A 1,153,433-nucleotide genomic window follows, 5' to 3' on the forward strand; every position below is an offset into this window, starting at 1 on the left:
AAGTGGCACAACTAGTACAGAATATTCTTTGCGGGGAAGTCTGCCGATTCTCATGTCGAGAGTAGTTTGCACCGCGGGGGTCTCTTTTCCACCTAAACCAGTAATCGTGAAAAATTGTCCTTTAAATTTCTTAGATTTACCATGAATTAAAGTGGCCTCCGCCCCAGTATCCACCAATGCTCGGGCCCTTTGGATATTACGATGTTTCCAAAAAATTTCGATATCTACATAGGGTCTATTATCTCTGTGAGCCCACCTACATACTGGAGCTTGACCTATTTCCTAGTCATTTTTACTGTGGTCAGCCAACCAAGATAAATCAGGATAAATGCTTTCAACTTTCTTCGGGATCAGAACGTCCTGTTCATATCCATCTCTATTACGAAATGGATTACTGTCATGTTCAAAAAACTGAGAATTGCGGTCAGAAAGCCTATGGCGATCATCCCGTCGTCTAACATCAGGGGAACAACTTCTGTCATCTCTGCGTCTACTAGAGACACGATCATCTCTCCCCCTGTCTCTCTCCCCCTCTCTCACCCTTGTATTATCGCGGCGGGGAGAAGCATGACGTTCAGAGCGCCGGTCCTCACGGCGATCAGCATCCACACGACGTCTCTCATCACCACTGTCATCAGAACCACGATCACAATCATTCTTTCGTACTCGCCGGGCACCCTCCTTCCGATCCAAACCACGCTTACGAAACATTTCCCACAAGCGATTATTAGGTTCACCATCGATGTCCTCTCTTTTCACACCATCATCCAAAAGTGCAAGAAACATGTCACGCCTAGAGAATTTATAATCCCCAGCGGTACGACCCTCGGGTCGAGATTGCCTTTCAGGTTTAAACCATTCACCCAACTCACCAAGCTGATGAACAGATTCAAGCACCATAGACAAAGGATTGCCAGTTTGATTGATCAACAAAGTCATCATAACCTGCTTATAAGCAACAGGCGAAGAACGGATAATGCGATTACGCACAGAAGATGTTAAAAGACCATCCAACAATCTGTCAGAAGTACTGAGAAAAATCGCAGTTTTCATCACTTCCTCTTTCAAACGTTGCGACGCATTGCGCAAAGTATACCATGGTTTGTCATTGACAGGCCAATCAGATTCAGTAGGGTATTTATGGTTACAGCCGTCATTCGCAAGTTGGAGCAAACTAATTTGGCCAGCACCATTATAATTCCGAAAATGATCTTGTACAGTCGAATCGGAACTTAAAGAGCAAAACCGCAAACAATCACCAGCATCAAGCATAATACCGGCAGCACCAAGTTCATAAAGGCGCACCATCCATGTAAGCAAAGATTCACCGGGCCGCTGTCGAAAGCGTTGTAAAATGTCACTAACCTCCTGTTGAGTAAAATCTTCAATACTATCCAAATGAATACCATTCGGCATACCAGGAGCCTGTTGTAATTTGCGTCGAAACACAGGGTGAGCAGAAACCTCCGGAAGAGCTTCCGAGGAAGCCCGGTCCTTAGATTTAGAGGAACAATCAAGGCGTGATACGTCATCAGAACCGGTAGAGCGACAACTATTGCCAGAAACGTCATCTTTGTCACAAGAAGCAGATTTACAATCACGCCCTGAGCGAGAAGATTCACGCTTGTCACCCTCCTCAGCCGAGGAGCCAGAATCATTCGAATCCCAGATATTACCATCCCACTCGTCGGGGTTCCAATCCAGTCCGGCTTTCGCCACGACCAGACGCACTTTCCGCGTAGACACACGACCACGACGGTGTCTGTATTTATATTTCGCAATGCGTACTGCAGCCCTTTCGGCTATAGTTTGATAAGTTTCAAGTTTATCGGCAAGCAATTTATTTTGACATCGCAAGAGAGTGTGCGCATTTTGCACTTCAACAAACTTTTCTTCCATATCAACAAACCGCTTCTGCAATTTAGTAAACTTCTCATGCAGCATTCTGTACGCAGTCAACACAATCCAACCTCTGCGTCCTAAAATAGGAAGCTCATAACCCTTCACTACTGGCGCTTTTTGCAAGCAAGAAACCACATCAGCGGGCTCCGCCTGCTCCAAACAAGAAATCCAATTCTCACTCAGACCAGTAGAATCAGCCCACTCACGGGCCAAAGCCTCATAAGGCGTTGACTCCCAGCCGGGAATATCAACAGGCAACTTAAAAGTAGATTTTGATTTCTTTTTCGAAAACATTTTAACACACAAAAAATATATATACAAATATCAACAAAGAAAATACGTACGAGCCGAGCGCAAACCACAAGATAAAAACAATACAGCGCACACAGGCTTCGTAAACAGTTCGTGACGCCAGATGTACCGACCAGATTTTTGGACCAGATGGAATCCGCTCCTAGGAGCCCCTCTAATCCAGCCGGAACGCAAACAACTCCCTCCTTAGAACGTATTTACAATGGATATAGGCATATGTATAACATCTCGTACCTAAGGATGGGAAAAAATAGCAATAAACAAGCATTGGTTCTACAACATCCTATTCACACCTATTAGTCTCGCGGCCACATAAGCCCAGACTAGTCTACCCTGGGGCAGGTCTGATAATGTACCATTTCGGACTTTATTCACTTGACACGCAATCCGGCGCGTCTACACACGTGGGCCTGCAGTCCCAGTGCTCTCCTTTATACCCGATCTGCAATCCAGCAGATCTACACACCCCTCAATCTTGGGTGCTCTCATTTACACACGACCTACAATCTGGCAGGTCTCTGCACCGTATCCCCCCGGTGCTCTCATTTACACACGGTCTACAATCCAGCAGACTTACACACCTATCCTTAGGTGCTCTCATTAACGCTGTGTACCAACGACGATCACTTTCCTATGAATCCTCAGGGATGACATCTGCAATTATCTATTCAGGGTAAAACTACGGCAATGGAAATTAGTGTAGTGTTCGAATCACAAGGTGTGCCTTCTGCTCTTGACATCAACTGTTTTCTGCCTCCCTACTTGTTCAGTCAATCCTTACCTGACCGGGATCCACATCCGTTCATGCAAACAACATCCGACTAGAAGGACTAGATCACAACGATTAAACAAGAATACAAGGCACATGTCGGTTCACCAAAAATGGGGGCATTTATTACAATATAAAGAATAAACACAATACTACACGATATATATATGTATCTATACGTATATAGGCTGCAAAGAAAAGATAGAGGTTAAGGTGCGCGCTTCGCAAGGGAAGGGGCAGATATCACCTGGTTAATATGAAGTTTGGACTCGGCAGTCATCTAGGTTCTCGTCTCTTCTCTCTCTGTGTCTTGGCTCGTCTCGGGAGTCCACCTCAGCCGTCACAAGTACACGTCTGCACCGCTAGGCTCAACCTCCTCTGCTTCCCTCCAAGGCACTGGAACCTTGTTTGTTATTAACTACCGTCTCTCTCTCTCTCTCTCTCTCTAGCTCTCAGAGAGGCTCGGTTTTTCTCAGACTTCAAAATGGCGATTGTCTGCCGCAGAAATAATTAATGGCAGAGATGCTAACGGCTAGCTGCCGCCTACGGACTGACTGACTCAGTGCCTAACACTTTCACTAATATGGAAGCTGTCCCTTCATGGAAAGTTACGGCCAGTAACCTGCCGCCCACCAAATTCTTGTACCTCCCCGTACCAAGGACACGTTCCCAGCCGGCCGGCTTGAAGTTGTGTCTTCGGAGTGGAGAAAAATACAGTCTTTCGATAAGGGCCAGCCTGAACCGGTTCTCTCCAAGCGAACAACACCTTGAAACTAAAACATTACATTTAACCTAGAAAGCCTCTCCAGCTACCGGGCAGAGGGCAAGATGGAGTCTGTCCCGTTTAAGGCCTGCAAGGCCCAAAATATGTGTGACTCCATAGAAAATGTACTAATACTCTTATAAAAGGACGGATCATCCCTAATACTTATATATCTATCCCCTAGCTTTAGCTTATAAGCCCTGATCTAAAGAAAAGGGTACGAAAATGCACTACTGTGCCTTATGGATAGGTCCTACTTATAGTCCTAATCCCCATACCATAGGGGATAATAGGCTGGAGCCACCATTCATCATCCTCCTTCTAAACAGGGTCGGAAAAGTTGGTTATTACACCACGCCAGCCAGGTACGATCAAATTTTCTTTATTGGGCACAAAAACAGACACGTTTCGAGCTCACGTGCTCTTGGTCACATGGCCAACACAAACATTTTACAATTGATATAGAGAACAAAAGATAAACTGATGTGTTTTATCTAGGAACCCGATCAATATTGTGACCTTATGCCCCTATACGGCTATAATCAATACATATCCCTATAATGGCATAATAATCAGAGCCATATTTTCAGTAAATCGCCTCTGCAGTCCATGACACAGCAGAAGCTACTTCCTTAGATTCCTAGAGAGCACACCGAGTTCTTTCGACACACCAAACCCCCAGCAACCTAGGAAAGCCCCGCTTGCTTTGTTTTGATTTGTAATAGAACTCCTGCAAGCACTGTAAGAACGACCAGTTCTTAGTGACATCTTTATTGACGCCTTATGTCCAAAACTTACGTCAAACTCGGCACCTTTTAGGTATAAATATACCAACGTTGCCTTAAGCAAACACACGGTGGTGAATTCTGGAGCAGAACAGCTGTCCCCTTGCAGAGAGCTCAGCAGACGCGAGAAGCCCATGGACGCTGCCCCTCCTCTTTGACGCGCTGAGAAAGACGCTGTCTTTTCTCCTGCCTTGAAAATCCAGCTCCGGCATTTCCAGCCTACCCTTGAGGGTGACTGGGATTTTGGGTCCTGAGAGGGAGATACCAGACCTCCTACATTCTATTCCAGAGGTACCGTGCTGACTAAACCCTTAGAGAGAATTCTTGGATCAGACTCTTGGCAAAACCAATTTAACTTAAACTGCTACTTACTTACTCCCTCCCACGTATTAGGCTTAGGTCAGGTACACCGCGGTAGGCGTAGTTAGAAGCACCAGTTGCGGTCGTTAGCCAATGTATATATGAATGTATATATTGTATATATTTTATTCATTTTAACTATCTTATGGCTAAGAAACCATATCAATGCTTTTACAGTATTATTTCATAGTACTCCTTTTACTGTATGTAATTTACTTTATATTAAGTATTGCAATTGTGGCAATCCATTTCTCTTGCATGAGAAGGAAGACTGTTCAATAAATCATACCCTTTATTGAAAACGCCCGTCTCTCTCTTCTCTGCACTCTGGTGAAACTAAGTACGCACACCTGACTGAGTGAAATAGTTGTCTATTGTTTTCACACGACTCTAGAGATTGACTCTTATTCTGGGGAGCAAAGTTGTCATGTTTATGCGGTTGTCGGAAGCTGAATCCCTTCTTGTCGGATCCAGGAAAGCTGATCACTTCCTATTCAGTCAAGAAAGTTTCCAGTGACCTCTGAGCTAGCTGGCGCAAACCTAAATTAAGTCTAACATAGTCAGTAGAGACCTAGAAGACCACAGTCCTACGTCTACACTGCTGTGTATGTTATTCCAATGCGCAGGGCCTATAGGGAAAATAGGAACTACACTACATGGCGCCCAACGCTTGGTAAGGCGATAAAACGAACGCAAGACGTTAGAGTAACTCAGTCGTGCTTTTTCACACAGACTCTTTCTCTTGTAAATACTCCAATAGACGTCTGGAGTGGGTGAAAGGTTAAAATCCGCCGGAAAAGTAGGAAGAGAGTCCTATGTAGAGTTTTTGGTTTAGTCAACGTTGAAGGATACCGTGTTCCAAAATATTGTGCACCTAATGTTTTGATGTTTTGTCTCCTTGAAACCTGATCTGCAACAAAGAAACCTTTCTGACAGTAAAATGCCAGATAGTGAAGACGAAAGGGAAGCAGCTAGAATAGCAAATCAACTGCTAGAGGATGACACAAGTCTCCTACATAACGACCCGAATGCTATCCTCATTCCGGTCAACATAAGAAAAACTATAACGTTAAAACTAATAGAAAATGGACTGACATCACGAGGTGGTACAGTCATTTTCCTGATAGAGGCACACGAATATCGGCAGACAGAGGTATTCTATTCATGGATAAACTTTCCAGCGGCAACCGCTACAACACACGAATTCCACTATTACAAAATAGAGGAACCTCCGGAAGAATATACTCCTTTTGAGGAGATTGAAATTCCATTAAACTACCAAGAGCACCTGCTCTGGTTTAAAGGCGCCCTAAAACATAATGATCACATTACCAGGCTCGGTCCACTAGGTAGACCAGGAGCAACGTGGCCGGTTCTAGCCAGCTACACACCACATCCAGACATTGATAAAATGTCAAGAGAAGAACTTTTAGCACAGGTAAAATTATTAATTAAAATACACAGACAGCTAGTCCAATATGTAATGCGGACAGCAACAGTCCAACCAGCTGTTAATATTCCACAGCTGATCCCTCATCTGGGGAACACAAATAAAATTACACCACAGAACATACATTCATGTCTGGGAAAAACACCCGCAAAACGGGAACAAATTCCATTCTGGCTAGCACAGAAAATAACTCAAATAGAGGCAGTATTCCCAAATACTACCCCCATTGAGAAACACAGAATTCTGACCATCTGCCTTCCAATGGGGGTCACACCACATGTGGAGGACTGTGACACTTGGGGTACAGTCTTTGTTTCCATTTACACAAAAACACAAGGTGTTCCGTCCATGGCGGTAATACCAGATGTGCTAAAACAAATTCAGAATGAATATGGTCCAGAACCTGCTTTAACTCTTGGTATGAAATTGCTAAAAGACTTCAAGCAGGTCTCGGCTATATTATTAGCCAATATAAAGGGAGAAGCAGCATCTGTGGCGATCCGCCAGAAATTGAAAGAAACAGATATAACAGATCAACCAATTGAACTTGCCAGAATCATAGAAAAATGCTATGAAGAATTAGGTAGAGATAGTTTGGGTGGGAAACCGGTAAAACCGCAACTACTTGAAAATCCTGAAAAATTATTTATTAAAAATAATCTAAACACTCCTAAAAAGAGCTGGGATGGAAATAAACAATCCACTCCCAAAGAAAAAGTTTTCCAGTCCAGAGGAAGGTCCCCTCGGTGGAGGGAAAGGACTCCGAACCGAGAACACCAGTCCCCCCAGAGGGAGCCCTCTGAGAAAAGATATAACCTTAGAAATAGGGATAACTTGAAAAAGCCTGATAGATATCAAAGTAATGATACATGTCCCTCTCGATCTTTTTTCGCAGAAATCGGAAAGAAGACGACGGTCAGAACCAAGGGAAGAGCACACCAAGTCCAAAGACAAGGAACCTGCTCAAAGTTAAAAATTACAATTTCCAAGAAAGAGGGTAGCCAGTATTAGAGTAATCGAACATGCCGAGAATACTGAGGACACCGCTGAAAAACGGAGAGTGGGCACAGACAATGCTAGAGAGCGCAGCAGAAATCAGCATAGCTCGCAAGATCCTGATGAATCATCTGGAGACAGTGGACACGAATGAATACATTCAAGTGGAAACTGCAGATACCAGAGTTAGCGAACCTCATAAGATATACGAAATAACACTGCGTATAGAGGGAGATAAGACTAGAAAAATAAGGGGTCTGTTTTGGGATAACCTTTCAAAAGGCTATGACATTCTGTTAGCCGAGAAAGATTGGCCTCCAGAGTTTGTCAGGGAGTGCCCTCATGCAGAAGAAATGATTATGCCTGCCTTCTCAAATCATATTCCAATCCACACTAAATATATATATGCAATGAAATGGGCAGTAGCTCAAGCACCTGCATTATATAAAAATAATGTAGGATGGGATGAGGACTCTCCTCCTCACAAAATCCAGTTAAAATTTCAACCAACTGCACAAAGGCAGTACCCGATTAAGCAAGAAGCTAAAAAACAGGTCAGGGAGATTTTAGATCAACTTGAATACCAAGGGGTGATTGAAACATGCACCTCTCAAATGAACAATCCTTTGTTTCCTGTCTCCAAACAAGACGATTCATATTGTCTAGTCTTGGACTACAGACACCTTAACTCATGTTGCAAAACATTTGCAGTACAAAATTCGAACAGTGCGGCACTAATGAGTAACATAGTTCGCAAAAAATACAAAACAACACTAGACATTTCTAATGGGTTCTTTTGTCAAAACATTGCACCAGAAAGCAGGTACTTGACCGCTTTCTCAATAATGGGGTCACAGAAAAATTTCTGAAGGCTCCCACAGGGATTCAAGAACAGCCCAGGACTATTCTCAGCCAGAGTAACAGAGTTACTACAAATGTATGATGATGAGGCATTATCTTATGTCGATGACATTTATCTCACAGACGACGACTTGGATACTCACTTGAAAAGAGTGAACGCCATAATACTTGGGTTCGCAGCAGAGGGTTACAAATTCAACTTTAAAAAGTCACAAATTGCCCATCTAACTGTCTTATTTTTAGGATACGAATTATCAATAGAAGGCAAAAGCCTAGCAGACAACTTTTTAGAGAAGTGCGCTGTACTCCAAGCACCGAAAACGCTGAAGAACTTGCAATCGATTCTAGGCTTTCTGAATTTCGGAAGAACTTACATTCTAAACTATGCAGAGAGGATTAAACCTCTCTACGAATTAATAAAACCTGATTCTAAACAAATCAACTGGACTCAAAAACACACAGAAATTTTGAGATCACTGCAAACAGACATGTTAGCTAAAACAAAATTAGAAACACGTGACAATACACGCAACCTTGTAATCCGGGTCATCCCAGGAAGATGCGGATTCACGTACCTGACCTCTAATGAGGGAGAAACGGTACCAATAGCTTACAAATCACATTTGTATACAAAAGCTGAAATAAAATTCAGTTCAACAGAAAAAATTCTAACTGCGGTTTAGACTGCCGTAGCAAAAGAAAAGGCCCTAGCACAATGTAAACAAATAATAATCGTTACACCTATACCTGCTTTAGAAGCGGTAACTAAAGCGAGCATTCCAAATGCTAAAGCTCTGCATCCAAGATGGATCCAATGGGTTAATTCTCTTGCTGCAACAGACGTAAAATATGAATTTGATCCTAATCTAAAGACACAGGAATTTTTACAATATGAATATGAATGTCCTCTGCCAACTGAAATCCTGCCTCTAGAACAATACGGATGTATCATATATACAGAATGATCAGCACAACCCGCTGTTGGGGGTAAACAAGCTTACAGTGCTGCGTGCGCGATTGTTAAAGGTTGTTGGCACAAAGGTAAATTTAGACCACTGGTCACTAAAATGCAATCTCTAGGAGATTGTACAGCTCAGCGAGCTGAATTACTGGCATTTAAGATGGCGCTTGAAAATACCGATCACGAATTCCCCACACTTATAGTGTGCGATTCATATTATTGCGTCCAATCTTATAATGAATACTTGCAGAATTGGGTTGAAAACGGGATCAAAGATGCAAAAGGTGGCACAATCAAGCATAAAATACTTTGGGAACAAGTAGTTCTTTTACAGAAGGAACTACAAAAGACTCACGTGATACACACTCTGAATCATCAACGTGATGGCGTTCACGTTGCAGGGAATTCATTGGCTGATGAAGCCGCGAAAGCAGCTGTGCAAACGGCTTCCGTAGCTGCTATCACCCGGTCAAAACAAAAATAGACAGCGATATACTACAAGCTGTCAGTGCGTCAGTAAAAGAAGATAGAAGAACACTCCCAAGAGGCTTTCAAGAAAAGTTCTCATATATGACAGATACGAATAATGTTCCTTTTGCTCGAATTCCTGGAGTGGGGGATAGAGTAATTCCAAACATGGAACACAGGTTAGGACTAATTACAGCGGCACACGAAGGGCTTGCTTCTGCACACCCTGGTGTTTCCGCCACAATATCATTATTAAAACAGAGATATTGGTGGCCGCGCATGAGAATACAAATTAAGAAATATGTGCTGGAATGCGAAATATGCCAAAAAATGAAAGTATCAACAGTGACACGACCAGTGCAGACACCACTTCTCATCTCAGATAAACCATTAGTATGTGTTTACCTGGGCCACTGTGGTCCCTTACAAAGGGATGGCAACTATAAATATATCATGGTCGCAGTGGACTCCTGTACGAGATTCATATGGATGTGGCCCCAGGGCTCGGCTGACGCCAGAACTGTTATAAAAGATTTGCGAGTCTTTATCGGCACATACGCAATTGCCATGCTTCATTCTGACCTGGGTCCTGCTTTTAGCTCTCGAGCTTATAAGGAGGCCATGACCAGCATGGGCATTGGGTTGCGGTTCTCTTGTCCCTTCCATCCTGAGGGAAACGGGGTTGTGGAAAGAAAAAACCGAGACATAAAGCAATCTATAACGGCAAAGGTATTAGGTTCGGTGATGGGTGGGTCCAGCATTTAACAAGTGTCCAACGTAGTCTTAATAACTTGCCAAGAAATTCTCTAAAAGGTTTCAGCCCGTACAAACTATTGTTCGGAACTAGAATGTATGTTCAGGACTTAGATAGTCTTGCTTCAGTGGTAGAAAACAAGAAAAAATGCTTTGACATCAAAGATCGTTTGGCTGTTTTACAGGACTTAAATGAAACAAGAAAAACCCTGAGCAACATAAAGTTAAAACAACAGCCAACAACCACTGAAGACACACCACCTGTCCCAGCAAGACCTGTCTGGATTCCACAGATTGGGGATCTGGTCAGAGAAAAAATAGCGGTTAAGAAGGAATTTGGGCCTTCTCACAGAAAAGCCGTACCTGTCTTAGCAATCAACGGAACAAGATCAGTGGTACTACCGCCCCTTGCTGGTAAAAAGGAGAACCGAGTTCATCAATCGACCTGGTGAAACCACAATCATGTGGCCAATAATAAGTAGTAGGCCAAGTGGACTCCCAAGAAATAGCAGTATACCAAAATTTGCTACAATCCAAGAGGTTCAAACTGAGAGACTAATCACATTTGATAAACCTACAGTGAACGAAAAAGGACTATGCAACAATGCGATGGAACTTGTGCCTCTTGAAACCCAAATTGAAACAGTTCGTCATGAAACACCAGTCTACAATGATGTAGCATCAGAATGTGCTAATGAAAGACAAGTTGAAAAAACAATTCCAACAATTGACAGAACTGCATCTGGCTACTTCATCAATTTCGATAACTTTTCTGAAGATCAAAGCGACACTAAAGTGACGCCAGCAACAAAGACTTTTAAAGACAAAGCAACAAAACTCTTTCATCAACTCAAAGAAGCATATCTAAATGCACCGTTGATTGAACATTGGATTCTATCAGGGGTACTCATACTCCTACTATGCCTAATTTTAGTTTTAATTTTAGGAAAATTTATTACAGTACAATGGACACAGCAAGTCAGAACATCAACTTAGTTCTGAAACCTCTCAAGTCATCTCACATCGAGAAAAGAGAACTATCATCAGTGAATGTCACAGCCATTCCAATACCCGGCGGGGTAGTTTGGGACAAAACAGATTACGAAATATATGGACCGGTCGAACTCTTGAGATATCCTCATCAGTTTAAGGTTTCATTAAGTGACTTTGTAAAACCAAGTACTTTCTCTGATGATTGGGACTTTGAAAGCATAAATAATATGATGTCGGATTTAGTTTTGTCAGCAAAATTTACAGAACATGATTATTTGCAGGGTTCATCAAATTATGAACAGATGTATTGTTTTACCCATTATGCAGACCACTATTTGCATAAATCTGCTCAACCTAGAAATATTTTTTAATTTAACAAATGGGAACATTATGCTACTCCACCTAAAAGCAGTTCAAAAACATTCTATGAGAAATTCCAATACTTCTCAGGGTTTAACACAAGTGATGCAGAAACATTTTATTATAAACTGTAAGATAAAACAGGGACAAAAACTATGCTGACAAATACTAAATTGATATATTCAGAAACATTTTATGAAAAAATGATTACATTTGGTTTTGATTTCTGGAAAAACAACATTGAAACAAAAACCATCTGGGGTGCTAAAGATTGGCAGGTACAAGGCCTAGAAGCATTATTTCGAGCCTGCATGATCCCAGAACAAATAATGTTCTTGAATGACACAATTCAACAAATGACCTGTCTTGGCCTAGCCAAGATTAAAGACCTTAACAAACCATCTATTCCAAAGCCAATACCTGATAATGCAACCACAGATATTGAGGTAGACGTATCTCAAGTTTTACATGAAAACAGAACACATCCTGATTGGAAAAAGTGGTTAATCTGGCCTACAGACACAAATAACTGTCAAGATAGATTCCTGAACAAAATACAGGGGTTAAAAATGACCAGACCAGACCCTAGATACTGCCAGAGACAACATTCAGGGATAGTAACAACATACAGTGTAGTGAAACTATGCCTTGAATGGCTACAAAAGTCCACACTGGCAGAAATTAAGCAACACCTTACTTTACTTAAAGATGGTGCTGACTTGCGCGATTTCATAATGGGACACGCAAACAGCGTCAAAAACGTTTCATAGCGGCCAGTATATACGCTGCTTACAACGAGGCATGGAAAGTAACTCAAATTGAGACAGCAGAGAAAATACGAGAAATTGATCGTATTAATTTGGAAAAATCACTTTCTGTGGTGGACAATGGGTTAATGACTCTGTCCTCCAGAATATATTCACTGGACAGTATTGTATCATCTGCTATCGATATAATAGACCAGGACTTGCTAATGTTACAACATGGCCAGTCCCAATTACATTCTATTGTACAGCTAGGCTGGACGTTGCAAAACCTGCGTTCAGGCTATGTGTCATGGCGTTTAATCAACACAACGTCATTGTTTTCTATCTTTAACCTTACTGATAAACAAATCAGTTTGGCACAGAAAGGATCAGACTATACAATCCTGAGCATTGAAAAACTTACCATTGACAATGTCAGAAAGACCTGTCATTGAATGGATAATACACGGAATAATCACAATTCTGATAACAACTTTCCAATTTAAAAATTGCCAAGAGTATATACCAGCAGGCCAGTATGAAAGGTCGGGTAAAGGCTACATTAAGTCGACATGGAAATTACCTTATACACACACATGTTATAGTGACAATAACAAAAATGTATTTCTTAGTGGTAATGAGTGTAAACAATCACTAAGCGGTATACTTTTGTGCCAAGGTATTAATGTACATGGGGCCTGTGAGGGGACTTCAAATAACCTTTCATGCCACCAGCACGGGACACCTGCAACACAGATAGAGCCATTCTTTAGACAACTTTCTAACAGGAGGTACGTTCTAATAACGGACCACAGCTGTTGTGGATTGGTGCCAGGGAAAGCAAATCTCTTAAGCGTCAGTTCCATAGTCACTTGCTGTATGCAAGCATTGTATCCAAATGGCCCTGGAGACTAAGAGGCTCCGATTTGGCCTCCTTTGAATATCTCTTCTATACGAATTGATACTTTAAGCAGAATGATGTCTGTGCTTTTACAGACAACAGTGCCCATCACGTCATCAAAAGAGACATGTGATCTCCAAGTTGCAAGGACAACTGCAGAGATACATACACTTTTATCAACAAATTGCCCCGTGCATTTCGTAGAAATGTTAAGCCAAATCCTAAATATGTCAGATGCCAGTGGTATCTCGTATGTATTTAAGACAATTTTTTCGGGACTGTTAACACCCTTCGAAGCAGTCCTGGGCATCTTTCCCAATTTTGTCCATTCGGTCTTTGACGGCCTACCACTACTTTTGGGACTCGTAGCAGGGATTTTATTTTTGACCCTCCTGCTCAGATATGGCAAGCCAAAACGCAGACATGACTCCGGTAAGGATGGAAGAAACGATCCTAGCAATACGCTACCGGGACCGCATAACTAAAGTCCTTGGACTAGCCTGGCTAAGAGATCTGAATATGACCTGGTTTCTTTCATTCAGACCTATATGGCAGACCTGCATCTTACCTGTGCTTCGATGTATGCTATGCGGAGAGGAATGCGTGTTAGACACCTGTCTTGCACTACAATCAGCAGTACCAATGGATATCAATACTTTGCTAAGTCCTGTAACGGCTCATGCATCGTGTTGTCCCCAGCGGTTACCAATCCTGATGACGGCATTCGTTGAGACTTCTGCGCTATAATTAGGTGGTGGCAGTGAAGCAAGAAATGAAAGCAACATCACCCAGGTACGACCCTCTGTGAGCATTGCTGATCCCGAAATCGATCATAGCAATCATTCTCGCGACTGTCAGGTTACAGCATTATCAAACTTGGTCGAACTGTCACCTGAATATGTAGACCAATTTTTTGCGAGTCTGTCCGAAATGATGTTCTCCCCTGAACAGAAACAATAACTTTTTGGAAAACAATCTGGCAGACAGCGTTCCCATGAACTCTGAATTCGGCCTTCGGCTTTTATAAACAAGAGCTACTGAAAAACATTTGGAACTATTTTTTCCCCCGCTCATCATGAAATTATTTTTTCCAAAATTGCAAAATATTTACCTTTGTTCTGGCACACGTACTTTGCTTGAAGTAGAACTATTCATAAAGAACAGAGCTTCTATTTTTAGTAGATCTAGAGACAAAATATTACCTCAGCCTCTAGCACATTTTACAGCAACTGTATTTATATGTGATGAAATAGTCTTGCCCTTCTTTTCTGTATTAAGAGACATTTCATGTGTACTTTTTCGCAAATCATTCAGTTGATATACATAAGAAATTTTTCTGAATGACCACACTGCTTAAAACATACAGTACCTATTATCATTTTCATGTATTTCGTATACACCATTTCAAATGCAAAATGTGTTTTGGGGTGGGTTGGAATACACATGCATCTTTATTGCTTACGTTTTTAGTAATTGATGGACATAAAACCGTGGAGTGGGTGATGTGTTTTATCTAGGAACCCGATCAATATTGTGACCTTATGCCCCTATACGGCTATAATCAATACATATCCCTATAATGGCATAATAATCAGAGCCATATTTTCAGTAAATCGTCTCTGCAGTCCATGACACAGCAGAAGCTACTTCCTTAGATTCCTAGAGAGCACACCGAGTTCTTTCGACACTCCAAACCCCCAGCAACCTGGGAAAGCCCCGCTTGCTTTGTTTTGATTTGTAATAGAACTCCTGCGAGCACTGTAAGAACGACCAGTTCTTAGTGACATCTTTATTGACGTCTTATGTCCAAAACTTACGTCAAACTCGGCACCTTTCAGGTATAAATATACCAATGTTGCCTTAAGCAAACACACAGTGGTGAATTCTGGAGTAGAACAGCTGTCCCCTTGCAGAGAGCCCAGCAGACGCAAGAAGCCCACGGACGCTGCCCCTCCTCTTTGACGCGTTGAGAAAGACGCTGTCTTTTATCCTGCCGAGAAAATCCAGCTCCGGCGTTTACAGCCTACCCTTGCGGGTGACTGGGATATCGGGTCCTGAGAGGGAGATACCAGACCTCCTACATTCTATTCCAGAGGTACGGTGCTGACTAAACCCTTAGAGAGAATTCTTGGATCAGACTCTTGGCGAAACCAACTTAACTTAAACTGCTACTTACTTACTCCCTCCCACGTATTAGGCTTAGGTCAGGTACACCGGGGTAGGCGTAGTTAGAAGCACCAGTTGAGGTCGTTAGCCAATGTATATATGAATGTATATATTGTATATATTTTATTCATTTTAACTATCTTATGGCTAAGAAACCATATCAATGCTTTTACAGTATTATTTCATAATACTCCTTTTACTGTACGTAATTTACTTTATATTAAGTATTGCAATTGTGGCAATCCATTTCTCTTGCATGAGAAGGAAGACTGTTCAATAAATCATACCCTTTATTGAAAACGCCCGTCTCTCTCTTCTCTGCACTCTGGTGAAACTAAGTACGCACATCTGACTGAGTGAAATAATTGTCTATTGTTTTCACACAACTCTAGAGATTGACTCTTATTCTGGGGAGCAAAGTTGTCATGTTTATGCAGTTGTCGGAAGCTGAATCCCTTCTTGTCGGAGCCAGGGAAGCAGATCACTTCCTATTCAGTCAAGAAAGTTTCCAGTGACCTCTGAGCTAGCTGGCGCAAACCTAAATTAAGTCTAACATAGTCAGTAGAGACCTAGAAGACCACAGTCCTACGTCTACACTGATGTTTATGTTATTCCAATGCGCAGGGCCTATAGGGAAAATAGGAACTATACTACAAAACAAGGAAGAGAGACTCTGTGTTCAACTTTCACACAGGGTTCCTAAAGGTGCTGTTTTTTATAGAATACATTTGATTTCAGTTCATAAGGCACATTTCCAAGGTGTATGGTGTATTTTAGCATAAAGTATTTGATGAATTTAACAATTATTTACAAAAGAATCATGGGTATAGTACCCTAATTCATGTTTATATCAGAAAATGAAAGGTACGCAACCAGGAAGACAAAGTACTATTATAGAAGAAAGAAAATATAGAGGGTAAGGGAGGAGCGGAGGGTCAGAAAGAAATCTTTGGGATGAGTATTAATATATAGTGAGACTCTAACTGTCTAAGCTTTTTCTCTCTGTTGCCACCTCTGAGTGATCTCTGCACTGAATCGATCACAAAGAAACTCAACTCTTTGAGATATATATATGTATATGTAATAGGTTGGAGTATTAGTTGAGGAGGATGATAACCCACCTCAAAAAATCATCACAATCCTTGTCAGGGAGGACCGCTTGAGTTGCTCAATATTCCTGTGCTTATTCCTCTAGTAGTTTGCCACAGAGCAGAAAGGCTTGACTTGGAGGCAATGTCTAAAGTATTTATGCAGTACTGAAACAGTAATAAAGGGAATACAAAAGAGAAGAAAAAACCCAAACCAATTAAAGAGAACAGAGAATATTTTAATAAAATGACATCAAAACTACAAAAATCCAATAAGTATAAAATGACTTATGAATGTTTAAAATGTGAGTTAAAAATAGGGCCCAAAAGAACAAAGCCCCAACTACAAGTATCTGGTCACCTTAGGCTGGGTCAAAGTCAAAAGTTAAGGCCGATCACAATGGCTCGCCGGACAGATACCATGTCCAGGTCCGTTCCACTGGAACGTTACCCTCAGGCTTGGAAAGTTTTATGAAGGTCGGAAGTCTTCAGTGGGGCTAGGCAGCAGGCTGTATTCGGTAAGGGGCTCAATGTCACCAGAAAGCTGTGGTGCAAGGATTAGGAGTCGATCAGAGGTTGCTTCACCTTGCACCCGATGACCACATTGTCGCCGTTGATTGGATGCTTTTCTGCATCGAGTCTTCAGACAGCAGGGTAGTCCTTCTGAGTCTCCTCCGGTCCAGGAGTGTTCTGAGGAGAGTTCTGGTGATACCGCTTTTATCCCCAATGACAGCCAGAGGGTGTGGGCGATCCTTTGCCCACCCCCTAAATTGGTTCTAGGCAGCTCCCTCCCTTGCACTTGGTTTGAAGTCAGCCAGACTAGAAAGACAAAATGGAGGTAGGCCTCGGCGGGAGGTTCACCTGCCAGTGCTAGGGTAGGCATACGTTGAAGCTCAGGAACGCAGCTGGGCACATCCCCCATTCCATTCCGTCATGGAGGGCAGCTCCATCCCCACACTCAGAGCTCTTTGTTTAATTTTTGCGTGCAGTCCACATCTCAAAGCAGGGTAGCCATTAGTAGTCAGTTGACAGTTGGACACTGGCAGAAATACCTTTTGGATTTAGACAGTAAAAAGAAAACTTTCTAAAAGTGTATTTTCTAAAATAGTCATTCAAAATCTGATCTTACAAATAAATTGGATTTTAAATGATTATTAAAATGAGTCCTTGAGTGGGCGCTGCTCCGGCAGCAAAGATGGCAGCAGTCTTTTGAGCCGGCTTCTGCTGCCCAGGGGCGTTTGCGTGGTCATCCTGCCTGACACCACCGTATATTGAACCACCTGGTCTCCCCATGGTTGTGGGGGAGGCTGGGGGTCCACTCTGAGCATCTTCCCAGCTGAGGGGAGCCTGTAGAATGGCCCACACTATCAACCCTGTCACGAGGAACACAGCAGAATGGCAATCGCCCCTCCTCTTGGAGCTTTGGGAGTAGCACGGGCCCTCTGTGACATGTTATGTTATGTTAATTATATTTATAGAGCGCACGGTTACCCGGAGGTATCCTGGTGCTGGTAGCTCAGTTTTAATGAGAGGGAATTATAAGTTTAAAAAACCAGATTTTGAGTTGTTTCCTGAAAGCGAGGTGGTTGGTGGAGTTCCTCAAACTCCAGGGGATGGAATTCCACACTTTGACCACACCTGTAATGAAACTTCTCCCCCGCACGAGGCTTTCTTCGGGGGTAGTACGCTCACAAGTTTGGCTGCTAGTGAACATAAGGTTCTTTCGGGAGTGTACCATTAAAACTGGTGAATCAATAAATCAGGACCCTGACCATGTAGTGCCTTAAAGACAATGCAAAGTGACTTAAAGTGCACCCTTTTCGTAATGGGCAGCCAGTGTAGTCTTTTAATTTCTTTGGCTGCCGATAAAAATTTGTGGGTACCTGTCACCAGTCTTGCTGCCACATTTTGCAGGATCTGCAATCTGTTTAGATGCTGCTCCAGGATATTTAAGTAGAGCCCATTGCAGAAGTCCAGCCGGGATAAGATAATGGATGAGATGACCGTTCGGAAACTGTCTTCTGGCAGGAAAGGTTTGACCTTTTTTAGCAGTTTAAGGGAATGAAAGTTGGCCGAGGTTGTGGAGTTTATCTGGTATCAAAGTTCAGTCTTTCATCCACCATTATACCCAGATACTTTGCCTTCCTCGTGGGTTTAGGGAGGATGCCCAGATCTGATGGCCACCAGTCGGGGGTACAGAAATTGGCCTTGTTTCCGACCATTAGGACCTCAGTTTTGCCTGAATTTAATTTTAGGCAATTCTGTGACATCCAAAATTTGACCGCTCCCATACAGTCATGGAATTTCTTGCTCATGCCTACTTCTTGCCCTGGTAGCAGTGACACTACAATTTGTGTGTCATCTGCATTTGAAGTAAGACTAAAACCATGTGATCTGATCTGATCAGAGAGGCCATGGGTGCCACATATACATTAAAAACGGTTGGGCTTAGGGACGATCCCTGTGGAACCCCAAATGGTAGCAAAAAAGGGTTAGAGTAAAATTTCCCTAAGGTCTTTGTTTGTTTCCGGTCAGGAACGCTTTTAACAACCTCCATGCCTTGCCTTTGACTCCAAACTTCGACAAACGGTCCATCAGAAGGTCATGATGGACCGTGTCGAAGGCAGCGGATAGGTCCAGCATAATGAGGGCCGCCTCACCTCCTTGGTCCAGGGCTTTCCTAATTTATTCCGTTGACTTTATCAGGGCAGTCAACATACTGTGCCCTTCTCTAAAACCATAGTGAGTGGGATCCAGTAGCTTATTTTCGTAGAGCAAGGCACTCAACTGACATTTATTTCTTTTTCCGCCACTTTTGCTGGCAAAGGAAGGCGGGAGATGGGCCTATAGTTGTTTGGATCCTCTGAATCCAGATTGTTTTTTTTTCAAAAGTGGGAGTATAGAGGCCATCTTCTAAAAGCTAGGGAAGTCTCCTGATTCAAACATGGCATTAAATACTAATGTCAGTGTGGTGGCAATCGGTTCCAGGGCTAGTTTGGCCACTGTCACTGGACAGGGGGTCATAAGGAGATCCAGACTTGATAGAGCCCAGTAGCATATTTGTATCGTTGATACAAAGTGGGGCTGTTTTTTTCAAGTGTGGGACATACTCCTATGACATGGCAAACTGAAAGCTGCTTTACAAGGTGAGTCCTTGAACTGCGGGTGGACATGTGCTGAAGCAGCTTGTGGCATGACCATTGACCTACCAGGGTGACTCTGGGCCCTTGACCAGGGGGCACATGACCATTGCCCCAGGCAGTGCATGCACATAAGGGGCTCAGCCGGACGCTTAGGACTGCGCCACACCCTGACCTTGGAGGGACCCTACCGTGGGGGGTGTGCACCTGGCCGGCTGTGAGCACCTGCCGTACCCTCCTGCCCTGCGATTGCTGGAAGCCTGCGTTACCTCCCGAGGCAACGACTTCCAACATATTGCTGAAACCTGCCATGGCCTCTCCTGTGAGGGGCTGGGGGTTCCTTTCCTGGTCCCCCCTACATGCCAGGCTGGGGTCATGAGGCACTTCTACATGCTTACCTTCTTTGGCTGCAGCAGCACTGAAGACATGACCGTGTCTGCTATGCAGCGTCTCCCCTGCACCCTGACCCTGACCTCGGATCGATGGCTTTGGGTGATTGGACCTCAGGATTCCTAACCCCCCTCTCCTGGATCTGGGCTGCTGGGGCCCCTCAGTCTGCTGTGTGCCTGAACCAGATTGGACTGCAGCCCTTCCGTGAGTTCAATTGTGTGCCTGTTGGGCCCCATGAGTGTGAGTGCAGAGTAATGGAAGTTCCGCACACTAATACCTTACCGGACCTGGTCTTTGTATTGTATTGTATTGTTATTGCATTTATATAGCGCTTACTACCCATGACGAGGCGTCAAAACGCTTTTTCGGCAAGTAGCACGCTACTCCGGTATCCATAGAAGATTAGTGTTGAATTAGTATAGTGAAACATCCAAGTACATTATAAGTGGTGGATAGGTTAGTCAGTTATTTGGATTTGAAATGATAGCAGAAGAATAGAGGAGGAAAAAGGTTTGTATTTATATAGCGCTTGTTACCCGTGATGGGGTGTTGACGCACGCTATTCAGGAAGCCCATAAAGGATTAATGGTGAATTAATATGGTGAAATATGAAGTCATTTCAGTGGTGGTTATTAATCAGCTATTTGGAGTGAGAAGGATAGCGGACGGATAAAAGGGGAAGAAAGGTTTGCATTCATATAGCACTTGTTACCCCTGATGGATGTTGAAGCGCTTTTCGGGCAAGTAGCACGCCACTCTGGAACCCATAAAGGATTAGTGTTGAAAATTAGTATGGTAAAATATGAAGTAATTTGAGTAGTGGATATGTTATTCAGTTATTTGAGTAGAGAAGGGTAGGTGGCGGGATAGAAGAGGGAAAGAGGTTTGTCTTTATAGCGCTTGCTACCCCTGATTGGGTTTTGAAGCGCAAGTAGCACTCTACTTTGGAACCCATCAGGATTAGTGTTGAATTAGTATGGTGAAACATGATAGTAATTTTAGTGGTGGATATGTTAGTCAGTTATTTGCATTGAGAAGGGTTGGGGAGGGGTAGAAAAGAGGGAATAGTTTAGAAAGGTTTGTTTTAGGGGATAGGTATAATAAAAGAGGTGTCAGATGATGGAATGAGGGGTAGAGTAGGAGAGTGTCTATAAACGGTTATTTTGGGGATCATAGTAGAGGTATTGGGTTTGGGATAAATGAGAGAGTGGATGTAGTGGATATATTGATAGATGTATAGGCTGAGAATAAGGGTAGTGCATTGGAAATGCTAAATTAGAAGAAAGTGATAAATATATAGATCCATAACTACATTGAAAGTATATAGATACATAAAGGAGGTAAGTATATTGGAGAGCATTTCTGGCCCTGGTCCTGGTCAGTCTCTAACAGGCTCAAACAGGCAACTTCCCTTGTCCTCTCTGCCCTCAACAGGCTCAAACAGGCATCTGCCCTTGTCATCTCTGCCTCCGTCCTCTCTGTCCTAACCCTGGCCTTGTATAGCCCTGGTAACCAGGTGACCCCTTCAGCCAATGGGAACCCTAGCCCTAACACTAGCCAATCACAACTCAAGCCCTACAATCTAGAACTAATAGGAGACCCGGACCTTACAGTCAATCTTAGCCCTAGTCCAAGTACCCAATCAGTTCAAAAACCCTGATCTCTACGTCCAATAGAGGCCCTAGCCCTACCAGTAGTCCCAACCCATGTCCAAGCAACCAATGGCACAGGAAGCCTAGTCCCTACTTCCAATAGAAAGCCTAACCCTACTCTTAGTCCCATAACTTGTCCAGCAACCAATCACACCAGAAGCCCTAACCGCTACTTCCAATTAAAGGACTAACCCTAGCCCTAGTCCCACCCTACTCCCAACAACCAATAATATAGGAAGCCCTAGTCCCTACTTCCAATAGAAATCCTAACCCTAGCCCCAGCCCCAACCCGACATTAATTGAAACACAGACCCAGAGACCAATCAGAACCCTCAAATACCCAACCAATGAGGACATAAATCTTAATCCAATAGAAACACCAGATACAACCACCAATCAGTGTTCACAACCACTAGCAGACCATATAAGGTCCCAGCGACCTCGACAAGGTTTGCTAGCCAAGGAGTTGGAAGCTGCTTCTCCTCTTCAGAATCTCCTAGGAGACAGACAGGCTCAACCCGCACTTTGGACTTCTGCAGGTAAAGGCCTCACTAACTTGAAATCTAACAATACTGTTTGAATAAAACTTTACTCCCTCTCCTGGCCAAAAAACGAAGTGCACAGTTCCTAATAAACACAGTTTAAACAGCACACGATGTAGAATAACCCTTGTTGCTCGGTAGGGGACTGGAGGGGGAGCTGATTTCACTGACTTGTGAACACAAAATTGTGGCTGGGGGTGCACTGTTTTAACATACAGATCTTAGCACAGAGCAAAGGAGAAATTTTGAGGGAAACTGAATTGTTTGGTGGAAGAGACAGTACTAGTCTGCCTCCTTACCACTTCCTGGACTCTGCTCACTGCACTCTGGGGCACAGGTAGACCAGGCTGACTTTATGCCCCGCCAGGCTACGCGCCACAACATTAGACAAGTGCATAATGTGATAGCAACCGTTGATCGTTTGGGCAGACCAGTTGCCTTGTTACTGGCCGATATAGATAAGGCCTTCGATACAATCACTTGGGTATATCTTTTTACACTTTTGCGGCAACTGAGCCTGGGTCTACAATTTTGGTCATATATACAACTACTATATACCCATCTGACCGCATCGGTGCGGGTGGGAGGCCATGTCTCGTTCCCAATCCCTATATGCTGTGGCACTCGACAGGCCTGTCCCCTATCCCCCCTCCTGTATGCTCAGGCGATTAGCCGAGTGGGTTCGAAAAGACGCTCTGATACGAGGCTTTGAATGGTCAGGAGTAGAAAAACAACACACCTGCCTATGCTGAGCAGCTATTTTCTAAACAACAATTGTTGAAATGTACATGAAAAATAAGCATGAACACTTGCTTTAGGAATTGCAACGTTTGTTTTAATTCTTTAAAGACTATTTTGCTTTTTAGTCTTTCTTTGTTTTTTTAGGGCATGAGAATACAAAAATTATGAAGAGACATATTATACATTTATATGCAAACAAAACAAACTTTGGTATGTACATAATTCCACCAAACTCACACTCAACACATTCTTGGCCATCCAGTCATACAAAAACACATTCATACTGGTCCCATTGTCATAACACAGTTGTGAAAATACAAAGACAATATCATTTGCTGATTTAAAACATTAATCAAACTTTTTCACAGTTCTTTGGAAAAGATGATATTTCAATTGAATGTCATATTCATATAGAAAAGAATGACACGGGACCGGGTCAGGTCGACGCGTTTCGAACCCTATCGTTCCAAGGGTTCTCTTCAGGACCACAGTTTTACTATAAAGGAAGAGGAGAGCAATAGTCACTAAACCGAAACCTGAGAGATCAACGTCTCAACCAATGCACCGCTAAACTCAGCCTACCTCAACAAGTGGGTCAAGGCTCCACAACAAGAAAAAGGGAGACAAATGTATTCCCAGCGAAGGGGGAGCGAAGAGGTGCTGTAAGAAAAAGAAACAGGTATACTCAATCTTACAGAGTCTTTCATGTCTAACTGTGCCAAGGCTGATAGAATCACAAGGTGGGTCTGCGCGCTTACCTTAAAAGCCGCGCGTGTCTGCTCAAAAGATGCTTCCCAAACGGGTTGCGCTCGGTCCGCGGAGTTTTGGATCCGGCGTCCCCGCGGTTGGGAAAGTGAAAGGAAAGACATCGTGAGAATCCGATGTGCGAGGGAAGGCGCATTGTCAGTAGCTAGTAATCGGCGCATCCTCGCGCCTCGGTGTGCTTACCGTGAATTTGTATTCCAGAAGTCAAAAAGGTATTCAAAGTCCTCGCTCCTCACCCTGCAGTCACTGGCAGGTTACTGAGGCCTCCCTGCCGTGTAGCTCAAGAGTATGGCCGCGCCCCAAGGGGTGTAGGGAGTTGTAGTATCGTAGAAGGTGTACCAAGGAGGATTCTGGGAGATGAAGTCCTCTAGCCAGTATCAAGGATAGGTTTTATAAATTTCAGAAATTTCGTTCAGTCCATTGACCGCTGTGTCATATTTCATGATCAGCAAGGCTTCTCTTTGATTCAATCTTGTTTCCAAATCCCCTCCTCTTGGGTCTTTATCGATTTTGGACAGGACGGTCCACTTGAAGTTATTTTTGTCATGTTTCTTCGTCACCCAATGGTGCACCAAGGGTGCATTCTCAACTTCTCTGCGCAGTCTGGATTTATGCTGCGTAATGCGTTGCCTCACCTCTTGGGTGGTTTTCCCAATGTATAACTTTGGGCAGGGGCATAAAATCGCATAAACCACATTCCTTGTCTTGCAGTTTGTGAAAGCTTCATGCTTCCAATGAATGTTGTTAAAAGAGAACAATGTTTCTTCCATGGTGTCATGACAGCAGATGCAAGTGCCACATTTATGATGTCCTTTAGTTTGGGGGAAGCCGAATAAGCTTCTTAGAGTCGGTAGTTGTTTACTGGGTAATGCTGCCCTCACAATGTGGTTAGCCACGCTCTTTTCCTTCTTAAAAGCAAATAAAGGTGGATTCCTGAAGTCCTCATGCAAGTCTTTCACTAGATGCCAATTGAGATTTATCAGCTTCTTGAGTTGATTTTCAGCAGGGCAAAAGGTTGACACACACACCACTCGATTTTGCTCCACCTTAGCTTTTTTATACATTAGTGTTTCGCGTGGCGTCCACCATGCTCTCTTAAGAGATAGTTTTAAAAGTTTCCTCGGATATCCTCTTTGGAGAAGCCTCTCCATGAGGGAATTTGCATGGTCGAAATATTCCTCTTTACCTGAACAATTCCTTCGAATCCTAAGGAATTGTCCAAATGGTAAATTCTGTCTCAAACTTCGCGGGTGGTTGCTTGTGAATAACAGTGCTTTGTTCCTGTCTGTAGATTTTCTGAATAATGTTGTTTCAAGGCTTCCATTGCGGGGGACAACTTTAACGTCCAAGAATGTGATGGATTGGTTGGACGATGTACAATTAAATTTTATATCGCTTGTACGTCCATTGAGCCATTCAACAAACCCGTTAAGAGTTTCTGGAGTCCCAGTCCAGATGAAGAAAACGTCATCTATATAACGCATGTAGTGCGAAATCTGATGACTGAAGGGATTATCATTGTAAATGAATTTTTGCTCGTAGAGACCCATGAACATGATCGCTAATTCCGGGGCAAATGGACACCCCATAGCTACTCCCTTGACCTGAAGGAAGTAATCAGAGTCAAAAGTAAAAAAATTATTTTTCAGTGCGAAGGATGCCAGCTGTAAAATGAATTCTGAAGGGACCTGACAAGGTCTGGCACGTGAGTCCAAGAAACATGAAAGAGTCTCAAGAGCCTGATCTTGAGGGATCTGCGTGTACAGCGACACGACGTCTAACGTCACTAGAAGCTGGGAACTTTGTTCGAAAGATATTGTGCTGATTCTTTGGAGGAAGGCCATGGTATCTTGAAGGTGTGCTGGGATCTCTTCTATGAAGGGTTTAAGGAAAAATTCAATATACTTCGCCACTGGTTCTAATAAGGACTCACACCCAGAGACTATGGGGCGTCCTGGCGGATTTACTTCATCCTTATGAATCTTAGGAAGTAAATAAAAAACTGGAGTTCGTGGATTCTTATTCTGTAGAAATGTCAATTCTTTGGGTCCGACAAACCCTAGATCGAATCCTTTCTGGATCGCTGAGAATAGTTCGCTTTGAATTTCAAGTGTAGGGTTTTTTGTGATGCGTCTGTAGCATGAGTTGTCATCCAGTTGGCGAAGTGCTTCCGTTTTATATTTATTAACATCCCAGATGACCACTGCTCCCCCCTTGTCTGCTTGTTTGACTACTTTCACTTTCCCAACCGCAGGGACGCCGGATCCAAAACTCCGCGGACCGAGCGCAACCCGTTTGGGAAGCATCTTTTGAGCAGACACGCGCGGCTTTTAAGGTAAGCGCGCAGACCCACCTTGTGATTCTATCAGCCTTGGCACAGTTAGACATGAAAGACTGTGTAAGATTGAGTATACCTGTTTCTTTTTCTTACAGCACCTCTTCGCTCCCCCTTCGCTGGGAATACATTTGTCTCCCTTTTTCTTGTTGTGGAGCCTTGACCCACTTGTTGAGGTAGGCTGAGTTTAGCGGTGCATTGGTTGAGACGTTGATCTCTCAGGTTTCGGTTTAGTGACTATTGCTCTCCTCTTCCTTTATAGTAAAACTGTGGTCCTGAAGAGAACCCTTGGAACGATAGGGTTCGAAACGCGTCGACCTGACCCGGTCCCGTGTCATTCTTTTCTATATGAATATGACATTCAATTGAAAGATCATCTTTTCCAAAGAACTGTGAAAAAGTTTGATTAATGTTTTAAATCAGCAAATGATATTGTCTTTGTATTTTCACAACTGTGTTATGACAATGGGACCAGTATGAATGTGTTTTTGTATGACTGGATGGCCAAGAATGTGTTGAGTGTGAGTTTGGTGGAATTATGTACATACCAAAGTTTGTTTTGTTTGCATATAAATGTATAATATGTCTCTTCATAATTTTTGTATTCTCATGCCCTAAAAAAACAAAGAAAGACTAAAAAGCAAAATAGTCTTTAAAGAATTAAAACAAACGTTGCAATTCCTAAAGCAAGTGTTCATGCTTATTTTTCATGTACATTTCAACAATTGTTGTTTAGAAAATAGCTGCTCAGCATAGGCAGGTGTGTTGTTTTTCTAGTTATTGTTGGCTCAGCCTTGCTGAGTTTTGAGTCAAGACCCTCTTCTGTTATTGAAACTGTTTAGCGGGCGCACGCTCGCGAGGTTCTGGTGGGCAGGGAAGGAGCTGCCACAGGACTAATCCTGGTGTACCATTGATTGGGCTACATTACATTTAGTGTTGGTGGTGTGGGTTGTAGTTTCTCTTGAATCCCTCTTTCTTTCTTGCACCGTATTCATTGTGCACATACTTTCTCTAATTTTCTTTTTGTCTTGCACGTGTGTTCAGTGTTGGTATGGCTGAACAGGACACGGTAGCTTACACAGAGGAACATATTCAAAATCTGATCAGAGATCCGCCTCCTTTTGCATCTGCAACCCTCAGCGTTGCGGCTAACACCGTTAACGAATCCGAAAAACTCATACGTCTACGTAAAAAACAAATCAGGACGGATCTCCATGGACATTTTTTACTCCAGCATTTAAAATCAGGCACGATCCCCGCAGGACTTCAAATTCGCAACATCCCGGTCGTTTTCACGGACGACCCTGAATACAAAAAAGGATTCAGTGGGGTTGAAACAAAGTGCAGTTGGGACCTGATGGTCCTTACTATTGAGACCGCACACAGAATTTCAGTAAAAGAACTTGAAGAAATTGCAGTGCTTGAGAAAGAAATTCAAGACAACCAACTTATAACTGATTCCAAAGGACTCCTGGAAAAGGTGGAAAAAGAAATCGGCGAATTTAAGGATTTCACGGTTGCCCAAAAAAACAATAAGTTTGAGCTGGACAAGAAAAATTTCTCTCTGGAATCCGTATACCCATACTTGAGAAAAGACTTTTATTCTAACCCTGATTCACGGAGGTTCCTCCAGGATAATCAAGGTCGATCACGACGTAAATTTGTTTCATTCTCAGATACATCTTCTTCCGGAAGTGATTCAAACAACACAAATAGATCCTATCAAAATAGGCAAGGCTACCTACAAGATCAGGGACAACGACAACAACAAAATCAGGCTCCTTTTTTAGGACAAGGCCCCCAGAAGACCAGAGGTCGGTCACGACCCGTCCAGCCATGGGAAATGAGAACACGGTCCCGGTTGTACAAGAGTTAGATCTCCCATCCATCTTTAACTTATCTGACAGAACTCTGAATGAGGCTGAAACATCCATCTTGACGAAGGGCCTTGGATTTGTCCCGTCGAGACCTACAGACTTCATTAAGATGAAGTTAGAAACACTGGAATTCTGTCGCAAAATAAGACTAAAAACATTCTTTTTGGATACATGCGAGGAACATCAACCCGAAGTAACGGGACTAAGAAAGAAATCCACCTTTTGCCCAGCTGGCTCAAAAATTCCTAAAGAGATTATTACGTTCGAACGAACAGTTCTATCAGGAATATCAGCCCTAGAAAAAAAGAGGAACTTCGTTAAATTCAATCTTGCCAAAGCTGAAAAGGAGGCTTTAACAACCCTGAAAAATGACAAAACTATAGTAGTCAAACAAGCAGACAAGGGGGGAGCAGTGGTCATCTGGGATGTAAATAAATATAAAACGGAAGCACTTCGCCAACTGGATGACAACTCATGCTACAGACGCATCACAAAAAACCCTACACTTGAAATTCAAAGCGAACTATTCTCAGCGATCCAGAAAGGATTCGATCTAGGGTTTGTCGGACCCAAAGAATTGACATTTCTACAGAATAAGAATCCACGAACTCCAGTTTTTTATTTACCTCCTAAGATTCATAAGGATGAAGTAAATCCGCCAGGACGCCCCATAGTCTCTGGGTGTGAGTCCTTATTAGAACCAGTGGCGAAGTATATTGAATTTTTCCTTAAACCCTTCATAGAAGAGATCCCAGCACACCTTCAAGATACCACGGCCTTCCTCCAAAGAACCAGCACAATATCTTTCGAACAAAGTTCCCAGCTTCTAGTGACGTTAGACGTCGTGTCGCTGTACACGCAGATCCCTCAAGATCAGGCTCTTGAGACTCTTTCATGTTTCTTGGACTCACGTGCCAGACCTTGTCAGGTCCCTTCAGAATTCATTTTACAGCTGGCATCCTTCGCACTGAAAAAGAATTTTTTTACTTTTGACTCCGATTACTTCCTTCAGGTCAAGGGATTAGCTATGGGGTGTCCATTTGCCCCGGAATTAGCGATCATGTTCATGGGTCTCTACGAGCAAAAATTCATTTACAATGATAATCCCTTCAGTCATCAGATTTCGCACTACATGCGTTATATAGATGACGTTTTCTTCATCTGGACTGGGACTCCAGAAACTCTTAACGGGTTTGTTGAATGGCTCAATGGACGTACAAGCGATATAAAATTTAATTGTACATCGTCCAACCAATCCATCACATTCTTGGACGTTAAAGTTGTCCCCCGCAATGGAAGCCTTGAAACAACATTATTCAGAAAATCTACAGACAGGAACAAAGCACTGTTATTCACAAGCAACCACCCGCGAAGTTTGAGACAGAATTTACCATTTGGACAATTCCTTAGGATTCGAAGGAATTGTTCAGGTAAAGAGGAATATTTCGACCATGCAAATTCCCTCATGGAGAGGCTTCTCCAAAGAGGATATCCGAGGAAACTTTTAAAACTATCTCTTAAGAGAGCATGGTGGACGCCACGCGAAACACTAATGTATAAAAAAGCTAAGGTGGAGCAAAATCGAGTGGTGTGTGTGTCAACCTTTTGCCCTGCTGAAAATCAACTCAAGAAGCTGATAAATCTCAATTGGCATCTAGTGAAAGACTTGCATGAGGACTTCAGGAATCCACCTTTATTTGCTTTTAAGAAGGAAAAGAGCGTGGCTAACCACATTGTGAGGGCAGCATTACCCAGTAAACAACTACCGACTCTAAGAAGCTTATTCGGCTTCCCCCAAACTAAAGGACATCATAAATGTGGCACTTGCATCTGCTGTCATGACACCATGGAAGAAACATTGTTCTCTTTTAACAACATTCATTGGAAGCATGAAGCTTTCACAAACTGCAAGACAAGGAATGTGGTTTATGCGATTTTATGCCCCTGCCCAAAGTTATACATTGGGAAAACCACCCAAGAGGTGAGGCAACGCATTACGCAGCATAAATCCAGACTGCGCAGAGAAGTTGAGAATGCACCCTTGGTGCACCATTGGGTGACGAAGAAACATGACAAAAATAACTTCAAGTGGACCGTCCTGTCCAAAATCGATAAAGACCCAAGAGGAGGGGATTTGGAAACAAGATTGAATCAAAGAGAAGCCTTGCTGATCATGAAATATGACACAGCGGTCAATGGACTGAACGAAATTTCTGAAATTTATAAAACCTATCCTTGATACTGGCTAGAGGACTTCATCTCCCAGAATCCTCCTTGGTACACCTTCTACGATACTACAACTCCCTACACCCCTTGGGGCGCGGCCATACTCTTGAGCTACACGGCAGGGAGGCCTCAGTAACCTGCCAGTGACTGCAGGGTGAGGAGCGAGGACTTTGAATACCTTTTTGACTTCTGGAATACAAATTCACGGTAAGCACACCGAGGCGCGAGGATGCGCCGATTACTAGCTACTGACAATGCGCCTTCCCTCGCACATCGGATTCTCACGATGTCTTTCCTTTCACTTTCCCAACCGCGGGGACGCCGGATCCAAAACTCCGCGGACCGAGCGCAACCCGTTTGGGAAGCATCTTTTGAGCAGACACGCGCGGCTTTTAAGGTAAGCGCGCAGACCCACCTTGTGATTCTATCAGCCTTGGCACAGTTAGACATGAAAGACTCTGTAAGATTGAGTATACCTGTTTCTTTTTCTTACAGCACCTCTTCGCTCCCCCTTCGCTGGGAATACATTTGTCTCCCTTTTTCTTGTTGTGGAGCCTTGACCCACTTGTTGAGGTAGGCTGAGTTTAGCGGTGCATTGGTTGAGACGTTGATCTCTCAGGTTTCGGTTTAGTGACTATTGCTCTCCTCTTCCTTTATAGTAAAACTGTGGTCCTGAAGAGAACCCTTGGAACGATAGGGTTCGAAACGCGTCGACCTGACCCGGTCCCGTGTCATTCTTTTCTATATGAATATGACATTCAATTGAAAGATCATCTTTTCCAAAGAACTGTGAAAAAGTTTGATTAATGTTTTAAATCAGCAAATGATATTGTCTTTGTATTTTCACAACTGTGTTATGACAATGGGACCAGTATGAATGTGTTTTTGTATGACTGGATGGCCAAGAATGTGTTGAGTGTGAGTTTGGTGGAATTATGTACATACCAAAGTTTGTTTTGTTTGCATATAAATGTATAATATGTCTCTTCATAATTTTTGTATTCTCATGCCCTAAAAAAACAAAGAAAGACTAAAAAGCAAAATAGTCTTTAAAGAATTAAAACAAACGTTGCAATTCCTAAAGCAAGTGTTCATGCTTATTTTTCATGTACATTTCAACAATTGTTGTTTAGAAAATAGCTGCTCAGCATAGGCAGGTGTGTTGTTTTTCTAGTTATTGTTGGCTCAGCCTTGCTGAGTTTTGAGTCAAGACCCTCTTCTGTTATTGAATGGTCAGGAGACATCTCTGACTGCATTGCAATATATGCTGACAACGTCTTCTTCTTTCTCACTGACTTCCATAGGTCGGGCTCCAGGACCTTTCAGATCATGCAGAATTTTGGTGAGATGTCAGGTCTACATAAGAACATTGGCAAATCTACTATATGGTCGCTGAGGGGGATCATTGGGGGATGGCCACCGGGCTGCAGACTTATCCCTTGCCACCACAGGCATGTAGTACCTGGGTGTCTTCTTGTCGGATAACTGAATCGTCTCTTGGGAAAGAGACCTGGGCTCCATGAAGCACAGGATAAAGGCCGAAATTAAATCCTGAAAGGTGCTGCCACTCTCCCTTTATGGGCGCTTTGCTATCTTTAAGATAGTCTCACTTCCTCTGCTATTATAGTTACAAAAACACCCATACCGTGTCCCCTTATTGTGGTTCAGACAGATTAATGCAATGCTGGACCAGTTCATGTGGGGGTTAGTGGGGGGTCCAGAGTGGTGCTATGTGCTTGCTTTCAATCCACCTATTGCGGGGCATCGTAGCAGCAGATACCTAATCCTATCATGCAGCTGCACATCTTTTGATGCTTAATGAGTGGTGGTATGGACATAAGGATGACCCAGCATATGCGGTGGAGCGCTGGCTCCTGGGGGACCCCACCTTATACACCTACCTATACAGCTGGTCAGACTTTCAGGCTCTTCCTTTGGCTATGAGGAAGGGGATCTTAAAGTGGCTATATAGAAATAAAAGGGAATGGCCCAGCTATCCAAGCGACAGGGTACCAACAATTGTCAAAAAGTAAAATATCCCTTGGGTCACACAATCACACTTCTAATTGTACATGCTGCATTCAAACATTCATGCCTTACCCTCTGATTATCACTCGATTCGATTCGATTCAAATAACTTTATTTCGATTCCACAAGGAAATCATAAAAGTATACATCAATTTAAAAACAAAACAATCTACCATAAATTCACAATACATATTTGCAGGATAAAAACCATAGTACAGCCTAAAACTAAATACCATGAACATTCAATATCTATTTCTGATCATCAGAGCTGATCTAATAAAATTCAATACAGCATTACAGGTGTTTGCAGTTGACAGAGATAACAAGAATTCATAAGCTTCTTTGTAATAGCACGTTCCAAGAAATAATAATAATGGTCTGATAAAGGTGTTTCTTGGGACCTTATACAAAGTACAAAAGAGAAAAAGGTGGAGAGTATTTCGCGAAACCTTATTATTACAAGGGCAACAAGGTAACTTCTCCCACCAACCCCCCTGCTTTGGAAAAGCAAAGAGGAAGTGTAGGGTGCCAAGGCGAAATCTTGTAAGATAAAAGCGGAATTGCGTGTTCATAATGTATGACAGATAAAAGGGTTGGACTAGCCTTCCCCGTACCCGTGATACATGATCATTTGTCTTTAAAGAACCCAGTTTAACACTATAGGCATTTTTAATAACTTCCTTAGCATCCTTACTAAGCATATCAGGATTTGTAAACATATTTCCCAACCCTATCTTATAGAGGGTCTCCCTGACATATCGTACCCATGGGATTTCCCTGTAATGCTCGAGTTTAAGGCAATCTTGGAGGATATCTTTAGTTAATTTCAGTTCATCAGATTGCCAAACTTTAGACCATAATATTAAAGGTGCAACGTGAATAATATCGCTTACAAACTCAATTCCAACCTCTCCATGGCAAAATATGTTAGATGTGCCCGATGGGACAGATAGTAAGCGTTTTAGAAACTTATTCTCCATAATCTGTATTTTTTCACAATTTTGTGACCCCCATATCACTCATATATCTATATATTAAAAAAAAATCCTAAATATAAGACACCCCTACACAGTAGTGAACAAACCTGAACAATTCAATATCGCAGTCTGTATATTTATTCGTATCCGAAATCAGTTAAAAACATTAAAAACAATACAGTAAGAACATTATTTCATGAACATTTGCGTATACTATACAATTAAAAAACAGAAAAGAGACTCAAAAGTCTGTGATGTTATATATCATCATTGATAGGTCAATTCATAGGAATCAAAGTGAACAACACCAGGGTCCGGTAGATCAGTTCTGGCACATTGTTCCTTGAGTTTGACTTTTACCAAATGCGTCAACGCGTTTCGGTGTATAACTAAATGTGTACCACCTTTATCAAGACTCAATTTTCTGTCTCTTTCATACTCATAAAATGATTGGACAATTTTATCTAAACAGAAATAAAAAAAGGATAAAAACCAAATTACACATCAGCTAATAAAAATTGTTCAGGTTGTGCTGTTATATACTAACTATACCACATTGTCAATACTAAATTCATTCATATTATTACACTACATTTGTTTCTCTTTTCATTATTCTTACAGGTTGGAATATTTCTCTTTGGTTAAAGCTCTTACTATATGGTACAGAAACTGTCAATTCTTACTCCCTCGTTCGTAATATCAACCCACATATTCATCATATTTATCTACTATAATTACATTCCTAAATTTGATAATACCCCACAACTCTACCCAGTGCGTCCATTTACCTATATGGGACCAACAATTGAACAAGTTTTTGCTGTCTCATCATAAATAGAGTACACTCAAACGACCATTGGTTACCTTAGTGCCAAAAAATGGATACATTCTATTCATCGTTGTTGCCCCCACAATCAATTTCCTACTGATAACAACAATCCTAAAGGATCCTAATGTTTCATTTATTCCATACCACACTTTCCCTCATGTTCTTTTTTTCTAAAGCACTCTATACCACATACCTAAAAACACAAGACTTAAAGTGGTGCTAATCTCTGCGCAGGATAGGGTGGTGGGGCCGCCTTACATGAGAGACCCTGTTGTGGTGCAAAAGGCTTCTCCACAGTTGGCTGATCTCCAGGGTTTCTCTGGGTGGGACCCGATTTGTATATGCACCTTAGGAGGCGTCTTGCATGGCAATGTTCTTAAATCCTTCCAGGAACTTCAATCAGAATTCTCCATGCCCAGAAGTAATTTTTATAAATACCTCCAGTTTCGGCACACCACATGCCGTACATCACTAACCTCAAGACCCTCTCTGAGTTCAACCAACTGGAAGGCAAGCTCTTGATGGGTGACTTCGGGGATCACAAAATTTCAAAGATGTATGATTCCATCATAACGAACAGTGCTACCACTATAGAGGCTCTTAGGACAGCCTGGCAAGCAGATGTATGCCCCATGGACAACGACGGCTGGACTGAAGCCTTGGAATCCCCAGGTGAGGCGGCAGTCCCATTGCACTTCATACAATTCAAAGGGAAGGGACTCCAAATATTCTTCAAAACCCCCACCCTCATAACTGATAATCTCACTGTGGATACTTTTACATGTTAGGAGGGCCTGCGTGACCGAAGTAGTATTTTTGCCAATCATATATTTGACAGAATGTTTTTTAAACGGGAAAATAACTTAACTGCAATGTTTAACTACGTCTAGACATATTTTAAATATTGGCCATTTAACAGAATAATTGTGAAAAATTCAGAGAGGGGCCCAGATGCTTTTTTGTTTCTAATGGGGGGTGTGGGGAGCGCTGCATAAAAAAGTTTGAAGACCATTGCCCTAGATTATCTCAGTGACCTACCGGCCACATTCTGATCCGAGATACAGGGGAAGACCCCCTCCGACTACCCAGCTGGATGACTGTCGCAATCTGATGATGCTGACTTTGCTAGAGGTACTGACTCTTGGAGACGCCGCTTCATGCTGAGTCCCCCAGGCCCTGTGTGTGGCTGCACTCTGTGGGATGACCCCACTTATCCACCTTGCAGTTTTGGGCAAAGAGGGGGTCTATGCGGGAGGGGAGGGTCAAATTGGAGGTGTGTCCCATCATTCAGACTCTATACTGGTGAGCAAAGGACGGATTCCAGATAGCCTCTGGCAGTGATGGCCGCTAGTTCTGCCCTGGTGGGTCAATGGGCCACTGGACTACAGGCATCGATCTCCTTTTGCATGCCCCCAGTGGTGGGGGGTTCAGACAGCCCCCCTTGCCTTGCTATTATCCTTAAAACAATCCAGGCATTCAGAAAAGCAGTTGAGGCCAAAGTGGAGAAAGTCCAAGTGGATGTGTCCCTCTTAAGCCAGAATCTTCGCAATATAGCTTACCGTGTAATTGAAGCGGAAGCCAGGGTCTCCACAATGGAAGACGAAGTGGCGACCCTTAAACTTTGGCGGATAACTTCAGGGGGGCGTGTTTGGGGTGTTACACCCCCCTGAAAGTTGTATTCTCTAGTAAATAGTTGGTACAAGGGCTTTCAGTAGGGTATGATAAAGTGTCTGTCGGATTTCACCTGGGGTTTTAACATGCCCACACTAACAAAAACTCACACACCTACACTCTCTTTCATCTGGAGGCCTTAAAAATGTTGAATAGTTTGAAAATGTTGTTTTTTAATTGCCTCTAATAATCCACCCTTCTCTCTCTTTCCACTGCCCCTTAAGTCCCCCTCATGCCCTACTTCTCATATAATGTGTTTTTTAGCAAGATATTCAAGTGTGACTGTCGGGAAATCTGAAGCTTGAACCACCCCCCCCCCCGCCCACCGCCAAACTTGATCCTTTCCTTTAATAAAACTTTATTTCGGCCAATTGGCCACAAAAACTTATACATATCCCAATTCACAGACAAGATCATGATTAAAACATTACTTAAAAACAACTAAAATCATTTTATGTCTAACTAAGGTAATCAATCTCCTAAGTCAAGTAGACTCCTTGTAACATACATGTGGACATGTATCACAGGCTATTTTGTAATTTCATTTACAGATTAACACACTAAAAAGAAGTGTTGGTCAACCACATTCATTGTAGATCTATCGGCAATTAAAGTTGACATTGTACATAAGACTCATCACTTGTGTTAAAGTGCTTTGTGCATGTGCAAGTAAAGTTACAGCGGGCCCTGATGTTAAATGATAGCAACCATTCAGGAGATTTAGTGAAAAAGTGCAAAAATGTATCATTAACGGTAAACATTAACCAACACCCATGCTAGCCAACAAATCAATGTGTAGGCTGACCTGCACATCCTTATGCTGTACAACCTTATTATAGACTGAATAGCACAATAAAGTTTAACCGTTAATCATCACTATGCAATGGGGGATATCTAAAATAAACTCTTCGTGTGCACCACATGGAAAACAAGAAACCTGCGACCGAAAAAACGAAATGTAGGCTGGGATTGTATTTCAGAATCCTGTAAGCCTCTACGCAATGCCTGGTCTCCAGGTTTCTGCAAATCTGTATGAGCCATAGTTTTCTAGCTTTCTTATACCCCGGGCAAGAGAATAATACGTGTTTTTCTATTTCAACTCCATTGTTACATGCTGGGCAGACCGAACATTGAGAGCCAGCCCATTTGGATGTGAAGGCAAGCAAGGAGAGTACCCCATGCCTGAATTGCAAGTATAGCTTCCTCACCGCTGACGGCTTGATGTCATCCAAAGCCGTCTCTAATCTATACTGGTCTTTAATTTCTAGGAACACTATAGTCAGTCAGCCAGTTGCACAACTCCCCTGTATCAAAGTCATTTTATGCTCCCAATAGAGATCCTTTAACATTTTCATTGACACACTATGGCAACTTGTTTCTGGACTAGTCCACATATTATCCACTCCCATGGATACAAGCGTGTTTCGTATGGTGAATAACCATGGTATTTTCCTGCACCGGGAAAACTGATCACCTCCTTTAGTTCTTCTCTAAAGCTAGCCAATTCTGCAGTAGCCCAAAGGCGGCCCCAGAATAAAAGGGGTCTAAGGGCAACAACCTCTGCAATTGGTCTGACCCCCAAATCTAGTCTCAGTGGAATAAGGGGGGAAGCTACGGGGGAGGCCGAATAGTTGTATTCCAAAGGAATGTTCAGGTTGGGTGAGACTGTTGGAATAATCGTAACCCTAAAGTTCCGCCCCGTAAACGGCTGCTCCTCTAGCTTGGGTCTTGTATAATTCCAAGACTGGGCCAACGGGTTTGTGGCTAGAGTTTTGAAATACTTTGGTCAGTCCCCCTGTTGTCTGGGCTAGTATCAGACTGGATTTTTTTTATTTGTGGCCCCCAGTCCATTTTATCGGTGATTGTTAAGTCGAGGTACTCAAAAACCGGTACCCTTCTAATGGGGTGCCATCCAGGCAATGGATTTGGTCATGTGTATTTTCCTGGGTTAAACACTATGTACTTCATCTTTTGTGAATTATTTTCAAGACCCCTTTCCTTACAGAACAGGACAAATTGATTGAGAATCCTCTGTATGCCCATGGGGGATTTGTAGATTAACAAAGTGTCATCAGTAAACATCATTGCCAGAATTTTACGAGTTGCCAGTTTGGGTGCATCTAAATCTTGCTCTGAATGTAAAAATTCTATTAACCCATTTATAAAAAGACAGAAAAGTGTTGGGACTAGGACCCAACCCTGTCAAACTCCTTTTGCTACTTGGAAAGGTGTGGTGAGTTCCCCATGCTTACCGAACTCTACTTGGGCAAAGTTTCCCTTATGGGAAGTTTCTATTCTCCGACCTTTATGTTGCCCTGCGGAGTCCCCCAGGGATCCTCGCTAAGTCCGACACTCTTTAACATCTATGTGTCGGACTTGGCGAGGGTCATCAAAACCTTTGGGATAGGAGTGACTTCGAATGCAGACGACACTCAACTGGTGCTGGCAGTGAAAAAAAACGGGAGTGAGGTCGCAGCTAACTTCCAGTCAGGCATGAGAGCAATTAGTCAATGGATGGATAGGAACTGCCTAAAACTAAACACTGATAAGACTGAGGTAATGGTGTTTGGAGATCTACAGCCATCTTGGTCTCCAACTTGGTGGCCTTCGGAGATGGGTAATCCACCTATCCCGGTTCCGAAGATCAGAAATCTGGGAGTGTTGTTTGATAACAAGTTAAACTTTACCAGTCACGCCAACGTGGTGGTATCTTCATCCTTTTTTATGCTTCGTAAGGTAAAAAAGTTGTTACCATTCCTTCCTCTGTCGGCTGGAAAAACCCTCATGTCCTCCTTGGTGTTGTCCAAGGTGGTATGCACCTGTTACAACGCATTTTTTACAACGCACTACCACTACAACGCAGGCATTACAACGCATACCATTACAACGCATTGCGCTGGGGGGCGCTCTAGGATAAGAGGTAAGTTTAATTTACTATCCAACACCTTCCCTAGGGTCCACGGGGACTGGAGTTAGAATAGTAAATTATACTTACCACTATCCAGCACCCCAAAGCGCTATGCGTTGTAATGGTATGCGTTGTGAATACCGCGTTGTAATGGTATGCGGAGTAAAAGTATGCGTTGTAACGTCATACATCCGTCCAAGGTGGACTACTGTAATGGGCTTCTGTTGAAGGCCCAGGAGCAGGTTTTCAACAAACTACAAATGGTACAGAACGCAGCCGCACGAATTCTGACCAAAACCCCAAGGTTTGCTTCCATTTCCCCTATTATACACCAACTTCATTGGCTCCCGATCAGAAAGAGAACTAAATTTAAAGCTTTATGCATAACCTACAAAGCATTAAACAGCCTGGGACCTGAGTTTTTCAGGGAATCTCTGTGTAGATATGTCCCTAACAGAGTCTTAAGATCAGCCTCTTCTGCGGCTCTATGTATTCAACGGGTGAGAACGGTCACATGGGGAGACAGACGCTTCCTTGTGGCCGCATCTAAACTCTTTGCCTACCCACATAAAAAGCAGCCCATCTTTGATGATTTTCAGAAAGAAACTGAAGACATGGCTATTTACTCAATAACTTACAGGGAGTGCCGCCTTTTTTTCTTTTTTCTGCTAACTCAGCGCCGAGACACCACACGTGGTATTTGTTGCGCTCTACAAATCTTAAAAATAAATAAATAAATAAATAGCCGCCTCAACATTTGGCACAAATATGCCGGAACTCCTAGCTCATGAAGGATACCCCACAGTTTGTCTCTCGGTAACAAGTCGAATGCAGATCTACGGTCTACAAATATTAAGTAGAGGCTGCCGCCCTCAATACACACGCTCTTCCAGTGTAATAGTTATAGCCTGAAAATCTGATCCAGGGTAGACATTTTTTCCTTAAACCTTGCTTGTAGCTGGCTCAAGACATTATGCTCCTCCATCCAACTTTGGAGGTGGACAAACAGCACTCAGGCAAAGATGTATTGGCTGATATCGTTAAGGCTGATTGGTCTTTAATTGGAGGGGGGCAATGGAGACCCTGTTTTGAAGACAGGAATGATTTCCGCGCCAGCCCAGGTTGCGGGGATGTCCATGCCTTGTAGGATTGCATTGAATAGAATCCATAGATATGGCGCCCAAATGGTAGGTTCACTGCGGTAGAGATCCCCGGGCATTTTGTCTAACCCAGGGGCTTTAGCTGGGGCTATTTTGCTCAGAGCACAAATTACCTCTTTAAAAGTAATAATTGGACTATCTTGGTTACCCCCGGGAGGTATTATATTACCAACAAAAGTGCTACCCTGCAAGGAGGAACGGTTGTTGTCTTGACTGCCAGCTTCTGTTTCAGCCCTGGAGTAGGGGGTCTCAAAGTGGCCCATCCACACATCTGCCCCTAAGTTTGGAGCTACAGCTGGATTCCCAATGGCATTACCAGTATTAACTGTTAGCCCAAAAGTCCTCATGTCATGAGTGCCCAAAGCCCTCCTCAGGGTGTCCCACTTTGCACTCTCCCACCCTTTTTTGGACTCTTCTATGGTTTTACGATAGACTACTCCGCTAGTTTTAATCATGGGCCTATCCTTGGCCTTAATGGCATATATCAGGCCAGTTTTAAATTTTTGACATTCCCTGTTATACCAAGGATGTTTGGTACTGCAGCTAGTGAGAGTTAGTCTGTCATCAATTGGTAATTCCAGACCAGGTGCACTCCCCGAGCATGGCACTGATTGTTCTAACATTAATGCATTGTTCAATCTTAAAATCCACTACCCTGCACCAAGATTTAGTGTCTACCAGTAAATAGTCTAATATAGAGGAGTGCCTGATTCTATTGTAGATATGTCCACCAGGAGTGTCCAACTGTGATCTTCCATTACATGCCCTCATGGAGTGTCTCAGCATGAGAGAGTTCATTGTAGCAGAGGAGTCCAGACTCTTACTGGTGCCCATGATGTCTTGGGGATGGCCCAATGTTGGTTCTCTCCATAGGGGTTATCTTCATTCATGCCAACTAAAAGCTCACATTGGCAATTGAAGTCCTCTCCAAGGATCACAGTGCAATTGTTAGGGATGTTAGCTAAGAATGTCAAAAGATCATCCAGTGTTTTGGACTCTTGGCTGCGGGTCGCGACTCGAGTATACATGGATTAGGGCAATTGTAAACTTTGTGGGGAAGTTAAGAAGAATACCTGGGATGTCTTTTGATGATGTGTCCCATTGATTTACAGTTCATCCCAAGTGGGTGCCCACCCAGATACAGAGCCCCCCTGAGGGTCTACCCTTACCCCCCGAAGTTGCAGCTAAACTATACGATGAATATCCAGATTTAGGTGTATGCTCCCTTGCCCACGTTTCTTGTAGCATACAAATCTCATGCTGTTCAATAAAAGTGCTCCATTGATGGTTCTCTAATTTGGAGGCTAATCCAGCTAAGTTCCATGATAAAACCCTTAGCCTAGCCGAATCCGGCTTGTTAGCTGGTTCTACCGGTATGGGTAAGGGCGGATGCCTAGTCACACTATTGGCCTTAATAGTTAACTGTGGGATTTCTATTGTTGTGTCACCTAGGTGGATAGTTTTAAGGTCCCTAGTTCCCCTACCAGTTGCTCCCATCCTAACTGCATTCTTTCGCCTACTTGTCTCATCCGCACCAGGGCACGCACTCACATTTTAAACCACCCTTGTATGAGTATTTTCCACCGGTAACTTCCCTTTATGATAAAATTCCTCCAGCCTATGACTTGCAGATTCAAGTCAATCTACACCCTCTAACACGCTGAACCTATTGGTTGTGTGGATATTGTATTGTTGGTGCCTAAACCATTCATGAACTGGGTTAATTGGCTGGTTGGGCTGACAAGGTTTGTCCTCCTCCCATCCATTTAACCTTCTTGTTTGACAAGATTTCCCTATAGGGTAGAAGTAGCCAAGTGGTAGAGCCACTATAGGCCCCTCCTGTTTCCAGTTGTTTCTGTTTAAAATGGCTCTTTCTACCTGAGGGTTTCTAAAATTTATAACAATACAGTACCCCTGTATATCCTTGGGTCTCCAGCCCAGCCAGTTAACTTAAGTTTGATTCATTAGGATCTCTCCTGCTTCCTCATATGGGAATTGCTTCTGACTATTTATCCAATACATACATTTGTTTTTTAATTCCTGGTGTGATTCAGAGCACACCCTCCTCAACTTCTTGAATTCAGACAGGACAATGACATAGTGTGTTGTGGCAGGTGGTAAATTAATGCATGGCAAGGGTGAATTATTTTCTGGGCTTTTGCTAGAACCAGTGCCCCCCCCCCCCCCCAAGGTCTTATTTCTTGCCCTTTTCTAATGTTGGTCACTGGTGGAATGGTAGGATTTCTCTTAGTTATATTAATGGTAGACAAAGTGTCTTGATTCCCAGCGTTACTAACAATATGGCCATTCAAGACTGGTGGGGGGTCATCCTTGGTTAAACTGGGTGCAGCCTGTCCTTCTTGGGTTCTGTCCTTAGTTGCCACCCCATTTGTTACCCCACAGTTACCATAATAGGCCTCAAGCATCACACCAACTTTTCTGCCCTTTCAATCAACTGTTTGAGGTCATCTTTTACAATGTTCCTGACTTGTACTTGCAAGTCCACCACTAAATATGAAATCCAAATTGGTTGGTCGGGCCGTAGCTGCGAGGCTTGAGGTGCCATCAACTCCCTTGGTTGGGAATGTTGTAACTGCATCTGTTCCTTTCTTACATGTGTCCCCGCTTTTACTGTAGCTTTAGTCTTTCCCCTTTTATCTTGGCATTTTAATCCAGCCCCCCTAGGCGGGTCATCATTGGGGGAGTCGTCCACAGTTAACTGTGGCAGAGATATTTTAGAGACCAAAATTCCTGAGGGCTGCGAACCGTTCAAGTCTATCAGGGGAAAATCCATATTTGGAGTTAACGATAGCCGTCTCTCAGTCAGTTCGATTTTGTTTGACCCTACCCCAATTGCTCTTTGTAACATTCTGTCAATCGAGGTAGGTTGGGCATTAGACATCGATTTTGAGGGTGGGATTTGTTTCTTGTCCACACATTTACGCTTCTCCATGGTTCAACAGATATAGTCAGCCACCAATGGGAAGGAAATAGCGAGGGTCACTGTTGGGGATGAGCAAGGAGAGTAGGGTTCAATCACTGACCTTCCACCAGCGGTGTCCTGGTACTCAATCCTCTGCCGCTTGGAAAGAGGAACCAAAGGGGGGGTGACCCTGCCTTGCCTCTTCCTGGCAATGACGTGCAAGGACAGGCCCGCCCTTGGCCCGGGCTTTGCCTGGGCATGGCCCGGACACGCCCGCCACGTCCCATGCTGTGGGAGGGCTGCAAAGGTTTTATCGTGCCTCCAGGTGCGATTAGGGTGTCAGAGGCGCAAGGGCACAAGGGCTGCTGGAGCTTGTAGTTGGGCCGTTCGCCTCACGGCCTGTGATGATCGAATTCGGCCGTTCCAATCATGGCAGCAGCAGAGGCTGCTACAACAATGTTCCAGTCCTGGTCTCCTGCACAGCAGGAGGGCAGCGAAGATTTTATCATGCCTCCAGGCGCAATTACGGCGTCAGAGACGCGAGAGGACAAGGGCTGCTGGGGCTTGCAGTTGTGCCGTTCCCCTCACGGCCTGTGGTGATTGAATTTGGCCGTTCCGCTCACAGCAGCAGCAGAGGCTGCTATAACAATGTCTCTGTCCCTTTAATGTCCCGCACAGCGGGAGGGCAGTGAAGATTGTATTGCGCCTCCAGGCGCGATTACGGCGTTAGAGGTGCAGAGGTAGATACCAATGTCCAAATAGGGACCCTCGCTTCAAGTCAGGGTAAGGGGGATACACTCTTTGGATAACCCCTGCTCACCACCTTGGTAGCTGGGCATGAGCAGACAGGCTTATCAAAGGCAATGTGTAAAGTACTTGTACCAACACTCACAGTAACACAGTGAAAACACCACAAATGGACTCCACACCAGTTTAGAAAAATAAAGTATTTTTATCTAGACTACACAAGACCAAAACGACAAAAATCCAACATACACTTTTCCAAAATAAGTCTTTAAAGGTTTGCACCAAAATAATCCACATGGTGTCACTTTTAGCACAAAGTACTTGTAGATGCGACAAAAGTTCCAAGCGGCAGCTTCAGAAAACAAGCGGTGTGCCACGACTGAGACCTGGGGAGGCGATGCGACAACCCCGCTGCACGCAGTGCGCGGGTTGTGTCGAATCAGTTCTGTAAGGGGAGTGATGCAATACCTTGTATGGATTTTGGTTTGCAGGTTCTCCTGTAGGAAGCCTCTCGCACAGGCACGATGCGACGATCTTCGGGACGGCAACGATCTTCGGTGCAGCTGCGATGCGCGGTGCAGCATTGATCCTCTTCTGTCGCAGCCCCTCGATGCGTTGGCGCTGGACTCCGCGACGATGTTCGCAGCAATGTGAGGTGGTCCGCAGGCAAGCGATGTGACAGGTCACACAGCTACGACAGGCACTGCGACAGTATTCGCAGCAACAGGAATCTTCCCGCACCGGGGAGATGCGCTCCGCAAGCAAACAATGCGTTGGTTCTTGCAGCAGCAACAGGCGCAGCAACGATCTTAGCGGCGACGGGAATTCTCTCGCACTGTCCACGAAGTGCTCTGCAAGCGAGCAATGCATGCAAAATTGTAGATCTTCTTTTCTTCTTTTCCAGCTCCCCAAACAGCAGGATATGACCTCCAGAGGCCCCACAAATGGATCAAGCACTCTGGGCAGGTCAGAACTCACACAGCAGAGTTCAGGCGGGAAGCTGGGGGTGAAGTCCTTTTGTTCTTTGGGCTTCTTAACAGGACGCCAGCTCTCCTCAGGCCCTTGGAGATCTCTTCAAGCAGGGGACACAGCAACAGCAAAGCCCTTCCCCTCTCCTTGGCAGAATAGCAACTGCAGGTAAACCTACAAACACATAGCAAGGCAGTCCTTCCTCTTCAGTCTTCCAGCTTTTCTCCTTGGCAGAGGTTCCTTCTTGATTCCAGGATGATCTAAAGTCTTGGGTTCTGGGCACCCCTTTTTATACCAATTTTCTCTTTGTTCTCTGAAGGCAGTGAGGCCTTTGCCTAGTCCAAACCTGTACTGGTCAGTCCTGGAGCTCTTTGTTTATATGACTCCTTTCCTTTGAGAGAGAGGGGCAGGGACGTCAGCCGCCCAGCAGGAGGTGGAGCCAGCATTGTGGAAGGCAGTCACAGCCCTATTCAGGCCTAGGTGCTATCCCCTCCCACCACTCAAGATGCGATGAAGCTATTCAGCCTAGTGCTGACTCACCCAGCCTTCTGGGGCCACCCCAGGCCCTGTCACTCACAAACCAGACAGTCAATTCCCAAACAGGCAAAGGCACACAGAAAGGTCAGCCAAGAAAACAGCCACTTTCTAAAAGTGCTGTTTTCAAACACAGGATTTAAAAACCATCCTTCCTAAAAGATGGATTATTAAATCCTGAGTTCAGGGATACCAGACTTTAATTTTCTATCTTGCTCCTATGGAAAGATATGCAGGTAAACATTATACACAGCATTCCCCATTCTAGCCTATGGGCAGGATAGCCTTTCAATAGTAAAAAACGAAATTGGCAGTATTTCACTATCAGAGCATGTCACCCACACTAGTACATGCTCTACCTTTCACATACACTGCACCCTGCCCAGGGGGGTACCTTGTGCCTTCCATAGGGGTGTCCAATGTATACAGAAAGGGAAGGTCAGTATGGCAGTTAGCAAGTGCACACAGGCACTGCGGTGGCAGGCCTGAGACACCATTTTAGGGCTACTCATGTGGGTGGCACAATCAGTGCTGCAAGCCCACTAGTAGCATTTGAATCATCAGCCCTGGCACACGCAGTGCACTTTACTGGGGACCTACTGATGAAACAAATCTGCCAATCATTGATAACCAATTATAATAGCAATATACCCAGGGAGCACTTGCACTTTGACATTGATCAGCAGTGGCAAAGTGCCCAAAGCATCTAAACCCGCAAAAACGAAATCCAGCACAGCGTCAGAAATACAGGAGGCAGAGGCAAAAAGTCAGGGGAAACCATGCCAAAGATGCCAGGTCTTACATTCGTAATACCTAAAGCGGGACAACCAACTGCTTCTCATGAAGGCCTATTTGTCTTATCATGCTGATGTCAAGGTGTTTGCCCAAGGTCTTGGCTATCTGATTCAGACAAACCCTCCCACATTTTATCTGCCCAGACCAAAGTGGCTATGTGCCTCACATGCGTGCCCGCCACTGTATACGCGGAGTTCAACTCGCTTTATACCAAGCACATCGCATCAACAGCCCTAGGATCTTGCTCCTAATCGACTTTGAGAAGACTTTTGATACCGTGGCATGGGCCTTTTTGGGGTGTGGTGCTACAAAGGGCAGGTTGTGAGCCTCTTTTTGCTAGGCTTGTGGGCCTCCTCTGTGCCAGAACCACTGCCCTAGTCCAGGTAAATGGTATTGTCTCGCCACCCTTTCCGAACCCCCGTCAGTGTTGCTCCCACTCCTATACACGTTGGCCACTGAGCTCTTGGCAAGTATGAGGGTGGTCCTGGGATGGGAGACCAGAGGTGCATATAACCTTATATGCTGATAACCTTATACTGTAACCTCGAAGACCATCAGGCTGTGGATGTTTGTAGATTCTCCACCTTTAGAAGCAAGTGTCCAGAAAATCACCACCTTTCTCTGGGCAGGGGGCCGCCGCCGAGTGGCCTTTGCTAATAGCAGGCAATCTCGCTTTCACTGGGGATGGAGATGGCAGACTTATACAGCTACTACCAGGCCTTCCAAACCGTGAGGATAAAAATCAGGTTTACCTGGGGTTGGGACGACCCTGCCTATCTGGCAGAACTGCATCTTTTGGGCCTTGGCAGTCTTCGCTATGGGACTCCCATCCCCCAGTCACTCCCTGATTGTTTTTGAGTGACCTTACTCTGCTAGAGGATGCCACTTCGCTTCATCAAATTAGACCACAAACATACGGGCATGACCCGATTGTGGCAGGGAACTTGGCTAAATCACGGGATGGGCCTACAGCGCTTTGCGCAGTGGAACAAGATAAGGATCACCTACCTGGAGGACGTCTGGCAAAGGGACACCTTAATGTCGTTGCAGGAGATGCAGAAACAATATACGCTCTCCCACACCCAATTTAATCATTATCTGCATCTATGCCATGCCTTGTCGGAACACCTACCCACTGGAACACCCATCACGGAGTTCACCTCTTGAATCCAAGATCCTGATGGGTAAAGGAGTTATGTCTATGTCATACCGCTCACTAATCATTAGTGCTCCAGACCACTTTACAGACCTTCGCCAGAATTGGGAGAAGTGGATGGGGATCTTGATGATGATGACTGGTGGAAGCCCGCCTAACTCCCAGAGCGCTGACCATCTCTGCATTCCTCCACATAGTTCAACTAAATTGCCTACAAACTACCTCCACCCCGTGCTCCCCAGAATCGATGTGCAAGATGCTCCCTACTCCAAGCTGATTTTTTTCACTTGGTCAGGGCTTGTCCTGTCCTGAGTCAGTTTGGGAAGGAGTTGATGGCTAACTGTCTCTGGTCCTAGACAGCCCAATTTCCCTTATCCCCAGGATTGCATTGCTGGGTCTACTGGAAGAGGTTGGGAGGGGGACGATGGAACAGTCCTTTGTTGGGTTGAACGTGCTGGTAGCCAAATGTGACATTGCATGCAAATGGAAATCCCTGATGCCCGGCTCGCTGAGGGAATGGAGGAGGGGAGTGGACTAGTGGCCTGCCAAGAACAACTGATTTATGAGGCGCGAGGGTGCCCACAGAAACACTACAAGATCTGGGGCAGGTGGTGGGAATATCATGGGTTGGATATGTGAGATAGATGTGTGCCATCTGATTCTGTGCTTTCTTCATAGACATATGGAACTGTTTACTGTTTGTTTTGATGTTTTCTCTTGAAATCAGTAAAATTTGGTTATTAAAGTAAAAAATTAGCCCTTAAAATATTTTTCTCGGTGTTCCCAAACTGAACTTAGCACTTATTAATGGCAATAGTGAACCCAGTGTTAAAGTCCGTTATGAAAAGGCTGTCGAAAACCGACATCGTAATCCTGACAGCGGAGTCTAGCCAACTCTGCTGTCATTGAAGGGATTACTGTTCCGCTCCGGTTCCGACGGCTTACAGAATCCCCTTGCAGTTTTTCCTCCGACCGCCATAATCAAAATACGGCGGTCAGAGGGAAATCTCAAGATGTCGGGTGAGAGCCTCCGACCAGTGTTTGGAGGCTCTCTGCCAGACGTCCAAATCAGGCCCCTACTCATAAATACCACGGCTCCTGTCCTATGGGCATTTAAGGCCTATCTTGGAGGTGACCAATAGGTATTAACAAGCATTGAAAATGCAACAGGTCTCGCCTTTAATTAAGTCAGTGGTTCCCAAACTTTTTGGGCCTGTGGCTCCCTTGACCTAACTGGTAGTTGGCCGTGGCTCCCCGCCATTTTTTACCGGTGCGCGGGATGTAAGTCCGACTTCGGGAGTACTTCCTGTTGTCTTCCTTAAATTAATTGGGATTCAATGAAGGTATTATAATCATATTTGCAACAAAATAAAAAGATAACAGTTGTTTAATAAAACTTGTTAAGTGAAAAATGATACAAGATTCAAGCCAAATATGATTAAATGTGCCCAATCACCATAGGCACCATGGGCGGGCGTGGCTGTGCGGCATAATTTCACTAATTTCGCAGCAAGCAGGCTTAGGGCCTGCCGCTGCAGCTCTCAAAATGCGGCCGCCGTAATGAATTGACTGTGCTGGTGGTGAGCATAATAACTACTGCCTCAGCTGCTGCCAGCAGTCCAGTCGGTTCGGAGACTCAGAAGTCAGTGTCTGATCCAGACTGCGGCCGCGGCACTGGCCGGGACTGTCTGTGGTGTCAGTGCAATTGTCACACCTGTACCATCAATGGGGTCGGCGCTGGCAGAGTAAGTGAAGTGTACTTTCTTTTTGTCTTCCGGACCAGCAGGCATTTTGGCAACTTGCATCCTGCACGCAGCGCCCCCCCTTTAATTTTATGAATCCTCGTTCACCCCTACCCGCCTTAATGATCTTTTGAAATCGCACATTGTAAAACTCAGAGCTGGCCCTTACATTGCCACAGCCAGCCTTAACAGACCCTCATCGCCACCCTACCAGCACCCAGAGTCTCTGAGACCTCATCTTACAGCTGTTAGAGTCCATAACCAGCTCTGAAGAGCACCACTACCAGCTGTTAGAACCCATCACTGTCCCTGAAGATCACTGCATCAGGCTCATGGACCATCCCTCTGGCCCTCACATTTCGTCAACACACCTTCGCTTACACTGGCCTAGGGCATTGTGTGTGACTCAAAGGGTTAAGTTGGGGGTGCCAGGACTGTGTGCACATTACCATTGATGGGAGAAATACTCTCTGTTTAAAGTCCCAGCTGTGGGAAGTCTCTTGTTTGGTATAGCAGAACCGAAGGACGACTCAGATCTTTATGAAAATTAGGCAATCACCCCCTGAAGAAAGTGGAGCGGATTAGTTGTAAGATTACTGATTATCCATTCGGGGAAACCATTTCGGGGAAGGTTTATAACAAAATGGTTTCGGTCAAACAGTCTAGGACTTAAAAGTATGCGGTTACTATTCGCTTTAAACGATGTATTCCATTGGAGCTGGCTGGTGTTTTCGGGCAGTTATCGCAGCTTGGTGGGGAACTTAAACATATCACAGGATTACCAGCGCGCCCTCACTGCCCTTCTCTTTGTTTAATGAGGGTCATTTGTACCTGTCTGCCCACCGCACGCGCGCATCTATCGACCAAATGTCTCTCTGCTGCGTCGTCGGGCAGGTGCTGTGGTCCGAGGGTGGGTGCCGCTCACAGGGGTTAACAGATGCGTTTCATCTCTAGTGCAGCAGTGACCCGGATGTGCACCTCTTACCTCAGCAGCCTCCGTCCGGCGCGGCAGCGGGGAGGCGAATTAACACCTCCAGCTACTCAGTGATTCATAGCCCACTGCAACCTATTTCCCACATGGTGCGTGGCGGCGCGGCGCCCCGGGCTTCTCATCGCGGCGCACCGGGGTGCCGCGGCGCACAGTTTGGGAAGCGCTGAATTAAGTTAACGCCATTTGCGTTGCTAATGGTATTGTATAGCAAAGCAAATGGCTTTAGCTTAATGAAAGGCGAGACCTATTGCATTTTTAATGCTTGTTGCTGTTGTGAGTTCTGGCAGCTCTTAGCCACAAGTGCAACGCCACGAGACCTAATTATTGTTATTTTTTTTTAGCTCTATTCACTTCTATACGTTCAAGATGAACAAAATGAGCACTCTACACATATCAAAGGAAGAACTCTGACGAGAAGATTATTTTGCTTCCGGTCGGGTGGCTCGTGCACTGTGACCTGCACGCATACGGCCGGCAGTGTCCAATCGCAAACTTCAAACTAGAGACTCCAGTAGGAACAAATTACTTGCCCAAAGAAAACGCATCCACTGGAGGGTTGGATGTGACGCATTAACCAATCGGCGTTAACAGTTCGATCAGAACCGTCTAACCAATGACAGAGGGCTTTTTAAATTAGTGACACTGGGAAACCCGGGAGTAGAAAGGCGGTGATTGTAATTGTTGGTGTTGGTATTTTCTGTGCGTTAAGGTAAGAACTGGGGCTTTTCTGGGTGTATGTGGGGAGGCTGTTGTGAAACTATCAGACGCATTAGCTTATCCGTTGTGTACATTTCACCCAGCGCGACGGTTTGGCCTTTAACGTGCACAGCACAACTGGCAGTTATGTCACTTGATATAGGACATCTGCGACTATCTTCTCTGCCTTTTTACCGCACCTCCAGTGTCTTAATCTCGTGGGGCCTGCCACGGAAGCACAAGATCAGAACGTGGTGCTGCTAACCAAAAGCCGCCTGGTTTTGGAGCCTGTGTCTTTATTTAGTAAGGTTACTAGGCTTACTAGAGAAGGAGTTCTCTTAGTGCCACGCCTCGTTGTCTTACGAAAGTGGCAAGCACGACTAGAGTTTTTCTGCATGATAATTATGGTGCTCCAGAAGCACTGCTAGAAGTGAAAAAAATTCATCTGGACCCCCATAAATTGGTGGCAAGCGGAGAAAGCCTAAAGGGGGTTGTGTCACGAGGGAAATCGGAAAAGCAAAGTTTGACAGTTGGTTTACACTTTTTTTTTTTTTACTCGGCTGCAAATAAATTGTTAACACGAAGGAACTCTGTTATGGCCACTTAACACTATTCTTTTTTAAAGGCATTACTGTGAGCTGATTAGAATGAAAAAACAAACCTCCAACACAGGACATTTTGCAACTTGCTTTTATATATTACGCATAATTATACATTTGCCACACTTGCCTCATACCATCATCTCCTGCATATTTTTCCTTTTCTCGCATAATTTAGCCAACCCTGCCAGTTATACTATAAAAATAAAATAAACAGTTCACAGAACTTACCCCAGTCAAACAAGCGTCTTCAAATAGGTCGTCTTCAAATAGATCGTGTCTCCAATGAATGTCGCTGATTCGCCTTCTTTGTAAATGTTCAGTGCTGCACGTTTAAATAGATATCACTAATAGCACTAAGTAAACATGCCGCCGTAATTATGCAGCTTTTATGACTCATGAAGGCGTGGCAGTGGCGCCAGTAATACCCTGCTCCCGATCACAACACTGAAAGTGAGCATTAACGCGCACAAGCCGATCTACTGTGGAGCGCGAGCTGATCCACTGTGAAGCGCGTTCACAGACCTGAATCGGCTCGTGCCCATAGTAGAATCGGCTCGTGCACAGGTCTGTAGCTAGCTCTGGCTCCCTTGGAGGCACAGACAGCAGCTATAAGACTCGTGGCGGCAGTGCTTCGCACTGCAACACCACAAGACCTAAAAAGGAAGGCTTAGGGCTGTCAAAAAAATATATTTCGACAGGTTGAAATGGGAGTTTTAAACTGAACATCCAGGATCAGTGGCAGCCTTATAGTGCTACTTTAGCAGGTGGTACAATAAGTGCTGCAGCACGCTGTTAGCATTTAATTATATTTAATTTATAGGCCTGGTGTATATGTAGTATCATACACTAGGGAATTACAACTACAAGTAAATTAGATGTGCCAGTCAAGCGTATACCAAGCTGGTTAACAGGGGTAAGTCCACAGAGTCCTATTATAAAAAAAGAAGGCATAAATCTGACATGGGGGAGTGCCACACAACATTTGGTAATTTCTGACAATATATGAGGAGGATAGTTACTTAGAACTTGACACACTGAGTTGAGGTACTATGATTTGAAGTGATGTAACCCACCTGTAATGAAAATTGTGTTTTAGACAAGCTCTGTAGCCAGGTAATCCGATGACATGTTAACAAATTGCTGACACATTTAAAGAAATCAAGGTGGCTTATCCATAGGCAGGTAAAAGAGTGACACTTCACTCTTCTGTAATTGTACATCAGGAGCAACCTCACTACACATTTATGCAATGAAGGGGATTGGGTTGTACCAATCTTGCCCTGGCTATGCTTGGTGGGTTAGGGGACTTTTGCTATGCAATAAAAAAGTATTGTGTGGACACAAACAATATTACCCATTGTATATGAAAGGCCAATGGGGTCGAAAGCCTAAATAACACTTGTTATGTGACTGAAAGAACAAATGTCAAAATAAAAAGTCAGAGCATAGATAAGCATTGTCTCGGGTGTTAATGTATAGGGGTCTCCATCTGCCACTACACATGCCGTCATTAAATTAAATATAACTGTAGCTTTGGTTCCAACGTTGTAGGGACACATAAGCTATCCCTAAAGGTAAAGCAGATTTAGGGTCAGATGTAGGAAGGCTATTACCGGTCGGTAACGGCCGAAATCGGCTGTTACGACTGGTAATAGGCTTTTCCTATGTAGGTGGCAAATTTACCGGTTCGGTAAATAACGAATCGGTATTCACTGATTCGGTATTTACCGAATCATCATTTACCGAATCGGTAAATGACATGTAGGAAGCACTTCAAAGAGTGCTTCTAGGATTCGTTATTTACCACCAACTATTAGTTGGTGGTAAATAACAAATACCTCTGTAAATGCAAATCTGTGCATTTACACCTGTGCCATGTGACAGACATACATGCCCTTAGGGCATGTATGTGTGCCACATGTGCACACAAGCACTATTCAGGGGTGCAACAGGGTGTCAAAGTGCCACCCTGCCACCCTTGACTCTTTCCCTATTTTACCGAATCGGTAATTACTGATTCGGTAATTGACATTCATTCCTATGGGCCGAATGGCAAAGGTAAATACTGAATCTTAACGATTCGGTATTTTTACCAAAGTATTATCTACATAGCATTTACCGATTCGAAAATACAGAATCAGTAAAATTCGGTATTTTCGAATCAGTAAATGTCAATTACCTACATCTAGCCCATAATTTCTTAATTGTGAATATTTTACAACCTATCTGTACACCATACCAATTTTTCAAGGTAATTAATATTTTTCTTCACTGAGAATGCACAAAACAATGATCCTCAGCCTCTCATAGCTTATGTGATAAGCATGCCTCTTTTTTCATTTATTTCGAAAGGTAATACCATCATAGATCATGGCATTAAAGCTGCCCTGCTGTCCATGCCCGCCTGCTCCTACCATATCTCTGTCTAATGTAAGACCATCTACTGGTCTATATTCTACTTGACCGCCCAAGACACGGTTCTTATGCAGATCAGCAGCCTTAAATGAGGCTCCTCTGATTATTTATGTCCCATTTTGTTTTTTTTTAATTCCTTGAACCTATCATCAGTGGTTGAACTACCAAAAATGTTATTATCATACTTTTATCAAGGTGTGTGCCCAATCTTTGGAAAGCAGAAATTGCCACCACTCCTCCTCCCCCCCCACACCCCCCCCCCCCCACCTAGGTTTTCGCCCTCGCTCGTAAAGGCACATAATCTGTCCTGCTGGTAACCATGAATGATGTCAGGAAACCCCTGGATATTAGAGTCCCAGCCGGTGGGAGTTTATTATGTAGATCTACCAAAATTTCAGTTTGTTTACTAAGAATTGGCCAAACTACACTGACTTCCAGTGAGGAAACGTATTACCTTTAAATCTTTATGTTTAGGACATAGAGTCTTGCATAAATTAGATCCAGAGTACATTAGGTCTAAATTTCAATGATCTGTTTCGAATAGAAATCAGGATCTCCCAGCGATATAATGCCGGCGAAATGGTATGCCCTAGTGGCGCGGCCTCTTGCCCTTTCTATTGGCTCACTTATTAATTACTCACTGAGCGAGGGTATTTGTACCTCGGGTGTGGAAAGCTGCACAAATTTTACCAATGATAAAAAAAAACAATCTAGCTTCCCCAAAACTGTCTAACTATTGTCCGATCTCTCTCCTTCCTCTCATGAGCAAACTTATGGAGGGACATATCAATGCGCAGCTCATGAAATTCATGGAAACACAGCAAAGCTTGGATCACTCTCAATTCTGCTTTCGACCTAAACCCTCAACCGAAATGGCCTTGCTTGGTGTCACAGATGCCATTAAGCTGGCCCTAGATAGGGACAAAGGTATAGCTTTGGTGCTGCTGGATTTATCCGCAGCTTTTGACACTGTGGCACTTCATAGACTGCTACAAAGATTAACGGAAATCTGTGTAGTGAGGTCTGCCTTTCAGTGGTTTTCCAGCTCCCTGGAACAATGCACCCCAAACTGTGAACCTTGGGAAATTTCACTCTGGAGCTAAACCTCTGAATAAAGGAGTGCCATGGGGATCATGCCTTAGTCCCACGTTATTTAATATATACGTGGCTCCCTTGGCATAGATTATCAGAGATCATAGCTTTGTCCCTTTTTCATATGCAGATGACACCTAGCTCCTGTTCCCATTTGATAACAACTTGGATGTTACCAAACAGAAGTTTGCAGAGGGGATGCGTGTAATTTCTAACTGGATGTCAAAGAACTTTCTCCAGTTGAATGCCAACAAAACTGAAATCATCCTTTTTGGCAAAGTTCAACTTCTCCGGTCCCCAGAGTGGTGGTCGGCAGAATTAAGCCCTGCTGCTGTGCCTACCAACAGGGCAAAAAACGTAGGAGTATATTTGGACCCTTCTCTAGCTATGGAGGAGCAGGTGGCAGCCGTGTCAGATAGCTGTTTTGACTTACTAAAACTTCTACTGAGAGTGTTTGATCTTCTCCCCCTATCTGCACGCAAGACCCTGCTGCAGGCCCTAATAGTTAGCAGACTATTGTAATACACTTTTGGGTGCCGCGAACGAGGGGACACTAGATAGGTTCCAGGTAATGCAAAATACGGCAGCTCAACTGGCTCTAAATCAACCACCCAGAACCCCATTCCTGCCATTATTAAAAAGCCTACACTGGCTTCCCATTCGGAGTCGAATCAAGTTTAAAATTTGTTGTTTGGTTCACAAAACTCTTAATAACAGTGGTCCCAGGTATATGACCGATAGTCTTGTCCCTTATCATCCCAACAGACAGTTACGTTCTAGTGGGAAGGCTCTGCTTGTGGTACCCCGGATCAACAAACTTTGTGCGGGTGACAAAGCTTTTACCTATGTAGTCCCGCGCCTCTGGAACAAACTCCCCTTTGCGTTACGTGTTCAGAAAACTACTGAAAACCGAACTTTATTAGTCCGGCTAGCTTCCACCTCCTTGTTTTTGTATTTCGCTGCTAGCGCAGAGATACCCCTGAAGGGGTGTGTCCTGCGCTTTACAAAACCCTTCCTTCATTCATTTATTCATGCATTGTGCCCATTGCTTATCATTGGCTTTGTGACTTGTAACTCATATTTCCCTGTTTTCCATTTGCTGGCTCTTTGTGTTTTAGGCGGAGCAGCTTGAGTTCATCCCTTCCCTTGCCCAAACCTTGTTTACTGTATCGTTGTGAGATCTCACGTTATGTAAGCAGGCCTTTAAATCTTGTTCTCTTCTTGTCACAATTGCTCTGCATTTAAACACAAAGTTCAAATGTCAGGCTACGTCTTCCGAGGGAGCTTCTTGTTTACCTTTCTTTTTGTGACTTCAAAATGAGGGCGTTTATAGGAAAGAGGAATGAAGATTACTCTGCCCATGGAGCCTGCTTGTGCCCCATCTATGCTGCAGTTTACGAGGCTGTAATATAACCCTTAAATAGCACAATCGTGTAACAGACAGATGACAGATTTTTATTTTAGGCAGATGGGTAAGTAGGTTACTGCTTTTAACACAGAGATCATTCTGTTACTTGCAGTTTATAAAATGTAATTCTTCGGAGAGCTGTGAAGGATGTGACTGCTGTACCTTGTAACCCTCACTGTTGTATGCAACAAACATCTTGTACACTGATTTACATACATGATTTTTTGTCAATGTATAATATGTATGTTAGGTAAAGCACTCTGACACCCTGAACTGGTATGGTAGTGCTATAAAATACATAAAATAGAGGTATTTACATCGTTATTTGTGGAAATACTACGACAGACCTTTACATCTCACATTCTTACAGTGCATGCATTTCTCTTATATACAGAGACTGAACAACGTTGAAAGCATGCCTCACTCAAGCACCTGTGACGTGATAACAAGCTTTGAGCCTTTCTTTCAACTCTGTTGAATTTGCATCTAAGTGTGAGCCTCAAGACTGCACCCAGACAGGATCATATTGGAACAAAAGGAGGGCTGATGGCCCCTTAAATTTAGCATTTTCTTTGGCCCAGCTTAGATGAAAATAAAATCAATAAAAAAGCCCCCTCCCTGCCTGTTGCTGCTTGGAATGAAAGCAGACAATGCAGGCGCTACTAAACGTGCCCCAGTGCCTGAAAAGTACACCGGGACAAATTCAGCATAGGCAAATAGGCAACTTCCTTCATCACAAACAATGACACATCACTGCTGTCCTAAGCCCCTCAACCCACCTCTTTCTTCCCTTTAATTTGAAGACCTACTTCCAGGACCTTACTTTATTTTCAAACAGCAAGTACGGTGACATCAGCACAATGAGAGCATTACACCTACGCTAATGCTTCAGTTTATTTTTTAAACAGACAAAAAGAACGCAGTTCCTGTACTTACACTATGAGATAACATACTAGAATATACATGTTGGCCCTGGAACAGTGTTTAAATACAAAGTGTGCTGTTTCTTGGATATTACTTACCAGGACCACTACTTTTTACCCCGCTTTGGGGCACACACACCAACAACGCACCTCTCTCTTTATCGGTTATTGTGAACTACACGTACCAGACAGGACATTACAATTGTGTGGCAGGTACAGTGGCACCATGCCCAACATAAACACAATGAACATAAACCACAACTTAATTTCACCCACCTACATATTTCTCATTTGCCCATAGACTCACCTAGCCCCACCCCACCCCACTACCCCATGCTTTTATAAAGTCCTAACTTCCATTCAGGCAGTAAGTCTAATAGCTCCAGGACAGTAATTTCACTTCTTTGTGCAAAAATGCGCAAGTTGTAATATTTACCTTACTTTTACTTGTAAACAAACACCATAATCTTACAGCCACTCTGGGAATCCTTACTCCACCCACCCACAGGTCTAACCCCCCCATCCCCCTTACGCTCCTCTTCCTCTGCCTTTTCAACTTCAAAGCTTCACAATCTGCCCTTAGTTTTTTTTTACACTTTGCCCGACACTGTGTCTACTTACTCCACCTCATGCTCTGACAACAAGTACAATCCATCCTTTATGCCCTTCCACCATGGACGACAATTAAAAAATATATGCTCTTTCAAGTCCCATCTTTAACCTACTAACTCCCATAAGCAACACAAAAATGCCTCTCGCTTTTTAGGTAGAAGCTCTGGTTTGCTAATAACATCTTGGGGACATTCGGAAAGCTTCCGAGGGAATGCATTCCGCTGATTGTTTACCATTGACTTTGTGGTTTGTAACTCACATTTGCATACTTTCTATTTGCTGGCTCTATTTGTTTTAGTCTGTCCAGCTTGAGTTTCTCCCTTTCTTTGCCCAAACCCTATGTACTGTATTCTTCCACCAGTACTGGATTTCTGTAAACTGGCCTTTAAATCTTGTTCTTATCTTGTCATATTTGCTGTGCATTCAAATACAGAGGTCAAATGTCAAGGTCTGTCTTCCACAGAGCTTGGTGTTTACTTTTCTTTTTCTGACTGTAAAGTGAGAGGATTAATGGGACAATCTTTCTGGCTACTGGGGGTGTGCTTGAGGAAGGCTGTACAATGTAATTTTTTTTCTATCACACAACAAAATGTAAATGTCTGTAAATGAATTGTGTAGATATTTCAAAATAAATCTGAATTAGAAAAGCATAAATGAAGCACATTTTTTGGTAATTCTGAAGTATGGTGGAAACAAATATGTTAATACGATCAAAACAAATCAGTACACTGGGTGATGACATTTCCACACATTATCATATGTTCCCTGTATACTTTTATCATTAAAACTGTATGTCTGTGCAAAAGTAAAGGTTGTTTCAATTGAAGATGTGGTTTCTGTAATGGCAGTGCGCTACCACACCATGCATACTCCACTTAAATCCACTCCCCTCTACTCTGTACTATTGCACACTCTACACCACTCCACACTATGTCACTGCACTCTACTAAACACCACTTCACTCTACGCCTCTCTCCTTACACCACTCTACTCTATGCCAATGCACTCTACACCTCACTACTCTACTGTGCACCACTGCACTCTGCACTGCTCCTTTCTTCGCCACTCCACTCTACTCTGCAACACTGCTCTTTATGCCACTGCACTCTACGACAATATATTCAACTCTGTACGACTCCACTTTACGCCTGTGCACTCTATACCAATCCATGCTAAGCCATTCTAATCTAATCAGAACTCAATGCTACTCTACTGTACGCCAATAAACTCTACCTTGCACCACCCCACTCTACTCTGAAACAATATACTCAATACCACTGCACTTGGCTCCAATGCACTCAGTGCCATTCTACTTTGCACCACTCCACTGTCCTCTGTGCCTCTCCACTGTGCATCACTGTGCTATATTCTGCACCACTGCACTCTACTCTTTACCACTGCACACCACACCAATGCACTCTACACCACTTTACTCAGAACTTCCGCTCTCTACACCACTGCACTCCACGCCAATCTACTCTGCACCACTGCACTCTACACCACTATACTGTACTCTGCAATACTTTACGCCACTGCATTCTATGCCATTGTACTCTACATCACTGCACTCAATGCCACTCTATTCTACTCTGCACCACTGTACTCTACACCACTGTTCTCAATGCCACTCTACTCTGCACCACCACTGCACTCAGGCTAATGCGCTCTACGCCACTCTACTATACACTGTGCCCTCTACAAGTCTACAACATTGCACTCTCTGCTATTGAACACTATGCCATTCCACTCTACGCCACTGCTCTCTATTCCACTGCACTGTACGCCATTGCAGTCTACTCTGCACCACTCTACTCTAAACTGCTCTATGCTACATTCTTCACCACTACACTCTGCATCACTCCACTGTGCTTCATTGCACATTACCCTGCACCGCTCCACTCTACTCTGCACCACTCCACTCTCCTCTCCTCCACTGACCTATGTGCACTCTACTCTGCACCACTCTACTGCATTCTAGACCAAGGCACACTACCCTACTCTATGCCACTCTACGGCACTCTAGGCCAAGGCACTTTCGGTCAATGCACTCAACGCCACTGCACTATACGACACACTAATCTACTGTGAACCACTGCACTCTGTGCTACTTTACTCTATGCCTCTCTATTCTACTCTGCACTACTCTATGCCAGTGCACTCTACCCAACTCTACTATTCTACTCTGCACTACTCTATGCCAGTGTACTCAACCCAGATCTACTATGCAACACTGCACTCTATGCCTCTGCAGTCTACATAGCCCCATTCTAGGCCATTCCACTCTACTCTGAACCATTCCTCTCTATGCCACTATGCACTCTTTGCCAATGGACTCTATGCCACTACTCCATGCCACTGCACTCTACCGTGAACCACGCCACACTACCCTACACCACTCCACTCTACGCCACTTCACTCTACTCTATGCTGCTGCACTCCACTTGACTCTACTACACTCTGTGCCACTCCACTCTATCCCACTGCACTCTACTCTACTCTGCACCGCTCTACTGTAGGACACTTTGCTGTATGCCACTCTACTCTAAATCTCTGCACTCTACACCAGTGGACTCAACACTGCTTTTCTCAAAACCAATGCACTCTGTATTTTATGCCAATTCCGTCTAGGCCACTCTACTCCACTCCTCTCTACGACAGTATGTTCTACGATACTCCACTCTAAGATGCTCTCCTCCATTGACCTCTACTCAACACTATAACATATTTTACTCCTCCCCACTCTATGCCACTCCACTTTACAACACTCTACTCCACTCTATGCCACTCCATTCCATTCTATGCCACTCCACTCTACTCTACGCCACTCTACGCTACTCCACTCTATGCCATTCCATGCTACGATAATCTACTCCACTCTATGCCATTCCATTAAACAACATTCTACACCGCACTGACAGTCTACTTCACTCTATACCACTCTACTCTTTGGCCTTCCACTCTATGACACTCTATTCCCTCCACTCCACTTCACTCCATCCTACGCCTCTCCATAACAATCCACTGTACTTCACTTTATGTTATTCCACATCGCTCTCCTTTACCCTACTAGCCTTTAGTAATGCTGAACAGCAGACACGTTGGTGTGCAACATGGTCCAAATGTATTGGCATAGCCAATAGGCTTGCATAAGCAAGACCTATTAGCTTTGCCAATGCTTGTTTGAAATATGAACCCACCATGGCTCTCACTTCTCCTCTAAGCTCTTGTTCAATGTGACCAAGGTGAAACATTCCTGGTTGGGTGGCCATGCACTCTACTAGACTGGAGAAGTGTGGCTCAGGGGTTAGAGGCGGCAGACCCGGAAGCTGAGATCAGCCCTGGACCAGGGTTCAATTCCCCGCCTCAGCGGGTCTTGCGCTAAAATATTCCACGGACTCGATAATTCTCGCTTCGGTGCCTTCTCGACTCATGGGTTCACACTCTGCGACTCTGGGCAATAGCTTGCTTAATCTCCACAACGGCCCCTCGTGGCGGGATGCCTGGCTTTCACCTTGTGGATACCCTGCCGGGGTTATCTCACAGGGGAATACCAGGACGGGTTCCCTAAGCAAGCGCTTAGATACCGACCTCGGTCAGTGATTTGCGCTATATAAATACATGTACATTTACTATCTCGGCCTCAAACTGGAATGTCCTCCCTCTTGTGTTAGGTATGTTGTTTGAGCCCGGAAATAACTTAAATCATCACCATCCCCTTTTCTTGGAAGTTTAGATGATCGCTTTCTCTACCTCCATGATACCCTTTGGGTTGTTCGAGCACTTTATAAATATTACATAAATAAAATAAATACATTCAAAAGATTCAAACTCTGTCGCTTTTCAGGACCGTGGAAAGCTCTCAGATCGAGCAAAAATATATGCAAATGTCATACATCAAATACGACAACATTCAAACTCTGAGTTCAAAATAACACTGTTCTGGCTCTTTCACAGGGAAAACAGCCGTTTGTTAACTAGAAAGTGTTCAGCAAATCAAGGGAACTATACGAGTTGTATTTAGATCGTGCATCCCTATTTGTCTTTGCACAATCACTCTTGTTCGGCGGAGAAGATAGCACTGCTTTAAATTACGAATCTATTGAGGAGTTCACCTACTGCCTCCGTGTCCACCATTTTGCAACTGGTATATGTTGATCTGGTTAAAGGGGACAACTCTCATGTTAAGTTCCGGGTTATGGTTCTCCTGGCGAATGTTAAAGGAAACGGGTTTCCAACTTTGGAAGCTTTGACGAACGTCATTGCTCTATGATATGAAGGTCATACTTTTATTTTTTTTACATCGCAAAGCGCTAGACGAAAACATTTTGTAGAGGTCACATGAGCGCACTTGCATATTGTTATTGAAACATGCTAGTGAAATGAAGACGGCAAAATCAAGTTAAGCGTTGTTGCCATCCGTGTGAATGTGTACCTTTAATAGGATCTGGTTTGAATTAAGGTGGCAACCGTGGTTGTCTAAATGTGTCTATACATACGCTTGTGTATGTGTGTGTCTCTTAGTTTGGGGGCGAGGGGGTTGTGCTGGTCGGTGCATGGGTGAAGGGTGCATCTTTGTGTGTACCACTTTCTGTCACACGTACCCACTCTGTGTGCGAGTGATGTTTGTATGTGTGCTTGTGTTTGTCCTCTGTATGTGTGTGTGAAGGTTGTATGCATGTCTGAGGGTGTGAAGGCTATCTTTACGGGTTTATGTGTGTCGTTTATATGTGTCTGTGTGCTTGCGTTCGTCGGTTGTGTGCGTAGGTTGCTTGTGTGTATGAAGGTTACGTTTGCGTGTTTCAATGTTATCTTAGTGGGTGCATGTGTGTTTGCCGCGTTTGCGATTGTGCGTCAAGGTGGTATGTGTGTTTCGTGGTGCGTGCCTCATTGCGTTCTGTCTGTGTGTTAATGTGGGTGTTAATCATGTCTATATGCTTGCTTAGGTACGGGTTTCTCTCGGTGGGTGATTGTGTTTGTCACACGTTCCTGTGTGTGTGTAAAGTGCACGTGTGAATGAATGAATGAAGATTTTTTTGCGCCATTACTTAAAATCCTTTGCAGTATTCCAGAAATAGTTCAATCGTATATATATATATTCCCATTTAAAATTGCATGTGCAAGCACACCCTCCTCATTGTCTCTATCTCAAGACTCACCTGGATCTCGCGGGAATGTCTGGAGGTGGATTTCTAATTGCTGCAAAAGTGATGCTGAGCTCGCGAAACATTATCCCCGAGGCCAGCTTTTCCCTGGTGTTGTCATAATGATGTAATTCTGAAAGGATGAGGATGCAGCGAAACGCTCAGGTGCAGAAATACGTTATTTGTAAACGTCTCTTAGGCCTTAAAGCAGTTTATATGAGACGGTTAATACCTTCCTTCAATCATTTCTATTATCCATCATTTTGTTAATCCTCATACCTAATGATGAAAGGGCAAAGAATCTGTAAGCTTAAAAAATTAGAGCCCCCCCCCCCCCCCAAAGGTTTGTATTGTCACACGGGATTCATCAGTAATTGTTGTTCCCGTACAAACGATGGTGCTTATTCAACCATACCACACACCTCAGGTTTCGCGTTCTGACAATTTGAGGTACTTTGTATGTCCTGTTGCTGAATTAGGAGGCGTCAGCAAGTCAGCTGGTCCCCTGACAGTGAGCCACCTAGCTAACTAGCCACATATTGTGTTGATAAACGCAAGGGCAAGGGTATGTTTTAGGAGGCTCGCCTCAAGATATGAACACAAAGTGTAGTCTGCTTTTCTTTACGGCTGTGTGGGAGCAAAAACCGTACCCCAATATTCTAGACACCCCAAAATTTAAAACTACCCCAAATTACCTGAGATGGTTCTCCCACGGGTTGATTTTGAATGAAAACCCGCACTCCTCTACATCAATTTTGCAGAGTAACAGAAATATGTCATTTGGATCACTCAATAATTCAGTTCCAGATGAGAGAAAAGATAAAGGGTTTTATTATCAAATTCTCAAAAAATAAGCGATATAGAATACATTCAATGAAGGCTCGTAGTACAAAGTTACAGGAAAAATAGAAAATCTGAAAATTATTTTAAGTTTCAAATGAGCAACAAAATGAGAAAGAAATCCGGCAGTACCCTTAGCACAATAGAAGGTCTCAAAAATTCTGGATAACCCCAGAATCAAGGATTTTTACGCACAATTTGTACAAATTTGTTAAAAAAAAGTCCAGTCCGGATAAATCAGACCCAGGGAACTACCACCCTATTTCCCGCCTACCTCTGCCAGCAAAAATCTTGGAGAAACACATGAACCAAGAACTAGCACACTTCATTGAGATCAATCATGTTTTAGATACCACCCAATTTAGCTTTAGAATTAAGCACAATACTGAAATGGCCTTAATTACGGTTTAACTACGGCAACTGAGGGAATAAGACATGCGGTTGACAATGGAGGTTCGGCAGCATTGATATCAATAGATCTGTCAGCCGCCTTTGCTACGGTAGACCACGGCACGCTATTAAAGCGGCTTCAAGAGACAGGGATAGTAGGCACTCCTCAGCTCTTTTCTGTTAGATCGAGAACAGTTTGTCGAAGTAGAAGGCTTTAAATCACAATGTTTCAGGCTCCCATGTGGGGTGCCACAGGGCTATTCTTTGAGACCTACGCTGTTTAATATCTACGTTGCACCCCTGGCCCGCTTGTTTAAAGCACATGGCTTCAACTTATTATCATATGCAGACAATACCCAGATTATTGCATCCATCGCGAGTAAAAATCATGACACAGCCCACAACTTTAAGGAATGCATGAGATGTGTAGGTGACTGGATGGCAGAAAATTGCCTCAATTCAAATAAAACGGAAGTTCTACTCTTCGGCAGAGACACATTGTTCTGGTCTACAGAATGGTGGCCCATGGAGCTGGGGATCCCCCTTCTCCAGACACCAAGGCAAAAAATCTGGGAGTCATTATTGACACCTCCTTATCCTTTTCACATCATGCAAAGATGCTCTCCTCATCAATCTCTTTCACCGTGAAAATTCTTCCATTTATCCCACCGGTATTACAGAAAACAGTGGTTGCATTTTGATCAGCCAGGCAGGCTCTCGATACCTTGCACTGGTTGCCTGTGGCGAAGCGAATTACGTTTAAGGCACTTTGCATAGCCTACAAGGCTCTGCATAACCTTGGTCCTGCTTACTTAACATATCGCTTCCAATGGCATTTTCCAGCACGTACACTCCGGTCTGCCTCTCTAAAGCTCGTGAAAGAACCTAAGTTCCGCCTTCTCAGATGGGGTGGTAGAAGCATCTCATCTGTTACATCCAGATGGTGGAATGAGATGCCAATAGAGTAAAAAAAAGCTCCCCTGATCTACTCTCCTTTAGGAAGAAACTTAAAACCTGGCTTTATACCCAATAACATCTTGTAAACAACCGGGTGGTTGGTTGGTCTATGTGTTGTGCTGCAAGCGCCTAGACGCCCTTGGGTAGTAGCACGCTAAATAAATAAATAAATAAATAACAAATTAGTAAAATAGTAGAATCATCATTGTACCATCTAAAATAACAACTCTTTAGCAAATTTAAAGTTTAAACATCATTGCCAATTACATAAGCACTATCCCATTTTTAGAAAGCACTCCGCATCGGTGATTCTGCTATCCGGAAATGTTCGGGAAAAAATAAAACATTTCAGCAATGATGCTTCACTCAACTGAATAAGACTATGCCCAGTAACAGGACTACAGCAGAATAATTTTGAAAACTGCTACAGTTATGAACACTATAAAGATAATTCAAAGCATAACAGTGAAAAATAATTACATTAGCTTGACTTTGCTCTGCAGAGCTTGTGAGGAGAAAAGGGGGACAGGATGGGAGAGAGTTCATACAGGAACGAATGACAGAAACAGAATCCCTTTTATCCGAGATAGCGTTTTCATATAAAGGTGGAATAACTCAAGTATATTAATAAACACACTCCTCTATGCCATATTAAACTTGATTCAACTGTAATCAAATTGGCTCATCATATGCGAATGGGATTTCCTTCCTTTCCAGTCCCCAGCCTTTTTGGTTATAAATTACATTTTGGGGGTTACACCTTTTGGATGAGAAATTTGAAAACAAGGCTTTCCCCAGACAACCATTAAAAATTCTAAGCATGTTTTTTAATCTTTGAATTTTGTACCCAAAGCTCGTTTTCGTATTCCTGTGCTCTACTAAAACTGCTTCTAAAAAGTTGGTTATCTCTGAAGTAGATTATTTTAAAGGCCTGATAGTGCCTGTCAAAAGTGAATGTAAGTTACTGATTTCTCAATATGTGAATATGGCATTTAACCCACTATGCATTTGTGATTTAATCCTTCAATAGCATTTCAAGAACTATATTTGGGGACAAATAATGCTGAAAAATACTGAGAGTCTTGGTGCGGTGCAGAAAGAAGCATCATATTCTTTGGTAACTGCACTTGTTAGCCACATTAATATAAACTTTTTATTTAAAAAAATTATAACTCAATTTCATTAGTTTACAGATTGTGAGGAATTAACACATTCTTTTAGGTACCTAGCGATTGCATGCATGTATGTAGCTTACAACAATATCCTAATTAGAAACTATTGTCTCATCTCGAATATTTCGTATCGACCAGTTTTAGGTAATTTGATCTATTTCCTGGAAAATGCCCACAAAAGTGGCATTAGAGGGCTTGCTGTTGCAAGGTCAAAATTCAAAACTCAACACGACTAATACATAATTCAAAAGTAAAAATTTGGATAACCAAAACGAATTCCAGCAATCATTTTTTCAGCGAATCAAGACATTTCTTAAATTATATCTCACAGCTGATTTCATGTCATTGTGTATTCAACAATCGACTTGTTTACATTGAAAGGTCATTCATCACGCTTTGTACCACATAAGCATCAGACATTGGGTCTGATTCACAAACTGCATTTTGTAGTACGCAAACTAGTACTACAGTATTACTCCTTACCACAAAATGCAGTTCACAAACCAATGAGTGTAGATCTCCACCTCCATCCTCTCTGTCAAGTTTGAACAATGCAGTTCTTCCCTAAGAGCTGTATTGTGGCTTCACAGAGACAATATGGAACCTACTCTGTATGGCCTCCCTTTCTACCTACTTGCGATTTCTTGCTTTCGGTAGGAAGATTGGTGGTGTCTAAGTCTCTTGTGCATTGATTAAGCATGCAAAATTAGTAATGCAGTTCATTTTCTTGTCTATTCTTTCGGTATTTTTCTAGGTGCGGTACCATTTGGTGTGGTCAGTGATTGTGGTCGAGGTGGAGATTCGAGGACTGTAGTAAACAAGTGTCAAAGATCTGTCATGTAATGTCAAGTAAATTGAGAACTCAGAAGCGCTGTCTTGAATTTCTGGCTCTGTTACGACGGATATCCGAAGTGGGGTCGGTGAAATACAATGAAGGATCAAGGACCTTGTTAAAGTTGCCTCCTATAAGCGTACGGTCAGTCGGTAGTTGTGCCACCACTTCGAGGAGTGTGGTCAAGAAGAGTGTGGTCAATGCTACGGGGGGAATAAATGTATAAGAAGTTCATTGGGTGGCCCTCTAGCATGTCTGTAAGGGCAATATATCGGCCCTGAGGATCCGACTAGGTCTGGGTCACTACCATGGGATCCCCTGGCAAACTCTGCTGTAAGCTTGACGAGCTAGAAATTGACCCGTGCCAATGAGGTGAGTCTCTTGCAGCATCAAGACAGAAGGAAGGGAACATTGGGCGTAGCGGAACACCGCAGAATGTTTGATCCTGTCTAAATGACCATTGACATTCCACGAAATAGCACTGTAGAGAATCATGGTGAGGCATGAGATATCGGTGTGAGCAGGAGTAAGAGGTTGTTATGCTTTATGTGGAAAACTCAGTATAAAACCCCATGTGAGGACATTTGAGTGTAGGCGACCTGCTGCCACTTACACAGTGTCAGGTCAATGTGACAACCTGAAGGAAAAAAGAAACATAAACCAAACAGAACAATTCCATACATGCATCTTGTCTGCAAATTCCCTACTCCCATATCCCTCATCATACTTCCCCCCCGGAGAAGCATCTGTCGCCCTATTCCATGTAACTCTACTCAAAATCAAGAAGTCTTGGATAGGTGTGGACTGGTGGACCGATTCAGGTGGTAGGATCAGTGCAGTGTAGTGCCGGGGTTCTGTGTTGGCAATCTTGAAATGCTCAATCATGGCTTGCAGGAACAGCTGCTTGCCAGTGCCCTGACCTGGGCCAACTACAACACAGTCAGATAGGTGAGGGAGTCTGACTCAGTTGTTCTTCTGTTTTATCAGTGCCTGATAATCTCATCTCTTTTCCAAGGGTGACTCCGTCTCTGTGGCTGCGGTGGTGCAGAGGACCCTGAGATTGGGTGGGTGACACATTCCTAGTGTTGCACTGTCTTGGTCAAGAATGAGTGCAGACCCTCTTTCGGCGCCCGACCGCATGTGGCTCATGGGGCGATGATGGTTGATGGACGGGTATGTGGAACGAAATGGGTGACTTAGTTACTTCTCCTCCATGAGCCACTCCCAGGAGGACTCCGGGGTTTAAAAAAAGTAGGATTTACCCTTGTGCTGGATACAGGAGCATGTAAGATAGTTTGAGAGGCCTGAGTTTCTGTTTAACAGCTTCAGATGATCTTCGTTTTATAGCACATAGGAAGGTGCACCAGAGAATAGTCAAGCTCCAATATATATTTATTATATTTCTTCAGTAAGACCAAGATAAAATCCAGCCAATGTGTTTTGTTCCAATTACTTCTGGAACTTCATTAGGGTATAAAATAGTCGCAGGCAAGTATTTTCTTAGATCATCTAGAGTCCATCCATGAAATATAAGTTCAAAATTCTCCACAGTAATTCATCAATCAATTTGTAGTAAGTGCTAGTGCCAAGGAAGTTCTTGAAGTACTTTATTTGATGCATGAGCCACAGATCCCCGTTGATTGTCAACTAGAATCGCCCATAGTACCTCAAGTCTGCCATTGTTTCTATTTTTTTCTATATGATCGACATTTTGCCTGGACCTTGCGGGTGAAATCCAGAAAAAGTTATGATATTGGAGGTCTGAGTGTGCTCTAGCCTCTCTCAGAATATAATCTCTGTCCTTGAAGTTGAAGAATGTCGTTATCATGGGCCATCGCTGTGCACCAAGATGAGGTTTAGGGGTATGCGCCTTGCATGCTTGCTCAACTGTGAACCAGGGGAAAGTTTATTTTTTGGCATCCAGGATTTAAGCCATTCTTTTGGGAATCCACCGACGACGCCTGCTGACGCTGCCACCGAGCTGCTGCTCGCAATGTGACCTGTGGGCACTGCACTCCACACCGCTTCGTGACAACACCTTGGCACCGCAGAGGGCACCGCAGCAACGCCGCACCGCAACCCTGGTTTCACTGATGATGCCTGTTGATACCACCACCGAGCCATTGCTCGCACCGCGACCTGTGGGCACCGCACTCCGCACTACCTCGCTTCATGACGACCCCCTGGTATCCCCGATGATGCTGTCCACGCCAAAATCGATGCTGCTGCTAGCACTGTGGTTCGAGGGCACCACTCGTAAATTTATACGTTGCATCGCCCTCATCCCGTACCGCAGCATTGGCCTACCGACGCTGGCGCAATCGACCATAGTTTGTCCGCCGACGACAACGCTTCAGCAACGACAATGCCGCTGCTTGCACCGTGACCTGCCAGCACCGTGATGAGCACCGCCTTCATCTCGCACCGCGGCTCTGGCTTCACCGACAACTCCATCTGATCCCGCCACCGAGCAGCTGCTTGCACCGCAACCTGAGGGCACTGCACGCTGCACCACTGCTTTTCGCACCGCAGCACACAAAGCCTGCCAGGGCTCCTAACTCCATCAGAGAGAAGATCGAACTGCAATGCGTGTGACTTTGAGGGCCCCAATGACTCCTACACCGACCTCCGGAACCGACGCCTGCGGACGCCGTGTTTTCGGAAGCTCAACGAGAGGTCATCGACGCCCTGCATTTCTAAAAGGTACTGTTTGCGGGTCTTCCCGACACCGTAGTTGGCCCGCGACGCCACGGTCAGCCAGAACTGTTTGGATTTGTTTGCTCACAACACCGTGATAGCCCCGGACAGAGCTATCAACATCAAGGAACTATTTCTAAAGCATATTTTGATAAGCGAAAATTTTGAAGTACTGTATTGTGGATTTTTATCATTTTTGGTCTTCTCTTAAGTATATAAAAATATTAGATATTTTTCTAAACTGGTGTGGTGTCTTTTTGTAGTGCTTACACTGTAATACTGTTAGTTATGTGCAAATGCTTTACACACTGCAACTAAGATAAGCCTGACTGCTCGTTCCAAGCTACCAAGGGGGTGAGCAGGGGTTATTTTAGGAGTTTAACTCCCATATCCTGACTAGAAAGAAAGGTCCCTAATTTGACAAAGGTGCAAACCCTTGCCAACTAGAGAATCCCATTTCTAACAAACAGCCAATGGGGGCCACAGGATTCGGTGGCAAGTCTGGGGCAAGCCCCTACTCCGTAGTGTTGAATTAAGTTTAGGCCGAGCGACCTAAAGGATCTGAGCGAGGAGACGCTCCGATTCTCCTGGGATGCCAGTTGTAGTTCAGGAGCTGCATCATCAAATGCAAGGCAATGGGCGGGTGGATGCTGAGCCACTGGACCCTTAGTCTGGTTGGCAATGGCCACATAAGGATTGGCTCCCCACACCTGTCCCCGGGCAGCGCAGACCGGCAGCAGGGCCCAGAGCCCGCGCCCGCACATCCGCTGGGGTCACAGTCTCTCACCTGGGTCTCCCGCTTGTCACCTTCGTACCATGGTTGCCACCCCTATGAGTCACATCAGGTGTTCACCTCAGGGCTGCCTCTTCCTCACACCGCTGCCCCGATTTGCAGTGCAGGCTGGGGGTCTAGTCACGGGCCGGATCCGACATCTTGTGTTGTCAGCGTGAATCCGATCGTGTGATCAACAGCCGGCAATGTAAATGCCAATCAATGCCTCATTCCACTGGTATCAACTATGGGCGATTTCCCTGGTCCATGCTCATGGAGGCAAGGCCAGGCACCTTGGCTGATGGTGGCGGATGGCACAAGGGTCCGGAGCACTCTCAGAGTTCGATTGCCATCTTGAAAACCCCCCAGGCTGTTTTCCTTAACGTGATGTCTTGGAAATCCATATCATGCGGGCAAAGAAATCACAGTGGGCTTTGCCTTCTGTCAAGTTTGAACAATGCAGTACTTACCTCAGACCCACACTGTGGCTTTATAGAGACGATATGGGCCCAACTCTGTATGGCCTACCTTCCTACTCATGACTTCTTCCTTCCACAAGGAAGATTGGTGGGGCCCAAGCAAGAGGGCCCTCTCAAGATGTCGTCTTAACTTCTCCTTGCGCAGTTGTTGAATCTTTTAAAATAGAGGGAAACATGATTACTGTCACATACACTTTCCTTTAGTCCCTATGTCACTCATAGCTATTCTCTTTCTCTTTGCTATAAATCCCTCTCGTATTCTACTTATGAACTACTGTCTCCATCCACAGGGAGGCATCTTGTGGATACTTCAGATATGATCTCTGAGTTCTCTGTGCCTGGGAGGGGAAGAAGAAAGGAAATACCCATATGCCCTCTCCGGATTGAGTGTGTCTTAAACTCTGGTTCTATGAGTTCCCTCAAATGATGAACAAAACTGGAAATTGTTTGGATATGCAATTTAACACCCCTTTCACAAACTTTAATTAAAACATATATTCTGGGAGAGAATTCACCTGTACAACAAGAGTCTTATCTATAATTGTTTCGGTCCTTTGGGATTTCTTGGTAGTTCTTTGCCAACGATACCTTTGGCGCTCTGGAGTCTTTAAAGAAATTGCATTGATTTACTGAGTTTCAAGTGTTTTGTGCATTATTTAAGCATTCCAAAAATGATATGTGTTTGGTAATGTGTTGCATGTTCTTGCCGGTGCTTACTAACTGTTGTGTCTGTTTTTTTCTAGCTGCTGTACTGTTGGGTGTGGTCGGTGACTGTGGGCGATACAGGTAGCCGAGGACTATAGTTGCTTGGCAGAGAAGAAATTACGCCGGAGAGCCGCCGTGGATTGTCAGGTAAGTTGAGAGCTCAGGAGCACTGTCTTGAATTTTCATTGGTTGGCGTTATAGGAGCAGGAATGGCAGTGGTGTTGCCTTTGTGAAATTCTTGAGGCAAATCAGGTGAATGGGCCTAGGCGCGCTTTAAATACTGACCGCACTAAAGATGGTTGCCCAGATTTGCCACAATCTCGCGAGTTCTCATCAAATCCCGTGAGGACAACCAAACAATAGAAGTTTATGAAAAATTAGCAACGAAAGCCCTATAATTTGGTGAAAGTGTTTTCTTTACATTTGTTTAATACATACAGTTACACCAGGCCAGTAGGCTGAGATGTCCTTATATGTGCCAAGATAGTGCAGGGGGTATGAGATTTAACTAATAGGCAACCATGGAAACGGGGTGGGAAGGGGGGATTGGTTACCACATGTAAGGATCTTGTCACGGAGGGATCTTGGTCTTATAAGGTGACATGAAAGGGTGATGTCTGACACTCTTCTATCTTTTATATGGGAAGAGCCTCACATATGTAAATGTGGGAGGGAGGGGGGTGGGGTGACTAGAAGAGGGGTAGACTTATTACTAAATAGGTTGGATTTTGGGAATAGTAAGGAGAGTATTAGGGAGGTTAACTGATGGGTGTAGGAAGGTACCCACAAAAGAGTAAGCCCGTTTGTATTCACAAACTGCTTTTAAAGTTACTACAACCAAAAAAGACCCACATACAGTCATAAATGTACTCTGACTCAGAGCTGGAGTCAGTACAGTACCACATTTGTCCTACCATTTGTACTGCAATACCTTTAATAGAAAAAAATAGAGGCAGGGACAAAATAATCCCCCATAGGACATAATGTTAAATTAAATTATTTAAACGAGATAAAAATGTAAATAAATGTAATTTAATGTTAAAAAACAATTTCTAAAAAGTGAATATATTTATCATTTACTTTAAAATATTTTAATAACATTTTTATATAAAAATAAATAAAGAAAAATTGTAAAAATATTTGTTCTGTTAAATAGTAATGTAAATTAATTTATATATTTACTTTAAATTGAGAATTAAATGAGAAATGCTATAGCACTATTGAGACTTTTGAATTAAAAATGTAATAATTTAAATATAGTGAAATAAATTAACATTATTTTACATATAAACTTATAAAAATATCTCACATTAAGTTAAATACTTATTTTATTATGAATTAATAATTATTTTAAATGATGTATATCATTTATTAAAAGTAAATACACTATATTTTAATAGAATTAATGTTAGATTCATATGCACATAAACAAATGTTATTAAAATATGCTAACATAATAATGATACATTTTATTTTTAAATAATTTTAAACATTAAATAAATGTGTTTATATTTTTGCATATTTTAAATTATTCAATTTAATGTAACATTATTTTCTATTGTGTTCCATTTTAAGTCCCTGCCTTAATTATTTTCTATGGGAAGGTTTTGCAGTAACAATGGTTGGCCATATGTGATGTTGGACTTACTACTGCTACCTTTAGGCATTGGTAACTTACTTGTAAATTTGGCTTCACCCCCTGTATCAGGAATGGAGATATAAGTTGAAACTTTTGAGTAACTTTACATGGGTAAATTGGGAAATAGCCCACAGTCGTAAAGTTACTCAAAAGTGTAAGAGTAAACTTACATATGTAGAGTTACTCATGTGCAAGCTTACCTTAGTGAACAGTCCCAATTGTTTTCATCAGGCTTCATTTGACTGCTGATGTTTACCTTCTGCTTTGTTTCCCCTTAGTAAAAATATGATTCTGGGACTGATATGTCCTGAAAGCGCAACATTTTTTTTTAAAAAACAGATTGTATTAATTTTCAGCGTAATACAACTTTTTCACATACATTTTTACTGATCAGCTATAAGATGTCTTCTATGTTGTTGGTCTAATTAGCAGTCATTATGTCCATCAAATACTGTTTATTTCTATTTTTTTCCCTAAACATTTCCCAATTAACTCCACCCTCCCATTCCTTTACTGCAGGTTCCATTACCCTTTCGCTAGGTGCTCAGTCACAGTTCAGAATACTTATCATTTTACATTTCTGATCTATCCCATTATGCCCACTCATTAATGTTGTGACTGTCTCCTGACCATGACTAGTATTGTCATTGAGCAACTTTCATACCCCCACCCTATTCATGGTGTGGTGGGGTCCCCTGTTGCGAGTGTGCTGAGGGTGTAGATCCGCCCGAGTCGGTTTCCAGGTTTCTCATTCCCTCCACCAGTGTCTCCCATGCTCTGGCTCGTTCCATTGCTCCTATCCCTCAGCATGCATTCCTTAGCAGCACCCTGCACTCACACCCCGCAATTGTTTCTAGCTCTCTTTTGCAATCAGCTATTCAGGGACCCAGTGGTATCTTCCAATGTTGTGTGATTTCTCGTTTGGCTAGTATGAGTGCAAGGTCTTGAAACCTATCATTAACCCTTGTTTTAGATATGTGGGGAAATAAACTACGGAGGCACTGTGCTGGCCCACAGGGAGCGATTCGCTCTATTCTTCCACTCACTATAGTCGTGATCTCCTGCCAGTATCTATGTATCATTGGGCAATTCCAGAACATTTGTATCATGACTTCTCAGTTTTTTCCGCATCTTGCAACTCGTATCTTCCCTATGGAAGTATCTGTTAATACATTCCAGGGTGTGGTAGGCCCGATGGAGTATATAAAAGTTGATTCATTTAAATCGAGCGTTTCTCGAAACCTTATAAGTGCTATCTAGTGTGCTGACCCAGTCAGCGTTCTCCATTAGAATACCCAAATCCTTCTCCCATCTGTTCCGCAGCAATGTCAAGGGTTGGAGGGAGTCTTACCGATCACTTTATATAGGCATGTTACCGCCTTAATCTTGCCCCCTGCCATTCCTTGTAGTGTGGCTTTTGAGTTCTACAGTGCCCGTCCCCCAGTGTCTCCTGACCGCTGCCGTTAATGCTCCATACAGCAGGAAGTGGCCTGAGGAATGTACTAGTCTGTGCTAAAATCCTCAAAGGACCGGAGCTCACTTTCTATTAAAATATATCCAAATTTAGTGGCCTCTGCCTGCATCCAGTCCTCCGACCCTCTTCACTGCCCCCCATGTGGCAGCTCCTGTATTACTGTCATTAGAAGGTCTAGTGAGTAGGGTGCTCAAGTTTCTGTTTTTTGGAGACATCTCCCCCAACAACGCTGTACCACTTGCATTTCCCTGGCACCATGCTGTGGTGCTCCCCTCACCCTCAAAAGTGTCCTTAGAAGCACATCCCGTTCAGGTATGAAAGGTCCCGCCTCTCTCTCTGGTGTCAGTCTCCTCGCTATCCACTGTGCAATCCATTGCAATTGTCCCGCTAAATAGTATGATTCAAAGTCGGGGACTGCCAGTTTCCCTTCCTCCATTGGTCATTTCAAGGTCGCCAGGGCCACTATACACCAGCCTGTCCCCAGAGAAAATAAAACCAGGAGTCAGTCTAATTTCGAGAACCAGGCTCTCTGTATCCAAACGGGTAATGTGGTAAACAGGTATAATATTTGTGGGAGGGCTATCATCTTTAATAATGCTACCCACCGGCGACCGACAGAGGGAGAGTACTCCCGAATGTCATGCTGTCTTTTAAGGAACATAACATCCTGCCTATGTTCCCCTTTTGAAGATCAGGTTGGGAGCGATATATCTTAACACCCAGGTATTTTAGGCAGTGAGGCTCCCACACCAGGTCTCCCAGTCTCTCTGGTGGTTCCCGGTTCTGCACTAGTGGAAAAGTCTGGACTTCTGTCAGTTTACTTTGAGTCCTGACAGTCCAGCAAACTCTGTTATCATTGTTCGAGCTGCTCTCAATTCACCTCTCCAAATGTCTCAGGAATAGAAGTAGATCATCTGCATAGAGTGCAGTATGATGTGTATGTCCTCCTATTTGTCGTCCCTGGTATTGTCCTCCCAGCCGAGCAAGGCAAGCGAAGGGCTCCATGGCTAGTGCAAACAGCAACGGGGAGAGAGGGCACACCTGGTGTGTTCCTCTCTCCACCCCATACTGCCCGGAAACCACCCAGGCCGTTCACACTCTTGCCAGTGGTTCGATATAAAGCAGCTGCCCCCAACGTAAGAAATCTTGACCCAGTTGCATTTGTTCCAAGACTCCATATAGGTACCCACACTCCAGTCTATCAAAATGCTTTTCAATATCAATGGCAAAAACCGCTCCATCACCATCCTCCTTGACGCTTGCCTCCAGTGTAGACAGTAACCGTCTAATGTTAAGAGCTGTGTTTCTGCCCGTGATAAACCCCGCCTGATCTGGGTGGACTAGTGTAGTCATGAATGGGAGGAGTCTTGTTGCTTAGATTTTGCTTAACCTCTTGGACGCTCATGACGAGGTCAGCTCATCATGAGCCACGGCGCTCCGGTGCTCATGACGAGCTGAGCTCGTCATGACCGCGCCCGTTAGATGGAACACTCGCACGCTGGGCTGATTCCCCTGCTGTGCTGAACGTTCCATTGGAACGGGCGCGGTCATGACGAGCTGAGCTCGTCATGAGCACCAGAGCGCCGTGGCTCATGACGAGCTGACCTCGTCCTGAGCATGGGGGTGCTGTACGTGCCCCCGCCCCCCAGCACAGCAGGGTAATCCCGCCAGCGGCGAAGGGGTTAATATTTTAAAGTGATTTACACGGTTTAAGCAGTGGTATTACAAGTGTTTCTCTTGTAATGCTCTGGAGCACTTTCTCCTCTCTCGCTGCTTCATACATCTCCTCCAGTTTTGGGACTAACTCTGCTACATAAGCTGCATAAAATTCATCAGGAAGCCCATCCGTTCCCACGACTTTGCCTCTGGTTAAGTCTTTAATTGCTCTCCGTACTTCCGACTCGATAATGGCGGCCCCCATTGTTGTCGCATTTTCTTCTATCAAGGTAGGGAGGGGGAGGGAAGCAAGAAAGTCTGTCAGCGTCGTCTCCTCCCGTCTCCGTACACTTTTGTAAATAAACATATAATACTCCATGAACCTGGCGTTTATCTCCTCCTATCTATATTAGTGGGCCCATTCTGATCCTATATTTCCATTTTAGGGGTAACCCTAATGGGTCGGGTTGGCCAACCAGTCCAGCAGAAATCTCCTTCTATCTCTTTCCGTGTGGGTTCGCTCCATATATTTTTTATAATCGAAGCAGCGCCATCGCTGTTCCTGCACGGCTACATTCTCCTTTGCGTCTAGGAGATCCTGTCAAATCTCTGGGTGTGCAGGTCTTCGCTTCTCTAGCTCGCGTAATGCTTGGTCTGGGTTCTCTATATCCGTCACCAATGTGCAATGTACCCCAACGGAGGTCTCCATACATTTTCCCCAAATCACTTCTTTAAAGGTGTCCCATTCCGTCAGTCTGGACGAGGTAGAGTCTGTGTTCAGGGAGAAGTAGTGAACTATGTGGCCTTGAGTTTCCACAATGAATAATTGATCTTCTAGGGCTTTCGGTTTGAACAGCCAATTAGGAATGGGCTGTTGGCACATCCCCCAGTTTAGTCGCATCAGGACCGGGTTATGATCTGATATCGTTCGGGTCAGGTATTCCACCCCTTGTACTAGTGCATGTATATCAGTGGAGCACATAAAGGTGTCTAGTCGGACGTCTAAGTCATGTACATGCGAGAAGTGGGAATAGTCTCTAGTTGTCTGGTGTGTGCGCCTCCATGTGTCCACCAGCCCCCATCTGGTTTGCCACTTTGTAAAGGTTCTCGCAGTCCTAATGGTCGGGGCATCCCTAAGAGGCGAGTGTGAGTGATCTAACATTGGGTCCATCACACAGTTACAGTCTCCCCCAGGATTGTTGAGTGTCAAATGAGGCGCTAGTGTGCCAGACATGTCAGACAGGAATGCGCATTGATCTGAATTAGGGCCATGTAAGTTAATAATTGTCACATCCTGGCCATCTAGTCGCCCAGTGATCACTATGTATTGACCATACAGGTCAACCCAGCCTCCTTTGTGTTGAAAGGGGAACCCGTCTTTATCCAGATCAGCACCCACCCTAGCAAATGCTGAGCATGAAGTGTGATACACCTGTCCCCGCCATCTGCGTTGTAGTGCAGCTCCCTCAGGAGCCAGGAGATGCGTTTCCTGCAGGAGGGCTATATGGACCTCCCCTTCTTTTCAGATAGGAGAAAACGTTATGTCTGCCTATGTTTCTTCCTGTATTCATTCCTCTAACGTTCCAGGTCATCAGCTTATAGTTCGTAATGTTATCCAATAATACATTTCGTTGCTACCTTAGTCCACCCCAGTCTGTGGATGACTTCTCCATAGGGATCTGTGTAGCCCTCAAAGGTTTTATTCATTGTAACAGTTGACTTATGGATTCTGCAGTTACCCCAGTTAACAACTTTTTAAACCGCAAACTCCCAAACCCTACGACAAGTGAGTGTTTCTCCCCCATCCAAACTCTATGCAAACTGTGCAATTAAAACAAAAGGTATATTGTTTGGAGGCAGTGGAAGTCGCTTAGCCACCCGCCGCCCCGGGGCCATCCCTCATCCGGTACGTTGCATAAACATAGTATGTGACCTTCCCAGTCGCCATTCAGTCATCAGCACTCCAGCAATCCCACCCGCCTCCCCCTTCTGATATGTGCTTGCAGGATACAGTTCAGATGATATCATCTGCCGTCCTTGGAGTCACATCTGGGAGTTCTAGACTGAGGCCCCCCACAGTGCTGGAACTATGATCAGAGTCCAATTCTCTAGGCTCATCCCCTGTCGGCGAGGGTGAGTCCCCGGCCTCTGACGCACTCAGTGATGCAAGCGCCACCACCCCTCTGTCTCTTTCCTTCTGTGTTTCCGCCGTAGTGGGGGACCTCCGGGTCGTCTCCTCTTTTCTCTGCGGACTGTTCAATGGTTTCTCACGATTCTCGTGTACTCCTGTCCGGTCTGGCTTTTATGGACTACCCCATAAAAGCCATCCATCTTAAACCCCTCGGTACCCCTTAACGCTACTCATTCCTGAATCATAAAAACCCTTACTACTCCTTACAAGAAAAGATAAGGCGTCGGAGGGAGAAGGGCGGGCTGGCGGGCCCAGACCTTCAGGCTTATGCATGGGCATTCCAGCTAACGCATGCACGCATGCTTTTCAAAACACCAGCTGATTCAGGCCTGGGCCTTATGTTTTCTACTTTGCTGAGTTGTGAGGGAGTTGGGCAAGCCAGCTTCCTTTTTAAGTTTGGAGATCCCAAATTCTTTAAAAAGATAAAGTTGAAGATACTACAGGGGATGGCCAATACATGGTACAGAGTGAGATACTCGATAAATCTAGGATATTTTTCAAGCAGAGCTCCAATATGGGACCTACCTGCACCCCCTCCCTGGGCAGAAGATGTTTTAGCCCTACCACTCAAAGATGCAGCTATCACATCTTGGGGAGACTTATTTTCTGATGGATCTTTGCTTCCATGGAACTACTTTACCAACAAAGTCGGACCGAGATTTTCTAGATTTAAATATTTACAGATTTCAAGTTGGGCCCAGGCGCAGAATACACTGCCCTCACGTAATAGCAGATTCCCTTTAGGAGGTGTGAGCGAACTAGAAGCATGCCTGCTTGACAGACCACCTATAAAAAAAGAGATCTCTCTGTGGTATAACATGATCATAGAGGAATCAGACGGTAAATTCTGTCTTCCAATGCAATTGTGGGCAGAGTCTATGCCAGGAGTAGATGTGGAAGAACTTTGGCTAACCTCATGCAGAGTATTGTGGGATTTGGTTAAGCTTGCTTGGCTCCGAAGGAACCAAGTATTTACAATACATAGAGCTTATTACTCCCCGCAGAGACTGTCAAAATTTTCCCAGATAGGGCCTGTTTCCTGCCCAAGATGCGGTCTGGTGGCGGCATCCGACATCCATATGTTTTTTGAATGCCCACAAATCACTCCATTCTGGGATTCCATAAGTAGTGAATTGTCTTTGATTTTGGATTGTCAGGTCACCATTGACTTGGGCTTAGTCATTCTTGGCCTGAGTGGAAATACTCGTAACGCTGCTTCCAACTTAGTGTTCTATTCCATTCTGGCGGCCCGCAGGGAAATTTGTAGACACTGGAAAGACGCTTTGCCACCTACCTTCTATGAATGGCGTTCTTCAATTCTCCAGATCTCGAAACTTGATTTGGCAAGGGGAGGAAACCAGGCGGAAAGAGTCTTTTGGAAGTTGCTGGAGAGGCCAAGTTGATACCTGGTTTTTTTTTTTTTCTTTCCCCAGGTCCGATGATTAATGCTGACATGGCTCACCTTCTGGCTACGCCACAGTTGTGTCGTTGCTTAAAGGGCCTCGGTATTTCGGGCATTATGGTCCAACAGAGTTGCCCGCATGCTAGAATCTCGCGGCCAGCCAGATGATACTGAAGGTGGAGAAGTGTGGCTCACTGGTTAGAGGAGGCAGACCTGGAAGCAGAGGTCAGCCCGGGACCAGGGTTCAATTCCCGGCTCGGCGGGGTCTTGAGTCCTTAAAATGTCCATGGACTCGACAATTCTTGCTCCGGTGCCTACTCGATTCACGGGTTCACACTCTGCGACTCTGGGCAATAGCTTGCTTAATCTCCACAACGGCCCCTCGCGGTGGGATGCCTGGCTTTCACCTTCCGGATACCCTGCCGGGGTTATCTCACAGAGGAATACCAGGACGGGGTCCCTAAGCAAGCGCTTAAAAAACGCTCTGTGATTTGCGCTATATAAATTCCTGTACATTTACATTTACATGTAGCCCAAACCCAGCTAGGAGGAAATGGAGTACTGAACCTTAATTGGGGCGTTGGGAGAGACAATCTACAAGACTCTGCACATCAAGTCCGCACATTACGTTTCACATTTTAGGCACAGGAAGATTAAGGGCCTGGCTTAGGTTTCCGCAGATGGCTTACTCCATCACGACAGTGACGGATATCCCGTCCATAGAAATGTAAATACCATATTATCCTATGGGATTTATATTTCAGCGGATGGGACGTCCGTCACTATTGTGATGGAGTAATCCATCCACTGAAATCTAAATCGAGCCCTAAGTGATTTGCCCAAAATAACACAATGGTGAGCCAATGGCCGAGGGTTCCTAGGTTACAAATCTGGCAGCTTTAGCCACTTCTCCTCATTATCGCCCTGTGGAGGAGTGTGGCTCAATGGTTAGAGCGGCAGACCCTGATGCAGAGTTCTGGCCCGGGACCAGGGTTCAATTCCCGCCTCGGCGGTAAGCATGGGCGGAAAATCCGTTTCGCTCGCGGATTTTGCGGATTTTCGGTAAATTCGCAATCCGCGAGATTCGCGAATCTCCCGCAAAATCCGCGAGCAGCGGATTTTAGGGCTTGCTCGCACTGTTCGCGTGAGTTCGCGGCTTCCCAGTACAACTTCGCGCCCCGCGAATAAGCGCTAAATTGCAGAAATACGATCTTAGCAAAACTGAAACTACTTACCAGGTTCAAAAGTTCAGGCTCATCATTAGTAGCCATTTCCTGTAGTGCTTCCTGAGGGGCCCCTCCAGAGTTCAGTTGCCAGTTGCAACTATTATGTGACCCTGCTCTGAACCTCAGAATAGTTACACATATGCCACAAAGGTCCTGAATTACAGCTAAGGGAGACAAGCAGGAGCCAGGCTGGAAGTTCAAATCCATTAATCAGCCCCTAATTCATTATTGTCAGTTGGGGCAGGGCAGGTGTTGTAACTAATTTTGCAACAATGAAAGCACTTAGCAAGTGCAAAAGATCACTAATTGGGAAGCACTAAGGAAGCAGGTGCCAGCTAAAAAAATATTCTGTGACACATTAATCAGCCCCAAATTAATTCAGGTCACTTGAGGCAGGGAAGGTGTGCTTTGCTTTGCCACAATAATGTACACTGACTGGACAACCAGAGGGTGCTGTGATGAAACAGAGGGTGGCATGGGTGGGCCAGAGGGTGGCATGAGTAGTCAGAGAGTGGCAGTGGTGACAGAGAGTGGCAGTGATGAAGAAGAGTGTCCCAAACAGGCTGGACACGTAGAAACAACAAGTTCGCAAAACTTGCGACCCGACAGGTAAGTTCGCGTTTGCGAAATTGTACAAAACCCTCGCGACCTGGCAGAAACCCGCGCGAACACAAAAAAAAAAAATCCGCAAATTCGCGAGAATTCGCGGATTTTGCGGATTGCGAGTTCGCAAATCCGCAAAATTCGCGAACGCGAGATTCGCAAAATTCGCCCATGCTTACTCGGCGGGTCTTGGGCTCAATGTCCTCGGACCTGACAATTCTCGCCTCAGTGCCTATTCTAATCATGGGCCCCACACTGCAACTCCGGGCAATAGCTTGCTTAACCTCCACACCGGCCCCAACAGCGCTAGGATGCCTGGCTTCACCCTGGGGGTGCCCAGGAGTGGACACTTCACAGGGAAAGCCAGGAAGGGTTCCACAGCGGTATGAGTAATAGCGCTAGGAAACCGCTTGGTGGCAGTGCGCTCTACAAATACCTTGACATTTACATTACATTTACATTTACATTAATAACAAAAAACCTGAATTCTCATTGTTTGAAGTGGTTGCTTGTAAAGTAGCAATAACTACCCGAATGTGGCCTGTAGTGACTTTATATAGACCCCTACAACCCAACAATGATTTGATAGCTGCAAAGAATTTTGAATGGGGTGTCCTAGTGTTAAAATATTTTAATGTGCAGCTCGATAAGTCTGAGAACCAAGAGAAACTAATTAATGAGCCATCTAGGCACCCCCAACACTCAAAAAGAAACACACTTTCGACTAAATTCAAGCGATTAACCATAATGGAAATTGAGTTGTTCCTAGCTCAGTGATCAGACCATGACCTAATCACTTGTGGTATCACAATAAGTGAAAAAAGAAACCAACAATTTAGAAACTAGAAAAAAAATCTTTAAAAGTATGTAATGTAACTGAAACCAGCACTTTAGATATCAGATTAGGAGATAAAATCAACAGCCCCAAGTGATGTGATCCAAAGTTATGCCCTTCCGTAGAGATCTCCCTTGGAACTTAGACTCATGTCAAAACCAGGTGAGCTGCAGAGTGGAGAGAATCAACAGGAGTCTCACTGACTTACCTGTGGAGTAGCGCTCAGGATGGGTCAGTCTGAAGACCACTGAGACCTGCCAGAGATCTTAGCAAAAAAATTTTTTTATGCAAGACCTTCAAATAGCTATCCAGCATTATACCACATTAGGCATAGACCATGTTAGCATTAGGCATACCCCCAATAAGCATAAATCACTTTAGGCATGATAAACATGATGCATCTCATTAGGCGTAAAACACATTATTCATCAATACATTAGGCATAGTCACCTGAGCTTGGGCCATAGAACATGATCAGTAGTGCACACAGATTATCACCATTCAATTGTAGGGCCCACCTTGGTATGCAAAAGAACCATGCCCCTCGTTGCAGCTGCCCACGCTCTTGTGGTGCAGCTGTAAAAACAAGTACTGGCACTACCCTACCTGGGGAGTCCCCCTTTCAGGGACTCTAATGCAAGGATGTGTCCACAACGTTGCAGCTGTCCAGAACTGCGGCGTAGCTGTGAAAATAAGGCCAACAAAGCACTAGCAGATCTGGCACCACTGTGCCCGTTGGAGCCCCACTCCGGGACTCTGAAGTAAAAAATGCCCAACGTTGGAGCGGCCAGCTGTCCTGCGGGGCCGCTCAAGAAGAACAGGTACTGGCCATGTGAGGTAAAGCCCCACATACATGGGACTCCCTTGTGGTCTCCGCTCCTTTGGGTGTCCACAGTGCGGCTGTTTCCTCTGGCTGGCTCTGTCACCTTCATCGTGGCCAGGAGTAGGCACCGACGATGCGCCTCGGCGGCCTCAGCAGGCTTGCATCTCAGCTGCTCTTCCGGAGCGTTCCTTGCCACTCCTGGCCTCCTCCCAGTGACCTGCGGGGCTTCCTTTTCTGCTCAGGAGCCCCGCCCACAGTCAGGCGCGACCCTGCCTGACTTCCTGGTCGCCGCGCAATCACGGCGGCCGTGTCTACTCTGTGTCCTGGGTCGCGGCGGTGATTCCTGGCGGTGGAACGTGTGGTGGGCACCCTCTTACAAATAAAAACAATTGCGGGGTGGGCACCCGCCCTTTGGTATCGGCATAAAGCAGGGTAGGCTCCCGCTAAAGAGCAAAAATACACAGGGTTGGCACCTGCTCTTTTTAAAGATGCAGAAAATGCGGGTTGGGCACACGCTGACCAAAAATAAGCGGAATTGCTGGGTGGACACCCCGTGCTCAAAAATAAGCGTAAAATGCGTGGGTGGCCACCTGCAATACGGCACAAATGCGGGGTGGGCTCCCGCTGATTTCAAGAGCTCATGAGAGAATACCACACGCCGGATATTCCCTCACAGCCTTGCACTGCAGGCGCCAGCTCCTCAACTCCTAGGCAATAAAGACAAAGCACTCACGGGGCGCTAGGAAGCAGGAAGAGCTGGAATAAAGTTGTAGCGCTCACAAGGCACTGAGTTCCACGATGAAGATGCAAAGCTGGGCAAGGTCAGCAGACTAGGGGACAGCACACTAAGCAGAGCAGTAATTCCTAAGAACAGTCAGGCACAACATAGAGGCAATTCTTCCAGTGCAGCAGCCTTTACTCCTGCAGTCTCTTCATGGGTCCAGCAGAAGGTAGAGGGGCAAGTTGGGCACAGGGGCCAGCACGCAGGGTCCAGCGGCGGTTCCTCCTGGCAGAGTGTCCCCTCCAAGTCAGCACAAGCACAACACCTCATTGGGTCACACCTCCTGTATTTATACACCCTTCTACCCTGCTACTAGACGGGGGCAGACGCTTCTAGAAGGGTCTTTGAGGAAACCAGTCTAAAACTGGTTTTGGGGGAGTGTAGAGCAGTTTGTTTACCAGGCTTCCCTCCTCTCTTTGTGAGCAGTCTGTCACACCACAGGGGGGAGGAGTCAGCATTGTACAGGGCAGGCACATACCTATTCAGGGACAGGGTACTTCTCTTCCCACTACTCTAATTGCTGATCTTCTATGCAGCCTAGGGCTGACTCGCCCTGCCCTCCCTGGAGCCACCCACTCCTCACCAGCCCTGGTCATTTCTAAAACCAGACATGCAGGCATGCAGGCACACAGCACACAGAAATGCCAACTTCTAAAAGTGGCATTTCTAAAATAGTGAAAATAAATTTGCGCACACCATTGCGCAGCATTTATTATTTCCATTCCACACATACCAAACATGACGTACTTATTTTGTTTCATTTAGGAGTTATCCCATAAGGGGCCTGTATTTCACATACTTTGGATAAATAGCATATTTGTTTTCAGTCAGCTACTGTGCTTGAAGAACGTCCTTTTCTGTCTATTATGGCGCTCCCAAGATGAGAAAATGCAGATCTGGTCCTGCTCCATGGAGCCCGTAGACTTTACTGTAGATGTTTACAATACACAGCTCGGTGGAAGCTCTCAAGAAATGCTGAAGATGTCTCTCACCCAAAACGTTTCTGTACTAGACTTAAATTCGGATTATTATGCCCACGTAATGAATGATGATGTAAAGTACAAGAATTAGCATACAAATTCTGTTGCACATTTAGTAAAATATAAATCGCATTGATACATATAGATGAGCCATTAGTGCAGCATCGACCTATAATAAAGCCAATTGGTATATATTATACTTGTGCAGTTAATACTAAATGAAGCACACATTTATAAAAAAGAAATGTGCACTCAAAAACACAACTATATGAATGCAATAGGAGTGTTTGATTAGAAAACTAAGAGCACGTGTTGATACTGTTAGAAATGGGATTTCTGGTTGGCTAGGGCAAGCGCCTAAGCCAGGCAGAAACCACCACTCAAGTCAGGGCAAGGGAGTTACACACCGAAGATAACCCCTGCTCACCCCCTTGGTAGCTTGGCACAATCAGTCAGGCTTATCCCAGAGGCAATGTGTAAAGCGTTTGAGCAACACACACACACACATCAGTGACACACTAGGCATACCACAAGAAACTCCACACAAGGTTATGTAAAAATAGCCTTTGTATTACTCATAAAACACATTACATCATAATCACAAATGTGCACTTTGCTACTTGGCACTAGGTTACACTTTACAGGGGACTATATACAGGACAGGGACAATCGGGCCGCTGTCAGAACCGTCAGAACCGGTAATTAATAAAACAATCCGTAACAAACACATTATTCATCAGTCACATTGGACATCACCCACATTATGCAGTAATCACGTTAGGTCAACAGTGCACCATAGTAACACTCAAAAGGTGCATACAACACCTAAGGGCCTTGCACCCTACCAGAACACAAGGTGCTCTCAGAACCACTGGCCTTCCACAGGGGGACCCGTCGTGGGCTTCCTCGCAATGCCCTCTGTCCATAAAATTCAGGGCATTAGGAGTCTGTGGCTTTCGACTGCCACCAGGCTGCCACTGCAGCCGGGTACATGCCCAACAGACCGGAAACAGAAATGGGGGGGGAGGTTGCAACTCACAAATGCCCCTAACATTGCAGTTGCCGCGAACTGGCGTTTCAGCTGAGTGCAAAACACTAGGCACCAACTGTGCCTTGGGAGCCCCTCCTTCCCGGGGCTCCTCTCTCAGAGAAATCGCGCTAGTACTTCCCTGCAGGCCCCACTCATCAAAGGGGGAGGGAAACTGGCACCTGGCTCCCCCTCCTCTGCCGAGGCCCAATGCAGAATAACGCTCCCACCCTCACGGTGACCGGAGCGCGTTATCAGGAAGCTCAGACCAGGGGCAGCTCTAGGCTCATGGCGGCCCTGGGCAGGGTGCGTAGGTAGGGGGCCCAGGAAGAGGGGGTCCGGGCAGGGCAGAGCGTCCGGAGCTCAGGAACCAGGAGGAACGCAGGCGCGGAGGCCAGTGAAGAAGGGGGGGCCAGGGTGTTTGGAAGAGCCGGAGGCCACCAAATCCCTGCCAGGGGCCGCCACGCAAATATGTATCCATCCTCAGAGGATTATTATATTAAGGATATATATTGCCGTGGAGGCCCCTAGGGTTTGGTGGCCCTGTGCAGGTGCACAGCTTGCACATGCCTAAGGCCGCCCCTGCTCAGACCCACTCACCATTCCTTGGGGGCTGAGCGGTTCTGCTCGCAACTGTTGGCTGGAACAAACGGGAGCTAGGAGGGCTCCTACCTCTCACCGGCTCCGCTCTCAGTGGACTGCCTCTCTGTCGAGCCACTCACTGGGGAAAAGACAGGGAGCGGCAGAAAGAAGCCAGCGAGGCTCCGCTCCTTCCCTGTGGCTGCTGGCTGAGCCCGCGCAACTTCGTCCATTTCCAAACACTGGTCTCGCTCACAATCAGGCCTCCCATTGCTGCCTGTCTTCTGCTTGGCTCTTTCTCGAAACAGCCTCGCCCCTGGCCAGGCATCGGGTGCATGACTTCCTGTTTTGCTCGGTACGAGCAGAGCTGGTGCCCTTCTTATTGGGGTTTTCGGCAAGGAAAAAGCAACCACAGAGTGCCCGTCATGCACTCGTCAGGAAAAAGGTGGAACCCCCTTCTCGGACTCGCAGAAGCACGCAGGCTCTCCTCACCACCACGGGAGCCCCGCCCACAACCAGGCAACAGCCACCTGGCTTCCTGGTTGGTGGTTCTTCCCAGGTTCCAAGTTGGAGCCCCCTCCTCGGGCTCCCAGGGTTAATAAAAGAAAGCAATGCTCAGGAGGCGCTAGGACCCAAGTTTAGAAGGCAGAGCTGGGCACAGGCAGGCCAGCACGTAGGGACCCCCTGGAAACAGCAGCTGGGTCCCACAGCGGTTCCTCCTTGCCCAGCAGTCCTGTAGCAACACAGCTCCAAGTAGGTACACACACCTTACATGGGGTCACAGCCCCAATATTTATACCAGTCAGGTCTTTGTTCTGCCCTGGCACAGAGCTTGATGATCCAATCCAAACCAGTTTTGAGGGGCACTCAATATTTTATTTACAGTGCACAATAGTCCCCTTTGACATTGCAGGTCCTAGCCCTAAACACAACACAGGGGGCAGAGCCAGCATTGTACAAGGCAGGCGCAGACCTATTCAGGGCTAGGGACTACTCCTCCCACTACTCCAAATGCAGATCTGCCTATTCAGCCTAGCGCTGACTCACCCAGCCCCTGTCACTCCAGAGCCAGACATGCAATACACATCAGTCAGGTACAAAGACACATAGCACACAGAAATGCCCACTTCTGGCATTTCTAAAATAGTGACAATAAATCTGCGCACACCATTACGCAGCACTTATTACCACTATTCCAAACATACCAAACTTGATCATGCTGCTCCTCTTATATAAGGAATTACCACTGAAGCACTTATCAGGGAATCCCCAATGCATTGCTTTGAGAGGGTAGCCTCACTGTAGTGAGAAACCAAAATGGCTGTTTGTGACTACCAGGACATGCCACACAGTTGAGGCACATATCCTAACTTTTATCTACAATGCACCCTGCCCATAGGGCTAGCTAGGGCCTACCTTAGGGGTGACTGATAGGTAGTAAAAGGGGAGTCACAGACGTGGCACTCACTTTATGTGCCACGTCACAGCGGCATTAAACTGCGCGCGCAGGCCCTGCAATGGCAAAGGCCTGAGACAGGTCTGGCAAGGCTACTTTGGTGGGTGGCGCAATCAGCGCTGCAAGTCCACCAGTAGCATTTAATTTACTGGCCCTGGGTATATGAGAGACCACAATACTGGGGACTGATAGGTAAATTAAATTAGCCAAACAGGTGTAGACCAATCTTACCACGTTTTACCATAGAGAGCACATGCACTTTACACTGGACAGCAGTGATAAGGTGCCCAAAGTCCTAAAACCACAAGCATCATGTCAGAGAAAAGACTAGGAGGAAGGTAAACATTTCAGGGATGCAAAAAGGGCAAAGTCCAACAAATACACATTGTGACAAGCTGACTTTCTACAAATGGTTGAATCTCTGTGACTTCGTAGAGCTGAAGCACAATGGAAACCTTTATAATATGTGCAAGAAAATACCTGAACTACAAATACAAGTTTCTATATTGACAACTGCTTTCAGTGATTCATGAAATAAGTCTATGCTCTGAATGATTCTTAACATAACAAGTTCATCAGCTGTAAGTCAACGAAGACACATTAATATCGTACTTTTCTTTTTACAACAAGCAATCCCTTTCCACCCATTGGCAATACCTTAATACCATCCATGAGTCAAAAGAAAATATGAACACATACATACAAGTTCAGGGTTCTCCTGGTTCCGCTCAGTGAACAGTAGGTGCTGTTAGAGTTCACAATGCTTGAAAGAATGACTACAGTAATAACGTGCAAACATCAGAAGTATAAATTCTTACACTCACGTATTATCTAGAATACATCTATGAATTCAGCAAGTCTTTGAATACTTCAGCCACTAGGAATTCCAAATTTTGGCAACAAGAGTTTGGCTCCAGCAACTAAGGGGCCGATTACGATTGAGGAAGGCCCGTCACCACCAGCCATGCGGTGGTGGTCCTTCCGCAATGGGACCGCAAAATTCCCCCGCCACATTATGATGGCGGCCGGAATTGCCCTCGGAGCGTGGCGGACGCAAAAACTGTCTGCCACGGGACCGCCAAAAGCAGTCTCACAGATTGCCTGGCAGACGGTCCAGATAGCCTTAAATGGTGCTGGTGCCTAGCACCATGGATGCGAGCATGGCGCCTGGTGGGGATTTGTTACCGGGGGCCTTTTGCAGGCCCCCCTTGTGTTGAGGGAGGTGAGGGTGCACTTGGGGGGTACCCATGGTATTCCCCTACATTTCACAGCACTACGCGGCAGGCACCGTGTGAAATGTACAACATGGCATTTTAACATTGCAGTGGGTGCTGCTGTCAGCGGCACCCGCCGCAATGTTAAAGAGTAAGATCCGACCACCATGGTGGCGGTCACATCCTGATCGGGTGTGCTGGACCCCCGCATGCATGGCAGACGGTCCAGTCCGTCCGCCATCCTGACTCCTTAGGGGGTCATTAGGATGGCGGACGGATTGGATTTTGACCGCCATCATAATGATCCTCCAAGTGCCTTGACTTACTAGGCATAGAATGCTCTGAAACACGAGGAACTTACACTCTATGAATCTAAGATGTGTGCCAGGACTGGAAGTCTCCTGAGAGCCCCATGACACCTTGTTACTTGTAGTCTGGCTTAGCCTAACTGGGTTTCTGCGAAGTTCACACATCACAGAGGCAAAGCCTCTCATGTCACCCCAAGTGGCATCCACTCTCTACACGTGTTGCTAACCTTATCTGGTGATAAAGATCCGCACTCTCAGAAAGTTCTACAGTAATGCGTCTTCTTGCCTCACTAGTTTATATAAGAAAGTGTTGCCCGCGGATGGTGAAAAAAAGTCCTAGATCGCAAACCCCTGCTGTATATGACAACATTCAACAAGAGTACTAGAGGGCAGAATTGTATTACTCAGTCCTAACAGCACTCTGCGACCACCATGACCACCTACAAGAATTTCTGAGTAAAGAATGAGCAAACACCACACACGTCTGGTTTAATCTAGGTGTGAGGAAGCTTAAAGGTAGGTTAAGAACAGCTACGCTGAAAGGACGCAGTGTTGCGAGGATTCTGCTCATACACAGAACTGTGCAGAGAGACCCAGGACCTCAGTGAATTGTGGTGGACCAAAAAACTCACCTCAGTACCTAGAACCCCTAACCGACTAGCGTCAGTGTCTCATTACCTCTTCGTCCTATAGCAAAGATACCAATGATTAGACAACCCAGAACATGCGACTTAGGTTACTCTCAGGAATGGTGGGAATCAAGAACACTCTTTCGTTTAATACTCATACCAGTCCACAACATGAGTAAAAAAAGACACTGTAAAGTTTAAAATGTTTATTTTAGCGACGTGCTCTAAGATGCAGTATTTTTGCTAACATTAGCAGGCATATGATTAAAAATAATACGATCAGCATGGTTACAATTCCATAAAACACAAAGGGAGAAATCATATTATAATGATGGTGGAAACAGGTCCTATAGTGCCTTGCGTACCACCCTCCCGGGCTAGAAACTAGGTTTTATAATAATAATAGAAGGTCTTTTAGGCTTGAATGGGGAACCCCATACCTCCAAGGTCAGCAGAAGTGAATCACATCAGGATCTGCAAAAAGCTCTCTCTCTCTGGAAGAGGAGTTTCTCCAAGTGCCCTAATCATGCATGCAGTGCAATATTAAAGGCGCTAAAATTTCAGTTAGCTGCAGCTGTGTGCATGTTGTGTCTAGAGTGTGGGCCGAGCATCCCCAATAACAGCTAACGTTATTATGGTAACCTTGGAGGCTGCTGCACTTACTGCGCAGACTAAGGTCACGATTTAAGTCTAGGGATGTTGAAAACAAGCTGTTCTCATGTGAAGAAATTCAATCAGCCTAACTTACAACAACAGTTAAATGCAGTGTTGTGTGCAAAAGCAGCAAAAATGTAAAATTGCGTTTAAACTTCTATTAAGCCTATGCTAACATAGCAATGATTGCAAGCAGGGCCCTGCCTTCACTACAGCAAAACTGCACAAGAGAGCCAGGAAATGCGGCTGGAACACTACCTCATTCCATCCCTAGTGATGAAGACTGTACCCAGTGCAATTTTATGGAAAATATACAATTACAAACAACATTAAACAGGAAGAAAATTAGGTGAATAACCCTGCCTTAAGCTCAGACGTAACTGAAGAAATGTATAAATCCGGTCCGATCTTAACCAGGTTTTCTCTCGAAAGGTTGCATCACTTATAAAAAGCCTTAATATCACCCCGTTAGTTCACCGTGGATCCATGACCCACTGAAGTTATAAAAGACTGACTGGCACAGTTGCTACCTATTACAATGGCATGCATTATGAGCATTTTTCCAAACAAAAGGGTTTGGTCACGTGTGTTTAAAACAGGCACAGGCAAAACCCCACTACTATGAACCCTCTTGGACCAGCACGGTATACCATCTCATAACTAATGAGTCCTTCTTACGTAAACTCCTAATAACAGTCCATATGGAATCGCAGCGTCTAGGGAAATTACCAGCCAGGCTTTCATCGTGTAGAGGGACAGAGTCTGCCGTTATGGGTATAAGAGGGGGACTCCTGGGGACGATGGATGAGGGACATTGTAAGTGCTGCTCAGTACACAATGTTAGCACTGCTTTACATAATTGTCGCTTTCAATATGACATCCAGATAAAATAACTGAGAAGGATAGTTAGGGTGTCCTGTCAGAATCTTCAATATCTCCAGATTTTCGGTAACTGCTCCCTATTAGATTAACATATGGAGACCCTCTGGTTACCAGTAGTCACCAGAATTTTTCTTTTCTTTTTTGTTTTTTTTAAATAATTCCTTGTTGAAATGTTGTTTCAATAATAAAAAGCAAAATAGTACAGAATCTCGTAATTATTGTATAACTAAATTATTGGCAGTAATTATATATGTTTATGTGAAATCTCTCTATGGCCTATTGATAACAGGCTGCCGATACCCAACTGATATTGCCCTTAGTGGGGGTCTTCACAGGAGACTGACTGAGACTGACATTAAACACAAACAGTGAGATTACGTTGGTCAGGATTAAAATGGCCGTTGCTGAATGTAAATTATAAATTATAAAATCATTCGGATTTGAGAACATCAAAATCCAAGCCTGCCCTTCGGTTAAATCTCTTGGTGTCATACTGGATGAACAGCCATCAGTGGAGAAGCATGTGCCTTATGTTATTTAACCAATATGTGCAGACAATACATGCTCACACTGGCTAAATTGCAGTCTTGTTTAGAAAAAGTACAATATGGTTGCAATAGAAAGGACAAATACAAAAAACGCAGCAGAGGCCATCAGTGGGTTACTTTTATACCACTGCAGATCTATATAATTGAGAAACCCCCCAAATAGCTTGAACATGTTGCTGTCCGGTTGATCCCTGAGTTATGTGCATAAACCCTGGCATACCGTTTGGGTTTATACCTCAGACAACCGTTTGCTCTTGTTGTATTCAGTCTGGCCTGCAGCCTCAAAAACATTACATATCATTCTATCAGTATCGTCGGATTGTTACAATCTTTTGTGGTTTCTGAAAGCCCATTATGCACAACATTAGTAAGGAATAAATCATTGCCTACAGTAGCTTTGAACCTCTACGAGTGCAATGCAGAGGGGAGATCTTTTTAGTGGCACTCCTTAACGCCTGAAAGATGAGAAGCTGTTTGTACAAACAACGTCAGCCATTTTAATTGGTCCAGTACAGGTGAAGTGTAGTAACCCTTTAACTCTGATTCAAGGCACAACCTTCTTGGAAGATGCAGAGACACATATTCTAATCCATGTCAGCCACGTGAGCACCTAAAACCAGTGACAACAACACTGTGGATGACAAAGGCTATGTTTAGAGTGGCATCTACTCTGGGTGTACTTGTGAAATGTTCAGTGGTTCTGATGGTTAGTATTCTGGAAGGCTATGCCTGGGTTCTTCGACCTGGGCCACTGGTCAGTTGAAGACTCCACTTTATTTACAGATACGAAAATTAAATTTGTAAGTCTGGCAAAACGGGGATTAGAAATGTAACAAACTCAGAATAATATATTTGTGGGTTTTCCCCAAACTGGTGATATATTAAAGTCACACTATAACAGGGTACTCCCACCTTTTCTGTAATAGGAAATACTTATGTTCAATGAAAATCATTGCTAGCTGCTAACGTTATTGTTGTAACAGTGACACACCGGGGTAAGATTACATTAGTGGCCACAATATACAAGATTGCCAGCAGAGATCACCTCAGTGCATTAGGCAGGGTTGAGAAGAATAATGTAAAAAATGGCTTTGTCAATTTTGAATGCCTCTAGCTAGGTACTGCATAATAACCATAGCTATGATGCATCTGCGCCAATGTAATATTGTTAGTAATATGTCTCCCAACACCAGATAATTTGTTACTGAAATATCAACTTTAAATGTTTTTTAGAATTTCTCCAAACACCAGCTTGCTCTATAATTTGCGTATCTCTTATAGAATTTACTTTGGAAAATCACATTCATTACTTTAGGTTTGGAAACAATTTCGTATGTATATGTACGTATGCATGTATGTGATATTTGTACAGAGAAAGCCTAGCTTAAAGGCAGAGGAGAACTGTAAAGGGTCAAAGGCAAGCATACAGCCATCGAGGGAAACAGCGGTTACAGCACTGTCAGAAAAACGCAGTGCCTTTACAACGCAGGCACTACAACAAATGTGTCGTTACCACGTGGTCCATTACACTGCAAGTCATTACAACGACTTGCTTTAGGTAACTCATTGTTAGATTTTAAATCCAACACCGTCCCTACTGTTGCACAGACTGGAGTTGGAATAGTAAAGTATACTATTGCAAACCACAGCGCTTCCCTAAAGGGAGTCATTGTAATGACTTGCGTTGTAATGGAGCGCGTGGTAACGACACAGTCATTGTATTGCCTGCATTGTAAAGGCATGCGTTGTTAAAGGCATTCGTGAAAACATCAAACATCTTCGCCTTTCCTAGAATGTATATGATTAATGAGTTATTGTATTCTGCTTATTATAGAATTTCATTGGTTAATGATTGCTTCATATTGAAATGATGATTTTGATAGAATTCTAAATTGTTTCTTGTCCTGGAAATGAATGTTATTATGCCTTTTTTCACAAGTTCAACACACACTTGGAAATGTAAAACCAGGCAGGTTGGTATTAGGTGCCAATGTAATAGGGAATTGATAGATATGCATCTTTTAATTTGTGTTGTCATTTGTTTTCAGGAAGTAGACTTCTAAAGGACCCAGGGACGTTTAGAGCTGCTGCTACTCAACAGTGACAAAACCGTCGGCCATTTTACAATTACTGGCCACTGAAACCTAAACAGGACTTTTAGTGCTCGGTGTGGTTCAAAATGGGACTAATTCAAGAAACAATCCCTATGATTCATTTATGCCTCGTTATCTGCAGTCATACATTCTCCTTTGTTGGCTATGCGTGCCACTGAGTACTGGGCGATGAATGCACAGGTTTAAATCCACGCATGAGCTTAAAGAAGTACATATTTATTACGTGAGTGGCCTTCAGGCTGCTTAACCTAAGACCTGCTTTAAAATGAGTTTACACACTGAAGATCGAGAGCTCTCCAGTGACACAACAGAAAATGAGCTTTATTCCTTTTTCACTAAGTGTCCGCCTATCCAACCTTACCTGTGCTGCACCCCCAACGATTTCCATGAAGAGAGAGATTACTTGGCACGCCACATTTTCCCTTCATTAAACCAACTTTGTCGTGCAAGAGGGACTTACTTCAAATCTGTGAATCTGATGTGGCCCCCCAAGAAGTGGGAGAGTCACCATGCTAGCTCTCTCAAACCTCACTCTCAGCTCCTCGATCAGCAGCTCAGACTTTCCCTGGATTTCATAAACAACGCCTTCCCTTTCTTCATTTGCATGTTGGGTCAGACGTATGGGGAGTTTAGGCCGCAAAACTCGGGACCTCTACCTGCTGCCTACCATGATGATCAAAGTTTGTCCAAGGTGGAAAGGAATCTATACTTGGCAGCAAGAAGCGGGTACCCGTGGGTTCTACAGGATCCAAGCCTCAGCTTCACTGAACTGGAAATAACCCAAGCATCCTTTCTGAAAGGGTCGCCATTTCAGTATTTTTATTTTAGAGACTTTTTGTACATTGAGGAGAAACTTCAGAATGTGGATGATCAGGAAAAGGAACGGGTGTTGTCTATGTACACAAGTGAAAGTGAATACGAAGAATTAAGGATAAGAGATCTGAAAGCCAGAATTGTGAACAAAGGCCTACCCGTGAGATTCTTCAAAGGCTTACAAGAACTTGGGGATTTAGTTTTAAAAGACTGGTCTGCTGTAATTGAACATCTTTACCCTGCCAACTTAATTACTGGAAATATAGGTTAGTATCGCAAATTATTATTATGATGTTTGGCCATTTCTGTAACACACACCACACAGTGTATTGTCTCTTGAGGCTCTTATTAACATGACTAATTATTGTACCACCAGCTGATTTCACTGAGCTTGGAGATGTGGACGCCTGTGTTGCCTTACCTGGTTTCAAACCAGTGATCTACAGGTCTTCTGCAGATCCTTGTAGCAGGCACTCTACCCAATGGCTTATAATTTGTACTTCAAACCTGTATTGAGCTATCTCTCCACGAAGCTATTCTAACAGTATCATGTCAGTGTTGCTAAAGATTATTCTTCCCTGATCTCAAAGCCTTATTATCTTGAAGTAAATTACGTTAGCATATTAAACACGGTGCCCTCATCGGAACAACTGACTTCGAAAGGTCATCAGTTGTCACTCTAGTCACCAAGGTGTGTTCCTGGGGCCAACACCACGCGTACATCATTTAATAGTGAAGCAGTGCTCCTTTATTATTTTTTGTTCTTTCACTCTTTCTTTCGTCTCCTCCTTTATTATTCTCTGCCAGTGTCTTTTCCAAGTCTTTCTTCTTCCAGCTTCATTTGTTCTGTCTAACTGCTTATATTCCTTCATTCTCAAGCTCCTTCCACGTTGTCCCTCAATTTGGAATGACAAAGAAGCGTTTTTCTTCAAATGTTTTATTAGCATTTTCATAAAGATCAGTGAATGACGTGTAACATATTAAACACTAATCTGGTAATCAAAAATGTGATTCTATGAGATAATTCAGAAAGAAATGGGTTCCGAATGCAGTCAATCAGTAACAAATAATAAAACCTTTACACATGAATGGAACCTTTATCAATATATTTGGTGAGGGTAGAGAGGGCGTTGTAGGAAACATCCTTTGAAGTAGAGGAATCCAGAGTTGGTAATGGTGTACATGGACATAATTTACTGAGGTTGCTCCTTTTTGTCAGCCTACATTTACAAATCAAGAAAATTAATTAGAAGTAGGCATAAAGAAGACTGCAGCCAAGGAGAAATATTTTGACTGCTTCTCACATGGTGGCAATCCTTTTTTTTTTTTTTTTAAACATTTTTTATTGAAACAAAAGCAGCAGCAAGGACATGGCATTAGCAGCTTGTATACAGGTGGTCAATAGATAACAACATTATACACTCATCGTCAATCCGACAGAGATACAGGACAGCACATTCCAATAATGACAGAATAAACTACTAATGGGTAGCTCACGTGTTCTCAGGTCAGGAAACATCAGCCATACCCATCGATCTCTAATCACCCTCTGCTTGTGTCAATATCTCATCCATCTCCCCTCCTAGTCTTCGGAGTCTTTCTCTCCTTAGTTCTATTGTTGGCGAGTCACATATCTCCCCTCTATATTTGTTCCAGCGCCCCCACTTGTAATCCCATTCATGTGGGCACCCCCTTCTTTTATAGACTGTTTTTTCAGCAATCGAGGCGTGGTCCTTATCTATAGCCCAATCCCTTAGAAGCGGTACAGTGTCCACACCCCAATGAGCAATGTATACTCCACACCACCGTGGCCCATGAATGTTCGGCTTGTGTATGGTCCGTTGCTTCCCAAATATTGAGGAGACACAGTGAAGGGGTCGGGAGGATAGGTTTGTCATTGTTCCTAGTCAACTGTCTGGTGACCTCCCTCCAGTAGCATTGTATTTGTGGGTATTCCCATGTAATATGCAGGAACGTCCCTTACTGTTTACAATGTCGGAAGCAGCGATCATCAGATCGTCTGCCTAGTCTGTGTAGTAGTGTGGCATCAAAATATACTCGGTATAGAATTTTAAGCTGCACCAGGCAAAGCCGCATCGGGATGGCGACATCCCGGGGCGAGTACAGCGCCTTCAGCCAGTCTTTGTCGGGTCGATCCCCCAGCTCAGCCTCCCAGGATGCCTGCAGTTTGACCATGGGACATGTTGGCAATCTTGAATCGTTGTGTGAGGCGAGTTTCAGTATGAATTATTTGACAAATTCTGTAACAGCTAACCTAATCCCTTCCTATTCCATGCAAAGACATTTCGAGTTGCTCCAAAAGTTTTTTAAAGTACTAATACCGCACTCATAGCCCTGGCACACAAGGTAGGACTCAGCTCACAACATTCAATTCTCCAAGATGACATATAGGGAAAACAAGTAAACCTTTTGGGTTTAGAAAATGTATATCCTTTTTTTAACCCTATATGTAAACGTTATTTTAAATATGTCACCAATATTGATCTTGGTGACACACACAACTTTTGTCTTATCAAATTTCTCTTTGCAAGCTAATTTCTTTGTTTCTTGTGTCACTCCTCACCACAGGGTCCCTTTTTAATAAACGCTTACTCCCACTCATCCAAGCTGAGTAAACCTTGAAGTTTGGTTTTCTCCATTTGAACATTTGAAACAAAACTTTACCAGTTGTGGCATATGAGGATATTCTTTACTCAACCAGTTTTTCTTGTAATTCCTCAATCCATTTCTTCCCTCAACTGCTTTTAATTAGCATACTTTCCTTGATCACTTTTTTTTTTTTTTTGTTTAAATCTTTTTATTGGCATTTATATATTTCAACAGGATAGCACAGCAATATTTCAATAACAACAAGAGCCCAGTAGCAGTGCATTAGCATAACATAGACTGAGTTGATAGTAGAAATGGCTTGAGTATACTGTGGCTGTTGTGGATCAGCATTGATGTATGCAATATGGTTGCACCGCTAGTCAAGGCGCTTATTCGTGCTATGTAGAGTAACCGTGAACAGCTGGAGGAGGGTACAACAAAATGAGGGCAAAATAACTTGACCAAGAGGTGGGGTGATTGCCCATGATCTAAGGCCGAAAAGTGTGACTACTGACGAATAGCTGCTTGTGGCGCATGTTAGGGTACTATGACCTATCAAAAACTAATGGGGGTTTGGAATCACCTTCCCAATTGCAACTTCCCTTTGATGATGTTGAAATGTCAAATTGGTGCTACTGAGATCACCGCCTCTCTCTGTGCGTCTTCGGCGGGCGTAATTAACTTCTGAAATTCTACTACAATGGCCTCCCAATCCTTAGCTAGGGGGTACTTGCGGAGCCTCAGAGGGCCTTTCCTCTGCAGGGCTATACCTTCTGCCCTGGCCTAGTTGAGCAAAGTGCGGTGCCAGACTAGTGTAGGGCGCCGTCAGAGCTTTCCACCTTTTAGTAATCAGGCGTTTCTCTGTGATTAGACCCAGGTTAAAAAACTGCGTAGCAGCTTTGTGTTTCCTGCCCCTCGTGAAGAGATGCAAGATATACACTTCCCAGTGAAAGGGAATTTCACGTTTAGTGCAACAAGGCAGGGTGGCAGCTATGCCCATCCAGTCTAGGGCAGGGCAATGCCACGGCATATGTAGGAGATCTGCATTGGGCAGGCGACACCGGGGGCATTAAACGTCCCCCGATGGAAGTACTTATTTATCAGGGCCGGTGTGAGGTAGGCACAAAGCAGGATAAAATACTGAATCTGACTGAAGTGCTGATTGCGAGGGATATGTATCTGACTTTCTAGAATTGTCAGCCATTCCTTCTCAGGCAGGGCCCGTCCCAAGTCTTCGTCCCAGTGCTGTCTCAGGGGGTCAGTGGAATCGCAGTATGTTGATGAAGGGAGGAGGCAAACCAGCGTATCAAGCGCCCCCCTGTACCCATTATCTGGAGGTATTACAACAGGTGGAGCGTGGGAGGTTTAATTGTGATATTACCCCACTTAGATGAAAGTGAAGCTATGAGCGCTCAGTGTAGTAGAAAGTGCCCCGGGGGTAGACCGTCCTCTGAGATTAGATATGTGTAGGGAATCAAGGCACCATCTCTAAAAAGGTCCCCGGTGTTGCGATGCATTAACCACTCGTTGGTGACCCCAGCAGAGGAATAGCAGGAGTATATGGCGTGGTAGCGCAAGTGATGTATACACTTCTCCAGTAGCATTTGAACCCTATGGAGAGAAGTAAAGAGTTCGTCTTACTGGGCATTGCGCAGGGGTGAAACATGTGGAGTAAAGCGTGAAGTGACAGAGGTCTTACAGGTGCCGTGAGGCCAGCCATCTAGCCACCCATTGTAGTTGGGCTGCTAAATAGTAATGTTTGAGGTTAGGCACCGCCAGTCCACCCTGTCCTGCTGGCAGGTATAGCCTCCTGATAAAGACCCCATGCGTGGACGCTTCCCAGAGAAAGTCACTAACCTTAGTCTCTAGTTTGTTGGAATACGAGGGGGGAATGTAAAGTGACTGGTAGCGAAGTAATAGAGAAGACGTGGGAGAACCACCATCTTCATCAGGGCAACTCTACCCGAAATAGCCAAAGAGAGAGTCTTCCAAAATATCATCTGTGAGTAAATAGAGGAGGTGGCTCAAGTAATGTTGCAGTCAAATAGGTCAGATTTGGAGCGATATATGTGAATACCCTAGTAACTAAAAGTACCTATGCACCAGGACAACAGAGACCCCGCAATGTGTACCCTTAATCTGGAGAAGACAGAGTGAACGGTAAGAGAGTGGACTTCATTGTATTAACCCTGAGACCTGAAACAGTGTCGAATTGTGACAGTGCTGCGTCTAGTGTTTGGGGGATAGAGTGAAGATCTCTTGCATAGAATAAGAGGTCATCAGCATATAAAGGGATTGTGTGTTGTTGCCCAGGGGAATGCCTTTTCTATCCGGGCACGTATGAATGCTGCTAGGGGCTCCAAGCTAGGGAGAAAAGGAGTGGGGAGAGTGGGCAGCCCTGATGGGTCTCATGGCCCACCCGGATGGAGTACAATATATAGGGTCCCATTTTAACCCTGATCACTGGATGTTTGTATAACAGCCGGACCATGCTGAGAAAGTAGGGGCCAATGCCGAACCTCGGTAGCACAGCAAAGAGATAGTCCCACTCCGGGGACTCAAATGCTCTCTCAAGGTCAAGCACAAGGCATCCTGAGCGGGGCCAGTTCAGGGGGGCATACTCAGCTATTGTAAAGTAGCGGCGGAGATTGAGTGCGGTGTTCCAGGCAGGAACAAAACCATTTTGGTCCGAGTGTACCAGTAGGGCCACAAGAGGGGCAAGCCAAATAGCGAGTGCTTTCCTATGGACTTTGTAGTCAGTGTTGAGGAGCGCCAGTGGTCTGTAAGACCCTACGGTTGTGGGATCCCTGCCCGGTTTCAACAGGGAGACAACGTTGGCTGTAAAAAGAGAGGTAGGACAAACTGCATTGTCAAGCGCTGCTGTATAGAGTGCGTGTAAGCGGGGCACTAGTGCCTCTGCATAGGTCTTGAAATACTCTGTTGGTACCAATCGGGGCCTGGCTTTTTACCAGATGCAAGGGATGTTAGCGCCTCCCTGACCTCCTCTGCCGATAAGGGTGACTCCAACTCTAGGAATTGGTCAACGGCAGAGAGGTTAGCTGCACAGAGTCCAGGAACAAGCCTATTTGTTTGGCATCCAGCGCGCGCTTGATCCGTATAATGTGGTGTAATGTTTGGTCATGGCCTCGTGTATTTCCCTCTGTGTTTATTTCATCTGACCAAGCTCATCCTTAATGACTTGTATGGCATGATGTGGGTGCTCCTGTCTGATAAGGTATGCAAGCAGTTTGTCTCCCCTGTCTGATGTGGCATGGGTGGGGGCGATGTAATTATTACAGCGTAGCTTTTCCAACAATTCTAGGCGGTCCGCCTGAAGGGCCGCAAGCCTGGCCTGTGCCGTAGTATGAGGGACTGACAGTGTTTCCCAGTGAAGGAGCTTCCTTTCAATGGAGGCAAGCGAGGTTTCTAATTGTTTATACATGCACCAGGTTAGACCCAGGCAGTGACCTCCCACTCTAAAATATTTGACTAATGCGGCTTCCAAAGAGCAGTGGAAGGACTGGTCCTCCAGTGCCACCGTCTGTAACCGCCAGGCGGGGAATGAAGGTGGTCCAGCCTCCCGACTGAGCAACATGATCTGCGGATTATGATCCGAGTGAGCGCGACCAAAATAGCTGGTGTCACTAATCAAGGGGTGTAGGGCTGGTGATGCCAAAATGCGATCCAGCCGCACATGGAGATTGTGGACTGGCGAGTAAAAGAAATATACTCTCAGGTCCGGATGACGCGCATGCCAAACATCTATTAGGGACCAGTGTCCTAGCCAGGTGCGCAGGGCCTGAGCATTAGACGAAGCATTGGTACAAGTAAGAGGGGGAAGGAGTGGTGAAGTGAGACATTGAGGACAGAGTTGAAATCCCCACCTAGTAACCAAGGAATCCCAGTCCAACTAGAAAGCTTGGTGGAGAGGCCGCCAAGGAACCTATTCTCGTCTGTGTTAGGGGCATATATGGAGCCTAACAGAAGGAATTGACCATTGGGCCTACCCCTGACACACACATAGCGCCCCTCCGGGTCTAACACCACCTCCTCCTCCTCCTCCCATGGGGTCCCCACCCTCACCCATATCATGGTGCCCCTGGCCTGAGATGAGTAGTTAGGACTGTATACATGGCCATGCCAGTGGTGCCAAAGTCTGGCTGCTTCTAGGCTTGTCAGGTGAGTCTCCTGTAGAAATGCGATCCCGGTCGAACTGCACCCTAAATAAGCATAAATGGCATCCCAGCAGGCTGGGGTGTGGATGCCCCTAATGTTCCAGGAAATGATGTTGATGTCTGTCATGTGTATGATGAAGGACAGTAGAACCAAGTCAGCGCAGCAGTTAACGTGTGTTGCTACAACAGGAGTGGCCCTAGGTCACTGTGTGGAGCAAATAGGGAGGGAAAAACAATATTATTTAACCTAGGCGGAAGAACTACATAAGAGTTTACCCCAAACGGGAATTGACCCAAACTAATACGCCCAGCCATGGCGATTAACACGTAGTCGGATGAAGACAGTATGCGGTAGAAGGGGATAGCCTCTAACGATTCATCCCCCAACTACATAATACCAGAAACTGGTTGTTGGAACTGGGGTCACCAGTCCCCTAGGGTAGCATGGCACGAGCGGGTAGGCATCCGAGAGCATATGTGTTAAGCAACCATGCAGCACACGCAACCACTGAGTCAGAAACCTGGGCACGCAATTAGTGACACCACTCCAGTGAGTTTATGTAAAAACTCAAGTTAACTTTATTAAGATAGATAATCAGGTAGATGGAGCAGGATCAGGGTAGAAGAAATTCATTATAATATTAGCTTTTCAGTTTACCTTTACCAATACATATGTTTCATTTCTCTGTAATAAATACTAGATGAAAGAATCTTGAATATGCAATAAATATTAAATATTAGATAAATAAATATTTGAAGAACACCATATTAGAGGGAACATTAGCTGTGCATAACTCTTCTCCCATATTAGGAGTAAAACATCTCATAAATAGATAAATAATGTATCATAACTGACTAGAGGTCAAAGTTATCACTCTCCTCACACAGGGAAAAGACTTCAATGTAAAACATTTCATTTAGCCAGCATTACCCATTTCATCAGGTAAGAATCAACCTTTCTTTTAACTAGGTTAAACTACTACAACACCTGAGGCTGGAATAGCAGTGCATTATCCCTATTAATCAGGAATAAATCTCTCCTCTTATGGGAGTAACCATTTCCTTATATCTCTAGAGGCCTACGGGAACCAAGGCACTAGGCTGGATTTAACATGTCATCTAATAGGCATAAACTGGTCATTTCCTTGAATAGACATTTCCCCTCTAATCAGGGTAGCCTTTCTCTGAGCAGAAATAAACATTTAATAATAGATCAACCATTTCATGACTCAGACCTGCACATTTAATTGGGCCTATGCAGAGCATTCCCCTAAATAAGGCAGTAATAACTAGGCCTATTGTAATATGTGCATTTCATTAGTAGCACAAACACTGCATTTCTCAGCAATAACATTTCCTAAAACGCAGGAATAAACAGTGCCTCAAATGAGGGTAAACCATTCAATTGGCAGGAGCGACCCCTTCCTTAACCAGGAATGACATTTCAGCGGATAAGGGTAAAATTTCCTTATTCAGTGCCCAACAGTTCAATAATCCCAAAATAAGTCAGGCTTCAAGCATTAGTGAACATTACCTGGGATAAAATAACCACCTTTCCTTAGGCATAGAACACTTAGGCCCTGTATCAGTACTCTTTTAGGATCTGCTTAAGAGCAGGTAGGGCCAACCAGACTCCCCCAGCGTGTCTATTGGGGGCTGGGCACGGTTCCAGCACTTACATAGGTCAATGGGGGGGCCAAAGGGGCCCAACTTCAACTTTCCCCCGGGGAGGGGCGAACTCGGGGCCTTCTCCTGCCTTCCGCCCACCTCCCAGGAGATTACCTGTCTCTTCGGCCTTTCCAAGGCCCTTGCGTAAGCTCAGGGGGCTGGGGAGGGCTCCGGCTCCTCTGGAAGCCCTCGTGAAGATTTCAACTGGCCTCGGGAGGGAGGGGGACCTTTCCGGGGAAGCCCGCCCGCTCCGCTGCTCCTCCCGAGGCTGGAGGGGGCTCCTGCACTCCGGCGAGGACAGGCTGTTCCCGGGCCTTCTGTAGTGCTCACGGCCCGGGAACCAATCAAAGTGTGGCTGGGGCGGAGTCACTTCCCACGCCCCCGTCACGTGAGGCCGGCAGGCTAGCTTCGTTGGGCCTAGCGCGGCCCACTGCGTACTCCGGCGGCCCTTTCCTCTCATCAGGGGCCGCCGCCACTATCCCTGAAAGCGAGGGGCTTCCTGAGGCAAACGACAGCCCGCGACGCCTTCTGCAGGCAGAGGCGGGGTCCGCAATGCCTGACACGGCAGCGGCTTCACAACAGCGATTTACAGGTGTGCTCAATACTTGAAAGGCAGCACTCAAAGCCCTGTCACTTCCAGCATCATAGTCCCTGACTAGGCCCCTCTGCCTAAACTCCTGCGTAGGTTCCTCCCCCAGGTCCTCCCCTCAGCTTCTCTCCTTCTTCTCCTCAGGAAAGTTCCCTCCCTTTCCTTTTATAGTGCCAGTTGACAGTTGGTAGTGGCAGTTGGTGTCACCTCACCTCTCCCAGAAGGTTCCAGAGGTTTCCAGGAGGTTCCACCATTCTACCTGTGGACAGGCTGGCAGGCTAAGATGGATACATTGCCTGAGGGTTCCAGCCAGCCCCTGGCTACTAGAATGCGCCCCCTAAACCACGCTGCTGCAGCAGTGGTCTGTGGCGGCCATGTTAGGGGTAGGAAGTACCTGTACTTTAACACTAGTTTTACACTACACAGGCCCTTCTCCACCACACAAGGCCTACCCACTGTTGTTTCAATAGGGGCATTCTAAATTAACAGGGGATAAAAAGCGAAAAATTTCTGGGGAAAGGGCCAAGTCTCACACTGGTATCTAAGGGCGTTCCTAGGGATGTGTAAATTGGCGCGTGCTTGCGGTGTAGATTGTCTGAGTACGGGCATGGGTGGCAGTTACTTAACTTTCCTTGATCATTTATTAGGCTTGGAATGATATAAGCACATATTTTATACAAAATACATTTGTTGCCAACAGATTCTTTCAGATCACCCAAAATTGGACTTACTCGTTTGTCAGATTATACATGAGAAGTTTTTCCATTGCAAATGTTTAATTTAAAACTCCTGGTAATATGTTTAGTGTTGATGTCACTGATCCATGAATCTCTGGCCTCTTAAAACTATCAAAAAAAGAACATATTATGTACAGCACACAAGATTTTGATGTTTTTTTCATTGCGTTGGTGCTTTTACGTTATGTAGTTTTTATTTATTTATTTGAAAATGTTAATATATCCCGAACATGACCCATCCGGGTATCAGAGCTCTGTACAAATAGCAAACAAGTAAAACATAAAAAATGCAAAAAAAAACGAGCAAGAAACAGAATAGATACCAATAGCAAATACAGACCAAATTGCAAACAAATTACATATAAAAGGAACAAGAAAGAAGCTGAGTATATACAGTGTAACAAAAGGTTTAGTATATTTTGGATCTAGATATGTATACAGGAAAAGTAGTCAAGCCGAGTAACTTCAGGTCCACTGTGTTTTTTCTTTGTTTTTTTAGAGCGTGACGAATCACCCAGAAGGGGTATCTCGGTGCTAGAGCATAGACCCAGAGAAAGAAAGGAAAAGAGGAGCGGTTAGAAAATCCAGTTTTTGAGAAGTTTTTTTAAACGAACAAAATCAGAGAAAGTGTGGTTGTATAGTAAGTCTGTTCCAGTGATGTGGGAAAAAAAGGAAAAGGATCGGCCACCGAATATGGCGTGGGCGGAGCAAAAGTTGATCCTTGGAGCTGAGATTTCTATTGGGTAGATAGGGGAAGAGTTAGTTATGAAGGTACATCGGGCCTTTATCAGATAGGAATTTCTTTACTATGCATAGTAACTTTAAAATGGCTTGTTTCCTACTGGGAAGCCAATTCAGTGATCTTAGAATGGGTTTAGAGGGAGTGCGGGGAGAAAGTTTGAGGACACGGCGAGCCGCAGTGTTCTGAACCACCTGTAGTTTTGATAAGAGAGATTCAATGGCTGCTACCAATAGAGCATTTCCGTAGTCTAGGTGGCTGACCACAAGAGCCTGTGTAAGATTTTTTCTTGTGTTGAGAGGCAACCACTGAAAGACTCTTCTTAACATGTGCATTATACCAAAAAGGTACCGCATGTGTACCTGCTCTCTCATTGTGAGATTGTCATCAATTAAGATGGCAAGATTTTTTACCACCTTTTTGGGTTGTGATGAGGTGCTTTGTGAGAATGACCACATTTATCCGGCCAGTAGTCGTGGGTCTTGCCAAACAGCACTATCTCCGTTTTATCGCTGTTGAGCTGTAGGCAGTTCTGGGACATCTAGGATTCAATTTTCCTTATACATTCCTGGACTTTTGGGTTTTGTAGATTCAGTATCTGGGTCCATGGAAATGATTAATTGCATGTCATCTGCCTTTGAGTTGGTATCAAGGCCACAGACCATACAACTTGAGCCAGTGGTGCAACATATATGTTAAAAAGCGTGGGGCTCAGTGAAGAGCCCAGAGGTACTCCTTTGTCTAGTTTCATGACACAAGATTTGAAAGGGCCCAGGTTAATTATTTGAGTATTATTTCTAAAGAAATTCTTAAACCAGCTAAGGACTTTGCCTTCTACACCAATCTTGGAAAGTCTTTGGACCATAATGGAGCGTGAGATGGTGTTGGGGGCAGCAGACAGGTCAAGTAGCACCAGCATGGCTGGTCAGCCCTCATCAAGGGAGAGCCTGATTGTGTCCAGAACCTCCATCAGTGTGGTTTCTGTACTGTGTGAGGCTCTGAAACCAGATTGTGAAGGATCCAAGATGGTATTGTATTCTAAATAGTGGGAAAGTTGTTGAATGACTAAATGTTTGCTGAGGTAGGGAAGAGACATGAGGCTATTTTCAGAATGGGCATAATTTGCAGGGATCAGAGTGTTGGAGAGTGTTACCATAATTTGTGGTGGAGAGAGGTCAGAGGGGGCACCTGACTTGACTTTGCTTATCATTTCTAGAGCTAGTTCTGCGGTGATGGGGTCAAGGTACTCCAAAGTGGTGCAGGACTTATGAATAGGGAGAATGGCAGAAATTAAATTAGTGAGATAGGGATGTTTAGTGAGGTTCTTATTATAGTCTCAATGTTTTCCTCAAAGTGGTTAGCCAGGACGTCATACAATTCCTGGGAGGCTGGGATGGAAGAAAGGCAGACAGTAGGCTTCATGAACTCATTTAATACTCTAAAAGGTTATTTGGTTGAATTGCCAGCACTGTAGATTCTGTTGATAAGATGAGATTTACGAGTAGCTTTGAGTTTTTCATAATAGCTGTTTAAGGCTAATTTGTAAGTAATTTTATTGGAGAGGGATTTGGAGGCCCACTGTCTTCTCACCAATTTCCTACAGGCTGCTTTCTCTTGTTTAAGTTCTTCTAAGAACCATGGAGCATGTGGCCTGGTAGAGTTGCGGCGATTGGCTCTGAAGGGTGCAACTATATCAAAGTTCAAGTTGAAAGTCACTTGGAAATTTATGAGGCCACTGTCAATATCTGAAGATTTTATGATAGGATGGGTGGGAAAGACAGAAGAAAAAGATGAATCAGAGATTTGCCTACAGGGCCTACTATGTCTATGGAATTAATTCTTCTTACTATGAGAGTGTCATCAGAGTAGTGAAGTCTAGTAGTTTCTCGTTACCACGGGGGTGTTTGGCAGCTGTAAAGTAAGGCTGGGTGCTTATAGGCTATGGAGGCTAAAATTTGTGTGAATAGACTGCTAACCGCAAGGAATATGGAGACTGCAGTCATCTCAATTGGTAGCAGCTGTGCTTGGATTCCCTCTGCTCAACTGGCCGAAGCCAGGGCAGACTGGGGAAGCCAGACAGTGCAAGTGGGAGTGCAATAACAGCAATGATGAAGGAATTTGCTTTGGTTTGAAGTTTCAAGTTGGCATTATTAGTTTCTTAATATTAAAAGCACAAAGAGCGTAAATTATTACAAACAGTTAAGGCTCTGTTAAAAACGATTGTTAAGGTGAGGGCATTAATAGTTTCTTAATGTTAAGAGCACAATGAGAGCGTAAATTAGTAAAAATAGTTAAACGCATTTAACCCCTCCCACGCTTGTGACGGAACGGTTCCGTCACGCCCCTCGGGTGGGCTGTGCTGGTGATGGACCGGTTCCGTCACGGCCCGCTCGCCGCGCCAGCGCGGCGCTGATTTCGCGCCTGTGCTGCACGTTCTATTGAGCGGGCGGGGCCGTGATGGAACCGTTCCGTCACAAGCGTGGCTCACCCGAGGGGCGTGACGGAGCGGTTCCGTCACCAGAGCGGGAGCGCCGTGTGGCCCCCCCCCCCCACCCCTTAGCACTGCGGCGGAATAGCCGCCGCAGTGAAAGGGTTAAAAAACACAGTTAAGGTATAGGCTATACCAGGGGAGCGCTGCACCTCTGCGCTATGTGTTTGAATTTATGGGGCTATGGAGGCTGAAATTTGCGAGAATAGACTACTAACAACACGGAAAATGGTGGTGGCAGTTGTCTCAATTGGTGGTAGGTGTGCTTGGATTCCCTCTGCTCAATCGGTCTAAGCTACGGCAGATCGGGGAAGTCAGAAAGTACAAATGCATTGCAACAGCAGTTTTACTTCTTTTTTGAAAGAGGTAGTCAGGTAGTTTGATCTGGTTTCAGGAAGTATTGCGTTTCATATTCTTGGGGCAAGACCAGTAAAGGGTTTTCGTTGGTTGTGTGCATTTTTTTGACAAAGGGCCGCTGACACTTATTTTTTGGCATAGCAGCATCTCCCCATTTCCAACTACGGTTGTATTTTATTTGCCCTTGGGCATTCAGTTTGATATTTGCTCTACATCAAAACAGTTTGTATTCTGTTGGTCCATACCATGCTACATTTTTGGCAGCCATGTTTAGAAGGCTCACAGCAAATGTGCCATTTGAAGCCCTCCACTTGGCTGGAACCTCTCATGGTTTAGTTCTTTTGTTCTTCTGCTACAATGTGTGGGGCAGCAGACCTATACATAAGGCCATCTGCGTTGCCGCCAACCAGCAGACATTTGTAGTGGATGTGCCATTTGAATCCCTATTGTAAATCTGTCTGATCCCGTTCACATTATGATGCCATCACCCATGGTGTTTTAAACTTCGCTGTTGAACCTATACATTCCTGGCCAGGGCTGGACTGGCCATAGCGGGCACCGGGCAATCTCCCGGTACGCCGCTCGGGTGGGGGGCCGGTTTGGGGTGCCCTGGGGGCCGTTTTTGTTACAGGGCCGTTTTTGCAACATATCGGCCCAGTAACAAAATCGCCCGAAAACCAGCCCTAGCAAAGAGCTCCGCGGCTCCCACAACCGCCTGGGGGACGGCCAGCCGAGCACTTTGCCAGTGAGGTTTTGGTTCCCAGTCCGGCCCTGTTCCCGGCCAGGCAACTCTCCTATCACATTATTCCCTGGAGGCACTATTATTGTTGTTTTCTTTACATCACACCCTGGGGCTCAGTACCATCGAAGCATTAGAATTTACCTCACTTCATAATATTTAGAAAGCTATCGTTCTACCCACTGTGAGACACAGCAATCTGTTCTAACTAGAGATAATGGTATGCAAATCAAAGTCAGCATTGCAGCACAGACATTGAATCGCTGATCTGTTCTTGATTTTCACTCTTGACATATTGTGCTTAATAGAGCTGTGACTGGCAGTAAACCGAATACCAATCATTAATAAACATTTCCTTAAAAATTTTTAAATTATTAGGAAGGCCATCTCTACCTTGTTTGGGTCATGGGAGTTGCAGTCATTGGTCTATAGTTATCTGCCCTCCCTACTGAGACCTACAATGTGGCATTATGAATGCTATTCCAACACTCTTCAGGGTTAGGAACTTAGGGCCAGATGTAGGTATCCAAATACCGGTCGGTAACGGCCGAAAATACCGATTTTCAGCCGTTACCGACCGATATTTGGATACTGAGATGTAGGGTATGGAAAATGATAGATTCTGTAATTTTACCTAATCGGTAATTTTACCGATTCGGTAATTTTACCGAATCAGTAAAATTACTGATTCGGTAAATTTACAGAATCTGTATTTTTAAATGTAGGTAGCACTGTAAACAGTGCTACAGGGCTTTAAGGATTCGTTATTTACCACCAACTATTAGTTAAATTCCTATGTAAATGCAAATATGTGCATTTACACCTGTGCCATGTGGCACACATACATGCCCTAAGGGCATGCCATGTGTGCCATGTGGCACGCATACGTGCCCTTAGGGCATGTATGTGCGCCACATACATGTCCGACTTCTTGTATCCCATCTGCTGTTGTTTCAACAGTGGACTGTCTTCATGGTGCAGCTGCCTCCTCCCAGGTAATTGCTTTATACACAAGCAACTAATTTGTGTAGTTGGTCATTATAAATTAGTCAAAAGCAGCATATATTTTAAAAATACGGAACACTTTGTACCTGCACGACTACGGCTTCTAAACATATGTCTCATCAAATAGTAAGCTATTTCCATAAATGTGTTCAAATCTTCAGCTTAAAATGCTTAACCCCAATTGGAATAATGTTCAGAATGAGATCAGTGAGCCAGACACTCATTTGACTACAGTGGTAAAAAACCGCTGGGTCAATTTCTGCATACAATTTACAACCACAAAGCTCTGTACCCTCTTGTTGCAGGGATTTGCCCTGAATTAGGGCCATTTTGGGTTCAATTTACAGTCACTTGTGCCCCTGTTTCTTGTGCTTGATGCCAGTGCATAGACTGTTTCAAAGTGCTGACAGTTTTGGCTGAGCAGTGAGATGCAGTGATTGTTCAAGGATCACACAGTGTTGTCAAGACACGAAGCTGGGATTAGAACTTCAACCAGCAGTCTGTTCAATGGATCACATCTCTATCTTCGGGTTGTTTTATCCGGATATAAACCAATGTAGATGTGGTGCTGCGATGGATGTTCGACCTCCAGAGATGGGCCATGTGGGATCCAGTCAGGGACGTGCAATGAGTGGAGAAGGCATGTGACAAGAGTTCTTGGATACTGGTAAACTACCCAGAGCGTGTTGTCGTACAAACTAGCATTAACATAGCCATTCTCCTGTTCCTGCATGTCCTTGCACTGCTCACGCCTCTCCCCACTTCATTCACACGCCAGTGTGGCCAGGCTGTCTCTCCTGCCTCTTGCCTTACTAACTCTTTCTCCTGCACAGATGTAGCCAGGCTGTCTCTCCTGCCCCTGCCATGCTCACACCTCCAGCTGTCAAAACCCTGTGTTTTCATTCTGGTCAGCTAGCATGGTCATGGCTTTAAAATTGTAAATTCCACATACAGAGGTCTAAATTACTTCATCTAAGGACAACAGCGAGTGAGCAACACCAGGGAAGGCTATTTGTGCAGATTACATTTTACCCTAATCACCATTCCGTTTTATGAACAGGGCATGATGTAGCACTGCAATGCATGCTGGGTATGAGTTCATATATATAACTGCTATATCCTTACTGCTAAGCCACTCTGTGATCATTACACAGATCAGGGTAATGTGCTGCATGGCTAAACACTTAAACGGTCCCAAAGGTGAGACCTATTGGCTATGCCAATGCTTGTTTAAACTTCTAACTGCTAAACGCAAAGCCAACTCACAGTGATGTTCCTATACTGAGACCTATATTCTCCAACTGTGATCTTTCATACTGGGGGAATCTGCACCTTTAGATGGATTGAACATTTTGGTCCATTGCTGTTAAGGGGAACTCACCACTCTTCCTATACAAAACTTGACGGTGACTAGAGAACATTTCACATATAGATTATCACTCAGCGTCTTTTCAATCCGTTCTCTGGATTCAGGGCCGTATCTTCCAACTCAGACAACACTGCTCTTTTCATATTATTCAACAACAAAGAGATTAATGCATTAGGCTAAACAATGACTCTGTAAAATCACATAAACTTCACATCATTTCATACCAAAAGAATGAGATGTTTCTTTCCTGAATCTCCTAAACTGAAACTTCAAGTCCTTGAAAGGGAAAGAAAATGAAGAAAATCATATACGGCAGAACTGACGGCACAAACTGTCACTCTGGCTGGAAGATATAAAGCCTTCATACTACATTTTAAAGTGTTTTAATAATTCCATATGTCTTTCAAAGGAACTGTTCCAATTTTTGCAGAACTACAAATCCCTATGGCTAGTCAGTATAGCTAATCTCGGCCTCACCCCAGCTTTGCACATATTTCCCATAATATCTCCTCTGAAACTCTGCCCATCCCTGCCTTTCTCAACGCTGCTTTTATAAAGAAGAGCACTAAGATGGACCTCTACCATTTTAAGGTGCCAACTGAGTCTCAATTCATAGTTATTACTAAGGCTCCCAGTTTTCCGAGTTTTCTGATTTTTGCTTATAAATACAGACAGAAAGCAATCGATTTCCCTGTCTGTATTAATTTTTAGATATGGTAAGATACAGAAAAGAGGTTTTCTTTGGAACAATTTTCACTTCTTTCAGTCATCCATGCCAGGTGAGTAGCTGTGCAGATAGACAGTAGGGGAGTTAAAAAAAGAAAAAATATTTCCAATGAAGCTTAAATAACTGCAGCTGTACCGTTGTTTAAGCTATTCTGCAATGCAAATGATTTCATATGACTGTATTGTACTTTAAATGGTTAATAGTTATTACCCATTCTAACAAGTCTAAAGATTTGTCGGTTAAATAAGAATGGAAATATACCTATTACAGCTTCATTTTTTACACTGAGCACTTAATAAATATGGATAAATACAGATAAAAATGCGAAAAAACATAAATATGGATGATTACAGACGGTATTGACAAAAAATAAATACCATAAAACGTGGATCCCTAGTTAATATCATACAAAGTCACTCTTCTGGCTGGCTCTACTAATGGTGTTGCCGTACCAGAGCTATGAAACAAAGTTGTGTATTCCTAGTGCAGGAGCTGCTACTACTCTTCAACAGTTCGTTAGACTCTGAAATCGACCCACAATATGGAAGTCAGATGTTGCTTACAAAACCTCTACTGAGTGAAGAAGACCCTAGTATTTTTCAACCAATCTCCTTATTGCCATAGGTCAGTCAGTCAGTCAAATAACTTTATTTCGGTTAGTTAAAACCATAAAAGCAATACACAATTCATAATACAAAAATAAAATTACGATTAAACAAGTTTAGACATGATTACAAATCCTATGTGAATTCATTAAAAAGGTATTTAAGAGGATTTGTTTTAAAAAAAAAAAGCAATTTTAGAAAAGGTAGATATAGAGAATGGATACTAAGCAGCCTAAAAATCGCCTAAAGCACCACTTCCCAGTATGTTTAACACATTACCCCAGGACATATTTTAACAAAATGTCAGATTTGGTGGTTATTTATCTGAGAGAGTTTTGTTTTATTTAGTCTGGCAGCTGCTACCAGAAAGCAAGCTACACCATATGTGACCTGCACAGAATTAAGCATCTGGAGGTGTAAGAGGGCGGGCCTCACCTGAGCAAAGTTTAAGTCTTTCAGGATTGGGAACAGGAATTTTTTACGGGCCACCAAGTAGTGTTCACAAAGCATAACTAGATGAAGCGTATCCTGTGTGGAAAAGCAGTCACAGGTGCAGGGTGGGGTATTTTCTGGAGTACCCCACTTTGTATAGGAGCCAAGCACAAGATGTATCAGGTTGAACCTGAACCTTATTAAAAGAAAACGGTGGTATGGTTTGGTTACATATTTTAAGTAAGGTTCCATAGCCAAGGAGGAAGAAAGTTGATATATTGACCTCACCATTGGCTTACTAAGCTCAACCGCTTCCCTCTCTGTCTCCAACACATTTCGAAAATGGTGCTTGACCCACCCTACATCCTCTTTCTTGAGGCTCTGTGGTAAAGAGTACATGTCCGGACGCCCTAGCCTCACGCATGCTGCTCTAATATACGCCAGCCAAGGTATGCTGTCCGCTTTATCCAGGGCCATACAGTCTTTGAGTATGCGGTGATTCAATGTGATCTCCTCATTTGTCCAAGTTTTGACCCAGCATAACAGTGGGGACATTTTTAGGAGATCAGTAATGTATCCCAAGCCCATTTCATTATGGATTGAATATGTGGGAGGGCTCGTATAAAATTATTTTCTATGATTTGGATGCCTGGGGCTGAGACATAGCCCCAAATATCTGCCCCGTAAGATGCAATTGCCACACATTTGGATCTATAGATACGAGTCATGGCCTCCATAGGTCTCGAACCAAGTCTTTTGGAAAAATGCATGAGAGCTGTGGTAGATCTAATGACTCCGTTTTCCTTCAGTTTCAGCTGGGCACCCCAAGTTCCTCTTTCGTCAAAGGTGACACCTAAATAACAAAAGAAGGGTACCCTCGAGATCGGAGATTTGTTGCAACTAAAGGTTCTAAGCTTCATGTTTTTCTAATGTGAGCCCGTGACCATAACATGGGATTTTGCTGTATTGATCTTTAGATCCAAGGCTTCCATAAACGCTCCGAAGTGATCTAATAGTCTTTGTAGGCCCGTACCTGTGCGAGATATGAGGACGGCATCGTCCGCGTATAGAAGGACCAGGATGGGTGACCCACCCATACGCGGCACGTCCAGAGTAGCTGAGTTCAGGGATTTCCCCAGGGAATTGATGTAAAGTGTAAAAATGAGAGGGGCCAGGATGCAGCCTTGTCTGACCCCTCTCCCTGACCTAAACTTCGCAGTACATCTTCCTTCCCTTGTTACCCTGACAGAAGCAAACAAATTCTGATGGAGGTCGTGCAAGAAATTAACCAAGGTGGTGTCCAAACCCAAATCCTGCAAAATAATCCATAGTTTTGAACGATTAACCAAATCAAAAGCAGAGGATAGATCCATGAAACCCAAATAAAGAAGCCCCCCCTTCACCACGGTGTATTTGCTAATAATAAGGTGAAGGTTTAAGCATTGGTCCATGGTCCCCCTATGTGCTCTAAAACCATACTGCAGATCAGAGAGAACCCCGCTCTCCTCAAGCCAATCCCCAAGTCTTTGGAGGATGACTCTGCCCAAGATCTTAACGGCAGAGTCCAACAAGGAGATTGGCCTATAGCAGGCAGGGTCCCCCCTGTTCCCCTTCTTAAAAATGGGAACAATAATAGAGGTGGACCAGGAAGAAGGGAAACCAGTCGAAGGTATCGCATTAAAGACATTTGTTAATATTTTTTACCAGAATTGCGGATACTGAATGTAGAGATCGGCAGGGACCCCATCTAGTCCAGGGGCCTTATGTTTGCTTGTGTTTTTTATCGCCCTTTCTACCTCAGTGGTGTTAAATTCCATATCCATGTTGATTGGAGCGTGGGCACTAACTGGGGAAATTGGAACCGTGGATTCATAAATCTGTTTGAAGTGGCAAAGCCATCTATCATCTTCAATCACACAGTCCATGTCAGTTTTCCCATCCTCGGAAAAAAAAGGCTGATTAACAATGGCCCAAAACTTTTTGCTGTCTCTCAATACATCAATGGCTAGTAAACTGTCCCAGGCTTCCTCCTTGATTTGGGTCTTGCGTTTGATAAGTGCAGTTTTATATTCTTTTCTTAGGTTTGCCACTAATGTCCTATCTCTGGGTCTATGTTTTAGTGCTTTCAACAAGGCACTATGCGTTAGCGAGCATTCCTTGTTAAACCATTTATGGATATTCTTACTACCTTGCGCACCATACCTTGACTCCAGGTTCTTAGAAATCCTTGCACATATATCCACATAGGCGGCCTCTACGTCGGAACCCAAGGAAGTTGGATCTAAGCAAACTGACATGTTTGCCTCAGTCTCTTGTGCTAATATTTGGAAGAATTGATCAGGGACAATCTTCTCCCATTTTAGTCGCCTTCCCTGGTCCTTAGTCGACAGATCTCTAGAAGCTGCCACACCTGTCGTTCTGCCAGTCCGGAAGCAGTCTAGGTCCAGCGTTAGGAGGACAGGGTTATGGTCGCTAAAGCTGGCAGTTACAACCCTATACTCACGTGCCTTTACTAAGACCCCTGCTGATACAAAAATATAGTCTATGACAGTATTAGCGTCTCTCCCGATGAAAGTGGGTGCTCTAGGCTCGTTATTTCCCTGGTCTGGTTCGAATTGATTTAAATTCGCAAGGAAGGTCTCGAGGCCCTCACCCTCCTTCGTATGTTCAAAGTGGGGAATGCCCTCGGCCGGTAATCCCCCATATCTATCATTATAACAATCCCCCTCGCAGGGGTGAATATTAAAATCACCCAGGATAACCATCTCTGGGACGGAAGTGCAATCTTGTCTATAGACTGACAGGAAGTCTAGCAGGGAGGTCAGATGCTCATTCACAAAGGAAACCTCCTTGGAATTATAAAAATTAATAGGCAATAGAATATGCGAATCCGAGATAGTCCACTCTACAATTAACGTGTTCATGGGTGCTGAATCTAGTTTTTTAAAAACCCCCACCAAATTCAGAGAGCACAATTTGAGTAGGCCACCCTTTGCTCTCCCTCTTGCGCCTGAAACTGCTGGAGTAAAAAAGCTGCAAAAACCATCCAATGAGAAGCTGGTTGATGTATCCCATGTTTCTTGGAGGGCCAAGATGTCGTGTTGTTTTACATGCCCCTGCCATATGGGGTCTGAAGCTTTAGCAGTTAATCCGGCCACATTCCAGGTAAGAATTTTACAGTTTGGCGTGTTAGGATTGGGCAAGGTAAGCGTTCCCCTGCTCTCGCCAGCAGCAGGGCCTTTGAAAGACGTTGGAGATGAATTTAATTTTTGCGGGTCCTTCGTACTAATCTCCTTTCGCGGTTGGATAGAGGTGATCTGATAGCTCCGACCGATTGGGGAATCCTGTGTTTGTCAGTCAACCCAATCTGTGGTTGACAGACCTTCATAGCGATTAGCACTTGGAAAGTGGTAAAGGTTGTCTTGCCCATTTACAAACTGGTGGTAATAATGAGGTTGGGTGTGATGTGGGCCAACAAAAAGACCTCCTTGGCGCGGTCTACCTCTTCTTCTCCTAACCAGGTTCCATTCAGCGTCCCCCCCCTCCTCCCATCCATGAGGTTGTATTTCCCATGGGGGGTTAAATCTCTGTCTAGGTTTGAAGTCTTGTGGTCCCTTTAACCAGCTCCATCTGTTGTCTACTCGATTTACTGGTAGATAGAAGTAGGAAAGAGGCCTAGCGGTCACAGTACTTGCCTGATATCTAGGGGCTCCACTGCTACATATAAAATCTACAACTTCAGTATTCTCGAAGGTGACCACTACGCAGTCCCCTTGTAGATTTTTTCTGTTACCTCCCACCCACGGAGTTCTCTCTACCATTAAGATATTACTTGGTATGTTGGGCGGAAGGGGGTGGTTTTTGGATGACCAGTGGCATACTTTGTTTTTTAGGGCCTGATAAGATTCTACTTCTGATGGAGGGATTTCAGTAACTCCGGTAAGAATAACAACATAAGGGCAAGCATCAGGAGGGAGATGGATATTTCTACGAACCGCACCCTTGGCTCTTGGGGCTGCATCAAGATTTGAAGCCAGTGGGGTGGGATCGCTGGATGTGACCTGGGGGGTTGGATTAATTTTGGTTGTTTTCTGAGCTTGGTCTGTTACAGAGGGCTTAACTTTGGTGCCGCCCTGGTTTGGAGTGTTACTTGGTTTCTTAGGGACAGTATTTTTGGTCTCCAGAGCACTGTTACCAGCTAGAGATGACTTATTGGCTGTTTTCGATGGATTGGTGACCTGGGCTGTCTTGTTATTCAAAGTGAAACTAGGAGCACTTATATCCTTATGTATATTCTTTAGGATAGTTTCCAGGCAGCGTAGTCTAACCTCTATGGGTTCAAGCAAGAATTTTAGCATATTAATAATATTAGTATTGTCTGCTTTTAAACCGTTCCTCTCCTGAGTTTGTTTTGCTGGGTGAGCAACTTCCCCACTCAACTCCAGAATTTCCTCCAGACTGTGGTCGATAATAGTATCGTCTGGGAGGCTCAAGGGTAGACCATTCTTAATAGGATGTGGCCCCCCTGTGGGAATGGATGAGACTACCAAGTTATTATCCACGATAGAGGGATCGGGAATAACATTGTGATGGTTAGGAGCAATTTGAACTTTCTTCCCTTTCGGAATGGGTGGTTTATTGACCTTTCGTTTTTGTTTAGGGATTGCCCCTTCTATCAGACCCCTTTTGTTTATGGCGGTTGCCATGTTAGAAGAGTTTGACTCATTTTGGTGCGCTCCACTGTCTGATAAGAGGTTAAGATTAGGGGAGGCCTCAAGGTCCTGTTGTATATTAGAAGCGTCAAGATCCCCAGTGACCCCGGTACTATGTACTATGGCCTGAATGTTTGCCATAGGTAAGCAAGTTACATGATAAGCAAAACAATCTCCTAGACCAGTCCTTGATAGTGCTGAGAATGATCTGGTGGCTGGTGGATGGAAGTGGTGCTGGGCACTTATACTTTTATATCTGTCGGCAGCTTTTAACACCGTTGAAGTTTTGACAAACTCCCTGGCTGAGGTAGATTTTTCAGATCTGGTTCTCAAATGGCTAAAGTCATTCTTAAGTGATAGGCAGCAAACAGTTGCTCTGCCACCAATCACTTCTGGGTCCAAAGAACTCAGCTGCGGCGTCCCTAAAGGGTCTAAATTATTCCTCTTCTTTTCTGTATAGATGAGCCTCCTGGCCTCATCTATACATTCCACCTATTGTTAGTACGTGTAGATTGATAACATCCAGCTAGTCTTGGACCCTCTTACTGCTGGTCTGAGAAGGGCACTTAGAATTGTTTTCCCTTGGCAACGGTCGGTGGACGTCACTGAATTTTCTGAAGCTCAACCTTGTCAAAACTTAGATTTTCAGTACTGCTCTGGATACTTTTGTTGGAACATCGCAGATTGTCCAAATGTAATGGGACCTCTTCTCCTCCTCTCAAACCTGTGCACAGCCTGGCTTATATACTGATTCCAGTCTACCTCTAGATACTTAGAAGAAGCATTTATTGGCAAAGGATCATCTAAGTGGAAACCTTGAAGAGAGTTTTGCCTTTTATTTACTCAATTTTGCCTAACCATAGGAAATGGCATAAATCAGATTTGACTGGTTTACGTCAATGTGTTTATCAAGCAACACTGGTCCACTCCAGCTGATAAAAAAAGCTGGAACTATATTAATTTTCAGGCCTTCAAGACATGAGATATCACCTCAGTTTATAGACACAAAATGTATGTTGCAAACACCAGGACGATCCTGATCCCTTCATTAATCCATTCAGGCGTTGCTATGAGTACCTATGTCCAGAATGACCATATACTGTGATGCACTTTTTGTTACTGCTGCTGCTGGAACTCACATCCCCTCATTCTGCAAAAGGAATCAGACCCTTTTTCCTTCAGAAAAAAAGCCTTGAAACATGGTGAGTTGATCAATAATCTCGTATTGCATGCTTTATAATGAATTTCTTTTTACTGAAATTTTAGTTTGCTTTTTTGTTTTGGATAGTGTTATGAAGCTTTTGAGGGTGACTTCTCAACAAATATTTTAACATAATGTACGTGCATTCTATCATTTTACCCAGTACTGGACCTAAAATCTGCAGTGCTACTTTTTTCCATAACATAGTATGACTTCCTACAAATCAGAGGTGTTCTTATCTTGATTTTGTTATCATTCGTCTAACTCTGCAAAAAATCTCTTATCATTCTCTCCACTTCAGTATCTAAACCTGGCCACCACAAAGTACCCTACAACCTCTCCTATGAACTACATGGGCTAGATTTAAAATCATTTTCCTGTCTGACCGCAAACAAGCGGTCAGGCTGTCCCAGTTTTCAGCCGACCAGGTTGGGCTAACCTGTGGCGTCCCCCAGGGCTCTTCCCTGTCCCCACTCCTTTTTAATTTATACCTGGCTCCCCTGATCCGCTCCCTCCGCAGCCTGAATGTCACCGCGTTTAATTACGCGGATGACATCCAACTGGTCTTTACCATCGACCCCTCGGATCAGTCAATTTCCACTTTCCAAACCACCCTCTGTTTCATCAGTGATTGGATGAGCTTAAACCATCTCAAGCTCAACCCCGACAAGACCGAGCTGGTTCTTGTCGGGGGATCCTCTAACCCTTGGCAACCTTCCTTCTGGCCGATAAGATTGGGCAATCCCCCTTGCCCAGTCAACTCAGCAAAAAGCCTGGGGGTCATTATCAGCAGTGACCTCTCAATGAAGTCCCAGATCAGTGCGGTAGTGTCTTCCAGCCATTTCCAGCTAGGGGAAGATCCGTAAAATCTCTCGCCTCCTCACCACCGAGGCCCTCACTCGGGCTCTGCTTGCGCTAGTCATTTCACGAATTGACTACGCAAACGCGCTCTATGTAGGCATCCCTGACTACCAAGCCAAGAGACTGCAGCTGATCCAAAACCAGGCCGCCCGCCTCATTATTCACCAACCCAGACATCAACATGTCCGTCCCCTCTTAAAAAGCTTACATTGGCTTCCGGTCACTGCACGCTGCAAGTTTAAACTAGGCTGCATAATTTTCAAATCCCTTGCAGGTGGAGGCCCCTCATTTATCTCTTCCCTTCTTTACCCCTATGTTCCTTCTCGTAGCCTTCGTTCGTCTCAGCTGGCCTTACTGACAGTCCCCAGATTCAAGAGGAAGAAACACGGTGGCCTCAGGTTTTCTTTCCTAGCTCCTTCCTTCTGGAATGCCCTCCCTCTTTCTCTAAGGTTACCTTCCCCTTACACCAGGTTCAGATCTCTCCTTAAAACCTTTTTGTTTACTGAAGCCTACAATTAGCCCTCTATCCCTTTTCTTTTCCGTTCTCTCCACACAAGCGCCAAGAAACCTTCAGGTGTTAGTCGCGCTCTACAAGAACCTTTCACATCACATCACATCACATTTTCCCAATATTATTTGAAGGATCTGTGTGCCTCCAAAAACGAATCTTTCCACCAGAACATCGTCCCTCAAAATGTCATCTTTTTATATCTCTCTCACTACAGCTCCTGTCACAATACACACTTTTCCGCATCGCGCTATCACTCTACCCCAATTTTCATCACATCTCCTTCCCAGAATATACTAACTGAGCTTGACAAATATTTCCTCACTTTATTTTCAACACCTGTTACATATTCAACTCTAAAAGTGTGATCTTGCAAATTCACTATCCATTTATATATCTGAGAACACGTACTATCCGGTTCATAAAGATCTATTTAACAGGCTAAAAATCTGTTTTATTGTATATTGGGTTTCCCAAATAGAGCTTTTACAGTTTTGAATTATCCACTCTACCACTTGCTTTTCTCTCCATTGCTGAATGATTATAGTCAGCATTTCAAATGACTCTGCAGCCAAATGTGATCATTCTTTCTCTCCTTTGCCTGCCTGTATTAAACCTGTCCCCAAACATGTAGCACTGTATCAATTTTAGGATAAGTGTCTAGTTGAGAATGAAAACACTTCACGTTTCGTGCTTTGGTAAATTCGTTAACCCCTCAAAATCCTTTCACTCCACTCATTTCAAATATAATCTGCAGTTTTCTTAAACAACCTCCTCATGTTAATAGTTTTGCTTATGTGTCTACTTTAAATGTCACTATAACATAATAAGGAGGGCAAGGGTGGGAAAATATTTAATGACCTTGCATTGTCGCAGTCCCTATGACTATATAACAAACAATGTGCAACAATGGGTCAACGTAAGAATGCAGCAAACTATGTGATTATGCGTGAAAAAGGGAGCACTATCCCTGAATCCCAAGTATCCTTGGTGGAAAAGTGTTCCCATCAGATACCCGTCCTGTACCGCCCTACATCACTTGGGATCCTTCACCCGAAGGAAGTGGAAAAAACCACTTGGGATTAGGTAGAGTGTAACCTAATCAGAGTTGTAAAGTGTGTGGGTTTGAAATTAGTGTAGGTATCAGGGGGTACAAAAAATTAGTTAACTTATAGCAGTGCATAAAAGTGCTCAATGTGGCAGCTAAGAGTGTAAAGATTAATATTGGGTTGTGGGAGTGGAAAAAATGGAGTTTAATAGAGTAGGACTCTATTAAACTCCAGGGGGTACAACAAATTAGTTAACTTATAGCAGTGCATAAAAGTGCTCAATGTGGCAGCTAAGAGTGTAAAGATTAATATTGGGTTGTGGGAGTGGAAAAAATGGAGTTTAATAGAGTCCTACTCTATTAAACTCCATTTTTTCCACTCCCACAACCCAATATTAATCTTTACACTCTTAGCTGCCACATTGAGCACTTTTATGCACTGCTATAAGTTAACTAATTTTTTGTACCCCCTGATACCTACACTAATTTCAAACCCACACACTTTACAACTCTGATTAGGTTACACTCTACCTAATCCCAAGTGGTTTTTTCCACTTCCTTCGGGTGAAGGATCCCAAGTGATGTAGGGCGGTACAGGACGGGTATCTGATGGGAACACTTTTCCACCAAGGATACTTGGGATTCAGGGATAGTGCTCCCTTTTTCACGCATAATCACATAGTTTGCTGCATTCTTACGTTGACCCATTGTTGCACATTGTTTGTTATATACTTTAAATGTCATACATGTCGTGAAATGTTAACAATTTCCTTTTTCTCTTTGTAGTAGCAACAATAGATTTTAGACCTTATTTAGTGTTTTGAACAAACTTAAATTCCTCCACTTTCTGAAGGAAACTTTAAATACGAAGACTTAATTTCTTCCACATGGTGGGCAAAATTCTACCAGTGGATTCTATTCTGTATTTATCTTTTTCTCCAGAAATTGGCAGAATATCAGTTCCCTCAAAACTCTAATTTTAACATTTTATTCAATTTATAAGGTGGCTGTCAACTATCTATGTAAAAGGCTCTGTCCCTATGGGTCCTCTCGCGCTCTTAGATCAAAGGAAGCCCTTCTGCTTAAAACCCCTATTTTTCGGTCTCCATACCAGGGTGGCCGCTATTTCATTTATCTGGATTCCAAGGCTAGGAATGAGATGCCTCCCTTCTTTCATCATATTTCCTATTAAAGTTAGTTTAGAAAACAACTAAAGCCCTAGTTATTTAATGTTTGAGCCCTATTGGTGTTGGCCTCTTTATTTTTAGCACTGGGACACCTGTTTTTAGCAGCTGTACACGCTATAGGTTATATTGTATTGTATTGTATTGTATTGGCAGCAACTATTTGAGTCCTACCCCTTCTTCAGATATTCAAATACCAAATTAACCTATCTCTAACTTACTGATCTTACACTTTTTTGCTGTTAGGGTAAGTTCAGGATTCGGCATCATAAATAGTATCTTCCTTATCCTTTCTTTGTGTCTTTCTTCTTTTTTTTAGCAAATATTATCAAATCATCCTGAAAAAATGTCCCTCCCGCCATCTTTTCAGCATACTGCTCAGTGCTTTCTGAAAAACAGATGCTGCAGACACAAGGCCAGACAGCACCCAAAGGAATCTAAGCACTCCTTCCTTCATTACCAAAGCTGTGCATTCCATACTCTTATCTTGCAATCTAATTTCATGATATTCATCTGTCAAATCTGTGTTGTAAATGTTGTGGCACTGTGCAGCAAAGTCACCATCTCACCAACGTTCAGTAAAGGAGACCTACCTACATTCGAACTTTAATTAAGTTCTTTTAAGTCTATGGATACATTTACACTTCCTCACGGTTTGATTGCTGTGATCCCTGTGACCAAATACTCTGGAGTTCAATAACTTCACTTTTGCATAATCTTTTAACTCCCCTGATACTATTCTTTTTATAATAACTAGAATCTTCTTAACATTACAGGCTACTGGTCTTTATCCATCTCTGATTTTAATTCTACATACACCTTGAGAGAACTCAATGTGTTCCTGAAGGCTTCGGGAAATTCCTTCTTAAAGTCACTTTGTGTACGTTCCCTTCTCTTACCCCCTGTTGGGGAATGAACAGTGGGGACAGTTTGACTATTTTAGATTGGCAAATTTAATTTTATATTCACATTTCTCCTCAATATTTTTTTTTACATATAATTGTGAGATTAGCCCCCAAATCTATGAGTTTGAACATGTTCCTCAACAATTTTTACTAATCAAAACAAACTAGTTTGTTCACCTATAGGTATGAACCCCAATGTACCCTGATATAGGCCTAGGAAGTTGCACACCTTTTACTTACCATAGTTCTACATAACGGTTTTGGCGCTGATCTTTTACCTAGTTAGGTGCTGCATAAATATCGTGTGATTTTCTCCGAAACTAGCCTCATTTATTATGCATGAGCATTCTCAGTATCACAGCAGGATTACCATCTTCTGCATAATAACTCTGGATTAGGGTCGCCACTATCTTCATCCTTGGCCAACATACCCACACTACCATGACACATCTAGGTAGAACTGCTGAGGGTACCTTTCGTGTATATACCTACCACATCTTCGCTGGCACGCTGACACGCTGACACGCTGACACGAGACACTGAGATCCCTGCATGCTGACACTCCAGTACTTTAGGGGTGTCCAACTCGACACCAAGACAGGGTCCTTTGTTCTCTCACATCGGGTAATGGGGTTGGCTCTTTCTGAAGTAGATTCATGGCTCTACACCTACATACATGCTAGGTACATTCCTGTACATGTAGTTAGGGTTGCACCGTAGGAGTACGCATTATTACTGTCATATATCTATATGCCTGCATATACTCACTGTTTTAGCACTATGGTAGAATTCTACCTTTTCTTTACTCTGTTTGTGCTTATAACCGTATGCATATGTTTCTGTCTAATAGTTGTAGCAGCACACATATTTTATACTAGAATGATGCTGGTTCAATAAATGCTTATTGAAAACGTCCCCACCATTTATTCTGGGTATCTCTCTGAGACTGAGCGAGCACGAGTGACCGAGCAAAAAGTACTGTACTGTTTCCACGATCCTTGAGTGGTCAGGTTTATCATGTTCTATAGGTGCCAGAAACTATTTGCTCATTGGTAAGAGGGGCTCATAGTGGCACTGTGAGCTAGCTGGTCCACAGACAAACATATCCTTTGGGGGTTTCTAGAATCAAGCTGGACACAAATTCCTTAGTTTATGTTGTCTAAACGTGCAGATCCTGTATTGATTTGTAGAAACTACGTGACACTATAACTTGCAGTGTAATTTACATTTAGCATAATGCCCTTTCTTTCCATAAAGCTTGCATTTTTTCTTTCACTGTAAGACACTCTTTACTATTTGCCATCTTTTGTGTCATTCCACATCAGTAAAAGTGTCTTCTATAAACTTTCAAAATGTGCACAGTTTCATTTTAGTAACTTCTACAATTTTCTTTTTTAATCTCTTCCACACAAACCATGGAATGTTCTACTTTATTTGGGCTTCAATCATCATTTCATTCAATAGGGACTGGCTTTCAACCACCACTTTTCTGATCTTATCACTACTTCACTGCTGCATGAATTGTTCCTTTTTGTCTTCCACTTGTTCTTAAAATTTAAGTCCAATTACTACACTTTTTAAAGCTGTTACATCATCCTTCACACTCCATTTTTACACCCTCATGCCAATGTGGCACAATGTGGTACCTGTCAAGGAAAGTGATGACCATTGATAAGTTATTTAAATCAAAATTGTCCCACATATTTCTTATTCTTTTAATACCACTGATTCTTCTTCTGATAATTATGGCAAACTGACAAACACCTTTTTGCCTTCGGCACATAAGCAATGCATTAAGGCACTCATTACAGATTAAGGGCCAAAATCCGATGATTACCAATTCCTTGCATATTTCCCTGGTAGATTCCAATAAGTCAAACCAGTCAAAATGTATTGGGGGAAAAGACCTATGAAAAGATGAAGCATGGAATTTGGTATGTTAAATATTGATTCGTCATATTATGCCTCATCTTGAATTTGAAAAGTAAAATGTGGGTATTTACAACACATGGTATATACCTCAACCTGGGGTAATGGTATTGGCCACATGTGGTAAGTAGCCCTCCCTTTTGTCTCCAACTCGAATAAGGGCCCAATAGAAATGTACTTCTTTCCACACTTCGATTTGCCTCACACACGTTGACTGTAGAAAATTGGTTTTTGATTGAGGCGGTGTGAACCATTCTCAAGCAACAACTATAATCGTTGTTAGGATCAACCACAAAAGTCACTGAATCAACCTGTTCTTAAACCTCTGGTAGCTTGGCACAAAAGCAATTAGGCTTTACTTGCAGGCAATTTGTAAAGCATTTAGGCAGCACATAAACCGTGAGAAAGTGAAGACATAGCACAAGAAAAATCCCACTCCGATTTAGAACAAGCATTTACAATGCAACGGTTTCGCCTTTGCAAAAGTTAGAGCTATTGGCATTGTAAATGACAACATTTTTATTTATGTGTTGGTTTTGAAAACAGATAAATAAATGACATTGTCATTTACAATGGCAATAGCTTAATCATGGTCCCAGAATGTGAACATCTGTAATATAATAATACAAAGCACTGAACAGTTCTCATAATAGTGCAGTGAAAAGTCACATACAGATTTGAAGATTGACTACTGCATTAAAAAAGATATACAATAGTGGACTCTGTCATACAGTTTCCTTAAAAAAACACCTATATTGTCTACTTTCTGAAAATCCATCCACCCACACACAAATGCATGAATTAAGTTTTCCAAAGTGTGCCCAGTTTGCTGCCCACCTAAAATGCTCCCAGTAGCATCTCTGTTATTGCTTATATTTCTCAGAAGCACGTGGCTATCTTTCAGTGAAGAGCGAATACTGTCACGTGAAAAAGAAACATGAGATTTCATAGCCCTGGGATAGAATATTTTTAAGTTGACAGTGGTGATACAGCAATGGTGGCTGCTAAAGCCGGAAGAGAGCGATTCACTCTGCACGTGCCCACAATCGACATCCCAGAATAAAGAAACCTGCTATGTGCGGAGCATTTTATTCGAACTAAAACGTGTCCAAAACATGAAATCATTGTCAAATCTGAGGCATTGCACTTCTATCATGATAACCGGCGATTGCGCTGCCCGCTCTTTGTTAACTTATTGTTAGTTTGCTGGAAAACATACACTTAAAAAGACAAAAGAATGATCACACACACTCGAAACCTTAACCCAGAACTGTAACCTCATGTTCCCCTACTAGCAGTGCCCAAAAAACTAAAGCCCCGGTCGTTACCAGTGGACCAGACATGGTCATTGTCTTAACTTCCCTCGTGTCAACAACCACATGAGAATTATGAGAAACATTTGAATACTTGCTAGCTGTTGTATCCTTTCTGGCTATTTCTGGATAAAAATCTAATTTACTCAAACTGTTCGGAAGGAGTTTGCTTTAAAAACAAATCTCTATTTTATATTAAAAAAAACACATCTCTAAACACATCTCAGCTGAATCATTGAGCTATTTAATCTTCAGAACTAGAAAGCCTAAGTGTTACCTGAGCAGAATCTGCAAGGCTGAAACATACAATTTAGCAAGCTAGAACCCTTACAAGAATGAGTGGCCGGCTGGGTATAAACAAGCACAGGCAACACACAGATTTAGAGTGCGACGGCCTGTTCCATGACCTTGCTGGATATTTTAAAATAGGGATTCCCTGAGAGTCCGGGCTGTCTGGAGCATTCCGCCGACCCCCCTTCCCATTCACAGCCTGGCACCGCCGCAAGCACAGCTCAAAGAACGAGCGGGTGACAGTGCTTCCACCCTGTGCTCTTTCACTGCTGCTCGCAGGTCTCAGGAGTGGGCGTCTGATGCCTGCTCTGCTCCGTCTACAGTCGGGAGCGTTAACAATACAGCCTGTCCAGGCGGCAACAAGAACTAAGTAAGCAAACGAAGAAAGCAAGCGTGCCCTGCCTGGTGCACCGACCCACATGAGGTTGGCTATTGATTTGCCTCTTCCGGGGCAGTAGTATAAGGGGCGGTGGCTTGAGGGCTCTCTTTTCCGGGGCGGGATAGTTCTTTTAACCAACCATTCGCAGGATAGGTGAGGCGGACCAACTCCTAAGCCCCGCCTCGTGCCGTGCCATATCTTGTCAATCACTTCGAAGTAGCTTTCCCACTGCCTCTCGCTGCTCCATAAGTTGAAGTCGGATACTCTGGAAACCAAAGTTGAGGCAATTTAAGATCTTCTGTCGGGAGGCGGGAGGTAAGATCCACTTTGGGGAGCCCTCCCCCCTCCACTTGATGCGGGAGTTTTCGCATGGATTGCATTTTACGTTGCTAGGTGCACGCAACTGAGGCATGATTTTAGCCACGCTTTTCTGACCATTACACTATGTGCGATCCTGTGTCCGACGAAAGCATGTTTCTGGTGTGTTCCTGCGGTGCATGTAACGATCTGCATGTAACGATCAGCAGGTAACTTCTCTATGTCCTCACATGGTATACAAAATAACGGGTCTAATTCAATAAATGTTGTTTGTTTTAAAGTTCATACTCTTTGAGAGGAGTTTTGTGCAAATTATGGACGAACTTTTGTACGAGCGGTCAGTAAGCGCCTTGGACCTGAAGTAGGCAAATCCAAGCGATCGTGCCAAAAAAGCACCCCTTGCATTTATTTTGTTTAGGATTCCAACCGGGGGGACTGGGATGGTTCAAGCAGTCCGGTCAAGACGCGGCTACAGCTCAATAATAACAAGTCAGGTCCCGGGCCGGCCAGCCAATCACAGCGCGGCCCGGGGAATGACGTCACGGGGGTGTCCCGGGCCGGCAGCCAATCACAGCGCGGCCCAGGACAAAGGGGCGGGACTTAAAAAAAGACAGAGAAACGCCCCCGAATCGCGTTTTCCCGAGAAAGCGTGATTGACAGCCTCTGTCTCCCAATGGCTAGCCTCCATTTATGGAGCTAGCCAAAGGGAAACAGAGGCGGTCCGAACATCCATACTGTTGACAAAAGTTTTCGATCTTGGAGGGGCACTGCGTGCCCTCGCCAGGTCGAAACCTAAAAACAGAGTAACATTTAATTAATAAAATGAGACCAAGACGACAAAAAAATCCAATCAGTAGAATTAGAGATATGCAGTTTTAAAGGTTGAAGTAAAAATAGTACCATGGAGAGGAAAACGCTACCTATGGATATCTGATCACACTAGATTGGGACAAAGTCATAAGTTCAGGCCGACCGCGTTGGAGTGTGTGCTGGATATGTGTTTGAATTTGAATAGATTTATAAAGCTCGCGGCTACTCAATAGTGTCCCAGCTCTATACGGTCTGTGAAATGGAGCAAATACCAAAGGCGATTACTGAAAGAAAAGCCAGGTATTAAGCCTTTTCTTAAAACCGGCCTCAGTCTTTGTTTGATGCAGGAAAAATGGGAGCTTGTTCCACCATACAGAGCCCAGAAAGGAAAAAGAGTGACTTCCTGCAGTGGACAGACAAACCTTAGGAACCTTGGACAAATGATTGCCAGATGAGTGTAAAACTCTTGCAGGGCTATAGAAAGCAGTCCTAGCCGAAAGATATTCCAGTCCAGAGTGATGGAGAGCACTATGCATTAAGAGTACTACTTTAAAAAGAATCAGTTTTCCAATGGAAAGTCAGGGGAAACATGTTCCCATTCCGCCAAACCCAAAACCAGTCTTGCTGCTGCATTCTGAACAACGTGGAGTCTATTCAGGAGGTATTTTGGCAACCCTGCATATAATGCTTTGGTGCAGTCCAATTTGGACATCACCAGGGCCAATATCACAGTAATCTTTGCTAAGAATGATAAAAAATGCAAATAATTTTTATACCATGTGTAGGATTCCCCTGCCAACACCAACCACTGAGAGAACTTGACTATGAAATGACACTTTGTTGTCAAATTTGATCCCTACATTTTTTACAACAGCAGCTTGGGTCTCTGGTGAAGGTACCACTATAGGCCAATGGACATCTAAGTTTAAGACATGGTTATGTTCAAAACTAAGCACCTCTGTCTTCTCTGTGTTACATTTCAAATGGTTGCATGTCAGTCTTTGAAAAAATGCTGAGAGACAGGGTTGAATGACATCTGATTCGATGGAAGCCCATTTGCTAAAGCCAAAGAGAATCTGTTTGTCTTCAGCATAAGAGATAATCTTAGCCCCAAATGATTCCACCACCTTAGCTAAGGGGGACAGGAAGATGTTAAACATGGTGGGACTAATTTCAGAGCCCTGAAGGACTCCGATTCACACCTTTCGACTGGTAGAAGAATAGGGAGTAGCCAAACTTCCTGACTCCTATTCTCAAGAAAGAATTTAAGCCAGTTCTAGGCATTATCTCCAATGGCAATCTCACCAAAGCGTGCGAGAGGCCTGTCAGGTAGGACAGTGTTGAATGCTGTTGACAGGTCCAACAATACCAGGACTGCCCTGCCGCCCGCATACATGGTACATCTTATACAATCTGAGACCTCCATCAAGGCAGTCTCAGTACTAGGTCTAAAACCTGACTGGTTTGGATGTAGAAGCCTATTGGCCTCAAAATAACTCGAGAGCTGTCAATTGAAAAATGTTTCAACTATTTTAGCAGGCGGTGGAAAAGGGGAAATATTCCTATAATTGCCTAGGACATCTGAATCCGTACTAGGCTTTTTTAGTAGAGGTACGATTTTTGCTCTCTTCCAACATGAAGGCACCATAGCAGGGACAAGAGACTTATTGAGCACTACATTTAAAATGTATATAGGTTAGTCCAGCTGAAAAAGTTACTTTCTCAAAGTGAGGTGTGCAGAGTTCAAAATTTCAGGATTTTAAGAAGGAGCTCAACTGATGTCAGCCAAGGGTGCTGGACCTGGGCAGGCACCTCTTAGGGATCGGAACTCACGCCAGCTGAGGCCAGCAGGGCTCAGGCAGGTCCAGTTGCAGGAACCAAGCAGGTCCAGGCAGGGCTAGTTGCAGCAGGTCAAGTAGGCCTCTGGGGTTTGTTGTATCCCTGTAGCTCACACCAACCAGCTTACCCTCGAAGTCACTCTGGTAGTTCTGGGTTCAATGACATAGTCCTCACTCATTCAAGTGGCAAAGCAGACCTCAAGCTGCTGGGCAGTCCTCTGAAGAAAGGACAGGACAATCCTCTGGTGGCAGCAGGCCAGTCCTTTGCAATCAAGCCTCAAGCAGAAGGGCAGTCTTCCGAAGTACAAGGCAGGTGTTTCATACTGCAAATCACCTCATCAGCTGCAGGGACTCCCTGTCCTAGGATTTGTTCCTTATACCAGGAGCCTCGAGGGCAAGAGACGGGGCCTTCCCAGGTTGTGCTATTTATCACTGATTGTTATCTTGCAGGGCAGGAGTCTCATACTGCAAACACTCACCTCATCAGCTGCAGGGACTACCTGCCCCTGAATTCTTTCCTTCTATTAGGAACCTCAATGGCAGGAGATGAGGGCCTCCCACATTGTGTTATTTAATACTGATTGCTGTCCCGCAGCGTAGGAGTCTACTACTGCAAACCATTGACCTCATCAGCTGCAGGGCTACCTGTCCCAGGATTCCTTCCTTCTACCAGGAGCCTTGAGGGCTGGACGCGGGGCCCTCCCAGGTTGTGCTGTTTAATGCTGATTGCTGTCCCACAGCAAGGGACACACATGTGCTACGGCAGGGCCAAGGGCCTGTCTTTCTAGTAGTGGCATTTTTATTCTAGTTTTGTTGGCTATGGGTAAGTGACAAAATGCTGCCAGTTCCAGAGCCAAGGAAAACAAGAATAAATTAGCTAAACAACTTAATCGAAGAAGTGGAATCCATACTGTGCACTAGCGAAAGACCTTTTAGCCAAAACATGAAACAAACCGCATTAACTAAATTCTTTGAGGAAAAGGTTAAAACACCCCAGCGACCAGTCTTACAAGCCTCCGGTACCATCGCAAAGTCCCAATGGTGCCACTGACTTTCCTTTTCCAGTGATCAATATTTTCTTTATGTTAATGTTGTGTGCACAAATAGATCTACCTCTTTGTTGCAGGATGGGGCTTGCTCCAGTAGGGGGCTATCAGGGCTCTCCACTATGTTGATGTGCTCTGCGAGGACTGCTGGATTACAATTTCTAATGAAAAAGTAATTTTGATTTGACAAATTAGGTTGAGACTATGAAGCATATAGTAGTGAATCTAACTGGTATACTTACTTAGTACATCCCACATGTTGCACGTTGCTCAGAATCTATACCTGTTTTAGACCATCAAACCGTAACATCCGTTAACACGGTATAAATTACATAGAGAATAGAGGGACTGACAAGGATTGGTCCAATACCAATGTGAAACAATCTTGTTACCCCATTGTTCAAACTAGCTCAGTTATATTGCGCCAAGCTCAAACTCGAGAGGCACTTTAATTTGCCTATGGGCATTTCTGGAGCTAGTGATATCGCTGCAAGAGGGGTGAGAGGGCGCCATGGTATTTTTGAGAATTGTAGGGGTGTATTATAATCCTGAGTAGTCAGCACCCACATATTTAGAGGACACTTACTAATGAAATTAGATATGTAACAGAAGGCCGGGGATCAGTGCAATATGTAGTGGAGCATTTATCAGCCGTAGATAAATGCAGTACCATAATCAGTAATTAATGTTTGCATAACGTGGAAATGTAATCACATGTGAAATGTCGTATTGACAATGAAGTGCCTTAATGAAGAATAAAAATGCTTATTAATGAGTGATTTAACATAAGTTTTAATGTGAAAAGACGTTGCTTACATTGAAAAATAGAATTAGGGTTTAACCGATGAAATGTAATGCTCATGTAATGATAGAAACGCATTTAAATGTGCAAAGGCCCGAGTTATGCTGAAGCCAGTAGAGGCCTAACCGTATTTTTCCTTGGTTAGCTTTAGTTGAAGAAAATAATTTCTTATTCTTGGGAAAGACTGTCCTCGGCGAAATGTGAATTGTAACTTTGAATGTTGCACGGTTTCTTCTCACATTTTCCAGCTTGTAGGTGCAAGGCCATGCGCATCGTTAGGTAGAAGGAGCCAGGACCGGACTGAGAACCAAAACCGGCCCTGGCAAAGTGCTCGGCCATCCCCCTGGGGGTGCGACCGAGCTCTTTGGCGGGGCCGGTTTTCGGACGATTTTGTTACAGGGCTGATTTTGCAGCTATGCTGCAAAAAACGGCCCTGTAACAAAAACGGCCCCCAGGGCCCAAAACCGGGCCCCACCCTTGCGGCGCACCGGAGGATTGCCCGGTGCCCGCAACGCCCAGTCCGGGCCTGGAAGGAGCCATTGTTTAGAAGTTAGATTGGTAGGAGCGAGCATGGAAGAGGTGCCAAGGAATTTGGGACTGCAACATTCAGCGGAGAAGGTGCCTGGGACCCTAGGACACTCCAACGGACACTCGGTGGAGAGGTGCCATGCTGGAAAACTCCATGGATCAATACCTGCCAGAGGGGTATGTCTGAAGGCGTGTTAACTGTCTTTGGGGTTTTGTATTAGGGACAGCACCCCATGGTGGAGCGGCAGTCTTAGTCAATCTGGGTAGAGAGTGGTCTAGAGAGAGAGAGAGAGAGTTGGCTCTGAGAAAGCAAAGATGTAGGGAGTGGTGAACTTAAGACAGAGTAAAGGAGCATATTAGAACGAGCTCGGTAGCTGAGGCTTCTTACAGGAAAGTGAGTGTACTTCTTAGGAAGTCTTCAATGCTGACACCTTTATTCTTGACTGAGTGCAAGGTAGAGAAGGAATGGCACTTTAGAGTAGAGTAGGGAGAGTCTAACCAGATTCTTCCTTTCTGTAAATGCAGTCCAGAACTCAAGTTGGGATTGTTATTCTTTGCCTAAAGATCCTTGAATTGATTTTGCTTTTCATCTTGAGTCATTTGAGACTCCTGCGTAGGATCATGTATGTATTAGTTCTGGTTTATTTCCTGAATCTTTTGCTGAGATGTCTGAACATCCAATTATTTTTGGCTATGTAATAAACCCTTTAAATTTCAGTCCGTAGTCAGTGGTTCCTTGAGAAAAATTGGATTCGGTGGTAAATTGTTTAAAGTAATGATTGTAGAATTCTCCCCTCTACGCTTTTAAGACAGGTAAAAAGGTCCAGTCGGCCTGTTCTGGGATTCTGGAGATTGGTAAGAAAATTTGGATGAGAATCCCAGCTTCACCAGGGGGGAGGGGAAGATTACCTCTTCCACAGAAGTAATTTAGCAACTTGATGGGGCATTTTGCACTTGGGGAGGAGCTGTTCCTGTTAATGCTGAAAACAGCTAGGGTCCTGGGAGATCATCACCCAGTGCACTATAACTTGGAGGCAACGCAGCTCAGGTAGCATCATCTCCCTTGTTCGTGACTGATATCTTTATGGTTAATGTTTTAGTTAATGTTCCAAAACTGTGTTCTGGATCACGTGAGAATTATGAAACATTTAAAAACAAGGTGATTCATTGGATTAGATCGGTGCACAAGTGTTATCCTATAGTCCACGAATATTTGGTATATGTAGAACCTCACCCAGATACTTTTGGCCAATAGGGCTATATTAGCATTACACTAAAAGAGGCCTGGATGGTGGAAGGTTAAATAACTCTCGGCTATAGGACTGACCCTCCCAGGGCTCAAGAATTCAGTTTAAAAAAGTTGCCCCCAGTTTTTCAGTGGGGTGGTAGCTTTTCCATATGTCCCAAGTTTTGATCAGATTACTTCCTGACAGTATAATAGAAGGCATGTGTGACTTAATCTAGAGAGTAGTCAATCACGCAGTTACCCTGCGGCTCCATTATTAACTTCATTAATGGAAACCGATCATAAATCCCGGCTGCAGCAGGGGGAACAATTGCCCGGGCTTGTTAAACCTGTCTCTTCCTATTAATTTGTCCAAGTTGGCGTAGTTGGTCCTGAACCACTAGAGGAGCCCAAGAGATCACAGCATTTAGTGAGCACTGGGTGTATCCCTTCAATTAATTGGAATGGCAAAGGGGCTGTTTTTATCACAAATTGTGTTGCACCTAATTGTTTTCTCGAAAGCTCTTACTCCTGATGGGGTCTAACTCTCAACCCACCTCTCTCATTGTGAAAGATCTGTAACTCTGCTTAGTTGGAATGTTGCTATCTCAAGTCAAAGCTCGGTGGTAAGGATTGGGGGACTTTGGTTGACTCATTCAAAGTGTGTATGTTTCCAGAAACATGGGCTACGGGTGAGATATATCAGCAAAGTTATAGAAATTACTAAGTGTTAGCTAAAAAATCCACTGCTGCCCAGCCATCAGGTGGCCTAATATTATGGATTAAGTCATCCCTGGCTTGCATTGTAAAACCAGTTGTCACTGGGTCTATTGGTATACCTGCCCTAAAAGTTTACCCTAAGGGCAAGCAAACCATTTTTTACTTAATGTGTATAATAGAAGTTCACCGCACGCCATTGAGTCTGTCACTTATGTAGTTCATGAAGAACTAGGGGCTAACTACCTATCAGATACAATAGTCCTCCACCATCTTTTATACTGGATTGACATCTGGACCAAAGGAGCTTAGTTGAATAAAGATTTCCTGCTTGAGAGCCTTGAGCGCCCTCACGGGTGAGTGTCGGAAGGGTGGGAAACACAATATACCCTTGTAGGCTTGGGCAATGTGTAATTAAAGTAAAAGATGACTACAAGGGATTTAGTTAACAGAGTCACCTCAATTAAATTGTTTTGTACTTGTCGGTTCTTCACTAGTTTGAACCAAGTGTATCCATAGGATTACTACACAGTTAATTTTCAAATTTTAAGACAAAAAGTAAACGAATACCATAAACAGAAGAAATACACAGCAAAAAGGAATAATATTCAAAGTTATTTATGTAAAAAGATTAATCAAATAAAGAAAATCACGGGGATAGACATAGAACAAAACTCTTCATGTAAAAGTTATGAAAGGCAGTATATCCAAATCAACAGGTCAAATCATAACAGTACATCAGCTCCAATGATAACAGGGAAAACCAAAATCATAAATGTATCATGGTGTCCTTATCAACAAATGATGTTGAGGAGTTGATGTGACAGGTCGACGTTTCGGTCTTGTATGCTTTCATCTGTTAGACCATCCTCAGGACTAAACTTTTCATATGGTAAAAACCTCTTAGGTAGATTAAATGTAGAGAGCTAATTTTCAAGGGTAGGCACTGTTGCAGGCTTAATGCACAAAGTCAATCAGATCTTGGAGTTTGTGCTTGTAATGGTCGTACTCTTTCAGACTGCCTGGTGATTTAGGACAGGTTCCTACCACATTATCATTGATTACATATTTATTGATGTTTCTTTGTGACATGCGCTGAAGGATATGAAGGTACTAGATAGACAAGACAATGACCACAATCCTTTAGCTTTATATTTAAACTAGCAGCCCGTCCCGACGTTGTCCGGGTATGAATTGCTGCCGGCCAGTAGTATATTGTTTTGTAGGATTTCGTTTTGATAGCCTTTCTTATCTGTGACAGGCTTGTGAAACACTCCGATTCACAGTGCACTGCTGATGCACTTAAGAGTGCGCGTTAAGTAGTGTGTGAACTCGAGTTTCCCTACTTTATTTTTCCTTGCAATATTATATAGCGCGAACTCAACAACATGGCATGAGCACAATTTACATTACAGAAGAACAGATTCATTTTTGGTAGGCACGGGGAGACAAAGCAATTTGCCTGGAATCACAGGATGTTGAGCTGATGCCGAGATTCGAACGTAGCTCCCCAGCTCTAAGGTTCGCAATTCTAGAACTTGTGGCGGGAGGTGTGTCTAAAAGTGTCGGAGCTGGCCATCAATTAGAGAGGCCTGTGCATTTTTCAAATGGGTGGTGAAAAAATATGAGTATGTTGCTGTAGATGTGGGCCGCCGTGCCACCAATGTACTTACCAACGTTTGTCATGCCCCCAGCACAAGCCCACAGCACAACTCAGCCACGCCCACAAGGGACTACTTTGCTGGCACGGTTCTTTTACCTTTTAAATGTATATGGTGGGCGTCTGCATAGCCTATGTCCTTCTACTGCAACTGCCCTTTCCAACGCTGGATTGGGTGTTGTGATTGGTGCTGTGGTTCCTGAGATTACCCGCCTCTCTTTATTATATTAGTATAGATATAAATGGTTCTTTTGTAATTGACTTGCTTGAGGCTTCTAGTTCACAAGCTGATCCTCTTGTCGTTTTTAATAATCACAAAAATATTATTAGGGCTAGTATCTGCGGCAACACAGCATTTATAAGCTCCATTATTGATGTAGTAAGCCAGAAATTGGAAATTGCCAGTACTTGTTTAGATAATATCTTATCTTTAATGTGTTTGCATTTATAGTTGTTTCAGGATTTAAAAACGTATTTCTTTTTAAAGAATGTTATGACTAACACTGCACTAAGGTCTGGCAAGAATGGTTTAATAGGGAAAACTGTCGCAGGATGCTCCATCTTATAGCAGCTATTAGATCGGGTGATGAAGGCAAAATAAATGTATCTAGAGGCGCATTCAAAACTGCGATCTGAAGAGCTAGATCAAAATGGGAAGCAGGATTTGGGACGATCTTCTAGAAACTGCCTCTTTTAAAAACTCTAAATGTTTGTGGCACATTGTATCTCACATGGGAAATAATAAACCAATGAAACCAGAAATCAACGTTCTGGCTGATGAATGGGTTAAGTACTTTGGAGGCCTCTATGATGACCTCAGGTGCTTTATAGAATTTAATTCTAGCCTAGACAATGCCCAGTCTGACTTGGCTGCTCCATGTGTGTCAAGAATTCATTTTATCTTAAAGGATACAATGAACATTTTAGTAGCCCAAATGGCAAGTTAAGTACTCGACCTAGATAAAATACCGGTAGACCATTTTACGTCAGAGCCTCACATATGGGTCCCATATATTAATGCTGTTTAGAACACTATGGCTTTAGGTGCCCCAATCCCAGAAATTTTAAAGGGAGTAGTGATTGATCAAATTTACAAGAAGGGATCTTAAACAGATAGTAACTACCATCCTATCAGCTTAATTGATAGCCTTTGATAGATCTTTTATAGGCAGGTTAGTGACAAATTAGCAACTTAGATGCTAGAAAAAGATATATTTAGCCAATACCATGCTGGCTTTAGAGAAGATATATATACAGTTGATCAAGTATTTAAAACATTTCTGATAAAATGGAACACTTGGGATCTCCTGAGGGGTAGACTTTATGTCACCTTTGTTGACCTCTGCACAACTTTTGTTGTGGTCCAAGGCGCACGTTGTGGGAAGTTCTAAGAGCCCTAGGAGTCCTTTGAATCTCTTATATTACTCAGATGATTCCATTCTGATAGTTATGCCCAGATCAGGTGGGACTCCAATGATGAATGGAACACGCTGGTTACTTACTCTGGAACTTACTCCTAGAATTGCATTGTAGAAAGGAGGACGACAGAGGCGCGTTTTGGCTCCTACCTTGTTCTTAATTTTTATTAATGAATGTATAGATATTTTAATAAACTGTACCAACGATTCCACTGTCTTGGCAGCATATAATGTAATGTAAAGGACATTTCTAAAGCGCTGCTTTCACTCCAGGGAGTATCTTGGCGCTCACCCAACCCAGATGGAAGGGTTGGAGGGAAAAAGAATGAATTGCACCCTACACCACATATTACACCAACGCCCTACAAGCCGCATCAGGTAGAGAGAAGACCCAAGTTTTTAGTGCCTGCCTGAAATGGATTTCTTGGGACAGTGATCGTAAAAAGGGTGGGAGCTTATTCCAGGCTTTGGAACCTAGCACAAAAAGGGATTTACCACCCTTTGTTACTAGCTTAAAACGAGGAATTGTGAGTAAGTTCTGACCAGCAGACCTCAGACAACGTGTGGGGTGATATCTTTTAAACCCATTGCATAGGTACTTTGGACCTTGCTGATGGAATGCCCTAAAGGTAATTAAGAGAATCTTAAATAAGATTCTTTTACCTATTGGCAGCCAGTGGAGTGTATTAAGTGCTGCTGAGGCTGAAGACCTGCGAGGCCAGCGTAGTACAAGGTGGGCCGCGGCATTTTGGACCATTTGTAACCTGTGTAGAACGGTTTTGTTAGCTCCATCATATAAGCCATTACAATAGTCCAACCTGGAGTTTATTAAAGCCACTGCAACTGTTTTTCTGGCCGATAGCGGAAGAAGATCGAAGAACTTCTTCAAGGCTTTTATAATCTGGAAGCACGTCCCAGCTACAGCCACTGCTTGATGTTTAAAAGACAGCTGGTCGTCAAATTTGATGCCCAAGTTGCGAGTAGATGTAATTGTGTTGGGAGGGGCTTCTGCATCCACAGGCCAACACATTTTTGGGGAGAACAAATTATGACTCCCGAATGGCAGGATTTCTGTTTTACCAGCATTACATTTTAAATGATTGTTGGTCATCCATTTAAAAGTTGCTGTTAGACATTCCTTGAGATCTTCTTCGGCGCCCGGCCGTTCCCTGTCCAACACCAGGATGAGCTGGGTGTCGTCAGCATATGATATTGAACTGATTTGAAATGATGCGATCAGTTCCACTAGGGGTACCATGTACAGGTTAAAAAGTACAGGACTTAAACTCGAGCCCTGAGGGACCCCTGAGCTGACGACCTTTGCTTCAGACTGGTATTGACCCAGCACTGTGACTTGGCGTCTATTGCTAAGGAAATTCCTGAGCCAAGCCAAGAACTGCCCCCCTACCCCTGCGGCAGCCAACCGGTCCACTAAGATGTTATGTGAGACCGTATCGAAGGCTGCCGACAGGTCGAGTAGGATTAGGACAGCCTTCTTTCCCTGGTCCATGGCTGCTCGTAGGGTCTCTGCTGTAAAAAGCAGGGCCGTCTCGGTAGAGTGTTCTGACCGAAACCCTGACTGGTTTGGGTGGAGAATGTTATTCTTCTCCAAATAGCTCGTCAGTTGACTGTTCACGAACTTTTCTGCCAGTTTGAACAGTACAGGAAGCAGGGAGATAGGGCTCAGGTTGGATAGAGTGGTGGGGTCAGCTAGTGCCTTTTTTTGGAGAGGCTTGACAGCTGAAAGCTTCCAATCATTGGGAATGTCTGCCGTGGCTAGAGATGAGTTAATGATCCTATTAATTATAGGGTTAACCACCTCTACTAGAGTCTGTAACACTAGAGGGGGACAGGGGTCAAATGGGGATCCAGATTTGCAGGCCAAAATTGCCTTAGAGGTGTCTTCAAGAGATATCGGGGCAAAATCCTCCAGACGGGCAGAGGTCTTCGTCTCCCCTATCTGTTCGGGGGCCACCGACATAGTTGGTCCTGAGGGGAAGGTCTTCAAGATGGTAAGGATCAAAATAGTCAGATATCGCATTGCAGAGGTCTTGAGACGGAGGAATCTCCTGCGATAGAGCTGATGGACTCATAAAGTCCTTTACAATCTTGAAGATTTCTTTTTGTCCTTGGCCTGCCGAGGAAAGGGCCTGTAGGTAGTGGGCTTTCTTAGCAGATTTTATTCCAGCGTGATAATTCCGTCTCGCTGACCTGTAGGTGTTACGGGCGGTGGCATCATAGTTTCTACGTCACCTCCATTCCAGTGCTCTTACCTCTCCCAGTTCTAATTTCAAGGCCAGTCAGAACCACGGGGCACTTTTTTTAGTCTTAGTGGTTTTAGAGTTATTATTTCTAGTTGAGTTTAGCAGGGCCCCCGCTCTGGCAATCCAGTCGCATATTGTGCCAGCTCTCCTTTTAGCAGATGACACTCTACTGCTGTCAAAAACTGAGGAAGGTCTGCAGATTCTGCTAGATAGGTTCATGTTTTTCATTCCATTCATAGTTTGGAGTTAAATACACACAAAACAATATTAGTGGTTTCTAATACACTTAAGAAGCATCGTCCAAAAATTACTCTAGATGAGAGCCCCTTGGAGAGAATTAGGGAATTAGATTATCTTGGAATTCAGAACTGTAGCTCCTGGTCAAAACAAATGGATAAAAGTACTGCTTTGCTTAACCATAGGACATTATCTATACTTAATTTTGCTAAGAGACTCACTAATTATCCAGTATCTCCGGCCCTAGAGGTATATGGAGCACAATTAGCGAGCGCAGCATTGTATGGCTCAGAGATATGGGATCAATGTGCCTCCCGCAAACTTGAAAAAGTGGAAAAACCTTTTCTCTGCTCTCTTTTGGCACTCCCCCAGAGCTTCCCTGCGCTACAGATTCTACCAGACTTGGTCCTGAAATCTGTAGTAGATCACATGAAATTGTGGCTAATTTTGTATTGTTTTGAGTTTGGACGGTAGAAAATCTATCATCCTAAAGAGAACTAGTGTGCATCTAAAATTCCTTGGCTAGGTTATGTAAATTAGTCCCTTATTGAGTTGCAGCTTGCAGCTTTTTGGCTACACGCCGGCTCTTTGCCTGTCAAAGCCAAAGAAATTGTTAAGGCTAGATTTTGGTATTGACCTAGAAAACAGCACAATTGCAATGTAGGCTTGGAAAGGCGCACTGGTGTGTAATTAGTTAGGGTTCTGTCAAATGCTCTACTTTTATGATCACAATGCCTAGGAGCCACCCATAGACAAGGTCAAAACAGCAATTGAAAAGGAGCGTTAAATCATATAAAAGATTGTCCATTCAAAAATCACAGATGTTTATACTCTTCTCCAGCAATAGATCAAATAATCATGATTCGGTATACAGTAGTTATTCAGGAGTCTTGCGAGTTTTCTTAAAATCCAATTTTCACTATCAGGACATGTAAAACTTAAAAACACATGTCCTATGTTTTTAATAGAATGCACCTTGCCTTTTGGGTGCCTTCCCTAGTGGTGACTTCTATGTATTAAAAGGGAATATTTAGGGTTAGCAAAAGGTTTATTTTGCCGGGTCAAAATGGCAGTTTAAAGCTGCACTACAGGCTGCAGTGGCAGGCTGGAGACATGTTTAAAATGGCTGCTTAGGTGTGCGGTACAATGAGTGCTGCTGTCCCACGATTTACAGACCCTGGGTACATGTAGTACCACTATACTAGGGACTTACTGGGAAATTAAATATGACAAATGGTGTTGAGCTAATTTAGAGGAGCGAGTATAAGTATATTGGCAGTGGTTAGCAGTAGTACTGTGCACAAAGGCAGAAAAAAGGAGGGATGAAGGGAAAAGGTTTTGGGTGACCCTGCAGAGAGAGTCAAGTTCATCATTCACAAACAAATTAATCACAATTAGAGCACTTTGGTTTTGAATTATTACTGACTTCCTCAACTCTGGTTAAAACAGTGATAGCATATGATAATTAGACTATAAAAATTGTAGAACTCAATAAACACTAGCCACATTTGACATCTGGATGTGAACTTGCATTCAAGATATTTGTAGGAACAGATAAGAAAAGTATTGAAACTTCTCGGACCAGGTTAATTGAAGATCCTACTGAAACTATGAAACATATGGCCTTTGTCTATGCCGGCCGGCTGCTTTTTTAATTTAAATATTTTTCTTAATGATTGAACCATTTCACACCTCCATGAGAAGCTGCCAGGAACTTTCTACATTGTAATCATACACACCAGCATTTAATGTCTTAGTTTGTGTTGACTTTTATTCATAAATTGATTATCTATAGACTCACTTTTAAAAGTTGTTTACAAATAGGTGACATCATCAACGATGGGCTGCTCTGTAGTCGCTCTAAAAGAATGCGCTGCACCTGCATACCAGTCTCCATGCTCTGTTAGATTTGGCGTCTTCGTACACAAAACTGCACACTTGTTAAACACCACACTCTAAAAAAGCGCCTCCTTGCTCCACATCCTGCTAGCAAAGATATAAGAAGAGTGTAGAGAAATGTGAGTGAGCGCATGTTGATTGATGTTCAGTTAAGGTGGACATGCAGAGGCATTTGTGCGCCCAAGGTAAAAATGTTGAAGAATGGCTGCAGGTTCAGCCAGTATTTGCAGTCACATATGTTACAGACAGCAACTCACCCTTCGAGTATCTTCCTTTTACTTGACCCCATGTTGACCTCAAAATGACCGCCCATTGTAGAACAATGTAAGAGCATTGAGGCATTTTAGCTTCTTTTTCAGCAATTCTCACTGGCCTCTATCTCATCTTTATTACCACTTGTGAAAGTACACTGTAACGCATTTGAAGTTGTTCTAAAAGTTTCATGAATGCTAATTACCCACAGAGCAATCAGGAACTCAGCTCACAATAGTCTATTGCCCAATAGGGGATAGATGGAAAGCAAGACTGAAGAACATAACTATGGACTTGAGAGTGAGACCCTTATGCATTGATGAATTAAAAGAGGTAGCAGCTGACAAAGCTTATTTTTTAAGTGATCAACCTGGGGTTTATAAGGCCTGCGTAGCTAGGATTTTTTGGTGGCCATATCTTATTTAGATAGGGGAGTCTAGGTAAGGTAAGCCTGTTGTTGCTCAGGACATTTATCTGCATTCTACTTGCATCTGCTCAAAGAATGGTCCTCTAGGAACTGTTTGTGTCCCTGCAGGTTTATGGCAACATCCTTTAACGGGGTGGACAAAGCCTCCATAAGGGTTATGCGGGTGGTACAGAATGCAGTCGCCAGATTAATCTATAGACTGACAAAATATGCATCAGCTACTCCTCTTCTTCGCAAACTTCACTGGTCGAGGGTGGAGAGGCGTATTCAATTTGAGGCTCTTTGCTATTTTTTTAAAACAAGAGCAGAGATTGCCCTTACCACATAATTGGTCTGATAAAACGGCATTAGCCCGCTAGCCATCTGCAGTCCAGCAACCTCTCCCTGTGCACTGTCCCCTGCATTAAACAAACTTGCGTACCTCAGCCCAAAACTCTGGAACGCCCTACTGCAATATCTGAGAATCTGTACCTCATTAACCACATTCCACAGACAAATAAATATGTGATTGTTGTGAGCCAGTTGGTCCATTGGGCGCCCCTTCCTGAAATAGCTCCTGGAAACCCAGAGTGAGTAGCTGCAGCACTTTATAAGTTTTTTAACTCAACTAACAACTTCCCAGCTTAAAATTACCCCCATGCCAAGCCTCTCGTCATCAGTAATAAAAAGAGATTTATGTAGTCTTCATCTTGGGGTTTTCTTTGACTTCCATAAACAGTAGGATTTCCTGTTGTGCCTACAAATTAAAACAATAGCCGTAAGCTGAAAGGTCAGCTTCATCTTTGGCTATACTTGTCACTGCATTGCAGTCTGAAGTGAACATGCCCTATTTCACTATCTACTTGAAATCATATATTTTGTCTCAAGTTAGTAAGTCAGTAAACTGATCTAGATAGACCCAAAGGGCATGATTATATCAACCTTACTGGTTGTTGTTCCAATCGTCTGACTACCTCATGCTCAGGCAAAGGGTGGAAAGAATGAGAAGAAGAAATAGTAGTTGAAGGTGTAGGTTGCACAGTGGAATTAAACGTCATTTTAAAAGCAAATGTTACATAGCCAGCTATAAATATCATTAAGCTCAATAGTAAAAATAAACATGGTATCAAAAAACTTTTCTTCGATATTATTTTGCATATTTGTTTTCTAAAATTCAATGTCTGTACAGGTCTCTCCAACTCAAAGAAATCCAACCTAAACTAAATGTGCTGCCCGCGGTGGTAGGTTGATTCTGCTCAGGAGTGCCTCTGCTAACCCAGGAAGACTGCCTTGAGCCAACAGAACCCTTGACCTAGTGTCTCAGGCTTGCACTCCCAAGACTGGGAGCAACCACGACCCTAGCAGCAAGAACCGGATGGCAGTTCAAAAAAAACAAAAATGAGTAGATCCTTGGTGGAGAGTTAACCTGCAAACAAAAAAATCATCAAACTTTATTAGTCTTTATTATTTGTCCGTAACTCTCGGTCTCAAATTATAGCGATTCTTTCCAGCTAATTCTTGATCAACGAACAAAAGGTGAGGTTCTGTAGTGTCCAATCGATCTGCAGGAGGTACAGATGCTTGCAAAATTCTATCACTCTCTTTCTCTGAGTTTGTTCCAATCAGTCGAGCATCGCTGAACGGTATAAACGGTGGGACAACTTCAGTTTCAGAGTCTGCAAGTCCCTCCTGGACCCATTTATCGTATGGCAAGGGCAGAGGTGCTCTTTTGGTGTGGGATCCGTGGATCCAGTTGCGTTTGCCTTGCACTCGGACCGCAGATCTTGTCGACAGGAGCACCTGGTAGGGCCCCGTCCAACGGGGCTGTTCGTTCTTGGTCCGCTGAAAGTTACGTACAAACACCCAAGACCCAGGTTCAATAGAGTGTCCTGGATCCTCGGAAGCTTGCGGAAGACTGTCATGCACCTGTTGGCGTAAAACACTCATTTTAGTTGTCAGTTCACGCAAATAATCAAGCAACACAGGACACTCGAGGTCACTAAACCTCGTTGGTCTTGGTACGCCCCAAATATTTGCCGGGCGACCAAACACAACCTCATACGGACTCAAACCCATTCGTGAATGCACAGTCATCCTTGTAGACAGAAGTGCTAATGGCAAGGCATCTGGCCATTGCAAACCAGTGCCCGCTTGAATTTTGGCCAATTTTAACTTAAGAGTGCCATTATAGCATTCGACTAAACCAGCTGATTGGGGGTGATTTGCAGCGTGGAATTTCTGCCTAATCCCGAGACCCTCACACACTCTCTTCATAACTTGACCCACAAATTCACTCCCGTTATCACTCCAGATAATTCTCGGCATTCCGAACCTCGGGAAAAACTCTTTTATCAAAGCCTTCGCTGTGGACAAAGCAGTATTGTCCTTAACCACTTGGATGCTAGGCGTTTTCCCGCTGGGTGCTGAAATACTCTGATCCCCCTTTTTCATGACGAGCTCAGCTCGTCATCAGCACACGACCCCCGTGGGTGATGACGAGCTGAGCTCGTCATCAGCATCGAAGGGGTTAAGGGGGTAAGCTTCTACCCATCTAGAAAAGGAGCAAACAACCACTAACACATATTTCAAGTTGTTGCATCTCTCCATATGGATAAAATCTAGCTGCAAAGCCTCAAACGGATACGTAGGAGGAGCAAAAGGACCAGCTGGTGTTGGAGTTCCCGTACCAGGATTATGCATCAAACACACCATACAATTCTTAACCAAATTCTCTGCGCATTTGGGAATTTCCACATTCTGCCAAACAGGGGCCAACAGCTTGCAAATCCCTTTCACACGAATATGTGCCATTCCGTGAGCCATTGTAACAACTGGAAGCACATACGCATTAGGCAACAACCATCTCTGATGCTCTGACAAATCAATCCAACAACTATTCGAATCCAATCTACCCTTGCTTTCTCTCCAGTCATTCAACTCTTTCTCTGTGGCCTCACCCTGTATAGATTTCACGCTTTCAATAGTATCTTCACACATACTCTTCTCTGGAACCCATCTCGCTGGACCCGCAACATACATTTGACTCATCGTGTTTCTAGCAGTTTCTTTCGCAACTTCATCCGCAAACGCATTACCACGACCAACATCATCCGTAACCTTTTTATGGGCACTGTATTTCACAATCGCTACTTGCAATGGTAACGTAAGAGATTCAAGAAGTTCATTCACCAGTTGCCCATGCTGGATCTTGGTCCTATGCGATGTCAAAAATCCACGTTCACGCCACAAACGTCCAAAGCTATGAGCCACACCAAACGCATACTGACTATCCGTATACACATTCACTCGTTTTCCTTTAGCCAACACACACGCTCTCGTAAGTGCAATCAATTCCGCTGCCTGTGCCGAGTTATGTGGGATACGTGCAGTTTCAACAACCGTATGCAAAGTTGTCACAGCATATGCTGCAGTGGTATCACCATTCGGCAACTTAAAACACGAACCATCAACCCACAAAGCATCATCACAGTCAGGGAGAGGAGTATCTCTAAGATCTACTCTCCCTTTCGTCTCTTCTTCGGTTCTTAGAAAACAATTGTGCTGTTCTTCACTATCGTCATCTGTCTCAAGCGAAATTGGCAACAATGTAGCTGGATTTAAGGTATTACACCTTTTGATGTGCACATGACTCGCTAACAGTGTAAGCTCATACCCTGACAGCCGAGCACTAGTTAAGTGCTGTGTCTTGGTACGATTCAACAAGGTATCCACTGCATGTGGGACCATCACCACTAACGTGTTATCCATAACCAAACCAGCAGATTGTCGAATTGAAACAGCCGCTGCCGCTGTGGCTCTCAAGCAGCTCGGCAATGCTCTAGCTACAGGATCTAAAGTCGACGAAAAGTACGCACATGGGCATTGCTTATCGCCAAACTGCTGAGTCAAAACCGACAATGCACATCCCTCTCTCTCGTGGACATACAATGTGAAAGGCCTACTGTAATCGGGAGTACCCAACTCAGGAGCCGAACACAACGCATTGCGTAATTCAGAAAAACTCTTCTGACTTTCATCAGTCCAAGGAATAGGATCTGGGGTATCCTTAACAGTAAGAGCTATCAAAGGCTTCGCTAACAGAGAAAAATTGGGGATCCACTGCCTACAGTACGACGTGATACCCAAAAACGCACGTACTTCTCTCTGTGTCGTAGGAACACTCATTTTCACGATAGCCTGAATTCTTTCTGGGATCAGTTTCCTTCCCTCCTTCGATAAGAGGTGACCTAGGTAGGTGACTTCTTGTCGACAGAATTGCAGTTTAGAGAGAGAAACTTTGTGATGGCAATCAGACAAGTGACGTAACAATGACAAAGTGGCATCCTTACAAATCTCCTCAGTATCGGCAGCAACTAACAAATCATCAACATATTGAATAAGGGCTGCACCTTCAGGTAAAATCAACAGATCAAGTTGTGTCTTCAAAGCTTGACTGTAAATCGATGGACTCTCGCAATAGCCTTGAGGAGCGCGCTTAAAGCGGAAACTGCGTCCTCCTAAAGAGAATCCAAAGATATCCCTACTCTCTATAGCAATCGGGATGCTGAAGAAAGCATTCTTCAAGTCAATCACCGAAAACCAGGTAGCAGAAGCCGGAATCAAAGTCAATAACGCAGTAATGTCAGGCACAACAGGAAATTGTGGAACCACAATCTTGTTCACTTCACGAAGATCGATGACAAATCTATATACAGGAGGCAGTGAAGGATCAGTTCTCTTTAGAACAGGCAAAACAGGACTGTTGCACACATTACCTCACGTTTCTTCAATAACACCCTTGTCGATCAGATCATAAATGATCGCTAAAAGTGCACGCTCACCATCACTTGATATATGATATTGCAGAATACGTGGTAACTTAGCATTCGCCTTCAGTGTCACAACATACGGAGGAATGTCCAACAGGCCCACATCATTCGGACCCGTAGCCCACAATGAATCTGGTAACAAAGACAATTCCGATGGAAGACAATCTTTCGATATATACATCGGAGAAATCACACTCTCACCCAAAGTAAGATGTACTCCCGCCGGAGAACAATACAAAGTCGCATACAATCTCTTCAACAAGTCCAATCCCAACAAATTCTCATTACAACCTCTAGTCAAAAGAAGGGGTGCTTCAAACCTACGAGGACCAACAGAAAGGGGCAATGGAGCAGAAATCGGATTCGTAACTGGGGCGCCAGAAAAACCTACAGAAACATTATTAAAGCCAGACAAAGGTGCGCCAGGGAGTTTAGAATGCATAATAGAACTCTTCGTAGCACCAGTGTCTAGCAGAAAAGGCTCTGACACACCTGATGCAATCACTTCAACATAAGGTCCACTCTGATCTACTGGAACTGAAACAACTCCCTCTCTTTGTAAATGGCTGTCCTAACAATTACTACCATTTGCTTCGTCACTTTCAACGTAGTAATCATCCACATAGTACTGTGCTGTCCTACCAGACGAATTCTGCTGCTGGTCAAAACTATTCATCGAATTCTGCGGAGGCAAAAGACGCACATTCTGTCCGCGACCCCTACCTCTAGGCGCTTGCTGAGCACCTCTACCTCGTACACCAGAAGCACTATTCCCTCGTTGTAGCAAGACCGGACAACTATTCTTATAATGACCCTCTTCTTTACAATATGCACACTGATTAGGGCCATACGGAAAACGCTGTTGAGGAGTCTCGTCCCTTTGCGAGTTCCTCGAATACTGTTGAGGTTGCTGATAATCACGCTGATTATTAACACGGGGTGGATAAGCTTGTTGTAGAAGAACTTTAGTCTTCAATTCCCTAGTCTTCTTATCCGCTTTCTCTAACTCATCCTTACGTCTATTCTCATAATACTGAGCCGTAGCTAAAATCTGCGCTGATGTAGAAACAGGCCAAGCACTCTCGTAATCCTTCAACTTAGTGCATAACTCGGGAAGAAGATTGTGTACAAACTTGTCGACGAACAACCTCTGGCCACCTTCGGTAGCCATATCCTGCCCACTATGATCAACAAAAGTTTCTTCAAAACGCGTGAAAAAATCTGACACAGTCTCATCTTTCTTCTGCTTACATGCAGACAACTTATCCCAATTAACACGTACTTCGGGCATCAAAGTCTTCATGAAATAATAATCCTACCATGAAGTTTTGTAATAATATTTTCAGGCTTAGCACCTCCAACTTGTCTATCGTTTGCAGCAACAAGATTCACCCACGAATCACCCAATTCATTATCATGATCCGGATGTCGAATGACATTCCAGATGGGCTGTGGAACAACATTCCCAAACAACATATCTATGTCCGCCAAATTCGTGACACACGAACTCACAGTTTGCGTAAGTTCTTTGTAATATCCCGCAGGATTTTTCCATGGATCAGGCAAAGTCTGCTTAAGCGCTAAAACTTCAGCACGCTTCCAAGGAACATGTACCCACACTCGCTGAAAGTGCGCAACAACTGGTGGATGAGCAGTTGCATCAGCAGGTCTCCAAACCGGAGGAACCTCTCGCATCGGATACTGGCGCGCTTTTCTCCCAACTGATGAATCGGGCTCAAACAGCAGTTCAGAAGAAGCATTATTTCGAAATGACAATAACGACAACACCGCTCTCTCGATGTCGAGGAGACTCACAATCGTTCCCTTCGCAAACTCAGAACGCAATCGAAACAACTCTTCAGGAGGTTTACCCACCTCGTCCATCCATTGGTCATGGAGGAACGCACACATGATCTCAAAAACATATTGTTGCTTAGCCGCTTCCCATTGTCGGAAAACATCCATGATACCCTCAAGATCGTATTGGGACGTGTACGTAACCCATCTACGTGCCATGTGATCCAAAACCCTTCGTTCATCAGTATCAGGCAACTGACTACACAACTGTCTACGCTCACTCACTGGAGACATACCCAATTGTCCCAACCAAGGAGTCAGAAAACCAGAAAGGCAGTAGTCATCCGCTGCCTAGGAGAAGGAGTAGTCGGAAGAATAAGGGAAGACAAAACAGTAGTAGAAGAATCCAAAGTCGGAGCTGAAGAAGTGGTAGGGACAGGCACAAAAATAGTAGTCGTAGAAAAGGGCAAAGTTGGCGGCCCCTGAGGAGGCTGCGCCAAAGGAACAGTAGCCAACGGAAGAGCTGGCTGTGGAGGAATCGCAGGAGGCAAAACAACCGGCAATTGCACAGCCACCACTAGTGGCAGTGGTGCCGTAGCATTCTGCGCATAAGGCGGCGGTGAATTTAACAGATGCGACATTAAAGGATCTCTCGCAAGATCTTTCTCGTCTTTCTGCTCTTTAGACGGCAAGACTGCGTAGCATCTATCTACCGCTAACTTCCTCACTCTAAGCATTTGTTCACTTTCTTGTTCTTCCTCATTATCTCTATACGCAATGGCAGCTTGCACCATTGACATACCTCGTTCTCGCTTATTCTTTTTCGCTAATTTTATTTCTTTCTGTTTGGCTTCTTTGCGCCATATGCGGAAAGAGAAAAACATCGCCGGCCGGGCTTTCTTCTTGAACAATTTCACCTCAAGGTTATCTAGTATTTCAGTTTCAAAACTACCGTAACGGGGCCATTGTAGGACACCGTCATTCTTCGTATATTTTACCCAGATCTCATTATAGCTAATATGGCCCACACCATGTTTCATATACAACTCGTATGTGGGAGTTCCGATCGGAGGAACCGGACACGAATCCTCTAACCGGGAATCCCTTGATATACCACAACTAAACAAGTTTCTAAAACTGCTAAAACCAGGCATCTTGCTCACTAGTTCAGCTTCAAACAACAAGGGAAGTCTAAAAACGACAGTCTCGTGAATACGTGAATCCCTTGGCTTTGGGGCCTGCAGGTACCAAATCAAAGCTATCCACTAAAGGATACAAAACAAACTAAGGACTAGGAGACGCTCCGCTTATACTTAACTGAAATGTCGATGGCGTCACCAGAAGACCTGTCAATTGTCTTGCTCGACAAACGTCTAAGGCTCCAAAACAGGGCGACAGTCAGGGCAGCAGTCCTTCGTAGCCGTCGGAAAGCGGGAAACCTTGCAGCAAAGACTTTCGGACCACGACGACATACAGGGGTCGATGAAGTGGCTGGCCTTCCTCCAGAATTTTCACACGAAGCTTCTCACGAACCTCTGGCTTGGACCGGTACCACTGAAGTCGCCCCACGATGGGCGCCAACTGAAGGACTGGGTTTTTAGAACCCAGCGGCGTCAGGGAGAACGCCTGAAACCTTCGAGTTCCCCTGTCTTGGCAAACAGAGATACGGGATACTTCTTGATGACGTCAAAGACCAAAGTTTATTGGCTGCAACCAGGAACAGAGATCTACGAAGCACACACGGGTGGTTCGTGAGAGAATGCACAATTTTGGTAAGCGGAGCATGGTCTTTTATGCCAAAAATCAAGCCTCAGGCAACATTTCAAATTTACATTCGGTGTATACAAACTGACCAATGACAATGTAACATTTCAAAAGTAGCGTATGACGACGATCCCAGACAATACCATTTTCCGTTGTCCAGCCCACCAGAAATGACCACGCACATTCCCAAGTTTCCTGTTCGATCAGGCCGGACAAACCCATCATAAAGCCTTCAACCCAAATCAATGATTATGTTGTAAAGGAAAGGCAGAAACAGATTGGAAAGGAGATAGAAAGGTGGGAGCAGTGTACCATAAACTCGGGCACGTCCTGCTCTTTGATCTTTATCGGACCAGCTGCTGAACAAGGAACTGGCTAAGCATGGGCGGAAAATCCGTTACGCTCGCGGATTTTGCGGATTTTCGGTAAATTCGCAATCCGCGAACGCTCGTGAATTTACCGAAAATCCGCAAATTCGCACGCAGTGGATTTTATTTTCTTTGCGGTGTAAGTTCGCAATTGCGAACATGTAGGTGCGGCGGGCAGCAACAATCTCGCACTCGTGAAATTACAAAAATTCCAATTCTGCACAAGAAATCTACTAGCAAGCAGCATAGACCTTCTGAAAATGATGATTTTTATCAGAATAACTCCTCAGAATGACTTTTGCCTGCACTTTTTTGGATTTGAGGCCTTTTGATTTTCTTTGGATAACTTTTGGATTAGAAATCAACTTTCTCATATAAGCTTGGTGGGGCATTACAGTTGCTGTAATGCTGTTCTGCAGAAAAACGAGTTTTGCAAAAGTGAAAGCAGGTTCAAAAGTTCAAACTCATCATTAGTAACCGTTCCCTGTAGTGCTTCCTGACAAGGGCCCCTCCAGAGTTCAGTTGCTAGTTGCAACAATTGTATGACCCTGCTCTGACCCTCACAGAAGGCTCATAGAATAGCTACAAGTAGGCCACAAAGGTCCTGGAAAAAAAAATTGCACTGCAACAGAAAGCAAATTACAGATAAGGAAGCAGGTGCCAGACTGGAATTTTAAAACAGTGACACATTAATAAATCAACCCCAAATTAATTCATGTCAGTTGAAGCAGGCAGGTGTGCTTGCTTTTTCCCCCCATAATCTACAGTGATGATGAACCAGAGGGTGGCATTGATGTACCAGAGGGTGGCATGGGTGAAACAGAGGGTGGCAGGGGTGAAACAGAGGGTGCTGGGAACCTGTGATGATGAACCAGACGTAGAAACAACATAATCGTGACCGTTGCGAGCCGACATGTAAGTTCGCAATTGCGAACTGTTACAAAACCCTCGCGAACTGTCAGAAATCCTTGCGAACTGGCAGAAATCCTTGCGAACACAAAAAAAATCCGCTAATTCGCAAGAATTCGCGGATCTTGTGGATTGCGAGTTCGCAAATTCGCAAAATTCGCGAACGCCAGATTCGCAAAATTCGCCCATGCTTAGAACTGGCTCAGCGAGGTCAGCCTCGTGCAAGGAGTCAGTTCGGCCAGGTCATCCAGAAGTCAGCTAAGGCGTACGTGTCTCAAGGACTCGTTCGGCCACAGTCATCGGGCCTATGTTAGGGCAACCACACAAAATGGCTGCCATATACAAAATGGAACCCGGAGGTTCAAACTAAATCCTTGAATAGAGAGTGTTCTCCTATATCGATTCATATGAAAACACTCAGACACGCTACACTCGCCATTTGCAGTCTGCTGACACCAAAACCGTCTGTCTATTGCCGACAATCTTTAATGAACGGGTTCGGAACCACCGAACCCGGTTCGCGAACCACGGAACCACACTACTGTTATTAACTCTTCCATGACAGATTTAAAAAAAATTAAATCAAGGTCACGATAAACCTGTAGGTCAATATTTCGACCGCAATATTGTGACTCAACCTCTCCTGATTGTGAGGAATGTGCAGCCTAAGCAGAAACATTTGTATCTGTACTTGTTAGGTCTCGCCTGTCGATGCGCATGCGCATCGAGCTTGCGAGACTATGGGGGCTTAAACAGAAATGTCAGAAATCCTTGCGAACTGGCAGAAATCCTTGCGAACACAAAAAAAAATCCGCTAATTCGCAAGAATTCGCGGATTTTGCGGATTGCGAGTTTGCAAATTCACAAAATTCGCGAACGCCAGATTCGCAAAATTCGCCCATGCTTAGAACTGGCTCAGCGAGGTCAGCCTCGGGCAAGGAGTCAGTTCGGCCAGGTCATCCAGAAGTCAGCTAAGGCGTACGTGTCTCAAGGACTCGTTCGGCCACAGTCATCGGGCCTATGTTAGGGCAACCACACAAAATGGCTGCCATATACAAAATGGAACCCGGAGGTTCAAACTAAATCCTTGAATAGAGAGTGTTCTCCTATATCGATTCATATGAAAACACTCAGACACGCTACACTCGCCATTTGCGGTCTGCTGACACCAAAATCGTCCATTGCCGACAATCTTTAATGAACGGGTTCGGAACCACCGAACCCGGTTCGCGAACCACGGAACCACACTACTGTTATTAACTCTTCCATGACAGATTTAAAAAAAATTAAATCAAGGTCACGATAAACCTGTAGGTCAATATTTCGACCGCAATATTGTGACTCAACCTCTCCTGATTGTGAGGAATGTGCAGCCTAAGCAGAAACATTTGTATCTGTACTTGTTAGGTCTCGCCTGTCGATGCGCATGCGCATCGAGCTTGCGAGACTATGGGGGCTTAAACAGTCTTTAACTAACTTGCAAGGAATCGTGGCGATTCCTTGCAGTGCCCGTGAAATTCAAGCTCAATGCGCATGCGCATTGAGCTTGAAAGCGCGTGCACATGCCCCCAGCCACCTGCCTTGCATGTATTTTCGGCGCACTCCTCCCACACCCCCGCTCCGCCCCCTCCCCTGCCTGCCGTGTCGCATTTCGTCACTTCCCTCAGCCGCACTCCAGGCCCCTGCTGCTTTCACACCCTCTCCGCCCCCTCCCCTGCCCGCCGTGTCGCATTTCTCCTCCCCCCTCCCCTTCTCTGCCTTCCCTCCGTCTTGTCTCTTTTGGCCCCCCTCCTCCTCCTACTCTCCTCCCCCCTCCTCCTCCTACTCTCCTCCCCACTCTCTCTCTCACAGCCTCCCCCAGCTCCGCCCCCTCACTTCTTGGTTGCACGGCCGCTAGGCCGTGCCTCCCCTACTCTCCTCCCCCCTCCTCCTCCTACTCTCCTCCCCCCTCCTCCTCCTACTCTCCTCCCCACTCTCTCTCTCCCAGCACAACCTTGCCGCTCAGGTTTGGACCCCCAGAGCGTTTACTTTCTAAAGTAAGTCGCAGATTAGAGCGTTACTTGTTTTTAAAGGAATTTGACGACTGGCTGGCCCTGTGGTGGAATGCTGGCAAGGAGAGATGTGCAATTCTTACCACCCATTCTGTTTCTTTGGCTGGTGGGACAATGAATGCTTCAACAAAGAGAAGTGTTTCTTCAATAATTTCATGTCTCTGCTTTCCTCTTCTCGTCTATCATGGAGTTTGCCCTGAAAATCGCCCCTGAGAAATTTTTTTCTGATCTTACCCGCCGTAAGTGTTGCTTTTACTGCCCCGTAATGTCGTGGATGAGAAAATCCTTTTGTTTAATAACGCAAACTCCTTTTTGGGCAATATTGCTTAATCCCGGGCTCAGCTTGCTTAGCAAGGCATCGCTGATCTAGCGGTCGGGGTCTGTCTCTTGAGAGCGCCCCCGCCGCTCCCCTAATGACATTACTTCTAGTAGGGTTTGTTTAAAGAAAACACGGAGCGGGCCCTATCTGCCGCCTAATCCCCTCTGAAAGATTCCACTCCGATGCCAACCTCGCATTGTTTAAACTGCTAATTGTTTCCCGCTCTGAAATTTTCAATACACAGCTGCCGCTCCTGACTGCGGCGCATTAACGCGCGCGATAACACAAGAAGTTAAGTTGCTTATCTGTATTTCGTGATAAGCTACTTAAATTTTACTGTACTATATTCAAGGCTCCAAACGGACGTTAATGACGGAGGGCTGTTCACTTTATCCGTCACTTCATTTATTACTACAAGCTGCACGCGCAGGCACTGGGGAGGGGGGTGGTGGGGTGGTTCCCTGACAGTCAGCAGGAAGTAGTGGTATTTTATAAAAGCTTTCAATCTTGGCCTGCTCTGGCAAACTACTGCGCCTTCCTCGCTGTGCGCCTGCGACTTGCTACGTCATTGCAGGCTTTACTGCGGGTTTGGGGGTGGGGCAGAAGCCGGCGCGGTTCCACCACCACTGCATCCACCACCACCACCACCCCATCCACCACCACCACCGCATCCACCACCACATACACCATCACCACATCCACCGCATCCACCACCACCACATCCACCATCAACACCACATCCACCACCACATCCACCAACACATCCACCATCACCTCCACATCCACCATGACATCCACCACCACATCCACCACCACCACATCCACCACCACCGCATCCACCACCACCACCACACCCACCACACCCACCACCACTACATCCACCACCACATCCACTACAAGCACCACCCCATCCACCACTACCACCACCACCGCATCCACCACCACCGCCGCATCCACCACCACCACATCCACCGCATCCACCACCACATCCACCACCACATCCACCATCACCACCACATCCACCATCACATCCACCATCAAATCCACCACCACATCCACCACCACATCCACCATCACATCCACCATGACATCCACCACCACATCCACCACCACATCCACCACATCCACCACCACTTCACCACCGCATCCACCACCACATCCACCACCACCACCACATCCACCGCATCCACCGCATCCACCACCACATCCACCACTTCCACCACCACCACATCCACCACTGCATCCACCACCACCACATCCACCACCACATCCACCACCACATCCACCACCTCATCCACCACCTCATCCACCACCTCATCCACCACCTCATCCACCACCTCATCCACCACCTCATCCACCACCTCATCCACCACCGCATCCACCACCACATCCACCACCACCACCACATCCACCGCATCCACCACCACAACCACCACTTCCACCACCACCACATCCACCACCACCACATCCACCACTGCATCCACCACCACCACATCCACCACCACATCCACCACCACATCCACCACCACATCCACCACCTCATTCACCACCTCATCCACCACCTCATCCACCACCTCATCCACCACCTCATCCACCACCTCATCCACCATCTCATCCACCACCTCATCCACCACCACCGCATCCACCACTACCGCATCCACCACCACCGCATCCACCACCACCACCACACCCACCACCACTACATCCACCCCCACATCCACCACCATCACCACCACATCCACCACCACCACCACATCCACCACCACATCCACCACCACTACCACATCCACCACCACCATATCCCCCAGATCCACCACCACCACATCTACATGTGTGTGGCTCTGTCTGTGTAGGTGCAAATGCAATGTTCTTGGATTGTCGTCACAATAAAATACACTGAACATAATCTTCACAAAAGTTATTTACAAACGTTTAAGCTATTGCCATTATAAATTACAATAACTTTTATTTAAGTAATAATTATTTACAAAATTAAAAGCCATTGTTATTTGTAATATAAATACATCTAAGTCACGTAAATACAACACACATTGCATTACAAATGCTATAGGTGTCACATTTACAAAAGTTAAAAGTATTATCATTGTAACTGACAAAGCTATTAATTTTGATACTTTCAAAACCAACACATAAATAAAAAAGTGTCATTTACAATACCAATAGCTCAAACTTTCCTAATGCGAGACCTATTGCATTTCCAATGCTTGTTTTTAATATTGGCACTGTGTGTAATTAGACTAATATTAAGTTATTTAAGCGACCTTGGCAAATATTTGATCAAATATTGTATCAAATGTCTTAGGTAATTAAATTAGTGACTGTGTACATAGGCATGGACATCTTGGTAGCTCCTGCCCTCACTCAGCAAGTATTGTCATAATACCTCAATATATTTTCTTAAAGATTGTAAAATTATTTCGGTGTTGATCTGCACCACTATAGTTATGCCATTGGAAAATGGAAAAGTAGATGTTTTATTGAGTCTTTGGAATGATAAACGGTGCTAGTCTATCATTGTTGCCATCCTACCTCGTTGACTGACTCTTCGGATTCTGCACCCATCTCACTGCGACTGTGCATTTCCCAAGCCTTCTGATTTAGAGGAAAAGTTAGAGGGAACGGTTGAGATCGGTGATCACATATTTTTTTCTTTCCATACACATCAATTCCTGTATGTTGTGAAAGCAACAAATATTCCTGAATGGCAGGAGGCTACTGCATGAACAGCTTCTGGGTGCCTTGCAAAGCCTAGCCTATGTTCAGCTAGCATTCCCAGCACAGGTGGGGGAGAGGGGTACAGGGCGTTCTTATCCTGGCCCCAAGCCTCTTGGGGCTCTCATTGTGCAGGGACATCCAGCATCTTAAAAATACATTTTGTTCCAGGTGAGTGTAAATATTAGCCCATTATCATTTTGATGCACATATCTGTGCTTGAAATCCCAGACTACTCTCAATCACCTTTGATTGCCTCCAAGAATGCGATCTCTCCAGTTTGAAAATGACCTGCTTGTCACACATGCAAAATCAACCTAAGCTGCAGAAGGCCCCATGTCTTGTGTAAACTCTTAAAGCTGGTCTGGATCTTTTGGCTAACTGCATACATTCTGCATTCGGGTAGCTTCTTTAACAAGCCGGGCACACAAACCTCACCCCCTTTGCTATCATCATCTCCACCATCACAGCTTTCCTGCCTGCATCATAGTTCCCAGTTTTTTTTGCATGCAGGCTACTTTTCTCACTCCCAACATCAGTCTTTGGAAACATTTGGCACGATTCATAAACTTGATTTTGTAGTATGTAAAGTAGTACTGAAGCAGCTTTCCTTTCACTTCATCCAACATTGACGGTTTGGACAACAATACCTTCTGCTCTTCTCCCAGTTCATCCACATTCAAGCAGCGGCAGCTGCCTCAGAACGGGGGTGGTGAGGCGGAGGGAATAGATAAAATAAAATGGTTTTAAATAAACTTACCTTCTCCACTACGCGGCCGCGCGCCTCTCCATCCTCTTCAGATCTGCTGCAAGCACCATTAGCTCGCAGCCAATGACAACGTTGCATGAGCAGCTTCGTGATTGTTAAGTGGCCCGTTCAGGCAGTACCTGGGAGGCTGGGCATTTTCTCCACAGGGCTGGGCAGCACAGAGTACCAGCATGTCCCAGCACGTCTGTCCTTTTCGTCTGTCCTCAGTCGTCTGTCCACTTCCTGTCCCCTACAGGATGTGGTGTCCAGTGACCTGGTCACTGCCCTATGACCCGCAGGGTCCTAGTGCCCTAAATCTTGTTGTCACCCTACAGTCATGGATGCTACATCTCCCCCTTTGTCACAAACAAGAGTTCTTTATCACATGCACGAAATCTTGGTACATCATGGAGGTAGTGAATGGAGAGAGGGAGATAGAGAGAGAGAGAGAGAGAGAGAGAGAGAGAGAGAGAGAGAGAGAGAGAGAGAGAGTCTAGGTGTCATCCTTGACTCGTTTCTCTACTTTCTGACTCCTATGTTTTATCGCTTAGTCTCTTTGTCTCCTTGCATTTCTTTTCAGTCGCCGTTCTCTGCCGTCGTCTTTTTCTTTTGTTTGTTTGTTGTCCTCCTCCTGCTCTCCGCGTGCCAGCTTCTATCTTTCCACTTCTAGCTCCTTGTCGTGTGCCCACTGCCCTGGGCCCGCTGGCGCTATCTCCGTTGGCTCCTCTCTTTCTACGACCGCCCTTTATTTCCTCTGGTTTTTTAGTTATTCTTTTCCGTGCCCTTCCTCTTTCTCTGGTCTCTGTTTCTTCTCTTTGCTCGCTTTCAGTGCGTTGTTCCTTGTCTTCTTTCTCATATGTCATAGTCAGGAGACCCATTGTTTGGGCGGTGTTGTTGCTTAGCAGGCATGGTCCTGGAACGTCGCCTTTCAGCACAAGTATGTCTTCTTTGTTCTTTTTGTCTTTATACTTCAGTTCCCTTGTGAACTTTCCCAAGTTTATTTCTTTCTTTGACCCCCAGGTGAAGATCTTGACCTTGGACGCTCTCAGTGCCCGCTTTGATTCCATTTTCTCGTATTCTGATGCACACATGACATTGCATGTTGCACCACTGTCCAGTACAAATTCCGCTTCATGTTCTCCTATTCCTATCTTTGCCAGGTCTGTCTTTTCTTGGGTGTTTCTGCCTGTGCGAGTTGTTGTCTCTCCTTTTCTGTCTTCTCCATTCGGTTCTATGTGAACCTCCGACATGTGGTATAGTCTTTCCACTTTCTCTTCTTCCTCATCTTCACCTGATCCTCGCGAAAACTTCTTCTTTCTCTGTCGACATATCTGACGTGTCTTGTCGACTCTTGTTGTCTTCCTGTTGTTCTCCTGTCATCTCTGAATTGTACGCCTTGGCACATACTGGCGTAGTGATTCCTCCCATTGCATCTTTTGCAGGTCTGGCCAAACGCTGGGCACGGACCTCTGTGTGGAAATTTCATTCCACATTTGTAGCATGTTCCTTCAGGTCGTCTCCTCTCTGTTTGTTCTCTCCGGTCGTTCCTCCACCGGCCTGCGCGATATTTATTTGTCGTGTAGTGTGCGTTTTCTATTTCAACGTTTTTTCCTCTTTCAATTTCCTTGGCATGTGCCGTTGCTCTCGCCTCGGCTCTTGCCAGAGACAGGATGTTCTCCAATGAGATCGGTTCTTTGAGGATCCTTGCCCTGAATCCTGTGTCGCGACAGCCTTCAATGATCCGTAGTCTTATTGCTTGTTTGTTGTCGAACTTGTCAAACTCACAATGTGTCACTAATTTTCTCAGCCTGGTTGCAAAGTCATCCAGTGTCTCATCCACTTGTTGACACGCAATAGTGAATGTATATCGTTCGAAGTCAATGTTCCGTTGTGGGTCGAATTTGGCCGTTAGGCATTTCTTTAATGTCTCATATGTTTTTGTTTCTTCGGTTGGCAGTGTCACTAGAAGTTCTTCAATGTCATCTCCTGCTAAGTTCAGCAGTAACCCTAGTCTCTTTCCTTCTGTTACGTCTGTTGCTTCCATATATCTTTCGAACCGTCTGATCCACTTCTCCCACCTTATTCCTGTTTGTGGCTCCGATAAGTTGGATGGCAGTGGCCTCCTGTATTGTGCACTGGGCTTTGGGTCTGCCATCCTTGCCTTCTTGCCTTTATCTGCTCTTTTCTTCTTTTCCTTTCTCTTATTTTTTTTTTTTAGTCTTTCACTGTTTCTTTTCTTTCTTCCCTTCTCTTATTTTCTTTTTCCTTTGTCACTTTGTTTCTTTGAGTCTTTTATTTCTTTTCCTATTTGTCCTTTGTCCAGCTTTTTTTATTTGCTGTCTTTTCCTTTGTCTGTGCTTTATTTCTTTTCTTTCTCTTCAAATTCGGCACTTTCCAGGTGCTCACAATCTTTTTCTTACTTTGTTCCTTGATGTGGTGCTCTTTCTATGTCCCTTTCTTTTCTTCTCTATTTCTCTTTATCCTTCGTATTTTTTTCTTTAGCCTGCCCTACAAATGGCTGCTCTGTATTTTCTCACTGTTTCTTTTCTGCTGTCCCCATCAAAATGGCTGCCCTTTGTCCACGCGAGACTTCGCTCTCGAAGTCTCGCTTTGCCTGTTCCTAAGATGGCCGCCGCGTTGTTTCTGCTTCTCGCGAGACTTCTCGCTTCAATTTCTGAGCGCAAGGATCTCGCGCTTCTGACTGGGGGCACTAGCGCTGTTCATCCAATGTTCTTACCGCGCTTTGCCGTTTTCTGTTGGACGCTGATCGGGGTGGGCTCCCGTGTAGCTCCTTGCGTCTCTCTGCCACCAGTGACGTTATTTCTAATGCACAGCGCGATCCTCACACGTGTGGATTCGTCACTTCCCTCGTCGCCAGATGTCGTGTTGTTCGCGTTGCACTTGGCACAAGGAACACAGGAGGCTGAATGAGGTTGGTCACTTTCTTTATTATAGTTGTGGTACCAGCATGTCCCAGCACGTCTGTCATCGTCGTCTGTCCTCAGTTGTCTGTCCACTTCCTGTCCTCTACAGGATGTGGTGTCCAGTGACCTGGTCACTGCCCTATGACCCGCAGGGTCCTAGTGCCCTAAGTCTTGTTGTCACCCTACAGTCATGGATGCTACAATGCTGAGGGCGCAGGATGGTTTGCCCGGTCCAAAAGGGCTGGCAAAGCCATCATGCACACTTAGAGTAGTGCAAACTACTCCTGTTGTTATCATTTTATTTTAATTTTATGCACTGCTGAAATAGCAGTGTGGCGACGCTCCTCCGCCTTAGCGGGGGAGCCTCCACTGCATTCAAGTGTGTCTGTACCAAAATAATGCACATTGCTCTTCTCTCTTTGTTTACACTATCAATTGACTGTACCAAAGCAATACAAGTTGCTCTTCTGCCACAGTAAAGCAGTGCACACTGGTACCCTTCCGCTTTAAATTTTGTAGAGGCGTTTTAGTACAAAATGCAATTGACAAACCTACCTAATTATGTAAATATCCACCTCCACCACTCCTATCTATTCTATGTGGAGATCCTCACAAACGTAAGTTTACAACTTAGGGCCTTATTAAAATGTCAGGTAGACTAGCATCTGCCGGACACTGTATCGGTATAGGCACCGCCCGACCATGGGTCGGCGGTTCCCCATACCTTATTACGATGCCACTGGCCATAGGACAAACTCCCATAGACAAATGGGAGAATCTGTTAATCCCTGCACCGCGTGGCAGGCACCTCAGGGCCCAACCAGAGGCCTTAGGGTCAAGGGAGCCCTGCTAGGGTCCCCCAATGTTTCTTTCCAACAGGCTTTCTATGTCGGAAAGCCCGACATGGAAAGCCTGTTGGAAACCGCATTGTAATCCTGCTGGTGTCCATTGGAATTACGTGCCGGTCTCCAACTGGCTGACGGGCTCCTTGAGCATGTCGTAATCCAGCCGGAATGAACAGCCAGTTTCAGTTTTGACCTCCTTCATTGTAATGCGGTTGTGAAAACTGAAACCACGATAAGACTCGGAAAACCTTCGACCTGTGATTGTAGGCTTTCCAACTCTCATCCAAATTGGGCCTTTTGTAGTAAATGTGGGAGGGATAAGGGAGGTGGCAGGAAAAAAGGCAAATACTCACTACGAAATGGGAGGGCTGTTGCTGGACTTGCCCCTCTCTGCAGGGTCAACCACAAACGTTTTGCCTTCACCCCTCCTGCTTTCTGAACCTGTTTTTGTTGTCTTTTTAGTGCTCTGTGCCCTTTAGCAATCGTAACCAGTGCTAAAGGTCTTGTGATCTCCCCATTAAACATGGTAGATTTGGCTTACATCCAATTGGCACATTTAATTTACTTTAAAGTCCTTATTACAGTGTTACTACATTTACATAGGGCCTGTAAACTAAATGCTACTGGTGAGCTTGCAGCATTCACGTGCCACCCACTTAGGTAGCCCTTCAAAACATCTAAGTGCAACCTGTGCATAGTTTTACACTGCCATTTCAACCTGGCAAAATCAACCTTTTGCCAGGCCTAAACCTTTGTTTTTAATACAAATAAATCACCTCTAAGGTAGGTCCTACACCATCCATAGGGCAGGGAGCAGTGTATTTTAAAAGTTGGGTATGTACTTTTAAGTTTTACATATGCTTCCTGTTACAGGCCCTCATTTTTGATGGCCCTCATTTTGATCTTAAGTTGAGAAAATAACAATGGCTTTTGAATTTGTTTTTCGCTGCTATAAGGCCTACCTATCCCATAGGACAGTGGTTCCCAAACTTTTTTGACCTGTGGCTCCCTTGACCTAATCGGCAGTTTGCCGTGGCTCCCCACCATTTGTTTTGCTGGTGTACACGGTCAATGAGCATGTGCATGCATTCGCCTCGCCTGTCTAGGCATGTTAACGGCGGTATGTGCACACTTCACATGCTCTCTCTTTGGAAGGTGTTTATCCTGTGTCTGTTAGCAATCTCGAGGGTGTGCACGTTACCTATGTTTGCATGCTCTTTGCTCGCGGGTGGACGCTCTCTGCTCAGAAGTGCCTGCCTTTGTGCACACTTTCGAGATTCTCTCTCTGAAGTGTGTTCACTTTTCTGTGTGCACGCACAGCCATTCAGAGCTTAAGTGTGTACGCACGCTCTTTGATCGTGTGTGCATGCCTCACCTGGATGCTAGGTGACGTGTGCCAGGGGGCAGGACTATGAGTGACACTTTCTCATGAGCAAAATCTAGCAATGAAGACGAGGGAAACATATCATATCAGAAATTGCTCCCATTTGAGCAACAAGCAAACTCTACAAAGATCTTGAAACTGGTGCAATGCACCTGATCTTTCCAGCAGGGCACGTGCAGGTACACGGCGTCCACCCACTATATTCACAGGGTGGACGCCATCCCCCCTGCCAGGAAGTTGGGTCCCACAGAAATATGCTGAACTTGTCCAGCGAGGGGGCTTTTTTTTCACCTCCAGCCAGGCCGAAGTCAAGGGGCCATCAGGCCTCCTCCTGTTTTGAAACTCCTGACTGGAGGCACTTTGGAACCTCACACTTAAATGTAAATGCAGCAGAGGGGAAACAAAGGCACACGGCTTGAAATCTCTTCACATGTATTTGAGAGGCATGCTTTTGCCTTTGTTCTGTCCCTGTATATAAGTGCAGCCACCGTAAGACTGTCAGATAGGGTGGTCTGTCCCAGTATTTACACAAATAATTTAAATACATTTCTTTTATTTCTTTTATAGCGCTACGTTGTTATGTCATGATGTCACGATATCACTTGCTTAGTGTCCAACTTGGTCAGTCTCCCACTTCTTTTTATTGGACTTGTGCCCTCCTTTACAGATTGCATTTTAACCCCCTGCGCTTCTTTATGGTGGGTCGAAACTGCTCTTAGAGAAAACTCTAATCTCTCTCCAGCAGGAGCATTAATCATAAGTTAGCTTTCATGTTTTTATTGTTGTGTGAGAATTGCTGGACACACAAGTAACTCTAGCAGGAGCTTTTACACCCATAAATTATGTTTAAGCACAGCACCCCCTCCCCCAGCTCAGTCAAAGGTCCAGCTGAACCACAAGAAACAAAAGGATCTCTGTGGCAAAAGCAAAAACCCATTGGGCTATCTACATACAATACATTTCGGTGATATCAAGGTACTACATTCTTTGTTGCAGCAATGTTAACCCTCTGCACTAGTTTATGGTGAGTCTGAGACAGACGGGCAACTAGAGACACATTTCGGGGGGGGGGGGCTGAAAAAGATTTGGGGGGTGGGGCTAATTCTTCCAGCTGTAACCAGAGCGTCTGTAAAAAGGGATGTAAACACAACAATAGCCTAATTTACAAGTGCACTGTCTTTTAAAGACCTGTGAAGTACTTTGGGTGCTACCTTCTTAGCTGCGAGGTAAGACCCCGGAGCTGCACAAAGAGAACTGTCGAAAAACAGTGGGACACTGACAGATCTTACCGCTCAGGAACGCTGAAGACTGACTCAAGTATGGATTGGGGCTGCGGCACTACAGCGAACAGCAGGCACTGTATTATTTCCAAAAGCATGTTGATGAGCGGCTCGTCGCTGTCCTAAACAGGGTGACCTGAGTCCAGACAGCATGAGACTCTCACTGCGTGTGACTGCAGAACTCGAGCTGTGTAACGCAGCAGGGCAGGCGGCTGATGACTGGTCGTTAAATTTCACACATCGTGCCGTGGCGCCCCAGGCACCTTATTACGGCGCACCGGGGTGCTGCGGCGCACAGTTTGGGAACCACTGCCATAGGATAACATAGGGTTATCTTATGACATTTTACACGTGATAACTTTTGTTTGGAAACAGGTAGAAATATCATGTTTTTACTTAAATGAATTGTAATTTAAAACTCACTTTAATGTTAAAGTCGGTTTCCAAGTCATAATTCCGAAAACGTAATTTTTTTAAAGCTGGCATTTTCTTTTCCTAACCATTTAGTGCCTGCAGCCTGTATCCTGGGTCACATGACTAGGTGTGGTTGGCAGTTGCCCTTTGTGTATTATTCCCAGACAGTAACACAAGGGGGAACTTTGTGTTGGCAGGATGTGCCATCCTGTCAGGATCGGAAGAGTGGAATTGTTCCCTGCCCCAATTACATTTCAAAGGGGCTGTCTCAGCACACTCACAAAGAGCTTCACACTAATCCATTAGCACCACAGGGCCCTTGGAGTCAAGGCAGAAGAAGAAAGGAAATTCCAGGAACAGATGTGTGGGTAATTCTATAACCTTCTTCCACTTTAAAGCTTGCACCAGGTATAAATATTGTACCCTCAGTCAAACTCTTCAGTACACTCTTGGACCTGTGGACAACACAGAAGAAAGACTACTCTGCTGCTTGTGGCGTTCCCTGCTGTATGAGGAGGATGACCAGACCTGCTTCCTTTATCCCAGGCTACCTGAAGTGATTCCAGAGGTCAGCTGACGACCTCCTGTTCAGAGCTGAAGGGACATAACAGGCTCTAGAGGCCCCCCTGCAATTGCCCAGTTGCCCTGGTGCAAATGAACCTGCCTGGACCAGCAACTTGACCTGCCAGGCCCCTGCTGGTCTCTGCAAAAGTGAGGCCCTGATCCCCCAGGAGATAATTCCCCATGCCCTGTGCCCTTGGTTGACATCAGAGTCCACTATTCTGAACACAAAGGAGAAATCCTAAAATTTTGGGCTCTTCGTTACCGCAAACGGGCCAGTTTGTGCTGGGATTTTGTCGCCTGTGCTGACCACCAACCTGAAGCTCTAGTGGACCCGACTCATTGTGCTACAGTGGACGCCAGTGACGACCGGCAGCGCGAGATCTGCACTTCGCGCTACAGCATCGACACCCCGCTGTGACCACCAATGCGGATTTCCAATAACGAATGTCCACTAAACCCAACAGGATCTTTGCGACTGCTCGTCAGACGACAGCGACGCCCATCTGCGATGACTTCCCCTGCTCTTTGCAGTCTCCCCCACTGGAACTAGACTCTTTGCACAGGACATTGAGAAGGCAACTTTTTCTGTAGGATTAACCTAGTCCCTGTCTCCAGTCCACGCTCCATTGTGGAGAGCCTCAACTTGTGACTTTCTCCCGGCCTAGCACGGCCAGATGACCGCGACTGGTGTCTTGTGCTTTTAGGCAATTTTTTCACCTAAATCTTTGAAATTACATATCTTTGGTTCTACTGATTACATTTTTGCAGTTCTGGACTAAAATCATTAATTACAATTTACTCTATTTGTCTAAATTGGTGTGGGATTTTCTTTTGTTGTGTTTTTAGTTTATTAGTGTTTGTGTGCTGCATAAATACTTTACACAATGCCGCGAAGTTAAGTCTGACTGCTTTGTGCCAAGCTACCGGAGGATTAAGCTCAGGCTAATTTTGTGACTTTTGTTTTTCACCCTGACAAGGATTGTGGTTGTGTAAAGAGGAGTTAGGAGCGATTTAGGGATGGCTGAGGAGTGGTTTGAGGGGAACAGACATCCATTCACAAAAGAGTAAGAACATTACTTTTCACTAACTGTACATCTAAAGTTACTACAGTCAAAAAGGACCCAAAAGTGTAGTAAGTGTTATCCCTGCTCAGGCTATAACTCACATGGCCAACCACTGGTACTGCAACATCCTCTCACAGAAAATGGTGGCGGTAGTGCTGCAAGTTGCTCTTCTGCCCACAGTAAATCAGTGCACAATGCTATCCTCTCGCTTTATGTTGTGTTGAGGTATTTTACCAAAACAATGCGCACTGCTCTCGGTCTCCTTGTCTAGAGCTAATGCTGTGAGTAGACCAAAGTATGCTGCTGTCGACTCACTTCACCCAAAATCAAGAGTGTTTACTAAATTAATGCATGCTGCTCTTTTTCAGCACCAAGTGTGTTTACCAAAACACAACAAGCAGCCCTGTGACGATTTTGCTCAGCATCGTGCATGTGTACCAATTAATGCATGCTTCTCTTCTCTCACTTTACCAAGCATTCTGGCCTGTGCTGAGCAATGTAAACAGCATTTCTTACAGTGTGCCTTGTATTGAGGGTGTGCACCAAAGCAATGATACCAGATCATTCTCTGATATCCACCTCCACCTTGTTACCATTCTGGGTACCTAAGCTTCAGTTTGAACACAACCATCAACACACTCTCTTCATCCAAACTCTTTCAGACTGCAGTGAGCAGCTCCTACTCCTATCTAGGTGTACATACTTAATCGCCGTTGACATCATAACAAAATGCCGAATGTGCCCGTCTGTAACCCAAGTGGTCTTTTGATACCTTTGGGTCAAGTTTGCGCTATGGAAAAAAGAAAAAAGTCAGAAGCTGTTTTATGAAACAGCAGATGGTGAGTGTGGCATCTGCATGACAGATAAAGACTGCTTAGGGTTTTTGGCCAAGAAAAGAGAAGGCATGCATTTCAGATGGTCCAACTGGCTTGCGCCACTAGATAGCTCTCTGGTCGCTTATGAAGCCTTCTCTGCCTTCACCACGCCAGCCTTCCTACCCAACAGCAGTCACTGCTCACCTGCTAGCTGAACACAGTGCCCCTTCACTGTAAACCTTGGTACACTACCTCACTTCTTCCTCTCTAGCAACCAATGTCAATGACTGCTCCATGGATAGAGTAGTCAGAATGGCCTTACCATACTTAGTGAGTTACCATACTGTGCATACGCAAATGGACTTCATATTCTTACTGTACACTGTCTTCGTGCACAGCGCACATACCCCAAAGTCTTCAACACACTGTATTCATATAGGTGGATTTGAAGCCCCCACTCAGGAAAAGAAAACAGATTTCACGAGGGTAAGTTAATAGGCTCATGTCTCAAGGGCATGGATAAAAACACCTGTGCTCTTCCTTTGAATTTGAGCAACGACTCTCAGTATCTGCATTCCTTGTTTCAGAGGACCATTAGCTCCCACCCACATTAGTGTGGTATGCTTCAGTGTACTCCCAGAACAGCAGAGTCTTGTGTTTTGCTAGTGAGCGCCGACAAATATAGAGCGCACTGAGTGGGATCACAGCTTAAAGTGCAGACTGAGGGAAAAACCTGGGGCAGACCAGAAAAAGTAGAAAAGAATGGCGTGCCTTCCCTTGCCATGCAAGTACATTATCAATACATTACACACCTCTCAAATCAAGCTGTTAACCAGGCGAATCCCTGACACACTACTGCTGAAACCCTCGAGAGAGTCTTATGCAGTATAGTCAAGTGCAAGCAATGCAAGGAAGTGGACAACCACAGAGGCATCATGTATATGGAAGATGTCAGATTTCACGGTATTAGTCATGTTGCTCCTTCCTAAGGGGTACAGGAAAAGTTATGTGACCCTTACAATTATGCCAGTTGCCATTAGTGTCTCTATATCCTTGTTAAGCGAGGCATTGAGCTGTCTCCACGATGGGGGAGGGCACACGTTCAGTGTACCTCTTGGCCAACAGAGGTGGGTGCTCAATTCGTTTCTGGATGTTAGGGAAGATTTCTTGTCTTAAATGAAGAGATTAAAGAAAAATATTGTTATGCAGGTCATATTCGACCTGAATATCTGCTAAAGTACACAACACAGTTGCATTACCTCCAGGTCCCTTTAGTCCTCTTCACCATCATAACTAATGAGATAGTCCCATCTCGCACACAGAAAAAAGAACGAAGGAATGCTGGACCTACCCCTCCCCCTCCCTCTGGGAGTACATAAGCGTACAGGTCCCAGCATTCCTCCTGTTCTTTTTTCTGCCTCTAACCTACGATTTGAAACGTTGCAGGAGCAAGGACGCTCCTGTATTTGCTGGTATTCTCACATGGATACTGCTGGGCGAGTGTCCTTGAGTCTTCAGGTTTCTCAACCCCCTGCCGGGCTTGGGGGGTGTGGTTCGGGCCCCCTTGCTGCATGGTGTTGCTGGGGTCTTCTGGCCACCCCTCCTGGCTTGCCAGGCTTTGCCGAGAGGGGGCACGGCAGTGCACAGCCAGTGGAAGGCGGTTTGCTGTGGTTCCGCCTTCCGGGTCATGTTGCCTGTCTTCCGGGATCGGAGGTGCGGCGGAAGTCGGGCTTTACATGGCGGGCTCCTTCGCTTTGGAGGATTTAGGAGCCCGCGGGGTCAAGTACCGCATAGCGGCTGTGGCCTCATTTCTCCTGCCTGTGTGTTGTTTTCTGTGCTTTGGACGGTGCTGGTATTTTCCTCGTTTCTTTGACTCCGGTCTGTTCCTGGTGAGCTCTTGGTTTCCTTGTTGGATGAGTTGCTGTGGCTCTGTCAACATGGGGAGCATACGCAGAAGAGCCGCCATAGGGAGCACTCATCTTCCTCTGAATTCTCATCCTCCTCCCCTTCTCCTGCCAGGTCTTGGCGTCGCAGGGAGTGCGGTGATGCCAGGCTTACGCGTCTCATAAGGGAGAGTCTTTGTGAGATGGGAGGTGATGGTGCTCGGTCAAAAGGCACTGGTCCGGTGTCTTCTGGTTCCTTTGATGGCGAGGTTGAATGGTTGGAGGACTCTGAACACAAAGGGAAGTACGTTGATACGGACATGTTGGCTGGGCTGCTGAAGCATGTCAAATCGAACATGGGGTTTCCGCTTGATGAGGCTCCAAGCACGTCTGGTGGTCCCCAGTTATGCCAGTTTCAGAGCTCTGCCACTGTGGATGTGCCTATTCATCCTTTCATTAAGGATGTCCTGCAGCGGGAGTGAGTGGATCCCAATCGGATCTTGCTTCCTCGTTTTATGGCGAAACTTTACCCTTTGCAGGATATGGCTATGGAACTGCCGGACTCCATACCTATTGACTCCTTTGTGACCTGTCTGGTGGGTCGCAGTTCCTTGGCGGAGGATCCAGTGATAAAGGATCCTGTTGACAAGAAGGTTGATTCCTCCCTCAAAAAGGTGTATTCTGGTTCCCATTTGGCGTTGAGGACTGGCACCTATGGAACTTATGTTTCTCAGTCCTTGCTTTCGGATCTCAAGTCCCTTTACCAGTCAATGGATTACTCTACTGACTGTTCCAGTCTTCTGGAGCATATTGAGAGACAAGTGGAGTTCCTCTCGGATGTGTCCTTCGATGTGGTGCGGGCCTCTGCCCTTTCCAGTGGGGCATGTGTGGCTGCCCGTCGCAATCTAGTCTTGCGAGACTGGAAGACTGATTCTGCCCCGAAGACTTGCGCTTTGCGTCTGCCTTTCAAGGGGACAATGATGTTTGAGGCAGAGTTGGAGATAAGTTACATAAATTGTTGAAGGAGAAGAAGAATTCTTCTTCTTTTAAGCAGCCTATGCTATTTCTGTTTCCTCTAGGCCTAAACCTTTTTTCGTCCTTCTTCTTGTGGACAGTTTTCTGGGGGTCGGGGAAGATTTTCTTCCAGGCGTGGCCGGGATAGGAAGGCTAAGTCCCCCCCTCCCAAGCCGCGTTCCTGACTATATGGCTGGGGATCCCGGTTCATTGGTAGGAGGTCGGCTGCGTTTCTTCCTGCCGGCATGGCTGCAGTCTTGTTCAGATGCTTGGGTATTGGACATCATTTGCAAGGGTCATGTAATAGAGTTCTCCAGTCCTCCTCTGGACTCTGGGATAGGTCCAACCCCTTGGCCGTACTGTCTGTCCAAACGGTCCGAGCTGACTCTGGGGATCGATGCTCTTCTCCGGAAGGGTGCGATTCAGGAGGTGCCTCCTCTGGAGATGGGAGTGGGGTATTACTCTCGGATTTTCCTGGTTCCCAAGGTGACAGGGGGTTCCGCCTGGTTCTGGATTTGAAAACACTGAACATTTGGGTGGTTCATCTGCCTTTTTGTATGGAGACTATTCAGAGGGTGATCCTGTTGGTGATTCCAGGCCATTTCATGTGCACCCTCGATCTTCAGGACACGTACTTTCATGTCCCAATTCATACCCTGTCCCGTCGCTTCCTGAGGTTTTGTGTTCAGGGGTGTTACTTTCAGTTTCAGGTCCTGCCGTTCAGCCTGAGGTCTGCTCCTCGTGTATTTACCAAGGTGGTGGCCCCGGTGGTGGCTGTTTTTCATCTTCGGGGTCTCCTGGAGTACCCTTACCTCGATGACTGGTTGATCCACGCTTCATCTCGGTCCCTGTTGTTGGAGGCTCAAGGGGTGGTATGTTCTGTGTTGAGGGATCACGGGTTTCTTCTGAATCTCCCCAAGTGTCAGATATCTCCCTCCCAGGACTTAGTTTTCATTGGAGTCCGGTTTTGGACCGATCTCGGAAGGGTGTTCCTGCCTGTGCCTCGGGTATTGACATTGGTGTCTCTGGCTCGGCGGTTCTTGGTAGGGTGTTGCTTTCCGGTTTGCCTCTGATTGCGTCTTCTGGGGCTCATGGCGGCGACGATGTTTACTGTGGCCTGGGCTAGTTAACATCTCCGCCCTCTCTGGTTGTACCTTCTGTCTCGTTGGGATCCTATGTCTCGCAACCTGGATTGTCTTCTTCCTGTGTCCCCTTCGGTCCTCCCTGCCCTTCTTTGGTGGACAGTGTCAGCCCATTTGTCGCAGGGTCTGCCTCTGCAGCCTTCCCCTCTGGTGGTCCTGACTACGGATGCCAGTTCTTTAGGGTGGGGTGTGACCTTGGGTTCCCTGTCCCTCCAGGGTCGTTGGTCCCTTCCAGAGAGTCGTCGTTCATCCAATTGGAGGGAACTGTCGGCAGTGCACCGGGCGGTGATGGGTTTTCGGGTTCAGTTGCTCGATCGCCATGTTGTGGTGAGGTCAGACAACACGGTGATGGTTGCCTACCTCAATCATCAGGGGGGTGTCCTCTCCTCCTCCCTGAACGCGGTGGTGATCCCCCTGTGCTGTTGGGTGGAGGGGCATCTGTTGTCTCTGTCGGCGGTTCATATTCGGGGTGTGGACAACAGGGCGGCGGATGCCCTCAGCCGTTGTTTTCCTGCCTCTCTGGTGTTGTCTCTGACTCTGGTGGCTTTTCGGCTTGTGTGCAGGAGGTTTGGTCTTCTATTTCTCGACCTCTTTGCTTCCTGGGTCAATGCCCAGCTGCCCCGGTTCTGCTCCCGGGGTCCTCAGGAGGGTTGCTCGGGCGTGGATGCCCTGACCGTTCCTTGGCCGTCCAGGCTCCTCTATGCTTTCCCTCCTCTGGCTCTGATTCCCTGGTTTTTGGCACGCCTGTGTCGGGAGGATTGGGTGGTGATTGTTGTGGTTCCATTTTAGCCGCAGAGGTCTTGGTTTCCGACTCCGCGGTTGTTGGCTGTACGGGGTCCCTGGTTTCTTCCTTTGTCTCCTTCCCCCCTGCGGTCTGCTCCATCGCTGTATCTTCTGAGGTTGCGTCTGTCGGTGTGGCTGTTGAGAGGCAAGGTTGGCGTCTGAGGGCTTTACCTGAGCATTTAGCTGTGGCTCTTCAGGGTTCCTGTCGCCCGTCTACTCTAAAGTTTTATGACCGTCATTGGGGTAATTTTCATTGTTGGTGTTTGGCTCTGGATTTGTCCCCTTTGGTGTGCCCTTTGCAGGTGGTGCTGCAATTCTTTTGGGAGGGTTTTAAGAAGGGTTTGGCTGTTTCCACGTTGCGTGCTCAGTGGGCTGCTGTTCGGGCTATCCGTTCCCCTTGGGGAAATTTGTCTGATGTCGAGGATCTGGTTTCGCGTCTTCTTAGGAGTTTTTCTCTGTCTCGTTTGGTGGTGCGTCCTTCCTTTCCTTTGTGGGATCTGCTTTTGGTTCTTCATGCTCTGGTGTCCCCCCCGTTTGAGCCTCTGTCTGAGAAGGATGTTAAGTTAGTGACTCTCACGGTGGTCTTTCTCGTGGCTATCACTTCTTCTCGTCGCCTGGGGGAATTGGGGGACTTGATGGCCCAGGAACCTTTTTTGTCCTGTTCTGAGGATGGGGTGGTTCTCTGTTTAGATTCTGCCTTTGTTCCGAAGGTTTCCTCCCAGTTTCACTGTTCTCAGGAGTTGGTGTTGCCTGCCTTGGGGTCTGGACTCTCCGGGGCATCCTCCTTGGTCTTTGCTGGATGTGTGCAGGGCGTTGCGTGTCTACTTGGAACGCACTGCAGGATTTCGGAAGTCTGACTCCCTTTTTGTTTCCTTTGGGGTTTCTTCTCATGGGGGGAAGGCTACTTCTGCCTCCATTGGTCGCTGGCTGAAGCAGGTCATTGCTTTGGCTTATTCTCTTTCTGGGTCTCCTCCTCCTACGGGGGTTTAGGGTAGGTCTACCCGTGGGATGGCTGCTTCCTGGGCTGAAGTTGGTGGTGTTCCCCTTTCTGAGTTCTGTCGGGTGGCCACTTAGGCATCCTCTAATACCTTTATTCTGCATTATCGTCTTCAGAATTTGTTGGGGGATGATGTTAATTTTGGTTTGGATGTACTGAATGCTGGGTGCTCCTGAATGTCTTGTGTCTGCTGTTCAATAAATCCCTGACCTTTTTGCATTTGGGTTGGTTCTGGTGGTTTATTGTTGTTGAAGACCAGTTACTGCTTGGGTATTCTCATTAGTTATGAAGGGGACGAGGATTAGAGAGACATGGGGGTAATGTCCTATTACTTACCGGTAATCTTCATTACTCCGGGTACCCTTGTCCTCGTCCCCTTCATGGCTTCCCTCCCTCCCTGACTTGCCAGCCTTCATCTGGACTTGGTATTGTCAGGGGGAATGCTGGGACCTGTACACTTATGTACTCCCAGAGGGAGGGAGAGGGGTAGGTCCAGCATTCCTTCGTTCTTTTTTCTGTGTGCGAGATGGGACTATCTCATTAGTTATGAAGGGGACGAGGACAACGGGACCCGGAGTAATGAAGATTACCGGTAAGTAATAGGATATCCATCACATCTTCCAAGCACAGTGCGGTGGGGGTGTATACATTGTTGCACACTAAGCAGCATCAGGGATGTGTAGCAAAATTATGAGCACTTTCCTCCTCCCAATTCACCTAGCATTAAGCATGTTTGCCTGAGCAAAGGCTCCAGACTCACTGCTCAGTTTGTGCACATTTGAACTGTTTTTTTTAACAATGTCAAAAAAGTTGAAAGCACTGCACCAGCCAAAAGATGAATTTTGGTCGGTTCTTGCTGCCTTGCTTATGTGAAAGCACCAGCAGCACAAGTGTGGGGAATAAACACAGAGCACAGACATAGGAGGCACCGAAAAAGACATGTTGCACAGAGAAACCGAGCACGTACTTATTCCTATCTGAATTTACACGTGCTAGCACATTAAAGTCACACCCATTGGCTTTGTGTTTAGTGCGTTTGAGGGATATACATTTTTCTATTTCTGTCTCCAGTCTACATGAGGCCGGTGCATTAAGTTTAGTATTTTGATGGGACTTTGAGTGGGTGAGAGATTTGTATGTGAGGAGGGAAGGTGCAATTTTTAGGTCTCCGCATGATCCAGGGCATGCACTGGTCTGGCCGAGACATTTAGTAGCTGCTTTGAAAAGTGCTACTTTCTTGGCCACCAGGTTACTATCACGCGCACAAGAGTGCACGCGGATGCGCGTTATAGCAAGCTGGTCACCATCAATGTAGCACTTGCGGTGACGCGCGTGCGGATACATGCGTCACCACTCGCGTTTTTTTTTAAATTTCATTTCGCGGCTGCGCTGCTTTACTTTTACGGCTGCGCGGCCAATGCTTCTTTACCTTCTGACTCTTTTTTGCAAACCAGGATTGTGGGAGTTTGAAATGCTGCAAACTGTTCCTCATTGGCAGCTTACTTGTGAGAGTTTCCTGCAAGGTCCTGTTATTCTCGGACTGTGTGGCCATGCATTCTCACACATCAAATCCTTTTGTACCTGGTTACCACTGTTCCATTCAAAACAAAATATTAGAGCGATTATCTTGGCTTTAAGATTGGTTTCTGTAATAGTGCATATGATCATGAAGTTGTCCATGGAATCTCCTATTGACAGATGACCAAGTAGTTGAGGCACTTGGTGCCATCAAGTGTGATTTAAAGCGCGGGGCATGCATTATGATCGATGTGCTCTCTTGAGGCTGTTATATTGCTATTCAGGCTCGCAATGTAACTTAGAAAATCGATTTTAAAATGTGACTTTAAGGAAATGTAATACTGGTCTACGGCACCCGATTGAGTAGTCATTGCAGCATATTAGGGTCTTGTATGCTCTGCATGTATGTCATACAGAAAACATCACTCCATGCGAATAAATCTGACCTGAATTGTATGTTTACTTCAGTTTTCATCTATGTGCTGGATTGCTTAGTGTGTTCTACTGTTGAAGGAACCCTTGTGCATTTTTTATTATAATGTAGTGTTACATCTTCGTTGATTTGCTAAGGTGATTTAATAGATTGTGTCAGTTTCTGCTGAAATTTACTGTAAAATACGAAAGACTTTTGTACATAACCGCCATCGACAGCTGGGCTGCCGCTTGTGTATATTCGGGCTTTAAATTTGATTTTAGGTGTGTGTGTGTGTGTTTTTCTTTTAGCTAAGCAATATATTCTACACGTTATTCATGGTTGGATTGAGGTTGGCATGGGTGTTTTGTATTTGGATCCTTGTTGCAGCTGTTCAGTAATCTTTGTGAATCCATTCTTTGGCGCAGATTGCAGCCTGTTACCATAAAGGATTTGTTACTGGGGGATTCGATTAAAATTCTATTCGTTGGGGGCTCGCATGAAATCATTGTGTCCTCGCCTGGAGGCATTGTGATTTCGCCACCACTCTCCCACCTGCCACACACACCCTGCTAATTCCAAATGAGCAAATCTAGGAGACTTTAGTTATATCTGATGAACAGAAAAATACAGAATTATGCTTTGTTAAAACGAAATATGTTTTATTAGATCCTTTTCAATCATTGGCGGTATAATTTTCTAGAATGCAAGTAGTTTGGTTTATTTGCCACATATTTGGTTGCCAAATGTTTTGTATTCCATCAAACATGAAGAGATATCTTTTTAATGTAAACTGAAGATTGCTGCACTATATGTATATCACATTTACTGCAGCTGTTAATATAAAATGCACAGAAAAATCTAAACCAAGGCGTTCATACTAAGTTGCCCCTGTCAACAGTTGTATGTATTGAAAAACCCATTGTACACTAACTTCATCAAACTTGTACATGTATACAATATAAAGCTAGCCCACAAAAAGCTCAATTTTTACAAAAATGTATCGAAATTTGCAAAATATTTATTTTGGTGTTTGTCGTATTAGTGAGATTTTTGGGAATGGGCAGATTGTTTTCAGTGAACAACAGATCTTCCCTGTAGAATGATTTACACAATGTTGTTTTCCCTCATCAAGCAGCGTGCTGTTTGCTTTTGATGTTAATATATCCTACCTTGTTTTGAGCTGCTAAAGGCTTAGTGTTCAAGAAGGGTTTTCTGCCGTGGCCTCCAGTTTCAACTTCCAAACAAACCAATTGATAGCTCTTAAGTGGCTAGTGGCGATTGCTCTTCAGGTTCATGGCGGTGATCAGGGAATTGTTTTTAATGAAGAAATGGTTGCACATTGTGTGCTTTTTAGATGAAACATTGGTGGGCATTCAGTTGCACTGATTGCCTACCGTAAGCTCTAGCCTGGGTTTTGCGCGGAGCCACCTTAGAGGAGTATTTTACTAAGGCTCTTACGTTGAAGAAACGTATGTGCCCAAATGCTTTAAAAAACAAGCATTGGCATAGCCAATAGGTCTCGCTTTTGGGACCTTCTAAGTATTTAGTTATGCAGCACAATATCCTTGGTGCAACCACATTAACTGTTGCGTGGCTAAACATTTATAAGGTCTCAAGGCGAGACCTGTTGGCTATGCTAATGCTTGTTTCATAGGTTGTTGCCTGAGTCGAAGGATTTGAGGAGGAGTATGAGAATGTATTTGTCTTTTCACACTGGAGTGATATCTCCCAGAGGATGTGTGTTGATCAGAGCTATAATCAAGGAAGCCATCACTAGACTATTTTTTCTGCCATGTGAGTGGTGTAAGTTGTTCATTCATTGGATCATGGAGTTTTATCGAGTTTTTTCGGTTGATCAGTTTGTATTTATGGAACCTCTTGCAGTTAAAGGGAGCCACCATTTTTTCGGCCCTCTAGAAGTAGAGGATGTTGTATCCTAGTGGTAAGATAGTGGCATGGAGAAGGGGCAGAAGAAGGTTTCCATGAGTGGAGTAGTGTCAAGGTCACATTCTTGAAAGAGGGCAGATATGCAAGTTGCATTAGAGCCCGCAGACCTAGAGTTCAGAAGCAGCTTCAGGTGTTATTTAGGAGATGTGTCAGGATTTAGAGGTGGTGATTCTACTGGGGTTACTTGAGTAGATTAAGGTCTGGTTGTGTTTAGTGTGACTAGCTTTAGAGATAGTTGGGTGTGGGGTGGGATCTAAAATCATGCGGTGCTGGTGGGAGAACAAAATGATTTGCTCTAAAGACAGCCTTGATATTGGACAATGTGGAAGAAATACTAACGTTGCTTTGATATTCTTGCTCACTGCTAGGTGAAGTGGGTGGGGTACAGCATGCGTTGATGCATTAACAATCTTCATGCTGGGCAGGAAGTGGAATGTATGAAAGAGGAGTAACCCATAGACCCCAGAGGACCGGGTTAAACTTACATACACAACAATGTCCAATAGGGTATCATTTAAAAAATAAAATGTCATTGTATCAATTGTACAATACTTAAAGAAATGTATCGTTATGTGTAATAAATCAATAAACAGAGATACGACCAGAAAGCATTAAGACTAAATCTTTGTATTTATCATATAACCCTAGGCAGCCCCAATATAGACTGAAAGTTAAGTTCTCAACGTGCCAGGGGAACACAGAAATTCTGTGGTGAACAGCTTGCTGGACGGACTAAGCTGGCTATAGTTACTGTTTGCTTCCATTAATATCCCGCGCCCGAGTGGCTGTACCGAGCACACACTCACACACATTGTTTGTCCAGTGCTGATACATTTTTAAATAAGATGTAAGAGGCCTGCTCGTGTTTCTTCAGTAGGGCTCCATATCCTTGTTTTTTTACTGTGGTACAATATGATGTTTGTTTATTTCCAACTTGTTCTGCTTTGAAGGTCACGAACATAACCTTGAACGGGTTTACCATGACGTTTTTGAAGAGAAGCTTTGTAAAGAGTTTGTGTCGTCTGAGAAGGCAGTGGAAATGTTCGCACATTTGGATGCCTTCGCCGTGAACGACGACATTCAGCGAGAAACGTCTTCCTCGGACAAGAAGACGCCGAGCATGTTCTGCACGTCTCTGCCAAGGTAACCACTGAAATACTGTACGTTATGAGTCAAATGCAGGTGGTGAATTATGGCAAAGGTCTCCTGCCCTGTATTGTAGCCAGCGGCGTCAGTCACCTTAAATAACGTAGTCCTGACCTTTGTGCTGAACTTTGGCAGCACACTTGAACCCTTGTCCAGTCACCTACCTTTGCACATTTCCTTACGTTGTTGCATGTCCACCCTCACCCTGGCTGGTTCTCCACGCGCTCAGCGTCTGTGTCCTCTGTGTGATGTTCAGTGTTGCATTCACTCTCCATGCGTGGAACCTCCTCAACCAAGCATCAACGGGGTCTCAGAAACTCCGTTTCCAGGCTATGCTGCGTCACGAGACACTCTCTGGGCAAGGGGGGCATTTGTATCTATACTGCTACTCTTAGAGGGGATTTCTATGAGGCTGAGGCAACCCCGACAACCATATCTAACTGAGGCGCTTCTTTCCCTACAGGAGGAAAGATAAGTGGCATAAGGCCACCGACAAGCTCCCTTCTCGGATTCTGATTGGGCATGGCACAATCCCTGTAGAGGGCTCACCTGCCCTTCAGATAGCTGAGTGCTATAAGGGTTGCCACACTGTTTGTATTCTTCATGTTTGCTACCATACTATGTCGTTCAGAGGAAAGAGTGAGACACCGAGGGCCCCATTCACGAAGGAGGAATCTCCACACCGCACGTTCTCTGCAGTGTGCCCTGCGGAAACTCCGCACGCGCAACTTTAAGCAGGCCATGGGAAAGTGAGGTTTGACCATGTACCATAATAAATAAAATACCCCCTGCTTTAAGTTAGACAGATATTGCAAGCCACCTTGGGCTTCCATAGCCTTATTAAGTCACTCAGCCTTCGACCTTGTTCCTGTATATAGTCAATTAACTCCCTAGTGATTGCAATATCCTTATATTTTACGGCTGGAGATGCTTTATCAAAAAATGTAGAGTCTCCATTTTACAATGTTATCAGTTTTATATCAAGATTGTATATTTACATAAAATATAAACATCAGCAAGTTGTATTCCCTTGATAAGAAAGCTGCCACTTGTTATGCCATACGCTGCTATTTAGGACACTCAAATTCGAGTGCGAGCAGCGCCAGGGTCACGGCGGCTTCTGAGCCGGCCTCGTGGCCTCAGTCTTTGTCATCGTGTACTGGGCCTGGGAAAGAGGGTGGCGATTATTGTTAATGAGCTGTGACTCGACATTCACGTCCTGTTTCTTGCTGCCCATCCGGTCTGCGATGGTGCCAGCTCTCAGAGGTTTTGGCAGCATGCAGTATTTAAAATCAGTGATACAGATACGGTAATAATGCGCAGCGATAACTTAACTTTTTGTGCCCAAGATAAAACGCTCAACCGTTCTATTTTAGGTCGCAGTCTGTGGTATCAAACTCAGCCATCCTGCTGTTGAGCGGAGAGCGCGGCTGCGGTAAATCAACTCTGGTGGCACACTGGGCGAAGTCATTCAAGCTGAGGCACCCGGACATTAGCGTCATTTCGTATTATGTTGGTAGCAGCAGTGGAGCCGGTGATGACGTCATGTCTTTTATGAAGCATTGCATCACGGAACTCCGGTGTCAGCACTTCGGTAAATCCTTTTCAACTTCCTTCTCCTTTTTAAGTCTTCATGGTATAACAAATGTGCAGAATGGCTACCGTTAATGAGAATCCCAGAATTTCTTTATGTCATGCTTTTGTGGACATAAGGGCACAAGAACTACAACAAGCATTTACAATGCAACAGTCTCGCCTTTGCAAAAGTTAGAGCTATTGGCATTGTAAATGATTTTTTTTTATTTATGTATTGGTTTTGAAAACAAATAAATACATGGCATTGTCATTTACAATGCCAATAGCTTAATCTCTCACAAATGCCACACACAAACACACAGACCCACACACAAACACACAGACCCACACACACACACACACAGAGCCCCCCCACACACACAGCCACACACACACACACACACAGCCACACACAGACACAGCCCCCCCACACACACACAGCCACACATACACAGCCACACACACACACACAGCCACGCAGCTATACACACACACACACACACACAGCCACACACAGACAGCCACACACACACACACACAGCCACACACACACTCACAGCCACACACACACACAGCCACACAGCTATACACACACGCACACAGCCACACACAGACAGCCACACACACACAGCCACACATACACTCACAGCCACACACACACCCATTTGGGTAACATCACAGTACATACAAAGTGACTATCGGGGGAATAGAAGCGAGTATGGGTGACTGCATCAAATTGCTGGGCACCAAAAAGAGACTCGAAGGAGCTGTGTAGTTACCAATTTCTAGGTCACAGGGTCACTGAAGACATTAAATTAATAGTCCCGGGTAAATAAAGTAAGTGGGTTGGAGTCTTTAAAACAATAAACATTATTAGCATTGGTTTAAAAAAAAAAAATCTAAGGACTCATAACGCTGCTTCCAGTCCCTGGTTACACAGAAGTATCGTGTTGTTCTAAGTAGGACGCAGTGCCAGATTGACTGCTTGAATGAAAGAACAATGCACAGGAAGGATTATGGAAAGGAGAATGGTAAAGCGTGTCGCCACTTTTTCCCTTTAATATTAAACAGACAGTTTTGATTCAATTATCTAAATCCCACAATCTAAGCTTGTGATTATGGGCAGTTGTGCCACAGTGGTATGAGACGCTTCCTTCAGCTAAGCATTATCTGATTACCTGTCATTCAAGTTCTCGAAGGCATTGGGATATCAGGCAAGGCACGGGATCTGCTCTACCGATCCCTGCAGGTCGGCACACCAATGCTAATTGGCGAATAACTTGATCACGTTGCATGAAACTCTCCTCCGGAGGCTGCCATCTTGCACCATGAACGGCGCAGCTTGGAGTCTCTTTCTGACGCCGTCACCGGGCTCGACGCCATTGAAATAGGTGACACTTTATTGGATTGCGCAGACAGATGTCCGGGCTGCTCCTAGGTCCCCCGAACACCCGTGATACAGTTTGGGGCGCATTTAAGAATGCTCCGTTTTGTCAAATTAACTCTACTCGGCACCGCCCACTGCGCCGGGGCTCCACAAAACAATATTTGAATATTTGGTTGCTTTGCGCGTGTTACTGGTGTTAGTGAACCATTATAGCGGTCCCCGTATCACGTAATTCGTATATAAATAAACAGGGGCATATTTTAACTTCAGCACAACCCCAATAAAAAGAACTCTTATGAAATAAAATGCCTACTTTTTCAAAAAGAGACCGATGTATGTACAAAAGAAAAACACAACGGTGCACCTTAGCAAAGACAGTGTGTTGTCGAGGCATACACAGTGCGAGGCACAACACGACACAGTTGCTGAAATAGTTGTGTACATCTCCAGGCATCTCCGTGAATGCGTGCAACCGTTTACTGAACCTGCACATTTTTAATAACATAAACACATGGTCCAGGGAGGTCGCCCCTCCCCCTCCCCCATGCGCCGCGGAACACAGAACTCACTGTGCCCCTGTTGGGCAGAGGCTGAGAAATAAACATGCTCGCACTGGCACAAGTCTGTGACCTGGGATCTGCGAACTCATACACATTTTCAGCTGTGAATTCAAAGTGGTTAGAAGAAGTGCACACAGAGTCGGGTATGCTCTTGGAGCTACGTTGCCGTAATCCGTGTAGAAAGCGCTAATACCGAAGTGTCTGCTCTCTCGGCCTTGTTGCTGTAGAGTGTGTAGAATAAAGCGCTGTGCCTGGCCCCTGAGATATGTGCACGTCTCACAAGAGCTCTCCCCGTGTGTGCACACACTGCCTCTAATGCCCTCCAAGTGGCACACTAATGCACTGAAGAGTTTTCTCGTCTCGAGGTGGGTTCTGCGGGGTGAATACCTCTAACTCTAACCTGCTGGTGTACCTAAGGCGTCCTCCACCCCTTCACAAGCCCCCCAGGGCCCCCTCCTCATCCTCCTCCCTCCCTTCCCCCAATCTGTGCATAGCCATATGGCCCGTCCACTCAGACACAGCCGACATCCAGTTATCCAGGTGCACAATGTCCCGCAATGGGGAACAATTGAAGCTCTGTCTGCCCCCATTTTTAATGCGAGGGGGGTAAAGAAAAATAATCACACAGACACATACACACACAGACACACACACACACAGACACACACACACACACAGACACACACACACACACACACAGACACACACACCCACACACACTGAGCCACACACAGACACACACAGAGCCACACACACAGTGCCACACACACAGAGCCACACACACAGAGCCACCCACACACACACACACACAGAGCCACACACACAGAGCCACACACACACACAGAGCCACACACACACACACAGGCACACACACACGGAGCCACACACACACACAGAGCCACACACACACAAAGCCACACACACACAGAGCCACACATACACACACACACACAATAACATGAAAGAAGTCGAACACAATTCGTTTTTCTTGTCTGCTAAGGACATTAAACTAATCTAACTAATTACAAAAAATTAAGAAAAAATCCCCTTAAGCAAGAGGAAATTTCACTGTATAATTCGACACATGAACTCATTGGGCTTCTGAGGAAATCTTTAGGCCGCAGCACTAACTCTTTTACAGATTAAGCACTGGTCGGGGTGATCCCTGTTACAAGAGAGACGAGGAAAGGATGAGGGGACGAGTGTACGGAAAGCAGGTAAAAAGATTTCAGTAAGCATACGAGAAGGATGTGAAATGGTTGTATGAGTGGAAAGAGGAATGCCCTCAATTCTCACAGAATACATTTTAACAAAATAATCACCAGAACCAGTATTCCCTTTTCAAACCATCTGCATGTGAACATGAAATAAGGCATAACATGCAGAAGTGGTATGTGTTGTGCCAAACCTTATATGATTTGCCCCGTTTTTCGTGCCTCCCCTGCTTGCCCCCCTTCAAACGTTGGTAGCTTTGACCTGCCGGAACCTTTCAGACGAAAACCGTGGCGGTTAAATAATAATTTAACTACTTGAAACACTGATCCCTGTGTCAACTGTTGCTGTATAGGGATGGCACGGAAATAGTGTTACTATTTCTCAACTCAATGCGCGAGGAGACTCTGAAGTCTGCTGTGTTGCTAAGAGACATCGCCATTAAAACCTCTCCGGGTCAGAAGCAGCTGCTTATGACAGCTTGAGAGACGCAGACGACAAACTATTGGCGGCGGCGGCTCCCATACAAGCATTCAGAACTGACTGCTATCGAGGTGCAGTGCTGGCCTACGGAATTGGGGGACGCGGACAAAGAAGGGTACTGTACACGAATGCAAAACACAGATTTGGGGACATGGCCAAGCGAGGGCACGTCCCCCGAATTCCGTAGGCCAGCGATGCCCATTGACAGCAGTCTTACAAATTAAGCACTGGATGACTTGACCTTTCTAAGCCTTTTCAAATCACAACAAGCGCTCACCAGGATTTTTGCATCTCGCACAATGCCGACTTTTCTCTTATGGAGCCGCCCCATTCGGACGGCCTCAGCCTGACTTGCTGCTGTGCTGATGGGGCCATCTGGCCCCATAAAGAAGACAAGAAAGCTTTTACCACAAATGTAAGTCAAGGAGCCCAGTCTGAAAAGGACAGGGCTTAGAGAGAAGGAAGAACGTCACTAGGACCTCTTCTCCAATGGCTGGCCACCTTTCAGGGTGCCAGCCAATGGAAAAGAGGGGTGGGGCTTAACCTCGCTAGTGAAACTCTCCCTACCTCATTAAATCTCGCCGGCTCGACTGCGCATGTGCGCAGTCTTTCGCAGGCCGAGACCTAAAAAACGCGGGAGGACTAATTGGCATAAGCTGTGTACGTTGTCACATAGAATGGCATTACAGGACGTGATGTCACATACTTATCGCTTTTCTCACCTTTGAGGGAATGGGCCAATTTTACAGTCAAATCTGAGATGCAGTCTTCACTGTATAGAATATATAATTATAATGCTTTCAACGTATGTACTCATAGCTAATCACCACAAATGTATACGCATTCATATGGTTTGTGACGAAGTAAATGTTTTTGGCAGTGCACGAACCAAGATTTAAAGAAAAATGCATTTACATTTTTTTAATCATTTGTACATTATGAAATCATGAATGCAAATTAAGAAATGAAGAGACTGCTTAAGAAGGTGTGCACCTTCAAAATTATCATTCATATTTTACACTTATAGAGAGGTGTTATCAAGAATGACATATTAAGTCAAATATATTTATTTATGACAGTTTAAAAAAATGTGACGTGCAAAAAAGGCTTGTGATTATATTATATTTTATCAGGGGCCAGAAGACTGAAAGAACACTTTTGCAAAAACATCCAATAAATAGAATCCCTCACACACAGAAATGTGTAAATTTCACCTTCACTAAATCACTCCTATGTTTTCCACATATTAAGGGAGAATTAAACGTAGTGATTTTTTTTGTAAACAAATTTTATTGGGTTTTTTGTCACACAACATACATCATTTGTTACATTTCCTATGTAATTCTATTTTACTTGAGTGGCCCCTTACTTTAGAATCTTAAATAGTGGACCTAGATATGAACAGGATCAAATATAGGAAATCTCAATAAAGGGTATTCTTACCCTAGCTTGCCCCATTACTCAAGAAATGCTAAAATTCACTCCCTCCCCCTCCCTAATTCCCACCATTAGTGTGCGGGATATGTTGCAGTCATGGTGGTTCTCAAGCACAGGAGTCGTCAGGCAATGGTTCGTGCTATGTACCTGTCGTGCTATGGGGGTATACTCCAATCATGGTTTTAGTCCTCCGATTCGTGCCGTGTGTCATAGTCACGCAGTCTTTGTACCAGTGCCTCCCATGCTTGTGCCATTTCTAAAGCCTTGTCGTTCTGTTGTCGTCGTGCCGATTGAAACCTCAACATGCTTTCCCCACCAGCCCATTTAAGAAACTCATTTCGCCATCTAGTACCCGTAGGACCCGTCACTGCCTTCCAGTGTCGTGTAATTTCACGCTTTGCAAGGATGAGCCCCATATCTATGAATTTGCTCATGATCTTATTTTTAGGGGTGTGAGGAAACCAATGGAGAACCCCAACGGCCATGTCAAACACCAAGCCTCGCTCTGCTACCTCGTTAAGTGTGTCACCCACTGTCTTCCAGTAAGGATTCAGAATAGGGCATGTCCATAGCATGTGATCTGGCTCTACACCAACTGCCTTACACCTGGGACATCCCGCGGAATCTACAGAAAGTATTTTTTGATCTTCCCCGGGGACAGGTATGCTCGGTGGAGGATGTAGAAGTGCACTAGTTGAAATCGCGCATTACGCGTGCTCTTCCAAGCCCTTCTCAGCAGTTGTGTCCACACTGTCTCAGGAATCTCTCTTCCTATATCCGCTTCCCATTTACCCTTTAGCGTCCCCAGAGGAGGAGAATTAAACTTAGTAATGAGTGAAAGTGACAAAAAAATTTAAACAAACATCATTGTTTGCTGATAACATTGGAAAACCAGGTGGGTACCCTCCTAAGTATTTCTCATAGATGTAGAGGATGACGCTTGGCGGCTACAGTCCAAGAGAAGGCCACAGCACCCAGTAGTTGGACCTGGGAAACGCTTGATTTGGTGGGAACCCTGATTCTTCAGATCACAACAGATGCCTTGAAGCCTCCCCCATCCTCGGGTTAAGGGAGATGAGCATTCACTCTCTTAGCTTAGTGGGGGGACTCTGTCCACCACGTCCAACTCACTCTTGTGCTTTAAGAAATACTATTCCTGACAGTTTAGCCTAAGAAAGCATTATAAATTAAAATATCCGACAACAGCACAGTCGTCCACTTCCATGCACCTCTCACTGTTTGTAGAAATAGGAGTATGGCGTTAGTTGCCAACTTCCACCTTAGTCTGTAGTTGAGATATAACTTTACAGGTCTGTGTGTTCCCTTGTCAGATCTCCTGGTCAGTGTACCCGAGGAACTCCCTCTCTCCATCCTGCGTGTCCTGAGTTAAGGTTCTGGGTCTCATGCATAACGTTTGGACAGCCAATGGCAGTCAGAATCTGATGACATCAGAACATCCCACCCCACTTGAGCACATAAACATGCTCATTATACCTGCTCCAAAGGTCAACATAAAGAGGAAGCGAACCATTACCCAGCGTGTGTCATTGTATATAGCTGCTGTTCAAATTAAATATATCTGATAATGGTCGACTTGTATGACATTTTGGAAACCTTGTAAAATAATATCACACTTTCACCAATGCTTTAGGTCTTTGTTCACTTGGGGCACTATGCACAAATGTTTTTCAAGAAATTTCTTACACTGTCTATGCTCCTTCGCCCTGTTTGATATACTGAATCATCGGTCTATGTGGTTTCTTCCTCCTCTGACCTTATTCAAACCCTCTGTATTGCGATTGTACATATTATTGTTAATATTAACTGTATTATTCCACAATAACTTTCTAAAAGTGGCATTTTCAATCTCATTTAATTTAAAATGCAACCTTACCATTAAAGAGGATTTCAAATTACAATTACTATGATTGGAAGAAGTATCTCTGTAGTTGCTCCGAAACTGAATATATCTCTTGTTTTTACAATTTTATATAGTGCAAATGTGACTCGAAGGTATTGGAGGGCTTGATATGAGTACCGCTTACCTTACATTACGCAAGGACACATTCATTGTATTTGCTTTTTTAGGTATGGGGAGATTAAGTAATTTGCCCAGCATCACAGGATGTCGAGCTAAACCTGGGACTTGAACCTGGTTCCCCAGCTTCAAAGTTGGCAGCCTGGCAATTACAACTCATCCTCTCATTTTGCTTATTAAATGCAATAGGCATACCAGTATTAGTTTATAGAAGTCTAGCCATGCCGTAGTGAAAAATGGCTTTGGAGGTTTTTCACTTCAGGACATGTAAAACATTAAATATAGATGTCCTACTTTTTAAATGCTATGCGCCCTGCCCTACGAACAATGAGGGCTTACCCTTGGGGGTGACTGATAAGTATTAACAAGCATTTACAATGCAATAGGTCTCGCATTATCTAAGTTTGAGCTATTGGCATTGCTAAATATTGCAACACCAATTGCAACACCAATTGAAACAAAAGTCTATAAATTGTAGGCCAATAAAATGTGTATTTATTTTTGTAGCAATGGTGGCATGCTGCGCTTTAAATGTAAAGTGCGCCTTACTGCCATTGTTACAATAGTTAATTGTGGATGCGTTAACAATTGATGTGTGCACTGATGGCTGGTGGTGTGTGTGCCTGTAGAAATTGTGCACTGATGGCTGGTAGTGTGTGTGCCTGGTGGAAGTGTGCACTGCCGACTGTTGGCGTGTGTGCCTGGTGGAAGCGTGCACTGATGGCTGATGGTGTGTGTGCCTGGTGAAAGCGTGCACTGACGGCTGGTGGTGTTTGTGTGTGTGCTTGTTGAAAGTGTGCACTGACGGCTGGTGGTGTGTGTGTGTGCCTGGTGAAAGCGTGCACTGATGGCTGGTGGTGGGTGCCTGGTGAATGCGTGCACTGACGGCTGGTGGTGTGTATGTGTGTGCTTGGTTAAAGCATGCACTGATGGCTTGTGGTGTGTGTGTGCCTGGTGAAAGCGTGCACTGACGGCTGGTGGTGTGTGTGTGCCTGGTGAAAGCGTACACTGATGGCTGGTGGTGTGTGTGTGCCTTGTGAAAGTGTGCACTGACGGCTGGTGGTGTGTGTGCCTGGTGAAAGCGTGCACTGACGGCTGGTGGTGTGTGTGTGCCTAGTGAAAGCGTGCACTGACGGCTGGTGGTGTGTGGGTGCCTGGTGAAAACGCTCACTGACGTCTGGCGGTGTGTGCCTGGTGGGAGCGTGCACTAACGGCTGGTGGTGTTTGTGTCTGGTGAAAGCATGCACTGATAGCTGGTGGTGTTTGTGCCCGGTGAAAGCGTGCACTGATGACTGATGGTGTCTGTGCTCCGGAAAGTGTGCACTGACAGTTGGTTCTGTGTGTGGTTGTGTGTGTGTGGTTGTGTGTGGTTGTATGTGTGGTTATGTATGTGGTTGTGTGTGTTGTGTTTGTATTTATGTGTGTGGTGGTGTGTGTGGTTGTGTGTGTGGTTGTGTGTGTGGTTGTGTGTGTGGTTGTGTGTGTGGCTGTGTTTGTGTGGTTGTGTGTGTGTGTGTGGTTGTGTGTGTGTGGTTGTGTGTGTGTGTGGCTGTGTGTGTGTGTGTGGGGCCGGTGAGGGGGCAGATACGCGTAATGTTGTCAGCTCTGAGGAGCACATAGTTTATACTCATATTCTGAAGCATGTGTTTCCAGACTTCCTGCTCCCCCTTGATGGCCGGTCCGAGTTATACCTTGCACTGCTGTTAAGCCTCAATAAATCCCAGGCACACTTCCGCTTTGCATCTATCGCCACTGGGAAGAAGCAGTGTACCAGTACATTGATTAATCAGCCGGCTGATGGAGAAATCTAAAGCATTTAATAAAATAACCCTCATGTTAGCTCTTAAAGTAACCCTCACATTATATCCTCAAGTCGAGTCCTACGCTATATAATAATATAAATAAATAAATAAATAAATAAATGACCTTCACATGAGATAATAAAGTGACCCTCGGGTGAGACCCGAGAGTTAGCCTCTTGAGATCCAAGTGTGATTATACCTGAGACGCCAACGATGAACAACTGGAGGCCTTGAGAATCAATAGTTTCACAAGCGGCTCAGCAACAATTGTAACACGCATTGACAAAACCAACATGTCTACTTTTCGTTAGAATAGTAGCAACTTGCGTGTTGTCCTAAGCTGTCCTAGAAAGAAAATAACATAAGGAAGGAACATCTTGGCTTCAGCAGTATGGAAGGTGGAAAAAGGGCCTCTTTGCTGGACGGAGTGCATTTGCAGACGTAAGCTATACTTTCAAAGTAGCCTTCTATGAAAAGCAGTCAGGAGATGATGTTTTTGTTGTAGGTGGTGTACTCACAAATCTTACCCAGCAAAACAATGCACATTATGCTTTTGGCAAAGGCTACTAGCTTTCTTTAATGGTGTCTAAGTGCACGTCTTTACCTCACGAACAAAAAAAGCAGTAAATCCAAAAGCATGTTTTCATGACAGCAATAGAAAACAAGTAGCGTGCTAGGGCGATTAGTAAATAGAACTCTGTCCTAATTTCAGACCAAGGCATCCAAATAGCGCACATCCTAAACAAAAATGCAGTACATCCACTATTAAAATATCAACTAGAAGGCAAAGTGAATGCATCAAAGAACACATTCTGGCCTGCAATTCCAAAATATACATCATGTATCTGCAGAGTAACAAAACGATTACCTGCTACCTCTTCACTAAAACTTAATCAGAACATACGTCTGCACAACAAAAATTATGCTGGAGTTTACATCAGTGTAAACCGCAAGCAAGATACTGGTTGTTTGCCTTTGTGCAGTGGCGCACCATTAAATCATGTTTAGATCACACAAACACCTTGGGCCAGATGTACGACCCTCAGGCTTTGCAAATCACAATTTAATTTTTTTGCGACCCACAAATTGTGAGTCTCAAACACTGATGTACAACAGTGTCTGAGACACTGTTTGCTATTTCCAAAGGGGTCGTAAAGGGCCTGCCTCATTAATATTCATGAGGCAGGTCGCATTTGCGACCGATTGGGAATAGCCAGCACTCACAGGGATGGTGGCCTGCTGGGGTCAGCAGACCACCATGTCTGTGACTGCTTTTTCAATATAGCAGTTTAAAAAAAATCCAGCCGGTTTCCTTAAAGGAAAACAGGATGCATTGAAAAAATAAAAATTAAATGTTTCAGTTTCATTTTTTAAGAGCAGGCTGTGGACCATGGGACCACTGCCTGCTCTTAAAAAACTTTTTCGCAGCCAATCACCAAGGGACAAAGGGTCTCAATGAGACTCCTTCCTGTTTGTGAGTGGCTTTCCACCAATTAAATATTGGTGGTAAATGCCATTGTTTGGTGACCAGATTTGAGTTGCAAAACAGTCTTACACCCCCCCTGCGATTCGGTATTAGGGAGGGACGCCCTTCGCACGCCTCTTGCCAATTGCGACTCGCAAAACCTATTTTGCGAGTTGGTAATATTACTGGTTCGCAAAATAGCTTTGGTACATGCTACAACCCTTTTTAGTGGACTGAATTTCCGTTTGTGACCATTAAAAACGATTGTACATCTGGACCTTGTCTGCATGGTTGCTCACATCAGTGGCATGCATATTATGCTGTAATTATCACTTTGCACTATTTTTTGCCTTTTATGTAGTTCAGAGCTTACTCTGTGTGCAGTTTTACGTTGTGCATATTTTCACCAAGTAAAGGTAGTATAGAAACATTGTTTGCATTTAGACAGGAAGGAAGTGAACCATTTAAAATGTGTTCCCCTGTACCAGCATATTGACAGAGTCAGATACTGCTGATAAATCCAACAAAGACATGGCAATGTCTCTTGTCACCATCTGCAACCATCTGAAGATTGCCTAGTAAATCAGTAAGAACCTCTTAAGGGCCGAAATCAGGACAGAAAGCCCTCTGTGAATCATTCAGTTGAGCTTCCAGGCTGCCAGGAAACAATGTTTGAGGCCACAGAGATCTTGGGTTTCCCAGTGCCATGTGTGATTAGTTCATCCAGTCCAGGAATTTTCTTGATGTCTGAGACTCTTAGTTCTGTTTTTAGAATGTGGTTAAAAAAGGACTACAAATCTCAGCATGCAACAACCTGGACTGGATGATCTAACCATTCACGGAACCAACTATGGTACCCTCTGAGAACATAGGAAGCAGAAGTAGATGGACTTATCTACAGTTGTGATATGTGCACCACACTGGTCCTGCTTAGCTGCTAAGGAGGAGGGAGATAGTTAAAGCCACTATGAAAAGGGAAAAGCAAATCATGTATTAAGAAAAACTGAAGACGTCTGTTATTCGGACTATGGACAACCACGCCATCTTATTCGTATGAAATGCAAAGCCATCATTTTTTCTACACAAACTGAACAGAAGCTAATGCCCCAGTTACTTACTAGTAAACTTCATTACTCCGAGTTTTGTCTTCCTCGCAACACGAGTTACAAAGTGAGATTCAGCTCCACCCGGAACCCTCAAAGCAAAGTTAGTATCCTATGCCTCCCATCCCGCTCCAACATGGCTGTCCACCGTCACCCCTGACCCAGTAGAAGAGGAGGGTCGGCCCATCACACTACCTGTAGAAATACCAAGCCCCAAGACCAATGAAGCCGATTGAAAAACAGGGAGGGAGGGATGGGTACTCATGTGGTGAGGAAGACAATACTTAGAGTAACGAAGATTACCGGTAAGTAACTGGGGCATTACCTCCTCGCAAGTCTTCCTCGCCACCAGAGTCACAAAGTGAACATATACCCAAGCCAAGTGGCTTCATGGAACACACAAGAAACAACTGAGAAGCAGAAGATGCAAAAGAATAGGGGTTAATCCCCAAAAACTTAAAACAATTCGGAAAAAAACAACCCAGAAGAAAACACAGAAAACAGAAACACCAGGAGCCGGAAGAACCAGTCCAGAGAACTACTTCAGCAAACCCCACAGTCGAAGGACAACCCAAAACCAACCGGCAGTAAACATGTGTGGGGAGGACCAGGTTGCGGCCCAACAGATATCCTCCGTAGACACCCCCTTGAAAGAGGCCCAGGACACAGGCAGACCCGTGGTATACTGACCCTGAACCCGGGGCCAACACCTCAGAACAATAAGAACTGTAGGCCAGCAAGATAGCCTGCTTGATCCACCGACTCCGAGTGGATAAAGAAGGTTTGTGACCAGACTGGAGCAGCAGACCAAAAGTGACAAGCAAACTGTCACAGCAGCAGAAAGGAACAGTCCGTTCTAAATACAACAACACAGCCCGACAGACATCCAAAAGCGAGAGGGCAGACTCCACCCCAGGCCCAGGAACCAGAGGGAAAGAAGGCATCATCACCTCACGGGAGTGGTTGACAACCGAAGGGACCTTGGGCAGGAATTTCGGATCCGGGCGTAACACAGGACGATCCGGCAGGACCCGCATGAACGGAGGAGAACGCAGAAAAGAGCCCAGCTCCCCGATCTGACAAGCAGAGATGATTGCCACCAAAAATAATACTTTCATGGTGAGTAACTTCAAATCCACAGACTACAGGGGATCAACGAGAAAACCCTGAAGGGCCCGTACACCAAAGAAAGATCCCAGGAAGGCGCCAGACAAATCGCCCTAGGACATTGCAAAAAGCAACTCCAGGGCAAACGGGCCACCAAAGGATCCAGCCCGTCCAACAGAGAACTGTGAAAACTCTGCAAGGCTGCCCACTGCGGCAGCTGAGCAGAAGTGCCCAGGCCCAGGGTAAACCCATGAGCAAGGAAAATGAGCACCCTCAATGGATCTTTAGAAACAGGGTCAACACCCTATGAAACACACCACAGAGAAAACAATCCTAAATGGCGGGAATAAGAAAGAAGAGTAGCCGGATGGCGGGAGCTCTGAGCAACTCCACCACCTCCTGGGAGCAACCTTGTGCCAGCAGGTTTATCCTCTCAAGACTAAATTAACAAGAAGGAGAGAGAGGGTTCACAGGTGGAATCGTACACCCTGGTCAGTAGTTAATAAACAAAAGGAATCCACTCAGAGTAGGCAAACCCTTACTTGAGTGGATTCCTTTTGTTTATTAATTATCCTCTCAAGAGCCAGGCCTGAAGATGAAGCCGGTGCAACACCCCCACCGGAAGTGCAGGGCCGCAAAGGATACTGGAGATCCGGAATTGACCAGCCCTCCTGGACAGCCATCTCCCTCAGAAGAGGAAACCAAGGGCGACAAACCCAGCCAGGCACCACCAACAGAACAAATGCCCCGTCCTGGCGAATCTTTCACAGAAAACGTGGAATCAAGGGAATCGGGGAGAAAGGCATAAAGAAGGGAGTCCGGCCAACGGAACGACAATGCATCCAGCTGCCACGCCTGAGCACACACGAAGAATACAGAAGTGCGGCAGGTGAGCATTAAACTCGTCCATGAACAAATCCACAGTTGGGCACCCAAACCGGACCTTCAGAAGACGGAACACCAACACCCTCAGGGAGATGGAAGCCATCTGATGAAAAACTCTGCTCAGGAAATCTGCCATGCAGTTCTCCTTCGCCGGGAGATACACCGCCCAAGGGACAAGACTGATGCCTCCGTCCAAGACTGATGCCTCCGTCCAAGATAGGATCTCCTGAGCCAGGAGCCAAAGGGAGCGGATCCTGCAACCCCCCTGATGATTTTGGAAGCCCTTCACCACCTGATTGTCCCTACGGACCAGAACATGATGCCCCAGGAGGACAGGGGCAAATTCCAGACAAGCCAGATGGATTGCCTTCATCTCCATGAAATTGGATGAGCATCCCGCCTGCAGGTGATCCCACCGACCGGGTTAAAACGGGAATCTAAGGTCGCCACCCAGCCGAGGATGCTGGCATCGGTCATGACCACCCGACAAGGGGACACCATAAACGGAAGACCCTTAGAGAGATGGGACTGCACCAACCACCAACCCAGATTGGACCGAAACTGTGGTGACCCAACCATCTGGAGATCGTACTCCTCTGAACAGAGAGCCCACCGGGACAAAAGATGCTTCACCAGCGAGTACAAATGGAGTGCTTGTCATCGGACCATAATTGATAATTAGCCTCTGAAGTGCACTGAGGTAGAGAGCAGGAGGGCGGAGGGCGTGGTTTCCTTTTCTGGTATTACAGAATACAGGGCGCCGACCAATCAATCACTTTGCTGTTTAACTGCATCACAGTAAGCAGTAGTAAAAAAAAAACATGTCGATGCATACAAGTTTGAACTAAATTTAGATATGTGCAGATGCAAACATGTCCCCAACATAAAGTTTCCACTTGTGCAGCGTGTAGAGGACGTTGGCTACACAAACTTTCTTCCCTGCAAGCGGAGCCATCCATAACACTCTCCATAGCTGTCCGTTCCAACCCGCCCTCCTCTCATCTGGTAAGGTGTGAACATTTTGGTTAGGGATTATTCCAAGTTGAAGCCTCCTACCATCGTTCTTTTCCCGAATATACAACCCATTGCATGGGCTTTCAGCCTGCACAACTGCTGACAGTTAAACTGCGGTACAAAAGGGGGTGGTGATGGACGGAGCATCTGAATCAATCAAACACTCAGACCCAGTCAAAAGATCTGGGTTTAATCCATCACCGTTCTTTAGCCCACTCTGCCACCCCAGTTCAGACATGGCTATATGCAAATCAGTCTGACCCTGTGCCTCATGGGAACAGTCCAGCCCGAACTGCCAAGCCATGTCTTCCCTGGACCGGAAACAAGCTTCCGAGGACCGGTTTCTGGCATTCCAGCTGTCTTCAGCCCGGCTTGCTTGAATCCAGTGGCAAAGTGAGCAAGGGACTCACGTCTGAGCATACCCTGCCACACTTATGGCGGCCAAAAGCGGTACAAAAGGGGGTGGTGATGGACGGAGCATCTGATGGATCAAACCCTGATCTTTTAACTGGATGTGAGTGTTTGATTGATTCAGATGCTCCGTCCATCACCACCCCCTTTTGTACCGCTTTTGGCCGCCATAAGTGTGGCAGGGTATGCTCAGACATGAGTCCCTTGCTCACTTTGCCACTGGATTCAAGCAAGCCGGGCTGAAGACGGCTGGAATGCCAGAAACCGGTCCTCGGAAGCTTGTTTACGGTCCAGGGAAGACATGGCTTGGCAGTTCGGGCTGGACTGTTCAGATGAGGCACAGGGTCAGACTGATTTGCATATGGCCATGTCTGAACTGGGGTGGCAGAGTGGGCTAAAGAACGGTGATGGATCAAACCCTGATCTTTTGACTGGGTGTGAGTTTTTGATTGATTCAGATGCTCCGTCCATCCGTATATCTCCCTGTCTTAGGGAGATATAGCTTCACAAATAGCACTAATCAAGGGAAACCAGGGTTTAATGTGCTGCGGTTACACCATGTGACCCAAATACTCAAGTTGTTGCACCCCAAACTTTCATTTGATCTTCCTAATTGTCATACCTACCTTGGCTGGAACAGATAACACCTTACACAGAGTTAAGTGTGTTTCCCAATCACCAGCAAACACCAAAATATCATCCTGGTAGGCCTGGACCCCCGGGATGTCTACCAAGAGATTGTCCATCAGTTTTTGTAAGACACTGGCAGAGCATCTGACTTGAGACAAATATGGTGTTGAAAACCTTTGATGGTTCCAAGTTTGTCAGAAAACACACTCAGAAATTGTTACAACACCATCTCAATATCTAAAGTATGTGCAGCATTATCATTAAGATACTTCTTCATTACACACTCCCTCTGAATACCCTTCAGACACACCTCCTAAAGCTATGGGGTGCAATGATCCTGGTATCAGATATAGACCCATCTTTGCTAAGACCTGCTACCCAATGATATTTAGCCCCAAGGCCCCTTAACCATCTTGGATTCAAAGATAGCATTGCATTCAACAGTCAATAACACATCATGATGTTTCTCAGTACACAATTCCACAGGATCTGATAACTCAACACTGTTGACACGTGTAGATTTTTTGCCTGATCTACTTACCACCTGGAACTGACCACTTTTCTTGCATAACATGCACCTCTTGCCAGATGCAGGACAACTAGGGGTGTTTGAGCCACACCTGAAACTAATAGTGCTACCCTTTTTAGGTCGAAGGCCTAAAAGGCTGCGCTTGCGCAGTCTTAGGCCGGAGATTTAATGAGACTTAGTAGCGCAAAAGGTCCCGCCTCCCTGCCCTGTCTCTCCTTCATTGGCTGGCTTCCTAAACGGAGGCCAGCCATTGGAGGAGAGATCCCTCACTCCGATGTAGCCCCGTCCTTTTCGGATTTGGGGGCGTAATTTTTGCTGTTCTTTAGACAGTGACGTCGTCCGGCACTCAGCACAGCAAAACACGCCCCCAAATCCGAAAATGTCCTAAGCTTTGTTGCCGCCATTGTTGCCCAGCCGGCGTCGAGTACGGTGATGCAGCGCACATGCTCTGGTGCGGATGGGGCTTCCGCCTAGCGCCTCGGAGCCCAGCTGCAGTCTTTTCCACTTCCTGATGTCCCTGGCTGTCGCCGACATGCTGCTGGGCTTACTGGTCATGCCGCCCTCCATGCTGAACGTCCTCTACGGTGAGTTTGTCCTTATTTGTGCAACTGTGTGATCCTGAACAGGCCGGCTCCCCTCTGCCCGCAGCTCTCTTCTGTTCGGCTCCCCCCCTCCGCCCGCAGCTCTTCTCAGGCCGGCTCCCCCCTCCCTCCGCCCGCAGCTCTCCTCTGTCCGCCTCCGCCCGCAGCTCTTCTTAGGCCGGCTCCCCCCCTCCCTCCGCCCGCAGCTCTCTTCTGTCCGGCTCCCCCCCCTCCCTCCGCCCGCAGCTCTCCTGTGTCCGTTTCATCCCCTCCCTCCGCCCGCAGCTCTCCTGTGTCCGTCACCCCCCCTCCCTCCGCCCGCAGCTCTCCTGTGTCCGTCTCCCCCCTCCCTCCGCCCGCAGCTCTCCTGTGTCCGTCTCCCCCCTCCCTCCGCCCGCAGCTCTCCTGTGTCCGTCTCCCCCTCTCTCCGCCCGCAGCTCTCCTGTGCCCGTCTCCCTCCCTCCCTCCGCCCGCAGCTCTCCTGTGTCCGTCTCCCCCCCTCCGCCCGCAGCTCTCCTGTGTCCGTCTCCCCCCTCCCTCCGCCCGCAGCTCTCCTTTGTCCGTCTCCCCCCCCCCCCTCCGCCCGCAGCTCTCCTGTGTCCGTCTCCCCCCCTTGCATGGTAATGTATGTACACACACGTTATCACACTGCAGCAGCTTGCTTTTGTTTCTGCCGGTGCTGACCTGCATCAGCAAACACATTTTTTTCGTTTTTAATGATACAGAACTGTATTAGCAAAAACTGTTGTCAGAGACAAAATGTCTGGACTGGACTTACTGACTTTGCTAATGTTGGTTTTCCTACAGCCTTTACACATATTTGTATTCTCAGACATTACAACTTCTCGGTAGGTGCTGTGACTTCATGTATATTCAGGGTGTTTGAATTTTCCTGGCTTGACATGCTGCGCTCATGCATTATTTACACTCTATTGGCTTCTGCTAAGCCATCTTGCACCAGCTTTTCTTCATCGCAATGCCCACTATGCTACCAGTGCTCGCCTCAACAAGGATTAACTATCTTCAAGTACTAATGAGGCTTTTTAAGTCTCGTAGAGTTAAAACGACTTCAGCTGGCCCAGAATCAGGCCGCCAGACTTATTCTGGGACTCTCAAAAAGGCAATCTATCAGACCTGGTTTGAAACAACTACACTGGCTGCCTGTTGCGCAGCGAATCGCATTTAAAACTGGGTGTATTATTTTTAAATCTTTACAGGACTCGGGCCCGAAGTTCATAAAAGACTTGTTCTTCAGATATAATCCATCTTTAAATCTCCGCTCTGCTCAAAAATCTTTATTGATTGTTCCATCCTACAAAAGGAAGCGCCTAGGTGGCAGCTGCTTCGACCACCTTGCAGCCACCTTTTGGAATTCGCTTCCCTTACAATTGAAACTGAGCGGTGATTTTCTTAGCTTTAGACACTCCCTCAAAACCTGGCTATTCTCACAGGCCTATTGCTGAGTTGTATCTCACTTTTAACTTCACTTCACATTGGGTGGCTCGCTGGTTTATCGCCCTCCAGGTTATGTTGGCAACTTCATAGGGGATCTTGAAGAAGCCATCATACCCCGCACACTCCAGTTTGTAAAATATCTCCTCTTGGGGGATTTCAATATCCATATGGATATCCTGGACTGCAGTGAGGCCATTAGATTTGGCGAGACCTTATCAATGGCCCATCTTAAACAATGGGTGGAGACCCCAACGCATGTGGGTGGCCACGTCCTTGATCTAGTCTGCTCCAATTTTGACATCACTATGGAGCTGCCGGAACCTATGCCCTGGACCGACCATGGACTGATTAGATTTTCTTGGACATTGGCTATTGACTCTGGATTAATGTCAACTCATCCTCAGGCCCATCTGCAACGTATCAATGTTGCATCCCTTTCCGAATTCCTCTCTGGTTGCCAGCCGTCGCCGACCACGGAAATCAATGCGGCGGTTGACGCTTTTAATACTTGGATGGCGAACGGCTCGGCAGTTTCCTTGCAGAATAATCGCATCTGCCGATCTCGCTTCACGCCTTCCCAGCCCTGGTTTACCCATGGGCTACGGGAGCAGAAGCTGAAGTGTAAGAAACTGGAGAGGGCATGGAGGCATGCCTATTTGCCTGAGGCTAAGAAGCTGCTGCGCTGCTCCCAAAAGGAATACTACAATGAAATTAAGGCGGCCAAAAGTAGCTACTATGCTGGACGAATTGAAAAAGCCAGCAATAATAGTAAAGAAATTTTCGCCATAGTCCAGAGTTTTCTTTCTCCTAGAGCCGCGCTACCTACTCTACCTTCTTCCGATCAATGGTGCGAAGAGCTTTCAATTTTCTTCTCCGAAAAGATTCTAAAGATCCAGCAGGATCTCCAGACTGCTTTGAACAAGTCCCAGACATCCATTTCACTGCCCGTATTGGCAGCTGTACCGACGGAGGGTCTGTTTACAACCTTTTCCCCAGCCTCCGAGTTGGATGTTCTGACAGTCCTGTCTGCCCTTAAATCTGGATCGCCCTCCGACGCCTGCCCCGCTAGGGTTTTGGGGGGGTGTCGTCTACAGTCTGCCAGGAGGTAACTAGGATTGTTAATTTATCTCTCCGTTCGGCTTCCGTGCCTTTGAGTTGGAAGCAAGCTAAGCTCCTCCCGCTATTGAAAAAGTCCGGCCTGGATCCGGCTGTGCCCTCCAGCTATTGGCCTATATCACTACTGCCAGCTCTGGCTAAACCATGTGAAAAGATTGTTTTTAGATAACTCGAAGGGTTCATTGAGTCCTCTCACGCGCTTCATCCAGCCCAATCGGGGTTTAGAGCGGCCTACAGCACCGAAACGGCATTAATCGAGGTTTCGGAGGCAATTCGGGAGTGCCTGGATGGAGGTGGCAGGGCGGTTCTGATTTTGCTAGACCTCTCTGCCGCCTTCGATACGGTGCCCCATTCGATGCTTCTGGCCAGACTAGCTGCCATCGGTATCTCAGGCCGTGCTTTGGACTGGTTGACCTCGTTTTTGAAAGACAGATCACAGCAAGTATGGATGCCCCCTCATGCATCCAAGGCTAAGGAACTAACTATGGGAGTCCCGCAGGGGTCTACTTTAAGCCCTCTGCTTTTCAATGTTTATGTGACCCCCCTGGTCTATCTAGCTGAGCAGCTGGGTGCCAAAATAATGGCATATGCTGACGATACCCAGCTGCTCTTCACTTGGCCAAAAAACCACTTAGACCCCTTGACCGTCCAGAGTTGCTTATCGGAAGTTTTCCGTTGGCTGGCATTGGCCCAACTTAGGTGTAATGAGGAGAAGACAGAGATCCTCCTCTATGGGTCTTTCCCGGATAATTTCAGGGAGCAAATCTGGCCCTCCGATCTACCCTGTCCGAACTCAATAGGAGGCCCTGTAAAGAACTTGGGTGTCTGGTTCAGGCAGGACCTAAAGTTCGGGGAGCATATTAAGAAATTAACCTGTACTTGCTATGCCACTCTAAAGGCCCTCAGAAGGTTCTTCCCCTTCATCCCTGGTGAGGCTAGAGAGACTGTGCTAAGAGCGCAGATTTTGTCACGTTTGGATTATGCAAATGCACTCTTTAGCGGCCTTCCAGACTATATGGTGTATCGACTCCAGGTGATTCAAAACTCTGCAGTCAGACTGATGTTTCAATTACCTAGGAGATCCAGTGTTCGTGGACATCTGCGTAGTCTTCATTGGATACCTGTTGCCAACCGAATTCTGTTTAAAATTCTGGTCCTGGCCTATCGTGCTATCCATCAGTTGGGTCCAGTGTATCTGCGGAATAGATTCGCCCTTTATGCTCCTATTCGGGCTCTCCGCTCCGCCAACCTGTGTCAGATGGTTCAGCCCAAGTTCAAGCTTTCAAGAACAGGAGGCAAGTCCATTTCTGTCAAGGCAGCCAGAGCATGGAATGCTCTTCCCCAGGCTCTTCGAACTGCCCCCTCACTCTCTCAGTTCAAGAAGGGACTTAAAACCCATCTGTTTAATATCACTCTGTAATTTCTTTGTATGTTATGTTGGCTGCCCCTTTTCTCTTTTGACTCACCGCGCCAGGATACTCTTGAGTAATAGAGCGCGTAACAAAAGGTTTTATAACATATAACATAACATAACTGTTGTGTTCTCTTTCTATAGCGCCATGAAGCCCCCGGGCGTACGAGCGCTTAATAAATACATATTAACATAATATAACATAACGTATATTAATTTTACAATTCACTATTTGCAGACATCTGAAATGTTTACCAATCGATTTGTGTTTTTGTGTAGCTGAGCTAGAATCAGTTATCTATCACAACAAACATGGAGGGGACAGTAGTGGAGAATTCTCAAACACATTTCGCGAGCCGGCAAGCAAATCGCAAAATGAGTTTAGTAAATTCAAAATTTAGTGGCTGCAAACTCTGTAATTTAGTGACTTGTAGGGGTGCCGGCCCCCTAAAAGACATCGTACATCTGGCCTAAAGATCTTCTCCTACCTTAACCATTAGGAGGTGCTGCAACTGAGATATTGCAGTCCACTATTAAGAATTCCTCAATGTCTAATCCATTTGGAAAGCCTTCAGGGCTGGAGTAAAAGGGAATTTAAAAAAATGGATAAGTATAGTTCCAGGAGTTATGAATATTACCAGTAACTAATATGGCAATTTTCTGAGCTTTTGAAAAATATGAATAAACTGACGCATTTCACACAATATTTTACAGGTATAAAAATTAACCTATTAACAAATGCTTTATTGTGAATACTTTTATGTACGGTCGTGGTTCCCCTATGGTGAAAATAGAAACAACAGTGGATTATTTTCTTGTCTCTAAAGGATTTTTTCCTAGTAAAGAAAGTAACATTAAAAGATCCATCGTAATAATATCTAATTGCGTAAGATAGTTGTGTGTTGTGTGGATGTTCACGTATGTCGACGAACTGCATAGATTGTCCAGGTCAACTGAGACGGCCATAGTTCTAAACCAATCAGTTGAGACCTATGGTGTCATTTAAGGGTTAGCTTTGTTTCTCTTTGGAACCACATGAGCACAGCTTTGCCACCACTGCTGTAATCTAACCAATCTGTCTATTTGTTTTGTAAGCGTGTCATTTGCTAATTTTAGTAGTTCTTTGTTTATATCTCATATCATTTATTGTTTGTTGGCATGATTGTGCTTTATTGTTTTTTTACGGACACTGTCATAGAAAAGACACAATAGATCATCATTAGTGTTAAAGGGTTTGTTTTGCAATATGCTGTGTGGTGGGCGGTGGCCAACGAGCATGCACTCTCTTTTGCTACTGATCCCCTTTTGGCAAAATGGCTGAGTTCCATTGCAATGGGTGAAAATTACACCTTTCATCAGCATCTACAGATAATTAAATGTACATCATATGCGGAATATACATTGTCAAAATCAATTTTAGGACCAAAACAAGCCATGCACAAAAGGAAGCAAGCATTGGCACAGCTGGTAGGTCAGGTTTGCCTTTTGATTGTGACTGAATGCTAAAAAAAATGGATAATATGTACAGTGCATTTTTGACAAAAAAATATTTTAATGTGTGAAGATTCAGTGTACTTTTGAGATGGAAAATAGTCACTTGAATATTCCAATGCATGCAATTTATTTCAGGTGGAATCAAAATATTCAATAGTATGAGGTGAGAGAGAAATACTGGGCAGAGCCTAAGTTAACTTTCATATTTTTTTTAAAACATTAGCGATATGTTTTAGCGATGAAGCTATTGGCAATGTAAATGACAATGCCATTAATTTATTATTTAAAATAAAAAAATCATGAGCAATGCCAATAGCTCTACCTTTAATGCTGCCGAGACCATTGCATTGTAAATGCTTGTTTTAAGGGTTGTTTTCCAGGCCTGCCTACATTTACACCACCAACAAATTCTGCCACCCCATCCCCAGTAACTTTTTCAGCACTGACTGTGAGTTCATTATGAAGTGCCTTTGTAGTAATCATCAAACGCTCTATGCTTTTGGCTATATCAACTGTTTCCAACAGTTTTGGTTTCCTACAACTGAGAAGTTATTCTTTTTTTTTTTAAAACCTTTATTGACATTTCAACCAAATACAAGTATGGGCCTACAACCCCCGGGGCCGGCCGCTAAGCAGATAGATTAACAGAGAGCAATTTTAATCACATGCAGCACCTCGGGGAGCAGAATCTCCATGCTAGCATACTCTCGGTCACTGAACAGCCCAATTAGGAAAACAGGATATAAAAGGTTTTCATTTTATAGTATAGGATGGAAGGATCAGGTGCCAAACAACTTCCCAGCAGTGAAAAATGGCAGGCAGAATAGTAAACGTGGCAACAGTAAACAGTAATCGATCAAGTCAATGGAGCTGAAACAGGAGGTTCAGGATGTGAAGGGATATTACGGTCAATTCGCGCCTGCAGTCACCTGCCCTAAGACCCAGAGAACACCACGAAAATTGAGGCACAGATGAAAAAGCAGTGATTGATACCAAAGGAAACCCACTGCACTGACCCAGAAAAAGAAAAAGAAAAAGACAAAGAAAGATAAGAGAAGAGAAAAAAGGCCATAGAAACAAAATAAAAGCAAAAAATCCCCTCCCCCAAGCCCCACCCTGCACCCCTGCAGATGACTACGGCCCCCCCCCCCCAGCAGTGTGCCTGTCACCCGAGAACCAAACCCGAAATATAGAAGAAACAGAGAAAAAGGAAAAAGAAAGGAAACCCCACCCAACGGGGAAATGGAGGAGGGCGATAGTCCATGCGCTCCCGGTCTCTCCCCCCCGCCCTAACAAAGTTGGCCCCCCTAAGCCAACAAGAATAAAGTTGTCCACCATACAAAATACCCCGGGGGGAACCACAAACCCCCCGCCCCGGAATCCGTCTGTTAATGAAGCAGTCCCGTTACCAATAGATCCATCGTAAACAATTCAACCCGCAATCTCAGCCTTGGCCCCGTCTAACAAAATTGCCGAGTCCCTCGGATAGGAAAAGGCCCATCCCCGGAAAGTCAAGATTCACACAGAAGCAGCTGAAGCTTGAGTCAGCAAATGGGAGAGGAATAGCAGGTCCCAACGCACACGGCTTGCACCAACGATGTCCCTCCCCGTCTCCGAAGCCAAGCATCGTTCCATCCGCCATATTGGGAGACCGATTGGGGAGGGGGTGCGACTCAATCAATCAATCAATCAATCATAGGCATTTATATTGCGCACTACTTACCCGGAGGGTCTCAAGGCGCTTGGGGGGGGGGGGGGTCCGCTACTGCTCGAACAGCCAGGTCTTGAGCTTCTTCCTGAAGGAGAGGTGGTCTTGGGTCAGGCGTAGGTCGGGAGGGAGGGAGTTCCAAGTCTTGGCGGCCAGGTGGGAGAAGGACCTTCCTCCTGTTGTCGCTCTGCGGATGCGGGGGACGGCGGCGAGGGCGTGACTGGTCGAGCGGAGGTGGCGTTTGGGAGCGTAGAAGTTGAGGCGGCTGTTGAGGTAGGTCGGGCCTTGGTTGTGTAGGGCTTTGTGTGCGTGGGTGAGGAGCCGGAAGGTGATTCTTTTGTTGATTGGGAGCCAGTGCACGTCTCTCAGGTGTCTGGAGATGTGGCTTCGTCTGGGGACGTCGAGGATGAGTCTCGCCGAGGCGTTCTGGATCCGCTGGAGCCTCTTCTGGAGCTTGGCGGTGGTTCCGGCGTAGAGGGCGTTGCCGTAGTCCAGTCGGCTGGTGACGAGGGCCTGTGTGACCGTCTTCCTGGTCTCGGTGGGGATCCACCGGAAGATCTTACGTAGCATGCGCAGGATGTTGAAACAGGACGAGGAGACGGCGTTGACTTGTCTGGTCATGGAGAGGGAGGAGTCCAGGATGAAGCCCAGGTTGCGTGCGTGGTCTGTCGGTTTGGGTGCGTTGCCCAGGGCGGGGGGCCACCAGGAGTCGTCCCAGGCGGAGGGTGAGGAGCCCAGGATGAGGACTTCCGTCTTGTCTGTGTTCAGTTTCAGGCGGCTGTTCGTCATCCACTCGGCCACGTCTTTCATCCCTTCGTGTAGGTTGGCTCTGGCGGTGGCGGGGTCGTTGGTCAGGGAGAGGATCAGCTGGGTGTCATCGGCGTAGGAGATGATGTTCAGGTTGTGTTGGCGTGCAATGGCTGCAAGGGGGCTCATGTAGACATTGAAGAGGGTGGGGCTGAGCGAGGATCCCTGAGGGACGCCGCAGATGACTTCCGTGGCTTCTGATCTGAATGGCGACTCGCTCCGATACAGATCAAAGTGTGGGCCAACAGTGTCCAGGATGGGGGAAGCAGTGAAATGCTCCGATAACTGTAGGACCGATGTTTCCGAGAACTTAAGAGAGTCACCAATCTCAGCACACACGATGAGTTCCATTTCTTCGGGGGCAGGCACAGCTTCCAGCACCGGGTCCAAACGCGCCAGTGGGGCTTACAACAGGGGGCAAGTCGGCTGCTGGGTCTCAAAAATCAAGTCAGGGCTTGCTCCCGGCCCTATGATCCCATCTGTTGCCGACAGCCAATGATTGACCTGGGCCCTCACCATCGCGCGAAGCGCCGCAAGTTCCACCATTACCATCCGCAAGGAAGGGCCACATTGAGTCCGTTCCGCCAGGTTCCATACGGCCGCAGGCATACCGATCCCCACGGAGAGGCCCTTTCTCCGGGGCAGGATACGTCGGAGCAGAAACAAGCCGTGAGGGACGGGCCAGCAGCACGCAGCAACGCGCGGCAGGACCCCCGCCCCGGGGCGCCAGCGGTGCTAGTGCCGGGCCGCAGGGCCGGGGCCCCCCGCGACGCAGCACCGCGCGCCACCCGTCACCTCACCTCGGGTACAGCACCAGGCAGCAGATGGTTGCAAAGTAGTCCAGAGAAATTTTCAAAAGTTCCAAGGACCGGACCCAACCACCCTCAGCAGTCCGTTGTTGTTGACTTTGGACCCGGGTAGACCAGCAATCGAGACCCCGGCTTCTAGTCTGGGTTAGGCCTCAAAACATTTTTGATGTTACTACACCCCAGAACATCAGAAAAATTCCGTGATCACACCGTCGGAGTGCTGACTAGTTCACCCACACGAATCCGGGGCAGGAGGTCAGGATATTCGACAGGATAAGCGAGCGTAGGACGGGGGTCAGCGGAGCCGGGAGACTATGCGGCCATCTTGGTTGGTGACGTAGCTCCTCCCCCCTGAGAAGTTATTCTTGAATTGTTTTAGAAAAACATATATTCCTGATATATAAATCAGTGTATGCCTCAAATTCGCATGTAGCTGCCAAAACCCGCAAGGCAGAAATATATCCTACAACACTCTCACCTGTGCTCTGCCTTCTCATAAAAACATGATGCCTCTCCAGCATTATACTTGGTTTCTCGTCATATTGTTTACCCATACGCGCTAACGCCTCTTTTTAGGAATCCCAAACCTCACCATCACCAGAGCTTCCTTGTGGCGGAGTAATACATGCTAGATTTTCAAACACCTGCTGTGCTGTAAGGCCAAGACAACTATACAAAATTGCCACCTTGCATTCAGGTGGAAACTTTTCTGCATTAATGACGATTAGATAGTTTAAAAACATTTCGCCCATTGCTGCCACTTAATACTGGGTTACCCTGGCTGCTTCAGAAAAGGGGGCCATTGCGCAAAATGCTGTGCTGTGGCCATACCACCATTGTAACCAAGCATGGAACTGCTGCTGCACAACACATCCTCAGCGTGGGAACTCATACTCCCCTGCAACCAGGATTTATGGTAGTTTGTTCAGTTGCCTAACTGGGTCCCTATAGCCGCATTGTGGTTCATCGAGGTTGGCCTGATTTTGTAACTTTATCCCGGTCCAGTGCAATCAGATAACCACAGTTGACACTTTGTGCTTTTTGACTGTATTTTACTTAAATATTAAAAACTGCATATCTCCGGTTCTACTGATTTCATTTTTGTCTATTTGGTCTTAAATTATTTATTACATTTTACTCCGTTTCTAAATTGGTGTTAGATTTTTCTGTGCTGTTTTTCATTTTATCACAGTTTGAAGTGCTTCATAAATAATTTACACATTGCCGCTAAATTAAGCCTGACTGTTTTTGTGCCACAGTACCAAAGGGTTGAGCACAGGTTAATTTGGGGTTTGCTTGTGACTTCACCCTGACAGGAATTGTGATTACTTCTTGAGTAGTGTTTCACCCCCCACCCCAGCTTAACCAGTAATTACATTTTTACAATAATCTAATTAAAGAACGATTCAAATTGAAATAAATGGTACACAGTAACATCATCGACAGAAGGTACGAATTACGTAATGACAGTGGAAAATCTAGTATCGGGCTGCCACCTAGTGGCTTTCTTCTAATTAACTCTACCGCTGAAAAATAACCTGAGGGCAATTTGGAGGGAACTCGAAATGGGAATAATGAGGCGCTCTTTAGCCTTAATAGTCCTAGCGGCCTATTTACTGTTTTAACTCCTGTCCCGAGATATACTGGTGAAAGTTATACATTTCCCTAAGACGTGATTTAAACGTGTCCTTTGGCAATGACGGTACGCGCAGCTCTGAAACCACCGCTGAAGGCAAAATACTAGGAACACCCAATGAAATCTTACTCCTCAAAACGCTGATGTCTCATTGGAGAACGATAGCGTAACGTGGGCCGCCGCCTCTGAGAATCTGTTCCATCTCCAGTTTAATAACTGGCAAGTGTAATTGCTGCCTTTGTTCACAGGTAAAGCATAACTTGTTCAAGATTTCAGGTTTTAAAAGGGCCTGTAGGTGCTGCATGAAAATGATTTTGTTCCAGTCCTCTTAGCATGGTATTTTTCATAATCATTTAGGAATAGCCTAGAAAGCTTTCGAATAAACTTGAAGTACTTTATCTGTGTATATGCTGAGTTAAATTTAGATTTCAAAGAGGAAAAACACCAAAGTTTGCTGATATTTTCCTACTTTTTTCGAGCCTTGACATAAAAACGTGGCAATGTCATCGGGGTCATCAGTTATTCCAAGAAATGGGAGTGCTGCTCACACGCTTCTTGTTGATGAACACTATAGGCACTTCTGCTTTGTAAAGACCCCTGTGGAATCTGTTGTATAAGATCTCCTCAACAACTCATAGCTGGAGCAACATCTATCTCACATCTTGTTGGAAACGTGGTGACCACCAGTATGACATGGAGGCAGGATCAGAATCCAACAAAAACCCATCCAAGATACAAGCAAGCGAAGACACTAACATAGAAAATGATATCCAACGCTATACTACCTGCCGCTTCCCATAAATGGATCAATGTTCAATTGAGCACCAAGTTCTGCTACAGACCTGAAAAAATACCAGCAAGTGTGGACTGGAAAATTGACTATGGGACCTCAAGAGAAAAGGCAAGCCCTCGAAGAATCTGGACCTTTCTGTTAATTTGACAAAGTCTTTCATCATGGTGGCAGGGAAGAAACCACACAAGAGATTTGTGTTCAAAATAGGGGAACATGTTTTGGACACTGTGACCACTTTCCCTTATCTGGGTCTCCTATTTGATGAAAAGATTACGTTTGCCCCACTGATCGAGGAAAGGTCCAGGAAACTTGTTTCAGCAAACGGGGCCATATTAAATTTTGCGCGAAGGATGGGTCGTTGGTCTCCCGAGCAGGTGATGACACTGTACAGAGCGGTCAGCACCTCTAAGGCCACTTATGGAGCAGAGGTGTGGGGTTTTAGGGATGCACACCAGATACAAGGAGAGGAAGACAAATTTCTAAAAAAACTGTTAAAGCTTCCCAGAGCATCTCAGCAGCAATTACACACAAAGAGCTTGGTACCCGATATATATCTGACCTGATCAGAATGAGACCAATTTTGACCTGGTTTAAAATTTGGCTAAACCCTAACGCTGAATTAACCAGACAGATCATGAAGGATTGTCTTCGGAGAGATAGATGGCTCCAAATCCCCTGGTTAAAATACATCAAAGAAACCCTAGGGGCCATCGAGGAGGATGGAACTTAACTCTAATAAATCCTCGGAAGTAGCCCACTCGCTTGTATGCAATGAAATGGGCATGGAACCATATCTCTTTTTAATGTACAGTCAACATGAGAGATTTTTAATGACCCGTTTTAGGCTCAATTTGTTTCATAATATTTAAGCCTATCCGTCCGGTTTTACCCTAACAATTGAGCAGAAGGGTGCCTGCGGCTGCGACAACAGGTCTCCGCAGGACACCCTTCATTTTGTATTACTTTGTCCTTTTTATTAAATCCAGCGTCAAAGATTTCTGGTGAACATTTTAAAGGAATCAAAAATTAACCATGCCAAACCTTCTTTACTATTTCTGCAAAGAGCAACTGAGATGCGTACCTTGTGTGCTATTATGAGGTTTTTTTTAAATTGTGGTCAAATTAAGAAACACAAGGGGTTGATGGAGGATGAAATGAATTTACTGCTCCCTTTTATGGTTAAAGTCTGTATATAACAATAATAATTTTTAAATTTGCTTTTTAATTGTTATGTTCAGAATGATTATATGTGGTTATGTAATGATATGCATTTTATGATGGTTTTTAACCACCGAAATAAATAAAGAACTGAACTGAACTGGACTGCATTGAACCAAAAGTGGAGAGACAAAGATTATAGATGGAGATTTTACTTTGCAATCTAGAGTAGAAAACCCAGAGTTGAAGGCCTTTATCGTGAAATTAAATTTGATGCCAAAGAAGTTTAAACAAAACGTGGATCAAAAAATAAAACACACGCACAGCAAAACAACATAAATCTAATATTAGACCGAGTATAGCTACCAACAGCACTAGCCATCTGAACAACAGCAAAGACTTGATGGCGATTTTCAACAGAAAGGACAGGGAACTACTAACGCTGTGTCACAGTCAGCACCCTGGGCCACAAGGAGCAGCCGAGCTTGGATGCTCAATGCTGCAAAACCAAGACAAACCTGTATCAGTTTTTAGTTTTATTGAACATTCACAACGATTTACGTAGAAGACTATTTACTAGAAGATCCACTAGCCAGGTCATGATAAAGAGTTCAAGTTTTAGGAGGTGTAGAGTTGTGTCAATAGCAGGTGTTTTTAGTTAGGGTTTGAAAGATGAGAAAGAGGGACCATGCCTTATCTTGATGGAAATAATATTTCAGATTTTTGGTGTGAAGCCTTTAATAGAGCAGGATAAGGCGGGATATTGTACCATGTGGATTCAATGTGTTGATTATTTGTGCCTCGGAAATGCCCAGAACCTTCTGATAAGGTTTTTTTTTTCCTTTGTGTTTTTTTTAGCTAAAGTGCCAAAAAGATGATACAGTGTGATCTGAGTGTACATCATGCTTGTAGTGTAGGTCATGTGAGTTTGATTAGCACATGTGTAATGTGATCAAATATCTTTTCTGTTCACAATCAATCTAGCTGCTGCATCGAGGTCTGCATTTAATGGGACTATTTGAATAGCATGGAGACTTGTGAGCATGTCCACCACCGTAAAAGGAATAAAGCTTGGATGACTTGTTTTAGATAATCGATAGGTGACATTTATTGTTGATTTTGGAAGTTTAAGTGGATAGTAGATCCCTTTCATCATGGAACGGATGCGTGGATAGAACTGGGGCTGACCATCTAGCCCAAATGCAATAGATTTTACATTGCGTATCATTACATCTCATCTACTATCCAGTTTTTAGCTGTCTACAGGGACAAGCCCCTTATGGATAATATCAAAAACTAACAATGGGCGTAGAGACTGCCTGTTGCTTGCATTGTTTGCCTTTATTGTCACCTTCATTTGCTTGCTTCTTATTTGTTGGCTTGACTTCCGCTCCTTGTGTTTATTCCTCCCCTGGAACATCGCCTCTTTACCATCCTCTTGATTGGCTGAGTAGTATCCCTCCACTGCTCTCATTTAGAGAAATGCATTTAGCTTTTTTGTTATTCACTCCATGAGAGTGCATGCATTTTATGTTTCTCTCTCATGTTGTGATGCTCCCCCCACAAATACCTGCCCAATCCCGTTGCTCCCCTTTTACCCGGTGGTTGATTCTGTACTCCTCACTGGGGCCCACAACTGCAGTTTTCTGCTGGGTCATTCCTCATTGCTTAAAGAACTTGTGTGCACCTTCATTGCTCCATCGCCCGCTGCCCACTCTCTATTGCTGCCCTCCATTGCCACGGTTATTTATTTTTACAATGGTGTGGAAGGGCACAGTAACTTCCATTTGCTGCTGGGTCACCCTTCTATATAAAAGCACTTTAGAGCATGTACAATATATTTTTTTATTTACCAATGTAAGTGGGATCCGCTATCCTAGATCGATAATTTAAAAAAGAAAATTGCACCCACGGCATTCTGTGGGCATACACATACATGGTGATGTATGCTCATGGATATGCCGTCACGCATTTATGCACCTACTGAATGACACAGTTGGCAGTAGCAGCTGCATGATTGCGCCTTTTCTTTCTCTCTTTTTATTTTAATTGATATTGCGCTGCACAGCATTAGCTAAAAGGATTTTGTAGATACTGCACTGCATTGTTAAGAAAGCATTGGCAAACCAATAAGATATCAAGGCGAGACCTACTGACTGTGGGCATGGGAAAACAGGGTACTCCCTAAAGTTCTGTCAGGTCTAGAGGAGGGAGTGGCAAACCAACAGCAAGAAAGGGGGGAACCTCTATTGTGACCTATATTTCTTTATACATGTACATTAAAGTTTCTTCAAAGTTACATACAGAATGCTGCAAGAAACATGAATTCATTCACTTAGACTTAGTATTGATATTTTATTTCTTTCATTTATTTTCTATAATTTTCATAACAGTTTAGTTTTTTCTCATTTTTTAGTGATTATTTTATCAAAATTACAATACAGTGAAATGGTAACATATGTACAAATCAGTTAAAATGCAAGGTTAAATCATATCTTGACAGAAACTCCTACACATTACATATAAAGTTATTCTCACTCATACCAACATTCATACATACTCAATTTTTCATACTGATTGTCCTGACATTACTAACACAACAAACAACAATAAAAGAAGTGAAAAACAGATAATATGTCCTCTAGTAGACTCCTGAAGATGTTACTAAGACCAGTAGTCTTTAAGTCTTTCTTTTTATTGTGAGCGTTAATAGTCTTTTGTGATCCTTTCCTTTCTTTCTCCAGGGTTTGAATTAATTTTTGTGTGAGGGTCTCTGGTGCGTACGGCCTATGTACGCTTCGGTGATGTTATTACTTTGCTTCACCTTCTTCAGGGCCAACAAAAAACTGGACAACAGACAGGTGCATACATACTGTTAAAACCAAGCGGTTCTCATTATCTGTAATAAGAGCGTATGTACCATCATTAGTGTCTGAGCATCTATGAGTCAACGCATAGTTCGAATGTTTAAATGAACTTTACATGCTTATTGCTAACCTGTGCCAAAGTCTAAAAGATAGTCGGGTGGGAAAAGTGCACTGAGCAGCTAAGTACCTTAATACCCACAGTCAGAGAAAGGCTTGTGAAAGAATAAATAAAGTCTTGTGAGTCCAAGAATATTTGGAAAATGGGTAGAAAAAAAGGGAAAGAAGATTTGAATCCATGCTTGCCTGCTGGCGTGTGTATACATGCATAACATGCGGGGTGTTATAGTGTATACTATCTAGAAGTAAGTTTGAGCGAGTAGCAGCTACCTGTGTCTTTGATGAAACTTTCTACACACTTTTGGAGAGATGGTACAGCTGGGCGCTTGTATTCTGATTTTATGAACAAATATTCAATCCTACAAGTGGGACGCAAAAAAACCTTATGAGTTATTTTGCATGTTGTTGAATCAGTTGGAATTGGGTCTATACGTGACTGGGTTTTTACCTAGGAGCTGTGGGTCCACAATATAAGATCTGTGTTTTAAGTATATGGCTGTAGCGCTTTCTGTGGCTCCAACCGATCGCTCAATATTAACTGGTAGACCTGAAATGAAAAGAGGTCTAAGATCTATCTCGGGTATAGGATAATGATCGATTTATCTTTTTTTCTTAAAGTAACAAAAAAGGCAAAGTGAGTTGGGACCTGTGCATACCACTATGTGGGTATCTACTACCAAATGGTAAAGTTAACATATGGAGGTATTAATATTATTAATATCTCTCTGGGGGTATATGACAACCTATACCTACTACTTTTATTCTAATGCTCGATGTGGCCGTATAGGTATTTTTAGAGAAGTTTCTATTACTATCTTCCTTTTCTCTGATGTATCTTGCTCCTCCTCTAGTATACAGACTTTTATTTATTTACAGATACGGCTCTGTAGACATAGTCTAAGATATGTGGTGGAGTTTTCTTACACCTATTGTTACCTTCCTGACGCTGCGGATTGGCTTTGTCTCTCACATGTTTATAAAACGTATGTGTATCTATGTGTAGCTACGCTGTGTGCCTACGTAGCCCTTGCTGGTTAGCTGTATTAAAGAAAGCAGGAGTCGGCTATCTAGCTAGTAGGGGACGTTTTTATAACTATGTTATCTTTTATGGCTTTTTCAAACTGTAAAAACTGAATAAAGATTATTATTATTATAGTAGGGGGCGGACTCAGTGCATTCTGCGCAGCCGGTCAGACACGCTGACCTAGTGAAAGCAGAGCTTTAGGGAAAGTCTCTTATCTGTTTTGTAACACCTATTGTTCCCTTCCTGGCTCGGCGGTATATCTTGGTCTTCTCGTACTTATATGGTGTATGCCTATGTACGTGTGGTAACGCTACGTAATTGTGGAGTCCTTGTTGGTTAGGTGTATTGTAAAATGCAGGAGCTGATAACTAGCTTGTGGCGGACGGTTTCAGTGCTATTACCGCATCAGATCAGACTCGTTAACCAAGTGAAGGGAGAGCTTCGGGGAAAGTCGCTTACCTGTGATTAGAGATTTGCTCGTCTCCAGGGTGTCTAACTACTATGTTCTAGTAAAGTCCCATCTCTATGTTCACGCACAGGACGGGTTACTCACACTCCCGGCACTTGTTCCGGCTGTGAACAATCAAATACAATTTCCGCTATAAATACACACGTAGTAACGCTGCCGGATGTCAGTGGCAGTGACATCGGCCGTAGGCTGCGCAGAATGCACTGAGTCCGCCCCCTACTAGCTAGATAGCCAACTCTTGCTTTCTTTAATACAGCTAACCAGCAAGGGCTCTGTAGGCACACAGCGTAGCTACACGTAGATACACATACGCTTTATAAACATGTGAGAGACAAAGCCAATCCGCAGCGTCAGGAAGGTAACAATAGGTGTAAGAATACTCCACCATATACCTTAGAAATATGTCTAGAGAGCCGTAGCTGTAAATAAATAAAAATCCGTATACTAGAGGAGGAGCAAGATGCATCAGAGAAAAGGAAGATAGTAATAGAAACTGCTCTAAAAATACCTATACGGCCACATCTAGCATTAGAATAAAAGTAGTAGGTTTAGGTTGTCATATACCCCCAGAGAGATATTAATAATATTAATACCTCCATATGTTAACTTTACCATTTAGTAGTAGATACCCACATAGTGGTATGCACAGGTCCCAACTCACTTTGCCTTTTTTGTTACTTTAAGAAAAAAAGAAAAATCGATCATTCTCCTATACCCGAGATAGATCTTGGACCTCTTTTCATTTCAGGTCTACCAGTTAATATTGAGCGATCGGTTGGAGCCACAGAAAGCGCTACAGCCATATACTTAAAACACAGATCTTATATTGTGGACCCACAGCTCCTAGGTAAAAACCCAGTCACGTATAGACCCAATTCCAACTGATTCAACAACATGCAAAATAACTCATAAGGTTTTTTTGCGTCCCACTTGTAGGATTGAATATTTGTTCATAGAATCAGAATACAAGCGCCCAGCTGTACCATCTCTCCAAAAGTGTGTAGAAAGTTTAATCAAAGACACAGGTAGCTGCTACTCACTCAAACTTGCTTCTAGATAGTATACACTATAACACCCCGCATGTTATGCATGTATACACACGCCAGCAGGCAAGCATGGATTCAAATCTTCTTTCCCTTTTTTTCTACCAATTTTCCAAATATTCTTGGACTCAAAGACTTTATTTATTCTTTCACAAGCCTTTCTCTGACTCTGGGTATTAAGGTACTTAGCTGCTCAGTGCACTTTTCCCACCCGACTATATTTTAGACTTTGGCACAGGTTAGCAATAAGCATGTAAAGACCATTTAAACATTCGAACTATGCGTTGACTCATAGATGCTCAGAAACTAATGATGGTACATATGCTCTTATTACAGATAATGAGAACCCCTTAGTTTTAATAGTATGTATGCACCTGTTTGTTGTCCAGTTTTTTGTTGGCCCTGAAGAAGGTGAAGCAAAGTAATAACATCACCGAAACGTTCGTAGGCCGTTCGCACCAGAGACCCTCACACAAAAATTAATTCAAACCCTGGAAAAAGAAAGGAAAGGTTCACAAAAGACTATTAACGCTCACAATAAAAAGAAAGACTTAAAGACTACTGGTCTTAGTAACATCTTGAGGAGTCTACTAGAGGACATATTATCTCTTTTTCACTTCTTTCATTGTTGTTTGTTGTGTTAGTAATGTCAGGACAATCAGTATGAAAGATTGAGTATGTATGAATGTTGGTATGAGTGAGAATAACTTTATATGTAATGTGTAGGGGTTTCTGTCAAGATATGATTTAACCTTGCATTTTAACTGATTTGTACATATGTTACCATGTCACTGTATTGTAATTTTGATAAAATAATCACTAAAAAATGAGAAAAAACTAAACTGTTATGAAAATGATAGAAAATAAATGAAAGAAATAAAATATCAATACTAAGTCTAAGTGAATGAATTCATGTTTCTTGCAGCATTCTGTATGTAACTTTGAAGAAACTTTAATGTTCATGTATAAAGAAATATAGGTCACAATAGAGGTTCCCCCCTTTCTTGCTGTTGGAGACCTACTGACTGTGCCAGTTTTTGCTTTAGAACAGACCACCTTCGTGTAGGGCTTCTGCCAGCTTTTAGTGAGGTTACGCTTAGGGTCTTAGCTGAGTATGAAGAACTCAGTTTTACCTTGAGTTATCTTTAAATGGTGGACCTTCACACAGCTCTGTATTTTAGATACAGTCTTTGATGCAGTGGATGAATCAATGGTTATTGGTTTTCTACATAAATGTGTGAATCATTTGCATATTGGTGCTGTGCTAGGTTAAGAGAATGTTGCCAGAGATAGATGAAATGGGACGAGGATCATCACTGAGCCTTGTGGAACACCAAAAGCAGCCTCAATTGAGTTTGAGAAAGGGCTAATATTCTTAAAAGTTCTCTACCAGATATGATTCAAGCCATTACAATACTGCTCCATCAATATCAAATTGGGTAAAACGATGTTACGCAATATGTCTTGGTCAACCATATCAAACCTGAAGAAAGGTCAAGTCATATCATTCGTGCCCAGACTCTGGAAAGCGTTATTAATCATATTGAGACATTTTGTTGCTTTGTCCTGTCCAGAGGCCATAGTGAATGCCATTCAGTAGAAAATTGTTCATTAATATATTGGTTCAGTTGTTTAACTATACAATTTAGACGATTTTAGCAAAAAAAGGTGGGTTAATGATATGGCAGTAGTTTTAACTGATTTTCGGGTCAGCCTTCAGTTCTTTATAATAGGCAGTACCATGACTGTCTGTAAGGAGGTGTGACAAAGACCTTACTTGAGAGAAGGAGGAGGAGAGAGGAATAAACTGATGTGACAGATTAAGTAGCATAGGAATCATGTATAGCAAGTAGTTCAACTAGAGAATATTTTTGTTATAAGTGACTTGTGCCTTTCATTACTCTGGTGGTGCCTTCCCTGTTGCTCAGCTAGTATGTGTGCTAGAATGCCTAATGACCTCATGGAATGTTTGGGTGCATGGCTTGAGTGAGAGTGGCAGTTGAGGGCAGGCAGGCTGAGCGACAGGGAGGTCGCTCCTGGCGGGGTTTACATTTCCATCTACTCATCTTCTTACCTTGAACTTGACCTGGAACCTAAGCCTGAATAAAGCTATCCTGTTTTGTATACCTGGCTCCTGGACTTTCAATTTACAACATTTTGGCGACGTTTTAAAAAACCCTACAACGTGCAAGGAAGAGTCTGTGCCTAAAGGAACTAAGGAACCTACTGAGAGAAAAGCATTTGGAACTACTGAAAATAAAAGAACCTACAGCTTTGAGGTGAGACTGTGTTTAAAGGAGCCTACGCAACTAAGAATCTTTAAAAAAAAAGAAACGCCATGCTCAAACCCCACCAGTATCCTTTGCCATCTTGACAGCCTGCAGCCCAGGGCGTTTTACCTTCTACTGCTTGTGCAGCTATTGTAGAGTCTGCTCCCACCCTACCATTCTGGGAAACGTGTATCTTCGAACAGTTTCAAAAGACTTTCTCCAGCATCAGATTTGGTGTACACTTCTGAGTTTTCTGTGTGTTCTGGCCCTACTGTGCCTTCTGCATTCAACGTGCTTTCTACTGGGTGGGCATCTTGGCATGTTAAGACAGCCTAGTCGATGGTATACTGGGGAAATTAAACTTTCTCATATGAAGATGTGACTGCCTTTATGTGGAGCAGCGCCGTTTGTCACCAGAGGAACCGACAAAGAAACTTATTATGTGGAGAACGGCATTCTTGGGTGAGCATATGCGTATGTCGCATTTTGTGGATTTTCATACTGCACTTTCTGCTTCGCTGCCCCATGACAGATTGACACACACGTTAAAAATGTGCCGCGAGCACACATAGAGCTCATACGCACTTATGGTTTATCAGTTACACGCAGCCTCTATGATGTCTGTCCTCTAGGATCCTGGCTGTTGAGGACGTTTTGGTTCACCGTGAGGCCGGGAGCCATCCGGCGCGGCGTCATTGGTGCGTGCTACCATCTTGTGGCCAACCATATATATTGCCGTTGAACTCTTCACGGAGGGAATAGAGGGTTTATTTGGCCCACTTGTGGTGTTCCTTTGCAGTTCTTCGCAGTTTGACCAGGAGTAAAAAATCACCAGTGCACGATCTATCGTTACTTGAAGAATTTGGTGAGACTTAAGATCTATCGTTACATGAAGGATTTGGTGAGACTTTTAAGCACTTGCTGACATCCAAGAACTCTTTTACTTTGCAGTCAATTTTTTGGGGGGGGGAACTTGAGTGCATAGCTGTATATTGTAAGGCAACAGCTGCATGCAGCGTTTGGACTAGAATTTCCCTGTGAGTCTGAACATCGGGTGAGAGATCGCTCACCGGGGCGTGAGATTTTCACTTAATTTAAAATTATTTTCTTGCCATTTTCTCACCACAAAATTGTTGTATTTGACTGTACCTTGCTATGTATATATACTTAGAATGTTTTGGGTGTGTAGTGCCACTGCACGGTTTGTTTGTGTGGTGAGCATCTATTTACTTAGTTGTCGCCTGATAATATGTTTCATTGAGTGGTGATTATCTGTGGGTGAGTGCCCTAGGTGAGTGCCCCAGGTCTGTTGGCAATGTTATTGTGAGCTTGTGTGGTGGCGTGTGTTTCAGTTATGTTCCACAGGGCGTTATCTACCCTGTTACATGTAGGTTGTGGAGCGATAAGTGCTCCAATTTTGTTACACAGGGTGGTGTATACCCTGTTACATGTAGGTTGTGGAGCAATAAGTGCTCCAATTTTGTTCCACAGGGTGGTGTGTACCCTGTTACATGTTGGTTGTGAGACAGTTTGTGTCCCAGTACTGGTTCACAGGGTAATATGTACCCTGTTACATGTTGGTTATAGAGCGATAAGTTCTCCAATTCTGTTACACAGGGTTGTGTGTACCCTGTTACATATAGGTTGTGGGGCAGTCTTTGTCCCAATACTGGTCCATAGGGTGGTGTGTACCCTGTTACATGTTGTTTATGGGTGTGTGCCCGTTCTGTTTCACCGCTTTTGTGTTGTGTATCTACCCAAGGGAGCGGAATGGGGCTAATCTTAATGTTTTTATTCTTGAAGATGTAATGCAATGTTTTTGAAGATGTAATGCAATGTTTTTCTTCATGCTCAAATCTCTTTCTTTCACTGCTGTATTATTGTTTCCCTAAGGAAGGGGGATGTGTTATATGTGACTTGTGCCTTTCATTACTCTGGTGGTGTCTTCTTCCCTGTTGCTCAGCTAGTATGTGTGCTAGAATGCCTGATGATCTCATGGAATGTTTGGGTGCATGGCTTGAGTGAGAGTGGCAGTTAAGGGCAGGCAGGCTGAGCGACAGGGAGGTTGCCCCTGGTGGGGTTTACATTTCCATCTACTCATCTTCTTACCTTGAACTTGACCTGGAACCTAAGCCTGAATAAAGCTATCCTGTTTTGTATACCTGGGTCCTGGACTTTCTATTTACAACAATTTTTTCTTTCAGAGTTTTAGTGGTGATGAGATTAAATGTTGTATATATATCTCATAGCATTCTTTATCAGGATCACCTCTGTAAATGTCATTTCTTAGATGTTTATGTTGAAGACATTTTCCAATTATGAACATTGATCTGGTATTTGAACATTTTACAAGATGTTCCTCATTTGAGCTTTCATGAGGTTGAAGAGTTTCCTGGTATTATTTTTAGCTGTTTGTTTGGTCTTAGAGAAAAGTGACTCTAGGGTTTGGATTTTTATTTAGCCCTTTGATGTCTTAGGTTTATGGCCAGGATAAGTGCAAGGCATTTTTTCAATTACGTTCAAGGAAGTATAAGCATTATTTGAAATTTGTTTGTATCATTCTGTTTTTTAAGCACCAGGGTATCTATGATGGCCAGGACGACGATATTGGAAAAGTCATCTAACCAGCAGACATTTTTTTGTTTTTGGTTGGAGAAGTTTGTGCTCAATGTCTGAAAAAATAGTATTTTGGTACACTAGGCCAGCAATATGGTTTTGTGTGCCAAAGCTGTTTCAAAATTATGATAGAGATCGGTATCGCACAGTGGTCAAATCATTCAATTGGAACAAAGTTAGCCATAGTTATATGGCTTGGTCAAGCTATAAATAGGGCCAGAGTGGCTTCTATACTATGGGATATAGTAACAGCTGTGCTATACACTTACGTTTCCAATTGGAACGTGGACAAGTGTAATTCCAGTGTAAGGTAACGTATCCCAGTAGTTAGTGATCTTTGGTACATAGTTGTGTGATTGTGACGAAGTGTTAGAGTTAGATACCTAACTCATGAATTTGTAGCATTCAAAGGAAAAGGCCCTCATAGGAGGTTGTTTTGTACATTTAATATGGTCTCCATGTATATTATGGCCAACCAACCTGCAATTTTATTTTCTCTGTTTTGGCACAATTTTTTGTAAGCCTTGAGGCCAACAGGTGCACAAAGAGATCTACTGAGTGGGAGAGCAAGGTTCTGGTTAGGAAGAGGATATCAAGACAATATTGAAGGATCACATGACCAATAGATAAGTCTTTTGCTGTTGTTTATCTACAGTGGAGTAAACACATTCAAAGATTTTTGACGGTGAGCTTGTTGTGCGTTATGGACCATGACTTAGAATGACCTTAGCAAGGTTGTTATATCTTATACCCCAGTTGGTGTCTTTTGTTGCTGGCTTTAGCGATTGTAGGGTACACGTGTGTGACTTTGAACTCTAGAATACCTCTAATATAGCCATTGCTAAGATATTTCACGGTAGGACATACTCTGTACATGCTGTGTGCACTGGCACTTGCTCCGCAGTGATATCTCTTCCATGGTTTTAAGATCTGTTTCCCTCCACTAATTTCCTGTGTACCTTTCCTCTTAATTTTTTTTGTATTGCCACTCTTCTGTGTTGGTTTGAAAGAGCATATCCATGTCGCTGCTATGTCAACCTGGCGTCTGTAATCTGAATTCTTTTTTTTATGTTTGAAAAGCTTTATTAATGAATAATGATATAGGAAACACAAGAGCAGTATAATCAAAATAGGAATGCCATTTTTAAATTTTATAGAAAAGATAGGGAAGAGTGAGTGGAGGGGATAAAGGAAGAGAGGAAGGGAATGAGGAGAGTATAACAACGTCATGGTATGGAGAAATAAAACAAAGTGAAATATATTAGGTTACACAATGAAAAAACTCCCTCGTGGCCTCTCAATTTTTCAAGAATCAATCTCAAATTACATGCGCATAATCATACTGCAATAACACATTAATTTTATTTTCTCATTTTTTTTATTTAAATTATTTTCTCATTAGACATTTCTATTCAATTATTTTCTCATTAGACATTTCTATTCATCTCATTATTTTCAGTTAAAAAAAACATTCTCACCACAAAATACATTATTATCATCAATAAATATATTAGGTTACATCATTACTGAAAAGTAAATGTGAATTAACGAGTGGATATATATATGCGTCAAATGAATGAGGTAAAAAGTAAAAAAAGTAAAAAAGGATAGAGATAATGTAATTCAAGGAGGTTTAAAATTCTCAGCAGTTCGATATAAGATACTATTTAAAACAATACGATCTAAAAAGGTGGTAATGGGTAACCAGAAGAGGTCTCTATTTAACAATGGTTTACAAGAGGAGGCGAATGCAGTACCAAGTCTATAAAAATGACATAGGGTATTCCACCAATGTTGTATGTATGTTGCTCCTGCAAGCTCAGCTGTTCCCGAGCGCGCTGCTCTTGCTGTTCCTGGACCCGTTGCTCCCGAGCGCGCTGGTCCTCACGGGCCTGGGCAAGCTGCTCCCGGTGCTCGTGAGCCAGCTACCGGGCCTGCTGCTCCTGCTCCTGCTCCCGGGCCAGCTTCTGGCAGAGCTGCTGCAGCCCACCACCCGCGTCGCCCTCTTGCTTTCGCCCTCTTGCTTGATGTAAATCCTGAGGCGCTTAAAGACTGCGCTATAACTGGGCAGCAGCATATGTTCAATAGACTTGGGAAATGGCGTACTTCCACCTATTTAATAATAATTTAAAACTACTACTAATCATGGGCATCATTATTCAGAAAAGGGGGTGGTGATGAACAGAGTGTCTTAATTAAGCAGACCACTCTTACCCAGTCCAAAGATCAGGGCTTGATCCATCACCGTTTTTTAGCTCACTGCACCATCCCAGCTCAGAACTTGGCTATATGCAAATTAGTCTGACCCTGGCCCAGTGCATCATGGGAACAGGGCAGACCAAACTACCAAGCCAATTCTTATACTGGGAAGGAAACAAGCTACCGGGGACCGGTTTCTGGCATTTCAGCCGTCTTCGGCCCGGCTTGCTTGAATCCTGATAGTGCAATGAGCTAGGGACTCACATCTGAGTATACCCTTCCACGCTTATGGTGGACACAAATTATTCAGAAAAGGGGGTGGTGATGAACAGAGTGTCTGAATTAAGCAGACCACTCTTACCCAGTCCAAAGATCAGGGCTTGATCCATCACCGATTTTTAGCTCACTGCACCATCCCAGCTCAGAACTTGGCTATATGCAAATTAGTCTGACCCTGGCCCAGTGCATCATGGGAACATGGCAGACCAAACTACCAAGCCAATTCTTATACTGGGAAGGAAACAAGCTACCGGGGACCGGTTTCTGGCATTTCAGCCGTCTTCGGCCCGGCTTGCTTGAATCCTGATGGTGCAATGAGCTAGGGACTCACATCTGAGTATACCCTTCCACGCTTATGGTGGACAAAAATTATTCAGAAAAGGGGGTGGTGATGAACAGAGTGTCTGAATTAAGCAGACCACTCTTACCCAGTCCAAAGATCAGGGCTTGATCCATCACCGTTTTTTAGCTCACTGCACCATCCCAGCTCAGAACTTGGCTATATGCAAATTAGTCTGACCCTGGCCCAGTGCATCATGGGAACAGGGCAGACCAAACTACCAAGCCAATTCTTATACTGGGAAGGAAACAAGCTACCGGGGACCGGTTTCTGGCATTTCAGCCGTCTTCGGCCCGGCTTGCTTGAATCCTGATGGTGCAATGAGCTAGGGACTCACATCTGAGTATACCCTTCCACGCTTATGGTGGACAAAAATTATTCAGAAAAGGGGTTGGTGATGAACAGAGTGTCTGAATTAAGCAGACCACTCTTACCCAGTCCAAAGATCAGGGCTTGATCCATCACCCTTTTTTAGCTCACTGCACCATCCCAGCTCAGAACTTGGCTATATGCAAATTAGTCTGACCCTGGCCCAGTGCATCATGGGAACAGGGCAGACCAAACTACCAAGCCAATTCTTATACTGGGAAGGAAACAAGCTACCGGGGACCGGTTTCTGGCATTTCAGCCGTCTTCGGCCCGGCTTGCTTGAATCCTGATGGTGCAATGAGCTAGGGACTCACATCTGAGTATACCCTTCCACGCTTATGGTGGACAAAAATTATTCAGAAAAGGGGGTGGTGATGAACAGAGTGTCTGAATTAAGCAGACCACTCTTACCCAGTCCAAAGATCAGGGCTTGATCCATCACCGTTTTTCAGCTCACTGCACCATCCCAGCTCAGAACTTGGCTATATGCAAATTAGTCTGACCCTGGCCCAGTGCATCATGGGAACAGGGCAGACCAAACTACCAAGCCAATTCTTATACTGGGAAGGAAACAAGCTACCGGGGACCGGTTTCTGGCATTTCAGCCGTCTTTTGCCCGGCTTGCTTGAATCCTGATGGTGCAATGAGCTAGGGACTCACATCTGAGTATACCCTTCCACGCTTATGGTGGACAAAAATTATTCAGAAAAGGGGGTGGTGATGAACAGAGTGTCTGAATTAAGCAGACCACTCTTACCCAGTCCAAAGATCAGGGTTTGATCCATCACCGTTTTTTAGCTCACTGCACCATCCCAGCTCAGAACTTGGCTATATGCAAATTAGTCTGACCCTGGCCCAGTGCATCATGGGAACAGGGCAGACCAAACTACCAAGCCAATTCTTATACTGGGAAGGAAACAAGCTACCGGGGACCGGTTTCTGGCATTTCAGCCGTCTTCGGCCCGGCTTGCTTGAATCCTGATGGTGCAATGAGCTAGGAACTCACATCTGAGTATACCCTTCCACGCTTATGGTGGACAAAAATTATTCAGAAAAGGGGGTGGTGATGAACAGAGTGTCTGAATTAAGCAGACCACTCTTACCCAGTCCAAAGATCAGGGCTTGATCCATCACCGTTTTTTAGCTCACTGCACCATCCCAGCTCAGAACTTGGCTATATGCAAATTAGTCTGACCCTGGCCCAGTGCATCATGGGAACAGGGCAGACCAAACTACCAAGCCAATTCTTATACTGGGAAGGAAACAAGCTACCGGGGACCGGTTTCTGGCATTTCAGCCGTCTTCGGCCCGGCTTGCTTGAATCCTGATGGTGCAATGAGCTAGGGACTCACATCTGAGTACACCCTTCCACGCTTATGGTGGACAAAAATTATTCAGAAAAGGGGGTGGTGATGAACAGAGTGTCTGAATTAAGCAGACCACTCTTACCCAGTCCAAAGATCAGGGCTTGATCCATCACCGTTTTTTAGCTCACTGCACCATCCCGGCTCAGAACTTGGCTATATGCAAATTAGTCTGACCCTGGCCCAGTGCATCATGGGAACAGGGCAGACCAAACTACCAAGCCAATTCTTATACTGGGAAGGAAACAAGCTACCGGGGACCGGTTTCTGGCATTTCAGCCGTCTTCGGCCTGGCTTGCTTGAATCCTGATGGTGCAATGAGCTAGGGACTCACATCTGAGTATACCCTTCCACGCTTATGGTGGACAAAAATTATTCAGAAAAGGGGGTGGTGATGAACAGAGTGTCTGAATTAAGCAGACCACTCTTACCCAGTCCAAAGATCAGGGGTTGCTCCATCACCGTTTTTTAGCTCACTGCACCATCCCAGCTCAGAACTTGGCTATATGCAAATTAGTCTGACCCTGGCCCAGTGCATCATGGGAACAGGGCAGACCAAACTACCAAGCCAATTCTTATACTGGGAAGGAAACAAGCTACCGGGGACCGGTTTCTGGCATTTCAGCCGTCTTCGGCCCGGCTTGCTTGAATCCTGATGGTGCAATGAGCTAGGGACTCACATCTGAGTATACCCTTCCACGCTTATGGTGGAAGGGTATACTCAGACATGAGTCCCTTGCTCATTGCACCATCAGGATTCAAGCAAACCGGGCCGAAGACGGCTGTAATGCCAGAAACCGGTCCCCGGGAGCTTGTTTCCTTCCCAGTGTAAGAATTGGCTTTTGTAGTTTGGTTTGCCCTGTTCCCATCATGCACTGGGACAGGAACAGACTAATTTGCATACAGCCAGGTTCTGAAACTGGGATGGTGCAGTGAGCTAAAAAACGGTGTTGGATCTAGCCCTGATCTCTTGACTGGGTGAGAGCTTTCTGCTTAATTCAGAGACTCTGTCCCTCACCACCCCTTGTTGTAAATATTTTTGTCCACCCTAAGCGTGGAAGGGTATACTCAGACATGAGTCCCTTGCTCATTGCACCATCAGGATTCAAGCAAACCGGGCCGAAGACGGCTGTAATGCCAGAAACCGGTCCCCGGGAGCTTGTTTCCTTCCCAGTGTAAGAATTGGCTTTTGTAGTTTGGTTTGCCCTGTTCCCATCATGCACTGGGACAGGAACAGACTAATTTGCATACAGCCAGGTTCTGAAACTGGGATGGTGCAGTGAGCTAAAAAACGGTGTTGGATCTAGCCCTGATCTCTTGACTGGGTGAGAGCTTTCTGCTTAATTCAGAGACTCTGTCCCTCACCACCCCTTGTTGTAAATATTTTTGTCCACCCTAAGCGTGGAAGGGTATACTCAGACATGAGTCCCTTGCTCATTGCACCATCAGGATTCAAGCAAACCGGGCCGAAGACGGCTGTAATGCCAGAAACCGGTCCCCGGGAGCTTGTTTCCTTCCCAGTGTAAGAATTGGCTTTTGTAGTTTGGTTTGCCCTGTTCCCATCATGCACTGGGGCAGGAACAGACTAATTTGCATACAGCCAGGTTCTGAAACTGGGATGGTGCAGTGAGCTAAAAAACGGTGTTGGATCTAGCCCTGATCTCTTGACTGGGTGAGAGCTTTCTGCTTAATTCAGAGACTCTGTCCCTCACCACCCCTTGTTGTAAATATTTTTGTCCACCCTAAGCGTGGAAGGGTATACTCAGACATGAGTCCCTTGCTCATTGCACCATCAGGATTCAAGCAAACCGGGCCGAAGACGGCTGTAATGCCAGAAACCGGTCCCCGGGAGCTTGTTTCCTTCCCAGTGTAAGAATTGGCTTTTGTAGTTTGCTTTGCCCTGTTCCCATCATGCACTGGGACAGGAACAGACTAATTTGCATACAGCCAGGTTCTGAAACTGGGATGGTGCAGTGAGCTAAAAAACAGTGTTGGATCTAGCCCTGATCTCTTGACTGGGTGAGAGCTTTCTGCTTAATTCAGAGACTCTGTCCCTCACCACCCCTTGTTGTAAATATAATCATGGGCATCAGCATGTTTCCAATAGACTTGGGAAACGACATATACGGCCATCTACTTAATGATCCTATAATAATAATTTTAAAATACTACACATATTATACTTTTTGGAAGACGTTTCCCGCTTAGTGCCACGAGTTTCCACTCTGCGATTGCCCAACATTCACCATCCATTCCCGGCTTACCGGCAGCCATGCTCCTTAGAACAGGCCTCCTGATAGGCAGGAACAGACTGTGTGAGGTTGCACTAGTCATGGGCTAGAATGCACGGTGCGCTGGTAATGGAGAGTTTTCCTGCAGCCTCTCTGTGTTAGGGCTGCCTAGGCTAGTCGGGTAGCAGGGACGACTGATTCAGGTCGGAAAATACCTGCAGCCTGATTTTCCATCTTTTAGAATATTCTGTGGCTGGAAATTCATGCTCAAAAAAGTTAAACTTCGCCTCTGGCAAAGTCAAAACATGCACTGGTAAAGAGAACAGGTCTTGTTTTTATGTGCTAACACACACAGCAGTAGCGCATTAAAACGAGGCACACAGGAGGGAGTCAGCAGGAGCGGACAAATGGGGCTTTAGCTGTAGTTTAGTTGTAAGATAGGAGCGGAGGCGGAGGACTACCACTAAATATCATTAGGAGAGAGATGAATAACGAGGCCGAGCTAAGACGTGATTAACAAAGTCTCAAACTATTGGAAGGAGGCTCGTGGAAGTAAGCAGATGGGTGCAAGGGCTGGACATAACTAAAAATTAAAATACTAAAAGTCGAGTCAGTGCTCTGGCACAGCTCTGCGTCTCCGAGTGTTAATAAGCGAGCACTCACCGGAGGACTCGGCAGCTTCTGTACTTCTTCCTGCGGCTGTCGGGCAAAAATGGCTGCCGCAGAGCTCCGACATTCTCGGAATCGAGGGCGTGGTTTTTTTGGTGTTGAATGACGGATGACGTCACAGAGCTAAAGAAACGAACAAACACGCCCCCGAATCCGAAAAGGACAGGGCTTAAACGGAGTGACCCCCCTCTGCTCCAATGGCTGGCCTCCGTTTAGGAAGCCAGCCAATGGAGAAGAGGGGCAGGTTTAAGCCCCCTACTCCAAAACATGAAATCTCGGCTGCGCAAACACTGCTGCGTAGTGTACGTTAGGCTGAGCCCTAAAAAAGGATATCTTCTGCATATGCGGAAAGTTTTAGTTGGTAATCACCATAAGGAAAACCGGAGATGGAATCATTATTACGGTTAGAGGACAAAAAAGGTTCAAGAGCTAAAACAAAAAGAAGAGGGGATAAAGGACAACCTTGACGAACACCACGCTGGAGAGAAAAGTAAGGTGAAACATTACCATTTACTAAGACCGAGGCTTTAGGTGCAGAGTATAATAAGGAGATAAGAGATATGAATTTAGAAACAAAACCATGCCATCGGAGCGATGCAAACAAAAAGGACCAATCTACTCTATCAAAAGCTTTCTCTGCATCGATGGAGATAGCATCCATAGATATAGAAAGGCAAGGGACTTTATTTAAAATATTGAGAAAGAGACAAGAGTAATCGGAGGTTAGTCATCCTTTCACAAAGCTGCATTGTTCTTTACCGATAAGGTGAGGCATGAGGGAATCTAAGCGTAAAGCTAGCAATTTAGCAAACAGTTTATAGTCAACATTGACAAGAGATATCGGACAATAGTTTTTACAAAATTGCGGATCGCCACCTTCTTTAGGAATGAGGCAAATAGTGGCCTCCAGGAATGTGCCTTCTGTTTTACCCGCTAAATAAAATGAATGAAAAAGAGTGAGAAGTTTCGGGAGTAGTAAATCAGAAAAATGCAGATAAAATTCAACGGAAAATCCAACTGGACCAGGAGTTTTCCCTTTAGTAAGAGTTTTCAAGGCGGTGGAAAGTTTATTAAGGGAGAGGTCTTGATCAAGATCAAGAAGGTTAAGATGAGAAGTAGAGGGAGAGGGAATTTTGCCAAGATAAGCTTGGATGAGAGAAGGAGAGGGAGCAGATTCCGGCGTATAAAGATTTTGATAAAAAAGTTTAAACTCGTTGAGTATCTCCTTATCTTTATGCAGAAGAGAATTATTAGAAGAGTAAATAGAATCTATAAGAGTGCACTCTTTGCGTGTTTTGAGATAGTTTGCTAAAAGTTTCCTTGCCTTATTACGACCACCATAATAACGAGCACTACTCCGAAGGAGTATTGAAGAGGCATTGTTAGTAGTGGTTTTGTTAAAAGCAAACTTCGCTCGAATCATTTCTGGTAAAATGGAATTTTTAGAAGAAGTATAGAATTCATGTTCTAGTAACTTGATATGAGCTACGGTGGTTGTCCGTTGATGAAGAAAGCGTTTTTTTTTTTTTTAACAAAATCAATTATGAAACCACAAGCTGTGACTTTAAAGGAGTCCCAGATGACATGGGAGTTGCAGTTAAGTTCAAAGAATTCATTAGCAAAAGAGCGAAAGGAGCAAGTGAAGAGAGCATCGGTAAGAAGAGAGTTATTAAAACGCCATCTAGAGAATTTCGAATGTGGAGGTAGTAAGTCAAGGTCTAGAACAATAGTGGCATGGTCAGAGATAACTATAGGTTCAATAGAGGAATAAAGAAAGTTTTGAGACAAGGACTGAGAAAGAAAGATATAGTCTAGACGAGAAAGTGTTGTATGGGGAGGAGAGAAAAAAGAGTAATCAAGAGTGTAAATGGTGCGAGTCACCTGGAATCAATAAGATGAGTCTGAGAAACAGTATCAAGAAATTGTTTATGGGACTTGTGTGGAATAAAACGGGTTGTTGACTTACGGTCAAGAAATGGATCTACAATTTGGTTGCAATCACCACCTAAAATAAGTAGATCATCACGAAACTGAATACATTTTTGGGTAATCATCGGCCAGAAAGAAGAATCAGGCAAAGTAGGACCATTAACATTAAGAACAGTTAATTGAACAGAATGAATTGATAATTTGGCAAGAATCTATCTACCATCCAGCCTCTTTTCAATTTAAGTGATTCAGTATCTGTGAGATGCGTTTCCTGTAAAAGAACTATGTCTGTGTTATAGGAGGCAAGGTGGGAAAGGATTCTCTGTCTCTTAATAGGATTAATAAAACCTTTTACATTCCAAGAGATAACCCTGAAAATAAAATCGCAAAAAATGTAACAGAAATAAAATCCACAACGATAAAGGAGTGAGAGAAAATATCAACGAGTAGAGTGAGAAGAAGAAATAGATAGAATAGAAGCGTATACCATACCAAATAGGTGATAATGAATGAAGAAAAAGGAAGAGTCGATGTAGAATCCAGGAGAATAGTGAGGAGGAGGGATAGGAAAGAATGAAGAGAAAAGAGGACTACAATAAGAGACAGTACAAATCCAAAGGATGACTGAGAAAACATACCTGGGGGAGATGAGGACAACCTCAGGAAGATGGGGCAATGGCGACGAACGGAAGACGAAACGCCCAAATTAGGGAACTCGGCCGCATCAGAGCAACATAAAACGGAATACCAACAGACCAGACTACTTTAAAGCTGACAAGTTGAACCTGTGTAAATATAATATGAGAACAATAAAATGTCAAAAAATTAATAAGGAATGAAGAGAAGAAACAAATCGGAAGTAAACATAGATTTGGAGCATGAAATATGAAGATGTCAATTAAGAGGGCAGTGAAGAGAAGGAAAAATAGGCAAAGAGAAATAAAGTAAAGAAAGGAGGAAGAGCGCATGAAATATAAAGGAAGAAGAACATAAGAAATGAGGTAAGACAGTAAAATGGAAAGAGAGGCGAATGAAAACAACAATGAATTCGGTAACAATATATAATATAAGCATATAGGAGAAGACAAACATTTCTAAAACATAAGAAGTGGATGGATTAATAATAAGGCAACAATGAAAAACGAAGAGAGATGGAATTCAACAAAGCAGCATTTAACAAGTCAACCCGTAGAAGGAGCAGCAGTGTCCATGGTAGTTAAAGCATGAGCATGGATAACATTTTTAAGTTCTGCAGGATCTTCAAATGACTGAGTATGGTTTTGGAATGTAACCTTGAAGATGCAGTGGTATAAGAGACCATATCGAGCTCCCATTGAACGGAGAGATGGACAAAGGTTAAGAAATTCTTTCCGCCTACTTGCTGTAACATTAGAAACATCTTGAGAGAGATATATTCTTTGACCTAGACAGGAAATTTGACGTTTGGCTCTGGCAGCGGAGAGAACAGAGAGCAAGTCAGTAAATTTGAGGAAAAGGATGATAACTCCTCGAGGTCTGACCGGGGATGAAGAGATTGAAGGACATGGACCAAGTCTGTGAACTCTTTAAATGTTGAGTGATGTTGAAGGAGCCATGTCCAGTAGTTTTGGTAAGAAAGATGAGAAAAAAGTGACAGGGTCCTCTCCTTCCAAAGATTCTGGCAAACTGTAGATGCGTAGGTTGTTCCATCTGTTACGATTTTCCAAATCCTCTGTGTGTTGTTGAAGTTTTCGAACTTCCTTCTCTAGCGAGGAGAGTCTATGTGAATTATTCTGAACCGTTGAAAGTTGCTGTTCCACTGCAGAAATTCTATTCTCCATGGATGACCATTTGTCCTCTAGAAATTGCATTTTGTTATTTGTTTCTTCTACAAATGGACGCAAGGCACAAATCTCTTCAAACAACAGTTCCATGGAAATAGTAGGAGATGACTGAACAGAAGATAAAGGGTCTTGTTTAAGACGTTTTGGCGTGAACTTTGGAGGAGAAGTTTTATTTGGCGTGGAATGTGTCAATTGAGCACGAGCAGAAGGTACATTTGCCATGTCTGCAGAGGACGAGGGAATAGTCGCTGTAGATGGCAAAGAAGGCACAGGTAATGTCAATGAAGAGGCTTTGGGGACAAATATGAATTTTGGTTTGTGTAACCTGCCCATAAACTAGTGATAGCAGAAAATGTCACAGAAGAAGCGACTAATCCAATGGACACTTGGGTATTGTTACCCTATCAAAATGAAACAATATACCAGAATAACACAGACATGTTAAAGAAGCAAACGTAGAGCAGATAAAAGAGGGTTGACTGTAACACAGAAAGACATATTGGAGCTAGCGGCATTCAAAGTGAAGGGCTATGATGAAGAACATTCCAGAAGGATATTTGCGAAGATGTGAAACAGGAAAATTCCATAAGTAAAGCACAGTCGTAGAGGTATATTTGCTTTTAGAAGAGAGTGCATCTATATATGGTCATATACAGGCATACAGGCATAGAATACAGGCAGATGTTTTAGGGGTAAACATGGAATAAATATGCTGAGAAAGTTGACTGTGTGGAATCACCTCTAGAATATGAAGATAAAGGCAGTTGAGATCCAGAAGCTCCCAGCAGAAAGTATGTCTGCGATAAAAAGAAGATCCATTACCTGAGAAAACAAAGAAAAGTCTGTCCTTCATTGATAAAACTCAGTGGGAAAGTTCAAACGCGGCACAACAGCACACAAAATGGCGACCGCATCACTGAGGAGGATTTATTGCTGGTAGAAACGCCATTTAGCGCGGTATAAATTCGAGCGCAAAAGCCTTCCCCGAGTTCACTGCATCTCCCGAATGCAGTAATTATAAAAACGCATGTAGAGGGTGCGGCATAGTGCAGAGATAGTCCGTGAAATGCTCCGAGGCGTTGGACTCAGGCGGCCATCTTGAACCGGCACCGAGACCACGCCCCTGTAATCTGAATTCTTTTCTATCTTTTCTGGTTTTTTTACACTGGATTTCTTCCCAGCGGCCCTGTAGTTTTTTCTGTACAAAGGTTGTACCCCCTCCCCCCATGCTCCCTCCTGCTCGTTGCCTCTGGTTCCTGATATTTCCCTTCTTAGTACAGGTGCATTGTTTTTACCACAATACACTGTTGCCAACAACATGTCTGGCAAAACACAGTACGAGGCAAGAAAGCTGCACACCCATATGCTGCTCCTCTAAAGCTCTGTTCTTGTCTTCTGGAAGACCTACACTGCCCTGTATGACCTCGCTAACAGCTTGATGCCATGCTGTTAAACACTTTACCATACAAAAGGGTGCTTCTTTAGACCGTAACCGAAAATACCAAGAATCTAACCATGGAATCTAATACCAATGATGGGGGCAGGTTCTCTAATTCCATCTTACCCTAGAACCCTTGGCCAATGGACCGTTGGTATCTGTTTAGAAGTGTGGAGGGTGGAAATAACTTTTCATATCAGATTTAAAAGCACAATGATTTATGACTCAGAAGAATCACTGACTCCAGGTTCTAAGTTTAGTGGGTTTATTACAAAGCCAAAAATAACTGGACATAAAAGCACCTCAAGACTAGGTTGTAGAAATTCATTGGAACTAATACAAAGCAGAATCTGCGGGCTATGTTGAGTCTTTGGATCATGAAAAGAATGACAAATTCCAAGATCAGAACTCAGGCAAAAAGTGCCCCACGTCAAGATCAGACATCATTAAAGGTTTGTAAGTGAAAATCATTAGTCTATCCCTACACTACCACTAAGGTGACATCCCTACTTAGCATTTCCCAGGCAAGTCAGGAAAAGGTGTCAATGCATGAAGACTTCCTAAGAAGTGCACTCCCGTTGTGTGGGTCGGGTAGCCAAAGGCTATAGGGCTCATTTTAAAATGCTTCTTTCTCCATTGTACTCCTCTCTTACCCCTTTCCTCTTCTTCTCCTAACTCAACCCCCGGGGCACTATCCCTAATTCAAACACAAAAATCATTAATCACGCCCATTAGGCATTTTCCAATCGCCTCATCCTGCTGGGCAGCTCCTCATAGGTGATTTTCCATTTAGTTTCGATACTTACAGCTCCTGGCTCGATGACCTTGGTTCCCAGGCCTTCTCCAGTGAGAAAGAACACTGTCTCACATTATCAACACTCCTTGCACAAATGTATCCTCTCCTCCCTGAGCCTAACTCCTAAAACAAAAGCGTTATTCTGGCTAGCAAAGATCAATTTCTGTCCACCTGCAACAGAAACGTAAGAAAATAACAAATTCAACATACACATGAAATTCAGCTATTAAATCTATCTCTATCACGAGAGCCTTTAGGGAGAATACATTTCAGGCCTACAGAAATCTGCCAATATAAGAGCATTGCACATTGGCCTTTTAAATAGCATATTAAAGAACATTCTACTAAACATCTCTAAATCATCACGTTACATTAGTACATCAAATACATGAGTATTTGTAATTCTTGTGTACAAATTCTGCATGTTAATATTTTCTCTAAGCACACATGTAATGTTTTCAAGTTTATGTGCGATATAAACCTAGCACATCACATTTCATATTATTACGGTATAAATTCTACTGTTCCATGTTAATGTGACAAAAGAATAAATGCAGGTGCGAACTACTCATAATTATTATGCCCCCTACAAATGAAAGAGCACCATTGTGCTCTATAACCAATCCAACTTTCATGGGGTCCTCAAGGTTTCCACACTTTCTACATGTAGGGTCCAGTTACCCTAATTATAACGAATCACCGACAGAACATCGACAGTCAAAATATCCAGAGGACAAAATATAGAGGTAAAAATATCAACTGCAAGAATATCGACTTCCTATCTTCAAACAGGTAAGTACAAAAATATCGACTCCAAAATATAGTGTAAAAAATATAGACTGTCAAAATATCTAATTTTTTAAATGTCTTAAAAGTTAATTAAAAGTAATATAATAATAAATTAAATGAATGTAAACATATTTAAAATACTTAAATAAACAAAAAATTGAGAGATAATTAATGTAACTAAAAAATATATATTTTTAATACACACATATATATATATATATATATATATATTATTTACAAAACATATACAATATTTTTTACGTAGGATAGCAAAAGGGTTAAATTTACTGTAACAACTCCAGTGAGTGTAACAGTAGGGAAAGCGTTGGATAGCGTAGGGGTAAAAATTACTATTCCCACTCCAAAGAGTGCAACAGTAGGGAAAGCATTGGTTAGCGTAGGGGTAAAAATTACTATTCCCACTCCAGAGAGTACAACAGTAGGGAAAGCGTTGGATAGCGTAGGGGTAAAAATTACTATTCCTACTCCAAAGAGTGCAACAGTAAGGAAAGCGTTGGATAGCGTAGGGATAAAAATTACTATTCCGACTCCAGTGAGTGCAACAGTAGGGAAAGTGTTGGATAGCGTAGGGGTTAACATTACTATTCCAACTCCAGTGAGTGCAACAGTAGGGAAAGCGTTGAATTGCGTAGGGGTAAAAATTACTATTCCCACTCCAGCGAGTGCAACAGTAGGGAAAACATAGGATAGCGTAGGGGTAAAAATTACTATTACCACTCCAGAGAGTGCAACAGTATGAAAAGCATTGAATAGCGTAGGGGTAAAAATTACTATTCCCACTCCAGTGAGTGCAACAGTAGGTAATGCGTTAGATAGCGTAGGGGTTTAAATTACTATTCCAACTCCAGTGAGTGTAACAGTAGGGAAAGCGTTTGATAGCGTAGGGGTTTAATTTACTATTCCAACTCCAGTGAGTGCAACAGAAGGGTAAGCGTTGGATAGCGTAGGGTTAAAAATACTATTCCCACTCCAGAGAATGCAACAGTAGGGAAAGCGTTGGATAGTGTAGGGGTAAAAATTACTATTCCAACTCCAGTGAGTGCAACAGTAGGGAAAGCGTTGGATAGTGTAGGGCTAAAATTACTATTCCAACTACAGTGAGTGCAATAGCAGGGCAAGTAAATACTTCTTATTTAAATGTGAATAATATAAATAGTAACACCAATTATAAATTAATTAAAATATTTTACAATTGTGTAAAATATATTAAATAATCAATTTAAAATACAAATACAAATTATTTAATAATACAAATTACCTACTAATACTAATTATTTACCTATTAATAATAAAATAATTAACAATTTAAACGTATTTTGAAAAATTAACTCAATAAATGTTTTATTAAAAAATGTAATTACTTACAATTAAATCACTTCACAATCTATTCCCCTAAAAACACACAACCCACTACAGAAAATAATTTAATAAAAGTAACATAATTATCAATTAATCAATTACAATAAATTACAAAATATATTTTATTTAATTACAAATTAATAATTAATTTACAATTAATTCTAAATAGATACCAATAATTAAAATAACATATTTAATTAATTATAATAAATTACTTGCCACCCTATTCCCCTATAAACCCACAACCCGCTACAGAAAATAAATTACTAAAATTAACATATTTATCAATTAATCAATTACATTTAATTACCAATTATATTTTAATTAATTGCCAATTAATAATTAATTGACAATTAATTCTAAATAAATACCCAAAAATTAAATTACATATTTAATAATTATAATAAAATTACTTCCCACCCTATTCCCCTATAAACCCACAATCCGCTACAGAAAATAAATTACTAAAAATAAAATATTTATAAATAATCAATTAAAATTAATTAGCAATTATGTTTTAATTAATTACCAATTAATAATAATTTAACAATTAATTCTAAATAAATACCAATAAATAAAATAACATATTTAATTAATTATAATTAAATTACTTCCCACCCTATTCCCCTATAAACCCACAACCCGCTACAGAATTATATTACACCAAAATTAAATATTAATATTAACTTACCTGATATTCGATATTTTTGTTGTCTATATTCTGTCTAGTCGATATTATGTCCATTCTATATTTTTGATTCGATATTTTTGCTATTCTAGTCGATATTAATTTTTTCTAGTCAATATTTTTGTAGTCTATAATATGTCTAGTCGATATTATGTCTATTCTATATTTTTAACTCGATATTATGTCTAGTCGAAATTAAAAACTCGATATTTTGACTAGGTACCAATTATAATATAGGGCTTGAATGCAAGGCCAACATACTTACTCAAAACGTTCACTGTGATTTAACAGGTTTTCATATGAAAGAACACTGTAATGAGTCAGTCATCGTGAGAATAGGAAAATCATTGATTAAGAACTCCTTGATAGCATTGAAAGTATGGATAGTGAGACATGATATTTTTGCACTGTTTATGCTGTAATATCTAATGAACTGCATCTACATACATGCCAACAGACCCGATTCAAGTGAGAGCCTCATGATTTTGTAATCCAAAAATAGCTTTATTGTAGCGGTCTCCAGCGTAAAATTACCCTTGCTTCAATGTACATTAACGGGGAAAATATATTGGCCTTATTTTTTCAAACTCTTCCTCTTTTGTGTTTGCAAAGTATTGGCATGTATGCAAAGTGGTGAAATACATATATATATATATAGAAAGAGGTGTTGCAGTAGCATAATAGGACTGTATGTAGGATGGTTTATCTTCTAAAGAATCTTCTGGGCTCAGGTTATGAGTAAACTTTATGCCCATAACCCTCGCCTGAACTCTGTGGCTCCAATTACTAGTTGGGCTCTGTGTAATTCCTATGTGGGGTTCTGCTACTCTTAGTTATAACAGTGCACTTAATCCCACTAGCTGGAAAATTTACCAAGTAAAATTGCGTAAGAAATGTGAGCGTGAGCTGTAGTGATGCAAAACCTTGTCCATGGACCCCTATACAACCCCTTCCAAGGAACTGGGGGAGCATGTAATGCTCTTCCAACCCCCTGCCATACACCAGCCCTCTGCAAACAGAAAAGAATGATCTTCACAGTTATTTCAGATTCTATGGGATTTAACGTCTAACAAGAGTAAATATGTGTGGAGATATAGTACAGAAACAGACATTCTGTAGGAGAAATTGAGTTGTTGGGTGACTGGGGAGTGATCTCTGGTCAAGCAACAGCCACAGTCTCGTGCAGGGTGTACCACAAAAAGTAAATACATTAACTTATGCTAAATCATGGGTAGCTTGGCACAAAAAGCAGTCAGGCTTAACTTAGAGGCAATGTGTGAAGCATTTATGCAGCACACAAACAGTACTAAAGTGAAAACACAACACAAGAAAAGTTCCACCACATCAATTAGAAAATTAGGGTACATTTTAATACATTATTAGCCTCCAAAATGTTGAAAATCCAATCAGGAGAAGCAGAGTTAGGATTTTTTAAACATATTAGTGAAAAGAGCACAAAAAGCATAAAGCACTATTCGTGACTATCTGGTTGTTTAAGACTGGATGAAAGTCACTAGTTCAGGCCGATCTCGAAGGAGCACAGGCCAAATGGCGGGATCAAGTTAGTCCTGCTGAAAGAGTTACGTCCATAACCCAGCACAAAGAATTCTGTTCATGGTAGAAGGGGACACAAGGTGCCAAAAGCGCATTGTGAATGACTGTCAAAGTAGCATGAAGAGCAGACAGGACGTCGTGGACAGTTCTCACCATAGCGCGAAGATTCTGTCTTGCGTCGCAGATATTCTGGGCTGGAGCTTTGCAATGGTTGTCACCTCGAGTAGTCAATGTTAAAGCATGAAGAGTTGGTTCACCTGAACTTCGTGTTGCTGCTTGGCACCGGCCTCAAAATGTTGGTGCCAACAGGCCCATTCATGTTTGTGAAGCTTCCACAAACTTCAAGAGAGCTCAACTGATACCACATCTAGGGTCCAGGACCTGGTGGACACCACTTGGGGGTAAGGAACTCACTTCAGCTGCACTAGGTGAGGATGGTTGGAGCTTGTTAAGTCCCTGTGGCTCTCACCAGGAGGCCAATAAACTCACCCTTGGAGTCACTCTGGTAGTTGTGGGTTAAGTTGAAGATGCCGGGCTCAATGGCAGGACTGGCTTCTGAAAGTTCAAGGCAGGCTCCAGGCAGCAAAGCAGTCCTTCCAAGTGCAGCAAACCAGTCTTGTGGAGTACCCAACAGGCCACAGCAGCAGGCAGTGTTCTGAGAGTCCTTTCATAGTTCTGGAAAGGGAACTCAAAAGTGGATCTGAGGGCACTATTTTTATACTTGGTGCCTTCTTTAAAGCTAGGGTAGTTTCTAGAGGGTTCTCTTTGAAGTGCTTGGAATTTCTTGACTCCCCTTCCCTGCCTCCAAGCTGGCTGCAGGAACAATGCAGTGGTGACATGCCCCTCATGTGAAAGCAGAGCACAGCCTTTTCAGTTGCAGATGGGTCTGTGCCCAGCTCTGCTCCCCCATTCTGCCAGCAGATGGCCAATTGAGGCACACCTAATCCCTCTATTGTGTGGCTGTCTAGGAGGAAATCCCAAAGTCCGTCAGTTACAACCAGTCAAGTGACCCAGGGGAGGCTGTAGGCACCAAATGGCAGACAGCAGGAAAATGTCAACTTTCACACACAGTAGTGTAAAACAAATGTAAGAGTTGTTCACTACCAGGACATGTAATAAAGCCCATGCCCAACCTTTTAATTATAATTAGGTCTCCCGGTTTTACGGTATTTATTTTTTAGACATTTCCCTCTGTATTTATCCATATTTATATTTTATCAACTTTATCTTTATTTATCCATATTTATTATGGGTTTTGTGAAAAAAGTAAAGCTGAAACTGGTATATTTCCACATTTATTTAACCAATAAATATGCAGTCATGCTTGAATGCCTGCCAGGTTTCAGTGATATGAACACCTGCAGAAGATAAATCAATGCACTTATGTGAAAATATGCACGTTTGAGTATCCACCTTGTGCATATCTTCTGCTGTTTAAGCCTCTTTACTAAAATATCTTTCTATTTTAAACCCCTTACCTATTAATCCACACAGTTATTGGCCTGGCAGTCATGGCAACGTGTATTTAGTATCAGTCAAAAACCACCCAATTTCCGTTTTTATCCGCATTTAAAAATAAATACAGACAAGAAAATAAATGGTTTTCTGTCAGTATTTATCTGTAAAAATCAGTAAAAGCTGAAAACAGGGAGCCTTAATTATAATGCACCCTGCCCTAAGGCCTACCTAGCGCCTATCATAGGTGGGATGTATATGCGATAAAAGGGGAGTTTAAGGCTTTGCAAGGGGGTTATATTGCCAGGTCGAATTAGCAGTTTAAAACTGGATTCCGGCTGCAATGTCAGACCTGGGATATATTTTAAGGGGCTACTAACTGAGGAGCACAGCATGTACTACAGGCCCACTAGTAGAATTTAATTTATGCCCTGGGTTTATGGTATGCCACTCCTCAAAGGACTCATAAGTACATTAAATATACTAAACAGATGTGAGCCAATCTTACTATAAGAGCACAAGCACTTTAGCACTGGTTAGCAGTGGTAAAGACCCCAAAAAACAAAGTCCGCAAAGAAGAGGGTAAAACCAAAATGTTGGGGGTGACCCTGCAGAGAGGGCCAGGTTCAATATTCTGGCTCCCCGGAATCTCTGCATGTATTTTCTTTGAACTCATAATCTGAGCCTTTCTGCGGGCATCAAATTAATTCTCGGCTGGTTGATACCACGGCACCTACTTACTAGTTTGTGCTGTTTTTTCTCTCTCAAATCCTATTAACTTTCCCCCTAGGGAGTGACCATTTCTTGCGTTTTGTATCATTGGCTGGTGATATGGTCTGGGAAATAAAATCAAACAATGTGATTTTTTTCATTGGTCCAGCTGGTAGAAACTACAATTCCCAAAATACATAGCACTGAGGTCTCTTTACTCCTAGAGAGTAACAGGGCTAGTCATAGGCAGCATCCAGTTACATCCAGGATGGCCAGTGCTGATCTAATTCAGAAGTTTGATGGTGCTTCCTGTCCTGTATTGGGACAGTTCATGTTAGCTGTTGCCTTGGGCACAGTGTACCTGTTTCCTAATAAACTTTATTGTTTTACCTTTGTGATACAACATGACTGCAATATCACCTCTGCAGTTACTGTTGGTTGACTGCTGACTTGCTGTCAACTCCTGAACACTCGGTTCCCTGTACATTACCTCCTTGCCCATCTTCCACTCACTTGACTTATACATAATTCCCCAATCTCACAGACATTTTTTACCTAGCCCGACCAAACAACTACCCCCAATATGGTGGCCATTACCCACAGATACCCAAAAGGAGGAACTTCCCATGACAACGTCTATTTTTTCCTTCTGTTGAAGCATACAAGTTGTCTTCCCAACTATTAAGGTAAGAAGGCCTAAGTTATTTTTTATAAATATTATATATAATATTAAATTTGGTATCTTTTCTTTCCTTTAAGATGAGCCTCAGTGGTCTCTTAAAGCAGTTTGCAGTCAGAACCTTCTTGTTAAGTAGACAGGACTGTATATTCTTCTTAAGTGACTTGCTGAGCGGTTATTAAAGAGTACTTACATTTACTCAATGGTGGCCTAGTGGTTAAAGAATCTCAAACTCTTAATTTTAAGTTTTGTTAATGCTGTATTCATGCTTAATTTGAATGTGGGTTGATCTTTTAGTCACATGCTTTGCCTGAATATAATATGACGTCTCCAGTTAGACCTTGCGGTTCGCAATAATTTGTTTCCTGGTAACAGGCTGTCAGGCAGACTACACTGAGGACAATGACGAAGAAGCCATTCCGTGGCATGTAGTGATTGACTAGCCCTTCCTGGACCAATCCTCTCTTTCCCTACAGTCTGTCTAGGATGATCAAAGACAGACAGGCAGGTCTGTTTCTTCTTCCGGATCATCGTATGCAGAAGACCATGTGGTGAGATCACCTCAAATCAAAATAGGATATGGTCGCTTTAAGAGACCCGGGAAATGGAAGTGGTCAAAAGACAAACGGTAGAGAAACTGTGCCGAAAGGTGAGGAGGAATTAAAATACAGACACAGTAAAAATCAAGCCGAACCCATTTGGTCTTTTCAGAGAGAACTCAAAAGGACTTCGATGACATTGGAACAATGAGACCGCCGCTGAATCATTCTGCACCTGAATTGGAATTACCCTGAGGTCAACCCAAGATGCAGAGGACGACACAGAGTTGCTGCCATTTCTCTGGAACCGGGTCAGGAAGGAGCAAAGAAGCATATGGCAGCCACGTTTCGGGAGAAACGTGTCTCATCCAGGTAAGCAGCCAAAGACTGGGAGGGAAACGTTAGGCTCATAACGGGAGGGAGCAAGCAAACCTATTGAATGGTGTCAGTTGAACCCTCCTTGACGGGGATACAGTCATAAATTCACTGCTTGTTCGTTTACACTCAAATACAACTAATACATTCTGGTATCTAGTGGGGGTAGCTAGATTACCTATATATTTTTTTAACACATTTATTTTATTGGTTTTTTCAACAGATGCAGGCATTACAAAGCATTGTGGAAGCCACAAAATTGCGTAATCAACAAGCCGGGCAGGCCAACTCAAATAACGTGACATACCGCTCTCAGAGTTCGTAGACCCACTATTGCAACTGTGCGTTGTATCTCTCCCGAAGGTAGTGGCAAAGAGCATAGATCTGCCATGAAGCCTGACTAACAAAGATAACAATAAAAGGATGAACCAGACCCACCCCCCTCCCTCTAGGCTCCCCCCTCCCCAACCAGTGTGTCGGATCATACAAACGTATAGCACAGCGTTCCCAGCATTCTCACTGCGTTCTTTGTTCAGACTCAGGGAGACCATTGTCCGCGGCTGTCAGGCACAATAGACAGAGATATCTAGGACATGTGATTTCGTTGAATTCTTGGGAGAGGAGAGTCAGCAGTGGCTGCCAAACTGTGCGAAATGTTGCCGCAGTTTGTGTGAACGTACCCTGAATGCGCTCCATTCCCAATGTGAACCAAAGTCTGTGGAGCCAGCCCGTGTGGGTGGGTCTAGTGGTTGTCCCACAGAGAGATAGAATGTGTTGGGAAGCCGCTTGTATCGCAAGACCCATTTGGCGACCTCTCACAGATTTCAGAGGGAAGGTAATTGCATTCGAGAGGCCAAGGATGGTGTAGGCAGGGAATCTTGGGATCTCAGTGTCTAGTGCATTATCTATCTCATTGAGTACAGCTGTCCAATACTCCCTAACCTCTGTACATTCTCAAAGTAGGTGTGTCAGAGTACCTCTTTCCCCACAGCCTCTCCAGCAGGATGCGCTTCGACTCGGATTGCCTCTGTTGAGCCTCACAGGGGTGAGGTACCAGTACATAGCCAGTTTCACCGCCATCTCCCTGCCCGCCGCGTTCCGTGCCTTGTGGTTGGCCCTGTAGTAAATCGTGTTCCATTCCCGAGTCGACAGAGTCCTCCCTAGTTCCCCTTCCCATCGTCTCTGCCCTGCGAAGTGAAGTATCTCGGGGGGGGGGGGGGGGAGGGGGGGAGTAGTTTATATAAGTCAGTGATAAGGCCTTTATCCGATTCTTTCTTGACCAGCCATCTTTTGAACGTTGTCATATGTCTGCTAACAAATGGGGTCTGTTCAGGTTGTGTGAGCCAGTGCCTGAGTTGAAAGTATTGATAAAGCTGTGGTGAGACAATGTCATATCCCCGGGCCAGCTCCAGGAGGGGAATGAAGCCCTTCACGTCGAAGAGGTGGCCCGCCGATCTACAGCTGGAGCTACGCCATTGTGGGGATTTGCGAGGATCAGTGCCAGGCAGGAACTCAGGGGCTGTCCCAGAGAGGGGTGAGCGGGGAGGGGAAAGTCGTAAGAGCACGTTTGACAGCAACCGTGTCCCATACTCTCAAAATGGTGCTGATTATGGGAGAATGTTGAAGGTAATGTGGCCTATGAACGCGACGGAGGAACAGTATTTTCCACAGGGATGTTTGAGCCATGGCTCCGTCTTGGAAGAGCCACCTCTTCTCTGACTCAGGTCTGTACCACTCCACCAGGTATCGCAGTTGCGCTGCTTGAAAATATTGTTGGAGAGTGGGAATCCCCAGGCCCCCTTCGCCCATCTCCCGGTATGCTAGTTGCTTGTGTAAGCGTGGTCTCTTTGCCCCCATATAAAGTACTGAAGAGCCTTCTGTAGAGCCGCAATGGTCCCGGCCGGTGGGGATACAGGAATAGTTTAAAAGATGTAAAGAATGTTAGGGAGGGCCGACATTTTCACAGCAGCAATCCTCCCTAGCAGGAAGAGCGGTTGCTTGGACCAGCAAGCCAGGTCCTTTTGAATCTGCGATGTAAGAGCAGTATAGTTCAATGCAATTGTCTTATCGACAGAAGAAGCTAGGGTGATACCCAAATATGGAAGTTGTGGCTGCGTCAAAAGACATCGTGTGCAGGCCGTGCATTCTTAGCCAGCGGCAGGATCAATTACTTCCCTCTGTTCATCCGGAAGCCCAACACCTTCCCAAAGTGAATTACCTCGTCCAGGAATGCTGGCACTTACTTCTCTGGGTGATCAAGAGCCGCCAGAATGTCATCAGCATATAGGCCTATTGAGTGTGGCTCCCCGCCAAAAGTTATGCCTCGGATGTCAGGGTTTTCACGCACTTTCTGTGCCAATGGTTCGACATAAAGCGTGAACAGGAGAGGGGAAAGGAGACACCCCTGCCTGGTACTGCATTGGATTTCAAAGGGAGTAGAGCGCAAGCCTCCCAGGCGGACCCGCACCTGGGGATGATGGTAACAGCTTGCCACCCATGCCTGGAAACGTGCCCCACCCCGAAATGCGTCAGGACCTTTTGTAAGAAACCCCAATCAACCCGGTCAAACGCTTTTTCAGCGTCGATAGCTAATAAGACCGAGTCCGATTGTTGGAAGTGAGTTTTATCAATCAAATGCAAGAATCCCTTAGTATTGTCACTACATTGTCTACCCGGGACAAAGCCAGATTGATCTGGCTCTATAATCCCGGGCAAACAAGGTCCAAGCTGTGCGGCTAACTCCCCTGTAAACAACTTAAGGTAAAGGTTAAGCAGTGAAATTGGTCGGAACACTGAGCATTACGTGGCATCTTTGCTCGGTTTGGGCAGCACCACGATCTCCGCTTCCAACATGTAGGCCGGGATGGATTCAGGGCCTTGAAAGGAATTAAAAAGCTTTGTGAGTATTGGGGCAGGCAACGGACAAAAAGATTGATAAAACCCGACATAAAAACCGTCCGGTCCCGGCGACATTAGGGGTTTGAGACGGGATATGGCCGCGACCACCTCATCAAGTCTGATTGGGGCATCTAGGGCGTTCGCGTTCGTAGAGTTCAGTGGTGTAGTAGCGACATCCCTCAGATAGATGTCGGCGTCTGCTCCCACAACCGTGTCCTCCTGATACAGTAAATTTGTACTGGGGTGAATGTAAGACATTGTTCTGCATTCTGTCCATCAACTGTGTTTTTTGCTTCTGATACAGTGAGGCATAATAATTTCTAAATGTTTCGGCTATCTGTGCTTCATCTCGTACTTCATCCCCATCCCGGTTACGTATAGCCATGATTTTCGAGCGCTGTACCTTCGCCCTTAGTGCACTTTCAAGAAGGCGACCAGTTTTGCTCCCCCCTACATAATAAGTATGCCACAGACTGAGGGCTGCATATTCGGCCCTATCGGTATCCAGACCCGCCAACTGAGCCCTGGCCGCCTTTAATTGCTTCCAGACCCTGGGCGCCCCTGTAAGGCTGTGAACCCGGTCCAGCTCTACAACCTGTGCAGTGAGGGTCTCCCCCTTCACTTTACGTTCCTTAGACTCCGCCGCTGCCACCGCGATAAGTTTGCCCCGAACCACCACCTTCAACGCTCCCCATAGCACCGACACAGGTGTGTCAGGGCTATCATTGATCGCTAAATAGTCAGTAATGCATTTACAGAGTTGCTGGGCCACTTCTGTGCACTGCAGAAGGGTTTCCCGTAGCCTCCACCTACCTGGGGGCCTCCCGACAGTAGGGACTCTAAGAGTGAGCTCCACCGCATCATGGTCTGAGATGACTGCCGGGGTGATGCACTCATCGGCCACCCGGGCCTCCAGCTCGGAGGAACCTATAAAGTGATCAAATCTGGCATAAGTGCGGTGTACATGAGAGTAGAAAGTGTACTGTGATGTGCCTGGATGTTTAGCCCTCCACATATCCACCAGCCCCCTTTGCTGCAGCCATCCCTTGCTTGCCCCTGATAAAGCGCCTGTATCACCGTATCTGTGCCCTATCTGTCCTTGTCAGTCTCCAGCACTAAATTAAGATCCCCCCCCAGGAGTAGAAGGGGGTCCGAGGAGCGCAGCACCTCCGATAGGGAATTTCTCAGGAAAGGCTCCTGCCCTGTGTTCGGGACATATGGGGACCCAACCGTTATCTGCTAACCTCCCACTGCAAAGCTATGTGCTAGCAGTCTACCCTTAATCTCTCCCACTTTGTCCCTGGCCTGTCCGTGAAAGTGTTTGGCCACCAGAATCGCCACCCCTGCTTTTTTTTCCGGCAGTGAAGAAAAGAATTGTTGAGGGAATGCTCAAGACCGTAACCTGTGCCAATCTTTAGAAAGTAAATGTGTTTCAAATCTCAGCGCCGGAATTCTCGAGATATGATAACACTGTCCTCCGCTTAATGGGGTTATTCAGGCCCTTCACATTGAGTGTTAGGATTTTTAAAGTAGTTTCAGCCATCTTGGAGTCAGTGGATGGTGGTTGCTAAGGAGACCTGGTGACATTCTGGCCTGCCACATTATCGAGCCCTATCCCTTCCGATACACTGGTTCCCACCCTGCACCCCCTCTCTCACAAATTCTGCGTCAACACCCAGCCCCCCTGCCCTGACCTCTGAACACCTCCCATGGAACCACCCCTCCCAACCTCCCTTTCGCCCCCCCTTCCCGAGGCCCCTCCTCCCCCCTCCGTCCCCAACACCCCAGTCCCCTGCCCGTCCCTCCCTAACCCCAACAATGAACTCCCAAAAACGGTTCATAGTCCCAGGCCGATTAACAACCAGTTTCGGCCTGTGGTGACTTACGTGAAGGAGCAAGTGGTTATGGTGACCCGTTCGGCACCCCGCCCGCTCCCCCGTCAGACCCGCTAAAGCAAAGTGCATGGAAAGCCCCCATCTCTGTTAGGTCAGTTCAGTGCAGCTGTGTCTTTAGACACTTCCTGAATGGCCGAAGCCTGTTCCTGTGCCACTAAGGCCGGATCCGGTTTTAAGTTGACCTTGGGTGATCGTCTGCGGCCCACTTGTTACCACCCATCTCACGAGGGCCGTGGTGATTTCTCTCGGGAAGATCGCGGGGAATCTTCATGTGGCTGGGATTCCTCTGGAGGGTCAATACCCAGAAGGGCACACGTGTCGTGCAGGGATCTGAGTTGGTGCTGGGTCCCTCCCTATTCCATTTAAAGATCAACCTAAAAGGATGGCCCCACAAGTAGGGGACTACCTTGTCTCGCAGGAATGTCGTGGCCACCCTAAAGGCCATTCTCTTATGTAGGGTGATGGCTGAGAGGTCCTGATACAATGCCACCTGGCCTCCCTGGTAGTGGAGAGGCTGTTTCTGACGCGCCTCATGAAGGATCCTCTCCTTCAAGGGGAAGTCAGGCAGGAAGGCCAGGATATCAGGTGGGGGGAAGGTGGCCGGCGCGCTAAGCTCACTCTATGCGCCCTGCCGATGCGGATTGCAAAGTCATTGGTTTCCCCTAGAATCTCCCGGAACATTCCCTGCAGAAAGCTTGTGACATTGTCCCCTTCTGCTTTGGATGGAACGCCACGGACCGTAATGTTGTTCCTCCAAGAGCGATTCTCGAGGTCCTCTGCGTGCGCCTGGAGGTCGACTTGCTGTTCTTTAAGGCGGATAACTTCTTGCTGAAACTGGTCCACTTAATCGCTTCTAGCTTGTGACGCCTCCTCCACCTCAGCCACCCATTCACCCAAGCCATCTACATCTCGACGCAACTCGCGGTGCTCTCCAGCTATTTCCTGTTTTAGCGCCTGAAAGTCCCCGTGCAGGGAGTTAAATAGAGTCTCAAGGAATGATTTTGTGATCGGCATCTCTTCCTCCCCCGGTCTCCTTCACCGCTGCTGGGGATATAGATGGGGGACTGTTCTCTCCCTTAGAGGTGCCCTTGACCAGCATTTCAGTTATGGTGCGCCCGCCTCTGCGCCCGGTATTAGCCATGTTTCACCGTCGACCACCACCTCAGTGCCACCCTCTCTGGTTGCTCCTAAGGGGGAGTACGCAGTCCTTCAGCCCCCCCCCCCACCTCTTTGGTATACACTGGATACGTCAAGATCTTGGCCCACACTCCCTTGGTCTCAAATCTCCAGGGACTCTCACCTGCCAGGTGGGCCGTTCGCAGCCAGAGTGGCGGGGGGGGGGTACAGGCAAGCTCTTCCTCGTGGCGGTGCAAGCCAGGCCGTGTAGCCACAGAGGCCTCGCAGGTCGAGTAAAAAATGTCACCAAAAGAGTCCTCCACTAGTAGGATCAACACTCTCGTAGGCCTGGGTAGGTCGCAGCAGGTTCCCGGTGGCTCCAACCGCCCCCCTCTCCTCGCCTTGCAGACAGTAGGGCCTGTTCACCAGGCAAGGGCAGGCAACCGGACGACTCACAGCTCCTGCCTCCCAGTCGCGGGCACCGGTGTGCTTTATTTCAGTGTCCTGGTGTGGCAGCGTTAGGCCCCGCGCCTCAGCTCCGTCCCGGCCGCCCCCGTCCTAGCAGTTTGGCCCCCAGTCCTGCGGCCCTGCACTCCTTGAATGGCGTATCACTGCGTATGTCCACTGGTTGCCGGGCCGGCAAGGCCAATGGTTACCGCTCCGTAGTAGGCCTCAAAGCCTGGGGCTCAAGTTTTGTGACGCCTGTAGCCGGGACTCCTCACCGCCGCCAGTGGCCCCTGCTGGTAATTCCGGCATCAGCCAAGTGTAGTCGCCCTGCCGCTCCTCCTCGTTGCATCGGCCCGCTGTGCATAAGATGCTGGCCCGACAAGGCCGATGGGCGCCGCTCTGTGGTGGGCCGCAAAGCCTGGGGCTCAAGTGTTGCATTGCCCGCAGCCGGGCAACCTCACCGCCACCGATAACCTCTTTTGATGATTTGGGCGTCAGCCGAGTGTGGCCGCTCTGCCTCCGTGTGGCCGCCGTTCTGCCGTGTTTGGGATGCTGGTCCGTCAAGGCCGATGGGCGCCGCTTCGTCATAGACCTTGAAGCCTGGGGCTCAATTTTCGTGCTTCCCGCAACCGGGGTGTCTCCACTGTCACCGGCAGCCCCTCCTGTGAGCCTTGGCAGCAGCCCCGGGCAGACGGCTCGCCGTTTCGGCGCTCCTCCCGGATCGAAGTCAGCCTCCGGCAGCCGTTCCCCAGATGAAGCTCAGGCAACAGGGAAACGATCCATTTCTCCAGTCCATGAAGCCGCCATGTTGCGGTTGCGTCTCCCTGGCCTCCGGTGCTTGAGAAGAAGGCGCCTCTCTTCTAATCTCACCTCTGGTACAGCCGTCAGATGCGCTAGAGCCCCATGCCTCGATGCTCACCAAATAGGGGCTTAAGCACAGAGAAAAGGGCTACAACAGGGGACCTAGAGCGGGGAGCCTCTCGATCTAGCGTCCACTCAGGTCGCCATCTTGCCCACGCCCCCTAGATTACCTATATTAACAGTTTTTTTTACAGTGGTGTTGGTGTTCGCTAGTTGGTGCTCCTTCACAACCCCCCACTGATTTCCGACTATCCAAGAAAAAGTGGATGTGTAAGGACCTACCCATGACTTTTTATTTCGTTCGAGGGCAAGTTCCTGCCGGGTTGCGTGAGTTCCTCGCGAGTTATTCGGAAGAAAAGGAACATTAAAATGATACCTTTTTCATTGAAAAAAAAAGAAATAGGTCAAATTTAAACCCTTCTGAGTTCAAGTCCCGCCAAACCTTACACCAGCTGAAGCTGGAATTTTCATTTGCTTCCAGTTTTGGGAAATGGAGGATATAGATGACACCAAAAATTCCAGCATGGGATGGTAGCCGATCATGCTGAGGAGATGCCAAGCACTTCTGACAACAACTCTTCTGTACATTACAGCAGATAATAGAATCTGCTTCAGAAGTGGCTTTTAAAGCAAGGGAAGCTCTCTCTCAAGTAAAGGCACTAAGGATGGATAGTAATGATGAGTCTGTGGGGCACCCTGATTATGTGGAGGTCAGGAGTCGCTTTGTTCAGGGCTCTGATTTAACTGAGTTAATGCAGCATTTGTGAGACTGTAAAGGAATACCTCTTTTTGCATGTTCACTCCCATATTTTTGGACTGATGCTGCTGGTTCTTTGACTCTGAGAGTGCACTGAGCCCTGCTAACCAGACCTGTTTTATTGTTCTTACCCATTATAAAGTGAAGGCTGAGTTCTCTATTCCTAATTGGCAGAGACTGGCTTACTTGTAAGTCCCTAGTACATGGTACCCAGAGAACCCAGTGCATGCAAGTCAGAGTGTCCAACTAGGGCTGCAGCACTGATTGTGCCACCCTGTGTGTGTGACAAAGTACAAACTGGCTCCCTGCCTGCCACTGCAGACTGGAAGGGCGGTGGTAACACTGCTAGTTCGACTTTGCCTTTCAAACCAATGGCAAACCCCCCTTAACAATATATGTAAGTCTCCCCTAGGAAAGGCCTATCAAGCCCTAAGGGAGGGAGGCATATAATATTAAGTGGGACATGTATTTTATATATATATAGATATATATGTCCTGATAGCAACACTTCCAAATAGTAATTTTTCTGTGGGAGAGGTAGTAGCCCCATTGGCTAACACAGAGTTATCGGCTGACAACTCAGCCTGGTTAACTTCTGAATGGGCCTACTAAGATGGGTACTGTAAGGTCTCTAATTAATCGTGGCATTTAACCCAAATTGATTCCCAAGTCGAATTTAATGTCACTATTATAGAAATGCAACTTATAGAAAGTTATCACCCTGACCCAGTGGCCTTAAATGGTTACTGGCCACCAGACAGCGTTCTGCCCTCCTGGGGAGTAATATGAATGACTCCCAGGCTTAAGAGCACTAGCAGCCTGCTACAGGGTGAGGTGTTACCTTTCCTTCGCTGGAAGCCACTCACCAAAAGGTCGAGCTTCAAAAGCGAACTCACCATTGGTGAGCAAATGGTGATCACACTCTTAAGGGGATGAATGCCCTTTGCTCATGTATACAGGCTGATGGCAGAAACAGAGCGGGTTGACCAGTGCCCAAACTGGTTTCCCCATGTGCATGGAGCCCACAGGTAGCCACACCTCCAAGGTGCGCTATCAAGCTCCTCACATCCAAAACAGGCTTAAGACATCTTGAGAGTGGGCAGGATAGTGCACTAGGGTATTACTAAATGCCACACACAGCCAGAAAGGCGTAACAGAGCGAAAGAGGATCTGGTAGCCCATTGGCTAATGACTGCATCATCACTCCCCCAGGGAAACTTGTGGGCATAAATATGGCATCTCTGGCACCCTAAATCTCATGTCATGCCGGAACTGGAGAAAGGATCAAAAAAGGACTGCCGTGCTTTTCACGTCTACATCGGCTCCTCGGGTTCAGGGTGATGCTCTATGGGGTCTACCTCCTGACTTCCCCACACTCTGACTAATAAATCAAACAGAGCATAAAGGTAATCAGGCGAGGGAAAAGGTAAGGGTCGGGTCTGCGGTGGAAAGGGATTATCTGAAACGACAAAAGCACAACATGAATACTGTATGGCAATCCTGTCTACTCTCAGTATGGTCTTACTAGAAGCCTGAATATACCTGTAAGGTTTTCTCCCCAAGAGGTGGTTCCAAAGCTTCCCATAAGATACCTCTCTCAATGGCAAAGGAATCCCTACCACCTGCAAGACACAAGATCCAATTATGAACACCACCTCCAGAAACACCTCTGAGACTAATCAGCGTTCAATAGGTGTACTTCCATACTCACATTCATTCCCCCAGGATACCCAAACAAAAATAGGTACAAAAAACGAATGTCCATATCCGATGACTCCAGAAAAAGAAACAGACTCCAATAATAAGGTTCAGCAGATAAGTAAGTTATGTTCCGGATTCCTTGGAGAAGGTCTCAAACAATCCAACAGGTAAGGGCCCTAGGAAGTCATTGGTTAAGTATACTTTCCAAATAGGAAGTCATGAGCAAGGAAGGTAAAGTAACGTAAAGTAAAGGCACCACACGATACCTGCTGATTGATTGGTATCACACGATCACCTTGGGGATCACTAATCAGGACTTCCTCTTCAGCCGCAAAGGGAAACGAGGTCAGGAATAGCTGCTCCGTTCTCACTACACGGCAGCCGCCAGCGGGAGACACCAGAGCACAGCCTGTGCTCCACTGAAGCAGAAGGTTATTTCGAAATCAAGTCCGCCACAGCCGAGAGCGGAGGGTCACTGCCGGAGAACCTGCGCAGCCGAGCAGGGGTAGTTCTACTGCCCGCCGCAGCCGCGAGCGGGCGAAGAGCAAAGGAAAGTTCACGCTCAGCCGAGCAGAAAAGCAACCAAGGATGGCCCGCCGCAGCCGCGCGCGGGCTCAGAAACAGATGCAAGGATACTTCTTGGGCACAAGAGGAACACAGCGTTACCTCTCTCCCAGCAGCACTGCTGCAAGGAAAGCGGCCAAAACTCCAGAATCACGTACAACGCGGCCGCGTTGGCACGTGTGATTTATGCCGATCAGACACACCTCCCCCGAAGGCCTTCTGGGAGATGTAGGTAGTTTCCCGCTGCTCTGTCTCCAGTTGGCGCAATGGTTTAGTGCTCACCTAAATTGGCAAAGAGAGGTTGTACCACCTGCTGGACTGCACCAGCTGCACCTTGGGCTAGCATTGAAAGGACTGTGCCTGTGGCTCCTGGCTTGGGGAAAAGTGACTTACAAGCCTCAGACCAAAGAAGTGACTCCAAGGGTCAGTTGGCTAACCTCCTGGAACCAGCACCAGGGCCATCAAAGCTGAAGTTGCCCAATTTGGCAAGTCAGTAGCCACTTCAGAACAATCACCGCTGGCTGCCTTGATGGCCAAAAGTTGCACCCCAGTCTGCCTGACCCGATAGTATCAGTTGAGTACAGACTGACTGCCCAGGGGGGACACCAACTGCCACCAAAGTATATCTCTGGGACTGCTGTGGATGGAGACCGGTAGCCCAGCAGCAGCTGTCCTTCTATTGGCTCAAAGAGGACTTCGAGGGACCCCGACCTCTGTGGCAAAAGTTGCCTTACGTAACCTGTTGACCAATTAATAAACGCAAAAGCACATATGTCGACCGCCCAGCACCCAGATCATCATTGAGCACCTTCCATCTCCTGTATCCGCAGCACAAGGACCACTCTATTAATGCCTGGGCCTAAGTTTGGAACTGGACTGGAAAATATTTTGGTGGCCGGTTTTCCAAATACTCCATATTGGCCCCAGAGACCTACTACTTGTTGGATTTGGTCGTCCAAGTCAGGCCAGAGTAACCAAACACAACTCTTACAAACTTTACAAAAGTTTACAAACTTTGCAGTTGCCAATGCTTGTTTTAAGTTAAACTTAGAGTTATGATTTCTTTAAAATCGGTATCTATGGAAAATTCCTATGGATTTTGCTTATCTTGGAGTCTAAAAATTCATAAAAATATAATCTATTTTTATTACTTGGTGTTGGATTTCTTTTGTTTAGTGTGGCTTTCCGCTTTCGTTGTTTAGTACTTGTAAATGCTTTACACTAGTTCCTTTGTTTAAGCCTTGCTTCTCAAAGCCATAGCTAAACCGGGTTGACCTTAAAGATTTACAAATGGTCCTGCCTAGTTCCAGGACAGTTTTTCTGAGTGCATCACACAGTAGGGCCGTACAACCACACCATATAATACACCCAAATCCTCACAGGGAAAATTTAGGATTTTCTGCTCTGGACCCTAGAGAAATTGATGATGACTTTTTCTCACAATGCCGGAGTTTAGAGCCATAGTCTCTCTGTCTTCACTGTGTTGTCCGTAGAGTACTAACTCACGAATGGAAAGATGTAAATAAACAATCTTTTCTGAGTTTCTTGACCAGGCATTTTCATTTGGAGAACTTTGCTAAGGAATTCCCAGCTTCAGTCTAGGTCAACAGTCCGATGGCTGGGCTGTCCTCACAGGGCTTTGTGATATTGGAATAGAATTTACCTTCTGGCCTAGTGAATAAGAAGATAGAGGTTGCAGTCAAGAGAGCATATGCTGCATCAAATTGTACATTTGCGAGAATGTGTACAAACCTATACAATACAATCTCTTTTGAAGGACTTCTAGACACTTGCAGATCAGATGCATGAGGGAGCAGATACTTCTACCACCCTCTCCATGATCGAACAACAGACCCGTTTTTTATTGGATGTGTCTTTTGACAACTTGTTCACAAAGCAGCAGCTCAGAGAGCCTCTATTACTGTTCACAGACTCATGTGGACTCATTTAGATGCACTCATGGAAGAATGCCTCTGCCCAGGAAAGCAATCCTGATGAGCTTGCCGTTTGGGGAGTTTAAAGAATTTTGGGCAGCAAATGGAAGACATGTCAAGGAAGTCAGTCGAGGAAAAGAAGTTGATGAGACCTGTTTGTGTTTTTTGCAAGGGATTGTGGCTTTGGTGCTAAAAGGGCGTTTGGACCAAGAGGCTTGGGATCTAATTAGCAGCATTTATGCAACAGGGTTTGTGGTGGGGGGGGACCCCTCTTGTCGACAAGTCCCAGTACCAGCCACCTCCTTCTTCTATAGGCCACTTCCTCCTAAATCATTACTGTGCCAGCAAAGTTCCTATAGGGCGAAATTTAATACTTTTCTAAGAAACTTGGCTATCTTCAATTACAGGGGCATGGGCTCAGAAAATTACATGGGGAAGCTACCTGATAACATTCCAAGGTTCTCCTAATCATCATTTCTGCCAGACGCCTCTCCCTTGCTGTGCTGCTCAACACCAGTCCTTTCTAGGAGGAATTCAAATCTTGCTAGAGAAAACCGCAATAGCTGCTGTTCCACAGCCAGAGAAATTACAGGGTTACTATTCCATCTACTCTTTTGGCCAGAATAGATCAGGTTTTTTTTATCCAGTTCTAGACCTCAAGGAAGTTCCTTGGTTTATTAACCACCAGACATCCAACATGGTGTCCCTGCAGAACATTTTTCCTCTCATCAGAACAGGGGACATTCTCACCTCAATAGAATTGCATGATGCATATTTTCATTTTCCGATTCATGTGAGATTTCAAAAATGTCTACGATTTGCAGTAATGGGGACCCATTATCAGTTTTGAGTTTTACCTTTCCGACTGTCACATCTGCCCAAGAACCATAGTATTTTGCATGCCACCATCTGTCTCTTCCGTCATGGGTCATTGCTTGTTTTTATTTCCCTGATTTCCCCTCTGCCTCAGTGCGATCACTTTCACTTTCACTTTCGTTTGAATCCAAATGTATATTATCATTGTGTGCAAACTTTTTCGAGTTACATCAAAATAGTCTTATTATTATTAGTCTTATGAATAAACTTATTGGGTAGATTCCAGGGAAGCAAGATGGCGGCCGCTACTGCTGCCGAGTGAGGAACTGTGGCGTCCTGCCCGAGGTCTGACCGGATCGCTGTCTGATGCGGCTGCTGCGTTGAGTCGAGCTTTTTCGGAGTCTCTTCGTTTTGCTGCCGAGTTGCTTCTGTAGCACCTGTCCTGAGATTTGTTTGGGCCCGTGTGCTTCGAGCAGTGCTCTGGACGGCTCGCACACAGCTGAGTGGCATTCGGAACTGCGGAGCTGTCTAGAGCCGCGGAGTGTTGGTGAGAGGCGGGGGGAGACGGCGGGAGCTGCGGAGAGCTGTGGACCGTGGCGGCGAGAGTGAGAGGCCGCGGAGAGTTCCATTTCAAGGCAGAGGTGGAGGTGAGGGGCGGAGAGCGGAGGCGGAGAGCGGAGGCGTGTGAAGGCTGAAAGAAAAAACACAGAAGACGTTGAAGACGCTGAAGATGCCGGTTTGAATTTGTTTCTTAGAGCTGCAAGATTGCAAGTTTTATGTTAGTAGAAGTTACAATAGCTGCATGAAGTGCAAGACGGAGACGCCGGGATACATTGTAACTGGAGTAGTGGAAATATTCGGAGGTGGGTTATCCCCAGAGCAAAGGATCTGCGTTTTCCTCAGGTTAAGTTTATAACCAGAGAATGATCCGAATTGTTTAGCAAGATCATTAATTCCCGGAAGAGCTGTCTGGACGTCGGTGGTAGTTATCACAATGTCATTGTGGAGAAGTGTGGCTCACTGGTTAGAGGAGGCAGACCTGGAAGCAGAGGTCAGCCCGGGACCAGGGTTCAATTCCCCGCCTCGGCGGGTCTTGGGCTCAAAAATTCCACGGACTCGACAATTCTCGCTCCGGTGCCTACTCGATTCATGGGCTCACACTCTGCGACTCTGGGCAATAGCTTGCTTAATCTTCACAATGGCCCCTCGCGGTGGGATGCCTGACTTTCACCTTGTGGATACCCTGCTGGGGTTATCTCGCAGGGGAATACCAGGACGGGTTCCCTAAGCAAGCGCTTAGATACCGGGTTGGTGATTTGCGCTATATAAATACATGTACATTTACATTTACATCAGCATAAGCCAAAGCTCGGTAATTGGTATTAGCCAAGTAAGTAGGTCTAATTTTTTGTTCCAAAATAGAGCGATTAATTAAAGGGTCAATGTAAAGTGCAAAAAGTAAAGGCGAACAGGGACATCCTTGACGGGTGCCCCTGGTGATTGAAAAAGATGGGGAAACTTGGCCATTAATTCAGATACAAGCTTTTGGAGCAGTGTACATGGTTTTTAATGCTTTTAGAAAACATGGACCTAGTCTCTTCCTGGCTAACACGTCCCACAGATGGCCCCAGGCAACCCGGTCAAAGGCTTTTTCAGCATCTAAGAATACAAGTCCAACATTAGACCGAGTTGTCTGGGACCAGTCGAGAAACGTGATCACCCGTCGAATATGATCCGCATTGTCTCGGGCAGGAATGAAACCATGTTGGTATTTAGAAACTAACGGAGAAATAATATTAGATAATCGTGAGGCAAGAATTTTAGAGAAAATTTTACTGTCGGCATTTATAAGTGAAATGGGACGAAAGGATGACGGTAACAAGGGAGGTTTGGCCTTTTTAAGAAATACAGTTATTATAGAATCATGCCATGAATGAGGGGCGATACCTTGTTGGGCTCTTAAACATAAATCCACCAGTTCTGATTTTAGGATACCACGAAAATACTTAAAAAACTCCAAGGGAATAGCATCAGGGCCTGCAGCTTTTCCAGAGGCTAAGGACAACAGTGACAGCTCAATCTCCTCCCAAGTAATTGGCAGGTCCAGCTTCTCACTCTCCTGTGTAGGTAAGATATCATTCAAAACATATTCGGTGAATTAAGTAATCTGGTCTGAACAATCTCCCACAACATCCTCAGCGTATAGTTTGGAATAGAAGTCACAAAACACTTTAAGTATATCACCAATTTTGTTAACAGTCGCCCCTGCAGTGTTATTAATTTTGTCGATGCTAGCAAACACCGCTTTCTGCCTTGCCCTCTTGGCCAAATGTTTTCCTGAATTTTCTCCTACTTCGTAAACCTCCGTTCGGAAAGCAGTCATTTCTTGAGCAAACTTTAAAGCATATCCTTGATGAATCTTAACCTTAAGAGCCAGTAGTTCCTTAGTAATAGTATCTGTAGTTAGTCCCTTGTTACAAGCCTGCATGAGCCGAATCTCCAACAGTCGTAGATTATTCATTTCTGCTTCCTCTTTCTTTCTAGTCTCCCTCTGTTTTTTTATTGAAAAGCTCAATGTTTCTCCTCGAACCCCACACTTAAATGTATCCCAAACTACTTCTGCAGAAGCAGATCCCTTGTTATTAGAAAAACACTCAGGAATCCAAGTATTCATATACTCAACATAGGATAAATCGAACAGAAGCTTACGATCAAAAGACCACGGCCGGGGAGTGGGTGGAATGTTTAAGTCAAAACTAATAGTGATGGGGTTATGGTCCGATATAATTTTTGGTAGCACCCCATATTCCATTTGAGCAAGTTCATTATATAAAGTCTTAGCAACGAAAAAGTAGTCCAACCTAAAGTGTCTTTGATGGGGGGCAGAGAAAAAAGTACAGCCAAAAGTTCCCCCCCTTTTTTCATACCCCACATCTATCAATCTATATTCTTGAACATCCCCTTAACTGCTTTAAATACATTCTTCTTTCTCCCTGCATATGGAATATTTCCGCAAATATCAAATGTTTCATCCAAATGCAAGTTAAAGTCCCTGCATAATATTAAACTAGGTGACCATAGAGCTAGCTCCACACTTAATTGATGTAATACTGTGGGGTCGTCGACAGTAGAAGCATAGACCGAACAAATAGTAATGATCGATCCCCCAAGTTTGAGTTCAGCAATAACCCATCGTCCCAATGGATCTTCTTTAACTCTTTTAACTTAACCTAGTCCAAACCTCTTTAAAATGGCCACCCCTCTTATTGTAGAACTTTGACGAGAACACCCCACAACCTACAGTCCAAGATCCCTAAGCCATCTTCTATCTGCCCAAGAGACATGGGTCTCCTGTATACATATTAGATCTGTCCGCATAGTTTTTAACATCTGAGCCATTTATCCCTTATTCTTTTATCATTTAAACCACAAACATTGATAGAGCAAATCGTCAATTTAACCATTTTCTTGTATTAGTACAGTTGTGCAATTAAGCTTGCAGTAACAGAAAATTCCAGAAATTGGCACCAACCACACAAAAATCCTAAACTTAAGAACAAAGCATCCTTCAGCTGTATTTCCTTGCATCCAAAAGTGAGCCCTCTCCCACCCACCCCCCCAGCACATCCCCCCCAACCCATCCTCTTCCTGACACCCCCCCAACAGAAGCTTAAGGGCAAATGCCCTCATTGATGGAAAGTGAGTATGAACTATGTCATTCTGCCCGGGCCGACCAGACTCAAATAGTACCTTACGCCCAGCAAAAAAAGGGGAAAAAAAGAAAGATAAAGGGGCAAACCACTAGAGCATAGAAACAAATATATAATTCTTATCCTTATCCAATCTCTACTAAATTGCATCTAAGAATTGCTGTGCTTTGACCTCAGATACAACAAAAAATGTTTTTCCCTTATGCACAACCTTATGTTTTGCAGGATTTAGAAGACTTGCCCCCCCTTAGACTGAATTGGTGTCATTAGCTGTTTGAGCCTCCAGCCTTGCTGCACTGTTACCGGGCAAAAATCGGGTCGTGCAAAAAACTCATGCCCTAAGCCCTTTCTAGTCTTTGAGGGCCTAGCCAAGTCATACAAAATCTCACGAAGTAAGTAGTTCTGTAGGCGTATGTGGATAGCTCTTGGATTCTTGTTTCCCCCCCTGATCACGTTTTTGATTAAAGGGAAAGCGATGGGCTCTTATAATTTCTTTATCCCATTCCCATCCTTTAAGATCTGGAAAAGCATCCAAAAGCATCTCCACAACAAAACGGCGAATATCTCTTACCTCTGATGGTTCAGCTATCCCCAATATGCGTAAGTTATTACGCCGTTTGCGGTTTTCCACGTCGGTCAGCTTCCAATCAATGTCTTGTCTAGTACTCTCCAAATCCTTAATTGACGTTTTTTGTGTAGAAAGTTCATCTTCCACAACAGAAATCCGAGCTTCAGTCTCCTGTACTCTCAAATTAGTTTCGGTGCTGGATTTAGCTAGGCGACAAACAACATTCTGCAATTTACGAACAGCTCCTTGGGTGCGGAGCCCCTCTGCTTTGGTCTCCTCTCTATGAGCCATAATCAATCTATACATGGAGGTCTGCAACTTATAGATATATTTTAATGTGATCTCCTCATCTCCCTCCATTAGTTCTGGGAATTCAGCCTCAGTTTCTGGTGCCGCTCCAGCCCCTTCCCACTGCGGTTGGTTTATTAAACCTAAGTTTTTACCTGCGAGGGGGTTTTGTACCTCTACAACCCTGCAAACTGTGTTAGCTCCTTCATTCGCCAGGAAGTCAGAGCCAAGAAGTTCTTCCTCAGAGGTTTGATTACAGTCATCAGCCCAATCTTTTACAAACAGATGACCTTCATTAACTCCTCATCAAGTTTCCCATCAGATGTTACTGACACGTCGGACATGGAGTAAAATTGACCCCCCGATTCAAAGGATTCTGCATCATTTGAAGGTTGACCATTCACCCGTGGCAAGACCCTGACTTCCTCCACCGCTTGACAGAGTTCGGCTAAGTCATCATCGCCTTTTTCGAGGGGGGGAGACCCTCCAACTCCGTCTCCGGCTGTGGGCGAAGTTAGGTTTACAGAGGTCTGAACTGAAAGGATTGCACCATGGTTCTTAGAAATAGCACCAGGCAGATCGGTGACAGGTCCTTGCGCGCTTCCTTGGATGTGACCCCCAGGCGTCTGATTACTATTCTTAGAGGAAGCAGCTGCATTCTTCTTCCTAAATAAATCGGGTATTACTGGCTCCTTAATGACCCCATCCTGCTGACGAGCTCAGGTCTCAGAAACATCTTTATTAAGCGAATTGGGCTCTGTCGTTGACACTATTGCAGTGTTTTCCACAGCGCTGGGCGTAATGTTTGCTGCATTAGCTGAAGTAATTACAGTTTTTTTTGTCCCTCTGCCTTTAGGCACCATAATTGTCACTTAAATAATAATCCAATAACAGTGCTAAATAATATAGTAGCTGGCAGGTAAGTAGCTATATCAGATGTCCTTATACTGATTCCAGCAATCAGAGTGAGTTTGTTGTAAAGTCCTATTTCGACAAACTTTGAGGCTTTAAAGGTTTTAAGTTTCTTGCTGCCGGTTTGCCGTTTAGAATGCTGTCTAGGTATAAAGCGGTATATAGCAGTTTATGACAATATCTGGCAGCACCGATAAACAGTCAAGCTAAGAAATGGGCAGTAACAGTAAATTTCTTGAATTTTGTTGCAACTACTTACAGCCGCTAGAAAGGTCCTGAACCGGTATGCCTTCAATGCAGAGAATAAGAGCAATCCTGCTCAAGTAGCGATACCGCCTGGGTATCTGTTACAATATAAACCCCGTGATAGCGTAAATTAATACTATGTTACAGCCTTTAGATCACTTACACCTATCATTGTGTGGTAGACTCAATATCTTAAAAATGCTGATCCTACCAAAAGTGCTGTATATGTACCGTACTATACCACTGGAATTTCACTTGCTTTCCTTAAAAAATTTAGAACGGACTACCTCCCGGTTTTTGTGGGGCTATAAACGCCATCGCAAAGCTCTCAAGAAAATGATACTTAGTACGGAGTGTGGGGGTAGGAATGTCCCTTACTTCTTATTTTATTACTTATCGGCTACACTACAATTTATTAGCCCTCTTATAATGGAGATAGAGTAAATATACCCATTTGCCAAACGCCAACGATATTTGAAATGATTATGGGTGAGAAAGTGAAAGGCAGCTTTCTTAAGGTTGTTGAGCCCAGTTACCATAAAAAAACTAAGTATAAGACATTGAAGGCAGCTTTTGGAGCCTGGCAAAAAGTTTGAAAGTATTTGGGCTTATCCAAATAACATTTTTATACCCCCCTAGCTTCGTCTGGTCTTTTGCCAGCTATTTTCTGTGATTTAACGACTTATAGGTGGGAGCAGAAAAGACTACGATATTTGGGTGATTTATTTTTTAATGGCCAAATTGTTTCATTTCAGGAACTAGCAAGAAATGATTTTTTTAAATTTCTTCAGCTTTGAAGTTTCTTACAGAGTTATTTATCCACCACCTGTTAGAATGATGAAAATTCCTTTATTAGAACTTTTGCGGAAAAAACCTCGTATAGGATCTCTTTACTCAAGTTTGATTCAAGAATGTGGGGATGACCTGGAACAATGCCAGTTGAAATCGGCTAATAAATTAGGTATCCCTGATATTGATGTTTTGCTTTCCATTAAATGTGTTTCAGATTGTTTGATTACAGGGATGATGAAATCTCAGCATTTTATGTGTATACATAACCTTTATTACACTCCAAGTAAGGTTGCTAAGTGGAGTACGACCACTGGAACGAATTGCAGTCGTTGTGGGTTATTTGCAGCTGATGATTTGCACATGTTTTTTTCTTGCCCCAAACTTAGGGTGTTTTTTCAACAAATTGAAAGCTTTCTTTCTGTCGTTCTTAAATGTGATATCACGGTAACCATGGAGATGGTGTTATTGGGTATTGAGCATACTCCTTCTAGACCAAAGCCAATATCTTATTTCTTATTTATATGTATGGCTGTGGCCAGGGCCTGTATTACCAGGGAATGGATTAACCCAGATCCTCCTTCATTGTTTACTTGGCATGAAAAATGATTGTTTATGTATAATATTGAGTCCGCTATTTATAAGTTAAAAGGGATTAAAAGAAGAGCTTTGGGGGAGAAAATTTGGGCACCTATTGCTGAATGGATTTAATCATATTGTTTGAATTGTATAATTTTGTATGCCGTATGTATTTAAGGTGGATTTCTTTTTATTTTTGTATTGCTGTATTTCCTTGCAAGAAAACAATAAAACCATTAAAAAAAAATGAATAAACTTATTGGTCTCAAACTTTGCAGTCTCTTCCGTGCACAACCATGTATTTACTCTGCTCGTCAATGCCTACCAACTGTATAAATTGGTATCAGGCTTAATTTAATTGCTCCTAACACACAACTTGCATGGATTACAGTGCGCACACACACACAACCAAACACACACACAACCACAGACACACAACCACACACATACACAACCACACAAAACCACACACACAACCACACCCGCACCAACACATACAACCAAACACAAAACAACACACACACAACCAAACACACACAACTACACACACAACCACACCCGCAACCACACACACACACACACAACTACACACACACACAACCACACACACAACCACAATCACACAAAACCACACACACAACCACACACACCACCACAGCCACACACAACCACACAAAACCACACACACAACCACACACACACACAACCACACACACAACCATATACACGACCACATACTCAACCACACACACAACCACACACAACAACATACTCAACAACAAACACACACACACCCACACACAACCACAACCACACACACACAACCACACACACACAACCAGATACACACACCCACACACACACAACTACACATGCAACAACACACACACAACCACTTACACACACACAACCACACACACAACCACACACAAAACTACACACAACCACACACACAGCCACACACACACAACCACACACACAACCACAAAAACACAACCACACACACATAACCACACAACCACACACACACACAACCACACACACAACCACACATACCCACACAAGCACACACAACCACACACACAATCATACACACAACCACACACACAATCACACACACAACCACAAACACAACCACAACCATGCCCAACCACACACATAACCACACACACACACACAACCAGACATAACCACACACCCACACACAACCACACACACAATCACACACACATCCACACAACCACCCACACAACCACGCACACACCCACACACACAATCACACACACAAACACACACACAACCACACACACAATCACACACACAACCACACACACAGACACACACAACCACACCCACAACCACACACTCAACCACACACACAACCACACACACACACCACTACACACACACACACACACAACCACACACAATCACACACAACCACAACCACACACACAACCACACACAACCACAACCACACACACAACCACACACAAACACACAACTACAAACACAACCACACACACAACCACACATACTCAACCACACACACACAACCACACACGACCACACACACAACCACACACACAAACACAACACCACAAACACACAACCACACACACACAAACACACACACACACACACACACACACCCACACACACAATCACACACACAATCACACACACAACCACAATCACAACCACACACAAACACACAACCACACCCAACCACACACACAACCACACACACACACAACCAGACATAACCACACACCCACACACAACCACACACACAATCACACACACATCCACACAACCACCCACACAACCACGCACACACCCACACACACATAATCACACGCACAACCACACACACAATCACACACACAACCACACACACAGACACACACAACCACACCCACAACCACACAATCAACCACACACACAACCACACACACCACACACACACCACTACACACACACACACAACCACACACACAACCACACACAACCACAACCACACACACAACCACAACCACACAGACAACCACACACAACCACACACACAACCACACACACACACACACAACTACAAACACAACCTCACACACAACCACACCTACTCAACCACACACACACACAACCACACACACGACCACACACACAACCAAACACACAAACACACCACCACAAACACACAACCACACAACCGCACACACATACCACCACATACACAACCACAACCACACACACACACAACCACACACTGACAACCGTACAAGCACACACAACCGCACACAAAACCATACACCCACACACAACCACACACACACAACCACACACACAACCACAACTGCATCCAACCACCCACACAACCACACCCAACCACACACAACCACACACACACAACCACACACATAAACCACACACAGTCACACACACACCACACACACACAAACACAACAACACAAACAACCACAACCACACACACAAGCACAACACCACACACACAACCACACACACACAAACACACACACACAACCACACACAACTACACAAACAACCACACACAACCACACAAACAACCGAACACATGCAACCACACACAACCACACACACAACCACACACACAACCACAACTACACACACAACCACATACTCAACCACACACACACACACAACCACACACACACAACCACACACACAACCACAAAAACACAACCACACTCACACACACACAAATCCACACACAACAGCACACACACCCATACACACACACAGAACCACACACAACCACACACAACCACACACATGACCACAACCATGCCCAACCACACACACAACCACACACACACACAACCACACACAACCACAACCACAACCAACCGCACACAACCATGCCCAACCACACACACACACAACCACACACATACACAACCACACAGTACCACACACAACCACACACACTCCCACACAACCCCCACACACAATCACACACACGATCACACACACAACCACATACACAACCGCACACACAACCACAACCACACAACCACACCCACACACAACCACACACACACAACCACACCCACCCAACCACACATCTACACACAACCACACACACACACACACACACACAAACATACACAAACACACACACAACCACACACACAACTACACACACAACCACTCAAACAACCACAACCACACACACAACACACACAACCACACACACACCACACACAACCACACACACAACCACCCACCCACACAACCACTCACCCACCCAACCACACATCCATCTGCTACCATGGTCATTCAGTTGATGAAGTTGACTTTGGCAGTGGTGGTTTTGCCATCAGGGAGAGATGATGGTGATGTTTTGTGATTGGATGATGTTGGCGAGCTGTGTCATGTATACTTTGAAAAGGGTGGGGCTGAGGGACGAACCCTGTGGTACACAGCATATCATGGTCTCTGATGTGAAGGGTTGCAGCCTGACCCTTTGGGTTCTTCCCATGAGAAAGGAACAGATCTATTTGAGAGTGGACCCTTCTATGACTATGTTGTTGAGTCTTCTGATGAGGGTGTTATGGGAGGCAGTGTCAAAGTCCGCTTAGAGGTCAAGCAGGATGAGGGCTGCTGTTTGTCCTCGATTCATGATGATTCCAATGTCAGTGGTTTCTGTGATGAGTGCAGTTTTGGTACTTTGGTTCTTTCTGAGTCCTGATTGAGTGTTGTCTAGATGTTGATGAAGTTCGAAGTTGGTTATCAGTTGCTTGTTGATGGCCTTCTCATTCACTTTGACTTGATATGAAAGCAGAGTGATTGGTCAGAAGTTGCTCAGTTGATTCGGCTCAGCTGCGGGCTTCTTGAGGAGGTTATTGATTTCTACAAGTTCCCATTCATCCAGGAAACTGGCGGACATTATGGAGGTGTTGATGATGTGGGTCAGGGTGGTGCTGATTTGTGATGTTCCCTCATTATAGATGTGGTGGGAGCATGAGCCTGTTGGGGCCCCTGAGTGGACGGTCTACGTAATTGCTGTTGAGTGTTTTCAGGTGATGGTTGTCCATTCGGTCAGGTGACCATCATGGTTGGTGGTGGGTAAGTTTGCACTGGGTTCTCTGGGGCTGGGTTGGTATGCGAAGTTGCTGTAATATTTGCAACTTTTCTGTGTATAAAGTTGGATATGTTGTTGCAGAGTTGCTGGGAGGCAGCAATATTGATGACAGTGGCGGGTCTGTTAATGTTAACAATGGATGCCAGCCAGATTGTTTGAGGGGCAATTCTGAGAGACTTCAATGCCCAGTGCAGTTAGAACTAAAAAGAGAGGAGTACATCTTTCAATTGGAAGAAGCTGGTTGTAGCACTAAGGGCTCTACTTCATTTCTCCACATTGAGAAATCTTCAGGAGGTTTGCGTTCAGACTGCCAACAAAGAGGAGATGTCTTGCATCAACCATTAGAGGGTATGGGGCTCTATCTCTATCTGTCCTTTCTCTGGAGATATGCCTTTGGATGGAATAGAATCTCCTGTCTCTCTTAGGAGTGTATATTCCAGTGGAAGGAGTATGGGCATGCTGACCTTTTCAGTTTGAAGTATCCTTCTTTGATGGCTCTGTGTCTGTGTCCCTTTCTCTTCCAGAAGATCATGGATAAGTCTGGCCAGCCATGGTTGGATCTTTTTATCAGCGAAGGCAACTCCCTTCTTCCTCACTTTTGCTTTCCGAGTCCATCTGAGAGGACCAGACTGGGGGTGCTATATTACGTTATGTGTATTTGTAAAGCACTCTATCACCCTCAAGTGTATCCTGGCACTGAGCAGGCATGTGTGTCTTTCCTTGCCTATGGCAAGTTAATTGAATAGCCAGGCCTTCAGCCTCTTTTGAAATTGAAGGCGAAATGAGGAGGCTCTAATGTGAAGTGGGAGGTTGTTCCACACTTTTGGAGTAATGTGGGAGAATGCCTGCCATCTGGATCTAGTTCTGTGTATGCAAGGGAATTGTGCGAGTAGGAGTGTGTGAAGCGCAGTTGTCTGCGTGGTTGGTGGCAGGAGATACTGCTGTTTAAATAGGTGATACAACAGGAAAAAATGCACTAGCTATCACGTTTAAATCGCTGTTAACATTGTTTAACAGACTGAAGACCATTTAATGAATTACATGGTCTTAAGCATTTATTTACTATACCCATTTAATTTTTTGAGATATAGTTCATTTACTTCATAGGTCAGACCAAGGGTGATACTTCCTTATCACATTTGACAACATACATTAAACACTACATGTACAAAACTAATTTATATGTAAAACAAAACATTCATTGTGGTACAAAAAGCAACATAAATTACATACATAATGAACCTGTCTTGTTTTTTCAAACCTGCAACAACCTAGAAATTGTTTTTACAACCAAAGTCTTTGTACATTCTATGGTGCTTCTGAACCAAGGGGAGTTATTACTAAGCCTAGTAGGTAGGTGGAAATCTGTGCACCTCCCTACAAAAGGCAACATGTATCAAATGCAAGTTCCCCGTGGTTTAGGGTGCCAACACGTTTTGAGTCCCAGGGTGATTGTGGGGATTCTTGTCAGGGCGTAGAATGGATATAATCTGGTAAAGTGGTTTCTTATTCTAATGTGGGCACAAAACTAGAAATTCGAAGGACACTGTGACATCAACAAAAAGAGACCAAGACCCGCCACATGTGTCTACGAGTGTCCGTTGAAAAGATTGAACGCCACAACGCATAAAGAAGATTACACTCCTTTTGAAAACTGCCATGAGGCTTTCTCACAACTCGAACTGAAAAATCGAGCACAGAGTCATTCTTTGACAGTTTTACTGGTGTATTTTGGGAGCAATTTGAAGGTCTTCCTAAGCATCTTCAGGGTTAGAAATTAGGATGTAGTGACGGCATTGGCTTGTCCAGTCATGTCCAGTTTGCAGTCGATGATGATCTCAAGATTCCTAGTGTGGGTGCTGGTAATGGATGTGGGTCAGAATTTGGCTTGCCATGAGTTGCAATGCCATAGTGGAGGTACTTTTGCTGAAGATAACTACTGTGTTATCGGTGTGGAGCATTAGACAGTTGGCTTTCATCAAGTTAGCGACTTAATTCATGCCGGCGATGAACCTGATTCTTGTGTTGGAAGAGTTGTCCCCGAGAGAGAATGAGTTGAGTGTTATCTGCATAGAAGAGAATGCTGTTAGCCAAAGGGATTGTGTTGTGCATTGATAAGGGTGAGGCTGAGGGACGAACCTTGAGGCACTCTACTGATACATTTCTAGGCTTCTGAGGAGTAAGATGCTGGCCTGATAGCTTGTGTACCTGGAGGAATGAGCACATTCAGTGGAGAGCAGGTCCTTGTATGCTACTTTTGTATCAGCCTCTGATGAGGATGGGGTGTGTGTCTGTGGCGAATGCTTTAAGGAGGTCCAGGAGGATGAGGTCTTCTCAGCATACTTTTATTGTACATTGTTATCTGCGGTTGGGTGGTAGCTTTACTGCAGATTGTGGTACACATGTATTATCCTCAGTACAGAACACTTAAGTGGTGCATATTCACACAGCTATAATAAATTCACAGGTATAAATAATAGCATTGAACTTCTATTGTTTTGTCTTTTTATGAGAAGGAATCAATAAATCAATCACATTTTCTGCTTGGGTACTGCCTCTTTGTGTAAGGAATATGCAAGTAAAGCGGGTAAAGAGGTAATGGCACCATATGTGGGGTAGAGTTTTGGTCAGGTTAGATAAACAATGTCTTTGTGACTAGGGAATTACTAATCGTGATGAGGAGGATCTGGACTCAAAGGAATGAAGATTACTGGTAATTACCTGAGTCACTTCTTGTATAGTTTGAGGCCTTAGGTAACCCCTGGAGTTAGCTGTTTTTTGCAAGCATTCTAAGTTGAGTTTAGGATTTATTCTACCTGCTTAGTTTCCTCAGTTACTGTGCCCCTGTAGTTTTAAGCCTAGTCTCACTCATTGGCAATAGAGCTGCAGGTACAGTAGAATCGGGGTCCAGGGGCATAAGAAGCCCTATACATCTCATTTATTGGTTGTTTTTTGGTGAACAGCCATCACATCACGGCTGTTACATCGCATGCTGTTATGTCGCATGCGTACACAATACGTGTCACATTACATCGCTTGCGCTTTTAAAACGCATGTGCTTTTAAAACGCATGTGATGTAATGGACGGCTGCCGGGAAGGACGTGCGCTGGGACAGAGACGAGGAAGAGACGGCGCTGGAACCGGAACTGGGAGAGAGACACCACGAGGAGAGAGAGGTAAGGGACAGTGTTTTAGGCTTTAGGATTTAGGGCTTAGGGTTGAAGGTAGTGTCAGGGGGTCGTAGGGTAGGGCAGTGTTTTAGTTTTTATGGCTAAGGGTTTAGAGTAGTGTCAGGGGGTCGTAGTGTGGGGTACTGTTTAACAGTTTAGGGCTTAGGGTCGTGTCAGGGGTTCATGGTTGGTGTACTGTTTTAGGCTTTAGGGTAGTGTATTGTTTTGTACTGTAGGGTACTATTGTGGAGTGTGTGTTACATAGGGTAGTGTATTAGTGTGGGGGTTATTTGGAAAAACAAATTGCGATATAAAAGCATGCGGGTGGGTTGTAAAGGGATTTTGTATGCATTTCAAAGTAAATGCGAAGTAATGTTTGCGTTGTACAAACTTGCGTTGTGACGGTACATGCGAACTAAAAACTGCGATGCAAAGGCATGCGTTGTTTGAGTTTGCGATGTATCGTCATACATCCTGTTTATTTACTATCAAACTAGGGTATGGAAGACACAATTTTGTTGCCTGCATTAGAGCTTTCATGTTAATTCACCTTGTTTAGTTTTGGTTTGGCTGCTCCAGATCTAGGTAGATTTTGTGTTTGTTGCTTGTTTTTTTCTATTGCTCTAGTATCGTCATGTCAGTATTTTTATTTCCATATGTATTGCATCGCTTGTGCTCTGGACAGAGACATTAGCCTTTTTCACTCACTCACTCTGCCATTGAGCTGTGAGCGGCGTAACTCCTCAGATTAAATCGAGTGGCAAATTGATTACCTCCTTGTGACTCTGTATTAGGAACTCACTGTGTTGCAACCCTACGTAAGAGCATTCAATACACAGTAGAATGTCTCATCCAGGGCCTGAAGATATATAATAACATAGCCCCCTTACTGATGGAACGTCATTGGCACCACTTGCTGGCTTACACCATTTTAAAAACCAGCAGCAACATTTATAAATCCATCACGACCAGCACCCCGGCTTATCTTTCAGACAAACTCATCATCTCTGGTGGTTCCCTATATACCTGCAGTTAGGACACCAGAGGCTGCAAACTAAGAAATGAAAAAAAGAAAAAACAAGATAATAGGCCTTTTACAACTTTGCATTAAGGACCTGGAAGCACATCTCTGTATCCATCAGGACCACCACCCTGCACTGCTCATATTTAGTAAAGAGTTGAAGATGCACCTCTATAGAGAACATTACATCACAAAGCATTAACCATCCTCTACCTTCTTCCTCTCCTATCATATCTTGACCATATGCTTGTCTTTGACCCTGTACAGAGCTCTGCTGCCTTTTGGCTAGGTTTTCACAATAGAAATACCACATAAGGTATATACAGAATGTGAGCCTAGCATTGGAACAGTTTAACATTGCATGATGGCATACAAAACTCTTTTATTTGAGCCTCAGTAGCACAAGGTTAAAGACAGAGGGTGAAAGTCAGTCAAGATCTTTCAGTGCTGATGGTCGCCTGAATGGGTCAGATGCTTTCATAAGGATGAAGCCCAGTGTACATATACCGTTCACTTAAATTGCGTAGGGTCATGAGTAAAACTTTTACTGTAGGGTGTTCCAATGTTTGACTAGATCATTCAGCAATGGAAATCTTGCACTTAGACTCCATTCAATCAGGACTAACCAAGTCATACCATAAGAAACTTTAATTGCATTTCCAATGTTAATAAGACTGTGCAGGACTCAAAGTACCATTTGGCGTTCAGGTCCCTGACAACCGATAGATGCATTACCAGTTTGCCGGAACCCCAGTGTTATGTTATGTATGTTATGGTATGTTATTTGGATTTGTAGAGTGCAACTTATCACCCAAAGTATATCTAGCGGCTGGAGCAGATTTGTATGCTGTCTGCTGGGGGTTAGTTGAAGAGCCAAGTCTTCAGCCTCTTGCGGAAGTCTAGAAGCGAGGAGGAGGCCCTGATGTGTGGAGGGAGGTTGTTCCATGTTTTGGGTACGATGTAGGACTAGTCTAGATTGCCCGTTCTGCTGGATTTGGGTGTGTGTGTGTGTGTGTGTGTGCAAAGGAGAGGGAGGCTGAGTGTAGGGGTCTGGTGGGTTAGTGAAAGTGAAGGTGGTGAAGAAGTATAAACCTCCTAAGGGGTTCACAGATACACCTGGTTCTTTTAAACCAACATAGAAGAGATTGGCACAGACGCTGTAATATCAAAAGACATATTTATTGACCTCAGATGAGGGAGACTACGCCACACAGTACCCTCAGGCACATGTAGGAGGCATTCTAAGGAGTACAGAGAACAGGAGCCTTATATGTCCATAGGTTACATTAGTCAGCATAAAACCAAGGGGAGGTCATGGCATGTACCAGCATGCAAAATGATTAATATGGGTATACAAGATTTGCCTGCTCAACAAAGTGGGAGGGGAGATATTTCTCCTTACATCAGATCAGCAAGAATAGCCTGACAGTTATAACATAAGAGCAGGTGCATTCTACAAGCTAGGCCGCTTTGAGCATGTGTAAGGCTCTGGAAGAGGGAGAACACACATGGCAAGCACATGGCTAACTAAGATGGCTGCCAAGTACAAAATGACTTTCAGCTCATGCTAACAGATCCCTGCAATCTTTAACAGATGGTCCTTTTAGCATGAGCTAAAGACATCCCTAAGATCCTTTAGGAACATAGAAAATATTTGCATATTTATTTTCATAAATGTATCAATATCCTCATTCATTGCTAGGTGGGCATTTTTCGTTCTAAACATTTCAGTAAGTGGGTATATATAAGATATAAGCAGGAGTAAAAAGAGAACAGAGCATTGGGTCATAATTAACATAGATAGATAGGATAGAGTAATGACTATTATCACAAACAGAATTATCAATTTGTTTCAGCCCTAAGCAAAAAGCAAATCCTAGAAGCATCTAGTAAAAACATTTTCAGGGATCCTATGCATTTCAGTGACCATTCATTTCAATTTCAGATTAGCCAATAGCACATACCTAATGAAAACATTTTCAATAGATTTTTCCAGTGTTTCCTTTATGAGGGCTAGAATAATAATCATTATTTAAGGAAAGGGCGAAGTCACGTTGCTAACAAAAAGAAGTCCTTGGGAAATTGAAGCCGCTCTACAACCAGCCAGAGGGGAGTCTTCTCCCTGTGTCAGTTTGAGCCTCACAGGCAGGCTCTTGTTTCCACGGTGGAGCTGCACAATTCGTAACTCAAGAATCACGGCCCAGTTTCAAGGGAAAAGTTTCTTCTTTCAGGATAGGGCAATCACCCCCCCCCAGGGCCAATGCCCTCAGTGATCCTGTCCAGAGTCTCAAGCAGTGCACCAGTTTTCTTCACTTCAATCTAACAGGCACCAGAGACACAGCACCTATACCTTAAACTCAAATTCTTCCCTAACTCCTATATTGCTCTGCTGCCGCACTGCTCTTTTGTTGGGGCCGCACATTGCATCCAGTGTGCCCAGGTATCTCTTGACCAACAAACAAAGGTGCAAACTTGCATAGGCTTTGGGACCAGGATTCACATCCCATGGCTTCCGCCTTCACTGAGGTCCTAGTTGGCAGCAACGCCTGTGCTGGTTACCTTCACCTTGGCTTCAAGCTGAACTGGTGCTGACCCCCCAAGCTGGATCTGATGTCCGGGCCCCTCTGGCAATGGTTGTAAAGCAGCAAATATCTATTGGTGGACAGAACAAAAGATCTTTAGACAAGGCACAGAAATGGTCTATCAACAGAGAGGATAGTCTCAGGATACTTCCTAGTCTTGGGGCTCCCCATACATTAGCAAGGCACCCAAGAACCACTTTCATCAATGTGAGAGTAAAGAAACAACAACAGCCTGGACATATTGGCAACTATAAAAGGAACGTTTTGGTGAACTGACAAGAGTAATACGTCACCCAATCCCAAGCAGGCAAGGAAGTCAGTGTTAATTTGCTAAATTCTGAGGAAAAGAGAAAAACAATACAGGCATTCTCCAAATCCTTACATCTGTGTTTTCCAATATTACTAATCTGAAGACCCTCAAGAAAAAAAGGAAACGTTCTACACTTTTACTCATAAACTTTACATTACTTGTACAAGACTGCAGACACTTCTAAAATGATTTCTCTTAATAAAAGCATTTACATTGTACGCTTAGGACCATGCTCTCATGTCATAGGTGCAGCAGGAACATCTACAACTGGTAATTTAACAGGGATTCTTTTTACAAAAGTAACTAAAAACGCCAACATAGTGGGTACATTTTCTCCAGTAGAACATGTTGTGGCAAACAAACTCCTTTAAAACAATATTTTCTTCAAAAATGTTTGCTAAGGATCACATGGGCATCTTCCCATCATTCTACTTTTCACGATCCAAACTATGCAACATCAGCTCTAATAAGGACTGTCAGTTTATTTACAGACTAGCTAATAAAAAACTAGCAACGCCCTTGCAAAACAATGTAGCATGAGAATAACATAAACAATAATGGTGTTATCACCTGAGAATTTTAGAACAAGAACTACCCACATCTAGTTCCCCATAAAGATCAAATAAGGGAACAGCAATCTAGACTACCCATCCTTTCATAAAAACATCAGACAGGATGGGCAGTAACATAGCATATATACATATATATTTTATTCATTTTATTAATGCTAAAAATGTTTAAAACAGTATTACTGAATAGCCAATTACATGTGTCATGGCTATTTCACAGACAGCTTTGACAGGCTCAAAATAAATTAAGAAAAAGAGAGAGAAAACATAAATTTGCCTACCTTAATTTGTAGCGGAGCTAGCCTCCTTCCCCCATTTCAACAGTAGGAAAACTGAAACAGGTTTCACTTCTGTCAACACTTTCAACCCCTATTTGTAGCAACTGGGCATAAACAAACTTGGAGGAGGTAAATAGCACATTGAGCTAGCTAAAAAACATAAATAACCAACCATTAATTTCTTTAGCAAATGTACAAGTGTAACATGAGGGCAAATTAATTCAAACTAAATCCCGTTATCTCAGCCCTTACACAGTAATCTTCAAAACTAAAAGCATTAGTGCTGTATACATGGCAGTACTATCTGTTTTAATCAGAGCTCACATATACCATTATATTGCCTTCTATTCATATGAGTGCATAAAAACTTGCTTTTGCCAAAAAAAGTAAGCAAAACTTCTCTTCCTCTCCCTGCACTGTCACCTCGTCTTTCAAAAAGTTTCAGAGGTCAAAAAGTCAAAGGCAAACCTTGCTCTGAGCCCTACTAGGCTTCTAAATGTAGAACCTGATCTTTAACCCTCTACCAGCTGTCCTATTTTGCGTGCAAGTGTTTCCATGCAGCTCTTCCAATTCAAAGTGACTATGAAGAATCACAGCTGAAAGACAGTCCTGATATTCCTGTTTTCCAGTAATTTAGAGGTACGCTTAATAACTTCTGCTGGTTTTTATATTTATTTTCAATTGTAAGCAGTGTGCGGTATACTTTTCTAGCAGCATAGAGGTCAGCTATTTGTATTATACTTAAATGTGTGCATTTACTGAAGCCTAAGAGCAGTTTGAAAGCTGCTCTGAGTGGCAGAACTGCTTTTAAATAGTGAATTTTGCCCAATCTCGACTTTGGTGTTTGGGGCAGATAAAAATGAATATCCTACAATGGATTTGCATAATAGTTATTCCCAGATTGTCCTCTACATATCCCAGATATGGGGGGTTCAGAAATATATAAGGTATACCCTTATAAAAATGAGTTTTGTACGCCTGGGTAAAGTGACATTTGACATGTAAGTTTCCCCCCATTGTGATAAAGCATTGCTTAAATTCAACTTTGATGCTAGGAATTCACAGTATGATGATTAGGCTGTATAAAGATCAAAAAAATGAATTTAATGCACTTATTTTTAATAATATTTTATTTCATATAATAAAAGAAAATGCTTTTAATAAAACCAATCGTTTTGATGGTTCCACATATGAAAAGCAAGCTTACTTCCTTTCCTATCATATTTAAAAGCATTCATTTATAAACCTAAGCACAGTAGCCTTACTTGAAATATGAAAATTCTGCACAACTTTTTAAAGAACAGTCATTATTTCACATGAGAACCATGGATGTGCTCATGTAAAAAGGCATTAGGAAAGGAAATCCCTACTTTCAATGTTTTCCCTGTTATCCTAAATAAAGAAACTATTTGTTTGTAACTTTTAAAATAATGCAGTCCTTTATACCAGTTTTACACTGACTTAAAATGTTGCTGACTCAGCATTCCTGTCTGTGACCCCGATCAGGAATAGCCATATGCTATTTATGCAGCTGTTGTTTGTCAGCAGGCTTAGAATTCTCACACCTTTCTCAGTAGAAAAAACCCTTTTCCTGTATTTGTAATGTCTTGACAAAGTGTATTCTCCATTGGTTGTGTCAGACAGCTGCTTCTCAGTAAGACAGTTAAAACACAGCTGTTGGAAAGCTTTTTTCTCTGGGGCTGAAAGTAAGCACGTCACAGTCTATTTAAAAACGGAGGCATTTCAATGCAGTCAAAATCTATCGTTCTGTAATGTATATTTAGTTCAGCAATAACCAAATTCTCTCAGATGAAGCGAATGCCTTTTAATATCAAATACAATGTATCTAAGGAAAATGCTGTAACATTTTGTATTTTAATCTTTTTATTGCAAAACACATAATTTCGTATTTCTTCCTCTGTATGAGGCATATTTTAATCCTATTGAATGTGAATTCAAATTTTATCTTTAGCGTTGTGGCAATTTGCTCACATGCATAGTGTCTTACTCTGTCAATTCAATAGTAACATGCAGCTATTTAGCATATGTTATTTAATTCATTTCGGTATTTTTTTAAATATGGAATTAATTAAATACATTTTGCATATCTGCATGATGACATAAAAACAAAATAAAACATTGAGCTCATTCCAGACATTTACAGAAGGGGGTCATACACTCAGAGGACACAAGGCTAGCCATTCTTACACAAGAGCGCAATCGCTATTTACTCACACAAGTACCACCAATGTCAAACCACAAACCACATAGACATTTAAACACACATGCAACCCACAAATCAACACTTAGGACAGAAACAGAAGACAGCCCACAGACTGAACTTAAACCAAACCATTTGTAAATACTAGTTGTAAGTCATATTTAAAAGAAGAGCTCCTCAAAAGTAGTCCAAAAAAAAACTTCACAAAAACAGCCCAAAGACTGTTCACCGACTGACCACTCCCTTGGATAGCCTCTTCTCTGATGAGGTTCACGTGAGTGCCATTTGAAGAAGTATAAACCTCCTTAGGGGTTCACAGATACACCTGGTTCTTTTAAACCAACAAAGAAGAGATTGGCACAGAAGCTGTAATATCAAAAGACATATTTATTGACCACAGATAAGGGAGACTACGCCACACAGTACCCTCAGGCAACTGTAGGAGGCATTCTAAGGAGTACAGAGAACAGGATCCTTATATATGCATAGGTTACATTAGTCAGCATAAAACGATGGGGAGGACCTGGCATGTACCAGCATGCAAAATGACTAATATGGGTATACAAGATTTGCTTGCTCAACAAAGTGGGAGGAGAGATATTTCTCCTTACATCCGCAAGAATAGCCTGACAGTTATAACATAAGAGCAGGTGTATTTTACTAGCTAGGCCTCTCTGAGCATGTGCAAGGCTCTGGAAGAAGGAGAAAGCACATGGCAAGCACATGGCTAACTAAGATGCCTGCCAAGTACAAAATGGCTTTAAGCTCATGCTAACAGATCCCTGCAATCTTTAACAGTGGAAGTTGTGGTATGTTGGTCCTATGTTGTGCAGTGCCTTGCATGCATGCAACCATGAGGAGTTTGAATTGGCAGCGTTTGTGTATTGGCTGCCAGTGGAGTTCTCTGAGGTTTAACAGGATGTGTGTGAGACGTGGGAGGTCCAATATGAGTCTGGCTGAGATGTTCTGGATGGTCTGAAGTCAGTGAAGGAGGTGCTTGGAGTCTTATCTGTTAGTGACTAGGGCTTGAGTGACTGTATGCCTGGTGCCCAATGGGATCCTTTTGAAGAGTTTTCTTAGGAAGCATAGTATGTGGAAGCAGAAAGAGCTGACTGCGTCCACTTGTGAGGCCATTTTGATGCTGTCGTCTAAGATAGTTTTCAGGTTAATTGCATGGTTAGTGGGTGTAGGTGTTGGACCAAGCTCCGGCAGCCACCAGGTGGAGTCTCAGGGGGAGTTCTTGTTCACGAAAATCAGTACTTCTGTTTTCTTTGAGTTGAGTTTTAGGCAGTTTTTTTCCATCCATTATACTATGTAGATTATGTATTTGGTGAAGTTGGATCTGATCATGGAGAACTTGTCGGTAATTAGAAGCATGAGCTGACTGTCATCAGTGTAGAAAATGATGAAAATGCAGTGAGTTCATCGGCGAGTCGTGTCATGTACATGCTGAACAGGGTAGGGCTGAAAGATGATCCTTGAGGGACTCCGCAGAGGGCAGCTGTTTCTCCTTGGATCAGTAAGGTGCAGATCTTATCTGTGGCAAAAATGAGTGCTGTCTCTGTGCGGTGGTTGCTGGGAAAGCCTGATTGGGTGTGTTCAAAAAGATTGTATTGTTATAAAGTGGTTATACCCTAAGTTCAGCATCTATTACACCTTTGAGACCTATCATTTACACCTTTTAAAAGCATAAAGAGAAGCAGGATCTAAAATATATCTTCATTTATCAAGAGCTGTCCAATTGGCAAGACAAGCATTCACCAGAAGTAAGAAGGTTGGTTTAAAATATTAAAATACAATATATGATGCTGCACCCTTCCAAACTACAAATCACTGACAAAGGAAACATTCCTTTATTCCCAACCAATGAAGCAATAAGTTGTTGTAGAAAGATAGTTTGACATATGAAGTAAATGAGTACTACCAGTAATTCAGACACATGTCAGGGCATCAGAGGCTGAGAGAGAGGAAATATAAGGGGGAGGAGATGGTTGATGGGGCAGTGTGTGTATGTGTGCCTTTGTGTGTGGGTGTGTCTATACATCTGTCTATCTGCGTCATATCCTATCATCTTCTTGTTCCTTTTTGCCTTCACTTTTCCAGGGCTACATGTCTCTCCATAGTGTGTTCCTGAGTCTGGCAGATACTTTTAGGCAGAATATTTGCACCACACCAACAGTGCTTATTAAATACAAGTAGGCTATTTTGTTTTAGGTTTAAACCTCCATTTCTCAATGGAAGCTTGTGCAGCGGGTGGTCCGCAACACAAATATCCATTGAGAAATGGAGGTTTTGAAACATCCCTGCACCATGTGGCGTGCACCAAGTGTGCAGGGATGTTGAGGGGGCACCATAGGTTCCCCTCAGGTGCCCTTGCAGAGGGCAAGGGGGAAGAGGGCCCTGCTAGGGACCCCCCAAAGTCAGTTTTCAACAGCCAAACCATATCGGAAAGGCCAACATCAATTGGCTGTTGGAAACCGGCATCATAATCTCAATGGCGGAGCCGATCCTGGCTCCTCTATCATTATAGGGATTACTATTCCCCTCGGGTTCCGATGGGCTCACAGAGCCTGTCGGAAGATGAGCGGAATCTCCTCGCTGGTTTCATTCCGACCGCCGTCATCAAAATACTGTGGTCTGAGGAAAACCCGGGATTTCGGGCAGAGAGCCTCTGACCGCTTGTCGGAGGCTTTCTGCCTGATATCTTAGTCGGGTCTCAAATCATATTTGATCTTTATCTATCTTTAATTATGTTACAGATTAGAGTAATGTCTGGCTAATTAAAATTTGGATCAATATGTATAATCTCTTCTTCCCCTAGAAACACAATTTGTAAAATCTTTCCTATATCAGGTTCCTTTGCTCACAAGTCAGTATTGATAGTAGGTCAATTGCTTAACGCACTAGACTCATATACAACAGCCACAGCAACAATAGATAGGACATGTATCGCTGTCCTACTAATGTTTTTTTAATTTATGTTTTTTAATACAAAAGATATATCATTTTTTATTAATAACTCATTATAACTGTATATCTACATTGTAAAAATCTATCTCTGTTTTTATTAAAACATACTATTTGTGATATCATTATGATACTTGTGTTATGGTTTAAGTTCTCTAATTTTTGGGAATGATGCAGTTAAGTACATAGCAAGTGTTTGTCAGACAGATAGCCTGGGTGTTTACCTTCATATTGGACAATGGTGAAAGCATTGCACAAACTTTTCCATATAGAATAGCAAAAATTCATAGCAGCAATGTGTCCCATCTTCATGTATGACACATTCAGCTTTATTCAAGTACCCTTTATTCAATATGCTTATGATCCCATACCTGCAATCCTAACCCTAACTTTTCAAGCCCCAGAATACAATGTGCTGTCAGTTAAAACGTTAATGCAATAATACCAGTAGCATTTCATGCAGTCAGGCAAAGATTGCAGAAAAGCAGTGTCAAGCATGCTGAAAGCATCAGGTTTCAGGTGTTTTGCAATGCAGTGCTTTAAATGAATCTGGTGAAATTTGAAATTGTTAAAGTTCTGCAGGGTTTTGTGCTGCTGGCAGAGTTGTTCACCCCTACAATATTGTAATTTTTAATAAGGAGCAGGTGAATTACAACCCACGCTCCCAAAGAAAAAACTGTTTCCATGAATTTCTGTATTAAATTTTTTTAATATAAAATGTTTTACTCTATTAACACACTGATAGTCTTGTTACCCAGATACATCCCAGAAAGAGTGAGTGTGAGTGGGCATGCAACTGTCTGTGAGTATCAGCGAGAGTGCAATACATAGACTTCTATGGTGAGCACAGACTACCTCTGGACACTATCATTGGGGAGACACTACATATCCTGCTATACTCCTCCTTTTCTTTACATATGTTCCTTATAAAAAAGCAAACTGTTTTGCAAATACTATAAAAACGCAGTTCTATTTGGGACTTAGGCAGCTGTATAAAAACCGATAAACACAGATTTAAAAAAGTTTTGAAAACGCTTAAAAAACAGCATTGGCATTTCTATAGCACTTTGGAAATCTATCTGCAGAGCAAAGAAGGCCTATTCACAACAGTGTTACTGATACAGGGACAGAACGATAGGGGCAGCACCCGTGGTGGCAGTGTACATCACTGGCAGAGAGAGCACCAACGGTAACATTCTCAGAAAATAATTGCTCTCTGACCTATTTTGTTACTGGGGCTTAAGCTCTGACTAAGAATATGCATAAGCAATTTGGTACACCCGTTGTTCTTACCTATCAAACACCAGGAACATTTACCTATAGCCTGCAATGGAAGCCTCTGACCCATATGGTAGGTCCTCCCCGGCCTAGAGACAATATTGCAATACCACATTATTGACAGATTATTTACTCATATCAGTAGCATAGCATACGATACCTGGCTGCCCCAGAACTGGTTACTCAATACACTGCCCTTTATCAACAGCGCCATCTTGGCACAGAGAAGAAGATCCAAAGAGTCACTGTTTTCCACATTTTTTATCAGAAAAATGATAACTCTTTGTATCTAACTGTGGTCAATGTATCCAATCTATGATTTTATTTAGAAGTAAATAATTAAGATTAGATCAAAATTTATAACATTGTTGTTTGGTAAATATTCATGTTTTTATTACATTGTCAACCAATTATTTTTGCCTGGATTAAGTTTGAAAGTGTCACCTCCAGCACATAAAGTAAATGCTTCTTTTTAAATCCCCGGGCTGCAGGTACAGAGCGTGGAATTTTCACATTTAGTGAACACACCGCCGATATGTGGGAGTTTCCTCCGGTTGTGGAAGCTTTTTTCGCGTCCATAAACTTACAGCAGTGCATTGTGGTCCTCGACGGGATCGATGAATTGAGTGGAGTGTATGGCCTTTCCACACAACAGGTGATCTTGCATCCCACCAAACGTATCATGTGTTTCTTTTCTGTCGCTGTGTTTTATATTGTGTCCTGGTGCTTTTTACCAAGAGCCTGGTTCTATACTAAATTGTATTTCATTTGTACATTGTTCATTATCCAGCACGGCTCCAAACCAAACCTCCAAACCATCACTATACTTCCTAGGAGCTATCACACTTTACTCGTCAGTGGGGCCCATAACACCGCAAGTCATTCTTACACACAAATCACACTGCTCCCAAGATCAGTGACGACTAGAGGAGGAGATGCTGGATTTCAAAAGCGGAGTTTCTTATTTCATTCTAAACTTTTATACACTATATACATCTGCAGTTTATCAATATTACCATGGTTTTATTCTTAAAAACATTTTAAACACCCCACCATTTTGGTCAATGGATCAGCTAGTAAAAGTTAATTAATGGACAACAAGACCAGCTTAATTCTCCATTTATGTAATTTTTATTTAGAGACTCACTCTCCTAGCATGACCTTATTTTATTTAGTCTTAATTCAATAATCACTAAAACATTTAATAACCTGGAGAGAAAGAAAAGTTCAATTTAAACAGTTTACATTTATTAGCAGAATAGTTCAGAAAAAATAAGTCAAAACAATATTACCAAGACTTCAGTAAAAAACATCAGGGTTAGGACAGAAAAGTTCCCAAAAAACGCCTCTCTATTCTTTCTTGATGTTCACCTCCGATCCGGACTCCGCACCCATCAAGAAAAATGTCAAAGTCTTTGCACCATAGAAAAGAGTTCAGTCCGACAGCATGTCGTGGTGCGAAAATAAAATCAAAGGCAAGCTTTTTCTTACTTCCAAACGTCCTCTTTTATACCCTTTTTCCCTAACTTATCTATCTAAGATTTGAAACTTTTAGGGTCCTCGCTCGCTCTCATTGGTCCATGTAAGGGGTGGATGAGCATAACCTCATCTCCTCATTGTCCATTTTACCGCCAAGTCATCGTTATAATCATAAAATAGGGTTTCGATTGTCCTTTAACAGTATTTTCACTTGTGTCCTTTAAATTGTCACTTCGGGATTAGTTCCCAGGCTCACGACACGGTCATACAGATTTTTGGCACTCTTCTACACACCAGGCCACGCTGACCTTGACCCATGCTGTACAGGCACAAACTGCTTGCACATCTCTTGAGCATAGTCACGCATGCGTAGATCACCACAGTTTCGGAGACTCGCAAACCTCCATTTTCTAGTAGGCCTCGTGGGCCATAATGGGAACTATTATACAAAACAAACACAATTAAACGTTAGATTTTGAAGTATAGCCCTTCTGTTTACCTCCCCCATTTTAAGATAACCCTGTTAGTTATTACCTAGCATTTTAGCAACATTTATGCGTTGTTTTCTTACCATTCTCTATCATTTATGCCACAATAAGACATACAAAAAGCATACATATACACGTTTTCGTTAGATTATGACATTTGCGTACTATGTTAGTATAATAATTTCACTCAATTAATATATTAAGATTTGCAACACAAGCAAATTAGTATCCCACATGTATTTGAGTGTGTGCATTCTATTCTACATTGGTTAATTTCAAAACCACATGATTAATACACATTACTGTTATGGGAAAGAGATTTCGAGAGGGGTATACAAAAATTGTTGTTTTCCCCTTCACTCCTTCAACTCCCATTTATCACCAAATAACACCCAAAAATTTCGTAAATGTTATCCTAACATGTTTACATTTTTTTAAATTAGTATGAGTTATACTCTAGTTTCTTCCAGTTTCTTGGCCTAGAAAATGTTAACATTTAACCCTTCATATACAAGATTCGAGAATCTTTTTTAACATCATCCAGATCTCTGAAGTACAAGAATTCAATTTTCTAGGCCAATAGGAAGCCACCAGAAGCAATACATTGCTAACAGATCATATCATAGAACGGAAGCCTAGGCTCAAGATATCAAGAAAACAGTGCAAACTCAATAGATATCCAGAATATCCCTTGAGGAACTCACCTTGAATATTATCCAGCGCTATTCTATATAAAGGGTTCCGGTTGGCGGGCAATAACTATTTAACTTCCAAACCAATCAGCTTCGGCAATACCTGACGTTGAAAGAATCATAACAAGAAGCAGAAACCTTATTTGACCGTTTCTTTAAAACAAAAATTTCCTACTAAAATTACGTGGCTGCTCCAGGAAGAAGGCGCTGGCCGCCGAAACGCGCGTAGAGACTCATTTTTTGCCACCTATCTACTATAGATAAAAAATCCTTTTATACTGTGTATTAACTTCTGTGTAATGTTGTTTACGATAATGTACATTGTGAATTTTTAACCCTAATTTTGTGTTATGCTAATGATTTGTCAACTGTTTTAATTACTTAATAAAAAACTATGTCTTTTAGTCAGCTGTAGCCAACTATTCATTTTTTACCATTAGGGTATTTTAAATATTAGTTGCCTAGGTTGTTGTTTTTCAAATGTCTGAACATTCTAATCATGGCATCCCTCCCAATATGGGCTTGACCATGGTACATTCGGCCATATTTAAAATCATGTTATCAGGCATTACTGGTCTTTCATATTTGTAAACCCAAATTTCACCCTCTTCTCTTTGTCTACATCCTGATTTTAACCAGATGTCTTTCTCTTCCTCACTTGCTTCTTCCTGCATCTGTCTCACTTCCTGCCAAGTCTCAACTACTGTTGTTAGCATTTAAGGACTTGAAACATGTTCAGCTTTTCTGTCCCGATTTATAGATGCAAGATTTTTGGCACAGTACTTAGCAAATGAGTCAACAAAGCGATTGCCTCTGGTGACATAATCATCTCCTTTCTTGTGAGCTGCACATTTTACAATTGCAATTTTCTCAGGTAACTGGATTGCATCAATCAACATTTTCACAAATTCAGCATTTCGGATGGGGGATCCTACAGAAGTTAAGTAATCTCTTTGGGACCACAGTTGACCATAGTCATGGACAACCCCAAAACCTAATTGACTGTGAGTCACTATGGTGACTCTTATCTCTTTTCCCAGTTCACATGCTCGAATCAAAGCAATCAATTCTGCTATTTGAGCAGAACAAATTCCTTTCAGACAAGATGCTTCCAGGATGTCTGCCACTGTACATACAGCATATGCAGCACTTAGAGCACGCTCATCTGTTCTCAGACATGAACCAACTACAAACATTACATAATCAGATTCAGGCAATGGTTCATCTTTAATGTCAGCTCTTGATTTGGTACAATGTTCAAGAACATCCAAACATTTATGATTAACTTCATTTCTCACCACAACATCCATGACATCAGGTAACAACATAGATGGATTTACATTCACACATCGTGTAATTGTCACATTATCTGCACCTAGAATTACCTTCTCATATTTTGTCACCCTGTTATAGTAAGGAACTGTGTTTTAGTCCTAGTGAGGAGTATCTCCAATGAATGAGGTACATATACCCTCAAAGGATATCCCATCACTATACATTCCCTTTGCTCCAAACTCACACTTGTAGCAGCTACTCCTTTTAAGCATCCTGGCAATGCTTTAGCAGCTGGATCCAAAACAGCTGAGAAATATGCAATTGGCTCTCTCAGTTTTCCATGTCTCTGAATTAGAACTGATAATGCACATCCTTCTCGTTCACTGCAATATAGTTCAAACTCTTTCTCATAATCAGGCATTCCCAATGCTGGTTCTTCACACAGACTGGTTTTTAGTTGTTCAAAAGCCTCCATTTCTGTTTTATTCAGCACTATGGGATCTTTTACATCTGCTCTTGTCAGCCTCTGCAATAGTTTTGCTATAAGTGAAAATACACTGATCAATTGTCGACAATAACCTACCATTCCTAGGAACATTCTCACTTGCCTTTGAGTTTTAGGAGGTTGCATTCCCTGTATCATTCTAATTCTTTCTATGGTAACTTGTATGATTTCTTGGGCAATCTCGTGACCTAAATATTGTACTTCTTTCTGACAAAACTGTAACTTTGATGGTGACACTTTATGTCCTCCATCTGCCAAATGGTTCAGTAATGCAATGGTATCTGAAACACATGAATCCTTCGTTCTTGATGCCACTAACAGGTCCTCAATGTACTGAACCAGTACTGAATTTCCAGGCATGTTCAAACTCTCCAATGATTTCTTTTGCAGCTGATTAAAGATGGAGGGACCCTCAGTATACACCTGAGGAATTCGGCACCATGCCAAAATACGGTCTCCAAACCGAAAAGCAAATATTGGCTGGCTATCTCGGTGTAATGGAACTGTAAAGAATGCATTACTTAGGTCAATGACTGTATACCATTCTGCATCATGTGAAATTTGGTACAGGGTCACTGTTGGATTTGGTACAACTAGACAACATGGGACAACAATGTTATTAACTCTTCTCAAATCCTGTACTATCCTAAATGTTCCAATAGGCTTTTTTAATCCCATTATAGGTGAATTACATGGACTGCTTACTATTTCTCTCAGAATTCCTTGTTCAATCATCTTGTTTATCACTGGAGTTATCCCTTTAATTATTTCAGCTGTCATTTTGTACTGGGGAATGTTTGGGTAATTCACTCCCTCTTTTACAGAAACTTTCACAGGAACCACACCTTTCATTAGTCCAATATCTTCCCCTGTGAAATCCCACACTTGTTCTTTGACTGACTCTTTCAACTCACCATGTATCTTTTCTCGGTCAAATACAGGAAACATACTACTTCGTTCTGAGTCTATCAGTGACATAGTCATTTTATACAAGATATCTTCATCTGGGGTTTGAAGGTCAATGCCATCTGGTGAACAGTAAATGGCACAATTCATTTTATACCGTATGTCCCTGCCAAGAAGGTGAACAGGACTACTGTCACACACTACAAATCGATGCATATCTTTAAAATTTCCAATTTCCACTTCAACTGGTTCTGTCAGGGATGTTTTAATCTGTCTATTTGCTACACCTACAACTTGGATACTATCTCCAGAGAGAGGAAGATTTTGAACTTCTACTGATCTAACAGTAGAACGAGTAGCACCTGTGTCCACTAGGAAACTCACATTTACATCACTCACCTTTCCATTCACAAAAGGACCAGATTGATCTACCTCTAGAGTTGTGCCAAGTACGCACTCTTCTCCCTCTCTTAGGCACCGTCAGAAGCTATCATCCTACTCACTCCCATCTTCCTTCAACTAATACTGCGAACTCACATTCACTGTAGGTGATCTTGTTACCTGTTCTCCTCCGAAGAACCCTGTCTCTGCACTGTATTTCTGTAGGTTTACACTGTGTGGAAGTGGTGGTTGTGGCACCTGACTCTGTTGGGTAACTACCTGCTGCTGTGGCGATGGCTGTTGAATTAGCTCATTCTTCACCTGCGGATTCAATGATGTATTGTCGGGATTAACTCTTGGTGGAAACTCACACTTTTTCTTCCAATGCCCTAACCTGTGACAGGGAAACTTTTTCTTGGCCTCGTCCAAATTACCCATTACTTTTGTTTTATTCAAATTTCCTTTCATTCTTACTTGACCTCCTTCTTAATTTTTATTTTCTAATTGAGCTATTTGATGTTCAGCCACTTTCACCTGCGCCCACATTGCTTTCTCTTTAAGCTTTCTTAACTTAACCTCAATCTCATCACTGCAATATTTCACATGCCTCAGAACTTCATCTACAGAGCATGATTGCCATCCCATCAAATTATGCTTGATCATGTCTCCTATCTCTGGCCTTAATCCAAAAACAAAGCGATACACAAAATGACTCATGTCTTTTTCACTTAACTCCTCATATCCACTATATTGCTTAAAAACTAGCTGCAATCTCTCATAACATGAATGTACTGATTCTTCAGGTTCCTACAATGTCCTGTCAATCTTTACCCAGTCTGTCTCTTTTGGTGGGATTTTATTCTTCAAGAATACTATTACTTGTTCATACTTTCGCATTACTTCAGGTCCAGGAGCACCTGTTCTAGGGTCTCTCGGATATTCTGTTTTTGACCGGTCCACTGTAATCTTGCTCTCGGACCATAGGTTTAGGTTTGCTGGTACTACTATGTCAAACAATCCATCTAGATATTCCCATAATACCTTTGAAACTTTTACAAATCGATCCACTTGTCGGTACCATTCCACTGGTTTCTCTCGCAACCTTGGGAAATCATTTGTGAATGACAATATATCCTGTATAGTCCAGGGAACATGTACATACCCTCCTCCCGGTATTTCTCTCATAGGAAATTCATTTGCTACAGGCTCCTTTTCTCTAACTGGAAACACTAATGATGTTTTATCATTGCTCTCTTCCCTTTTCTTTGTCCATTTAGTCTCCCCACTTTCTCAGCAACACAATTTATTATTTTATTTGGGTTAATCTTCCAGCAGTATTCATGTTGTCAATATCCTTTTCAGTAAATCTTTGCAAAATCTACATTGAGTTCACTTGCCAACCCTTCTAGTCGATCATGCAGGTTTTTCGCTCTCCATGTGATGCTTTTACACATGAACAGTAATTCATCATCTTGGCATGCTTTTAACCTATCTGTTCCAATTGTCCCAATTATTAATTCTTCCATGTCAATTTTCAATCTGACCACATCTAACACTTTAGGTTCTATGGGCCTGATGTAGGTAATGACATTTTACCACTTCTTAAATACCGAATGATACCGAATCGGTATTTAAGAAGTGGTAAAATAGAGGGGGAGGTTGTAGGTAAAACAGAATCGGTAAATACCGAATCGTTAAGATTCGGTATTTACCGATTCTGTAAATACCGAATCGGTAATGCCCATTGATTCCAATGGGCATTGCAGACCATAGGAATCAATGGGCATTACCGAATCGGTATTTACCGATTCTGTAAATACCGATTTCAGCAAGAGTGCAGGGGGTGTCACTTTGACACCCTCTAGCACCCCAATTCCGGACTTGTGTGCCATTTGGCACACAGACATGCCCTAAGGGCATGTCTGTGTGTCACATTGCACAGGTGTCCATGCACAGATGTGCATGCACACCTGAATTCGGTATTTTACCACTCAATAGGATTGGGTGGTAAAATACCAATTCTAAAGGGCCTGTGGCACTCTTAGGAGTGCCACCTACATGTGGATTTACCGAATCGGTAAATATACCGATTCGGTATTTTACCGATTCTGTAAATTTACCGATTTGGTAAATTTGCAGAATCAGTAAAATATAGGCCCCCTACATCTGAAACCCCATTTACCGGTCGGTAACGGCCAAATTTGGCCGTTACCGGCCGGTAAATGGCCACCTACATCGGGCCCTTGGTCTTTTACTTTTAAGGTTTTAATCAAATCCCTTAATTCCTGCTCTGTTGGTCCTACAGGAGTTTGCGAAAAATCGATTTTCTCTTTACTTCTTTCGGGTGTTGCAGAACCTGTTTCCGCACCTGTTGGAAGCTTTTATGGGAGACTTTGATTAAATTTCAAGTCAGGTGGTGTCATCTGACTAGTACGCCTAACCTCAGACAAATCTTGATAAACCTTTTCTCTTACTTTTTGTAAACTTTGATTCAAAGGAATAGTTAATGATGGTTCTTTTATTTTCTGGTTTTCAAACACTGGAATTACAGGACCTATTGTTACTGGGACAGTTACAGCTTCTATATTTTTAGTGAGTTCCTGTATCTTTTTAGTCAATTCATTAGTAGACCGCACATATTCAGAAGTACTTGGTTGTTCTTCAATTCTCCTCTCTACTCTTGCCACACGTCCTCTAATTTCATCATTTTGTCTGGGAGTACCAGTTAGCATGGTTTCCATTAATGGGGTATTAGAATCATATCTAATTTCCTCTCTTTCAATATTATCTTTAAATTCAGAAAATTGTCTTGGGGTAGTAGTAAATCGGGTCTCCATTGGCAGAGCATTTGAAGTCACAGTTATAGAACTCGGGTGATATGGAGGGGGTCTTCTATTTAATATCTCCTCCAGTACCACATCCTCTGTCTCACAATCCTCATAACTCTTTCTTACTGACCACATTATTTATTTTTTCCGTACACTTCTGTCCTACCATTTCATCAACTGTCCTCACAGGATACATTCCAACACACATATCAGCGTTTCTCCATCTCCGAATTCTACTCTCATGAGTCGTTCCCCATTAACCTCGCAATCTGCCTCCAGGTCTTCAGAACCTTTCTCGCTCCAATTAATGCACCTCATCTTTCCAATCAGCCAATGCCTCAAATTGATTCGGTCAAGGTCTCGGTTCAAGCTTAGTCATCTTTTCTCTCAAATTTCATAAAACAGCAATACTAAAAGAACCTACTTCTGGAAATGCTAATACACCATCATTCTTAGTATATTTTGCCCAATTTTCTAACCATATACATGTATAGTAGCCATATTTTGCCATAATATACGATGCATGCATTTTAGGCGGAGGAAGCAATTTTCCCTCTCTTGTCACTATTTCCTTATCCTTTTTGAACACATTCTTTAATTTCTTAAACCATGTAGGTTTTTCTTTTTCTTCTCCATAAGAAAACTCAATTTTTCTGACGGTTTCCTGACTTTCAAACAATCGCGTACTCTTCCACAAACTGTTTCGCTGCACCAACCTATCACAGCGCGGTTCACACTAACGCACCAATCAGAAAAAAATAAGTTTCAATCACTCTCAACCAATGTTTGCACAGCCTTTGCTAGCGCACCAATCAGTGCTCACTCCGTTCTAGTCACGCGGACCAATCCCAGCGCGACCCTTCTTACGTCAGCCCTACTATGGTTTCTGCAGCTTCGACTGACCCCTCCTTTACAAAATGTATTGGCACACTGTATTTACACCTTTATACAACTAAAATCAGTTAGTAACCACATAAAACATTTCCATTTGTCTGTTTCGCTAAAACCAATGTGATAGTTTCCTTAAACTCAAAAGTATTCTGTATTTCCGGTAGACAGCGCTTACCTCTTCTCTACCACAGAATTTTAATTTCGCTGATAAAGTAGCACATCCCTCTACCTTACCCTTCTCTCAAGTTTAGGTGAAAACTCTATTACTCTCTCAGGGATAAGTTTTAGTCAGAATACACATTGATTCCTGTGCTTAAGCCCAAGATTTTATAGGTTGCCTTTGCTATACATTCACCACTTTTACACATAAATGTCCCTAACTTGTAACATACGACGATGTCACCACTTTGAAACAGACTATGTGATGTGTGATTTACATGCCACACGTGTATGACTTACATGACACACGTTCGCCTTCCTAGGCAGAGTAACCAGCTTCCTACTTCCCAGAAGCCTCAAATTCCGGACTACATATAACGCAATACAGACTCAACATATAGTGTTAGTCATAATTTCTGTACATCAAAATTCTATATACATTGTCCTACTAATTCTATACATTACTTATCCAAGTTAACCTATAGCAACCAGACTCCTGCTACCAAGAAAAACGGATCCAGCGCAGCTCTAAACCAGACCTCCAAACCATCACTGTACTTCCTAGGAGCACACTTTACTTTTCAGTGGGGCCCATAACACCGCGAGTCATTTATGCACGCAATTCACACTGCTCCCAAGATCAGTGACGACTAGAGGAGGAGATGCTGGAATTTTGCAGAGTGTCTTATTTCATTCTAAAATTTTATACACTATATACATCTGCAGTTTATCAATATTACCATGGTTTTGTTCTTAAAAACATTTTTAAAAAACCTCCATTTTGGTCAATGGATCAGCTAGTAAAAGTTAACTAATGGACAACAAGACCAGCTTAGTTCTCTATTTATTTAATTTTTATTTATAGACTCACTCTCCTAGCATGACCTTATTTTATTTAATCTTAATTCAATAATGACTAAAACATTTAATAACCTGGAGAGAAAAAAAAGTTACATTCAAACAGTTTACATTTATTAGCAGAAAAGTTCAGAAAAAATAAGTCAAAACAATATTACTAAGATTTTGGGGGAGGAGCCACGCTAGCAACCAAGATGGCCGTGTAGGCTCCCGGCTCCGCCGACCTCGGCCTCCTGCCGGAATATCCTGTCATTTATCCTGTCTTTGCGCCCAGCCGCAATGTGTATGAACCTGCCGTGAGATTAACGGTGCTATCGCGAGATCTCTACTTGCTCGGCTGACAAAGATATGTCGAGTGGAAGTTTGCGGCCTAGATCTGCCCGGAAGCCGGGGTCTCGAGTACTGGCCCATCCGGGTTTCAGTTAAACCACATTGGCTGCGGTGGTGTGATTGGGTCCGGTCCACCGGAGTGAAAAAAGAAAATTTTCTTTCGCTTTTTCGGTTTGATGTGGATGACGGTTGGCTGCCTTGGTGAAGGTTGGAGGATGGGTGACAGCCTAACGCTAGCAGTTGTGGACGGGGGCCCTGCCCGGTGACCCGGTAGTGTTCGCTGGGTTTGGTTCTCCGCCTGCGGTGGCAGCCCCAGGATATCTTCGAAACAATATATAAGTCTCCCTTTGCAGTCGACCGTTTCCTATTTGCCCGTTCCCTTCTGAGCGATCAAGCAGCTGGGGAAGCGATCATGATCGATACCGATCCAAGAGTGGTTGAACAGACTGTAAGTGATCCGTCGCTGCCAACTGTGTTTTGGCAGCCATAGGGTCTCTTCATGTGTACGTTGAAGACCGCATTCAGATGACGATGGAGCGCCTGGTTGAGATGCTACGAATTGGACCGGACCCTACTCCATTACAAGAAACAGTGGCAACCGAGACACCCAATATGGCCACTCTGATGAAGGAAGTAGACCCCCCCATTGTGTGAGCTATCGGAGCCTTTGACCAGTGTTTTGGAAGATGAACACAAGTTCAATACCACTAATGGATTGTTAAGCCTACTATCGTTGCCGACTATGGAAGGACTAATTGATGATCCCGCTCCAGAACCTTTTGATGAGAATTGTTATCGGAATGACACAGCTTCACTTCCCTATGTATCGAAGCTGCTAATATGGTGGACGAATCTACGCTGGGAGTTCACAATGGGGAAGGGAGTCTCTGGACCTGACGATGTTCATGGCACTTTCGTTCTACTACTTTGTCTTGCATTGAGTTTTATTATATGTTCAGGTTAAAAAGACCTTTATTCGAATTTCATAAAATCCATAAAAGTACCGATTACAGCAACAATTCATTAAAATAAGATACATACAAACAGATAGAAAAAGTTTTGAGTTTTATTATAGTTTCTTCTCACTCGGACTGTCTTGTGGAAGTGGTGGTTTATCAGGAGGTGACTCATATGTCTGATCGGAAGGGGCAAGGATGAGATCGAAAGACTGAGTTTGACTCAAGTATCGATGGGCACGGGATTTGCTAAACTTATGCTATAGTAAGGCTGGGCGGTGTTTGAAGATTCCCTTGTTAAGACCTATATTTGCTGTCCGATTGATTTCTTGACTTCAATTTGGGGGTCCTTGGTTCTGGCGGGGGGAGGGGCGACCGGGAGCCTCTACGAATATGCCCTCCTCCACTTCTCTTCTCTACTTCGGTAGATTTCTTCTTTTAGAACGTTGTTAGTTGGAGCGACAGGCACGCTGCTACTGGAGGATAGGCGATAGCCCATTTGCAGGGGTGCAGGGTGGGGGGATGGGTTTATTGTTTTCTTTCTGTTATCGCCCATATGGTTTTCTCTCTTTTTCTATTTTTTTCTCAGTCTTTCCTTTACTCGTAATATTGGCGAAATATCCTGACGTTGATCCTTAACCTCTAGTATCTGGTTGCCATGATTCTCCTGCTGTTTTGATTTTATGGGTGGGAAGGTTTTGAGGATCCGAAGCTAAACTGTTAACCGGTTATACTGATGCAAATTTTATTTTGCGCTTAATAGTGCGAGCCTCTCGAATATCTTTGCTGTTCCACAGCTATCCTGTTTTTATGTACCAATTCACCCTGTCATTATTGGATGTATGTATGGCACCAGATATGTCTGTTTATTTTTTGCTTTAAACAATAAAAAGATTTATAAAAAAAATATATATAACTGTTTGCTGATACTGCACAATAAAGGTTTAAAAAAAAAAAAAATATATATATATATATATATATATATTACTAAGATTTCAGTAAATGGACATTAGGGTTAGGGCAGCAAAGTTCCCAAAAACCGCCTCTCTATTCTTTCTTGATGTTCACCTCCCATCCGGATTCCGCACCCATCAAAAGTTAAAGTCAAGAAAAATTTCAAAGTCTTTGCACCATAGAAAAGAGTTTAGTCCAACAGCATGTGATGGTGCGAAAATAAAATCAAAAGCAAGCTTTTTTCTTACATCCAAACGTCCTCTTTTATACCCTTTTCCCCTAACTTATCTATCTAAGATTTGAAACTTTTAGGGTCCTTGCTCGCTCTCATTGGTCCATGTAAGGGGTGGATGAGCATAACCTCATCTCCTCATTGTCCATATTTCCGCCAAGTCATCGTTAGAATCAAAAATCAAAAGATAAGGTTTCGATTGTTCTTTAACAGTTTTTTTACTTGTGTCCTTTAAATTTTCACTTCAGGATTAGTTCCCAGGCTCACGAAACGGTCATACAGATTTTTGGCACTCTTCTACACTTCCAGGCCACGCTGACCTTGAACCACGCTGTACAGGCACAGACTGCTTGCACATCTCTCGAGCATAAGCACGCATGCGTAGATCACCACAGTTTCGGAGTCTCGTAAACCTCCATTTTCTAGTAGGCCGCATAGGCCGTAGCATTTTAGCGACATTTATGCGTTGTTTTCTTACCATTCTCCATCATTTCTGCCACAATAAGACATCCAAAAAGCATACATATACACGTTTTCGTTAGATTATGACATTTGCGTACTATGTTAGTATAACAATTTCACTCAATTAATATATTAAGATGTGCATTCTATTCTACATTGCTTAATTTCAAAACCACACGATTAATACACATCACTGTTATGGGAAAGAGATTTTGAAAGGGGTATACAATTTTTTTTTTCACCCTCGCTCCATCATTCATCGCAGCAGTATAAAGACTCAGGGGCAGATTTACAAGACCCATACGCCACAATTGCGCAGCCATTGCGTCCTTTTTGTGATGTAACGGTGGCGCAAAGCCAGCGCATGCTGCAGGGTATTTACAACGTGACGCATCTGGGAGATGCGTCAGGTTGTAAAGCCCTGTGCCATTTGTGTGAGTGGCTGTGTGTACAAAAAAATTGCCAACTTCACCTTACTTGACACCTCCCAATTGAGGAAAACAAACCAGTATTACTATATGGTCTGTTTGGTAAATTTACTTAATACCTTTTTGCTTTTTATTTCATTATATTCAAAAAAGTTTAGGTACAAAAGTCATTAAAAGTTTAGGTCAAAGTCATTAAATGTACTGCAAATTAATGCATTTCTGATTCGGCTTTTGAATCAGGAATGCATTAATTTGCAGGACCACTCCTTCCATTGTATAAAATAAATCCGAGACGTGCAGCACCCCGCGCATGAAGGCGCTGAAGCTAAAAGAGTTATGCCTTTAAAATCGGCTTTATGGGAGAACTAGCAGACAAACAAACCCAATGAAAAAACTTATATTTAATTAAATGTTTCCATTTCTTCACAGTAATCGTTAATATTACGAAAAAAATCGATAAGGGTGCAAACACAAAGACAAAGATCGTAAAAGGTAGGCTGTGTAGCAATGCTTTTGCATACGAACTCCCGAGCTCTCAAAGAAAATAAAAATCCTGATAATGATACTTTACATTATAGATAAAGAAGCACACGATCTAGAAAGTGAATACTAGAGCATAGGACCAGCAACGATTCAGGTACTGGTTTCGTCATTCCGCGAATGGTAGAGAGGTGATTGACAAGAATTCTATCCAAATACTAAAATAGAATCTCATTTTTTCCTTTTTACATATATCCTGTAGATAAATAAAAGAGACAGAGCCCTGATGAGAACCCATAAAGTGACAGAAATGGGTTCGAAAGGCGTCGGCTTTTGAATCAGGAATGCATTAATTTGCAGTACATTTAATGACTTTGACAAATTAAATATGTACTAATTTGCTACTTGTTGAATAATAGTATCTAAATGTTCACTTTGTCCTTTGTTTAGTTAGATATCATTTATGTGAGTCTAATTGTTGATCAAAATGAATATGGTATCTATATATGTAATGTAATTTATGTGGTGTTTATATATGCAATGTGGAATGTAATTTGCTTTGAAAATTTATTTTGGAATTGTTGAATGTATTTAAGTGTCTTTTTTGTACCTAAACTTTTTTCAATATAATGAAATAAAAAGCAAAAAGGTATTAAGTAAATATACCAAACAGACCATATAGTAATACTGGGTTGTTTTCCTTAATTGGGAGGTGTCAAGTAAGGTGAAGTTGGCAATTTTTTTGTACACATTTAATTGATGGTCCAGCTGACTTCATGGTTAAGGACCTAACTCCTTAGTGTCAGAAATCATAGAGCGGGGGAACTCCTGCGAGAGTGCCAGGAGGACATAAGTTAGTCCAGTTCTAGAACTAGAGAGACAAGTAACTAGAGAAGGGGCAGATTGTCCCTTCCGTGTAATGGCTGAAAAAGACACTCTGTCATTTACCGAAAGTCATATACAGAATCTAATTGCCTCCGACCCATTCGCAAATGTGAAACTAAGTACCAGTGCACAACAGCAAAATGAAACAGATAGACTGATCAGACTGAGTAAAAAACATATCCGTACTGAGCTCCACGGACACTTCCTGTTGAAACATTTAAGGGGAGGAACGATACCCTGGGGACTCCAGGTTAAAAATATACCAGTCATATTCACAGAAGATGTTGAGTATAGAAATGGATTTAGCTGCATAAATACCAAATGTAGCAGAGACCTAATGGTCCACACGATAGAGACAGCTCAAAGGCTCTGTGCTAAAGAACTTCAGGAGATAGAAGAGCTATCACAAGCAATTAAAAACAGCGAGGTGATAACGGATGCAAAAGCAGTATTTGAAAAGATAGAGAAGGAAATCCTTTCTTTTAAAGACATTACAATCACAAGTAAAACCGCACAATACGAGAGGGACTCAAAATTGTTTTCACTCGAAAAGGCATACCCTTTTTTGAAGGACGAATTTTACACACAAGCTGACTCAAGGGGTGCTCTATACAACTACCAAGGCAGATCTAAAAATAGATTTAAGACATTTTCAGAGACGTCATCGTCCGATTCATCTGGATCAGGAACTGACTCTTGGGGTAATTCCAATAAAAAACAGGTCTCTTTTTTAGAGAAAGGACAGCAACCAAAAGCAAGATTCAAGACTCCGTGGGAAATGAGGACACGGAAAAACTTTTACATATCGTAAAAGTTCCCTCAACTATAGTTAATCTGTAATCCAGAGAATTAACAAGAGAGGAGGAGTCTATCCTGAATCTTGGACTAAAATTCGTCCCAAGCGAAGAAACAGATTTTACTAAAATTAAGCTTGAAACCATTGAGTTTTGTCGCAAAATAAGACTTAAGGTCTTTTTTGCCAATCAACCGCCTAGCATAGGGATTGAAACCACTGGTTTGCGAAATCGATCAACCTTTGTACCAAATCAAAATATACCCAAACAGGTACTTGCTTTTGAGCAAACCATGCTGTCCTCAATAAATAAACTAGAAAAACAGCAGAAAATACATTCAACAAAACATCACGAAGGGCCAAAGAACTGCATTAAAAAATCAAAAAGATCATACCTCGATCGTGCTAAAGCAGGCCGACAAGGGCGGAGCGGTAGTCATCTGGCCAAGGGATAAATATCTAGCTGAAGCTTTTTCACAAATAAACAACCGAATGTGGTATAGGCAGCTAAATGAAGATCCTACAAAAGAGATACAAGGCATTATAGCGCCAATCATTCTAAAAGGTATAGAAAGTGGTTTTGTAGGACTTAAAGAGGGTGAGTACTTGGTGAAGAAATTCCAGAGGACCCCCCTCCTTTATTTCCTCCCAAAAATTCATAAAAATTTACATGAGCCCCCGGGGCGTCCAATCCTCTCCGGATGTGACTCATGTTTAGAACCACTAGCTAAATATGTAGATTTCTTTTTAAAACCCTTCACAAATCAGGTAAAGTCATATTTGAGAGACACCGTAGATTTTTTAAATAAGGTGGAAGGAACCTCGTTTGATCCGCAAAAACAACTGATGGTAACCATGGACGTAACGTCCTTATATACTCAGATTCCCCAGGAGGAAGCGTTAGAAGTGATGGAGCTCTATTTAGATGCTCGAGAAAGATCGCATAAAGTCCACTGTCAATTTATCCTTAAGTTAGCTGAAATCGCCCTGAAAAGAAACTATTTTAAATTTGATGACAAGTTTTTTATGCAAACAAAAGGTACAGCCATGGGATGTCCTTATGCCCCAGAAATGGCTGTATTATTCATGGCCGAATATGAAAAGAAGTTTGTGGATAACAATAATCCACACATGGGACATATAATTCAGTGGCTGCGCTACATCGACGACGTGTGGCTCCTGTGGCAGGGGAGTTGATGCAGTTTCATGAATGGCTCAACTCGAGGCACCCAGACATAAAATTCTCTGTAGAGTCAAGTGGTACAAGAATGACCTTTTTGGATGTACAAATTGTATGTGTCGACGGCTGCCTGCAATCGTCATTATATAAGAAGAAAACTGACAAACATACGATACTACATCATCAGAGTGCTCACCCCAGGAGCCTGAAGGCTAACCTGCCTTATGGTCAGCTACTCCGAATCAGGAGGAATTGTACGCAAATTGGAGAGTATGACCATTATGCAGAAACATTCTGTGAGGAAATGCAGAACAGAGGCTATCCACGCAAAAAGTTAAAACATTCCGATAAAAGGGCTCGCTGTACACCAAGCGAATGCCTGTTGGAAGTTAAAAAAAAATGAGAACTGAATCGACTAGTCCGTGTGACTATGTTTGGTCCCGACACCCATAAGATCAGACAAATGGTTTTAAAAAATTGGCATCTCCTAGAGAACTTGGAATGCCCCTTCCCTCGCCCACTGTTTGCATATAAACAAAACAGAAGCATTGGCCAAACTGTAGTCCGTGCTGAAATCGCTTTAGCTAAACCTAAAAGCGACCTTTTATCTAAATGGGGTTGAAACCTATTGCAGGGCACCACAAGTGTGGAAATTGAGTGTCCTGTGCTAACACGATTGAGGGGAAGGAATTCGAACATAATAACATCAAATGAAAACATGATGGTTTTTCCAATTGTCGAACAAAAAATGTTGTGTACATAGTCACATGTCCCTGTCCAAAAATTTACATAGGGAAGACTAATCAACAAATAAATGTGAGAATAACACAGCACAGGTCACGCATTAAAAACAAGGTGATATCAGCCCCTATGGTTGAACACTTTATTGATAAAGCAGCATGGGGAGACAGATTTTAAATGGTCGGTGTTGTACACTGTAAATCAGTTAAAATGCCCCATTGACTCAGAAAAGCTACTTCTGCATAAAGAAGCCTATCTGATTTTGAAATTTAACAGCGCTTTAACCAGGATGAATACATTGTCTGAGGTTTCGCGATTATAATGAATGACTGACCCCGAACTAATCTGATAAATCAACTTCTGTAGACTGCCATATGTACATTGAAAAGTATGGGGTATTACTGGAATACTGAATAATAAAAAGTGGGTACAGCAATACAACACACTAGCAAACTTGGAAATTAGTCCGTTACAAGATGGCCCCCATCAAACTTGGAAACTAGTCTGTTCCAAGATGGCCCCCATCCATTGCAGGCATGCATATAAATAACACATTACAAGATGGCCGCGAGGTCAATGGACACAGCAGATTTATACTCGGCATACACAACAAAGAGGTAAGATGCGCAATACATTTATGCAAATAGATACTAAGTTACATGCATCAGACACTTAATTTGTGTTTCTGTGTAATCACAGGAGACCAGCGATGGAGGGGAACACTGCAATTGCGAAGTAAAACAAGATGTTTTTTAAATACAGCGCGGGACCGCACATCTAAAGAAAGCAGGTATGCCTAACCGATTTAGAAGCAATGCGGAAACACTTATATATAATGAGTGCACACGGGTGATAGAACTCTCCCCCGCTTGTCTTTGAATAATTTGTAGGAACACGAGGACCACTCCTTCCTTTGTATAAAATAAATCCGAGACATGCAGCACCCCGCGCATGAAGGCGCTGAAGCAAAAAGAGGTATGCCTTTAAAATCGGCTTTATGGGAGAACTAGCAGACAAACAAACCCAATGGAAAAAACTTATATTAAATTAAATGTTTCCATTTCTTCACAGTAATCGTTAATATTACGAAAAAAAACGATAAGGGTGCAAACACAAAGACAAAGATCGTAAAAGGTAGGCTGTGTAGCAATGCTTTTGCAAACGAACTCCGGAGCTCTCAAAGAAAATAAAAATACTGATAATGATACTTTACATTATAGATAAAGAAACACACGATCTAGAAAGTGAATACTAGAGCATACGACCAGCAACGATTCAGGTACTGGTTTCGTCATTCCGCGAATAGTAGAGAGGTGATTGACAAGAATTCTATCCAAATACTAAAATAGAATCTCATTTTTTCTTTTTTACATGTATCCTGTAGATAAATAAAAGAGACAGAGCCCTGATGAGAACCCATAAAGTGACAGAAATGGGTTCGAAACGCGTCAGCTTTTGAATCAGGAATGCATTAATTTGCAGTACATTTATTGACTTTGACAAATTTAATATGCACTAATTTGCTACTTGTTGAATAATAGTATCTAAATGTTCACTTTGTCCTTTGTTTAGTTAGATATCATTTATGTGAGTCTAATTGTTGATCAAAATGAATATGGTGTCTATATGTGTAATGTAATTCATGTGGTGTTTAAATATGCAATGTGGAATGTAATTTGCTTTGAAAATTTATTTTGGAATTGTTGAATGTATTTAAGTGTCTTTTTTGTACCTAAACTTTTTTGAATATAATGAAATAAAAAGAAAAAAAGGTATTAAGTAAATATACCAAACAGACCATATAGTAATACTGGTTTGTTTTCCTCAATTGGGAGGTGTCAAGTAAGGTGAAGTTGGCAATTTTTTTGTACACATTTAATTGATGGTCCAGCTGACTTCATGGTTAAGGACCTAACTCCTTAGTGTCAAAAATTTGTGTGAGTGGCGGCACAGGGGGGGGCGTTCCGGCGCAGGAACACCTCGGAAAATTGGCGAAGGGTAATGTACAAGATTTCACTCAGTCATTTTTACGGCCATGATAGGAAATCATTGGCACTCACATTTGGACCCAATATTGCCTTGCGTGAAAATTCTTTAAAATCTGCTCTCAAGTCTGATTATAAGGATATCTGCTAGCTCACGTACAATGGGAAATTTCTATCCCACTTCCTGTGATTTAATCTGGGCCTACAGCTAAATGGTGTCATTGGAGCTAATGTAATGTGTTATTACTTCCTGTGATTTCACTGAAGGGTTCAATTGAATGTAGTGCACGACAAACATAGCACTTTGTTATTCACTGAAATGTATATGTACTGCAGATTTACCTCTGTCTAACCAATATATTTTGTCTAGTAATGCACCTATTTGAAGAATATATGCCATTTAACCATTATGTATCCCATGGTATGTAAGACTGTCCTGCCTCTTCTGTCTTTAAAGCACTATGACATCCACAGAAAACACATCTGTTCTACAGCAAAATAGATTTATTGTATAAGTAAATAAATACATGAAACTTCCAAAGCACCTGTGATTCTGGTGAAAGGACTCATGAGCATAATAATTAGGTTCATTATTTAGTGGACCCTTGATGGCTGTGACTTTTGGCACAGAGCCCCTTCTTATGCTCAGGATCCAATACCTCTTCAGAGAAATTCACACTGCCATGTCTGTGAAAATTTCTGACTGCAGTCCCTCAAAGGAATACCATAACAATAATGAATAAAAAAGAAAGCAAACAATCCATATTGTCTCTAAATTCAAATTAATCACTCCCTTTAATCAATTTAAACCAGTTGAATAGCCATTGTTTATTCCACGAATAGCAAAGCTACAAACCCCGTTATCTAGTAATAACTGTGAACACAAAGAGTATGCAATTTGTTTAGGGGTAAAAAGGTTGGAGAACACAGGTAGGTCGCAGAGGAGCTGATCTAGTCGATCCAGGTGATCTGATTGCTCGGAAGCAAGAGCCCTCACACACTCGAAAGGGTGTCATGCTTCATCACCGGGCAGGTTGTCATTGGGCCGGCGCTGCACTGCCCAACGGGCCCCTCAGGGCGGCTCTCCGCCGAAGGTCTTTTTAAATAAGATGCCGATGTCGCACCTTGTCTTCCTAGATCTCAACATTTTTTAACAACACGGAACTCTAGCTACCACAACCCATTTCAAACCCACGGCGAGGAACTGCCTTTTCATCTATGATAGCTTCCATCTGAGACATTTAAAAGACAACCTCCCATTCGGGCAATTATTGCGTCTGAGGAGGAACTTGTCATGCCTGCAGACGTGGTTGGCATGTAGATAATGGAGGTGGTTGGCAAAATCCCGGCATGTCATTCGTAGCGCATGCGCAAGGGTCAGCGCATGCGTTGGGAACAGACATTGGGATTGGAATTTAAATCCGCCTCTCATACCCGGAAGTGCTTTGCGTTCTAGCTAGGTTCCTGTTTACCGTTCCGGTTCACGTGGTGTTGGCGTCCGAGGAGACTAGGTGAATGGAGTGGCGTTTTTGTAAAACTTCTAAAGAAACACGGCGAGCATCGTTTTTGTGAGTAATACGTCTCGTAAAGAAAGAAAGTACTCACTGTGATTGCACGCTAGCGTATTATCTAGCTTTGTTCTTTATTTCCATTTCAAGATTGTCTTCGTTCTCGACTTTTTGATTGCGACTCCGTTTGAGAGTTACTTGTATTTTCAAAGCTAGTGTGAAGACTTTGTTATTTACGGTGGTTCCTTATAAGTGGAATCACTGCGTGTTTTAGTCGGGCATTATTTAATGGTTCTGTGATATTGAACAGACCTTGAAACTGACTTACTTATAGAGCGTTTTTTGAATGCTGAATTAAAGTGTTATAGCTCACGCTCATTGAATTGGGATCCCTTTTGTACTTCATTATTTCATTTCACAAGGTGAGCCAGAGAGGTAGACTAGAGATATCCTTTATCCTGTATTTAACTACCACAACTAACCCCCAGTCATCTATTACAGAGTCAAAAATTTCTAATATCCCGAATACAAGGTGTATGCACGTTGTTAACAGAGAAAGACAGAAAAGAAGAAACATGCAGTGCACTAAGGTATATCTGAACAGAGAGAAAGACACTATTAGATAATAGACAGGGACTGATATTAATTATATGTTTTCTCTTTATGCAGCATTTGCGTTCCGAAGACTTGCAGGAATCCTGACCTTAGTGAAGACTGAAGAATTCTTGTTTTTCCCTTCTACCCTTGTTATGTTTCCCTCTTTCCCCCTAGTCACCATTAAATGTATCAGTTCCTATCTGACATGTGGTGGTGATAGGGTGAAATTGTGGACCTATCTTCTTGCTCCATGACACTCCCGCAGTCTGCCGTCCGCCGTAGTTGTTCTGCTCACTTGCCCAGCACTCTCTCCGATGCCCCAGTCTCGCTCAATCGATCTACCACGCACAAACTGTCTGGAAGGGACGGAGAAGCAACGGAGCGGGCTGCGAGTCTGGATACAGGGAGGAAAGAGGGAGAGCTTGAGCCGGAGCTGTCACGGTCACATCATTTCTACATCTGAAAATAACAGTCCGAGGCCACGCTAGAATGGCTGCCTCTTCTCCCAGCCAGCGAGGTTAACCTACAGTGCATGCAGGCCGAGAATCCTTCTCCACCGTTCGACACCGCAGAAGCCGGAAACCCAGGAGGTCATCAGCAGGGGGTCAGGCGCTCTTGTCGGATCTCGTCAAGAGCTTGCGAAGACAGGAGGCGTCAGGGTTGATGGCGGCCGGAGGTTGGCCTTCTCTGGCGTTCTTTGGCGTGCACTATAACTAGAGCTTGCCCCGCTTGTCCGGTTCGAGTGTGAGGGGAAAAAAAACGGAGAAGAAACGGCGCGGTAGTTTCTGCCTCCTTTGATGTCTCTGTGCTGAGGACGATTGAGGATGATTGAATGCTGGATGCTGGCTGCCGGATTCAAAATAGCCGTTGTTTTTTCCGGGAAAGCAATCTTGTAACCGCAGGTGAGCGCAGCCTTGGGTTTAAGTTAATGCTCCCCGGAGTTGCTTCCCTGCAATACCGACTTTGCTCAACTTGGCAGTGTCCCATGCATTCCTGGATTTTGAACTGATTTGTTTTAAACCTTGGGGACTGACCTGGACTCCCTTTGACTCCGTGCTCCCCACTTGTAGCTGCTGGCTCCCTGCTCCTGGCGCTGGTCTCCCCCCCCGACGCCGCAGCCTCCTGAAATCCCGGCGTGGCCGCAGAGAGGGGGGGGGACTACATTGTCCAGGGACCCTTGCGGCAGGAAGCCGCCCACGCCTATTCCGTGAACGGATGCGCTTCAAAAATCGAGGAGAGCCGGGCTAAGACTGGGCAAAGGGCGGGCCGTCAGGGGCCGAAAGTGGCCGGGCCAGGCTACGTTATTAACATTATTCTCATAAAATGAAGTAAGACTTTGGCGTAAATTGTGTGTATAGGTTTGGAAATCATATTGGAAATCATATTTTATCAAAAACTTTTACCAAAAACTGTGTTGGGCAGCGGCCACTCTATGTTTTATGACCTCTGTATGTTGCCTATTTATGTAGGCGTCTTTATTGTTGATTAATTTAGACAGTATTTTGTGTTAGGCGAAAATGAATAAACCGAAGGAAGGCAAAGGGAAAGGGGTAGTAGGCACCCTGGATGCCTTCCTAGTAAAAGCTACTTCGGTAATTATAAATAAAATCAAGTTGACAGAACGCAGGTTGTCATTAGATTCGCAACTACATCAGAGTCGTCATGGTACCCCCTAGCATCACCAGCCTAAATTTAGAGGAGGGACATGTGGAAGGAGGTCCAGAATTTAACGAGTGCCCCTTATCGTTGCCAAAGTCTCCTTGTATTCAAGAGATTTTAGAATCCCCGATAACAAGAAACAAATCAACAGTTACAACCAGGGCACAACAAACCAAACAGACAAGTGGAAGTAGCCCTGCTGTTATGGGTAAAAAACAAAAGGGCCATATAACTAAGAAGCCTCGTAAACAATACATTCCTAAACTTCAGGCCAAGAAAGGCACACAAGAGATCACCGAGCCAAGACTAGATCCAACTACTGAAAACTATGATTCTCCAATGACAAATATTACATCTACACAGATTCCACTCATTATGCATCAGAGTACGGAGGAACATTTCTGGTCTAAGATGAAAGTATTGATGAATGCCCATTTAGAACCCATTTTAACTAAATTAGTTGACATAGAAAATTGGCTATCTTATATGGAGAGCCAACAACTAAATATCAATACACCACAAGCTGAACCGAGGTCTGGGTTAAATAAACAAATGGTTAAAAACAGAAGTGGGGATATTGCCACAGTGGACTGCTCCGGGCAAAGTATGATACAGCTTGGGATGCCTAAGAGCAAACTATCGGGGGTAGGAAATACCCAAAAAGAGGATAAATGGGAAAAAACTGTGGCCATTGAAGGTCCCCCACGTCATTTGCATGTAGACAGACCAGACTCCATCCTAATTTTGCCATCCGAAGCTACACCATATATTGCTGTTTTAGCAAACGTATGTCCATTAACATCAGGGGAAGGGGAAGGCTGGTTGTCTCTGAGAAATAAATCCTTGCACCTCATTAATGCTAAGACAGGAATAGATAGTAATGCTTTATTTTCTGAACTCATTATGGCTCGAAGGGTCAGATGGGTTGGACTAAGTAAGAAATCATTGGAGGGGGATTGCATTGTCCTAACTTTTAGGACCCCAGGGCTTGCAAGAGCCATAATTGACCGGATGTTGATAAGTACCATTGTGAAAGATTTTGTAAAATTTACCTTAAGGTTTAAACCCAACATAAATTCATTAAAAGCATTCAAACATAATTGCATACTGTTTTCAGTTAATGTCATTAACACTGTATCGTCAGCGTAGGACAATAAAGGTATTTGTTTGCCGTTTATTTTAGGGAAGTCTGAACATTTTTCCAATAAAAATTTTCTAATCCATTTGTATAAACTAAAAACAAAAAGGGAGCCAAAATACAGCCCTGACGGACACCTTCGGTTGATGGGATAGGCCTTGTCTTTTCGCCCCCAGGGCCATATCTAATGGCCACTGAAGTAGCAGCATGTAATCTGCGCAACAGTGTGACTAAGGGTTCCTCAAACCCCATAGCCTCCATTAACAACCACAATTTCTCCCTGCACACAGTATCGAAAGCACTGGATACGTCCATGAAGACCAGTTGTATAGAAACACCCCTGGTCTCCATGTATTTAACCATGATCAGGGCTAAATTGAGACATTGCTCCGTTGTCCCCCTACCCTTTCTAAACCCATACTGTGAGTCCACGATAAGGCCACCGGAATCTGCCCATGTGAAAAATCTGGTCCTCAGAGGATTTGCAGCTTTCAAAAGAAATCCTAAAAGATTGTGTCAATTTGGATCATGCCATGCAGATCCCATGGTTGTGTTATGTGAAGGAAACTTTTTATAAAATTGGCCTTGGAAACTTTTATGACAACCCAGATTCTATGAAATTAGATGCAAAGATGGTAATTAAGAATGCATACCGTAATAATTTGGGTTCGTCAAAAAATGATGAACTACCATTACACCAGGCAGGTAAACTACAGCACCAATTTTATCAATCGTTTACTATACACACAATGGCGTTTTTATCTGACAAGATTTCGATTAAATACACTGCACTTTCCCGAAGCAAGGAGGTTGGTGGGAGAGGCTACCTCCATGCCCATGTGATAATTAATGAAGCCCAACAATGCACTTTGCACTTTGTACTCTTTTGCACTCTCTATAAGACTCCAAGAGACCGATTTATTAAACCCATTCTAAGGGAAATCAGACCTTGTAATTTTAAAGAAGGTTTTGAGCATTTAAGATCATTACACACTGCTGCTATATGTAGCGCTATGCTTAGCTGCATTAGACTGGCACTTTTAATTAGGAATCGTTATTGATAATATGATTCTTGTTTTGACACCTTGTGTTTTAAATTGAAAGAAATTGAAAATCATGAAATGTATAATTTATATGAATATATTTTTTGTTCATCTGTTCTTCGCTTTGCAGCTATCTCGCTAAAACCAAGTGGGTTGGCGTGAGAGGTTAACACACTGATATATACGATGCAGAATTTTGTCAATCTATAGTAAATTTTATTTCGGTCTCTTTAGTTGACAGAATATGCAAATATGCAACTAAAAAATTGTAAAATTAGTTTGGATAGTGTGAGAGGCTAACCAACTTATGTATGTGATATTGTAACTTAAAAATGCACAGTGCACTTTATACATGTTAGATTGTGTTTTTTAGATGTTTTATTGAACTCTGTGTTTTTATAGAATATAATGTTTACTGATAATGTGCTTATGACCTTCTGTATGCTGTGCGTCTGAACCTTTTTGATATGAAATACCATTTGTCCATTTGTATGTTCCAAATGTATACTTTTATGATTCTTTTCGAATTTAATAAAGTTTTATGAAGATGATGATGAGACAACAAGGTGAGAGCATGACAGAACTGCACTCACAAAAAAGACTATAACTCACAGGCTAAGGATTTAAGTAAGAAATTAATGTGGTGCAAATACCCTAACCATCTGGTGTCACAAGCCAAGAAGAGGGCCTCTAATACCCATGGAGAAGCCCTGCAAGGGGGAACACCACTGAGACTAAGAGACCAATCTGTATCACCACATTTAACGTTGCATCTGACAAAGTGACGAAAATAGTCAAAAAACACTGGTGTACCCTGAATAGTGGTGGCCTAAGCATACATAGACCCATGTTCAGGCTCAGGAGGGGTAAGAACCTCAAAAACTACTTAGTACACACACCCTAACGCAACACCAGAAGAAGAGGGGGTTGTCTGAAGACTACACCCATTACCCCAAGGACACTACCCATGTAGCAGCTGTAGTGTTTTTCACCTTACCACAGCCACTAAGATAGTAAATCTTAACAACAACACTACATGGGAACTGAGGAATTTCACTAACTGCAACACAGCAGGGGTAGTGTACCTGATTACTTGCACGTGTAATCTCCACTACGTAGGGATGACAACCAAAAAAGTAAGCACTAGGATGGTGGAACACCGAAGCAACATACGTTTTAAACGTGCAACAACAAGAATGAACTCTCATTTCCTTGAAAAACAACACACCCCAAACGACATGAGGTGGGTGGGGCTTGGACACATTAAAAACAAGGAGAATCTTGAAAAAAAGCTACATGAGAAAGATCAAAGTGCGGTGTTCAAATTACGTACAGACACTCAGGGCCTGAATGACAATATCCCCTGGGGACAGTTCTGCTAACATAAGCAACACCTAATATACTCCACTGACTCTCGTTTGTTGTTACAACGAAGGGGGAGTATGATCCCCACCAAAACATAAACGGTAATCCAGATACAATGATGTAACAAAGTCACCATATAGCTGACACTATGCATCAAGAACTGCGGCTGCAATGGTAATTCATATACTCATAGTTAGATGACGTCCAAGGGGTTCACTGTCCAGCCTTGCAAAAACAACGTTAATAAACGTGTGTGCTTCTTTATCCCAGCACAAGACACATTATCAGACATTAACATCTGCTATTATTCCTATTCATAGGGTTTTCATTCCTTACTTCAAAATAACCGCTTCTATACCCTGTGAATACACCCTCTATACATAATTGTTGAGGGCTCTATTATTACACACATTGGATACCTACCAAGGCTGACCCCTTCAATACGGGCAGCGACTCCTTTAGCTGTAGACAGATAGAAGAACCCTCACTGCTTAAAAACTAGAGGGCAATTATTAATACCCTCAAAAGTTGCCAAATCAAGTCAACAATAAGCTTTATTCGGTTAAAAAGTTTTAAAACCATCAAAGCACAATTCCACACAAAGGTCATAATAATAATCACTAAATACATAAGGTGCAATTAATACCAACATACATATTTCATAATTATTAAGAGTAGACCATTTGAGTAACTTGTCCCTTACAAACATAATACTTCACATTCAATAAATAATTAAAAAGATTGACACCCACTGATTTTACATTTTTAAAATGTACATGACAATAAAAATTCATGTCAATAAGTTCTCCTTGATAAGTCACCACATATGCAAAAATAGAAGGCTCATGTCATAATAACTGCATCTTATTTCTTTGTCTAATTGCCCCTGTGATATAACTAGCCACTCCAAAGCATACCATCGGGCACCTCAGACATTGCAGATATGTCAAAGCTGGCCTGACCTGTTCAAAATCGCAGCCTTTTAACAATGGCAATATGAATTTCCTGCGTATAGTAACATAAAAAAAGCAAAAGAAAATCATATGTAAGGTGTTCTGGTCTGAAAAATTATCACAGGGGCATGGACCAAGGGCCCCTCCTTCAAAAAGCCCTTCGGGAAAGAAAGTAGCCATGGAAGCTTATTGTACTTATCAATATAAACAAATAAAAAGGTTTGTTTATATATGTTCAGTACGGCTGAATTCCTCTCCCAGAACTTAGAATTACAAAACTTCTAACTGAGAGTTTGACCAGCTCATCTTGTTCCCTTGTTAACATAGACCTGTTTAAGAACTGGAGTTTGATGGCTTTAATAGCCACCTTACTCAGCGCCTTTGGGTTTGTAAACAGTTCTGGGCTGCCTAAAATGGCCATTTAAGTTTGAACATATCTGTGCCAAGGAATATCCAAGGCTCTATCTAGGGACATATAACCTTGGATTATGTCTTGATTCAAATTAGGAGGTTTCTGGGCCCAAATTCCTAACTAGCCTAATAAAGGTGCGACAGCAATCTGATCTTGAATGTAGCCAACTCCTAAGTCCTCATGTACGTTAAAATTAGACGCAGAAGCTGGGAGCGACAATAATTTCCGTAGAATTTTTTTTTCTGCTACTTGTATTTCTCTAGCATTAGTGTAGGCCCATACCTCGCTCCCATATAGAGACATAGGGAGACACTTCGCTTTGTAGATTTTCATAAGGGCTGGGAGAGGCTTAGAACCTAATCGCTTGGCGAACCCCAGAACAGCCCCAATAGACCTTGCTAGACCATTCTTTTTTGAGGTTCGCTGCACCACCCATGACCTTTTATGATCAAATACTATCCCTAGATATGGAAATGTCGGGACTTTGGTCAATTCCAGGCCTTTACAAAAAAAATCTTGCTTTTTTCGCCTTCTTTCCGCCTATTGTCATTGAATGCGACTTCTTAAAATTAGTTATAAGATCAAGAGAGTCCATAAAACTAATAAAACGATCTAAGAGCGATTGCAGTCCTCTTGCTGTTCTATCCACCAAGACGGCATCATCAGCATATAGCAGTGCTGGGATTATTTTGGAACCTACCCTTGGGATGTCTTCAGAAACTGTTGTTAGTGCATCGCCCAATTTGTTTATATAAAGTGTAAACAGCAGAGGGGCGAGGATACACCCCTGCCTTACTCCACATTTAACGGGCCATGCGTCAGTTAGGCTCCCATTTTAATTGTAACGTACTGCAGCAGTGTTATTCTCGTGTATTTCAGCCAGGTAGGATATCAGAGTGGGATCGAGCCCAATATCAAAAAGAGAGGCCCATAACTTTTGCCTATTTACAAGGTTGAAAGCAGTTGAGAGGTCCATAAAGGCTAGGTGGATATCTCCCTGCCTTGCAACTGTATGTTTTCCTATGACTAATGTAAATTCAGGCATTGACCCACCATGCTTTTCCCCTGCCTGAAACCAAACTGCAGGTCAGAAACAATGTCATTATTGTCCAGCCATTCTGTCAACCGCGCTAAAACCACTTTCCCCATTATTTTTGCAGCAGAGTCCAATAGTGAGAGCAGCCTATAACAGGACGGATCTTCTCTTGAGCCCTTTTTAAATATAGGGTCTATAATTGCTTTGCCCCATGTTCTTGGGAACCCCGCCTTGGTAGAAGCGTTAAAAACTCTAGTTAAAATGTTTGCCCACAGACTTGGATCGGCCTTATACACATCCGCCGGGACCCCATCTGGGCCCGGCGCTTTCCCTTTAGAGGTTGATAGGATTGCATCCATTACTTCCTCCTCCTGAAAAATAATATTTGATACGTGATTTAGGTCCCTAGCACCAGAAGACGATGGTAGCATACTCACAGAGTATAAATTACTAAAATGTTCCACCCATCTTTCTGGGGCGATGAGGCAGTCCTTGTTGGTATTGTCTGCCTCATCAAAGTGGACTATTTATGACCTTCCAGAAGTGGGTACTGCTTTTCATGGTGCTAGCTTGACTTAAATCCTCCCAGGCCATCTCTTTAATCAGTTTTCAGTGACCTAATTGCATTTTTATAGGTCCTCCTGGCTTCAGCGATACTAGTTAAATCCCTTTCATGGGCTTTCAGGACCATCATTAAAGCGTTATGTGCAGTAATGCACGATTGGTCAAACCAGTTTTTAAACTTCTTAGGCCGTTCTTTGCCTCTCCGAATTAAATTAGCAGCTATTTGATTTGTGATACGGTCAAAGGCACCTAGGATTTCTATAGATTCCGCACCTGGATCTGAGCAGAGGCTAAAATCTTCACGATTACTGTCATATAAGGTACCAAGAAAGTCGGCCGGAGTAATAACCTCCCATCTCAACCTTCGTCCTTGAGAGTTAGTAACCAAATTGGTATTTACTATAGGGGCCAGGGCTATATCTAAAATAAGGGCCTAAATTTCAATGGCTGTCTTTAGGGGGTTGTGGTCGCTCATCCCAACGTGCTCAACTTCCAAATAGCCAACGCGGTCCATCAGAGGGCATGACACTAAAATATAGTCAATAATGCTGTCATGTCCTTGACCTGTATAAGTTGGCAATGGTTTTAAAAGATCCAATTGTTCAATACAAAATAAGTAATGGGCAGCTAAAAGACTCTCTAGAAACACACCGCTTCTAGTATGTTCAAAATGGATGAGCCCCTGTGAAGCGGGATCTTGCTCAGTACTTTGCAAACAGTTTAAGTGACAACCATGGATATTAAAATCGCCTAGGATTATGACATAGTAAGGGGCTTTGTTACATATTTCAAAATCATCTAGAAAAGCACTTAGTGATTTCAGGTGCTCTAATTCGTCTTCCCTAGTAAAAGAATTATAAAACTGTATGACCAATAATGTAGGAAGGCTATTTTTAGGGAACGCTACAGCCCCTCAGCTCTCTACGCACTCAACGTAGGCAAGAACAACAACTGCATATTTCATCACCTATCAACACCCAAAGACCCTTTACCTGCCGCCATTGCCGCCACTCTTTTTCCTTCGCCGAGACCCGGGACCCACCTCCACCCTCCAGCATCAACTCCACTGCACCCCAGGCCCTGCACAACGTACGCTCACTCCACAGACACTCTGCGGAAATCTGAGACCTCCTCAACAGCACCACCCCCAACGTCGCCTTCCTCACCGAGACCTGGACAAACACCACCTCAGGACCTGACATCGCCATTCCCGAAGGCTACAAAATCACCCAGAAGGACTGCCTCAACCGCCTCGGAGGAGGCATCGCCATCGCCCACAAGTCCAACCCCTGTCAGAGCAGCTACACTGATGAGCCCACAGTCCTGATGGAACACCTCCACTTCAAGTTACAGACCAACCCGACTGCCACCCTCATCTACGAACCCCCCGGACTCTGTGCACTATTCTCTGACTCCATCACAGACATCATTACCCCGCAAGCCATCACCTCCACCGACTACACCTTGCTGGGAGACCTCAACTTCCACCTCGACAACCTCCAAGACCCCAACTCCACCTCCCTCCTGGACAGCCTCCTCAACATCGGACTCAAACAGACCGTACCAGAACCCACGCACTCAGAAGGACACACGCTCGACCCCATCTTCACAGCAGGAAACTCCACCACCTTCAAACCACACCTCTGAACTCCCATGGATGGACCATCAATGCATCCACTTCACCTTCAAAACGAACACCACCTGCAAACGTCCACACCTGCTCCAGCGCAGGAATTGGAACAAGAACTCCCACGACCAGCTCGCCACCTCCCTCAGCAGCTTCGCACCCATCGCCTCAGAGGACGACCCAACCACCACCGCCTGTACCCTACACAACTGGGCCACCAACTGCGCCAACACCATCACCCTCCTCAAGAAAACTTCCAATCCACATGCCAAGAAAGCCAGCTGGTTCTCCACCAAACTCCGAGAATCTAGACAAACCTGCAGACGCCTTGAAAAGTTATGGGGGAACTTCAAAACTACAGCAGACCTCGACAACTTCAAAGCAGCCTCCACAGCCCACCACATGCACATCAGATACTCAAAGAAGAAAGCACTCCAGGACAGAATCCCCACCCATACACACAACAGCAAGGAACTCCTCAGCATCTTCAAAGAGTTCGTCCAACCCAACAGTGAGACAACCGACATCCCACCCTCCCTGTACCTCTGAGACAGACTCAGCACCTTCTTCCACCACAAAATCAGGACCATCTATGACAACTTTGACGACGACAACATGCACGCAGAACCAACACCCACCGTTCCCTACACCACATAGCCGACACTTGACAGCTGGACCCCCCTCATCATGAAGACACCCTGAAGTCTATGAAGTCAATCCATTCCGGGGCACCCACGGACCCCTGCCCCCACCACTTCTACCACAGAGCCGCAGACATCATAGCCCCAGAGTTTCAATTAATCATCAACTGTTCCTGTGAGACCGCCTCCTTTCCCGACAACTGGAACATGGCAAGAATACCCCCTCCTGAAAAAACCCTTGGCGGACCCCACCGACCTCTAGAACTTTAGACCGATCACCTTACTCCCATACCCTTCGAAAGTCTTTGGAAAAGTTGTCATCACTCAGCTCGCCTCCTTCATAGAAGAAAACAACATCCTTGACTCCTCCCAATCAGGCATCAGGAAGAACCACAACACCGAAACGGCCCTCCTCGCTGCAACAGATGACATCTGCTCCCTCCTCGACAGACGAGACTGTGGCCCTCATTCTACTGAACCTCTCTGCAGCCTTTGACACAGTCTCACACTGCACCCTAGCACGCAGACTCTGCGACACAGGAATCTGGAACAAAGCCCTTGATAGGATCCTCTCATTCATCTACGGCAGAATGTAGCAGGTCAGACTCCCTCCCTTCCTCTCGGACCCCACACCGACCACATGAGGTGTCCCCCAAGGATCCTCCATCTACCCCACCCAGTTCGACGTCTACATGGCCCTGTTTGCATCCATCCATCGTCAGAGCACATGGACTCAATATTGTATCATACGCAGACAACACCCAACTCTCCCTATCCAATGAACCCAACATCTACAAACACAACTTTCAAGAAGGAATGGAAGCAGTCGCCAGGTGGATGAAGAACAGATGCCTACAATTAAACACAGACAAAACCGAAGTACTCATCATAGGCCCAACCCCAATGCCTGGAACAACACCTGGTGGACCCCGCCCTCAGGAACCTACCCTCCCCAACGGACCATGCACACAACCTCGAAATCATCTTGGACTCCAAACTTAAAATGGACTGCCAAATCAATGCTGTCACCTCTTCCTGTTTCCACACCCTCGGTCTCCTACAAAAGACCTTCAACTGGACCTCCCTCGAACACAGGAAAACTGTCACCCATGCCCTCAACAGCAGCAGCCTGGATTACGGCAACGCACTCTACGCTGAGATCAACAAGAACCTTACCTCCAAACTCTAGAACATCCAGAATGCCTCCGTCAGACTAGTCCTCAACCTACTACGCCACTGCCACATCACCCAACACCTACAGACACTACACTGGCTCCCTGTTGAGAAGAGAATTACCTTCAAGCTTCTTACCCACGCCTACAATGGCCTCCACAACACTGGATTTGCCTATGTGAACCACCACCTCTCATTCCACGCACCCCATAGATCCCTCCGCTCAGCCCAGCTCTCCCTTGTGACGGTGCAGCGCATCAAAAACACCAGAACGTGGAACACCCTCCCTCTCCACCCTCCCTCTCCACCTCCAACAGACAGCAACTCTCTCCAAGTTCTTGAAGGACCTCAAGCCCTGGCTCTTCGACGAATCATCATGAAGATCCAGAAGATGCGTGCTCCCCCAACCCACCTCAGTGCCTTGAGACCCTTTTGAGTGAGTAGTTGCGCTGACCGAACCCTTGCTTGACTGACTGATTGATTGATTGACAATGTGTGATGTATTGCATATTTCCTTCCAATATGGAACTTTGGGTTAGTATTTTGGGGTTTGGATTTCCATGTGCTACAATTAAGTCAAACTTTGCACTTGTAGATTGCATCATGATTTCATGGTTATATTGCTTGCTTGTCATTGCTTAGTTATCCAATGCTATGCATGTCAGAGATGCAATTCTTATTACATTCACTGTTTGCCACTGTGTTTAATGTGTTTTTGTGTACTCCCTAGCCTTTCTCCCACTTTGAGGATACAATGCCACGTAAACTATCAGGAGCCGACGATTGACCCATGACAATGTATAGCAATCAGGGGAGCTCTCCTTCTCCCCTTGAGGAACACTATGGTTGGGTACTTGACTGCCCTCCAGCTGCCTTCCTCTTTTCTTGGCTTTTCTAATGCTGGTGTTGCAGCCAGAGATGGTTATGAAAATGTTTGAGGAGACTGGGGGGGGGGGTTATTTCTTGTGGTCATTCTTTGAGAATGTAAGAATAGTGCACCTCTTGCACTGCCCTTGGGTCCCATTGCAGATGCTATTTTGTGCAGTATCTGCAACATTTGCTAGGACATATTTGCACTGCAACCAATGTTCTAATCTCTCAGAGCACCCAAATGTCATTTGTTTTGATTTGCATAAACCTTGCCCTGGTAATATTAATGAATCCTACCAAATGTTTGCAAGTGAGGGATGGTGGCTTGCGACCGGCAGCAGACCTCTATCTCTGCATACACATTTGGACAATGTCGACATTGCAGCCCCTGGCCTTTAAAAAAGACTGGGAACTGTAGGTAAAAATAAAGCCATGATGCAAATGGACATAGGGTGAACAAGCAGATGGCAATGAGTCACAGAGTCACAATGCAGACATAGCCATTCACAAATCCATTTCCCAAGAGATATTACAAATATGGGATTTGAATCTCAAAGCCATCAGTTTTTTCACAAACTATGCTTGCAAGCTAAAAACTTTCTAGTACAACAGGCTCTTTTTCAGAACGGTTGAGTTTTTGTGATATTTCTTAATCTCTAATTTCTTTTAGGTAAAAGAATTCTCGTGGTTACCGAAGACCCTGCCCCACAACTTCAAACTTATCCTTACCACAGCGTCCTCTCACTTGTCCTTCAAATCGCTCGCTGCACGCTCTGACATGCACATGCTAAAGCTTGTTCCAGGGTTCGACGAGAGCACGCGGACACACATCCTTCAACAGCACCTGGACTTGCCATACAAGAAAATGCCCCAGCTTGAGCTCGAGAAACTAATTCAGAGCAAGTTAAGTGTACTGCCTTTACAGCTGGCAACCTGGGCCAGCGAGCTCCGAGTGTGTGGCCTGTCCAGGAAGGAGTCTCAGTGTATGGACGAGTACATGGAGGCGCAGTCTATCCAGGACCTGTGGACATTGGTACTGAGGCGCTGGGTCGAAGACTACGGATGGACGAGTGAAAGGAAACGGAGCAGCAAAAGGAAAAAGGCTTCATCATCTCAGAAAAAACCCGACAGTGGTAAGTCTGATACTCCTTCTGGGTGTGTTGCATGTTAAAGGACTCTCACAAATACTGTGCCGTGAATAAAACTGCGCTGCAGAAATACCTTGCTAGGAAAATAGTCCCAACATAAGGAATGTGCCTATTGAAATAATGCCTCTCGGGAAAACTGAAAACATTTTCAGTTAAACAGACTGTACTGGTGAAATGAAGTCTATTAGGCATCAATCAGAGAATTCTGAAGCACGCTACTCACCAGTGTGGGTCTCAAGGTGCTGGGGAAGGGGGGAGCAGCTTCAAGTCAGCCAAAGAGCCGGGTTTTTAGGCACTTCCTGAAGATGTGCAAAGAGGAGGAGCGTCTGATGTTAATCAGGAGCTTGTTCCAGGACTTTGCTGCGATGTGGGAGAAAGATCTTCCACCCACTCTGACTCTACGGATGCGCGGGGTTCGGCGAGGGCAAGGTCAGTGGATCGGAGGTTTCTCTTGGGTACGTGGAAGGAGACTGTTTCTTTGAGGTATTTGGTCCGGTGTTGTGGAGGGATTTGTAGGTGTGGGTGAGTAGTTTTAAGGTTACTTTCTTCTCGACGGGGAGCCAATGGAGGTCTCGCAGGTGTTTGGTGATGGGTTCATGTCGTAGGATGCCGAGGACGAGTCTGGCTGTAGTGTTCTGTATGGTCTGGAACTTGCAGAGCAGGGATTTGTTGATTCCGGGTTACAGGCCTTTTCCGTAGTCCAGTCTGCTTGTAATGTGTGTGTGGGTGACGGTCATTGTGGATTCAGGCACGATCCATTTGAAGGTCTTGCGAAGGATGCGGAGGGTGTTAAAGCAGGTGGAGGCGGCGGGGTTGATCTGTCGGGTCATGGTGATGGAGAATTTGAGTATGATGCCGATGTTTTGGGCATGGTCCGTGGGAGTGGGGGGTTACAGAGGGCGGTGGGCTACCAGGTTTTGTCCCACGCTCAGGGCGAGTGTTAGATTTGGGGGTCTCTAGTTGGCACAGGTAGGTACTTGTGACAAATAGAGACCCTTGCCTCTAGTCAGGGTAAGGGGCACACTCCTAAAATACCCCTGCTCACCCCCTTGGTAGCTTGGCACGAGCAGACAGGCTTATATCAGAGGCAGCGTGTAAAGCATTTGTGACCATATGCAGTAATCAAGTGACAACATTACAGATGGACACCACACAGGTTTTATATCAAAAATAAGAATGCTTTATATAGACTTATCACAAGACCACAAACGACAAAAATCCACATTACTGTACTTAAAATAGTAGTTTTAGCTTAGTTCTGTTCAGTTCTTAAAATGCGACACTTTGAGTTAATGGACCTTACATGCGTTATGCTTCCACAACAAAAGTGTTGCAGCAATGGAAATGGGGCGATGTTCCGGTGCAAAGAAATAAAGACATGAAGATCTTTCAGATGCGGCACGCTTCTCCGATGATGTGAGAAGTCTGGATTCGATGCGTCAGCTACAGGGGTCACACCATTGTTCCGCGATGTGACGATAACAGCTTCAGTTGCGGCACTCTTCTACGATGTTACGAGACACTTCCGCACAATGCGACAACTACAGCGGCAACATCCAAGATGCGACGACAGCAGCTCCAGTGGCGGCACGCTTCTCCGTGGATGCGAGGCGCTTTTCTTGATGCGGTGCAATACGAAAGCGACAGCGGCGACATCCAAGATGCGACAGCAGCAGCAGCGACGGCGACACGCTTCTACTTCGTTGTGAGATGCTTCTCTCGATGTGGTGCAATACGACAGCTACAGCGGCGACATTCAAGATGCGACGGCAGCAGTAGCGACCGCAACACGCTTCCTCTTCGTTGCGAGATGCTTCTCTCGATGTGGTGCAATACGACAGCTACAGCGGCAACATCCACGATGCGACGGCAGCGACAGCGACACACTTATTCCTCTTGAGTCACCCTTCTAGCTCCTTGCGGCACGCAGTCCCTCAGAAGGCCCAAAACAGCAGCAGGCACTTCCCAAGGAACTCTGGGGAGCTGCGGTTGAAGTCTGTTGTCCCTGAGGCAAGCTCTGTTCCAAGCCTTTGGAGATCCTTACAAGATAATGAAAGTACACAAAGTTGCTTTCTCCTTTCTTTGGCAGTCAGGCAAACACTGCAGGCCAATCGCCCAAGCAGCACTTCAGCTTAGGGATGGTCTCTCCTCAGTTTCTTCAGGTTCCTCTCCTCAGCAAAAGTTTCTTCTAGTTGTACAAAGGGGATCTAATTTCTTGGGATCAGGGTCCCAAAATGTATACCCCAAAATACTTTGCCCTCTGAAGGCAGAGGGGACTTTGCCTAGTCCAAACCAGTTCTGGAGCACTCTGTTTACATGACTCCTTCTTTCCTTTCACAGTACAGGGCAGAAACATCAGACGCCCCACAGGAGTTGGAGCCGGCCTTGTGGAAGGCAGGCAGAGCCCTATTCAGGTCCCAGGTGCAACTCCTCCCAGCCATCTAGATGCAGATCTCTCTATTCACCACTGGGCTGACTAATCCTGTCTCCTGGATGCCCTGGAATCCCCCAGCCCTGTCACTCAAACTCCAGACAAGGAATACACAACCTAGCAGAGGCAGGCTTGGATAGTTAGGCAAGAAAATACCTACATTCTAAAAGTGGTATTTTCAAACACAGAATGTTAAAATCAACTTCACTAAAAGATGTATTTTATCATTCTGAGTTCAGGCGTACTAAACTCGAATTTCTACCATGTTCTCTGAGTCAGTTAGGATTATAAGATGTAATAATCTAACTGCCCATTCTGGCCTATGGAGAACAGAATGGAACAAAAATGGCTGTAATTCACTATTAGGACATGCCACACACACCAGGGCATGTCCTTCCTTATACTTACAATGCACCCTGTCCTTGGGCCTACAATAGGGGTGTCTGATATGAAGAAAAGGGAAGGTTTAGGGACTGGCAAGTAGGTGCACTTGCCCGGTCAGTATGGCAGTACCAGACTGCACGTCAAACACCGGAGGGACACAAGTAGGTGCCTGAATGCGGGCGGTATCCGGTGCACAAAGTTGCTAGGATATCGATACCCCTCCGACTCCATGGGGCCCAGTTAGGTCTCTTGAAAAGAACCACGTGTTTTCTGGAAACAAAATACGTAGGTATTGTTTGCATGAACTTAATATAGTTTGCTGCATTTAAAAAGTAATTCTGATAAATTCTAATTGGAGAGTTAAGGAGTGGCGAACACAGGGCTGGTCCCTGTGTAGTCCCGAAGAAGTGCTTGGGGTATGCACGAAACATGTCGACTATAGGAGTTGATAGGAACATCTGAACACATTGAGTTTAGGGTAGCCTATCTCCCCACCCCGTTTTTAATATTACCACCTAGAGGCCAGAATAAAGTTTATTGAAAACCTACTGGGCAGGTATTTTTATCTTACAACACATAGTCCACTCCCCACAATAACACATGCACCACACATAGTCCTTAAAAGTGCTCCTACGTAACTCCGCAAGTCGTAGCACGCCCCAGCCCGTAGAGGACTGGGATGGCCCCAATGATGAAGCATGTCACCGTGGGGCAACCCCGGTGAGTGAGGGGACACCTAAAAAAGGAGCAATTCTCCCTTTTTACACACATTAACATATGTCTCACGGTCAACCCCAGTGTGTGCTGACTGTACTACTTCTTTGAGCTAGGCTCTTGGGTATCTGGAAACAGGAACCTTTGTTTGACTTACTGTTTGGAGGACGAACCTAGCTGACTATCCTCTAACTCCCCTTTCTATATGTTAGTACCAGACTGCACACAGGCTCTGCAATGGCAGGCCTTAGACACACTTTTAGAGGCTGCTTCTGTGGGTGGCACAACCAGTGCTGCAAGCCCACTAGCAGCTTTTGGATTGGAAGGTGGCATTGATGGTGCGACACAGCTCAGGTGCTATGGGGGCGGAGGCTCTGTGGAAAATGTGTGGAGGGCAGGGGTCCGTGGGGGCTACTGAGTGAATGCTTTTACTGGTTGTAGTGGTGTCTTTATAAGTGACCGGGGTCCTTACGGAGATGGTAGGTTGGCTGTCGTTGCTGGGGGAAGAAGTGGGTTCGGTGTCTGGAGTCTGTTCGTTGAAGTTGTCGTAGAGGGTCTTGATTTTCAGCTGGAGGTAGGAGCCGAGTTTGTTGCAGAGGTCGTGGGAGGGTGTGACGTCTGTGGCTTTGCTGGGGGGGCTTGGTGAATTATTGAATGATGCTGAAGAGTTCCTTGAGTTGCTGGAGTTAGCGAGGATTTGGTTCTGGATGAACGTCCTTTCGGTGGATCTGATGAGTTGGTGGTATTCTGTCATGGCGGTTTGGTGTAGGTGGTTTGATCTTCCTTGGTTTTGCTGCTCCTCCATAGCTTCTCGAGACATCTGCAGGTGCGTCTGGATTCTTGGAGGTCAGTGGCCTTCATGAGGCGCTGTCTGTTGGCGTTGCTGAGGGGGCAAGCTTGTCTGCGAAGTTGGTGATCCATCTGTGAAGTTCTTTGGCTGCAGAGTTGGCGTCGGTCGAGGTGGGAAGCGGATTGTGGCTGAGGGTGCAGTTGAGGTGCTCCTCTGTGATCTCGCTCCAATTCCTTCATGGAGGGTGTGGTGTAGGTTTGTGAGCGGTGGCTTTGTTGAAAGAGAAGTGTATGCAGTGGTGGTCTGTCCTCGGGGGGTTTTGTGTGGTGTGGCCGAAGTGGATGTTACCTCCGTAGAAGATGGGGTTGAGGGTGTATCCTGCCTTGTGGGTGGTGGTGGTGAAGAGCTTTTTCAGTCTGATGTTGGCGAGGTTGTCCAGGAGGGCAGTGGAGTTGGGGTCACTGAGGTTGTCAAGGTAGAAGTTGAGGTCTCAAAGCAGTATGTGATCTATGGAGGTGATGCTGTGGGGAGCGATGAGGTCGGCGATTGTAGTGGTGAACACGGTTTGAGGTCTGAGAGGTCTGTAGGTGAGGGTGCTGCATAGGGTTGTCCTTGGGCTAGTCTGGATCAGGAAATGGAGGTGTTCCTTGGGGGACGTCGAGTTTTTCGTGCTAGAGATGGTGAGTCAGAGGGAGTTCTTGTGTGCAATGGCGAGTCCTCCTCCTGGGTGGTTGTGCTGGTCCTTCCTCTGGATCTTGTATCCGTCAGGGATTGCAGTGGCGATGTTGTGGCGAATGTGGGGTTGGTCCAGGTTTCAGTGAAGAAGGCGACGTCAGGCGAGAGGGTGTCGAGGATGTCCAAGATTTCCACTGCATGTCTGTGCAGGGAGCGCACGTTGAGGAGGATGCACCCCAGGGCTTCGGGAGTGCTGCTGTCCGGTGGGAGGGTGGCAGCCATGGGAGTGCAGAGGTTGGCGAAGGATTATCAGCAGTGTCAGCAGGAAAACTGGCCGGGGTGGTGTTAAGTGTCGACAACTGGCAGTTGTTGTTCCTTCCAGGGTTGAGCACGTGAAGGGCAGCTGTGTTGTAGCGGTAGGTGGTCAGAGAACCAGGGTCCCTGGCACAGGTCGCGGACGGGCGCAGATGGGCTTGCCTTGGGCACGCCAATGGTGTGCCCACTGCACGGCTGCGCAGCGGCCTCATTAAATAGGGAATGGGGAGGAAAATGCAGCTAGGGGGCAGGAGCTGGAACCAGCAGGGGAAGGGTCCTCAGGGGCAGCAGCTGCGGGAAAAAGGGCAGCACAAACAGGCGAAGAGGGAACGGAGGACAGCTAAAGGCACAAATACAAAAGACCAGAAACATAGGCACAATAACAATAACAGTGAAAACAAACAAAAGACTGGCACATGTACAGTAACACAGTAGACAGATAAAAAGAAAGTCAGACAGAGAAGGCAACCGTGTGGACGAGCAGAGGATCAAGGCTCTCCCACTGGACCACCAGGGATGAGGCGCAGGCAGGAGCCTAAGGGTGGAGGAGGACCTCAAACACCTACCTGGATAGAGAGGTGTAGGGGGTAGCAGTAGCGGCTCAATGACGGGGCATGCTGGGTCGAAAAGAATAATTACAACAGAAAATACCCTGTCCAAGTCCTCTAAAGTTATGTGAATGCTGCATCCTCTCAGACTGGCCACTGTAGTACCCTCTTGGTATGGCTGTTATAAGAAAGGAGACCTCCAGCAACAGTACGCAGGGGAGGGAAACATCAGATGAGGCTCTCTGCATGGGTGGCTTTCACCGAGACTGCCAGCTACCAAGGAATACCGGCATTCCCATTTCAAGAAGGCACCTGCACAGTGGTTGTCCCTTTAATGCCATGATTGCGCCCTTTTCGATCCTACCTATGGAATACCATGTTCCCCAGTCCATACAGTGCTCACACATCAGCTGCTAACAATTCCAAGTTGAAGGCTGAGCTTTAAATGAAGGCTGGGTCTTGGCTCCCTGTCTGCAATACATTGCTTTTGAATAGATGCAGGGGCTGAGGCTCCTGCCTCGCATAAGATAAGTAGTTATGGGCTTCCTGGTGATTATGGATCAAGAACCTTAGCGAAATTAGCATTGCATTAGCGAACTTGCGGTTGTGATGCATCAGAAAGACATGTTAGAAGTAAGGTTATTTTTTAGTTTACAAACAAGGAAACCCGAAAAGTAGCTAAGGACCATGGTTATCAATTATAATTCAGAAAACAACGGTCCTGAGCAGACAATACATTTCAGAAACAATTGAATATAGACCATGTTAGGTACTATATAGATCCAATGTCCAGCCGGACAAGGAGTTTTATTCACACAATATTTGAAAATAGAGTTTAAAGATGAACGAAACAAACATTTACAGTGGGGCACAGTCCTGCACCCTACATCCAAAGTGAAGTGCGTGGGATCAAAATGACAGTTACACAATTTAGACAGACATAATTACAGGCAAAGACTTAGAGCTGTGGCAACTTGCATTCAAAAGAACAGTACAGCTAGTTTTAGCCAAATAGTAGGGGCCACAAAATGTCCATTGTTGTGGTCACTATTTGGACTGTGCCCGACTGTAAATGTTTGTTTTGTTCATCTTTAAACTCTATTTTCAAATATTTTGTGAATACAACTCCTTGTCTGGCTGGACATTGGATCTATATAGTACCCAACATGGTCTATATTCAATTGTTTCTGAAATGTATTGTCTGCTCAGGACCGTTGTTTTCTGAATTAGAAGTAAGGTTATATCATATTGGTATTTATACTGTCCTTTTTTCCAGCTTCAGTTTATCAGGCTCTACTGTACTCCTCAACATTCTCAGTAAAATTACTTGTACGATCCTGGGGTGGCTTCTGAGACTAAACCATGCCAACATCACTTTCAGTAAAATATTTTTCAGTTCCACCTTTGTTGAAGGCTGTATGGAAAGACAATACTGGATGTCTGTTGATCCATTATTCCAAGTGCTTATATGATATATTTATAACATTGATTTCGTTTTTCATTTCGATTTGAACAAATGTATTGTAGTAAATCTATCCAATATGTAACTCCTTGAATGACAAGAGAGTATAAGCTGAGTAAAAATGGTTATCCGATCCGGTAACCTGTAAAATGGATCAAAACATGTCTAATTCAGAAGTATTGTTATACTATGGGCTGCTCCACTTATCGTTTGAATCACCTTTAACTTTTTGTTTGATAGGAATGAAGGGCTGGGTGGTGGATCTCTTATGTTTGCTGAGCATCTCTCACTATGGGCTTGCAGAATCTGAAATATTCTACTTGATGAATGCCCTTGGGTATAGAAATGGATATGAAATAACCCCCATCCATTGGGCTGCGTTTCGTTCTGCTACCTTCAAATGGATCCAGGAGAAACCTGATGGTCTGCTGCACTTCAGTCATTGGTCAATACGGGATACTGTTGAGAGCAGATTACTAGGTAAGGACTGACTTCATTTAATACTTGTTCATAGAATGAATAAGCACGTCATGGAAAATATCAGCCTCATGAAGTCTATGCAGTCAACACTTCATGTGTCCAAAGCTATGCTATGTTCTTTTCTTCTGTATCCTTGTGTACTTCTGAGTGAATGCTGTGTATGTAATAAAGTGTCGGAATTGGTAGCTGGTCAGGGAAGCTGAGGTAAGGTGCTTTCTGCTTGTGATACATTCATATTGTTGTACTTTGATATTGAACTAATGATAGTGTCCTGGCATCTCCTTCTGTGCAGATCCATCTTCACATTAGAAAAATGGCAACCAATGATGCAAAAATATTTTGGCAAGCAATAAGAATCTATATCAACAACAGGGGGGGGGGAACCGTTGGTGGACGATATTTAACGGGGTCCAGTGTACGTGTCTGAGAGACTGGTAGCACAAGAAAGGTACAAAGTTCCCCAGAGAAGGTGACAAAGGAAGAGCAAGATTGTGGAGCGTGGAAGATGAAGAAAAAGAAGGGGAAATTCCCTTATTGGAACTAAAACCCTCACACACCTAGCAAGCTAGATGTCATGCTTCATCATATGGGTTCTGCTCCTCGTCAGACTGGCGCTGCAATGTCTGACGGGCACCCGTAAAAGGGCTCTTTATCGGAGATCTTTTGTTCCAGCCATATGGTGCATGTGAGTAAGAGGGTCGGGAAAAGTGTAGTCGTGGGAGAGTGGTGAATTAAAAAAGGTGGGTCAGTCCACAATAAGCTTTATTGGCGTGGCTGACGCCCTTGATTAAAATGGTGGGAGGGAAGATATATGCTTATGTAGTACAAAGCAAGATACCCACAACCCCCTGATCAGGTCAACATGTTTCTTGCCAGAATGGCAATTCGTCAGGACCTTCGTGTTACGTACTACACAGTGAAAATCTAAAAAGGGGTGTTTATACAACCTTATTTCATGAGGTCGTACAAGGGCAGGCAAATAGGTCCTGCTGAACTGAGGTGACCCTAAAAGAGATCCTAAGGTGCCCCGCAGACTGCTCCAGTGGGACCTGCACGTATAGCTCAGGTAACCGAATAGCGTGCGGTCAGTGCCGCTAACGCCTACCCCCACCGTCTGGTCAGGACAGAGCATATGATGAAGCATGACATCTAGCTTGCTAGGTGTGTGAGGGTTTTAGTTCCCATAAGGGAATTTCCCCTTCTTTTTCTTCATCTTCCATGCTCCACACTCTTGCTCTTCCTTTGTCACCTTCTCTGGGGAACTTTGTACCTTTCTTGTGCTACCAAGCAATAATAATCCCCACTGCTGTTACATCTGACAGCCTCATATGCCTCTCCATGAGGAGTAGGGCGGGGACTGCCTGCAATAACTTTGTCATAGCTGTGCTCCAAATAAAGTTCTTCTCTATTTTATATTTGGTAATCTGATTGTCAGCTGCGGCCTGTGCAGGTAAGAGCGATGGGACAGCGTGGGGGGGAGTCGACAGTTAAATAAAAAAATAAAAAACAAGTACCTGTTGCCGAGCACAAGGTCGTTGCTTATTTATTTATTTTTTTACTTATCTTTACCTCCTCCTCGTCTGTGAACTACCCCCCATCCCGCCCCACCGCTCTTACCTGTGTGGGCCACTCCTTTTGATTGTGTACCATTTTTGTGAGTAAATCACCCACTAGCAAGTCCTCTTCACCAACTAGGCCTTGTACCGAATGGTGCAACTGTGCTAAATAGAATTACTCGCTGAAATCGAGAGCACCTGGCCCATCTTTTTAATATGGCTTTTAAAGCAATTCTAGTGTAGCAGCCATTCCTAAAGCTTAATCACCTGCATTTAACCTTTGGAACCTTTACTCAGGTATTAGTATAGGAAGGCTACCCTTTTCAACCTTGACTCAAGTGTTACCATATGCTATATTAAGTATAATTTTAAGGATTATTAGCCTGCCTCTCAAGAACAACCGAAAAGTACTTTAAAGTTTCATCCAAGGCATTCACATTTAGGACCTTATTATGCAAGTGGTGGGACCGCCACCGACAGTACGTCGGTAGCGGTTCCACTGCCGACAAAGCATTTGTCTCACCGCCGAATTTTGATGCATGTGGTCGGACTGTCACCTTTCAAGGGAAAGATCTCCACTTCCGACAGGATCTAGGATCCCATCGAGGTGGAGGTGGTAATCGTATCCCTAACATGGAGTCAGTGCCTGCGCAAGCAAAGCCGTAGGGATTACAATGTCCTTTTCTGACAGAATTTTCATGGTGGCCCGACCCTCATGAAAAGGTTGTCGGAAATGGACTTTGGGGGCCCAAACGGGACCCCTTCCCCCATTGGCCATTGTACAGTGGCCCTGTGGCACATGTAGTGCCCCAACGCACATTCATGCACTGTGTTCCAGGCACCTTATGGTGCCTGGCACAAGGTTCCTGGATGTGCACAAAGTGCTCTTTCACGCTGCAACTTGTGCTGTGGCCTCTTTCCTGTGCCCTAGCACAAGCTGCAATGTAAAACAGCACTTTTCCGACCCCCAGACCGGCAGTCTCATCCTAATTGGGCGGTTGGACCACCGCCTGCTTGTTGGTCGATCTCCTGACCAATGTGATAGCAGGTGGCGGTCCGACCTCCCGTTATCGTAATGAGATCCTTAGTTTGCGCACCTTATCAATATCAGAAAGCATATGTTTCTAGAAGTATTTAGACCAATTGCAGTTTTCCACCTGACAGCCCTTCACTCACTTAACACAGAATTAGAAACACAGATTCACAATCCTAAAGGCACTCTAAATTATATCATACATTCTAAGACATCAGCTGTACTTACAGATGCTCCTTGGAACATAATAAGATGCCATAAACAAACCGTAATGTAGTGAGCGACAACTTTGTGATACATATACTTTAATCTATGAGTTTTGAGTTTTCACTGCATCAATCAAACTAGGAGCTGCATTACTATTGCACACATGAAAGGAAACAATTAACCCTACACGGTTCCTCTTTGAATAGGCCAAAATCTCAAAAGTAGAAATAGTTTGTCCTACTCAGGACTTGTGAATATATGGGGTTCTCATTACCCTCAGTTCCTTGAGAGGGTTGGAAGGATTATCTGTAGGAGGCCTTGCCAATTCCATTGTTACAGGCATGCGAGTAAACTTGCCTGTGATGTTTTTGGATTATAGAGGGTCATCCCCAGCGAAAAACATAGACCAGAGCTTTTTCAGTTCTACGTCAGTTTGTTTTTATTGTAACCAGAGACAAGAAGGGAGCGAGTTGATGCCCCAGCTTTTCTTTGGGGTTGGTAGACTTCAGCCTGGTCGTTGTCTTGATTCCGCCAGCTTCCCCTTGGTAGAAAGGATATAAATGGCAGGTAAGTAACTACTTGGTTCCCCTTTTAGACTTGCTAGGTCCTTATAAGCTTCACCACCTGGTTTATCGTGACCATATAGTGAGTGACCTTGGAGAGTTAACACCTCACTCCGTGCTCATAGGTACTCTTCAGGGTGACCCCCACCCCAGTTTAGTGAAATAAGCCCGAAGCTATTGTGTGATGCTTGCCGTGATCAGGAAAACATGCATACAGGTGCCTTAAATCCCATTTGGGTGGTTTAATTATGACAGTTAAAAAAAACTGTGCTCTCGCCATCCTCCTCCTGATTGCTGTAAGGTGACTTTTCTCCCGTTTTTTTTTCTCCCCCATCCCATGCCTGCATATGGCTACTCACCTACAGAAGCCACACCCCTCCTGTAGCATGGCTGCCACTTTAGTTCGACCAGGGGTGCCTTTACTCATTTGCTTCGGTCCTCTTCACCTCTGCCTCTGCTGGCAAGACAAGGTTGGTCTCAGTACCACGTTCTCCAACACCGCTTTTCTCTTCAATGGTGGTTACTGCTTTTTCCCTCAAAAGCGTCCAGTTATCCTCTTCATTGACAGTCCAGTCCTCTTCCAGCCCGGGGTTTTCTTCCTCGTTGCTGTCGGCTCCGTCCGATGGCCATGCACCCTGCCCAAAGGAGAAGCCTCTTTTAAAGGGGCAGAGCCCAACTCCAATGGCGTCCTGCCTCGCAACATAGATGAGTTGAATTCTTGAGTCCATAGACAGGGGAGCTCTTGGTTCTCATCCCAGTGGCAATGCCTCAAGATAATTCTGTGACTGCTGTCCTGAAGAATTGACATTTGACTGAGAGACCCTGCTTGTTAGCCCACAACAGTATGAGAAATTCTATGAAAGGTGGTTAGAGATGAAGGTCATGCAATTTAGATTGTGAGATGTTGCTTAAGATGGCAGGCATATCAAGGTGATAGTTGATCATGCAACTTGTTATCTAGATGCGTTCCCTTTGAGGATAACTGTCCAGTCCATCTTATATCCGTGATCTAACTATTTATTTCTGCTCTTGGTTTGACTATAAATTTAGTGATGGACCTAAGGACCACTTTTCATTTCTACTTTGATGGAAAAATGGGTACTATACTCGATTTAAAGCACCTTGCAACATTTATTTATCATTTTTCTACTGATGTGAATATTAGTTGTTTATTTAATTGATTCATAAAGTGATGGCTTGTGAATGGCAGCCACTTTGACCGATTAGAATCTAGAAGACAGTTGTTTTGTGAAAAATCAATCACTTTCTTAGAAACTAAAAGTCTGAAGTAGCACAAGGATGAAGATTTCAAAGAATTTCAGATCTAAATTTCAGTGGAGGATGAACAACACTCAACAGGACCCTGCACCTTCTAGGAAGGGAAGGTAGTTCAGTGCATTCGTTTTTGGATATGAAGGCCACTTTGAAGAGGCTTCTCTTTAGTTTTGTTTCCTGAAGGCAGCGAGCTTTCACAACTAAGTATTCCAGAACAGAGTTCACAGTATTTGGATCAATATGCTTCCAAAATTCTTTAAATCTCGTACAATCAAACCATTTAGCAAAGGTTGGGAATAGTATGATATAAGAAAACAACAAGATACTGTGTTTCTGTATTGTGGAAGACGTGCGGTGTTAGAGATTTACTAAAGAACAACAGAGAAGATTGTTTCTGGTTGCACAGGCAGAAAATTCCACAGCCACCAATGAGAATGTCCAACTTCCTGAGACAGAAGTACAAACTTCATGGGTCCAATCTGAGACAAAAGTCTAACTTATCAAGTTTTGATATTTCACAGAGGTAATTTACAAGCTGTATCTTTACGTCCGCAGTCGGGCCAGAATCTCTGGCTCAAGCCGTACTCTCTGGCTCAAAACCCTGGTCTCTGACTCGGGGCGGAATCTCCGGCTCAGGCAAGATGAAGTGTAATCAATGAGCCAGAATGCAATTTTTACAATAAGTAACATCAGGGATGTAAGATAAATGGTAGAGGAGGTCAGGAAAATCAGTTTGGGTCGGGAAAAGGGTGTGGCCAGACACTGCATCACAAAAACCCCCGAAAAGTTTTCAGCTTTGCATCGAGGTACATGCAGTCCACAGTTTGCGCTTCCCACAGTGTTGACTGTAGTGTTACACCAAAGTTTGGTGTAACATTACAATCAACACTCCGCCCTTGCATCCATCTGGCCACCATGTCTGGGCCCGCCCCCCGTTCCTAAGTCCCAAATAAAGAGCCTCGGGATCTGGCTCGACAAAGCTTTGGACTTATTGGTCCAAGCTACTAAGACCGCCGCCACCTGCTTCTGGCTTATGAGATTGTTGCGGAAGGTGCTCCCTCTGCTCCCATTCCAGGCTAGGAGGGTCTTGGTCCAGGTTCTTATACTCTCCCGCCTGGACTACGGGAATGCTCTTTATATGGGAGCTCCGATTTCCGTCACCCAGAAGCTCCAAGTCACACAAAACAGTGCGGCCCATCTACTCTATAACCTCCCCCGCTGGCAGTCAGCGAGGAATGCCCTAAAGGAGCTTCACTGGCTCCCAGTAGTGGCGAGAGTACAATTCAAGGCCATGTGTATTTTACACAAATCCTTTCATCGTACAGGTCCCGCAATCCTACATCCCTTGGCTACTCCTTATGTCCCGACCCGCTCCCTTCGTTCCTGCACCCTCCAGCTGACTACTTCCATCAAAGTCAAGAACGCCCGCTGGGGAGGCCGCTCCTTCTCCCACACTGTGGCAAAACTCTGGAACACCCTCCCTCTATCTCTCCGAGGAAACAGTAACCACATGTCCTTCAGGAAAGCTCTGAAAACGCACCTGTATGTTAAAACCTGCTGAACTACCCTGAGCTCGCGTTAAGCAATCAGTCACAAGCGCTGCGAGGCCTCCGGGTAGTTTAGCGCTATACAAATGCAATTTTCATTCATTCATTCATTCAACACTGAGGAGAGTGCATATTGCGGACTCTATGTGCCATGATGCAAAGGAGAAAATGTTTTTGGGATGTGATGTAGTGTAAAGTTAGACTTTTGTCTCAGATTGCCTTTGTGAATCGGGCCCTATATATTTGGAAAAGTAACTGCCAGTTGGACCATAGAGGTCTAGTAGGACGATACAAAGATAATTTGTTGTTCATAAGGGGGAAGTGGTGTTAGAGTAGATGGCTTTGTGGACAATAATTAAACCTTTAAAAATAATTCTATCATGTACTGGTAGCCAATATAGTTTCCTCCTATTGGGAAAAACACTGTATCAAACCTTTTCAAAGAGCCCAATAGCAACCAAATTTCTGAATTCTGAATCAACTGTAGTTGTGCACTGATTTTGTGTGTATATTGTATGACAACCATATTGAAATACAGGAAGAACGCCCAAAAATATTGACCCAAAAATATTGTGATGATATACATAAGTAAAAAAAACACAAATATCAACTACAAAAATATCACCTGTAAAATATCTAAAATACTCAAATATTGAAAACAAAAATAAAGAAATGCATAATATCAAGATCATGTTCAATATTTGAAATACTACACAAATAGAAAAAATATAATTATCTACAACCAAAATATAGTAACAATAAATAGAAAAAACTATAATTAAAATGCAATAACCACAAATTTAAAATCCTATAAACTATTAAATAACATATTAAAATATTTAATAATAATAAGTATTTATCATATAAACACAAAATAAATATATTTCTAAATATTATGTAAAATACAACAAAGTAACATTAAACTACTTAAACAAAAAATAACATTAAACCAACATTCATTTTAAAATATAAAATTAAACCAACCCACATAACAACTATTAGATATCATTATTTACCAAAATCTGAAATTTAGGTAAATAAACTCTAAAATGTATAACTTAAAAAAAATATAGCTGACATTAACCCATAAACACTAATTAGCATCCACTAAATAAGGACTGAACCTGAAAATTTTAAATTTCAAACAAAACAAGCAATGAAATGACCTAACACAAATAATTTGATGCAAATAACCACTATAAAAAAACACAAAAATATGCATTCATTTACACCAAAAACGGCTGCACTTCATGAAAGGGATACTCTTCCAGATTCTACACTGAAGAAACGACAACAAGAAAGCCAACTTGAAAAAGTAAGCTATATTAATTACATTAACAACTAAATTACTCCAACAGTCAACCTTGTAACTTGGGGCAAGGATGTAGCCTTACGGCTAGAGCGGTCAACCTCCTACCTGTGGAACGTGGTTCGAGTCTCGACAACAACGCTCAATTTCCTGTTATTTTGGGCAAATTACTCAATCTCCCTCCCCCTAACAAAAAATATGAATGTTTCCATCTGTAACGAAACTGGTACTCTTGTAAAGTGCTCTGATACCCAATGTCTCAGGTCTAGTTTGCGCTCTATAAAACACAACAACAAAAAATAATTTTTTATGTATATTTCAGTAACATAGTGAACAGTAATTAAGAAAATCTAAAAAAATACAAGAAGAAATTAAGAATATCATCTTTCTAAACTTTAAGCTCGACAAACATTACTTAGGAAGTAAGTAAATACCACTTAGCATTAAACAAACCAAAACACTGTATAGTTTAAAAATAAAAATAAAATAAATTAAAGCCTAAAGAAACACAATATAAATATTCTAACTTCTAATGCTAACAATATTTTGTGTTTTTTTCAACAGCCACAATCAGGCACCTATATCATAACTTTCCAACAAAACGAACACCACAACAAACATCTCTACAAAATAAAACAACATCGAATCTGTAAGCACATAATACAAAAAATTTAATACACATTTAAATATTAATGCTACTTAAAAATATGCTTAATACAAATCTATAGTTAACATACAATTCCTAAACCCGTAGATATAATGTAGAAAAGAACCATTTACACCAAATCTCAGGAAGGAAAACTATTAGTGGCTCACAAGGGATATACTTACGTTCAAGAGAGTACACGCAGTGAAATTATGCAATGGTAATTTACAAAGTATTATTCAAATGCATGCTATGGGAGGGCTACGAATAAAAGCGAAATTCTACAAAATGTCAGAGAGAATAATCACCTGCCAAACGTTACAGAAATAAAAGTCAGAAATGTATTACAAGACCTCTGGGAAGCTAGCACTAGTACACAAGAACCTGCAAGAACTATTTAAAAAAAATCATACCAAATGTCCCAAACTTAAAGACTCATGGCCAGAACTAGTAAAGCAACGACTGAAACCTCTGCTACCCCTAAAACATTCCAAGATTTAAATATCACCAATAGTATTTATAAATACATCACAATGAGGAACCCTTCCTTAAGTACGAGAGCACTATCAATGACAGACAAAAGAATGATTCATGCAACAGAAAACAACTGGCTAAGATCAACACAAAGCAACACATGCATAATGTATGGTAAATTTAAATGCTGCCCTCCACCACCATTCACACAAATCTACAAAATTCACTGTGAATACCACAACACAAAAATATGTTTAGCAAATGCATTTTTACCTAACAAAGTGCGGACTACCACAGACTACTAACTCGAATTAAATCCAAAGCGAACAATTAATTATCCCCCAAAATATATTTATTGACTTTGAACAAGCAAATATAAATAAGATGTTAAATATATACCCACGTACAGCTATATAGGGTTGTTACTATCATTTTAACAAGAGCATATGAAGATACCTCAAAAGACCTTGACTAAGGCCCTAATTACGAGTCTGGCGGTCCGTGGACCACCAGACTTGTTGTGGCGCAGTGGTTGCGATCAAACCACTGCAGCACCAGCGGTCGAGCTACTGCCACACCAGTGGTTTGACTGCCCCATATATGAGTTGGGTGGTCCGACTTTGTGTGCTGACCTTGAGGCTGCGATATGTTTGGTGGACCCGCCGCGGTTCCGCCAATCATATTACAAGTTTCCTCTCTGCCATGGTTTTCATGGTGGTTCCACTGCCATGTAAACTCTGTCGGAGAGGAAATGGGCCCCCTGGTGCCTCACACCATGTGGATGCATGCATGGGGGCACAACATGTGCACCCCCTATACATGCGCCCCATTTTCTGCACTGCATGGACTCCATGCCATGCAGGAACTGTTTTTGGCGTTGCCATTGGGTCCCATTTTCTGAGGCATCACCGCGGTGAAAGCCAAGAAACTCCCCGCCAGACAGGAGGAAACTCAGTCTGGTGGGTGGCCCGGCCATGGATTTGGCACAGCGGGAGCATGGCTGTTGCATACCGCCCCCTACCAATGTACCAAAAGTTGTAATTGGGCGGGAGTATGTTGAGTGCTCAACATACTCCCAATTTGCAGATGAAATAAAAACACTTAATTGCCTGAGCATACTTCCCAGTAACTGAAATAGCAAACCACTGCAATCTCCTAATAGAATCACTATAGTACCTAACACACAAGGGCAAATTATTGGGCTGATTTTATAGACTTGAGGTAAGGATGCTCAGTCAGAGTGGTAACCGAGTATTCTTACTGCCATAATGGTCAGCCTGCCCAATTTATATGTGGGCGGATTTTTGTTGTAACCAGGGCGTAGATGGTCCAATGGAGTAAAGGTGGCTGGAGACTGATCTCTATGTTTGCCCACCTAATTTGAATGGGCGGACATTTAGGTCAGTTTTCAATACCCTTTCCATCAGGAAAACCCTGGCAGTAAGTGGCACTGAAAACTATCTAATGCCCCCCTCCCCGTTGGAGATCACTCCCATGGCGAGGGTTTTTAAAAAAAAAATTTAAATAGAAAATTCCATTTCCTTTATTTTTTGGTTATCCTGGACCTTTTTCTTACTACTTGATTTTCAGGATTTTGGTTGACTTGCGAGTTTTATGATTTTCCTTGTGTATGTATTTTTTTATGCTCTGTAGATGTTTGTTTATAAACTACTTCGCGATCTTACCTATTATATTAGTTTTAATCGGTGGGAAATGCTTTAAAGTTGTTTCTGTTATTATAGTGGTTTGTTATGTGTTATTTATTATATTTGTTTTTGGTAATTGGTATTAGGTGTGTCTTTAACCCCTTCCGCGCTGCGCGAATTTTCGTGCTGTGCAGGGTTTTATTAAATGGGTGGGATTCAGACGGCCCTTGGCCGTCGTCAGCATAAGCCCACCGTGACGTCGGACGGAAGAGGTTAAGAGGTGCCATTTGTGCGGTTTATTATATATTAATTTTTTTTATTCATATTTATTTTAGTTATTACTTTTCAGTATGAGTAGATATTAAAATATATTTTTTTGTCTGCTGAGTGAAACTTATTAAAATACCATTTATAAATTAGTTTGGTAGGTAATTGTTGTCTACAGTGTGATATGAGATTTAGTTTGAATATTTGGATTTTTTTAGATTAGTGTTCCTGCTATGGATTTTAGGTATGGTAGGCACTGGTTGTTAGCAATTACTTGCACTTTACATTGTAGTAGTTTGTACATTTCTTTGGTTTGTATTTGTACTTTATGTTTTAGTTTGGGTATCGATCATTCTTTTCTAAGTTGTTGGTAGTTTTGTTCTTTTTTAGGTCTTGCCTGAGACTGTGCATGCTCTGTTGCTTGCGTGACATTTTGTGTATGTACAGGGGGCATGGAGCCTGCCCATTGCTTACCAATGGTTGGCTTCTTCATCACTCTCATGTTCTTGCTTCTCCTTGATTAGAGTATGATGGCTTCGCTACCTCTTTGTGTGCTTCTCCTTCCTCTGGAGCATAGCTCAAGTACTGCTCCTTGCCCAGGGTGCCCTTCCACTGCTTGTTGGACTTCGTAGGTACTTTTTTCCTTTTAGATGCAATAGTGCATGTGGTTGCAGGCCGGTTCACCCGTCTCGCTCCACATTGTTGCTTGCCCCTCTGTTTGTTGCTCGCCCATTGTTGTTTGCATTCCCCATTTCTGTTGTTTACCCCATTGTCTGTCGCTTGCCCCATTGTCTGGTACATGCCACAGTATTGTTGTTTGCACGACCTCCCGTTATCTCATACGAGAAAGAAACGGTATGATGCAGACAGCGCTGGCCCGTCATAGCTCTTTTTTGTTTAGTTTTTCCCCGTTATTGCTTGTCCTGAAGTCCCTCGCCCCTTTCATTGTTGCTTTTACCTTCCTCTTTGTCCTCATTGTTTCTTGACCCACCGACCAGAAAAAAGCACTATGATGCAATCCCCTCCTCCCCATCATTGCTTGCCCTGTCCTCCCGGCTTCTGTTGTGGCTTGCCCCACGCCTTCTCACCAAAAAGAAAACACTATGGCACTGCTGTCCACATTATATAGCTATTTGTTCCCAACTTTTAGCCATGCTGCACAGAGACTACACTGCTGTACAACATACCTAAAAGCCACTGTCAAACCCAATAGGTCTTGCATGGCTTTGCCAATTCTAGTTTTAATACAGGGTGTAGTGTAGAGTGGGGCAAATAGTGTAGGGTGGTGTCAGCCTACAGTCAATCAGAAAGAACTTTTAACTTTAACAAAATCTCAAAACAGGGTATTGTTTTTGAAAAAAACTAAAACTAATGACTCTCACACCATGGGAATTTTCTCCTATGGTGTGGGGGTCATTCAACCGTTTTTTAGTCCCTTCCAGACAGGTTTTTTATGGCAGTAAGGGATAGTACAAACAGACCATTCAACCACCCACTCTAAATCAGGCAGGGAGGCAAATGGTCAAACCTCATTTGGTAGGAGCTTCGGTTGGTTGGAAAGGGTATTCTCTGTTGCCATTGCAACCTAGTACTCTCTCGTACCAAAGTCTGAATAACCCCCCAACCTACTTTAGGCAAAATTTTGACGTTAAGTGGATATATTTACTATTCCAATTCCAATCTAAGCTACATTGACGAAAGTGTTGAAAATAAAATATAAGGAAACTAACATTAAGTTTACAAATATAGTTTGAACAATTGACAAAAGAAAATCCCCTATTAACCCTACAACCTGCATTAAAAACAGAACAACAAAACTAACAAAAAATACATTGACATACTAAAAAATATCAGTAATCAATACAAAAAAAATGTTAAGACATTTTCCAAAAGTACCCACCTCAAATCCCTACAAAAGAAACATCCCAAAATTATGACTTACTTCTATACTATAAGCAATTAATTTTTTTACAACACTATTAAATACAGTACTAAAAAATATATTCTTACCTACGATATACTAGATGACAATATTTTCGATATCACAATATCAAGACAATGATATTATGGTAAGACAATATTTTCAATTCAATATTTTGGTAAAACACCTTTTAGGTGCGTCCCATATGATTTAGTTAGAAAAATCAATTCTTGAATTAGGGCATTTGACACCAGAATTCTTAGGTTTTTCATAGAGAAGTGGTAAAATTGTTACAAGCAATTTCAGCTGCAAAATGCAGCATTTTGTAATGTTGTGTTACCCGAGTTACCGGTCTAATATTGATATTGAAATTGAGGTAAATTTCTTGGTTACACAGGTGTGCTCATAATTATGGTCAGTGTAAATCATCAAGCCCGTTTTATGGTAATGTTCAATCAATCAATCAGGAGTTTGGTAAAGCGCGACTACTCACCCGTGAGGGTCTCAAGGCGCTAGGGGTGGGGGGGAAGGGGGGTGCAGGTTCCATTCCATCGAGGAGGGGGTCTGTCGAAGAGCCAGGTTTTGAGGTTTCTTGCGAAGATGGGGAGCGGTGTTGTCTGTCTGAGGTGGAGCGGAAGGGCGTTCCATGCTTTGGCCGGAGGAAGGAGAAGGAACGGCTTCCCGATCTGGTCTTTCTGGTGCGAGGGACCACGGCGTAGGAAAGCTGGGCTGATCGTACGGTCCTTTGGGGTGCGTAGAATTTGAATCGGCTGTTCAGGTATGTTGGTCCGGTGCCGTGGAGGGCCTTGTGTGCGTGGGTGAGCATCTTAAAGGTGATTCTCGCCTCGACGGGGAGCCAGTGGAGTGTGCGCAGGTGCTGGGAGATGTGGCAGTGTTTTGGCAGGTTGAGGACCAGTCTTGCGACGGCGTTCTGGATGTTCTGTAGCTTACGGATGAGGTTTTTGTTTATTCTGGTGTAGAGTGCGTTGCCGTAGTCGAGTCTGCTGGTGACCAGGGCGTGAGTGACTGTCTTTCGGTGTTCGAGGGGGATCCATTTGAAGGTCTTACGAAGGAGGCGGAGGGTGTGGAAGCAGGAAGATGAGACAGACTTGATCTGGCGGTCCATTTTGAGCTCGGAGTCCAGGATGATTCCCAGGTTGCGTGCGTGGTCTGTGGGTGTTGGCGGGTTTCCGAGGGCGGTGGACCACAAGGTGTCGCTCCAGGCGTCGGGGTTTGGGCCCATGATGAGTACTTCTGTTTTGTTGGTGTTTAGTTGTAGGCAGCTGTTTTTCATCCATTTGGCAACGGCTTCCATGCCTTCTCGAAAGTTGCGTCTGGCGGTGTTGGGCTTGTTGGATAGGGAGAGGAAGAGCTGGGTGTCGTCTGCGTATGACACGATGTTGAGTCCGTAGGTTCTGACGATGGGGGCAAGTGGAGCCATGTAGACGTTGAAGAGCGTCGGGCTGAGGGAGGAGCCCTGGGGGACTCCGCAGGTGGTAGGTGTGGGGTCCAAGAGGAAAGGGGGGAGTCTGACCCGCTGCGTCCTGCCGGAGAGGAAGGAGCAGATCCAGTCGAGGGCCTTGTCCTGGATTCCTGCATCGTAGAGTCTGCGTATTAGGGTGCGGTGGGAGACTGTGTCGAACGTTGCTGATAGGTCGAGGAGGATGAGGGCTACTGTTTCTCCTCTGTCCAGTAAGGTGCGGATGTCGTCTGTTGCAGTGAGGAGGGCGGTTTCCGTACTGTGGTTTTTTCTGAAGCCGGATTGGGAGGAGTCGAGGATGTCGTGTTCTTCAATGAATGTGGCGAGTTGGCTGTTGATGGCTTTCTCGATGACTTTCGCTGGGAACGGGAGCAGGGAGATGGGTCTGTAGTTTTTGAGGTCGGTGGGGTCCGCTGAGGGTTTCTTCAGGAGGGGGTTGACCTCGGCGTGTTTCCAGTCGTCGGGGAACGAGGCGGTCGCCAGGGAGCGGTTGATGGTGTGGCAGAGCATGGGTGCGATGGTGTTGGCGGCTCTGTTGAAGATGTGGTGGGGCAGGGGTCCGTAGGGGCCCCTGAGTGGATTGACTTCATTGTCTTCAGTGTGTCTTCGGTGGTGAATCGCTGGTTTCCGGCGATGTTAGTAGCAGTTACGTGTTGTTAGGGTAACGTTTTAAGTAATAAGCAGACATCCATCATCTTGTCACATTACGACTCTTGATTAAATAATTTACGCTTTCTTTAGATAAGCTTGCTTCTGGTGACTGGCTAAAAATCAACTGGGTATCATGAACATACATGAAAAATGTAGTACCTAGTTGATGTAATAGAAGGGCTAGCAGGCACATCTGGATATTAAACAGTAACAGGAATAAAATGGGTTCCTGTGAGACTTCATGGTAGCCTCTTGAGGTGATGGCAAATGTGGGGGACAGGAGCTTTGAGAAGGGCAGCCAGAAGTAAACTCACCGGGAATATGTCTACATATTGCAAAATCATGTATAAGCCTTCAGAAACTAAATGAGATGCAACTAATTTATACAATCCTAAGGGTAACCAGACTTTTAAAACAGTTTCATCACAAGTATAACAAGCATTTACAATGCAACGGTTTCGCCTTTGGAAAAGTTAGAGCTATTGGCAATGTAAATGACAATGCCATTTATTTATCTGTTTTCAAAACCAACACATAAATAAAAATGTTGTCATTTACAATGCCAATCGCTCAAACTTTTCCAAAGGCGAAACCGTTGCATTGTAAATGCTTGTTTATTCTTTTAGTTAAATAACGATACTCTGGGGTTTGTTATTTATTAGGTGCAATAAGTAGCACCTTTAACGAGTTTCTGAGGGATACCATGCACATTTTTACCTTCTAAATTGTGGCATATTTGCCCCGCCTAAATTCAACAAAGGGAGAGCTATTTAACACATCCGGTAATTACCCAATGCACTAAATATCAGCCACCTCCTAATTCTGAACTCTTTGCAAACGGGGGTTTGCGCACAGGTTGGGAACTCTGACCCACTTCTAATCGGTGCCTTCGTGTTTCAAAGGAACTACTTCAGTGTCTGCCACAGCAGTCCAGAAATATGTTTGTCTATAGCAGGAAATCATGCAGGTGGCTGTGGGAAAAGTGGACCTTCCACAAAATATTGGGTGTACAGTAGGCGACTATATCGTCAGTACACTGGAAACAACTTCTTTCTTCTGTGCTGTTCCCTTTTAGAAAAATCACATACCAAGAGAAATAAAAAAAAAATTAAAATTAGGGCATAATGCCCAGCACTGGTTGTGTGCCATTTAATATCCTGTTAGCCTTTTGTGCCGGGGAATAAAATATCATCCGTATTGATTTACGTTGTATGCCAAGGTGGTGCCATGATGCGTGCGCAAAAGTGATGGCTTTTCAGCTTGAAGTTGCACATACAAGATTCCTCCTATTTCATCTCCATCTCAAAAAGTGGTGTCTCCCTAGTCCGTTCTTTCCTCAAGTCTGTGGATGCTAGTGCAGGTGCATTTGTGGCTCAACCAACTGAAGTCTTATCTAGTACACGGCCAGGCTCAGCAATTTGTGAGCACTGTATTTAATGCTCACTAGTCTTCTCATACTCTGAAGCTTCAAGAGAGCCCGATAGGCCTGATACCTTCCAAGAAAGCACTGGCATGTCCGGTCACCTCAGAACAGCGTGATATGTTCAGGATTGTGGGCAGACCCTCGCGCATCACATGTTCCACTGGGGTGCCCCAGAAACCGAAGCCTTCAGGAAGTGGTGCTGATGTCTCTCAGCTGGGCCAGTCTTCGCCATTGGCTGGACCCAGTACTCTTGACAGATGGGTTGGCTCTGACCACTCTGGTTCTGCACATTCCACAGGCAGGGGCAAGAATGGTTCTAGGCCACGATTTTGCTCTCCTCCATCCAGGGTCAATAGATTGGTCTGGGTGCATGATTTGATGCAATGAGAGGCATCTTGTGGTGTGGCCTCCTTCATCCCCACAATTGGCATTTGAGGCAGGAGGAGGGTACAGCAATAGCTGTAATTGGCCTTCTGTCTTCTTTCGACTTGGCAGACAGGATTGTCTGCTCTCCTGGGGAACACATGCAGCAGCGTGTAGCTCCGTTCGCTGCAGCTTACACTCGTGACACATACATGAACAGATCTGTTCGGCTCTCTGCTGCTCGGCCAGGTTGAGCCTAGGTGTTTTCACCTTTGTTTGGGGGGGGTCCAGATTAAACTCTCCAACAAAATGCGATGGATGAGGCAAGTGTTTGGAAAGTTCAGTCTGAATGGGGTATCTCTTCGCAAATAATTACGGTGCAAGTGAGACCTGGGCCCTGTAGACAATGCGGTTTATTCTGCACCTGAAAGAAACCTATCCCCAAAGTCAATTTAAAAGATAAAAGGGGTTGCTAGCATGTGAACCTGCTCAGGGGTGGCTCAAGACATCACGGGGTGCGGGCGCAGCTGGAACGAACGAGTACATCAGATGAGGGATGAGGTCGGCACGGAGGACATTTAAATCAGCGGCGGACATCCGTGTCCATATCGGGGCTAGGCGGCTAGCTGCAGATGTGAAAAGTGCCCACCATCGTAGCCAAGGGGATAGCAGGAGCCGGCAGGGCTACCAGGACCTGTGTCGCCTTCTTATAATGCATTCTTTGCATGTTCTGTCGGTGTAAGCATGAAATAACAAGCAACAGAGTGAAAGGGGAGGGGGGGCGGAGCGGACAGCGGGAGGGGAGGGGGGGGCGGGAAACAGAGCTCACGAGGCAAAGTACATAACAGCAACGGAGAGTGAAAGGGGAGGGGGGGCGGGAACGGGCACACGGGGAGGGGGGCGGAACGGACATGGGGAGGGGGGCGGAACGGACATGGGGAGGGGGACGGGAAGCAGAGCTCACGAGCCAAAGTACATAACAGCAACGTCAATTTGATGGAACGGCGACTACGAGAAAACACGCCCACCTGCTCCACTTCATTGTGCACGCCTGAAATTTGTTACCGTTACTACTGTTTTCAAAATGGACCCAGAACCATTTTCACTATTACTGTGCATAAGCTTGGTGTACTGGTTACTTGCTCAGACCCAAATTCAACATCATAACTCACGGTACAGCATAGCTGCCAAGGTTTCAGATTGCTATGTGTGACATTTTCATGATGTCAGTGTAATTATGAGTGACATTTCAATGTCTATGAGTGACACTTTCTCGCGAGCAACATCAAGCAATGACGACGAGGGAAACAGATAAATATCAGAAATTACACCAATCTGAGCAACAATAAACTCTTAGAAGGTCTTAAAACTGTAGCATAGCACCACAAATGAAAGGGCACTAACCAGAGGCAGACGACGTGGCTGCAGTTCTCAGAGACATGTTTCCCCTGAATAAAACTAAGCACTTAAATCCATGGAAAAAGCTAAATACCAGAAAATATGCCCTCTACAACAATAATAAGCTTTGGAAAGACTTTCAAGCTGTTGCGAAAACCCTGAAATGCAAAGTCACTAACCTACCGCCCCTTTCTAAGATGATGGTTACAGGAAGGGGATCCGAGAGGAGCCATTTATATTTCAGGCTAGCAACAGGCTTATCTTTTAAAACTCCATGGAGATAGAAATGTCACACAGATGATCAATCATGGTAATAAAAGAAATAATTTTTTGAACCATTAAATGTGAACTGTAACTAGTCAAAGTGTGCTTTTTTCCCCCTAAGGGACCATTTCTCCCTTTTGCATTTTCACGCTGCTTTTCAGAAAAGGTTTTTGTCATTTATAAAAACAGGAGCGCTCAGGTCTTACAAGCAATATGCTGCTTAGGCCGGATGTGAAGAGCAGGGCACGAGCACCTCACGTACGGATGGCAGCATGGGTGTACCAAAAACTAGCTCCGGAACTCTCCAGCACTTTTAGGTGACCTCAAGATGCCATAATGGCTAAAGAAACAGCCCAAAATGTAAACGTTTAGACAAAAACGCAATTGTGGAGATCAGAAGCAGAGCTGTCCAAAATAACACACACCTATAAAGCTGCGCCACACCGATTTCATTAATATTTAATTGACTAAGTACAATGAGGTAGCCATAAGGCACCATAAGCGCTATCGAAACAAGATATATAACATAACAATACTGTTAATCTTCAGTATGACAGTGCAGCGGTAGATATGAAATTGTAATCCTCCATCTCACCCTTTGAGAAGCGTGGAATCGTAGAAAGAAACTATCAGTTTGCAGGTAGGATCGGCAAATGGAAGGGGTTTGGGTTTAAATTCGCTAGTGTCACTTCTAAACAAAATCCCAAGCAGGCCTCTGCAACAAGTAATGAAATAACTTGCATAGCATATCGTAATGTGAATGCAGAGCCCGCACACTGCCCATATGAACAGGGAGGCCCCTGCACACATTTGTGTTCAGAAGTTATGGGCTGTCACAGCTACTACACAGACACAGACCTCGTGAACTGTGCTGAATTAACGTTGTTGGCGCTGATAGTAATTGGACGAGCAGGACTGGCGGGGTGCTAGCGCTATTCATAAAATGTAAAGCACATTTTGAAGAAAAGAGAGATTCCTCACTGAGGCACAATTTACTTTGTGAGGTGACTCAAGGAGCACCAATTGTACGGGCAGCACCTCGGTGCAAAGTCTCCCGCCGCAGAAAACACTGGCCGGGCAAGATTGTGTGGCTTAGCAGCCGCTGCACAGGAACAACTGGTGTGCTGCTGGGCTGCTGTGTCATAGTGTGACAACAAGTAAGTTACAACAGCACACTACAAAGTCAGTGACAGCACGCTGCCTGGCCAATAAGTACTTACTACTAAGTGCTTTCAATGAGGTGGAGCCCAAGCAATTAAAAACCTCAGAAGGTGTGTCACGAGAGACAGCAGTCCTGCGGCCTGCAGATTACAACGGTCTTCTGAAATCAGATCTTGCCGACCTCAGAAGGATGACGGGACAGAGCAGCCCTGCCTGCAACTGTGTGTGAAATTAAAGATCTTGCAGTGCGTGCGTTCGGCTCCACGCTGTGTGTGTCAGTGTGTGACAACAAAAATTGACAACGCACACTACAACTTGGTCAGTGCTGAGTGGCAGCAGGCTGCCTGGCCAAGTCGTACTACTAAACTAAGTGCTTTCAATGAGGTGGAGGAGCCCAATGAAAAACCGAAGGTGTCACGAGACAGAGCAGCCTTCCCCTGCGGCTTGCAGATTCTGGATTCAGATCATCTTTTCTTGCAGATAAACCTCAGAAGGATTACTAGACAGACCAGCCCTGGCCTGCAACTGTGTCTGACAACAACTTCACAACACAGGACTACAACCTACGTTCGTGGTGGCTACCTGGCCATTTATACTTACTTCTATCTCTCTCTGTCTCACACTGCCGGCGGTATGGCGGCCGTGACTCTCCCGCAATCATCTGGAGGAGGATCACACGATCTGCCTGATGCGCGGGCCCATTGCCGAGACTGACAGGCAGTGAGTCACTGCAGGTGAGTCGATGATGCTGTCTTACGGTCTCGTCCCCGCCCGGCCGCTAAAAGTATGCGCAGGCTGAGGCAGCAGGCACTCGACTAGTCACCGACACTGACTGTCTCTGTTGAGCCCCCCCGCCACTCTAACGAACAGGGACCACGTCCTGTGCAGGCGGACGTGATGAGGTCACATCCGATCATTATAATCCATCCCACGGCGCAACACCAGCCAGTAGCAACCTCTGCTGAGCTGTGAGGGGCCAGTACGCCCGCGAGTCTTCAACAGAGAGTGAGTCAGTGTAATGATTGACAGCAGCACCGCGCTGTGCCACTGGCGCGCGGCGCTAGGGCTTGGAGTTAGCAAGGGCAGTCGCAGAATGCGTAACATTGGAACACCCACTGACTTTCAGAGCGAGGAAGACAGATTTAACCGTTTACTATCTGAGTCAGCTCTGCTGGCAAGTGAGTCTGCAGTGCAGCGCAGGGGAGCAGCAGAGCTTGAGTCCTCAACAGCGGGAGGGGGGGCGGAGAGCGGGAGGCAGGGAGGCAAGTCTGGAGCAGAGCAACAGGTCGTTTCGCGATTCGGGGGCGTGTTTGCGTGCTCTCCCCTTCCCATTGGCTGGAAGGTAAAATTCCAGCCAATGGGAAGAGGAGAGGGCGTGACTTAAAAAAAGACACGGAAACGCCCCCGAATCGCGTCAAGGCGGGCCCTGAACTCAGTGACGCTCCTCTCCTCCAATGGCTGGCCAGCATTTACGAGGCCAACCAATGGAGAAGAGGGGCATGTTCAGGCCCCCATACTACTAACAAAAGATTTCGGCTCCGCCCACCCACTGCTTTCGCAGTGGGACGGTAGCCGAAACCTAAAAATGCTAGGTCAGTCAGTGGCATGGGCCTATACCATTGAGCATCCAGTGAGAGAAGTATTATCCTATCAGATAGCCCATCTTATCTTAAGAATAAGACTCTAATGTACTACTTTAACTGGAACATTCCAGAAACTGGGAGATCGAGAGGTGGGTGGTATGTTACATCAATGAGAAGCCAGTAATTAGAAATATCAACTTTTGGGTGAAATAATGTAATTTATTTCATGCTATGGAATCAAGTCACACTTCACCACTATGCACAGGTACACACAGTTAATGGAATATGGCATATCTGCTAAACTGTTGTTACAAGTTCCAATTACCCTAAAAAATAATAGAAGCCAAAGAAACAAAAGAATGTGTTTGCCTTTTAGCCTGCATATAGGACCATCCATTCCCTTCCTGGAGGCTAATAGAAATGATCTTCAGAAAACATTGAGCTTATGCTGACTATCCATTAAAAGGTTAATAATCTTGGCATAATATTGGATGTATAAGTGAATAAACAGTCCAAAATGTCTCTAGTTTTCCAAAGTTGCCTTTGTCAAATCCCCTTTTTGATGAACCTGGTGCTGCTCCTAGCAAAACAATTTACAGTAACTGGGGTAGTAGCAACTGCAGAGCTACCAGCACGCAGATTCATAGATTGATTCTTTTACAGCTTGCTAAAAAATCCTACAGTTGATTTTTGCATGAAAGCTCTAATGGGCACAAAACTCCAAATTAAAGTTGATCCGATGCATCAGGAGATATGATTACAAAATACATGCAAGACACGGCCTACAGTTGATGACCCTATCTGCTTGGATGAAATTTTAAAAGGGTTGCCTGAAAAAATATTGTTGTCAGGTGGTCAGATGATCAACATTTCCCTGATCCGGCAAAATCCAAATAGGAGAAAGAGATCAGAGGTCCTTCCCCCTTCAGATGGGCACATTTTGAGCTGTCTGACCATGACCTTTTGAGCTTTTAATTTTAGGCAACAGCTACATATTTTGTTGTTAGAAGGTTAGCTACTGTTACAGCCCTGCACAGTATGTACATAGCTGTAAAATGTGTGACATTTCAAGGATCTCAGCCTGCTCATGTATAACATTCCATTACCTTTGTGTGACCCGTTGAGAGGCACTTTATCCCAAGCAAAACCAAGCAGCGAAATGAATGAAATGAGATAAATATCAAAAAGTACCCTCAACGGCGCAGAGAGAAATTCCAGAAAATTGCATTGAAACAACAGTGCCACCCCAAAGTGCTTCTGGAAGGCCATTTACTGAGCTAGTCGGTTAAAAAATTGTAGCGCTGACGGGCAGACAACAAGTCAACATCAACCATCTGCACAGGAAGTGACATCACTGGTTTCCCACCAAAACTGTTTTTAAAAGACAAAGCCAAGCAAGAAGAGTCATTTCCATCACCCATCTGCATAGGAAGTGACAACACTGGATTCTCATCATCCATCTGCACCGGAAGTGACTTCACTAGTTTCCAGCCAAAACACGCTTTAAAAGAAGACGTGAAGCAAGAGGAATACTTTCCATCATCCATCTGCACTGGAAGTGAGATTACTGGATTTCCCATCATCCGTCTGCACAGGGAGTGAGATCACTGGATTTCCTATCATCCATCTGCAAAGGAAGTGGCATCACTCCTCTTCTGTCCCAGGACCTACTTAATGGCTGCCACAGCGTGGATACACAGTGGACTGGTGCAGCGGGAGAGCCACTGCAAGCCCATCTGCCCCATCCGAGCCTTGACTGCGCCTATTGCTAGGAACCCTGGTCTTCCCACTACCCGCCGCTACTGTGCTACAACCCTAAACCCCGGCTGCTGCTCCACAGGCTGCTACCTTGCTGAGCCACCCAACAATGAGAAAGCATTCTTCTGTGCTTCCCGCAAGTTTTCATGTACTTACCCACACCCTACACTCACCACACTGACAGCACCCAACATGCTACTCTCTGACACTCACACAGTACTGCAACCACCCACACAACACTTAACAGTCGCATGCATGCTCCTCAAGAACCACTCGCTCACAAAAACTAAAAATGTAGTACCTAGTTGATGTAATAGAAGGGCTAGCAGGCACATATAGATATTTAACAGTAACAGGAATAAAATGGCTTCCTGTGAGACTCCATGGTAGCCTCTTGAGGTGATGACAAATGTGTCTGACAGGAGCTTTGAGAAGGGCAGCCAGAAGTAAACTCACAGGGAATATGTCTACATATTGCAAACTCATGTATACGCCTTCAGAAACTAAATGAGATGCAACTGATTTATACAATCGTAAGGGGAACCCAACTTTTCAAACCGTTTCATCACAAGTAGCAAAATCGCCAAAACCGGGTTTGAGATTCGGCTAGGACATTCAATATCCTGTGATTCTGGGCAAATCACTTAATCTCGCCTTTCGTAACAAAATGTATCTGTCCGTCTGTAATGCAACTAGTGCTCGTGTAAAGCGCTCAGATACCTTTGGTTCGAGTTCGCGCTATATAAAACTCCCCCCAAAAAGAAATAATAAACACAGAGATATGAGATCTTCTGCACAACAATGCCCCTGACCTTAATATTCTCAAGGTAACCTGGCTGAATCCTGCATCACACTTGACATCGCCACAGCCATCTATCGGGCTACAAAATTGCCAGGCAAGACAGACTTCACTAGCCCAGAGGCGGAATCGCCATCATCCTCAAGAATTCTATCAGCTGCAATACTTCCACGGACATGTCATCCTCCAAAATGGAAACCTGTTGGTCAAGCTTCTCATCACAGCCAACTTCACCCTAAGTGGCAGTCTCATCTACAAACCACTGGGACCAATTACCAAATTCACTGACACAAACATGCACTTATTTGCACCACTCACCGTAGGTTTTTGAAATTACATCTCTCTCAGAGACCTGAACTTCCACCTGGAAGACCAAGCCGACCCCAACTCAAGAGTTTCATTGAAGACCTTGGAAGCCTGACTTTCACCCAACGAGTAAAGGGACAAACCCACGTAACCGGATAAATCATGTACCTTATTTATACCGACTCTGGCAACATCCAAGTCGATGTACCAACACCAGTGCCCTGGATAGACCACGCCCATGTCAAGTTCAGCATTCACATCCCAGTCCAATGCACACACCCCACTTCCAGAACAGCCTGCCAAAACTGGAACAGCAACACTGACAGCGCTCTCAACACCTACCGACCAAGACACAGCAACAGCCTCCCCTTATACAAATAACCTATGCTAACCACATGGCTTGTCATCACCCCAGAAGAAACTGCCGCCATCAGGAAGTCCATCCACTCAGGGACCTCTTTCTCACCACGCTCACTCCAGAGGACTGCAACCCATCAACGTCATGCTCACACCCATTCTGAAGGTCTCCATCTCTTCCACGGCCTTCCCAGATGCTTGGAAACAGGGAACTATCCCCCCATTGCTAAAGAAATCCTCTACGGACCCTACCAAGTGCATCAACTACAAACTAATACCCCTGCTACAATTCCCAGTCAAGGTATTTGAGAAAATCATCAACAGACACCCCACCAAATACCTCAGCAATCACCAACTCCTTGGCACCACTCAATCTAGTTTTAGACCCAACCACAAAATGAAATCTGCCCTCTTTGCTGCCACGGATGACATCCGCATTACTCTGGACATAGAAGATCGCTCTTGACCTCTCTGCTGCATTTGACAGTGTCTCCCACTGAATCTGAATCCAACGGCTGCACCACATCGGAGTCCAAGGACATGTACTCCAATGGATCTGCTATTTCCTGACAGGAAGGACCTAGTCAGTCAGCATGTCATTGTGCACCTCGGGCGCCTGAGAACTCATAGAAGGAGTTCCGCAAAGATCCTCCTTTAGCCTGACCATCTTCAACACAATTCAGAAAAGGGGGTGGTGATGGACAGAGTTTCTGAATTAAGCAGAATACTCCTACCCAGTCAACAGATCAGGGCTTGATCCATCACCGTTTTTTAGCTCACTGCACCATCCCAGCTCAGAACCTGGCTACATGCAAATTAGTCTGTCCCTGTCCCAGTGCATCATGGGAACAGGGTAAACCGGAAGCTTGTCTCCTTTCTGGTGGAGAATTGGCTTGGTAGTTTAGTCTGCCCTGTTCCCATGATGCACTGGGCCAGGGACAGACTGATTTGCATATAGCCAGGTTCTGAGCTGGGATGGTGCAGTGAGCTAAATAACGGTGATGGATCAAGCCCTGATCTTTGGACTGGGTAAGAGTGGTCTGCTTAATTCAGACACTCTGTTCATCACCACCCCCTTTTCTGAATCGTTTTTGGCCACTATAGGTGTGGAAGGGTATACTCAGACATAAGTCCCTTGCTCACTGATTCATCAGGATTCAAGCAAGCCGGGCCGACGACGGCTGAAATGCCAGAAACCGGTCCCCGGAAGCTTGTCTCCTTTCTGGTGAAGAATTGGCTTGGTAGTTTAGTCTGCCCTGTTCCCATGATGCACTGGGCCAGGGACAGACTGATTTGCATATAGCCAGGTTCTGAGCTGGGATGGTGCAGTGAGCTAAATAACGGTGATGGATCAAGCCCTGATCTTTGGACTGGGTAAGAGTGGTCTGCTTAATTCAGATACTCTGTTCATCACCACCCCCTTTTCTGAATCGTTTTTGGCCACTATAGGTGTGGCAGGGTATACTCAGACATAAGTCCCTTGCTCACTGCACCATCAGGATTCAAGCAAGCCGGGCCGACGACGGCTGAAATGCCAGAAACCGGTCCCCAGAAGCTTGTCTCCTTTCTGGTGAAGAATTGGCTTGGTAGTTTATTCTGCCCTGTTCCCATGATGCACTGGGCCAGGGACAGACTGATTTGCATGTAGCCAGGTTCTGAGCTGGGACGGTTCAGTGAGCTAAATAACGGTGATGGATCAAACCCTGATCTTTGGACTGGGTAAGAGTGGTCTGCTTAATTCAGACACTCTGTTCATCACCACCCTCTTTTCTGAATCGTTTTTCGCAACTATAGGTGTGGCAGGGTATACTCAGACATGAGTCCCTTGCTCACTGCACCATCAGGATTCAAGCAAGCCGGGCCGACGACGGCTGAAATGTCAGAAACCGGTCCCCGGAAGCATGTCTCCTTTCTGGTGAAGAATTGGCTTGGTAGTTTAGTCTGCCCTGTTCCCATGATGCACTGGGCCAGGGACAGACTGATTTGCATATAGCCAGGTTCTGAGCTGGGATGGTGCAGTGAGCTAAATAACGGTGATGGATCAAGCCCTGATCTTTGGAGTGGGTAAGAGTGGTCTGCTTAATTCAGACACTCTGTTCATCACCACCCCCTTTTCGGAATCGTTTTTGGCCACTATAGGTGTGGCAGGGTATACTCAGACATGAGTCCCTTGCTCACTGCACCATCAGGATTCAAGCAAGCCGGGCCGACGATGGCTGAAATGCCAGAAACCGGTCCCCGGAAGCTTGTCTCCTTTCTGGTGAAGAATTGGCTTGGTAGTTTAGTCTGCCCTGTTCCCATGATGCACTGGGCCAGGGACAGACTGATTTGCATATATCCAGGTTCTGAGCTGGGATGGTGCAGTGAGCTAAATATTGGTGCTGGATCAAGCCCTGATCTTTGGACTGGGTAAGAGTGGTCTGCTTAATTCAGACACTCTGTTCATCACCACCCCCTTTTCTGAATCATCTTCAACACATACATGGTCCCTCTAGATAGTATCATCCACTCTCACTATATCAATATCCTCCCCTACGCCAAGGACCCACAACTCATTCTCTCCTTCATGAGCAAGATGCCCAGAACCTGGATCAAATTCAATTCCATGACTGAGATCGCCTACTGTATGAAGACCAACTGTCTAAAGCTGAACATGGACTAGACCGCAATAGTGATCTTCGGAAAGAGCACATTACCCTGGGGCTCCACCTGGTGTCATCAGAGCAAGGGCCAACAACCACCAACACCACCCACGCCAATGACCTCGGGATCATATAAAATAGGCAGGGGGTAGTGGTGGCTGAGACAGTCGCACATCAGAAGTACAAAGAAGTGTACAGGTGGACAGCGTGTTGGCAAATTCCAAGTATGAAAAATAATTAGTTTAGCTACCAATCAGGGTAACAGAAACACCCCACTACCTTGGGTGTTGATGCAAGGTTCTCCAAAAAGATTGCAGTGCTACACTTTAGACAGACAGATGTACCCGGACACTCGACAATATTACTACAACATTGATTTTTTTAAATTGAAACACAAGATCTATGTATTCTATCGATCGCTCAAATCACAGGATATGACAATATTTGGATTTGTACTGGGGTTCTCTCAAATGTAATAATCAGTGTGACATTAGTCAAAACATACTGTACATATATTCATACAAGAAAAAGATTTTTTCAAAAACATTTCATGTTTATTCAGTTATTTTTTCAAGGTCCAGTTCTTGTTGCTGTAAGAACAGAATAGCACGGTGAAATAGAGACATGACAGCCAACACGTGTTTTGTTACATTCATAACTTCTTCAAGGCTGCAATAATAGTAATAGCATACATGAATAATTGATTTAAGGGACATTTAGTAAATACATGAATCAACCCAGTACCGCTTTATAGAAAGAAAGTAAAGGCGAAGGCCCAAGTGAAGAAAATCTCAGAGTGATGAGAGAGAGTACAAAAAAGCCGTAGCATTAGTGAGACGTGTGCATATCAATGGATGAGCCATTATATCATTCTCAATAGGGATAGTAGGACAGGTGGGAAAATAGAACTTAAGTGCAGTAAAATCTGGTAAAGAAAGGTAGATATATTCAGAAGGCAATATGCGGAGCAAGCAACACCCGAAAGTGAGTACTATTCATGGTAAAACACCATTTTATAATAGAGTGTGCGGGAACCCAAGCACAATATCATATGGTAAGTAGGGTTCTAACCATAGCTACTTAAGGGGGGCGATCCTCAAATGTGCATAGCAAATCCACCAATGTCATGTCGTCTTTATAACGAAAAAGAGTAGCCAAGAAATAAGTCCTAAGACATAAAGGTAAATAGTTATATGTAGCTGGTATGTCCTTAATTACAATTTAAGAGAAGATAAGGTATAAATAGGCACCTTATATGTGCTGTTTGAAATCTGTTGATGTCTTTCAAACGTCGTGGAAGAGCCACAGGGAGAAACTATTTCAGCAGTTCATGTGGTCTAGACTTCTCAACTGAGATTGCAAACACACATAGCTGCCAAGGTTTCAAATTGCCATGTGTGACATTTTCATATTTTAAGAGTAATTATGAGTGACATTTTAATGAACATGAGTGACACTTTCTCGCAAGCAAAATCAAGCTATGAATATGAGGAAAACAGAGAAATATGAGAAATTACACTCATTTAAGGAACAAGAAACTCTAAATTAACTGGTGCACGGCGTAATAAATAATTGTTAAATGACTTCCATGTATCAGAGTCATGTCTAAGTCATACACTTGGAATCATACAAATATCAGAAAGCTCATTTGTAATATATGAAAACAAGACTGCTCACTAGCCCAGGAGCTGTTTTTTTCGGTTGTGTGTTGTTTTGAGGCTTGTGCTTCCAGCCTTTGCCAAACACAGATTGCCAGCCTTTGAGGTGGGCCCCCCCTTCCCGTAAAATCAGGAAAGCATATGGTTGGGGCCTCTCTCTGACATCAAGAGGGAACTGATGTCAGAGAGGCCCCAACAACATGAAACATGCAGTTAGATACCTCACACGGCGCTGGTCCAGCCACCCATGTCACCTTCTGAGCACTACCAGCAGGCACCTGATCGCGCCGTGCGAGACACAGGCTGGTAAATGTAACATATGTGAGCTGCAGATGGGATTGCGGTGGTTATGCTGCTCCATCGGCAGCAGTGATAGACTCTGCCGAGGCTGGCCAGGAGGCTGCAGTCATTGGCAAGATAAGGGTATGAACTACCGTGGGCCACTGGAATAGGAGTTTGCCGCCCGGTGGCCCCAGCCGCCTCCAGTCTTCTCCAGGATGGACAGTTAGTTCCCCCACTCACAGGCATGCGCGCAACACCCATTGGACTCACCGGGCTTCAGCCCCACCCCGTCGTGTGTTGCAGCCCGGGATGAGACAGATCCCGGGCACACACAGAGCCACACCCGAACGTTTTACAGGTCTTTAACAGACCATTTGAATGTTAATTAGGCCTTGCAGTTGTTTCACCCCTTCTAAGAGCCCCTGCAGCTCCACTCTGCCTACTGATTAAAGGTTCAGCGTCCCCGAAAGTTTTTCTTAGCCCCCCCCCCGAAATTTGGCTCTAGTTGCGCCTCTGCTCACAGGTAGGTAGCCATAGCCATCGCCGCGATCGCTGACAGGAGCCACATCACACACTGTGCATTTAGCACCTTGCAGTAGCCGCATGCCATTTATTAGCACACCAGCTTGAATATACAGCTCCCGCCCAACATCCAATGAGCACCAGACAACTAAACGCCTGAAGTAATTGAGCGTGAACATGAAGTATACACACATTTATCAACTACCTCCGCCAGCTAGCAGGCACTCAGCTGCTCTCCGGGCCGCTGCAGTATTCGGTCTCTCTCCTTCAGCTCCTCCTGCGTGTGCATGCAGTAAAGGCAAAATGAGCATTGCCAACGACCGTGGTACTGGTACGTATCAGGGCTATATTGCTGTTCAGCGGGGCCGTCCAGTGAAAGGCTGTGCAGGTAGCCTCTGCACCCCGTGTCAAACACTCCTGTCTTGCATGGCTGGGTACGACAATTAATAATTGATTCGGCTGCGGAGCTCACAGCACATCGGGATGTGCCCCATGCATGCCATGTGAACTGCAGCAGACAGCGCAATGCTGCGGGCCGCACCATGATTGAATTTGGCGCCAGCCCCTTACAACAAACTCAACTCCAGGCGAGTCCGACTCCGGCCCCGCCTCGCTTCCTCTTCCAGGGGGCGAGGTTACATTCGCCCCCCCCCTCCACGGCGCCACAGAGCTGCCTGTAACGCAACCCCGCCCGGGTCTCCCCGCAGCAGCCGGGCAGATTGTAACATTGTAGAAGGGCACTAGTGAGAGCAAAATCTTTTAACTGTTTAGTAAAACTGAGCCTGGCAAGTAAAGTCTGCTGTGGCCCGGGCCGGGCGCATGGCACAGAGGTGTCAGAGGCCAGTCCAGTGCTGTCAGCAGATGCCGGTCAGTGGCAAAAATGCGTGACAATGCATTTCAGTGCGGTGTTGCGGTAACACCCCACTAAAATGCGTTAGCGTCACACCTGATGCGTGATACTTGGCTGGACTGAACACATAAGTAAAATAAAACGGTGAGTAGAAGAGAAGAAGCTGCAGGCATTCTTCTATTTAGTATGTTCTGATTTAAATTACTGTGAAAAGTCACTCACACATTAAAGTGCTAGTCAGAGAGATCGTAGGATATGGGCATAAACTTGTCACATTTCATAAGTCGATTCAACAAATAGGTAGTCCTCCAATCCTAATCTGTGCAAGGTTGTCCAGGTAATCAAAATATAAGACATATGTGCAAAATGGTATAGCGAAGTTTGCGCTTGGTGTTCGAAAAGACATTAGTGCTAATGTGTCACTTATGTCAAAATATGTTGCATGCCTGTAAGTGGCGTGATTAAAAAAGTTGAGGTACACACAATGCGCAACTGAAGGGCAGTGATCCGTCCTCCTAGATAAAAGGCAATTCCGTAAGTTAGATGCAGAAATGTTTGATTGTATAGATATGTTATTTCATTATCTATTTACTGCAGTACAACAAATGCCAGTACCAAGGTGTAAATGCCTCAGTACCTGTAGTGACATTAAGAGAATTGCCCAAGTGAGGGACAATTGTTAACTGTTTAGTACAGTTTAAGATCCTGTACCAAAATATGAACCGCCCAAGTATCTGTAGTGAACATTAGAAAAGTTTGCCAAGGAAGATAAGGTTGATCATACTATGTTAAGCTGAGTCCCAGAGGGCGGCCAGCCCATTTAAGAGGTAGAAGGTAAAAGGTCTGAAATAAATAAAACTTACTTATAAGTCTATTGTTTGTCAACTCTGGGCTGAAGTATTCCCCAGGAAATAAAGATGAAATACCTGAATATAGCTACAAAAACGTTCCCAAATTTGGACTGGTTGAGCTAAAGTTACATAAAACATTTCAGGGGAAAGTGTTTACCCCAATGGCAGCACAAACACTTACCCATAACTATTCAGATGAGTCCGCTGTCTCGTGGCATACTGGTCCAAGTAAGGAACTGGGTGCAAGTGAAGCCTTCGTATTTAAAGGTAAGCGCCAGGTGTGGAGGGTCATCCGACCCAGGAAGTAAAAAATGACGGGTAGGCATTGATCTTAAAAATAGAGAAGAGACTAGTGAGTCCATGTTGGGTGCATGGCAGCCATTTTGAAGTGGTCCCCATGTCTATAGCTACTATGAGGAACTTAAACTTAACACTAAGGAGGGCTATTAGTGTAAAACTGCCAGAGATCTATATCACTTATTCTCTCAGTTATTTTGAAGTGAAAAAAGGCAAACAGGCATTGATTGTAGAAATAGAAAAGAGACTAGTAAGTCCATGTTGGATATATGGTGGCCATTTTAGAGTGGCAAACAGGCATCAATTTCAGAAATCGAAATGAGACTAGTAAGTCCATGTTGGATGCATGGCGGCCATTTTGGAGTGGGTCCACATTCCCAGTAGTTACTATGAGGAACGTAAGCGTATCAGTAAGGAGGGATACAAGTATAAAGCTGCTAGAGAGATCTATATCTATTATTCTTTTATTTATTTAGATGTATGCGATTCAAGAAAATAAAGGTGACAACAGGAATCGTGAAAAGTAGTAAAAGAGGGACTCCTGCGCTTTAAGCGAGTGCATGGCACCATTCAGAATGGATACCCGATCCCAGTGGATACATCCCGGAATTTATAAGTGAAGGGAAATTCGATGTTAGAACACTGCCAGAGTGGTAAGATCCAAGTTCAAAGGTCAAAATTCCAATGCTATATACAGATCAAAAAATATAAAGCACCAAGTGTATCAATAGGTCCAATAGCAATGGTCATAGACAAGTAGTCTCCGAGTCCGTTGTTTGGTGTGAGCTACGCTTCTGTAAATATAGATGTGGAATAGGATAGATGTGACAGACAACACCAAGTGTATCCCTAAGCCCATTTGTAAGAGGTATACAGTAGTAGGTTGACACATTGGTTGTGGTAACCTTACCATATTGAATGTCTGTCACAAGTAATAGAGCTAGCCATTCTTAGAACAGAAAACAGTACTAGTAAAGTGATAGTCAGTATACATCAGGTGCCTGCATTGCTAACCTATTCCGCCATACAGAAACAGTGCGATGTTATAAATGTACATTATAATACACATTAAGAAGTAGCAGCATTCTGTCATCAGGGCTACCCAGGCATTGGTGTAGAAATGTTATTCTGTTATAAACACACATAGTTCCCTGTCAATGTTCAGGCCCATATCCACAGCCCGTAACTTCAAAATCCATTATGTTTCTGCTCGTCGAAGTGCTAGTGTCCTGTCCCCACCCCTTGGGTGGCAAGGTATTTGCATTATCCCATGAAATCGGATATTGGTCATTGTCATGGAAGGGTGTAATGTGTTAAAGTGGACCGCAAGAAGATACTCTGTGCTGTTATTACTTATGGCCCTGATGAGCTCCTGAATTCGCTCCTTTAAGGGACGTATTGTGCTACCAATCCACATTGGCACCTAAAGCAATACACCACAAGTCTGGAATTGCAATTCATGAATTGCTGTATTGAGTGTGTAGTGGCAGTGTTATACTAGAACTCTGTGAGTTTGTTGTATGCAAAGGGGCAAACATTCCATTGTGCACATTTATAGAAGCCCGTTGGTTTACCAGGAAGCCATGTGGCACTCGGAGTCTTGGGTGGTAAATAACTAGAGCACAGGATATCCTGCAAGGTTTTCCCCCTTCTATGTACAACTCTAGGTTTGTTGGGAAGGTGTTTCTCAAGCGTTTTGTCCAATGTCAGCAGGTGCCAGTGTTTGAGTAAGATCTTGTTTTTGTTCTGGGTTTTTGTATTCATAGCACTATTTGCACATTTCTTAGTATGTTTGAGATAAGGATTTGTATTGGTTGTTAATGTGATTGTTTTATGTATTATAGCATTATTTGCACATTTCTCAGTATGTCTGATATTATTTTATAGAAATGTATAAGGAAGGAATTTTGTATTGTATGTAATGTTTTTCCTTTTAATTGTTGGCGTGTTTTTGTGGACCTCCGTAGGAGTTCCAAAACAAAATAAATAAATAAATAGAAATTTAAATTGCTCTGGGTTTTGATTTCGTGATAAAATGTAGTTTTTTGTTCTCCTTTTTCTTGCAGCCCCTGTTTTTGTTTTTAAGTAATGTAGCCCTAGAGGTCTTAAGTATTCTTTGTCTGGATTGGTCAGGCACTGGTTGCGAGTAGCCCCTGCACATAAACCTTTCTTCCAATTTGTCAAGTTCCCTGTGGAAAATGGCGTCCTCACTGCAGTTCCCCCTAATCCCAGTCATTTCTCCAAATGGGATGGGATTTATCTGGGTTATCGGATGAGCACTACTAGCATGCAAGATTGAGTTACATGCTGTGGGTTTTCTGTAGAGTCAAGACATGATTTAATTGTCTTTAATGTATATTATCTTGTCCAAAAAATCCATCTCTAACCTGTAAATTTCAAATTGTACGTGTTATTGTTGAGATATTCTGTCAACCGGATTAGCTGTAACTCGCTACCTCCCCAAATCATGAAAATATCGTCTATGTACCATTCCCAGTAAATAATATGTTCTGTTAGTTCTGGTAGATCGGTCGACCAAAGGTGATTCTGTTCAAATTTGCCCATGCAAAGTTTGGCATAGGATGGTGAAAAGTTTGACCCCATCGCGACACCCATTCCTTGTCTGAACCAGACTCCTTGATGGAGGAAGACAGTGTTCGCCATCACAAGACGTGTTAGGTCTATTGGCATTTCTGTATGTTCGTACAAGGTCGCCTCGTTTTTGGACAGGGTGTCTTTCAATGCCTGAAGTCCTTGCTCTAGCGGTATGCTAGTATACAAGAATCACACCTCAAATGTAACTAGTGAGAATTCCCTTGTCCATGCAATGCCTTCCAATTAATTAAGAAGGTCGCCAGTATCTCTGAGGTAAGATGGAAGATTGTGAACTAAAGGTTGTAGGAAAACATCCACAAACTCAGATATGAGCTCTGTCGGTGAACCAATGTCCGAAATGATAGGCCTGCCTGGTGGGAAATTTCCTGGCTTGTGTATTTTAAGCAGTATATAGAGCAGTGGCGACTGGTAACTTTTGAAAGTGGTGCGGCGCAAAATTTCTGTATGAGTGCCCTATGGTGAGCGAGTGAGCGAGACAAACCATCACAAGAGGCTTTGGGGGGTTTCTCCAAAGGCCCCCCACCAGATTTCTTTTCTTTTTTCAAGTGGGCAAATGGTGCATTTTCAAGTAAAGTTGAGAAAGTAAGAAGGTTTATAAAGCAATTATGAAAGTATAGACCTAAAATATTTAAACACATAAAAATGCTCCATATCTCACTGAATTTAAATTGTATAATGGTTAGTGTAGTGTATAGAGAAAATACCTAAGCAGCAAGGGCAAAAGTACCCAAAAGGAAAGACATGAAGCAAAGGGAACTAGTGAAACAGAAGCAGTTTAAACTGACACCATGTGACCGTGGGACTGACTGCAGCATTCGCACCAATCAACATTCTTCCAGTCCGCCTCACTACCTTTACCTTAAAAGAACCATCCAACGAAGATAAAAAACAGCTCTCTGCAACCGGTCGAGTATCTTGAACGCTCAACAATAGGCGTTCTAGATGTTGCTGTGTTTGATGTCAGCTTGGGCTTCCAGACCTACCAGGGGGCCGCTTTAAACAGACTGCACCAATCCACATCCTTCAAGCCCATACATGCATGTCCCTGTGCACCATAACTACGGTAGGGGTAGGAAACCATCCATTAGTGGCATTGGTGCGTCATATAGATATGAGAATAGAACATTTATAAAAATAATTATCAACCGAACAGCAATCACAGATACGTCTTATGTACAGTTAACAGGAATTTTGAGGCAAACCACAAAACAAATTCCTCGTTATTGTAAAAAAGAACAATTCCAGTGTGCTATTGTGCTTGTATTACGTCAGTGAGTTTTACACAAATGGGACTGGGGGAGGATCATCTCTATGACAGGAGCTTCCTGACATCTGTGAAATCAGCCGACTCTTCAGAGGAAAGGAAAGACGCTTTCACATCATTAAGTTTTTTTGTCCTTTCGAATTTATTTTATCCGGGCCCTTTAAGTCCCCACATGACGTTCTATGTACGTGGTCCGATTCCAGGTATTTCCAGTTCAAACCTGCTACCTGTGCCATCATGGCACATTCCACTGTTTGCTTTAATCACACTGTTCTGGACAGATACAATAAAACTAGGAATAATTGCGGACAAAGGAAACCGGTAGGGTAACATTAGCAGGCATACACATTACCATCCGTCTACATGCACTACTTAATCAAAGTAATTATTTCTTCAAGAGCTATGCAACTCTGGCAGACCTATTGCTGTTCACAACGTGGCTCCTCTAGCAATAAATCCTGTGCAACAGAAGTCTTATTTCTGCAACATACGTCCCAGGTTTGTAATTTAAACTACAGAGATTTCCTAAAAAGACCTATAGGCTTCCAACCAACACACGTCCGGCTGGGTGATGTCCAACTCCAACAGGCGTCAATCTCACATGCCACTTTTAGTATACCCCTTGGCATCCCAGGCCAGTTTCCTGTCAGTGTCAGAGCACTGAAAGCGGATCTGTGGCATCTTCGTCCTTCCGTCCGCTCTGATAAATGTGTTTCTCTCCGTAATTCAGGGTCCAGGCGTAATGATCATTGTCCATGGGTTCCGACTATAAATAACTTCTTTAAAGTCTGTGTGCGGCGCCGCTAGGTATGTTCACACACAGTTTCAGAAGACTTTAAGGGGGCCACTCTGTGAATGGAAGCCCACGCCGAAATTATCAAACCAAGGAACGTTCTAGAACGCCTATTGTTGATTGTTAAAGGAACAGGATTATCTCTCTGCACAATGAGGTCCCTTTAAAAATGGCTGTTTCGCAAGCACTTTTCGCATCACCAGAGACCTTCACAGATCAGCACGGCTACCGCAAGAGACTACGAAATTAGTTTGAGACTCCCACAGAAACCTTATCGGGGAAAAAAATGTACAACGAGCGAATTCTCCCCGCACAATGAGGGATGTTACATAATTATAGAAATTACTGCTGGAGACAATTTTAAAGGGAAACATCAATTTAAAGGAGCAAGGCCACTCAAGACGAGTTTGCACCAGCAGCCATACATAAAGCTGAACTGAAAAAAACTGAACTTCTACTCCCCTGTATGAGCGTGGACATACGTTAGGTAGTTTTCCTGAAAAATTTGGCATTGTACACAGAATGAGAAATCCCTGGAGGAAGGTTTTTATATACATGCTCACCGTTAGCATCTCTGCCCTTCTAGGGACAAGGCGCAGCCGGCATGAGTGGGACCAGGGGAATGTAGGCGCAGGGGGGTACGCGCTGGGAGGGAGGGTGGTGGTGGAATTAAAGGATCCGGCTGCTTTTTGGAGGGTTATTAACACCCCCCTCCTATACGAACAAAAGGCACGCATGGAAATCGCCGTTTCAGAAGATGAGTGGGTGGCTCACTTTTCCTCCCTTTATAGGGCTGTGGAACCAGTCCTTGATACAGGCCAGGACCCTACGCTGTTAAACTTAGATACATCTAAAGTCCTGGTTGTAACCCTTCCTGAAGTTCTTGCGAGCTTGAAGGCAACTAAGGGGGGTAAGGCGGCTGGACCAGATAGTATACCAGCAGACCTCTATAAGGCTAACATCGAATTATGGGGGCCACTACTAGTCCAGCTTTTTAACGTTGCTTTGGCAAAAAATCTAATTTCTGCTTGGTTTACATCGGTCATAGTCCCAATCTTCAAGAAAGGGGACAGGCAAAATTGCACGTGCTATAGGCCAATTTCTTTATTGGACTCTTCCATAAAAATTCTGGGGAGAGTGGTTTTAGTTAAGTTGCAAAGCTGGGCTGAAGACAACGGGGTGTTAAGTGATTTTCAATTTGGATTCCAAAGGGGTTTAGGGACTATAGAGCAAGGAATGAACCTGTTTACCTTGCAACAGAAGTATATAAAGGTTAAAAAACAACGTCTATACCTCACTTTTGTTGATTTATCATCAGCTTTTGACTGTGTGTCACACAATAAATTGTGGGCAATTATGGTCGAACTGGGGGTAGACAATGCCATTATATGCTTTCTGAGAGATCTATATTCAGGGGCCACCGCAAGTGTCCGATATGGGAAGGATGGTGAATGCAGTAGACAATTCGGGATTGGTCGGGGTGTACGCCAAGGGTGCATTTTAGCCCCCTTTTTATTTCTGTTATATATAAATGGCCTGGAGAAGCGCCTCGTGCAGGAGGGTAGGGACATGCCTATGGTGGGTGGAAGGCCTGTCCCTGCCCTGATGTACGCTGACGATGCCGTTTTGATGGCACGCACCCCAATGGCTTTACAAACTCTGGTGACATCTTTTAATAGTTTCATGCTTGGCTTAGACCTGAAAATTAATTGTTCCAAGACCTTTTCTATGTATTGTGGGTCAAGAACAAGCAAGCATCTGAAGCCAATTTTTATAAATTCCAATCCCTTAGAAAGGACCCCCACCTTCCCATATTTGGGGATATTGTTTCATGAAAGTGGCTCATGGATTGCTGCAATTCATGCTAGATCTCTGTTATTTTCCAAAACTATTATGGCCTTACAATGTTTCATGAAAAAATTAGGAAAAAAACCCATAAAGGAAATTTTAACTATTTACAACGCGACATGTTTAGCAGTAGCTACCTATGGATCAGGTTTGTGGGGTTACTCAAATATTAGTTCAATTCAAACTATGGAAAACAAGTTTTTACGCTACATCTTGTCCGTGCCCGGAAGTACTGCGACTATGATATGCCACGCTGAATTGGGAGTACCTTATGTTACCGAAACGATTAAGATTCAGCCAATCCTCCTTTGGCATAGGGTTTGGACAAACGATGAATGTGTGGTTAACCGGGCTATTTTAAGGGATATTTTAGCACTGGACAATATTAATGATTTTAAATGGATATGCTACGTCAGAAACTTTCTTGAAGAATTAAGTTGCCCCCAATACTTTGAGGATCCACTATCAATGGCACACATATCTAGAAGAGACTTGAAAAACTTGTGTATGGCCTATCTCAGGGATAAAAGACATATTGAGGAGGCGAGAAAAAAGACTGTTGCTGTCCATCAGGATATTTTATGTGGAGAAAAATTACAGCCATATTTATCATTGTATATGTCCAATCATGAACGCTTCCTTTTAACCCGGTTTAGACTTAATATTGTTTTTGTAAATTTTATACTTTTTTACGAAGGAAACTTATCATCCCTATTCTCAAAGATTTAAATGTATATAGATGTCGCTTAGCGTTTTTAGAGTGTCAGAAAATGGAAACTGTTTTTATGGTAGCCTCACTTGCCGAATTTTTAAAATTAGTTTTTAAGTGTCGTAAAACAATTCAAATGAATTAATTTTCTATGTTGTATACATGTATTCAATTTTGGTGTTTTTCTTTTGTGATTTTAAATAATACTTACTTAACCCCTTGTAAATTGTACCTTTTCATGCTACTTTTATGGTTCTTCTTCTTTTTTTAACCAAATAAAGTATTTGAATCTGAATAAAACTTACCAGACATGAGGCATCTCCTCTGGTCCCGCATCGTATCACGTCTCCTCTGCAACGTGGTGGTCGAAGTAACTTCTCCCTGCTCTGTTCTTTTGCTGCAACAGGAAATAGGAACTGCCAATTAGGAGATTGAATGCAACGGGATGCTGGGCGGCTGACCTTTTGTTTGCTCTGTCCTGGCATTTGATAGGGCATAGGGCGACTTTGCGCAAAACACCTCACCGCCCGAGCAAGAGCCTATATTAATACACCTGTCTTACACTGGGCATGCGCAGGATACCTAATCGTTTGTGACTGTGAGTGAGAAGCAATGCTCCTCTCTCACATGCGCAGACCATTTCTGGACTCCTCTCACCTCTCGCCTGGTGCGCTGTGCGTTGACATGCGCACTTTCAGTTTCAACCGTGAAACACAGGCCGGCCCGGAAATGTAAACAGACGAATTGTAAGCTGACAATGTGTCTGGTTACATTACCATTCACCTGTTGCCCTATTCTTTTGTGGTACAAAGGCGGATGATGGACGGAGCGTTTGAGCAAATCAAACACTCACCCCCAGTCAACTGATCTGGGTTTAATCCATCACCATTCTTTAGCTCACTCAGCCACCCCAGTTCAGACATGGCCATATGCAAATCAATCTGACCCTGTGCCTCATGGGAACAGTCCAGCCCGAACTGCCAAGCCATGTCTTCCCTGGACCGGAAACAAGCATCCTGGGACCGGTTTCGGATTCATAATCCTCATCAGCCAGGCTATCTTGAATCCAGTGGCCAATGAGCAAGGGACTCACGTCTGAGCATACCCTGCCAACTTAGGGCGAACAAAGCGATGCAAAAGGGGATGATGGACGGAGCGTTTGAGCAAATGAAACACTCACCCCCAGTCAACTGATCTGGGTTTAATCCATCACCATTCTTTAGCTCACTCAGCCACCCCAGTTCAGACATGACCATATGCAAACCAGTCTGACCCTGTGCCTCATGGAAACAGTCCAGCCCGAACTGCCAAGCCATGTCTTCCCCGGACCGGAAACAAGCATCCTGGGACCGGTTTCGGATTCATAATCCTCATCAGCCAGGCTATCTTGAATCCGTCCATCATTCCCTTTTGTTTAGCTTTGTTCGCACTAAGTTGGCAGGGTATGCACTGACGTGAGTCCCTTGCTCACTTGGCCACTGGGTTCAAGATAGCCTGGCCCACAGATTGACGTTAGTCACGTTAATGTACCCATAGTCCAGCCTCGCTATAATCAAGGGCATCAGTATGTTTATCCACATAAGGGATGTTCGGTCATGTTTAATAGAATGCAGCCATCGCCCACAGTAAATCTGGTATTAATGAAATGCATCACTCCCTTCATTTTAGATCACAGAAACAACGCTTCATTCCACCTCCTGTATAATTAATCATTACAGAGGTATGTATTTTAGCAAGGAACCTTGCGCTTCTACTTAATTTTAAAGACATGATTGTTGTAAGGATTTGAATATTTATCATATCCTTACCTATAGGTTTAAGGAACGTCTATACTGTCTGAGTCGGCTGACCAGCAGTACATTTCAGAAAGAGACCAGGACTCCGAGTGGAGCAAGGTCTACAAAAGGTGAGCAATGACCATGCCCTCACTTGTTCGCATAGTATACCACTGACCAATACCTGACACATGTCCATTATGTCTAATAGGCTGTCCTACATACATACAGTCCTGATGAAGACCCGTCCTTGATGCGTCAAATTATCGCATCGTTCCTCAGGGTCGAAACGTCGACGCAATCCCTTCTTGCACGAACCAACTATTCAAAATCTTTTAGGACCTAAGATTTAATTGATGTACCTACTAGATTATTGTATATATAGTTGTCATTGCCAATAAGTATATGAATTGACAATTTCACTTGTTGTTTTAATCGTGTATTAATTTTGCACAAAATCTATGTGATGTGTATGTTTTAAGTTTGTTCAATGGACAGCAAATCGAATTTTTTTGTTTCCAATTCGAAATATGAAAGTATATGAGTAAAAATGTGCTTTCATTTTTTACTTTGTGATCAGTGTGGTTAATTGTATTGGAATTTGTACCATTGCCTTTGTATCCTGATGAGGGACGAAGTATACAAATAATATTAGTGGATTACTAGATCACTGTGTATTTCTGTCCGACAGAACCATTATTATTCACTTTATTACCCCTCAATCCACGGCAGGAGTGCAATCATGTCGCAGTCTCCCAGCGGAAATCAGGTCTCACTTTCAGTTCCCGTAGCACCAGTAGGTCGATTGCACGGATAGTTCCTCTTATGGTTGTCTAATTGGTCGAGGACAATGGCACTGGGAACCCCTATCCCCCAACTACGTCCGCACAAGCACTCCAATCAGGCGGTCAAGGTTATCTCCGTTTTGCCCTGTCCACTGTTGCCTGGTGCTGCTTCTGCGTCCGCCATTAGTTTCAAGGGTGCGCTATCAAGACCCTCATCAGGGGTCCAATTGGGAAAGCCCTGTCTCCCTTTGCTCCAACCGGGGCTTGTTGCCGCTATCGGTTGCAACCCTGGTCAAGAGCGAACTACTCCGCTCTATATTGGTGGCGCAAGTGCGAGGGTGTGCGGTTAGCTGCTCGTGTTGCACTCGTTCCGCAACCTTCAGGCCTGCCGCAGGTCAGGGTCTTAGGACAGTCTGTTTTTGAGTCATGGAGTGTTCTACCTCTGTCCTAAGGCTCGGCTGTAATGGTTCCCCCGGGTGCCGGTGGCTCAAGTCCGAACCCCCGCTTCTACTTAGGGTGCCTGGCAGAGCCCGTCTGCCATCTGTCTGCAAGCGCTCGCTGCCACGCCCCAGCTCGTAGGCCGCAGTGTCCCCGGGGCCCCATACTCGCCTCGCCTCTGCAGCCTGAGTCCAGGCGGCGCAGAGTTCACCGCTCTCAGCTTTAACCGCAGCGCCTCGTCGCTGCCGGACAGTGTCGCGCAAGTCTCGTTCAGCGCAGGTCGGCTCTGCCCTCACACCTCACCGCCGCAACACTGGATCCGTTCTCAAGGGGTCCTCCGCTTTCCTAAACCTCCGGACAGTAGGGTAAGCATGTCCTGGTTCTGCAAGCGGCAACGTCTCTCAAAGCAAGCTCCAGAGCTCTTTCTTCATCACCGCCGTCATTTTGTGGGCGCCCCCGTCGGCCGTCTCAGATCGGGAAACTGCCCGTAGCTCGGTGGTTCAGCTCCGCACGGCAACAAAGCCGGGTCCGCTCAGTGCCACTCCGCTCATGATTCACCCGGTGGCAGCAGGGGGTCCATTACGTGATTTCAGCAGGATTAATGTGGGTTTTTCAGTGGAGCTCAGCGCTCACGCAGCTTTCCGCATCGGCCTCCAAGCCACGCCCTCCTTATTTTGTGAATTCTCTTAAATGTCACTACAGATACTGGGGAATTTAACACCTTGGTACTGGCATTTGTTATACTGCAGTAAACAGATGATGAAATAACATATCTATACAATCTAAAATTTCCTCATCTAATTTACGGAATTTCCTTTTGTCAAGAAGGACGTATTACTACCCTTCAGTTGCAATTGCATGTACCTCTACCTTTTTAATCATGCAGGCATACAAGGTATTTTGATGCAAAGGACATATTAGCATTAATGTCTTTTCGAACACCACGCGCAAACTTCGATATATCATTTTGCATATATGTCTTATATTTTGATTACCAGGACAGACTTGCACAGGTTAGGAATAGAGGACTACCTTTTTGGAGAATCGACTCATGAATTGTGGCGAGTTCATGCCCATATCCTACGCTCTCTCTGACTAGCACTTTAATGCATGAGTGAGTTTTTACAGTTATTTCAATCAATCAAGCAATCAATCATTTGTAAAGCACACTACATACCCGCTAGAGTCTCAAGGCGCTGGGGGGGGGGAGGGGGCGCTACTGATCGAACAGCCAGGTCTTGAGTATCCTCCTGAAGGTCAGCAGGCCTTGGGTCTGGCATAGGCTCAGTGGGAGGGTGTTCCCTGTCTTGGCGGCGAGGTGGGAGAAGGATCTCCCACCGGTGGTTGTTCTTCGGATGTGCAGGATGGTGGCGAGTGAGAGGTTGGCAGAGCTTAGCTGGCGGTTGGGGATGTAGAAGGAGAGCCGTCTGTTGAGGTAGGCTAGGCCGGTCTTGTGGAGCGCCTTGTGTGCGTAGGTGAGGAGCTTGAAGGATATCCTCTTGTTGACGGGGAGTCAGTGCAGGTTTCTGAGGTGGGGGGTGATGTGGCCGTGGCATGGTACGTCGAGGATCAGTTATGCCTAGGTGTTTTGGATGCGGTGTAGTCGTTTGATGAGCTTGGTCGGGGCTCCCACGTAAGGGGCATTTCCGTAGTTGAGTCTGCTGCTGATGAGGGACTGGGTGACTGTCTTTCTTGTATCTGTCGGGATCCATCTGTAGATCTTGCGGAGCATGCACAGGGTGTTGAAGCAGGAAGAGGAGACTGCGTTGACTTGCTTGGTCATTGAGAGCGTTGAGTCGAGGATGATTCCCAGGTTGAGGGCGTGTTCGGTGGGTGTCGGGGCTGCCCCCAGTGCCGTCGGCCACCAGGAGTCGTCCTAGGCTGAAGGATGAGGACTTTCGTCTTGTCCGAGTTCAGCTTCACACGGCTGGTCTTCATCCAGTCGACGACGGCCTTCATTCCTTCGTGGAGGTTGGCTTGGCGGTGACAGGGTCCTTGGTGAGGGAGAGGATCAGCTGAGTGTTGTCGACGTACGAGATTATGTTGAGGTTGTTGAGTTATTTAAATCAGACCATGCGTCATAGAAGAATGCCTGCAGCTCCTTCTCTTCTTCTTTTACTCACTGTTTTATTTTACTTATGTGTTTGCAATCTCAGTTGAGAGGTCTAGACCGCATGAACTGCTGAAATAGTTTCTCCCTGTGGCTCTTCCACTATGTTTGAAAGACATTAACAGAGTTCAAACAGCATATATAAGGTGCTTATTTATACCTTATCTTCTCTTCACTAGTCATTAAGGACATACCGGCCACATATAACTATTTACCTTTATGTCTGAGGAGTTATTTCTTGGCTACTCTTTTTTGTTATAAAGATGACAAGACATTGGTGGATTCTCTATGAACATTTGAGGTTCACCCCCTTCAGTAGCTTAGGTTAGAACCCGCCTTACCATATGATATTGTGCTTGGGTTCAAGACGCTCTATTAAAAAAATTGAGTTTTACCATGAATAGTACTCACTTTCGGGTGTTGCTTGCTCCGCATGTTGCCATCTGAGTATATCTACCTTTCCGTACCAGATTTTACTACACTTAAGTCCTATTTTCCCACCTGTCCTAATATCCCTATTGAGAATGATATAATGGCCCATTCATTGATATGCACATGTCTCACTAATGCTACAGCTTTTTTGTACTCTCTCACATCAGTCTGAGATTTTCTTCACTTGGGCCTTTGCCTTTACTTTCTTTGGTACTGGGTTGCTTCATATGTATTTACTAAATGTCCCTTAAATCAATTATTCATGAATGATATAACTATTATTGCAGCTTTGAAGAAGTTACGAATGTAAGGAAACACGTGTCAGCTGTCATGTCTCTATTTCACCGTGCTATTCTGTTCTTCCAGCAACAAGAACTGGACCTTGAAAAAATCACTGTATAAACAAGAAATATTTTTGAAAAAATCTTTTTCTTGTATAAATATATGTACAGTATGCATTGACTAAATGTCACACTGATTATTAAATTTGAGAGAAACCCTGTACAAATCGCAATATTGTCATATCCTGTGATTTGAGCGGTCAATAGAATTCATAGGTCTTGTGGTTCAATTTTAAAAAATCAGTGTTGTAGTAATATTGTTGAGTGCCGGGGTACATCTGTCTGTCTAAAGACCTCTGGATCATCATTGACAGCAATCTTGGTATGACCACCCAAGTCAATGCCGCCACCAACTCATGCTTACATACCCTGAAGATGGTGAGGAATAATATCAAATGGCTCCTAATCAGCACCCGGAAATGCATCATGTACGCCCTGATTACAAGCAAGCTGGACTATGGAAACACCCTCTATACCGGATCAACAACTAACGTACTGGAAGACTCCAGACCATTCAGAACTTGGCAGCCAGAATCTCTCCAAACTTCCCATGCCTAACTCCCATCTCACCAAACCTTAGGGATCTCCAACGGATTCCCAATCACAAAGGAGCACAATTCACCCACACTTTCAAGGCACTAAATAACACTGGTTCAGCATACCTCAACAAACCAATGTTCCTTGGAAATCGTCCAGACACTGTCGCACGTCCAGTCTCCTACTTGCAGAAATCTCCCTCATACTGAAAACCAGATCTAGAGATTGAGCTTTCTATATCACTCTTAAAGCGTGGAACAACCTGCCACTACACATAAGAAACTAATTTTCACTTGTTGAATTCTACAAGAAGCTGAAGACCTGGCTTTCCAAGTAGTCGCACTAGGCCCTAGGTGTGCTTAGACTCACACCTGCTAAGCACCAGTATACCCTCCCGGGTGATAGGGCGGTCTACAAATCTGCATAACATTGCAGGTGTCCAGGTGCAGCTGGCATTTTACAATGCAGTGTGATGCAGACACCAGAGTCCAGATTTACAAATAAACTCACCCAAAGCAGCGCAGCAACTTAAGTTTCTGTACTGCATTTCGTAGAATATCCATGTGTACTAAGATATGGTGCGTTCTCCCAGTACATGTGGAATTAAGGCTGCCATATGCCAATGCATACACCCCTGCGCTATAGTGCGCTTTGTGAGAAATAGTACATTTCCTGGAAGGGAACCCTTCCTCTGAAAAAAACTATCCTTTTACACTTTTCCTCTGCTGTATGTGTGCAGTACAATGCAGCTTGCATTAGTGAGAAAAACAAGGAGAAATGAAAATATTTATTTATGTAATGCCTGGCTCACAGAGGTGTCATATATTGGCGCACATCTACAAATGTTTGTGGCTAGGGATTTGTGTCAAAACACATGGGTGGTTGCATTGGACTGCTCATAGAGTGTCTCCTTGGCACAAAGAACTACAAAGTTGCCCATAGATGGAAATCCTCATTTATGTTGGATTGTAAATTCCATCATAACACTATGCGTTGGGTTTGTGTTACAAAAGTAATGCAAACTCGAAGCAAAGCATTAGTAAATCTGGGCCCAGGTGGGTAAAGTCTAACCTCAGGTTTGGGGTACTGACACAAGAGTGGCTAAACTCATAGATGCGTGGTCTGCCTCACACTCACTGCAAGACTGTCTTCATGAACACAACAGATCAAGAGCCGAAAGTGTGCTAAAGGCACCTGGAACTAATAAGTGAGGAGGGTAATTTGGAATGTATAAGTAGGGCTATGAAGAGGAGCAGAGTCTGTTTAGAACCTGTGAAGTCAGGGACAGTCAAAAATATCCATAAAAGAAGCAACCAGGTTATATGCTTAAGTTTACCACAGCGAGTGGCTTGTTTCAAACTACGAAACTGGTCCTGTGTTGCTCAATATGAAAGCGCATGAAAGTCTTTCTGATGGAGTGTAAGGCATATGGGACAAATAATAATTGTGGTATATATATCCTGACTTATGAGGTATCAAAATATACGTGCGTATACATACCTACAAGATAGCAGAAGTCACATCTGGAAACAAGATGAATTCTAAAATAGACAGTCCCAGACCGCTCGGAAACAAATGGAGAAAGGGGTGTTTTGGAACAGGATAAAAGATACAGGTGAATTAGGCCGATACATGCTATTTTGATTTAGAACATATGACTGATACATAACAAATTCTACTTATAGGTGGCAAATCTAAAGCTAAAGGAGGCGACCCACTTAAATTTAATTAAAAGTTTAGGTGTATCCCTAGAGTGGCACATCAGCCCAAAGCCAAATTACTTTATCTTGGCAGCAGTGATGGTTGCATTTATGATTACATTTGGTAAGTCCTGGAAAATTTGACATATAACCTTTGGGTGTTTCAGTACTGTTTCAAGAAAATTAGTAATATATATATATATATATATATATATATATATATATATATATATATATATATATATATATATATATATATATATTTCCGCACTTGCACTTTTCACTGCGACAGGCTCCAATAATCGACCACCACACAGGAAAGAACACGGAAGACCCAGAGTGCAGGTGAGTTTCTTTTATTCATCAGCACACCACGGCAGCATAACGTTTCGGCCTACACAGAGGCCTTGGTCGCCAGTAGGCAATTCGGTATTTATGAATCGGTAAATCTGATGTTGGTAAAAGTTCGGTATGTTTTACCGATTCGGTAGGATTCGGTATTTACCGATTCGGTAATTACCAAATCGGTATTTTCCATTGATTGCTATGGGCTTTGAAGCCCATTGGAATCAATAGCAAATACCGAATCGGTAATTACCGAATCAGTAAAATTACCGAATTGACAGGGGGAGCAGGGTGTCACTTTGAAACTCTCTTGCACCCCTGTTTCAGGTTTGTGTGCCATGTGACACACATACATGCCCTTAGGGTATGTCTGTGTGCCACATGGCACAGGTGTACATGCACAGATGTGCATGTACACAGGGATTCGTTATTTACCATGTAATTGTATTACATGGTAAATACCGAATCCTGAAAGGCCTGTAGCACTGTTAAAAGTGCTACCTACATCTGAAAATACAGATTCGGTAATTTTACCGATCGGTAAAATTACCGAATCGGTAAAATTTACAGAATCTGTAAATTTACAGATTCTGTAATTTTACTGATTCGGTAAAATTACCGATTCTGTAAAATTACCGATTCTGTATGTATTTTAAGCCCCTACATCTCCATAGCCCAATACCGGTCGGAAACGACCGAAAATCAGTATTTTCGGCCGTTTCCGACCGGTATTGGGCTACCTACATCTGGCCCCTAGTTACCATAGGAAATGCCGAACAGTCTATTGGGAATAACTTTGGCGCCGATTGAGGGATCTGCCTGTAATTTTCCCTAAATTTGCCTCGCTGCTCTCCGCTCCTTCCCTGAAGATTTTGGGGGGATTCGTCAAGCGGGGGCCGAGAAAAAAGTGGGGTCCCAAAACATGTTTTCCCCATGTTAATTTCCATAGGGACATTCTGACAAGGCTACAGCTCGAACGGCTGAACGGAAGTACACCAGATTTGGCAAAATGGTAGGGACTGGTATGCAGCAGTGCCTTTTGTATGTTTGGTGTAAATCCCTCCAGTAGTTTTTGAAAAAATTGAATGTGAAATGTAGCCCAATGCAATTTTCCATAGGACCTTTAGACACGGCTACAGCCCGAAAGGCTGAATGGAATTACACCAAACTTGGCAAAATGGTAGGGACTGGTATGCAGTAGTGCCTTTGTTATATTTGGTGAAAATCGCTCCAGTAGTTGTTGAGAAAATTGAATTTTCCCAAATTATATATCTATGGGTGGGACACCGTGAGTGTACGTAAGCTTACTGTACTCTGTACCTTCCCGAGTATGAGCTGCATGCTGATTGGCTGCCACTGTCTGTCAACACTCCAAAACAGAAATTGTTGGCAGCCATCTTGTGCCTCGGTAGACTGAGGCACAGGAAAGCAGAAAAACAAACGTGTAGAACTAAAAAAGGGGGCAGGGTAGAAGCACCCTGACCCCCTAGGCCTGCTCAGGAGGTCCCACAAGGCCCCACCCAAAAATGTTTTTTTTCGGAAAATCGCGGGGGTACGCGCACTGTACAGAGTACAGTAAGCTTATAGTACAGAGTACAGTAAGCTTACAGTAAGCTTACTGTAAGCTTACTGTACTCTGTACCCCCGCGATTTTCTGAAAAAAAAACATTTTTTTTGGGCCTGGGGGGGCCTTGTAGGACCCCCTGAGCAGGCCTAGGGGGTCAGGGTGCTTCTACCCTGCCCCCTTTGCGTGTTGTGCATCTTTGTTTCACTGCTTTCTTGTGCCTTGGTTCTACCAAGGCACAAGATGGCTACCAACACTTCCTGGTTTGGAGTGTTGACAGATAGTGGCAGCCAATCAGCATGCCTTTCACAGGAAAGCAGCATGCTCATTGGCTGTCAACACTTCTAACCAGGAAGTGTTGGCATTCATCTTGTGCTAGGTAGACCGAGGCACAAAAAAAGCTGAAAAACAAACGTGTAGAATGCAAAAAGGGGGCAGGGTAGAAACACCCTGACCCCCAAGGGCTGCTCAGGTGGTCCCACAAGGATATTAACATATTTAAACGTTATCCGCTAATAGAATTAGCATTTAAAAAACCGTGCAAATTCACTGAAAAAACCATAGGTTTTAGGCCTTATATAGTTAGGAATTAGCATTTAAAAAACCTTGCAAATTCACTGAAAAAAACCATAGGTTTCAGGCCTTATATAGTTAGGAATTAGCATATAAAAAACCTTTGAAATTCACAGAAAAAAACATAGGTTTCAGGCCTTATATAGTTAGGAATTAGCATTTAAAAAACCATTAAAATTGCTCCTATATAGTTAGTTGTACTAACTATATTTCGCGCACCCGCAATCCACTGCTGATGATGTCACATATTACATCATTCATGACATGGTCAGTGACATCACTGATGACATCACTGATGACATAATTCATGTGATAGTATGATGCACCTCCTTACACTCTAATATAATCTTCTTTGATACACCCAGTGTTAAATCCAGACTACCATTCTTGAAACCATTGACACACCAATACCAGTTACTACATACGCAGTCACTGATTGCTAGGTTTACACACACATCCACTTATTCACCCATAGAATCACTCATACATACAGTCACTCATCAATACAACACTAACATATGCACTCATACCCCTATACAGACACTCACACACTGACACTCATCCATGGAGTTACTCACACACCTAGTCAGTCATGCAAAGAATCAATCACACTTCCATTTCCTCAACTATACAGTTATACACACAACACCTTACTTATTCAAACATATATTAACACATACTTACTCTCTTATACAATCACTGATACAAGTGCACAATGATCCATACAGCCACTCGCACAATCACTGGCTCTCATGTATAGTCATTTATATATGCCAACTCTTACATGCACTGTGTTTTACATATGTACTTACTTGGACATGTAGCACTGAGATATCCATTCACTCACCAACACACACATGCACACAGTCAACCGCCCATACACCTGTTTCCACACGCACTCTTGAACCCATACACCTAGTGAATCAACTGCTCACACATCTATGCACAGAGTCACACACCTCCCAGCCACCCACACACACACTCAGTCTCCCATACAAATACTTGGGCAACCAATCAATAACCCATATAGCCACTCATATAGCTACTGATCAACACATGTAGCAGCTTACACAACAACAGACATACTGATGCACACATTCAGAGAGTTTAGTCACTAACCCATGCATTCAGTAAGACAAAATTAATCACTCATTCATACAGTCAGTCACGCGCCTACTAAATCCTTCATCCAGACACTTATACATCCACTCATTCTTCAATATGTAAAACATATTTAAACTTTACAGAAACATACAGTCACTCGATGATGTCATCAGTGATGTCATCAGTGATGTCATTTCAGATGTCATCATTGATGCCACTGACCATGTCATGAATGATGTAATATGTGACCTCATCAGCAGTGGATTGCGGGTGTGCGAAATATAGTTAGTACAACTAATTATATAGGAGCAATTTCAATGGTTTTTTAAATACTAATTCCTAACTATATAAGGCCTGAAACCTATGTTTTTTTCAGTGAATATATATATATATATATATATATATATATATATATATATATTTATATACTAGCAGCCCGTCCCGACTTTGTCCATGTATGAATTGCTGCCGGCCAGTAGCATATTGTTATGTAGGATTTCATTTTGATAGCATTTCTTATTTGTGACTGGCCTGTGAAACGCTCTGATTCACAGTGCACTGCTGATGCACTTAAGAGTGCGTGTTCAGTAGTGTGTGAACTCGAGTTTCCCTACTTTATTTTTCCTTGCAATATTATATAGCGCGAACTTGACAACATGGCATGAGCACAATTTACATTACAGAAGAACACATTCATTTGTGGTAGTTACGGGGAGACAACGCGATTTGCCTGGAATCACAGGATGTTGAGCTGATGCCGAGATTCGAACGTAGCTCCCCAGCTCTAAAGTTCGCAATTCTAGAACTTGTGGCGGGAGGTGTGTCTAAAAGTGTATGTCGGTGCTGGCCATCAATGAGAGAGCAAAACACACAAGATGATGGACGGAATGTTGCACAATGGCAAAACATTCACCCCTAGTCACAGATCTGGGTTTAATCCATCGTTATTTTGCTCACCAAGATACCCCAGTTCAGACATGGCCATTTGCAAATCAGTCTTGACTCTGTGCCTCATGGGAACAGTGCAGCCTGAACTGCCAAGCCATGTCTTCCCTTGACCGGAATCATGCATCCTAGGACCGGTTTCTGGATATCAGCCGTCTTCAGCCAGGATAGCTTGACTCCAGTGGCTTAGTGAGCACGGGACCCACGTCTGGGCATACCCTTCCCACATAGGGTGAACAGAAAAACACACAAGATGATGGACGGAATGTTGCACAATGGCAAAACATTCACCCCCCGTCACAGATCTGGGTTTAATCCATCGTGATCTTGCTCACCAAGCCACCCCAGTTCAGACATGGCCATATGCAAATCAGTCTTGACCCTGTGCCTCATGGGAATAGTTCAGCCCGAACTGCCAAGCCATGTCTTCCCTGGACCGGAATCAAGCATCCTAGGACCGGTATCTGGCTATCAGCCGTCTTCAGCCAGGATAGCTTGACTCCAGTGGCTTAGTTTTGCATCAATGAGAGAGACCTGTGCATTTTTCAAATGGGTGGTGAAAAAATATGAGTATGTTGCTGGAGATGTGGGCCGCCGTGCTACCAATGTACTCACCGGGGGAGGGTAAACACCCATTATTCTGCAACTTTCTTTCTGCATACCATCACTCCGCATACTTTCATTACGAAAGTACCATGACTCAGCAATGTCGTTATAACGCATGGCATTACATTTTATATGCTTTTACCACGCATACATTTATAACGAAATTCGTTGTAAATGCATGAATGGTAAAAGCATGTTTTTTTAATGTTTGGATAAGGTAAGTATGGGTATAGGGGTATATGTTTTGTGGGAACTGAGGTATACGTTTTGGGGTGTTTGGGTATTTTAAGGGTTCAGATATAGTTTTGGGTTATGGGGTACAGGGGTAGTTTTAGGGTTTAGGGATAGGTATGGGGTACAGGGGTATTTTTAGGGTTCATGGTTCAGGGCTAGGTTTGGGTTTTGGGGTATAGGGGTATTTTTAGGGTTCAGGGGTAGGTCTGGGTTTTGGGGTACAGGGGTATTTTTTAAGGGTTCAGGGCTAGGTTTGGGTTTTGGGGTACAGGGGTATTTTTAGGGTTCAGGGGTAGGTTTGGGGTACAGGGGTATTTTAAGGGTTCAGGCCTAGGTTTGGGTTTTGGGGTACAGGGGTATTTTTGGGTTCAGGGGTAGGTTTTGGGGTACAGTGGTATTTTTAGGGTTCAGGGCTAGGTTTGGGTTTTGGGATACAGGGGTATTTTTAGGGTTCAGGTGTAGGTTTGGGTTTTGAGGTACATGGGGTAATTATAGGGTTCAGGGCTAGGTTTGGGTTTTGGGGTACAGGGGTATTATTAGGGTTTAGGTATAGGTTTGGGCTTTGGGGTACAGAGTATATCTACAGGGTTAAGATGGGTTAGTATTTAAGGGTGTTGGGGTATTTTAAGGAGTAAGGGTGGGTTATGATTATGGGGTGCAGGGGTATTTAAAGGGAGCAGGGTGGGATTAGCACATGATATGAGACATGACATGAAGGGCGGAACGTACCACACGCCCCCAGTGTTTGTCACGCCCCCAGCACACGCCCACAGCACAACGCAGACACCCACAAGGGACTACTTTGCTAGCACGGTTCTTTTACCTTGTAAATGTATACGGTGGCCGTCTGTATAGCCTATGTCCTTCTGCTGCAACTGCCCTTTCCAACGCTGTATTGGGTGTAGTGATTGGTGCTGTGGTTCCTGAGATTACCCGCCTCAAAGGTTTGGGCTCCCTCTTTATTATATTAGTATGGATATATTATATATATATATATATATATATATATATATATATATATATATATATATATATATATATGTATATTACCTACTGGCGATAGCCAGTAGGTATATATAGTTAGGATTTTTTCTCTATGGAACTTTTGAAAATTCTATGTCTAATAACTTTGGCGTTTGTGGACGGAATCGGCTGAAATTTTCAGGAAAATGGCACATTTTGTTTCTGAGTAGCCCCTGAAAATTTGGGGGGGTTCCGTCAAGGGGGGCCGAGAAAAAAGGGGGTCCCAAAACGCATTTTTCCCATTCATTTTTCCATAGGGCGTTTGGCCTCACTTTTAGCTCGAACGGCGGAATGGATTTGCACGAAACTTGGCAAAATTGTAGGGACTGTTAGCCCGATGTGCCTTTGCTGGGTCTCAATATATGTGCTCCAGTGGATTTTGAGAAATTAACGTTTAAAAAAACAGATATATCTGTGACAGCGTACCGGATAGCGTACCAGTTCGCATACTTTTCGCGTAACGGAGCTTTGCGAAGCAAAGCTGATTGGCTCTCCGGTGTCTGTCAACATTCTAAACAGTCCGGAGCAGCCGCCATCTTGTCTCTCAGTAGGATCGAGAGACAAGAGGAGGCCAAAACGAAGGGGGAAATGAAGGAAAGGGGGCAAGGTAGACCCCTTCTGACCCCCTAGGATTGATGAGGGGGATATTAAAGTACCCCGCGGGGCCCAAAAAAAAAAAAATTGCGATTTTTTGTCGTAGAGGCGCAAATCGGTACGTGAACCGGGCAGCTAACCGGGCAGCTAACCGGCCAGCGTAACGGGAGTCTGAGGAGAAGCTCATTGGCTGTCAACATTGTAAACAGTCTGGAGTGGCCGCCATCTTGTCTCTCGGTAGGATCGAGAGACAAGGGGTGGTGAAAAACGAAGGGGGAAATGAAGGAAAGGGGGCAAGGTAGACCCCTCCTGACCCCCTAGGATTGATGAGGGGTATATTATAGTGCCCCGCTGGGCAAAAAAAAATGCGATTTTTCGCCGTAGAGGCGCCTCCCGGTACGCGAACCGGGCAGCTAACTGGGTAGCTAACCGGCAGCGTAACGGGAGTCTGAGGAGAAGCTGATTGGCTGTCAACATTGTAAACAGTCCAGAGCGGCCACCATCTTGTCTCTCGGTAGGATCGAGAGACAAGAGGTGGTGAAAAACGAAGGGGGAAATGAAGGAAAGGGGGCAAGGTAGACCCCTCCTGACCTCCTAGGATTGATGAGGGGGATATTAAAGTGCCCCGCAGGGCAAAAGAAAAAAAAATTGCGATTTTTCGCGGTAGAGGCGCTTCCCGGTACGCCAACCGGGCAGCTAACCGGCAGCGTAACGGGAGTCCGACATCTTGTGTTTTTGGAGCGTCCGGTTTGCGTACCGGGTAGCGTTCCGGTAAGCGTAACAAGGGGAAAACCAAGAGAAACAGTAAAATAAAATTTAAAGGAATAGATTTCCACCAAACTTGGCAAAATTGTAGGGACTGTTTGTTTGAAGTGCCTTTGCAAGGCCTCAAGATATGTGCACGTGTGGATTTTGTCTAATTAAGGTTAAAAAAATATATATATATCTGTAAGCGTGCTCTGGCGCGCTTACGTTACGGGTTTTTTTTGCGCTGCAGAGACGATACGTCACGTTTATGCGACGTGTCATGAGGCGTCTCACGTGGCTACGTGATACGTCGCGTAATAAAGAATATATTTTACAGCTATAGATATTAGCTTTTAAAAAACCAATGAAATTCACTGAAAAAACCATAGGTAATAGACCATATATAGTTAGGAATTTGCATTTACAAAACCTTGAAAATTCACTGAAAAAACCATTGGTTATAGACCATATATAGTTAGGCATTAGCATTTACAAAACCTTAATTTACTCGCACAAAACCATAGAAATTCGCATATATAGTTAGTTGAAATAACTATATATCGCGCACCGCAATCCACTGCTGATGATGTCACATATTACATCATTCATGACATTGTCAGTGACATCACTGATGACATCACTGATGACATCTCAAATGACATCACTGATGACATCTCAAATGACATCACTGATGACATCACTGATGACATCTCAAATGACATCACTGATGAAATCACTGATAACATCTCATTTGACATTACTGATCACATCACTGATGATATCATTCATGTGATAATACGATGAACCTCTTCAGACTCTAATATAACCTTAGATACAATAAGTGTAAACAGACACTCACAGACTGTCACTCATCCATGGAGTTACTCACACACCTAGTTAGTCATGCAAAGAATCAATCACACCTCCATTTCCTCAACTATACAGTTATACACACCTTACTTAATCAAACATATACTAACACATATTTACTCTCTTATACAATCACTGCTACAAGTTCACAATGATCCATACAGCGACTCACACATTCACTGGCTCTTATGCACAGTTATTTATATATGTCAACTCTTACATGTACTGTGTTTTACATATGTACTTACTTTGACATGTAGGACTGAGAAATCCAATCACTCATCAATACACTCATGCAGACAGTCAACCGCCCATACAGCTGTTTCCACATGCACTTTTGAACCCATACATCTAGTGAATCAACTGCTCACACATTTATGCACAGAGTCACACACCTCCCAGCCACCCCCACACACACACTCACTCTCCCATACAAATATTTGGGCAACCAATCAATAACCCATATAGTTACTCATATAGCTACTGATCAACACATGCAGCAGTTTACAGAACTACAGATATAATGATGCACAAATTAAGACAGTTTAGTCACTAACCCATGCACTCAGTGAGACACATTTAATCATTCTCTCATACAGTCAGTCATGTACCTACTAAATCCTTCATCCAAACACTTATACATCCACTCATTCTTCAATATGTAAGACATATTTTAACTTTACAGAAACATACAGTCACTGGATGTTGTCATCAGTGATGTCATCAGTGATGTCATCAGTGATGTCACTGACAATGTCATGAATGATGTAATATGTGACATCATCAGCAGTGGATTGCGGGTGCGCGATATATAGTTATTTCAACTAACTATATATGCGAATTTCTATGGTTTTGTGCGAGTAAATTAAGGTTTTGTAAATGCTAACGCCTAACTATATATGGTCTATAACCAATGGTTTTTTCAGTGAATATATATATATATATATATATATATATATATATATATATATATATATATTCACTGAAAAAACCATAGGTTTCACACATGTTATAGTTAGCTAGACATTTCACTCACACAAAACCATTGAAATTCCCCCGTTATAGTTAGTTCAGCTGACTATAAATCGCGCGCCCGCAATGCCCTGCTGATGACGTCACATATTATATCACTCATGACATGGTCAGTGACATCACTCATGACATCACTGATGAGATCTCAAATGACATCACTGATGACATCATTCTGTGAATGTGTGTCATTCTGAAAAATAAATATTTTTTATATATGTATATTTAAAGGTGGACAGAAGAATAAATGGGTAAATAAGTGTCTAAATGGATGATTTTGTTTGTAAAATTGATTGTATAACTGACTTATTAAGTGTATCTTAGTGAATACATGTATTAACGAGTAATGTTTTTTATATAGCTGGCAATGATATCCTATGGAAGGAAATTCAAGTTACTGGTAAGTACGGTTAATTTACTTTTCAGGAATAGTAGTGAGCTGAAAGATGCAGCACTGAAGTCTCTCCTGATAACAGGTGAGTAAATCGGAATTAGTAGTTCGGCTGATTTCAAAGGAATTTTTTTAAGTTCCAAAACTCCACACTTCCAAGTGAGATCAGTCAATGTTAGCCTATAGAAGGAAATTCAAGTTACTGTAAGTATGGTTAGAATTACTTTTCAGGATCAGTAGTGCGCTCAAAGATGCAGCACTTACGTCTCTTGTGATAACAGGTGGGTAAATCGGAATTCGTAGTTCGGCTGATTTTAGAGGAATATTTTGCTCAATAGTGAAGGAAGGGGGCGGGGCCTGAGGTAACATGTGCGCAAACACGCCCTGTGGCACATTATAGGTTGGGGAATAATTTCCTCTTCAATCCTGAGGTCCCCTGTGAGCCAACTAGCCCACCAGGTACCTCCAGTATGCGCCAGGGAGCTGTGTTGCAGAGAGGTGTTCAGAGTGCATGCCCCCTTTTTACAACACACTGCAACACAACTCCATGATGCTTACTGGAGATACCTGTTGGACTAGTTGCCCCCTAGGGGACCTCTGGATTGAAGTGGAATTAATTCCCCAACTTAAAAAGCGCCACAGGGCATGTTTGCACTCACATCACCTCAAGCCCCGCCCCCTAACTTCACCACTGTGCAAACACGCCCCGTAGTGTGTTCTAAGTTGGGGGATTAAGTCCCCTTGCATACTGGGGGTCCCTGGGGGCCAACTAGCCCACCAGGAACCTCCAGTATGCGCCAGGGGGCTGCGTTGCAGAGAGGTGTAAAAAGGGGTGTGACCTCATTACACCTCTCTGAAACGCAGCCCCCTGGCGTTTTTGCAGAGGGAGAACTAATTTCCCTTGCATACTGGAGGTCCCTGGGAGCCAACTTTTCCACCAGGAACCTCCAGTATGCACCAGGGGGCTGCATTGCAGAGCGGTATAATGAGGTCCCACCCCTTTTTACACCTCTCTGCAACGCAGCCCCCTGGCACGTTTACAGAGGGGGAACTAATTCCCCTTGAATACTGGGGGTCCCTGGGGGCCACCTAGCCCACCAGGAACCTCCAGTATGCGCCAGGGGGCTGGGTGCAGAGATGTGTAATGAGGCCATGCCCCTTTTTACACCTCTCTGCTACAGCAAACAGCAGTGTACCGGGGGTAGGCACCCCGGGACACTGCAGGAGCCGGCCCTGTGGGGTGGCGGTCCCCATGGCCATCAAGGGCTCCAGGAGGGGGGCCGCGCGGCCCCCTCCCACCAGTTAAAAGCCCCGGGGGTAATTTAAATATAACTACCTACTGGTGGTCGCCAGTAGGTATAGTTAGGACCTAGTTTCCATAGGAAATCCACAACATTCTATTTGGAATAACTTTGGCGCCGGTTGACGAATCTTTGCAAAATTCTCCAAGAAAATGGCCTGCTCCGCTCCGCTCCTTCCCTGAAAGTTTGGGGGTGATTTGTGAAGCGGGGGCCGAGAAAAAAGAAGGGTTCGAAAACATGTTTTCCCCATGCAATTTCCCGTAGGTCCTTTAGCCAGGGCTACAGTCCGAACGGCTGAACGGAATTACACTAAACTTGGCAAAAAGGTAGAGTTCTGTTCGCAGATCACGCTTTTTGTTGAGTGGTGTAAATCCGTTCAGTAGTTTGTGAGAAAATCATGAGTAAAATCATAAGGATATCTATAGAAGCTTACCGTACTCTTTACTGTACTCTGTACAGTAAGCTTACAGTACGCGTACCTTCCCGAGCACGAGCTACATGCTAATTGGCTGTCAACTGTCTGTCTACACTCCAAACCAGAAAGTGTTTGCAGCCATATTGTGCCTCGGTAGAACCGAGGCACAAGAAAGCTGAAAACAAATGCACAAAACACGCAAAGGGGGCAGGGTAGACACACCCTGACACCCTAGGCCTGCTCAGGGGGTCCCACAAGAACGCCCTGAACGCGTACGGTACGCCCACCCAGCGAAAAACCCCCAAAAAACTGTGTGCTTTTTTTAATATTAGCCCCGGGGGGACCAAATCCCGGGGGCATATTTTATAAAAACTTTGGGGAGCCCCCAATCCCCCCCCCCACACTGCCCTGGGGACCGCCACCCCCGGGGCAAAATTATTATGCTAGCGGGGGGCATAGAGCCCCCCCGCAGCCCCGGGGACCGCCACCCCCGGGGCTCTGTTGTTAGTGATAGGGGGCCTCTAAGGCCCCCTGAGCCCCGGGAACCGCCACCCCCCGGGGCTCTGCCAATTTTACTGTAACAGCTTGCTGCGTTGCGCTGTAGCATCAAGACTCACGCTCTTTATTTCAGGCTAAATGCCTCACGTTCCAAAATGTCAGTTGGCCTCCGATTTTCAAAAGAAAACACTAGATACAAGTGACAGGACTCTTTGCTAGTGCTGACAGTTCACTCATTGAACTTCTAATAAAACATTGCAGGCAGTACCTCACAGACAGTACTCTCCGACAATTCAGTGCGCACTTCCTTGTATGAATTAGAAGTTACACGATATTATTCACTTTACATGTAATCTGCTGGCAATAATGACTGCTCATATAGTTCCTGCTCCGTGCTTATAATACACTGCTTATCGCTGGGACTTGACGATTTTGCCGTTCACCCAAATACAGTGTTCTAAACTACGCAGCACTAATCAGTCAACTGCCAACTCCGTCGAATACGACTTTCACTAGCGCAGCTTGCCACAATATGCCTCGGTACACAGCGCTAAAAAGTTGATGTTCCGCTTTGCCAATTTTAACTATGGCCGCTTGTCACATTTATTATTTTCCTTTATTGAGCATACGTTTCATCTGTAACTGCGCTCCTTACCGCTCTGTAGTTGAAGCAATAAATCATCAATCATTTGCCAAGTTCCTTTCCGCAGCACAAGTTTAAACAGTACTTTCCACATTAAATACTGCTCTCTCTGCAGGGTGTAACGTGAGACGCTTCAACCCTTCCCTGCAGATAACTCTTCTTGACCGCTGCTGCACGAGTTCTTCTTTGGGGTTCTCACTTTCTCTGACTCCGTGTCTGGCTCAGCATCGCCAAAATTGTTGTAATACAGAACAAGTCAGTTGTATTAATCAGATCTTTGTAGGTTTATTTGGTCAGAGAAAAACCCCACCACGTCCACGCCAGACACAGCTGAACCAACTGTAAAACACAATGACATCAATATAGAATACAGAGTACATCATGGATGTTAGACATTCTAATGTAACTTAAAGTAGCTAAGTAGAATATAACACAGTAACATTGACTGGTTTTGACTGGTATCACATGGACATTTTTCTAAATGTGGAGTTTTGGAACTTTAAAAAATTCCTGTAAAATGAGCCGAACTACGTATTCCGATTTACTCACCTGTTATCACGAGAGACGTCAGCGCTGTATCTTTGAGCCCAGGACGGACCCTGAAAAGTAAATGTAACCATACTTACAGTAACTTGAATTTCCTTCCATAGGCAAACATTGACTGGTTTCACATGGAAAGATTTCTAAATGTGGAGTTTTGGAACTTTAAAAAATTCCTGTAAAATGAGCCGAACTACGAATTCCAATTTACTCACCTGTTATCATGAGAGACGTCAGTGCTGCATCTTTGAGCCCAGGACGGACCCTGAAAAGTAAATGTAACCATACTTACAGTTACTTGAATTTCCTTCCATAGGCTAACATTGACATGTTTTACTTGGAAATTCTTCTAAGTGTGGAGTTTTGGAACTATAAAAAATTCCCCTAAAATCAGCCGATTTACGAATTCCGATTTACTCACGTGTTATCACGAGAAACGTCAGTGTTGCATCTTTGAGCCCACTACTGATCCTGAAAAGTAATTTTAATCGTAGTTACAGTAACTTGAATTTCCTTCCATAGGCTAGCATTGACATGCTTTACTTGGAAATTCTTCTAAGAGTGGAGTTTTGGAACTTTAAAATATGTCTCTAAAATCAGTCGAACTACGAATTGCGATTTACTCACCTGTTATCAGGAGAGACCTCAGTGCTGCATCTTTCAGCCCACTACTGATCCTGAAAAAAGATTCTAATCGTTGTTACAGTAACTTGAATTTCCTTCCATAGTCTAACATTGACTGATTTCACTTGGAAATTTTTTTAAGTGTGGAGTTTTGGAAGTTTAAAAAATTCCTGTAGAATCAGCTGAACTACGAATTCCGATTTACTCACCTCTTATCAGGAGAGCTCTCATTGCTGCATCTTTTAGCCCACTACTGATCCTGAAAAGTAATTCTAATCATAGTTACAGTAACTTGAATTTCCTTCCATAGGGTATTATTGACCTGTTTCACTTCAAAAAATTTCTAAGTGTGGAGTTTTGGAACTTTAAAAAATTCCTCAAAAATCAGCCAAACTACGAATTCTGATTTACTCATCTGTTTTCAGGAGAGACCTCAGTGGTGCATCTTTCAGCTCCCTACTGTTCCTGAATAGTAAATTTAACTGTACTTACCAGTAACTTGAATTTTCTTCCATAGGATATCATTGCCTGCTATATAAAATATATATAAATTTAAAAAATATATATATTACAATTTCAATATTTTTAAAAATATTTATTTTTCAATTTATATAAAAAATATGTAATGTAATTTAAAAAGTAAAATATCTAAAAATAAATGATTTAAAATAATGTAGTAAATCAGTATAAAAAAAATAACAATTAATACATTTGAAAATTATAATTTACAAAACCTTTGAAATTCACTGAAACAACCATAGGTTTCAGCCACGTTATAGTTAAAAATTACCATTTAAAAAACCTTAGAAATTCACTGAAAAAACCATAGGTTTCACCTGTGTTATAGTTAAAAATTAGCATTTAAAAAACCTTAGAAATTCACTGAAAAAAACATGTTTCACACACATTATAGTTAAAAATGAGCATTTAAAAAACCTTAGAAATTCACTGAAAAACCGTAGGTTTCACACATGTTAGAGTTAGCTGGACATTTCACTCATACAAAACCATTGAAATTCCCCCGTTATATTTAACTATAACTCGCGCGCCCGCAATGCACTGCTGATGACGTCACATATTACATCACTCATGACATGGTCAGTGACATCACTCATGACATCACTGATGACATCTCAAATGATATCACTGATGACATCACTGATGACATCATCCTTGTGAAAGAGTGGCAGACCTCCTCTCAGCGTAATATAACCCTTGATACACACATTCAAAAATAGAAAGTAAAATTAAAAAAGAAATGGAGATACCAATACCAGTTACAACAACCTATTCAGTAATTTCACTATCTACATACACATCCACTCATTCAACAACAGTTCTATATAGTCACTCATTCAAGTACTCACTCATCATATGTACTCATGCACCTATATATCCTGTTACACACCGACACTCATCCATAGAGTTACTCACACACATAATCACACATGCAAATAAACTATCAAACATCCATTTACTTGCATATACAGCTATACACACACCACTACACTTTCTTTTACAGAAACGTACACATACTTACTCTCTTAAACAATCACTTATAGAAACACATACTTATGTATACAGGAAGTCGTCCAATCTCTCACTCTCGCAAACACTTATTTACATCAATACTCATATATACTAGATTAAAACATATGTAGTTACTCATAAAGATACTATTGAGACAGTCATTCACTCACTAACACATCTATACACATACTCATCCACACACATGCTGTCTTCAAAACACATACAGTGAGTCAGTCATTCATGCATCTGTGAACTAAGTAATACCCCCCACCAAACCATACAGACACTCATACTGATACTCTAAAAACCAACTAATAACCCATATCGACACTCATGTAGCTAGTCACCAACCCATGCAGCCACTTATACACAAAGTGAGACACTGATACAGCTATTTACATATTTAAACGTTACTCGCTAATACTAATACTTGCATTAGCAGGAATTGTTTGTGTTTATAACTAGTTGAAAGGATTAGAGATTTCACTCCATTCATGATTAATTGAAGTGGATGGAGTCGCTAAAATTTTCGAATCTATATCTCTATATATATTTGTCTCATATCTCTTTCCTTATCTAAGGTGGATATTCTTGAGGAGGGCATCATTTACCTCCCTTGTTTTTAAATTCAACGATGTGATTTTACCAGAAGTGATTGATTAATTGCAAGATATCATCACTTTTGTTCTACTTAGGTAGTTTGATCGTTTGACAATCTTATAAACAATTAAGAAAAGTGGTGAAAAAGAAGAGATATTTAGCTCCTTTCCTACTATTGTTCCTTTTTTATTAAAGGTGGAAATTCCTGAGAAGACGATTAGCCCGTCTCCTGAATCTAGTATAACGATGTCATGTCAGTAGAAGTGGTTGATTAATTGCAGGATATCATCACTCGTACTGTTTGTAGGTGGGCTCACTTTTTGGATGTAAAATTCTCTGGACTATAGATAGAGTACTATGCTTAATGACAATATTAACTATGAAGATCAGTTTGATCTTATTGGAAATTATGTGTGTTTCATGCTGGTGGTTGTATAAAAATATTGAATTCAAAATGTTTAAACAAGAATGGAACAAAAAAACAAACGATTGTTGTGAACATTATGCTCAATGTCTTCTTTGTAAAATGTTTTTAATATAGATTGTAATTGAATGTTTTTTATCATTTAGAAAAACTGTCCTGAAGAAGGTGTTTATTAGAATACTGAAATGCTGCGTCGACAACTGTTTTTCCCCCAAAATTTTTAATGAATGTTTTTATCTAATGATGTACACAAATGTATTGGAATAAATTGTGGTCCTTTTTTAACTATGATTTGTTATTGTTAATTTGTTAATTTTTTGATTTGTTTATTTACTGACATTGTAACAACAATTGTTCCTTGTGTTACGCAATCCTTTTGACCACCAGCATACGTATTTTGTGTTTGTAAAACCCCAGACCATGGGTCTGTGTTAGGGATATTTTGTTCTTCCCTGTATAGATGGGACACTAGTCTCTTGGAAGACCCGCAGTACAACGTCAGTCCCAGCATGCACTTCTCCCACGGCACAGCCAGAAAACCAGCCCACTGCTTCCTCACTACCTGAGTTAGAGCTGCAAATTGTAGGAATTGCCCCAGACCCACACCAAACACGTTCTGTGCCTCCTGGAAGGTGGTGCAGTTGTCAGCTGGGTTTTTGTTCCTGGGCAATTCATATCCCCCTTCCATCTACATTGTTAATGAGAGCTTGCGGCTGATGTCCCTGACCTACGGTAACCATATTATTGGTAGCTTTCTAGAAAAAGGCTGAGCCTAGAATACTGCCCTGATGGTACTCCCCCATGCCAGGGTGACCTGTCGGACCACAAACTGATGGGATGTTTCTCATTGTTTTTCCACAATTAAGACAGATGACAGATGCCTGCTCTTCAGCACACCATCTGGCCCTGTGCTTCAATTGCGCCGCCAGATAATACAGCTACAAGTCTGGGTGTCCCAGAACCCCTGCGTAGGGTCTAGTTTTAGCACATGCAGACCTACCTTGCTCTGCTTACCTGCCCACACCAGTGCTACTATGGAGTTTCCTAAATATTCCCTGAGGGATCAAGCACTGTGAATTCTGCAAGACGTAGAGGCATCTCAGGAGTAGCACCATCTTTGCCAGGGAAATTCTACCTGCCACAATCAGATGCTTAATCTACCAAAAGTATACAAATACAATGCTCTTCAACCAATATTTTCACAAGAATTGATTAAATCAAAACATACTACAGAGATCCTTAAATTATGGGATATGTCTCACAGATCAACCCTATACAATCAATGTATTAATTCATATGGAATAAGGAAAGCAACATTATTATTATTATTATTATTTAAAATGTTATATAGCGCGCAGTTACCCTAGGGCACCCCAGAGCTTAACAGGACACTAACAGATAAAAACAGTCAACAGCAATCATTACAAAATCAGGAGCAATTTTAATTCATTGCTTACATCACTATCTCTATATAAGAGAATATATAGGTTGCCCAAAGCGACCGTGCATAGGATAAAGAGTGTAGAGTGCTTAGTGAAAGAGATAGAAAATAGAGAAACATACAAGTATATTTACACATTTTTATGCAAAATACATCAGTTGTCACAATATAATTTTGTTTGTGTGGCCTGGTCTGTGTAATGAGTTCTATACACAATTTTCATTCAGTGGAGACATTGCTTCCAAAAGTTATATTGCACCAGAAAATTATGTAACACAATCCAGGTAACCAAAAAAGAGCGTCGACGTTTCGACTCGTCTTAGAGCCTAGAGGTAAGTTGGACCGTAGCCATGCGAGTCTTCATCAGGACTAAAACATTCGGCAAGCCAGGGAGTAGTGTGAGCCCTGAAAATGAAGTAAATATATACATCAGGCTGTTGCAATAGACTTGCAACCAGTAATGTTGTCGCAATCTGATGAGGGCAAGAACAAATATGGCTTACCCAATAGGAATGGAGAACCAAGTGGAATTCTTAACTCGGAGTCCCAAGGTAACTGAGTGATACCTAAAAACATAATAGGGTGGTCAATTGACTCACTCTCTATTAGATCATAAGTGATGCTTGGATTTAATGAAATCTGGACTTGTCATTACCTTTGTCCAGGGAACGAAGATGCAGAACTATATTATCTTCATGTGGCAGGCTTACAGTCTCTGCATGGACAATTTTCGAAATTGGACAGCTTGTCCTGTAATCAAAATAGAGGACACTTTGAGTGATGGCGCTAGTTGCCAAATGTACAAAGAAATGTCATTGCACAACACATGGTCTAACAATTGACCTCTATTTCTATTAAAAACTGGGAACTAAGTCCCAGCATCTGAAATTGTATAAGTATATGCGGACATATTCCTTACCCAATTAATTCTTGGCGAAGTAGTCGTAATGGGTTCTGTACAAAAAAGTTTTGAGGCGGTAATCGATCTGCTGTTAAGATTAAACAAAAAACGAGTCAGTCCATATGTTTACCGGACTGGGATTGCCTGCACCTCTAATCGCAAGACACCCGGGACTCACCAAACTACTTCTGGTCTGTTCCCCCTGGAATCGGCGTTCGGCAGCATCCAGTGCTTGCACGCCACGCCGATGTCCGTATGTGTAGATATAGAAAGCGGACTCGGCGGGAGACTATATTATGTTCTTTAAAAACGTTGAAAGCGCATTCTTCGGGATTAAAAGGCTATTGAGATTCCACAAGCCCATTATACAAAAGGTTACGGATATTGTTGTCAATTCCGATCGACATAACAAATTCCATCATAATTTGTAAAATCTCAGCCGGATTGACTAATTAATTTCCATTATCGTACGCAATACCAACATTTGTATATGAAGGATATTCAGGGGTTAAGATTACAAAGTACAAACATTTACATGTAGTTTTTAAGCTAAAAGCTCAAAGGTTCCGCCATTTTAGGTTGGGCACGTACCGTTGGACTAAGGATGCCCGATATTAATCACCTTATTCATTGAATCCATTCATTTTGGGGTTACAAAATAATAAGTGTTTGGCCAGGATTAGGAAAAAACATGTTGCCAGTGATTATAGGTGTTTTTGACAACATGTTGCACAAAACCAAATTGTATTTTAGGACAGCACAAGCACATTTGTAACAAGTTGAAAACAAAGAAGTTCAAACCATTATAATACAATTAAATTCAAGCATGATGACTGTATCCTGGGTCATTCTAAATCAAACAATGACATGAGATTCATATTTCTACACTTTACAAGTAGTCAATTATACCTCATATACATTGCAGATTTACATATTAAGTTGATAGAAAACCAAATTATATATGTAGCAGGTAAAAAACACAATTGCCTCCGGGTAAGCCACAGTGTACAGTATTAAAAAAGTGCATTAATTCATTGGTTAGTGTTCACCATTGGCATGACCCATTAGAGGGAATCAATTCGAATTCATAGATGATTACAAGCACAGCCTGTTGTACAGGATGTGACATCATTACGAGTTCATAAGTCAATGTATGCCATGTCAACGGGACAATAAAGTATCCTGCCAGGCAGAAGAGTTCATTATCTAACTCAGTATAAGGTCTTGATGTATCTAGATTTTGAGAAGAGCTACCTGTCTGTTAATTTCCTCCTGTTCGTTTAATCCTTTATTCACTGTGTTCAGAGAGTGTATCCATTTGCACTCTCTTAAATTGAGTACATTCCCAAAATCACCTCCTCGTACGTGGATTTTGACTTTTTCAATCATCCACCATCAGAGGCTATTACAGTCGTGACCAAAGGTGGTAAAATGTTCCACCAATGGTGCTCCTGGTGTCTTACAGCGGATGCGACTGCAATGTTGTAGGATTCTGCATTTTACTCTTTGTGTGGTTTGTCCTATGTATAGAAAACCACATGGACATAAAATAGCATAAATCACCCCCGCGGTATTACAATTACTGTGTTCTGTCAGGGTGTATGTTTTGTTGTCATAGTTGAATGAGGTACATTCATTCGTAAGGGGGCACGCCCGACATGTACCACAGTTTGTATGTCCCTTAATCCGTGGAAGACCCCAGAGGGTAGTCTGGCTCGCAGTTTGACTTATTGGCAGAAGTGATCGAACTAGATGGTCCCTAACATTCATTCCCTTACGAAATGCATGCAGTGGAGGTGGTAAGCCTCCTAGTTCGTCACTAACCAGATGCCAATGGCGATTAATCAATTTTCGTATTGTGTTGCTTTTTGTATTAAATGTAGTGACACATACCAGACGGTCTTCATTTTATTTCTTAGGTTTTGGGGCCAAAAGATATATTCTCGGTGGTTATGCCAAGCCCTTTTATGAGCTTTTTTCAACAGGCGCATTGGATAACCCCGTTCATTAAGTCTTACAATGAGTAAGGAAGACTCTTCAAAAAAGTCCTCCTTTTTGGTACAATTCCTCCGCAACCTCAGGAATTGGCCAAAGGGCAAATTATCTCTGAGGTTGCGGGGGTGATGACTTGTGTACCTGAGTGCCGTATTTCTCTCACTTCTTTTTCGGTATAAGGTGGTATACAATTAACCCGAATCTGATTTGATTTGAATGTCAAGAAAATTAATTGAAGCCTTATCATGTTCGAGAGTAAATTGAATATCCTCCGAACAGGTATTAAGCCACTTATGAAATTCCATCAAATCCTCGGTGTTCCCTTGCCAAATTAAAAATACATCATCGATGTAGCGTGCCCATAGGGCAACATGATTTTGATATGGATTTGACTTGTTGAGGACATGGCGATGTTCAAAGTCACTCATATATATTATCGCTAAGTTTGGGGCAAAACTTGCCCCCATAGCCACACCTTTTGTTTGAATATAGAATTGGCCCTGGAACATAAAAAAGTTTTGTGTCATAGCTAATCTAAGCAACTGAATGATAAATTCTGTAGGAACTCGATGGGGGGTAGTTCTTTCATTCAAAACCCTCTCTATACACGTTAAAGCAGCATGCTGTGGAATATTCGTATAGAGGGCCGTAATATCCATCGTGGCTAGAATACTAATCACAGGGTCATAAGTGCGTCCATCTACTAATTGGATAATGTTCATTGTATCCCTTAAGTATGTTGGAGTGGATGTTGCTATAAGTTTTAAAAACATATCAATGTATTTACATAGAGGTTCTAGCAACGACCCACAACCTGAAATAATTGGTCTTCCAGGTTGGTCCTCCATAGGTTTATGCACTTTGGGAAGCGTATAAATCGTCGGCATGCGTGGGTGCTTATTATTCAAGTACTCAAACTCATGTTTGTTGATTATTCCATCCTCAAGTGCTCGAGTGGTGATTTTAGTAATAGACGCACTGATTCTTTTGGTTGGGTCAGATGTTAGTAGGGTATAGTTTCCAACCACAGATAATTGTGACAATATTTCACTTTTGTATTTGTCCACACTCTGAACAACGATGGCACCACCCTTATCCGCGGGCTTGATTACAATAATACTATTGTTTTTCAAGCTCGCAAGGGCATCTTTTTCAAGTTTAGTAATGTTATAGGGGACGTAACGTCTCTCTGACAAGATTTTATCAATGTCCCGCAATACCACCTGTTCATACGCTATAATTTTGTGGTCAATCAGGTGTGTTGGGGGATTGAACTTGGATGGCGGTCTCAGGCCACTGCCCGAGAACACAGGTTTATGAGGGATTTTGGTAAAGTAGTGTTTTAGTCTGACCTTCCTGAAAAACGGTAGAGTTCTATTCTTAAGTTGAAATTGTCAGTCATAGTGGTAGGATTGAAAGATAACCCTTTTGATAGAATTAATTGTTCACTCGTAGTTAATTCATAGTTGGATATATTTATGATAGTGTTATCAGGTTTGTGTGTTACCACATGTAGTGTTGGCGTCTCGTTTGGATCTCGCCATGGGAGTTCTGTTGGAACTGTACCTGTTTCTTCCCTCTCCCTGTGCCCCAATTCCAGGAGGCTGAACGAGTGCCCCTGGGTCTCCCCCAGGGACGTCCCCTCCCTCGTGGGCCCCACCATTGATCCTCCACTAAAAAAGGTTGTTGACCTTGGAAGTTCTGTTCTGAGTTATTCGTAGCACCACCAGAGCTCGTACTGGGACGTTCAGATTCACTGCCCGAACTGCTTGTATAAGATGAACCTGAGAAGGTATTACATCTTTTGTACCCTCCTCTACCCCTACTAGATATTCTCTCACAAAATATCCTTCTTGGAGGTAGGGGTATGTAGCTTTTTTGTCATACGCCTTTATGTCCTTGGCTACTTTCTCCAATTTGGTGCCCTGGGTATATAGATCAAATTCCCTTATTGTTTTTTCCAATCTTTCCAACGCCTCTTTTGCATTGGATAGGGCTTTATCCTCAATAATCTCTTTTCTGAGGTCAGCTATTTCCCTGGTCAGACGCTCAACCTCTTCCACTGCAGTCTCGATACCTAACACCATCCAATGTCTTGAACAGGTGTTCGATACGAAAGTGAAGTTTTCTTTAAATTTTTGGTTCTCAAGGAAAATAGCAGGATCACTGTGGCTTACCCGGAGGCAATTGGGTTTTTTACCTGCTACGTATATGAGACGTAATTTGGTTTTCTATCAACTTAATATGTAAATCTGCAATGTATATGAGGTATAATTGACTACTTGTAAAGTGTAGAAATATGAATCACATATCATTGTTTGATTTAGAATGACCCAAGATACAGTCATCAGGCTTGAATTTAATTGTATTATAATGGTTTTAACTTCTTTGTTTTCAACTTGTTATAAATGTGCTTGTGCTGTCCTAAAATACAATTTGGTTTTGTGAAACATGTTGTCAAAAACACCTATGATCACTGGCAACACGTTTTTTCTTAATCCTGGCCAAACACTTATTATTTTTTAACCCCAAAATGAATGGATTCAATGAATGAGGTGATTAATATTGGGCATCCTTAGTCCGACGATACGTGCCCAACCTAAAATGGCGGAACCTTTGAGCTTTTAGCTTGAAAACTACATGTAAACGTTTGTACTTTGTAATCTTAACCCCTGAATAGCCTTCATATACAAATGTTGCTATTGCGTACGATAATGGAAATTAATTAGTCAATCCAGCTGAGATTTAACAAATTATGATGGAATTGACAACAATATCCGTACGCTTTTGTATAATCGGCTTGTGGAATCTCAATAGCCTTTTAAACCCGAAGAATGCGCTTTAAAAGTTTTTAAAGAACATAATCTAGTCTCCCGCCGAGTCCGCTTTCTATATCTACACATACGGACATCGGCGCGGGGTGCAAGCACTGGATGCTGCCGAACGCCGATTCCAGGGGGAACAGACCAGAAGTAGTTTGGTGAGTCCCGGGTGTCTTGCGATTAGAGGTGCAGGCAATCCCAGTCCGGGAAACATATGGAGTGACTCGTTTTTTGTTTAATCTTAACAGCGGATCGATTACCGCCTCAAAACTTTTTTGTGCAGAACCCATTACGACTACTTCGCCAAGAATTAATTGGGTAAGGAATATGTCTGCATATACTTATACAATTTCAGATGCTGGGACTTAGTTCCCAGTTTTTAATAGAAATAGAGGTCAATTGTTAGACCATGTGTTGTGCAATGACATTTCTTTGTACATTTGGCAACTAGCGCCATCACTCAAAGTGTCCTCTATTTTGATTATAGGACAAGCTGTAAAATATTCAAAACTGTCCATGGAGAGACTTTAAGCCTGCCACATGAGGATAACATAGTTCCATATCTTCATCCGCTGAACAAAGGTAAAAAGTAGGGGCCATTCACTAGCCCATGTGATATGTAATGAATGTCTTTTGGACGAATGGGAGACTAACGCCATCACTAAAGGGTCCTCTATTTGATTATAGGACAAGCTGTCCAATTTCGAAAATTGTCCATGCAGAGACTGTAAGCCTGCCACATGAAGATAATATAGTTCTGCATCTTCGTCCCCTGGACAAAGGTAATTCCAAATCCAGATTTCATTAAATCCAAGCATCATTTATGATCTAATAGAGAGTGAGTCAATTGACCACCCTATTATGTTTTTAGGTATCACTCAGTTACCTTGGGACTCCGAGTGAAGAATTCCACTTGGTTCTCCATTCCTATTGGGTAAGCCATATTTGTTCTTGCCCTCATCAGATTGCGACAACATTACTGGTCGCAAGTCTATTGCAACAGCCTGATGTATATATTTACTTCATTTTCAGGGCTGACACTACTCCCTCGGTTGCCCAATGTTTTAGTCCTGATGAAGACTCGCATGGCCACAGTCCAACTTGCCTCTAGGCTCTAAGACGAGTCGAAACGTCGACGCTCTTTTTTGGTTACCTGGATTGTGTTACATAATTTTCTGGTGCAATATAACTTTTGGAAGCAATGTCTCCACTTAAAGAAAATTGTGTATAGAACTCATTACACAGACCAGGCCACACAAACCAAATTATATTGTGACAACTGATGCATTTTGCATAAAAATTTGTAAATATACTTGTATGTTTCTCTATTTTCTATCTCTTTCACTAAGCACTCTACACTCTTTATCCTATGCACGCTCGCTTTGGGCAACCTATATATTCTCTTATATAGAGATAGTGATGTAAGCAATGAATTAAAATTGCTCCTGATTTTGTAATGATTGCTGTTGCTTTCCTTATTCCATATGAATTAATACATTGATTGTATAGGGTTGATCTGTGAGACATATCCCATAATTTAAGGATCTCTGTAGTATGTTTTGATTTGATCAATTCTTGTGAAAATATTGGTTGAAGACCATTGTATTTGTATATTGTTGAAAACCCAGGTCTTTCGACTTTTTGGGTCACCCCATTTGTGATAATGGTTAATCTACCAAAAGGACACAGAGGCACGCAACCCTGTTAGTACTCTTCCCATGTTAAAGGAGTATTTTTTCTCAGTAGTATGTACCACCTGGAACCCTAAATATTGGAATGCCTCCAACTCCCATATTTGGCTTATTCGTGGTAAGGCCTCTAGGGGGCGGCCTCGGAAAAATCATGGACTGACTCACCCGAAAACCATATGCCTCGCCAAATCCTTGCAGTTCCCATAGATGGAGTGGCAGTGAGGGCTTCAGTTGTTGTATATAAACAAGAGCTTCATTTGTGGCCCAGAGTCCATGCTAAGGTGAACAGTAACGTAGAGTGAGGGCAACCTGTCGCGTGCGCCACTCTATGCACCAAGCAATGGATATATAACCTCCAAACTTAACCCTCATTACAGGATATGTGTATAGCAAGGAAACACATTTGATGAACCAGAGACTGAACGTCAGTCATAGCAGAAACTCCCACAAGAAATCCAGTCTAGGGTGACAAACACCTGATCACTATCCAATGCAATCAGCATTTCCTCTTTCTGCCTGCCACGTACTGAGTGCAAGACATGAGTGTTTCTGAGTATGTTCATGATGGTGCTACTTTGTTGAAAAATCTAAACTGCTTCTTGTGAACCCGACTGGAGATGACCACTTTTAGGCGGTTACCTAGGGCCATTGCCAGCCACGCTGTGATTTGGGCAATATAACCACCATAGCTTCCCGTATTGGCTATGGTAAGCTACCCGTTCACCTGGCCTCCTGAAACACCTCTAATAGGTGGTTGACCAAAGATCCCAAGTAAGTCTGGTAAAACTCATACCTGGTGTATAGCAGTGGGGCTTACCTCTGATGGTGTCCACCAGTTCATCTTTAGTGACATCGGGCCAAGTATGTCCACCTGGTCCCTGCTGAAGGTCGGAAGCACAACTGAACTCAAAAAGTCCCTCCTGACCACTACTCTACACTCCCTCACTCTCGGATAAATGTCAGGAAAATTGTGTCGTAATTCTTCATGTATCGCTGCCTGTACGAGCACCAGGTCGTCCCGGCTGTCCTGCACTGCCATAATCACAAATGGAGGCCTTTCACGCAGCAAAAGTCAAGCACTCGCAACGTGTCAGTCACACTGCAGTATAAATAAGAACACAGCAACAGCCCAACCCCATTCCCTCCCTCTGAGTAAACACCTAGATACAACGAAGAACAAGAATGTCACACCACCTCCATGAACATCTGTATCTCCTCGTCTCCCACACCCACAATATCACATTTCAATTAAATCCCTGCCCTCCCCAACAGTTTGCGTCAACAGCAGGGTCTTCTCTGGGATAGAATAAGAATAAGCCCTGGCACCCCCCCACCTGTGCTCACCCGAAGGTTCACACTGGACAGTGGTAAGGATCGTGCCCCCAGCAGTCCCTGTGATGTTCCTGCACTAGTGTCGATCACCAGCTGGGCTTGTGAGGGACTTATCAGCCAACCCCAGCAAACTCGCACACCTTACCAAATTTGTGTAAGTTCCATGTCATTGGTAAATCAGCTGCTGCCCCGAAAAAGAGGCTATGTACCCCCTTGTCCATCAGGGATTGTCCCCCTATTCCCGTTGGACAGCTGCTAGTTGCTGGATAATCAGGTGTGTAGATGAGTGTGTGACAGTCGCAGCCAAAGCACCAGTCTCGCTCCGGGCACTCTCCTCAACCACTTCCAGTGTGTCATCTGCCTGCACCTCTATGTGACTCACCTCTTCCTTGCTGGTCATTCCCCATCTCTGCCACTCAGCTGAGCCACTGGGTCTGCCCCTAGATTTTGTCCCGCATGAACCCTCACCTGGTGCCCCGCCAGGTCCATGGCCACCCCTTTGGTCAACCCATTCCCAAGTTTCCTCTGGGGAGGTGAAAAATTGGGAGTGGCCCGCTCGATCAGCTTCATTTTCACCAGATAGAGGAGCAGGTAGTGCAGTGCCAGCACTGGGAGTTTTTGTTTGACAGCCAAAAAGGATTTGTTTCTGGGCCTGAACCCTACGGGTATATTTGGGGAATATACGTATTGTAGTACCTTCAAACCTGGGGGTTCCATTCTTTCTGGCCCATGGTGAGATAGTGTCTCTGTCTCTGCACTAAAGTATTTTGGTAATAACCGCTCTTGGGCAGCTCCACTGGAAGGCGCCTGACCAACACCTGATGTTGTCATTCAATCACAAAGAAGATCGAGAGCACCTCACTCCCCATCAAGTCGGTAAGCCATTGTTCACTAAACAGATCCATGGCGTCCCCCTCCACCTGCTCTGGAAATCCTACAAAATGTGAATTACAATGCCTGGATCTCTCTTCTGGGTCTTCCAGGTGCTTGTCAAGGTAGGCGCTTCACTGCGATAATGTGAATACATTGTTTTTCAAATTCCTCACCTTTAGCGTGAGCGCTTGCATTTTGCCCTCATTTTCTATGGAGCGCTCAGACACACCACTGAGGTTTGCAGGGAACAAGTTAACTTTGATTGCAATAATGTCCATTTTGTGATTCAGAACCTGTTTGGAGCTTTCTGTTGCTACTAGAATTTGTGATTCCGTGGTTGCAGAGTCCAAAGATGGGGTTGCACCCCACTCCTCCATTTGTAGCGGGCCAGTCCTGCTCACACCAGCAAAGTGATCCATGTGCATCTGCTGCGACTCTGATATTGCCTTGCCATGCAGCATCATGGAGGGTCACAGTCAGCAATGGGATAGGTATAATTGCAGGAGAGTTTCGTCAAAGAGCCAATGGCTATGTCTCACCAGGGAACTATTGCAGATAGCAGCGGAAGATCCCCCTCTGGGTTCAAGCCGTAAGTCCCGCTCACCATACACTCTGTGGGCACGAGGGAGACCAGCACAGGCCCTATCCTCAACAGGGTGCTCCCTCTATAGACCTCAAAGCAACTTCATTATGCGTCAGGTCTCAGCTCAACGCATCTTCAGGACCGCACTCAGGGGGTTACACTACCCCAGGCACCGAGGCTCAGCCCCCAATCCATGCCAGGCCAGGGCAACTGTCTAATCTGTGTTGGAGGAGCAAGAGGAGACTCCATTCCCGGCCCACACTGTCAGACCTTGGCTCATAGTCCCCCTGGCTGCTCATCTGGCACTCAATGCTCCTCTGCTACAGCCATGAACCAAACCATACCTTCTGTAGACTCCTGAGGAGTCCCCCGGGCAGGCCACAGCAACAACCCTCACAGTCGTCTGGGGGCCCCCTCCAAGGAACTTTGGCTTGAAAAGGTCGCCTCCAGCACTCCACTTCAGGACCAAAGCTCAAGACACATCACCCCCTCTTGTTAAATGTTTACAAGGCCCTCAAGGTCACGCCAAGAACCTCAGTAGGCGGCCGTATCTGGCCCAAGCCTCGCCCAGCTCAAGTAGTCACTTCACTCCAGCAGGAGGGGAAACCAGCTCACCAGGGTCCGCTCATGCGCTCGAGGCCATGCTACCACAGGACCCAGCCCCGCGGGCCTCTCTTCTCTAACTCTGTCTAGTACGGAGCTACAGCTTCCGGTTGGCCCCAGACAGGCTCACAGCAACAGCCTGGGGAAAGGTATTGAGGGCAACCCTCCCCAGGATTCAGCAGGATTGGTTAGGAACGTGGCTAGGTGCTGGGGCGCTTCCTCTTAACATGTCCAATCGGCCATCATACTTGGCCATGCCCCCTTTTTGCTTAATAGCATTGCTCCATTTACTGTGGACATATTTGGTACTGTACCCTATAACGCCCATCACTTACTGGTTGCCAGGTGTCACATGGTAACCTTTGGATTCCCTGTGTCTAGTGTGCAACGCTTATGTCTAGTGTGCAGCTGTTGATTTAAAAACTATATGTATTTCTCGAAGGTGTCAGACGCTTGACTGGCATGGAGCCTTGCTTTCTGCATTTCCTTTGTCCCGGTCCCAACATCATACATGTTGGCATATTTCCTAATAGAGGCTGTCTTATTGGCTGTGTAGGAAATGTGGAAAAGTATTGTGTTCGCAGTGAAGATTTTAGAAAAGGAAAATGGAAGTGGCAACATCATGGCCATGATAGGGGAGGAGAAGAGACCATTAAGACATTGACATGCATAGGTAATGTTGAGTTGTACATTGGTGAGCACTCTTTGTTACTTAAGGAGTTAGATATTGTGTTCTTGTACAACTATAAAGTGCATATTTTGTCTACTGCTTTTTCACTCACACTACAAGGTGTTCTTTTTCTTCATTTACTGTAGGTGTCATTACCCCTGTGAAGGAATGTAGCACCATTTCGTTTCGGAATCCTACAAATCAGAGAAAGACTATGCTTCACCAGTTTCTAGTGAAGTATTTCCAGAAACAACCAATGTCTAGGAGAGTCTTTCATGAGTTACCCTGGCACTTGAAGATGAGTGGCAACTGGAAGGATTTGTATGACTTTCTTTCACATCCCTGGTAAGCACTGTGCATTATGGGTATTGTAGTTATAACTAAAGAAGCTATAATTCACACCCTCATCATACACTGCTTATTACCTCACAGTTTACATCACTCATGGCATGTCCTATAAAATCATTGATAACATCATTGACAACATCTAAAATGACATTTATGACAAAAGTGTGCATGGCAAGGACACAAGTTATAGTTACTTCAGATAACTATAACTGTCGAATTTCAGTGATTTTTAGTTTAAAACGTTACGTTTGACCTAACTATAATGTCACTTTAACCTTTTGTTTTTTTCAATGTAAAATGTTTTTTAACAATGTGACATGTTCCTATACAATGTATTGTGGTCACAATTTGTGCCTAGCTTTTGCAACCTGTTGTTTTTTATCTATGGCCCTAAGTTCTGAAAAAGACTGATTTGATGTTTTGCACTTTAAGTATCTTGGGGATTCCCAGAAGAGAGTTGTATCACTACTTTAGCTTCTGGATATTTTGATTCCTTAACCTTCTCTCAAAGATATCCCAGGGAGCCATCATTTATTGATTTATAAACAACTAGGTAGGTTTGTAATCATTGCATCTAATTTAAGGCAGTAGAGTGCACTTAAAATCGGGGCCAATGTGATCCAAACTTCAAAGTCGATGGAAGCAAATTCTGACTTTGAGGTCTATATATGGGAATTCGTAAGTGCTTCACACTAGATTGAACCAAAAATCACACACCACTGGTGAGGTAAATTGGATGCTGTTGTCTGTGGAATTATTTCAGGGACTCTCTCCTTAACAAAACCATCTCATAAAAAACTCAGGACTGCATCAGCAGTAGGTGCTTGAAGAAACTTACCATCGACCCATCAAGTAAAAATTATCGACCAGTGTTAACATATACCTTCTCTGCGGAGGCAGATGTGGAACGGTCCTAATAAATCTAGACAAACTTTTTGCCAAGCTCTAATATGGATTACAACAGGATACTAATGTGGCAAAACAGTTACAACATTTTCACTCCCCATATTCCCCATATTTGTGGAACTCAGTTTCCACGCTTGGCCACCAATACTCTTTTATGATCTTTTTCTTTGCGAGAGTGCACCCAAGATGGCTTCTTTGAGCCATGTCTATGATTTTATGTGTTAACCCCTTCGCTGCTGATGACGAGCTCAGCTCGTCATCAGCCACGGGTGGCGTGTGCTGATGACGAGCTGAGCTCGTCATGTAACGCAGCTTTTTAAAAAAAGCCGCACAGCGCAAAAATCGCCGCAGCAGCGATGCGGTTAATGAAAAGGAGGTTACTGGTTATTCCAATAATGAAACCATCTATTCATCAGTTCATCAGCAACTTTCTAATAGAGCTGCAGGGCTGGTTCAAGGCTTCTTTGCTTTGTCCACCCCTTAAACCTCAAATCAAATACTGTCTAAAGACTGGCAATGTGAATCAATTGTCTTTTCCATTCATCAGTGCTCTCACAAACTACGCCGTTGACCTCACAGCTTACAATGACGCAATGCTCAATGGCATCAGCAACCTCACCTAATTCACTGACATGTGAAACCTGGACCGGCAGTCAGCTTGCACGATGTGCTCTCCTGGAACATATTGAATTCTGACATTATGTTCCACGAGATTGGTGGCCAACCTAGCCAATCTTGCAGTAGTTTTCTTTATCCTGAAAGTACACAGAGGGCCTGATTTTGATTGGGTTACTCAGTCACAGCAGTGAAGGATATCCCGTCCACAGAAATATAAATTCCATCCCATCCTGTGGGATTTATATTTTGGCAAATGGGTTATCCGTCACCGCTATAATGTAGGAACCTATACGCAGAGATCTAAATCGGGCCTGAATATCTACTAAGGGTGTATGATCCGATTTCATCATAAATTGTCGCTTCTTAACATAGGAATGGAATTTTCCACCCTTCAAACACAAGCCAATTCCTTTCTCATCATCTATATCAGTATCTATGCTCAAAAGATTATAATGTGTGGAAGGGAAAACCAATAATGTACTGTTGGTGACCATCGACGAGTGAAAAGTATACATCCAAAAATAGGCACTCACATTCACCATTATGTTACTGACTCCTTTCTGTGAAGGATGGAAATGCAGGAATCTGTGATCATCATTTTGATTTTAGCAAAAAAATGCAATAATGCACTCTTCATTCCAAGCAAAACCAGCATCTGTTTTTTGAGCTGCAGAGTAAAAGGTTTAGTCTAGTTGACAAGTTGACAAACCCTTGTAGGAAATCCGAGTGGAACTCTCTCAAGGCAAGAAACCATCTGCTCTGTATCATTGGGAATAAGAGCATAGACAATTCTGTTCACTAATCCTGGTTACTCAACTTCGGAAGCCCTGAACACACATTTATCTCCACTTAATGTCACACACCTTTCCTGTAATGTTTCCCAGTTGAATTCAATGATCACGTCATGCAGAGGCAAAACTTTCACCAAAAATCAATATACCACGGGGGACGGGGACCCTGCTTGGGGTTCCCAAAGTCCTTTTCTGACCCCGAACTCTGCTGTCTAACCTCCTGCATCCAAATGCAGCGGTTGGACTGATGGCCTGTGTGTCGGTGTGACCACCACTTACAAGCTGTCGGTGGCGGTCTTATTGAAATCGTAATTAGGCCCTTAGACTGAGCAGTTAATAATTTTGATTGCACACATGTTTGGACATGAATCCAAACAAAATCTATGACAAAATATTGTGAACAACGATATTGTGACATGTAGGTCAAAAGTACTGAGAAACAAAATATTGCCAAAAAAGGTATGAATAGTGACATTTTAATTTATAGACCATTATTAACAATTTATTTAAAATATTGAACTAAAAATAATAATATAATCAAAATGTTATAGTTTAGCAGGTAATATAAATGATATATATATATACATATTTAATTAAGAAAATATAAATACAATAATTAAACATTTTTAAATACAGTAAAATGAATATATTAACACTAATTTAAAACTAAAGATAAACTAACATCTGCATAACCAAAACATAAATGTAACCTAATTCATAAATAAAATTTAATGCAACAAATTAATACATTGCACTAATTAAACATATAAATAAATATACATAACTGGGATGCGACCATGCTGAAATGGAGTAGAGCAGAGTCCATGGTGTTGGACAGGGAAGAAGCTAGGGGCTTATGTAAACCCCCATCGCGCAGGAGTGGGATGCCCTCTTGTGTGAGCTACAACTCTTCTCTGAGGGATCTGAGGAGGGGAGGTCGGGTAGCCAGCTGTGACTTTCGTCCCCCGCCTCACCTTGCATTTGAAGACATGACAGTGATGCCCCTGCCCTCACCAAATCTCGCTCTTCCTGATGTGTGCAAATAGAGTGGTACTAGGCCGCTGTGTGTGTGTCTAACAGCTGCGCAACGCCCATTGTGATCAAAGGGCTTCAGCCTCCCCGTCGGGTATGGCAGCCCAGGCTTAGACAGCTTCCCGGGCACACACACACAGCTGCACCCGAGTACTTCACAGGTCTTTAAAAGACCATTTGCTTGTTAATGAGGCTTTGTTGTTTTTCCACTGCTTCTAGAGCCCCTACATCTCCACTCTAACTATTGCTGGAAGAGTCAGCCCCCCCCAAAATATTTTCTTAGCCCCCCCCCAAAATTTGGCTCTAGTAGCGCCGTTGCTGTCTGATGTGGGCTGTGGTGGGGGAACTCAATGCCTGCTCCACACCACTGATGCACCTCCTGTCTGGGAGCTATAGATACCAGCACTGGAACTGCTCGTGCCCTGCTTGTTTCCGATTTGTGTCACTGTACTCAATATGCCATTGTCTGCTTATACATGCAAATATTGAATAAAAGTATTAAAAATATATATATACATAAAAATTAAACAATGTAAAACATTTGATCATATCACAACTAACTTAAAACTAAAATGAACCAACATATATTAAAGGTAACATTTATCACAATTAATTAAAAACTGAAATTATTATAAAAGAGTAAAGGTTTAATAAGAAATTACATATTTTTAAAATAATACTATAAACATAAAATACACAATATTAAAAAAAATACAACAATAAAAAATAAGCAACACCAACAAAAGTGTTGGACTTAAAAGGAGTCTAATTAAATAATCTAATTTCAATTTAAGCAAATGTAGGAACACTGTTATAGTTTGGAGGGGTTGCATTTACTATCCCCACTCTCCTGGTAGCAACAGCAGAGAGTGTGTTGGACTTTGGAAGGGTTCCATTTATTATTCCCACTCCAATCCAAACTGCAGTAGGGAAAGAGATGGATTTTGGAGTGCTTACATTTACTATTGCCACTCCAACGTAAGCAAATGTGGGGAAAGTTATACTTTTGAGGTCTTATATTAACTATATCCTTGCCCCCCAGTAAGAACTCAAATAGTCGCACAAGAACTCTGTGTATGACTGAACTAAGCATGGGCGAATTTTGCGAATCTGGCGTTCGCGAATTTTGCGAATTTGCGAACTCGCAATCCGTAACATCCGCGAATTCTCGCGAATTTGCGGATTTTTTTTTTGTGTTCTCAAGGATTTCTGACAGTTCGCAAGGATTTCTGACAGTTCGCGAGGGTTTTGTAACAGTTCGCAATTGCGAACTTACATGTCGGCTCGCAACGGTCACAATTATGTTGTTTCTACGTCTGGTTCATCATCACAGGTTCCCAGCACCCTCTGTTTCACCCCTGCCACCCTCTGGTACATCAAGGCCTTATGCCACCCTCTGGTTCATCATCACTGTAGATTATGGGGGGAAAAAGCAAGCACACCTGCCTGCTTCAACTGACATGAATTAATTTGGGGTTGATTTATTAATGTGTCACTGTTTTAAAATTCCAGTCTGGCACCTGCTTCCTCATCTGTAATTTGCTTTCTGTTGCAGTGCAATTTTTTTTTTCAGGACCTTTGTGGCCTACTTGTAGCTATTCTATGAGCCTGCTTTGAGGGTCAGAGCAGGGTCATACAATTGTTGCAACTAGCAACTGAACTGGGAATTTGCGGATTTTTTTTTTGGTGTTCGCAAGGATTTCTGCCAGTTCGCAAGGATTTCTGACAGTTCGCGAGGGTTTTGTAACAGTTCGCAATTGCGAACTTACATGTCGGCTCGCAACGGTCACGATTATGTTGTTTCTACGTCTGGTTCATCATCACAGGTTCCCAGCACCCTCTGTTTCACCCCTGCCTCCTCTGTTTCACCCATGCCACCCTCTGGTACATCAATGCCTTATGCCACCCTCTGGTTCATCATCACTGTAGATTATGGGGGGAAAAAGCAAGCACACCTGCCTGCTTCAACTGACATGAATTAATTTGGGGTTGATTTATTAATGTGTCACTGTTTTAAAATTCCAGTCTGGCACCTGCTTCCTTATCTGTAATTTGCTTTCTGTTGCAGTGCAATTTTTTTTTCCAGGACCTTTGTGGCCTACTTGTAGCGCGAGCAGGGTCATACAATTGTTGCAACTAGCAACGGAACTCTGGAGGGGCCCTTGTCAGGAAGCACTACAGGGAACGGTTACTAATGATGAGTTTGAACTTTTGAACCTGCTTTCACTTTTGCAAAACTCGTTTTTCTGCAGAACAGCATTACAGCAACTGTAATGCTCACCAAGCTTATATGAGAAAGTTGATTTCTAATCCAAAAGTTATCCAAAGAAAATCAAATGGCCTCAAATCCAAAAAAGTGCAGGCAAATGTCAACCTGAGGAGTTATTCTGATAAAAATCATCATTTTCAGAAGGTCTATGCTGCTTGCTAGTAGATTTCTTGTGCAGAATTGCAATTTTTGTAATTTCGCGAGTGCAAGATTGTTGCTGCCCGCCGCACCTACATGTTCGCAATTGCGAACTTACACCGCAAAGAAAAAAAATCCGCTGCGTGCGAATTTGCGGATTATGCGGGAAATTCGCGAATCTCGCGGATAGCGAATTTACCGAAAATCCGCAAAATCCGCGAGCGTAACAGATTTTCCGCCCATGCTTAGACTGAACTCACATGCCCAAAGGCTCATCAGTGTGTAAGACCTTAAAACTCTGAGTTAGGGAAAAAGGTGTATTGTTCATCAGAGTAGGATATGCCTAAGTAGAAGCAACCTCCCACAATTTGTTATGGTTCTCTGCAAAGGTAGGCTCATTACACACTCCCACCGCTACAACACCCTTTTACTGACCCCTGAGGATATCATGTGCAGGGATGTTTGAACTACAATACTGCCCAGTCTTGCCCACATGGTACTCCAATGAGGCTAAAAGCCACTCTTGAGAACACAGGGGCAAAGGAGAATTGTGCACTGCATAGCACCCTCTCTTGGATCTGGTATGGATTTCTCTTATGCATTCAAGTCCTGAAGAAAGTTGGGAAACAACATTACTTCTTAATCTCCTTAATTATTTAACATACTTTATATGATATACCTTTTAGAGTAAGGTAACACTTCAGCTACATATGCTTCTGAATACAACATTGTTTACCTGCAACTTAAAATTGGAAATTTTAGCCTAAGGCAGAGGTCTTCAAACTTTTGTAGGCTGAGCCCCCCTAGCTGAATGTATTTAGATGTTGCCCCCTCCACCCCCCACCTGACAGAAATGTCTGAAATCGACCCCCACGGGCATATTCCGGGCATATCCAGCTAATAATGTTCAATACAATACGAGTGTTTAGTAAGCTGCAGGTTTGTGAGTGGGTGTGGTGAAATGACAGAGGCTTATTACACAGCTCAAAACACCACTTTCCAAGATAAAATGTGCGCAAATTGTTTTTACTAGAATGCTTTGTTTTACACAGGACATTGATTGATAATAACACCACCAACATAAATGTGACAGGTGTGCCTGTTTTTCAGAGACGGTCAATCTGTGGATGGATTTTTGCTACTGCCATCCTCAGGTTGTGCTCCACATCCAGTCTTGAATCGTACTTATCCTTTAATATTGCAAGTGCTGAGAACCCACAGGGACTGTAAGGGCGATAGTGTTGTCAGATTTTAAGCACTCCCTAGCTCAGAGCTGATACACGAGAAACAAATCTTCTCTAGAAATCATTAACAAACGTCTTAGGCAGCATTATAATGGTATAATTGACCACAAACCAGTTAGGAATCCGAAGACAGTTGAAAGTCCACAGAGAGGGCGCTTAACGAACACCCAATTGAGAATTCCTTAGTGGTACGATAAGTTGCTTGCCTGAAGCAATGGGGGTTTAGGACACATCAGGCTTATGTTTAAAAAAAATAAAACTAATAATAAGTTAATGATGTTGTCTATTTTACTACAGTGCAATGTTGTCTGACAGACTTTGTGATGGCATGGACATGTTAGGGATTTTGGGTGCCTTGGGCAAAAACTATGTTGGGATTTTGGGGGCCCCTGTTCAGTACAGATTTGAGTTTAAATAATTTACTTTCAGCTCCGCCATATTCTATTTAGCCAGGCTACTAATGGTGCACAGGCGTTGTAGTCGACATTCTAAAAGCGTTTACATCTATTATTCTGAGATAGTGATGTGTTTTCACTGTTGAAACAAAGCAGCAGCCCACTAATTTTACAGTGAATAATCCCCCACATGCATCAATCTAGGATTTTGCATTTCTTAAATAGCGAAAATTAAGGAATCGCTATTTAGGAAATGCAAAATGCTATGCATCAAGAAATCCTAAAAGTTTTTAGGATTTCTTAATTTTCGGAAATTGCGATTCCTTAATTGCGAAGTGCAATTAAGGAATGGCATTACATTGATTCCTATGGGCCTAGAGGCCCATAGGAATCAATGTAGTCAATTGGAAGGCAGTAGCAAATTGCGAGTGGCACTTAGAAAATTTCATGGGTGCAGGGGGGGGTCCAAAGGACCCCCCCCTGCACCCCTGAAATGCATTTGAAAGTGCATGTTTCACACACACATGTCCTAAGGACATGTGTGTCAGTAACTGGACAGTTTAAAAAATGCATTTTTAAGCATTTTTAAACAATTTCGCAAATTACCACGAGGTTGAACCTCGTGGTAATTTGCACTTCCAATTTGAATAATCACAATTTTTTTTTAAATGATGCATAGCTTTTAGAGAATCGCAAATTTGCAATTCCTTAAAAGCAATCGCATTTTTGGAATTCGGTAAAAATACCGAATTACTCAAAAATGCTTGATGCATCCCAAACACATATTTAGGAAGTGCAAACGGCCGAATTTACTGATTCGCACCGTTTGCACTTCCTAAATAGGTTGATGCATGTGCCCCAATATCTGTTATATCCTCCAATTTCTCATATGTGAGGATCCGCTTGGATCTAACTTTTTTATAGTTCACTTTTTTATGGTTGTTGCATGAAACAAACACATTTCTCTGCAAATAGTACTAGACTCCCTCACATCAATCACATTAAAAAGAAATTAAACAAAACAGTATTTGCAAGAATCTGTTTAGGAATTATTCCAGGCCATCAGGGCAAAAACAGAACTGTCTCTATCAAGGGGCCCCTGGAAGGCTGGATTGAAGTGCATTTAGATGTCTCCTTTTGTAATTTAGGACAAAAACCTTGATGGGGTAGGACATTCCCATACTTGTGTACAAGGGTGAGTGAGGTGACCATATGAATTTGGGTGCGCATGTTAGTGCAGAGTCGGAGTAATGAATGTATGGTTAGTGGTGGGCTTATTTGAGTGAGATTGCAGATTGAGCAGCAAGGGGGTCAGGTGAGTGAAGTGCCACGAGTGCAGGTTGAGTAGAGTGCTTGTGTGACTGCAGGGTGAGGTACAGGGTGAAGAGCGCAAGAGCATTGTGAGTGCAGAGTGATCACTGTGAGTGGAGGGTAAGTGGGTGAATGGTGTGAGTGCATGGTGATCAGTGTGAGTGCAGGGTGAGCGGGTGAATGGTGTGAGTGTATTGTGATCAGTGTGAGCGCATTGTGATCGCTGTGAGTGCAGAGTGATCACTGTGAGTGGAGGGTAAGTGGGTGAATGGTGTGAGTGTATCAGGATCAGTGTGAGTGCAGGGTGAGGGTAAAAGTGAAGGGCGAGAATGAGGAGCGAATTGTCTGAATACAAGTTGCAATCCCAGACACTTGAAATAACTCAGCATGTTATTGACGGCAGTGTAGGGTTTCAAATGTGTTAAACTATTGCTATTATGGCAGTAACCAGGGATCAGAGTGGTGGAAGAAAATAATGTGCTCATCCCTCAACAAACTTCTAATCTTATGATTAGGGTTGCCAGCTTATTATTTTGATGTCACAGATGATATAAAAATAAGCAGTCACCTAAAGCTGAATTTTCAGCACTTGTCTGTGCATACTTTGAACAGCAAATATAAATAGAAAGAACTTTTAATTGTTTTCTAGAGCTGCCTAAATGATTCATGGCCGATTATAAAAGGGAACAAAGACAGAAAAGTCACATTACAAATTAATACGTACAGGGCCGACTTTAGGGCAGTGTAACAGGTGCAGCCGCACAGGGCGCTGACCTATGGAGGGGGCGCCGACCTCATGGGGAGGTGCTGTGTTTAGCAATAACTTATGAATGGCACATATGCCTGGTGGTAGTGAGAGAATCCGAGGAGGCAGTCATGGGGTGTGGGGGCACCAAAAACGATTCTGGCACCAGGCGCCACCAGCACTAAAGCCGGCCATGAACACATACTATTTAGTGTCAAGACAAGCAATTTGCAGGCTGTTTAAACAACACATGGCTGGTTGGCATTTTGCGAGCCTGCCTGTGTAATTTTAAAAGAAACTTTCAGGGATGTTTTAAGGATTTTGGGGGCTTTGGTCAAATGTATATTGGGGGAACCCGGGTCTTTTTGATTTTATGATCCAGTCTACGCTCTTTCATGCCTTCTTTGCTCAAATACTAAATGTGGGTACATCTGATATCCAGGGATAGTGATGTGTGTTTTCAGTATGTAACACAGAGCTTTCTAAACTCTATGTCCCGACACAGTACTGTGTCGCCTGCAAATGGTGGGTGTGTCGAAGAGTAGGATCGACGGATTTAAAGGTCAAAAGGAGACTCACTGGCATCATTCACTCGCTCACTGACATTTGGGCTATGGTTCGACTACTTCCTTCTTGTGCACTGCCAGGTTAGGAGAGGCATGACCCGACCCATACTGGCTGTGCATCAGGAAGACCCGGAGCCGGCACTTTACAAAGCGCTGAATGCACAGCCTCAGGCGCACAGGCCTCACCGTGTTCACAACCTTCTTGTGCACTGCCGGGTTAGGAGAGTACTGATCCGGCCCAAGAAGTCTGTGCAGTAAGAAGGCCCCGGAGCAGACACTCTAGAAGCGCAGCATGCGCAGTCTCAGGCGCACAGGCACTCACCACTCACTGAAGCCATCACCTTCTTGTGACAGGGTTATAATTAACACGCTACCTTCACTGAGCAGTGCACCAACGTGAGAAGCGGCTCCCCAAAACAAAGAAGGAATAAGAGGGGGAGAGGTCCAGGAGACAGACTCTCGGTTTTTGAGGTTTAACAAAGCACCTATGTAAACCTGCTGGCCCTCCTGTAAAATCGAACATCAAGTTCAGGGAGGCCAGACTGGGTAATTCGGCCCTAGGGACTCCCGGGGCAAACTGAATGATTGAGTATTTTTATTTAATTTACAGCACTTAGTAGCGATAATTATCATTTTTATCTCACGCCTCCTAACACTGATGTTCAGTTTTCTTCCGAACACTCCCACTTTTGGCAGTTAAGAAACGTGAGGCATGAAGATTTAATGACTTGCGCAGTATCACTCTTATTTTATTTGTAGTCCCCGGGAATATAACTCCACTAGCCTGAGAGCTGACTGCCAATCCAACAGAAAAGCATGAGAATTCCTCAAGCTAGTATTTGGGAAACACAAACCTGTTCTGACAGTAAAACAATCCAAGCTTTACTGAAACAGTGAGTGTCTTCTAGTGCCTTCATGAAAGGACAGAGCTGATGTCCCTGTCACAAGTCGCCCGGAAGAGTATTTGATAGCAAGCCGGCGATAACTAGAAAAGGCCTAACCCTAGCCTTTTTCAGATGGTTTGGGGGCCCGTAGTGCTTGAAAAACTAGCCTCGTAGTAGGGGCACATTCATAGCTTGGTGGTATATTTCATTAAGTCTTTCTTTTTGCACGCCTAGGATGTCAAGGGGTCTCCTCTGCTAAAACCGAAAGCGTGTCTGCTGGTTTGCTTTCGGTTTTAGCAGGAGTCATCCAGCCTCCCACTGCAGCTGAACCATTCTATGAATTAACCCCCTCCTGGGAGGGTTAACAAAACAAAAGCATGGGCACTTCGTGCCCCGTCAATTTCCCCTCCCTCCAGCCATGCTGGACTTCACCAAGAGAACAAAGGTCAGTTTACAGTGGAGTGCGCGCCCCCCCTGAGATGGCGTCGCGCCCCCCAGGGGGGCCCGCCCCACAGATTGAAGAACTCTGGCCTAAGGTCTAACTCCTCTGAGTGTAATGATATATGTATGCAAAACTAATCCTTCAGCTCCATTTAAAAATATAGAAAGCAGTTCACAATACACTCCGAATGGCAAATCAAATGCTTAATGCATAAATGTTTTAGAAGGAATGAGATTGGTACTGCAAGTCAAGAAAGTAACTTTAATTCTATAAAGTCTATAACAAACAATACCTCCTTTGATGAAGAATTTCAAGTTTATCCAAAAGATGACGGAGGAACTCCAACAACAAGAACATTCCACAGGATAGTCATAGAGAGAATCAGTCTTCTAACTGAGCGAGATGCAGCCATTGGGAAGAGAGGTTCTTCTATGTGACCACCTTGATATACTAGAGCTCAAAGATGGCTGCCACACTCTAGTTCATGTTCTTTTCCCATTTGACACAAGACCATCATTGCATGAGTGCCATCTTGGTTGGTAAAGCTATAACAGACACTATTTTACCATCCATCTTAAAGTATAGAATGTTACTTAAATTTGCATTCAATATGAATTACAAGAAATCACAATTGGAGATACAATGTTCTGATTAACAAAAATGTGAGACACTGTAAGTGTACCTAATGTCTATGTTTATATACCTTGATTAGGTCCTTTGATGAATGCTTGTCTATTCTTCTAACCACAAGTGATGCGTAAAGTGTTGATGTTTCTGACAACCAGATACTGTAGTTAGCATCAACCGCTGTTCCCAAATGTAGTCATCGCAAACGTAACCTCCACTTTGAGATCTGTGAAGATTAGAGGTTTCTTTCCCATGAGAATTTTTAGTTTGACAGGGTACAACATCTTGTGTTTCACATTGGTGTCTCTCAAGAGTTTCTTTGCTGGGATGAAGGCCCACCTTACCTCCTGCAATGCTAAAGAGAATTTGGGGTACATGGAGAAGGACATGCCCTTATACAACAGTTCCCCCTTCTGTCTAGCTAAATGCAGCACCACATCACAATTGCGGTAGTTCAGCAGTCTAGCCCTTTTGGGTCTTTTTCGGGGCACCAGTTGGAATGACAGAGTGAGCAAATGATGCATTCTTTCTACAATTAACAGGTCTGAAATGTTCAGTCTGCCAAACAGTTCAGCTACAAACGATTCCAGAACTTTCTGCATTTGAAGTAACTTTTCGGCATGGTTGCAGCACTAACCTTTGAGGTCTGGCCTGTTATTCCACCATATCTGTCTTTGTAGTGTGCCTGTCTATCTGCTCCCTAAGATAATCTATCCTTTGAGGCAATGTATCAATTTATCCATCAATGCACCGCTGATTATTTATTTCAGGGAAGCGGGCCTTTGTGTTTGAATCTTCAGGAACTTGATGGTGAGAACGCATGTGTTTTCGCTGTATGCCTGCCTTGTGTCACCCTTGTCCATTTTTGTCACTGGCTATGGGGCTCGCTGAGTCAAGGGGGCATGGGCAAATAGTAAACTGATGACACTGCAATCAAAGTCTGCCAACATGTCTAAGGATGTGCCCTCCATACTGTCCAGTGAACACAAGAGCAGCAGAGCTCCCTGTGCTTCCATGTCAACATTTGAACTCTGCTCACCCCCAGACACTCGAGACATGGAGGATTTTATCAGAGTTCTCATCACCAACAATGCGGTCTCACACTGGTGTCCCCATCCTCCAGTGCACCGTCTTCAAGTTGCCAGATTTTCCAGCTCAGCTTTCATGCTTGCTGCCCCCAGCCCTGCAGAGAGCCCTTGTTGGAACCAATATTGTTCCACAATGGTGGCCCTTGTCAAACGCTCCACCCAGCTAAGTGTCAGCTCTGCCAGCTCCTATGTCTCCCATCACAGTGGCTCTCCACCACAGTGCTGACCTTCTGTTTATGCAAGGTGCTACAAACAGCAGAGGCAGCATTGGCAGCTCACCCAACATTGCAGAGCAAGCATTTGCACACCCTCACATTCACTATCTATCCCTGTCATTGCCAGGCCTCCAAGGAGGGATATATGACGGTACAACGCGTACCGTCACAACGCATACCATTTCCACACGGCCGTGACAACGCAAGTCGTTACCACGACTTGCGTTGGGGGGCGCGGATTTCGAATAGTTTAATTTACTATTCTAACACCAGTCCCCGTGGACCCTAGGGAAGGTGTTAGGATAGTAAATGAACTATTTTTAAACCTTGAGCGCCCTCCAGCGCAAGTCGTGGTAACGACTTGCGTTGTCACGGCCGCGTTGTAAAGGTACCGCATTGTGAAAACATCGTTGTAAATGATGTTTACCCAAGGAGGCACATCACAGTCCAAGCCAGTCTTCACTCCTGCCCTTTCCTTCACATCTCTCGCACAGCCAGGTCAGCTCTGTTTCTATGGGTTGATCTGAGGATTATCAATTATCATGGATGGTTAAATTCAAATAATGCTGCAGAGCTTGCTGTCATCCCGCCCCATCCTCCCAAAATTATTTTTTAAGAGCATAAATATTGGTATTGATTCAAAACCATAAACCTTTTAACAAGTATTATTTGTGTTGCAACTTCTGATGCATAGTTATAACTTCAGATTAGTAGTGATAGAAAGTGAGATTGAAACTAAGGAATCTAATGGAAAAATGTAATCGTGAATATGTCTAGTGTTGCGAGTGTGAACAGAGTTACGAATGCCTCTCAGTTGTGTAACCTAACACTTACCTGCAAGTATTTTAAATTTGGTGTTGACAGACCTTAGTAAGTACTGTTGTCTCATACCCACCAATGCTTTTAAGTTGTGCATATTTAAATCTGTGTTCAGTCACTCACTGACGCACAGGGCAGCTCTATCATAGTACCCCTAGTCACAGTATTTTGTTCAAACCATAGTATCAGGCTCCATGGACATTAGGTTTTAAGTCAGTGAAGCTGGGTGAAGGGGTGTCTAGTAACAATGCATGAGTTACTTGGCCTTCAGTACCTCATGACGATTTTCACTGATTAGAAGGAGCTCTCATTACAGAAAAGGTTGGAGACCCCTGATTTAGAATCACTGCTTCTTTGGCATACTTACCCCACTATGACCACTTTGTATGCCCCCCACAGATTTTAGGGGCTCTCACAGGATTGTTCATTGTTGATGAAAATACATCTGACTCATGTCTAATTTCACCCCTGAATACAGTGTCACGGAGAGCACCATTGAGGAGATGCCTGGAGAATGCCCTCTGGGGCTTCTTTGATAGATCAAGTGTAAGCATCACTGAAGAGATGTTCCACTCGGTTGGTCCATGAACAAATATATTTAGTCATAAGCCAATATTCCAGGCTCAACTATGTATTATAGGAGCTGGAAATGCAAATACCTTCTCACAAGTTTGGGTTTCTCACAAGCGATATGTCTTTCAGATGTTTATTTGCGATGATCTCCTCTAACTGTTTTGCAGTTACGGGTGTGGACGTCTGTTTGTGCTTACTCTTCACTTGGATGAAGCACTACGTTGAAGTCACCTTTCCATAAAACAGATCTAGGATTGAATTGTAGCATCTTGTTCCACAGCTCTAGCAAAAAGTTTTCTCTGTCTACATTTGGGCCATAAAAATATTATTATGACTGGCCAGAGTGTGTATAGAATATATAATCCTTCATGGTTCAATATCTCCTGCACCGGCTATACTGGGGCTCCACCTCTGATCAAGAGAGTGGTGCTGCGGTTCCACCTTGGGCTGAGGAACATGGCGGCTGGTTGACGCCGGTCGTGGGAGCTCCGTTCTGACCAGGAGAACTCCCCTCGAAAGACGGACCTCCTAATGCCTGTTTCGTTCTAAAAACATGGTGAGAATGGGTTAGAGACGTCTCTCCCCACTTTGTGACCAATATTGAGCCCCGTTTTGTCTTTTATCTTTCATTTAAACATGCCATTCGGCTTTGCGAGAAATTGAGCGGCGGCTGCGGGCAGTAGGACCCCGGGGAATCCAACTTCCATCACCCAACAACGAATGAGAGCAGCCGCGGACGAGGAGGCTGGTCGGAGTACTGCGGAGGAAGCCGGTGGTAGACGCCGAGCAAGATTATGGCAGCGGATTAGAGCAGCGGCCGCCAGATTTGATTATCGATCTCCCCAGTGCAGATGCGCTGCTGCAATACGGTCAGTCACGGAAGGGGTGAAAGAAGGGCCTGCATGTATCACGGTCAGCCGGACCTCCAGAGTGTTGGAATTGCTCGCGGTGTGCATTGTGACCCCAAGACCTCAGTGGGATATGCTGCCTTTATTCTATCAGCCTGTGAAGGTATGGACATTGCGTCTAAACAGGGCCTTATTGTAGCTCCTTGTTATCATTGTAATAGCAAGTAGAAGCCTAGGGGGCTGAAGGGGGACACAGAGGACACAGAGGGTAGAGAGGTTAAAGGATTAGGGGAAGGGGAAAGCCAGAGAGACTTGCCTGGGCTATATGTGCAATTAGCTCTTCCCGCTCTTCCCACTGCAAAAAACAGGTTTCAGTTGCGCTCTCGGTTTGATAGTGAGTTATTACTATCACAAACCGCAGGTGCAGGAGCAGTGGTCCCCCTTACTCCTCGACAAAAGAAAAAGAGAGAAAAAGGCATTAAGGCAGGAGGACCTAAAAAGCGCCAGTCCACTAAAAACGGTGCTCCCCTTTTAAAGCCAACTCCGTCATTAAAATCCTTTTTTAAAATAATGAAGCAGGTGACCTCTTCCAAGGGACAAGAGGCCCTCCCCTCTGCCACTACTGGCACCATCAGTGTCATCGGTGCTACTGGTACCAGTAGTACCACTAGCACCACTAGCACTAAACAGGCTGTTAAGCAGACAGCGCCTGATACTGCCTGTCCTCCTATCATAATCCAAAATAGGTTTTCTCCTTTAATGGCCGAACCAGAGACGGATTTGGAGGCAGGTCAATCCGTTCCTCCTGCATCTGAAAACTCCGTCTTTCAAATACTCTCGGAATCTGCTCCACAGTCGTCGTCCAAATTACCAAATGAAAGCGCTGAGATAGGTCCTGTAGAGAGGCCGTCAGGGGATCAAAGCAGCGGACATAGTCAGCTTGAACTACTCTTTCAAACTCTTCGGGGGGGACATACTTTCCAAATTTGAAATCTCCGAGACCAACCAGAAGGAGATAAATGAAAAATGCACCAGTTTGGAACAAAAACTGGACGATATTAGTAAACGGACGGAGGTCTTGGAAAGTGAGGTCGTCAACCTCTCTGAAGTAACTCAAGCCCACTCAAAGGATATAGTAGAGTTAAAGGCTCAGAGTAGATCATTGCAAATTAGACGTTGAACGACTGGAGATTCACGCCAGAAGAAACAATCTCACATTTTTGAAGATACCTGAAGGGGCGGAAAATGGCCCTGTTAAGGCTCTTATCTGTAAACTCCTCAGAGAGGGGGTTTTAAGAGATAAACCGGACATTGACCTCGAAAAAGAGATCCAGAGGGCACACAGGGATCCCTTTAGGCAGCATCCCAACAGGAAAGCTCCGAGGAAAATTTTAGTTAATTTCCACACGTATGCAGAAAAGGAGCTGATTTTGGGTAGGGCACTCATGGACTCGTCTCTTCAGATAGACTCAACAAAATACCTTATTCGTTCGGACGTGGGCAGAGTTACTGCACAAAGGCAATGGGAGTTAGGCTCCAGAATGCCCGACTTAAGGAGCCTGGGTGCACAAGTTCAGATGAAATTTCCAGCTGCACTGAAGGTGGTGTGGAGGAATAAAACGTATAACTTTACTTCCCCGCAAGGAGTCGACACATTCTTGATTGACATGAAAGAAACTCAACGCTAGAATGACTTTCTCTCTTCACCCTTCTCAATGCTTAGATACCTGTTTTTATTCTAAGCCTGACTCTGAACTGGCAATATACTAGCGCTAAACACATCATTAATGACCCCCTTATATGACCTGCACTTGCACTTACATTGGCATTTATCATTGTCTACATAAAATAAAGTGGGGCGGGGCTCTATGGGGTAAAAATAATATATAGAGGGGGCCATGAGGCACAAGCAAATAAAAAAAAATATATATATACTTTTTATATATAATATATAAAATAAAATAAAAAACATTGCACTTTCTGTCAGGAGGGTCATAGTTCTTTAAACAGTACACCAAACATAGGGGTTTATCCTGAGTCGGAACAAGAGGGTTCCCAACAGGCGACAAGATCGTCAAAAGTCACAAGGGGGGTTCTTCAAGGGTGGTGGGTGGGTGCAGGGGTGGAGGGGAAAAAAGGGGGAAAATTATTCCTCTTACAGCCATGAAAACAAAGACAAGAACAAGGACAAGGTCCAATTCCAGGGTGGGAATAGAGTTGAAACGAAACTTAGTCTACTCTAGAAACCCTTCGATGAGCAGTATTCTTAATAGAATAAAAATTGTCAGCTGGAATGTCAATGGATTAAGGGACAGTAGGAAATTATCTAGAGTCTGCGAATTTCTGAATAAATCTGGGGCCCATATCTGCTTACTTAAGGAGACCCACTTAGAGGCCCATGAGTGCAAGGTAGCATTTGGTAAGCATAGGTGGGTCCAAGATCTTTTCTGTTCCAAGCAGAATGGCAATACAAGGGGAGTGGCAATCATAATTCGAACTAATGCTGGGATCAGGGTAGAGAAGTTCGAGACTGATCATTCGGGGAGATGGTTGGTTGTATCATTATCAGTGGAAAGCTCACCATTAGTATGTGCAGTATACTACGGGCCCAATCAAGACTCCCCAGGGGCTCTGTTAAGCCTAAAAGCTAGCCTTTCAGCTCTGGCAATACCAATTATTATTGGAGGGGACTTTAATCTGATCTTGGATGAAACTTTGGATCGTACCTCCCGGGCTAAATATACCCCTCCTCGTAAATCACAAATTGAGCTAAAAATATTATTAAAGACTTCAATCTAATAGATATCTGGAGGGTGAAAAACGGCAATAAAAAGGACTCCTCTTTTTATAGCCGCAAGTATAGGCACCATTCTAGAATTGATTTTTTTTTATTAGATCAGGTCCTTTTTCCAGCAGTAGTCTCAATAGCCTACGTTCCGGCCCTACTCTCTGACCACTCTACGATGGAATTGATAATAAAGCTTAAGCACGGAGATAGTGGAATACTTCAGACTCAATTCTGGTACTGCAAATGATCAAGTTGTGTGGGAGGCATTTAAGGCCTTTATTAGGGGATTTCTGACCACTCAGATGATCAGGAGAAACAAGTCCAGAAGGAGTATGGAAGAAGAAAGCCTCTCTAAGATCAAGTTAAAAGAACAGCAGCTCCAAATGGCATCGGCCAATCAACAGAACAATATACCGCGTATACAAAAAGAGCTAGATAACTTACGGGCAGAATACCAGGCAAGTCTAGATACAATTCTAAAGGATAGGTGGGACGCTAGTAAATTACAAAGTTTTTCCTATGGGGAAAAATGCGGACAACTTCTTGCCTGGAAAACCAGGACAGAAAGGGTCAGAAACCAGATTAAATGTCTATCTCTGCATAGCACAGGAGTCATCACACATGATAATGACAAGATTCGTGAGGAGGCCAAACTGTTCATGCAAAATTTATATAAAGAAGATACCCTGTTTTCAACTCAGACAGCAGAAGATTGATTGAACCAGCTAGGGCTCCCTCAGCTATCAGAAGCAGATAGGACATTCTTGTGCTCAAATATAAAAGAAGGTGAAATCCAAAAACAGATAAAACAAATGAGCAAAGGCAAGGCAGCCGGTCCAGATGGGCTACCAATGGATGAACGCCTCATCAGCCCCTGACATCACCATTGCCATCCCGGAAGGATACAAGATCATCCGTAAGGATCGCACCGACCAAACAGGAGGAGGCATCGCTATCGTCCATAAGAACTCCATCCGCATCTCTACCAGCTCAGACGTCAACTTCTCGCTAGCGCCGAACACCTTCACTTCCAGATCCACACCGACCCTAAGACCACACTCAGAGGCACCCTCCTATACAGGCCTCCAGGACCCCGTGCAAAATTCAGCGACGTTATCACTGACTTCATCACCCCACACGCTCTCCCCTCCGAGGAATACATCCTACTAGGAGACCTCAACTTTCACTTGGAAAAGAACAACGACAGCAACACCACCTCCCTTCGGGACAATCTCGCCAACCTCGGACTCAAACAACTTGTCTTGACGCCCACCCACATCGCAGGTCACACACTTGACCCCATCTTTACCTCCAGCAAACATGTCTCCTTCAGTCACACCACTACCCTCCAGTGGACGGACCACAGCTGCGTACACTTTTTCTACAATAAAACCACCACTCGCAACCAACCCCAACCTACTCTACGAAGAAACTGGAACAAAATCACCATCGACCAGATCTCCTCATCGCTTCTTCAAAACCCCCCTGCCCACTCCTCAAACCCCGACCAAGCAGCGATTAACCTCACCCAATGGCTATCCAACAGCGCAGACATCCTAGCACCGCCGAAAAAACATCAAATCAAACTTGGCAGCAAAAACGCCTCCTGGTTCAACGATGATCTTAAGAAATCGAAGAAACTCTGCCGCTCCCTCGAGAAGGCCTGGAAAAAAGACCCAAACACCAGCACCAGGGACGCCTTCAAAAACGCCACCCGCATACACCACCAACTGATCCGGACTGCCAAGAAAGCCGCATTCAAAGACCGACTAGACAACAACGCCCACAACAGCAAGGAACTATTCAACATCGTCAAAGAATTCACCAACCCATCAGCCAACTCCAATGACATCACCCCTTCCCAAGCCCTCTGCGACTCCCTAGCTTCCTTCTTCCACAACAAAATCGCAGACATCCACAACAGCTTCGACAACCGACCCGGAGACCAACCCACCCAACCTTCTGCAGGACCTTCTCCCCCCTCAAACATCCTTAACGACTGGAACCCAATCTCCACCGAGGACACCATCCGCCTGATGAACTCCATCCACTCAGGATCCCCCACAGACCCATGCCCTCACCACATCTTCAACAAAGCAGACTCCATCATAGCACCACACCTCCGAGACGTCATCAACTGCTCCCTCAACTCCGCCACCTTCCCGGAAAGCTGGAAACACGCCGAACTCAGCGCCCTTCTGAAAAAACCCACAGCGGACCCCACCGAACTCAAAAACTACCGCCCCATCTCGCTCCTTCCATTCCCGGCCAAAGTCATCGAGAAAGCCGTCAATAACCAGCTCGCCGCCTTCCTCGAAAGCAACAAATCCCTCGACTCCTCACAGTCCGGCTTCCGAGCCAAACACAGCACGGAGACCGCACTCATCGCAGCAACAGACGACATCCGAACTCTACTTGACAATGGAGACACAGTCGCCCTCATCCTCCTAGACCTATCCGCAGCCTTTGACACAGTCTGCCATAGAACTCTTCTACAGCGCCTCAAAAACATCGGAATCCAAGGAAAAGCACTGGAATGGATCACCTCATTCCTCACCGGTAGAACCCAGAGAGTTCGCCTCCCACCATTCAAGTCCGAGGCCACTGAAGTCATCTGCGGCGTACCCCAAGGCTCCTCACTCAGCCCCACCCTCTTCAACGTATACATGAGCCCCCTCGCGACCATCGCTCGCCAACACAACCTCAACATCATCTCCTACGCAGATGACACCCAACTGATCCTATCACTCACCAAAGACCCCACCACCGCCAAAACCAACCTACATGAAGGTATGAAAGAAGTAGCAGAGTGGATGAAGCACAGCCGTCTGAAACTGAACTCAGACAAAACAGAAGTCCTTATCTTAGGCCCCTCCCCCTCCGCCTGGGACGACTCTTGGTGGCCAGAGGCCCTTGGAAAAGCACCCATCCCGACGGACCACGCACGGAACCTGGGCATCATCCTGGACTCATCACTCTCTATGAACAGACAAGTCAACGCAGTCTCATCTTCATGTTTCAACATCCTCCGCATGCTCAAAAAAACATTTCGCTGGATCCCCACCGAAACCAGAAAAACAGTTACCCATGCACTGGTCACAAGTCGCCTGGATTACGGAAACACCCTATACGCCGGTATCACCGCAAAACTCCAGAAAAAACTCCAACGCATCCAGAACGCATCAGCCAGACTCATACTAGACATCCCGCGCAAAGACCATATCTCCAACCACCTGAAAAACCTCCACTGGCTCCCCGTCAACAAGAGGATTACTTTCCGCCTCCTAACCCACGCTCACAAAGCACTCTACGAACTTGGACCCGAATGCCTCAACAAACGACTTTCCTTCTACACCCCCCCTCGCCAGCTACGATCTTGCAACCAAGCCCTTGCTACCATTCCTCGCATCAATAAAACCACCATGGGAGGTAGATCCTTCTCCTACCTCGCAGCTAAAACCTGGAACTCACTCCCCACTCACCTACGCCTCACTCAGAACCACCTAACATTCAGAAAGCAACTTAAAACCTGGATATTCGACAAGTAATTCCCATCCCTTCCTCAAGCGCCTTGAGACCCTCTGGGTATGTAGCGCGCTATATAAATTTCTGACTTGACTTGACTTGACTTAACTGTAGCTGATAGGGTTAGAAAAAATTGTTTCTGTCTTAACGACCTTGTTTAATAGAATTTATAGTCTACCCCAAAAACCTGGTCAGAAGCCTAATAACGATCCCCTTAAAATCGAGTCGTATAGACCGATTTCGCTGTTAAACACAGATTATAACGTTTTTGCAGGAGTCTTAGCTACAAGATTGGCGAGAGTCATCAAAACAATCGTACACCAGGATCAGAAAGGCATCATCCCCGACAGGCAGCTGAATGAGTTAACTTTTCAGGCTATTGCAGCAATAGATGTCGCAATAGATAAGAAGACCCCTTCGACCCTCGTAACCAAGTGAACTGGTTGTATTAGTGGACAGCTCTAACTAGATTTGGTTTCCCCGTTAATTTTGTGTCAGCAATCCGATCTCTTTATGTTATTCCCTGAGCTAAAATCTTGGTTAACGGACTCCTTACAGATTGGTTCTCAATTTCTCGTGGAACCAGGCACGGGTGTCCCCTATCACCCCTTAAGTTCAACCTTTACATTGAACCTTTTGTCTGCCAGCTAAGATCTGACCCCTTGATCAAACCCTTTAGAATTGCAGATCTGGAACTAAAATGTGCGCTATACGCCGATGATCTCCTTATGTTTACTTCCAATCCTGCTGAAGCTATTCCCAGACTTTTCGATCAGGCAGAATCATTTGGAGTAATCTCGGGGTACAAAATAAATAAGGATAAAACCGAGATCATGCAGTGGAACCAGGAGGTGGGGACAGCACGGGCTAAGTCAAAAATGAGGTATCCGGGCGTATATCTGGCTCAAAATATTTCAGAAATATCGAAGTTAAACCTGACCAGAGTTTATAAGGATGTTTGTGGTTTGTTGCAACAATGGTCTGGCCTCCCTTTAAATATCTTTGGGTGGGTAAATCTAATTAAAATGATCATCCTACCAAAAATAACATTTTTATTTAATTCAATTCCTCTAACCTTTAAAAAACTAGATATCACCAAACTACAAGGGAAAATTGGCTCCTTTATTTAGAACACCAAGTCACCAAGAATCTCTTGGAAAAAGCTAAGGAGAAGTTTAAGAACGGGAGGCTTAGCCTTACCACACTTACTTACCTACTGCCACTCATTTCACTTTAAAAATTTTAGAATGTTGCCCGATAAGACAGATGCAACTTCCCTAGGTCTATTGTTCCAAGCCTTGTTACACGGTATACCTCAAGGACAAGAATATTTCCTTTTTAAATATGGCGATCCAAAGTTTTATAAGAAGGTCAGGCTAAAGATCCTAGATGCAGCCCTTAAGAACTGGCTGTATATCAGAAAAACTTTAAGAATTCCATATTATGCATCCCAAGCCTCGATCTGGGATTCTCCAGGTACTCCGGATTGCCTTAATGATCAACTATCCCGCCCCCTTAAAACGGCAGGTTTAATGCGCTGGCAGGACTTGCAGAAGATTTGCAGCTCCTGGACTGGGAGTCCCTATCCAGCATGACAGGTGGGACCCTGACTAGATTTAAATATTACCAGCTGTCAGGATGGTGGGCAACTAAATCCTGGGACTTTGATGTATCCAATCCAAAGTTTGACTCAATATCAAGGAAGGGCAGATGGAAGCGGGGGGTGTCCTATTGGTACTGGGCTATGCTCGATGCAGAGGGGGTGACAGATCCCGAACTTCAAAAACTTTGGTGTAATGTTTCCTGTCTAAATCCTAACGGCATCAACGATATGTGGAGGGACTCCTTTGCGATGCTTCATGCAGTGGTTAAACCTGCCCCACTTAAAAGAAATCATCTTTATACCATGCATAGGGCATATATATCACCCAAAAAATTAATAAAGATCACTGGTTTAGAGTATTACTGCCCTAGGTGCAAACATCTTGCAGCCGATGACTTTCACATGTTTGTAGATTGCCTGGCAATATTAAGTTACTGGATCGAAGTACAGGAATTTCTGGTAGATGTACTCCACAAACAACTGGTGGTAACTCCAGGAACAATCCTCTTTGGGCTAAGTTCAGATTATCATCTTAACGACCTACCGTCCAAATTTATTTTTTACGCAATTATCCTGGCAAGGCGGGAGATATGTAGGTCCTGGAAGGATATAAAGTCCCCTACCTTCTCAGAGTGTCTCAAACACATAATTCTTATAAGTGAATCTGATATGGTGTGTGACAGTAGGAGTCATGATAAGGTTTGGGCAGCTCCTTTTGCATGGCGGAATAGGTAACGGATATTCCAATGATTCCACCCGGGCTCTGCTGTTTCTTCTCCTCCAAAGTATCGCTGGGTCACCATGGTAGCATGAAATGGAGTGGATTAAGAAAGCAGAAGCCGCTTGAGGGCTATGCACCTCTCTCGTTGTACGGGTCTCGAACATCAGGGCCGGAATCGGTGGATCAGTAGAGAGAGGTTGCGATTCCCATCAAGAATGCCCATCATCGTATATGAGGAATAAGAAAAGGGAAGAGGTATATTTTGTGTCGATTCATTTAGCCCAGAGCCTAGATTCCGTTGCTTATCCCAGATGTGTCACTTAGGAGACCTATAACTATTTCAGTGTCAATTCAAGTAGGCAAGCAACTGCTGTGTTTACCACGGGTTGGTTAGCCCAAGTATGTTACATATGATGAGCTTAAATGAAATGATTGCGCTGTGTAATCAGGTGTAGGAGTGTATCCGCGTGTTGACTGTGTAATAAGTCAGCTCTGTTGCCATGTGCGGAAATTGGCAAGTAGTGAGTAGTGACTGTGGTTAGTAGCAGGTTTCTTCTCAATGTCTGTGCACACACTCTGCACCCTTCCCCTGACTCACCGCATACCTCTCACCCACTCTAGCCATCCAACCTTGCCAGAGACATTAACCAAAACCAACCCCCACCTACATACACCCAAACACAGGGCATTACTTTTGAAACAGTTTAGCTCACAATTTAGTCAATTCTGGTTTCCCTCTACACCTTCCCATCTTGTTGTGCCTAGTCTGAGGGTGTACCCGGTATTGTTGGAGGGAAGGGATTCCCTGAATGGAGGGCCAGGGAACGAGGCAGACACCCGAATTGGTGGCCAAGGGATCTATTGCCAGAGTTTGTAGTTCCTGCCTTCTGTGTGACAGTTATTTGAGAGTATCAGCTAGGCTGATAGCTTATCTGGATACATAGAGTTAAGTGGTGCATATTAGGAAGGCAGTAAGGCCACCCCACTTCAGCTTGCATTGAGAAACAGATGGACATTTTGCCCTTATTCTGACATAGTATGTTAATAGGTGCATCTAACAGTATAATTGGGATTGTTGGAGTGCTTTGTGTAGATAGTTCAGGTTTACAACTGTGCTGTGACGCCTGTATTCAACTTTTTTTTTTGTTTAAAGAATGATTTTATTGGTCAAAAATAATAGAATAGAATACAATATTGAAAAGCATATAATATAATCATGTAAATATTATTGCAAAAAATGTTATGGGTAGGAGGGGAAGGGAACATGAAATAGAAAGACAGAGAAAGGGGAAGGTATATAATTTCCATATTAAGCTTTAAAAATGCATCAAATCAGTTATGCATAGAAATTCCTACTATAAAAACTTACATTATAACTCTTATAAAAAAAAATTTAAAACAACTATAATCATAAAGTCAAAGAGGGTTGGACACTTCTTCAATAGACAGGATATGTGAATGAACTAATTTAGCCGATACATTTAAGAACTCAGTAAAAGGCAACCAGAGCATATCTTGCTTAATAGCGAGCGTAGTTGGGTATACATAGGCCCTATCTAATCTATGGTTGTAGCAAACCCCATAACACCATGCTTGAAAAGATACAGTAGAAGTATCCTTCCAGGATTTAGTGATTTGTTGAAAAGCAACGGCAACGAGTAGATCAACAATACGAACATTTGTATCATGAGAGGACCAGACTTCAGAGATGCTACCTAGAAAAATATTTTAAAGAGAAAAAGGGATATGGGTATGACAGATGGTATTGATTTGTTGCCACACTCAAGTCCAAAAATCATGAATGATTGGGCATTGAAATAACACATGTTTGAGATCAGCTGGTGAGGTGGTGCAAGACCAACAGGTAGAAGGGATGCAAGGGTCAATACTGTGTAATTTAGCTGGAGTGATCAAAGCCTATTATAAATAAAAAATAAAGTTTGAGTAATGTTTGCTACTGTAGAAGACTTCCTTATTTTTGTCCAGATTATGTCCCATGTTGGAATAGGAAAAGTTTCTCCTAAGTCGGATTCCCAACTACATTCCACAGGGTATTTATCACGAGTAAAGGGGATGTCCATTAACTTTTTATGAATTTGAGATGCGGACAGGGAGCTGCATAAAAAAAGATTTTGTAATAGAAGTAGAAGAATAGGATGCTTGAGGGGAAACTAGAGAATCATAGGAAACTTGAGCAACTGTAGTTAAAGACAAATATTTGGATTGATATGCAGGAGGAAGAGAAAAACAAGATTGTAACTGTGAAAAAGAAATACATCTACTATCCTGAAAAAGTTGGCGAGCCCATTTAAGGCCATGAGTTAACCTATCTTTTCAGAAAATATTCTTATTGTTAATTTTGATATGTTTATTATACCAAATTGGTGAGTTTAGGAAACTTGGACGATCATCATGGGTTGAGAAACAAAATGGTTGGAAGTTTTTACGAGCATTTTTAAGGATAGGAAGAAACAATGACAATGGGACATGAGAAAGAGAGATATATTCTTCAAAGGAAAAAGGATGAAAAAAGAATTTTTCAATGTCAACCTATAAAGGACAAGAATTAGAATCGTTTTCATTATCTGAAAAAAAAGGCGGAATGTTTAGGAGAAAATGAGGTATGATAGAAAAAAAAATCAGGAAAATTAACTCTGCCCATGTGTTTAGGTTTTTAAGCTTGCAAAGAGACATTCTAGCTTTTTTATTGTGCCATGAAAATTTCGAAAGTATAGTATATATAGTATCATTTTTATAGAATCTAATCTACCCCACCAGGATAAAAATAAAAATAAATATAAAAAATATATATTAGATTATATATATTAATAGAAATATAATATAATAATATATAATAAATATATATATATATTATAAATAATATAATAAAAATAAAGGGTGCCAACGTGAAGTTAAAGTTGATTGTAATTCTTTTAGATTTGAAGCAGCTGTATCTTTATTAGAAGGAGTGAACCATAGTCCTAGATATTTAATTTTAATTGGATTACAGTGAAAGGAGGAGGATAAAAAATCAGCATGACAACAAAGTTTGTTTAGTGGAAGAATTTCGCAATTGTCAGCATTGAGTTTGTAACCTGAAACCAGGGCAAAATTGTTCACCTATGATAGAAAGGCTGGCAAGGAAGTTTGAGGATTTGAAATAAATAATAAGATATTATCTGCATATACTGAAAGCTTCAATTGATTAGTACCATATGAGAATCTCGTAATGTCATTATTTTATTGCATCTTTATCAAAAAATGTTCAAGTGCAAGGATAAATAAAATGGGAGATAATGGGCAACCTTGTCGAACTCCTCTATGGAGAGGAAATGAAGAAGAGACAAGTCCATTAACCAGAATAAAAGATTTGGGAGAAGAATAAAGCAAGGAAATATAATTAATGAATTTAGGGCCAAAACCAAACCAAGTAAGAGTTTAAAAAACAAAAAGTCAACTAACTCTATCAAATGCTTTTTCAGCATCTAGAGAAATTGCTGCTAACGATTTCTTATAAGAAGGATATACTTAAGCCAGAAGAATAAATTAGTATTATCAGATAAGTATCAACCCTTAATTGGTCTTTTCCAATCAACTGGGGTAGCATACAGTCTAAACAAAGGGCAAGAATTTTAGCAAAAATGTTATAACCTCGGTTAATTAAAGAAATGGGCCTGTAATTTTTACATAATGTATGATCTTTATGTTCTTTAGGTAGAAGACAAATTAAAGCTTCCTGAAAAGACCCTTCTGATTTTTTAGCAGAAATAAAATATGAATATAATTGGTGTAATTTTGGAAGAAGAAGTTGTGAGAAATGTGTGTAAAACTCGATGGTAAAACCATCAGGTCCTGTAGCTTTCCCTTTTTGTAATAGACTGAATGGCAATAAGAATATCTTTGATTTCAATATCATCTTCTAGGGAAGAAAAATCTACCTCAGGAGATAAAGGAGGAGGAATAGAGGATAACTCCTGAGGAATATCAGTGTCTTGATGAGGCAATTCAGGGGTTTAAAGGTTTTGATAAAAATGTTTAAACTCCAAAAGGATATCTTCATTTTTATGAACCGTAGTATTGGCTGCGGTTTGAATTGATTACATTTCAGTGCACTCTTTTTTAATCTTAAGATAATTGTCAAGGAGTTTGCCAGCTTTGTTTTGTGCACTATAATATTTAGCACTAGATTTAAGTAAGTATAAATTAGCGGATTCAGTTGAGAGTTTATTAAAAGTAAATTTAGTCTTAATAAGTTCATTCAAAACTGATTGAGACTTTGTCGAATAATAGGAATGCTCCAATTGTTTAATATGTGTAGTGAGCAAGTGAATGGTTTGTGCAGAAGATCTCCTTTTCTGAGTTCAGTCAGTCAAAACCACTTTATTCGATTAATAAAAATCATAAAAGTATGCTATATATATACAATACAATTAAAAATATTTAAAAGAAGTGTATATACAAGGTACAAAATACTGTACAGATTCATTTTACAATCATTAACAATCATTTACAGTGCAATTGGATAATGTACTTCAGCTTTTTTTAGGAGGAATGGGTTTGTTGTGCAGCTTTCAGTCTCGCCCTCCTACTTCTAACCGACATGGCAAAAAAGCTGGCAACACAAAACATAGTTAAAGGGGATTCCAACAATTGTAAAAACAATAAGGCTGGTCTACACTGAATAAAGTTCGTATTCTTCAGTAAAGGGAGAATAAACATTTTCCTAGCATCATGGTACAAAGGACAAAAAAATTTAAAATGCAAAGTATCTTGGGGGGGAAAAGTCATCACATTTGCACGGAGCTGCAACTTCAGGTCTACTCCACCCATGCAAATCCCACAATACCATATGTATTTGGTTAAACCGGAATTTTATCAGTAACCATCTATGGAAGGAATTAGTCACTGTAGACAGATAGGGAGACATCATTAATGGCATGGTAACCAGAACATGGCCCCTAACCGATGGTTTACTTAGTTCTGTAGCTTCCCGCTCTGCCTCCCTTAGCATAGTAAAATTAATTTTTACCCACACAATATCTGACTTATATAAAGATTCTGGGTTGTGGAAAATTTCCGGTCTCCCCAAATATACTGCTAACATTTTTATGTAGGCCAGCCACTGAATTTCCATTGTGTTATCTAGGTTGATACAATCCTTTAAGATCTTATGGTTTAAGGAAAGATTCGGATTCAACCAGATCCTAATCCATAGCAGAATTGGGGCTATATTAATTATATCTGCTATATACCCTTTTCTGAGTTACAAAAGAAATAATGAAGTCTTTAGATGCAGTTTTAAAAGTATCCCAAATAAGTTGAGGAGAAGTATGAGGTGATTAATTTTCTATAAAAATAAGTGTCAGCGAATTTTGGAAAAGCTGGAGTAAATTTAGTATCCAGCAGAAGGGAATTGTTAAATCTCCATCTCCTAGTTCCTTCAATGCGAGGGATAGATCTAGAACTAAGGAGACAGGAGCGTGATCAGAAATTAATATAGATCCTATATCAGAATGGGAACGACGAGGGACCTTTGAGCTATAGATGATGTGAATTGAGTATGCATGAAAGAGGGGGTGAATTTGGAATTGGAACCTCTATCTATAAAAGGATCAAAAAACATATTACCATTTCCACCAAGTATTTAATCATCATCAGTATATGTCATTAATTTAGATAAGATCTGAGGCCCAAAAGGTTTGTCAGGATTGGTAGGTGCATACAACTAAAAATAGTTAAAGGAATTTTATTCACCAATAAAGAGACTGAAACCCATCTACCTTCGAAATCAGTGTCTTGATGTATAAGTTGGATATCTAAGCGTTTATGACAAAGAATAGCTACATCATTCCTTTTCTCAGAGCCAGGAGATGCAAAAATATGACCCACCCACTGCCTCTGAAGTTTAGCTATCTCTTTAGTTGTCACATGAATTTCTTGGAGCAAAACTATATCACCTTTTAACCCAGCAATGTGTGATAAAACCTGTTAACGTTTTATAGGAGATCCCAAACATTTAACATTCCAGAATACAACTTTTAATGACTTCTAAGTATCTAAAACAGTGAAAACTATTTGATATGATTTGCAAATAACAAAATAGAGTACTATAATAGGATTAATCTTCCAATAAGGGTACACTAGTGAAATATCAGTATACAGAATGAATGCTGTAAAGTAGGAACGATTGGTAAAAAAAGATCAAGAAATGAGCATGAAAGAAAAAGAAAGTAGAAGGCCAGAAAAAGGAAAAGGAAAGTGAAGGGAGATAGGTGGAAATAACTAAAATATATAAGAAATATAGATTAAAGAGATCAAATAGGAAAAAGATAATAGATGAGATATTCTAAAAAAGGACAGTAGAAAAATAAAAGAAAAGAAAAACAAGAAACATACCACAAAGATAGAGTGATACATGGGGATGGTAGCCACATAAGGAGATAGCACACTCAAGTGGGAAGCTCCCGGACGAAGACGGGAAAGGGAGACGTCATCTAGGCGGGAAATAGGGATCGCATATCAGAAGACCATGAAAAATCGCATCTGATAGTAAGAAAAAAGAGATTGGTTAAAAAAAGGTGGCACAACAAAACACTACAACAAGACAAAACAATATAAGTAGATTGTAGACAATAAAACAAAAAACAAAGGAACAATCAGATCATCGATGGACCAGGAAAATCCATGGTTTCTTCTCTGCAAGTGTCCAAGAAATGTTGTAGTCAAGCAGGATCTTCATAAGTAGTGGTTTTATTGTTTTAAGTAACCTTCATGAGGCAAGGATGAAACAAACTATATCTAGCGTTCAAGCTGTGAAAAAATTCAGTCGGTCTGCTGTCACCTTGTCGTAATCCTGAGCAAAAAAGAGAGTGGAACCTTGCCAGGAAATGTAACCTTTGTGTTTGGCAGCGTGCAAAACTTTAAGTAAATCAGTATATTCCAAGAAATATAGAATAACATCTCTTGGTTTGGTTGAAGATGATGACGAATGTGGGATCTGACCCAAACAGTGAGCTCTTTGAATATTTAATTTCGGAGATTCAGGAAAACCTAGAAGCTGCGGTAAAAAGGATTGAAAGAAGCGAAGAGGATCTGAATCTTCAAGATTTTCTGCAAGACCATAAATGCGTAAATTGTTACACCTGTTACGATTTTCCACTTGTTATTTAAGATGTGAAAACTCCAAATGTAAAGAAGGCACTTGGTTTGTTACAGCTTGGACAGAGTCAACTTGCCTTTCCAAATGATTAACATTTGGTTCTAAATGAGACCATTTATCCTCGGGACCTTGGAGACGTATATTTGTTTCCTCAATGTAGGGTTTGAGAGCCCGTATCTCTTCCAGAATTAAATCCATTGATATTGACGTTGGAGAGCTGGAAGGAGAGGGTGGGTCTTTCTTGACTTGTTTACCAGATACATTTGACGAAGCAGGAGAAATTTTAGAGGACATCTTAGAAGCGCAAAGAGGCATATTGGATGACGTACCACCAGTAGTAGAGAAATTGGATTCCAAATCATCCATATTCTCCTGCAGGATGGTGAAAGGGTTATGATCCTCTAATGTAGAACAATCAAAGGGATTAGCACTACTACATGTAGAGCACGTGTGTGCCATGAAAGATACAAATTAACTGGAAGACACTTGTGGAGCGTGCTATCAAAGGACCAAAAAAGCACCTCTGTAACAAAGTCTTTCAATAAATAGTTCAGAACGTTATATAACTTGTTAGGAAAAAAGTAGTTCCAGGAATTACATCATAAAAGCTGAAATACCCAGAGTCAATGGACATTAGAATGATTGCAAGTCCAAATGTCCAAGAAAACAGTTGAGACGAGTAAACATCGTGAGGAGAAAGTTCATGGGTGGCAAAATGAAAAACAAAATGGCGGTCGCGGAATGCAACCAAGCAGAAGAAAAAACAATGAAAAGCGCTCACCCCAGGCACTTGAAAGATGAAATTCATATTCACCTGGGTTTCTCTGCTTGTTCCTAGTGGTTTTGGAGGCGCGAGAAGTGAATAAGCCGCAAGAGGCGACCCGTCTCCTCAAGTCACCACGGAGCTCCGCAACAGGGCGTCCATCTTCGCTGGCTCTGAAGCCACGCCCCCGTATTTGACTTTTTTAAAGAATCGGCTCTAATCGCTTCCTCCCTCGTGATCAAGGACATTTCTTTGAGATACCAAATATTGTTGTGTCAGGCATTCTAGGTTTTGCTTTATGGATTTGTTAGCTTGCATTGGATTTGCGAACACGTGGTTTCACGTTTCTTTAGTATGCCGAGCTTTGCGGGATGGAGCAAACTGTATTGTACCAATGTCTTTTGTGGTGCATGCTTTACTGGCAGGTATTTTCTGCTCACTATCTAGACTGCAATTTTGAAGTCCGGGTAGGTAGAACTGGTGATGGTGTTGCTGTTGTATTCACTTCCTCCCTATACCTACCAAATCTCCGAACTGTGATGCCATCTTTAATTTAAAAAGACATGTGTGAGATGGGTGTGACCCTCATGATCTAAGTGCCCTTTTGATCAAGAACGGAAGGATAAAGGTTGCCTCAGCAAATATTTGTACGAGCATTTAGTCTATGTACTCTGCCATTCTTCCTATGTTTGTTGCCTCCTGAATTCCTAGGATACAAAGATGTTGCACCATAATCTTGCTTCAGGATTTTCATTTTTGGCCCCTTGTTCTTCCTTGTACTTCTAGTACTTTCTCCATCTGGAGTAGCCTGTTATTTTGCCCTATAATTGTGTCCTTGGTATCCGATGTGCACTGCTGCAACATGCATCGATTACCATGACTGTTCACTCCCACTTTTATACGTCCAGAGGATCTGTGAGAGTCTCTATCTTGGAATCTATTTTTTCTAAGCTATGTTTCATGTCTAGTGGGAGTACACAGACATCTTAGGCCTTGTCTGCTGCTAGCTGAACTTTGGCTGCTGTGCTTTCAGATGTGTCGCCAGTCACAATCTGCATGCCTGTGCAACCGTGTCCCAAAGGTGATCTTGGCTTGCTTGTGTCATGCTGCCCTGTGGCGCCTATAGAGACGCAGGGGAGCCACACAACATAATCTTTCCCCCGCACCTCCTCTGGAACTCTGGCTTGCACATACTTCAATCTGATTTAAGACCTTCATTACAATGGCTGTGCGTCGTGCTGGATAGTCTGCTCGAGGATCAGTTAGTCATCTGTGGATGGCCCAAGGTAACCACTGAATCCCCTGTGTTTGCTTTTGCCAGTGTCTTATGAATTGTTGCTGATCCCGCCACTTTTTCTGATCACTCTGTGCTTGGGCAGGGGGCGAACATATCATTACGTTTTCGCGCTGTACAGAGAGTTGTTACAGAAGGTGCAGTTTGCACCCCTCATCTGCATATGACAGAGAGCTGTTACTGAAGGTGCAGTGTGCACCCTTCATCTGCATATATCACCAAGTTTAATGGGATCTGTTTTAGTACCGTAGAGTTTTAATTTGCTCCAAATTGTGGCATGGAATCGTCCACTTGCATGCCTGAGTAGGCCTTTGTTTGTATTGAGGGCTGGGGACAGTTTAAAAATTCCTTTGCTTGATGTATTGCCCCGGGGTTTCCACTTTGGTTGGGGGCAATCTTATCTGTAGTTATTTTTTATAGGTTATTTGGTCAGTGCTTTAATATGAGCACCTCAAAGGACCCACTAAGGGCCTGATTATGACTTTGGTGGTGCAGCACTGGGTCCACCTCGTGGTGTACCACCAAAACCGCAGTCAGACCGCCCGCCAGATTAGGAGTTTCCTCCTGTGTGGTGGGCTTTGTGTTTGACATTCTCATGGTGGTGCCCTGAAAATGGGCAACGCAATGGAAACACCAAAAACAGTTCCTGCATGGCGTGGACAGCACTCATAATAGGATGGTCGGGAGACTGCCATAATGTGACCACCAGCCGGATTCCAACAGGAATCCAGGTTGGGCGGTCCTGCAGGGGCTGGACCACGGCGGTGCATTTCTGAGGATCATACGTGAGCCTTAGCAAGGCACCGCAATGGCAAAGCCATTGCATGTTCCTGCAGGGCATGGACGACCAAGTTCATGCCCTGCAGGAACTGGGGGTGCATGCAGACAGGGAGGCACACCATGTGGCCCCCCTGCATGCATCTCCTGCGAGGAGGCACCATGGGCCCTGTAGGCCCCCTTTTGTTTCCTCACCACCAAACTTTTCATGGCAGGCTTACCGACATGAAAACTGTGGCGGTGTGGTAACCCCTAATATGCTTAGCGGTGCCGCAGCGGCACAGCCACAATTTTAGGGGCCTCAGACCGCTGCAAGACTGCTAGGGATCGCAGATCCCTGGCAGCAGCAGTAATCCCATGGTGGTCCGACCCCCCAACTTGTTACAGGGCAGGACGACAACTGGTGTGGCAGTGCCTCACTGCCACCGTGGGTTTGGCGGTCCATTTGACCACCAAACTCAAAATGAGTCCCTAAGTGCGGAATCATGCCAAATGCCAGCAGAGCTCCACTAATGTGCAGCCATATTGCTCCCCCACTTTTTTGTAACTTTAGCTTGTTAATGGTGAATAGCCAAAAGTAGTAAAGTTACTCAAAAGTGTAAGAGTAAATTTGCTTGTAGTAAATTTACATGCACAGATTTACTTTTGTGAATAACCCCCAATGTTTATAGACCTCTAGAAAGTGTGCCTTTTACTGGTATTTTGAGACAAGTGCCAGAGATATCTTCAGGTCACATCGCGTGGTAATTTGCCAAACAACTTACCAAATAAACCATTATACCAAAATAGAAAGGATTGCTCACATGAAATTGGCAATGAATGTGAAAGGTGAGAAGTAAGATCCAGTTGACAGCATATTAGACATACTTATAGTGAGTGTCCAGGCTCAAGTGGGTCAAAAAGATGAGGCACAGGTTTTAAGGAACATATATAGTTGTTTGTGTTATTTGACACATATCACTCACAATTGGCATGCTAAAGAAGCTCATTTAATGGTCTGTGTATGACTTTTCTAATGTTTCTGAGGTTTCTATCACCAACCAGGGTAAGTTTGTGGAGATGTGTTGTTAACAGGTCAAGCAATGAGCCTTTAATAGAGGACAATTGTGTCAGATGTCTCGGTTTGTTTGCATACTTATTGCCAATCAGATGTATGTTTGTATTAAGTAGCAAGTGGGTGCATCTGCTGCCCGGCGCCCTAGTAGTCAGTTTGTTGCACATACCAACAGTTGTGGTTGTATCTTAAAGTCTCTTTCACATCTGGCCCAAAATCACTTATCCCAGCAAAAGACTTTAAAACAATGGTCCAATTACGAGTCTTTGTAAGCGTGGACTAAGGCAATGCTTTACTGGCCGGCATCACCAGAATCGTTCTTGCTTCTTTAAAAGCAGCTCTCAATGCTGCTACTCCTCTAGAATCTATAACTAGAAGCTCAGAACACATCATCCCAGTTGTGGTCGCTGAGTTGGCTTCTCGTAGTGTAGAGAAGCTTGGCATATGTATAGTTCATAAATCTATGCAAGTTGAGGCAGCGCATAGGTTGTTATTTCAGGGGGTTCTTGCTCACCCCAAAATAAAGACACTCTCCATTAATAGACACCATCCATTAGGGAAACCAACAAACAGTAAAATAAGCCTTTCAAGGAAGCATGCCTTAAGTCTGGAATTTCATATTTTCTACTATTAGGACAAAACCCTTCTAAGTTGATTTTAGCCAAAAAGGAGCAGCATTAAGTCTAGCACACTATAGAAAATAATGGTAAATTAAAAACAAATGATTTTGACTTTTCAAAAACATATCTAAATTAAATTGATTGTTAAAAATGGTATATATATTTTTAAATGAATATTTTTAATGATGAAATAGTTTAATACCTTTTTGTATTTTTAAAAACTAAATGTAACTGAAATTTTTAAAGAAAAATATACATGAATTTCAGTTAATTCTGTACTTAACTTTGTGTGCTTTTTATTACATACTAAGTAAATATGAGCATTTTACAATAGATGGGATTTTTTTTAAATCAATCTTTAAAAATGTATTTCTATTTAATTTAATGTATTTAAATTAATTTAACAGTTATTAATAATTAAGTAAAGATAAGTTAATGATGTACATTTAATACTAGTAACTTTTCACATGTAGGCGGAGGTCTTGCCCACCGGGCAGGATCTCTGTATAGCAAAGTATACGGAAAAGTGTAAAAGTTTGTTAAATTAAAAAAAAATAGAATAACATTTACAATAAAAATATTACTGTGAAATAAATGTATATACTTATTTTATTTTAGAACAATATAAAAAAAGCATTAATAACTTACCTTAAATTTAAATTTTCATTATTTTAATATGAGAAATTAACATTGGATTTTCTGAAGTATAAATGTTAAACACAAATCCCACCTAAAGAAATAAATATTTTGTATCACAAATTATTAAAAGTAACAAATAGAATTAATTAAAAGTAATTTTATTATATTTTATGAAAAGGAATGTTTCATTTTTTATTTAAAGAAGGTTATGAAACTGTAAAATGTACGTAAAAATTGTGTTATTCTTATAATATTTTATAAGCATTAAATTAAATTACATTGTATTCTTAAGTAGCTTAAATATTTTATTTTATTTTACCAATATTTCCTTTAGGGTTTTATTTTATTCCCCTACCATCATTGTTTTCTATTGGAGAGTGTTGAAGTTCCAGTTGCTGGCCACATGTGATGCTTAATTTACTCCAGCTCTGAGCTGGACTATAGTTACAACTGTCTTAGGTCCTCTTTGTCTGTATTAACTTTAGAAGTGCAGTTTGTGAATAGGAAGTAGCAAGTATTCCTCATTTTCCAGCTACTACCCTCTCTCCCTCCTACACTTACAACTAAAACGTATATTTGCGTACGTGAAGACTTTTAGTTGGGGTGGAGATCTCTGCACAGAAAGTGACAGGAGAGACAGGACCTCTGCACATACATGTTCCAATCTCATTTTGTAGCATGTTTGTAGTACTATTGTAGTACTCCAAAATGTACTTTGTAAACAGGCCGCTACGTTTTCAACACCACTTCCAGCTAGGACCTGTTGCAAGCGGGTCACCTTGGACTGTAAATCTGGAGCCCTCCTGAAGAAAATCTGAAAATTGTTTTTGAGAAGATAGTCAAAGGTTTTAGTCTGTATGTGTGAGTCTGACCTCTATATACTTTCATAGGCTAATTGGACCACTGTATATTGTATATTTCATTATGTATTCCACATGCCTAGATGCTTGGATGGCCCGATGGCAGTCTATTGTCATATGTTAAATTTAACACACTATATTTCCTTATGTGAACTTTAATAACATTATTTGATTCATTTCCTTACTTATTCGATCTGCCCAGCTGATCATATGTAAAATGTTGTGCCTCCGTGCGGTAGGTCTGGTTTGTGCTATGCAAGCTGCAAAATAAATAAATAAAACATAAACCTAATCATTTTTGAAAGAGTGTAGATGACTCCGCCTCCTTTTTCCTCTGTGCTGCAACTGACTATTTAAGAGAAGTTATTTGTGAGCGGGTTCTTCTAGTGGGAAACTTTCTACTGAACAGCTGTGGCCGTAAGTCCGCATATGTAGGTATAGGATTCGGGACAGACATCGTCTACCTTCGAGTCAACCAGTCCTTGTCCCTCTCTGCATGCCACAATAGCAGTTGCCATGACACTTGCAGTCTGCTAAGCCACTGCTTTACCCTCACTCCTCAACATGCTTTCTCTGTCTCTCTATCTCGTCTGCTGAACTGCACAAATGGCGTGGGGTCTCTTTAGATGGTTCATCAGTTTCAGGCCACAGGGCGGGGCCTAATGGCTTTGGAGGCAATGTGTGTGTGCCTCTGGAATCCTCTGTGCTCATGTATGACAAGAGAGCCTCAACGACAGAGTTCAGAATCACTTTGGGTGTATGGGTTACATCCAGGGTAATAACTATTCCTGCAATGCAACATTTATGTAGGGGCACCCTCCATGCTTCCACTTGCTGCCATGGCTCATAAAGAGTTATTGTGCCGAGTTTAAGAGGCAAGCTCAGAAGTCTCTATCCGTACGACTATAAATGAATGACTGCTTTATGTAGTTAGCCAGCGTAACAGCATTTTGATTGATCGATGGATTTAATGCCTGTCTATTTTCTTATAGCACTATCGCTTTAGTAAACAAAAGGAGAAGACTCGGTGACAAGATGAAGGTGGACCTTGTACATTACTGGCAGGTGCTTTCTGCGGCTGGCTACGACCCTGCGGTGGCCTATCTGCACAGACTGCAGGACGTGGCGCGTGCCCAGGAGAGCTTCCAAGGTTTGACAAAACACTGTGAAATCAGTAAAGTAGTATCAGCTTGCATGCAGTGGTCATGAAAAATAGAAAATATACCGATCCACTGCACTAACAATATGAATTTACCTGACAAGGGATTATATTCGACATTTGAGTACTCCCATTTTAGTCTTCCAAGCCTAGTTTTCACTGGTAAAGCAGCAAAAACAGATTCAGAGGTTTAGGTACTTCAAAAGGAATAATTTACCAATCGATTTGTTCAGAATAAGAGTTTCATACATAGGCATTTGTGGTTTGTGCAGCCTCAAAGTTCCTTGGGTCAATCCAGTCTCATGGTGCATTTTCTTCTGAGTTTTCTGTAACCTCTCCTTATCATCACTTCCTTGGGCCCTATTCTTCCAATCAATGGTTTGAGTGGGTCCTTGCACTGTGGATTTAATGCATGTTGAAAGACGCTAAAGGAGTATTGAACGCGAGATGGTATCAAATGCTGCCGATAAATCCAAAAGGATCAGGACAGCATTAGGGCTACTATCCAGCATCATCTTTGTTGTATCGGAGACCTCCAGCAGGGCTGAGTCCGTAGATTGTCTGGGCCTACAAACTGATTGCAGAGGGTGGAGAACATTAGAATTTTCCAAGAAATTAATCAATTCATCATTTACCAGTTTTTCCAACATTTTAGTAAGAGTGGGAAGAAGCAAACGGGCCTAAAGTTGTTCAAAATTGAAAGATCAGCCAAAGGTTTTTTCAAGAGATGCTTAACCACTGGCATTTTCCAGGGCGCTGGAACTACTGCCAAAGAGAGTAAGGTATTCAGTATGTGATTAATGGTTGGATTCACAAATTCTGTAGCCTTTTGAAAAATAGCAGACGGACATGGATCCCACAGTGAACCAGATTTGCAAGAAAGAACAGCATGTTCTAATTGCAAACAGGAGATAGGCTGAAAAACGGCTAGAGCGAAATCTGTGCAATTCCTTTAGGGTAACTCAACTCTAGACTATTATTCACAAAGCCTATTTGAATTGCTGCAATTTTTTCCGCAAAAACATTTGACAGCCTGTCACAGAGAGATTGTAATGTAAGAATATCACTTGATGAGGCTTTAGGATGTAAAAAGGAATTTTTGTCCGATTCCACCACCGGAACAATATTCCGGTTCAGATGCCAGTCCCAATGCTGCTCTCATGCTGGAAATTACATTCCCAGCATGAGAGAAGCACTGGGATTGATGTGAGTGGCCTTCTTTGCCACTCAGACAGTGCCTGGGAGTCTGTACTGGTTCTCCAACCTAGCTGTACAACACAGTTCGAGTTGGAGAAACCTAAGTGCACATATCTGTTAGGTCGGCCTAAGACGGCCGGTCAAATTCACATACACACTTACAGGTGCACCTACCACTCCTCCCAGTCCCTGCCATGTTAAGGAGTGGCTAGTCCCTTCCCGCTGTAGACTTTTGTCTGCTGTCAGACAGAGAAAAATAAAATTATGATAAAATTGTTTCATTATCCTATTTGATTTTCTTCTGCTTACTTTTAGCAGGAGGGCGATGCTTCTCCGCCATTACGGAGCAGCCGATGCTGCTTGTTGCACAGAATTGTCTGTTATTCTTTATTTTGTTGCCTTCTTCGTTCACTAAAAATCAAACATGTGTACCAAACCTAAAAAAATCTCTGTATTTTTTATTGCAGAAAATGGATGTGAATTACTTCCATCAAATGAACTTGATATGTGCAGATTAAGATGTTGTGCAGCTGAAATATTGAAAGATATCAGAAAAACAAGCGGAGCCGAAGAATTGTTTCTGTCAGCTGAAGCTCTCCTCTCCAAGGTAAATTAGTTTACATAAGAGCTTCGACTTTCTCTGATTTTTATAAATTATGGGGAGCATTCAGAAAGTATGCTTGTTGGCATTTATTTTGAGATTTTTTTTAATGTGAATTGATTTTGAATTCTCAGCAATGGAGGCATTGATGTAATTTGAGAAACGAGTTATTATGCTGCATTCAGTCTCACTCTTTAACACAGAGAAGTTAAATAACCTCCTGTTCTTCAAATAATCTGAAATGTATGAAATAAATCATGTTGGTATTTAGGTCCCAGCCCTCTCCATAATGACTGTGATGCTAATGCTGCTCATCTTAAGGGAGATGTTACTCCTGGACGTGTATTCGCAGACACACGTAGCAGCTGGCTTAGACCGAGCACTATGTGCACTGGAGTGACAAAGTGGCATCTCTACCACCTAGGCCCTGCTGTACCCACCCCGCTCTATGTTTTATAAATATGATGTTCGTTAAGGTACTTTGTCATGGCTGATGATTCTGTTCTTGGTAAATTTGCGAGTAGGCCTCATTTTCTTACTGCTTGAGGGTCAGCGACCAGAGCCAGTGGTGTAGGAAGTGGGGTGCGGTGGGTGAGGGCCGCCCGGGGGGTCATCACTGAGGGTGGTGAAAAAATGGCAAAAATATGTGTAACTATCTTTTTTTCCCTTATTTTAATAATTTCAGTTCGGGGGGGGGGGGGGGCGGGTGACAAGAAATTTTCCGCACCGGGTACCACCTGACCTTGCTACGCCACTGACCAGAGCTCTTCATTACAGAGAATATCAGTATCAGAATTGTGCCATACAATAGAACGTATGCACCTCCGGCTTCCCAGTGTGTTCATTTTAGTTTGAAATTGTCCCCACCTTGTCTGCTGTAAAGTGCTAAGTACCAGGGGAGGAACACGGACATTCTAGTACTTTAACGCTTTGGGGCGTGCAGCAGAAGGCAACTATGTAATGATGTAACTGTGACACTAGGCACTGCTATTTTTATATTATTCCTGCTTTTGGTTAATATGTTTTATATGTTCCTGTGCATTCTTTTCTTATTCAGAAATTTACAGTTATCCTAATAGTTCAGGGCTATTTATTCCAAAGGCCAGCCACACCCTCTATTATTAACATCTAATATAAACAGATATTCTTTGTTGCACTTACTCGCATGAGCCTGAGTGCACCAGTAAAAGATATTATTAATACCTATCTCTTTGATACTACTTGTTTCAACTTTGAAAGGTTTATCCCCTGAGTCCTTCCTACTTGTAATCAAACCTGCTGGCTGCGGCTGTACATTCTACAGGTATCTATTACTTATACTAACCTAGCCTCACTGCAAATATTAATTAATGTCACCTGTTTTTTCTTTCATCCACAAACATTCATCCTTTCTTTTTATCAGACTACATGAAGTTCGCTTTACAGCAATATTTTATTATTCCAATGATAGACAGTCTCGTAGTAAGACTGGACTCTCCAATCCATCCCTTAACTTGTGTCTTGATTTATAGACCTCCAGAGTGCATGCCATGTTTTTCGCAAACCATAGCGAATCGCATCTCTTCCTTAGTTATTGATCATGCAAACATTCTCATGCTAGGAGACTTTAACTATTGGGCAAACAGTGATTTGGGTGGCCAGCGTTCTGCGGACTTCACAGAATTATTAAGGAGTCTAAATCTAACACAGCACGTGCGCTCACCGACCCACATGAAAGGCCATATCTTGATCAGGAATGGTCCTCTAGTCTAACAGTCTCGAACATGGAGATTCTCCCTTGTGTTTGGTCGCACCACTCCTTAATCAGCGGCGGTGCGTCCATTGGGGCGTTGGGGCGTTGCCCTCCCAATGCGCACCGCCGCCATCCGGAACCGCCGCTGTGTGCTTAAAATCACACATTCTGCATGCAGTTTCTGGCCGGCCGGTCGCCGGGCCGGACCAGAAACCATCAGGAAAAGGGGGGGGGGGCTGTGCAGACGCGCTAGTGGGCGTGTCCTCTTCCGGACAGGTCATTTTCCTGCCCGGCGGGGACATGCGCACTAGCCCCCCCCTTGGTAAACCGGGGGTTGCCTCATGCCACAGCCCCCAGCCACCTAATGGGGCGGGAAATTTGGCTGCTCCAGCCAATGCCATAAGCAATAGGCTGTGGTGTCATCCTATGGAATTACACTAATTGTATCGATCTTTGCAGAGTTGGGATCGTCTACGGCATAATTAAGAGTCTCTTAGGACAACAGATAGGCCGGTATGGTTGGAGCACAGGTAGTCTTATGATAAAAGTGAAAACACCGAGCATTTTGTTCAGAGAGGCAGAAAATGCAAAAATCCTTGCATATGCAGTGTGTTCTAATAGTTTTTAGCAGGGCATTGTTACAAATGTGGTATATCACCTCGCACAGGAAAGTGTGCCAACTTCCTCCAAGTAAGAAGTAAGTTTGCACAGGTAAGTGCAGAAAAAAGCGACGGAAACATTATTCCATCAAATTATGTGAGGGTGGAAAAAAAGTGTTACATTTGGTGCAATGCTGTGTTTTCCGTTTAGAGTAATGCAGGTAACAATGCCATACAGAGATGCGCATACAGTCCATTGAATAAAAAATCGAGAGTGCGTAATACAAAAACAGTGATAACCCCCACAATAACTTCCGGCTGGCTGGGGGTCCTCCCCATTTGAGTGAGGAGGAGGGGGACAAGGAGGGAAGGCGCAGAGCGCAATATACATGATCTCTAAGGAGCGGAGGAGGAGGAAAGGTCCGAGGGAGAATGTGGCCTAACGGCTAGAGCCGTGGACCTCGCACCTGGGGAACCGGGTTCGTGTCTCAGCAGGGACTCTCAACATCCTGTAATTCTGGGCAAAACTCTGTTCTCCCCGTGCCTCGCAAAAATAAATGTGTCCATCTGTAACTTCGGGTCCTGTTCACGCTACATAACCCCCACTCCCCCCCCCCAACACTTCCTCCCCCACCCCCCAAAAAAAGGTGAATGGGGCCACTGCACTAGATATGCAATTCCTCTAATGATAGTAGGTCTGCCGAGGCTAGAGCGGTGCTGTCATCAGTCGAATCAGCAGTTGTAATGAATTAAATTAAGGGAGGGGTGGATGTAAGTTATCAAACATCTTGAGGACGTATGAATCCCAGAGAGTGGCGAGCTCCCACCTCCCTGCCGGATACAACCGGACATCAGGGTGTCCGCTGCAGCCACTGTAAATAATAGATCATAGATGAAAGACAGATAAGGGGTAACACATATTAATCAGCACGTTGATGGCACTTCTAAAACAGCTGCCGACACTGAGCTTTTTTCTTGCTCAAAACGCAGCATTCTCTGCTTTACGATGGTCCGAGTTCCGTGGAACACTATTCAGAATTCTGGACACGCTGCAGTAGCCCTCGTCCGCTCCCGCCTGGCTGTCCTGCACATACACTCACCAGGAACGCTGCCCGGCTCATCTTTCAAAGATTGATAGGGGGAGCAGCCGGGGTCTGTGGACCACCTGCTCAAGAACACACGGCGCGCGTTCCGGGTCAGTCCATCACACAGCTACATATTGCACGTGAACACGCATGAAAACCACACAAAAGAGGGTGGATTTTAATAACACAGGTGGCCGTGCTCATCAAAAACTGGACACACCGGCTCCACAAAACGCTTCCATTTAAAAAGAAAATTAGGACAAATCATATCTACATGTATGAACATTCTGTTACTTTGAAAATCATTTCTTTATTGATTTTTTTTTATATATAGGCAACATATGTGCTTGTAACATTCATTAAACACCGTGATGTTCATATATCATTGTTCATAATATACACGTACACGTGGTCAATTAAAGCAAAAAGGTACCGAATAGGTTAGTGCATTGTGAGGTAGTCAGAAATGCATTGTATCTCAAAGTCTGTTATGAAGCCACATATTGATTAAGCAGGACATCTCTTTATTACTGTCATAACTGCACTTTCACAATTTCTTTATTAACCTTCCTTCCTTCTCGAAATTGCTTGCAAATGCACCATTTGTCCACTCGATGTTCAAATTTTTCTCGGGGGGGGGGGGGGGTTGGGCGGGGGTGTTCGGGCACGCGCGCTCGCGAGCTACAGTGCGGAAATCATTTTTCGCCTCACCAGGTTCAAATGTCACCAGCCGCCACTGTCCTTAATCAAATTTGTTCTTTCAGCTGTGGCCCTTCCTCAACCTTGCCTTGGTGCTAATCGACTCTCCTGACACTGGGCTCGTATCAACATGGAAAACTTTTGCTGTGCCCTGGCAACGTCGCTGCCAGACCCTGACTTCTCTAATGTTGATAGATTTGAAGGAGAGATTACTAGGATCACACTGGCCATTGATATTCACGCCTGCTTCGTAAAACTAAACCACATCGGCGCCATAATGCATCAAGCTGTGTTTCTGATGACTTAAAAGCATGTAAATTAAAATTGCACCAAGCTGAACGAAAGTGGCGAAAGAACTATTCCCCGAATGACAAGGAGGCAATTATGCTCCAACTAAAACATTATAAAAGGCTTATTATTCAGGCTAAGTCTGCTTTTTTCTCACGAAGGGTTATAAATCCCCCAAATTAGTCTAAGGCAATCTTTAGAATTGTGAATGAACTATCCAATCCAGATAGAGTGACAATCACTTTACACCGACTCAGAGTCCTTGTCAAGCTCTTAATTCTTTTTTTGTGGATAAGATTTCGAACATCAAAGCAAGCATTCCTGTGAGACAGCCTTAACGGAGGTAACAGCAGAAAACTATAATTTCATTGGACTGTCTGAACTGCCTGCTATCAGTAAGGATGGCCTCCAGGGATTATTAAATAAAGTGAAATCAGGATCACCTGATGACCCTTGTCTGTGTTCACCCATTTTTGTGAGGCTTCTTGTATCTACTCTGTGTCTGACTCCTCCCATGCATTGGCTTGGCTTTTGCATGTGTTTTTTTGGAATCAAAGCCTGCAAATGACTAAAGATGGGTGCATGTCCCACCTCTTCTGAAAGGTTCACTCCCACTGCGTCTTGCTGTGGGAGCGCGCAGCGGCGCGCTGGGCGGCAGCTGCAGTGCCTCCCTTTCTCTGTGTGCCCACCCCCACCACTTCTCTTTGTGGCCCTGTGCCGTTTTGCTCGACAAGTCTTACCATGACACGCATCTTTCACTATGTTATCACAGCAGATCTTCATTGAAACTGTATCCTCTTCTCTCTCGGGATTCTTGAGCTGCTAGTTTAACATTGGAGAGGCGGGCATGTAGAGCTTCCATCATGCTCTGCTTTGGGAGCTGATGCCCGCTTTAGCATGGCGACCGTGACTAGCTGTACTTTTAGCTCCTACGTGGTGCATTTCATTCTTAGCCCCTCCCCAATTACTTCCCCTCACGTTCTTGCACTGCTTTCCGAAACTATTTCTTCCTCAGACTGCCCAAATTCAACTGGCTCAATTTAATTTTGTATTTGAAAAAATTGTCTTGAGAATGGGTTAAATGCCAGGCTCGGGTTGCGAGTGGCAAGGCCAGGGAAGGCTGGCACCACAGGAGGCTTCCTTGATGCCTGGTACACTGCTGGCTCACGTGCACAGCTTGAGTGTTTTTAGGGTGATGTGGACAGCTCTGCAGAGGAAAGGGAGCTCCACACACAGCAAAACAAGCCTCTGTACTGTGAGCTGAGAGCGTGCCATCATTTATTCTCAGCTCTAAACGTGTTTATAAAAAATGTAGGGTATCCTCTTACTGCCCTGCAGTGGGTTCAGAACACCATTGCCATTCTCTTTGTAAACAACATGGAGTGCTGGACTGAAGCTGCCCATATGAAGACAGTTCAGGGTGCCGCAGTCTTGTCCTGACCGTGGTTTCCACTCTTACTCTTAAACTACTATGTAAATCACTTCATTACATGATACCCTTATACTCTGTACCGCTGCTTGCCTGTGGCTCTGTTAGTGCTACTTATCTAGTACATTCTCCACATATTAGTTAAATTGCTACACTACCCCTGGCTGCTTCTGTTGACAGACAAGTCCTGCCATACTTGGCGTGCACGCCCAGCAGGTCTCCTTTCCACCACCGCTCCCTCTGCACATATTAAACAAACAGCAGGGATGGGGGTCTTTCGAGGGTTTGCTAATTTATTTAAGGTCTGGGGTTATCTTTTAAATATTGTTTTTCAAAAACATGCAGAGGCCATCTCTGTTGGGGACTATTCATTTCTCTGATACAAACAAGGTGTTTCTGTTCCTAGATGTATCCACTTCTTGATTTTTTTGATGTTGGCCTGGGGCAGCTGCCACAGGATGGAACAAAGAACGTAAACAAATTTTTCAAGGTTTGCTGGGATGCTCGTTGTGTTGCCTTCTTCCCTAATTTTTACCTTCTTTCCTCTGCTTTCCATTCAGTGCTCTTTCTTAACTCTCACTGTCTGGCCTCAGCCCTTTATCCCGGATTTCTAGTCTTTTCACAGACTGTAGTTTCACTTTTGGTTTAAACATTAGCAAAGCCAATAGATCTGCCTAAACACTTATAAGGTCCCAAAGGCGAGACCTGTTGGCTGTGCCAATGCTTGTTTAAATCAGTCTTGGAACTGTGGAACGGTTCCCATTGCCTTCAAGGAAGCCGCAGTAGTACCTCTGTTGAAGAAGGTCGTGGACGATCCTTTTGTATTAAAAAACTATCGCCCTATATCACTCCTTCTGTACTTTTTAATTTTAAAAGAATTTTATTATAGAATATAGGTATGTCATTATACAGTAAATGCAAGTAAACATCAAACATTGAATAATAAACACTGCAAAATAATTGTAGTCCAGCATAAAATACTTGAGTCAAAACAAGAACAGTAATATCCATACTAGGTAAGCAAGAAAAAGATAATAAATAAGTCACAAAAGAAAGAGAAGGATGTTAGAGAAACTATGGAGGTTTGAGTACTTCTTGTTTTGAAGGCTTCAATGAGGACTATTTCTTGGCACATGTGTCGAAAAATGTCGTAACTAGTAACCATAACTGAAGCCTTTTGAAAACGATGGGTGATGATGAATTGAAGCAAGTATCCAGTCTGTGGTTGTGGCACACATCATACCACCAAGCCTTGTATGAGATTTTTGTGAAGTCTTTCCAGTTTCTTGTTATTTGTTGGAAGGGGACAGCAATTAAGAGATCAATTATTTTGAAATGAGTGCATTATTGTCCCATACTGAAGAAAGGCTACCTAAGAAGATGTGTGTTGTAGAGAACGGGATATGCGTGCCAACAATTAAATTAATTTGAAGCCAGACCTGTTTCCAAAAATTATATACTAATGGGCATAAGAACAACAAATGGAATAAATCTGCATTTGAAGAACTTCAAGGCCAGCATGTGTCCGGAGTATTAGGGAATCTTTTATGTAAAAGTTGCGGAGAAAGCAAAAGTCTATTATACACATAAAACAATGTTTGTGTTAAACTAGCTGATCTGGAGGATTTACGCATTTTAGTCCATAAGTGATTCCATAAGACAAGAGACCATTCTGCACTCCTTCTGTACTTGGCAAAAGTACTTGAGGCACATGCAGCAGAGTCGGTTATCTTATCAGTAGTAGATGATTTGCAGAAGGTTGCTGATAAAGTGACTACCCAGGCTCTGGCACTGCTAGATCTTTCGGCGGCCTTTGACACAGTTGACCACATAATTCTGGTGGACCATGTCAGGGCCGCAGGCTTACAAAGTACAGCTTAGAAGTGGATTATCTCGTTCCTCACAGATTGTGCACAGTCAGTCATGCTCCCTTCCTTTTGCTCTCCAGAGGTCAAGTTAGCCTGTGGAGTTCCTTAGGGCTTGTCCCTTTCTCCCTATTTGTTTAATTTATGCACCTTTCGTGTTTTGAATGAAATGCATGTCAAAGTGTATAATTATGCAGATGACATATAAATGATCTTTACTATTGAGGATTCACAGCAAACAAATTCTTGCTTCAAGGATACAATGGTGTTCAACCAGGACTGGATGAATAATAACCAACTTAAATTGAATTCAAATAAGACCGACATCATTATCATTAGTAAACAACCCAACCTGTGAAATGCTGCTTTCTGGCCGGTCTCAAAAATTCAGTCAAAAGTCTTGGCGTTGTGATGGACTTCAAATTGACAATGAAACCCCAGGTAAGGGCTATCGTCTCTGCCTGTTATTTCCAACTCCAGAAAAATAGAAAAATTGGTAAAAGTCTTTCTTTTGAAGCTTTAAAACAATGCATCATTTCATTGGTCATCTCAAAAGTTGACTATCCTAATCCACTCTACTTGGGCCTTCCTAAAGGCCTAGTTGGCAGACTTCAATTAATTCAAAATCAGGCTGCAAGGCTTTTGTATCAATTGCCGAGCAGGTGTCACATTTAGCTCCTGCTGTTGGAGTTGCACTGCCTACCAATTAAGCAACGATCAGTCTTCAAGGCCTGCTGCATTGCTTTTAAATCCTTACAGGGTTGCAGCCCCTCCTTTATTTTAACCCACTTCCACAAATATGTACCTGGGCGAATCTAAGATCTTCTCATTTTTAATCTTCTGTCTAATCCTTCCTTTAAGAAGAAGATGTTGGGTGGCTCCAGTTTTTCAGCACTTGCTCCTCGTATCTGGAATACTCTACCTTCCGATATCAGGTCTGCTTCTTGTTTTTCTAAATTTAGAAAAACCTTGAAGACTCCGCTCTTCTGGGTGGCTTATGATTGATCTGTCAGAGAGCATAAGTGGGATGTTGCTTCTGTAGCTCTAGCGCCAAGAGACCTTATGGTGGATGTGCGCTCTATAATTACTCAAAACAAGTATTAGTCAAACCAGTTATTCTCTGCTTTGGGATCTATTGGCTTTCCCAGTGCCTTTTTGTGATGCTGTGTAGCATGGTCAAAAGAATCAAATAAACACAAAAAACGTGAGATGACATGGGTACAGCAGGATGGGGTGGGCTAGAGAAACCTGCATTCGGGTCTGTATATTCCCAGCATCAAGGTTCCTTCATTTTGGGATCTGTTATCTAGGCAGCAAAATACCTGCTGTTGACTACAATGTACTTTCTGGATATACTGAACATTTCACTGGAGAGGCATTTTCTCTGTCAGTGCCCAAAATGTATCTTATTATGACTACTCTACATAGATCGTTTATACTTTACGAAGTCAGGAATTACTGACCTCTTTACTGCACCATTTCGGACCGTTTTAAGACAACAGCCCTGAGGAAGTCGTAGAGGTATTCCCCCAAACGCCGAAACACATGTTGGCAAGGCTAAAAGAAGATGATCAAATGAAATACTACACTTGAAGACAACGAATTTACCTTTTGGGTTTTGTATACTCTGACTGTACTTCTACCATACTGTTACTGATTTGAATAGCGTGTGCCCTCAGACTTTTAAATTGGGCTAGAAACTCACACGAGAGGGTGCTGAAAAACACATATACTTTCATTGAGTGCATAAGCAAAAAGAAAAAAAAACAGTTCACTAAAAGTGAGCAGTGGAAGCCAAGCAGACAGGTGGTAAAGAGGCTACTACATTCCAGAGGAAGGACAAACACAAGATGGACAAGCTGGAGAAGATGTATCAAAGTGGCCTGAGCTGCTGGCCTTTTAACTTGGGGACCTAGGATCGAATGATAGCCGTGGCATTTGGCTCAAGCTCATTTGATTTTGGGCAATCACTTAATCTCCCTGTGCTTAAAATATGTGAAATGTAATTGTGTAACTCTCACTCTATGCCTCCCAATGGTCCACATGATGGTATAGCACTCCGTCTCTCTCTAGGTAGGCTTTTGCTATATTGATTCGATATATATACGTACGCAGATTCAGAGCGCCCTGCTTGAATACATCCCAAGATCCAGGGCTTTAAGTGGGCCGGGTCTCACCAGGTCTGAGCTCCAGTAATTTTTTAAAGGGGGCCTCGAAATGGGTCGCTGTCAGGCTCTGTTTTGTGCCCTGGAAGAGGCGGTCCATTTTCTTCTGGACTGCAGTGACAGCAGGCACATCATGTGCGCGTGTTCACACTGTTCACTAGTGGAGAAGGTATGACATGCCAGGTGAGTGTTGTAGGTGAAGGGAAATCCTTTAAAGAGAGTCAATTTCTCTCTGGATTGCCCTTCTCTTTTTGAAAGTCAGGAGCAGCAACATTGTCGTGGTGTCACCAGGGCTTGAAGTGGAAGCTTTTTTAATATTCTATACAAGCCACAGTTGCTGCGTATTCATCTTATGCAACTATAAACCATTGACAAAGCCAATCGCCCTGACTTGTTGTAGGTATGATGTTACTTGTTGTATCATATATCTGGTTTCGATGACAGAAACAGCAAAATACAAGTTGGGCGGCACACTATGCTAAGCACAGATTTTGAGCGTACACATTTTTAAGTCACGCCTTTAATTACATTAGCGACGCCCTTTTGAGGGACCCCTCTGTTTTTTCATCCTTCTTAAAGCCCTCCCAAGAATTTCCTAGATTCATCATACAAACATTAAGATCACCGCAACAGAAAACAAAACAAAAACACCGGCTTGCATTAGGCCGTCTATAGGCCAGGATTCCACCCCTGCTACACACAACGACTTTCACAACTGTGAAAGATCAGCAAGTTAGGATAACATCAGATTTACCGAAGAATGAACACGTGCAAAGTGAAGATACAAGTAGTATTGATTTGTACGTTTTAAAAAAAAAAAAGTCTAGTCCCCAAATTCACTTAGGAAATGTGACTTGTGCATGCTTCCGAAATGTTCATGTTCAATATGAAGGGATTTCACCATAAATGAAAGGTATATTGTAATGTTGTGTGTTTATAGGAATTCCCGCCTCAAGCAGGTATTGTGGTAGGTTGACGGCTCTGCGGTTGTTTGCTAAAATAGGTAATAGTCCTGTGCGCTACTTGAACCTTTTGTAAGGAATGGGACGGCATCGCCTTTGTTTTTATTTTTAAACATTTCGTGACCATCGATTCCACGGTTTTCATGTATTAAATACAGCGTGGTCCCTAATTCCTTGCTTCCTCTGTGTAAACAGATCTTCAACGCATGACCACAGTGCAAAAGCCCTTTAATTATAGGCTAACTCTGTGGTGCAACGAGTTTGGTGACTTGGAAGTAGCAGGTTGGAATTTAAAGGTCTGTACTTTAGTCCCTCTGCCTGTCAGCCACTCCACACCCCTCTTGTGAAGGAGGTTTCACAAAAATGCGTGTCTAATCTCCAAAAGCGATTTAAGAGTAAGGTAGGCATTAAGTCTATTCTCCCACTTTCAAGTTTCATGCAGTCTGCATTTCTGCTCTACAGAGTGATAGGCAACCACTGCGGTTTTTATTCTTGAATGTTGTTAGTACTATTTTTAGGTCTCGCGACCTATCGATGTGCGCAAGCGCATCGAGCGGAGCGAGAATTCATGTGGCGAAAACATCTTCAAACCAAAGGGCTTTCAGCCCCTCGGTTTTCATGCTGTTCACGTGAACCACGTGATAACATGCACGCGCATTCAGGGCCAGCCAACCCAGCACATCAAAGGGCTTCTCCTCCCCTAATTATTCATGGCCGGCCGCAGGCCGGCCGTACTTTCAGTTTCCCAGAACGGCTTCTCCTCTCCTAATTAGGGGAGGAGAAGCCCTTTGATGTGCTTCACACCAATGCGCCTCAGTCATTCCTCTTGTTTGTATTTGCTTCCAGACTCCACGATCTGCTCATGTGCACAAGACGCTTTACACATTACACTCATCTGCCTGAAGTGGGAGTTTTAAACAAGCAAAGCTGGTCCTTCTGTACTTGCAGTTTCACTTCTAATGTGTGTTGTTATTTATCATGATTTTTAGCTGAGGTGTATCACGCTCGTTCATGAGTTTGATCTTTTCATACTGTGAAATGTTTTCTAAGTTGTTTTTGATTGTCCTACCACTGGAGGTCTCCCTGTGCTACATTTAGCCTCTGACACATGCAACGCCACTCAACCATGCAACGCCACTCAACCATGCAACGCCACTCAACCATGCAACGCCACTCAACCATGCAACGCCACTCAACCATGCAACGCCACTCAACCACGCAACGCCACTCAACCACGCAACGCCACTCACACACGCAACGCCACTCACACACGCAACGCCACTCACACACGCAACGCCACTCACACACGCAACGCCACTCAACCACGCAACCACGCAACGCCACTCACCTACGCAACGCCACTCACCTACGCAACGCCACTCGACCTTGCAACGCCACTCGACTACGCAACGCCACTCGACTGCGCAACGCCACTCGACTACGCAACGCCACTCGACTACACAATACGCAACGCCACTCAACTACGCAATACGCAACGCCACTCAACTACGCAATACGCAACGCCACTCAACTACGCAATACGCAACGCCACGCAATACGAAACGCCACTCAACTACGCAACGCCACTCAACTACGCAACGCCACTCAACTATGCAACGCCACTCAACTATGCAACGCCACTCAACTATGCAACGCCACTCAACTACGCAACGCCACGCAACTACGCAACGCCACGCAACTATGCAACGCCACGCAACTACGCAACGCCACTCAACTACGCAATGCCACTCAACTACGCAACGCCACGCAACTACGCAACGCCACTCAACTACGCAACGCCACTCAACTACGCAATGCCACTCAACTACGCAACGCTACTCAACTACGCAACGCCACTCACACACGCAACGCCACTCAGCCACGCAACGCCACTCAGCCACGCAATGCCACTCAACCACGCAACGCCACTCAACCACGCAACGCCACTCAACCACGCAACGCCACTCACCCACGCAACGCCACTCAACCACGCAATGCCACTCACCCACGCAACGCCACTCACCTACGCAATGCCACTCAACTACGCAACGCCACTCACCTACGCAACGCCACTCAACTACGCAACGCCACTCAACTACGCGACGCCACTCACCTACGCGACGCCACGCAACTATGTGACGCCACTCAACTACGCGACGCCACTCAACTACGCAGCGCCACGCAACTACGCAACGCCACTCAACTATGCAACGCCACACAGCCACGCAACGCCACACACGCAACGCCACTCAGCCACGCAACGCCACTCAGCCACGCAGTGCCACTTTCACACACACTGTGCAGTGCACAATAGGTCTCGCAGTAGGAAAGTTGGAGATATTGGTTTTTTAAATGACAAAGCCCTTTATGTTTTTAACATGCAAAATAAAAGGCATTGTTATTTGCAATTGTAATAGCTCCAACTTTCCTACTGCGAGACCTATTGGCAACGCCAGTGCTTGTTATTTATTATATCAAATCAAGGGCAACAAGAAACCCCTTTAAATTTAGTTTGTACGGAGAAAAGGATTGCGCCTTTTCACGACTTACCTTGTCACTATCTGTCTTGGAATGAAATGCTCATTCATTTTACATGTATTTTGCTGTTACTTCTGCAAGTTCCTAAGAGAGCTTTCCACGAAACTCCACAGACTCCAGAGTCATAGGCACTTGATGTGGAGTAGACATTAGAAGCTCATAAGCCTCATTCATCAGTCACTGAACTGTGCAGACCATGTTCATCGAAAAAGGGGAAATCATACATACTTGGCACAGTTAACAACTATCTGTAGTTACTAAGCCTGTATTACCCCTGGCTTACTCTTGAATTGTAAGTGTGGAGTGGTATGAGAGAAGTCAAACCTATCCAATGCTATATGTGAATTGGGTCCTTTCTGTGTCTCCGCCATTGAACTCAGTGTAAGCTTTGATTTACCTACAATTTCTGCAACCTAATATGGATAGGTGTAATGAAGCAGTTATATTTTCCCTCTCAGGAGAGGAGTTAAGAAAGAATGAAGAGTCTATTACAAAGGCGCACATAAGGTAGTACTCCTGGAGTATTCTTTTACATACTCTTAAGTGCCTTTGCAAATTGACCCCAAAACATCTAAAACGGAAATAAAACGGGATTATTCTAGGAATGGTCATAGAAAATTAGCACAAATGGAAAGGGCTGTGCCCTCTCTGCACTTTTACTAAAAAGGAGTCAGGGTTGATTCACAAAGAGGCATAAAAACATGTGAAAGACATAGTACTATTTCCCCGTACTCATAAATGCTTTGGTGAATCGGCCCCTTAGTTTTTATTCAAACTAATGAATATTACTAGAATAGGATCACAGATTAAATATCCTGCCCCATCCTGGTTCCTAAAGAGCTGCTCCGCCCCCAAGGTAAGTTCCAATTCCCTACACCTCCGTCTAGCCGCCTCATGTATGGCGCCTAAACGTCCCAGCATGCCATGTTCTGTGCTGGTAGGTATTGCGGGGGGTGGATCAGTACTGTGATGTTGATGACCCCCAAAATCCATGTGTCCCTCGAACAAAGTGCCTCCTCGAGTCCCCAGACCGCATCAACCCCCATGCCACAGGGATACTTGTAGCGGGGGCAAGGTTGGAAATCCGCCTCGCCCGACGTGATGTCAAATGACTTCAGCACCGCCCCATCTCCTCCCGGGCCTGGAGGTGGGCCTTGGTTTTTCCGGTAACCCGGATTCCAACAATGATTCCACCGAAGCGTAGACCAGCGAGTCCAAGACCTCTTGAAGATGCGGGGGCCTCTTAAGCTCGACACTGGTGCTCGCACTGCAAATATATCCAAAAAAAACCTCCGAAACAGAGAAGAGGCCACAGCGGCAGAAACGTGGGAAGCATCTTGTATTCTAAAACACATGAAATTGCGTTTCTAAAACACCCGCAGGGGCGAATGCATTTCGGCGTCCTTGCCTTCTTCAGCGCCGGGGGTGTGTTAATTAGGATGCAGGCGTGTATCACGGATTAAATATCCTGCCCCTATCCTGGTTCGTAAAGAGCTGCTCTGCCCTCAAGGTATATATATATATATATATTTGCAAAACTTACCCCTTCGAGTGGAGGACACGTTCTGAATAGCTCCATATCACAGGTAGGTATCGCAGGACAATCTCCTCCTTGTTCAGCCTACGCGTTTTGGGCAGGGAACGCCCTTCATCATGGGCAATCAGTGGAAATGACGGAACAGAAAGCACCACCCAGTTCAATCCCTCTTTTATTTCACCAAGCGGTTTGATTGATACAGCTTGAGCAGAGCGGAAGATGCCCAAGTATCAAACAGGGAGGATTGCTGGACATTTTTTATCCCCTTCATGGGTGGTCATGACGACGCCCATTTGGGTGACTATTAGGGCACTTCCAGTCCCAGAATTCATTGGCGTGATTTACATGCTGATGGTGAAATGACCTCAAGGACAAATAACCATTCACATGACGGTGTGAGTAAAGATTTTAAAGTGACTTTGTTGCATTTACCATGAATGTATTTTTCAACAACTAAAAATAATGAAGAGCTATTAAGACCCCATACCACATATTCGAACTAAATGGTACATGCATTCTGGGACTTGTATTTCAAAAGACACTGTTATGTGACTTCAAGGTTAAAAGAGCAAGCACAAATGCACTTTGATTTAGATTGTCTCCACCTGTGTTCAAGGCTATCAATGCTGAAACGCGTAAGGACTATGAGACCTGGTGTGCTGCTGTGCCTCCAGTATTTGGCCTCTCTCTGTATCGTGTCTGCTGCTCCGTGCCCATTGTTTAAAAGAGGCCGCTCTGAAGGGTCGGGGGCTCCTTGTGCTCGGAGACTGTTCTATGTGATATATATGTTTTCTGGCAGTGGTAAATAGTCTGCGTAAAGGTTATGATTTATATCTATATTTATAGAAATCGTAAACGTTTGAATATGATTTGGCATAAATGTTTTCGCTTTCATGAAATTGTATAATATGGCTGCCACGCTTAACCTACATAGGGCATCACGTCCAATGCTTCTGTAAATATGTCCGCTCTCAGTTTCTATGGGGGCGTGTACAAAAATGTGCCGCAAATTGTGTGTCGGCGACACTGAGGAAGGACTGCTGTCCGAAACGCGTTTGTCATCTTTTGCCGTGTGCTGTAAATAAAATCTACTGCCATACCCGGAGTGCTTCAAGTCTTCTTTTCGACCTTTGAGGGAGACCAACGAGCTTCAATATATCACGCGATTACCAGCGCGAGACAGCACCCGCCATATGAGTGCCCCGAGATATCTGGTTGGACTGAGCTGCAGTGTGTTTATCGGGAGCACCGCTGTGATCGACATCGGACCGGAAGTGTGAGGAGTTAGCGGATGGGCGCACGGCTGTCAGCATAGTCACACCGGTAAGTCGCCGTTCCTGTAATTATACTCCTATCCGTACTCGCATCTGCGAGGGCCCAAAACGTAACAGTAAGGCGAGTGGGTATTGGCGGATCAACCCGGGGAGGCTTCCCTGTGGTTTCCCAGCATACAGGCATGTGCGATGAAGAAGAACGCTGCAAAGCGGCTTTGGATGTATTCAAGAAGCGTACATCAAATGCGACCACTGTACCAAACACCGGAGGCAGGGGGAACACAACACCAAGTTCCTTACAAAATCTTTTTCAGAAAGTGGAACGGTTGAGTGAGAGAGAGATACGAAAATGGTGGGAGGCTACCTCCCTACAAAATTATATTGATGTCGATTGAGTGCCCAGAGGTCTCCGCATCTACACGGTCCCTGCTTATGAAAGTCCTGACCCCATGCTCTTAAAGCAATGGGTGGAACTAACTGCGGCATCCTGCAAAGCCATGCTAGAGTTGCTTGTGAAATTCGCATGGAGTGACAGAATAAAAGCGATTGACGAGATAGCCTCCCTGGACCTGGAAATTGCTAAAGAAATGGATTCAGCCACAGTGACACAACTACGAGATGACATGAAGAAACGCCTGGTTAAATATGAACTTAAGATACGACGGCGTAAACAAGAAAAGTTTGAGAGAGATGAGCGTGACTACGCACAAGGAAGAATCCTAACCTTTTCCAAAAAATTCGACGGTCCGAGAAGAGCCTTAAACAAAACGAAAAGCAGCAGACCAATTGAACCACCTCCCACCTCCGAATCCTCGGCCACAGAGGAAGAGCTGTCAGGAGATGAAAGACCAACTACAAGTAAGGAAGGGAGGAAGACCCCTTTTCATTTGGAATTCGATCTCATCCTCAGCACATGGCTCAGGGGGGGAAAACTGAAACCACCCGAAAACTACGGAGAACCCGACGAGGTGGTTGGCAGAGGAAGTGGAAGGGGCAGAGCGGCAGCTCAATCTATTCGCGAGAAAAGAGGCAAGAAGTGGTAGATTCAAGCTCAACAATAGTTAACCTCACGGAACATCTTCTAACACGAGAGGAGGAAGACACCTTGCAATTGGGGCTGAGTTTTTGCCCAAACAAAAGAATTGAATACACTCAAACTCGTATTGATCTGTTCAATTTGACTCGCAAGATCAAATTCCATAAATTGAAACCACATACCGAAGGCACAAAGAAAACAAGAAAGAAAGTCACAATATGTCCCACTGACATTCTATCCATCAAGGATCCCAATACGGCACGAGTATTGGAGGAGCTCCAAACCGAACAAGAGGCAGAAACTGCTGATGTCATCAGCAGAACGTCGGATGCGGGAAGTATTGAACAACAATCCCCAATAACAAATTTTAAAGCTCCATCACAGTTTAATCCGCAGATGCCATATGATGCGATAGACACCTTTGCGGACACAGTAACATAAGATCTGATTCATCATAGACTTTCTAATAGAAAAAGAACTCAGAAAAAGAACAATCTAACTATGGCACAAACTGATGCTTTGATCAACCCGCATAACAACAGAGAGATAGTTGTGAAACCCTCAGATAAGGGTGGCAATGTGGTTTTATTAACCCGAAACCAATACTGCCAGGAATCTCTTCAACAGTTGCAAGATCCTAGAAACTATCAGAAGATCAACAAAGATGAATACACGGACAGCATCAAAGCCTATCATGACTTACTGACCAAATGGCGCAACAAATCAATGTTAGATACTGACTAGTTTCTTTTTCTTCGAAACCCAGAACCTGTCTTGCCGACCTTCTATCAATTACCCAAGATTCATAAAGACTCCAAGTATCCACCGGGACGACCGATCGTCTCCTCAAAGGGGAGTCTAACGGAGAACCTATCTATCTACATTGATTCTTTTCTCTCTGTTTTTGTCACTGACTTACAATCTTATGTTAAAGACACTAAGGATTTTATCGGACAAATTGATCAAATCACCTGGGATCCATCTTATGTGCTAATAACTCTGGACATAGCCAGCCTCTATACCAGTATCCAACATGACCAGGGTATAGAGGCCATTAAATACTTTCTGGATAAGAGATCAGCAAAATATGTGATGCATGGACAATTCTTAATCGAATGCTTGAATTTCTGTTTAAGAAATAACATTTTTCTCTTCCAGAACGATCTATTTAGGCAAACCAGCGGCACAGCAATTGGAACCTGCTTCGCCCCCAGCTACGCAAATCTTTTCGTAGGCTGGTGGGAGGAGCAGGTTGCCCTAGCTGGTGAAAACCAGCAATGGGCCAATCATGTCATCGCATGGTGTCAATTTATCGACGACCTCTTCCTGGTGTGGAGGGGCTCCACCACACAGGCAGAGGCATTCATAGAGGGTCTCAACAGAAACAATTTGAACCTTAGATTCACATCAGACATAAGTAGGAAGGAGGTACATTACCTTGATTTAAGGGTTTATGTACACGAAGGTAAACTGGAGACAAGTCTCTATAGAAAGCCGACAGCCGGCAACAGCATACTGCATGCTAGAAGCAGCCACCCCCCCAGTCTGATTCGTAGCATCCCGTATGGGGAGCTACTAAGATTGAGACGGAACTGCTCTTTGGATTTGGAGTTCGTCACAGCAGCAAATGAATGCATAGCCAGATTTCTAGCTAGAGGTTACGACCAATATCTCCTGGATAATACACTTAGGAGAGTTCTGAGAATCCCTAGGAAACATCTACTAGCTCAGATACTTCCAACTGCTGACGAATTAGATCTTAAGACCAAATTCCGCTTCATTACCACATACTCGGATGAAGTAAATCAACTAAGACAGATTCTTACAAGAAACTGGCACATCCTCCGAACAGATCCCATCATATGAAATGATGTCCCAGCTAAACCCCTGATGACTTTCAGAAAATCCAAGTCAATCAAGGATAACCTTGTACAGAGCCATCTTATGCCAACCCCCCCGAAACTTGTAGGTACTCTAAAAGACATGAAGGGGTTCTTTCCATGTGGGAAATGCCGAGCTTGTGAGAACAGCAGAAGGACCTTAACATATAAGGTACCTGGTCTCAGCAAACCCAAAATGATTAATAAATTCATCACCTGCACAACCCCATTTGTTGTGTACTGTTTGGTTTGTCCCTGCGGGTTACAGTATATCGGAAGTACTATTCACAACGTAAAACTCTGTATACTGGAACACCAAAGGGCAATCACAAACAAGGATGCCCGACACTTTGCCAAAACACATGGCAGCAATAGGGAATTGCTGCGTTACTTTGGCATTGATCATGTGCCCCTACACCCCAGAGGAGGAGATAGACTGCTAAGTCTTCGTAGACTGGAGTCTAGATTTATAATAGATCTACAATCCAAGAATCCATCGGGGTTAAATGTAGGAGAAGATATAACAGTGCACCTGGGTAGATAAACAACTGACCTCACTATGAACCTGATGCAGTCTCTGTATGTAACTTCTCCTGAAATTAAGACAAGTCCCATTCTGTACTACGAAGCTTTCCTGTTGAATCCAGATGTAAAATTTGTAAATACTCTCCCATCTTCTAGTTCCCTGTTTGTATTGAATTAGTTTTTTTCACCTGTTTATTACTATATGAAATCGTCACCTTCATCATTTTATAGATAGTAATAATACGAATAAGGAATAAGAGTACCGATATCCTATTCCATGTAAATGAATTATGAAAAATGTGACCTACTATATATATTTTCTTATACACTGTAACTTTTCTAAACACTGTACTTCAGAACTTTAAGCAAATGTATTTTTTGACAGGTCATTCTCCGGGATACATATAGTTTTATGTTACCGGAGCTATGCCGATACACGGCTAGATTATTTTATGTCATTGGTGTTTAAGGTGCAGTGCGCCACTTGTTTGATGTTAGAGGAATATTTCCTCTGGTTAATCCTGCCAGTTCTATGCCGATTCACGGCAATATGGTCTTATTTTCTGGCAGTGGTAAATAGTCTGCGTAAAGGTTATGATTTATATCTACATTTATAGAAATCGTAAACGTTTGAATATGATTTGACATAAATGTTTTCGCTTTCATGAAATTGTATAATATGGCTGCCACGCTTAACCTACATAGGGCATCACGTCCAATGCTTCTGTAAATATGTCCGCTCTCAGTTTCTATGGGGGCGTGTACAAAAATGTGCCGCGAATTGTGTGTCGGCGACACTGAGGAAGGACTGCTGTCCGAAACGCGTTTGTCATCTTTTGCCGTGTGCTGTAAATAAAATCTACTGCCATACCCGGAGTGCTTCAAGTCTTCGTTTCGACCTTTGAGGGAAACCAACGAGCTTCAATATATATAAATATATATATATATATATATATATATATATATATATATATATATATATATATATATATATATATATATATACACGGTGGTCAGATATCAGTATCTAGTTATTTAGGCCCTTTTTGTAATTTGTTCGTTCATATAAGCACTTGCACTTTATATAGGCATGCATTGCATTTAGGCATTGATTGATTTTGACTATTCTGACTATGGCATCTCAATCTATATTGCATTGTTTCTAGTTGCAATGATGATTTGTTATCCAATTGATTTTGTACATGATTCATTAACTTTGTTTTTCAGGCTAAATTTGGGCACTTGCCATGATTTTTTCCTCTCCATTTTGGAGATAGCCTGATCTACGTATGTGCAATATAAATGATATTATTTATGGCTATTTCGTTTTTAGATATGCTACATTTGCACATTAGAGAAATATGTATGAATCAAGCACAATACTCTAGAACATGTTTAAATCAGATATATTTTAAAATGAAGCTACTGCATATATACATGTTGCTCCGCACTAGTCTGAGATGTTCAATGTTTACACTTTGTTGTCGGCCAGTTTATTTTCTACAGCTGGTTGGGCTTTTAAAACACTTTATAAACGCAATGTCTGTTGGGACGCGTCATGTGACCAAGCTCTTTCGTGTAGAAAAACGTGTCAAGGAAGACACTTGTCTTGTTATGCTTGAATAAATAAGCTACACTGCTTGCACCTTAAATTTGTGTGTTGGTCCGTGTTTCCAAGGAGTATAGAAGAGGTCCGCACCTGCATTTGTCTGCCTTCCACTTGGCGGTCTGGAGTTTCTCTGCATATATATGTATGTATATTTTAAGAGTGACATATTTTAATTAATATAACAGTTACTCCTAAGGTGTGTAATTTGTTTTTCCTCCCTCCTTTGTTTTCTATGGGAGTGTCTTGCAGTATCAGTGAGTGGCCATGTGTGTGGTGCTTGACTTACTCCAGGGCTGGGCTGGAGTATATTTGCTCCTGTTTTTACACCCTTAGAGCTGTAGTATCTTTACAAGCATAGTTTAAGTGGGAGTAGGTCTGGTGTTGTGCGGCGATGCCATTTTCTTAGTGCATTGGTAAGGGTTTCAAAGGGGATACACGCCCTAAATTAGGTGATGTGCTTATCAGGAAAGGGCTGGCTCTAAGGCAGCCTGTTTTCGGTAAAAATGTTAAAAGGCACGCAGCTGCCGAAGATAAAGCGCAGTGGCAGTTGTGCCGATTTTAATTTGAAAAATTAAAGCATGGTTGCCATAATTGCAGGCAGCTGAAGCCCCTGAACATAACATAAAGCGCTGGGTGCAACGCGCTTGCAAAAAAAAAAGCAATTCCAATCGCACATAAGAAAAGAAAGGTGTGGTCACCATTATTAAAGCTGAAGCCCAAAAACATAAGATAAAGCAGGGCATGAACCGCGCCGGATAATATAACAAAGGGCCATGCGGTCACCCTGGCTCTGCACACTCTCAGGTCTCCTGTGAGAACGAGGCGCAAGAGCCCTGCAGCACTAGAAGACAGCGCGAGGCCGGACTCTCGGGGGTATGGGTGGGTGTCGCGGGCTACGGAAGACAGCAACATCACAACGGGGGCGGGGTTGTGTTTACTTTATCCCCCGCCTAACACTTGGCTTCAGGGCTCTGCAACGCAAGCGCTTTCCCCTCTGCCGTCACTCACCTGGTACACGCAGGCACTGCAGTCACATGGTCAGCGACTGGCTGCCGCCCCCTCCCATATGGCCACACCAACCCCCGGACACATGAACATGGAACATGGTTATCTTTGGAAGGCGGGGGGTCGCAAGACCCCCCGGCCGTATTTATTAAGGTATAAAATTAATAAATTTTTAATTGCATGGTAAACAATGTATACAAAAATCAACAGGACATTAGATACAATATTGTCAACAAGTTTGAGAGACTAACCTTAACAGAAACTCTAATACAGATTGTTTCCTAACCAAGTCTAACATCCTCATCTAGATTTTTGTATACTACATTTCTGGCCATATGGCAAGGTCGCTAACCGGTGTCAGGTCCTACTAGCTGCGCCTCACCTAGAGATGTGCGCATGCGCAGCCGGGCCTGGTAATTACCCGGTCCACGCCGTCCTACTAGCTGCGCCTCACCTAGAGATGTGCGCATGCGCAGCCGGGCCTGGTAACTACCCGGTCCACGCCGTCCTACCAGCTGCGCCTCACCTTAGAGATGTGCGCATGCGCAGCCGGGCCTGGTAATTACCCGGTCCACGCCGTGAACTCCATTTACCCACTAAAGGAGGGCCCTTACTCTGCGCCATCCGGTGACGTCATGAGTATGCGCGCGCGGGGTGGCTACCAGCCTAAGGAAAGCGTGACTACTCCAACCCGCGCTCCTTTGAAGCACCAGTTACCTTGCCCCTGAAGTTCTAGGAGGGGCCAATGCCCTCCTCCCCCTGGGCGGGAACCTCCATAGGATGATGCCCGCCCCCTCAGACCTTAAAATAGCTGCTCACCGGTCATGACCTTACCGCATGCCCCATACCTAATAAATACGACGACCTATGGAAAAAAGATTCTAAAGGACAACTACACTGGCTAAATTATGCACGCATCAATGTCTCGCTACAAAGGGAAAAAAGGCCTAAACACAATTGCAACATCACAAAAACACGTTTGCATAAATGTATCGCTACAAAGGGAGAAAAAGGCCTAAACACAATTGCAACATCAAAACATATTAGCATGAATGTCTCGCTACAAAGGGAGAAAAGGCCTAAACACAATTGCAACATCAAAACACGTTTGCATAAATGTATCGCTACAAAGGGAGAAAAGGCCTAAACACAATTGCAACATCAAAACACGTTTGCATAACTGTATCGCTACAAAGGGAGAAAAGGCCTAAACACAATTGCAACATCAAAAAACACGTTTCACCCCAGTCCACTAAAAGGGGAAAAATTCCTAAAGAAAGCATCATCAGCGTAATATACAAACCAGATAAAATTCACTTACGCATGGAAAATTATGGTCACAATATCCTAGCAAATTACACCTAAACCAGACTAGTAAAGCATCAACCATTTAGTTCCAGGGATGGTGGGTGGGCAAACAAAAAGCCCCGAGCGCGGGGCACGACGCGATGTGGGAGGGGGGGCGTCCAGGGAACAAGAGGGTCTCCCGGGCGCTCCCCGCCTCTTTATCCATGAGGGGCCGGATGTGGAGTGCTATGCCCCCAACCCAGCCCCTCCTGCGGCCCACCCCCCTGACCCGGATGTCCTATACTACCATCCGGATCAGGGAGGGTGCCAACCAATCGGTGGTGGGGCGCGCCCAGGAGGGCACGCCCCACCACCGAGAAGCATGTAAGGAGGAGGCGGTCGCCGCGCCGCCATGCGGGCGGGGGGGCCAAGGGCCCCCCCCTTTTCACATGGTCAGCGACTGGCTGCCGCCCCCTCCCATATGGCCACACCAACCCCCGGACACATGAACATGGAACATGGTTATCTTTGGAAGGCGGGGGGTCGCAAGACCCCCCGGCCGTATTTATTAAGGTATAAAATTAATAAATTTTTAATTGCATGGTAAACAATGTATACAAAAATCAACAGGACATTAGATACAATATTGTCAACAAGTTTGAGAGACTAACCTTAACAGAAACTCTAATACAGATTGTTTCCTAACCAAGTCTAACATCCTCATCTAGATTTTTGTATACTACATTTCTGGCCATATGGCAAGGTCGCTAACCGGTGTCAGGTCCTACTAGCTGCGCCTCACCTAGAGATGTGCGCATGCGCAGCCGGGCCTGGTAATTACCCGGTCCACGCCGTCCTACTAGCTGCGCCTCACCTAGAGATGTGCGCATGCGCAGCCGGGCCTGGTAACTACCCGGTCCACGCCGTCCTACCAGCTGCGCCTCACCTTAGAGATGTGCGCATGCGCAGCCGGGCCTGGTAATTACCCGGTCCACGCCGTGAACTCCATTTACCCACTAAAGGAGGGCCCTTACTTTGCGCCATCCGGTGACGTCATGAGTATGCGCGCGCGGGGTGGCTACCAGCCTAAGGAAAGCGTGACTACTCCAACCCGCGCTCCTTTGAAGCACCAGTTACCTTGCCCCTGAAGTTCTAGGAGGGGCCAATGCCCTCCTCCCCCTGGGCGGGAACCTCCATAGGATGATGCCCGCCCCCTCAGACCTTAAAATAGCTGCTCACCGGTCATGACCTTACCGCCACAGGCCAGCATTGTTGACCGACGATCTGGCCTCCCCCTCACCTCCTCTAGAAAGGTCATACTCACCCTGCAACCCTTCGAACCATGCCAGTATATCAGTAGGCCAGAGCATATTCCCTGCCAAGTCGTGCCCTACCAGGTGAAGTATCACCACTGACGGGGGTGTGGCATATAGAGAGAGTGGTTCCTATACTAATCCCTACTTGGCTTACGCATAGTCTTCCCAGGAGGGCGTTGTTGAGCCGCCTTGTCCATACTACTCCAACCATGGTAGCATACCCTTCGCACCCCACTTGTATGACACCTCCCACTTCCACCTTAGGGAATGGGTAGCACTTACACCTGCCAGCACCGCTTGAGCCCTCGGGTGTCCTCTTTCTCTTGATCAATCACCACCACACTTGATGCCGCTGCTTGCAGTCGCCATGCTGACGTACGCTTCCTTTTCGCCGTCCACCCGTCGCTGATGTTGCGGTGTGGAGCACCTCTCAGATATCCGCCATGGGCCCAGCCATGAAAACAAAGATAGACAAACACAAACAATTAGTGTTTCGGGCTTTGTAGCGAAAACTGCATTACACAAGCCTGTCTACATTGCCCGTAAAAAGCCATGTCTTAGCCATGAGTAACGCCCCAATGTACTCCCAGGGACACTTCCCGCTGCAATAGCAACAATTTTTATTCAGCCATGGCCTGACCAGTGTTCCCTGCCATTACTGACCTCGGCGAGGTATAGCTCTGTCCTAGCCCCAGATAGCATCCATTCCTTTGCTTAAACAGTTGCTCTAGTTCCTTATTAGGCAGAGGGTCAGGTCCAGGGGTCTGTGCACTGCGCATCAAGCCTAATTTGGAATGGCACTCTGATCCTATGTGCCTAGTCGGCCCCCCCTCCCCCTTAACTTGGTGCCCAGGGTAGCTTGGTCACATCAGTGGCAACAAATACAATGATTACGGCTCTGCCTCCCGTAAGAAAAGTGTGCGGTGGGTGCATCGTGAGGGAACCCCCCCGATCAGTGCGCCCGTAAATGCCCGAGACACTGATAAAAGTGCCCTGTGATTACCCGGAAGGCAGGAAGCGTACCCTATCAGTGAGATGTGCTACTAAAGTCGCGTAACGCAACCAGACTCGTCCCTGCCACCGTGTTTCCTGAAGATGTATTTAAACAAATGAATAAAACTCTGGGTAATTTTCCTGTTCTACACCGCTGCACTGTGCCCCCTGATACCCCTGTGTTTTCAGGACCCAGTGCCTGCCCTTGTGCAGCACTTCTATTAAACGTGTGCTGCTTACCAAATATGAAAATTGAGAGGGAACTTATAGAGTAAGCGATAAGTGCAGTAAAGTCATAACTATGTGGGCTCCTGCCAGGGCCGCATAATCTATCAATTTCAGCGGACCAAACTAGGGTACAGAGCGAGGGAAAACCTCTGCGGAAGAGGCCTGTAAGAACCCCAAGCTCCGGAGGGGCAGGTACTATGGTATTAGGAACATTTATTTGAGAGCAACATACCCTCAACTTTCCAGACGGATATAAGTGGAGTGTACACTATCTTTTGAAGTGAATGCTCATACTCAGACTAATTGGGGCTTCGGCACCTCTACGTTTGGCATATCTGACGTTACGCTTGATCAGTGCATGTTGACCTTGTCACCCAGGGCATGTCTAGAGATTGCCAGATGAGTTTACAGTCAGCCCTATGTCATGCTCATGTGATTTTAAAATTAAGTGAGGTCGTGGCAGTTTGTCTGACCTACTTGCAAAGGTGAGTCTATATCATTGCCAGTTCACGCATTGTTTCAAACATTGACATTGTTGCGGCTAGCCAAGTTTAACATTACTGCCTAGTACAGAAATGAGACACTATCCTGTAGCATTTCAATTATCTTCCGCTAAACGAACACACACTACTGGGACCCACTCATCTCCAAATATTATGAGTTAATATCACACACCCATGCCAGTGACTAACCATACCACACCTAATAAAAGATGTGCTTCCCCCGACTATCTATTCTCGCTTCATTGGGCGTGGGGTAAATCTTGTCTCAGTTCTGTCCCTATTGTGAAGCGCCTTGATGGCGAAAACTGCATTCCTTCGGGTACAATCCGCACTATATAAAACGCATTCCTAAATTAAGTTAATAAATACTACTCTTTGTGCTCTGCAGTTCAGAAAGTAATTGGTGTGTCCAACATGGACGCAGTGTGTTTGCGTTCTGCTTCCGATACGTGCTCTGTGGACTGCACTACAGTGGATGCCCTTTGAAACGCTAAAAGTGTGGGTGTAAAATGAAGACCCCTTAACATATTAATATCCTTGAGTTGGGCACAGGGTGATTAAGTGATTTGCCCCGCATCACAGGAGGTTAGTCTTGTGCATTTACTCCTGTTCTTATCTTATTTCAGAGTTTATCTGTTCGTATCTTTTATGTATTCATGCACTCGAAGTTCTTATGCAATGTAACTCGTTCTTTTGTGAAGTGACACCTCCGGGTAAAGTTTGCGCTATATAAAACGCCTAAATAAATAAACCCCCCGCATCTTTGTATCCGTGACTCATATGAGAGTGTCACATCTTTTGTGCCTCTTCCCTAAACGTTGCCGCGTCAGCCCGTGTACTGATGGGCTGCGCAAGTGCCCTGTGTTTAAGAGGTATAATGCAGTTAAGTAGAGAGAGATCCTATGTATGGCTTGAAGGTCATGCTTTTTAAAAAAGGCATTTTTGTAAACTTTCAACAAACGATAAAATTGCCCTTTCTTCCATCGTCCGCAAGACCAATTCTGCATCAGCCGCGTGACTGTGCGCTGATGAGCAATTACATTTATTTAAGCCCCCAGGGATTCAAGGCGCATCCGTGAATAACGGGCAGAAACTGTGTGTATGTTTAACTATGATTTTAACCCGTTTTAACTGCCTCAGACCATTCGGTTCATATCATATCGGTGAGAAACGACCTCCTGAAATACATCGCTAATGTAAACGCAAAGCCCTTGATGACGGTCGTGGTGTATTAGCTTTCAGATCTACTGTGTGTACGCACTGACAAGGTGAAAGCTAGAGCCTCCACTGGGATGGATACGGACACCGAGTCATGAAGAGCTATTTTAGTTTGGCTGAAGCACCTTAGGTTTAACAAAGTCCTCAGGCGGGAATGCTATCGACCCAGGAGAGTGGTGATGTGGACTCGGAAGATAAAGGTGGTTTTGTCCTGACTTGACATTAATGTACTGTGAAACACCTAGCATGAACAAACCTGTTAATAAATCTATTCCTGCTCATGATCAAAACAGGTTATGTGGGCGCTCGTTCTTATACTCACTGTTACTTAAATTCGGTCAGCGCCACAAAAAGAAGCCCTCAAAGCAGCTGCAAGATTGATCATTGACAGTAAGAACGTTGATCACATTGAGTGTGTATTAAGTAAATTCGAATTGATTCTCCCAGCTCGCTGTGGACCTGAATTAACTTCCCGTAGTCTATTCCTATCATAATCAACCATATTCTTAATTTGTCCATAAATGTGAATTTGTATTATACTCCTCAAGCAAGTTATGTGATTTTAACTTTCCGCACAGGGCTCTGTAAAGTGCTCACAGCTTAAGTTAACCAGTCTATAAAAATTGAACATATAAAATACATAACAGTAAACGTTATTCGTTGTAAACATGTCACGAACACCAACACCAATGTATAAATATTATTCCACATGCCTATACAATAAACACCTGACCACTGTAAACAGTGTTCCAGTGTATACACAGCACTGTAATTAAAATAAATATGCAGACAACAAGCAATTTGCTCTGAGTCATCGTGGTGTAATTATTCGAATCCACCACAGTTATATGGAGGTATTCTGCACGTGGAAAAGGCAATACAGTATTCCCTGCAGGCTGCAGTTATAACATGAAGCCATTTATTAAGCAGGGCGATTATAAAAACTGCCGTTTAGGTAAACTGTACATATTAACATGAAAACACAAGCTGAAGATGTTGGGATCGAACCCTGAATCTCTGGGCTGGCAGGCAAAGGCCTTGCCCCTAGGCCACGATGTCTACATTCTTACAGTGAATCGGAAAGCAAGAGTGAGGCGAACACTGTAGGGCAGTGTTCTTCAAACTGTGGGGCGCGCCCCCCTGGGGGGGCCCGGCACCATCCCAAGGGGGGCGCGTGCTCCACTCTGATCTTCCCTTTGTGCCCGTTCCTTTGTGGCGATGTAGAGACTCTCTGTGAGGGCGGGCGATTTCCGTCAGAGTGGGGCTGCAGGGGCCTAAGAGCTGAACAAAGCTCATTAGCATGCAAATGGTCTCTTAAAGAGGTGTGAAGTGCTCGGGTGCGGCTGGCTGGCTGAGTGTGTGTGTGCCCAGAAGCTGTGTCAGCCCGGGCACACACAGGCAGGGTGAGATGAAGAGGGAGAGGGAGAGGGAGGGAGGAAGGAGACAGAGACAGATAGACAGAGGGAGAGCGAGGGAGGGAGACAGGCAGACAGAGGGGGAGCGAGGGAGGGAGACAGAGGCTGACAGAGCGAGAGCGAGGGAGGCAGCGTGAGGGAGAGTGAGGGAGGGAGACATGTAGACAGAGGGAGAGTGAGGGAAACAGAGGGAGAGCGAGGGAAACAGAGGAAGAGCGAGGGACGCAGAGTGAGAGAGAGCGAGGGAGACAGAGGGAGAGCGAGGGAGACAGAGGCAGCTAGAGGGAGAGCGAGGGATGCCGGCTGGAGCCGGCCACCAGACGTCCGTTATGTTGCAATGTGGGTGAATAGATGCATGGGTGTAGTGGTGGATGTATGGGTGGAATGGTGGATGTGTGGGTGACATGGTGGCATACATGCCAACATTTTGAGGACCAGGAAGTGGGAGATTTAAAAGAAAAAATCGGGAGAATGAAAATTCCCCATTGACTTATGTTGTAGAAAATGCAATTTCAGGCGGGAGACAGCTCAAATAAAGCCAGTTCCGGCTTTAAAAATCGGTAGTCTCCCGCCTGAATCGGGTTTGTTGGCATGTATGTGGTGGATGTATGGGTGGGGGGTGGATGGATGAGTGAGGGGATGGATGGATGGGTGAAGGGATGGATGGATGGATGGGTGAAGGGATGGATGGATGGGTGAAGGGGTGGATGGATGGGTGAAGGGGTGGATGGATGGTGGGAGAGAGGATGGATGCATGAGTGGAGGGATGGATGGGAGTGGATGGATGTGTGTATGGTTGGAAGGGTAGATGGATGGGTGGAGGGATGGATGGATCAGTGAAATGGTGGATAGATCGATGGGGGGTGGATGGTGGACGAGTCGGTGGGTGGATGGATGAGAGAGGTGATGGATGCATGGATGTATTGATGTATTGATGGGTGAAGGGGTGAATGAATGAATGAGTGAAGGGGTGGATATGGGGATGGATGGGTGATTGAGGAGGGTGGATGGACGGGGGGATGGATGGAGGAGTGATGGGGTGGGTGAGAGGTCAATGGATGGATTCATGAGTGGATGAGTGGATGGATGAGTGGGTGGATGGGTGAAGGGTGGATGGAGGGATGGGTGGCTGGGTGAGAGGGGAATAGAGAGAGAGGGGGAGGATGGATGGATGGATGAGTGAGGACATGGATGAATGATTGGCAGAGTGGATGGGCAGGTGTGTGCATAGATGGGTGAGGAGAGGAGCATGGCGATGGTTGGGACAGAGAGTGCATGCATGAGTGGGGGGAGGGTGGAGAGCGGGAGGGATGGATGGATGGGTGGGCGGATGGATGAGTGGGGGGTTGAGTGGGTGGACGGATGAGTGACTGGGTGGATGGATGAGTCGGTGGGGGGATGGCTGGATGGGTGAGAGGGTGGGTGGTTGGATGGATGGGAGAGTGAGTGGATGGATGGGTGGAGGAGTGGATGGATGGATGGTTGGAAGAGTGGATGGATGGATGAATGGAGGAGTGGATGGATGAATGAATGGAGGAGTGGATGGATGAGTGGGAGGATAGCTTGGAGGAAGGGGTGAGTGGTTGGATGGATGCGTGGGTGGATGGGTGGAAGAGTGGATGGATTGGTGAGGGGATGGATTGGGTGAAGGGATGGATGGATGATGGATGAATGGGTGAGGGGGTTGATGGAGGGATGGATGGGTGAGATGATGGATGGAGGGATGGATGGTGGATGGGTTTGCAAGTGGTTGAAGGAGTTTGGATGTGGATGGGGCACAGATGGAGGGAAGGAATGAATGGTGGGGGAGTTGGTGGATGACAAGGTGTACATGATGGATGGGGAGGGTTGTGATGACTTCCTTTGCCTTGGAGGATTGTGTTTTGAGCTGTGTGGTACGCCTCTGTCGTTTCGCCACACCCACTCACAGGCCTGCAGTTTGCTAGGCACTCTTGTTGTGTTGAGCATTGTTTGCCGGATATGGCCCGTGGTGTGCGCGTTGCAGTCGATCATGTGGTGTGCCGGATTCCCGAGGTTTCGGTCGGGTGGTGGGGGGGGCCCAACATCTGGGGGAATTCAGCTGGGGGGGGCTCAACCTGGAAAAGTTTGAATACCTCTGCTGTAGGGGCAGACTGTCACCTGACCTGCGCCTGTACAATCTCAGAGTATGTGTCTAACAGCCTTATCCTGTTGAACTTGTTTCCAACATCCATCATGAAATTATTAAGAGGTAACAAGTTGCCGCTAAAACTCAAACCGGGCACTCAAGGAGATGAAAACGGCACAACAATATACTTTTTTAAATGTAGACAGAGTGAGTACACCTTTCTGGTTGACTTGCTGGTATTCGAGCGAGGCCCATGAAACAAAGCAAAAAAGGGGTGAACCTGTGTCTCACAGGGCTGCCTGCTGTAAATCGCTGCGCTTGCCAATGCCTGCTGCATTAAAGGGCCCGAGGAGGATGCTAAAGTAGAATGCAAAGCCACATGATGAAGGAGCCTATTTGCGCTGTTTTTTTTTTTTTTCCATGGAATAGGCAACCAGAAGTACAACAGCGCCCCAAGGTAATTACGAGCATTAAGATACCAGTACCGAACTCACACCTACGGTACACAATCCGGGTTTAGGTAACGTTTAACAGTATCAGACCTGAAAAGGCCCGTCTCCGCTACAAGGCACATTACAAGATGTATCAGTGAGCATCACTGTCTTATCGATAACCCTCCCGCTTAAGGCAAAAAACTATAACAGGCACGCGCTGCGACTGGGCCTTTCCACAGCCAGCACACATTATCTCAAAAGGCAGTCCAGCATCGCCCTAACGTAAGGAGGAGGTGGTCGCCGCGCCGCCAATCGGGGGGGCCAAGGGCCCCCCCTTTTCATGTGCTGTTGTCTCCTGTGAAGTGTTCTGGCCCATGAGCACTATGGTGGTGACCATGAGCTCCCCGCTGCTCTCCTTGGTGTTCCAGCTTAGCGCCACACCCTTCCTTCCTTTACGTTGAAGTACAAAATAAAGAGCACACTTGAAGGGGGTGGGAGCAAAGGAGATGCATACAACGGGAGGTTGCGGAAGCAAAGTGAACAAGGACGAAAGTGAGCGGGAGGAAAGTAAAAGACGACAGGAAATTACTAAAGAAGCCAATGCAAAATTAAACAAGTTTTTGACCCCTTTTCGCGGCCACCATTCTTTAATGTGTAAAATAAAATGTTTTCGACGAAGTGCGCAGATCTTCCCGCTAGTGGTGGGTGTGAAAGTGGGAAAGTGAAAGCATGCTTAGAGTGCTTCAAAAACAAAACAAAACTAGTGTACACAAACACACTGCCTCCTGTGATGTTTGTGTCTGCGGAATGGCAAAAAAAAGTGCTTACCCACTAATTAGAAGCCAGTGTCTACCGGCGCCAGTAAAACATCCAATCCCAGTGGGAGGGGCCAAAAGCGGACAGGGTGGCAACCAGGAAGGATTAAAATGCCTCAGGTGCAATCGGTACACTGGCTTTTGCATAATTTGTGACGCCAAACGACACGCACAAATGAAAACTGCAGGCGGAGCAGAAACACAACTTCGGAATCCGTATCAATTCCAAGAAGCCCTCGCATGGCGAGAGGAGCGCCTGCGGGCTGCTTACGCCAGTTGAGACCTAAAAATGGCCAAATATGCCAGGGCCACAATAGTCCTTGGTCACCACTGAACCAACAGTTGCCCCCCACTGCCGTACACATACATGGAGTCTCAATCACACACAAAGCAGCTCACTTACATATACTCATGTGCACATATTCACATGCCAAACTACACACAACATTCATGTTTCTTCACCTCTGCCTCCTCCTCTTCACCTACCTCCAGTCGGTGACCCTATGTTGCAGCACTGTTCCTCAGTACTTTCTCATTGAGTCCTTTCAAGCTCTGCATTATGTTTTTTGGGCAAGCATCAGTGGATTGTGGGTGGAGAGAGTGGCGGTCCCCACATTAAGTGTCATGATGCCAGGCTGCCCAAGTTCCCAGGAGATGGAGAGTTCATGGCTGTAACTCTGCACCTTGAGCCCTGATGTGTCCCAGCACCTGCATTTGAGTGGTCCAGGATAGGCAAGGGAGAGGATGGAGGACTGGAGATACAGGCAATCGCAAAAAAGTCTGCCACTCCATTAGGCACGAGGAACATGGGATGGGTTTCCACCATGTCATAGGCTGTAGTGGAGTCAAAAAATACAGTGACTCTATTTAAGCAAGGTGGAAAATACCAACATCAACTTCAGGCAAGGACCATGGTCATTGCCTGCTTTACAAAGGGCTGAATGGCACCATGGCCAAAGTAGGAGTTCAATTGCTGACCCTGAGTATCCATTGCTGTTGTTGGTACTAGATGGCTGCACAAGACTCTGATGTATATATCATCTCAACACAGGGCCCTGTGTGGAAAGCTTTGTGCCGCTTTTGTTGCTGGTGGCTGATAGTGCAGCTATGCTGCAAAACCGGCCCCCAGTAACAAAAACACCCCCCACAGGGGTCTAAAATGGCCCCACCCTAGCGGCCCACTGGGGAAACGCCCGATGCCCGCTACGGCCAGTCTGGCCCTGTGTGGAGATAAGCTTTAATGTCAGGATAAATATCAATACTTTCTTGTTCACGCCTAGCTACCTCAAATATTGGGAATCAGGGTTGGATTGGGATAAGAAATCTGCCCGGGGACACGCTAAAAAAGTGGCCCACATTTGCATATTGCCTTTCCGCAAAACACTGCTTCGGCGAAGTTTTATATACACCTGTAAACAAGTGAGGCCACTTCTGCTCAGGCCCCCTGCCCCCCACTCAGTATGCACACGTTAATTGGCCTGCCAATTGAGAGAAAGGGAGTGACACCAAATCGGCCCCCCAGACTGCCCAAAAAGCAACCTACACATTTTATGCACTGCTCTACAGTTGTCACTTTACACCCTCATACACCATAGAATTCACTGGGCCTCACAGGCCAGATAAGGCATATACATCTGTCTATCTGCAGTGGGTTTACCATCTTTCCTTCAAGGTGTGAAGGATCCCAGATGATGAATAGGGTGGTTCTGATCGACGACTGATGGGAATTTTTTCACAAGGAAGGAATACCCGTTGCGTAATGTCACTAGTTCACACTATAACTTGAGATTAGTTTGTCTTCCCTTGCGCAGATACATAGTTAGTTGCTTTCTTTCTTTTTTATTTGACCCATTGCTCCTTATTGTTGGTGTATTTGATATGTCAGGGGTGGCAGCAATGTTTGGTCATTAAACATCCCCTGGGACCCTCAATTCCCTGTTGGGTTCATGCCCAAAAAGCATCCCACAGGTACAGCCTCAGAGCCCGTTACGGCGGGCTCTGAGGCTGTAGTAGTGATGTGCTTCTACTCTGATTCGAAAGACTATAAAGATTCATGCACTGCAATAATAACCATAAAAGAATGCCACATACCTGCTTCAGATGTGTAAAACCTGGTTTATTGCTCCACACAGTGTCACTGTGCTCCTTGATAATGGAATGTCGGACACTGTTTTAGGAACAGTGAAAGAAATTACAGGAGAAGTGTCAATTCCCTCAGCTAGAGAGGAGGGTGTCGAAAGATTAAAGATCTATCCTTTATCTACTTGTAAACGTTATAGCTAGAAAACTGGTAATTAGCTATTTGTGAGACCCTTTATTGCCATAAATCGAGATTTGGTGGGATGAAGTTATTAAAGTACAGTTTATGGGATATGTCTTGGCAATTCTAAAATGTACATTCAGAGGATAATATGAAGTAATGCTTAAGATGGATGATCCTTGTTTTGTTACCTAGTAGTATTAATGTTAGAGTAAACCTGAACAGCAATACTGACAGGAGAGTGCATATATTTTACAGTAAGTAACATAATCTATTTAAATGAAGAAAAATATCATGTTAGAAGAACACCAATATTATTAAATAAACAGCAGATATGGGACTTGAGGTTGGGAGCAGGAGACAGATAAAGAATTACGGTGCTGCGAATCAGCCATTTGTGGTTGCAAATGGCTCATTTATAGAATCGGAAGGTTTGTGGTCGCCGTAAGGCATTTTACTATGTAATAAACCCAAATTGTGATTCATTTGCATGTTATAGAATCACAATCTAGTTTTGCGGCTACATACCTATTCAGCATTTGGATGGGGCGTGTTAGGGTAATCCTCCGAAATACTGAATTGCAGAGGAGTGTATTGATATTTTGCAACCGGATTCGGTTGCAAAATATTTGGTTTATTCACAACTGAACGGCAATGGCAAGGCATTCGGAAACGGAATGGGGTGCCGAGAGACCCTTTCCCCTTTGTGAATGTTAAATATATATATATATATTTAGAGTAACCTACCCTTAAAAATTGGCGGTTACAAGTTTAATTTCTTTTCCTTTTTTTAAAACGCATTCTGTTTTTCCATGTTGCTTTTTTTTCAAGATTGCTTTATTTAAAAGACATCACAGACATAATGGTCTTTTGACCTCAGCAGTCTAGCGTCCCTGTGACGGCTGCAATTTATAGTGTATCACAATTTGCGACCTACCTTATTAATAATCTTGAAGAAGGTCTAATTGTAACACACTATAAACTGGTTTATTGTGAACCGACATATTGGTGCATAGTGCATAATTTGCAACACTTTTTTGCGAGTCCATTCTTAGAACATCTGGCCCTAAATTATGTGGCAGAGTTGACTAAACGATGAAGCTAGGAAGGGCATATTTTGTGGCAAATATGTGGTACCTCTTTCCATTTAAAAACAGCTCTGCAGAACAGTATAGAACATTAGTCACTATTTATGTGTCTCACTGAAAGGAATTTTAGGATTCCAGACATGGAACCTAAAATGAGATTACATGTTTGTGATTCTTCTAAATCTGGAGTGATCTGTAGAAATAACTCCAGCTTTCAGAACATTGTCTGTAATATGAACATGAATTTGTATTAACAAATAAAGGCCAAGAAGGAATCATGTTATCCACTCTGTTTGAATTACACTTAGGTATTTAAGGTTTTTGTTTGCTGCTACATATAAAACCTCTTCCCTTATTCATCAAGTCAGGATGTGTCCACTATCACTTACTACCTCTTTACAAGGCATGGCTGATTACTGTAATCCACAGCTGAAAGTGACCAATTAACTTTCACAATGTTCTTATCATGTTATGGCACCCCATATGCAACAGTTTTAATAATTTATGACTGCTCCAGAAACAAACTTTTGCAACAGATAGTGGATTATGTGGAAAATGCAGCACAATCATATTTTTCGTGCAAAGTCATGCAGTCATCCGGATGTTGACCAATAAGCAAATAAATCAGATGTGGGGTTAAATCAACAAGGGAGAAAGGGAGTTAGGCTGTAGGTGGCAGTGATGCGTGATAAATAGATGTTTGTATCAGGACACTCCTCACATCATTCCACAGTTGGTTTTCCTAATGTTACTGCAACTTCCTATGCGCTTCTCAGATTCTCATCTGTGTTTTGCAGCCAGCATTCTGTCTACTGTAGCAGAATTGCATAACATGTGTACTACATGCCAGTAACATTAGACCAATAGGTCTTTTGCACCCAATGACCTTTCCATCACCTTACCATCTTGCAATTAATGGTTACCGTATGTATTGAAAGAAAGGCCTTGCAATAGTAACAATTGCATCGCTTAGAAAATGACCTGTTAATTGTGAATTATGATCAGAAATGCTTGTTACTTTCAGGACAAATTGGAGGATCCAGTGACAATAGAAGTACTTTTCAGAATACAAAAGGGCATTGGAGACATGTTCAATGAATACGGATTATTTTCTAAAGGGATTCATTACCTCCAGAATGCCCGGGATACACTTGTCTGTCTTCCATCAGATGTCTTAAACAGGAATCCAGATTTATTGCAGCAGAAAGGTAACTAATTATTGACAAATATCAAAAATTGCTTTCTTCAGGTTTGATACACATTCCTGTTTCTTCAGAAACATTAAAGATGAAAATTGTATTTAAAATATGCATGTCAAAAATGTAAAGAATTGTTAAATATGTTGTTGGTGCGGTTAGTATGCCTGTAAGTCTCTAACATATGTTGTAGAAAGTGCACCCAAGACTTGAAGGTTAAATGACACTTGTGGGCTGCATCACCTATTGTGCTATCTACTACAGTGGCAATGCAAGCATGGATACATGCCTACCCTATGTAGCCTGACTGTTGCAGTGTAAAGCCTGCATTGCTAGCTGTTAAAACAACCCTTTTTGACAGGTAAAAACCTTCCTTTTAAATATTGGTAAGTCACTCGTTTGTAGGCCTTGTAGCCATGCTTAATTTGTTAAAAAAAATAAGCGTCAGGGCCCTCTCCAGGAGACCACTGCAGCTTGCACCACTTGCTGCCTCTGCCAGAGCTGCCAATGACAGCACTAACAAACTACTAATCGGCACACTCTTAAAAGTGTAACAATTTCAGGCTCCCAAAGCTTTGAAAACGGCATGGGTGGTAGGTATTAGTAATTTATTATTGTGTAACTCCCTTAGGTATAAAAAGCATGGTTTGTGTGCCACATTAACCCTATACCATACACTTCACTGGCAGCATAGTTCACATTAACAGTCAATCACAGTTATATAGAAATCCATAATTACATACGGTCTTCCATCTGTATACAACTGTTCAGAGAAAGCCAATTTCCGAAAAATACTGAACGCCTGTTCCAAAAGTAATTTCCTACCTTGGACAACTTTTATTTATATCAAACCCTGACAGTCACCAAACCTACATTCAGAAATAAAGTTGATATGAGCAGAGAAGTGGGTCCTGTAAACTGTATTTACTGTATGGAGAGCGTTTACCCTGTACCAGACTGTTTGCAGACAGTGATACTCTCATGAGAAAGACACTACAGTGTATTTAAAAGTATCTACTAAGAACAGTGGACACTCTATGCAGCACTTGTTAAAAACAGACACTATTTGCTTAAAATAAGCAATGCCTGAAGGTGCTAAAGATTATACAAGATGCAGCCTTCATACTGTGGTGAAAACTTTACAGATAGCCCATTTTCTGAAGCAAAACAAGTACTTGTAGATAGCTTAAAACCTGGTGGATTCAGTCTTCTATATTAAGTAGAAATTTTCATGCTGAGACGATTCTGTCTAATAACTCAAGGCAGCTTACAATACTTAGTATGTAGTATGTAGAATCTGTGCTCTTCTGGAAATTTTTTCTGCAGTACCCAAAAAACTTTTTGGGAACAAAATGAACACAAATCATCAACTGTCACTTGCACACAGAGTTACTCTTCAATACAAACATTTATAACGTGTTTAATACCTCTACAAACCTATGATGCATTAGAAGCACATGTGTTTTGTACACAGTTACAACACCCATTAGCTGGACACAAGCTGTACAAAATTAGGTAGAGAAGTAATATGGTAGTTACCCACCACTATGTAAACTACAAAACGAAAGAGGAAACACGCACATTTGATGATGTCATCAGTGATGTCATCAATATTGTCATTTGAGAGGTCATCAATGATGTCATAAATGATGTCATAGAACATGTCATGAGTGATGTAATAAATGAGGTCATAAGCATTGCATAGCGGGGGCTCAAGTTACAGTTAGCTCTGGTAACTATAACTGGTGATTTTCTGCGGGATTTTTTTGTTCAAAACTTTAATATTGTCACTGAAAAATTCACCTAACTATAACGTTACTTTAACTTTCGTTTTTTCAGTGAATTTCTAAGTTTTGTGATTTTTTTAAACAAAAACAGATCTTTTGATATATATATCACTTACCTTATTTATACTTACCAGCTTATTTATACTTACCAGCGTGGCAAAGGTATGCGTGGGAAAGGCAGATGCATGGTAAATGCATGCATTGTAAAAAATGTGTGTTAAAGGTATGAGTGGTGACTGCCTGCGTTGTAACGTGGTACAAACATTAATAGGTAGAATGTATCAACTTTTACAGTAGAGACAGCGTGATAGCTTGGAGTTTACAGCTGATAGGTAGACTACAAGATTTGGCCAGCAGGTGACTAAACATCAAGTATCAACAAGCATTGATAATAGCCATAAGAATATAAACCTCTATTGACTAAAAATTCACAGTTACAAAGTAATTTAAGATACATATTATACTCCAAAAATGTACCACAATCAGGGCTGTCAGAAAGACTCAGCATGTTTTTGCTTCTCTAAACACCCCTCAAGACTTTTTCCACTGTATTAAAATTCAGACGTAGTGGACATAATCAATTTACCAATTTCTTAAAATACTTGATACCTGCCTCTTCCCCACAGCAAAAACCATATTATTGGGCCCCTCTCTATTGATACCTCTGAAATACACAGGCATCACTTTTGCCGCAGTGGTAATAGCCAGATTTCAAATTGCGATACAGTGGTTAGGTAGGAACCCACTGACAGCGGAGGAATAGGAGCATCAACCTGTAGATGTTTGCGTGCTCACGATAGCAATCTTTGAAAACAATAGTGAACGCAAACAAATCTGGGAACCTATGGTCACTGATGCACATGTATAATATTGACTCGTGATAATTAAGTCAACAGTGAAGGATCAGAGACATTAAAGACAAAGGGAAAGGTAAAACATTTTAATAACTATATCGTTTACCAATTAAATTGATTTACGTCACCCGGCACATCATCTCTTAGAATTGCCCTCTTTGGATTTTCACTGTACTTTTGGTGTTTTTTTTTCTTTGTTTATGACTGTCATTTTTATGGAATGCTTTTTACGAAATAAAAAAACAAAACAAAACAAATCCATATTACTAGACTACCATTTGCTCTAATTTTTAAAAACTTTTTATTACTGGCTCAAAGCACATCCGTATTTTACCATCGTTCAACTGCCCGTGTTTCTTTGAAGCTAAGCTGCATATGTCGTTTTTATTTTTTATATATCCTTCCCAATTCTCGTTTTTTAATTTACTTTGGAGGCCGGCAGTATTCCACTTTAATATTCAGCACATGGCATGTGAATAGGAGGCAGGTTTTTTGGGGGTACTGGTTTGATGGGGCTTTGGTTGTGAAACCTATGTTATACTGATGCACTGTTTCAGTAGTGACACAGCGCCCCAAGCCAAATCACTATTTCCAGGGCGTTCCTTCTTGCCCATGCTATCAATTGTCAAACATATTTCCTTTCCCTTATGTGGTCCAGATTCATGTGTATATTGGCCAGCCTGTGGTCAGGCGAGGAGAAAAGTGGGGTGAAAACCCTTATTTTATTTTCCTTCACTTGCTTGACACTCCTCTACCCAGGATTGGTGTGTGTAGTACCCTCTTCAGCCAGGCCCCCCTCTGTATCAAACTCTGTTGGTATCCATGGTCCAAACCTTTGGAGACATTGATCTGCATCCTCCCAGTGTTGTTTGCTCTCGATTTCTCCTTCTATAGATAGTTCCATATCCCCAGTAGGATTATTTTCTTTCGTGTTGCTAGATATATTAATCTCTGCTGTTTTTCGTTCCTAATGAGAGCCAGTGTTTGATTTATCAAGGAAATTGCTTCGAATTCAGCGGCTTTGGGTCTTAATGGAGGATTTGTTTTTGCAGTTGGTGTTTTTGGGCCATTTCTCCTGGTTGGGTCCTTCTCATAGCACTTCTTGCGGCATCTCATTGCCTTTGTCACTCAAGCACTGTCCTCTGCTACCTGTAGGAATCTCTTATATATAGGTGCGCAGTACACTTTTCTTTACACAGTAAGGTCTTTCTCGGCCACCTCATGGGTCGTCTCTTACTGGGCAAATAACTTGTACCGGGCATCGCCAGTTGTATTGGAATCCACACAGTCTTTGCATCTTTTTGCTCCCTTCTTTGTTTCTATAATTCTCATTTGCCTTCTTGTCGTTTTTATTTAAAATGTTATCATCCTATGGTTTCTAGTGCAGACTTGGGGTGCTTTGCTGGTTTACATTTTGACGGAGTTGGTTGGCGGACAAAAGTTTAAGAATACTCCCAAAGTCTTATGTTTTTGGATTTTCCCCAACTTTTAGTACCATCATACTAAGTTCACTTCTGCACCGTAAGTAATTTTACACTCTGGTGGTGAAAAATTATGTGGGCTTAAATCCATTTACGCATGTAAATTCATGCCTTGTGAATACACAACATGAAGTCACAACGTTGAAATAACCCATTTGCGCACCAAGTGCATCTTAGATACACTAGTGTTTTTGTGAACCATGATCGTGTGTAAAATGAACACATTTGAATCCTTAATCTGTGACATTTAAAGCATTCACTGTTAATTCGTAGGAAATGAAAGAGCAAGCATGATCACTTTTGAAATATTCATTTTTGCATGTAGATTGGTTTGCCAGGACACCGCAGCAAGCGTTCAGAACACCAGTAATTCCAGGCAGTCAGTCTGAAATCCGATAATGCGTTTTAGTTTGTTGGCTGTTGCCTCCCTAACTCCCTCCTAACTCAGCTGTTCAGCTGTACCAGATCAATCTGATTTAGCTGAAACTATACTCTCTGCTAAAAAGGAAAGAAACAACACCACACCTTACAGGACCTGCTATATTCGGCAATTAATAAGAACAAAGATTGTAGGGTGTACACGCTGGAACTGCCCACCCCCAAGACTAGGAAAAAAAACAGAACATCTGAGAAAACCCAAAAGATTTGGTGTACAAATCATAAATTGTTACTTCCAAAAACGGAATGCTGTAATCAAGGACCTTTGCTCCTGTCCGGCCAGGGCGTGGAATGTAAGGGTGGTGGCGGGGAATAGACCTGGCCGAGGCAGGGCCTCCAACCGGGTCTAAGTGAGGGCTTTATATACTTAAATGCAGTCGTGGCCCGTGGAGGTAAGCTCGATGGGGCGGGGCAGAGGGGGGAGGGAAGGGACAAACAACAAAATAGGGAAAATAAAGAAAAACAATTAAATCATTTAACTTGTGCTCGCTGTCCCTCCCCACTTCCCCACAGCACTTACCTGCATAGGCCGCGACTGCTTAAATGCTGAAACAAACACTATTATATCACCCAATGCTATAGGGTGTTAAGATTTCTACATTAAAGGATTCACGACCTGGAATTTTCTCAAACTGAGGACTGTCATGTTATCATATACTTTAAATATTGGTTGGGTCTATACCTGAAACATTCACTATTTGTGTTATTCTGTACGATGTTTACATTGCTGATTCTCTTTTTATTGATTTCTTTTTGTTCCCCTATATTACCGGGCACGGATCTGCTTCTGCAGGCACGCTGCTGTGGCATTTGACAAAGGCCCTGACTGCCGTGCACCCTGAGCAGCACCATCAGATGCTGAATGAGGCGATTCGACATTTTGATTCCTTCGCTGCCAGCCCTTTTGAACACGCTACCTTAAAGCTCCTGGAGGGCCTTCGCGCGTAAGCCACATTTCATTTGTGTAATGTCATGAAATGTCGTTGTAGTTCTGAAAGCAACACACCATGTTTTATGAGGTATGTATTAATGTTAGCAGGTGCTCATGCCAGCTCCCTCTGCAACAGCCCTCATGGCCAGCTTGCCCGCAGGCCTCTACCCTCTGCTGCCTCAGGTTTCTGCACACTATTTTCTGACCTCTATTTTGTCTCTTTCTGCTCACTTCTGACATCTATTTTGCCTCTTTCTGCTCCTTAATACCTTCTTCCCACTGTTTCCATTCACCCACCACCCAGCGTTCTGCCCTCTCCCCAGGGAATTGAAAATTCAAGACCTGGCTCTTCGAGGCAGACTGCGCACCCACAGCTCCCAGATATCCCTAGGGCTGACAGCGCTGCTCTATACAAATGCGGATTAATTTATCCAGTATATTTAACTTGTCCACCACGCATCCTTCACCCTGCCCTTCTTTCTCTCCTTGATGTAGTGCGTGAGAGGACGAGAGTTGACCATTTTTGTTTGAACATCACTTTGTGTGATTTTTGGACTTGTGGATTGCCATCTTTATAGATCTATCAGTTTGGTAACAGATTTTAGAATTATATATAAGGTTGGAAAGCTTGCGTGTCATTTGAAATATGGACATTCTGAGAGCTGATTTGATCTCTTGCTGTTGGACAGTGATATTTGGTTTTCTGGCTTCATAAAGTCTCTCAGAATCGCGTCCATCCAGTCTTTTCACTTTTAAGCCAGGTATCATTTCAAGGCGCACAGGGGTGAATGGTGGCAGTTGTGTTTCAACTCTCTTTTGAAGATTTCCAACTCACCATTGTTCCGCAGTTTGTGATCTGCATGTAGCAAAATGTTATTTCGGAAACACATAACAGGACAGATTGCTTTATGGCCTTGTGATCCTAAAGAGGGCACCAATAGTGGCACCAACTGTAGCAAGGTGCCATTAAGCCTCAAATACAATACTGTGCTCTTCTTGGGCATTCCTACTCCAGGTATGTGCGATTAAGCATCCTATCCATGACTGGCCTTATATTTATCAGTAGCAAACCCAGAACCCAAATTGCTATGGGAGTATTGACATGAAAGGCTTTTGTCAGTTAAATTCCTGCACTGTAAGTATTGCAGTTTATCCGTTAGAATTAAGAGCATTAATGATTGAGAAACAACATGTGAATGTTTGTAGGTATGTGGTGTTTAAGGAGCACGAGCTATTAGCACAAAGCAAGTGCAGATCCAAGGATTTAGAACCCTTCTAGAACATGTCAGACTCTCTCCTTTACTGCTAATTGTGAAAGAAAAACCTGAAAACCTCCCTATCCAAAATTCACCTGGCCAATGATCATCAATTCGTGGATCATTGGATCAATCTGTTTATGATGTCATTATTTGTTTTTTCCTTTTCCTGATTTGTAATAGACTGTACAATGTGTGTTTGTGGTTTACTGCACAGTGGTTGGCTGTCCATTGACTAACCTGCCCTTCCAAAATACATAAGTAAATAATCTCACATTTCATTCTTGACAATGTCTTCTTTTAGGAAATATTTGGTCAGGTTGACTAGTTGTGGAAATCTGCACAAGAATCACTTCTTGCACATAGTCCATCGTATTCTTCACAAACTCCTTTTAATTGTAAATATGACCTTTGCCATCATTTAACTTCGGGAAATCCACATATGTGGATGCCATTTGTCTCGGATGGAGCGGCCAAACCTAAGCCTACCTGCAAAACTAACACGAGTAAAAAAGACACCACAAGAAACCAGACTTAGGCAGCCTAAAACCACAGCAAACAAAATGTTGTAAACTCTGCCGAAATGACTAGGTGACTTCACCGCTCTAGCAGCTTTAAGACAACACAAAAATCAGATTAAAAAAAACAACTGAAATGGGCCATAAAAAAAGCACAGGAAGATGAACTTTGTGCCAAGCTGCACACGGACGTGAATGCAACAACAGTGCCAGATTCTGGTACTCAGTCACCACCTTCTCCGACCTGACCGTGTAGGCTGTAGGCATTGATTCCCATATCCCTGAAGCCACACAGGCACAGTGTTTAAAAGAACTTTTGAACTGCCCAAAGACAGACAGTCTCCAGCAGGACACCGCAGCCTCAACATCAACCGAAGAGCCTATGACGCGGACACAGAGAACATCGTGAGGCAGATATCGAAAAGACTGATAGAAGGAGCATCGGGTCCCAATAGCATCCCTCCAGTGGTTTTCACACACGAACCAGCTCTTTGGGCAGAAAACCTGACACTGGTATTTTCACTGATTAGGAGCATGGGCACCCTGCCTGCCTCGTGGAAAGGCACGGTCATATCTCGAGGAACTATCATTATGGTCCATTAGTAACACCATCATCCCATTCATTCAGACAGGGTTTTCAAAAGCGTCTGGCACAACAACAAATATACTGGCGATCTCACTCCTAATAGACGCTGCCCGAGCTACTAAAACACCATTATTTTTCTTCTTCATTGATTTCAAAGCAGCCTTTGATAATGCTGACTAAGAAAGGTTATGGCATAAGTTAGCAAATTGGAAAATACCTCAAGGCCTGCTAAACACGCTAATCATGCTCCATAAGGTCTCATGGGTGCGGGTCAAGTTAGATGCCAGAACACAACTGTCTAGCGAGATCCCAACACCCCACAGTTTGAAGCAGTGGTGTGTTCTGGCATGAACACTTTTTAATCTTTTTCTGGTGGATCTGACAGAGTAACTGCAATCCTGTAACTCCCATGCTCAAAAATTGGGTCGGACGTCAATCTTCAGCTGCCTCTACGCCAATGACGTGGTAGTGGTCAGCCGCACCTAGGTGGGGTTGCAGCAGCTGCTAGACACTACAAAATCCTATGCCCTGGCTAATGGTTTGACCATCAACCTTGGCAGAACTAAGACCATAAACACAAAAACACAATTTTACAAAAGAGGGTCTAGGGGACAATTTTTACCAACCCTGTTCTCTCAACACCCCAAATTCAATACATAAGAAACGCAGAAGGAGACTACCTGTCAACTTAACGTGAACAGTATAAGTACCCAAGAAGAGAAGAATATCACCCAATCACGATTTGAGTGACACCTGGCTCAGAAAGAGATCCCATCAGCCCACCACCCTGGCGGAGCATCATCATCTGGGAGATGGTGGTAGAGAATCTGTGCAGCCAAACCAGAAGTTGGATAACTGTGAAGCACTAGATTTCAAGCCAATATTTGGCCCAGCCAAAAGTAATCTCAAAAAGTGGTGCTGATAATGTGCAGTGCAAAGTGAACGTGATAATTAAAAATGACTACAAGGACAAAAATTATGTTTAATAGGGATTGTCCTAGTGTCAAGATTAGAAACAGCCTGAACGTGTGAAAATATGACTATCTTCTGGCAATAGGTGAAAGGTCGGCAACATGTACGAAGGGACCCCCTCAGAAAAATACGTTGTGGCCCAGGAACAGAGGGGAAAGAAAACAATTCTAATGTGGAAGTTGTTCCTGCGATGGCCTGCTAATTCACTTAAACAACTAAGTTTATAAGTATCTAACCAGGTGACAAAAAATAGAAAAACTACTGAAATTATTCAAAACGTATAAAATTTATTTTTCTCTTTTTTTTATATATCTTTTCGTTTATGTGAGTTCTGTTATCAATCAGAAATCACAGGACATACATTTATCAATTCATATCAAAAACTTTTCAATTCATATCAAAAGCTTTTTTTTAAACAAGACAAACACAATTAAATCCTAGATATCTACAAAAAGAGACTATGTACAAAATTATTCAATAATAACCCTTGGTAACACCCATATCTCTCAACACACTCACGTGAGTGTGTTGAGAGATATGGGTGTTACCAAGGGTTATTATTGAATAATTTTGTACATAGTCTCTTTTTGTAGATATCTAGGATTTAATTGTGTTTGTCTTGTTTAAAAAAAAGCTTTTGATATGAATTGAAAAGTTTTTGATATGAATTGATAAATGTATGTCCTGTGATTTCTGATTGATAACAGAACTCACATAAACGAAAAGATATATAAAAAAAAGAGAAAAATAAATTTTATACGTTTTGAATAATTTCAGTAGTTTTTCTATTTTTTGTCACCTGGTTAGATACTTATAAACTTAGTTGTTTAAGTGAATTAGCAGGCCATCGCAGGAACAACTTCCACATTAGAATAGGTGAAAGGTCAACATGTTTCAGAGGTATGGGTAACAATGACCGGCTTTCGTTAGGACCTAAAGAGTGATACGCTACTGCAATAGTTTACACAATATATGTATAAAAAACTTTAGGTTCACCAATTAGTAGCACGAATTAATTGATTTTATAATTACCGGAAAGAAGATTGCACTTAAAGCAACCTGGAACTTCGTTCCACACCAGGTTCGGGTAGGGTGGTTCATAACCACTGTTGCATCAATTTTCTAAGGAATGTTTTTTATACATATATTGTGTAAACTACTGCAGTAGCGTATCACTCTTTAGGTCCTGGGCTGATGGGATCTCTTTCTGAGCCAGGTGTCACTCAAATCATGATTGCGTGATATTCTTCTCTTCTTGGGTACTTGTACAGTTCACGTTAAGTTGACCGGTAGTCTCCTTGTGCGTTTCTTATGTATTAAAACTAAGACCATGCCAAAAAAAAAAGACAATTCGAAGACAGCCATGGTTCAGGAGAGGTACAAAAGGGGGTGGTGATGGACGGAGCATCTGAATCAATCAAACACTCACACCCAGTCAAAAGATCTGGGTTTAATCCATCACCGTTCTTTAGCCCACTCTGCCACCCCAGTTCAGACATGGCCATATGCAAATCAGTCTGACCCTGTGCCTCATGGGAACAGTCCAGCCTGAACTGCCAAGTCATGTCTTCCCTGGACCGGAAACAAGCTTCCGAGGACCGGTTTCTGGCATTCCAGCCGTCTTCAGCCCGGCTTGCTTGAATCCAGTGGCAAAGTGAGCAAGGGACTCACGTCTGAGCATACCCTCCCACACTTATGGCGGCCAAAAGCGGTACAAAAGGGGGTGGTGATGGACGGAGCATCTGAATCAATCAAACACTCACACCCAGTCAAAAGATCTGGGTTTAATCCATCACCGTTTTTTAGCCCACTCTGCCAACCCAGTTCAGACATGGCCATATGCAAATCAGTCTGACCCTGTGCCTCATGGGAACAGTCCAGCCCGAACTGCCAAGCCATGTCTTCCCTGGACCGGAAACAAGCTTCGAGGACTGGTTTCTGGCATTCCAGCCGTCTTCAGCCCGGCTTGCTTGAATCCAGTGGCAAAGTGAGCAAGGGACTCACGTCTGAGCATACCCTGCCACACTTATGGCGGCCAAAAGCGGTACAAAAGGGGGTGGTGATGGACGGAGCATCTGAATCAATCAAACACTCACACCCAGTCAAAAGATCTGGGTTTAATCCATCACCGTTCTTTAGCCCACTCTGTACCCCAGTTCAGACATGGCCATATGCAAATCCGTCTGACCCTGTGCCTCATGGGAACAGTCTAGCCCGAACTGCCAAGCCATGTCTTCCCTGGACCGGAAACAAGCTTCTGAGGACCGGTTTCTGGCATTCTGGCATTACAGTAATAACTACCATTTGTTTCTGCCTTCTCGCACGGCAAGAAAGCAGGGGGGCGGTGCCCAAACGCACTTTGACCCCATTGACCAAGTACCCGATCCTTGGCCTGTCGTGGCCGTGACGTTTGGCCTCGTATTTGTCACTCTCGTGCAAGGGCTGAAAGGAAAACCAACAGGAGTTAACATATCCCCCCTACCTGTTAGTAAACCCGTTCCATCGCAGTATCCCCTGAAGCAAAGCTAAAATTGCTGAACACCTTCGGCCCCAACCATGGCACCCTTCTTCCCCAGTCTGTGCCTGAAATATTTTTTTTAAAAGGCCGCCCTCCGATCAGGCCATCTGCTGCCCCTTGCCGAATGTCCTCTGCGGCCCTGCGGGTGCCATTGATGGGCCGTGCTAAGAGAAAAAGATACATTGAAACACCCGAATTATACAACTTACCCCTGAGAGTAAAATGTCTAAGACCTAGCCATTCGGACACAATGACTCTCAAAACACATGAGCTGCGCCAATCATCTGCCCTGGTTGTGAGCCATTACCACTGGGGCAGATCTCCTAAAACCCCGGGCAGGAAAAACCAAATCAAGTAGGACTGTCGATGTCGTCGTGCTCAAGCTGCCACCCCGCTTAAATGCCCCTTTAGTTCTACCGCTTGCATCTCCTAACCCCATAACGCATATATGAGACCAGGCATGGATGGGAGTGGTCATAAGCTGGCATCGCCTCTGCAATGGAGTGAAAGGCCCGTATCACCGAGAACTCTCCTACCCCAGGGTGGTCGCAGCCTCTACAATTACCTGGCGGACTTTGCCCTCACCGAGACTGCCCCGCTGATTGGTAGGGAGGAATCGCACTCCTGCATGCGCCACACTTTGATCATTCAGGGACAACGCAACACGCGATCACCGAGCCTGAGGCCCACCCCCACCCCCACCCCAATCCTTACAAGTAGAGGGCCTGTTCGAATCGGGCCTGCCCAGGAGGCCAAGCCCTTACAAAGCTCCTGGGTGATGCGCTACATAACCCGACTGCATCACCCTTCCGCAAAGAACCCAGCAGACCAGATGCCTGTGCGAACAGGGAACCTACGCTGCCTAAGGCCTAAGTCCTGGCCCGCTCCCCAATGCCTTTCCACACACATGCTCCCGGCACCGCATGGTAGCCTGGGCAAAACCGCCAGCCATGCAGGACCTCCCCCTTCGCCGCTAGTTACCTCTGGCGGGTCGGACCCAGAGGCCAAGCCCCGATGGGCCCGTCTGACCTGGCATAGCCCCGCGACACCACGAACCCCAACTGGGTAGGGAGGGCACGCCAGGTTCCATTCATATTCTGGGGAGTTCATTCACTCACCCCGCATTCCTCTGCATAATGGTGCGCTGTCGTGGACTCCCCGGGACAGTCAGGCCCTCCTGAATCCTGCAGACCAACCATGTTGAGCCCGATCGCGCAGAGCGAAGTAACACACATGACACCAACCTTCCTATCCAGTGCCCCCTACCAGGAGCTAGGCCGGAGCAGCCAAGGAAGAGGGGGAAGGGGGTGCGCGGGGCAGCAGACTAACCTCGTGGTCACAGGTACAGCAGCGATCGGCAAACGGCGTCAGGGGTCGTGGCAAAGGGCAAAGAGGGCGCCCAGTGGGCAGGGAAATGTATACATACCTCACTCCCCACCCACTTCTGACCGAAAGTGAAGCGGCCTACCAGACCCTTGAGGGTCCAAAACACTTGGAGGCTGCCCCCTGAGCCCTCTTGTGGCACTAAGGCGACCTCCCTGTTAGCTGGTCCCCTGCGTAGACCCCGGGCAGCCGGCATTGCCCTGTCTCTCCCCTTACAGGCGCAGTGAATTACCAGGTTTCACGGGTCCGCCTGTGCCAGCATGGTACAGGATACCAAGAGTGGCTGCCGGAGCCAAGCTCAGCATGTGGGGTTGGCTATGTTGCCAGGCCACGCCCCTCCAATGGAGGCACAGAGTTGCGTATGCCACGCACAGGGAATGTGTGTAGATGACAGGCTTTGTACTATACACATTAAATGTAAAAGGCATACAACTAAAGCAATGGTTTAAAGATGGTCATCTGCACCTTTATTATTGTAATTGTGAAGAAATTAGCCGGATCCATTTTCAAAATCGAATACCCCCATAAAAGTATTTGTTGGTATGCCTTTTTTCAGTTACATTTCAGGCTGCACAGGTTTTGACACTATTTTACTATCAGTATGGTTTGATCCAGGTGATGACATGCATATTTCCAAATGGGTTGAAACATTAGCATGTACAAGTAGAATTGTGCCCAATCATCTTGTTTTATATTGGACTCTCTGTTCTAAAATGGACAGCATGGTATGATTTGGATGCTCAGAAGATAACTCAACCCTTGTAATTTTGATGAACATTTAAGCACCCACGCACTGAGCAGAGCACCTCAGAATTCAGAAATGTACACAGCTTGGCAAAAACCTTGTAAGATTATGTTTATTAATATATGTGTGTATTGTCCTTTCTTATTCTTCCTAGTCTCCATTTATAAAGTGAACATAGACTGCTGGCTCATAGATTGCTGGCTCCCTTGTAAGGTGGCAGGCTCTTACCTGATCATGCTGTGCCTATAACAAATGCAATGTCGGTTCCTTAATGTGTACCTGCATGCACACCTAGGGCAGACTATGCTTGTCCAAGTAATGCATTTTGTCAAAACACTGATTGCACAGGTGCAGTACCCATGACCTGTACATTTGATATATAAGTCCCTCAACCTTGTTCTCCAGGTAATGTGGAGATTAATTATTTTAAGGACTGTTTTCACTTATCTGTTTGATTTGAAGATGAGTGAATTACCTTTTCTATGCGGCGGTCTGTTGGTCCACCAAGTCAGCCGTAAGACGTACTTTGCTGACCTGGCAGAAGACCAATTCCATACTTATAGCTCTATGCCAGGTGGGCGGGTTGCTCTGTGCCTTCAGCATAGCCACCATTGTGGAGGCTCTGTTGAAGCCACTGACGCTTTGCTGAGCGAGTGCCATGTCTGATGCACTCAGCAAAGTTTCTTGTTTTTCAAATACAATCTCCCAAAGCCGGAGTTTGTTATTTAAAAAACGTAAATGTTCCTGATACTCTTGGAGTTTTTTTTCCCAGTGCATAGGGGAAATTATCATTGGCATCTCTTTTGGGAACGCTAGATTCTTCTTGTCGGTCCTGGACAGATAAAATGTAAGCAAGAACTACTGCCCTAAATAGGGCAGACTGATCCCAATGTCAGATGGGTTGTAGGTCTAAGGTTTCTGATGCCTCTAAAGGTTCTGCCTCATAAAAATTATGGGGCATATTATCAAGGGGGTTTATCTCCGCTTTTTTGGCTTTAAAAGCCAAGAAAGCGGAGATAAAATGATCTCCCTATTACCAAGCTGTCGCTAACACCAGTTAGTGACAGCTAATAGGAGATAGCGACCATCTTGGGCCCCGCTTTGCATGTCAGTGATATTTATCACTAATGACATGCAAAGTGGGCGTGCCAAGATGTTAGCGACTGGAAACAGTCCCTAACATCGCTATCTCCTATTACCAACTTTTGGAGATATTCGCGCTAAGCGTGAATATCTCCAAAAGCTAACACCTGCCCTGAGCAGTTCTTAGCCATGTTATCCAATGGGAGGTGGATAACATGGCTAAGAGCATTTGCTCGATAATGCATGAATATCGCTGACTTTTCAGCGATATTCATGCATTGCGGCCGTTTTTTATCGCATTTGCGATAAACCTTGCTAATAGCAAGGTTTATCTGCGATAAAAATCGCCGATGTGCGGCGATAATTTTTGTCTCTAAACAAGTTAGAGACAAAAATTATCGCTAGTTGTTGGTAATATGCCCCTATGTTTGCCTGACTCTAAATAGAGCAGAGGAGCTGTCAGTTCTGCACACAGGCGATCTCCCACTTTTGTGGCAGAGGTCCATCTGCCAACCTCTAAACGACACCCTAAACCTTTCAATGTCTTTGTCTCTGCGTTTTCATTCAGTAATAAGGCTTTCAAAGCAAACATTGCTGGATGCTAAGCTTTATTTAACATTCTTGTAAAACCTAAGTAGTTCCCGTGACAGAGGAATTTGAGGCACACTCTCTCAGAACTAAAGCTGTATTGGTAGCTCTTCAGAGTCATGTTCCAACTATAAAAAATTGCAGGATACCCACATTGGATAATTCCCATGCATTTTGTAGACATTACTCCCTGGATATTTCACCTGTGCCTGGTGCTTCCTTTGGCTTGATAATTCTGCACAGTATCTTCATCCAGATCCTTCAATGCTAGATCATTGCCTCACTAGAAATGTTTCGTGACCATGTTTTTTATCTTTAAGGATACTACAGGATATGAAGACCAGCATTCTCTGTCAAGTTTTATGCTTTGGAGGACAGAGTAAAAGCAGGCAAAGTGGCAGAGCACTTTATGCCCACAGCCTTGCCTTTGCTCCGCCTGTTAAATTTAAAGACCCTCCCCAGGACATCTCTGTACATTGGCAGGAACTGGTGTCATAGTAGTTCCTACAATGTAGAAGTTTAATGATGGCCCCATCAAAAATGAAGGGTAGCCATCAAAGTTTGTCAAAGTTTTTTTTTCTAAATATTAATTCCCAAAACCTAAGTTTGCTTCTGAAAAATAAAAAACGAGTGACCCTCACACCATGGGAGAGCTTGTTGTAGTATAGTGTGCTTTGCTGTACCCTTCTGCTGGCTTCCTGTGTTTTAGACCATGATATACTCGCTATGAGGTGACACTGGTTTTCAGCGTAGATGCTGCACTCAAGTTGACTTATTTCTCACATTGTGTAACATGGAAACAAGCGTTACCATTTTGTGGCCAAAACATTCATAAAGTTGTGAACATATCTGACAAATTACATTGTGGCAAGGAAAAACAAGAGGAGTGTTTTTCCTGAAGATTACTGTATGCTGTAATCACAATGGTGGCATGGTTATTGCCAGATGTAAAAGCGAATGTATTACATGTCCCCGATGTTGATTTTTTTCTTTTTAGCTAGGTGTAACCAAAAAACTCCATAACTCAAACATTTACAACAAGCATTGGCATAGCCAATAGGTCTCATCTTTGGGACCTTATCAGTATTTAGTTATGAAGCACAATATCCTTGGTTCAACAACATCAACTGTTGCATGGATAAACACTTATAAGGTCCCAAAGGCGAGACCTATTGACTATGCCAATGCTTGTTTCCCATGGTGTGGGGGTCATATATTTTTTTTTTTTTACTGTGACCCACTGCCTGGATACATCTAGTGGAACAGTAAAATATATCATTCGACCTCCCACTCTAAATTGGGCACACAGTTGTGTTGCATACCGTCCAGCCCCTACTCCCTTGGGTCATTAGAGGAAGGGTTAAACTGACAGCGTAATTTTGTCTTCTTCAGTGTAAACCTGGCAGTATACCAAATCAAGTGAGCAGACTGAGTGTTTTGTGTGGAGGGTACTCGGTCACTGTAGTGACAGAGTGCCCTCTCCTTCAAAGTCTAGCGCACCTAGAGAGGACAGCCTAGGAAGGATCACTTTATCCCAGCAACATCTGCCTAGAGCCAGATGTCCCTGCTGTCTCGCTCAGTGGCAGTGATATATGAAAGACATTAAAGGGATTTTCTGCAGATCCACTCTAGAAAGGGTACTGGTGCTGTTGCTCCTTAATTACTGCAGCATTTCTTGCATTTACACATTTTAGGTGCCATGTCTGATAAGTGACGATGTTTAGAGGACTTCAATCCCCAAAGTAGGCTATGGGTTGCAAGTAAAAGTAATCGACACACAGTGTCCAGGGAAGAACTATGCCTACCCGTGTGAGAAAACCCTACTACTATCTATTGATGTGATGCACTCAGAGATGGCAGTTAAAATTACTAACAATGAACGTGCTGTGAGAGCAGTAGATGACAAGCTACAAGTACTGGCCAACACAGAGTCAAGTTTTGAGAAGGATGGGGAGATGATGAAGGAGAAGCTGCGGACAGTAGGAGGCAGGGTACAGGGTACAGGGGCCGTCCAGTGCTGTGGGAGAGCTTGAAGCTTTCAGGACCAATGTGATAAACAATGTCACGTTACTAGGCTACTAGGCTTCTAGACAGATATTTGAGATGACATCTGCAAAGAACGCCAGTTGACGGTGTTGGATGACACTGAGAACAGACTGTGCTACGTACTTGGAGAAGTACTAAGCATGGACATAGAGATGATAGAACCTGTAGAGGAGTATGTGTTCAGACTGCTTCAGAAGCGATGAGATGACAAAGAAATCTTTGGCACAATGATGGTCACCCCATCATCTGCGGACTGAAGGAAAAAAGACTTAGGAAAGCTATCAAAAATTGTAAGGTGATGATGAGAAATGCCAGGCTTCCTTTCTTCCACGATCTCTGTCCAGAGACATTGGCCAGGAAAACGGCTCTGATGGAGGTGACATGTAGCTGAGCAGCAAGGAGCATTACTTTGTCAATTGGCTTTACAATGAGGCAAGGGGGTGACTTTGGTGGAAAAAACTATGTGTACTCACAGGTTGAGTTGGGTAAGAAGTTCTTAGAAAGCTTGCCTGCGGACAATGTAGAATGATGGAAGTTGATGAGTAAGAGGACTGCGGGTTTCTATTTCTTAGAGAAGACATGATTACTGGCTGGATGGGCCAGGGACTTTCCTCTAATAAGAATATACAGGGAGGAAGGCTAATGTTAGTTCTGGTTGACTGCTTCTTCTATGATTTGTCTTTGTGCCGTGTCCTTTTTTGTGATGGAGCTCAGGCATGTTGCGACTGTAGGAGCGGTGACCCCTAGCTGAGACTTAAGAATTGCTTAATTACCTACATGTAGGGGTAATGTCCTTGCTAACGATATATTTTGCTGTATGCTATGCCTAATTGATAATACCATTTAAATGAGAAAGGCATGGAAGAAATAGAGGTTGAAAAATCTGTTATCTTGGTCCCCACTGGTTACTGCTAATGTAAAAATCTAGCAAAGAACAACCTGATGCCATATGCAACAGTGCTTCATCCAAGAGTTTGTGTGCCTAATGTAAGGAATATAATTATAATTTGGGTTGGGTAAATGCTCATCTCAATTAATAATAAAAATCCCAAGCCATATTAGAAAAAAAGAGTACAATTTAATAACCAAAATGATACCAAGTTCTATAACTGGAACTGGAGATATGAATTTATAGAATTTTCAGTAAAAATAGTGCCAAAAAGTGCTAATGATAGTGGTCGCAGTAGATGGGACATAGGTTGAATTTGAGGCTGACTGTGATGGAGTGCGGGTTGGATACACCAACTGGGTTTGTCCTGGTCAAATGTTTTACAGTGTGACTTAGTCTATCAAATACCAATCCACCACAGGACTAAAGAAGCCCCGAGGCCCTCTCAAGGTGTCAAATTGAGAATAACAGCAGAGATCCGTCCAGGTCCAGTTGCCACTGGTCAGCTGAGTGCTTCCAGGAAAAGACTTCTTATAGCTCATTGTATCCCTGTAGCCTGAACATGACCCTTAGAGTCCACTTCTTTGTCCGAGGTACCTAAAGAAGCAGGTCCAGACCTTCAGAGCTCCTCTCAAGTCCCAGACAGAATGTCCAGACCACTTCTGATCTTTCACAGGTCCAGGATGTTTTCTCTATTTGCTTCCTTAAGGGGACTCATTTATGCCTGGTACTAGCTAGCAGATGGGAATGACTCCTTGGCATGCTCAAACTAATGGGTAAAAATTCAGAGGGCCAGCCCTACCTACTTTATTCAAGATAGGGAATGTCTTTGGCCACACTAAACATGGGTTCTCAGTGCGGGGGATGTATAGTCCTATTATCCACCCACATCTAAAAAAAAAATCCAGTTTGAGGCAGCAACTGTGCCCACGATAAATCCAAAGACAGAAGTCTGGTAGGACAAAAGCAGCCTTTTTCAGCAAGCAGACTGTGGTTTCACAAGAGTTGTGTTGGCATCCTGTTCTCTCGCCTTTCAAGTGTTTCCCCCAAGTGTTATGTATGAACCCAACAGACCTGACATGCATGATTTGACACACAAGCAGAATTTGACACTGTAGTGCCAAAAAGGATGCCACCAGCCCCACGTCCCCCAAGTCATCTCTGCCCTTTAGATCAACCTATTGTTTCATCCTGAGAGGCATTTCACACTTATTCCCACATATTCAATGCTAATTACTTGCCAGGAGAAACTAGAGAGCTAATGCAGATTAATTTCCAGGAACTTCAGGTAGTAAAAAGGTAGCTCTCTAAAAGTTATTTTTCCTTATTTAAAATAAATAAATCCAACTTCATCATTGAAGTTGATTTTTAATATAATATAGTCTTTTAAAAATTAAAATAGTATGGAACTCTCCCTTCTTTGAACCAACTGACATACTTCCTGCCTATTAAAACCCTTGTTGATACAAGTGTTTCCATCATTAAAAGTATGCAATTAATGGGTTCTTAGCTCTGAGTTTGCAGTGTTCAGCAAATGTTTGAGCTGCAATGCACAAGATATGAACACAATGAAACAGTAAATTCCTAATTTGGGTCAATAGTTATGCAATATATAGCAATATTATTTTTGAAAAAACGTCTTATCTCCTCGCAGCAAGAGGATTCCTTAGCAGGCACCCCCGGCCTTCCAATGTCCTAATTTCACTTTAGCCCTTTGTTGCCCAGTCAAAGACAGTCTGTGGTGTTCAGAAAAAAGACCTGGATGATAAAAGAATGCTCCTACCAACATCAGGGGAGAGGATGTGATATAATGACCTGAGATGACGACTGTAGAACTGGGGAACCAGGTTCGAGTCAACATCCTGTCATTTTGGACAAGTCACATAATCTCCCTGTGCCTAAAAAAAAACATGAATGTGTCCTTCTGTAATGTAAATGGTGCTCATGTAAAGCACTCCAAAAAGTTTGGGTCCAGTGGTTGGGTCCAGTTTTTGCGCTATATAAAATGTAAAAAGGAAATGTATGCATTAAGGTGGTGAAGATGTTAATCTAGGAATGTTCTTGGCTACAGGACGCTTTGTCGATATGGTCCTAAAAGCATCAGCTTTACCACAGTCTGTCCTGACATATGATTGTTAGCTTCTATTTGGAGGACACTGCTGATTGGTTAGAGGAATATTTTGAGTAAATGGGAATGTCAGATGAAGCCCAACATTTCAGAATGGCGCATACATTATTTGCTCTTGCTTCAATCGACAGGATACATATTTGGAATCAAAACAAAGAATATGTGTTTCTGTCTATTTAAAAAAAAACGATTTAGACCTATATGACTGATAATTTTCCTGACAGCTTCTGCGCAAATTTTGTTTTATAGTCTGCCAAATGCTCTCTGTTTCACTGTTTTTACCAGTTTTCTTTTTTTATATCGTTCTTCTATTACCAACACGTTATGCTTTACAGTCTCATAATCTTTTGCTTTTATTGTAATCTGTAATTCAGATATATTTGTGTATGTATATTTTACGTTTCGGCCTACCTCTTAAATTGTTCTCCAATGTACTTTATATGAATTATATGTTTTTAAGAAAAAAGACAACACATATTTCATTTGTTGTACACACACATATTTCATTTGTTGTACACAGTGAAATCTGAACCATTTAGGCTTATTGTTTTGAATATACTTCTTGAGTAGCAAGTATTTTATATGGCTTTTGATAAAGATACTCTATTACAAACACTTAGCAGTGGAAACATGGCATGTTCTGGTGACATCTCAGTCTCGATGGAGACTGCCTGAATTTCTGATATAGATTGAAGGCCCGCCCGCCCCTTTGAACATACATGAAGGAAAATCATCTGCCCGACTGCACCTCCCACTCCTTTGTATTTTACAGTGCATGTTGCCCATTCCATTCTTTGCTGTAATCCTGACAACATACTGTGCATATCTTTATTGTATAACATACCTACCACAATTAAGGACAATGCAGTTGCTTCATTTGTTATCATTTAGGAACATTATTTAACAATCAAATGCAAATATTTTAAGTAAAAAACGCAAAAGTAAAAGCAGCTAATATACAATTAACCTTCTAACTAAAAGAGTCTTTTATGTTAACAACGTATTATTACGTTCTAAATCACGGGGTCTCCAACGGGTAACTTGGGACCTACTGGTAGTTTTCCAGTACCCAGGAAGTAGCTCCCTGCTATGCCGCCATGCACAGTATGTAATTCAGGGGAGCTTACAATTTTGAAAATGTCAGCGCTACAAGTCTTATCCTTGGATTGGCCATCAATCAAACCAATGATATGACCAAATGCTTACAAACACACACTGTGGCTACTACCTGTGGCACCTCTAACTTGACCACCTGCCTCCACTTTCATTTTAGCGAAGTCACATTGAGATTGGTCAATTTGAAAGCCCCACAGTATCAAAAACACAGTACCATTGAAAGCTGGAACAGAAAAGAAGGGTCAGCAATAGTCAGAGTGGAGTCACTAGAGATGGACTGCCGGAGACAAGAGTAGAGAAATGTGAATAACAGTGCCTTAGTAGGCCTACAGCCAAATGAACAAAGGCTCAGTTGAACGTGGAGACAGGTGATGGCTTTGTTTATTTCAGAAAGTGTGAGTGGATGTGCGTATATATATATATATATATATATATATATATATATATATATATATATATATATATATATATATATATATATATATTTTCCACACAAAGTTCCAATAAAGTACGCTCTCAGGAACGACACAACAATCCAGGAGTAAACTTAGATCCTTAGTTTATTCACACAACGCGTTTCGGCGACTTGCCTTGATCACGTGTCACACGTGATCAAGGCAAGTCTCCGAAACGCGTTGTGTGAATAAACTAAGGATCTAAGTTTACTCATGGATTGTTGTGTCATTCCTGAGAGCGTACTTTATTGGAACTTTGTGTGGAATACTAATTTTCCGGCTGCTTCACCTGAGCGTACGCCACTTTTCAACGGGTCACAGCGTTGCAGCAGAAGCAGTTTTGTTGGACATATATATATATATATATATATATATATATATATATATATACCAAGAACTTCGCTGCTTACACCAGGAGACTGGAGTTAAAAGAAACGAACCTCCTCAGAATTAAATTCCACAAATGTATACAAATGTGTGCTAATATTAGGCATTGACTTGCTTGAAATTTTGAAATGCCCACTGGAGGGCTTAACTTTTGTTTAAAAATGGTTTGCAATTAGTATTAATTATGATACAAAACTGAATCCAATGCATTGAATTGTTGAGTATATAAAACGTCAGTTATCTTAAACTACATGTCCCAGAATGCCTGTACGAGATACAGGAAGTGATGTAACTTCTAAAAAAACTTTTCTTTATTTAAATGTCAAAACAATGTCGACTCAGTTAACCTGTGAGCAAGGTCTCCGTAGAGACCGAAACGCGTAAGATGTTGCTGGTTGCTGAATAAATAACTTACAATCGACTCAAAAACCAGTGTGGTTGGAACTTTATTGGTCACACGGGAGTGCACGAGGAACAAACTTCTCCGCAAGGAGAAAACCTGAATTTATTTAACCGCAGCGGGTCCTGCTGCGCCTCGCGTGCACCGCCCCAGAGCACCCGGGAGCCTCCAACTTGGGCCAGATTGAATTCACGTCGCAAGAAGGCTCGGGTGAACGCCGACAATTGGATTGGAAACACTGAAGTGACGAGTGTTGCGAAGAAACGCTGAAGGAAACCTGCGGGCGCAGGCTGGAAACGGGAAACGGCGGTTCCGGAGGGAGCGAGTTTCTCCGAAGTACCCTGCAGCTGGTAAGCGACCTCAGCGGGACTCGCCTGCAATTTCACAAAAACTTAATAACGCACAAACGCTATACTGTCGGTTGGTCTCCGTTACATGTCATAACTACTTCTATAACTGTACGAGTGAAAGAAAAAACTCGGGGAACTGAATTCCCGTAAATTATAGTTTAAAGAAGCCTGCAAAGGCTTCACAGTGACATAGGGAGCCGTGTGCAACAATGGAACAAAACAAACAGGACTTATAAAAATCATTGAGTGATATTTTTGAAACAGCTCAAACTAACTAACCAGCACATCATGGATAAAAGGGAGGTATCACGGAACACTCTGATACAAACATGCTTCGAAGAAGAAACAGCAACCACCAGTGAAGGAGGTGGCGCTCGTAAATCTGATGTCAGAAATAAATTACGTGCATGGGAGAAACTGTCCAAAAGGGAAATTAACAAATGGTGGGAAGTTGCAGCCCTCAAAAAATATCTAGATGTTAAACGCATACCGCGAGGACTACGCATCAATCTCATGCCCAGCCACCAGGACACAAGCAACGAATTATTAACCGAGTGGGGTGAATTCATCTTGAAATCGTCACTAGGATTAATGGAGATTCTAGTCAAACATGTGGAGATCGCGTTGGAAAAAATCACTAAACAATTAAAAGAAATGGAAAAAGAATTGGCCACAATTGAGCTAAATCCTGAAATGAAAAAATTCAAGGAAGATCTGGAAAAATATATTGAAAAACACGAAGAAAATGTAAGAGTCAGAAAACAAACTAAGTTCCAAAGGGACAAAGAAGATTATGATGACGGTCGCATTTTTCCTACTGCCAAAAAATACGAAAGATTTAGAAACAATGAATACGGAAGCATGTCCTCAGTCTCTTCCCTCGTATCAACGGAACCTAGCCTCAGTGGAGGGGAAGAAGAACAAAGAGAAGCCAGAGCAAGGAGTTCTTTTTTAGACGATCTGAAATTAGCTTTCAATCAAAGGACTTGGGAAAAAACAATGGGCCCCCCCAGAAATATAAACCAGAGAGGAAGAGGAAGAGGAAGGGGACGGGGAAGCACACCCCAAAACAAACCAGGAGAGGCAAGCGAAAATACGGCACAAGCTTCTGGCACAGACCGCGTAGGAACCATGACACGCAACATGAGAAAAAAGTGGAATACTTAAAGAAATACCAGGAAATTCCAGAGAAAGATCAAAAAATGGCATTATCAAATGAAGAACAAAACGACGCGTCTAATGACCAAGAATTACAAGTTATCAACTTATCATCCAAACAATTAAGTGAATTGGAATTACAGGTTCTCAAACGGGGCATGAATTTTTGTCCTACAAGTGGCATGAATCTGGCTGAAACACGAATAGATCTCTATAAATTCGTGAGAAAAATCAAACTTGCAAAATTATTCATTGATAAACCAGACATGGCAAATTATAGAAGAAATATAATCCAACCGACTTTACAAACACCAATACAGGATGCTGAACACTTTGTAAACCTGATGGAACTATGCCAGACCCCTCAAGAAGGGGGCGGGCAAGTACAGACACACTGTGTACAATTGGGAGCAGGAATCTCCAAAATGAAACCACAGTCTAGATTTTACCCTCAATTACCACCGGGTAACAAAATAGACTTTTTTCAAGAATGTGTCGTAAAGGATCTTTATCAACTAAAAGCTCCGTCCGCCAAAGACAATTTATCCAAACAAGAACACCAAGCCCTTAACTCACTCCAAAAAGATGATACCATCGAAATCAAAATTGCTGATAAGGGTGGCAATGTTATTGTTCTAGACAAGGAGGCATACATGCGAGAAGCTCATTCACAACTACAAAACAAGGAATATTATGAAAAATTAAAAAACAACCTACTACCAAAACTGAAAGAAGAATTAGACAAAAAACTGGATATGTGGTTTAATCAACAACTGATCGACAATGACGAGTACAAATACCTCCAAACTAAACATCCCAAAATGGCCACAATATATTTTCTACCGAAGATTCACAAACATGCCACTAGACCACCAGGAAGACCAATAATCTCTGCCAAAGGAGCATTATTAGAACTCATTGCAAACTACATTGATGTATTTTTACTTCCTTACGTCAAAGGCCTAACCTCGTACATAAAAGATACAGGTGACATGTTGAGAAGGCTACAAGACACTCCATGGCAACCTTCATATAAGCTGATCATGATGGATGTTGTATCTTTATATTCCAATATTCAAAACAAAATTGGCATGGAAGCCTGCAAATCTTTCCTCATGGATAGAAGCATACAATTCATGGATCATAACAACATGCTTATGGAGATGATCTCTATGTGCCTGGAGCAAAACATCTTTCTATTTGGCAAGGAAATCTATCGTCAATCCAAAGGCACAGCGATGGGTTTTTCCTTTAGCCCATCATATGCATGCCTTACAATGGGGCAATGGGAGAAAACATGGGCATGGAGGTCAGAAAATGATGAAGCGCTACAAAAAACCATAGCGTGGTTAAGATATATAGATGATTTGTTGTTAATTTGGGAGGGAACAAATGAAGAATTTGAAACCTATTTTAAAATTCTAAACAATTCTAATTTTGGTTTAAACTTCACTTATACAATCAGTGACTCAAGGGTTGTGTTTCTAGACACGGAGATCTTCGTAAAAGACAATGTACTACACACAACATTACATCGCAAGAGCACCGCAACAAATGTGGTTTTACATGCTCAGAGCTTTCATCAACCAAGCCTTATACAGAACATTCCATACGGAGAGTTTCTCCGAATAAAGAGGATCTGTTCGAACGAAGATGACTGGCATAAACACAAAAATCTAGCCAAAACAAGATTTGAGAAAAGGAAATATAATCCAGCATGGATTCAGACAGCTTTAAATCGCTCTGCCAATATAAACAGAACTGATTTGCTCAGAGACAAACAAAAATCAGATGATGAAAAACAAGACAAAATTTGCTTCATTACCACACACTCAACGGCCAACCAAGCAATTTCTAAAATTCTCAGAAAAAAATGGCATATTCTTCATATGGACCCTACAGTGGCGGAAATTGTGGGAGATCATCCAAATGTGACTTATCGAAGGGCAAAAAATTTGAAAGACAAACTTATTTATAGTCATTTTCAAGAACAAAAGAAACCAGAAGTATGGCGGGGACCCAGAGGATTTTACAAATGCTCTAGATGCAAAGTTTGTTGTATTGCCAAAACAACCAAGGAAATACAGATGGCAAATAAAAAAACTTGGAGGATTGAGCAACTAATAAATTGCAAAACACAATTTGTTACATATGCTTTAGAATGCCCGTGCTCCTTAAAGTATATCGGAAGCACTAAAAAAGAACTGAAACTTCGCATTTTGGAGCATGTTCGAGCTACCATTAACTCTGACCGCAGCAACGCCATGGCAAAACATATGGAGAAGGAACATAAAGGGGATTGGAAATCTCTAATCTTCTATGGAATTGAAAGTGTTGGACCTAATCAAAGAGGTGGAGACCGTGAAAAAGTGATGAGACAAAAAGAATCCAAACACATCATGAACTTTCGAACTCTGAGCCCCTACGGGCATAATCAGGACGAAGAACTACATTGCCACCTGTAAAACTGTATTTATACACTTATCAGAAACAACTGATACCCACCCTGCCTTAATTTAATTTATATCCAATTGCCTTTACATGAAATCCTCACCTTTCATTTTTTGCTTATTTAGGACATGTTAGAATAACGTTGATTCATATGCAATTAGCACTGTTGATTAAGAGATTCATGAGTTGAATTGGTGCTGAACGGTTATGCCCACTGGAGGGCTTTAATTTCGGTTTAATTTAGTGGTCAAATTCCTCAGAATTAAATTCCACAAATGTATACAAATGTGTGCTAATATTAGGCATTGACTTGCTTGAAATTTTGAAATGCCCACTGGAGGGCTTAACTTTTGTTTAAAAATGGTTTGCAATTAGTATTAATTATGATACAAAACTGAATCCAATGCATTGAATTGTTGAGTATATAAAACGTCAGTTATCTTAAACTACATGTCCCAGAATGCCTGTACGAGATACAGGAAGTGATGTAACTTCTAAAAAAACTTTTCTTTATTTAAATGTCAAAACAATGTCGACTCAGTTAACCTGTGAGCAAGGTCTCCGTAGAGACCGAAACGCGTAAGGTGTTGCTGGTTGCTGAATAAATAACTTACAATCGACTCAAAAACCAGTGTGGTTGGAACTTTATTGGTCACACGGGAGTGCACGAGGAACAAACTTCTCCGCAAGGAGAAAACCTGAATATATATATATATATATATATATATATATATATATATATATATATATATATATATATATATATATATATATATATATATATATATATATATATATATATATATATATATATTCCACACAAAGTTCCAATAAAGTACGCTCTCAGGAACGACACAACAATCCAGGAGTAAACTTAGATCCTTAGTTTATTCAGACACCGCGTTTCGGCGACTTGCCTTGATCACGTGTCACACGTGATCAAGGCAAGTCGCCGAAACGGGTTGTGTGAATAAACTAAGGATCTAAGTTTACTCCTGGATTGTTGTGTCGTTCCTGAGAGCGTACTTTATTGGAACTTTGTGTGGAATACTAATTTTCCGGCTGCTTCGCCTGAGCGTACGCCACTTTTCAACGGGTCACAGCGTTGCATTAGAAGCAGTTTTGTTGGACATATATAAATATATATATATATATATATATATATATATATATATATATATATATATATATATATATACCAAGAACTTCGCTGCTTACACCAGGAGACTGGAGGTAAAAGAAACGAACCGGACCCAACCAAGTATTTTCAGCGCGTATTTTATTTACTCTTCGTGCAACCTCTCGTCCGCCATGACGCGTTTCGGGCCCTGGAGCCCTTTATCACATGTATATATATATGGCCTTATGGTGGACATCCCCGGCATATGATGGTAATACCTGGACAGGTGGAACAGAATCTATTAGTGTGATGCCTTTGTACCAGGGGAAATCACAAGTTGACTTTTGGGAAACAGGTATAAAAGTGTATTTTTTGCAGCTCAAATTAAGGGTTTTCTTTCAGAGAAAAAAACAAGATGTTTTTAGTTTGTTAACCCAGTATGGGTTGAGCATATTTGACAGAAAAATATGTTTTTGAGAAACTGATATGCTGGTTTTGAAAACAAGATTATTACAAATCAAAACATATTTAAAACTACTTTTTGTATGATAGCACAAACCAATTTGAGGAGATTTATATCTATTAGTGTTTCCTTTGCACTGTCCATTGTCTACTCCCGTAGTGTATATGCCCTGACCCTAAAACATGTAGAATTTGACTAATCCCTGATCGGAATATTTAACTCCCCTATAAGGGCATAGTATCTGTTATAGAAACTGTTGTATGAGAAGGAAATTGTGCTTCAGGCTTACCACTGTGTCCTAACTCCTGACACCAGCAGTTTACATCTGCAGTCTGACCTGTCAAAATAACCATCTTGACAGGGGAAAAAACCTTCAATAAAATATTAATACGTCATTCCTATGTAGGCCTTGTAGACCACAAGGCAGGGGACATGGTATTTTAAAGTGGGATATGTAGAAAATTTGTGTCACCGTGTCTCTTCAGTGACAAGCCCCCAACAGCTATTTTTACAGTGGAAGGCTCAGGCTGCTTAGAAGGAAAACTAGAGGAAAGATGAAACTATTGATTCTGTATATCTGGCTTGGGACTAGCTAGAAAAATAATTCAACCACTCTTTTTAGTATTTATTTAAAGCCCAATCCTATGGTAAAGTTGGATTTTAGGAAAAGTAACTTTTAGAAAGGTACATTTTGCTTGCCTGAAACATTGACTGTCCAAGCTCCTCAGAAACGTTTATGGACCTGTGCAAGAACAGAAGGAGGACTGCACTTGCTGTTTGAGATCTGTGAGGAGAGCCGAAGGGCTGGACCTGTTCCCACTTACACTCAGGACAAAGCAGTAGACTCCAATTGTCAGTTTGCTCACCTCCTATTTGATTTGAGCCCCAGGAGGCAATGTAGGTTGGTGCACAGAGGCCAAGCTTTGGAATAAGTATGACTACAAATTTCCCTCTCTACCGGAGGACCCATGAAGAAGAAGTGCAGCATCTTTTATATCTCCAAGAAGTAAACACCAAGTAGGTGCTGTATATATTTGTATTGAGTATATTCTAAGCATGCAGAATGTGTGCTGCTATATAAGGTAAAAGGATTGGTATCAGTGAGTTATATCTTTGGTCCTGAAGGAAAGCCATAGGAAATGGCTTAAAACATGTTGACTCTTAGAAAGGCAGATACATGTTATCGACTCCTTCTTTTCCCATTTTTTAACCATACTGACTTGAGGCCCGATTGATTAATAATTTGCCTACTAGGCAGGTATTTTTAACGTCTTCCTTCAACACCAAAAATACTTTCCACTCCTATTTTTTAAATCATATTTTTACATCATGTTATATACATCAGTTAGTGTTCCATGTAATTCGTAGGTAGTAGAAAACTGATTGGCTCTTTTGATTCATGGTACTTATCAGTAGGAGGACGAGCCATTCTGTCACTTTGTCTCCCCTTTATATTTGATAGTCATCTCCTGTATAGACACAGGGACACAGCAAGCTGCAAAAAGCTTTTTTCCTGAAGTGTCCGGCTGATCAGTAGCACGTGGATGTGAAAGTGACCTTTGCCTGCCTCCCCTGAGGTTCTGGAAGCTTTAGTAGTGAAAATCTCAACTTTGTTGCTCACGCCAATCAAATAGCAACAACAGCTTTTCACAAGCTGAGACTTATTAGAAAAATAATCCCGTTCCTACCAGACAGTGCCAGAAAAACCTTGGTAAGCACTCTGGTGTTGTCCGCACTTGATTACTGCAACGGCTTATTTGCCAATGCACTATCTCGGGTGGTCAACAAAATGCAAACAATTCAAAATGCCGCAGCAAGACTGCTTTCCAGGACCCTCAAATTTAAGCTGATCGCTGAAACAATCCAGAAGTACCATTGGCTCACGATCAAAAATCGGATAGAAATTTAAGACACTTTGCATAGCATTCAAAGCTTTGCACAAGCAGGGTCCACAGTTTTTCATAGACCAGTTGACAGTTTACTGTCCCCCCAGACAACTCAGATCTACAACAATGTATCAATTAGTGGTCCCTTGCACTAAGACAGGCTCTTGGGGAGACCGACGGTTCATCGTCACGGCTGCCAGACTTTGGAACACTCTTCCATCTTCGATCAGGTCAAGCCATTCTCTGTTGCTATTCTGCAAAAGGCTAAAAACCTGGCTGTTTAACCAGTAATCCATCCAAAGAACCAGCACCGGAGATTCACGTTCTGAGTCTTAGCGCCGAGACGTCCACTGGCATTTGTTCGCGCTTAACAAACATCAAAAATAAATAAATAAATAAAATAAACTCCTGTGGTTATATGGGCGCCAGAAGAAAGTTTGGAAACTTTTCCTCTGGGTTTCTAGAGCTTCAGTAGGACCTGCCAGAACCAGAATCTGACTGGCAGTTCCACAGTGTCATATTGGAGTTCATCTTCATCCTACTCAAAGATCCCTGCATGTCAGATAAAAACAACTATGTCCCATTCTGCGTAAAATCCCCAAAGTTTCAGAGCATCAGCAGGACCAACCTGATTAGGATATATGGCCTTTGGTTCCTTGGCAGCAGTTTCACTTTCTGAGGTGACCCACACGGGGAAGGTTTTTCTTCTCAAAAAGTTACAAAGTCGGGGTTACTTTATTTAAAACTTTAGCTGGAGCTAACAGGCTGGTGGCTTTATTACTTGTGGTGGATTACCATCCACCCCAATAATGGTCACTTTCTTACAATATTGGTAACGTTTTTCTTGATATTGCAGTAGTAGCCATGTCACATGCATTGAGGTAGTGGTTGTTCTACTGCATTATCAAGTTCTAAATATCATCCAGCCAAATTATTGTATTCCTTTCATATAAATTCTTAAACCACATTTTTTTATCTTGAAGATATATATATATCTTCAAGGTACATAAATGTTGGGTTAAGACTAATAAGTCTGTATATATATATATATATATATATATATATATATATATATATATATATATATATTTACTGAAAAAACCATAGGTTTCACACCAGTTATAGTTAGGAATTAGCATTTAAAAAACCTATTAAATTCACTGACAAAACCATAGATTTCACACCATTTATAGTTAGCTGGAAATTTTACTGACATAAAACCATTGAAATTCCCACGTTATAGTTAGTTGGACTCACTATAACTTGCGCGCCTGTAATGCACTGCTGATGACGTCACATATTACATCACTCATGACATGGTCAGTGACATCACTCATGACATCACTGATGACACCATCCAGTGAATGTGTGTCTTTCTGAAAAATAAATTTGTTTTATATATGTATTTGTAAAGGTTGATGGAAGAATAAATGTTTAAATAAGTGTGTAAATGGATGTTTTTTTAAAAAAAAATTGGTTGGGTAACTGGCTTATTACGTGTATCTTAGTGAATACATATATTAGCGAGTATTGTTTAAATATTTAAATGTTTGTATCAGTGTTTCTCTTTGTGTATAAGTGGCTGCAGGGGTTGGTGACTGACTCACTGTTTGTATGTGTTTTGAAGACAGCATATGTGCAGGACTGTATGGGTGGATGAGTGTGTATATGTGTGTGTTAGTGAGTGAATGACTGTCTCACTAGTGTCTTCATTAGTAACGACATATGTTTTAATCTAGTATATGTGAGTATTGATGTATATAAGTGAGTATAGTATATATAGTGAGAGATTGTAGGAGTTCCTGTTTAAATAAGTATGTGTTTCAATAAGTGATTGTTTAAGAGAGTAAGTATGGGTAAGTTTCCTTAGAAGTAAGGTGGTAGTGTGTGTATAAATGTATATGCAAATAAATGGATGTTCAATAGTTTATTTGCATGTGTGAGTATGTGTGTGAGTAACTTTTGGATGACTGCTGATGTGTAACAGGATGTATAGGTGTATCACTACATATGATGAGTGAGTATATATATGAGTGACTATATAGAACTGTTGGTGAATGAGTGGATGTGTATATAGATGGTGGAATTACTGAATTGGTTGTTGTTACTGGTTTGGGTATCTCCATTTTTTGAAAATGTTTGTTTCTATTTTTGAATATGTGTTTCAAGCGTTACATTACACTGAAATTAGGTCTGTCACTCTGTCACAAGGATGGTGTCATCAGTGATGTCATGAGTGATGTCACTGACCATGTCATGAGTGATGTAATATGTGACGTCATCAGCAGTGCATTACAGGCGCGCAAGTTATAGTGAGTCCAACTAACTATAACGTGGGAATTTCAATGGTTTTATGTCAGTAAAATTTCCAGCTAACTATAAATGGTGTGAAATCTATGGTTTTGTCAGTGAATTTAATAGGTTTTTTAAATGCTAATTCCTAACTATAACTGGTGTGAAACCTATGGTTTTTTCAGTGAATTTCAAAGGTTTTTTAAATGCTAATTCCTAACTATAACTGGTGTGAAACCTATGGTTTTTTCAGTGAATTTCAAAGGTTTTTTTAATGCTAATTCCTAACTATATAAGACCTGAAAGCCCACCAGGAATCTCTAGTATGCGCCAGGGGACTGCATTGCAGAGAGGTGTAATGAAGCCACAACCCTTTTTACACCTCTCTGCAACGCAGCCCCCGTGCATGTTTGAAGAGGGGGAACTAATTCCCCTTGCATACTGGGGGCCAATTAGCCCACCTGGAACCTCCAGTATGCGCCAGGGGCTGCATTGCAGAGGTGTAATGAGACTATGCCACTTGTTACACCTCTCTGCAACGCAGCCCACTGCCGCGTTTGCAGAGGGGGAACTAATTCCCCTTGCATACTGGGGGTCCCTGGGGTCAACTGGTCCACCAGGAGCCTCCAGTATGCGCGAGGGAGCTGCATTGCAGAGAAGTGTAATGAGGCCACACCCTTGTTACACCTCTCTGCAATGCAGGCCACTGGCGCGTTTGTAGAGGGGGGACTAATTCCCCTTGCATACTGGGGGTCCCTGGATCATATCTGCCCAAACACCGATATTCCGAACGATTGTAAATTACTTTTCTTGAGAAACATTTGGATTTGGATTATCATGTCCTATACTTTGGAATTTTTGAAAGACTGACTTTGAGGATGCTATAAATTACTCAAGTCTGCCCGAATTGTGTGGGTAAAATTGATACCTAGTCACTTTGAATAAGAATATACTTATGTCTCGTCTAACATTTGGAAGAAATATCTAGTTATATGACAACTGGATACCGACATAACTTGAAGGAAATAAGAACGCCCTGAAGAAGTTCTGTTGTACAGAACGAAACCTTTCGGCTGGCTGTGGTACATAAACTTAAGGAAAATAAAAGCATTTGAATATACACCAAGATTCAGCGCTTCAATAAGGACTCTAAGTAATATGATTTGATTGGACTCATTGTGAAAGTGGTGCTGTGCCAAACTTTGGAATATTCTCCACTACTCTCTACTACTTACTCTCTCCTACTCCACTACTCTCAAATACTCACTGTCTACTACTCATTCTCTACTACTCTACTACTCTCTACTACTCTCTCTCTACTACTCACTCCCTACTACTCGCTACTCAATACTCCCTACTACTCACTATCTACTACTCTCTACTACTCACTCTCTACTACTCTCTCTACTACTCACTCTTTACTACTCACTACTACTCTCTACTACTCACTCTCTACTTCTCACTCTCTACTACTGTCTACTACTCACTCTCTACTACTCTCTCTCTACTAGTCTCTACTACTCACTCTACTACTCACTCTCTACTACTCACTACTATTCTCTCTGCTACTCATTCTCTACTACTCTCTACTACTCACTCTCTACTACTCACTCTCTACTACTCACTCTTTACTACTCTCTACTACTCACTTTCTACTGCTCTCTACTAATCACTCTACTACTTACTCTCTACTACTGTCTACTACTCACTCTCTACTACTCACTCTCTACTACTCTCTACTACTCACTCTACTATTCACTCTACTACTCTCTACTACTCACTCTCTGCTACTCTCTCTACTGCTCTCTACTACTCTCTACTACTCACTCTCTACTCTCTATTACTCACTCTCTACTCTCTACCTCTCTACCTCTCTCTTCTTCTCTCTCTACTAATCTCTACCTCTCTACCGCTACCTCTCTACCTCTCTACCTCTACACCTCTACCTCTCTACCTCTCTCTACACGCACACATATACACATATATGCATATATATATATGCATATGCATTTATATATATGTATGTGTATGTATAAAAAAAACAACAAAACATATTTTTTTTAAACAGCTACTTTTAAAACTGTCATTTTTTTTCCCTATGGTACGCTCCCCGGTACGCTTACCGGTGCGCGTACCGGTGCGCGTACCGGGCGCTCACCCCGCGAAAATCAAATTTTTTTAAAATTTTTTTTTTGCTCCGCGGGGCCCTTTTATGGCCCCCACATCAAACCTAGGGGGTCAAGGGGGGTCTACTCTGCCCCCTTATGGTCATTTCCCTCTTTGTTTTGGCCACCTCTCGTGTCTCGATCCTACCGAGACACAAGATGGCGGCCGCTCCGGACTGTTTAGAATGTTTACAGACATCCCAGAGCCAATCAGCTTTCTGCGCGCAAGTCGCGGTAAGCGCCCGGTGCGCGTACCGGTGCGCGTACCGGAGCGCGGCTATAGATATATATATTTTTTTGAACCTTAATTACTCAAAATCCACTGGAGCACATATCTTGAGACATAGCAAAGGCACATCGGGCTACCAGTCCCTACAATTTTGCCAAGTTTGGTGGAAATCCATTCAGCCGTTCGGGCTAAAAGTGAAATCGACCGCCCTATGGAAATTAACATGGGGAAAACGCGTTTTGGGACCCCCCTTTTATCTCGGCCCCCGCTTGACGAATCCCCCCCCAAACTTTCAGGGAAGGACCGGAACGCCGCGAGGCCATTTTGAGGAAATTTTCAGGCAGATTCGTCAACCGGCGCCAAAGTTATTCCAAATAGAATTTTCAGATTTAACATTGAAAAAAATCCTAACTATAACTACCTACTGGCGACCGCCAGTAGGTAATATATATATATATATATATATATATATATATATATATATATATATATATATATATATATATATATATATTCAATGAAAAAACCATTGGTTATAGAACATATATAGTTAGGAATTTGCATTTACAAAACCTTATTTTACTCGCATAAAACCATTGAAATTCCATATATAGTTAGATGCGCTAACTATATATCGCGCACCCGCAATCCACTGCTGATGATGTCACATATTACATCATTCATGACATGGTTAGTGACATCACTGATGACATCACTGATGACATCTCAAATGACATCACTGATGACATCACTGATAACATGTCATTTGACATGACTGATCACATCACTGATGATATCATTCATGTGATAATACCATGAACCTCTTCAGACTCTAATATAACCTTAGATACAATCAGTGTAAACAGACAGTCACAGACTGTCACTCATCCATGGAGTTACTCACACACCTAGTCAGTTATGCCAAAAATCAATCACACCTCCATTTTCTCAACTATACAGTTATACACACCTTACTTATTCAAACATATACTAACACATATTTACTTTACTCTCTTATACAATCTCTGATACATGTTCACAATGATCCATACAGCCACTCACACATTCACTGGCTCTTATGCATAGTTATTTATATATGTCACCTCTCACATGTACTGTGTTTTACATATGTACTTACTTTGACATGTAGCACTGAGATATCCATTCACTCACTGATACACTCATGCACAGTCAACCGCCCATACAGCTGTTTCCACATGCACTTTTGAATCTATACATATAGTGAATCAACTACTCACACATCTATGTACAGAGTCACACACCTCCCAGCCACCCATACACACACACTCAGTTTCCCATACAAATACTTGGACAACCAATCAATAACCCATACAGTTACTCATATAGCTACTGATCAACATATGCAGCAGTTTGTAGAACAACAGATATAATGATGCACAAATTAAAACAGTTTAGTCACTAACCCATGCACTCAGTGACACACATTTAATCACTCACTCAATCAGTCAGTCATGCACCTACCACCAAAACTGCATATGTATCTCGTGATATCAAGGTTGGGCAACCAGTACACAACAAGCAGTTACGAGTCCCATTTACACCGGCACCATTTTGGGCGCGGCCGGGCAGGTCCAGGATCTACTGAAACATAACAAATGAGGCTGACGTCTCTGAAGCAGTTGACGAACAGCAGGACATAGCAAATAAACATGAACTCTCTAAAGCTGTTAACTCACTGCAGGACAAAACAAGTAAACCTGAAACCTCTGGAATAATTGTCGCTCAAAAGAACAACACACAAAACTCTGTAGAGCCTGAAGAAAAAAAAACAGAAGGGCACTGTAGTTTCAGACACACTTAACACTAATGACTAAACAAAGATATCGTCTGTTTATGAAGCAGTTATCATCTTCACAGAATTGACAAAGAAGTGTACAGACACCAATGCTATTAAGAAACACAAGGAAATCCTAACGCATCAGCATTCTCGGAAGAGGTTGACACAGATAACATCTTAAGGAACAAAGAAAGACCTGTTCACTCTTGACACCCCAGGTGCTGTGTATGTTGCACTATAGTGCTGCATCGAGAAAACGGACAACCCTATTGATGTGGATTTTTCATTATTGATTATTGTAAAGAAATGGCGACTCCCCCCTTTAGCAGATTAGCTAAATGTTTGGGTAATTTAGGCATAAAAGTTATATTATTGTTGTTGTTGTTGTTATCGTTATAGTTCTGGTTAATTTCAAAAAATGGTTAAATATATTTACAGTTTTTGTTGCGTTCGTTATATTTAAAAGTTAATAAAGTTTTAAAATCTAACTTTGTTGGAGTACTATATATCTTTAAAAAATCGGGTGAATGGGGCCTTGAATCGGGTTATTGTCATGTGTGGGCTTTGCAAGTGTACTGCTACAAGATCGGACATTTCAAACTCAAAAGCACGTTCTTTTTCTTACCTTTCCGAAGCATGGAGCGCAATAGCAGGCAGAGAAAGGGTGATGCACGTGTTGAACACTGCCTGGCCTGGCAAGTTGCTGGCAGTGCCCCCCCGCCCGCTCCTGAAAGAGGGCACACACACACCGCCGCCCCGAGTACTTCACAAATCTTTAAAAGACCATGCGCTTGTTCATGAGGCTTAAATGGTTTATCACCCCTTCTAGAACCCCTGCATCGACCCTCTGACGTTTCCTGGAAGAATTAGCACGTAACACAATACCAAGCCCTGTCAGCTGAAACCCCCGAGAAATCATGGGGCATATTATCAAGGGGGTTTATTTCCGCTTTTTTGGCTTTAAAAGCCAAAAAAAAAGAGATAAAATTATCTCCCTATTACCAAGCTGTCGCTAACACCAGTTAGTGACAGCTAAAAGGAGATAGCGACCATCTTGGGCCCTGCTTTGCATATCAGTGATATTTATCACTAATGACATGCAAAGTGGGCGTGCCAAGATTTTAGCGACTGGAAACAGTCCCTAACCATCGCTATCTCCTATTACCAACTTTTGGAGATATTTGCGCTAAGCGCGAATATCTCCAAAACCTAACACCTGCCCTGAGCAGTTTTAGCCATGTTATCCAATGGGAAGTGGATAACATGGCTAAGAGCATTTGCTGGATAATGCATGAATATCGCTGACTTTTCAACGATATTCATGCATTGCGGCCGTTTTTTATCGCATTTGCGATAAACCTTGCTAATAGCAAGGTTTATGTGCGATAAAATTCGCCGATGTGCGGCGATAATTTTTGTCTCTAAACAAGTTAGAGACAAAAATTATCGCTAGTTGTTGGTAATATGCCCCCGGGTTTTTCCTTGCTGGAATCGGGAAGCGAAAGACTAGCACTGAAATCAGTAGTCTCACGCCTGAATCGGGAGGGTTGGCATGTCTGGATACTCTACAGCTGGGGCCATAAACTACATCCGCAGGGCTAGGTGATAGCCTGGGTCCGGCCTGGACAATCGGACACAGAGGAAGAGGAGTGTCAGAGGGTGCGTTAGTGAATAGGGTGAAAGGGAGGTGTCGGGCAGGCACAGGGTGTGATTCTCAGAGAAGAGCAGCGCAGATGGGGGGAAGTATATGGCCCATGCATGAGAGAGAGAGCGGGGGTGACCAGTGCGTGGGGGAGATGCTTGCGAGGGTGGGGAGCCATGCTGAGGATCGGCGGCGTGCAGAGAGTGGCCCTGGTCAAGGCATCTAAAATGGCTGCCGTGCACGACAAAATTGTGGCATTGGACAAAAACGCAAAATGGCGCAGACAATGTTTATCAATAAGGATTCATTTATAACAAAATATTTACTCGCAGTGACAAAATGGTGGTCAACACTTCCTGATTTCCATCGAATCGAACGTTAACAAACGTCACGCAGCAAAAAAAAAAAAAAAAGCTCCCGCACAGAGCAGTTTTTAGACATGTTATCCAATGGAAGGTGGATAACATGGCTAAGAGCATTTGCTGGATAATGCATGAATATCGCTGACTTTTCAGCGATATTCATGCATTGTGGCCGATGTGCGGCGATAATTTTTGTCTCTAAACAATTAAAACGAAGCACAAAATGGCGAATTCCCGTTTCGCTACCAGTTTGCGGCCCAGTTCGCGGCCCGTGAAGCGCTTCTACCGTGAAAAATCATTTTATTTTTATTTTCCCCACGGGACCCTTTAATAACCCCAACAACATTCCTAGGGGGTCAAGAGGGGTATACCTTGCCCCCTTTCTATAAATTCCCCCTTCGTTTTTCACCTCTTCTTCTCTCTCGATCCTACCGAGAGATAAGATGGCGGCCGCTCCGGACTGTTTAGAATGTTGATAGACACCGGAGAGCCAATCAGCTTTCTGCGCGCAAAGTTCCGTTTCGCGAAAAGTAAGCGGACCGGAGCGCAGCCCGGAGCGCTGTTACAGATATATATCTTGTTTTGAACGTTAATTTCTCAAAAACTACTGGAGCACATATATTGAGACCTAGCAAAGGCACATCGGGCTAACAGTCCCTACAATTTTGCCAAGTTTCGTGCAAATCCATTCAGCCGTTCGAGCTAAAAGTGAGTCCAACCGCCCTATGGAAAACTCAATGTTAAAAACGCGTTTTGGGACCCCCCTTTTTTCTCAGCCCCCCCTTGACGAAACCCCCCCAAATTTTCAGGGGCTGCTCAGAAACAAAATGTGCCATTTTCCTGAAAATTTCAGCCGATTCCGTCCACAAACGCCAAAGTTATTAGACATAGAATTTTCAAAAATCCCATAGGGAATTAATCCTAACTATATATACCTACTGGCGATAGCCAGTAGGTAATATATATATATATATATATATATATATATATATATATATATATATATATATATATATATATATATATATATATATATATATATATATATATATATATATATATATATATATATATATATATATATATATATATATATATATATACTTTTTGATATTGTGTTGATCAATATCCTGGACATGATATATTGGCATGACAATGTTTTTATTACTCAATACTGTAACATACTTTTGAGGGTCATTACCAGTAATCCTGCAAGGTGTGGTCACTTTTGTGATTGTATTTGTTGTGGTCACTACTACAACAATGGTGAAGCCATGAGTAGCTCTTTCAATTTTTCTTTGATCAGACATATCTCTTTTTATAAAAAAAAAATTGACACCCCTATTCTAAACCCTCCAACAGTGATGCGTCATGTTGGAATAAGACTGAGTCTGTTTTAAAAATTGCTTTCTGGGTTAATATAGGTACCCACATAAGCTTGAGAAGCTTTAGGAAGGCAGGTTTTGTTACCTGCTATTGATATTTTACAGTGGCACACACTGACAATTACTTTTCATCTCTCAAACTTGCTTAAAACTTAATTTATTATAGTACGTCAACAATGTTTTACAAGACAGACTTTTTACAGGCTAGTAAAAGAGTTAGTACTTGCTTCTGAGATCTGATTTTAACCTACATTGCAGTGGTTAGAATATCTGCTGCAACATCTCTGTCATTTGTTTTTGGGAATTTAAAAAAAGTGTATTATTGAATTGGGTATTAGGCCCATCTCCTAATTGCATAGCTGTGAAACATCAAACTCAGCCCGTATAAGAACTAAATGACATTATTATTATTATTATCATTATTAATAATATTCAGTCTAATGTGGCACAACATAGTGATGTATTGGTTTAAGGAAAATTCTACACTATTGCCAGCCATATTCTAGTCAAATATTTTGATATCTTATTATTGCACTTTTAGATATTCCACGTCAGACTTCGATGCATCGGAATGTTTTCTAAAAGAATGTTTGAATATCCGGCGCAGTTTGTACGGCAAGAGCCACATCCTTGTCGGAGAAGCACAAGAGTACTTGGCTGATGTGCAGAGCCACCCAAAGAAAGATTTGGAGTAAGACTTCTACATGTTTTTGTGTGATTTTTGTGGTGTTTGACACTAACCCACATAAGAAGAAATATTCAGTATTTGTATAAAGATTTAAAAGAATTGATTCAACTATATCCTTTCAAGATTGAACAAATAAGCATTGAGAAAGGCATTAGGCTGCCCCATGTCATTTTGTTTAGTGTGATATCTTGAGAGAGGTGATGAACCTTGACCTATAATGAATGTAGAAGGTGAGAAGAGTTAGTAATTTAGAGGCATAGACTTGTTAACACAGAACACAGATGTAGTCCTGCACATATGAATAGGGAACAATTATGTACATTTTCTCTCATTATATACAGGTATATATTATTGCCATATTTATCAAGCAGCTTTCCTGGGGTTGTGCCCATAGTTGTACCTCTTCACACAAGCAACAATTATGATTTTCAGTGACATTATGTCTAAGTCAGTGTTTTTGCACTGCATAAACAACTGCCAGCATGTCCATTCACTAGTGCTTATGATAGAAAGTGAATATTAACAGACTATAAGATACCGAGAGATTTCGGCAAACTTAGAGAGTAGTAAATTACACTAGACAAGGTTTTTTCAGTTTGTGAAGTTCCTACTTGTCTGCATGTTATTGGTCTTTGCAGACATTGATCAGCGTGGCATAACAGTATGTACTTATCTGTTGGACCTGAAAATCGTCTTGGATCCACAAAGGGATACAGGCTGTCGTGGATTGAGTCACCCGTGTGGCTTCTTCGATTCCCATCAAGGTGGCTTGATTAGCTCAGATTCCGTTGCTACTTCCCTGCTCCTCTGCTTATGTTGCCCACCCTCTTCTAGACCCATACAACTTCAATTAGATTTATTTATTTATTGTTATCCATGTATTTCCAATGTAATACTTCACACCCAGTATTGGGTATCCAAGCACTGCACTCTTTACAATATAGACCGGCATGGTACAGAAAGGAATTGTGGAAAGTTCTGGAAAAGTAGAGATCATATAACATCTATGGGATGCACAGTAGCTTTATAGTAGAACAGGAAGGAGTAATGTGGTATAACAAAGAGTGTGAGGGTTGTTGGCAGCATAAAGAGTGCAGGAGCATACTGTGGTGAGTTGCAAATATTAGGTGTCTGGAAGCCCATCTATCCATAAGAACCCGTCAGTCCCTTTATGAATTATATGTATGATGGAGGTTTCTTAAGCCGATGCGGAGTGAAATCCAGATTTTGAAGGCATTCTGAAATGGTGCATCCAAGTGTGGTGGATTTCTTGAATGTGGGTAGTTTAGGTAGTAGGGAGGCCTCTTATTTTTTGTTCCTCCTTCAATAGTGAATTTGCAGCGAGGTATCATAAGGCGCTTAGGCGTAGGGTCTTATATATGATGCACACAGTTTTATGACATCCTCAAGCAGAAGGTAGCCAGTGACAGAAGACTGATGTGGTTGATGTGATTCCATTTTCTTTTACCATCAATGAGGTGGAAAACAGAGTGGAGGTCATATTTCTTTCAAAGGTGTGAAACAGGATTTAAGTAGGCCGGTATGCAGTGCACTGCTAAATTCGATTCTACATATACCAGTGATTATACCAGTGATTTAGGTTGAGGTTTTGGACAATTTGCTTGATGTTACTTAGAAGTCAGAGATTATGGCTTGCACAATTGATTGCCTTGACATGGGAGTTGATACTCCAGCAAGGCACTCAAATGCTTTGCTAACAGTTTTGTGAAGTATACCCATGTCATTTAGGTAATTGGTCTAGTCAGTTTGCAGGCTGTTGCTCATTATGTGTGAGATATTGTAGAATTCCTTTTTTTGGAAGTTCAAATCAGTCTTCATGTTATTTATCCCACCTTAAAATGTCGGTGAGGCAGCTGATTAGTCTTGAGAGTTTGTTCAGGCAGTCCATTTGCAGGGCTATTTGGGTGTCCCCATCATATTGATGGAAAGATACACCATGCTTGTGTAAGAGGCTTCCAAAACGTCTAACAGAGAGATTGAAAAGGATGGGTTCTCCGACAGAGTCTTCTGATACTCCAAATTGTGATTAGATGGGTTTGGAGGTAGAATTGCCTATTTATTCCTGTTGGAATCAGTTTGAGAGGTAGCCCCTCTCATCTATAGAAAATGGAAGGAGCTCTATTATGGGCCTTATGTGTTGTTATGTTTTCATAAAGGGAGTCTGGTACAGAGCATGTCTGGAGAGAAACGTTAATGCATTGTGTTCATATTGGTGAGATGGTGTCTCTAAGGGCCATATGTATGCAAGTTACATTTTGTGATTTTTAGAGAATCGCTATTTGAGAATCGCAAAATGTTATGTATGTAGGATTTGCAAAAATGTTTGCGAATCCTACATATTCCTTAATTGCGAATCGCAAATTGCAATTCGCAATTAAGGTATACCTCCCCATTCATTCCTATGGGCCTAGAGGCCCATAGGAATGAATGGGAAGACATTCTCAACTTGCAATTCTCAATTAGAGAATCTCAAATTGAGAATGCAATTTCAAGGGAGCCAGGGTGTCAAAAGGACACCCTGTTGCTTCCCTGAAATGTGCATGAGTGCCCATGTGGCACACATACATGCCCTAAGGGAATGTATGTGTGCCACATTTCACTTTAAAAAAAATGCAAAAACGTGAATTTTTCAAAGAAATCGCAAATTACCACCAACTTGAAGTTGGTGGTAATTTGCGATTCCTTTTGGCCAAATTGCACTTTTTCTGGGTCTCATACATTGCATTTAAGGAATCACAATTTGTGATTCCTTAAATGAAATTGCAAAATAGAGAATCGCATATTTGCGATTTCTTATTTTGCGAGGCTGTTTTGCTTACATATATACCACTTAGCTATTTTGCGATCGCAAATGCTGAAATTCGGTGAATTTCGGCGTTTGCGATCACAAAATTGCCTTCATACCTATGGCCCTAAGTCCTTTAGCCTTTGGAGCAGGGATGGGGTCATCAACATAGTGTGAGGGTCCAATCGAGGAGAATATTTTTTTAGGGATGACGGGTCAAAGGTGTGTTGCAGGGATTCTGCTCATACACAGAACTGTGCACAGAGACCCAGGACCTCAGTGAATTGTGGTAGACCAAAAAACTCACCTCAGTACCTAGAACCCCTAACCTACTAGCATCAGTGTCTCATTAGCTCTTTGTCCTATAGCAAAGGTACCAATGATTAGACAACCCAGAACATGCAACTTAGGTTACTCCCAGGAATGGTGGGAATCAAGAACACTCTTTCATTTGGTATTCTCATATCAGTCCACAATGTGAGTAAATAGAGACACGGAAAAGTTTAAAATTTTTATTTTTAACGACGTGCTCTAAGATGCAGTATTTTTCCTAACATAAGCAGGCATATGATTACAAGTAATACGATTAGCATTGCTACAATTCCTTAAAACACAAAGGGAGAAATCATATTATAATGATAGTGGAAACAGGTCCTAAAGTGCCTTATATACCACCCTCCCTAGCTAGGAACTATGTTTTATATAATATTAGAAGGTCTCTTAGGCTTGAATTGGAAACCCCATATCTCCAAGATCAGCAGAGGTGAATCACATCAGGATCTGCAAAAGCTCTCTCTTTCTGGAAACTGATTTTCTCCAAGTGCTCAAATCATGCATGCAGTGCAATATTAAAGGCGCCAGAATTTCAGTTTGCTGCAGCTGCGTGCATGTTGTGTCTAAGCGTGGGCCAATCATCCCGAATAACAGCGACCAATTTTTTGATAACCTTGGAGGCTTCAGCACTCACTGTGCAGACTAAGGTCACGATGTAAGTCTGGGGATGTTGAAAATAAGCCATTCTCATGTGAAGAAATTCACGCAGCCTAACTTACAACAACAGTTACATACAGTGTCATGTGCAAAAGCAGCAAAACGGTAAAATGGCGTCTAAACTTCTAATAAGCCTATGCTAACATAGCAATGTGCGCCAGCAGGGCCCTGCCTTTACTACAGGTGTTCCATGAAGATTTGAGCTTTCTTGGAGTGAATATTTGTGTTAACCTGGCAGCATCAGGAGAGTTGGTGAATTGTTCCTGAGGTTAGAGATGTTTTCAGGAAGAAGCTGGCAGATTCTTCATATCAAAATTCGTCTGGCTGATATGCAGGTGTAGGGAACCACTGCCTTTGTTTAGGGGTGGTTCTTGGCATTGTTGAATTTACTTGTAAGAAAGGAATGTTTGGCTTTGTAGAGCAGCTTTTTATGGGAGCTTCTGAGACATGTAAGACATGTTGTGGAGTATTACCTCCATGTGCATTCATTGTTTTCATACAATGAGTATTTGAGAGTGTACTGAATCTACTAGAAATGCATTTTCTTCTTGCATATTGTTTTCTTCAAGGTTTGCAATGCAGTTGAGAATATTCATTAGTTTAAGGTTGTCCTAAGTTTGAAGGATCTCTTATAATTTGTGTTAGAAGCATTTGATAGGATAAATTACTGTTTACAGGCTTGTGTTCTGTGCTGGGAGTGTTGTGTGCACTTGCAATAAAGAGGTGATTTTTTCCAATGTTCCACAGAATGTTAAAGTCACCAAGGAAAGCATGATTAACTGGAGAGAATCTATAAAGTCACTTGAGAAAGTCATACCAATTCATGGAGGTTGAAAGATGTGGTTTATTTTACATGGTCTGACTATGTTGGTGAGTAAGTTGATGGTGAGGCTTTTGAGTTTTAAAGTTGCTTCATTTGAGATGATACTATCTAGATCTTTTCATTAAAGATAGTAGAGAAAGATGCATTATTAGAGATAGTAAATATGCAAGTTATGAGAGGGCAATTCAGATACATGCTTTCCGTCAGAGTTTGTTGTTCTGTTAAGGAGGATACTGACCATGGATTTTTGTGACACACTGATTTGATCTTTACTCTGCATTGTCTAGGTCTGTGAACATGGGTAGCTTTTTATGGGTCTGATGGTTGTTGGTTAGGTATAGAAGATGGAAAGGTTGGGGAATGGTGTGCAACCAGTTAGGGTGGGATGTTCTTATGTGCCTTATCATTCAAGCTGTAGACGTGTAAAAGTTGTGATTTCTATTTGGGGGTTGGCAGGTTTTAGGGTATTTAGTACAGCTCTTTCAATTAGATTGTCCTAGATACAGAGCTAGAGAGGGGCATGATGTGATAATTAATCAATAGGATCAGTTTCTTGTAAAGTTCCTTTATGATGAGTTTTAAAATTTGGGCAGAGGATATGGTGAGTTACTATGTGGGGGTTCTTAGACAGTGGTGGTGGTCACAGCTGGTAATGGTGGGTCATTGCTGTTGATTTAGAATGCTGATGAGCTGATCTTGTACTCAGATTAGAGAGTGGCACACCCTTGGTGAGATTATGAGAAACAATAATCTAGGGCCAGCGTAGCTGGATCTAAGTTTAGTGACATGTTGAGGGATGGAGTGTTTTGTGTAAATGACCAGGAGCGGGGGGGTTGTTGTACGATTAGCTTCCATTATTTTAACATGTTGAAAAGGTGAAGATTTATGTAAGTTTATTACACCACAATGTCACCGTCATCATACAGGTTTATTTGTAGTTCCTAGAGTTGTTCTAAGGAGCTGGAAGTGAGTATTTTGTGACAATATGGCGTCTTGTTTTTTCCTTTAATGAAGGAGTCACATATGGTCTGTATTAAGAATATCACATTTTTAGTAAAGAAATTAAGGTCAGTTTTCTGAGCACCAGATTTTTTAACTTTATTTCCCCTAAAATTGCAAGACAAAATTGCCTGAAATGGGGTGCGTGCCAGTACTCTTACATTTCAAAATATATAAGACTGGTATCCATGAGGTTTTTGCGAGTCCAGATGTGTTCACACCAATTCTTGGAGGTTTTCAGCTATATGATAAGATGTGTGCCACCGTCACTGTTCTACTGGACTCGACCCTGCTCCTTCTGCAGATATTGATGGATGCTCTGAAAGAGTATTGGGACAGGAACCATCTTAAAATAAACACTTACAGGGCTTAAAACATAATCTTAGAACATGGTACAACCAACCTCAAGTGGTAATGTGGGTGCCAACTACTGTACACCTGCGAGCAGCCATTTTAGAATGACTCATAATGCCATGATGTATGCTATGGTAGACAGCAAAGAATCTGAAGGACTTACAATAGACCTATGGATAACAAGCGTGGACTGAAAAAACCCTGTATGTCTATGTAGGGCTATAGAGATTTAGATATAGATAGATATAGCCATTGTGTATTTACACGTGAGGTCACAGTTTTCATAAGAAGTGCAATTCTTTTTTTACTAATCATTTTGCCCTGTTTAACAAATCTTAACAAAACTTTCCAAACAACAAGTTTATCCACCTCAGCTCCTTCCTGGAATGTTTCAGGGAGACCCATCAAATGGGCACTAAGAAATAGAGAGGTCTCTAAATATATTTTTCTCCTGTAAATTCCCCATAGGATTTTTGGGAAGTGATACAGAAAATGCAGCTGAACAGAATTACACCAAATGTGACAGAAATCTAGATCTTTATTCAGAAAGTGTGCTTTTTGTAATTTGGTGAAATCTGCTCAGATTTTTTTGACAAATTAAGGTTCAAAACGCAATGATATCTGGTCCCACAGTGCTCCATGAGATCTTTTTTTCGCATGAATCTCTTTGGTCTTTCAAGACCAGTTCTGGTCCTGTGGGACCAGCAATCTGATTTGCTGACTACAATATGAACAGAATTTCTACAGCTGCCATTTCAGAACTCGAGGACTCGGTTCCTAAGTCTTTAGTCGATAAAAAAAATTATATACCAGGGGGCATTGTAGGATTACCCAAACCCTGTGGCTCTTGTGGGGTGGGGATCCCAGAGGGACTCCCCCATGAAGCCAAATAAAAAATATTTCAGGCCATGGGTCCTGTGGTAGTCTTGCAGGACCCATCGAGGCCCCTGTGTGTTGCTGTTGAACACTTGCGGGTACTGTGGTACCGTATGACCAAGCTAGCATCAATAAGTGGAGCTTGTGTGATCTTGCGGTACTGTGGGTGGCGCTTCTGCTGCAGTAACACAAGGGAGTTGGGTGCAGGGCCACTGGCTGGCCCTGGAGGCCAACCCCATGCCACACACCTAAGGCTGTGTGCATGTGCAGTGGAGAACAACTTGGGGAGAGGTTGAGGCCAGACCTTGCTGCCAACACTATGCGCACATAGTCTAAAGCTATGCCTACTAAGGGAGTTGGGTGAATATGATTTAAAAGAAAAAATGTATTCACTGAAACACTAGGTAGGTACAGTAGCCATATTTCTCTTTACATTGAAAAAAACTCAGAAGTTGTCTGTAAAAAACAAAGGTTAGGACGGATAGGAGCACTTAGTGGGTGTTAGGTTTTAGAAACTGTTTTTCTGTTTTGCTTAGTTACAAATTACGCAGATGCTGCATAATGCAATTGACGTTATGGTGCACTGCACATAATACAATTATGGCAAAACTCCTGAAATCTCCATGGTCACAGTGCAATCCTATATGCTGTACATGATATTGTGTTTAGAGCAATGTCAATAAAAGCAAATAAAAAACAAAAACAAAGGTTAAACTGAAATCACAGTTTGGTAAGGTAATACAATTTTAGATTACTCTGCAGTTTGAAAATGCTGGAAGTTTACTGAATGAAAAGTTAAAAATAAAGTGATGTTTTATTTAGGCATTTTAATAATATAAAAGCTAATGTTTGAAAGAAAAACCACTGAAATTCACCAGTTATACTTTACTGACCAAATTATAATTTACAGGCACTGCTTAAGAACTCACAAATTACATCACTCATGATATTAAATGATATAATGGTGTGGGGAAGATGTCCTGGTGGGAGAAGTGGAACAAAAGAAAGGCTCTAGAATGGACTGAAGAGCCAAGTCTTTAGCTGCTTTCTAAATATCGGTTCTGAGTTGGCCATTCGAAGATGCTCTGGCATAGCCTTCCAGAGAGAGGCAGTAATGAAAGAGAAAGAGAAAGAGCGACCGCCTAATCTAGCTTATTTAAAACGTGGAATGGAGAGGAGTCTCTGGTTATTTGATCTCAGTGTCCTGTTTTGGGTGTATTTGGGTAATCTTAGTTTAACATTTTTTGGGCCAGTGTCTCTGGTGGATCGAAAGGCCAAGATCACAGCCTTAGACTGGATCCTCTTTTTAATAGGCAGCCAGTGTAGGCTGGGAAGATGGGGAGAGATATGGTGGCAAAGGGGTACATTCCTGATAAGCCTGGCTGCAGCATTTTGAATGACCTGCAGCTTTTTGATGAGGTAATCCGGAGGACCCAACTACAGACTGTTAGTATAGTCTAATTGAGAAATAATAAGTGCATGCACCACCGTTTTTTTGCAGTCCATAGGTAGTAAATATAGAAATCTTCTCAGTGCTTTCAGCTTCCAGAAGCATGATGAAGATAGTTGGCCTATCTGGGCCTTCCCTGAGAGGGCCAAGTCAAATTTGAATCCTAAGTTTCTTGCTAAAGAGACTGGCTTAGGAGGGGGATTTAGCTCCAAGGGCCACCAAAGTTTTGCTTTTGGGGGTGATGGCTGGTTAAAAAATAGGACTTCTGTTTTATCCGTGTTTAAAGTTAAACAATTGTCTGTCATCCAAGATGATATATTGAGTAAACAATGTTTAAAGTTTGTAAACGCAGCCTCAGAATGGTCACTGAAAGAGAACACTAGCTGGGTATCGTCAGCATAGGAGACCACCTTGACACCATGAAACTCAATGATTGAGGCAAGAGGGGCGAGGCAAACATTAAAAAGGGTAGGGCTAAGGGCCGAGATTGGCCTGTAGTTTTTTAATTCAGTCGGGTCAGCAGCTACTTTTTTTTCGAATGGGCTATCCTAAAGCTGTTTTCCACATAGATAGATGGGTGCCAGTCTTAAGAGACGTGTTCCAAATCTGGTTTAGTGGGGGGTTCAAAAGTGGGGCGAGTGAGGTGATAAACGTGACTGGGCACGGATCAATTGGCGATCCAGATTTAACTTTAGCAAGTTATATTAGGGACGCTTCGGGACAAAACCAGTCAAATTCACTCCAAGTAACTGTTTCATGGTGGTTCGGTGGGGGCGGGGCGATTAGTTTTAGAGCTGAATGCCGCATAGATAGTTTGAATTTTATCTTGAAAGAAACAGGAGAGGTCTTCACATAGGGAGGCAGTAGGGGCAAGGGTACATTCCAGGGCCTCTGGCTTGATAAATCCTTGGACAATCCTGAAAACTTCTTTAGTGGATTTGCCCGAGGCAGTGATTTGATCAGCCAGGTAGTCCTTAATGGCGAGGTTTTTAGGTTTTTTAAACTGCTCTATAAGTACTCTTAGTCTTACTGTTATAATTTTTCCGCCATGTCCGTTCAAGTTTTTTGCAGAGACTTTTTTCTCTGCGGAGCTCATCTGTAAACCATGGGGCAGATGGTTTTGATATGGTTATTTTCATGTTTCTGATCGGGGCCCCTTTGTCAAGGGCCATAGTCATCCAGTTATTGAAGGAAGAGGCATCTCAACATGGTGCCCCAGTGAGCAGCAGAGGGGTGTCTGAGAGTGCCAGTCCCATAGTTTCAAGTGAGTAATATATGTAGTGTAACATAATTTATAAAAACATTTGTTTTATACTATATATTTTTTTATATTTTACATTTATTTATATGACTATATATAACTAATGCAGATATGTATTAGACATTATATTTATTTGTTTTTAATATTTGAAATGTATTAAAATTAATATATTCATACATACAATATATATTCATAGTAATCAATAAAAATACTACTAATAATATCACTATAACATAAAATGTATATTTGTATTAATTATGGTGTCATATATATTATTACATATATATATATATATATATAAATATATATATATATATATATATATATATATATATATATATATATATATATATATATATATATATATATATGTTTATACCACGTGCCCAGAAGCTCAGAGGAGCACACAACGGTTCGCCTCCCATCCAGGACTGTAGATTCAGCCTGCTTCAATATTCTGTTTGCTAAGCCTGACGCGTTTCAAGGATAAACCTCTTTTTCAAAGGCTGCTGTCGTGTACTTCTTGTGCAGTGGCTGCTTCACGTGAAATGAAGGCGCAGTGAGTGCTCATTTTCGTTTCTGCATTTTTATTGGTTGCTGGCTCCTTGGTGATTCCAGCTGATTTACATAATACCAATGTTGCATGCTGGGACAGCAAGTCCCTCGAGCTGCCTTCAAAGTTACACACAATTTGAAAGTTTATGTCCTTAAGTAGGATTGTTGCAGGTTAAATGCGTGGCTCACCGTGCTGAATGTCGCCAGGAAAAGTTCCCAATCTCAGCCTCTTCTTCGGTTGTGAGATGGTGCCTCCTCTCTCGGCAGGGCTGCCGAGTGTTAATGTTTATACCACGTGCCCAGAAGCTCAGAGGAGCACACAACGGTTCGCCTCCCATCCAGGACTGTAGATTCAGCCTGCTTCAATATTCTGTTTGCTAAGCCTGACGCGTTTCAAGGATAAACCTCTTTTTCAAAGGCTGCTGTCGTGTACTTCTTGTGCAGTGGCTGCTTCACGTGAAATGAAGGCGCAGTGAGTGCTCATTTTCGTTTCTGCATTTTTATTGGTTGCTGGCTCCTTGGTGATTCCAGCTGATTTACATAATACCAATGTTGCATGCTGGGACAGCAAGTCCCTCGAGCTGCCTTCAAAGTTACACACAATTTGAAAGTTTATGTCCTTAAGTAGGATTGTTGCAGGTTAAATGCGTGGCTCACCGTGCTGAATGTCGCCAGGAAAAGTTCCCAATCTCAGCCTCTCCTTCGGTTGTGAGATGGTGCCTCCTCTCTCGGCAGGGCTGCCGAGTGTTAATGTTTATACCACGTGCCCAGAAGCTCAGAGGAGCACACAACGGTTCGCCTCCCATCCAGGACTGTAGATTCAGCCTGCTTCAATATTCTGTTTGCTAAGCCTGACGCGTTTCAAGGATAAACCTCTTTTTCAAAGGCTGCTGTCGTGTACTTCTTGTGCAGTGGCTGCTTCACGTGAAATGAAGGCGCAGTGAGTGCTCATTTTCGATTCTGCATTTTTATTGGTTGCTGGCTCCTTGGTGATTCCAGCTGATTTACATAATACCAATGTTGCATGCTGGGACAGCAAGTCCCTCGAGCTGCCTTCAAAGTTACACACAATTTGAAAGTTTATGTCCTTAAGTAGGATTGTTGCAGGTTAAATGCGTGGCTCACCGTGCTGAATGTCGCCAGGAAAAGTTCCCAATCTCAGCCTCTCCTTCGGTTGTGAGATGGTGCCTCCTCTCTCGGCAGGGCTGCCGAGTGTTAATGTTTATACCACGTGCCCAGAAGCTCAGAGGAGCACACAACGGTTCGCCTCCCATCCAGGACTGTAGATTCAGCCTGCTTCAATATTCTGTTTGCTAAGCCTGACGCGTTTCAAGGATAAACCTCTTTTTCAAAGGCTGCTGTCGTGTACTTCTTGTGCAGTGGCTGCTTCACGTGAAATGAAGGCGCAGTGAGTGCTCATTTTCGTTTCTGCATTTTTATTGGTTGCTGGCTCCTTGGTGATTCCAGCTGATTTACATAATACCAATGTTGCATGCTGGGACAGCAAGTCCCTCGAGCTGCCTTCAAAGTTACACACAATTTGAAAGTTTATGTCCTTAAGTAGGATTGTTGCAGGTTAAATGCGTGGCTCACCGTGCTGAATGTCGCCAGGAAAAGTTCCCAATCTCAGCCTCTCCTTCGGTTGTGAGATGGTGCCTCCTCTCTCGGCAGGGCTGCCGAGTGTTAATGTTTATACCACGTGCCCAGAAGCTCAGAGGAGCACACAACGGTTCGCCTCCCATCCAGGACTGTAGATTCAGCCTGCTTCAATATTCTGTTTGCTAAGCCTGACGCGTTTCAAGGATAAACCTCTTTTTCAAAGGCTGCTGTTGTGTACTTCTTGTGCAGTGGCTGCTTCACGTGAAATGAAGGCGCAGTGAGTGCTCATTTTCGTTTCTGCATTTTTATTGGTTGCTGGCTCCTTGGTGATTCCAGCTGATTTACATAATACCAATGTTGCATGCTGGGACAGAAAGTCCCTCGAGCTGCCTTCAAAGTTACACACAATTTAAAAGTTTATGTCCTTAAGTAGGATTGTTGCAGGTTAAATGCGTGGCTCACCGTGCTGAATGTCGCCAGGAAAAGTTCCCAATCTCAGCCTCTCCTTCGGTTGTGAGATGGTGCCTCCTCTCTCGGCAGGGCTGCCGAGTGTTAATGTTTATACCACGTGCCCAGAAGCTCAGAGGAGCACACAACGGTTCGCCTCCCATCCAGGACTGTAGATTCAGCCTGCTTCAATATTCTGTTTGCTAAGCCTGACGCGTTTCAAGGATAAACCTCTTTTTCAAAGGCTGCTGTCGTGTACTTCTTGTGCAGTGGCTGCTTCACGTGAAATGAAGGCGCAGTGAGTGCTCATTTTCGTTTCTGCATTTTTATTGGTTGCTGGCTCCTTGGTGATTCCAGCTGATTTACATAATACCAATGTTGCATGCTGGGACAGCAAGTCCCTCGAGCTGCCTTCAAAGTTACACACAATTTGAAAGTTTATGTCCTTAAGTAGGATTGTTGCAGGTTAAATGCGTGGCTCACCGTGCTGAATGTCGCCAGGAAAAGTTCCCAATCTCAGCCTCTCCTTCGGTTGTGAGATGGTGCCTCCTCTCTCGGCAGGGCTGCCGAGTGTTAATGTTTATACCACGTGCCCAGAAGCTCAGAGGAGCACACAACGGTTCGCCTCCCATCCAGGACTGTAGATTCAGCCTGCTTCAATATTCTGTTTGCTAAGCCTGACGCGTTTCAAGGATAAACCTCTTTTTCAAAGGCTGCTGTCGTGTACTTCTTGTGCAGTGGCTGCTTCACGTGAAATGAAGGCGCAGTGAGTGCTCATTTTCGTTTCTGCATTTTTATTGGTTGCTGGCTCCTTGGTGATTCCAGCTGATTTACATAATACCAATGTTGCATGCTGGGACAGCAAGTCCCTCGAGCTGCCTTCAAAGTTACACACAATTTGAAAGTTTATGTCCTTAAGTAGGATTGTTGCAGGTTAAATGCGTGGCTCACCGTGCTGAATGTCGCCAGGAAAAGTTCCCAATCTCAGCCTCTCCTTCGGTTGTGAGATGGTGCCTCCTCTCTCGGCAGGGCTGCCGAGTGTTAATGTTTATACCACGTGCCCAGAAGCTCAGAGGAGCACACAACGGTTCGCCTCCCATCCAGGACTGTAGATTCAGCCTGCTTCAATATTCTGTTTGCTAAGCCTGACGCGTTTCAAGGATAAACCTCTTTTTCAAAGGCTGCTGTCGTGTACTTCTTGTGCAGTGGCTGCTTCACGTGAAATGAAGGCGCAGTGAGTGCTCATTTTCGTTTCTGCATTTTTATTGGTTGCTGGCTCCTTGGTGATTCCAGCTGATTTACATAATACCAATGTTGCATGCTGGGACAGCAAGTCCCTCGAGCTGCCTTCAAAGTTACACACAATTTGAAAGTTTATGTCATTAAGTAGGATTGTTGCAGGTTAAATGCGTGGCTCACCGTGCTGAATGTCGCCAGGAAAAGTTCCCAATCTCAGCCTCTCCTTCGGTTGTGAGATGGTGCCTCCTCTCTCGGCAGGGCTGCCGAGTGTTAATGTTTATACCACGTGCCCAGAAGCTCAGAGGAGCACACAACGGTTCGCCTCCCATCCAGGACTGTAGATTCAGCCTGCTTCAATATTCTGTTTGCTAAGCCTGACGCGTTTCAAGGATAAACCTCTTTTTCAAAGGCTGCTGTCGTGTACTTCTTGTGCAGTGGCTGCTTCACGTGAAATGAAGGCGCAGTGAGTGCTCATTTTCGTTTCTGCATTTTTACTGCGCCTTCATTTCACGCGTTCCCTCCTAATGCTCTGGGCATTGGTATCTATATATATATATATATATATATATATATATATATATATATTTTAGCAGTGCACAATTCTGGTGCCAAAACAGCAGTAGTTGTTAAGTAAAGACGCACTCACTCGGATGTGTTTGAAGTTTTAAGGCGGCTTTATTTTAAGAAACCACTGCCTTCCCAACGCGTTTCGCCTTCCTCGCTGCTTTGGCTTAAATAAATTGGACCCTGTGTTTTAATTCGGAACTGAGCGCTCACTGGTACTCCGTTTGTGCGTGATATTGTTTACCGGGTGCTCCGCCGGCTGCGAGCCACCCCATATCAAAGAAACGTTGCCTCCAACTGAAGTCAACGAGGTACTCAGCAGGCAGTGTGTAGGTAAAATCATTCAGTACTTCTTAAGGCATGACTCGTTTCGGGATTCGTCCCTCTTCAGATGCCTGTGCTATATATATATATTTAAACTATAGATATAAAAACATACACACACAATAACACCAACAAAAATATAAACAATTTAACAAGAAAAACAATATTAATTAATATCAAAGCTAAATAAAATATAAAAAATTGGAAAATCCACAAAGCACATTTACAAAAAATACTATGAACATTAAAAGAAGACCTAACCCCTGGCCCCCATCGGCTGGGTGGCCATAGCAAAAATGGTAATGGTGCCCAGACTGCTTTATCACTTTGCCAACCTTCCCATGATCCCATCCCGGTCTTTCTTCTGTGAACTAGATACCCTGCTCACAACGCTGATTTGGGGGAATGGCCGGCGCAGAGTAGCATTGCGCACATTATATTTGCCCACCACCAGTGGAGGTCTGGGGGCCCCGTCCTTCGAATCGTATTTCCTCGCTGCACAGCTTCAGTGGCTGTCTCACTGGATGGCAGAGAGATACGTAGGGGAAATGACCACGGAAGACGGCAGGCTACCTCTTCCCGCCATCAGGAGAATGCTCCTACCTGGCACCAAACCAACACACACACCCGATACAGGTCTCCATAGCTCGCAAATGTATGATGCGAATCCATAGAATGTCGAAAGAGCGACCACTCTACTCCCCACTGCTACCCTCGGGGGGGGGGAAATATTATACCACAGGAGCCCTACAGATATGGACCGATCATGATGTGACGGAAGTAGAGGCGTTGTTCCACGAAGAGCAACGGAAAACCTACGAGCAACTCGTTGACTGGTATGACCTCCCTCCAGGGCAATTTTTAATGCATAGGCAACTCCTAGATAGCTCCCGTAAGTTCTGAAACCTACGGGACAGAGAACCCCTAACACACCCTGTGCTCCACACTATACTCCGAATGGGAGCAGGTAGACACCTAGTAACATGGCACTACAACGCCATCAGAGAACTGGCTAACATCTCCCTAGACAACTTGAGGCAATCATGGGAAGATGATGTGGGTAGGGTATTCCATGACAAGGAGTGGACACACGCTCTGGAATACCCTAAAAAGGTGTCCCGGAATGCACGGTTCAAAAACATACAGTGTAACATACTACATCGTACATATCTCACACCAGTCAAACTGCATCGGTACTATCCAGATACGCAATTCAAATGTCCCCGATGCCAGACAGTAGAGGCGAATTTCCGGCACTTGTTCTGGGACAGCCCCTCCCTACAGCAATAATGGACCAAGATACACCAAACACTTCTCACACTGGTTCACCTGCCATACATCGACATGTGGGAGGTCTGTGCCTTGGGAACCTACTAAAGGAAAAAATCTGAAAAACTGCAATGACGATTCACATCCCTCGCTCTCCTCCTATCAAAGAGAGCCATAGCCATGCACTGGAGAGCCCCCTCAGGCGCCCCAGAAGCAGCCTGGGTAGGAGCGGTAAACAAATGGGGGGCGGCAGAAGAAGACATTCTGCGGGAGGAAGAAGTGAAGGACACAGGCAAACATCCAATCTCCCTAGAATGGGCGCAACTGCTAATACAATTTAAACAAGAGACAACAATAGTTGAGGTGCCAGAGCCGTCCCCGCCTTAACCCCGCAGTCCCTCCCAACACCCCAGTCCGCCAGGCCAGACACTAGGAGAGTGAGATCCCCGGCGGGAGGGCGTAACGAGACGGGCTACCAACCCCACTGGGAATAGCATCTACTCCCATGACAGATTGTTCCCTCTCCCCCCCCGAAACCCTCGCAACCCTCACCTTGGGCCAACAGTCACTACACCCCCAGCCCACTATAGCCACTTGCCCTTGCCCGCCCTTCGCGCTCCCCCCTTCCTCATGTTTCTGGAGGAAGTTACTTCCCACAGTTTCTAGTTCTGTTTCAGTCGGCAGTTTAGATACAGACTCCCCTATCTTATGCTAATAATTGCCTACATAGCAAGGGGTCATCTATACAAACATGGGGGAGATACCTACACCAGCCTCCACCATCACATAGCCCAAGGGACAAGCCACAGCGGGCCACGACATCCTACAATAAGCTAACATCAGCAATCCATAAGTGGCGATGTGTAATCCCATCTGGTGGAACGGAACCCAAATGTTGAAGAAGAATTATGTTTGTAGATATTATGTAACCATTTTGTGTGTACTAACTGATCTATGATAGATATGTTGCCCCACATGGGAATTTGAAATGTAAAACCCTAATAAAAAGATTTAAACATAAAATACATTTAAAAATAAAAACAAATAATATAAAATTTTAAAATGGAAAACAATGGTGTAAAATCTATTTAAACAAGATTATGAAAACTATTGGAGTCTAAGATTAGTAAATATACTATTACCACTCTAGTTTGTATAACGGTAGGGAAAGTGTTGTATTTTGGAGGGATAACATTTACTATTTCCACTCCAGTGAGTGCAACAGTAGGGAATGTGTTGGACCTTGATGGTCAGAAAATCTGGATTTTATTAAAGATACTGAGACTAATGGCTGTGGTAAGCTAAATAAAGAAGAGTGCAATAAGATTAGCCTCCTGCCTTGACATAAAATGTACTATTCCCACTTCAGTCTGTGCAACGGTAGGTAAAGCGTTGGATTTCGGAGGAGTGAAATTTTCTATTCCCACTCCAGTCAGCACATCAGTAGGGAAAATGTAGGACTTTGGAGGGGTAAGATTTACTATTCCCACTCCTGTCTCTGGAACAGTAGGGAAAGTTTTGGATTTCAGGGCATGGGGGTGAGGGGGTAACATTTATAATTCCTGCTCCAAAGATAGAAACAGTAGGGAAACTGCTGAACTTCAGAGGGGTTAGATTTACTATTCCTACATTAGTCTGTGCAACAGCAGGGAAAGTGTTGGAATTCAGAGGGTTTACATTTACTATTCCCACTCTGTTCAGAGTAACAGTAGGGAAAGTGCTGGACTTTGCAGGAGTAAAATTTACTGTTCCCACTCCAAAAGCACAACAGTAGGGAAAGTGTACGACTTTGAAGAGGTTACATTTACTATTCCCACTCCAAACAGAGCAATAATATGGGAGGTGGCAATGCTGTAATTTTTAGGGATACATTTGTGGATTCCCCCACCACACTGATGCAAGTAGAGAACATTGAGGTCTTATTTTTACTTTCAAATTGACTCCATCATTCTTGTTTTCAGGCATTTTTATAGATAGCGTCCTCACTGCTCTAATGGCAGTCTCCCACATTAGTTTGATATAATTGCTCAACTCTCCTTGCAGTATTTACATTTTACAGTCTTATCCGATTTTAATTTGCACATAGATTATCCTAAATGTTTTCAGGCTGTTCAATTTTGTCTCACCTGGGAGGTATGAATCTCCGGCAGCTGGTCCCGACTCCCACGCATAAGGCGGGACACACTCTTGATTTGATTTCTCCCTGAACTGCAAGTGCCTCCTGCAGAAATTCTTATCTGCCGGGTCAGCATGGCATAACATTTCTGAGGCACCTCTCTCCCAAAGCTACAATTCGCACTGCCCTTTTTTAACTGTTACCCTAGATACAAATGTGGAAAAATTTTAACAAATGGCTTATTAATTGCCTTAATTGTATGGCTCCATTAAAGTTTGAGGCCACAAAAAGGGCGCCTTAGTTGTCTCTCTCTTTAAGGGAAGAAAAGGGGCGATGAAAAAATATGGAGCATCAATAGAGGAAATCCTAGCACCATGATGCTAAGTCGAAATACAAATTAGCATTAAGAAATGTCCATAAATCTATTTGCAGAGCTAAGGGAAACTATTTATTTACTCTAATCTCAGTGGCTTCCAACATTCCGCATAAAGTAGCTAAAATAGTTTGTTCTTTTCTATTCCCTGAGGCTTCAAAAAGTAGTTTTTGCTCATCCCTTGAACTCTGTAATGATTTATTGCAATATTTCCATGGGAAAATCCAGAAGATTCACTAGAACCTTCTCTATAGGAACCTCGTCTAATAAACCTTTGAATATTTCACTTAAAAATTGACTGTTTGCCCATGCTTGGAAGCAAGCATTTCGTCCGCCCCTGTTGAAGAAACCTAATGCGGACCCAGCTTTATTGAATGATTTTAGAACAATTTCTCTTCTACCAGCGGCTGCAAAAATCATGGCGAAGCAAATTGCTTTGTGGAACCCAATAACCTGCTACATGGCTCTTAGTCTGGCTTTCAGTCAGGTTTCGGTACAGAATCTTCCTTATTGGAGTCACAGAATTCATCAAAGAGAACTTGGATTGTGGGCGATGAGCTATGAAAGTTTTGCTTAACCTATCAGCTCCATTTGATATGGTCTTGCACGCCATCCTTTTGGATAGAATTAGCAGGGCTGCATTCAGGACAAGACTTTTATGTGTCTAAAAAAGGACCATGTTATAGGAAAGAAACTAAAAAGCACAAGAAGCAGTGAGAGGGATGTAATGGGTAAAGAGAGACATAATAAGTAGGAAAATAGAAAGATGGAACGGGAGACAAGAGTTGTAAAGAGGAGCAGAGAGGGACAGATAACAGGATGGAGAGAAGAAATGATGAAGGAAACAAAAGCTAAAAAAGCAGAAAGATTGAAAGAGGAAGAAAACAGGGAGAATGAGGACGACTCATGAGGGAGAAGATGAAGTAAGAGCAAAGATTGAGGTCCTGATTCTGATGCGGGTTGGAAAGCTTCCCGACTGAATCGGTTTGGAAATGGTGTCTGACGCACTCGGATCGGGAGAGTCCAACCGATGGAGTACGATGCATCCAGATGCTTCCAGATACGATTTGGTTGGACTCCCATTGACTTCAATGGGAGCATATGTTCCTAACCACTTCATAATTGGGCCCTGGGTCGGGAAAACACGTTCCTGATCCAACTTGGAAGGAGCAAATGCCATTTGGAGGCCTTCCTAACCGCATCAGGCCCTGAGTTGGGAAGAGGAGAATGAGATTGGCAGACCAAGAGTGAACGGTGGGAAAGAAAATGGGGAGGAAGACAACAGCAAAAGTATAGAGAGTGGAATCAATGGGAAATTGCAACATGCAGACAGAGAGGAAGAGGGTATGATTACAAGAGAGTCCTGGTGTGTAACAAAAAGTGAAGACTGGATTGTGCTAATGCAGAATCTTCTGTATCCTGGACAAAGTGCTGAATCTGGTGGAGAATCCTCAGTTTGTTTTACTTCATGGTGGGATAGGATTGCACAGTAAATGCCACCAGGGGATTGATTATCCTGGTTTCATTATTTTCTAGAAATGTGAGGATTTCCCATTAAACACATCTCATAATCAGGCCCTATGACAGCCAGGACCAAAAATTCAAATAAGCCCCCTTCACTCCCTGGCACCCATGTGGAAGGATGAGGCACTCAAGGCGCTTATAACACAAAACAATGAGCCATTATGAGTTGAAGGAGAATGGTTCACATCTGCAACTGTTGAGGTACCTTACTACAGGCAATTACTGACTGCTGCCTTGTGAGTTTTTTTTGACAGTCATCGATTATGGTCAAAAATCATTCACCAACACAGGGCTCAGATTTACACAGTGGAAAGAACATTTGGGTTTGCAAAGGTGGCAGGTTGTGATTGCCCAATAAGGATCGGCAAAATTAGGATCTTAAAACATCAGGAGCATTCCATCTGTTTTGAAGCTGATTCAACTTAGTCACATTTTACAAAAATAGGACCATTCCAATATTAACTTCATTACATTTAAATAACTGCTTCTTTGAACTCTCTATAAAGTGTCATTAGAAATGTTATCCATAAGGCACTGAAATGTCACTCATAAATGCACTGGAAACTTGTAAATGTCACACATAAGCAATCTGAATACTTGTGAGCTATGTACTTGAGCACTTTCTTAAAGCAGCTCTCGTGCAAATAAATGTTGTCTCATTGAGAGCACATCCTACTCTGCATATGTCCTCCCTCCATGGCTTTTTCAGATTCAGTCCACTTCATGCAGGTGCCAACTTGCCCAGGTTTGAAATGGGTAGGCTATCCTTCAAGACAACACTAAGGGGCCTATTAGGTAGGCGGGCGGACAATGTCCTCCCGCCACCGTAGCGGTAAACGGGACCGACCACAAGATATGTGGCGGTCCTGCTGTGCCTATTATGATACGACCGCCACCTTGGCGGTTGTATCCTATATATTTAACATTGTGGCGGGCGATGCTGTATTCAGCACCTGACACAATGTTAAAAGGGCATGTTGTGCATTTGCATGCACACAGTGGCGTAACGAAACTTGAGGGGGCCCCCTCCGGACCCAATCTTGAGCTCTCAGCCCAAGTGTGGTACTGAGGGGGCCCTCCTGCACCGCAGGGGTTGGGGGGGCCTGTGTTACGCCCTTGCTCAACATATCTACATTGGAGCTCATTGCAGCCATGTAATGGCACTACTGCCGAGTTGGCCGTCTCCTTCGTGGGAAGCCTTTCAGGGTTGAGGCTGGTTGGAAGGACGGCTGACCTGCTGGTTGCCCTACCCTTCTAGCTCTATCTCGGGTACCCTGGAGATTATGTGTGGCATGACCAAGAGTAATGGGATGCATCGGCAGGGACCAATGCGCTATGCCATCTCTGGAGATGTCAAAAATGTTTGCTGTGTCAATTTCTCACCTGGTCTGTCTGTACTATGTTGCCCCCAAATGAGGGTGTAAATAGGATATGTGCAATGCCGTGTTCGGGTTTGCTTTCTATTTTCTATTGTATAGTGTTATTTTCTAACTGTGGTTATTATACCACCTTGTTCTATGTGAAGTAAATTTGCTATGTCGTAACTCAAGAAGTTGACCCAGTTGCCTTTGTGGGGGGCGAGGAGACCGCACAGTTCGAATGAGTGGTTGAACCCATCTCCATTGCACGAATGAGCGCTCTATAGCTTGGGGGTAGGTTAAAGGGATGGGTAACTTGAAATCGGCAGGTGCCAGGGTTTTTGAATATAGTTGCCCCCTTGCAGTATATTGCAGGTGGGCCCCTTAATGTTTTGTATATCACTGTGCATGTGCTTTACGTACTGCTTAAGCTCCCCTCTATAGGACACTCGCTCAGGCCGTTGATATGTGAAGTAAGTGAAAGTTATTTTTGCTGTTTCCTAAGAGTTACAGTCGCTAAATTCTGACTGAATGGTAACAAGTTGGTACTATCAAAAACTGAGAAAATGAAGAAATACCAACTTTAATATTATTTTCCGGGGGGGAGAAGGGGGGTGACCAATCTGTTCTTTTGCACTCCTTCCCATCCCCTTAATTTGATTTCCCCATCTGTACTGAGACTCCTTTCTCTCTCCCCTTTACCAAACCCACATCTGTTATCTGCTACTTCTCCTGCTTCTTTCTCCTCCATGCTCCTTCTTTACTTCCACCCCCCTTCTTCACTCACACTCACCTCCTTTGTCGACTACTCTTGCGCTCCACATTTTTGCCTGCCTACCAATCCAAGATGGCTGACAGGTGAGGAGATCTGACCGGGAGCTCCCTGGATGGGGGTTGCCTTTTTAGCTTCTACCCTTGATTTTACCCCCCTTTGGCCCCTCTACACCTTAGGGATCTATGGATGGTGGGCCTCTGATTTTTCCAATTCCCTCAATCTATCTTGAATGCCGACTTCAACAATTTCTAATGGAACCATGAAAATCTTTTGACTGCGGACAGAGCCCTACCAACATGGCCTATATCGGGTGGAGCTACCGAAGTAGCTGTAGAGGACATTGGCTGTGGATCACCCCCTCGGCCGTCACCTACCCTCCGTACATGGGCACTGTTTCTCGCCTAGTCTCCTTTCTTCCCTCACCTGCCGATGAATCAACGATAATCTGCTGATTGCGGATCCATTCTAACATGGCCGATGCCCGGTTGAGCTGCCTAGGTAGCTGCTGAGGAGATGGACTGGGGATCACCCTTCCGGCCGTCACCTACCTCCCAGACATACCCACAGTTGCTTGTTTCCCGCTACGCCTTCCGGGATGATGGTCCAGCACTGGATGTTATGATTACTAGACCCCAACCGGTTTGTTGACTCGTTTACTCGGACCCCTGAAGTACTATCTCCCTGACCGGGCTGTCTGACTCGATCTTCATTCCAACCACTTACTATTCCCCCACTACCTTCTATGCTCCATAGGACTTGTTTCTTTGTTATGCTATGCTCTATTAACTGATGGAACTATGTAACACTGTCTTGTTTTTTTTCTATGTTATGCTATGCTCTAGTAACTGATGTAATCAAGTAACACTGTTTTTTTTCTAACGCTAACCTCATGTAAAGCGCTCTGATACCTCCGGGTCTAGCCAGCGCTATATAAAACTATTCAAGTAAATAAACATTTTCATGGCCGATCCTCTCTCCTCTGCTCTTTCTCCTGGGGTTTGTGATGACTTTATTGCAGGTGTATTTACAACAAGGGGTGGTGTGGGACAGAGTCTCTGAATTAAACAGAATACTCTCACCCAGTCAAGAGATCAGGGCTAGATCCAACACCGTTTTTTAGCTCACTGCACCATCCCAGTTTCAGAACCTGGCTGTATGCAAATTAGTCTGTTCCTGTCCCAGTGCATGATGGGAACAGGGCAAACCAAACTACAAAAGCCAATTCTTACACTGGGAAGGAAACAAGCTACCGGGGACCGGTTTCTGGCATTTCAGCCTCTTCGGCCCGGCTTGCTTGAATCCTGATGGTGCAATGAGCAAGGGACTCACATCTGAGTATACCCTTCCACGCTTAGGGTGGACAAAAATATTTACAACAAGGGGTGGTGAGGGACAGAGTCTCTGAATTAAACAGAATACTCTCACCCAGTCAAGAGATCAGGGCTAGATCCAACACCGTTTTTTAGCTCACTGCACCATCCCAGTTTCAGAACCTGGCTGTATGCAAATTAGTCTGTTCCTGTCCCAGTGCATGATGGGAACAGGGCAAACCAAACTACAAAAGCCAATTCTTACACTGGGAAGGAAACAAGCTACCGGGGACCATGCTCCATCAGGATTCAAGCAAGCCGGGCCGAAGAGGCTGAAATGCCAGAAACCGGTCCCCGGTAGCTTGTCTCCTTTCTGGTAAAGAATTGGCTTGGTAGTTTAGTCTGCCCTGTTCCCATGATGCACTGGGCCAGGGACAGACTGATTTGCATATAGCCAGGTTCTGAGCTGGGATGGGGCAGTGAGATAAATAACGGTGATGGATCAAGCCCTGATCTTTGGACTGGGTAAGAGTGGTCTGCTCAATTCAGACACTCTGTTCATCACCACCCCCTTTTGTAAATCGATTTTGGCCACTATAGGTGTGGCAGGGTATACTCAGACATGAGTCCCTTTCTCACTGCTCCATCAGGATTCAAGCAAGCCGGGCCGAAGAGGCTGAAATGCCAGAAACCGGTCCCCGGTAGCTTGTCTCCTTTCTGGTAAAGAATTGGCTTGGTAGTTTAGTCTGCCCTGTTCCCATGATGCACTGGGCCAGGGACAGACTGATTTGCATATAGCCAGGTTCTGAGCTGGGATGGGGCAGTGAGATAAATAACGGTGATGGATCAAGCCCTGATCTTTGGACTGGGTAGGAGTGGTCTGCTCAATTCAGACACTCTGTTCATCACCACCCCCTTTTGTAAATCGATTTTGGCCACTATAGGTGTGGCAGGGTATACTCAGACATGAGTCCCTTTCTCACTGCTCCATCAGGATTCAAGCAAGCCGGGCCGAAGAGGCTGAAATGCCAGAAACCGGTCCCCGGTAGCTTGTCTCCTTTCTGGTAAAGAATTGGCTTGGTAGTTTAGTCTGCCCTGTTCCCATGATGCACTGGGCCAGGGACAGACTGATTTGCATATAGCCAGGTTCTGAGCTGGGATGGGGCAGTGAGATAAATAACGGTGATGGATCAAGCCCTGATCTTTGGACTGGGTAAGAGTGGTCTGCTCAATTCAGACACTCTGTTCATTACCACCCCCTTTTGTAAATCGATTTTGGCCACTATAGGTGTGGCAGGGTATACTCAGACATGAGTCCCTTTCTCACTGCTCCATCAGGATTCAAGCAAGCCGGGCCGAAGAGGCTGAAATGCCAGAAACCGGTCCCCGGTAGCTTGTCTCCTTTCTGGTAAAGAATTGGCTTGGTAGTTTAGTCTGCCCTGTTCCCATGATGCACTGGGCCAGGGACAGACTGATTTGCATATAGCCAGGTTCTGAGCTGGGATGGGGCAGTGAGATAAATAACGGTGATGGATCAAGCCCTGATCTTTGGACTGGGTAAGAGTGGTCTGCTCAATTCAGACACTCTGTTCATCACCACCCCCTTTTGTAAATCGATTTTGGCCACTATAGGTGTGGCAGGGTATACTCAGACATGAGTCCCTTTCTCACTGCTCCATCAGGATTCAAGCAAGCCGGGCCGAAGAGGCTGAAATGCCAGAAACCGGTCCCCGGTAGCTTGTCTCCTTTCTGGTAAAGAATTGGCTTGGTAGTTTAGTCTGCCCTGTTCCCATGATGCACTGGGCCAGGGACAGACTGATTTGCATATAGCCAGGTTCTGAGCTGGGATGGGGCAGTGAGATAAATAACGGTGATGGATCAAGCCCTGATCTTTGGACTGGGTAAGAGTGGTCTGCTCAATTCAGACACTCTGTTCATCACCACCCCCTTTTGTAAATCGATTTTGGCCACTATAGGTGTGGCAGGGTATACTCAGACATGAGTCCCTTTCTCACTGCTCCATCAGGATTCAAGCAAGCCGGGCCGAAGAGGCTGAAATGCCAGAAACCGGTCCCCGGTAGCTTGTCTCCTTTCTGGTAAAGAATTGGCTTGGTAGTTTAGTCTGCCCTGTTCCCATGATGCACTGGGCCAGGGACAGACTGATTTGCATATAGCCAGGTTCTGAGCTGGGATGGGGCAGTGAGATAAATAACGGTGATGGATCAAGCCCTGATCTTTGGACTGGGTAAGAGTGGTCTGCTCAATTCAGACACTCTGTTCATCACCACCCCCTTTTGTAAATCGATTTTGGCCACTATAGGTGTGGCAGGGTATACTCAGACATGAGTCCCTTTCTCACTGCTCCATCAGGATTCAAGCAAGCCGGGCCGAAGAGGCTGAAATGCCAGAAACCGGTCCCCGGTAGCTTGTCTCCTTTCTGGTAAAGAATTGGCTTGGTAGTTTAGTCTGCCCTGTTCCCATGATGCACTGGGCCAGGGACAGACTGATTTGCATATAGCCAGGTTCTGAGCTGGGATGGGGCAGTGAGATAAATAACGGTGATGGATCAAGCCCTGATCTTTGGACTGGGTAAGAGTGGTCTGCTCAATTCAGACACTCTGTTCATCACCACCCCCTTTTGTAAATCGATTTTGGCCACTATAGGTGTGGCAGGGTATACTCAGACATGAGTCCCTTTCTCACTGCTCCATCAGGATTCAAGCAAGCCTGGCCGAAGAGGCTGAAATGCCAGAAACCGGTCCCCGGTAGCTTGTCTCCTTTCTGGTAAAGAATTGGCTTGGTAGTTTAGTCTGCCCTGTTCCCATGATGCACTGGGCCAGGGACAGACTGATTTGCATATAGCCAGGTTCTGAGCTGGGATGGGGCAGTGAGATAAATAACGGTGATGGATCAAGCCCTGATCTTTGGACTGGGTAAGAGTGGTCTGCTCAATTCAGACACTCTGTTCATCACCACCCCCTTTTGTAAATCGTTTATTGCAGGTGGACATTTTGTAGCTATATAAAATTATGAAAAGATATAAAATTAATATTTCCTCAGTTTGTCTATCTATGCATTCAGCAAAACAAACATGTATACAGTGTAGCTGAACAAGAGCATGTCCATGGTAAGAGAAACATTTAACTGTTCATCTACTCAGCCAGTCTAACCACGAGTCCTTCCAACTGTCAACAACTCACATTTCATCTTCGCAGCTTTCCATTCTTTCAGCCCTGTCTGTTCATCCATTCTGTCCCTCCTTCCTTTCTCACATCCATCCATGATTCATCCACCCACACCCCTCCCTCCCACCCATTCATCCACCCACCCACCAGCTTCTTTCATTGATCCAAATGTCACCCTGTTCACCTATCCTTCAATCCATACTTCCATTGGCACAGTGTGAGCCAACCTATTTGTGCACCAGGCCCCTGCCTGCCCCTCATTTTGTCCGCATATCTTTTCATCCATTCTTCATCCACCCAAATTCAACCCATCCACCCATTCATCCATCCTGGGCCACCCGTCCATCAATCCTAGCCCATCCATGTCTGAGCCCATCTAAGCAACCACTCTGGCCTATACATGAACTTCAACCAATTCATCCATCCTCGAGTCTCCCAGCCCATTCATACGTCCATCCCCCAATTCAAGTCTAGCATCTTCAAGGCACAACCCTCATTGGTCGACAGACTTCTCTTGCTTTTGCACCTCACTCGCCAGTTACAGCACCACAGGCACACGCTGCAGGCTGCCTTGGTCTGTTTTCAGACTCGCCCACGCATCTTGGAAATAAATGGTTCTGTTGCTTTCTCTCAGACAGAAAGCCCCAAAGACCAACTTACCAGAATAGAAGTAAACACATTTCTCTGCTGCTTCGGCACCTCTTGAGGTGGAAGATTGCTCGTGCGTGCAATCTTCCACCTCCAACCTCAGTTAAGTCATTGAACTAAGAGAGGGCCTGGAGTGCGAGCCGTTCTACAATACTCACTGCTGGAGGGCGAGCCTGGGGATCCTGGCTCGCGTCCTTCAGAAAGTAGAAATCACGTGCTCACAGACACGGCTGCCGGGCCGGCACTTCAGCCCCTGCAAGCACAACGTGACAGGCACCGCGTGGTGCCTGCCACCTTGTTCATGCAAATGTCGGGGGTACCATGGGTACCCCCAAATCCACCCCCCCCAACACCATGGGGGCCCGCAACGGGACCCCAAAGGCATTCTCTGCATGCCTTTCCATGGTAGATTCTCCACCATGGAAAGGCATGAGACCGCCAACATCGTAATATGGATTACATGTCTTTTCCGCCTGGTAGGCAATCAGGCGGATTGCCTACCAGCGGAAAACTGCCAGACGGTCTTTCAATCCGCCTGGGTCCCCACCACCATCGTAATATGGCGGGGGGAAATGTTAGGCGGGTGGATGGAAATGGCGGGCAGATCGCCACCGCCATACGGGTTGTAGCGATCCGCTCGCCATCCAAATAGACCCCTAAGAGTAAGTGAAAAAAAAAATATATATATATATATATATATATATATATATATTACCTACTGGCGGTCGCCAGTAGGTATATATAGTTAGGATTTTTTCTCTATGGGATTTTTGAAAATTCTATGTCTAATAACTTTGGCGTTTGTGGACGGAATTGGCTGAAATTTTCAGGAAAATGGAACATTTTGTTTCTGAGCAGCCCCTGACAATTTGGGGGGGTTTCATCAAGGGGGGGCCGAGAAAAAAGGGGGGTCCCAAAACGCGTTTTTCCCATGTTCATTTCCATAGGGCGGTTGGCCTCACTTTTAGCTCGAACGGCTGAATGGATTTGCACGAAACTTGGCAAAATTGTAGGGACTGTTAGCCCGATGTGCCTTTGCTAGGTCTCAATATATGTGCTCCAGTGGATTTTGAGTAATTTAGGTTCAAAAAAAGATATATATCTGGGCGGAGCCTAACCACACATCTGATCTGATTGGCTGTCAGCACTTCATCCAAGAAGTGTTGGCAGCCATCTTGGGACCAATATACATGATAGCACCTCATTAAAAAGCATTGTAGTTAATAGAGGGTTTTAGGACTTTAGTTACATTATAAATCATTTGTTGATGGTACCATACTCGTTTTAGGAATTGTGGTGGGTTCTAAGGTGATTTTACCATGTGAAAAAACCTTCTGCTGTGATATCATGAATATTGTTTGAAAGAAAACTAATATCTCATGATTTTCCCATAGTGGTTTGGAAGGGGATATATAAGCTAAACTGAAAGCATATTTTCTGTAAATTCACATTATCTTTCTCAGTCATGTGAAAATGAAGTCTGACATTCTCAGTAAAACATGTACATCCAACAAGGACAGAGACTGTCAGTTGATTCCTTTGTGTTCTACTGCAGCCTCCTAGAGTGTTCTAAAGAACAACTAGAGCGCTAACAGTCCTACTTATTACAAAGGTATGGCACACCTGAAGCCATCTTGATTGGAATAAAGTGGTAACTCTTAAAACATTTAATTTAAAAAGAAACAACATGAGGGGGTATATTTTGCCATAGAAAGTATGATTAGTGCTGCAGAATGAAAAATTAGGGCACATTTTGAGTGACTTCTCAAATCCTTTTCTATTTCATTAAAACATTCTGACATGCAGTCTCCCAAAATGGCCACCAGAGACAAAAGAGCCCAAATGTAGCCCAAATATCACCCAGATGTAGCCCAAGTATAGCCCAATGACAGAATGTCCCAGAGTGTTCTAAAGAACAACTAGAGCGCTAACAGTCCTACTTATTACAAAGGTATGGCACACCTGAAGCCATCTTGATTGGAATAAAGTGGTAACTCTTAAAACATTTAATTTAAAAAGAAACAACATGAGGGGGTATATTTTGCCATAGAAAGTATGATTAGTGCTGCAGAATGAAAAATTAGGGCACATTTTGAGTGACTTCTCAAATCCTTTTCTATTTCATTAAAACATTCTGACATGCAGTCTCCCAAAATGGCCACTAGAGACAAAAGAGCCCAAATGTAGCCCAAATATCACCCAGATGTAGCCCAAGTATAGCCCAATGACAGAATGTCCCAGAGTGTTCTAAAGAACAACTAGAGCGCTAACAGTCCTACTTATTACAGAGGTATAGCACACCTGGAGCCATCGTGATGGGAATAAAGTGGTAACTCCTAAAACATTTAATTTAAAAAGGAACACAATGAGGGGGTATATTATGCAATAGAAGGTATTATTAGTGCTACAGAAAGAAAAATTAGGGCACATTTTGAGTGACTTTTCAAATCCTCTTCTATTTCATTAAAAAATTCTGACATGCAGTCTCCCAAAATGGCCACCAGAGACAAAAGAGCCCAAATGTAGCCCAAATATCACCCAGATGTAGCCCAAGTATAGCCCAATGACAGAATGTCCCAGAGTGTTCTAAAGAACAACTAGAGCGCTAACAGTCCTACTTATTACAAAGGTATGGCACACCTGAAGCCATCTTGATTGGAATAAAGTGGTAACTCTTAAAACATTTAATTTAAAAAGGAACAAAATGAGGGGGTATATTTTGCCATATGAATTATGATTAGTGCTGCAGAAAGAAAAATTAGGGCACATTTTGAGTGACTTCTCAAACCCTCTTCAATTTCATTAAAAAATTCTGACATACAGTCTCCCAAGATGGCCACCAGAGACAAAAGAGCCTAAATGTAGCCCAAATATCACCCAGATGTACCCCAAGTATAGCCCAATGACAGAATGTCCCAGAGTGTTCTAAAGAACAACTAGAGCGCTAACAGTCTTACTTATGACAAAAGTATGGCACACCAGAAGCCATCTTGATTGGAATGAAGTGGTAAGTCTGAAAACACTCAATTTAAAAAGGAACAACATGAGGGGGTTAATTTTGCCATAGAAAGTATGATTAGTGCTTCAGAAAGAAAAATTAGGGATCATTTCGAGTGACTTCTCAAATCCTCTTCTATTTCATTAAAAAAATTCTGACATGCAGACTGAAACATGCACTTTGAATACCAGCAGCAGACGTCCCTGGTGAGCAGTAGCTTTACTACAGTGATCTAATGTGCAACTAGAGTGCTAACATTCAGAATTTATGGCAAATGTGTGACACATCTGAATGCCTTCTTGATGGAACCAAAGTAAACCAGCATTGAAAATGCAATAGATCTCGCCCTCGTTTAAGTTAAAGCCATTCTGTTTGTAATGAGGTGGCTTTTTAGCTTTGCTTTTATTAGTGTTTTTTCAACTTTCATGTAAATAACATGCATCTGTATGCATATAAGTATATGTATGCATGCATTTATGTTTGTATTTATATAGATATACAGATGATATATGTTTATATATGTATGTATATATATATATATTCACTGAAAAAACCATAGGCTATAGACCATATATAGTTAGGAATTAGCATTTACAAAACCTTGAAAATTCACTGAAAAAACCATAGGTTATAGACCATATATAGTTAGGAATTCGCATTTACAAAACCTTATTTTACTCACACAAAACCATTGAAATTCCATATATAGTTAGTTGCACTAACTATATATCGCGCACCCGCAATCCACTGCTGATGATGTCACATATTACATCATTCATGACATGGTCAGTGACATCACTGATGACATCACTGATGACATCTCAAATGACATCACTGATGACATCTCAAATGACATCACTGATGACATCACTGATGACATCTCATTTGACATTACTGATCACATCACTGATGATATCATTCATGTGATAATACGATGAACCTCTTCAGACTCTAATATAACCTTAGATACAATCAGTGTAAACAGACACTCACAGACTGTCACTCATCCATGGAGTTACTCACACACCTAGTCAGTCATGCAAAGAATCAATCACACCTCCATTTCCTCAACTATACAGTTATACAAACTTTACTTATTCAAACATATACTAACACATATTTACTCTCTTATACAATCCCTGATACAAGTTCACAATGATCCATACAGCCACTCACACATTCACTGCCTCTTATGCACAGTTATTTATTTATGTCAACTCTCACATGTACTGTGTTTTACATATGTACTTACTTTGACATGTAGCACTGTGATATCCATTCACTCACCAATACACTCATGCACACAGTCAACCGCCCATACAGCTGTTTCCACATGCACTTTTGAAACCATACATCTAGTGAATCAACTGCTCACACATCTATGCACAGAGTCATACACCTCCCAGCCACCCACACACACACTCAGTCTCCCATACAAATACTTGGGCAACCAATCAATAACCCATATAGTTACTCATATAGCTACTTATCAACACATGCAACAGTTTACAGAACAACAGACATAATGATGCACAAATTAAGACAGTTTAGTCACTAACCCATGCACTCAGTGAGACACATTTAATCACTCACTCATACAGTCAGTCATGCACCTACTAAATCCTTCATCCAGACACTTATACATCCACTCATTCTTCAATATGTAAGACATATTTTAACTTTACAGAAACATACAGTCACTGGATGTTGTCATCAGTGATGTCATCAGTGATGTCATTTGAGATGTCATCAGTGATGTCATCAGTGATGTCACTGACCATGTCATGAATGATGTAATATGTGACATCATCAGCAGTGGATTGCGGGTGCGCGATATATAGTTAGTGCAACTAACTATATATGGAATTTCAATGGTTTTGTGTGAGTAAAATAAGGTTTTGTAAATGCGAATTCCTAACTATATATGGTCTATAACCTATGGTTTTTTCAGTGAATATATATATATATATATATATATATATATATATATATATATATATATATATATATATATAAATATATATTTTTTTCTGATAAGTTGCAAAACACACGTTTAAAAATAAAAAAGCATGATAAATGGCAAACTCAGAGACACAATGTGCACTGTTCCCCCCTCCCCCCCTCCCCCCACCGAATACTGTGAAAATAAAGTGATATCTTCATATTAGCTGCTGTGTCCTTTCTTAATGTCAACTTAATAAGCATAAAACTCAGCACAATAAAGTACTTGCTCTGAGTGGTGGGAGGGACAGTATAGAAGAGCTGGTCCACAGAAACACATTGCTATGTGTTGTGCACTAAATAATGTCATGAGGGAAGGTAAAAGAAGGGACTATGATATGAGACATTTACATTACAGGTTCATACCCTGTCCGAATCTGTTTATCATGCACCCAAAGTGGGTACATTAGGTCAGATGTACGAACGCACTTACTGGTTGCAAAACCAGCTATTCGCACAATCGAAGGGTTTGTGATCAGTAAAGGTGCTTTTCAAATTTAGCGATTGGTAACAGATTACCAAATTGCTAAATGGTTTTAGGAAACCGTACCGAATCAGTATTTGGAAGGGGCAGGGATAGGGCATCGCTTCAAAATATTGATTCCTTGTGGTATGTATAATAGATTTTGGTCTCAAAATATTACCATTTTACAAACTCCCCAAAGAAGTGACAACATATTTGCCATAGAGAGAAGATATCATCAACCGCCCCCATCTCTTTTGTGAATGCTGGCAATTTTTACCATTTGTACCATTGCTTAGTATTTAAAACAGTTTGCTCTATTTAAACGTTCCTGTGATGGCAGCAGTTCATAGTGGGTCACAATTTACAACCTACATCATAAATATTAATGAGGTAGGTTAAACTGCATCTCACTGCGATTCAGTATTTTGCGAACCAACCAATTAGTACATAGGCCGATTCTCATTGTACCACTAGATTCACCAAAAGTCGGCGTGCAAATTATGACCACTTTTAGCAATCCAATGTACGTTCATCTGACACATTGAGTATTAGTGAATTGTGCTATGAGAAATACTGACAATCGATTTTGTTTAATGTATAAAAAAAATCATTGTAACTATTATGTTTTTGGCGTGTCCTTCAGCTGCAAGTTGGCCATCTGTAGCTATGCAAACAATTTGTGGGCAGTTATAATATGTATGGGTTGGCATGGGATGATGTGTCGATGTTGGGGGGAGGTGTCTGTGTGTGTATTCCCCTTATAAAAAGGTTATTGGCTTTGTCAATCTTTATTCACATTTGTACAAACATAAGGTTGTTGGTCCCAGGCGTGTTACATTTATTGCTTTGATATAATAGGAAATCGTTGGTTATTTAACAGCAAACTTATCCATGTTATGTTTTTTTGATCCAGTTTCCATAAAAGACTTGCTGTTGAAAACTATAGACAAGTGGTCAAAATAAAAGAAGAAACAGAGCTCTTAAAGGCTTTTTCGGAAGACAAGAAGCAGCTCAAGCTGAGCCTCAGCACAACTTTGTACAAACTGGGTATGAATCAATTCTGCAAAAATTTCGAAAAAACGCATGTGACCTAAAATGGTTTTGGGGATTTAAACTACAAACAAGTGAATATATCAGTTTCTAACTGAAGCACATCTATATGATTATCAAAAAAGGCATTTATTTTTCCACAGGTGATTTTGACTGTTTGGGTCTCCACATTTATGCAAAAGAGCATCTTCCTCTCAATTCTCCTAGCCGTTTCATAAAAGAGGCCTACTTGCCATGTAGACATTAGCTTATTATTGTCTTCAGTAAGTTAAATACATGAGTACATTCTTCCGCTTTTACAGTGAACTTCACTGATTGAACCATCCTTAGGTGATGATCATCCTCACAAAGGCATTGCTGGGGATTTGCAACAGAAGTGTTAGAACTGTTTTCAGGCAGAAGAGATGGACCAGTATTGACACAGGCTAAATGTGGTTATTCTAGATACTTGGAGCTGGGACCTCTATGAGATGCTGATCAAAAGGTCAAAAAGACCTCAAGTGTGTGAAACTAGGGTGTAGGCATTTATTGCTGCTGAATATGCTTTTTAAAATATTGTAAATCAAACTGAGGTCCCCAATAGTATGTCATCGTTCAGACCGCCAACAGCTATTGTGGCGGTCGGGAGATCACCTGATGTTCACTGGCAGTCTGACCTCCATATTACAATCGAACTGCCGGGATGGCGGTCCGAAGTCAGCGGGGGCATGCTGCAGAAATGGAAAAGGGCTTCAGCGCATGCCAACGCTGTGCATCACCTCCTGGGCGTCCGTGCACCATGTGGCATGCACCATGTCATGCATGGCACACTGTGCACAGAGGTCAGTACCATGAAAGGGGAGCACTACATGTGTCCCCAGGCATACTTTTCAAGGGGCCACTTAGTCGCCATGGCGTTGTTCCCGCCATGAAAAGGATGTGGAATTGGACACCGTAATACCGATGGCGGTGCCTGCCTCAGCACTCCCTGGCTCTCATCCGACCGCTGCACTGTCGAGATGCAGGATCCTGGCGGTGGCAGTGGTGTGGTGTTAGGCTGATGTTGGTCCGACTGCCACCATCCAAATACAACAGTCGGACCTAAAGGGCGGTCAGACAACCACAGATGGGATGTTGGCGGTCCGACCGCCGGAATCGTAATCAGGCCCTTAGTCTGTATAGTTAACAAGAATTTCCACAAGGCAGGCTAGAAAAAAAGAAATGTGTAATGGTTCAACTTGTCAGTCTGAGGAACTAGTGACAAATCTGTGTCTAATTATGAAGATGTGTAATGCTATAGACATTAAGACTTTTGATAGCCTTTACTTCAAGGAATCGAGGTCATGTGCACACATGCACTACCAATAGCCTGTGTGCTTCTTACTGAGCCTACTGGTCATTACGGCCTAGGACACTTTCACCGAGATAGGGGGGGGATCCTTATGGGACTCTACTCTGCATGCTTTTTCACATGGTTAATCATTGTCTTCCTCCGTGAGTTTAAGGATTATTGTATCTCAACCTATCATACGACTAATTCTCCCAAACATATCCAGCTGTGTTGTCAGTATTTTGTTTTCCACCTCTGCCCACCTGAGTAGATTGCACCTCCAGTATGTTATGTGCAGTAAACTGTCTAATTCTCAGGCCACTGCAAGTTGTCATTTGGGCAGTAACAATTAGAGGTCAGTAAAAATATGCTTTCAGTTGTGTTCTTCTTTGTATTCTTTTGTAAGCCTACTAGCATCCCATGGGACAAATAGTTCGTGTGGTACTGTCACCAGTTACATAGTGTATTACGTTGGTTCTGTACATGTGTATGCTGGAGCAGCTTCAGAATATATGCATCAAGTCAGCATTTCCAAAACGGCACCTGAAGCATTCATCAGGGAGCAATGGGTGCATTATGTGTAGCCAACTGGGAGTCAAGTATGTGCAGTGCATTATATTGAATGTTTCAGTTTACCCTTAGATTGCCCGCCATTCTAGGTCCATCAGGTCCTTGCCTAAGTCTTCCAACCAGACATCACGCAGAGCATGGAGAGCATTCCTAGTCATTCTTCTTGGCGCCAAGTATAGCCCATCATTGCACCTTTACCCCTGATCAACCCAAATATTGCTTTCAGTACCAGATGTGCCGGATGCTCTTCATTCCATCAAACCAGATCCTCTTTATTATCCTGATCTGTACATTATTGGTTGGAAACTGCCCCGAGGGAACAATATATGTCAGTTGTAGGACGAAAGTAAATGTAGTTTATTATTGACATACAGATCCCCCACTAGTCATACACCATAACATTAGGCATCCATCTATTTGATTATGTTGGGTGCTCTCCACAACTCGGTGAGCTGAGGTATACTCCACAATGGCAAAGGAGACATATATGTCATTTAGTAGCTGTTTTCTGCAGTATTTTGTGCCAGTGGTATATTGTGGTGGTAACTCGAGTGGACTCCCGGCACTTTGCTGAGTCCTGTGAGAGGACAAATGTCAATGACCTCCCACCCAAATCTGTATGTGGGAATAGAATTTAGGGATGTTTTATGCTTGTGATCGTCATCTATTGCAGCTATGTAGATAGCTAGAATTGTTCCAAGTTTGCAATCTAGGGGCAAGTGTTGTAATTTGCTTATGCAAGGAGATAATTTTTTCTTCTGAGACAAACAGGGGTGCATGGGAGAGGCTTGTTTTGGATCATAAATGTCTACCTAAGCAGTAGTTTTAAAAAAAATGTTTCCTAGTTTTTTTTCTGCTCTTTGTTTTGCCGGAGATGTTGTTTATTTGTTTACTCCCAATTTCTCGTTTTTGTTGTACCATTTTTAAAAACAAATACAAAAAAATGTAAACTTGTTAAAAAACACAAAGAAATACAGTTGTTAAAAGTTTTTTAATAAAAAAAGTTATTTTCAGAGCTATCCTATACTTTTAATATGTATGTTGTTTGTACTGTTACCTTTTTTGAGGGTTTGCCTGCACAGCGCAGTGAAATCTATTGTATTCAATATCAATCTTAAAAGGGCTTGCTTTTCATTGGTTCATGTGCTTGCCACTTACTTTTCTTCCATTTCTATTGGCTCTAGCATGCTATTTCCTTTTCTTCCTTGTGTGTTTCTCTTATCAGTCTCCCAAGTACTGTTTTAATTCGCGTAGTGGGACTTTTTTAAAGCTTTTGAATGCACAGCATAGCATCTGCTGTGCTTGTTTTGGTTGTCTTCTGCTCTTTATAATCTCCTTGTGGCTGTCTTGTTGCTGACAAAGGTCAACGCTCTAAAAGGGCTTTCTCTCCAGTTTGCACCTTGTTCTCTTGTTTCTGCAACTTTCATTTATTCCATGAGGCTTGGAGTGCATCATTCTCCAAGTCTCACTTCATCCCTGGTTATGCTATCATTATGATACACAGCAGAAAGCATTGAGTTTTCAGGTAAGAACATTAGCCTCACCGGGCTGCCTGCTGGTATATGTTCTCTTTGACGTACTTACTATATCATCCTCTCTTACCTGCTGCATGGAAAGCTCTTTTCCCATTCCCAATGCAGTTCAATGCAGGTTTATTGTGAATTTTAACAACAAGGCTTGTTGTCTGTTGCCTCTACTTTTAAACCCACGGTCTGTGGTCAAGTGGAACAGCCCAGATATAACATTGTCTAGAAGATTCTCCACAGGGTGCAGTTGCTTGCCCCGAGCCACGTGCCGCTGAAACAAATGAGAGACTAATGCAAATCGTAGCGGACGAAAGAGGGAAGCTTCTCAACTGATACAATGGCCATTTTTAGCATTTACATTTTCCTAGCCGCATGTCCTACATGTTCGGTTTCACAATAACATTTACATGAAAAGTAAACGTTATTGAGAACTATAACATATATAGCAAAGGAAAACAAGTCCAAAGATTATCCCAGAGAAATAAAAATGTATATTTTAAATGAGTCCAAATTCTACATATTTTCTTTTAATGTCATCTAAATTCACAAGTCTTAGATTGCAATCTTTACTGCCTTTGACATAGTTCACTATTTTCATTTCATAAAGGACATTTGCCGTTCAAACATGGCCACAGAGTTATTAATTGAAAGCATGTGTCTCTTCATCACGTGACTGAGGGTGAAAAACAAGTATGCGTACTATGTTTATGGCACTGCTCGCGCACCTATTGTTAGCCGCTGTCAGCCTGTCACTGCCATGCCAGCCCGCGTCTGGAATCCCTAACCCGAGCTCACCGGGCAGCAATCGCTGCCCTGCTGGAAACAGCACATCACTAAGCAGCTGAAGCAGAGAGACCAGGCACAGAAAGCACTCTATGAGCAAATGACCCAGTCCTGCGAGTAACGAATGCCCCAGATTTCAGTGTAGTCCTTCCTGCACCCTGTCAAAAGCAGCCAGTGGGCTCTTTTCCCCTTGTACCCAGTGCAGCATAGCATGTTACCAAGCATAGCATGTTACCAATTTGTCACAGAACCGAAGGGAAGCAATACATCACTAGTTCCGCCCACGAGCCTCTAACTAACTTATCCAAACACTTTAGTGGGAAAAAAGTTTGCTAGACCATCATCTCAAAGTGAAAGTACCATCATTCAACTATACACCTAAAGTTGTATACCCAGTACTATGTTGATACCAGTTGACAACATTGTGCTGCTGGTCTCAAAGCTCCTAGCTCCCTTTTCTGGGTGGTGTCTGCCTTTAACGATACATTTAGTGACACTGAGAAATATCTTGTGCTCTAAAACAGATCCTCCATTATCAGCATTAAGGATTGCAGCATGTCCTTTTTTAAGTTTCGCCTGCACTGTGCTTGCACTGTGCTTGTGATTAAGTTTTGCCTGCGTGAAATCTATTGTATTTAATATAAATCTTAAAAGGGTCTTACATCCTATCCTTGATTTTCATTTTTTGCTGTGCTTTCCACATATTTTTTCCTCCATTTTTATTGGCTGTAGCATACTATTTCCTGTTGTTCCTCTGTGGTTCAAGTACTGTTTTCATTCACTTCGTGGGACTTTTTCTAAACCCCTTCTGCTGTTTGTTCTTTTATTTTATCAATTTAAAATGGTGCAAAGGTATCGGAGCGCTTTACATAAGCACCAGTTCAATTAAGTGATTTGCCCAGAATTACAGGAATCAAAAAGATAAAAGTTACATATAGGTCAATAATTGATAACAGTGATGCACCAGTATATTTGTAAACATTTCTATGTTTTTCACGCACAATCACATGTTTATATCTAATGCACCAGTAACTTGTTATTTCTTTCTTCTGAAACATTTCACACTCTTGCTCAGTGTAATGCACTTTTTTCTTTGCAAATACATTATAACATGCCATTAAATATGGTTCCAAAACAGTTTATAGAGTAGCACATTCCTCTAGACCCACATTTCCTAACAGTGAGAACAGCGTTTTACTCTAGAAATAGCAATATCTCCAAGCAAACATCTCATAGGGTTCATAAAAACACTAGGCCTTGTATTAACAGATTGCAGATTCTTTGTTTTATCATTTCAGAAACACTGCCTTTTTTCCCTTACAACTACATACAGATCAAACGTTTCAATTTTTAACACAACATTCAACACTTGGTGAAAAAACATGCACCTCACACAAACAGCTTTTGACTCACTAAACCTTGTATAGAATAAGCTTACTAACAATAGTGTTCTTACTGACACTCCTCAGCAAAGGTCGTAAAAAAATATATTTTTTATTACCTAAACTTAGAGCAGTTTCTTAAAACCAGCTGAAGTCACCATTCTGTCTCAGTTCCAAATTCATTCACCAAGAACAATGAGAACTATCTGGTTATGCACCCAATCACATCACAGCATTTCTTCAACCATGTAATAATAATGGTAACTATTGCCTGAGCCTTGGCCCTTTATTTCTACTTCTCCCCATTAAAATCTTGCAAGACTCTTGTGGGATTGTAAAACACCTCCTGGCAGGCTCTGTAATTTTCCATCAGGGTCTTGTGAACCTCTTGTAAGATCACGTGTATCCATGCAGCAAGCAATACTCCCTGATGCTTGTGAGCTACTCTCATGGGATTCTCACATGATCACAACAAATTTGTAGGAAAATAGTAGTATGTGGGACGGAGAATCATGTCCACTGAGACCAATCTCTTACATGACAGTTGTGTGTGGTAGGGTGTTGGGAAAAACTGACCTCTCCTTTCATACCTCTCTCTCAGATCACAGCTGTGTGTAGTAGAGTCTGTGGATGGACAGGCCTCTCCTTTCAGATCTCTCTCTCAGATCACTTGTGTGTGTAGTAAAGTGTGTGGATGGACTGGCCTCTCCTTTCAGACCTTTCTCTCAGATGATGGGTGTGCATAGTAGGGTGTGGGGAGGAACTGATCTCTGCATTCAGATCTCTCTCTCAGATGATGGATGTGCTTCGTAGGGTGTGTGGGGCAGGCCACTCTGGTGACATCTCTCTCTGTAATGATTGGTGTGTGTAGTAGAGTGAGAGGAGGGACTGCCCTCTACTTCCAGACCTCTCTCTCTCAGATGACAGATGTGCGTCATAGGGTGTGTGGGTGAACTGGCCCCTCTGTAGAGACCACTCCCTGTAATAATATGTGTGCGTAGAATGATGTGGGGAGGGACTGGGCACAGCTTTCATACCTCTATCACAGATGATGGGTGTGCATAGTAGAATTTTTGGATGAGACTTAACTCTACTCACAACTCTTCCCAAACCAATGAGCATAAATAGTAGAGTCTTATAAACACCATCCCCAGTAAGACTCTGTCATACAATAATAAGTGTGCATAGCATAGTGTATTTCCCTATGCCTTCCTTAATTTCCCGATCTCAGAGGAGTCTTGCGAGATCATAACATTTAAAAATAAAAATGTAACCTTGTAATCATAACAGTAGTTATGTCTCACACACTTCCTCTCAAAAACAATGACCACAGTAATGCTTCCTACTAATGGAGTATATTGAGAACTCATCTACTCATTTTTACTATTCTCAATCGCACAAGAGTCCCGCAAAATGGTATATGTTCATTAAAAAAAATACACATTTACTTTCTTCCCAGTAATTATCCCTTAAACACCTACTCTCTAAATCTAGTGGGACAGCATGCCTTTCTGCTGTCTTATTATATCGCTTTTAATTTAATTTCCCTAACACCTCCAATTTTTCACAGTAAACAGTACTGGTGGCCATTTCATTTCTAATAGCCAGCCAATCAGAGCGCTTGCTCTTGCAAGAATCGCTGGAGCCTTTCGCTCCTGTGAGAGTTTGAAGGCTCATGGGAAAAACGAGCCTCACGACCAATCATAGGCCTCCAGTTTTAATTTTGTGCTCTCGTGTTAGGCTCGCTGGACTCTTGCGAGCCCAACTGCCGAAATATACAGTTATTTTTGACCTTTCATTTCTCAGAAACTACTGAATTTCGTACCTCTTTTCTAGGCCCCCATTGGACAGATCAACCCAAACCCTTCCAGGAAGAAGCTGAGGTGGAGGTTTGGGGAAATTTTGTGAAGATTCCTCAAAACGGGCCATAATCTATGTACCCAGACATACTTTTTGTCTTGGCTACGATGAGAATTTTAGATCACTTTTGTTCAATTGTGTAGGTAAAATGGGATCCAAATGAAAGCCCCACCCTCTATGACAGCTTACTTGAGTTTTAGGATTAATGTGCAATGTGTTGACTGTATCAAAGGCAGTTGAAGGGGCTAAGGGAAGTAGTATAGCAACTCCTTTCTGGTCTACTGTGTTCTTAAGGTCATCCCAGGTGGAGATTAAGGCATTTTCAGTGCCTCTTCTTGAATGGGATCCTGCCTCGAAGTGAGAAATTAGGGAATTAACGTCAATGAATTTGGACATCAAGGCAAAGGTGCTCTTTCTATACGTTTTCCTAGGAATGGTCTATTTGCTATGGTTTGTAATTGTTGGGACCTTGAGGGTCAAATGATATCATATAATATGATATTATAAAAATGTATACAGCGCACTAAAACCAGAAGGTGCCAAAGAGCTGTAACAGGAGAGATAGGTCAACAGAAAGTCATCCCAGGTGGAGATTAAGGCAGATTCAGTTCCTCTTCTTGAATGGGATCCTGCTTGGAAGTGAGAAATTATGGAATTAATTTCAATGATTTTTTTTGTATTGTAAAGTATGAATCCAATAGAGGGCCTACCTCATGCCCTGAGACTGCTCTCTATTTTCCCCACTGTGACTTCTGCCTTCCCCTGTTGCCACTCACCGGATGCAGATCTTCTACATATGTAATAGGACTTTATTGACTTCTTATTGGGTGGCTATTCAGCTTGCTTTAGTAGATTGACTGAGTTGGACCACTGGCACACAGTGGAGTAATGTGTGCTGGGATTATACCCCAGACCCAAGAGCTCCAAGGTGAAGCCACGTTTTACCGATGTAGTTCTGTTGTCAAAGCGCCTCCTCATGAGACCCTGAAAGTCCCCTGTGGCGCCCCTTGTCTCCCACTGGTGGGAGGAAGTCCTGCAATTGGGAGAAGCCGAAAGTGGTGTCTTGCCTAGGGAGTAGTGTCAGGGTTTGTGGAAGCGGCCCATATCTCTGGAATGGGATGCATTACTTGAATCCTTTAAGGTACAGAAGCTTGCTGATGGCTAAGCTTGTGCGAAAGAGGTTTTTTCCATTGTATGTTCTGATATTATTTCTCTTGGCCATGTGTATGTGTACTAGTTTTCCCACAACATTCTACCACACATCTTTGTTTTTCTTATTCTTGTCTTGAAGATTTGTACTTCTGCATTTCTTACGTACTATGGGAAGAGGTGTGGCGCCACGGCGACTGACGCTGGACGCTGGGGATCACGGTTCGATCCCCGGCTCCAGTGGTGGGGTCTGCCCAGCACCATGCGACTCAGAGCAATAGCTTGCTTAATCTTCCCAACGGCCTCCAGCGCCAAGTACACCTTTGGGGGTGATTCGTGCACTATACAAGTACTGGATTTAAATTTTATTTACATCGTCATGCAGTGGTACATGTATGTATTAAAAAATGCAAAAAAAGTTGTGTTCAAAAAATATATATGAATCCATTATGCCTGCTTCAGCTCCGTAATGACTTGGCAGTTTCTCAAATAATTCCTGAGAAATACAATACATCCTTTTAGTGCATTTTTGGTTGTGAAATTCTTTGAGTATTAAAAAAAGTATTGGTACATTTTGTGTTGTGGATTCTAATTGTGCAGTAGCTTTTTTTTTAGTTTTTTGATTGATGATCTCTTATGTTTGTGTTGTATTCTGTCTTGAAAGTTGTTTGTTTTGAACCAGGTACATTCAAAATGTGCTATTTGTATTTGATATTTTTGAAGTCTGCGTTCGACCAAGGGACTTTATTCTTTTGCCATGTTTCAATGTTTTCTCTGTGATTATTATATCAAAATCTTCGTGGAGCCATCCATTGAAGTATTGAACAGAGTGTGCTGTGTCCAGATCTGTGTTGGAAGTAAGTTATAGGACTTCTAAATTCAGCTTATTTCAAGGTTGATATACAGTGGCAGGTAAACTGAGTTTTGCTGAGGTGAGTTTGGGTATCTTCTGTTGGAAGACAACCAGCTGATGGTCTGACTATGTGACCAGAGTAACCCTTTGGAACGTGAGTAGGTCTGTGTTGCCACAAATGACATCTAAGGTGTGTCCTGCAATGCATGTTGGTTTAGGAATGAGTTGCTGTAGGTTGTGCCTGTCTAGGCCTGTGAGGATTGTTCTGGGCTGAGGGATATTAGATATGTCAAACCATATACACAAGTAACCAAAGATGCAGAGGTTTATGTTATGTTATGTTATGTTATGTTATGGGTGTCTTTTATAGCGCTCGGCTACTCCGAAGAGTGTCCCGGCGCTTTCTAACCCAACCAAACTATATACTTAGTAGGTTTCAAACTCTGTCTAGAAAGGTGCCTGGAAATGTCCCATTGATGGATGGTGCTCTGTAAAGAAGTAGAAAGATGGGGTGGAATTGCATCTGACAGGGAGGGCCCGCAAGCTTGTAAGGAAACATAGTCAAATTTGGTGAGAGTTGTTGTTTCCTTAAATATGATGGCTAAGCTGCATGCTGTTTTGTCTATGTGATTTAGTGTGATGATTTAATAGCCTGGTGGTACAGCTTCAAGGAACTTAAGAGCCATGATTCAGTTATGGAAAGTAAGTCAGGTTCTGTGTCTGTCAATTTGCCGAAGCATTTATTAGTAGGCAGTTAAAAGTAGTTGTTTTAGAGGTGATGCAAATTTGTTCTGTGGAAGTGTAAATATTGTCCTTGGAGGTTGTATGTGATGTGCTATGAGTTATTGTGTTAGCTATTGCAGGACTGAATTTCAGTTATTTTGGTGTATCATTATTACCGTCTAACAGGCATAGAAGGCATTTTGTCGGGTCTATGTGTGTGAGGTGAGGAGGCTAGTTATAATTGAGGGAATAGGCTGTGGAGTTGTCTTTGAATAGTAGCATTGTTGTGTGGTGGAAAAGGAGATGTCAAGTTATGAAGAGTGGTGTAGAGTGCCTTTCCTTTGCATATGTTGAAGGTGAAAAGGGTATAAATGAAAGTTGATGATGGAGCATGAGAGTCTGATTTTATGGCTTTGAATTATGCAATAAATGATAGATGAGTGAGTGAGTAATATTGAGTATTTGTGGACTGAGTAATTGTGTCTTTGTTTCTTGGAAACTGATCTAGAAATGGGTAAGAATTCAAATTGTTTTTATTGACATTACTTGTATAGAGGATGCATGTTGGTGATGTGGGATGGGGAAACTTTGGGAGTGTCTGAGATGTTTTACAGAGAAAGGTTATGTGGGAATTGGGGTTTGTTTTGATGGGGTAGTGTTAGCCTTGACATCCTTGGGGTGGTATTCCCCAAACTTTTTGCCTTCTCCTGTTTTGATGAATTCGTTTTTGTTGGCATTAGGACTATGTGCACTTTACCACTGCTAATCAGTGATAATGTGCTTGTTCTCGCTCCCTAACCCATGGTAAAATTGTCCTACACCTAAGTGTCACATTTATTTTACTGGTAAACTAGTTCTACTTGTACCTAGGGCCTGCAGATCAAATGCTACTAGTGGGTCTTTATCACTTATTGTGCCACCCACCTAAAGTAGTCTTTTAAAACATGTCACAGGCCTGCCATTGCAGCCTGTAGTGTAGTTTTAAACTACCATTTTGATCTGACAAAATAAACCATTAGCCAAGCCTAAACTTTCCTTTTTAATACTTATTTACCCCTAAAGTAGGCTTTAAAGGGTCTTAGAACTGCATGCATTGTATTTAAAAAGTAGGACACATTGGTTTAAGTTTAAATATTCTGGCAGTGAAAAATTCCTAATGTTGTTTTTCACTGCTGTAAGGTATATCTCTCCCATTAACTTACACTAAGTTAGCTTAATCTGTTTAATAGGTGCTAACTTTGAATTGGGAGCAGATAGGGATATGTTGTTTTGACTCAAATGAATTGCAATTGAAAATCCTTTTTGATGGTAAAGTAAGATTTTAAGTCACAGTTCTGAAAATACCACTTTTATAAAGTTGTCATTTTCTTGCCATAACAATTTGTGACTTCTGCCAGTGTCCTGGGTCACATGGCTAAGAATGGCTCTCCTATTGATGTTTGCATACTCATCCCAGACAGAGACACAAAGTGGACTAGGTGTGGAGAGGATGGGGCATCCTGTCAGGATAACTGGGGGTGGAGCAGTGCCTGTCCCACTCACACATAAAAGTCTTGCCCCCAGCACACACAAATTACCCATGCACCAGCCTTTTGCATTCCCAGTTTGGAGCCTTAAAAGCAGAAGGAATTAACTTTTCAGAACCATATGTGAGGGTAGGACAGGGTGTCCCCCACAAACAAAGGTTGGCACCAGGACCCGAGATCCACTCATAAGAACACTCCTTGACCTGTTGACATTACAGAATAAGGGCATCCTTGCTGCCCAAGGACAGCCCTTCCTCTTGAGGACAGCCTTGCTGTTTAAGAAGGAAGACTGGACCTATCTATCTTCATCCCAGATTGCGAGACGTTTCTTGTGATGCGGTGCAATGCGACAGCTACAGCGGAGTCATCTCCGTGATGCAACGGCAGCGGCTGCGACACGCTTCTTTGGGGTTGTGGGACATTTCTGGAGATGCGGTGCAATGCGACAGCTACAGCGGCGACATATCCTTGATGCGATGGTAGCGCATCAAGCTCCTTGCGACGCGCAGTCCCTCAGAAGGCCCAAAATAGCAGCAGGCACTTCCAAAGAACTCTTTGGGAGCTGGTGGTTGAAGTCTGTTGTCCCTGAGACATCAGCAGGAGGCAAGCTCTTTTCTCAAGCCTTTGGAGATCCTTACAAGTTGAATAAAGCACACAAAGTCCTTTCTCCTTTCTTTGGCCATCAGGCCACCACTGTAGGCCAATCCCCCACGCAGCACTTCAGCTTAGGGATAGTCTCTACTCAGTTTCTTCAGGTTCCTCTCCTCAGCAAAGGCTTCTTCTTGTTGTCCAAAAGTGATCTAATTTCTTGAGATCTGGGTCCCAATACTTATACCCCAAAATCCTTTGTTCTCTGAGGGCAGAGGGGCCTTTCTGGTCAGTCCTGGAGCACTCTGTTTACACGACTCCTTCTTTCCTTTCACAGTGCAGGGCAGAGACATCAGACGCGCCACAGGAGGTGGAGCCAGCATTGTGGAGGGAAGGCACAGTCCTATTCAGGGCCCAGGTGCTCCCTCCCATCTAGATGCAGATCTCTCTATTTACTATTCACCACTGGGCTGACTCACCCTTTCTCCTGGAATCCCCAGCCCCTGTCACTAAAACTCCAGACAAGGAATACACAACCTAGCAGGGGCCGGCTTGGATAGCTAGACAAGAAAATACCTACTTTCTAAAAGTGGTATTTTCAAACACAGAATGTTAAAACCAAGTTCAATAAAAGATGTATTTTATCATTCAGAGTTCAGGCATACTAAACTCGAATTTCTACCTAGTTCCCTGAATCAGTTAGGATTATAAAATTTAATAATCTAACTCATTCAGGCCTATGGGGAATAGGTAGCCTAGCAAGAGTGAAAAACGAAAATGACTGTAATTCACTTTTAGGACATGCCACACGCATCAGGGCTTGTCCTACCTTATACTTACAATGCACCCTGCCATTGGGCGTCTGATATGAAGAAAAGGGAAGGTTTAGGGACTGGTAAGTGGGTGCACATGCCCAGTCAACATGGCAGTACCAGACTGCACACAGCCTCTGCAATGGCAGACTTGAGACACACTTTTACAGGCTGCTTATGTGGGTGGCACAACCAGTGCTGCAAACCCACTAGCAGCATTTGCTTTACAAGCCCTGGGCACACTCAGTGCACTGTACTAGGGTCTGACCAGTAAACCAAATCAGCCAATAATGGAATCACTAATCCATACATCAATTTACAATAGGGAGAGCATATGCACTTTAGCACTGATCAGCAGTGGTAAAGTGCCCGAGTCATAAAACAGCCAACAACAGGTCAGACAAAATACAGGAGGAAGGCAAAAAGTTCAGGGATTACCCTGCAAAAAGGGCCAAGTCCAACAGGGCCGAAATCACACCTGATTCCCTCGCAGAAGCTCCTCTTCATCGTAGCGATTCTGGATACAGCCCAGTTTCGGGCTTATCCTCCCAAACAGCGAGTCCGGGGTATTCGGGCTATGATTCCGATGTTTCAGCCTCTATCCCGGGTTTTGGTGAGATGACTCTGAGGCTGCTGGGCCTCATGGCCTCATGCACCTGCTGGTCTATCATGCCTGGTGGTACATGCGGGATCTGCAGTGGGATATGAAGTTCCAGTAGGCACAGCATCAGGAGAATTTTTCCGATTGCGTCCAGATCTCGGAGGGCACTGCTCACCAACTGCAGTGGTGGCTATCGAACTAGGATTGGGTCGACGGCAGAACCTTCTCCCTTCTCCACCAAGAGTTCACTGTAGTGACAGATTTGTCACTCCTGGGATGGGGCGGCCACATGGGAGAGACGGAGGTCAGAGGCCTCTGGACCTCCAGGCGATTTGTCTTGCCCTGAAAGCTTTCCTTCCTTCTGTTAAGTGAAGAGTAGAGCAGGTGTTCACAGACAACACCACCGCCATGTGGTACTGCAACAACAGGGTGGGATCATGGACCCTCTGTCAAGAGGCCCTTCACCTCTGGACATGGCTGAAACATCAGGGCATGTCCCTGGTGGTTCAACACCTGGCAGGTTCCCTGAAGGCCAGGGTGGACAAACTCAGCTTTCGGTGCATGGTGGATCACGAATTGCGTCTTCACTCAGAGGTGGTGCAAGGTCTCTTTCAGCAGTGGGGAGAGCCTTGGTTTGATCTGTTGGCCACCGAAGACAACCTGCCTTGTCAGCAGTTCTGTGCATTGGAATTTCCAAGGTGGCACTTGCTCAGCAACACTTTTTGTTGCGAGGGGAGTTGCTTTCTTCTATACCCCTTTCCGCCTAAACCGCTTCTGTCCAGAGTGCTGAAGAAGATCAAACATGACCGGGCCCAAGTCATTCTTGTGGCTCTGTGTTGGACACGAAGAGTCTGGTATCCCGAGCTCTTGTACATGGCCATCGATCCTCCAATCAGACTGCCTCCTCAGGAGGATCTTGTCGCAGCAGCAGGGGACGGTCCTCCACCCGAACCTGTCCAGCCTCCACCTCCTTGTATGGGAATTGAGCGGAGACAGTTGACAGCTTTTGACCTTCCTCTCGAAGTCTGTAATGTCCTCTTGGCAGCCTGGCGTTCCTCCACTAAAACGGTATACGCCTGCAGATGAAACAAATTTGTGGCACGGTGCACAGCAAAGGCTGTGGATCCCCTTTCTGCTTCTCTTTCAGAGGTTCTTCTCTTCCTTCTTTCTTTAGCCCAGCAGGGATCAGATCTGGGCACCTTTAAAGGCTATCTTTCGGCCGTTTTGGACTTCCTTTGCCTTTCATTTCAACCTTCTCTTTTCAAGTCTCCTATTGTAAATAGGTTTCTATAGGGCATTACTCATCACTTTCCTCCTATTCCTTTCGTAATGCCTCAGTGGGACTTGAATCTGGTTCTGACTTACCTGATGTGTGGTCCCTTTGAGCCATTATATACTTGTCCTCTCAGACTTTTGACTCTGTCAACTGCCTTTCTGATTGCCATCACCTCTGCTCACAGGGTGAGTGGGCTTCAGGCTCTTTCTTCTAAGCCTCCCTTCCTTGCTGTTCATCCGTACAAGGTTATCCTCAGAACTCGGCCTTCTTTTCTCCCCAAAGTGATTACTTCTTTCCACACGGACAGACCTTCACTTTGCTCACCTTCTTCCCGCCTAGGAATCCTTCTAAAGAGGAAGAAAGACTCCGCCGTCTAGATCTAAAATATGCGCTATTCTTTTATTTGGATCATACAAATCAATTCCGGGTGGATGATCAACTCTTTGTTGGCTATGTGGGTGCCAAAAAAGGTTAGGCCGTGCAGAAGCGAACCATCTCTCGGTGAGCTGTTCTTTGCATCAAAATATGCTATTCCTTGGCAAACAAGGAACCTCCAGTAGGATTGTGCACCCACTCCACTTGGGCGACGGAAGCCACTACTGCTTTTGGACACGGAGTCCCTCTCACTGACATCTGCCAGACAGCCACGTGGGCATCCCTGCACACGTTCACTAGGCATTATTGCCTGGATACTCCGGAGAGACGGCTTCTTTGGCCGTTCAGTTCTCCAGGACTTCCTGGTGAGAACTTGGTTTGCAGACCCACCTCCGGGGTTGGTATTGCTGGGGTATCTATTCTAAGGTAAGGCATCTATAACTAATAGTCTCTTTCAGATGAACAAGTTACTTACCTTCAGTAACAATATATCTGTAAGTGATATATATTAGTTATAGATTCCTTATCGCCCTACACATGCTCACCGTTCTGCGAACCGACTTCTAGTGTGAGGGAATCCCTTTCCAGGCCCTAGTTTTGTGCACCAGTGGTCAGTGTCTTGCATGGCTATGCACTTCTGGAGTGGAATGTTGTGTAAAAGACTGACATCAGCGTGCAGGGGCGGTGTCTAAGTAGATACTGTGATGTCATCCTGGTGATCACGATGCCGACGACGGACGAGTGGTCGACCGATGCCACCTTCAGACGCGCAAGAGTACTGCTATGAAATAAATTCTCCGGATCCAGTCTGACGCCTGGGGGTAATTCTAAGGTAAGGAATCTATAACTAATATATGCCTCCTACAAATATATCATTACCGAAGGTATGTAACATGTTCAATACGTTGGAAACATAATAACGGGACCTGAGTAGCTAACCAGAGCTGCGAGCATTCCGCATAACTATAAAAAAAAGTGTGTCTACCTCTTACATTCTCTCACTGTTCACACTGCCACGCAGTGCGTCACATAACATAACCGAACCTCAGTGGTCTTGAGATGAAAACATTTCCCACACAGGATCAAAACAAAAATAACATCTTTCCAACCAATCAACCTGCACTAGGTAGCTTGTTGGTTGTGTGGGCAAGCGCTTTAGCGCCCCTCATAGGGATAGCTAGCACTATAAAAACACTATCATAAAATACAATCCATGTTAATATATTGAATCTTGAGTTGAAGTTCATTTGAGCCAAAAACCTGAAAATAGGACATATATCCAGAAGTCAGTTGCCCAAATCCCACCATCAAGCCGCGTCACGATCCAAAGAGCAAGAAGTCCATCCACACTGGATACATGACACCAACCACCACATTTCAGACCTAGACCTATAGACCTTAGCAGACACTGAAACCCGCCTCTAGAAAAAACAATGTCATCCCTTCTGCCATTCTAAAGTCAGCAACTGCAAACCAACTCTTGCAAAGATAAACTCGGCCTCCAACTCGCGGAAGAAAAAGCAAAATGAATCTATTCTAGATGGCACTCTCAGTCTACAGCCTGCATGCAGAAGCATGAAAAACGAACATCATCTTACCAAGAGTGCCCATGAAGGCTAGCAAATCCAGGCCTGGCCAGACCAGCCTTTAACAGATGTTAGAAATGCTGCAAAACCCTCTGAAAGCCCCTAAGAATATCTCAAATACAGTGAACCTATGCGCTCTAATTGAAGTCATTGTGCCAGAGACGCCTGGTAATCTTACACTTTATGTTACTCTGTTTACTTGATCGATATTGGAGGTGTCCAGGTGCCGCTACACTGCATAAATCATCGTGGGTTGCCTCATATTACAGGGAAAATCAAACGAGGTTACAATGACATCCTGTTTAACATTATAAATCTGATGTGGTTGGCTTCCTACGTCAGATCCAGTGGTACATCCATACAGCCTTTAGATCCTGGTACATAGCAAAGTCAACCCCTGCCAATAACTTTACTAATATTGGTACAAACGTATTCTAGTCGGCCTAAAGAGTTGTGCGCTGCAGACTCCTTACCAATTGAGCAAAGGCAACAAAGCAAAGTAATGTGTCCATAAAGAGAAGTTTTGAACAGGTTTCTTTGTCTAACGAGCATCCGACAGCCTCTCAGAACTACTGTGACAGACCTGGCTTCAGCATTTTAGACCTTCTGCAGGCACACTACTATTTTTAGGTCTTGCTCTCGAAACCTATTGTCGTGGAGTTGCCTCTCAAGGGAGACAGACCGGCATGCGTGCCGATTTCACATCGTGGACGCGCAGGGCAAGCCCCCCGGAGCCGTGCACAACTCCTGTCTCAGATTGCCAGGAAGTCAGCCTCTGTCAGTCGTGCGCACACACACACACACACACACACCCACTGCATACACACACGCTCACACACACACGCGCACACACACCCCCCAACCTACTCACGGGCTCACACACGCACACACACACAGTCACACACGCGCATCCACAAACTCAGTCACACACGCGCATCCACACACTCGAAGCGCCCATCTCCTGTCTCGCTAGCCTGATGCACCAAGAAACAGTGTTTACACGTCCCCCTACTCACCGGGCTGATTCAGGACTCCCCCGCTGCTCTCCAGGACGGTCTTTCCTCCTCAGGTGTGTAGGGTCAGCGCCTCAGGCTCGGCAGCAGGCGCGGCTCTCCATGAGCACGGGAGCCCCGCTAGCTCACACACCGCAAATCTTACGGCTGGCTTCACGGGCACAGGAGCGCGGGGTAGGCTCCCGTCTGCTTCCTGTTTGCGGCCCGCCTCGCCTCAGGTTCAGCTCCTTTTCTCGATGACGAGTTTCCTAGACGTCCGATGTGCACGCATATGGAAATGCGCACAGCGTGACATTGAGTGTGCGCCCGTACAGCTGAGGTGCACGATCACGACGTTATCCTTTGCTTGTTACGCAGCATGTTACCCTGCGACCTACGCCTTCCTGTTTCTTCCAGAATCTCAAAACATAAACAAATGTCCCGAATGTTTCCCTCAGAATGGTGCCAACTCTACGTCACACCTCCTCACCCATAGTTGCAGTTCCTCATCCATAGTCGCAGATTGTTTTGTATATCTCAGGTATCTAATCCAATCTTGCTTGGGGCCTTGTGTAAACCCTTGCCAACTATTACGGCAGCTAGCAGGGCAGAGAGCTTCTTCCTGCCAATAACGGTAGGAAAGACGAGTTGTAAATGCGGTCACGAGTACCTTCTGTTAGGCAAATTGTCTGTATAGTTGTGCTGCTGCAAAGATCTGCAATTTGGCAGCACACAGATGGGACATCGCTCCCCCGGCTCACTCATCGCAGATCGATGCCAAGTAGAGCAACATCGCCTTGAAGCTACCCCCACCCGGTGGAATTAAACCCGATCCTGTAGTTCCAACTGAGACTGCCCGGACCCCAACCAGCCATTAGACGATACAATTCGTCCCAACAGGCGAGTCACAGCAACTCAGCCACCTTTAACACCTGGGGTCTCAGCCCGTTCACTCGGGCGGTTGTATTTTATCATGCCAGGCAGGCAAATGTTGTTAATGTCAGTCCTGATGACGGTCCCATGTAATTAGAGCATAAGGGATCGAAATGTCGACTTCTCACAGTGCTTTCACAACCTAACTATTGTGTTTAATCCTGTTGTGTCTAGCACTTCTTTGGCATTACTTTAATTTGACACTGATTTAAAAGTGGCCAACAATGCTCGTTTTTTGCCTGTAAAACGTTCCCGTATTTGTTGTTTTTGTTTTTCCTTAAGTATGGTACAGGATTGTGCCTTACAACCATTTGTCCAACGTGTTTGCATTGATTAAAATAAATATCCTGTCCGGCTGGCCAGTGAAAAATATAGTCTCCTATCATGGCCTATATTTCATCCTCCTCTTGATCTTCATAAGCTAAGGACCTTTTGCCCACATGCATCAAAGTCAATTGCATTCGCAAACGGTGCGAATCGCAATTTTCGGCCGTTTGCGAATGCAATTGACTAATTTGGAATGCATCATGCATTTCGCAATTTTAGGAATCGCAACCATGTTGCGATTTCTAAAATTGTGATTGCATTTAAGAAATCGCAATTTCAGATTTCTTAAATGCAATGCATGATTATTTTTAAATTGCGAATTCGCACTGTGGAAGGGGTAAATTAGCATGAAGTTGAACTTCATGCTAATTTCCGAAAAAGTTTCAAACATGCACTAGTTGCATATTTGAAAGTTTTAATTTACACACACACATGTCCTTGGTTCATGTGTGTGTGTAAATTGCACTTAAAGTTAAATTTCAGGGGTGCAGGGAGGGGTTCTTTGGACCCCCCTGCACCCTTGAAATTGCATTCACATTTTGCGAATCGCAATTTGAAATTCGCAAAATGTGAATGCCTTCCCATTCATTCCTATGGGCCTTTTGGCCCATAGGAATCAATCGGAAGGGTTTTCCTTAGTTGTGATTCGCTAATTGTGAATCGCAATTAAGGAAAAATACCGAATCGCAAAAAATATTGCGATTTTTTAATGCATAGCATTTTGCGGTTTCTTAATTGCGTTTCCTTAATTTTTGCAATTAAGAAATCGCAAAATGTTACAATGATGCATGTGGGCCTTTGTCTTTGATAGCGCTGCAAAGATCTCAGCATAATAACCCATTGCCACCCTGGGAATGACGACAGAAGGATCTTCTATATTAGGCTCCAGGTGGAGCACGTTTCAGCCACGCGCACGCTGAGGTAACAAGCACACTTCCAGTCATCTGTCATTCTTCAGCGCTTGGCCAACTGACAAAATAGATTACAGAGCTCCGAAATGTTCTCCCACTGGCTCCAGCTGGGGTGTACTACTAATTCCATGCTAAGACCAGTCTACATGCATAATTTGCATACTTACATAATTAACACGAACTAATTAACATGTTTTATCTATTTAACCCTGGTCTCTAATTAATTCAAGTTCATTGTTAAGTAAGCGTGCTAGCATGTTATTTTAGTGGGTTAGTTGATATCTTTGGCAGGCCAGGGAATTCAATTTTTTTTCGTTTAAGGGCATATGTACCCGATTCTGATTAGATAAAATGCCAAAATCAGCACACAATTAGCCGTAAAAGTCGCATCTACCCAATGAAAATAAGTCGATGATAAACTAATGATTAAAACAGACATGTATAAGTATAACATAGTGCATATTTGTTAGACCTTGCATCTTTTGGCGTGTTTCCCCTGTCTTTTGCTTTCTGACCTCCCAGTTTTGACTCGTTTTTAGGTCTCGACCTCTGCCAATGTTCTTGCGCATTGCAGTTGTCGGGACATATAGAGGCGGAACAGTAAAGCTGACCAAGAGGGCTATGGCAGGCAGATTACGCTGAGTGCATGTGCCCGTGCACGCGCTTGCTGCCATTTGCTCCTCGAGCCGCCTGCATCATCGCATCGGACCTGCCACAGCAATGCGGAGAGCTTCACAATTCAAAGGAATGCTCTCCCCCGCCCCCCTCTGTGCAATGCCTCGCTCCCATTTGCTCCCCGTCTCTCCGTGCTTACTGCAATGTCTCCCCCCCCATAGCGCTGTTTTTGACGCTTCTGACTTCAAAGGCTAACGCTCCCCACCCCCCCACCCTCCCCGCCACAGCAATGCAGAGGGCTTGTTTCAGAAAGTCGGTGTGCTCGATGCTGTAGTGTTATAGGTGACCATTGGTCTCCCTGACGGGGTTTTTCAAGCACTATGGCATCAAAACTATTTCTCTTGATGCAAGCACTTACATTCATTGCATACATTGCTTTCGCATGAGCATGAATCAACAAAAAGCACTTTTAAATTATTTTGCTTTACGAGGTGAGGAATGGGATGCTCGGGCAATTATGTGCATTATGCATACTTGGTTGTCATGCAGGCTTGCAACCTTTGTTTGTTGAGATGTTCGAGATGGTGCATGGGTACATGGAAAGTATGCATAGATGTGATAATAAGAGGAGCTGTAATGCTGTGAGTTTTGTGGTGTGAGACATGGTGGTTCTAGCCCATATCTCATTAGAAAGTTACCAGGCCCAAATCAGGGTAGGCAGGTGATGCCCTTCTCTACACCCACCCACTTGTCTCAGGCATCTAGACGAGTCACACAGATTGAATTGGTGAGTAAGTTGGACTGAATTTTCCTTGGCTGTGATTGGCTTCATCGTGGCAGCCAGGTTACGTGGCCTACTGTGATCTGAGCCGCAGGCTAATTGGTGGCAAGGCTTCCTCGTGTGCCATGTATCTCTCATCTTCCTCCTCTAACTCTCTCGTCATGTATCTCACATTCACTGTCTCGTGCACAAACTTTAACAGTCTCTCATTCATTGTATCTCGCATTGAGTTTCTCCACAGCCTTCCTATCCTTATCTCTGTGTCTCTCTCTCTTCATGCATCTCACATTCTGAACGTTCCTCTCGTCATGCAATCTCACTAGTTTCTTTCTCTCTCTCACCCTTGCTCTCATAACGTATCATAATCCTAGTCTCTCTTGCCTTCTTCGGTCTCGTTATCCTTGTATTTCACACTCAGTGACTCTCCCTCCTTACACGCTCTTTCTGTTCAGTGGCCTTCATCCATGGCCTCATGTTCAAATCTCAGGTCGCGCTACAGGTGCAATTTTTGTGCAGCATCTGCAAATTATTTGTGTGCAGAGGTAGATGTAAAAAATTATCACAGCACCCTCACTCACCCTCACACCCTCACTCACCCTTACCCACCCTTTCACCCTCACCCACCCTCTCACCCTCACACACCTTCACACACCCCTCACCCTCACACCCCCCCACCCTCATACCCCCTCGCACCCCCATACACCCACACCCACCCTCACACCTCCTCACCCTCACGCACCCTCACACACCCTCACCTCCCTCACCCTCACAACCCTCTCATCCTCACTCACCCTCACCCGCTCACCCTTACAACCCTCTCACCCTCACCCCCTCACCCCCCCACACACCCTCACCCTCACACACCCTCTCACCCTCTCACCCTCACACACCCTCACACCCTCACTCACCCTCACTCACCCCCTTCATCCTCACAACCCTCTCACCCTCACTCACCCTCACCCCTCACACCCCACACACCCTCACATCCCCTCACCCTCACACTGCCTCTCCCTGTCATCCTCAGACACCTCTTCACCCTCACACCCCCTCACTCTCACGTCCCTTTACCCTCACACCCCCTCATCCTCACCCTCACACACTCTCTCACCCTCACACACCCTCACCCTCACACACCCTCACATCTCCTCACCCTCCCTCACTCCCTCACACCCCCTCATCCTCACCCTCACCCTCACACCCCCTCATCCTCACCCTCACACACCCTCTCACTCACCCTCACCCACCCTCTCACTCTCTCATCCACCCTCACCCACCCTCTCACCCTCACCCTCACACCCCCTCACCCTCACACACCTTCACCCACCCCCTCACCCTCACACACCCTCTCACTCACCCTCTCTCCCTCACACACCCTCTCACCCTCACACACCCTCTCACCCTCACACACCCTCCCACCCTCTCACCCACCCTCGCTCTCCCACACACACCCTCACCCTCACCATCCCTCTCCCTCACATGCCCTCACCCTCACACTCCCTCTCCCTCACACCCCCTCACCCTCACCCACTCACACCCCCTCACCCTCACCCACTCACACCCCCTCACCCTTACACACCCTCACTCACACACCCACACCCTCACCCTCACACACACCCTCACTCTCACACACACCCTCACTCTCACACACCCTCACACTCACACACCCTCACCCTCACCCACCCTCACCCTCTCACACACCCTCACCCTCTCACATACCCTCACCACTCTACCACTCTACCGCCCTCACTCTACCGCCCTCACTCTACCGCCCTCACTCTATCGCCCTCACTCTACCGCCCTCACTCTACCACTCTACCGCCCTTACTCTACCACTCTAACCGCCCTCACTCTACCACTCTACCGCCCTCACTCTACTCCTGTGCTGATCTGCTGCTCTCTTCCACCGCCTCCTTCTTTAACTCCCTGTTCTGTTCTCCCATGCTGATCTGCTGCTCTCTTCCACCCCACCCTTTCTCCAACTCCCTGTTCTCTTCTCCCATGCTGATCTGCTGTTCCCTTCCACCGCCTCCTTCTCTAACTCCCTGTTCTCTTCTCCTGTGCTGATCTGCTGCTCTATTCCACCCGCCTCCTTCTTTAACTCCCTGTTCTCTTCTGCTGTGCTGATCTGCCGCTCTCTTCCACATACATCCTTCTGTAACTGCACACACACATACATACAACCACGCACACTCACACATACAACCACACACTCATACAACCACACAAACACACACAACCACATACACACAACCACACACACAACCCCACACACAAACATCACCACACACAAACATCACCCCACACACAATCACACATCACCCCACACATCACCCCACACATCACCCCACATGCACAACCACACGCACAGCCACACACTCAACCACACACTCAACAACACTCACAACCACACACTCAACCACAAACACAACCACAAACAATGCGTCCCCCTGATGGATTACTTCGCTGTTTAACCAAATATCTCTTCCACATATTAAATAAACTCAAATGTCAACCTTTATATCTTTTTTATTTGTTTTTGTCATTGAAATTTCATGTATTAGTTCAATAGGATATTTTCTTTAACAACTTCCCAAAGCAACATAGCAATATATGATCATCATTCCTCAAGGCACGGGGGCGTGGCTTAGGCGCCGACCGGGATGGCTGTGTGAGCCTGCAGCTCCGTGCCGAGTCCCACCAAATATCCTGAAATTCTGCCTTTAGTGCCCTTGGAGGCACGTATCTGCTAGGTGAGGTGCTGTTAGGTCGGAGGGGAGAGTTTGGACTCCAGCGGGACCTTAATTACGGCGAGCGGACCGGACCTCGGAGATCGGAGGCGCCGGACTGCAGACAAAGGGAAAATGGTGGCGCGCGGAGCTCGGAGGCACTGAGAGCTGTGTCCTTGCTCTGCGCTGAATCATCGGAGGCTGCCTAGCGGAGTGAACGGAGCGGGGACTGGACAGGGGCTACATGCGGTGAGGAACAGTGGGACTATTGGCACCCCACGACACGGGGAGTGCGGCGCCCCTCCCCCTCCCGTTTCCTCGCTCCCCGACGAGAGGGCTCGGAGGACAACGGGCTGCTCCTGGGCAGAGACATAGGCGTCTGGTTGTGGCTTCTTGCCCAAGGGGCCGGTGGGGCTGCACTGCAGGGGGCCTGCCACGGAGAGATCAGCCGCCCGAAGGTGAGGAGCAGCGAAGGGGTGGAGGCCTGCGCAACGGCCGCGAGAGAGTGCCTGGACCTGGGCCCTTCCGGTCCTTGTGCCCCCACAAGAGCGACTGGAGCTGGTGGGATCATCCTGGGTGCCCATTTGGAGCCCGCGTGGTGCGGAGACTGGGCGAGCGAGGTGGGAGAGCCGAGACGGCGGCCCTGGTGCCTGCGGGGTGCTGGTTGGAGCAGCGGGCGTGATCGGCCCTGGATAACACCCGACCGCCCTTCTGGCGGAGTATTGAGGGTTTACTATCCTGGACTCCCTGTTAACTTCTCTTCTCCAGAGCTGATCTGCTTCTCTCTTCCACCCGCCTCCTTCTTTAACTCCCTGTTCTTTTCTCTTGTGCTGATCTGCTGCTCTCTTTCACCCGCTTCCTTCTTTAACTCCCTGTTCTCTTCTCCTGCACTGATCAGCTGCTCTCTTCCACCCCACCACCTTCTTTAACTCCCTGTTCTCTTCTCTTCTCCTGTGCTGATCTGCTGCTCTCTTCCACCGCCTCCTTCTTTAACTCCCTGTTCTGTTCTCCCATGCTGATCTGCTGCTCTCTTCCACCCCACCCTTTCTCCAACTCCCTGTTCTCTTCTCCCATGCTGATCTGCTGTTCCCTTCCACCGCCTCCTTCTCTAACTCCCTGTTCTCTTCTCCTGTGCTGATCTGCTGCTCTATTCCACCCGCCTCCTTCTTTAACTCCCTGTTCTCTTCTGCTGTGCTGATCTGCCGCTCTCTTCCACATACATCCTTCTGTAACTGCACACACACATACATACAACCACGCACACTCACACATACAACCACACACTCATACAACCACACAAACACACACAACCACATACACACAACCACACACACAACCCCACACACAAACATCACCACACACAAACATCACCCCACACACAATCACACATCACCCCACACATCACCCCACACATCACCCCACATGCACAACCACACGCACAGCCACACACTCAACCACACACTCAACAACACTCACAACCACACACTCAACCACAAACACAACCACAAACACAACCACACACACAACCACACACACACAACCACACACACAGCCACACAAACAACCACACACCCAACCACACACACACTACCACACACACACAATCACACACACAATCACACATACACAGAACCACATACACACACAACCACACACACAGCCACACATACACCACACACACAACCATACACACACACAACCACACACAACCACACACACAACCACACACAACCACACACATACAACCACACACAACCACACACACACAACCACACACACACACACAACCACACACACACACAACCACACACACACACACAACCACACACATCTATCTATCGCCCTCACTCTATCTATCTAACTATCGCCCTCACTCTATATCTGTTCTATCTATCTATCTATCTATCTATCTATCTATCTATCTATCTATCTATCTATCTATCTATCTATCTATCTATCGCCCTCACTCTATCTATCGCCCTCACTCTATCTATCTATCGCCCTCACTCCATCTATCGCCCTCACTCTATCTATCGCCCTCACTCTATCTATTGCCCTCTCTATAACTATCGCCCTCATTCTATCTATCGCCCTCACTCTATCGCCCTCACACTATCTATCGCCCTCACGCTATCTATCTATCGCCCTCACGCTATCTATCTATCGCCCTCATGCTATCTATCGCCCTCACTCTATCGCCCTCACGCTATCTATCGCCCTCACTCTATCTATCTATCGCCCTCACTCTATCTTTCGCCCTCACTCTATCTATCTTTCGCCCGCCCTCTAGCTATCTATCGTACTCACTCTATCTATCTATCGCACCACCACAGCATCACTCAGGGGCACCACAGCATCAATCAGGGGCACCACAACATCACTATGCGCTACCGCAGCATCACTGAACGCCACAGCATCACTCTTCGCCACAACAACATCACTCAGCGCCACCACAGTATCAATCGGTGCAACCATTCAACGACAACTGGTTCAAATATTTTCTCTCAATGTTTCAAGCTTTATTACAAATGTCACAAAAAATGTTAATATTTCACTTCTGTTCATGGATTTTCGTCACAATAAAATACACTGAACATAATCTTCACAAAAGTTATTTACAAAAGTTTAAGCTATTGCCATTATAAATTACAATAACTTTTATTTAAGTATTAATTATTTAAAAAAATTAAAAGCCATTGTTATTTGTAATATCAATACATCTAGGTCACGTAAATACAAAACATGTTGCATTACAAATGCTATAGGTGTCACATTTCCAAAAGATAAAAGTATTGGCATTGTAAATGACAAAGCTATTAATTTCGCTATTTTCAAAACCAACACATGAATAAAAAATGTGTCATTTACAAGACCAATAGCTCAAACTTTCCTAATGCGAGACCTATTGCATTGCAAATGCTTGTTTTGGAATGCTTCTATACCTGATATTGTCATAATCTAATTGCAAGATCCATTATACCAGAGGCAGGCAATTCCTATGCCACCCATTCTCAGAAATGCTCCCCATTACAAGGGAATTATAAATAGTTCTGTTACCATGTCCATGCCCAAGATAACACCATAGCTGCAAAGTAACTCTTGGACTGCAACATCTGCACCAGAGTCTCTGGTAAGTTGGGTGGAAACACAATCTACTGCCCCCTCTATTCCAGAGCTACCTGGGCACCTGACTTCATACAACTGCCTGGTTTCCCGCCACCCAGCTGGAATCTCAGGATTATGCCTGTCCTACATGGTGCTTCTTGGGATATGCAGTGCTCAGTGATGAATTACCATAGCAGAAAACAAACTGTCCCCTGTATCTCCCACCTCATGTCAGTACAAGGCTTGCGTTGGTCATGCATCTCTAGCGGAGGAAGCTGGTATCTCCCACCAGCTTGCCCAAGAATTGAGTGAACTGAATTTCTTCCAACGTTAAAAAAGACAGATTTAAGCACATCCGGCGCAAAACTAATCATAGCATAGTAGTTAGCATTGCAAAATCTATATGTGGGACATTCATAGAGTTTTCATTGAAGCCCAAAAATGCCCTCATGCCAAATAAATAAATCCGATGTAAAATCCAGGAAATGTCCAACCCAGACATTGCCTAAAGTAGGAAAAGGTTCTGGAGGTTACCACCCCCAGAAGTGTTTGAAATGTCCTGCCTTCTTGCCCTGGCCCAAGATTGTCTGGGGACGCAAATGACTAATGACAAACCTTCTGTGAGTGTGCTCAGGTAGAGGCTTTGTGATGTGCAAGTGTGGTAGGTGACAGCACCACCCGGTGTGAAGCTCATCCTGCCAACATCTATTCTCCCTTTGTCTGCCTGTCAAGGAGCAATACTCAAAGGCCAACTGCCATGTGTCCAAGGAAACAGGCTGTTGGCACCAAATGCTTAGGACAAGAAAATGCCAGCTTGGTAAAAGTCAATACCAGCACTCAGCCCTCCTGGCGTCGTGTCTCCCTCCGCACTCTCAATGCGTCCCCCTGATGGATTACTTCGCTGTTTAACCAAATATCTCTTCCACATATTAAATAAACTCAAATGTCAACCTTTATATCTTTTTTATTTGTTTTTGTCATTGAAATTTCATGTATTAGTTCAATAGGATATTTTCTTTAACAACTTCCCAAAGCAACATAGCAATATATGATCATCATTCCTCAAGGCACGGGGGCGTGGCTTAGGCGCCGACCGGGATGGCTGTGTGAGCCTGCAGCTCCGTGCCGAGTCCCACCAAATATCCTGAAATTCTGCCTTTAGTGCCCTTGGAGGCACGTATCTGCTAGGTGAGGTGCTGTTAGGTCGGAGGGGAGAGTTTGGACTCCAGCGGGACCTTAATTACGGCGAGCGGACCGGACCTCGGAGATCGGAGGCGCCGGACTGCAGACAAAGGGAAAATGGTGGCGCGCGGAGCTCGGAGGCACTGAGAGCTGTGTCCTTGCTCTGCGCTGAATCATCGGAGGCTGCCTAGCGGAGTGAACGGAGCGGGGACTGGACAGGGGCTACATGCGGTGAGGAACAGCGGGACTATTGGCACCCCACGACACGGGGAGTGCGGCGCCCCTCCCCCTCCCGTTTCCTCGCTCCCCGACGAGAGGGCTCGGAGGACAACGGGCTGCTCCTGGGCAGAGACATAGGCGTCTGGTGGTGGCTTCTTGCCCAAGGGGCCGGTGGGGCTGCACTGCAGGGGGCCTGCCACGGAGAGATCAGCCGCCCGAAGGTGAGGAGCAGCGAAGGGGTGGAGGCCTGCGCAACGGCCGCGAGAGAGTGCCTGGACCTGGGCCCTTCCGGTCCTTGTGCCCCCACAAGAGCGACTGGAGCTGGTGGGATCATCCTGGGTGCCCATTTGGAGCCCGCGTGGTGCGGAGACTGGGCGAGCGAGGTGGGAGAGCCGAGACGGCGGCCCTGGTGCCTGCGGGGTGCTGGTTGGAGCAGCGGGCGTGATCGGCCCTGGATAACACCCGACCGCCCTTCTGGCGGAGTATTGAGGGTTTACTATCCTGGACGTGCAGAGCGCTGGTGGCCCCAGGCGACACCCGGCCATAGCCCAGCGAGAATGAGCTGCGAGCAGAAGGACACCTAAGAGTGCTGTGGGGGCATGATGGGGCGGTGATTTTGGTTGCCGAACACTGTATACTTCGTGATTAAGTGACCAGAGAAGGGATCCGGGACCAAAGGGCCTGTGCTGTGAATGCGGTGACCTGGAGTGGCCCTCATCAGCGTCTCGAGTGCGCTGCGTATCGCGCCAAAGATGGCTGCTCAGGGCGATGCCCCGAATGCGCAACAGGGGCGAGAAGATGCGATCGCTCTGGCCCAGGAAGGCAGTAATCCTGCCCCACAGGAAGCCTCACTGCAAGAACAAAGGCTGAACCAGCGCCTTGACACCATCCTGGAGGCGATCACTGCGACAAAGGAATCGCTGCACCAGGATATTGCGCAGGTAGCTACGGGACTGGGACTACTGAGGGCGGACCACGCCAAATTCTCGGATAGAGTGAAAACGAATGAACAACTGCTCCAGGAACTGAAACCGGCGGTGGTGACTGCAGAACATAAATTGACGAATATCCTCGACCGTCTGGCGATTCTGGAGCGACGAGCGGAGGATGCGGAAAGTCGCAACCGGAGGAATAACGTGAGGGTAGTAGGCCTTCCAGAAAAAATTGAAAAAGGGGACGCTGTGTCCTACATGGAGAACTGGTTCAAGACAGTGGTGGCGCCGGAGGGGTTGTCTCCCTTCTTCTCCCTGGAAAGAGCGCACAGGGTTCCCGCCAGACCGCCCCTGGAGGGCCGACCACCTCGGCCGATGGTGGTCAAATTGCTGCACTATAAGGACCGCGACCTGTTGATACAGAGGGCACGATCCCAGGGCCCCTTCCAAGTGGACAACAGCAAGGTCACAGTCTTTCCGGACTACACTCAGGAAGTTCAGAGAAGTAGAGCATCCTTTTTGTCAGTGAAAAAGGAACTGAGAGAGGAAGGGATCCAATAGTCTTTGCTCTTTCCTGCGAAACTGAGAGTGATCATTGACGATAGGACCCATTCTTTCTGACTCCTGATGAGGCTTGGTCGTGGCTTGAACTGTATCGTGCAGGGACTGATCGTGCACACAAAAGCGGGAGGGAGCGGCCTAAACCGGTACGGATCAGAAAATCACAGCGTATCCGCTCCCGGAACAAGCTTAAAAAGGCCGAGCGAGAGGCGCAAATGGTAGCGGACAGGAGGGGAGCGCTGGCTGCGACGGCGAACATCACAGGTTCACAACAGGAGAGGACATCTGGAGGGTCAGAATCAGAGGAGGAGGGGGAGAAGTCTGGAGGCGACGACTCAGAAGCGGGGAGTGTAAAGGGACCGGCGGTCACACCGCAAACCTCAGATGGTGTGTTCAATGAGTGAGGCTTGAGAACGCTGGACAATCCTGAGGTATCTGCTGGCACAGACTCTCCGGACATTTATTGGACTACCAGGTATGGGGCTGCACAAGCAGTATGGGACCATGGGCGTAGGGTTGGGGCTCCGCCTACCCCTGGTCGGCACTCCATCGACCTCTCGAGGCCCTTAAGGCCTTCTGTGGTGGCGACCACAGGTTAGAACAATGTGTGGGGTGTTGGTGGTTTGGAACGGGGCTGAAGCTGGGTTATTAGGTCCTGTCCTGGGGAGAGGGGTTTGGGGTGTTGTTTAGGATGTTTTGAAGGGGATATACAACTGCTGCAGTGCGGGGAAGAATTGTTGCCTAGTGCCATTGTGCGGAACGGTACATCATGGGGACGTTACCTAATTTGAAATGTATCACATGGAATGTCCGAGGACTACGTACAATGGTGAAACGTCATAAAGTGCATGCCTACTTAGTGAGGCGGGGTGTACAGATAGCAATGCTTCAGGAAACCCATTTATCCAAGAAAGAGTGCGGGGCATTACAGAAGAGGTGGCGAGGGCAGGTTTTTGGCACGACATACTCAGCTTTCGCCAGAGGGGTGCTGATTTGGATAAGAGTGGGCACGCCGTTCCAAATGACGAGTCAGCGAATTGATCCTGAGGGCAGATATGTAGCGGTTGAGGGGCGGCTTTGCGGCAGAGAGGTGTTCCTGTGCAATATATATGCCCCCAACTCTGATCAGGCCCACTTCTTTGAGGGTTTATCAAGCTCGCTGGCCTACTTCTTGGCGGGCCCTCTCTTGCTAGCAGGAGATTTTAATTCAATCACAGATGTGCAGCTGGATGGGTCGCATCCGCCATTGGTTGATTCCCCGGTGCGCAGGCTAGCGACCCACAGGAAGGAATGGCAGGAGAGGTGGGGATTGATAGATGTGTGGAGGGAACAGCATCCTGAGATCAGGGATTACTCCTACTTTTCCACACTTCATGACTTGCATGTTAGACTGGATTCTGTGCTGTGCAGTGGCCCCCTAGCGGCGGTAGTAACTCAGTCTGAATATTTAGCCAGGACCATTTCGGATCATAACCCTTTATTGATATCAATGCAGTGGCAGCAGGCGAGATCGGCGGTTCCATCATGGCGGCTGCGGCCTGATACACTGGGAGATCTGGTGTTTAGTGACACGGTTCGACAGGGTATTGACTGTTATTTTGAGGAGAATGTTGAGAGAGCTGGAACAACGAAGGCCTGAGCGGCCGGACTTGCAGGAACAACTGATGCGGGCTAAAGAAGCGGTGGCGACTGAGACGGAGCGGCTGCGGTGCTATGATTATAAGTCGTATGTTACTAAGGTGCATGAGGAACGTGATAAAGTGGGTACGCTCTTGGCCAAACTAGCTGACCCAGAGCCTAGGGGGTGCCTGGTCGTGATTATACGAAAGGAAGATGGGGAAGTGGTCTATTCTCAATCAGCAGTACTGGCGCGATTTCAATCCTATTACACGGGCCTGTATGAAAGCCACCTAGAGGCGGAGGTCTCGGAGATAGGCGAATACCTGGATCCGATTCCGCTACCGGTGTTGGATAGCGAAGAGGCGAAAGAACTGGGGGGTCCCATAACATTGACAGAGATAAGAGGGGCGATTAAACATATGGCACGAAATAAAACCCCTGGGGTGGACGGGCTACCGGTAGAATTTTATGCCAAATTTGTTGATATCTTAGCGCCTAGATTGCTGGTGGTGTACTCGGAAGCGAAGAGGATGGGGTGATTGCCTGAATCAATGAGGGAGGCACTGGTGGTACTGCTGCTGAAGCCGGGCAGAGATGCATTGGACGTGACATCTTATCGCCCATTGTCTATGTTGACAGTGGATTACAAGATTTTGAGTCGCATCCTAGCCGCCAGGTTGCTGCCGCACATGACCACATTGGTACATAGGGATCAGGCGGGATTTATCCCGACTAGGAACACCTCGATGAACATACGTCGTCTGATCCGCATCATGGATGGTGCTGGGGCGTCGGATCTTGACCCTGTGGTATTGGCGGTTGATATCGAAAAGGCTTTTGATAGCCTCAAGTGGGAATATCTGGATGGAGTATTGCTGAAATTTGGGGTAGGTGAAGGCTTTCGGAGATGGACGAGGGTGCTTTATTCGTCGGCGAAGGCGCGAGTACGGCTGGGGCCTATTGTGTCTTCGGCCTACCCAGTGTGTAGGGGGACGAGGCAGGGCTGCTCATTATCCCCTCTGCTGTTCGCTTTAGCGGTGGAGCCATTGGCAGCGCAGGCGCGGTCGGGCACCATGTACAATGGGATAGCGCAGGGGCCGGAGTCACACTACATATCGCTGTATGCCGATGATTTGTTATTGTATCTAGCGGACCCAGTGCAATCGCTGGAGGGAGCAGTGGATATGCTGGGTAGATTTGGGCAACTATCAGGCCTCAGGGTGAACTGGACCAAGACCTGTGTATTTCCTTTGCGGAAAGGTGCGCCCAGTCCACCGCTGACGAGAGAGGTGGTGTGGGAGTCCTCCAGTTTCACCTACCTGGGGGTGCGCATTTATCATGAGGCTGTGGACCTCTTGGAAGGGAACGTGGGGCGGTGTATTCGTGGGCTGAAGGGCTGCATGTAATTTTGGGCCTCCCTTCCGTTGTCAGTATTAGGACGAGTGGCATTGTTGAAGATGGTGGCACTCCCGCGGCTGCTCTACTATTTCCGGACGCTACCGATATGGATCCCGCAGCGGATTTTTAAAGATCTGAAGACACTGGTGATTGGCTTCCTTTGGGGACATGGGCGGCGCAGGGTGGCATTGGGCACCCTGACTAGACCTAAGTCTGAGGGGGGTGGCCGTTCCTGACTTTGAATTATACTACCTGGCGGCACAACTTCAGATATTGACGCAAAATGTTGCCAGAGAATTCAGGGGCCCTGAGCATGACCGGGGGCTAGGCATCCAGAGGTGTGTATTGTCATACATAATAATGCAACAGAAACTAGACGTGAGAGAGCTTACGATAGAAGAAAGAACGCTTAAACTATGTTGGCATAGGAGCTTAAAAAGAGCAAAAAGAGACCGCCCATATGCGCCGGAGATACCGCTGGGAATGCTGACCGCGCTGCCTCATGGGGGCGATTGGTCCCAATTATTGGCATGGGAGGAGCTGGGCCTGCAGGTAGTGGGGGATCTGTATGTTGATGGAACATTGGCCCCCTATCAGACGCTACAAGAACAATTTGGTCTACCGGATGGGACTTTCCTGCTGCATGCAGCGGTGGTGGCAGCGATGCAGAGATATTGGAGGAAAGGGTTGGAGGAGCCAGAGGTGACCATAACATGCCAATATGTGGTGATGGCGGCGGGCACTGTTAAAGCGGTGACTTGTCTCCATACTCGACTGCGGAGTGAGGGACTGGAGCCACTGCTGGCATTGAAGTCGCGGTGGGAGGTCAGCGTCGGCAAGCCCATACCGGACACGGTTTGGAGCCAAGTGTTGCGAAGGACGTGGAAGGGAACGAGGAATGCGCGGTTCCAACTGGTGCATTTTTTCATTATCCATAGGGCGTACATGACACCGGAGAGAGTGAGACGGTATTTCCAGGTGCTCGATGCGGTGTGCCCGAGATGCTTGGAGCCCGAGGTAGATCTGGATCATATGCTATGGAACTGCCCGAAATTAGGGGCGTACTGGCAGGCGGTGGGGGAACTCCTGAATGCAGTCACGGATAGGGAGGTGGACTTTGATATGGCAGCGTGTCTGCTCCTCTGGTTTCCCCATACCAAGAGGACAAAAATTACTAGTAAATTTATAGACCTAGGTATCATGCTGGCTCAAAGAGAGATAACTTGGCACTGGAAGGCTAAGGATGGTCCGTCAGTGAGAAGATGGATGAGTGAGCTGTTGAAGTGGTCAAACTGCGAAAGTGTTATCAGAATGCGGCAGGCCACTGGGACTGGCAATGAGAAGTGTTTGGAGTTGGCTAGGGCATGGGAGATGGTGGTCCAGGCATTGCGTGATTATATGACGGAGGATGAAGAGGAAGAGCTGGGATAGTTGGGTTCCATGTGGATTACACGATGGTGAATGGATCCTATAGGGGGTGTACTCTGGTGTTTGCAAGGCTTATCAGTACCCAAATCAGCAGCAGTTGTGGGGGGGGAGGAAGAGGGGGGGATGTTCTTGGTAGGGTAGTTAGGCACCAAGTCGTAGTTCAGAGGAATCAACTGGGCCTGTTAGGATATGGTCGAGAGCTGATGTTGGCGCCCAGGGAGTATTCTGGGTTCTGATGGTGCAAGGGGGGGGTGGGCTTTTGGGGGTAAAAGCAGATACAACATGATGTAACCGACCGGACGCCCGAGCAGGGCATACACTGAGACATCACCTGGAGCACAGTACTTTTGGCGCGCCGCCCAGCCTCCGGGATGTGGGCTAAATGGCTGTGTAGTGTATTTGCTTTACTTTCAACTTCGGGATGTCATAAGTGTAATGGTTGGTCTAATTTTGAGGACATGTCTCTAACTCTGCAATAAAAACAAATTTAAAAAAAAAAAAAAAAAATCATTCCTCAAGGCATTGCGGACTATATAGTCCTTCATCAAGAGGTACATTTCTATGGAATAACAAAAAAATAATGCTGACTTGCTACCATCATAACATCACATCAATGTCTATCAATGGTCCACCACCTGTAATGTATGTGTTTTACCCTTATTTCTGAGATGGCTGAATTTAATAATCCATCATATAGCTCATTCTCCATTTCTTGTTAAAATCGCAACTTGTGAAAGTTAGTTGTGCCTCTATGAAAACTCTGAGCCAATCTCCCCGCTCTCCAGAGACCAGATTAATCTGAAAAAGTATGTCCCATGTTGAGGCTGTTTGAAGTAACGAAGTGTACTCCCTATATTGTGCATCATTCTCCATAAGGAGACTAATTTGTTTAAATCGGTCAATCCTAATCACCCGTGCTTATGTGTCCTGACAAAACTACACATACAGTCCATAATTTCCCTTGTGTACACACGACCAGTCATTTCTCATGCAACATACAATTTTTATTCAGTGTGCGTGACCCCTGCTCATTACGTTATATCACATGTGTAGTTGCCCGGTGTATAATATACTTCAGTATGATGGTAACATACATGCTGTGCCCGTAATGAGTGCATCGAATCATGCAAATTCCCCTCATTAGTCACGAGCACAAAATCCTGGTAACCACAGATCTCCCAAAGTGTAACAATGTATAACTAGCGCTTATTGATCCCACAGTGATGATGATGTTTGGATTGCTGTCAGTGTAAAAGTGACATTTTCAGAATTGTGACTGAAAATCCAACGTTACCATTAAAGAGGGTTTTAAATTACAATCCTTTAGACACTAAACTCAACATTCTCACCTGTTTCCAATTAAAAGTTAGCCCTTATTAAATGTAGCAAGGTAACCCAATGGTATCCTATGCGAAAGGTAGGCCTTTCAGTTGTGAAAAACTAATTTAAGAGTTTTTCACTACCTGGACATGTAAAACTTAAAAGTACATTTCCAACTTTTTAAAAACACCCCACCCTGTATTATAACGCTGTTTATGGTTTACCCTAGGGTTGACTTATGTGTTTTAAAAAGGAAGGTCTAGGCCTGGCAAAATGGGTATTTTGCCGGGTTGAGATGCCAGTTTAAAACTGCACACACGGGCTACATTGGCAGGCCTGAGACAAAGTGGGTGGCAAAATCAGTGTTGTAGGCCCACTGGTAGCATTTAATTTACAGGCCCTCTGTACATGTAGTAAGACTTTACTAGGGACTTACAGGTAAATTAAATGTACAGATAAATTAAATGTGCTATTTAGGTGCAAGCCAATTTTACCATGTTTAAAGGAGGGAGCACAAACACTTTATCACTGGTTAGCAGTGGTAAAGTGCAGAGTCTGAAGGTCAACAAAAACGAGATCAGCAAAAATGGAGTAGTAAGGCAAAAGGTTTTGAGGGAAGGCCACTCTAAAGCTTACAGGTCTAACGGAAATAATGAGGTACAAACAAACAAAAACACTGGCACTGAAGGGAACTACCTTGTGTGTGGATGTGCTTCTTGTGAAAGGGCAAAATGCAGTCACTCAAAAGTGAAGTTAGCCAGTGGCTGAACTAGGCTGACCTATTGCCCAATGGTGTATGATGTAGTGGATGGTAGCTAAATGTGAATGACCCAAGTACAGACCAATGGATGAAAGGAGATGCGCGACCAAACCTTTTGTGTAAGTATATTATACATATAAGTTTAGTAAAATCAAAAAGACTTTGTTAACGCTAGACCTAAAAAAGAAATCTGATTACACATGGCCACCTGTTCTGCTATGGCTATCCATGATAGCATATCCTCTAAACCGAATGTCCTGGAAAGGTCTGACAGCTAGTCTATACAAGAACATATATGGAGACTGCACATCCCTCCCATGCGCCATCTAGAAGTTGGACCTAATAGGCCAGTGTTCAATCATTCGGCAACTACACTGCCCCGGGGAACAGTTTCCTTATAGAGACACAGCTGTGAAGTTCTAGGACAGACCTCCCATTGAAGGAGAACCTGAAGCAACTACCGATTGGTTGCCCTGAGTAAGATTGCTACTACTTTAGGTATCTTAAAGAGTTGATGTACTGCCACAACTTCAGTCACCACAACCTATCGAGTACGCATACATGTCATAGTGACCTATTTGATGCTTTACATAACCCGCAAATATACCCTCTTTTGCGCTCCTTGACTGCTGCTGGCGCACGTTTGCCTTTTGCAGTTGCTAATTTTATTTTACAACATCGCACTCGGTGCATTAGTGCTGAAATGGTTAAAACTGAATAGGCCTGTAGTTTGGCTATACAACACTTTATAAGAGGGCTGGTTATTGTCGCTCTGGAGAAGAGGTCCAGCAAAGTGACTAAAAGAAAATTGCTCATTTTAAATAAAATGACAAGATTATTTTAACGCTTTGGCACTGTGTTTACTGAGAATAAGCTGAAGAACACTACAATTAAAGCATTTATAGAATGCGTTCCTAATGGGCTCTTCTGTTCTCAAGTGCCCTGTTTTATTTCTGACAGGAAAGCTATTACAAGACCCCTCGAGGCCCCAAGCTAAAGACGAAGCTCGAGAATGTCTGCAGAAGTCGCTGGATTTAAGGATTTGCCACCTGGGCCCGGATCACCCATGGACTCTGGACGTCCAGTGGTAAGTTGAAAGGTTCTGTGGCCCTGGTATGAGCTCTTCGTTGACATCAGCCTACAGCCTGAGGTGACATCTGTGTTCCTTTATTTAGTCTGCTGAAAGAGATGAAGATGGAGGGGACAGGCAGTGGGCAGCGGATTGGATCTGCGAGGCAGGCTGAACGGCGAAGGCCTGAGACATCCAAGTACAGAAGCAGACCCCAGAGTACTCCGAGCTCAGGGTCTCCGGCTATCTCCTGTGCTCAGAAACATCAAGGACCCGAGAGGAAGCCATGCATTGAACTGGTGACTCCACCCCATGGGGCATGGGATAACTTTCAAGGACAAAGCTCCAGAATGTCAGAAAAAGAACCTTTTCCCAGGTTGACACAGCTTGCTCTCAGTGGTGCTGAATCCCTAGGTGCCAAAGAGAGCATGCTTTCCGAAATACCCTCCAAAGAAACTCTGTCAAGGTCTTCTGTGTCTCCTGTGAGTCAAGTCTGCTGGTCAGCACTGACCTCCGCTTCCAGGAGATGCGTTGCTCTTAGGCCCAGCAGCTCTTTTGAAAGTTCCCTCTCAGGCCCTCACAGTACCGTTGAATCCCTGTGCCCCACCAGCAGATCAGAGCTAGGGTCAAGTAGACATATTGTTTTACACAAATCTGCTTGGTATCACGTACCAGGACGTTATCCAACCCCTCTTTGTCCCCTGCCACCCAAAAGACATCAAAGACGCAAAGTGTCCCCGCATCACAGGGAGCTGATTGGGTAAAGGCCTAGGCCCCGATTAGTAGTTGGTTGGAATTTTCCAACCCAGTGTCATTCCCCTTTTGTACAGGAATCATAATTCCGAGTAGGGTGATATTTACTACATTCATTTATCTCATCCTTTGTCAATCCTGCTGGAATTAACAGCGGGAAAATCGACAGTAAGCCTCAGGATTTCAGTGCAGTAAGCACCAAAATGTGCATGCTATTCCCCCAAAATTCCTAATGTGGTATTTATCGCACCCAACAAATGTACCCTAGGGTATCATTAACTAATGGGTTTGATACATAGCACTTTCATTTCAACAAACCCAGAATCAGGGCCTTAGAGGGGAAGTAATTACAAAGTGGGGTCTGCATGTGACACATTCTTATTTAGGTAGCACCGTTCAGTTCCAGTACCCTGGGTGTTTTACAGGGATCACAAGCAGTGAACCAAAGCTAGGTGGCCCAAGCCAAAATACCAAGGACGGATTAGTGACCTCAAATGTCCAGTCTATGAGAGTTCATTTGTTACAAAAGTATACTATAGTGGGTGGTAACGTGATTGCATTACAGGCAGTTCATGGGTACATGCATGTGTTCATCTCCTCCCACACACCTATGTATTTTTCGAATTGATTTATACATGCGCATTCCCAATTTTGAGAGCCAAAACATGCAGTGCAAAATGATCATCACCCATAAAATAGCATATTTTTGTGGAGTTTTCATAGGTTTGCTAATGTACTTCATACATGTCACTCAGAACCTAAACCATATGTTGCGTAGAAAGGATCGATAGATGCCCCCGCCTATGAGTTTTGTCAAGGGGAAACATAATTATGAATACAAATAATGTACAGTAGAACTGATATTTTTTGCTAACCCTTCATAAGCATAAATATGCATAGTGTGCACTGTGCAATACAAGTGTTATCAAATGAGCACAGATCAACAATGAACTTTAATACCTTATACCTGTACATGTGATGTACACATAACCAATCCTTACATTACCCATGACTCACACTAATATGTACCTTGGCTCACCGACAAGCTCAGGCTGCAAAATCAAACCGCCGCCTTGTTGAACGCAAGTGGAGGTCTGAATACGACTCCAAAGATAAAGATAACTATAAACGGTCTATACGTACCTATAGAGAAATGATCTTTAAGGAAAAAGCTCAGTATTTTACCACTAAAATTAAAACTAAAAAAATACAGCAAAGGAACTGTCCTTAACAGTTACAAAACTCTCTAAACTTCCTGAGAATAAAAATACTATGACTAATCAAGCATTCTGCAATTCGCTTGCTACCGTTTTCCAAGATAAAGTCAAATCCGTTTACAATACCTTGACTGCCAATAAAGAACCCACATCCCACCTGCAGTTAGGACCAGAGGTAGTAATTTAGGTCCTATGGAACAATCTGGGGTTCCAGACCAGGATGATGCTTTACTAAAACTTCCAACTGTCTCTGTTCCAACCCCTGTGGCTGAGCCATCTTTATCGGATAACATTATCATGCTAACTACTTTTAGCCCATTAACAGCAAATCAAACTCAGAACACACTAGGCAAAATAAAATCTAGGTTCCTTATGGATCCCTGGCCTTCAAAAGTCATGCCTTTAGTCTCAGCGTGCTCTGTAGTTTATTTATCACAGATTTGTAACAAGATGTTTAGTACAGGGTACTTTTCAAAAGATTAGAAAAGAGCATCCATCCTTCCTCTCCTTAAGAAAGCGTTCTTGGATATTTGCGATCCTAACAACAATCTGCCAATTTTGCAGCTGCCTTTCCCAGCTAAATTTGTTGAAAAAACGACTAATATGAAATTGACATTCAAGGAGGAGCGCTGGAGTGAATTGGTTCATTCTTATCCGATAGAAATTTTCAGGTCTTTGAGGGAACCACTATCTCTACCAGCAGGCCCTTGAACTGTGGAGTTCCACAGGGTTCTTCACTCAGCCCGACGTTGTTTAATGTATACATGAGGCCGCTGGCTGGGATCGTCCGTCCATCTGGTATTAAGATCGTGACCTATGCGGACGATACCCAGCTGGTGGTCTCTTTGACGCGGGCTGAAGACCCTGCGGGCACAGTGGATCTGGTGGGCTGCCTGAGTGAAGTCAGCAGCTGGATGACCCTGTCTTGTCTCAAACTTAATGGGGACAAGACAGAGGTCATGCTGTTGGGTCATTCGGCTCCATCTGCGGTCGACCAGATCTGGCCAGTCTGCCTGGGTCCTCCTCCAGTCCCTAAGGATGCTATTAAGAGCTTGGGTGTCTGGCTGGACAAGTCCTTAACGTTTGACCATCAAGCTGTCGTGCTATCTGCCACCTGTTTTGGCCTCATGAGAATGCTGAGGAAGATCCTTCCCTTGCTACCATTTGAGGCCAAACAAATTGTTGTTCAAGGATTGATTCTCTCCAGATTAGATTTTGGAAATGCACTCTATATTGGAGCCCCAGACTTCACACTGAGGAAGCTACAGGTGATCCAGAACTGTGAGGCCCGGACCCTGCTTCAAATCCCCCGCAGGACCTCTGTTAAACCTGGATTAACAAAACTGCACTGGCTCCCTGTAAGGGATAGGATTAGTTTTAAATCTCTCTGTGTTGCTCATCAGGCATTCTGGGAAACTGGCTCAACAATTAGTCGTCCCTTAATCACCCCTTACCTCCCTAGCAGACAGCTACGGTCTACTAATGCTTTCTATGCTGTTGTGCTAAAGGTTAAACGGTCCAGAGCAGGAGGTCGTTCCTTTTCCCTGAATGCGGCTAGGCTTTGGAACGGTCTACCTACATTTCTCAGGTCCAATTCAGATCTTACCTCTTTTAGGAAGCACCTGAAAACTTTTTTGTTCAAGAAATAGATTTTTTTTTTCTTGTTTCTGTCACTCGCCCAGCTGTCTATACACTGTTAGCCTTAGCGCTTGGACGCCTCTGGGCAGCTATTTGCGCTTTATAAAACACATTTTCATTTCATTTCATTTCACATCTTTTATAAATGATAATTATCTTCTCGATTCATCCCAGTTTGATTTTACAAGTCGACATAGTACGGAACTGGAAAACAAAATGTGGGTTTGCTGTTAGGTTTGCACATGCTATGACATTCTAAGTCTATAAACAATTTTTTGATTCCAGTTGTAAGAGGTGCTCCAAATGGCTCTTAATACCCACCCACTAGGGAATAAACTAATCTCGAGAACTATAAGGTCCAGAGTAAAGATTAACCACAATGCACCAAAGCACATTTGATCACTATTTCTATGATCCAGTTTGTGAAACAATATACACTTCTCAATTGCAACACTTCTAGGAACAGCTCCCTTGTAGTAGGTTTCCAATGAGTCCACAAGATGTAGTCCCAAGTACAGAGCTTCCCAAAAAATTGTTTCAGCCACACTCCAAAATCAGGTCATTTCCTTTTATTTTCAAGACAAGTGAAGACACAGCAGCAGCCGGGGTGCGTTTCGCCCGCAAGGCTTTTTCAAGGCTGAGAGATAAAAAAATCCAGTTGTTGATTAATTTAATTCCTGTAGTAAGGATATCCAACATGAAAAAACAGAAATTGGGGGCGTGGCTTGGATGCCGAGGAGGTAGGCAGCGTGAGCTCGGAGCTCCGCGCCCGATCCCGGAAAATATCCTGAATATCTGATCGAACCGCGACGAAATCGGTATAATCCGACACTGGAAGGTACCACGGAGGGTCCGGCGCCGACGGCGGACGACTCGGGCCATCCCAAGCCCGATATCTGACTCTGAAAGCTAAACTCAGGCGTGAAGTCATCGACCTAAAATGGCGGCGGTGGCATGAGGCACAGGGACGACGGAGTCGCAGGCCCGGAGCCACATTAAGGGCTGCTACTTTCACAGATAGGAGGTGTTAGCGGCTGCATCGCGCCCCATTCGGGGTGTTGGAGTGGACCTCTAGAGCGCCACCGGCGGTGGTTGGGAGCCGGACCCTTGGTGGTGGCGGCGACAACATGGCAACGATCCAGTGACGATGGCCCCAGGCCTCTGAGCACGACTGGCGCCAGCCGGACTAGCGGGCGATCGAAAACCCTGCTTCCTAGAGGCAGCCTTGGATCCGGAGACTAGAGCGGTGCCCCAGGCGCGACACGCGGCGGGCCTTTTCAGCTACTGCTGCAAGAGGACCTTCCTGAGGGCGAAGCCCGGCGACGTTCGGAGCGGGGGCAGAGGCAGCTTTGGAGGCCACCGCTCGTGCCGGCTCAGATGGGGAAGCCGAAAGGGAAGGGAGATTGTGCGACCGATACAGAAGCTGCGGAGGGAGCGGATCGAGACCAGTCGGCGCTGCAACGGATGCAGGACCGGATCCTGGAGGCCATCGCCACCACAAAAGACGCCTTGCAGCAGGACATAGCCCAGGTGGCGACGGGCCTAGGCCTCCTAAAAGCTGACCACGATAAGCTCAAGGACAGAGTGAAATCCGTGGAGATCACGGTTCAGGAATTGGCCCCGAGCCATGCAGCGGTGAAGGCGCAAATGACGGAGGTGATGGATCGTTTGAAGGTGCTGGAGCGGAGGGCCGAGGACGCGGAAAACCGGAATAGGCGCAACAACATACGCCTTGTAGGCCTGCCGGAAAAAATTGAAGGTGACGATATGGTGGGCTATCTCGATAATTGGTTGCGAACGGAGGTGGCGCCGGAGGGACTGTCCCCCTTCTTCTCCCTTGAGCGAGCGCATAGGGTACCGGCGCGCCCTCCGGCCCCGGGCCTCCCGCCTCGCCCAGTGGTGTTCAAGTTGCTCCATTACCGGGACAGAGACTGGCTTTTGCAAAGGGCGAGAGAAGCAGGACCCTTTCAGGTGGACAACAACAGGGTCACTATGTTCCCGGACTATACGTTTGAGACACAAAGGCTCAGGGCGAACTTCCTGTCCCTTAAGCGGGAGCTTCGTGATGAAGGCATCAAGTACTCCCTGCGAAGCTGAGAGTGGTGGTAGATGAACAGACACTCTTCTTCACGTCCTCGGCGGACGCTTGGGCCTGGTGGGACACTTATAAAGCGGGAACGGATGGTGCCAAGGCCAGGGAGGAGGAGGCTAAGGTGACACAACCGATCAGGAAATCTCAACGGATCAGGAAGAACCGCAGGAGGACCGGCAAACCTTCGGTGTCACAGACGGAGACGGAGAGGCAAGCGGCCCTACAGGCAGTGGCGGACTTATCCAAGCCTACCAGAAGTCAGTCCGGGAAGGGCACGGACTCGGAGGACCCGGGCACGGGCTCGGAGACTGGACTTTCGGAATTTGGTGGAGCCCGGGGCCCTATCGTGACGCCGCAGACTTCGGAGGAGATACTTGAGGCGTGTTAATCTGGACTAATGGAGTGGACTTGCTGGTTGGACACCGGGGCGCTGGGCCCGTGGCAGTGGAGCACTGCCACTTGAGGTTTCGGGGCGCTATGATGTGGGGATTGTGGGGCGGAGTGTGCGGGGTTGATTTGCTTTCACGAACCTTTCGCATCGTACCACGCCCTACTGGCCCTTAAGGTCATCGCAGTGGAGACTGCGACCATTGCTGCCTTTCTTTGAGGGGTGGTTGGGAGTGTTGGTTTGGATGGGGGTACTTCCAGTTGCGGGGGGACCTGTCCTGGGGGGGTGGGTGTCGAGAGCAGTTGGGGTTGCTCGGGGTGTTGTTGTTGACGAGGGGGTTTGGCTTCCTGTTTGGAGAGGGTGGGTGGGTTGGTCCGTGGTCGCGGAGCGAGCAAGATCAATGATCTTTATTGTTCGGTCTGGTTGTGTGAAGGGGAATGGCTAGTACCGGGGCGTTGAAATGTGTGTCCTGGAATGTGCGGGGTATGCAGTCCATGACGCGCAGGCATAAAGTTCAGGCATACCTCAAGCGCAGGGGGGTTCACATAGCGTTCCTGCAAGAAACACATCTCAATAAGCAAGAAGGGATTGCACTGCAGAGGCGTTGGAGGGGGCAGCTGTTTAATACAACGTTCTCAGCTTTTGCGAGGGGAGCACTGATTTGGATACGGGCGGGGGTTCCCTTCCAGGTTACAAAAACATTGGTGGACCCTGAGGGCAGGTATGTGGCAGTGGAGGGGAGGCTGAGAGGCAGGGTGGTATCTCTCTGCAGTGTGTACGCTCCCAATGTGGATCTGCCCGCATTTTTGTCAACACTCTCGGGTAAACTGGCGGGTTATTTGGCGGGGCCGGTACTCCTGGGGGGGGATTTCAACTCGGTTGAGGATGTGATATTGGATAGGTCCCATCCCCCACTGCATGCGTCCCCAGTGCATAGAGTAGTCAAGCGCAGGCTGGAGTGGCAGGAGAGCTGGGCCCTCACAGATGCATGGAGGGCGTTACACCCCACTACTAGGGACTACTCCTTTCACTCGCACCTACATGTTCTACACGTTAGGCTGGACGCGTTCCTGTGTTCATCATGCGTACTTTCTGCGGTGGGAGGGGCGGAATACTTGGCCCGGACGATATCGGACCACAACCCTTTGTTGCTATCCCTGAACTGGATGGTGACTGCTAACTGCGTACCAACATGGCGCCTGCAACCCGACACCCTGGATGACTTGTTGTTCAGGGAGGCCCTGGGAGACCGCATTGAGTGCTACTTTGAGGAGAACAACGGCACGGCCTCCACGAGGGCGATAGAGTGGGACGCGTTTAAGGTGGTGGTGCGAGGGCACTGTATAGGACACACGGCTGGGGCTCGCAAGACTTTGTTGGATGATTTAGATAAGGCCGAAACGCGGTTAAGAGAACTGGAGAAGGGTCGCCCGAATCACCCTGAGTTGCAGGAGGGGCTTAGTGGGGCCAGGGAGGGGCTGGCTGTGGAACTGGAACGGCTGCGCAGCTTTGATCATAAGGCGTACATGAGGAGGGCGCACGCGGAAGGCGATAAGGCGGGGTCTATGTTGGCGTGGCTCGCTAACCCAGTCGGGAGGGGTATGCCGATCATGATGATCCAAGAGACAGGGGAGGAGCCCTGCCATACCCAACCCGGGATCCTGAATAAGTTTCGGACTTATTATGAAGGTCTCTATAAGAGTGGTGAAACAGGGGGGACAGATGAGCTAGGAGAGTTCTTGGACGGCTTACAACTGCCGAGGGTGGAAGATTCGGAGGCAGAGGAGCTGGGTCGGCCCATAACGCTCGGAGAGATAGGGTGCGCGGTAAAACAAATGGCTAGAAATAAGACCCCGGGACTCGACGGACTCCCGATAGAGTTTTATAGTAAATATCTGGAGTACCTTGCTCCCCGGTTGCGAGAGGTCTACAATGAAGCGCAAGAGAGGGGTCGGCTCCCGGGCTCCATGTGTGAAGCCCTCATGATCCCGCTTTTAAAACCGGGCAGAGAGGGAGCGGCTTTATCCTCGTACCGTCCGTTGTCCATGTTAACGACGGACTACAAGATCCTGAGTAAGATTCTTGCCAACAGACTGCTGGTGCACATGACTGGCCTTGTTCATAAGGACCAATGCGGTTTTATCCCGACGCGCAACACTACCCACAATATTCGCAGACTTACGAGACTAATGGGGGCGGACTGGCCGGGCGCCGTCTCCCCACTTGTCCTTTCTATTGACATAGAGAAGGCCTTCGACAGCCTTGAATGGGGGTACTTGTATGAGGTGATGCGACGCTTCGGGCTGGGGGACGGATACATAAACTGGACCAAGGTCCTGTACACTGATGCGGTAGCAAGAGTCCGAGTGGGTGCTCTGATCTCGAGGCAATACCCGGTTGGGCGTGGCACCAGACAGGGATGTTCCCTATCTCCGCTCCTTTTTGCCCTGGCGATGGAACCCTTCGCTGTAGAGGCCAGGCTGGGCCGCCACTACGCCGGTTTATCATTTAGGGGCAGGCCACATTTCATTTCATTATACGCAGACGATCTGCTGATGTTTTTAGCTAACGCGGGCCCCGAGCTAGAGGGGGCACGGCGGTTACTGGGGCGGTTTGGCCGGCTATCGGGCCTGAGGGTCAACTGGCCGAAGTCCTGCTTATTCCCCCTGAGGTCATGAGAACCGTGTCCACTCACCGCGCAAGAACTCCGGTGGGAACCGCGCTGTCTGCATTATCTGGGAGTCTATGTCTATCATACCCCGGCGGATTTGCTGGAAGGTAACATCACACGTTGTATTAATGCCCTACGGGGGAACATGAACTTCTGGTCTACCCTGCCGCTGTCTCTGGCTGGTAGGATCTCCCTGCTCAAAATGGTGGCCCTGCCCAGGCTCTTGTATTATTTTAGGACGCTCCCGGTGTGGGTCCCTAGTTCTATCTTTAAGCGCCTGAGATCTCTGATCATAGCGTTCTTATGGGGCACGGGAAGGAGGCGCATAGCGCTCGACACCTTGCTACGCCCCAAGGATGAAGGAGGATTGGCTGTGCCTGATTTTGAGGGATATTATCTGGCCGCGCAGCTGCAGATTTTTACTCAGGAGGTCGCGAGAGTGTATAGAGGCCCTGAGGACGCGAGAATAGAAGGCACTCCGCGACATGTGCTGGCGTACGTCACCTTACACCAGAAACTTCGGGTAGGAGATTTGACGGTCGAGGAGCAGACGTTCCGACTCTGCTGGGACCGGGCCCGTAAGCGGGCGGGAGTCCGCTTTATGTATGCCCCTGAAATCCCGTTGGGGATGGTTACGGCCCTCCCACATGGAGGAGACTGGTCACGATTGCTGGGTTGGGAGGAGGCGGGGTTACAAATGTTGGGCGATCTGTATGAGGATGGGGTACTGCTGCCGTTTCAGGAATTGCAGGAGCGGTTCGACCTGCCGAGGGGCGACTACTTGTTGCACGCAGCGGTCACGGGCGCTATGCAGGCTCATTGGGGGGAAGGGTTGCAGGAGCCGGGCACCTCCATGGCATGTCAATACACAATGATGGCTGCGGGGACCTTTAAGGCTGTCACCTGCTTGTACTCCAGGATACAGAGGGAGGCCCTACAGCCACTGACAGCTCTGAAGGCCAAGTGGGAGCTGGACCTCCAATTAGAGATTCCTGACACGACCTGGGGCCAGCTACTGAGGCGGGCACGGAAGAGCTCGAGAAACGCCAGGTTTCAGTTAATCCACTTCTACATCGTTCACAGGGCATACCTTACACCGGGGAAAATACAACGATATTTTGGGATAGAAAACGCTGCTTGCCCCAGATGTAATACGGTTGGGGCGGACCTAGGTCACATGTTATGGGATTGCCCATCTCTGGGAGACTACTGGCAGGAAGTTGGGCGGGCCCTCAACAGTGTAACGGACAGGGACATCCAGTACACGAAAGCGGTGGGCATCCTCCATTGGTTCCCGCACACGTCTAGAAACAAGACTACCAGCAAATTTATAGACTTGGGGCTCATTCTAGCTAAGCAGGAGATCACGAGGAATTGGAAATCGAGAGTGGGGCCCGCGTATAAAAGGTGGTATGGGGAATGCCTGAGGTGGGCGGCATGTGAGAGCACCCTGAGGTACCAGATGGCCTGGAGAACAAATGACAAGAAGGCTTTGGAGAGGGCAACTGCGTGGGAAGTGATGGTGCAGGCGCTCCGTGACATAGATGATGAGGAGCAGGAGGGCGAGGAGGAGCTGGATATAGCAGACCCTGTCACCATACCGGGGGGCACACCTTAGCGAAAGTATGTACTTCCTACATCACAACAGACGTCCTTACAACAATGAGACAGCGCAGCGCGACCACGGGGGGGAGGGAAGGAAGCGGGAATTGGCGGGCTGTTGGGGAACGAAATTATGGGGCGGGGGAGGGGTGAAAACCACAAAAGCAACCCAGCAATACTTTAGTACCACAAGTGTCAGACAGTGTAAGGTGGTACGAGAAATACGCATGGACAGAGGCAACCCGTACCTGAGAAAGGGGCGGACCTCCTGAACAAGAACGCAATGGACAGTAACATTCCTTGTATACAGAGAAATTGTAATTTTGATTATCTTGTCTGTACAATTATATTGGTGATGCAATAAAAATGATGTTAAAAAAAAAAAAAAAAAAAAAATGAAAAAACAGAAATTTTGAAGCAGTAGGAGAACCCTGTTCCCCATGGGTGAACAGGCAATCTAATACTGTTACTGTTGAAACGAAGAGATATAGAATTACGGGTCCGCGAACAATTTCTCGCTGCCCATGAGCATCCAGATAAATATAAAACGGACCTTGATACGTCCAGATACCTGTATAAAGACGGTCCCAATCCTTATGGCCGAATCCAAGGGTAATATTGGATCTTGAGTAAGGTCCTTCCTTTACACTGCAGGACTTACAGGAGGACTTACAGAAAACAGTGGTCTTTGTTATGATCACATCAAATTGGATTACTGTAATGCCCATGTAACAGCTGCTAGGAATTCCTCTTTCTCAGGCCCTGGGTCATCTCTACTGGCTCTCAGTAAAGAAACACTTACACTTTAAAGCCTTATGCATCACTTTTAAAGCCTTCCATAACATTGCTCCTGAGTATTTGGATCAGCGTTTTCAGCTTTACATCCCATCTCAATCCCTCCACTCTGGCAAATGTAAAACTTTCAACTTGGGGGGTGGGGTGGGAGGGGCGATGTGACTTATACATCCAAGCTATGGAATTCTTTGCCCCTTGATATTAAGGGGAAGTGTGATCTTCTGGCTTTTAGAAAAGCCTTAAAACCCTGGTTGTTTATTCAATTATACCTTAAGTGGGCTTCCCCTCCATCTGTTTGCTCCCCTCAAGCTTAGCGCATAGACACCCATGGGTAGTAAAGTGCTTTACAAATGTTATTTTCATTTAATTTCAAATCAGCAAAAAGTCGTAACTTGTCTTGTGCAAATCAATAAATAAAGTTTAGGGTTTGAGTAGTGGACGGCACACTGTCCTGTGTTTTCTGACTCACTTTCAGCCTCTTAGCATCATACATACAGGTGTGGTAAAATGTTTAGTCTGGACTTGACAACCCAGCTGTGTAACAGACCTATTGTTTTCAAGGTACATATAGTGTGTGGATTTTGGGTCCACACCTTTCAGCGCTGCTAGCTTTATGTTTTTTTTTACCAGCCTCTTTCAGCCATTGGATTTACACTTAGTCAATCAAATGTTGGCTCAGCGAGGGGAGGTTGTGTCTCTCGCCTAAACCTGTAGGCTTGTCATCAATATATGGCATGCATTGTAAAGCATGAGGAACTAATTTGCATTTCTCTGACTCTCCCTTTGTTGGCTCTTTGTTGCTAACAAATACACACTTGTGTATACCTACTTATACATGTTTTACTACATTACGTTCTGACCTTATATTTGTTGTTTTTGTAATGTCACACTCTCTGCTCCCACAAAGTCTCACGCGATCCCACTAGGGGCTGTGAATCTCTTGGCTGTTTGCGCCCTCTAGTGTCCCCATCCCATTATCTGAAATATATCCGTTCTAATCCAGTACCACAGCTGCCTTTAGAAAAGGTGGAAGAGGGACGTGAAAAAATGGCTTCAATTTCCGAGGAAATTAATTGCTCAAGATGAGTGCTGCGAGGTACATACTGGTATTATGAAATCAATGTTTTATTCACATTACTAACTTCAGCGAGTGTCTGAACACCCTGTTTACGTATCAGTTCTGTCATTTGCATGACTTCTTATTTCCACAGAACAGTGCATTCTCGGCAAAAAAAAAAAAAAATTCCTGTTCGCCGATCCTGCATCACCAACGACTGTCCTCTTCCATCACCTCCCTTCATTTGAAGATGTACGGTTGGCTTCTGAAACGGATTGAGACATAATTCTTTATAAGAGGCAGCTTGGGGGTTAATATGTGCTGTGCTGTATGTATTTGCTGCTAAATACTGTAGCAGTGCAAGATGGTCTGGAGTAGTTATAATCTCTACCCGCTTTCGGCTGATGAAGGATGAGAGCTGTGTTTGTTTCGCAGTCCATAAACAACTGAAAACAAAATGCGGGAGCAAACGTATTGCAAGGAGCATATGTCGTTTTAATTTTCATTAAAAACTGCTCAGGTTTGCCACTCAAAAGGCAGCAACTGTAAAGATTCAACTGCAAACAGGCACAAACGACACCCAGGTACAAATGTGGCTTCAAACAGCCATGACAGACGAGAGCAAGGAAACAACATATTAACCCCTTCACTGCGGCGGCTATTCCGCCGCAGTGCTAAGGGGGCGGGGCGGCCGCATGCTGGTGACGGAACAGCTCCGTCACCAGCGTCGGTGGCGCTGTGCTTATGACGGAGCGGTTCCGTCACGGCCCGCCCCGCTCAATAGAACGCTCAGCGCAGGCGCGGAATTCGTGCCGCGCATGAGCAGCGAGCGGGCCATGACGGAACCGCTCCGTCATCAGCACAGCGCCACCGCAGCTGATGACGGAGCGGTTCCGTCATCAGCAGACAAGGGGTTAAATGTGCACTAATGCTCATAACACCAACTCTAAATGGAGCAATGTCACCTAACGTGACACAAGTTATTGTTAGACCTGGCATCCTTGGTGTGGTCTTCCCTGGCTTTTTTGCCTTCTTACCTCATGTTTTGCTGACTTCATTGCTGCTGGCTTCATGACTTTACCACTACTAACTAGTTCTAAAGAGCATGTGCTTTCTACTTCAAACATGGTAACATTGGCTTGTTCACAATTGGCATATTTCTTTTACTTATAAATCCATAGTAAAGTGCACTAACTGTGCTCAGGGCCTGTAAATTAAATGCTACTAGTGGGTCTGCAGCACTGACTGTGCCACCCACTTCAGTAGCCCTTTAAACATGTCTCAGGCATGCCATTGCAAAGCCCATGGGTGCAGTTTTAAACAGCCATGTCGACCTGACAAGCTAACCCTCTTGCTAGGCCCAACCATTCCTTTTTAATACATCGAAGTCACTCCTAAGGTAGTCCCTGGACAGCCCCAAGGGCAGGGTGCAGTGTATTTAAAAAGCTGGACATGTACTTTTAAGTTTTACATATCCTGGTAGTGAAAAACTCTTAAATTCGTTTTTCACTGCTGCAATGCTTATCTCTCCCAAAGGTTAACATTGAGATTACCTTATTCAATCAGTAAATAATCAGTAGTTTTATAAAGCGCGGCTACTCTTCCGTGAAGGTCTCATGGTGCTAAATACACTTTATAAGTGTAATTTCGAAATGGAAAAAGATAGACTTATTGAGTTTTGAGTCTCACAATTTAAAATCACAACTTATGGTAAAGTTCGACAACAACTGCATTCACAAGGTGAGGCAGAGCGTACCGTTACACCCCCCACTCCCCCGCTACCTCGAAGGCTCCCAATTTGAACTAAAACAAACTAAAAGCAGTAGTGAGCAAAGTAACGGCAAAGAGCAGGGGGCGGAGCCAAACTACAGTCCTCCCAAGACTCCAGGAAGTCGGAACGACAAACTTAATAACAGCATGAGCGTGAACTGCAGTTGGCCTTAGAGATACCAGAACTAAAAAACGACCGCAAAATAAAGAAAGTACTAAAATAATTAACAATTAGTACCGCCTGCTCACTCGAGAAAGATCGAAACCGAAATTGAACTGGCGACATAAAGGAAAACTAAGACCAGGCGGCCAACTTGGGAGTGGCGGGCACCGAATGATATAAACATACCTGAGCACGGAGGTGCGCGGTCTACTAAGCAGCTAGCAAACTTACTGAAGTAAGCCTGTAGGACCGAAAGGTGCCGATCACAGTTCCCAGCTTCCTGTACCCAACACGCATAGCGTGGAACAGTGATAATGGGATAGAGGGGGCTTGGCGGAGAGAACAATAGAGAGTCACGGGTGCATGTAGCCTCCCTGCAGGTAGTGACGAGGTAAACCCATCCCAGCAAAAACAGCGGAGTGACCAGTAAATACTGAGGTGAACAAACTCACAAGAACTTGCGCACACGAGCCGCGAAGAAGGGGGGAACGGAGGCAAAGGCATCCCACCACCGCACAAGAGATTCAAATAAGACACCCAACCTCCATAGCAGCCAAAGCAGACAAAGGGAGGTAGGAAGCAGTGAAACCATAGCAAGAGCAGAGGGAGCATAAGTTGCTCAGGAGAAGACACAGCCAAGCCCATAAACGAAACAGAGTGCACAGGAGTGCAAAAAAAAGTGAAAACAGCCGCTCTGTCCACAGCTACCCTGCTAAGCGTCTCCTACGCAACCTGAAGACCGGGGGCCGGAGCCTTATTTCCTGGACACCACATTTACCTTCCTGCTGCCTAATCATGCTGACCACAGGCGCTGTGCCAATAGTGGGAATCAAGAACTAAAGAGCTAAAGAGTCATAAGGTATCAAGGGGAAAGCCCATAGACATTGTAATTACCTGGGCCCCAGTACAAACGCGTTCCAAAGGAGGCTCCTCTGTGCTGAAAAAGGTTGGAAACACGGGGGAAACCCGGTTGTTCATACAACGGAGGTGGCGCTACCCCAGTGGCCAGTACGAGGTGGGAAGAAGGGGAACGTAAGGAAGGAACCCCCATCCCACACCGACACACACCATAGCGAGACCACGAAGCGGTACCTGCACCTATCGACGGGCCCGGCGACGCAGATCACCCGGATCAAGCCACCGAAACGGAGCCTAAGACAACAACAGAGTAAAGAGGAGAGTACCGGTGGACAAGCGGCCACTGGCGTGAACACGGACAAGGGAGAGAGCAGATTCGAGTTCTACCAGTCAAGAAGGGGGCTTACGAGGATGTCAGGGAACGAAGGTAAAAACCACCAGCAACAGCAACAAAAAAAGAACAAAGGAGACTTGGTACCAGAGTCCCCAATCAAACAAAAAGCGGACATGAACAGTACGCTTGAGTCTTTTTGGTGCCTTGGTGTCACATATGTCTCCATCTGTACAGTTCAGTGTTTCACAGTAACCCGAACAACACACCATGTATTAATTTGTGTTTTGTATGCGCGCTTTCCGTTTTGCCTTCATTTATTCACTTAGATATGTAACAAGGGATGCATCATTGTTTTAGTATTTGAAAAATGATAAATAAAGTTATTAAAAAAACACCACAAAAAAACAGACCACGAGGCAATACAACTCGAGCTAGCGGCTGTACAGGCAGCCATACACATGGCAAATAGCAGAATTGAGAGCGCGGAACAGCGAATCAGCGCCATAGAAGACTCTGACCTTCACATGATCAAAGAAATGAAATCCATCGCTAGGGCTACAACAGCCCTACAAAGACAGACAGCGGAGTTAGAAGACCGCAACAACATCCGAATCCTAGGAGTGCAAGAGGGGGAAGAGGACAAACCGGGCTCCATTCTGCCCCTCTTAGAAGATATGATCCCCAAGGTTACGAACATCAAATTCGAACAACCCTTCGAACTGGACAAAGCCTACAGAATTCCAGCCTTCAGAACAGCTACAAAGGTGGCACCACGCCCGATAATATGCAAACCCTTAAGATACCACCATACAGAAATTATCTTCGCAGCAGCAAGGAAGCACCAAATCACTGCATGGAATGGGCAGAAAGTAATCCTAACTCAAGACTACTCAAAACCAACAGTGGATATCAGGAAGGCCTTCCTTGCTCTAAGAGACAGACTGAGGAGGAAGAACATCCTGTTCTCATTGTTGGTCCTACGACATTCAGGATAAGTGACAGGGGAATGTCGCAGACCTTTGACAACCCAATAGCCCTAGCAAGATATCTGGAAGGTCCGTCGCAACAAGAAATGGAATCCTCGCAGCCAACAAACAAGAGAAGGGCATCACCGGATCGTACAGGTGTGTAAGCAATGGAAGACCGCCGTCGGTGCTGTAAGTACCATACCTACAGCAAAAAAATATATATATATATATCACCTTAGACTGTACTCCATCTCTACCTCATGCTCTACACAGTCTACCTCAAGATTCACCGATACTCAGGGAAACAGCGTCTGTCAAGGCAGCGACAACATAAGATCAGCCCGCACAAGTAAAGAATGACGGCGAGTAAGGTCAACACAAAGGAGCCGGAAATCCTACCTAAAAGGTTATATCTCAACAACATGTTCAATCACTGGCACAAGAACTGCCACCCTTCCCAATCAAGAATGTGAGCGTATAGACTTGACTCGGCAACAACGCCAGCAATCATATCCTTTGTGTTAAGAAAGGGTGAAGGAGAGGGTGTGCACGTGAGAGGTAGAGGAACTATGAGACTAAAGTACTATTGCCTGACAGACACCAAATGAGCAACAAACAACTAAGGAAATAATAAAATCTGCCTACTCAAGACTGTTCTCCTGGGGGGAACGGGCTGGCGATCTTGTCGTCGCATGTTCTACTTACGAATATATGCACAAGGGGGGTGGGAGGGAGGGTGAAAAGGGTGGGGAAGGGTTGCCTGTCATGCTTAAACGTTCTACTTCTTTCCTCTTTTTCCATTCTTTTCCTATTCTATCAGCACTCAGCTTTCTACGCGCAAAAGCACGTGGGTAAGTGATTCAACATCAACCGACACACAGCACAAGGGGGGCTTAAGCAGTATACAAGGGAATACAGCGCATACACATAACCTCAATGACACATACTAGTACACAAACTCCGACAACGAGCTTAAAGATAGTCTCCCTCAACGTTAAAGGGCTTAACCACCCAATCAAAAGGAGGAAAATTCTGGTATACCTAGCCAAAACTAAAGGGGATATTATCCTCCTACAGGAAACAAAACTCTCCATAGAAGACTTACACAAAATCAAGGCAAAGTGGATAGCCCAGGTAGCATGCTCTCCAGCGGTAGGGCAAAAACGCAGGGTAATCACCCTAGTAACAAAGAACTCTAAACTAAAAATTGTATCATAAAAACAAGACTAGGAGGGTAGAACTCTGATAACCCATCTAAAAAGGGGGGAAGAAGACATACATGTAGCAAACATATACGGCCTGAACACAGACAGTCCCAAATTCTGGGAAGAGATCTCACGTGAAATGGAAAACGTAACACAGAATAAGCTCTTGGTGGTAGCCGGGGATTTCAACATCACGCTGGACCACACTCTAGACAGACAATCACAAAGCCAATCTCAACCGCCGGTGGCATAGAACACAAAAATATGTGCTCCTGCCACAACCTTAAGGACCCATGGAGACTACAAAACCCGAGCACTAGGTACTACACCTTTTACTCCAACCCACACAACTCATACAGTAGGATAGACTACATATTGATCTCAGGCACGCACACGCACCTAATAGAGAATACAGACATATCGCCAAGACTAATATCAGACCACTCTTGCATCAGCCTGAAGCTGAGTGGTAGCCATAGCTACCACACCCCTCGGAGATGGAGGTTCAACAGTGATATCCTGAAAATCCAAGGTAATAGAGATAGAATAAAGATGGCAATACACGAATACCTGCTGCACAATGACACAAAGGACATGGACCCCAGGATTGTTTGGGACGCCCTCAAGGTGGCAATAAGAGGGACAGCAATAAGCATTAAAGCAAACATCAACAAAAACACTAACAAGCATCTGTCCCAACTAGAGACAGACATCAAAAAACTAGAGAGGGAACACGCGCAAGACGTACAAAACAAGGCAAAGTTGCAGGTGCTAAACCAAAAACAGTATGAGTACAATAGAGTAATGAGCGAGAGAGCGGGTCTGTGGGTGAACAAATACAAGGCTATTAATTTATACGAGGCTAACAAAGTGGGGAAACAATTGGCATCTTACTTAAAATACAAGCAAAGACAGTTCACTATTTCAGCCATCACTGACACACACAATAAAACCCACACTAGACAGAAACAAATCTTACGGACATTCCAAGATTTCTATAAGGACCTATACAAGGCAGACCAGCCCCCAAATCAGGAAGACTGTGCAGGGTGCCTAGATAGACTCAATCACCCCAAAATCTCTGACGACGAGGCAAAATCACTGGGACAGGATATAAATACAACGGATATAGAAATGGCAGCTAGGTCCTTGAAAGAAAACAAAGCGCCAGGCCCTGATGGATATACAGCCGCCTTCTACAAAGTGCTCTTACCAGCCCTTCTATCACCCATGAAGAATGTACTCAACCACAGCGCGAGCGAGGGTCGTGTCTCACAATCCATGGCAGAAGCTAACATAATCGTAATACCAAAAGAGGACAAAGTCCCGTTACTCCCTTAGAACTATAGGCCCGTATCTCTAATTAACGTGGATTGTAAGATATACGTGAAAATACTGGCAACGAGATTGGAAAGCATTCTACCAAGGCTGATCTCAAACTCGCAGGTAGGATTCCTCAAAACACGCATGTCACATGACAACAGAGAGGCTCTTATGCCACATAATAGAACACAAGTCTGTCTCAGCGGAACCAGCAGTGGCCATTACACTTGATGCAGAGAAAGCATTCGACAGAGTGTCCTGGGGATTTCTGGAAGAGTGCCAGAGGGCATTTAACCTGGGGAAAGCTTACACTAAGAAGGTGATGGCACTATACGCGGACCCCAAGGCATGAATAGTAATAAACGGGCTACCTCAGAACCCTTTGCCCTGCAGCGAGGTACAAGACAAAGCTGTCCCCTCTCATCCTCACTTTTCCTACTAGCAATGGAACCGTTTATTAGGGATATCAAGGGGAATGTAGAAGTGAAAGGGATTTGCATCAACGGGGCAGAAGTCAAGCTAGCAGCCTATGCAGATGACATCCTCATTGTAACCAAACAACCCAAGAGATCCATTGCGGCACTAATAGAGTCAATTGGAACATACTCAAAACACTCAGGGTACAAACTTAATAAAGACAAATCAGAATGCAAACCCCTTAACGTACACACAAACAAGGAAGTTGTAGATCAGTCAGGATTAGCTTGGCAAAAAGGAACCATCACATATCTCGGGATTCACTTTGACAGTGACCTGAAAACAACACTAGACTACAATGAGACACGTCTGTTAGCAAAGACAAAGTCCCTCCTGGAGTCCTGGTCGCCCAAATTCACCACATGGTGGGGAAGAGTGGAAACAATAAAAATGATGATCACACCTATGGTCAACTACGTGCTGAGCATGCTCCCACTTACGCTTACGGACGACTTTCACCGCAAGATAGACAAGCTGATTAATACGTTTATATGGAGAGACAAAAGAGCCATGCTTAGCCTAAAAAACAAAGATTAGACAAATAATTAGTGGGGCTAAATCTGGCAGACTACAGACCTTTCCAAATAGTATTCATAGCGAGACAGGGCGCTTATTGGCTTATACCCCCGCAGGAATATATGCCGGTATGGTTACAGTTAGAACGAGCCATCCTAGACAACCTCGACCCGGTGGCACTACTCACAACCAATAAACATTTCCACGACACCAATCCCATATTCAAGAGCACAAAGGCGGCTCTACTTAAAGTCGACAAAAAACTGGAACACAGTATAAAAAGCTTGAACTGGGAATCACTATGGACAAATAATAAGATTAGATACAAGGGGAAAACCCTGGACTTAGAGGTATGGAAAAGAATGGGAATCACAGTCCCGGCCCAACTAGAAGAGGAGAACAACCCGGCAACATTCAGAGCGCTAAAAGAGAAGCATAACCTCGAAGACATCGAGCTTTACAGCTTCCAAAAAATTAAAACAGCGGTAACAAAGGCAAACCTAGTGAAGCATAGTCTCTGAATCTTACAAAACATGTCCAGGCTAAACAAAGTTGGCCACCAGGTATTGCACCTATATAAATTACTACGCCCTACAACATCCAAAATCAACGACAAACTAACAGATAACTGTACAAAACTACATAACACTGCACTGAGCAAACACAAGCTGGACACACTATGGGCTTCCCCCTCAAAGAACAAAATAACACCAGCACTGGCCCAGACAAAGTTCAGGCTACTACACAAGACTTACGGGACACCCGCAGGACTAGCATCACTAAATCTTAGAGAGACTGACTTATGCTGGAACTGTGAGAGAGAGAAAGATGACCTAACTCACCTCATCTTTCACTGCCCCAAAGTAAAGAACTTCTGGGCAGAGGTTTTCTTATTTATCAAGAAAATATTGGGATGTACATTTAGCCCAAAGTTCTCAACCCTAACTACGGCATTTTTAACCACAAATGTACAATCACAGCATGGCAGGGACCTTCTGGACCTCCTGCTGACCTCAGCAGTTAAAATGGTGGCCTCCAAATGGAAAGACACAGGGAGGGTATCGTTTAAGGGATGGTTCAACTGGATAATATACCTGAGAGGTGCTGATAGCATTGCACTCTGCAACTCACCCTGGAAACCATCCACAAATGAGGTATGTGGTCCACGCTGGATGAGTTCCTGTGTCACCATCAGCCCCCTTGACCTACAGGGGCACAGAATGACCTAACCCACTGTGATCGTGGGCTGTGTGCGGACCGGAATAACAGGCGTGGAGGCCGTATATAGTGGGCTATTTCTGAGCCGGTTTTTATTCTTAGAGTACAGAGGTTTCAGTTCCTGAGAAAAGAAAAGGACAGGGGGGTGATGTTTGGTCATCAGTCGTCCCAGTAGTTCCTCGGAAGGGCTCGTTCTTGGGTAGGCGTTGGTTGGGGTCGTCCAGCAGATCCAGTTGGCCGTTCGCCGGGATGGTGGTTCCTCGGAGGTATGGGAAGGAGAGAAAGAGAAAGGGCTGTTAGTTTGACTGTTGTAGGTTGCCTTGATACCGAATACCGTCACCAGGTGTGTGGGGTAAGAACGGACCGTGAGGAGGGTGGGGAACGGGACAAGATGGAGAGGAAAAAGAGTGTCAGGGAGAAAGAGGGGTTGGTGCTGTCGTGAACAAGTGCGGGGATTCTGTACAGTGACGTCCGTTACGGAATGTGAACTATACAATATATACAGTGGTAAGTGCAAACGTGCGGTCGTGACTGTTTTAAGCTACGGCTATTTACACTCTTCAATATACAAAGGGTTTGTTACTCACGTGCCCCACCGTAACTCTCCTGTGAGTTGCGGCCGCTCTCCAGCGTCCTCCACCAGACTCCACCAGCCCTCGGTCCAGACTTCCTCGTCTTCACCGACGCTCTTCTTAGGTTCACCGTCAGCTGTCTCCTGCCACGAGTCCAACTCCTTGAACGAACTGGCGTCTTCGCTTCCGGCTTTTCCGTGTTCCGGAGTCTTTCCGGTTTTCCGCTTGTCGTGATTGGGTCCTGCAAAGAAGGAGAGAAGGGTGGAGTCCGAGATGCTTGAGAGGCCGGAGGATCGGTCGGAGATGTCCGGGATCTTGAGTGACATGGCAGCCTAGGCGAGGTAGGGGGCGTGTCCCGTTCACATCCCCTTCCCCTAGCTGTCCTTCTTGATCTGGGTGGAGGGGGAGGATAACGGGAGAGGTAGTCGGCATTTCCCTGATCAACACCTTTTCTATGCAAAGTCTTGAACCTATAAGGTTGTAGGGACAAAAACCAACGAAGGATGCGATCATTGTGTCCTTTGTTGCGGGCCATCCATTCCAGTGGGGCGTGGTCGGTGTACAAAACAAATTCTCGCCCCTCCAGATAGTATCGGAGACTTTCAACCGCCCATTTGATGGCCAGGGCCTCTTTTTCAAGTACGGCGTAGTTCATTTCCCTTGGGAATAGCTTCCTGCTCAAGAAAAGAATGGGCCCTTCTTCCCCATTGTGGTCCTTCTGTGACAGAACGGCTCCCAAACCCTGTTCCGACGCATCAGTCCGAAGGATGAAGGGTAGGGAATAGTCTGGGCTGATGAGCACAGGACCAGATATCAGGGACTGTTTCAGTTGGTGAAATGCTTGTAGCATACGGGGGTCAGGGTGTTTCAGAGAGTCCTCAGTCTTCATAGACTTTTTCAAAAGATCAGTCAGGGGTGCTGCAGTCTGCGAAAAGTTAGGTATGAATCTCCTATAATACCCCAGGAGTCCTATAAATGCTTGGAGTTCTTTTCTTGTTCGTGGAAAGGGGATTGCCTGTATGGCAGTGATTTTCTTGTTATGGGGTCAGATAACACCCTCGCCTACAAGGTAACCCAGGTACTTGACTGTTTGGGCAGCTAGGGTGGTTTTTGCAGGGTTAATGGTAAATCCATAAGAACCCAGGGAGGAGACTACCTCTTGTAGATGATGTAGGTGTTGATCCCAATCGTCGCTGTAAATGATTATGTCATCTAAATAAGCGCTTGCATATTGGGAATGAGGCCGTAACACATGATTCATGGCCCTCTGGAAAGTAGCGGGAGCACCGTGAAGGCCAAAAGGCATCATGGTGAACTGATACAGACCATCGGGAGTGGAAAATGCGGTTTTATTTTTGTCCTCATCTCTTAATGGGATCTGCCAATAACCTTTACAGAGGTCGAGTGTACTGATATATTTGGCCTTCCCTATGCGTTCGATCATCTCATCCACACGAGGCAAGGGGTATGTATCAAAGGACGAGATCTTATTCACCTCACGAAAATCAATACAAAACCTGATCGACCCGTCAGGTTTTGGGACCAACACTATGGGTGAATTCCAACTACTGATAGACGGTTCTATGACGCCCAGAAGCATCATCTGATAGGGTCGTTGTCGTACAGTTTTCCCGGGTTCTGCATGTTCGATCACAGAGGTACCACCGAGGTCTGATGAGAAAATCTGTTGCAGCGGGCTCAGGGATTTACGGAGCTCCTGTCTCTGTTTTTCTGTCAAATCCTGATCCATACAGACTTCATATGACAGAGTCTTCTCGGGTTCTGTGCGGGACAGTACGGGACGAGGACCTACCCATTTTTTAAGTAGATTTACATGGTAAATCTGGGAGGTATGCCGGTTAGGGTCTGTTTCTACCTCATAGGTAACCAGCGTTACTTGTCATAGGACAGAGAAAGGACCCTGCCATTGACCTAGTAACTTGTGGTCTGAGGATGGCATTAAGAGAAGAACCAGGTCAGACCGTGGTTTTGTACCCTTATCATACAGTTGTTTCTGGTTTGCTTGTGCGGTTACTAAATTCTGCCTCACGATCCCGTATCTGGCCTAAATGGGTCTTGAGGTTCTCCACATACTCGGGGAGGGGTTTGGTTCTATCTGGTTCAGCCTCCTACACTTCTTTGGCCATATCTAGCAGGGTTCGTGGGGGTCGCCCGTACAAGAGTTCATAAGGTGAATATCCGGTCCTGCTTTGCACCTTGCACCGGATCGCAAACAGGGCTAGGGGTAACATTTCTTCCCACCTCCTACTCTGAAGGGCTAGCAATGTTTTCAAGGTGGTTTTTAGGGTGGCGTTGTAACGCTCAACAAGCCCATCCGTTTGGGGGTGGTAAGCGGAAGTCCTTATCTGTTTAACGCCTAGTTGAGAAACACACGTGCCTCATGAGGGCGGACACAAAGGGGGTCCCCTGGTCCGTTAGGATTTCTCTAGGGAAACCTACCCTAGCGAAGATTGATATCAGGGCTTTGGCTAGGTTTTGAACTGTGGGTTGTCTTAAAGGGATGGCCTCAGGAAAACGAGTGGCGTAGTCGACCAAGACCAAAGCATACCGACACCCGCTTCTGGAGGGTAAGAGGGGGCCTATGACGTCCATCCCTACCCTGCTGAAGGGTATATCAATAACGGGTAGGGGTTGCAGAGGTACTCTGGGGGGTCTGTATCTGCTATTCTTTTGGCATATCGGGCATGCACGACAATATTGTTTTATTTGCTGATAGACACCTGGCCAATAAAACTTTTCCAGAATTTCCTGTCCTGTCTTCTCGTCGCTAAAGTGACCCCCCAGCAAATGACTGTGGGCAAGAAACAACACCTTATCGCGGAAGGGCCCTGGTATTATCAACTGTGGTGTTTGTTGTGCCCCCCCTTTTCTGTACAAAAGGCCGTTCTTTTTAAAGATGTAGGGACCTACTTGTAGCAGGTCTTCATTGTCGAGGGCCCGCCCCCACGCCTCTTGTAGGACGGGATCTTCCTGTTGTGCAGCACGAAACTCCCTGTCGGTTTCCCAGGGATGCTCTTCTACTCGAACAGGACAAACTGTTGCGTAGCTTCTTTTTTCTTTCTTCTTTTGATTTTTGGTTTTATGAGGTCTGATTGATGTCTCTGGACATGGTTGGCCGTGGGGAAATGGAGCTTCCGACCACCATTTTTCTAGGGACTCGGTGGTACCATGGAGAAGACGGGGGAGTCCTGAGTAGTCACTGCCCAGTATTGCTTGTTCCGGTAGGTTGGGTATGAGAACAACGGTTAGTGTGCTTCCTTGATCAGCAGGGTGTTGAACCTTAACCCGGGCGGTAGGATACAGTTTCGTGTCCCCATGTACACACTGAATGGCCACTGTACCGATTACTGGTCCCACGGGTTTTGGGAACTCCTGGGGTCGGAGTACGCTTTGTCTACAGCCCGTGTCAGCAAGGGCTAGGACTGGGTGTCCATCAATCTTCACCGGGCAGTGAAATCTGGGAGGGCTAGAGTCCGCAGTGAGACACAAAAAGTTCAGAGCGAGCTCCACCTCCATTGGTTCTTCTTTCTGGGGGCAAACTCGGGCGATGTGTCCATATCCTCCACAGTGGTAGCACTGAGGACCGGGCGGAGGTGCTCGGGGAATAACGGGATAAGGGAGTACCAGTACTGGATCCGGTTTCTTGGGTAGGGGAGGTCTCGGGACTCGGTTCGGGTTATGGGGCTGGGGACGTGTAATTCCTGTGCTCGGCTGTAGGCACTGGCGATCTCTATTGCGTTCTCCAGGGTAAGGCGGGCGTGTTGGCGTACCCACTTTTGTGTGGAGGGATGCAGGGACGCCAGAAACTGCTCCAGGTAGATTTTAGAGAGGATTTCTTCCTTTGTGGCAGTGGCGGGTCGTAGCCAACGGTCAGCCAAGTCCTTAAACCGAAAAGATAAAGCCCTAGGCGTTTCTTGAGGCCCTTCTCTGGCCTGTCGTAGCCTCAACCTGTAGGTTTCGTCGTCTATGCCTAGGCGTTCCAGAATACAAGTTTTAATATCAGCGTAAGGGGTTTGCCCCTGAATGTTGGCCTGTTGGTACGCTTCTTGTAACTCGCCCGTTAGCAGTGGACCCAGATAGTGACCCCAACGATTATGCGGCCAGGCAGCAACTTGGGCCAGGCGCTCGAAATTAGTAAAGAAAAAGTCTGGGTCTTCACCGGGTACATACTTTTGGAGAACCACCAAGGGGAGTGATGGGACAGGTCTTTGTTGGCCTAGTACATCGGTGAGGCGGCCCATAGCTTGATCCTGGGCTGCCCCTTGGCCTTTCAATACATCGTGTAACTGTCCTCGGTCGTCTTCTGCGGTTTTAAGAAACTGCTCCATCATCTTTCCCAGCTGCTCCTGGGTCTCCGCCAGTTCCTTTACAGCGGCCTCCATGCTTCCGGATAATCCCACTTCTGACACCACCTGTGATCGTGGGCTGTGTGCGGACCGGAATAACAGGCGTGGAGGCCGTATATAGTGGGCTATTTCTGAGCCGGTTTTTATTCTTAGAGTACAGAGGTTTCAGTTCCTGAGAAAAGAAAAGGACAGGGGCTGATGTTTGGTCGTCAGTCGTCCCAGTAGTTCCTCTTAAGGGCTCGTTCTTGGCTAGGCGTTGGTTGGGGTTGTCCAGCAGGTCCAGTTGGCCGTTCGCCGGGATCGTGGTTCCTCGGAGGTATGGGAAGGAGAGAAAGAGAAAGGGCCGTTAGTTTGACTGTTGTAGGTTGCCTTGATACCGAATACCGTCACAAGGTATGTGGGGTAAGAACGGACCGTGAGGAGGGTGGGGAACGGGACAAGATGGAGAGGAAAAAGAGTATCAGGGAGAAAGAGGGTTTGGTGCTGTCGTGAACAAGTGCGGGGATTCTGTACAGTGACGTCCGTGACGGAACGTGAACTATACAATATATACAGTGGTAAGTGTAAACGTTCGGTAGTGACTGTTTTAAGCTATGGCTATTTACACTCTTCAATATACAAAGGGTTCGTTACTCACGTGCCCCGCCGCAACTCTCCCGTGAGTTGCGCCCGCTCTCCAGCGTCCTCCACCGGACTCCACCAGTCCTCGGTCCAGACTTCCTCGTCTTCCTCGTCTTCACCGACGTTCTTCTTAGGTTCACCGTCAGCTGTCTCCTGCCATGAGTCCAACTCCTTGAATGAACTGCCGTCTTCGCTTCCGGCTTTTCCGTGTTCCGGCTCCGAGTAAGGGGATGGACTTCCGGGGTTACTCGGGAGTCCTTCCGGTTTTCCGCTTGTCGTGATTGGGTCTTGCAAAGAAGGAGAGAAGGGTGGAGTCCGAGATGCTTGAGAGGCCGGAGGATCGGTCGGAGATGTCCGGGATCTTGAGTGAAATGGCGGCCTAGGCGAGGTAGGGGGCGTGTCCCGTTCACACCCACTCACACGAAGACAATAGGGCGAGAAAAATACCATGCCCACGACATTCTTCTTCTTTCCTATACACATTCTTTCTTTTCCATCTTCTCACACACCTTTGCTCCTAGAGTAGGACAATACTAGGGGGGACATCTGATCATGTAAACTTATTGAATACCTCATGCAGGTATGACCAGCTGGGCTGTCACCCCGTGAAGAAAAAGCAATGTATGTATGTATGTGGAATAAAATTCTTAATAAAATACTTTGAAATAAAAAAAAAGCAAGTTGGCTTTTTCTTATTTTAACCATTCTTTGCTGTAAGCCTGTCTCTGAAAACACATCTGGGGTGGGTGATAGCTGGACTCTAGACAGCCACACAAAATGGGAGCTTTTGTGTGACTAATGGGCCATTAACATTCTTTTTGGCCATCCTGGGCAGGATGGGAGGGAGGTGTTGACACTTACACCTGAATAGTCTGTGCCTGTCCCCATACAAAGAGCTACATACCCTTTGTAGTGAGTCTGGAGCCAGGGCAGGAAGTGAAGGGACTCTGTGCACTTCAAAGGCTTCTCTTTGAAGTCTCCCCCACTCCAGAAGCACAAATGGGTATTAGTACTGGACCCCTGACACCACAACTCAGCAAAGTTTTGGACTTAAAGATACTCTGTCAGGAGGAAGGACTGCTGTGCTGCTGAAAGGACTGCCACTCTGCTTTATCCTGCTTTACTGTGCCTGCCCTGCTGCCTGCTTGCCTGGTAGTGAGAAAGACTGGACCTTCATCTCTACACCCCAGAACCAAAGTGATTCCAACAGTTTGGTGGCTTGCCAACTGTTCTGAAGTCTCAGGGACATCTAAGACTTTCAACAATGCTGCTACATCACCTGGACTCTGCCAACTGTGAGTTCTGCCCTGCTAAGTGGTGTCAATCCAGTCCTGGAACCTTGAAAGTTTTTTTTCTGTGTTGCAACTCACAAGATCCACACATCACGGTCATTGCTCTGGTCAGAACCTAAGCATCTCCTTCAGCGCTAATGCAGCGTCTGCTTCAAGGACATTGGATCACTGGTTGAGCAGCTCGACAACGACGCAAGGCCTACATTGGATGAAGATGATGCATCTCAATTTGCACAACTCAGAAACAAAGCATCGCCTACATCTCGAGGGATCCACACCCGATGCATTGCCGCCTCTGCTCCACGCATTTTGCCCCGTCGACGTAGCAACAGGGTCCTTTTTCAGTGGGACAAGGTTAGTCCCTGTATCTGGCTCACGCTCCATCCCGGTGTAGCGTGAACAGATAGCCCCAGTTGGCACCTTATGCTTTTAAGCACTACATTTGAAGATATTCTTTTAAAATTCATAACTATGATTCTACTGTTTGGATTTTTGTCGTTTTGCCTTGTTTTGTTCATTAAATTAAGCTCTATTTTTCTAACATGGTGTGGATCATTTTTGTGTGGTATCTTCACTGTTTTACTGTTTTAAGTATTGCACAAATACTTTACACATTGCCTCTTAAGTTAAGCTTGACTGCTCAGTGCCAAGCTACCAGAAGGTGAACACAGGTTAATTTAGGCTGTGTATCTGACTTACCCTGGCTAGGTTGTTGTTTGTACTTGGACAGGGTGCATACCTCTGCAACTAGTAGCCTGATGTCTAACATTGTGATCAGCGGTGAGGATAGGACTTGTGTTTGTGTAGTGTCTTATCGTCATTTTGTGTACACTACCAATATATACCTAAGACACATTTGAGGCAATTCTCCTTGATTGGCATTTTCTATTTTTTGTTTCTTTCTTTTCTGCTTGACATTTTTAGTTTTTCAACTCTCCCTGATTGACATTTTTAGTTTTTTTCTGAAAATCATGTCTCTAACTGGAAGTTTTACATCTGCATCTGCACCTGCAAAAATGGACTTTGAGCTGACCAACCTGGAAGGTTACACTGTGGCCCAGCACAAGGATTTCTACAAGGACTTTGGGCTTCCTGTTAATAGCTCCACCAGGAAGGTGGAGCCGCAAAAGGTGCTGAGTGACTGGTCAGAAGCCCATGCTGCATAGAATGTGACCCTGGAGGAGGATGAGGATCTGGATGAGGAAGACGATTTGGACCAGGGCTCAGAGGAGAGGGTCAATATCCTTCCAGGATTGGAAATTCCACCCTAGGCAGGGAGCAGTGTGTCTTCCAGAAGCCTGTCCCCAGAGGAGCTGGAGAACAGGAGGGAGGAGACAAAGCTAAAGTTGGAGCTTTCCAAATTAAAAATGGAGTTACGGAAAAATAAATTGGCATTGAGGAGAGGAAACTAACATTGGCTCTTGACCTGAGTATGAAGGAGCTAGACATTAAGGCCAGGCAGGCTGAATCCAGCAGTGATGGTTGTAGTGTTTCCTTAGTGCCCTCTGACAGGAGGGTCCACATTCCCAAAGGTCTGGTGCATGAGTTTTTTGGTGGGAGACAACATAGATAGATGGTTTGGAGCTTATTAGATTATTCTGCAGATGCACCAGACTCCTGAAAGGGTTAGGGGGGCTTGCCTGTGCAGACATATCCCTAGTGAGGGGAGGGACACCAAACTGGCCCTAGAGAAGGAGGACAGGATGAAAAAAGCCCTGGTCAGGAACTTTTGGTTTGACCCCAGAAACGTACAGGCAACAATTCAGGAACAGTCAGAATCTATCGCAACAGACCTGGGTTGATTGTGTTGATTCTTTTTGCAAGGCATTCAATGGTTGAGTGAAGTAAAGGATTATCAGGAGCTGCATAACTTGATTGCACAGAAGCAAATGTTCAGTCTTTGTTTTCAAATCTGCGCCAACACCTTGTTGACATTAGGCTCACTGACCCCAGGGAGCTTGCTAAGGAGGCCTACTACTGGGTCAGCACCAGGATCCACGAGAAGATACCTGGTGGGGGAATCACCAAAAGGGTGAGCAGGGTCCTCGCCAGAAGAAGGGGGGGGGCAAAAATTAAAGCAGGGAGTTCTCTAAAGGGCCCCAAAATAATTATTTGGGTCAGGACTCCTATCGCCCTACTGAGGAGAAAATAAATGGTTCCCTGACCGTAGGTCTGCAGGGAAGGCACCCCCTGAGTGCTTTGAGTGTCACAGGAAGGCAGTTCAATGGAGATGTGGTGTGTCCCAATTGGGCACAGCCCCCCACTGGTGGGCAGTCACTGGTGTTGGCTACTATACCACCTTGGGAGGAGATTGTCCCTGATAGTTTGGGGAACAGAGTAGGGCTTACCCTAGTGTCCCGGGGTGACAGAGAGATGGTGAAGACAACCCACATGTTTGACAATACTAGGAAGTACAGACAGTGGGTTACCATCAATGGGCAGAGGGTGGAGGTTCTGAGAGACACTGGAGCCAGAATGGCAACCATCCGGTGGCACCTGGCATCCTCAGCGCAGGTAGTCCCTAATGTGTTCCTCCAAGTTGTTGCAGCTGACAACTGTGACATTCACTACCCAGTATCTCTGGTTCTTTTTGAATGAGGGGGTCTCCGGTACCCTTAGTGTACCTGTGAAGGCACCCATGCCTGTGGATTGTCTTCTTGGCAATGGCCTGGAGTATCTCGCCTGGAAGGATGTGGAGCTCAGGTCTCACTTGGAGATGTTAGGGTTGCCTGAGTGGGTGTGCTTGACCACACAGTCCATAGCAGCTGAGATGGTGCTCAAGAGGACATGGAGCCTGGAAGAATGGCCCAGGTGCCTGCCAAAAACAGGAAGGGCAAGAGGTGTGGAAAACCCACCATCCGGGAGGAGTCTGAGCCTGAGGGGGAGACCCTGGAACCTACAGGGGAGGATGTGGCTGAAGTGGGGAGCCTGTCTGAGCTTTCCAACTGGCAGCAGGAAGGGGGTCCCGCCAGGGAGGAGTTCTGCAAGGCAGAGAGGGAATGCCTTACTGTTGTGGGCCTTCGGCAGCAGGCTGAGACCCAGGCAGCTGTGTGTTGATGCCTCTGGAAAACATCTGATTTACTGGGAGAATAGTCTCCTATATAGTGAGCCTAAGGCTCCTGAGCCTGGTGCAACCCATGTGTTGGTGGTTCGCTAGTGCTAAAGGGCCTTCCTACTGGGGCTGGCTCATGATGTACCCCTGGCAAGTGGCAAGTCAGGGGGCATGTGCAAAACCCATCTGCCACCTTTTCCTGTCATTGACACTCCATTTGAGAGGGTGGGCATAGATATCATTGGGCCTCCAGACCCCAAGACAGTCATGGGAAACAGATACGTTCTGTTCTTGGTAGACTATGCCACCCTCTAAGGACTGTGCCTGTGCCCACCGTGGCCAGAGCACTGATGGGGATCTTTACCCATGTAGGTTTCCCCATTGAGGTGGGATCTGACTGGGGTACCAACTTCGTGTCAGGGTAAATGGAGTCCATGTGGAAGGAGTGTGGGGTAACCTACAAGTTCTCCTCTCCTTGCCACCCTCAGATCAATGGGTTTGTTGAAAGGTTCAACAGGACCCTAACAGGCAAGATTATTTGCCTACCAGAGCTCATGTGGTGGAAGTGGAGCATCCTCTTGCCATGCCTTTTGCATACAGTAAGATATCACAGAAGCGGGTTGATTTTAAGTCACAATTCAGAAAATTCCACTTTTAGAAAGTTAGCATTTTCTTGTCCCTTCCAACTGTTCTTTTCTGCCATTGCCCTGGGTCACATGACTGTGAATGGCTTTGCTGTTGGGGTCTGTGTATTGCTTCCATACAGTGAGACAAAGGGGCTTAGCTGTGGACAGGATAGGCCATCCTGGCACAATGAATGGGTAGGGGCTTGTGAAGTTCCAAATGAGTACAAGCCAGTGGAAAAGGTTGACTTCCTTTTAATAAGTATAGCCTTGGCAGAGACCTCATCCACAGTGTACATTCTATATTCTTACATTACCCCTTAGATTCAGAACACCACATCACCTCCCTCACCCAGTACCATAAAAGAAGAAAAAAAAACACCCAGACGAAATATAAACAGAAGCAAAGAAATTAAAAACAACCTAAAACCAACTGCTACCCTAATTAAAGTGAATTTTTGAGAAAGAACTCCTAGGTACCCTATTCACCCATTGAGGCCTACCACTACGTATGTGCATCCTAGGACCGGTTTCTGGCTATCAGCCGTCTTCAGCCAGGATAGCTTGACTCCAGTGGTGTGGAGAGCCTGGGACTCACGTCTGAGTATACCCAGCACACTCGGGGTGAAAATTGCAAAAAACACAGTTTATGGACAGAATGTAGAACAATGTCATACATTCACCCCAGTACAAGGATCTGGGCCTAAATCCATCGTATCCATGATAGCCAGAAACCGGTCCTTGGATGCTTGATTCCGGTCTGGGAAAGACATGGCTTGGTAGTTCAGACTGGACTGTTCCCATGAGGCACAGGGTCAGAGCTGATTTGTATATAGCCAGTGTCTAACCCAGGGTGGTGTGGAGTGCAAAAAAACGATGGATTTAGGCCCAGATCCTTGTACTGGGGTGAATGTATGACATTGTTCTACATTCTGTCCATCAACTGTGTTTTTTGCAATTTTCACCCCGAGTGTGCTGGGTATACTCAGACGTGAGTCCCAGGCTCTCCACACCACTGGAGTCAAGCTATCCAGGCTGATGAAGGCTGATAGCCAGAAACCGGTCCTTGGATGCTTGATTCCGTTCTGGGAAAGACATGGCTTGGTAGTTTGGACTGGACTGTTCCCATGAGGCACAGGGTCAGAGCTGATTTGCATATAGCCATTGTCTAACCCAGGGTGGTGTGGAGTGCAAAAAAACGATGGATTTAGGCCCAGATCCTTATACCGGGGTGAATGTATGACATTGTTCTACATTCTGTCCATCAACTGTGTTTTTTGCAATTTTCACCCCGAGTGTGCTGGGTATACTCAGACGTGATTCCCAGGCTCTCCACACCACTGGAGTCAAGCTATCCAGGCTGATGAAGGCTGATAGCCAGAAACTGGTGCTTGGATGCTTGATTCCGGTCTGGGAAAGACATGGCTTGGTAGTTCGGACAGGACTGTTCCCATGAGGCACAGGGTCAGAGCTGATTTGCATACAGCCAGTGTCTAACCCAGGGTGGTGTGTAGTGCAAAAAAACAATGGATTTAGGCCCAGATCCTTGTACTGGGGTGAATGTATGACATTGTTCTACATTCTGTCCATCAACTGTGTTTTTTGCAATTTTCACCCCGAGTGTGCTGGGTATACTCAGACGTGAGTCCCAGGCTCTCCACACCACTGGAGTCAAGCTATCCAGGCTGATGAAGGCTGATAGCCAGAAACCGGTCCTTGGATGCTTGATTCCGGTCTGGGAAAGACATGGCTTGGTAGTTCAGACTGGACTGTTCCCATGAGGCACAGGGTCAGAGCTGATTTGCATATAGCCAGTGTCTAACCCAGGGTGGTGTGGAGTGCAAAACAACGATGGATTTAGGCCCAGAACCTTGTACTGGGGTGAATGTATGACATTGTTCTACATTCTGTCCATCAACTGTGTTTTTTGCAATTTTCACCCCGAGTTTGCTGGGTATACTCAGACGTGAGTCCCAGGCTCTCCACACCACTGGAGTCAAGCTATCCAGGCTGATGAAGGCTGATAGCCAGAAACCGGTCCTTGGATGCTTGATTCCGGTCTGGGAAAGACATGGCTTGGTAGTTCGGACTGGACTGTTCCCATGAGGCACAGGGTCAGAGCTGATTTGCATATAGCCAGTGTCTAACCCAGGGTGGTGTGGAGTGCAAAAAAACGATGGATTTAGGCCCAGATCCTTGTACTGGGGTGAATGTATGACATTGTTCTACATTCTGTCCATCAACTGTGTTTTTTGCTCTAATGATTGAGCCACACTTCTCCTAGGCTTCCACATCCAAGCTGAAAAACAAGTTGGAGGGGTTGCGGTTATTCACAGCTCTTCCTTATGGTGCAAAAAACGGTAAGTCAGTTCAGGCACACAGATCTGAATACCTCTGTAGAACTGAATACATCCGACCATTAACCCACAATGATCCACGTCATCTATGCCCTTGTAGGAAAAATAAACTCTTTGTTACACATCTTCTTGAGATAATAACCAAAAGGTCAATAATTTTTCTGGGTGACTTCGACTTACACTGGGGAGAAGATTTCAACTTGACTGTGTCTCAACTAACCCTCTTTCTAATCAATAATGACCTTATAATATTCTGTTGTATCCTTACTCATATGAAGGGATCTATCCTCTACATCATCATCAGCAAAAAAGACCTCATTGAATGCCGTACCCTGGTCTGACCACTTTCTTATGCCTTTTCACCACTCTGCACCAAAACTTCTACATTTCTACAAACCCAGAAACATAAGACTTAGGTCATGGGCTTCAATAGCGACCAAACCCGTACTAAGGGGCCGATTATGATGTTGGGCGGAAAACCTCCTCCCGACAGTCGGATTATCCTCGATCGTGTCGGAGCCCTTCTGACCGACTCAGTCGATTTACAATCTGCCCACCCGATTACGATGTTCTCAGTCGGAATGTAAACCACGCGGTCATTCCGAATCGATTCCGACTGGCTCTCAGAGTATTCATGTCAGTCGGTACCGCATTTTACACCCCTATGGACAGCGTTTCTGACCTCAGGATTACAGATGTTGATTTCCAACAGCCTTTCCGCATCCTCCTGTCCGACATGAAAAGGCTGTTGGAAAGTGACTTTGGGGGTCCCTGGCAAGGCCGCCTTCAACCTGTGGCTTCCGGGTGGGGGCCGAGGAGGTACCTAAGGGACCTGCCCTGTAAAACCCTGAACTGTGTGGCAGGTACAATGGAGTGCCTACAAAAGGGTGCAGGGTTTACCCACACACCCCAGTTCCCCATAGGAAACAATGGGAATCCGACCGAGCAGTGTTCAGTCGCATCGTAATTGGGCAGGCGGAACCGCCCACCTTAAGTCGGTCGGCCCCTAATCCGAGTCGGTGTCGGACAGAAAGTTTCTGCCATATATCGTAATGAGCCTCTAAGTTTCAAAACAATCTCAAAGCTTATGTCCTCACAAACAGTGCAATCATGATAGAAGTCGCAAAAGAACTAGTCCCACTTAAACGCAAAACACTCAGCAATAACATGGTTTTTCAATGGTCCTTCAAACACTTGCTAGAAGCAACTAGAAAAACCTCAGAACCATAGTACACACCTAGCATCAAAACCAATAAAATGAAACTATAGAAAATCTTTGACGCAAGCTTAAACAATACTAACACAACATTTTGAAAACATAATCTGAATTCTTCAGAAGAGAGATCGATAAACCAAGGAAGCTCTTGACACTGTCAACAAGTCTACTAACCATCTGCCCTCTCCCATTCTCCTTGTTGCGTGTTTATCTAGGTTCCTGATCGATACTGTGACCTTATGCCCCTATTCGGCTATAAATCCATTTATTCCCTATATTGGCATAACCGTTCAAGTGCGATTTTCTGAAAAGTCATCTCTGGCCTCACACGAACAGAGCCACATTCCAGCATAGTTCCCTCTGCCACTTCCTTTGCGACCAATTAGTGCAATGACAGAGCAGCAGTCACTATCTGATATTCCTAGATAACACTCCGAGTTCTTCAACAAGATAAAAACTCAGCAAACCTGGAAATCCCCGCTTGCTATGTTTTGATTAGTAATAGAACTCTAATGAGCAACTGATAACTATCACTTCCTAGTGACATCTTTAATTGACGTCTTATGTCCAGCAAACTTGCGTCAAACCCGGCACCTGTCAGGTATAAATATTACCAACGTTGCCTTAAGCAATGTGAGCGGAGAGCTACTGTTGCTGATGCTGGCTGCCTGCAAGACCCTGTGTTGGTAAATCTAGCACTCTGTCGCTGCAGCCTGCTATCCTGTGGTGGTGAAGCTGCTGATACCATTATCGCCGCTAAAGCGCGACCTATGGTGCAGTACGCTTAAGGAGCTGAACAGCCGTCCCTCTGCGAAGACATCCAGCAGATTCCAGCTGCCCGCGGACGCTGTCCCCCCTCCTTCCTCGACGCGCTGAAGAGAAGCCGCTGCCTTTCTCGTGCAGAGAAATCCAGTCCCGGCGCTTCCGGTTTACCCTCGCGGGTGACTGGGATATCGAGAGAGACCCCTGAAGGAGATACCAATCCTCCATCATTCTATTCAGAGGTATGGTGTTGACTAAACCCTTAGACGAGAATTCTTGAAACAAACCTTGGCAAAACCAACTTAACTTAAGCTACTTACTTACTCCCCTTTTCACGTGTTAGGCTTAGGTCAGGCACACTGGGGTAGGCTTAGTTAGAAGCACCAGTTGAGTATGTTAGCCTAATGTATATATGACTGTATATATGTTTTATTACTTTTAACCATTGTATGGCTAAGAAACCATATCAATGCTTTTACAGTTCTATTTCGCAATACTTATCTTACTGTACGTACTTTTTATAATAACAATTATTGCAATTGTGGCAATACATTTCTCTTGTACGAGAAGAAAGACTGTGCAATAAATGTTAACCCTTTATTGACAAACTCCCGTCTCTCTATTCTCTACATCTCGTGAAAGTAAACTGCACTAGACTGACTGAGTGAAATACAGGTCTATTGTTTCACACGACCCTAGAGATTGACTCTTGATCTGAGGAGCAAAGTTGTCATGTTGCACGGTTGTTGGAAAACTGAATCCCTTCTTGTCTGTGCCAAGGAAGCTGATCACTTCCTATGCAGAGAAGAAAGTTTCCAGTGACCTCTGAGCTAGTTGGTAACACAACCCAATTAAGTTTAGCATAGTCAGTGGAGGCCTGGAATATCCGCAGTTCCACGTCGATACTACTGTTTATGTTATTCCAATGCGCAGGGCCTAGTGGGAAACTAGGAACTACACTACATGGCGCCCAAACGTTTGGTAAGGCGATAAACTAACGCAAGACAGTAGAGTAACTCAGTCGTGCATATTTCACACAGACCCCTTTCTCCCGTAAATACTCCAATAGACGTCTGGAGTGGGTGAAAGGTTAAAATCCTCCCGACCTTAGTAGGAAGAGATTCCTATGTAAAGCTCCGGTTTATTCAACGTTGAAGGATACAGTGTTCCAAAATATTGTGCACCTAATCTTTGTCTCCTTGGAGACCTACTCTGCAAAGCCTGCATTTTTTAAATGTCAGACAGTGAAGAAGAAAGGGAAGCAGCTAGGCTGGCTTCCATACTAATAGAGGAGGACTCGAGTCTCCTACAGGCAGACCCGGATGCTATAATCATCCCGGTCCACTTAAGAAGATCTATAACGTTAAAACTTATAGAGAACGGACTGACACCTCAAGGTGGTACAGTAATTTTCGTGATAGAGGCTCACGAGTATCGGCAGACAGAGGTATTCTATTCACGGATAAACTTTCCAGCGGTAAACGCTACAACACGAGAGTTTCACTATTACAAAATAGAGGAACCTCCGGGAGAGTACGCTCCCTTCGAGGAGATTGAAATCCCACTTAAATTTCAAGAGCACCTGCTCTGGTTTAATGGCGCCCTAAAACACAATAATCACATAACTAGGCTCGGTCCACTAGGTAGACCAGGAGCAACGTGGCCGGTTCTAGCCAGCTACACACCACATCCTGACATTGCAAGAATGTCTAAGGAAGAGCTGTTAGCACAGCTCAAAACACTAATAAAAATACATAGGCAATTAGTCCAATATGTAATGCGGACTGCAACAGTCCAGCCAGCTGTTAATTCACACCAGCTGACCCCTCATCAGGGGAACACAAATAAAATTACACCACAGAACATACAGTCATGTCTTGGTAAAACACCCGTAAAACGGGAACAAATTCCTTTCTGGTTAGCACAGAAAATCACTCAAATAGAGGCAGTATTTCCTGATACTACCCCTATTGAGAAACACAGAATCTTGACCATCTGCCTTCCTATGGGAATCGCACCACACGTGGAGGACTGTGACACTTGGGGTACAGTCTTTGCTTCCATTTACACAAAAACACACGGTGTTCCGTCTATGGCGGTAATACCAGAAGTGCTAAAACAGATTCAGAATGAATTTGGTCCAGAGCCCGCTTTAAATCTAGGTATGAAATTACTGAAAGACTTCAAGCAGGTCACGGCTATATTATTAGCCAACATAAAGGGAGAAGCAGCATCTGTGGCGATTCGCCAGAAGTTGAGGGAAACAGATATAAAAGATCCTGTTGAGCTTGCAAAAATCATAGAAAAATGCTATGAAGAATTAGGTAGAGACAGCTTGGGTGGGAAACCAGTAAAACCCCAACTGCTCGAAAGTCCTGAAAAATTATTTATTAAAAATAATTTAAACACTCCTAAAATGAGCTGGGATGGAAATAAACAATCCACTCCCAAGGAAAAAGTTTTCCAGTCCAGAGGAAGGTCTCCTCGACGGAGGGAAAGAACTCCGACTCGAGAACGCCAGTCTCCCCAGAGGGAGCCCTCTGAGAAAAGATATAACCTTAGAAATAGGGATAATCTGAAAAAACCTGATAGATATCAAAGTATTGATACACGTCCCTCTCGATCTCTTCCACAGAATTCGGAAAGAAGAGGACGGTCAGACCCAGGAGAGCACACCAAGTCCAAAGACAAGGAACCTGCTCAGAGTAAAAAATCTCAATTTCAGAAAAAGAAGGTAGCCAGTATTAGAGTAATCAACCATGCCGAGAATACTGAGGACACAGTTGAAAAACGGGGAGTGGGCATTGACAATGTTGGACAGTGCAGCAGAAATCAGTATAGCGCGCAAGAACTTGATGAGTCATCTGGAGACAGTGGACACGAATGAGTACATTCAGGTTGAAACTGCCGACGCCAGACTTAGCGAGCCCCATAAAATATACGAAATAACATTGCGTATGGAGGGTGATAAGACTAGGAAAATTAAGGGTCTATTTTGGGATAAGCTCTCAAAAGGCTATGATATTCTGTTAGCTGAAAAAGATTGGCCCCCGGAGTTTGTCAGGGAGTGCCCTCGTGGCGAAGAAGTGATTATGCCTGCCTTCTCGAATCACATTCTCGAATCACATTAGCCCAGGCTCCGGCATTGTATAAAAATCATGTAGGATGGGATGAGGATTCACCTCCTCACAAAATCCAACTAAAAAGTGAACCAACTGCCCAACGGCAGTATCCCATAAAGCAAGAAGCTAAAAAACAGGTCAGGGAGATCTTAGATCAACTTGAATACCAGGGGGTGATTGAAACATGCACCTCTCAAATGAACAATCCTTTGTTTCCTGTCTCCAAGCCAGACAATTCATATCGTCTAGTTTTGGACTACAGACATCTTAATACATGTTGCAAAACTTTTGCAGTACAAAACTCGCATAGTGCAGCCCTAATGAATAACATAGTTAGGAAAAAATATAAAACAACATTAGACATTTCTAATGGTTTCTTTTGTCAAAACGTTGCACCAGAAAGCAGATATTTGACCGCTTTCTCCGCATTTGGGTCGCAGAAAAAATTCTGTCGACTCCCACAGGGGTTCAAGAACAGCCCAGGACTATTCTCAGCTAGGGTAACAGAGTTACTACAAATCTATGATGATGAAGCATTATCTTACGTAGATGATATTTATCTCACAGACGACGACTTGGATACTCACTTGAAAAGAGTGAACACCATTATACTTGGGTTCGCAGCAGAGGGTTACAAATTCAACTTTAAAAAGTCCCGAATTGCCCATCTGACAGTACTATTTTTAGGGTACGAATTATCAAGTGAAGGGAAAAGCCTAGCGGACAACTTCTTAGAGAAGTGCGCTGTACTCCAAGCTCCAAAAACGCTGAAGAATTTACAATCCATACTAGGTTTTCTGAATTTCGGAAGAACTTACATTCTAAATTACGCAGAGAGGGTTAAACCTCTCTACGAACTAATTAAACCTGATTTTAAACAAATCAATTGGACTCAAAAACACACAGAAATTTTGAGATCACTGCAAACAGACATGTTAGCAAAAACAAAATTAGATACACGTGACAACACACGTGATCTTGTAATCCGAGTCATCCCAGGAAGATGCGGATTCACATACCTAACCTCTAATGAGGGAGAAAAGGTACCAATTTCAATTAAATCTCACTTGTACACACAAGCAGAAAAAACATTCAGTCACACAGAAAGAACTGTGAACGCAGTGCAAATCGCATTAGCAAATGAACGAGAACTAGCACACGGCAAAAGGATTAACATCCTCACAGCGGAATCCGCCTTCGAAGCGCTATTCAGCCCAGTAAACCTGCCTACAGTGTCACTGGATCCAAAATGGATACAGTGCATAGATTCTCTAGGAGCGGAAGACGTGAAATACTATTTCGCCCCGCAATACGAAGAACTGAATGATTTAGAGTATGAAGAAGAATATCCTCTGCCAATCGAAATTCTGCCTCTCCCACTATATGCCTGTATAATCTATACAGATAGCTCTGTACAGCATTTCAACGTAGAGAGAAAATCCTACGACGCAGCATGTGCGATCATTAAATGTCGTTGGCTGTGCGGTAAAATCAGACCGAAAGTAACAAAAACTGAATCTGTAAGAAAGTGTTCGATTCAGAGAACTGAAATCAGATCTTTAAAGATGGCGCTTGAAAATGCAGAACGCGAATTCCCGACACTTATAGTGTGCGATTCTCATTTCTGCGTCAACTCTTACAATAACAAACTGCAGAGTTGGATCAAAAACGACTACAAAGATGACACAGGTGCCACAATAAAGCATAAATTGCTCTGGAACGAGGTAGCTCTTTTAAGTAAAGAACTACAAAAGACTCACGTGATTCACGCACAGAGTCTTCAACGTGATGGCGTTCACGTTGCAGGGAATTCATTGGCTAATACAGCCACCGCGGAAGCAACTAAACCGGCTTCCGTAGCCACAAAAAAGCGTACAGATAAATACATAGACGGGGAAACCATGCTGGCAGTAAAAACGACCGTAAAAGGCGACTGTGCAGCACTACCCGTAAACTATCCACTCAATTATGCATACATAATCGATGCAAACTCCGTTCCTTTTGCTCGAATCCCTGGAGTGGGGGACAGAGTAATTCCAAACACGAACAGGAGAATATTTTTAATAGCAGATGCACATATGGGTTTGGGTCTGAGACACCAAACAATTAAGGTTTCTCTGACTGAATTACAATCAGTATACTGGTGGCCGGGAATGAGTGTAGAACACCAAATATATGCAAACAACTGTGAAAACTGCAATAGGGATCGCAGTAGTGAACCATGCTACCGGCTACCGATCAGAAACAGCGTAATGCTGCCTGCACCCCAACCTGCATCCTATTAATTAGTTAAGGCTAAAAGCACTTAAAAAATGAGGCCCCAGCGCTCGGCTGACGCTAGAACGGTTATAAAAGATTTGTGAGTCTTTATCGGCACATACGCAATTACCACGTTCCATTCTGACCAGGGTCCTGCTTTCAGCTCTCGAGCTTATAAGGAGGCCATGGCTAGCATGGGAATTGGGTTGCGGTATTCTTGTCCGTCGCACCCCGAAGGGAATAGTGTGGTAGAAAGAAAAAACCGTGACATAAAGCAATCTATAACAGCGAAGGTATTAGGTTCAGGCGCTGGGTGGGTCAAACATTTAATAAGTGTCCAGACTAGTCTTAACAACATGCCAAGAAATTCTCTAAAAGGTTTCAGCCCATACGAACTATTGTTCGGAATTAGAATGCGAGTTCAGGACCTCGATAGTCAGATGTCAGTGGTACAAGAAGAAACAAAGCACTTTGATGTAAAGGATCGTTTGGCTGTTTTACAGGAACTGAATGAAACAAGAAAATCATTAAGCAACATAAAGTTAAAGCAACAGCCAAGTACCACTGACGAGGCACCACCCGCAACAGCCCCAGCAAGGCCTGTCTGGATTCCAAAGATTGGGGATCTAGTCAGAGAAAAGATCGCGGTTAAGAAGGAATTTGGGCCTTCTTACAGAAAAGCAGTACCTGTCTTGGCAGTCACCGGAACAAGATCAGTTGTGCTACCGCCCCTTGCTGGTAAAAAGGAGAACAGAGTTGTGTCTATCGATCTGGTAAAACCACAAGCTTGTGGCCTATAATCAACAGTAGGCCCAGTGGACTCCCAAGAAACAACAGAATACCCAAACTTGCAACAATCCAAGAGGTTCAAACTGAAAGACTCATCACATTCGATCAGCCTGCAGTGCACAATGAAGGACTATGCAATAATGCCATGGAACTCGTGCCTCTTGAAACACAGATTGAAACAGTTCGTCAAGATACAACACCAGTCTACACTAATGTGGCATCAGAAAGTGCTACCGAGAGACAGATTGAAAGAACAATCCCATCAATTGACAGAACTGCCTCTGGTTATTTCATCAACTTCGACAACTTCTCTGAAGATTTAAACGACCCCGAAGTGATGCCAGAAACAAAAAAGTATTCTAAAGAAAATACAACAGGACTCCTTCAACAAATCAAAGAACTATATCTGGATTCACCGTTGATTGAGCATTGGATTATCTCAGGGGTATTCATACTCCTACTATGCCTAATTTTAGTTTTAATTTTAGGAAAGTTTATTACAATTGAATGGACACAGCAAGTCAGAACTTCAACCTAGTCCTGAAACCACACAGATCATCCCACGTGAAGAAAAGAGAACTGTCAACAGTAAATGTCACAGCAATTCCAATACCTGGTGGGGTAGTATGGGAGAAAACAGACTATGAGATATATGGTCCGGTCGAAATCCTGAAGTATCCTCATCAACTAAAGGTTTCCTTAAGTGACTTTGTGACTCCTAGTGCATTCTCTGATGATTGGGACTCTAACAGTATCAATGACATGATGTCTGATTTAGTAATGTCAGCTAGATTCACAGATCATGATTATTTACAAGGTTCATCTAGTTATGAGCAGTTATTCTGTTACACCCACTATGGGGATCATTACTTGCATAAATCTGCACAGCCTAGAAATGTTTTTATGTATAATCAATGGGAACATTGTTCTACACCACCTAAAAGCAGTTCTAAAGCATTTTTTGAGAAATTCAAATACTTTTCAGGGTTTAACACCAGTGATGCAGAAACGTTTTATTATAAACTGTTAGATAAAACAGGAATGAAAACAATGCTGACAAATTCTAAATTGATATATTCAGAAGCATTTTATGACAAAATGATGACATTTGGTTTTGATTATTGGAAAAATAATATTGAAACGAAAACAATTTGGGGTACAAAAGATTGGCAGGTGCAAGGCATAGAAGCACTATTTAGAACCTGCATGATACCAGAACAAATGTTGTTTTTAAATGACACGATACACCAAACATCTTGTCTTGGCCTAGCTAAGATCAAAGACCTTAGAACACCGTCTATTCCAAAGCCAATAGCTGAGAATACAACCACAGATATTGAGTTAGACGTGTCACAAATTTTACATTTCAACAGAACACATCCTGATTGGAAAAAGTGGTTAATCTGGCCTACAGACACAAATAGCTGTCAAGATAGATTCCTGAATAAAACACAGGGTTTAAAAATGACCAGATTAGACTCAAGATACTCCCAGAGACAGCATCCAGGGATTATAACGACATACAGTGTAGGGAAACTCTGCCTTGAATGGCTAACATCATCCACACTGGCTGAAATTAAGCAACACTTGTCTTTACTAAAAGATGGTGCTGATTTGAGCGATTTCATTCTTGGACCACGCAAACAGCGTCAAAAGCGTTTCATAGCGACCAGTATCTATGCTGCTTACAACGAGGCTTGGCAAGTAAAGCAAATTGAAACTGCAGAAAAAATACGAGAAATTGATCGTATTAATTTGGAGAAATCACTTTCTGTGGTAGACAATGGGTTAACGACTCTGTCTTCCAGAATATATTCGTTGGACAATATTGTATCCTCTGCCTTTGATGTGATAGACAGAGATTTGCTAATGTTACAACATGGCCAGTCTCAATTGCGTTCTATTATAGAATTAGGCTGGACGCTGCAAAATCTTCGTTCAGGCTATGTGCCTTGGCGTTTAATCAACACAACGTCATTATTTTCCATTTTTAACCTTACTGATAAACAGATCAGTTTGGCACAGAAAGGAGCAGACTATACAATCCTGAGCATCGAAAAACTCGAGAGATTACCATTGACAATGTCAGAGAGTCCTGTCATTGAATGGATAATACACGGAACTATCACAATTCCGATAACAACTTTCCGATTTAAAAAGTGCCTTGAGTACATACCTGCTGGCCAGTATGAACAATTGGGTAAAGGATATGTAAAATCCAAATGGAAATTACCATACACTCATTCTTGCTATAGTGACAGCGACAAAAATGTATTTCTTAGTGGTGAGAACTGTAAACATTCACTAAGCGGTATACTTTTGTGTCAGGGTATTAATTTACACGGAGCATGTGATGGAAATTCAAACAACCTTTCATGCCACCAGCTAGTCACACCTGCAACTCAGATAGAGCCCATCTTTATGCAACTCGCAAACTGGAGTTACATTCTTAGAACGGATCACAGATGTTGTGGCCTCACGCCAGGGAAAAGTTATCTAATAGAAGTAACGTCCATGGTCAAATGTTGTATGCAAGCATTGTTCCCGAGTGGGCCTCCAGACATAGTGACTCCCATCTGGCCTCGTCTGAATCTCTATTCTATACGAATTGATACATTAAGCAAAGTGAAATCTGTACTTTTACAGACAACAGTGCCTATAACGTCATCTAAAGAGACGTATGATCTTCTAGTTGCAAGGACAGCTACTGAAATTCATGACCTTTTATCAACAAATTGCCCCGTGCATTTCGTAGAAATGTTCAGCCAACTCCTTAACATGTCTAGTGCAACAAGCATCCCAGGCATATTTAAGACAGTCTTTACGGGACTGCTAACACCCTTCCAGGCAATTTTGGGAATCTTTCCTAATTTTGTGCACTCCATTTTTGGCGGCATACCATTATTTTTGGGACTCGTCGCAGGGATTCTATTTTTGACCCTCCTGCTACGTTATGGCAAGCCTCGGCTCAGACATAGCTCCCATGAGAATGGAAGAGACAATCCTAGCAATGCGCTACCGGGACAGGATAACTAACGTCCTCGGATTGGCCAGGCTGAGAGATCTAAACATGACCTGGTTCCTTTCATTCAGACCGATATGGCAAAATTGCATTTTACCTGTGCTACGGTGTATGCTTTGCGGCGATGAATGCGTGTTGGACATCTGTCTTTCACTTCCATCAGCAGTACCAATGGACGTCGATACTTTGCTCAGTCCAATAACGGCTCACGCATTGTGTTGTCCCCAGCGGCTACCAATCCTGATGACGGCATTTGTGGAGACTCCTGTACTACAGCCAAGTGGTAACAGTGGAGCGAGTGACAAAAGCAACATCACCCAGGTACAACGTTCTGTGAGCATTGCTGCTCCCGAATATGATGACAGCAATCATTCTCACACCTGCCAAGTTACAGCGCTATCTAATTTGGTTGAACTATCACCTGAATTTGTAGACCAATTCTTGGAGAGCCTGTCTGATACGATGTTCTCACCCGTAGAGAAACAATAACTTTTAGAAGCTTTCCGAAACACAGCGTTCCCATGAACTCTGAATTCGGCCTTCAGTTTTGGTCAACAAAAACTGCCAAGAGCTTTGGAAATCTATTTTCTTTGAATTGGACAATTTTTCTAATATTGACCCCTTTTGGCACGAACAATTCTTTGCTTAACGTAAAAACTATTCTTAGAGAACAGAAGCTTCACACTTCTATTTCTAAACACATCTAGAGACATAACAATTCTACACCAGCCTCTAGCACACATGTTATTACAATGCATTTTAATGTGATGATTTATCTCGCCTTTCTTATGTCAGAGATACTTCATGTGTAATTCCTTTGCATAATCGTTCATTGATTTCATATGCAATAATTCTTGAATGATTAATATGCTTTAAAAAACGTACAGTACCTAAATTCCATGTATTACAAGTACGCCTATTTCGAATGCATTTATGTATTTTGGGGTGGGCAATGTTACACATGCATCTAATTGCTTTAGTTTTAGTAATTTTGATGGACATTAACCCGTGGAGTGGGTGTTGCGTGTTTATCTAGGTTCCTGATCGATACTGTGACCTTATGCCCCTATTCGGCTATAAATCCATTTATTCCCTATATTGGCATAACCGTTCAAGTGCGATTTTCTGAAAAGTCATCTCTGGCCTCACACGAACAGAGCCACATTCCAGCATAGTTCCCTCTGCCACTTCCTTTGCGACCAATTAGTGCAATGACAGAGCAGCAGTCACTATCTGATATTCCTAGATAACACTCCGAGTTCTTCAACAAGATAAAAACTCAGCAAACCTGGAAATCCCCGCTTGCTATGTTTTGATTAGTAATAGAACTCTAATGAGCAACTGATAACTATGTGTATCAAAAGGAGGGAGTTAGAGTAGGTGATCAATGGATCAACGGACACGGTTTACCACCCAGGGGGGTGGAAGGTCCAGTTGCAGCTTGTGTCCGTGTCTTGCACTAGGGAAACAAAGGGAGGTCGCTGTACTGTTCCTATGAAAAGTGTGGGAAGTGTTTAGCTGGCATGACCACAGATGTTAGAGTAACATCCTGGGGCATCCATTTTGTTGGATGTAATGGCCTCACACACCCCGAAGGATGTCATGCTTCATCATCGGCGGTTGCTCCTCGTCGGGGAGGCGGTGCAATCCCCGATGGGCTCACCTCAAAGAGGGGCTCTTTGGCGGAGATCTTTTTCCAACTGCCTTATGGTGAGGTGGGGGTGTGTGGGCCGGGCTAGGTGTGGTGGTGTGTGGGGTATTAAAATGTAGCAAGGGGTACCGGAATTCAATTTATTCTGGGGGTCCCCTGGCTGCAGTTAAAAAGTGGGGTTTAGCTCACTAGGTGTCAGCAGGTTAGGTCGGGTGACCCTAGATGAGGCTAAAGGTGATGTTGGTCGACATGTTTCACGCTGTGGGTCTAGTCACCCGCGATTCATCAGGACCTTAATAATGTGCAGGGGCAAACATGCTAGTGTCATGTGTGTCTTTTGTTACCTCTGTGGGTACTCCTATGCCTAGACATAGAGGGAAAGAAAAAGGAAAACCATTAAATGCTAATATGCATGTCAGTAGTTCCAGTTGATGCCAGAGTGTTTATACAATAAAGCATGCCATTGAAGTTGAAAAAGCATGCCTTACAACAAAGTCTGTGTGCAAAGTGCGTAGTGAGGAGCACACACAACTGTTGAGCCTGTGAGGAGGTTGGTGGTAAAGTGTAGGCTAAAAGCAATAATTAAAACCAGTTTTTTCAAAAAGATTTAAAAATTTACAGCAGTTTCTGAGGATTGGGCTGCTCCTATTGTGTAAAAAACGAGCAGGTATGTTTTTTATGACACCATTTGTAAGTACATGCATTACTACGGCCATTTTAAAGCGGTATTTCTATTGTGCATAACGCTGTGTATGCATCGTAATAAATATAGGTAGTACCTATTAGTTCCGTATGGAGAGGGTAAGGAAGTTCTTGAAATTCCCCATTTAATTTCCAAAGTCACGTAGCCTTTGTCGTGCGTGTGTAGCGGTTTTACAAAAGAACTACTCGCTCTTATGTGTGAAGTGCGGCGGCTACTTGTATGATGGGCACAGAATATGCTCCGGGCATGTGTAAAACAATGTGGTTGTGCATACATAGCGGGACGCTATGTATTGAAGAGTTTGTTACCATGGGGTGCTTGACATAGCACGTGGGGCATGTGGCTTAGTGTGTGGCATCGCATTGCATCAAGTGTATTATTGGCAACAGGGACTGATGTTAGAATGATACAGCTGGATCACTGTCAATAATACAGCCCGTGTGTAGGGCGAGTGGTGTATGTGAGGGAACGGTAAAGGATCTTGATATCCTACAGCGAATGCCATGGGATATCCTCGTTGAGACCCTGTCTGTCTGTGGACAATCGATGGATCCATCTTTGCTCTTTTCGGAACAGGGCATCACTTGGGCAGTTAGGGCTGGCTTCAAGTACCACCCATTTCATGGAGTCTTCATCATGGTTTTGTTCCACAAAATGTTTGCACATCTTGGTATGGGTTTTTTTGCAACGAAAGTTGCTCCGGTGTTCGATAATTCTAGTTTTCACTGGACGGGAGGTCATCCCAATGTAGAGTAGATCGCACGGGCACTTGAGCATATAGATGCAATGTGATGTATTGCAATTAGTATGGTGTCTGATCTCCCATTCAAAGGTCTCCGAGAGTTGGATCGTCTTAAGTGTCATGGTGTATCTACAAACACCACACATTCCGCAAGGATAGTGGCCCGTTACTGGGGGTAGGTGCCAAAGTGTTTGTTGGGTATCTTTCTTGGTGTTCTTGGGTCTAGTACTGATAAGGATGTCCTTCAAGTTTTTGGATCTTTTGAAGGCGAACCTCGGTTCTTCTAGTGTTAACTCGCCTGTGTTGAGGATCCCCCAGTGGCGTCTGATGGTACCCCTAATCTCAGTGGACAGAGGGGTGTATGTTGTTACACATGTGATTGGTTGACTCTCAACCGGGGGTCTCTCTTGTCTCTCTAGAAGTGCTTCCCTGTTGTTATTTCTAGCGCGCTTTCTGGCTTTTAGGACATCGCATCTGGGGTAGCCCCTGTCAAGTAGATTCCTTGATAAGATTTCGGACTCTTTTTTGTAGTCGACCTTTTTTACACCCCTCTGTCCACTGAGATTAGGGGTACCATCAGACGCCACTGGGGGATCCTCAACACAGGCGAGTTAACACTAGAAGAACCGAGGTTCGCCTTCAAAAGATCCAAAAACTTGAAGGACATCCTTATCAGTACTAGACCCAAGAACACCAAGAAAGATACCCAACAAACACTTTGGCACCTACCCCCAGTAACGGGCCACTATCCTTGCGGAATGTGTGGTGTTTGTAGATACACCATGACACTTAAGACGATCCAACTCTCGGAGACCTTTGAATGGGAGATCAGACACCATACTAATTGCAATACATCACATTGCATCTATATGCTCAAGTGCCCGTGCGATCTACTCTACATTGGGATGACCTCCCGTCCAGTGAAAACTAGAATTATCGAACACCGGAGCAACTTTCGTTGCAAAAAAACCCATACCAAGATGTGCAAACATTTTGTGGAACAAAACCATGATGAAGACTCCATGAAATGGGTGGTACTTGAAGCCAGCCCTAACTGCCCAAGTGATGCCCTGTTCCGAAAAGAGCAAAGATGGATCCATCGATTGTCCACAGACAGACAGGGTCTCAACGAGGATATCCCATGGCATTCGCTGTAGGATATCAAGATCCTTTACCGTTCCCTCACATACACCACTCGCCCTACACACGGGCTGTATTATTGACAGTGATCCAGCTGTATCATTCTAACATCAGTCCCTGTTGCCAATAATACACTTGATGCAATGCGACGCCACACACTAAGCCACATGCCCCACGTGCTATGTCAAGCACCCCATGGTAACAAACTCTTCAATACATAGCGTCCCGCTATGTATGCACAACCACATTGTTTTACACATGCCCGGAGCATATTCTGTGCCCATCATACAAGTAGCCGCCGCACTTCACACATAAGAGCGAGTAGTTCTTTTGTAAAACCGCTACACACGCACGACAAAGGCTACGTGACTTTGGAAATTAAATGGGGAATTTCAAGAACTTCCTTACCCTCTCCATACGGAACTAATAGGTACTACCTATATTTATTACGATGCATACACAGCGTTATGCACAATAGAAATACCGCTTTAAAATGGCCGCCGTAATATGCGCCCCAACCACGTGACCTAACAGAGTAGTTATTTTCAAAAACCACTACATACGCACGACAAAGATAACGGGACTTTGTAAAATAAATGGGGAATTTCATTAACTTATTTACCCCCTCCATATGAAATTAATAGGCACTACCTATATTTATCACGATACAAACATAGGGTGATACGCAAGAGAATACCGCTATAAGATGGCCGCCACAATATGCGCCCCAACCACGTGACCTAACTGAGAAGGCGGAGACGCGTCGTCACACGCCGACCTGTCAACGCGCTTTAAATTTCCCCGGCCGCCGAGCTCACACATCTACTCGAGCTCGGCGGAGAAGGGTAGGTCGATCTGCGCGGACACGGGATAATAGAGGTGAGTCTCACTAGACAGGGATCCTACTAAGGGAGACACTGTGGAGGTCCTAGACCTCAGAAGCCCTACTCTGTTTGGAGATATCTTTAAGCCTTAACCACTTTCCAATTCCTGGCGCTATGTTACTTTACATCTCCAGCAAAAACCTTGGGCTCTTCCCTGCTGTCTAGTCCCGCCGACCCCTCATGTGGCATGTAGTCCTCAACCTTTAGGTGAGTGGGACATGTGTGTTTTCCCATTAATTTACCTTTTTGGGACACAGTGTGTGTTTGGTTTGTTTAGTAATGCATGTACTTACAAATGGTGTCATAAAAAACATACCTGCTCGTTTTTTACACAATAGGAGCAGCCCAATCCTCAGAAACTGCTGTAAATTTTTAAATCTTTTTGAAAAAACTGGTTTTAATTATTGCTTTTAGCCTACACTTTACCACCAACCTCCTCACAGGCTCAACAGTTGTGTGTGCTCCTCACTACGCACTTTGCACACAGACTTTGTTGTAAGGCATGCTTTTTCAACTTCAATGGCATGCTTTATTGTATAAACACTCTGGCATCAACTGGAACTACTGACATGCATATTAGCATTTAATGGTTTTCCTTTTTCTTTCCCTCTATGTCTAGGCATAGGAGTACCCACAGAGGTAACAAAAGACACACATGACACTAGCATGTTTGCCCCTGCACATTATTAAGGTCCTGATGAATCGCGGGTGACTAGACCCACAGCGTGAAACATGTCGACCAACATCACCTTTAGCCTCATCTAGGGTCACCCGACCTAACCTGCTGACACCTAGTGAGCTAAACCCCACTTTTTAACTGCAGCCAGGGGACCCCCAGAATAAATTGAATTCCGGTACCCCTTGCTACATTTTAATACCCCACACACCACCACACCTAGCCCGGCCCACACACCCCCACCTCACCATAAGGCAGTTGGAAAAAGATCTCCGCCAAAGAGCCCCTCTTTGAGGTGAGCCCGTCGGGGATTGCACCGCCTCCCCGACGAGGAGCAACCGCCGATGATGAAGCATGACATCCTTCGGGGTGTGTGGCGCCATTACATCCAACAAAATGGATGCCCCAGGATGTTACTCTAACATCTGTGGTCATGCCAGCTAAACACTTCCCACACTTTTCATAGGAACAGTACAGCGACCTCCCTTTGTTTCCCAACTGATAACTATCACTTCCTAGTGACATCTTTAATTGACGTCTTATGTCCAGCAAACTTGCGTCAAACCTGGCACCTGTCAGGTATAAATATTACCAACGTTGCCTTAAGCAATGTGAGCGGAGAGCTACTGTTGCTGATGCTGGCTGCCTGCAAGACCCTGTGTTGGTAAATCTAGCACTCTGTCGCTGCAGCCTGCTATCCTGTGGTGGTGAAGCTGCTGATACCATTATCGCCGCTAAAGCGCGACCTATGGTGCAGTACGCTTAAGGAGCTGAACAGCCGTCCCTCTGCGAAGACATCCAGCAGATTCCAGCTGCCCGCGGACGCTGTCCCCCCTCCTTCCTCGACGCGCTGAAGAGAAGCCGCTGCCTTTCTCGTGCAGAGAAATCCAGTCCCGGCGCTTCCGGTTTACCCTCGCGGGTGACTGGGATATCGAGAGAGACCCCTGAAGGAGATACCAATCCTCCATCATTCTATTCAGAGGTATGGTGTTGACTAAACCCTTAGACGAGAATTCTTGAAACAAACCTTGGCAAAACCAACTTAACTTAAGCTACTTACTTACTCCCCTTTTCACGTGTTAGGCTTAGGTCAGGCACACTGGGGTAGGCTTAGTTAGAAGCACCAGTTGAGTATGTTAGCCTAATGTATATATGACTGTATATATGTTTTATTACTTTTAACTATTGTATGGCTAAGAAACCATATCAATGCTTTTACAGTTCTATTTCGCAATACTTATCTTACTGTACGTACTTTTTATAATAACAATTATTGCAATTGTGGCAATACATTTCTCTTGTACGAGAAGAAAGACTGTGCAATAAATGTTAACCCTTTATTGACAAACGCCCGTCTCTCTATTCTCTACATCTCGTGAAAGTAAACTGCACTAGACTGACTGAGTGAAATACAGGTCTATTGTTTCACACGACCCTAGAGATTGACTCTTGATCTGAGGAGCAAAGTTGTCATGTTGCACGATTGTTGGAAAACTGAATCCCTTCTTGTCTGTGCCAAGGAAGCTGATCACTTCCTATGCAGAGAAGAAAGTTTCCAGTGACCTCTGAGCTAGTTGGTAACACAACCCAATTAAGTTTAGCATAGTCAGTGGAGGCCTGGAATATCCGCAGTTCCACGTCGATACTACTGTTTATGTTATGCCAATGCGCAGGGCCTAGTGGGAAACTAGGAACTACACTACAAAGAAAGCTGTGATCATCTCTCTAATTTATTCTAGCTTAGGATAAACAAAATTGAGCTATCTAGCCCAACACATTTTCCAGTTCTTCCATTGGGAACACTACTATGCAAATCCAAATGTCAATTGTTCTCCTTTGAGCTGCAAACTGAACCTGCACACAGAAACACGTGTCATTCAGGCCATCCTCTTACTTCGCCGAATGCTGACCCCATTTAAACTAATATGTTCAAGAATATAGTTTAATCTCTAATTGCCTACTTCATCCAGTTAGTCAACTCATTCCTCAGCCAATGAATAGTGCCTGAGTGCCGCCAAAACTGGCCATATCACTCCTCTTCTAAAGTAACTGGATGCAGATTCTGCTAACCTCCAAAACGTCCGACCAATATGAGTCCTCCTTGACAACCAGCTAGATTTTAGACCACAATACTGCAATAGTGGATGTCGCTCTATGCATCATGTACAATGGAGATTCCTGTCCGCTCATTCTCCTGGACCTCCCTTGATTATATGACACAGCCATTCACTCATCTCTTATAGGAATCTTAGAAGACTGGATAGGAATCAAAGGTACACTACTTGAAATAGTGGAAGTCCTACTTCTTGAAACACTCTCAACAGGTGAAGCTATCGGACTCTCTATCCAGCCCCTTGCCTCTGCATCAAGGAATACCCCAAGGCTCCATCCCACTCCCCACACTATTCAGGCTTCACATGGAACCCCTCAGCTCGCTCCTGGAAAATTCAAGAAATTCTTTGCATCTCTATGCGGAAGACACTTATCTGTGCTTGAAAGTCTCCACTGAGGAGGATATTACAAACCTGTCAAAAACTCTCACTAACCTTTATTCTTTAATGGCACTCCACCCATGAAACTAGACACCCGCAAAAAGAGTTCCTTCTATTCTCTCCGCTGCATTGCCCGCTAACCTTTATAAATATGGTTACAATTCTCAGCTCTACTGGACTGTAAAATTTTACAACAAATTCAATCTACATGGGCTCATGAATGCAGTAGCTAACGGTGCCCATTCTAAATCAGACTCCTCAGGTGGATCTATCTACTAATTCTTGCAGATGTCTTCAAAACTACAGTTCATTCTATGGTCCTCTTACATTAGACTATGGCAACTTGCAACCAACCGACATTCCCAGAATACACCTAGTCCCTCTGAAGGTGGTCCTCAACTCTGCAGCCCGCATAGTAACCAGGGCACGACGATCCGATCGCACCACTGCTATCCTGACCACACTCATCTGGCTCCCGTTTGAGGCAAGTGGCACAAACATGCTTGTTTGCATAATTCATAAGACTCTTCACGAGAGCTCAGCCACATACCTTTCACACAAGCTAACCATCTAAAGAGGCTCCTACTCTATCTGAACTATCGACTCTCTACAACTGGAAACTCCTTACCTTAAAAAACACAGATCTCTGAAGCAAGGCTTTTCTGGGATTGCTGCCAAAGTATGGAATGCCATCCCAGCTGCTATTAGTACCAGCCTCTCACTACAGTCCTTCAAAAGATACCTAAAATTCATCCTCTTCCAACAGCATCTCCCATCAAAAAAAGTCTTGCCGTTGATAAGTAACTGATGAGGACCTGATCCTTGGTTTCCCTATTCCTATGTGTGATGTTGTTTCTTAACTTGGTTATGGTTGTGTTTCAGCATGCTCGCTCCCGGGCTCTATTGTTTTTCTGTGCCTCTAGTTCCTCATTCATTCCATGGCATTAGTACGGCTCAGTTTATCACTTACGTAAAGTGAGCAGCTTTGCACTATATGTCTGTAAATAAATAAATGCATTGCAACAGCGCCACAGACACATGAAGTTCATTCAACGGCCGTTCTTGCAGAGGACATTGACTCGTTCAGGGTCCCCTACAAGTTGCTTACAGGTTGCACTAACTTCATCCCAATCCCAGACACAGTGAAAAATGAATCCCCTCCCCCACCTACCTCTCTCTTTTTCTTGAACCTCTGTGTTCCTTGAAGAAGCCAGTTCCTTCCCTTCACAGAGATCTTTCATAACGACCTCAGGTTACTAAACTTCAATAGGGTAAGGAAAGGAGGTTGCGGATGACGGGTCACAGGAAAGTTGGAAAACTAGACGAGTAACCACTGCAGGAATGGGGCTTCGAGGTTGCAATGCACCTGAGAGTCAACAGAGGCTTCAGGTATTTAACACCTTGACTCCCAATTTCCCTGGCAGCCATCTCCGCTTCTTTAGTTTGTTCACTCAATGTGGCACCCTTCACTCTTGTTTTTTTTTTGTCCTATACTGGATCCCTCGCAGATTCTTTCCCCGCTACCCTTGTGCCTGTTTGCTTTTCTCTTGTTCTCATCCGGAGCTAGACCTCCTGCCGTTCCTCTGTGTTCTCCAATTCCTGAGCGCCCTGGGAAGCACTGCCGGTATCCCGGTCGATGCCCGCGGCTGCTCTCACGACCGCTTCACCTGCCTAGGATCAGGCAAGACTGCTGGTCTGCGGGGCTGACGCCTTCTCTGAAATCTCACCACTACAATATGGCGCTTATTGTCTTTATATCATTTATTCTAACGCGTGATTCGTGACACTTGGCAGGGCTGCCGTTTATTTGAACTCATTCCTTCTCATCCAAAAGTTAGTGTTGGGTCCCTCCGTCATCCACTCCCATTCCCTTCTAGGGTTTGCCACCCCCAATCTGCAACATTAAACATTCCTGTATATTCTCTCTCCCTTTCCTATGGGATACTCGGCAGATTCACAACTTTGACCGAAGATTAGCAAGGGCACGCTGATACTTCCAGCAAACTACTAATTTGCCATTCTTAACTGAGGCTACATAGACAGACATACGTAGGAAGGAAGGTAGGTAGGAAGGAAGGTAGGTAGGTAGGTAGGTAGGTAGATTTGAGTCTGAGGTTTCCGGTGCTGGCACTTATGGCAGTCTGCCACATGGTGGCGGTGTTTGTCTAATTTAGAGATGAGCACAGCAACAGTCGTTTATTAATTAAATATTTCTTTTAAATGACTAATACCTTCTGCCTAACCCATTCGTATAGCTTTGGGGGCTTGGAATAGTCTGGATTGTTACACTTGTAGGAGCGTGATGGCAAGTACTGGCACCACTCCACTAGCATGGGCTATGTGTGGTGCAAGCTGCTGTGGCCTCCTGGCCAGGGCCCTGACACATTTTTTTTTTTTAGAAATTGAACACCAGACAGACAGACAAGATATTACGCAGTAGCAGACACCGCTGTATAGTTATGGTTCAGCCCCACTTTCCATTGCAAAGGCATTTTTGATTTGCCTATAACTCCAGTTCCCATTGACAGTTGTACATCAAATTTGGTACATACCAAGGGCCAGATGTACGAAAGCTTTTTGCATTTCTTAACAGGCCGAATCGCAATTTCGGCCCATTAAGAAATGCTAAATATCCTTTTCGTATGTACAAGGGCCAAAAACAGGTCGCAATTTGCGATTTCTACCTGGCAGAAATCGCAAATTGTAACCGTAATTTAGGAAACGTAAATAGGGATTTGTGATTCCTAGAGCACATGTACAAAGCATTTCCTAAATGAGAATTGGGCATTTAGTAAATGCTATGACCATCGACTCAAAGTCAATGGTAACCATGTGCAGAATAAAAAATGCATTTTTAATGTGACATGAAGCGCACATATGCTCCTAGGGCATATGTTCACAAACATGTGCACCACGATTTTCAGGGTACCTTCAGGGGATCTTAAGCTCAGGCGCACCCGTGCGTTTGTATTCCCTAATTGTGATTTCCTTTTAGGAAATGACAATTTAGGAAATGCAAACCATTTCCCGTGTGGCCCATAGGATGGAAATTCAATAGCATTTCCTATTTGAGATTTCCAAATACCGATTCCTACTTTGTAGGAATCGCTATTAGGAAATCGCAAATTTTGCACATACCATTTTGCATTTCTACAATGCAAAATAATAATTTCGTACATCTGGTACTTAGCAAACTCAACTACGGCCTTGCATGCGAAATGTTGCGCAGTCTTGTGCAAAGAAAATAGTTAATGGGGGAGGTAAATAAAAATGGGTTGTCCTAATTTAGCTCCCATAGGAAATTTGCTTACACCTACAGCCAAAACAAAACGGAGTTGCACCAAACTTTGCATGAAATAAAGACTTCGCTCATTAATCCTGCTTTTGTTTATTTGGTGTAAATTTGTTCTGTAGGTTCTGACATTTTTGCATTTGAAAAGATGCCGAGTGTGCCTTAAAGTTGTCTATATCTTATCGGTTGAAAAATCATTTGTTGATTTGCTTATAACTTTCGCACCATTTGACAAGCATGCATAAAATTTGGCAGACACATGGCATGTCAAGATTACTCTTAATATTTTCAAATTTGTACAGATCCATTTATTAGAGCGAATACAAGGGGGAGGGAAAAAAAAGAGTTCATTTGCTTAAAAAGTTTGCACTGTGCGATGTAACTGCACAAAAGTTGCCAGGAGATTGAAAGGATTAGTTTGTTATTGCCATGTCAAGTTTCAATTTATGCAGGAGTAACAAAGTTAAACTGGGTGGGCAATAAAATTTTCATTTGCCTACATCTATGGTGCTTTATGATGAATCTGGAAATTTTGTGTCAAGCAGTGAGCGAGATACACACAATGTATCTACTGCAGGTTATGGGCAGATCCAATGCAGAGGGAGAAACGAGAGGTTTGTTCAAAACATTTTTGATTTACTAATACCTTTGTCACCGTATGATCTTCATTAAATTAGGCAGTGACTTAGCATGTTTAGCTCAACTTGGGTTTCTCAGTTTCATGCAGGTCCATTAAAGAAAGAACAGATTTCAAAGGGGTGAGTCAAAGATGGGTTCATTGTATACATTTATCACCATTAAATGAATCCATACACAATTAGCCAGACGTTTAGTAGGTTTAGCATTCTATTGGTTGGATCAAGATTTGATCAGATCAGTCAGCGACAATAAAACTTTAATTCACTGATAACTTTGGCGATGAATCTACAAGAGGTTCGGCAGCTAGGAAATTAAGACCAGTGCAAGGCCAGGCAGGCCATGCGACCAACCACTGATGCATACAGTGACATTGTAGTATACAACAAAGGAATGGATGGAATGCTTGAATTAATCTCAACCACTGGTAATGATGGATGGAATGCTTGAAATAACCTCATCCACTGGTAATTACCAGGGCTGCATCCCAGTCCATCCTTATTTTGCACTTCATACCACCTCAGTTTGGACCCAGCATAGGCAAATCAGTCTCAACCCTGTTCTAGTGAGAACAGTCTAGCTCAAACTGGCAGCCAGGTCCTCCCTGAACCGAAACGCAAGCAACCAAAGGCTAGTTTCACCCTTATTAGGGCTCATCAGTCTGATATAGCTTGATTCCAAAGGTTCAGAGTGCACCAGATCCTTTTTGGGGAATACCTGTCCCACCCTGGGTGTCACAACGAAGTATACAACATGTGATGGGTGGAATGCTTGAATTAATCTCAGCAACTGGTAATTTCTTGGGCCACATCCCAGTCCATTTTTTGCATACCATGACACCTCAGTTTGGATCAGGCCATAACAAAATAAATGTTGACCCTGCTCCATTGGGAACAGTCCAACCTGAACTGTAAAGCCTGGGCCATCCTTAACCAAAACACAAGCACCCCAAGAATGGTTACTCCATTATTAGGGTTATCAGTTGAATATTGCTTGGTTCCAGTGGTACAGTGTGCACTTGACACATGTCTGGGCATACCCGTTCCTGCTAAAGCATTGCACTGAAGAATACAAAAAAGTGACAAATTCAAATAAGTCTTCACCCTGCTTCAAAGGGAACAGTCCAGTCCAAACTGCCAGGTCCTGATCTTTCTAAACCAAAACACAAGCAGCCCAATACCAGTTTTATCCTTATTAGGGCCCATCAGTCAGGTATAGCTTGGTTCCAATATCACAGTGCGCAAAGTGCCCACATCTGGATTTACCTGTCACACTTAGGGTGTTTTACTGAATTATAAAAAAAGTATATACTAAGGATGAAACCAGTCTTGGGTAGCTTGTGTTCTGGTTCAGGGACAACCTGACCTGGCAGTTCGGGCTAGACTGTTCCTATTAGAGTAGGGACAAGACTGATTTGCATATTGCTGCGGGAAACAACATTTAGATCGCGGATTTTACTCAGCAATACAATCACAACGTGGTTGTTACAACAACCGCGTTGTAACCACGCACTGCCATTACTACGCAATTCATTACATCGGCGTGCAGTAGAGGGCGCTCTAACGTAAGGAATATAGTTTGCTATTCCAACACCTTCCCTACTGTTACGTAGGCTGGAGTTGGAATAGTAAATTATAAATTTCTAATGTTACGGCTCCATTTACTGCAAGTTGGTGTAATGACTTGCATAGCAATGGCATTGCGTGGTTACAATGCGGTCGTTGTAACAACCACATTGTGATTGTATTGCGGAGTAAAATCAGCGTTGTTAAGGTATATATTCATTGCTGCATCCAAACTGAGGTGGCATGGAATGTAAAGTAACAATGAATTGGTATGCGACCCGGAGTACCAGTTTCTGGGATTAAGTATTTCATCCGTGACTTTTTTGTGTATTTCAACGCGTACAGTGAAGCAGTCTTGGTGCAGGGCCTGGCCACTATCGCACAGAAAGGCTACATGCGAGGTGAATGCAGTACACTATAAAAACTCACACATTATTCACTGTAAAAACACAGTTAAAGGTCAGTTATGGATCAGAGAACACAAAGACAAAAAGCCCTAAAATTAGCTAGTTATATTGTTCAATGCACACACTAACGCATGTCCCGCCATGTTCAGTAAGCCTCCTAGAGAATGGAATGTAAATAAACAAAAAGACTGTCTACAAAGTGCAAAGCATGCCAGGAAATTAATTATGGTGTGCCCTAAACATTACAAATGACAAATTTCAGGGCATTTCGGTTGTGTGTTTGCTGAACCGTAACTGACCTTAAACGGTCGTTATTCAAGGAATGTACAGTTAAAATTTCAGAAACGTGAAGAAGGTCAGAAGAACTTTACTATGAACAAATAAGGAGGGTACAGTTCAACCAGCCAATCAACCAATGGACAACTTTAGAATGCTCAATAACAGTGTGCAATGGCATGCCAAATACAGGGAGCACATGCCACATAGCACTACAATGGAGAACAGGAGATGGATACCACTTTCAACTACTAGATGCAAGTGCCGCACATTCCTCTCTTGTTGAGGGTGTGGGAATTAAGAGTGACTCCTTCTTGTAGCCACTGTGTTGCTCAACATTGAGTTATAGCTGAAGAAACTCCATTAAGAGAACTCTGGGCCTAAAGGCAGGAAAAACAGGAAGCAAGGAGCAAATGTAACCAGTAGAAGATAAGCCTGATGTCACAGTTTCTGGAGCGTTTGAAACACAGAGTACTGATGGCTTCAGCTTCATATTTAGAGATAAACAGGAAATGAAGACAAGGAAGAAGCAAGAAGGAACATACTGGAGGGGGATCTGCCATGACTGATTTGAAAACTCACAGATACAGTGTTAGCACAGAAGTCCATATTGGATAGGGAAACACATATTGGCCCATTTCCTGTTTCATGGACAGAGCCGAGAATGGAGCAATATTGTGCACAAACAAGGACCCTGAGTTCCCAAAAGAGGTGTTCAAGGTAATGGTGTGAGAGGATAGAAGAGATTTGCCCCAACAAAGACTTAAAAAATTTGGCCGAACAAGTGGAACCAATACTATTCAGTACCCTGTCTGGGCATCAGGACGCAGCAAGTAAGGTATCTGGCTCTACTGCATCTGAACAACCCACGGACTCTCTGATATGACCAAGATCCGCAAACGTGCCCTCCTCACAAACAACATCACACTGAGAGGCGGACGCGCCCAGGGTCCATCTGATCATGCTCAGGATTCATCTGAATCTGTAGCACAACATCTATCAGAACTGGTTTGCGAGGTGCCAACACAGTCAGGGGTCACTGAGCTCCAGCTATAAGAAACTTAGTCTTTTACCACTGGTGTCCTGAAGCTACAGTACTTTTGGGTCATGTGGAGGGACTGATGGGAATAAGCTCTGTGAGGCTTTGAACTGCAATTTAAAATTTTTATTTTAACAAATCTGATGGCTTGTTGATAAGTGAAAACTGCAATGTTACCAGGTCTGGGTCTTAACATGACATTTCTTTCCCCTCTCTTGGAAGGCGTCCGGATGGTGGTGTCGGCCGGTGATTCCTTCTGAAAACAAATAGGAGAAAATGCTTGAGTAACTGTTTATTGTGCCTTAAAAGAATATAAGGTAATCTTCAATGTACAGAATGTCAACTACAGTGTGCCACCTTAACACTGATACCTTGCCACGTGACCCCAAGTCCCCACCGTCACCACTGTAAGTACCCCCTATCACCACAACTAGTGCATTGTCTTTAGGAGTTTATTGTGCCCAGGCTCCTATGTTCCTAGTCACCAAGTGAATGCTTGTGCAAAAAGTCTCAACCTCATTTGCAGAAGCCCTTCGTCATGCGCCTGTCTCTGAGGTCACCATAATACTACAGTAGTGACCCTCAGAGTGAAAGGATTTTCCATCCTCCAAAGTCTTGACCCCACAGGACCAACAAGCCATAGGAAATGTAAAGCTCCTTACTCCCAGCACAATCCTGTGCACCCAGTCCGCCACAGCCACCAAGGACTGTGGCCGCTAAACAGATTCCACCAGCAGAAACCACCGCTCCTCAGACTATATGTCATCATCCAGGCCATCAGGATCCACTTCAACTTGCTGCAAATCACTTTCCCCACTCTTGAGCTACTCCCTCGTTTCAGAAGTCTGGGCAGGCTTTCCTCCTTCACATGCTACGATCCTGTTCCTTCTTCTCCCCCTGGGCGGATTGTCTGGTTGCAACGCTTCCTTTTTCCTCTCCTTGTCTCTGGTGGGTCCTGCGAGGACCGTGGGAACTCCTACTCTGAGCATCATCCTCGAAACTCCACCTCATTGTCTCTTCCTGCCTTGTAATATTTGGTTATTTTTTTAACAGGCTTCTCTTATCTCCCTTCCTAGTTCTTGTACCGGCCATTTTCCTATTGATCAACCCGCTCATTCCTTTTCCTTTTCCCTTTCAGAGCCCCGTGAAGAACACCATAAGTGACAGAAGACCTCCTGGCCTCCAGGCGAAGTCCTAAATTACAAGGTAAGTCCAGCACTATCAGACAGGACACAGACCGAAATGATCGAGTACCCCTCTTTAGCACTTGACTCGCAATTGTAACGAGCAGAGCACTCAAAGGCTTGCTCAAGGAGGTGATGTGGGTTGGATCAGAGCACAGTAAAATACTGTAATGGACAGTGTTTGCAAAGACATGTCCACGGTTTCAGAACATAGTCCTCAGTGAAAGATCCAGTAACAGCAAACTGACAATCTCCTAAAGATGCTCCTCAAAGTCCTTCCTAGACTGCAAAGTCAAATAAATGTTTTGTTTGTACAGCAGTGGTTTGGTTTTGGTTGCTAGTACAGGAGCTTTTTTGACATTTCACTGCACCTGTCATAAAATCCCACCGGACCCAGTGAGTTACCTGTGGACACACCTCCCAAATCACTATCCGCCCGATTCATCAAACAAAATTGTGCTCGCAAAGGGCCAGATTCTGAGAATCTGGCCCTTTGCGAGTGCGATTTTTGCATTTGGGATTCAGCATCCCAAATGCAAAAATCGCTAACTGCGATCTCGCAATTTTGCGAGGAATTACATTTAAGGAATCTCTATTTGAGATTCCTTAAATGCAATTCATCATCCAATTTTTTTTTGCAAATTCGCAATTTCTGGCCGCAATTACCGCGAGGTCAGACCTCGTGGTAAATTGCGAAAACTCAAAAAAATGCATTTAAATGCATTTTTCTGAGTTGCATGTTACACACACACATGTCCTTTAGACAGGTGTGTGTGCAACACCTGTGTACATTTTCATTTGAGGGGTGCTACAGGGTGTCCTTTGGACACCCCTGGCACCCTTCAAATCGCTATCTTATTTGCGATTAGCAAATTGCTAATCGCAAATAAGGAATACTCCCCATTCATTCCTATGGGCCTTTTGGCCCATAGGAATGAATGGCGAGTTATTCCTTATTTGCGATTAGCAATTTGCTAATCGCAAATAAGGAATATGTAGGAATCGCATTTCTTTATGCAATTTCTAAATGAATCCCATTTTGCGAGTCCTTAATAGCGATTCGCTATGAATCGCTATTAGGGGCTCGCAAAACGGGAGAATGATGAATCAGGCTGTAAGTAACCACACTGGCCCGGTAAGCGAATCCAGCTTTGTGGGTGTAGGGGCACAGGCAACTAAAGTTAATAGCCCAATGGCAAGTCTTTGGGTAATTACAGTTGTTTATGTTGCCAGTTTAACATAATGCACATATTAAAGGTACAAGATAGTCTATGGCCCTATAGCTTCAAAATCATTGTTCACGGCTGAGCAACTCCGCTGCAGGAGTTGCTCAGCCGTGACAAAAGCAGAAGGCAATGATTTTCCCCCTGGATCCCAAATGATTCAGCCAATGATTCAATGTAGAAGTGTGGGGGGGGGGGGGGACTCATGACATGGCTGTGATACCGGCCCGCGACAGTTCCTATAGGGTGCTTCAATTCAATTGACTTCTTTTCCTTCTTTTCCTTCTGAAAGGTGAAATTCAGCATTTTATTTTTAGTTAACAGTCTCTCCACAAACAAGATTAATTCAGCAGTGCTGCCTCTGGACTATTGGGCCGAAAAATGTTCAAAGCTTGGAATTAAGATAATCACTAGTAGAATGCTAGCTCTCGATCACAGTTTCCTCATCTACACTTGAGTGTAGCTACTAGCTGCACTTCATCAAAATCCTGGGAATAGCGCTGGAATTGCAAAAAGATTTACTCCAGGAACTTATATATTGGGGGTTAAGGTGTGACAGAGGAAAGGGGAAGAGTCACAAGTCTGACAGTCAAAGTATACATTTATTTAAAAACAAATCTGCTACAAATAAATTGGCACTAAGGACGCGTGTGACAATCAATCTGTTCTAGCTTACTTAATTGGTCCCAAAGAGGCTGCATTTTAAAATCTCTTATATTGTTAAGACACCCGCTGCTGAGATGTTTGTGTGCCCAGCAATTTTGAGGGGAATTGATAGCGGTAAGTTTGATTTATAAAGTAGAGCAGAGGGTTATGAGCCAGCTGCAAAGAACATCATGTAACATGCAGATCACAGATTTGCATTTTATGTAGATAGGTAAGTGGCCTATTGCTTGTGACACTGAGATCATTTTGCTAATTCCAGTTCATAAGATGCAGTCTTTCCAATTTAGCACAGTGGTCTATATACCAGCATCAAGGAGCTGCTTGCCCACTTTAAGTCATGGGTAGAGTACCGTCTTTGTTTTTTTTCCTCAGTCTGTTGTTATTTCTTTGTAGGTGCCATTTTACATCATTTTTTTGTGTGATTACTCATACCCGCAGATAAATCTTTACTTTCTTGCAGTTCATGCAAATCTCTTACATTGAGGGCTAAACAAGTCAAAAACCTGCCTCCAAGCCATAGCTTCTTTAAAGTTCTTGTTAAGTAATAGGCTGTGTGCCTATGTTTCCTTCCATTGTACTGGTATCTAGGTAATACCTCATGGCTGCTGCAATGAACGGAATGCAAACAATGTGCGGGATCTGCTGAATTATCTCCCAGTTTTGGAAAATGACACCAGGTGAAATTCAGCATGTTTCTTTGGGGTGGCTGGATTACAGACTCGGTCCAGAATTAGCAGCTGAAACTGAGATCCCTCTTCTTTACAGCACTGCCTGGAACATTGTATTGGTTGGAATAGACAGTGTATATGATCATAGATGGCCAACCAGCTCTTCCTGCTGTCTTTGAATTCTGGGGGCATCCTCCTGTCAGAGGGAGTATACACACTGCATGGTCATGGGCAATAGGGGCCTGTCTTGGGGTGGTTCTAGCTAGCCCAGACAAAAATATTATTGGCAATAGGTAGCAGGCCACTTCTGCCAGAGATGCAAATTGATACAGGAGCTGAACAGAGAGACTATGACAGATACAAGTGTCTGATTGTCTAACTCCCCCACCCAGAGGAACAACTATATTTTGTGGCATGGTTTGGAATGTGGAGTTGTAGGCTACGAGGTCTAAGATGGTTTTATGTCAGAATATCAACAACAAATATATTGTGCCACAAAAGTAGTGTTAACAAGAATAATGACATCAAAAATATTGTGAAAGAAAGGATATATAGGTATTCATAGATTTACTGTTCCTAATTCAACATCTCTGTACCCTGACCATATATACAAGCCCATTGTCATCAAACTCTCGGATAAGGGAGGTTTGGTTGTTGTTTTAAGCACCAACCAATACACCAAAGAAATGCAAAGGCAACTTAAGGTCAAAGAACACTACCAAGAATTAAGATTCAATTGCATTAATGATTACCAGACAGAATATAACATCCTGCTACAGTGTTGGGTCCAAGAGGGATTACTATCACAAGAGGAATTTCAATATTTAAAGACTGACCATCCCAGGATGCCGGTCATCTTCTGTCTTCCAAAGATACACACAAATCTTCAAGAACATCCTGGAAGTCCGATTGTTAGCATGATTGGGTCCCTGTTAGAGAACACCTCCAGATTTTGGGACTTATTTCTCTGGTCACTCACCAGCCTTGCATCCTGCATACAGGACACCAATGATTTTTTAAGAAAGGTGAACAACATTTATCGGCGTAGTGGCCACATCATGGTAACATTAGGTGTTTGTGCCCTTGATACCTCCATTTCGCATCAATATGGGATAGTAGCCTGTCGACATTTTTTGAGATCCAGGTCCCTGGCATTGACTCAACACAACATATTGCTTCTCACCATGCTTTCTTTCTATCTAACCCACATCTATCTTTTTGATAAGAAAACATATCTTAAAAGCAGAGGACTGTGATGGGGCAGCCTTCGCACCCACATATGCTAAAATCTACATGGGATGGTGGGAAAAAGAAATTGCTTGGGAAAAAAGTAATGCAGAGTACACCAACAAGATTGCCATGTAAGTATGTTTTATTGATAATTTGTTTATTTTATGGGAGGGAGATGAAACATCTTAATGTGAGTACATTGTGATTCTTCATGCCAACCCATACAATATACAATTTACTGCAAATTGGAGTGTGCGAGAAATTGATTTCCTGGATGTGAAATTGCAAGTAGAGGGTGACTCCCTACAAACCAAGGTTTTTCTAAAAAAGGCTGCCTGCAACTCCATTTTACATGCTAACAGTGGACACCTGTGTTTTCTACGATGGAGTATCCTCTATAGTCAATTATTGAGGGCTTGCAGAATCTGTTCCGCAGATGAATTATTTTAAAATGAAGCCAGTTTGATGAATATGAAATTTGCAAAAAGGGGATATCCAATGCAGGTCCTCAGAGAAGCAAAACAAAGGGTTTTAACTAAAAACAGGGAGCAGTTGTTTAGCACACCAGCTTCATCTACTCCGACAGGTGGGACAGATGAGGGCCAAGCTATATGCTTTTTTATGGGATATAACATGGGACATAGTTTGATCACTTCCCCGATCAACAAGAATTGGCACATTTTGAAATATGATGCTCATTTGAGAGATGTAGTTCGTCAGCACCCCAACCAGTGGCAGTTCCTTTGTGTGGGCGTTTGGCCATCGCCCCACTGATTATTTTGCCCCAGGGGTCCAGCACTTACTATTAGTAAATTTCAGCCCGCGTCATGGATGGCAGCAGTCAGCTCAGCTGTCTCACTCAGCCGCGGGCATGCCATTACCGTGATGTCACTGAGAGGGGGGGGAGTAACTTGGCATACCGGCATTCTCTGAGTCGGTGAGTGCAGCAAAATGGACTATTACCGCATGTCAGGTTGGCCGCGTGCTTTTCCCTGGCCAGCCTGACCAGCATAGTCCCTGTAATCTTGCCACTCTCGCTGTAGAAAATTGAGGAGGGGGAGTAGGTCGAAGCCGCAGCCCCACGGCCTCCTAAGGAGCGGCGTGGTCTCCTGTCCCCGGCCAATCCAAGCTCTGCTTTAGGCTTAGCAGCACCTGGATTGGCTGCTTAGTCTCTGGGCAGAGTCGGGCCATGTCCAGGAGCATGGGGTATATTGACCACCAGTCACTGCATGGCTTTATTGTAAGGCCGTGCAGTGATTGATCTTGGTCCTCACCTTAGCCCCGCTCTCTCAGCTCTGGGAGTCCGGGTGCTCCCCCTCCTCCGTGCTTACTTATGTCATATGATGTGCCATCCCAGGGATGGCCCCATTTGCACACACAATCAGTGTGTGAGCGTCTGACTCTGAGAGCGCGAGTGAGAGAGAATCAGCCAGCCTGACTAGCAGTAGCACCGTGACTCGAGTACCTCGTTGCAGCTTTGCCCTGGCTTGGCCTCAGAGCCTGAGGCCTACTACTTACTTTATCATCGAATCATACGACCCAGTACTCAGTACTGATGGGTCACCTGACCTGAGGCTGAGGACGGAGCGCAGTCCGACACACACACTGACCACCAGTATGAGTCTGCGACGACACACACTCGACTGTGTGAGTGAGTACGAGACGAGAGTCAGTCTACACGAGCCGATTTACAAAAGGGGGGGGGTGGTGATGAACAGAGTGTTGTAAATAGTCTACACGAGCCTGCGCAGCACTGCATGTTTATTCAGTAGTGTGTTTATAATGTATAATATGTCATATTGTGCCACTGGCCCCTGGAATATTATGGCGGGTCAGTACTGCGATGGGCCATGATGACTCACTGTGTCACAACCAGGGCCTACCAGTAACATGACGCAGTTCTGCCCTGGCATTATTACGGCAGGACATGATGATATCATTTTGATGACTGTTTAATATTTGCCGTGTGACGCAGCAGAATTGCACAGCACACACAGACTGTGTGTGCAGTGCTGCTGCGTCACGTGACGCAGCAAATATTACACAGTCATCATGGCCCGCCGAGATAATGTAATAATGCCAGGGCAGAACTGCGTCATGTTACTGGTCGGCCCTGGCCTGGCCTCCTGGCCTCCTGGCCTGCAGTGTAACTGGCTGCGCAGTTAGATAGTTAGTCGACGGTCCGGGGCTGGAGGATATGCTACTTTTCCTATGTTGCTTTAGAAGAAGTCCAGCGTATTTGTGTATATACCCCAGTAACTTCCAAATTAGCATTTCTGTTTTAGAGAAATTTCTTTTTAGCGAGCATCAGATCATTTAGAATAATTTTGTATTTCATTTTCTATAGTGGCTGACAATTCAGAATTTCTTGTGCAGCGCTTCGGTCCTTAAATAGTAGACTAATTTTGAGAATGCTTGTACTGAATTGTTTGTCAATTCATTATGCTGATGCAGTCTTGTTTTCACATATGCAGTTATGTTTTCTATGTGTGTTTTGTTTCCTATTTGATTTAGTATTTTGTATCTTTCTAAGCCATTCAATAAAGCACAATATACTTGGAACTTGGACACTTTCACATTCAGGAGTCAAGTCCTGTTCTTCCTGACTATGCCCGCTTTACAATAATCACTCAATGGACTGATTATTCAATAGTTCATCTTTCTGTGTGTTCTCGTTTCCGTGTTTCTCCATCAGCATTCCTCTATGCAAGTTACTTATATCTCCTAGCTGTTGTCCCTACGTGTATCTGACTGTTACCCTGCACCAACGGGCTTCCCTACCTGCTGCGAGCCTGAGAAAACCGAAACTTGGCAGCAGTCTCTGTGTTTAAGCACAAAATAAGATCTCATTTTTGATCGGAGTCTGTCTGAGTGGGAGGGCTGAGGCCAGGGGTGAAACCGTGAAACTAAAGCAATGCAGGCCGCTGGCGGCGCCAGGATTGGCATTTGTTGAGGAGGAGTGAAGCATTCCTTCCCACTCTATAAACACTAACACTCTTTGAAGTGCAGAGTAACTAACACTCTTTGAAGTGCAGAGTGAATCACTCTGCACTTCAAAGAGTATTAGTAGTGTTTAGATTGAGAACGTCAACGCAGAATGGTGCAGTGTAACAGCGGAACCGTTTGCTGCATCATTACAACACGAAGATAGCTCTGTATATCTGTTGCACTTAGATCAGCTTAGCTGTGAAATTACTTTAAAACTTCTGTACAGAATAGGCATTGGAATTTTGTAATAAAAGATTAATGATATATACCCTGGCTGATTCATAACAGAAAGTGTAAAACATACAAATGAGTTTTAGTGTCTACACAGATTGTATGGCATAGTTATTTTCAGCATTATGATTTTTGACAATATACAAACACATTGGCCAACACTTATTTTACTTTAAGCGGAAGCATTTCAAATGTGAATATTGAGTGGATCGAATTATATTTTCATAGTTTGTTATACTCTTAAACATGTGTTCTAGCGGTTAGAGGTGGGAGTAGAAGACACTGATATTTTTTTCCTGCTTATAGTGCAAGTCGCTTCAAACAAAACCCATAAAAATGAATTCGAGAACAGCTGATTTTATGCCTAACCATGGCACGTCAAAGTGTACCTGCAATGCTCGTCAAGGATTTTACTGCAAAGAAATCAATAAAGGAAAAAAGACAGCTGACGTATTTCTTGCATCTGGCCACAGGCACTGGCAGTACAGTCTGTCTGGACTCTGGCCCACAGCTCAGTGCTGGCAATCATATTGTGATATGACATACCTTTATTAATGTAATAACTGCACTTTCACAATTGCTTTAGTAGCCTTCTTGCTTCTCAAATTGGCTTGAAAATGCACCATTTGCCCACTCATTTTACAAAATTTTCTCGGAGGGAGAACCCCCGCGAACCCTCTTTAAATGTTCGGGCTCATTCGCTACACTCGATCGCCACGGTGCTCTCCCATGGAACGTTTCGCCCCACCACTTTCAAATCTCACCAGCCACCACTGAGCCCAAGATTACATATTGAAAAACACATTCTTTGGAGGATGTGTTAAATAGATCCACGTATCATCCAGAATCAAATTGGCTAATTGAAAGAAATCTGGGTTTCAGAAAATTTGCCACATGCAAGGCTTGCAAATTTGGACTGAATCGTACCGAGTACAAGACTTTTGAGGGTAGGACGATCAAAAACAAAGAACTGATTACCTGTGAAACATAATTTGTTGTATATGCATAGGAATGTGGCTGTGGGCTGCGATATGTGGACAGTACAATCAATCGGTTAAAACTTAGGATTTTGCCATAAAGCATCAGAATCGTACCTATCCCATGGCCAAGCCTTTTTGGAAACAGCTTCAAGGTGTTATGACCTCTTTCCAATACTATGATTTGAAACATATTAAAGAGCATCCACGTAGAGGTAATAGGCAATTGGAATTACGCCAATATGAATCACGAATTATCATTCTCTTAGATACCGGGAAACTATGGGGCCATAATATTGATACTGAGCTTCATGTCCATTTATGAATCTGTTTTGATCTGCACTATGTTCCGAGACCTATTTGTGGTCTTGGTTGAAGTTGGGATATATACAACTGGAGAGACCACTCTGACAGCACTTGCACTTGAAACAATAGTGTATGAGAATATATGGGGATTTCATAACATTTCTGGCACATCAATAGAGTTATTATCATACTTTGGGACAAGACTGTATTATTTATTGGGGCTATAAGATGCAGTCTCTGATTATTCTCTTGTAAATTTCAGGGCAACAGGGATGGATATATTTGCACTACTGTTTATATCAATATTGTATTGAAATATTGATTGTATGTATTTATGACAATATTAGTGAACATACTCGAAATTCTAAAGATTACTAATTTATATCCCCTTTATGGTGGTTATTTATAATAAGAGTGAGTTGCTTATGGAAGCACTTGCAATTTACATTCCTTCAAGCAGTTGGAGGATGTAGGAATTCAGAGCAATTTGGCTAATGAATGTATTAGAAATATGTCAGTGCACTTTATGGGATTTGTGCAACATGATAAAAAGCAATAGCACTTTGGGCCAGATGCATCAAAGGGTTTTGCCCATTCTGTGTCTATGGGAAACTGTGTTCATGCATATGGCCCCTTATATCTTTGAGTATGATATTTACATGATTGAGGTCCAGAATCCTTAAATCCTTACTTAAAGTCATCTTGCCAATAAAGACCTTAGAAATATGTCAGTGCATTTTATGGGATTCGTGCAATATGATAAGAAGCATTAGCACTTTGTATCCTTGATAATGACACCTGCATGATCGAAGTTGACTATTCTTAAATGATAACTGTATATAGATATAAATATGTTGGTAAATATACGATCTGCATAATATCACATTTACACGGAAACGCCATATTATTTTATGTCACAACCTGAAATCACCTACGTGTTTATATATGCTCTTTTGCTGATATATAGGGCAGAAAATTCATTTTCCAGTCACAGTAATCAACTGAGTGTTTTATGTCCCGCCATCTCCCCATCCTTTTATTTAATCTGTTATGGTCTTTAACATGTAAAATTTGTGGATCTATGTGACTGCTCTAAGATTGCCCATGAGAATTCCAACATGGTCGAAACAGTGTGACGATAGCACTTATTTGTACATTCTAGATGTTGCCAACATGAAGTGTGGGATGTGGACGTATGAGTCATTTGTTGCTTTTTAAAAACTGTTTGTGGGATAGATGGGATAGCCCGGTTGAAGTTGCAAGCCGAAACATAGGCTTTTCCTTGTGGGATGTTGCTGAGACATTTGTAATATACAACAATAAAATTCACTAAGCACTTGTACCCGGTGCCATGCTGTCGTTTTTGCTGATACGAGGGAAAGTGCAGCTGGACTAACCTGATTGAGTGGACAGTTGTTGTGGAGGAATATATATATATATATATATATTCAAATCAGCTTCTCCTTCCTCCCGGTCAAAGAAATCGAAGGACACAGCAGGGCATTAAGAGACTGCTTTTATTGGATTCAGAGCATAACTAGTTTCGGCGTTTGCCTTCCTCAGATGCGATCGTCCAAAATGATGCTTCTCGTTTTTGCATAGTTTATATGGGCTCCTCCTTCCAATGGTTTAGGAGCCTCACCTGCATCGAATTGTTCCCGCTTGCGCCGATTCCGGGGACTACCAGTCCCACAATGTAGCATACGGGCAATCCGGTGCTCAGGGAAGCTGCTGTGATGTTTCTGCAATGTCTACCTCTTAGCCCCTTCTTTCTTGCCATACGCCCCTCGGGATCCAAGCTAAGAGACTAAAGTTTGCTGACAGCGTCTCACCTAGCGGGTCTAGGTCCATAGCTCTGCAGCGGCTTCTTGGTTCTCGGTGAGTCGTGATGGCGGGTCACCGATAATTCCAATACCTTGGTTAACATCAGTTCATAGCCAGTGTCTCCGTGTCCACTTATCATGAAAGGGTCCTCCGTGCGCCCCACAGGTAGAGCGGTATTTATTCAAATCAGCTTCTCCTTCCTCCCTATAAAAGAAATCGAAGGACACAGCGGGGCATTAAGAGGCTGCTTTTATTGGATTCAGAGCATAACTAGTTTCGGCGTTTGCCTTCCTCAGATGCGATCGTCCAAAATGCATGCTTCTCCTTTTTGCATAGTTTTTATTGGGCTCCTCCTCCCAATGGTTTAGGAGCCTCACCTGCATCGAATTGCTCCCGCTTGCACAGATTCCGGGGACTACAAGTCCCACAATGCAGCATACGGGCAATCCGGTGCTCAGGGAAGCTGCTGTGATGTTTCTGTAATGTCTACCTCTTAGCCCCTTCTTTCTTGCCATACACCCCTCGGGATTCAAGCTACGAGACGCAAGTTTGCTGGTGGGCTAGATGGACCGCTGGCATCCTCAGGATTCAAGGGGACTTAATCCCCAACTTAAAACGTGCCACGGAACACGTTTGCACAGTGGTGAAGGGACAGGCGGGGCCTTTCTGCACCTCTGACTTACAGGTAGTTTCAATACCCTTGCCCTATTATGTACTAGGGCCTTACAAGCTAATCACAGGGGTACCCCAAAGCATAGTGTTCCCTAGTGTATGTAGGTGTTTTCACTGTTTTCTAAGTGTCTTTTAGCATAGCACTGGTACTAGGCCTGGTTAGTCAGAGTCAGTTACCACCAGTACCTATCTGAAAAAGTTGAGGTCACAGGATGATTTTGCAGGCCTCTTTCTGCTCCTCTGTTGTTTCTGCATGTCTTGCTTCTTCCTGCACTTTTCTTCGTCTCTGTGGACTTCTGTTGCTTATTTCTGCATTTCTTTTGCTTCTTACTGTGCGTTTTTTATTCTGTCTTTACATGTCCTACCTCTGTAGGCATAGTTAGAAACAAGCATTCAAAAAACCTTAGAAATTCACTTAAAAAAACCATAGGTTTCAGGCACAATATAGTTCGAAGTTAGCATTTAAAAAACCTTTGAAATTCACTGAAAAAAACCATAGGTTTCAGGTACATTATAGTTAGTTGGACATTTCACTCGTACAAAACCAAAGAAATTCACCAGTTATAGTTAGTTCAGCTAACAATAACTCGCGCCCGCAATGCACTCCTAATGACCTCACATATTACATCACTCATGACATGGTCAGTGACATCACTCATGACATCACTGATGACATCTCAAATGACATCACTGATGACATCATCCTTGTGATAGAGTGGCAGACCTCCTCTCACCCTAATATAACCTTTGATACACACACTCAAAACTAGTAATTAACATTTTAAAAACAATGGACATACCACTACTAGTTACAACAGCCTATTCAGTAATACCAAGATCAACACATACATCCACTCATTCACCAGCAGTCCTATACAGTCACTCATACATGTACTCACTCATCATACGTAATCATACACCTATACATCCTGTTACACACCCACACTCATCCATAGAGTTGCTCACACACACAGTTACACATGCAAAGTATCAAACATCCATTTACTTGCATATACAGTTATACACACAGCACCACACTTACTTCTACAGAAACTTACACATACTTAAACAATCACGTATAGAACACACATACTTATTTATACAGGAACTCTTCCAATCTCTCACTCTCACATACACCAATACTCACATATACTGGTTTAAAACATATGCAGTTACTCATAAAGACACTATTGAGACAGTCATTCCCTCACTAACACACCCATACACACACTTATCCACCCATACAGTCCTGCATACATGCTGTGTACAAAACATACAAAAAGTGAATCACTCATTCATGCATCTATGCACTAAGTAATGCCCCCCACCGAACCATACAGACACTCAGACACTCATACTGATACTCAGAAAACCAACTAATAACCCATATAGACACTCATGTAGCTACTCACCAACCCACACAGCCACTTATACACAAAGTGAGAGACTAATACAGATATTTACATATTTAAAAATTACTCACTAACCCATGTATTCACTAAGATACACTTAATCAGTCAGTTATACAATCAATTTTACAAAACAAATCATCCATTTAGACACTTATATACCCATTTATTCTTCCATCAGCCTTGAGATGTACATATACAAAACATATTTAATTTTCAGAAAAACACACATTCACTGGATGATGTCATGGTTTTTTCAGTGAATTTCAAAGGTTTTTTAAATGCGAATTTCTAACTATAACGTGCCTGAAACCTATGTTTTTTCGAGAATCTATACTACTATTATAAAGAGAGAACTGTGTCCTTTGAGCCAGGTAAACTCAAATAGTACACCACCAATCCAAACACCCAATACATGTTTGAAAACGTCAGGGCAAGCAGAAGGACATAGGCTATATAAAAAAAAATGTATAAGTTATTTAAAAAATGTACGATTAAAAAAAAAGTAGTCCCTTGGAAGTAGCGCCGGTCGCGACGTGCGTGCTGACATCAGCAGCGCGGGGAGGAGCGGCGTACAGGAGCGCGACGAACAGCAGCGGACATGAGCACGGGGAGGAGCGGCTCTGAAATGTCTCCACAGAATCAAAAGGGAGGAGCGGTGAGCGTCGGACAAGCGGTGAGGTGGAGCGGCGCTGAAATGTCTTCAAATGTCTCCACAGAATCAAAAGGGAGGAGCGGTGAAGCGGTGAGGCGGACAAGCGGTGAGACAGAATCAAAAGGGAGGAGAGGTGAGCGTCGGACAAGCGGTGAGGCGGACAAGCGGTGATTAATATTGAAATGTCTCCACAGAATCAAATCATCGCTGTGTGTTGGGCTGCTGATGCAAGCCCCATCTCTATGCTAACGTGATGTAAGGTTAAAACGGGAGGCCCAAGCAGCGCAACACTGTACATTAAGTAATGCGATTGATTGACCCAGTCAGCAAGAAATGTCTCCACAGAATCAAATCATCGCTGTGTGTTGGGCTGCTGATGCAAGCCCCATCTCTATGCTAACGTGATGTAAAGTTAAAACGGGAGGCCCAAGCAGCGCAACACTGTGCATTAAGTAATGCGATTGATTGACACACTCAGCAAAGTTGATAAAAAAAGGCTTTAGAGACACAATGTCAAGTGGGATTTAGTAAAAACAGTCATTGGCAAACGTTGGGGTGGGCGGGGGCCATGAACACTGATTGCTCGCAAGCCTTTTTTTCCCAGACAACGTCCGGACGGGCTGCTAGTATATATATATATACGGAGCTGCTGGTTTTCTGTCTCGGCTGATTTCCCTTGTATCCAGGGTACTGGATTTACCGTGGCCCCCCGGTCTTTGGGAGTAGTTAGGGCGGTGTTGCTGCTATCGGGCTGCACGTTGGGCGAGGTGGAGCTCAACCTTGCCTCCGTCGTGAGGATCCCTCTTGATTGGGGGTGATGTGGTTAGGGGACCCAAGGAGGCATGTACTTTCACGGAGGTTTTGCGGACATTGAGGGTTTTAAAATGCGTGGTGAAAATCCTCCCCAGCAAATACACTCTTCCCAAATACTGCATTCTGGGACATGCAGGCGTGCAAAATCAAGCCGTATACAGACTCACCTGTGGGGCGGAGCGAATATTCAACAAACAGGTTGTGGCAGGATACTTAAATCCATAATATGTGCCGGCTACCTACATAACACCTCGGGCACTGAAGAAGGCTGTGATAAGAAGCCGAAATGCATTTGCCAAGCTGTGAACCACGGAAATAAATGCCTCCAAGCTTCCCCGGGTTGTGGTCTCTTCTTCTTCTGTAGGAGGAGTGTTTGGGACAATATATATATATATATATATCATTAAAGCAAGTTCTCTTCTTTTCAAGAAGACGCCGCACACCACTTCAGTTGGTTTCAGTTATTTTTATTCTCCAACTGAAGTGGTGTGCGGCGTCTTCTTGAAAAGAAGAGAACTTGCTTTAATGATTTTCAGCGAGGCTGTCCCGATCCTTGCCGCCAGCGCCAGCTAATTGGACGCTCCCCCCACTTGGGACATTTGCTTGTATATATATGTATATATACATATTAATATATATATATCCTTACGTGATAGTACAAATGAGTGCGCTCTCAGGATAACAGACACACAACCAAATGCTGAGATATAAAAAAGTTTAACAGAACTATCATTAATTTTCCAAAAGACATCTCTGTGACATGGAGAAACACACACTTTGTCTGGGCCTTTCTTTCTGCCCCTCATCTTCTTTTAACTATGCCAATACTAGGATTGACCTTTTTAAATATGTAAGAAAATGAAACTCAAAAAGTGGCATTTGTTGAGGAGACAGAGACCAAGGAGAAACGGGGGCAGTGGTAAGGCCAACCAAGCCAACAGCTTAAATATAGGTGACATTGACACTTTCACCACTATGCTTGAATTACAACAGGACACTGACACCACTGTTTCTGAGATTGACGAACAGCAGATTCTAGATGAGCTGGGCCTCACTTTCGATGCAGCAGCTTTTACTGACTTTAGACCATGTTCTACCTTTCTACCGCCTCTTCCACGTGACAGTATCTACACTTTTCATGAGAGTGTTACCAAGGCACTGACTGACTTTAGACACAAGTCATTCAACAGGAACAAACACAATATGAACCTGACCTTTAATCAGCGTCAGGTACTGAAGTCTCTTGTTGAGGACAGGGACATTGTTATTCACCCTGCAGATAAAGGGGGCAATGTTGTTGTCCTAAACAGAGATCAATATATCACAGAAACTCTTTGTCAACTCAGTGACACTACCTTTGACATACCTATTTCCAGGGACATGTACTACACCAACATTACCACCCTATGGGACAAACTAACCACATGGAAAGACAAGGGGATTCTGGAATGGGAGGAGTTCTGTTATCTCAAGAATGACCGTCCCAAATTGCCAGTACTTTACCTACTGCCCATGATACACAAGGACCCTGTCAGACCTCCCGGTCATCCCATTGTATCTTCCAGAGGAAGTGTAGCGGAACACATATCCCAGTATGTCGACCACTCTCTCAGGGACTTTGTTACCAAACTCCCGAGGTATATCAGGGATACCAAAGATTTCCTAGGCAGAATAGAGAACACCAAATGGGAGAGTGATTTTCTTCTGATCACACTTGATGTATACTCTCTCTACACTATCTTTGACCACCAACAAAGCTTAAAAACATGTTTACATTTCCTTAAGAAAAGGCATGTCAAATACAGGGAACATAGTTGCATGATCCTAGAAATGAGAGAGCATTGTCTCATCAACAACATATTTCTGTTTGACGGTGCCCTCTACAGACAAACCACCGGGACGGCCATGGGATCTTGCTTTGCTCCCAGTTTTGCTAATTTGTTTATGGGCCTCTGGGAGAAGCAGATCTTTGCAAGTTCAGGGCTTACACCAGACCTGGGCAGGGTTGAGTTGTGGCTCAGGTACATCGATGACTTGTTCATCATCTGGAGGGTCTCTGAGCTGGATGCAACAAGTTTATAGAGAAACTCAACAATAATGACCATAACATTCCACTTACTGGCAGTATCAGTAATACCACTATGAATATCTTGATGTGCGCTTGGAGATCAAGGAGAATAAAATCCACACTGCTTTGTTCTGCAAGAGTACTGCAGGCAACAGTATTCTTCATGCCCTCAGCAACCACCCAGAATCACTGAAGCGGAGTATTCGCTTTGGTAAACTGCTGAGGGCTAAAAGAAACTGCAGTAGTGATGAATCATATAGACTTGAGAGCAGTAGCAAGATTAAGAGATTCAAGGCTAGGGAGTATCCGAATTGGGTACACAAAGAAACCATTGATAGAGCAGAGGGGGTTAGCAGAGTTCAGACACTTTCTGAAAGGGAGAATACTGGTGGTGAGTCCAGCAACAACAGCACCAGAGTCATTTTGACATACAATTCAGACTCCGACAGGATCAGTTATATCCTAGCTAGAAATTGGAATATCCTCAAGTGTGACAACATCATAGGTGACACCATCTTAGACAAACCCAACATCACATACAGGCAAGGCAGGAACATAAGAGATATGCTGGTACACAGCGACATCAGTATACAGCCTGACATGGGTGAACACAGCCTCATGGGGTTCTTTACCTGTGGACATTGCAAGGCCCGCAAAACCAGCAGGTTTCGTAAGGAGTTCACTTTTAGACATCACCCTTTGGGAAACATTGCACCTGATTGAGACTCTATATGAGGCAGAGAAAGGGGATAACATTTTTCTCCAGCTGCGGTCTGTTTCTTTTAGGCCATTTAGCATTCACCTTAATCACCTATGCAGTCATACATGGTTCAGGCTACGAAAGGATAGACTGCATGAGTCTATTACCTTCAGGCCTCTGCCTACCAGTAAGCATGTTTAACCTGTCAAATCCGTTTACTTGAGCACTATGTAAATACTTGCCACCTAGCACTATGCAAATACTTGCCATCCAGAACTTTCAGGGAATATGACATTGACATGTCCCCTGGTCTTGTTGACCAGACCACTGGCACTGATAATTTACTCCAGAGGTGCAGGCTACAACCCGCACACACACATGTTTTCAGAAGTATGCTGATAGTTTCCGCACTTGTGGACATTCCTGACCGAGTAACTGACTGGGAGGCAATCATTTACTTTGTAGCCTACAGGCTCAGGACGATCCCAATTAGACAGTTTGCATAGTGAGCGCTGTATTACTACTACCATTTTGGTTCACACAGATACAGGTTGACTGCAGTGATTTTGTTGTAATAGGACATTGGGCCCTGCATATATATTTTGTGTTACATACGTTTATTTTTACTTGCACTGTGAGCAGTATGTCAGGTAATTTACATTTTCATTATTTGAAGCAAGGTTTATTCTGCTGATCACTGTGCTTACTTGCATTTCCTGATTTAACAGCATGTTTGTATGTAGTTTTGGATCGTATTTATCCAATCTAATATGGCCGCCATTGCAGGCTGTCACTTTTGTCCTTTTTCTGTTTCGAACATTTTCAATTGGACTGTATAGACACTTATTAGTTGTGCACTTTTTACACATGAGCAAGGCTGCGGATGCAGTCGAAATGCGTAGTGGATTAAACTTTTTTGCATCTCAAAAAAAAAAGGTGGATTAAGCTTTTTTGCATCTCAGCATTTGGTTGTGTGTCTGTTATCTTGTTATATATATATAACCTGTTATATATATATATATATATATATATATATATATATATATATATATATATTCACTGAAAAAAACACAGGTTTCAGGCACAGGTTTCAGGCACGTTATAGTTAGAAATTAGCATTTAAAAAACCTTTGAAATTCACTGAAAAAACCATAGGTTTCAGTGACATTATAGTTTGTTGGACATTTCACTCGTACAAAACATCCCTGGGCCTAACTATAACGTCCCTGTAACCTTTGTTTTTTCAGTGAATTTTGAATTTTTCTATTCCATTTCTTAACTATAACGTCCCAGTAACCTTTGTATTTTTCTCTGTATACATATCTATGTATGCACACACACACATATATATATATCAATCAATCAATCATATCATTTGTAAAGCGCACTACTCACCCGTGAGGGTCTCAAGGCGCTGGGGTGGGAAATGCTGCTACTGCTCAAAAAAGCCAGGTCTTGAGGAGTTTTCTGAAGGTCAGCAAGTCTTGGGTCTGCCGTAGGTTGATGGGGAGGGTGTTCCAGGTCTTTGCGGCGAAGTGGGAGAACGATCTGCCGCCTGAGGTCGCTCTTCGGAAGTGGGAAACTGTAGCGAGGGCGAGGTCGGCGGAGCGGAGCTGGCGGGTGTGGGTGTAGAAGCTGAGTCGTCTGTTGAGGTATGTTGGTCCGGTGTTGTGGAGTGCCTTGTGCGAGGGTGAGGAGCTTGAAGATTATCCTCTTGTTGACCGGGAGCCAGTGCAGGTCTCTCAAGTGGGGTGTGATGTGGCTGTGGCGAGGGATGTCGAGGATCAGGCGTGCAGATGCGTTCTGGATGCGTTGGAGCCGTCTCATGAGTTTGGCTGAGGCTCCTGCATAGAGGGCGTTTCCATAGTCCAACCTACTGCTGACAAGGGCCTGGGTGACTGTTCTTCTCGTTTCAGTGAGGATCCACTTGTAGAGCCTACGGAGCATGCGGAGGGTGTTGAAGCAGGAGGAGGAGACGGCGTTGACCTGTTTAGTCATGGAGAGGGTGAAGTCGAGGATGACCCCTAGGTTGCGTGCATGGTCGGTGGTTGTTGGAGCAGTTCCCAATGCGGTTGGCCACCAGGAGTCATCCTAGGCCGAAGGGTTGGATCTGAGGATGAGGACCTCCGTCTTGTCCGAGTTCAGCTTCAGTCGGCTGTTCCTCATTCATTCAGCAACGGCCTTCATTCCTTCGTGAAGGTTGGTTTTGGCGGTGTGGGGGTGCTTGGTGAGGGAGAGTATCAGCTGGCGTAGGAGAGGATGTTGAGGTCATGCTGATGGGCGACGTGGGCGAGCGGTGCCATGTAGATGTTAAACAGAGTTGGGCTGAGGGATGAGCCCTGGGGTACACCGCAGATGATATATATATATATATATATATATATATATATATATATATATATATATGTGAAAGTAATGCGCCAAGCGCTTCGAGAGGGCTCACCATGAAACATCGACCATCCAGCCTTCATTTGCCCCAATCGATCTCACAGCCTCCCTCCACCTATACCTTTACTCTCATATGTTTGCTGTCAATATTTCTTGGTAAAAAAATTTTTGCACAAGATATAGGACTCTATATTCTGTTTTATCACAGCCAAACAGATAACTTCCCCTCCCAAAAGCAACATATGCATAGATCCAAGAAAATTATAACAGTAAGGTACGTGCTTCCAATCCCCACACTTGCATAATATAAGAAACTCGATGAAGGAAAAGAACACCAGCAACACACACCTCAAAAGAAAACAACGAATTTGAGCAGAAATAACTCCTGTTTTGAAAATACGACAAACTGTATAAGAAAAATAGTAAATCGTGTCGTCCTCACATGAAAATATTAAACAGCAACAGATTTAAAGCTGGCTGCACTGTACCGACTTGTTTAATACACAACATCTCGGCACAGGAGCACCTGAGGCAATGCTGCACCTGCTGTGACCTCACCAGCAGGCCGCACCCTTTGTAAGATGATCAGCAGCAGCAGCCTGACTATGGGGCAGGAGCGAGACCGTGCTGTCGGACAGCTTTTGATGGGTTTATCCACACCCAACATGGCGGTGTTAAGCAGGCACACCACGCCTGAGGCCCCGCCCACGGGAGGGATTGATATGCTCCACCCTCTCTGCTATCCTTTACAAGCATATATCCCTTGAGCTTGCATTCGGCTCCGCCCAGCGAGGTATTGACAAGTTCCTCCTCTAAGTCAATGGCGGCAGCACCGCCCCCTGGCTAATTTGGTGTGTGCGCTGTCTGTGGTGCTCAGAGTGGCCGCTGTCACAGCCACTGCTGCTAGCTGGGCTCCTGCTGCCTTCTTTGCGCACCCACAGGCTGTTTGTTACTGCTCCATTGAGAGGTTGCAATCGTCCCTATTCCCCGGCATGTCTCTCTCCGCTCCCGTGCTGCTGGCACGCCGAGCGGGAGCTCTTGGCTCCGGGCTGCTGGCAAGGGCAGCCCACGCTGGTTCCTCTAACTCTTGCCCCTTCGGCTGCCCTCCTCCTCTGCGTGTGGAGGACAAGGCTCCCTACTGCACTTCTGGCCAGCAGGACACGAAGAACTACATGTGGGCACACTACAAAGAGGCCAAGAAAGTGACTGATGGTGAGTGTGGACGGGGCAGAGAAGGATGGCGACTGTGCGAATATGAATGGAATGGAGGCGACTGGCGACATCACAGGTGGCAGATACCCTGCCAGGGGGTGGGGAGTTGTGCGGCAGCCTGCGTGCCCCAGTTGAGCTCCTGCATGGGCTGGCTGAGTCGTGTTGTGGAATTGCCTGCCTTCTACTAGTGTCGTCATTGTCATGGTCGAACTGGACCTGGAAACTCCTTAAATGATACAGTAGCTCCTAGTTTATAGTGTTAGTAATGAACTGTATCCTGCAATCTTCAGGTTCAAAAACCTGAACCTCATATGTGACCTACTGCTATTGTGTGACATCAGGTTGTTTGCTTTTTATTCTCTGGATCCACGAACGTTAAACTGTACCTAAAGAGGAAGCAAAGGCTAGACCTGCGTTAGCTATGAGGGAAAATGTTAAATAATAAATGAGTGGTGGCTTCAGCAGCATTAAAAGGCGTGCCAGGCAAGGGCTGTAAACAAAAATACTGATGTCAGTTGGATTATTTACGCTTTCTTTATTTAATTTTGCAGTTTTATATATCTGTAACTTTGAGCGTTTTATTTTAGCATCCTTAAATTACACACGCTCAGATTCGTTTTTTGGGCACGGGGAGATTAAGCGATTAGCCCAGAGTCACTGGATGTTAAGTGGGCGCCGGTGATTCGGAACGGGTTCCCCAGTTCTAAAGTCTACAGTTCTGGCCATAACGCGATAACCTGGTTAAAGTAGTTCTATATTGCAACTGCTTTTAGGGTGTGTCACAAAAGTTAAAGAGTGTTTTCTGGGTCGGACTGGTGCAGAAAATAGTTCTGGGCAGCAAAATAAGTGTACCTTATTCGTGAATTAGCTAAAAAAGAAGCAGATTTTTTGCAAATTGGTGTAGTTTTGAACATGTAAATAAGACATGCTGTATTAGTCTTTTGCAAAATGGAAGACTGCATGGATTTGAGCTTGCTGCAGGCAAGGTTGTTTTAATATCAGGAAAATTGATAGCTAAAAACCGCCAAGCAGACCAAAAAGCGGATCACACACTGACCTGTCAACCAGCCGTGCCTGATTGCCTTGTAGGCCAGTCCACCCTGTGTGTTTTATTGTAAGTTAAAGGGTGTGTTATCGTATGCAAATGATGGAAAGCTGTTTCACTGCCTTGTCATCTCAGAAGATAGACTGACATGGCTAAAATATGTGGTGAGCTCCATGTATCCTTGAATACAGGGAGCACATTTTTGACGAATTTTCAAAAGCTAAAAAAATTGTCTAGTGGGTGGTATTTGCACCCGGATGGCACAGTCAAGGCTGATTTGTGCCCAGGTGACAGTCAGGGATTCTCGTTTTTTGCTGTGGTTTACTGTGGCATGCTCAAATGCTTTGGGGCACACAGTGTGAGTAATGGACTGGTTTATGATATAAACTACAAGGGATGCTAGGATAACTGCATTAGACAGTTCTTGATGGGCAGAGATGGCATGGGCTGCAGCTGGAGTGTCAGAGAAAGGCCTTGGCTTCAGGGTTTGATGCCCGAAAGCTGAAGGAGATGTTACTGTGAGTGATTTGATTGAGAGAGCAGGTGTTTAGGTTTCTACATAGTAATGCTACATAGTAATGTTGGTGTGGATCATTTAGACTTTTACCAACAAAATTGTTGGGGCCCTCATTGTCAGGCTCAGTGCTATATTAAGGACACTGCAGGCAGCTGTATTATGGCGCCTCATAAACTGGGTGCCAGATTGCAGCAAATGGCTGTATTAATTAGTATCTCCTCAACAGTGTTAGCAGAGTTCTTTTAGGCAGCTTCCAATGCTTTCCTCAAAGAAGAGACCGAATTGAATAGAGCACTCCAACAGTAATGGGAACGTGTGCTGTGCTTGATGGACCCAGTGGAACTAGGTTTCTATTATTGTTACTCACATAGTGATATTCCTTCTCTCCAGTTTTTAAAGACCACCCATATTTATTTGCAATTTTTATATGGTACTGACATGTAATGTTTAGGCTGCCTTGGAGTGCATTGAAACACTGTAATTATGCCTTTACACAAAACAGTTTTGGAATTAGACCAGACAGTTGAAGTAAATAAAGTCTTGACTGTGCAATAAATGTTTATGCTGAGATGTGAAGTGAGTTATGCATTATGGTTTGCGCATATATACGTTCTATTAACTTTGCTTCATAATAAGTGCCTACGGAAAGGCCATTAGGTGCATTGTATCCCTTTTCCTAACCTAAAGCTGTATGTATCTACACTCTTCAGTCGTACATTTTTAGGTCTGGCTAGAGTAAGCGTTTGCTGTTTTCTGAGTTTAACCTCAACACACTTGAGGGTCTATAGTTATTCTCCACTCAACCACTGCGTGTTGTGTAATTTACAAGTGGACCAGTTCACATACTTCCTTTGTTTTTTTTGTACCTGTCATTCATGACATATGAAGTGTTGCATGTACACTGGCTGTTTCATTGGTATGCCAATAGGTGGCCTATTTTCTGTGTGCTTTGCATCTGGTTTGACAACCTGTCCACAGTTCCCCTGGAAAGATCTTTATTTGAGATCGATATCCATTGTTTGTCTAGCCTAGTAACAAGCGTCTTCTGTTCCATAATTACATTTATTAGCCTCTTCACCATGGCTGTAGATTAAGAGCATTCTCATGTTGCCCAGCAGCAGCATAAGTGGCACTTCCTACACACAGGGCTACATGGCCTGTGCTTTTGAGGTACCGGTTGTGTGGCACTGTGCTTGGAGGTGTGACTTTGAAACATTTGTCATGCTTAATGCCTGTGGCCAAAAGCTGGAGAAGTCCGTTTCAGATGTCACTGACTCTTAGTTGACCCTGGAGCTCGGCTTCTAATGAGAGGGGAGCCACACTCAAGGTTCTGGGCACTCTCACTATTTCGGAGCGCTGCATTCCAGTCATATTTTGGCAAAGTCAGTCCTGCAGTGAGCCATCATGGACTGCCTGCTCTCCTGTGGTCGGATCTGTAAGGAGATCCCCTTGCTCACTGCAGGTTGGGGCTGGTGGTGGATCACTTGCATTCTTGCTATTGACTAAGTTCAGGACTGCACTCTGGGAGTTTTTTTAATGACATTTTGCAACCTCTTCTGTGAAAGGCGTCTGCAGCATTCTGGAAATATGCATGCTGGGAGGGGCTGGCAAGTGCAGTAGAAGATTGAGAATGTTGCTGTGTGGAGACAAAGCTATATGCTGCTTGTGGTGACCGTGCAGGCCCAATGCAGTATAGACCGCTTTGGACTGACTGCATTGGGGTGGAGAGATAAGGCAGGGAAGCCGTTAGCTGCCGGCACAAGGAGCAATTGAGTCAGCTCTCTTGTGTTGTCATTCTAGCAGACATGGCGAGTGTGTTCACATAAGACTTATTACTGTCTTGTAAAGTATGTAGCTTTATGGTGAACTTTCAAACGGCTTAAAGGTGTGTTTTTTGTGACTTGGTATCTTCTAGTTATGCTGTGACAATTTGTATGTATGTCCAGGACATGATGCACTTAACAGTACAGTTGTCGTTAGACGGTGCCATGTGAATATTTTTCCATTCATTCATTCTGTATGTAATCCTGTCTCTGTGATTACATCATTTGAATAACTGTGCCATCTTTTGCTGAGTCCCATTGAATAACACAGTGGTCCACCACACTGTCTTTGCCCCCCTTCACACTTCCTTTGCCCCCTCAAAGTGGAATTGCCCCTTGCTATGCACTTGTCCCCTCACTGGCCTTGCCTCTAGACACTACTCTTGCCCCTACATCAATCCACAAACTCAGCCATCCGTGCACTCACTCACCCATGCTTCCATGGACTTGCTCCCTCACCTATGCTTCCATGGACTTACTCCCTCACCCTTGCCTTCAGTTACTCACTGACGCATCAATCTAATCAGCCAGGCTGTTGACTCGTTCGACCCCCAAACACACTAATTTTCCACTTGTTGAAGAAGCATTTTCCCATATAAAAAATGATATCTAATGTTTCGTGCATGCTTGATTCTTGGTGTCTCTCAACTCCTGCTGTTCTTTATTAGTCTTTTGGAATTGTGCATTTTGCTCACCACTTTTAATACTTTGTACATTTCCAAACTTAACATTTGGATTTCGCTACCGCTCTTTGTCAAGGGTGGCCCAGTGCCAGAATGCTTGCAATCCTGCCTCTGGTCTCTGTTCCTGCCTCGTGTCCCTGGTGTGCTTTTACTCTGGCAGGAGGATGAACTTACTTATCTAAAATGCTCTAGGGAATTATTGCATCCCTCGAATGACTGGGGTTGCTGTTTGAGAATACCTTTAGAGAACTGAGCAGCTAAAAATGATCTTCGAAGCCAGGGTCTTTATTTAGGAATGATCAAATGCATAGGGAAAGCCTTTATTTCTTCTCCAAAAGATTCTGATAAATAGTGGTAAGAAGACTCACAAGAGTTATGCATAAATAAAGCTGGTGGACTGTTTGGGTGACTTAATGATTTCAGCTCAGGATTTAACTAAATGAACTGGCCAATTCTTTGGCAAAAACTGTATAGTAGCCTTTAGGTTACTCGCTACTTTGTTTGAGTTGCATAGGCCTACATATGGCTAGGTAGAGGAAAAAAACTCTACAAACTTCAAACATAAGGAATGTTCGCAGGCAGATATGTGTTCTTGCACTGCCGATTTCAGTCTTCATTTAGCTGTCCTACCTTCCATATTGCCAGCTCAATGTTTCTTTAGGAATTGCTTCCTAGGTATTCTCCTTCAAACCACGTTAGATCCAGTTCTTTGTTTTTGCTTACTGTTCCATGTTTTTCACGAGTTAGAATCGGGGGCCACGTTTTTTCTTTTGCCTCTCCCTTTCAATTAAATACCTCCCCATTCCATCTCTGTCAGTTAAAGAATCATCTGCAGTTTTGAAAACGCATCTTTTCTGCTGAATCTCCTGTCTTTTTGAGGTTTCCAGAGCCATATGGCCTAGAGCAACCTTTTTGCACTTTTCAAATATATTCATTCGTTCAAAATAGTACACTAATTTAAATCTCAGTTAAGTAAAGCAATCACCCACCTGTGCAGCATGACTTGTGACAGGACGACAATATATAAGTACAGCACAAAGTTCCATTATTCAGTGATTTAGAATAGCTGATTGATATACACCATTTGTTTAAGGAAGTGTTTACAGGAAGAGTTTACGGTAATAAAGCAAGTGGCCCATGCATGGGCTAATTTATATCAGATGGCAGACTTTTAAATAATTGCTGGAATTATAGCAGCTGAAGTATGCACTCACAATGCTTCTTAGTAGTTGTGTGTGACGGAGGTGCACACCCTTTGCGGTGAAACCATTCCACCCTCCGTTCAATTTGTTGATTTTTTTTGTCTATTAAAATTTTTTTTTTTATTCTGTGCCTGTAATAATTATTTCGAAAACATTGATCAGTATGTTCAGATTATTTTACTTTCTGTAAATAAAATGATCCTGATCCATGCTTGATATGTCGTTTCTTTTCGTTAAAGTCTGGCTCTGACTAAACACATCCTTAAAATAAAAGCATTTTCTGTTAATCTCCTTTACAGTCCCCATACATTTCGGGGTGCTCAAATTCCCCCTTTCAGGAGCAGGACGATCACAGCTCTGCATTTTGAGTTTATCTGAAAACAAAACAAACCCTGGAAAAACTAATCATTAGGACCCAACGCTAAAGAGAGAGCTGCGTAGATGGCCTTTATTTTGGAGCAAGGAAAGTAGTAATTCAATAAGGTTTTGCATTCAAAACGGGAATTGTTTCTTCACTAAGAAAGTGCCTCACGTCTCGCACGGCATAGTGAGAAGCAATTTAGATTATATGGGCCGGATTGACAACCTGAACACACCAAGTGTTATACGACACGTATTTCGAAGGTATCACTGTGTTACTGTTCATAGCAATATATGATTTCTCACGTACGTGTCTGCCAAACATTATCTTTTAATTAGTTCCCACATCCTTGGGGAGCATTGCTAAATGCACGTCAGTTTAACAGCTGTCTAAATGTGATTTTTAAAGGTGCTGGTGATGTGATCAAGGCTATACTTGGAAGTAGTCACACGGAAGTTATCAAATTAAGGCTAAACCAGTCTATCTTGCATCTTAGGCTGGCATGAAATACATGACAAACCCTTACTAGGATGTTTATTTGTTTGGGTCTTTTATAAGAAAGATATATTTTTTTAAAATAAATTTTGTTCACAGTAGCTTGAGGGACGTTCTTTGCTCAGAAACTGTTTTTTTCACTTGAACAAACTGTCATGGGTTATTTTGCTGATTGATTTGCTTTTCAATCAGCGGTGTAAAGTAGGTATACATACATAAAATAGTTGTTTGTTGTTGTAAGATATTTCACAGTAGTTATGTATTTGTGGTACATTGCAATACATTTTTAGGGTATACTGAATTATAATGTTGCCAGTGTGATTCGGAGGGACGGAGGGGAGACGGGAGAGGGACCCTCATGTTGCTGTTTCATGAAACTTCAAAAAATTCAGTTGCCTCTTTATATGAGAAAAATCTTCTGCAAAAACCTACATTTATGGTTTTTTTCCCCCCACAACACATGTTTTTGCATACCTTTCCTTAAACCTAAAAATACAAATTTGCATATTTCATGACATTTATATGGCCCTTGTTAGAACTTGGGGTCTCTAGTTAGCTGAGGTAGGTACTTTAGTCCAAATAGGGACCTTTGTTTCCAGTAAGGGAAAGGAGGGACACCCTCTTAGATAACCCCTGCTCACCCTCCGGTAGCTTGGCACGAGCAGCCAAGCTTATCTCCAAGGCAATGTGTTAAGTATTTGCAACCACACTCCCATTGAAACAGTGATAACACCACAATGGTTTTTATAAAAATAGCGTTATCTTTATCAAAATGAATACAATGAGACCAAACAATAGAATCCCAACTTATGTGTATTCGTAATATTTCACTTTGCTGGTTATTAGGCCAGCAGTCACCTTTAGGTTCTTGTGGTAATAATGAGCAGTACACAGGGATCTCCTGCAGTCCTAATGCAATGCTATGCCGTTCGTAATGCAGTTCGCAATGTAGTAATAACACAGTCCTTAATGCACGTACTGATGCAGTTCGTAACGCCAGAATAATGCAGGTCGTAATGCAAGAATATTTCGATTCGGAATGCAAGAATAATGCAGTTCGTTATGCAAGAATAAGGCAGTTCGTAATGCAAGAATCAGCAAGTTTGTAATGCAAGATTAATGCGATTCGTAATGCAGGAATCAGGCAGTTTGTAATGCAAGGAATAATGTGATTCGTAATGCAAGAATCAGGCAGTTTCACAGGCAGGTTTTCATACACCAAAGGCGGGTGGCCTAAGGGTGTGCCACTTTCTTACGTATGTGGTCCCTTGTGACATTGTTTTGTGATATGATTTTTTTTTTCACTTTAATTAAAAGTTCTTAATGGACAGCTTCTCAATAACATTCTTTCACAGCTTGCCCAGGGATTAACTGCCTTTATTTTATGATGTAGCATTTGTCTTTATAAACCTAGCCCTGCTCTATGACTGATAATTGTACCACAAATTACCAACCTCAACTCTCTCCTTTCTTTCTTGGAAACATATCCTAAATACGCACATTTTAAAAGGACCAGGGCAATTCTTGAAATCAGTAACCATTAAGAACCTATGTTTTAAATGTTAAACTGAAACCACACTTTGCAGCATTCTTGTTACTCGTAGCTGTAACACTAGGACTTGTGAAATATGTACAGCTGAGGGGCACTCTTCGATGTGTAGGTTTTTGCCTCTCTATGTAAGTTCGGGTGTACATGTTCCAAAATCTGTCTTAAAATCGCCCTTAGGACCTAGGGCTCTTTGGCAACTATGCGTCATGCATCAGATAAACTATAACATAACTGTAACAAACATTTAAAGGAGTGTAATAATTATTTAATGATTATTTAAATAAGCCTATCCTACCGTGCTGTCGATATTGCCTATGTATATGCTTGCATTATGTGTTTTTCTTCCTTTCCTGACCAATTCTAGTAGTTTCACACTGATATGGCTGTGAACACACAATTATGGGGTTCCCTTAAAAGGGAACAGTCCTTAGAAATTCACTTAGCTGAGTGCTTGACACATTTACAAGGACATTGGGCAGTCAAGAGCCCAAGGAGGCGTGGAAATCCCATGAGCCACTGTAGCTGCACAGGCATACCTTGCTCCTGAATTTGACCCAGGTAATAAGGGTATTTCTCAACCTTTCCTGTATTCAAGTATGTACTTTAATTCCCGCCCACTATCCGCCCATATTTGTAATTGGTTTTTGTCATTGTCCTTAGTAAATATTGGCTTCTGATTCGTTAATAGGCTTGTTAGTCCCTCCTTCCCATTAGGACTGGCCTTTTTTTTCTTTTGCTACACAGTGGGTCTTATTAAGTCTGTGAGCACTACTTTCTTTAATTAGTTTCTTCTACTGCAGGCACGACATGCTTTCCTCCAACATTCAGTGTGCCATGTGCGCTTTTACTTTCCAAGCAGCTTCGGCCAATGGCGACCCCTTGTTTGAAATGAAATAGGTCTCGCATTTACAAGAGTTTGAGCTATTGGCATTGTAAATGACAATGCCTTTTATTTATGTATTAATTATCAAAACATATCAATAAAAAGGACTGTCATTTACAATGCCATTAGCTTAAATTCTCGCAAATGCGAGTCCTATTGCATTGCAAATGCTTGTTTATTTTACCACTAGTTTTTTTTTTAGTTCAGTTTTTCTTATGTTGAACACATTAGATCACATGCATCACAGGGTATATATACCCACTTGGGCCTTGTTCAAAACATAATAACAATTATACTTTCACAGAAATTACAAATATTACAGAACAAATATACTTGACATATGAATAGTGTATATTTTTAGCCATTGCCTGGAAACATTGGTTGTTGCCAGACTATTTTGAGTTCCACTCATTCATGAGTCTCGCCTAAATAGTGACATTAAGTACTGATTCATGCTTGTAAAGCTCAATGCTGGTTATCTTTGAATTCCTTTTGAATATGCTCTGTGCGAAACAGAATCGCCTGCAAACAGTGTTTCCAGGCAATGCCTGAAAATATACTTGCTCGCTGTATCACTGGATTCAAGTTAGCTTCGCTGATGAGGGGTGTTACTCCTCGTTGTGGCCCCAGGATGCTTATTTCCAGTCCAGGGAGGACCCAGCTTGATAGTTCCGGCTAGACTGTTCCCATGAGGAACAGGGTCAAGACTGATTTGTATATGACTGGGTCCAACATGGGGTGCCATAGTGACCTAAAGAAAGTTGGATCTAATCCAGATCTCTTGACTGTGGGTGAATGTTAGACTCATTCAGCAGTCCGTCCATCATTTGTTGCCGCAGCACTGGTGTGGATGGAGGCCATGATCGCTGTGATGATTGGCATGGTGAACCGTGTCCATAGGGAGAGGTGGCTGTGGGAGTTGTCGGTGCAAGTTAGTAGGTGGGCGAGGTCGATGGGCTGCAGGTCGAAGTTGCTGTAGGATGTCTGCTATCTTATCATGTAAGTAGTCTGCCAGGGAGTCACAGAGGGTTTGTGGTCTCGGTGACCGACGGGCAGGAGAACTCTCTCTGACAATCCTGAAAAGTTATTTTTTGTGATTGCCGCTGGCTTCAATTCGGGCTGTTAGGGCATCCTTTGTGGTTTCCTTGAGGCTGCAATGGTTGTAGTTGCTGAGGGCTGGTTTAAAGGTGGTTAGGTCTGAGGAGTTCATGCTGGATCGTCAACATCTCTCCATTCGCTTACACTCACGTTTGAAGGTGCAGAGCTTAGGGGTGAACCATCGGGCGTGTTTGAAATGTTTTTCACCGGTGCAGTGTTGTTGTCACAGCTGGAGATCCTGTCAGAGAAGTTTTTGAAGGCTAGCTCCGGGTGGTTGCTGGTGGTGAGTGGTCTAGAGACATTGAGGATGGCAGTCCATTGGGTCTCAGTGATTTTGTTCCAATTGCAGCAGGCGTGTGTGGGGGGCATGGAGGTGGGTTGTGGTGAGCCTGCAGTGGTGAAGCAGATGATTCTGTGGTTGGTCCAGGTGAGTTTGGTTGTGTGGCTGAATTTGATTCTGTCGCTGGCCGTGAAGATGGGGTCCACGATGTATCTAGTTGCGTGAGTCAAATGATGCTCATGCTTTCTAGGAGGCTGGCAGAGTTGGTGTCATTGGGTTAGTCAAGGTGGAAGTTGAGGTCGCTGAGGAAGATGTAGTGCTTGGAGTCTATTGACGGGGGGGGGGGGCGATGAGTTTGGAAATGGCATTGCAGAAGCCAGGGCAGGGGCCCAGGGGTTTGTAGGTGAGGGTTTGTCTCATGGGAGTGTTCGTGTTGATTCAGATATGGAAGTTGAAGTCTTTCATGATTGATGCAATGTCGTCTTTGGTGGTTTTGGATTGGAGGTTTTTCTGTGGAGGATGGTGATGCTTTCTCTGTTTGTTGGCCCAATCTCTGTGTATCATCTTCTATCCGGGGGGCCTTGCGGTCATGGTGTCGGGTGCATAGGATGATGTGAACCAGGATTCAGTGATGAACATCACGTCGGGGCTGTAGGTGGGGATGGTGTCCCAGATTTCAGAGGTGTGCTAACAGAGAGAGCGGACGTTGAGCAGCATGCATTGCAGCTGATCCGGAGGGTTTGAGGTCGGATGAGGAGGCGTGGCAGGTGTTTCAATGTTGCAGGTGAACCAAAAGCACAGTCAAAGGGTCCTTCCGTACATCTCAGGGAGGTGATGCAGCAGTTGTTGTTGCAGCCTCTGGGGTCCAAGGCTAGGAGTCGGCGATGAGGTAGCAGTGGATGGCTGGGGTATCAGGCTTCCTGGTGCTGAGAATGGTCCAGGCGTGGACGGGCGCAGACGGGCTTGCCTTTGGCCTAAATAAGTAGTCCTGGGAGGTGGGAGCTGCTGGCTGGGCGGTGGGAAGAAACCTGCGAGGTTGCTGGAGCAGGAAAACCGCAACGGCGCCAGCAAATGAAGTAAATAACAATTACAACAGTGGCAGCAGATTTACAACAAAGCAAAACACAAAACAGTGGTAGTTGGGCAAAACAGAAAAGACTACAACAGTGGCAGCAGGGGTACAACACAGTTAAACACAAACATACAGTGGCAACAGGGGCGAAATGGAGATAAGACTACAACAGTGGCAGTAGGCCGGCTGGACCTGAACCTTGGGCCTTGAGGGGCTGAAGCCAAGGAGAAGTCTACCTTCATGGCTCTATCGCCGAGGCCAGGGGGTGCTGCGCACAAGACCGTGGTCATGCTGTGCAGGTGCCTCCATAAGTAGTCCTGGGAGGCGGGAGGAGCTGGCTGGGAGGGGGAGGACAGGGACCAGTGGGGGTGCAGGAGCAGGAAAACCGCAACGGTGGCAGCAAACTAAGTAAAGAATAATTACAAAAGTTGCAACAAACCGAAGTAAAAAGCAACTACAGCAATGGTAGCAGGGGTGCAACAAAGCAAAACACAAAAAAACAGTGGCAGCCGGAATACAACACAGTGAAACACAATAAGAACTGTGGCCGCTGTAGTGAAATGGAGATAAGACTCCAACAGTGGCAGCAGGCAGACAGGAACCGAACCTTGGGCTGAGGATAAGTCCTGTGTCACGGTTCTATTGAAGAGGCCAGGGGGATTGGTGCACAAGACCTGAGTCAAGGGCTTTTTGATACTCATTAGGATCAAGCTACACAGCCATATCTCCCTGCAGTAAAAGTATAACCTATTGTGAACTATTGCTTGCAACATTGCTCCAAATCATCTAGTTGACTAGTGTTTACAACCTCAGCGGTGCATCCATTCAAGCTATACTGACACATCTATTTACCGTCACCGATCTCCACATCAACCATCCTAAATAAGTTAACTTGGAATTAGCAAACCCATCTACACATTAATTGGTATTCAAAGCCATATAATTGGCAAAGTGTGAGAAATTGGGTTATTGTTGAGGGAGGTATGAACCCTTCTCATGGAACAGCCCCACCTTGTCTGGGTGAACCACAAAAGACACTTAATTAACCTGTGCTTAACCCTCTGGTAGCTTGGCACAGAAGCAATCAAGCTTACCTTTGAGGTAATGTGTAAAGGATTTATGCAGCCCTTAAACAGTAATAAAGTGAAAACACAAAACATGAAAAATCTCATACCAAAGTAGAGCATAATGTAATACATTATTTAACAACAAATATCCAATCAGTAGAACTGGAGTTATGCAGTTTGAGTGATTTATGGAAAGTATAGCTCCTAAAAGCACATATCGCAACTCTGTTATCTGATCGTGCAAGACCAGTACAAGGACATAAGTTCAACCCAACTGTAATGGGGTGCGGGCTGGATACAGGGACCAGGTTAGTCCCACTGACGATTGTTTCCTATGTCCTTGATGCAGGACATTGCTTTGTTCTGCTTCTGTTCTGATGAGGAGCTATTAGGGCTGCAATGCGAGGTCCTGTGCTTCGTTGAGCTGTGTTGTGCTGAGTTGGTTCTGAGGGAATCCAAAGTCTGTCCAGGAGGAGTGTACACTGATGCCAGTCAATGTCCAGGACCTCATGGCACCTCTTTGGGTTCAGCAGAGGCCATCAGCAGGGCACATGCAGGTCCCATTGAGTCTGGACAGCCAGGCAGATGCAGGAGACTTCTCTGGAGTTTGTCCCTTTAGCTCAGAACAGGAGGCTAGTTAGCTAGCCCGTGGAATCACTCTGGTGGTTCTGGGTTCAAGGAGTAGGTCCAGTCTTTCTTCCTCAGGCAGCAGGACAGTCCTTTTTTTCCAGCAGAGCAGTCCTACTGAGACTTCCACAGGTCCAGAAGCGATCTGAAGAGTGGATCTTGGGGTCCTATTTTTATACATGGTGCTCACTTAGAAATGGGAGAACCTCTGTAGCACACCCACCCCGGTCCCCACAGTGGTGTCTGGAATTTCCTGCCTCCCTGCTAGTCCCAGTCTATCTGCAGAAACAATAGGTTAGTGTGAAGTTCTTTGTGTGTGAGCTGAGGCAGTGTCTTTGAAGTGCAAGTGTGACAGGTGACTGCTCCACCCCCCCCCACCCTACATCAAGTAACGATGATGCATCCTGCCAACAGCCAGGCCCTCTATTGTAATACTGTCTGTGAGGAATACACAAAAGCCAACTGCCAACTACACCTAGGTATGGGATATGGGACTCGGGAATTAGGCAGTAGGCACCAAATGGTTAGGACAAAAAAAATGCCAACTTTTTAAAAGTTTATAACCCAAAGGAGTTAGGTCCTTTTTGGACGTGGACAAGGCTGGACCATTTACAAATGCAAAAAACACAAAAATGTCTAGACCACTCTTTAAAAAAAAAAAAACAAGAACAATTAATGAAGGTCAAGAATACTCTTTATTGAATTCTGACCAGGTACTTATATTTTATACCCTTGACTTCTTTTTTTGATTTCAAAGTTTTTTTACATATATATTCATTAGCAAAGATAGGACAGACTGTACATATATTTACAATACTATACAAACCAATTTATAAACAAAACATATCACAATGTATCTACACAAACTCAAAAAAACATCATCACAATAAAAACACATTAAATTGATGTGTACTTAATCTCAATAAATGAGACAAAATCAAAAGGAGGAAAAGAAAGGCAAGAAGGAAGGAGAGCGTAAGGAATGGAGTCAAATTAATGATACTCTTTCATGGTGTTAAAGCTAGCAAATAGTTCTTGTGAGTAAATTATTCCTTCAAATGTTCCTCCAAGTGTGCCTGTGCCTCCAAATATGCCTATATGTTTATAAATTGGTTTGTATAGTATTGAAAATATATGTACAGTCTGTCCTATCTTTGCTAATGAATATATATGTTAAACAACTTTGAAATCAAAAAAAGAAGTCAAAGGTATAAAATATAAGTACCTGGTCAGAATTCAATAAAGAGTATTCTTGACCTTCATTAAATGTTCTTGTTTTTTTTTTTAAAAAAAAGAGTGGTCTAGGGATTTTTGTGTTTTTTGAACTTTTTAAATTTGGCATCTTCAGAGTTGTGACTTAACATCCAACTTTACCATTAAAGAGGGTTTTTAAGTACAGTTCTTTAAACACCAAACTCAACCTGTCTACCTGTCCGAATTGAAAGTTATCACTGATTATTAAATATAATATTGAAGCCCAATGTTATCCTATAGGAGAAGTAGTTCTATCAATAGTGAAAAATGAATTTGAGAGTTTTTCAATACCAGTAAATGTAAAACTGAAAAGTACATGTCCAACTTTTTACATTCGGTGTACCCGGACTTATGGACTGTGCAGGGCCTATCCTAGGGGTGCCTTATATGTATTGAAAAGAAAGGTTTAGGCCTGGCAAAATATTTATTTTGCCAGTTCGAAATAGCAGTTTAAAACAGCACACACAGGCTGTAATGGCAGGCTTGATATGTTTTCAAGGAGTAATTAGGTGAGTGGCACAATTAGTGCTGCCTTCCTATAAGTAGTCTTTATTTTACTGGCCCTGGTACCTGTAGTATCATTTTAATAGAAACGTATAAGTAAATTAAATGTGCTATTTGGATATAAGACAATTTTACCATGTTTAAAAAAGAGCACACGTTTTTTTAACACTGGTTAGTAGTGGTAAAGTTGCAGAAAATCCTAAAAGCCAAGTAAAACGAATTCAGAAAACAGGAGGGGGGAAGGTAGAATGTTTTGGGTGACCCTACCGAAAGGGCCAGGTCCAACACAAAGATACAACAGCAAGCCTCTGCCTCTTGTGGACATCTCAGATGGGGGTATGTTTGCCCCTGTCTCTCTGGAACACCGTTCCTAGCATTTCAATTTTTCATTTCAATTTTTATACTTGCCTGCCGAGGCCCAGTGGGAAATTGGCAAGGACTCCACTGGAGCAAACCGCTTGTCCTATATTGATAGTTTGGTGCGTTTTAATACACAGAGCAAACACTCTCTTACAAGTCACTCCTAATTGCCACAGTTCTTTATCAATTCTGCATAGTTGTAATCTCCTTTTTGTTTTTGACACAGTATCCGCCTACCGGGGGCACACTTCCAGTCCTTCAAGTCAGATGAGGCTTCTTCAGTAAGGTTTGGTCCAAATTCCCTTGCAGATCTCCTCAGCCACCAGGAACCTGTAGTGATGACTTTACAAAGAAGGTTCTCCACTGGGCTTGGCGTGCAGACCTGCAGTCTTCTTTCTTCAGCAGACAGTTCCTATTTCTCCAGACAATAAGCATCTCTTTGTAGGCGTATTTTCCTTACCTGGTAAAGAAGCTAGCAACCAAGGAACCTCTCCATGAAGCTCAAGTATTTCTCATCCATTCTGAGCTACCAGATGACAGAGTGATCTGAGTACTTTTGTCAGGCTACAAGTGCCCGTCTGAGTCTAAAGATGCTAATTGCAAAAACAAAGGGAATTCAACCCCTGCCTCGTGCTGGTCAAGACCTAAGTTGGATAATTTTTAAAGTGCATTGTGCATTATCATTGTGCTTGCCACACAAACCAGTTTCAAAGAATACCTTGTACAATGTCGAGGGGCCTATGACGTCTGGGCTAAAGGCACCTAATCCCTACTTGTCCTAGCCAAGGTGTCACGACAAGGCTACGGGCTAGTGAATAAAGTACATAGTGCAATAGCATCAGGCTTAATGGGCTATTCTTAGTCCTGAGTCGTGTGAGGGCATGCAGATTGGCCCTTTAGCTTTCTGAAGGGCTCAGATTTAGTAATTTAAGGACTTCCCTAAGGATTTCACATACCTAGCTGAAAGCTATGAATCGACACCACTCAAGCATGCAGTGATGGACTGACTACATTGATATTTGCCTAAATGACGGACTATTGGCTTTAACCCCTTCGGTGCGCATGTGCGTCGGACAGCCCCCGGCCGTCCTAGCACATTGCACAGGGAATCCCTCTGGTGCGGGCACCAGAGGGATTCCCTTTTACCCCCAACAGCCCCGGGAGCTTCCCCCAGCTCCTGGGCTGCAGCTTCGGTTTCCCTGAAATGACGATCAGCGTGCACGTCGCACTGACGTCCTTTCAGTGAAACCGAAACTGAAACGAGCCAAGAGGCTCATTTCAGTTTCGATTTCTGTGTGTTCAGGAGGCAATCTCAGCCCCTGAGCATGTGGATAGACGGGAGAGGTATCATTGGAAAGGGGAGAATCTCCCATTTCCAATGGATGGTACCCCTTCCTAGTGTATCCCCAAGCAGGGATCCACCCACTAGCCACCACGTTTGGGGGAGCGGAAAGCCCACTAGGGATTTTTGATTGGAAATTTCAATTCGGAGGAGGGCTGCCCAAAACGGGCATGCCAATTCCCACCAACCCTGCAAAAATGACTGTCTGCCCCCGGGGGGGGGGCGGGAGGGGGGAGGCAGAAAGCCCACTAGATACCAGGCATTTTAATTCTAAATTGAGTTAGGGGTGGGGGCTGCCCAATATGCCACAAAATGACAGTCTTTGTACCCCCATTGGGAGGTAGATGGGGCAGTACCCTCCAATCTGCCCCCCCTCCCGGGAGGCAGAAAGCCCACGAGATATCAGGGATTTTTGTTTCTAATTTGAATTAGGGTTGGGGGCTGCTCAATATGGGCATGCCAATGTCCCCACCCCATAGCAAAAGTACAGTCTTTCTGCAACCCCGGGGGCAGATGGGGGCAGTAGCCCCCAATCTGGCCCACAGGGGGGCAGAAAGCCCACTAGATACCAGGGATTTTTTTTCTAACCTCTTCAAAGCGTCGTCACGGTGGGCTTGTGTGGAAGACGGCAGGGGGCTGTCCGTTCTGTGCACACGTGGAATTCTTCCGCACTGCGGGGTCATTCCAGCCACGCCGAAGCAGCTCATTTGAATTAGGGGTGGGGGCAGTCCAATATGGGCATGCCAATGCCCCCACCACGCCGCAAAAGTACGGTCTTTCTGCCTCTCTGGGGGCATTAGCACCCAATATGCCCCCCCCAGCCGGGGGGAGAAAGCCCACTAGAAACCAGGGATCTTTTTTCAAATGCAAATTAGGGGTGGGGACTGCCCAGTACGAGCATGCCAATGCCGCCACCCCCGCGGCAGAAGTATAGTCTATAGGCCTCTCTGGGGGCAGATGGGGGAAGTAGCACCCAATATGCCTCCCCCCGGGGGTGTGGGGGGGGGGGGCAGAAAGCCTACTAGACAACCGGGTTTATTTCTGTGATGAACTTAGGGGTGGGGGTTGCCCTAGATGGGTATGCCAATGCCCCCACCCCTCCCACCACAAAATTCCAGTCTTTCTGGTAGTAGCCCCCAGTTTGCCCCCCTGGAGGGGCAGAAAACACCCTAGACGCCAGGGATTATTTTCTTTATAGGCCCGGGGTGGGGCCTGCCCAGAATGGGCATGCAAATGTCCCCACCCTACCCCCCAAAGAAAACAAAAGACTTTCTGCCCCCTCAGGAGGCAGATGGGGCCAATAGCCCCTGATCTGCCCCTGGGTGGGGGGGCAGAAAGCTCACTAAGCGCCAGCGATTTCTTTTTTTTTATATAGAATGCCCCACCCCCAAAAATGCTTTTCTTTCTGTCCCCACCCCGGGAGGCAGATGGGGCAATAGCACCTTATCTGCGCAGCCCCCCGGGAACGGACAAAGCTTACTAGCCACCAAATCTTTCTGCCCCTCCCAGGAGGCAGATGAGGGCATTAGCCCCTGATCTCCCCCCTGGGGGGGGGGGGGGGGGGCGGGGGCAGAGATCCCACTATGCACCAACAATTATGCTGTTTTTATATGTAGGGGTGGGGGCTGCCCAGAATGGGCATCCCAATGCCCCCACCCCCCAAAAGAATACCCTCAGTCTTTCTCCCCCCTCGTGGCATATCGGGGCAATAGCCCCAAATTTTACCACCTCCCCAGGGCGGCAGAAATCCCACTAGGCACTGACTGTTTTCCCTAATGTGCCTACTTGTGGATTTTGGGTCCTAGCGCATCCGATACCTAGGGAAACATGGTAAACCTGTATATTTTTTTTAATTAGACACTAAGGAGATTCTAGGATCGGGTGATTTGTGTGGTTTTCACTAGGTTTTGTTACCAAGAAACCTCAAACTTAGTGTAAAAAAACGATTTTCCTCACATTTCTGTGATGGAAAGTCCTGGGATCTGCGTGAATCCACAAAATTCCACCACCACGCATTCCCCAAAGTCTTCCGATTAAAAATGGTACCTCAGTTGTGTGGGTAGGTCAAGTACCCGAGTCAGGCAAGGGCCCAAAACGTATTGTGGAGACATCAAAATTACCTATCACAAAACTACCTGGTTTTGCATGAGGCGGCACCTGGGTTTTAGGCCCCAGGCGCAGCAGTCATCTAGGGAAACATACCAAACCCACACATTTCTGAAAACTAGACCCCTGGGGAGTCCACTGAGGTATGGCTTGCGTTCGATACCCTACCCAGAATCCCCTGCAAACCTCCAATTTAGCTGAAAAAAATCACATTTTCCCCACTTTTCTGTGGGAAAGTTGTGGGATCACCGGGCTGACACTAATTTCCTACCACCTAGCTTTCCCCCAGGTCTCCGGATAAAAGTGGTTCCTCACTTGTGTGGGTAGACATGGTGGCTGCAACAGGAAATGGCTCAAGTCGGACTGTGGAGTCTTCAAAATTACCTATCATGAAACAACCCACTTTTGCTGGGGCGAGGATACCTAGTTTTTTGGCCCGGGGCTCGCGGCCATCATGAAAACCTACCAAACCCACTCATTTCTAAAAATTAGACAACCTGGAGGGTCTAGTGAGGTATGACTTGTGTGGATACCCCAATATTTTCCCACCCAGAATACCCTGTAAACCTCAAATTTTGCTGAAAAATAACTTTTTCCACACATTTTTGTGTGGAATCACTATGCTGGCACAAATGTTCTCCCACGTAGCGTTCCCCGTGGTCTACTGAGTAAAATGATACCTCACTTGTGTGGCTGTCCAATGCAGAATCCGCTAAAAACGGTGCTATACTTTTAATCCCTATGTTTTTGGCTCTTCCCAGTCACAGGACTTTGGCCCACCCACACAAGTGAGGTATCGTTTTACTCAGGATAGCAAGGGGAACGCTAGGTGGTAGGACATTTTTGTGTGGGATCACTGTGCCTGCACAAATGTATGGAAAAAGTGTTTTTTTTCGGCTAAATTTGAGCTTTGCATGGGATTTTATGTAGCGAAACGTTGGGGGGTCCACGCAAGCCATACCTCCATGAACTCCCTCGGGTCTCTAGTTTTCAGAAATGTGTGGGTTTGGTAGGTTTCCCTAGATGACCACGTGCCCAGGTCCAAAAATCCAGGTGCCCCCCGGATAACCAGGTTGTTTTATGATAGTTCATTTTGAAGTCTCCATGATACATTTTGGGCCCTTGCCTGATGCAGGTACTTGACCCACCCGCACGAGTGAGGTATTATTTTTATCGGGAGACCTGGGGGAATGCTTGGTGGTAGGACATGTGTGTCAGCCTGGTAACCCTACAACTTTCCCACACAGAATCATGAGAAAAAATAATTTTTTTCATCTATATTTGAGGTTTGCAGGGGATTCTATGTAGGGAAACGTTGGGGAATCCACACAAGCCATACCTCCCTCAGCTCCCTCGGGTCTCTAGTTTTCTGAAATGTGTGGGTTTGGTAGATTTCCCTAGATGGTTGTAAGGCCCCGGACCAAAAACTCATGCGACCTCCCCACCCCCCTAGCAAAAGCAATCGTATTGTGATAGGTATTTTTCATGTCTCCACAATGCGTTTTGGGCCCTTGCCTGTCGTGGGTACTTGACCCACCTGCAAAAGCGAGGCACCATTTTTATCGGGAGAACAGGGGAAATGCTGGGTGGTAGGAAATTTGTGGATCCATGCAGATTCCAGAACATTCCTACACTGAAATTTGAGAAAAATGTGATTTTTTTTTCCCAGCTAAATTTGGGGTTTGCAGGGGCTTCTGGGTAGGAAAACATTGGGGGTCCACGCTAACCATGGGCAATGAACACCGCTCCACTAGTGGAGGTTGCGGAGATTTGGTAGCTAAGCATTTCATTGAAAACACAGAATTCATGCAATAATTCTGACTCCGCTACGTAGTGGAGTTAGCTACTGCACCCACCACAACCCTCTGATAACTTTACCTTTACATGCTAAAAAGCATATAACCAATTCACAAAAGTGAACGTGAAAAATACCAGGCAATGAGAGAGGTGATGATTTTGGGGTCAACCCTCAATCAATCAATCAATCATGTGCCTTTGTATAGCTCGCTACTCATCCGCAAGGGTCTCAAGGCGCTGGGGGGGGGGGAGGGGTCCGTTACTGCTCGAAGAGCCAGGTCTTGAGGAGCTTCCTGAAGGAGAGATGATCCTGGGTCAGCCGGAGGTGGATCGGGAGGGAGTTCCATGTCTTGGCTGCCAGGTAGGAGAAGGATCTCCCCCCGGCGGTGGCTTTGCGGATGCGTGATACGGCGGCGAAGGCGAGGCTGGTCGATCGTAGCTGGCGGGTGGGTGCGTAGAAGGTCAGGCGGTTGTTGAGGTACTTGGGCCCAGGTCGTGGAGTGCCTTGTGTGCGTGGGTGAGAAGCCTGAACGTGATCCTCTTGCTGACGGAGAGCCAGTGCAGTTCTCTCAGATGGCCGGAGATGTGGCTGTGTCGAGGGATGTCCAGGACTCTAGAATCTCGTCCCATAATGGTCTGCAGGGCCTTTGTTTGGATTGTATTTTTGCCCATAACTGTGCTTTGGGTGTCCTAGGAAGATAGGACCACCACCAATAGTTCAGCATGATGTGCTCATTGTGTTCAAGGAATCTGCTTGGTTCTCTCCCTAGGTTAGTGAGGACACCAAAATCATCACCTCTCTCACTGCTTGCTGTATTTTCATTTTCACTTTTGTGATATGTCTATATGCATTTTTGCATGTAATGATAGTTACTTGTTGTTTTATCAAGGGTATGTGAGGTTTCTGTTTTATTAATTGGGGTGAGACGGAATAGAGTTTTTGATCAATTCCGCAGAATTCTGCTTATTGGTACTACGTCCACCCTTAGTCCACGAAAGCCATACCTTCTTGGACTCCCCTAGGTCTCTAGATTTCAGAAATGTGTGGGCTTGGTTGTTTCCCAAGATGGCCACCGTGCCAGGGTCCAAAAACCCAGGTGACTTGACCCCCCCCCCCCTTACAAAACCAGGTTGTTTTGTGAACGGTAATTTTGATGTCTACCCAATATGTTTGGGCCCTTGTCTGTCGTGGGCACTTGAGCCACACATGTAAGTGAGGTTCCATTTTTATTGGAGGACCTGGGGGAACGCTGGGTGGTAGGAAATTAGTGGATCCACGCAGATTCCAGAACTTTCCACCACAGAAATGTGAGGAATTTTTTTACAAAGTTTGAGTTTTGCAAGGGATTCTGGGTAACAGAACCTGGTGAGAGCCAGACAAGGCCCCCATCCTGGATTCCCCTGGGTGTCTAGTTTTCATAAATGTACAGGTTTGCTAGGTTTCCCTAGGTGCCGGCAGAGCTAGAGTTCAAAATCTATAGCTATGCACTTTGCCAAAAAATTGTCAGTTTTCACAGTGAAAATGTGGTGTCCACGTTGTGTTTTGGGCCGTATCCTGTCGCGGGCAGTAGGCCTACCCTCAAAAGTGAGGTACCATTTTCCTCGGATGACTTTGGGGAGCGCGGGGTGGGTGAAATTTTGTGGATCCGCACAGATTCCACAACTTTCCACCACAGAAATGTGAGGAAAATGTGTTTTTTTCTCTCTCACAAAGTTTGAAGTCTGCAAGGGATTCTGGGTAACAGAACCTGGTGAGAGCCAGAGAAGTCACCACATCCTGGATTCCCCTGGGTGTCTAGTTTTCATAAATGTATAGGTTAGCTAGGTTTCCCTAGGTGCCGGCAAAGGTAGGGTTCAAAATCTACAGCTAGGCACTTTGCAAAAAAAGGGTCAGTTTTCACTGTAAAAATGAAGTGTTTCCATGTTGTGTTTTGAGCCGTTTCCTGTGGCTGACACTAGACCTACCCACACAAGTGAGATATCAATTTTATCAGGAGACTTAGGGTAACACAGAATTGTAGAGCAACTGTTATTACCTGTAGTAGCACCTAAAACTTTTTTTAGGCAAGGGCAAAGACTTTGTGCATCAGAGATTGCTGCTTAAGGTTTATGATCAGAGGAGCCTTTTTGGCACCCAAATTTGTATGCTTTTAACCCCTTCGGATAGCCCTCGGCTGTCATACGTCACGGTGGGCGAGTGCGTCGGACGGCCAGGGGCCCACTCTTTAAATCGCCCGCACAGGGTGAAAATTGGCGGCGCACCAAAGGGGTTAACAGTACAAGTCAGCATCTGAGCCTCATAAGTTCTTTTTGAAAGACCAGTTTCATGAGACTAGAAAGCTATAAGGCTTTTCCAGATCTTGGTAGAGAGGCATGCATAGATCTGCATGAGCCATTCGTCCAAGTTTTTGCCTGTCCCACTCTCCTGATTCTTGTTATTTTTGCATTTTTAGCTAACATTTTTTAGGTCACCTTTGGCGGATGATTTTGGCCCATAATGCTCTGCGCGCCCAAATGTTCTATTGAGCTCCTCGTTTTAGATACCCATTGGAGCTTGTGATCTTGAATACCTTGCCAAATCAATTCTTTCATGGATCGTCTGGGGGCCGACTTGAGTTTGAGTAGCCCATGAACCCAGCCTTCGACATGACTGTTTGTATAGAGCAAATTCCAATCGTATTTGTGGCGACAAAGCGGCATCTGTTCATTAATAATGCTGTGCCTGTGCCGCCTTTGAAGTATCTTCACGATCTGAGGATCGAACATGACTCATGGTTTTACTTGCGCTGCGTACCCGACTGCCCTTCACAAAGTCCAGAGCACGCGATGAAAGGCAGCGCCACTTAAGACTTTGAGACTGAATGTGTTGCTTTAATAAACTGTGTCAATCCGTAAGGAGCGTTGATGGAAAAATACTTGAAACTACGACTGTGCTTGTACATTTTAAATGTATCAAAGACACGTGTTTCAAAGGGTTTTGCTTTCGCATTTTTCCAGGACAGGTGGTGGAGAGAAATGACCTACAGATGGCTTATATATATGCCTCACAGCCCACAAGGTTTGGAATAGTCCCTCAAACACATTCACACAGTTGTATTTAGGATGTTCACCTCAGCTGCGTGTAATCTTTTTGTTTTTATAACCTGTTATTACCGTAATGCTAGAAATAGTTGAATACTGAACTTGAGTTTTAATTTCTGCCAGAAGTCTCTTTTGCATATGCGACTCTTTACGCAGAAATACATTTGGCTGAGCATGTGTTCGAGGCAGTGAAGGCATCGGGTCAGTATGCAAGGCCCAGTTAGCACAGTCTGTGCTAGGGGAAGAGATATGGTGTCAATGGATCAGTTACATGCCACAGACACTCCTGTTCTCAGACCTCTGGTGCATATTACATATTCAGACACGGTTGCCAGCGGTAACTTTTGAGTGCGATACCAGTTGAAGGTGCGTCGGCGCTGCACATCTAGTTGGGGTGTGTACACAGGGCTTCTCCTCTTACCCTGCGCATACCGACAGTAGAATTCCCTGCAAGTCTCTTGGTCAGTGGCAAATAAACTGTACATCCCACAGCTCCTTGCTGTCCAACTAAGAGATCTAGTGATGTCTTGACAGCCTATAGTCCTGGAAAACTTTATATTTCTGTAGATCTGAGAACTAGACATGGTCGAGCCACTGAAAGTACGAGCCTGAAGCCTGGCTCTGGCTCAGCTCGAGGTCTTGTTGGAACCTCGAGCCCATAATGAGTAGAGATTTCATGTGGCTTCTGTCTGCCACCTTACAGTCAACCATGAAGTGGCATTATGGCTAGCCCTGCCGACTTTGCAACTAGGAGACTAGGTTCGAATCTCTGCAGGTGATTCTGGGCTAGTCACTTAAGCGCCCCATGCCTATAAAATTTCATGTGACCTTGTGTTATGTAACTGGTGCTCAAGTAAAGTGCTTTAATGCCTTCAGGTCACGTTCATGCTATTAAAAACTGCAGAAAAATGTACAAAGAGATAAAAACAAAGCCTTAACATAAGGAAAGACAAAAAGATGCCCATTTCTTTGCTGATTTGTACAAAGTAAAACAAGAAAACCTGGATAAATCGCTGTTTCCCTGCTGAAATTGTGTGATCTTGGGTACATATTTCATATCACAAAATATTTTTCTTCATTTTCGGGAAAGAAAGCTCTTTCAAATATGTGAGTTCAGAATACCAGTTGTTCAAAAATCTATTGTGCTTGAGTTAAAAGACTATGAAGTTGCTGTATACTAATCTGGGCCAGGTACAGGGTTTACATAAAATTATCTTGCTTCTTAGTGCACTAATGGTTGATGTTTAAAAACTACAATTTTTAATAAGCACTACGCAGTGCAATAATGTGGTGTATTACGGTCAAAGCTTGACATGGTAAAGAAATGTACATTAAGAAACTTTGAAGAAACGTTATCATATTTTACGATAATGTTTGTGTCATTTTTTTCATACCAAGTATTTTCAGGGTTTGGTTCATGCACGGGCTTTAAGATCCGAGCCAGACGCTTGGATCAGTTCCAGTTCTGCTTTCTCTGTAAATTTGTTGGCTTGTCCACGTCTACTGATCACAGGGGATGCATGCCCACGAATACCAATTACGTTTACTCAGTATTTTCTGATCAATGTTCTCCCCTTCCTTCAGAATGAATGTTTAGACTTGGCTTCTGGCATCCAACCTTCCTGGTCGGTTGACCTGTTAGGATCCTTGTGTGGCCTTCTCTGTAGAGAACCCTACAGATGCAATTTTAATTTTGTGCCAGTGTTATATTCTTTTGTTCACGTGTCAATCCATTTTGCTTCCTATGTTTCATATTCTCGCCTTAGATTCTAATATGGAGCTTCTGTTGGTATTGCTGGATAATGCAGTGGATACTGTAGATAATAGTAACTATTATGTTTTAGTACTGGTTGATTAACAGTTATTAGTCAAACAATGTTAATGGTGCTATTTTTTTTTTTAGGTCTGGCCAGACTTTTGATTTACAAAAATATCAAACATGATATATATACATAGAGGGGCTCTTGGTCAGCAGGCTTCCTCCTTTGTTCTATGGAATTGTTACTCACATTTTGCTTTCGCCCACCTCGGCATATAGCGTGGGGTAGTGGGTCAGCCCACTTTAGCCTTTGGCTCTCTGCACATTGATTGACTACACAAAGCTTCTGCACATTGTTCACATCTGCTTTAAAATAGTTCAATTTCCTTAAGTGACAAAGCTCTTTCAGTGTACTTTTTAAATGTAATTTTAATATATGAACTCTTAGAGTATATCCATTTGAATCCCTTCCCTATGTATATAGAGATAACTCTAATCACTAGTGTATGCAGTAGACCTTTGTACTCTCTACCATTCCTATGTGACTCTTATAGTTTAACCATTTGTATCTCTTCTTTGTGTGACTTTACATCTTGTACATTTGCAATTTTTTCTGTTTGTATCTTTTATGTAATGCATGTAATCCTTAGTCCTTATGTTTTGCAACTGGTTCTTATGTAAAGCGCTCTGACACCGTCGGGTGAAGTCCGCGCTATATAAAATCGCATTAAATAAAATAAATTAAAATTAAAAAAGCGGCCATGTTGCTTGCACCTTTGATGCCCAGTTAGAACGTGATTTATTTCCTTTCTCTTTCTAAAGTTGCATTTATAAAGGGTTTGAGTGACATTATGACTCTATAGCTGCCTGCAATTTGAGCGCTTGGTTGAGCAATACTTTCCTTCTTGTAGTCTTTATAATTGAAATGTTGGTTTCCTTAAAAAATATGATAGTACCATAGCCACATCAGTGATTCTGTTTTTTTAATTAAACTTTTTGTTTCAAGCATATAGTTGCCACATTTACTTAGTGGTCTTTTTTTATTTTTATGGCAATTGTTTCAATGAAAAAAAATTATTAAAAAAGAAAACGTACCCATTACACTTACTAATTCCGTTGCTTCTTTATAATTCTGACAGGTATGCTGCTAGTAACAGAAAAATGTAATTTATTGCCTGTGTTCAATTTTTATAGACCCCCGTTATCATCGCTGACCTCAGGCATTGAGGTGTGAGCGGTGCTGTGAGGACTGGCACCCATTCAGCAGGTGTCAGCTTCTCATGGCGTGGCTTGCATCTTCTCCTCGCCTGGTGGTGACAGGGTGAACGTTAGCCGCACTGCATATTCTTGCGCACCGTGGGCTTGTCTGAGTGAGATAGGCACACACCATGATGGAATCTGATCTGGGTAAAGTGTGGATAGTATGCAGGAAAAGGTGATCGTAGTCTAAGATGGTGAGGACAGTTCATTTCAGCGGCTGTTGTGCTATAATGCTGTGCAACCGCCTCACCTACTGTATTATCTCTGGTTAAAATGCAGTTGAGGAACAGAGCTACATTAATAGTGGCTTAGTAGCTTGCTGTATAGGCCCGGTAAACCTGGCATTTTCAATAAATAAATATTGGTGTGTTGATCTTTTGGTAAAAATTGAGATTTCTTTGACTGACGATAATTATGAACTTATTTTGATATATTTTGGGGCTACACTTCCCAAAGAAAATGTGGGTAGGTGTTGCGTTTCTGGATACTCTCTTGATGTACTGGTTACCTAATATGTCATGCTTTAGCCGAGTCTAGTATGGGTATATTATCGTTACTATGTTTTAGTTCAGACATATGTGTCTTTAAATAATATTGTGTATTTTAGAATGGACCTCGGCTATGACATTGAGGCATTCTAGAATGTGAAGCTTGTGTGGCTCATTGACTGCCCTGCTCCCGTGGCGAGCTGTCGTGGGTCTTCTATTTGGAATACAACTGACTTTGGAAACTTCACTTCGTATGAACCATTACTACATTTATTGGTGACGATCTTTTTAACTTCAGGACCCACCAACAACACGGATGACATTATTTCAACATCCTACTGGATTCAATAGAACACTTTGGTTTTACGTGCTGAAATCCCATCTTTGGTTTTACGTGCTGAAATCCCATCTTTATTTATTTACTACCATTTTCGTCTTCATCTTACGGCGTTTTTAAACCCTTTTATGCTTATTCGAGCAAGTTTGGTACAAGCATTCCAATCTTTGAACGTTGACTGCTGGAAGTTTACCGGTCCTTCTGGTATTTTCTTTCAAAGATTTGCTTGAACTAAATATTCTCCTGCTCCTGCTGCCATCTCTACGGACTCCTGGAGATTATGACGTCAATGCCTCTACTCAACGCCGCAGGTGTTAAATTCAAATGCCTAGTCAAAATCATGTTGCACATTTGGTTGGCGGCCATTTTGATTGAGCGGGCCGTTTCTGGGGGATTTCATTTGGAATACGCTATTCATGTTATTTTTTCGTCGCCTGTCTCCGTGACAGGCACACGATTGGTGCTATTCATGATTCATCACTTCTGTGATGAACACATGCTGCACATACTGCTTCAATACGAATTTTACGGTACCACTGGTTAATAATTGTGACGATTGTTTTTCAAAAAGATATTATTTATCTTCATTGCCACATGTTCCGTGACCAGCACATGTTGCAATTTCTTCTTTTTACTTTACTTCGGTTATTATTTTACTACATTTGTATTTGGATTTCAAAGTATTTTTTTATCAGCCGTACATTATTATTCACCTGTTGGGAGTTATATACTGTGACCGGCACACATTTACAAAGCTTTCCTTTTATTGTTTTCTGATTGAAATGTGGCTACTTCTAGTTAAGTTATTCAGTTTCCACCCTTTCTACAAAATCCAGGTAAACCACTTACAGCATGGTATAAGTGGTATAGGGTCTTTGAAAAATACCTTGAAGCTATAGATGCTACCAGATATTCGGCTTCTATAAAGAAAACTATATTATTTAATCATTTGGGAAGTGCTAGCTAGCAGGTTTTTGATAGTCTGCCAGTTGTTGCTGCACCAGCGGGTGATCATAATTGAAATGCATTTTTTGAAGCTTTTGCACATATGGGTAAACAATATGTAGATGAACCATCTGTTATGTTTGAGAGACTTGTTTTTTTCAAGTGCCAGCAGATGCCTGAAGAATCTATTGAAGATTATTTAGCAGTTTTGATGGAGCTTCAAAATGTGAATTTGGTACTAATTTGGATACATCTCTGAGACCAAGTGGTCTTTAATTGCTTTAATAAGAAAATTCAAGAAAGCATATTATCATGTAAGAATCCATCTTTAGAGGAAGTTATGGATATGGCAAGAAGCATTGAACGTTCTGTAATATCTTCTTACATTTTTAACTGAAGGTTGTGCTGGCTAATCTCTAGATAGTGACAGTGTTATCCGTGTTGCAGCTTTAAGTAATGCTAATGATTCAGATGTCAATGTTGTTTCACATATGAACAAGACAACTTTTGAGAAAAAAAAGACAGGAGCATGTTACAGATGTGGATCAAGATATCATATGGGTAATTACACCAATTGTTCTGCACAAGGAAAAAGGTGCAACAATTGTAAGAAAATAGGGCATTTCTATACTGTGTGTAGATCTACAAAAGAAAACTGTAAAGTGAATCAACTCAGTGTAGAAGATGAGTCAATATGTGATGCACTGAATGATGAATTTTTAACTGTTGAAGTCAATACATTAAGTAATTCTGGGAAAAGGTGCAAAGGATCTATTTGTGAGGTACAAATTGGATCCATTGACATAAGTATCATGGTCGATTCTGGCTCTTTCATTACCATTCTAGCTGAGAATACATGTTAAAAATATTGGTCCACTATGTTGGTAAAACTCACAGATGTCAACCCCAAGGCCTTTGGGGATTATGATATTATTATTAGAGGATATTTTTCTGAAGTGATTAGATTCAAAGAAAGGGAAATTTACACTAAAATATATGTTGCACTCAATGGACGTGACATTTTGGGCTGGCAAGATCAAGCTGATTTAGGCAGAATACTTGGACCAGGACATACTGAAACTGTTGTGTTGGGAAATTTGCCTGTTTTTTCTGTTGAACAAGGAAGTGAGCCTGATGAAATTTTACGTGACATATTTCTATATTTGCTGGTGTCTTAAGCAAATGTTGGACAGTTAAGGGATTTCAATACACTATCAAATTGAAGAATAATGTCACTCCTGTTGCACAGAAGGTCAGACCAGTTCCCCTTTCTCCCAGGGATGATCTCGAAAAGCTATTAGATGTGTTTGCGAGGTATAATAACACCTGTTGAGTCTTCAGAGTGGGTTTTGGCTGCTGTTGCAAGCAAAAGTTCAGAGGGTTATATGTGTATATGCGGATTTGTCAGTTCTCAAGCGCAGCATTGTAGTGGATTCATGAGATGTTGGCTAAATTAGGTGGAAGTAAGTATTTTACCACCTTAGATTTACGATCAGCGTGCCATCAGATTCCTTTATCAGTAGAGTTGCCGCCACTGACATTTCTTTCTTCATTCGGCGCCTATATGTACAAAAGGATGCTGTTTGAGTTGGCATCCACTGCCAGTGTTTTCCAGAGGTTTATGGATCAGATGTTTGATGGAGAAATTGGCATCCAAGTCTTTCAAGAGGATATCCTTATCCATGCTGAAACTTTAGACCAGCATTATCATCTGCTGTAAAAAGTTTTGAATGAATTGGGGATGCATGTGATGGTCGTTACTATGAACAAGTGTAGATTTATTACTGAGAAAGTGGATTACCTTGGCCATAACATCTCACGTGAGGGGATAAAACCAAAATTGTCTTTACTAACCGCAATTAATGATGCACCCATTCCAATGGGCAAAGATGCTCTGAGGGCATTTCTTGGCATTAGTGAGTATTTTGACAGATTTGTGCAAGGTTATGCTGTAATGGTGCTTCCACAAAGGATTTGTTGAAGAAAAATTTAAAGTTTGTGTGGTCTGAGGAAACACAGAATGCATTTGATTCTGTTAAGAAGTTGATAATGAGTGCACCTGCTAGCAGAACCTTTATCCATGGGGAGAGAAGTATTATAACTGTTGATGCCAGTTCCGAAAGCATTGGGAGCAGTATTAAGTCAAATGGTGAATGGTCAAGAATGGACAGGAGCAGAAAATAATTTTTAGCACAATAGAATGAGAGGCATTAGTGTGTTCATGGGCAGCTGAATAATTTATATTTGGGGAGCTAAATTTCAGTTCTACACTGACCACAAACCTCTTATTTACATGTTGGGAGATAGTTGGTCCAATAAAGCATTCTCAAGACTTATCAGATTACTTGCAAGGTTGCCGGAATTTAATTTCGACATTAAGTATTTGCCGGGAGGAAAGAATGGCAGGGCTGATTGCCTGTCGCGTTTACCTGTGGAAAATGGAGACCACCTTGATCCGGGTAGAAATGATGACGACTGTGTGCTAACTGTGAATAATGTTATGGAAGAGTTTAAAATTACTGAGAAGGAGTGGTTTGAGAGCTGTGAGAAGGAAGTGAGGCAAGGCATGTTTGTACCACTGGTAGGGTTAAGAGGAAAGATTATTTCATTGGCTCATGAAGGACATTTAGGCAATACACAGGTGTGTGGAGTGTTTGTGTTCCGATAAACATTGAAAACCTCTACAGCACCCCTGTGCCCTGTGGAATGGTCTAAAGGTGCATTGGAAAAGTTAGGTTTGGACTTTGCCAGTCCATTTAACATTTTTGGTTGTGACAAGAGGTTCCTTATTGTTGCCATTGATTATTTTAAAAAATGGTTGTATTTTGCTTTAGTTAAAAATGCTGATACTAGTTTGGTTATATCCTTTTAGGAGCGTTTGTTTTCTATTGAAGGTATTACTCAAGAAGTTTTTACAGACAATGGGACACATTTTGTTTCTGAAGATATGAACAAGTTTCCTAAAAAATTATATCCAGCATGTTCTTGTACCACTGTATAGTCCAGTGTCCAGTGGACTTGTTGAGAGGGCAAATAGGTTGTTGAAAGAAGGCGTGCCATTGTTAACAAATTGCATGTGGCGAAATATTTGCATCATATGGTCTGGAATTGTAATATCACCCCTCATAGTACTTCTAATGTATCTCTTTATGTACTTTTGAGTGGGAGGAAACCTTTTTCTATGTGGAGTCCTTCATGGTTATTGAATAGAGTGGGACAATCTCACAATCTTTATTTACAGAAAGTGTGTGACCTGGTGAGAGAAAAATAATACATTTACAAACGTGATTATGACAGACCTGTATGTGAAGGGAAGAATGTTGGCTCCTGGTGACTGGGTGTTAATCAAAAAAAATATTAAGGTTAGGAAGGGACAATCTAGATTCTGAGAACCTGTTAAGGTGGTCAGAGTATCTAGGATGGCAACTTTGTTGCAATACAAACGATGCTGGAACAAAAATGCCCTGGTCAAGATGAGCGCGGAACAGGCGATTATAATTTGTCAGAGTGAGAGGTTAGAGTGATAGTAGGATGAAAGGGTTGGTAAGTGACAATTGGTTTGATGTCGGTGATTTAACTCATACTCTTTGTGGTTCGGTGGGTAATGCAGATAATGGAAGTCCTCTCCGTACTGATGCTGACAGAAGTGATAGCAATTGTTGGATGTCAAAACCATGCATGCAAAGAGGAAGTTGGGGAAACATCGACTGTGGTGAAGGGGATAACATGCATAGGAGAAGTGGTAGAATTAGAACTGCTCCTGCTCGTTCTAGAGATTACACCTATTGTTGATTTATTAAGAGCTTTGAATTTTTCATAAAAAAAAGAGGGATGTGTGGTATGGGTGTATTATTGTTATTATGCTTTAGTTCAGACGTATGTGTCTTTAAATGATATTGTGTATATCTTAGAATGGACCTAGGTCATCATGTTGGGCTGTTCTAGAATGTGAAGCTTGTGTGGCTCATTGACTGAACTGAGCCGAGGCGAGCTGTCGTGGGTCTTCTGTATGGAATAAAACTTAACTATGGAAAGTTCACTTCATCTGAACTGTTTCCTATACATGGATGTTAACACAGTGAGAAAAATAGAGAAATTAAAATTGACAGAGTTCTTCCATTAAGGTGGGCTATGTAATAGGAAAGCCTAATAGCACAAGGAATTTTACTTTTAGACTGCCTTGTATGAGCATTGAATGTAAACTATTCGTGTGGACGTCTCATGCTGTCATCTCATGGTCTTCTATGAATGCAAGATAAACGCTCAGTTGTTTTATACAAAAACATGATTTTTCCAAAAAGAGTCTGTAATTTCCTCTTAAAATTTCTGTGGTGGGCTACCTCCGGTTAGCTATGTGCTATACAAGTACCTATAGAATAGAATATACCCAGCGTTTTCTGTGGCAGAATATGAAACTCGCTGCAGCAACAATTGCATGGGAGCCTGGTATAGTGTTACAGACAAACTCACGGTTAAAAAGGCTCAGTGTTTAGGTGCCCTGCAATTAAGAAAAAATATCTGAGAAATGTAAAACTTAATGTTGGAAAGGTAATAATGTTTAAGAGAAACATTCTATAACGTTTGTGATTGACTCATTTGTGATCCAGCGGGCCAAGAGAAATTCTGTCTCATATAAACAAACTCCTACACCACGATACATACCATAATTCATAAATCTATCACTAGGCCCATATTTGACTGAGACATGAATTGACCAACTGAATCTTATGACCTAATTAATCAAAACATAATATAATACATTTAATTAAGTCCGTATCATAGGCAATGGATTAACTAATGGTAACTCAAGGAAACAAACAAGTCCAGCTTGTCATTTCAAAATCTATTTTATTAACTTTATTTTAAAGCAGAATGCATTTTTAAGTGAAAAATCTTTTATTAGCAATTTTATTAGGCAAAATTATTTATTAGAAAGGCACATTTGACTGGCAGTTCAAACCAAACTCAGCATGAGAAAATGCTCAAACATTTAGATTATTTCTCCAAAGCCCTATTTCCCTAACTTAGCTAAAGAAAACCTAATGGGAAAAAGTAAAGTCTCAATGGATCTTACGTGAAACGAATGTCCGGCAGCATTTCTGGAGCACAGGAACAAACAAACAGAGCTTTTAGCAAGGGGACAATTTTTATACCTTTTTCCTATCTAAAACGAACTAAAAGAATACAAATATTCAAGCAAGACGAAACACGATTGGTCTAGGACATCATCCGATGAGATCATACGACTCGCATTGCAAAAGTCACGTATCCTCAAGAGTGGTATTGTTCATAGTTTGTTTGCGTGTCACAGGCTTCCCGAGAGTAGCAACATTAGACAAAATTGTTCATTACTTCCTCCAGCCGTCCAAGCCTTTTCGCCGCTGAGCGTCTTAACTGTCCTTGACCATGGAAACGGAATCAAATGACCTTAGCTTCCACACAGCCTTGTTTACGAGCCATTTTCAAAGAATTATTGTAGAAAAATATTTCCACATTCAAACGTTGCTTTGCAAGGCCCACTTTTGACAAAGCTTCGGACATCCATTTTAGAAACCGGCCGCAGGCCTCTTTTAGCATGGGTCTAGTATGCAAGGAAACACAAGACAATAATTAATTCAAGAAATTATAATTATTCTGTTACCCACCCCCTTTACTAAAATTAACCCATTAGTCTATGTTACCTAGTTTTGCATACAAAAGAATAAACAAAACACAAACACATGAGACGACATAACACAAACAAAGCACATTTTAAAGAATGCACATGCTATTATTTAAGACAGCCGCAGTTAATATACGACAAAACAAAAGACACAGTAAATGTATTATTTAAAGCAGAATGACGAACATGACGAGCACAAATGATTAAACCCGCGTGTTTATGTTGGTGCACATTATTCTAGGTTGTGTCAGTACAAAACGTGCAAATCATGCAACACTCATTAGTAAATTAATATTATGGGAGTTTCATTTGCTGCATACTTTTATTCAAAATTAATTCTGAAAGTCCGCTCCATCAACTCCCTCATCTGGTGATTTTACTTTTTAGTAATGTCATATAATGATCTCTCTCTGTGTTAGTAAATCTAAACTCCTGTTTCATCAGTCTGTCTGGAACTCTCATATTGAGCCCTGTGGAACTCATCCATTTCTATCTCCTTCTCCTGAGCTTTTCTGAGTTTATAAATCCTCTTTTTCTCCCTCACATGCTTCTTTCTCTTGTGAATCATGCAACTGATTTTTAACAAAAGTGTCACTATAACAATGAATATTACAGAGTAAAGCACTTTGCCAATGATTGAACTGCCAATATCTGCAAACCACTCCTTGATTGCCCCAAACCTTTTTGCCAAACGTTCAGAAAAACTGTCACTTTCCATGGGTTCCACTTCTGAGTGCATTTCTGTAATATTCTTATTTAGTAATTCAATGTTCTGACTCTTGTCTGGGATATATGTGCAGCAATGCTGAACATGCAAAATCCCACAGACTCCTCCCTCTTTTGCTAGGAGAGCAAGCCGGTTTTGCATAACCATGCTTCTGGTAGCAATGAGCTCTGTATTGACCAACTGGAAACCACCTGCAGTATTAGTGGACAACCTGTCAACAATTGTGGAAACCTTTCTGATTTTAATCGCATTCAGGGTAATTCCCACCATAGGAATTATTGCACCAAATATATCTCCCATAATTTCTGAAAAGCTTTCTCTTTTAAATCTATTCAGGTGTTTGCCAATTTCAAATGATCCTTCTCCATTCCTGTCAACATGGACATTTTAGGGAAGACAAGACCAAGGTAACATGTGCCATACCAATGGACAGGAAGACTGAAATATGCTTTGTTTCCACAAACAAAATAAATTCCTGGGAAAATTGGGTCTTTACCACCTTTAAATCCCATCCTCACACTGGCTAGCACCGACAAAATAATTGTCGTAAAGCGTGTTATCTCTTCTAATGCAAAGCTTTCCACTAACTGGCTCATCTATGTGAATAGCAGCAAATCTATTTTCACCATTAAGTTTTTCGTCCTCGATTTTGCCAAAACTTGGATTTAGTTTGTTTCAGCATTTCATTCCTCTTATAAATTGCTCTCCTCTCCTCAACCTGATCAAGGAAATATCTTTCTTCATCCCTCATTTTGCAAGTTAAATTATTCTTGTAAGCGTACTCATAGGTAAGTTCATTTGTTGCCAGGAAGAATTCCCTCATCTGCTTAGCAGGCCTAACTTTGTTAAGACTATGCACAATTTTCAGGTTAGCAAAAATCTCATCAAAATCTGAATAATCGTATTCCAGACGACCAGTTTGATAGAACAAACTTGATATAACACTGCATGTTATTCCATAAGTAAGGGACGCATATTATACTTGACCCCTTCAGAAACTGAAGTAGGAAGCTTAACACACACATAGCAATCCTTAACATCCATGACTCTAGCATACTCCGATAGGAGTCTGGAAAATGAATTAGTAGAAAAATCTCCAACAGATCTGTCCTGATGGGTATCTGGTTTATGCTCAGTGATTCTGTTTTTCCTGCAACATCATGATCAGCTTGTTTTGATTCAGCTTTGCTTGTCATATTTATCTTATAATCCTCCCTATTAATGCCAAAAGGGAAAATGACTGCTAAAACTAACTAAACTAGAATAATTAAAATCACACAAATAGACATTTTACAACATCTTCTAAGAATTGCACACCTAGAATTATCAGCATTAGGCATCTTTACTCAACTTAAACTAAACAAAAATTTTAAACTTGAAATTTTACTTGTAATTTTACTAAATTAGTATGTAACACACCAACACACAACACACCCTCCCCTTTTCAATTTTTTTTTAGTAACCCTCTAACAGCTTTTCTTCGACCGTGCGTCCATAAAAGTATTCAGCTAACACAATTTCTTCGACCTTGTGTCACCTAACACAATTTCTTCAGCCTTATGCCAAAAGCAAACCTCAACTTTAAAAGTAACTAAACCTCAATCATTGTCACTATTTTCTTCCAAATCTTCTTGACTGCTACTGCTAACCTCAACTACTGGTGGGATAATTATGTAGGCCCACTCTGGAGACTTGTACTTCTGATTAGGCTTCAATGGTCTTTTACTTTTCCTGTTAATAACTTCAATTTTCTTTCCAACTTGTTCTTTTTTGTCTAATTCACCCTTTTGACTAGAAATTTCATTGACCTGTTCTTTCGATCTGTTGACTAATTTGAATTTCAAGTCTTCTTTTGGCCAAACATCACCTTTTCTCAAGAGTTTCTTCTTAGGCTCAATTTCATTACACTCAGCTTTCCAAGCTCTTTTCCTGAATCTTCTTATTTCAGATTCTTCATCACTGTCATCCGAATCCGTTTCAGAGATTTCAATACTGTATCTAGGAACTTCTTTACTCGGCAGCTTCACTCCGTTAGGAACAACGTCTCTGTAGCTGGTACTTGGCAATTCGTCCTCTTCTTCCGGAATAACTTCCAACTTCCCAGTTCCAGATTTCCTGTTACTGCTTTCAGAGCTTCCAATCTGCTTTTCAATACTCTCCTGATCTTGAATCTCTTCTGACACAGTTTCTTATTCAGTTTTCTTTTCTAGAACATTCATCATTTTCTGAATCAACAACAACGATGTCTAGATCTTTTTCATGTGATGCTTGATCTGCTTCTAAATTTCCAGATGTCGACTTCTCTGTCGATCTTCAGAATCTGGATTTTCATCTTCTTCTTCTGAATCTGAATCTGCTGTAGTCTCGTCACTAGAACGGGTAGCACCAGTGTCCACAAGAAAAGTGATATCTTTGTCATTCACTTTACCATTTACAAATGGACCTGACTGATCTACCTCAAGAGTGGCTCCAAGCACACACTCTTCTTCCCCCCTCAGGCACCGTCATGAGTAATCCTCTGAGTCACTGCTCTCGTTTTGTTATAACCAAAATTGTTGAGAGACATTTGACACATTTACTTTTTGTGATCTTTTTACCTGTTCAGCTCCGCAGAAACCCGTCTCTGGATTATATCTCTGTGTATTCATGCAATTTGGCAAAAGTGGCTGTGGAATTTGGTTTTGTTGAATCAATTGGTTCTGCTGATTCGCTAACTGTCGCTGTAGCTGTTGCTGCTGACTTATTTCATTTCACTGTCGCTGATGCTGTTGCTGCTGATTTACCTCACTCTGCATCTGTGGATTCAATGATGAATTTTTAAAATTTCTGGGTGGATTTTTACACTCGCGCTTCCAGTGTCCAATCTCACCGCAATTAAAACAAGGTAACTTTTGTTTTAGCTCTTCAATATTTATATTAAATTTTGGCTTATTTGAAAAGTTCCCATTGAACTTGCCTGGATTCTGGTTCTGCTGAAAATTTTTATTTTCTAATGCTGCTATCTGCTGCTCAGCTACCTTCACTTGTGCCCACATTGCCTTTTCTTTGAGTTTCTTCTGCTTTGCATCTAATTCATCACTGCAATATTTTGCCTTTCTCAGGATGTCATCAACTGAAAGTGCTTGCCAACCAACAATTCCAGTCCTAATCATACCCCCTATCTCCGGTCTCAGGCCATAAACAAACCTGTAAATGAAGTGGCTCATGTCACTTTCACTTAATTTTTCATAGCCACTGTATTGTTTAAATACCAGAAGCAATCTTTCATAATAAGAATGAACTGATTATTTTGGTTCCTGGTTAGTTCTGTCAATTTTAACCCAATCTACTTCTTTTGCAGGAATCTTGTCTTTCAGCCAAACAATTACTTTGTCATAGAAATCCATGACAATGTCTGAAGGAGCGCCTGTTTAATGAATCTGCCAACCTGACGATACCATTCCACTGGCTTTTCTCTCAGCCTAGGAAAATCATTTGTGAACAGTAATATATCCTGTCTTGTCCATGGAAAATGAACATAACCCCCACCAGCTATTTCCCTCATTGGAAATTCACCAAAAACTTCTCCCCTGTCTCTCTTTTCTTCTTCTCTCTTCTTTGTCCATTTAAATCTATTTACTTAAATCACCTAATCTTTTTAAAAACACAAACAATTCTTTTATATGGGTTATTCCGCCTGTAGTATTTAGATTCTCTATATCTTTCTCAGAAAAATCCACTCTGTAATGCTTTTGTAATTGCTTCTGGTGAGTTAAATCTATTTCCAATTCAGCAGCCACCTCTTCAAACTGTTCATATTTATTTTTAGTTTTCCACTGAATACTTTTGCAAATGAAAAGCAGTTCATCATCCTGATATTGCTTCAAACAGTCAGTACCAATTGTGCCAATAATTAATTCTTCTAAATCTGCTTTTAATTTTGCAACATCAAGTTGTTAGACTCAGGAACTTGTGTTAAATCTGTTCTATTTATAGAACCAGAATCGGATTCTGCAGCTGATGGTGTGACATTTGACAATCCTTGATTTAGAGTTAAATTTGGCATTGTTTTATCTTTATGAATTTCTGTTAACTCGGAATAAACATTTTCAGCTACTTTTTGAATTTCTGCATTTAAAGGATTCGTTATAACAGAATGCCTGTTCTCACCCTGATCAAAAACTGGTACAACAGGACCAATTGTAACTGGAACTGTCACTGCTTCCATGCCTTTTGTTAATTGTTGAATTAATTCTCCCTTTGCTTTAAAATAATCTGTTATATTTGGAATATCCTCAGGCAATGTCCTTTTAACATTTCTCGGGAAATTATTTCTCGAATTAGAATTTTCTCTTGGGGAATTTGTTTTACTTCTCGATCTCCCTCTATTAGGTAATTTCATAAATCTAGGTGAATCCTCAATTTCCCTAGGTGCACTAGGAGAAATACCTGGAAGACTCCTTGGAGTAGAATGTGAACAACCTGGCTGATAAGGTGGAGGGCTATTTAACATATCCTCTAAAACTGCATCATCTAATTCTTGATCAAGATTATCTTCTTTCTGAGAATTCTTTTGACCTGATTCTACAACCATCTCCAGTACCAGATACAATCCTTCATGCATGTCTCCTTTCCTCCAACGTCGCACTTTATCTTGGTGGGTTTCCCTATATAAACCTCTCGGTGCTCCCCAATTTTCTCGCTCAAGTTCCATCATTTCAACTTCCCATTCAACTAAAGCTTCAAATTGAGTGGGTCTGGGTCTTGGTGAAAGAGCCATCATTTTATCTCTTAAGTTTCTCAAAACTTTAACATTAAATGACCCATCCTCCGGCCAGGCTAAAACACCATCACCTCTAGTGTATTGCATCCAATTTTCAAACCAGAGAACGGTATGATAACCATATTCTCCTTCCATATATGCTGCGGGGGTTTTATATTTATGAAGTAATTTTCCACCACGCGCTTCAATTTTCTTGTCAGGATTAAATAAATGTTTAATTTTCTGAAACCATGAAGGCTTTTTCTCTTCTTTATTCCAATAATAACTCATGTTTTTTTTTTAGATCAAATCGTATAACCCAGAAAAGATCGTAAATATTTTTCCGTTGTTCCGCTGCTCTGACCAATCCGTGCGCGAAACTCACCAACAAGCCAATCGGGTTAAGCTTCGTCACCACCTTGCTCAACCAATGAGAAATCAGTTTCCAGAAATGACCAATCCGCTAACAGCTCGGTTTGATCATGTGAACCAATCAGCGTACTTGCTGTGACATATGTCAACCAATCACAGCGCGAACCCTGTGACGTACACTGCCGCTGCAGCTAAGCTGCGCGTGTCAGTGTCACTCCGTAAACTCACCCCTCCCTTACAAAATATTTTCACAGCGCCATTTTAAACAATTCTTTTCAACAAATTTTAGTTAATAACTACAGAAAACAAACCATTTGTCCGTTTCGCTAAACAAAGTGATAGTTTTCTCAAACATTCAAGAATTCACTCTCGTGAAATAGACGACGCTATTTTCACAAAAACAATTTTTCAACTTTCATACGAGAGAAACCTATTCATGCAAACATGAAATCTTTGGTTGAACTTTAAGCAACCAATAGAAATCCAGAAACGCTAGTAAGAATAGACAACGCTATCTCACCCTTCACACAAGCTCGGAAAAATCCTACTACTTTTTTCACAACAAGTTTTAAAACGAGCTCCTAGTCCCTATACTCAGAGCTACAATTTCATAGGCAAACCTCACTATTCATGCAATCTATCATACCTAAATCCCTAAACTTGTGTTGTACGTCCACAACACTTAGTGATATTTCCGTACCACTATTCTGAAACGGAACAAATGAACTGTGTAACTTCAGCTGTCACACTACTCTGCTGGCACATAGGCTTTTCACACTGCTGGAAAAACCTTTCAACAACAAATAACAACTAGACAAAACTTAACATATGTTAAACATGTATCCTATGTAATTACCATGTAACATGTATGTTACCATAGTAACCATCCTCTGCTACCAGGAATTTGATCCAGCGGGCCAATTGAAATTCTGTCTCATATAAACAAACTACACCACGATACTCCCCATAATTCATAAATCTATCACTAGGCCCATATTTGACTGAGACATGAATTGACCAACTGAATCTTATGACCTAATTAATCAAAACATAATATAATACATTTAATTAGTCAGCATCATAGGCAATGGATTAACTAATGGTAACTCAAGGAAACAAACAAGTCCAGCTTGTCATTTCAAAATCTATTTTATTAACTTTATTTTAAAGCAGAATGCATTTTTAAGCGAAAAATCTTTTATTAGCAATTTTATTAGGCAAAATTATTTATTAGAAAGGCACATTTGACTGGCAGTTCAAACCAAACTCAGCATGAGAAAATGCTCAAACATTTAGATTATTTCTCCAAAGCCCTATTTCCCTAACTTAGCTAAAGAAAACCTAATGGGAAAAAGTAAAGTCTCAATGGATCTTACGTGAAACGAATGTCCGGCAGCATTTCTGGAGCACAGGAACAAACAAACAGAGCTTTTAGCAAGGGGACAATTTTTATACCTTTTTCCTATCTAAAACTAACTAAAAGAATACAAATATTCAAGCAAGACGAAACACGATTGGTCTAGGACTTCATCCGATGAGATCCTACGACTCTCGCATAGCAAAAGTCACGTATCCTCAAGAGCGGCATTGTTCATAGTTTTTTTGCGTGTCACAGGCTTCCCGAGAGTAGCAACATTAGACCAAATTGTTCATTACTTCCTCCATCCGTCCAAGCCTTCCATTTTAGAAACAGGCCGCAGGCCTCTTTTAGCATGAGTCTAGTATGCAAGGAAACACAAGACAATAATTAATTCAAGAAATGATAATTATTCTGTTACCCACCCCCTTTACTAAAATTAACCCATTAGTCTATGTTACCTAGTTTTGCATACAAAAGAATAAACAAAACACAAACACAAAACACAAACACATGAGACGACGACATAACACAAACAAAGCACATTTTAAAGAATGCACATGCTATTATTTAAGACAGCCGCAGTTAATATACGACAAAACAAAAGACAAAGTAAATGTATTATTTAAAGCAGAATGACGAACATGACGAGCACAAATGATTAAACCCGCGTGTTTATGTTGGTGCACATTATTCTAGGTTGTGTCAGTACAAAACGTGCAAATCATGCAACACTCATTAGTAAATTAATATTATGGGAGTTTCATTTGCTGCGTACTTTTATTCAGAATTAATTCTGAAAGTCCGCTCCATCATTTGGAAATAATTTATCAATCACACATTTCTGAGCATCCAAGCAGAGGGATGAGGTATGCGAGGGAAGCAGCGACCAGGGTTACCCTCACCACATAAATCAAAACTGCAAGACTGTGGTGTGGCATGGAACGTCCTTAGTGGGAGAACCATATTACAGGACATGCTTCATATATTAATGCAGCATATATTATATGATAGGTATCTAGTAACAGGAAGTAATCCATGTTCTCGTAGAGGAGATGAGAGGCAGTAGAGGTCACTTAGATGTTGAATAATAGACTGACTTCTAAGCCTATATGTTTCATGCACTACTGAGCCGCCTGCAACTGCACAGCCGGGTATATCCCACCTTTACAGCAGTGAACAGTAGGGTAGGTGACTTAGACATGGGACCATTTCATGTGTGGGGCCTCAGAAGGATTCTCAAACTGAAATTAGCTTCAATTAGTCTTCACAAGATCCATCTCTCGATTCCCTGTGTTCAGCTTGGGGCATTCATACACCATATTATCTGTTTTGACTTTAGTTACCTTCTTGAATGTGAAAAATGCAAAATACGGGGATTCTGCTTGACATCTTGTCTCACTACTGACTAATTTTGTTAGTTGGAAGTTATTCACTACAGGCGTTTTAAGGTGTGATATATTGAGACAGCTAAACATTAGCAATAATTTCCATATGTTTAGCCACTGAATTACTACCTAATATTACTGAAGTACAATATGGATACTTTTGAACTACTTTATCAGACCAGTTGTTTGGCTTAGCACACCCAGAGACAACTGGGCAATTATAACCCTTATTGCCTGTTGTCCTTTGAATCTCAGGAACTTGGATAATACTGCAAGTTCACTCCTCCTCTCGTAACTTCGACTCTCAGTAGGTAATGAGGGTGAGCAGTCAAAGTGCACGGTTGAATGGTGAAGCCGGTTTAGAGACTAAGATTCAGGTGACACAAATGGAAGCAATAATTTGAATGTACAAAAGGTTAATCATTCATGAAAGTGTAAGATTTATTACTTTTAGTTTCCTTAATGTTATAAAATTGTACACAGTCTTGCCTTACATTCATTTTCAAGAGAATTGTCTGTTATTGTTATTGCAGGGGCTATAGATCTTCTCAAATGATGCAGCAGACCAGTTATTTAGACTTAGTGGTATGGGATATATTTGAGTGTTCAATAAGTAAAGTGCATATTAAGCGCAGTGCCTAGTTTCCAGATTCAGTTCAAAAAGCTCCCGTCAGTGTTCAGTATCCTAGCTTGAAGTTGTGGTACTGCGTATGGGACATTGATCATAATTTACCTGGGAGAAATGTTAGCTGGACTAGACAATGTGGCTCCTTCATTAGGGTGGAGGAGCGTCGCCCGACTGCTTTCTCGTGGTGCGAGAAGCAGAAACATAAAATGATAAAACAACCATTTTATGTTTCTGCTTCTCACACTGCGAGATAGCAGAAGGGTTTGGTTGGACGGGTCTGGTCTAGGGCAGGGGAGGAATGTCTTGCCCAGTGCTGAGGGCGCTGACTGTTTGGTCAGCCCTCTGGGGCCGACCAAAGCAGTCATGTGCACTCTGCTTTTTCTCCATGTAGGCTGCAGGCCTACACGGAGAAAAAGGCCTCACCAAAGGCGCCTGACTGGTTCTGCGTACCATCCGGACGTGCTGCCTTAGCAGTATTAGCCTGATCGCCCGATAAGAACTACACTGTCTTGGTATAGATGTGTGCACCCCAAGGCGATATGTACAGCGTGACCAGTCTAAGATGGCCACCGGGGTTATGTGTGTTGAAACAGAGTAATATGATCATTACATGCTGGCAACTCCCGGGGACGTGTCTTCATACATAGACGCGTCCATACAATTGCGAGTGCTTTAGACGCTACTTGGGAGGGTTCCTGACTATCTTTACAATGGACAGTAAAAGTTTGGGCTATAACTCATTAGAGTGCACCAGTAACTGCAGCGCCTTGCACCATTCTAAGATGGCCACCGTGGTTAGCCTCCGGTCATGTGATCGTCAGGAGGGGGCGGAGACGTTGAGTGCTATGTATTCCATGGCGTCCTCGGCACTCGTGTTCTGGACGAGACAAGGAGTCAAGCTGGATACACTACAGTGAGATGTATCTGGTGGGTTTGGCATGGCGAGCGAACTAATTACGGCGTTTTTGATTGTGAGAGCGCTGTTTTGGTAGCAAAAGGGTCGAGGCATGTGTTCACTCCTGTGCCAGCCTTGTTGAAGCAGTGTATATTTACTTTACTGCCAGCCGATGTCCAGGTTGTGACTAGCTCTATGTGACAGTATGAGCCATCTGGGTATGCCGCATTGTTAAAGAAACACACGTGGTGGGCAGGCGTTCTGCACGAACTGATGCTACAATAGATACTTTTGTAAAAACGCAGTGTACAATATGGAGAGAGAATTTCGAGTACTATAACCCTATGGTGCAGCCAGAGATAACAGCTGGGGTTGGAACCCCGGGTGGGTTCTGTGAAAGGTTTTATTTCACTCCATGTCCCCCTATGAGAAGAGACCAGGTGACAGGTCCGAAGGGTGGGAAAAGGGTCCCGAGCATTAAGTTAGTGTGCAACTTACTGAATGTGGGTATTTCTCTTGGTACCCACAGAGCTTAAATGCCAGGTGAAAGTGAGGACTCACAGCAGGAGTACCCCAGCATTCGTTCCTACCCCGGGGCGGCTGGTATGATCAACCAAGGCTGACTCTGGGTAACTATGGGCTTCAACCAGCACGCCCTATACTGACAGTAGTGAGTCTGTTTACATGTTTTTAATGGTTTATATGTGCCTTTTCCTTGGCAGTTAACACAGAACAAGTGTCCAAGAGTGGAGTGGCAGCATATAGTGCAGCCCTGATGAAACTGCCAAAACTGTGGTGGCAGTGAAACATGTCGGCATTTTAAATAGGTAATGGTATGCAGGAATAGCTACCAGCCTTTTTATTGGTACAGCACACCTTTTCCCTACGAATAAAATTGGTTTTTGGGATCTGGGTGCTGTGTTGTGTGCACTACTTTGTTTTTTTTTTGTCACTAGCAGATGCCTCTGCTTGCCACTGTTTGTCACACTCCTTTGGTTTTTTGTTTTCGACACTCCTTTTTCTTCTCATTTTGAGAAACAAGTGACTACCGATGAGGAGACAGGGGCTTGTCTGGAAATTACATACCAGTTACCCCGTTGGTGGTGTTTCCGTGAGGTGTCATTTGTTTTCTCACACATTTTTTCTAATCAGATATTGATCCAACGGTGCTGGTGTGGATAGTTGGTATTGACCGTGGAGCGTCAGACAATCGGCATTTGGTTGTTCTGTGTCGCTGTCAAGGAAGTTGGGCTGTTTTTAACATTGAAATTGGGACGCTAAGCAGTGCAGTATTCCCTCACAAATTGTATGGGATTGGAATAGTTATCAGTACAGTTAGGCTGGTCTATCTCCGAGCAACTGATATATGTGGACGTCCACTCGACAGGGTCTTGTGTTGTGTATCTAGTTCTGAGTGGAGGGCGACCTTGTCTGATTCCCTCTGTGCTCCTATTGGTATTTGGTCTGCGTCCCGACCAATCACAACGCTGCCATTGCAAAACACGGGACCTGGCGAAAGGTAGGTTTTAAAAATGTATTAACCCCGCCCCCCACACTACTGAGATGGAGTTTTAAACCAGCATTTAAAATGCAATAGGTCTCGCATTTGATTAAATTAAAGCCATTTTCTTTGCTAATGGTATTGTATAGCAAAGCAAATGGCTTTAACTTAACGAAAGGCAAGACCTATATGCTGCCACAGCCATGGGCCCCAGGGCCAGACCCTACCACAGCCAGGGGCCGAGGGCCAGACGCTGCCAGGGGGCGAGGGCCAGACGCTGCAACAGCCAGGGGCCGAGGACCAGACGCTGCCACAGCCAGGGGCAGAGGGCCAGATTCTGCCACAGCCAGGGGCAGAGGGCCATTTGGTCCTGAAGCCAGGAGTTCAGAGCTCGGTCCAGCTTAAACCAGAGATGCAGGTTTTCCTGCTTTACTCCATCCTCAATATTTTTCATGAATATGTAATTAGTACATGTAACATAGGTAGCTCTCACTCTGAGTAACCGTAGGAGCTTTACGGACTGTCCCTTCTACCCTGTTACTCTGAATTTCTCATGTAACGCTCTCTGCTCTATTGTAAAGCGCTTGGACACCTCTCTGGGTGATGTCAGTGCTATAAATACTTTCTAGGGCTTCCCTGCTGCACTCCCTCCCCTCCCACCCCCTTCAGGGTGCCCCCTCCGGCCCTCCGTCCCCGTCTCTACCCCCACTTGTGGTCTACAAGAAAGGGGTTGTATCCTTTGCAAGCAAACAGTACAGACAGAGCCGGCTGTGCAAGCAAAGGGGCGCAGATTAAACAAACCCGGAGGGGATAGCGAGGAGCGAGGGGTTAGGAGGGGAGGGAGGGGACGACAGGGAGAGTTGGGGGTTGGTTACTCAGTGGGACAGAATGGAGAGGACAGCAGGATACGGATCTACCCCAGGGCAGCACCGGCCGTTCTAGGAATACCGTGGGCTTACTTTGGAGAGGGGGCTGGAGGTGTGTGTGTGGGGTGGAGGGGGTGGGTGGAGGTCAGTAGGTCACCCGCGCCCACCCCGCAAACAAAATAGAAGAAAACGATGCAGTTGAGTAGTCATTGCGTCCTGTATTATCACTCAGGCTTCTAATCAGGGCTTTAAGTGGGATGAAAAAACTGGAGGGGTCTCTGAAGCGGCGTGGCCAATGTAAGGGCGTGGGCTAAAAACACGTAGGCTAGAAACCTGTGCTTCGCCGTAGTGTGGTGCCCCACTGGTATTTTGCTGCTTCTGTCATTGCTCCAGATAAATAATACAACAAGTAACAAAACAGGACTATTGGCTTCGTCAATGGTGGTTAGTTCTGAAATGATGAGACCATAAAACAACTATAACCAGTCTCTTCGAAATTACCTCAAAGGCAGTAAAGGAAGGCACTGCTGCATAATTAAGATTTTATTTCACCCTGATGGTGAGCGCCAAAATGAGAGCCCTATTATGACCTGTCTCAGCGCCTGCTTTTAAAGGATGCCGGTGCCGACCGGCAGGACCCGGCCCACTTAAAGTCCTTCTTTCCATTAGGAAAAAATGAAATCCCGGCACCTCAGGCTGTGAATAAATGTGTGATGTGTGGCAGAGATGCAGGTTTGCCTGCTTTACTCCATCCTTAATATTTTTCATGAATATGTAATTGGTACATGTAACATAGGTAGCTTTCACCCTGAGTAACCGTAGGAGCTTTACAGACTGTCCCTGCTACCCTGTTACTCTGAATTTCTCATGTAATGCTCTCCGCTCTATTGTAAAGCGCTCTGACACCTCTCTGGGTGATGTCTGCGCTATAAATACTTTCTCGGGCTCCCCTGCTGCACTCCCTCCCCTCCCACCCCATACAGGATGCTCCCTCCGACCCTCCGTCCTCGTCTCTACCCCCATTTGTGGTCTACAAGAGAGGGGCTGTATCCTTTGCAAGCAAATAGTACAGACAGAGCCAGCTGTGCAAGCAAAGGGGTGCAGATTAAACAAACCCGAAGGGGGGGGGGGAAGTAGAGGAGCAAGGGGTGAGGAGGGGACGACAGGGAGAGTTGGGGGTGGTTATTCAGTGGGAAAGAATGTAGAGGACCGCAGTATACGGCTCTACCCCGGGGCAGCACCGGCCATTCTAGGAATACCTTGGGCTTACTTGGGAGAGGGGGCTGGAAGTGTGTGTGGAGGGTGGGGGTAAAGGGGGAGATCACTGACTCCAGTAGTGACTCAGGGAGCGTGATCAGGCAGGAAGGGGTGGGGCGATTAATTATCGACCGCAGAAGTATTGAAGGCTGAGATGGCCCTGGAAAGACTCAAAACCGTGGGCTGCAACTTGCAAACAGAATCACACAATATGAACTACATGTGGCAGTGGATGTCCTTTGGCCCTTTGAAATTGAGCTAGACTGACTAGTTACACGAATTTCATCCGAGGTGCACCCCCTAAAATCACAATGCATTGGAGTTGTTTTCCTGCTGACGTTATGTAGCTGGAATTCCCATTGACTAATGATGTTTTTATTTACTTTACAACCTGTCTGCAATGGGTCTTCTGTTTTGCATTTTTGCACAGCAGCAATGTGAGCACCTCAGTTTTCTGGGATTGATGGGAACGATCATATAGTGCCACACGCACAGCTTTACTTAGAACATTAAAAGTAAAGCGCGGGTGCTGCGATCTCGCCATGACACATACTTTTCTGTTTTTCTGCTGTCCCATTTGGACGACCTCGGCCTGCTGGCGTAAAAGGTTTATTATCTTCTCTATGGGGCCATCTGCTTCTCCCCATAAAGAAGATAAGAAACCTTTTATCCCAGCAGTAAGTCAGGGCAGCCAGTCTAAGTGGGACGGCTCTAAAAGAGAAAAGAGTACGTCACTGTAAGCTCTTTTCCAATGGCTGGCCACCGTTTAGCATGGACGGTGACGCCAGCCAATGGAAAAGAGGGGCGGGGCTTAAACCCTGCTAGTGAAAGGTACTCAAAAACATAAAATCTCGCCAGCGAGGCTGCGCATGTGCGCAGACTACACTAGCCGAGACCTTAAAAATGTGATTATTTAAACAAACGTACCTCTTTGCTGTCTTTGTGCACCCACACAAAGTGTGGTTTTATTGCCAAATTCAAGAGCTCTGCATGGATGCTAACCCTCCATCAATGTCTCATTTCAGATTGAAGATCTAAGGAAAAACCTGGAAAAGATTTTTTAGACAAAAGTGCTCCATTTCTTTTTTCACTTTTTAAAGGTATAAACATAAACCTTGGAACATGTTGCCCTCAATGTCTGATGTCTAGCAATAACAAATATAGATTTTTCTCAGGGAATGAAATGTGTGCAGCCAATTACGTAATGTTAGTGCACATTGCGAAATTGTGACAATCTGGGTTTATGGTGCACTGTTCATTTGATGACCGATATAACACTCTGGCTATATGGAAAGTATAAAACTAAATTCTTTCTACTTCTGAATGCCCTAAAAAAATCTACAAAAAGCAAAGCACAAAAGGGTTGAGGCAAAGAATCCTGCACCTATTGCTGATAGTGGCTTAATTTATAGCATAGCGATGGTGCTACAACACCAGGAAGTGCACCCCTTTACACTTCCTATTGGGAAAAGCCCGGACACACTCACAAGAAAAGATTTGGAGTTAGCACACATCAAATATCAATCCCATTTTAGTTCATCATGTCATAAAGTGTCCATAATAGTCAATGGATATAGCAGGTCCAGCGTTTTCTTTGTGATTGAAAAACTTGTTCTTTATTGATAGAATGTTCAGATGTTTAAAATCCAGTAATCATACAATTCATTTAGCCAATACGTTTCGTCTCATGCGAGACTTCTTCAGGACTTGAAGTTATGTATGACTTGTTTATAGATTTCCCTTTAGTAAAGAAAGAACGTATTATTTTTTTTCATATTAAGATGATTACTTTGACACTATATCCAATTGTGTTGTAGTTCTTTCTTTACTAAAGGGAAATCTATAAACAACTCGTACCGAATTTCAAGCCCTGAAGAAGTCTCGCATGAGACGAAACGGGTTGGCTAAATGAATTGTATGATTACTGGATGTTAAACATCTGAACATTCTATCAATAAAGAACACGTTTTTCAATCACAAACAAAACTCTGGACCTGCTATATCCATTGACTATCATGGACACTTTATGACATGATGAACTAAAATGAGATTGATAATTGATGTGTGCTTACTCCAAATCTTTTCTTGCCCTAAAAAATCTGTTGGTGGAAGCCAGACCTCCCTTGCTGGCTGGTAAACTCCTGAACATTTTTTGTAATTTTATTTCCAGAAAATGGTAATACGCTTCAGTCTCCATGACGCCCAAACATAACTCTGCAAAGTCTGTGCCCCCAGCTTTGTTCTTCTGGGTCTCCTGAGTGTGCAAGTTCCAGACATGTATGGCTTTCCTATGTGTTTATGGTGCCTGTAGTCGATAAGGTGAGTACGGTGCCTTTTGGAAATTTGTAAAGCAACTGCCAGAACAATGCAGGTTTACCCTATCTGTCTTTTGGTTACTGGTATCACCGCTAGGGTGTACAGAAACATACTACAGTCATATCGTTCAGAGAAGTGTGCAACCAGCCAACAAAGCTTTTCAATACCTCAGGGTTACAAACGCTATATAAATTCAAACCTTTTACCCTTTTACCCTCTCCTCAACCCTTCTCAATCCAAATAACTGACTAACGTATCCACCACTCAAACTACTTCATATTTCACTATACTAACTTTCAACACTAATCCTTTATGGGTTCCGAAGTAGCCTGCTACTCGCAAGAAAAGCGCTTCAACACCCCATCAGGGGTAACAGACGCTATATGAATGCAAACCTTTCCTTCCCTTCTATTCCTCAGCTATCCTTCTGACTCCAAATAACTGACTAATATTCACCACTAATCCTTTATAGGTTTCTGGAGTAGCGTGCTACTCGCCAAAAAAAAAGCGCTTCATCACCCCATCAGGGGTAAGAACCCCTGTATAAATACAAACCTTTTTCCTCTTCTATCTTTCTGCTATCCTTCCGAATCCAAATAACTGACTAACATATCCCCCACTTAAAATTACTTGCATGTTTCACTATACTAATTCAATACTAATCCTCTATGGGTCCCGGAGTAGCGTGCTACTCGCCGAAAAGCGCTTCAATGCCTCGTCAGGGGTAGTAAGCGCTGTTCAAATGCTATTACAATACAATACAATACGTTTAACAACAACTGATCCTAAGGTTTCTATTGCTGGGTGCCAGACCTCCCTCTCTCTGATTGGCTGGCTAGGAGTTCTCATTGAAATGGACATTTGTCAGATTTATAGCATTTTCCCCAACAACGTGGTAGTTTCCTTCAGTCTTCCTCGCACAGGAACATATCCATGTCAATACTTCACCCAAATCTGTGTTCCCTCAGACCTTCCGAGTGTTGGATTTTCAAACGTTTGGGTGTACCATGGGTTCGAACAGGGATTCACCCACTGGACGCCATGGAATGTTTTTGATTGGGAGAGATTCCATTGGGGATGTCTACAGTATTTGTGCCTGGTACCAAATGAGCCTACCAACCATTGACATTTCTAAAACATAGTTACACAGAAATCCATGGCAATGTGGCTTGCAAGAATCCTGGCAAATTTATTAGCCAGAATCCAATGTAGTTGTCAATGTGTGGGAAAGAAAAAACCTCAATTTCTTTCTGTGGCATATAACTCCAGAAAGACATGCAGATGGCAAAAGTCCTAACATGTGTTGCCACACTACTTCTGATAAAAACAGTGCCCTACACATTATCCGTCAGCCAATTTCTTGGTGCACGAATAGGCCAATATTACGACTATGTGAAGACCACATTTACAATGTATTGACTTAACATGCTTACAGATTTAAGGGCCGGTTACGATGTTGTTAGGAAAGCATTCCTTTGGAATCGGATTAGGAATGCTTTCCAAACAATTCATATTTGGGGAGTCCTACCAACCGATTACGATGTGTCTGGATGCTTATGGACTCGATTTGGTCGTATTCCCATTGATTTCACTGGAAAAAGGGATGGGTGGGGAAAATCCTGCACCCTGTGGCGGGCACCCCGTGGAGCCTGTCACATTGTGCATGGTTAGGAAGAAGGGTCCCCTGGGTACCCCCACGGACCACATTCGGTTGCCTCTGGGTGAATTGGGGGGCTGTAATGGGCCTCCAAATGCTGTTTCACTCTGTCAAACTGATTTGGAACGGCTATCCGAATCAGTCAACGTACTCTCTCGTTCTGAAACAGTCTCCATTGGGCTGTACGATTCGGCTCAGAATTACTCTGGCTGCCTGAACCCCATTTGGAACCAATTCGGACAGCCCGGATGGCTTTCTTGCATCGTACTTGGTCGTCCGGAAAGGTGACCGATTCAGTACAAATCAAGGATTCCAAATGGGATTCGACAGTACCGAATCCCATCCTGAGCCCTGCCTACCGACATCTTAATTGGCCCCATAATCTGTTCCTGTCAGTTATAATAGGCAAAGCCTTTGTTGGTAGAAGAGTGATAACACTGTTTGTGGGAGTTTATATGTTCCTAAATATTACTTTCCATCGCAAAATGTGAGGAAATGCTTTTTTGAAACCAATATTTGACATATACAGGGAATTCTGGGAAAGTAAAAGGGATGTCGGCCTCACAAGCCACACCACCCAGGGCATAACAGACTCATTTCTCAGGTCCATGCGTGATGTGCTGCTTCAGCCCAGGTTTTTTATTTGCATATTAGGACTGCTGGTCCTGCTTTTATTATGGAACAAACAAGACTAGAAGTCCTAGGATTAAAAAAAAAAAATGTGGGCTGTAGCAGCATATCACAAAAATACCTAGGTCATTTGGCAGGACTGCTATGACTATTGCCGGTGTTCACTGTTCAGAAACATCGGGAGTTGATAGGAGTTCCTGTATACCAGCCAACTCATGCCCAGAGGTGTACGTCTGTGCCTAAAATGGAGCCAGACACTGTCAGGAAGTGGCGTGTAGACCCTGCTTTCTGCTAAGTAGGAGTTTAGCAGGTTGGAGTGATTCTTTAAATCCACTTGCTCTAAATCTTTTTGAGGAAAGGAAAGGCTGGAAATCCTCTGAGTGTTAGCGCTAAATGGCAGTATTCCAGCAATGAACTACAATTCTCAGCAGGCCATGAACTCCCACATATTCTGGAGAGAAAACAGTGATCTTGAATAGCTGGTTATAACTTTCCTTTTGCTCATTGGCATCTTTGTTGGCAATTATAATACATTATTGTTGCAGTGAGGATTTTGCAACAGTTATCACAGATTTCCTGCAGAGAACTATTACTTCCCATGAATTAGTATAGATTGTCTTAGAAAATACAGAGTGGTATTCAGGAAGGCATGTTGATGAAGACAAACTTGGAACTATTTCATGAACATTTATTGAAACTATTTGGAGAATTGTTGTTGTTAAATTGTACTAGGGTTATACTGTGATGGAACTAGAAGGATTCGAAGACTGGACAATATTTCACATGTATATGTGACTGTCACACATAAAAGAGCAGAGCACAGAGGAGACCGGCTTAACCTAGGAAAATGTGTAAAGCATTTAGAAGTACAAAAAACAGGTACATTGAAAACAAAACACAATAAAAATCCCACCCCTGCGTATAAAAAGAGAATAACTTCACACACAAAAAGGCAAAAAGCTATTAAGGGGAATCCGTGATATAAATCTTTAATGTTTTAAATAAAATACAGCGCTAAACAGTGTTATGTGCCAATGTGAGTTAACTGGTCACAGTCAAACAGGACCTAGGTGCGATTTGAGGCTGACCGCGATAGACCTATAATCGGATACACCTACCATGCATTCTGCAGTGTCGGCACTCTTCTGGCCTCTGCTCCTGGACTCCCAGCATGCCACAGTGCCCCCTATTCCAATCCAGATGTTGTTCTCATGCCTGTTAGGCGCTCACTAAGGGACTATGACCCTCTGCTTGTTCGCACTTGAAGCATTGCTTCCTCTTCCGTGTTGCAGTGTTGTAATAGATGGCCCTGCCCTGGTCTCGGCTGCAGGAAGAAAGCACGGAAAAATAACATGATAGCTTTTGTTATTATCATCTTATTTTTCATTTTTCACTTCTCAAAAGCAGTGGGGCGACTCTCCTCTGTCTTAACGGAGGAGGCGCTGCTACTACCAGGTTCGCCCTGGTCAGAGATTTTGCAGTCTGTTTTAGTCTTAAAAATGGAAGTCAGTGGTGCAAGAAATCAGTATCTGAGAAGGGCTCCATGGCATCAGATACGTGCTGAACAAGGTCCATTTAGAAGCGCTTGATTTAGGCGGGTAAAGTTCGGAGCAAGAACATTTAAAAATTCCCTCTCTGGGAAGTCCTCTCACCAGCTCGATACTTTTGGAAAATCTCTGACAAATACAATGAAAATGGGTATTCGATTGTGAACTCTGACAAGTAAAAAAAAAAAGTGGTATTACATAGTGATACACAGTGAGCTCTCTGGCAAACACAATAGGAAGGGGCTTTACATTGTGAGCTATTTGTTAAAGACCATAAGAATGGACTTTACATTTTTAACTTTCTGGGAGATGCATTAGGACAGAGATTTACATTGTGAACTCTCAGACAAATGTAAAAGGAATGTGTTTAATACAATTTCCCTTTTCTTGGTCTGGCACCTGATAATGCATGGGGTCTTCAGAAGGAATTTTAAGGTCCATGTCCATGCATACATTGAGTTTTCCTAAAATGTTTGAGCCTCTCTGGTCAGAGACCACATGGCCATATGTATTTATTTTCACATTAAAGACAAAAGCTGGCTTTATTTATTTTTAAATTAAGTAAAGATTGTAGACTTAACATTTTTGATTGTGAAAAGCCTCATGTTTTCTGACAGGCTCACAGAAGAACATTGCTGGTGTTGAGGAGTAAAGTCTTCTGGCGCCTTATGGTGCGCACCTGCCACATGGTAACCTACAGGTAATGGTAGCAAAAGACATTTATGAGTTTAGTTGCACTCTGTAATATTTTTGTAGGGTATGTGGTGAAGCTGAGAGGCCTCTAAAGGAAGGGTTCTACCATCTGGCGGCCTTCACGGGGGAGTACCTGCAGCCTGTGCTGCATTTGTTAAAGAGTTTCACAGTAGTGGTGTGAGCACGCCTCCTAAATCCCTCCACTTTCGAGGCTCAGGAGGTGTTAAGGAAGAGTGGCCGAGGGGTGACAGGACATTATTCTTTCTTTCTAATTGTCTTTAGACAGGTCGCTCGCTCTGTTTCTGCTGCATAGTTTTGATAATTGACGCCTAATGCAGTTTTTATAAGGAGTGTTAATGATTGCCAAGTAACACTGAGATGCTTCAAATTGTATCTGAAAGGAAGCTCTATCCTCTCATCCACTGGCGAGTTTAATCTTTCATTGCCTACAAGAACAAGCATTTACAATGCAATAGGTCTCGCAGCATTAAAGTTTGAATTACTGGCATTGTAAAGGACTATGCTTTGCATACATTTTTTTTTAATTTGCAATTGATATATAAACATTGTTTGTGAATGGTTAGCTGTTGCTTATGCGAAGCAAAGTTGGCAGTAATATAGAGTGCTAGTCTTGCTTGTTATAAGCATGCTGATTTAAAGCGCTCCGATACGTGCGGGTAAAGTTTGCGCTATATAAAAGTGAAAACTAATAAAAAATAAAAAAAAAGCCTACCTGTACCACGTCCGTTCTTATCCTGCGATGCCACATATCTTTGGGTCCCTGTATTTATTAACTGTGGGAAACCTCCATGGCAGGAACAACGTGTTGCGGGGCAGACATGGGCAATGTAGCCACTGTCCTGTGGCTGCACCGTGGGATAACAGTGTAGGGGCAGAAAGGCAGGCAGTTGGTAGTGCTGTGCCATAGCAGTGTAGTTCTCTGTGTATGCTGGGCATAGGGGTTGCTATTGGCTGAGAAGTGGTGAGGAGGTGCCGGTTCGGTATGCCTGCTTCCTGTTCTTGGGCAGGGGACAGTTAAAAACAAGCTTTGGCATAGCCAATAGGTCTTGCCTTTGGGACCTTATAAGTATTAAGTCATGCTTCAAGTTATCCTGGGTGCTACAACATCTACTGTTCTTTAACGTGTAATCTTTAATACTAACGGGCACATTATAGCACTGCATTGAGAAGTACTTATTTAAAGTGTTATTTTTGTGCAACTGGTAGTCTGAACTCGCATATCTGGAAGGGCTTTCATGCGCGATAGTGAAGAACTAGACTGAACTATAAAAGACACATAAGTGGCACATATATTATTAGTGAATCTGCCCTTTTAGACTGGTGCATTTCATCCAGGGATGCCGCGTGCAGTACACATTTGGTCCCCATAAGAAGCATCGCAGAACTAAAACTCCACGTCACTTTTAGCAAAGAGGCTTCGGAGTAGGTAAACTATGTTCTATTTTTAAGTAATAAAATAGAAAGAATAAGGCACGAAATTGACTGTTTTTTCACATTCATAAAGTATTAAGGGGCTGAAAATATTACAATTGAATTACGAAAGTGTTGACATTTCATTACGTTAGGCAATAACCCACAAGTTACAGCATTCAACACAATTATATTAATGACCCGTACCTAATCTCGAAATATACCCCAACATCAAGAATAAAATTGAGGAACAGAAAACATAGGTTATGTTCCATCCGTAAAAAACATAACTATAAAATCAAACTGGGAAGCAGTAAAACCATACCCAGGGTGGGCAACAATGTTAATTTGTGGTAAAAACAAAAAAGGAATTTCAACAAGCGTGAAGTGATGTGGGGTGGAAAGCTATCAAGGTTGTTAATCGAGCCCTGTCTACACCAGCCCAGCTTTAAGCGCACTGTAAATAGGACCGGACCAATGACACAGGACAATGTTTCGTAAAAGTATTCTTGCGGTGCAGTATTTAGCATCCTTGTTTCAGAAATAGTTTATTTTATTTATTATTTTATTTAGAGTTTTATATAGCCCGAACTAGACCCAAGACATCGGGTATCCGAGCGCTTTCCATGAGCACCAGTTTTAACACATTCATTTTTGTTGGGCACAGGGAGATTAAGTGATTTGCCCAGAATCACAGGATGTTGAGCGTCCTTGCCGAGGCTCGAACCCGGTTCCCTAGTTTCTAGGTCGACCGCTCTAGCCGTAAGGCTACATCCTCTCCAGTATGCCGTGTGCTTATGAAATTGCATGAAATTAAATGAAATAATACTCCGATGTTTACATGCACAGCTGACCGTGTTACTACATGTAAAACTTTCAGGCGATATTGTATGCCCCTTCCACTCACCATCAAAGCAGCACTGGTTCTACAGCCAAGGAGAACACATACGACTAGAAGACTACAGCAAAACACCATGCCAGACATATTTAAACAATAGCAGGTTATTCACCGACTACCAGGGACCTCGTCTAACTTCCTCATCAGAAGGGGAAATGCATCGCCTAACAAAAGAGTAGTGTCACCCAAGTACCATTTCAATGTACTGTTCCATGCTAGCTGGCACATCTTACGGCCCTTCACCAAGGTAAGTGAGCCACTGATGACACAAGCGCAGGCTCAAGGGCAGGCATTTGAACATTTACCATCAGGACATGCTCATGAGCCCAGGAATCATGATGTGCCCCTCTGACAATACTTAACAACCAGTAAATACAACAGGCTCCTCTCCATTAATTCCCAAAGATCGGTGTCTTGACGTACCGGCACCTGCTATGAAGTGTCCGCGATGGTGAAACCAGAAAGCGCACTGTAGTTAAAAGTTAGGCGTACAGCCTCCTGAAGCAGCCTATGCTGAAACCTTAAGCATGGTAGTCGGGAAGCGAGCGATGTGCTGATCCAATAAAAGGTGCACGTTCTTAAACAGTAAATAATCAAACCCCATAAAATCCGTTCAACCTCCAAAAGCACGCACGCTACCTTCGATATAAAAAAAAACATGAATATCAATCATGAAGCGTGGCGTCCATTAAGTTGGCGCCGTGCTGATTAAAACAAAAGCTGTGCGGGCTCCAAAAACATATAATTAAACCAAGTTGGTTTACACATACTATCTTCCGGTTGGAAACTGAAAATGCCATCAGCTGAGCGCATTTCGTGCTGAGCCAATAAAATCGCCTCCGCCGCGAAAGCACACATGCTAGCTCCTTTAAAACCAGTGTGACCAGCAGTCTCTACGGAAGAAGCCGGACTAACGCTGGCGGGGCGCCGGGACCTAGACGATGTGGCTGGTCTGGCGGAATCCGATGCCCCACCAGGGCCGGGAGGAGTGGCGCCGATGCGGTGAGTGGGGCTTAGTTGGAGGAAGGAGGGGTGTCTCTGTGTGCTCGTGTGTGTGTGTGTGCGCGGCTGCGGTGGTGGTGGGGGGGTGGTGTGTGTGTCTCTGTATGTGTGCGTGTATGTGCGCTCGTGTGTGTGTGTCTCTGTGTGCGCGTATGCGCGTATGCGGTGCGAAAGCAGGGGGAGGTGTGGCTGTGTGTGTTGGAGCTTCCCAGGAGACAGGAGATGTGCACACGCTCGTGCGGCCTGCGCCAATCCGATTTCTGTGGCTGCGCGTGCCCATCTCTTGTCTCCTGGGAAGCAGAGCCAGTGACTATAGGTCTCTGGCGAGACAGCGCTTCGTGCTGTAATCGCCACGAGACCTAAAAAAGCAGAAAAGCCACAACTCTGCACTCACAGTAGGACAGAGGATGCCATCCTCCATTTTTGTTTTCTTCAACCAAGGGCATGTTGCATTATTGTTCTAGTAGTTTTGCTTTCAACAATTTCATCATTGGCTCAAAACCCCAGCATATAAAGTGCCATTTGCTAAAATCCCCAAATTGGACACTTGTCAGTTTTGTTTTAAAAAATCTACGTCGTCAGCTATGTTTGAGCCAGGGCTCAAAGGCCATTACCATAGGTGAGGCGCTAATAAAAACCCTTAGAAATCCATGGTCTTAGAGAAGACGTTGCTCTGATTGATTTTGAGGCCCTTTTGTATGTGGTCCTATGCTGAACGTAAGCATTTGTGTATAGCCAGGTTCAGCTGTCATCTTAATAAATGTGCAGCACAGCACGTTTCTGATGAGGCTACAGTGGTAGGAAAACCCCAACTGGCTAACACCTGCCTGTAACCTTGTCACGACCCTGGATAGGTGCCGGCGAAGTTCTCGTATTTCTAACTAATCCCTTACCTTTTTTTAGCCCTTAAGCAGATCTGTTAATAACATTGTACAACTTGTCTCCGAACAGGAATCACTGTGTGTGTTTATTAATCATAGACTTGTGATGGTTAGTAAAATGCCCTGAACCTTGTTTTCCCAGCCACATTATTTAAGCCACAAAATCAAAGGAAAACACATCTACATGAGATTTTGTCATTTGATTTCTTCTGCTCTCCCTTAAAATATAATCTTTCCAGGTCGCGTGGCTGCACAATCTAGTACTGTGTAAGAGACCCGACCCTGCTACCCGGCCATTAAAGTACTATATGATACCATCCAGCTATTAGAAACAGCATATTGTACTTTCATTTGGAGTTACACATCAGCGAAGTTTAGTCCTGTATAGAAACAGTATTCTGAGTTTCTCTATATCCATTCATGTGATTTAACAGTGATGTGTATGTTCCAATTTGGTTACACGTTTGGAACGCTGGGGTAATGAGAAGATAAGCCAACCAGCAGAAGATTCATTGGACCGATCTATACCTCTGGAAGAAAGGACACTGATCTAAATATAATTGAGCCTGTTATCACCAGTAAATGACTGTAATGGATACCTCCAGTTGTACAACTGTAATATGAACTACACAACACTGCCCATTCATTCTGCCTCACATGACAGTTAATGTTAATCCGGGTTTCTTCTCTCAGCAGTTTGATGGGCTTGAAAGAGAGGAACCAGGTAGTATAAGCGGTTGTTGTCATGATGCACTAACCTTGTCCTTATACTGGGAATCCAACCGAAGCGATGCAGTGTTCTTTCTCTCACTGTTTCCACTAATGACCGAATACACAGGAGTATGAGGGCCAGCGATCTAAATAGGTTAAAGGGAATCGCAAAAACTGGAGAAAAAAACCTGTTATTTTAAATTTTATTTGGGGTCTCAATTTTCTTATCATTTCTGTGTTATACAAAATAATGTACCCTCATTAGGTACATTCTAGTGGTATTTGCCATTTTGGATTTATGTAGACTGTGCATACAAATTAATTGCAATATGACTGATATGTTGCTAACATTCCGTTCAAGGTTCTGTTATTTCTAGGTCTGTCAATGTTTACAAACCTAAACAGCCATGTTTTGAGAATTCACTGAAAAATGCCCGGTGTTACTCAGATTTGTTAAACTGTTGAAACCTTGTAAAGGATATAGATATATTTTTCTTTCGGCCAAGAGTTACTCTTGCACCAAATTAACTAATCTGATTCCAAAAAGCTTCTTCAATTTACTTTTTCCTCAAACCAGATAGTGCAACTAAAATACGCTGCTGGGACATTCATCTTTGAAAAACAACATTTACAGTGTTTGCATAGATCTCCCTGCCGGGCACTTACCGAGTAATGACATAAGAAATGCCTAAATAATTGAGCTTCCAATAGAGCATCTTTACATTCAAGGATTTTAGAAAAATAAAATGTCTTTTGCACCAGTAGCTGTTTACATGCTGTAATATTGATTAATATGAAGTACTTCACATACTTCACAGCTTTTCTAACATCTTTCCACCGTATTCAATTCTAGATCTAGTCCCTTCGATTTTGGGCAATTTGCTGAATCCTGATGCCATCTTTTCCAACAATGAGATGAGCCTGTCAGATATTGAGATCTACGGCTTTGACTATGACTACACGTTGGCATTCTATTCCAAAGATTTGCACACACTCATTTTTAACACTGCTCGGGATCTGCTAATAGATGAACACAAAGTAAGTACGCTTTTATTTTTTGCATTTTTTGGGCTTGCATGTCTAAGGTACTGTGACACCTTCAGATCTGTGCCATCTGTTTATGTACAGATTTTCAATGTTGTACATAGCATCTAATGCTGTACACCAGGGTAATTGTGTGGTACCACACAGTAGGCTGTACTCCTGGTTAGACCACAATGCCATTGTCACCAAGCCGGGCCTAATTTACCTAGTCTTTAATGCCATTTGCTACAGTTTCTCTTAGCGTGGGGTGTTGAATAGTCACTAATAAGTAGTCCTAAAGTTTAACAAGCATTAAAAATGCAATAGGTCTCGCCTTTTATTAAGTTAAAGCTATTTGCTTTGCTATACAATACCATTAGCAAAGCAAATTGCTTTAACTTAATCAACTTAATTTGCAATGCAATAGGTCTTGCATTTATGCGAGTTTGAGCAATTGAAATTGCAAATAACAATTACTTTTATTTTTGCTTTTGTTTTTAAAAACCTAAATAAAAGGCATTGTCGTTTACAATGCTATTAGCTTAAACTCTGGTAACTGCGAGACCTATTGCATTGCAAATGCTTGTTGCTCTTTTTATAGATTCCCATGTACAGCCCACCGCACACAGCCTACTCGTGAACATCTGCCATGTTGTAAGGGATTCACTGCAGTCAGCACTTCCATGGTTAAATCAAAAATCTCCCACTACCTTGTGACATAAGCAAGCGACGCGAGGAACTGTGGTGTCAAGAAACCTGAAATTTGCTGAGATATTTTATGAAAACCAGACAGTAATATCTCCTTTGACTAAAAATGATACAAGCGACGTGAGGAACTGTGGTGTCAAACCTGAAATTTGCTGAGATATTTTATGAAAACCAGACCGTAATATCTCCTTTGACTAAAAATGATATACAATTTATGTGGAAGATAGAAAGGACAAACACTTTCAAGAGCAGGACATTCCGCCCACATATACAGATACAGGGGCACCAGTGTGTTTTCCGCAGTGAACTCAGTCCTTTACATATTTTTTAACACCTTGCGTGCTGCCCCGATTTCCCCCGGTGCTGGACATTCCATAACTGGGTGTGGTCGTGACGGAACCATTCCGTCATCAGCACAGCTCAACCGTGACTGATGACGGAATGGTTCCGTCACAAGCATCGAAGGGGTTAGAGGGATCTAATTCCGGGTTCCAAGGCCACAGCGCCTGTATGTACAGGCCTGCAAAACTCAGAAAGAATGAGACAACCCACTAGTAGATTAATTGAAGTGAGGATGCTATTTAAGCAGGGGCGTGGCTTTAAGTGGTGCAACATGTGCAGTGGCACCGGGGCATTGAGGCCCAGAAAGTGCTCTGAACCCCGATTACTGATGTATTTTGCAATTCTAACCTTAGCCAGGAGGACAAGTTTCTTCCTTCGCACTAGGGCCCATGACACACTCACTGGCTACGTCACTGTGTTTGAGATGAAAAGATGTTGACAGAGACTGTATGAAGGTATGTTACATTACTCTGTTTGAAATATTAAGCTTTTGAAGCTCACATACACAGTATCTGTATGGTCCCTACGCGCCCCTAGTAGAGATGAGAACCAGAAACAAAGAAAGGTATTAAAGGTAACACACTATGACTTTGTAGATAGGAACACATCATTAGAAGGAATATCGAATGCAGGGATGAAGATCGAAATGAAATAAATACATCTCTTAACTGGGTGTTTTATGAAAGCAGTGATAACAACATACTTTCCTATAGAAGAAACCGATTCAACTCAACAATAGTTAAAACTCGGCCAGAATGTTTTTATCCCACTTATTTTAGTACTAACAAACGCTTTTTTGTTTCTTAGAGGAGGGTAACATAATTAAAAAAAAGTCAACTCCACAGATACTTTTGTTTTGGAAACAGAGGATTCAGCCAAATATGCATTTTCTCAGAGTAGAAATTAATTGTTTAAGGCATATTACCCACGCGTTGACCTCCTGCTGAGTTCCACTGATTGCAGCCCAGCCGGGGAGAAGAGGTCTGCCGGAGAAAGAAAGAAGACATGCTCTTTTGGCATTTTAATTCAAATAAAAAAAAGTGACAAAGTCTGATGCTGTGACCTCTACCACTTGTATCAGTCCAGACAACACAGACCAGTAGAGCTCTCGTCTCCATCGTACAGTTTGTGCTTTGCACAGTGACATAAAATACTGGTTAAGGAATTGTGACACAGGTTACAGTGCTCGTTCTAGTCTGTTTTCTATGTCATTAATGTATCTTAACTCTTCGCTATTCTTCCCCGTTTGCATGTTTGTTTAAAGAAGCCACCGCAATGTAGAAAATAAATTATTACCAAACTGAGATCAAACAGGTTTCTCTGTGTGTCCTCGAGTAGTGGCAGCGCAAGAGCCTCCATTCTTCCGCCCCGGCGCGTCAAGACTGCTTGAAGCACCACTGCCCCCACCACTTCCCACGCATAACATGCAGCCGGAGACACACTAGTCATGTAACATACACATCTGGCATTATGCGCACACATGCCAGCTACCTACGATCAATACCAGCAGCAAAGCCCTTAATAATTCATTATCTACAGTCAGAGCACGTAGTATTATTCTGTTTCTGTAAGCATTTCTGAGAACGACAATGTCGAAATAGGCCTTACAAAGTTTAATAAAGCTCTCTTAGAGGCAGTAGATTCGCTTGCTCCTCTGAAACTGTACAAATAGTATCCCAAAGACAAGCAGGAGACATGGTATTCAGAAGAATTGAGGGTAGAGAAACAGAGATGTAGAAAGTTGGAGAAAGTTTGGAGAAAGACGCATACACCCAGTAGTAAAAAGTTGTATGTGGAGGCCCTAGCTAAATACCACAAAAATATAAAACTGGCTAGGAAAAATAGTCCTTGCCTTACAACTTACAGAGGCAGGGAACTCATCCAGAGAACTTTATAAAATTCTCCAATCATTTGTAAAACCTGTGGCCTGCGAAAGCCCTGATGAGTTTACACAAACTTTATGCGATGACATCTCCGCATTCTTCGAAACAAAATTGAATCTATCTACCAGTAAATAATACAATCCTCAAATTGTATAAACAATGTTGACCCCTCCTCTCCTAGGAAACCAGAGCGTGAAAGCAGTGGATTCACAACCATTCCGTAGGTCAGCTTGTCTGAGATCACTGCTTTGTATAGTAATATCAAATCAGGATCTCCAAACGATCTCCTGCCCGCGAAGATGATGGTCTCTCTAGGGAGCCTGCTTTCTCAAAGCTTCTGTACATTAATTAATCTCTCTCTTAAAGAAGGACAAGTGTCTGGAAAAAGGCGATTGTGAACCCTATTCGTAAAAACGCTGCGCTGCCATGGTCGGACCTGAACAACCTCCGCCCGATCTCCCTCTTACCCCATCTGAGTAAGATGACTGAGAAACATGTCAATACACACCTGTCTAAATACATCGAGGCAGCAGACTGTCTGGACCCTTCTCAATCTGGGTTTAGACCAAATCACAGCACCGAATCAGCTCTCCTCTCCGTGACCGATACCATCCGGATGGCACAGGATAGAGGAGGATCCATGATTCTGGTGCTGTTGGATTTGTCTGCTTCCTTCGACACGGTGTCTCATGCTATTCTTATCAGTCGTCTGAAGAGGGTAGGGATAGGCGGAACGGCGCTAGCATGGCTAGAAAGTTTCATCACTGCCCGCTCACAAAGTGTTCGTTTGGGCTCCCATTTTTCCATCTCTAGGGAGCTCACCAAGGAGGTTCCACAGGGCTCATGCCGAAGCCCCACATTGTTCAATGTGTATGTGGCCCCTTTGGCTGAAATTGTGAGAGAATATGGGTTCACACCAATATCATACACAGATGACACTCAGCTGCTGTTTCCCCTTTCAGACAATGACGCCAGCAGTTAAACTCCTTTGCTGCTGGGATGAGAGCTGTATCCCACTGGATGACCTCTAATTGCCTGCAATGTAACGTAGGCAAGACGGAGGTCATGCTCTTTGGAGAGGCCCCGCTCCTATGGTCACCTGAGTGGTGGCCTCCCAAACCAGGCTCTGTCCCTACTCCCAAAGAGGTAGTAAAAAACTTGGGGGTTCGACTTGATCAATCCTTGACACTTAAAGATCAGGTCAATCAGGTGACTGGATCTTGCTTTAGGGTCATTGGACTTCTGAGAAGGGTTTTCCCTTATCTAGCGGACTGCCATAGGAAAACTTTAGTCCAGGCATTGGTAATCAGTAGACTGGACTACTGTAATGGGCTGCTCATCTCTGCCAATGAGGAACAACTTGGTAGACTACAGGTAGCCCAAAATACAGCGCCCAGACTGATCTTGAATGTTCCATCCAGATGCCCCTCACGCCCTCTATTGAACAAATTACACTTGCTGCCTATTCGCCAGAGGGTGAAGTGTAAGATATGCTGTACAATTCATAAATGCCTGTCTGGTGCTGGTCCTAAGTACCTATCAGAAATTTTCAGACCTTATGAGCCTGGTCGTTCTCTGCGCTCTCAGACCCAATCTCTGCTCCAAATACCACAGATTAAAAAGGAAAGACAGGGAGGCCGAGCCCTCTCCTACCGAGGCCCCACCCTCTGGAACTCCCTGCCTCTTACCCTTAGGCAAAATCCTAATTTGGCCACCTTTAGGAAATGCTTAAAGACTTACTTGTTCCTGACCATGTAGATATCTTTTCACTGCCTGATGGTTTTTCTTTCTGGATATAGCTTTGGTAAGAACACAAGCGCGGAGATACCCCTTCGGGGGTCGAATTCCTGCGCTATATAAGCAAATAAATAAATACATAAATGCAACGCTCTCAATGACATCCACATGTGACAAGTAGATCCGTATTACCTGGTGCCTGGGATCCAACGCCACCGAGAGGGACCAGCGGAGGACGGAGCTGTGGTCGCCAGGCAGAAACAGCGAGGAGCAAAGGAACATGTTGAGGAATCGCCAGGAGGAACAGCGAGGTCAGCGGCTCCAAGCAGGGAGTCTTCATCGGGAGGCCTACGCAGATCGAGGAGCGGCCGCGGCTATAAGTGGCGGGAACCGGTCAATCGGGGATGAGTGAGACTGCCTCTGACGTGTTTCCAAGTCCTGCATGGCATTGATGCCAAGCCTGCGGGACGGGTTGCAGGAGTGAGACGGAGCCAGCAACGTGAGCAGGAGCGTAGGAAAAGCCGGCTGCAGCAGGAATGGAACAGTGGTTCAGCCTCGCCGACAACCCGGGAAGTCTGCTGCTCACCAGGAAACCACGAGGGAGGCGGGCACCTCCTACAGCACAGAAACAGCTGAGGAGTAAGCCACAGGAAGCAGGTACGCGAGGCTCGAATGTATCCTTGTGTAGCGTACGCCGCCATTGTTGCCAAATGGAATGTGGGGTATTTAGAAAAAAACAAAAGCACGCAGACAGCGATACGAAGTAGCTTGAACATTTACACTCAAATTTACAATGAAGGGACTCTCAGTTTGTTACGCTGATAGTCTGTCATGAAAGTTAAGGCATCTTGTCTGAACTTATAAACGTATAATGGATGCGCATAAATACACCCGAAATGGAGCATGTTCGAGAAAACAGCCTCTTTAACTGACATCAACTTCGTACGTTTTGTAGGCGGTGGTATTTCCGTTCGTCGCTAAAGCTTTATCTTTATGGGGCCATGTGTTTAAGACACATGGACCCATAAAGATAAGAATCCTTCTGCGACTCACACGGAAGTCAGATAAGCCCGTCCAAGTGGGCCGTCTGACCAAGAGAAAATTCTACATCAGACAAACCTCTTTCCCAATGTCTGGCCACGTTTAGCATAAGCGGTGACGCCGGCCAATGGGAAAGAGGGGCGGGGCTTAAAACCAGATACTTGAAAGCCCTCCAAAACATAAAATCTCGCCAGCGAGTCTGAACATGTGCGCAGCCCACGCAGGCAAGACCTGAAAATCAACTAGAGGTGTAGAAAGAAAAGAAACATTCCGTGGCCCCAGGTTTAGATTTGCAGTCTGATATTGTCATTCATTATGCGTTTGTTTATGTAAAAGTTTCCATTGCCTAACCGTGAAGTATACCAGACCTTGAGCTTTTAATATATAAGCACACTCTTGTAGAGAAGTATTTTTGTATGGAAAAGCTGTTTTTTAAGAGGTAAAATGTTGACGTTAAGTTGCCATGGACTGAAATCTCGACAAAGAAAAGCCCAAATTGTTCCTATACCTTGGGCTCTGCAGCTTTCTTGACTACGTCAACTAATTGTGAGGAGGGACTCACCGGCGTAGCGCCATGGGCGGATCTTCCCCTTCAGACAAATGTGCTCCTCTCCAGTCGTCACCCACAGGATCCCGCAGAAGAACGATATCCATGCCGCTATCCTGTCTCTCCACAGCCGGTGTGTAAAAGCGTCCCACCGGAAGAAAGGGGAGGAACGAGGGAGGCGGGTGGGGAACTAAGAGTTCCTTAAGGATTGTGTTTGGTCTCTTTTAAGGGAGCTGGAACCTTGTTTTTTCTGGTCACATGCAGCTGGCCCCTTGTTAAATCTTCGAGCGTAACCACGAGTATTTGTAGGGTGTTCTGTTTTTTTTTTTCCTTTTTAATTGAGGGCCATAGAACGGACAAGTATTTACCGCGTGGCACCGATAACAGGAACATGTGACTTCCTTTAATTGTTTTTGAAATAGAACGGCCCCCATGTAATCCTTCTCCCCCCCCACTCCCTCCCCTCCACCTTGAGAAGGATATTCTGTGAGCACTTTAAGGTGTGGTGATGGGTAAATGTTTCAGAAACAACCCAGACTTTGGTATTCTGACGGGTCTTCTTTTCCTCTCTTATGAGCCTCTGGGGAGACACCCGTGATTCAGAAGACAAGGAGCAAGTGACATTGCCCTCTACATCTCCCTCCAGCTCAACGAGGACACCATCAAAAGGAGAACCCGAAGAAAACCCTCTTGAAACCCAACCCCTTGTTACTTCTGGTAATAAAAACCGATCTTTTGGCAAATATATCCAGCCTCCTCGCTTATATATCAAACCTGCGCTCCCACACTAATCTTATGCTTTAGTTTAGTTCCACACTCCATTATTCTATGACCCACATAGGTCACAGAGGAAACTTCATTGGACTGTGTGTGTTTGTGGTCAATGATAGTCCTGACGTAAGTACGGAGTAACTTTAAAAACAATGTCAAGCTCCTTAGCACTGCTGCCATGCACCAAGATAGAATATTGATGAGAAATCATACTTTAGGCAAATGGTGCAATACTCTTTGTAAAACTGTGACAGCAGATACTAATTGCAAAATTGTCATGCACGATTTGTATGCAAGTCCTAGATGAAGTTAAATGCAGAGAATCCATGTATAAATAAATTAATTTGTTAGCACGATGGTTATACAAAATTGATCATGCGGAACTCACTGCTGAATTGGTGGCACAGCCCAAGTGTATCCATACCCCTACTCAAGAAGAGTACCTGACCATGGATTAGAAACCTTCTTAGGAGCAGGCCAAGTCATTGCTGCCCCCGCCTCCTTAACTAGGTCCCAAGGCACCACCTGTAGTTGCTGTTTTGGGCAGGGAGGACAACCGCTTTGCTGCAACTTGGTCTATTGATAACTGGAGGGCAAGTGTAAAGGCACCATTGAGATTGCTGCCTGCATGGAGGACTGACTTGAGGAACAACTAGCTCTGGAATTACCAGAGATTACAGCCCTGCTGGCCAGAACCAAAGACGCACAAGTGAGGGTGAGTAGTGATGTTGCCTTGCAGACTTACTTTTCGGTTCTCCATTGTTGGACCTGGTCCTCTCTACAGGGTCACCCCAAACATTTTGTCTTTTACCCTCTAGTTTTTGCTGAATTCATTTTTGTTGGCCTTAGGCCTCTGTGCACGTTGCCACTGTTAACCTGTGCTTAAGTGCTTGTGCTCACTCCCTTAAAAATGGTTTGATAGGCTTACACCTGATCAGCATATTTAATGTAATTGTAAGTCCCTTGTACAGGGGTATACCATAAAGCCAGGGCCTGCAAATTAAATGCTATCAGTGGGCTTACACACAAAACAGGTGATGGACAGACTGTGGATCAATGTCACACATTCACCCCAGTCCAAAGATCTGGGCCCAAATCCATCGTTTTTTTGCACTCCACACCACCCTGGGTTAGACAATGGCGATATGCAAATCAGCTCTGACCCTGCGCCCCATGGGAACAGTCCAGTCCGAACTACAAAAGCCATGTCCTTCCCAGAACGGAATCAAGCATCCGAGGACCGGACCGGTTTCGAGGTAACACCTCATCAGCCCGGCTAGCTTGACTCCAGTGGTGTGGAGTGCCTGGGACCCACGTCTGAGCATCCCCAGCGCACTTATGGCAGCAATTGCAAACAAAACAGGTGATGGACAGACTGTGGATCAATGTCACACATTCACCCCAGTCCAAAGATCTGGGCCCAAATCCATCGTTTTTTTGCACTCCACACCACCCTGGGTTAGACAATGGCGATATGCACTTATTGTGCCACCCACTAAATTACCACCTTAAAACATGTCCCAGGCCTGCCATTGCAGACTGATTATAGTTCGAAACTGCCAATTCGAAATGACAATATAAACTCCTTGCAAAAAGAACAGTTGGTGGACAGAATGCAGGACAATGCCATACATTTACCCCAGTACAGAGATCTGGGCCTAAATCCATCATTTGTTTGTTCACCATGCCATTCCAGTTTGAACCAATCATATGCAAGGCAGTCTTGACCCTGTGCTCAATGGCAACAGTTCAGCCCGAACTGCCAGGCCAGGACCGCCCTGGACTGGAAACAAGCATCCTAAGACCAGTTTTTTAGCTGGGTCTGAACTGGGGTTGCGAAGTGAGCTAAAGAATGATGATGGATTCAACCCAGATCTGTGACTGGGGGTGAGTGTCTGAAAAGTTTCATTGCTCCGTCCATCATCTCCTTGTGTGTGCGCGTTATTTGCCCTAAGTTGGCAGGGCTTGCCCAGATGTGGGTGCCTTCCTCACTTTGCCACTGGTTTCAAGCTAGCTTGTCTGATGAGGGGTGTTGCCCAGAAACAGGTCCCAGGATGCTTGTTTCCGGTCCAGGGAAGACCTGGCTTGGCAGTTCGGGCTGTACTGCTCACACGAGAAACCGGTCCCCGGGAGCTTGTTTCCTTCCCAGTGTAAGAATTGGCTTTTGTAGTTTGGTTTGCCCTGTTCCCATCATGCACTGTGACAGGAACAGACTAATTTGCATACAGCCAGGTTCTGAAACTGGGATGGTGCAGTGAGCTAAAAAACGGTGTTGGATCTAGCCCTGATCTCTTGACTGGGTGAGAGCTTTCTGCTTAATTCAGAGACTCTGTCCCTCACCACCCCTTGTTGTAAATATTTTTGTCCACCCTAAGCGTGGAAGGGTATTCTCAGATGTGAGACCCTTGCTCATTGCACGATCAGGATTCAAGCAAACCGGGCCGAAGACGGCTGTAATGCCAGAAACCGGTCCCCGGGAGCTTGTTTCCTTCCCAGTGTAAGAATTGGCTTTTGTAGTTTGGTTTGCCCTGTTCCCATCATGCACTGGGACAGGAACAGACTAATTTGCATACAGCCAGGTTCTGAAACTGGGATGGTGCAGTGAGCTAAAAAACGGTGTTGGATCTAGCCCTGATCTCTTGACTGGGTGAGAGCTTTCTGCCTAATTCAGAGACTCTGTCCCTCACCACCCCTTGTTGTAAATATGGACTGCTCACACGAGGCACAGGGTCAAGACTGATTTGCATATAGCTGGGCCTGAACTGGGGTGGTGAAGTGAGCTAACGAATGTTGATGGATTCAACCCAAATCTGTGACTGGGGGTGAGTGTCTGAAAGGTTTCAGCGATCCGCCCATCATCTCCTTGTGTTTGCAATATAAACCCATTGCCAAGCCTTTAACTCATTATATTGCAGATAAATCATCCCTAAGGTAGGCTCTATGTAGCCCATAGGGCAGGGACCATTGTATTTAAAAGGTTGGCTATTTTCAAGTTTACATGTCCTGGTAGTGAAAAACTCCTACATTTGTTTTTCACTACTTTTTTACTGAACTACCCCATAGGATAACATTGGGTTGCCTTATTACATTTAATAAGTGCTAACTTTTGATTAGGACCAGTTATTCAGTCAATATTTAGAATCTATGAAATTGTAATGAAAAATCTTCTTTAATGGCAAAGTCTGATTTTTAATTAGTTTTGAAAATGCCACTTTAAGTTGGCATTTTACTGGTCTTTGTGCCTCCCGCCTGTTTTGGGTCACTTAACTAGTATACCTGACAGTTAGACTTTGTGAATTCCTCCCCAGACAGTTACACAATAGAAGGATTAGGCATGTCTGAGTGAAACATCTGTTGGAAAGTGGTGGGGGGCGAAGCTGAGCACAACTCTACTTGCAACTGAATATGGTGTGCTTGCCTCCACACAAAGGACCCAACATCTCAACATTGTCGCAGCAGCCAGCTTAGAGCCAGGGTAGGCAAGGCAGAAAATTCCATGCGCTTCAAAGAGCCTTTTTAGATCTTCTCTCACCTTCCAGAAAAAGGGCAACAAGGGTAGCAAAACAGTAACTTCAGACCTACGCCTCAGTTTCCTCCTGGACTTGCAAAAGGATACTTTGAGGGCTGCCCTTCTGTTGAGCCTTCAACTTCACCCTGAGCCCAGTGCTACCAAAGTGACTCCAAGGGCTAGTATCCTGGCTGCCTGTTCAGAGCCACAGGGACACAAAAGGTTCCCACGATGTTTAACCTGCACCTGGATCCAGCCTGCATGAGTCCCGAACCCCCAAGTGATGTCCCAGTAGTCCTGGTCCCTTGGTTGTAGCGCTAAAGATGCCTAGATGGTCAAATCCCAAAACGAAAGACTTAAAAAAAAAATTGGACAAAAACTGCTCTAAGAACCAGGAGGAGTCCGGGACCTACCAGTTCGCCTACCCCCCTGAGGTGCATCGCCGCTTGGATTAACCACGGGGCTTCTCCCCCATGTTCTTCTCTGCAGCAGCAATTCCTGTTCCAGCGGCCTTGTGGAACTGTCTTTGGCTGCTACTCTCGGCTTCTTTCCACTAGAGATTTTCGAGTTCCAAAAAAGAGAGTAAGTCAGAACGTAGAGATCTTCACTGCGGCATCGACTCAAGGCTCCCCAGTGACTATTCTCCATCTTCGGATACCACCTGCAGCCTTTACTCTCCGAACATTATTCTCAGAATTTCGTTTAAGTCTGAAAGTAAGTGCTGACAGGGCCTAATCCACTTATTGTATTCAAACTGCGTTCCATCGTGGTCTGCTATATTTTTAGACTTTGACCTTGTCTCGTGCGACTAGATGTCCATGGTTGGGGTTTTGATATTTTAGGTGCTAGTTTTTACAAAAAACTCAAAACTTTGTGAGACTTTTGAGTGTATTTGATGGTACGTATGGTCAAAAGACATTACAGTGTAATACTCTCACAAAAACTGTCTTGGGTCCAGTCAGTCTCATTCATAAAACCTGGATAGCTATGGCTTTGAGTAGCAAAGCTTAAACAACAGCACTAGTGGAAAGCATTTATTTGCACCAAACAACAAAATAAGAAAGTCACACAACACAAAAGAAATGCAACACCAATTTATAAAAATTGATTATATTTATTCATCATTTTTAGAGTTCAAGACTAACAAATTCCACTCGGCCCAGTCCTTAGTGGGCATCAGTTGTCCATGGTGGCCCCCAGGGTCCAGCAGCGAAGCATAGAGAAATCACCAGGCAAGAGAGTGTGTTCCCCTTGTGCAAGAATGTTTAACCCCTTCGATGCGGATGACAAAGCCAGCTCGTCATGGGCGTTACCTGCGCTGCGCGCATGACGAGCTGGCTTTGTCACGTAACGCGGGTTTTTTGAATTTTCAGCGCGCAGCGGGAAAACCCGCTAGCGCGCATGCGGTTAAAGGAGAGATTGAGTTTCCAGAAGCAAGGTGCCCCAAGCCAATTCTAGGGTGCCACATCACCTCTCCACCCCTGTCCAATACAGTTTCAATAATTTAAACTTGGACTCGGCACCCGGGTACCTACGGCACTGATAGACAGGCTTAAGTTGGGGAAATTCTTAAAGTATTTAGCAGTACTAAACAGTTAAAAGTTCAAAACACAGCACAATAAAAATCTCACAACCAGTTTCCAACAATAGAGAAAAATGTGCGAGCAAAATGACACTAAAAAGACAAACAATTCAATAAGGAAAACTGGAGATATGATTTTTTTTAAAGATTTAAGTCAAAAAGAGCCAAGAAAATTTACAGTTCTAATCATTAGTCACTGTGCACGGTTGACTGGGACGTAGGTGCGATTCAAGGAGCATGTTTCAGATATACCCAGTGGGTTGTTCCGGTGAAAGATTTTACCTTTTGACTTAGTCTCTGAAATGTAAGGGGAAAAACCTCCAGCAGGGCAAGGTTGCAGGGTGTAACTGATGAAGCCCTCTTGAAGCTGTATAGCCATTGGAGGAAGTCCCGCTGAAACCGTTGATTTTGACTGGAAAATCTCTAAGCTGGAGACATTCAAATTTCGTGGCCACAGAAATTCTCTTGTTAAGGGTTTTCAATAAATATTAAAAACAGTGGTTTAATTGCCTCTGTAGATTAGCCCAATCCAAAGGTAGCAGGTTTATTAATTTTTGTGAACTTTAGGGATGATCATAGGACACCTGTAGCCCTAACAGTGAAAATGGAATTTGGTACCACTTTTAAAAACTAGGGACCCTACCTTTTGGGGTGCTAAGCCTACGTAGGCCTGACTTAATGTTTAAAAGTAGGGTTCTTTCCTATCTAAAAAGGGTTAGTTGGACAGGTTCACCTACACGTTTAAAAGCTGCAGGAAACTGTCTATACAGGTAGGCCTGAAACCAGGCTTTATTTGTCACTGTAGAGAATAGTATGATTAGTGCTGCAGTCCATAGGTGATATTTTATTTTCTATGCCATTGATGTGTTTTTCTACAACATATACTATGAACTTTCAGTAGTGTTAAATATTTTAAATGGGGATTAACCAGTTTTACCATGTATTATTAGTCCGAGCATGTACACTGGGGCGTGGAAAGCAGTGCCCAAGCACCTAGGGTTAAAAACAAGGAATACCAGTCATGGGGTAACCACACAAAAAGAAACACTTTCTTTTCTTTTTTTTTTTTTTGCAAAATACATGAGTCGGTTGGGGGGATCATTCTAATACAATATAGATTATCACAGAACAAATCAAAGCATGTTAAGATACTATGAAAATCGAAACAAAACATTTTACACCAAGCGAACTTGAAAAAGTACATTATGAGCAGTCAAAAAAAACGCATTAAACTATGGAACAATAGGAATTGAGACATTTGACTTAAAGCTAACAGATAACACAGGAGGAGAGAAGGAACCCTATTTAAGACTCGAGATATTGTGTGACTGAGCCCCATATTTGTTAACCAAGCTTCTTTTTCCTTGTGCCCTTGAGAGCATAAAGACTATGTACCATGTTATGTACTGCAAAGAACCTAGACCGCCATACCTCGAAAGAGGGTGGTTCCTCTTGTAACCAGAACTATGCAATACATAGTCTGTAAACCGATGTCGCTACAAATATTAATTTAGCATGCTGATTTGATATTCCCATATCCAGCAGACCCATTTCTACCCCTAGGAGGATCTGTGTTGCAGACAACTGAATTAGGTTACCTACAATTTCCGATAGGCATTTTTCTATCTTCGACAAGAGGGGTGCCAAAGATGGGCATGCAAAATAAGTATGTACATCGTCTGCGGAAATAAAACCGCAGCGAAAACATTTCCCAATCTCATCCCCAGGCCATTTTGACACCTTATCCGTTGTATAATATAAATTAAAAAGTGATTTAAAATGTTGCACAGAGAGCTTTGCAGACAGGAATACATCTTTCGCCATTCCCAAAGAAGTTTCAATTTGAATATCCTGCCTGTCTAATTTAGCCCCCCATTTAAGATTCTGCTGTTCAATGTCATTAGCTTTAGTACTTAACATAAGGTTATATAGCATGCCAATCTTTGCCCCTCTTGTATTACCCTCAATTAGGGGATTTGGTTGAAAAGTGATACCACTGTTCTCCAAATACTCCCTAATCTGCAAATATTTAGAAAATTCCCTCTGGGAAGCTGGTATTGTGCCCGTAGTTGTTCAAAAGATTTGAGAGAACCATCAGAATAAAGATCTCCCACCACCCTTATTCCTCTCCCCCTCCAATTATACACCACTCTATCCCATAGATCAACTGGTAAAAATATTGACGATACCACTGGTGTGTACCATGAAATTTTCCCGAAGCCAAACATGTCCCTGACTGTTCGCCAGACCTTGTACGCTGCTTCCAGGGTCTTGAACCGCGTACGCTTGTAATAGCTCCATTTCAGATACAGGAATAAGCAGTTTTTTGCTTTTACCCCCAATAGCATTTGATATATCGAGGGGCATTCCGTGAGCTGCGCCGGAGCTGCCCCTCTCAACAAAATGCCCATCCCTAGTAGCATACATGCATAATAGTATAGTACAAAATCCGGTACCAACCAGCCTCCTAGATTTTTTTTGTCAATATCATAAAACGCCTAGCCCGTCGTGCTTTACGCCCTAACAACATGAAGAGCATACAGGTTGCTTGCAGTTGTGCCAAGCTAGCCTTAGGGACCTCCAAGGGTATGCAACGAAAGAGATATAAAATTTGTGGGAGAATCATCATTTTTAATAGATTACATCGCCCCACTAGGGAGAGGTGCAAGCATTCGGCACAATCTAATTGTTTCTTTACTCCGACCAAAAGCTGATCCCAATTTGCTTTGACCAGAGTGGTTGTACATGCTCTAAGTTTAACCCCCAAATATACAACCTCTTGGCATAGCCTTGGATCAGCATAATTCGGAATATTTGCACTTAATAACTGAGTCTTGGTGCAATTCAGCTTGTAGCCAGATGACCTACTGAATACTACAGCCAATTGTTCAATTGCCTGCATCGCTATAGCTGGATTCGACGTGACTACTGCCACATCGTCTGCGTATGCTAGTACCTTAAATTGGTGGGACTGTATAAGTAAAGGAGGTATACGCAAACTGGATTCTAGCATCCTTAAAAAAAGGGTCGATATATAAAGAAAATAAAAGAGGAGAACAAGGGCAACCTTGCCTAGTACCTCTACAAATTTTTACCTCAGCCGACTTGAGTCCCATAGCATTAATACGAGCAACAGGTCGATGATAAAGTGTCTGCAATGATTTAATGAACTGTGGTCCAAAGCCGCGACTCCTCATAACGTCGCATAGGAAGCACCATGTAACAAGGTCAAAAGCCTTCTCAGCATCTAATAAAATTAAACAGAATGGTTCCCGAGTAACTTTCACATAATCAAAAAAAGTAATCACACGATTAACGTGATTTGTTGTACCGTGTTGAGGGATAAACCCATGCTGTATTGTCGATACTAGTCCTGAAATGACTAGGGAGAGTCTATGGCTAAGATCTTCGAATATATTTTCCCATCTGCATTTAAAAGCGAGATGGGCCGATATGATCCAGGCATATTCACCGGCTTCGCCTTTTTGTGGAACACTACTATACATGCCTCATTCCATGTTTTAGGGGCTACGCCTTTCTGTGCCGCTAGCATTGTTGCCAAGAGATCTGTCTTTAGAGCAGGGAAAAAGGTTTTATATATTTCCAACAGCAGCTAATCTGGCCCCGCCGCCTTCCCCATCGCTAGCCCATTTACTGCTTTATCCAGTTCTTCTAGTGAAATGGGAGTCTCCAACAGTTCCATCTCCTCCGCCGGAAGATCACGCATACAGTATTGAGTGATCAAAGTAGCAGCACCTACATCATCATATACGTCATTTTGGTAGAAAGTCTCATAAAACTGTCTAAACACCTCCAAGATTCCCTGATCATCCTTAACAGAATCACCATTCACATCTAGTACTTCGTCTATACGCTGGGCTGTCTCCCTTGATCTAACTTTTTGGGCGAGACATCTGCCACTTGCCTCGCCATACTCATAATGAATTTGCTTCTTAATAAAAAACTTTTTTGCTGCCTCTTTAGACCAACTCAAGTTTAACCTTGCCTAAAGCCGTGCCACTGCCATAACCTGGTCCGCTGGATCTATCCCAGCCTGAATACACTGCATAAGAGCTTCCTCAGCTGTTATCAGCTCCTGATATAATTCTTTTGTTTTTGGCTGCCTGCTTTTTTTGGTTATATAAACCGAAACTCAGCGCCTCTCCACGAAAAGCGGCCTTAAAGCAGTCCCACACACATCCCACACTACTACTCTCTCGGTTAGTATTAAAAAAGAATATTATCCATTGTTTCATATGGTCGATAAATTGCTGTTCCAAAAGTAGTTTACGATCGAAAGAGAAGCCCCTTGGTCGCATAATTGATGCTATACTTGCTACGGACAGAACTACTGGCCCGTGGTCCGAGGTGATTCTCGGATATACGTGAATCGTTACCTGATTTAACAGTGATTGAGAAGTAAAAAAATAATCTAATTGAACTAGCGTCCGATGGGGAAAAGAAAAAAAAGTGTATCCAGGTGCCCCCCCCCCTAAAAAGGCCCACACATCCACTAACCCACGATCGCCCGTTAATGCCTGTAATGCTTTAAACATGCGGTTTCCTGCCAGTATACCTCAATTGTCCGTTGTTTAGGATATTAGGTGCTAAGTTTATATTAAAATCCCCGCAAAGGATCAGTGGTGTGGGCCAAGTTGCTAATTAAACATTGAGTGGTTGCTTCATCTAAGTTTGCCCCATATACTACACAAATCGTAAATTTAGTATGGCCCACAACACATTCTGCAAATGCCCATCGACCTAGCCCATCACATAATATCCTAACAGTATTGGCTATATGTTTTTTGCCAAGAATTGCCACTCCTCTCGTGGCACCCGAGTATTTGGTACAGGTAATTAAGTTAAATCCCAGTTCTTCTAACATTTGTCTCTTTGACCATACTATATGAGTCTCTTGCAGACATACTATATCACAATGGAGAGCTCGTAGTTCCTGTGCGACCCGTCGTCGTTTCTCCAGCGAGTTCAACCCCCTCACATTCAACGTGCCTACCCTAATCCCCCTACCTGCCATCTAGCCATATCTGATTTTCTTCCATTTGTCCACAATTTAATCTAAAAAACATCGCTGACTGCCCTATCAAAAAGACTCTTTCCCAACCTAGATTCATGTATTATTTTCTTTTTCCTGCCCAATTCCCTCCCACAACCCCCCATTCTCGTGCCCACCCCACCCTTCACTTTCCCCCCACCCCTCCACCACCCACAACGAGGCTTAAGGACCATGTCCTCAACGATGTGGACGTGCCTTCACCCATGCCCCACTGTTTGACTCCCCATCCCCCCACCCTCTGGCTCTCTCCCACCTCACCCCAATCATAAGCCTTACATCAGGCACTCTATAAATTACAGACTCCCCGTCCTTCTTTTCATATAAAACCATCAGAGATCCTATATTGGGTAAATACTCATATCTTTGCATATCTATGCATATGTCATCAAGTACTCTCCCTTAAATAAAAAGAAGCACACCAAGAAACAGAAAAATAGTAAATAAAAGAAAAAAACATTTTGGAAAACGGAAAGATAAGTCCTATGGGAAAGAGAGAGAGCCCCTACAATATAACCATCACTACATTACGTTCCCGGTGCGTGTAAAACCCAACAATCCATTCCAAATAATAATGCAAACACTTCTGATTTAAAGCCATTTCCATTAACTGTAGTATTCGAATTTGGGCTTTTTGATTATTTATCCATTTCTTTTAAGTACGCCTGTGCCTCTGAGCCAGAAGTGAAATATCGGGTTTGGCCTCTACAAATCGTCTTCAGTTTAGCCGGATTGAGCAGGAAGCATTGAGCTCCCTTTGCTTGAAAAGGTGCAATTAGTTTCCGCAGTTGCCATCGCTCATGCACCGTCTAAGGGCAAAAGTCAGGGCGCACAAAGAACTCGCATCCAGCGCCTTTCCGTGTTCGCTCAGGCCGGGCCAAATCATATAATGCCTCTCTCAATAGGTAGTTATTCAGGCAAATTAAAATTGCCCTGGGATATGCATTCTGATCATTGCCCCGTTGCCGTATCACAAATGGGAACCTATGCGCCCTAATGACTTCGATATCCCAGTTCCCAGCATTAAGTTCAGGAAAGGCTTCCTTGAATAGCTGGATGATAAATTTGCGTGGGTCTGAGCCTTCTTTTCCTTCAGCAATACCTAAAACGCGCCAACTATTGCGCCTTGCCCGGTTCTCTAAGTCTGTGAGCTTCCAGTCCACATCTGACTTGGATTTTTGCAAGTTCTCAATAACTGTTTAGCCAAAGTGTCTTCTGCTGAGGAAACTCGCTCTTAAACTTCTACAACCCGTGTAGTAACCTCCGCACAAGTTTTCACCAGGCGTCTAACTGTATTCTGGAGCTTTCTCACTGCTCCTTGTGTGCGCAGGCTCTCAGCTCTGGTCTCATTCCGATGCGCCATTATACTTTTATAAATCATTCCTAAAGTTGAGTCCTCCTCAAAATCCTCCTACTCCAAGTTAAACTGAGCCACTAGTGAACATTGACCATTCCCTGAGTTTTCTTCCATCTCTGCAACTCTCCTTACTGTTCCATGGGACAATGAATATTCAAGCTCCTCCTGATCCTCCCGGTCTTCTTCACCAAGCGTAGCCCCCCAATCACCTGGGTTGCCAAGGCTGTCTTCATCGTTTTCTTTATCAGATGCCGTTGTTAAGTCTGACATAGAATAGAACTTACCATCTGAGCCAGTATACTCAGACTCACTACCTTTCTCGGTTGCTGGACAGTTACTGAAATCTATATTACCAGCTTCTCCTGTTATAACTCCACCATTTTCCACTGCGGGCTCACTTAAAAAGTCCGCTCCCCTTGCTCCCCCTGCTTGATGCATTGGAGCCACCTGCATTGAGTGCTCGGTAGAGGGGTTCGCACTCTCAACTATTGATGGCACATGCTGAGCGACCGCCATCACTTGAGCATTTTGAGACTCCACAATTGCCCCGGGTTTGACTTTGATTCTTTTTTATTAAATCTTGCTGGAACGACCCGTTGTTTCAGTGGAACATCTTGAGGAGGTTGAATCTGACACCCCTTCTGAGCCTGATACTCGGTCTGCCCTATTCAATTCAGCGTATCAGCTGATTGCATTGCAGCTCCTATCGCCACTAGCAGTACTGTCCGGGGGGACATTCCCGAAATTATTAGCTTCACCGCCCCCAGCACTATCCTGCACCACTGCCAAAATCACTGACGCCCCCTCTGCGGGAGTACTCACGAAGGCGGTCGCAGCTGTTCCTCCGCGGTTCCTCGTGGCTCCTCTTCCTTTCGACATTGCCTACGGGATCAAAAATCCGACGGCTGCAAATGTTCAAATCAGACTGCGGACCGCAGAAACAATCGCGCTGTCAAAACAACTCTCTGGCTCTTCTCCGGACACTCCACAGACCTCCACACCCAAGTCCACACACTGCTCAACGTGCCGAACGAAGCTCTCTCCAAGTGAAACAGAGCCGCGCCTCACAGAGCCTAAGCCACCGCTGCTGCAGCCCGTTGCAAGATTCCACCGAGCCGGTCAGTGTGAGGAGCCAGCCAGTCGGCCGACCAACCGCCACAGAACGCCACTGCTGAAGGTTGCCAGGAACTGAAATGCACGGTAAGCACTTGTGCTATCCCCTCTGCTTTAACCACTGCTTTCCATGGGTTACTACTGCTTCAGGAACGGGAAAACCAGAGGGGTTATTGAGGGTTTATTGAGGAGACAAACGGAGCATAGCTTTGAGCACCTCACACGGCCACTGCTGCGGCCGCCATCTTGCCTCAATCAAAAGAAACACTTTCTTGCAGTGACTTCATCATGTTTTGTAGGGATTCTGTGCACTTCCTTTCAGGAGCACTGAAGGCTAATCCAGTGCATAGCCCTAACTGAGACAAACACTTTAATAGCATTATTTATTTTGACCCTACCTAGAGATCCTTATTTATTCAAAGTGTAAGGCTTGGTGTCACCCACCCCTCGGTGATCATTCTCTGCAGTCCCAGTACATTTAGGTGCAGCACCACTGATATGCCTTGACTGTAACTGCTAGTAACTTCTATGCAAACTCCTTACATTGATGAACTCCATAGGGTGTCCACCATGAAGCCCAAAGGAGCCTCTTAGGACTTTACTCTGAAATCTAGGACGGTGAGTCAAAGAAGCCTCTTAGCACATTGAACTGAATCGCTTTTCCCATATATTAATATTAAGGTAAATATTTTACTTTTTACAAAATATAGCTGCGACTTGACATTGATGTAGCAAACCGTATTGTTAAATCATGTGCACCAATAGTATAACATCCAGTCTTATCATTAGTTTGTTGAGTCAGGCATCAAAGTTCAGTCAGCCTGTTATCTTTTACAAATCCCAGTTAAACAATTGATCATTTGGTCTCATTAGAAATGGTACACATTAAATATGAACATGTTGAGGAGGTAAGTGCAAATAAGTAAAAATATTACTTTAGACTTTTTTAGTTCAGAAAGCAGAGTTAAAATGTAGAAAACTCTTTAAGGTAGCAAGCAAAGCTGTCTCATTTTAAACGTCATAATGGTGAAATTGTGTTTACATTATTTTCACTCATTCCTCTTTGCACTGAACTACTGTAAGGTTCATGTCAGTTTAGTTTTTTTTCAGCCCAGATAAACTGAAAGGACGTCACTCTGATGCATGTTCATAAGTGACGATTTATTGGCAGCGAACAATAGAAGTCAAGGCGTGAGCTGATGCATATTGACCTCTTTTTTATTTTTTGTTTTGTGCAATGAACAAGATACTTCTCTTTGAAAACGTTTTTCTGTAGGGTACTCTAACTGTGGATTGCTCACCAGGTGACAGACTAGATCCAGAAACTCAAAAGCAATGCTCCTGCCCACCGGTAGGTGTTGCTGTGTGGCTCTGCACCAAATTCATTGTACTCCAGAAGTGATAAGTAGAGGCGCATACAAGCGCCGCCCATTCATGCTGATGTTGGTTTCTTTCGAAAGCTTGTCTGCGCCCTTAGACATCGAGCTTATCAGTTAATTGGTAAAACCAATGTGCAGACTTCTAATTTGGGATGTTTTTAGATGGAAAGAAGACCATTTCACAGGATGGGAAGATGAGAGGGCAGTGAGGAATCTAGGTTAAAGTATCTACCAGAACGAGCATTACTGTAGCTAAGACGTACTTATTCTGATGCATCCTTCTAGCCTCAGATTCCTCACCTTGTGGATAGATACCAGAGGAGTATCTCCCATGGCGTTTGGTTTGTGGAATGACTCAGCCTAAAATGTCATGCAGGCCCGAAAGGGCTATATGCCTATCCCAACGGACCTGGCGGTAAAAGCAGTAGTGCTTTGTAAACGTGTGCACTGATGCCTGTGTAGCAGCCTGACAGATATTCAGGACAGGCACTCCGTTGGCAGTCCTCGCTCTGATTAAATTAGCACTCAGGCCATCTGGTGGCTGCTTCTTAGTCCATGCATAGCAGATCTGAATACCAGGACTATCCATTGTGCGATGGTCCGCTTCTGCACCACCTTGAATTTCTGTGCTCTAGAGAACAAAAAAGAGCCAATGAGCCCCCCGATGTTTCTTGGTGCGACCATTGTAAAAGCTCAGTGCACTCATGGGGTCCAAATGATTAAAGCCCAAATGATTAAAGCCTTTCCTTCCCTTTCGAGGAAATCAACGGAGCAAAGAAGACAAGATGAGTAGTGGCCTGTCCAATTTGCCACTATCTTCTTCAGGACCATACCTTGAATTCTTAACTCTAGTTTGTCTGGAAAAAAATGTGATGTAAGGCTGCTGGGCCGTAGGGGCCTGAACCTCACTCACACAGAGTGCTGATCTTATTGCAACCAGACAGACCATTTTCAAAGTGAGGCGGTCCAATGGACATCTGAATGTCTTGAAAGGGGTACACAGCAGGAAGGTGAGAACTGAATTTAGGCCCCACTGAGGCATTTGCAGAAATATATGTTGCACACCTTTTAGCGAACTCACAACAATGGGTGATTTGGACAAGGATGGCTGGTCTGGCAAATGTGAAAATGCAGAGAGCCAACAGGTAAACTTAAACAGTGCCCACGGCAAGTCCTTACTGGGCCAAAAACAAAAGAAACAACCAGACATCCAACAGTTTGACCAGCAACCGATCCGTCGTGCAGATGAGGAAGGATGCCAGGCTGCTAGGATTTGATCAGTGACTTTGAGAGGGAGATGAAGGTGGGGATGTCAACTGCACTGCTCAACATCCACCCAAGAAGGGGCAGGTTGCGCAGGACTGGGTGCAAAACCATGCCCTAGTGCTGTGATAGAAGATCCACCCGAAGTGGCAGCTTGATCGAGGGGGTGGGAGGGGGAAAGTCTAAGGCCCAGTAGTTCCAGGTACCTCCCTCTCCTGGCCCAATCTGGACCCACTAAGACGGCATGAGCCCAGTAGTTCCTGATCAGAAGCCTGGACAGGAGAATTTGTGGCAGGAAGGTGTACAGGAGTCCGTGCTCCTCTCTATGCAGACTGCATTTCCAAAGGAGAGCCTTCTTGGAAACTCCAAAATGCAAAAAATTTGACATTTGCATTTTCAGTGGTAGCGAAAAGATCGAATCAGGGTTCTCCCTATTGCTGGAAGACAGACTGCGCCATCACCGGTTGCAAATGCCGTAGTCAGCTGAGTTCATTCGGACTGATGTTTAAAGATCCATGTTTTTGTAATGAGTTATACTGACCTCAGTATTGACCTGTACGTATTATGTAAATGTTCTATTTGCTGAAAAACAATAAAAACATACATACACATGCACACACGCACACACATGCACACACACGCACATATCTATATTCACATATATCACTAATACAACTGAAATCTTATCAAGGCAGACTTGGGCCTTGTGTGTTTTAAAGAGAGCCGAGTCATGGCATGCTCTTTGGACCTTTTGTCACCAGTCAGTTAGCTCCCTCCACCCTCCTAAGAGTTGAACCCTTTTCAGGGATGTACCAGGGATTGGTGTATCAACAGTGTCAGGCTCCACCGCCCATGCAACAGCACTGTTTAGGTCCGCGTTCACAGCCCTTGATAACCTGGTCATTGTCTGTTAGGCTTATAGGCCAACTGACAACAACCAGGCTATCGAGGGCAGCAAACGTCCCAAAACCTCACCCCTCTGGCATGAAGTTGAAAACCTCTTCAGTGTGTCCTTAGCGGCACACAACCATCCAATAAGAGGCAGGGTCAGCCACGTCCTTCAGGGATGGCAGAGCTTCACATCGGGCATGTGGATTCTTCAGGTTGTCCAAAAGGACAATGCTCTTCAAGTCCTTTTCAGTCCACTGCATCTGCCAATTACATCAGAGCAGCATTCGGAAGACCATCTGTCTATTTTGTGGCAGGAGGTGCAGGCTGTTTTAGCCAGAGGAACCACACAGAGGTCTAAAAATGTCCGGCATGGGAGTGAGCAGGTCCCCTAGGCCTATTTTTTTTCTCTCTGCGTTCTAGGACATGTATTTTCTTTTTATGTGCATGACTACAATACCTATAAGGGGAAGAACAGTATTATTGGGACAAAAAACTATATTTGAGCCTGAATCTTGGAAGAAAAAGAACCTATTTGGCCTTTCTACCCAATGCATTTGAGTTTCCGGAAGAAGTTTGAGGACCACACCCCAGGTTATAGAATCCCAGATTTTTCACACCAAATGCTGGGGTTACATTCAGCACCGTTTTACATTTTGGCTAATTGCCATTTTTTTCCCACCGAGTATCCATTGTAAGTAAACAAGTTGTGAAAGCTCCGACTGCATGAATTATACTACGCTCTTGGAGCATGTTGATACCCAACACTTTTGCTGCGGATCTGGTTGCACGCATTTTATATATAGCCGTAACCTTTAGACTGCATCGCAGCACAGTAAATAAATGCCTGCCATCCACTAAAAGCAGCAAATGTAATCGGTGGAAGGAAACAATCGATACAGACGAGCAAGACATGCAAGCAGACGAATTTGAGGAAATAGAAACACTCTTTTTGATCCACCTGAACTGATCCTGAGCCCTCCCTCTTTCCCCAAGGAACATCGCACTTTTGCGTCCGTGAATTTGAGAAAATAGGGTGCTTCAAAGAAAAACAAATCCTGTGTTTTGTGCATCTACGCAGCTACCTAGGGTAATAGCAAATTCAAAACCTGCCCATTGGAAAGTATATGTGTATTGTAATAGTTGTAAGTGCATAATATCTTTTTTGCACTTGATTTCTCTTATTAATAACCTTTTCACCGATGCCATTTATGCCTTTTTACAGCATTACTTTACACATATTTCTGACCTTTAAGATTGCTAACACACCAGAATATATGTGCCACCAACTCGAACCTTTTCATGCATTGTGAAAACACTCATGCAACACTGGGTCACGTACTGCCTAGATCCAACCGCTTGCCCCTCCCCCCACATCCTTGCAAAACAGCCACACTTTGAGGTGCTGTCCAGTTACAGTTCTGTGACAGCTAATTGAATGTCCTACATTTTTACTTATTGTGCATTGGGGAAAAGAGTGAATTTTGACTTCTCTGTAATGTAGGACAGTTCTGTCACTGATCCATGTGGAGTTGTATTTGGTTTCTGAAGTTGGGCACTGATTGGATGGGAAGGTCTCCTGCATGGTGTACATTGGGTTCCCCTGACCAGAGTGTCCGACTGCAAGTATCTGGTATCCTTGTTAGGTCGAGCAGACGTACTCTCAATGCGTGAGCATTGAGAGTGTCTGCTACAGACCTAATGTTGCCCGTATTCAGGAGGGTGGACACGACTCAGACGCGCGCTTTTGCAGTCTCAGTTTTGACCGCGGGAGCGCGCGTCTGAGCCGCGCTTGCGCAGAGTAACTCCCAGCCCCTGCTCACACACAGCCAGCCCCCACCCCTCTGCATGCACGCATACACACACAGGCGCGCGCGCACACACACACACACACACGCTGCCGCCCCCCACCCAACCCCCTGCATACACACAGACACGCAAGCACGGAGCCCCACTCACCGGGACACATCCAGCCCCCACCCCTCTGCATGCACGCGCGCACACACACACACACACACACACAGACACACACACACACACACGCTGCAGCCCCACTCACCTGGACTTCTACTCCGCAGGACTCTTCCGACGTCAACGGGCACAGGGACACCGGCACTCTGCTCCTTGGCTTCCCGGGCGGACGCCGGCTGCACGCAGGGCTCTCCTCTCTCTGCACCGGAGCCATGCGCCAGCCACTGCAGCCTGCCTCCTGGGAAGCTCCGATCGCGTGTCCGGCCCCGCCCCCGTCCCAACAAAGGTTGCCTGGCTTCCTGTTGAAGCCAGGCTGCGGCGGTGAGTTTGCTTTTTAACCCTTTCCTGTCTGTAGAGACGTCACCCTGTGCACCGCGTCAGCACATAGGACTTCGATATGTGTAAAAGTTGTGTTTTATTTTATTCGCCCGCTTTTCTATGCTGACACTTCCTTGTTTCCCTGCGCTGCAGAGACCCGGGGGAGCCCCTCGTCCGGGTGACTTGCATTTTGACATTGCTAATTCAGTCTGTGTGGTGGGCTGTTTCCTGTCACTACTGGCATTTCCATCTGGCCCGAGTGACAGCCCTCCGCTTTCTGACCAGGGTCAGGGTGGGACACAAATTAGATTCGGACATCCAAATAAAAATGCCCCTCATTAGCGAAGAAAATAGCTACAAAATCAGGTCAGCTGGGAACTCGTGAAGACATGAAACCCCCCATGACTTGCCTTCTAATATTAATGTAATTATTGTGGGAGGTGCTCCGTCTCTCTCGTTGCTGGCACCCTGCAGCAGCACAGAAAAGGAGCCCCCTTCTGTACCTTGCTTTCTAATGTTCATTTCACTGGCATGTGATGTGTGTAGTTCTTCTCGGTAATGGCACCTTCTCTTGGATTCTACCGGGACCACGAGTGCCCCTCTCTAGCATGCATGGCCTTGTATCATTCATGTCGTTTGGGAATTGTTGTAAACATTTTAGTGCTGTCATTTGATTTAAAAAAGTTGGAGGGCTTTGCTTGGCTCGGTGCTGCCTCTTTTAGGACCTGCACGATCCCAGCGCGCCCTTCAACGCCACTACTTGTCTCGTGATATTAATTCCTCGTCTCGGTTGTTTAGTTTCCTCCTCCACTTTCACCCGGATGTGCAGTCTGGCAGGCGGCTCCTCTTCAGGAATGGTAACATTTTTCTAATGAAAGCATGACCGGGAGAGGACACTTCTCGAGTTTGAAATGTACCTCCGAGTCTGATGGGTGGAGAAGCTGGGAGTGGTGCCCTTGGGCAGAAGAGGCCCCCACAGCGGACTCCCACTCTGCCACGATGACTGCCAACCCCGCAGGCCACGGCTTCCGCAGACATGGCTCCCCTCCCCCTTTAATTAACCGTGCACCTTAGTGACTTACTAACCGTGACTTACCAAATGTGTAACCTGTAATTATGGTCTGATACTCATGTAAAGCGCTCTGATAATAATTATTGGACCTCAAAAATAAGTACTGGTGCCCACTACCTGCACTACATGCCCATCCCTGTCTGTTTTTAAATCTGAAACACTCAGCTGTGTTGTGTTGGAGGCAGTAGGCTTTTGCAGTAACATCAAGATCTCTGTTGTAGAACCGGAGAACTACACTGCCAGCTTCTCCTAGTCACCCTCACACCCTCACTAACCCTCACACCCCCCTCACCCTCACAACCCTCACACACCCTCACATCACCCCACCCTCTCACATCCTCGCACCCTCACACCATCAAACCCTCACTCACCCTCACACCATCACACACTCACCCTCACACAATCAAAGCCTCACTCATCCTCACACACCCTCACACCTCCTCGGCCACACACCCTCACTCACCCCCCTTCACCCTCCCTCACACACCCCCTCACCCTCACACACCCCCTCACCCTCACACCCCCCCTCACCCTCACACCCCCCCTCACCCTCACACCCCCCCTCACCCTTACACCCCCCTCACCCTCACACACCCCTTCACCCTCACACACCCCTTCACCCCCACACACACCCCTTCACCCTCACACTCACCCTCACACACACACACCCTCGCCCCCTCTCACCCTCACCCACCCTCACCCACCCTCACTCCCCCTCACTCTCACACCCCCTCTCACCCTCAAACACCCTCTCACATCCTCACCCCGCATCACTCATTCGCCACCACAACATCAATCTGTGCAACCATTCAACAACTACTTCAAATATGTTCTCTCAATGTTTCAAGCTTTATTACAAATGTAACAAAAACATGTTAATATTTCACTTCTGTTCTAGGAGTTTTGTAACAATAAAAGACACAGAGTAGAGCCTGGAAAATGTGGAAATTATGTTCTACCACCCTCACAGAATGACCTGCCCCAAAAACGGGCTCACGGACAGGCTGGGTCTTGGAGCTAGATTTTATTTTATTTGGATTTTATATGGTATCAACAAAGATTACAATTCGGGCATACCTAACGTTTGAAGTACAACCATCAGTAAACCGATTAAGTATCTGGGATTACTGCGCTGGACATGCTAACATTTGCAAAAAACACAAGTGCAACATTGGAACCTGTTAGACAGCAGGTTTATCACATTCCAAACACTTCCAGGGCAGTTCTTCTTGAATACAGCTCTTAGCGTACCTTCTGAATGTTGTAATGGTTTTAAGACATCAGGGTATTTGCGTTTGTGTGAACGCTACTATCCACAAGAGGACTTGATGGGACAACACCACAAAATCGCCCTGTAACTGTAAGCAACAAATTCAATTTAAAATGTTCATTTAAATTTGGTATGAAGATAAAGCGAGTTCAAGGATCAAGTAATAGTTGAAAATGCAGTGGATGGAGATAAACTACCAACAATTTAATGTATTCCAACTTCTTATTCAGATCATGGACTACCGAAAGTCAGCTTCCTAGGCAAACCAACAAAATCACAGGTCTACAAGACAGTTCTCTGTAGCATTGCTGGAATGACAATAAGATCCACCTGAGGCAGTGCTTTCCCCAAGCTACAAATAAGAAAGAGGTACCTAGAAGTTCGCTAGCAAAGTTAAAATGACCAGTGTTAGAAATTTCTGTTCCTGGCACAAGGGTTGAGCCAAACTCTGTATTTCACACTAAGATAGTTTAAGAGCGATCTAAGTGTCAGGAGTTGAGTACACTCTTAATGTTACCTCCTTGATTTGGGTTAGAACCAGTGGCTTCCCACACAGGTAACGATGTGGGGGGTGGGGCGGAGAGGAGCTGGGTGGGGGGGGGGGTAGTGGAGTGTGACATACGACAGGAAAGTGGAGAGTAAAGAAATAAATAAGAGCACTTACTTTGCACTTGCAGCATCACCGAGTCGGCGATGCTGCGAGCGCAAAGTAAGTGCTATGATTTCACAAAACCCTGTGTGCTGCAACCACCGCTCTACGTTCTAATCTAACAACTGAGACAAAAGAGCACCGTCAGTAAAATGAAGGCATGCTTGGTGCACCCCTCTAGGTGCACCAAGCACCTAGAGTTATTTTCACAAGTTATTTTTTTTGATTTTGGCGATTGCCTCCCACTAACATAGTCTGTGTGCAGAAGCCTAGTGCTGTCCTTTCACAAGAGGGAGGTCCTGAACCAGTCCTGGGACCTAGAGGGGTGCACCAAGCATGCCTTCATTTTACTGACGGTGCTCTTTTGTCTCAGTTGTTAGATTAGAATGTAGAGCGGTGGTTGCAGCACACAGGGTTTTGTGAAATCATAGCACTTACTTTGCGCTCGCAGCATCGCCGACTCGGTGATGCTGCAAGTGCAAAGTAAGTGCTCTTATTTATTTCTTTACTCTCCACTTTCCTGTCGTATGTCACACTCCACTACCCCCCCCCACCCAGCTCCTCTCCGCCCCACCCCCCACATCGTTACCTGTGTGGGAAGCCACTGGTTCTAACCCAAATCAAGGAGGTAACATTAAGAGTGTACTCAACTCCTGACACTTAGATCGCTCTTAAACTATCTTAGTGTGAAATACAGAGTTTGGCTCAACCCTTGTGCCAGGAACAGAAATTTCTAACACTGGTCATTTTAACTTTGCTAGCGAACTTCTAGGTACCTCTTTCTTATTTGTAGCTTGGGGAAAGCACTGCCTCAGGTGGATCTTATTGTCATTCCAGCAATGCTACAGAGAACTGTCTTGTAGACCTGTGATTTTGTTGGTTTGCCTAGGAAGCTGACTTTCGGTAGTCCATGATCTGAATAAGAAGTTGGAATACATTAAATTGTTGGTAGTTTATCTCCATCCACTGCATGTTTCAACTATTACTTGATCCTTGAACTCGCTTTATCTTCATACCAAATTTAAATGAACATTTTAAATTGAATTTGTTGCTTACAGTTACAGGGCGATTTTGTGGTGTTGTCCCATCAAGTCCTCTTGAGGATAGTAGCGTTCACACAAACGCAAATACCCTGATGTCTTAAAACCATTACAACATTCAGGAGGTACGCTAAGAGCTGTATTCAAGAAGAACTGCCCTGGAAGTGTTTGGAATGTGATAAACCTGCTGTCTAACAGGTTCCAATGTTGCACTTGTGTTTTTTGCAAATGTTAGCATGTCCAGCGCAGTAATCCCAGATACTTAATCGGTTTACTGATGGTTGTACTTCAAACGTTAGGTATGCCCGAATTGTAATCTTTGTTGATACCATATAAAATCCAAATAAAATAAAATCTAGCTCCAAGACCCAGCCTGTCCGTGAGCCCGTTTTTGGGGCAGGTCATTCTGTGAGGGTGGTAGAGTAGAGCCTGGAAAATGTGGAAGCTGTGCAGTGTATCTTGTGGGGGGCTTGTGGGGAAAGGTGGGCGTGGCATTTCTGAAGTCATGTCTGACCCTAATGTATAAAGAATTCCAGTGGTGTGGCAGCTCCTTTATTCATCAGTGTGTCCAGATCTTTAAATAATCCCTCCTGATAAAGCTCTCCCCAGGCATCAACCCCCCTCTTCCATAGCATGTTGTGACAGGTGGTCTCATGAGTGACTAGGATCAAATGATGGTAAGGGACACTGCTCCATATACAAGAATGCCATGACAAAATACCACCAACTCATCAGATTCACCAAGAGGACCTTCATCGGAAACAAAATCCACGCCAACAACTCCAAGGAACTCTTCAACATCATTCAGAAATTCACCAAGCCCCCCAGCGAAGCTACGGACGTCACACCCTCCCAGGACCTCTGCAACAAACTCTGCTCCTACTTCCACCTGAAAATAAGATCCCTCTGTGACAACTTCAACAAACAGAGCCTGGACACCGAACCCTCTCCTTCGCCCAGCAACGCCAGACAGCCTAAGATCTCCTCCTGAACCCTAGTCACCCCCGAAGACACCGCATCGACCATGAAAGGCATTCACTCCAGATCCTCAAACAGGGTTCATGAAACATACTACATACATTACATTTCCTAGCACCACATCACATTAGTGCCTGTCGCCCTACAATCCTAACAGTCCCCCTGGCCAACTGGCCATCTCTAACAGGGGCTCAAATGCCCAAGTCCCAAAAGTCACGGTGTGCTGCCAAAGCAGGTAAAGTCAAGGGTGCGCCATCTGCGCAGGCCTAAACGTTGCAGCTGGCACTAAGTGCTCCGCAGCTGTGAATGTCAGGGGTAAAGGAGTGCATGTCCCCCAAAGAAACAAATGGCCTAAACGTTGCAGCTGCCCACTACTTGCTGGGCAGCTGTAAATAATGGTGAAGGCCTGGCACCTCTGTGCCACTTCTGTCCCTCTCAGGGACTCTCTCAAATAACTGAGCAAAAAACGTTCCAGCTGCTTGCACTCTCGCAGGGCAGCTGGGATCAGCAAAAACACCGGCACCACTGTGCCTCTGGACTCAATGTCCCTCCCCCCGGGGAAAAGCATGGGCCCCTCTATCAAATAATTATAGCCATTGTTGGAGCCCCGTAGGCTCTGGGAACACTTATGCCTGTGGGGGCGAACTGGCGAAAATAGCCATGCCCACCATGCTGGAGCCACACGGGGCTCTAAACAAACAATGCCAGCAACGTTGGAGCAGCCCGCTCTCCTGGCGGGACTGCTCAGACTCTGTGCCCAACATGGGGAACAGCATGGGCCCCTCTAGGCCCTCTATTAACAATTATGCCAGCTACGTTGGAGTGTCCCACTGCCATCTGGGGCCATTCTGACTCCGGACAACCACCGCCAGGGTGCCGCGATCTGCCACAACATTGTGCCCCTGGAGCCCCTACTCACCATACTGGTCCGGGGAGGCGCTCGTCAATCGGCCAGACACTGCGGCCAGCAGGCGGGGCTCACCCAAGGATGGATTCTCCCGGTCTCTTCACCCCCGGGCGGCATCCGCTGGAGAGCCCCCGCTCCTCGGGGACTCTCTCTCTGTCCAATGCGGTAGTCCATCTCTCTCGGCGCATCTCCCCTTCACCCGGGCCCCCTTCCTGGGACCCGGGACTCTACTTTTCCGGCGCCCGCCACCGTGGGGCTCTCCCTCGCTCATGGGAGCCCCACATCCTCACCGGCTCCGTAATCCTTTCTCGCGGGGCTTTCCTTCCGTCTTGGAAGCCCCACCCACAAGAAACCATAGCCTCGCATGCCATCCGGGTCACGCTGGGCAGCGGCCCGGAAGCAATTCTAGTAGCACCTCGGGTCGCGGCAGTGATTTCTCGTCGGCAACTGGGGTGGGCATCCGCTATTTGAATTAAGGTAGAAGCGGGTGGGCACCCGCAAAGCTCCATAAGAATGCAGGGTGGGCACCTGCCATTCTCCATCCATATAAAGCGGGGTGGGCACCCGCTCAATCTCTGCAATTTTGGGGGAATCCCTACGCCGGGGATTCCCTCGGGGCAAGGTGCAGCTCAATGCTGCAAAGCTCCAGGGCTCCTCTTAGGAGCCAAATCTCAGCTCTCCCAGGGCACAACAGGCAGACTCCAAGTCTCTTTAGGAATGAAGGGCAATGCAGGGCCCAGGGAGGTCAGCCCTTCCCTGGGCCCCAGCAGCAGCACACCCTCAGGAACAGTACACCAAGAGTGAACAACTTTATGGGGACACAGCCCCTATATTTATATTCGAAAACCCCTTTTTGTCGCAGCACAGGGCTGGGGGGATACAATCAGAACTGGTATAGGGGAGCTTTGGGGCATTTTGTTGTGCTCAGATCCTCTCTCCTTTGTCATTTGAAGGCTAGGTGCTCAGACGCACCACAGGGGGTGGAGCCGGCATTGTGGAGGGAAGGCACAGTCCTATTCAGGTCCCAGGTGCAACTCCTCCCTCCCATCTACATGCTGATCTCCCTATTCACCACTGGGCAGACCCATCCTGGCTCCTTGAGCCACCCACATCATGCAGCACCTGTCGATCACAAGCCAGACATGCAATTCACATCAGGCAGGCAGACACACAGTACACAGAAATGCCAACTTCTAAAAGTTGCATTTCCCCACCAGTCACCATAAATCTGCGCACACCATTGTGCAGCATTTATTCTCACCACAAGTTCGCACATACTAAACTCCCCCCTACACTCCTCTCATATCAGGAATTACCATGGACACACATATCCCCCTTGCTCTCCTATGGGAGGGCAGGCCAATCTCACCACACACACTAGAGAGCGCACGCACTTTACACTGGACCACAGTGCTAAAGTGCGCAGAGGCCTAAAATCTCCAACACCAGCTTACAGAAAAAGGATAGGAGAACGCAAAAAGTTTCGGGGTGAACCTGCCAAAAGGTCCAAGTCCAACACCACACATTTTAAATAATTACTTACTACCCCAGAAGCAGTAGAAACATGAAGAACTTAAGAGAACCCTAAATTGGCCATTAGCAGTCACTAACTGCTTTACTGGAAGTGACTGAGGGCCACGCTGATAGAAACATTTGCATTAAAAGTGCCATGAAATGTGCAGCAAAAAGCATTTGGCCAGACACATTCGAATAATTGTGTGAGCGCGAAGGCAGACCTCAAGAAATAAATCCGTGTTGTTACAAAAGGCAGGCAAATGACCAGAGGAAGCAAGCTTGCTGGTGTCAACAAGTAGGTAGACATACTGTTTGTGATTTGACGAGGGGTCTTAGTTTCAGATAACTCCCAGTATTTACTTAGATACCACTCTATCATTCTTTTTGGGGTTTGCAGTGTATTGTTGATGAATATTAGTACATTATCATTGTTACACTTGCTATTATATAGATGACATAAAGTGGTGAGACTCCCACAGACGACTTCTTGTTATTCGTATGTTTCAGGTCATGTCTTATGTTGCCCCAGTTCATAGACTATAGAGGCATTCCCATTTATACCAGAAAAATGAACTTTCTAACAACTGGACGGTTCTTTGGATTTCTGCAAACTATCGCCCCCCCCCCCCCCCCCCCCCCCTGTAGATCCAGATTCGAGCAGCTGCCGAATTTGGTCACACTTTCTCTGTAGCTGTTTGACTTTGTGTGTTTCCCCCTTAATTTAATCAAATGTATATCTGATTGGTAATCCGTCACCATTTGAGATCAGAAAAACCTGAGACCTAAACAAATTCTAACGTTACTCATTTTAGTGACTTGGGCTGGCTGAGTCTCCTTGACTCTAGAGGACAGTGCATTCAGTTGTGCTGCACGTTTACATTTTCAGACTCTCCATATGTTGGAGGGACTACGATATGAATACAACATTTAGGACTGGCTGGTGAGCCTTGTCCCTAGGATGGAGTCTTCTTGTGGTACTTAAAACTTTCTCGGATCCTACCTTGTCTTTTAGTAATCTAAAGAAGATTGTATTTATGTAGTTAACTTGGAGAAGCTGTACTAGATTTGTAATTAAACTTTTTTTTTCCTGCTCTAGTATCCAGAAGAACTAAGAAAGTATGAATATAATCCACATTTTGCCATACGCGGACTGCATTATGATGTTCACAGGGTAGGTCTCAGTGTGGTTTATATTATGTCGCTGTATTGTTAACATTTAAATAGTGCATGTTTAGAAATATTCCCTTTAATTAATAAATTTAACTTTGCAAGTTATGATAAATCCAATCTTTGTCAGTGTGGACCCTCAAAGTTACTAAATTAACATGAGCTCAACCCCATGGTAGCTATGGCCTAGAACAGGCAGGCTTAACTTAGGACAATGTGTAACAACAAAAAATTCCAAACCAAATAGGGTTAATGAAATAAGGGTAACTAGAAAATAGGGTAAAATGTAATGAACAAAATGACACCACAATTACAAAAATCCAACAACGGTAACCAGAGAGATGACTTTTCACATTTTTTTAGTAGAAATAGCGCTAAAAAGCACTAGTCAATGGTTGTGGTAGACCCGGGACCTAGGCACAATTTAAGGCTAACTGCAATGCATGGGTCAAATACACCGACCTGGTTAGTCCTGAACCATGATATTACCTTCTGACTTGGGGCTAGATATATCAAAGGGTTTTACCTATTTTGTGTCGACTCGAACAAGCTTTAGTACATATGGGCAGCAGTCCTTTAAGTTTGAATCCTCCACAGGCGCACACTTCTAAAGCCCCACACAACATCAGGGGAGGTACTTGGAGATTCCCACTACATCAGGCAGAGGCGAGGGGATGCCACTGGTCAGCTGGGTACGTACTGAAAAAGGTCTCATATAGCTTGTTGTATCCCTGTACCTTGAATGGGATGGCAGCCAACTGACTGTTACATACACTTCTTTGGCCTGGGTTCAAGAGGAAGCAGGTTCAGACCTTCAAGGTTTCTCTCGGGTCACAGACAGTAGATCCAGTCCTCTTTTGATGTTCTCCAGGACCAGGAGTGTTCGCTAGTGGGTGCCTATAGCTGCCACGAGCTAGTGGGTGGGAATGACTCCTGGGCATGCAGTAACCACTGGGGTGAAAGGTCCTGAGGCCAACCCTGCTGACTTTGAGCATTTTCAAGATGGCTAGATTATTTGGCCACCCTAAACTTGGGCTCTGTGGGCTGTGTGTGTGGAGTGTACGATTGTATTCCTAGTGTCCTCCCACATCGAACACTAAAATGGAGTTTGAGGCAACTACTGTAGCCACAATAAACCCTTGGACCGAAGTCTGGTAGGACAAAAACAGAGGCTGTCCGCCACCAGGCAGTGGATCCACAAGAATTGTCTTGAAATCTTGTTCTCTCTCTCTTTTCCAGGGTGCCCCCAGGGTTGTATGTAAACCAAGAGACCGAAGCTTGGTAGGACAAAAGCTAAGTCATTCAGTAACCAGAAAGTGGATCCATTAAAATTGGCTTGGCAACCTGTCCTCGCTACTTTCAAGAGTGCCCCAAATCTTATATGTGAACCAAGCCAACCTGTTAAGCAGGATTTTACACTTTAGTGTAAAAAGGGATGCCCAGAGCCCCTACCCTGCAATTTCTGTGGTGTTCAAAAGAGTCATCTCTACCTATTCAGTACAGCCTATTGTTTGTTCCTGGGAGACATTTCACATATATTTACACCTATTCAAGGCTAATTACTGGCCGCAAGAAGCTATAGAGCCAATACCATTAGCCTCTATGAACTGGGAAAAAGTAACCTTAAAGTTTATTATTTATTAAAGATCCGACTTCACAATTTAATTGGATTTTTAATAGCTATTCAAATAGTTGTTGGAGTATTTTTCAATTTGGTCCCATGCCCCAAATACAATATTACTATTTTAATCCGTACTTTGGTTTTCTCCGTATGGCAGCTATGCCTGGCACATTGGAAATAGCTTTTCAGTGCTAGTCACTGTAAGGACATTTTAACATTGCATTTCGGCATGTCCACTTTTTAAAGTTCATGCACACTGCCATGTGGGCTGTAAAGCCTTTATAGCGGTGACCTAGTAATATGTATCCAGGAGATTTTGTTCAGTCAAAAGGGTTTATTTTTACAGTTAAAATTGCAGTTTTTACACTGCTACGCTCAAGATACAATGGTAGCCCTGAAGCCATGTTTACACTGCTACTGTAGTAGATTATACAATATGTGCTGCATTCCACTAGTGCCATGTAACTTCCAGGCCCTGGGTACACTTTGTACCGTATACTAAGGACTTGTAGTATGCTGATTCATAGGCATTTTATTACTGGGTAGAAGTCGATAAAGTGCACAGAGTTGTAAAGCCAGCAAAAATATTAGGTCGAGCAAAAGGCGAACACATCCAGAGTGACCATGCAGAAAAGGCTGATTTCCTACAGTGGTACACTAATGTTTGTTTTGAAAGATTCCATCTATTAACAGTGCTTGCCTGTCACAGTGCCATACAGATGTAAATAACCTGCAAGGAGTAGTACATAATATTAGTGTAATAACTTTTTTGCATTGAGAGTAGTATCCAAACACTGGCAAAGCCAATAGGTTTCATGACAGGCTAGCAATCTTGGAAAAGGGAGAGAGAGCAAGGAAACATGCACTCCCATGGAGTGCTCAAAAAGAAATAACAAATAATCCTCTTGGTGTACCAATCAGAATTCTGTGACAACGAAGTGCTTTTGGGTGGGACAAACACAAGAATAGGGAGAAAAGCCGTTAAATCAAGAGAAGTCAACTAAGACCGGCAAGAACATCATCTAGCCATGAGCAAGGTGCTGACCCAAAGCCCAGTCTGTTTGTTATGTATTGGAAATAGTATATTCGCGTAAACCGCTAAGGCTGTATGTATCAGAAACCTAAAAAAACCTAATCCTCCTATAAACCTCCCATATACAAAATTCATGAATAGTATGTTCAAATCCAGGTTTCTATTTCCTGATGCCTCCTGTGGCTGCAGAATGACTAGCTAGTGCCTGGGGCTAGGGCCAAATGTCAAGCAAGGCGGCAACCACACCATTATTTTTTATTGCACAGATTCCTGGTGTCTATTGACATTCTGCCCTCAATGGCAGGAAGGTAGAAGGTGAATCTTCCCTAAAAGTGACATACGGGTAGGTGCCTGTGTCTAAGGGATGCAGTCCTGTTGCATGATGACGTCCCATCCGTTTCTCATGTTTTATGGTCTGGTGGGCTCGGTCGACATATTAGAGTGGTGTGTGGGACTGGACAATCTTGGCTTTGGGCAGCAAACCAGGGCACAGGCATCAATTCTGCCCCGAGTGGTCGATCACCCTTCTATTTCCAGAAGTTAACTAAGGAAACGAATGCTCACAATCCTAACCCATCTAATGGCATTAAACTCTCACGTGGGATACATAAAATGAAGCATTGAGTCCCAGGCACAACAAATATATAAGTATTTCAGCTGCACGTAGGCAGATTACTGAATGCAGAAATGATTTTGCAAATTAATTAAAACTTGTTTTGCATTTATTGTTCCTTAGGCACTGCTAATGAAGATTGACGCATTTCATTATATTCAGCTTGGAACCGTTTACAAGTAAGCAAAGAATGTTGCCTAATTCCTTCCGTACAGAATCCAATCTTTTTGGTTGCATTCAGTAACCACTTGCAGCACATGGTGGATGAAGTGCACGTTAACACTGATAAGTTAACACTCAGAAATGCATGGAGTAGTACCAGTGTCCATCGGTTAAAGTGTGTATATCAGAGACACCATTGAGTGTCCTGATTTTCGTTTAGAGCAAATCTCCAACCTTTTCTGTAATAACAGCGAATGTTACTGCCATAAATACAATTGACATAAAAAACACTGTAAAAACGGTAACACCAATACCATAAAGAAGCATTCGCAAGGCAATTGGTCTCGCCTTTGGAACCTTACAAGTATTTAGAAATTGCAACACATTATCTTTGGTGCTACAACATCTGCTGTTCTTTAACATGGAAGCTTTGACACTACTAGGCACATAATAGCGCTGCCTATAGAAGTACTTATTTAAATGTTATTTTTGTACAAATGTTAGTTTGGACTCCCATAGCTGAAGGGCTTTCATACACAAAATCTTACATAATAAGCAAGTCCGGTGTGTTAAAATAAATAAAAAATAAACTGGTGGTATGTGAAGCAAATAGTTTGGTGGAGTGCAATCTCTACAAAGCAATCCTAAAAAATTGAACAATTTCCAAACACAAACAGTGAAGAAATAAAGGCGTTCCTGTATTGGTACTCTAGAATATCTGTAACGGTCTGTAAATGCGCAGGCACACACACCAGGCAAACAGATCTGCACTTGGAATCGTTTTGTGTTTGATGTAAAAGGCTGCTGTGCTGAAGTCCAGATGTGGAAGCGGCACAAATGCACATCTCCAGTATTTCTGTCAATCGACGAAGAACACGCCAGATGAACAAACAGACCTGCAGTTCTGGTCCCCTGGCCAGGATTAAAATGTAATTTCTCAATTTTGAGAGCAGCAAGGAGCCGATGGATCGATGCGGACTAGAATTTAAAAGCGAACGGTGGGTGGCGAGACTGTGTTCCAGCATCTGGCGAGGAGGCGAAGGCAGGGCAAAGGAAAGCTTTTCTAGGGTCTGATTTTCATAGTGTTTGCAGTGAACCTATGCTAGCCCTCCGTTCAATACATGGTAGCTGTAGCCCCACCCTCAGGCACAGGCCGAGGGCAAAGAATCTTCTCAGCATTTGCGGTTGCATATACAAGCAGTGCTGACATGATTCCATATACCTTCAAGCCATCACTGGCTATATTTGGCGCTTTCTACATATAAAAGAGTTAAATGAAAAAATCAAAATAGAAGAGCATAATATTGTGGATGTTGCAACCCACCGATGCACCTCTCGCATCTTGTACACAATTTCAGACATTATGTGCCTAGCTATCAAACACGTTTACCTTCCCAAAAAACTTCGATAATAAGGTTTCCAACATGCACTATGACTGCAGGTGCCAGAGGCAGGAACCCAAGCTTATAAGCGCATGTTGAGCAGCGGTGTTTCACTTGTCCTGTGCGCAATGGTTGAAGTATGCAGAGATTTAGCGTAAGGAACAATCCCAATTGGCTCCTTTCATCGCCACTGAAGCAAGGAAAACCCCCTGAGAACAGCCCTGTTCAGCATGCCAAGAGCGAAGCCGTGCCCTAAAATATTTGCAATGCAATTGGTCTCATTTAAATGCGAGATCTATTGTATTTCAAAGAAGCGGCTGCCTTTGCCCCTGTTGCTTCAAATGAGAGGGCACGGCGCATTGAACGTAAGTAAAGCACGTTGTGCCTTCAGCAAGAGAAACTCAATAAAGGAAATAGTGCTTACGCACTTAAGAACACATACCGTGTAACAACCGAAGTAAAAGTGCCAGTCGCCATGGGAGATTACAGATGAAGACTAGCTGGTCGTAAGGAGGGACTAACAAGCCTCTTTACGAATCGGGAGCCAGCCTTTAGGAAGGACAAGTGATGCAAGCCAATGAAAACATGGGTGGAGAGTGGGCTTGGCTTCTCTTCCATACTCCACTACAGCAATCTCGCAGATCAGCGCATGCGCACTGACTCGGGCTCGACCGAAAAATGGAAAGCTACAGCAATGACATTTTGAACAGTGCTTTATCAGTGGACATTGCTTGATTTAGGATTGCATAAAACACGCTATTGCCATATGCCTTATACTTCTGAATTGTAGTGCAAAATTAGCACCTTGTTAAGGAGGGCCATTAGGTTTGGAGGTATAACTGAAGCATTCACTGTAAATCATCCCAAGCTACTAATATTATTAGCGTTGTAATAGCGACCACTTCAGATAAATGACATTAGTGGCTTACCAAGATTACCAGCAGTGATCACCTCAGTTCAGCAGGCAAAGTTACAAGCAGTAATGTAAAAAGGCTTTGCCAATATGGAATGCCTCTAGATCCATGATTGATAACAGCAATAGCTGCAATTCCCCTGGGCCAAGGTAATACTATAAGTAATAAGGCTCTCGGAACGATGTATGATTCCCCACTCGAATATCAGATGTAAAGTTATTTTGGAAATCCAACCATTGTTAAAAAAACATTAGCTTATATGTATTGAAAGTACATACTATGCCAAAAAGCATCTTTTTAAGTTTTGGTATCCCTGTATTAATTTAACCAAGCAAAAGCTTTAATTTAGTAGGTTAGTTTGCACACAGGAGAGCTGGAGAGGTACCAGTAGTTTACGGGCTACTCATGGGAGGCGCCTGGTTTAGAGTCTCTTAGGAAACTGTTTTAAAACGCACTTATCACAGTGACCATGCAAGGCACATGTGTGGGTAGTTTATTGATTGTAGCACCATATTTTGCTGTATACTATGGTATTGCGTGGCCTCTTGCTATTATTAGTTTTCTACAGACTACAGGTAGCTGTGAACTCTTCTAATCATGAGCAGCTACTTTAGTTTACATTAGCTTTTAAGAGTTTCTCTCCCTTTTAACTTGTATCGGAGTGTTTTTGGTTTGGAAATCCTTAATTCAGCTTTTTAACACCTTGGTACCGATTTGTGAACCCGGCGGAGCAAAATTACTCCATTGTGTCTGCGTGATGACAAGTATTTCCGCCATCGCATCAAGGTAGCCACGCGAGGAAACATTCGGACTTACTGAGCTGTAAACCCACGGCCTGTGTTTTGAGTTGAGTGGTAACTCTATAGAAACGAAGAATTGGCGCCTAGATTTACCTCCACCTGAGAGTATGTGTAATTCCTTGTCCAAAGGTACATTTAAAGTTCAAATCACAGACCAGAAGCCACCACACTTAATTCATGATAGATACCAAGTATACAATAAAAAATGTATGAGACATACTTTTTCAGGGTTATTTTTTTAAAAACACCTAAATATGGCAACTTTCTGGAAGACATGCACATATTTGTCAAATGAAATAATTGTTACCTGTAGAAAAATTCTATATAGACAAAAAAATACCTTCTCCCTCTCACTCTCTCCACCGTAAAATTATTATATTGAAATCCTTCTGGCCATTCAGCTAGTTTAATTGGTCTTGTCCCCAACTATAATCTTCAGCACCAATTGAAACGTTTAATAAACCGTATCCTTGCATTACCAAACACCCACACATCTAAAACATTAACTCACTTTTGTAAGTCATTTACACATCACTATCAATGATATTAATGGTACGTATCGGGCACTTTTTTTCTGTCTATTTATTGTTCTTTGACATTTGCTGTTCTGATAGACCTTCTGCGAGGCCTGATTAGAGGGGGGGGGGGGGGGGGGAGACCTGTTTTGAAGCTGTTGACAAGGTAAAGAGGTTGGTTAATGGCTGCTTGTACTGCTACTTGGAACGGATATCTTTGTTCCTGGCAAGCATCGTAAGTGTCCCTGTAGAAGGGCACCGGTGTGTGCTTCATGGGAACTTGATATGCCCACATGTCCATTTGCAACTAATCTTGTTAATTCATGCACATCTTGCCAGGTGCGGTTCCTCCGTTGGAATGGTGGAGTGTCGCCCCACTCAGATGCCCCCGAGCCCTAACATTAAAACACAAATGGTAATTCCTCATTACCATTTTATTTTTCATGCTTACTTACTCGTGTCGCCCCACTCAGATGCCTCCGAGCCCTAACATTAAAACACAAATGGTAATTCCTCATTACCATTTTATTTTTCATGCTTACTTCCTCCCGCCCTGAATGATCATCATGACAGGGGCGCTGCTTATTGACAGGAGCAGGGACTGGAATAGGGTAGGTTACATGTGCCCTTTTCAAAAGGCGCATGCCTTTTTGGACGGCCGTCTTGTGATGGGCAGCCAGACACAAACCTTGAACCCAGCTGGGTTAGAGCAACTGCAGTGCTCCACAGGGTCTGATTGGGATCACAATTCGGCCCGGGCACGGATGAAAAAAGTGGCCCACATTCAAGAGGCGTGGCCCATATTTAAGGGCGTGGCCCACATTCAAGGGGCGTGCCCTTTCATGAAACACCATTTGCACAGACAAGGAATGAAAGTGGGAGGATACTGTTCTTGCACACGACACAGGGCCAAGGTGACAATGGCCTACATGCTGAGCAACTAAAATAAATAGCAAGGCCCCTTTGTCACAAAATAATTCCAGCCCTCCAGCACAGGAGCACCTGAAAAGCAGAAAAGCCCCTGCTATTACTAACCTACTCAGCCCTCCCCAGACCTTCAGGTCAGGAGCACATGAACAGGTAAGGCCCCTACAATTAGTAAATTAATCAGCCCTCCAGGCCTCAGGAAAATGTCCTGGCAGAGGAGCACAAAACACAGCTTTCTGGGTCATCCAAGGTAGCCAGGTAGCCAGGGGGAGGCTGAGGTGAAGCTGGTGCATGGGAAGTGCCTTCCCAGTGTGTTCTGGCAGTTTGAGTGTTTACCATTTACTGTAGTATTACCCTTGTACCTGTGTATGGTACCCTTTTGTAACTTGCACACGTCACTTTTCTCTGGTATCACACTGTATGCTACCTCTCACTTTTGTTTGCTTTAGATACTTTCACAAGTGCCACCATTGCCTATGTAATGTTTGTTCTTGTGCTGGAGTGTCTGCCATTTATTGCAGTTTTATACCTCTACTTGTACTTTATACGCTTTTGTAACCTGCACACATATCACTTTTTCCTCCTGTAATGTACCGATTGCTACCTCATCAAGTATCAAGTATGTTTATTTGTTTTGGTACTCAATCGAGGACCACAAATTTTTTTAAATGAATTTACAAAAATAAAATACACTTCAACGATCTGATTTAAAATTCATAAAGTTAAAACATGTTCAAGGTTGCTTTTAGAAATTTAAAAAGATTATAGCACACAAATTCATTAGGTCAATGTTTGCATAGTACGAGCAGTTCTTTTACAGTAACTATTCTACATTTGCAGTAAATTGGTCTTAGGTGTCTGGATCTTGCCGATACTACTAATGAGTTGGGACATACAAACAATAAATGTTCAATTGTCTGATCTCCCCCTAGACACAAAGAACACATCGTTGTGCCTCCTAGAGTCCATTTGTAGGTAAAATTCTGTAAAGGAAGGATGCCCAGACGAAGCATCATTATTGCCCGTCTTGCCCCGTGAGTTAATGTAAGACCTACGTATACTGGCTCCTTTTTATATTCAATAATTGCTGTAAATGGTTTATATAGTGATAGCGCATTACAATGTGCAAAATCAGTCTCATAACTAAATTTGGGTGTAAAACATTTTAAAAACAATTTCAACTGAGCAACTGTCCAAGATCGTAAAATATCCAGATTAATTTGTGCAAGATCAAGCGCTTTAGCCATGTTTCGAAAGAAGGTCTGGTAAAAGGACTCAGTTTCAAATATCTCTTTCTTGAGCAATGCTCGTAAAGTATCACTTTTTGCATGAAGAAGGTTGAAGGTCCACCGTATCACATTTGCAACTGCAGTCGCATATGAGCTAGTGATTGAAAACTCCAGCCTTAGAGCTTGTACTGGAATTGAGGCAGAGACTTTCATCATTTTCTTTAGGATTTTTCCCTCTTCCTGGTCCATGAACGACCATTGCTTCATTGGTATATATTCCGTGGAATATGATAGGACTGATGGAATTTTTACTTTAAAAACCTTTATCATTGATGCAAAGTGTTTTGTCCCGGTTGCCGAATATAGTCTTGCCAGTGCTCCAGCATGCATTTGCGACTTTCTTTTTAAGTTAGTTATTTGATTTGAATTCTTTAGTGATTTTGCAAAAATTCTACCTAAGTAGGTATATTCCTCTACCTGTTCGACTTTCTCGTTTCCCAACTTCCAGCAATACCTAACCCCTTTTTTGATTCGACCAGTAAAGGCCACGATTTTCGTTTTGGTTAAGTTGGGTATTGAGTAGTTGTTCCTAGAATAGTTGTATAAAATACATAGAAGTTCTTGAAGGCCGAAGGGTGTGAGATCGAACATCACTATGTCGTCAGCATAGAGTAGCGCATGTATGCTCTGTGCAGCTATTTTCGGCGGAGAACTGGAGCTTTTTTGAAGAAAACTTGGTAAATCCCTCAGATATAGAGAAAAAAGTATTGGTGCCAGCAAGCAGCCTTGCTTAAGTCCATTATCTGTTGTGATTTGTTTAGTATAGCCTTTTTTTCCTCCCATTTGTACTTGACACCACGTTTTAGAGTGAAGACTAATTATTATTTGTAACAGTTGTTCCGGAATTCCAAGGATTCTTAGCTTTTTCCATAATGTGGGTCGATCAACCCGATCGAAAGCTGTTGAATAGTCTATGTATGCCGCATACACAGTTTGAGATCTCCGTCCTGTGTACTTATCCAATATGGTCTGCAAAATTGCGATGTTATCAATTACTGAATGATTGGGCCGGAATCCAGCTTGTACCATCGGTATAATACCTTCAGAAAATGCCCATGTTTTTAAACGATCCAGTACTTCAGCTGCAAAGATCTTTCCCGTAGCATCCATCAATGCTATCTGGCGGTAATTGCCTGCAACGTTCTTGTTTCCTTTCTTAAAGATTGGAATGATAATGCTCCCCTGCCAAGATTTTGGAACTTGCTGTATTTTAAACAGATGATTGAAGAGGGGGCACAACATTTGGCTCCATTCTTTTGGATTAGCTTGCAGTACTTCAATGGGAATTTGATCTGGACCTGATGCACCTGTAGCTCTTGCGTTCTTTATGTGCAATTCAATTGAAAATGGTGTGGTGTTATCAATCAAGCTTATTCTTTCGACTCGACTCGTAGCAGCATCAGACACTTCTGTGACGTTCAAATTGGTTTTGTATAGGTCTGTCAAATAAATTTCCCAGTCTTGGGGTGTAACAGGGATTGGTTGTAGTTGCTACCTCATGTATTTTGGTTGCTCACTATTGTCACTTTTGATTCATGTAACTTAACGTTTGCTTTTGTAATTTGTCCACTTGTAATTTTTCTCCTCATGTATTATTGCTGTTCCTATTGTGAAGCGCTCTGACACCTTCGGGTAAAGTCCTCGCTTTAATAAATTGCATAAATGAATAAATACAATTTAAAAATTCCAAACATCACCAGGCCCCCACAGCAAGACCCATTCTTCCTCGCCCACTATGCCCTGAATGTGAAGGGCTGTGGGCGAGGTGTTAAGACTAACACCGTTTCTGGGCTGCATGGGCGCCAGGGGGCCGAGGTGCAAATGGCTCAAAGGCCTGAGAAACACCTGGCCCCCAGGGAGGCCGATTATTGCAAACAATCACCCCTCCCCAGCCCAGCCTCAGCTTGATTGCTTGGCAGGGCAGGGGTGAAGGAAAGGCCACAGCTGACAATCGCTGTCTAGCCGCACAGCGAGGCTGCTTTCATTTTCTCTGTCTCTCGTGCCCTCTGCGGGCCGTTTTTTTTCTCCCCTTTCCTAGTTCATTCTCTGTGGACTGGGACAGGGGAGAGAAAAAACGGCCCACAGAGGGCACTGAGGCACCGGCCCTTCGGCCCTTTCCCGAATGCCCGCCTTGCCAATCCGCCCCTGGTGCTCCATAGAGCTGTGAAGCGCCAAAACTGGCCGCTCCCTCCAATCAGTGCATTGCTCTCATGCTGGTGAGAGCAGCGCCCTGATTGGTCAAGGGAGTTTTCTGGTGGCCGGGCTGCAGCAGGATGAGGTCCAGAGCAGGAGGTCCTGTTGTCAGGTAAGTTTAAAAAGTATATATATTTTAAGTCTATATTTGCGGGCACGCGCCCATTTGTTACATTTTTCCATTTTATTTGAGCTCGCCCCCCCCTGTTGATGCAAGCTCCCACTGCATCTTTCATCAGCCGGTAAATAGTATGTTAATTAGCCCTCTGTTCAGCAAGATCGACTAAACGTCTGTGTCCAGATCCAGATCTTCTCGTGCCACAAGTGTATGTGATGGCGTGTTGTTGCTCTATACTGCTGTTGCTGGAGCCTCGCCATCTGACTTATTTTGTCACACAGACTCTCCATCCAATTCCCAATTGTGATAATCACATCTGTGAAGTCTCTCTAACTTCGCTATAGTTAAACATAAGCAGCCTCTGTGGAGGCAGTTCTTTGTGATATCTGGGCTAAGTTTTGAACAAAAGAGCTGGTAGTGGTGGTAACTCGGTGGGGGGGGGGGGGAGATTCAGCTGGCACTGCCTACATCTCTTCCTCTGCTGGTGGTCTCCGGTCTATGTGTGCACCTTTTGCAGTGACATATTCTCACCTTCCTGCTCCTCTTCCCCTTCCGATATGGGCACATTTCTAACACTTTGAGGAATAGGTACTGACAAAATATTGACTTCTGTAATATAAGTAATATAAGTTTCCAGAGTCTCAATCTGGTTTTGGCACTTATTTTCGATACCAAATATCCCATTTGGTGTGGCTCTTCTTGGACAACCTGGTAAGTACTTTTAATTCCAACTCACTAATTGTATATTTTCTAAAGTGCTCAGGTGCCACGCTTTCAAGATAATTAGGCTAATTGGATGGGGAGTAAAATGGGTTGTAAAGCCCAAAGATGGCTGCCAAATGGCGAATGATAAAGATGGTTGTCGGGAACAAAGTTTAGATTGATTTCCTCACTCAAAACTCACTTTTGCACTGAAAAATTGAATTGAAAACAGGAAATGACATATTTTCTGCTTTTATGTCATTTCCTGGCAACTGGTCAGTAAGGTAAAATCGTATGCGGGGAAAACCTCATGCAATAAAATGAGGCATGGAAAAATTGCACCTGTTATTTACAATTCTGCAGGACGTGGAAAATAATCATAATCAAGCTATCTCCCTGATCCTGCAAGAATGTTCGATTAATGTCTTATTCTTTTTGACCTTTCTGTTTAAGATCAAATTTTATAGAGAGTTGACAGTTTGAGCAAGTCTTCGAAATTCCCTCAATGGCTTGCTTTAGATATCTACATGCTATGCTATGTTAAAAATTATATAAAGCACGTCTACTACCCTATAGGGTGTCCTAGCACTTATATCTCTAGCAGAGCAGATAAAGTAACAGAATGGGAGAAAACTGGCAGATCTAGACTACAGTGGGGGAATGTTAAGGAGTCCTAAGCGATATTATAGGGCCAACTCATTTATTGAAAAGCTAGGTTTTAAGGCCTTTTTAAATTTAAGAAGAGTGGGTACAAGACGTAAGGCACTGGGAGCTTCCTCCTTAGCTCCGATGCAGCACCCCTGACCCCCAGCGCGAACATGTTTATAGCGAGGAACCACTAGCAGATTAGCTCCAGGTGATAATAAATTGCGAGCCAGAATGTATTGATGAAACTTCTCCACCAGGTAATCAGGTCCACTAAGTTGATTGCCTTATAGATGAGTAACAGTGAACTAAACATCAACCTTTTTCTCACTGGCAGCCAATAAAGAGCTTAAAGTGTGCCGGGCGAAGAAGAACAACATGGGCAACCATGTGCTAACTTGGTAGGCGCCTTCTGTTTTCTTTTTTTCGTTTCGAATGCAAAAAGAACATATGATGGACGGAATCCTAACAAACCAAACATTCAACCTGAGTCTAGTCAGGACCCAGCCATATGCTACTCAGTCTTGACTCTGCTCCACATGGGAACAGTCCAGCCCGAACTGCTAGGCCAGGTCCTCCCTGGAACAGAAATGAGCATCCCAGGACCGGTTTAGGAGTATCACCCCTCATCAGCTGCCCAGCTTGAATCCAGTAGCGCAGCGAGCAAGGAACCCACGTCTGACTAGGCATAAACTGGAACAGCGTGGCGTGCATAAAAAGGATGGATTTAGCCCAAATCTGTGACTGGTGATAAATGTTTGATTTGTTAAGCGTTCCGTCCATCATCTGTTCTTTTTGCAATTAATTGCTTATTGTTGCCCTAAGTGGGATGGGTATGACCAGACATGGGTCCTGTGCTTGCTACACCACCAGATTCAAACTAGACTGTCTGATGACCGGTCCCTGGATGCTTCAGGGAGGATCTGGTCTGGCAGTTCAAGCAAAAGAGCGTTTGAAAAGTTTCAGCACTCCGTCCATCATCTTGTGTTTTCTTTGTAGTGTCTTCAAAGGCAGTGCATCAAGGTTTAAAACAAAAAAGAGTTACAATAGTCCAGGTGACTGCAAACTTTCAGCTGGTTCTCCTCTCGAGGAACTGGAGAGGCAGATTCTTCCTCAGCTTTTTTAAAAGGTAAAAGCTTATTTTTTCAAGGTGATTAATCTTACCCTCCAAAGAGAGCACTAGCTACTGATGTATCCATAGGTTTTGTACCTTTTTAGGTCGAGACTGGCGTAGGCTGCGCACATGCGCAGTCTCGCCAGCGAGACTTAATGACTCGGAGTAGCTCGGGTAAACCCCGCCCCTCTTCTCCATTGGCTGGCTTCTTAAACGGCGGGCAGCCATTGGAGAAGAGGTCTCAGTGTCGTCATTCTCTCGCTGTAAGCCCCGTCTTTTTCGGATTGGGGGGGTGTGTTTTTTCAGTTTGTTCTACCCTCTTCTCCATTGGCTGGAACAGTCAAAAACACACCCCCAGTCTGAAAAGGACGGGGCTTAGCTCTGGGTGGTTGCGAAACAACGTGTTCACGTGGGTGCCTACCCCGCTTAATTGCCGCTTTTATTATTAATTTTGTGGGAACCTACCCCGTAGTAGCCCCCTTGCGGGGGCCCACCTGCCAGGGACTGTTGCATTAAAAAGGGTGCCTACCCCGTATGGTAACGAAACTCACCGCCGATCGGCCCAGGAGCACCGCGCTGGTTTTGGCTGACGTAAGAGGGGAGCCGCGCTGTGATTGGTGCTCACGCCGGGAGTGCCCGGCAACAGAGGAAGCGTCCTCAAGGGCGCCCACAATGGCGGCCTGATCGAGGCTGCCGCGTCGGCCCCGCGTGCACTAGGTCTGGGTCCTGTGTGAACCGTGGCCTATAATAGTGCTGTTGCCCCCCAGGGGCTGAAAGGGCGCTCGAAAGGATGGAGGCCGTACAGATGCGGAGTCACCCGCATAGGTAAGAGCAGAGCCCGGAAGCCAAACTACATGAATTAACCGCACCGTTAGTATGCAACTGCACAGGCGGAAACAAGTCTTTTACACCACCCCAGTGCACCTCCCACCAATGTCGGTTCAACAGCCCTTCGGGGGCCTGGGTCCGCGTGCACATTTCTGCCTTCCTCAAACTGCTGGCGTCCTAAGAGTGCTTTCTGCCACTAAACTCGCGAACTTGGGGGGTCGTCCTACTCAGTCGCTTCCACGTAAAGACTGCCCTGAACACCTTGCCCCATGTTCAGATTTTGCTCTGCTTACACATTCCATGCCCCTGCCTCGGCTTACTGCCCCTGCAACCCCGCACAACGCTCCTTCCAACCTACACTCTGTCGAATATCCTACACCCACTGCTCCAACAACTAACTGACCATCACACATATTCCCCAGCCCAGCACATACTTTCTAAGCACTGTTCACCTTTCCTTGCACTGTAAGCTCCGCACTTGCCCTACATGCTGTGCCCTGGATCCCTGCAAAATAAATTCCTGTTTAGGTTGCCGCCATACTCAGAGTAACTCTGTGTAGCATCTTTGCCATTAACGTTTTACCCAGACCTTTTAAATAACCTACCCCAAGTTCCCTACACATACAGTGTCTGCCCAAATCACGTGTTTGACGTATGATTGCCTTGTCCAACTCCCCCAGCACATTTTGCTCCATCCCAAATCCTCAGTGCACTGCAACCTTTTCAATGTTCATTGTGCCCCAAGGGCTTCCTGTTCGTGCCTCCTCCCTATGTATGCTCTCTTGCCAAGGTCCTCAACACACTTTCCCCTTGACCATACACTACCATCGGAGTTTGCCACTCCGCTCTGGCAAGCAAATGAAGTTTATTGATATTAAATTAGGGAGTAGGTATGTTTAGAAAAGTGTATGAGGTAATGGGAATGCGTGATGGACTTGGTAGGCAATAAAGTGATGTTGAGTATCAACAGCTTAATTTGACTTGGTGGGGCCTTCAGGTGAAGGAAGAAGCAAACCACTTTATTGTGGCAGAGTCCAGGCTGGACACTGAATAGAATAAGAATGAACAGTAAGGTGCACAGCCAATATCAACAAATCTCAATTTGTCACCACAGAAACCTTCATGGACCATCTCTTTTCCATGTGTAGGCCTAAAGCCTGATAGGAGAGATGATAAAGCCAGTGATATTGATCATAAAGTTTTGAAGTTGTCTTATTATTACCTTCTTTTTCAGTCTGGGTTGAACTGGTAAGTTGGTGACGGCATTAATTACTCGGTGTGCTAGTATGGTTTCTTTAGCAAAGGTACTACTAGGTCCTTTTTGAAGACTGCTAATCACGAGCTGATGGGTATATTTTTGGGAACGCAAGCAATAAGGTGGATATTTTCGGTTTGAAATTGGAAAGACATTCAAAGGAATTTGTTCATCAATAGGTTTTAAGGAGAGGTGGTGAACCAGCAGTAGTGATTGTAGTGAAGAAATGAGTTACTAAAGAGCATGTCTGCTAAAGAAAAGACAATATTATAGTTTCACTTTAGGTTATAATTGGGCAAACGTTATCCACGAAATGGCTGTTAAAGCGTGTGCATAGTGCTTGGGTGGCTGGTGTTGCATTATGTGGTATAAGACTGATTACTAATGGACTGCATTATTTTAATTAAGGATTTGGATTGATTGGATATTTTCTCAATTGAGAAGGCCCACGTGTATTGTTTTGCTGTTTACTGTTTTGTAAGGTTTAGTTATGAAATATAATTCATCTTATCTGTGGGTTTGGGATGGCTGCTCCATCTCGCCTATAGTCTGCGCCTGCACCAGATTTGTTATTGTTTTTTCTGTTCCTGGTTAAACCGGATAAAAGAATGAGTTTGATTCTTGACTAGAGTTTATGTACCGTGCTTGCCAATGATGTCACATTTGACCGTGGAATTAGTAAAACTAGATAATTGAACCGTTCCTGGCGTTAAGACTTGCAGAGATGAACTGTCATATTAAATGATTACTGAGCAATATTATTTCGTTGTCGTTGTTGCATGAGTGAGGTGTTTTTGGTATACTTTAGTGAATTCAAGAAGACTTTGATAGGGTGTAATGTCTTCTAAGGGCAAGACAAAAAACTGTGTATTCCAGGAGGGTCGTTTTACATTAGGTGGGCTTATTTGAATGAATCCTTTCCCATATCTGCAAGGATAGATTAATAAAAAATAGGGTAAAGGGTGGTCTGAATTTTTAACCAGAGTTCTCTTATGAGTCAGCAATTGTATGCGCAAATCGCACACTGTGCTGTTACAAATTGAATGAGTGTTAAAGCTTTGATTAGCACGTGTTGCATGGCCTCCACTGTGATTCAGTGAGTGCGAGTTGCTACCGGCGGTGTGGGCTTGATTTTCTCTTGCAAAACAAGATGATCTCAGTGACAGAAGCAAGGTGGTCTCCGACTCATGTCATGCTCTCAACTTTTGTTCCTAATTGGGGTGAGATTCAAAGGGGCTGTTGACGCTTGTTTCCTTCATAAACTCAAGGGTTCTGGACTATGGGGATTATACATTTAAGGCACTAGTAGTGTTGCTAAATGTCCATTGTAAACCCATTTATATACTATTTTGGGTAAGAGTGTGTGTGTGTGTGTGGCTCTGTGTGTGTGTGTGTGGCTCTGTGTGTGTGTGTGTGGCTGTGTGTGTGTGTGTGTGGCTCTGTGTGTGTGTGTGGCTCTGTGTGTGTGTGTGTGTGTGTGGCTATCTGTGTGTGTGGCTCTGTGTATGTGTGTGTGTGCGTTGCTCTGTGTGTGTGTGGCTCTGTGTGTGTGTGTGTGTGTGTGTGTGGCTCTGTATGTTTTGCTCTGTGGCTGTGTGCTCTGTGTGTGTGTGTGTGTGTGTGTGTGTGCGTGCAAATGCAATAGGTCTCGCATTTGCGATGGATTAGGCTATTGGCATTGTAAATGACAATGCCATTTATTTATGTTTTCAAACCCAACACATAAATAAAAAGTTTGTCATTTACAATGCCAATAGCTCTAACTTTTGCAAAGGCGAGACTGTTGCATTGTAAATGCTTGTTTGTAGGTGAAAGAAGAGCTCCAGGAACTGGCCCAAAAGTCTGGTGACATAGGATCAGGGATACAGGGATGTCTTACCCAAGAGTTTCAGTTTTGTCTCAGTTGCATCTGATTGAGTTCAAATGTAGGAACTCTGATACCGCAGCCATACACTGTGGAAATGATTGAAAGGTGTTTTCAGCTCTTGATCCAGTGTGATGATCAGCTGGGTGACATTTGCATATTTCTTCACAATGAGACCAAAATATGTTATTCATTTCACCAGTGGAAAGATGTTTGTAAACGTTTTGTTTTACTCCATGCGAATCCCTGTAGCACTCCTTGACTCAAATATTTAAATTCTGACTTGTAGGGGTAGGAAGGCTGCTTGCGTTCTCCCCTGTTGAGAAGACCTACATCCTTCAGGTTGACAATACATCCGGGTCCACATCACAGTAGCATTTTTTCTCCCCGCACTCCACAGGAACAATCCCACTTTTAAGTGAGTTATTACAGATGTTCAGCAGTGGCAGACCAAGGACCTCTGCTGCTTCTTTACACAAGGCGAGTGGCAGGGGATCTAATCCTGATCCAGACTTCAAAGCTGACGAGAGAAATTGGTGGATATGAATAGCTAGCCAAAATTGGCTTGTTATGTAGGGTTCTTGTGGAGAACCACCAGCGCAAATAACTGGATTCTAAGTTCACTGCTATGACGTAGCCAAAAATGGTTTGCAAAAACAGTTACCTACTGTTGCTATGTCAAAAATGAATTTCATGCTGATGTGACAGGCCTCGCCGACAGCTCGTTTGAGAAGTGCATGAAAGCAGAGACCTCTGTGGTTCTGAAAATTCTGGGCCCTGCTATAATATGGTACCGAGGCCCAACACTCGTGTCACAAAATATCATCGTACCCTGACGAATTTGGTGTCGGCAGACCGGTAATGATTAGGACATTATCCCTATGCATTTGCGTCGTGATTGAGTGATGCTATCACCCTTAAATCATGGTTTCCGTCTCGAACCCTCGGGTTCCATTTTGTGAACGGCATCCATCTTGTGGCTTGCCCTCATATAGTCAATTGATTAAGGCCGAGTTTCATCTGAAAGGACACGTCCACCTTAGCTGACTTCCCCATGACCTGGCCGAGCTGACTCCACTGCCTCCAGCCAAACCTGTTCGGGCAGTTCCTCGCCCAGTGGCCGAGTAAGATAGCATCAAGGCACAACATGCCACAAATCATTCACTCCATACAAACCATGTTATCCACACACATACACCTGTCCATGTTTCTTGTTTATGGCCGGTTTTACGATGAGGAGGTGCCCGATTTTATTGGGGTTTCATCGATATCTGATGGTAGTTCTGGGCCGAGCTGGGTCATCTATCACAAACTGGACATCGAAAATGTGGGTTTGCCATCATGACTTTGCTTTTTTAGTGTTTTGGAAATATGTATATGACCGTATTGTAAACTAAAGAATTCTTGCCTGCAGCTGTTATTTTTGTATAAAAGGAGAAGGCTGGTTCTGTAAAAACGAACAGTCTCCTGAGAATCTACACACCGTACTGTTGTACTTCTAGGACGCTTGTTACTTGGTTGCAGCCAATAAAACTCGATCTTTGACTTCACCTAGAAGACTCTGTGTTTCTGTGGTCCAGAACAGGAAGAACTCAAGAGGTCTTCGGGTGTTTTCACCTGGCACCACAGGGTTCCTAAAAACCCGGCACCTCAGTTGGCGCCCAACTAGGGGCGGTATCAAGCGTTGACGGTCCAAGCCAGATGTTCGTGAGGAGCTTCGTGTGAAAATTCCAGAAGACGGCCAGCCACTTCAGCGACCCCTGTATGTCAACGTGGTTCCGAAGGTCTTTGCTGCGAGGTTCCCCGCGTCCCGACGGCTACGAAGGACTGCTGCCCTGACTATCGCCCTGTTTTGGACCCAGTGATCCTTGGTAGAGCGAAACGATAGACGAGTCTTCTAGTGACGTCATCGATCATCAATACTTCAGTTAAGTATAAGTGGAGCGTCTCCCAGTCCTTAGTTTGATTCTTAGTTTTGGTATCCTTGAGATACACCTTGTTTGGAACTTGCAAGCGCCAAAACCAAGGGATTTGTGTATTTACGAAAATATCATATTCGATAATCCTTTGAAGTTTGAAGCTAGACTAGTGAGCAAAGATGCCTGGTCTTAGCAGACTTGGAAACTTGTTTTGTCTTGGTTGTAGTAAGGACTCCCGATTAGAGGATTCGTGTCCGGTTCCTCCGATTTGGAACTCCAACATATGAGCTCTATATAAAGCACGGAGTAGGCCCTATCACATATAATGAAGTGTGGATAAAATACGCCAGAAAAGATGGTGTTTTAAAATGGCCCCAATATGGTAGCTTTGACACAGAAATCTTAGATAATCTCGAGGTCAAATTGTTGAAGAAGAAAGCCCGGCCGGCGATGTTTGACTCTTTCCGCTTATGGCGCAAAGAAGCCAAACAGAAAGAAATGAAATTAGCAAAGAAAAATAAAAGCGGTATGTCAATGGTACAAGCTGCCGTTGCATACAGGGACAATGAGGAAGAGCAGGAGAGTGAACAAATGCTCAGAAGCAAGAAGTTAGCAGTAGATAAATGCTACCCAATGTTGCCACATGAAGGACAAGGTTCAAAAGGGACATCAGAGAAGGATCCATTAATGTCCCATTTACTGAGTTCACCACACCCATATGCACTAAATGCTACTGCACCCCCGAAGCGCTTTGTTATACCGCGCCCCGGCGCACGAACTCCAGTTCTTACACAAGCACCATCTCCTCTTCAGCTGGTTCCTACTTCTCCGGCGCAGCCCTCTCAAGGGCCGCCGCCTTTGCTACATACTCCGTCTGCTTTTTCTGCGGCTTTGCCTACCGCTCCAACTGTTTATCCTGATACTACTTCTGCCACTGCCTCGACTTCCTCTGCCACTGCCTCGACTTCCTCTTTACATCAGCCTGTCTTTTCTGGCACATCTGCCTCTCCGCAAGCTTCTCCTTCTGTTCGACAGAGTGGCAAGTACTGTCACTGGTCTGTTCTCACCTTTCTTTGGGTCGCCTAAGACGACCCCTAACACAGGACGTAGACAGTTGCGTAGTCAACTGCCTGATTATCAGGAAAGAGAAGTGCTGAATGAGTTAGCACGCAAATGGGTTACTGATACTGTAAAGTATGATGTTCAGTCTGTTATGGAAGTCTTCCGTCAGTGGGATGCACCCACTCAGAGATATATATTCGAAGAGATGTGTGTATATCTTTGCGAAGATTTTAAGACAAATGATCCAGAACGCAACATGAAGGAATTATTCCGTATGCGTTTCAAGTTCTATGAAGGCATGATTGTAGGTGCCGATGTTGAACGAGCAATAGATCTGTTGTTATCTTACAGTAGTAAGGGGAACAATTCTAGGTCACTGTATGAGAATGACATGCCAGGTAGGAAAAAGGCACGACAGTACCCCATGAGAGAAGTTCCTCCAGTTTGGAGGGAAGGTGACGCAAATGCGAATCCAGCAATTCCGCCGCATTTCCAGTGTGTATGGGTACATGTCCCCTGGAAAAGATCTGAAGTTCTAGCGCTAAAGCAGACTTTGCCTGATCCTCGCAAAAATCCTGCAGGGTATTATAAGGAGCTATCACAGACTGCCTGCTCATGTATAATGAATTTAGCGGATGTAGACATGTTGTTTGGGAATGTTGTCCCACAGCCCTTATGGAGTAAGATTCGTCATGCAGATCATGATCCAGAATTAGGTGACACGTGGGCTAATATTACTGCAGCTGATGCTAGACAAGTTGGTGGCTCTAAGCCCGAACCTTTAGTAGCTGAACTTCCTGGTAGAATTATCACATATATGAAAACTTTAATGCCTGAATTACGTGTGAATTGGGACAAGTTGTCTGTGTGCAAGCAGAAGAAAGATGAGAATGTGTCTGACTTTTTCACGAGGTTTGAAGAGACTTTCGTCGACCACAGTGGTCAGGATATGGCTACCGAGGGTGGCCAAAGATTGTTAGTAGACAAGTTCGTGCATAATCTGCTTCCTGAACTATGTAATAAATTGAAAGATTCAGAGAGTGCTTGGGCTGTTTCCACGTCAGCGCAGATTTTAGCCACAGCCCAGTACTACGAAAATAGGCGCAAAGACGAATTAGAGAAGGCAAACAAAAAGACTAAAGATTTGAAAACTAAAGTCCTTCTCCAGCAAGCCTATCCGCCTCGCACTACTAGTCAGCCTGATTATCAGCAACAACAGCAGTATTCGAGAAACTCACAAAGAAATGAGTCTTCTCAACAGCGTTTACCGTATGGTCCAAATCAGTGTGTGTATTGCAAGGAAGAGGGTCATTTCAAGAATAGTTGTCCAGCTTTATTGCGACGTTTAAATGGTGTTTCTGGTGCAAGAGGTAAAGGTGTTCAACAGGCTCCTAGGGGTAGGGGCCGTGGAAATTTCCCCCAGAATACTACTTCTTTTCCGCCTCAAAATTCCATGAACAGCTTTGACCAACAAAATAATGCGTCTTCTAGGTCAGCTCAGTACTATGCTGATGATTACTATGCAGAAAACGAGAATGAGGGTAATAATTGCTAGGACAGCCATGGACAAAGAGAGGGAGTTGTTTCAGTTCCAGTAGATCAGAATGGACCTTATGTTGAGGTGATTACATCAGGAGTGTCAGAACTTTTTCTGCTGGATACTGGTGCTACAAAAAGTTCTATTATGCACTCAAAACTTCCTGGCGCACCTTTGCCTGGCGAAATGAATGTTTAAGTAGGTTTTTCTGGCGCCCCGGTTAGAAACCCGATTTCTAGTCCTATGACCCTTTCTGTTGGCCCATATGAATTAGAAGCACCCCTCATTCTTACAACAGGTTGTGGCGAAAATTTGTTAGGTTTGGATTTGTTAAAGAGATTATATGCAACCTTGTACTGTTCTCCTTCGGGAGTACAACTTACCCTAGGTAAGAAAGTGATTTCCCCAATGTATTTGTCAAAGGAGAATATTCCAACTGAATTGTCACCTCTTCCAGATATACTTTGGGCTACTGGTTCTAACGATGTGGGTCTTTTGGAGATAGCGCCATATGTCATAACATTGCGAGCCAATGTTAGGTTACCACGTATTCCCCAATGCAAGATCTCTAGCGAATGTGAAAGGGCGTTGTTAGAGATCACTTACGATCTGATTGAGAAAGATGTCATTGAAGAGACAACAGGCAACATTTGTAACAGTCCTATTTTGCCTGTTTTAAAGTGTACTGATCCTTCACAGCCACCTGCGTACAGATTTGTGATTGATCTCAGAGAAGTGAACAAGATTGTTGTGCCACAGTTTCCAGTTGTTCCCGATATTACTGCCCTATTGACTATGGTTCCAGCTTCAGCCACTTGGTTCTCGGTGATTGACTTAAAGAAAGCTTTCTTCAGCATCCCTACTGCTGAGGAGAGCAGAGATATTTTTGGCTTCAATTTAGGGGGTCGAAGCTTCCGCTTCAAACGCGCTCCTCAGGGCTACTGTGAAAGTCCATCTATATTCAGTCAGGCTCTGAAATCACAACTTGATACGATTGTTCTACCTGATGGCGTGACTCTCATTCAGTACGTAGACGATTTGCTGGTCGCTGCAGATACTGAAGAGATTTGCAAGGAAGCCACATTGTCGTTGTTGCGTCATTTATGTGACATGAAGCACAAAGTCTCTCTTTCGAAATTGCAGTTTTGTCGACAAGAAGTGACCTACTTAGGTCACATCTTATCGAAGGAGGGAAGGAAACTGACCCCAGAGAGAATACAGGCAATTGCAAGATTGAGTGTCCCAAGGACACAGAGAGAAGTGCGTGCTTTCTTGGGCATTACATCATATTGCAGACAATGGATACCGAACTTCTCATTGTTGGCCAAACCTTTGCTGGCACTAATCTGTAAAGATAACCCAATCCTGTGCCTTTGTCTGAAGATTGTCAGAAAAGTTTTCACGAGTTGCGTGATTCATTGTGTTCGGCTCCTGTGTTGGGCAACCCCGACTACAGTAAGCCTTTCACATTATACGTCCATGAGAAGGAAGGTTGCGCATTATCAGTCCGGACACAATCCTTTGGAGACAAACCGCGCCCATGCGCGTACTTTTCAGCGACTCTAGACCCTGTAGCTAAGGCATTACCAAGTTGCTTGAGGGCCACTGCTGCAGCAGCTGTCTGTATTCGACAATCTGCTGGATTAGTAATGAATAATACACTGATCGTTATGGTCCCACATGCAGTAGATATTTTGCTAAACAGAACGAGGACACAGCACTTAACTAGTGCTCGACTGTCAAGTTATGAGCTGACACTGTTAGCGAGTCACATACACATAAAGAGGTGCGATACACTCAACCCAGCCACGTTATTGCCCATTCCAACAGAGACAGATGAGGTCGAAAAACATGATTGCTGTTTTAGGACAGAAGAAGAGACAAAAGGGAGAGTAGACTTACAGGACACTCCCCTTCCTGAATGTAATGATGCTTTATGGGTTGATGGTTCATGCTTCAAGTTGCCAAATGGTGATACGACTGCAGCATATGCTGTGACAACATTGCACACGATTGTAGAAACTACACGGATCCCGCACAATTCTGCGCAAGCAGCAGAGTTAATTGCACTTACAAGAGCATGTGTGTTGGCAAAAGGAAAACGAGTGAATGTGTACACAGACCGCCAGTACGCCTTTGGCGTGGCTCATAGTTTTGGACGTTTGTGGCGTGAACGTGGGTTCCTGACTTCGCATGGTGCAAAGATACAGCATGGTCAGCTAGTTAATGAGCTTCTCGAATCACTGACCTTACCTCTACAAGTTGCAATTGTAAAATGTAGTGCTCACAAGAAGGTGACTGATGATGTTGGTCGTGGAAATGCATTTGCGGATGAAGTTGCGAAAGAGACTGCAAGGAACACAATGAGTCGAATGTATGTTGTAGGTCCTGCGAGATGGATCGCTGATGTGGGTATGTGTGAGGACACTATTGAAAGTGTGAATTCTATACAGTCCGAGGCCACTGAGAAAGAGGTGAATGAATGGAGAGAAAGCAAGGGTAGATTGGATGCGAATGGTTGTTGGGTCGAATTGTCAGAGCATCAGAGATGGCTGTTACCCGACGCGTATGTACTTGCAGTGGTGACAACGGCTCATGGGATGGCTCACATCAGTGAGAAAGGAATCTGTAAGTTGTTGGCCCCAGTATGGCAGAATAGTGGCATATACCAAAATGTGCAGAGAACTTGGTCAAGAACTGTATGGTGTGTTTGAAGTACAATCCCGGTAGAGGAACTCCAACTCCAGATGGTCATTTTGCGCCTCCAACGTATCCGTTCGAGGTTTTGCAGCTCGATTTCATCCACATGGAGAGGTGCAACAATCTGAAGTACGTGCTTGTTGTTGTTTGCGCCTTCTCCAGGTGGGTGGAAGCGTATCCCCTTAAGGACAATACTGCCTTGCCCACAGCCAAAGCCCTTGTCAAAGAATTCTTCCCTAGGTTTGGTATGCCTAGAATTGTCTGGAGTGATAATGGAAGTGAATTCGTGGGACGAGTGATGAAGAGAGTGTGTGAGTGTCTAGGCATACACCAGAAGTTCCACGCTGCAAATCACCCCCAATCAGCTGGATTAGTAGAATGCTACAACGGCACATTAAAATTGAAATTGGCCAAGATCCAAGCCAGCACAGGTCTTAAATGGCCTGACGCCCTGCCTCTAGCACTCCTATCTACCAGAATGACTGTCCATTCTAGACTGGGACTTAGTCCGCACGAGATAGTGTTCGGTCGCCCAGCTAATATATGGGGAGTACCAAGGCCCAAAAAACTCAGCGAGATAGAGCACCCTGTACTGCTTGACTATTTGCACGAATTGACAACTAAATTGCGTGTTTTACACCAACAGGTCCACAGTTCCTCTCCGCCAGCGTCTGATGATCAAGGCCACACGATCGAACCTGGCACCTGGAACCTGGATCCTAGTGCTGAACTTTCAGCGAACAAAGAACGAACAGCCCAGGTGGACCGGCCCATACCTCGTCCTTCTTTCCACGAGATCAGCCGTTCAGGTGGAAGGGAAGAAGAACTGGATCCACGGGATACATTGCAAACGGATCCCTCTGCCTCTGCCCTACGACCGGTGGGTCCAGGAGGGTGTCGCCGACTCAGAAACTGAATCCGTGCCTCGTTTCGTGCCCTTCAGTGATGCAAGTTTGAAAGGAACTGATACAGAAAAGGAGAGTGACCATATTCTGCAAGGATTTGTGCCACCGTCAATGCAGTTGGACACTACAGAACCTGAAATCTTGTTTGAAGACCACACCATACCAGGGAAACAACAATATAATCTGAGGACAAGAATAACGAACTAATAAAAGTAATCTAATAAGGTTTTTCTTTCCCCCAAGAACTATTTTTGATTGTGCAGCTCTCTCGCCCAGGGAACTTGCTCATTTTTGATTTTCGAACTGCCATCCGGTTCTGCTGCTAGGGTCGCGGTTGCCAGTCTTTGGAAGTGCAGCTGGAGACGTTTAGGTCGACAGTTCTGGTTGGTCTAAGGGAATTACCCTGGACTGAACAGAAGCACTCCTTAGCAGAATCAATCTCCCACCGCGGGCAGCAACATAGAGGATGGAGAGGGTAGAGAGACCTGCTAGATCTACGAACTTTGAAAAGAAAATATGCATTGTGATGGCGAGAAAACAATTTTTAATAATATGCATTTTAATGTTGTGTAGCATAATGATGTTTTTGATTGGCTATACTCTATTCACATTTCGAGTTACCTTTGTACATAACACTCAGCCCACACCTCCTCCTACTGTTTCCCCGCATTCTTTTTACCCTCTGCCGGAACACGAGTCTGCCAGAAGATTAGAATTTGTAAATAATTCATTCGTCCAACTCCTACACCAGCACCAATCTGTAATGAACACCACGAACGATTGGGTATGTGGACTTATGCCACACACAACAGATAAGGGTATTCTGTATTTTGTCCTGCCATTTGGCTACCATGGTTCTCTGTGGGCAGTTCGAGCAATGTTCCTGTTTGCCCTCGAACCATATGTTCCGGGGAAAAACTCAAGCAACAAGGCACTAGTGGCGGGAATTAGAAATATGAGCAGAGATGTCGACACGTACAAAACGATTCCCAGAGATGAATTGACACCTTACAGCAGATGGAATATAACACAATATGGAATTTCCTTGGCTGAGAGTCAGAAAGCAAAGAAATCCTCCCCAATCTGGATAGTACCCCACCAAGGTCACCTATGTCTGCAGGGAAATGGCAAAAACACTAGAGCTCAGCTAGGGAAGAGTGTCTGTACTGAGACTTACTTTTTCTCATCTCAGACCTCCCCTTCATTCTTAGCGGCTAAGGGTACCTACTTCGTCTGCCACGACAGAGCGTATACATGGTTGCCCCCTGACTTCTCGGGCACATGTTTTGTCTCGTTTCTGCTGCCACCCACTTACACGGCCGAGGCAGATTACCATCGGACAAGGACAGTTAGGGGTGTTGTGAGTAAAGATGACACTGCCGAGCAGGAGTTTGGAGACTTCGCAAAGGGTTTTCTGCCGTTTTGGGGGCCTATGGTGAACAGCAGGAACATTCGCCAATTGACGAGGGTAGTTGAATCCGCCGTGATCGAAACGGCCGGTGCCCTTAGTAACTTGACTGCTGAGCTCCAGTCGGACCGACTTATGACTCTTCAAAATAGGGTTACCCTAGATGTCATACTTGCAGACCGTGGCGGGGTATGTAGAGTGATCCAATCCAGTTGCTGCATTTTCATCCCTGATAATGCTCCGACAGTGTACCAGGCCATCTCCAAACTGCACAAGATCTCGGATTCCATTCACGTGGATAAAGGGGACTGGTCCTTGCTAGGGTGGTTCTGGGAACTGATATCTGCCTGGGGATGGAAAATTCTGATATTCATTGGGATGATCTTAGCCATTCTGTTCCTGTTCTGCCTATGTGTGCAGTGCGCTCCTGCAATATGTGGCCTCTGTGCTACATCATGTGTAAGGAAGCCTGTGTCAAGAGATGAATTGAGCCACAGGATAATGCTACAGCAGCATCTCCAGGACTTCATGAATACAGATTAGGACTCAGATTAGCATGAGTTATTGCCTATATAAGGGCAAAAGGAGGGTCTGTGATTCTGAAAATTCTGGGCCCTGCTATACTATGGTACCGAGGCCCAACACTCGTGTCACAAAATATCATCGTACCCTGACGAATTTGGTGTCGGCAGACCGGTAATGATTAGGACATTATCCCTATGCATTTGCGTCGTGATTGAGTGATGCTATCACCCTTAAATCATGGTTTCCGTCTCGAACCCTCGGGTTCCATTTTGTGAACGGCATCCATCTTGTGGCTTGCCCTCATATAGTCAATTGATTAAGGCCGAGTTTGATCTGAAAGGACACGTCCACCTTAGCTGACTTCCCCATGACCTGGCCGAGCTGACTCCACTGCCTCCAGCCAAACCTGTTCGGGCAGTTCCTCGCCCAGTGGCCGAGTAAGATAGCATCAAGGCACAACATGCCATAAACCATTCATTACATACAAACCATGTTATCCACACACATACACCTGTCCATGTTTCTTGTTTATGGCCGGTTTTACGATGAGGAGGTGCCTGATTTTATTGGGGCTTCATCGATATCTGATGGTAGTTCTTGGCCGAGCTGGGTCATCTATCACAAACTGGACATCGAAAATGTGGGTTTGCCATCATGACCTTGCTTTTTTAGTGTTTTGGAAATACGTATATGACCGTATTGTAAACTAAAGAATTCTTGCCTGCAGCTGTTATTTTTGTATAAAAGGAGAAGGCTGGTTCTGTAAAAACGAACAGTCTCCCGAGAATCTACACACCGTACTGTTGTACTTCTAGGACGCTTGTTACTTGGTTGCAGCCAATAAAACTCAATCTTTGACTTCACCTAGAAGACTCTGTGTTTCTGTGGTCCAGAACAGGAAGAACTCAAGAGGTCTTCGGGTGTTTTCACCTGGCACCACCGGGTTCCTAAAAACCCGGCACCTCAGCTCATCTTCTGTAGGAGAGTGAAGGAAGGGTACAGAAAGTGGGGGGTAAATGGTAGCCAGAGGCCAGGTATTTTATTTTCCTTCTTTTTTTCACATTTGGCACAGGGAGGAGAGGCCATGTTGTGATTGGCTGCCTCATTAGTCCTCTGCTCCACTATAACATTTGAAAACAGGGGCAGATGATTTTGGATGCCTCATTCTCATGGTATAGTTGTCATTCAGAACCCCTTGGTGAAAAATATTCCTGTATTTCAATGTTACCCATTTATAATTCTATGTGTTCATGGAAAGGTGGATCATTGGAATATACCTGTGTTGTGTGCGGTATGTGCTGTTCCAATTGATATTCCACACGCATTAGGCTGCATTTTGCCTTTAATTCTGCTCATGTCACCATTCAAACGACAACCTACTGTTATTGTGTTCATTGTAGTGAAGCATATAAACAGTGTGCAATAAAAAATGACTTGTATGAAACAGATGGTAATGGATTACTTGACAAAGTAGTTGACATATTAACACATCCTATAGGCAGCTATTGTAGACATTCCCACAATCTCAACAGCACGAAAGTCCATTCATTGCCCTCCAACACCCGAAATACTCATTGCTGATTTACCTGGCAACAGGTAACTGTGTCCTCTTTAGTCTGAAAGCAAGTGAACGTGCTTTTGCAAGGAACAGTCCATTAATCAAGCTGAGACCTATCAGTAACCAAGTCCACCAGGAAAGATACTGACAAACCAACCCAAAGACCCATGAAACCGGACCTATGGGAGATATTTGCTATACAAATAAAACCTGGTATGTAGGTTCATCCCTGCCGTTGGTTACTCAAAGTCAAACAGTTGGGAGTTCGTCCTTGACAGCGAACACATCATGCATTCTCAGATTCACACACTGGTTTAACGTTGTAAATAGCCTGTCACATCTAACCTGTAATACATATACTTGTGTTTCACACCCTCCCTTTTGCCTCTTCTCTCTCGCACACGTCATCTCTTGCTCTCTCTCTTGCTGCCTTTCCCCCAAACACAAATACCTTACTTTACAGTAGAAATATGGTGTTTCAGGTACCCGGATCTTCCAAATTAGTCACCCTTCTGTGTCAAGGGAGAATCTGATATGCTTGGGGTTCAGAGCACATTTGCAGAAAAGCAAGCCAACCGTATACATTAATCCTCTAAATGCAAGCTAAATCGGTCTGTTATAATGGAAAATAGTTTCCTGGTTCAGATTACTAAGTATAATAGCCAGTTGCGTTTTCTACAAACCCATTGATCATTCCAGAGTGGTATAAATTGGCGGCACACCACTGAAAGTATTCTTGATTCTGCAGAAATGTGCAAGAGGCATGTTAGAAACAGAGCAGAGCTGAAAAAAACCCTCCACTTCTTACTCTAAGGTAGGTGCCTGCGTGGACAGATCGCTGCTCCACCTCTAATCTTTTAAGGACGGATCAATACACCTGGCAACTGGACAGAGATTCATTGATCATTCGCTCAACATTAAGACAACGGAGGTAAAGGCCGAACTCCTTGGTAAACCTTTGTTCGTTGTTTGCTACTTTCTGGCACCAGCATGTTTTCCTGCTCAACACGTCATGCTGAAGAGATTGTTTACATGATCCGGTCGCCCTTCACATTATGCACGCAGTGTCACATCTTCGCTGAGAATGGGGTGTCCTGCATTCCTGTGGTTGCTACTTTTAGTGCCCACACCGCCAGCGCTCGCTCTGCACTGCGCACGTTAACACTTATATACCAAGGAAACTCATGAGACATATATGTGGGAAAGCAGTGATGCAGGTTTATTTCGTACAACAGGTAGCTGATAAGGTGGGTCATCTTACAGGCGATCCAATGCGGCAGCCCCTCGCTGACCCGCATGCCTAAGGAGCCATCTTGCACGGCGAGTCGATGCTCTGACGGTGCAGTAAATTACCATTTTATTTCGTTATACTCCCGCCCCCCCCCCCCCCCCCCCTGTCAGGGCGGAGCGATGAGGCACACCCCTGGTCGGTTCAGGCCCCCCGACCGCCCGAAGGACTAACGGGGCGCCGACGCTGTTTCCTGGAACCCCCTCGGCTCCAGGTTCTTGGCTCAGGCACCCTTACTGTGCCAGGCAGAGGTATTTAGACTGTATCCTTCTGCCGCAGAGGTACCCCTACTGTCTATCTGCTTCCAGATCGCCCTGTGACTCCGCCTGCAACACAAAACATGACCATTAAAATTCACAACTTTCGCCCGCCGCTCTGCAGCTGGGTCAGGGTGGGAACAGCTCAGAGCAGCCTAGGGAACCAGACGGACGCGGGAAGGAGAGGCCGAGCAAAGTTGTTGGGCCGCTATATACACCCAGGAACGCCCCCATCCCCAGGAGAGCCCTCCCATTGGCTGTTGGCGAGGATGGCGGCTCAGGGGGGTTGGCGCGCTGCAGGCTCCGCTCGCCCGTCATGTGGGACTAAGGCGCTGTCCTGCTCATGCTCCCCTCCGTGTCGTGCGGTCAGCGGCATAGTGCCCACACCGCTAGCGCTCGCTCTGCACTGCGCACGTTAACACTTATATACCAAGGAAACTCATGAGACATATTTGTGGGAAAGCAGTGATGCAGGTTTATTTCGTACAACAGGTAGCTGATAAGGTGGGTCATCTTACAGGCGATCCAATGCGGCAGCCCCTCGCTGACCCGCATGCCTAAGGAGCATTCTTGCACGGCGAGTCGATGCTCTGACGGTGCAGTAAATTACCATTTTATTTTGTTATACTCCCGCCCCCCCTGTCAGGGCGGAGCGATGAGGCACACCCCCGGTCGGTTCAGGCCCCCCGACCGCCCGAAGGACTAACGGGGCGCCGACGCTGTTTCCCGGAACCCCCTCGGCTCCAGGTTCTTGGCTCAGGCACCCTTACTGTGCCAGGCAGAGGTATTTAGACTGTATCCTTCTGCCGCAGAGGTACCCCTACTGTCCATCTGCTTCCAGATCGCCCTGTACTCCGCCACAGCTCTGGAGGAGGCCCACGTCGATGACAGAGCCCCCCACCCACCTAGCTACTTCACAACGCTGTTTCGTACCACTTGTACATCCAGGAGGGATATGTTCACCCTGTCTTGTAGTGGTACCCCTCCTAACCTGTTGCCCACTGCTACCACGTCCTCCTGCACGCTACCCTCCAGTTCTTATTGTAGGAGAGCATGTCTAAGGACCCCAGGCTTCTCTTTTCCATCAACTTTTGCCTGGATCCGTTGCCCCACCCAATCTAAAAGTGGCATGGTGGTCAAAAAGCCTATGACTTCAACTACTACCCCGAGCGACTGCCGTGGTTAGACAAATTGCAACATTCCACCTATCCCCATTGCATATTTGGGTGGCTCTTAACCTGCACTCCCTTCGCCTGCCCAAAATAATAGGGGTACTGCCAACTCCAGGGGTTCTAAGCATGTATGATTACCCCAGTTTGAAATTTAACACTCGGAAATTCGCATTTTGGTTCTTCTCAGAAGTTATGTCTTTGCTCGCCTGAAGTCTGATTACTTAAATCTTCCTCATTCTGTACTTGAAAGGAGGTTACTGAAAATTGACATATTTGTTCACATTTCCTTGTTCCGCTGGATATGCCCGTTATTTGGGTAGGACAAGGGACAGACAAAGACATCCGGAATCTTACAGTGCCTCTGCTTATGTATAGGTGACAGGTCACAAATAGTTCTAATAAATCGTTATTTGGGTTAGTAAGGAACCGACAAGGTGTCTGGTAATCCTACAGTGCCTGGACTTTATATAGCATAGACAAGTCACAGGTAAGCCTCTCTTAAGTCCCTGTGGAACATTTGCCATTTATTGCCGCATTGTCCCTGTACGGTATTTCGCCTCCAACATAGCTGCCAAGGTTTCAGATTGCTGTGTGTGACATTTTCATAATTTCATTGCAATTATGAGTGACATTTCAACAACTATGAGTGACACTTTCTCGCGAGCAAAATCAAGCAGTCAACATGAGGGAAACTACATACAAATATCAATAATTACACTTATTTGAGTAACAAGGACCTCTAAAAAGATCTTTAAACTACTACAAAGCACCAGAAATGGAAGGGCACTAACAGACTGTGTGCCTACAGTTTCAGTAGCAAAAGGCAGGCAAGCACTGATGCTGCTCTGAAAATGTCATTGATTTGATCATTCATAAGCACGCAATAGCCTAAAAAACAAAGCTCATAGCATAGCAAGTGCAACTGAGAAATTATACCCTAAATCGGGATTCTCTGAGAAACTGAAAGAGAAACTAACTTTGTTTTTCCTTTCTGTTCGAGAACTCACTGACTAGAGAAAATGCTGAACATTTAACACGGCATACACGATTGTAAATGCATATTATAACTATGCTATACCACGAGTGAAACAGAGTAGTCCTGCTGCCTGCAGATTTTAGTGTGAGTGTCTGAATTAATTATCAGATCATCTGCATGACTGTGTGTGTTCTCCGCAGTGATGTGTTACAAGTTACAGAAGGCTGCCTGGTATCAGCATGTGGCTAAAGTAAAGTTAATTAATTTAACTTACTTGAACTACTACTTCAGAGTCTGTCTCTCACTGTCTGCGTCGGTCCTGGTCCGGCGCCGGTGTTGAGCAGCACGGGGATCACCCGCGGGGGGGGCGCACAGCACAGCACAGCACACTGCATGCATGCATGCTGTGACCATTCAGAGAGTCTTCAGCCCAGCTCGGCCGCAGTGCTGCCTGCGCCCGATGCCTCTCATCAATCTGCGTGCAGGCGGCCATGCTGAGAAGTCAACTGGTTTGTTGGTCATTTCTGCAGCTGGCCTCCCGCCGGTGCCGGGGTAACGGGGTTTCAAATTTATGCACAGACAGTAGCAGCGCACCTGGAGAGAACTCGATGCGACTGTCGCATTCAAGTCTCCCGCCGCTTCTGACCACTTCGCTTTCTCCAGGACGTGACGGAGGCAGAGTTCAGATATCCGAATAATCCCCCCATGGTGCCACTGTTGAGAGCAAGCCCCGCCCGGGTCTCGGTAATTCTGAAATGTCAGTGAATCCGTGACTGACAGGCGCACCGCGGACGGGAAATAGGCGGCCAGGCAGCAGGGGCATATTTGTAACATTGTAGCACTCTCAAGGAGAGGCTGCTGGGCTGCAGACTTTTAACTGTTTGTTAACTGAGCCACTAACTGCTGGCAAGTATGCGAGGAGCAGTAAAGCCGGCGCACTGTCAGAGATGCCGGTGGCGCGCACTAGCACAGTGGGTAGACAGTTTCAGAGTGACATAAAAAATGCGTGACAATGCATTTCAGTGCAGTGATGCGGAACACCACACTGAAATGCGTTAGTGTCACGTCAGTTGCGTGATACTTGGCTGTACTGCTCCAATTGTACTTTGTTTCTCTTGTAACCTGCCCCTTGTCACTACACCCCTCCACTTCTTACTCTAAGGTAGGTGCCTGCGTGGACAGATCGCTACTCCACCTCCAATCTTTTGAGGACGGATCAATACACCTGGCAACTGGACAGAGATTCATTGATCATTCGCTCAACCTTAAGACAACGGAGGTGAAGGCCGAACTCCTCGGTAAACCTTTGTTCGTTGTTTGCTACTTTCTGGCACCAGCATTTTTTCCTGCTCAACACGACATGCTGAAGAGATTGTTTACATGATCCGGTCGCCCTTCACATTATGCACGCAGTGTCACATCTTCGCTGAGAATGGGGTGTCCTGCATTCCTGTGGTTGCTACTTTTAGTAACAGTCGACGCTGGTGTACTTTGGCACAACTAACAGGGTCATCGAAGCTCACTCAGAAGCAATCTTGTACGATTTGAAAAGTCTCCAGAGAAAGCTCACGGTGTTCCAAGATAGGCTGATCTTGGGAGTGCGGTTGTGTTTTAACACTACAGCTGTGCACCAGGCATATATATAGATCGATGACACCGGAAGAGGCACTGTCACTGTTTCATTTCAGAAACATGGCCCTTCCGGGCTAATGTGCAAAGTGACCAGGGTTCCTCCTGCTGTGTTCTAGGCTTCGGGTTTCCCGAACTGCGCAAGGCCGTGAGGACTCATCCTCAACCCTCATGTATATTGATGTATGGGAGCCGTGATCAGCACGCGCCTTGCTACAAGTTTCCTGTCTCACAGAGATAACACATCATGTTTATGCACAGCTGTCTCCACAGAAGTGCCCGGCCACAACCAGTTTTGCCTACGTGCTTTGCCCAAGTTGTAGTTTTCCATAAACATGTTTCATCATTGCAATTGGGGAATATTCTGTTTTTCTTTTTAATAAATCCATTAACAAATTGGCTCTCGGATGTCGGAAAGAGGCGAGTTACTCTGTGATTTACAGTTGACTTCTATCCTTTGGAGTGTTGCCCTCCAATGATAAATAAGCCAGGGAGAAGCACTGGCTCCTTTACAACCCTGTGTAATGACTGCTCATGTTGCTCCCATTGGGCTCCAGGAAACATGGCAAAGAGCAGTATTAAGGCTACAGGAAACTGTATTGTGGCAAGTAATGTTATTGGTACTGTATGTTTATCACAAATCTTAAGTCACAAATGGCTGCATACCTAAGTTCATATGTGTTGCCACTTTAACCAGACTGAAAACTGAGTCAAGGTGCTGAATTGTGTTCAAAATCTTCTGAATTTGCTATCACAGAGGTCTCCTAAAGCTACTTTTACAGCTGACAAAAGTCAAACTCTTGTGGTAGTTTCAGTAATAACGTTTTAATGACTGCCTGAAACTTTCAAATGCAAAGTACAAGTAGATACGTTTGATTTTGTGTAGATCGTGCTGATTGGTTAAGGAGAGAAAGTTATGGGTGAGGCCACAAAAGTTTTATTTTCCATTCATTATCCCATAGTCGAATTTTGATGAAAAATAACCCAAAAGCTGTGTCTGAATGATATCAAACATGACAAACTGAGGTCTTCTTTTTCCTGTGTGCCATTTGTGATTTAGTGTAAATCTGCTCAGCAAGGTCTACAAATAATAATAGATTGTGTCGCGTGTCCTGCTGGATGGCTGCATCCGGATTGTTCTTGGGGTCCAATCAAGCAGGATGTTTGTTGATAGATAAACCTTCTGAGCTCTGGCACTGGAAGTGTGGGAGTGAGTGGTCTGCATGACCTAAGGCCCCTCATTTTGCCTAGTGAACACTGTCAAGTGTTATGCCTTGTGGCATTTGAGTGCAGGGCTTGGCTAAAGCCATTCCTGTACCAATAGCCACTCGGTACAGCTAAAGGCCATGCCATCTCTGTTGCAAAGAGACTGGGTAGAAGGTGTGACCAGTTTCCAGTTTGCACAATTACCGGCCCATTGGGTACTTTGGGCTGGAGCAGAATATATTTAAAATCAAATATTTCATGAAACAAAATACAAATCTTCTACTTAAATGCTGTTATGAATATGACCCACAAATGTATACCCATAAATATATCAGCGGGTGGGGTGAGGGTAACCAGACACCTAGTGTGCCGGGAGAATTATCCCCGCACGAACGAGTCATAACGACAGAAAATTATGGATGTCAAAGTGTATTTTATCTTAATTTATGTAAGAAAGCACATAGCACTTTTTGCACAATAATCACGTGGTGTACTATCCCCCAATCATAACCAAAGACAAAAAACGAAAAAAAGTGTAACCTTTAAAAAGTAATGCCATTGGTAGAACCGCGTCATGTGATCAAGTCCCCAGGGAGGGATGAAACGCGTTATGGCTGCTGTTTGTTTGTGAAAAGATCCTGAATAAACAACTCTGTATCGAATAAGAATCCTGTGGTCCGTGCTCTTTCTGTTCCGGAGGTGAATATAAGGAAGAAGAGTGCTTTGGGGTATGTATATATGTATGTATATGTATATAGTATATATGTATATGTATGTATGTATATGTATGTAATTTATGTGTATACGTATATATGTATATATATGTATGCGTATATGTGCGTATATATGTATATGTGTGTGTTTCACTTACTTTATTTATTCTTATCTGTTTGGTAAAAGCATGCGCTGTAATGTCGTACAACCCAAATATTAGCATAAAGGTTTGGGTTGTGACTTCCGGCAATTCTTAAGCCCAAGGATTGTGTCTCCACTGGAGTTTGTGATGTAATTGAACTGAGCAACTCAGGTATTTGGATATGTAATTTAGGTGGCACCTGTTTGGCCACAAAGAGCATGATTCCCTCTTCTCAATCTGTCAGCTGTGAGTAAATAGAAGTCTGTCCCCATCTCTACTGTGGTGGGTACATCTTCTGGTATTCAGTTGACCAGATTTAATCTAACAGCTTGGAAGCTGGACGATTAGGACTGGTATGTTTCTTGATTTATTCTGAGGTGGCAAGGGCATTACAGGAGTCTAGACAACCTTTCACTCTTATTTCCTATTAGAAATCCTGGAAATGTAATATACATGGTGTGAGCCACATTCACTGTCTACATTTTCCTGTGAATACATGTGCATACTGGATTACTTAAAATATGGCTCTGATTTAAGTTTTCTGTCTAATTATAACGCCACTTGGTAGCTACTTGCGTATGTTGCAAACCCTGGGGTAGCTCATGCTTAATCCAAGTATTTGCTTCCTGTTGCCAGATATGTTTTCTGTCTATGGAAAAAGCACCTTGTTCAGTATGTATCCATTATAGTGACCTGTTGTCGTTGAGCTTGGTAATACTGTTAAAGTATATGAAGATATTTGCCACTAGAGCATGTCATACCAGCCTTTAGTATGAAAATACTTAAACAACGAAAGAAATGTAATTGTGTCTTAGCCGAAGGGGAGGCGGGAATTGAGCTTGGGTAAAACCCCTGCCCCAAACACCTGCTAGACACTTTTTGAGTATGTGGCTTGCAGGCTGTGGGGCAGGGGAACTGGATTTAGGGGCTAGAGTCCCCTGGGAACGACCCCATGACCATGCCAAATAGGTAACTTGTTGAGGGGCCTGGGTATGTCATAACCGTGTCAAAGAAGTTCACTGACATACTTTGTTAATGAGAGTTACATTTGTTAATTTACTTCACAAAATAATGTGCTTCATATAAATGCCAGAAAGAAAGTAAAGCCAGACTAGAAAATTGAGGAATAGCGATGGTTACCAGGTTGAGGGCTCAGGGTGCTTAGTCAGTAGATAGTAGTTGGGTAGGTGGATACATGTCTGAGGTCTGCAGTATGGGATCATATCCTCACCATAATAAGCTTTATTTCGGCAATTGCCATAAAAGCAAACACAATAGTTTACAACTATGAAGTTCATTAAATAAATCACATAAAGCATTACATATACAATATAAAATGGTTAAAATGTTTATAATACCCACAGTTAGAACTAGTAGCATATAGGGGGAGCATGACATAGAAGTTATACAATTATTGAAATATTTAAAATACCCACAATTAAAACTAGCAGCATATAGGGGGAGCATCACAACAATTTCAAGATCCAAACATGAAATCCATCCAGCAATTGCTATACTGGTTATCTACTGTTACACACTATCTTTGCTTTGTACTTGTAGTCAATGGGGCAGCCTTTTCCTGTCTCTGTCTCCACATGTATAGAAGAAACCGTGAGAGACAATGAAGACAAGTAGTTGAGCTGTGCCTTCCCTGATTATCCTAGTTCCAATTTTGTATTCCATAATGCCCTAGTTACAGCATAATGGCAGGGTCAATTTCCTCCTATGCAAGTACGTTTTTCAGCAGCACCCTCTAGCAACGGGAGGGGGCTGCCACAGCAATGGTGAGAGTGAGGGTAAAATGAGAGGCGAAACTAGTGGGGGAAAGGCAAGACCCTCCCTCCCCCCCCAGCACAGACTAAATCAACCCCGTCACGGCATCATCGCTACCACTGCTCTACACGACTGACCCCTGTCGCACACCTGGAATGTGCCTACGTTTTGCACGTCAAGCACAGTGACACCAACTGGAAAGGGAAAGCGGCAGCAAATTACAACGTCAGCAAATGGAGCCTGCAGCAACAACTCAATTGTCATGGCAGTTATGAGAGAAAGAGCTAAAAAGCCTCGGAAACCAAGGTCCACTCGGCACACCTCCAGGGTCTGCCTTATGCCTTATATGCCTATCGCTGTGGTCTGAGGTCCCAGTGCATGCCAGATCTCATCAGCTGGTGACGTTTTTGAGGACGTAGCAGCCCCGCGAGCCCCCCCCCAGTATCTGCCACCCATCGTCCTCGAGGCCCTCAGGACTCCAGTATCCGGCACACCAGCTCCAACATCGTGGCACTCGCTGCGTGATTATCATGTAGGCAGGCACGAGCGTGGTTATGGGGGATCATATCCAGATTGAGGTTATGGGGAAAGAAATTGGTTAATGTAGGAGCTCTAGCTGGTCTTCGTACTGTAAAAAAAATTGATACGTAGGCGAGGTGTGCGAAATGTGGTCAGGCTTGATATGTGCACCAATTATTTTGTAAATCATTAGGTCTCCTTGTTCTAATTGAACATTTTCCGGTGTTTTAGTGTAAAGTTGCCACGTGCCGCAACGGAACTGGAGGACTACCATAGTTGTAAGTCACGGGTTGGATGACCCAGAAGATTTGCTTTAGTTTTGGTGCTTTTTGTAAAAACTAATAAAGATAAATTCTACAACAACAAAAGTTCTTCAGCTAGACTAACCACAATGCTCGCTTTTATGAGAAAAATGCATAAAAGGGCCCATGCACATCAGCAGTAATACTCCCTTTACCACGCAAGATCAGAGCAGCAAATGCCTTTCTTGAATTGACTGTGCTTCACTCCTTCTCCATCCCTGAATCCCGGAAGCCTCACTATCTGGGGACTTTGTAAGGCCCACGTTGAAGTTCTGGGACCAAGCAACACATTTGGTGAGTGGGAGGATTATCCAATCCCTCGAGACTAGTGGAGTATGTCAAGGTCAAAAGCAATCCCTGCTCCCTGAGTCAAATACATTACTCAACTATGACCTGGGGGGCATACTCGAGGACCTTGCACCCAACTGTGCGAGTGTAATATAAAAATTCGCCCGATCCTAATCAAGATGTTAAACTGTCCTTGCTGCCTGTGTACTTGTGTTGGTCATGTAATGAATAGATTGGGCTGTATAATCGGGTGCTGCGTAAGAGTGGGAGATTTGTGAGAGGGTATTTTCACTGGCCTAGATATGATTCCATGTGCAGTCTTAAGTAGATCCCCTATTGCTGGCACTGTGCCCACTAACTAAATGATTCTAGCCCTCCGTGTATGGGTTCCAGTGACTGGGCAGACAGTTCTTTAATATCAATATTATAAGCTATAGAAACAGGAATGCACGACCAGAATTCTCATCTGGATGACTGAGCTGTGAACGACTTCTTTTAATGAGCTTTGTGTCCGAAGCAGAGGGCCATTGTTAATGTTGTTGTGGTTATAGGGCATACCTTTGAACTTCACTGCTCTCTCGGATTGTGTTGAGTTCCCTTGTGATGATTTGTTGCTTTCCTTATGTATATTTTTCAATTAGTAAAAATGAATGCTTCTTAAGGTAGAGAAGACGTTTATATCACAGAACTGTTTAATTAGTAACCTCCTGACTATACTGTTTTCCCTAGGGAAACTGCAATGGTGTTCAGATGCAACAAGCATTGGCAAAGCCAATAGTCCTCAGAGCTATTGTCACTGCCAGTGTCTTCTAGCGATTTTGTACAGCTTTGTGGCTGCTGTTCGGCATGGCTAAAACTTAGGGGTGTCACATAGAGTAGCATAGAGTGGACTGGTGTGGAGTGGCATAGGGTACAGTGGTATGATGTGGTGTGGAAGCGTGTACAGTGGAGTGGCATGGCGTAGAATGCCATAGAGTGGCACTGTATGGAGTGGTGTAGAGTGGTGCGGAGCGGCGTAGAGTAGATTGCTATAGAGTGGTGTGGCATAGAACTGGCTGGCACAGAGTGGTGTGGGATAGAGTGCCATAGTGGCATTGTTTGGATTGGCATAGAGTGACGTAGAGTGGTGCGGCGTGGATTGGAGTGGCATGGAATAGGGTGGCACGGGGTGGGGTAGAGTGCCGTAGAGTGGCATTGTGTGAACTGGCTTAGAGTGGCATGTAGTTGAATGGAGTGACAGAGTGGCGTTGAGTGGAGTGGTGTAGATTCGAGTGGTGTAGAATTGTACAGTTGTAGGTGTAAGTACCAAAAGCATCAATAGAAATGGCAGAAAGGGTGAAAGCAACATAAATAAGAAGTCGTATGTCTGTGTTAAAAGTAGGAAAGCACATTGTACGGCCAGGAATAATACTTAAACGCTTGTAAAATAAAATAAAATTGTTTGTTGCAAGAAGACAAGGAAGAACAAAGACAAGGAAGAACACATGTAGTTGGTCTATGCTCCAGAGAGGAGCCAACACAAGAAAGGAAGGGAAGCCTATGGGAGCTAAGAAATCGAAAGATTGCAAAAGAGTGACAACAAAAGTGACTAATTGTATGCTGTTGGCAGGTGGTAAGCCCACTGAATTGTAGACAATATGTTTCCATGCACAGCGATTGCGCTGTGTAGGTGAGGCCTAAAAGGGCAAAAAGCATTTGGTCATTGGATCACTCTTTTGTTGCCTGCCTGTGTCATGCCTAAGCATGTGGCCTGATACCATGTCCAAATCTTTACCGCACAAGTGCTCTGATCGGGTGCAGTAAGCTTAGTTTTCTTTAAGACATGCCAAGGTCACAATCCTGAACAGTCTGGTTTCAGGTTATTACCCTGGCAGCACATTTTACTATTTAAATGAAATGCTTGAGGAGCAGACCTAGTGAGGATTAAGAACAAGGTGACTCATTTAGTGCTTGAAAAGGAGCCTGAAGGTTCTTCATTTTTGGCAGTAGTCCATTTCTTCTTTGCAATGTTTTGGCATGGCCTTCTTTGTGGCTGTAAAACTGCAAGTTCACTGTATACTGTCCTGTAAAATGTATCGCACCAACACTTAACGGCCTCTCAGATAGGAATGAGCTTGTTGTTTTCAAGCCTCATTAGGGTAGTACATTGCAGATGTATCTAGCAGCAGAAAGCTATGGAGTCAGGAACCCCAGAGTGGGAAATTACATGGACCATAGAGCTCTCTTATGTTAAAGTTCAGTGTTATTAGCAGTCAGCACCCAATGGCACAAGCTCATCAACAGAAGGTGGGAGTCACTGAAGCATCCTTTCCTCTCGAGGCCGAGTTTGGCAAGTTTCACTGATGAACGGGTAGGTGGTTTAGGTAGGTACCGTACAAAACCGTCATCCGAACATCTGGTAACATCCCAGGGGTGCTCACTTGGTTAAGAGTTGACCGCAAGTAACCTTTGATTAAGTGAACCGGCTAGCTACTCGAGTACTGGACCTCCAAGGTCAAGAGAGCAACACTGATGAAGATGAAAAAAAAAAAAAAAACAAGTAGATAGAGGGCTGTGCCCACCACCACCATAAATACACTTACATGGTCGATATTTCAGACTGCCTGTCTCTCTCTGGGAAATCTGGGTGATGGGGTTGTCCTCTGTGTATAGCTCTCATTTTTCATCTCTGGAACTTCATTTGTGCATGCTGACAAATGTTTGCAAACATGCAGTGGTACCCCTACCTGAGGACCTTACCTTGGGAATATGGGTAATGATTGCAATCCCTTATTATATTTCATGCACTCCAATGTTTGTGAAGGCTCACACAAGTGTTAGTTACACCTTAATGTTTGAACACCATATGCGTAACAAAAAAGACACAAGAGGGCCCAGGTCATGCCAAGTCTCTGCACTGGGCAGTTTATAGAGGATGACCTGTAGACCTCTCCCATAAATGCACCTTAAAACAAAAAATATTAGCTACAACTCTCTGAAGGCCTGCCATTAATAATGAGGTGATGGGGTACTGTTATCCTTATAGCGAGTGACCAGATGCTAAGGTCTGCAGCTAAGAAGGGAATGGTTCTGATGAGCAGTGACAGCTGCCTTCTTTTTCCTGGTCTCAGTACAGAGACTTTTGTGAGGAAGAGAGTCCTCTTAGGAGTGAGGAATATGCTTATGGGGCACATTGTCATGGCATCTGTTGACTGCTCGGCCAAGCTGTGGGTAGACCATCAGGGAAGAATGTATGTATTCTCAGATTTAGATTCTGCTGCAGCTTTTGTGTACACTTTACTGATACAGGGCGATCACACAGTTGAGAGCCTACCATAGTCACTGCAGAGGAGGGTCTGAAAAGTTCTCCCATAAGGGATTCATGGTAGTCATAACTCGGAGCCAGACTCTTTCTGGAAATCACTAACGTACAATCAGTTCCGATAGGTTACTGACTCAACACTTTACAGGTTTTGTTCCAGTTTAAAAGCTATTTTAGTGAATCCCCTTGCTCGAAAAAGGGGGTTTCCGATATTTATCTTTTATTTATTTTTTACAAGAACTTAATTGCTTGGTTCTACTTTTGGGAAAGTGTAACTCCAGTTGTCGCATATTTAGCAGCAGAAGGTTACTCATGCTCACACTCAAACCGTTGAAATGTCACCCTAAAGCAATGTGAAAACTTGACAGCTACGGTTATTGCTGCATATATCACTCAGGGTTACCTTTTACCTTCTTAGCTACCTGCACCACTAAAATAAGCACTGACCAGGTAGGGAGTGATGTCTTGCATATGTGCTAGAATGCCTGACTGTTCTATCTTGATGTTTTATTTCTTTTTGGCTGTCAATATGGTTGGTCATGACTCACCAGTGAACATAGTTCAAATGGGCCTGGGGAGCGGAGTGGACGGGTCTAAGTGTAGCCTCCTAGCTCTCTAATATCTTAAAATAATTTGAATGGGGGTGGGTGATGGAGTCCTATTCACATACACGGTACCAAAGGGTTGCACACTTGTAATCATGTTCTTCAGCCTGTACGTGGAACTGAAGTGGATCAAGTGTACTGACTAGCTGTTGCCAACGATTATTAGTGGCTTAGGTAATACTTTCATTTATTTGAAGGCAATAGAGACAGACACAATTCGTACACTGCTTTTCTTGCGCAGCTGTTGTTTGTTTTAATCTTTGTTATAATGCTACATTCATTTTAATGTATTTGCAGACTTAACACATGAAGGAAGCCAATGTAGTGCAGGGGTCCCCTACTGGAATGTGGGTATGCCACTGTCAGTCAGTTTTTTAGTTTTAGACATGCAAACTCCATAATTTCTATTTTAAGTTGTGACCGATCAGGAAGAATATAAAGAATAATGGGCAGTTCACAGGTATGATTGTATGATCAAGAAATAAATAACTCGATGGCTTCAGTGTTGACCATTTTGTTCAGAGGAGCAGATATCTGTAGCATGCCGTTTCCTTGTTCCATTTTTGGGCGTGTCAAAAAGTCTGCATTCAAATGTTCTGACTTCTCACAGAACTGGAATTTGTTCCTCTCCTAACCTCGTGTACCAGAAGTTACAGTGAAAGGTGCTCCATCGAAATCACTTACTAAGATGTTAAACAAGTATGGGTCAGTGTAAAAAAAAAAATCTGCAAATGAAACTGTATTCTTTGTTGCCCACAAGGAGAACCTGGCTTTGGAAGTTCTGGTTGAACTCAAGACTCCCTTCAAGAGAGATCGATCCAGATATCACTAGATTCTAATGATTGTTAGACCTGTGGATGTCTAGGTGGATCACATCTATACCCTCTATTGACTGCAACAAAGTATCATTAAGTTAGTCTGATTTCTTTGAGAGTTCTTGTACTAAGATTTTGTCTTTATCAGTGATACTGCCTATCCAAATCCATATGCTTAGAAGTAGAGAGCATCAACATTGGCTAATATTGTGTATTTAAGAGTATGCAAACTGAATTACTAATATGATTCTAAGCCTTGGGCACAATACCTAATTTATGTATCTATGGATGAGAAAAAACACGGACAAATATTATTTGGGCCCTTGTTATTAAAATGAGTTGTGTTGTCCTGATTTATGTGTCTAGATGAGTGGGAGAGCTGAAGAGAGAGATTATTTCTGCAGTATTGAATCTTTCAGAGATTCCCATTCTATCTATAGTGTGGGAGTCTCACATTCTATTCTATAGTGTAGGAGTCCCACACTATAATTAGAAAGCAGTACCTTGTTATACCGAGACTAAATAGGCTGTAAAACATATTTAGTTACCTGTTCACAATCCTTTAAAATAACCATACTTAAGCCAATCAGGTAGCAGCACCCTGATAACCACTCCCCTCAGAGGCGATCACATTTCAGATTTTCAACCACACATCAACAGGCCTGACATCCTGCACAACTAGTAACCCAGTTTCCTACATTTGGACACCCTAAAGCTGACTATGGAGTAATTCAGGCAGGTCAACGTGTGCATGAAATCCATCCACATCATGCACCATGCCTAGAGGCTGTGAAGGAAGGCACCTGGATAATATAGGAAAAAGTTTATCAACCATGGCTTCAACCACCGTTGGAGCTGCTAACTCTTCAGTCATTCTTGGACACAATGACTGTCCAATTTGGTCTGACATTGGTGCTTAAATTGACTTTTTAGCAGAACAAAAACAATTAGAAACTAAGAAAAATCTTCTTGAAGGGGGAAAAAGCATTATCGGAAGCGATTGATTGTGCTTTAGACATAGGATCTACAGGTTTCCGACAGCTAGCAGGAGCAGCTTTCCTCCAATGGCAGGGATGGTTGAAATCAACATTGTTCAGACCCGAAGTCCAAAGCAGACTTCTGGACATGCCTTATGACTGGGAAGCACTCTTTGTCAAACATATAGACAATACGGTACAGTAGATTAAGGCTGATACTGATAATTCCAGATCGCTTGGTATTTTAGAGCAAAGGCATCAGCCCTTTTGAGTGACTGTAGGGAGACGACAGTTATCTTACGAAGGAGGTTTTCAGTCATACCAGTATCAACCATAGCAATGTCACCACCAATCTGGTCATTCGCAATATCAACAGCAACAACAATACCTACCACCACCTTCAGCTGCCTACTCAAAGCAAGCTACGCGAAGGAAACAAGGACCTAAAACGAAAGACTCTGCCAGAAGGCAATGACATGTCAAACGTGGTAAAGCAAAAGGTTGCAGGAGGGCATATAACCAATTTCTTTTCAAATTAGAAACGTATTACTATAGAGTGTTCGGTGTTAGACCTAGTACAATTCGGCCACACTTTGAAATTCTTCACTTCAATGACTGGCTTAAAAAAGCTCCTTCTTGTCGGTCCGCAAAGAATTCAACCAAGGCTTGTCTGTTTAAAGGCCCAGTTGACTGAAAGGAGTCTTATCAGCCAGTCATGGAGATTGGCTTACATTAAAAATACAAAAGTCTTCCTCCAGTTGTCTTAAAACGTTACGTTGCTTGGTGCCGTTTTAGACTCCATAGACAATGAGGGATACCCAGCAATAGAGATGCTGCAAACTGATTCAATGGGCAAACAGATTTCTAAAAAGAAAGCCCATTTCAGTTTGCCTGTACAAATCTTTACAAAGGATAATGTCATTGTGCATCAATTGAATTCCTTTCTGCTGCCTAGGAATGAAGGTTCTCCAGGAAGAATTAGACAAACAGTGGATTTAAACCAAAGTTTTTTTAAAATTAATTAATAAACCACTTTGAGAATGAGAAATATTCTTCCTTGGCAGACCTTTAGACAGGACTTTCATTCTTGGTTCAAATATCACAATTTGTTATAAGAATGGATGCTTCCTTAAAGGTTTGGGAAGCTCATTTGCAGGATCTGGAGATCAGCTGGAAATTGACTGCCCAAGAAAACATTCACCACATCAATCTTCTGTAATTAAGAGTACTAGTACTAAACCTTCAGGCTTTTCTGTTAAAAACAGCTGTTTTTTCAGTCCTGATACGTATGGACAACACTACAACAACGGACTAAATAAACAAGGGTGAACACGATCTTGTCCTTTATCTCTCGAAGCACAGAGTATTTCGAAATGGTAATTAAAGCACTAAGTACATCTGAAAACTTAAATAGTCCCCAACAATCTGAATCAGTGGGCAAACACGTTAAGCTTGATGACATCTTCTTGTCACAAATAGGAGCTCAACCAAGAAGCCTTCAACAAGCTCTTTGCACAACGGGAGAAACTGAACCTCACCCTTTTTGCAACAGCTCCAAATTGAAAGTTCCAATTCTATGCAAGTTTGCAACTGGGTAATGCTTTTTTAATATCATAGATGGAAATATTTGCCTACTCTTTCCTTCCGATAGCCATGATTCTGAAAGTCTTGAATAAGATAAGGATCTTACTGGATCATTCTAATAGCTCCAAGGTGACCCAAGTAATATTGGTTCACCGCTACTTTTCCAATCGGAGACAAAGCATATGAAGTTGAAGCCATTCGCCAATATTCTCACCATAAACAACACCCAAGTACTTCATCGAGACCTGAAATTCTTAAACTTGTCAGCTTGGCTCCTGAATTCAGTGAGTTCTCAAATGTATACATCCTATAGGATTGTAAACAAATCCTTGCTAAAGACAGGGGCCGAATCATCTAATACAACTTTTCAGTTTAAGGTGAAAATCTTTTGTTTATAGTGTCTGGATAACAATAATCATCCAATTGTATCATAACCACAACCGATATTACTGTTGTACCAGTTACATTCATTGAGAACAGGCCTGACTCTTTCTTCTGTCAAGGATCATTTTGCAGCCATCTCTCGCTATAGAAGATCTTTGAATAATTCAACTTTGTAGTCAAATATAATTATTAAAGAATGTTCTAAAGGACTTTTCGGAGCTTATCCTCCAATTCATTGGCAACTGAATACTGTCTTGACACACTAATGAAGAGACTCTTTGAACCCATTCAAAAGGCACACATGAAATGTGTTACCTGGAAACTGATGTTACTATTTGCGCTCACATCATCAAGAAGAGTGTATGAGATAGAAGCTTTCATCATTAAAAAGCTCTAAATGCAGTTCAGGGTTGATTGAGTAATCTTAAGAAGAAATCCAAGTTTTATTGCTAAAGTACAATTGTAATTGCATTTCGATGAGCCAGTAGTATTAAAACCTTTCTTTCAGATCCCCAAAGACGCTACAGAGAAAACATTGCAAACACTAGATGTTAAAGAATGCCTCAAATGTTATCTTACTAGAACCAGTGCCTTAAGGAAGATTGAGCAGTTATAAGTAGTATATGGCACTTCTCCTAAAGTTCGTGCCCTCTCAAAACAAGAGCATAGCAGGTTGGATTTCAGCAGCCTTATTGTTTTGCTATAACAAAGCAGGTAGACCTTTAACAAGATCAGTGAGAGCACATTAGACTTTAAGTGTTTCTACATCTACAGCTCTTTTTGCTGGACTGTCAATGCAAGAATCTGTAGAGCAGCTTCTGGGAAGAATAAACCCAACATTTGTTTAGCTCAACAGTACAGAACGACTCCGCAGCGGATGAAGCAGTTTTACAGCATCTGTTCCAGTGGGGTGAGCCTCATGTATACCTATTTTTTCCTACCCATTTGTGATAATGATTCTAACGTACTTATTGTTCAACTGCTTACTATTTTGATTAACGATGTGTATCTATGAAAGATCCAGTGCTGTTGAAGGAAAATAGTTACTTTCCTGTGACTGTAGTTCTCTAATATTGGCATCTTTCATAGATTCACATGTAACCCACCCTCCTCCATTAGAGGTTAACCATGTAATAAGGAGCACTTGTGGTTAAAAATCTGAAGTACCGTTGCCTATGAGGGGATGGGAGTGGATAACAGGCTGATTTTTTTTTTTAGATTTTTTAAATGATATGAATTGGTTACTAAATAGGATGTTTTACAGCCTATTTAGTCTATGCCTAACACAGTACTGCTTTCTGTTTATACTGTGAGACTCTAATTCGACAACAGGAAGTAATTCAAGCATATGCTTCTATAAAAGATGCCAATACTGGACAACTCCAGTTACAGGTAAGTTCCAACAGAAGCAGCAGGTCCAGGGGTCCTGGGTCTAGATAATGATTCCCGAAGAGTTGCAAGAGTTGAAGGAACTGTGCTTGAAGCTCTGGACTGTAATAGCTTCGCAAAAACAAGTGAGGTTATCTAAGAGCATATGTTCCTTCCTTTTGGATAGATAATTAATCGGCTAGGATGAATCCTTATTGTCTGAGTATTTTGCTGACCGAAACTATTATTCCATATTGTGTCAGTTCACCGCGTAATTAGTCCATTTCACTCTTGATTTTGATTGTAAGTTTTTATTGAACAGAGCAAAGACAGCCGACACGTGATTCGCCCTATATGGCGAATAACGCCAGGGATTTCTCAAGGCAAAAAAAATACATCAATCTTTTACTCAGGTTGCTGGGATAGACATTTCCGTACAAAAGATGAACATCCAATTTTTAAAAAATTTCTTTATTTCTTTTTTAAGAGAAAAGAGTCCTCAGTAGTCCTCGGGCTAATCCGGTGTTTGCAAAAGTCCTGTTGTAACTTTACCTTCTATGCCTGATACTTTGTATACTCTTCTTGTGACTTTTTGTAAATAAATGACAAAATCCTATTTCTTATTGCTGTCTTTTTTTAGTTATCTACAAGAATGCAAGACATTCCTATTAATAACAGTCTTTTTTAACATTATATAAGCATTCTCTGTGTAAAATTATTTTTAAGACTCGAGCCTTCCAGTTGAGGGAAATTGAGGGATTTAAATACTTATAACTTGGGCACACACCATGGAGGCATTTGCTGTAGGGGGAACAACTACCGGAGTCCTCCCATCTGGAGGCCTGTCTCCTTTCGGAAGACATCCTGCAGCAGAAGTTCTCGGTTATATACCATAAGGTGGTTAACAATTCCCCAGACCCATTAGTTAAGTTGAGGGAGGATCTGGCAGACCTGGATGATGAGGATTGGGTGGAGGCGATCCTAAGACCCCGAGAGATAGCCATCCAAGCTAGGGTCTGCCTAATTCAGCTTCGGCTCTTACGTCACTCTCATTATTCTCGCACTTGGTTGGCAGAAATGGGGAGGGCAACTAATTCTGATTGCTTGAGAGGCTGTGGTCAGGAAGGAACCTATTTCCACATTCTCTGGATGTGCCAAAAAAACAGGAATACTGGTGGGAGATCGTTGAGGTAATGTCTCGAGTGCTATTGGTTATCGTTGCACTGTGTACCAAGTGGCTGCTTCTGGCAGTAATGGGAGAGGAATATGGGTCTAAATACCTGAAAATATGGCTCTCACTGGCAACGGGGTGGCAGAACAAAATATAGCTAGAGCATAGGGTAGGGCTGAGCCTTCCAGGCTGAGTGATTGAAAGTCAGACCTCGATTGGTGCCAGAGTGGGGGCAGAGAAAGTGGTTTATCAGAGTAGGAGCTGCCTGAAGGAATGGGAGCCAGTGTGAGGGACCTGGCAGGAATATAGGCGATTCTTAGGGGAGAGTGTAGGGTGGCAAAGACTGTCCCGGGGACCGGGGGGACTTGTAGACTGAAGGACTTATTGGAGTTTGGCCGTAAAAGCGCCCCTGCTTATTGTATTACAGATACGGCATACTGTATGGAGAGCCTTAACTACAGGGAGCCTTTACCTTGCAATGTATGTACTATGTGAACAGTATTGTATCCTTTCAAATATCATGTGATGAGCATAATATAATAAAAAGTTCTAAAAAATAATATATATATATAATATTTATTTTTTTAAGACCAGGCTTTCATATTTGAATGTTTGCTCCTTGAGCTAGTGCTTCTGCTTACTGTCATTAATATTTGTAGTAACTGGTTTGTTTTTATCTACACATGTATTTGATTTTTGATTCAGCGATTATTTGGACTTCATGTATTAACAGAGCATTCGGTGTGGCACTGGATACGTTGAAGCTTTTTTCAAGGTCTTTTAAATAATACACCTGCTTACTGTCACATGTGTTTGCCATGTTGTAATTCTGTGACTACAGATGTTACTCACACTCAGCTAAGTTTACCGGTTTTATTAACCTTGGAAGGGATGCTATGCCATGATTCGACCCTGTGGCCTGTAGGTTATGCAAGGCTCTCTGTAGAAGATTCACTGGCCCCTGCAGCTTCCTCCTCAAAGGATGTTCTATTTACTGATATTTCATCAGTTCACTTTCTGTCAAATTTACTCGTGTTTAGTTTTTATAGACTGGAGTTAAAATGCTCTTTGTAGTGACTTGTGTTTTTATTTCACCAGGGGACTTAAAGTCGTCCCGGATGAACAAGTGATCGAAATGTACGAAGGTTCGCACGTCCCTTTAGAACAAATGAGTGACTTCTACGGAAAGGTGAGTTGCATAACTCTTACACTAGCTGTGATTTTCCCGTAGAAGCAGTTTGTGTGTTCATCCTCCACTATATTTACTGTCTTATAAAACAGTTTACATGTTCCACTTTCTCAAATGAGTCCCAAAAGAAGCTTGTTTTCGAGTGGCATACAATCAAGGCAGATTGGTCAGTGAGGAATCTGTGGATGTCCTGCTCAGATCAAAGTGTTCTTTCTTGCTGCTAGTTGCTGAATTGAGTTGAGCCTGGGAGCAGGGCTGTAAGGTGACTTGCTCAAGGTTTGAACATTAGGTGAAATGGCTACTGCGATTTACTGCAGAGTTTTTAGTGACGAGTGTGTGTGTGTGGTAGGAAGAACATTGCAGCCTCTAAAATAAAACCTGCAATCTCAAACGTCAATACACGTTTCTTTTGGCAAAGATGTAGGCAATTCCAGTGTATTTGTAGGGAAGTGCGCGTGTGCATGTCTCCGATTTGTAAACTGCCCGTGTAATAGGAAACAGCCACTCACCCGACTGGTGAGCAGTGTTTTCCACGTTGTTTGAATTAATGTTTCTGGAACGCGTGGCGTTGTTTGTGTGCAGAGCTCCGAGGGGAACACGATGAAGCAGTTCATGGATATATTCTCCTTACCAGAGATGACGCTTCTGTCCTGCGCCAACGAACACTTTCTGAAGAATAACATTGACTATGAGCCTGTCCACCTCTACAAGGACGTCAAGGTAATTCAGCACTTGCATTTTCACTTAGAGTGTCAATGATCAATATATTCATATTTCTTGAAGCTGACTTTCCTGTGACTTGTATGTGAAAAGATTTTTCAATGATGAGTCTTTTTATTTAATTGCTTATTCAATTTTTTAAACAACAACCCTTCTAAATGAGCCAGTTGTGGAATGCATGGTGGAAAGAGGGCGCTAATGCTGTGATTAAGTTCTAAGGAGAAGGCCAAGGTTGGAAACATATGATCTAATGCTAGAGTTCTGGGTTATAAATGTAACTGTTAATCATTACATGTGCAATGCGTTGTTTAGTGAGGGAAACTAATGCTGCGAATTTAAGATCCATTTTCGAGTTCTACTTTTGAAAAACAGAGGTTGCACTGCCCTTGTGTTTGCAGAAGAAGCGTATTGCAGAGGTCCTGCCATTCTATTGGATACAATTCTAGAGGCAGACTCTGAGTCCAACCCAATGTTAAGGAATGATAGCACAGCACACAAATTGACTTGCAGGTTTAAGAAAAGGGAGCATCGATCATAATAGATCTTGTTCGTATTAAGTTTTAATTTCACATTAGGACATGCCGCCAACACCCGTATCTTTTGGGCAATTACGTATAAAATAGTGATCAAATTGAAGGTCCGTAGACAGCAAAGGTACCACCCTGCCTGATCAATGCTGGTTACTCAGGATTATTGAGAGGCAGAAATGAATGCCTTAGGACAACACCACCCGACACTACACTAATTGATACAAACATACAGGATGCAATAACAAAGGTGTTCAAGAAGGAGAACGCATTAGAGGGCGCAATGTAGCCGGTCATGCCTGTAACCTTGGCAAAGAAGAACTTTCCAGACATGCTTAACGGTGCTTCTAGAAATGAAATTGTAACCTGACCTCATAAGAGTGTAAGCAGGAGTGAGCTTTGAAATTCAACCAGCACACTCACCAGGGCTTTCCTTTCGCCCCTGTATAATCTTCCTTGTCACAGCGCTCACGGCTCGATCTATCACGCTGCACCCCGAGTTTACAGTGCTGGGGAAGGCTAACCATGTCTCTCTATTTGTGGACGAGGTTGTTTTATATTTTATTAAAACCAAGAAAACTGCCAGTACTTATATAAATACATGCAGGATTATGTACTAAAATTGAGTTACAAATTAATCGTAGACTAGGAGTAAATAATGAGGATCCAGGGAATAAACGCGGCATCATACAGAATTCTTTGTACTGCTCAGTGCATCAGGGAGCAAAGGCAGGGATGGGTGACTCGGGAAGTAATATTTGTAAGGAAAGGCCACAAGATAATGTCAGAAGAAGAAACTGTAGTCACACGACTGCAGAGGATAGGGGCTGCTTGGAAGCAGAGGCAAGTAGATAGAGAAGCAAGAGCACCTTAAGAAGGTTTAATCCTAGGTAAGGAAATATATATATATATTACCTACTGGCGGTCGCCAGTAGGTAGTTCTAGTTAGGATTTTTTTCAATGTTAAATCTCAAAATTCTATTTGGAATAACTTTGGCACCGGTTGACGAATCTGCTTGAAAATATCCTCAAAATGGCCTCTTCGAGCACCGGTCCGTCCCTGAAAGTTTGGGGGGGATTCGTCAAGCAGGGGCCGAGATAAAAGGGGGTCCCAAAACGCGTTTTCCCCATGTTAATTTCCATAGGGCGGTCGATTTCACTTTTAGCCCGAACGGCTGAATGGATTTCCACCAAACTTTGCAAAATTGTAGGGACTGGTAGCCCGATGTGCCTTTGCTATGTCTCAAGATATGTGCTCCAGTGGATTTTGAGTAATTTCGGTTCAAAAAAATATATATATCTATAGGCGCGCTCCGGTACGCGCACCGGGGGTTGCGCACCGGGCGCGCCACGCGACTTGCGCGCAGAAAGCTGATTGGCTCTCGGGTGTCTGTAAACATTCTAAACAGTCCGGAGCGACCGCCATCTTGTGTCTTGGTAAAATCGAGACACAAGAGGTGGAAAAAACAAAGGGGGGAATTGACCATAAGGGGGCAGAGTAGACCCCCCCTGACCCCCTACGTTTGATATGGGGGCCATTAAAGGGCCCGCGGGGTCTCACATTTTTATTTTATTTTTTCGATTTTCGCGGGGGGAGTGCCCGGTACGCGCACCGGGGAGCGCACCGGGGAGCGTACTATGGGAAAAAAAGAATCACTTTTAAAAATTGTATGTTTATTAATTGTTGTTTTTTTTTTTTATTTAAGTACCAACATGTAGGTATCAATGCAGAGTCTATAATTTAATATACATAGTTTCCTTTGTAGATATCTTGCATGTTGTTACAGAAGTTATTGTGGTATATGGAATTCATAACATAGTCTGTCAGGAAAGCTGAAACAACATTGAGGCAGGAGATGATAAAGAGATGTTAAATACACATTGGAGATAATATAGTGGGAGAAAGGAAGTAACTATGAGCAAACTTTCTATGTAACACAATAAAGTTGCACAGTATATTATAAGTCTCACTTTATATTTTAAACATTTTTGATCTAATTGATGAATTACATATAAAAATGAATAATGGCTCGAACAATTTTTGATTATTAAATATAAATTTATTCTTCTGATTCTTTTTCATAATTTAATAAAACTTCTAATAAAATGTTGTCTGGAATCTCTTCATTTACATTCTGTGTTTCCATTGATTGCACACATTCAAGTAATTCAAGGTCCAGAGACTCATCCATAAAGTTAATGTTATCATTTACAGCATTTTTTCCATCCTGGTTGTTCAAAACAATTTCAAAAGATATATTCTTTTCTCCTTCCATTTTGTTGCTGTAAATTGCATAAAAAATAATTATATCAGTAGAGATAGGGCACTGTTGGGTTTAAGTTCAGACATGTAGTTTGGATTTTTTAACAGTGAAGTTATCTTTGGGCAGTGTATGGTATCAGGCTGGAATTTGAAATATAACAAAGAGTATGCGATGACGCCTAAGTAAATTTATAATAATACAAGGGAAGCCTAACTCAATCCATAACTATAACAGAGAAGCCTATTTCAATCTATAACTATTACAGAGGGATAGTATATAACTAACAGAATATTTTATATATATATTTTTTGTCAAATTAACTGAAAGTGCACAACATACTTCACTTTCCAAAATAACAACTTACCTTTGAGAAAGCAGTTGAAGTTGTCAGTGTTATTTCTTTTCAAATGTACTTCAGGAAGCAGTAGTCAAAATGGCTGTGTTTCCTTCTCTTTTTTTTTATTTATTCATGTACATAACCAATCAAATGTCAGGAAATAATCGTAGAAAATGAAACAAACCTTTTAATTGGTTGTAAATTCTCATACTTCATATGTGTTTTGGTCATGTAATTTACCTCAGGATATTTATTCAGGCCTGTAGCCTAAATGTCTCAATGGAATTCCACCAAATTTGGGCAAATGGTAGGGACTGCTATGTAGTAGGGCCTATTCTACATTTGATGAAAGTGTCTCACTCTTTTTATTTATTATTTTTTTTTCTTTTTTTTTTGTTGGTGCGCTGACGGGACGCGCACCGGTACGTGCACCGGGAGCGTACCAAAGTCAAATATAAAAAAAAAGAAAATACTATTTTAAAACAAAAATATTATCTTAATATACAATATAGGGTTCATTTTTAGAAAAACATACCTTTCTCACTTAAAGACATGATTATATATTATAGGTATGAAGCCCTATAAAAAGTTAAAAATTAGCAGTTAAAAAACCTATGAAATTCACAGAAAAAACCATAGGTTTCACACCAGTTATAGTTAGGAATTAGCATTTAAAAAACCTATGAAATTCACTGAAAAAACCAGAGGTTTCACACCAGTTATAGTTGGGAATTAGCATTTAAAAAACCTATTAAATTCACTGAAAAAACCAGAGGTTTTACACCAGTTATAGTTAGCTGGAAATTTTACTGACATAAAACCATTGAAATTCCCACGTTATAGTTAGTTGGACTCACTATAACTTGCGCGTGCAATGCACTGCTGATGACGTCACATATTACATCACTCATGACATGGTCAGTGACCTCACTCATGACATCACTGATGACACCATCCTTGTGACAGAGTGACAGACCTCCTTTCACTGTAATGTAACCCTTGAAACACATATTCAAAAATAGAATTAAAATTTTTTTAAAAATGGAGATAACCATATCAGTTACAACAACCAATTCAGTAATTCCACCATCTATATACGCATCTACTCATTCACAAACAGTTCAATATACTCCCTCACACATATACTCACTCATCATATGTAGTGATACACCTATACACCCTGTTACACACTGACAGTCATTCAAAAGTTACTCACACACATACTCACACATGCAAATAAACTATTGAACATCCATTAATTTCCATAAAGAGCTATACACACACTACCACCTTACTTCTATTGAAATTTAAAGATATTTATTCTCTTAAACAATCCCTTATAGAAACACATACTTATTTAAACAGGAACTCTTACAATCTCTTACTCTCACGTATACTCACTTATATACATCAATATTCATATATACTAGATTAAAACATATGTAGTTACTGATAAAGACACTAGTAAGACAGTCATTCACTCACTAACATACACATATACACACTCATACACCCATACAGTCCTGCACAAATGCTGTCTTCAAAACTTATACAAACAGAGAGTCAGTCAGTCAAGGCGTCGGGTCATGTGACCTGAAAATAACACTTTTCATTGGTTAATAAGTTTTTTTTCACAAGTAGGGAAACACCCCACCCATTTCCCTCACAACCTGTTTGCTTTTGCTGAGACAACACCTCTTGTCTGTTCCTGCAAAAAAACAAATTCAACCATGTCTGGTTCCCAGAACCCTTCCCAGGACCAGTCCTCAGACTCTTCGGATGGATTCCTGCCTGAGGCCCCCCCACAGAGAAAAGTGAAGGACCACTTCATATGGAAGTTTTTCTCTTTTCCAGAGGGGGAGAAAAAATGCACTGCAGCCAAAGTCACCTGTAAAATTTGTGACACTGTCCTATCACGTGGGGATCCCACCCGGAAGTATAGTTTCGGGAATGCTACTTTAATCAGGCATGTTGAGAGGAGGCACCCGATTAATTATGCACGGGAGAGCACCAGGGCCCTGGCTCGCAATCCGCCACCCGATGGCCCCTCCACTTCCACAGGAGCTTCAACACTTCGGTGAGAGGAAGACCAGCAGTGATGATCCCAAATATTCAGCCAGTTTTTGCAAATATTACAATTCGTTGTAAGCAGTGTGACCAACTGCTCTGTTATGGGGAGCAGAGCATTGAGCTGATTGTTGGAAAGAGGGAGGAACACCGCTGCGCCCCTCAGCCCTAATTTTTCCCCCTTTTTTTTTTTTGCTCCTGTTGAGCAGTTTTGCATTCCCTAGTTTTTTTTTTTTTACATTTACATTTTTTTTTAAACGTTCGAAAAAAGTAAAAAAAAAATTAAAAACTAAAAAAGAAGAAAAAAAACAGTTCTTTTTAGAACTACCTCCAATTCTCCAAAAAGAGCTATATTCCTTACATATTGTGTTGTTCTATTTTCAATGAATGTGTACTGAATAACTGTTTGGATGACTGAATGAAAGGGAGAAAGAGACTGATGGAACAAATGACAGAAGGGGAGTGAGTAAAGGTGAGTTGATTACAGTGAGGAATGCAAGGTGAGTGAGGGTGCGTGAAGGGGGAGTGACAGAGTGAGAGGATAGAGGGAGTGAGGGTGAGACAGAAGGAATGAGGGAAGAGGAGTGAGAAAGTGACAGGACAGAGGGAATGAGAGATGGAGTGAGTTAAGTGGAGTAAGGTGAGTGAGAGAAGAGGAATTACTGAGGGAGCGAATGAAGGGAAGAGAGGGGAAGGGAAGTAAAGCAGGGGGACTGAAAGAAGGTGAGTGTGGGAGTGGAGTGAGAGGAAAACAACAATTTAAGGGGCATATTTACAAGCCCCTTGCGCCACCTTTGCGTCACGTTTAACATGAGAAAAGTGACGCCAAAGTGGGGCAAGTGGCTTGTAAATCTGCCCCAAAGTCTCTACATGTAGGTACTTAATAAAAAAAAAAGAACAACAAAAAGATTTTTTTTTTTAAAACAGCTAATTTTTTTTGAAATTGTCATTCTTTTTTCCCCATGGTACGCTCCCCGGTACGCTCCCGGGCGCCCAGCACCACCCCCCCCCCCACGAAAATCCACAAGATGGCAGGCGCTCCGGACTGTTTCGAATGTTTACAGACACCCGAGAGCCAATCAGCCTTCCGTGCGCACCTCGCATGGCGCACCCGGTACGTGCCCCGGTGCGCGTACCGGGGCGCGCTTATAGATATATATATTTTTTTGAACCTAAATTACTCAAAAACCACTGGAGCACATATCTTGAGACATAGCAAAGGCACATCGGGCTACCAGTCCCTACAATTTTGCCAAGTTTGGTGGAAATCCATTCAGCCGTTCGGGCTAAAAGTGAGTTTGACCGCCCTATGGAAATTAACATGGGGAAAACACGTTTTGGGACCCCCCTTTTATCTCGGCCCCCGCTTCACGAATCCCCCCCAAACTTTCAGGGAAGGACCGGAGCTCGACAAGGCAAATTTGAGGAAATTTTCAGGCAGATTAGTCAACCGACGCCAAAGTTATTCACAATAGAATTTTGAGATTTTGCATTGAAAAAAATCCTAACTATAACTACCTACTGGCGACCGCCAGTAGGTAATATATATATTTATCAATATGAAATGAGGATAGTTTCTTTCATTTCTATATTTGGTATTGACACCGTTTTATTTGCTTTAGATGACTTAAAATTTAAAATGACAAAAAATGTGGCTAATTCAGATGTAACACATAACTGCATTCATGCAGATAAACTGACTAAATAATACGACATGCACAATAGTCTGTTGTTTCTATCTATGATCACGTGACCAGAGATCCGTTTGTGAGGGGGCGTGCACAGTGGTAAATATGTATAAAAAAGTGAAGTAGACTTGTACAAAGCTGAATGTGATCAAGGGCTCGTGCAGCCCGAAACGCGTCGTTGCAGGCTGTGGAAAGAACGTAAATAAAAATATACCTTGTCTGAGTTGCTATGGTAGTCTGAGTTCCTACTTGGCCATAATTGGAAGTGGTCGGAATTGTTTGGTGTGTATATATATATATATATATCAAACACACCGTCACTTTTCTCGCACTCTGGACCAACTCCAGCCAGGAAGAAAGCCAATGGACACGGACCAGTTGTAGTGCTCCAAATTTTTATTTCAGGTGCAGTAGAAGTCTCATGACGTTTCGGCTCGCAAGAGCCTTGTTCACATGACAATGTTCAATAAGAAAAAACACTGTTTTATACTGCCAGTGATTGGATGAAATTCGTCACATGAGAGGGTAGTGTTATATCATAGTGAACATAGAAGAAATACTGATAGGTCTTCAAAGTGCATATTAGAAGAACATATAAAGACCAAGGGTTGGGATACAGAATTACGGTAAAATACACGATTGTTGCCCAAAAGTCACCTTACATTTAAACAGAGGTAATCAAACACAATATATAAATCTCATCACTTCTTTCTCTAATCCAATAGGACTTATGATTTCTGATATTGGTGCAATACCCAAATATATAATACAGTATTAACAGTAAGCTCTTATATAATAAAGTGCAAATGCATATTGTTTTCATATGTGCAAAACCCGCAGTAGTGCAAATTTTAATGTGCAAAAACTAGCAATGGTGCAAAGACTTACAATGTGCAACATATAGCATAATAGTGCAAATATTTGCTGCTGTCAGCTAAAGGGGAACCCATCCTACTCAAGGATCCTCTTATTGAAATACTGTATTTTGTACATCAAATTTCATACACATCAATAACCACAAATGTATAAAGTATGGTTAAAATATTCACAAAAGAATCAAATATTCAGCCCTATATAGATACGATTGATGATACAATCCTTACAAAAGCTTTAGATTATTGAGGGCCCTCTGCTTTTAAGTTTTCTCTATTCTATGTCACTACGTTAGAAAAATAATCATCACCGTGAATAAAGTGCATAATAGGCTGAGTATACGCGACTATCAGGGAACAAGGACCCGTTTAGTCTACCAATATCCAGCCATACCCATCATATGTAAAATCAGACTTGTAATCAAATAGCAGCAAATACAGGTTAATGTCAGATTAAAAACCAAGAACTTGAATTCCTTATGCTACACTATATGTCTCCCAGCCGGGCTAAAAATACATCCGTATTTTAGATGACATATCAACACTGTGTTAGTATAAGATTACTTAAGGTAAGCACGTATACAGGTCTTCCATTACATTTAATTCCCCCGGGCTCTTAGTGTTAAGTCGAAGGATATATTTAGTCTCAAGCCTCCTCAGCTTGTTCTCTCTGTCTCCACCCCTTCTGCTGGCCAGTATAGAATCAATTACCCAGTACTTTAGCAAGCTGTTATTGCTCTGGTGGGTTTCCCTGAAATGTCGGGCCACTGGGTATGCATTATCACCATTGGTGATCGCACGTAAATGCTGTAAAATGCGCTTATTCGTGCTACCCACTTATCTTAGTGGGCAGGGGCATTGGAGAACATAAACCGCAAATTCGGTTTTACAGGTCAAAACCTGTGTTATGGGATGAGGATGGTCAGTGAAACCGTCCATGTATGTTTTAGTATTTTCTCCATGGACACACGCCTTACAGGTCTTACAGCGGTAAAATCCTTTGTTCTGTGCCACCAAGACGTTTTGTTCAATGGCTCTGGACTGGTGTCAGCTATTTTATCCCGAAGGGAAGGTGCCTTACTGAATGTGAGGGAGACTTTATTGGGAAGGGTGGCTCCAATGATCGAATATATATACGTATATATATGTGTGTGTGTGTGTGTATATATGTGTGTATATATATATATATATATCCAACAAGAAATTCCACAAGGTAAAAAAGGAATGTCCAGGACAGTTTAGCGAGCTTTAATGTTCAGCTCCTACCCACGTGTGGAATTTCTTGTTGGATTTCTGGGGAGTGGCTACCCCGTCCAGGCCCTCCGCTGCAAGGGGCAGGGGTTCAGAGCGCAAAACTAACTTTGGATATATATATATATATATCTCCTGGGAGCTTAGAGAAAGGCCTTGGGATCGATTACAGCATATTGCTGTCATAGCAGTCATACAGCAAAGTTACAGTTTGGACCTGCTGTTCTAGAGCTTGCCCCCCCACGCCACCACCTCAGTCAGGCCGACACAGAGCTTGCTGGGAGGTGTAGTTCGATGAACTGGACACGAACTCTACACAGGTGTGCCAATTGCATTAGGGGGAGGAGTATGTGATGCAAGAACGTATTTTACACGGGAGGAGAACAGAGGTGAAGGACTTTCTACAGTGTTGGGCGCCGAGGAAGGCTATTATGCCGAAATGCATCCGCCGCAACTGTGGTCATTTCATTAAAGCATGCTGTTATCCTGAATTCCCCTCTGGCCTCTGATTTCTTCTTCGAGGGAATTTTTCGTGATACATACTGCGCCAGCCAGAGACGCAGCACAGCAGGCCCTGCTACATCAAGTGTCCCGGACTTTTTACTGGCTCTTCGCTGCTGTCAGCGTGTCTGTCATCGAGGTATCGATAAGTCCAGAGACAGCCAGGAACCTCAGGCGACTGTGGGCAGACGGAGGTATTTTATCTCAGCGGGGGCGAGATGTCTCCATTTTGACAGCCCCTACCCGCATGCTTACCTGGGAGGAGCGGTGGTAGCAGTACGAGGGGACCAAGGGAAGCAGGTGTGGACTGTGATGTGATATGGAAGGATCCTTCGCCACTCACCTGCAACTTGCACGGACCTACAGTTTTTACTTGCCCCCCCACGCCACCACCTCAGTCAGGCCGACACAGAGCTTGCTGGGAGGTGTAGTTCGATGAACTGAACACGAACTCTACACAGGTGTGCCTATTGCATTAGGGGGAGGAGTATGTGATGCAAGCACGTATTTTACACGGGAGGAGAACAGAGGTGAAGGACTTTCTACAGTGTTGGGCGCCGAGGAAGGCTATTATGCCGAAATGCATCCGCCGCAACTGTGGTCATTTCATTAAAGCACGCTGTTATCCTGAATTCCCCTCTGGCCTCTGATTTCTTCTTCGAGGGAATTTTTCGTGATATATATACATATATATATATATATATTATATCTCCTGGGAGCTTAGAGAAAGGCCTTGGGATCGATTACAGCATATTGCTGTCATAGCAGTCATACAGCAAAGTTACAGTTTGGACCTGCTGTTCTAGAGACTGGGCACAGGTAGTGCTCCAAGGGACTAGGCGCAACACCTGAAGTTTTTCCCTTATCCTATTTCAACCTACACCAAACCAGAGGTCGGACTGAAACAAATAATTGTAAAAAAAAGGATAACCAGAGCATAGGATGGACAAATATTAAGAGCAAAGAACTAGACAATCGAAAAGTATTGAAGGGGAAAAGTGAGAGTGAATTCTATACTAGTGTTAGCTCAGATAATTATAGGATTGGCAGGGAATGCGGGAGGAATCCAAGACCAGAAATTTTGAAGAACGCCTCAGAAATAAATAGAGAAACATTCAGAGATCAAAAGTAAGCTGCGCCCAACGAGCACTGGAACAAGTAGTGCCCTGTTGGTACTGGTAAACCTGAACAAGGACTCAGAACAAGGAACTCTAGGAAATACCCAAATGGTACTGGGACAATGAATGCCCTGTTGGTACATAAAACTACCATAGTAATAAGGCTACAGCCAAAATAACCGATTCAAGGAAGAAAAGAACCACTGCCAAACTCTGTGCATACAGGGTCAGAAGCCCAGCAGGCTAAATACAGAAATATAGGGTATCTGGCAGAAAGGAAAGGCCAGAAACAAGGGGAGACAGTAAGACTGGAAGAAAGATGAAGCAGAATGCTGCACAAGGCAGCCTCAGGAAAGAAGGCAGGACACATCAAAAGCAGTAGCAGGATTCTGGCACTGAAAGGCTCACCAAAGCAGGGAACCTGGGTACAAAGCTGGAGCTCCCGGCAACACCAGTTTATAGCATGAATTGAGACGGAAGAAGACCCTCGTTGCAGATCACACCTGCATAGGTTGGAACTGACTGGAACGCAGAACAGGTGTGAGCTAGGGATAGCACAGTGTAAGTGAGAGCAGTTAAAGCCTCTCCTTCAGCTCTCCTCCTGATGGATTGAATATAAAATTCTGCAGGCAACAAATGAACAGAAGTAAATTCCGGATTTGAACATGTAATGGCTCGGCTTCAGAACATTACAAGAAAGCGCACAAAGGATTACGGTGCATACTTGAGGTGACAAAACAGTGATCATATTATGATCAGATTTACATAAGATCTCATTTCCATCTCTCAGGCAAAGGGAACACAAAAAAGAACCAAAATAGATCAGTATTTTGGAATGCTATCCCTGGAATGGGATCTTAACTGGACATAGAGGATTAGGAATGCTTGTGACTGAACATCGGAGTGTGGCAAAGTTTCCAAACTAGTGTTCATGATGGAGACAGAGACACAGAAGGTCTTCCAGTCGAGCCACCCAATTGGGGGACAGAAAGATCCTGACATAAATACATAGTTGAATTCCATGTACCTACTGTTAAGTACTCATCACGGAAATAGAAGTGAAGTTGAACGAGTTCTTTATTAAATTCGATTCACCAACACAGGCTCCGGTAACGGAGCGTAAGGAATGTGCTGCGCGTCTGGTCATCAGTTGTCAATAGTTTAGATCCTTATAATCATTACCCATAAACCACGAAACGTATAAAGTGAAGCTACACCACTCTTTTCACATAACAATAGGCAAAACTAAAAGGATGAGTGGAAGTGATAAAGAAGGAGTTAGCTACTCAGGCTGCTCTACTTGTTTGTGCTTACCACACCCACCACTGGTACAAGGCGTTCTTGACCTGCAGAGATGCTACATCTATCCATATAGTGTTATTGGTGTCCTTGGGTTAGAAAGCAAACCCTCAGGATCATGCACATAGAGGGAGTGAGAACTGGGCGTGCATTACTCTTTAATTTACTTTTAAGCTGCACATTCTTCTTCACAAAACTAGACCCTGTGTTAACATGTAATAAGATTACTTCTTCCCCACACCGTGAATTCCCTGGTTTTTACAGTCATAAAACCAATTAAAATTGAACATACCTCTCAATTCAAAATTATGGACACCAATTTGAACTTGATACACCATTATTACAAACAAAACTATAGGGAGTGAAGTAACACCCTTTCCTGATTAAACAGCCCCAAACAAACTTTAGGACTAATCCCTTAGGATGCATTTCAAACATGGAAGGAGAGAGGGCATTTTGCAAGGGGACATTTTAAAAGATAAACAATGTAGAGAGCCCACTTTGGTGACCGTATGCTGGGGTGATATCACATTCAACCTGCACTGAAAAAGTGCATTGAAGTACTGCAAATTGAATGCCACGCTGTCCCACTCCAAGATCATTCATATACGTAAGGTGTTTGTGACTAGAAGACTAGTTTTCAAGCTACAACATTTCGACCCTGGGTGGGTCATGAAAAGAAAGAGCTGCGATTATTAAGCAAATAAAACAAAGCAAAGTAACCAGCATTGTGAACATGGTGAAAAGAATGAACAGTCCAACCAGGGCAGTCTTATTTCTAAATATCTATATATCCCTAACTCGCACTACCTCTACTCTGAGAGCTTAGTCCGTGTACCCTCTGGCCGATCTCGGAGGATAGCCGGAGACCCCATACCTGGATGACTTGGTCTGAAGTTGGATTGGCAGTCCTTCTGCAGGATCAGCATGGAAGTTCAGCATTGGCAGAGCTATATGTCGAACACAAAAGTTGTCCCAGGACCTTTGTGGCTGAAGTGCCCCCTCTGACCCACTAAGGCACAGTGCACTGTTTATATAATAAATCCATAGTGTTGGAGATACAGCTCTGATGCAATGATGTGTCTAGATGTTAGAACCTGTCTCCAAGCGAACAACGCAAGCACTAGGATATCCCGTTCTGTGTTGCTTGCCTTGAATGAAGAGTACAGATGGTGTAACAGGAAAGGCTTTCTAAAACATAGCATATTCAGGTTTATTTAGAATCATGTCGCAAAAATAAAATATGTAAAATATAATTGGGCTAAAACGAAGTCTGTTAAATATGTAATATGCAAAACTAAAAGGAGAACCAAAGTGGGTCCACTAGGGCCTCACTACAGTGGCATAGCCATTCTTTCTGGGATATGATCATAGAAGAGCTTTTCTGAGTTGTGGTTAACAAGCCTATATACAAAAAATTACTAAAGTCTGAATAGGCAATTTAGCAGTTACCCTTTTTCTAGGTGCTTTACCTACATTTGAAATCTTATTGACCTTGAAGATTTGCCTTTGTGCATTATCTTAACTGATATACCGCATTATATTGCAAATATTGTACAGTATACTATGGATTACATTTTTACCTGTATTGTGTGTATTGCTCTAAACCTGCTAATATATAAAAGAGTAGGCCTTGACTGGTCATCCTCTTACTTTTGGAGAGTCAAGTATGCATATGTAGTCGTGGCTATCCAATTGTTTAAGGAATTGGATTATTATTTGGGGATGGTGACTACCAACCTCATGGAATAACCACAACCCTTGCCAGAATGAGCCTTCAAAGTCACTAAATTAACCCCCGGATGGCAATGACACCGAACAAACAGACTTAACTTAGTGCAATGTGTACAATAGTTATGCAGTACCAAAAGAGTAATAAAGTCAAAATACAAAACAAAAGTTCCAAACCGAGTTAGAAAAAAAGAGTTAAATACAATGGACAAAATTACAAAAATCTAATGAGGGGAACCAGGGATGTGCATTTTAACGTTTTAGGTAAGAAAAGTGCCAAGAAACAAAAAGTGCCAATAATTGTCAGTGGTCATATTATACCGAGACCTAGGTGCAGTTTGAGGCTGGCTGCAATGGAGCGTGTGTCGGATATAGCGACCAGGTTTGTCTGGTCAAAGATGTTAATGTCTGAATTAGCCCTCTAAATCCCAATCCACCACAGAAGTACACTTCTAAAGACCCCTAGGACTGCAGCTGAGGCATTTGGAGCCTCACAGGGTGTCAGTTAGGGCCAACAGCAGGATCCAGTCCAGGTACCGCAAGTCAGTTGCAGGAAATGCCTTTATAGCTTATTGGATCGCAGAGGCTTGTACAGGAGGGCAGCCTTATGACCCTCGGAGCCCACTTCTTTCTCCTGGGTATAAGAAGGAGCAGGTGCTGTTCCACAGGGCTCCTATCAGGTCACAGACAGCAGATCTAGCCTTCTTCTATTCTTCCTCGGGTCCACAAAATGCCAAATTTAGCCTGGAACAAGATAAGGGGAGGGAATGACCCACACAATGACTAGTGTCGACTGCTGCACCATGCACCATAAATCCTTGATTGAGCGCTCCCTCAAACTTATTGTCACTCGACGTGCAATACCGCATCAGTCTCGATCCCTGTCAAGAGAAAGGTTTGGGAATTGGTCACAGAGCCCAAGATCTTCGTCGCACTCAAAGTCATCTTCTGATGAGTCCTACAAGAAAATAAAGAGCAAGAAGTAGAAGCGGTCTTTGACTTCCCCCTGTTCGTTGAAGTCATCTGATGAGATGAGGGAGTGTCTTCATTCAAGGTCTGCCTCATTGGTAGAGCCTGCGCCTGGGCCAGCTCTGTGCCCCCCCCCACCCCCCCCCCCCGAATTTTGTGAATTTTATGAGGCCATGCACCTCCTATTTAATCAGCCCTTCCCCACTGGCGTGCCTTTGGGCTCCACGGGTTGGGGACGGTTCCGACCCCAGTTCCATTCCGGCCCCTTGGATCCACAAATGGAACCGGACTAGTGCTGGTTGTACCACCTCAACCTTCCCTGGCGCCAGTCCCGATGCCGGCGCACCCTGTGTCATATCCATTCTGATCCCTGACACTGAGCGAGAGGTGCAACGCCTGCCATTGGGGCAAGTTTGTGGCAAGGTGGAGAGAAACAGGTTTTTAGCGGGAATTCCGTCCTCCTACAGAACTGTGCATAGAGATTTGGAACCTCAGTGAATTAGGATGGCCCAAAACTCACCTCAGTACCCAAAATCCCCTTACCGAGCTAGCTACAGTGTCTCATTGGTCATAACAAACCACCAATGTTTAGACAAACCAGAACATGAACTTAAAATACCTCAGGTTTCGTGGAACACCTGAAGACTTTCGCTATATAATCATTTCAAACCAGAACGTGGAGTAAATGAGGACACGTACATATTTGAAATATTTATTTCCCAATGCAGGGTTCTCAAACGCAGTATCTTATATAATACAAGCAAACATATTATAAGAAACAATGGTATCAGCATAGTTACTAGTCCATAGAAAGCGAACGGTGACAGGATACTAAGATGCTGAAATGAATAGGAATTAACAACACCTATTTATCACCCTCCCTAATTAGTATAGTATATTATATCTATGAAGGTCTCTTTTGGGTTTTAGCAGGGCGGGCCCATACCTCAAAATCTCAGTGGCAGAGGATCACATCATCTTCCACCAGCTTTCTGCATGCGAAGCACCATCAAGTGTGTTACGTGTGTTTTCAGCAAAGCAATATAAAACCCGCTTAGAGCCAGATTTTGGCAGCAGCTGCATTTGTGTTATGTCTAGGAAGGTGCGAAGATCAGACCTCACAACAACATTGTGTCGAGTTATCCTTGGAGGCTTCAGCACTCACTGTGCAGACAGTGTACCAAGCAAAGCTGATATCAGAGTAATAACATTATTTCTCAAGTAAATCACAACGCTCTTCTAGGCTGAAAGCTAAAATAACAATTATGTGTCGTGTGCAAAATGAAGCAAAAGGAAAAATGGCGTTTAAACATTTAATAAGCTCATGCTAACTTAACCCAGTATATAGAAAAGAAGTAGCCTTATGACAGGTTAACCCTCTTTCTGCTCTCTTCTCTCAGGTCTTTCTATTTATTCTTTCTCTTGCCCAGCAAGGCTCTGCTCTATGTACCTGAAAGGGCTATCTTTATGTCATCTCAGCTTTTCTGCAGTTGCCAAATCAGCCATCCCTGTTCAAATGCCCTGTTATAAATAGGTTTTTAAAAGGTCTGCAACACGTTTCCTCCTTTAACATTCATTATGCCTCTGTGGGACTGAAATCAAGTGCTCACGTTTCCAATGCGTGCTCCTTTTTGAGCAACTGCACAACTGTCCTCTCATGCTCCTTACCATCAAGATGTCCTTCCTCGCGGAAATAACATCTGCCAAGAGGGTCAGTGAGCTTCAGGCTTTGTCATCTAAGCCCCCGTAACTGAACATCTACCCAGACAAGCTGGTTCTTTGCATTAGAGCTCCTTCCTGCTCAAAGTTGTCGCTCCCTTTCATGTAGGTCTGTTCATCACCCTGCTTACATTTTACACTTTGCCACATGCTTCAAAGGACCCAAAAAGAGTGTTTTCATTCTACCTTGATCCCACAAGCATTCCGGGTGGTCTATCAACTCTTTGTGGGTGTGTCAGAGCAAAGAAGGGTAAGGGGATGCAGAAATAGCCCTTTTCCCATGGCTCATACTATTCACTAAGATCTGCAATGCAGACACCAAAAACAACCTCCTGAAGGCGTGTGTGCTCATTCCACCAGAGATAAGCCGGCGACCACTGCCTAAGCACGCAGAGTTCTGGCCCTGGGCATCTTCCAGGCAGCAAGGTGGACCTCTCTGCACATGCTCACCAAGCATTACTTCCTGGACAGTCAAGTCCACCAAAACAGCACTTTGCCCCTTTTGGTCCTGCAGGACTATTTAGTGTGAAATGACTCACAGACCCACCTCTGGGAAAGTATTGTTCGGGTATCTATTCTAGTTTAAGGGATCAGCGACTAGATTTCTTTATCAAAGGAACAAGTAATTTGCATTCGGTACTGCCTTATCTGTAGAGATTCTATCTAGCTGCAGATTCCTTACTGACCCACCCATCCTCCCTGCTCTGTGAACAGATTTATAGGGACAGGGTTGTGCCCCCTTTCAGGGCCATAGTTTTCCACACCAGTGGCCTGTGTTCTTTGTGACTCCGCACTCCTGACGTTGAAAGTCACGTAAATAAACTGACATCAGCATGAAGGGTGATACCTGTATAAGCTCTGCGAACGTCACTTCTGGCCTGGACGATGCCACTTGGAGCCAAACTACACCACCTACTGGCATGCAGGGGTGCTGATCATCAAAAAATTCTGGGTGCAGTCTGATGTCTGATTCTATGGTAATAGGCAGTTTGATAGAGTCTCTACCACATAAGGCGTTGAATGAACGATTGAATGAATGAAATGGCTTTTATATAGTACATGGCGACCCTGGAGCATCCCATCGTTTAACTTACAGAGGTTAAGTAACTTGTTCTTTCATTCTAAATGTAAATTCTAACTCTTCCACTGATGGCTATAAATAGATACCGAACAAGATACATCCCTTGTATATATTTTCCCAGATTGTCCCCATTGAGAACTTAGGATCTGACAAAGTCAGGTCAGTCCTTTTCACAGAATATTAGATGAGGCTAAAAGTTGTGCAGTATGTGTGTCTTCCCGGCTACATTTGCAAACTAGCCTTCTTGAATTTTATGATTTATTCCTGAAGGTCACGTAGGTTAAAGCTGTTCGATATTTGAATACATTTTTAGACTGACGTTAATCGTCGTGACCTGTAGTAACAACTGTTTGATATGCTATACAACCGCGAGGTGGGAGAGATGTGTGACTTAAATAATTTTTTTAATATTTCCTTCTAGGATTCGATTAGGGATGTGCATGTTAAAGGATTGATGTACAAAGCTATTCTGTCCGATATTGGTGAGTAATTTTTGAAGTATGTTTCCATGTCTTTGTTTCGTGCATCTCCAAAGCAGCACAGAAAAGTAAATCTTTGTTTTAGATTTTAAGAAAGTTGTGCACTGGCATGCTTTTGCACTCAAGTTCATTTTGGCATTAGTCGGTTAGTAGGGTAGACTATCCAGCATTTCTGCTATTAGCCCTATCCGGAATGTGAGTTCAGTAAATGAGCAATTGGACAAAGAAACAATTCCAGCGCAATTCCAAATACACCTAAGAGAAACATGGAAATAATCAAAAAAGATTAGGATTAATGAGACTGCATTAGTCCTAGAAATATAACCATCACCCATCTTCCCTCTACGATGATCAAGATGCTGGAGAAAAATACAATACTGAAATAACGTTCCTGCTTTCTCTTCTGGTCTAACAGATTCAAACACCTAAGTGTGAGGACTAGTACATGTTAAGATGGCACTTTGGTAATTGTACATTTTGATTACCTCGCTACAGAGGAGGAGAGCCTTACTTGAAGGGCATTTACTTCATGACTAGGAAATGAATAAATGGTGTGTTTAATATTTATTCTAGCATTTTAATGTCTTTGATTACACCTATTCTCAGCCCATAGGTATGCTACCATTGGCTCACCGGACCTGAACTTGTTTCTCAAACTTCACGGAGGGAGTTCCATGCATACATATGTATACATTATGCAACAATACCTCTCTTCACATGCTTGGATGTGCACAATCGCCAGTTTCTTTTTTTTTCCTGCTTCTCTGTAGCTGTTTTCTCTTTCTTATATATTTTTCAATTTCTTTTCTTCCTTACTTACAGGTTGGTTAGCTGCATTAGGGGTGAGCGGAATTTGCGTTGTCACACTACGCAAAGCTCCGCAAAACGGTAAAAAATCTCGGCGAGCACGCCAAAGTTCCGCGAACACGCGGAATTGCTTGTTCCGCCAGTTTGTGATGCTTTTTTCATGTTCGCGAACGCAGTTTGCGTGTTTGGGAGAAATATCTAGCGCACACGCATTTTGAAAGCGCGAACAAGCAAAAAATTTCACAAAGCTGCAGATTGCGGAATTTTTGGCAATTCCACGTTCTGCGCGGAACACAAAATTACCCAAATTTCGCAAGCGGAATGGAATTTACTGCCCAGGCCTAGCTACAATATTCTGAAATCCAGCCATGCACATTTATTACAAATTGTTTGGATTAGCTGACCTGCACAGATAATGCATATTCTCTTCGTATTCATACTTTTAGCTGCAGATTCCTCACTTTTTAAATATTCCCCTGGCTTCAGACTTGATCCGGAAACTTTTTTTGTATTACCTCTGTGTGCCGGCAGGTGTTGCCATGCGGATCCACACTGATGCCGCGGTTTCACTCGAGAAGTGACATGCGTGGCCTATAAAGGCCTCACTCCGTGTGCTGACTTCAGTTCCTTTCTTTCCACATTTCTAGAGTTTCTCTCATCTTACAGAATCCACTTTTTGAAATTTTCTACAGTGTGCAAGGTATGTTGGAAAAAAATGGTTTTAAGCCCTGTAGGGACTGTCACAAACAAATGTCTGTGACAGGTGCCCACCAGGTCTGCCGGTGGTGTCGGGGGGTTTAGCCACAACTCCAAGGCCTATGGGAATTGTACGTTGATGAAGCCAAAGGTCACTGGGGAATTGAGGCACAACTGTGTTGCCAAGCACAAGAAGATGCAGTGCTGGGACCACTCCAAGTCCTACTCCAAACAAGCCTACTTTCCCGGGCCTGCTCCCAGAGTTGACAAAGCTGCTCTTGAGGCTGGTCTTTGTCACGCCCCAAATACCCAGGTAAGCACAAGAAACATAAGCAGTCGGAGTTGAGTTCTGCTCCTCTGTGCCATTCTCTCTCACCTGATGAAGCGCAGGATTTGTCTCAATGGTCCCGCTCCCGAAACCAGCCAACTTTGAAGATGATTCCGCAGCTGGTTCCAGTACAACCTGAGTTTCCTGGGGTTTCAGCTATGTCGTGAAACTCAGAGTTTTGCTCAGCTATGCTCCGGCTCTTCGGATCTCAGACGATTCCCTCTAGTGCGCTTTCAGGCCCCACGGAGCTGCTGTACTGATTTCTTTTTTGACTGCAGTTACAACAACGCCCTTAGCGCCCATATCCAATCCACAACCAGATACACCGACTTTGCTGCCTGAGGAGGTGATCTCTGTTGTCCTTTCCAATGGTGATTTGACACCAGTCCAAATTCAAGAAACGTCTCAAACAAATCTGACTGAAGTTTCTGATCTCACCTTACCACCAGGCAGTCAACATTCCCTGCATTTTCTTTTTGGACTATGATCCTGATCAGGGGCTCAGCCCTATGTCAAAGACCATTGGTATGACAAGAATAAGAGGGGGATAGTGCAACAGTATTTGAAAAGGCACTCTCCTGATGTGGTACTGCTACAGGAGACACATTTGGTGGAGCAGAAGACTAAGGTCCTCACGAGATGGGATATAAGCTATTGATCCATGCTGATTATACCTCTGGGTCAAGGGAGACGGCAATTCTGGTGGAGGTCCGTGACCCTCATTGTTCATAAGGTATGGGCGGATGAGACGGAGGTTCACAGGGGTGGAGGCCCAATGGGATGGTAGGGACATCAATATAATTTCAGTTTATCTGCTGCCTGATCTGGGTAAATTAGCGTTGGAAACTAGGTGGAAAGCTGACGGGACTACAGGACGGCACATTGATTATTGGAGGTGACTATAATATGATGTTAGATGACACAGTTGACCGCCAACCACCGAGGTCAAAGGCAAAATCCACTACCTTAATGGCTGACTATACGGAGGCATTGAGATGTGGGTCGGGCGCTCAAGCCCACGGATAAGCTATTTACCTTTTTCTCTAACATGCACCAAAGCTTGTCACGTATTGATTACTTCCTAACGCACTTGTCAGCGGTGGGGAATTTTGTCAACTACCCGGTTCTACTGAGGGGTATATCTGACCATTCCCCGGTCTGGGTGGAGTACACACACTGGGAGAGACAGGCACGCACCACCATCGTTCTTAACCCATGGTCCTACATGTACCGGACATTAGAGAGGAACTTCGTACACCAACGGAGAATTACTTTGCTGAAAATGTGGGTTCGGTCACATCCGCTCAGACAATATGGGAAGCATACAAGGTAGTTCTGAAAGGGCAGGCCTTATCTTTGAGGTTGGGATACATACATTGCTAAGAGATGTGAGCTTCTGATGCAGGCGGAAGCGGACCTGCTTGACCTAGAGCAGGAGCATGTACGTAATCCTTCACCTGACATCGCCCATGGTCTTCAGTTGAAACAGGATGAGTATCGGATTGAGACCAGAGAACAGATGTTGGCCAAGTACCACCACACTCCGTATAGAATATATGAGATGGGAGAAAGGGCGGGCAGGACACTGGCTTGGCTAGAGCCGCGAGAACAGGGATCCAGATGGGTACATACGTTGACAAGGTCGGGAGGGGGCTCAGTGACACATCCGCGGGAAATAGTGGAGGAATTTGCTGCCCACCTAGAACAGGTGTATTCCCCCTCTACGCTTTACACGGTTGAGGTCTCACGCCAGCTCCTTCGAGATAGTGATTCCCGACCCTCTCAGATGCTGATAGGGTGGCCCTGAATGGAGATCTCTCGGATGAGGAGATTGGTAAAGCTATAGGGCAGATTAAATCGGGGAAGGCCATGGGACCCAATGGCATCCCGGTGGAATTCCTAAAAGCTACTGCCTCTCGAACGATAGTGCATTTGGAGGCCATGTATGAGGAGAGCCTGGAGGTGGGACGGCTACCGGTAGATCAGAGTTTGGCTGCAATAGTGGTGATTCACAAGCCAGGCAAACTGGCGGATGTTTGTGGGTCTTATAGGCCAATTTCGCTGATTAACGTTGAGGCAAAAGTCTTGGCGAAAGTCCTTGCCAACCAACTGGGGGAGGTTATCACAACATTAGTCCACCCAGATCAGGCTGGGTTCATGCCTTGAAGAAACACAGCCCTCAATTTAAGGCGCCTACATAATGTGATGGCCCGTAGACAGTACATTGAGGAGGATGCCGCGTTGTTGTCTCTTGATGCCTCTATAGCCTTTGACTCCATAGAATTTAGATTGAGGTTCTTGGCACCCATTTTAAGAGATGCAGGTTTCGTCCAGGTACGGCCTGCTCTACTTTATCTCCAGTTATTAGGTAGTACCAGGACAATCTTCGGGGTTGCTAGCTTCCTGGTCGCAGCCATGCGTACAAGGACCAGGACGCTATCCCCGAGACAACTGGAAGGGTGACTTTATCATCCTGTATTCCCGCTATTTACTTTTTAACCATTTTTAACTTTTTATACTGTGTATGATTTATACTGATCTGAACCTTCATATGTATGTACAGTGGATACCGTGACAGATTTGAACCCTTGATTGTTTTTTGACTTAATGAATTTTGTTAAAATTGTAATCAATTTTTAAAATGTCGTTTTGTTGCTTTTATGATTTTAAATGCAATCGAATAAAGCTTGCTTTGACTGACTCCATAGAATGGCCGTACATGTTTGAAGTGTTAGAAAGGGTGGGTCTAAGTCCCAAGTTTATAGCATATACACAGATGTTTTAGGTCAGGGGCGGGTCAATGGTTATAATTCTTGGACATTTAGATTGCGACGTGGTACTAGACAGGGATGCCCTTTGTCCATGTTGATATTCGCCCTGCTATTGGAGCCCCTTGCGACATGGATACGCCGAGATGTTATGGTACGAGGGATGAGGTGGGTGGAGGAAGTAGAAGACCGGATATCTCTTTATGCGGATTATATCCTACTATACCTGGCCTCCCCTTATAAATCCATATCGGTAGTGTTTGTCATCTTTACAAATGTTGGCAAATATTCTGGGTATGTGATCAACTGGCATAAGTCCTTATTATTTATGTTTAAGGGACAGGTTCCCAGGCTTCCGGTGGGCTGCTCGATAGTGTTGGCGGAGGAAGGGTTTCGATACTTGGGGGTTTATGTCACATCAGATTATATCTGTTCTACAGCTCCAATTTGGCCCCTCCGCTGGCTAGGCTGCGAGCGGACGTGAAACATTGGCGGTCACTCCCGCTCTCACTGATTGGCCAGGCTGCACTCTTTAAGATGCTGGCCCTTCCCCGCTTCCTCTATATCCTTCAAAACTGCCCATACAGAGTTCCGGATTCATATCTTAAAGGTGGAGGGGGAGGTCCGTACTCTGTTGTGGGATGGGAAGGCCCCAAGGGTGGCATTGAGGAAGCTGACGAAGAGTTGGTATGATGGGGGCATTGCGCTCCCTGACCTGCAATTTTACTATTGGGCAGCACAGTTGGTTACCGTTAATCAATGGATATACCGTCCTCCGGAGGACCCCGCGTACGCTCTTGACCGATATCAAACTGAATGATCCGGCAATCTGGGGGCTCTGTATGTTAGTGATAAGAAAAACAAGGGGCAATTTTTTTGGGCCCACCCTACACACGTTAGACATCTGGAGTATAGTGCATGTTCGCCTGGGATGGGCTGACGTCCTTACAAAGACTGCTTCACTCTGGTATACGCGGAAATTGGCTATGTTATGCTACCAGCCCGGGTTTGATAAATGGGACCTTATAGGTATCTCAGCAGTAAAAGATTTGGTCAAAAAGGGATACATACTCATATTTGAGGAACGCCAGAAACAATATCACCTGACTCGGGGAGACCAGTATAGATATCTGCAAATTTGCCATGCCCTTAAGGCGGCCTTTTCGTCTTTTACAGACATACCAGACTCCTCACTGCTTGAAAACAGACTGTTGGACGGGCCTTTGAATTCGAAAGCAATTTCTCTCACTTACAAGAAATTACGCAATAACCTTCCGGGTGCTTTTCCGAGACTCGGGGAGAGGTGGCAGGATGATTTGGGAATCGTTAGTGATGAGGAATGGCAGGAGGCCCTGGTGTCCCCTCGGGAGGCTGCCATCACATTAAAATTCAGTTTAATTCAACTCCGGATACCGCACCGCTCATATATGATGGGGCAGACTGATGAAAATAGGTTCCAGAGCTGATGATCTCTGAATGAGGGGATGTGACCAACAGTCCACATTTTACCACACTCTGTGGAGCTGCCCAAGGCTGAAGGTCCTGTGGGAGGGTTGCCTCGGAGCACATGCATAAGGCCTTACACAAGGAGATTGTCCTGACACCACGACTGGGATTGTTAAATATCTGGGAAGCGACTGACGTGACTAAGTGGAACAACAGTTACGACGCTAGGATACACGCTGGTTAAACGGGAGATAGCGAGTCTATCTCCCGTTTAACCAGCGTGTATCCTAGCGTCGTAACTGTTGTTCCACTTAGTCACTCCAAGCATCCACACATGGGCGAAAGAGCTTGATCGGTGCATGTTGACGGAAACGGAAACCTTCGTTGCAAGGGGGTGCCCCAAAAAATGGGACCGGAAATGGTCGAACTGGAATAAATATCGAGGGGATGCTGTGGTGTCCCCAATGGTGGAATTGGAAATGCATAAACGTACAGAAAGTGCAGATTGTATGTAATGTACGCATTCTGGTGCTAACTGTCTAACTAGGGAAACCTGTGTAAGTTATAATGTACTGTCCTGCTGAAATACATGATTTCGCTGCAAATAATAAAAACATTTAAACAAAGAAAAATTCTACATTATCTTCTTTGTTATAAAGAAACTGCTTTCAGCTCAAACTAAAAAAAAAAAAAAGACCATTGGTATGAGGACCTACAAGATGCTAGTTAGGTTGACACCTCCCCAGACTTGGCCCTTTTCTCCCTTCCTGGCCCAGCCACCAAATAATCTGCATCCTACGTTATGGTTCTGCTTCCCACTACAGAGATAAAAAACAACAACCTGACGGAAGTCCTGCAACCAGCCCAGACTGCTGCTGAGCCTTTCATATCTTTTAGTGAGGTGTAGTAACTGAGTCCAGACATGTAGAGGATCTTCAGATGTTTATTTGTAGATAGTTTCAAGTCATCCAGTTAAATACAATACAAGACCCCACCAGAAGCAGCCAGCATGCTGCTCAGCCTTTCTCAACTGACCTCTCTGGCTCCTAACATTCTGTAGCACATTATCTAATGAACATTCCACTAGCAGAGCAAGAGATTGCATGAATACATAAAAGCCAGGCTATAACATGAGGTATTGTCCAATACCTAGTAGGGGTTTGGGCTAAACCTTGTACTGGCCCTCTGGCTAAACAGCATATTGCATCACCCTGCTCCAGGCGACTCTGCTTTTCTGCCACAGCACCCCTCTCCAGAGAGTCTTGTGGTGCAGGCCTCCACCAGCCAGACACACCCCACCAGTTTCCCTACCACTCCCTCTGATAGGGAATCAAAGCGATGCTTCCTGCTTACTTGGTCGCTACACTCATGCCCCATGCCCTCTGGTTCTCCATGGCATTCCCAAAGACCTTCGCCCTGTTCTGTCACAGGCCATTCAGGATGGTCGTGATGTGACCAAGTTGATAATTTGTTGTGGCTTGGACACCACCACTCCGTCAGGCAGGCTATAGGCACCAATATAGCAGTTCTCTGCCACGTGTGACAATGTGATACTGGGTTCTCAGGCAACATCCAGTCCTCCCTGATGGACATGCCGTTCAATTGGACTTGCTTGTTTAGGGTCAAGGCTAACTTGGTCCTTGAACGTTTCTAAGAGAAGAGGGCTACTGCTTGCTCTCTGGTCCCTTCCAAATCACCTCATAAGCAACACTTTCAACACTCCTTTGGTGTCTTCACCGAAGACATTCCCTACTTCTAGCCTATCTCACCCCATCAGGGGAACCCAGCAGTTTCATGAAATAGGCCATGGTGCCCACCACTCCTGCAGCTAAGGTCAACGTACTTCAGTCCACCACCTCCCCCCGCAGCCTCTCCTGTCAAACCCCTTTATTGTACACTTGCTGGGTCATGGCTACTGGGTGGGAGGCAGCGTCCACTGATTCTATCTAGGCTGGCAAAACCAGTGGGTTATAAATTTTTCCTGCAAAGGCTACGTCCTACCCTTCCTAAAGAAGGACCTGATTGTTATTCCTGCTATATTCTGATGCCCAAGAAGCATGGAGGTTTTTGACCTTTTCTAGGCCTGCATCCTCTCAATTTCTTCATCCACAAGGAGACATTCAAAATGCTCGATCTGACCCAGGTCTTGTCTGCCCCCGACCCTGGAGACTCGATGGTGGCATTAGACCTGCAGGTCACCTATATCCATATACCCGTCCTGCCCACCCATCACTGCTACCTACAGTTTGTGGTAGGAGAGAAACATTTTCAGTTTGTTGTGCTCCCCTTAGGTCTCACCTGCACCCCTCAGGCGTTCACAAAAGTGGTGGTGGTGGTGGCCACACAACTCTGGAGATTAGGGGTGCCAGTCTTCTTCCTTGACAATAGGCTTTTGAAGGTTGGCACACTCCAGTCAGTCATCAAACGCCTCCATCGTATGTCGAACCTCCTTTCATCTTTGAGGTTCACTATCAACGTGCCAAGTCACACCTGACTTCTTCTTAGGTGCTCCCTTTCATCGGTGCCATTCTGAACACGGTTTGGTTTTGTGCCTGCTAATTACCCCACATATTACATAACTCATTACATCTTCTATGACTACATTGATAACATCACTGCAACATCTAAATTTACATCATTGATCACTAGGCTGTGCATGGCGGGGTCGTGAGTTACAGTTACTTTAGGGCACTTGAGGTAACTGCAACTGGTGAATTTCAGTGTTTTTTTGTTTTTGTTTAGAACTGTATGTTTTAACTGACATTTTCATTAAACTATAACGTCCCTTTAACTTTTTGCTTCTTCAGTGATATACAGTCACTGCTGTCGCCACTGGGTAGTTATAGTTCGTATTGTGTTTCCATATTTTGTGCTGCTAAGAACTTTGAAGCTTTTTGACGAATCTCCACTAAACTTTTCAAAAAAGTGCTGACTAGTTTGCACAATAGAAAGTTTTAGAGTGATCCATCAAGCAGGGACCGAAAAAAAAAGTGGGGTCCCAAAACACGTTTCCCCATTTAATTTCCATATGAAAATTAGGCACAGCTACTACCGTAAACGTCTGAACGGATTTACACCAAATTTGGCAGAAAGATAGATGTAGGTCCCAGTAGGGTGCTTTTTCTGTTTTGGTGTAAATTTGTTCAGTATTTTTTGAGGAATTGATGCTTAAAAAATATATATATCTTGGAATGTGGAGCCTCAGTGGATCCAACAGATCTCCTGCTGTGAACTGAGTGGCAAATGCAAAACAACAATTGGTGGACAGAATGCAGAACAATGTCATACATTTACCCCAGTACAGAGATCTGGGCCTAAATCCATATTTTTTTTGCTCACCATGCCATTCCAGTTTGGACCCAGCCATATGCAAATCAGTCTTGACCCTGCGCCCAATGGGAACAGTCCAACCCGAACTGGCCAGCCAGGTCCTCCCTGGCCTGGAAATAAGCATCCTAGGACCGGTTTCGGGCTTTCAGCCCTCATCAGCCAGGTAGCTTGATTCCAGTGGCATGGAGAGCACGGGACGCAGGTCTGGGCATACCCGTCCCACTCGGGGTAACAAATGCAAAAGAACAAATGATGGACAGAATGCAGAACAATGTCATACATTCACCCCAGTACAGAGATCTGGGCCTAAATCCATTGTTTTGATGACGGCTGATTAGCCAGAAACCGGTCCTAGGATGCTTGTTTCCGGTCCAGGAAAGACATGGCTTGGCAGTTCGGGCTGGACTGTTCCCATGAGGCACAGGGTCAGACTGATTTGTGAGCTAAAGAATGATGATGGATTAAACCCAGATCGGTTGACTGGGGGTGAGTTCTTGCAATGTTCAACACTCCGTCCCTCATCCCCTTTGGTTTTGTTTTGTTCACCCTAAGTTGGCAGGGTATGCCCAGACGTGGGTCCTTTGCTCACTTTGCTACTGGATTCAAGCTAGCCTGGCTGATGACGGCTGATTAGCCAGAAACCGGTCCCTGGATGCTTGTTTACGGTCCAGGAAAGAAATGGCTTGGCAGTTCGGGCTGGACTGTTGCCATGAGGCACAGGGTTGGACTGATTTGCATATGGCCATGTCTGAACAGGGGTGGTGGAGTGAGCTAAAGAATGATGATGGATTAAACCCAGATCAGTTAACTGGGGTGGGGTGCTTGCAATGTTCAACACTCCGTTCATCATCCCTTTGGTTTTGCTTTGAGAACTGAGTGGCTGCCACCAGATCTGCCAGGAAGTGGTGGCATCCATCTTAGGACTCTGGAATGAGTCCTAAACAAACAAGAAAAGAAGACATTGGGGGCTAGGCCTGTTGGTGTTTTTTTTTTTTTTTTTTTTTTCATAACCAATTTTATTATGAGTTCAGGCAAAGTTCAGCACAGCCCTCCACAGTCAGGAGGAGACTGCCAACAACAGACAGAAAGAGATACATCATCAATATAGCATCGAACTCAGCGTTATATAGAAAATGACATTGAACTACCCCCCCCCCCCAACCCCACAACTACCCACCCCTTATCCCACCCTAACCCAGTGCACGTGATCACAGTCTAGCAACATGAAAAAGCCTACCAAAGTGGAGCCAGCCATTGGCCTAGGGTGCGGGATCCCCATCCAGCCGTAATGCATCATCAATGTCCATAGGGGGGTCAAGGAGCAGGCCCCGGTAATCCGCCCACCGTTTCCAGATTTTGTAGTGTTTGCGGGGACATCCCCGGGCTTCAAAAACAGGTTGCTCTAGACCCATGAGGAAATCCAGGCCCGCCCTCCAAGCCCCTAGTGGGGGGGCGCGCTCGCTCTTCCAGGCCTGCGCCAGGTCCCTCTTCGCCACCACTAGCCCCAACAACAGCAAATGGCGTTTGTAAATATTGCCCCCAACGTTCTCGAGAACATGGAGAAGGCCCAGCTTGGGGGTACGGGGCAGGTCCCAACCCAACACTTCTGACAGGCAGTCCCAAACCCCAGCCCAGAATCGAGTCAGTCTCTCACAGGACCATATTGTGTGAAACAGGGTGCCCTCTTCAGAACCACACCTCAGGCATTCCGGGGACGCAATAAGGCCTGCCCGCCATAGGCGGCGTCTAGTATAATACGCCCGGTGGAGGTATTTGAACTGGATGAAGCGAAGGCGGACGGCGATAGCAGCACCTCGGGGAGATTCCAACGCCTCACGCCAGTCATCATCATCCAATGGACCAATATCACCCTCCCAGGAGGCCCTCAGCGCTGCGAGTGAAGGGGAACAGTGTGTGACCAGAGTGCGATATATCTGCGAGACCTTCTTGTCACCCAGGTCTCCCATAAACAGTTTAGCCTCGATAGGACTAAAGTCAGGGAGCTGTTCCAGGCCCACCAGACTAGGGGTAAGTGCGTGGCGAAACTGAAGATAGCGGAAAAATTGTGTCTTGGGCATGCTAAATTCGGAGCTAAGTTCCTGAAAGGACTTTAGGGTAACACCAGAGAGGACATGGCCTAGGGACGAGATCCCAATCGCATCCCAACCGTCAAAGCCGGATAGAGATGCCAGCGCCGGTAACAAGCCATTGCGCCACAGCGGGGTCTCAGCTGTAAGCCGACCCCACCAGCCCACCCGATGCAGAGCCCGCCGCCAGACAGCGAAAACCACCTGGGTGACCTGCGGAAGCAGTCGTCTCCGCCTAGCCGAATACAGCAGGGTGTGAAGGGTGGCGCCACCCATCAGTGAATGCTCAAGAGCATAAGCCGGATCACTACGGTCTCCATACCACCACTCGTTGAGCACAAGGAGATGAGAGGCCTGATAGTAGGATAAAATATCCGCGGCCGCCAAACCGCCGCAGTAGGTGGAGAGGAAGCATGTGCGCAGCGCTACCCTGGCGGCACCGCCAGCCCACAGAAACCGGCCCAGCACAGAATTAACCGTACGGAACCACTGCGGGTCAATCTGGAAGGGATGGTTCTGCAGTTGATATAGCAGACGGGGCAAAGCCACCATCTTGAAGATGGCCGATCGGCCGTAGATATTAAGTGGCATGCGTGTCCAAGTCTTAACGTCCAGCTGGACCCGGTCCCACACCGGCAGGATGTTCCGGTCCCAAGCCACTACAGACGAGGTGGAGAGGTAGACACCCAGGTACCTCACACCCTCCACAGCCATCCGAAGGGATGCAGCCCAAGGGCAGTCCACCGTGGCACTCCCCAGCACCCACAGGGTCGATTTGCGCGGGTTGAGGAAGAGTCCCGATGCCCGGCCAAACTCGTGCATCAACTCCAGGACACGAGGACCCGTACGCTGCAGGTCAGTCATGAAAAACAGTACATCATCCGCGTATAATGCTATGCGGTCGGAGTGATCCGCACCCCAGACGAAGCCACGGTAGAGCTCATCGCGGCGCACCCTGGCGGCCAGCGGCTCCATGGCCAGCGCGAAAAGGTAAGGGGAAAGTGGACACCCCTGACGCGTGCCCCTGGACACCGGAAAGCGAGCAGAGGCCGTTCCCGATATACGTACCGAGGCCGTGATCTCAGTGTAGAGCAGCCTGACATAGGATAGGAATACCGGGCCAAGATTCAGCAGCGGCAACAGAGCAAAAAGAAAGGTCCAGCTGACCGAATCGAAGGCACTATCAATATCAGCCAGCAGGAGCGCCGCCGGGTCCTCCGAAGACTCGATCGCTTGTATCGCAGCCTGCGCCCGTCGTATATTGTGTCTCGTTGCCCTGCGCGGCATAAAACCGGCCTGATCCGGGTGGACAAGGGCCGAAATGTGTGGAAGTAAGCGGTTCGCTAGCGCCTTTGCCAGGAGCTTGGCCTCGAAGTTGATGAGGGATATGGGGCGATAAGAGTCATGGCGATCGGGGGGCCTACCCGGCTTCGATAACACTACTATTTCGGCATGACGCCAGTCCGGTGGAAGGTGACCACACTCTCGTGCCTGTTCCAGAGCCCGCAAGTAATGCGGTCCGAGCTGTAGAAAGTACTTCTTATAAAATTCGTTGGGGAAACCACTTGGCCCCGGCGCCTTGCCTACATTCAACTGACCCAGCGCATCCCCTAACTCCTCAACCGACATGGGGAGGTCCAGGGCCTCGCGCACCTCATCGGACACAGCCGATGGGGGAACCGATGCAATATAATCTGTGATAGTGGCAGGGGAGAGAGTCTCCCGTGAGGCATACTGGTGCTCATAATAGCGCGCAAAACTCGTTGCGAGAGTTGCCGGGTCTGTAATCGCCACTCCGGCACCATCAACAAGGCCCGGCAGAGTAAGAGGCTGTAGGTTCTGTTGACACAGCCTATGGAGCATGGCGCAGGACTTATCGCCCCACTGGTAGACCCGACTACGAGTGGCCAGCCACGCCTGACGAGCCTCATCCAGCAGGACCGAGGAATAAGATTGTTGCGCCTGCAGGAGTAGGCGCAGTGCCACATCTTCGGGTGCCTCGCTGTGCCGAGCCTCGAGCTCCTCCACCCGCTCCGCGGCCGCAGCAATGCCTCCCAGCCTAGTCCGGCGAGCAGACGCACACCAAGCAATATCTATGCCCCGCAGAGTGGGTTTCATAGCCTCCCAGACTGTCACTACATCCATCCCCCCTGTAAGGTTGTCCTGCCAATAATGGGCGATCGCGCTACGCAGATGCTGGGAATAGTCAGGGCGCTGCAGATGCCACGCTGACATTCGCCATCGGAAGGGGGATCGTGCTCTGCACAGGTCTATTTGTACCGCCACTGGGGAATGATCAGAAAGCCCGCGAGGCCGAATCGCTGCCCCCGTCACCCTGGCCAGGAAGGCCCTCGGGACAAACACATAATCCAAACGGGACAGGGAGCCATGGACCGCTGAGACAAAGGTGTACTCTCGCCGTTCCGCATGCATATGTCTCCACACATCCACCCAATCCAGCCCATCAGCCATAGCCCCCAACCGTGTAGGGGAGGATACAAGTGCCACTCCCGGCCTCCTCTGCCGGTCCAAAGCCACATCCATCACATCATTCCAGTCTCCGCCAATCACAGCCATGGAGCGGGGGAACTCAGCCCATAGGGCAAACAAACGTTCAGCTAAGGCCCACTGCAAGGGGGGGGGGGCATACACACAGCCAAACACAACCGGCTCCACCCCGACCTTCCCTTGCACAAAAACAAAACGTCCCTGGGGGTCAAGCCACTGACGCTCATGTACATATGCCAGCCGTCTATGAATAAGAATGGCCACACCCCTGGAACCCCTGGTAAAACCGGCATGGAACACTTGATGGAAGCCAAAGCGCTGCAAACTCAGGGCTTTCGTACCTAGCATATGTGTCTCTTGAAGGAGGAGCACATCTGCCAAGTCCCTCTTAGCCCAGCGTAGCACTGCCCCCCGTTTAATCTTGTCCAATAGTCCTCGTACATTCCAGCTAAGGACACGTAAGGAAGCGCCATTAGGCGCCAAGTGAGGAACATCAACCATGATCATAATTCTCCCAGTCCCACTCACCCCGGCCCCCGGCCCATGTCTCAGACCCCACAGTTGCAAAAAACCCCAAGACCACGTGCACCCCCAGAACCAGAACCCCAGACCCCACAAACCCAATGACCCCAACCCCTACTACCCCTCCGACCCCTGCCCAACCCTCAAACAACCAAACACCCAGGTCCCCCCCTCCCCCACCCCAATACCTCAAGGAACAATGAAGTATCTGTCGCGGCATACGGTACTTCAGGCCCAAAACACAGCGCCTAAAGCCAGCCATACCAATGGATCCCAACTAGTCCCCCCCCGAACTAATCAGACACGCTACCAGAACCACCCCCCGGTCCCAACAGAAGGAGGCAGCCCAAAGTACGTGTCCTGAACCCCAACAAACATACAGTAGAGTTATAGGCAGAGTACCACCAGAAGGTTATAGCCCATAAAGGCCCCGGCAGTTGCCAAAAAGGAGTCAATACTGCACCAGCCAATGTACATCCCACCAACCACGGTTCAGCTTCTGCCAGGTGTAGTCACATATAGAAGGCAACCAGCAGGCAGCTCCCACGATAGGCGATCAGGAGCCTCCATCAGATCCATCCGCCTCAGGCTGTGTGTCCCCCAAGAGGGGGTCCCGGGACAGGGACCTCCTCCGGGAGCGGGATTTGCGATGACGTTTCCCCTTGCCAGACGAGCTGCTCCTGTCCTGAGACGAGCTGCGCGATGATTCAGAGTGCAGCCCCGGTTGGACGTGAGGTCGGATTCTGACTGTTTCATCGGTCCAGGCGAAGACGGCCTCCGGTGTATCAAAGAAGAGGGTCTTGGAGTTGAAGATCACTCGGAGGCGGGCCGGATAGAGCAGCGAGTACTGAATTTTCAGGCCACGTAGCTTGGCCTTGGCATCTAGGAAGGAGTGTCTCTGTTGGTGGACCAGCTTGGTATAGTCCGGGAAGATCATTATTTTATGATTGTCATACAACAGAGTGTCCTTCATCCGCGCCTCTCGGAGAATGACGTCCCTGTCGTGGAAATTAAGGAGCCTGGCGATGATCGGGCGGGGCCGCTCCCCGACTGGCGGCTTCTGAGTTAGGGCGCGATGGGCACGCTCCACTATGAAGCATCGCGACAGGGAGTCCGGTGGTAGCCAGCTCTCCAGCCACTGGGACAGAAAAGCCTCCATAGGCCCCTTCTCGCAGTCCTCCGGAAAGCCAACGAAGCGCAGGTTGTTCCGCCTCGCCCGCCCCTCGGCATCCTCCACACGTAGCGCCAGGCCCCGTTGTACCTGCTCCATATCGGCAATCTTCTTCTTGAGGGTGCCAACATCTCCCTCCACCGTCGTGACCCTGGTCTCAGTCTCAGCAATGCGGGCGACTGCATTGCGAAGATCTTGACGCAGTAGCATCACATCGGCCCCCACCGCGCCAATTTTCGCATCCAGCATGTCGCGGGACTGTGTAATGGCCGCCATCAAAGCCGCATTGTCTGGTCCAGCAGGATGACTACCCCCAGCCCCACCGGGTCCTCCACCGTGGCCCGTGTACTTGTCAATGGGTCCTGTCTTAGCGGCGGCCGAGCCCCTCGTCATGGCGGCCGCCCAGAGGGTAGAACAATGACACGCACCTGCAGTTGGGCCGCTTCTTGCAATAGTCCCCCAGCTAGGCCCCGATCGAGGCGTCCCGAACACACCAGGTCGCGTGAGAGTCCCTCGCCACCGGTCCACAGATCAGGTACACCCCAGGCAAAGCCGCTCCGCAAATGTGTAGGATACGTCGACGTGCCCACCGGTACCCCTGGCACGGCGCAGTTATGGGCCAGCCCAGCGCAAACCACAAGTTCTCCAGCCGCCGCCCCAGGCACCACAGGAGCAGGATAGGGCAATTCTCCGGGTCAGGCGCCCGCCTGACCCCTCAGTACCCGGGGGGCCCCTGCCGTGTCCACTCACCGGGGCAATGGATCTGGGCCGGGATCGCCAACTCAGAGGTCCGACTGCACCAGGGCCCGGTAGGCCGTAGATCTTCCAATATCCCTTCCAGTCGCGGGCCCCGCCGCTCACACGGTGAGGAAAGCAGGGGATCCCACCGCAGAGTGTCAGGAGCAGGCAGCCCCGGATCGTGGCCAGCCCCGGCCGTAAGGAGCAATGTCCCGGCCGCGCTCGGACACACCAGGCCGCCCCGGCCGCTCCGGCCCCTTCGCCGCCTCCACACCACCTGCAGGTCCAGCCAAGCCCTGGGGGGGACAATCGGTATTCAGATGTCCAATGTCCGCAGCGACCCCCTCCAGCACATCACTCCACAGCGCCGGTCAACAAGAGCGGAGGATGCAGCCCTCACCAGCAATGGAGCCGCCGCCAGTCCCAGCAGAGGGCACCGCGTCCGCCGGCGGCGAGGGGCGCCGCGCCCCCGGAAGGCGGAGGGCGGCGCAGACAGCCACAGCAGAGCGAATGCCCTCGGGCGGGGGCCGCCAAACTCGAGGCCCCGGCTCCGGCAAGTCCAGGTAGGCCGCAGCCCCCCAAGGGCCTCCCTACCGGCCCAGGCCCCCACCGCCGGCAACGCAAGGACAGACAGGGCACCCCGCTGTGAGTCGCCGACAGCAGGGAGCCCCAGAACACGGCCAGGGAGCGGCAGCGCCGGCTCCGGGTCAGGTCCCCGGTCGGGGACGTCAAAATCGAGGCCCCTGCTCGGCCGGCGGGCACCAGGCCGCTCGCTGTACCAACTCGTCTCACAGCCTCCGATGGTCTCGGCGCGGCAGCTCCAGCACCGGACGGCTCCCGGTGTCCTCCGCCAACACTCCCGTAAGTGTGGTGCACTTTGCAGGGTTCAGGGCCAGGATAAACGCAGGATAATCGGCGGGCCGGCGGGAGCTCTTAGGCAGCCACGTCCGCCATGCTCGCCCGCTAAGCCACGCCCCCCGTTTTTTTTTTTTTTTTTTTAAATCTTTTTATTAACAAAACCACAAAGAAAACCATCAGGTGACATTCGCAGCTCCCACATTTGTCATATCATACATTTCCATACTTTAAAACATTACAAACAGGATAGCGTTAAGGGATCACAGGGACTCATGCGCCGCCACTTCATCCTGACTTATGGGGGGAACACAAATATCTCCACAATATCGATTCCAGGTGTCCCAGATCTTCCCCCACTTTGCCGGACAACCCCTGGCAACGTAAACCAACCTCTCCTTGTACATGCACCAGTCCAGGTCCCCCATCCACTTCTCGACCTGGGGAGGTTGGTTAGCAACCCTCATCTGAGCAATATTACGCTTGGCTACCATACATGCCAGGGTCACCCATTGTCTCCCGTACGCACTCAGATCTGTAGGCTCCCAAACATTCAAAATATACCTGCGGGCCTCCGGTGCCATCTCCACCCCCAGCACATCTCGCATCGTATCATGAATCTTTACCCAATATTCCTGTATCTCTGCACAATGCCACAAAATATGCATAAAAGTTCCAAGCTCCCCGCACCCCCTCCAATATTCTCCACTCTCCGCGCAACCCATGTGCACCAGCCGGGGCCCCATGACATACAACCTGTGAAGAATCTTTAGTTGCACTAGCCTGAGTCTCATTTGACTAGCCACCACCTTTTGGAGAGGAGACCTCCTCCCTCCAGTCCTCATCATCCAGTTCCAACCCATCGGCACCCCACTGTGTCCTGATTGTTGCCAGCAGATCCTCCATATTATTAATACGTTTCTTATATATTAGTGAAATGGTCTTTTCCAGGAGATAACCGTCTAACACTCGATATTCCAGGGGGGAGGCATCTGGGAGCGTAGTGCCTCTTGGGATGTGTGTAAGTAAAGCATACCTAACTTGGAGGTAGCGATAATGCTCACTCTCCTGAAAGTGGTATTTTTGCTGGAGGGAACTGACCGTGTGAACTGTGTCCTGTCCCCAAACATCCTTGATCTGCGTGATCCCTATGAGATCCCATTTGTCAAATCTTTGATTTCCACAAGCTGCCCAGCCTCTCAGAGTTCCACAATGGGGTGGCAAGTGTGAGTTTCCCCTCCCACTTAAGATGTCGATTAGCCACGTGCCACAAATGCACCGCATGTGCTGACGGCCCAGCGAAGGGAACCGGTTGGATCTGGCATATAGTGCCCTCGTGAGGTCACCCCCTGGCACCTGCCAGTGGTCCATTGCGTACCCGGGGTCTCTGGGAGGCCCATATAGGGCATGGTTCACCGCCGCTAACTGGAAGGCCCAATAATATTTCCGCAGATCTGACAAGGCTATTCCACCTTCATACCAAGGGAGAGTAAGCTTGGAGAAGGCCTGCCCTCCCAAAGAAGCTGCCTCTGAAGGGCCTCTATTTCCTTAAAGTAGGATGATGGTACCGGGTCCATTGCGTTCTGAAGCACGTACAAGAATCAGGGAAGGGCCATCATCTTGAAAAGCACTGCCCTGCCCAAAATGGAGAGCGGGAGTGCCTTCCACCTCATCAAATCCCCTTTAAATCGAGTCAGTGGGGGGCCCAAGTTTTTGGCATATCTTAACTTCGGGTCTAACGTCACAAAAATGCCGAGATATTGACACCCTACCGGATCAATTTGTATCAGGCAGGAGCTCGGGACTACTGGAGGATCCCCTCTAAGTACAAGAGTATCTCCCGAATATTGCAGGCACGTCAAGAAAACATATCAAGGATCCCCTAGGATTGATGAGGCAAAGCAGGGTATCGTCTGAATATAACGAGATCTTGTCCTCCCACTCCAGCGTCCAACGAACCCCTCCGATTGACCGGTCCCACCAGACCCACGCTGCCAAAGGATCGAAAGCCAGGGCAAATAGGAGCGGGGACAAGGGACACCCCTGTCTCGTGCCTCTTCCTTGAGGGAAGTCGGCGGACCTTCGATTGTTCACCAAAACCCTGGCGAGTGGATCGGCATACAAGAGGCGGACCCAATTAATAAACTCTGGCCCAAAGTCCATCTTCCCCAGTACTGCGAACAAGTAGGGCCACTCAACCCTGTGAAAGGCCATGGTGGCATCCAAGGATACCAGTACCGCTGGCTCCTGTAGCGTCTGGGCCTCCGTAGCCTCCATAGGTTAAGGGCCGTATTGCGACGCGGCATAAAGCCAGATTGATCAGGGTGGACCAGGGTGGTAATACCTTTAGCTAGCCTCTTCGCTAGTAGCTTCGCCAGGACTTTAGGCTCAGCGTTTAGCAACGAAATGGGCCTGTAGGAGGAGCAGAGCGTCCTGGGCTTACCAGCTTTATGAATGACGACCATATTCGCTACTCACTGGTCGTATGGGAGCTGGCCACTCTCTTTACTCTCTACAAACATGGTGCGAAGAAACGGAGCAAGCCTGTTTGCACTCAATTTATACAGTTCTATAGGGATGCCATTCGGGCCCGTGGCCTTCCCGGAGTCCACTCCTCCGATGGCCTGTGCTACTTCATCAGTCGTGAGTGGGGAGTCTAAGTATTTCTGATCCTCTTCCGATAGCATGGGCATCTGGATGTCATGGATCATGGCCGCGTTTTCCTCCTCTGTGTATACCCCAGTGGACGTATGCACTTCCCATAGTATTTCGAGAACTCCTTTGCTATGGTTCTCAGAATCATCTCTCTGCAACTCCTGTAGTTTTTGCCTGCTTTGATGCTGTGTTTATATATCCTGCTCTGAGTTTCACCGAGTTGTAATTTGGCCCCATCTCTAGCAAAGCCCCTATACTCATCTTAGTGGAGTTTCAGCCGATGTGTACCTTCCGGGGTCACGTTCTTAGATACCTCCATCTCCATCCTGATCACCTCCGCCTCTGCCCGTTCTATTTCGGCCCGACGTTTCCTCTTCTTCCCTGCGACCAAAGACAAAACCTCCCCTCTAATGACAGTCTTGTACGCTTCCCACAGGGTCTGTGCTGAGTCTACAGAATCCATATTCTTCTGGGAGTACCTTTCCGTACTTTTAATGATTTCCTTCTTGGTGGCGGGGTCTCTCAGGTGCCATGCATTTATAGGGGCTACTCTACCTACATCAGATTGGCCAGTTTCCAACCGGAGCCAAACCGGTGAGTGATCGGATATTCCCCTTCCCAGGTGTCGTACCTCCCGAATCGCCGCCGCATGGGCTGCCGGTATCAGTACATAGTCTATTCTGGATAGGGCGTGGTGTGCGGCTGACACATGTGTATAATGTTCCCCGCTGGGGTTGTTCAGCCTCCAACCATCGATAAGTCCTGTTGTTTCTAAGAAGTCGGGAAGCCACCTCTATGCTGGCCTCAGGACTCTGGCAGGGTTTCTGTATACCTCTCCATCCATCACCGCGTTAAAGTCCCCACCCATCACCAGTAGGCCCATGGGCAAAGTCAGGAAGATTGCACCCAGGTCTCGGTAAGTGTCAGTTTGCATGCCCGGTGGAACATAGACAGACATGAAAGTAACCGTCGCCCCTTCCCACTGCCCCGATACGCCAATGTATCTGCCTCGATGATCAGCCCATGTGGCCTGGAAAGGAGTTTTTCACCAAATCACCCACTCCCCTAAACCCCGTGGTGAATCCAGCATATGCCACCAGCTTATAGCCCCCTTTGTGTAAGGCCATGCAACGATTACCAACTAGGTGTGTATCCTGCAGCAGCACTACATCAGGGGAATGCTGCCTAATCAACGGATTCATCATTCCCCTCTTAATTTAGGCTCCGAGACCATTCACGTTCCAACTAATCACATTTATCCCCGATCCATGTCTAACAATTGACATTATAGTGTTTAGGAATCAGTCCAGTCATAGCTATGTCACCATGTGCAAAAAGAAAAAGAAAATGGATTGCAAATACAACTGCACACAACACAATCCCAATATCAAAAAACCCAATCCCTCTCAACCCCACTTCCCGCACCCCTGCTTATGGCTGTCCCCCATCCCCAACTAGCAGTGTGCCTTTCGCCCAAATTCTAACCTACGAACTAAATAAAAGTAGTAAATAGAAGGAGGTCCAATGCCCCGCCACCCCCATTAATCCCCCCCTGTCACATCCCCGGAATTTAGGGCAATCCACAGCAAAACTACAGTTAAACAAGTCTAATCTAGAAATTGGCTGTGGAGCCACCCCACCCCCTGACATTCCAATACTGCATATAAATTCCTACGGCCTTCTTCATTCTTGTTCCTGTTGATCATCTCCTCCACCTTGGTCTCGTTCTTCTGGCTCACTCGGATGCCCGCTGTCCAACCAGTACGTCGCCACCTCAGGGTTATCAAAAAACCAGGCCTTCCTGTTGAGTTCCACATGCAGGCGGGCCGGTAACATCATAGCGTATTTCAGTCCCTTGTCCCTGAGTTTTTTTCTTCACCGTTGTTTCTGCACCATCTGAGTAAAGTCCGGAAAAAAGGAGAGCGTTGCATTCTCGAACCCCAGGGGGGGGGACCCCGCTCGAGCCGCCTGCAAGATCACATCCCTGTCCCGAAAATTCAGGACTCTCGGAATCATCGGGCGAGGGGGGGTCCCGGGCCTGGGCCTCCCCCGGCACTCTGAGCGCGCTCAACTGTGAAAAAGTTACCCAGTCCCTTGGGCTTGAGGTGGTTAAGGACAATGTCTTCGACAAACAAGTCCGGAGCCTGGCCTTCTGATTTCTCAGTACAAAAGGGGGTGATGATGGACAAAGCATCTGAATCAATCAAACACTCACACCCAGTCAAAAGATCTGGGTTTAATCCATCACCGTTCTTTAGCCCACTCTGCCATCCCAGTTCAGACATGGCTATATGCAAATCAGTCTGACCCTGTGCCTCATGGGAACAATCCAGCCCGAAGTGCCGAAACAAGCTTCCGAGAACCGGTTTCTGGCATGATTCTAGCCGTCTTCAGCCCGGCTTGCTTGAATCCAGTGGCAAAGTGAGCAAGGGACTCACGTCTGAGCATACCCTGCCACACTTATGGCGGCCAAAAGCGGTACAAAGGGGGTGGTGATGGACAGAGCATCTGAATCAATCAAACACTCACACCCAGTCAAAAGATCTGGGTTTAATCCATCACCGTTCTTTAGCCCACTCTGCCACCCCAGTTCAGACATGGCTATATGCAAATCAGTCTGACCCTGTGCCTCACTGGAGTCAAGCTATCGAGGCTGAAGAAGGCTGATAGCCAGAAACCGGTCCTTGGATGCTTGATTCCGGTCTAGGAAAGACATGGCTTGGTAGTTCGGGCTGGACTGTTCCCATGAGGCACAGGGTCAAGTATGATTTGCACATAGCCATTGTCTGACCTAGGGTGGTGTGGAGTGCAAAAAAACGATGGATTTAGGCCCAGATCTTAGTACTGGGGTGAATGTAAGACATTGTTCTGCATTCTGTCCATCAACTGTGTTTTTTGCAATTTTACTCCGAGTGTGCTGGGTATGCTCAGACGTGAGTCCCAGGCTCTCCACATCACTGTAGTCAAGCTATCCAGGCTGAAGAAGGCTGATAGCCAGAAACCGGTCCTTGGATGCTTGATTCCGGTCTAGGAAAGACATGGCTTGGTAGTTCGGGCTGGACTGTTCCCATGAGGCACAGGGTCAAGGCTGATTTGCATATAGCCATTGTCTGACCTAGGGTGGTGTGGAGTGCAGAAAAACGATGGATTTAGGCCCAGATCTTTGTACTGGGGTGAATGTAAGACATTGTTCTGCATTCCGTCCATCAACTGAGTTTTTTGCAATCATCTGATTTTCTCAGGCACTCCAAGAATGCGTATGTTATTACGCCTAGCCCTCCCCTCATATTCATCAAGATTGCGATCCGTCGGGGCGTGTGAGGTCTTCAGGTCTCTTACCTCTTGCTGCAGTAACACAACTTCATCAGTCAGACTGGCAGTCTTGATATCAAGTGATTTGACTTTCTCACTCGCCTTCGTGAGATCCGCCCGTATCAAGTTTATCTCAATTGTGACCGTGTCCAATTTATTATCCGAAGCTTCCATTTTTTGGCCCAGTGATGCCTGGACCCCACTTATGGCTGCCATGAGATCCATGAGTGTTGGCTCAGTGGGAGAGCCCGTACCATCTCCTCCCGCCGACTGAGCCCTCTTCATTTCTGTAGGGGAGCCTTTAGGCATGGTATATCGGTTCAGCATATTGGATAGAATGTTTTTAGACCCCTTGGTGGTTCTGGCAGGGACTTTTCTGTGTCCAGCTTGGTCGCCATCTAAACTCCGTTGCTTCGCCACTACCAGTCACTAGTCGGAGGGATACACCCAAGGTCCAGGGTCTTAGAAGTAAGTGCGTGTAATGCCACTGGTCGGCAGTAATGGTGAGCCGATCTGTGGGGCTGCTCCGCTGGAGCTGGAACAGTAGGGGTGCCTCGTGGCTCGTCCTGAGTCAATATTGCTGGAGAGTCGATAGTACCTTCATAGGTACTTCGTGGGCATTGGAGCATGAACAAAGCGCCGATCTGTTATTGAAGAAATTCTAAGGGGACCAGCAACGCCTGGACAGCACTTCACTCGTTCGTCTCTTCCATGAGGATAGATTGTGTCTCCCCACCCCACCGATTAAGCTTGGTTCGGTCTCAGCTACCCCTAGACCACGCGGTACCGAGAGGTCCCCTTTGAATTTCTTCGATAACAGATCGGTGCTTTGTTCATGCTATAATGCCAACCCATACAGTCCTGAAGATGATGCCAATTCCAACGGATCGAAACACCATCGACTATTCAGCAAGACTTTAGGCGCCCCTCACATAGTGGTTTTCGCAAAGAATGATAAACGAAAAATAACCATTCTGAATCGTTTAGAAACCAATCTGTTTTTACTCACTGTATATATCAATGCACAAAACACCTTGCGCCGCCCACGCTAATCACACTGTCACTTGGGTCACCGTAGTATCACTCACTTTTTTTTTTTTTTTTTTTAAAACCTTTATTGCACTTTGCATAGTACACAGCGGAATGCCTACAACCCCGAGGGCCGGCCGCTATCGGAGGATCATTGCAAATAGAGATTTTCAGCAAAATGGACAATTATATCACATTAACAATCAAGTTCTTGACAGAGAGTGCTGAGAAAATAAAAGTGCCAGTTGCGCAATTGTTCAATGCAGGAATTGAGGTTTTGGTGGAGATTTTTTTGTTTTTTGAAAAATAACAAACTCAGAACAACAACAGTTAGGAATGACAGCGTGGTCTGACACGAATCAATGCTTTGTAAGTCTCTAGAGTCACTTTGGAGCATGGGAATCTGACAGTCCTACCCAGTACGTACATGCCTCTATTCTCCCCAACCACCCCTACCCCCTTAGACTCATCCATCTAAGTACTAAGAGGCGATCTCCTTCAGCAGCCCAGGCCCTCTCCCTATTCCCACCCCCGCCCAGGATCAGCCTTCCTCGCCCTCCTCATCAGATTCATCCAGATCATCCTCTCGCAGGGGTTCGCAGATGTCCCCCCTGTACTCATTCCACTTCAGCCATATCCTATTCCATTTCCCGGGGCAGGCTCGGTTGATGTACACTGCTCGCTCGGTCAACATCACCCGATCCATGTTCAAGCACCACTGGGACTTGGTTGGGAGTTCCGCTGCCCCCCAGCGCTGTGCTATGTCACGTTTCGCTACCATTAGCCCCGCCGTGACCCAAAGTTGCTCGTATCGGTTCAAGTCAGTAGGTTCCCATATATTTAGCAAGCACCTCCGTGGGTCAGGTAAGATGGAGTGATCTAGTGCCTGTGAGAGCGTGCGGAGTACTTGCCTCCAGTATTCCTGGATCTTAGGGCAATCCCATATGGTGTGGAAGAACGTGCCCTCCTCCCCACACCCTCGCAGGCAGTAGGGATGGGGCGCCCTTTGTATACGATGTAACATCGTCCTTGTATAGTAAACCCTGTGCAGGATCTTAAATTGAGCTTGCGGTAAGTGAGGGATGTTGCCCGTTCTAACATGCAATCTGTGAGTAGGCGATCTTCCAAGGGTGAGGACTCTGGGAGTATTGTGTCTGCTGGAATGGCTGCAAGCAGTGCGTGGCGTACCTGAATGTACCTGTAGAGCTCCCTGTCGTTGAGCTCATAGAGTTCTTTTAGTCGGGCAAAGGGGATCACTTCATTCCTCTCCCATAGATCACCCACCACGGAGATGCCTATTGTGTCCCATTGTGTGAATCCCTTGGTGTTCCTAAGGTTGCCCAGTACGCGAGAGTCCCACAGCGGAGTCATCCCTGTGATTTTCCCCTTCCAGCCCAGAGCTGCCGTAGCTGCGTGCCATATCTGCACCGTCCACTTGGTGGGGCCGACCAGAGTACGCAGCTTGCGGTGATCATATAGTGGGCCTAACAGACTATCTGCACCCAACTGCTCCCTGTCTGAGTGAAATGCTGGTTCGGTGTGTGGTGCGTGCATCCATTGATTAATGTGCCTCAAATGTGCAGCCCAATAATACAATTTCAGATTCGGTAGCGCAATGCCTCCACCATACCAGTCTCTGTGTAGCTTGGATTGTGCCACTCGCGCCGGGAGGTTGCCCCACAGTAGGTTAGAAACTAGAGCTGCTACTTTCTGGAAGAATTTGGGTGGCACCGGATAGGGCGAGTTGTCGAGGGCGTACAAGAAGCGTGGCAACGCCATCATCTTGTAAAGCGCCGCCCTGCCGAGGAGTGTTAACGGCAGGCCGGACCAAAACTCCACATCCCGCTTGAGTCTAGCCAGGGGCGGCTTCAGATTCTTATCCATGAATTCGACTGGGTCCTTAGTGACATGTATGCCCAGATATTTAAAGGAGGTTCCCGCCAGTCGCAGCGGGCAAGTTTCGTCGAGGTCTGGGGCCGGACCCCGGAGGACATATATCTCTGACTTGGACCAATTAAGCGTGTAGCCAGATATCCTGCCGTACGTGTCACAAATGCGTAACAAGGCCGGCACTTCACTCGTTCGTCTCTTCCATGAGGATAGATTGTGTCTCCCCACCCCACCGATTAAGCTTGGTTCGGTCTCCGCTACCCCTAGACCACGCGGTACCGAGAGGTCCCCTTTGAATTTCTTCGATAACAGATCGGTGCTTTGTTCATGCTATAATGCCAACCCATACAGTCCTGAAGATGATCCCAATTCCAACGGATCGAAACACCATCGACTATTCAGCAAGACTTTAGGCGCCCCTCACATAGTGGTTTTCGCAAAGAATGATAAACGAAAAATAACCATTCTGAATCGTTTAGAAACCAATCTGTTTTTACTCACTGTATATATCAATGCACAAAACACCTTGCGCCGCCCACGCTAATCACACTGTCACTTGGGTCACCGTAGTATCACTCACTTTTTTTTTTTTTTTTTTTTTAAAACCTTTATTGCACTTTGCATAGTACACAGCGGAATGCCTACAACCCCGAGGGCCGGCCGCTATCGGAGGATCATTGCAAATAGAGATTTTCAGCAAAATGGACAATTATATCACATTAACAATCAAGTTCTTGACAGAGAGTGCTGAGAAAATAAAAGTGCCAGTTGCGCAATTGTTCAATGCAGGAATTGAGGTTTTGGTGGAGATTTTTTTGTTTTTTGAAAAATAACAAACTCAGAACAACAACAGTTAGGAATGACAGCGTGGTCTGACACGAATCAGTGCTTTGTAAGTCTCTAGAGTCACTTTGGAGCATGGGAATCTGACAGTCCTACCCAGTACGTACATGCCTCTATTCTCCCCAACCACCCCTACCCCCTTAGACTCATCCATCTAAGTACTAAGAGGCGATCTCCTTCAGCAGCCCAGGCCCTCTCCCCATTCCCACCCCCGCCCAGGATCAGCCTTCCTCGCCCTCCTCATCAGATTCATCCAGATCATCCTCTCGCAGGGGTTCGCAGATGTCCCCCCTGTACTCATTCCACTTCAGCCATATCCTATTCCATTTCCCGGGGCAGGCTCGGTTGATGTACACTGCTCGCTCGGTCAACATCACCCGATCCATGTTCAAGCACCACTGGGACTTGGTTGGGAGTTCCGCTGCCCCCCAGCGCTGTGCTATGTCACGTTTCGCTACCATTAGCCCCGCCGTGACCCAAAGTTGCTCGTATCGGTTCAAGTCAGTAGGTTCCCATATATTTAGCAAGCACCTCCGTGGGTCAGGTAAGATGGAGTGATCTAGTGCCTGTGAGAGCGTGCGGAGTACTTGCCTCCAGTATTCCTGGATCTTAGGGCAATCCCATATGGTGTGGAAGAACGTGCCCTCCTCCCCACACCCTCGCAGGCAGTAGGGATGGGGCGCCCTTTGTATACGATGTAACATCGTCCTTGTATAGTAAACCCTGTGCAGGATCTTAAATTGCACCAGTCGCATGCGTGCCGAGATGCCTATTTCTTTAGGGGACCCAAGAGCTGCGTTCCATTCATGTTCATCCATGTCGTTAACCTCCCCTTCCCATTTCTCCTTGAGGTGTGATGTTGGGTCAGGGCTGTTGTTGAGGAGCTTGCGGTAAGTGAGGGATGTTGCCCGTTCTAACATGCAATCTGTGAGTAGGCGATCTTCCAAGGGTGAGGACTCTGGGAGTATTGTGTCTGCTGGAATGGCTGCAAGCAGTGCGTGGCGTACCTGAATGTACCTGCAGAGCTCCCTGTCGTTGAGCTCATAGAGTTCTTTTAGTCGGGCAAAGGGGATCACTTCATTCCTCTCCCATAGATCACCCACCACGGAGATGCCTATTGTGTCCCATTGTGTGAATCCCTTGGTGTTCCTAAGGTTGCCCAGTACGCGAGAGTCCCACAGCGGAGTCATCCCTGTGATTTTCCCCTTCCAGCCCAGAGCTGCCGTAGCTGCGTGCCATATCTGCACCGTCAACTTGGTGGGGCCGACCAGAGTACGCACCTTGCGGTGATCATATAGTGGGCCTAACAGACTATCTGCACCCAACTGCTCCCTGTCTGAGTGAAATGCTGGTTCGGTGTGTGGTGCGTGCATCCATTGATTAATGTGCCTCAAATGTGCAGCCCAATAATACAATTTCAGATTCGGTAGCGCAATGCCTCCACCATACCAGTCTCTGTGTAGCTTGGATTGTGCCACTCGCGCCGGGAGGTTGCCCCACAGTAGGTTAGAAACTAGAGCTGCTACTTTCTGGAAGAATTTGGGTGGCACCAGATAGGGCGAGTTGTCTAGGGCGTACAAGAAGCGTGGCAACGCCATCATCTTGTAAAGCGCCGCCCTGCCGAGGAGTGTTAACGGCAGGCCGGACCAAAACTCCACATCCCGCTTGAGTCTAGCCAGGGGCGGCTTCAGATTCTTATCCATGAATTCGACTGGGTCCTTAGTGACATGTATGCCCAGATATTTAAAGGAGGTTCCCGCCAGTCGCAGCGGGCAAGTTTCGTCGAGGTCTGGGGCCGGACCCCGGAGGACATATATCTCTGACTTGGACCAATTAAGCGTGTAGCCAGATATCCTGCCGTACGTGTCACAAATGCGTAACAAGGCCGGTATACCCTCCTCGGGGTCTGTTAGATACAGCAGCATGTCGTCTGCGTAGAGGGACAGACGGTCTTCCCAACCCCCGGTCCCTGGTATACCCTTGAGGAGGGGGGAGGCTCGTATTAAAGTCGCAAGTGGTTCCAGGGAGATGGCAAACAACAGGGGCGACAAAGGGCACCCCTGTCGCGTGCCTCGACCCAACGGAAAAGTGCGGGAAATGTGGCCGTTCGCCACCACATGAGCCATCGGGGCTGTGTACAGTAGTTTAACCCACGCTAGAAAGCGAGGCCCGAACCCCATATGTGTCAGTGTTTCAAAAAGGTACTCCCACTCCACCAGGTCAAATGCCATTTTGGCGTCAAGTGCCAGGATTACTGCCGGCGTGGTGATGGTGTCAGCTCTGGCCAGGATACCATGCAGTCGCCGCAAGTTCAGAGCTGTGTTCCTGTGCGGCATAAACCCGGACTGATCCGGGTGTATAATCGAGGACAGATGGGGCAGGATCCTCTGTGCCAAAAGTTTGGCCAAGATTTTCACTTCCGCGTTTAATAACGAAATTGGCCGATAGGAGGAGCTGTCCTCCGGGGGCTTGCCCGGCTTGGGGATTGGTATTATAGTGGCCTCACGCTGGTCTGGTGGAAGGGAACCCTTCTCGAGGCATTCCTTGAACATCCCCAGCAGATGCGTGCTAAGGGTGTCTGGCATAACCTGATACCATTCTATGGGTATCCCATTCGGTCCCAATGCTTTACCCGGGTTCAGTGCCTTGATGGCCAGCTGGATTTCGTCGGCCGTGATGTCTGCCTCTAGTTCGGTCGACGCCTCCGGTGAGAGGGTCCGAACCTCAATCGGTGCCAAGAGTGCCCTGGCACTCTCCGGTGTAATTGTACGAGCCGGGGTGTACACTCGTTCAAAATGGGACGCAAGTAGTTCTGTTATGCGCCTGGGATCGGTGTGTGTCACTCCCTGTTCATCTCTCAAACGTTGGACCCCCCTGGAGCTACCCTCACGCCTATCGAGCCACGCCAGCATTTTCCCTGCTTTGTCCCCCACTTCATAGATCCTGTTTTGGGTGTCGGTTAAGAGACCCTTGACCACCAACCGTAGGTGATCATTGTATAGCTGTTGCTGGAGAGTGAGTGCGTGCAGGGCATCTGGAGAAGGATGAGACTCATGCGCCTCCGTCCGCTCCCTCAACGTAATCTCTAGGTCGGCTAGCTCCTGCGACTGTTGTTTCTTATGTCCGGTTATGGTGTTAATGGCTTGTCCCCGCAGAACTGTTTTATAGGCCTCCCAGAGCGTTGCTGGTGAGCGTACTGAATGTGTATTTTCAAGAAAGTAGTGTTTCGTGGTGCGTTTGAGTACTATGCGGACCTGTGGGATTTTAAAATATGATGCGTGCATTGGGTAAATGCGCCTACGTGCTCTCGTCTGTAGGGAAAGCGTCAGTGTGAGCGGTGAGTGGTCCGAAATACCACGAGGGTGAATCTCCAGGGTATCTACATGACAAAGGGCCTCCCCCAGTGCCAGGAAATAATCGATGCGTGACAGGCTGCCATGCACCGCTGAGTGGAACGTGTATTGCTTCGTGCCCGGGTGCAGGTGTCTCCAAATGTCTGTCATGCCCATTGCCGTGGTGAATCGTCGAAAGTATGTTTCCCCCCCTGTCTGGCTGGGTGAGGGGTGTTTATCTAGTTGTGGGTCTATGACCGCGTTGAAGTCCCCCCCTAGTATGGTCTCACCCTCTGGGAGAGTTAGTAGGAAGTCCCCTAGTCTTGGGAGGTGGACCGAGTGTAAAGCAGGTGGCACATACACCGATACTAGATTAAAGAGTTTCCCCTCCCACTGTCCCTGCACGGCCGCAAAGCAGCCCTGATCATCCGTTTTAATTGATAGGGGCATGAAACGTGAGTTCTTCTGTATTAGTATGCCCGACCCCCTAGAGCCGGACGTGAAAGCAGAGTGGGCCCACATTTTGTAGCCTCGCCTATCCAAGGCCTTCGTGGCCCCCCCCACCAGGTGCGTTTCTTGCAACAGGGCCACAGTAAGTCGCAAGCGCTTAATAGCCGTCAGTACCAATCCCCGCTTAACCTTGTCCCCCAAACCTCTCACATTCCAGGACAGCAAGGTCATAGGTGGGCATTGTGCGTCAGAGTGGGTCACCCCCTCTGCCGGGACGGGATTGTTAGCCATCGGGTGGGATTAGGGACATGATGCAGTGCCCCAGAGACGTGACCGGTTTGGCGGCTGCGTCGTTGCGCAGCAAAGCGTTTAGAGGCATCATGGGGGCATAATGTCACTGTCTGTTTCAAGCAATGTGTTTTGATCCCCATAGGTACTGAAACATTGTCTTTGACCCATAATGCACATTCCTAACATAAACAATTCAGAACAAACCCCCCTCCCTGCCCCCCTGCTTAACGGACCTCCAACTGCCCGCCACCCCAACTTAGCAGAGTGCTTTACCCATCCCAACACCAGAGTACTTTCTTGTAGGGGGGAGAGTGTCTCCCCAGGCAGGCGGCTTCCCTGAAGGCTCTTGGGGCAGCCATGCCGGCGTCTACGTGTAGCTGTGGAAAGTATGGATTAGTTCGGCGTTTGGCGATTGCTTAGTGTCCAGTGTCCAAGGTCGGGTTCACTCATTCCCGCCTCCTCCTTCAAACCCATGGGATGGTGAGTGGTCCGGTCCCTCCGCTCGACCTGATGTTTGCGAGTCTGCTCCGCTACCTCCTCCGCGGTCTCGATCCGGTCTGTGTGTTTTGCGCTGTCGTCCAACGGTGTGCCAACCCTCCAGCCAGTCCCGGGCTGCTCCAGGGGAGTCGAAGATCCACACTTTCTTATCTGCCACCACCCGTAGTTTAGCCGGGAAGATCATTGAGTACGGCAGTTCTTTATCTCTCAAGGTCTTTTTGACTTCCAGGAACGTTTTCCTTCTCCTAGATACCTCAGCCGTATAGTCCGGGAAGAAAGCAATCTTGGAGTTCTGAATTTGGATGGTCGGTGCCACTCTAGCGGCCTGCAGGATGGCGTCCCGATCCCGGAAATTGAACAACCGAGCCAGTATCGGTCGTGGTGCGGCCCCCGACTTGGGCTTGCCTCCTGGAACGCGGTGCGCCCTTTCGACGGAGAAGAAGTTTGAGAGTCCCTTGGGCTTAAGCCGAGTCTTGACCAAGTCCTCCACGTAGAGGTCCATAGCCCCCGTGTCCTCAGATTCTGGCACACCTAAAATTCGAACATTATTGCGTCGGGAGCGCCCTTCCTGATCGTCCAGTTTGTCCCTAAGTAGTCTGTTATCGGTTTGCAGCCGTTCTACTGCTATTTGCAATTCGGACACATCCTCTACCAGCGCCTTAGCGACCACCTCGACCTGTTTGACCCTCTCGTTCATTTTTTGGAGATCCGCCCTTATCAAGGTGACTTCCGTTGCCGTGGCACCCACCGTCGTTTGTACCTGGGCCAGCGCTGCTAGGACATCGTCTAGTGTGGCCTTCTTCGCCCCCTCGGTTTTCGCCGCTTTTCCGGCGGCCTTTCGTTGGTCTTGGGGTGGTGAGTGCCTCTCAAATGCGAATTTGTCCAGCTTGGCCTGGGTTGAGTTGTTTCTGGGGCCCCTATGGGACATGGCGCTGCCGTGGATGACACTGCCTGGTGGATAAAATGACCGTGCGCGGGTTGCACAGTGCCGCTTCCTTGCGCACCGGTGGTAGTCTGCGACTAGGTACAAGGACACCGCAGTGGGGGGTGGCGTCTCCTCACCGTCATGCAGTGGTGCTACGCTCTCCTAGTGAATGCGCACCTGCCAGGTGCTGAGCCTCCTCCCAGCGCTGGGTTGAAAGGGGAGTGCGTTGTAAGTTGCGACCCACACTGGCCGGGGCCGTCGCGTTATAATTCTCCTCAGTGCCCCCGTGATGTGGGTGTTGCCCAGGCTCTTGCCCCTCAGGTGGCGCCGCGTGCGTATGGCCCTCGGTGATTTCGGTGAAAGGGCTGTGGTGTCTTTAACCCTCGCCCGCTGTGGCCGCCGTGTAGTGTTGCCGGTCACTGAGCGGTTTTGGCGGCCGCTGCCGGGGTCCGGCGCCTTCTATCGCTGGGGCCGTGTAATGGCGGCACTGGGTGACTCTGCGCAGCTCCCGTCGCGCTGCTGGAGGGCGCGTATGTGACCGGGGAGTGCTGTCGGGTTGCCGTGGTGGGCGTCTGTGTGTCTGGGTGGACGGGAGGGTGGCTTTGCGGTATTGTCGGGGGAAGCGCTCGGTAGGCCGGCGCTTCCTGCCACTCACCCCCGCTTGCTGGACACTTCCGGCCGGATTCGCTGGCGCTGGGAGTCCGCGGCTCCTCGGCTGCAGTCAGGCCCAGCTCCTCCTCCGCCTCCCGAGGATATGATTCTGCCCGTTCGGGCCGCCGCCGCTCTCAGGGACTTCCACGCTGCTCGCCACACGGACACCGGGTCCGGTCCGCCCCTTTCCGCCAGTGAAGCTCAGGATGATGATGCGGATTATCGCGGAAAGCCGCCTCTGCCCAGGAGCCTCCCTAAGCTGCGGCCGCCATCGTTGGCTGCTAGCCACGCCCCCCACTATCACTCACTTTTGCACTTGTGCACGTTGTACAACTTTGGGTTGCTATTTTTTATTTGTAAATTGCAGTGCTGATATAAACTGTAATTGTACTTGCCCAATTTTAAAAAATTTTGATAAAAATGATGCCTTGAGCACATGTGACAATCAAATAGAGTTTCCTTGTTCCTCCTTGGATAATGTTGTATTCATATCCTTACTAACTGTCTACAAATCATACCAGTTGGGTTCAGTATATATAGTTCTCTACCCCAATCCCAGCAAGGTTGACTGGTTTCTACTCCTGTTATTTTGTACAAAACCTCAGTCGGATTCAGCACTCCGCAAGGGCAGAACTCTTTCAGCAGAGTTCAGGGAAAGCTGGGGGGTGAAGTCCTTTTGTTCCTGGGACTTCTTAACAGGAGTACAGCTCACAACAGGCCCTTGGAGATCTCTTCAAGCAAGGGGACAAAGCAACAACTAAGTCCTTCCCCTCTCCTTGGCAGCAAAGCAACTGCAAGTCAGTCCAGCAAAGCAACAGCAGGACAGCCTGCCTTCCTCAGTCTTCCAGCTTTCTCCTTCTTGATTCCAGCATGATCTAATTTTCTGTTGTCAGGGGTCCTGTACTTATACCCCTAAAAGTCTTTGTTCCCTTTGTGCAGGAGGGCTCTGAGCGCGGTCTGAACCAGTTCTGGGTGTTCCTGGAGCACTTTGTTTTCCTGGCTTCTTCTTTCCTTTCAGAGTGAGGGGCAGGGTCGTCAGCCGCCCAGCAGGAGGTGGAGCTAGCATTGTGGAAGGCAAGATCAGCCCTATTCAGGCTCAGGTTCTATCCCCTCCCACCACTCTAGATGCAGAAGGAGCTATTCAGCCCAGGGATGGCCCACTCAGCCTCTGGGAGCCACGACCTCCTGTCACTCACAAACCAGACAGTCAATTCACAAACAGGCCAAGGCACACAGAAAGGTCAGACAAGAGAACAGCCACTTTCTAAAAGGGCTGTTCTCAAACACAGGATTTAAAAACAACCTTTCCTAAAAGTTGTGTTATTAAATTCTGAGTTCAGGGATACCAGACTTTTATGTACTATATTCCTCCTATGGGAAGATATGCTGGTAGCCACTGTAGCCAGCATTCCCCATGATAGCCTATGGGGCAAGATAGCCTTGCAATAGTGAAAAACGAAAATGGCTGTAATTCACTATCAGAGCATTTCACCTGTACTAGTACAGGCTCTACATTCCACATACACTGCACCCTGGCCAAGGGGGTACCTTGGGCCTTCCATAGGGGTGACCAATGTGCCCAGATAGGGAAGGGTTAGGCCTGGTCAGTGGGGACCAGGAGGACATGGCAGTTCACAGACTGCACACAGGCACTGTAGTGGCAGGCCTGAGACACAATTTTAGGGCTATTCATGTGGGTGGCACAATCAGTGCTCCAGGCCCACTAGTAGCATTTGAATCACCAGCCCTGGCACTCTCAGTGCACTTTACTAGGGACTTCTAGGTAATACAAATATGCCAATCATGGATAACCAATCACAATAACAATTTATACAGGGAGCACTTGCTCTTTGACACTGATCAACAGTGGCAAAGTGCCCAAAGCATCTAAACCAGCAAAAACGAAATCCTGCACAGCAGCAAAAATACAGGAGGTAGAGGTAAAAAGATAGGGGGAAACCATGCCAAGGATGCTAGGTCTAACAAAGACTATATCACTTATGAACACACGCTGTTGCTCTCATAATACTGCTTTATATTGATCCCACAATTTGAATTTTGTTCACCTTGAATGGGAAAAAGTTTGGAACGTAAGGTGTATATTCCCTTATCATTGGAACTGATCCACAATATATAAAAACAGTTATATAAATAAATGAGTTCTCATACTATCCCTCTTCATGTACGTCAGCAGCTCACTAAAGGCGGCTTCAAAACCTGGCGAAAAACTTGTGGAAATGTGGCGACAGCAGCTCTGATTCCCAGCCGGCAATGAGTGCCGGTGAGGGAGAGCTTGTGACTATGTGGATGCTGTGAGCTATTATCGACCCTGTGCAATACTCTGCTACGTTAAACGTAGCATCATTGGCTCTTTTTAGATATTTCTTATTCTACCTCATTTGCAGACCAGCTTTAAAGTATGCTGCACTTAATTCAGCCAGACCTAAAAAGGTATTTGAATTCTGTTTTTTGAAGTTATCAATGCTTACAAAATGTGCATACTTTAGTCTTTTACAAAAGTGCCGCTTGCCCTGGTAAATGTCGGTGCTTCTCTGTATTTCTTTTAACCAAGTGTGACATATACAACAATGTGGCCATTATATGATAAACAATTTGCAACCCTTCTAAAGTTTCTCAATGTGTTTTGTTTTTCTACAGAAAGGTACATCTGCTACGGTGAACAGACGCGTGCTGTTTTGGCAAAACTAGCCAGCCACGGAAAGAAGATGTTTCTAATCACAAATAGCCCCAGCAGCTTTGTGTAAGTACGCTTCTGTTGTAACATTAAACTGAACAGCTTTGCTTAAGTGTCTATCCATGCCTAATTTTCCTGTGGCTGAAATATCACACTGTAGTTACAAATGTTGTATTGGTTCATATATATATATATATATATATATATATATATATATATATATATATATATATATATATATATGTTTATATATATATATATATATACACAGATTGAGTTATCGATCTGTCGCATTCAGCACTTTAACAGAAGACTGTTTACAATAGAAGTTTTTGTAAATTGTAAATATTGCCTCCGATGTGCCATTTGTGGTAGAAGAATTTTACGATGTGTATATAGATGAATTTTGCATTTTAAAAGTTCAAATCATTGTACTACTTTTAATTGTTTATTCGGAGAGGAACTATTAGTATGTCTTTTATGTTTATTACTGCTGACGCTGCATCAATCTGCATTTGCACTGTATTTAAGCACAAGCATTGGTTCCTTTTGTCATGTGATCAAGGTTACCGTGTTGTAGCCGAAACGCGTCATGCTGGTGACAATGAAGCAATAAACTTACCTTGAAAGGATTTTGGAGCGTTGCTGTGGTCTGTTCCTACGTTGTGGGATCGGCGTCCAGAGCCGGTCGGTGGGAGTGTTGAACGGATATATATATATATATATATATATATATATATATATATATATATATATATATATATATATATATATATATAAATATATATAAATATATATATATATAAATATATTACCTACTGGCGTATAGTTAGGATTATTTTCAATAGGGAAATCGCAACATTCTATTGTGAATAACTTTGGCGCCGGTTGAGGAATTTGCCTTGCGGCGCTCCGGTCCTTCCCTGAAAGTTTGGGGGGGATTTGTCAAGCGGGGGCCAAGAAAAAAAGGGGGTCCCAAAACGTGTTTTCCCCATGTTAATTTCCATAGGGCGGTCAACCTCACTTTTAGCCCGAACGGCTGAATGGATTTCCACGAAACTTGTCAAAATTGTAGGGACTGGTAGCCCGATGTGCCTTTGCTATGTCTCAAGATATGTGCTCCAGTGGATTTTGAGTAATTTAGGTTCAAAAAAATATATATATCTATAAGCGCGCCTCGGTACGTGCACCGGAGCGCTAACCAGCGCGCTACGCGAGTTCGCGCGCGGAAAGCTGATTAGCTCTCAGGTGTCTTTCAACATTCCAAACAGTCCGGAGCGGCCGCCATCTTGTGTCTCGGTAGGATCGAGACACAAGAGGTGGCAAAAACAAAGGGGGGAATGACCATAAGGGGGCAGAGTAGACCCCCCTGACCCCCTAGGTTTGATGTGGGGGCTATAAAAGGGCAAACATTTTTTTTTTTTATTTGCACGGGGGAGCGCCCGGTACGCGCACAGGGGAGCGTACCGGGGAGCGTACCATGGGGAAAAAAAGAATGACAGAGTTTTAAAAAAATGTAGCCTTTTTTTATTAATTGGAGGTAGTTCTAAAAAGAACTGTTTTTTTTCTTCTTTTTGTTATTTTATATTTTTTTAATGTTTTTTTGAACATTTTGTACTTTTTTTTGCTTTTATGAACTATTTTATATATTTTTTGTTATTTTTATGGGGAGAAACAAAAAACAGGGAATTGTAAACGGCTCAACTGGAGCAAAAAAAAATCAGGAAAAAATTATTCTTTTTTGGGGCAATTGTGGTTGTCACCAGCACGGTTGATGCTTTATGCTTTGCTCACCATAGGTGATGGTCTTACCACCAAATATACAAGAGATCTTGTATTCCCCAAACTGTGGTTGTATGTTTGGGACCATCTCCCTTGTCTCTGGTCCCGATGGAGTGGGTTGCTTTCGTTTGGAGGTGCTGGGTGAAGATTGGGGAGGGTTGCTGGCCAGTTCTCTCACCTCTGCCGCAGCATAGTTGTTGGGATGCCTGCGCTGCATGTGCCGAATCATGGTGTTCTTGCCAAATGAGTATTTCTTATTAGGGTTCCCCCTTGAAAGTTCAATGCCACAGATTTGGCAAGTCACCTTTGGCGCATTCACTTTCTTCTTGCCCTCTGGGATGGAAAAAAACTCCCATACAATGTGCTGCTTTGGTTATATGGGGTATTGTCTTCTGGTAGGAATGTCCTACCCCCCTCCTCCTCCTCCTATTCTTCATCTCCACCACTGTGGTGTTATGGTGGTCCTCTTGGTGGTGGTGGTGTTGGTGGTGGTGGTGCAGATGCTCCAGCTGCTGCTGCTACTGTAGCCATTTTAAAGTACAAAATATTAGTCACAAATCTCCAAACAGGTCTTCCTCAGTCAAAGGACAAAGTCAGAATAAGGAAAAAAGGGTGGGGCTTTCATCATTTGGAGAGAAAAAAACTGTCCTGAAGCAATGAAAAGTGTAATTTTCAAGGGCACATGACCCGGGCTTTCATCATTTGGAAACCAAAACTGTTCTGCACCAATAAAAAGTGTTATTTTCAGGTCACATGATCCGACGCGCGTACGCTACGCGCACCCGGGCGCGCCCGGGGGGCGTCGCGTAAGCGCGTCGGATGCTTACGTTGCGCGATCGTATTCGCTAGAGTGCTTCCGGGTGCACTTACGCCGTGCATATCACGCAGACGCGGCTACGCGATACGTCACGATGTTTTCGTTCACGGCAATAGCGCTAATGGGACGCTCACCGGTGCGCGCCGGAAAACTGCGCTTTCCGGTGCGCTCACCGGGGCACGCACCGGGAGCGCTCCAGGGCAAAAAAAAATAGTATTATATAAATATACAATATAGGATTCATTATAAAAAATATTACATTTCATAGGTTTGAGGCCCTATATATAGTTAGGAATTAGCATTTAAAAAACCTTTGAAATTCACTGAAAAAAACCATAGGTTTCACACCAGTTATAGTTAGCTGGAAATTTTACTGACATAAAACCATTGAAATTCCAACGTTCTAGTTAGTTGGACTCACTATAACAAGAGCGCCTGCAATGCACTGCTGATTACGTCGCATATTACATCACTCATGACATCGTCAGTGACATCACTCATGACATTACTTATGACACCATCCTTGTGACAGAGTGACAGACCTCCTTTTAGTGTAATGTAACCCTTGAAACACATATTCAAAAATAGAAACTAACATTTTCAAAAAAATGGAGATACCCATACCAGTTACAACAACCAATTCAGTAATTCCACCATCTATATACACATCCACTCATTCAGCAACAGTTCTATATAGTCACTCATACATATACTCACTCATCATATGTAGTGATACATCTATACATCCTGTTCTACACCGACAGTCATCCAAAAGTTACTCACACACATACTTTCACATGCAAATAAACTATTGAACATCCATTTATTTGCATATACAACTATACACACACTACCTCCTTACTTCTAAGGAAACTTACACATACTTACTCTCTTAAACAATCACTTCTAGAAACATATACTTATTTAAACAGGAACTCTTACAATCTCTTACTCTCACATATACTTACTGGGCCAGAATATACTTCGGCCGCGCAGCCCCATCCCCATAAAAAGTAATTTTCCCACATACAGATATTACCTAGTGGCGGTCGCCACTAGGTAGTTATGGTTTAGTCCGCTTTAGTCAGCTTTTCCATAGAAATGTTCTTTGGTTTGCTAATAGCTTGGGCCCCGTTTGATGAATCTTCACAAAACCTTCCCCAAAAAAGTTCATCCATCTCCGCTCCTTTCTGGAAAGTAGCCGGATGATCTCTCAAGTGGAGGTTGGGGAAAGAAAAAATGGGGTCCCAAAACACAGAATCCCCATGCATATTCCATAGTTTTCTTTAAGATGGGCTGCAGCTAAAACTGCAGAAGGGAATTATACCAAATTTGGCAGGAACCTAGATCATGGTCCGCAGAGTGTGCTTTTGGTGATTTGGTGTAAATCCGTTCAGTAGTTTTTGAGAAATTTATGGTAAAATATAACTGTATATTTTTGCAGTTGGTTACACGAGAGAGACTTGCAGAGGTGACAGTTTCAAAATAGAGCATTTTGATTGGCCCCAGAGTTTTATTTCCCTTGGGCCATCTCGCTGCCATGGTAGTCAGACTCCTATGAGAGCGAGCACTCTGGTTACCTGCCAGCAACATGAGAAAAATGTTGCTGCCAGCCATTGCAGGACTCACTGGCTTAGTCCCCTGTCCTGAAGGTATAAAACCCATAAAGATATTTGGGGGCAGGTTAGGGACACCCTGACTCACCATGCTCCATGGGGGGGCCCAGAGGGACCGCCTGGGGCCATCCAAAAAAATGCCAAACAATGCCACGAAAATAATAAAATGGCAGCTGGGCCGCATTTAATTAACTAATATCCAGAGGTGCCTACCCCTGGGGCTGATTTAAAAAAAATGAAGTGGTGGGCCTGCGTGGCCACCCGTTCTGAGTCTCTAGAAGCCAAGGGGAGCCCACCTCCGGGCTGAAATTTGTAAAAATAGGGATGCTCAGAGCGGCCCCCTTCCCTGAGCCGCGAGAGGCCCACACCCGGGGCTGATATTTAAGAAAAAGGTGAGGGGGCCATGTGGACCCCCCTCCCCACGCCTGAAAAGGCTACAGGGAGCCCATTCCTGGGGCCAATTACTTGAAGCAAGGGTGGCCCCCTGCCTGAGCCATTAATGGCCCTGGGGAACCTAACCTTCAGGATCAGGACATAGCGGTTTCCCTACATGCACAGGGAGGGAAACCAATATGCTTGCTTGGCTGGAGATTTGAAAATGCTGCCTCCAAGCGGAAGCAAACACCAAGTCTGGCCAAGCTGGCGGGAGCTTCAAAAATGTTCCCTCCCGCTGGGAACGGACAATTGATCTGTTTCAAAACAGATCAAAAGATTGCTCCCGCCCAGAGAAAGCAGCATTAGGAGCTATTCCCTTACAGCTGGAACAATGCCAGCTCCCGCTGTATGTGGGAGATGGCTCGGTCCTTGGGACTTCCCCCTGCAGCCCTCAACAACAGTATTGTGGGTGCCCAGGGTGGGCATCAGAGTATCCACCTTACACAGTGTGGGCCCTGAAGCTGGGCTCCGCTAGCTGAAAGCAGCCCGGGAAGGAATGCCACTTGGTTCCCTTCCCCCTGCAAAATGCACCAGGCTCTGGGGGATGGGTTCCCCGGGACCAAAAGCAGCCCATTGAGGGGGCCCGCGACCCCTTCCCCCAAACAAAATACAGGGCCCTGGGTGATGAGGCCTCCTGGCCTGAAATGGGCCTAAGAAAGGAGGGCTGCATGCCCCCTCCTCCTTGGACGTAATGCTTGGTCTGAGAGAAATTGGGTCCCTGTGGGCAGAAATGGGCCAGCGATGGGGACCATATTCCCCCTTCCCCAGTAAATACAGCCATGGATGGGGTCCTTGGGGCCAAAATCAGAGTGGGAAGGGGCCGCTGCGTAGCCCCCTCCCTCTGAAAAATGCACTGGGCCCGGGGGGGCCTCGTGCCCCCCTCCATCTGAAAAATACTCTGGGGTATGGTGTCCCTGTGACCGAAATCTGCTCGGGGAGGAAGCCTTGTGCCCCCCTCCCACTAAACATAATGATAGGCCCTGGGGGATGGGGGTCCATTTGCCCCCCTAAAAATTTTGCCGGGCCTTGGGGGATAGGCTACCCGGAGCCAAAGGCCGTGCGCAGCGTGGTGTTGGTTGTAGGACCTAGCCGCAGGAGGGGGTTACATTTATGTATGGTAATGAAGTATCACTTTGCTTTTTTTTTTATCTAGAAATTCACTGAAAAAAACAAAGGTTAAAGTAACGTTATAGTGAGATGAATTTGTCATTGATAACATAATTTTTTTTAACTACAAAAACTCAGAATTTCATCAGTTAAAGTTAGCAGCTCTAACTATAAATTGTGCCCTCGCCATGCATTGCTTATGGCCTCACATATGACATCTCTTATGACACGTTCTATGACCTTATTTATGACATCACTGATGATCATTCAAACTTATTTTATACACATTGCTCTGTAACTGGGTATACCATTAGAGCTTTGAAAGTAAATTCAAAATAGCTCAGAATTATATGAAGCATCTTTACTACTATCATACATACAACCCCCACAGGTAAAGCAAGCTTGTGTTATTTACAACTTTGACCCTATACCATACACTTTATGGGTATCTGAATTCATGTTGACTGTGAACCACAGATGAAAGGGTAACCTATCCTGCACACGGTGTTCAATCTGTATACTATTTTTCAGGGAGAACCAAGTTGCTCCAGATGCTAAAGCCCTGTTACATAACTAGTGCTCTACTACTGGCAGTCTTTACCTGCATCAAACCCCCGACAGTCCCTGAACCTGCATTGAGAAATGACATGGATATAAATAGGAAAGTGGGTACTGTTAACACTGTTTACTCCAGGGAGAGCGTTTACGCTACCACACTGTTTGCAGACAGTGAAACTCTCATGAGAAGTACAGCACAGAATATTCAAAAATATCTTCTCAACACAGTGCACACCCTAGGCTGAACTTGTCCAAAGAGAGATTATTCACTTAAAATAACTAAGATCTGAAGGTGCTAAAGATCATACTACCTACAGTTTTTGTACTGAGGTGAAAACTTTACAGATACCCATCTTCTGAAGCAATACAAGCTCGTAGCTTAATACCTTGTGCACTCAGCCATCTACGTTATGTAGAAATTGTCGTGCTGATACAATTCTATATTAAATAAAGGGTGCTTACAATACTTAGTATGTAGAATCTTTGCTCTGTTACAAACTTATTCTACAGAGGCTAAAAACTTGTGTGGAACATATTGAACACAAGTTGTCAACTGTCATCTGTACACCGGGTAACTCTGCAGTGCAAACATTTATAAGGTCTTTAATACAAGACAGTACAATTAACATCTGTTATTCAGCGCCAAGATACCCTTCTGGGTGAGCATGCACTTTACAAATAGACACGTTATGTTAATACCATTTGCTCGCCTATGATGCATTAGTAGCATATGTGTTTTGTAAACAATTACTCCCATTAGCTGGACCCTAGCTGTACAAAAATAGGTACAAAATTATATTGGTAGTTGCTCGCCACTATGTAAACTAAAAACAAACTAGCGAACTCCTTGAATAATGTTATTGGTGATGTCATAGAACATGTCATGAGTGACTTCATATGTGAGGTCAAAAGCAAGCATGGCGGGGGCACAAAATATAGTTAGCGCTGTTGATGATTTTTAGTTTTTTTGTTCAAAACGTTAATGTAGTGACTGACAAATTCACATATCTATAATGCTCAAATAACCTTTGTTTTTTTCAGTATATATATATATATATATATATATATATATATATATATATATAGCAACAACTTGCACAATAAATCACGGAAGAATTATCACGAATTTTGGGCTTACTTTGCGTTATTCTTCTCTGGAGAGGAAATGACTGTGAATAACGGTTTCGTTATATATATATATATATATATATATATATATATATATATATAATAATGCAGGGCAAACGCTGGGTATTCAAGTCAAAGTTTATTACTCCATAAACCATTCGTGACGCGTTTTGCGCTCCAAGAAGCGCTTGTTCACACAATGGATTTAATAAACTTCGCCATTTTTTAAGTAACTTCTCGTGTTGGTTCATGAACATAAACATAGGACAGACGGCAGAACAACAACATTACCAAGCGCCATTGCAGTCTTGTCAAATCATCACAAACATAGTTAATACATTTTGCCAAATGCTTATAATGTTGCTAGAGAACTTGATGTGCTAGCATACCCCAGTAGTTCCTCCTAACGAACAGTTACGCACAATCGTTACTTCGCAAAAGTCCGTCTCGCCAAGTGTTATGGGCAATGTAGTGTTTCACATAACCGTCATTGTTCGGAACCACCATAAATGAAAAGTTAACTCGTCATGAGAACTGTATAGACAAAGTGTTATACCTATAATAGTATCCCGTATTTAAACTGTTCCTCATTCCACTACCACTGATAATGACTTTGATAGTAGCAGTACTCTGTTAGATTATTCTATGCCGTCAATAATGAGGAACAGTTTAAACACGGGATACTATGATATATATATACATCTCTATATCTATATCTATATATATATATATATATATATATATATATATCATTTTCCGCTCAATCAACACATCATCCACACATACACACAACTACTTGCTGCATACATTAGCTGTGTTTATCAACTATTCTTCTATTTCATATACCTATTTAAAGTGCAGGCCTTTATCGAACATTTTTATTGTAACACGTACCCCAGCCGAAGACATTGAAAATTTGCACGCCTGCTCCCTTTCTTGGCTGGGATTATCAATTATTCTTCAATCTCATATTCTGATTCAAACTCAAAGCCCTTTATCAAGCCTTTTTGTTGTAACTACTGTTGCAGGAATTCTGCTTCTACACAGAACTGTGCATAAAGACTTAGGACCTCAGTGAATTACGGTGTACCAAAACCAACCTTAGTACCCAAACCCCCTACCAGACTAGCAGTCAGTGACTCATTGGTTCTTCGTCCTATAGCAAAAACACCAATGACTAGTCAACCCAGAACATGCGACTTAGATTACCTCAAGTAAGGTGCATAAAAAGACCACTCTTTCGTTATAATCTTACACCAGTCCAAAACAAGTAGTAAATAAAGACACCTGCAAGTTTGAAATGTTTATTTCTAACGCCGTAATCTCATGCACAGTACCTTAGATAATACAACCAAACATATTATCAGAAACGATGTTGTCAGCATTGTTACTATTCCATAAAATACAAAGTGAGAAAGCATCTTATATTGCTAACGGGAAACAGGTTTAAAATATACCTACATTTCACCCTCCCTACCTACCAGGTTAGTTTATAACTACAGAAGGTCTCATAGGATTACATGGACGGTCCCATACCTCTGGTACTCAGCAGTAGTGGATCACATTGAGTTCTGCACAAACTTTCAGGATACCAATGTTCTCCAACTGTCTCTAATTATGCCTCCACAATGCATTATTAATAACGCCAGTATCAGACGTGGCCACACCTGCATATGTGTTATAGGTCGAACGTGTGACAATCATTCCAAATAAGTCACAGTATCGAAGATAACCTTGATATTCCATGCTCTCTGTTAGAAATGGGATTTCCGGTTGGCTAAGGCTTGCGCCAGAGCCAGGCAGAAACCACCATTCCCAAGGTAGGGTAAGGATGTCACCCGCCAAGACAACCCCTGCTCTGTCCTGACCAGACGGTGTGGGTAGGTGTTAGCGGCGCTGACCGCACGCTATTCGGGTACCTGACCTATACGTGCAGGTCCCACTGGAGCAGACTGCGGGGCACCTTAGGATCTCCCTTAGGGTTGCCTCAGTTCAGCACGACCTAGTTGCCTGCCCTTGTACGACCTCATGGAATAAGGTTGTATAAACACCCCTTTTTAGATTTTCACTGTGTAGTACGTAACACGTAGGTCCTGACGAATTGCCATCCTGGCAAGAAACATGTTGACCTGATCAGGGGGTTGTTGGTATTTTGCTTTATACTACCTAAGCATATATCTCCCCTCCCACCATTTTAATCAAGGGCGTCAGCCACGCCAATAAAGCTTATTGTGGACTGACCCACCTTTTTTAATTCACCACTCTCCCACGACTACACCTTTTCAGACCCTCTTACCCGCATGCACCATATGGCTGGAACAAAAGATCTCCGATAAAGAGCCCCTTTACGGGTGCCCGTCAGACATTGCAGCGCCAGTCTGACGAGGAGCAGAACCCATATGACATCTAGCTTGCTAGGTGTGTGAGGGTTTTAGTATCAATAAGGGAATTTCCCTTTCTTTTTCTTTATTCTCCACGCTCCACGCTCCACACTCTTGCTCTTCTTTAGTCACCTCCTCTGGGGAACTTTGTACCTTCTTGTGCTACCAACCCCTGCTCACCCCCTCAGTAGCTTGGCACGAGCAGTCAGGCCTATCTCGGGGGCATGTGTAAAGCATCTGCGCACGCACCCACCAGCAACAACCTCCAGGACCCCCCACAAAAGGAACTCCGTATATATGAAAATAGCCTTTGTATTATAAGGAACACATTAGATAGGAACACACACTTTACAAGGTGCCAGAGGCACGGGCAGAATTTACAGGGGACTATGTACAGGACAGGCCCAGGGGACCACTGCCAGGAATATGCACTTGGTGGAATTGGCATTAGAACATATAACAACTGGGAGCTTCATAGAACTAGCATTAGAACTCACTCCAACCAGCAGAAACCTACATGACACATCGGAAATTCAGGAGGGAAGGAATGACAGGACACATAACACATCAGAGGCACCTTCAGAGGTGTAACACATATAACTCACAGGAACCACATAAAATGAGCTCACAACTTCGCCAGGCCATCTGGCCTCTATGGGCTAGGACACCCAAAGTCACAATGTCAGGACAGGCTGCAGGTAGCCAATATTAAACCTATACGTGGCAGCTGCCCACGAAGTGCTGGGCAGCTGTAAATGATAGGGCCATCGTGGGAGCCTCGCAGCCTCAGAGGAATGAACGCCAAATGGGGGGAGCCATTCGGGGCTCTAGAAACAACTGGGCCGCCTTTGAGCCTCTCTGGCTCAGATTCGAAGGATTGCGGCGCTTTGAGCCTCTCGGGCTCATGAATGAACACGCGGAGTCCCTCTCGGGGGACTCTGCAACTGGGGAGGTCCCACGGGCCTCTGAGCACATGAAGGGATTCATTGGAGGGAAGGGGCGGGCACGGGCAATTTCCCCCCGACGCCCCCTCTCCTTCTCTGCACTCACCGGTTTGGGCGCGCCGGTCTCTTCCGCTCCACCGGCCTCCTCTCGCTCTCCGGGGCTCTCCCTCACTCTCGGGAGCCACGGAGGGGGGGGGGGGGGGGGGGGTCGGCGGCATCTTGTGGCAATGCAGGAGCGCAGAGTAGGCTTGCTTCTTCGTGCTTTCGGGGGCCGGACTCCAAACTCCTCGGGCTAGCAGCCAATCACAGCGCGGCCTGGGGAATGATGCCACGGGTGAATCCCGGGCCGGCAGCCAATCCCAGCGCGGCCCGGGGAAGACATCACGAGGGGTCCCGTGCCGGCGGCGGTGAACTCGGGGGAAATGACGAGGGGTAGGCTCCCTCGGAAGTAACAAACGAGGAAGGCCCTCGCTGGGGGGCCCAGGTCCCTTTACAAGAACGGGGCAAATGCCGGGTGGGCACCGGCTTGGTAAGAACAGCGCTCCCAAGCGCTAGGCACACAAATAGCGCTCACGAGCGCCAGAGGTCAATGAAAAGCGCTCTCAGGTGCTAGAGCAATAGTAAGCAGCAAAGTCCTTCGGGGGATGCATCAAAGTCCTGAGGGGATCGGAAGAAGGTCCAAAGGATCCCAGGGCAAAGCAAAGTCCCCCAATCAGCCCAGGCAAGGCAGAGGGGTCCCCCAGAAGTCCTCCAGGCATCCATCAGGTATCCAGGGGCTGGGCAGGGCTCAGGGAGGCAAGCCTTCCCCTGAGCCATAGCAGCAGCACGCCGCTGGCAGGATTCAAGCCAGAAACCAGAACATTTTTAGAGTGTCACAGCACCCTTTTTATACCCAACATCCTTTGTCTGAAGGGGAAGGCAGTGTGAGAACCAGCTAGAACTGGTTATAGGGTATTCCTTTCACTGGCCAGGCTAGGGACATCAGACGCACCCCAGGGGGTGGAGCCAGCATGATGTGGGGAAAACCCAGCCTCATTCAGGAACCTCAAACCAGACAGTCAATCCACAAGCAGGCCCAGGCTCACTCCTCCTCTCACATCAGCATGCTAAACTCTCCATTCACCACCGGGGCAGACCCTCCCAGACTCTTGGAGCCAGGCTCACCAGCCAGCCTCAGCCAATCACACGCCAGACACAAATTACACAAATATGCCAACTTCTAAAAGTGGCGCTTCTACACTAGACAGTCATACCGCATATACCATTGCGCAGCATTCAATCTCACGAGTTCGCACATACCAGACTCGACCCTGCACACCCCACGCATCAGGAACTACCAGGGACACATACATTCCCCATGCATTCCTATGGGAGGGCAGGCCTCTCTCACCACACGCACTCAGAGTGGGAATCACCATCCCCAGGTCACATATAGCAAGCAAAACTTCAAGGGTGAACCTGCCAGAAGGGCCAAGTCCAACACAACCCCCTTCCAGACAAAACGCAGGGCAGACCAATCACCACCGTGATGGACTTCCCTGCTTTGGGCGATAGAACACGGACGCGGCCCGCACTGCAGGGACACCCTCTGGTTCTACGCCACGTTGATCCATAACACACGCACAGACTTAAAAAAAAAACACAGGTCCAACCAGGCTACCCCACTTGTACTCCTTAGTTGTCCACGACTAGGACCATGCCCTAGGCCACCCAGATACCACTGGTCCCTGCCAATCCGGAGTGGGGGGTGGTAACCCCTGGCCCACAATAGCCATTCTCTACTCCCTTTCTCAGTGTAGCTCCAACTACCACTGCTCCTTCCACCTAGGGTCCGCACCCTCAGGCTGGCCAGAGGTCACGGGCATGAATGCCCCACCCTACCTCTACTTCTGAGGTTCCGCGCTCTCCCAGGAGATGCACCCTCCAAAACACACTCTCCTACCAGTCTCGGAACTTTCTCCCCCCACTGGTCTACCACCTGGGAACTAATTTCACCGGATGCCCAGGGGTCAGACTCCCTCTGACCCCCTTCCAGTTCCGCACCCTCCCATGTAGAACAGGTGGGTGGGCCCCACATGCTCTCAGGGCAGTACCACGACACTCAGCCAAGAACCCTAAGGATCCCCGCTAGGCCCGTACCACCCCTTCTGGGAAACACAGGGTCTCTTTCTTCGGGATGAGCCCCACCTGTGACCACAGGAGTACGCCTAGAAGACACACCGGCCAGGACACTGGCTACAGTCGCCCTGCCATCCAGATCCGGAAACACAGACTACTGGCTCCCCAACGAGGGCGGTACCCTTCAGTCAGATGCCTGGCGCACCAGGACTTCTACAAGATGAAAATAAAATCTAAGACTTTCTCTCCTCCTTCAGCAGGCAGGCAACCACTGTAGGTCAATACCCCATACAGCTTACCCGGTTCCTCCTCTTCAGGCAGGAGTTCCCTCTTGTACTAGGATGAGCCGCGACAGCGTCAGCAGGGCTTGTATGTTCAGTTCTCCCCAAGGCCAGTCGCGATCCAATCACAGGGCTTCCTTGTCCGGGATACAACTTAACGTTCATTCTGAAAGATGAGCCGCGACAGTGTCAGCAGGGCTCAGAGTTCAGCTCTCCCCAAGCCAAGCGGCGATCCAATCAGCAAGGCTTCCTTGTCCGGGATACAACTTAACATTCATTCAGCAAGATGAGCCGCGACAGTGTCAGCAGGGCTCGTAGGTTCAGAGTTCAGCTCTCCCCAAGGCAAGCCGCGATCCAATCAGCAGGGCTTCCTTGTCCGGGATACAACTTAACATTCATTCAGCGAGCTTCCCCATCTCAGAGAACTCACACTCCAGTATTCAGCACGCTCCCCATCCCAGAGAACGTACACCCATTATTCAGCATGCTCCCCATCCCAGAGAACTTACACTCCATTATTCAGCACAACTCAACATTCATCCACACACACCCACCCAGACTGGTAAGACAGTTTCTACCGCCCCTGATTTCTCAACCTGACCCCATGTGGCACAGGTACCATTACTCCAGGTAAGGGACAGGGACAACACACATTGGACACAATTACGCTGCCCCCACTGGATCCCACCCTTCTGGTGAATCAAGAAAACACATTGCACTTAGGGGGATGATCTACCCTCCCGAGCTAGGGACACCTAACTCACAGTGTACAAGAAACACATTTTCCACAGAAACAGACATTTTTAGCAACCTTAAAAAAAAAAAACAATAATCCCCTTTCTTTGCGACCATCTAAAATGCAGAGTTTTGTAGTGAGGCCAGTTATCGCTGTGGTACTGCGCAAACACAAGTCCAAATCCCACCGCTAGCCACCACTGTTAGAAATGGGATTTCCGGTTGGCTAAGGCTTGTGCCAGAGCCGGGCAGTAACTACCATTCCCAAGGTAGGGTAAGGAAGTCACCCGCCAAGACAACCCCTGCTCACCCCTTCAGTAGCTTGGTACGAGCAGTCAGGCCTATCTCGGGGCATGTGTAAAGCATTTGCGCACGCACCCACCAGCAACAACCTCCAGGACACCCCACAAAAGGAACTCCACACAAGGTATATATGAAAATAGCCTTTGTATTAAAAAGAACACATTAGATAGGAACACACACTTTACAAGGTGCCAGAGGCACGGGCAGAATTTACAGGGGACTATGTACAGGACAGGGCCAGGGGACCACTGCCAGGAATATGCACTTGGTGGAATTGGCATTAGAACATATAACAACTGGGAGCTTCATAGAACTAGCATTAGAACTCACTCCAACCAGCAGAAACCTACATGACACATAGGATATTCAGGAGGGAAGGAATGACAGGGCACATAACACATCAGAGGTGTAACACATATAACTCACAGGAACCACATAAAATGAGCTCACAACTTCGCCAGGCCATCTGGCCTCTATGGGCTAGGACACCCAAAGTCACAATGTCAGGACAGGCTGCAGGTAGCCAATATTAAACCTACACGTGGCAGCTGCCCATGAAGTGCTGGGCAGCTGTAAATGATAGGGCCATCGTGGGAGCCTCGCAGGCTCAGAGGAATGAACGCTAAATGGGGGGAGCCTCTCGGGGCTCTAGAAACAACTGGGCCGCATTTGAGCCTCTCTGGCTCAGATTCAAAGGATTGCGGTGCTTTGAGCCTCTCGGGCTCATGAATGAACAGGCGGAGTCCCTCTCGGGGGACTCTGCATCTGGGGAGGCCCCACAGACCTTTGAGCACAGGAGGGGATTCACTGGAGGGAAGGGGCGGGCACCGGCAATGTGCCCCGACGCCCCCTCTCCTTCTCTGCACTCACCGGTTCGGGCGCGCCGGTCTCTTCCGCTCCACCGGCCTCCTCTCGCTCTCCGGGGCTCTCCCTCACTCTCGGGAGCCCGGGGGGGGGGGGGGCGGAGGGGGCACGGCGGCATCTTGTGGCAATGCAGGAGCTCCAGCCGCTACTTGCTTCTTCATGCTTTCGGGGGCCGGACTACAAAGTCCTCGGGCTGGCAGCCAATCACAGCGCGGCCTGGGGAATGACGCCACGTGTTAATCCCGGGCCGGCAGTCAATCCCAGTGCGGCCTGGGGAAGACATCACGAGGGGTCCCGCGGCGGCGGTGAACTCGGGGGAAATGACGAGGGGTTGGCTCCCTCGAAAGTAACAAATAAGCGAGGAAGGCCCTCGCTGGGGGCCCAGGGCCCTTTACAAGAACGGGGCAAATGCCGGGTGGGCACCGGCTTGGTAAGAACAGCACTCCCAAGCGCTAGGCACACAAATAGCGCTCACAAGCGCCAGGGGTCAATGAAAAGCGCTCTCAGGCGCTAGAGCAAAAGTAAGCAGCAAAGTCCTTCGGGGGATGCATCAAAGTCCTGAGGGGATCAGAAGAAGGTCCAAAGGATCCCAGGGCAAAGCAAAGTCCCCCAATCAGCCCAGGCAAGGCAGAGGGGTCCCCCAGAAGTCCTCCAGGCATCCATCAGGTATCCAGGGGCTGGACAGGGCTCAGGGAGGCAAGCCTTCCCCTGAGCCCAAGCAGCAGCACGCCGCTGGCAGGATTCAAGTCAGAAACAAGAACATTTTTAGTGTCACAGCACCCTTTTTATACCCAACACCCTTTGTCTGAAGGGGCAGGCAGTGTGAGAACCAGCTAGAACTGGTTATAGGGGATTCCTTTCACTGGCCAGGCTAGGGACATCAGACGCACCCCAGGGGGTGGAGCCAACATTGTGTGGGGAAAACCCAGCCTCATTCAGGACCCTCAAACCAGACAGTCAATCCACAAGCAGGCCCAGGCTCACTCCTCCCCTCACATCAGCATGCTAAACACTCCATTCACCACCGGGGCAGACCCTCCCAGACTCTTGGAGCCAGGCTCACCAGCCAGCCTCAGCCAATCACACGCCAGCCAATCACACGCCAGACACAAATTACACAAATATGCCAACTTCTAAAAATGGTGCTTCTACACTATACACAGTCATACCGCATATACCATTGCGCAGCATTCAATCTCACGTGTTCGCACATACCAGACTCGACCCTGCACACCCCACGCATCAGGAACTACCAGGGACACATACATTCCCCATGCATTCCTATGGGAGGGCAGGCCTCTCTCACCACACGCACTCAGAGTGGGAATCACCATCCCCAGGTCACATATAGCAAGCAAAACTTCAGGGGTGAACCTGCCAGAAGGGCCAAGTCCAACACTCTCACTATACACACTAAACTAGCGAGGCAGTCTAGGAAAGTAGCATGACAAATTATTCTCATGTGAAACAAAATACTCAGCCTTCTCTAAACAATATCAAAATTGTGTGTTGTGTGCAAAGCAGAGCAGGAAAGCAAAAATGGCGTTTAAGCTTCTAATGAACACATGCTAACTTAACACGGTGTGAATGCAAGGCTCAGCCCATGACACCCTCCCTCGATAGAACCACGTGATAGAAACGTGGGTGAACTAGGAACGCAGAGTTCAAGCCTGAAAAGTTCAAATTTGCATAAAAAATTATTCGCTGTTTGATACAAAACAGTAACTAGATATTAAAGAATGAGTAGAAAAATCAAAGAGTCTTAATCCAACAGCGTATAAGCACAGTATGTAGCAACAGCCTCCAAGAGGAAGTCATTGTTCTCATCTGAAAACATTCCAGCCATCCAGTTCAATTATGAGAATGAACATACATGTTCCTCAACGACCGGAGCCTCTATCACCATCGGAGGAAAACTCTGGTCATCTTCAATGTAACTGCGTGCCAAGAAGTCATGCGCAGCTGCAAAAACATTCCAACGTCCCATTATTCCACGTATCGCTACTAAGGCCATAATCCCGCAGCCAGAACAGAGCAAGTCATGAACCACTAAGGGGCTCATCAGCCTGTCATAATCTGCGTTGGGAGACACCGTACTGCAGAGACACAAATCCAGGGCCCAGTCAAAATCGCAGCTCAGGCAATGGAAGACAGGCTGAACGCTTGTGAAAAAGGACAATCGAAACGATAATCCATAAACTGCACTCAATGTAGCCAGAGGCAGCGCTCCATAATAACTAAGCATTAGATTCCGCAGCAGCAACAGCCAGGACATATTGTCGGGCACTAGAGGATGTGCATCCATATTTAAATAAACAAATCAATAGAAGCACACCGGCAACTAATGCAACTATTAAGGGGAATCCACCAAAGATGCTGGAAAACATCGAATGAAAAATCCCCGAAGAGACAACAATTATAGTTTGAAAAGAACTGACAAGACTCTGCTTCTAACTTTAAAAAAGTAAGAACCCCGTAGTCAAGGACGCATTAAAGATACTCTGAATTAACTCCCCAAAATACATCTGTATTTAATAAATCATACACTTCTGTGCGGGTGTTTACTACATGAAGGACAAATGTTTCTCTAGCAGATGTAACAGCGACCTCTTTTTGAGACAATAGTGCTCTTATACGGCTCAGTTGGTTGACTCTGCTTTCAAGGTCGGACTCGACGTCTAGATGGAAACATCCAGCTTCCCATGCAGAGGAGTAAACAACTTTTTTTTAGCAAACCACACGCTCAGTTACCGTAATCATGTAACCGATGCCTGGTAACATTGCACAACAATCTGCATTATTTCAAATTAAATAACTCACGTTTCCAGTAAACTGAACGTTGGTACGATAGCAGGTGTCGCAGTGCCTTTCAAAACTCACACCAAATTAGGCGTATCTTGATTACAAGAGCCATGCAATTGTATGTGTCTGCAAATTAAGAAGTGATCTGGTGCTATTGTTCAATCCTCGCCATTCACATAGCCTTCTTTTCCCTCCCTCAGACACCTATATGTAAATGATAATAACCAAGCTTAATGGAGATAGGCGCTGCCTAAACATCCATATCTGCCTATACGATAGTATTACATGCAAACCTCAAACGTAAACAGGTTAAAAAGTAACGTTTTGATACCGTGGATAAGCCACACTGCTGAATCGGATTTCCAATGAGTAACCACTTCTAACCATTCTCATAGCGTACCCTGTGCTCTGATTTGACAGTGAGAGAGTGATCGCACCATAGTTTGTACTGCTAATCATTCTCACCACACGCTACGAATACGCTTTCACGTTACGCGTTGCATCAAAGCTTCCGTGTGACGTCATCTACGGTGCCCCGTGCGCAAAGACTCAAATGTTTTTAATTGTTTAAAAACATATATTTATGTATTTATTGAACATACTAACAGAACACATTATCTAGGATAATTATGAAAACATTTTTTTTAAGTTACAATAATCCTACATTACTTTTAAAAGCAATTACACCAATTGCGGTGAAAAGTCATGCGTTCTCGCTTCCTAACAACACCGTAATAACAGCGTACCCGTACGCAAAGCCATGGGACTTATTTCATTGGTTCATAACACTTCCTTATTTATTTATTTTTTAAAAGGAATTTTTATTGTTTCTTATATCATGCATGACTTACCAATTATTCATCACTGTTACAGCTATTACGCAGATGGCCCAGCAAGCACTGTGCATGCCATTCAAATGTACTTAACTGATGTCTACCCCAACAGTTCTAAGCCCCCACCCCTCTACCCCCACCCCCTGTCAGTGTGCCCCGCTTAACCAGCCCAATTCTATAGCTACCGCGTCGTCCTGTCTCCCAACCCATCAAACGGGGGAAACGAAAGTAAAAACAACCAGGAAGTTCCATTGATAAATTGTATGCTCCATGTGTCTCCGCACTAGCCCGTTAGTATCACTAAACCTGGGAATATGCAGAGCGGCCCCCCTCCCATTGTAATTTGGTACTCCATTCCTCGCTATGTTTCTTGTAGGTTCACCACCCTCCCCTCTCCCCTTGATCTGACTTCACACCCTCTACCTCATCCTCCCTGATAGGAAATTGGAGTTCTGCCACCAAAGCTCCCCAAGCCCTTGCAGCCTCCAATGTTTTTTCATTAGCAGTGCGCCTAGCTAGTTGCAAGCGAAGTGTCCCTTCACTCCCCGCCCAGTTTAGAAAACTTGCTCTCCATCTCGAATAATTAGGTCCTGCTTTCGACTTCCAGTGCATGGTAAGCTCCTGTTTCGCCATTATCAACCCTAGATCTTAGAACTTACTAGTAATCTTAGTGCTGGGGGTATGTGGGAACCAAAGTAATAAACAAGTCCCTATCTCCGCTTCTATTGCTCGTCCTGTCGCATGATTTAGACACGCCACCACATCCTCCCAGTAGGACCCCAGCCCCGTACAAGACCAGAACATGTGACTGAAATCAGCTCCGTCGGCGCTACACCTTGGGCACGGTGACTTGGAGCCTCCGGAAATACTGTAGAATTTTAACCGGTGTCAAATAGGCCCTATGCAATGTAAAGTATTGAACTACTTGGAACCTGGCATTGCGCGTACCCTTTCAAGCACGTCACAGCAATTGACGCCACGTCGTTTCCGGTATGGGTTTACCAATATCCGCCTCCCATTTACCTTTTAGAGCGTCAAGGGGTGGAAGCTGCTCGGTCGACAGTTGCCTATAAAGGCACGTAATATCCTTAAACGTACCCGCCGCCATGGTTACATATTGGCAGCCCAATGATGTCGGGGTTCCAATAACTCAATCTGCCACTGCTGTTGAATTCTTGCTATTAAGGCAGCATGCAACAAATAGTCACCTCGCAGTAACTCAAAAGTGCTCTGTAAGTCTTGAAATGACAACAGAGCTCCGTCCCTGTATAAGTCCCCCAGCATGTGGACCCCAAGCTCCTCCCAAACGGCCAGCGCAGACCAGTCCCCCCGCATGCGGAAGGGCTATGCACATGCCCAAGGGAATCTCCGGAGCATATGGACAGGGAAATCCTGCTTGTTTCTGGCTCTGGTTCCAGCATGAGCGGAGAGTGCGCTCCTCAAGAGTAAGCTGGTCGAGACCGATCTTCTGCTGGAGAACTATAAATGACAAGACATGCCGGGGAATAACTCTACCCTGTGGCCCCTCCGGCCTCTAAACTCACAAGCCACTGCAGTTGCGCCGCCAGATAGTACCTTTCAAAATCGGGGACCGCCAGTCCCCCCTCTGCCCTCGGCCGCATCAGGGTGTTTAGTGCAACCCGCCATCTACCGGAGCCCCATATAAACCCTGTAGTCGGGGCCCTAAGCCTCTGAAAGAATAACTCCGGGATCCACACAGGTAGCGTACAAAAGAAGTAGAGCAAATGCGGAAGCGCCACCATCTTCAACAAGGCTACCCTCCCGGCCACGGACAGGGGAAGGGTTTGCCAGAACTCCATGCTGTTCCGGAGCCCTATCACCGCCCTGCCTATATTGCCTTCCAAGAGGTCAGGCTGAGTGTGATAAATGTGGGCACCCAGGTAGGGTAAACATTGAGGCTCCCACCGCAGATCCCCCACCGTCAGAGGTACCTAACCATCCGGGACCAAAGGGAATAAACAGGTCTTACCCCAGTTCACCCTTAGTCCTGAAAGATGGCCGAACTCCCGAAGCAGGGCTTTGGCACCCTGTAATGAGTCTTCCACATCCGCCAGATACAGCAATAAATCATCTGCATACAGGGAGATGTAGTGGACCTCGCAGCAACAAGCCTTCATATGACCGCCCCGGTCTAGCATGCGCCGCCAGCGGCTCGATTGCCGGGGCAAACCAATAACGGCGATAGGAACAGCCCTGACGGGTGCCCCTCCCTACCTGATATGCCGCTGAGATGGCATGCCCCGTCCTAACCCTAGCCGTGGCCGAGTTGTATAACAGTTGAGTCCATTGTACAAACTGATCCCCAAAGCCAAATTACCTCAGCACTCGAAACAGATATGGCCACTCAACGCTGTCGAAGGCCTTCTCAATGACGACCGATAACACCACTGCGCCCGGCAGCCTGTCGTGTCCATACCCCATAACCCTAATCAGCCGACGTATACACGCCGCTGTGTTCCTGGTGGGAATGAAACCCGCTTGGTCCGGGTGTACCAAAGTACACATGTGTTCCAAAAGTCGAATTGCAAGAATCTTGCTTAGGATTTTGTAATCCACCGTGAGCATTGAAAGTGGCCGATATGCCGATCGAGAGCAGGGATCCCCACCTCTTTTCAACAGCGGTACTATGATCGCTTCTCTGGTAGTCGACAGCAACCTACCCAATTCCCATGCTTCTCTGTACACTGACTGCAATTGCGGCGCAATGAGGTCCACATATGCTGCATAAAACTCCACCGGGAGGCCATCAACTCCCAGCGTCTTCCGCCTATCTATGTGCTTAATCGCTGTTCGGATCTCTCCCAGCGAGATGTCCTCTCCCAGCTTGTTCCCTTGTGCAGGGTCTAACCACAGAAGTTGCGCCGTTGACAGGAAGTCATTGAGCCCGTCCGGCAAATCCTGCATCATACTCCAGTAGAGCGATGTATAATCGAGCAGGAATTGATAATTAATCTCCTTTTGAGAGTGTGCTAGGTCCCCAACTGCCGCATTCAGCGATAAAATTGGAGTACCCCGGGTTGCCGGATTAGCCAGCCAGGCCAGTAAGGACCCCACTCTGTCTCTCTCCACATGAGCCCGCACCAAGTACTCCTTATAATCAAAACAGCGTAGCCGTTCAATTTGAGCGGCCACTTTCTCACGTGCTGCTAGAACTGCCTCTTGCCCCTGCGAATTTGTGTGACTATCCTTCTCTGCCTGCCGCAGGCGATCCTCCTCCTACCCTATATCTCGCAATAACGTTTTGCGAGCTCACGTAGTGGACGAAATGCACACTCCTCGCACTAAAACTTTGAAAGCATCCCACGTCTGGGCACTGCTCGACACCGTCCCCCAGTTTTCCGTGAAGTAATGCTCAATACCCTTCTGGACCTCGGCGCTAAAAACTGGGTCTTCCAGTGTCACAGGGTTCAATCGCCTCGTAGGGATCGCCTGTCGTTGCCTGGACCACCGTACCGCTATCAGACGGGGGATGGGACCGGTCCAAGTCCACATCAGTGATTGAATTAAAATCACCCCCCAGAAACACCGTGCCCGTAACGAATGACGCCAGCTACCCAGACAGTCGTGAGACGAAAGCGGACTGATCTATGTTCGGAGCGTACGCTCTGCACCGTACCGCTATCAGACAAGGGTTGTGATCAGAGATTGTCTTCACTAAATATTCACTATGGTACGTCAGCTCCTGAGCCCCCTTGGAACACAAAATACTGTCGTACATGTAAATCATGCAGTACTGAATAATATGAATAATCTCTAGCCTTGGGATGGTGTGTCCGCCAGACATCAAACAGCCCCCAGGTGTTTTGCCACTCCCATGTTATCTTCGCTAGTCGGTGAACCGCAAACTGGGCCAACAGGGGATGGGACCGTGCGCGCTGCACAGTACTACATCTCTCCCATCTAGTCGCCCCATTACGGCTACAAACCTCGCCTCCGGGTCTACCACTGTACTCAAAGGCTGGAAGGGAACCCCTGACCTCGCCCAAACCAACTTCCCCTGCAGAATAGGTGGTATAAAACAGTTGGCCCCTCCATCTGCGCTGTAGTGCCCGCCCCTCAGCTTGATCAATGTGAGTTTCCTGCAAAAAGGCCACCTGAACCCCTCTACGTACTAAATATGCATGTACCTTGTAACGTTTCGTCATGGAGTTCAGCCCCCGCACATACCAGGTGATACATTTCAACTCAAGTCGGGTCCCCATAGCGGAGCATACAAAAGAACAATCCCCCCCTTAGCCTAGCAGGCACACTGACTGTCCCCAAAAGCCCAAAACATCCCCAACAAACCCTCATCCCTCCCCTCCCCAGAACAGGTGCTAAACCCTAGTTACCCATCCAAAGCCCAATCCCAAACAACGGTAACTCTCTGGTAGCTACCAGAGTCTCACAGCTAGCGTGAGGTCGGGGGGTGACCCTACACCAGGACAATCTGGACAACGATCTCACTGCCTGTCCATCCACGCCCGCCTCAAAAAGGAATCACCCTCGGCGCTGCCCCGTCCCAGAAGAGTCCCCCGCCAAGCAATTGCCGCTCTCATCCCCCCGGATCAGGATGCAGTGTAATAAACCTCCCGCCATTGTCTCCAGGCCCACCTCCGTATCCCCTCCCATCACATGCTGTAGTTAGGAATACACCCTCTTACTGCATATATACTGGAACAAGAAATGTTCATTCGTCCAGGAGGCCATCAGCAGTCCTCGGGGTGACATGAGGCAGGTTCTGGGAGCCCTCCTCAGAGCCCTGCGACACCAACTCCTCCGATCCCCGCTGAGATCCTGAGTCCGCCAATCACTGAAAAAACCATAGGCTTCACACCAGTTATAGTTAGCTGGAAATTTTACTGACATAAAACCATTGAAATTCCCACGTTATAGTTAGTTGGACTCACTATAACTTGCGCGCCTGCAATGCACTACTAATGACGTCACATATTACATCACTCATGACATGGTCAGTGACATCACTCATGACATCACTGATGACACCATCCAGTGAATGTGTGTCTTTCCGAAAAATAAATGTTTTATATATGTATATGTAAAGGTCGATGGAAGAATAAATGTTTAAATAAGTGTCTTAATGGATGTTTAAAAAAAAATTGATTGGTTAACTGGCTTATTAAGTGTATCTTAGTGAATACATATATTAGCGAGTATTGTTTAAATATTTAAATGTTTGTATCAGTGTTTGACTTTGTGTATAAGTGGCTGCATGGGTTGGTGAGTAGCTACATGTGTGTGTATATGTGTTATTAGATGTTTTTGTTAGTATCAGTATGAGTGTCTGTATGGTTTGGTGGGGTGTTACTTAGCACATAGATGCATCAATGACTAACTCACTCTTTGTATGTGTTTTGAAGACCGCATATGTGCAGGATTGTATGGGTGGATGAGTGTGTATATGTGTGTGTTAGTGAGTGAATGACTGTCTCACTAGTGTCTTTATGAGTAACTACATATGCTTTAATCTAGTATATGTGAGTATTGATGTATATAAGTGAGTATATGTGAGAGTGAGAGATTGAAAGAGTTCCTGTTTAAATAAGTATGTGTTTCTATAAGTGATTGTTTGTTTGAGAGAGTAAGTATGTAAGTTTCCTTAGAAGTAATGTGCTAGTGTGTGTATAGTTGTATATGCAAATAAATGGACGTTCAATAGTTTATTTGCATGTGTGAGTATGTGTGTGAGTAACTTTTGGATGACTGTCGGTGTGTAACAGGATGTATATGTGTATCACTACATATAAGTGAGTATATGTATGAGTGACTATATAGAACTGTTGCTGAATGAGTGGATGTGTATATAGATGGTGGAATTACTGAATTGGTTGTTGTAACTGGTATGGGTATCTCCATTTTTTTGAAAATGTTAGTTTCTATTTTTGAATATGTGTTTCAAGGGTTACATTACACTGAAAGGAGGTCTGTCACTCTGTCACAAGGATGGTGTCATGAGTGATGTCATGAGTGATGTCACTGACCATGTCATGAGTGATGTAATATGTGACGTCATCAGCAGTGCATTGCAGGCGCGCAAATTATAGTGAGTCCAACTAACTATAACGTGGGAATTTCAATGGTTTTAAGTCAGTAAAATTTCCAGCTAACTATAACTGGTGTGAAACCTATGGTTTTTTCAGTGAATTTCATAGGTTTTGAAAATGCCAATTCCTAACTATATATAGGGCCTCAAACCTATGTTTTTTCCAGTGAATTTCAAAGTTTTTTTAATAGCAAATTTCTATTGCTATCAAATATATTTTTTATACTGGATCCTATATTGTATATTTATGTAATACTATTTTTATATATATATATATATATATATATATATATATATATATATATATCAAATCGATTGCAGAATCCAAACCTTCGGAAGGAACCACTCGAACACATTTTCTTGCCTTTTACATCTTTAATGACCTCCTGCCAGCAGAGAGCCATTCACTGGAGGATTAAAATAACATCTTGAGAGATCATGCCAGACGCGTTTCAGGGCTGTGCGCCCTTTCTTCAGTGGCTTCTCGGAGGCACAGGGGGAAAAACAGTTTTCAAAGCGCTTAGTCCTTCATTTATATCTCCCGCCCATTCGGGCGTGGCTTAGAGCATTCTGGGAGTTGAAGTCCGCTTCGTTCGTGAACCTCAGTGGGTGTTTTCCCTAGTGTCTTACTTCCGTTAATAACACGATGCGTGCTCTTGTAAAATGTCTCTGCCCTGCTTTACGGATGTTATTGGCCGTGGAAGACTTCTCTCTGCTTGAGGGTCTGCCAACTGGTTCGTCCCGTTCTAAATGCGGCATGTTCAATTGCCACACTCACGGACCCACCGGAGTAGTGAGTTCCTTCCCCGACCCTGGATTGGGCCGTCAAAAATCAAATCGATTGCAGAATCCAAACCTTCGGAAGGAACCACTCGAACACATTTTCTTGCCTTTTACATCTTTAATGACCTCCTGCCAGCAGAGAGCCATTCACTGGAGCATTAAAATAACATCTTGAGAACTCATGCCAGACGCGTTTCAGGGCTGTGCGCCCTTTCTTCAGTGGCTTCTCGGAGGCACAGGGGGAAAAACAGTTTTCAAAGCGCTTAGTCCTTCATTTATATCTCCCGCCCATTCGGGCGTGGCTTAGAGCATTCTGGGAGTTGAAGTCCGCTTCGTTCGTGAACCTCAGTGGGTGTTTTCCCTAGTGTCTTACTTCCGTTAATAACACAATGCGTGCTCTTGTAAAATGTCTCTGCCCTGCTTTACGGACCCTGGATTGGGCCGGGGAAGGAACTCACTACTCCGGTGGGTCCGTGAGTGTGGCAATTGAACATGCCGCATTTAGAACGGGACGAACCAGTTGGCAGACCCTCAAGCAGAGAGAAGTCTTCCACGGCCAATGGCATCCGTAAAGCAGGGCAGAGACATTTTACAAGAGCATGCATCGTGTTATTAACGGAAGTAAGACACTAGGGAAAACACCCACTGAGGTTCACGAACGAAGCGGACTTCAACTCCCAGAATGCTCTAAGCCACGCCCGAATGGGCGGGAGATATAAATGAAGGACTAAGCGCTTTGAAAACTGTTTTTCCCCCTGTGCCTCTGAGAAGCCACTGAAGAAAGGGCGCACAGCCCTGAAACGGGTCTGGCATGAGTTCTCAAGATGTTATTTTAATGCTCCAGTGAATGGCTCTCTGCTGGCAGGAGGTCATTAAAGATGTAAAAGGCAAGAAAATGTGTTCGAGTGGTTCCTTCCGAAGGTTTGGATTCTGCAATCGATTTGATTTTTGACGGTCCAATCCACGGTCGGGGAAGGAACTCACTACTCCAGTGGGTCCGTGAGTGTGGCAATTGAACATGCCGCATTTAGAACGGGACGAACCAGTTGGCAGACCCTCAAGCAGAGAGAAGTCTTCCACGGCCAATGGCATCCGTAAAGCAGGGCAGAGACATTTTACAAGAACACGCATCGTGTTATTAACGGAAGTAAGACACTAGGGAAAACACCCACTGAGGTTCACGAACGAAGCGGACTTCAACTCCCAGAATGCTCTAAGCCACGCCCGAATGGGCGGGAGATATAAATGCAGGACTAAGCGCTTTGAAAACTGTTTTTCCCCCTGTGCCTCCGAGAAGCCACTGAAGAAAGGGCGCACAGCCCTGAAACGCGTCTGGCATGAGTTCTCAAGATGTTATTTTAATGCTCCAGTGAATGGCTCTCTGCTGGCAGGAGGTCATTAAAGATGTAAAAGGCAAGAAAATGTGTTCGAGTGGTTCCTTCCGAAGGTTTGGATTCTGCAATCGATTTGATTTTTGACGGTCCAATCCACGGTCGGGGAAGGAACTCACTACTCCAGTGGGTCCGTGAGTGTGGCAATTGAACATGCCGCATTTAGAACGGGACGAACCAGTTGGCAGACCCTCAAGCAGAGAGAAGTCTTCCACGGCCAATGGCATCCGTAAAGCAGGGCAGAGACATTTTACAAGAGCACGCATCGTGTTATTAACGGAAGTAAGACACTAGGGAAAACACCCACTGAGGTTCACGAACGAAGCGGACTTCAACTCCCAGAATGCTCTAAGCCACGCCCGAATGGGCGGGAGATATAAATGAAGGACTAAGCGCTTTGAAAACTGTTTTTCCCCCTGTGCCTCCGAGAAGCCACTGAAGAAAGGGCGCACAGCCCTGAAACGCGTCTGGCATGAGTTCTCAAGATGTTATTTTAATGCTCCAGTGAATGGCTCTCTGCTGGCAGGAGGTCATTAAAGATGTAAAAGGCAAGAAAATGTGTCCGAGTGGTTCCTTCCGAAGGTTTGGATTCTGCAATCGATTTTATATATATATATATATATATATATATATATATATATGTATATATATATATATATATATATATGTATATATATATATATATATATATATATATATATATATATATATATATATATATATAATATATTTTTTGCCCTTGTGCGCGTACCGGTGAGCGCACCGGTAAGCGCAGTTGTGCGGCGCGTCCCGGTGCGCGTACCGGTGAGCGTCCCGTTAGCGCTATTGCCGCGAACGAAAACATCATCGTGACGTATCTCGTAGCCGCGTCCGCGTGCACCCGGAAGCACCCGAGCGCATATGATCGCGCTACGTAAGCGCCCCTGGGCGCGTAGCATAAGCGCGTCGGGTCATATGACCTAAAAATAACACTTTTTATTGATTCTGACAGTTTTGGTTACCAAATGATGAAAGCCCTGGTCATGTGAACTGAAAATAACACTTTTCATTGGTTCAAGACAGTTTTGTTTTCCTAATAATGAAAGCCCCCACCTTTTTTCCTCATTCTCACTTTGTACTTTGAGTGAGGAAGACCTGTTTCCAGACCTATTAGTACCTATTTGTACTGAGAAATGGCTACAGTAGCAGGAGCATCTCAGCCACCACCACCACCAAGGGGACCACCACAACACCACAGTGGTGGAGATGAAGAAGAAGAGGAAGAGGAGGAGGAGGAGGAGGAGGGGCGGCGCTACCTGCAAGAAGATACTACCCCTACAAGCCAAAGGAGCACATTGTGTGGGAATTTTTTAAAATCCCAAAGGGCCTCAAGAAAGTAAATGCGCCAAAGGTCACTTGTTTGATCTGTGGCACTGTACTTTCCAGGGGGAACCCTGCCAAAAAATATTCTTTTGGCAACACCACCATGATGCAACGCCGGCACCCTAACAACTACAGTGCGGCAGAGGTCAGAGAACTGACCAGAAACCCTCCCCAATCTTCTCCCAGCACCTCCCAAAGTACCCAACCCACTCCATCGGGACCAGAGACAAGGGAGATGGTCCCAAACATCCAAACCCAGTTTGGAAATTTCAAAATTGTTAGCATATTTTTTGGGCGTACAATTTGCTATGGTGAGCAAAGTGTTAAACTCATCAACCGTGCTGGTGACAACCACAAGTGCCCAAAGAAACCTTAATTTTTTCCTGATTTTTTTTGCTCCAGTTGAGCCGTTTACAATTCCCTGTTTTTTGTTTGTCCCCATAAAAATTCCCAAAAAAATATAAAATTGTTCATAAAAGCCAAAAAAAGTACAAAATGTTCAAAAAAACAATAAAAAAATATAAAACAACAAAAAGAATAAAAAAAGAGTTCTTTTTAGAACTACCTCCAATTTATAAAAGAAATCTGTCATTCTTTTTCCCCATGGTACGCTCCCCGGTATGCTCCCCGGTGCGCGTACCAGGCGCTCCCCCGGCGCAAATCGAAGAAAATAAATTTTATTTTTTTTGCCCCGTGGGGCCCTTTTATGGCCCCCACATCAAACCCAGGGGGTCAGGGGGGTCTACCCTGCCCCCTTTTGGTCATTTCCCCCTTTGTTTTTGCCACCTCTTGTGTCTCGATCCTACCGAGACACAAGATGGCGGCCGCTCCGGACTGTTTAGAATGTTGACAGACACCCGAGAGCCAATCGGCTTTCGGCTCGCGAACTCGCGTAGTGCGCTGGAGCGCGTTCCGGTGCGCGCACCGGGGCGCGCTTATAGATATATATATTTTTTTGAACCTAAATTACTCAAAATCCACTGGAGCACATATCTTGAGACATAGCAAAGGCACATCGGGCAACCAGTCCCTACAATTTTGCCAAGTTTGGTGGAAATCCATTCAGCCGTTCGGTCTAAAAGTGAGTCCAACCGCCCTATGGAAATTAACATGGGGAAAACACGTTTTGGGACCCCCCTTTTATCTCGGCCCCCGCTTGACGAATCCCTCCCGAACTTCCAGGGAAGGAGCGGAGCGGAGCGAAGCGGAGCGGAGCGGAGCGCAGCGAGGCAGATTTCTGGAAATTTTCAGGCAGATTCCTCAACCGGCGCCAAAGTTATTCCCAATAGAATGTTATGGATTCCCTATGGAAAACAATCCTAACTATAACTACCTACTGGCGACCGCCAGTAGGAGATATATATATATATATCACTCCTGGTTTGTCCTTAATACAGAACGGTATGGACCACAGCGTGTTCTTGTTCAAAAGCAGTGCTTTTTTGCGTGATAAAGTTAAATCAGCATCACCAAAATTGCAAGGCTGGTGTCCAGCCTGCCGCGTTTCGACCGTTTTTCCTCAGTTTTGATCACATGACACCCTGGACCAGTAAAAACATACTTATAGTGTGCACATCCTAAAATTACCTCCCCTTGAGCTGTCACAATGGAAGAAAGCATGTATCACAAAAGTTAAACACTTGATGCCAGCATGAATTCATGGTTAAATGAGGAATAACATGAATAAATATGAGACTGATAAAAAAAGAAGGCAGAAAACAATATTACCAACTGTACAAACAGGATAAAAACATGAATGAATTGCTAGTTGCATGCATTATCACAACAATAATGGTTCATCATGCCACCTCCTGAATAAAGTACTGTTCTGTCAGTCGTGTTACATGATTTGGGCTATCAAAACCTTACAAAGTCACAAACTTAACCATTATTGAACACTCCACCATAAAGTGCATAGACATCAAGTGCAAGTGCCAATTAGTGCAAATCAGTTAAACATGTGCGCAAAAAAAAACATGTATTCTTTACAGCATTAATGACATCCGTCTAAGTCACTGTATGCTAAAGTGCAAGTGCATAGTAAACAAGTTGATTGAGTGCAAAGAGGCAATGTTCTAACAAATTAATACATAGCCAACAACATGAATGAAGGATAATGAATAGCAGAGTAAAACATCAGGGTGTAGACCAGGGTAAAAAAACAGGGTAAAAAATATAGGTTATAATACATTATGTACAGGGATGGAATGATAAAAATCCTACAGAACTAGAGAGAAACGACAACTGCAAGGGGCAACAGCTTGACCGGTCGTGGATCCATCACAAAAATTGTGAAGGTCTTCACCTGTGTTAAGACCGTTAGGCATACGATACAATATAGTGTGATTCAAGCTGGTGCAAAAGTTTCTCCCTATTGCCATCACGCACTGACTTTGGTGCAGATCCAATTACATAATATCTCAGATCATTGAGATTGTTGTTGTGAACATGTTTTAAGTGCCTAGCTACTGGGTAGTTTGGATCTGAGTTGACCACAGCACGGAGGTGTTGGAGAACGCGATTAAACACCCGGAGTTTAGTGCTCCCAAAATACTTGAGTTGGCATGTGCATTCCAATATATACACTGCAAACTCAGTTTGGCATGTGAAATGACCCTGGATTTTAATATGGCTATCATCCAATGCTGTGGTATACTCTGTGCGCGTCTGAATGTGAGAGTTGGAATAGGAAAAATTCGAGATAGTGTCAGATCTTTTAATGCTATCAGCCAATGTTTGTAGATTATTCTCCTGAATGCTCTCTCCTGGCAGCTGTAAGAGGTTAATAATCTGACTGGATCTGGGGTATTGGTCAACTGACAGTAGTACTGAAGTCACACTGGTGGTAGCTTTTTGTCTCTGTAGAAATTCCTCCCTGTTGTATTCATTAGCCCTGTTTAATGCCTGTTTTAGCTCTTTCTGCTTATAACCCTTGGCTAGAAATCTCTGAAAAGCTTCCTCCTGACATTGATCGAGATCCACCTTTGAGCTGGAAATTCTCTTAATACGCAGAAATTCTCCTTAGGGGATACTGCGGTTTAGGTGGGGTGGGTAAGCACTGCTGGCGTGAAGCACAGAATTGCCTGCAGTGCTTTTCCTAAGCAGTTTAGTCTGAATAGTGATGTCCTCTATATAAAACTCCACATCTAAGAATTGTACACACCTTCTGTTAATATGAGCAGTAGCAGCAACCCCTCTTTCCATGTGATATTTTTGAGTTTTGATAGACAGTCCCCAGTACACTTGATGTAGCTAGAAAGATTTTTGACATGTTCTTGAAGTAAACAATCAATGTATTGTGCAATGTTTTCACTGATGCTTTTGATTGGCCTACCTGGTACAGTTACACGTGCTTTGAGTATTTTCGGGATTAGTCACATGGTAGGAAGAAGTGGCCATTCATTGTGCACAAATGTGTGTGTGAGTGAATATATATATATATATATATATATATATATATATATATATATATATATATATATATATATATATATATATATATATATATATTTTTTCACCAATTGCCCGGAGCAGTTGAAGGCATTCGCCGAAACGCGTCGACCGTCCTGTTGTTCTTTGCACATGGGGTTAGAGAAAAAATAAAAATAATTTAAAGAGACTTTCTGTGGAGTCCCTCTGTGCCGTGGATACTCTGGTGGGTTACCTTGCCGAGCTGTTCTGAAGATATATATTTATATTTATATTTTCACCAATTGCCCGGAGCAATAAGGACGCACATAACAGCTGTTTCATAACCACCTGGTTTATTTTACAAAGGAAGACCAACAGCTTCATTACGGTCTAAAATTCTTGTTCCGACGCGTGTTGTGGCAGACAGCATTTTCTTCTTGGGCAGCTTAGGTGGGTGCCAACAGAAATTTCTGCATGCTGTTTATATAACCGGCCCCAGTGAGTGTTGCTAAGTGCATATTTTCTTCAATGTTCATCGATGCATGCAGGGAATAGTAGTTCGTTGTTAGAGCATTTTAAACCCTAAGTGGGTTCTGTTGGCATTCTGTTTGCAGCTAAAATATTTACCCTATAGTAGGGAGCATTGGTTTATTATGCTGAGTCAGCTGTGCTGCATACCGGGTGCAGAAGACGTCACCATCTGTAGATCTCAGGAGAGGCTGTGAGGCGGGAACTGAAAAAAAAAAAAATATATATATATATAAATATATATATATATATTTATTTTGTCATTCGGAAGACTCCACTGAATAAGCGGAGCTAGGCACTCAAACACAGTGAAATCATATATTTATTTAAGCAAATACGCTGTATTTCACATCTATGCTTTTCGGCTGTGCTAGACACATCTTGTGTTACCTTTGTATAATCATGTGCACAATGTGAAACAATAAAAATTGAAAATATACTATAGCAGGTACCAAATTTCATGAGTGTCCATATCTCTGCAATCATTACATATATGGACTAAACGTCATATGAGGTAAATATAAACAACACGATGAATAACCTTGCAACAGAGTATAAAATACTAGTAGCAAGTTACTCAGCATTCCCAATACATATTACTCTGTAGTTGTCGATATTAAATAGACACATAATAATTTAAAGTCCATATATCATTTCACAATTGTGCCCAAGCAGGCATTACCACTGATATATTAGCTCTGTTCTTCTTGTGTTGTACACAAAGAGGGAGTCTCCCTTGGTGACCAGAGGAGTGGGAGTAAAAACATGCATCAGACAACTCAACCAATAAAGTTGTAACACAAATAAACTTGTGTACTTAACAGACCGCACTATCCATTTAAAAATCGGATTCCATTTCTCTCACATGGTAAACACCAAACCATTAGTAGTGTCCCAACCCAATCATAAGTGAACATGCAGTTCTTCCTCACAATTGAAGCATCTGGGTTCCTAACTGCCAGAGGCCAAAATATATTTAGATTCCAGTTTTCTCAACAATTTTCCTAGTTAGCTCTTCATATTTCTTTGGCAATACTGATAGAGCGCGCAGGTCACCCGGCTCAGAGTTTACCAGATTTTCACGCACTCGGGCCCATGACGTGATTGCGAAATACAATTTTGTGAGTCGGGTGATTTTACACGCCACTATCCGTATTCTATATGTGTTTCCTGTAACACTATTACTATAGCACCTGACTTACCACAGGCACTTTCTTTTCCTGATGGATCAGGAGCTGTTTGAGGACAGGTGACAAAATATTTCTAAACACTTAGTCTATTCATTTAACATCACTTGTGTAGTTTTCCGAATGACTACAGGCACCTGAGGCGTTTTAAAGTCTTTATGTAAGAATGTAAAGTTTAAAGTGACAAAAGTATAAGGCAAATGCTGATAAAAACATCAATAAGCAGAATCACAAAAATTATGTAGCTATGAATAAGGGAAAACACCATTTAGGGCAACTGGGATTCTATTGGGTAAAAGTAACAGGGAACATGCTATTCAGTTCCGGCTTAAACTAGGGACGGTAAGTTTAAAACACATTAGGCAGTGAATTGCTATAGCCTATCAGTGATTCAAACCCTAATCTTAGTCTGTCTAACTTAGATCCTAATTATTCATCACACTCTATTTACGCAAACAGTTTTCAAATATGCCCTACAGGGAAGGGAAATAATGGAACATGCTAACAAACAATTTTCAAATGCATCAGTGGAGAAAACAGAGAGAAATATCATGGGCATAGAGGCTTTATTAAAGAGCAGGAAGGAAAGGATAGTAGACGGACACCCTCAGGTATATTTACCTAGGACAGGAATGAGGACTAACCCTGGCCACGGGTCAGCTTCGGGAAAAGACGAGGACAAGGACCCTCAAGGATTTAGGATGCCAGTAGGTGAGCAGGTACAGCTCACGGAAATCAGGACATGATACCCCTCAGGATTTGGGTCAGGACTGGGCTCACCAAAGGGCCCGAACAACACCTGCAGCTTCGGATGCTACGCGTGCGGTACCCCCTCACTGCACGAAATCCGTCAGTAACCCCGATTGGGTTCTCGAATCCCCCAGCAAAGTGCTTGGCCAGCACTTAAGACTATTTCCACCCCTTGGAGTTTGTGGAAAATTCGGACAGAGCGCTCCGCAGCTCTCTGTATCAATCACCTATAGAGTCCTGGGGTCGGTGACAGGTCAGCTATTCGGACAAGTCGGACAATTTTCCCTAACTACCTAGGCTAGATATACCCTTTTTGGGTCCCCAGATCACCCACAAATGTTGCAAGTGACAGGGTCCCAACTTACGATTGGTCAGGATAGGTGGTTAGGTCATAGTCACCACCTAAAATTCTGGGTTCCCATACTTAATATTTATTTTTCAGTACCCACCCCTTACATTCCAGTTCCCAGGATGTGAGAAAGGTGTAAAACAATAGAGTACACATAAGAATATACATTTGTAACAATTTTAGGTACAGCTGAATTCTCTTCCCAGTGCATGGAAGATGTGCTCAGGCGCATTTCAGCTTCAGGAGCCAGCTGGCTTGGGCTTGCTTCTGCGCGGTTCGGCTTTTCCCTCCTCACGTGACAGGGTTGTAGGAGGTTTCAAAGATGGCGCCGCTCGCCACTCCCAGGCCCCAAATACGCGGTACATGAAAAGTAAGCGAAAACAAATTAATAACACAGAAAAATAGAATACACTGTACACCATGATAATCTACACTGCACCCCTTACTTCATAATAACTATAGCGATTAATAATTAAGCAGAAATAGATAGAAATGCAAAGCAGCATGGGCAAGCAGGTCGCGTGGTTACAAATAAGCGGCCATGTCAGCTACAATGCGCATGAGCGAACTCTCCCTCCAAATCTGCGAGTGCGTCACATCACATGGGTATGACCGACGCATGCGCAAACTGAATTTCTGCGAAGCGGCCATTCGGTAGTATGCAAGCAGAGTTAGTATTAGTAAACACATATGCAAGCATCTCTAGGACACCCGCGTGTACTGTAAAAGTGTAATATTAACGACAAACAGGATTGTTCAGTACTATTACAAGTTAACGAGGTTCATGAGAAAGAGTAAGTCGCTTTACGTGCGAATTCTCACTCCATCAATACCTTCTTTCACGCTGTACTTCAAACCTCTATCATCCCTTTTATGTACTGCATGAGAATGTTTTGCTAATGGAGACGTGGTGTCTGAGTTTTTAATAGCTCTAGATGTTGCAGAATCCTCTTATGTACTGGTAATATGATCCTGCCCACATATATCTTTGGACAAGGACAAATCAACATGTAAACTATATAATCACTTTTATAGTTGTAGGGCCCTTTAGTTTTCTTGCTATATTTTTGGGAATCAAACGTTTTGTCAAGTTTTTGCCATTCTTGCAAGATTTGCATTTATTGTATTTAACAACCCCATCTTTTGATTTTAACCATGATAGCTTTTCTTTTTCAGATCTAATATCACATCTAACCAGTATGTCCCTCGTAGACCTTCCTCTTCTGAACACAAAATGTGGCCTTCTTCGTAATTCCCTTTCAGTTCTGGGGTTACTTCTAAGAAAGTGTCTCCTCCATATGGATTTAACTTTTTCATAACTGGTATGGAAGGTGGTAATGAATCATGTTGTTCCCTACAGACTGGTTTTTTTCTGATTTGTAAAAAAAATGTTTTAGACCTTATCCTTAGCTACTTCTAGAGTTTTTCTGCTATACCATCTAGCCTCAAATCTACCAATGGTCTCTTTTTCTATTCTAGTGAATTCCTTCTTGGAGCTACAGGCCCTTTTTGCCCTTCGAATGTCCCCCATAGGGAGCACTTTTTTTTTAGTGCAATCTGATGAAAACTGCTGACATGTAGTGTACTGTTGCATGCACTGGATTCCCTGAAAAGCAGAGAGATAAGCTTATCCTGCTTTACTATCTGTTTCACATCCAGGAATTCCACTTCATTTGCATCCATCATACTAGTGAAATTCAAATCATTCCTATTAGAGACAAACATTTTTGCTGACATTAGGTCACCTCTCTACATTACAAAGACATTGTCTATGTCACGGACCCACTTGACGAGATTGTCTATCCATTTATCCATAGAGAGACCTTTGAAGACTTGCCCCTCCAACCAACCTGTATGCAAATTTGCCTAGCTGGGGTCAAAGCGGGTACCCATCGATGTTCTTCATTGCTGTTCAAAAATCTTTTTGTTAAAAAATAATACATTTTTCTTGAGGCACCACACACTTTTAACAACATATTATGCCTGTAGAATCTGATGTGGCTGTCAAGAAATGACCAAATGCTCTCAAACCATCAAAATGGATGATGCCAGTGTAAAGAAATGAGACATGCAATGTCATAAACAATGTTTTTCCCACTCTAACTCAAAGAATCTCTATGTAGGAAATTAGTTGTGTCCTGGATATGCAAAGATAAACTCTGGACAAACAGTCTCAAGAAATAATTGATATACCGGAAGGTATTTTCAAACAACCCCTCCTAAGCAGCTGCTATTCGCCTATCCACCTACCTATATCCACTCTCTGAAAACACAATGTGTCCTTAAGCTGAATTAATGCTTCCTCCAGGTACATATGTTAGGCCATAAGACCACATTTTTCCCCTTGTCAGAATTTTTGATAGATATGTCTGAGTTTTTCCCCAGTTTCTCCATTGCACTGGCAACTGCCAAACATTTCAGGGTATGTATATTCTCGAATTCAAAAGAGGAAAAGTAGTGCACTCAAGGAAATCAGTATTTTGAGGTCAGTCAGTCAAAATACTCTTTATTCGATTTTTGTTAAAATCATAAAAGGACAACATACAAATACAATTTAAAAACATCATTTGATCTAGTTACTGAATTACAACATGTTAACTTCATTTTCCCAAAGAGTTATAAAACTTAAAAATGATTACAGTTGATTAGAATCTCCATTTAAAACCAAGTTTGAGTTAAAATAAGGCTTTCTCACATAATCTTCTCTTCCTTGATCTAAATGCAGGTGTTAAATAACAGGCAACACTAAACATAGTATAGGAATCTGGTAACATTTGGAGAAAGATTAAGGCTGGCCTTATTTGAATGAAGCCAGCTGCCCGTAAAACAGGGAGTAGATATTTTACCCTCTCCCTAGTATAAAAACCACAGAAAAATATAAAATGTAGTGTGTCTTGAACTGAGAATTGATCACAATCACAAGGTGGTCCATCTTCAGGTTTTGACCACACAGGGAAATGTCCAAGTGAATAGTGAATTAAATTCAGCCTAAATTTTGTGAGTAAAAGACTATGGAGTGGGTTGGTCACGATTTTTAAATACGGTTCCAAAGAGGGAGTGGTCGTTAAAACTATGTGTGCCCTAACAGAAGGTTTCTTCCGTTCCAACTCCTCTCTTGTCATACAAGCCCTCTCCAGGAAAGCCTTCTTGATCCATCTAATATCTTCCCTTTTGATATTAATTGGGTCACTAAAGAGCTCCGGCCTCCCCAGCATAACAAAGGTAGATCTGATATATTTCAGCCAGGGTATTTTCATGGCATTATCCCTCGAGATAACATCCTTAAGGATAGCGTGGTTTAAGGTCAAGCCAGAGTTCAACCATATTTTCGACCAAAAAAGAAGTGGGGCTAGATTTAATTTATCAGCAATACAGGGCAAGCCAATTTCTTCATGAATGGAGAAGGTGGGTGTGGAATTTGGAACAGATAGAATTTTCCTAATAATACCATTTTCCACCCTCTGAATTTTAACCGAATTTGCATATCCCCAAATAGCAGACCCGTACATGGCAATTGGGACACACTTGCTGTTATATATCTTGATCACTGCCTCCATTGGTTTTGCTCCTAATCTTTTTGTGAAGGCCAGCAAGGCTGATGATGAACGTGCTAGGCTAAGACTCTTTGCTTTAATCTGCGGAACCCAGGACCCTCTTTGGTCAAAAAGGACCCCCAGATAAGGAAAAACTGGTACCCTAGATAGAATCTCGCCCTTGCAGGTAAAGGATTTGGTATGCAACATATTTACCTTACGTCCTATGATCATGGTATGAGACTTAGTTACATTAATTTTCAAGTCTAAGTTCTCCATGAAGGAGCCAAAACGGTCCAAAAGGGCCTGTAAACCGATACCGGTTCGTGCAATTAAGACAGCGTCGTCCGCGTATAGGAGGGCTGGTATCTGTACTCCTCCTATACGTGGTACATCAGCCATTCCATCTTCTAGGTGTTTCCCCAGCCCATTTATATAAATGGTAAAGAGAAGGGGGGCCAGGATACAACCCTGGCGCACCCCCCTCTCAGATTTAAAGATGTCTGAGCACCTACCATCCCTAGTGACCCTTATTTTGGCATTAAGGTCCCGATGTAGCCTAGCAATAAAAGCTACCAGGTGTTCTTCTATGCCTATCTCAAGAAGGAGAGTCCATAGCTTACTCCTGTTTACCAAGTCGAAGGCCGAGGAGAGGTCCATAAAAGCCAGATATACTGACCCCTCCCCGGCCACCGTATACTTGGAAACCAAGAGATGAAGATTGGAACATTGTTCAAGCGTCCCTCTATTTTCACGGAACCCATATTGGATATTTGAGAGCCCCTCATGCTGTTCTAAATTTTCCCTCAGTTTGACCAATAAGACTCTACCTAAGATTTTAAAGGTAGAGTCAATAAGGGAAATTGGGCGGTAACACCCTGGGTCCTCCCGGTTTCCCTTCTTGAAAATAGGTACAATAATAGATTTTGCCCATGTTTCAGGGAGGATTCCTTCGTTGGTTACTCTGAACACTCTGGCCAACACTTTGCTCCAGAGTGTCGGGGAATATCTAAAAAAGTCAACCGGCTCTCCGTCGGGGCCTGGTGCCTTGTTTTTTGTAGATTCCATAATGGCTTTATAAACCTCCTCTTCGGTAAACTCTACTACGGCTGAACAATGGTTCTTCTCTGTTAAATCTGTAGTTTCATTTCGGTTATCTCCATATATATTGCTAAAGTGCTGAACCCATTTCTCGTCAGGAATTACACAATCTGTAACCATATTATCATCCCCCGAAAAGAAAGAATGATTAATAATGTCCCAAAATTGTTTACTATTTTTAAGGACATCTATATTAAGGAGATCGTTCCAAGCATTATTTTTAATCTCGTTTTTCCTTGCCTTGATGTTTGTTTTGTAGGCCCGCCTCAAGTTTGAAATTAGTTCTTTATCTCTGACCTTGGCCTTAAGGGCCTGTTTCAATTCTCTATGGGACCGTGAGCACTTAGTATCAAACCATTTGTACGGCTTTGTCGGGTGCTTTGATAAAGGTATTATGAGGTCACTAGCAGTTTGTGCACAAATTGAATTAAAAGCTGTAATAATTTGAAGATTTGAGGAAGTTTGATCCATACAGATTTCCAACGGTCCCTCAATTTTGGGCAGTAAAGTGTCCATAAACTTTTCCTCCACAACCTTGCCCCATTTAAGCCGTCTGCCCTGGTCACTGGGCACCGCCATGGTGCAAACCCGGGATTGTCCCACTTGTTTACGCCATAAGTCACTCCAGTGTATCTCAATCGACAGAGGGTTATGGTCACTATGTATTTTGAGGTGATTTATTGGATTCACAGAACACACCAATGCGTTTCGACCACCAAGGTCTTGATCACTATATGCTTTGTCCTTCCGCTAGTTCTAGTTAATTTGTACCATCAGTGACCTCCTGCCTGTTATGAGGCATTCTTTGTGTTGAAGTTCCAAAACAACTACATTACATCATGCAGTTTTTTTAAACCAGATGAGTCATTAATGTTCATATTTACAAAACATCTGTTGATCGATTTCTTTCCAGAAGAAGAAAAGGATCGGTTAGCAACTAATAGGCAAAACGCAGTAACATTTCAAGATTGAAATTTCTTTTTTTTTTTTTTTACGAATGCTCGTGAAAGTTGAATTTTAATGATTCATGTTTGACACTGATGTACTTGCAGGTCTATAATAATAAGTGGTCCCTGCATAGTTTCTGTACATTTTTTGAGCAATGTTTAGTCATATGATCCAATGATAATTTATTTTGACTCAGTGGCATTATGTTTGATCATTCACAATGGTGATATTGATGATTGTACCATTGTTGTCTATCCGACATTGTGGTAAAAATTATATTTTTTATTAACATTTCAGTTTATCTTCGAACGTATGTCATTATGTCCTCGCAGCTTTGGAATTTAGTGGAATTATGTGTATTTTAACTCCTTATTGCCACTCGCTCCTTCAATGATTGTTCTAAAATTATAGGTGTTTGTTTCCTTCTCGTTATTCAAGCCCAATTATATCTTTGTTCCCAACTTAATTATATACTTTGATTCCAACTGGCAAAAGTTTACAGAATATGTCTCTGCCTCTTTCCGTGGATACAATTATGTCAATTCCATAGCAGGTCATTGTGTGCCAGTTACTTTCATGATGTCTCATATAGTGTTTCGCGTTGGCTTAGGTGGTATCTTGGTTTTGTGTACGAAACAAAGGGACCCAGCCTTTTGTTGCGTGGAGTTATTCATTTTCTTGTTCCTTCACTTGGGAAAAACAAAGTTTTTTATAAAACCCTCATCCAACAAGGTTATCCCTTGTTGGCATGCTTCATCATAGGGTCCTTCCTGTTCCGCTACAGAACGGGGCATGCTGCGTCAAGACGAACTACGCGGGAGCACTGAATACAATGACTGTGTATAGCAGGTGATTCTGCTAGGGAGTCGGGAGCTAAAGGAAAGTGTATGTTAAAAATACCTGGCTAGTGGGTAATGCTGCTTTATTCTGGCCCCTAGTCGGTATGATTAAAAAAGGGGAACAATTAAGGACTCATTGGATTAATGTGCCTAAATCCTAATGGTCGACATGTTTCTAGCCCTCTCCTTATGGCTATTCTTCAGGACCTAATGTATGATATATATGTGATACCTAGTTCCACTCCTGCTGTTGGTCTACTAAACACGACTCTTATGCAGTACATTAATCGCACAAGTATACACAGGTGCAGTAAAAATTAATACCACCTGGTATTCCTATTGTAATTTATGTATTCTTGTTGAAGCCTAGGCTCCGTGGTTCTGCCTGCGGGAAGTTCCGCTTATAGTCAAACACTCATCAAAGCCAGAACTCCGCTCAATACCTACATCTGATCCGCTCAGGAACCGCATCTTGATGTCTCATATAGTGTTTCGCATTTGCACATGTGATATCTTTGCTTTTTACAACCCTGAGATATTCTAAGATTCTTTTTTTGAAACCACAAATGGTACTGCCTACATATCTTAGTAGCTACAAAAAACAAAAAATGGGGAATGAAGAGGTAGTGCCCTTTGCGGACACTGGAGGTGGATACGTCCTCCTCTAGAAATCTATAACAAAACACAGAGATCCACCTCTAGAGTGGGTTCTATCTATTTGAGTTTCTAACTATGTCAAAAAGGTGCGTTTCCTACATTGGTTAGACGCACAAAGTGTTGGCTTAAATACCCCTCCCACACCAAAATGGCCCTTGGTGTCATGCTTCATCATAGGGGTCTTTCCGCCCGCTGTGGGACAGGGCGTGCTACGACCTGCGGCTGCGCTGGAGTAGTGATCTTTCAGTACTATGTGTGGTGTAGGGGTAGTGAGAGGAAGTGAAAAGGGGGAATTAAAAAGGACGTAGCCCCATAGACTAAGAAACTTTAATAGGTAACTGGGGCTGGTACTATTAAAAATGGTGGTTCGGAGAGGTCTTGCATGAATGTGCGGATACTCCTAATCAAGTCAACATGTTTCGAAACATCGGGGCTTCTTCATCAGGATTGAAACTGATCCCTTCAGTACTCGCTATGTTGCTATCATTGAAGCTAAACTAGTGATCTATACAGGAAAGTGTAAAATGCAAATGATCATGCACTTTATACAATACCCATTGGTGTTCTAAATGTTAATTGGGATGTGTATGAGACAATGCTCCATGAGCCTCTAGAATGGGTGGGAAGGGTGTTGCTACTGCATTGGTGAAATCAACACTGCCTCGCTCAAGGTAACACCACAGAGCCACGGGATGGCGTTGGCAACACCCTTTTCACGCCTTGTTATGAATCTGTCCTTCTGCCCTGAAACACATTTAGACTATGTTGAAACGAAAATAGACACCTACTAATATGTCAAAACATTTAAATTGGCAAAATTATATATCACAGAAAAATCCAAAATATGCAAACAAAACAAATAAGCGCGGAATCGTTGCAAACAGATCTGACTATAGAACAGATATCCAATCCTGAAAAATGTGCATGATCCACCTTATAAAACATGTGACGAAGAATTTACAGACACAAAAGTCTTGGAGGGATTAAAAATAAATACTAATCAACATGTTGAATTACCACGAAACTTTCTAAAAATGTGCTATTTTTTAACTAGTGTGTGCATGGAAACTTTCGGGGTGATCCGTCAAGTGGGGGCTAAAGAAAAAGGGAGGTGCCAAAACGCAACACCCCAATGTATTTTCCATTGACTTCTTCAAGAAGTCATCCATAAAGGAGAGGTGGGCCATACGCCCCACCCCAAGGCATTGGATGCCCCTGGGAGTCCACCCTCGGCCAAAATGCTCAAGGGGGACGGAGCTGCAGCGGCCCACCTCCCCAAGCCTTTAAAAGGCTCCGGAATCCCAGATCCCAGGGCCATTATTTAGATTTTAAGGGGAGGGGGTTCCCCCTTCCCAAGCCTTCTATGGCCCCGAGAACCGCACCCAGGTCGAGCTCACTAGCTATGTCGTGGGAGCCCACCCCCGGGTCACAGCGGTCTCCCTGCCTGCCTGTGTTTGCTCGCGCTTGGCAGGAGCATGTTTTAAACTCCCACCATGCAGGAGCAAAAACAAAGTTTGCTCCCATTGGGCGGTAACTTTAAAAATGCTCTGGAAACAAATCAACAGATGTGGTCCCCAGGACCTTTTTAAGGTTGTGGGGGGGGGGGGGGGGGGGGGGGGGGGCACATGGCCCGTCTCCTTAATTACCACATTGAGCCCAGGAGGGATGGTGTTCCCGGGGCCAAAATAGGCTCAGGAGGTAGGCATGGGGCCACCCACCCGTATAAAAGAGAAATGGCCTTCTGGGAGGGGGTCTGTTCAACCTCGTCCCATTAAAAAATTATTTTTTATTTTATAAACGGCCCTGGAGATGAGGTCATTGTGGTCTAATAAGGCTGGTGGTGGTTTTACGTATGGTAATATTAGATTACATGAATTATTTTTTTTAAACCTAGAAATTCACTGAAAAAAAACAAAGATTCAAGTAACGTTATAGTTAAGTGAATAGGTCAGTGACATTTCCTTTTGAACTAAAAAAAAAAATACAGAAGTTCACCATTTATAGTTAGCAGAGCTAACTATATCTGTCACCTTCCCCCTCACCCCACATATTAAATCACCCATGCGTGTTCTATGACTTCATTTATGACATCACTGATGACAATCCGAAATGACAATCGACAATCCGAACTGAAAAGTTCTAGCCCACATAGTGGGCTAGAACTTTTTTTAATAGTTTGCATAGTGGCTGGTAATATTACTTTTCTACCTCATTTTGTCCAGCCAATGTCCAGCTAATGGGTATGTGTTTACAAAATGCATGTGCTCCTAATGGATCTTAGGTGTGGAAAGGTATTGAACAAGTTATAAATCTTTGTATTGAAGACTAACTCTGTGTCCAGGTGACAGCTAACGACTTGTGTTCAGCATGTTGCACACAAGTTTTTTTGACTCTGCGGAAAACGTTTCCAACAGAGCATAGATTGCACGTAAAACATATTAAGTATTGTATGCAGCTTTGATTTATTAGTCAGAATCATCTTCAAACAGTGTGGTACAGAGTAAACTTTGTCCTTAGAGTAAACAGTGTTAACAGTCCACACTTTTCTACTCGTATCCACTTCTTTCTCAATGTAGGCTCAGTGACTGACAGGGGTTTAATACAGGTACAGACTGTCCGTAGTAGGAATGTAACAGGGTTTGAGTATCTGAACGAACTTGGTTTTCCCTGGACAGCTGTATACAGTTAAACACTGTGTGAATGATATGTTACCCTTTCGTCTGTTGTTGATAGTCAACATGAACTCAGCAACCTATGGCGTTTGTGGTATAGGGTCAATGTTGCTTATAACACAAGATTGCTTTACCTACGGGGGTTGTTCTATGTATGAAAGCAGTAATGATGCTTCGTATTATTCTGAGTCATTTTGCACTTATTTTCATAGTTTTAATGCTATACCCGTTTATGGAGGTTGTGATCCCCCCCCTAAAACAACAAACAGCCTGAGGGATTGGGTCCCAGGGGCCCTTGAGAGGATTGGGGGGTGCTTCCTGTGCTCATTAAAAAAGGAAAATCAGCTCTGTTGATGTGGCCCTATGCACCCTCCACTTTAAAAACATAAATCAATAAATCGACCCCGGGGTATAGAAGGCTCGGAGAGTGGCTACATCACCCTTCCTACATAAAATAAAATTGCTAGACCTGACATCCTTGGCTTGGTATTTCCCAACTTCTTTTGCTTTCACCCCTCCAGTTTTATGACTTTGTTTTGGTTGGCAGTCCTAATTGGTGCAGAGCAGCACTTTGATCTTAATAGTTGTGGCAAGAATGTCAGTGGTGAAAGGGGATATATTTGTGAATACAAATATTCAGCAATTAAAGCTACAGTTTTAAGTACTTTGTGCATTTGTCTTACTTTAATAATAAGCACTAGTCCAATAAATATCTAACAAGTCACCCATAGCGTGTTTTCTTGCAATGGGAGTAATTAGCAGGTTCAACACTGAATTCCCCATAAAATGTTGTTGCAAGTAAACCACAAGTGTAGATACAAATGCAAAATGAAATGTTTTTTTCCGTAATTCTTGAAGATTTCTTATGGTACTTTTGGGCCAGTGGAAACCTGGCAGCTTTAGCTTTTGGCTGTTTATGCCCCTGTTTCTGATGTTTAACATATTATTCAATATTGTTTTGGATCACAAAGGCTTAAATGTGCTGAAGGGGGGGTTTATAAATTCAAAGTTGATCCACACATGGGGCTCCAAAATATAGCTTGCCAGGACCCCACAAATCCTAAAAATGTTTCTGCCTAACCATTTGATGCCTACCACCAGTGTCCTGGGTCACACAACTGTGAATGGCTCTGCTGTTGGGCTTTGTGTATTCCTCTCAGACAGTGACACAAAATGAAGGGGGTCTGGACAGGATAGGCCTTCCTGTCAGGATGGCTCGGGGTGGAGCTGTTCCCTGCACTACTTACACTTCAAAGGGCATGCCTCCAGCACACTCAAAGGACCCTAACACTAGCATTTTGTCATCGCAGACTTCTTAAAGCCCTGGCACAGGAAGTGAAGGCCTTTCCAGGACCAAATGTGTGGGTAGTATAGGGAATCCGGCACTTTATAGGCTAGCACCAGGCATAAACATTGACTAGTCAAACCCATCTTCAGCATACTCCTGGACCAGTGGAAACCTTCAGAAGGACTGCCTAGACCCCCAGATGACTGCCCTCACCCCCTGAGGACTGCCCTGCTGCTTGAAGAACTGCCTTGCTACTTCAAGGAGAGCTGGACCATCTCCTTGAACCCAGGACCACCAGAGGCGACACCAAGGGTTAGTTAGTTTCCTACAGGCTATAACAGGCAGCTGAGGTCTTAAACCTGCACCTGGCCCCTGCTGCAGTGAGTCCTAACACCCTCCCCCCCCGGAGTGGTGCGACCCTGGATCCTTGAAAGTGGTGTCTGAGTTGCTGCTTCAGTCTAACCCAGAAATATTTTGGGACTTAAAACAATTTTTTGCAAAAACTTCCTGGATAACTTACAGAATTTGGGGACCTACCGGATGGCCTGATTTAGCTGTAACTCCAGCTACGTTCTTCTCAGCAGCAGCAAATGCTTTTCAGCTGGACCTCTTAGTGACAGTATCTGGCCTTGTGGAGCCGTCTTTGGCTACAGACTGCAGCTTCTTCTTGTTTGAGGTTTACGACTTCCACAACTTTGTCTAGGTCAGAAGGTAAAAATCTTCACTGCACTCCACAGCGACCTACACCCCATCTATGGCGACAACCTCCTCTGTCTGGAAATCCAGATTTTCTCGATCTAAGTTTCACATCATTCTGGACGGCTTCACCCAACAGCTCCCTGATGACAACGATTCCTCGTACAAGGCCTGCTGCTTTGCCCTGCTGAACTCTCCCTACTCCCGGACTTAACGTTATAGTTCAGTGAAGATGTGAGTTAAAATATACCATTTTAAACAAATAAAGCCACTGACACTCACCAGTTATAGTTATCTCAAGTAACTATAACTTGTGCACTCTCCTTTCGCTGATAATTTCCTCACATATTAATCACTCATGTTCCATGACCTAATTGATAACATTCTTGTGAAGCAAAGCGATTGAAGTGCAAATGATAACTCGATAGCTTTATAAAAAGAGATGTTCAACGAATGTAAAAATCTATAGAACCTTTGGGCTGAACAATAAAGGATGGATTGGAATGAACGGAGACTAGTCCAAGAAAATCAACATAAACAGACAAGCAGTTCAGATGAGATAAAACGGAGTCTGCCAAAGTAGTTTGAGAAATAAATGATAGTACAAGACATCTTTTTGTAATGTTCAATAATTAATGATGGCAAGACCCTGGCTGATCTGATTTGGATCCCTTGATAGTATGCAATAGCAGTTAAAAAATTATACGCAGAAGTACTATAGTTCTTGATCGGGATGCCCGATACAAGTAAAGGATGGAGTATGTTTCGTATATTGAATGAGTATAAATAACCAGACCAGCTTTACAGGATTAGAGTGTAAGAGAAATTATAGATGCTTTATAAAAAATGTGAGACATTGGTTGCAGTTGAAAATTTCCACACTGAAGCTATACAATGCCAGCTAAGCCACAACAGTCTGTGTGCTGGCTTACAAGTGTCACCAAGATTAACAATAGTGGCTTTGGACAGAATTTGCAATAATTACTTGAGTCAGAAATTATTTATGCATTTTAAGGTTCCCGTTTTAAATGTATTCCTTATCTGTCAGAGAATTAAAGCATTTTATTTGTGCATAGGCTCAGATTAAAAGTTCTGAAATGCTCAACCCTAAGATGATGGTTCACGGGTGCTACAATGAGTCCAGTTGTCCTCTTAAGCCCTGTCTACAGGGATGGAATTGTTAGACCCACCTGCCACCAAGCACTGGGAAAAGTTTTTTAGGCCAGTCGTTGGTCCAGTTGTCAGATCAATGGGATGGATTTCCTTCACTTCTCTTGCAGGAAAGGTCAGGTGACAGGGCCTGGTGCTTGATCCTGTATAGAGTCCACTTTCCTCAAAAATAATTAGGATTTCAGCTTTTTCCTGAATCTCTGGTTGGTGATGAGGGCTCAGAGTAGTTGGATTACTGTGTTCCAGGTTTGTGCACCTCGTCATTTACGCTTGTTTCTTCGTGTTTATTTGCCTCACCTTTTGTTTCTGAATTTTGGTCTCTAACATCTAGGATTATTCACTGTTTCTTCGTCTGTTAATATTGTAAAGGCAGCATAGATCCACGACCCCCTCTTCATTGAACCACCAGTGGTTATTAACACACAGCGACAAGCTGAATAATTCCAGGATCATTACACCGCAAGCAACTAAGGGCAGCATTTGCAATAAATACCAGAGACCAAGTAGAGCTTCCAGCTAGGGAGAAACGGATTGGGTCGGAGTTACCAAGCTATACAAATTAAGGGTGCTGGATAAATGTGTGGAACATTCTCCTGTCTTTAAATGACTAAATGAACATATGCATTGGTCATTGTTGCAAGAAGGACAAAAAAGGGGCAAGTGAAGTTGATATGCTCTTGAATGCTTGAATCATGCTCAAACTGCGGCTGTCACCATAGAACCTTCTTGTTCAGTCTGTTGCTGTTTGGAGTATCAGCGCAATCATGTTTTTAAAACGAATTTTGTAATGGCATTATTGAACAAGCCTCATTTCAAGTCCTTTTCAATAAATCTGTTTTAAAATTGGAAAATGTAAAGTTCGAATCCCTTAGGAATGAAAGAAAAAAAGTTTCCCTGATATTTAAGGATACAAACATGAAAAAACGAAACATGTTTTTGCATTGTGAGATTTCATAAACAGTGTTACTATGCAGCGCTTCTGTAATAACACATGGATGTTTTCCATTGCAGGGACAAAGGCATGAATTTCATTGTTGGAAAGGACTGGCGGGACCTTTTCGATGTTGTAATCGTGCAGGCCGACAAACCAAACTTCTTCAACGATAAACGGAGGTAAAGATCCACAGGCTAAAGAGGTTTGTTTTTGCAAGGTTGAACCAGAAGTGGGTGCTGAAATGAATATGCTCTTAATCTGTCACTCATGAGATTATGGCATTGAAATGATCTAAGCTGTTCCAATGTCCCTGGGCGGCTATGAAATGGATGGATAGATGGATATTTTAACGACTATTCTTGCTATTGATATGTTGCCCATGGTCATTGTCTAGTAGGAATAGTCCAGAACAAACTGCAGGTCAGTTTGTTCTGGACTATTCCTATTCCTATTTGTCTCTTGTACTCCTGTTTCTCTCTAAACAGGAGCACAAGCAAACCAGACCAGTTTTGGCCTATTTAAGCCTCGTCAGTAGGGTGCAGGTTGAGTCTTATGGTACAGTGAGCTCAGGAACACAGCTGGGCATACCTGCTGGACCTAGGGCATCACACTGAGGCAAACAAATAAGTGATGGATGGATTGCCTGAATTAATCTCAGCTACTGGGAAATACTCTGAGCTTCAGCCCAGTTCATTGTTTCTTACCTACTGTGGCACCTCAGACAGAAACCAGCCAGCAATTCAGCTTTGGTCCGGCTCCAATAGGAACAGTCCAGCCTGGATTGTCCCTTCAGGTCTCCTGAATTTTTCTTAACCATTGAGTTGCAGAATTCTGTGAAGTGCTGGTGATTATAAAAACACTGAGTCCAATAATGTACATTGTATTTCAAAGTGGCATTTGTTATGTGCTTTAAAATTATTTTGCAAAGAAATGTTTTAACTTCTACAAGAAGTTATCCGTTTAGATTTATATCTGTTTTATTACTTTAAATAGAAACATTACAACATCGCACCTACATCCACTGGTCTGTGAGGGACAATAGGAGACAAGACGAGGAGGGAGAAAGTGACTGGGAAAGGGAGGGGGGAGTATACATAGGAAGAGGGAAAGGGAACCATGAGGGCAGGTAAGGCTTGCTCGACAACCCCCAGTAAAGAGGGCATTCACAATGCCTGAGACATAAGTTAGGAGTGGGTAAGAAGTTCACACATTGCTGTCTCATTCCCTGAATTTGTGGGAGAAAAACTTTACAAATGGGCCCAAGACCATATCAAATCGTGGCATCTTCTGGTCAACCACCGCCGCCAATTTTTTAATGCCAAGAAGTTCTCATATATTATATAGCCTGTTGAGTTTGTGTAGGTGTTTTTGCCGTTCCCGAACACAACAATATGACTTGTTTGGCTGTGCAAAGGACCATGGTAATAGTTTGTCTTTTCGCCGATCTCAAAGGGTAGGTCAGGGCATTAGGAAGGCTTAGGAGTGTGTAGCTGGGAAACCTGGAGAGATAAGTATTTTACATCTTATCAATGGCGAATAGGACCTCAGACCAGTATTTCTGCAGTTTTTGGCAGTGCCAGAGGAGATGTCAGTGTGCCTGTCTGTCCGCATTCTCTTCAACAGTTTTTATCCCTGCCCTGCTTCCACTGGTAATACCAGTAGTATGCAAGCTTAAGAAGTGTCTTTACCCCGAGACCCTGCGACCAGAAGTGTAGGCTCTTCTCAAAATATCCAACCATTCTTTTGGGGTAAAAGGAAGTTCACATTCCAATTCCCATTGTTGCTGTGCTGCTGATTTGGTGTGGGACCGTGGGGCATTGAGAAAAGCATAGATGTTGCAGTCTAGGCTCTTCTCTGTGTGTGTCAGGTGAGTAGCGACTTTTCAAATGGCAGGAGGGGTCGACTACTATATGGACGGCTGTGTGACCCAATGACGCATTGCTACATATTACCAATGTGCAGTGAGGGGGATATCGTAGCTAAGGCTGATCTGCGCGAAGTCCATCAGCCCATCCTGATCAAAGAGGTCGCTTATTTTTTTACAGTTAGCCTGCTGCCATTTTGCGACTGCCATCCCCTGATATGCAGGTGCAAAGTCAGGGTTCACTATTATCTGGGTTTGGGGCGAGATGCGGGTAGATAGTTTCCTTGATATTGCACCTTGTCCCACGAACACATCGTCGCCCTGAGCACAGGGGAAAATAGACCCCGGTCGGCTTATGGTGTTTGGGCAGCTATGGCACCTTTCAGATAAGGTCCCGGGTACTGCCTGATCTATAAAGCACCAGTACTTCTCTGTATGGGGTCTAGCCCACTCCACTAAATAACGGAGCTGTGCCGCCTGTTAGTGTCCTGTGAAATGCGGAATGCCCAGCCCACTCTCTGCTGAAGCCACCCATGACTGTTTTTTTGCCATGCCGGCCTTTTACCCACCAGATGTAGTCCTTGATAAGGTGGTGCAATTTTCTCAGTGCGTTTGCAGTGGAGGCTGCAGTAGCAGCGTCTGCATGACGTAAAGTATCCTGGGCAGAAGGGTTATGCAAAAGAAACAATTGATGGACGAAATGCTGGACAATCACCCCCAGTCCCAAGGATCTGGGTATAATCCATCATTCTTTTGCTCACCACCCCAGTTTGGGCCCAGCCATATGCAAATCAGTCTTGACACTGTTCCTTCAGGGAACAGTACAGCCCGAACTGCCAAGCCAGGTCCTCCCTGGACGGGAAGCAAGCATCCTGGGACCGGTTTCAGGGCATCACCCGTCATCAGCCAGGCTAGCTTGAATCCAGTGGTGTAGTGAGCACGGGACCCACGTCTCGGTATACCCTTCCCACTTAGGCGGACATATGCAAAAGAAACAATTGATGGACGGAATGCTTGACAATGCAAACATTCCCCCCCAGTCACAAGGATCCGTGTTTAATCCATCATTCTTTTGCTCACCACACCACACCACCCCAGTTTGGACCCAGCCATATGTGAATCAGTCTTCACCCTGTTCCTTCTGGGAACAGTCCAGCCTGAACTGCCAAGCCACGTCCTCCCTGAACCTGAAACAAGCTCTGTGGGACCGGTTGCAGGGCATCACCCTTCATCAGCCAGGCAAGCTTGAAACCAGTGGTGTAGTGAGCACGGGACCAACGTCTAGGCATACCCTTCCCACTTAGGGGGACATATGCAAAAGAAACAATTGATGGACGGAATGCTGGACAATGCAAACATTCACCCCCAGTCACAAGGATCTGGAGACGAGCTATCCTGGCTGATGATGGCTGAAAGCCCGAAACCAGTCCTAGGATGCTATTTTCCTGTCCAGGGGGGACCTGGCCTGGAAGTTCGGGCTGGACTAGACTGATTTGCATATGGCTGGGTCTAAACTGGAATGGCATGGTAAACAAAACAACAATGGATTTAGGCCAAGATCTCTGTACTGGGGTGAATGTATGACATTGTTCTGCATTCTGTCCATCAATTGTTGTTTTTGCAGTAAGGTTATTCCCTCTCCAAGCCAGGAGAGGGCGTAACCTTTCCAGGAAAGGAGATCAGAGGGCGCAGTAAACAGGAGCACTGCACATTTACTCTCGTCGGTGCGTGCCGGTTTGAAGTGAATGTGAAGGCTTGGATATACAACCCCTTGGGTGGTCCAGGTAAACGAGAAGATATGCATGAGACAGTCAGTCTTTGGAACAGTAAGATTAAGTGCATGTGATCCCTGAATGTTGGCTTTCAACCCTGATGATTTCCAAGTGCCTCTGACTCTCATCAGTTGGGGTAGAGAATGAATCGGGTGTGTGAGGGCAAGCATAACCTCATCCACATATAGGGCGAGCATGTGTTCTTTTCCCCCATGCATATACCTGTGATAGTAAGATTCCTGCGGATTCTTTCTGCAAATGGCACCATGTAAAGGGCAAAGAGAATATGGGACACTGGACAACCCTGATGGGTGCCTCGAGCAATGTCGAAGAGTTGCGACATCAGCCCAGATCCAGCGATGGAACCGCTGCCCAAGGCCGATTTTATTGAGCACTGATTGGAGGTATGGCCAGTGCACTAGGTCGAATGCCTTCTCTGTGTTGACTGATAACAGAAGGAAAGGTATACAGGAGTGCTGGGTTTTGTGTGGAAGGTGGCCAAGGTGTTTGGTGTTATCACTGCAGCCTCTCTCTTGTATGAACCCAGACTGGTCAGGATCCACCACACTTTGCATGCATGGGGCGAGGCTGGCCGCCAGGATGGTAGTATAGCACTTAGCATCATCGTTTAATAAATAAATTGGCTGGTAGGTAGGGGGAACAGAGGACAGGGTCTTTGCCCGGTTTGAGGATTACTGAAATGGTAGCCGTTTCATGGTATCTGTGAGGTTACCGGTAGTACTGAATGAGTTTTAAAGGCACGTAAGGAGAGGAGTTAGAGGTGTTGCGAATATATTATAATATTCAGACGTGTAACTGTTGTAGCTCTGGGCTGTGCCTGGTTGCAGTCGGCTAATAGTCGCAAGCACCTCCTCATTGTGAATGTCCCTGTCTAGTTGCTAGGTGTCCTCTTGAGGGATGCGATCCAAGAGAACCTGCACAAAGAAGGACTCCACATCCTCCCTCCCGAGCGCCTCAATTGAATATAAGGTGGCACAGAAGTAATTAAAGGCCTGGGCAATTTGCTCATATTGGTGTTGTCTAGTGTCTACTCGAACTATTTACCCCTCCCTCTAGGCAGATCCGCTTGTTCTTTCTCTCCCTATTGAGATGGACGTCGATAGCTATAAGGTGGCCCCAAATCACTGCCTTCATAGTGCCCCATAACAACTATGGATGTGCCAGGAGTATCATTGATGTCTAAAAAGGTGTGAATGGCTTTCGTGACCTCCGATATGGTGGATTCGTCAGTCAAGAGTTTGTGATTGAGGTGCCAAGTGCGGTGTGGAGGTGTGAAGCAGGACACGTGAAGCGTGAGGCCGACAGGAGAATGATTTGAATGGGCGGCCACATGTATTGTCATGGTGGCTGTAGAGAGGCACAGGGATGTAAGGAAGAAATCTATCCTGGGGTATGTCTTATGGCCTGCTGAGAAGTTATAATTCCTCATGGTGGGATGTCGCGTGCGCCATATGTCCGTTAGCCTATAGTTTGCTAACTTTTGGCGGCCTGGCAATGTAAGAGCACCTGCCTGACCCTTTGGACTGACCTATCAAGACTGGTATCAGGGACCAGGTTAATGTTCCCTTCCCATGCCCCAATAAGGACGTCCACATCCGTGGTAGCCATCATCCGTCCCACGGTGTCAAGGAATAAGTCCTCCTGGTGTACATTTGGGGCATATATATTAGCTAGTGTAAACGCGTAGATCATCATGGCAATGTGCAAGGACAGGAGCATACCGGGTATTTCCGCCTGTGTCTGGATGACTTTTTATGGGAAGTGTGTGGCCAGTAAGGCCGCTACCCCTGCTCTCTTCTCCTTGCAGGCCGGAACAATACGGGCGATCGAACCACGGGATCGCAAGCACCTCCAGTCTACTTTAAGGAGACTTGTTTCTTGAATAGTGCAGATATCGCCAGAGACATCCTAAGGATTTTGGGAGCCCTGGGCCAAACATATTTTGGGGGCCCCCTGCTCAGAACAACACTGAATTTATTATTCCTTTTAGAATTATTCATGCTCTCATTGACTATGGTCAGATCATTGACAGCCCTCTTCTTTGGCCTGCCCAGGTCCTGGCCCAACCTCGGAGCAAACAGTGTTTCTCATCAGCGGAGAAGCAGAAAGACTAGTAGTGTAAACGATCCTGCTGCATGTGGTGTGTTTTGCAATGGACTGGTGTTTCACCCTTTTGGCCTGTACATATGGAGGGTACTTTTTTTGTTTACTGAACTTTGGTTCCTGCTCCATGAGGAGCAGGGACTCCGAGTCAGGTGGTACTAGCCTGTGAACCCACCAGCTTCTTAATTTTGACAGTGCAGTCATGGAGGAGGAAGTGATGCTGCTCTGCACTCCACAATGGCTAATGGTCTATCCTCCTGAAAAGCAGAAATACTTTTGGTCTGACCAAGCCTTCTACCTTCAATGTTTGTTGTAGTTAGTTTATCATCACCATTTGGGCATACATTGCTGATGGGTGTTTTGTTTACTGCACTGCCTGTGCTGTGTCAGACAGGTTTTTGGACTCCGAAGGAAGCAAGCTGTGATTGAAACTAGTGTGAACAGCGTCACAAGGATGATGCAATCACAGAAGGAGCACACAATGCCTTTCTTTTCTTTACATAGTTGGCAAATGATGAATAAAAATAAAGGACTGTGCAGTTGGATTGGACATATACACTCTAAAAGGTTAGAGCGCTTGTTGAATATAACCACATCAAAGGGTATTTTCCTTAAACCCCCTCTATCTCTCAGGCAGGGGATTGTTGAACAGAGAATGTGCTGTCTCGGAAATAAAGTGAGTAAACAAACAGGTTATTTTAAAATTCTACACAGTCTGGGACTATTCCAATAGCCTAAGTAAGGGGTGCCCTTGAAAGTTTGAGCCCTGGGCCAGAGCCCACTTTGCCCATGACTTAAAAAGTCTCTGGATGTCACACTAGAATTCCCTTAGAATAGATAGGAGTGCCAAGCTTTATTCAGGCACGTTAAGGCCCCGAACTTTACAGCTGATTATTTTAACCATATGTCAAAGCTTAGACTAACATATAGGGGGCATACATGCAAGGAGTGTAGCAGATGCTCCTTTGGCTGTTCAAATGGTGAGTTCAGAGACTGTGCAGGCAAGTCTGGATGTGAGGTGCTAGGCATGGGGGGTGGGGGGGGGGGGGGAGTTGAACAGAGAACAATAATGAACATAACTGAAGCGTTCCCCTCCTGGGATCACAATAACTGGCGTAGATGGGGTCGATGCTGTGGCTGCCAGGAATGTTCGGTCATCAGTCAAGGTGTATGCAGAGCACCGCTGCTGAAAGTGACAGAACCTGGTCTGGTGGAACATGGTCTCTGGGCAATCCCTTACTTGATCACAAAAGCGAACAAGCCTTTGTGTAGCAGAGCAGGAGCCACTGGCCGAGTACCGCCAAGAGGTCCGTCTTTTAGTCATTGTCTGGTGTTGAACTAGGTGTAGGAGGACTGCCCTCTCCTGGTCATTTTCTGTCTCAATGGGTTTGCTAAGCTGCTTCATTTTCGGGCACGCAGAACACCGTGTGGCAGACAAAGAGTGAGAGGAGCTCCGCTGAGGGCCCAGGTGACTTTGGCATCCTGCAGTTTGTATATATCTAATAGTGCATTGGCTTCCTCCAGAGTGCCTACACTCCATTACTCGTTCCATACAAACACATGGCAGAAGTGGTACCACCTGTATTGAATCCTTCGTGCTTGTAAAAGTTCTGTGATGGGCCTCAGCACTGTACAGCATTGCAAAGTGATGGGGGTAGGCGCTGGTTCAACCAGACCTTTCAAAGTCGATGGCATTTTGATCCTTCCAGCTACCATTATAGATTCTTTTTGCCTATAATAGTGGAGACAAGTCAGAATGTTTTGGGGCATGCCAGGATATTTAGCAGGGCAGTCTGCTCTGTGGGTGCGGTCCAGTGTAATGCCCTGCTCCGCAAGATCCAGTGCTACATAGTGGAATAGCCTAATAACGTAGTCCTCCAATTTTCCTTAGTCCGCCTAGAGAGGGACTTCTTTAATCTTGATATTAGAGCGCTGAGATCTATTTTTAAGGCCTTCCAGCTGATAGCGCGGCTCAGTGTTCCTGTTTGTAAGTTATAGCTGCTCACGCTGATGGGTATCAGTTGACTTCTCACAAGTACCACTGGCCTGTTCAAGAGTATTGACTCTCTACCCCAGTTCTTCCACATCTTTTTTAAGGTCCGTGACATCTGTCGCCATTTGCTGTTAAAGGGCCACAATGTCTTTCCCTAGGGTGCCAAAGAGGTTCACCAAAAAGACCTGAGTGACTGGGGCGTCCTTGTCCTCAGAGTCGGAGGCAGTATTGTCCGCATAGAAGGACACCGGTGGGGAGGTGTCCCTGTGTTGATATGACTCTTTAGATGGTGATTTAGCTTGCATGTCCTTAATGGTGGTATGCTTTTTGATGCTGCAGTGTGCATCCATGTTCGCCCCAAGTAGCTGCAGAGGGTTTGTAGATATAAAGCAGGGAGGCCAAATTCCTGTGTCAGGTCCTGAATTCAGGAATCTTGCTTAGTCTGTGATGTGTGGTATTCCCCGTATGGTGATGTCCCTGAAGAGTCCACCAACAGTGAGGGGGACTGCGGTAGGAAAGGATGGGGTGAGTATATCACCAATAACCGGGAGACTCAATTGGCACATGGTATGTCGGCAGTCTCTAGACCCTGGCTAGCATGGCTTTCTACTTTAAGTCAAGTCAAGTCAAGTCATAAAATTTGTATAGCGCACTACATACCCAGAGGGTTTCAAGGCGCTTAGGAAGGGGAGGAGGATTATTTGTCAAATATCCACGTTTTAAGCTGCTTTCTGAACGCTAGATGGTTCTGGGTGAGGCGCAGGTAAGCGGGGAGTGAGTTCCATGTTTTAGCAGCCAGGTATGAAAAGGATCTGCCTCCCATGGTGGTCTTGTTGATGCGAGGTACAGTGGCGAGGGCTTGGCTGGAAGACCGTAGTTGGCGGGGGGGGTGTAGAAGGACAGTCGAGAGTTGAGGCAATCTGGTCCGATGTCGTAGAGTGATTTGTGTGCGTGGGTAAGCAGTCGGAAAGTGATCCTCTTATTGACGGGTAGCCAGTGGAGGTCTTTAAGGTGACCAGAGATGTGTTCGTTGCGTGGGATGTCTAATATGAGCCTGGCTGATGCGTTTTGGATTCGTTGGAGTTTTTTCTGGAGTTTTGCGGTAGTACCCGCGTAGAGGGTGTTTCCGTAGTCCAGTCGGCTCGTGACCAGAGCGTGGGTGACTGTTTTCCTTGTTTCGGAGGGGATCCAGCGAAATGTTTTTCTGAGCATGCGAAGAATGTTGAAGCATGAAGAGGATACGGCGCTGACTTGTCTGTTCATCGAAAGTGAGGAATCCAGGATGACGCCCAGGTTCCGTGCGTGGTCTGTCGGGATGGGTGCTTTTCCGAGGGCTTCCGGCCACCAGGAGTCGTCCCATGCAGAGGGGGAAGTACCTAAGATGAGGACTTCTGTTTTGTCTGAGTTCAGTTTCAGACGGCTTTGTTTCATCCATTCGGCAACTTCTTTCATTCCTTCGTGTAGGTTAGTTTTGGCGGTGCTGGGGTCATTGGTGAGAGAGAGGATTAGTTGAGTGTCGTCTGCGTAGGAGATGATGTTGAGGTTGTGTTGGCGTGCGATGGCCGCGAGGGGGCTCATGTATACGTTGAAGAGGGTGGGACTGAGTGAGGATCCTTGAGGTACGCCGCAGATGACTTCAGAGGCCTCGGACTTGAATGGAGGAAGGCGGACTCTCTGGGTTCTTCCGGTGAGGAACGAGGTGATCCATTCAAGTGCTTTTCCTTGGATTCCGATGTTATTGAGGCGTTGTAGAAGGGTGCTGTGGCAGACTGTATCGAATGCTGCAGAGAGGTCGAGGAGGATGAGGGCGACTGTGTCTCCATTGTCCAGTAGAGTTCGAATGTCGTCTGTTGCTGCGATGAGGGCGGTCTCAGTGCTATGTTTTGCTCGGAAGCCAGATTGTGAGGGGTCGAGGGATTTGTTGGCTTCGAGGAAAGCGGCGAGTTGGTTGTTGACGGCTTTCTCGATGACTTTGGCCGGGAATGGAAGAAGCGAGATGGGGCGGTAATTTTTGAGTTCGGTGGGGTCCGCTGTTGGTTTTTTCAGAAGGGCGGTGAGTTCAGCGTGTTTCCAGTCTTCTGGGAAGGTGGCGGAGTTGAAGGAGCAGTTGATGACGTCTCGGAGGTGTGGTGCGATGACGGAGTCTGCTTTGTTGAAGATGTGGTGAGGGCATGGGTCTGTGGGGGATCCTGAGTGGATGGAATTCATCAGGCGGATGGTGTCCTCAGTGGAGATTGGGTTCCAAGCGTTAAGGGTGTTCACGGGGGGAAGATGGTCAGCAGATGGTAGGGTGGGTTGGTTTCCGGGTTGGTTGTCAAAGCTGTTGTGGATGTCTGCAATCTTGTTGTGGAAAAAAGAGGCTAGGGAGTCGCAGAGGGTTTGAGAGGGTGTGATGTCGTTGGAGTTGGCCGAGGGATTGGAAAATTCCTTGACGATGTTGAAAAGTTCCTTGCTGTTGTGGGCGTTGTTGTCAAGTCGATCCTTGAATGCTGTTTTCTTGGCTTTTCGGATCAGTTGGTGGTGAGAGCGGGTGGCGCTTTTGAAGGCGTCCTTGGTGCTGGTGGTTGGGTCTTTTTTCCAGGCCTTTTCAAGGGAGCGGCAGAGTTTCTTGGACTTCTTGAGATCATCGTTGAACCATGAGGCTTTCTTGCTGCCAGGTTTGCTTTGACGTTTTTTCAGTGGAGCTAAGGTGTCGGCGGTGTTGGATAACCATAGAGTGAGGTTGGAGGCGGCATCGTTGGCGTTGGAAGAGAAGGCTGGGGAGTTTCGAAGGAGCGAAGCGGAGATTTGGTCCGTGGTGATTTTGTTCCAGTTTCTTTGCAGGGTAGGTTGGGAGTGGTTGATGGGTTTCGGCTTGTTGTAGATGAAGTGGACGCAGCTGTGGTCGGTCCAGAGGAGATCCGTAGTGTGGCTAAAGGAGACATGGTTGCTGGATGTGAAGATGGGGTCGAGTGTGTGACCTGCGATGTGGGTGGGGGAAGTGACTAGTTGTTTAAGTCCGAGGTTGGCGAGGTTGTCCAAGAGGGTGGTGGTGTTGCGGTCGTTGGTCTTTTCAAGGTGAAAGTTGAGGTCTCCCAGAAGGATGTAATCTTTGGAGGGGAGTGCGTGTGGGGTGATGAAGTCCGTGATGTCTTCACTGAATTTTGCGCGGGGTCCTGGTGGTCTGTAGAGGAGAGTGCCTCTGAGTGTTGTTTTGGGAACGATGTGGATCTGGAAGGGAAGGTGTTCGGAGTTAGCGAGATTGACGTCAGAGCTGGTTGAGATGCGGATTGACTTCTTATGGACGATAGCGATTCCTCCTCCTGTGTGGCTGGTACGGTCTTTGCGGGTGATCTTATAGTCTTCAGGAATGGCAATTGTGATGTCTGGTGCGGAGGAAGCATTCATCCATGTTTCCGTAAGGAAGGCGATGTCCGGAGAAATGGTGAAAAGGAGAGAAAAGGACTCCGCCCACCAGTTTAGAGTCCTGTGGCTTGTTTCCATGTTGCACAAGGCTTCACTAACAGACAATGGCCGATTATGAGGCATCAGGTTTTCAGCCTGTAACATCCTAGGGGGCCAGCACAGATCCCTGTAACTTCCCTGGGCTTATGGCAGATCTCCCAGCAACCCCTGTGTGTCCCTTTGTTGGACTTTGCCCTTTTTGGCAGGTTCACCCCTAAACTTTTTGCCTTTTCTCTGACATGGTATTCGTGGTTTTAGGCCTCTGAGCACTTTAGTACTGTGGTCCAGTGTAAAGTGTGTGCGCTCTCTGTGTTACATTGGTAAGGTTGGCCTGCCCTCCCATAAAAATGCATTGGAGATTCACTGATCAGTGTGTGTCAGTGGTAATTCCTGTTATGAGAGGAGCAGTATGGTCAAGTCTGGTATGTATGAAATTGTGTGAATAAATGCTGTCCAATGGTGTGCGCAGATTTATTTTGGTTATTTTAGAAATGCCACTTTTAGAAGTTGGCATTTCTGTGCTGTGTGCTATGTGCCTGCCTGCCTGATGTGAATTGCAAGTCTGACTTGTGAGTGACAGGAGTTGGGAGGTGTATGTGGCTCCAGGAGGGGCATGATTAGTCAGCGCTGGGCTGAATAGGACATCTGGGCTGCGAGTAGTGGGAGGGTTAATCCCCTGACTCTGAACAGGATGGTGCCTGCCCTAGTGAATGCTGGCTCCGCCCCCTGTGGTGTCTGATCACCTAGCCCCCACCTGACAAAGGGGAAGAGGAGCTTGTTTTTGCTCCAAATCACGCCTGTACCAGTTGCATCTGGTTCCCCCATGCCCTGCACTTTAGACAAAGGATTTGGTGATATAAATATAGGGGCTGTGACCCCATGATGTTGTTCATTCTTGGTTCCGGAATATTGCTGGGCGTGCTGCTGCCGGGGCCCATGGGGGGCTGCCATAAGGGCTTGCCTCCCTGGGCCGTGCATTTCCCCTTCATCCCTGTCCTTTGAACTCTAGCGCTTTGCTGGTATTTTGAGAAGTGCATTGCTTATTTGGAGGAGCGCTTTATTTTTACCCTGTGAACGCTTTTATTTAAATTTGTTAGCCCTTGGAGAGGGAATCCCCACCGTAGGGATTCGCCTGAAATTGCTGGGATCAAGCGGGGGCCCACGCTGTGTTGGGAAGTGTTTGCGGGTACAGGAGTCTGTGAGTGGAGCTGGGGGGAGGGGGTATGTCGAGGCACACTATCGGTGCCTGCCCCAATTGGTGCCTCCCAAGGCACTGTCGGTGACTGATCGGCCCCGCCAGAGAGCAGGCCGCTCCCACCTTGTTGGGCATGTTTTGTTTTAAGAGCCGGTGCCGCTCCAACGATGGGCTATTTGTTTTTAAGGGCCCCAGTGGGGGACCCGAGGGCCAGTGGTGCCCATACTTTTGTCCAGTTTTGCCCATTTGTCTACAGCTGCCCGCTTGCGAAAGGGCAGCTGTAACATGAGGGACATTTTAGTTTTGGAGCCCCAGTGAAGGCCCCAAGGGCACAGTTGTGCCAGGGCTAATTATTGATTCACAGCTGTGCCGCACCAGCGTTGGCAGCTGAGACCTTTTGCGCACATTGAGTGCCCAGGCCCATGTACAGCCTCACAGCTGCCCAGCAAGTAGTGGGCAGCTGCAACATGTAGGCCATCATTCCTTTGGGGGCATTGTGTGAGACATGATCGAGAGACACTCCAGCGCAGTTGCGCACTTTTGGAGATTGTGCTGCATTGGCAGCAGCCCTAACATTTTGGACACAGGGCATTTGAGCCCCTTTGAGAAGGCCAGTAGGCCAGGGGGACTGTTAGGCTTGTCGGGCGACAGGCCCTAATGTGATTTGTGTGGTGCTAGGAAATGCGATGTATGTACTAGGATTTGCGCACCCTGATTTATGCCTCTAATGTGGTTTTATGATTGAGATTTTATGCTTAGTAGGTTATGGTCTAATATGTTTAGGCTTATGAGGTCAGCGCAGAATATATTTCACGCCTAAATGTGAAACTGTGCATAATATGATTTATGCTACAGGATGATGCGGAGTACAGTGTTTTCCAGTAATTACCGGCTGTGTTCTAGGTTTATTATATGTTCTACATTTACTATCTTTACTAAGTGATGGTTCTGACAGTGGTCCAAGTGGCCCTGTCATGTGTATATAATCCCCTGTAAATATTGCCCAGTGCCAGTTGGCACAGTATATATTGTGTGATTATTATTCTAATGTGTTTTATGATAATACAAAGGCTATTTTTGATATAACCTTGTGTGGAGTTCCTTTTGTGGTGTGCCTAGTATGTTCTTGCTGTGTGTGTGTTACGCAAACGCTTTACACATTGGCTCCAGGATAAGCCTGACTGCTTGTGCCAAGCTACCAAGGGGGTGAACAGGGGTTATCTTTGGCATGTAACTCCCTTGTCCTGACTAGATTGGTGGTCTCTGCATGGCTTTGGCGCAAGCCTTGGCCAACCGGAGATCCCATTTCTAACATCCTTAAACCCCCTAGACTGTGGCGCTCCAATCGCTCTGAATTGTTGCGACGTGAGGTCCAGCCCCAGTGTTTCTCTCTCACCTCTGCATGATGCGACTCATGACATATCGTTGTCCCGCCGGACTCTGGCAGCACCAGTCAACAGTGGGGGCTAGTCTTGCACGCCTTGTCCCCAGTGCAGTCAAAGTCAGAGCCTGACTCTACTCCTAGTGTCCATGTGAACATGCGATGCCCACAAATGGTGGCATCAGGCACTCCCAGGCAGCGGGGCTGTTCCTGCTGCATGCCATAGAGTGTCCTGCTGCTGGTGACAGGAGGATTCTTTGCTCTGATAGTGTATGCAGAATTTGGGCTTCTCTTTAACGCTCTCAGTTAGTGAGGTTGGCCCCGTGAGGTTTGTCATTCCCAATGCAGCTCTGATTCAACAGCTTATACAGCTCACCACAGGGCAGTTTTTTATGTCTGTGGAGGTGTGAAAGTCACTTGGGTCCACAATGCAGTAGGCTTCCCTTTCGAGGCTGGTAGTCGAGGACGCCACTGATACCGCCGTGCCAGGGCCCAGAAGTGGGTTCCAAAATTCCCATGTGTGCAGCCTTGCTTCTTTTGCTGGGGCCCACTACATTTGCTTCACTCAGTCTGCGTAGCTATTCTTTGGGGCGCTTATGTACAGGGCCTGCTAGGCCTGGTGCCACCTTGTGTATGCAGCAGATTTTGCAAGAATTGCTGTGGGGCCTCGCCCCATGGCACGCCCTGTGCTTCAGGCCTGAACGTCACCCAGAAGTGGAGAGTGGTCCCAACTCCTATCGATGCGAGTCCAGGTGCTCCTGGCAATGCGAAGTGTGGGAGATGTGTGCGAGTCTGTGCGGCACCCAACAGATCCTAAAAATATAGTGTTTGCCCGCCGGGCGTAGTTTAAACCTCTGCGCCATGCCCACTTTCCCTGCAGTTCCCTCAACTCATTTAATTATGGCAGCATGGCTTACCAGCTTAGTTCGTGGGGCCCTTGACATTGGCAGCAAGGGTGGGATCCACTCAGCTCTGCTCACCAGGGCCTTTATAGGCAGGTCCCCCTGCAGTCACCATTTTGGGAGCAGCGGTGCGTGTCACCCATGGGCTGATGATTTCTCAAATGGGTGTTGCTACAGCTTGCAAATGTCCAAGGATGCCGCTCCCCGATTGCCATGCGCGTCCCACAGAGTGCTGTATCCGGTACCAGCCCGGGCACGCCACAACCGCTATTTTATCAAAGTGAGTGGCAGAGTTCCATGAAGAGGAGTCTACTCAGGTGCCATTTTGGACACACCTGAAGTTGAACATTTAAAGATGTTTTTAATTTGAGTGATTTTTCTAAATGCTTGTTTTCTTTGCTAAAAGTAATACATATAAAGAGTTCACATTAAAATACAGTCAGTGTTTTTTCCCTTTTAGTCTCTTTATTCTTTTTTGACTGCAGTATGTCTACATCTTTTTGTTTTTGGTAGTATTAATATGCCAAAACCTTTTGGAGATGTTAACCGAGGAGAAACTGTGAAATTACACTCTTTGAGGAATAATGTGATTGGCATTTGTCAGAAACAGGGTTTAGCCTGTGCACATTATGGTTTCGCACCTGCAGTTTTTATTGGTGGCATTGGTAGAATGACATCCAATTTAGATAAGTAATGAAACAGCAGTGGTGCCGCACAGCCCATGTACATTTGAATTTCAGTAGTGGTGTGCTGACTGACCTGACATGCCATCAGTTTCAAAGTTCAGCTGGCCTAATTTGCCTCTAAATATATTGGATGGGGCCTTTCATGTTTCTTCTGAAGTGAGAACATAAAGTCATGGAGACTAAAGGAAACATTAAAAAAACAATCCGTCTTTATTTAACCCACTCAATGCCAAGCCAATAGGATACGCCTTTCGAAGTAGGAAAACAAAATTAAAATTGCAAATGTCAAATGTTGGTTCAGTGTACAAAATTAGATTTGTTCGATTTAATACATGTGACCTGTAGTGTGCATTTCTGGTTTCCAAGCTTCTGCCTATACACCAACCATGTTTTAGTTCTGGATTTTCCTTTAACATATCTTTGTAGCATTGTCCTCATTTGACCTTATTGGACTAACATAATTGCCAAACAAAATCCCAGGAATGCTTACACATTGTTAACTATGCTTGGAGACTTTTAGGAATCCTACAGGTAATTTGTTATAGAGTTAAAGACACGGGCTACAGAATGGCAATGCAGCATACGTATGGCCACACTGAAGAGGCAGTGGATTGGATATGTCTGCAAATAATACAAGTATTGGCTTGGCTTGGAAATGTAAGTCTTCTATCACCCAATAGAAGGGGTTATTCCAGGGATATACCAAAAAATTAGCTCTAGAATTCCACTACCTTTTCCAACTCCGATATGATTTCTTATACGGAAGTGCTAAATAGAGCCCGAGTCTCTCATGCACCAATACACCATTCATCTATCTGTCGATTTGCCCTTCTATTCCTGTGCCAAGCCACTACTGAGTCAGTGTCTGTGTTAACATGCTTATGTGTAATCTCATTCTATGTGTGTAGCACGATGTATGGATCTGTATGTCTGTTTTCTTTGAGTGTGAACCTCTGTGCCTGTACATCTGATTTGACCCAGTGGTGGATGTATATTGGATGTTCTCTAGGTATGAAGGTATGAAGGTCTGTAGGTAAGAATGCCAGGAGGACTATATGCATGAGTTGGTGGGTGTATGTTCAGTTTGTTTGCATGTTGGTTTGGTGTGTATGTGGATGTGTTCATTTGTGTATGCTTGGGTATTTGCAAGTGCCTTATCCCACATATGTTCATGTATGCCAATGTGTGCATGTATGTCTAGAAGTGCATGTACCACATAAGAGCCACTACTACATTTTTCTCTTTTCTTACTCGACACTTTTGTGTTATTGGCACCTCTTTATTAGAATACATCCCCCCCACCCCCACCATGTTGAACTTGTGTATCCTTTTTTGGAGGTCTCTCTTCTCTTCATGTGGGATTGCTCCAAACAACGAGGCAACCATCCTCTCCAGAACTTATCTGAAAAATGCCTTTGGTATCTCAGTTGCTTAATTGGGAACAATTAAGATGATCTGATCCAATATCACCAAACCTGGTGAAACACGTCTGGAAGTAGATTACATCCCACATAAATTTAGAAGCAAATGGTTTAAATGTAAAGCTGTATTAATCAAAGAATCACAAAAACCTATGGTAAGTTATATCCACCGGATCCGCAGATCCACTTATCTTCCAGCCTCATAAGTTACTGCACCTTACGATAAATGTCCCACTAAGTCCACCCATATTACTAATACTGTTTGACTATTTATCAGCACAGACCTCGATCATGACAGCTGCTGGATTGTAGAGTTCTTTCTCTCTATTGTTCTACCAACTGAGACTGCTCCTGCTTCCTTGAAGTGTTGTAGGATGTGTAGTGTAAGTCCTTCAAATAGTTTTGTCTTTGATCGTCCCATCCACAGATAATCATTCTCCCCTGCTGATCTTTTCTTCTTTATCACTTTGAGGTGAGTAAGAATAGCATTTAGGTTTTTACCAGAAATAATTACATAAGTTAAAGATTCTTCTTTGACTCCTTCAAAATTCCTCAATTAAACGCTCTACTTATAAAGCCCAACCTTGCAAAGTTATCTTCCATCACAAATGTCTCATCAGGGAATGCCTTCGGGATATTTTTCCCTTCAGCTCGTCTAACACATTGGGGGGAAAATCTGCTAGGGATCAATCAAGCTCTTGTTTGGGAAATGTAATTAAAAAAGCATGACAATAATTGTAAAATGCTGTCATCATTTTAACTAAGGAGACTATTGATCTCCACTCCCTTCTCTATCTCTCAATAGATTATTATTATTATTATTATTTTTTATTGACCAGGAGTCTTATCCAAATGCTCTTTCTTGAGTTTGCAACCTAAACTAACCCTTCCATTCAAAGGATAGGGATACAAAGCCCAGTTTGATATTGTCGACAATGTTTCGACCCACTACAGGATATGGGATCTCATCAGGACCAAACAATGTAACGGACACCTAGTGAAAGAGTACAGAAGAAAACGTAATACAGAGCCCTAGAGCACTGGCAAAAATGTAGGTTAAGACAAGAAGTTAAACCTGCCTGATAGAACCGCGGAGAAACACAAAAGGGCACACCACCAGACGTGCTAAAATAAAATCGTATTACTTACATGGAGACCCATGTAGGAACTGTGTGTAAAAATATGGAAAATAATGTATGTACCGAATCATTGCCCTTTTTTCTGACCCCTGACATCACTTTCTCTCCATGAAGGAAAATCCCAAATTGTATTTAGATAATTTCACTTGGTACAAGGCAGGTTTCGGTCTGTTTGAGCCTCTTCAGTTATGTGCAGATTGGTTCTGGGGATACAGTGAGCATGGACCCACCTCTGAGCATACCCTTCGTGCTTAGGATGCTATCATGAAGATTACCAAACAGTGATGATTGTAATGTTTTAGTTTAATCTCAGCCATTGGTAATTACTTAGGCCACATCTGAATCCATTTTGTTTGCCCACCGAGCCACTGCAGATTAGGCCCAGCCTGATGCAGGTCACCTTTGTTCCTGCGCCAATAGGAACTGTCAAGCCAGGTCCTCTGTGGTCTCTAACACGAGCAACCATAGACCGACTCTCCAGTCAGGGGCAGATTGGTTCTAGTGGCTCAGTGAGCAGGAAACTCCTGTATGGAGATACCCGTCATAACTATGGTGTCAAAATGAAAGATACAAAAAGAGTGATGAAAGGAGTGGTTGAATTAATCTCTGCCATGAGTATATGCTGTCCTTTTTAGCCTCCCTCGTCTGTAAGTCTGCTGCTGCTGCTTACAACCTCTCTCTTGTCGATCTTGCCATTCTCAATTCCGGCAGCCTCCATCTGGGGTAAACTTCTTCGTTATTTCCAAACTCTGCCTCACAGCGTTCAGAATGCCTCGAAGACCTCCCTGTTCTCAAGCCAGATGTTTTCAATAATTCAAAAACACCGAGATACCCTCCGGTGATAGTGTGCTCTATAGTTAATAAATGCCAAGGACTGCATGACGAGATGCTGGCAGAAACAGGCGTCCATGAAAGGGCTGTGGGGAAAAGCTGAACTGGGACTCTAGTGCTTGTGAGATGCAACAGATACTAAATCAATGGCTTGCCGTGCAGGGTATTTATGAGGAAGGCGCGTGTAATGAGAGGACGCAGGGTGGAGCTAAGATACAAGCTGGGATACCCTTACGGACAGCTCAACACTAGACCTTATACGCTCGGTAAATCTAAACTGATTTTATAAGCTAGTTAAATCTAAACTGGGCTGTGAACTGAACGATCAAAGGAAAACTATGTCTTGTTAATGACTAAACCGTCAACCTCAGTTACAAAGGAATGCCCTGGCCATGCCTTCTTCCACTAGGACATTTGAATTCATTGTACAAGACCAGGATACTAACAGCAGGAAAGTGGCGAAGGGCATGAAAATGCTTGCACACCCGGAACAGCCATAGACTGAAACCTGCCAATATTTTCGCCCAAAGAAGTGTTTTAGCAAAGGGAAAACACAGTAATTTTGATTCCCAGAAGCATTGGCCCGTGCAGCTCAGACTTGCACGTATGTATGTGTCTCGATATACCAGCACAAGGTATTGAAAAAGGGGGCCTTGGAACTGGTAAAACCGTTCACTGGCTTGCAGTATTAACCCACAATGGAGCAGCATTTGCTGTGAGTAAATCTCGCTCTAGGGAGTGTGTGTAGCAGAGCAGGGATGTCCAGGGGGAAACTGTTGTGTCAGTGCAGAATTGATTTTAAAGTGCATTTGTACACCTGTGAGGACGTTCCCCAATATTCAGTTGTATATCATGTGCAATTACACGAACAAAAAAACTCTTATTCATTGTGGAGAAGTGTGGCTCACTGGTTAGAGCGGCAGACCCTGATGCAGAGGTCTGGCCCGGGACCAGGGCTCAATTCCTGTCGCGGCAGGGTCTTGGGCTCAATGTCCTCGGACCCGATAATTCTCTCCTCAGCGCCTACTCTAATCCTGGGTCCCACGCTGCAACTCTGGGCAATAGCTTGCTTAATCTCCACATCGGCCCCAGCAGCGCTTGGATGCCTGGCTTCACCTTGGGGGTGCCCAGCAGCGCTTGGATGCCGGGCTTCACCTGGGGGTGCCCAGGAGTGGGCACCTCACAGGAACAAGCCAGGAAGGGTTCCACAGCGGTATTCGTACAGTGCTTAGAGACCCCTGGGTGATAATGCGCTTTACAAATGCAACTACCATTACCATTTCCATTTGATTTACCAAAGTGTTGCCAGGAGTGCACCCACGGGAGGTCTTAGATGTGTGGGTGCAGAAGATTAGGAAGTCTGTAAAATAGAGAAGTTGCTCAGAGTGGAAAGGAATACAATAATAGAAATGCGTGGAAGGAATAGGCTCTCAAATGATTGGACAGAGCAGAAAACCTTTAGCTGCAATAACTGTTGCAATAGAATGAGATCCAGAATGCATTGATTTTTACTTTCAAGAGAAATTAATAATTAGTAAGCCGAACGCAAGCAGTCTTTTCTTCGCCTTCCTATAGCCAGGAGGGGACAGTAATAGGGCTAAACTGCACCCCACTTGCTGTGTAAAACGAATGTTTGTACACTTAAAATAATTGTGGAATTCATCAGAGGTTTGTAGACCTATGCCAGGATAGAGACACAGTAGAGAAGTGAAAATGGTAAACAATAGGACGATTCGGGGTCCTTTGCTCTGTCCTTGGTGTTGGAATGACAGATTCACCAGGTAGGGCACCACTTAAAAATAAGCTGTCGAGGTTTGAATGTCGCCATTCATTGCATCCGGGGTGGCTTAGTCGCAGGTGTTTCAAATAGTTTGCTTTTAAGGTGTGTGTGTTTCCGCTATGAATACTTAAAGCATGACATTAACTTTATTTACAAGTTCCTGACCAAATCATGAACAAGGGGTATTCTCTGCCTACTGTACTTTCATTTGGTCTGTAGCACTGGTATGTGCTACTGATTTGATTTGTCTTTATTTACACTTTTAGACCTTTTCGGAAGGTGACTGAGAAAGGTGTTTTGCTGTGGGATAAAATTCACAGGCTAGACAAAGGTCAGATATACAAGCAGGTGGGTGTTTATTTTTTGCTTTTTTACTTGGATCTTATTTTGCCTGTTTCTATACAAAGTTCAGTCCCATGATTTTCAGTATTTACAAACGTTTTAATAAATATCTCTTTTATATGTGTTGCAGTGTGTTCTCAGGGGCATTTTCTGATTCAGATTTCAATGATTATTGCATTCTAAACCTAGTTTTTTTGTCATCAATAATGTGATTAAAAAAATGTACCAGTCTTACCGACTGAGAATCACCAGAAGCCACCACATTGGCATAACCTTGATTTTCTTGTGGATGTAATCTCTTAGTGGTAGGGGCTAATTTAGAGTTTGACATAGTGAGTACTGTTGATTAGAGTGGAGGAAGACGTTACTTCTGCCACCCCAAAGAAACTTTGTTAAACTTAGCGATGACTGCCGGACCATCGGTCATCTCTGTATCGTGACAGGAACAGCAGTAGCACTGCAATGCTCTTGCAGGAGGGCTGCATCCAAGAAAATTGTGCCTGTTATAAGGCAATTCCGTCTATTCTGTTGAGCGTGATGGCATGACTGACATGAGCCCACAACATGTTGGTGAGGATTAAGGTGATCACACGTTCTCTATCCATGAGTCTATGATTTAAAACATTGACCAGAACTGAGACTGTGTCACCAGACAGGCGGCAAATACCAACTTATATGATCCTCTGGAAGCCGGATTAAACCAAGGAGAGGTTGTAACTAACTAATATCCCTAATCAACAGCTTCAAAGTGGAGATTGGTCAGTAGTGTAGCTCCGTGAAAAGGGAGGATAACATACTTATTTTATCGCAGCAGTGTCTGTATTGTTGTCCTCTGGTCCCAGAGGCACGTTACCTTAGTTAAGAGGTGTATTCTGTGTAGCTTAAACGAGACAAAATAAAGATGCATGGTTTTATATATATCTAATGAACTAGTTTCTTGTAGATAGAATCTGCTTGCCCATCTGGCAGGGGTAGAAAAAAATAAAGATACAGATATTTTCTGTTTGTCAGTAAGTCCTAAGACGGTCTGCCAGTCCTGCCTAACAGTCTTTGGACACAGTGGCTTGGCTGAGATGGCTTACTGCTTAGATTACTCAATTTTCTCTGAAAAAAAAAATCAAAGCTCCATAAAAAGTTGCAGAGAGGGAGTTAGTTCATCGCTTAGGGCTTAAGGAATCAGTGGCAGTTCTTGGAGCTAAACAATCCAGATAGCGTTTTTACAAGAAACCCATCTGACAATAGAAGAGAGCAAAGTGTGACAGAAGTGGAGGGGTTGTCTATTCTCTGCAACATACTCCGCATATATGTTTTCGGCTAAACCTTCGGGCACACTAGACCGGCTCAGACGTACAGACTATAGGCAGTAACTACATTCACAGGCGATAATTTGGGCTGGAAGCATGCCTGACTGTTGAAAAGGGAAGGACTTCTTCCACGGTCCTCAGCCTGGTAAACACAGACCAGACAACAAGATTGATAAGGCAGAAGGCTATTATTAATACCCTGGGACAGTACCTTGGAGAGGTGTACAGAAGACCACAAGCACCCCAGACTGAGGCAGTAGAAGACTTTTTGAGGGGTATTACGATGCCGGAGCTTTCACGTACTCAGGCACTGGAATTAGACCAAGAATTGTACCCGGATAAGCTGTTAGAGGCTATGCAGGGCATGTTGAGGAGAAAGACACTTGGAGCAGACGGGCCCCCGTCAGAGTTTTATAGGATGTTTCGGAGCAAACTTGTTGAGCGGCTCATTGAGATCTATAAAGAGGCCAAAGGAACAGGCAGGTTGTCTGGTTCTAGGAAGGAATCCATAATAACCATGCTCCCAAAACTAGATAGAGACCTGGAGATGCTGGGATCTCACAGACCTCTCTTTGTCGTAATTTTTTACACTAAAGTACTAGCCAAAGCACTTGCTATTAGGCTGAGCCAAGCATTGGTGCCCAAGGACCAGGGTGGTGTTATCCAAGTACACAACACTCATATGAACCCGAGATGAATGAGACATGTGCTGCATAAGTTTTAACATGGAAGGTGCACTAGTCACCTTGAACACTGAAAAGGCATTTGACACCTTAGGCTGGGTATTTATGAGAAGATGGAAATTGGACCACAGTTTCGGGGGTGGGTTTGCGTGTTATACACCAACCCCACTGCTAGAGTGTGCTCTGGAGGTAGAGTTTCCTGCAGCTGGATGGTGGAAAAGGGCACAAGGCAGGGATGTCCATTATCTCCATTATTGTTTGTCATTGCGGACGAGCCGCAAGCGGTTCATCTGCGAAATTTGCTGGTCCCCTGTGGAATGAAACTGGGAGCAACAAATTATGTAGTATCTGTACACAGATGACACCCTGGTATACTTGACGTGCCCCAGAAATTCTGTCTCCCACTTACTGGCGAGCAGTGCCTGCATAACTCAGTCCAATTTTGGAATTCCTTACCACTCTTAGTAATTACAAGGGTGGCTGTGGCAACTATGGTTTCCTCCCAAGTTGTCTGTACACACTGCAAAGTTTTGTATGCCTGATCCTAAGGATTACTGTCTTGGAACTGAACAATCTATTAATTTCACTGGTGTAGGTGGGCAAAAGAATTGGAGTTCAGCAGGCAGTTGTTAGAAGGGGCAGTCCCAGAGGCCAGGTTATGTCTACCGACTCCTCCGTGACCCCCTCTCCCACCAATAATGCCGAGCCTTAACGAGAGATCCCCACCGGTGGAGACCTCAAGTATTGATTCGTACACACGAGGACCACACCACACTTATGAACCGACACCACACTGTAGGTTTCCGATATCAATTTCTTTATAATCAGGTAAAAGGATTAGCACTCTTATGTACACACGATCGAGGGTTCGCCAGAGTCTCAAGGCTTCAGGGAAGGGGTAGCGGGACAGTCTCAGTCTCTTAGGCCAATACGTAGCGTGCCCTGCGCACAGCTCTCAATCCTCGAGCCGGTGGGTTACGGAAGATGGTAATCGTACTGGAGGTCCTACTCGTTTGAGGATGACTCAACTCATCTTGGTAGCGTCGATAGTCCAGCCAGCTAGAGTACTCCTCGAGCCGCGACTGAGTCAGCAGGGCTCGATCCAGAGGGTAGTTCGTGAGGAGCCGCGACCACGTCAGCAGGGCTCCGAATGTTCGTTGCAGATCTTCAGGGTTCAGCTTGAGCCGCGACTAGGTCAGCAGGGCTCCGATGTTCCAGGTCTGGATCCAGCACTCGGGGAGGCCAGAGGTGCAATCGAAACTGGCTCCCAGGGGAAGACCAGAGGTGTGACAGAAACCAGTCTCTCAGGGGAGGCCGGAGGTGCCATCAAAACTCCCCGTCTTCTCAATAGGGTAGCCCTCACCCTCCCAACGGGGGCTGGCGCATCTGGAGCCTAAGCTTCTCTGGGGCTGGGGTCATGCTAGGCCCATGGAGTCAGGAATCTCGGGAGGGAAAATGGCTGCCGGTGGGCCTATGGGGCCTTGCGGGTTTGGGGCGCGCGGGCTGGAAAGGTGGCCAGGGACAGGCCGGTGTGGGCCGCGGGCGTTTGGTCGGACATGGGCAGGGCAGCCAGGGGTTTCGAAGTACAGAGCTGGGCTAACGGGGGAGTGGAGGAACGGGGGGGAACCACGCCACAAGGCCAGGTCCAACAGCAGTACTAAAAGGCGATAGAGAGGAGGGGGCATTGGGAGTGCTGGATATGGAACTTTATTTCCTAGCCACACAGCTCCAAAATGCAGCAATGTGGCGTGGAAATGTAGAGAACTGGGTGAAACATTTATTGGACGGACTGATAGAAACCGAATCATTGCTGGTTTGTTTATTGACTAAAACGAATCAACCCAAGGAGATCTCATATATAGTGCGGTGAGTGGCAGGGGCATAGGAAACAACGGTCAAATGAGTTCCTCTGTGGGCCCATTTTCTAGAGTTTTCCCCCTGAAATGATTACAGCCCTTCCTAAAGAGTCATCAGAATATGTCATTGATTGCGATAAGAGGAGGAAAGGATGTACCACTTGGGGCGACCTGTTCCTGGCATATAAGTTAAACACCCTCGCAGAGGCAATGGAGACCTCTAACATAGGCAGAGGATAATTTCTGCAATTTGCTAAATTGTCCAAAACACCAGAGATATGGCCATGTTTACCTGACACAATCCAGGCACCAATTCCCTGGAAACTGTTGAGCGCCACCCAGATATGCCACTTGACTGCACATTTCTATAAGGCGTTCAAAAAAGATGGACAAAAGCCCTGACTAACCGTTCAACAATGATGGGAAGATGTGCTTGCGCCTTTAACTGAGAGGGAATGGGAGCAAATGTGCGCTAGTACAGCACATAGCAAGCAATGCCCAATTTAAATTGATCCATTTTGTGGCACATACCTTACACAGGAAAGGTTACTCAGAATATACACAAGCATATGGTCGGTCTGTGTCTGGTGTGATATTCCCAGAGCCACGTTCCAACTAATGACCTGGACTTGCAACCCTGTACAAACATTCTGGCAGGAGATGGTGATGAATCTAAAAAGAACAACTATCATCTGTATAGAACACAAAATAAGCCAATGCCTGTTAGGGCTAATTCCAAACCCAGGGGAGGGTGTAAATCAAGCACAAGTTTGCCTCTTTGGGATTGATGCTGGGCAAACGCCCCTTAGTAAAACACAGGATATCCCCTAGAGCATCCACTTATGTATCCTGGTAAAAAGATATGAAGGAATGGGCCCTGGCGGAAGAAAGACGAATGAGGGAAGTGTTCACAAATGATAAAGTGGAGGAAGATCTAAAAGCGTGGGGAATATTTTCTATAGGCTTTTGAAACCAGAGGACGAGATTGATACCGAGCATGAGTAAACACCAGAGCAGCTGGGTTGAGCAGAGGGAGCTAGACAGAGCGACAGGTTTTACTGCAGAAGAGAAAGGGGTTGCAAATAGGAGGAAAAAGTTATCGCAAAAAAACTACAAAGAGATGTCTGTAGTGAAATATGGAAATAAATAAATCCAGGATTTGTAAAGCATTGCAAATCACATGTGAGGGTCTCAAGGCCCTGAATTGTAGGCACGGTGACATTAAGTGATTTACTCAGAATAACCGGATGTGGACACCGACACTGAGACTAAAACCTGGTTCCTACCGGCTCTGAAGTCGGCAGCTCGGGTTGTTACGCCACATTCAAAGATGGTATATGTGGTGGAGAGTTATCTCACTGGGGTGGGAGGGGGCAACCACAACACCTCTCAGTACAATGTTCACTTAGCATTGCTTTTCAGCCTCAGCCTTATTCTATCTTATTTCAGATATGAGCTATTGTGTCGGAGTTTGGGGGGGGGGGGTAGACCGGGAATATTGAATTTGAGGTATGTATTTTTTGAAAATGCATTTGTATACTGCAGCCTGGATCCCAGGAATCTAAATCAATGAAGACCCATTTAACAAACAAACAAAGAAAAAGGATAACTTAGCACTAATGATGTGTAAGACAGCCTTCTGAACATTCGGAGCCTTTACATTTCATCAAGCATAACGTTCTCTCACAGCTGCCTGAATCAAAGTTCCACAAGAGTGCACATGTTGCTGAATCTCTGCCAGGGCACTTGGTACTAAGAATACTTCGATTTCAAGTTGCCTGTTTTGCACCTTGACAGCAGTGATTTGGCAGAAAAAACGACTGTAGGAAGGTACGATCCTTCTGCATGGTTACCCCCACTTTTTGCCTGGTGCTGTGATGGTTTCTGACTATACTGACTGGGATCCTGCTAAATCAGGACCCCAGTCTCTGTGCTTTCTCCCCTAAATTGGTTTGGTAAGGACTTGGGTACATCCTATATTGAACACTAGTCCAACCCTATCAGTCCCTAGTATGTGGTACTAAGGTACCCAGGGCATAGGTACACTAGGGGGTCCCCCATGGGCTGAAGCATGCCTTATGCCTCCCATGGGAGACCACTAGATTTGTAACTACAGGCCTGCCAGTGCAGTCTGTCTAAGCTGGTGCTAGCACCACCTACGAAAGTTATAGGTTTCCCTATATCTAAGGTCACTGCACTTAAAACCTAAAAAGTCACCCCTACAGCAGGCCTTTGAGATCCTGAAGGCAGGGTGCTTGGTTCTAAGTGTGAGGGTGCCCCTGCATGAGCAGTACACCCCAACTACCTAGGGAGTCCATTCTCCCGGGTTGTAAGTGAGGCAGCCATATGAAATTACGCTGTGACCATCTCAAAACTGGCTGGAACAAATTCTATCATGTTTGGTATCATACATGTTGGAATCATACCCTCACACTGTAAATGATGTGTGAGGTCATGATTCCAAGCACTGAAAAGGCCCTCCAGTAGGCCCTCCGTACTCCCGGTACAAGTCTTCCCGACCCTGCTGCTGAGTCAAGCTCGGGCAGGGGAAAGCAGAAATATAGGTATCCTGTCACAAAGAGGTATGACCACCTCCTAGACAGGATTTAGTGTATTGGAGCAGGGTGGGAACACTTGCCAGCACCACACAGTCTGTGTGTAGGGCGCACTTGGTGCCCTCCATGCATAGTCCAGCTCAGGGAGCCATTTGCTTCGATTCTGGTATTTAGCTGGACAAAGGACAGGGGAGTATCCTCCCCCTTGTCCAGACCCTCCTTTGGGACCGACCTCTGAATAGTCCCAACCCTTTAAGGGCTTACCTGTGGGTGGGTCCCTAGATTCGTCGTGGGACAAGATTTATTTCAGACACCACTTCTTCGACAGTCTGGGCACCCTGGACTTTGCTCTGGGCATTAAGGCTGCAACCGGCAAGACTCCTGCTGCTCCTGATCTCCACGCCTGCTGCAAGGTCTGTGCCTGTGCACCATACAGGAACCTTCCAAGGCCTGTGGGCATCCAAGACACCTAAATAAATCTCCCTTGAAGGGAAGGAGTCACTTTCCTGCATCTGCAGGCACCACAACTACGCTGACAGGTATGTTAATCCTGAGCTCCCATGGACTCTGAAAGGCTCAGCAACACAGGTGCTGGTCCTCCACATCCCTCAAGGCCTGACCTGTCCTCTCACCAAGTTTGAGGACAGTATCCCTCCTCGGAGCTACAGGAACTGAACTGTGCACCGAATTGACTTGCAGTTGCAAAGGCTTGTTGGCTTCCTTCCACCAAGATCTTCGGGCTCCAAGGAGCCCCAACCTCAAGTATCTCCAGTGACCAAGATCTTCATCCTCACCGCATTTTTGGTGAGCTGCACGAAGTCCTTTTGCATTTCATTTTACTTGAGTTTTTGTTGTAGAAATGTACATTTTAGTTTTACTTAGTAAATCAAAACTTCTAGGCAGAGGGAAAGAAAGTGATAAAAGGTGCTTATTTAATTACACTATAGCTGAGCTTCCACGCCAAGAATGGAACTTCCACAGTTAAACAAAAGCCTACGTAAACTTATCAATGACATAAGTCCCAAGCCCCACTCTGAGGGAAGTGCTTGAAATGGTAGTACATATATCAACAACTCAAATAGGAGAAAAGTTGGTTTCTCCAGTCTGTCAAAGTTGATTTGAGCAACTGTTAACATGCCTGCCTGTGGAACTTAGGAACAACCATTTGACAAGTGAAAAGTATTAAATAAATGACTATCTTTGGAACCTTACAACAAGACATTGACACAAATTGATCCCACTTGTAAGGGCAGTTTGTCAGATATCACTTGACTTTAGTCTCTTTCCTGGAGCACAGATTTCACCAGTAAGGTGGGTCCTAGCACTTTCTCGATGAGTCCACAAGAAATATGACTCATGAGTGCACTTTGTCAGAAAGGGATGATGGGTGAGACCTGGTACACAGTTACCCCAGCCTATAGTCTCTTTTCTGGGGCAAAATCTTCACCAGTAAGGTGGGTCCAAATTCTTTATTAACATATGCACCACTAGGTCTGCAAATTTTGCTGAGTCATGTTGGTGAAGAGAAAGAACTAAGTAAAAAAAATAATAAAGCTCCAGGCTGTGTAAGGTGATGTTCGATGCACAGCCATCTGATCCTCTGGATCACGTGTCTTTTTTGGTTCTGCTTTAGCTGTAATTTTAGAGCCTTTCTCTTTTAGGCTGGAAGATTGACAAGCAGAGTCTGAGCAGAGTGCCAAAGCCTCTTTGAAGGTTTTAAGGTTGAAGTGGGTATGATTGAGGAGATTTGAAAAACTCTCACTGGGTTGTGGTGTGGGTGAAGGTAGAGGAGAGTGCACCTTCTTCAGATACCCGGCCTTCATCCCTGCCATTCAATGAGCTTTAGCATCTAAGGTGATCTACAGGACCGGACAGCGTTCTGTAGAAAGAATTCCATTAATCTTTTTTGTATACTTTAGTTTTGCTGACCTACAGCATGGTGATGTGAGGTGACTTAATGGGTGAGTTACAGCTTGACCCAAAACGTAAATCTATGCCACCAGGAGGATCGTCAAAAATCATTCTAATAAATTAACCAGAGGTTTAGTAATATTGGGCATTTAGTCCTCTGGGTTAACACATTCAGCATGGCCCAGCACAGAGGTGCACAAAGCTCAGTATAAAGGGAGACTACGCATAGTAAGGAGAAATTTCATTTTGTATTTTCTTTACCTATGCACCTAAAGGTAGCACACATTTGGCAAGATTCAAGAGCTAATATGACGGTATCTTGATTAACAAGCATTGGCATAGCCAATAGGTCTCGCGTTTGGGACTTTTTAAGTGTTTAGCCATGCAACAGTTGACGCTGTTGCAGGAAGGATATTGTGCTGCATAACTAAATACTTATAAGGCCCCAAAGGCGAGACCCATTGGCTATGCCAGTGCTTGTTTTCAAATAGCCAAAACACCGTTTTAAAACCAAAACCATATCACACTAAAACCAACACACACACAGGATTTTCGTTCAACAGCAGGAATCCCCCCCAGACCAGAATGTTTTGTTTTCCATTAGAAAAGGAAAACTGACAACTTTATAAACTCGAAACCAGAGAGATAGTAATGTCACCTCACTGAACCCAGGAAAAAGCAAAAACACTCTGGGTACTTTAAACCACACCTACATTTTTTGTAACTTGACACTGTCTATTATGATATCTAAACAGAGCTCAGTCTTGTAATGAGGAAGTAGTATGTTTCTTTAAAGTAGCTGCTTAATAAATCAATACAAACTGTGAGTATATTCACCACAAAGTAAACGCCCACGTCATCAGTAGCAGTCGGTAGCCCACCAAAAATCATAATAACCGCAAATAGTTCTTGCTCTGCCACCTGTCAGGTTAAAACAGTCGCTGCAAGAAGAGCATCAGCTGTACTCTAGCCAGAGATTTCAATAGGTAAAACGTTTACCTGTGTTCCTGTGACGAGTAAACAGGTGCTTCCGTCTTTATAGCAGATATGATCCATTAGTCCACGTATCCGCTGCTTAGACGTAACCTAAATCTAGCACCATTTGTCCGTTGTTGATCTTATACCGATGTCATTTATCTGTAATTTGGACACTTCCGGGTCGCATATCCACCAATCCAGTGGTACAACATATTTCTAAAGAGTTGGCTGGGCACGGAGATACTGTTAAGGTGTAAGAGGATCTCGGATTGGAGCACTACAGATACACCAACCAATCAAAGTGCGCCACACATAATTTCTAAAGTGCGGATTGGTTCTAAAGTTCCCACGTGTCTCTGTCTGAAGTAGTTCTGCTGCTAATGTTTGCAGTGCTGCTCCGTTTTGAGTGGTTTGTGTATGGCTGTAAGTGGTGAGTTAGTCACAGAAGGGGTGGAGGCAGCTTTTTTTTTCGTCGGACCGGTCAAGCAAAGTTAGGCCCCCTTGCCGTTGTAGATGGGAGGGATGAATTGAGGAGAGGCAAACTAAATATAAGAAGAGGGGAAGGGAGGCGAGGGTTAATGACCGTCTAGTCTGGTGTGAATGAGTATCCTGCTATGACTGATAGCTGGACAGCCCCTTCTGGTTATTACCTACGTCCCTGGGCACAGGTCAAGAGTGACGCATGCAGAGCGCCGCGGAGGCTCCACATTATGGTGTCTGGGGAGGGAGAAGGAGGATGTACACTCTAAAGCACTTCTTGCATTTACAGAATGCACGCACATTCGGTGTCCAGTTTCTTATGTGACCATGGTTCGGTTCGCACTCTTTTGCTACCTTGATTGCTTTGTGGCATGTCTCACTGCATATCGGACTTGTGGAATGACTTAGCGGGTCCCATTTCTCATGGCACCCATGCACTTCACTTTGTTATACCTTTGTGTTGTTATGTATGTGCATTCAAAGTCAAACCTTGTAGAACGTAGAGCTTGTCATTTGCGTGCTCTTCAAAAGCATAGTTACTTAGGCTGAGCTGCTCCAAAAACAAGCATTGGCTGCGCTGCCATAAAAGTAATGCTGCACGGCCGCGAAATGAAATAAAAAATGAACAAAAATGCGAGTGGTGACGTGAGTTGGGCCCATGCTCGTACGCAACGGAAAAAATTGCTGTGTGCGTAATATCAAGCTGGTGGACGGCCTGGGTAGCACTTTTAAACCACCTACTAAATTTCTCGCAAGGGCAGCGCATGCGCTGACTCTAGTAGACCTAAAAAGGGCACAGTTGATAGAAATCTTGTCAGGTCACGGATATTTTATGATGCACCTAGGAGAAAGGCTGTGGTTGTTTACAGAAATATGAGGGCTTAGTTCGGCATGAGCGCCTCAGCTCAGGTTTAATCGAGAAACTTGAAAAAGGAAACCACTTGGGAGTTCATACATTGCAAAACTGAAGCACTGGACCTAAATGTTGCCATTGCACATGCTTCAAAGAAGAGGTTTCCCTGTGTCCATTTTTAGGTCTCACCTGACCCAGCGCTTGCACTGGTCTGGCCAGACCTTAAGTAAGAAGGGCTTCAAAAAATGCTACCGCCGGCTACAGCTTGCAGTGCATGTGCGCGGGCGTGCGCTAAGGAGCAGAGGCACCTCATCATGCTCATTAAGCACCCACGATCACTTTCACTTTCGACCGTGATCACTTTCGCTGAGCCCCTTTGATGTTTTCGGTCAATCATTTCTCTTTCCACAAACTCAATGCTTGTATTCCTTTATTTTGAGATGCTTTCAGTATTACTGTCCCACACACACAAACACACACAACCACACACACAACCACACACACAACCACAACCACACACACAACCACACACACACAACCACAACCATACACATACAACTACACATACAACCACACACACAATGACGCATACACACCACACACAAACACACACACAACCAAACACACAACCACTCACACACAACCACACACACAACCACACACACACACACAGCTACACACACACAACCGCACACACACAACCACAACCATACACATACAACTACACATACAACCACACACACAATGACGCATACACACCACACACACAACCACACACACAACCAAACACACAACCACTCACACACAACCACTCACACACAACCACTCACACACAACCACACACACACAGCTACACACACACAGCTACACACACACAGCTACACACACACAACCACACACACACAACCACACACACACAACCACACACACACAACCACACACACACAACCACACACACAACCAAACACACAACCACTCACACACAACCACTCACACACAACCACTCACACACAACCACACACACACAACCACACACACACACACAACCACACACACAACCACACACACACAGCTACACACACACAGCTACACACACACAGCTACACACACACAACCACACACACACAACCACACACACACAACCACACACACACAACCACACACACACAACCACACACACAACCACACACACACACAACCACACGCACACAACCACACGCACACAACCACACGCACACAACCACACGCACACAACCACACGCACACAACCACACGCACACAACCACACACACCACCACACACACCACCACACACACAACCACAACCACACGCACACAACCACACGCACACAACCACACGCACACAACCACACGCACACAACCACACGCACACAACCACACGCACACAACCACATGCACACAACCACACGCACACAACCACACACACGAAACACACACACGACACACACACAACCACACATAACCACACACACAACCACACATACAACCACACAAACACACAACCACACACACCACACACAACCACACACACCACACACAACCAAACACACAACCACAGCCACGGTCACCACCACAGCCACACACACAGCCATGACCACACACACAACCACACACAACCACAAACACACAGCCACACTCACACAACCACACACACACAACCATACACACACAACTACACATACAACCACACACACAACCACACAAACTACCACAACCACACACACAACCACACAACCATGACCACAACCACATACACAACCACATACACAACCACACACACAACCACACACACAACCACACACACAACCACACAAATAACAACCATACACAAACACACACACAACCACACCTACACAACCACACCGACAGCCACACAACCACACACACATAACCACACCCACACAACCACACCGATACATACTACCACCACACACAACCACACACCCAAACACACACCTACAACCACACAGAACCAAGTACACACCCAACCACACACACCCAACCACACACGCACACACACAACACACACACACAACCACACACCCAACCACATACACACAACCACACAATCCCACACGAACACAACCACACACAAACACAACCATACACAAACACACACACAACACCACACACCTAAAACCACAAACCACACAGTACCAACTACACACCCAACCACACACAACTACACACACACAACCACACAACCACACACACAACCACACACACACAACCACACACACACAACCTCACTCAACCTCACTCAACCTCACACAACCAAATGCACACTCAACCACACACATGACCACATGCACACTCAACCACACACACAACCACACTCATGACCACACACACCCACACACACACCCACACACACACCCACACACACAACCACACACACAACCACACACATACAACCACACACAACCACACACAACCACACACATGACCACACGCACACTCAACCACACACACAACCACACTCAAGACCACACACACTGCAATCACAACCAAACACAACCACACACACAACCACACACATACAACCACACACATACAACCACACACACACAACCACACACACACAACCACACACACACAACCACACACACACAACCACACACACACAACCACACACACACAACCACACACACACACAACCACACACACACAACCACACATACAACCACACAACCACACACACACACAACCACACACACACAACCACACACACACATCCACACACACACACAACCACACACACACACACAACCACACACACACACACAACCACACACACACACACAACCACACACACACACACAACCACACACACACACACAACCACACACAAACACAACCACACACAAACACAACCACACACACACATAACCACACACACACATAACCACACACACACATAACCACACACACTACCACCACACACAACCACACACAACCACACACACCCAAACGCACACCCAAACACACACCTACAGCCACACAGAACCAACTACACACACAACTACACACACAACCACACATGCACACACACAACCACACACACAACCTCACTCAACCTCACTCACAACCACACACAACCAAACACACACTCAACCACACACATGACCACATGCACACTCAACCACACACACAACCACACTCATGACCACACACACCCGCAATCACAACCACACACACAACCACACACACAACCACACACACAACCACACACACGACCACACACACGACCACACACACAACCACACACATACAACCACACACACACAACCACACACATGACCACACGCACACTCAACCACACACACAACCACACTCAAGACCACACACACCGCAATCACAACCACACACAACCACACAACCACACACACATACAACCACACAAACATACAACCACACACACAACCACACACACACACACACAACCACACACACACAAACACACACACACACACAACCACACACACACACACAACCACACACACACACAACCACACACACACACAACCACACACACACACACAACCACACACACACACACAACCACACACACACAACCACACTGTTGGACTTGGCCCTTCTGGCAGGTTCACCCCTGAACTTTTTGCCTAGTGATTTTCTGTTATGTGCTAAGTGATATTCCAAGGGCTTGATACTGAGCTTGCCCCCTGACCAGAGTCCCAGGACCAGTGGACTCTATTGTGCCTGCCCTGACAAATTGCTGGGACTTGTCTGATCTCTCTTGGGCCCCTGGGGCCTCGCTAAAATGTGCCTCGCTCATTCCCCTTGGCATCTCGTGCACGGCAGCCCGTCCAAGCCTCGAGCAGCGCCGCTCTACCCTGAGCCGCACCGCTTCGCTGGGTCGCCTGCATCCTGCCTTCCCCTCCTCTTCTGAGCCGCACACATTGGTCGCCCCAGAGAAACGCTTGTACCTTGCCGGTGGCCCGCTCAAGCCTCGAGTCGCACCACTCTCCCCTGAGTCGTGCCGCTTCGATGGGCCGCCCGCTCAAGTTTACTAAGAAGTTCACTCGCATTATCCCTGCAACCAGGTCGGGAGGTAATGTCCGTTAGGCTCTATGTGTAAGTTCTAGGCCTACAAGTATTGTATTCTAAGTTCTAAAAGTGCTGATTCCTGACAGTGATCAAGGTGGCCCTGTCTTGTACATATCCCTTGTGAATTCTGCCCGTGCCTCTGGCGCAATGTAAAGTGTGTGTTTTATCTAATGTATGTTTATTGGAATACAAAGGCTATTTTTATATATACCCTTGTGTGGAGTTTCCTTTGTGGTGGGCCTTGGGTGTTGTTGCTGGGGTGCGTGCGCAAATACTTAACTCATATCGCCTCCAAGTTTAGCCTTGCTGCTCGCGCCACGTTACCTAGAGGGCGAGTAGGGGTTATCTTGGCGTGTAACTCCCTTGCCCTGACCTTAGGAATGGTGATCCCTGACTGACCTTGACGCGAGTCTTGGCCAGCCAGGATCCCATTTCTAACATTGGCGGCAAGCGGTGAGGATAAGGATTTGTGTTTGCGATGTACCACAGTGGCAACGGGCCACACTACAAAACTCTGCATTTTAGATAATCACATTTTGGGGATTATTGTATGGAGTTTGCTAAAAATGTCATTTCTGTGGAAATGTGTTTCTTGTGCACTTTGAGTTAGGTGTCCCTAGCTCGGGAGGGTAGATCATCCCCCTAAGTGCAGTGTGTTTTCTGGATTCACCATGAGGGTGGGATCCAGTGGTGGCAGCATAAGTGTGTTCAGTGCATGTGTCCCCCGTCCCTGCCCTGGAGTTATGGTACCTGTGTCACGTGTGGTCAGGTTGAGAAATCAGGGGTGGTAGAAACTGCCTTACCAGTCTGGGGAGGGGTGTGTGTGGATGAATGGTGTGTGGCACTGGACGTGTGTGTGAGTTCTCTGGATTGGGAGCTTGCTGAATGCTTGTGTACTCTTGTTTTGCTCAGATACCTAAGTTCCGTATGTTAAACTTTTCCCAAGAACGTCTGCAGACAGTGGAGCCGGCTTTTGATTTCTGTGGTCTATTTAGAGACAGATGTTTGGAGTTGGTAATGTTTTGGGAGGAGAGAGGCATAGGGGATGGAGTGATTCCAAAAGGAGTGGCTGAGGTGTCTTCCAGCCCAGTGTGGTGGAAGAGGTTAAGTGTAGCCCAGCTAGGTCTTGGTGTAGGGGCTCACGTCCTGTCTCAAGAGGAGAAGGAGTGGGTGGGACTGCATGTCTCCAGGTGCCCGAAACCCAGTGTCAGGGCCTGGACTGTTTCTGGAGGGAACGTCAGGTCGGGGGCCTAGGCTGTACCAATAGGTCATTTGAGGAAGATCTCCCAGTGTGTTTGAAGAATGTAGAACATCAGTGAACATGATTTCATGGGTGGGCCTGAAGCTCATGGGAGTTTCCCCTGCCCCTGTGCCATTGTGTTAATTGTTGGGGAGTGACCCTAAGGAAAGGTTCTGGTCTTCCAGCCCAGTGTGGTGGAAGTGGCTCAGAGGAGCACAAGCCTGGTCTTCGTAGTCTGAGTGTTTTGTTCTTAGGAACACCAGGTGAGGGAGCCTAGCATGTCCGTATGGAGCGTCCTTGTAGGGAGATCTCCCGGTGTGGAGAGAACGTGGAGCGCCTGTAAGCAGGGCTCTAGTAGTTCTGTTATCTGGCAGTACCGCTCCAGTTGGGAGGGTACAGAAGTCCAGATGGAGGGGTGCGAGGGGGATAGGTTCCCCAGTGGAGTAACCCATGGGTCAGGGGCCAACCAGAAGGGTTGTGTCGCCAAGGAGTGACCAGGGTGATGCCACTTCTGTCCTGAGTGTCAGGAAGACTTGTACACGACACAGTAGTTATGTGTCACCCTCAAGGAAGTCCTGGTGCGCCAGGCATCTGACCAAAGGGGTACGTCCCTCGGTTGGGGAGCCAGTAGCCGGTGTGTCCGGATCTGGACGTAAAGGGCAACTATATGTAGTGTCCTGAAGGAACTCCTGCCTGAAGAGAAGGAACCGGGTAAGCTGTATGGGGGATTGACCTGCAGTGGTTGCCTTGCTGCTGAAGGAGGAGTGAATTCGAATCCCAGGTGGTAGACCAGTTAAGGGAGCTGTGACTCTGTCATGACCAGCCTGGTGTCCTGTAGGCACCGCACTGAGCCGTGTCTGCCTTCGGCCGCGCAGCCTATGCCGCTTGCCGTCCCCGTCTCGACGCGGTCCGCGAGCCGCTGCCTGCGCCGCATCTGGCAACCCGCAAAGTGCAACGCCTCGCTACACCGATCTTGTGCTGGTCTGACCGTGGTCACTGCTGCTGAGGGAGTAAAGGTCCCGAACTGGTGGGAGAGTTGTTCTGGGGGGTGCTTCAGAAGTAGAGGTAGGGTGGGGCATTCTTGCCCGTGACCTCTGGTCAGCCTGAGGGTGTGGACCCTAGGTTGAAGATCAGTGGTAGTTTGGAACTACACTGAGAAAGGGAGTGGAGAATGGCTATGTAGGCCAGGGGTTACTACCCCCCACTCTGTGGATTGGCAAGGACCAGTGGTATCTGGGTGGCCTAGGGCCTGGTCCTATCCGTGGACAACTAAGGAGTACCAGTGGGGTAGCCTAGTTGGGCCTGTTTTTTTTTTTAGTATGTGCTTGTCTTATGGATAGACGTGGCGTAGAACCGGAGGGTGTCCCTGCAGTGCGGGCCCGCGTCTGTGTTCTATCGCCCCAAGCAGGGAAGTCCATCACGGTGGTGATTGTTCTCCCCTGCGTTTTGGCTGGAAGGGGGTTGTGTTGGACTTGGCCCTTCTGGCAGGTTCACCCCTGAACTTTTTGCCTAGTGATTTTCTGTTATGTGCTAAGTGATATTCCAAGGGCTTGATACTGAGCTTGCCCCCTGACCAGAGTCCCAGGACCAGTGGACTCTATTGTGCCTGCCCTGACAAATTGCTGGGACTTGTCTGATCTCTCTTGGGCCCCTGGGGCCTCGCTAAAATGTGCCTCGCTCATTCCCCTTGGCATCTCGTGCACGGCAGCCCGTCCAAGCCTCGAGCAGCGCCGCTCTACCCTGAGCCGCACCGCTTCGCTGGGTCGCCTGCATCCTGCCTTCCCCTCCTCTTCTGAGCCGCACACATTGGTCGCCCCAGAGAAACGCTTGTACCTTGCCGGTGGCCCGCTCAAGCCTCGAGTCGCACCACTCTCCCCTGAGTCGTGCCGCTTCGCTGGGCCGCCCGCTCAAGTTTACTAAGAAGTTCACTCGCATTATCCCTGCAACCAGGTCGGGAGGTACTGTCCGTTAGGCTCTATGTGTAAGTTCTAGGCCTACAAGTATTGTATTCTAAGTTCTAAAAGTGCTGATTCCTGACAGTGATCAAGGTGGCCCTGTCTTGTACATATCCCTTGTGAATTCTGCCCGTGCCTCTGGCACAATGTAAAGTGTGTGTTTTATCTAATGTATGTTTATTGGAATACAAAGGCTATTTTTATATATACCCTTGTGTGGAGTTTCCTTTGTGGTGGGCCTTGGGTGTTGTTGCTGGGGTGCGTGCGCAAATACTTAACTCATATCGCCTCCAAGTTTAGCCTTGCTGCTCGCGCCACGTTACCTAGAGGGCGAGTAGGGGTTATCTTGGCGTGTAACTCCCTTGCCCTGACCTTAGGAATGGTGATCCCTGACTGACCTTGACGCGAGTCTTGGCCAGCCAGGATCCCATTTCTAACACACACACACACATAACCACACACACACATAACCACACACACACATAACCACACACACACATAACCACACACACACAACCACACACACACACAACCACACACACACACACAACCACACACACACAACCACACACACACACACAACCACACACACACACAACCACACACACACACAACCACACACACACACACAACCACACACACACACACAACCACACACACACAACCACACACACACATAACCACACACAAACATAACCACACACACACATAACCACACACACACATAACCACACACACACAACCACACACACACAACCACACACACACAACCACACACAAACACAACCACACACAAACACAACCACACACAAACACAACCACACACACACACAACCACACACACACACAACCACACACACACATAACCACACACACTACCACCACACACAACCACACACAACCACACACACCCAAACGCACACCCAAACACACACCTACAGCCACACAGAACCAACTACACACACAACCACACACAACCAGACATGCACACACACAACCACACACACACACACAACCACACACACACAACCACACACACAACCACACACACACACAACCACACACACACACAACTACACACATACAACCACACACACACACACACACAACCACACACACACACACACAGCCACGCACACACACACACAGCCACGCACACACAACCACACATACAACCACACACACACACAACCACACACACACACAACCACACACACACACAACCATGACCACAAACTCAACCACACACACAACCACACACACAACCACACACACAACCACACACATGACCACACGCACACTCAACCAGACACACAACCACACTCATGACCACACACACAATCACAACCACACACACAACCACACACACACAACCACGCACACACAACCACACACACAACCACACACACAACCACACACACAACCACACACATAACCACACGTGCAACCACACGTGCAACCACACACGTGCAACCACACATGCACAACCACACATGCACAACCACACATGCACAACCACACATGCACAACCACACATACAACCACACACACACAACCACACACACACACAACTACACACATACAACCACACACACACACACACAACCACACACACACACACACAGCCACGCACACACAACCACACATACAACCACACACACACACAACCACACACACACACAACCACACACACACACAACCATGACCACAAACTCAACCACACACACAACCACACACACAACCACACACACAACCACACACATGACCACACGCACACTCAACCAGACACACAACCACACTCATGACCACACACACAATCACAACCACACACACAACCACACACACACAACCACGCACACACAACCACACACACAACCACACACACACAACCACACGTGCAACCACACGTGCAACCACACGTGCAACCACACGTGCAACCACACATGCACAACCACACATGCACAACCACACATGCACAACCACACATGCACAACCACACATGCACAACCACACATGCACAACCACACACACAACCACACACACAACCACACACACAACCACACACACAACCACACACACAACCACACACACAACCACACACAACCACAAACACACAACCACACACACACAACCACACACACACAACCACACACACACACAACCACACACACACAACCACACACGCAACCACTCACAACCACACATGCAACCACACACGCAACCACACACGCACAACCACACACGCACAACCACACACACACAACCACACACACAACCACACACACAACCACACACACAACCTCACACACAACCTCACACACAACCACACACACAACCACACACACACACAACACACCCAACCACATACACACTAACACAACCACACACACACACCCAACCACACACACACTAACACACACACACACACACACAACTACACAACCACACACATCTACACACACAACTACACACACAACCACACACACAACCACACACACAACCACACACTCACAACCACACACACACAACCACACACACACAACCACACATGCAACCACTCACAACCACAAACGCAACCTAACACACAAACAAAAACACACAACCACACACGCAACCACACACGCAACCACACATGCACAACCACACATGCACAACCACACATGCACAACCACACACACAACCACACACAACCACACACACAACCACACACACAACCACACACACAACCACACACACAACCACACACACAACCACACACACAACCACACACACACACACAACACACCCAACCACATACACACAATCACACACACACACAACACACACAACCACATACACACTAACACAACCACACACACACAACCACACACAAACACACCCACACAAACCCACACCCACACAAACCCACACCCACAACCACCCACACACCCACAACCACACAACCACACACCCACAACCACACAACCACACACACAACCACACACACAACCACACACACAACCAGACACACAACCAGACACACATCCAAACACACATCCACACACATAACACACACACACACACATACACACACACACAACCACACATCCACACACACACATCCACACACACACAACCACACACACACAACCACACACACAACCACACACCCACACATACACTCACACACACACACACACATACAACTACACACACACACAACCACACACACAACCACACACACAACCACACACACAACCACACACACAACCACACACAAAACCACACACAAAATAAACACAACCACACTCACAACCACACTCACAACCACACTCACAACCACACTCACAACCACACTCACAACCACACTCACAACCGCACACACAACCACACACACAACCACACACACAACCACACGCACACACCCACAGAACCACACACACACAAAACACACACAAAACACACACACAACCACACACACAACCACACACACACAACCACACACACAACCACACACACACAACCACACACACAACCACACACACAACCACACACACAACCACACACACAACCACACACACAACCACACACCCAACCACACACCCAACCATACATGCACAACCATACACACACACAACCATACACACACACAACCATACACACACAACCATACACACACACAACCACACACACACACAACCACACACACACACAACCACACACACACAACCACACACAGCCCCACTTCCACACAGCCACAACCACACCCGCAATCGCACCCACCCACAACCACACACACAACCACAACCATGCACAACCACGCACAACCACAACCACACACACAACCACACACACAACCACACACACACACACAACCACACACACAACCACACACACAACCACAAACACAACCACACACACAACCACACACACAACCACACACACAACCACACACACAACCACACACACAACCACACACACAACCACACACACAACCACACACACAACCACACACAACCACGCATCCACAACCACGCATCCACAACCACGCATCCACAACCACACACACAACCACACACACAACCACGCATCCACAACCACATCCACAACCACATCCACAACTGCACCCACAACTGCACCCACACCCACATACACAACCACACCCACATTCACAACCACAACCACACCCACATTCACAACCACAACCACACCGACATTCACAACCACATTCACACCCACATTCACAACCACACCCATAACCACACCCACACACACAACCACAGACACAACCACACCAAGCATTGGCATAGCCAATAGATCTCGCCTTTGGGACCTTATAAGTGTTTAGCCACTCAACAGTTAATGTGGTTGCACCAAGGATATTGTGCTGCATAATTAAATACTTAGAAGGTCCCAAAGCGAGATCTATTGGCTATGCCATTGCTCGTTCCTTCATATGACTAATGCCAGAAGTTGTATTGTTGTATTCTGCTACATGTGTGGTTTAGAACTGCTTGTAAATTATAAGGGAGTAAAAGAAATGTAAGGTTAAATTAACCTGTGTATTAAAAGTTAATGCACTTTGGCAATCTCAGATGTTTTGGTACCACTTATGTTGCATATCATGTCAACTTTTGTTTTTTGAGCTGCACAACCTGCTTACTGTTGTTCCAAATGTTGGATGTAAAAAGAAAAAATAATGATGCAGTGTTTGGGTAGCCATGTGCAGAATTTGCCTGTGATCCCACTCCTTGCCTTTTTACTTTACAGGGTAATTTATATGAGTTTTTAAAGCTTACTGGCTGGAGAGGATCAAAAGTATTGTATTTTGGTGATCACATCTACAGTGATTTAGCGGTAAGTGTTCTTTATGTTGCTATACTGCCAGTTGATGAGTCCAAATAATGTTTTTGTCCTTAAAAACTGAAATCGGAATGGCACACTAAGTAGACTTATAGTTTATCTGAATATTGGGGCTTATAAATGATTGATATTTATTTTTGTATTTGGAATATTGTTTCCAATTTATTTCTTAGACACAAGGGCGCAGCTTCAGGGTGGATGTTTGGGGCAGGGACATAGCTTAGTCAGTGAGATTCGCGGTGTGTGAAACTAATTTCCAAACTAAAAAAGCAGTGGGCTGCAAGTGGAGGGGTGAGATGATTAAGCTTCGAGATGGACTATTTCCAAATGTAACAGGGCCAGTACTAAGTTGCATTAAGTGTGCCTCTGTCTAGAGTGTCACAGTGGGCACAAAGTGATGAGTTGGAATACTGCTCTGAGCGTTTGTCACACATTGGACTATATGCAAATAGTCATGCCATCACCTTTTAGATGTTTGATTGCAAGTAGTATGCCAGGTAACCTAAGACTGGCACAGTTTTGTAAATATACTACTGCCAAGTCCAAAAAGTAGTACATTTGCACCGATTCAAGGACAACTTCTATGGACGCAGATTTACTATCTGTTCTATTTTTTTTTTTTACTTCACAACGTTAATGTTGTCTCTGACCTATTCACCTAACTATAACAGTACTTTGTTTTCTTCAGTGAATTGCTAGCTTTTTGTTAACATAAAGTAATATTTCATTACCATACGTAAAGTCAACCCATCGACCGTGCATGGCCTTTAACCAACTCTATGCTGGCCTTTGGCCGTGCACAGTGGTGGCGGGGGGGGTTATTCACAGGACCTGGCCTGGCTTTGTGGGCAAACCAACCATAAGCACCCAACCCCATGCCCTGTGGCCAACTCTCGGGAAGTAGCCAACCCCACGCCAAGCACAGACTTTGATCGTGCCTCATGTGGGGTTAGCCACAGGACCTGTCTTGCAGCCAGGCCCTGCTTCGAACTCACCACAGACAGCCAACCACACACTTCACACATCCTTTGACCGTGTGCAGCGGGGCATTAGTCACAGGGCTTGGCCTGCTCTCAGGACTTGTGGCTAAATCCTCAGCAGGCTGCCAACCCCCACCGTACACAGCTTTTGGCGAACACAGTGTAGGATTGACTAAAGAAAATGTGTTTGCTTTTGGGACCCCATTTAATCTGAACTTTCCACCCACAATCTGGGCAAAAAAAGAGCTCCCTTTACTGAAAGTTTGGTGGAGATTTGTCAAGCTGTACCAAAGTTATAAGCAACACAAACATGCACTTCCAATGAAAACGTTGTCCTAACTAGAACTACCCAGCAGTGACCGCCAGTGGGACATATATATATATATATATATATATATATATATATATATATATATATATATATATATAGATAGATAGATAGATAGATAGATAGATAGATAGATAGATAGATAGATAGATAGATAGATAGATAGATAGATAGATAGATAGATAGATAGATAGATAGATAGATAGATAGATAGATTTAGATAGATAGATAGATAGATAGATAGATAGATAGATAGATAGATAGATAGATAGATAGATAGATAGATAGATAGATAGAGATAGATAGATTTAGATAGATAGATAGATTTAGATAGATAGATAGATAGATAGATAGATTTAGATAGATAGATAGATTTAGATAGATAGATAGATTTAGATAGATAGATTTAGATAGATAGATAGATAGATAGATAGATAGATTTAGATAGATTTAGATAGATAGATAGATAGATAGATAGATAGATAGATAGATAGATAGATAGATAGATTTAGATAGATTTAGATAGATAGATAGATAGATAGATAGATAGATAGATAGATAGATAGATAGATAGATAGATAGATAGATAGATAGATAGATAGATAGATAGATAGATAGATAGATAGATTTAGATAGATAGATAGATTTAGATAGATAGATAGATTTAGATAGATAGATAGATAGATAGATAGATAGATAGATAGATAGATAGATAGATTTAGATAGATAGATAGATTTAGATAGATAGATAGATAGATAGATAGATTTAGATAGATAGATAGATTTAGATAGATAGATAGATTTAGATAGATAGATTTAGATAGATAGATAGATAGATAGATAGATAGATTTAGATAGATTTAGATAGATAGATAGATAGATAGATAGATAGATAGATAGATAGATAGATAGATAGATTTAGATAGATTTAGATAGATAGATAGATAGATAGATAGATAGATAGATAGATAGATAGATAGATAGATAGATAGATAGATAGATAGATAGATAGATTTAGATAGATAGATAGATTTAGATAGATAGATAGATTTAGATAGATAGATTTAGATAGATAGATAGATAGATAGATTTAGATAGATTTAGATAGATTTAGATAGATAGATAGATAGATAGATAGATAGATAGATTTAGATAGATTTAGATAGATAGATAGATAGATTTAGATAGATAGATAGATAGATAGATAGATAGATAGATTTAGATAGATTTAGATAGATAGATAGATAGATTTAGATAGATAGATAGATTTAGATAGATAGATAGATAGATTTAGATAGATAGATAGATAGATTTAGATAGATAGATAGATTTAGATAGATAGATAGATAGATAGATTTAGATAGATAGATAGATTTAGATAGATAGATAGATAGATAGATAGATTTAGATAGATAGATAGATTTAGATAGATAGATAGATAGATAGATAGATAGATAGATAGATAGATATTTAGATAGATAGATAGATAGATAGATAGATAGATAGATAGATAGATATTTAGATAGATAGATAGATAGATAGATAGATAGATAGATAGATAGATAGATAGATTTAGATAGATAGATTTAGATAGATAGATAGATAGATTTAGATAGATAGATAGATAGATTTAGATAGATAGATAGATAGATAGATAGATTTAGATAGATTTAGATAGATTTAGATAGATAGATAGATAGATAGATAGATAGATAGATAGATAGATAGATTTAGATAGATTTAGATAGATAGATAGATAGATTTAGATAGATAGATAGATTTAGATAGATAGATAGATTTAGATAGATAGATAGATAGATAGATTTAGATAGATAGATAGATAGATTTAGATAGATAGATAGATAGATTTAGATAGATAGATAGATAGATAGATAGATTTAGATAGATTTAGATAGATTTAGATAGATAGATAGATAGATAGATAGATAGATAGATAGATAGATAGATTTAGATAGATTTAGATAGATAGATAGATAGATTTAGATAGATAGATAGATTTAGATAGATAGATAGATTTAGATAGATAGATAGATAGATTTAGATAGATAGATAGATAGATTTAGATAGATAGATAGATAGATAGATAGATAGATTTAGATAGATAGATAGATAGATTTAGATAGATAGATAGATAGATAGATAGATTTAGATAGATTTAGATAGATTTAGATAGATTTAGATAGATTTAGATAGATTTAGATAGATAGATAGATAGATTTAGATAGATAGATAGATAGATAGATAGATAGATAGATAGATAGATAGATAGATTTAGATAGATTTAGATAGATAGATAGATAGATTTAGATAGATAGATAGATAGATTTAGATAGATAGATAGATTTAGATAGATAGATAGATTTAGATAGATAGATAGATAGATTTAGATAGATAGATAGATTTAGATAGATAGATAGATAGATAGATAGATAGATAGATTTAGATAGATAGATAGATAGATTTAGATAGATAGATAGATAGATAGATAGATTTAGATAGATTTAGATAGATTTAGATAGATAGATTTAGATAGATTTAGATAGATTTAGATAGATAGATAGATAGATTTAGATAGATAGATAGATAGATAGATAGATAGATAGATTTAGATAGATTTAGATAGATAGATAGATAGATTTAGATAGATAGATAGATTTAGATAGATAGATAGATTTAGATAGATAGATAGATAGATTTAGATAGATAGATAGATAGATTTAGATAGATAGATAGATAGATAGATAGATTTAGATAGATAGATAGATAGATTTAGATAGATAGATAGATAGATAGATTTAGATAGATAGATAGATTTAGATAGATAGATAGATAGATAGATAGATAGATTTAGATAGATAGATAGATTTAGATAGATAGATAGATTTAGATATAGATAGATTTAGATATAGATAGATTTAGATATAGATAGATTTAGATATAGATAGATTTAGATATAGATAGATTTAGATATAGATAGATTTAGATATAGATAGATTTAGATATAGATATAGATGTAGATATAGATATAGATGTAGATATAGATATAGATGTAGATAGATAGATATAGATGTAGATAGATAGATCTAGATGTAGATAGATAGATAGATATAGATTTAGATAGATAGATAGATATAGATTTAGATAGATATTTTAGATAGATATAGATTTAGATAGATATTTTAGATAGATATTTTAGATAGATATTTTAGATAGATATTTTAGATAGATATAACCATCTATGAGAAATTGGGTTGTTGGTTGACTGGGGTGTGAGGCCTTGTCAAGCAGCAACCACAATCCCTAACAGTGTGAACCACAAAAAGTCACCAAATTCACCTATGCTTAACCCTTGGTAGCTTGGCGAGAAAAGCAGTCAGGCTTAACTTAGAGGCAATGTGTAATGTATTTAAGCAGCATAAAAACAGTAAAAAAGTGACAGCACAACACAAAAAAATTCCACACCAATTTAGAAGACAAGATTGAATTATTTGATACCACAATAATAAAAAGCCAATCAGTAGAACTTGAATTATGTATTTTTAAGTTTTTTAGTAAAAACTAGCACCTAAAAGATCAAAGTGCCAACCATGGACATCTAGTAGCACAGGACTGGGTCACAGTGAAAAATTATGGCCGACCGCAATGGAGCGCAGTTCGGATACAAGAAGTGGATTGGGCATGGCCTTTAGAAGAAGATTCTGGTGAAAAAGTTCTGGGAAGGTAAAATTCAGCAGGGCGAAGTTGGAGGCGGTGTCCGAGCAAGGAGAATTGTCGTCAGGGAGCCACAGGACGTAGTCACAGTTTATATATCTACGTTGAGACCTAGTCATTTTTAAGGAAATCAAAAATCTCCAGCAGAATGAGGCTGGATGCTGTAGCCAACGAGTGTTCCAGGAGACTGGATACACCTTTGGCGAAGGACTGCTGAACAGGATTTGCGTATGCAGAGAACGGAGTAGGTGCAGCCACAATGTCAGGCTGACTGGCGATGAACCTTGGGCAGATGGACAAGCAGTTTGGTCCCGGTCTTCTCTCGGTTCTCAGAGCAGTTTCCAGCCAAAATAATTGTCTATCTGGGCACCTTTAGCACCACCACCAAGGGTCCAGAACTGGAGTGGCACCACTTGGTGAAGGGGGTCAGAATTGGAGGAGTACCTCTTGGTGGAGGGGGGATAAGACTAAATCAGGCTCGGTCCAGGAGGGTTTCAAGATTGTGGTAGCTTTTTATGTGTTTGTGGCTCTGAACAAGAGGCTAGCAATTAAGCCCTTGGAGTCTCTCTGATAGTCCTATGTTCAGGGGAAGAAGCAGCAGGGTAGAAGTCTGAGGGTTCAAGACAGGCTTCAGGAATCAAATCAGTCTTTCCAGGGGCAGCAAAGCAGTCTTGTATACTACATAGCAGGCCAAATCAGCAGGCAGTCATCTGAAAGTCTTTCCACAGGTCTAGAAAGTGAACTGAAGAGTAGGCCCGAGGGCCCTGTTTTGATTTCTGGTGTCTTCTTTGATGTGGGAGAAGTTTACAAAAGTTTGTCTCTGAAGTGCTTGGAATTTCCTGACTCCCCTGCGCTGTCTCCAAGCTGGCTGCAGAGACAATACAGTGGTGACAAGCCCTTTGTGTGATGGCAGAGCTCAGCCTTTTCAGTTGTTTGCCCGGCTCCGGCTCCCCCCGTCCTCACAGGAGATGGTCCATTGAGGCACACCTAATCCCTCTATTGTGTGACTATCTATGAGCAATTCACAAAGTCAAACTACCAATTACACCCAGTCATTTGACCCATGGCAGACTGCAGGCACCAAATGCCAGAGGGCAAAAAAATGTAATCTTTCTGAAAGTTGCAGTTTCAAAATTGTAATTTCAGATCAGACTATAACATTAAAGAAGATTATTAATGACAATTTCATAGATACCAAACATGAAATGTTTTTCTGTCTCCAATCAAAGGTTAGCACTTATTAAATGTAATATGGCAACCCAATGTTAGCCTATGGGACAGATAGGCCTCACAGCAGTGTAAACAAATTTCAAGAGTTTTTCACTACCAGGACATGTAAAACTTAAGGTACATTTCCAGCCTTTTAATTACAATGCACTCCGATCTATGGGTAATATAGGACCTACCTTAGCGGAAACTTGTATGTAATAAAATGGGAGTTTAAGGTTGACAAGGAGCTTATATTGGCAAGTCGAATTGGCAGTTTGAAACTGCCTTCTGGTTGCAATGGCAGACCTGAGACATGTTTTAATGGGCTACTTATGTGGGTGGCACAATAAGGGCTGAAGGCCCACTAGTAACATTTGATTTACAGGACATGGGTATACCACTCTACAAGGAACTTATAAGTAAATTCAATAGGCCAAACAGTGGTAAGCAAGTCTTAAACCATGTTCAAAGGAGAGCACACAGGCACTTTTGCACTGGTTAGCGGTGGTAAAAGTACACAGTCCTAAGGCAAGCAAAACAAATTCAGCAAAATAAATGGAGGGTAAAGGAAAAACGTTAGGGGATGACCCTGCAGAGGGGCCAGGACCAACACGATCCATAGACACCTGGCATAGAGTGAAATAACTGCTGGCATGCTTGGTCCATTGCAAGCATGAGCAAAGTACCCAGTACAAGTAAAACAAAGCTACACCAATTCTTGAAGTAGCTTATTAATTAGTTAAAACTGAAAAAGATTGCTGAAAGCTTGCCTCGATTTTAGTTTAATTCAGTTGCTAATTTAGAAGCTAGCCTACAATGACTGCCACATTTATCCCCAGCGAAGTGGTGGTTGAAATTGGTGAAATTGAGCTAAAGTGTTTAGAAGATGTAAGGTAAATCAATGTCTGCACAGAATTAAAACTTGATTAACCGTGAAGAAGTGTTCAGTTTTAGCAGATATGTGAGCTTTCAGATAGTTTTTTGCTTTGGTACTAAGGTGCCTATCCACTAAAGGGTCGATCTCTGCTTTGTCTGGGCATCAGGGAAAGAACCCGGACAGACAGTTCTGTATGATGGAAGAGAGGGTATTCAGTCTATGTGGGACAAGACTTATAATTTTCAGTGTTGAGGCTGCAGCAGATCATCAAACATAATCTCTTTACCTTTAAGCACCATGTAAATGAAAGCCAAGATTTCTGGTTTAATGCTGTTTGGCCTTTTTAGCACATGAGGATGTGGTGAGATTAGAAATGGCAATGGCATTGGCTGTTTAAGTGGAAAAGTCCCAGAGCAAAGCTGTGTATTCTTTATGTAGGCTCTTAAAAGATGGAATGGAGAAGAAATGTGTTTGGAATAAAATAGACATTTGATGCCTAAGCGTTACGAGACCCACATAAATGATAGATACAGTGAAAGGGAGAATCTCTTCAAGGCCGAATAGGCTGCTTAACTCATCTGCTTCCCGTGGTACGGTTAAATGATTGGTCTTCTAAGCTGACAAGATTTTTAAGCTGCAAGTTATTTGGGTTGGGGTTACAACCTGCTTGTTGAAATAAAGACATACATTTGGAGATACATCTGCAGCTGTTTGGTGATTCATCTGTTTTAATTGAATAGAGGTGTAAGAGGTGAGCTGTCAAGTATTATCCAGCATGATGTGCGCTTAACGTATGTCCTGCATGCCTTGCAAGCCTGGGTCATAATTTCACTCCCTGTGGCACTTGTCCTGGTCCGAAAAGGACCAAGGCTGCTTTTCCCAACATGTGAATATCCTATTTCTAATTCTGTAGGAACCTCACCACATACAGCAAATTAAGCCTTTGTCCTTCCACTTCTGTGAACACCGCGTCCACATGTTTAGAAACTCAACATGTTAGACAGCATTGGTGATTTTGTGTTAGCCTCTGGCCATTGTTTTTCTTTTGCCTTTGTTCTCAAGGTTCTTCATCAGTATGGTATCTTTACCAGTTTACCGAAACACTAATTTTTTTTAAAAGAACGATTTTTTTATTAGCCATTTCATGTTGGTACAACAATAATCAAGGCTTTAATATAGGATTATGCTTACGTCAGCACACAGATAGCAGTAATTGCAATACTGTAATATTGGATTGTAAACGACTACTGAGGCGCATGTGGTGCGAATGCAAACCAATTATTATAACCCTCTAGCATAGGAGACCGGCTAGGTTAATGTAGACCCCAGGGTGATGCCATCTGTAAGGAAAACAGTCAAAAAAATGTATATACTTAACAAGCGAAAACATACAAAAACAATCCGGGGAACCGGGGGGCAGCAATGAGAACTGAATAGTATGATCAATATAAAAGCAAATGAAGGACGAGTGGGAGTGGTAGCAGGTACTGGCGTAACGAAACTTGAGGGCCCCCCCCCCCTACAAGGCTTGTGGAGGGCCCCCTCCAGACTCCATTATGAGCTCCCCGGCCAGAGTAATGTGGTGAGTGGGCCCCCTGGAGCTTGGACCACCCCCCGCATGGCGGGGGCCTGTGTTACGCCACTGTGCCGGAGCATCTATGTGTAGCTGTGTGGGGTTTGGCGTTCTATTCCCTGTTCAACACCAGGGCATCTAGTGGTAGGGTCTCTATGGCACAAGGGGGATGGTCGAGTCAAGCTCCGCATGCACAGATCTGAAAGACCATGGCTGGAGGAAGACCCTTCTACTACCTCGCTACGAGGACCTGGAACTCCCTGCCCCTACACCTCAGACAATCTTTAACTGAACAGCAGACATCCCCGGCAAAGACCCCCTCTGCGCCTTGAGATCCTCACAGGTGAGTAGTTGGTACCTTCTAGGATTACTGATTGATTGAAGCTCTGGGGGTTCCCTGAACTGGCATTCTAGAAAGCATCGTTGTGGTTTGAGCGAACTGTGTTGTTCCAGCCCATGACAGCAATCAAAGTAAGCATGTCTAATTTGTCTTGCAGCTTGAGCACATAAGTGTCCCGTAGGGTGGCAGCACCCACATGCATTGTGTTGTGTGCCATGACGTCAGCCTCATCGGTCACTCACTTGTGCACAACCCAAAGCTAGGAGTTCATTGAAGGCGGCTGCGCTTTTTCAAGGATATAGCTATTAGCAACTTGAAGAGGTCCACAGACAGGTCAACTAGACTTAAATCATGCTTAGTATGCTTGGTGATTCCCAGCAAGCAAAGCAGAGGCTTGGGCGGCAGCTGCACGGCAATCACCGCCGATCTATGGCTCATCACGTGCACCCATATCTGGTGCAATGGCGGGGCATTCACCCACATTATAAAAGGTCATGTCACGGTAGCCTCATCAGGGGCATACAAGGGCCACTCCCAGGAACATCCTGTGTAATCAGTACAGTGTGATGCAGGTAAGTGCACTGAGTGAACTTCAGTCGAGCATTGCGGGATACACGTTTCACCTGTTCAAGCGACATTCTCCACTGCTTGCGGTCAATACTGTTCCCAGGCATGTGTCTCAGCGGGGCTTGCGAAGCAGTACAAGGTCGGCATCTGCAGCTTGTAGAGCTGCATTTGGCACAGTGATAGCCCTACGATGGAGGCTGTGCGTCCGAATACAATGTAGCCCATGGTGTAGGGTTAGGGCCTCCTGGCCCTCTGCCCAAGTGTTCCTGATCTCCAGGACATAAATACCCTGCAAGTCCTGAAAGGAGCGCAAGTCCCTATCATTGTTCAGTTCTCCCATGCAGGACACCTCTGCCTCTTTGCAAGGTATTGGATCATGCGCCCCTAGCAGATCCCTCATCCCAGGTGTACTCCGGAGCGGTAGCTGTGGGGCGTATGGCGACGGGCCATGTTGTGGTTGAATGGATGTGTTCCAACAGTGTTTTGCGATGTACCCGTCTGCTCATTCCTCTGGGTGAGCCACCAGGTGATAGCAGCCAGTTTAAAATTCCGAAGTCACCCAGTTCCTCCCAGACCGATCTACTCAAACCCATTGCGTCCCCCACCAGCCAGCGCTTAGGCCATTGTAGTTGTGCTGCCGCAAGGTAGAACTCAAAGTCCAGCACTCCGAGGCCACTTTCCATTAACAACCATTGTAGCATTAGGATGGAGACTCACGTATGCTCTCTGCCTCATACTAGGTCACAGAGTAGTCTCTGCAAATCACCAAGCAATTTCCTAGTGGGAATCACTGGCACTTCCACAAAAAAGTATGGGAGCCATAGGATTATTATCATTTTAGCTACGGATGCTCATCCTATGGGCGACAGGGGTAAGCACATACAAAAGCCTAAGGACTGTTGAAGCAACGTAAGGGTTCTACCGTGGGTCCCATCTAGTATATCCTTGTCAGCCTGATATATATTAACCCCTAGATATCAAAACGTATCGATCTGCCAGGGCAAACAGTCCGGTTCTGGTTCCTTCGCCACTGCGTGTTCCACGCCTCCTTCATGGGAAGATGCAGGACTTCCCTCAATTCACTTGAAGGCCTATCATATCACCAAAGAGGTCTAAAAGATGAAAAAAGAGCCGGCAGCTCTCGCCCAGGATTTTGTTGATAGTCCAGGAGATCTTCCACGTACAGCGGAACTGCGTGCCAGCCTGGCCCCACTGCCACGCCCCACTTTGGGGCCTGCGTTTGTAGTAAGGTGGCCAGGGGCTCCATGGCCAATGTCGAATTGACGCGATATTTGGTGTCCCGTTCACACTTTGGCCCAAGGTGCTGTGTAGAGTAACTTAACTCAGCCCAGGTACTTTGCTCCAATTCCCAGAGTAGCGGGGACAAGCAGTAAATACCCAAGAGTGTTGAAAACGTTCTCGAAGTCCAAGGGGACCGCGACTGAGAACTCGGTGGAACCCCCGACCGCACTCATAATGTGGCACAGTCTCTTAGTATTGTATGAGGTGGCCTTATGATGGATGAACCTGCACTGGTCAGGGTGGACTAGTATTCAAAGCATTGGCAGCAATATATTTGGTAGCACTTGTGTTCAAGTTTATTTGTTTATGTTCAGTATTCAATATTGATAGAGGGCAATAGGAGTTACCTCCAAGGGGCCCGCACTGATTTTGGCAATACTACGATGTGAGCCTCCAGAAGAGTTGGGCATCCTAACTTGCTGGTGCACCTCCTGATAACCCAGAGTAGCTTAGGGACGAGAATAAACATTGCATAGTATTCTATGAGGAACCCGTCTGTTCCCGGGACCTTGTTATGAGACATCTGCATATTGCTGCCTGTATTTCCTCGTGCTGTGAAGGTTGTTCAAGTTCCTGGAACTGCAGGGGGGTAAGGCGGGCAAGGGCAGCTCCAGTGATGTAGGCCCGGAGGCATTCTGCGAGGGGTCTGGGGTGGTTGGGAATATAGCAGTTTGCAGTTCTGGGCACAGACCTTGCATATGGATACTTGCAAATTTACAATATTGGCAGTGAGTGTGTGAATCACATGGTTCTAGAGACAACATAGCACACAAGCTACAGCAACGTGTGTCTCGGTTTGTCTCCATCTGCGTGCTGACGAGCTTGTGAAACCTTATAATCAGTGTTGGCAAGTGGCGCATCTCTTCCCTACATTGACCCCACAGGTCTCGCAGTCGTGTGCCAGCTCCGACCACTGTCACCTCCTCCAGGTCAGTGACACATAAGCGCGCCTCTCAGGCCAATACATTTTGAAGGAGGGATACCCATTCTCCCCACGAAGTCCTAACACAATGTACCCTAATGACCACTCTCATGGCACCCACTTACTCCCTTGGACCCTACAGTACCTGTATTCTCATCAAAGTCATGGAGCAAAGGAGTGCTGATAGTGTCCTTGTATACTGCATCTAGAATGGCCTCCGTCCGCAATCGCCAGGTCGCTATTGGCATCCTGTTCTCCCCCCAGCAAAAGGTCACCTAAAGGGGGATGTGGTCCGAGATCATCTGGCCTAAATTCTCTGAGTTCAGCACATTGGGCCAGAACTGTTCATTGCAGAAGATGTCATCTTATCGAGTATGGAGCATTATGTGGCCCCTGGGTGAACCCAACCGCGGGTGAAATGACCGCTAGCGATTGCCCATCTAGCACACCTAACAACCCGTAGCAGCCATCAGGATCCACCAGCGTCTTGCTCTGTAAAAATTGGAACCCTGGAGCAATCCAAATCATAGCCTCCCGGACAAATGCAGAATACCTAGAACCAAATGCCTGCCCACTGCAGTGCCTGAATACCTTATCTAACTCAGTAGCAGTGAGGTGCGTCTCTGAAGGAAGGCTATGTGTCTCCACCCAAGGTACACATATTCTATGCCGTGGTATAGGTCGCCATATCCCTAATATTCCATATCACTATATTATACGTGGTAGACATAGGGTAAGTGATGTGTCCCATGACCAAAGCTCTCCAGTGTGCCTGTGTAACATCAAAATCCTACTATCCCTGTCGCTCCCGCCACCATGTGGAATCCCAACTGATAAGAACAAGCAAAACATAAAAATAACACCCACACTCTTGGCTTCGACGCAAACAGGCATCGTGCAGCAATATCCCCATCAAAGCATCTAGTAACTAAAATTTGACCACAATTCTGAATAGTCCTTATGGAAGTCTTTGAAGGTCGGGCCAAGAGGAATGCAGTATACGGTCCAATGTGTCCTCGAGCATCCTGGGCCAAAGTACGGCGCATGAACGCCCCAGAGTCACCCCACAATCAAACATTGCTTCCAAGAACCCACCAAGATACCACTACTACACCCGCCCCTACCCAGCTCAAGCATAGATCACTTCACCTACCGGCTAGGAAAGACTCACTGTTCTGGGATCTCTCTTCGATGCAATCTTAACTAAGCAATTGTGGAGTCTCCATCTGAGGTGACCAAGCCGAGAGTGCCAAGAATGGATTCCTGATTAGTGTTGGGAGCCAGCACCTGGAATCTTTTGGAACCAAGAAGGGAGACCTCCGCCACCAGCTTCAGATGGGTGTGAATGAGGTCTGAGCAGACGACATCGGGGCCTCCCATCAGACCCTTCTAGCAGGTCATCCCCTTCTGTTCCCCGCTGGACCTGAACTTCCTTGGTGCGCAGCCATGTCCAGGCCTCCTCTGGGGATGAGAAGTGAGTTCAGTCTGTATCTACCACCTAGAGCCTCGCAGGAAAGAGCAGGGCATATGTCTGTTCCATGGTGACCAGTTGCCCCTTTACTTCCCTGAAGGTGTTGCATCACCTCTGAACCTCTGATGTGTAGTCCGAGTTTGCTATAATGGTATTCCGATTACACACAAGGTCTCTTAGCCTGGAAAAACTGCAGATGAAGATCTGTTTCTCTGTAATTGAGCATGCGCACAATCACTGGATGCAGATGGGCTCCCGGGACAGGGAGGCGGTTTGGATTCAGTGCACCCGTTCAATGTAGAAGAACTTTGGGATCCGGTTGGCAAGAACTGTTTGTCCATTTGTGTTAACCAGTCCTCAAGAAAGAGCTCCATGTTAAGATCCTACGCCCTCTCAGGGACGCCTAGGAATTGAATATTATTGCGCCCCAACCACCCCTCTGCATCTTCCACTTTCGCCTTTGAAGTCTTGTACCTCAGTCTGTAGGAGTTTTAGTTGATCCAGCATGACCACCTGGGAGGGGCGCATTGTAGTTAAGAAAATTCTGCCTTGTCCACTCATGTGTGGTCCTCTCGCGGTAGCCCAGTTTCCATCTGGAACGCCCTGAGTTGGGTTTCCATAGCAGTTTTTGACTTTTGGATGGCCTGCAGCGTCAAACATCCTAGTGTGTTTTTCAAGGGAACTCTTAAGTTGGGGGATCGGATCTACTGGTGCGGAGGAAGCTGCCAGCATATCCCTCTGAGGGGGGCGGAGGCTTGGAGACCTTAGGTCAGACCATGCTCCAAAGACTGCCGTCCATCGCGACAGGGGACCCAGAGCGGGGTAGTCGATTCTCCTGCTCCAGTGCTGGGAGCTCACAGGGTGTTGTGCAGCACCCGAAGACTGTAGAGGCTTGAGAGCTCCAGATTCCTCCAGCAGTATCAGTGCTACAGTGTTCTCCAGGGGTCGTGTGTGAATTCAGCATACATAGTGAGGACCCTTATCTATGGCCCGCACTGTCACAGTCTGCAACTAGGCGCTTCAGTGGGCCCCCGAATCAATGCTTCTGAGTACCCTTTTCTTTTGTTCAAGGGAGTACAGTGTACGTGTGCGTGTGGGAGGGGAGGAGACAAGCAGGGGTCTACAGTTCAACATGCCCCAGCAGGACCCACTGCTGCGTCTACTGTTGGGAGCACAAAGGTGTCACCCAACTGTGTTAGTACCTTGTGCTTAGGTGTGGCCCCTTCAGTCACTCATGGTGTTTGAAATGCTCCAGTGGCTGCACAGGCAACATCGACCTGAAGTCCCCCGCGGCAATGTAGGCCAAATGCCAACCAAGCCCCCACAGTAGTCTATTCTGGAGTCCTCGGTGCTATGTAAATAGTCCCCCGCCCGTGGGGGATGAATTTGTAGCAATGGAAGTAGTTATCACAAGATATTTACTCCTCTGCCACCAGCCCTCCTCAGATGGTGTGCCTATTAATATTCTCTAGATCCTTAAACCGTGGTGGTCTGAGGGCAGTTCTCCACCCCCCTGCCATGTAATCAAAACCAGGACAGTATTTTGGGGCTCAGTGTGAGCTGGCTGGTCACACTGTCCCCTTTGGTCGCCCCAGCTCCCATAATGCAGCGATATAAGTTCCCTCCCTGCTGCTAAACAGCTCTCCCTCGCCGAAGCAGGCATTTCAATTGGCCCTTGACCTAGTCACCGGCATGTGATGCAGCCAACGCCCGTAGAGGCTTAACTGTCTGATCAGCCACTTCTGTATGTAGGCCACCAGGAAGTCACCAAGCCCACTGTGCGGCTGCCTCAATGTCTGCCGTGCGGGCCCCCACGGCGCTGCTGCCCTCCTCCTCTGTTGTCCCAGGCCTCGGTAACGAGGCTCACTTCCTCATCCTCCCGGGGCACACCGTCTACAGGCAAAAGTTACAGGCAGATTTATATTCCTGCTGTAGGCAGCCTCTCACGACACGGACTGTCCACGGAGCGGTGGCTATTCTCTGCAGCCGTGTGTTCCTTAAGGTGATGTACCCTCTCAGGGCCTCATCTGCGGAAACCTGCTGGCGGTACCACCCAGAGCACCCAGTTGGCGAAGGGCGGTATAGCGGTCTCAGCTGTGGGCCCCCACCACACAAGCTTCTCCTACCCCTTGCTGCATCATTCCCAACAAGGTCATTCCACCTCGTAATGCCAAACTCCTGTTCATTTATTTATGCGTTATTATATAGCGCAAACTTTACCTGAAGGTGTCAGAGCACTTCACAGTAGAACCAGTTACACTACGTAAGGACTTCAGAGTACATGAATTACATAAAAGATGTGAAGCAGATAAACTCTAAACTCACATAAGAATGGTAGTTACTACATAGGTCTACTACAGATACTAGGGGTTAGAGTTACATACATACAAGTTGCAAATTCACTCGAGATTACATTGTAAGAAAAGTTGAAGTGATTATGGTTGGACAAATATATATTACATATTTACAGAGAATGATCTTCTCGCCATTGCTGGGGTGTTTGCAGTGCGCGTTCAGCCAGGTCTTCAGGCTGCTGTTGCACTCACTGTTGAGGATCTAGGGTCTGGATCGATCCCCAAGCTGGTGATGGCCACAGGAGTAGAAAGCTGGGTGGTGGCGGGCGAAGGTGGCGTCCCGGGGCTGTTCTTGAGCTCGTGCTGGGCACCATTTATGGAAAGGGGGTAGCTTGACGCTGTAGGGCATGAAGGCTCCATAGCTGGTGTAGGGGAGTTTGTAAATGGAGGAAAGGTAGTCATTGGTTCGGTGCTGTGGGAGAGAGACTGGAGTAGTGGGAGCCAGCTAGTCTGCAGTGCGCCCCGAAGTGATTGATTTGATTTTATAATTTATACAGCGCACGAATGCCCGGGGGCATTTTGGCGCTAAGGACAGTAGGACAGTATCGTTATAGTGTCAGTTATGCGCCATGTCTATTTGTGAAGAGCCAGGTCTTCAAAGCTCTTCTAAATTACATAAGCGACGTACTGCTCTCGATAGGGATCTTGAGGAGGTTCCAGATTTTAATTGTTCCCACTATGAAACTTCTTCCTCCCCATCGGACCTACTTGAACTTGGGTGTTTGTAGCAGTTTAGAGTGAGCAGATCTTAGGCTCCTACCGGGTGTATACCATTTCAAATGCGTCTTCAAAAACTGCGAGCCGATGCCTTTTAATGCTTTAAAGGCCAGGCATTGAGATTTAAAAATAATCCTTTTGGCCACTGGAAGCCAATGTAGACCTTTCAATCTATGGGCGACCGCCTCATGTCTGGGGATGTCAAGTATCAATCTAGCTGCTGCATTCTAGACTGAGCGGGTTGTCTCCCTCAAAGGAACTCGCCGGTGTGGCCACGGGTGTAATTGGGGTGGCCCCCGCCATCAAAAGGAGGCCGCAATCTTAGTCCTGGTGCTAGGGCTGTAGCCAGGAGGCATTGACACCGTTCCCTGGGCCGTCATGGGAACACAGAAGTCAACACTGTTTTGTGCCCAGAACGGAGTAATAATTCCTTATCTATAACGAATGCTGATATCTTTGTTTTTGTTTTTTTGTGTGAACAGGACTTGACTTTAAAGCATGGCTGGCGAACCGGGGCAATCATCCCTGAATTAAGATACGAGATAAAAATAATGAACACAAAGCAATATATCGAGAACATGACTTGGCTGCAGGGCCTGACGGGATTACTGGAGCGCATGCAGGTTTGTGAAGAAATGTGAATACTTTACCCACTCATGGGGATACAGCCAGTTCTTTCTGCATCATTAATAAATTAACCACCATCCCTCATCCGATCTGATACCATGTACAACTTATAACAAAGGGCATTTATTTGTGACTGTACTCGCTCGGAGCAGTTCAGTCATTCTGGGCCGTTTGCTGGGATACACGGACGGGCACTGCATCTTAGGGAGTGGTCCCGAGAGTTTACAGCATCGTTCGACTTGCACACAGTGGCCTCTGCGAAAAGGCAGAACCAGACCTACCTAATAGAGTCCGTGACGGTGGCTCTTCATAAAAGAACCTGTGAACCAAATTCTCAATGAAGGATTTTGCCTCACAATTCCGTGTGCCTACTGTATTAAATTACACAACGATCTGTTTTGAAAGTCCTTAAAATATTGGTTATTTTACCAAATATTGTATTTTCTATCTTAGTACTCCTATCAATTCGCATTCCTCTCCCTCTCCACTGCCCCTTAGGCCCCTCTCATGTGCTCTGTTTATCCTATAACGTATCTAAACATTATGCCAGCCTGTTTGTCTTAAGCTCCCCTCCACCCCCCCAAATCTTACTGACTAAGCCCCGCCCCTGCACAGAAACATTGCGAACAATCACTAAACATCCTACAAGTGGACTGAAATGTACCAATCAAAACAGCGATTGGGGCGAGAATGACACTGATCCATGTGAATCTCACATCCAGGCATCACAAATTCTACAGTGCCGTACAAAAGGCAGTCGTGAAATATACTGCTTCTAACATACCCATGAAGCTTGGCAGCGTCTGCTTTTATTAGATCAAATTTAACAAGCGTGTTTATGATAAAATAAGATCTTATTTTGACTCCTATTTCCTTCATCTATTGTCTTGAAGCCAGTATACACCCTGTAAGGACCTTACATGAAATCGTCCGATTCTTAATAATACTTTAATAGTTTGTACATCCGATCAAAGCAGCTTTTTTAACACGGTACATTAGAAGGAAGAAAAACAAGTTGAATGTGTAAACTGAGGATCTCTTTTCAATCATGTTAATATAATACAGATTATTGGTTGTTGTAAGACACCGTGCTGCGGTATTGGCACTTGTATGCCACATGATTGTTCAACCTGGTTTTGCAATAATCTTAATTTAATCTCGCAATAATATTTATTTATTTATTTATTCATTCATTCATTCATTACATGAAACCTGGTTGCCTTTTTACTTTCCTTGTCTTTGGTTTTGCTCATGTATAGTTTTGCAGAGATCATTACCAGGTGACTACATTTAACTGGCTCACAAACTATCAAACTCTGGCTTTATTTGTACAAGTTATTAATTTTAGGAAATTGGTACAGTTGTCTCAGTGCTACAAAAGCGTGGTGCTATGTTGCACATAAATGTAAGAGGAAAGACCAGGACTGGAAGTGGTCTTCTACTGGCTTGGAGTCACATAGCTTCTATATATTTGGGCCAAAATGAATTATAACTGATTGGTGTTGTTGTTGCCTTCCAGTAATGAAGACACAAACCCATTACTATGGCAAACTCATCCGTATTGGAAACATCATATATTGGCTTCAGTTGTATGTTTACGTTGACCATATAGCACTTCACATTATTAAAGCACCTCAAAGATTCTGACTTTCCTGGAGTTCCAGATCATCTCTTCCAGAACTGCTGTTTCTTTACCTTGTAATCAATTGCAAAATTAGACTTTTATGTCTTGTAAAGTGAAAACTAATATAGCTGCTTGTTGGACTTGGCCCTTTTGCAGGGTCATCCCTGAACTTTTTGCCTTCCTCCTAGCCTTTTTTTCTGACATGGTGTTTGTGATTTTAGGACTCTAGGCACTTTAGCACTGCTGTCCAGTGTAAAGTGCATGTGCTGTCTGTGGTAAACATGGTAAGATTGGTCTACACCTGTTTGGCGTATTTAATTTACCTGTCAGTCCCTTGTAAAGTGGTATCTCGGATACCCAGGGCCAGTAAATTAAATGCTACTGGTGGGCTTGCAGCGCTGATTGTGCCACCCACCAAAGTAGCCTTTTACACCTGATTCAGGCCTCTGCCATTACACGGCCTGTGCGCGCAGTGTTTCTGCCGCTGTGTTGTGGCACCTAAAGTGTGTGCCACGTCTTTGACCCCCCCCCCTTTACTGCATGTCAGTCACGCCTATGGTAGGCCCTTGCTAGCCCTATGGGCAGGGTGCATTGTAGGTAAAAGGTAGGACATGGACCTTAAGTGTGTGACATGTCCTGGTAGTAACAAACAGCCATTTTAGTTTCTCACTGCTGTGAGGCTGCCCTCTCATAAGAATGCATTGGGGATTCCTTGATAAGTGTTTCAGTGGTAATTCCTGATATAAGAGCAGCGTGTTCAAGTTTGGTATGTTTTGAATAGTAAAAATAAATGCTGCGTAATGGTGTGCGCAGATTTATTATCACTATTTTAGAAATGCCACTTTTAGAAGTTGGCATTTGTGTTTGCTTTGTGTCTACCTGCCTGATGTGTATTGCATGTCTGGCTCTGGAGTGAAAGGGCTGGTGAGGTGTGTGGCTCCAGGGAGGGCAGGGTGAATCAGAGCTAGGCTGAATAGATCTTCATTTGGAGTAGTGGGAGGAGTAGTCCCCTGACCCTGAATAGATCTGTGCCTGCCTAGGTGAATGCAGGTTCCGCCTCCCTATGGTGTGTCTGAAGACTGAGCCCCATCTAACAAAGGAGGGTGGAAGCCTGGAAAACAGAGTCCATCAACTCCTCCCAGAACCAGTTGAGGCTGGTTCCCCCAAGCCCTGTGCCAGCGCAGACAAAGGAAAATGTCCTATAAATATTGGGACTGTGACCCCATGTAAGGTGGGCTTCATTGTGGTACTTGGGGACTTGCTGCTGCTGGTCCCCAGGAGTAACCACAACAAGGGACTGCCTCCCTGCTGGAGGGCCCTGTGAGCTGGCCTGCCTGGGCCCAGCCTTTGCCCTGAAACTTTTGGGGGCTTAGCGCCTCGTGAGCGCTATATCTTTATTCCAGGAAGCGTGGGTGGCCAGCAGTGAAAGGCTGCGACGTGTCTGGAGGGAATCCTGGCGTGGGGATTCCCCCGTGCTTCCAGGCAGGTACTGCAGTGCCAAAGCTGATGCTGCGCAGCTGCAGCGCGAGAGCGCGGGCAGCTGCCATGAGAGGGGCACTTTGGTTAGGAGTCCCAATGGGGCTTAATGGGCCCAGTTGTGCCAGGCCTAATTGTCTCCGCTGCACCATGAGAGCGCGGGCAGCTGCAACAACGGGGGCATGTTAATTGGAGTATCAAAGGAAGGAGTGAGATACACTCCCCTGCTCCCTGTGCATTGCACACCTTGGTTTTGCTGCTTTGGCAGAGTGCTACTTGGGAGGCCCTATAATTGCGAGCCCTGACATTTGGGTCAGAGTGCATTTGAGCTCCAGGGAAGGCCAGTTGGCCTGGGTTAATTTTTGTGTCCAGGTAGGGCGCAAGCCCCAAAGGTTGCACATAATGTGTTTATGCTGAGGAGATGTATGCACCTGGGGAGTGTTACTACGGTACACTCCTAAATGTGATTCATGCATAATGTGGTTTATGCCTAATGTGATGCGGACATAATGCGTTTGTTGCTAGTTATCATGACGAGTACAGTATTTTGCCAGTAGTTACTGGTAGTGTTATTTCTACTACTTGTATTTTGTGATGGTTCTGACAGTGGCCCAATTGGCCTTGCCACTATATAATCCCCTGTAAATTATTACCTGGTGCCAGTTGGCGCAGGGTATATTGTGTGATTATGATTCTAATGTGTTTTGGAAAATGTGGAGTTTCTTTTGTAGTGTGCCTAGTTGTCCGTGTGGGCTGCCACCAAACGAGCATTGACTGGTTATCACTGACTGAAGTAAAACATCTTCTGAAAATGCATTCGTTTAGGAAACTTTTTTCCGGGCACCCCAAATGAGAAAAAACAGGGCTGTGGTTATCAGCATCACCTTATCCTCCAGATTCTGTGGCACAACTACTCTCTGATACAGTCCTGGATAAGACTTATGTGCGGGTGTGCATTGTGTACTATGAACACAAAGACATCCATTATCAACAGAAAGCTCAGATGACTATTCATATCAGAGGGGGTGTGAACACTGAGGAACATTATTCAGTAGCCATTAATCATCATGCATTGGGAGAAAACACAAAAAAACGTCTACTGCATGCTGTAAGACAAATCTCTATTGATAACCCTTTTTTAAACTTTCTAATCTTAAGATTTTTTTCTGTCTCTGAGCAATGGGGATGAGAAAAGAATGCGTGTTCGAAATCTACTAAGTACATTTAGCCTCCCTACAAGCAGTAATTGTTGCACCAAACCCCCACTAAGGATTTTATAGTTCAATGTTCAACATTGACAGTGACCTGCATGTCTCCACATCAGTAGCAGGTTTCCCCGGCTTGAGCAAGGGGACAATAAGACCCTCCTGCAAAGTGAGGGGGAGTAGTACCTTAGCTGTGAGTGCCTGCTGTTATAATGCAGTCAGGCGTGTGGGTCAAAGTAGGCTACATAGAACTCCACTAGGAGGCCATTCGTCCCCGGAGCCCTCCCTTGGGCCATTCTTTGGACATCAGCCTGGATATCTTCCTCTGAGACATCCTCCCTTAGCGGCCCCACCATCTCTGGGGTCTGCCAGGCTGAAGGTAAGTTAACAATCCATGGGTGGGTCAGCCTTGCCCTACATATACAGGCTGTCACTGTCGGCCTCCCCACCTCCAGGGTTGACAAGCCTTGCCTAGCGGGTTTGACCAGCCTTGTCAGCAAGGGACCCGACCTGTCCCCTTCAGCGTGCTTCCAAAGCATGTAAACGTCATAATGAAAACAGTGGAGGCACTCCATATGTTCTGCCACCCTCTTGTTTACCTCTAAAACAACCTGCTGGTGGTCAGGTCTCTCTGGCTATAGGCACTCATGATCCCTCAGGTTGTTTGTGAGTAACAATGTCTCTCAGTAGGGTCCGCCGCACCCCCTCAGATTCCGACAGGCATTGACCCCAGATAACCTTGAAGGCTTCCCTTTCCCTGAGCAGAGTAGAGGCAGAGCCTGTGTTCTCATCAAAGTAGTATCAGATCCCTTCCCTAATCATCTCGCGGAATGCCTGATCTTCCAGATTGACCACTTTCAGACGCCAGCTCGGTATACAGGTGCACTTCAACCCCATTGCAATGTCAAGAACAAGAGGTGGTGATTGGATATAGACCTAGCTTGGTATTCAACAGCTGTGATGGCGCCAAGCATGTTAGGTGAACATAATAAGGTTTTGAGGTGTACAAGGAGGGCATGCATGTTCGAGTGGAAGTTATAATCCCTGTCCTGTGGGTGGCAATGTCACAAGCCATCCATCAGACCCTGTGGCATTGCCAAGAGGTGAATTTCCTTGTCAACCGGATAGTTTTGAGAGTCCCGAAGTTGTTGGTGGGAGCCAATACAAGTTAGTATTTGCCACACAATTAATATTGCCACCAATAATAAGTGCCTGCGGCAACAGAGTATTCAGAACAACTTATCAAAAACATGCATTGGTCAGCATTAGGGCCGTAAACATTGGCAAAGGAAATGTCTTGGCTGTCTAACCGGCCTGTTAGGATAGAGTATCAACTCCCCATGTCAACCATGTTACTGTAATATTTGATTCCTTAACAGTAATCTTCATTACTCAAAATCTTTCTTCCCAGTATTTACGAGAAGCCCGCTTCTCCCTTTTCAGTCCCCCCATATAAAAGTTCTCTTTTTCTCCATACTGCCTGGAAAAGGGAGTCTTACCACTCTCCTCCCACGTGCCTTATTTGGCACTTGAAAAGGGATTGCTCACAAACCTCCTTCTGTTAATACCAAGCAAAACTCCAGGATTGTAGAAGAAGCCTCTCCTGAGGGCAGGTAATTCATAAATACTGGGAGGAACAAAGACTAATCTGTTTAATTATGATTACCATTAAGTAATGTGAACATAATCTCCTGATCTGCTTCCTCGTCCCATTCCTTCAATGATTAGGATCTACCCACGTAGTATGCCATTGTTGCAGTCAGCCAGTCTGATTACAAGGCATATAGAAATCTAAAACAATGCAGTACTATGTCTCTAAGAATGCATTACTCAAAGAAAATGGTCAGTCATGTTAAAAAAAATAATGCCATTCTAGACCACTAGTGCTAAAAATTCCATATATACCCATCACATGAAAAGCATATGGAAAACAAAATGGGATAGCACCATCAATGCGCTCTTGAAGCAGACAACTTGCCTGTGTATTGAATGTGAATATTAGGTAAGGTCAATCAGCCTAATGCCCAGAGTGCAAGAAGATCAGTAATCTCTCCAAACAATAGAAAACCTAAATTATCATACTTTCAGAACTGAGGCCAACCAATTATTTATGTATCTATTGAGTTTTGTATAGCTTAAACTTGACCCAAAGGTAACGGAACGCTTTACAGAGTTGGAAAAGCAGCAGTTACACGAGTTACATATGAAAGTATACGATAGACAGTAGGATATGTGGACGATATAATAAGTTACTGTAGGGTGTTCCGAAGTGCAGCAGTTACATGAGTTACAAATGGAAAATTCAAGTGGAATGGCATCTACTCCAGTTGCCTTCCCACGAGAAAGATCTTTAACGGTTTTTCTGATTTCCTCGATGTCAGGGGCCTTTTCCAAAATTAGCTGGTCTTCGGTGTTAAGTTTATCACAGGTATCTATATCTAGATATTCAGCGATTTTCGCTTGATCTACTTCTCCCTCTCCTGTATAAAAAGCACTGTAAAATTGCCAAAATGCTTCTCGGATCTTCTCTGAGTCAGTTACTCTACCAATTATTGGGTCTTGAATTTCCCGTATAAAATTTTGTGTAGTCTGCTGTCTCATCCGAATTGCTAATTGCTGGCCAACCGATTCATTAATCTCATATATTTTTTCTCGATGAGCAGTACCTTGTTTAATAGCTTTATTGGTGTATATATCTGTAATTGATGCCTTAGCTATTGCAACCTGAGTTTGTGCATTACTAATCTCTTCTGTAATAGAAGAGTTTCTTGTTACTCTTATAAGCTCTTCCTCCAACCTCATTAGAGTTTCTTGTGAGGATCTTAGTAGTTCTCTTGCACATTTGTTGCTCCATAGCGAATATTGTATAGTTTCACCCCTAATACTTGCTTTTAAAGCGTCCCAGACAAAGTTAACCGTTGTACTGCTGTTATTAACCAAAAAAAAAAATGTTTTGAGTTACAAATGGAGTAAATATATATACATGGAGATAATACAAATACATAGCAACAGTATATGCAAGAGGTACACAATACATATTACGATATGTGGACTATATACTTCTGAGATAGATACAGTAGGGTGTTGCGAAGGTGGGGAGAGCAACTGTATAGTTTTTCCCTAAGGTAGTAGTTAGTGATGCTCCGATTTAGTTGGAGAGTGCAGGGTTGGAGTATTAGGCCAGTCAGATTGCTTAAGGGGGAGGGTGTAGGTATTTATTTAGAAGAAAAATTTTGTTTTTTCCTGAATTGATAGGATGGATGGATTGTCACGCAAATCCTGAGACAGCAAGTACCGGATTCTGAGAGTGTTCCCTGCGAAAGAGTGGATGTAAGGTTTTTCTTTCATAAATTTGGGTGGAATCAAGAGTAGGCTGGTCGAGCTTCTGAGAGGTGTCTTTTGACAGGCTTTTGATAGTTTGTTTGCAAGGTGGACTGTTTTTTTCAGAGTACATATTTGTTGGTAATGCAGTCAGTTTTGAGTATAAATCTTGCAGTGACTGATATTCAGTTGAGTTTCTTGAGAGTGGTTAGATATAGTTGTCCCATCCAAAACACCTCCTGGTAGTACAAAAAAAACTCTGATGAAAACAAAATTATGGGAGTAACCTCCAACCATAATAATGGAAAAGTCAATAGGCCAAAGTATGGACCCAAGCCTGCCTCCTGTGAACCGTAAATATACAAAAGTAAGGATGCCTGCTCTAAGCAGAGATTTCTCACCCAACACATGGGCAGGGTAATATAAGCAAAGTAGAAAAACAAAACACTTTAGGGGAGAAAATGTGATAGGAATGCCTCTAAGGTTCCATGTGAGAATTCCAGAAGGGTGAAATCTAGCATAAAGAGGCCACTGGAAGTAGAAATAGGCTAAATTCTTTGTCACTGCAAGAAAGAATCCTCACATGAGAAATGTGAACAGAATGGAAAGTGGAGGAAGGTTAATCTTACCATCTTTATTTTGGACAAGACTTTAGTTGTTTTCATTGTGTGGTCAAAGATAGATTAACATTGAAAACACTTGTTAAATAACAAACATTTATTCAGATCCACCCTAAAAGAGTGCTGCAGAGTATCAAATGTGTCATTGAGGAAAGGTGGTTCCGTGATTATCGTAGACTCAACTCACAGTAGGTTTCAGTGAAGCCTGAATCTTATATGAGTAAAGCATTACCCTCCAGAATCTCTGGGTAAAAGGTTAAGGAGGAAAGGCAAACAGTAGCTCCTAAGAGGGTGATGGCCAACCACAAAAATTCCCCACAGAGGAAACAGGACAAAAACCTAGGCTTTGTCCTGTCTGCGCCCAAAATTAATTCCTGACTATACTGAACTGACTGCACAATCCTCACGTCTCACAAGAAGCAGAAGGAAAATACTAGCTTTGTGTGTCCATTAGAGACTGACAAATGGGTAACAGTTGAGAAATAAATAGATTGTGCCAATCGTTGAACTATGCCAGTTTTATTTCTCATATAGTTTGTGCACAAAAGTACTACTTGACCCCCTAGAAATTTGGAAAAACCAGTGGAGCTTCTCTAGACAGAAGCACATCTTACTAATTTAACCAGATAAGTCAGTGGATTCAAAAGACACTGAACTATCTATCAATGATCAGAAGAGGCCAAAAGGTACCCTGAATGACTTGTGGTGGCTGTAGGCCCTATTAGAAAATCAACCCTGCAATTGAAATAAACATCTGTATCGCAATTCAGACCACAGAGCACCCCGATGCAGACTGATGTGCTTATGTATTTAGTATTTCTACAGCACGAACGTAGTTACAATGCAACAGAGAGCTGATCACAGGGTTTCATCAGAAAAACAAAGGTGAACTATTAAAGGATCCTTGGAACATAATCCACCATGCCCATCGTTACCCTGAACCAAATGCTGACTGAGGCATAATTCTGTTGCAAAAAAGGAAAGACCATGAACCTGGCATGCAAAAGGAACAAATACTTTCAACGTCCATTTCTAAAATAAGTCCCCTATGCACACCTGTCGCTGGCGGGGGCAGGAATGAGTTATGTGAAGATACCTGAGAACACCATTCAATGGAATATTTCTAGTAGGCCAAACAGTGTCCCGATAATTCTGACTCAAAAGGACCCAAATCTATAACTTCTTATGAATGAATGAAAGATTTATTAAGCACATACTCCTGCCCGGAGGCATCTTAGTGCTAAAGAGACAAAAAGAGGTTGCCGATTCTGTTGTCCTCGTGATGGACCTTGATACTCCGTGGCTAGCGCACATCTCCTATTGGTGTGCAAAGAGCCACGTTTCAGAGATTTTCCGAAAACCGATATTGATGGACCAGTTTTAAGTTCCATGGGTAGGCTATTCCAGAGTAGGGCAGTGATCCCCAAAACATTTTTCTACCCCAGGTTGTTCTTCTGAAAGCGGGAACCACTAAATTCCTAGTTGAAACTGACCGCAGGGTCCGCCCTGAGATATACCAACTCAGCTTATCCTTATAAAGGGATGGGCCATGGCCTTGCAGTGATTTATAGGCCATACCGAGTACCTGGAACCTGATACTCTGCTTAACTGGCAGTCAGAGAAGTTTCTTGATGCCCCCTCTTGCTGATTATAATTTGGGAATTTTAAAAAGGAATCAAGCCCCTGCATTCTGCAGAGTCTGAAGGGAACCCGGTGATAAGTTGAGGTATAGACTATTGCAGTACTCAAGTCTTGTGAGTACAAGAGTGATGACTACTGTTTTCAAGAGATCTGCAGGGAGAAATCTATCGATGTTCTTAGCTATCCTCAAAGAACAGAAGGAAGCAGAGGTGACTTTATTAACTTGATCTTTAAGCTTCAGCTCCTCATGTTGATGAAATAAAAATGTTTTGCTATTTTGTTTGTGGTTTGATCTCGTGTTAAGTTAGCATTCGCAGCACCATTTTATGTTCAGCCACCATTTTGAATTATGTCGTCAGCTACGTATTCTCCGATTCGAGAAGCAGGCTGTGGAAATATCCATTTCGCCAAGGTTAGACCTTGCTCTGCTAATGGATACACTGTTCTTATTAACTTATTCCTTTCCCACAGATAGAGGCTTTCATTCACTAGCCTAGTGATAGACACTAACAGAACTACCTTGGCAATAAGATAATGTGTGCCCGATCTCAGAGTCGAGACTCGTCTTACTGTACTTCTTTTTTATTTTTTTAGCTGCACCTGCTAGTAGATTTCAATTAGGGGTGGGACATTCTTGATTCAGAAACGTACATAATGTATCCGTATGTTTTCTGAAGTCAGTCCCTCTGCAGCAAACCCAGGAGGCTGGTCAGACTGGACTATGCTCAAATGTACCTAAATAAAATATACTTGGTTTGTATTCTCTACTATCTGACCGACTCTTCATTTGTATGGAAGGCTGAGAGGTGGTCGCGAGTGACCTGGGTGTCCCTAATCGGGTCACTTCCTTCAAGGTAGCAGAATTCCCAAATGTGGTCACTGGTTTCAGAAAGGAGCCAGGTTCAGGGGGCCACCATCGTGGTTCCCTGTATGATATAGTATTGCCAAATAGAATAACCATTTTTTACTGAGTTTAGCTTCAGGCCATTATTATACATCCACTTACTGACCTCGCTTGTACATGTCCTGAAGACGAAACCCGAATTGGTTTCCTTCTGACAATGACACCACAATTTGTGTGGCATCTGCGTAAGAAGCTAGAGAGAGGCCAAAGGATTTAATGAGCTTGGCTAATGCCGTGACTTATAAGTTGAAGAGCATCTAGCTCAATGATGAGCCCTGTAGGACTCCGCAGGGCAAGGAAAAGAATTTAGAAGTGAACTTAACAAGCCCTACTCTCTGTTGCCTGTTTGTAGGAGATTAAGTGCAGTGTGCTCTATCCCCAACCTCCGCATACGGTCAACCAGGATATCATGGGTGACCGTGTCAAATACAGCGGAGAGATCTAGCCGGACCAGAGCTGCAGTCCCTCTTCTGTCTAAGGTTTCTCGAATTTCCTCCCTGGCTACCACCAGCGTTGATTCAGTACTGTGATTTTTTCTGAACCCGAACTGGGTGTCATCCAGCACGCAGTTCTTATCTACAAATACGGGTAACTGTTCTTTCATTACTTTCTCCACCAACTTGGCAGCGGAAGGGAGCCTGCAAATGGGGCGATAGTTGTTCAGGTCTAAGGCATTAAGGTTAGCCTTTTTTAGGAGGGGCAGAACAGGGGTGGATTTCCAGTGCAAGGGGAAAACTCCCTCTTTGAAAATTGTGGTAAAAATCTGCAAGAGATGTTGCGCCACCTGAGCTGGGGCCGTATGCATTATTTTGAGTGGACACGGATCTTCGGGGGGCACCCAATTTGCCCACGGTGATAAGCCTCCTATTGGTGCTCTTCAGTTGGGGTTTTAAAGACTGAGAACTTGGCCTGACCTGTCTCTAAGTTTGGAGTTTAACACCCACATGCATCAAAGTCAATTGCATTCGCAAACGGTGCGAATCGCAATTTTCGGCCGTTTGCGAATGCAATTGACTAATTTGGAATGCATCACGCATTTCGCAATGTTGGGAATCGCAACCATGTTGCGATTTCTAAAATTGCGATTGCATTTAAGAAATCTCAATTTCAGATTTCCTAAATGCAATGCATGATCATTTTTTAATTGCGAATTCGCAGTTTGGAAGTGGTAAAATAGCATGAAGGTGAACTTCATGCTAATTTACCGAAAACGTTCAAATATGCACAAATTGCATTTTTGAGAGTTTTAATTTACACACACACATGCCCTTGGGGCATGTGTGTGTGTAAATTGCATTTGAAGTTAAATTTCAGGGGTGCAGGGAGGGGTTCTTTGGACCCCCCCCTGCACCCTTGAAATTGCATTCACATTTTGCGAATCACAATTTGAAATTCGCAAAATGTAAATGCCTTCCCATTCATTCCTATGGGCCATTGATTCCTATTTTGGCCCATAGAAATCAATGGGAAGGGTTTTCCTTAATTGCGATTCGCAAATTGTGAATCGCAATTAAGGAAAAATACCGAATCGCAAATATAAATGCTAATTTTTAATGCATAGGTATTTGCGATTTTTAAATTGCGATTCCTTAATTTTCGCTATTTAGGATTTGCAAATACCAACAATGATGTATGTGGCTGTTAGTCTCTGATTGTGCGCTTAACCTGCCTGTTGAAAAATTGTTAAAGATATTTACTACCTTCTCTTGAAAGAAACAAGCAAGGGCGTTGCAAAAATCTTGGCTATTAGCTGATGGGTTGTGATTGACTGCGACTACAAGTTTTTTGATGACTTGAAATACAGTTTTATTAGAATCTCATACCAATTTTATCTGCTTCGAACAGTAAAGTATTTTCGCCACTGTAATACATTTTTTATGTTCGGCTAGTTTAAGTTTGTAATCCATATTTTCCTTGAGCTTGTTTCTTTTCCTCCATTTCTGTTGTTGTCTGCGACATTCTTGTCTGGAGGCTTTAAGGGTCTCGTTGTACCAGGGCTTGGAAGCTTTTTTAAATACTGCTTTTTATTTAACTGGGGCCAGAATATCTTTTAAGCTGCACCTATCCGCTGGAAAAGTTTTCTACTCTTTGCTCTAAGTTGCGGGCCGGTAGCCAGGCTCTCCCTGGAGTTAACCATTCCCCACAGATGGCTGTGACTTGTGAAAAACAGTAGAAATGTTATTCTGACTGGATGCGGACAAATGACATCCCTTTCAGTGCATGGCGTTTCCAGGAACACAAATTGGATCTGGAGATTGGAATAATACCCTGCAGTTCCATGGAATTTAAAAGAAGAACATTGACTGAATGATCTGTTCGTTATCCGAGCACTTCTCATGAAAATCCAAACATGGATAGAAGACCATAACATTCTGACTCCTTTTCAAGCCGGGTTCAGACAGAAAGTCAGCACTGTTAATCAGGTCTTTGGCTTCCTATTACTAACATGGAAGACAGTGACTATCTCTAAGGGAAGCCTATATGTAGCTTTCATTGATTTACGGTCTGCTTTTGACCTTATTCCTAGACGCAAACTTTGGTGTGTCTTAAAGGAAATGGGCATTCCATCTGAAATTCTAGAGTATTCTCAGACTTGAGTCCCTTGCTCACTTGACCACTGGATTCAAGATAGCCTGGCTGATGAGGATTATGAATCTGAAACCGGTCCCAGGATGCTTGTTTCCAGTCCAGGGAAGACATGGCTTGGCAGTTCGGGCTGGACTGTTCCCATGAGGCACAGGGTCAGACTGATTTGCATATGGCCATGTCTGAACTGGGGTGGCTGAGTGAGCTAAAGAATGGTGATGGATTATACCCAGATCAGTTGACTGTGGGTGAGTGTTTGATTGGCTCAAACGCTCCGTCCATCATCCCCTTTTGTATCACTTCATAAGGAAAGGCCTCAGAACGATCCTATAAGCTGTCGCCCAATCTCCTTACTCAATGCAATTGGCAGAATGTATTTCAGACTGTAATTTACTCATTTGAAACGCTGGGCTACAGACAATGTGGTTATTTCGATCACCCAAGCTGGTATTAGGAAATATCAATTCACAATAGATCATGAACTGCATCTAAATAAAATCGGCCTCTAATACACCTGTTTAAAGAGCTTAAGGCTGTACATGATGTCTAATCATCTAAAAACAGCATGTGCTATTTTACCCATTATTTCATGATGATAACGGAGGTAAGGAACTGTAGTAAAGAATCACTACTCCAAGAGGGTTCTAAGTATGAATTTATTAGTCATAAGTAAACAGGTGCTTCCAGCTTGGCGGCTTACTCTCACCGTCAACATTCTAACTCGCGCTCCCAGAGACAGAGCGGACCATACCAAGGAGGGAGAAGGGTGAGGGGTGGGTAAGGGGAAGTCACAGCAAGTGAAGTTACAACACACCTTCCCCCCCTAAGGAGAGCAAAGGGAATGGGAACCCAGGGCCCCGAGCTGGGGAGAGAGAAAGCAGTGGAAGGGGAGAATGGAGGAAAGAAAGGGGGTGGGTAAAGAGGGGGCTAGGAAACAGGAAAGAGAGGGGGGAAGAGAGAGAGAGAGTGAGAGAGACCGAAGGAAAAGAAAGACAAGAAAAGAAATAAAGAGAACAGGGGAGAGGGAAGGACTTTAGAAGCGAACAGAAAAGGAAGGACCGCAACATGAAAATGGGAGTCTGGGAAAGACGACCCCCCTAAAATTTCAAAGAAAGAACAACCTTGACGCTGAGTCCTGGACCCCAGAACAGGAGACAGGGGTGTACTCATTACACATTTCCCTGAAAATTAGGGAAAACATCCAACTGGGCGCCTGTCCAGAAAGATCAGCGATACTTGTACTTCATAAGTCAGTTATTTGAGTGACACTGTTGTCACGGGAAAAGGTTACATTCTCCCGATTCTTTTTTGCATTTAGCTAACCTCGTCCTTGTGGTGATGACCACTTCCACTTTCAGCGGCAGAGTTGCTGAGAGATAGGATTGTTTGTTCCGCGTGGTCCCTGGCCACGCTTTGTCCCTTCCACGGAATGGATGACTGATCTATCCAATAAGATGCGTTTGAAGAAGTTGAGAGCAAAAAGCTTTGCCCTCCCTTCCGTTCCCATAGGCTTAGGTCACATCCATGTTTGGTTTATGTTGAGGGTTAGAAAGGGAACGGGTGCCTATTGGTACTCTCTATATAAGTCCTCAAAAGCCACACGGCCCAAATGATACTCTGCTGACGTGCTCAAGTCCTCAGTCCCACGTACCTCCTCACCCTGCTGGAGAGTGACGAACCCTTAGAATACTTTATTATTTTTTTTTTTCTTTTCTTTTTCCTCGGAAGTTTCCTGGACCATGTTACACTGCTTCTAACCCTGCTCCTATGACCGGTTTCCTTCTCATTGACCTCATAGGTGTTATGTCCCGCATAGTTTCTCTTGTGGCACGCCGTGCCTGAGCTTCTCGTACTTCCTCCTGTACATGCCTCTTCAGGGACTAGACTTCCCTCCAACTTCGTCCCCTGGGTTCGCCTTGTGAATCTAGCCTTGTCTCTTGTAAACCCTAACACATCTTCTTCCCAGCCTTCTAGGAGCAACCAGACTCTCCCAACCGGACCATTAGGGTTCTGGCTTGGTACGTTTTTGAGTGGATTCTCACACATTCTTTGACAAACTCCTCTTTCCGGGTCCATGTGAAGGTCAGATTTCTTATACAATCTGAGTTTGTATTTGACCCTAGCAGTAGAGCTCCATGCTTTCTTATTCTTGAGGCAGGTTGGTTTGGAAAGTTCCTCCACTACTCTCGTGGAATGTGTAACCCCACACGTTTCCTCCTTAACCACTTCTTTTACTTCCAGAACATCATGTTCACCGATAATTCTCCCAAAGATTTTCCTCATTTTGTCTCCAACAACCTTTCCCACAGACGTATTCTGCTCTCTTTCGCACTTGACCATGGCTGTTTCTGTTTTCTTTTTATACCTCCAAACTTTTCTTTTTCTTACTTCAATGTCTAAGGATGGGTACGTGTTCACCCTCAAACTCTCCAACCTGGTAAATTGGTTACTGTCGTTTACAGCCAACCCTCTCTCGGACTCAGAACCTTTGGGATTTTTAGTTGTACTTAATTTCCCTCGTACCTTCCCTTCCGGTACTGCAACCACTTCTTCTGCATTATTAACCTTATCTTTAGTACTTCTCTTCATGTAGCACCACTCTGTCTCTTCTTTTCCTCTCAATATCAAGTTTTCACCTGTGTCTGCTGCATCCACTTAATTTCCTAGTGTTAATGACAAATCACTCTTCTGACTGACTGAAGTTTTTATTAAGCGCTCGAATGCCGCGGCGTCTTGGCGCTGTAGAATAGAAGGTGATGCGAGACAGATCAGGGCAGGGAGAACAGCCATGTTTTCAGGGATTTTCTGAGTCTCAGTTTGGAGGCTTGCGAGCGAAGTTCGACAGGCAAAGAGTTCCAGAGTTTGGAGGCCTGATTAGAAAATGATTTTCCACCCCAGCGCACTTTCCGGATTCTAGGCACGCAGACCAGGTCTTGATTGGCCGATCTTAGAGTTCGGTTGGGCACATAGCGGGGGAGGAGTTTGGCCAAATCATCTGATCCTTTTCCGTAAACGGCTTTGTGGGCCAAGCAGAGGGCCTTAAACTGGACTCTGCGCTTAATTGGCAGCCAGTGCAGCTCTCGAATGGCCCGGGAGGTGGGGTGACGCTTAGGCAGGTTCAGGAGAACCCTGGCGGCCGCGTTCTGGATAGCCTGCAGCTTGATCAATTGCTTCTCTCCCGTACCGAGATAGAGAGAGTTGCAATAATCAACCCGAGATATTACTAGGGCAGCAATGACAGTCTTTTTTAAGGTAGGTGGAATAAAGGGCAAGATCTTTCTAAGTACCTTCAGCATATGAAAACAAGCTGAAGTGACTTGGTTCACCTGCGCTGTGCAGGAGAGGTTTTTGTCCAGTAAGAATCCGAGGTTTCTAACCTTCTCGGCTGGGGTAGGACAACAGCCGGCTTCCGGGGGCCACCATAGCTGACTCCATATCGAGGGCTTCTGACCGAATTCTATGATTTCAGTCTTCTCAGTATTTAATTTGAGAAAATTTTGGCTCATCCAGTTTTTTACACTGAGAAGGCAATTCCTGAAACGGCCTGCGGTTGCTTCAATGGAATCGGAGACCGACACTATGATTTGCGTGTCGTCTGCATAAGACACTAATCTCAAGCCATGGGATTTTATCAGTTTCGCCAAGGGGGTGACATATAAATTGAACAAGGTTGGTGATAATGCCGACCCTTGTGGGACTCCTCCGGGAAGAGTAAATTCCTCTGATTTAAGTCCATCCCAGTGGACTTGTTGGATTCTGCCTGTCAGAAATGATGCTAGGAGGGCTAGAGCGGCATCGGAGATGCCCAGATTTTCCAAACGACTCAGTAGGACCGAATGATTGACGGTGTCGAACGCCGCGGTTAAATCAAGTAATATGAGGGCCGTTCTTCCACCGTCGTCCATGGTCTTCCTGATATCCTCTGTTGCCATGATCAGGGCTGGCTCAGTTGAATGGCATGCTCGAAAGCCATGTTGTGTAGAGTCAAGAAGATTATTCTTCGTAAGGAAAGTCATCAGTTCTAAGTTCATGGCTTTCTCGAGGATTTTAGCTGGTAGAGGCAGACAGGAGATGGGCCGATAGTTTTTAGTTTCGGCGGGGTTGAGTGAGTCTTTTTTCAGAATCGGGCGGATACAGGCCTTCTTCCAGATTGAGGGGAAGGAGTTCGAGCATATAGCCTTGTTTAGTAGAGAGGTCAATACTCCAGTTATAGCTAATGGAATAGAATGCAGAATGTGCGGAGGGCATGGATCCAATGGAGAACCTGATTTCATCTGTAGGAGAAGGTCCCCGACCTCCGACTCCTTTAGCATAGGAAACCTGGGAAAGACAGGGAAAGTGGGAGGTGAAGATTCCTCAGTGTCCACTACCGGGACCTGGGTAGGAGTGACCGCGATGTTAAGGCTGGCATTGGAGTTGGTGGCTACGGTGCCGAGACCGTCATAAACTGCCTGTACTTTGCTCTGGAAAAAAGCAGCAATATTCCCGACAAAGTTCTGGTCCGGTGTAAAAATAGTGTCTCGCGGGGTTTTTGCCAGAAGGGTAACAGTCTTAAAGAGCTCTCTGGCAGAGTTAGGGGCTTCTTGGATTCTGGTGGTGTAGAATGTGGATTTGGCCTGAATAATCGCTGCCTTATACTCCTGCAGAGCTTTGGAGTATTCGGCCTTTTTGAGAGCGCAGTAGTTGGACCGCCAAATGCGCTCAGCTTTGCGGCATTTGAGTTTGATTAATTTCAACTCAGCTGTATACCACTGGGCGGTGGCCAACCGTTTCTTAGGCACTCGGGACTCCAGAGGAGCTAGCTCATCGGCAGCCTGAGCAATCCATCTGTTAAAGCTGGAGGCTCCAGTGTCGATGCTACATTGCTCAAATGTTGGGGGGTCGTTGGCAAGAGCCACTGCTAGCAGATTCGAGTCTAAGTTTTTCCATGAACGCTTGCTTTCCGGGGGCAGGAAGCGTCTTCTGTATCTTGCAGAGTCATTACATTTTAGATTAAAGAAGACAGCCCTATGATCAGACCATGGGACAGGCAAAGTGGAGGAAAATTTTAAGTTATTGTTGTTGGTGAAAATGCCGTCAAGAGTATGTCCTGCAATGTGGGTGGGCTTACGTACTAGTTGGGTCATGTCAAAACTAAGCAGGTTGTCAATGAGAGTTGCGGAATCAGAATAGTTAGTAGCTTCGAGGTGAAAATTAAAATCTCCTAGAATTGTAAAAGTGGCGGAGTCCGTGGTGGATTCCAGATATGTATGGAGAGCAGTGATGAAGGGAGCTTTTGGCCCTGGGGGTCTGTAGAGCAGCAAGCCAGCAAAAATCAGACAGTTGTTACATTTGATTTTGAAGTTCAAGGCTTCAGCCTCCATATTTGACTCTGGTAGGCAGAATATTTTTAGATGGGACTTGGAGATGATACCAATGCCCCCGCCTGTCCTTCTAGGTCGGTTGAGGAACTCTACAAAAAATCCCTCCGGAACTGCTATGTTCCAATCTGGACCAGAGGCCTCCGATGACCAGGTCTCAGTAAGGAACATTACATCTATATCGTGATCAGTTATGAACGCCTCGATTTCGGATTTATGTTTTGGCATGGATCTAATGTTTAATAGAATGCATTTTAGAGTCCTTCTCCTGAAAGCAGGAGAGGCTTCCAGACTCAGATGATTGCAGATGGTAGGTCGATAGCCACAGGTCAGGCATGTAGGGACTGTGAGGGAGTCTGAACAGTTAGCTCTGACCGGATTTTTACAGATAGGACGATTAAGCAGAAGTAGCTCTTTGGCTGAGTAGCGAAGGGGCGAGGATCGGGCAGGAGTCATGGCGCAAGACGCTGGCCCGGCGCGGACGGGCGCAGACGGGCTTGACTTTGGCGCAACTTCGGCGCGTTTCCGGCGCACCCGCTGCGCTCGTCCGCTGCGCTGCCGGGAAAGCATTTGGCTAAGCAGGCTCGTGTCAGGGTGGTGCTTGTGAGCGCTACACCGCGTCCCTGCAATCCCCCACACCTAAGATGGCGGCGATGTGTGGGTGTATGTGGATTTCAGCAACCCGGTTCTCCCTCCGCACAAACGGGACTTCCCGCGGCAGAAACAGGGATAGGGTAGCAGGTAAGGGGCACAGAGCACTATTTTACAATTTAGCAGTCAAATTGCAAAAAACGAAATATTTTTTAAAAACGAGGTTTCAGCAAGCAATAAAATACAATTTTTCAGTCAAATTGCAGAGGGATTAAATCTTTAAAAAACGAAGCTTTACACACAGAGAAAAACACTTTCTAGCGTGAGCTCTGATTGCTCCAGCAGGCTTCTATCTACTGATGAGCCTTGTGTGGTGCTTGCCTAAGTAGGCTCGTGTGAGGGTGGTGCTTGTGAGCGCTTCCACCTGTATTTGTCTATTACAGTACTTTGTGACTCTGAATCTGCGATAGATCCCTTAAATTCTCCACCTCTATTGATGGTATACATCTATTTTGCTTCGCTTTTGTTCCTCACCATTTCGTTATCTCCCTCCTCTCGGCATATTTTGTTCCCTTGTACTTTGGCACTCCCTTCTCGCTTATTGTGTACATTTAAATCATTCAAGACCTTTTGCCGACCGTTTCTGTCAGTGCCCTTAAAGTCTCTCCCTTCACTGTTAATATTCACTCCCCATTCTCCAACTCCCAAACTGTTTGTCCATTCTTCCTCCTCTTTCTCTGTTTTCATGGGTTCTTCCTTCTCCTCAAAAATGGATATGACGAATGATATGCGTTTTTTAAACCTGACCTTCCTCTCTTCCTTATCCGCGATACTAGTACCTTCTTCTTTCATTAATGGCTTAGGATGCGATAAATTACCCATTATGCCTCTTCTAATAACTTCTCTTTACTTTTCCTCTAATATTCCCCAGTGCCGATGGCTACGTTCTGTTAGTTTGAGCTACTTCGACAACAAAGTTTACACTCGCTCCCTGATATTTTCACTTATAAAGGATACAGTCCTCATGCTCTTCCCGCACATGAAGCTCCGTGGATTATTTTCCTGCGCCACCCGGTGCGTGAAATGCCCAATTGGAACGTTCCAAAATAACTCTTACTTTGGTCTCTGGATTTAGACTCGTCTCGAAGTGACTTTAATACTGTTGCTTGTGGTTCCGGTTCCGATAAAAGACTATATATATTTATTTATATATATATTTTTTTGTTTGTCTTGTTCTACCTCCAAAAATATATATTTCTTTACCTTCAGAGAAGGTGTCCGGGTTACTTCACATGGTGTTTTTTACTCTCAAAATGGCCCCTCAGTAACTCTACGTAACTGACGTTGGTTCCTTCAGGCCATCGGGGTTCTTAATTTGAAGGTCTAGTTTCTTGCATTTCCCTGAGATCACTTAAAATGCTTTGCTCACGACGCCTGTAGATTCATGATCCTTGTCAACCACAAGTCAAAGATCCAAAGAGATTACGTATCTCTCATTAGACGCGCTGCCTCAAATCTGTATCAAACACCACCACTGGGGTTCACTGCACTCCCTGCCACTCTGAGATTTCCTCACGCAGCTTCAACACGCTGCCTCGGTTCAGTTTCCAACACAGAACCAGAAGTTTGCCACACTCTCTCTGTTCCTCTGAAATCTCCTCACGCAGCTTCAAAGCGCTGCCTCAGATCCGTTTCACGCGTGGCAACAGGGGTTAACTGCCTTCCCTGATCCTCTCAGATATTTCATACAGCTCAAAGTGCTGCTTCAGTTAATTTCCAAACATGGAAACAAAGGTTCGCTACACTCTTTGTTCCTCTGATATTTCCTCACACAGCTACTGCGCGCTGTTTCAGTTCTGTTTCGCGCGTGGCAACAGGGATTAACTGCCTTCCCTGATCCTCTCAGATATTTCATACAGCTCAAGGTGCTGCTTCAGTTAATTTTCAAACACTGAAACAAAGGTTCGCTACACTCTTTGTTCCTCTGATATTTCCTCACACCGCTACTGCACGCTGTTTCAAAGCGCTGCCCCAGTTCCGTTTCGCGCGTGGCAACAGGGATTAACTGCCTTCCCTGATCCTCTCAGATATTTCATACAGCTCAAGGTGCTGCCTCAGTTAATTTTCAAACACGGAAACAAAAGTTCGCTACACTCTTTGTTCCTCTGATATTTCCTCACACAGCTACTACGCGCTGCCACCATTCAGTTTCATAAGTTTACTAAACACTATGTTCCGCTCACCGCTCCTCACAGTGTTTAAAAGGCTCACTCCGATTCAGCGTAATCCAGCTTGGGTCCCCTTCGGTTAATCTTCCTCCCAATAATATACATGAACACTTCCGAATTCTCTGAGACTATTATTCACTCGCCTCTGATAATTCTGGGAGTAGGAGATACCCGCCTCCCAATGCTGTCACTCCCTCATGCCTCGAACGCCAAGCGCTCTGCCTCGGATCAGTTTCTTTTGCAGTATCAGAAATGTGGCTTTATTCCCTGCTCCGCTCCCTTCTCCTCACGCAGCTTCATAGGCTCACCTCATAGACTTGAACGAATCCCTCTGTTACCGACTTGAGTCTTGCTTCCCTGCACCATAACACTTTCACGGAAACACCAGAGGTAATCTGAGTTTACTTTCCCCTTTCTTCCTTTTCTCCCAAAATTCACACAGAAAGTAATGTAGGCTGCGAAGTCCTCTTTCTTTTTCCACGATTACAGAACAGGAACTTCCTGTCGTCGACTCTGCGGTTCCTCGGAGCAAGACCTGCTACGTCTTCTCCCTCACGAGTGTTCCCTGCTTCTCACGGCCCGCACACCAGTCCTCACAAACCACGGAGGGGACACAGCAAGGTGCGAGGGGGCGCCCACTCAGTGCCAGGAACAGAACAATGCCTCCGTTAGTCGTGCGTCCATTAACTTCGACTGCTTCACTCTTAGCCTCACGCTCCTTAACGGGAACCCGTTAGGCTGAAGACTGCGTGGATTCCAGAATAAAGCGACCAGATTTCTTTTCTTAGACCCACACTGACCCTGGCTCAGCTTGGTTTCCTGTCCGTTGTCCTTTGATCTTCATTCATCAACTGGGTGAGTCTTCCTTTTCACTTCAGATCTCCGCACAAGCATCAAATTTATCCAGGGGGAATACACCACACTGACCCTGGCTCAGCTCCACGTCCTCGTCGCCAAAAATGTAGTAAAGAATCACTACTCCAAGAGGGTTCTAAGTATGAATTTATTAGTCATAAGTAAACAGGTGCTTCCAGCTTGGCGGCTTACTCTCACTGTCAACATTCTAACTCGCGCTCCCAGAGACAGAGCGGACCATACCAAGGAGGGAGAAGGGTGAGGGGTGGGTAAGGGGAAGTCACAGCAAGTGAAGTTACAACAGGAACATTTTAGAAATATCTCCTGCACTTTATTGATATTCAGTTTACAGTGGGGACTGCAATATTCTAAGTGTATACATAGTGCCCGATTCTTCTAACAGCACGTGCTCTTTCCCCTATTTTAGGAGCTGCTATTCAATGTCGGGTTGTCTGTGGGTGGTATACCATTCTTTTAGAATGTAGATATGTGTTTTGATAATGGCCCAAACTATGAGCCCTTAGCAAATGTGCTTTGCATGTTACAAGTGGAAAGGACATTTTTAGGCATGAGGCGTCCGCAATAGAACTGTACTACTTACTTTTTATTACAAATTATGTTTCTTCATTTGTATGTTGAGTGGGTTCGGGGAGGGGGGCAACAATTATATCAATTTGTGTCTCTCTGTAGCTGACAATGTAGTAGTTTTATAGGTTGCTTCATGCCAAGAGTTTAACTTGTTTCCGTGGTGTATTGATTGTCTTATTTTTATAGGCTAAAACAATAAGTGACTGTGAATCGACATCTTTTATGGCAAAATGTATCCTCACTGGTCTGTCTGGAAAAGTTGATATCTGCAATTTTACCATGTTTAAGGGAGGGCGTGCAAGCTGGTCAGCAGGGAAAAAGTGGTAGACTCCTCAAAGACAACAAAAACGTGTTCAGCAGAGGAAGGCCGCGGAGCAGAACCTGGAGAACCCGTATTAGACTGAGAGTCTAACACCCTAGGCACTAAGTCATAAGTGACATTCTCCACAGTGATGTCCTGCTTGTAATGCTGTAGGCCACGCACAACTGCCATAAAAGAAGCAGAGTGGGCTGGCTGCGCCATTTAAAAAAACATGCAAAAAATATAAATGCTCTAAAACACTAGCAAGTTTATATTCTGGTTACAAGCAGGCCCATGAAACGTCAGTGGCTGACTGCTTGCTACTAACATCCATAAACAAGTGGGCTCATACGCCGCTGAAGCCTACAACTTGCTTCTGATGTGATGGTCCCTTCTTCCTGATGCATCCAGGTCCGCTGGTAGTATTTGGCATTGTTTGTGACATCCAGTAAATACTCCCTTTGGTTTCAAACTTTTCAAAGCACTACCAATCATGCAGTACCTATCTCAGTTCCACTTCATATATTCATCTAAACCCCACTTACAATTATAGTGCCTCTAAACAAACAAAGTTATTCTCAAATATTCTATATTTATTAAAAACAAATAGAACCTCACTGGTACAATTAAAAATCGTCATAACTTTACAGTAAAATCCATAAAATCCGGTAACATAATCAATTACATTCAATAGGTATGGTGCACCACTATAATCTACATACAAACACAAAACACATACGACAAAACACTCAATGTTTTTTGTTCATTGGCTAATCGGTACGAATAATCATAATGACCGGCGTCTGATCAATGTACAAATCTGAGTAGTTCTGTTACTACCCTGTTTCCTATTGGTTTTAGGAAATAAATCTCCCCTCTTTCACCCAGGTTTACCGGGATGCTGAATCACAGATGGTCTTACAGGACTGGATAAAAGAAAGACAACATATGAGGTGAGTGTGGGCGTTGCGTACCTAAAGTCTTTTATGGAATTCAGGCTGGTTTCCTTGAGATCGTCCATGTTTTTTACGATTCTGTTAACTGCACAGCTGCACATGCTTTAATGGTAAAGATGACCATGTATTTACATTTTCTCATGAATACTTTAGTAAATAATGCATATTCCTATTTTTATTCATATGTGCCCTCGAATAAGTGAATTAACGAAAGCTTGCAATCTCCTTCTCCTTCTACCCCTTCTAATTTGTGGTGCTGGTAAAATTTAAAAGTAGCGGGCCGTAAAATCAGCCTTGAAATGTGTGGAGCACGGGAGTCTTTCGGTGCGAAAACAGCCCGTGGATTTCGCTCAAGAACATTTTGAAAAGTAGAGGAGGAAGTGATACAACACAGTTATTCAAGTAAAGAAATTGGTTAAAAATGTATTAGTTTTAAAGGTAGTTCTAGAGTACTCTTCAAATATTCAAATACCGTAGAATTTTTGCAGTGATAAATATTTTAACAGATGCAATAATATAAATATAGGCCAAGTTTATGTAGTGCCCAGTTGAGTTGGTGTGTTTCCCACAACAGGAAAACGTAATGATTTGAAAGTTATGTAAAAATCCACACAAGTATGTGGGAATGTATGTCTTTACTACGCATGCTTTACTTCGCATGCCATTACAACACGTTCGTTATAACGACAACATTGTTACATCGCAAACCATTACATCACAAGTCATTACAATGACTTGCTAAAGGGGGCGCGCTGGATTTAGGAACAGTATAATTTACTATTTCTACTCCAGTTTGTGCAACAGCAGGTAAGATGTTGGATTGTAAATCCAACTTCTGCCCCCTCCAGCAATTAGTTGTAACGACTTGCGATGTAATGGTTCGCGATGTAACAACGCGGCTGTTTTAACGACCACGTAATGGCATGCGATGTAAAGCAGGCAATATAAAGTCTGTTTCACGTATGTGGTTACCTCTGGTCTGCATTCATTCATTCATTCATTATCTGGTTTGCAGAGGAAATGTGGGTTTAACATTTATGAATGTACATCGTGTTAAACTGGCCAATGACTTGACATACAGAGCAACTGACATGTTATGTTATGCTTTATTTTGTGAGCGCACTGTCATCTGGGAGGGTTTTCTGACGTTGAGCAGATGTAAGTCACAGCTAGAGCCTAGTGGGACTTCTCGAAAAGCCAGGTCTTCAGCTTCTTGCGGAATTCAAGTGAGGAGGTGGTTCTTATGTGTAGAGGAACATCGTTCAATGCTTTCGGAGCAATGTAGGAGAAGGGTGACCTCCAGATCTGGCTTTCCGTAAGCGTGGAATTTGTTCAAGTAGAAGTCTGGGCCAGGGAGGTGTCTGGAAGGTCTGTGAAAGCAGATGCATTGTTGAGATATGCTTGGCCACTGTTGTGTAGTGGCTTGAAAGTGTGGAAGTGAATTTTGAATTGTGCTAGTTTGTGAAATGGGAGCCAGTGGAGCTCCTTCAGGTGTGGTGTGATGTGAGTGTGGCGGGGGAGATTGAGAGTAATTCTGACCGCTGAGTTCTGAACGGTCTGCCTTCTAGTGAGTTTTTTGTTGGTCCCAAATACAGGATCTTCCCATATTCCAGCTGGCTTGTGACCAGGGCATGTGTGACCTTTTTCCGGATGCTGATTTGGAGCCATTTGAGAATCTTCCTCCGCATATTCAGGGTCTGCCGGGTTCAGTTGCAGGCTGAAGTTGCTGTAAATAGCAGTGATTCTGTTGCTGAAGAATTAAGAGATTGTTGCAGAGGGCCTGCGAGCGAGTGATGGCATTGACGGTCATGTTGAGTTTGCTATCGATGATGATCCAGAGGTGCTTGGCGTGAGTGGTGGTGGTGCGAGTCAGTCCTAGCTCTGTTGGCCACCAGTTGGAGGCACACTATGATGTGCTGTTCCCAAAGATCACAATTTTGGTCTTACATGTTCCGCTTTATACAGCTAGTCTTCATCCAGTCGGTGCTTACAGTCATGCAGGTATTAAACCTGATTCAAGTATGGGGCAGTTTGTCTGTGAGGGAGAGAATGTTTTGCGTGCCATTTACAAAGAAGGACGTTGATATTGTGAGAGCGAATGATGCTAGCTAGAGGGATCATGTGTGTTTAGGAGGGTTGGGCTCAGGAAGGATCCTTCTAGAATTCCGCAGATGAGGTTGTGGGCATCCAAGGAGTACTGTTCGAGGCTGATTGAGTCCTTCATTTCAGAAAGGAGCAGATCCATCTGAGTGCTTGTCCTTCAATTCCCCTCTTGTGTAGGCATTGGATGAGGATGGGGTGGGAGACTATGTCAGATGCTTCAGAGAGGTTCAGAAGGATGAGGACTGCTGTATCTCCTCTGTTCAAAGTCATGCAGATGTTATCTGTGGCAGTGATGAGAGGAGTTTCCATGCCGTGGTTGGATCTGAAACCAGACAGACTGGTGTCAAGTAGTTGGTGGTTGTTGAGGTATTCGGTGAGGTGTCTGCTGATGATTTTCTCTAAGTCCTTGGTCAGGAATGGTAGAAAGGATATCTGTCTGTAGTTGGCAAGTGTTGAAGGGTCCGCAGAAGGTTTCTTCAGCAATGGGAGGACAGTTGTGTGTTTCCAAGCATCTGGAAAGGTCGCCGAAGAGATGGAGACATTCAGAATGGGTGTGAGCATGGCACCCGTGGATTGCAGTCCTATGAAGTAGGTGTATTGGTGGCAGAGATCCAGTGGGGCCCCTGAGTGGATGAACTTCATGGTGGTGGTGGTTTCTTCAGGGATGGTGAAGGTCCAAGTGATTAGCATTGGTACTTTGAATAAGATTGAGAGGCATTTGACGAGGCCTATTCGGTTGCTGGTTTAAGTTGCTGTAAATGGCAGTGATTTTGTTGCTGAAGAACTGAGCACGATTGCTGCAAAGGTCTTGCGAGGGGATGATCAAGTTGGAGCAGCCGATGATGAGGTGAATTATTTCACTGTAGCAAAGATTTCTTTGCTTCTTTTGGTGGTCCTGATCATTTGGTTTTAGCATCTTACGGCGTATTTGAAAATGCTCTTTTTTTGTTCATTGTCCTTGCTCATTCTTCATTTGTGCTGCAGTTGTTTACAGTGGCATCTCATCAGTCTAAATTCCTCCTTGTACCAACTGACCTGGAGTCTGGATCTTGTATTGCTATGTTTGAGGGTGGCTAGCATGTTGGCGCAGGAAGATATCCAATTACTGAAATTCTTGATGGCTTTGGGGATGCTGTTGCTCTGTTTTGGTTAGTGAGTGTTCCAGTCCTTGTCAGTGAGGTTGTTTCTGATTCGACGGGCTGATCTGACAGAGGTGCGTGTGTGTTGGACCGGGGCAGGAATGCTGAACTTGACATGGTGGTGGTCTCTTTAGGGGACAGGTGTGGGCTCATCGACTCAGGTATTGCTGAATTTGTCAAACAATATGGTCCAGGAGGTGTCCAACAACCTGGGTAGGTCTCATTACCCTTTCAGTGAGGCAAAGCGTCCATGGTCTTCTAGGAGTGCTCTTGAGTCGGGGTCGGTGTGGACTTCCAGGTGGAAGTTCAGGTCTCTGAGTAGGATGTAATGTCTAGCATCAAGGGCGAGTGGTGCGACAAAGCCCATGATGTTGTCTTACAAGTTGGTGCGTGGTTTGTAAATGAGAGTGCCACTTAGAGTGAAGTTGGTTGTGACGTGGAGCTTGAACAACAGGTGTTCATGTTGGAGTATGACATGTCCATGGTTGTGGTGCAGCTTATGGTATTTTTGTGGATGATGGCAATTCCGCTTCTGAAGTCTTTCTTGACTTGCAATCTTGTAGGTGGAGGTGGGTACTGGGGGGTTGGCTGTGGTGATGTTGTGTGCGGATACAGGGTTCTGCCAGGTTCCCATGTGGAAAAGCAGGTCAGGGACATTGTCACACACAAGGTCCCAGATCTCTGTGGTGTGTTTTGTAAGTGAGCAGGTGTTGAGGAGCATGCCTGCGAGTGTGGAGTGTTGTGTGGGTGTTTGCAGGACTGTGTGAGAGAGTGGAATGTTGGGGGATGTTGATGTGGGGAGTGTTGGGTGTGAGTAAGAGCTTGAAAACATGCAGGAAGAGCACAGGAATGCTCCCACTGTGTTGTGGTGTGGCAAAGAAGCAGCATGTGGAGCAGCGGCCAGGGTTGAGGGCACAGAGGGTTGTGACATGGTAGCAGCAGGACGGTGGAGAATCAGGGTTCCTAGCACTGGGCGCAGACCAGGCACGGACGGCCGGATGGGCTTGCCTTTGGCGCGCTAGCAGTAAGCCTGCTGCACTTCCATGTTGTGGCAGTAGGTCCTGGGAGGGGAGAGGAGTGATGTCAATTCCTGTGCAGATGGATGATGGGAAAACCTATGATTGCACTTTTTGTGTATAATTTAGGAAACACAAAATTAAAATGGAACACTTAAATACATTTATAACAGCACCAGATATCTGCAGAGCATCCCAGCTGACCCCGAATGAAGAGAAACAAGTTCTAGTCAAGCAAAAAGGCAACATGCTTATTCAGCACTTCCCTGACATTAAGCCTGCAGCACACCACGTGTTTCATCAAGTGCGTCTGCCTAGCATATTAATAGACAACATTTTAGGCCTTTGTCTGGTACAAGCAGCAGCACAACCAGAAAGCACTCACCTTTTCAGCTTCTCCATTATATGTATGGCATACAAGGCCCACATTCCAGCCTGAAGTAGTGGAATAGGTAGGTCATTCTGATGCTGAGAAGCAATGTTTGTCATTTTGCAGCAGATCATGTTGCTCTAACAAAGAACGCCAAGAAATCACATGCTACAAATGCAACTTTTATCCTTGTCCTCAGCCTTTTTTTTGTATTTCTTGGGACACATATTTACTTAAGGGGCTTTCGTCAGTCCTCTTCATCTATTGGTCTGTTCAAGTGTGTAAGAAATTGGGTTATTACTTGTGCAGGATGAGAGGCCTGCACAACCTATAGGTCTACAATTGTCTCCTTACTGGGAGCCAAGCACGCCATTGTAGCACTTGACACTCTAAAAGTAGCCTAGCCGAGGGTCCAAGGCCTACTCACAGGGGTGGTACCGGCTGGTAATCTACGTCTTCTGACATGCAACAAAACTCAGTCTGTGGTTTTCTTCAAAAATGGAAAAGCACATTTATTACAGACACACTACTAAAGACTATCCATTAATTTATAAATATATTCATAACACCCTATGTGGAGACACCTTAGGTGACATTCTGAAATCCTATTTGACCCCTTGTGAGTCATAACACCCTCCACCCACACCAGATAGAACATTGCAATATAAGGAGGTGTCACTTAAAATAAAGCAGGCCTATTGTATTTGTCAAGGAGTCACCACATCAAAATCAAGGTAAACCTATTGTCTTTGTCAAGGGTCACTTTTTCATTAAAACATAGGGCAAGCATGTTGGCTTTGACAAAGGGTCCTCTCATCATTAAATGCATTTAGCCTGTGTTTGCAACCTACTCAGTCTGAGTAATGTATTGTGGTAAAGCAACTGACCTAATTTGCCATATTGTGCCCTGACAACCCCCCCTTACAAAGTGAAGTTGCCATGCCACACAGAGCTGCCGTGAGGCACCACCCCTGAAATTCCTCCCCTTCTGCAAACTCCACCATCGCCCCCCCAATCTATCTACATCAGCCAACAATCTCAAACACAAACTGATGAAACAACATCGAATTGCTCATCACAGACTTTCACTACAGCTCCTCTAACAGCCTCAAGAGAATGGACCTCCTCTCCTGCAAAATGTATTGCGATCCTGACAAAAATACTTCCACTTTACCAAAGCCACTGACATCCTGTCTGCCAGGAATCTATCAATCTCTAACTCATCCACTTTCAAGGGTAATGCTACCACAACCCTCTTCAAAAACAGGACTACCATGGTACAAGCAAATGATGCCATGCTCCACACAATTTTGATTCCATATTCCCTTCACTAAAAAAAATGCCATGTCACTGTGGAAAAACTCATTCGCTTCTAGTGACTCTTCCCCACAGGACACTAAACAAAGTGAAACCCTCACATATCACACCACTAACCCCACTTCCTCCCTTACCACCCACCTCCCTCTCAATGAAACACTCACGACTCACACCTCTAATTCCACTCACCGCCTCATAACCCACCTTGCCCCCACCCTAACAGAACCCACTATACTGTGGAGGGCACCGGTACACACCACTACCACTACCACTAGATCGCAGAATAGGGTATACTCACCCACCAACACACTTAGCAGCCTAACTTAGAATATCAGCTTAAGTCAGATCACCACCATTGATCCCATCCCTCAACTACCCGTCCATCACCCTTCTGTACAAACCATACTCCAATTCCCTTCCTCTCCCAGACCTCTCGAGATGTCGGCTGAGATGCTCATGCCCCCACCTCCTACTGCCTCCCCTATATACATTACAATACGTTGATGCCATTGCAAAGAAGCCGACTCTATTCATCCACCAGTCCCGTCATCACTATTAAAGAACCAAGTGATACCTCTAATCACTCCCCCAGTGACTCCCCAAATCTATCTTCCACTGACATGCACTCTGACTCTGGAAAACCCTACCCTTTACAACATAAATCAACTCACTGATTCAGCATTTCAGATTAGTGACAGCCTTACCTCATACAACATGAAGCGATCATCCCATACTTCCTCCTCACAAAAGCAAATCCCCATGTCTAAGCTAAATGAGTGGCTAACCACATTGAAACCAACTAGATAAACTACTACAGGGTCTCAACAATATCGCAAAGATCCTAAACATGTGTCCACATACCACCCATCATCACCATATCCCTGAGTCATCCTGTAAGACAAGCTATGACACAGCCACGCAGCTGTACCACAACTCCTCAACAGCAAAGCTCAGAGACATAAAAACCTACCCCCATGATGTCTCTGAGTGAAGTGGGAGAGCTAGCCAAATCTTACAACCTAACATCTCCTAGTCCAAACCCCTCCTCTATAAGCAACCATGGGGCAAGGAAGAAACCTCATATCAATGAGATCGACTCTGCCACCATCTCACCTCATCAGGATCCCCATGACCTCCTCCCTCCAAGATATCAAGAACTCCAATAAGACCAAATGCATGCTCATAAACTGCAAATCTGCAACCAAGCATGCAACAGAACTAGCAGAAACAATCCTGAACCATGGCCTTGATATTGCATTCATTACAGAAACATGGCTAACTGATTTCTCATACCCAATCACGGACACGCTAGTCCCACCAGGGTTTTCTATCCTAAAGAAAGGCAGAAAGGACAGCCACAGCGGAGGCATTGCCATTATGCACAAGAACAACATCAACGTGAATGAAACAGACACCTTCTCGTACAATTAATTTGAACATATCAGCCCCACTATAAGGAAACCCTCCAGGTAACGCACTATCCTTAGGCGAACAACTAGCAGACATGATAACACACTGCTCACTCCAACCAAAAACATCTCCTAGGTGACCTCAACCTTCACTAGAATGATAAAAGCAATAGTCCAATCCAATCATTAAATTATCTCCTGCTTAATAAGAACCTCTCTCAGCACTACAAAGGTCAAACCCAAAATAGAGGCACAACCCTGAATGCTATCATAGCTCATAAAGAAACACTAACCATTGACAGCATCCTCCCTGTCGACTGGTCGGACCTCCACACCATTTTGTTTCACAAAGTGTCTCCTCACCCAGCTTGTACACAAAACACTTCAATGGAAGAGAAACATAAGAAAAGTTAATCTACTGGACCTTGAAGAAAGAATGACGTCACTTCTAACCCCTCATCAGAGAACCTCTCAACAACTGAACACACCACCCACTATAATGTCCTCCATCCTGGATCAAGTAGCCCCTCTGAATGTAAAAGCACTCCCTCAAGATCCTGGTTCAATAAAGACCTTCACACTGAAAGAAGACAGCTCAGATCAGCCGAAAGACTCTGACAAACAAATCCATCCGCAGCCCACCTGGACCAGCTCTGGCAAGAATTCAGGAAATGTAATAAAACACATCACAAATGAAAAAAACTCCTTTTTATGCAACACTAGATAAGGACAAATATCGTCCAAAAGAAGTCTTCTAAATGATCAATCAACAAACCTCCAAGCCAGCCGTAAAAACCCTCAGATATGCAAAGGACGGTATGGCGATCTTGCCTTCTTCAGTGATAAAACCATGAAGATCGAGCTCTCCCTTGATCACAACCAATCATCCAATGTGACCCCCAAATCCAGAAATGAAGACAACAACCCCCACTCATTCCTTGGCATTTCTAGCAAAGTTCACCCTACAGGACAACAATGAGTATAATAGAACCCAAGAAGCTCAAATACAACAGAGAACATGGAAGGATTTCAACCCACTCACAGAGGTCAACATATCTGCTCTGCTGGTTACGTCCAAGCCCTCCTCCCACCTTGCGGACCCCTTCCCTGGCAAAAAAACTCAACCATGCCATAACACCCCTCTGGACTAGGATTATAAACAGCTCCCTAGGAACTGGAGTGATACCAGACGGTCGCAAACTCAGGCAAATCACACCACTTATTAAAAAAACAAGAGCAGAACGAATGACCTCAATCATTTCAGACCAGCCTCCAATCTTCCCTTCCTAGCCAAAACTCTAGAGAAATATGTTCTTGCACAACCTAACCTACACATCGAAAACAACAATCTCCTGGACCCTCACCAATCAGGCTTCAGAAAAGAATACAACGATACCAAAGGAGATGATGGACGGAGCGCATGAGCAAATCTAACACTCATCCCCAGTCAACTGACCTGGGTTTAATCCATCATCATTCTGACCCTGTGCCTCATGGGAACAGTACAGCCCAAACTGTCAAGCCATGTCTTCCCTGGACCTGAAACAAGCATCCTGGGACCTGTTTCGGGTTCATAACCCTCATCCGCCAGGCTATCTTGAATCCAGTGGCAAAGTGAGCAAGGGAATTGTCAAAAAATCGAAGTCCCCTTGGGTACATACAATTAAGTAAACCTACTCACATGAACTTACAGGTCACAGTATGCTAGGTATATATATAGTACTCAGAAAAGGCAATGCAGCAATCCAAATTATATTCAATACATATTACAAATGTATTAGTTGCATTTGACATTAAAAAAGCACCAATATGGTCCAATTCAAGAAAACAAGTCAAAAATACATTAAAATTACATAAGGTTAAAAAATCACACACAGTACATAGTAACGGGACAGAAATATAAGGAAGAGTTGGATTCCTATTACTAAGACACAGGAAATTTGATGAGCACAATTAAGCTTTGCGTCAAAACTGTTTTCTCTCAAGTTATAATGTGTTTCTCCTTAAGCATCGACGCGCTTCGGTGAACCACATAGATATCGTCACCTTCTTGAGGAAAATGTATTAACGCCCCACAAAATCTTATACAGGATATAAGATTAGGGGACACGAGGAGCCAAATGGTGCCTCAACACTTTTCTTGTATTCATTTCTTCAAGATCTCACATTGACATAACAATGCCTTCATTCAATGGCGTACTTTCTATTTATATGAATGTTTCACCGACATCCAATACAGCCTGAGCAGAGGTCTGTTCTAATCGTATTCCACTAGTCAGAGGCTTGTCTCGTAAGCGGTTCGTCTACACCTAATAATTGCCTTTAGAAATACTCGGCTCACATGTCATTGTAGCTAATTCTGTATGGAGATACGGGGAAAAGCGTCTCCCGATGCTGCGATATAGAATCCGCCTACGGATGAATCGCAAAGTGCCCGGACCCTTCATAGATATCCAATTTTCTAAGGATATCGAGCCGCCAGAAGACGCCAGAATGAGCCGAAGAGTATACTTCAACGTACCAACGCCTTACGCTTCCTGGCACGAACGTTACTTCAAATTATTAAATAACTGGCAGCCACTGTTCAAACTGGACCATGTGGCTGCCAGTTATTTAATAATTTGAAGTAACGTTCGTAAGAATATTGGATATCTATAAAGGGTCCGGGCACTTTGTGATTCATCCGTAGGCGGATTCTATATCGCAGCAGAAGGTGACGATATCTATGTGGTTCACCGAAACGCGTCGATGTTTAAGGAGAAACACATTATAACTTGAGAGTAAACAGTTTTGGCGCAAAGCTGAATTGTGCTCATCAAATTTCCTGTGTCTCATTGTCTTACTAATAGGAATCCAACTCTTCCTTATATTTCTGTCCTGTTACAATGTACTGTGTGTGATTTTTTTAACCTTATGTAATTTTAATGTATTTTTGACTTGTTTTCTTGAATTGGAACATATTGGTTCTTTTTTAATGTCTGCTGCATCTAATAAATTTGTGATATGTATTGAATATAATTTGAATTGCTGCATTGCCTTTTCTGAGTACTACATATATACCTAGCATACGGTGACCTGTAAGTTCATGTGAGTAGGTTTACTCAATTGTCTGTACCGAAGGGGACTTCGATTTTTTGACAATTGTCTTTTGGTGCCCATTCCCTTTAGTATCTGGGTCCCTCTCTTTTATTAGAGAAAGTGAGCAAGGGACCCACGTCTGGGCATACCCTACCACCTTAGGGCGAACAAAGCAATACCAAAGGGGATGATGGACGGAGTGCTTGAGCAAATCAAACACTCACCCCCAGTCAACTAATCTGGGTTTAATCCATAATTTTTTAGCTCACTCCACCACCCCAGTTCAGACATGGCCATATGCAAATCAGTCTGACCCTGTGCCTCATGGGAACAATCCTCAAATAAGTACTACGTCAATTGCGGCAAACTGTGTAAAACACAGAAGTGTGGCTCAGGGGTTAGAGGGGGCAGACCCGGAAGCTGAGATCGGGCCTGAGATCGGCCCTGGACCAGGGTTCAATTCCCCGCCTCGGCGGGTCTTGGGCTAAAAAATTCCACGGACTCGATAATTCTCGCTCCGGTGCCTTCTCGACTCACGGGTTCACACTCTGCGACTCTGGGCAATAGCTTGCTTAAACTCCACAACGGCCCCTCGCAGCGGGATGCCTGGCTTTCACCTTGTGGATACCCTGCCGGGGTAATCTCACAGGGGAATACCAGGACGGGTTCCTTAAGCAAGCGCCGGGAAACCCACTGCGGGTAGCTGTGCGCTATATAAGCTCAAAACATTTACATTTACATTTTACATATCTGGTTGCGATTTCCTAATAGCGAATCATAGAAATGCGCTATTAGGAAAACGCAAACCCAAAGCTACGCACATCTGGCCCTTTTTCAGTAGCTATCAATGTGTCTTAGGACCAGATGTACAACCATTCCATTCTGCAGGTCACAAATTGCGAATTTTTACGACTTGCGATTTATGACTTACCAAACGGAATATACTAATATGTCTCAGACACATTTAGCGATTCCCAATAGGTCGAAAAAGACATGCCTGATCAATATACATGAGGCAGGTCTCAATTTTCGAGCAATTGGGACTGGAAACGAACACAGAGATGGTGGCCGTCAGGAGACAGCAGACCACCATGTCTGCGCTTGCTTTTTAAATTAAGCAATATTTTTTTTCTCAAATGCAGACCATTTTCCTTAAAGGAAAGCAAGATCCGTTTAAAAGAAAAATAATATATTCTTTTAATTTTTAAGGGCAGGAAGGGACAACTGCCTGCTCTTGAAAAATATTTCTGCATACATTCAAAAAGGGGAAGGTAACTGTGAGTGTTTTGCGACCGTATTTGCAGTCTCAAAACAATCGTACATGCTACAGCGACTCACTTTTAGGAAGGGGATTTTTTTATTTTTTTTATTTTTTTATTTTTGAAGGTTTTATATAGCGCGAACAAGACTTTTGCGAGTATTAGAGCGCTTTACAAGTCAAAGTAGATGGTGGGATATAGTCTACCACGAATAAAGTGAGTAGGTTATAATAGTACTAAATCTAGAGAATACAGTGCTAAGCTAGCGCAAACAATATAAACAGCAGGACGAATATGAGCACAAGACACAGCAAGTAATACAGTATATTGAATAGACAAAAAGTTCACGTGAATTTAGCCATGAGGATAGCTTTCACTTCTCATTTGAAGGTGGCGGAGGAAGGGTTCATTCGTGTTTCAATGGGCAAGTAGTTCCATATCCCAGGAGCCATACCAGTAAAGGACCGGTTATACGTTTTTTTCTTTGCAAATCGTTGAGGTTGTAGAAGAAGAGTCTTGGCACTCCTGGAAGATCTGCTGCCCGCTGAGAGCACCAGTTTCTGAGCTATGTACTGTGGGGCTTTGTGGTGGAGGGCCTTGTGCGTCATACATGCGATTTTTAAATGAATACTGGCTTCAAACGGAAGCCAGTTGAGGGCTCTCAAGTCTGGGGATATATGAGTGTTTCTCTTAGAGCCAGTGATAAGTCTCGCCGCTGAGTTGATCGTGGCTCTTAGCGGGGCTGTCGAAGATCTTGGGAGGCTGCATAAGGCCACTGCTCCATATTCTACGCGGGGGATAACTAGAGCTTGCACAGCTTGTTTGAAATTGTGGACGGGCAGATAGGGTTTCAGTTTTCGCAGGGTCTTTAGGTGGAAATTGGCTCCTTTTGTAGAGGAGCTGATGTGTTTCTGCATCTTGCGTTGATTGTCCAGCGTTACCCCAAGAGATTTTGCTGAGTCGACTATGAGTGGTTGACCATTGAGAGCTGTTAGGTGCTTCATCCAGTCCAGGATGGAGTGAGTTTTGTTAGGAGGAGCAATCAAAAGGAATTCCGTTTTGAGGGCGTTAAGTTTCAAATGGTTTTCCGCCAGCCAAGTTTGGGTTTTTTGAAGTGATTGGCTGCCTTAAGCTGTATAGTTCACCTTGTGCATTGCGTTCATAGAAGGCTGGATTTAGATCTGTGCATAGCGTATATTTTGCCTTGTGCCCCAATCCAGTTTCGCTTTTAGCCTGCAGCCATTTTGTAGTTTGTTGTTGTGCCTCCCTGCCCGGACCTCCACCCCGCTACTGCCTCCCAGCTGCTCCTCCCTCTCTCTGATACTGTAGGCGTTACTTGCCTGCAGTTACGCTGTGACCGTCCTGAAGGCTTCAGAAGCGGTCGCTCCCCACGCAGCTCCCAGCACTGTTGCGGTATCTTAGCGCTTTGCACCGCCAGACTGCCTACTTGCATTGCCTTTGTTACCTGCTTGCCATTTGTGATTGTATTGTTGCGCTTTGTTTGTTAAACGCGCGTTGGTGCCTGTCTGCTGCACGACTTAAAGATTGATCATAGCGCTATGTTTGGAAATCGCGCTTCTAACAGCATTGTGTAGTGATTGGCTGCCTTAAGCTGTATAGTTCACCTTGTGCATTGCGTTCATAGAAGGCTGGATTTAGATCTGTGCATAGCGTATATTTTGCCTTGTGCCCCAATCCAGTTTCGCTTTTGGCCTGCAGCCATTTTGTAGTTTATTGTTGTGCCTCCCTGCCCGGACCTCCACCCCGCTACCGCCTCCCAGCTGATTCTCCCTCGCCCCTCCCCCTTCCACTATCTACTTATGACAAATGCTTTTGCGCGCAGCCGTCGCGCCCCATGCGCGCCGAAGGTGCGCCACAGTTAAGCCCGTCTATGCCCGTCCGTGCCTGGACCGCGCCCGACCCCCTGGTCCTCGCAAATCCCAGCCCACCCGCATTACGTATGATGCCGCTTCCCTCTCAGCACTCAACCCCGGCCGACTCCAAGACTGCTACCAAGCCGCCCCAGGACACACCCATGGACCCTTCACCTGCCACTCCTGCAAGCTCGACTGCATCAGGACCCACACTAAATCCACAGACTCCAAACAGAGCTCCGACACTAACCACCTGAAGTGCATCCTACTCCACACCCGCTCGGTCCACAGACACTCCATTGAACTTTGGAACCTTCTCGACACCACTTCGCCGGACGTCGCCTTCCTTACAGAAACCTGGATGAACGCCTCATCAGCGCCCGACATCGCCATAGCCATCCCAGATGACTACAAGATCATCCGAAAAGACCGCATCAACCAAACAGGAGGAGGCATCGCCATCGTCCATAAGAACACCATCCGCATCACAACCAGCTCCGAAGACAAACTCGCTAACGCCGAACACCTCCCCTTTAGGTCCACACCAACCCCAAGACCACACTCAGAGGCACCCTCATCTACAGACCACCAGGATCCCGCACAAAATTCAGTGAAGACATCACTGACTTCATCAGCCCACATGCCATCACCTCCGAGAACTACATTCTACTAGGAGACCTCAACTTCCATCTGGAAAAGAAAAACGACAGCAACACCACCTCCCTTGTTGACAACCTGAACAACCTCGGACTCAAACAACTTGTCGACACCCCCACCCACCTTGCCGGTCACACGCTCGACCCTATCTTCACCTCCAGCAAGCACATTTCCTTCGATCACACCACAGCCCTCCACTAGACTGACCACAGCTGCGTTCACTTCAGCTACAAAAAGACCACGACCCACAACCCCCCACATCCTATTCCTCGAAAAAACTGGAACAAAATCACCACCAAACAGCTCTTCACCTCGCTCCACCAAAACCCCCCTGCCATATCATCGAACCCAAACCAAGCAGCCACCAACCTCACACAATGGATCACCCACAGCGCCGACGAACTAGCACCCTTGAAGAACCATCCTTTCAAGCAAAGTAGCAAAAAAGCCCCCTGGTTCAACGATGACCTCACGAAATCCAAGAAGATCTGTTGGACTCACGAGAAAGCCTGGAGAAAAAACCCAACCTCTGACAACCTAGCCACCTTCAAGAACGCCACCCGCAAACACCACCAACTGATCCGATCCACCAAGAAATCAGCATTCAAGGACCGACTTGACAACAATGCCCATAACAGCAAGGAACTATTCAACATCGTCAAAGAATTTACCAACCCCACCGCTGGCACCAACAACCTCACTCCCTCCCAAGAACTCTGCAACTCTCTATCCTCATTCTTCTACAACAAAATCGCCGATATACATAACAGCTTTGAAAACCAGTCCGAAGACCAGTCCTCCCCACCCACCTCCGAACCAAAATCGCATTCCAACAACCTGTGCGCCAGGAACCCAATCGCCACCGAAGACACCATCTGCCTTATGAACTCCATCCACTCAGGATCGCCAACTGATCCATGCCCCCACCACATTTTCAACAAAGCGGATTCCATCATCGCACCCCATCTCCGCGATGTCATCAACTACTCCTTCAACTCTGCCACCTTCCCGAAATGCCGAACTCCGCGCCCTTCTGAAGAAACCCACAGCAGATCCCACTGAACTCAAGAACTACCGCCCCATCTCGCTCCTCCCATTCCCTGCCAAAGTCATTGAGAAAGCCGTCAACAGTCAGCTCGCCACCTTCCTCGAATCCAACAAATCCCTCGACCCCTCACAGTCCGGCTTCCGAGCCAAACTCAGCAACGAAACCACCCTCATCGCAGCAACAGACGACATTCGAACACTACTGGACAACGGAGAAACAGTCGCCCTCATCCTACTCGACCTCTCCGCAGCCTTCGACACAATCTGTCATAGCACTCTCATACAACGCCTCAGCAACATCGGAATACAAGGGAAAGCATTGGACTGGATCATCTCGTTCCTCGCCGGAAGAACCCAGAGAGTCCGCCTCCCCCCTTTTAGATCTGAGGCCACCGAAGTCATCTGCGGCGTACCACAAGGATCATCACTCAGCCTCACCCTCTTCAACGTATACATGAGTCCCCTCGCATCCATAGCACGCTAACACAACCTCAACATTATCTCCTACGCAGACGACACCCAGCTGATCCTATCCCTCACTAATGACCCAAACACCACCAAAACCAACCTACACGAAGGGATGAAAGACGTAGCTGAGTAGATGAAGAACAGCCGCCTAAAACTGAACTCAGACAAAACGGAAGTCCTCATCTTAGGATCATCCCCCTCTGCCTGGGATGACTCTTGGTGGCCACCAGCTCTGGGAATGGCACCAAGACCTACGGATCACGCACGCAACCTGGGATTCATCCTGGACTCCTCCCTCTCGATGACCAGACAAGCCAACGCCGTCTCATCATCTTGCTTCAACATCCTCCGCATGCTTAAAAAAATCTTCTGTTGGATCCCCACAGAAACTAGAAAAACGGTCACCCACGCACTGGTCACAAGCCGATTGGATTAAGGAAACACCCTCTACGCCGGAACCACAGCCAAACTACAGAAAAAACTCCAACGAATCCAAAACGCCTCCGCCAGACTCATATTGGACATTCCTCGGCAAGCTCACATTTCTAACCACCTCAAAGACCTCCATTGGCTCCCCATCAACAAGAGAATAACGTTCCGCCTCCTCACCCACGCACACAAATCCCTCTACGACCAAGGACCCGATTGCCTCAACACGCGACTGGCCTTCTACTCCCCCTCCCGCCAACTACGATCGTCCAATCAAGCCCTCGCCGCTATTCCACGCATCAATAAATCCACTATGTGGGGAAGATCCTTCTCCTACCTAGCGGCCAAAACCTGGAATTCTCTCCCCACCAACCTCCGCTTTACACAAAACCACCTCGCCTTCAGAAAGCAACTAAAAACTTGGTTATTCGACAAGTAAAGCACCCCCCTCCCTAAAGCGCCGTGAGACCCTCTGGGTGAGTAGCGCGCTATGCAAATCTCCGAACTTGAACTTGATGTCCTCCAGGGAGTGGATTTTGATGTATATATTGGGTGTCGTCCGCATAAATGTGGAAGTGTATCTTGGAGAGACTGAGAAGATCAGTAAGAGGTTCCATGAAGAGGTTGAACAGAGTTGGAGAGAGGCTAGAGCCTTGTGGAACTCCCAGTGTGACTGGTGCGTTGAGGGACAGGGATTGGTTGACCTTGAATCTTTGGGATCTATTTTGGAGGAAAGAGGTGAACCAGTTGAAAACCTTTCCAGACAAACCCATTCTGTGTTTCAGGGGATCCAGCAAGTTTCGTGTTTGACGGTGTCAAAAGCAGATGACCGGTCGAGTAGGATTAGAAGACAGGCTTCATTTTGGCCCAGGTTTTTTACATGTGTCATGGCTGATTCTGTGCTGTGACTAGCTCTGAAGCCAGATTGAAATTGGTTCAGCAGGTTGAATCGATCAATGGGACTCTTCAGTTGTATGTTGACGCATTTTTCCAGAGGTTTGGCTAACATAGGGATGTTCGAGATCGGGCGATAGTTATTAGAGTCCGTGGGGTCCGCTGTGGTTTTCTTTAGGATAGGCGAGACCTGTCCAGTTTTCAGGATTTCCGGAATGGTACCTTGAAGAAGGGATGTGTTAATGATCTTCGTCCAGAGAGGTAGTAAGAGAGGAATGAAGTCTCTTGTGTAGTTCGCGGAGAGCGGGTCCGAGAGGTGATTGGAGGGTTTAAGCGCATTTAGCGTCTTTTGTAGGGTATCTTCACTAAGTGTTGAAGCGGGACCAGGATGCATTGTTTTTTAGTTTAAATAACGGAAGGTCATTAGCTGGGCAGACAGCTAGAGGCAATGATGAGCTGTCTTTTTAGATGGATATTAGGTCCATGAGTAAATCTGATTTAATGGATTCTGTCTTAGCAGCAAAGTAGGAGGCAAATTCATCACAGTTCGGAATAGAAAGAGGGTTGTCAATGTGGACATTGGTTAGGCTTTTGGTTTGGGCTTTGATCAGATCGAATAGTTTTTTGGGTTGGTTCTTGGCTAGGTCTAGTTGAGACCTGAAGAAATCGGTTTTGGATTTTCTGATTTTTCTAAAGTATGCGTTTCTAGATTTTCTTGCAAGTTTGAGGAGGGCAGTCGAGGGTGAAGCTCTCCAGCGATGTTCAATTACTCTAAGAGAGCGTCTGTCATCATTTAGCCTCCCATCGTACCATGGTTTAGAGTCTTTTGAGGAGGTTCTTTTCAGTTGCAATGGGGCAATTTTGTCTTGGAGGTTGTTTATGGAGTGAAAGTAGTGATTTTTCAACCCCTGTACATCAGTTATGTCTTCCGGGGGACTTAGAGGGTTTGAGTTGGCTAAGGCTGCACTATCAGATCCGACGATTTTCAGGTTTCTCTTCCAGATCTTAGTTCTCAGGGGTTGAGTAGGGAGTCGTTTAATGGTTTCCAAGACTTGGCATGATGGTCAGACCAGTCGCAAGGGAGTATCGAGTCGAGCTGAGTGAAGTCCAATTTGGAGATAATTAGGTCGAGAGTTGCACCTTTGTCGTTTGTCGGGCTGTTGCATATTTGGTTGAGATTGAGGTCCGTGAGGAAAGCTTTGAGGCTGTTTACCCCCGGGTCGTTGTGGTTGTTCCAGTGAAGGTTGAAGTTCCCTAAGAAAATTTGCTTCATGTGTTGGTTGTCATTTGATGCTAGTGTCCATGAGGTGTTCTATGAAAGTGAGGTTATCTCCCGGAGGATGGTAGAAGACGTGTAAAGAGCATATTTGTTTGTTGTTGTTGGCGATGTTTAAGCATAGGTATTCGCATGAAGATAAAGCCGGGGCATTGGAGTTGGTCACTGTTAAGCAGATCTGGTGTATGCAAGCTATCCCACCGCCTAGCCTGTCTGGTCTGTCTAGTCTGGTGATGTCATAGTTAGGGGGTGGCAGAATGTCCATGATGGGAGTAGAGGTTTCCTTTAGCCAGGTTTCTGTTAGGATCATAATGTCAGGTTTGTTAGTGATAATTAGGTTAGCTATATCTGCTGCATGTCTAGAGGCGGACCAGCAGTTTAGGAGGATACAGCTTAGCCTTGGCTGGGAGAGTATTGAGGTGGGTTCGGCAGTGATGGGGATTCTGGTGAGGTTATTTTCAAAAATGCCTCTGGAATTTAATCTGGTGGCTCTATGAGTGTTGATGGGGATGGATTGTATTCGGGAGTCTGTAAGGGGGCTAACTGGACTAACCACAAGTTCTGTGCTCAGCTGGGTGTGGGGCTGATTGTACGAACGTCGGAGGGCCACTAGATCTGAGTCAGATAGCAAGTTTAGTCCCCTGATGGGGCGTGAGATGGCAGTAGTGGAGAAGTGTGGCTCAGGGGTTAGAGGCGGCAGACCCGGAAGCTGAGATCGGCCCTGGACCAGGGTTCAATTCCCCGCCTCGACGGGACTTGGGCTCAATAATTCCACGTACTCGATAATTCTCGCTCCGGTGCCTACTCGACTCACGGGTTCACACTCTGCGACTCTGGGCAATAGCTTGCTTAATCTCCACAACGGCCCCTCGCGGCGGGATGCCTGGCTTTCACCTTGTGGATACCCTGCCAGGGTATCTCACAGGGGAATACCAGGATGGGTTCCCTAAGCAAGCGCTTAGATACCTGCGGTGTGGGTGATTTGCGCTATATAAATACATGTACATTTACATTTACATTTACATTAGGGAGTGGGACTGTGCTCCATCGTGGGGAACCATGAGCTTGGAAGTTTGCCGGAAGATGTTGGATGCATTTATTGATCTTGGGGGGTGGAGACGGGTTGTGATCCTGTTTAAAGCAGGAGGACTTGGATTGTAGTACAATAAGGTCGTGAAGGGTTCGGATGTCTGATTTGACCTGTTGAAGGGCTGATAATATTAAGTCAAGTCTGGTGTCAGGTGTGATGGTTTCAATATTGGATGGTTGGATAAAGGGAGCAAGTCACTAATAGGTTACCAACTCGCAGAATTGGGTTTGTACATACTACAACCCTTTTTAGCAGTCGCAAACTACCTGATTTCCTAAGTGCAGCCGCTAAAAACTTCATACATCTGGCCCTTAGAGTTCTAAATAAAATATATGCAGAAGTGTCACTTTGAGCAACCTAGAAATTGGTAATCTGGCAGTGAATGTTGGTGGGTGGAATAAGCCATTCAATTTGTGTTTCGACCTTAGAAGAAAATGATTGATAAGCAACAAAATTGTAGATGGGTGTGCTTTTGAAGTTAATTATACACAAATGAGTGGTTTGTATGACCAATGCCTTACTTCTCTTTTGTTGATTGGGGTAAGAATGTATTTATACACGTGTTCACATTTGAAGGTTGATGTCACGTTTTTCAGGACAAATTTCCTCCTCTTGCATTTTTGTGTATTACCTAAATGTATCTTGCAATTTTGGTAGGCCTTTCTTCCTTCTACTTAATAAAAATGTGAATTTTCACACAGTTTACCAGAGTATAACCTTGACAGCTGGGTCTGACATAGACCTTGCTGACACCGCACTTCTTTGTTCTTTCTCGTGCTTTGCTGATTAGTTCTTGTTCCAGTTATTTTGCTCTTCCAGCCGAATGTGCATCTCACTCTAGAGTCAGTGCACACGAGGCACAGTCCTTTGCATTCTCCATCTTATACATGTGCTCTTGTGGTACTCATCGCCTCATTTGGCTGTTCAAGATGTCGGTTATCTGCAACACAACTCTGATTTCATCCTTTCCTTCAGTTAGATGCTTTCTAGGTATAGGCGTGCATTAGGCTTGCACTCCAGCATTACTGAATGGCCGCTTGCTAATGCTTCCTCCTGTTAAGACTGAGATCACTAAACACTAGAACACCCAAAACTATTGCATACTGTCAGGATTGTCAGACCGTCCCATGTGAAACGAGTTCTACTTATATTATGTGGAATTCGGTTTAACGCTACAGCTGTGAATATTAAGGGTGAAGAACCTGCAAAAATACCTAGAAAAGAGATTAAAGGGAGACATTAGAACAGGTATTAAATATTTCATATTTAGTTCACATCATGCAGAAAAGCAAAAACTACACATTTAATAGAAGAGGACACAAGCCACATAAATACAGGGTAAGAGAGTTGGGAGGTAATAATATACACTGTTTAGGAAAGACAAGGTAACATTGATTAATGTGTGAATTTATTTGATAGAAATATACTTACCTGTAAAGCGAGAAAATATAGAGAAGCTAAGAAGTCATCAGAAGCTGCAAGAAATAAGCAATACACGGTGTGGCAGTCTCTTCTCTGTCCAATCCCCTTTCCCCCGTGAGGTTTCATTGGCCGTCGCGCTTTAATTGCGTAGGGCTGAGAAATCTTAGTGGGGGCTTTGGGAACTTGTGGCGTTCTGCTCCTGTGCCTTCTGAAGAAGGGCTAAAGACCTTGACACATACCATCTCTTTGATCCTCTCTTTCAATGCCAATAATAGTTCATTTTCAGAAATGACATGCAACTTAATGATAGCACTTCATTTAATTGGGGATGCAGGTTAAAAAATGAAATATACCTTCCCCCACTCAGGAACCCACCCTTCAGAACCAGTGGGTTAGCTTATCCCTTAAGTTACCACCCATAGCTTTCCCATCACTTCTAATGCGGAGCTTCGCATTGATTACTAGGCAGTCTTCGACAAAGCCACTGTTCGGACCATCTGCGTACAATCTGGATACAAAGTGCCAGTAATTTCCGAAGTCCTCATCTCCAAATTTCACAGGTCTTCAGAATAAAATTAGGCATGCGGTGGCGTATTTTCGCAATCTCGAAGATGTACATGGGAGCTGCTACCATCTATAGCATTATCACTGGACTTTTCAAGCTGCAGATTGAAGGCAGCCACACAGTGTATGTTTAATCTCTGAGGGTTTGCATTTGGTCAATGCATCCCTCTGGCTGCGGGTTCCAAATTCCAATAGAAGATGGTTCAACAACGTTTTATCAAAATGAATGACAGATGATTGACATAAAATCAATAACTGCATTTAATCTCTTCACAATGCTCCGAACATAGGCATGGATTGGAACTGCCCTTTTCCTATTTCAAGTAAATTACAAAGAGGTAAACTGCTCACCTGGAGTAAAATGTAAAGGGATCTCCTGCATGAGGAAAAAAACATTTATCATAGTAGCCCTATTTCCAAAAGATGTCCTCGTTAGTAAAATACATTGGTACTAAAGAGCTGCCAAGAGTGGAGCTCAAGGGCTCATATTTTCCCAGCGCTGGGCCACAGTCCGATTTTTTTAAACAGAAGCAAATTAATCTGTACATTCCAAATGTTCATTTTTTTAATTTAAAAACTCATTTTAGAGATCATGGCTTACTGATACCTGTCACCTTGCATTTGATGTCATTCTCCTCCAACGTCTTGGTGTGGCAACAATCTTGGAAAGAAAGAAAGTAATCTACGCAGGACATTTCTGTCTGGGCATCCAGTCCCATGCATCCTTATAAAGGCGGTACAGAACTGGTGATGTTTACTTTTTAGAAAATTATTACAAAGTGCATCATTTAGGATGCTAAATAACTGGTGGGAGCTGAGGGAGTAAGGCATCCCTGGCACACTCCTTTGACTACTGGAAATTATACTGTGAATTGAGGCTGTAATGGACGCATGTACGGGAAAGATAACCTCTATCAACTTCGGAGCCACTTACCATATGATGATAGCAAACTTTAATAGTAACCTATCCACATTATCAAAAGGTCGCCCCGAGGTCAAACCCTAAAAAAAAAAAGATACTCATCCCCAGAGCGACATTCTCTGGTATGACGCGAGAGCCTAAGCCCTTTCTGTAGTACCTGCTGAGATTTTAAATCTGACCAGGAAGTCTGTAATCATATTGATGTTTGACTGATCCAATCAAAGCTTCATCATTAGTCATCAATAACATCTTCCCAATGATCATACCAACCCCATCAAGTAAGGAGATGGTATGGTAATTGCATACAGCGTAAAATGAGTCCTAGATCTAGGGACTGAGGCCAAAAAATATGCTTTGGGAATAATTTAATTCTCATTTTTGGCAATTACACAATGTTCCTGCTTAATCTGTAGGAAACATCAAAAGTTATTAACGCGCATTCTGGATCCAATAGGGTATCCATATGTACTATTTTATGCAGTGGGTATTGAAATATGCATATATAATACGAAGCAATGCTTATACCATGCTTCACTAATGAGAGGCATTCCATTATGTTCATGCTTTCCCTGAGGCTCTACCTTAAGAGTTACCGAAAAAGACACAAATCACATTGTGCTATATCTCTTTGAAGGTTTTCTCAAAACTGAATAATAAAGGCCATTTTCCTTGCAACTGATTTTCTGCCTATCGTTCTCACTCTGCTCTGTATCCAATATCTTGGTGTTAATTCTGACAGTGATTTGGAACACCACTTGATCACTTACACTCGTAGCATCCTGATCACCTCCAAAATCTTCATTCTCCTCCATCTTACAATCTGCAACTGTGGAAATGTACACTGATGCAGAGCCACCCTTTTGTCCACGGGTTCAAAGACCAACAAAATAGAGATCAGCACTGGAGTTGGGAATAAATAACAAGTTTATTAATCACTCATGAGTGGGACTTCATCCACGAGAACACTCAAGTGCTGCAAGGAAGCAGTACACTGGCTTCACAAACCACTGCCCTTTTTATATAAGGTTTGTGCAGTGTAAGCATGTGAACAGAAATAGGAAGAACAAGTTTTAGAAATAGTTATCAGCAAGCAAGGGCAGATGAATAACTACTTGGTCAGCAAAGTTGGAGGGGGAACAGGAGTTCTTATGGCAGCAGTAAATGATTGACAGTTAAAAGGTGTACTGGCAGCTACAAACTTTCAACACGTACATTGCTTTTAGCTGAGCCAGGAAGTCAACTAAAATAGATAGCACAAGCAGAGTGAAAAGACAAAAGAGTTACTAAGGAAACTTAAATGGACACTACAGCCAAAATGTCTGTTGCTTATGCCAAGTAAAATATTACACGTTTTCCACAGACTGCCTTTTGGCATAAGCTAAGACATTTTCTTATGCTTTGAAAAAGGTACGATAAATATCATGTTTTACAATCCGCATTATATCGCTGCCTTCTCGGTCTATTGCCAAACGGGCATTTACATTTTGGACATTTGTTTTAAATGGCCGACAAGTAGTAAAAGTGGAAATACATAGGGAACAAAGCATTGGTCCACATTGGATACATAAGCGCCTAATTTTCCTGCTATTGAAAGCCACACCAACAAAGAAAAAGAGTCCCAAATTAAAGTCCACATATTGCTGTAATGCAGTGTCAGTTTGATCCACTTCATCATTATTTATAGTTCTTTTGAATCGGTTCAAGGAAATGATCTTTATGATAAGATGCAGGTGCGAGGAACACAGGAGGAAGCAAGGAGGGCATGCAACATGTTCTGGACCATACGATTGTAGATGATAGTAGTCTTTACTTCCACAAATGAAATAAGTGTTGTGCGAGGATAGAAAACTGCTATTGTTTGTTCCAGTAATGTTCAATACTGTGGTACAGTCACTTTTTCTCACTGGGATACTACCAAAACTCCTTGCACAAAGATTTGATCAGGCTCTAGTAACAGTGATGAAAAAAGGCCAGTTACCCTTGGCCGTTCCGGTGTTGGGGGAAAACATAACGTGTGCAGGAATTTCCTCTGTAATACTCCTCCATTTCCCATACAGTTCCTTTGGCTTATGGGTCCCCTTCCTCATCTGGGTAACACACTTTATTAAGCTTTGCATTAAGTCCTCCTACATCAGCTAGAGTGATATTAGCAATTTCAGAGTCCCACAACAGTGCAAACCAGGCTCCACAGGAGCCATTATGCTAGAATGTCAGTGGTGACAACAGGATTCCTTTTATGTTCTGATGAGGAGGAATCTTGCCACAAACCCAACAGTTGGTAGCATTGCTTAGCTGGTGTGTCTGATGCAACATTTGAAGAAACTAATTGATTCTCAGATTTTGCTGGTATCCCTATTCATGTTGCGGCAAATCAAAATGATGGTGCTCTTTGGCAGCAAGTGATGTAACACTAATGTTAGGTAAGGAGGCTCCAGGCATTACTTCCTCCACTACTGAAAATATACAGAGGTGGATAAAGCCTCCCTAAGAAAAGCCAGAAATAACTATAAAAAAGAAATTACTTTGGCTAAAGCCAATTATTATGCAGATATTAAATTAAAGGCCACTCCTAGAACAAAGAGTGTTTTCAAAATAGTAAAAGATATATCTCTAATCCAGACTGCACTAAAAGTAAGATTACTGCAACACAGGAGTTATGTGATAAGTTAGCAGTCTTCTTTGTGGAAAAAATCAATAACATCATTGATGGCCTCAGATCAGCTGAGACATATGAAGTGGAAGACCCTGGCAGCACTTACAAGGGCCCACCACCACTGCCTCAGAAGGAGATAGGTTCAGAAAGAGAACAACCCGCTATTCTGGATCATTTTGATATGCCATCAGAAGAGGAATTTAATAAGCTAGCTTTAAGGATCTCCTCAGACTCCCCAATGGACCCGCTACCCCATAAAATCTGGAAAGAACTAAAGACAGACTACTTCTCGCCGCTTTAGCAAATTTGCGAACAGTCTTTCAGCAGCGAATCTGTACCAGTTGACTGAAAACAAGCAATTGTAACACTGCTGCTTAAGAAAAACACCCTTGTTCCCCTGAATCCTAAAATCTATAGACAAATCTCACTTCTATCATGCCCTGTGAAGATTATAGAACATCTGGTCCGTAAATCACTCTCAAAGTTCTTGGAAGACAATAACAAACTAGAGGATTTACAATTCGGTTTCAGGACAGGACATGGAATGGAAACAGCGCTGATGACTGTCCTGGATGAACTTCAAATGCGAGCAGACAAGGGACAACAAGTCATACTGAACCTATTAGATCAGTCTTCCGCATTCAACACGGTCAACCACAAAATCCTCCTGAAGAGACTGAGTGATGTGGGGGTAGAGAGTATGGCACTACAGTGGCTTCAATCTTATCTGGCAAACAGACAACAGGCAGTGGCTCTGCCTCCATATCAATCAGATTTTGTCAGTATCCAGCAGGGCGTTCCACAGGGCTCAACAGTTAGCCCGATTTTGTTCAACATCTACATGATTTCCCTGATTCCTATTATTAAATCACACAATGTCAGCTTGGTAAATTATGCGGATGACACCCAACTCATCTTGTCACTGGAGAGGGACCAAGCAACATCTTTGGATACCTTCCATGCATGTACGCAGGATACTGCACGCTGGCTTAAAGAGAATTCTCTTCAATTTAATTGAGAGAAAAAAAATTGTCTGTTGCACCCCTAAGAAAATCCCATGTCCACTTCCGTTACATTTTTGGCCATTATCAGCGGACAAGCCACTAACACCCTCCAAAGCTGTATGTAATCTGGGAGTAGTAATTGATGACAGACTGAGCCTAGAATCTCAAGTTAACAAAACGGCCGGAACTAGGGCGCTACGGAAGATCCTCTTGATGCTGCCAGACGCAACTTGGGTTCAAGTAGTCAGAAGTGTGATCTTGAGTTGGCTCGACTACTGCAATGCCTTGTTGCTGGAGGCCCCTAAGTATCTCATTGAGAGGCTGCAGAGATGCCAGACAATGGCTGCTAAGTTAGCCCTTAAGAAACCACATAGATCATCAGCATCCTTGGCTCTTAGGGAACTTCATTGGCTCCCCATGATGTAGAGAATTCATTTTAAGTCACTGTGTGTGGCTTTTAAGGCCATCAATGGGATGGGGCCTAAACCATTGCAGCAAAAGTTTAATTGGTATGTCCCCAACAGAAATCTGCATTCGTCCTCTGCTAAAGTATTAACAGTACCAAAGTTTAAAAGGACTAAATTGGGAGGTAAAGCCTTCAGGGTGGCAGCCGTCCGAATATGGAATACACTACCTTACGGCCTTAGACAGATCTCTTGCAGTTTAGGAAGAAAGTAAAGACCTGGATTTTTTTCCACTGTCACTGCATAATGTTGTTATAAGTTAAGCATTTAAGGCATTTTCCGTGCATGGCTGTTTTAGGGTACTTAGCGCCAGGAAGCCCGTTGGGTGATAGTGCGCTTTATAAGTCCAAAATACAATACAATAACCACATTACAGTAGCGATGATGGCAATAGTCAAAGTCAGACCAAGGATGCAGATTGTACAGCCGTGCAGATTGTCGCAGGGATTTCCTTTTTCTTAGGCGAGCTCATTTTCATTGGCAAACAAAAAAACAGATGGTACCCTAAGGTCCTAGGCAGGCATTGGTTTCTTCACTAACGTTGAGACGAGTACCCCCCTTTGTAGTCAGTCTTTAACCACCCAGGACAGTGACTCAAACAGTCTTTCTGCGATGAAAGTCTTTCTTCCTGGATCGAAGCAGATATCTAGATCTACCGAGGATCGTGTGGTCCGGAAAGACTTCCTCAGGTCCTTCAGGTGATGCAGCTCGCCCTTTCTCAGTCATCAGAATCTCGTGGTGATCTGTCAACACAGCTGGGCTCATGAGGGCATGTGGCATGGAATCGCAAGGCTGCAGATTGTGGCCTTCACCCTGCGACCTGTCTGGAAGAACTTCCCGTACCTGCTGATAAATAGAAGACAAGCTGTCAGTTAAGTGGGACAAATAGTCACTCATCAACACATGGGGTACATCATGTATAGGGCAAGGCTTAAGGACCCCCGAAATATTATTGGGCCTCCCTCACCAGGTCTGCTGACTGTTGGTGAAAAGCAGCATGACATTTCAGCTTAATCACCAACCCTCTCATGACATATTCTACAACTTGCCCAATGAAATGAGGTCCGTTGTCCATTTGCATGACCTCAAAAGGTGTAGTTGGAGTTTGCGTTCACTTTCCAGGCTTAAACTGGAGACAGACCAGACAAGACTAGACTATCTTTTAAGCAGTGCCGGCTATATCAAGATGATCCCAAACTTGCATAAGATGCTTTGCTATTGATGGTGCACCAAAATGTGCCGGCCCATGTGCCATGTGAATCGAGGGATATAAGTAGGCTGTGGGTAACTTCCATTTGGTCATATTTTTATTCCTCCAACAGCCCTCATCATCTAGTATTCCCTCCTTAGTCCATTGATTTAGTTCATCAGCAGAGGCAGATTGTTGCATGTCCAGCACTTACTGCCTGGCATAATGCCAACCTTCAGCTTGTGACTTCACCGCATACATGGAGGTGGTACTTCGTTGCATTGCGGTCTCACGGGCTGTGTGAAAATGCATTTACCTGCTCCTATTTTATCAGTCACTTTCTTGTGTGCACTACATTTAAAAATTGCCACAGGATAGCAAAAAGAAAGGGGGGTTGTTCTAATACTCCACAGGCACCTGGACACTCTACATGGCAAGAAAATAATTTTTGATGCTGCGGAATAAATCAAGGAAAATTATTTTAAACAAAGAAAGAAAAATTATTAATCCCTTTCGGTAGACCATTTCTCCAAGGAAAACATATGTATAATTAATATATAAGAAAACACGCCAGACGATACTCTAGGTTATGTTGATATCATGTGTTTCTAGCACTGATTATTTAAGTATACAGACAATAACATAATACATACAAGGTGTTCTTAGTTGTACATATATACATGTGACATACATAAAACACATATAAACGAATGGAAGGATTCCTTGAATCCCTAATGTTTTCAACGGATTGCAAAAAAACACTTTCTTTTCATCAAGTGTGCTAAATCCAGCACCAAAAAGCGTTAAGTTAACCTGACATCCTAAACATTCTTATAAGGGACCAAGTTTTTTTCATTACTGCAATGTCTTATTTTACGAGGGCTTCTCTTTAGCTAATTGTTTATAACTAAGTGTGCGCGGAGAACCTTTCATAATTTAACTTTTTTTGTCAACTTTTCATTGAAGCACCTTCATAATGAACTTTGAAGATATTGCACAAATCACGTAAAATAAAGCTGAGACACGGTTTTTTTCATCTGAAGAAGCTGCAGGAATATATGATTTGATTCGAGAAGCGAAGTCCGTAATCCTCACGTCAATACGGTCACACAGCTCTTAAAACAATTGGAATATGTCAGTAGAAAAGAAATAAATCAGAGATTACACGCTACAACATTGATTCATTACCACAAGAATAAGCAAATCCCAAAAGTTCTAAGAATAGTGTTAAAACCGATGTTATGCAGAAACAACAAAAGCTTTGTAGAAAAATTGTATCAAAAACTTAATGAGTGTTCTTTGGAGCTTAATTTATTAATCGTAGAGGAATTATCGAATATTCTGAAGAATCTAGAAGAGGAATTGTTTAACATCAAAGCAGAATTAGATAAATTTACAGATTTACAAGACACACTGGATGATATCAACAAAAAGCTAGAGAAATACGCAAAAGAAATCCATGAAAGAAAGATTGCAGAGATACTATAGATGATAAACTTGAGGAAGTTTATACTTGGGCGGAAGTTTACAGTCAAAGGAAATGGCAACTTTCCCAAAAAAGTATGGTTTCAGATTCAGAAGTAGCGCACACCAGACCATCAATAAACGTGGGAGCAAGCACGTCTATACAATCCACAAGTTCACAAGCACCAAAAGGCACAAAAGCAGCTATTTTATCCACAAGTCCAGCAGCCAACAATGCACCAAATATAGAAAAACCTGTAGAGGCAAAAGAAACAGATCCAGAAACAGTGAAGAGATCCTTGAGGAGTGCATCAGAAGTGACCTAGTGATAGATATATCGAAGATTGATTTGACATGCGACCAAATAAAAGTGTTAAACAAACGGACATCATTTGTACCCACATACAGCAGCAACATAGTGGAAACAGAAATTGCTATTTTCAAATTCTTACATACTTTGAGACTCAAATATTTTTCTTTACATTTTGCCGACACCCACAGAAGAAACGTCAAGTCAAGAATATGTGGAATTCAAGAAGAAAAGCACTTTTTGTGCACCGTCATTTCACAAAACAATAGACCTCTTTGAACGTTTAGTGAAAACAGATTGTAACAAAATCAAATTTGGCAAACCTAAAAAGATTGATTTCATCAAAAAGGAATGGACCATTCTTCAAGATCTAGCTAATAATCCAATAAACCTGATCTTACTTTTCAACGGGCAGACAAAGGCGGTGCACTAATCGTCATGGATAAGGAATTCTACCACAACACAACATACCTAAGCATGTGCAAGATCAAAGTATTTACATGAGACCTGAGAAAGATCCAACTACAGAAATTCAAAAGATTCTTCGACAAATTCTCACTAAAGCTTTAGAAATGGGCTGGATTTGAGGGGTGTGGCTAGCAGCCGAGAGAGATGGCTGCTGCCTGAAGGAGCTCTCACCCATCCACGGCATGTTATCTGTCCTGCAGCCGTTAAACCCAGAGTAAACGGCCGGGAAGTGTAAGGAGACTTTGCCGGTATACATCCCCCCCCACCACAGAGGAGTGAATACGGAGGAACCCGCACCTGGAAGAAGTCGAAGGACACCGCTGCAATCCTGGTAGGCGTGAAGGATAAGATGGCGGAGGCGGCTCGCAGCGCAGGCCGGTCCTGAACGACCGGGATCTGCGGAGATTCCCACATGCAGCTCTAGGGTCCTCGGGAGCCGGGATACAGAGCAGGAGAAGTGAAGCCTGCGGATGCGGCACGGGACGCCAAGGTGGCCCACCCTTCCATGAGGTACCGGGAGGGAGTGGCGGTGGTGCCCGGACGGAGAGATAATTGAGGCCCCGGCCTGTTTGAAATCGAGGTCGGAGGGGCGGGCGCAGGAGAAACAGAGGCTTCGAGCGGCCTGGCGCCCCGCTGCACTGACCCTAGAGGCTCTTTATTGTGGGAGCGAAGGCGGCTGAGGACAGATCAGGCCTCACGTAGAGGAGAGGCTGCGGCAGCAATGCGGCGCCGGGGGAAGGCCACGCTTGAGGCACCGGCTTTGGCCCATATAAGTTACTCGGAGGGCCTGAGTGAGTACCAGGCCTGCAATTGGTAGATACTCCAGAGAATCGGAGCGCAATAGGGGACAGGGAGCAGCTGAAGTGCGCCCCCCTCCTTGCCTTGTTAAAGGAAGCGGAATATTGGGCTTATTAAGACACTGGGGCCTAGAAGAGGTAAATCAAGTGATGCTGCCTGGTGCTGGTGATTCTAGGCCCTAGTTGCAGTTATTATAAAGGCATGCTTGACTTTCTTCTCCTGCGTGGCTCGAATGGAGCCCCTTGACCAGGACAGACTTTCACTGGTTCGAAAGACCCCCCCCCCCCCCCTCCCCCCCCCCCCACCATCCTGGGTGCAGTCTTATGTGGTGGCTGCCTGCTTGGGCCTACCTGTGTTGCTGTGAGCCGAGAGCCGATAGACATTTGAGCTCCTACATTTGCTGCAGTTGTCCTGGATGCTTGGTCAGGGGTCAGAGTACGATCCTTGATGAACGAACGTGGCACTGGGCTGGGAGGTAGACTGACCCTTTGATGCAATTTCCCCAGTGACCCAAGAAGACCGCGCTATTCGAGCGGACTGTGATTTGCCCCCATTGGATCTGCCGACCATTTGATGAATGTGGGTGGCGCGCCTCATGAACATAGGGGGAAAAAGTGAACTGCAGGTCTGCCGACCTGGAAGGTGCAATATAGGAGACTAGACCATGTGAGGATTGGCTATAGACCCAGGCGGCAGGTGTGTTACAGTTGATCTATTTATCCATCCTTTAGTGAGATTTCTAGATCCTCCTTGCAAATGGCGACTGGAGGTAGGGGGTCGAAGTCTAGCACCAAGAGACAATTGGCGAAATTTGCGTGGACCAAAGGGGGGGGGGGGGACAGGTAACTCGCCGAGACCAGAAAAAGAGGGATCAGAAGTGTCGCCGACACATGGACCAGAGTCAACTCTCCATGATGTTATGGCAGCAACAGGTGGAATGCGCACCTCAGTGGACTCAGTCACAGTAGAGGTTTCGCTACTCAGAGCCGACTTCAGGAAAATGGACCAGAAGGTGAAGGAGTTGAAAGTGGTGACAAGTGCATTGCAGGAAGACACCTCGGAACTACAACGTCAGATGTCGGAGCTGGGAAAAAGGCAAGACAGAATGTCACAACAACTGGATGATTATGAAGGGCAGGCCCGCCACAACAACATTAGAATCTTAGGTGTTCCAGAAATAAGGGAGGGGCCAGCTGCGGATCTCTATGTCGAGGACTTAATCAAGAAACACCTGTAACCCAAAAAGCTGTCCAGCTATTTCTCTATTGAAAGAGCCCACAGGGTCCCTGGCGGACGGCCTAAGCCTGGTGCGCCCCCTAGACCGCTGATCGCCAGAGTGTTTAACTATCGCGACAGGGACATAATATTGCAAACATCCAGATCCGCCCCCGCTAAAAATTGATAACTACGAAGTGACCTTCTTTCCTGATTTCACGGCCAAAGTCCAGGCACATAGGAGGAGTTTCCAAGCGGTGAAAAAGGAGCTAAGAGACAGGGAAGTTAAGTACGCAATGTTCTTCCCGGCAAAATTGAGAGTGGAATCGGATGGTAAATCTTGGTTCTTTGACTGGCCGGATGCAGTATGGGACTGGATGGAGGGCTGGACTACAGTGGGGAGGCGGCGACGAAATCGCCCTAATAGATCGGGGATGAAGGACGATACCCGACTGGAGGCGACGGCCACGAATGCTGAGATGGAGTCGAGCAGATTGGACGATCAGGAATAATACAGCTCGATGTTTTGCTGTGGGACCTGATACTGTACTAAGGCGCAAGTAGTGGTATTGCGAGGATGGTGGGTTCATGATTTTACTGATTATCAGTAGGTTGTGTTTTTTCTGATGTGCTCGGGGTATATGATGTGATTTATTTGTTGATTATAAGGATATGACATGCTAATGTTTAATCTTATATGCTGCATTAACGGCTGTATTTTTTGTTGTTGTTTTTTTTAATTGAAAGTATAGGACTTCCGTGGATGGGGGGGCCAGTTCCCTCAGCGTTTCTAGCATTTTTGGTGGGGGGAGAGGCACTCTGCCATGTTTGGGGATGGGTAGATCTAAATCCACGGGCCACGGGCAGGGGAGCTGGGTCGGGGGAAGGGGGGTGGGGTTGAGGGGGAGATAAGGGGTTGTAAGGGGGATTGTTAATATTGCCAAACTATGGTTCAATGTAAAAGTTCTTTAGCTATTGATTTGAAGTATAGCCTTGGCAGTGAATGTAACGAGATTTGTTGGTATATGGTATTTTGTTCCCATTTAAATGACGAATTGCTGACCAGTGTTGATCCCACTATTTTAGGCTGTTTAGAGTATGGCTGCACCTGTTCTTGACCACAAATTTGGAGGACAGTATCTGTAGTAAATGTGACGAGCTGAGTAGGTTTGTTATTCTGAGTTCCTGTTTGAATGCCGGACTGATGATTGGTGTAGATCCCGCTCCTTGCCAGACGCTAATGGTACTGTTATGTTCCTTGACCTACACAATGATGTTCATTTCAATGTTTGGTAATGGCTGATCATAAATCGATACTATCTGTCCTCACTTGGAATGTTAACGGGCTAGGTGATAAAATCAAGAGAGGAATATTTCAGCAATACCTAAAATGACAATCTCCAGACCTAGTGTTATTGCAAGAAACACATATAGTTGGTAATAAAAGTAAGGCCCTAAATAGATGGGGTTATAGGCTACTTGTACATGCTGACTACACAACTGGCTCTAGGGGGACGTGTATCCTAGCTAAGAAGAATGTCCCCTTGATAGTTCTCAATACACGAACAGATTCTGCAGGGAGGTTTGCAGCAGTTGAGGCTCAATGGGAGGTGAGGGCCATAAACATAATATCGGTCTATTTGCCACCGGCACTGGGTAAAGAGGCCTTAATAGACTTCGGCCGGGTGCTAACAGAACTCCCTGATGGAGTACTAATAATGGGGGAGACTATAACATGACAATGAACGATCGGACAGATAGACACCCCAGGAGGCACACTATGAGGCCCAATGAGCTCATGGCAGATTTTACAACTGCGTTAGGGCTTTCTGATGTGGGTCGGGAGTTGCAGCGTGTTCCAATAGATTTTACCTATTTCTCTAGTGTTCATGGTAGCCTCTCTCGGATTGACTATTTTTGAACTTATACGGCCTCGAAAGGTAATTTCAGACGGCCCAAGACTTATCCTCGGGGTCTTTCAGATCAATCTCCAGTAGGTATAGATTTCGCACATGGAGCCCAGCAGCAGAGGCACACTATTGTTATTAATCCATGGCATTCTGTTGAATCTGCACAAACGATCTGGGCGGCGTACAAGGTGGTTATGAAGGGATATGCCCTTTCACTAAAAACACAATATGTGGTAAAACGGCGGGCAATATTAGTACAGTTGGAGGACGCACTTAAACAGCTAGAAGCGGACTATACGCTTCAACCTTCAGATGAAAAAATACATACCTTGGCGCTTAAGAGGGAGTAATATAAATTGAAAGCTCGTGAACACATGTTAGCTAAACAGAAACCTACCAATCATCGATTGTATGAGTTGGGTGACAGAGCGGGGAAAACATTGGCCTGGTTGGAAAGGAGGGAGCAGGGCTCGAGATGGGTGTCCAGACTGAGGATATCTACTGAAGTGTCCATAACTTGCCCAGATAAGATAGCGGAGGAATTCGCAACATATTTTTAGGGGGTATACTCGCCCTCTGCGATATATAAAGCAAAAGAGTCCCAGCAACTACTGGCGGAGTGCGACGTGCCGACTCTATCAGATCAGGATAGGGAGTTGCTAGAGGCAGGCCACTCTGAGGAAGAAATCCGAAAGGCCAATCTCTTTAATGTCGAGGCGAAAATTCTGGCGAAGGTACTCGTTACGCGATTGGGGACAGGGATATCTTCTTTAGTACACCCAGACCAATCGGGTTTTATGCCAGGACAGAATACAGCCCTAAATATCAGTCGACTCAATAACGTGTTGGCCCGACAGCAACATCTGGAAGAAGATACAGTCGTGCTCTCCCTGGATGGTTCAATGGCTTTCGATTCAATTGAATGGTCCTATATGTTTAAGGTCCTGGAAAGAGCGGGACTAGGCCCTAAATTCGTGCGCTGGTTGCGGCTCCTTTACACTGACATATGGGGATAAGTTAGAGTGAACAATCACACCTCTAGACGTTTGTCTCTTCGTAGGGGCACCAGACAGGGCTGCCCTCTGTCGCCACTGTTGTTCGCTCTGATGTTGGAACCCCTGGCGGCGTGGGTGTGGTGAGACATTGTACATGTACATGTACATGTATGAGACATTGTACATGTACATGTACGTTATGACCAAGGGCCTGCGATGGTCGCAGGAATATGAAGACAGGATATCACTCTACGCATATGATATAGTGCTATATCTTTTGAACCCCTACCGATCTATTAGTGTAGTCCTTGATATCTTTACTAACTTTGGAAAGTATTCTGGCTACGCTATTAATTGGGGCAAGTCCGTATTGTATATACTTCATGGACAGGCCCCGCGTCTCCCTAAAAACTGTGATCTGCGGGTGGTGGAGGACGGTTTTCGATACTTGGGGATTTTTGGCACGCCAGATCAGGCTCTCTACTATGGTCGCAACTTATCGCCTTTATTGGCGCGTTTGCGAGCAGATGTCCAACATTGGAGATCCCTACCACTATCGCTGATCAGCCGCGCTGCCCTCTTTAAAATGCTTGCTCTTCCACGTTTTCTATATGTCTTACAGAATTGCCCGCATAAAGTCCCAGATGCCTATTTTACCGCGGTGGAGCGGGTGGTGCGAACACTGTTATGGGACAGAAAGGCCCCAAGAATAGCGCTTCAAAAATTAATGAAGGGATGGTACGATGGAGGTATCGCGCTACCAGATATACGTTTGTATTATTGGGCCACACAGGCGGTGACGGTAAATAGATGGAAGTATGCCCCACCGGATGACCCGGCATGTGCTCTAGATAGATATCAGATAGATAGGGCGGGATACCTTGGCGCGCTTTACTCTGGTCGACTGCGACAGCCAATTATGGGCCCAGCTAAGCTTACATTACAGATATGGAAATTGGCTAATTCTCGCTGGGATGGACAGAGAGACAGACTTACTAAAATCACGCCGCTGTGGTATTCCCAAAAGCTGGGTATGCTATGCCATCACCTGGGATTTGATAAATGGGACATGATTGGGATCTCAACGGTAGGCGATATGATAAAGAAGGGTAAGATATTTTAGTTCGAAGAGTTACAGAGGACTTATAAATAGGCGCCTATGGAGATCTTTCCTTATTTGCAAATAAGGCATGCCTTAAAGGCGGCATTTCCTAGCTGTGCAGACATACCGGAATCCTCCTCCTTAGCAGATCGTTTGTTAGATGGTCAATTACACGCTAAGGCGATCTCTCTTACTTATAAAAAGCTAAGCAATAATATGCCAGACTCTTTTGGACAGCTAAGGGAGAAATTGGAGGAAGATCTGTGAGCTATCGAGGACGAGGATAGGAGGCAGGCGCTGATGTCCCCCAGAGAGGCTGCCATCACACTTAGGTATCGCTTGGTTCAACTTCGTATCTTCCATCGCTCATATATGACTGGAGTCATTTTAGCGAGGATAGGGACTAGGCCGGACGACCTTTGCTTCAAGGGTTGCAGGCAGCGGGCCACCTTCTACCATATGGTGTGGGATTGCCCAGGGGTGCAAAGCGGATGGGGTAGAGTCACAACACATATGTACACTGCCCTGGGAAAGACGATTACATTGATGCCACAATTGGGTCTGTTAAACATTTGGGGGGGCAACAGATCTTACAGAAACGGAACAACAGTTTGTAACGCTGGGCTTCACACTAATCAAGAGAAATCGCTAGGGGATGGGGAGGATTGAGGGCACCGGAAGTAGAGGTGTGGAGTAGGGAACTGGATAAGTGTATGATACCAGAGAAAGAGGATGCCCGAAAAAATGTGACAGGAAATGGTCCAAATGGAATTTATTCAGAGGAGAGGTTTGTGTGTCACCAATGGTTGAGTTGGAGATAAGAGAGGCTGAGAACAGTGAGCAAAACTTGTAACGTAGACATGTGATTGAATAAAAAAATTGTGACAGTAGTGCAATATTGAGAGATTGTGATTGTCAACACTGAAATGTAATGTTTTGTCATTTCTTCAATAAAAAGAAATAAAAATGTTTTTTAAAAAAATTAAGAAAAAAAAAATGGCTGGATTAATCAAAAGACGTATCAGTTTCTGGACAGTGATCATCCAAGACATCCTCAGTTTTAAATATTACCTAAAGTTCATAAAAGTTTAATATCACCCCCTTTTAGACCGATAATGTCAGCATGTGAATCCATTTCAGAATGGCTAGGTCGTTCCTAGATTAATTCTTTCAACCAATGGTATAAAATTGGATTACCTATATCAAAGACACTACTACTTTTTTTATTTTTTTGGAAACAGTACCAAAAGAAGAAATGACAGACTGGTGGTTATGTACTTTCGATGTAACCACTTTGTACACTTCAATCCCTCACAATGAGGGACTTGAAGCAATAGAATGGTTCCTACTGAATAACGAATGCACAGGAGCAAAGAAGATTTTCCTTTTGAAATTAACGCATTTTGCATTATACCATAGTTATTTTGAATGGGATGGTAATATTTACGCTCAATATAATGGCACATATATGTGCTTTGCAGGAGCCCCAGCTTACGCTAGTATGTTCATGTCCAATTTCGAACATAATAACATCCTTCAGGAAGCCACATGGAGTAACAATCTGGTGGTGTTCAAAAGATATATAGATGATATCTTTATAATTAGGAAAGGAGAAGAAAAAAAACTCATTGAAAATATCCATGTTCTTAATGATCGTCATCAGCACATAAAATTCACTCACACAATCAGTAAAAAAGCATCGCTTTCCTGGATGTCTTAGTGTTTGCATTTTAAAAGTTTCCATCAGTATACGTTGAAGAGACATTTACCATTTTCGCAATTTCTGAGGCTTAAACGAATCACTAACACAGAAGAAGAAGCCATGCAAACTATAAAGACCTATGACAAAAAATATATACAGAGAGGATATCCTAAAATACTCATAAATGAATCGATTGAGAAAGTACAAAATATTGACAGATCAACACTTCTCACAACAAAAACCAAAACTGAGGAAAATGTTTCAATATGCATATTGAAACATTCAACTGAAGCAAATACTATAAAAAAACATCATCAGGAAACATTGGCATCTAATTGAGGATGAAACGGATTTAAGATGCATCACCAAACACAAAATGATCTAAGAAAGTAATGAAAGAACCACACACTAAATTTAAAGGCATGCAAACTTGCGGAAACTGTACGCATTGTAATAATGTCATCAAAGGCAAGGAATTGATACATCCCTCAAAAGGTTTCAAGATTGATCTAAAACACAACAGTACGTGTGATTCAAAAATGTGGTATAAGTGTTTGTGTGGCAAAATGTACGTAGGAATCACCGAAAGGAAAATTAAAATACGAATAAGTGAGTGAGTGGTGTGCGACCCCACCCCCTTTTGAAATGTTTAAAGCTCCCTCGAGCTGTCGGGCTGACGAGCCTGGGACCCCGCACCTGCGCGCCTGTGTGGTACTAGACCTGGCAATATTTGGCAGCCACCGGCAACCCCAGAAGATAAGAAGATGGCCTATTCCCTGCTGATGAGGGGTAAATACCCCGAAACACGTGTCCAGGGATGGCGAAGAAGGATACATCGCGGAATACTAAACAACACTGACCATAGTCCTTAGGGGCGATCCCGCTGGTGAGTGAGTGGTGTGCGACCCCACCCCCTTTTGAAATGTTTAAAGCTCCCTCGAGCTGTCGGGCTGACGAGCCTGGGACCCCGCACCTGCGCGCCTGTGTGGTACTAGACCTGGCAATATTTGGCAGCCACCGGCAACCCCAGAAGATAAGAAGATGGCCTATTCCCTGCTGATGAGGGGTAAATACCCCGAAACACGTGTCCAGGGATGGCGAAGAAGGATACATCGCGGAATACTAAACAACACTGACCATAGTCCTTAGGGGCGATCCCGCTGGTGAGTGAGTGGTGTGCGACCCCACCCCCTTTTGAAATGGTTATGTACTTTCGATGTAACCACTTTGTACACTTCAATCCCTCACAATGAGGGACTTGAAGCAATAGAATGGTTCCTACTGAATAACGAATGCACAGGAGCAAAGAAGATTTTCCTTTTGAAATTAACGCATTTTGCATTATACCATAGTTATTTTGAATGGGATGGTAATATTTACGCTCAATATAATGGCACATATATGTGCTTTGCAGGAGCCCCAGCTTACGCTAGTATGTTCATGTCCAATTTCGAACATAATAACATCCTTCAGGAAGCCACATGGAGTAACAATCTGGTGGTGTTCAAAAGATATATAGATGATATCTTTATAATTAGGAAAGGAGAAGAAAAAAAACTCATTGAAAATATCCATGTTCTTAATGATCGTCATCAGCACATAAAATTCACTCACACAATCAGTAAAAAAGCATCGCTTTCCTGGATGTCTTAGTGTTTGCATTTTAAAAGTTTCCATCAGTATACGTTGAAGAGACATTTACCATTTTCGCAATTTCTGAGGCTTAAACGAATCACTAACACAGAAGAAGAAGCCATGCAAACTATAAAGACCTATGACAAAAAATATATACAGAGAGGATATCCTAAAATACTCATAAATGAATCGATTGAGAAAGTACAAAATATTGACAGATCAACACTTCTCACAACAAAAACCAAAACTGAGGAAAATGTTTCAATATGCATATTGAAACATTCAACTGAAGCAAATACTATAAAAAAACATCATCAGGAAACATTGGCATCTAATTGAGGATGAAACGGATTTAAGATGCATCACCAAACACAAAATGATCTAAGAAAGTAATGAAAGAACCACACACTAAATTTAAAGGCATGCAAACTTGCGGAAACTGTACGCATTGTAATAATGTCATCAAAGGCAAGGAATTGATACATCCCTCAAAAGGTTTCAAGATTGATCTAAAACACAACAGTACGTGTGATTCAAAAATGTGGTATAAGTGTTTGTGTGGCAAAATGTACGTAGGAATCACCGAAAGGAAAATTAAAATACGAATAACGGAACACAAAAGTAATATATGTCTGAAGAATGAAAAATCCACAGTGGCCATGCACTGGCTAGAAACAGGACACAACATATCTAAATTGAGATTTACTATACTGGAGGCCTTGAAGATTAATCCAGGCATTGATCCACATAAACAGTTGTTGAGATCAGAATTTTTATGGATCAAAAAATTGAACACTTTACAACCATCTGGGTTGAACGACCGTATTGAACTATCATGTTTTCTTTGAACAATATACTTTAATATGATGCTGATGTTTATTCAAATTTCTGCTATGTTTTTCGTCTAAATGAACCTTTTGTGTACATCATGTCACCTTACACATGATTAACGCTGACTTGATAAAGGATTTAACCTAATACACATAGGTTAGATTGTGTTTACCTTGCATTAGTAATGCAAACACTTTTTTAGTATGATTGTTTAGTCTAGCACCCTTTAAAACGTTGGCGCGCGAGGTAATCACGTGACTCATCGCGTTTTTCACCACGCGCAGCGTATACAGGAAGAGTGTCAGTACTCGTCTGAGCGGGCGTCTGTAGCGTATGGATTCGCAGATAAATAATACATGTAAAAAATGTTTATAGCGGTTTGTTACTGCGGAGAGCGCGTAATGTATTGGGAGCTCAATAAAGTTATGGTGGTACACTAGTACAATTAAGCCATAAGAGTCATGCAACTATCTTCGTAATAAGAATGATCGGTTAAGCCAGCACTGACGGATAGTTTCTTTTTAAAGTTTTTTTCCACTGCTTTTTTAACCGCAACTTGAAACACTTTAGTTCCACATAATGCACTTGCTCCCTTTAAAACGTTTGCGCGATGCACTCACGTGACTCTGTAGCGTTGTTTATCACGCACAGGGTATACAGGAAGAGTGTCGGGTTTCTCCTGAACGGGCGTTTGTAGCGAATGGATTTGCAGATCAGCAACTCTCGTTAATTCGCAAGTAAGCTATAGCGGTTTGTCACCGCGGAGAACGCATAATGAATTGGGAGCGTAAAATAATTATGATGGTGGACAAGCACTAATACGTTTTGAGAGTGAGAAATTGTAACAACTAGGAACCCTTCAGAGGATTTTCCCCCCCGCTGACAGCGCGTAATTAAGTTTGTGGATATAACAACTATGATGGAGAGCTTTCCCTTAAACTGGTTCAGACTAACTTAAAGTGTGAGAGTTTGTAATCATTGGGAACCATCCCCGTCAACGGGCACTATAACTTTATAATAACGAGTAACTGACACTCTGTAAACCAAAAAAGCAATAGAAATTCATTCTTAGATAGCCAGACCTTGCTAAACTTTACCATTCTCTTCATTACATTTAGCACTGCATATTGTTTTATACTGGCACTTTAACCATTTTTTTTTACGTAAATAATGAGAATAACGTTTTGCACTATGCTGTAGAAAGCTTAAATTCTTTACCTTTAATACAATAGATTACAACATGATTATGTTGGGTGACATGTTTAGACATAATATGTTAGCAGGATATTAAACTGAGTAGGTTTTATATTGATTAACCACAAAAGATTTACATGCAAAATATCAATGTACATAGACATTTTTGAATAACTAGCTTCTTGTTTATCATTTTTGTAGACCCCTGAGGAAGGGTCAATGGAGTGACCCGAAATGCATTGGGTTGATTACATTTATGGATTGAGAATTTTATGTGATGTCCACAGAATGTAGAGTGGATTGGAATAAAGTTGAACAATTGGATTACTTCTGAAAATAAAGAAGATTTGATTAACTCCAAGTTGGCTGATAATTGTTTCTAATGTTGTTTGAAGCATCGATAAGGAACTGTTATCGTCCCCAGTAAGAAGTGCGCACATTCTTCTGGGAAGGATTTTCCTAACCAGACCATTACTTACTTATGATTCATGGCACTCTGACAAAGTGCAACGGATGGAGCAGCACTAAATGAACTCAGATTAGTTTAGCTAATTGTTTATAACTAAGTGTGCGCGGAGTGCAAGTCATCTTATTTTCATATATACACACGTGTGACTCAGTCTATATATAGTCGATCTCGCAGGAGATAGATCTCTTCAAAAAGACAGAAAGGCAAACCTGTGACTGTCGGTTAGATTTAGGTGTCCCATCGAATCCTAACGATGTTATCATTGTGCCCGACAGGAGAGCCCTAGGAACCAATTTTTTTGAACGAGCGCTACGGGTAGCCCCTGTATCATCCAGAAACCGATCAGTAGATCCCAAGACGTTTGCGTTAATATAAGGATCCAGTTGATCTACTGGCACCCCCATGCATAATCAGAATCTCCAAGGGCATCAGCAGAATAATCAGACATTTGATATTTATTTCATTTATCAAAAGTATTAGAGTAATTTGGTCCTTGTTCAACTGCCTCAAATTTGGGGCGAGCTCCTGTACTTCCCCTGTTTCCTAAATTCCCTTGGTGTCTTCTCACACTACCCCTTCCCCTTTGGTACTGCTGACTTCGCAAAAGAGGGCACTCAGAACGCCTATGCCCAGTCTCTTTACAATAAGCACACTGATCAGGGGACAAATGTGCTCCAGGGAGAGGGAGCACCCCAGGTTTATACATCGCATGTCTGCCTCTTCCACCTCCGCTAAATGGTGGAGCATATACTTGAGCCAACATAACTTTTGTCTTTAATTCTTTAACCTTTTTATCCTCCCTGCCTTTCACCTCCTGTTCCTGTTGCTCATAATATTGGGCCATAATCAAAAGGGAAACTGGGGAAGACGTGGTCCAAGAACTCTTGCTGGCCTTTAAGCGACTAGCTATTTCTGGTAACATATTAGCGACAAAGTTGTCAACGAACAAATGCTTACCCGTATCATCAACTAATGACTGACCACTAAAATCATGGAATGTTTCCTCAAACCATGAAAAGAAGTCAGAAACTGACTCATCCCTTTTCTGTTTACAGGCCGCTAACGTAGTCCATTCTATTTTCTTAGGGGGTATGAGAGTCTTTAACTTAGTCACAATAGCTTTAAGAAGATCTAATATCTCCTGAGGTTTCTGCGCAGGCTCCCTTTCCGCATCTATTTGTTCTAAATGTTCCCAGGTATCACCATATGCTACATTGTCATCTATCTTACGTATTGTTCTCCACTTATCAGGAGGCAAAACAAGCCCTAAGAACATATCAATATCTGGCAAGGTCATAGTGCAGGAGTTAATGGATCCTTCCACCTACTCATGGAAGGCGGCAGGATTTTTCCGTGGGTCCAGCAAAGCAGCTTTAAGAGCCATCACATCAGCTCTACTCCAAGGAGTGTAAACCCAATTATTTATAAAATATTCCTTTTCATCATTCGAAGTTTTATCATCATTTGTTCCCGCACCCTTAGGAAGAACATAAAGGGGTGCAGCTTCACGCATGGGTTTTATAGCAACTGTACTACTAACCGGTGAACCTCATCCAACGGAGCATCTACTTTCTGTGCTGGGGATTGAACTGTTTCTCCACCTTTCTGTTTTCTATCTAATTCTTGCTCCTTTAGTAAACGTAATGTTGCATCTCATATTTTAACCATTCGTCTAATCATATCAGATAAGGCCGAAAAAGGGAAAGTTCCATCTGTTAATCGTTTATAATTAGTATTTATATCCTTTGGCTCTCATTCCTGAGAAATTTGTCTATAATCAAATTTGACCTCCCAAGCAAATTTTCCAACAAAATAAAATTGCTCTGTAATTTTCCACTGTTGAATCATTGTTACAATGAAAGATGCAGCGTGAGGCCGGCGAGCCTCCTCCCTATCAGCAGTTTTAATGTATCTTTTTCTGCTCTAGTCAAAGTAGAGTGAGTCTTTCGCCCATCTTGCTTATCTTGTTCTTTGTCATCTGATGACAAATACTCTTTGTCAGAAACCTCATCAGGGGCACTTGGAGTGGGAAATTTATACGGGGTGGGGGCATTCTGATAGGATGCAGTCATTCTGAGGTTTATTAAGTATGGGATAAAGAAGGCGCCTAATAGGGTACTGGCTATTCACCTCTAATCGACGTTCCCTATCTTTTGTATTTTTGTATTTTTTTCCTTCTTTTCTTTATTTTTTTAATTCCAGCGCTTTTTTTTAATATTGTTTTACGTTGTACTTTTTCTGCTCTCTTCATTCTCTCTCGTACTTCTTTCTCCCACATACGCACACAACCATATCCTGTCTACTTTTTCTTTTAAATAAACACTGCTCTACATTTTGAACAATTTTTTTAATCAAATGACCCATTCACTGGCCAATACAGATCAGAATCTTTTTGTGTGTATTTGTTCCACAGTGGACCGTACATTATGGAAGAAATACCATATTTGACATACATGTCTCTATTAGATGTCCCCTCTGGGGGAGCCGGCTGACTTTGTTCCAAGCTAGCTTATTGTGGTACCACCAGAGCAGCAACACCACCTACGGAGTGTGCTGAGAACAGGCATGCCTTACCAATATGTGTAAAATATTACTACTCCAAAATATTTCAAAAGAAGAAAAATCTCCACTTTATCTGCCATCAAACTTTGCAAAGATTAAATAACAAATCAAAACGAAAAGCCCAGGCTTAACAAATCAAGAGTGCCGCTTTAGAGACCTTACCAAACAGAAGACTACAACTCCCACCTGCTGATCTCTGGTCGATCTTATGGTCACTACAAAAGTGCGCCAAAGAAAACCCCAGTTGAGACGGGCCACCACCTGGAGGGTCAAATCAGGAAAACTGGAAAAGTCATGTGGGCCTGCAAAGACAAATTTCTCCTCGTGCAGTGCACTTCCTCAGCAAAATTTCAATCCTCCGTGAAGACCACTCTTTTGGACGGCCGCGTTTCCAATGTGGCCCAACATTTGGTGCAAAACTTTGGAAATGTACCTTTTTAGGTGTACACTGTTGCAGTACACTGGCTTTACAAACCAGTGCCCTTTTTATACAGGTTTTGTGCAGTGTAAGCATGTGAACAGAAAGAGGAAGATCAAGTTTTAGAAATAGTTATCAGCAAACAAGGGCAGATGAATAACTACTTGGTCAGCAAAGTGGGAGGGGGAAAAGGAGTGCTCTTGGCAGCAGTAAATGATTGACAGTTAACAGGTGTGCTGGCACCTACAAACTCTCAGCACGTACATTGCTTTAGCTGAGTCAGGAAGTCAACTAAAATTGATAGCACTAGAAGAGTGAAAAGTCGAAAGAATTATGAAGGAAACTTAAATGTACACCCCAGCCAAAATGGCTGTTGCTTATGGCAAGTAGAATATTACACGTTTTCTACACCAAGATGCACAGTCCCGCAAACTTCATTTTTCTGATCACCCCCTTCAGATCCAGGCTGTCAGACTCCGGGTATACACCAAGTATCTCTATAAATATCATTCACAGCAGTTAAAACTGTTGCATAGCTTTGCCCCCTCTCAGTATGTCTTCCTGTACTCACCCAGAGAGTTATACCTGCCTTGCACTCCTTTCCTGCTTCTCCTGCTCACCAATGGTGCCTTACAACTGCAAAATATCCTCTGCCACCAACTATTTGCGTAAGTTCTCTTTTTCTTTTGCCACCTGTCCTCCGAAATGTCCTGCCTTGCAACCAAAGGCATGTCACCTTCCTTAGTACTTTAAAATGTGTCCCTCGCTTGTCCCACCATCCTTTACACACCTTAGCTGAAGTCACTTGCCCAAACACATCATGATCTACTTATGGACCGTTGAACAGCTGCCATACCTTGTACTATAACACTGTCTAGCTTATGTCCTGCTGCATATAATGTATCTTTTGGACAACATTTCTCTTCAACTTGCCAACTGTCTTTATTAAAGAGAACAAGATGTAAATGTAAGTGTGCCTTTTAAGTATATGTAGGTATGTTGGAGGAACTTTGAGTGTTATACAACATAAATAATGTATTAAACCTATTCTTTTTCCAGGGAGGTCACCAGGAAAATCTTCAACACCCAGTTTGGAAGTATCTTCAGGACTGACCATAATCCCACCTATTTTTTGCGACGCTTGTCTCGCTTTGCTGATCTTTACATGGCATCACTAAGCTGTCTATTGAACTATGACCTTCATCACACGTTCTATCCAAGAAGGACTCCCTTACAACATGAGGTTCCGGTCTGGTCTGATCAGCTGTGCACGGGTACTTTCAGGATTCCATTCTTACGGGAAATGGCCCAAACTAAATAAGGACTTGATTTTCACAGGACACTTTTAATGGCTTATGAATGTAGGGACACGAAGAATACATTTTATCCAGAGTGCTTTTTAAAACAAACACTTTCAGTAATATGTTTATTGAACCATTTGCGCTATCATGTCGTCTATTACAGACTTTTGATGTAGTTGTGGGGTGAGACGTGAGTTATGAGAAACTAGAAGTTTGCAACAAGATACATGTACACATCAATATCATACGTACCTTTGTTTATTTTATTTGAAAATATATTAGTTTATGCACAGTGCTTAATCTGTGCAGGTGGGTGCCTTTGGTGGGAAATAAGAGTCTAATTTTTGGGACTTAATTTTCATCAACAAACTTTGACCCCGCAACAAGAAAGAGAAAGACAAAAAGCAACTTATAAATACATTTGACTGCGCGTGATGGAACAGGGCTTTGGAGAGGGTGAAGCTTCGTGCAGATAGCTACCTTAGAGACGCTCTGCCCTTCACCAATCCCCACTTCCCCAAAAAATAAAAGGGTCACTGCGGCTGTCTCGGATGTCCTGGGATGTTTTCACACCCCCTAATGGACACTGCTTATAGCCTCCAAAGACTAGCTGGAAAGCCACTTTGTGCATTGGTTTCCAGCTTGTCTACCTGGACAACGTGTAATTTTGGCATCTGACTTAGTGAAGGGAGCCAAAATCGTGTGACACACAGTGCCACCATGTTAGTTGGTGGGTTTAAAAAAGATAGAAACAGGAATAAAATTATAGGAAACAGTGATAAAGGGAAGAAGCAGGGATAAAAAAAGAACATGCAAGACTGATACAGAGATAAGCGTAAACAGGTGGAAGAAAAATACGTGACAGAATCAAGACTAGGTAGGCTTTGGTTTCACCAACAATGATAAACAACAGGGAGTTCCAAATTAAAACTTTTGGCCACACCTAGTTTTTCTTTTTTCATTTTGTTCCCTAAAATTTACACTATTATTGTGGTATTCATGGAGCTCCACCATTAAGTCTACACCACGTTATGTCCTAAAATAGGTGCCAAAACAATGAACAAGTCATTCTGGGTTAATGTTATCCTAAAAAAATAACTGTATATTTAAATGTACCCTTTTTTAGGATGGCAACAGGTTTGCTTTATACCTGTATGGAAAACATAAAAACTCAGAAATTGTCTAATATCCAACAAAACACAGATCATTAGATAGATCGTTACTCAATCCCTACATTGATACATTTGTGTCATTCCTATTGAAGTTTAAAGGGGACACCGAACAATACGAATATATGGTGAAGAAAATAAAATGGCTTTTAAAAGACGTACTTTGATCACCTTTAACAAATCACCAGCACACACTTAGGACACCGAAGTGTATTTTACATTAAAACTCTTTGTAGAACCTTTAAAGCTTCAACAAGAGCAAATGAGTAGCCACTTCTTCTGATGTTTGTAAATGTGTATAGCTCAGCTATGCAATTCTTATACTTAAGCGCATGTGAACATTCCTCCCTAGGTTGAGTTTACTGGAAAGCTTATATGCAGTTTGGTATTAGGGTGAGCATACTAGGCAGAGCAAGATTGCAAGACATATTGTGGACTTACCAAGAACATACAAAGGCTTGGAGCCCACCCATTGCTTACCATTGGTTGCCTTACTTGTCCCTCATTTGCTTGCTTCTCATTCATGTTCTAGCTTGTCAGCCTTGTGTTTGTCCCTCCCATTGAGATTAGCCTTGTTACCATCTCTTTTCATTGGCTGGATTCTATCCTTTTACAGTTGGATTTCGAGCACTACTTTTTCTTTTGGACTAAGCTCTCTGTGGTACTGCATGTGTTTTCAGCTGTCTCCATCAGGTACTTCTCACTGCTGCCCTCATGCAGTTCTCACCCTCCTGTGCTTTTGGTTGTTGCTTTCTCGCCTGTATGCTTCTCCCTCACACTCTCCATGTTGTTCTCACATTGGTTACTTCTTCTCCTCACCCCTTCCCCCTGTCTTGCTTCTCCCCCACTTGGGTCCTCCTTTGCTCTGGTCCATGGTTTCTCCTCTCCACCCCTTCCTGTGTTCCTTCCCCCACCCTCAATGATGCTAACCCCTACTCTGGCTCTGTTGGGTGCACCTACAAAATGCATCAACCGCCAACTCAAAGCTTTGTTTTTTTTTCACTTTGATTTTTAGCCGTACTGCACAGCAAAGTTGAATACTTACAGTAGGTCCCAAAGACCGGATCTCTTGACTTTCCGAATGCTTGTTTTTCTTTTTCCCCCCTCACACCCGTTTCTCCTGAGCCAAACTCCTCTAGATCTTGTTTGGATCACACCTCATTTCCTCTCCTGTGATATCTGCCCTGAGATGTAAATTTTAGTTATGGGCTCGTTTGCTGGGCGCCAAGAACTAAGGGCTTGTGTTGGTAGTGATGATTATCAGCTGCCCATCTTTCAAGAAAACCAGGGTCCTATTACCTTGACCCGTTGTGTTTTGTATTCCAAACTTAAACTTGAAAAACATGAACTTTATTTTTAATTGTTAGTGCTAAAAACAAACTGGAGCTTTCTCTGTAGTGCCCAGATTGTCCAGGCATTGTAACCGTGCCTGACAAAAACGTTCTAGAGGTTCATTGTAATGTGTGGATTCAATACTTAATAGGTTGTATGAAATATCATTGTATTCTGTTTTAAAAATTGTCACAATCTTGATTGAAACTGTGGTGAGGAATTTTAATTAGCCCAATGTAAATGTTGGATTTTTTTCAATTATACTCTATAATTATTTCCTTTTAAAACGTAATGCCTCTTTTCTTAAGTCATTGCCAGTATATTCTCTTGAAGAATAACACTCCTTTTTAGTTTATCATGTAAACATAGCTTTCTTGCTTTTTGTGAAAGTTAAATGTTACTGTAGATAATTGATGATGGATGTGATTTTATGGGGGTTGAAGAAGGTTAGAAACAAATAAGTGGGGTTTCCTTTAGTTGGATTCTTCTTCCTTTTTGGATATAGCGGAATATTGGATTGTTTTCAATCTTTCTACCTTTTCATTCACCTCTTGTGATGGTATATAAGGTGGGTGTCTTCTACTAGACGACTCTTTTCACAGTGCCATTCTCCAGCAATGAGGTGTTCAGTGTCTTCCTCTCATACAGAAGAGTTGTGAGCCTATGTTACTTGAAACTTGACCCATCCTGCATTGGGCTACTTATAATTCTTTGTTAAGAATCGCTTGACACCACCTGTAGAAAACAAAATCTGCTTACCTGGTCTTCTTTGCCTCCTAGATGGCAGAGCAGTGTATAGATGACCTACGTTCATACAACTGGTCTTGGTAAGTGTAGTGTGCATGTGGTGACCATGTTCCTAGCCTTTTGTGGACGAGTGCATAGCAATAGGTACAGTGCTTCCTGCTTCCAGCTTTTTTGGGTTTTGCCTCTGGGCAAATCATAGCAACCCCAACCTATAGAATCTGTTAAACATTGGTAAGAGTGTATTCAGTATACATGATACACTATAGAACCTTACAGAGTCCCAATCCATATTAGAGAGATGCAAAGGATAACACAAAATCAAGGGCCTTTATCAGTGGCACTGTAAATGCAAGAAATAACCCTCTATGTATTTGTGGTATTTGTATAGCATGGAATCAGCCATAAGGCAGCTTAGGGATGTACATGATTGAAGGCAAGCATACCCATCAGAAGGGAAAGGAGAGGTAGTTAGGTTCTGGGAGCAGAGGGGTGTTTTTTTAATGCTTTGTGTTGGAGTGCTCTTTAAACCCTAGCATATTCCAATCAGTAGATCCAACTTACCAGAGAAATCCTTTCTCTGATCCTATGTGTAAAGGGGAAGATTTTTTTGTTTATTCTTAAGATGTAAACTGAGCTAAGCTGAGGTAGAGATACTGATTAACTCACCTCTGGGATTTACCTATTTTTCCAGACAGTGTGTTTTACAATCTCTGTCCACCATGCAAATTGTGTTCAAGCATGTTGCTGGTAGATGGACAAGCATGATTTACAAAATCACATTGACACAATAACCTTGATCAACTCTTAGTAACAGTTTCATATATTATGATTGGTGCCATCCAGCTTAGCAGCTTTAGAGTAAAATGAGAAGCATTTTTTTTGTTGCTGGGAGGGCCCATGAAATATACAGTCAACCACCTCTTCCCTCAGCTGTGAGAAACCTACTGCCAAGGCAAATGTTCAGATCAGCATGCTTTCTCTGTAAAAGGAAGATGAGAATTTCTTTTAAGGAAATGAGCTGTGTAACCCTCCACAAAGGAATAGTTATTGTAATTGTTTTTATTTCAAATAAGGTACATTTTATACTTGTCAGCCTTAGGGTGATCGCCCCCCAACTTTTTGCCTTCACTCCTCCAGTTTTACTGGATTTGTTATGATGGTACTTTACGACTGCTATCCAGTGCTAAAGTGCTTGTGCGCTCTCCTTCATACATAGTGAGATTGACTTACACACAATTGGCACATTTAATTTACTTGCAAGTTCTTAGTAAAGCGGAGAAAGAGGTATCCAGGGCCTGTAAATTAAATGATACTAGTGGACCTGCAACACTAATTATTTCACCCACTTAAGTAGCCTTTTAAAACATTTCTCTGTTCTACCATTGCAGCCTGTGCGTACCGTTTTAAACTGCCATTTCAACCTGGCTAAAGAATTCCTTTGCCGGAGCTAAACCTTTCTTTTTAATACATATGCCACTTTTAGGGTTGGTCATAACTGCCCACTGGGGAGGGTGTATTGTATTAAAAAAGTTGGACATTTAAATTTGTTTTAAATGTCCTGGTAGTAAAAATAAACCTACATTCATTTTTCAGTACTGCAAGGTCTACCTAGGAAAACAATGGGTTAACTTATTACATTTAATAAGTGACACGTTTTTTTGTAGGAGGAGGTAGGAATGTCATGTTTGATGTCTGAGAAATTGTAATTTAAAATTACTAATTCCCCCATGTTCAATAAAATACATTTACAATTTCCAAGTAGGTTTCCTGTATTTATTAGGGGAGTACCCTATTTTGTTTAGGGATTCATAATATAGCGTTTGTGGTTCTAAGCGCCGCAAATCACGGGTGGTGTCATTACTTTTTTTTAATGATGCTTAAAATGCATCAATGTTGATAGGCAGAACAACTGAGATGAACTTGCTGGAATTCAAACATGTAACCTGCATGTCAAACCAGACGTGAGTAGCAAACCTTTATCTCATGAACTAGTTTTCACATGGTGAATAACAAGTTTTGAACATTTTTACAGGCCTATCAACAAATTTTACCAGATTTATATACCCTATGACATTTTCCATATGGCCAGTAGCATGCACTGGCTGTGTGGGAGAGACTCCACCGTCTGGCCAGTGGTGTTCAGGGACTAAAGACCAACCCTTTGGGTCACTGTTCTTCTGCTTCAAATAGAAGGCCAGGCCACCCAGTCAGATGATCTGGTTATGCATCAGTTGGTTTGATGATGTTTCTGAAACTATGCATTAGACAGCCTCACAGTAGCCTGTCCTGACTGTGCCCACCTCACCAAATGCTAGCCAAGTAAGTAAAGTAATTAAGACGTAAGTTCAAACTCTGGCATCTGAGGATTCTGGAATCTCCAGTAGTGACACAGAGAATGATAATGTAGTATCAGGGTGAAACCAAGTTCTTCTTGAGCTTATGATGGGACATACACAAGACATGCTGTGGAGCTGCTAGGGATTGAGTGCATGGGCTGCTCTCTGCACTTGTCTGCCCAAAAATGGTTGGAGGAAGCTATGCATTATTGCCTACAGATCTGAAGGGGCCTATCCACCCCTGAAGTGTTCCATGCCCATCAAAGCAGGAGCTATCTTATGCATGTTATTTTTCATTGCCCTCTTGTTGTACTATGCACTCCCTCAGGATAATAGATCATGGCCTGATTGAGGACCAGCTAACGGTGGTAGTGCTCGCTGCTGGCCCAGGACTTGGGGGGTGGGGGGGGGGTCCACGTTACAATCCTTGGCTCAATTACTTTTGGCTGTAGTCAACTTTATACCCCCACCCTTGGAACAACTCACCAGTTCTTAACTAGGATTAACTGTCCTTTCTTCCGAAAAACTCTGGATACAAGTTAATGGTACTGTATTTCTTTTCCCTACAAGAACTTTTAAGCACAGCTCTTCCCCTTATTTGAGCCTTTCTCTGAGGGAATTCAGCCTGCCCTTGAAAGACCAAGCACCTCTTGTACGCCATTGTCCCCCAACATTTATTCATGCCAGCTTGTCAAATACTCATCCCATTACATGTACGCGTAATTGGCTGACACTTTCCCTTCTAAGCAATCATCAGCACCAGCTCTGAATGATTGCTAGTTTCTTACTAACTGATACAGTTATACTTTGCACTACTACTAGAGCCGTATGCTCAGGCATGTTCTTACTCCCCTCCACATCCTGGTCTAAAAGAACTGCAGCATGACTAGCATTTTGGGTTCACTCTTATTTGGTCCTCTTGAATGCAGCAGTATCACACTTAACCATACATAGCAAGCCAGGTCATAAGAGGCTTTGATATAGAATCCACAACAAAGGATCAAATAGAAATGTGTGTATATTTTTAATGCATGTGTGTTTGTGACTACCTTGTTGGCCATTACATCATCCTTCCATTCTGTAGACTCACTGTAAAATATGCATTACATCAACCCACTGTAATAAAGGGCTGCGTGTACCATAGCCCTAACCTCTACCCTAACTAACTAGCGCTTGCCATAACCCATTCTATTTAAGCTGATGTGGTGTCTATGTTGCAGAGTTAGTGGATTGAAGGTGCGGCATTTCTACTCCTATCCGATAAATCTACCGTTGTCTACAGTTTGGGTGAATAGATTGCCACTCATTGCTGCACACTTTAATGTTAAACCTCCCACTCGCATTTTCGTTTTGATAGGGTTTGATTATAGCAACGTCTGAGATAAACTTGGAGCAAACCACAGATTTGATTATTTGATTATTGAGTATTAAGAACAATCTACTAGGTTCAAATAATCATCTGAGCCCACAGAACAAGAGGGCTTTGAAATTTGTGTGGTCTAGTGATTAAGCAGCCTTGCCTTTACATTTATTTTCCCCACACTCACAAATTGGCGTAACACTAATTGATGGGGCACTCCTTGAAAACCTGGTGAGAGATCCCCCGAGGTTTTTACAACCTACCAGTTTTACAATGCCATGTTCTAAACAGCCCTCCCTTCATTTACCACCAGCACCACAGAAGCCACATCAGCTTGCTATACTAGGGTAAAACCATCTTGATGTCTTGTGCACTAGTGTAGTAGAAGAAATACAGTACCAAGTTCATTGTACACATTTGTAGCTAACTCTACTGCTCTTTGAGTGATTTTGTCCCACCAATCATTCCACAGTATGCAAATTAATGGTTTTATTCAAACTGTGGCTCACTTTGTTTTAAAATTTCATTTAGAGAGCTGGGGCGCACTCTGGTGGTCGGTAAACAAATTGCCTGCATACAATTGTTTATCACACTGCAGATTTCCTCTTCTCAAGTCCTTAATTTCATGTGGTGTCGACTCATTTCAAAGCTCTCCATATTGCAAATCTGATTTCTGTGAGAGGTAATCTTTGAAAATCTACTACAAATGCTCCTCTGAGGTTACATAACTATTTGGGCCACCATAATTATGGGTCCTATCTTTTATTTTTATTTATTTACTTATTACATTTGTATAGCGCATTATCACCGATTGGTCTCTAAGCGCTTGTACTTGAGGAACTGAACCATTCAGAGAGCAGACAACCCAGTTATATCACATCCCACGCTTCTCGAAAAAGCACTGTTTTTAAAGATCGCCTGAAGGGCATTAAATTTGGTTCCTTCCTGAGACTTAATGGTAGCTTGTTCCAGGCTGCGGGAAGAGTGGTTGAAAAAGCCCGTCCACCCAATGTGGTCAGACGATAGCGCAGATTCACCAGAAGAGCGTCCTCAGATGAACACAACGTTCTTCTAGGGGTATATTGCACCAACCTGGCTTTAATATAGTTGGGTGAATTGCCATAAACCGCTTTGTGAGCGATGCACAGACCTTTCAATAGAATCCTCTGCCTAATAGGAAGCCAATGTAATTGGCGTAAAAGAGGAGAGGCATGGGTGTTTCTGGGCTTTCCAAAAATCAGTCTGGCTGCATCGTTCATCACGATTTGCAGTCTCGAAAGTTGCTGCTGGGGAAGCCCAACATAGAGGGCATTCCCATTGTCGAGACGTCCTAGGATCATTGCGGACACCACCGTCCTTCGTGTGGAAAAAGAGAGCATTGGGAAGATTTTCCGGAGTTGCCTTAGGAGGCCAACGCATGTGCCAACCACCGAAGACACTTGATTTTTCATGGATAGATTACCATCAATATGGATACCCAGGCTTTTCACCACTTTTGCAGCGATCGGTGTCCTACCCAACTCCTGAGGCCAGAGAAGATCGTTCCAGGGATTGCTTGAGATGGTAATAGGCAATACTTCGGTCTTCTCTGGATTAATCTTCAGGGAGTTGGAGGACATCCAGTTGGTCGTGTATTTTAAGATGTTATGTAACCTAGCCTGGGTATCAGATCACTCCTCAATTTGTATGATAATCTGTGTGTCATCGGCGTAGTTAGAAATTTGACACTCCATTTGGTTTAGAGCAAAAATCAGTGGCTGTAGGTATATGTTAAAAAGGAGCGGTGAGAGGGCAGATCCCTGCGTCACTCCGCATGTTATTGCTATCGCAGTGGTTCCTCAAGGAATGTGTACTTAGGGTGAGTGGAACAGATATCCACTGTGTGCATATTGCTTTATTTGGATGTACTTTCTATCCACCCACCCAAACAAGCATTCTTTGGCCCTACAGGTCTCCATATTGCTTTAATAACATTTTTATCAGGGACAATTTTTTTTGCAGTGAACATTATGCTAAACTATTTGCTAACACTTGTTTTAAAGTGGAGATGTAAAGTCCTGACCTTTTAACTCCTCAATAAACCACGTTAGCTTTCTAGAGGGCCTAACGTTACCATACTTTGAAGTATCTACATAGAAAGTAGTATAGATAGAGTGGGTTTTGGGTCAGCCCAGCTCAGCCATTTGCTTTTATTTACCTTTCAGGATTTTCCAACCGTTAAACGGGCTCTCCTTCAAGCAGATGGCATTTCGTGGAAGGTTACATTGCCCTTTTGCTGTTCCTACTAGGTTTTGATGACAGAGCAGGGCTTGAAGAAGTCTTCACCGCTGTGTCGCCCATGCTATTGCTTCCTCTCCTTAGCCGCTCATCCTGACTCCGCTGTACCCCTTGCTCCCTCATTCCCATCGCACCCTGTCATCAATCCCCTTGGCTGGTTCTTTCGTGTAATTATTCAACCTGTCCTCCCTTATTCTCACACTCACTCCCATTTCACCCCACTTCCCTCACTCCTATCCTCAGCCCCCTCACACCATTCTTTCCCGTTATTGTCCTGTTCGTCCCTGCCTCTGAGCCCCCTCAGAATCACTGCTTTGCCTCCTTTAACTTTGCCCCCTCCCCTCCATTTGTCCTCTCTCGCATTTGCTCAACTTTGGATGCTTTCCTATTTGCTTCCTTTACATTTGGAGCTGCTGCCTTGACGGGTCTACAACACATCTGTAGAGCTGTTCCTTATGTTTCAGACAGGCAGTTTGTTGATACACTGACTAGTACTACCTATAAATATTAGTGACCTGTTTCCAAAACGTACAGAATATTCACTCAAAACCTCCACAGGTGATATCATCCGCATAGCCAAGCTTTGCTATATTTACTTAAATCATAGACCACCAGAAGAATCATTAGACTTGCAAAAGGGAATATGCAGACATATGTTGAAGCCTTGCTTTCGTTATGATCAGCCGAACTCAAGCTAAAAACACAGTCAATATTTATTATCCCTGTTCCTCATACTTCTTTGATATTCTGAGGTGGTGGCATTGGTGAAAGCATTTAGGAAGACTAGCAACATCTTATGGTACTACAGCCTACTAGACCAAGCACTTGTACCTTTGGGACCTCAAGGCCTGCATCAGATATGGCAGTAGCAAGGCCTTATTTCTGACTTGAGGGACCTACAGCAGCCTGGTTCAGGAAATGCTAATTGCAGCTTTTCAAGGACATGATAACGTTCTTTGACACAAGTGAGACTTGCTTCCCCTGCCAGTGTTTGCTCTTTCATCAGTAACAATTAAGTGCATTGTAGTTGCTATCAGCATTTAGGACCAATCACACTTTACATCTTAATTAAGAAAACAAAGAGGCTTTCCTTTAGCCCAGGAATGATTAAGCTGTCCGCTTCTTGCATGCTGTGGCAAGGATGAGCAAAGCATGCCCAAAGGTTGTTTATTTTCTGTTCAGAACACTCTTATCAGTTTAGCTTGCCTCATAATTGTTGCCTGAAAAATATCTTTACCTGAACAACTGGTTTATTTAGTTATTTTCTTCTCTTTGAAGCCATGTGGCCCAGTGATCAGGGCACAGGACTAGGAGTCAGAAGTACCAAAGCACAAATCCAATCTTCAGTACTGTCGATCACTTTACATCTGTGAAGCTCAGTTTGCATGAGTATGTTATGAAGATAGATTGCAAGCTCTTCATGGGCAGAAAATATTATTTTATTGTGACAGAGGACATTGCAACAGCTTAAAAAGGTCATAAAATGTTTACATTCGTTCGTCAAATGTTTTACTGTAATTTCTTATTCTCCCCTCCCACTACAGCCATCGTTGAATGTATTATTTCTATCCACCTTGGTGAAGAATCCATTTATGGTTGCCTTATGCTTAAACTGGGGAATGTGCATGTATTCCTTAAACATGCAGTGGGGAAGATGTAGTTATACTGCCTAAGACACTTGATTTGACCCTCACAGGAAGCAGTAGAAAGTCGGATAACGGATTGATGGTTTGAGAGGTGGCCGCTTTGGCTTCTAGACTAGGGTGAATGGGGTCTTACTCTGAAACTGTCGTGGTACGGACTGTGGAATAAGACAGGGCAACAGCAGCATAAGAGTGAAAATGATGTACAGAATGAGCCAGAAGAAGAAAAGAAGTGGACTGAGATTGTGACCGTGAATCCGAGCTGGGCATGCAAAATTGGTGAAAGAAGGAATTTAAATGAGGGCTGTAGAATTCCCTTCGAAAAAAGCTTCCACGGTTAGGTACTAGAAGACTTATTTTCATGTTCTAGTCAATCTTAAACATAATCTAGATATTTAAGTCCACTGTTTAAATGTTTTTTTCTGTTGGAATGTATTTGTTTTAGAAATATTTTATCAAAACTTTACCATGCTCTTTTTGGGATTTTCTTTTTTTGTGTGTGTTTTTTGGGGATTTTTTTATGTAGCTATTATGATGAGTGCATTGGGGGAAATGTTGCTATGGTTTCTGTCGATAGCGTATTCTCATTATTAGTTTTTTTGTAGAAAAATTGTTTTTGAATGTAAACGTGTACTTGACATTGGTGTACCCTGTAAAATAGTACTTATAAAAAAAAGTACATTTTGATTTGCTGTAATAAGCTGAAACTAGGAATATTTTGATTAATAAATTATTCATGAAAGTTCTTCTGTTTGGCAGTAATGTGCCTCATTAACTTGCTGATCCTGCACAGTTATGGTACGTCACAAATGAATTACAAAAAGACAGGTATACAGGAACCAATTCCGACAGCATTCATATAAACTATGTACCAATTTAACCTAGCCAGGCCCAATGGTTTCTTAATATGAACTCTTGCTGTGAAAAGTTCAATAAATGTATTGGTATATGTGTGTTTTTCAAAATGCATTATGGAAGGAGCGGAACTGCACTCCGGTCCAGATGCACAGCGAATGTGGTGATCTCAAATCCTTTTAAATCACTATTTCATTTTTATCACAATTACTCCATGTAGTCCAAACTTTTTGTCTTCAAACCATTTTATTTTCATAGATCTTATTGCACGTGATATGCATCTGTTTTATCAGCTTCTCATGCATAGGGTATGCCCATCCGGGCCTTTTTCCATGCACGTATTTAACAGAACATTCTTGGTTGCAAGTTCATAAAATACCCAATGCATTTCGGACTTTATCAAGCCCTTCGTCAGGGGTTCTCTGCAAGATTAAAAAACGTGTATATTAAAATCTAACCTCACATGTTGTGACAGTTTATATAAACATTCAAACAACTCGTGTGCTATATTACTATTAATAGCGCTTTCCCTCTAAGCCCAGAGACAGCTGCCTCCGTAGTAAAACTAAAGAAATGCTCTAGCGCCCCATCGAACTGTGTATGTTAAACCTTCCCTTGCTCCAAGTACCGTCACTGTGCTCACCCCCCAGATCGCTTCTATCTCACCCTTTCCCTAGTTCAGCTTTACTCTCCCCCGAAGTAATATATTAAACCTCGTACCTTCACAACGAAATCTGATATTTCTCCTCACTTCAGCATGTTACTCTCTCAATCGGCGGTTGACTGCACGAAGAGATTCAAACTACTATATCACCTGGTTAGTTGCCCCGCTTATAAAATCTGAGCCTATCGCAACCCTTCGATCAACCCTACGGTAAACACTCCTAACTACATTACCCATGATGCACCTTACTCCAACCTCACAGCCCTCAGGTAGATTGCAACCCTTGCTTGTGTCACCGTTCAAATTTCGTCATTCCTTAGTTAAAGTTATGCTATGCCCCGCCCTCCCTTGTGATGTTTACTAGTGCGCCATAATACCAGTGATGTACAATCTGTTCATAATATAACACTTCAAATCAAACATAGTGCATACTGAGTTCAAAAATGTTCGTGATGGTATTTCAAAAGCATAAATTATTGCCGTCAACTAATCGAAACCAGAAGTTCATAAACACGAGTCTTAAATTCCTCGAATGTGCAAATCACGTGTTGAACATGTCCATTTTGAATCCTTTGTACTTGTTGCTTCTCTTTGGGTGCTTCTGCAGATAGGGCAGAAAATGCAATGTCACTGTTAGAAGTTGCAGAGCACTCCTGTTGTCTCATATTTTATACCAAATATTTCCAAATTGTAGATTATATGCGTGCCACCTGGATTACGTTAACTGCCCTCTGTCACGTCAGTAATTACAAAAAGACAGGTATACAGGAACCAATTCCGACAGCATTCATATATATTAACTATGTGCCAATTTAACCTAGCCATGCCCAATGGCTTCTTAATATGAACTCTTGCTGTGAAAAGTTCAATAAATGTATTGGTATATGTGTGTTTTTCAAAATAACCACTGCACTGTGTGTGTAACTCCTACCTGGTTTTGTGATCGAGGGGCGTTCTGATTGTGGTCTCAAAGAATTTCTGTATAAGCGGTGTTTACTTCTGAGAAGTTGGTATCGTATCACTTAGAACTTGGGCCAAAGCAAGGCAGCAAGTGGAGAGGAAGTAGAGATGCCCCTTTATCATTGTTGCGTTCCCAGAAATGTTTTAAACTACCATCTCTAATCCACCTGCTGCTCGGGAAAATAGAGGAGTCTGAAGTCAGACCGAGAATCCATTGAGTTCATTGGTGACAGTGGGATGACCAAAACCGAGGATGTTCATTGAGTGCACATCTTTCCTGATCCTTACTTGTATGCACTACACAAAATCAGAAAATATGCATCCATGATCCTAGGAGGAGAAAACCCCAGTATGTAGAAAAGCAAAATAATCATCAGATACATTTTGCTTTAATATCATGTGCACAGATTAGTACAAAAAACTCATAGTCCTACTTGATACACCCATGCATGCTTCTCATACAACATAATCCTGATGAAAATGTTTGTCTTTGCTGCATTTAAGGGCAAAATTGTTATTGCAAATGACATTTCCCAGTTTATTCTCTGCCACATAATACTCTCAAAGCAGGGACAGATCATAAGAAAAACTACAAAAGACTGTCACGCATAACACGTGGCATGTTTTTACTGAGTAACATAGAAGTCTCAGTCTGCAACTGTGTTGAGATATTTCGACCAGAGGAGGTAATGGGGCATTCAAGAACGGAAAGATGTCCTTCATCACATATTTCCAGAAAATCTGAAATCCCTATCTCTTAATGTAGTACTGTTGCACCAGATTCACAGGATGAACACATAATTATGAGTCTTGATGATGCATCAGTTCCACAAACTGTGTCATTTAAGTATGCATGCAGTATTACAACTGCTAGATAAGTTATCAGTACATTCTCCCAGGGTACGTGGCCGCGAGCCCAACATGGCGGACTTGTATTACCAAGCTCCCCAATGAAAAAACATGCTTATCCTGACAAGTCCTGGTGTGTCCACCCTCATCTGTAAGTGTGGAGAGGTTTTCACTGCTGGGAACCCCATCACATCTGCTGGTGGTACAAAAGGAATCAGTAAAATAAGAGAATGTCCCAATCTAAACACAAAGGACTATGTTGTTGAATCTAACTGCAATAGCAAGAAAAATCAAACATATACTATTAAAACAACCTGTAGGGAGAAGAGGATGCTAATGCCACTTTCGAGAATCTGCACAAAATAATAACATAAGGTATTACAACAGTAACCACAAAGCAAAAAACTAAATATATCATGTGGAGTATTTCTTGTAATTTATTCATCAAGTTGGTACACAATTATATTAAAATTGGATTTAATTCAAACATGTTAAAACATTAAAAACCACAACAGAAATTCACATATCCAATGCAATTGGAGAAAGATGAGACAGTTGTCTCAATTTGGCAGAGAGTCGGGCGACATGGTAGCTGCATTTCTCCAGCAGGGTACACTTATCCTAGATTACTCCTCACTTTTGAAGAGGGACTGACCACCCTGGCCTGCAGAATCAGCAGGTGATCAGAGCTGTCCTGGACAAGGGGATCTGCAAGACTACCTTGCTTGTCTGGCTTCCTATTTGGAACTGGGGCCTGCCGAGTTGGAACTGTGAGGCCCTGTATCATGACACTTCCCTGGGGGTGCTGCCAGGAAACTTGATCTCGATCCTGAGGCCCTGTTTCACCTCAGCTTGGAAACTCTTCTTCATGCCCTGGCCGAGCCATTGGAGGACTTTTCACCCAGTGAGAAAAGTATACCCAGTCAGACCTAAGTCACACGCCACAAACTCTTATCCCAGGACTGATTGGTTACACTTGACGGAAAGTGAGGACACTGCTAAGAAGTAGGAAGGGAGTCCTTTCCCCCCTCTTTGAGCCTATGGCTTGAGAACCCTCTGGTCGGACTCGTGCTCTGGGGCGGGCCGCCTGTGTTCCATAAGCAACAACCCACACAGTTCCCTCTCCACCCTGTAGGATACCCAGCAATCCAGCCTTTCTTCTTTTCTCCTTCCCACCTAAGGGAGGGTCTCACCCTCTTCACCCGCAATACAGCGCATGTGCTCTAGGTCTGAGAAACACCTACCCAGCCCTGCTGGGAGTTATTTGCTGATGAACTAACTGAAGGGTGACAGGTTGACCATTCTCTCTGCAACGAAAAGGGCCCAAGGATGCAAACATTGCACCACACCCACAAATCATCTTTTTTTCATATCCTGGCTCCTTGACCTGTAGACTGCTCGTGTTGGAGACTGAACTTGGTCCGTTGGGACCGGCTTTCCTCTTTCACTGAGTGAAGAATAAAGACTTACTTCATCTTCCACTCATTCATCGAGGCAGCAATGTCCGCAGCAACACTGCAAGGGGAATGTGCACATGTAGCCACTCGGAAACGGAAATGGCCCATTGTATGAAAACAAAGGATCAAAAGCGGAGAATTATCAGCAAATGAACTCCTGCATGTAAGCCCAGTGACTGCCGAGAGAATGAGCTGAGACCCCATCTGAGGGGGCTCGAAGGCCCAAACTGAAGAAGAAGCGGAGAGGTGTGGTTACGAGCACAATGAATGTTATGTTATGCGATTTTTTTAGGCGCACAGATGCTTCAGCAAAGGAGCGTCCTGGTGCCCGACAAGGTAGCAGCACAACACAACGAAAACAACAAACAGAAAATTTTAAAACTAAGGGAATAAAAAGGTTTTCACCGCACGGCGAAAGGAAAGCAGATCCCTAAGGGCGCGAATCGCCGGGGGAAGGGAGTTCCAAAGCACCGCCGCACGGACTTGGAAAGAGCGTCCGCCAGCTCTGCTCCGCTTAAAACGGGGAACAACAGCCAGTTCTAGGTCAGCAGATCTTAAAGCTCGCGCTGGGATGTATTGCACCAGGAGTTTGGAAAGAATCATGGCTGGAGACCCCTTGAGTATTTTATAGGCAACACAGAGGACCTTAAACTGAATCCGCTGAGCCACCGGGAGCCAGTGCAACGAGCGCAGGGTACTGGAAGTGGGGCACGATCTAGGTAATCCTACCACCGATCTCGCTGCGGCATTCTGGATCCGCTGCAGGCGTCCAATTTCTGCCTGGTTCAGGCCTGCTAATAGGGAGCTCGCGTAATCCAGCCTAGAGATGACAGTGGCTTGGATCACGAGCTGCCTAGTGGCAGCATCAAAAAACTTAAGCACAGGACGGAGCCCCCGCAAGATGCCAAAGCAACAGGCCGCCGTACGTTTGGTATGACATACAAACGTAAGGGAAGGGTCCAACCAGACCCCGAGGTTTTTAAGCTCAGGGACTGGGGTGGGTGTGAGACCCAAATCCCCTGGCCACCATCTCTCTCCCCAAAGTTCCGGTTGTCTGCCAAAAATCATGACCTCGGTCTTACTGGCGTTCAGCTGGAGACAGTTGGACGTCATCCAGCCGGCGACCGCCCGCAGTCCTTGTTGGAATCTGGGTGCATCCACATCGGCATCCCCGCTAATCGTGACCGCTAGCTGGGTATCATCGGCGTATGACACCATTGTCATACCCCATTGCCGGACAACCTCAGCCAGCGGCCTTACGTATAGGTTAAACAACGTAGGACTCCGCGAGGAGCCTTGGGGGACCCCCAGACTCAACGGATGGTATTTGGACTGAAACGGTGGGTCGGTCACGCTAAAGGCCCGATTGGCTAAAAAAGACCGGAACCATTGGAGAGCGATGCCGGTGACACCAGCCTCCTCTAAACGACGCAGAAGGATGGGGTGCGATACGGTGTCAAAGGCGGCACTCAGATCTAATAACACCAGTGCCGCCGTTTGACCCGCATCGAGCACGGAGCGCAAATGCTCCACCATATACAGTAGAGCCGTCTCCGTGCTATGACCGGCCCGAAACCCATTCTGCGTCATATCAAGGATATCAGCTTGGTGTAGATGTTCCGAGAGGACCGCGTTGACATGCGCCTCTGTCACCTTGGCAGGCCACGGCAGGAGTGAAATTGGCCGATAGCTTTCGGGCTTGCTACCATCCAAGTTAGGTTTCTTGAGAATAGGCCGAACCATGGCCTGTTTCCACTTGTGTGGAACTACGCCGGATGTAAGCGACGTATTGATCAAAGAGCATAGCGGTGAGATGTCATGCACAGCCAAGTCTTTAAACACAGCCGGACAAAGCGGATCCGCTGGAGACCCCGGCTTCACTTGGTGAGCCAGTTTACCAAGGCTTTCAGATGTTAAGTTCGGAAATGAGTGCAGCTCCTCAGATGTCAAAGATTTAATAGGGACGTCTGCAGATGGGATAGCCGACGGAAAAGCCCGATAGATCGCATTGACCTTTTCCAAGAAGAAATCCGCCAATATTTCACAGTGCTCGACAGAGCTCTGGTAGGTTGCAGTCACCTTTTTGGCGGTAAGATCTTTCAACACCTTGAAAATGGCCTTGGAGGGGTTAGAGCTAGTCCGAAACTGTAAGGCATAGAAGGCAGCGCGGGTTCTGCACACTGCCCGATGATAGAATTTCACAGTGGCCAGATACAAAACTTTTTTCTCGTTGTTATAGGTTTTGCGCCACGCCCGCTCAGCACGCCTACAAGTGGTCTTAAGCGCCCGTAGCGAATCATCGTACCATGGGCTGGCATTCCTGGCCCCCGATTTACACCAAACTATAGGGATGAGGGAATCTAGTGCCCTGGTCACCCAGTTACAAAAGCCGTCGTAGCCCTGATCTGCAGACCCAGTTATATCCAGTGGGTCGGACGACAGGAGATGGAAAAACTCGTCCAGCTTCAGTTTATTCCAGCGCCGTCTGGGAATTGGGCACACCACTGGTTTGGGCTGCATAGCAGGTATGGGGCACCGAATCTGTATCAAATAATGATCAGTCCATGCCAACGGTGTAAGGCTAGAAATGCTGGCTTCTGCAAAGTTGGTAAACAACTGGTCGAGGGTGTGACCCCCTATATGGGTAGGCTGTGACACCAGCTGAACCAGCTGGAGCGCTTCAAGATCTGCTATAAAACTAGACACCGTAGGGCTAGATAGATTGTCAAAGTGCAGATTCAAATCCCCAATAATGGAGAAGTTGGAACACCCTACAGCCAGCTTACTGATGGCATCTGGTAATGCCGCTCTAAAGGCCACTTCACTCCCTGGAATAATTGTATAACAGATGCTGGGGGAGAGAAATGATGGGACCAAGTAGATTCATAGGAATACATTTATTTATAGCAAGTATTTATGCACCTGAGACCAAACGGGCAGCATTTTTGGACAAGGTATGCTTGTGCCTGGCCCAACTACTTACCATGCTGTTAGAAAGTGAATATAATGTGTGTGGCAGACGTGCAAATGGATAGATCTCACCCACATCTTCATGACTTCACAGCAACATACGGATAAAAGGGTTGACGGGCTGTTGGAACCTGGCATAAAGATGTGAAAGAGCTTTCCTTTTATTCCTCAGTGCAAGACATGGACATGTGTTATGTACTCCAAACATACAGTCCTCTAGTTCAAATTCATAGTATTAAGGAAAGATCCCACCTGATCACAACCCACTTGTGTTGATAGTTCAGTTAAAAAGAGCATGAGTAATTGTCAGAACGCTTTTCAGAGGGCCATTGGGCATGCAATGGCTACTGAGCACAACTTTGGTGGTTGAGACATTTTACTCCTGATGACCCGGGGCCGGACCTTCTATAGATCTTGAGCAATTGGGCCAAGTACCCCTTCTGCATACGGACTAAGAAAACAGTTATTGGTCAGACAAGCAACTTATTTAAAAACTTTATTGGCACGATCTCGAGCTGATGAGGGCACGTTAGCAAATGTGTGCTGGAGTGAGATTTTGACGGGTGAATATTCAAGCGGTTGGCAGGATTATTTATCTGAGTGCATGTAATTTTGAATACCCAAATTTAGTAGATGAAGTGAGGAGTAAATCGGTTTATAAAAAATCAATTAACCTAACTGCTGCTCTGTTGTCAGAAATAATGGATAAAGATGAACTAAGGAGAAAAAAACTATAGCTAACTCCTTTGATAAATTGTTAGTCCAACCTTATTTGCTTTTTCATTTTAAACCCTTGATCAAAAAGAAATTTATGCTACTAAGGTTCGGCATATATCCAACCAGAGATGGAACCCTAAAATGGGAGTATAAATGGTCATCGAATATTTGTAGGCTTTGTGGGCTGTGTGATGAAACCTTACTGCAGATTGTAACGCTATGTCCAAAACTGCTTCAGGAGCGGAAGTCAGTTTTAAAACCTATATTTAAAGAAATGGGAGTTAGAACTTGTAGAACGGCAATTATTCTTTGTTTACGAGGTGGTAATATTCATAGCATTCAACAATTTGTCCAGTTCATCATTATAGTGGAAAAGAAATTACGTAGTGCTGACATCTCAAGTAAATGATATATCAGCTACGGTAATGATATAATGTTTTTATTGTTTTTCAGGAGTAGGTGGGCTATTTTATTGTATTTTTAACTTATTCTGAATTTGTGTAATCCTTGTAGTTTGTACAAACTATTTTAATTTACGTTGTAGTTTACCATTCGTAATGTTGTAATTCAAAATGTTATTTTATGGCTGTGGTTTGCACATTATGTACAATTATTTTCTATGATTTTAGAGGTCAGCACAGGTGCACTTTGTCCCCGGTAGGAGCTTTGTATTATATATCAGCTTTTAAGTAATACAGTAATTCATATCTTGTTGCTGCTAGCATAATACACTTTAGCTTTGTCACTGAAAATAATGCACTTTATACCTTGCTGCTAATAGTTACAGATAATCTGTTACAGTAGTTACTAATTGCTCTTTTCTTTTGCTGCTAATTGCTATTGTGATACTTTTAATATTTGCTGCTAGCACAATGCACATCAGTTTCGTCGCTGAGAGCACATTGCACTTTATTCAGTCATTGTTGACTGTTATTGGCAAATAGTCCGTATTAGTTGCTAGTATAATGCACTTTAGTCTCTAACTGGAAAAGGGATAAGCAAATGTTGATCAACTTATTTTAAGGCATTGTATCCGTATATGTTCAATCAGACTTTGTGCTTGATATGTACTTCTTTGTAATGATTTTAATTAATCAACAAATACATTTATTTACTTACTTACCCTTCTGCACTTGACTCTCAGTGGCACTCTGTAGATGAGTTGTAAAAGGCTCCCTTGGGGGAAAGTGTAGACACACGTAAGTGAATACGATTCATCACTTAAAGTGAAATAGTACAAACAATATATCAATGCTTAGTTATACAAGATGTTTTTACATTTTATTTCTAACGCTACTCATTCAAAGGAGTAACAATATTCACGAGCAGTAACACAATGCCCTTGTGGTCAGGGTTCCTGTAGTTGTCAGGCAAATCCCTGTCCCTCCCTCTTGCTTATAATGTGGTCGGGGTAAGTCCCCATCCACTGGTGACTGCATCCAAGGAATGCTCAATAATAGGATGTAGTCAGGGGTTCCCCTTTGACTCTTAAAAATTAGTCGAGTGTCTATGCTGCTGCAGGACCTTCAGCAGTAAATCCCCCAGGGCCCACAGGCCCAATTCAAGGGTGAACAACCTTTACAACGAAACTTTTACAACTCACTACCATTACAACGCGGTCATTACAACGCAAACCATTACAACGCATTGCGCTGGGGGGCGCTCTAGGATAGGGAATAAGTTTGATTTTCTATCCAACACCTTCCCTAGTGTCCACGGGGACTGGAGTTGGAATAGAAAATTAAACTTTTCACTATCCAGCACCTCTAAGCGCTATGCGTTGTAAAGGTATGCGATGTAAAAACCGCGCTGTAAAGGCAGGCGTAATAGCCTGCGTTGTAACGTCATACATCCAATTCAAGTCTACTCACTCCTGCTGCACAGAAGCGTTCGGCTTGGGCGCTTGCGAGTTCAGGCAGGCATGGGCTTCCCCAGGGTCTTCCATATAATGTACCATTGTAGGCACATTTGCACTCTGTACTTTCATTGCACACTTACTCTCCAGTAGGGGTATCTCCATGTATTGTGTCACTACAGACACACATTCATACATCACACACATTCAGTCTGCACGCACTGTTCAGAACTATAGCCTTTCTATATTGTACCAGGGTGTGCTGTTTACAAACACACTCTGTCAGCATACTACCACTAACTGTGTGCCTGCTGCACAACACTTCCACCCTTCATGTATTGTACTTCACACAAGCAGACTCACACACACCCAGCACATGCTTCCATTGTGCACGACCTGTGCAGTACTACATCTCTCATGTAATGTATTCCCAGCAGGCACCCATACACTCAGTACATGCACTAACCACACATATACTGTACAGTACTCCTCTATCTCTGTATAGTATTCTTCCAAGGCACAGATACATTTGGTGCAGAGTCACTGCTCTTGCAGGGCCCAGCACTCTACATCTGCCTGACGTGGGTCAAGGGTGAGTTAAGCACACAGTAGCAGAACTTTCAAAAGGGTGAGTGAGCCAGTTGGCCTCACTCCAGTGACTGGATAAAAAGGTCCTGTTCACTACTACTGATCACTACATGGTATGCTGCCACCAAGGAACTTGTGCTCCTTAACTACAGGTGAATGCCTTTCACCACTATGAAGGTAGCGATTTGGGTGCCCCTTGGTCCAACAAGACCGCAATTCATAAGACTGGCCAATGTCATGGATCACATGCATGATCCGTGTTTGCCTACGACACAAAAAAGGCATTAGGGATCCAGACAACAGTACAGATGGGCATTCAGGGCAGGGGTACTCACATTTTACCAAGCAAAGGACTTTCCCTTCCCAGCAGTAATCATCCTAACTTCGTCTTCGGACTAAAGTCTGAGGGGACCAGGTTTATATAGAAACATGTTAAATGTATTGGAAATTATTCCACAGAAAAGATGGCACAACATCAAATCCCCTTACTGAATGAGAAGCGTTTAAGGTACTGTAAAAATACTGGATCGGAATAGTTGTTCAGATTCCAAAATTAAACTGAAATCGGGGAAACTGAAGATATAGTTCCTAAAATACCTTCAATTAGACAGCAAATCCACTTAAACAAAGAGAAATATTCAGTAACAAAATAGAAGCAAGAGTGCAAAATACAGGGGGTACCTGGGCAGACCGCTTCCAGAATGTGTCAGAGTGAGCAGGTAGCGTGCATGGTTTACTGAAGTGGATCCACTGGGGACACACCAGCAATTCAGGATGAGCAACTTGTATTTACTGATAATTAGTCTAGGCAATCTAATGTAATGGCAAAGCAATGGTGCAATATTTTGCTCTAATAGTTGACTCCGGGCACTGGTCGGGTATCAAAGAGAAATGTTAGACACAATCATCACAATATGAAATGTATGGAGGAATAGTAATAAGGAACATAGTGTGCACAAAACACCGCCCAAATTGTTAACAGGAGTAATGGGAAGCAAGAGGCGACCCATCTTCTAGTGTGGCCTACTTGGGCAAATGAAGAAAGATGTTACCTAAAAAGAGTTGCGGAATGCACCATTTAGACTTTTACAATATAATCATGACAATAGGACATTCTTGACGCCCTGGAAGCTATAATGAGTGTATGAGATGTCAGGAGCGGGAAGTGGGTTTTTATCAAATGCTGTGGTGTCCCCAGACTGACTGAATACTGGAAGTCAGTGAAAAGCACCCTGACTGAATTTACTACAAGACAGAGCTGTTGCACCCCAAGGTGTGCCTCCTCAGGCTACTGTATGAAACCAACGAGAACTAGCTACATGTTTCTAGACCCAGCTCTGAAACTAGATAAAGAATTAACAGCCACACATTGAAAATAAGACCTGCTCTCACCCTTATGTACCGGGTTTCACCCTTACGTGCCTGCTCTCACCCTTACGTGCCTGCTCTCACCCTTACGTGCCTGCTCTCACCCTTACGTGCCAGCTCTCACCCTTATGTGCCTGCTCTCCCCCTTATGTGCCTGCTCTCCCCCTTATGTGCCTGCTCTTCCCCTTATGTACCGGCTCTCCCCCCTTATGTACCGGCTCTCCCCCTTAAGCGCCGGCTCTCACCCTTTATGTGCCCGCTTGCAAATGTGCGGAAATAACATGAAAAGCAGTCTAGCCGGACAGCAAGACTTGGACAGAGACTCTCGCACATGGAGTGTTTGGCTGGAAACCCTGTCTGTCAAACGAATATGAAACCACCTTCAATTGCTAACAAATAGAATGTGCTTGACACTGAGCATTGAAACAAAGATTCCTATTGAAATGGTAAAGAGCTGGGAAAAGTTAGTAACAACCTACTCAAGATAGAAAATACCGATGAGCACAGGAAATGTTTCCCTTTATTTCTTCTCCTCACCCATTTTCATTTGTTTTTACCTGACTTCCAATAAGCAGTACTGTAGGAGTGTACACACTGATTCGAAATGTAAAGCTTAAGTCGGGATTCCAACTGTTCAGCTAGCACAGTCCACAAATTTGTCAAGAATGGCTACTACAGAGAGGACGGGAGAACGGATGGGGCTGAACAAATATATAATCTATAAATACAAATATGTAATGCATATGAGAATCTTACTTTGTGCTATTGATGCTTGATTATAAAATTATGTTTGTAAATGTGTCTAAATAAAGAAACAAAGATCTGAAAGAGACACGTTAGTGATAGATTCCTTACCTTAGAATATCCCCAGGCGTCAGACTGGATCCAGAAAGTTTTGCTAGCAGTACCTCTACCTCAGTAGGTGGCATCATGCAGCTCCGCGTCCGGCGCTGGCAGAGATGACGTCAAGTAGACTACTTAGGCGCCACCCATGTGCACTGACGTCAGTTCTTTCTTTTTCCGTGCCAGTAAGTGCAGATACGGTTAGAGCACGTACCTTAGTCACATTATTACTATCTTTTTGGCACTTTTGTCTCTTGTTGGTCTTCTCTGGTGCACGTAGGGATACCTGGTTTTAAGTCCTGTGGGGCCTGCCGTCGCAATATGTCGGTGGCGGACCCCCACGGCATCTGCCTCTACTGTCTGGAGCGTGACCACGACTCCCGGTCCTGTCTGGACTGTCGGGCCATGGCCCGAAGGCCTTGAGGGAGCGGCGCCGGAAGTTGCTTGAAGTTCAGCATTCGTCCCAGCGCCATTCGCGGTCCAGAGGCCGTTCTCGGGAACGCTAGCGGGGCCACCATCATCGCTCCTCGGGCTCCAAGTCTTCACCCTCGGATTCGGGTAAGAGACGACATAAAAAGAAGTCGAAGAAGCGTTGTCGCTCTCCGACGTCCCCCCGTCGGTCCTCGGATGCGGACGTGGGGTACAGGGGTTCTGGGAGTCACGCGGCCTACCCGCCTTACCCAGGTCCGTCTGTGACTTCTTGTTGCCATGGACCGCCTGCTTAGGCCTTGGGCTCCTGCCGGTGCCCCTTTGGGCCCTGCAGTCCCGTGTCAGGATCCTGCTGGTCCGTCTACTCCACCGGCGGTTCCGGCCCTGGCAGCGCCAGTGGCTCCGGCGCCGCAGGATCCTGCGCCGTTGGCTCCGCCCACAGCGCCAAATGGTCCCATGCTGCCGGCTCCGGCCCCAGCGCTACCCTCCGCTCCGCCTGCGGCGCCACAGTTGATGCCCTTGGTTCCGCCTCTGCCCCGGTTCCCGGACGGTTTTGTCCCCACTTGGGATCCGAATTGGGACACGTAGCCGTTTCGGCCCCGGCTGGCACCGTTCCCGGCCCCGTTTGTTCCTTCCACAGTCCATGCCCCGCCGCCGCGGTCTGCCCCACATATGACGGAGGTAGAGGACGACTGGGAGGGGTCCGAGGACTCTCTTGCTAGTCAGTGTGACTCTGAGCAGGATTGGGCAGACGACTTGGAGGAGGCTGGTGGCCTTGACGTCTCCTGTGACCCGGGGGTTGCCTCTCCCCCGCCCACTATGCAGGAAGGTGCCTCATACATGGTGGTGCTCCGTCGGGCGGCTGAGGTCCTTAACCTTGATCTCCCTAAAGACTAATCTCCTCACTGAGGTGCTCGAGTCGGCGTCTACTTCATAGGAGCCACTGCTGCCCTTTAATGACGCCCTTACTGACGTCTTGCTTGGCACTTGGTTGCGGCCGGCCACAGCGGCCCCTGTGGATGAGAATGTCACCAGGCGTAAATGTCCGGCGCCGGGTGATCCTGCCTTTTTGACCACTCATCCTATGCCCGAGAGTCTGGTCATTCATGCTTCGACGTCCCAGAGTGCCTTTCCCACGGCTCTGCCGGATAAGGACTCGAGGCTGGGGCAGTTCGGCAAGTGGTGTTTCTCCTCCGCTAGCTTGGAGCTGCGGTCCGTGAACACCGCATGTCTGTTGGGCCGCTATTCCCATGCGTTGTGGGATACCGTTGCTCAGGTGTTACCTTAGTGCCCTGAAGAGGTCCAGGCTGTGCTGTCTCAGGCTGTGGCCGAGGGTAAGGATGCGGCCTAATTCGCCATTCGTTGTGGCTTAGACACTGTGGACTCTCTCGGTAGGGCGATCTCCACTACTGTGTCGCTTCATCGCCACGCCTGGTTGAGATCTACCGGGTTCTTCCCGGACATCCAGGGCTCACTCATGGACATGCCCTTTGATGGCACTCGCCTGTTTGGTGATAAGGCAGACAGTGCGCTGGAGTGTTTTTAAGGACTCTCGAGCTACAGCCAAGCACTTGGGCCTTACCGCCACTCGTCTAGCCACGTCTACTTTTCGTTCCATTCGTGGTCATGGAAGGGGGCGCCCCAGCTCGCTCGTTCAGTCAAAAGCCTGCGCAGAAGCAAACTCAGCATGGCCGTGGGTGTGGAGGCATCAATGTGCCGAAGTCGCACCTGAACCCCTCTCAGATGCTCCCCTCCATCCGAGCGGTTCTGGATTCAGCGCGGTTTTGGGTTTATCCTCCCGAGCAGCGAGTCCGGTGTATTCAGGCTATGATTCCGATCTTTCAGCCTCTATCGAAGGTACAAGTTTGTGGCTTGATGCACATCAAAGTCTGTGGATCCCCTTTCTGCCCCTCTTTCCGAGGTTCTTCTGTTCCTTCTTTCTTTGGCCCAGCAGGGCTCTGCTCTGGGCACTATCAAAGGTTATCTTTCGGCCATCTCTGCCTTTCAACGACTTCCAGATCAGCCTTCTCTTTTCAAGTCCCCGGTTGTTAACCGTTTCCTGAAAGGCATTACACACAGATTTCCTCCTGTGCCATTCATAATGCCTCAATGGGACCTAAACCTTGTCTTGACGTATCTGATGTGTGCTCCCTTCGAACACCTTCATAACTGTCCCTTGCATCTTCTCACTCTCAAGACGGCTTTCCTGGTAGCTATCCCCTCTGCCAGAAGAGTGAGTAAGCTCCAGACTGTTTCTTCTAAATCTCCTATCCTTTCTGTTCATCCGGACAAGGAGGTTCTAAGGACCCGTCCCTTCTTGCCAAAGGTTGTCACGTCCTTCCACATCGGGCAGACCATCACTTTGCCCACCTTCTTACCGCCTCCGCATCCTTCCAAAGAGGAAGAGAGGCTCGTCCGTCTGGACCCAAAACCGCGCTCTCCTCCTACCTGAGACGTACACAGCAGTTCCGGGTGGATGACCAGCTCTTTGTCGGCTACGCGGGCGCCAATAAAGGTTAGGCCGTCCACAAACAGACCATCTCTCGATGGGGCATTCTCTGCATCAAGGCCTGTTAGTTCTTGGCTAGGAAGGAGCCTCCTCTGGGGCTGCATGCCCATTCCACCAGGGCAACAACAGCCACTACTGCCTTGGGACGCGGCGTTCCCTTGCAGGACATCTGTCAGGCAGCTACGTGGGCCTCACTGCAGACATTTACCAAGCATTACTGCCTTGATAGCCAAGTCCAGAGAGACAGCTTTTTTGGCCGTTCTGTTCTCCGTGACTTTCTGCTGTAATCTTGTTGGCAGACCCACCACTGGGGTTGGTATTGCTGGGTTATCTATTCTAAGGTAAGGACTCTATCACTAACATGTCTCTTTCAGATGCACAAGTTACTACTTGTGTAACGATATATCTGTAAGAGACATTAGTTAGTGATAGATTCCTTACTGCCCCCCACATCCTCCCCGTTCGGCAAACTGATTCCTAGGTTTAAGGACATCCCTTTCAGGGCCCTAGTTTCATGGCACCAGTGGTCAGTTTCTTGCATGGCTCTGCGTTCCTGGCGCAGAAAGTTATGTACAGAACTGACGTCAGTGCGCATGGGTGGCGCCTAAGTAGTCTCTCTGACGTCATCTCAGCACTTACGACGCCAGCGACGGATGCCACATGACGCCACCTACTGACGCACAGAGGTACTGCTAGCAAAGCTTTCCGGATCCAGTCTTACGCCTGGGGATATTCTAAGGTAAGGAATATATCACTAACTAATGTCTCTTACAGATATATTGTTACACGAGTAGTAACTTGTGCTTTAGCAACATAAGATGATTGATGTCGTCTCAGTGCAAATGAGACGAGGGTAAACTGCAGTAGCTTTCAAGGGTTCAACAATCCAGTGACTTTATGGTGTTTAGTGACTGCATCAGTCCTAACAGGTGAGGGATCCTCAAAACCGAGAGCAGGCTCCGTGCACAAAAACTAAGTTAATCTACAACCTAACCAACAGAATGCTTGTGTCACCCACTAGGGATGTGCAACAATTGATTGTAGGTTAACATACACAGAAGGCACTTTGTCCCAAGCGAGCAAAGAGGCGGTAAAAGCCATTTACAGCTTTAAAATGACACATCAAAGGAATGTGAAAAGGACATTAACACTCAGTGAACCAAAACCGAGATGCTGCAGGAAGAGCTGTCTAATTGAGAGGACCATATCCATTAAAAGCTTGGTTTAGGTTCTGAATCCCAGGCCATACTAACCGCTGCTCACCCCAGGTAAACCAGACTTGTGGACTGATCTTCTCACTTTGGATCACACTCTTATTAAATGTGCCAAGCCCCTACTCAGTACTGTTACTTAAATCCCAACCTTTGCTGAAACAACAAGAGTAATAGTTTACTAAAAATCATGTACAGACATTGCCTGTTAAAAAGTGAAGACTTAGCCAGATAATAAAATGGGGAAACAACGCGGGCTCTGCCACGTGTGTCCAACCAACGCAAGTGTAACTGCGCTTATGCATAAACGATGCATGGTTAAGGCAATGCGCAGTATAGTTACCAAGCGGATGGGCAGAAGATAAAGGAAGGAAGAGGAAGGACGATCAGCCTCAGGAGAGGACGTGGTGAGGTGTGTAGATCTGGGTCCGGGTCTTTGGGGGGTGAGTTTATGACTCAGGAGAGAGGGTCGGGGTTGTTTGTAGGGCAGGAAGCAGTTTAAGGGCTGAGGGCGGAGGGGCTGGGGTGAGCGTAATTAGCAACTGCTGGGTACAGTTTTTAGGGCTCTTGGTGGGGGGCTGGGGACAGGTAGTTTTTAGGGTGGGGCAGTTTTTAGGGCTAATGGTGGGGTGGGGGACATGGGACAGTTTACAGGGCAGGGGACAGTTTTAGGCCTCCGGGCGAGAGACAGATGGGTTAGGATTGTTCAGGGATGTAGGGGCCAGTTTTTAGGGCTCTGAGTGAGAGGGCTTGAGTCAGGGTAGTTTTTAGGGCGTGGAGTCAATATTTAGGGCTCTGGGCAGGGGGAAAAGGGACCGTTTGGAGGGCAGGGGACAGGTTTAGACCTCAGAGCGGGTGCGCAGGTTTGGGGTAGTTTAGGGATGTAGGGGACGGTTTTTAGGGCTCAGGGTGGGGGCCTGGGGTCGGGGTAATTTTGGGGGCGTGGGTTTAATTTTTAGGACCGAGGGAAAAGGGACAGTTTACAGATCAGGGGGTAGGGATAGGATCTTTAGCACGCATATCCCTTTACCCATCATGTCCCATCATGTCCTTAGCACAAATGTGCATGGTAAAGGCATGCGTGGTAAAGGCATGCATGGTAGAGACCGCATGGTATAGACATGCATTGTTCAGGAATGTGTTATACCATCATGCAACCCATTGGTAAGACCATATTGTGGATGATCAGCTCTCTGTGGGGTTCTCTGGAACAAAGAAAGGGACAGCAATACTGAAAAGAACAATGCAAATGTAGACAATCCTCTACATCAAATTCTGCATTACACTGCCAAGAAGCAGTCTCCTGTGGGCTCATTCCACCAGAGCCAAGGCCTCTACAATGGCATTGGTAAGTGTGGGCTGGGGGATGGGGATGCTTATTTGCTAGGCTGCAACATGGGCATCTGTGCACAGGTCCATGAAATTCTACTGCATTTACAGTCCGGTCCTCAGGGGAAGCCATTTTGCCCGCTCAGGAACAAGTACTCACCTTCAGTGATGCTCTTTCTGGCGGATACTCTATAATTTCTCCCTGCCTTCACCGTTCTATGGAGTGGCCATCTTTTAAAATCTGAAAAAGGTCCCAAATTAGTATTCATCACATTTTTACCAATAATTGTTCATGCTCTGCGTCTGAAGGGGTGGCTAGGTAAAAGAAAATAAACTCATGTCAGTATGCAGAAATGGTGCCAATATGTGGCTCCGCTCTGTCACTTCCTGGGTGTGATGGAGTCAGTGTGGAGCTGCACTGTGCCATCTAGAAGCATCCTGGAACACTGCTATGAAATATCTCAGAATCCATACTGCCGCTAGGGGGATGTTCCAAGGTGAGAAATCTGTAGTTCATTAAAGTTTTCACCAGAAAGAGTGTTTTTGAAAGGTAAGTAGCATGTTCTGCAGCACCTATATCAGTCACATCTTCAAGATCACCAACTCACTTAGAGATTCACACATTCCACTCCATCAATCCTGCTTATCAGGGCTATCACTTTGTCCCAGTTCAACCTTCACAAGTCTCTCTATGACGTGCTTCCTCCAAGGTCCATAAAGAAGTTAAAGACCACCCAAAGTCCCATTGTTAGGCTACTTCTCAATAGGGAGGCTTGAAACCACATTCAGATAACTTTTACATGCGCCCATTAACTTCCAATCGCAGCACGCATATAATTCAAGACCCAAAACTGTGTTATCTACAAGATGAGCTAAAACAATGGACCATGAATAATTTAGCTCCCTCCTTCAATAGTTTTTCCCACCTAGGGACCCTCTGCTGCAGGCACACCAATCTCTTTGTCATGTCCAATGATATAAAACATATGGTAGGTGAGGAATGAAATCTTGTCCTTTGCAAAAAGTCTGTAGCTCTCATTAAGCCAAAAATCCATTGTACATCACCTTGCCTTCAGAAAGAGATTGAAGGCCAACTATACCTCTTCATTGTGCACTGACTTTTTTCTGGTCAAATTCTGACATTGCAAATCGACTGATATGTTATAAGGTTGGTTCCTGTTAGAAATGGGGGTCTCTAGTTGGCAGTGGTATGCACCATTGTCCAAGTAGGGACCCTTCTTCCTAGTCCGGGTAAGGGGGATAAACTTCTAAAATAGCCCCTGCTTACCCTTGTGGTAGTGTGGCACGAGCAGACCGGCTTATTTCAGAGATAGTGTAAAGCATTTGTGCACACATACAGTTATACAGTGAAAACACTACAAATGTGTAGGGCCCGATTCACAAAGGTAATCTGAGACAAAAGTCTAACTTATGACTTTTGGTATTCAGAGAGATCATTTACGAGTCATATCTTTATGTCTGCAGTCGGGCCATACTCTCTGCAACCTAGCAGTACTCTCCACAGTCAGGGCGCACTCGCCGGCTTCGGCCAGATGAAGTGTAATCAATGGGCCACAATGCAATTGTTACAAAAGGGAATATGTGTTAAATGGTAGAGAAGGTCACGTAAAACTGTTTGGGCAGGTTAAGGGGTGTTGCCAGACACTACATCATATCCCAGAAATTTTTGCTCCTTTAGACAGGGTGCCATTCCAGTTTGAACCCAGCCGTATGTAAATCAGTCTTGACCCTGCACCCAATGGGAACAGTCCAGCCTGAACTGCCAGGCCAGGCCCTCCCTGGACTGGAAACGAGCATCCTATGGCTGGTTTCAGGGTTTCACCCCTCATCAGCCAGGATTGCTTGACTCCAGTGGCGATGGATTTAGACCCATATCTCTGTACTGGGGGGAATGTATGACATTGTTCTACATTCTGTTCATCAATTTTTTTGTGTGCATTTTTATCAGCAGGATGTAGAGACAGCGTTGTGTAAGGCAGACCAGGACCATTCAGGTACAAGGAAATCTCCTCCCCTACTCTAAATGTAGCCCAGGTCTATTCAACCCAGCCCTGACTCATTAAGTAAAGGTAGGATACACATCAACACCCGCACAGCCAATGGCTGTCTGAGAGAATGCACGTCCCCAGCCCCTGTCATTTTAAAAAGCCAGACAGCCAATCCACAAACCAGCACAGGCACACAGGATCACTAAGCAAGAAGATTCCTACTTTCTAAAAGTGGTATTTTCAAACCCACATTAGGAAAATCATCTTTACTAAAAGATGCATTTTTATAATCTGAGTTCAGGCACCCTAAACTCCATCGTTCTATCTTGTCCCAAAGTGAAGTTATTCTTCTAAGATGTTATAAGTAAATTCCCATGCTATCCTATGGGACAGATAGCCTTTCAATAGTGAAAAACGAAATACACTGTATTACACTATCATGACATGTCACACACATCAGTACATGTCCTACCTTTCACGTACACTGCACCCTGCCCACAGGGGTATGTTGGACCTTCCTTAGTGGTGCCTCACATGTAAGAAAAGGGAAGGGAAGTGGGTGCACTTGCCAGTTCGACATGTCAGTAGAGACTGCATGCAGACACTGCAGTGGCAGTTCTGAGAACATTTTGTAAGGTGGCACAATCAGTGCTGCATGCCCACTTGCAGCATTTGATTTACAGGCACTGGGCACACACAGTGCAGTGTAGTAGGGACTTACCAGTAAATCAAATATGCCAATCATGGAATCACCAATCCATAAACACAATTTACAGGAGAGCATATGCACTTTAGCATTGATCAGCAGTGGTAAAGTGCTCAGAGTCCTAAACCAACAAAAACAGGGTCCAAAAGAGGAGGCCAAAAAGTGTGGGGATAAACCCACTGGAAAAGCCAGGTCTAACAGTTCCCTAAATCACTATTCAATGTGGATTGCAGTTCACTGTACCTTATTTCATGAGACAGGTTGCAAATTGCGACTCACTCCGGTTGGCTGCCATAGAAGGGATGGTGTGTTCTACTGTGTTCAGCAAACCACCATGCCTTTGATCGCATTTAAACAAAGTTTTAAAAAGTTTTTTTTACTTGGACCTAGCTTTTCTTAAATAAAAAAGATGCATTTAAAATAAACCCAAAAAAAACAAGCAACTGTTTTTTAAAGTTTAAGAGTTGGAAGTGGCCCTTGGACCTCTGCCTACTCTGAAGCAATGTTTTTTTATACATTCACATGGGGTAAGGAGTCCCCGGGGACCTCCTTTCCATTTATAAATGGATTGCAACATCCTTTGAAGTGTCGGTAACCGATCAATGGTTTGCGACCAAAATTGCGGTTGCAAACAATTGATAAATACCTTAACGAATCACTATCTGGAAGAGATGCCCTAAACATATGTGTTAGACCTGGAATCCTTGGCATAGTTTTCCCTGACTTTTTGCCTCTACCTCCTGTATTTTTGATGCTGTGCTGGATTTCATTTTTGCTGGCTTAAATGCTTTGGGCACTGTACTACTGCTGATCAGTGTCAAAGTGCAAGTGCTCCCTATGTACATTGTTATTATGATTGGTTCTCCCTGATTGTCATATTTGATTTACAAGTAGGTCCCTAGTAAAGTGCACTAAGTGTGCCAGGGCTAGTAAATCAAATACTACTGGTGGGCCAGCAGCACTGACTATGCCACCCACACGAGTAGCCCAGAAAAGATGTCGATGGCCTGCCACTGCAGTACCTGTGCGCAGTTTATTACCTGCCATGTCGACTTGGCAAGTGCCCCCATTTGCAAGGCCCTAGCCTTCCCTTTTCTTACATATAGGACACCCCTTTGGTAGACCCAAGGTACCCCCCTTGGTAGGGTGCAGTATATGTGAAAGGTATTCGCTAGAGAACAGGCAGTAAGGGATACTGATGGCCGCACCACCAAGCTATACACATATATTATTTTGTGAACATAGATTCACCATTGCCCACCTCTTTGGTCCACTGCCACAGGACTCAAACAATTAAACAATATATAACACATAGAGAGGCAACAGAATAGAGTTATAGAGCATCAATGCACATGTAATAAAGAAAAATACGGGTTTCTTCTTCGTATTTCTAATGCACTTCTTTTAATCTTTTCTTTTAGTCAAAGCGATGTTATAAGCCCAACAGCACAAACAGCCAACGCGTTTCGCCCCACACGGGGCTTTCTATGGGCAGACTTAATAAAATTCAAATCCAGACGATGGGATAATTCTAGTCCCCCTCACTATTTATTTAGTAGACGTACACAGATGAACGTGAGTATTTCAATAATCCATGGTTGGATGCCTGGTCAATATGGTAGTTGACTCCAGATGCGAGTGCTTTCGTGTGTGCACTATCTCTGACCCGACTCCCGTCCACTCCGATCAGAAGACTTCTGATCGGTGTGGACTGGAGTCCACGCCGTGTAAGTCTACTTCATACGTGTAAAGTGTATTGGATAAGTGGAAGCGCTACTGGACAAACGGGAACCATCGTACTACTAATGAAGCACTAAACTATAGGGTGCGAATTGCGGAGAATTAATAAATAAATCGTGAGGGGGACTAGAATTATCCCATCCTCTGGATTTGAATTTTATTAAGTCTGCCCTGAGGAAGCCCCGTGTGGGGCGAAACCCGTTGGCTGTTTGTGCTGTTGGGCTTATAACGTCGCTTTGACTACAAGAAAAGATTAAAAGAAGTGCATTAGAAAAACAAAGAAGAAACCCGGATTTTTCTTTATTACATGTGCATTGATGCTCTATAACTCTATTCTGTTGCCTCTCTATGTGTTATGTATGTGAAAGGTAGGACATGTACTGATGTGTGTAACATGTCCTCGTAGTGAAATATTGCCAATTTTGTATTACACTATTGAAAGGCTATCTTGCCCCATAGGATGGAATGGGGAATGCTTTGTAACATTTTACAAGCATATCTTCCCAATGGGATAAGATGGAAAAATTGAGTTTGTTATCCCTGAACTCAGAATTTAATAACACATCCTTAAGTAAAGATGGTTTTTGAACTGTGTGTTTGAAAAAAATACTTTTAGAAAGTGGCTGTTTACTTGTTCAACCATCCTGCGTACCTCTGCCTGTTTGTGGATTGACTGTCTAGTTTTGGTGTGATAGAGTCGGAGGATGTGCTTTTCCTGCAGACAGCCTCTGGGGGGGTTGAAGTGTGCCTGGCCCTTCCTGGATGACTCCACCCTAAGCTGAATTGACCCTGGCTGCATATAGAGTTATAGAGATTTGCCTCACAGCTGAATGGAGCCTGCCTACCTTGCACAATGCTGTCTCCACCCCCTGTGGACTGTTAACTTAGAATATCCCCAGACGTCAGACTGGATCCGGAAAATCCTCAGCAGTACCTTTGCATGCCGGGGGATAGTTCCGCATGGCTCCGTCCTGACATCATCCACAGATATGACGTTAATGGCTCGCTGATGTCCATTTTTTCTTCTTTTCTGTGTTTTAACACGGATCCAGGAGAAGCGGTTCCCCCGGCCTGTTTTTGTTTTCCGGCATTATCGACGCCTTTTAGTGTCCAGGAACAGTGTGCGATGCATAAGGGCTTCAAGTCGTGTGAGACCTGTACACGGCAGATGTTGGCAACGGATCCACACGAGATCCGCTTGTTGTGCTTGGGAGAGCACCATGACTCTGAGGAGAGCGACGGCTGCCAGCAGCTGAAGCCGAACTCCCTGCAGGAACGTCGGATTAAGTTGCTGACCGCCCGGATGTCCCATTCGGAGTCCTTGTGTCGCCGGTCTCCATCTTGAGCTGGGGCTTCTGTTTGGGACAGGTCACAGAGTCGTTCCTGTGGACATCACTTGCCTGATGCAGGTAAGTACAGGAAGAAGTCACGGAGGTTGTCGACCTCCCATAAACGTGACGCCGAGGCCCGCTGGTCCCGGTCTTCACAGGACACGGGCCCCCAGCAGTAGACCCTCACCTACCCACCATTTCCTGGTTTGTGGAGTGTCTAGATCCCAGATGGAAGCCTGTTCTAAGGCTTTACAGGTCATCTTTGGGTCACCTCCTCTCCCTGGCGTGCCTTGCGGGCCCCACTGAGGGGAGTAGGGGCTCAAATCGCGAATTCGCCGGTGGGTTAATCCTTTGTGCCGATCAAGTTCCCTGACTCCGGTTTTGGTGTTGCTGCGACGTCGAGACACGGCCCGGAGGGGCATCCCAGTCAGACGTCCGGCCCTCCTGTGGAGCCACCGCACAGCCCTGTGAGGCTCCCCGCGCTGGCGCCGGATGCGGCTGCATCGCGGAGCTCGACTCCGAATCGACGCCGTTCCTCCTCACTGTTTCCCATCTCGGTGGAGGTCTAGTCGACGCCGATGCGATGAGTCTTCACTGGTCATCGACATCAATGCCACGATGTCTCGACGTCAGTCGATGCAGGTGCCATCCCCTGCTGTTCCTCTGTTGGTGGAGGAGGATGAAGCTTCTGAGGGTTCACCACCCCCAGGGTTGTTTCTATGCTCCTTGGAGCAGGTTCCCATGGTGCACTGGCAGGCTTTTGGTCGTCTTTGGGCTGCAGAGCCTCCGCCTTCTGGCCGATGGGTTAGCCTACAACCGTCCCCTACAGATGGCTTATTGTCACCGCCTAGAATGTCCATGGAGGCTAGTGCAGCGATTGCGAGAGCGGTTCACAAAGCTGCAGATATCTTACAGATGCAGCCTCCCTCAGTCTCTCTGTCTTCTGATTCCTTGTTGGATCTACTCTTCCAGGGTGACATGGAGGTGGAGCCCTTGTTGGGGGGTTATTATATGACATTCTTCTTAGGACTTTGGCGAGACCCTCATCGGGAGACTGTGAGAGTTGTGCTATTTCACATTGTCATTCCCGGCTCCAGATGACCCTGTCTGTTTGTTGCTCCGTCCTAGGGTTCAAGGGATGGTAGTCCAGGAAGTCTCTGTCTCGGTACCTTCCCCCCCCCTCCTCCGGTACTTCCTCCCACTAGGGAGTCTCGCTTGTTGAAGGCATGTGGCCTCCATGGCTTTGCATCCATCAGCCCGGCCCTTCGGTCTTTGAACACGTCGTGCGTGTTTGCACGGGCTACTTTTGCCCTCCGGGGCTCGGTTGAGCATCTCCTTCCATCTCTTCCGGAGGGCTCTCGGGCTGACTGGATCGGCTGCTTCATGATGGCCTGAAACTGGCACAGATTTCTATTTGCTCGACCATGGACACCACTGACTCTACAGGTCGGGCTATGGCCAGGTCAATCGCTCTGCGCCGCCATGCCTGGCTGCGCGATGGCAGTTTTCCTGCAAATGTTCAGGAGCGTCTTTTTGATTTGCCCTTTGATGGGGTTTTCCTTTTTGACAGTCACGCTGTCTCAGCAGTCCAACATCTCATGTCTGGGTTTCCATAAATCCTGTGGTTTTTAGTCCTTGTTGCAGACTTTTGCTTTGGTTGCAGTGTTGTCACTGTTTTTCTGGTATCCAGCTATGGGTTCACGACGTTATTGCCAGGACGGACTGCATGGCTAATCAGTCGCTTTTGTCCTTATTTAGTACAGCTAGCGGGCTGTTTCTGCCTTTCTTTTTGAGTCCTCTGCCTACCAGCCAGTCTGAAGAGGTGCCACACCTGCACTTTCCCACATCTACTCCCTTCACATAGGTTCACCCTCACATAATATCATCTAGCTTCACGACTGCAAAACTGAAAAGACCTCCGGCAAAGAGCCCCCTCGAGGGGCCCGTTAGGCATTGCAGCACCGGCCCAACGAGGAGCTGCCCTATGATGAAGTATGGCACCCCTTTGGGTGTGTGAGGCCCCTTGCTCCTAATTGGAGCTATCCCTGGAAGAACATTAACTCTCTTGCTCCCTCTAGTACCTACCTACGTCCGCCATTACTGATGTGTCCTTCCTCCCTCCCCCCTTTTCCCCCCCCTCTAGCTCCCTAGGAACAGCAGACCTTTTGTCTACAATTTTTGACATCCACTCTTGTGCATGCTCTGTTTGTATGCCCTGACTCTGTCATGCTGTTTTGTTCCTTTCTGGGACAATGTCTCTTCCGGATCCATGGAACTTGTGCTCGGTTTATCTTCTTCTTGCAAAAATGTGAGGCTTTTTGTCCATTCTGGACTGGCCATTCTGGTTATGGGCTTCCCTTTTGTCCCTGACTGCACAAGAGAGGTCTCGTACCGTCCTCTGATGGACTGTGGTGCCTTTGCTTCCCCTTCTTAATGCTCCCTTATAGAGCTTAATGGGTCTGTGTCAACCACGCTGGCATTGCTGTTCCCACTGTGTTTTGGTCAATGTTATTGACAATGGAGTTCTCTTTGGAATTTGTTGGTTTTCAGTTGCAGACCCTCCTTCAATGGGGTATAGCTTTGGTATCTATTCTAAGTTAAGGAATCTGCAGCTAGATGTCTCTATCAGATGAACAAGTTACTTACCTTCGGTAACGATGTATCTGGTAGAGACACAGTCTAGCTGCAGATTCCTTAATGCCCACCCATCCTCCCCGCTCTGCGAGGGCTTTTGTCAGGGTGGGTTCTACCCACTTGCCTCCTTACAGGTGGCCTTTTTCTTTCGGTGGGATGGTATAATTCCCCTAACTCCAGGGTAGGATGTCTCAAGCTGTTTTGGCTGTTGCTTCTCCACCCATTCTCGTCATTGGGTGGTGGGTTCAATATCCATCCACGCTCCTCCACCTTGGTTCTTCCAGTGTGGTGTTTTATCATGTTCTTATATCCTCCCTTCCACCCTCTTTTTAACCATTACTTGGGGTTTCCTTGACCTGTGTTTTGGTCACTTACTTTATGGTCTATTTGACTGTGCTACAGTCAATAGGTAATTTATGGGGTGTATGATTGTACATTCTCTGTTGTTGCAGAACTGTGGTCAATTACCTTAAGTAATGTTGTTCAAGTTCTATTGCCCATGACAGTTACATTCTGTGATTGCAGGCTGCCTCTCGTTTGCCATGCCATTCATCTCCAATGCTGCTTTGCCTCATAAGAGCTAAGTAACTAATGCTTTTGCTACCTTTTGGCGCGTAATTTTCACAAGGCTTTCTTTTGTCTAATGTCCCCCTACAGGGTGTGCCATTGTCACCTCCACCCCCTCCCGAGACCTATGGGGCGTGGATCTTTTAAAAAACAAGTGAGATTATCATGTCTTGCACATATGTTTAGCGTGTGATTTACAGGCTATCACTTTTGGCCGTATTTTCATGGCCTATTGTTTGCTATTCACGTGTGTTGTATAACGAGCCACACTGTCAAGTGGCCTTATCTTTTGCCATAGTGCATGTTCACACGCCTGTAATGCCCCCTGTGCAACCATACAGCGTTTCTTGCACTAATTTCATAACCTACGGCACCTGGATCACCTCCAGAACTATATACAGCACCCTACTGCAGAGACCAACCTTGCAAGAAACCTTTTATTCTGAAAGCATAATGCATATGTTGTGTCTTACATGTTTGTATGTCTTTTTATCTTTACAGACTACACAGGTTCCTCGTAACTGAGGTAGTTCCCACAACTTGTGGTTTGTTTCTTGCACCAATTTTACACTAGTTTTTCCTATTTTTAACTTTCACGTCCTCAAGTCCGGGTGGGCCTTAGCGCGCCCATACCGCCAAGGTACACTCAACACGGTCCTGACGAATGCCCGGTAAATCATACACTTAGAAGGGCAGAAACATGTTGACCTCACTATAAAGTGGAAACTTCCATCATAATCTATGGTAGTTCTCCCACACATATCTTTTAACCATGTCGAGCTGACCGGTGAATACATTTTTTGTTTGTTACAGTTTAGACATTTTTGAATCACGTTTTTTCACATCACTGTCACAACAACCAGCTCCGCAGTAACCTGGCGTTGTAGCACACCAGGGAGGCTTTCGGCTTCTCCTGGTGGGCCCGATGATGAAGCATGTCACCAACCAGGTTGGTGAGTGAGGGCTTCCATACAATCCCTAGGAGATTTCCAATGTGTTCTTCAAAGGAATTCCTCTTTCTAGTCTCTGCTTAGTGTTCATACACAATTCCCTTTGCGCATGACACTCTCTTTTTGTTTGATACATTTAACCCAGGGGGACCAAGAGTGTCTCTTGCCCTCTCTCTCAAATTGTTTTCTAATATTTAGCAGCGTGCAGCTGTGAGAGTACCATTAGGAACGTGGATAAAGAACTCCCCTCTTTGTCCGCTACCTTTAGCACTCACCTCTTTTGACAATGGCGAATGTAGGAATCACTTTTTCTGATGCAGAAGTAGACGAACTACTGGCCGATCCCAATATTTTGCGGATCGGGAGACATCACAAGCCATCTCCCACACATCGGAATGGGGGAAATTAACGGAACGGAACAGAAAAGAGAACGGATACAGACAATATTACATGGGACAATACTAAAACAATACCTAACCACTAACACTGCACCGCGGGGTCTATTAGTCACCAATGCCCCACGCGTATTTCTCAATGATGCCACATTCCGCAAAGAATGGGCGATGATTGCATGGCACTGCACTCGAGATTGGCTTGTCTTAATCATTAAGACAGCCTTACGATTGTCAGAGGCACTGATGATCGAGATACAACAAACAGAGTCTAATTTCAAAGCCACTATAACTGGCTACAAAAAAAAGCTGGACAAGATCAACAAAGAGTTAGCGGAATATAAGGAATCTCTAATGCAGTCCAAAGTCACCAAATTCCAGAAAGATCTGAAGAAATTTGAATATCGTAAGGTGTACCCTTACTCCGCTCCTGACTATACTCCACCACGTAGAGACCTTAACAAGTCTGTAGACTCAGACAGCAACTCCTCTAACAGCAGCACATCCAGCAACCAAAGCCAAAAATCCAGAGGACGAAGAGGAGGGAGAGGTAGATCCAATTACTACAACCAACCACCAAGGTGGCCAACTTTTGGCACACCAGGTAATGGTCAACCCCCATTATTCTTTCAACCACCACCACCATTTCACATGAAGGGTTGGAACCCCTATATGCAACCCCAATTCCCCCAAAATCAACATCAGATGTCTTTTTTAGAGAGAGGCCGGAGGGGGAGGGGCAGGAGAAGAGGCAACCAGCAGGTTACTTGGGAAACAGAAGATCCAGTAGGGAATCATACCCGAAGCAAAACACCAATACCGGGGACGAGCGCCCAGGGAGTCTAATAACCAATCTCTCCAATAAAATACTTAACCCAATTGAAGTCAAGGTACTGGAAAAAGGGCTTGGTTTTGTTCCGACTGCCAGACCGGACAAGTTCAAACTCCATTGTGAGTTAGCAGAATTTTTCAGGAAGCTGAAACTAAAGGCATTCTTTGAGTCCAAAATTGACAGCAACATGGATGTCCCTACCTCTGATACCAACCTGAGGCCAAAATCAACCTTCATGCCACCACCACATACCATCCCAGCGGAGATCACGGCATTTGAACAGGCCGTGTTCAATGACATGGTATCACTATCCACACCAACACCTTTTAACACCTTGGCTGCTGTGACTTTTCCCCTCCTGTGCTGACATTCTTTGAATACCATTGTTCATGACGAGCTCAGCTCGTCCTAAGCACAGCTCCACTGTGCCTCATGACGAGCTGAGCTCGTCATGAGCATGGAAGGGGTTAAGAACTTTTCGGCCTCTGAATACCAAGCCCTCACATCTCTAAAAAGTGACAAAGATATCACCATAAAACCTGCAGACAAGGGGGGTGGTATAGTGATCCAAAACACCTCAGACTACGATGAAGTATGTCTGGACCTACTCAACAATAGAACTAACTATACTCCACTGACAGTTGATCCGACACCTGAATTAAGGACACGGATCCACAACCTAGTGAAGGAAGCAGAAGAGAACGAGTTTATCTCTAAGAATGAAGCGGCCTTTCTAACAGTTGGGAACACGACTATCCCATACTTTTACACCTTACCAAAGACTCACAAAAATGAACTCCCACCACCAGGAAGACCAATAGTATCAGGGATTGGCTCCCTCCTAGAACCTTTGTCCACATTCTGTGACCACTACCTGAAACCTCTGATACAAAAAAACCTCAACATATCTCAAAGATACAAAAAATGTGTTACAATTAATTGAACAAATCACCTTTGAGGCCGACTCAATAATCCTTGTCACGCTTGACATCGAGAGCCTCTATACGAGTATTCCACAAAATGACACCTTGAGAGTTCTAGCGACTGCTTTGGACTCCACAGAGTGGGACTACAAAACTCAGAAGGCCTTCATACTACAATGTGCTACAATAGCTCTGAAAGAAAACTACTTTGAACACAAAGGCAAACTATACCTTCAAAGCACTGGAACTTCGATGGGCAGCACATTCGCTCCCAGCGTAGCGGGTCTTTATGTCCATGACTTTGAGTCCAGACATATTATTCCACCCAACAACCCGTTTGCTTCCTCCATAGGATTATGGAGGAGGTATATTGACGATATCTTCCTGATTTGGAAAGGCAATCAAACATCTCTCGAGTTATTTCTGGACTGGGTCAATACCCTGGATCCATTTCTAACATTTACTCATACTTTCAGCAAAAAAGAGGTGATATTCCTGGATGTGGTTATCGCAATGAGTGGTACATCTTTGACCACCAAAACCCATTACAAGCCAACAACTAAGAATAACCTATTGGAGTTTTCAAGCTTCCATCCGAGACCACTAAGGGAAAACCTTCCCTACGGCCAGTACCTAAGGATACGCAGGAATTGCAGCAGCATCAATGACTATAAAACTCAGGCAGAAGCCCTCACTCAGAAACTGAAATCAAGGGGATATCCTACCAAAATCCTCGAAAAAGGTAATAAAAGAGCTAGAAACCAACCACGTGAGGCACTTCTAGAGGATACCATCAAGGAGCCAGCAGAGATACCACTAACATGCGTTACTACTTACAGCAGTCTTTCCAATGAAATTAAAAAATCAATAAACAGACATTGGAGAATCATTACGAGTAACAAAAGAGACTGGGAGAAACCGCTATTTTCTTTCAAAAAAGGTACTCGCCTCAAAGATTCTCTGGTCCACACACGCCCAAAAACCAGCCAACCCTCTCCTCACACTGACAGATCCATCACCAGTGCATGGGGTCTACCGCCAGTAGTTGGACACTATCCTTGTTCCAATTGCAGTGTATGCCATCTGACGACCCACACTAAACAACTCTCCCTGGAACCGGGAAAAACATGGATACAAACCAAACATACTAATTGTAATTCCATGAATGTGGTCTATCTTATTACATGCACCTGCGAGAAAAGATACGTGGGAATGACCACCCGAAAAATAAAACAACGTATCAGTGAACACAGGAGCAATATCAGATGCCACAAAGTAACCACCAAGCTTAGTGAGCACTTCCTGCAAGAGAATCGTACACCCAACGACCTCCAATGGACCATCATTGAGCAGATTGATTCAGAGAGAAACATCGCAAGTGTACTGTAAGAAAAGGAGCAATGTTGGGTGTACAGACTTGGCACACATCTACATGGGCTCAATGATCATATTCCTTGGTCAACAGTTTTAAAACGCCGATTATTCGGCCGCTCTTAACTTCCATCATAATCTATGGTAGTTCTCCCACACATATCTTTTAACCATGTCGAGCTGACCAGTGAATACATTTTTTGTTTGGTACAGTTTAGACATTTTTAAATCACGTTTTTTCACATCACTGTCACAACAACCAGCTCCGCAGTAACCTGGCGTTGTAGCACACCAGGGAGGCATTCGGCTTCTCCTGGTGGGCCCGATGATGAAGCATGTCACCAACCAGGTTGGTGAGTGAGGGCTTCCATACAATCCCTAGGAGATTTCCAATGTGTTCTTCAAAGGGATTCCTCTTTCTAGTCTCTGCTTAGTGTTCATACACAATTCCCTTTGCGCATGACACTCTCTTTTTGTTTGCCTCATAAGAGAGCATGGTTCTTCTCTTCTGTGACACTGTTTCTGGGGGGAGTGCTCTGCTTTACCCCCTTCAGTCCCATACAGTGTAAAGTACTCTTTCAATGATATACATGGGAAGGGTGAAAAATAAATGGATGGAAGGATGAAGGAATTGATAGGTGAAAGATTGAGTGGATAGAAGAATGGACTAATGGGGAGGAGAAGGGACAGGTGAAAGGATGGCTATATTAATGGGTGCATGGGTGAAAGGATGGATGGATGGAGGGATGGAAATGTGAAGGGATGGACAGATGAATAGATTTAATGGTGAAAGGATAGGTCACTGAAGGGAGGGCAAAATGGTTAAGTTAACTCTCCTAAGGAGGATCGGTTTCTTTGCTTCACATTTTCAGTGTTATTAGAGGTGTGGTACAAGTGGTGGCTATTTAAAATTTTCAGATACTCCCTAATTTCCAAATAGCTCGTCGTAATGCCTTTCTAATCTCATTTTGTGATTCAGTAACCTTTTGCTGAGTCATAATCTGTATTTAGAACATTAAAAATAGCCATTTTGCAGTCAAAAATCTCTGTGACTTGTGAAGTTTTTTCACCGAAAAATGGCTTTGTACATCTATCTAATTGGAACTGAGGGCTAGATGTACATACACTATGAAATTAAATGAAAAAGATTTGTAAAGCGCATGGCTGACCGAGAGCGTCCCAGTGCTGTAGAACAAGGACAACTGGGGGGAGGACGAGCCCTTACGCATCCTGAGGGAACAAAAACGTTTTAAGGAGATTAGCTAAATCTGATCACAGTTCGCACACTGACTTTAGTGAGTCTAACAGTATTTGCAAACCGACCATTGTATTATTAGATTGGTTATGTTATGCTAAAATTACTTGTAAAGCGCACTTACACCAAGCGGTTTCATGGTGCTGGGAGCAGGATGGTGACAGCAGCAGGATGACAGAAGCTTTACTCATATGCTTGTGAGAACAGAAGGGTTTTGAGACGTGTTCTGAATTGGGAGTAACAGGTTACAGATCTAAGTTCAGTTGGAAGAGAGTTCCAAAAATGGGGAGCCAGGAAGGAGAATCTGAGGCCACCATGTTTTTTTACGTTTAAAGGTGGGGATCATTAGCAAATTGAGGTGGGAGGAGCGGAGTTCACGTCCAGGGGCATAGCGATAGATCCTAGAGGAGATGAAAGCTGGGCCCTGGCCATCAAGGGCTTTAAAGGTTGGTACAACCCAATTTGAATACACAACGTTTGGCCACCAGGAGCCAATGGAGGCTCTTCATTAGGTTGCATGATGTTACAACGAGATCAAAATGATCGCGGTACATCACACCGCATCTTTTACAACGCAAGTCGTTACCACGACTTGCGCTGTAGGGTGCTGGACTTAAGAACAGTAAGATTTACTGTTCCAACTCCAGCCTACGTACAGTAGGGAAGGTGTTGGAATAGTAAATCTACTATTCCTTAGTCTAGAGCACCCTCCAGCGCAAGTTGTGGCAACGACTTGCGTTGTAAAAGACATGTCGTAATGGTACTGCAGTGTGTTGACCGCGTTGTAATGGTTGTTCCCCCTTCATTAGAGGGCTGACATGTTGATGCTTAGGTTGATGCTGGCTGCTTGGTTTTGTACCAGCTGTAGACGACGGAGTTGGTATGTTGGAATGCCAGCATAGAGTGAGTTCGCATAATCAATGTGAGAGATGACCAGGGCCAAAATAACAAGAGTAAGGTCCTCGGTGGTCAAAAATCTACAGATCTTCCGAATTCTGCGAAGATGAAAGAAGCAGGGGGATACCACTGCATTGATTTGGGGTTTCAAGGACAGGTCATTGCAGATTATGACCCCAAGGCTTTTTACAGTATCCACTGGGCGAGAGGGGTTGCCCAGGAGAGGGCGCCAGATGCTGGAATTCCTGGGGTTGGCGCCACCTCCAGTCGGGATCAGCTCCTTTTTTATCCGGATGAAGTTTTAATTGATTGGCGTACATCCACTCGCTAATGGAGGTCATAGTAGACTGAGAATTGGTGACTGATGTGTTAGAGGAGTCGATGTCGAACACCAACTGAAGGTCATCAGCATAATTGAAGGATATGGCTGGGCTGTTGGGTAAGGACACAATCAAGGGTTGCATGTATAAGTTAAACAAAAGGGGCGATAAAGAAGAACCCTGGGGTACCCCCCAGGTCAACCTGTTTTTTGTGGCCGAAAAGTTAGCCAGGCGAACTGCCTGGAATCGCTTATGTAAGAAGGAGGAAATCCCTCTGAGGGCCGGACCCTGGATGCCAGCGTTGCTGACACGGTCGATCAGGAGATTATGATCGACCATGTCAAAAGCGGCTGACAGATCTAAAAGCACCAGGGCCTTGGTGGTGTTTTTATCGGCTCCTCTCCTAAGCTCGTCCATGACCGCCAGGATGACAGACTCCTTGGAGTGAGCTGGTCTGAATCCCGCCAGCCGAGGGTCGAGAACTGAGAATGCTCAATAAATGAGCTGAGGCAGTTCGGAACATGGGCCTCTAGTATCTTACTAAGGTAGGGGAGCAGGAAAATTGGATGGAAATTACTCAATACCGACGGATCGGCGTTTGTTTTTTTTAGAATCGGGACAACCACAGCATGTTTAATGGTGTCGGGATGATACCTAATTTAAGGGAGTTGTTAAGGAGTGAAAGAGGCGGACCCCCGTCTGTGCGGCTCCTACAGACCCTTATCCCTTTTAAATCTCGACTACAAGATACTTACTAAGGCTCTCTCTTGTTGTCTCTCACTATTGATAGAATTTATAATCCCCCTAGCACAGTCCGGTTTTTCGCTCCACAGCCCACAATCTTCGCACACTGTTCAACACCCTGCACAGGATAGACCTGGGAATCCCCGCCGCAGCGATATTACTGGACACAGAGAAGGCCTTTGACTCTTTGGAGTGGCCCTTTTTCCTGTCCATAATGAAACGTATGGGGATGCCTACTGGTTTCATTGCCATGACGGCCCTCTGTACACCCAACCCACTGCCAGACTCTGGTTAAATGGCACTTTGTCAGCCCCTTTCGCCTTATCAAGTGGTACTGATGGAGCAAGGATTCGCACGCATAGCGCCTTGCTCGTATGCAAAACCCTTGTCTATAATTGCATAATAATATTAACACCATTGTTCGTCATTTGTGAAGTGGTTTCCCCTACACGCGGGTGTCCCTAGGATGCTTGCTTGTTTGTCTTTTCACGTACTAACGAAGCTTGCACTGAAAATGGCTGCTTTGCTGCAAATTCAGTCTGCGCATGCGTCGGTCATACCCATGTGATGTGACGCACTCGCATTCTGGAGGGATTCTGTGCTCATGCGCATTGATGCTAAATATGGCCGCTTGTCTCTCACCACGCTCTCTGCTTACTGCAGCAGCTTTTAGCCTATCTATTCTTTCGTGTTAATCCCTAATGCTATAGTTATTATAAAAGTAAGGGTTGGTTATCTCTTATCATGGTATACAGTGCGATCATTTTTATGTATGATTCTAATTTGTTTTCGCTTACTTTTCATGTACTGCGTCTTTGTGGGCTGGGTATTCATGAGCGGAGCCATACTTGAAGCTCTGCTGGGCATCGTCACCTGACCAGAGAAAGTTCCAACTGCGCAGAAGCTAAACCTAGCCAGCTGGCTCCTGAAGCACAATGCGCCTGGGAACATCGCTGGGAATACGGAGTCTCACCTTGAAAGAAGCAATACTGTTGCTACCTACCGTAGACTATCCTGTACTATTGTATTCCATGCATGGGAACGTGAACCAAGGGGGCGGGTATGAAAATTGAATAATTATGATGGGAACGTTGAATTTAGGAGGTGGTAAAGACCACACCACCTCTCCTGACCAATCACAATATGGGAAACTGTCACTTGCAACATTAGGGGGTGGTCTGAGGGTCCCCAAACTGTATAACTACCCTAGTTTAGCTTAGGAAAATTGTCCGACTTGTCCGAGTAGCAGACCTGTCACTGACCCTACGATCTCAATAGGTGTTCAAGCCTGAAAAGTGCTGCGGAGCACTTTGTCCTTACTTTCCACAAACTACCAAGGGGTGGAAAATCCTAAGTGCTGGCGAAGCACTTTGCTGGGGAATTCGAAAATCCAATCAGGGTTTCTGGCGGATTACTTGCAGGAGGGGGTAACGCAGGCGTTGCTGTCCGAAGCTGTGGGTGTTGGTCGTACCCTGGGAGGCCCAGTCCTTGATCCGAACCTGAGGGGTATCCTGTCCTTATTCTCCGTGAGCTGTACCTGCTCACAGTCTGGCATTCCTTTTCTGAGGGTCCCTGTCCCCGTCTTCCCAACTGACCCGTGGCCAGGGTCGGTCTTCAATCTGAATTAGGTAAATATAGATTGTGGGTTTGCGTATCTCATTTTTCTCTCTCTCTCTCTCGTCTGATCAGTTAAACATTCTTACCTGTGTTATTGCCTTATTGCCATTGAACTTATATGTGCCTGAATTTTAGTTGGTTCCTTCTCTCCCCCTCTCCTTTAGAAATTCATTGATTTTATAAACCATAGCATGTTCCCGTTTTTCCCTTTTTGGTTTGCAGTGAGCTTAGCAAGAATATTCTGAACACTTAGGTTAAGTACATGTTCTAAGTCCCATCCCATTCCTATGTTCTAGTATAACGTTGCAGTGAATAGTACGTGCTAAAACTTCTCCCTGTAGTTTCCCATATATTCTAAATGGTCATATTTTTTGTGCAAAGTTACCTTTTGGTACTGATTTTGATGTTTGATATATTACTCTGTGTATCGCTTATTATTTTGGCTTCTTCACTTTGAAATCTTATATAAAAACTCGAACTTAATCAGGTGTCTGTGGTCATTTTACAGAACTGTGGAAAGTATTTTAAGGATTTTAAGGTGTATTGGATGTTAGGCCTGTCTACTTTTCTTTAACAGCTCCAGGTCCGTCAAGGAATTGCGCCTGTGGTAAGTCGGGTGCATGGTAAGCAGAGGTAAATCCAAACTTGATTGCTCCTAGCAGCGTGCAGGAGGAGAAATCCTCACCCAGTTTCACCCAAATGAAATTAATGTGTTCTTCACGCCAAGGGCCCAGTGCGTGTTAGAGAATTGGTATCCCGGGTGACCTGGGGAAAACTGCGCGCTCTAGCAGTAATTTCTGGCTAGCAGAGGATGGTTTGGACTAGTTGGATTAGGTAGGCAGGATAGTCATAAACAAACCGTGAATACAAAAACGTGCTGCTGATTGTTACTGTATGCTGATTGTTACTGTATTTTTACAATATTTTTGAAATGTGTTTTTATATGTAAATGTTCATGAATTTGCATTGCTGTTATAAATACTGCATGTTGAATTAACCCAGAATTGTTTGTAAATGTTCAGTGTAGTCTGAATCCCCGGGGAGGTATTTTAGCTAACGGTGAGTAGAATCCGGTTAGCTGTTGAAGTCACTAGGTTTGAGGTATTAGTGCAGGGTTAAGGATAACTGGAAGCACTAATTAGGATTTTTTTTTTCTGGAGTGAATGATAGCTACGAGTCCGTTATAAAACTTTCATTGCGATATCACCTAGTAAGGGTCGCATACGGAAGGAGTAGTAGGGTCTCCGAGGCTTGTCTGGTAAGTAAAATAGTTCACTGGTGAAATCCTGGCTCAGTACATATCCCCGATCAAGGTGGATGAGTCAGAAGAATAACGGGTTCTATGTTACTAGTGTGTAGGGACAGGCAAAGAAGTCTATCCAGAGTGAATGAAAAGTAGACAGAAGTGGTTTACTAGTAGCGAAAGAAAAGTCTTTTCTCTATTTAGAACACTCAGACATAGTGGCAAACGTTGTGTGTTGATAACTAAAACCTGCACTTGCACTTTAGAGAGAGTAAAAAGTTTCCGTTACCTTGTGAAGGCGGGAGTCAGTCGGAGAGCTGCTCTGACGTCACTCCGTGCCGCGCTGGTATTGGTCAGGACAGCGGGCGTGTAGCGGAGCTGAATTTGTGAAGGAGGGGTGAGTGCCGAAACGGGAGACTCTGTCTTGCGAAAAGGCCGCGCACCCATTGGTTGACCGTAGTTGTATTCTCTGACCTGATTGGGTGGCGCGAAATAAAAGTCGCGCTAGCATTGGAAGCACGAAAGTAAACAAAATTAATCAAGCCGAGTTAGAAGCGAGTCTGGAGAGTTGTATGTGGTATCCAGACTTCATACCGAATCCAAAGTACCTAGGATTTCATAAGGATCAGCTTATACGAGGTAGACCGCACATGATGTATGGAATAAAGAGAAAATTGTCATTTTCGGATAAAGTGAAGAACTTTTTCAAAACTGACAAGCCCATTAGAACGAGAGAAGGCGTACTCATTCCCCCGCCAAATACCCCTGCCTCTTTTATGATGTTTGATAAAGGGTATCACACTTGTATCTGGCTAGAAAATTGGGCAAAGTATACTGTAGATGACGGAGTCCTGGCATTCCCTGTTGAAGGTACATTTAATGGTCGGATCCTGTTTAACTTAAGGACCCGCATGAATGAGTTACACCCTAGACCTAGGTTGACCCAGTACGAAGCTTTGGAGGAATGGGAGATTGAGGCTGCAGAGCGAGATAAACCCCGAATGGATAAAGGAGTGAGTAGGTGGTATCCCAGACTTCCAACGCCAACCAAAGAACAGAAGATGAAACAGTGGAGGCAGTCTATGTTAACTGAAGGACTGTTTCCCATGATGGGAGTACTAGAAGAGAAAAGAGGAAAATGTAAAGCAAAAACCCATCACCTAGCACCTATGGGGGATGTAGAAGATGAACACCTGGAAGACTTGTTAATGAAGGATCCACCTCCCTATGTAGCGGAATCAGATTCGGTGCATTCCCAAAGTTCTGTTACCAATTACCCCCGGAGTGGGAGGGAAAGTGATACAGACAGGACAGCTACAAGCAGTAAGCATAGTGGAAGGGACGAGTTTTGCAGACCTAAGTCCACAATCCCGAATTATCAACCATTCGGGGAAAGTCCCCCTCGATTGGTTACCCCGACTGCCCCGAGTATTTATCCATCCTTAGTACCCCAGGTATTACATGGCAATACTGCTGAAAGGGGGTTGCAGGAAAAGGAGAGAGAAGTCCTGACTAGACAGCGAGAGGACTTAGCCAGAACCATTGCACAGATGCATCCCCATCCTGAGGCCTTGACCATTCCGGTAACTATTGGTCCTGCTATCCCAATGTATAAAAATGACTTGATTAGTCCCCTTCCTCCTGTCATCACCCCAATGCTGCCTACTACTAGCTTCCAGACCCCGAGGAAAGAAGTGTTCATAGATGAGGATCAGGAAAGTGAGTGTGAATCTGGAAGTTTGATGGATTTGCCCATAAGGGAGCCGAGGGCCAGTATAGTAGGGGCAAGAAGTCAGCCTAGACAAAAGGAAGTGGTGATTGAAAGTGCATCTGGAATCAGGAACGCCTCTTTAGTTTCCCCTGAAGAATTAGACAGATGGACAAAGGAGATAGAGAAAGAGACCACTTCTCAACCTAAAACATTGGAAATATATAAATTAAGAATAGAAATAGAAGAAATGATGGCTGGGAACGTGGGAGTTGAGCGCCTGAGCTCGTATAATGAAGCAGAGTTACTATTCATCAGTAAAAATCTTACCCGGAGTGCTAGGGTGCTCCACGAAAAGATAATGGATGCTGCCACAGAAATGGGAGTTGATGTTAGTCGCTCCAAAATCCTTCAGAAACCCTACAGAGTGGACTTTTCAGACAAGGACTTAGAAAGCCTGAATGTGATGGGGAAACAGATCCAAGTAAAGGAATTGTTGAAACTCCTGCAGAAATGTGGGGAAGTGGAGAACAAGGTGGGCAAAGAAGAAGGAAGGCAGCAGGGCTGGGTCAGTAACTTCAGAATTCGTATTAAAGGAAGTAACCCCAACAGAAAAATTGTGTCCCATGAGAGAGGTCCCGGGAGGGAAGTACGTCCATGTCCCTTGGTCCAGGCAAGACATTGTGTCATTTACAAATGACTTCCCGAAATTACGCGAGAAACCAGTTGACTGGTACCGACAGGTAGAGCGTTTCATAAAAGTTCAGAAATGCCTGCTGAAAGACCTGGATGGGTTTTTCGATATTGTGGTCCCTGTAGATCTGTGGACGGAATGTAAAATAGAGATTGATTGGCCTAATGATGAATATCCCAGAGATGAGAGAACGGGAGCCCCTTCACCGGATGTAATGAGGAAATATGACCAGGTCATACAGTATCTTAAGAAAAAGGTGCCAGCCAAAGAGACAGATTGGACCCGAATAGATAGAACAACCCAAGAACGTGATGAGACAGTGCATTCATTTTACGAAAGGTTACTACAGGTATTCAAAACTTACAGTGGTATTGATAATGTGGACATGAAAGACATGACCCATTTCAGTTACAGATTTGTGCTAGGATTGAGGCCTGAAATATCACAGTGGATTCGAGATAACAAAATCAGTTGGCAGGGAAAGCCCATAGATGATGTCCTGAAATATGCGAAATACTGCGAAGATGAAATTGAAAATAAAAAGAAAGCCCTCAAGGAGAAAGTGATGTGGGCACAGGTGAAATTAGCCGAACAGCAAGAAAAACAGTTAAGTAAAATAACTTCTGATAATAATGTTCCGAATACCAATTCTGGGGGGGGAGGAAAGCCCAGACCTAAAATGAGTCGTGAGGAGGCCATGAAAAAGTTTCCGTGCCATGGGTGCGGCCAGATGGGACATTGGAGAGACGAGTGTCCACACCTACAGGCTGGTAATGCCCCTGTAAATGGTTTAAATCCACAGGTGCCGAAAGAGGGGACAAGGAAAACCCAGCAACAGGTAAAATTACCTCCAGTACCTCGCGCTCCTAGACAGAATTTTAAGAGTCAGGGTCAGCAGAATGAGAGGGCGGAAGTATGGGAGGTTGAGAGTGAAAGAAATGCAGCCATCCCGCAGTACTTGCTAAGTGATACCTTCCTTTGTGAAGATCAAGATTGACGGGGCCTGAGAGGGGAGGATGAGGAGTGCGTGCTTGGCGCCTCCTTGCCGGTAGACCAGACTGGACCATACATTGAAGGAAAGGTTGAAGGCAGAGATGTCACCTTTCTGTTGGACACTGGCGCTACCAGATCTACTGTAAGAACAGTGGATGTTCCTAACCTACCCCTCTCGGGAGAAGCGATCCAAGTAGTGGGAGTCTCAAATCAGATAATAAGTACCCCTGTAACTGAACCAATGGAGATTTCCATAGGAAATTTCAAGGAAATGCACAGATTTGTGGTCTGTGATTCCAGTCCTGTAAACCTATTGGGACGTGATTTGTTGTGCAAGATGCGTTGTACCATTTACTGCACACCAAATGGCGTTGAAATTCAGACCCCCGATGAAGATGGCCTGTACAAACTGATGTTAGTCAGACAAGATGCTGATATCAAGCCTTTGACCATTGAGGATTTACCTGAGGAACTCCAGCTAAGAGTAGTACCCGAAGTGTGGGATTTCACGGGAAAAGATGTAGGCCTGATGGCAAATGTGGACCCGGTTAAAATAGCAATAAAAACAAATGCTGTATATCCCAAAACCAGACAGTACAAAATGAGTGCAGAAGTGAAGGCAGGAGTAGCGACTGAAATCACGAGGCTGCTAGAAGCAGAAATAATAGAAGAAGTGTTGAGCAGCCCTTGTAATTCGCCTATCATTGGGATCAAAAAGCCTAGTGGGAAGTACCGGGTGGTGCAAGATTTGCGCAAGGTAAACCAAATTGTTGTGCCTTGCTGTCCTATTGTACCCAACCCTGCAGTGATACTCTACCAGATTCCTTGGAACGCAGAATGGTTCACTGTCATCGATCTGTGCCACGCATTCTTTTCCATCCCATTGCATCCAGAAAGCAAGTTCCTTTTCAGTTTTGAATTTGACAGTCATATCTATGTCTGGAATCGTGTCCCTCAAGGGTACACTGAAAGTCCATCGATTTTCAACCAGATACTGAAAAAGTGCCTTGAATCCCTAGTGCTACCAAGAGAGTCTGTTTTGGTGCAGTACATAGATGACCTGCTAGTGGCATCTAAAACCCAGTCTGACTGTGTCACTGACACAATTGCCTTGCTGAATCACCTAGGAAAGGGAGGACATAAAGTGTCGCCTGACAAATTACAATTCTGTAAAAACTCAGTAAAATATCTGGGGCACCAGATAGAAAAGGGAATCAGGAAGGTCACTACCGAAAGGATCAAAATAATTAAAGCAATGGAACTGCCCACAACCCAGAAAGAAGTGAGAATGTTCTTGGGAGTTGTGGGTTACTGCAGGCAATGGATTGCAGGATTTGCGGCTCTAGCCCGACCCTTGATAAATATGACAAAGAAAGGAGTGGAAGATCCCGTCCACTGGGACAATGAGAGCATGAATGCTTGGGTAACTCTGAGAAACTGTCTATGTACCGCACCTGCATTGGGTATGCCTGAGTACAATAAACCCTTTGAACTGTTCTGTGACACCAGAGAAAATTGTGCTCTTTCAGTCTTGACCCAGGAGCACGGATCAGTCAGAAGACCAGTCGCCTACTTTTCGGCCACCCTAGATCCAGTGGCGGCTGGACTGCCTGGCTGCTTAAAAGCCGTTGCTGCTACTTGCGTCAGTTTAGAACAGAGTGAGAGCATTGTCATGGGACATCCCGTCACTGTCTATGTTCCTCACTCTGTTGTCATCCTACTGACTAGAACTAGGACCCAGTACCTCACACCTAGTCGGCTGACTAAGTATGAGAGAATTTTGATTGGCGCTGAAAATATAACTATCTCCCGGTGCAATGTCCTAAATCCTGCGACACTGTTACCTGTCCCTCTGGATGCAGAATCGGATGAGGGTGGGGAACATAATTGCATTGATCTGACTGAATATAGCACCAAGCCCCGTCCTGACATCCGTGAAATAGCACTACGGGACGGGGATAAAACAATGTTTGTGGATGGCTCGTGTTTGAGACATGAGAGTGGGAGTCTGAGTGCTGCCTATGCTGTGGTTACTCTGACAGGAGTCGTCGAGGCATCTTACATGCGCGAAGTGAAATCTGCACAAGTGGCGGAGCTTATAGCGTTAACTCGAGCATGCAAGAGGGGAAAAAACAAAAGAATTACTGTTTACACAGACAGTCAGTACTGTTTCGGGGTTGTTCATGACTTCGGCCAATTGTGGTTGCAAAGAGAATTCATGACTTCCTCTGGCACACCTATCCGAAATGGGAAAGTAGTGCATAACTTACTGGAAGCCATCCAATTACCCAAAGAATTGGCTGTGGTCAAGTGTGCGGCTCACAGATCTGGAAATGATGATGTGACTGCCGGTAATAGGTACGCTGACCAAATTGCACAGTTTTGTGCCCGACACCAGATGTCCCTACAAATTGCCCGGTGGGATGGAACCAGCTGCCAACTTATGTTGTTTGATAATGTGTCAACGTGGGAAGAATTAAGAGAGATACAACAAGCCACAGACAGGCAAGAAAAAGGCAGGTGGGCCGCAAAGGAGTGCGAGTTGCGAGAAGATGGTGTGGTGGTAAATCCGGAGGGGGTGCCTGTACTGCCTGATAGCTTGATCGACCCCATGGTCAGAATGATACATGAGCCAACACATATGGGAAGAGATGCGATGTGTCGGGTGTTTGAACAAGTGTTCTGCAATCCAAAGTTCAGGGACCAGGCGGACAGGCTTTGCCAGAGGTGCCTAGTGTGTCAGCAATTCAATGCAGGAAAGAAGACTGTAGTGAAACAGAGTACTATTGGAAAGGCAGTAGGTCCCTTCGTAAGAATACAGGCAGATTTCATAACCATGCCCAGATGCAACGGATATAGATATGTCTTAGTCATAGTATGTCTATTCTCCAGGTGGGTGGAAGCATATCCAGCTAAGAAAAATGACGCTATCACCACAGCCAAATTATTGCTCAGGGAGTTGATACCTAGGTTTGGGATCCCAGAGACGATCGAAACGGACCAAGGTGGGCATTTTGCCAACGATGTCCTATTGGAACTCAGTAGAGCATTCAAAATGAAGCAAAGATTGCACTGCGCCTACCACCCAGAGGCTTCTGGGGTAGTGGAACAAATAAATGGCACTCTGAAGTCCAGACTGGGAAAAATGTGTGATTCCACAAAAATGAACTGGATAGAAGCTTTACCCCTGGTGCTGATGAGTTTGAGAAGTATCCCGAATCGAAAGACTGGCCTGAGTCCCCATGAAGTGTTGATGGGAAGAGTGATGCGCCAGGCATGGGTACCCGGAAACAAACTGCTAAGCATTTCTGATGATATGGTGCTAGAATACTGCAAGCAGCTGGGTGACCAAGTGCGTTCTCTCTCTCAGCAGATTGGAGAGACTGAAGACGAGTGGCCAAAGACTCCAGCACACAACCTGCAGCCAGGAGACTGGGTGGTGCTAAAGAAACACACCCGGAGCAGCTGCTTGAAGCCAAGGTGGGGAAAGCGACGACAAGTGATCCTCGTCACTACCACTGCTGTGAAGTGCGCTGGTGTACCGAAGTGGATCCACGCCAGCCACACAAAGCGGGTATCTGGAGAAAACGCGACTGGAGCTGAAGGCAGCACAGCTGAAGAGACCTCCGAGGAAGAGAGTCCGGAGCTAGCTGACATCGAACTGCCGAGCACAAGTCGAGACGTTGAATGGTATCCCGCCGACGAACCAGTTCATGATCCAATACGAACAAGGAAATATTCCTACTTAGACAGTGAGTGGGATAGTCCAGATGAGTCAGAAATAGAAGGAGCAGGTCAGGTCAACGAAAGCCATAACACACCTGATCAGGACATAGGCCAAGTAGGGTCAGATCAAGATCTCGAGACTCCTCCTGAAACTCCGGAGCCGAGAAAGGGACAGTTCGAAATTAGGGCTGACGTTCATGCAGAAGAAAACGAAGAGATCGAAGAGCATGAACAGGAACAGATAGAACTAGATCGAAGTGCTCAGACAACGGAAACAACAGTAACAAAAAGTAAAAAGAAAGTGCGATTTGAATCTGAGCAGGGACAGATTAGCGACCAGGCAGAAGAAATAGACGAAAGACCTGGAACTAGTCAGACAGGCAGGGAATCAGAAGTGCCACAACAAAAAGTGAAAAGAGTGCACGAGGAAGGAGAAGTCTCCTCAACCACTGGGAGGCACGGAGGAAGAAGTACACCTCGATACGTCAAGAGGCTAAGGCTCAGACTAAAGACAGTCGAAGAAAACGATAAAGACCGAAAAAGGGCTTTAAGTGAAAGGAATGCAGCCCAAGGCAAATCGCTGAGAAAGAGCGACCGAATAAAGAAACAGAACCGACTGTATCGGAGCCCTGAATGGACGTACTTTGTGTTGGAAGAGATTGACGAGCCTCACCACAGTGACAACAGTGACAACGAGTCCATTGCTGATCGGAGTTCGGACGAAGACCCTCCTTAAGCGAAGCCCTGAAGTGAGCCTTTGGTGCAAAGAAACGAAGAGGGGTAGCAAAAGCCACCTGTAAGCTGAAAATGTCTGATCCGAGTGTCTCTGGGAGATCCCGCTGTGGGTGTCTCAAAACCTGTTGTAAGATATGCTTGTGTAGTGTAGCTATGCTAATAGTAATGTGGATAGGACTAACAGTTTTTCTACCTTTTATGATAAGTAAGAATCCTAACTTGTCCCCTACTGAACCCGAAGTAGTAGATGTAGGAGTTGTACCGACTGCAGAAACACCACGAAGACTAGAAAGACGCGACAAAAGAGTAGGACTGACACACACACGACCTGATTTAGAAGCACCAGATGAGGATGGACTACACTTTCACAAAATGAAGAACAGGACGCACTTAAATGTTTTTGCTAACTTGTTAGTGCATTATGTAGAAGCTATGGAAATAGAGGACTGTTATGTCTGCATGAAGCTGCCAACTTCAGTGGCTGAAGGCGTGACATACCACCATCTACCTTTGACCTATGGAATATCCTGTAGTATATTAGCTAGCTTGTTCTATAGAAGCTCCTTGCAGTACTATTATTCAAATGAGGACGTAGTATTTTCTGAACTTCCCATTAGAAGACATTTGAACCGTGTACATACTACAAGTGACGTGACCCGCTATATGGGAGAATATTTCCTGACTATAGGTAACATAGACTTAGATCAAGCAAAAGAAGACAATCTGACCTGTTCTCTGCAAGAGCAGGAAAAGATGTTTATAAAGATGGCAGATAGAAGGAGAGAAAAGTTTCAGAAGAAGGCAGATGACGAGAAGGAAAGAGTTCCTAGGTGGGCTGAGCACATGGATAACACCTCAGAAGGCGAAGCCAGTCCTGCCTTGTTGCTGGATTTTGAAGGAAAGGGGAAACTTTGTATCCATAGGGAAAGGACAGAGTACTATAACAATGTATTCATCGGTTCCAGCGAGTGTGAACATAATTATAAGGTAATTGGAGGTTGGGGTTTCAAAAACGGGTCAGAACCTGTGTTTCCCGGAATATATTATATATGTGGGAACAAGGCTTATTTCAAATTGCCGGATCACTGGTATGGGAGCTGCTACTTTGGCATTGTTTTCCCGAAAATATACCATGTGAGCAATGCAGCTGGAAGCGATGATGAAACTAATGGCTTAGTGCGTAGTAAACGCGAAAGTGTAGGCGAAATTGTAGGTGATATTTTTAGTGCACTGATACCCGGAATGGGGGTAGTTCTGAACACCCATAGAATCTGCAAATTGTCTACAGTAGTGGACCGGTTATCAACGGACACTGCTGCTGGTTTCCTGCTGGTCAATACTGAAATGGTTGCGATCAGATCAATGGTTTTACAAAACCGTCTTGCCCTGGACACCCTATTGGCAAAAGAGGGCGGAGTCTGTAGAATGCTGAGAGCGCAACATTGTTGCACCTACATTCCTGATAAGAGTATCGAATTAAAACAATATGTGAGGAACATAACTAATTTGGAAAAGGAACTCAAACCATTGGAGGTTGACAGTGCCTGGACGAGACTGACTGGAGGTCTCTCCTCTATAGGTAGTTGGTTTACTAATCTAGGTAGAAATATTTTGTGGAAAATACTGATGCCAATAGTCATAATAGGTGTGATTGTATTGATCATTTTTATCTGCTGCAAATGTCAGAAGTGTAAAAAGAAATACACAGTAAATCCGAGGGGGGTGAAAAGAAACATTGATGAGTTAGAATTAGAAGAGCTGAAGAGTGCAATTTATAAAAAGGCGAAAAATCACCACTCTCATAGGGAAGCTGAAAGAAAACTAAACAATAAGTTTATTGAAATCGAAATGGACGATATGAATGAATGAGAAAAGTTGGCATCTGTTTCCTTCATGTAGTGATGATAGTAAATATCATCAAAGAGGGGATTGATGGAGCAAGGATTCGCACGCATAGCGCCTTGCTCGTATGCAAAACCCTTGTCTATAATTGCATAATAATATTAACACCATTGTTCGTCATTTGTGAAGTGGTTTCCCCTACACGCGGGTGTCCCTAGGATGCTTGCTTGTTTGTCTTTTCACGTACTAACGAAGCTTGCACTGAAAATGGCTGCTTTGCCGCAAATTCAGTCTGCGCATGCGTCGGTCATACCCATGTGATGTGACGCACTCGCATTCTGGAGGGATTCTGTGCTCATGCGCATTGATGCTAAATATGGCCGCTTGTCTCTCACCACGCTCTCTGCTTACTGCAGCAGCTTTTAGCCTATCTATTCTTTCGTGTTAATCCCTAATGCTATAGTTATTATAAAAGTAAGGGTTGGTTATCTCTTATCATGGTATACAGTGCGATCATTTTTATGTATGATTCTAATTTGTTTTCGCTTACTTTTCATGTACTGCGTCTTTGTGGGCTGGGTATTCATGAGCGGAGCCATACTTGAAGCTCTGCTGGGCATCGTCACCTGACCAGAGAAAGTTCCAACTGCGCAGAAGCTAAACCTAGCCAGCTGGCTCCTGAAGCACAATGCGCCTGGGAACATCGCTGGGAATACGGAGTCTCACCTTGAAAGAAGCAATACTGTTGCTACCTACCGTAGACTATCCTGTACTATTGTATTCCATGCATGGGAACGTGAACCAAGGGGGCGGGTATGAAAATTGAATAATTATGATGGGAACGTTGAATTTAGGAGGTGGTAAAGACCACACCACCTCTCCTGACCAATCACAATATGGGAAACTGTCACTTGCAACATTAGGGGGTGGTCTGAGGGTCCCCAAACTGTATAACTACCCTAGTTTAGCTTAGGAAAATTGTCCGACTTGTCCGAGTAGCAGACCTGTCACTGACCCTACGATCTCAATAGGTGTTCAAGCCTGAAAAGTGCTGCGGAGCACTTTGTCCTTACTTTCCACAAACTACCAAGGGGTGGAAAATCCTAAGTGCTGGCGAAGCACTTTGCTGGGGAATTCGAAAATCCAATCAGGGTTTCTGGCGGATTACTTGCAGGAGGGGGTAACGCAGGCGTTGCTGTCCGAAGCTGTGGGTGTTGGTCGTACCCTGGGAGGCCCAGTCCTTGATCCGAACCTGAGGGGTATCCTGTCCTTATTCTCCGTGAGCTGTACCTGCTCACAGTCTGGCATTCCTTTTCTGAGGGTCCCTGTCCCCGTCTTCCCAACTGACCCGTGGCCAGGGTCGGTCTTCAATCTGAATTAGGTAAATATAGATTGTGGGTTTGCGTATCTCATTTTTCTCTCTCTCTCTCTCGTCTGATCAGTTAAACATTCTTACCTGTGTTATTGCCTTATTGCCATTGAACTTATATGTGCCTGAATTTTAGTTGGTTCCTTCTCTCCCCCTCTCCTTTAGAAATTCATTGATTTTATAAACCATAGCATGTTCCCGTTTTTCCCTTTTTGGTTTGCAGTGAGCTTAGCAAGAATATTCTGAACACTTAGGTTAAGTACATGTTCTAAGTCCCATCCCATTCCTATGTTCTAGTATAACGTTGCAGTGAATAGTACGTGCTAAAACTTCTCCCTGTAGTTTCCCATATATTCTAAATGGTCATATTTTTTGTGCAAAGTTACCTTTTGGTACTGATTTTGATGTTTGATATATTACTCTGTGTATCGCTTATTATTTTGGCTTCTTCACTTTGAAATCTTATATAAAAACTCGAACTTAATCAGGTGTCTGTGGTCATTTTACAGAACTGTGGAAAGTATTTTAAGGATTTTAAGGTGTATTGGATGTTAGGCCTGTCTACTTTTCTTTAACAGCTCCAGGTCCGTCAAGGAATTGCGCCTGTGGTAAGTCGGGTGCATGGTAAGCAGAGGTAAATCCAAACTTGATTACTCCTAGCAGCGTGCAGGAGGAGAAATCCTCACCCAGTTTCACCCAAATGAAATTAATGTGTTCTTCACGCCAAGGGCCCAGTGCGTGTTAGAGAATTGGTATCCCGGGTGACCTGGGGAAAACTGCGCGCTCTAGCAGTAATTTCTGGTAGCAGAGGATGGTTAGCAATGGACCCCTTGATTAGTGATTTTCAGGAGAGGAATCTGAATAGAGGATTGCAATTTTCCACTGGGCCACTACTGTTAGTTTCACTATATGCAGATGACACAATCTTATATGTTCGCGAACCCCAACTAAATCTGGACCCCCTTATCCAGGAGATACTCCGATTCGGTACTTTTTCAGGCCTGGGGATAAACTAGCATAAGTCAGTGATTTTCCCCCTTATAGCTAGCACCTCCAAATGGGACTCTGAATTTCCGTTGGAGTGGGTGTCAGACTCAGTGCGATATTTGGGTGTTCGCATCCACCTTGAGAAGGATCAGATCATCCGGTGTAATTATGGGGTGGCAATCTCCAAATTGTAATCACAAATAGATACATGGCTGAAACTACCACTCTCTATGGCAGGGAGATTAGCCCTTATAAAAATGAATGTGCTGGCGAAGTTTTTATATCTCTTTCAGAATATACCGATCCCGCTCACAAATCGTTTTTTTGGCACTCTTCGCTCACACTTAATCAAATCTGGGGTAACAGAAAACCCAGAGTACGCTGGCAAGTCATGACACTTCCCTGCAATAGAGGAAGGTTCGGGGTCCCTGATTTGCAAATATATTATCTAGCAGCACAATGTAGCTTTGCACAAGCTTGGTACCATCCAGATGCTAGGATACCATTCTTGCGTCCCGAATCGGACTTTATGCTTCCGGACACTTTAGCCACAGTCCTGCCCGTGGGTGTCCCCAGGGACGCCATGGATATTCAGCCGGTCTCAACGACTAGCTGGGCCTGGACCAAGCTTAGACACATATTGAATGTAGCATCATTGTACTCCTCCGCCCTGCCACTCCCAAACCCCAGATGGTTATCTATTACGGGCGAAAAACTAGTTCAGAAGACTTGCACTAAATTTAACATCCTTAAGATAGGGGAATTTTTTCCTAGTGGCCACATTTTCGATCCAGACAAAGAGGCCCTGTTTCCTGACACCACTTTCATGGACAGATTCATCCTGATGAGACTGCGCTCCGCCTTGAGGGCCAAGTTCCCGGAGTATCCACTGGAGCCTGTATCCTTCCCCCCACTCACTACAGTGATTACCAGCATGAGGGGAATCCATCACATGTCCCAACTCTACAGAGCATGTATCGATATCCTTCCGGTTCAAGATGACAAGATACGAGGGGCTTGGGAGGCACACCTGGGAAACCCGATAACAGATGAGCAGTGGCTGGCCTGTTGTGCAGTTACGAAATCTGTCTCCCTTAATAGTTGACATAAATTGATTCATTTCAAGTTCCTGCGCAGGATGTATATCACCCCTACCAAAACACACAGGATAGACCCCACCAGGTCACATTGCTGTCGGTGATGCGACTCCCCGTATGCAGATCTTTCTCACCTCGCCTGGACATGCCCCAACATTCACAATTTTTGGGTAGGTGTACACAAAACAATTAGCAATATGATAGGGATATCGATGGAACCCCTGCCGGAGATTGCCTTGCTGGGCTATGTTGTGCAGCTTCCACAGAAAGTTCGTAGATTTGTTGCTATATGTTTATTATTGGCCAAGAGAGAAGTCGCTATACGTTGGGGCAGTAAACGTGCACCCACAGACAAGGACTTGCTCCATAGCTTGCCTTCCTGCTCTATGAAGAGTGAACTATATGCCAACACAATTCTGCCTACATCTAGGACCAAGGATATCTGGGGCCCCTTCCGGGCCTTCCTGGCGACACAACAGCAGGACTCCTCTACCTCGCAAGAGCAGGGTATAGTTCCAACAGGGGTAGGAATCAACTGGTGTGGAGATGTCTTCTTCCATGGCTCTTACGCATTGGGTAATGTTTATGAGTGGGCAGCGGCGATTGGCAAGGCATGGGAGAGGGAGGGTAGTGGGGATACTGGGGATGAGCAAATGGTCAGACACTTGATATGGGCCACTGAGAGGAAAACGTGCATGGTAGATATACTTGATGTGCTTGCTAAAACATATATGGAATGTGGATGGAATCGTCATATACACATACTAGTGCTGTTAATCATATATCCTCGATGCAAGGCTGTTAATGCTGAAAAATGCTAAATAAAGGTTTTTTTTTAAAAAAGGAGTGAAAGAGGCAGGTCAGGGCAGGTAAGGAAGGCCTCCTGCAAAATGTGGGGAGGACAACAGTCATTGGGGGAGCCAGATTCCACCCTTTTTAGGAGAGCCAGAAACTCCTCTCTGGAGATCGGGGGAATTTGGTCCAGCGTGAGGGGGTTTTGACATGTGATCAGAGGGGTGGTAAGGGATGTAGGGGTGGGAATATTGTTTTTAATGGAGGCGATTTTGTCAAAAAAGAACGAATTCAGAGAGTCGCATAATATTTGTGAGGGGGCAGATTTAGCAATCACTCTGTCGAGTTGCGCAAGCTCATCGACTATTGCATTAATGTCTTTTGTTTTCGTAGCTGAGTTTGTAATTTTCGAAGAAAAATAGGCTGTCTTAGTCTGGAGAATGGAGTCTTTATAATCTTTTAGCAAGGCTACATAGGTGGTTCTTTCCCCAGGTGCATATGCTCAACCCCATCGGCGCTCTGTTTGTCTAAGTGCCAGTTTCTTCCTTTTCAGGTCATCGAAGAATCAGCGTTGGGCATCATGGGGGCGTTCAAGGTTGGTTCTCTTGAAGGAGGAAATCTTATTACTGGCTAATTCAAGCCATTGATCGCGGTTTAATGCCTGATGACAGAGGGAGCCTTGGTCGGGGGGGAGGTGGCTGTTAAGAGCGTGCAGAAATCGCCAATATTGGCCCGCGTTCCAATTTCTGGCCAGGAAGTTACCCGCCGGGGGAGGTTTATTAGGGGGGGTGCAGGCCTCACTGAATGTTATAAAATGGTGGTCTGACCATGTCTACGGAGAGACTAATGGGGGTGTTATTTCAAGGTTGGAGGTCCAGACTTGGTCCAAGATGTGTCCTTTGTCGTGGGTGGCCTTGTGCACATGTTGGATACAGTTCATGCCTGATAAAAGGTCTGTAAACGCGACGGAGCTGGCACGCTTGTGTAAGTCAGAGGGCCAGTAATTAAAATCTCCGAGAATAATTATCCTTGCGTGGTTGATGACTAACTGGGAGATTAATTTGCCTTGTAGTTGGGGGAATGAGGGCATGTGGTCAGGGGGTCGGTAGAAGAGGGCACAGATAAAGGGAGACTTGGGGGATTCAAATTTTTGGATGAGGCTGTCGACTCGAGGTATACCACTAATCTCAAGAGCAGTACATTTATGCTTCTGCTGAAAAATGGCTGCCACCCGCCCCCCTGACTTGCCCAATAGCCTATTGGCCTGGAGTATGTAGTAGCCTGTGGGCACTGCTGTAAGGATGTCGGGGTGGATTCGGCCGTGAGCCAGGTTTCTGACAGGAGGAGGATGTCAGGTCTGTCAGAATCGAGCAGTTGAAATATATCAAGTTGGGGAGACGCGCGAGCGCGTCAGCCAAGATGGCCGCCACCGGAGCTTCGTGAGCACCACAGCCTGAAACGTCTTGTTTACGACGATTCTGACACAAAAAGTCGGCGAAAATACCGGCGCTTGCCTCCCCATGCTGCTCCTCACCTGTGAAGTCTTTTTTGACGAATTTCTGCGACAGAAGTGTATTTGCTGGCTTCATGGTTCCTGCTCCCAGCTTCACTTCCAGGTACTGCTGGCTTTGAATGCCTAGGGGGCGGAGTAAAATCTATGAGAGACCCTGGCTTGGGCCTATTCACGCCTACAGCCTAGTTTAGCTGCTGCACCTGTTGTTTTGGAGTGATTTTTGACGTTTTTGTTCCTATTTACGTCATTTATCTCACTTTTTGAGGTGGTTATTCTTTATTGAACTATTCCTGTGTGGTAGTGAATATTTTTTCACCTCAGAATGGATTCCAAACAGTCCACTACTAATAAAAGAAAGCAGCAAGTTTCTCCTCCTCCAACTAAGTCTAAGGTGGTGGAATCCTCAGAACCTTCTCTTGCGCTAATTTTGGAGGAAATTAAGGCATTACGTCTAAACACTGACACTATTGCCTCAGAAGTCCAAAATGTTCGGAAAGATGTATGTATGTATGTATAAATTATTTTATAACGCGCTCCGTTACTGGAGAGTATCCTGGCGCGGATAAAGGAGAGGCAGACAATAAGACATACAAGAAAAACTTAACTTACACTGTTGAACAGATGTGTTTTCAAATGCTTTTTAAAAACAGCCACTGAGGACATGGATCGTAGCTGGAGGGGGAGAGCATTCCAGGCCCGGGCCCCGATCACTGAGATCGATTGGCCGCCAAGTCTTGCTCGTTTGAAGCGGGGAAGATACAATTTGTACAGGGTGGAGGATCTGAGGGTACGTGCAGGAACATAGCTGGTAAATCTCTTCCTCAGATACAAGGGGCCTTGATCATGGGAAGCACGAAACGCAAGCACCAGTGATTGGAATAGAATGCGTTGAGCGACCGGAAGCCAGTGGAGCGTACGCATCTCAGAACGGACGCTCTTCCATCTCGGGATGTTAAATAAGAGTCGGACTGCCGCATTCTGGATAATTTGAAGGCGTTTTACCAAATAGGCCGGGATGCCACTGAACAATGCATTCGCATAATCCAGCCTAGCCAGTATAAGTGCTCTAGCAACCGTCTCTTTAGCATCCCTAGGGAGCAGAGGGAAAAATTTGCGGAGCATTTTTAGGGTAGCAAAACAGGTGCCTGTAAGTTTTTTAATATGGACCTCAAATTTGAGATCCTCTGTGAACCAGATGCCGAGGTTTTTTGCTGGTCTCCCCATCTCTTTCGGGCAGGGAATGTTTGGAGGCCACAGTGAGTTCTTAAACGAGGTGGGGAAGGAACCATAAAAAAGTACTTCAGATTTTTCCTCGTTGCATTTCAACTGGGCCTGTGTTAACCAGCGAAATACAGCGGACAAGCACAAATGAACTACCGATGTGTCCAAATTATCATCCGGCCAGGTGAACAGCAGTTGGGTATCATCTGCATACCCTATTATCTTGGCCCAAACTGTTCTGCCAGAAAAACCAGGGGGGTTATATAGACATTAAACAGCAGGGGGCTAAGAGTAGACCCCTGCGGCACCCCTGTAAGCAGAGGTTTAGGTTCAGAGGCGTGAGGAGGCATCCAGACCTGCTGAGTCCTATCGGACAGAAAGGAGGATAGCCAATCTAGGACAACCCCCCCAATACCAATGGCCGACAACCGGCGGAGAAGGAGCTCATAGGGGACGGTATCGAACGCGGCAGAGAGGTCCAATAAAATTAGGACCGCTCCTCCACCCCCGTCCAGACATTCCCGAATTGACTCAGTCATCTCCACCAGCGCCGTCTCAGTGCTATACGCCGCCCTGAAGCCTGATTGAGCGGGATGGAGGGCATTAGAGATGTCAACGAAGTTCTCCAGTTGTTGAAGAACTACCTTCTCACAAATTTTCGTAAGGGCCGGAAGAAGGGAGATGGGACGGTAGTTCCCAGGAACCGACACATCCAGTCCAGGTTTCTTCAACAGCGGCAGCAGCTTGGCCTGTTTCCAAGCTGATGGCACCTCTCCAGTGACCAGGGAAAGGTTAACTATTTGCGTGATCTCAGCGCAGACTGTTTCTGCCACCTCCGACAGCACCCGGGCCGGGCACGGATCGGCTGGGGAGCCAGACTTCAGGGACTGAAGGAGAGGGAGAACGGTACACTCCTCAATTTGCACAAAGTTCGTGAAGTGCTGTCCTGAATTTGGACATAGTGAGGGGTCCAAATCAGCAGCTGAGTGATCAGCTGGGAGGGCCGCTAGAAGGTCCTGCTGAATCCTCGTTATTTTCGTAATGAAAAAGGAGGATAGTTCCTCACACCATTGCGCAGAGGACGGGAGTGGAACAGCATCAGCCACAGGGGACATAAAACTTTTAACAATAGAGAAAATCTCTCTACTATTGTTGTCAGCCTTGGCAATGCGCCCTGCATAGAAATTCCCCTTAGCTACCTTGATGGCTGCGTAATAGTCTTTCTGGGCGAGTCGCAGAGCGGATTTAGCCTCAGAGCTGTAACCACATCTCCAAACTCGTTCCAATTTCTTACACCCCAGTTTCAATTCTCTCAGTTCCGGGGAGAACCAGGGTTGGGAGGGAGAGCGCCTAGCTCTACATACCGTACTTTGCTTAGTAGAGGCAATAGTTGCCTCTCGAGCCCACTCATTAAACTCACATACTGCCACATCCAAACATGAGTTAAGTTTTGGGCGGGTGCTGGACAAAGCCTGTCTGAACTCGAGTACATTAATCTTTTGGGGGTGACTGATGAGAGATGGAAGACTGGGTTCGGGCAATTCCCACATGAATCTGACCAAATCATGGTCCGACCATGTAGTCTTTTCCACAGTAACCGACTGAATGGGAAAATTAGAGCAAACCAGGTCGAGTAGATGACCACCTGCATGCGTTGCACCAGTGACCCATTGATTAAGCTGAGCAAGCTCGAGGATTTCACCAAGTCTTCGGGCTTCCGGGGCGTCCGGAACATCCATATGGATATTTAAGTCGCCGACCAACAAAAACTTGGGAAAGCTTAGGGCACGGGGCACTATGTATTCTTCTAATAAATCCAGAAAATGGTTAGGCTGGCCCGGTGGCCTATAGATCAAAGATCCACCCAAGGTAAAATGAGGAGAAGTTTTTATAGAAAAATGAAGAACCTCTGCCCTAGCATCCGCAATCGGAGGCTCAGAGGTGAAGCTCCACCACTCCCTAAAAACGACTGCTATCCCCCCCTCTGCCTAAAGGGCGATCAACCCTAACTATCTTAAAACCCCTGGGGACAGCAAGTTCCACACTGGGAGCGGAGATGTTAGTCATCCACGTCTCCGTGAGGAACAATACATCCAATTGGCCTTCCTCTAGTAATTCAAAAATATCAGCGGCATGCCTCACCGCAGATCTGGCATTAATCAAACCCACCCTGATGTTGGGGGCAGGGACATTATTGACCAGATGTGAAGGAAGGGAGGGTTGGGGGAAGAAGCCACAGTGGGGGCATGTAGCCAGAGCACCAACGGGGACTACCCGAGGGCAGGGTAGACCCTTAGCAGGGGGGGGGGGGGGGCCAGACTCCACAGATCATCACGCGAGTACCTGCGTTTCTCTGAAGAAGGGTTCCCAGGAAGGCCCCGAGCAGTATGGCTGGCCCTGGGCCCGTCTGAGGCACGGACGGGCACAGACGGGCCCTCCTTTGGCGCTCCTTCGGCGCGCAGTCGGCGCGCCCGCTGCGCGCGACCGCTGCGCGCCCTATGGGGGACCATTATTTAGCACCCAAGCACCCAAGATATGGCTTCCATTTCAGTGAAGATTTCTGACAATGTCATTAAAATTCAAGATAATAAAAATAAGCTGGACGCTTTTACTCCTTTAATGGCCAAAATTGTTCCAATGCATACTCAACTGTTGGACATGGAAAATCGCAATAGACAATATAATCTACGCATTTCTAATTTGCCTGAAGATGTTGAAGGGACCAATTGCCGACTCTATCTCGAATCTCTTCTACCGGGTCTTTTGAATATTAAGTTCTCAGAAAAATTTGAGATTGACAAAGTCCATCTCACCGGAACCCTCGACATACTAAGCCACGGCAAATGATATTTAAGGTGCTGCGCCATCATCATTTGGTTCTAATTCGGAAAGCTGCCACAGATATCCCATCATTGTTAGTGAATGGTACCAAAATCTTTATTCACCGGGACTTTGCTAAAGAAACTGTGGCTATTCGTAAAGAATTTTCTTCCCTTCGTCCACAGCTGAGGAGCCTTGGTTTCAAGTATGGACTTTTTGATCCTTCTACAATGCGTGTGTGAAAAGATAATGTCTCCAAATTCTGTCAGCGTCCAGAAGATCTCCGGTTATTTCTTGATCAACAAGCTCCTCCATCCATGGATACTCAGGACCCTAATTCTTGAATTGGTGTCGTCTGACTTCATGTGTCACACCTCTGCATAATTTTCTTCGTGGGCTCCAACGGTTACTGGCCATGCTTGAGGAACGTGTGTGCGTTTCTTTTTCTCTATTCATGTTTCTTGTTTGTTCCTTTCTCTCTCTTTTTTGTTTCTTCCCTTCCTATTTTCTGCATAGAGTTACTCTTTTCACCTGTCTTTTTCTTCCTTCTTCTTGTTCTGATTCCCTTCTTTCCTTCCTCTTAAATCTTAATGGCTAATATTCATAATATTAAGATTGTTTCTCTAAATGTAAAAGGTTTTAGACATCCAGTAAAACGTACAAAAAGTCTGGATTATTTAGGTAGTTGTAAAGCTGATATTTGTTTTGTTCAAGAAACGCATGTTGAAGATAAAGTGTTACAATACATGAACAAAAAATGGGTAGATTAAATTATCTCCTCACCTGCTAAAGGTAAAAAGAATGGGGTCGCTATTTTCTTGGCTAAGAGATTGCACAGTCAAATTCTTAATAAGATTTCAGATTCTGAAGGCAGATATATTATAGTTAAAGTCAATATACATGATTCTATGTTCTTTTTGTTTAATGTTTATGGCCCTACCGCAGATGACCCTGTTTTTTGGACTACTGTTACAACTAAAGTTTTAAAGTTAGGCAAAGTTCCCTTGATTTTTGGGGGAGATTTCAATGTTTTTGCTGATCCCCTACTAGATAGATTATCTACCTCTAGGTTTCGACCTTCTAAGATTTTTCATGCCTTTAAGACTTTTCTTCATACCACCAAGTTAGCTGACATTTGGAGATTACATTATCCCACTGGTAAGGAATTTTCTTTTTTCTCCAATCCTCATAATTCCCACTCCAGAATTGATTATTTGTTGCTTTCCCCCTCTCTCATTCAATTGGCAAGTAATCCTACCATTGGTACTATTTACATATCTGACCATGCCCTGATTTCTTTTGTTTTAAATGTTTCGTCTCCTTTTATTAAGCAATCTAGATGGCGTATGAATGCTGACATTGTCCTTAAAGACACCCATAAACCCAAATTGTTGCAAGCGATTCAAGATTATTTTACATTTAATCCGGAGAATTCTACCTCTGTTATTAATCGGTGGGATGCATTTAAAGCTTATATCAGAGGTTCTACAATTTCTAATATGGCACATGAGAATAAGAAATTTAATTCTAATATCAAATCCTTGGAGAAACAAATAGCTCATTTTGAACTTTTATTTATTACTTCTAGTGATCCGCAATATAAACTTAAATTACAAAAGCTGAGATATGAATTTAATGCTATTCTTAGTACTAGGGCTGGGGTCCAGCTTTCTAATTCTAATGCTAGATTTCGTTTTAATTCCAATAGGTCTGGTAAGCTCTTTGCTAATTATTTACGTATTAAAAGGGATAAAACGTAGATTACTTCCATTCAAGGTCCTCAAGGTAAAATTGCACTTTCCCACAATGATATTGTGCAAAAATTCTTACATTTTTATTCCACCTTGTATAATAAACCAGATTTTTGTGATGATTCTCTAATTGATGCCTTTTTAAATTACTCTAATTTACCTCATATTTCTTCCTCCGATAAACTTGAGTTGGACTCCCCTATTACTACTGATGAAATACTGGCTGCTATTAAATCGCTTCCAAAAAATAAATCTCCTGGTCCTGATGGCATCCATGCCGAATTTTATAAAGGATTTCAAAATCATTTATTACCTTATTTACACCAGATTTTTTCTCACTTTTGTTCCTCAGGTACCATTTCGGGCTCTTTTTCAGAAGCCTTAATTGTTGTACTACCCAAAGCTGATAAAGACCCTACCCTTGTCTCTAATTACCGTCCCATTTCTTTGATTAATCAAGACTGTAAATTATATGCTAAAATCCTTGCCTCTAGATTAGCCCCTGTCCTTCATTCTATTATACACCCTGACCAATCTGGTTTTATGAAAAATAGATATTCTGCTAATGATACTAGAACTTTATTGCATGTTATTGAACAAAGCCCCGCTCTCCTTGTCCCTGCTGGTGTTATGGCATTAGATGCAGAAAAAGCTTTTGATAAAATCCATTGGTAGTTTTTATTTAAAACTTTATTATCTTTTAATTTTGTCCCATCCTTTATTCGTATGATTTCTGCTCTATACTATGCTCCCACTGCTCGATTGTTTATTAATGGTCAGATTTCTAGCCAATTTTCCCTTTTTAGGGGTGCACGTCAGGGTTGTCCCTTATCCCCTCTTTTATTTTTATTGGGAATTGAACCATTTCTTAATTTTATTCGTCAATCTGAAAATATTCAGGGTATCACTGTTAAAAATGTTACTGTAAAAACTTTGGCATATGCTGATGATGTGTTATTATTTATTAGTAATCCTGCATCGTCTGTCCCATTTTTGCTTGACATTATTTCTAAATATTCAGCTGTATCTGGATATAAATTAAATGTTACTAAAACTGAATTTTTTCCTTTAAATATGCTTTGCACTCCTGATATGTTACCTTCACAAGATATTGTTTGGCAAAAGAATAAGTTGAAGTACCTTGGTATATTATTTTCGTCCTCCTTGCCGGCTACCTTGAAATTGAATTGTGATTTCATTCTTGATTATATTAAACAAGAAACCTCCAAGTGGTCTCCCCTTCACCTCTCCTGGTGGGGAAGAATGGAATCTATTAAAATTAATATTGCCCCAAAAATATTTTATTCTCTTGCAATGATACCTACTCAATTACCACTCAGAGTTTATAAAGATATTGATAAATTATTATCTAAATTTCTCTGGAATAATAAACCTCCTCGTATTGCTTATAAAAAATTGAAAATTCCTAAATGCCAAGTTGGTTTTGCCCTACCTGATTTCTATTTATATCATAAAGCTTTCATTTTAAAACAGAGCTCATTATGGTTTAATAGTTCACCTATTGTTAGTCCTCCTATTTGGTTTCATATTGAAACTTCCCTTGCAAAACCTTTTCCTTTGCCATCCCTATTAACTATGTCTCCTACCTCTAGGATTATACATTCCTCGTCCATACTCAAATCTTCAAGATTAATTTTTAACGATTTGGACTCTAATTTTGAATCACCTTTACTTTCTACGGTGCATTTGTCTTTATGGCATAGTGCTTTAATAAAATTGAACAGAAATGTTTCTTTTTGGTCTTCATGGATTGCTAAAGCTATTTTCTTTCTTAAAGATGTTTTCTTAGAGGGTGCATTTATTCCTTTTGCTCAACTCCAATTAAAATTCAATCTGCCAATGTCAGATTTGTTAAAATACCGATTTCTATGTAATTCCATTTTAGATTCTTTCCCGGAAGGTATCCCGTCTGTGTCCTCAGCTGATTTTTTAATTTATATCAAAACTGTTTCTGTGTCTTCAAAGGCAGTTTCTATGTTTTATAAAAAAATTACTATTTCATTAGGTTCCAACGTTGATATAATTTCCACTTTTTGAAATACTGAACTCTCCATTTCCCTGTCAACTGATTCATGGTCTTTGATTTGGACTAATAGTATTTCTGGATGGTTACCAGTTTCACTTTATCAAACCAATGCTTATATTTTGTTTAATTCTTTATGGACTCCATTACGTTTATTTAAAGCTAAATTATTACCATCAAACCTATGTTGGCATTGTAATTTACATCCTGGCTCTTTGCGTCACATGTTATTTGATTGTCCTATTATTTTGAAATTTTAGTCTGAAGTATGGAATGTTATATTGAAAATTCTGCCTATTTCTGATTTCCTTTCTTATAAATTGTTAATATGTAAATCAAAAGTCCAGCAAGCGCCAGGAAACCTTCGGGTGTCAGTGCGCTCAAAAAGTGCCATTTAACATAACATAACATAACAAATTGCCTTAATTACTCCTCTTGAAGATGCTGAAGCAAAGTTATTTAATTTTTTTGTTTCGGCTGCGTTCAAATCAATTATTCTTTGTTGGAAGGATGCTTCTTCTCTATCAGTTCATGCTTGGTGGTCTTGGATTATCTTTACAAGAAGAGGTGCTCAATTATCTTTACTAGGTGTTCATCATAATTCTTTGCATTTTCAATCTTTTTGGTCACCTATAGATTTATATATACAGTTATGATTCCTGTTCTTTCAATGTTACTATGTTATTTATTGATTACCATATTGTTTTTGTAGCTATTAGTTGGTAACTCTATTTGGTTAATTTATTATGATAAGAATTGTATATTTCCCTCTTCCCTTCCTTCCTCCCCTTCCTTCTTCCCTTCTGTTTTTTGTTATCCTTTCATTGACACTGGTTTTTAGGCGATGTGATTTATTTATGAATGCTTATTTATGTCTGTTCTTATTCGCTTCATGTAATTTAATGAATTATATTATCAATTTTCTGTATGTATTTCTGTGTTTTTCCTCTGTCAAAAATTCAATAAAATCATTTTGAACTTAGAAATATATCAAGTTGGGCCTCACCATAAAACGGGTATTTGGTTCACAAAATACCTAGTTGCAGTGGTTTGTAATTTGACCTAACTCATGGATGTTAATGAGGTAGATCACAAATTGCGACCCACTGCAATTCGCTGCCAGTAGAGTAATGGTAATACCAATGGGGATGATGGATGGATGGAGTGTTTGAGCAAATCAAACACTCACCCCCAGTCAACTGATCTGGGTTTAATCCATAATCATTCTTTAGCTCACTCCGCCACCCCAGTTCAGACATGGCCATATGCAAATCAGTCTGACCCTGTGCCTCATGGGAACAGTCCAGCCTGAACTGCCAAGCCATGTCTTCCCTGGACCGGAAACAAGCATCCTGGGACAGGTTTCAGACTCATAATCCTCATCAGCCAGGCTATCTTGAATCCAGTCATAGAGTGAGCATGGGGCCCACTTCTGGGCATACCCTGCCAACTCAGGGCGAACAAAGCGATACCAAAGAGTAATGGTGCCCTGCTGGGATCAGTAGACCACCATGTCTGTAATTGCTTTTACGTAAAGCAAGCAGGTTTCTTTTTTAATGTTGCCCTTCTCCTTAACACCATGGCTGCTAGAGCAATTCCCGCTGGGTGCTGAAATATTCAGAAACCCATGCTCCATGACGAGCTCAGCTCGTCATGAGTGTATGAGAGGTGTACATCATGACGAGCTATGGAATGTGTTTTCAAAAAAAGAAATACCTTTGTAATAGAAGGCAGTGGTCCCATGGACCAGTGAATGCTCCTAAAATTCAATTTTGAACAATTGACATAGGAAAAGGTTACCATCTTATTTGAGGTGTGGGTGAAATATTTGTTTTGTGACCGCATTTCAATCGTAAAACATTAATAGTGGTATATTTATTTTCAGTTAATTAAAACGATTTCATCTTATTCATTCAGAGTTTAAAAAAACACACCATAATAAAAATGCTTTTAAAATCACAAAGTGTAAAAGAGTTGAGGGGTTGTGCCAGTACATGGCACCAAAGGGCCTAATAATTGATTAACGAGTAGGGCAGTTAAGATGCTATCTGGAGTACTTTCCTACAGGCTATATACTTGAAGTGCATGAGATATCTTGGGCTGAGGTCAGTCATTCGTGGCTAACGACAAAGAATCTGTTTTCTAATAGTAATAAGTCCCAGCCGCTGTCTGTATAGGGTGTACCTGCAGGGCGGTAAAGTGGGGAGTTGGAGGGGCAGGGTGGGCGTAGTGATGTATGGATTACGGAGCTTTACAGGTAAGTAAACATTTAAATAAATGAAACGAATTTCATTGCATGCACTGCATCCCCAAATGCGATGCAGTGCGCGCAACGAAATTCGTTTTATTTATTTAAATGTTTACTTACCTGTAAAGCTCCGTAATCCATACATTACTACCCCCACCCTGCCCCTCCTCCTCCCCACGTCACCACCCTGCAGGTACACCCACTACCGACCGCGCGGCTGGTCATGTCCATACTCTCCTAGCTAGTAGCCAACAACAAAGTCTATATATTTGATAAAAGTGGAAATGACATAAGGATGCTCACCCTGCAGACAAAAGATAATGAATGACATGATGACAAACGAGAATTTCAAATTAGTTGAAGACTTTCCTTTGCAATAATCATGGCTGCAAGGTTAAACATGCAGGCGCATAGAAGAAGCCACATTTCCGGATATTCAAAACGAGGTCGGTAACTCAGAGGAGGGGGTCTTTCCGCCCACTTACTCGTGAAGTCACGGGCAGTGAGGATGCCGAATCGTCGGTGCATTTAACTGATTTTATAATGAGCTTTAAACGCTTCAGAAAGACAGCCTGGTGGTTGCTGGCGTTCATAAGAATTCATTACTAGCGCCACCAGGGACTTCTATTAAAGCAATATTTTTCTGTGAAGGAGTTATTTTTTTTTACTAATTTGTTCAGCCGCGTTTTAAAAAGCCTATATGGCAGATTCTGACCCCATAGGCCTTCGGCCCCATGGAGACGCAAAATGAGTGACGAGTTTTGGACCTTACATTTTTCTTTCTAGAGAAATCAAATTTTATTTCCTCCCAGATAAATGCATCAGGGAAAAACTGTGTATATTTCAGTGTGTATACATATTTTAAAAACGCTGATTTTTCCTAGTTAATTAGCGTTCCATTAGAAAGAGTTGAAATGTTATCTGTGCTTGTTGGGGTGAGGTCAACAGGTAGGAAGGAACAGGTTTATGTACGGGAGACAGAGTTGTTTTAAACCATGGGCAAAGTGGGCTCTGGCTCAGGGCCCACATCTTTCAGGGGGGGGGCTGATAATAAAGACATTTTCCAGAAAAACGTTGTGTTTTTTTCATGCAACATCCATAAAAAAGTTATTTTTAGATCAAAGCAGGACCTCACATGCAAGAATGCAAGAAATGGGAGGATGTCACAGAGATTATTTGCAGTAATATTGGTAAGCTGCTGCTGTGTTACAATATTGAAAACACACATCACTATCCTTGAATATTTAGATGTAAACAGATTTAGAATTAGGACAAGTGTCAGTGACCTGGCCAAAGAGGGCATGAAAGAGCTGAAACTGGATCATACAATCAAAACTGTTCGGTTCAAAATCTTTAAGATGTCTCTGACAGAGAGAAGCTTCTTTAGCAAAGCAGTATTAATACAACTCTGGGTAAAAGGCATAGTGTGTGTGCAACTTCTGTTACCTAGATTGAAAAGTTTTAATTTTCTTTTTTGTGCCAAATCATTATTTGAAGAATTATTTCCGTGTAAATTGTGTTTCCCAGTTACGATTGCAGAAGTCGCTAAGATTTTTTGATGTTTGTAGCATTTTTAATTTCAGGTTTCATTTAAGAAGCATTGTCCATTACAGCTGACTGCGCCCGGCTAATTAACTTTAAAGAAGGGTTTAACATTTATCCTTAGTACTCATAAACTCAGTCAAGCTGATATTTAACTGATGTGAAAGGCATCTCAGATAGAGCGCGCCATGTTTTCCAAAGCCGAAAATAAACATGTTTCCCTAAATCCGTTGTAATCATTCATCCATGGGTTATGGATTAATGTGCTGCAGGCCTAATAAGCTTGGCAAATCGAGTCAAAACCGCGGAGTCTAAATTAAAGCGGTTTGTTTGTTGCACTTTACTCCTGTATATTTGTCAGTGATTTACTGAGCGTGAACCTTTCTCAAAAGCAACTGAGTTGTAAAATAGTCGTGTGTAGGCAGGGAAGTGGGGCTATTGGCTGGGAAAGGGTTGCAGGAGGCAGACCTGTCTAAAGAGAGCACTCTTTAGACCGGTCTAGTGCCCGTAGTCCATATAAATTGAAAATAAATCGAGGACTTCGTTTATGTTTTCAAGGGGCTCATACCATTTTGGCGAAATGTCCCACATACTTAAAGGAGATATTAATTACAGTCGGTGTCAGATTTCTCTTCCCAGTCCTTTCCCATTAGATAGGTCTTAATATATTGCAGGCAGGCGCGTAGGAGACACTACATTTCTTTTGGGGGCAGGGACAACCTTGTGGGCTTTCCAGTGACTGGATACAAATCGCCCATTGTGTGAGAACTGTACGCCCTGTTAAACTAATACAATTGCATAGTTTTGTAGTGAAATATTGAGAAAGGCAGGCATGTACTCGGTGGCAAGTATGGTTTGTTGTTATATACATTCACAAACCAATTAGACTAAATGTGAAAAAAACATGTTTATGATTCTTGCATCTTCATGCGCCAAGCAAAGAAAGCGGTGACAAAAAAGGAAGAAGAAACTAAATGCTCTTAGCAACATTCCAAAATCCCAAAATGAAATTGGACTAATTAGAAATTGTATTTTCTTGCTGCAGGAATCTATAATAAAATTATTAACTTTCAATTGAAAAGCCAAAATATTTCTTGCGCTGTTCAGTGTAAAGGACAAATTATTTTGCCATTGTCTGTAGGTCAACTGAGTCCATCATTTCTTTATGTATGTTGCATATGCCAACAGGATTCAGTGTTTTCTGGGACATAGTTGATCTTAGCCAAGTTTTCAGTCAACTGAGACCACTAAAGCTTCTCTCAGTCTCCCAAGAAGATACTGGAATAACCAAAAGAATCTGTAGTAGCTTTTTAACCTGTGGAAAGAAAGCTCTCTCTCTTGGGAGCATTTTTCTGAGTTTGTCTGCCTGTTCCGGGACTGAAGAGTACTTGAACATACTTGATAATATAGTTAATTTACCTGAGAGCAGCAAAGGGTCAGTTTCTTTGTACTGAGCAGAAGAATCAATACCATTGGGCTCTCGTATGCAAATGGAATGCAATTGTTACGTTTTGAAAAACCAATAGTATATCTCAGTCTCTACCATGCATACTGTCTAGTAAGTACCCACTGCCACCGGCCTTGTCCAATGGGCACATTCTAGCCATGGATCTAGAATAGTCAACCTCTAATCTCAGCTTTACCATTTCACCTAAATCTGAATGAAAAAAACACTATCAACGTCATTACGATGTCAGTCGGCCATAAACCGGCTGTAACACAAGCTCCCATAGAGAAATGGGAGATTGTGTTTATCCCTGCACCCCATGGCAGGCATCTCCAGGTGGCTGCCAAAAGGTGCAGGAATCAACAAGGGGGCACCATAGGTGCCTCCTCTGCCACCAACCGGAGACTGCAAAAAAAAGGGGTCTTCAAACATGTTTTCCGACAGTTTTTCCATATCGGAAAGCTGAGCATGGAAAGCGTGTCGGAAACCGTGCATCCTAAACCCGACCACATAAAACGGTGTCCATATGGATTACATGGCAGCCTCCGACTGGCCGATGGGCTCCTTCAGCCCGGCAGAATCCAGCCGGAATGACCGGCCTGTTTAAATTCTGACCGACTGTATTGTAATCAAACGGTCGGTATTGAAACCGATGATCTCCGTCTGAAAGCTTCTGACCTAAGGACTTAATAGGCCCCTTATACTAGAATGACGTTTCCCTGGGAAGAGCTGCCCCTTGACCTTGCCATAGGATTTACTGACACTCCAGTTGTGGTCTAGTGGACTAGTTGGTAATGTGGAACCAAGAGACATGTTTCATTAATCGTTTGGTCTCCCATTTGGACAAATTGTGTGCTCTTGGACATTCACTTTCCTGAACGTATTCCCCTTTTTGGCAAGATTGGGAGTATTTTGATTACGTGTAAAAACTTCTAGCAAGCTTATGATTACAAAATAGTCACAGTAATGTCCAACGCGGCGAGGTCCTATTCTTTGAAGATCTACACGATTGCAAGTTTGTATGTCTCACAGCCCTACACCATAGCTGCGAGGCCCAGGGCAGTGTGGTCTCACAGTCACAGGGCCCCATTTTAGTCAGCTGGGTGTGGGGGCCCTAGGCTGCTGCACATGCCTAACATCAGCCTTGGGATCTTACACAGAGTAGAATCATGCATAGAGTAGAACTGGGGAATTAACAAGGAGAAATCTCTGAGGAACCATTTTACTTCTGATTCGGCCTCAAGAGAGATAAGAATAGTACTGCATTCTGTGGATGCAGAATATCACCTGGTTGCTGTAAATGGCAATGATAACTAGGCAACTACTGGGAAGGCAGTGACAGAAGACTAGAAGCACAGCTGTCTTCAAGCAACAAATAACCATTAATCATTAACAAATTTGGAACTTTTGGGTGAGTATGCTAGGCCCTCTGTAACTGGGGAAGGCAAAGGCTCCGTACTTGAAGAGAGACAAGGAAGCATCTGACTTTTGTCCGAAGGATGAACAGCTGCGCCAGGATTGGAATTTGTGACCTGCAGATTATCGCACAAGCATGTCTATGGAAATCGTAGACCCCGAGTGCCTACTTTAAGAAGCCCTAAGGTGCCATAATGATCTGAGAATATTATATACAAATAATGCTTAGGGACAAATATCCATACTTGAATTATTCCTTCCTATGAGATTTACTCTCTTGACAAATCAACGTCTTATTTCAATCATGGTCAAAAGGCAATTCAAACAAAAAGTCTTAAACTATTTTTAGAAAACAAAACTTTTTATATATTTTTCAAATTTCAATATGTGTGTACATATGCAATTATATATTATTATATACAAATGTACAAACCATTACTTTTTCTTAGACAAAAAAACAACACACAATTTTTACATTTAATCAAACATGTATCTACTGTTCCTCATTGCCCTATTAGTCAATAAGGATGCTTTCAATTTTTTTGAAAAACAAGCATTCCTTTCATAAGAAGATCACCCTTTTAGGAAGTAGTTTGAGGTATTTTACTCCAACCTCAACCTTTTTACAGTACTTTCAAAATTTTTAACAATGTTTTAAATTCACATGGGTGTCCTCAATGTTTAAGGTCGGCGCGTTTCAGCCCAACGGTATCGGGCCTCATCAGGACTAGGGCGGTTGAGCATACATTTTCACTAAATATTCCCCAAAAAACCAAAAAAATTAAATATAACTGTTTACCTACACATATAAACACTAATATTTACAGACGTATACATAAATATGTACAGGAACATTTGAACCCAAATGCCCACCATAACTTTAATTTTCTCCTATTTCTCGGAGTGGCAGTCCACAAAAAATGAAACACCCGAAAGTGCCATTCAAAAAACCTAAAGCCACCACATCACTCGTGATATTGAACAAAGAGAAAAGAGAAAAGAGAGTGTTCCCAAGTTAGACATCTCCAAACACTGTTGTCCTTAATGTAATTCCGATCTAACCACTGACAACCCAAAGACGGGAAACAAAAGTCTACATTTACCACTTCACTGTAAGTCTCAAGCCTCCATGATCTTCAAACTCCGTATATCATACCGCGATGGTGCTGCAAACAAAATTACATTAGAATCAACTACACTGACACTGGGAGTTACTTTTGTTAGATTTTTTACATCCGCTTCATATAAGCGTGTTTATTTCTCTATACTTCTCCCTTTGGATCTAAATTGAGGACCCACGTCTCACTTACCAGTCACCGGCGGGAAATTTGAATCACTGCGGCGTCTTGTAACTTTATTAGAACCATTTCTCAAAGCGTAATCCGTTCTACATAAAAAAACGAAGAAAAGGTATGGAGCTATATGTAAGTGCCACTAACTTTTGTGAACAACACCCCTATTTTTAGAACACACCAAGGCCAATCCTACCTTCAATATTTTAGGGAATTAAGCATTGTCCTCCTCCGATGCCATACCATGCCGTGTGTACATTGTCGGTCATGTGGCACGGAAGCGTTTTATTTTAAGAAGAAACTACGCATGGACACTGAAGTGTTGCGCACCATTGCATAGAGAAAACAGACTCCCGGTTGTGATGTATCACCCGGGGCTGCAACGACAATAATCTAGGGTATCTCCAATATGAAGATTAAAAGAAAATAATACAAAACGCTAAATAACAACTAAAAATAATATTTAATGGTTCATAATGTATAAGAATAAATAAAATAGAAAAATTACCAACAAACCCAAAATAAGTGAAAAAAGAAACCTTTAACCCACTTTTATTCCTCCACTCCTTACAATCGTATCACATTTATTGACTAACTGTCAAAAGCTTATAAAGGTACATGCATGGATATGCATCTCACAACTGTAAGAGGCTAGAATATACAACCCATGTATCCTTCCTACTCTAGTTGTGTTGATACTATTGTAAAAGTGACAAGATTTTATCTCAATCATTGAGGCCTGTTGCTGCTGTATAGTACTTTTCAATTAATCCAATCTGTTTAGTTTGGTTTGAAGTTCCTCTCTTCTGGTATTTTCAATCACACTTAATACAGACCATTTTATATTATTTTCAGAATGATTTTGATTTTGAAAATGGAGTACTAAGGGAGCCCCCTGTATTTTGTACTTTATCCTTGATTTATGTTGTATGATGCGTTTTTTCACTGCTTGCGTAGTTTGTCCTATGTAATATTTATTGCATGGACATTTTAAACAATACACAGTATTCTTGGAGTTACAATTTGAGAACACTTTTTGGATGTGTAACTGGCCAATAAGTTGTTTAGAGTCCTCTGTCAACCTACATGCTACGCCAATGTGGCATCGATAATGGCCACTTACTGGAAGTAGACTGAGTAAGTCCTTAAGGTCTCTTTTGGGAGATTCTGTGACTCTAGCTGCTCACACAAGTTGTTGTTGGATGTTGTTTCCTTTTTTGAAGGCAAATAGTGGTCTTGGAATTCCTAGTGTCAATTTATTTCCATTTTTTTTTACTAATTCTCTTGACTCTATTTGTTTTTAGATCGTATGTCAGTACGCAGGTCAGGGGTGTATTCTTATCATGTTATTTAGGGGTAAGAGGTTCTTCTCTGGACGCATACCATGCCCTTTTCAGTGCCGATTTTACCAATGTCTTGGGGTAGCCCCGTGATATCAATTTATTTTTACATTTTTCAGCATTGGTAAAGTAATCTTCCTTATTGGTACAATTCCTCCTGACGCGAAGGAATTGTCCATATGGTAGATTCTCCTTAAGCATTCGTGGATTACTACTGGCAAAGTGTAAAAGGGTATTCCGGTCAGTAGGCTTAGTATACAAACTGACACCCAAATGGCCATTCTCATGTTGAATATATACATCAAGGAAGTTTATCTTTTCACGGTCCTTGGATACAGTAAAATTGAACTCTACTGTTCTTGAATTCAACCAATTTTGGAAATCTGTTAATAGAGAGTCCTCTTCTTCCCAAAACATAAATATGTCATCAATATAACTACACCAAAGCCCCACGTGGATCTTAGAAGGGTTGGTGTCGCTATATATCCATATCTTTTCAAATTCTGCCATGACCATATTTGCTATCTTCGGTGAAGAACGACACCCCATTTCTATGCCTAATACTTGGAGATAGAGAGCCTCTTTAAAGTTAAAAAAAGTTGTTCTTAAGACACAGGGTCGCCAGTGATATTATAAGGTCTGTAGTAACCTGGTGTGGGCGAACTCGTCGGTCCAATGTGTATCTCATTACCGCCAACGCCTCATCCTGAGGTATATTTGTATACAATGATTCGATATGGAAGGATACCAAAAATTGATTTTCCATAATATAAGGTAGATTTTCTACCTTCGATATCAAATCTGTTGTATCCCTTACGTAGGACTGTGTTTCTTTTACCAAGGGAATTAAGAAAGTGTCTATGTATTTTGCTAGTGGCTCCAATATGGACCCACATGCAGACACTATTGGTCTACCTGGGGGATTAAATCGTACATTTATGCACCTTCGGTAACGTATCTTGGGTGTCTTGCTGTTGTCACTGTTGAGAAAAATAAATTTATTTAGGCATAGCCAGCCTTCTTCCAGTCCTTCTGTAGTAGTTTCTAGAATTTCTGATTTCAACTCTGGGGTAAGGTTCACTTCGAGTAATCTATAGTGTGTTGGATTAGACAATTGGCGCAAAACTTCCTAGTCATATTTGTCCTTGTCCCATAGGAAAATTGCTTCCCCCTTATCCGCCAGTTTGATTATTATAGCCGGGTTTTCAGATACGTTTTTAAAGCTCTCATTTCTTGTTTATTACAAAGTGCGTTGTAAAAGATCTTCTTTTTATGTAAACTATCTAGTTCTCGTAAGATTTGTTCTTCAAATATCAGAATTTCTGCTGGTAATGGAACGCTTTCTGGGATAAACTTTGATTTATTTCTCAGTCCACTTAAATTAGTCTGTTCTTTTATCTCTCTTTTGATGAAAAAAGATTTGAGTCTTACTTTTCTTAAGAAGTGCAAAACTTCAGTTTTTGTATCTACGGGATTTCGCAAAGCCGTAGATACAAAGGACAATCCCTTGTATAGTACAGATAATTCTGTTTCTGATGGTGTATAGTTAGATAAATTATAGATTGGTATAGGCTCTGATGTATCTTTCAACCCAATGTTGTTTACATTCATCGTCTGTATGTTTTCCTCCAAGTTCTGAAAAGCTCTGGGTCTTGGTCCTGATATTGTTCTAAGTTTTTGTATTGGTCCTGTTGTTGATATTGGCCTGCCTGTGGATCGTAGCCTCTCCATATTACCCCTCCTCCCCTGCATCTGTGTCTGCCTCTGCCAAAAAAAGGTTGGGCTCTTGGGTACTGGGGATATGGGTGATAGCCATTGTATGACCCTTGATCAGAATCTGAGGAATTGTCCGAAAAAGTAATGAATTTTCTTCTGGATCGTCCTCTATATTGGATATTAAGTCAACTAGGCTTCTTATTTTGAAAAAAATCTTCTTTCAAATAGTGATATGTTTCTTCTAACTTGAAGTTCTTTATGTCCCTAGCTACTTTCATAGTGTTTAGGTCTCGCGCCTAGCGTTGCAGTGCGTAGGAGTGCTTCGCGCAGCGCGAGGCATTTTGTAAACAAAAAAAGGGGTTTTCAGAGCCACTTTTCACAGTAAAATGCTTGTGCGTGTCCTTTTTTGTTTACTGTTACTTCATTGGCCTTGGCGTTGTTTCCATAATGAAAGACTTAAATCTATTGGCTTTTTCCGCGAGCATTGCTCCTCTCATGGCCTATTGGTGTCTATCACGCGCATGAAGCTCGTAACCGACACCAATAGGCCGGGGGAGGAGCAACAGAGTTACGGGCATGGTAAGAGAAATGACACGCCTTGCTGTAGCGCGCACACGTGTGACTTTATCGATACAGAGAAGTACAATGGTAGGAGTGAGATACAAGCTGAAAGAATGCGCATGTTTACCAATTACTTTATTTATGGATGCATTTTTATGTACTACGGACTTTACCCCGAGGCGTCAGAGCGCTTCACACTAGGAACAGAACTGATACATGAGGAGAACATAACACGTGAACATATTACAAAAGCAGACGTTAACTTACATAAGGTAAAAGTGATAGTTGTGAGTAAACAAAATACATGAGAGCAATGACACACATTGCTGTAGAGCGCGCGAGTGTTTCGCAATTACGGGTTTTAAAAAAAAAAAATTTGTTGAACGGCGTGCTTTAAGGAACAGTAATAGAAATTACATGCCTTGCTGTAGCGCGCATGCGTGTGTCTTTATAGATACAGAGAAGTACAATGGTAGGAGTGAGATACGAGCTGGGAGAATGCGCATGTTTACCAATTACTTTATTTATTTATGCATTTTTATGTACTACCGACTTTACCCCGAGGCGTCAGAGCGCTTCGCAATAGGAACAGAACTGATACATGAGGAGAACATAACACGTGAACATATTACAAAAGCAGACGCTAACTTACATAAGGTAAAAGTGATAGTTGTGAGTAAACAAAATACGTGAGAGCAATGACACGCCTTGCTGTAGCGCGCGTGTGTGTTTCACAATTACGGGCTAGAAGTACAATGGTAGGAGTGAAATACAAGCTGGAAGAATGCGCATGTTTACCAATTACTTTATTTATTTATGCATTTTTATGTACTACGAACTATACCCCGAGGCGTCAGGGCGCTTCACACTAGGAACAGAACTGATACATGAGGAGAACATAACACGTGAGCATATTACAAAAGCAGACGTTAACTTACATACTGTAAAAGTGATAGTTGTGAGTAAACAAAATACATGAGAGCAATGACACGCCTTGCTGTAGCGCGCGCGTGTGTTTCGCAATTACGTTTAAAAAAAAAATGTTCTCATTAGGCCCTGAAGTAAACTGTTTATAGACGAGGAACAATATAACACAATAGTAAACATTGAGCAGTCTATATGTTGTAGAAAAACAAGCAAATCAACAATTGCAGCAAAAAAGAAAAAAATATAATGATAAAAGAGGTAGGAGTAAAATAAAAACACGTTTGATCAACATGGGCCCCTATGCAAATATTGTTCGTTCCTTTCAGACCTTTCTGACACTGCCTCTGTTGAAGGCCATCTGCTCTTTTTATGGCCAAAACATCCCTGCGCACATTTTTGGGTAATTTCTCTTCTTGAGCCATATTCAGCAAGTTGCAGTTCATTCACAAAATATAACAAGCATTTCCAATGCAATAGGTCTCGCATTATTAAAGTTTGAGCTATTGGCATTGTAAATGACAATTCATTTTATTCCTTTGCATCGGTGCATAAACAAGCACTTTGTACTTATAGTCCATGCTTATGAGAAGCAAGTCTGGCAGTCTCTTTTACTGCCAGCCTTGCTCATCGTAAGCAAGGACTATACGTTCAAAATGCGTGTTGATGCACCAATTGCAGGTTTTAAAAACAAATTAATAAAAGGCATTGTCATTTACAATGCCAATAGCTCAAATTTTAATAATGCGAGACCTATTGCATTGTAAATGCTTGTTGATTTGTAGTGTGTACTTTAAACTCCGCAATTGTCTTTTCTACTGATTCTAATAGTGCTTTAGAATCTTTGATGGTAGTATCTCCTAGAATTTCTTGTTCCAATGCTTGAATCTCCTTAAGTTCTTCTTCGTTTAGTCTAAGGGCGGTTTCAATTGATAATGCCATCCAATCCCTTGAACATTTTGTTCCTACACCACTGAAACTACCTAGGTAAGCTTTATCTGTAATGAAAATTACTTGTTTTTTTATGTAGAACGGATTACGCTTCAAGAAAGGGTTCTCATAAAGTTACGAGATGCCGCAGTGATTCAAATTTCCCGCCGGTGACTGGTAAGTGAGACATGTATCCTCAATATAGATCCAAAGGGAGAAGCATAGTGAAATAAACACGCTTATATGAAGCGGATGCAAAAAAAATCTAACATAAGTAGTTGCTGGTGTCAGTGTAGTTGATTCTAATGTCATTTTGTTTGCAGCACCATCGCGGTATGATACATACGGAGTTTGAAGATCGTTGAGGCTTGAAACTTACAGTGAAGTGGTAAATGTAGACTTATGTTTCCCGTGTTTGGTTTGTCACTGGTTAGATTGGAATCACATTAAGGACAACAGTGTTTGGAGATTTCTAACTTGGGAACACTCTTTTTTCTCTTTGTTCAATATCACGAGTGATGTGGTGGCTTTAGGATTTTTGAATGGCACATTTGGGTGTTTAATTTTTTGTGGACTGCCACTCTAGGGGAAAATGAAAGTCATGGCGGGCATTTGTGTCCAAATGTTCCTGTGTATATATATATATATATATATATATATATATATATATATATATATATATATATATATATATATATATATATATATCTCTGCGAGACCGAAACGCGTTGAATGGTGCTGCTGGCTGAGCTATTATGCATTAAAATAACCTGCACAGCATGGAATTGATGGTTGTCGCTCATTGAGGAGCCGGGAGAGCGCAAGGAATGCCTTAGGCAAACTGAAACTCTATATATATATATATATATATATATATATATATATATATATATATATATATATATATGTGTGTAAATATATATATATTCACTGAAAAAAACATAGGTTATAGACCATATATAGTTAGGAATTAGCATTTACAAAACCTTGAAAATTCACTGAAAAAAACAAAGGTTATAGACCATATATAGTTAGGGATTAGCATTTACAAAACCTTATTTTACTCGCACAAAACCATTGAAATTCGCATATATAGCTAGTTGCACTAACTATATATCGCGCACCCGCAATCCACTGCTGATGATGTCACATATTACATCATTCATGACATGGTCAGTGACATCACTGATGATATCACTGATGACAACATCCAGTGAGTGTATGTTTCTGTAAAGTTAACTGAGTGGATGTATAAGTGTCTGGATGAAGGATTTAGTAGGTGCCTGACTGACTGTATGAGTGAGTGATTAAATGTGTCTCACTGAGTGCATGGGTTAGTGACTAAACTGTCTTAATTTGTGCATCATTATGTCTGTTGTTCTGTAAACTGCTGCATGTGTTGATCAGTAGCTATATGAGTAACTATATGGGTTTTTGATTGGTTGCCCAAGTATTTGTATGTGAGACTGAGTGTGTGTGTGGGTGGCTGGGAGGTGTATGACTCTGTGCATAGAGGTGTGGGCCGTTGATTCACTAGATGTATGGGTTCAAAAGTGCATGTGGAAACAGCTGCATGGGCAGTTGACTGTGTGTATGAGTGTATTGGTGAGTGAATTGATATATCAGTGCTACATGTCAAAGTGAGTACATATGTAAAACACAGTACATGTGAGAGTTGACATATAGAAAATAACTGTGCATAAGAGCCAGTGAATGTGTGAGTGGCTGTATGGATCATTGTGAACTTGTATCAGGGATTGTATAAGAGAGTAAATATGTGTTAGTATATGTTTGAATAAGTAAGGTGTGTATAACTGTATAGTTGAGGAAATTTAGGTGTGATTGATTCTTTGCATGACTGACTAGGTGTGTGAGTAACTCCATGGATGAGTGACAGTCTGTGAGTGTCTGTTTACACTGAGTGTATCTAAGGTTATATTAGAGTCTGAAGAGGTTCATCGTATTATCACATGAATAATGTCATCAGTGATGTCATTTGAGTTGTCAACAGTGATGTCATCAGTGATGTCATTTGAGATGTCATCAGTGATGTCATCAGTGATGTCACTGACCATGTCATGAATGATGTAATATGTGACATCATCAGCAGTGGATTGCGGGTGCGCGATATATAGTTAGTGCAACTAACTATATATGCGAATTTCAATGGTTTTGTGCGAGTAAAATAAGGTTTTGTAAATGCTAATCCCTAACTATATATGGTCTATAACCTATGGTTTTTTCAGTGAATTTTCAAGGTTTTGTAAATGCTAATTCCTAACTATATATGGTCTATAACCTATGGTTTTTTCAGTGAATTTCAATGGTTTTTTAATAGCAAATATCAAAAGATGTAAAATGTATTCTTTTTTTTTTCTTCAATAAAGTACGCTCCCCGGTTAGCATACCGGTGCGCGTACGGAGCGCTTCCCCCGCAAAATTGTTTAATTTTTTTTCTTCTTAATTTTTGCATGTATCAGCATCCTAATCCTCCCTCCGAAAACCTAGAGGGTCACAAAGTGTCTACCGTGCCCCCTTCTACCCATTCCGTACATTGTTTGTCCTCCATCCTATGTCTTAATTCTACCAATACACAAAATGGAGGACTCCCGTAACGCTGCTGGTTCGCGTAACGGGGAGCGCACTGGTAAGCGCTCGATAAAAAAAGGTGGAACAGTAATTTACAGAAAAACCACTACAGACACTTTCATCAAATATAGAATAGCCCCTACTACATAGCAGTCCCTACCATTTCCCCAAATTTGATGGAATTTCATTGTGAAAATTATGCTGTAAGCCTGATTAAATATCCTGAGGTAAATTACCTAACCAAAACACTTATGAAGTGTTAGAATTGACAACCAATCAAAATGCTACTTTCAATATCTTCTATTATTTCATGACATTTGATTGGTTATGTACCTGAATATATATAAAGAAAGAGAGAGAAACACAGCCATTTTGACTACTACTTCTTGAAGTACATATCAAGTACATTTCAACTGATAACGTGAAGTTCTATTTGAAAGGTAAGATGTTATTTTAAAAACGGAAGTATGTTCTGTACTGTAAGCTAATTAGGAAAACATTTTCTGATAGTTGAATACTATCCCTCTGTAATACTTATAGAATAAAATAGACTTCTCTGTTTTAGTTATGGATGGAGTCTGGCCTTTAAAATCATGAAGCTCTCCTCGCCGCCGGCTCTTGCCAACTTGCTCATCCCCTACATCCCTTCGAGATCTTTGAGATCGGAGGCTCTTCATCTGGCGGTCTGCCCCCGTTTCAAACTCAGTAGAATGGGTGGCCGCTCTTACCGGGTGCTTGCCGCGGGGCTGTGGAACTCGCTCCCGGTCCACATTCGAGCTTTGAATGACCTGTCCACCTTCAGGCGTGCTATTAAAACTTTTTTGTTTTCTGTTCTTGAGTAGTCGCTCCCCCTTTTTCTTCTCTTCTTGCGTGTTATGTTATAGTATCTGTCTAAGCGCCAGGACGCCCCTTTGCTGGAGCAGCTGTGCGCTATAAAAATAATGTTAACATAACATAACATAGACTTGTCTTGTATAATTAAGAATTGACTTAGAGTTTATTTCATAAATTTTTTCATATTTCTACTTCCAGTTTGATACCATACACTGCCCAACGAAAAAATCACTGTTTAAAAAACCAAACTACCTGTCTGTACTTAAACCCAACAGTGCCCTATCTGTACTGATATATTTTTTTAAAATTCATTTTACAGCATAGAAATGGAAGGAGAGCAGAAAAATAACGTGGAAATTGCAGAATGCAACCAAGACAAAGAAAATTATTCAGAATTCTTTGATCAATCAATGGACATAGAACTTCTGAAATGTGTTGAAGCTGTGGATTTGTTAATTGAAAATGAGTCAAAATCTGACCAAGAATTATTAGAAGTTCTTTTTAATTTTGAAAATAAATCAGAATAATACATTTATATATAATAATTCAAAAATTGTTTGAGGCATTATTCATTTTTATATGTATTTTTTAAACTAGTAGCAAATTGATTTTAATGTAAAATCAGACTTTAAATATACTGTGCAACTTTAAGTTTGCTCATAGTTACTTCCTTTCTTCCACTATATCATCTCCAATGTGTATTTAACATCTCTTTATCATCTCCTGCCTCCATGGTGTTTCTGCTTTCCTGACAGACTACGCTATGAATTCCATATACCTCAATAACTTCTGAAACAACCTGCAAGATATCTACAAAGGAAACAATGTATTTTTATTTTTAGACTCTGCATTGGTACCTACATGTTGGTACTTAAATAAAATAAATTTAAAAAAAACAAAAATAACAATCAATAAACATACAATATTTGAACATTCTTTCATCCTATTTTCCCAATATTACACTTCCCGGACCGCTTCCCGGTGCGCGTACCGAGCGCTCCCCCCGCAAAAAAAACGATATAAAAATTATTCTTTTTTAACCCCGCGAGGCCCTTTTAAAGCCCCCTCATCAAACCTAGGGGGTCAGGGAGGATGTACTCTGCCCCCTTATGCTCATTTCCCACTTTGTTTTGGCCACCTCTTGTGTCTCGATCCTACCGAGACACAAGATGGCGGCCGCTCCGGACTGTTTAGAATGTTTACAGACACCCGAGAGCCAATCAGCTTCGCTTCGCGAAGTTCCTTTACGCGTCAGGTACGCGAACCGGAGCGCTAACCGGAGCGCTGTCACAGATATATCTGTTTTTTAAAACGTTAATTTCTCAAAATCCACTGGAGCACATATATTGAGACATAGCAAAGGCACGTCGGGCAAACCATATCTACAAATTTGCCAAGTTTCGTGCAAATCCATTCAGCCGTTCGAGCTAAAAGTGAGGCCAACCGCCCTATGGAAAACTCAATGTTAAAAACGCGTTTTGGGACCCCCCTTTTTTCTCGGCCCCCCCTTGACAAAACCACCCCAAATTTTCATGGGCTGCTCAGAAACAAAATGTGCCATTTTCCTGAAAATTTCAGCCAATTCCGTCCACAAACGCCAAAGTTATTAGACATAGAATTTTCAAAAATCCCATAGGAAAAAAATCCTAACTATATATACCTACTGGCGACCGCCAGTAGGTAATATATATATATACATATATATATATGTGTGTAAATATTAGTGTTTATATGTGTAGGTAAACAATTATATTTAATTTTTTTAGGTTATTTTAGGAATATTTTTGGAAAATGTATGCTCAACCGCCCTAGTCATGATGAGCCCGGATACCGTTGGGGCTGAAACTTGTGGACCTTAAAAATTGAAGACACCCATGTGAATTTAAAGCATTGTTAAAAATGTTGAAAGTACTGTTAAAAGGTTGAGCTTGGAGTAATATACCTCGTAGTACTTCCTAATAGGGTGATCTTCTTATAAAAGGAATGCTTGTTTTTCAAAAAAATTCAAAGCATCCTTATTGACTAATAGGGCAATGAGGAACAGTAGATACATGTTTGATTAAGTGTGAATATTGTGTGTTGTTTTTTGTCTAAGAAAAAGTAATGGTTTGTATATTTGTATTTAAGAATAGATGATTGTATATGTACACACATATTGAAATTTGAAAAATATATAAAAAGTTTTGTTTTCTAAAAATAGTTTTCAAGACTTTTTGTTTGAATTGCCTTTTGACCATGATTGAAATAAGACGTTGATTTATCAAGAGAGTAAAACTCATAGGAAGGAATAATTCAAGTCTTTCTTCATCTTACTGTAGAGTATGTATATTTGTCCCTAAGCATTATTTGTATATAATCAATCAATCAATCAATCAGAGTACTTGTAAAGCGCACTACTCACCTGTGAGGGTCTCAAGGCACTAAGGGGAGGGGCGGTGCCGCTACTGCTCGAAGAGCCCCAGGTCTTGAGGAGTCTTCTGAAGGCGAATAGGTCTTGGGTCTGCCGTAGGTGGGTAGGGAGGGTGTTCCAGGTCTTGGCAGCGAGGTAGGAGAAGGATCTGGCGCTGGAGGTCATTCGTTGGATGCAGATGACAGCGGCGAGGGCGAGGCTGGCGGAGCGGAGCTGGTGGGTGGGGGTGTAGAAGAGGAGTCTGCTGTTCAGGTAGGCTGGTCCGGCATTGTGGAGAGCTTTGTGTGCGTGGGTGAGGAGCTTGAAGGTGATCCTCCTGTCGACAGGGAGCCAGTGTAGGTCTCTCAGGTAGGGGGTGATGTGGCTGCGGCAGGGAGGTTGACGATCAGTCGGGCAGAGGCATTTTGGATGCGTTGGAGTCATCGTAGGTGTTTGTCTGGGATTACTGCGTAGAGTGGTTGCCATAGTCCAGTCTGCTGCTGATGAGGCCCTGTGTCACTGTTCTTCTTTTTTTTGGTCAGGATCCACTTGTAGATCCTGTGGAGCATGCGGAGGGTGTTGTTGCAGGAGGAGGAGACGGCGTTGACCTGCTTAGACATGGAGAGGGAAGAGTCGAGGATCAATCCTAGGTTGCGTGCATGGTCGGTGGGTGTCAGTGCTGTTCCTAGTGTGGTCGGCACCAGGAGTCGTCCCAGGCTGAGGGGATGGGTCCGAGGATGAGGACCTCCGTCTTGTCCAAGTTCAGTTTCAGACGGCTGCTCCTCATCTAGTCGGCGAAGGCCTTCTTTTCCTCGTGGAGGTTTGTTTTGGCTGTGTGTGGGTCCTTGGTGAGGGAGAGGATGAGCTGGGTGTCGTCGGCGTAGGAGATGATGTTGAGGTCGTGATGGTGGGCCACTTGTGTGAGGGGGGCCATGTAGACGTTGAACAGCGTCGCGCTGAGGGATGAGCCCTGGGGGACGCCGCAGATGATGTGGGTGGCTTCGGATCGGAAGGGTGGGAGGCGGACACTCTGGGTTCTGCCGGAGAGGAAGGACGTGGTCCAGTCAAGGGCCTTCTCTTGGATTCCGGCTTCTTGGAGGCGTGTCTTTAGAGTGCGATGGCAGACCGTGTCGAAGGCGGCTGACAGGTCCAGGAGGATGAGGGCTGAAGTTTCGCCATTGTCTAGTTGGCGCCTGATGTCGTCTGTGGCGTCAATGAGGGCTGTCTCGGTGCTGTGGTTTCATCTGAATCCGGACTGGGACGAGTCCAAGATGTTGTCTTCGAGGTGGCGGGCCAATTGCATGTTGACGATTTTCTCGATGACCTTCACCGGGAACGGGAGCAGGGAGATGGGCCGGAAGTTCTTGAGGTCCTTGGGGTCTGCCTTGGGCTTCTTGTGGAGGGCGTTGATTTTGGCGTGCTTCCAGCTTTCCGGGAATGCTGCTGTTTCAAAGGAGATCTTGATGATCTTCCTTAGTTGGGGTGCGATGGCTGTGTCTGCTTTGTTGAATACGTGGTGTGGGCACTGGTCTGACGGAGATCCTGAGTAAATGGAGTTCATGATCTTGCGTGTCTTGTCGTCGTTGATGTTGGACCAGGAGGTCAGGTGGTTGGCGCTGGTGGTGTTCGCAGGGGAGGTGGGGTCTGGCGTAGTCGGGGCAGTTGTGGTGTTGAAGCTGTCGTGGATGTCCGCTATCTTGCAGTGGAAGAAGATGGCTAGTGAGTCGCACAGTTCTTGTGAGGGCAGGATGTCGTTGCATTGGCGCTGGGGCTGGAGAGTTCTTTTACGATGCTAAAGAACTCTTTGCTGTTGTGTGCGTTGTTATCCAGGCGGTGTTTGAAGGAGGATCTCTTGGCTAATCTGATTAGGGGGTGATGTCTGCGGGTGGCGTCCTTGTGGGCTGCGTGGTTGTCTGGTGTGCATTCGTGGAGTCATTTCTTCTCCAGTTTCTGGCATGCACATTTGGAGGTCTGGAGCTCGTCTGTGAACCAGGTGGCTCTCTTGCTGGCGTGGCTGTTGGAGGGTTTCTTGAGTGGGCCGAGGGTGTTGGCGCAGTCGTCGATCCACTGTCTGAGGGTACGGGCTGCGGCATCTGGGTTGGTGGGGTCGGTGGGTGGGTTCTGGGCGAGGGTGGTGATCAGCTGGTCTTCGGTGACTTTGCTCCAGCAGCGGCGAGGCAGCTGTTGGGTGCGGTCGTTGGTTTCTTGAAGGTGAAATGGATGCAGCGGTGGTCGGTCCAGTGGAGTTCGGTGGTGTGGTCGAAGGCGACGTGGGTGCTTGTGAAGAAGATGGGGTCCAGCGTGTGGCCGGCAGCATGGGTGGGTGCGGTGACGAGTTTTCTGAGGCCATGGTTGTCGGTCAGCGTGGCTGAGTTGGCGTCGTCGTTGTTCTTGAGGTGGAAGTTCAGGTCCCCGAGGAGGATGTAGTCCATGGTGGTGAGTGCGTGGGTGCTGGCGAGGTCGGCGATGGGGTTGCTGAACTGAGCTCTGTAGACTAGTGTTCCTCTGAGGGTGGTGTTGTGGTCGGTGTGGATCCGGAAGTGCAGGTGTTCGGCGGTGTTGAGGGTGTCGTCTGCGTGGGTGGCGACCTTGAGGGTGGACTTGTGGACGATGGCTATTCCTCCTCCGATTACGTTGGCGCGATCCCTGCGGGTGATCTTGTAGCCGTCTGGGATGGCTAAGGCGTTGTCGGGCGCCAAGGAGTCGTTCCACCAGGTCTCGGTTAGGAAGGCCACGTCTGGGGCGGAGGTGTCGAGCAGATCCCAGAGCTCGACGGCGTGTTTACGTGCGGAGCGGGTGTTGAGGAGTATGCAGCGGAGGTGGTTGGGTCCAGTCCTTGGAGGTTTGGTGGCTCTGTTGCAGGTGAAGCTGCAGGTGCGGCAGGAGAAGGGTCTGTGGGTCCGTTTCGGGGCGGCCTGGAAGCAGGTGTGGTTTCGGTCGGCGTTGAATGCGTGGAGTTGGCGTGCTGGCGTCGTAGCAGAGTCTGGTGTTGCGGCGCTTGCGGGGTCCAGGGGTTCTGGCGCTGGGCGCGGTCCAGGCGCGGACGGGCGCAGACGGGCTTGCCTTAGGCGCGACTTCGGCGCACCAGCTGCTCGGCCGCGCAGCGTCCGGCATATATGGGGAGGTGGGAGGGAGGAGCAGCTGGGAGGCAGGAGGTAGAAGCAGCGAGTAGGCAGGGGGTGGGGAGACAGTGGGACAGAAACCAGAATGGGGTGCAAAGAGGGGGAAAACAGTGGCACAGAGGTCAAAAACAGGGCACAACAGAGGGGAAGAATGAGTGACACAAGCAAAACGGGCACAAGAGGGGGAGAAACAGTGGCACAGAGGGCAAAAATGGGGCACAACAGAGGAGAAAAACGAGTGGCACAGAAGCAAAAACGGGGCACACAGAGGGGGAAAAACAGTGGCACAGAGGGCAAAAACGGGGCACAACAGAGGGGAAAAACGAGTGGCACAGAAGCTAAAACGGGGCACACAGAGGGGGAAAAACAATGGCACAGAAACAGGGGTAGAGCATACTTACCAGCGGCAGCTGCAGCAGGGGCACACAGGCGGAGCTGCGTGGAGCGACCTACCAGGAGGGTCAGGGGTCGCTCACCTCACCGCGCAGCGTCCGTCTTATATGGGGAGGTGGGAGGAAGGAGCAGCTGGGAGGCGGTAAACAGTGGGACAGAGAGCAGAATGGGGCGCAAAGAGGGGGAAAACAGTGGCTCAGAGGGTAAAAACGGGGCACAACAGAGGGGAAAAACGAGTGGCACGGAAGCAAAAACGGGGCACACCGAGGGGGAGAAACAGTGGCACAGAAAGCAAAAACGGGGCACACAGAGGTGGAAAACAGTGGCACAGAGGTCAAAAATGGGGCACAACAGAGGGGAATAACGATTGGCACAGAAGCAAAAACGGGGCACACAGAGGGGGAAAAACAGTGGCACCGAGGTCAAAAACGGGGCACAACAGAGGGGAAAAACGAGTGGCACAGAAACAAAAACGGGGCACACAGAGGGGGAAAAACAGTCGCACAGAGGGCAAAACAGGGAACAACAGAGGGGAAAAACGAGTGGCACAGAAGCAAAAATGGTGCACACAGAGGGGGAAAACAGTGGCACAGAGGGCAAAACGGTGCACAACAGAGGGGGAAAAACGAGTGGCACAGAAGCTAAAACGGGGCACACAGAGGGGGAAAAACAGTGGTACAGAGGGCACAATCGGGGCACAGAAACGGGGGTAGAGCACACTTAGCAGCGGCAGCAGGGGCACACAGGCGGAGCTGCTTGGAAGGGGAGTGACCTACCAGGAGGGTCAGGGGTATAGTATTGTTTATTTACCCAGATGCTGTAGGGTTAGTTGGATTACCCCTTTGATATAGCGATAATGATTTGAGAAGGCACTATACAAATGCAAATACCATAACAAAGACCAACAAATTGCTTTTATATAAAGCACTTCTTACACCATCTCTAGTTTCTAAGTGCTGTAAATACTAGGTCTTAACATTACCCTTCAGAAGAGTACTCAATGTGCTGACCTCGGATTGGAGTCTCAGTTCAGACTGCCGGTATGTGAACCTAAAACTTGCAGATGAGCACATACATTAGCAGAGAACGATAGCTTTCTGAGCCACCGTACCGACTTTATTGGGGGTGTTATTGTGAAGCAAATGGTTGAAATGTTGACTTCAAAAGTTATTTTTTACAGATTTTTTATATCTTTTTAAATCTGAATACATTAGCATTTTTGTGTTACAAGAGCAAAATTGCAACTGGAGTGATTGACGTCCTGAGGTATGTGCCATTAAGTATTTTTGTCTGCTCACTCTCAATATTTGTGTGTTTCTTTGTATGAATCTGTGTGTGTCTATGCGTGTGTGTCTTTGCAAATGTGTCTCTTAAGTGGTGATCAGTGCACACTGCGGCCATAGTGTGGTGAGAATGCTCACTGCGTAAGTGGTGAAGCGCCTAGTCAAATAATGTATTTTCCCAAATCTCCTTACCCTGCTAGCGGAAGGATCAGACAGCAATCAACAAAGGACCTTTCTCTCTTTGTTCTCAGAATGGCAGACTGCAGGCAGCTGTGGCTGTGAGGTGATAACAAATTCCTAGAGTGTTGCAGCACAGCAAAAGGACGGGTGGCCTCAGTGACTATCAGATTGGCCACAGGTAACTGGAGGCAGGTCACAGGTCAAGTGCAGGGTGCTTTTGTGTGCTAATGCCCCTGTGACTCAACGATGGGAGATGGGAAATTCTTTTGTCCCCTCTCTAACATTCAGCAGGTAATGCCCCCTCGGTGCTGGTATGCCCCAGAACTGCATCCTGTACATCCTCTGGGTAGGCTTGGCCAGAAAACCATGAAAGCGGAGATAAAATTATCTCCCTATTACCTAGCTGTCGCTAACACCAGTTAGCGACAGCTAGTAGGAGATAGAGACCATCTTGGGCCCCACTTTGCATGTCAGTGATATTTATCACTAATGACATGCAAAGTGGGCGTGCCAAGATGTTAGCGACTGGAAACAGTCGCTAACATCGCTATCTCCTATTACCAACTTTTGGAGATATTCGCGCTGAGCGCGAATATCTCCAAAAGCTAACACCTGCCCTGAGCAGTTCTTAGCCATGTTATCCAATGGGAGGTGGATAACATGGCTAAGAGCATTAGCTCGGTAATGCATGAATATCGCGGACTTTTCAGCGATATTCATGCATTGTGGCCGTTTTTTATCGCATTTGCGATAAACCTTGGTAATACCAAGGTTTATCTGCGATAAAAATCGCCGCAGCTCAGCTGTAATTTTTTGTCTCTAACCAAGCAATAGCGATAATTATCGCTATTGCTTGGTAATATGCCCCAAGGTGTTTTGGCTCACACCATAGTACTACGTGTGTGTGATCTTATTGCTGCTGCAGCGTGACAGGCCCAAGCGTAGGGCCTCTAAGGTAGAGCCTCTAATCAAGGCCCAGTATCCAAATCTGGGAGGCATAGACCCCCTATGGCTGACACTTTCTACGCCCATGATTACAGGTAGGTGATTGGGACTTTACCACCTCGAATGTCAACAGTCCCCTCAAGGACATGAATTTGTTGAAACCGTAAACACCACTTGAAACATCAGAGTCATGAGAATTAGAAGATGATTAACAAACTGTGCTAGGGACAGCCAGGGGCGTATCTATCATTGGTGCAGCAAGTGCAGTGAAACCGGGACGGAGAGACCTGGAGGGCCCATTGAATCCTAATGATTGCTCTTTATTACAACACCGGTAGCGGCCAAATGGGCCATTTTCCTTGCTTGCACCAGGGCCCTTTGCATTCTTGCTCTACTACTGGGGACAGCTCAGCAAACATGCAACCTGACTCCCCGCAGTTCTACGTATGGAGCAACCATTCCCCAGGTAGAAAGCCCCTTAATATTATCAAGAAAGGGAACCCCAGCTGAGGATTATAAAGTTGAAAAAGCCAGACCTAACCAGTTGTACAAGTAGTTTTATTTAGCCTACCATCTGCGAGGGTTGGAAGCTGGATTGGAAGATAGCAATAGCAGCCCAAGCTCCTTACAAAGATGAAATACAGAAGAAACCATCAAACAGAAAGAAGGCATCCTTATGTGAAAAAAGCACAGATATAGCTGATGATGGAGGAGAACACCCTCCCCTGAACCCCCTGAGTTGAAGTGATAACCGCAAGAAAAAGAACATTAGCAGACCATTAGCAAATAACAGATCGAACAGAATGGAATATGGGTTTCCACTTGGGAGCATCCTGGAAAGCCTACTAAACATATGCCAGATCACACAGAGGGATTGGAGAATGGACCCATGTTCTGCGATTGGAAAAATATGCAATAGTTGGGGAGCCAAAGCGGTAAAGGAGAATTAATCAAACCAGACAGAAAGAAAAGACGGAATCAGCATCACTGAACTCCAATAGTGGAAAGAAACAGCTCCCAAAAAGAACCACCCCTCAAGAAAATCAAGATTACACAACATATTGCAATCTCAAAAGATTCAACTCCTGAGAAGAACACCAAGAAGCATACCGATTCCAATTTTTAAACAGAAGATAATTTGACTTTTTACACTTCACTGCTCCCATCACAGTCAAAAAACAGAAAATATCCATTTATGCATTCGTATATACAATGGATGACAATTCTCTTCTAAAAATGAGATAGCCATCTTCTGAGAGCAGAAGCAAGGTTACTTTGAAGTGCATATGTGTTCACAGTCCAGTGCAAAATCAGGGTACTAAGCTACTGTGATGCTTAAAACCAAATAGCCTGACTGTTCGTCAGTCTGGAGGTCAGGGGTTAGGAAGAGCTCTAAGAGGAGCTAGAATGTTCTATGATGTGCTGGGGGCACTGATCATAGTGCCCACACCGCCAGCGCTCGCTCCACACTGCGCACGTTAACACTTACATACCAAGGAAACTCATGAGACATATTTGTGGGAAAGCAGTGGTGCAGGTTTATTTCGTACAACAAGTAGCTGATAAGGTGGGTCATCTTACAGGCGATCCAATGCGGCAGCCCCTCGCTGACCCGCATGCCTAAGGAGCCATCTTGCACGGCGAGTCGATGCTCTGACGGTGCAGTAAATTATCACTTTATTTCGTTCTACTCCCGCCCCCCCTGTCAGGGAGGAGCGATGAGGCACACCCCCGGTCGGTTCAGGCCCCCCGACCGCCCGAAGGACTAACGGGGCACCGACGCTGTTTCCTGGAACCCCCTCGGCTCCAGGTTCTTGGCTCAGGCACCCTTACTGTGCCAGGCAGAGGTATTTAGACTGTATCCTTCTGCCGCAGAGGTACCCCTACTGTCCATCTGCTTCCAGATCGCCCTGTGACTCCGCCTGCAACACAAAACATGACCATTAAAAGTTCACAACTTTCGCCCTCCGCTCTGCCGCTGGGTCAGGGTTAGGGTGGGAACAGCGCAGAGCAGCCCAAGGCACCGACGCAGCAGGAAAGACCGAGCAACGTGCTGGGCCTGCTATAAACCCCCGGGGAACGCCCCCCCGCCTAGGAGCGCCCTACCATTGGCCGTTAGCGAGGAGGGGGGTTGGCACGCTGTAGGCTCCTCTCGCGCGTCGTGTGGTACTAAGACGCTGTCTCGCCCATGCTCCCCTTTGTATCGCGCGGCCAGCGGCAGAACAGGCCGTTGGTGTTTCGATTTGAAGCAAATGGTTCTACGGTGCACATAGAGTAGTGCTTGGCGGTGATAGAGACCATTCCGAGGCATGCTGTTGGCTTTATCACCTGATTTGATGTGGGGAAGCTGAGATGGAGATTGCCAAGCCGATCAAGGGTTCAGCGGACGGCAGCGGCTGCTTCTTTTGTATTCCATTTATCCTGTCATTTTGACTTGATTTTATGAATAACTATTGGGCTGCTTGAACTTATGATATACCAGATGTAAAGCTCATGTTTAGAGCCGTATTCTATGGGTTCAAAGCAGTGATAACCTTGCCTACAGGTCCGGACTCCCAGTTTGTTCCACTCAGGCCTCAACTTTGATCTTCGCAGGACCATCAATGCTGGACAAATGCATACAACGTGCTCCAGAGATTCAACTGATTTTCCGCAACCCCTGCACACAAGATCGTCTAAAGAACTCTGCCGGGAAGGGGTAGATGTTTCAAGAAATGCCACTCACCCAGCTTAAATGCCAGAAATCTCTGTTTTAGATGTAGGGAGTTTGTGCAAGCAAGGTGTGGTAAAAGAGGGGCCAACTGCTAAGATTGAATTACTGCCAATACATGCTTATGTGTGTCTAAAATCTCTGTCGGACATACAGGAACATACAATCTTAGAGCACAATATTAGCACATACAGGACAATAATATCGCAATTACTCTTGGTCATGGACACAATAGTCAATAACTTAGTACTGTACCCCCAACTCAAACAGCATTTTGGACACCCATTCAATACCCTTCTATTCCCTAGACCCCAACAATACTCCCTGCATCTAACCGTAAGTACATGATAAAAAGCCTCCCGTCTAGTTCAGTCCACCAAGGTTTCCCCGTCAGTGAGTGTTAATGTGTCCCCACCACGGGTCCCTTCCGTCTCCAAATCCACGGGAGTCCCTTCCCGATCGCCTTCACCCTGTACAGGTCTCCTCTCCAGGTACAGCGCCCAGTAATTTTTGGGACAGTTGCGTGGCGGTAGTAATTCACTATACTGCTCCGTTTGTGTGCAACAATACAACATGTCATTAGACCAGCGAGCCAGTGTCGGAGTCGGCCCTCGCATCCAGGTGAGCGCTACGCAGCGCCTGGCGACTAAGAAGGCCATGTCCACCAGTCTCCGACTTGCCGGCGCTATGTCCTTAGAGTACCCCAGCAAAGCCAATAATGGAGATGGGATCAGTGACAGATCAGTAACTCTGTTCACCTCATCATATATCGCGTGCCAAAAGTCTGCCACTTTCGGGCACAGCCAGGCCAGATGCAAAAAGTCGTCATTCTGCGCCCTACATGTCTCGCAACTAGGGCTCTCTCGCAAGCCGTATCTGAACAGACCTTCAGGGGTGTGATAAACACTATAAAGGAATTTAAAGTGCAGTAACCGATGGCGACCATTGAGTGTCACCCTTCGAACATTAGCACAGCAATATTTCCATTTGTCCTCAGGGAGGTCAATAGCCAAGTCAGTCTGCCAAGCAAGTCATGGCTTAGCATAACTCGCCGTCCGTTCAGCTAGGGTGATACGGTAGAGGTTGGTAATTAATTTAGTCGGCGTCTTAGCAGTGATCACATAGTCATAAGACAAGACCATTTGTGGCTCCACCATGTCTTCGCCAAGCAGCTCTCTCAAGGCATGTCGCACCCTATGAAACTGAAATCGCGGGAGAAGCAAGGCTCCAATGTCATCTCGTGGACTCAAGTCTTCCCAGGCACAAGCACTATTATTCACGAATAGGTCGCCTACATCAACAAAGTTCAAGTCCGTCATGGCCGTCAGCACTCCCTTATCCCTACAAGGACTGAGCCACAAGCACCAGGCCAAATTCGCTCCGGGAGCATACAGCAGCGAGCAAGCCTGTGCGTCCATAAGGTGATGCCAGGCATGCATCACTACGTTCATAGAGTCTAGGATGCCCGTACGTCGATCTCTAGGTCGCGACAACAGAGCTGGCAACGGAGCTGGGGCGGCCACCATCGCTTCAATCCGCAAGTGCGGCACGTCAGCCGGGCCGTGCATCCAGCCATACGCATGTGTACCCTGAGCAGCTCGGTAGTACAATTCGAAGTCCGGGGCATGTAGCCACCCTCCTCGTAAGGGCGGATGAGAATGTCCCATGCCACCCTGGGCTGTTTTCCCGCCCACGCCAGTCGGAGCACTAGAGCGTACAGCTGTCTAAAGAACGCTCCCAACAAGACCATAGGGATGTTACCAAAGAGAAATAGAAAGCGGGGAAGGACTATCATTTTCAACAATGAAATGGGGCCCATCAAGGACAGGGGAAGTCCAATCCATTTATTCATGTCATCTTCCAACCGAGAGATCGCCGTCCCATAATTCTCTCTGAGGACCACGTCAGAGTCCGTGTGTAGCTTGATTCCCAGGTAGCGGTCCGAATCAGTAGTCCACTGAATGGGGTAATCCGAATCAAGGGAGGGGGGCGTAAGGGGGAACATTATGGTCTTGCCCCAATTGATGTGTATCCCCGAAAGGGAGCTAAACAGTACCACCTAGCTTAATACTGTGGAAAGGTTGTCCTCTGGTTGTCGCACATACAACAGAGTATTCTCGTAAAGTGCAGGCAAGAGGTTCCGCTACTAAGGCATATAACAGGGGGGATAGTGGGCAACCCTGCTGGGTACCGCGTTCGAGAGAAAAGGGCTCGGTAGTGAGCGAGCCTATGCGGACCTGTGCTGTTGGTGATGCATAAAGCGTATTCAGAAGCTGTATAAAAAGGTCACCTACCCCCATGCGACGCAACATTAAGCGAAGGAAAGGCCATTCGACCGAATCAAAGGCCTTTTCCATGTTCAGGAAGACCGCTCCTGCTGGAGTGTGTGTTGGAATGCCGCAAACACAGTCCGTATGTTATACGTCAGGTTGCGGTTGGGTACGAAACCCGCCTGTTCTGGGGCAACAAGCGTAGGGATCAGCGGGCTGAGACGGTTCACAATGATTTTCGCAAATATCTTTGCATCAACGTTAAGCAACGATAGCGGCCTGTAGGAGGCGCAATCGTCAGGGGGTTTCCCAGGTTTGAGTATGGCTACAATAATAGCTTCCCGCATCGTTGGTGGCATTTCCTCCGCTTCAGCCATTTCCTCAACTAGCGTCAACAATCTGCGTATCAATAACTCAGAATATGTTTTGTAGAAAAAGGCCGGGAAGCCATCGCTGCCCGGGGCACTACCAGCCTTCATGGAGGACAACGCCCACACTACCTCCTCCCGCTCAAACGGACATACCAGAAACTGCTGATGTGTATCAGTCAGCCCGGGTATCTGAATATGTGTTAAGTAATCTAAGATACGTTCCTCCAAAGCCGGCCCTCTGGAGGCGTACAGTGCTGCATAATAATCACGAAAGCAGGATGCAACCTGTGCGTCAGTCTGTTCCTTCCCCGAATCAGAGGATCTCATCACGGGCATCGCCGCACAGTTCCTACGGTGCTTTGCCAGGCGCGACAGTACCGCCCCCGGGCACTCCCCCTCACCATATGATCTGGCAATGGCATACTTCCACTGGTGCTTCACCTCAGCGTCCGCCTCCTCGTGACATTCCTGTATCGTTTGAGCCAATTCCCCAGTCAGCTCCGGACCAGAATCACGCATCCGGCGCGCTTCAATGTCTTTTAGCCTATTCTCCAGAAGGGACAGGCGAGCACGGATCGATTTGAGAACACCCGCGTGTTTATAGATAGCAAGTCCACGCATGTACGCCTTAAAGGCTTCCCACACCGTGAGAAAGGAGTCCACTGAGCCCACATTTTTATCAAAAAACTCCTCAGCAGCA

General features: G+C 44.4%; 2 protein-coding genes across 4 annotated transcripts; both read left to right on the forward strand.

Annotated features, from left to right (window-relative positions):
* Positions 1–94,715: 94,715 nt before the first annotated feature.
* LOC147751267 (putative tetratricopeptide repeat protein 41) lies at positions 94,716–590,956 on the forward strand. Its single transcript, XM_086919170.1, has 15 exons — positions 94,716–95,565; positions 178,748–178,940; positions 180,320–180,537; positions 280,655–280,818; positions 315,308–315,770; positions 323,345–323,584; positions 399,679–399,877; positions 438,187–438,344; positions 440,018–440,157; positions 477,068–477,251; positions 482,593–482,743; positions 517,664–517,813; positions 551,034–551,167; positions 588,860–588,986; positions 589,075–590,956. The coding sequence occupies exons 1-15, from the start codon at positions 94,752–94,754 to the stop codon at positions 589,730–589,732; spliced, it is 3,993 nt and encodes a 1,330-aa protein (XP_086775296.1). The 5' UTR covers positions 94,716–94,751; the 3' UTR covers positions 589,733–590,956.
* A 79,399-nt stretch (positions 590,957–670,355) lies between these two features.
* Positions 670,356–1,061,549, forward strand: NT5DC3 (5'-nucleotidase domain containing 3). Of its 3 annotated transcripts, none has more exons than XM_086919172.1 (16): positions 670,364–670,784; positions 730,733–730,917; positions 764,909–764,983; positions 768,370–768,425; positions 816,138–816,228; positions 816,811–816,948; positions 834,794–834,854; positions 870,642–870,744; positions 919,123–919,224; positions 939,844–939,925; positions 962,575–962,661; positions 979,522–979,662; positions 1,003,855–1,003,919; positions 1,049,699–1,049,913; positions 1,053,222–1,053,268; positions 1,060,440–1,061,549. In XM_086919172.1, exons 1-15 carry the CDS (start codon positions 670,565–670,567, stop codon positions 1,053,242–1,053,244), a joined length of 1,644 nt encoding a protein of 547 aa, XP_086775298.1. In that variant the 5' UTR covers positions 670,364–670,564; the 3' UTR covers positions 1,053,245–1,053,268; positions 1,060,440–1,061,549. The 3 variants fall into 3 exon arrangements, with proteins under 3 accessions (XP_086775297.1, XP_086775298.1, XP_086775299.1); XM_086919173.1 differs by having other exon boundaries at positions 1,060,706–1,061,549; XM_086919171.1 differs by lacking the exons at positions 1,053,222–1,053,268; positions 1,060,440–1,061,549 and having other exon boundaries at positions 670,356–670,784; positions 1,049,699–1,050,692.
* The last annotated feature ends 91,884 nt before the right edge of the window (positions 1,061,550–1,153,433 follow it).

Source organism: Lissotriton vulgaris, chromosome 1_1 (genome assembly GCF_964263255.1).
Source record: "Lissotriton vulgaris chromosome 1_1, aLisVul1.2, whole genome shotgun sequence".
Lineage (NCBI taxonomy): Eukaryota > Metazoa > Chordata > Amphibia > Caudata > Salamandridae > Lissotriton > Lissotriton vulgaris.

What these genes read in the sequence shown, in the direction of transcription:
- LOC147751267 (XM_086919170.1), top strand. Translation starts at nt 94,752, where the DNA reads ATGAGTTTACACACTGAAGATCGAGAGCTCTCCAGTGACACAACAGAA. An exon ending in TGCCCAGGAGAGCTTCCAAG is followed by an intron (nt 438,345 to 440,017) that starts GTTTGACAAAAC and finishes TTTTTATTGCAG; the next exon opens with AAAATGGATGTGAATTACTT. An exon ending in CACCCAAAGAAAGATTTGGA is followed by an intron (nt 517,814 to 551,033) that starts GTAAGACTTCTA and finishes TTTTTGATCCAG; the next exon opens with TTTCCATAAAAGACTTGCTG.
- NT5DC3 (XM_086919171.1), top strand. Translation starts at nt 670,565, where the DNA reads ATGTCTCTCTCCGCTCCCGTGCTGCTGGCACGCCGAGCGGGAGCTCTT. An exon ending in TGCTAATAGATGAACACAAA is followed by an intron (nt 730,918 to 764,908) that starts GTAAGTACGCTT and finishes TTCCTGCTCTAG; the next exon opens with TATCCAGAAGAACTAAGAAA. An exon ending in CAGCTTGGAACCGTTTACAA is followed by an intron (nt 768,426 to 816,137) that starts GTAAGCAAAGAA and finishes TTATTTCACCAG; the next exon opens with GGGACTTAAAGTCGTCCCGG.